A 1,039,342-nucleotide genomic window follows, 5' to 3' on the forward strand; every position below is an offset into this window, starting at 1 on the left:
TGGACAAAGGAGTGCAAGTCCCGGGGTGGAGTGCTGAGGGGTCCAGCACTGCCACTCCCGGCATTTACTTGGTCCAAACAGGGCTCTCCTCGGGGCAGGACGTTCAGGCCAGAGGGCTCCTGCTTTTGGGGAGCCAGCACTCAGGGCACTGTGCTGCACCTTAGCTTGTGCGTGTGTGAGGTGGGGCTGTGTCTGAGTTCCCTGCAGCTACACCTCGCTGATTTTATATATATCCCAGAGTCTTGACTAGGAGATCCCCAAACCAAGACCATACAGGGGGACTCCCTTCAGGCAAACACTGGCGTTGGGTTTTTCGTGTTCATATTGAGCCCTTCTGCAAACACTCTACAGGGCTCTCATCTCATTGTTGCCTGCTTCTTGTGATCATCAAAACAGGGCTGTATGCATTTTGGCTGCCCTGCACAGATCAAATCCGTGTCCTTTCACCATGTATAGCCTTTGTGAATCATATAGGTACCTCATGAACATCAAAACAGGCCTGTTTTCCCCCCACAAGTTCATGAAATTTTCTGTTTCCAGTGATGACACACAACACAAACTTAAATGTCAAAGTGAGGGAGTGTTGTTTAGTGGTTAGACCAGGAGGCTGGATCTGAGGAGATCTGGTGGTTATTCCCAACTTTGCCACTGACTTGCTCTTTGACATTGGGTAAATTACATATTCTCTCTGTGCCTTAGTTTACCCATCTGTAAATTGGTGATAATTACCCATTTGGGTAAAATGTTTTTAGATTCTTAGATAAAAGGTGTCATATAAACACAGACTATTAGTGTTTTATGATTTTGTAGGAGGAATTGAAGACCAACCTTCAGAATGTTCATAATTTTGATCTCAGGATCATGGCTGAAACTACTGCAAAGGTACCTTTTCAGTAGTTTATGGTCAGTCCTTAACTCGTAGCAGTTTAAAGGAAGGCCAAATCAGTTAATAGAAACATTTAGATTTAGAAAAGTAAAAGATTTCTTATTTAAAAAAGGTACCCACTCATTTGAAATGACACTAATGAAAATAAAAATGTAATCAGTGTTACCCAGTCCTACATTTTAATTTGTCTCTGCAATGCAAGGATATTTTACTTTACTGCAAAAATATGAGGCACACTTTCCCCCTTCTCTTTAGTACTCCTTTGTCGCTGGTTAATGATGTTTACATGATAGCAAGGTCCCCAGCTTGCGGGAATAAGAAACTGGACAAAACATCTATGTTAAAGGTAAGTTTGTTTTTATTGTTGCAACTTATCACCTAAGAACGCTTGGAGGCATAAACATATTGCTCATTTAGGAAACTTCCCAGAGCTTTTCCAAATAAATTATTACACTTTGTTATACTTCCAAGGTGATTCTCACAAACTATATATAAACTTAGAATGACAAGAAAAAATCAATGCATCTGAAATTTCTTTTTGTGTATGTTTTTCTGGAAGCAGCTCTGTTTAAAAAAAAGTACAGGCAGTTAAAAATTGGAACAGTCTTAAAATTTGCTACTTGCTTTCAAATGGTTTAATGCTCTTATTTCTCAAAAAATTTCTTTCCCCCCTAGAAACTAAAAAAAGAAAAAAAAAAGTTTGGTCAGGAGATAAAAAATGAGTAGTAGGATCTGAGCTATAAAATTGTCAGGATAGTTATATGTATTAATAAGCATCTGTCATATGGTATAAGTTTTCATTAATATATTTAATTTCTCTTGTCTATATTAACTTTGTAATGGCTCCATCTTGTGGCTAATACGTATAATTTAGGATTAACTTTCATTACAAGTTTCAGAGTAACAGCTGTGTTAGTCTGTATACGCAAAAAGAAAAGGAGTACTTGTGGCACCTTAGAGACTAACCAATTTATTTGAGCATGAGCTTTCGTGAGCTACAGCTCACTTCATCGGATGCATACCGTGGAAACTGCAGCAGATTGTGAAGAGAGTTGTCACTTTGGATGGGCTATTACCAGCAGGAGAGTGAGTTTGTGTGTAGGGGGGTGGAGGGTGAGAAAACCTGGATTTGTGCTGGAAATGGCCCAACTTGATGATCACTTTAGATAAGCTATTACCAGCAGGACAGTGGGGTGGGAGGAGGTATTGTTTCATGATCTCTGTGTGTATATAATATCTGCTGCAGTTTCCACGGTATGCCTCCGATGAAGTGAGCTGTAGCTCACGAAAGCTCATGCTCAAATAAATTGGTTAGTCTCTAAGGTGCCACAAGTACTCCTTTTCATTACAAGTTTCAGAGTGGTAGCCGGCTAGTCTACACTGGCAATGCTAAAGCGGCAACTCTTTAACATGCCTTGTGTGGTCATGGCGCAGCGCTCTCTCCCAGCACTCTAAAAAAACCACCTCAACCAGGGGCATAGCTCCCAGTTCTGTGGCACTGTTTACACTGGTGCTTTACAGCGCTGCAACTTGCTGCGCTCAGGAGGGTGTTTTTTCACACCCCTGATGGAGAAAGTTGCAGCGCTGTTAATTGCCAGTGTAGATAAGCTGAGGCCCAAATAAATTTGTTAGTCTCTAAGGTGCCACAAGGATTCCTTGTTTTTTCATTACAAGTTTTGCTTTCAGTGTATTAAGTATCTTTTGGCACTACATTTTCTCATTCTTCTTTTATAAGCTCACAATGGGGTATTTTTAAACCAGACAAATGAAAGAGAAAACCTCATAAGAATCTTGCTGATTTTTACGTGTTTTTGCTACTAAGTTGTTTTAATTAAAATAATAAAAAGAGGTATTTTTTTCTGAACATTTAAGTTAACCCCATTTAGGGGGAGGAGAGAGAACCCTGGGCAATTTTCATTCTTTTGCATCCAGTTGTAAAAAGGAATAACAGAAAAAGTGGTCATGCCTGATGGGAAACATAAAACATAAAACCAACATTTTTGGTTTTGATGAAAACTGGAACACTTAAAAAAATTTTTTTGCATGTCTCTCGTTTTCAAAAATGCACTTTTTAAAAAAAAATTGAATGAAAAATTCAAAACTACTAATGCTCAAAGATTGCACATATATAATACCAATTCTGATGTTATTTGTGTTTCCTATAGATGTTTAAGAGTGATGTTGCTGACCAGCAGTTCAGCCTGGAAACTGCAATTAGAAATATTGATAAAATGTCCAGTGAGTTGAAGAAGCTAAATGGTAATTCTGAGTGTATCTATCATCAAACTAATGGGGAAATGACTGAATTGTTTGATGCAATGTTGTTCTAGTCATGTCGGTCGCAGGATATTAGAGACACAAGGCGGGTGAGATAATACGGGATCAACTTCTGGTGGTGAGAGATTAGATTTCAAGTTTACACAGAGCCCTTCTTTGGGTCTGGGAAATGTACTCAGAATGTCAGCTAAATACAAGGATTGTTTAGTAGTTCTTAACACATATTTCAAGCAACCATTCAAGATGAAGTGGTCTGTTAACACCTCTCCAGTCATGGGAGAGGGAAAGGAAGCAGGGCCTGGGGCGGGTGGGGGGGACTAAGGCGAGGACAGGGGGTGGGGTTATGGATTGTTATATCCAGTGTCTCTATTCAGTCTTTGCACTGGAATTATGGCTTTCTGTAACAATCTGTAACCCACTAACAATGCCCCCCTCACTACCCCCAGTTGCCTCCCCCTCTTTCTTTCCCTCCTGTGACTGGTGGATTGTTAGTGAGCCACTTCACCTTGAGTGGTCCCTTGAAATATATCTATCTACTTATGCTAAATAATCTGTTCTATCTTTTATTTACCTCTGAGTACATTTCACAGCTGCTAATGAACTCATGCAGATTTTGTGACTATGTTGTTCCTTCTATTTTATGAAAGAAGAATTTGTCCCCTTATAGTGAAAAATTAATAAAATCATATTTACTGTACAAAAATAGGCTAATATTAACCAAACATGGAAAAGTCCTGCTTGATAACAGTTAATTCTTTAGCAAGTGCATACCATAGCTTCCTAACAAAAGATATACAGTAATACACTAATAACAAATTGTATTTAAATGCCTTGGAGAAATGCTATTATCCTTTTAATTTACAGAAGAGTTGAATGATGAATACTCTACAGTAAAAAAAAAAAAAAAAACTTCTACAGTAAATTTTGACCCATATGATACCTATTATACAGTAAATGTTCATGACTGTATACTGTACTTTTTCTAACAGTGCAAAGCCAACTGCTTCTCTGTGACCTTACTTTGAACTTCAGTCATCCTGTGAAGACCAACGTTTCAAGGGAGGTAGAAGAAAAGAAAACAAATTTTGAGGAATTACCTAATTCCATCAAGTTCCATGCTGATGCTTCCATTACCAATTCTTTAAGCCATTAAAATTTCAGCATGGTTTTCTGCTCTGGTTGAAGCTTTTATAATATGACATTCTGTGTTATCAGAGTATGAAAAGTAGTATCTGAAGAATGTTTCAATATGTGAAAAACAAATATTTGAATAACTCAGAAACAACTAAAATAATAAAAAGGCAAATAATTGGTCCATAGCCTATACATTTTCCAAAATCCCCCTTTTTATTAAACAGCTGAGGTTGCTGAGAACAGTGACATGGGAAACTAGATGGCTCAGGAAATTGTTTATAGGATATGATGTATTTCATGTCAAGTTAACTGATCTGAATCGAGACCAACTGGTAACAAAATTAGAACTATTTGCTACCAGCTAGATCATTGTTTCCCAACTTGGAAAGGTAGTGCTAAGCCCAGATGAACTCAAGGGCAAGAAAACAGCACAGGGAGGGAAAAAAATGGCATGACGCTTTATTTGCCCAACTGTCGTCCTCACTACAAACCTATAGCTATGAGTAAAATAGCAGGTGACTTCCTGAAAGCCATTCCTCTGCCTGTAGTGACCCCCTAATGCAGCCAGCTACAAGATACTAAGGGAGGAGTAAGGCTGACAAACTTAGAAGCAAGACTCAAATCATGCACATGCCAGAAAATGGAATTAAATATAAGATCTTAGACAAATAATGGGACCCGTCCTGTTCCTTATTAAGTCAGTGGGAAAAACTATGGGGCCTAATATTTATAACTGATTCTGAATTACAGTTTATATTTTAAGACAGAAAATGTCAGTTTCATAAAGAATGTGGAATAGGCACTTATCCCAGGCCTATTAGCCCCACCCTGCTTGGTTGTCTACTCCCTGGGTAATGAGTTTGGGTGTAAGCCTGTGGCTTGGTCAGGTGACTAAACATCACATGATGGTAGTCAGGGGTTGTGCTTTATATAAAAGTGAGTCTTCTCAGGATGGAAGGAGATAGACCTCCAGGAAGGAAGGAGGTTCTTGAAGGGTACCTAGCAGCAGAGGGACCTGGGTCTGGGTTTGCCACACCAGCTAAAGGTAAAGGCCTGAAGGACAGGAGCAAAATTCCTGAAGAGGGAATTAGGAGGTTCTGAGGAAGGGTCATTCTAGAAGAAAGTAGTCTGGACAGGCCAGTACAGGTAGGTATTTGAAGGGAGATGCCATTTGTTTAGGGGTCCAGCCTATGGCTCCTACTGATGGTCAGAAGAAGTTAATTTTCTCTTGACCCGCATCAAGAGAGTACAATTGGTGACTGAGCCATGTGATCTCACTCCCTGAGTAAGACCTGATGCTAGGCGTTGGATGTCTGTCTTTGTTTGTTGAGCTGTTTTCATGTACTGGATCCTGGGAGAGGTGTTTATTTGATATGCACAAAAGTCAGGAATAGTTTTTGAGAACCCTGAGAGTAAAGAAACTGAGATAGAGACAGGGTCTATCACCAGATGCGGTGAGACCCAGTTACATTGCCGTTTTCAGAGCCTGTTCTTTGCAGAAAGGAGTGGGTGCAAGGTTATGCATTCTTGGGACCCAATCTATGCAGGGACGGATTTGGGAATGAAAGTTGTCTCTAGATCATGTAGAAGAAGGAACATATACCATATAGACCATTAAACTAACAAGTCACATAGTTCCTACCATTATAATAAATGTAGCCCTAAAGTGCAGGTCTCTACTGAAAAGTGGACTGTGACATATGGCATTTTTATTGACTTTTATTGACTTAATTTACACACGTTTTTTTAAATTTTATATCAACTTACATAAAATATATCAAAGTAAACAATACAATCTTTCAATACAGGTAACAGTCACTAGCAGTTACTCTGTACTGTACAAGCATTATACAGACATTAATTGATTTCAGTTTGCAGCTTAATGTAATTGGTACCATAAACTCGACATGAACAATAGTTTGCATAGCTTTGCTTTGTAAGAAAGCAATGTAATTCTCTGCTATGTAAACCACATGTGATCCTGCAATATGGAATGGAGAACACTTCACATGTGAGATGAAGGTTGGAAAATGACATCACTCTCATGTAGAGTTTTCATGCAGTGTATGAACAATGGAGAGTAATAAATACATTGTAGAAAGTATTTTGCAAATCTGTTTTTTTAAAAACACACTTTAAATTGAGATAATTATATTTTTTCATTAAAATCAAAAGGAATTTTAATCCATAATTTCAGTTAGCTGAATACAAATGGAAATATCATGAGGTTTGTATGTTCTTGTAGACCATTGATCACAGACATTAAGCTTTCTTCTAAGTAGATCCTGCAGCGTATGTTAACTTGCATTGGTTTCTTGAACCGCGGTCTTTTCCATCAATCAGCAGAAGAGGTGTTCTTTGAAAGTAATCAATAATATCTGCCACTGAAGAAAAATCCTGTGGATTAAAAACAAAGGCGGTTGGGGGGTGTCATCAGGATTCTCACTACTTCTCAGGCTAAAGCAGTACTATTTATTTAGACTGTGACTATTTCATGCTCTCTTGTGACTAAGTTTTGGATAAATTGCTGTACTGGAATAGACCATGAGGTCATCTACCACTGCATCAGCATTTGCTTCCAGTACTGGTCTTCCCATCTTGTATATCTCCATGGAACATTCTTGTCCAAAATTTCACTCACCCAGTGAAGTTGTGAGGTATTATAAGGCAATCAGTTTTTCTTGAATTTAAGTCACTGGGCCCAGTTCTGCTCTTCACTGCACCAGTTTGTATGTGGAATACCTTCAGTGAACTAAGTGACATTCTTCTTGGTAAAACTGCTGGACACTGGTTGAGGGGGAGGGGATGATGCAAAGAAAGAAACATACTGTACCTCTTTTCCTTTCAGGCCAGTTCCTAACAAGTAAACTTGATTTTGCTCCTGATAACGAATCTGAATATTATATACTTTATCTTTGTATAATACCATCAGTACATATGGATGTGTATAAGTTTTTCTTGAGCTGTTTCTCACCAAGAAAGTCCCATCCTAAAAGAATGCACATGAAAATCAAATCAATTTTTGACCAACATAGCAACCACGTAAGTAGAATGCAGAGTTTGTTTCTAAATGCACATTCATTCTGGATTCTAATTTTTCAGAAAGAGAACAATTGCAACTACAGCTTTGAGGAAGTTAGACTAATTTCTTAAAGAAAGAAGCAAAACAGAAACAAAGCCTTGCAATCTGTTATCTAAAATGTCCCATTTCAAAGGCTAGTTCAGATGCAGTAATAGTAATTTTAGAGAGAAAAATTACTCTGATTTTGGGACACTTAGCAAAATGTTATGTGTGAAATTCTGGCCTTAGTGAAGTTGTTGGCAAAACTTCCACTGACTTCAGAGAAGCCAGGATTTCAGCCCAAAAGGTGAAACCCATTGGTGTTTTGGGGACTTTTGTACAAAGCTGAAAGGGATGCAGTCTACTACACTTAGAGGTTTAGACAATCTTGGAATGTTCTAACCTGCTGCATAAGGGGAACTGGAGCCTTTTCTATCAGAGTGAATGGGAGGGAAATGGGGAAATGAAATATGCCCCTCCCAGTGAGTGCTGGTTTAAAATATCTTTAGGAAAAGTGGATTAGCTAGAGGGATGCAGGTTTCTTCCATAGATGATCTTACCTCCTGGAGACAAAAGTTTCTATTGAGCTCCCTACCATGTGAAGCTCTCCCCACTCATTATTCCATCTTACATATAAAAATTATATTACCATTATGGTCCTCGTGGCCCGTGCCGCTTCCCGTAGCTCCCATTGGCCAGGAACGGCAAACCGCGGCCACTGGGAGCTGCGGGTAGCCGTGCCTGCGGACAGTCAATGTAAACAAATTATCTTGTGGCCCGCTAGCGGATTACCTTGACGGGCCGCATGCAGCCTGCAGGTTGTCCACCACTGATCTAGAGTATGGGCTTAATAATCCTTAGACATCAGCTGAGCCTGGATCTGAGCTGACCTGTGTTGTTTTTTGTTGTATTCTTTGTAATAAACCCCACCCCCAAGAAGGGGGTGAGTTCAGTCTTTATGGTACGTGTGAACTGTGGTTTTAGAAAGACCAGGAGTACTTGTGGCACCTTAGAGACTAACAAATTTATTTGAGCATAAGCTTTCGTGGAGTACAGCCCACTTCATCAGATGCATAGAATGGAATATATAGTAAGAAGATTATATATATATATATATACAGACACACACATACAGAAAACATGAAAAGGTGGAAGTTGCTATACCAGCTCTAAGAGGTTAATTAATTAAGATGAGCTATTATCAGCAGGAGGAAAAAAAAACTTTTGTGGTGATAATCAAGATGGCCCACTTCAGACAGTTGACAAGAAGGTGTGAGGATACTTAACATGGCGAAATTAATTCCAGTTCAGCAGTTTCTCGTTGGAGTCTGGTTTTGAAGCTTTTCTATTGCAAAATTGCCACCTTTAAGTCTGTTACTTCCTCCTCCTGGTTTTTGAATGTTATGATTCCTGATGTAAGATTTGTGTCCACTTAATCTTTTTGCATAGAGACTGTCTGTCTGGTTTGGCCAATGTACATGGCAGAGGGGCATTGCTAGCACATGATGGCATATTTCATATTGGTAGATGTGCAGGTGAAAGAGCCCCTGATGGCATGGCTAATGTGATTAGGTTCTATGATGGTGCCACTTTAATAGATATGTGGACAGAGCTGGCATCGGGCTATGTTGCAAGGATAGGTTCCTGGGTTAGTGTTTTTGTTGTGTGGTTACTGGTGAGTATTTGCTTCATGTTGGTGGGCTGTCTGTAAACGAGGACTATTTTTAGAATAGTTTAAGAAAGGTGCCCATGTATGGTTAGTTTCTTCCTTACTGATCCAAGTTTTTAATAGCCCTCTGATAATGCTCTGCCAATCTGAACACTGTATGCTTAATCAGTCTGTGTAAGTACCTTTTTGTTTGGGTAAATGCAGGTGTGTGTGTGTGTGTGTGTGTGTGTGTGTACACCATCACTACCTCTCCCCCTCCACACACACATATAGGATGTGCCATGACATTTTGCGGGTACATTGATAGTGGCCTGGAGAAAATCTGGACTAGAATCTCTTTATGTAAAAGTTGTGTTCATTCACTTTTTCTATATGAATGCAAAGACATATATCAGGACACAAACCATTTAAACAATGTGCCAAGTATATCTATATCCATTTAAGGGTAACTGCTAACACTGTACCTTATTTATATTCCTAAGAGCTGCTTCTGCTTCCTGCCGGCTGATGTCTGCAACATACCACTCTGCATTCAGTGAGTCCTGAAACTTTTTTTTTTTTTGGGAGGGAAAGAGGAGAAAGTTGGGTGTCAGTGAATTAATTTATGTGATGTTATAAACATACATGCACAGAAATAGAGAAGAATTTAAATGGAGGAGGGGAAGGGGAAGTAGTGTATTTCCAGATACAGGGATGACCATTTTTAGTTTTGACCTTGTTAAGTTGATTTAATCATTCCAATACTCTTTGAAGGTGTTTGCACATGCTGCCACCTTGCTACCATGGAAACCAGAGAAGTGAGGACCTTAGGTTTTTGGTAAACATTCTATTTCCTGTAACATTTCTTTTGTTATGTCCAGATGAGTCACAGACATCTTAGGTCTCTCCTATTTTTACCATCAGCTGAGTTTAGAACTGTGGCTTGCTGTGGGCTCCCAAGCACCAAACCCATGCACGTACAAACCTGTCTTACATGACTATTCAACGCATTAGCAAAAATCAGGTGCTAAGTGGAGGTGGTCTTCAAAGAAATATAGAGTAGGACTGTACTCGGAGAGACCGAATTTTCTTCTCTCACCCATTTTAGGTTGGTTTATTTGAGAGGAGAATTGAGTCCAAACCATCTGCGGGTATTTCAGCACATCTTTGCAAGACAGGAAGTGGTCTAGTAAACTTCACTATAGCTTCTGACTGTTTCACTGTACGTGTTTGCTGTATCTTCACTCCTCTTTTGTTTGGTGAAGACCAAGTAAGGAACAAAGGTTGGACATCGCAAGGCAAACCAGCAGCAAATGCAACAGTGTTTACCAAAGAATAACTGCAGACTATAAAACCAATTTAGGAAAAACATAATCTCACATTTAGTTGATTTGCTGTGCAAAGTGATTAGGATTAATGTCTGTCACATCATAGATGATTCATGCCTCCCCATTCTTGGGGCCACAATCGAAAAGGGATGACATGTGACTGCCCCACACATCTCCTCTGGCCAGTGAGCCCCCCAGCCCTGCTACCCCTGCTTCACCAGAGTTACCTGAACAAGAGGTGGGGGGGGCGCTCTGTCCTTCTCCCGATGTGCCTTCCCCCCAGCATGTCGGCTGCTCTCCCTGGCAGCCAGGCCCGGGCAAGGAGCAGGATGGAGCTGCTTCTCATGTGGCTGAAGCCAGTCACTACGGGTTGCTGCTGTGTGCAGCACGGCAGCTGCCTGAGAGACAGCCCATCTGGGAGGAGGTGGCAGTGGTGGGCTGCCCCCTGCCTGGGCTCAGTGCTGGGGGATGGACTAAGTGAGCCAAAAATGGGCTGTGGAGAGAGGGGCTTTCTCTCAGGCAGCCATGCTGCACAGAGCAATGAGACCCTGAGTGGCCAGTGTGAGAAGTGGCTGGTCCTGCCCCTTCTGCTCCTGGCCTGGACCACCTCTGAGGGACGGGCTGGGCATGTCACGGGGCAGGTACAACAGGAGAAGGGAGCCCCTCTTCCTCCCCCTCCTCCAGGCCAAGCAAAATCGGGGGGGGGGGGCACTTGACCCTCTATACCCCCCTACCTCTGAGTCACATTATTATACCTCATCTTCATCCATGCTTGGTGGCTGCACAATCTGCCTGTTAGGAATTGGTAATGGAGGTCTGCCATCTGCTGGGCCTTTTGAAGGAGCTCTATTGATGTTACCTTTAAAGTTCCAGAATACATTTAAATTAAAAACAGAAAGATAAAACTTACTCTATGGAGCAGATATTAGAGTGTAGTTTAGGACTTTGATTCTCAGTAATACCAAGGCCTCTTTACACCACTCAGGCAGCATAAGGGGCCTTAAAGTGGGTGAAAAATATACTCACACTTAGTGCAATTGAGAATCTGACCTAGATTTCTTTATGTAATGGGACAAATTCATCTTTGGTATTACATGAGGGTTACTCCCATGGACTTTAATGGAACTTCAGGAGCTATGGATGCCTCAAAGGCAACTGTATTTGAAATAGGAATTACAGACGATGAACTCTATCTCAATTATTTAACTATGACAGTATCTTCAGTTACCTTAGCTACAGCTAACCTGAACTTCTACAGGTTTCAGAGTAGCAGCCGTGTTAGTCTGTATCCGCAAAAAGAAAAGGAGGACTTGTGGCACCTTAGAGACTAACAAATCTACTTATGCGCAAATAAATTTGTCAGTCTCTAAGGTGCCACAAGTCCTCCTTTTCTTTAAACTTCTACAGTTACAAACCACAAGGTCGCTCTGCTACAAGTTTATAAAATTGTATTGGAGAGAGAAAAAATTTGCTGCTTTTTTTTCCTTTGTGGAAACCTTGGACATTTAAATTAATGGTAACAGCTACCAGTGTTGAACATTCTTGAATGTTATGCCAAGAGATCATGATTTTCAGTGTTGCTTATTTTTAATTACAGTATTTTTTGCGAATTAAATATGTAGCTGAGACAAACTTAATTTCACCTTGGAAATGTCTTTCATACCAGCCCAGGTATTGGTGTAGCATTATACAGATCTGAAACATTCATTGCTTTTCCCTACCATCACACAAATCATTATTGGAATGATATAATCACATGGAACCTTCAGCATGAATGTAGTCAATAGATAGTAATCTGAGACTAGTGCTTTTAAATTATAGCTCTAGTGAAGCAAACATTTATATCAAATTTTGTCAGTGCCTTAACTGTATAGACAGCATTGCCAAAATTTAACAAGAAAAAGAAAACACCTTAAACATAGACTAAATGAACTAAAGAAGTTAAGTAACCAATGTTTAAAGTGGTCTGAAAAAGTTAGGGGTCTATCATAATTTGGGAGTAGCAGTTCTGGTAAAACAATACTTAAAGTGTGCTCCTCAGAGACCTTTTTGGTGCTGCTGCTGCAGGAGTAAAGAGATGGACCAGAGCATCTAATATGAAAATAAAATGCATTCTTTACTCCTGGTGGGGTGGGAATGTGCCTTCCCCCACCCACCCACTTTAAGCACTGTTTGATAGTTTTTTATTGCTTTTAAATCCAAAAGCTGAGCATCCATGACAGATATCATGCGCTGCAACCGTAAGACTTCATTACATTTGGAGTGGAAATCCAGGTGCACAGAATACAAACCTAGCTGAAAGCGTGGTGGTAGTGATCCGCTTGAAGAAAGGCTGTTAGTACTGTTAAAGAAATCAATGAAATTGAAGTTTAACACACATAGGGTATGTTGCTATAACTATATTATTTAATATTTTATACTGTGGCAGCTCCCAGAGGCACAGACCTGAGCCCCTTTGTGTTACATGCGATACAAAGATGGAAGCATACATAGTGCATGTCCCCAAAGGGTTCCATCCTTCTTTCTTTTTAGCACGCATGACAGATAAAGACATCCTGGTCTGCCCTGTATGAAAATTCACATGGTAATTATCGCCACTATTAACTCTCCTTGAGGTCTGGCACTCGGAGATAAGGTGCAGAGGGGCAGGGAACAGTCCATGGCACTACTACTCCTATAGGGACCATTTCAAGATCAGTACAATTGGAACCTAATTTCCCTCTAGAACCTATATCTCTGTTGGGTTTCCAACCCATGACCCCTTCCCAAGCTCTTTCCTCATAAAGGGAGTATATGAAGCAAAACTACAAACTGTTACTCATTCTGGAATTTCCCCAAAACTTCCCCCCTTCTGTGTCATCGTTCGCCCCCAGCCCCCGCCTTGGCTGAAGAACAAGCATCACTCAAACATTCAAGTTCCAGGAGGTGCAAAAACTTGACAAGAGCTGTGCCAGTGACTGAGTTCACACTTCTAGCCTCATCTATGCTTAGTTTGTTTGTTCTGCTCTTGCTGAACTATTCAGCCCCACTTTATAAGCTCTACAAAGGCCTTTTCAACTTCTTGTTAGAAATTTCTATAATTGAAACCAGCTCTCTTGGCAGTCCCAAAATGACAGCAGCCAAAGGCAACAATGAATTTATCAGATCTTATCTCTTTTTCCCAGAAAAGTTTCACCTAAGAACCCACTGCCAAGGGCTCCTCTTTTCCAGTGTCCAAATGAACCTCTCTTTGGATGTTCTGCAAAAAAGGCTCTGACTAAAATGTATATTATCATAGTGTCTCAAGCTCTTCTTTTAAGAAGAGGCATCTAATTTTGGATGTCCAGCTGTAGACACCTAAGGCCTGAGTTGTTTTTTTTTTAAACAGGGACTGAGTACCCACAATTCCAGTTGAAGTCAATGGGAACTGCAAGTGCTACAGTAATGCCTAGAATCCTCCTTCTGGGATCAGAACCCCATTGAGATAGGCACTACCCAGATGTATAATAAGACAGTCTCTGCCCCCAAGAGAGTTTACAATCTCAGTAGACAAGGTAGAGAAAGAATGGGAGAAACAGATAAATGCCTTTAGCGGGGCACTCAAAAATTGAAGGACCCAAAATTAGTGTCTAATTGTAGCTCTTACCAAAGAGGTCCTAATAGACTCCTCTCTTAATGTAGAACTAAGAGAGCATCCTAGTGTACCTGATATATATTGTCTGTATCTTTGGATTATATAGAGACTTAAGGTCTTGGGTATCATGGTTTTACAGCACTGGGGGATTCCCCTAAGATGGTGGAAACAGCCCAAAGCAAACAGAGGGGAGCTAAGGATCTGGCCTGTAGATATTAAACTCGTTGGGTAGTAATCATGTGTTCTTTTGGGTCTTGTACAGCATTATATACACTCTCATTCCTTAACAAGTAATAGCTCAAAATAAGTGAGACAATAACTAGTGCAACAAACCTTTCTGCATATGATCCAGGCATACTGTTGGATCCTGAAGGACTGTGTTTAGGGGGTGGCTTGACAGTCCTTGAAGGGAATGTGTTGGAGCTGAAGGGGGGCAAAGATAGCTGTTGTGCCGGTCTCTGGGGGATTGCTGTGAAGAGGAAAAGAGAGCTAGCTAAAAATATTAGCGTGAGGTTACCATGGGTACTCGTAAAAGCAGCTTGTAAAAAGGGGTGAAGTGAACGAATACTATCACACTGCAGACGGCAGTCTATCTAATCAGATACAAGCAATGGAGCAGTCTGTCATTAAAAAGCCCTTCAGAACAATATACTGGGTCTTGGAATATTAATTTATTGATGGTAGATGGTTTATTCTTGTGTATTCATTTTAGAGGTGGAAAATTCAGTAGAAAATGTCAAGTTTTTTTTAATCGTGTTTGTTTCTGAAACATTAGATAAGCTACAGTCCAGCTTTAGAAACCCCTTAACTAAAATATTACACTAAAATTAAAGACAAAGTCCCCTAGTCAGCTTTCTCTGCCATGACATTGCTGACCCTTGGATTTGAGACTTCTTTATTGTGCATCCTCCGCCTCAGGGATTTGTGTTCTGATGCCATCTTCATTGTATGGGTCAGCAGACAATTGGGCTACCATGCCAAAGATCTATAGCATGATAAACTTGCTCTCCTTGGCACTACTCTCAGCCCAAGTTGGATTGGCAATAGGGGTGGAGGTTCAGAATGTGAATTCAGATCAGAATTGTGTAAATGGCCTCAACTTTTAATGGGATGAACCAAAACTCTGATATAGTCAACCTTAGACGTTGGCATGTTGGAAAGCAAAAAGTGAATTTTACAACTTTGGTCCATATACATTATTTTTGTTATAAAGCATTACACAGCATCTCAGGAACTGTGAGGGGGGATAACTTATAAATGCTATTATTATTATTATTACTATTTGAGCCAAATATTACTCTTTGCTCACATGAGTCATTAGGACTATCCTCACATGAAGTTGATAGCACTATATGTTGGAAGAATGCAAGCAGGGTCTGGCCAATTATCTTATAGTAGATCAAGAGGTCACTAGGTTTTCATTCCTGCTTTTTAGGTGCTCCATGGAAATATTTGTACAGATATATACTAAGTTAATGGTTATAAAATTGTAATACATTTAGATAAGCGTAGAAAATACTGGTGTCTTGTAACTGGCTGACTGGAAGAAATTGTTGATATGCTCCAACTTCCTGTTTTTTGTGGCTTCATTACTTAAATTTGTGTGACATTTTTGAAGATTCCTACAGTCTGTCAAGTTATGCTGTGCTACCTTTTTTATTTTACAGTAGTAACTATAAATAGATCTGTGCAGTCTTTCATTTGAGCTTTTTAACAGAGAGAGAGAATGTAAAATAATTTAAGCACTTACACTCATCTTCTTCCTGGGGAGAGAGGGGAAAAAAACAACAACAATGAACATTAAGAGGTTTATAATATCATAACTCTTAAAAATATTATCTCTTTACAAAAGCTACAATAGAAAAGTAGGTGATTTTTTGAGTATGCAGGTAATTCATGATGGGCTGCCTACATTTACCTAATACGTTGATATCATTGTCTTTGTGAAACACCAAATTCATTTTTTTTTAATTGTGGTACTGAGGCAAGGAAATCACAGGTCTAGATTTTCAAAAGTGAGTAGTGATTTAGGTGCATCAATTTTTGGGTGCATAACTTGAAACAGCTTAAAGAGGTCGGAGGACAGAACTTCAGCTGAGGTAAATTGTCATAGTTTCCAGAGCAGGAGTTCAGCACTCTGAAGTTCCTTTAAGATCTGTCAAGTCGGGGGAGCCTCAAACTGGGGTATACAAAATCACTAGTACCTTTAGAAAAAAAAAATCTGGGCCTTGACACTCTGCCTTTTCTTTATAATGCCTCTAATATCTAAAATAACATATCCGGGATTAAACTGTCCTGGAGCAAATTTGTATGGAGGAAACTGACTGAAAGTGAAGCTGTGTGCTAAGTAGGAACTACAGGAGAAACTCAGTTATGAACAGCTCGGGAATGGAGGTTGTTTGTAACTCTGAACATTTTGTAACTCTGAACAAAAACATTATGGTTGTTGTTTCAAAAGTTAACAACAGAACATCGACTTAATACAGCTTTGAAACTTTACTATGCAGAAGAAAAATGCTGCTTTTAACCAACTTTGTTTAAATAAAACAAGCATACTTACCTTGTCAAATCTTTTTTTAAACTTTCCCTTTATTTTTTAGTAGTTTACATTTAACACAGTAATAAACTGTACAATATTTGCTTTTTTTAATCTCTGCTACCTGATTGCGTACTTCTGATTCCAAATGAGATGTGTGTGGTTGATCGATCAGTTTGTAACTCTGGTGTTCGTAACTTGGAGGTTCTATTGCATAAGTATGTAAAGGAACTAGTCCATGTTAAACAGAACTACCAGCTTATGCAAGTTTTTTAATTCTATTGTAACACATACTTTAAAATCTTCTAATTGTAAAATAGTGTTTGCTCTGAAATATACTTACATCATATCTTCTTTCTGGTGCCCAGCCTTGCCTAAAATGAAGTAGGTGAAGAAACCAAATGTGAATTTTAGATGTAGAAAGTGTGAAAGAATTATACTCTACCCATATATACAGTGGGCCATGTTTTCAGCTCAGACTTAAGCTGATGTCAGTTTTTGCAGACACAAATGAATATGGGTATCAGTTTTAATCAGCAATTTCTTTTGCTCGTTTAGATATAAGTTCTTGATTTGCAACCACAAGAAGGTACTTGGATGTCTAAGCCCTGATCCTGTAATGAGCTTTGCAGAGATTCAGGGGTCCATCTGTGTGGAATTTATTGCATGGTTGGGGCTTAATTGATCTACATTTCAAGTGAAATAGTGCACCTGCTGTTTTCCTCACACAGAAATGGAGTTTGAGTATCTGGCCTTAAACTTCAACTGAATAATGAAAATATTAATTGTTCCCATGGAGCCCTTAGCCACACTGTCGTAGCTGAGGGCAGGCTTGTATGAAGATATCTGGCCTCCTTCCTAGCATTTTGGCTGCTGGTTGGTTAGCAGACCTCATAGTATGTTTCTTTTATGTGGTATACAACCCTATCCAGAAGCTGTGTAAGAAAGGCCAGCTCTTGCTAAAGGAAGTTTTTTGTCAAGAATTCAGGGATTTGCAGGGTGACAGAGCTGGCCAAGTTGTGGGGAATAAATGAAAGCCTTCTCCCTCCACCATATCATAAAAGGGATATGGAGGTGGGGGTTGAGTTTGGTAGTCAGGATAATGAGGAAAAAGAAGTCTTTCTAGGAAGAAGACTAGAGCTGATGGGAGAATCATGGATACCATCCTCTTCTCTTCTGGAACTTGGCTGAAGTGAGCCGTACTTTGGGCCTTAACTGTGGCCTTTCAGACAGGGTTTTGGAGCTGTGCTCTGTCTCCACTCCAGCTCCAGGCAAAAACCTGCAGCTCCTCTGCTCCAAGTTCCGCTCCAAAGCCCTGCTTTCGGATGAGGCAAGCCCTGCTGTATTTGTGTTTGGCCCTTAAAAAGGCAGGGCTTTTTCACATTACAATAAGTGGGCAACACTCTTAGGCAGTGGTGTCTCTACCGACATTGACTAATTGTGTTTTCCAGATTGTTGTTGAAAATAGTTAAATATAGTTGTATTAACATTTAAAAATAAATGTTTACTTTACGGGTGGTGGCTTCCTTCCAGGGACTGGATTGCCTCTTTCATGTTTATCGGCTGGTGGTATGGGAGGCTTTTGTATCTTTGCTAACTGTTCTCCCAGAGATCTAAAATACAAGAGAGAGATGGTATAGCAAAGGTCAAATGCTCTTTACTGCAATATAATTTGGTAACACTGATAGTGTATGTCACCCAGAGGCTAATGTCTTACCTTAGTTGTGGTGCCATGGGCTGTAAAACAGTAAGGAAAAGTTATAAGAACATATAAATATATTTTAAAATAGATCCAGGTACAATAAGAACCAACTAAATGGCCTCTTACCTTGTCAGGAAACACTGCCCTCTTCCCTGAAAAGAATAAAAAACAACACTTAAAAAAAAACTTAAATAATTCATTATAAGTTCTGTGAAATAGTGGAGGCTCGCCAGGCCTGGTTTTGATACCTTTTCTGGTGCAAGATGAACTTAGCATGAACAGATACTGACCTGCTGCTGGGCTGTCTCTTTCAAACGTCGGCCCAGGACGATCCAGTGGGGGTTTTGTACGTCTGTCTATAGAAGGAGCTGGGGCTAAACATAAATACTGTGTAAAATATTATGCTAATATAATGTATCTGTCACAATCTGGTGTCCCTTCTTAGAGTTGCAAGCAATACAATTAGGGGTCATAATTAATAGTTAAGGTTGGCTGAATTTTGTGTTAGCTTCTTTATAAGGTTGATGGACAATATCAATGTTTTAAAGCATTTTAAAATATTTTATTGATTTTAAATTTTCATTTGCCCAAAATTATGGGGGATGTCAGACAATGGCGGGGGTCAAACTAATTATTTAATGATGGTAGACACTGACATTCAAAAAGTTAAAGCTTTATAACCATTAAAAGACAAATTGTCAAATATACAAAGTAAATATCCTTAAATCAAACTTTAAGTTCTTAGACAATGTAAGAAATTCTGCTTATCTGTAAATTTTGATTATTATCAATGGAAATATTTCTTCATTGCTTTCAGGGAGTCAGCAAGGGGTGTATCCACCCCACACAAGGCCTGAAGGGGTTAAGGTGACCAGGTAGGCCAATTAACTGCTTAGGCTGCATCTGGAGTAGGAGCCAGGAAGCAGGGATTAATTAGAGACAAGACTCAGCTGGGCAGGAGCAGGAGGACCCTGTATAAAGCCCAGAAGAGTGGGGAGACTTTGCAGGGAAATAGTTTGCAGTTACTCCCTGTAAGGAGGGAATCTGGGCTGGCAAACCTGGTGGGGAGAGCCAGAAAGATAAGAGAGGCTTGGTGGAAAGCAGGCAGGTGTGGGATAGGGCATACCTTGGCTGCTGATGAGATGACCCCTGGGCGGGAACCTGGAGTACAAGATGGGATTGGGTTCCCCTCCCAGCCACTGGGGAAGTGGCACAGACCAGGCAGTGAAGAGCGATCTGCCTGGGACAATTCGTGCTGGAAGGCTTTGATACCCCAGAAGAAGAAGCAGGAGCTCCTGGAGCCAGAGAGGGGCTGCAGGCTAAGAGACATGGAGTGCAACCACAGAAGGGGTGTCGGTCTGGCAGAACAAATTCCCAGTACTGCCAGGAGGCGGTGCCATACAGCGGTGAGTAGAGCACCCCATCACAGGGGGATAGAGCCACTAAAACAGCTCTAGCTGGAGACCATGAAAATATGCATTGTACCATAGTTTAAAAAAACCCAGACAAATATTTTCACTTACGTTTTAAAGGCTTGGCACTTTTATCCCTATTCACATCATTATTGCTTGATGGAGGAGGGTAGGGTGACATCTAAAACAAATGGTTTTTCAAATGATTAAAGTCTTTTCTGCATGTCCAGAGTTCAAGGATTTTTGTCTTATCCTCTGTGGCTATTGAACACATCTCCAAAATCAGCTGTCAACCTGTGCATCTGTTAGAGCCCAAAGGGCCATTAGGGTCCCCACCTCCACCGCCACACCCATTGCAGAATACTATCCAGGTAAAAGGCCTTTTCTGGCAACTGCAGCATTGTCCCTGTCATCTCTCTGCCCCTTTGCAGGAAACCCTTAGTGCAGAGTTCATTCCAGGGCAGGTTGGGAGCATGTCAGGGGCAGGAGGGAGGAGTAGCTAGAATAGTCTTGCTTAACTCCTGATGAAGAGTTTTGTGCACATAAATCAAGGTCAAAAGTTATGAGCAGATCAAGGAGAGCATGGGAGCCTAGTCTTGCATTAAGGAGAGAGCTGCTGTGTCAGGGGCTGTCAAGTTCCTAGTGGCAGGACTGAGACCAAAGAGAGGAATGTGTTGCTGCGTATCTCATGAAAACGATTAAAGTGATTGCACTTAAGCCTGTAGTGCCTCAGACACACCTATTCTTGCCAGAGTTTCATTGTATGGCCTTCCAAGTAATGGAGGGGAGAGGTACAGCAGACTTCATACCACTCAGTAGGGAGTTCAGTGCTTACTGATTAGTTTTACTTGTATCCATATATAGCTTTCATGCACATTTGTGCTGGAATACAGAAAATGTGTATAGCCAGCTCAAGGGCTTGCAAGATCAAAGCCTTAATCTGCCAAATTAGGAAAAGGGTAGTTCTGTTAACCCAGTGGGTGTTGACAAATTCTGAGTGTATCTAAGAAAGCCTTCAGCAGGGGAGGGCAATGCCACTTCTTTATCCTTAACTTTGCTTGTTGCCTTTGGCGAGTCAGTTCAGTGCTCTTACCTTTCCATCTCATTCAGCGCCAGATCCTGTAAACCCTTCCCCCTCCATGGAGTGCTGCCAAATTCAATGGGACTGCCATGGAAGTGACAGTTTTCAAGATCAAGCCCTCTGGGGAAAGCCAGAGTAGTGCTAAACAAGGTGTTCAAAGGCTACCATTTTCTTGAGAATTGGCAAATGGTCACTAATTACCAGTGTATATGGCAACATTGCAGTATAAAACAATTTCCATATATTTGTTCCACAAAAAAGAAGTAATCATTTTAGCAAAAAATAATTTTTCTTACAGCCAAAATAATTTCCCTCCTCTTTGTACACACACAATCATTATGTTGGACATGGAGTTATACTTGGACCTTCTAGGACATAATGCTAACAGAAACAAATGACATATTCTTTAAGAAAAGAAACATACAGGAGTGCCTCTACCCGCATATGATGCTGGTACAGGGGATGGGCCAGGTCGCTGTGGTGGAATAGGAGGCTGGGGAGATGGTCTAGCCGTTGTGGGTCTATCTAAAAAAATAAATAAATAAAAATTACAGACTGAACAGTTAAACACAAAAAAGGTTATTTTTCTTTCTCTCTGATTAGATCTTCATTCTTAAGTTTAGTTTATGGTTATGTAATTTTACATTACATGAAGAATCCAATTTTGCTGTGTTATATCTCTATAAATCCATAGTGACTCTGTCAGTGGTTGTTTTACTTTCCCTGTCCTTTTTACACCTGACGACTAGAATGTCACTCTGGTATTACGTGCACACACACACCCCGGGCTCAGTTGTCTGTTGGCCTACACTTTATGTATTCATTCACACCACTGCAAAGTAAGTATAAAATACACCAATCCAGATGGTAGTGTTTTGCACCGAAGTAAATGACCTCACAGGTGTAGGCCAATGGAGAATCAGGACTAGAAAATGATGAAAGTATGCACGATATGCTCTGGGATCAAGTCAACTCCACATAGAAGCGATATAAAATTACAATGAAAATAGGTGTAAGTATTGTATCTTGCACTAGTTACATAGTGTAACACCAAACTAAATGGGGGGAAGTGTGTGTTTATCTTGATGCAGATCCCAAACAAAAGTCTCAGCCTTCATCCTACTGAAGACCAGGGCAAAATTCAGTGACCTGTTTGTTTTTTTGTTTTTGTTTTAGAGAAACAAACCTTCTGGCATCTTTCTTTCTATGACTAATTTTTTAGCATGTGCTTAACTTAACATGTATATTCACTAAGACTGCTTTGCCTACAACTAATAAGGCCTCTATCCAGCAAAGTGAACTCCTAAGTTGTCCCTTCAATATGCCTAAACCTCAATGTGATAAGACCAGAAGTTTAATGCTTTCACTCTCTTAGTTGCCAGTCTCAGAAAACATCCCAGAGTTTCCACAAATTTGCATCTTTCCATGAAAAGACATTTAGAAAATCCACAAAGAGGTCTAGTAAAAGGCTCTATATTCTATTACCAATTCCCTAAAATATCCCATCCCTTCCAAAATTACATTTTGCACCAGTTACCTATGTACTCAGTGTTGCTTGGAATTGACTTGGCAGGAAATATGACATTATGGGGTGCTACGTCATTGTTGGATGGAGGAGGTTCATAATCATCACTGTCATGTCCTGGTTCATCAGTTGGTGATTCATAATCAGCGTCTTGTTCCTGTTCCTCATCTGGGCTTTCATAATCATCTTCTTCTTCCTGCCATATGCAAGTGAAACACAGACAATGATTAGATACTACATAACTTAATGCAATAAGTTATGTAGTAAGCTTGTGTTTTTTACATGGTCTTGTCTTTCATCTTGCAGGATACCAAATTTTATCACCAGCACTCAGGGATTGTTTCATCTCTTCATCAAATGAAGTGATGGAGTGTATCAACATTTACACAGAGCATAACACTGCACAGCAGTTTAGCATAGGAAATGAATATCCTTTTACAATAGGAAACCCTGAGGAAGCTTAACAAGAGAGAGAGTTGAAACTCAGTTGAATTTTTTTTCTCTCTAGGCTCTCATACTCGACCTATCTCCCAAGCCTCTAAGATTTAAAAAAGTTGCAGGGGATGTACTGGACCTCAGTTTTATTTCTCATGCAACCGATGTCAGAAGGTGCCTCCTAGCGCCAAACTGGGGAATCATCCAGTGGTGCACTCTTCCTTAATGATGCTTCCTGCAAAAGCAGGTCTTTGTTAGGGGCTTTGTAGTCATGTGGTTCTGACCCAGCCCAAATAGGTATATTGTGAGATCTGATAGGACAGTGATGGGCAACCTCCAGCCCGTGGGCCACATGTGGCCCATCAGGGTAATCTGATTGTGGGCCCCAAGACATTTTGCTGACATTGACCGTCCACAAGCACCACCCCCTGCAGCTCCCAGTAGCCAGGGTTCTCAGTTCCCAGCCAATGGGAGCTGTGGGGAGTGGCACCTGCAGACAAAGGGGCCACAGGGACCTGCTGTCTCTGATGTGGAGCTTCTCACTGATCTGTAAATGGTGTAATATTCAGTGTAATTTCTCACTAACCTAGAGGGTGGAAGTTTCAGAAATGCTGGGAACTGGGCTAACTCTGCTCCCACTGAAGTCCATGATAAAGCTCCTATTGACTTCAAGGGTATAGAATTAGGCCAGCACTGAGTGCTTTTGAAACTCCCAGCACATCCTCTTCTTTCCCCTTCTGCTGGGAGTGGGTAGCACAGCAATTGATGGAGCTTAAGGGAACAGAGAAGCTGCTTTGAGTATTAAGTGATCTAAAACATGATTCTTACAAATGAAGACCAGCCTTCTTCCTCTTCTTGACAGTATCCTGTGTAAGGAAACATAACCATGGACCTGTTAGCACATGTTGGCTTCAGAGTACCAAAGCCTCATCAGGTAAAAAAGGCACTGAGCATCACAAATAGTGACCACTAGAGCATCAAAATAACAGACCAGTTTGTCCAAGAAGAGGGATGTGTCTAACTCCCATGGCAGCCAACAGGAATTATGTTCACATATTTGCAATTACCTTCTGGTTGAAGGTTATTAGTTGAACATCCCATGATTTCTGCTGTGACCAAGGCTATGTCTACACTGCCAAGTTTTTTTTTTGCCAAAAGCTATACCTTTTTTATTAAATCGCTTTAATTAAACCACTGTTGCATGTCCATACTGTGCTCCTTGTGCCACTGGAGTGCATCCACACTAGCAGCTCTTGCAACAACACAGACAGCAATACACTGTGGTAGCTATCCCACTGGGCATCTGGTCGTAGGGTGCTTTGGGAAGGGTTTGCAATGCCTCATGGGGCAGGTACAGCATCAGATGATGCAGGTTTCTCAATTCCATTGTTCCATGGGCATCCTACTACATTGCTAGCTGCTTTTCAACTGAAGTGTGTGGGGGAGAGTGTGTGACAGGGAGTGTGTGAGTATGGGGGAGACAGGGAAAGAGACACAGTGTATGTTGGGGGAGAGTGAGTGTGTCGGCATGCTGTCTCCTAAGTTCAGACAGCCGTGAAAGTAACTTGTTCTGAGGCAGGGGGAGGGGAAAACCCCAACATCAGCCCTCGCCTCCCTCCCTGGCTCTGCACAGCACACAGTATATGTGTGTCTCACACACACACACACACACACACACACACACACATTCACCCCGGCCTGCCTGCCACTGTGTTCTTAGTGTGGGAGACGACAGAAGCGTTCCATGTTAATGATTTGCTTTGTGTCCCAGAGCAGAGAGCACCACAGCACTACAGCTGTCTGAATGGAGCTTTGAAAGGGGAGGGGCACATGGCTGCTGAGTTCAAAACAATGGACAGAGCAGTCACTGCAGGCATTGTGGGACATCTCCAGAGGCCAATTACAGCGATAAAAGCAAGCAAGGTGTTTACACTGGCACTTTGGGGATAAAACCTTTCCGCACTCTTGTCAAGGGGGTTTCATTATAGCGCTGCAACTGAGGAGTTTCCTTGCAAAAAGTGTACACCTCTGCTGTGTCATCGCCAAACGCTGCCTTTTGGCAAAAAAACTTGGCAGTGTAGACCAGGCCTCAGATGTGTCCTACCCTTTCAGATTTAAATGCTAGTTGAAGAATAAAGCATTCAGAACTGACTCAGAGGTTAACCTCTCATCTCATGCTTTATCTTGTTGCTAATATTGAAAGTTTGTGTGCAGAGCTGGGCAATTTTTTTTTTCAAATAATAGTTCTTTTTCAACTGAAAAGCATTTTGGGGGTCTCTGTACATATTTGTGTATTCAGGTCCAATCTGCAAATAGTTTTGGCTGAAGGGAAAAAAAACTTCAAGAAAATTGTTTTGTGTCAACAAAATGAATTTTGACTTTTTTATTCAACCAAAATTTTGAAGAAAAATTTGGTTTCAGTTCAAATCTGAATGGAGTTTTTTTCAGATTTTTTCAGTCTGGTCCCTGAACCAAACAATCCATTATTGGCTCAGCTCTAGTTATGTATCCTTTTTAACCCATTTTCAATAGGACCAATGAGGGAGTAGTAACCTGTGGAAGTACGGGTGCTCTTGGCCCAGCTAGTAAAATGTTTATAATGGAAGCTCAGTGCAGGGAAGCCAGGTGGAAGCTGCTTAGCCCCTAATGAAGTCTAATTGCAAAGGGGAGAGGACATTGTGCCTTAGAGGTTCAATAGTCACATGACTGCTCCCAGATTGCATCTATTTCTCCACTTTTCTTCCCCCCATTATTCCTCCATCCCCGCTATTAAAACATCTTTTGTTAGATCTCCAACTTGATGTTTCTCCTTTCATTCCTTCTCTCACCCCTTGTGCTCTCTTGACTTCCTGTCTTTCTCCTCTTGCTCTTGGCCCACTCATCTTCCCTTCTCCTCACCTTCTGCTCTTCTACTTCCCTCCTTTTTCTCTGCCTTTCACACCTTCCTCTCCTTCTCTCCTCACTGCCTGCTTTATCTCCCCCCTTTGTTGTCATTCTCTCCTCCTTTCCCTAATGAGCACTGCAGATATGGCGGTGGGGGGCAAACATGAAGAGCGCTCTCAGCATCCTCGGTAGGCAAGGGGAAATTTGGAGCATCCCCCTGCCAAGAAAACATATCCAAGGACTTTTCTGGCCCAACTGTACCTGTTTACAGAACCTTGTTTCACTCACTCAAAAAACCTTATTGAATTAAGGTATCAACTAGTGTAACATTCCTTATTTGGTAACAGACACAACCCAAGCAGTTCTAACAAGAGATTGCATCACTCTGCACACACCCCACCCACATCCTCCTGGCATGTGCTACTCCCAGGTCTATTAAAGGCACTAGCTACGATAGCCCCCAGCATTTGGGTGTGTTTGAATCTGAGGTTTTCCTTCGTGCTCATCTCTAGTATCAACCATAATTTAGCTCATTAAATTGCAATTAATCCTGGAAGTTCTTGGACAGATGTATTATCCAAACTGAATTACTTCTATCTACTCAAGGTTAAACTCAAGGTAGATGAGAAAAGCTTGAAGATCTATGAGCATAAATATTTATCAGAGAATTTTTGAGTGAAGACAGTTGGATGGCAATGACTGTAAATAAACTGTGCAAGCAGCTAATTAATATTTTAATTTTTTTAAATACGCTGTGTATTTAGATAGACAGCAAGTACATATTTACCTGTATTGTCAGGAAACTTCTGCGGCTGGGTCCTGTGATGACATTAAAAATTTTTTTCACATTTTAATGATTATGAACTAAATATGTTTAAGTTTAGTAAAAGCTATAGCATAATTAGAGTTGAAGATAGTCTTCCAATATACAAGTGAACTTTATTTTGACCCCTTTCCCTACTAACTTTGCCAAAAAGCTAAAAATAAACTGCCTGAAGTTTCATAAACCTGATTCTAATCCAGGCTAGATTATTTTGGAAATGTTTAAGGCAAATTAGACCGTGTGTGTGTGTGTGAGAGAGAGAGAGATGTTTGAGAAGTTTGGTCATCTCATCTAATTTTCGGAGTTCTCTTCTATGTAGCCCCACTCCTGCACACATATGCACATATTTTTAACTGAGTAATTCCATTAAAGTCAGTGGGAACTATTCACTGTCATACAGTTAAGTACATAAGTGCTTGCAGGAGTGGGGCTTATTCTGTTTGTACTTAATTTTGATCCAGTTTGGCCTAAAAATCCCACAGTCTTCCACATTTGGTCAATTTCATGGGTTGTTAATTACACATGTGCAAAGTGGGTGTAAAACCATGCTACCCAGATCATGATGGTGATGTTCTATAGTCATTTTGCACCAGTGGCAATGACTACAAAAGGTGTAGGGCAGTGGGAAGCCAGGGACTCCAAATGTGTGTTAATCTGTGGGCTTTGGCAAGGACTAGTGCTTTTCGCTAATTTCAACCAAGGTTTATAGGATAAATAATTTAGTTATTAATAGTGGTTTATGTTTATATTGTGGTGCCTACTGCATTTATGAAATCTGCATTGTTTAAGAGGGCTCAATGTCAGAAGCTACTCTCATCAACTGGGGAGCAGGAGGGACACACCCACATGCAGAAGTGAATGTAAGCTGGTACGCCCCGGTATGGCGTACCGGCAAGAGCTGGTGCGCCATACCAGGACCGGCTTTCCCAGACAGCAATTTAAAGCCCTGGGGTAGCGGCGGCGGGGCTCCGGCGGGTATTTAAAGTGCCCTGGAGCTCCAGCCGCCACTACCACCCCGGCCCTTTAAATCCCCGCCGGAGCCCTGCAGCCAAAACCCTAGGGTAGCGGCGGCGGGGCTCCGGAGGGGATTTAAAGGGCTAGGGCGATACCAGCTTCTGGAGCCCCGAGCCCTTTAAATCCCCACCTGAGCCCTGCTGCCCAAGTCCTGGGGTAGCAGCGGTGGGGCTCTGGATGGGATTTATAGGGCCTGGGGCTCTGCTGCGGTAGCGGCAGCTGGAGCCCTGGGCTCTTTAGGTGGCCCCTGGGCTCCCAGCCACCTCTGCAGCTAGTAGGTCGGGAATGATTTAAAGGGCCTGGGGCTCCCAGCCACCACTACTGTAGCTGGAGCCCCGAGCCCTTTAAATCAAAATTTTTAAGGCCCTGCCTCTTCTGGTTGAAGCTACGTCCCCTGCACAGGACTCTGGCGTTCCAGTAAGTCCTTTAACTTACTTTCACCCCTGCCCACATGTAGGGCTGAAGGGGTTAGTTTGGGGATTAAAGGGTCCACTGTGAAGTCTGGAGCTGCTATTTTAGCTATTGTAGCATGGCAGTTGTGTTTTCATAATGCTCCTTTCTTTATGATGACAGCAGTAAAAAAGGCTCCCCAGATGACCCATTAAGAACGTTTTCCTGAACTCTCCATCCCAAGAATCCCATCATGGATGTTTAGGGACTGGTGACATGAAAAATAGAATTCAGAGAAATTCAGTCAATTTATCCTAGTGGCTGAGATTTTTTTCAGAGCTCCACAGAATATTTTGACAAATTATCTATTAAAAGTAATTAGCAATGTCTAAATCACCTGAACAGCTTAGAAAATCTCAAGCAATAATGAACAAGAGATCCCATATTTTATTAAAATAGAACACAGAACCCCACTATATTAATAATTTTGCTAATTTGTGAACCTGCTGATACTCATTCAAAATATTCAAAATAAATCTAAAGCAGTCTCGTGCCTTTTCTCGCCAAAGATTTAATATCAACATCCTCCAGAGACATTTCCTATTAAGGTTTTCTTAATTTTATAATATAATATACTGATATAGTCGTATATTACAAAGTATTGTAATTTTTATTCTGTTTTATTCATTACAATTTGTCTTTAAAGCACACCTCCAATAGTATATTAATATTAGTACCATAAACAGTAATAAATAATTGTAATTAGCTTAACTTCCCAAAATATGGCCCAGTGTTAAAACACTCATGCACATGAGTAAATTTGCTCACATGAGTAGTGTGACTGAGCTCAATTGGGTTTCTCAATCTGAAAGTCATGGTAGGTTTGGGATCTTAGTGAGGTTGTACTGCACTAACATGAATAACCGTAGAATGAATAAATTGAAATTCCTTTTTATCATGTTTTCTGAGACTAATTTTGCTATTCAGTAACACTGGAGATCTTCTGTTAGCTCAAATGGAAAATTATTCTGAAAAGTTTTGTCTTAATAGTTTGCAAAAGAAAGAGGACTGAAAGGTTTACTTACCGTTTTGGGAAGAAACTTATTCTTCCTTCATTCCTATTGATTTCTTGACTTAACTTACTTATGATTCTGTTTAAAATAAACAAACAAAAAAACCTATTATACAAAAATGATTTCCTTAATACCTATCTCCTCTTCTTTTAGTTCAATGCTGCTTTAATTGGTTATTCCACTTATTTGATTTTTCTTTTTTAAAATTTTATTTTCCTTCCCCTTCCTTTTGGGTAAATAAAATCTGTGAATGCAGGGTATCATACTCTACTGCATCACTAGGGTGGTTGATATGCATTCTTATCTCTATGCCCAATGCACTATAGTATTTTTATTGTCAAAAACAAAATGGCCAAAAAAATTGAAAAGTTGGGAGGGAGCACACATCAGAATGTGACACCATGTAACATAATGCTGATTGGTTAAGCATGATCTCACTTGGGTGATCCACGAAGAGGTGACAGCAAATGCTTCTACAGAGAAGCTTGTGGAGGGGCCCCTGTGGCAGAGTGGTGGAGTCCTGGAGGGGCTTTCAATGGACCAGAGGAAATAGGGGCTGAATGTGAATGTGAAGGAACTGCTGAGGCTGATGACCTCACAAGAGGTAGGGGAGCCTCTGGCAGGGGTGTTTGGTCCAGGTGAGAGTTGGAGAGTGAATCTCGAAAGAGGGAGATGGGGTGATGGGGCATCATAGGGAATAGGGAGCCAGAGGGTCAGAAAGAAGGTCTGGCTGGACTTGCCTGGGGATAGAGGCTACCTGAGAAAGGGTTAGTAGAGCTCCAAGGAGGGAACCCGAAAAGTCTGAAGAGTGCTCAGCTTGCAGTTCACCCCAGAAGCTTCCCACATAATACATCGAGGTGGGCTTTGGAGGGGGAGAGATTCCTTCAAGAAAGTGAGCACTCCCAAAGACATTCCAGTGACCCAGCAGCAGGGGTTGCGGCTGAGAGATGACACTGGACATGCACAGGTCACGGCACAATATGTATGTATATTTGTAAATAATTAAGATGCTCCAAGCCAGACTTACAACGTCAGGGTAAGATCAGCAATTTCTGTGCATACAACTATTTCTCTAAGGCTTCCAGTTCCATTCTAGATTACATTTGTTCTTATTGTAATAAGTTACTTTTATTTTCACTAACTCTGATTAAATCAGAAAAGGTATTTAGTCACCAAACTGACTACCACTTTTTGAAGGGATGCTACCTAATAATTACCACATGCAAGAGAGTATCTCTGGGTTTCCAATTCCTGGGGAGAAAGGGTTAAAATCTTGAAACTTGAAATCTAAGAGAGACAAGAAGTGAATACTTGATGGTGGCAGCAAAGGTACCTGACAGACCAGGGGTTCTCAACCTATATGCTATAAAAACTCCATGGCCCACCTGTGTCACAACTGTTTTTCTGCCTATAAAAGCCAGGGCCAGCCTTAGGGGGGAGCAAGTAGGGCAATTCATTGGGGCCCCACAAAGCTAAGCTGCTCAGGTTTAGACTTAAGCCCTGGGTGGTGGGGCTAAGGGTCCCAAGCTTCAGCCCTGGGTGGTGGGGCTTCAGCTTTCTGCCCTGGGCCCCAGTGAGTCTAATGGCAGCCTCGCTTGGTGGACCCCCTGAAACCTGTTTGTGGCCCCTGGGGGCTCCTGATCTCTGGTTGAGAACTGCTGACCGAGACTACATGGAGATTCCTTGAGCTCTGCCCCCTTCCCTGCTCACAGTGCATAGTTGCCAAGTACCTATGCGGCCGCAGTTCACCAGAGGGGGAGCAGGTCGTCACAGTGTAGAATAAGCACTCCTGACTCTTCTTATCCTCTGCCTTTTCAGCCAGAGTCACCTAATCGGGATCCCTTCCATAAGCAGAAGCAGACAGGATAATCTGACCTATGTCACATCCAGCATTTGCAGGCTGTGCCAAAAATATTCATATATATTCAATATTTTGGGGCTGAGACACTATGACTTATGTAATTTTTCAGTAGTGCATGTTTGCAGTATTAGCGATGGGTCACATGAGTGATATTTTACCTTGGAGCAGATATGCAACTATTGCTCGTGATGTAAAGTAAACAATAACTCTAGAGGTTTCAAAGTAGCAGCTGTGTTAGTCTGTATCCGCAAAAAGAAAAGGAGTACTTGTGGCACCCTAGAGACTAAAATGTATTTGAGAGTAAGCTTTCGTGAGCTACAGCTCTAGAATCCATGGAAGCCAAGAGAGTAATCTGTACTCGCTGCCTTTGTGAGAGGTACCCTGAGACTCAGGGCCAAATTCACCACCAAGGTAAGCGGATGCAACTCTGTTAAAGTCAACAGAGCTGTGCTAGCTAATGGCAGTAGTAAACCTGTCCTTGAATATTTTATTTTGTTTTAAAGATAGTTGTACAGTTGTGATGAGTCATGGTCTTATTTTTAATTCCCCTTGTGCCTTTGGTCAGGAAATAACGTTAGGAAAGTCCCACGAATGCTGAAAACGCTTTTTGAGATTTGCATTTCGACATAGTTAAAAACATCCAAACTACTTCTAGTTCTTTTTTTTTCATGTAGGTGTGTCAGATATAACAATTATGGAAATAAAATATTTGACGGTAAAAAGTCAAGAAATTAAAGACCCTGTTTGGTTGGTGCCTGACAAAAACAACAACCCTTCTGACTTCTCTAATATGATACCATCTTTTCTTACTGTACAATTACACCACAGGCCTTAAACAGATCAGTCAGACTTTGGCATCTGTTCATACGCCAAATTCATTGATTATGGCTACAGTGTAAAATTAAGGTGACTATTTTTATGTTCCTCTTTCTCTGTTTTTCCGCAAATCAGGACCCTCTAATTCCTTCTGAAATAAGCAATAACATGAAACATGTGAGCTCTTTGGGGCAGGAAATATATCCATCTCTGTGGGCCTGATTCTCTAAAGACTTCTGCACAGGTCTCATTTTATGCACTGGGACTAGTTACACTGAAATCAAGCACATGTTTAAGTGTGTTGTTTGGTTAGGGCTTAACTGAAATAAATGCAAGCAATCCAGCACTATCCTATTAAAAAAATTGAACTAACATATTGCATCCAGTACCACCCAAGCAACGTTAATCTTATTCTCAGTATTCCTTTCTCTATCCTCCTTGCCTCTTCCCCCCGCCCTTCCCCCTTGGCCCCAGAACATAGTGTCTTGAGGCACTCAGTGAAATTGGAAATAATTCAGGGAAAGGATTGTGTCCTTACTCACCATGCAAAGTTCCATGGTGACCTATCATTTTGTAAGCAAGTATCAAATAGCAACTTAAAGTTATAATTATCCTATCTGAAAAATTAGAAAACGGAGTCATTTGAAGTCATGGACACCCAGCCAACCACCCTGCTATAGTGGGAAAATGGGGAGGAGGCTGCAGGAAAGCATTAATATTTTCAACTTTTCTTTTCTGCACCAGAACTTGGAGTTCTCTGATTTGTGTGCAGATTTGACATTTGCCCTTTTTAGAATCCCACAAACAATATCCTTGTTTAAAAGGGATTCAGGTTGGATATGTCTGAGATCCTCCCTAACACAAGCTCTAAAAAGCAAGGAAGTACCAAGTTACGGAACACCTCTTAATTGTGTCAGACACCCTGTCTCCACAGAGTGACAGATTCTACATCTTCACAAGCTACTTCCTTCTGCTGCAACTGATAAGTAAACTGACTGCACCCAGCCTTCTCCTCTCCCTTAGCATATAACACATACAACTTTACCTACAACCTCAGCAACTATTCTGGGGTAATGTATGTAGACAGGGTAGATATGTTGTGTGTTTGCAGGGAACAGGGTTTGAAAACTCATTGATCTGTCAAACTTTTTTTTTTATGAGCAGTTCTCTTTTTTTTAGTCTCTTTGGGAGTAGTTTACATTTTCCATTTCTTTTCCATTTAAGTAGGAAAACAAAGCATCCAGTCTAGCTCCAATAATCTCTATCCAGTCAGAACATCAAAGATACTGGGATTTCTGGCCATGGAGAACTTGCAGCACTGACCCCCACATTGGCTGCAGAGGGAATTTTCACTGAGCAAAGATTGCAGGACTTGGTGAGCAGTTTGCTCATCTCATCTTGCTGAAATAAATTCATTACTTGCTGCTTCAAACACTTCCTACTATATCATTCTTCTCAGATGAAAAATGTTTTTCCCTACATATAATATCCACAAATGATCTTTGCTCCTTTCCTTGTTTCTTTGTAGTTCTCCATCTGTCTGTATCCATCTTTTGTTGCTTGTATACTCTTTGAGGCAAGGAGAGTCTTTGTTCTGCATTTTGTACAGTGCCTAGCACAATGGTCTCCTGGTCCATGACTAGAACTCCTAGGCATCGTAATAATAGAAATAATTCATCTATCACAAGCCTTCAGCCAAGGCTTAGCGATGACATGAGCAAACCATTTCTTGCTTGCTTTTTCTGAGAACTGTGTGCCCTTAGCAACAAATGTTTTTATAGAACATTCAGGCACGGAAACAGCTGGGTCTGCAGCTAGGTAAGGGAGGAAGTATCAAAACCACACTGCTTTTTGAGATGGGAGTAGTGGGTGATAGGACAGGATAAGGCCATGCAGCAACACTTGCAAAAAATGTTGCTCTTGGACCCTTCTCTCTGCCTTCTCCACCAGCCGCTCATCTTAGAATTGGAAGGAAGTTGAAACAAAATCCTCTCAAACCAGCTTGTTTGCCTAATTATCTTCAAACGTTGTGGGTACAAGCAGAGTCCACCCCAATAATATTGGGGCCAGAGATAGCAAGATACATGAGGGAGCTGGGGGCAAAGTCCTACACTCTGGAAATCCCATTCCTTGGGCATAGTGAAGAGAATATCTGATTGTCTTGTGCCACCTGTGCTCTGCCCCTGGAAAACCAGTTCTGCAGGGCAGACACAATAGCATCATGTTGGGTTCAGAGTTCACTGAAACTCCCAGCTAAATCTCTTTTATTTCTCCTGCTTCTAGTGAGCTTGCATGCACATTCATCCCAGAACATCTATTTTAAAAAGAGATTGGTCTTTTTGGTCCCTCAGTTTTTGGTGTTCAACTTGAGACCCCATTCAGGGGCCTGCTTTGATGGACACTCAGCACTTTCTGAAAATTAGGCCACTTTAAAGTTTCTCAAGTTGAGCACCCAAAAATAGAGGCATCCAAAATTACTAGTCACATTTGACATGTAGGGTATATTTATACAAATATAAATTCACATAGGTGGAGTCCTTCTCAGGAATTCTGAAGGTTCCATTGGATTCTGTTTGCATTAATTGAGAAGAGACCAAGCTGCAGACTTCAAATCTGGGTTTTGATTCAGCCTGATATAGGGACAGACAGAGTGATCAATTCTCCCCCCCCCCCCCCAAATGCAGCTGCTTCTGAACCTCCTCAAACTTCCAGAGTGTTCATATCTGTGGTGATGGTTTAGCCCATTATAGAGAGGAAGGCCAAGCATAAAGCTTGGATCTCAGTTTATATTTTGACTACCTGCCAATGCTTGGGGCTGTTCTGATCAGTTTCTTATTCTGACCACGTTGTATTAACCAAGACATATTTGCTGAAAGTTTGCCTCAAAATATTATGCAGTGTTTACTCACACTTGACACAGAAACAAGAGCCTTAATTATCATTTATAAGCTCAAACAGAGATACTGAGTAGCAAAAATAAAGCAAATGATAGTGCTGCTTTTGTGACTGAAGCTTTATGATGTGAGCACCTTGTCCATATGTTCCTTGCTATTTACGCTGCAGGCACCAATTGCAGTTCCACGATTAATGCTGAGTCCTGTTTTGCACGAAAGGAGAGATTCAGCCTCTTTGTTCTGTATAAAATGCAGCATCTCCTCCCCAAGAATGCATTTTCTGAGAGTTTACAAGTAAATCTGCCAGTTTGTGTTTGAAATTAATATAAAATTGGTCTATTCAAAAATTTACTATCTGACAGAATAATGTGAATTATCTTAATAAGAAAATACCACTTCAAATGTCCATATAATTAAAATTAATTGAAGGGTTTATGCATAGGGTATATCTATAGACATTACTTTACAACTGAGCAAAGTTATTAATGATTGTTTTATTTAATTGTTAGGATTTTACAGGCTACAGACAGAGGTAAGTCAACAGCTTGGACAACTCTTAAGTAGGACCATTGGGACATAATTGGCAATTATGTGGGTTACCTCTTTTCTTCTGCTGCTGATTTGCATGCAACAGTTTTATTCCTTGTAATGAGTCATGAAGCAGACAGAATATGTAGCAAGAGTTCTCACAAGCACATGACTTGTGGCTGACAGTTACTTCTCCTAGCATGGCTGCATGCTAGTTTAGGCCATCTCCCAGTGGCACTGATGCCTCAGCTTCACTGCCCATTGAGGCACTTCTGCAAGGTAAACTGAGGCAGGACAATATGGAAGTCCTTGATGTGCTGTGACTGTTTAGCCTAAGGACTGGTCTCCTTCTACATCTCCTTTCACTTAATACGGGCCTTTACAACATAGTCTTTTATAACAAAGCAATTTGTCAATTACAAATTAAGGGCTGGATTCACCAGTATACCACTTGGTTGTCTTCCACTACTCTGATGTACCAGAGAATCTGCCCTTAAAAGTTAATATTTTGAAAAGTGATGTAAGTTGATACTCCATAACTTCAAATCATTAAAAATATCACATGCAACATTCTCTTGGGTATCTTGTTTAGGGTTCAGGTACGATATTTTTCAAAATTATTTAAAAGCCAAAGAAATTCTTAGACCGCAAATTATATTAACGTGACTATACAAAGGTAACACAATTATAATTTTATGTATACATTGTAATATCCCCAAATTAAACATAAACTGGAAATTGAGCATCAAGGTCACATATAAAAGACATCCAAGTATAGTACAGTATAGAAATGCACAGTGAAGGCACTCAAACCACTTTTGCTCTGCCATATACTAAAGGGGGAGGGGAAGATGTGACAATAGCTAATCTTTTTAAAAATGAGTTTAATCAAATCTGGGACCACAAATAGTAAAATGCCTTAATCATAATCATATAGTTATTGCATGACATCACTGCAGGGCAGAGTTAAGGTTATTTGGGTGCCTCGGCTGTACATTTTCTTGTTTTAAAATGTTTTGGATTTCTTTTATATGTAATCTGAACCTCAATTTCCTATTTGTAATACTTGATTTAGGGATGATTACAACATCCCTGTAATGTTTTTTTTAACTGTTATGTTACTGATATGCACTCTCAACTGTAACTTTCTTTACATAGTTTTGATGTTTTTGTTTTAATTTGTATGTGGGAATACAATTACAATTAAAAATTTAAAAAAAGGACTCCTTCTTATGACACCAGTTAAAGTTAAGCATGTATTTAAGTGCTTTGCTGAATGAAGGCTTCAAGTCAGTCAAAGATTCTCAGCAGAGAATTTCCCCACATTGTAAAGAGACTCAGCACTGCCATAGAATTGGCAGAGGCAGCTTAGCCTTCTCCACCTGCCTAGCATGAGGTTGGCAGGCCTGGCAGAAGTTACCAGGATTGGAGACCTCCTGGATTACAACCAGGGGACTGGTTGGATCCCTATGCGCTCAGCAGACGCATAGGGCTCTTTGCCCTTGGCACCCCCACCCCCCCGGCGTGTACTTCAGGAGGTGGAGGCAGCCTTATTGCCCACTTATTGGTTTTTCCTCGAGCGGGTCCTGCGAGAAGGTATCCCCCATCCTCCCCCCACCTCAGGCCCTTTGGCCTGATCTTCATCAGGCCCATGAGCCCTCTTGGCCCCCACCCCTTTGTACCCCGAGCCAGCTGCACGATTTGCAGCTGGTTCACATCCGAACCACACCACAGGACCATTTCTACATGCTCATGCTCCACACTCTTCATTTCCCCACCTTCATGTCCCATCCTGACACCAAATGGTGGGACATTCTACCAGCTGCAGAGGGTGAGGGATCCCGATGGGCCAGCCTGTATTCCACCTTGGTTCCACGGCCCACCAGGGACATTAGCTGGTGGCTTCCTCATGGATCCGTGAGCACAGGCACGTATCTGGAGTGGTTCACCCTCTTCCCAACACCTGCCCTCTTTGTGGTGTGAAGGAGACCCTGGCGCATGTCTAGCTGCAGTGTGCCAGGTTGCGGCCCCTTTTCCGGCTGCTCCAGAACCTCTTGTTGAGGTTCTGGCTGACTTTTTCCTGCACCTTTTTATATATGCACACCCAATACGTGGCCCCACGAAGTTGCAGGACCACCTCGTCAACCTCCTCCTAGCCATGGCCAAAGGGGCCATGTATAACAACAGGGAGAGGAGGCTGGCTGGGGAGGTGGGGGAAGGAGGATTGTGACTGTGGGGCCTGTTTTTGTTCTTTCATCCATTCAAACATCTGGGCAGAGTTCTTCTGGGTGGCATCCACTGGCTCCTTGGACACTTTTGAGGAGCAGTAGGTGCTGTCCAGGGTTCTCTGCTCGGTGTCCCCTTCTGGTTCCCTAGTTTTGCCCTCTGACCCCCTCACCTGTTCCTGTTTTTTTTTCTTCGTTGTCCCACTTACTCAGTTGAGCACTGGGTTCAGTAGCTCCTCCCCAGGCTGGGGGAGAGGCCTTTAGCAGTTCACGGGCTTGTGCCCGCCCACTTCCTGGCACTTAATATAAGGTTGGCAGGAAGGGATGTCGTGGATGTGAGCACAGCTATACCCAATCCTCTGACTGCATGCAGAACCTCACCCTAGCAGCCTAAATTAGAGTTTTGATTCGAGGAGCACGTTAGACAGATCAAAGAACTAAGGCATATGTGTCTATGACGAGGAGACAAAGGGCTTTTAACAAAGCTAGCTTTTCTAAATCTGCTCTCCAAGTTAGGTTTTACAGTAACAAATACAACAGGCTTCAGGATGTTGCAGGGTCCTAAAGTCACTTGATTTTACAATAACTCAAACTAAATATTACATTATTAGAAATGTAAGTACTTTGAAAGCCAATATATATTGGTCTAAAATACAGAAAATATGTAAAGTTTGAAGTTATCAGCCCAGCAATTCTTCCAATGAATCACTCAGTATTTGCGTTGAGTGTAATTTGCTTTATATAGTGCCTTTCATACTTATGGTGTCTCATATCATTTTACAAAGCATGGGGTAAGATACTGGCAGTGGGGCAGCCATAGGTTTGACAATACTTTACAGCTGACCTTGGGTGTTAGAACTGTCTTTGCAAAGAGCTACAGTTTTAGCTTGGTTATCTCTTGCCAGGAGTATCTTTAATTTTTCCCTGAAGAGCCACCAGGGACAGGAAGAAGGACTTTGCTTGAATAGTTCTCCTCTATCACTGCATCCCCCAATAGTATGGCTTGGTAATCAGGAGCTCAAAAATCTATTTTTAAAAAGAGCCTAGATACAGCAGGAAATAACAAATATTAAATACCACTTAAGAAGCTCTTAATATAATGCTCTTGTGTTTTGCTTTGTTATTTTAAGTCTGTCTAGAAAAGAAACTTTATGGGAAGAAAACCAGAATTTTTTACACAACCTTACACATAATGGGCCAAAAAATTCTTTGCTCCTTTCAGGGACTAAGGGAGGAATTAAAACTTTATTGCTCAGGTACTCCGAGTCATTCTTCTACCCAAGGTAAGATCCCTCAGCAAGCATGCTGCATAGTACTCCTTATACCTTCCAGTGAAAGGTACTTTGCTAAGCCATTGCTGTCAGGCATACAAGGGGGTTGGGTGATGGTCTGGGGAACATCCCTTCAGGGAGGTGGACTAGCCCACCCATTTAGAGCTCACACAGTAAGTGTTAGAGGTCTGCCGCAGGTGCAAGGGGAGAAAGCCTGCCTTCACCATCTTCCCCATAATGCTCCAGCCAGAATTGAACTCACACAGTGACCTACTGGTACCAATCACTTATTTCTGGCTGAATATTTTAACAAATCCTTGACCAGCTAAGGCTATAAACTTGTCAGTACACTGCATACTATGGCCATTAGGAATGTAACATGATAGGGGGACAAAACCCTGCTTCTGTTCCAGAAGTACAGGCTCTTAGCACTCAAACTAAAGAAGATCTCTGTTAACGCTGTTTGCTGAATAGGGGACTAGGAGATACAGTTGAACAATTTCAATTCCATCCAGTAGAGCATAGTGATACGCATACACACTAGCCAATAGGGTGCATAAGAGTTAATATATATATTTACTAAATAGTTTGTTTCATAAAACTATTTTAACAAGGTTTATTTTATGTTTGACGATGGGCCCCTTGCAGACACATGAAGATATGCCAGGGTGACACAGGAGGTAGATGTTGTTCCCCAAAATAAGAGATCGCCTTGTAACCACTTTCAGTAAATTGCCTGTCATATTCTGTAAGGGCAGTTGTGACCTAGTTAGCCACTGCTAAAGTTGCAGAAATATCCCAGACTAATGACCTTGTAATTTTCAAACTTTGAGCATGTAGGTTTCCTCAGATGGGTATATTTAGAAAAACCACATGCTCAGCCCATTGGTTTCTATGGCTGTGGCCTGTGGGTGACAAATGTAGCACAGTTACAAGTGTTGTACCACATTTGCAGCTACTGTAATTTATTGTAGCTCTGTTGAAGTTAATGGAGCTACCCCAATTTTCACCAGCTCAGGATCTGGCCCAGTACATGTAACTTTAGTAGTGTGCTTACAAGGCTGTAGACTTGCAAAAATGCATGCTTCATTTTGTGATAAGGCAGGTCAGACTTACATTTTTTAGTTCATTAACGTGCATTTCTGCTTACAGAAAAAGAACTTATCTTATGGTTTAAAAAATAATAATAATTAAAAAAAAAACCCACAACTTCATCCCAGTTTTTAAAATGGTAATTATTTCTGCTTCCACTGCTAAACACCAATGTCCAGTAGTAAATTGTTGGCTCCAACTATTCTGAATTGGTCTGAAATCAACAAGGTGAAATTCAAATACAAATAAGTGAAAAGTTACCCATACTTATTAAGGGCAAAATCAAATGCACAAATACCAAATGGGAAATAACTGGGTAAGCAGCAATACTGCAGAAAAGGATCTGGGGGTTGTAGTGGATCACAAATTGAATATGAGTCAAGTGTGATGCAGTTTCAAATAAGGCTACTATCATGTGGGGATGTATTACCAGGGGTATTATATGTAGGACATGAGAAGTAAGCCTTCCACTCTACTCAGCATTGGTGAAGCCTCAGCTGGAGTATTGTGTCCAGTTTTGGGTACCACACTTTAAGAAAGACTTGAACAAATTTGAGAGAGTCCAGAGGAGAGCAATAAAAATGATAAAGGGTTTAGAAAACATGACCTACGAGGAAAGGGTGAAAAGATTGGGCATGTTTAGTCTTGAGGAAAGAAGGCTGAGGGGGGACATAATAATAATAACAACATAATAATAACAGAAAATTGTGGAAATCACAGAGGTGCTTAATGACTTCTTTGTTCTGGTTTTCACCAAGAAGTTTGGTGGTGATTGGATTGGATAGTGAATGCCATTGAAAATGAGGTAGGATCAGAAGAAGCTAAAATAGGGAAAGAACAAGTTAAAAATTACTGGACAAATTAGATGTTTTCAAGGGCCTGATGAAATGCATTCTAGAATACTCAAGGAGCTGACTGAGGAGATGTCTGAGCCATCTTTGAGAAGTCGTGGAAGATATAGTGCCCATCTATAAAAAGAGAAATAGGGACAACCCAGGAAATTACAGATCAGTCATCTTAACTTCTGTACCCAGAAAGATAATGGAGCAAATAATTAAGCAATCAATTTGCAAACATCTAGAAGATAATAAGGTGATAAGTAACAGTCACCATGGATTTGTCAAAAACAAATCATGTCAGACCAACCTGATAGCTCTCTTTGACAGGGTAAGAAGCCTTGTGGAGGGGGGGAAGCGGTAGACATGGTATGTCTTGACTTTAGTAAAGCTTTTGATACTGTTTCACATGACCTTCTCATAAACAAACTAGGGAAATGCAACCTAGATGGAGCTACTATAAGGTGGGTGCCAAACTGGTTGGAAAATCGTTCCCAGAGAATAGTTATCCATGGTTCACAGTCAGGCTGGAAGGGCATAACAAGAGGAGGCCCTCAGGGATCAGTTCTGTGTCTGGTTCTGTTCAATATCTTCATCAATGATTTAGGTAATGGCATAGAGAGTACACTTATACAGTTTGCGGACAATACCAAGCTGGGAGAGTTTGCAAGTACTTTGAAGGATAGGATTAAAATTCAAAATGATCTGGACAAACTGGAGAAATGGTATGAAGTAAATAGGATGAAATTCAATAAGGACAAATGCAAAGTATTTCATTTAGGAAGGAACAATCAGTTGCACACAGACAAAATGGGAAATGACTGCCTAGAAAGGAGCACTGCAGAAAGGGATCTGGGAGTCATAGTGGACCACAAGCTAAATATGAGACAACAGTGTAATGCTGTTGCAAAAAAAGCAAACATTATTCTGGCATGTATTAGCAGGAGTGTTGTAAGCAAGAACACGAGAAGTAATTCTTCCACTCTATTCTGCGCTGATTAGGCCTGAGCTGGAGTATTGTGTCCAGTTCTGGGCACCACATTTCACAAAGGACAAATTGGAGAGAGTCCAGAGAAGGATGAAAAAAATGATTAAAGGTCTAGAAAACATGACCTATGAGGGAAGATTGAAAAAACTGGTTTTGTTTAGTCTGGAAAAGAGAAGACTGAGAGGGGAAATAACAGTTTTCAAGTATGTAAAAGGTTGTTACAAGGAGGAGGAAGAAAATTTGTTTTTCTTAACCTCTGAGGATAGGACAAGAAGGAATGGGCTTAAATTGCAGCAAGAGAGGTTTAGGTTGGAAAAAAATTCCTGTCAGGGTGGTTAAGCCCTGGAATAAATTGACTAGGGAGGTTGCGGAATCTCCATCATTGGAGATTTTTAAGAGCAGGTTAGACAAACACCTGTCAGGGATTATCTAGATAATTAGTCATGCCACAAGTGCAGGGGACTGGACTAGTTGACCTCTTGAGGTCCCTTCCAGTTCTATGATTCTATGATATAACACATGAGAACAGTCTTCAAATATGTATAGACAGGATGAGGATGATTGTTCTCCATGTTTGAGCCAATTACTTCCTGTCCTACCCTCGATCTGCAACAAGGAAGATGGTTTTAATATTAGGAAAACCTTTATAATTTTAAGAATAGGTAAGTACTGGAATATGTTGCCATGGGAAGCCTGTCACTGGAGGATTTTAAGAACAGGTTGGTCAAACATCTGTCTAGGTGAACCTAGTCTCGTCTCAGTGCAGAGGGTTGGACTAGATGACCTCTTGAGATCTTATCTAGCCCTAAATTTCTCTGATTCTATGAGGCTTTCTGTGTAGCCCATTATCCCATTCCTCTAGTCATGTGGATATACAGTATACAGGGCACTGCTTCCCCTGGGGGGAACTGATGAGAAAGCAGAGGACATGTACAGTAAGGGATCTATGAGTAGGATGAGAGGTGAATCTGAATAATCCAGAGGAGAGTTAGGCCCCTGCTGCCCTGCAGTCTCTTATTTTGTCTCTCTTGAGGTCAAACTGCTGCGTTATAAATGGCAGCATTTGTAATATGTAAAAAAGTCCTCTCTCAGACTCTAAATACATGGTGGATTACATAGGTCACCTGCATAACACTGTATTTGATACAGAAATCTTAGTCTGATACTTACATTTCATTGTGGTCTTACTCCCCTTGCTCCTTGAGATGAGGATTGAAGAAATAGGAAATACTAAATCATACCTTCCTCTAGAATGGGAGTAACTGCCTAATTTCTTAGGGTCAAAACATCCTTAGAATGGAATTAATTTCTACCTGTCTTTCCTTGGCTGAATGGATCACATGCTGCTTTGAGCCGTCTCCCATTGGTGCTAATGTGTCCTTTCACTGACACTGATCAGTGGGGCATTTGCCTTTAAATAGCAGGTCAGAGTGGGGGGAGGTTGCTCTGCTGGTTAGGGCACTGGCCTGGAACTAGGAAGACACATGTTCAGTTCCCTGCTCTGCCCTGTACTTCCTGTGTGACCTTGGGCAAGTGCCTTAGACTCTCTGTGCTTCAGTTCCCTGTCTGTAAAATGGGGACAATAGCACTGCCCTACATCAGAGGCATGCTGTTAGAATACAAACATCAAAGATTGTGAGGCAATCAGATATCCCATTAATGAGGGGCATATAAGTAACAATGGTAGAGAGGCATAGATAGACCAGAAGTAATTGCTTTTGATCTCCTTTGTTTTAAAAGCCAGAAAAGATTTCACACCATTTGAGATGCTACTCAGGCCAGCCTATGGGATTGGAATCAGAGTTGATTATAACCTACAAGATCCGCTTTGGTATTAAAATGACTAGAGCGTATTGTGTCGTTGCAAGATGGAGATTTAGAGTGTGTGGCAGGGAGGGGAAAGAGGAACTATGGGATTATTTTTAATTTTTATTGTTTGCATAGTCTACTAGGCATTTTTACAAACCGGTAAGAAGGCAAGGCCACGAGGGATTTGTAATCTAAACAGACAACAAAGCAATGAAGTTAGAGTGAAAGAAAGCAATGGAGAGCATTATGGCTGAATAATAGAAATGTAGGTCTGGAAGGGACCTTGAGAGGTCATCCAGTCCATCCTCCCATTCTGAGGCAGGGATTCCATAACTTCCCTTAGTTAGATATTCGGTATTTACCTATCCTTCCAGTTAGAACAATTTTCTTAATATCTAACCTAAATCTCCTTTTTTGCTGTAGATTGAGCTGATTACTTCTTATCCTACTTTCAGGGATATAGAGAACAATTGATCACTGTCCTCTTTATAACAGCCCTTAACGTATTTGAAGATTATCAGGTCACCGCTATCTTCTTTACTGAAGACTAAACATGCCCAGCTTATTTAAATAAATAAATAAGATTTAAATAAATAAATCTGATCTCTGCAGAGATCAGATTTTCTAAACCTTTTATCATTTTTGTTGCTCTTTTCTAAACTCTCTCCAATTTGTCCACATCTTTCTTAAAATGGGGTACCCAAAATTGGACACAATACCCCCCAGATGGAGCCTCCCCAGTGCCAAGTACATCAGAACAATCACCTTCCATGTTTTACATACAACACTCCTGTTAATACATCCCAAATGATATTTGCCTTCTTTTGCAACTGTATCACATTTTTAGCTCATATTCAATTTTGCTCCACTATATTCCCTTAGATACTTTCTGCAGTATTTCTACCTAGGCAGTTATTTCCCATTTTTGTATCTGTGCATTTGATTTTTTTCCTTTCTAAGTGTAGTACTTTGCACTTCTATGTTAAATTTCATCTTGTTGGCTTTTACCAATTCTCCAATCTATCAAGGTCCTTTCAATTTCTAATCCTGTCCTCAGACATGCTTGCAATCCTTCCCAGCTTGGAGTCATCAGCAAATTGTATAAGTATACTCCATTAGCTGTGGAGTAAAGCTCCATTATCCAACTCATAATGAAAGCATTGAATAGTACTGGATACAGGACTGACCCCTGTGGGAATCTCTAGATAGGACCTCTCAGTCTGACAGTGAATCATTGATAACAACAGTGTGAATATGGTTTTTTGGCTAGTTGTGCACACACTTTATAGCAGTTTCATCTAAACCACATTTCCCTAGTTTGAGAATGTTAGTAAGGATTTTGACACAGTCCCACCTAAAAATCAAGATATATCTAATCAACTGCATCCCCCTCTCCTCTAGACCAGTAATTCTGTCAAAGAAAGAAATTAGGTTTGTTCGGCATGATTTTTTCTTGACAAATTCACATTGGCTATTGCTTATCACCCAGTTATCCTCTAAGTGCTTACAAATTGATTATTTAATAATTTTTCCAGTATCTTTCCAGGTATCCGTTAGGCTGACTGGTGTATAATTCTGTGGGTCTTCTTTGTTCCCATTTTTAAAGATAAAGATAGCTTTAAAGATAGCTACTATGTTTGCTCTTCTCCAGTCCTCTGGACATCTGTCCTCTAGGAGTTCTCAAAGATAATGACTAATGATTCCGAAATTGCTTCAGCTAGTTCCTTAAGTACTCAAAGGAGCTTTTCATCAGGCCCTGCTGACTTGAAACATCTATCTCATCTAAATATTCTTTAATTTGTTTTCTACCCCGTTAATATTAATTGTGTTATGCTTTTTGTCACAATTTAACTTTTTAGTGAAGACTGAAGCAAAATAGGTATTAAACACGTAAGCCTTCTTGGTATGGTCCATTATTAGCTCTCTTTCCATGCTAAGTAGCAGACTTGCACTTTCCTTCATCCTTCTCTTGCTCCTAATCTATTGAAAGAATCTCTACTTATTGCCTTTTATGTCTCTTGCCAGATGTAATTTATTTTGTGCCTTAGCTTGAGTTTGTGCCTACCTGCTTTGTGCTATTTTTTTCTACTCATTCTTAGTAATTTTTTCAAGTTTCCACTTTTTGGATTCCTTTTTGATTTGTAGATCACTAAAGAGCTCTTGATGCAGCCATATTGGCCTTTTACTGTTCTTCCTTTTTTTTCCTTTGCATCAGGATCATTTGCTGTTGTGCCTTTAATGTTGTTTCTTTGAGAAACTCCTAGCTTTCCCAATCTCCTTCCATCCTGAGATTTTCTTCCAATGGGACCTCAACTGTCATTTCCCCGAGTTTTAGTCTGCTTTTTTTGAAGTCTGTTGTCCTTATTCCGTTGCTTTCACTCCTTCTAATATGAATCTTGTTAATTCTACAGTTTTTGTTGGGATTTATTATTTTCAAGCATTTTTATCATCTACTTTACTCACTTCTCTGAGCTTGAGCTCTGGTGTTCACAACTCTTTTTACACGCTTGCCAGATTCAAGTCCTTAGTGAAAAGCAGCAAGTGATCATACTAGACAAGTTTGCTCACTTTCTACCACAGGTAAAGTGGACAAAGAAAATGCAATGGACATAATTTATCTTTTCAAAATCAATAAAGTTTAGGGGGATCTGGCAATAACTCCTATATTTAGGTTATCTATGTATATTACTCACATAAGACACTAATATATCTGTTTGTATATATCTCCATTATTTTTTCAAGTCACTCTTAGTGACCAATATTATGATAATGCATTTGAAACAGAATAATCCCAAAGCCCTAAAATATAAAGCATAAGTAATTAAAAAAACAAAAACAAGAAGAATGCAAGCCTAGGGGATCAGCAGAGCACAAGAAAGGGAGAGATCATCAAATAACTGAAAACTTTATTTCACAAGACCAAAATAAGGAGGAGTATGTTACAGAGCAGGCAAAGAAACTTTTATCTTTCATGGTGAAGTCTTGCAAACAGCAGATCTCAGTGCTATTCAGTGTTAATTTAATGCAAATATAATTGTAATCAATAACTTGCAATGATGGATGGAAAATATTGGTTCAAATGCCTTCCAATCATCTGCCCACAGCTGCACAGGAAAGTTATTCCAGTCTTAAGTCCCATACTTCAGTCTGATTTATCTTTAATAGGTATCTAGACATGATGGGGCATGATGAAAAACATTTAAAAAGAAACTAGATTAGATGTAGTGTTCAATTTGACATATTTCATATGTTTTCCTTCAGGATGAAAGTCCTCTATTCAACTGAGCAATGAAATCATACTCAGCAGGTGGTACTGTCAAAAGCACTCAGCATTGGCCTGACTGCTTCCATTGAAGTCAATAATGAGTTCTGTCATTAACTTGAATGGGAGCAAGGTGAGGCCAATTACAAAGATTTCTGAATATTTCCCCAGTGGGTTTTTTAATCTGTATCTGGTTATTTTCCACACAATAATGACACACACCATGTTTTCCTCACTTGTTTTTTTTTCTAGGAATGTGTCCTTTCCTTTCCTGAGACAACACAAACAGCAGGTCTCTAGATCAATGTTTTAGAGTCCTCGCCATCCACTTGCCCTGTGCTTGTCCAGGAGTTATATCTCCAACCCATTCACTGTATCATCCATTTTGAAATATGAGATTTGGTTTGCATTTACTTACGGCACACTCAGTTTGGGAAATTTCTGAATATCGTTTTCAGACATGTTCTGCAACAGAAACACACATGGTATATGTTACAAAATTGTCCATGTAACAGCTTGGGAGATAAGGAAGCTTTAATATTATTTATGTGTCAAAACATTATAATTAACAGGACTGCAAGATAAGTAGAAAGCTAACGAAGAACAGGTACAAACCTAAACCACTGTTCAGCATTTAGGATTTGATTCAACAAAATATTAAGCATGTGCCTAATTTTAAGCACTAATGTGAAGTCAATGGCACTACAAGATATGCTTAAACTTAGGTTTGTGCTTAGGTGCCATGCCGTATTGTGCTGTAATTGGGTCTCTGCTTATGCTGTGCTGCTTGGTTGACCCTCTGTGTTACCGTGGGCTGAGATTTAAAATGTTGACCTGCTGCACCTAGGGGCAATGTATAAAAACCTTTCCTTCAACAGCCTTTTCCCTGTAGCTTGTCATAGTTACTGGAATTATACTGAGCAAACAGGCAAAATTTCAAGCATATACAAGATTGCATTTCAAACTATAACCAAGTGACTCAAAAGCTCATCCCATGGTCCCTAGGGAAATGTACAACCAGCTTAAATCAGAACAAAGATGGACACACATTTTAATGAAAAAATTCTGTTTATTAGTTCTTCTGCCTTCCTCTCTCTCTCTCTCTCTGCTTTGTTAGATCTTGATCCTCACTCAGTGTTGCCCTAGGGCTGGATGCATCTAGCCCACTGGTTAATAAATCTCTGGTGTCCATGGTACCAGAGAAGTGAAATATCCTTTGAGATAATACATCCCATCTCTATGTACCAATTCAAATAGAAAGTGGGGATCCGCCTCCCCTTGAGTTATAACCCTGATGACAGACATGAATTCCAAACACAGTTCATAGTCTACTGATGTCTCCACCCATAGCCATAACACTTCTGCTGGCAATACATGAACTCTCTGCTTCTCACGGAGAGCCCTACAGAAAAAGGTGGGTTATTTTTCCCAACTTTTTTTTTTTAAACAATTGCCATTTCAAAAGCAGTGTGTGTGTGTGTGTTTAAATGAAAAGAGCTGTTCATGGTTGTGGGAGGCAGAAGTGGGCAATACTCTGTCATTTTGGCTCTCAAGAGTTCTCTGATTTACATTACGTTCACATTTACATTATGTTCTGCAATGAGCCTGGGTTGGAATCAACTCAAAAACTCCAAACTGCACTCCTTTGAAATCACCCGCTTTCTCCAAGCTGCACTGCAAAATCATGTGAAACTGTGAACTTCACACAGCGTCAATATGAAGCCATGAAATGCGGGCTAGGTTTTATTGACTGGGTCAGGAGTCTTATGCTGGCAACACACTCTGAAACCAGGCAAGTTTTGCACTATGGTTTTTCAATGACGGTTTTACACAGATATATTTGTTACCTGACATGACAACATGCTTAGCACAGTCCTAAGGGCGCCATTGAACATAATGTAATAAAGACAAGGGACAGTGCAGTGTGGGTTACACAAGGAAACTTTAACATATGCAGGGGCTTAAGGTAAAAACTCATAATGTTTTGCACAAAACTAGCTGATTTTTAATTTTTTAAAGGGAAATGGGCTGGTGGATTTTGTTCATATACTTACAGTTAAAGGGCTAGCTTGTCCCTGGCCTAGCTCAAATGTGTGTGCTCCTTTGCACATCTTGTGCAAGGACCAGCGACTGTCATAGAAACAGCTCCCTCCCCTAAATTGTGCCAAAGGGGGTAGCGTGGGGGGCAATGTCTTCCTGTCCCCCAAGAAGCTGCCCTCCTGCACCAGGAGAAGCAGTTGCATCTTCCCGAAGTGCCCATCCCACTCATCAGGTGCAGTTCCACATTACCTCCAACAGGGCCCAGTGTCTCAATGGCATAATCTGGCTCAATATGAGGGAAGTGAAAGATCTGCATGTTATATGTGCTTTTAAAAGGACACGGTAAACAACTTTAAAATGGCATTGGGGGATTCCATATATGGGTGTCAGCTTCAGGCCATATCTGATCAGTTTTGAAAGTAAAAATGTTTGGTTTTTCTAACTGCCAGCTTTCCAAACTCCTCTTGGAACCTGAAAGTCAGTCTGGGATCTTCCTGGCTCACATATCGCAATAAGTGGTCGTCTCTAATTAAACTTGGTGAACAACTCTATTGAAGAATGTTCAGCCTAGAGCAGAATCAAGCTGCTGTCCCCAGAGGTGTCCTTGGCTCTGGAGAACTAACATTAGTGAAATATGGTAAAATATATATTTCTCTAAGGGAAACATCCTATAGAATCATAAAATTTAATAATACATTTAAACCAACCCTTAGAATTCTATTATAGGAATGTGATTGTCTCTTAAATTCAGTAGCTTGGTTTAAAAATTCTGTAGGAAGAACATGTCTCTCCATTAAAGTCTACAGAGTTTTCATTTCTAAAGAATCCTATTGATTTAATCCCTAATATATTCTGTAGGACTTTTCCATGCAGGTAGTCAGAGTAGCAATCCTTACTCAAACTAGGGAGTGGATTTGTTGAGTGGGATGGTGCCATTTTTCATTGTCAGGTTGCTTGTATGCCTTTGTGAGTGAACATGAAACCCACAAACATTCATTCTGAACAGTATCTGGCTATCCAAACATAATCTGGCAGTTTCTAATGACTTTTGTAAGATGTAGAAAGACAATTACCCTAAAGAGAAGCAATTGATTTCTTACACATTGCCCTGCAGGCTGGAGTTTTCCTTGTCACATCTTCCCCATAGTTACACTTATGCTTTGAATCTGTAGTAAGCAGAATGTTTTCTAGTATGCAATGGCCAAGTAGGCAAGAAGTTAAAAACAAACAAAAATTATATTGGGAGAAATGAGGAAGCAGCAGCTACTAGCCTGCCTAGTAGAGATCAACCACTGAATCTGCTAGGCCATTTCTGCAGAAAAACACTCTAAACTGGTTATGTATTATAAGCACTTGGTACACAAGGCAAGAGTCAAAGTTCCCTGGCCACATGGGTATTTCACAAATGGCACTATGCTGCACTCCATGATCACTGAGGACTTCGCAGTGACAGCAGGGCTAGAACTCAGATCCTCCTTTTCTTAAACACAGGTGTCTACTAGAGCTGATTGGGACTTTTACAAGGAAAAGGTTTTTCATTCATCGCAAATCTTCTCCGGGTCAGTACGGGATGACTAGTTCTGATTCACAGCAGGGGCTTGAACGTGTGTCTCCCAAAGCCCAAGTGAGTGCCTGGCATTCCAGATGCTCTTTATAGCAGCTGTCTTTCCATATCAAACCAGTCACGAGAAGCTGCCAAATTATGTTTGGAGGAACAGACAATACTAACAGTGAATGTCTGTAGGTTTCACGTTCACTCACGTAGCCACACAAAGAACCCGGCGGTGGAAAAATGATACCATGTTACTCGACAGATCCAGAGTCATGTTTCTTAATTTACAGACTTATCCTTATCTGACATTATAAAACATTTGGATTCTATATAAATTACTCTAACCACTGGATTATGGAGTTATATATACAAAATGCAATAGCTTCAGCAGGAGAGACTGAGAGACATCCACCCCCGAACAGGGAAATGATTCAGAGCAGGAATTTAAGCCTAGGGGCTCATCTACATGGTGTGTTAGTGCACACCAGCTGGGGTGTAAATTCTAGAGTGCACCAGTGTGTTCTGCACTAAAAGTTCCCTCATGTGCATTGACATAGTCCCAGATTACATCAGTGTGCACTAGTGAATGCCAGCAGGCTCCACATTGACAGTTAGTGCACAACATGCTGGTATGCATTAGAATTTACACTGAAGCCGGTGTGCACTAATGCATCGTGTAGACAATCCCTGGGTCTTCCACATTGCAGGTAAATGCCCTAACCATCAGGCTATTGCCTATTCTGGGTGGGTGTTTTTCATTATACAAAAAAAAAAAGAGTTTGAAAGGTCTCAGCTTTGTTTTGATGAAGCACACGAAACATTTTTGAAATCTTGAAAATTTTCACAGGATGAGAAAAATGTTTCCTGCTTAAATCTAATCCTAGTACTTGAGCTGGAAAATAATCTGTTAGTTGTTGGCAATATAAGACCTATAATGTACAGTACAGCAGTTTTCCTTCTATCCAGCAGAAGGTGGTACCCTGTTGAGCACTCTTTCATTTTTAGCAGAAATGTTTTGAATTGCAAAAATTTGATGGATTTTCAAAACTTGACATTTCAAACAAACAAGCAACAACAACAAAACCGAGAAGCTGGGAAGAACTGTAATGAAATTTGTGTGAAATTTCCCCCTTCTTGACTAATTACAGAGCTTCCATAATTAGAATTTTGGAAAATTTTAATTATGGAAGGGGGGAAAAGAAAAAATTTTCAGAGTGAAAAATTGTGAAATTACTTCCCTTGTTTTTCAACTAGCTCTAACTGTAGTCAGTTTATTACTCTGTGTACATGTATATACATCCTCACACTGATTTACAGGGCTCTGTAATTCCAGTTAATGACAGTGCGTAATTATTAGACTAATAAATCTCTGTGTGGTACAATGTATAAGGCACTGAGTGAGTTTCAGGAGACAGCAGTTCTATTCCTGGCTCTATCACTGACCTACTTTGGGTAAGTCATTTCCCTTCTCTGTGCCTTAGTTTCCTTTCCCATCCTTTGTCTGTCTTGTCTGCCTAGATTATAAACTCCTTGTTGCGGGGCTGTCATTAAGTCTTCGTGTGACAATTATCACGCTGGGGCCTCTAATATACATAATTTAAGGTACGTTTCCCTAGAACACCAATCTTGTACTAATGTTCAATACCCCACATAGAGTGTAATTTTTTTTTCTGCAACAAGGTTTTTAATAAGAGACAGATCCTACCACCAGATCTGGACTGTCTATCTCTGAAATTTGAAATAATATATGCACTTAAGAGACTGAGAACAGCCCCCTTGTTTAATGACTGACCCATTAGGATTCTGCCATTTCTAGAGAGGTTCAGATCTCATCCAGATAATTCTTATGTTTATGATGGTATCAGATTTTCAAAAGTGGAGAGATCTACATAGATTATGTTGCTTGAGGAAAAGGCATAACTCTCTAATGCCACTCTCTTTTACATGAGGGCAGTCACAGTACATGGATAAAACTCTGTTTCTCTTGGCTAAAAACTGGGAACTGAATCCTGATTACTAGCAAGATCTGTGCATGTGAATATGCAAACATTCAAAGGACAAAATTAGGCTCTGCTTCAAAGTTTACTTGCAAAGACCCACTGAACTTTGTGAGTCCTGTGCTCTTTTCCGTCAAAGACAAGGGCAGATTGTGTTTTAGGATTATTTCCAAGCTGAGTTTTAAAGATAATTATGATGTTTTTATCCAAATTAAAATGTCAACGTACATGCTGTCAATTGATGTGAAATTAAGACCAGATAATGGCAGCTGTACAAATGAGAAATATGGGTTTGTTGGGCCAGATGAACTGCAGGGGTAAATCAAAGAATGTCCATTAATTTCAGTGCAGCCACACTGAATTATACCCCTGGTGAATCTGGCCTGTTAGTTGTGGTGATTTTAAATACCATTGATTCTACATACAGTTTCAGAAAACAATCATTTTTTATCCATAGGGGCTTAAAATGGCAACCCTTGGAATAAATAGTCTCCAGCAGAGAGTTAGCTTTTATAGGCAAGTGGGTTGCACTGCTCTTCAAAGGTAGGTGGGGAAATCTGACAAGCTGTAGGTTATTGCTAATGCATGAAAAACAAGCATTTCCTAAAAATGACCAAAAAGAAACATAAGCAAATATTGCTGTTGTGAACCTTCACTTTCCATTTAAAAAATCATGTAAAATGTATTCAAGCTAAATGCAGCCATGGGGGTCCTGGTGTTCAGTGTCCATGTTTTAAAACCAGGATCTTTGGTGTAAAACCAGGATGTGGATCTGAAGCGCAGATCCTTGAGCGTATGTAGTCATCTTACTCCCATTGATTCCCATAAGAGTTAAGTGCCTAAATGCCTTTTTGAATATCTGGGCCTTAATACGTAAGCAACTGTGTAGAGGAACAAAGAACACAAGGAACGTCCTTAATTGCAAATGCAAGGGGAAGCCAAATAACATTTATATTGTGACTATAGAACTTTATTGTCGCACTTACCAAAAACCTTTGTCCACTTATGCTGTGTTTTCTGACGACTTTTTCACAGTCCTTATACTTTAACTGTGAATGGAGAGAGAAAGATTGTTACACACTTGGTTAAATCTAAGAGTGGTTTAAGGATTAAATTCGGCAAAGCACTTATGCACAAGCTTAGCTTTAAGCCCATGCTTCAGTCCCAAAGCAACTTAGCATATGTTGAAGTCTGCACGGCCTTGTCTAGAGATTTTAGCTAGAATGTATTAGCTGTATTTGTGTCCTAATCAAGACAAAGCCATCAGGGCCAGGCAGAATTGCAGCCTCTGTCCTGAGCTGCTCCACCTTGCATGGTACAGATCTAGGCTGCCCCTTACTATGGCCAGCACACCTGGCCCCTTATTTATATGCTGATTTATTCTTCTTGAGAAATTTATGAAAAGGCCCCATCATACAATCTCTGCACACATTGTAAAAAAAAAAAAAAAGTACACCACTCCTGTCCTTCCTTGAAAAAGAAGCTGAACAAGTTCCCCGCAATCACCTTGTCCAACAAAAGCTTTGGAAAACAGATGAGCTTGAGACTGCGCTTTCAAACTGCAGCTATCTTGGACTAGTATGGTGCAATATGTTCAAAGCCAAGGAGTATGGAACAAGGGTGTCCTGCTTCCAGCTACTAGACATTCAGCATTGTTATAGCTAACACATCTCCTCTAGGCTGAAATGGCACATCTGTAACTTTGTACATGATCTGTTAACTTTCTTCTCTTCATTATTAACATTATTGGCAATAAATGGTCGTCTCAGGGCTCACCTGGAATGGGACGCCATTGTGGCAGTTGCCTCCATGCTACAATGAAAACGCTGCCCTTGTCTCAAAAAGCATGTAAATTAAATACAAGACAGGAGACTCCAGGTTAACCCAACAAACAGACTGGGGCACAAGGTCACAGAGGATTAAGATCATAATCAGCAGCGGTTGCAGCTGCCTAGCCATTGTTGAGTGTTTTATAGGCATCATGGCAGAGGAGCGTTTGAGGCAAGATTTGAAAGAGGAGAATGTAGTGGTTTTGTGGATGTTTACAGAGAGCTCCTTAAACTTTGTGTTTGAACATACCTGGGATAACATGAGAGAACAGCATTTGATTTTACATGTCCAAAGAGTTAATGCTCAGTCTTAGTTACAGAAGATAGGAGGCTTTCCATTGACTTCAATGGACTCTGGATCAGGTCCAGAGTTGGTAAAGCTCAGGTTAGGGGAGCACAAAGGTGGCTTTTTGCTGCCTTTGTGCATTCCAAATCATGGTTTGGTGAGGGGCTTGTCTGGAACGCAGAAACACTGCTGAAGTTGTCTGCTTTCCATAGCCACTTATTCTGCCCCATGCTGGTTGGAGAACACTCCTGCACTGGGGTAATTCCCCAGGGAGCATTCTATCTCCTTTATACTGCTCCAGAACAGGGAATGTGATCTAAGCTTGTAACTGTGTATTGTTTTAAGGGCTAATCTTGAAAACACTTATGCATATGAGAAACTTTATTTCAGTGAGCAGGCTCCAGTTACTCCTGTATTTGCAGGAATGGACCCTAATTCTGGAAAGCATTTTGGGATGCAGGTTGTATTAAAGACTTTGTTTCAAATGAAGGACCCAATTCTACAAATTATTCCTCCCAGGCATAGTACTTGCTACCATGACACTGGCTGCAATGAGACTGCTCATGGCAGTAAGTGCTACACCTGGGAGGAAGCATTTTGTATGACTGGGACGTAAGTTGGTTTTCCTTCTGATTTTGACAATGCCTGAAAATCCCATTTTCTGGTTTTAAGTGAATTCAGAAATTTACAATTGTGAACTTTCTTCCTTTTTCTCAAAGTCTGAGAAATGAGTTGTGAATGGTGGCCCTTTATCGCTTCCTTCTGAACACAGGATGTTTTGGGGAAAGGCTTTTAGTTTAATAGACCTATCGATCAAAAGCTTTAAATGTGGTAGAGAGTTATGGAGTCAGGGGACCTGAATCTCTGTTGACCTACACTCTGTGTGGTCATTTACACTGGAGGAAGTGATTTTATCTGGATTTGGGGTTGCTCAGAGTCTTTGAAAATCCTTCCCATGGTATCTCAGTTTTGGCAGAGAAAATTAGTGGCTCCTTTTGAAAATGTGGATCTCAACCTTTGGAACTCATTGCTGCAGGATATGTTGAGGTAAATATATGAGTAAGATTCAAAAGAAGATTCACACATTCCTAATTCTAACAAATGACATCCCGAATTACACTCAGAATGATACAAATTGTGAGGGCTAATGAAAGAGAGGAACATTCAGTGGTGAGGGCATAGGATTTGAGATACTTGGATTCAGATCCATGTTCAGACTTTCTGTGTGACTTTGTGCAAGATCCTCTGCCTCAGTTCTCCATCTGAAGAAGGAAATGTCATAACTCCCTAGCTTCCAGGGGTGTTGAGGATTAATAGGCTAAAGAGAGTGAGGTTCTTTAATATTACAGTCATGGGTGGCCATATAAGTATAAAAGATATATATCATATCATTCCTTGCCTGGCAGAGCATAAACTGATCAGTAACTCGTACAAGGAACCCATTTCACCCCACTTGGTAGTTTCCAGTTAATGGTGACATAAAACCCTGTGAACCAGTTAAGAAGTGTGTTTTCCTTATTAATCTGCTGAACTTGGATTTAAATAATGTAGTTCTCAATAATGATAAGATCTGTCTCATTTAAGATATCTCAAGATCTTGGTTTCATTTTACTGCGCAGTTAAGCAGGAGCAAAACAGTTGGAAGTAGAGTACTGCAAAGTTGGCGGTTTCACTTCTCAGGCAATTCGGCAGACGTTTGCTTTGGTTTTGATCTGTGCACATTTGCTACCCATGAACTTCACTTTGCATTTTGGTTTTGAACTTGTCCCAACTCCCCCAAACGAAACCCAGTGAAAGCTGTTGAAACCATTAATTTTGCATGATTTCAATACCAAACAATAAACTGGCCTAGGTGTCTTTGACATTAGTCCCATATCCACTTGAAACTGTTTTGCTGGAATAGTTTGAAAGCCGTAGCAGACCTTTTGGGTTTAAATTTTCCAGACTGTAATGAAAGTTTGGGAATTTGTTGTGAACAGGCACTATAATCAGAGTGGAAACATAGGGAGGTATCACTGATTATTTAAAAATGGGGAAATTATGGAAAATATATATATATATATGAAGTGAATAGATTTAAGATTTAGTAAAAATGGACCAAACTCAACATTGACATACACCCTTTGCAGTTTTCCTAGCATCCGTGAGGTTGCAGGGGGTAAATCAGCACTGAGTTTTGCTTATTCTTTTCAATGTACCTCCCCCCTGCCAGTGTGTAAAATCTTCCGTTCTGCAAAATGAAAGTTAAGAGCTCATCAGGGGTGAAGAGGTATCAAAATGTGTGAAAGCCCCAGCAATATCCAGGCTAGGGCATTAGGGGAAAAGCTACAGCAGGTGAAAGGGGAATGTGTAGAAAGCCTGATGAAACATCGACCTCCAAAGCAGGGGAGAAGAGATGAGGAAATGAGATGGGGGGGTGGGGGTGGGGAAGAAGGTCAGTTGGGATCCTGAGGCAGGGGGAGGCAGTGGGTAGCAGGATCTCTTTTTATTTAAATCTGCCCCTCCAAAGAATTATTATTATCACTATTTATATTACTATTGGCAAATGCTTTTAATTTCAAAGACAAGATATCAACATGGGCATTCTACAAATAGGAGCAGCTGCTATGAGCTGGGGGAGGGATAATATTCTATATATTGTATTTATTTTGGAGGAAAGAATGTCTATCATTTCTCTCCCTCCATCTAGCCTTCTGCTATACCCTGGAGTAATTTTCCTTAGGCACAGATGCTGCACTCACCCCTGTGGAACGTCCCAAGGAAGTCTTTGACACACTTTGTGTGAGCTCAGACAAAAAATCGTTCAGGCCTCATTTTCAAGCTAGCATGGGAGCTCAGTTCATCACCTCACTTCAAAAGGCCTGGTGTGGGGGTCCAAGGCTCAGATTTAAGCACCCAAAGCTCACTGAATCTGAGCACCTACCTCACTTTTGAAAACCCCAGCCCAGATGCTGAAGAACTTTTTTGTGTGTCAACCTAAGCAAGTTTCCATAGCCCTTTTGCTTGGACATCCTTGTTCAAAAGATTGGCGCTTATGAGGTGATCTGTAGATTGAGAATCTGTTTTTCCCTTCTACTAAAGACAAAGTACTGTGGATTCTAAACAAAGCCCTGACATATAACAAGCCTTTGTAACACTAATTAGGAAAGCAATTCAGTCCACATCGGAGAACATGTGTTCATCTTGATTAGTAAGGATCTTTAATTTTGAAAGTCACAGGAATGATCTCACTGGAGAGGCCTTACGAGGCCTGCATATAATGCTTTTCTACCTTAAAAAATAGATTTAGCATCCTCAACTTTTACAGATCAAAACCGAATGATACATCAGCAAGACATTGGTACCAAAGATTATATGATTTTTCTGAGAAGCCATCACTTTCTCTTGCTATTGATTTAGAATACATTTTTCAGGATTCGTTAAGGGCTTCAGGGTAGGTATAATCCCTTTCTGAAGTGGCATCTGCTGTGATTATTTTAAAAGATAATTTATGCAACCAATTCTGCTCTTAGTATAAAAGAATATATATTTTTTTTTTCCCCAGCACAGAAGTGTTAGTGACTTACTACTCCACCGTACAAGGACAAAACACAGTGAAACTTACTTTCTTGAAGTAGTCTGCCAGGTCATCTGGGCTCCAAGCGACCACCACTGAGCGATAGGGAATGTTTTGTAAATCCATTTCAGCTCTTTTTTCCTAAGCAGTTACAGGATTTTCATGCCAGTAGTATTAATGAAACGGGCAGCCATAGATTTCCTGCCTGTGGCTACCTGCAGCAAATTCAATAATCCACTTGCCTAAGAAATACCCAGAGCTTTTGTTAAACCGTTTTGCTTTTACTTCTGAGTTATGGTGCAAGAATATCCAAGAGAGCAACTGCTTCCTCTGAGTACAAAATGGTCTCTTCTCAGAAAACTTGTCAGCTATTCAGCCTCACCACTTCCTTTATCTGAATCTAAATAAGTAAACAAGGAAGCACAGCAACACAATTAAAGTATTCTGCCTGCTGCATGTAACTGTAATCCTTATGAGCCCTAATTACCAGTACGTAAACTGCGGCGAGTGTTTGTTTATTTACATGATATCTTCATGTAGATAGATTGGTACATTGGCTGCATAGAATTTTGCGCGTGTGCACGCGTGCATGTGCATCTATATTCCCACCACCAAAAAAGGTTGCTGGTTTTGAATTAAGTTTGATTACTTGCAAATCTAGCTTATGCAATCCCTGAAAACCAAGACAAAGTGTAGTTAAGAAAACCCTCTTTAACATACCTCAGGGTCCCATATGTGATATTGATTCCTGACATTGAAACTCTCCCTTATACTGCTAACATATACAAATAATACAATTCACACAACAGATTCCTCTGGCTGCCACCCTTATGCAAACTTTTAGCAATGTCTATGCAACATTCCCATGTATTTGCTGCAGTTATTTGTCATAAGGTATGTGCAGGATGGGGAAAGTATGAGGTTAGTGCTAAGGATTTGCATTAGAGTATATGCAGGAACTCAAATTTAACTATGGAGCTGCAGCCAGCGCCTGCACAATACCCCGTACATAGCTTGGGGATTTCGGCCAGGTGAAACTTCAAAATTCTAAATTTAGGTTTAAAAAACCACATACACCCCACACTCCACCCCAAAAAAACCTTTGATTGCATTTTCACTATTTCACCTCCCCATTTTTCATTGGCTCTAGTGGTGATAAATTCTAAACTATGGACCTATGAGATAAATGAGAAACCCAAGTGAAAAAACAGAGAACATAAATTGAATCTGTTATGCACTTTTGACTAGTTTACCTGTACGCCGCCCATTAATTCGCCTCTGCCAAGACTACTTTCAAACTTCTAGCAGCTTCAAACATTTAACATTAAAAAAGAGAACTTGACAAATATTTCCTTTGTCATCCCTCCCCCAAAACCTAACATGGGATTGACCTTCTGCCCCCAAAATTGTATTCAGTTCTGGTTCAGAGACAGGGATAAAGTTTAATAGTTTGTCGACTTTCTAAGTTAGAAATAGTAGCTCCAAACCCTAGAAAGGGGAGTTTCCCATGTTTCCAATGTGATATACAGTTCATGTAGCTTTTAGCCCTGTTACAGAGGTCATTAATATAGATACTGTATGGCACCGATTATTAATTATTCTTTATTTGTTTGACGGATCCTGTGATCATGAGAAAATATGGATCATGATGACTTCCCACACTAGAGCAAGGTGATACTATCACTCCATAGTATGCAGAGACAAGGTGGGTGAGGTAATATCTTTTGTTGGACCAACTTCTTTTGAGGAGAGAGACATGTTTCAAGCTTACACAGAGCTCTTCTTCAGGTCTGGGAAAGAAAGAGCAGGAGACAGCTGCAGGGAGCATTGTTAGTGAATTAAAGCTTGTTTAATAAACCATAAATCCGGTGTCTTTATTCAGTCTCTGGTTTTTAGGCTATGTCTACACTACCAATTTGTGTCGACAAAAGTGGTGTCAACACCCAAAAGTTGCCATAACAATAATAATAGCAATTTTGTGTTCACACTTGCTCCCTCTGTTAGCAGATCGCACCCTCAGTGCAGGCACTGACAGTGTGATCAATGCAGTGTGGGTACTTGTCCCACAGTCTTTCTCTCACTAGGTGTTGTGGGAAGGCAGAGCGGATAGCAGCACATCTTGGGAACGGGATCAATGTCCCATAATTCATTGCTTTCTGTCCCGGCACTCGATGGGCTTCTGGCTTTCTTTTGCAGCTATTTTTCAATGGCCCTTCTTTGCTGTGCACCCCAGCATCTTTGTGAGAAAGGATGGATCCCGCACTGCTCTCCTATGCTCTGTTAACTGTCATGAAGACATCATGGCTGTGAAGTTCCTAACTGAGGAAGACTCTCAGGCACCCAATATTCTGCGTCATATGAATAGAAACAACTTTAGATTGGTATTCACGGAGCAGCTGCATAGGGTAGACCATCAATTTTGGACTCGGGAAACAAGCACTGAATGGTGGGATCGTATCGTTATGCAGCTGTGGGATGACAAACAGCGGCTCCAGAAGTTTTGGATGCGGACAGCCATCTTCCTGGAACTGTGTGCGGTGCTCACCCCAGACCTGCAGCACAAGGACACTAGAATGAGAGCTGCCTTCTTGGTAGAGAAGCATGTGGCAATTGCTGTGCGGAGGCTGGCAACTCCAGACTGCTACTAGTTGGTCGCGAATCAATTTGGAGTGTGGAAGTCGACCATTGGGGCTACATTAGTTCAAGTGTGAAGGGCAATAAATCACATCCTGCTATGAAGGACTGTGACTATGTGTGTGAAATAGTGGACAATGTGTGTGAAATGTGTGTGAAATAGTGGACAACTTTGCAGAAATGGGTTTCCCTTACTGTGGAGGGGTGATAGATGGCACTCATATTCCAATTTTGGTACCAGACCACCTTGCAACAGAATACATCAATAGGAAGGGATACTAAACCCAGGGTTGTGAGTTCAATCCTTGAGGGGGCTATTTAGGGATCTGGGGCAAAAATTGGGGATTGGTCCTGCTTTGAGCAGGGGGTTGGACTAGATGACCTCCTGAGGTCCCTTCCAATCCTGATATTCTATGATTCTCCATGCTGTTGCAGATTCTTATGGATCACCATGGGTATTTCACTGACATAAGCTCAGGGTGGTCTGGGAAGGTGCATGACACATGCATCTTCAGGAACTCTGGCCTGTACAGAAAGCTGCAAGTGGGGACTTTCTTTCATAACCAGAAAATTACAGTGGGGGATGTTGAGATGCCCATAGTGATCCTGGGGGACCCTGTGTACCCCTTACAGCCGTGGCTCATGAAACCTTACATGGGACACCTGGACAGCAGTAAGGAGCAGTTCAACAACAGGCTCAGTAGGTGCCAGATGACAGTTGAATGTGCCTTTGGCAGATTAAAGGTGCACTGGCGATGCCTTTAATGGCTGGTTGGACCTAACTGAAGATAATATTCCTATGGTCATAGCCATGTGCTGTACATTGCATAATCTCTGTGAAGCTAAGGGTGGAAGGCTTGCTCAGGGGTGGAGTGCTGAGGCAGACCGCTTGGCCACCGATTTTGAGCAGCCAGATATCAGGGCTGTCAGGGGAGCTGAGGGGGAGCTATTCAAATCAGGGAGGCTTTGAGGCAGCACTTTGACAATGAGCACCAGTAACATATATCTCTGCCATGACTCTTGCAAAGAGTGTGTGCTCTTTTCCCCATGTGGAGTGCCTTTCCCTCTCCCCACCCCCGCCAACACTCACCATGCTTTGAGTGTTCACAGAGATGTGTGTTGGCGGGGCTGGGGAGAGGGAAGGGCACTCCACATGAGGAAAAGAGCACACACTCTTTGCAAAGGTCATGGTGCAGTATTCTGGGGAACAAATACTAAAATTCTCCCATACTTTTCCACAGGCCGGGGTAATTCTAGCAGACATCTCACTGCTAAGGGTAAGCAGGGAAACGAGGGTACATCTTCTCCATGCTACTTCTACTCCTCCCTGCTACCTATGCTGCTCACCTATGTGTCGCTTTGGTCCCTGCACAAGTGATTGCCAAATGGCATGGGAAAATTTCCTACAATGCGGGAAGGAATAAAGCTGCTCTGCCACAGAAACTTTGGCAGAGGATTACCAAGTACCTCCAGGAAACTTTCCTGGAGATCTCTCTGGAGGATTCCCATGAGATCTTGGTGTGCATCAACACCCTGTTCTACCATACTGATTAGCTACACAGGGAAATGTCCAACTCACAGAAACACAGCCAGCCTCCCACATTTCTATGCCCTGAACCCACCTCTGCACAACACTAGCCACAGCCACTTACCAAGTGTCTATTCTCCTGCTTCTTGCTCACTGGAGAGCAATTGCTGAGACTGGCTAGAAACCTCTGGAGTGGGGAACAGTTCCTGGCTGTCTGCCCCACTGGGTGACCCTACCAAGAGCTGTACATCCTCGTCTAACTCCACCTTTTCATCAATAACTTAGTCCTCTGAGTTAGGTCCTCTTTCCGCCGCCTCTGTGCCCCTGAAGTATCCACGGGGCTCTTGGCAATGGAGGTGGGGTTGCCACCAAGGATAGCATCCAGCTTCTTATAGAATTGGTAGGTCTTAGGTGAAGCACCTGAAAAATGGTTTGCCTCCCTAGCCTTATAGTACACCTGCCTCAGCTCCTTTATCTTCACTCTGCACTGTAGTGTGTCCCAATCATAGCCCTTTTCGTACAAGCCTCGAGAAATCTGCCCGTAGGTATCTCAATTCCTACAGCTCAAGCACAGCTTGGACTGCACAGCCTCCTCTCCCCATATACTGGTCAGATCCAACAGCTCTGCAGTGGTCCAAGTGGGAGAGCATTTGGTGCGATAACCCGCCATGGTCACCTGGGAAGATGCGATGAGACTGCTCCATGCCAAGCCAGCAGGAAATGGAATTTCAAAAATTCCCTGGCTTCTAAGGGGGAGGGGCGGATGGTTGTTTACCTGACTGCAGGGCAGTGGAGTTCAAATTGCTGACTAGAAAGGTCAGGATGGGCATTGTGGGACACCTCCTGGAGGCCAATTAAAGCGATGAAATCAAGCATTGAGTCTACATTGGCACTTTGTCCACAAAAATGAAGAGGAAAAAGACGTAAATCTCTCATGAGAGTAGATGTGTTTTGTCGCCAAAACCAGACATTTTCCCCAACAAAAGTCATCTCACAGTGTGTACGAACTCACTGTTTGGGTCACCAAAAGGCAGTTTTGACAACAAAACTTGGGAGTGTAGACAAGGCCTTCGGGTCTAGCAAAGTTATGGATTTAAGCACCCAAGCTCGCCTTTTGAAAGTGCTGAAAGGATTCCTTTGATGATGAGGACCCACATTGCCTCCACCCTATTCTTGTCCCCCTATGACTGGAGGGTTGTTAACAGGCCACTTCACCTTGAATGGTCCCTTGAAATATGTGTTAAGTGCTTAAACTAATCAATCTGCTCCCCCTTGTATTTAGCTGTGAATTCTGAGTACATTTCCCAGACCTGAAGAAGAGCTCTGTGTAAGCTGAAAAACATGCCTCTCTCACCAACAGAAGTTGGTTCAATAAAAGATATTACCTCACTTGCCTTCTCTCTCTCTAATATCCTGGGCCAAACACAGCTACAACAACACTGCAAACAGCTATAGCATGCTTACATGTGTACTTCATGCTTTTTGCAGTATCCCTGCTGTGTTTAAAGACCGCTGGAGTTTTCCTGTGATTGGAGTGTTTGTGTAATTTGATAGGTGCAGCCAAGTACATTGTAGCCAAGTAAAGGCAGCTGGACTGGAGAAACATAACTCCTTCATTTGAATGTTCATCTATATTTTTGTGTCAATGCAATTGATTTGCATTTAATTTTCTGTGTGTGTGTGTGTTTGGGTTTTTTAACAATCAGTGGAAAATGTTGATCATGCACTCCAATAGGCATTGAGAATACTGTCATCTGAAAGCTGGTCATGTATACCTATCTCTCGTCTGTAATGTGGGAGAGAGCCCACGCTCCACAAGCCAAGGCCCTGACATAAAGGAACATTATTTTTCCTTTATTACCACCCCTAGAATTCAACCACATTCTCCTCCAATTCTCCATCATTTTCCAGTCACCTCATTGCTTAATCTGTTCCCCTTTCTCTTTAGTCACTGTTGTTACCTACAGTCAGTGGCAGAATAAACACTGGGCCAATGGGGCCCATGCCCAGGGGCCCTGGCCAATTGCGGAGGCCCTGGAGAAATGGGCACATCCACACCCCAACCTGCTCCCCAGCACGAGCACCAGGTGGGTGGAGTGGGGCAAGCCCCTGCATCCTGACCCCTTTTCTCTGGCAGGAGTGCCAGAGGGTGGGGGAGGGGTGGGAGGGAGGGACTGCAGGTAGAAGGTGTGGGGAGGGGCCCCCACTTGCTCTGGCCCAGGGCCCCACAAAATCGTAATCCACCTCTGCCTACAGTAGTGACCCTTCTCTTCCAATCACTCCTCTTCTTCCCAACCAGCCCCATATCTCCCAGCATCCTCAGTAGAGAAGGGAGCAGACCAAGTCCAGTCCCAGTTAGCAGGAGCAGAGAATAGAGAGGAGCTCTGAAGACTTGGTCAGGGGCTGGCAGGGAAGGAAAGGCCGGAGGATTTAAGCAGACTCAGAGGTGTCAATATAGCTAGAAGTCGGTGGCTAAGGAAGCTTGACAAACCTAAAGAGGGAAGCCAGTTAGTGGGAAGTAGCAGAGTGTGGCCCTTGCAGGGGGAGACAGAGCCTCTGGACTGTGAGTAGTGGAGGATAGGGGAATAAAGAAGAACAAATGCAGACCATTGGAAGGGGGAACTGAGTTGGTAAGACATGACCTCAAATCCCATCCAAATTGCAGGTGTCCCACAAAATGCAGTACACAGCATACGCCTATTGCATTGGATCATGATGCTGAAGATACAGTCTGTGAAATCAGTGCAGCTATGTTTATCTGAATGCGTGGTGCTTGGTGCTCCCTTTGTATATGCAGTGTTGTGCCTATTTTATGTAACAAAGATTAAAGGAACATTCTGCACGGACTATGGTCAGAGTGAGTCTGCGAATTAGGTAGAATTTAGTTACGTCTCACTAGATTTCTTCAAAAAAAGGTTGTGATGGGCTGCACTGAGTGTGCACTGAGATGCACCAGAAAAGGGTTCATTGTCCATCCTGGAGACAGAGACTTAAATCAGCCCTTCCCCACAACACCAGACAGCCACGTCAAACCCGGAGGGAGGCATCTTCATGTGGTGTTTTGTAATCAGGAGGGAACAGGTTATAAAAGGATGGAGGCAGGACTGACTATAGGAGCATCTATACCTCTTTCCAGGGCCCTGGTTCCCCAGGCTTGATGACTAGAGCTAGTAGGTAAGAGGAGGGCCTTACCTTCAGAAGGAAAGGCTCAATCACTGTGTGAATGGTAGAGAAGTCCAGATCTCCATGAGCAAAGAGAAGGCCTAGAAGTGAACTAGATTTTGTTTTTTATTCTTTCTGGAGCTGACCCCAGCCTATGCCCAGTTTGGGCAAGGATATTCTATTGATTGATTGTCTCTTTTCAATAAAGGCAAAGCGACTTTTCAATACCAGCTGGAAGTGCATCTATTTTGGCTTGTCTGTGCCCAGTGGACACTTTAATGAGGGGATAACTGCATACATGTCAAAGGTGCTAGGTCCTACTTAAGGCTGAGCATCTGGTATTATACTTTTCTATATTTGGGAGGAGCCATTGGACACTTTCATATCTAAATGACCTCCATCTTAGATTATGAGAGAAAACAAAACAGTCTTCATGTGAGGGCAGCACAAGATACATCTCCTCCATAACACACTGTGTTGCCTTATGTCTGCCTCACAAAATGGCGACTGAAGACCAGCAGACCCTAGAAACGTGGTACACAGAAAATGGAATCATAACCATTCTCAGATGTACACGGGCCATGCTTTGTAACTTGTTTTGTAAAGAACAGAGTCTGGTGCATCTGGTATCTCTACTTCACATTAAAACATGATTCTTTAAGCCCTTGAAAATAAGGGCCAACAATAAAACTGTCTTCTCATTTTGTAACTTCAGTGTGGTTGATATTACTCGAGACTTACAGTTTAGGAGCTGACAGTTTAGAAAGGAAGCTCATGCTGCCCACACACTCCAGGGTTAAAGGAGCAGTAACACCTTCCACCCTCTCTTCGCAGCAGACAATTCCATCCACTGTGCCACCTTCTATGTGGGAGGAAGGAGTCATTTCTAACTGCTTTCAGAATGATTGATTTTTTTTCTCATAATAGCTTGCTTTTCATTTCCACTTTCCTAGGTCCATGTGACTGACTGCAGTGCAAAACAAAGTTTGTAGAATCGTGGAAATTATCTGAATTTTTTTTTGAATCCTCTCCCCTTTCCAGTGCAGATATGTTCCCCGTACTACATTTTCTAGTTGACAATTTAGCTTTAGAAGTTCCAAGTAACAGAGCTTCCATCACTCCTCCTGTGGGACTATTTCATACTCTGATACTACATGACTAAATTCTTTCTTAATTTCATCCTTTTACTCCTAGCTATCCAGCTGCATACTGCATTAAAGGATCCTTGGTATTTACACCTTTCAAATATCTGTACACTGTTCTGACATACACTTGCCCATCCTTTAGTAATCACTAAGTCAAAGTCTGTGCATATGCCACTGCATTCAACTTTCCTTATTTGTGAATCCGTTCAGCATTCCTAACTCTTGTGTTGGCCCCTTCTGAGCTCTGCTGTTTTACGATAACTTTCTGGTAATGTGATACCCAGAGTTGAATACAAAATATCAAGGAGCCCAATCAATCCATCAGTTAGGTCATTCAGTTCCCATTGACTTCAGTGTGCATAGGTGATAGGTACTTAAGTTCCAGGTGTGGCATAAATGGTGAAGGGAGTCTACATTTTCTCCATTGTATATGCTGACTTCTATCGAGCTTTGCTGTAATTCCTCACACAGAATGTGTGCAGCCCTCAGTAGAACAACAGATCTGCAGTGCAGATAGTGAGAATTTTGTTTGCTTTCCTTTTTGGGAAAAGGACTGTATCCCCCTTTTACAGATGGGGAACTGGGCAAGGAAAGACTATGTGGCTTCCCTAAAGCTACACAGGAAATCTGAACTGAACTGAAACCAGGTCTTCTGTGGCCCAAGCTAATACTCTAACTACTAGACCAGGGATCGGCAACTTTTGGCATGCGGCCCACCAGGGTAAGCCCCCTGGCGGTCCAGGCTGGTTTGTTTACCTGCCACATCCGCATATTCGGCCGATCACAGCTCCCACTGGCCGCAGTTCGCTGCCCCAGGCCAATGGGGGCTGCAGTAAGTGGCAGCCAGACCATCCCTCGGCCCACGTTGCTTCCCGCAGCCCCCATTGGCCTGGAGCGGTGAACCATGGCCAGTGGGAGCTATGATCAGCTGAGCCTGCGGACGCAGCAGGTAAACAAACCCGCCTGGCCCACCAGGGGGCTTACCCTGGTGGGCCGTGGGCCAAAGGTTCCCGATCCCTGTACTAGACCATTCTTCACTTTAGCATCAAAATTCAGTTTCATCATCTGAAATGTGAAAATTCCTCCCTCCTTTTGCAAGACTTTGAAGGTAAAGTACCCATGTCATTGAAATCACAAATCAAGCAACATTTTCAGGTTGCACAAAATGTTAGTCTTAGAGTCCCACACAAGTTTAAAAACAGAGTTTCATAGAGCTCTAGTGGGGGGTGGGGGGGCTTACACTCCACCTAGTGGCCAAGGTATGTAGCAGTCTGCCACCAAACAAGAAAAACTGTTACTATTATTTTGAAGTGCATAGCTGCCACACTGGATTTTAGTTGAACATATCTAGGTTTTAATGAGTGTAAGGCTGGTGCATCTTCACAGATAATGTCAGTGCTATGCACACGAGAAAAGGCTTAATCTCCACTGCACAAGAAGATAACTTAGAATGTATTTGATATATTAGATATTAACTTCATAGCCTACTTTGCAAAGAATTCTGCAACTTGTTTAGTGTTTAAGTGCAACAGAAACAAAGATACACACACCTCGAGAAGCAGATTTTTCCTTGCCAGTGATTTAGATTAGAACCATTAATTTTAAAACAATTTAAAATCTGCAGTTGCTAAAGAGTGATTTATCGTACACACTTCATGCTGGATGAAGACAAATTGATGAGAGGATAAAAAAAATTACTTACAATTGGTACTGTATGTACAGATAGAAAACACCAAATACAACTGTGACAGATGGCTAGAAAGGGTTAAACATCCTGCAAAATAAATAACCCTCAAAAGACATGTGGGGAGATAATGTTTGTGGTTTTGTGTATTTACATATGTATGAGTACGGTCGACAGTGTAATCAACGGTCCCTGTCTATGCTGTATTCTGATAATTCAGAGATCAAAGAAAATCCTAATATTTAAATGAATGGTAAACATGGGATATTTCTGTATTCCTCTCTCTTTGAGATGTATAGAAATAATCTGTGAATGGTAGAGGAACAAGCAAATTCTATAGCTAAGTACCAGTCATGGACCTCCTTCAAGGTCATGCTAATTACCTTTTGAACTCCAACTTGTCAAAAAGGACATCAAATTGGATAAAAGATCCTTGGGTCCTGATTCTGTCATCTCAGATCTGCTTAGGCTTTATCAGGGGAAGTTTGAGTCACAAGACTGATGTCCCAGTTATGGTGATATGCCCTGAATATGATATTTGGACATTGGACTACAACCTATGAACTATTTCTAAAAGAACTCTTTGCAACTACAAAGTTCACCATCTCTGCTATGAATCTGAATCTAAAGAACTGAACTCATGTCTGTATGTATATTGATCTTTTAACCATACTCTCTCTTTTGTTTTTTAATAAATTTTAGTTTAGTTAATAAGAATGGGCTGTAGTGTGTAACATCTGGAATATTCAATAACCTGGGAGGTAATGTGTCTGATCCTTTGGGATTGGTAGAACCTTTTCTTTTATATGATGAAATAATATTTTCAGAAATCATCATATTTGACTTAGGTACGTGGGTGGAGGCCTGAGGCTGGATCACTTTAAGGGAATTGTGTTGTTTGGACTTCTGAGTAACCAGTAAGGTAATAAAGAAGCTGTTTTATGCTGGCTTGGTAAATCTAAGTATTGGAATATCCACTAGATTTTTGGGGATTGTCTGCCCCATTCTTTTCAGTTCACCTTAATTGAGTGACCACAGCTGGCTCCCCACTAGGACCCCGGTCACAACTTACAGATCATATTGCTGAAAGAGTTAAAGGACTGGGTTTTCCAAATATGGGATGGGATGGTGTGGTGGTTGTTGTTGTTATTAATGACAATTAGTAATATTTATTATTTATTTGTATTATGATAGTAACTAAGAGGTCTGGTCATGGACTGGGACCCCATTGTGCTAGGCACTCTACAAACAGAACAAAAAGGTGGTCTCTGCCCCCAAAGAGTTTTTATTCTAACTATAACTAAGCTAACTTTCTGCTCTCATCCACATAATACACATTTTAGATGCAACATGGTATCTTTTCATCTTCATTGTAAAGATCTATTATCAATTGGAGCAGCTCCTTGCAAACCCACAGAGCAGTGGGACACAATAGGCACTAATACTAGTATTCTTGGACTGGGGTTGGAAGTGATTTAAGACATAGTTTTTTAACTAAAATGTTGAAAACGGATGGTTGATTTTTGGCAGCATGTGATACAGGCCATCCTCTGTAATCAAATGTTCTGTGACTGTCCAAATACAAGAAAGCCTAACTCAAATGAAAGAATTGAGGGGTAGGAATCTGGGGTCTCAAACAGCGATACTATAAAGCAGGGGTCGGCAACCTTTCAGAAGTGGTGTGCCAAGTCTTCATTTATTCACTCTAATTTAAGGTTTTGCGTGCCGGTAATACGTTTTAGCATTTTTAGAAGGACTCTTTCTATAAGTCTATAATATATAACTAAACTATTGTTGTATGTAAAGTAAATAAGGTTTTTAAAATGTTTAAGAAGCTTCATTTAAAATTAAATTAAAATGAAGAGCCCCCCAGACCAGTGGCAATGTGAGTGCCACTGAAAATCAGCTCCCATGCCACCTTTGGCATATGTGCCATAGGTTGCCTACCCCTGCTGTAAAGTCAGCAATCCTAAAATATTCAGTTTATAACCACTAGAGGGCCCCTGAACTCTATTCAATAAACAGTGGCCCAAAAACCTATTTGAAATTGCAAATATTCTCTCTCTCACAAATACACACACACACACACAATCAGTTGGAATACAAACATATAAGGAAAGATGCAAAGGAGAAATAGGGGGCTCATGAATAATCCCCCAGGAATTATTTCTCTGCCCGACCGTTCTCACTGTTACTTACATTTTTTCTGTGCAAATATTTTAACTTTGAATACACTTAGGATCATAGAATACCTTGCCATTTCTTCGTATTTTATTATTAATTATTATGACGTTTATTTACAAAACTCCTATTGCCTTCAGCCTGTTTTATTCCCTCTATGATGGCAGAATATTGCATTTAGGGTTAATTTCTTTCTCCATCTGAAATTTAGAGACCCAGAATTAGAAACAGACGTCTACACTACAATAAAAGAATTGCAGGTGGCCAGGGTCAGCTGACTTGGGTTTTCAGGGCTTGGGCTACAGGGCAATAAAATTGCAGTGTAGACATTCGGGTTATCAAAATCAACAAGATTTTGTACAAAAACCTGGTTTTGTCAAAATGGTATTTTTCCACGGAAAACTGCTTTGATGAAAATTTTCTCACCAGCTCTAGTCTGTGTTAGGTCAGTAGGTCCCTCTGGCCTGTATCTTTCTGTTGTCTGGAGGTGATTAGATGGGGAGAGGGATCAAAACTGGCCAGATCTTGGCTTTAAAAAGGTTTCAAAGAGTTCCCTCTGTCATGCAACTCCCTGACCATCTTCGGCATCCCAGTCATGTAGCTGAAGTCCAAGCCTCCTTAGAGATAAACTGAGAGAACCAGTTTCCTTTACGCTGTTCATTCTCTGTAGCAAACCCATTTTTCTGACACTCACCACCAATTAATCTTGTGTTAGTCGCTTCAGGGAGGTGTCTGGCATTACAATAAAATGTCTTGGTCTGCCCTTTACCTCTCTAAGGGCTTATCTATATGTAAAGTTAATCTGGTATAAAGTAGGGTGTGAATTTAAAGCAGATTAACTATTCATTGGTTTAATGACTTCAGCAAATTTGGAATAAGGCACTCTTATTTGGAAATAACTGTCCATACACGGAGTGAGTCAGGATTCGTGATGCCAGATAAATTCCCCATATAGGCAAGCCCTAACCAGTCACAGCTGTAAACTTTAAATGCAAGTCAGTCTTCAAAATGGTGGTTACTGTGTTGAGGGAAGGTCATACTTTGTTACAGGTTTGTACAGACATTACCAATCTGTCACACGTCTTAAATCTGTCTTAAAATGGAAGCAAACAAAAGCTTCTTCAATTGATGAGCAATTTGACCACAAAAGAAAAATCACTGAGCTGAATAAACTGGTTTATTGCTTGGATCATAAATACAGAGAGTTTTAAAAATAATTGTCACCCTTTCCTTGGCGCTATGAAAACACCTTGTACAGTTGCATGGAGTCTACTTTCAACTATGTACAGCATTGTGCAGTGTTGGACTCTTCTCATTGTTTTCTTAAACTCCATAAACGTCTCCAGTTATCCTTCCTTGACAGGGTAATATGCATCACTATTCCTTTTTAAAGTTATTGCCATGCATCACTTGTGATCATTTGTGATGGATTGTTCTGCTTTGTCGTATAACAATTTGTGACTTTTGTCCTGGTGGAAGGAGCTAGATGGCCCTGAGGGATGCTGTGCTATACCTGTTCTGGGGAGGAGCGGGGGGGGGGGGGGGGCGGAGAAGCAGTGGCAGCATAAGATTCTCCACACTGAACTGCCAGTGTAGGTTAACCTTAAGCTGGTTGGGAATCAGCTGTATGGTGGTGAGGTAGGTTAGTCTCCACACTGATTCCATCCTTAATTTCCCTTCTGCTACTGCCAGTTAGGATGGGATTTGTGGTACGGACACACTTGTCTCCTCTGGAAATGGATGGAAGCCAATAAACTCTTTAGAACTTGTCAGAAAGCAACACATTTTTTTTCATTTCTGTTTGAATGTAATTCTCCTCAAATTTCTGACCAATAGTTCCTTCGTCACAGAGCCTTTGAGACCCCCTCTCCCACTATTAGGCCACACCACCAAGATGAAGGGGCAGGCTAAACTGATGGAGGTGAGATGGGGATTTAGATTAGGAGGAAGTGTTATGAGGCAGGCCTGCATTAGGAGATTTGTGTGTTTGGGGGAAGGGAGTCACCCATAACTGCAATGTGAGGGGATGCTGAAGGTCTGGTTTGAGTTAAAACCTTCCCTGCAACTTTCCCTTTTGCCCTCCATTTCACCCCCCTACGGACAATGTCTTTTATAATAAAATTCTTACACCAGTACCAACATAACCTGCACAACTCTGCATAGAAATGCTGCATGCTGATGCCCCTCTTCCCTTTCTTCACCCAGGTTAGAGGGTGGAAAGCAGATCTCCTCACATCACAATAACAGCTCCGTCACCCTTGTCCTCATATTGCAAACACACCTGTACCAAGCAGTCCCAGCTACTGCAGTTACTGTAGGTCCACCTAACACACTGACTGCATCTGATGTGTACCCAGAAAATTCCTGTTGGCTACTGCCAGCTCTAGGGAAACAAAAGGAAGGTGTCATGAACAACCTTTTTTTCCCCTTTGTGTCCTTTAATTGTGTTAGATGGAATCCTGTTGGAAACGGTGAATGGGCTGTAAAGGGAGGTGAAGAGCTTGTACATGCCAGAAGCTGTGGGGTTCACGAAGTAGACATATGTGTGTTAATAGGCATAGGGGCATTGCTGAAAGAGGGCAGAGTTAAGGTTGCATGGGCAGCCTTTACTCTACATTTCCCAGTTTTCAGAACTTTGAGTTTTGCTCAACTCAGCATTCTGCAAGGGGACGACCTACCACCAAGCAACCTTAACTCTGCATTAACACCATTTTTTTTGCCATTGAATACATTATAGCAACTAACAGGAGCTACTGCTCAATATTTACCTATGTGGAGCTCAGACTTCCTCCTTCCAGCTTTTTTGTCCTACCCTGTCCCCTGCTGGAATGGCTAGGGATAGCTGGCTCACTGGTGTCCTCTGTCAGGGTCTAATGGCATGTATCTAATGAGCCCCGCTCTTTGGACTCAGCATTCCCCAGTAAATATCACAGTACTCAGTCACACACCAAAATTACCCATGTCTTAGTTACTCATCTACTAGTTCCCCCACCTCCAAAATTAATGTTTCTTCCATCTCCCCTAATGGGTTGTTTGTTCTAGTTTGGGGCAAAACCAGAATGTTAATTCCAAAACCCTCTGCACTGACAGCCAGATTCTGGCCAGTGCTACTGCTACAGGTAGCTGAGGATTCCCCTGGGATGGAGGAGCCACCTCCTTTGCAACTTCTCAATGTAGCGCATGTGCTGGGCCATACTGATGGAGGGAATGGGGTCTGTCTGGAGCATATTATGCTCCAGTGATTGCCTAGGGGGTTAATGGCCATGGAGGCTATTACAATTGGCACAAATCACAACAACCCTGGGGCTGCTGTAATGTATACAGGGAACTGCCTCAGTAGCACACAAATGGCTCGCAGCCACTTTGCCTCCCACACCACAACCTGTATTGAGCAGAACTCAGCTGGCTTTGAAGAAAGGGGCCAGGGTGGGGCGTTCCTTTGCTCTAAGGCTACATGTACAGTATGAGCTAGGGGTGTGTTTCTCCTGCTCATATACATGTATTCGCGCCATCTCTCATTGAGCTAGCATAAGTGTAAATAGCGGTGTAGCTATGGTAGCACGGGTAACAGCAGCATCACCAGTTTCAGAAGGGTTTGTACATAACACGGCTGGGCTGTAACTCTGCTGCTGCTATCCGTATTACACTGCTCTTTATACCTGTGCTAGCTAGCACGAGCATGTGTACACAAGTAGGGGAATCACACCCTTAGCTCATAGCATAGATATCGTTTAAGCGAGGTAGATTAACATTAAACATCCAATGAACAAATTATGACCTGCCATGATAAAAAGACCTGGGACTGTCCCATTTGGGCCACAGAGCCACTCTGGATCAGAGCAATTTGTTCACGTTCTTCCATGGTCTGAGGAGAATTACTTGAGGAGGGTCTGGCTCAAAGAATTTGGAGAATTTATGCTTCTTTGCCATTCAGTTAATTCTGAAACAAACATTTAAGATTCCAGTGGGATACTTTGGAAACAAACAGGAGATTGATAGGTTCCGTTCATTACAGGTTGCTAGAAATAATCAAGAAAGTAATTTGGAATGTAGCCATTATGGGCCACAGCAACCTATCCCTCAGAGGTCTTGGATTTTTTCCATGTGCCAAGGTGCCTGGAAGAAAACAAGATGTAAAGATTATTTCAACAGAACAGAATGGGGTAGATTCCTAAAAAAGCATTCACTCTGCAGTTACTCCTGACTTACCTGGCCCAATGTAAGCAAGTCAGCATTACTATGGAATTTCATTTTTATTTACTAGTATCACAGGATATCCTGAAAAGAACAACAGATCCCAGCTTCACATAATATATTGGTGATTGCAGGGGTTTGGTTAAATCACACACCATGAGTGTGCTGCAAGAGGCTCTGTTTCCCAGCTATTAAATTAGATTGATTATATTGACGTGTTGGAGATATGTTGCACATCAAAAATCCATTAGAGATTGCTAACTGGAGCCGTGATTCTGCAATTAGATCCATGCAGGTGGACCCATGTACCCTCATGGAACCCTGCTTCCTTGGATAGAATGGCAGGGTCAGGTTATTTGTGGAGCCAAATAACACATCTGCAAAACAACCAATAATCATGAAACTCCTGGTTTAAGAGCTGGTTATGGAGTCAAACCAGTTTTACCAACAGCGAGAAAGCTTTTAAGTAAGTGCAGTTAACAAATTTGACCAATGTATGGCTTCGGGTTAAAAACATGTAAAATTCAATTTTGCTGTGAATTTAAGATTTTTTAAAACTTCAAATGGGAAATGTGGGGTTGCAAATCCAAGTGTACAGAGAGTTAAATGTTTGCATGAACCACTGCAAAATTTCATACATCTGTAGTGCTCACTTCCATTTGTAACAAGTGAAAGGTTTTGAGTGTAATTGCTTTAAGACCACTAGATGGGGCTAAACTCCAATTAATTTTTTCTATTGGTTTTACTTATCCATGCCCCCCCTCACCCCCCTGATGTCAGTACACAAAAGAAAAGGGCAAGGAATGTTGATATTCAACTGAGCTGGCTGAATAATGAGAAACATATTTATGAAAAAAGTATTTGGATGGAATATATTTATTTAATAAATAATATACTTAATATTATTCAGCCATCTATAGAGCTGAATGAATGCGGTCAAAACTATTTGCCAATAATTAATTTGATAAAAATGCCAAAATGTGCCTAATGAATTATTCATGCCAAAAAAATTGACCAGCTCTGGTGATCAGACTATTAGAGGAAAAAAAACAAGGCATACTTGTGGCACCTTAGAGACTGACTAATTTATTTGGTCATAAGCTTTCATGGGCTAAAACCCACTTCATCGGATGCATGCAGTGGAAAATACAGTAGGAAGATATATATACACAGAGAACATGAAAAAATGGGTGTTGCCATACCAACTGTAATGAGATTAATATCGTTCAAAAGCTGGCTAGATCGTCAGGCTCAATGGAGTGATCAATGACTCCATGTCTAGTTGGCAGCCAGTATCAAGTGGAGTGCCCCAAGGGTCGGTCCTGGGGCTGGTTTTGTTCAATATCTTCATTAATGATCTGGAGGATGGCGTGGACTGCACCCTCAGCAAGTTTGCAGATGACACTAAACTGGGAGGAGTGGTAAATATGCTGGAGGGTAGAGATAGGATACAGAGGGACCTAGACAAATTAGAAGATTGGGCCAAAAGAAATCTGATGAGGTTCAACAAGGACAAGTGCAGAGTCCTGCACTTAGGACGGAAGAATCCCATGCACCGCTACAGACTAGGGACAGAATGGCTAGGCAGCTGTTCTGCAGAAAAGGACCTAGGGGTTACAGTGGACGAGAAGCTGGATATGAGTCAACATATCTTCTTGGCAACAAGGCCAATGGCATTTTGGGATGTATAAGTAGGGGCATTGCCCGCAGATCCAGGGACGTGATCATTCCCCTCTATTCGACATTGGTGAGGCTTCATCTGGAGTACTGTGTCCAGTTTTGGGCCCCACACTACAAGAAGGATGTGGAAAAATTGGAAAACATCCAGCGGAGGGCAACAAAAATTATTAGGGGACTGGAACACATGACTTATGAGGAGAAGCTAAGGGAACTGGAATTGTTTAGTCTGCAGAAGAGAAGAATGAGGGGGGATTTGAAAGCTGCTTTCAACTACCTGAAAGGGGGTTCCAAAGAGGATGGATCTAGACTGTTCTCAGCAGTAGCAGATGACAGAACAGGGAATAATGGTCTCAAGTTGCAGTGGGGGAGGTTTAGAGTGGATATTAGGAGAAACTTTTTCACTAGGAGGGTGGTGAAGCACTGGAATGTGTTACCTAGGGAGGTGGTGGAATCTTCTTCCTTTGAGGTTTTTAAGGCCAGGCTTGACAAAGCCCTGGCTGAGATGATTTAGTTGGAGATTGGTCCTGCTTTGAGCAGGGGGGTGGACTAGATGACCTTCTGAGGTCCCTTCCACCCCTGATATTCCATGATTCTATGATAATCAATTAAGGTGGGCTATTATCAGCAGGAGAAAAAAAAACGTTTGTAGTGATCATCAGGATGGCCCATTTCAAGCAGTTGACAAGAAGGTGGCCTGGTCTACACTGCGGGGGGAGGAGGGAGGGGGAATTGATCTAAGTTACGCAACTTCGGCTATGTGAATAACGTAGCTTAAGTCGACGTACTTACATCGACTCACGGCTGTGTCTTCACTGCCGTGAGTGGACTGCTGCCACTCCCCCACCAACTCTGCCTGCGCCTCTTGCCGAGCTGGAGTAAAGGAGTCGATGGGAGAGCACTCGGGGGTCGATTTATCGCATCTAGACTAGACGCAATAAATCGATCTCCGCTGGATCGATCGCTGCCTGCAATCCTGCAGGTAGTGTAGACATACCCGGTGTGAGTAACAGTAGGGGAAAAATTAGCATGGGGAAATAGTTTTTACTTTGTGTAATGACCCATTCACTCCCAGTCTTTATTCAAGCCTAATTTAATGGTGTCCAGTTTGCAAATTAATTCCAATTCTGCAGTTTCTCATTGGAGGCTATTATCAGCAGGAGAAAAAAAACTTTTGTAGTGATAATCAGGATGGCCCATTTCAAGCAGTTGACAAGAAGGTGTGAGTAACAGTAGGGGAAAAATTAGCATGAAACCTACTGGCCAATATACTTACCTACATGCCTTCAGCTTTCATCCAGACCACATCACACAATCCATTGTCTACAGCCAAGCTCTAAGATACAACCGCATTTGCTCTAATCCCTCTAACTCTTCACAGTTTTGCAGCTGTGGACAAGAAGGAAGAAAACAGTTTCAATTGCAGCCAGATTTGAAGTCTCTTCAGCTATCTCAATGCTACAAATGCAAACTAGCCTGTCCCTGCATTAGAGGACATGGATTACTGACCTAGCATGGTTTCAATTCTCTAAATATTTAAACAGCTTGCTCAGCAATACAAAGACATTAATGATTTTGCAATGCTGCAAAAAAACAAAAAAACTCAACTAGCTTACAAAAGTACTTTGTATCTGACACCTATGCATTCTGGAGTCTTATGGAAATCCCCTGTTACCAGTCTTAAAGGCTCCACAAGTGAACTGGCCATTCATCTAATTTGCAATGTGGTAACTGCAAGAGTGCTTTGAGGAGAATAGTAATGTTTCAGCATCTTAGTTACAACAGCGGAAGAGGCGGGCTTTAAGGCATCTGAAAGCAGCTAGAGTCCTCAGTGCAGCCCATTCCCACAGCCTTCCCTACCTGGCACAGTCAGAGTTTACTCTCAGGGAGAAGAGGATAACTGGGATTAAGATGACTTGTGTCTCTCTCTTCTCTCCCACACCCTGCAACAAATTAATAATTCAGAGAAGTAAGATTCCCGCATCATTTGGTGTCTTGGTTGATTGGGCTTAGGTTAAACAGGGTTGTGGTGTCTGTAGAAAACAGTAATATTGTCTGTTGCCCTGTGCTACCGTCAGACTACTTGTGGTTCTCGAGACACTCATGCACCATGACACAAATAACAGCTAGAGGAAACACAGCCCTTGGGGAAAGTTTTCAATGTTGAAAGGGGTCTAGAAAGAAACCTCGTGGGGCCCTGGGCATATGAAGCACCCACCTCCTTGTTTTTATTTGGGGACCATTAAAGGACTAGCCCTCACAATACTTGAACCCCACTTAAGCGGAGTGTTACGGGTCCAGCAGTTTGAGAGGTGGCCTGGTAAAGCATAGCCACATCTTCCTTTTCAAGGACTCCAAATTATCCTCTGCTACTTCAGAGACACTTCAGGATAGCTCAGGTCATCCAGGGCAGAAAGGTAAGTATCAGACGACGTCCAGAACTTAGGTGGAGAGGCTTCTGGTGAGAAGATGGGCTCCTGGGAATGTGGTGCCACCTCCTCACTCATAGATCTCCTGATGGGCCCAAAATGCCAGAACACCAGCAATCTAGAAGAGTCTCTAGAGACCAGGTAATCTGGGGGCACAGATGTCCAGAAGAAACAAAGAAGTACAGCTGACAAAGGGCCCACCAGTGATGAGACATAAAGAATTAGTGGGAGCCATTCACTGTATCTACCTGCCAAAGATGAGTTCACTAGGTGGTAACTAGTCCTTGAGCTTACCAGAGTGGTGCAGGCCAACACCCTATTTAGGATGTTTTATTTTTCATGTTCTTCTCCTGTGATTAGCTAAGGCTTTCCAGAGAGGTGACTGAATAAATACCATTGCTTGTCAATATTGTCTGGTAACTTCCTTTGCTGATCTAGTGGCACCCAAATAAGAAGTAGGAGTTTCTCCTTCTTAAATAGGCTCTCTTCTCTGATTTTGGACCTGTATACATTTAATAAAATGACTGTACATGTAGAATTACTTGACTTTGAGCCTGAAGCTGCATTTTGCTGACATCAGCCAGCATTTGGGGGCAGGCAAAATGCAGGATCAGCCCCTTTAAGAGGAAAGCCTTTACAACTGGAACTTCAATTTCCTCATTGCGGTGCAGTGAAGCAATTTGGGGCTTTTTTTGCTTCCCTTTAAAAGCAGGTTCTATTGGGCCAAGCAGCTCTTCCCGTAAACATATAAATCCCTTTCATTTTAACGATGGAGGTTGCCTCATTCTTCTACTTCTAGCCCTAAACCAGTGGTTCCCAAACTCGTTCTGTCGGTTGTGCAGGGAAAGCCCGTGGCGGGCTGGGCCGGTTTGTTTACCTGCCGCATCCACAGGTTCAGCCCATTGCGGCTTCCAGTGGCCATGGTTCGCTTCTCCAGGGCAATGGGAGCTGCTGGAAACAGCAGCCAGTACGTCCCTTGGCCTGCGCCGCTTCCAGCAGCTCCCATTGACGTGGAGTAGCGAATCATGGCCACTGGGAGCTGCAATCGGCCGAACCTGTGGACGTGTCAGGTAAACAAACTTGCCCGGCCCGCCAGGGGCTTTCCCTGCACAAGCAGTGGAACAAATTTGGGAACCACTGCCCTAAACAATTCTTCAACACTCTTATTTCAGCCAACACAGTCTATCAATATGTCTCATTCATAACTTACATTTAACATGTTTTAAACACTGGGTAAAATTTTCAAAAATGCCTGAGTGGCATAGGCACTTAGGAGCCTGAGTGTTCCTGAAAAGTCTGTTAGGTGCTTTTGAAAATTGCACTCATTCTCTTTAACTTACAAAGAGCAGAACTTAAACCTCAGTTATTTGGTAACCATTAAAGTCAATTTTATTATTAACAATGAATAAGAATGGAGGCATATGCTCAAATTACTGAGCTGTGGCTGTTCCTTCTTACCCCAGCTCTGTCACAGGTGAAAAGTTCCTACCTAATATCCATCTGATCTGCACCTTTTCCACAGAGTCTCTAGTTCTTTCACATCCCAAACATAGCCCTTTTATTCCTAAAATAACTTGGACACAAGACATCTCCCTCCACATTCAACTCCTGGACTGCTTGCACTGGTGAGGGGCTCTTCCTCTGCCTATGTGAAGAAATAGATCTGTTCCTGTTTGTACTTCTAGCTTCCTGCTGTAGCGAGAATCCAGAGTTTGTCACTGAAGTCAGATGCTGTGGATAATTGTTTCTTTTCTCACCTCATTGCCAATCTTCTCCATCCTTTCAAGTCTGTGGCTTGTTCTGTGTAAATTGGGGCTTTTCCAGTATTTATTCTGAGAGCTTTAATTATTGGTTAATTAAGAGACACAATTAAAATCCTCCTCCTCTATATCTGAAGGCTCCCCTGGTGGCTGCACCATCTTATTGCATGCTCACTTTCCCTACAGTTCAGTCCTATAGATGAGAGCTCTGTGCTCTTTATTTCTCACAATAGAGTGCTCTGTGTCCTTATTTTTTCTCCCTGTTCTTTAAATTCATGTTCAGAGCACACTAGTGGCTTCTGCAGTGTACCCATGCTGCTTTTTGCAGAGTGGGGGATGCCTAAACTTGTCAAAAGGACTAAAAACCTTTCCATAGATGAGAACTTACTACCTCTACATGTCTATGGGGAAACTTGCTGACTGACAATACTGAGGAGTTAACTTACCTGTTGTTTCCGGGTCGGAGTGGGAGTATTTCTGTTGGTGTTAATCCATCTGACCAGACTGAGTTCCTTAGGGTCAAGGAGCTCTTATCTTTCAAAAGCACTTAACATGCAATAAACGATATTAGCAACTTTACACCATCTCACTGGGCATCTCTGCTCTCCACAGCAGTTTGTAATGAAGCTGTCCGCGTTAGTACTAAATTCCTTGGTTGAATGTCATTAGTGACATTTGTCCTGTTCACTGTGGCATGCAGGCCTGAGTTGGCTGATGAGTCTTTCATTACTGGATTTTTATCCTTTGTTTCAGCTCTCTCTGTTTGTGATTTGGAGAAGCTGGCAGGGCCTGAAAATGTAGTTTTAGTAGTTTGAGATTGACTTAGCAGCAGCTTCTTGCCAACACTTCCTCTTCTGTTGGCTGGTTCCTTCCATTATTCTATTTTCACTCTTTAACAATGCTGTATGGCTTGGAGATTACTCCTTTTCTTGTCATATGCATCCCATCAACTCCTTTTCTAGATCATAGAAATTTAGGGCTGGAAGAGACCTCCAGGTCATTTAGTCCAGTCCCCTGTAAACCTAGGCCATCCTGGACAGGTATTTGTCTAAACTTTCCTTAAATCCTCAGTGATGGGGATTCCACAACCTCCCTGGGAAGCCTATTCCAGTGCTTAAATATCCTTAGAGTTAGAAAGTTTTATCTTAATGTCTAATCTAAATCTTCCTTGCTGCAGATTAAGCCCTTTACTTCTTGTCCTGCTTCAGTGGATATGGAGAACAACTGATCAGTCCTCTTTATAACAGCCCTTAATATATTTGAAAACTGTTATCAGTATCAGTCTTCTTTTCTCAAGACTAACTATGCCCAGTTGTTTTTTTTTAACCTTTTCTCATTGGTCAGGTTTTCTAAACCCTTTATAATTTTTCTTGCTCTCCTCTGACTCTCCAATTTGTCCACATCTTTCCATAAGTGTGGCACCCAGAACTGGACACGTAGTCCAGCTGATGTCTCCCCGGTGCCAAGTAGAGTGGGACAATTGATCTCCAGTGTCTTGCGTATGATACTCCTGTTAATACACCCCAGAATAATATTAGCCTTTTTCACAGCTACATCACATTATTGATTCATGTTCAATTTGTAATCCAGCAATATTACCACCTACCCAGTTATTCTTCAGTTTGTAGTTGTGTATTTGATTTTTCCTTCCTAAGTGTCAAAGTCATTCTGAATTCTAATCCTGTGCCTTAGCCTGTCTGATTTTGTCCTTACATATTCTCGTAATAGAGATACTGGCTAGAATAACAAATTCCTTTGTAGACTTGAATTTAAAAAATTTGAAGATTAGAAAAAAAAAATCTGAGATTTGCTCAGGATCTCCAACTCCAGTTCAAGGGTGGGGGAGTTGCAGGTGCTCACCACATATCAGCTTTTGGCCCTAAGAGGAGAATGATTTAAGAATCCCAGTAAGGTCAGAAATTGGGGTGTAAATTTAGCAAATGAACTTTCCTGTTATGAATTTCCCATCCCCACTTCAATTGTTCTGCTTTGTTTTTCTCTCACCTATGATACATATTTAGAAACTCCTCCCAAGTTGGTGGCTGTGCATTTTTGCTTCTGCTACCATGTGCAGAGAATGAAGGTATAAGACATCTTTCCTTTTTAATTTTATTTTTGCCATGTATTAAATAGTGTGCATAGAAGTATAGTCTCCATTAGATTAGCATTACAATTGGAGTAACAAATAAACATACTCGGAGGAGACTACACCTCTTCATGTTTGTTGAACTAAGTTCTTTGTTTAGTACTTCTGCCAACTTTTTGGTTGTTAAATGGGCTTTGAGAAAGGGGTATGAAATAGTGCTGGTACTGGGAGCTTTTCACTCAGAGAAACAGAATTCCCTTTCCATGGAGATGTGTGCTATTAAACTTGTGACCAAGATTGGATGCTGCTTTCTGTGCGCTTCAAGGAACTGTACTTTTTCTCTTCACTGTTGATAAAGTAATGGGACTGAACCTCAGCTGGGGTAAAGCACTGTGCTGAAGCAGATGGTGCTACATTGGGTTGCAGTAGCTGAGGACCTGGACTAATGGGTGTCATTTGCCAGTTTACGAAGTGTCACTACCTCCGTTTCTTGTGGGATGAAGGTATTTGGGGCATTGTTTGCCAGCACTTCTGTAGCATGTTTCTATTTGTTGTATAAATGAGGGCATGCAGTGTATGTACACCATCATGCATGTTGCTTCTAGGGCATTTAGGAGATGACTCTTCAAGCAAATGTTTGAACATTTGTAGCCTTCTCCTGCACACAAATTAATGTGCATATATTGTCTCTTGGCTGCTTGAATGCATTCCCATCTATTAGAATGGCTGCTCATAAACTGGCTGTATTCACAGCCTAATGCATTAGGCCACGGCAATAATGGGTCTAGCTAAGCAGTTTGCATAATATTACAAATGTGCTTCCTTCTACCAGATCACTTTCCTCTGTGCCAATAGTGAAGAATTAGCATCACGTCTCACCTTAGACTTGATAATACTGTTCACACTTTCATGTCCTCAAAAGAGAGACTGAAATGTGGAAGATATGGCAGTTTACAGGTACTTTCAATGATTGGCCTAAGATTTACCTTGGGGTAGGTTTTCCGAGATGCAGGCAAGAGGCACAAAGGCAAACCCACAGCAGACAAGGCAACCCAGAAAAATCCAGCTCCTAAAGGTGCATAGCAGTAATATTTGTGGTGAGGGAGTGCCCAACAGACCCAAATAAGGATTGGGTTCCAGTTTTGTCCAAATACATAGGAAGACAGGAGCCCTTGGGCTTACAGTCTACAAAAGCAAATGGTCAAGTTGATGATCGATAAGTCTTATTACTTCCAGATTTATGCATATGCATATGCAATGTTTTGGGTATTTGTGGGAGGGCACTTTATGGCGAAAGTCACCATCTCTTAGTTGTTTTGCCTGCTTCCTCTTCCTCAAACCTTTGTATGTGATTATTTTTGGTGGTGGGATAGGGCTCCTTTCAAGGGCTAAGGGATGTCTCTTGAGGCAAGTTCCCCATTCTTTTGGCAAGCTTGGTCCTGGTGACTAATTGAGAATGGTTGTGAGTTTTTTGGGCGAAAACCCAGATAAAGCCTGACTCATGAAATGAGACAATAATCCAAAAAGAGCAACCATTCTCTGGTCTGAAAACTACAAATCCTTTGCTTTTTTTATTTTGTAAATAAGGCTTCACAGTTTTAGAACTAGACGCTGCACACAGTACAGCTGTGAACCAAAGTCACTGTTGCATAGGTGTCATTCAGAGCAGAATTTGGGTAATTGTTTTTGCCCCTTAGCGATAGTTTGAGATTATTTCTGTCAAAGACTGCACACTTTCAGTGCCAGTGAAACAAACCCTGACTTGTCTCTGTGCCATGTATTTTAGAGTATGAATGCAGTCCCCTTGGAGTCAAATTGCTTGATGAGAATTTGGCTTCAGATGACTTGCTCTGCCCTAATCCAACCAAGACTGCATTGATTAACACAAGGAGAGTGGTCTACAACTTTCCACTGTGACAGCGTAAACCTTTTGGAGGCTGATTTGGTTAGGAATCTTGGATTCCTGTCCCCTAAGGATCTCATTCTAAGGCAAATTGTTTCTGTTCAAGTAGGATGTGGGTACAAGAGGAAGGTCTTCCTTAGGTGCAATTCAGGTTATGAGCCATTAAACTGCACAGTTGCCTTAGCTGAGTACATATATACCGAAAAAGCAGAGAGGTGGAGACAGCACTATGCTGACTTAGCTGAGACCTTGTGTATCCTGTACATGCCAGCTTTGTATAAACCCCTAAGCTCCAGGCCTGTTCTTCTCATGGATATACACCATTGAGTATTCATGATTGCTTTAGTGTAGGTAACAAATTTCTCATGCTTTTGCTGTGTTTACTAGCAAATGTTTTAGGCAGGAAAATCCATTTGCTCAAATGAACTCAGGTTTCCATTCACTCACACCACCAAGCCATGCCACATCAATCTCTTTAAAAGTGAAGATATAGCCACACTTTCCCTCCATAAGAGACTGTATTAATTATACACTATAGTGATAATGATTTCAGTCTTCCCTGGATTCTTCAGAGTTCAGGCCGCAATTTTTTAACTAGCAATCTATGGAAGCACTTCTTCACAGGAGCTGCAGATTAGTAAAATAAAAGCAATCGACTCTAATTGTTTTGTAAGCATATTGCTGTGCACACTCCGGCTTGGGTATATTAGAGCACAAATAAATGCTCCCTCTATCTATCTGTGAAAGGAACCCTCTATGTGAGACTCTCCCAACCCTGTGCAGCAGAGAGATGGGAGACAGGTATCAGCAGGCATGGGCGAGGAGTGGGTGAGCAGGCTGGGGGTGAACAACACACATCATCTTCTTGTCCAGCATTGTGGAACCTAGGAGAGAAAGGTAACACAGCGTGGACTATCCCTAAAGACAGCGATGGCCAGAGGGGGACACTAGCAGTGCAGCTTCAATTAAGCAGTTTTGCCAGGGCTGGGGTGGGAGTAGACAAGCCTAGATAGGAGTCACAGGTATTCTTCATAATGGCCTGCCAATGGTCCCTGGGCTTCCCTGGTGTTTGAAGACAGACCTATGGGCTCTTTTGTTGTGGTGGGAGACAAATCCCTCCCTAACTGAATGTGAGAGAAGGAAAATCTGGGTAGGAGTGTGTGTGTGGGGGGGGAGAAGGGGGTTGGGCTCACAATGATTTCCCTCCCTTAACCCATAAGAGGGATAAATACCAGGGAGGTAGAAGAGTTATTTAAGTGAAGTTAACCAATGTTGGCACCAGAACAAAAGGATATAAACTGTCCCTCAACAAGTTTAGGCTTGAAATTAGATGAAGGTTTCTAACCATTGGACGAGTAAAGTGCTGAAACAGCCTTCCAAGGGGAGCAGTGGGGGGGCAAAAAACCTAACTTGTTTTGAGAACGAGCTTGATAAGTTTATGGAGGGGATGATATGATGAGACTGCTTATGATGGCATGTAGCTGATCTGTGATTGCTTGCAGCAAATATCCCCAATGGCTGGTGATGGGACACTAGATGGGGAGGGCTCTGAGTTACTACAGAGAATTCTTTCCCAGGTGTCTGGCTGTTAGGTCTTGCCAAAATGCTCGGGGTCTAACTGATCACCATATATGAGGTCAGGGAGGAATTTTCCCCGGGTCAGCTTCCAGAGACCCTTTGGTTTTTTTGCCTTCCTCTGCAGCATGGGCCACGGGTCACTTGCAGGTTTAAACTAGTATAAATGGTGGAGTCTCTGTAACCTGAAGTCTTTAAATCGTGGTTTGAGGACTTCAGTAACTCAGCCAGAGGCTAGAGGTCTATTTCAGGAGTGGGTGTGTGAGATTCTGTGGCCTGCAATGTGAAGGCTAGATGATCATGGTGGTCCTTTCTGACCTTAAAGTCTATGTGTCTATGAATCTGTGCTGCAGGCTCTACCGCATGAGGAGATCATCCAGGGCAAAGCAGACGCTTGGACGAACTACAGGGAAATGTAATTTGCTGAAAACATTCACTAAGAAAAAGTGTTAGAAATAACAACTTTGTACGGAAAATACAATAAACTTTTAAGGTCTGCTATATAAGGTCTGCCTTATAAGGTCTGCTATAAATTATTGAGCTAGATAGGCCAAGCGACAGCTAATAGGGCCAAGAGCACTAGAGCACTCTTGAGGCAGAGAGTCAAAGGGCTGCAGGGGGTGGGGAGGACTGGTTTGCAGTGCTGTACTGCAGTACCCAACTGATTTTTCAAAGTCCAGCTCTAGGTTTCAGCTTAATATTTTTATGATGACTCTGAAAACGACTTCTGCATTGATTTTAGCAATTATACGTTCACCTCACTTCCCTGATTCCCTCACTTGTTGGTCTTTCCATGAAAGAGACTCGGGGACAAATGTAGAGAGTAGACTAAGGACGTGATCTAGGGCCACTGGACTGAATAGAAAGAGTTCTATTGAGTTCAACGGGTTTTGGAGCAGACGCTAAGCAACTATCGTTTTCTCAAAAGGTATTTAAAAAGCCAGATGGTCTGGAAGAAGAAGTAAATTGCCTCTCACTTTCATGTGTCCAGTGGTTAATAAACTCCCTCTGCCAAACTAGTCTGGTGGAGGGATGTTTCTGGAGAGGAGTTGCAAGGGGCTGATTGTAAGAGATAGACAGATGAACAGCAAGGTCCCCTTCACCCATGGATTTGGGAGGCATGTATTTGTTGGAGAAGGCAAAGGGACAAAGCCACTAACATTATTGTGCTGATGAGAGACAGCCAGACCTACATCGGGAATATATAGAGAGTAGAGCAGGTTGTGGGATAAAGGGAGCTTGCTAGTCTATTGGTTTCCATTTCACTGCTCTCTTCTTGGAGAGGATGAGATGGTTTTAAATGGTTCTTTAAGTTGTAAAGGCACCAGCTGATGGAAACCAGCACTGCATTGTAGGCAGTGTAATATCCTTGGTTAGGAAGTCTGACAGGAAGCTGTGAATCCTTGTGACTTATAGAGGAGCAATTTCATCCTAACTAGTAAATTTCAAAATAAATTAAATTTGTGAAAAAAATAGCAAACAAGCTATAGATTTGTGAGGTGAACCAAGACAAAATTAAATCATAATTTCAGGAAATGCTGCTGCATACACAGTTAGTTACATTCCTGTCTTCACACCTTCCAGCTTCTGGTTTTAGAAAGAGCTCAGAGACACAAAGGGAAAAGCTGAATATTAAAGGGAGGAAAGATACCCATAACGGAGGGGAGCAAATAGAGCAACTGCTGAGTTCCATTTCCCTTCCAGGCTGCCCATTGTTCTCTCAGTCCCAGTAGTTAATATTCATAAAGTACTTTTTTTCAGAGTAGCAGCCGTGTTAGTCTGTATTCGCAAAAAGAAAAGGAGTACTTGTGGCACCTTAGAGACTAACAAAATTGAGCTTTCATGAGCTACAGCTCACTTCATCGGATGCATTCAATGGAAAATAAAGTGGGGAGATTTATATACATAGAGAACATGAAACAATGGGTGTTACCATACACACTGTAAGGAGAGTGATCACTTAAGGAGAGCTATTACTAGCAGGAGAGCAGGGGTGGGGTGGAACCTTCTGTAGTGATAATCAAGGTCGGCCATTTCCAGCAGTTGACAAGAACGTCTGAGGAATGGTGGGGGAGGGAGGAAATAAACATGGGGAAATCGTTTTACTTTGTGTAATGACCCATCCACTCCCAGTCTTTATTCAAGCCTAAATTAATTGTATCCAGTTTGCAAATTAATTCCAATTCAGCCGTCTTTCGTTGGAGTCTGTTTTTGAAGTTTTTTTGTTGAAGAATTGCAACTTTTAGGTCTGGAATCGAGTGACCAAAGAGACTGAAGTGTTCTCCGACTGGTTTTTGAATGTTCTAATTCTTGATGTCTGATTTGTGTCCATTTATTCTTTTACATAGAGACTGTCCAGTTTGACCAATGTACATGGCAGAGGGGCATTGCTGGCACATGATGGCAAACAATCAGAGTCTGAGAAGATTTGATCTACAATATTTTCTCTCTCTCATTTTCAGATTCCTGTTCGTTAGGCCAATATTGTGCTTGAATTAAAGCAGGTTTGACTAATGAGCTGGCTCAGTATATGTATACCTAGCTTTCATCACACATACTGTACTCACCACAGCTTCAAAAAGCAAGTTGTTGAGAACAAGGCTTATATAATACAATGTGTATATAGTCCCTGAATTAGTTAGTTCTGAAATGCAGCATGTTGCATTTTCTCCAAGGATCCTACTTGCAGAAAAAGCAAATTGCTGAGATTATTGCTAGGCAAAGGTCAGGCAACACTGAACTTTACCGGGAGAGGGAAGTGTGCAGCTCAGTGCCCTCTTCATATAAACAGTGTTCTTCATTACATTCTCTTTTTCTTCCGAGCTCTGCATTATGGATGGAGGATGTACATCTAAAGATAAGAGGAGCATGTCTTGTTCCAGCTAGCACTGAAGAGGACTTCAAATTACTACTCTTGCTATTTATGTTTTAATGGTGCTTTGATGCTCCACCCAAGATCAAGGTCCGTTTGGCTAGGTGCTGTACAAACAGTAAAAGCTAGCTCTTCCGGGTGAAGACTTAGTGTCTAAAAAGATATATTCTTACTCCCATTTTACAAATGAGGGACTGAGCTCTAGTCCCAGGCTATGGATTGAGCTTTCTTAGGAATTAAGGATCATTGCAAACATCGCCACCTTGCACTTTAAGTGCAAAGTGCATTTCTTTGATCTCGCCCTTCTCCAGTGTAAAGGTGTAGCTGTGTGTGTGTTTATTTAAAAAAAAAACAACCCAAACAAAACATTCTATTTTACACACTTCCCCTGCAGAGAGGAGGCCCGATCAAACACATGTGAAATCTTAGTCACTTTCTTAATGCACCACTGAAAGGTGCTCAGATGCTACAATGATGAACACAGGACAAGAGCCTATATAGAACAGAACTTGCCCAAGGTCACACAGGAAGTATGTGGTGGAGGAGGTTTAACCCAGTTCTCCTGAGTTGCTGTCCAGCGTATTAACCATGAGGCCATCCTTTCTCCTTGGTTGTCTTTATTGCTGTCCTCTGAGTTCTATTTATTTGTCAATAAAAGTATGGCAAACCTTTCTGTACCTTGAACAGTGGTTCTTGTGTGGGCCAGGACCGCTGCTGGTTGCCAGCAGTTATCCAGGAGCGGGAAGAGGGTGATAGCTGTCCCTGTTCTGTCTTTTGTCTCTTTCAGAAGAGAACTTTCTCAGCCCATGAAGAGTCACAAAAGGATTAGACATTCATATGGAGAATAGGACCATGCAAACCTCATTAGCAGGGATCCTAGAAATCTGTTTGCCATGGAAAAATGTGGAAAAACACTGATTTTGCAGAGAATCTTTAATTTTTATATTGTATGAAAAAATAAACATATATTAACTATTAACTAAATTTTACTGAAAGCACCAGTGTCACTTATTCCATGCACGCAACCACTCCCTCTTATGGTTGATTTTTGAATGTGTTTTACATTTACAGTGGAACCCCATTTACCCAATCTGATTGGGACCAGGGCCAGATCGGATAATCAAAAATTTGGATAATCCAGAGTACTGGCAAAAGAGCTTTCTATCCGTTATTATAAGATGTGGTGGAGGCTTGGGCAGCGAGTCCCTGGTGGCAGGAGCTCAGGCGGTCAGATCCTGGTGGGTCTGATCGCTGAAGCCCAGTCACCTGGGACTGACCACTTGACCTCCAGACACTGTCAGCTGCAGGCGTATGCTAGTTTGGTTGATACAGCGAGTTTGATAATGGAGGCTTGGCTAAACTTGGTTCCACTGTATAGCAATAAAACATTGTGTTCAGCTGATACCTATATATATTGTGGCTAGGGAAACTGAAGTACAGCCTTTCATTTTAATCGTGGAAAAATGAAGGTTTTAAATCACAAAAAACTAGGATCCCTGCTCATTAGAAAGGATGGAAAATTACAAGTGCTATAAACACTTTGTGCTTCAGAGTATAAATCAGCCACTAGTTGGCTGGGATTAGGATGAAACCTCCCACACTAGCAGTTTATTACATAATTATCCTTTCTGGGAGTTTTACAACTTCTTATGAAAAATCCACTGCTGGTACCCATCAGACAGGACCACAGCCTACATGGGCTAAGCCATTGCATTTGCTACAGTGGCTCCTTTTGCAGCAGCACCTGAAAACTTCTTCGAAGCTCCATTCGAGCAAATGTAGAGGATTCTGGGGTGTACCCCTGGATCATCTGGAAATGACTCGGTGAGGGTGTTACAGTACTGAAGGACAAAGAACCGTGGTCTGAGAGCAAAGGACAAATTCATAGTCAAACATGCTTTAGGCACCTGTGAGAGGAAAAAATAAAGCACATTAAAGTAAAAAAGTGATCCTGAGAATGCAAAGAGATGTAATGGGAAAGGGTGAAAGTTAGAGACAGAATAAGGCTGAATAATACTAGTCTACAATCGCTATTTGTACTCTGTTATCAGAAACCATCCCTAGGAACATATAATAGTAAACATAGGAGCAGCAATTGGTCTGGTTAACTAAACAAAAACACTAGCTGTCTTCTTGTTATGTCTTCTCTATGCCAGTAGTGGGCAACCTGCTACCCACAGCGCTGCACACAGCCCATCAGGGTGGGCCACGAGACAGTTTGTTTACATTGACTCTCCACAAGCACGGCTGCCCGCAGCACCCAGTGGCCACAGTTTGCCATTCCAGCCGAAAGGAAGCTGCAGGAAGCATCAGCCAGCACATCCCTGCAACCCACACCACTTCCTGCAGCTCCCATTGGCCAGGAATGGCGAACCGTGGACATTGGGAGCTGCGGGAGGGTCTGCAGATGGTCAATGTAAACAGCTGTCTTGTGGCCTGCCAGTGGATTACCCTGATTGGTTGTTTGCAGCCCATGGGCCACAGATTGCCCACCACTGCTCTATGCCCAGCTTCCCTGGGATTGTCCTGTGTCTCAGTAGTTTCTCTGAGGTCTTGGTTAAGTCACATTTTTGTCCCAGTTTGTCCCAGAACAGGCTGCGGTTGGGCTCCTCTACTCTGTTCTGCAGTGGGCGGGTCTAACAATTGTCGAGGTTAGGTCAGTACACTGTCTGTGCATATTTTAGTCTGGTAACATTCAAATGAATTTTTAAGCTGTGGTTCAACCCAGGATGGAAATAAGGCTGCAGGGTGTATCTAATTATTCGAGTCTGAGCCGGGGAGGGGATAAGCTGAAATTAATAAGAGGTGAGGGGACTCTGTACATCCCAACATGCTGCATGATAAGGCCCCTGAGGTCCAAGGAAGTTAAGGCTGCTCAGTACTTTGCAGGACCAGACCCTTGATCACCACCTCCTCCGCTGCTGCCCGCCCCCTACCCCACTCCTCCCCCAGGCCTTATGAGTGTCCATGGCTCCGGTTTTTGAAGAACACACTCTGCATCTAGATTGGTGGAGAAACATCAGGTCTTCAGAATGTGAATACATGCTTTATTGCCATGCTTCATTCTGGACTGCTGTTTAGTTTTCTTGTCCATTCCACATCCCCACCTTGACGAAATGAAGGCTTCATGTGCTACAGTACATTGAATAATTTACCTCCACTAATTAAATAGCCTGATTATCGAGTTTGTCACCACTATTTATTTATTTCTCAAACACAAAGGGCCAGATCTTCATCCGGTGCACATTGGTGTAATTCCATTGACAGTACGCCAGCAGAAGATACACAATATAGTCGGATTTTGAACATGGAAGTGGTTTCCAATAGGCCAGGTTTAAAAGGAGTTCAAATGACCTATAATTCACCTACATTTAACTCTCACCTTCACAAGAGAACAATTCTGAAAAGCAAAATATGCTAAGAAATTGAATTAGGTGTCCCGTTGCTGGAAGCTTATGAACTCCCACCCTAATGTACTGTAAGCCTGCTAATGAGGATGGAGTGCAATGCTAGTGAGGCCATGACATTAAAGGGGGAAAAACAAATGATTCTGCAAGACTGCTGGTGTTGTGAACAAATGATCTGTATTCAAAAGAAAGCATAGAGCAAACATTAAACTTTAATGGAATAATCTCACAGGGGAGGTTATTTTCATGCAGCTGAACATTTTTCTTATTAACATAACACATGGCCACTTTTGCAACATGCATAATATGCTATTCATCATCCAGTTGTTTTCTGTAAAGGTTAAACCGGTTTGGAAGGGTAATCAAGTCAGTCAGGTGTATTGTTCACTTTAGGGTGAAATCTGCCCATGGGCAGAGGGCTGGCTCAAGGTCTATGAATCACTTAAATCCCATTTCAGGCCACAAATGATATTTCTGAAGATTCAGAAAATAAAAACCAGCCTTAATGTTTTGCATTAGCAGCATGTGTTTGGGGATCTCAGAGTTCTCAATGTATATGAATGAATTAAGCACCAAAACCTCCTGTGAGCTAAGAAGGAATTCTTGTTCCCATTTTACACACAGGAAAAGATGAGACAGAGAGAGGTTTAGGCCCAAAATTTCAAACTTTGCTGCCTCAAGATCGGCACCTTAGTCCATAGCTAGAAGTCCAGATGTTCTGAAGTCAGGAGGTGCTGTGCATGCTCAACTCCTCTGAAAATCAGATCATTGCTAGTAGTTGCCTTGCTGTAACTTTGGAAATCTTGGCCTAAGGGATTGGCCATGTCACATGGGGATAGACTGGGACCCTACCACGAACTCTGAGCAAGGGTGTTTTGCTGTTCCAGGAGCACATGAGGATCACTGAGACTGAGTCACAACATGGCCCCTTGGTTCTTCCCTTATTCCAGGGAGGAGTAATCTGAGCCAGCCTCTTACTTAGTGCAGGTTACTGCGGTCTCTGAACTGGGTTAGCCATGCTTCTGGCACAATGGGTGGCAGAGTTGAGGCTCCACCTTCCCCTTGTCTCTGCTCACCCACTCTCTGCCCATCTACATGAGAGGGCAAGTAGTGGCCCCATAAGGCTGGTTCCCTGTTACACTATGCCCTGCCATACAGGTGGCTCATGCAGAGGAACTCAGTTGGTCACAGGTAAGTAGCAAATGGAATAAGAAAACAGCAGCTCTGCTGCTCTGACTACTAGGGGCTAAAAGTCAGCATAGCTCCATTATACCAGCAGAGGGTTGGTCCAAGATAACTGCCCTCTAAAAGCCAAATATTTGTGGCTGTGAATTTTTTCTAAAAATATCTTTTGCTCACCCCATTATTCTCAGCTATATCCTTCCAGATTTTAAAACATGTTTTATTAAAAGCTAGAATGTGTGAGCTGTTACTGTGCACTTGATCAACAAACCCAGCCTTTCATTTCCCTCTCAATCACTCTTATCCCAGTGAGTGACAAAGCTCCTGACTCCTGGATATTGAATCTACATGCGACCTTGTTACCCTCTGTCATAAATATAAAGGGAAGGGTAAACCCCTTTGAAATCCCTCCTGGCCAGGGGAAAGCTCCTCTCACCTGTAAAGGGTTAAGAAGCTAAAGGTAACCTCGCTGGCACCTGACCAAAATGACCAATGAGGAGACAAGATACTTTCAAAAGCTGGGAGGAAGGAGAGAAACAAAGGGTCTGTGTCTGTCTGTATGCTGCTTTTGCCAGGGACAGAACAGGAATGGAGTCTTAGAACGTTTAGTAAGTAATCTAGCTAGGTATGTGTTAGATTATGATTTCTTTAAGAAATGTGCTGAATAGAATAACTATTTCTGTCTGTGTATCTTTTTTGTAACTTAAGGTTTTGCCTAGAGGGGTTCTCTATGTTTTTGAATCTAATTACCCTGTAAGATATCTACCATCCTGATTTTACAGGGGGGGATTTCTGTATTTCTATTTACTTCTATTTTTTATTAAAAGTCTTCTTGTAAAAAACTGAATGCTTTTTCATTGTTCTCAGATCCAAGGGTTTGGGTCTGTGGTCACCTATGCAAAGTGGTGAGGCATTTTATCCAACATTTCCCAGGAAAGGGGGGGTGCAAGTGTTGGGAGGATTGTTCATTGTTCTTAAGATCCAAGGGTCTGGGTCTGTAGTCACCTAGGCCAATTGGTGAGGCTTTTTACCAAACCTTGTCCAGGAAGTGGGGTGCAAGGTTTTGGGAAGTATTTTGGGGGGAAGGACGCGTCCAAACAGCTCTTCCCCAGTAACCAGTATTAGTTTGGTGGTGGTAGCAGCCAGTCCAAGGACAACAGGTGGAATATTTTGTACCTTGGGGAAGTTTTGACCTACGCTGGCAAAGATAAGCTTAGGAGGTTTTTCATGCAGGTCCCCACATCTGTACCCTAGAGTTCAGAGTGGGGGAGGAACCTTGACACCCTCTGTCCTCACTTCCTCCTGCAATCATAACTGCTTTTGCTTTATTTATATTAAAATAAACCTAACCACTCACACTGGGAGTGCACTTTGAATGCTGGATTTATGCTTCCACACTCTTTCTTTCCATGAACACTTGAGGTTTTTAAACATGCATTTCAAAGTGCTGGTTTCAGTCTTTTAATTCTGATTTCATACTTCCCTTCTTACCTCCATCTCTGTCACTCATGCATGCAGCTAGGGTGACCAGACACCCCCAATAATAATGGGATTGTTCAAATATTAGGGACTTTGTCAGATTTATGCAGCTATACCCTCCCACCACACACAAAAAAAAAGTGTCTGGATTTTTCACACTTGCTATCTGATCACCCTACATACAGCACAGTTTGTCTTCAAAAGTCACGAACCACATATACACAGGATGGGCATCTGAACACAGGAGACCAGGCTGAACTCCTGAGTTCTAGTCCATAGCTTACTGTGTGACCTTGGGCAAGTCACTCAAGCTTTCCCTGCCTGGGATTAGTCATCTATAAAATGGTTATAACACCACCTCTATCACTGGAGTTTGGAGTGATAGGGATGGATTCTGCAAGGAGCTGAATATCATCAGCACCTGCTCAAGTCCAGCGGGGTTTCCAGTTTTGGAAGCTACTCAACCCCTCCCAGGAGGCCTGAGAACCTGGTAGGATCTGGTTCTTAATTAATGAAATGTGCTATATGAGTACACAACACTTCACTTTTGTTCATTATGCATATATATATATTCGTTGCTGAAACAGGCTGTCGCTAACACATTTATGGCTTTCCTGCATTATGTCTGGGAATTACAGACAGTAAGTAAATTTTTTGTCAAAACAGTTTTCTGTTAAAAATGCTATTTCGGAGAAACTGAAATTTTTCAAAAAATTGTATCAATTTGATGAAATTTTGCTTCATAAAAATGTGGGGGGATTGTTAATCTTGTTTTTATACTTTTGGTATGAAAAGTTTGAATCTTATACTTTTAGATAACTTTGTGTTTACACATTTACTTTATATTTTAATTTTTTAAAAAAATATATAAAAATGGTTGAGCTCAAAATGAAACATTTTGAATTTATGAAATGAAATTATTTGATTGGCTTGAAGACAATTTTTTTCTGAATTCCTTTTTGCAAAAATTTGAATTATTGCCTTTATCTTCCTGAGGCAAGGATGAAAATAATTTCAAAACTCCATTCTCTGATCAGCTCTACTGGTAATGCTATAGCAAGAGTTTCATTCTGTGCAATGAAAAAGACCCACAGGGGGTGGAATTTGCAAATGTGCCTAAAGCTCCAGCTCCTGGAGTCTGGTGACTTCCAGTTTCAGCTTTCCTTATTTATTCAGGGGGTTTAATTGATTTTTTCCATAAAGAAACAGGCAATGAAAAGTACAAAGCTTGTATGTTTCCAAATATCCCTCACGTCATGGTCTCAGTAATAGAATTATGCAATTATGCAATTTTACAACTTGTCAAAGCTGAAAGACCAGACAGTACAAAACCAGGCAGTACTACATAGACATAACATGTTGGGGTTAGGGTGACAGTAATAAAATAGGAGAAAACATAGTTGAATAAGGAGAGGAGAGGATCAAAGTTGTAACCCTCCAGGCTGAAGAGAAAACCACAAAGTTAGCTTAGGCTCTAATTCAGCAAATCACTTAAACACATGCTTAAAATTAAGCACCTGATTAATTACTTTGCTTAATAGTGGCCTTAAATATTAAAGCTACTTTTTCACAAACCTCTCCTAGGCTGCATTGAGGACGCGTTGATCACCGCTGAGGAACCAACTCAGTGTGTGTGAGCTGAGGTTAGCCTTTACTTAAGTGCCGAGTGATTTCTTGGTGTCTGAGACAGGGGGATGTTTTACTTCCAATCCTGTATGAAAAATGAGACTCTAAAAATTGAAACTGCCAAGTGACTGTCTCCCCATAGTTAGTATGGTATCTCTTACTTTTAGCTATGTCATTAAATGAAACCATTAAAAGCTGTGGAATGTTTTATAACATCATCATTCTTCTGATGGAGGTGCACATTCAGAACACTGTGAAAACAAACTGATCAGCAGCCGTAGATCTCGCCATACCCCAGTCCTGCAGCTATTCATTCACAGAGAAGTTACATGCACTTTGACTCGCTTTCTGTTTTAGCTGCACAGAAAAATCAATCGTGTTGGGCCAAATCCTTGGCTAGAATAAATCTAAGTAGCTCTATCAGTGAAGCTTAGGCTTTTTCTATCCACAAAATGTAACAACATAGTTAAATCAGTGAAACTTTTTTGGGTAACTAACAAAACCTTAGTTGTTCCATCAATGATGCTAGGCTCATTTACACCAGATGAGAATCTGGTCTATTGTATGGCCACCTGTTTCACCTGAATGACAATGAAGTTTTTAGCACGAAATAGGAAACTCATGCTTGGAAGCATGTCACAAGGCAGGGTTCCCTCATCCTGGATTCTTACAGCAAACAGTCCTCTGCACACCAGTGGCAAGCGCAGCACTAAGTTCTTTATTTACAGTGTGCTTTATAAATGTTTTCCTCCCCACAGCATATGACTTTTCCCCAAGTCTTTGCCTACTACTGAGGCACAAGACAGGTGGGAAAGTGGAGTGATCTCATCTCTCTGATCAAGGGGTTCTTTGGCCCTTCCTTCCAGCCTTTCTCCTCTCCCATCTCTTCCTATCTCTCTTTTAACCATCCTCAGCTGAGGAGTTGAAGCCATCTGTTGATTGGTCAATCACCTGGTACAGAATTAATTATCTCATCACTTTGGCTCATGTGGGGATGCTTACTAAGCACACAGAGTGGTGAGTCATATGTAGGCTACTCACGTTCTGTTACAAGGCACAATATTAAAAATGGGAGCAGAAAGGAAGCTCGGTTAGTCAGTGGTCATGAAGCAAATGTTCTTTTAAAGATGAGATGCTTCATTAATATGTAAAGGCGAATTTCATGTGAGCTTTGAAACACAGTTCAGGTTTTTATGTTCTGTTCAGGTGAAGTGAAGTTAACAGAGAAGAACAGTTTGTAACATGTACTGGCTTTAAGAAGAGAATTAAAAATGTACCTACTGTATTTAGAACACAGTCCTGTAGAAGGGTAGGCATAGTCTTGACTTTTAAAACGTGGATTATTTGCCAGTTTTAAAATACGGTTTATTAGGGCTTGTCTACACTTGAAATGCTACTGTGGTGTAGCTGCAGTTGCAGCTGCTATAGCCCTTGAATGTAGATGCTACCTACGCCGACAGGAGGAATTCTCCCATCAGCGTAGGTAATCCACCTCCTGAGAGCTGGTAGCTAGGTTGATGAAAGACAGCTGAGCACTGTCTACACTGGGGGGTTAGGTTGGCTTAACTATGTCACTCAGGGTTGTGGATTTTTCACACTCAGTGACATAGCTGGGTTGACCTACATTTTTAGTGAAGACCAGGCCTTCATCTGTACAACAGTGGTACAAGTCATATTGCTAACATCGTATAAAACTAGATTGGACAAACCACTTATCCAGTCCTGTTCTGTCCATCCTGCACTGGCAATGTGATGAACTAGAGGATTTATTGTCTCTAATTTCTATGATACTCCAAGATACTAAAAAGGACCTGATCCTCTAGATCACTAGGTCAAATGTGGCCTATGTCTGTGGTAGTAAAAAGTAATTACAGGAAGGTGTCTGGTTGCATGGCCTATGTAAAATTTGCTGGATGGGTCTCAGTGAACTTGCTAGTGTTTCTTACAGCTCTCTAGTATCTTGTAACAAAGATAAAAATAACACAGTGAGGAACTGGCAAGTGCAAACTGCAAAATGAAATTAGATTTGAAAAAAAATTAAAATGGGTAAATGAGTTTCCTCATCAAATTTACTGATTCCTAATTATACTCCCAGCAAGAGTGTAACAAGTTAGATCCAGCTGGCGTTTTTTAGCTAATGAAAACTACTAGCTCAAGCTGCTCTGAAAGGACCTCAGAAAGTGGGAAAGTAAAATGACATCCTAAAATTTACTTCATACTTCAAATACAATATTGGAGGAAGAATGTTTGTACCTTAATATACACCTCTTCCTCTGAGTGACCTTACTATGACATTGATTGAAGGCAACTTGGTGTCAAGTCCTCTCCAATGTCAGCGACTGTCCGCATGTGGTCAGATTAGCATGGATTCAATTTAGTCTTCTGAATTTCTCAAGCACATTTATTTTATTTTATTGATAGCATAGGCTCTAAGTGAAAACACTTTCTCTTTACTGTGTTCACTAACTCCACTAATAATGAAGGAAGAACTTAGTAACACATCTCTGTTGGTGCATCTCAAGTCTAACTTTCAACACCAGTCCTGTAACCTCTAACCTTATAGCTCCTTTCTCCCTTCAAGTAGACTCCTCCCTTTCCTTTTCCTAAACTTTAGTGGAAACCTATATTTGGGGCCTGATCTGACATACAATGAAGTCCGTGGAAAGACTCTTCATTGACTAGAATGGGTGTTAGAGCTGATGTTGCTTTTCCTCACCTCTGTTATGCTCCATTTCATTAGTTAGCTGTTCACACTTGTCATCTTATCAATAGCACCCCTTAGTGGTGCTGAGTTGAGTTTTTTTTTTTTTTGGCTTGTTGTGTATATCATGCACTGGTTCCATTTTGTATTGAAATTCCATTTGGTTTCAAATGGTTAAAACTGAAAATGCTGAATACAGTATAACCCTATGTCTTTTGACCTGTGTTTTCTGATACTGCATATTGCTGTTTTAGGGCTTGTACCAGCTTGCACATAAGTCAACAGAAAGATTCAATAAGAGTGAGAATGGGCTTTTGTAAATGTTCTTCTTTTGCAAACAAATCTAAATGAAAGATTATCAGAATAACCTAAAATTTTAATAATTTTGATACTTAGACATTTCAAGGATGTTGCTCCAAATTGTCACTTCCTGGACTCTGTGCTTTTGTTTGAACAAAGAAAGAGAAGAAAAGGAACTCTTACTTGTATTTAATAGCAATACCGATTCAGAGTGTTAACGGAAGTTAATTTCCAGGGAAATTTTAAATTTTCATATTTAGATGCATACCCACTTGTACAGATCATTTAAAAATATGTCAAAGAATAACATCACTAACCAGTACACCCTTTTCCTCTGCACTGAATATCCCTCCAAAAGCACTTACAAATATTACTCTTGCAGCTGACCAGGGGCTTGATCATACTCCTTTTGAAGTTAATTGCAAAACTGCTATTGACTTCTATGGTACAGGATCAAGCCCCAGATGATCCATCACAGAGATTAGATATAGAGGGCCAGATATTTGGTTGCTGTAAACTGCTGATTGCACCAACCCATAATGCATTGCTTTAAAAAGAAGGATAGTTATGAACCATCTGCCAAAAATCAGGAAAACATTATATTCCTTTATCATCCAGCAGTGACTACTTTATGATTGCATGGTAACAAGCTTGAAGCAACATGGAATAGTAATGTATGTCCTTAAATTACAAAACAGTGTAGAGCTCCTACATTACCAACCACTCATTTTTCTGTTATAAATCAGTCCACGTTAAGAGCCAGAGATAAAGTGTTCCTGGGGAAGGGTTTTCATTTATGGAAGAAGCTACTGGAGGAATTAGGACCAAACTAAACTGTGACTGTCTTCAGAGCATGATGCAAGACCCACTTGTTTGCCAAAGCCTTCCTATTATCACAGTAGAAAATGATACCCAACATGGAGGGTAAAAGTAAACTGCAAGAAGCTGGGTGAGGGCAAGTCTGATTTGTGGATCTAAATTACTGTATTCAGTGCTTGGGTACTACGATGATAAGCATCATCGCAATTGGTAATGCGTATAGTCATGTAATTGAGATAGTCTTAAATTTCCTTGAGCATCATACAGATATGTGATAATTGCTATACAGTGAGCTGTAGCTCACGAAAGCTTATGCTCTAATAAATTGGTTAGTCTCTAAGGTGCCACAAGTACTCCTTTTCTTTTTGCAAATACAGACTAACACGGCTGTTACTCTGAAACCTGCTATACAGTGGTATCTCTACTGCATGTTATACACCTCTTTTCCATCTTATTCAATTTTTCCTCTGTTTTAGACTTTCTCAGATATTACTTTTGAATTGTGAATATTTGTTGTTTTACCCTTTAGCTATAGCTCCAGTTCAGAAAAGCATTTAGGCATTGCTTAACTTTAAGCACATGCTTAAATCCATCCATCCAGCAAACCATTTAAGCATGTGCTCAAATCCCATTCACTGACTTTAATGTGACTGAAGCATATGGTTAAAGTTAACCTTGTGCTTAAGTTCTTTGCTGACTTAGGATAAAGCAGGGCAGACTTGTATCCCAGCAGTACTTTACACCATGCTATCCAAGTCCTTGTAGTTCAGCTGAAGGTAACTTGGTGAGTTAAAGGCAGGATTCAATCCATTTTGCAAGGAATAAAAGATTTAGTAAATCTGTGTTTTCTTTCTTCCGTGAAAATTTTCTCTATTGCAGCTTCAGGCTCATGACTTTTCTATTGTCTTTTAGGAGAGACATAGTGGAGTGGTTTTAATTGCCAGCACTTAGAACATTAGCCCAGATTTATTTAGATTCAGTAGATTTTTTGACTGTTGGCACAGCTGTAGTCCTTCCCATATCACCTGATCCAGGAGAGAGTACACCCACTTAATACTTAACAGCTCCATTATCAAGTTGAAATTGTATACTCTATGAAATCTTCAAATATCTCTCTAGTACTATTAACATCAGCAAAAAACAGGCCAGCATCTTCAGTGTTCGTCACTCTCCAGTTTTATGACACAGTGTGTAAAGACAGGGTCAGTAGGAAATGTACTGATTTTCAGTGGCAAATTCACTGTGTGATTGCAAGGCACTTCGTGTAGATCTATTTGTGGCACCATGGTCCGACAACAAGCTTACAATACAGAATGACTCCGATGACAGGTGTGTGAATGTGTGTGTTTACATGGGTACTTTTAAGTTGTGGGTGTTTCAGGAGCTGCGTATGTCTGTGGCCAATCCATCATTTTTTGGAAAGGATTATGTTTTACTGAAGAACTGTGGGGTCAAATTCCTAACCCCTGTTGCATCTGCAGTAGCACAAAGCTACTGAAGAGTGCCCCTAGGAGAGGTTGTCACCATCTTTCCACACCTTCCATGTAGGGGACATTTTGGGGGTGAGTAAGGGCAGGGAAGGGAGTATGCCAGAAGCAAGGTGGAGTGCATTGCTTTCTACCACATCCTCGTGCAGCAGTTGACTAAGCTTGAGTAAGGGCTTGTCTACCTGTGCAGAGCTACAGTGGTGCTTTAGTGAAGACACGACTATGCCTACAGGAAAGCATCTCCCATCGGTGTAGTTAATCCACCTTCCTGAGAAGCAGTCACTATATTGATGGAAGGAGCTCTCCCATCAACATAGTTCTGTCTACATGAGGTGTTAGGTCAGTATAATTACGTCGCTCAGGAGTGTAGATTTTTCACACCCCTGAGCGACATAGTTATACCAATTAGACCTGCCTAACGAAGTTATGCTGGGAGCTGATTCAGACCCTGGCTTGCCCAGGATTAGGACAGCAAAAAAGTATCTTTAGACTCTCCTTTCAGCCTTGCCTCCTCACTACAGCTACATGAGAGTAAACTCTATGCAGCTGGGCATTCAGCTCTGCACTTCCTACAATAAAGCAGGATTGACTGTTGTAGTGTGACAGATTTCTGTTACCGATCTGCCTGAGGCATCAGGTGATCAGGCTGAGGCCAGAGGATTGTTGGGGCGGGGGGTAGGGGAGGGTGATGGAGCACATCAAGCAACTGAGTTTTAAAGCTTTATTGATAAAATAATAAAATAACAGCGGAGCGTGATGAGTGCTCCCCACGTCACTCAGAGGAAGGAAGAGAGCATTAGTGCCCCTAGTCCTAACCCATATTCATACTTACACATGCACTACCTGAGGCTGGCCAGGCCTGGATGTAATGTCAGAAGAAGAGGGGGAAGGGTGGACGGGAGTTCTGTCCTGTGCGCACAAGTCGTCCAGGGTCCGCTGCCAATCTCCAATTTGCTTCAGCTCTCGGGAGGGTTTTAAACCTGAGGGTCCTTTGGGGGTGTCTTGGTCCAGGACTTCTGACCCCATGCTCTTTGTACCAGTCCGAACCGGCCTTTCGTGGCTTCTTTGGTTTTCCCAAAACATTTTGGCTTTAGGGACGCTACATCAGTTGTTTTCCCCCTCATCGGCCTTCACTGTCTCACTCGGTTTTGCAGCCGCTGCAGGTTTATGCAGTTGAATCTTCTTTCCTCGCAGCTGGTCGGAGTTGGTATCCAGCCCCCCCCCCCGCTCATCTTTCTTGGTAGGCCGCCAAGCATCAGTTGTGTGCTGTGGCCTTGAGCTGGAGCCATCGTCTTATCTTCAGACCGAGCTAGCCGAAGTGTTGAGTTAACTTGTTCCTCTGCTCTCTTTCTCCTTCCCCCTTTGGCCTCTCGCAGGCTGCAAAAGAATCTTCCACTCCCCACTCACACATTTGACCCTTCCCACATTGCCCTGCGATGACTACAACAGTGTTAGCAATATACAATGCATATACAATGCTGATCTGCCTCCCACAGGGGACCCCCTCGAGGGGAGGGCTTTGGGGTGTGACAATCCCCCCCCTTGGCCCCAAATCAACATTTTGTTGGGAGGTGTCACCACTTAGGTTTCACTTTGTTCTTGGTTTTGCTCCTAAACAAAACTTCAGTGAAATCATGATTTCAGGAAGCATTTCAATGTCAAGGGAATGCATTTTCTAATGGAAAATAGTTCTATCAAAGTTTTTCTAAACAGCTTTAAGAAAAGGAGTACTTGTGGCACCTTAGAGACTAACCAATTTATTTGAGCATAAGCTTTCGTGAGCTACAGCTCACTTCATCGGATGCATACTGTGGAAAGTGTAGAAGATCTTTTTATATACACACAAAACATGAAAAAATACCTCCTCCCACCCCACTCTCCTGCTCCTCCCACCCCACTCTCCTCCAGGAGAGTGGGTTTATGTGTGTGTGGGGAGGTGTGTGTGAGAAAACCTGGATTTGTGCTGGAAATGGCCAAACTTGATTATCATACACATTGTAAGGAGAGTGATCACTTCAGATAAGCTATTAGCAGCAGGAGAGTGGGGTGGGAGGAGGTATTTTTTCATGCTTTGTGTGTATATAAAAAGATCTTTTACACTTTCCACAGTATACATCCGATGAAGTGAGCTGTAGCTCACGAAAGCTTATGCTCAAATAAATTGGTTAGTCTCTCTAAGGTGCCACAAGTACTCCTTTTCTTTTTGCGAATACAGACTAACACGGCTGTTACTCTGTAACCAGCTTTAGTTATAGATCATTTGCAATAACCTCTTAAAACCTTCAGATGGTTAAAACTAGCATTTCATAACCCTTCTCGTTTGTCCCCTTTCCATTTGACAAACATATCTTGACCGATGTATTTCTAACAAGCCCATGCGCTTTGACTGCCTTATTATTGTATCTATCAGTCATTAGGTGCTCAGTTTTGTGAAGTTGGACTTGTTGGTTAATGTGCTTCCCCCTTTGCTAACTGGATGGCTCCTTCTGCAGCCGCAGAACTACTAGTGGAGAGTAAGATATTAAGAGCCAAATGCTAGAAGTGCGGAGCACTCCTGTCCCCACGCCCCTCGGCCCTCATGGCTAATGGGAGTTGCAAGTACTCAGAAGGTGCTCAATAACTGAAATTTTGATCCTAGCAATGGCTATTAAGTTTTAAATTTTCATTTCTTGGTGACATTAACATGATTCATATTTATAATGAAATAAGGTACCATTTCAGAAATCTGCTTCATAGTGTCTCCGTATTGAGACCATATAGACAACCCATTGGGATGTATCAAATCAGTGGTCAATAATCACTAAAGCTTTTGAGCACCTCCAGTACTGTGGCACTTCCTCTCTGTGTGATCTGCAATAAGGACTGAACAATGATATCTGGGGACAAAATGGAAGGTTTGAACTTGGAGGTACTGAAATTTTCCAAATCCTTAAACAAATGTTAAAGAAGCATTTGCAAGCTCTAAGAATATCTATAGTCAACTCTTAGCCAATAATGCAAAGGAAGAGCCCTCAAGAACCTTACATCTTAATTTCCAGGGGAAAAACTTGAGACCCTGTTATAGTGCCTTAACTATCGTATTGTCCCTTCAATAAGAAATTTCTGGTCACAGTACACCTGATAGACATTCAGAGTTCACCCATGCGGCTCTGTCGCTCACAAGTAATGCAATCAGTTTAAACTCATGGCAAAACCAGCCTCATAATTAGAGTTGGGTGAATAACTAAATTTCAGTTAGGTGGCAGTTCTGAAAATTTGGGGGAAAAAATGGTTTGGAGAGAACCAAATCCAAAAATGCCAAAAAATTACGATGAATTGAAAATGAAAATAAAATATTTCATTTGGGCATTTTTCAAGGCATTCTGTATTAACAAAATGCCTGGAGGAAGGGTGGTGGTGCCCATCTTATAACTTATGGCCCAGTGACCTGGGATGTGGAAGACCCGGGTTCAAATCCTTCCCCTCCCTAATCACTGGCCAATGGGTTATTCAGGGTGGGATTTAGCTATTCCACTTTGTATAAGTGATTAAATATTCACTGGAGTAGAGCCTTGAACTTGGGTGTCCCCTCCTCGCAGATGAGTGCCCTAACCAAGATGCTAAAGAGTCATTCTCTTTTTCTCTGCCTGGTTCAATGACTATTAATTCTTACCAGCAGGATGGGTTGATGATCTAGATGTGGGGATTTGATTTGGAGGGGATCGTATGGTAGTTCACTTCACACGTTAATTGTCAGAACTTTGTAGTGATTACTTTTTAAAATGTTGTCTAGTGCCAACGGTCTGAGATGAGATGGGTGCTATAACATTGAAATAAATAGACTTTTGGCTAACCCATCGACATTGGTAATCGTGGCTCCTGCTCTGCTCCCTCTCTCTCTTATACCTTCAGCTCTTTATCAGCATCAAGTATCTCATGTGATTTAATATCAGTAGCACCCATCATAATATAACATTGTATTTCCCTCTATTGCTCTGTGTCTAGAATGCTATATGCATATACGATGCATAATTAATAAAATCTGGCTCCGCTGAAGTCAATGGGCATTGTGGAATGAGAATTCTTTGTTAATTAATCAATAGAGAAGTCTCAACAACTAAGAATCCAGAAAGCAGTGTGAGTGAATGTGTATCTGGGCTTTTTTCACTGCTGTGAATCTGGATCTAATATTACACAGACATGATGTTGCATTTCATACTACCCAACAAGTGGAATTATGTCGAGGTTTTACTGTATTTATAATTATAAAGCTTTTGTGCAGGATCAAGTAGTTTCCCACTGTCTTGTAATGTCTCATCAACAGAAATCCAATTGTGTGTATTGTTGATTTGACAACTACCTGCCTTTTTAGGATATATACTGATATAGTAAGTGCACACTCCAGTTTGGTGAAGGGGTTACACAAACCAGCATTTTCCCAACCCACACAATGATGTTGAAATGTATTTCTTTCTTGGGTTGCTCATAATTAATATTTTAAACTTCAAATCCTCATAAAGAATCTTGAGTTAAGATGGATTTTTTTCTCTCATCTTGTGAACTGTGATGTCTACATAGCCTTCCTTTGAAGTCCATCGTGTTAGGGCTCCCCTCCATAATAGGGAGTTGTAGATGCATGTAATTAAACTCAGCCAATCACTTGTTTTATTGGCACTGGATGCAGTGAAAATATTTCAGCTACTGAGACACTGAAATTCAAGACAGAATGGAAGTGAATAATTGATGGGATGGCATGCTGTATGTTCAGCCACAGAGACTGCATATTCCTAAACCCTCTTCAGCTCTGAAGAATGCAGTGTGTTCCTGAAAGTTTATGTCAAGTGCAATTTATATGTTGAAGCAACAGCATTCATCCAGAAGGACTGTAAAGTGCTTCATCAGCTAACATGCCTACTATGCACAAGCGATCACTTCCGAGCTGTAAATGGCCAAGTAAAAAGGGAGGGGATCTGGTGGTCTCCCCAGAACATTTTCAAAGAGGAAGGAAGGATGATCTTTAGAGGACTGGACTGGGACTCAGGAGAACTGGTCTTAGGTCCTGGCTTGGCCACTGCCTTATTAGGTGACCCTAGACAAGACACAAATGCCTGGTCTACATTTTCCCCAATCTGCCAATTTTGGTTAGAGGCGTGGGTGCTGGTTTTCTTTCAAGCCCCAGTGTGAATGCGGTTACACTGGTATAAAGATGTATTATACCCATAGAGTTTATTCTCCTTCCTGAACAGAATAAGCTATACCCATATAAGCACCTTTTATAGTGGTATAACAGTGTCCAAATTGGGGGTAGGATTGGTGCTTTTATATCGGTATAGTTAAAGAAGCAAAACTTTCTAGTGTAGACAAGACCTTGGTCTATTTTAGGGCAAACTTCCACTTAGCTGCATGTGTACTGCAATAGTTAAAGCAGTGCAACTTCTAATGCAGAGAGGCCCTTAAGGGTGAAATTCTTGTTCCATTGAAGTCAATGGGAATTTTACTAGTGGTTTAAATAGAGGCAGGATTTCACCCTTAATCTCAGTTTACTTCTGTTTCCCAATAATTCTTCCTTGTCTTGCCTATTTAGACTCCAGTTCTGCAGGCTTATTCACACAGGTAGAGTCCTGTGGACTTCAGTGGGACTCTGCGTTGGCACAAGTATCTGCCCCACGTAGGAGCCTGCAGGATTGGAGGCCTAGATTGTAAACTCTTGGAGGCAAGGACTGTCTCTTACTGAGAATCTGTCCCACACTAGGATGGTGCTTCTAGGTGCTACCTACGGATAAACAGTGCTAATAATAATAATAAACAATTCTGAAATGGAAGATGCAGTTTCCTGCCTCTAAAATCATTTAAAATGGGAACAAAAAATGTTACACCAAGGAAAGGAAGACCATGCATGTTTTGGGATTCTAGGCTAAAATAACTTGCCAGCAGCAGATTATGTTCAGTAAAAATAACAGTGGATACTTCACAACACAGGCCCAAAGGTCAGTGTGCTGCTCCCAGCAGAGACATCTATAAAAGCACTCAAATAGCTAGAGTCAGCAAGTAAAAAACAAAATGTCATTTACCTCAGGTGAGTTAATGCCTCCCCTTATGCAGGGGGAATCGCCGCCTATCGCTTCTCCACAACCAGATCTCCAAAGCCTTTTTAATACTGTGTCATGAAGTCATGTCAAAGATCAGTCTTAGGATTTTGGAGGACCAGTTTCAAGAAAAGAGTTTGGGGCTCCTGACAAAGGATCAACATTATAAACATGGAGAAATCATATATTATCACAATGAGCTAGCAGCGGTGGAAAAATGCATCAAACACTCTTTACTAAGACAGGTTATTCCCTTTGTGCTCATCCACAGTGCTCATTCTGTCACAAAGCAGTACAGAATAGAGCTAGGCAAAATTTTGGACTGTGCCTTTTTTGCGGGGAAAAAAAAATGCAGAGTCGAGTCACCCAAACCATTTTGTGAAGTTGTGTAAATTTGGGCATTCTATCCAAGCTCGTGCTATAGCTCAGAGCATTCTCCTGAAGCTTTCGTGTATTGACAAAAATCAATATTTAATTCAGCATCTTGGAACATAATTGACTGTGAAAGCTCTTAGAATCATGGAATAGCGTTAGAAGGGTCCACAAAGGTCATCTAGTCTAATCCCCTGCCAAAATGCAGGATTTGCATCTCTTGCCATGAACTTTATCATACGCTATAATGTTACAGTTAACTGTGTGCAAGGTGGAATCAATAAATATCTCCCATGCAACCTGTCACACACACAACTTATTGTTTACATGATCAAATTAGGTTTAGCTGCAGCCAGGGTTATATAGAAGGGTGCAGTGCCCCGGAATGACCTGGCCCTGTCTCCTTCTCAGACCACACCACCCATTTTTAGGACTATTTCGATTAGCTCTAAGCTCCTCCCAACTTGTAGTGGAATGGGAGTAATAAGTGTCTTGAACCCATGAATATGTCCTCTCCACTTGCAAGGGACATGTTTCTCTGTTGCCCTTTACCCTCGATTGTCACTTACACCAGAATGTACCACATCATTTTCACTCTGATTTAATGGTGTTTTACAGCCACTTGGCACTGGGGTAAGTGACTGTACAAGGTGCAGTGCAAAATAGAATCCATCCCACACACTTTAGACTAACTTCTTGCCACTAGGGGGAGTAGAATGCAGTCTTGGGTTATCCGAGCCAAAGCCCTTCCGTAATATCATAGGCTGAATCACACCAAGTAAAGTTCTTTTCAACAAAGTCTCATTTGAAGCAACCACAATAATAATCTATCTGAGAGCTCTCCATGTGTTTCTGATTGATTTGGACCATGCAAGCTTAACTTTGCCTATTGAGCATCAATTCACATTTACTTTTTAAAGCCCCAAACTTTCATATGTTGCAGTGCTGGAAAAGGGGTGATGTAGAAGGGAACAGCCTACGGAGACTGAAAATCCAAATGGGATGGCACAATGTCAGTACTTTCATTCGGTTTCTCTGTAGATTCTGTTAGGTTTGGGGATTTTTTTTCTTTTCAGAGTCGATGACCGCTCTCACATTTTACCCCCAACTGATTCTTCCAGCTGGTCAGAAAGTCTTGGCTCTTGGATTAGGAGTAACATGAAAAGAAATTGCCACAGTCCCTATCTAAATGGATTGTACAGCCAAAACTCTGACGTTTAGGCATTTTTCCAGACCATGTTTTACTGAGGAATAGCTGCAGTCCAGAAGATTGAACAACAGGGTAGAGGTTGGGAGACCCAATTCTATTCTTGTCTCAATGTGTGAACTTCAGCAAGTCTCTATGCCTTAGTTTTCCCACCAATAAAAAAGAACAGGGTGTATATACATGCAAAGTATTACTAGTGAGTCTGTGTGTTTAAATGGGTTGCTGAAAGTGTGATGCCCAAGTTTTAGTATATGAACTGTGAAGCAATGAGGTCAGGGAAACTACCGGACTTGGCATAGCTTTGTAGTGTACAAATGCAATGCCTTATGGCTATTGACTGGCTGTGGACATTAAGAGGTTTCAAGGCTGGTGTCTGCTAAAGGAAGGTGAAAGTCAGTGGTCAGCCTGTGACTCGTGGTTTGGGCAGAATTTCATTTTTGGATTTGGTATCTCACTGCCCAAAGCGACCCACGAGCCTGAATTTCTGGTTCTTAGATTTTGTGAAGTGAGGTTGTTCTTTCCAGTGATGGCTCATAGATTCCAGCTGAGAAGGCTGAGGTTGACCCAATTGGACAATCTTTTTCCTCTCTCATTTTATGAAGACAAGAGGAGGAAGCAGTCAGAACAGTGATTTGGTTCCTGCTGCCTCCCTGTGTGGCTGGGAATGCAGCCTTGATACCCTGCTGAAGCAAACAATGGCCTCAGGGCCAGCTGTGGATACAAATTTAGAAAGCATAAAAAAGCTGGAACAGAAGATGGACTCAGATGCTCTTCATCTGAATCATCACATTCATTTTCCCAAAATGGCCTTCTATCTGTTAGGCAGCTGTCTGACAAACTGCAGGGTTTTCAGCTAGAATTAGAAAGCACTAAAATCCATGATGAAGCACATGTGAGGGACACTGGGAACCACCAACGGGAAAATTGGGGAAAATAATAAAAAAATAGTAAGCAAATACTACAAGTTCATGAGGATACCAAGGAACTGAGCCTACTGAAGCATGGCCAGCCATTTTTTTACATAAAGTAAATAAGAAAGTGGATTCTTCCTCCCCCCTCCCCACCCCCGCTCACTCAGCTTATATCTAAAGTTTTCTGAATCCCTCTGAAATATTGCACTAATCTAATTAGTGCAAAATAGGGTGTAGCTCCCCCCATCCCAAGCAGTTGCTAGTCTAGCAGGTGCTGGAATTTACAATTAAACCATGGCACTGGTAGGTACTTTCACTCACTGCCTGTTGACAGTCTAGGTCATTTCATTGCCTTTTTGATAAATCTCAACAGCTGTAATTCATTTTAAAAATAGAAATTTCAAAAATTGGATGAAAACAAAAACACAGCACCCAGTGCTTCCTCTGTTAATCACTGACTTTTACTCAGAAAACAGCCAGTGGCAGTGATTACTATGACAATACACAGAGGAACGTATATGGATTGAGTCCTATAATTTACCAAGGGAGGAGATGGATTTTCTGTTACTCAAAATTTCAAATCAAAATGGGATATCTTTACAAATTATGCTCCATCAAGTCCACAAATTATTGGACTGGATGGAGAAATCAGTGGGTGAAATTCTGTGGTCTGAGTTATATAGATGATTGTGGGGGTCCCTTTTGGCCTTAAAAATCTATGCAAGTCTTTCCAGTGACATCAATACAACTCCTCATGTGAGTAAGGGCCATAGCATTGGATCCCTGACAGGAATGTTTTACTTCTCTTTGCCCATGTGTCTGCCACCTGCATTCTTCTTCAAGGATGTTCAGAGGAGCATAGGAGTGGTTCATCTGAGCCAGAATCCTGTCTCCAATAGAGGCTAGTACTGCAGATGTGTCTGAAGAATGTGCAAGCTGCCTGCAGTAGGCATCTCTGGGATAACCTTCCCAACAGGGAAAGATTTAATCTGCCCTCTTTAGCTAGAAGTTGGCCTAGGCCTCCTGGTTTCTATCACTCTTGAGGTCCATTGCTATCTCCTTTCCAGATAAATGCCAGTAAAACAGTCATATGTGCTATAGATAAGGAAAGACTTTATCCAAGGAGCCTTTTTAAATGAAAAAAGAAAGCTTTCAAAATTTCAGTTGCATCTGTTGAGCTTCCCCTACATGAGGAAGGAATTCAGCATGGTGGTCGTGGTCAGGTGGATCCAGATGGGATATTGCTATATGCTGTCATTTGTTTTGCAGGTCCTCCATACTTCCCAAGATGCAACTGGAGGAAGGAGATGTTGGAAAGAAAAAATGGCTTCTAGTGACTTATGGAGGAGTGCAAGGCGCTTTTAAGTTAAGGCACAGGCATGTGAATAAATTATAACATATTTAGAATAAGGGAGGTTACATATAGTGGTGTGATTCACATGTTCGCGCTAGCTCGATGAGAGGTAGCATGATTATAGATAAGAGTGTGTCATAGAGTGTGGGAGAGTCCGGGGGAATCCGGGACCTGCACCCTTCTTCCTGGGATTCACCGTGACTCTCAGCCAGCCAGTAAAACAGAAGGTTTATTGGACAATAGGAGCACAGTCTAAAACAGAGCTTGTGGGTACAGCGAGGACCCCTCAGTCAAATCCTTCTCGGGGACCGGGAGCTTAGACTCCAGCCTTGGGGTTCCCTGCGTTCCACCAGCCAGCACCAAACTGAAACCAACCAACACACCACCCCCCCCCCCCCCCCCCCCCCCCCCCCGGCAGACTCTCCCCTGCAGCCTTTGTCCAGTTTCCCCGGCAGAGGTATTGCCTCCCCCTCCCCCTCCTGGCTCAGGTTACAGGCTCTCAGGTATTCCATCCCCAGTGAAACTCCCCTGCCACATTCCCAGGTCAACACTCCCCCCTCCCTGCTGCGTCACACACTGTAACCATGATAGCATGGGTGGGGGTCCCAGAGGCATGGCTGATTTGCACTGAGTACATATTGCAGCTGCCCTGCTACTTATACTCACATTAGCTTGATGAGACCTAGTGCAAGTTTGTGTCCATGAGAAGGAGAATCACACCCCAAAGTCAATGTTTTTGTCCCTTGGAACCATTATTTAAGTCTCTAAAGTGAAATTGCAGCAAAATTCAGATCTCAGCTGCAGATCTCAGTGAGGCACGATTACTGATGGGGTTTGAGACTATGGGGGCACCATGCAATACAAGTGATCAGTTGAACAAATTGCAAAAGGCAAAACTTGTCTAGCTGGGAGGACACCTCAGTAGAGACAAAACGGACAACCTGTGTCACTTTTTAATTGTATAGGTCGGTTGCAGTGGCTACGGATAGCACCTCAAGACACAAGAGGATGTGTTTATTACTCCTTTAATAGCTGCCTGGGATGTGTTGTGAAGTAACTTGGACCATCACATCATTGCAGACATAGCCATAGGGACCTGAGGAGAAGGCTTCCTTGGTCGTGAGGCAGTGTGGTCTAATGGTCCTGGAGTGGGATTTAGGAGGCCTGGATTTCCCTTCTTGCTATGTGACCTTGGGCAAGTTGATTTGGCCCAGATCCTCAAAGGTATCTAGGTGCCTAACTCTCATTGGTTTCAATAGGAATTAGGAGCCTAAATGGCTAATGATCTGAGCCTTCATTCTCAGTGCCTCCTGCTTCTCTCCTACAATGGGGCTTTCTTATCATGCATTGCGTATAACACCTAGTGTGATGGGGCCTGATCTCATTTGGAACCTTCAGTGAACAATGCATAATAAGAGTCTTTAGTAGTGATGGGTGAATAGCTGAGAATGATCAAATAATAATTTCTGTCAGTTAGGAGATGTAAATAATGTCCATTGATGTTCCTTTTGTTTTCCAAATCCACTTCTGGGGACTCTAAAAGAGTGAGTGACACCTGCTTGGAGGGTAAGTGCTCCCTGTTTCTCATGTCAAACCTTTCACAAACTTAAGGAGAGTTTAAATACAATCAGTGGAGAGATCTCAGAGGGACAAAGGAAGCTGTTAACAGTATTGTAATTTTGGGCTCAGAGTCTCTTTCCCTGTCTGGTTACATTCACTCTGATCTGCGTAATTCATGACAATGCTGATGAGCCTGCATGACCCACTCCATTCATACTGCATTTCAAACAGGCTTTATTTAGTCAGCCTAGAAACAAAGCAAACAAGCAAAAAATCCTTCAATTTTCTGACCTCAAACAGGGTTCCCTCAGCATACCGCCCCAACTGAGGTGTTTCTAAAACCAAACACTATCTTGGTTTGGGTTCATTTGTGTATTATATGCTAATTTTTGATTGGTGAGCAGAATTGAGCATGTTCTCACACTATGCTAATCTCATCATTCCGATGGGGATGCAGAGCGATGCATCTTTGAATTATACTGCTGCAGGAGTACCACTGAAAAGGGTAGTGTGTGGGTCTCACTCTTTGGGGACACACTGTATTTGCAGGTTTCAGAATGGTAGCCGTGTTAGTCTGTATCAGCAAAAAGAACGAGGAGTACTTGTGGCACCTTAGATACTAACAAATTTATTTGAGCATAAACTTTTGTGGGCTAAAACCCACTTCATCGGATGCATGCAGTGGAAAATACAGTAGGAAGAAATATATATACACAGAGAACATGAAAAAATGGGTGTTGCCATACCCACTATAAGGAGAATGATCAGTTAAGGTGAGCTATTATCGCAGGAGAACTAAAAAAAACCTTTTGTAATGATAATCAGGATGGCCCATTTCCAACAGTTGACAAGGTGTGACCAACAGTAGGGGGGAAAAATAAGCATGGGGAAATAGTTTTACTTTGTGTAATGACACATCCACTCCCAGTCTTTATTCAAGCCTAATTTAATGGTGTCCAATTTGCAAATTAATTCCAATTCAGCAGTTTTTTGTTGGAGTCTGTTTTTGAAGTTTTTGCGACTTTTAGGTCTGTAATCAAGTGAGATTGAAGAGTTCTTCAACTGGTATTTGCATTAACATTAGGGCAGTGTGCAACAATCTTCCTTACTATTGCTGAGTGACAGGTTTCAGAGTAACAGCCGTGTTAGTCTGTATTCGCAAAAAGAAAAGGAGTACTTGTGGCACCTTAGAGACTAACCAATTTATTAGAGCATAAGCTTTCGTGAGCTACAGCTCACTTCCTCAGATGCATATCGTGGAAACTGCAGCAGGCTTTATATATACACAGAGAATATGAAACAATACCTACTCCCACCCCACTGTCCTGCTGGTAATAGCTTATCTAAAGTGATCATCAGGTGGGCCATTTCCAGCACAAATCCAGGTTTTCTCACCCTCCACCCCCCCCCCACAAATTCACTCTCCTGCTCGTGATAGCCCATCCAAAGTGACAACTCTTGACACAATGTGCATGACAATCAAGTTGGGCTATTTCCTGCACAAATCCAGGTTTTCTCACATCCCCCCCACCCCCATACACACACAAATTCACTCTCCTGCTGGTAATAGCTCATCCAAACTGACCACTCCTCAAGTTTAAATCCAAGTTAAACCAGAACATCGGGGGGGGGGTAGGAAAAAACAAGAGGAAACAGGCTACCTTGCATAATGACTTAGCCACTCCCAGTCTCTATTTAAGCCTAAATTAATAGTATCCAATTTGCAAATGAATTCCAATTCAGCAGTTTCTCGCTGGAGTCTGGATTTGAAGTTTTTTTGTTTTAAGATAGCGACCTTCATGTCTGTGATTGCGTGACCAGAGAGATTGAAATGTTCTCCGACTGGTTTATGAATGTTATAATTCTTGACATCTGATTTGTGTCCATTTATTCTTTTACGTAGAGACTGTCCAGTTTGACCAATGTATATGGCAGAGGGGCATTGCTGGCACATGATGGCATATATCACATTGGTGGATGTGCAGGTGAACGAGCCTCTGATAGTGTGGCTGATGTTATTAGGCCCTGTGATGGTGTCCCCTGAATTGATATGTGGGCACAATTGGCAACGGGCTTTGTTGCAAGGATAAGTTCCTGGGTTAGTGGTTCTGTTGTGTGGTATGTGGTTGTTGGTGAGTATTTGCTTCAGGTTGCGGGGCTGTCTGTAGGCAAGGACTGGCCTGTCTCCCAAGATTTGTGAGAGTGTTGGGTCATCCTTTAGGATAGGTTGTAGATCCTTAATAATGCGTTGGAGGGGTTTTAGTTGGGGGCTGAAGGTGACGGCTAGCGGCGTTCTGTTATTTTCTTTGTTAGGCCTGTCCTGTAGTAGGTAACTTCTGGGAACTCTTCTGGCTCTATCAATCTGTTTCTTTACTTCTGCAGGTGGGTATTGTAGTTGTAAGAAAGCTTGACAGAGATCTTGTAGGTGTTTGTCTCTGTCTGAGGGGTTGGAGCCAATGCGGTTGTATCGCAGAGCTTGGCTGTAGACGATGGATCGTGTGGTGTGGTCAGGGTGAAAGCTGGAGGCATGCAGGTAGGAATAGCGGTCAGTAGGTTTCCGGTATAGGGTGGTGTTTATGTGACCATTGTTTATTAGCACTGTAGTGTCCAGGAAGTGGATCTCTTGTGTGGACTGGACCAGGCTGAGGTTGGTGGTGGGATGGAAATTGTTGAAATCATGGTGGAATTCCTCAAGGGCTTCTTTTCCATGGGTCCAGATGATGAAGATGTCATCAATATAGCGCAAGTAGAGTAGGGGCTTTAGGGGACGAGAGCTGAGGAAGCGTTGTTCTAAATCAGCCATAAAAATGTTGGCATACTGTGGGGCCATGCGGGTACCCATAGCAGTGCCGCTGATCTGAAGGTATACATTGTCCCCAAATGTGAAGTAGTTATGGGTAAGGACAAAGTCACAAAGTTCAGCTACCAGGTTAGCCATGACAGTATCGGGGATAGTGTTCTTGACGGCTTGTAGTCCATCTTTGTGTGGAATGTTGGTGTAGAGGGCTTCTACATCCATAGTGGCCAGGATGGTGTTATTAGGATCTCCCTGTAGAAGCCCCACAGTATGTCAACATTTTTATGGCTGATTTAGAACAACGCTTCCTCAGCTCTCGTCCCCTAAAGCCCCTACTCTACTTGCGCTATATTGATGACATCTTCATCATCTGGACCCATGGAAAAGAAGCCCTTGAGGAATTCCACCATGATTTCAACAATTTCCATCCCACCACCAACCTCAGCCTGGTCCAGTCCACACAAGAGATCCACTTCCTGGACACTACAGTGCTAATAAACAATGGTCACATAAACACCACCCTATACCGGAAACCTACTGACCGCTATTCCTACCTGCATGCCTCCAGCTTTCACCCTGACCACACCACACGATCCATCGTCTACAGCCAAGCTCTGCGATACAACCGCATTTGCTCCAACCCCTCAGACAGAGACAAACACCTACAAGATCTCTGTCAAGCTTTCTTACAACTACAATACCCACCTGCAGAAGTAAAGAAACAGATTGATAGAGCCAGAAGAGTTCCCAGAAGTTACCTACTACAGGACAGGCCTAACAAAGAAAATAACAGAACGCCGCTAGCCGTCACCTTCAGCCCCCAACTAAAACCCCTCCAACGCATTATTAAGGATCTACAACCTATCCTAAAGGATGACCCAACACTCTCACAAATCTTGGGAGACAGGCCAGTCCTTGCCTACAGACAGCCCCGCAACCTGAAGCAAATACTCACCAACAACCACATACCACACAACAGAACCACTAACCCAGGAACTTATCCTTGCAACAAAGCCCGTTGCCAATTGTGCCCACATATCAATTCAGGGGACACCATCACAGGGCCTAATAACATCAGCCACACTATCAGAGGCTCGTTCACCTGCACATCCACCAATGTGATATATGCCATCATGTGCCAGCAATGCCCCTCTGCCATATACATTGGTCAAACTGGACAGTCTCTACGTAAAAGAATAAATGGACACAAATCAGATGTCAAGAATTATAACATTCATAAACCAGTCGGAGAACATTTCAATCTCTCTGGTCACGCAATCACAGACATGAAGGTCGCTATCTTAAAACAAAAAAACTTCAAATCCAGACTCCAGCGAGAAACTGCTGAATTGGAATTCATTTGCAAATTGGATACTATTAATTTAGGCTTAAATAGAGACTGGGAGTGGCTAAGTCATTATGCAAGGTAGCCTGTTTCCTCTTGTTTTTTCCTACCCCCCCCCCGATGTTCTGGTTTAACTTGGATTTAAACTTGAGGAGTGGTCAGTTTGGATGAGCTATTACCAGCAGGAGAGTCAATTTGTGTGTGTATGGGGGTGGGGGGGATGTGAGAAAACCTGGATTTGTGCAGGAAATAGCCCAACTTGATTGTCATGCACATTGTGTCGAGTTGTCACTTTGGATGGGCTATCACCAGCAGGAGAGTGAATTTGTGGGGCGGGGTGGAGGGTGAGAAAACCTGGATTTGTGCTGGAAATGGCCCACCTGATGATCACTTTAGATAAGCTATTACCAGCAGGACAGTGGGGTGGGAGTAGGTATTGTTTCATATTCTCTGTGTATATATAAAGCCTGCTGCAGTTTCCACGATATGCATCTGAGGAAGTGAGCTGTAGCTCACGAAAGCTTATGCTCTAATAAATTGGTTAGTCTCTAAGGTGCCACAAGTACTCCTTTTCTTATTGCTGAGTGAGTTCACTCTGAGAGAAAGCTAGTGAAGCTCCCTCCTAAGAGAAATAGAGCCTCATTTTTCTGTCAAGAACCTCTCTGTTTCTTTCTCTGAGCATATTTATTGGGAGATCTGGGAATCCATCTGAGGTGAGATTTCCTTGCTCTGAAATCACATTGGTGTTCTTGAAAATCTCACCTTGCCCAAGGGGTGAGCCCAGAGTGTATTTAAAGTGTATGCAGGAAATTTAAATTATTACAAAACAAGATGTAAATGCACATTTATTAGAAGAAAAAAATGCATAATGCTCTGGCCCAGTGCACACACCACATTGCTGCAGCATTTAGAAGGGGACCATCAGCTTCAGTAACCTGGAAATAGGGCATCTGTTTTTCAAAATGTATTAAATTAATTTTCTAGGGTTAATTTTAAGCAATTTAATGAAGTTTTATGTAGAATTCCAAAAAATCAGGGGAGTTTTGAGGCTTTCTCTTTGTGTATACTGTAATGAGTATCACACGTTATACACATTACTCAGTAAATACGGTAATGAGACATTTCTTTGTAAATGTTCCCTAGTGCACTTTCACGTGGTATTGCTTCAAAGAGTACTACAGTAAAGTGAACTAGGGAACCTCCAGTGAGCAGCAGCAGGTTCTACATAGACCTATTAATGCATAACACCTTAGTGCGCGTTGGAAATCACACCCCTATAGGCAGCATTACTGCTCCATGGAGGTAAGCCTCTTGATACAAGTAACCATTTATAGTGTTTTTTCTGGTGTTTATTGGACAAACACTACAAACACTATTTTTTTTTCCTTACTGGGGGTCGTTTTCAGTTAAAACAGAAACTCAGAAGCCCTACCGGGAAATTACTAGCAAGCAATTTCCCAACACCTAATTCCCAGGAGCTGTGATTAAACTGCCCACCATTAATAGTGAGGATGGTCAAATAAACCATGAAACAAACTTCACATTAAAAAATTACATTACTTCTGAGGCTTTGATCATATACAATGAAGGATCTCATTAACCAGCGCTTTTACTACAAAGGGAGCAGGTCCAGCAGATAAAGCACATGATTGAGAGATTCAATGACATGCCTTTTACTTCCATCTCTATCATTCACTAGGTGCTGGAACAGGTGAATTTACTTCCTTGGGCCACAGTTTCCTCATCTATAGAATGGGAGCAAAAATACTTACCTTGGCAGGGCATTGCTTGAGGTCTAACATGTTAATGTTTGTGAAGGATGTACTTTGAGATACTTGATATAATTGGTGTATTTCCAGTGATTTCAGCAGAGAGATGTGTTGATTTACACCAGAAGAGGAACTGGCTCAAATTTTCAAAAACAATAAATAATTTTGGGAGCCCAACTTTGAAGAACCTGAAATGGGCCTGATTTTCAGAAAGTACTGAACACCCAGGGACAGATCATCAAAAATACTGTGGCATCCAGCTTTTACAATTGGAGTTAGGTGCCTAAATACCTTTGAGAATCTGGGTACCATCCTCTGATACCTAAGGTGTCTCTAGTTGCCCACCAAATTCAAAAGCTGCTTTTGAAAATGCAGGTTACAATGCATAATGGATATATCATCACCCAGTCATGCTGAGCCAGATGGTCAGATAGCGGTGAGCTCTGGGGGTTTCTGAGATGCACCTATAGTAGCTTGCTTGACAGAGACTGAAAGGCTGTATCAGAGATGCATACCACAGTGCAATTGATTTGTCTCTTTGGTTTGGGGAAACAATATTGTTCTGAGGTTGGGCCTACACACAGTTTGTGCACTGATGCAAAATGGTAGGCAAGCCCGGAGACACAATATATCTGTACAGAACTGCCAGTCAAGATTCAAGCTCATTGAAAAGACTTCTCAAAATGAACCAATTTTTCATTTTTAAAAATTCTCTGTGGAAATCAAAATTGCCTAGGAGTTTCAGTATTTAGCTTGTGACTGCTCAAAAAAGAATTAATGATGGGGGGGGGGGGGGGAAATTGATCAAGAAAGATGACTCATGCTGCCATATCCTGTTTTACTGCACTTCTGCAAGTCCTCTTGTCTTGACCAGAATTTATTTTCAGAACTAGAAGTACAAGTTATTGGAGCCCATTCAGATGAGTAAGTGGATAGCTCTCTCATTGCTTTCAATGGAGCTTGATCTTTGTCTCGTAAATTAACATGCTGCCACCTCACAAATGGATGAAATGCAAAATAGAATGTGAAGATTAGTGAATATCAGCCAGAGGTGAGGAACATTCACTTAATCATAGTACAGGAGGTTCACTTAATCATAGTGCACAGGACTAATATGAAAGTAGCTCACCATAGACTAGACATGTGCCAAATCATAATCCTGTTTTATTAGAGTAAATGGGTTCTAGGGATGCAAAAAAACTGTAAAACAGTTACATGTTATTAACATGGATCCCCCAAATCAATTTCATTTAGATAAAAAGAGATGGAGAGAAAATATTCAACCAAGTCTATTGATAATTAGGGCAGTTTAAAAAAGAAAATACGTTGTATAATCAAGGCCTATATCAGGCTCTCTAGACAGCCACATTATTGTATAATGTACAGAGCTACTGAAACACAACTGACATATTATCCATTCTCTTTTTCCTGCTTCACCCATGGGCAGCTAAAGCTACCAAGCATACATCACTGTTACTAGTTGTAAGTAAAATATATATGTGTAGATGCAGATCTATCTATAAAAATAGGCAAATACAGGAGAGAGGGGATGGTCCTGGAGAGAAGTGTGTGCTTGGAGAAAAGCTGTACTACTCTTCTTTTAAGGACCTAGGATCTTCTGGAGAGGGCAGGGCAAGACTTCCCTCTCCCCCAGCTAAGCAGGAACAGCTGTGGGAACAGGGGCTATGTCAATTCTGCCTCTTCCCTCAGACCATGGACCAGACACCAGTAGGGGAAGTTGTTGCCTGCTGAGCTCTCCCAGCTGAGGGAGAAAAGGACTAAAGTAAAAATGGGCCAGCTGGGGAGAAGGTTGGAGGCCACAGCTGGCCTGAGTTAATGAGCACAACAAGAAGAAAAAGCCTGACAGGAAATCCTCTGAGCCTCAGGAAGGAGAGCTGGGAAGCCCCCTTCATCTAAAGGGGAGCTCTTTTGTGGGAGAAACTGCTTAAACAAAACAAATTAGACCCCGGCGGGGGGGAATTGTTTAAAGACATTGGTGGCAAGTGGCTTATTTCTGAATCCCAGAAGTGGGAGCTGAGTGAGTGGGCCTGCAGGGCCATATTGTGCTACAAGAGGGTGGTGCTCTGTCTCAATATGTTATACACACACAAAACATGTTAAAACATTGTTAATGTTACACAGTCAAGCCCACAAAAGTTAGGGAATGCCAGAATTCAGGTTACCTGTGCAACATTAATTCACCCATTATGATACAGTCTTTAATTACATGATCACATACAATTTTTTCCACAGACCCCTGCCTCATTCGCTGCATAGGATGGATGGTGCTCACTGAATGATCAGCTATTCAATATTTCTCTTCTCATTGTTTAATGTGTGGCCCCAGGCCTTATCTACTGCACACTATTCAAACTCTTTTATGAAGACAGAATTAATAATTTCCTCATGGGCTTCTCTCTGGTGCTCATCACTATGACATTTGAGTGTTTCACAAAAAATAATGAACCTATCTTCACAAAACTCCTGTGAGGAAAGGGGGTGTAATTATTCCAATTTTACAAATGGGCATCTGAGTCACAGAAATTAAGGTAAAAAGTCATAGAATCATATGAGTGGAAGGGACCTCAACGTAGTTCAGGCCCCTGCACTCACGACAGGACTAAGTATTATCTAGACCATCCCTGACAGGTGTTTGTCTAACCTGCTCTTAAAAATCTCCAACGATGGAGATTCCATAACCTCCCTAGGCAGTTTATTCCAGTGCTTAACCACTGTGACAGGAAGTTTTTCCCAATGTCCAACCTAAACCTTCCTTGCTGCAATTTAAGCCCGTTGCTTCTTGTCCTATCCTCAGAGGTTAAGAAGAACAACTTTTCTTCCTCCTTCTTATAACAACCTTTTATGTACTTGAAAACTGTTATCATGTGCCCTCTCAGTCTTCTCTTTTCCAGACTAAACAAACCCGATTTTTTCAATCTTCCCTCATAGGTCATGTCTTCTAAACCTTTAATCATTTTTGTTGCTCTTCTCTGGACTTTCTCCAGTTTGTCCACATCTTTTCTGAAATGTGGTGCCCAGAACTGGACACAATATTCCAGCTGAGGCCTAATCAGCACAGAGTAGAGTGAAAGAATTATTTCTCGTGTCTTGCTTACAACACTCCTGCTAATACATCCCAGAATGATGTTTGCTTTTTTGGCAACTGCTGACTCATATTTAGCTTGTGGTCGACCCCCAGATTCCTTTCCGCAGTACTCCTTCCTAGGCAGTCATTTCCCATGTGTCTACTAATTTTGGATGGACAATTTCAGATGCGTAGGCCCTGATTTTTCAGAGTTCTTTGCCTTTGGATTAGACCAGTTTGCCTCAAATAGAAGATGTTTTTCTGGGGAAGATTCCCCCATTTCCCGCTGACTCTTATGCAAGGTCAAGATCATCACCCGCAGCTCTCCATTGCCAATTTTCAGACTGTTTTTCACCAACAAAGTATCAACATTTTCAGTATGTGCAGCTTAATATATGTTTACCCACTAGTGTCTCTGTCCTTGGTTGTGGAGAGGAGAAGAGTGTTCTAGGTGGAATGAGAGAACAAATGAATAGATTCCTTAGTTCCGCTCTCTCCTCTCTGCAGCACACCCACCGCCTCAGACAACGGCTTATCATGGGCTAAGGGGGAATATTACTGTGTGAACATGTTAAAATATCAGCAGTACCATAGTGGTGCAAGTGTGTTAGTTGGATTTGAATTTAATGTGCAGATTGCTGAGTTGCCGTCTAGTGGATATATTTGCTTCCCTCCTGACTCTGCGCTGCTCTACTTATCCTGCTACTTTTAATCTCCTGCTGACACGTGTATGTGTTTAGGACAGACATAATGGCAGTGAGGCCATACCACCAAGGCATTGCCCAGCCTCTCACAGCCAAGAGCTGTGAAGCTGAGACTGGTGTTTGTTTGTATTTATGGTCTCATTCTCCACGACAGGAGCTGAGCTATGAAATATTTAGGCATGCAGGGTACTAACCTCTGGTTTTGGACCTCAAGTAGGTTCAGTTCCATCCTGAGGACACAAGTCAGGAAGAGTCTGATGTTCTCATTTTAATCTGAATTACAAAATTGCCCGTATAGTTTGGCAAGACTTGCAAGTTTTTCTCAAGAGAAGCCCAGGACTGGAAGTGTGTCTGAACTTTGACCAAGCTGTGTGTGGGAAACTTGCATGGCAAGTACCTCCAAGTGCTATGTTTGCCTCCATTCTGCTCCATGTGGGGACACACCTTGGTGGGAAGTCAACGGGGCTCTGAACAGGCATAGGTCTACCTGGGTGGAGTGACGTCCAATGTTGGGATGTGGTCAGTCATACAGAGATTTACTGCATTTGGATGTGTGTTTTAGATCTGAAGGCTTTGCTCACAAACCCTGGCTTCTCCTGATTTATCATCTCGGGGTTAAAATTCCATTTTTGGCCATTAATATAAATATTTCTCCATGTGCTCTGTGTTCTGTACAAATAACTGCAATCATACATGACGTACATGACAGGTAGGTTATTAAATAAAAAGACCATCCAATGACTGCATAAAGCTTGGAGAAAAGACTGATAAATAGCAATCCACACATGCCTCTTAGCTGAGGAGCATCTTCTGAGACCAAAGAGAACTGTTGTGCTGTCAAAAACAAATGCAAAGAAGGCTTCCCTTAATGTTCATATGACTCCGGGTGATAATGCTGAATAGAATGATAGATAGCTTGATTGAAAATGCAGCATGTCCATTATTTATCTACCTATCTAGGCTGCTTATACCGTCCTCAGGACAGTATGCAGCACTGCCCTCTCCCCCGGTCCCTAGCAGCATGGCTGCAATGGAGCTGCATTAGTAGTGCTTCCCCTGCTGCAGGGACTGTCCTTAAAGGGGGCGGGAATTCCTTCACATACAAAGGGGGCTGGAGAAAAGCATGCAAGTTCACAGCCTGGTTCACCCATCCCTAACCCTGACCTTACTCAATAAGGAATCTGCTCTGTGGTTTAAATTGCAGGGATCAAATTCTGTACTGATATAAGCATGCTCAGCTACTCTAGAAATAAACAGAAATTGTAGCTGCTTAGGCCAAGGTTGAATTGAGCCTGTATTCGGTGAGTCTTTTATATACCCACAGAGCCCTTCTTTTCCTCCTGCAACCTCACCATGATCCTTATGAGCAGTTTGGGAATGTACAGTTTTCTACACATTACAATTGTTTTATGTTTCCTTGTAATTAACGTTTATCTAGGGCTCTGAGATTTTACATGCAGAAAACTAAACTAAGCATGTTTGTGTGTTAAATAGTTATATCCAGGAATGCTGTGTCACTGTACTACATTCTGTTACTAAGCATGTGGAAAATCAATGTAAAGGAAGTTAAAGGATTTATTCTCAGTATTCCCTTGGAGGTTATTACATCAAAGCCATCAGGGAAAAATACCCTCTTTTACACTGTAAACTTGCATTTAAATGTCCTTTCATCTCATACTGACCTCCTTAAGCCTCTGATTAAATAAGGAAATGTACAGTGTCCATATTTGGCTTATCAGCAATGGAGTGCTGTAAAAAGTCCAGGAGGAAGATAAGACCTTCATTTCCTGGAGATATTAACAGCTGTTCTTTGGAAGACTCTGATCCTCCATATTTGAATGGAGCACTGTACACAAGCAGCATGAGTCACCTGGAGCTGATGAAGTGCCTGGATCTGTACTGTACCATTCCTACTGTGGTGCTTCACCAGTAAAACCAGTGGAACAGCTGAGTGGGGAATTCAAGGCCCTACTCCCGCCTGCACCATACCTATCCTTTCTCAGTCACTACAATGACATTCATTCCTGCCTCCAATTGGCCACAGCTACCAGCCTTCATCGTCCACTTGATACATTTTCAAACAAGTAGCCTTTCTTCTTGCTCCCATGCTGCTCCTAGCACCTATAAGAAACTCCCTGTAAACATCTGAAAATCTACCTGAAGTCATCAGCCTCCTTCAAAATCTCCTTTGTTGTGATGCCTACAAAACCACTGGACAACAGGTAGGCAGGGCTGTTGAGAACAGTGCTTACTATGTTGACTAATACCATCAGATACCAATACGTCAGATTGTTTCCTTGTGCTCCCCTGTCTGTCTCTGTATCCGCTATTGCCTCTTGCTTTATGCTTAGATTGTAAGTGCTTTGGGGCAGGTTCTTTTTGTTCTGAGTTTGTACAGCATCTAGGGTCCTGATCTGTGACTAGGGTTCTTAGGTGTGGCAGCAATATAAATCATACTAATTCCCTTTGCAATGGGGAATGCTCAGTGGGAACAGAGCTGGTTTAGCAGCTCTGCACCCCTTGCCTCTCAGCCCCATATGGAGGGAGTGTGCCTGGGACAAAAGGGAGCCTGACTAGAGGAGCATTTTTATGCTCTGGATATTGCTCCAGGCCATTGGCAATGGGGCATATGTTTAGAGGACATCTAGGCTGCTCTGCCTTGTGCTGGGAGCCTGTTTAGTCCCCAGCTGGCCCCCGAATTCTGGAGCTGCAAAGATGAAATAAAGCCACCCCTCTCCCCCCATCCTGGGTCCTGAGACAAGGGTAGCTCTTGCATCTACAGGAGCTCACTGGTCATTGGGGATCCAGTGTGAGTGTGCAATTGATTCCTTAGGATCCACTTTCCCTGCACAGTGTGGAGCATCAGATGCTCCATGCAGACATCTCTGAGATGATACTTTTTGCCCTCTAAGGAATTGGGGCATCCCAGTGTCTGGCTTGGGGCATGCTGCAGGTTCCTTCCTGTTCAGGTTTAGCGGGAAATTTCAATGCCCTGTTCCCCCAACATCATCTCACAGCCATGCACTCCAGTTCTGGGTATGCTCCATTATCCCATCCCCTGCCTCTCAGCTGGCATGGCTTTGGAAATAGCAGTGGGATGGGGGAGCAAGTTGCACAAGAATGTTTTGCCTGGTAGCTATAGTGGAACCCCAAATGAATAGCTTTCTAAGCAGACCCAGATTTGCTTAGCCCAGCCCTGAAGTTAACACTGGATGCACTATGACACACTTTAATTTGTGTTAAAAGTACATTGACATGTTGGATGCACCATCAAGATATCACACTAGTCTTCTCTTGATGTAAGTAAAGGAATGGTCTTTCACAGCCACTGGCTTTGGCTAGGATGCTAGCTCTGGTATCGTAATACAGCACCTTCTTTTCAAAAATAAGCCTGAGAAATTGTATCACAATCTACATAAATGCAATTAAACATGCAACACATCTGCGATACAGAAATAGGCTAATTAATGACCTGCTGATTCCTTGATTTCCCTGTTGTGGTTTTATTGCTTTATTACAGCTTTTCCCTTTTATTGTTTTTATTTTGAAAAATTACAGGTTTGCTCTTCAGCCCTTCAAGCAGATTGCTGCTATGGAGCAATCCTTGGGTTATGGCAGGGAACGGGAGCCAGGATTAGTTGGCTTGTAATCCCGACTGCACTAAAGACTCACTACGCCTCCTTCAAATAATCCCTAAGGCCTACACTTTGAAAGGCTTCCACTATTTTTTTTCTGCCTCGGTTTGTGGGTGGGGTAGAGGATGTTCTAGAAGATCGGGGTCTAGCCTGGAGCTTGGGATACTGATGTTTTAATCTTGCTTTGCATGGACTTTCTGTGTGAATTTGGGCAAGCTATTTAATCTCTGTGCCTCAGCTTCCCATCTGTAAAATGCAGATAATAGCACTTCCTTACCACACAGTAGTGTCATGAGGATAAATAAGTAATAGAGTGTGTGATAATGGGGGCTATACAAGTATTCTAGAGAGCTAGAGAGAACCTGATTTTTGTGGTTCTGAGCTGCCGCAGCTGCCACTAGAGTTGATATGTGCAGGTGTGTTAGATACCAGGAGAGGGCAAAAGGAGACCTTTACCTCACCCCAATGCACCCAAAGAGTGAAGTCTGGCTTGCACTGCCAGCAGAGTTTATCAGCCCAGGGGATATATCTGGGTAGTCTGAAGATGTTCTGTGTATTGGACAGCACTGGGCTGCTACTCAGCACATTGCCTCCTGCCAGTGCCTCTCTGCAATCAAAGAGCAATTTGCCTTTTGTGTACCTCAGGCCAGACTGCACCAGGGTTAGGGTTAGGGCTAGGGTTAGGCTCACACCAGGAATAATCCCACTGAAGTCAATGGAGCCATGTGTGGAATCCGGTACAAGTCAATGTGACTAAGAGTAGCTCAGTGGGGGTTTGGTAGGATTCACTCCGGCACAGCTGAAACACCATAGGTGCTTCTCTCACTGAAGTACTACAGGGGCTCATATGTCCCTAAGCTGCCCATCACTGAAATGCAGCTGCTTCTGACATGGAATGCATTACTCACTAAACAGAACAGCATTCCAGGACCAGAAGTGAAGTGATGCAGTTGATCCTACAGATGAATTTTAAACAGACAGAATGCAATTTTCCAAGTCAGAATATGAAGGGGAGCGACATGGGACTGAACAGCCCTACACAGGGGGATAGAATAATGATGGCATTGTGACTATTTATGGTGTTATTAAACAGTAGTATGCTTGGTTGTAAGTGTTTGCAAGACTGGGCACTTAAGCAATTGCAAGATTGTTGAGTCCATTGGGATCTCTGAAATAAAGACACCATATAAATGTCAGTATCAATATTCCCTTGAGGGAAAGTCCAGTCCATCTGCTAGACACTTCAGTTTAAATATATATTTTTAATATAGGTACTTATATTGAAGGGGGAGAGTTTTATGTGAGAGAGAAATTACTTTGCTGGCTTCATCTGTGTTGTGTAAAGTGTAAAGGAGGAAAGAGTGGGTGCTTTGCTGACATATTGTGTGAAATTTGTCTGAAATGTTGAATGTGAATTCCTACATAGTCATAAATGTGGATTTGTTTATTATTTGCAACATCAGAGGCAATGAGCTTTAAAGAACATTCAAATGCAACTGAAATGTGTGACATTGATAGGAAAGACCATCATTGTTGGGGAAAGCAATCAGCACCTGGGAAATAGAAATAGAAAAGAGAATGGACACTTTGAGCAATAATGGAAGAGCAAGTGTTCTACATAACATTAACTCCACTATCTGAAGAAGAGACACTTTATTATTATTTTATTATCACTTATCAGATTTCCATTTTGAATGCACCTTCATTGTTTTGTATTTCCTTGAAACCTAGTTAGTGCTGGTAAAAGGAGCAAGCCTGACAGTGCTCAAAAAGTCTTATCAAACAAGTGCAGCACAAACACAATCCTCCTGTCCATATATTCTCCTCCTCCAGGAGCACCACTTCGAGAAAAGCTCAGCTTGTATTTCTACACAGAGCTTGGCCTCTCCACTGACACTGCTAGCTCAGGCCTTGAACCAGCAAGGTACTCTGTGCAGTTGTGTCCAGATCCACAAAAGGACTTAGGCACATACCTCCAAAATGTAGGTGCCATTGAGATCCTCACAACCCTCACTCAACTGCCACTTAATTCTGGAGTTGCCTAAATCCCTTGCCACCTAAATTTCCACTATAAAAGTCACATGGTTACTTAAGTTTCTGCTGCTAGGCATGCATATGACACCTAAGACTAGGCACCTGGGAGTCTAGCTTATCCATAAACCCCAGTAGGATCCTCAAACGAGGTGAAGATAGATGTTCCCCTACGTATCTCACCTGCAGGGCATGAGCTGCTAGACTGACTCAAAGGATGTTTGGCTTGGCTCCACACAAATTTAGGGGAGGAGCTTTTCCTTTAGCTCCAGTGGTTAAGGAACTCACCCAAGTTGGAGAAGACCCTGGTTCAATTCCCCACTCTGCTTGACAAGGAGATGGGATTTGAACAAGGTTTTTCTACTCCTCTCTGTCTCTACTGGGTTATAGAGTCATTCGCTCTTTCTCTATGGCCCAATGCATATTTAATTATATATACAAAGTAGAATGGCTTTAACAGGAGAGATTGAGAGAGACCCACATCAGACTATCACAGGGGTCAGCAGTGAGGATCTACTGAAGGAGATAAGGGATTATGATGCAGGGATTACTTGGTGGGCTTGTGCTAATATAGTAACAGCAGTTTGTAAGACCCTACCTGCTCTGTTGTCTTTCTAATTAGGGTGTTTAAAATAGTGATTATTAAAAAAAAAATTCTAAGGATTTAAAAAAAAAACCCCACCTCTAATGCAGACCACTGAATAGCCATCAAATGGTAATAATTTGTAGTCCCTAGTAGTCAGGCCTGTCTTTGAGCTAATGACCTAGAACTAAAAGTTTCTGCTCTCCACTGTGAAACTGTGGACTTATCCTCAAACCTAACAGTGAAGTATTTACTTCCTATGTCCTTAAAGATATTGCTTCCTTCTGGTGGGGTAAACCAGCCAGGCACATAGCCAGGCAACGAAGGGTTCACTGCAATGGATAGAGAGGAGAGACTGAGCTGCCAATCCCGGAGAGGGAGGACCCTTCAACTGGACCTCATTAAGAAGCAGGGACAAAGGAACAAGTCAGAGGGAGGCTAGAATTTCAAGTGATGGCAGCACAGAATCTTGCTCTTTCCTGAAGCAGAGATGAACAAGTTGGTCATGTCCTGAATTCTGTCTGAAAGGGAATTTCTGCTACGTTGCAAAGCCATTTAATGTTTCCTGACTAAGAGGGATTATCTTTATTCCCTGTAGTGAGGAGCCATCTTTACGTTTATTTCCTGGTGAGAATGTAGGAGTATGTTGTTTAATATTCACAGGTAGATTCCCTGAAAGAAAGGGATAATTTCATTATCCCAAGTGGACGAAGCTGGGTGGGAGCAGGTGGCTAAGGCAACGCTCTGTATAACACCCACCCACCCCTGGAGATAAGAAGACACTCTTGGTTTTTTAAGCCAGCAGGAGGGCTTAAGCATTAAATAAACCACAATGATGCCTGAGACTACTTAAGTGCCCTGGTGAGTTCTGAGTGACTGAACTTTGCAACCGCTGGACACAAAGCTGGTTTATCCCTAAGTATTTCAGGCACATCAGAAATAATTGGTTGACTCAAGGGAAGCAACCAAAGGAAGTGGCTGTTGCTGGTGAATACACCTGTCATTCAGATAAGTGGGAGGCTTGCTAAGAGGGGGTGTAGTGATATGCTGGAGATCATGCATAGCTCTAAAATGCCAACATCCTATGCAGAGGTCTAGCAGGGAGCAACTTAATCTCTAGGAAGCTGACTGGCACACCGTTGCATTTTGAATAGTTGGCAAGTTGAGTAACTTTAGGTAGGCAGGTTTCAGAGTAACAGCTGTGTTAGTCTGTATTCACAAAAAGAAAAGGAGTACTTGTGGCACCTTAGAGACTAACCTATTTATTTGAGCATAAGCTTTCGTGAGCATCCGATGAAGTGAGCTGTAGCTCACAAAAGCTTATGCTCAAATAAATAGGTTAGTCTCTAAGGTGCCACAAGTACTCCTTTTCTTTTTAGGTAGGCAGAAGAAAATCTGCTTGGAGACTTTTTCTGGGTGCACTGTTGCTTTATTATTTATAGCAGGTTCAATAAGGAAATCTCCACTACCCTGAAACTCATGCACAGCAGAGTCCAAACCTCTCTGCTTTGGTGTATGGGGAGGTTATCTGAAAGGAACTGTACCCAGCTCTGACAAAACTAAAGTCAATAAACTTGAATGAGATTAGCACAAGAAAGAGAGATCAAGCAAAAAGAGTTGCACTTTAAATAGCAGCCTTTTTGTGCAGCAGTCAGTACCCTTATGACTCCAGTATTAATTGCTGCATTACCACTGCCCTGTAAGACAGTCAGCAAAGCTTGGTAAAGCAAACTCCTCCTCTCTCTTGATCTTTAGTGAGGTTTGCTGTGTGCCTGTGCTTATCAAGTTCCATCAGGGCACACACATCCACAGGGCATCATATAAAGTATATACACATGCAGGGGAGAAGCTGAAGGGAAGATCTATACCTTCAACAAAGGCAATACACTGCTTCCTCCTGTAATCATCCCTGAAAGCTTTATAGAAGCAAATCTCATTTCAGAGGCTGTGGTTCTGTGTCTGAGCCTAACACCAGAGTTTTGTGCATTGCACAAAGTGCCATCGAAGTTGCAAAGGATTCTGCTTTTTTGTGCTCCTGGACTTTGCAAGACATAAGATCCTTCCTCCACATTTGAACCATGAGTGGCTGTTCGAAGAGATGTAAGCATGGGATTGTTAAATTTGCCCAGACCATCTTTAAGATCATCACAGGCACTCTCAACAAAGGTAAGGAAAGCAATTTCCATTCACTTAGTTCTGCTTTGCTGTCAGCTGTGAAGGGTGATTTCTTTTGCATATTAGGAGATTTGTTGTTGAGATTATTGGGATGTTCTGCTTCATTTCTGAGAGGCAATTGCTTTTAAGGAAGTTGCTGTGTGCAGTGAGCTATGTAGTGATGCTGTTTAGCCTGATGTAAATTGTTTCCAACTTCTAAAATGTAATTGGCTGTACCAATACAGAAACACACTACAAGACTACTGCATTCTGGTATGTTGTCAGTGTATCTTTTTCTAAAAGCAATTTTGTGCAGTTTCAAGAAGTTAATGGTAGACAGTATTTGTAAATAACAGGCTTCATGGCTAGTGATGGGTCAGTCTCTCACATGTCTAGTCATTTTCTGCTTGGACGTTTATAATATGCTTGTCCCATAAGCATTTAAAAAGTTCTGTGGTTCAAAATCTAGGTCACTGCTTATCTCACACTTTTTAGCATCTTTAGCTTAAACATCTTTGTCATCTTTACACACCTTATCAAATATAAGTGGAGCACTAATAAAGCTATATTGTCATTTTTTAAAAAATGGCCAAATTCATCCCAGCTGTAACTCCAATAACTTCTGAGGTGTTGCATTGGTCAGAGTTAACCACAGTGTATTATTTTTTATGATCTGACCCCTACAGGGATATTTCTCCCACTGCTCCCCTTCACTTATTTAAATTAACCACAGTCATAGGTTATTCATACTTTTAAACTATTCATACAGGGTTTCCGCTCATGCTTTGCTTGCTATGTATATCTTCAGTAACTTGGACATGTACCTGAATGGCACAGTTCATGACTTCACTAAAGCTTTTTTGCATTGGGATAGAGTGTTTAGACCCATTTTAAAATCGGGTACATCTGTAACTTGGTGATTCTAGTGTTAAGAATCTGTACAATTATCTGTTTTTTCTGTATAAATGTCTGAAGCTCTTTTTGATCTCTCACATAGACATGGAACGGGGACATTATAAAAGAGGCACTCATTCAGTTTTCAGATAATTTTAGAAACCTTCAGAAGTATCATGGTTTTGGTTGGAAAAATGTGCTCCTGGATGAATATTTATGTTTCAGTTGTTTATTAGGAGAAAAATGCACAGGATTAGATTTAAAAAAAAAAATTAGTGGGTGCCAAATACCAGAAACTGAACTACTGCCACAGCTTTGTTTAGTAGGGGCTGGGGTATTTATTCATTCTGCTCTTTATGACAAACAGATACAAAAATCTAATAACTTTATCAAATTAAATTACTGGCTTTAGAAAGCAATCTGCACAAAACAATGCTCTATGTTTCAACCCCATAGCATGCAGTTTATTGCTATTTAAAATCAGTTCAGTTGAAGTTTACTTCTCTCCTTTTTTTTAATTGCCCTCCTGCCATTTACCTACTTTCCTAGGTCTGAAGATTGTTGAGCATCAAATTTCAGAGACAAGAGATTAAAAAAAGTAAGTCTGTTACAAATAGCTGTCAGAAGTCAGCTGTAACTCCTGATTGCTGCCAAGATGCCCTTATAGAAAAGATTCTTGAAAAGTTTGTGGAAGAAGGGATGTGGTCAGAAAAGTCACATGTTAACATTCCTAGTGCTCAGAGTAGCAGCCGTGTTAGTCTGTATTCGCAAAAAGAAAAGAAGTACTTGTGACACCTTAGAGACTAACCAATTGATTTGAGCATAAGCTTTCGTGAGCTACAGCTCACTTCATCTGATGCATTCATCAGACATTTATACAGAAAAACGGATAATTTTTCCACTTTTATGCATCCGATGAAGTGAGCTGTAGCTCACGAAAGCGTATGCTCAAATAAATTGGTTAGTCTCTAAGGTGCCACAAGTACTCCTTTTCTTTTTCCTAGTGCTGAGAAAGAAGTGATTGTACAACACTTGAGTGAGCTTTCCCCACCCAGTGAATTAAAACCTCTGGGTTTATGGTGTACTTTCTAATCTGTATTTCTGTTGAGGTAAAGGAGGTTACCATATGAGTCTCAAAGTCTTGCAGCATAAGCCATTGACACTTGCCAGTTGTAGCCACCAGACTTTGTGTCATTCACCTTGAGCTGCCTTTCTTCAGGACAGCAAGGGTGAGAGATGATAAAACAGAAGCTTTGCTCTGACAGCACATTTCCTAGCAGCTGATCTGGTGCAGCTTATCTAATGGGAACATCTCTAACAGCCCCTGTGCTTTTACTGCCTGCACAGTTTTGGCAAATGAGTAAATCAACATTAGTGAGTTTAAGCAAAACAACATGCCCCCTAAACAAATGGGACAAATAACAATAGACAACGTAGGATATTTTTTTCTTTCTAAAAAACAGCAGCATTACTATCGCTATGCTTTTCTCTAGTGTAAAATGATGGTAACACATGTTCTGTTTTACCCACTTCTTTCCTATGGCAGTGTCTCATTTCAAAGCTTCTCAGACTAGATAGTAATGATCCCTGAGTAGTCAAAGAATTTAAAAACTTTAATTACGTATTTTCTTTGATGCTGCTGCATGAGTTTCTGACTGGAAGAGGCAGGCTCGGGAGGGAATAAACAGCGTGAACAAGTTACTTTACAGGGATATCGAAGATCTGGTAAAATTAAAGCTGCACATTTCCATATCATAAGCTAGAAAACTCCAACTAAAAAGAAAATGATTATGAAGCTGGCTCAGAAGTTTTGATTAAGTCAATGTCAGCACCTTTAAAAAAAAAAAATCTTGGAAGAAAAACACAGTATTCCTACCAACCAAATCTGGTCATGTAATTAGAACCTAAAATACACACACCATATTTCCTCAGCTTCCTGATTTTAGTCCTACATTTTCTCCTCTTCAAGAAAAGTGTCCTGTGGTCCTGTGCATCTCTTCCCTGCTTACCTTCACATTGTTTTAATGTTTTATTTATTCTCAACAGCTTGTCCGAGGAAGCGCTCAGTGACACTGTATAATCATTCCCTCCCTCCCACACATACTTGCTCAACAGGATCATTCTATAGGCAATTGAGAGGGCAGAGGACATTACAAGGCTCATAAGCTGCATCAGTGGGATTCAGTCCCTAGCTATCTGTCAATTCTGTTGTTGGTTTTGCTAGTAAGATTCTTTTCCTGACTGTCCATTTCTGTGTTGAGAAATGCTGCCTGAACAGCCGCTATACAAGCTTGTAACCCTTCCCCTGGCAATATGCCCTGATGGGATTGCAGCAACACCTGGGGTTGTGTTTTTTACATTCACAGTAAGGAAACAGGCATGTTTATTGCTGTTGTGTTCAGGTCTTGTAGGGAGGTAGTTCAGCAGTGTTGCCCAACCCAACCTGCCTTGGTTTTGGTCCATGACTATTAACTTTTAAACTTTTAGCAGTCTCCAGTCGGTTGGAGCTGATAGCTCTGAAGAGCAGGGGTAGTGGGTACCCTGTCTGTCACCCCTTGGTAGAGGGTTCTTGTAGGGAGGGGTACTACTGACACCAAGCTGTGTTGGCAGGGAGGGCCTTCTTGAACCTCAGCAGAGGGTTTTGGGTGTGGGGACTCATGGGCTCAGTAAAGGGACTGTGTGTGTGTGTGGGGGAAGCATACCCCATTCATCTGCTGAAAGCAGAGGGAGAACGCCGTGTTCTCTCCCTGGCGTGATACCATAGCAGCCTGCATGGAACAGGTCTCACGATGGAAGAGGCACCAGGAAGCCAGTCTGCTTGTGTGTGGCTTGAATGCCAGAGGCACTTGCAGCACTCCTTTAAATAGCTGTGTTAACAAAGATCCAATTCAGTTTTAGAAGCATGGGGTCCTCTCATGTTATCACCCAGCACACTGTTCTTGAAATAGTGTGAGATCCCTCTCCATCCGCTTCAATCCTTGATGGGGGCGAGGGGATGGTGGCATGGGGGCCCATTTCCACCAGAAACCCCTGCCTGGGTCATGATGTCAGGGTCTCTTTCCCTTCTTCCCTAGAACCATTTGCTGGAGCAATCAGGAGCTCCCCTGTTGTCCCCTCTCCCAGTTCTGCCCGAGCCCCCTTTTTTTTCACAGTAGCAGTGACCATCACAAGCTGCAGAGAATCTGGAGGGAGAATCTGGGTTGCAGGAGGGAAGAGCATGAAGGAGGCACCAGGTGGTCAGTCTGTGTGCACCAGGCTACGAATGTTAAGCTCTATGCTTCTAGACACTGGAAATTGTTGTTTTAATTATCCAGTTTAGTTCAATGAGTCACCACATGTTATTTCCCAGCATGTCATATGTGAAACAGTGGCCAGGACTCGCCCTGTCTTGGGTCACCTGAGGATGATGGTGTCTGGTTCTTGTAGCCCAGCTTCCCTGCTGAGAGCCAGGACTGGATCCCTGAAGGGCTTCCTGTGGAGCAGAGGGTCTCTTGCAACAAGTGTCCCGCTCCATGTATGTTCCACTGGCCATACATGAAGACATCACTGACATCACTTGGCCCAGTTGCAGATGTGTGCTGCTGAGTGGCCTAAAATGAAGCTGAAGCCAAACTGGGGGCTCTGATATTTCTATTAGAGTACTCTAATCCTTCTCACACAGGATGTGAGATTGTTTTAATGCCTGACGCATCCAAGATTTTCCTTTGTAAAAGTAGATAAACTACTGTATGCTATCCCCACTTCAACCCTCACTCCCTGATTGCTCTTGTTTGAGTTATGCCCTTAAATAGGCTTGCTAAAGGCTCTCATTTTTGTTTTCTTTCTTTTCCTATCTCCATCCTGCAATGTAATTCATCTGGATCTGGTAATTTGTCCACTTTTCATAGTTTTAATTGCCTAATTATCTGCTCCAGTGCAATGATAAAGTCTTCAAACATCTTGCTCTCCCTGCAGACTCCCCCCACCAAGCAAATGTATTCTGGGAAATTCACTTCCACAGTGTATGCATGCATAGTCATCATTTTCATCATAGGGTGTGTTTAGTTTTCCCCCTCTCACATCCAGGTACTGGTGGTTCTTCTGAGAGGATGTGAGGTGGCAGGCAGCGCACAAGGTGCCCACCAGTGCCCTACACACATGTACCCATGGGCTGTCCCTTCCCCCCAGGAGCCAGTTACAATCATGGTGGGGGACACAGATATTTTGCTAGGTTAGGCCTGGTGTATTGAAATTGTAAGCTGTCACTTTAAACACACGGAGGTTTCCTGGTCCTGCTTTCAGACAGGAGGCCCTGTAGGAAATATGCGATCTAGGGCTAGCAGTCAGTCTGCAGACAGACAGCCTAGAGTAAAGGGAGAAGGGCAACTTGTGCTTCTCTCTTTTAGGGAGCAGCCTGTTTTGTTCTCTCTGTTTTTGGATTCCTGTGTGTTATCATTCTGAATGCTAAGAAATAAAGTAGTATTACATGGCAACCTTCTAGCATGAATATTTTATGTTTTTATTGAACTTCTGTGTGTGTGCACCATGAAGATAACACTACTGACCTCTGAAAAGTGGGGGCTCGCTGTGGTAGAGGCTTGGGATGGCACGTGAGAAATTGCACGCTGCACCTCTTCAACGTGTGACAGAGCTCCTGTCTGCCTCAGCAGAATTCTCTGCACTGTTGTTGCTGACCCCATCCTCTGCCCCTTGCTGTGGTTTAAAGCTGCAATCTGGCCCTTGAAATAAAGTTACACTATTTTAATATGTGATATCCAAAATATGTCCAAGCCCAGTTAAATGCAGCGGCTTCAGAGCTTGCTAATCTACGTAGTTCTATGGAAATCCTCCTCCTCTGTTGTTCAGCATCTCTACAGAGAGGAGGAGATCTTTTGGTTTATTGTTGTTTAGCTGTTTGTGGTGGACTACCCAGTGTTTCTTTCCTGCCTTGGAGCTGGGAGGGGGTGTGAATCCCATAGGTTAAGGAACTCCTGAAATAAGTTTTGGAGAAGGATCAACAAAAACTGAGTGTGGGATAGGAAAGAAGAAGAGGAAAAAATGGATAGTGCCCCTGTCCTGTAGCAGAGCCAAAACACTTAAGTAGAAGCAGCTTGTGCTTCAGAGAGCAATAGTAAACATGATATTGTGTCTTCTCACTCACATTAATGCTGCACTTTTTAACCCTCCTTTGTTCTTTGACATCTTTACAGAAGGTAAGTGGATCCAGAGATCTTACAAATAAAATGCCTTCCAGATGAATATTAATGGTCCTGAGAAATAAACAAAATTTATTTATAAAAAGAATAGTTCAGTGATTCCTGTATGTGATCTGAAGGCAATGAATGCTAATATTTGGGAAGAGCTCTCAGTGAGAGAGAGAATGGCAGTCTCCAGTCTGTATGTAGTACTGTATGTTAAGGAAATCAATACTTGTCCATGACTTGTACAGGCTTCATTGGAGTGGAGCTGTGACTGAACCTACATCTACTAGATGACTCTTCATAGATAGATGAGGGTTGATTACATCCAACCAGTTGGTAGAAAACCCTACTCAGCCTCTTTCATCTCCCAAATGTGGGGACTGGGTGGAACACTTCTCCACCATACAGTCAGTCAACAAATCCTTGAAATGTCAAAATTTGGTCATAAGCCTCACTGCAAAACAATATGAAAGGCAGTGTCTCCTTCCTGTGACTGAACAGTAGGCATGATGACCACACAACGCTCCCACTCGCTTGTTCCCCACAGTGTGACACCTATCCCAACAGTTGGTTCCATCTGTTTCCTTCCAGTTTTTTTTTTTTTTTTTTTTTTTTTAGCATTTAGGAAGCTTGTGCCTTATGTCCACTGTGCAAATAACAGTTCAGCTTCCCCCTATTTCTAATACTGACAGACCGCTGAGTCTTGGATTAAGGGTTACAAATTAGGGCTGCAATTTAAATATGAAGCAAATTAACAGAGCAGGGTAGTCTGGTGGGAGTTTTAATTTCACCATTTGTCAATTAATTTACTTAATCTGAAAAGATGTTATTGTATAAATAGTCTAGTTTAACTTGAAATTGTTTGCCAGTCAAGTAAATGTGTTGATCTTTGTGTAGCTGACAAGTTTATCCACAGATACTCTAGTAGAAAACAAAAACTTGAATAAAAACAACAAAACAGGTCTACCTGTACTACATTCTATAGTTTTGTGCCAATCTACTGTGAATATTCAATGTCCTAGAGACCTTTTTTAAGCAGTGGGCTACAGTGCAAAGCACACTGTTTAGGTGTGTGGTTAGTGTTTCTGCAAGGATTTTTTTATTTTTTCACCCAAAAGCCATCTGTATTGATGTGTTAATTTTTCTTTTAATCTATTTTACATCTGGTATGCTTAAAGTGGGACATAGATGACATTTAACGTGCTATAGTTTCAGTGGGCCTATGGTTACTAAAAGGAGGTACCCGTCTGATGAATAGCTGCAGGTACAAGTTGATGAGATTTTAAAAAAATTACTTGCATTAATTGGGTAGTGTAGTGAATACACTTTAAAAATTCAAATAAACCTACCAAAAAAAAAAAAATCTGAAATTTACCTGTAGAGAGTACTGTAGCTTCAGTTATAACACAGCATTTAATTGTAAAACTCTATTGCAAACTTAAGGAAAGTTACTTTTCCACTGGTAGATGGCTTTTCCCAGTCGAAGGGCATGCCAAGAGAGCACCTGGGAAGAAGACTTTGCATGAAATAAGGTGACTGTAAGGTTGTGAGTCTCCAGAAGCTACAGTAACATGTGCAGCAGACTCTCTCCTGTTCATAAACATTGCAGAGCAGAAAGTAAATTTCTAAAACGTATTTGTTGTCTGAAACTGTACATGCCTTTCTTTAGTCAATTATTTTTGTGCTGCAAATTGTTCGCACTTTGTTGCAAAATACAGTAGAACTTTGATTTTATGAACACCATTCTTATGAATAAGCAATTATGCAAACCATTTTTCCTAATGGAAAAGAAATCACATTACAGAAGTGATGATGAAGAACAAAGCGACGTCCTTTTTTATTTCAATGCCTTCAGTGCATTGGAAACCACCTTTCAGCGGTCCGAAGGACAGAATGCAGTGCACATGCTGCACTTATGCACTATGCCAGCTGCAATTTTGAGTTGCTCAATTTTATGAAAGTTTCACTTTTTATTAACTCAATCCCCAATTAGTTCATAAAACAGGGGTTCTACTACATTCCTAGCATGTGGTGTTAGTTGCCAAAGTCTGGTGGTGGTGGTTCTGATCCATGATTGCACGATTTACGTAACTAACCAATTTGACATGCCCTGTGAATACTGTGGTCAGATATGCAACTGAAATTCTCTCTTGGTGCATATGTGAGTTTAAAATTAACATTTAGTTAACAGAGTTCACCGACCCTAATGATAGGGGAAAGTGGATGTAGAAGGGTTACAAATACTGTGGAATCCGAACTCATGATCTAATTGGAATGAATATTCTTGTACAACTTCTTCCAGTATTTGTTCAGCATTAATAGAATCCAATAGCAGGCATATATAATTGTGGATATGTCTCCAGAATTTGACTTTTAACTTCTAATTTAATTCTGTGTAATGACTGTTTCTCAACATTTCCTTTTCGGGGCATGGGGGTGGAATACATTTAATGCTGATAACTCGGAGTTAAGTAATCTGAAGTTTTAAAATAAAGTGATTAATGGGCGTTTTCTAATGGGAGATATGGTATAATAGCCTTATTACAGAGAGAGAAGGAATCTGTACCACAGTCGTCTTGAGGTGCTAATCTTGTAAAGCCAAACCAGAGATGCAAGAGCATAAAAATAAAAGTTTGTGATTCCTATAATTGCATCTAGGAGAAGTTGTTAACATTTTCATCTATTGCAATTTAAAAATTGTTGCTAACATTTTAAAATCTGTTGAGCAGTTATAGACACTTCCTGTATGTTTTAAATTCTGAAGAGCTCCTTCAGCTGCTGTGCAAAGTTATTTGGCAAAAGTGGCTCTGTGTTTTCTAATACTTTCTTCCAGTGGTCTTTGTTTTTACCTCCCCCATTCACACATAGTTATATTTATTTAGATGCTCACTTGATTCCATATATTTTCAATAAGACTTCAGTTTAAATTAAATAATTCAACAAACAAAGAACAAATATAATGTCTCCATGGAAAAAGTACAGTGTGTGTGACTCTTATTGTATCAGCAACCTCTTTTCAAAGAGAGCAGCCTCATTATATGAGGGCATAACAGAAGAAAGACTGCTTAAAATTACTGTTTCCCCTTCAGTTGTGTTATATCACTATATACTCCATGACTTTTAGTTTTGGCTGGAATCATTTTACGTAGCCTTTCAGAGCTTGCTCTGCGGGGATTGGATTCTCCTGAATGGTTCAAGAAGTTACTTTGCTCTGCTAATTGGCTTCAGTAACCATGTAGTCCTGACTTTGTTTGATCTATTGGCAGCACTGGATTCTGTCTTTCTCCATTTGGTTCACTTATTTCTTGTTTTCCTGAATTTGAATTTTGCCATTGTAAGGGGTATAGAGAACAGATATGCCTTGAATGATTAATATCTATTAATTCCTCCTGACTCTCAAAAATTAGAAAAGCTATCCATCTCTGTGTATCTCCAAACAGGAAGTAAAGTCAGTACAAAAATGGTTCACATCCTGTGAAATGCTTTGTCTAAGCACAAATGTGGTCTTGTTTGAAAAGGATTATGTTAGTGTGCACTAGGACCTTTAAGTTTGCACCTGCAGTGTCCATATAGGGGAGATACAGAGCAGCACTTTGGTGTATGCTGAAATTTACACCCCCATAGCCTGAAACAGGAGGCAGTGTAGACTTGCCCTAAGGCTCAAATAGGGCAAACTCCTTGTTGTTCCAAAAAATCCACATATTTTCACAACAAATTATAAACTATACATTTGTTTGCCTTTTAAATCAAATATACCATGAATAATCTGTTGTCCCATCAATATGTCCTTCCTCCCGAATTAGAAGCTACACATTTGTGTTCCTTGTGAGGCAACTCCACATCTCTCACTATGTGGATAGTGTCTTGCATTCTGTTGCAAGCCCTAAATAACATGAAATTCTTATGTACAATCAGAAAATGTGTGAAGTATGGTCATTAGATTTGGAAGATTATCAGGGATTTTGTTGGTTTTTAATTGTACACTAGAAGCCATATAAATTGTATGGCACTTGGAAAAAGGAATATTAAAAATATAAACTAGAGTATAATTTTAGATTATTGAAAGAAATTGCTTAAAAAGGAGTATCCCAATTAATAATGTGGGCTAATATTGAAATATAATCCTTGAAATTAATCAGACATAAAAAGCTTCCGATAAGAAAAGGACTGAAGAAATCTGTTATACACTAGTGCCGTCTACTGGATACCAGCGGAAGCACCATAGAAACAGTGAACTGAAATCTGAGCACTCTGGCTCATGTCCAGTAGAAATCAGAGAGTGGCCCCCTCCAACAATCCCTGTAATCAGGGTATATAAAACTGAGGTCACCAATTTGGACCCCAAAGTTGACTGAACCCACAAGGAAGCTGCAGAATCCCCAGTGCAACAGATCCCTGGACCAGCTGTGTAGAGAGTACTCTCCCCACATCCCACGGTTAAAAGGATAAAACAAAGTGGTAAGATTTAATTTCAAATATTATTTCTCCCTTTGTTCTTTAATATACATAGCTGAAGGTTATTTTGCTAAGTCTAAACTCTAGTGAAGCCTTGAGTAACTACAGTAGAGATTTTAACCAATGTTATATTCATGCTGTCCTTTATATAACTCAAAGTAAATTAGCCTAAGAGAGATTTGAACCATAACTTTAAACAGTTGCTTTTGATATTCTAAACTTGTCCCTTTTGGACCAATCCACTCCAATAGCTGACGGACTCTTAAAAGTTCCTTAAAGAAAAGTACATCCTTACCCCTTGGAGGAATACTGGATGGGTGAACAATGTGTTAGGTACTAAAGAACTGATGAGCATAAGAAAAGGTAACAAATCTTGGTCATTTGCATTGGTCATTGGTGTAACTCCGTGGTGGACAACCTGCGGCCTGCGGGCCACGCGCAGCCCATCAGGGTAATCCGCTGACGGGCCTCAAGATAGTTTGTTTACATTAGCACGGCTGCCCACCGCTCCCATGGGCCAGGAATGGCAAAATGTGGCCACTGGAAGCTGTGGACAGCCGTGCCAATGTAAACAAACTGGCAGCCCGCCAGCGGATTACCCTGATGGGCCGCAGGTTGCCCATCAGTGGTGTAACTGCTGAGCCTCAACCGTAGTCTTTCACAATTGCTGGCAAGACTATATTGGTGTGTGCTGTGCATACCTAGAACATTGGTTGTATCTACATTTGACTGGTAAACTATTGATTTTATATTGATGTGGTTCTGGGTTAATTACAAAATTGATTGGTTAAGAATAACCCAAAGTCTCCCAATTTGAGAAATACTGTTCAAGTTAAGTTACCCGAAAAGAACCTAGTGATAAATTAGTAAGCTAGTGCTCCCTGGACTAAATAAAATCGGGTAATCCTATTAGATTCCATTTTAATATTGGCTATAACAGTCATCAAATTAGCAATTCTAATTTTAGTTTTGAGCTCTAAAATCTAACTGGCACCTCAGCAACTTCACAAAATTGCCCCCTTTTATGCTTACATCACCAATGATGATCTTCTATGTTTAAAACAGATTGTTTTGACTATTTGAATGTATTCTATGTCTATCACCCGGTGTACAGTTAAAATATAAGAGTTGAAAGTAGCCTCATATACAGGATCCAAACTAAAAATAGAAATATGGACCTGATTTGCCAGGGATGCAATTTCTAGTATGCATGTGAAGACTGGAATGACCATTTGCTTGGCCTAAATTTTTTTGTTGTATGTTGTCTGCACACTAAATCAAGATGTAATGACGAAAGATGTTGTTTGGGGGTATTGCTGTTAGATGGATAATCCTTAAACAGCTCTCCTGCTTCTATTGATTCCCCTACTGCAACCCTGAAAGATGCTGTCTGCTCGTGATCTGTGTGCAACTTGTCTTGACCTCAACAGGACTTGGCCTTGACGACTGAAGGTAGCATATTGTGTCATTGCTGCTGATGAGTTAGATACTCCTGTAGCTTCATGAAATCTCTAAGCCTCATCTCTGATCAAATAATAACCCCCTGCTTTTTAATGTCAGACATAATTATCCTCTGATCATAAGAAATGGAAGGCAGCAGGAGGGCACACTCTCCTTACCTCACCAGAAAGAGATTGGGTGGTAACTTGTATGTATTTTCTGTGCTCATTTATGAAGGGCAAAGAATTTACATAACTAGATGGTCCCTATATATTTAACTGAACATTGCTAGGTTTTACCCTTTTCTCTTTCAATCAAAACTCCAGGAGGTTATCCATGAAACCCCATTTTACTATCACATGGTTAGGCTACTGCGGTTTTCCATTGCTTGTCTTCCATATTCCATCTACAGTGTTCTGAGAGTTGCACTGGCTTCCAATCAAATATTACTGAATTAAAACAGCTCTTTTTGATTGATTTAGATAGTTATATAGGGCCATAGGTGTACATGAGAGAGCTTAGCCTAATACATGTAAAATATGGATCTAATTGTATAATTCTTGGTGTTGAAAGTATTCGGAAATGAGCATGAATAAGGTCCATCTGGGTTTGGCCCATACTAAGGGAAGGAAAGGTGTTAGTATATTGACAAAACTGTAAGGAAAGAATTTATATGGAGTGTTCTTTGAGTACTGCTGTGATACTCTGGGTGGCTCTTCCATGATTTGCCATGTTCTTTACAAAACAGGGGGTGTCTTTTTCATTAGGGTCCATCCAGTGCTTAATTTGTGCGAGGGCTTGCCAGAGTTGAGCCCCGGCTCCTCTAGGCTTGGCAGTTCATAGCCCCGGCACCCCTGGGTGGCTTGTGTGTCATTTATGAAAGTAAAAACATTGCTTGAGCCTGGGCACCTAATTGCTTGAGCCCCGGGAACCTCTTTCATTACAAATTAAGCACCGGGTCCATGTCTTGAAGAAACTCTTGTGTGAATGGCAGCGAACTTGGCATTTCAGTTTTGAAAACCAAGTTAGAAAGAGCCGAATCTTGCTTTTTAACTGTTGGTTTGTGTCTCGGTGTCCGTGCTCAAAAGGGGTTTTATTTGACAAAATTTATGTCAAGCACCTTGAGAATCACTGAATGAAAGGCACTATAAACATAATCCATAATGCAGATCTGGTAATTCGGGATGCTGTTCTGATTCCTATCAGCAATATGGCGAGCTTAGATAACAGAAGTCCTTTTTACATTCCAAAGGCCTGGTGCATGGAGTCATGGTGATTCTAATCACCACTGCAAAGGCGAGGGAAGAAATGCTACTTGCATCAAGAACATACTGGGTGAGCTTGAGATGGGGCACCATAACCTCCTGGTAAACATTGTGCTTATCACACAGTTCCTGCATTCTCCTCCTGTTTTTATTTTTTACAAGTAGAAACACTTGCAAAATCAATGCTGCCTCTGCAAAAGCCTCAGCCCAAAATTGTTGTAGCTTAGGCATTAAGTGGAGGAATAAACAGCAGGATCATGTGAAGTCACAAATCTCTGCTTGTGCCATTCTAATTAGAGAGATGGGCTCCACTGTTCATCAGAATTAGTTGTTGCAGAGATAACTGATTCCACAAAAAAACAGTATGTCTGATGTCAGACGAGTAATAAATGGCACGAAAGGCTGAACTACAGTAACAAAGGGCTTGTTTTATTGAAATGTCCTTAGTAATGGCAATAAAAGAGCGTAGAGCACAGAGAGGAAACACTTCCTCTGAACCCATCATCTCCCTCCCCCTCCACAGAGCAATCAGCAGATTGGTTTCTAAGTGTTTTTGTTTTGATTATCATTATAGCCTGTAAACACAACTGAACACAATTCACTTGTATGGATAATTGTTGATTCATGCTGTAAATATCACTGCAAGGAAACTGGCTTTAAATGTTACCATTTTCTACTTGACTCCACAAATAGCCTCATGAGAGGGAATGCAGCAGATGGGCGGGGGGTGGTTTAAAAAGCAAGCGAGTGGCCCCTGACATTGATCTCATGGAACACATTCTGTATGATCAGTGTGCCGTGATTAGGATGAACCAGGGGAGTAGGAGACAGGTGGAGTCACTATGGACCAGATTTTCAAACATGTTCCAGCACTCCGCTCTTGTGAAATTATGAAATATTTGGCCAGACTGTCCAAAATCCTGTGCCCCTAATGGGCACAACTCTTCTGAAAACCTGGCTCTTGTTGTAATGCTTTAATTGGAGCAGACCTCGTGAACATCAAGCCCTGTGTGTAATCTGCTCTTCTGGCGACTTCTGCATTAGATATGACTGAATTGGGCATATGATGGATGGCTCCCCCTAAGCAGTTACAGTCTCTGTCTGCCGACCTGTCTGTCTTATCCCTTAATGTGTGAATGGACAGGGAAAGACAACAGGTGTAGCTGTACAAATGTGGGGCTGTTTTGCTATATGGAGATATGGGGTGTGGAAGGAACGCAATGCCTTCTCATGTAGAAGAGTGAACGGTCCTGCAATGTTAGTAACCCCACAAAGGTGAAAAAGTTTGGGTGTCATGTTCTGCTGTTCCCGTAGGCTTATCTACAAGAAAGATGCATGGGACCCTGTTTATAAACAAGCATCTACAGTATAATATCACAAACTGAATTACCCAATGTTCTCACTTTTGCTTGTATTTGATTTACCTAACTTTTGAAACTGCCTGTTCATGCATGGAGCTGTACAGGGTATTTTAGGACAGTCATTTCAGAAGCTCTTTGTTTTGACAATGACAGTGAGACTTTACTAAATCCTATCGAATGAGACTTATTGGGGAATGAATCCTTTATGCTGAATAGAACAGATTAGTCTTTCTGCCATTTTCAAATTGACAATTTTTCCAATACCCAGAGATACAGTGCACTTGTTGCTTGAGCAAGTTAAGGACAAAAATCTGACCTATAGCAAAAAGTAAGCAAAACCACATACGTAATACTAGCATAACACAAGCATTCTGCTAGATAAAACTGTCTCATAGTTGTAACCATTTCATAATCTACAGTGGTTCTCATTGCTTTGCATCTATACATTTTGTTTACATTTTTTGTTTCTTGTGCTTTATTTACAGTCCTATAAACTAAATTTCTAAGACTTTTATATTTTAGCATAGGTAAATCAGGTGTACTATTAAAAAAACAGAGCGTGTGTATTTTTTGTTGAGAACTAAAACCTATGTGACCAGTTCATCCCTAATGTAAGCCTGTTGACTTCAGAGGAGTTAAACCAGCGATGAATTTGGCTCATGGTATCTGTTTATTTCTAATACTTCTAGTATTGCTTTAGCTTAAGATATACACTGTGCACAACCTCTTTGATATGTTTCACCTCAGTAGTAAATGGCATTAGAAGCATATCAATAGTCATAGCAACAACTAAGCATAGCACCAGGAGTTGGAACTATTTTTTTTCTTTGAGTTTCATCACAAAATGTATCAGTACCATTAAAATGGATCTATTCCCCCACCAGAAAATATGAACCATGACCTAACATTTCTCTGTCAATGACCTAATGAGCAATTTCTCTGTATGAAACAAAATAATGTATATAAAGACTGCTTTTAAAATGTACTGAGAGCTTCTATAGCCAGAGAGCTAATTCTGCTTATTATGGCCGTTATGTAGTTTACTTAACTCCACTCCACTTAAAGGTAACTATGTATCGAAACAGTAGAAGTCAAAATGTAGAACAATGGTACAATCTACGCTTCTCGTCCTCAATTCTTCAGTCTTCTTCAGATGCTCAGCCTGTGTATTTTTCTTTTGTCCCTCAGACAACTGAACTTAGGGACTGGGTAACACATTACATTGGGGGGAGGGCTAGCTCAATGGTTTGTGCATTGGCCTGCTGAACCCAGGGTTGTGAGTTCAGTCCTTGAGGGGGCCATTTAGGGATCTGGGGCAAAAAATTGGGGATTGGTCCTGCTTCAAGGAGGGGGTTGGACTAGATGACCTCCTGAGGTCCCTTCCGACCCTAAACTTCTATGATTCTATACATTAAGTATCTATTCCAACAAGGAATCAGGTTCTGAATAATTTAGCATTTTAGATCCAAGTATATTTCTCCTAGACAGTTATTGACTTTTAATTTTTCTCATGTTTTCTGGAACAAGCTGATTATTGGACCACCAATCCATCTGAATTCTCCTCGATCTGTAGACCCTCAAACAATTTTTTGCTGCAAATGGGCTATATCCTCAGCTGGTGTAAATTGGATAGACACTGATAGACCCCCAAATGGAGAATGTGGAAATTTATTGTGGAGAATTATGGAATGTGGAAAATTATTTTTTATACTCTTCTTCTTTTGATGTGACTAGCACTCTTTCTGTCAATGTAATCAGAGTTGACTTCTTACCATCTTCAGCAGCTCTTTTAGGATTCCTTTAGTCTGGCACCCCAAATCACAGGTTGTCTTTGAAAACCTTGGCGTAGAGGAGACAAAATGGGTGAAAAAAAACATCTGAGACATGCCAGAGGAACTTCTGGGAGACCATGTGATTTCAAACTTTTGTCATACAAAATATAAACATGAAGTGTATTAATTAAAGGTTTCATCAAATCTGTTGTGAATTTCTGGTTCAGTCCTGTGCACAAAGTTATGCAAAAGAGCTAAGTACCTTTTGTATGTTAATGTGAAAGTCATTAGAACGTGTGATGTTATATCAAGAAATTCTGTTGTTTCAGTGACTATCTCTGAAGTAAGTAAACAAAATAAAAATCATATTCTTCTGTGTTCTGGTGCCCAAATATATTGTATAGATTTGTGTTCCATGCTGATCTCTGGAGTGTTCTGATTCCCAAGATAAATTAGACTGATGAGCTCTACTTGAAAATGATACAGCCAACTCAATTGTCCTACAAAGTTCATGACCCCCTGAATCTGTTCAAATGTTTCAAATTAAAAGCAGTTGAAAATAGTCCAGCTCATAAACACAGTGGAAATCTGCAGGGTCGGATGCTATTGAGTGATGCTCATGCTGGGCAAAACAAGGATTATAAAGAAAATAGTCAAACCTTCCCTTGCTGGTTTGAAAAAAATGTTCTTTCCAATAAAGCTGAAATAATCCTGTCCCTCCCACCATCTGGCCCCAAGGCCTGCATGTGCTTCCCTTATTAGGGAACAGTTGATTCAAGTATAGTAAATGTCCCTTATGTAAAATAAGTCCTTTGTGCTGAGAAACAAAAATGGCAAAGGGTCTGGAAAGTAAATGTAGTTGTTAAAATCCGCACTGAATAGGGACCTTAGTCGATACATGGTCCCTCTTCCTTGGCCATCCATGTAGGAGGCATTCATAACTTGGGTGCTTTTGTTCTTAGAGTGTGAAACTGGGGAAGCCAATCAATGTTGCTTACAACACACTACTCCAAGGGGCATGTCTGGCTGAGGAGAGGGAACAGCCAAGGCCCTGTTCTCCTGCACACCAGCCATCATCAGCTGGTTTGCATGAGGGAAGAATTGGTCATGTTCCTTTCTGAAAGTATAGCTCGCTGCTACTCTTCCTGCCCCAGTGCATAGTGTACGTTGTGTTCTCCATTATCATAATGCTTCCTTCCTCAGTGCCCAGGTACTGAATGTGTACCTACTCCTCCCTTGTATTCACCCCTTCCTCCCCCAAATATTACCGCATTGCTCCAGTTGTTGAGCAGTAATTTAGCCCCTGGAATTCTAACTTTGTCCATTCTCTAAATGAAACACAAGCAGATGCATCATATGAGAGAAATGATTTTTTTCCCCCCTGCGTGTCTCATTCAAAAATGGCAGCATCAGTTCAGCTCAAATTTAAACCAAATGGTCTCTTCTGGGACCAGACTAAATGTGGAAAGCTTTAGCCTGAAAGGAAATTGAATGAAGCTATTCATAAGCAACTGGCAAAAAACAGTTAGAATCAAAGCTGGAAACCTAGGTTGACCTGCAGTGTGTTCTACCTACAGATGCTATTCTGACTCCATCTAACATTTTATTCCTAAGGTTTCTAGAGTGTGCTGCAGACTCTGTCTTTTCTTCCTATTAAAAAGTTGCATTAAATTCTAAAATATTAATTTAAAATGCTAGTTAAAATGGTTCCATTCATGAAATCCTTATTTACTCAAAACACCCTTTCATGTCACACAATCTAGTATTCATATATATGAGTTTGTCATGTACACTAGTACAAAACTGTTTGATTGCAGACCATTGATTACGAACCTCAGAGCTCTGTGTAATCAGCGAACTTGTGCAGTGTGCTGTTTGTGTGGTCTAGCTACATTGTGGCATCTGACTGTAAAGAAAAGCACAGCACCCAACATGATCTCTCTTGAAAATCTGGCTACTTGGTGCCTAAATCGAGCTGAATTTACTTGAAAATCTGGTCCACAGAACATAGCATTAGTGTAGCTAGTACCTAACTAGTGATAAAGGTCTATGTTTTTGGAAGCTCAGAGTGAAGTCCTTGTATCCTTGTATGGGCTGAAGATGCATTAAATTGATTCACAACTGTTGTATTTGAAGGCCTGGGAAATCCAAGGGCTAAGGACAAGATTTGTCTAGATGTGTGTGGATTCTCTCCATAGGATTTGTTTCTCTTGGTTTTTTACCTTTTTATGCTTGGGCAGACAGTGTTCTTTATATTCCCACTGATGTCTCTGATGTTACTGTAGTGCACGAGTGTTCTCTGCACTTTCATTTAGTATCCGGGAGGGATGTCCAGATGTCTTAGTCATTTCCTGTGCATTACCATGTGGATTTTTTTTTGTTTGTTTTTGTTTTAAAGTTAATGTGAAAAGGCTAAGTAAATCTGCATCATCTCTCTATTTAAAAAAAACCCTCTTGATAACAGCCAACGGCCAAGGAGCGGGGGGTGTCAGGATTCTTGTACATGTTTTGAGTACTGATGTATTCTATCTGATTAGCTGGTACTCAAAGAAATTGATTGTTTCAGAGACACCCACAACTCAATTAATTCAATGAATTCTTCTTTCAGTATCAACACTTCTGACTGGAATTCAATACAGTAAAAAAACCAAGCACTATTTTGACATTGGTTAATGTCATCATAGGAATGCATGGGGCTGTGCAAATAGAACAGAAGAGGTCCCTTGGACAAAGAGCTTGAAAACTAGGTGAGTGTGCTACAACAGGCACGGTTCAAGGGAAGACACTGAACACAGGGGAAGGGAAAGGTATCTTCACTTCTGAAGCTTATCCAAGGCTGCTCAGGACCTCAAATCCCAGGCTATTCAGCCTTCCTGCTGAATTCAAGACCTTAGGACAGGAAAATAGGTATAGGCTTGTGACTCACCCAGCTGGCCACCAGAAGCAATAAAATTAAGACTGAAAAATTATGTGACACTAAAACATTCTCCCATAAAGATGGCTTAGCATTCACAGCCAGAGAACAGTTTGTACTAAAATCCCTTTTACCTATACAGATATTTGGCATTAGTGCATGGTTTCATTCCCAGGGTATTAGGCTAAATTAAATTTCAACCATCATAGTAACATAATGGAGACTATGCAGAAATGGCTCTCTGTGTAAATCTCAGGTACCATTGTTCAAAAGGGGCAAAGCCACTTAGGTGCCCAAGTCTCTCTGAAAGTCAACAGGCCTTAGGAGCCAGCAGGGCCAGTCACATCCCTCTGGTACAGACAAAATGCCATGTAAACAAGCCCTAAGTCACGTAAGGCATTTTTGAACATTGTACCCTTTATCAGAATAGTCATAAAGTGATAGTCTTGTTAGGCACAGTGTATCAAAGGTCACATGAGCTGCTCAGGCTGAGGAATCTGTCAGGATGTGAATCCAGAGCTGACTAACCTAGTCAGGGTGGCATTAGCCTGTACCCTGAACATAGGGTGCAGAGGCTTTAGGAGGTGAGAAGTCTGTATTTGAGAAGCAGACAGCAGCATAGTTCTAGACAGACAGGAAACCATGAAGATGTGCTGTCTGATTGGTATGTATTGGTGGTGCCCCTTTTGGCCTGAGTGGTTAGCTAATATTTGAGGCTTTGTTGGGTTGCTCCTTTTAGAAAGGGAGATGGATGTTATGAGTTGGATATTTCTCTGGTACAATCCTGTTTGTTTGCAAAGAATATCTACTGTGTTCAGAGAAATAGAACTGTATGTAAACAAACAGCAGGTGGTTATCCTTGCCCCCAATTTCCAAGCCTCCCTTTCTAGTCAGTTCTGTGCCCAAAGCGCTCTCTCTCTCTGCTACCTCTCATGGCCATACTCATGACTGCTTCTCTTGACTTGCATTGCTTTCCATTCCTGGCACACACGGACACACAGTGACAATCAATCAATGCCCTAGCCCCTGCATTTTGCATCAGTTCCCAGGAAAAACCTTCTTATTTTTCCTCAGTTAGATGTCATTCAGGCCTTTCCATGTAGATTGTGCCTTGGGCAGTGGCTTCTGTTGTTGCAGCTATCTTACTCTATAAAGGAGCTAGCTTACTTCTTCCATTTAGTCTGAAATGAAAGGTGGCTAGTAAGCCTATCTGCTTTAATGAAGTCTGTGATCACCCGTAGATCAGACGTGTTTGGCAGCCATTATCACTTTCTAACACAACCTTATTTAAGAGCTGTAGCTGTACCAGCAGACTGAAGGAGGCTGTGACACACAGGGTCCAGACACCCCAAAGGGATAACAGCAGGTCTGAACCCCAAAAAGCAAACAATTAAATCAACTGATAGCATACGCTATTATTGTACTATAAAACTGTATCAGTTAAGGTCTTTTATGAAAGCTTGTAATGTTCTGAACTTGAGGGTCAAGACTGAGGTGATAAATCAGTGGATGTATGTATATAGAACAATACGCTTGTGGCTGGTACTACAATTTCAAGAACAGCTCAGGGCTGCAAGGGGCTCAAAAAGCTAAGAAGAGAGCGTTTCTGCCACAATGAGTCACAATAGTCTGGGTTGGGGGAGGACGCTGCGACCCTTCAAACCCTTAAAACAGAAGTGGTTTGTTGTGAAGGACATCCAGAAACCAAGGGCCACCGCTGAGGTGGGATGCTGTTCATGAAATACTGGATCCCCGCAAAGACAGAGGGCATACTAGGAAACTGTTCAAAGGCAATAGGTAACTTTTCAATTGGAAAAAGGAATTCATCGAACATAGAATGTGAAGCCTAAAGTTGCATCTTGTTTTCTTGCATCACTTGTATGTGTTTGCTTATCCTCCCTGTTTCATCTTTGGATCCACAGTTTTTCTATTAAACAAACTTTTGTTTATTTTTACCCCAAGCAGGTCTCTCTTGGGCAAACTGTGTGGAGTGTATCTGCCAAAGTGAACGGATAGCTGGGAGCTTTTTTCACACCTTCAGGGCTGATGAACCAGAGATGAAAATTCTGAGTGTCTGGTCACAAAGAACTCGGGGTAGATGGATTTAGGGAGACTTGGGACCAGACGCGCTGTTGGGGTCACCCTGCAAGGAGTAACTGGGCTGGTGGAAGCCAGGGTGAGACTTTTTTATGCTTGTAGGGTGGCTACTGGTATCCGAGCTTGGAGCAATGGCAGCACAGTATTAAGTCTCCCAAGGTTACAGGGCAGGTGGTGACAGAAACCCTTACTGGGCTGGGTGATCCCGCAAGCCATCACAGAGACCATGCTGGCCCTTGACAATGGAGGATTGGGATGATAGCCTAGCAGGGTAGGAAAGTACATTAGGAAACCTGAGGGGGCAGAAAGAAGGAGACTGTGGGGCTTGGAAAGGAGCTGCTGAGCTAATCGAAGAACTGATTCCACACAAAGCAACAGCTGTACATGGTAGGAGTGTTGCATACCTTTGATTTCTGTGCTACACCACTCCAGTGGCACATCAGTAATGCACAGTGGAGTATGGGGGTCCTGGGGGCCCTTTGTATACTCTGATCTTGGACATATTCAGATGGTTCTGCCCATTGGAAGACAGCAGTTTTGAACGTATACAGCAACAACTGGGTAGGCTTAATCCCTTGGAACTGGGAGCAGTCTCTACATGTTGAGATCCTAAGAGACCCATGTTGTTTGTGTGAGCATCTGGCCCTGAAAGCTGCTTCCAGCTAAATCAGGGCCCTAATGAAATATACAGCCGTTGAGATAATTTACCTTTACTGTTCTCACTATTTTTACTTTCTGCAGAAGTATTTTTCAGTGCATCAGATAATAAAATCATCTTTCCTTTCTGCATGAAAGTGCACATACTGAAGAGTCCCTCTCCATTCCCTTTTCTGTTCAGGAATTAAAGTTGTATTCACTGTTGTTGCGACCTTGTCTGCCACAGGATATTAGAGAGACAAGGTGGGTGAGGTAATATCTTTTGTTGGACCAGCTTGTGTTGGTGAGAGAGAGATACTCATCTTCAGGTCTGGGAAATGTACTAGGTGTCACAGCTAAATGCAATGTGGAAGCCATTGTATAGCTGCTACAGCATAAGTAGTTAACACATATTTCAAGGAACCATTCCAGGTGAAGTGGCCTGTTAACACCTCTCCAGCCATAAGGGGACCCCCCCCCCAAAAAAAAGCTGGGAGGTGGTTAAATCAGTTATAGGCTGTTGTAATAAGATATTAATCCAGTGTCTTTATTCAGTCCATGATTTTAAATATCTAGCAAAGTTATGAATTTCTAAATTTACCTACCTTGTCTATGGAATTAAAGTTGGCATTTTCCTAATTGGAGCAGCTGTAGCCCTTCGAAAAGCAGGGGATGAAGTCTCAAAAGGGAGTGGTTTTTTTCTTAGATAAGAAACCCTCTGTTTTTTGGAGAGTAGGCACAAACTATAAATAAGTGTAATCTTTGTTTGCTGCATTGAATTAGTGTATTGGAAAAAAAAAAACCACCAGCATATGGTGCAGTATTTCAAGCCCACACAATACAGTACTTATAGTACCAACATATTACAGTTGCCCGAGATGTATTCATGCTGCTGGAATATTAATTGGAGATATTAACTTGAAGGTATTGAAGAGGCGGAGGCAATTAAGTAATTTTGATATCACTGCATGAATTTTATTGAGTTTAAAACCTGCTATAACCAAAAGAATGGTCCTTCAATTTATTCCTCAATTTCAGACTCTTTCCAGACAAAGATAGTGATTCCCTAGCCATTTCCCTTGTAGGTGAGTGTGGGCACTGTCATTCACTTTCTCGCTACTCTCCCTCCTTGGCGTTCAAATTGCAAAACCTCATCTTTTATCTAAAACGAAAGACTCATATCAGCCTATTTGCACATTTTCTTTCCTAAATTCATTAGTTAGATCTTTAATTTTGTCCTTGCTGAGTTTCCAGTAAAATAGCTTGGGGAAAGAATAAGTTATGGGCTGGAGGCATTTGTTTAAATGAATTCGTATTAGTGCCACCAGACCCTTGCTTAGAATTTCCCTGGTGAGAAGCTTCTAGAGGGAAACTTGTGCCATCCCATCAGGCAAGATATAGTTGTAATGAATATGAAGGGGAGCCCTTATTGAGGCCACAGGACACAGACTTCAGAGTAACAGCCGTCTTAGTCTGTATTCGCAAAAAGAAAAGGAGTACTTGTGGCACCGATGAAGTGAGCTGTAGCTCACGAAAGCTCATGCTCAAATAAATTGGTTAGTCTCTAAGGTGCCACAAGTACTCCTTTTCTTTTTAGGACACAGACTGTAGTTCTGTCTGGCTCTCTAGGTCCCAGACTAACTGAACAGCCTGTTTTATCTCAGCTCAACACACAGGGTCTCCCTAAGTCCTGGTCTTGACTAAGCAGTCATGGAAGGACCTGCTGATTTATGCTAGACAGCCATGAGCAGAATGGCCATTGTTAGAAGTGTGCACAATTTAAGATGCCCCTAACCTATGGGCTTTCTTCTCTGCACATTCCAGAATAAAATGTCAAATGCCTATGACAACTGCTGGCCTTTGGCATTATTTTTATGTTTATGTACCCAGCAGGTGTGCTTGTGGAAGAGACATCAGTATCAAGCTAGTCGGTGTTCATTGCATATTCACTTTCTTTCAGGAAGTGGTATGTGGGTAAATGGCATCCAACTCATGACCTCCCCCTCCCCCATTCGTAATATCCCTGTGTTATTATGCTAGCTGATGATATGATACATGAGCAGCCAGGTGATGTCACGCTGGATACTGCTCTGTTTGTTTTGACATCATTGTTTAGGTGAAATTCACCCCAGGGCAGAAGGCCTATTTTGAGTGCTTAAGTGGGACTTTAAGTGGTGGATTGGCTGTGTGCTAGCTCTCTGTAGAGGGCGAATTTTACCCTCTGCAGAGCTGGCTGTGAGTTAGGTCTCCATTCTTGTCCTTCTGCATTAAGAATTCACTTCTGAGCTTTCTACTCCAGTTCTGACCAGATGTACCAGACCAGCTGTCAAGGTTCCTTCCCCACTCTGAACTCTAGGGTACAGATGTGGGAACCTGCATGAAAACCTCCTAAGCTTACTTTCACCAGCTTAGGTTAAAACTTCCCCAAGGTACAAATTAATTTTACCCTTTGCCCCTGGATTTCCACTGCCACCACCAAACTTTATCTGGGTTTACTGGGAAACATAGTTTGGACATGTCTTTCCCCCCCAAAATCCTCCCAACCCTTGCACCCCACTTCCTGGGGAAGGTTTGGTAAAAATCCTCACCAATTTGCAGAGGTGACCACAGACCCAAACCCTTGGATCTTAGAACAATGAAAAAGCATTCAGTTTTCTTACAAGAAGACTTTTAATAGAAGTAAAGGAATCACCTCTGTAAAATCAGAATGGTAGATACCTTACAGGGTAATTAGATTCAAAACATAGAGAATCCCTCTAGGCAAAACCTTAAGTTACAAAAAAGACACATAGATAGGGATAGTCATTCTATTCAGCGCAGCTCTTTTCTCAGCCATTTAAAGAAATCATAATCTAACACATACCTAGCTAGATTACCTACTAAAAGTTCTAAGACTCCATTCCTGTTCTGTCCCCCGCAAAAGCAGTATACAGACAGACACAGACCCTTTGTTTTTCTCCCTCCTTCCAGCTTTTGAAAGTATCTTGTCTCCTCATTGGTCATTTTGGTCAGGTGGCAGCGAGGTTACCTTTAGCTTCTTAACCCTTTACAGGTGAGAGGATTTTTCCTCTGGCCAGGAGGGATTTTAAAGGGGTTTACCTTTCCCTTTATATTTATGACACCAGCAGTTTGCTAGGGATTAACATTACATGAGAAACAAACCTACAGGAAGGTCTTGACCCTACATGTCGTGACTCCCTAGGCAAAGTGCAGCAACCTTCCAACTCCCTTCTCACCTATGATGACCAACTCTTTCCACTGACACATACTTGTGCCTATCTGTGACCTCTCTCTCTCTCTCCAGCTGTGGCAATTCCCTGCTAAGTTGTTTGCAAAACTGTGTGTGTCTGGTGAGCTACAGTCCTCAAAGCTGGATCAGGAATTGAGCAGTGCAGCCTTCCCAGTGAGGGGAGGGTCATTAGTGAATTCATCTTCCTTTGGCCTTGGCCCGCTATCACAGGAATTGCAAGGAGAATAAGGGATAGCTGTCTAGCTAGAGGGTGAGGTATGTGCATATGGGGTTTCTGAGAGCATGTGATCCTAAGGCCATCACTTACTGCAGGCACAGCCAAAGCCAACACATTGTAATGGGCTAGCCTTCCCCATTAGCTGGGCTGCAGGTGGGAGTAGTCTGAGAGAGAGGCTGACAGATAAGCATTGAAAAAGAAAAGGAGTACTTGTGGCACCTTAGAGACTAACCAATTTATTTGAGCATAAGCTTTCGTGAGCTACAGCTCACGTCAAGAGAGTCTCTTGTGGTGGGTGGTCCTTCCTGTCACCTGCTCTCACAGAATGTCCGATCTCTGGCTGTGTTTGGATGTTTAGACAATGTGGTCACATCTCATTCCTTTGGATATCCCTAATGTTACAATATGAAATGGGGTACCTATAATATAAATTACCTACAATTTTTCTTTTATTCTTGACTGCTCCAAGCAGAAATATACACTCCACTGATACGTTATGTTCCTCGTTATCATCATTTTGCTGCAGAGCTTGCAGTGATTTGTGGGGTTTGGCATCCCACTCGGTTTTATGATTGTAGCATGCCTGGCTTCACTGGGGTGCATATTCAGGCACCAGGGAGTGCTCAGTTTCTACTGTTATTTTGCATGAGATGTTTCTCTTTCTTTGGTGTTCTCCTGCCCATCTTGAATGTCTTGAATGAGGTCTTGAATGAGTTAAAGTAAAACTGCTTCTTTAACCCAGCTCACTGATGGCTCAAACAACAAGAAGTGCTACTTGGCAAAAACAAATTTTTGTGCTGTATTTGAAGATTAAAGTTCAAAATGACAGGGAAGAAAAATAATGCTATCGTCAACCCTTTTATTTTCCTCCTCTGAAGCTTTATCTTCGAATGTCTTTCACAGTCTGCTCAAGCTGAGAAGTGTATCTTACCTTTTGAACTCTGATTGCTGAGCTAAGGGAAAAATCGGTTCGCTTTTTCTTTAAATAATGTGAGCAATATTGGAGCAAATTTATCCATCACAGATGAAAATGCGATGTTTGTCTCTATTGTAATCCATAAATTGGTTTATGGATCCAAAGTCCTTCAGAGAATGTCACAAATCCAAATGATGTGCTGGAGTGTTAGATTTTGCATTTAGATTTGAGTTAGCTGAATGATGTCTTAAAAAAATCATAGTCAGACTGTACAACACTGGCTACACATCTGAGGCAAATTAACAATTGCAGTTGTTCCATCTAGGCTAGCATGTAGAATTAAATTATACTCAGGGCATTTTGTTGATGACATGCCTGTTTCAAATAGCAGAATAGCGATTGTTGTGATGCAGCTACAGTCCACTTGACTCTGAAAAAGATTTAGGGGTTGTGGTGGATAATTAGCCAAACACGCCCGCCCAGTATAGCACTTCGGCCCAAAGAGCTAGTGTGATCCTGGGATGTATAAACAGGGGAATCGTGAGTACAAGTAGAGAGGTTATTTTACCTCTATATTTGGCACTGCTCTGACTGCTGCTGAAATAATGTGTCTAGTTCTGGTGCCCACAATTCAAAAAGGATATTGATAAATTGGAGAGGGTTCAGAGAAGAGCAATGAGAATGATTAAGGACTAGACAACATGCCTTATAGTAATAGACTCAAAGAGCTCAATCAATTTACCGTAACAAAGAGAGAGTTAAGGGATTAACTGATTACAGTCTAAGTCTCTACATTGGGAACAATTATGTAATAATGGGCTCTTAAATGTAGCAGAGAAAGGTATAACATGATCCAATGTCTGGAAGTTGAAGCTAGACACATTCAGACCAGAAATAAGGTGTACATTTTTAATGGTGAGAGTAATAAATTGGAACAATTCCCCCAGGGTCATGGTGGATTCTCCGTCACTGACCATTGTTAAATCACAAAGGGATGCTTGTCTAAAAGATATGCCATAGGAATTATTTTGGGGAATGTTTTATGCCCTGTATTATACAGAAGGTCAGAGTAGATGATCACAGTGGTCCCTTTGGGTCTTGGAATCTACAAATCTTCTTAGATCTGCAGGTCCTGATTCCTTACTACACTGCTCCAGTTTTACATTAGTGTGCCTCCATTGATTTCAGGGGAATTGTGTCAGCGTAAAACCAGAATGTCAGAGCTATAGGGTGCATTCATCTGGTGATGCACGTTTTTTTGGAGGACTGCAGAACCACAGGCATTGAAGGGGCTGACAACACCTACTTGACTGAAATACCCAATCACTGTATAATTCTGGATAAACTGTCAAATTGGGATTACAGGCACTGAGAACTTTGCTATAATTACAGTAATTGTGTGAGATTCAGATATTTACTGTTGAAATAAATGTTTTTTTACTTAGATTATAAGTTCTTTTGGGCAGAGACTGTTCTGTTTGTACAGCACCTAGCACAACAGGGTCCTGGCACATGACTAAGGTTTCTAGGAACTACTGCATGTAAATAAATAATAATAATTACATTGAACAGCTAAGACTCTTTAGGGCAACAACCAGATAATGGTCATTCACAATTGTAGGGAATACATCTTTAAATAGTGCCACACTGACTCTGAAAGAAAATGGCATGCAAATGAGTCTTTTGGGGATGTTCTAACCTTTAAACATCAAGTCCAGCAATGCTCTCAACAGCACAGACCACTCAGGCAGCCAGCTAGGGTTTTTTTTTTTAAATTGGCATCCAAAATCCAGCCACTCTCACTGCCCCGTATCATGGCTTTGGGGTGAGGGAAGGTTTGTTTATTTCTTCAAGCATGCCACAAACCAGCAGCCAGATGCTGCTGCCACTGTACAGCTCTCCAGGGGCCTTCCCTTTTATAGGGCATCCCTCCCATACTAATAGCAATGGCTGAAAGCCAGTGCAACTCTGACCACCTGTCCATCTGCTCAAGCCCCATAACTGCTAGGGTAGGAAAACTTCTTGCACCAGTCCTGACTCTAACATAGGATATAGCCATGTCCGTTGGCAAGTTCTCCTTGCTATTCTAACATCATGCAGTGAGTGCAAAAAGGAGGCAATAGCATTTATATTAAAAAAAGTAAACATTTAAATTATCCAGGTCAATGCATGTATCTTAATGTGCCCATTAAGCACTATTTACTCTCTTTGGTGTTTTATACATGGCTTTATAACACATTTCCAAAACAGAACCCTTGAGATTTTTTTAAGACTTAAAACACTCTGGAAAAAAATGTGATTTTTTTCAGATCTCCGACTGCAGTTATGTTCATGTCTTGCCCACCCCCATATAAAGGCAAGTTTGCAGTCGAATGTACCTTTTTAACGTATATTGTGCAGTGGCAGTGTTTTTTACAAGGCAGGATTGTGTGTAGTTCATTGAACCTTTACAATATTGATGGTGAAATGCTTGATGTGTAGGAGGCATTGAAGTGCAATTCAGTGGTGCATGTGCTGTGCAGAGCACTCTGTAAATACATGTCAGGACAGCTGATTACACACCACCTTTCCAAATAAATTAAGAAGTCAATAGAGGATGCCAGACAGCAAGAATTGTCTAGATTAATGGCTGGGCTTTTTATTGTTTGGCTTTGTAAAGAATCAATGTGCTTATCTATTAGATGACAGTGGGTTGGGATGCAACTTTCAGTGAGGGAGACTGAGTACTGTCTGAGTGATATCTCTGCTCCAGACCGCAGGAAGGGCCTGATTGATCAGCTTTGTTAGCCGTTTATTCGATTTAACAATAAATGTTTTCTGCCAACTTAAGCTAATTGTTTTTTGCAATGCCTGTACGTGGATGGAGAGATCTGCAGGCCCTTAACTTCCCTAATCAATCTAACTAAGGAGAAATGAAATCCTGTCTTTGAGTGCAGAATAGATGAGACTGTGACCAGAATCTCTCTCCACTGGGAGCAGTAGGGTGACCACCCGTCCCAAATTGGGCAAGATAGTCTGGAAAGGCAGAGTTCAAGTCCTGGTCCTGGGCTGAATGACTCTGCAACAGCACTTGTCTTGGATTCCCTGCTGCACAGCTCCATGCCTGCCCGAGGCTCAGTGGCGGCGCCAGCCTCTTCCTGGTGGGGGAGGGGTGAGGCAGACCTTAGCCCCCTTTGCCATGAGGCCATGGCCCCTGCTCCTCCTCCTCCTTCGCCCTGAGGACCCATCCCTGACCAGGCCAGAAGCTGGAGCCTGGGCTGCTGTGGAAAGTACTGGACCCTGAACCTACCCTGAATAGATGGGCCAAGGGTTTTTCTTGGGCACCCCAGTCCCGTGCCCAGGGCAGGTGGAGGATCTGGGGCTCCACACAGCAGCCCGGGTTCCCTGGGTGGCTCTTACCACAGCCTGGCTCTGGCTTCTGGCCTGGCTTGAGGGCAGGGCTATAGAGGGGGGGCGGGGCGGGGCGGGGCTCCTGCATGTGTCCCACTTCTGCCTTTTGAAAAGACGGTCACCTTAGGCAGCAGAACAGTTAAAATTCATATAAATAGCCAAGATTAAAATCTGGGATAAACTTGCAGGGATGCCACACTTAGATCAGACATAGCCCAAACTGAATGTAGAACCAAGACATGCTCCAGATGAAATGGAGACCATGGAAGTGTCCAGTCTTTCACCACTTGAGTAGTCCCTTTGACTAGGGAATTATTTAGGGGCTTCAAGTTAAGCATGTTCTTAAATGCTTTGCTTGACTGGGGTTCCAATCCTTTTGACACTCCAGGGACAGATCTGCCTTGGAAGTCAGTGGAAGCTCTGCAACTGGGCACCTGAAGCATTAGGCCTTACTGTCAAGTAGCATGTGTGTAGGGTGACCAGATGTCCAGATTTTATAGGGGCAGTCCTGATATTTGGGGCTTTTTCTTACATAGGTGCCTATTACCCCCTACCCCCGTCCTGACTTTTCACATTTGCTATCTGGTCACCCTACATGTATGATAAATATGATGTGTGAAGTTTAAAAACCCTTTAATAGTGCACAAGCAGCACTGATTGCTATTGTTAAGGGTGTAGAAGATTTTCCATTCTGGACTGCAGTTCAGCAAAATGTTATAGGCCTGATGCAGGAATCACTTGGTGAAGTTCTATGGCCTGTGTTATGCAGGAGGTCAGACTAGGTGATCATAATGGTCCTATCTGGCCTTAATATCTCTGAACTCCCTGTTCAGTCATGTGGTAACTTTTTGAAACTTTCAGGTTTTTGGGATGAAAATTTTTATGATGCATCTGAGTGTAAATGTTTTGTTTTTGTTTCAGCACAATGGTTCAGCAATCTTTGCCTATGAAGACTGTGTGTATGCGTATCTGGGGAGGTACTTCACTACATTTTTAAATACACATACACAAAACTTCATCTCTTTTTGAATAGCCGTACAGAAGAAAAGGTCAGGGTTGGAAGTGGAATTTCAGCATGAAAATAGCCCAGACAGATAAGTGCCTATGCTTGTTCCAGTGAAAATTGGTTTTTAATTTGTCAGTTTTATGAGTCTTTGAAAGTTATGTACTAAGCAGGGACAATAATTGTTTTTTTCCCCTGAGTTTACCAAAATTTAATGATTTTGTCAGATGGTTAGGAGTTGGTATCCAGGCATTCTGGTAGCTGCTGCAACATGTATGGCTGCATAAAGAAATGAGGAATTATGGAACTGTCTGGCAGTGACTCCATTGGCTTGCATCCTAAAATGGCCTTGGAATGGGGTGGGCTTTCTTGTCTTTCCCTCTTTTAATTTGTTTTTTAAAAGGTGGCTAATGGGTGAAAAGTTTCACATGACATTTAGTTTTTATACCCTTTGAATGTACTATGTAGGTTTTTTTGTTTTTCTCTTTATAAATTTGCAGTAGGAAGTATTTGAATTTGGGCTGTGGCTGAAATTTTTCCATGGCAGCTTTACTTTCCATCATTGACTGGTACCCGTCCAATCATCTAGCTACACAAAAATTGGTAATTTTTGTGAATTCTGATTTGGTGCAACAGGTATGAGTTATTAAATTGGATGTAAGGTCACGTTTTGCTGCTGTTCATCATAAGTGAAAGCTTATGTGCTTTGCCCCAAAATCTGATTGATTGGGGCTGAATGTACGTGAAATCTTTTCCATCAGGAGCTTCACTTTTGTATCAGATTTTATCCTAAAATGGGAAAAGGTGCATGTACAACTGCTGAAAGATGTAATCTTCTCTGACATCAGCTTCACTTCTAACTTCTGCCTTTGTCTAACACCCCACATCTGCTTAAACATTATTATTTTGTTGTGCAGCATTTGGGGTTGCTATGCGCACACCACGCCTAACACATATCCCTGCAAAAAAATAAAAGTTAAGCTATCTAACAACTTATCCCTTCTACTCCACCACCCACAAGCACACAGCTACCATTACCCCAACTACCATACAGCATGGATTTTGCACCACAACCTTAATTTAAGCCCTATAGGGATACCAGCCTTCCACATAGCCTCTGTAGCTGTTCTTCTGCACCTACCTCTTCACCAAACTACATCTTCTTACATGACCAACTAGTGTACCAAACGTCCTCAAAACGACTAGTGCTGCGGGTAAGATATTCTGGATGGAAGTGGGATGAAGGGGGCAGAGTTGAGCAGTCTATAGATTTCTGGCGAGTGGAAAACAGAGCAAAGAAATTCAAAAGTGTGTGTGTGTGTGTGTGTGTGTGTGTGTAAACAACAAACTCACAATAACTCCACAAAATAAAAAGTGAGAGAAAACAGAACAAATGGAAAGAGGAAAACGTGTACAGAAAGTGATTGTACCCCTTATGTAGGAAAAGGAGAGACTCCATGCATGATTCTGCCAGTGCTGCATTTAAACAGCGAAAATCCAAACAGGTTTATGACTATGTCGCTATGCAGGACACGTTTTCCATTTAGAAGGAGATATCAACATTAGTTCTCGATCTCCTATACTGTGCCCAAGCCAAACAGTGATAAAAGCACTGGAAGAAAATAAACTCAAATTAAAGCCAATCAAATACACATTACTACACATCTGTGTCTTCCGCTGGGAACGTAGGGTATTTTTCCCTCCATGTCTAGTTGCTGAGCTACTTGACTCTGTTTGTATTCCATACCTGGTCTCACTTCACTATATGCCAGATACTTCGCTATGGGAAAAGATAGGCATTCAAACAAAACCATTGACTTGTGTTATCTGCTGAATATACGCTAACAATTGCTTAACCCACTTGGCTCTAAAGCAGTACTTTCATGTGTACTGTATATTCTGTTGCAAGTGCTGATGAGAGCACCATCTTGCATATGTAGAATGTCACAATAGTTGCCTGCTGGTGTTGATAAGTGTGGGGATAACCATTAAGAACTGATAACTAAAGGTGAATTGTCAAGTAAAAGTTAAAGTAGAAAATGCTGAAGAGGTTCTCTAATGAGTAAAAAGAAAAGGAGGACTTGTGGCACCTTAGAGACTAACAAATGTATTTGAGCATAAGCTTTCATGAGCTACAGCTCACTTCATCGGATGCATTCAGTGGAAAATACGGTGGGGAGATTTTCTATACACAGAGAACATGAAACAATGGGTGTTACCATCACTCTCATTACAGTGTGTATGGTAACACCCACTGTTTCATGTTCTCTGTGTATATAAAATCTCCCCTCTGTATTTTCCACTGCATGCATCTGATGAAGTGAGCTGTAGCTCATGAAAGCTTATGCTCAAATAAATTTGTTAGTCTCTAAAGTGCCACAAATCCTCCTTTTCTTTTTGCGGATACAGACTAACATGGCTGCTACTCTGAAATCTAATCAGTAAGAAGTTCAGACTCAACAAGCAATTATTAAACATTTCTTTATCATGTATAAATTTGTAAAATTGCTTAATTTCTCATGGTAACCATGCCTCTTACATTCTATTTTGCTGGATTGCAGAATCTATGGAACTTTTCAATGGTCTTCATTACGTTCCCTCTAATTTATTCTTTTTGGCCATGTCTTTGAGAACATCTGCTCCATTTGGCTTCAGCAAACGAAGCAGAGTTTTGGCTTGCACATGACAGGATTTGTTTTTTAAAATGTACAGCTACTACTTACTCTTAGTGGAGTGTGCAGGGTGGAAGGTTCTTGGATGTGCTGGGTGATATTTCCAGTTATAGAGGAGTACTTGTGGCACCTTAGAGACTAACCAATTTATTTGAGCATAAGCTTTCGTGAGCTACAGCTCACTTCATCGGATGCATACTGTGGAAAGTGTAGAAGATCTTTTTATACACACAAAGCATGAAAAAATATCTCCCCTCACCCCACTATCCTGCTGGTAATAGCTTATCTAAAGTGATCACTCTCTTTACAATGTGTATGATAATCAAGTTGGGCCATTTCCAGCACAAATCCAGGGTTTCACAAGAACGTCTGGGGGTGGGGTAGGAAAAAACAAGGGGAAATAGGTTACCTTGCATAATGACTTAGCCACTCCCAGTCTCTATTCAAGCCTAAGTTAATTGTATCCAATTTACAAATGAATTCCAATTCAACAGTTTCTCGCTGGAGTCTGGATTTGAAGTTTTTCTGTTGTAATATCGCAACTTTCATGTCTGTAATCGCGTGACCAGAGAGATTGAAGTGTTCTCTGACTGGTTTATTAAGGTTATAATTCTTGACATCTGATTTGTGTCCATTTATTCTTTTACATAGAGACTGTCCAGTTTGCCCAATGTACATGGCAGAGGGGCATTGCTGGCACATGATGGCATATATCACATTGGTGGATGTGCAGGTGAACGAGCCTCTGATAGTGTGGCTGATGTTATTAGGCCCTGTGATGGTGTCCCCTGAATAGATATGTGGGCACAGTTGGCAACGTGCTTTGTTGCAAGGATAGGGTCCTGGGTTAGTGGTTCTGTTGTGTGGTATGTGGTTGCTGATGAGTATTTGCTTCAGTTTGGGGGGCTGTCTGTAGGCAAGGACTGGCCTGTCTCCCAAGATTTGTGAGAGTGTTGGGTCATCCTTCAGGATAGGTTGTATTAAGGATCTAATTATAAATAAATAAATAAATATAAATATATATATATATATATATATAATTTATAATATTCATAAACCAGTTGGAGAACACTTCAATCTCTCTGGTCACACGATTACAGACATGAAAGTTGCGATATTACAACAAAAAAACTTCAAATCCAGACTCCAGCGAGAAACTGTTGAATTGGAATTCATTTGCAAATTGGATACAATTAACTTAGGCTTGAATAGAGACTGGGAGTGGCTAAGTCATTATGCAAGGTAACCTATTTCCCCTTGTTTTTTCCTACCTCCCCCCCCCGACATTCTTGTTAAACCCTGGATTTTTGCTGGAAATGGCCCACCTTGATTATCATACACATTGTAAGGAGAGTGATCACTTTATAAGCTATTACCAGCAGGAGAGTGGGGTGAGGAGAGGTATTTTTTCATGCTTTGTGTGTATAAAAAGATCTTCTACACTTTCCACAGTATGCATCCGATGAAGTGAGCTGTAGCTCACGAAAGCTTATGCTCAAATAAATTGGTTAGTCTCTAAGGTGCCACAAGTACTCCTTTTCTTTTTTGCGAATACAGACTAACACGGCTGTTACTCTGAAACCAGTTATAGAGGTTATGAACAGGAGTGAAATGAATATCACTAGGTATTGCCAATTTGTATAATTACAGCACAGGACCAAGACTCTTTGAACAAAGTTTTATAAAGTTTCATTTAACAAGCATCAATTTCTGATGACACATACAAATGCCTGATCTATCCTGTGCTAGGGTAGAGAATATATAATGGTAAACATAAAGCAAAACTGTGGGCAGCATTCGATTCACTGATCAGTAAAATAAATATTATGAGGGATGAATTCTTTTCACAACAAAACATGAATAAAATAATCCAGGAGAAAGCCCACCTAGGCTTTAGGTCTTTACCCTGAAATTGTATCTCAAAATGTGAGATATTGTGGAATAGCAAGTGATCACAATCAAAACTTGGTCCAGCTCTGATGATGGTGGTCATATCTAAAAGGTGGCAAAATGGCCTTCTCTCCTGCCTCCAGTAGGAGGTGGAAGCTGTATTGGTGAGTTTTTTCCATTGAGGTTTTTGTCAGGACTACTCTCCCTCTTTCCTTATTGTTTGTATTCTGAAACCACCCAGAGGTGCCAGTCAGGCATCAGTGCATCATCATTATATTAGGCTCTGTGTGTGTGTGTGTGAGTGAGTGAGAGAGAGAGACACACACGCGCACACACACACGGAAATGAATGTAAATTGCTTTTCCTTATCAGATTATTCCTGTTTTCTCTGCAGTCCATGGAACATGCCTTCTCAACCCCTGATTATTAGTTGTGGATACATTTGCTATATTATGCTAGTGAAATTTTTGGTGGTTGTCACAGACTGTGTGTTACCAATACTTCAGCAGGGACTGAGTGCGGTGCTCCCTATAGGTCAGCCAGGCTAGTCTGGAGTTGGTGGACATGAGGTATTTTGGAGTTGTAGCCAAAGGCTTGGTGTTCATGGCATGGAAAGTAAATTGGCAGGAGTTACCATAAGAGCACTTCACACGAGCATAATTTTTCATTTGTTCTAATATAGTTATACAAGAGTGCTTAGAGGGATTAAAGGAAGAGCTCCAACAGTACATCTGCACATTACTGACATGCCTTTGTTTCTGTTTTGGTGCTTTACAGATGCTTCTATGCTTGTCGTGAATGTAACCTGTATGGCTTTTGATCTTCCTTGTAGACTCTCTCTTCTCCATTCACAGTTTGTTGCCAACTAGATGGAGCATGTGGTGGATTTTGTTTTAAATGGCACCACTGTCAGCCAAGTAAATTGTCAGGCTTTTGTTTTTAATGTTTGCTGGTTCTCTGACAATCTTCCTCCCATATGAAGCAAGACCATGGCCCCCCTCCACGGATGGATTCTAAAAGGAAAACACTACTAATTTGTGGCTGTATGAGTCGTGCCTACAGTCCATCTTTGTCAGACACCACATCGTGTGCTTTCAATTGCTAGGAAAGGTCAGATCCAGCCAGATGCCACTAGCATTCTGTATCAATACCCTTGCTTCTATCTGCAATGGTGAGAGAGGCTGACATGGTCACAAGTTGAATCTGACACGTCAGCCCTTAATTAGCCCTGTTTGTAAGGGAAAGGACGATTTAGTCCTGAAAGAGGCAGTTGGGAAACCAAGGAATGAGCAACTGGGTTTCATTGTTGTCAGCTTCACCCTTGGTAGCTGACTGGAATCTGAACCCACTAGTTCAGTATTGTGGCTGATGCTGACAGATGCCATGTCTCTCTCTAAGGGTATGTTTACACTTACTGTGGATTGGCACTGTGGTGATCAATCCACGGGAGGTCGATTTAGTGGGTCTAGTGAAGACCCGCTAAATTGACCACAGATTGCTCTCCCTCAACTCTGGCACTCCACTGGAACGAGAAGCATAAGGTAAGTCGATGGGAGAGTTTCTCCCGTTGAACCAGCGTGGTGTAGACACTGCAATAAGTTGACCTAAGCTACGTTGACTCCAGCTACGTTATTCACATAGCTGGAGTTGCATAACTTTAGGTCTACTTAACCCCCATAGTGTAGACCTGCCCTTGGCAGAGTGAGGTGGTGCTGGAAAGAGAGAATGACATAGACATGTAATGAAATGAAGCAAACAGAGGATTGCACCTTACATCTATTTCTCTTGCCTTAAATTCATGTTGCTGCTGTCCCTGGACATTCAGTTTTATCACGGTATTCATAAGTTCATTACTGTAAATAAATACTTTGTTTTGATTTGAGATCAGGAAGTGCTATCAACTAGATGCTTTGAATTTAATTTCCTCTTGTCATGCTGCCTCCTTTTATATTCTTGACATTTTAAAGGCACATAAAATATATGCTACCGGCATTGAATGAGGAACTCAAATGTCTTGAGGGATGATTTGCTGCATTTCTATGTAGATACATTTTTCACGAGTGCAAAGATAATCAGTGCTGATTTGCAGAGTGTAAAATAACAGAAGAATCACACTGTTAATCATACCCTGGAACTGCACTTCTTGCATTTTACTTAAAATTGGGGGGCGGGATCCTCTTCTCAGCAAAGTGAATGATCCATCCAGTGTGTTGGACTTTGCTGCTTGGCATATGCAGCAAGCTTTCCAGAACAGCTGTCTGAGAGTTTAAAGGAACACCTAACTTATCAGGCCGACATTTTCAGAAGTGACCAGTGGCTTTGAATCCCTCATTTACTGGATTCTTAGCTTTTGGGTCACCTGATTTTTAGAGCATGCTTTGTAAATATCAGACCCATTAGGTGTCTTCAACTGAGGATTCTCAAACCAAGGACAAGTGCAGAGTCCTGCACTTAGGACGGAAGAATCCAATGCACCGCTACAGACTAGGGACCGAATGGCTCGGCAGCAGTTCTGCAGAAAAGGACCTAGGGGTTGCAGTGGACGAGAAGCTGGATATGAGTCAACAATGTGCCCTTGTTGCCAAGAAGGCCAATGGCATTTTGGGATGTATAAGTAGGCGCATTGCCAGCAGATCGAGGGACATGATCGTTCCCCTCTATTTGACACTGGTGAGGCCTCATCTGGAGTACTGTGTCCAGTTTTGGGCCCCACACTATAAGAAGGATGTAGAGAAATTGGAAAGAGTCCAGCGGAGGGCAACAAAAATGATTAGGAGACTGGAACACATGAGTTATGAAGAGAGGCTGAGGGAACTGGGGATGTTTAGTCTGCAGAAGAGAAGAATGAGGGGGGATTTGATAGCTGGTTTCAACTACCTGAAAGGGCGTTCCAAAGAGGATGGCTCTAGACTGTTCTCAGTGGTAGCAGATGACAGAACAAGGAGTAATGGTCTCAAGTTGCAGTGGGGGAGGTTTAGGTTGGATATTAGGAAAAACATTTTTACTTGGAGGGTGGTGAAACACTGGAATGCGTTACCTAGGGAGGTGGTGGAATCTCCTTCCTTAGAGGTTTTTAAGGTCAGGCTTGACAAAGCCCTGGCTGGGATGATTTAATTGGGGATCGGTCCTGCTTTGAGCAGGGGGTTGTACTAGATGACCTGTTGAGGTCCCTTCCAACCCTGATATTCTATGATTCTATGACTAGTCACTATTGAAAATTTAAGCCCTGATTGCCTGTGTGTCTTATGCTTCTTATCATCCTGATTTATGTGCCCAGTAAACTTTTATACTGGGGCCAAGAGGTTGATGCTATACTGAAGTCCATCAGTGAACGTATTTCCTGGCAGAGTCACCATTCTCAGCCAGGAGGCCAAGGATCTGAGCGGGCTTTCTTTAGTGGTGGGTTTTGACTGTGTACAACACATCTTCCACTCAAGCTAAGCAAATAATTGACCTTTTTTTTTTTTTTGGTTCGGTGGCTCAACCAAAAAATAAAGACACATGCAGTTTGTCTTGAACTGAAGCTGATTGTTTTTGACCTTTCTTGACAAAACAACAACAACAAAATATTGCTCTGGTGAAATGTTTTATTATTTCCCAGGGTTTTTTTTTCAGGTTTGTTTGGATGTAATTGTTCACTGAATTCGACAGAATTTGCAAATAGTTTTGGTACTCCAAAAATTTACTATTTGCTGAAAACATTTGCTCAGCACTTCCTTCAACATAGAGTTGTGTCCAAGAGGAGATGGGTACTGGTAAGTAACAAGTCTCTTCCCCAAGGAACTTAGGCACAGTTCATGTAGCAACTGAGCAAGAAAACAAAGGGCTAATTGAATAAAAGAAAGCAAAACAATTGTGCTCTCCGCTTTGCCTTTCCTTCACAACAGGTAGCACATGCAGGAGTGTTTTGAATGATGCAATTGAAATGGATAAGAGCAAGTGATTTTTTTATGTCCCATTGCCCTGATTTAATCTTCTGTCCTTCTCATGCAGAAGCTGACGTTGAGATATAAGTGGATATGGTGTCAGAGAAGGTCAGATATCACCTTCCCTGATTTGCCTAACTAACCTGTTCTGTTTTGCCTTCTCGTCCATTACATCTGTTTTGGAACATGCAATAACTTTGTGGTGTGCCTAGGATGAGACTGAACATCATACAGGAGGGCTTTAATTTTGGTAGTTTTGGCAATAATGTTCGGTTGCCCGTAGAAAAACGAAGATGGGATGTTCGGTTGGCTCTGAGGCAGAGGCTGGCCCCAGAACACTTACAATGTTGTCTTAAATTTTAGTTGAATGTTAATACAGAAGTTACTGCTATTTATTATTTGTTTTATGGTAGCACCATAGTGTGCTAAGCACTGTCCACACATCAAGGAAGACCCATGTTCCTGGCCTGAAGAGCTCAGAAGCTATTACTAGAAATTGAACGTAGAGCAGAGCAGCAGGGTGCTGTAAGCTGTCTCCTCACCATCTCCCAGCAAAAACAAGGAGTCAGGTGGCACAAAAGCTTATGCCCAAATAAATCTGTTAGTCTTTAAGGTGCCACTGGACTCCTCTTTCTTGTAGATACAGACTAACACGGCTACCCCTCTGATACTCATCTCCCATCACTCTTCCACAACTTTGATCTGGACACAGGGGAGAGGGTATGGTCAACCTTCTGGGTACGAGGTGAGATCAGTCCTTGTCCTCTCTGCTAAGACTTCCAACAGGGTGACCCTACCTTTTGGGATGTGTACAGCGCGAACACCAGCTTACTGCACCTTTCCTACTGAGTAACTGGGAGAGCCTTCCACCAAACCTTCCTTTTTTTTTTTTTTTTTTTGACATGCCCAATATCTCACACCACAAGTTAGACTAATGCTATGTTGGGTCCATCTCTAAAGGTTCTGAACTCCTCTCATTTTTTTGGAAAAAACACATACAGTATATGCATTGCTCTTCATAATCTGGGGCTTGAAATGTGTGCCCATTAACTTTAAAGTTTGACCAGCTGGGGGAATATTTCTTAACCCAGAAGTTCTTGTTAAATTTTGTCATCTTCTAAAAATTAAACAGTTTAATTGTTTTAAAGAAAGCTTCTTAGGCCCAGAGATCCCATATAATTTATCTGCTGCTCTGCAGCTTGCAAATTACAATTGCTGTTGCTTCCAAGCCCAAAGGCCACATAGACCATCATATGTAATGTCCTTATATTTATGCCAATTCTTATATCCATTCTTATTATATAAGGATCCATAGGCAAAGTCCCATATCCTGTGTGTCTCCTTATATCTGAATTATGAGAGAAGAACCAGGGAATTATCGTTGGTATTCCTCAACTCCTCCGCCCCCTGTAAAACCCCATCCCATGAGCTGTTTTCCCCCATACCAGCTCAGTAGAATCAATGCAGTCTCTCTTGTGTTTAGCTTTCAGTGGGCTATTGATGTTTGTATTTCTAACTAGATTGTGGGTGGGTTTGGATACAGAGGAGCAGCAAGCTGGGTTCGACAGCTGGCTAGGGAACAATGGAAGTTTTGATACCTGGGAGGATGGTTTTGTGTTTTGAAGTCCAAGAAACATACGAAGCTTTTGGCTTGAGTAGGCGGATGCAGTGGCAACTCTGAATTAGTGATGGGGGAGGTTTGAATCCCTTGACTCCTACCTCGGCGACCCTTGACAGAAATGAACTGCCCTCCAGCACCCCTGCCCTGTATCTGCCACTACATCTGTCAACAGTGGGTAAACACAATAGATGATGTGATGCTGCTTCTGAAATTCAGCAATGAAACCACTGATGCTGTTAATCTTTTTTTAAATTGCTTTCGCTGGGTTTCAGCCTTCACACCATACTGAGAAAAGTGGGAGTATTGATGCCTCTCAGCACTTGTTTCAGGATGTTTGCGGAATGTGGCAGACCGCACTGCACCATTTTATATTTGGTTCACTTCAGAACCATAAGGGCAAAAAATTAATTTCCCCTCTGTCTCCAGTGGCAAAGCCACTCTCTAATATGCTTTGCCACAGTAGGACTCCAGCTCTCTCTACATTGATGTTAAAATGGCCTGTAATTAAAGTGCAGGCTTGAATACACATCCTGAGCTGTATTTATGCAACAAATGCACAAGTGCCCCTTGGGTTGGCAGTTTTATGACTACAGAACCAGCATCTTCAAATTGCTGTTTTAATGCTAAGTGAGATTTTCCTGAGACTTGCAGGCAGCATGGTGCCGGGAGAGACTTCTTGGTGCAGAGTTAATCCAGCTTTGCAGGACAGATCCTGACAGGAGCAGAATGGTGTACTGGGCAATTATTACAGATAAGCTTGTACATGCACTAAAATAAGTCTTCCTCAAGCAGGAATATTGTAAAGTTCCATGGGCCAGCAATCTCAGCGAATGCAGCCAAGGGGAAGGTTCTCTGTTTTGACCGTCAGTTTTCAAATGTCTAGATCATATACTCCGATCCTGACAGGACTGATTCAGCTGTTCTGAGATCAGCTGTCATTTGCTATGTTTGTATGTTTGCACAAGAATTAAAAAATGGGAATTCTCTTTGTTCGTAAGGGTTCCCATGTCCTTTTCCAGGGACATAGAAAATTGCTCTGGCATCTGCCCTCAACTGCCCCCTTTTTTCCCCACCATGATACCCTGGCCACCAGTCTCCATCCCAACATTTCTGAAAGTACTATACAGAGGGTCCTATCCTATTTACTTCTTCGGACCTTTGGTACACATTGATGACAACAGAAGTTCAGCCCCATCCTGGAGGTGCTCAGCACCTTGCAGTACTGGGTGTATAGTTTGTGAAGCACTTTGTGGTGGAAAGGTGTCATATAAATGTGAAATTACAGTAGCATCTAGAGGCCTCTTAACCAAAATCAAGACCAACTGTGCTAGGTACTGTACAAACTCCTAGTGCAGGACAGTCCCTGCCCTGGCGAGCATGAAATCTAAATAGACAAGACACGTGAAAGGTGGGAGAGGGAACAGAGACAGAGAGGGGAAGTTATTTGCCCAAGGCCACCCAGCAGGTTAGGGATTGAGTCCTATACAGTGCCTTGTCCACTGGGCCATGTTGTCTCACAAAGGATAATGCCAGCCAGCCCTTTGCTCGGGCTGGAGTGTATTTTGCTTTGCATTGTGCATTCCACTGTTCCTGGGAGGTGAAGACAAAGGCAGAGCCCACTTCATCAATTACTTGTTCCTGAAAGCTCTGCTCAGGTTCTCCCCCTTTACTCAGTTTTTCAGCTGGGAAGTCTGACTTGCCAGGAGGTCAAGTGCCTGAACTGAGGTTACAGTGGGAGGATGGATCATCTGAGATTTGAACTGAAAATCCTTCTGACCTTTCCTCTGCCTTTGTAGACAGCCTGGCTCCCTTAATCTATTTCTGTCAACGTTCGCTTTGTGTTTCCTATGCTGGGATTCTGTGACTCAGCTTTATTAACTAATTATCTTTGGTTTATTTTGCTACTTTTATTTTGAAAGAACACACATTTAATTTCATTAAACTGGCATCCACTGTCCCTCTTTGGCCTGCAAGAAATGACAGATGCTCAGGCATATCTTCATCACTTTCTTCAGCTGCTCTTTGATATTCAACTGGCATTTATATTTCATGCAGGTGAAACAGTCTACAAAAATGTATCATAATAAGCTTTAAGTGGGGTTGAAGACAGACTGGAGGTTCGAACTGCAGCAGTTATCAGCAGATGATGATTCACGAGAAAAATGGTTAAGGCACCATGTTTGCCAGGGAAGGAATTGCAAGAGAGGAGAAGGGGAGAAATTCACAGGGCAGAAACCTAGAAAGTTAGAGGAGAGTGTGTAATAGGGCTAGGGTATATTATAGCTTTATATCCACTACTATAGTTCAGATTCTGACAGCCTTTCCATTGTATGCCTCAATGCTGAGTAATTTCTAACGGCCTCATAATTGTTCTGTGCTGTAACTTTATAAACAAGTTCACAGCCTAGAGACATACACAACAGCAACAAGGAAAAAGAACAAAATAAACCCTGGCTGATTCTCCCTTTGTAGCATTAAAATAAGTTCTGTTGATAGACTATTTAGGTGCTTCTATGGGTATAACTCGCAAACAACTTCATTCTGCAAAATTACCCTTTGGTGGCCAATAGTTTGTACAGTATACAGTGTACTTGGCCCATCTGGTATCTCTTAATTAGTGATAATCTTGACAGTTTTTGTATTACACCTGTTTTAAAAAGGCCTTTGAACATGTTTTTGGATCAGCGCTCTGTATTTTTAATGGTGCCCTTCGTCCAGATTTTCTCATTGTTGTTTCAATGGAATTGTTACAATCTGTCAGGTAAAGATACATCTGCATAATATTAAAAAAAATAGCTATAAAGCTAAATCCTCTCCCCTATGCCAAGCCCAAGGAATCAGGTCTGGCACAGTGGGGTGGAGTGATGCAGAGGCTGGGGGAAGGATCTTCATTCCTAGACTTTGTGCAACTGCTATCACAGTGGCCAGTGGATCCTCTTTGTTATCCTGGTTCATCTCTGCCCTACATTTTGAGCATGGCTGCCCAAGACACACTGGAACCTCTGAAGATCTTTGCTTTGCATATATGGCACCTGCAACTTCTGCAGAAGTGTACTGGTTTTGCTACCTTTGTGGTTCACATCAGGACCAGGTAGGTTGCCAAGTTTTGTTGGATGTAGTCTGGGAGGTTTCATCACATGACATAATCTTTAATTAAAGATTAATATTTTAATTCCTGGAGACTCCAGGACAATCCAGGAGGATTGGAAACCCCAGGCCCAGGGGAAGGAGAGAGGATTTGCCTGTAGTGTATGTGGTGGGTTAGGAGGGCAGCTCTGGATACCAGGCAGCAAAATATTTCAAAATTATATAAAAGGCAAAAGTGAGAGAGGTTAATTGCTGGGTTGCAGCTCCAGGAAAGACCCGTAATTTGTTCAATGCATGCTCACTCTGTGTATCCATCAAGCCAGTATGTTTATTTAGGAAAAAAAGCATGACATCTTTATATAGTGCTACAAGCCTTCTTAAGCACTGCTGAGCGCTGAGATCTTCTCTTTCTCTGCAGACAGCCTGCAATAGCATAGATTCTTAACCCTGTCCCACCAATGTACTTCAGCCATGTCAGAGATGCCACCTATGGGGTAAGAGGGGAATTCAGCCTCTGTGCCTGTTCAGTCATTGGGCTTTTTTGCTAAGATTGCCATCATACATGCTAATTGTCAAGGAGCAACTGTCCACTAGGAATGGGACTGAGGCCACTGATTCACTTCATGCAGCTAGTAGATAGTAACTGCTGAACTAGGCATATTTGAACCAGTGACTAGAGAGGATATTAGTCATATCCCTACATCAATCTTCCAAGACTGGCAGGCCTCTTGACCCTGTGATGTTTACACAGGTACCAGTGATATCAAAAATGGATTTCAAATTTAAAGCAAGATTTTTGCAAAAGAGCCAGGTTGATATTTGACCTACATATACAGAGATCGTTCCAACAGAAGAATAAATTTTAACAATGGGATGCTTTAGCAAAACAGCAATGAAACAATGTACTCATCCAACATCTGTTTCTTTCCAAACATTTATCTTGCAACTGCTTCTGGGACATTCCTTTGGTGCCTTGTGCAGTCTCATTGGGCTTCTAAAGTACTTGTATGAAATTATTTTTTAAAGACTAAGCCACACATTCAGAGCTGCCACACAACTCTCATAAATCTGATTGCATTTAGTAGTTCTGATTATTCAATCGCAGCCTGTGTTTTAAAATTACTTGTGATATGATTCATATATAAAAGACCTGAACATTTACAAGCAAAGGTAATTTTTTTAAGGATTTCATCATAGAATCATAGAATATCAAGGTTGGAAGGGACCTCAGGAGATCATCTAGTCCAACCCCCTGCTCAAAGCAGGACCAGTCCCCAATTTTTGTCCCAGATCCCTAAATGGCCCCCTCAAGGATTGAACTCAACTCTGGGTTTAGCAGGCCAATGCTCAAACCACTGAGCTATCCCTCCCCCCCCAAATACAAGATAAGCACAATTTGTTATTGTGCTTATCTTGTATTTCATTTGTTTGCTAAAATTGAGATGCTTCCAGGCCACGTCTTCAAGTCCTTACTCCCCACAGTTGGCAACAGGTTTCAAAATAGTATAGCTCTCAACATGCTGAGCCCTTCTGAAAATCTGGCCTAGACTGTGGATGGTGAATGCTTGAAAGTGTGGTCTTTAATATTCAATATCACACATACAGCCATGGAGGAAAGTAATTTGGATTAAAAGTATTCTTGTTTCTTTACTTTTGTGGCCAAGATTCTTGAACGTGCCAGTATGTTGTCACTCCTGTTGAAGGATTTATTTTTTTAAACCTGGTAAATGATATTTCTCCAGAGAGATGTAGATAAACAATGAGAAACAGAAAGAGCTGTATTTCTGGTCTTTGTTTGACAGCATAATGAATATCCTTACCCATACAGTAGCGTGGTTTCTTTGACAGTTGTCTCAAGACATTTTCACTGGAAGAAACAAACATTTGAAAAGTGGTACAGTACCTTCTGTTGTCATTTAGGGAGTCTGGTTATTTGTATTTATTCAAGAATATGTAAGACTTTTTCTTAGGAATGTGGGAAAGAGCAATTTGTCAATCACTTGACTTTCAATCCATTGTCTCAGATTAAACTTAAATTTTCTTTATTGAGGAATCTTTATGTAGAGCATAATAGGAAATGATGTGTTTTTTCCCCCTTAGTCTGTGTTTTTCTTGACTGTTCCTCTTCAGGGAAATAAACTGCAGTCACCACTTAAATCTTGTGTTCACTGCCTTTTTCCCTTGTGAACCCTTTTGTTTTTGTTTATGTTTGTTTTTAAAAAGCCTAAAAAGGACACCTTTGTATGCTGTAACTGCCCCTAACATGACTTCAATACAACAAAAGTGACCGTCAAGCGTAACTTAACTACAGCCACACAATGCAAGACAACCCACTGCCAGCAACCCAAGCAACTCAAAGGCCTCACATTCTTACAGTTCATCTCTGTTTATAACTGCTTGTGGGAGAGCGCATGTGGGAGACAGATTTACACTGCAGTGAGCCCTGAAGGTCCTTGGATGTCCATCTTGTACCCTGGTCCTCAGCTTCTGGGTAACTTCCTCTGTGGCCTTCATCTTGGGTTGCTACCTGAGAACAGCTGCCTCCCTCACATCTCCCTTATAGATCAATCTGCATTCCCCTGTGTCAATTCTGTGGCTACTCTGTCTCACTCCAGCGTACTATTACCTACCCACCATATTCCCATCCTTTAATACCATATGTGGTATTTTCTGTCCATCCCCTTTATCAGAAAACATGATGGCAGCTGCTGGAAACTCTTTCTTTCTTTCCTCCCTCAGAACAGCAACTGAAACAAACCTGAGGATTTTACATCTATTATCCCGAGTGCCCAGCACTCCGTATAATATAGATTGTCTTGTGGGACCTTAGTATTTGGATATTAAATGGACTAGAACCCTAGATTGGTCCCAGCAATTTCTACTTTTCCCTTACTACTAACCCCACCCCACCACAATCCTGAAATCATCAGTTTTCAAAAAGAGAGTAAAGATACTGTGTCATCATGCAAATTAGCCTTGTGCTATGCGTAATCTCCAGGTAACTGAAGTCTCCTCCAGACTGGCTGCTTTTAGTAGCTGGTAGTTAGATAACACCTACTGGTAAGATTTTTAAGTCTGTGGTCAGAGGCAGCCACTGGCAGGGTGCTGGTCCCTTCATAGCTGGCTTCCTACTAGCTGAGTATCTCCAAGATTCCCACAAAGAAGGCAGCACTGTTGCTTTTCCTATATTGCAGCATGGTATACTGAGTTAAAGTGGAGCAGAGTACTAAATCTGCTGTATCCAAAAAGCATTTGTCATGTTTACAGGATGAGCTGTGCTTTAGACTCCTTCTCAAGTGCACCTCTCAGGTGACAGCGTAGCTTCCTCCTCCTCTCAGGGGTAGAACCCTGTGATCCAGACCCTTTTGGACTGGATCTCTGGGCTGCAGCCCTCCCATTTTCCAACTGTGTAACCATGACAGGCCCAACTGTCTGTGGTACATGCCGGAGAACTTCTCTTTAGGAATCTATGACCAGTGGTTGATTTAATATGACTCAAAAAGTTTAAACAAACTTACTGTTTATTTCCCCAAAGGAACATTACAAGCTGAGAAAAGGGTTAAAACAACAAAGGCCTATGCACCAGGATCTTAGCTAAACCTTATCCTTTCTTGGCAAGTCTTTGGTAGGTTCCGCTCAGTCCAGGATCACTACTTCTGGACTGGGAGAAATAGACTGGGCAGTTTTTATCAATCAGTGTCTCTGGCAGCCTCACCCCTACTCTTCTTTACTTCCTTCCCCTCTACGCAGGGTTTTTAGCAGTTTAGAATCCCTTTGACCCAAAACTCTGGCTTTAGGAAAATAAATGTGTTGACCTGGCTGGAGCCAGGTAAGTAGGCATTTTCTTGGTTAATGTCCTCCATTGTTCTTGGGATTTTCTCTTAGAGGTATGTTGTTTCTCTTAGTTTTGTTTCCTGCTTGTTCTCCCTAATGGTTTCCTTTGATTTAACTCCATGCAGTCAGGGACAGCAATATCACAGGTGTCAACACATGATATTCATATGAATAATAGATGCCCGTCTTATTCTCCACAGCATTAATCAAGCTCATTTGGGATTTTCTTTTAACAATGAATCTGAATCAATATGTATTATGCGATTGGTTCAGGTTGTTGCCATTATGCTCCTGCTGTTTTGCTAAGCAGCTTTTCTCGGCACTTGCAGCATCTTGGATTTCCAGTTGGCACTTCCCTCTTTGAATTCATTTTCCCAGCTGAACTGTGAATTATTCACTAGTCATTAAGAGTCAGTGAGGAGAGGTGCCCTTGTAAGCAAGCAGCACATGGAAAATATCAATGCACAGTGTCGTATTCACTGCTGGCTCTATCAGGACTAGCACACTGATTGCTAAACGAATCATTCTAGGGATGAATTCTGTGGGGCTGTCTTTTGCAGAAAACCTTCAAACAGAGAGGTCCTATCTTCTCTATATGGAAAACTACAGACTACATGTTCTGTTGGTCAAAGTGTTCCCTCCCTCCACTGTTATGCACTGTCCTGTGTCAGCTATTGAACTCTCTCTCTCATTGTTGTGTGCTGTGATAGTGAAGGTGATTGGAACAATTTACAAAGGATTGTGGTGGATTCTCCATCACTGGCAATTTTCAAATCAAGATTGGATGTTTTCCTAAAAGATATGCTGCAGTTCAAAGAGGAATTAATTCAGGGGAGTTCTATGGCCTGTGCATAGAATCATAGGGTTAGAAGGGACAGCAAGGGTCATCTTGTCTAACCCTCTCCCAAGATGCAGGATTTGTTGTGTCTAACCAATCCAAGGCAGATGGCTATCCAACCTCCTTTTGTAAACCTCCAGTGAAAGAGCTTCCACAACCACAGAAGATCAGACTAGATAATCACACTTGGCCCTTCTGACCTTGTAATTAATGATTTTTTTAAGGAAGGATTCTACAAAATCTGTGAAATGTAGCTCTGTTTTTATTAAAGTGATTGTGGACTTTGCAGTAATAAGCCACTAATGTAAGAGGCCAAATAGCCCTAGTGCTGTTGCAGCAGGAGGCATAGAGATGGCTGTTGTGATTCACCGGAGAGTAAGAAGCTACAGCATCATAGCTGTGCAGAGGATAGAAAGATGCTTACAGAAGCTATAATGTAACTTGTCAATGTCTTAAACGCTTTCAGTTTTCATTGCAAGCTTTTTCCAATTAAATACAAGCTTTGAAAAATAACCCATGCATTTCACTTTTGCCAGAATTATTTAAAAATAAAAACAGACTTCTGTGATGCCATACACCAATTTGTTTTTCTATGGCAGAATGTCAGGTTTCTGTTTTTTAAATCTGATCTGAAATACCACACCCTAAAAAGCAAAAGCCCACTCTGAAAATGAATGAGAGGCTGAAATTGGAGAAAGCTCACCACTCGTACATGTTAGTAATTTTATAGTGAGTAGGAATGGATGAGTAAGCTGGTTCAGATGGAATCAGAACCAACCCAAACATCCACCCTAATCTCCAGATGAGCAAAGAGGAAAAGGTTCCACAAAGTTGGGCTAACTCTGTGAGGATATGGATGCTATATATGTTTTCTTGCATCTTTTGTACTTTCTAATTTCAGTTACAGCACCTCTATTGGGACCTTGCTGTGTGTGCATAGAGGGGTGTAATGAAGGAAGAGAGAATTTCTCATGTGACAGTTCTTGTTGTTTGTCTAAAACAGATTAAAGAAGCATAATTGTGATCATGAAATGAATATCCCCAAATGCCTGGCCAAAACTGATCTCTAACTCTCAACAGTTGTTCAGTGATTCAGGGTGAACAGTAGAGCCAACTCAAGTTGTTTTTGAGGTGAACATATTAAGCGTCTCATATGTTTTCCCAGAGATGAGCTGCCAGAAGCTGAAGAACCGGTTCCAGTCGCTCCGGGTCTTCGGTGGCACGTCCTTCAGTCGCTCCGAGTCTTCAGTGGCACTGAAGGACCTGCCGCCGAAGGCCCGGAGCGAGTGAAGGACGTGCTGCCGAAGTGACGCTGAAGGCCCGCTGGGTGAGTAAAAATTCTCAGGGGAGCTTCCCCAGCCGAGAGCTCAGGTGGGATGAAAAGGACACAGTTTGCCCACCCCTTTAACAACCGGTTCTAAACCGGCTTCAAAATTTAACAACTGGTTCGTGCGAACCGGCTCCAGCTCACCACTGTGTATTCCCTACTAGCGTGCAGGAGGCACTGGGTGGGTGGCTGGGTGGGAGGGAGGGGGAGGAGTTGATCAGCATGGCCTGCGGACCCCAGTTTGAGAAATGCTGTCATACTTTACAAATGTTTTGGTTCATGTTAATTTAATTGTGGTGAGGAGAACATCTGGAAAATGAATTCAATACAAAGATCTTCCACATCTCCCTGACCTGGAGGGACCATCCCATTAAAAATAAGAAACAAATGCATTCTCCATGGGGATTTCATCTTGACTTCCCCTACTGAGGATGCCAGCAAGGGTGCTAATTGCAAAGGTGTCTTTTGTGAACACTTGTCCACAAGGACTTGAACTCAGATGCCGAACTCATGGTATAAACATGAATAAAGAGCTGATGGTACTAACTTGTATTCAGCTGGTCTGGTTTTGAAGCAGTGGTCTAGAGAGTAAAGGCTTGTATGTGGTCTCTGATTGCTTCCTGACAGTGTGCTCTTGTCACTGATCTACCAAGAAATTCAGAAAAGACATTGAACAGGCTATAATGTGTGGAGGGGTTTTTTATTATTTCAGCATGCATCTTGTACAGTAAACAGTAAGGAACTTTACATTTCAGTGAGAGTGGGGTTATTTTTTCCATTGGTGCTTGGTGGTCTTAAAACCTGCAGCTTAGTTCTGATTTTTTTTTTCTTTTGAAGCTGACACATCTGTTCACAGAACACATGATGAAAGGACCTGAGCTTAGGGTTGCCAGGCATCCAGTTTTCAACCAGAATGACTGGTCAAAAAGGGACCCTGGCTGCTCTGGTTAGCACCGTTGACTGGGCCATTTAAAAGTCCAGTGCACAGCGGAACGGGACTAAGGCAGGCTCCCTGCCTGCGCTGGCTCCGCAGAGCTCCCCGGAAGTGGCTGGAAAGTCTGGCCCCTAGGTACAGAGGTGGTCAGGGAAGCTCCGTGTGCTATCCCCACCCTGCAGCGCCACCTCCACAGCTCCCATTGGCAGGGAACCATGGCCAATGGGAGCTGTGGGGGCGGAGCCTGCAGGTGCGGGCAGCATGCACCACACAGAGCCACCTGGCTGCGCCTCCACCTAGGGGCCAGCCACTTCTGGGAGCAGTGCGGAGCCAGGGCAGGCAGGGAGCCTGCCTTACCCCTGCTGCATTGCAGACTGGGAGCCGCCTGAGGTAAGCACTGCCTAGCTGGAGCCCGCACCCTGAACCCCCTGCCCTATGTCAGAACTCTCTCCTGCACCCTAACTCCCTCCCAGAGCATGCACCCCAGCCCTGAGCCCCCGCCCAGACCTCATACTCCAGCCCCCTGCCCCAGATCAGAACCCCCCCACACACACACTAACTCCCTTCCGCACCCCTATCCTAGCTCTGAGCCCCATCCCAGAGCTCACATCCTGCATCCTCTCCTGCACTACAACCCTCTTCCCCAGCCCTGAGCACACTCCCAACCTCACCCCTTGCTCCACCCCAGAGCAAACACCACCAGCTGGAGCCTACACCGCTCCAGCCCTGAGCCCCCTCCTGCACCCTGAACCCCTTATTTCTGCTCAGAGCCTGCATCCACAGCTGGAGCCATTACTCCCTCCCGCACTCCAACCACTGCCCCAGCCAATGTAAGTGAGGGTGGGAGAGAACGAGTGACAGAGGGAGGGGACTGGAGTGAGTGGGGGGTGGGGCCTCAGAGAAGGGGCAGAGGCGGAGCCTTGTGGAAGAAACGGGGCAAGGGTCTTCAGTTTTGTGCAATTAAAAAGTTGGCAACCCTACCTGTGCTATCCATGTCAAGAGTGCTAGTCAAACACAATACACATGGAGTACTTTGGATTCACATTGTATACTGCAGTGAATTGGAAACTGAATGGAGAGCAACGGTCATTTTCAGGGAACAGGCCATCAGTGTAGGCATCAGAGAAGTCCCATGGTAATATATGGTATATAAACTCAGACAACATATCTCTTCTCTAGAACTCTGACCACTGAACCTGGTACATTTTAAGAATTACAAAGTACAGACTGACAAGGCAGAGTGTGGGGGAAAAGGAACTTCATCTTGTTTTGTTGTGGAACATTATATGTTTGTTTTGTATTGCCAAGCAGAAAGTACAGAAATATATTGACTGACTTTCACCATGATGATAATCAGAACTCCACCAGTCAACATAAGGGAAGGCCAGAGGAAAGCGAAGAAAAGGCCCTTTGGAGGATATAGCCTTATTAAAATGACACTTGTCTGTCTTTGTTCTGGGTCATAATAACAAGGGAAAGTCTGATGCTTTCGGAAATTTTCTGCGGCGCTTTCTATTAGCGTTTTAACTTCTTTGTCGTTCTTCAAGTTTTGTGGAATATAGGAGCACTAAAATGAGAAATCAAGATACTTGTTAGAGCAATTGTTCTACTGCAGGATGTGCAGTGATGTGAGACCTTTCTTAAACATCACTTTACTAGTTCAAACAAAAGGTTATGTGCACATCTGAGAGTATCTCTAAATATTGTCTTGCCGTTACCTTGTCCATCCCCTACCTATCTGTTGTTGTCTCCTGTCGTACACTGAGCCCCCAATCTTGCAAAGGGTTACGCACACATGTAACTTGATGCATGTGAATAGCAATTTGGAGTTGGGATGGAATTTTCCCCCAAGGTCAGATTGGCAGGAACCTTTTTTTGCTTTATTCTGAAGCATGGGATGTGGGTTGCCTGGTAGGATCATCTGGACATATCTCACCTAATCAATTCTCTACCATTGCAGGGGCATCAGACATTGGGAACACCTTAGTCCCTCCTGTTCTCTGTCTATGGCACACAAATAGTTCAGTATCCTGATGACTGGAATGCTTTCATCTAACTAAAGACAGTGAGTTCAAACTGAGGGGTATCTGGGTGAACTTTAGTGGCCTGTGGAGGTCAGCCTAATGATCTGATCTAATGGTCTATTCTGGCCTCAAGCGCTATGAATCTATGAAAAAGTGTTGTGAGAGCCAACGGGACAGCTTCTGCTCTTGGAGTGAAGCCCGTGCATAATTTTTTACAAAGCTCAGGGTCTTAGATTTTAAACAGAGACAAGGGCTGTACTTTTTCTGTGAGTGGACAGCACCTAGCTCTGTGGCCCTTGATCCCTGACTGAGGCTTCTGGCACTGCCACAGGACCAATACATTAGTACAGAAATTCCTAAATGGGCTTGGCTGGAAGGGAGCAGAGACAGTGGAACAAAGGTACGTCACTGCTGATAGGGCTTTCGCAGTCATGAGTTAGTCTACCACTGCTGCCATGGAGCATCTATCTTGGGGTGCTGGAGTAGGCTAAATTCCAATTATCCAAGAGTACCTGGCCAGTATGTGAGTTACTTCAGTGTGCGCCTCTCTCTATAATTAGTGAAAGACGATGACCTACTTTTTCACTGGGGGAGAAAGTATTTTAATTGGTTACACTATGAAACAATTTTGTAGCTTTCTAGTGCAAGAAATAGATAGTGATCAATGTTATTTTATTTGTATTAATGTAGTACCTATAGGCTCTAGCTGTGATTAGTACCCCATTATGATAGGTACTAAATCACACACACCCAGTAAAGGATAGTCCCTGTACTGCAGAGCTTGCCATCTAACTAGGTGAGACAGAAAAGAGCTGAGATGGGAAATGAAGTCAGGTGCATTTGCTTTCTCATTGTAATACAGGAGTTCAGTGGCAGAGCAGGTAACAGAGCCCCATTCTTCTGAGCGTCTATCCATGTTCCTATCCATTGGGCTCACACTGCCTCTCAGAGGAAAGGTGTTGCTGGATTCTTAATACAGCTGTCTGCCGAGAGCCATTCTTTGTCTCTGTAACTGCCTAACTTAATGGACAAAGGGAGAAAGCAGAGATCAGCTATCCAGTCATACCTTCCTCATGGACAAGCAGGGGGCTTTCAAATGTAATTGGGAGTCCATTTAAAGAGGTATAAAATCCATTCATTGCTCTTAGAAGACAGTTTGGCAAAAACTGTGCCGACAGATTTAATTTATCAAAGAAATTATACTTCTGTTCAGATTCACAATGTTTATTGCACCATTCATTAGCACCCATTAAAGTGGGTTGGCTAAAATAAAAGCCCTTTCCCCAAATCCCAGCTATGAGTTTGGAATGCTGACTGACATTAAATTACTGGAAATGCTATTTATTTCAGAGCATTAACCCACAAGCCATTTTGAGGTACTTGCAGTACGACTATTTTCCATTTCTGGCATCTTTTTTCACCTCTTGAGTAGACAGTGTTTGTGGATCAGTTTAGCCTGACCTGGAAGTAATTTTAAAATTTCAGCTGTCGAAATGCAGAAGCTTTATCCCAAAACCAATAACCTAAACAAATGTAATGTAAACAAAATGAGATTTTTTCCCAAGGCAACAGTGACTACGACCTGAAAGAAAACCCTCTATGTGCAAAAATAAAATTGGCCCCATAAAACAATAATATTTATCTCACTGCAAATGTATTCCTAGATGTTTCAGGACTTCCCTCTGATAGAGCAAGGCCTGAAGAGGAATTCCAAGTTCATGTAGACAGGCTGAAACTAACCCCGATGCAGAGATTCACCTTAAAGTCTATGTACCATTAAAGGTCCATGTAAGTCTCATAATAGGGCTTAACTGGGGTTTCTCTGGTGCATAAGGACTTGTTCTGGCCTCCTACAGAGGGATGAGTATCACGCACTATGCTGAATATTGGACCCTAAGAGTCAACCACTGTCCTTGAACTTGCTCTCACAGACTGCCTTATGGAAAGGAGAGTATTCAGTGTACTGTCCCTAAATGTCTGAGATTCCCTATAGTTGGAGTTTCACAGGGGCAGAGAAATTTCCCCCCCAAAGCTAAAGGTTTTGTATGTTTACTTAATTTTTAATCTTGAGATCTTAAATCCACCTCAAATCTGTGAAAACCATTTTAATTTAAAAGCTAAACTCACTACATTTCCAAAGAAGTGTTGACCAAGCCTCTACATTTAAACACATTTTTTTCTTCTTGCTATTACTTGTGTGCATAGCCCCTGTAATTTTGCCTGCAAGTAGCAATTCTGTACAATGAGATACTACATGTAGCTTTTCTACAGATCTTAGAATTGCCATATGTTTGAACTATAGAGGAATATAGACCTTGTATTTGCAAAGCTTGCAACAGCCTTTGAAGATTGACCCTCCGCATTTCCAAATGCTCCAAACTATCTGCAAGTTTAAATCCCATCGTGCTTCATAATGTTTAATATATATTCTTCAGTCTTGAAGTGGACTTTGAAGTGATGATTGACCCAAGCTGCTAAAGTCAGATATGGAATTTTCTGAAGTCTTGTAAGAGTCAAGGGCACCTGGCATTTTGGTTTGGGTCCTTCTCTTATTTTGATGATGTACCAAGGAAATAAAAATCTCCTAAACTAATCCTTACTGTTTTTCTTACGTGCACTCTAGTAATTCTGTGCTTTTAGCATTCAAAACTCTCTCTACTCACAACACTCTAATCTATGTTTCTTAGTCAAAAGCAAGTACAGGACAGCATAATGGACTGAAGACATATCTACAGCAATCCTACACTTTCTGCCCACATCTCACTTTAAACCATTCTGCAATGTATGAAATGTCAGTCTTTCCATGAAACTGGCAGCTCATTCACATATCATACAACCGGACACAGGCATTCTCAAACGCTCACATTTTTTGCTTCCTATCTTATTTTTTCCCTTATTTATTCCCTCTTAAAGATAGCTTGCTGAGTGAAACCATGAATTTTCACTTCACATGCAAGAAATATTTCAGTGAATGTTCAGGAACTCGCTGCAGGGTGATATTTTGCTGTTTCTAGGGTTGAAAATGTTTCCCTCCCCTTCACTGAAAAAGGTGTAATTCTAGAGGTTTGGTTCAACTTGCTATAAAGATGGGGACAAATTGTAGAATTCAGGCCTATATTCTGGTTTGGGTTGTGAACATCCTAAAGTTCAAGGGTGCTTGGATCTGAACATTTTGGTTTACACCCACCCCATGAGAGTCGAGAGCTTGTTTTTGTGAAAAAAGTAGTCACTGAAATCTTCCCCGTGTTTAGGAACCACATTCAACCCACATCTTGTTGGATGTTCTGAAATGGTTGCTTCACTTCCAGTGGCAGGCTGGGGGACCAGACCTTGCCATTTTAAAAACGCTACAAGACAGTTGATGCCAGACAGGCGCACAAGTGGAGGTATTGGAAATGACATGAGGACATGTTTGTTTCCAGACTGCCATCCCAGGTTAGACCTGCCAAGTTATTCAAGACTTTGGACACTCCCTTGAAGTGAAGCTGAATTCCCAGCTGTCAAGGTTCCCACAGCCCTTCCTGGAATGGAGCTCCACCATTATACACGGTGCAACCTCTGCCAAGGTTTTGTTTCAGTAACACTCCCATCTATTCAAGGGTATTTCCAAGCTCAAGTTTCTGTTGCAACAGTGGGTAGAAACAGTTGCAGATTACACCAAGAACAAACCCAGCTGCTGGATTGGGTGCCCACATTCCCAGTTTATTGACTCCCACCTGAGGTGTACCAAACCCACTGGTGTTTCATGTTCCCAAACCTCCACCTTTCCCCCCTTCTACCTCCCATCTTATTTCCTGTATTCCCCAAATGGGAGTGAACTTTAGGGCTCTGTTTTTAATCAGGGCCACATTTAACCTCAACCTACCCCAGGGTTATTCAACAAACGCTTGGGCGAACCACACATGTTGATCTATTCCTCTAAATTGTGCTTCAGCGTGCAGAGATTTATGTATATTTTATGCTTATAAATGTTTAATAGTTATTTTTGGTTGATGTAATTGCTTCTCAAATATTACCTTAAATATGTCTGATATTGCATTTATAATACATGCCAAATTTGTCCTCACTCTGAATTTTTCAACATTTGCCTTGGTCTAAGCAGAAGCATTGGCATGAAGAAAGACTAACAAGTCTGTGCTCTATTTTCAGTTAATTCACTAGTGCTTTGCTTGGTTATAAAAATAACCTGCTGAACCACACGTGACAAATATCAACAGTGATTCTGATGAATACATTTAAATCCCAATACCTTGGGATTTCTTTCTTGTGTTTCTTCGGTATGATAGAGCATAACCTCTTGTCCTGAGAAGTTCAAATCAACCAACACCTCTAGACAAGGATACTGGAAAATGTTTTCATCGCCTTCACCATTGTTGAACGAGCACTGGACTTTGTCCTTGATGTTGGTTTTGAGCAGTTTGCACGTAGTTTCTTTGGTCCAAACACTATAAAACAAATCATACTGCTTTTAAATGCTTTGTTGACAGCTTTTTCACAGCATGATTCTGTCCAAGCACTGTTGACAACTTTTCCACCATAGTGGTGTTTCGTGTGTCATTAAGCCGTCAGCAGTATGGTGGGCTGGGGGTGTGGATAGAGTGTGTATTCAAGGGCTCTGAGCCAAACCCAAACAGACAGATAGGGTGGGTTAGGATTAGAGGCAGTGCACAGAAGATATGGATTTTTACTCACCCATTAGCCATTCATTGGATGGATTTAGAGGCAGATTTTATCTCCCATGCTTGGATGTGTTGGAAGTTGGCACCCCCAAAAGAACAACAGAAAAACTAGGGTTTGTTTGTGTGAATTCTAATACTGGTTGGTAAATATTTTAAATGTGGATGCACGTGTTTTTTTTTTCTCTGCACTTGCAGAGACCTGAATGAAAATTTGACCTTGTACGTATATGTTCTGAAATACAGTTTAGCATATTAGAGCTTTAGATCAGGGGTGGGCAAACTTTTTGGCCCGAGGGCCACATTGGGGTATGGGAATTGTATGGCAGGCCAGGAATGCTCACAAAATTTGGGGTAGGGGTGCAGGAGGGGGTGAAGGCTCTGTGGTGGGGCCAGAAATGAGGAGTTCAGGGTGTGGGAAAGGGCTCCGGACAAGGGCTGGGAGTTGGGGTGTGTCGGGGGGTGTGAGGGCTCCAGCTGGGGATGCTGGGGTTGGGGGTACAGGAGGGTGCTTTGGGCTGGGACCAAGGGGCTCAGAGAGCAGGAGGGGGATCAGGGCTAGGGCAGGGGGTTGGGGCAGGGGTGCAGGTTCTGGGTGGTGCTTACCTCAAGCAGCTCCCGGAAGCAGCGGCATGTCTCCCACCCGGCTCCTATGCAGAGGCATGGCCAGGCGGCTCCACACTCTGCCCCATCCGCAGGTGCCACCCCTGCAGCTCCCATTGGCTGTGCTTCCTGGCCAATGGTCACTTGGGGGTGGGCAGCGTGTGGAGTCCCCTGGCTGCCCCTATGCGTAGGAGCTGGAAGGGGGACATGCTGCCACTTCCGGGAGCCACGCAGAACCACAGCATGTGCAGAGCAGGGCAAGCCCTGGATCCTAATCCCAGGCAGGAGCTCAAGGACCAAATTAAAACATCTGAAGGGCTGGATGTGAGTTTGCCTACCCCTGCTTTGGATGCTTCAGAAAAATAAAAAACCTTTTAACTAATGTTTGGTAACTCTCAAATCCTATATTTACTGCAGGTTTTCACTTCTTTGTCTTTATTAAGAGGGTCATTTGCATGATTGAATACATAGGATCTTTGCACGAGGCTTTCAGCAGTTTTTTTTTCCTAAGCATATCACTGAATGTTGTTAACAGCTGTGGCAAGCTAGGAACTTCATGGCTATAGTTATGCTCCACACCGTGGCCACTCAGATCTTCATGGTGAAGCAAGGATAAAACTTTATCAGCCTGATCCAGAAGCCCCAAGCCCCCTACCTTGGGTGCTAAAACAGGATCCTAGCAACAGAGGACTTGTGTGTATGTGTATCCATAGATATAAATCTATTTACACAGAAAAATCTGTCCATAAAGAAAACAAAAATATGCACGCTTACTGGTATGATATCAAATTAGAAATTGAACTGTGGACCTCTAGACCCTAGCAGGGACTGCAACCAACTTGTGTCCTTTGCAGACTGATTGGGCATTTTCCCATGGTATGTGGGGGTTGGGGGAGAAGAGAACCTGTAATTAGCTCTGATGAGTGGGTTACACTAGTTCATTACAAAATGCTTCCAGTGGTTAAAGAGTTAAAGTTTAGGACTATGGACCTGGCTTATTTGCCAGAGGTCATACATTCTTGCTAGGGCTGGTTTGAATATATTCATCAAAACTTTTTTTTAAAGGGAATATGGCTTTTAAACATAAACTATTGTTGTTGAAGATTTGCAGTGTTTTTTGCTAAACTGAAAAATGTTTTTCAAAACCGAAAGCCAAAATGTTCTCAGTGAAAACCTGAAAAATTCTGTGAGAAACATTGACCAAAATAAAAGTTTTTCCCTTTTTTCTGAAACTTTCACAGAAAATTAGAATGCATTTCTGGATCTGCTGTGATTCTAATCCTGAAGGGATGTCTTCCTGTGTCAGATGCTTCCCCATAACTCTATTAACTATTCATGATTAACAGCTTCCCTCCCCACTTCATGCTATCTAAAATCAGCTTGTAAGCTCTTTATGGCAGTATCCTTTGATTTGTTCTGTGAAGCACCTAAGGCACTTTTGGGCTCCACAAAAATAATAACCATGATAACAACAGAAAAACACAGGCTGATGGTTATAACAAAAGAATAACTGCAGTTACCTGTTCACGTAGGATGGCATAATTGTGATCCCAACAAAAAAGTACATCATCACTGAGCATGCAACCATTCCTAGTCCCAGGCACAGTGCCCTGGTCTCCCCTCGCTTCTGTGCAGTCACCAATTTTTTCCCCAACATGATTTAGTGTTATGGATTCTGAAATTTCTTGTTCTGGAGTGAAACATAAAAACAGGGGAAAATGCAACCAGAATCATCATCAGATTTAGTATTAGATTTAATATAAACTCTTAAGAGGCTTTGATTCAAGATATTGCAAATCGTGAGGGATTTAGGGGAATCTGATCCATTACAGCTCCTCACTCACATTAAAATTTAGAAGGCAGTCAAGTAAGTCCAGTAAAAGAAAATACTGACTCCAATTTTTTTTTATAAAAGGCTCTGGAGGTGATCCCGGCAATTACAAGCTACTAAGTCTAACTTCAGTACCAGGCAAATTGGTTGAGACTGGAGTAAAGTATAGAATTATCAGACACATAGATGAACACAGTTTGTTGGGGAAGAGTCAACATGGTTTTTGTACAGGGAAATCATGCCTCACAATCTACTAGAATACTTTGGGTGGGGGTCAACAAGCATGTGGACAAGGATGATCCAGTGGATACAGTGTACTTAGATTTTGAGAAAGCCTTTGACGAGTTCCCTCACCAAAAGCTCTTATGCAAAGTAAGCTGTTCTGGAATAGGAGGGAAGGCTCTCTCATGGATCAGTAATTGGTTAAAAGACAGGAAACAAAGGGTAGGAATAAATTATCAGTTCTGAGAAAGGAGAGAGATAAATAGTGGTGTCTCCCAGGGGTCTCTATTGGGACCAGTGCTGTTCAACATATTCATAAATGATCTGAAAAAATGGGGAAACTGTGAGGTGGAAAAATTTGCAGATGATACAAAAGTACTCAAGATAGCTAAGTCCTGGGCAGACTGCGAAGAGTTACAAAGGGATCTCACAAATCTGGGTGACTGGGCAACAAAATGGCAGATGAAATTCACTGTTGATAAATGCAAAGTAATGCACATTGGAAAACACAATCCCAACTATATATACAAAATGATATGATCTAAATTAGCTGTTGCCACTCAAGAAAGATCTTGGAGTCATTGTGGATAGTTCTCTGAAAACATCCACTCAATGTGCAGCGGCAGTCAAAAAAGCAAACAATGTTGGGAATTATTAAGAAAAGGATAGATAATAAGACAGGAAATATCATATTGCTTCTATATAAATCCATGGTATGCCCACATCTTGAATACTGCATGCAGATCTGGTCATCCCATCTCAAGAAAGATATATTGGAATTGGAAAAGGGACAGAAAATGGCAACAAAAATGTTTAGGGGTATGGAACAGCTTCCATATGAAGAGAGTAATGAAACTGGGACTGTTCAGCTTAGAAAAGAGATGACTAATGGGGGGGATATTATTGAGGTCTATAAAATCATGATGGGTGTGGAGAAAGCAAATAAGGAAGTGTTATTTACTCCCTCTCATATCACAAGAACTAGGGGTCAGCAAATGAAATTAATAAGCAGCAGGTTTAAAACAAACAAAATGAAGTATTTCTTCACACAACGCGCAGTCAACCTGTGGAACTCTTTGCCAGAGGGTGTTGTGAAGGCCAAGACTGTAACAGGGTTAAAAAAAGGTGGATAAGTTCATTGAGGAGAGGTCCATCAATGGCTATTAGCCAGGATGGGCAGGAATGCAAAACAATGCTCTGAAGTGTCCCTGGTCTCAGTTTGCTGGAAGCTGGGAATGGAATTGGATGGATCACTTGATTACTTGTTCTGTTCATTCCCTCTGAAGTACCTGACATTGGCTACTGTCGGAAGACAGGTTATTTGGCTAGATGGACCATTGGTTTGACCCAGTATGGCCGTTCTTATGTATTATACTGTGTGAAATACCCAGTTTGGCAAATTCAGCGCTACACAGGGTCATGAACTATGTTCCCTCTAAGCTGTGCAGTTGGATGTCTGCCCAGGAGTGATTCAAGTGCCACACACTTGATTAGCAGAGCCGTGCACATCCAGCAGCATGTGTTCAGCTGCCCCTATCCCTGCTGCTTGGCAGCCATGTTGCTCCTGCCCTCTGCCTTGGAGCCCCTGCTGCTCCTGGAACCCTCCCGCTGGCTGTGCAGAGTGGTGGGAGGGTTATGCTGATGTCCGGGTGTCCCCCTCCCTCTGCCCCATACTCGGGTGAAAGTAAATTAGAGGACTTACTGGTCCTGAGCAGGGGGAGTGGCCTCAACCTGGAAGAGGCAGGGCCTTAAATCCCCGGGCCCTTTAAATCTTGATTTAAAGGGCCTGGGGCTCCAGCTGTGGTAGTGGTGGCTGGGAGCCCGGGGCCTTTTAAATCACCCCCGAGCTACCAGCTGCAGAGGCGGCTGGGAGCCTTGGGGCTCGGGGACGATTTAATGGGCCCAGGGCTCCAGCTGCTGCTACTGCAGCAGAGCCCCGGACCTTTTAAATCAGTGAGGAGCCCTGGGGGCTCCTGGCTGCCACCGCTACCCTGGGGCTCGAGGCTCTGGCAGAGATTTAAATCCCTTTAAATCCCTTCTGGAGCCCCACCGCCACTACCCCAGGGCTCGGGCAGCAGGGCTCCAGCAGAGATTTAAAGGGCACCAGGATGGTAGTGGGGGCTGGAGCTCCAGGGCCCTTTAAATCCCCACCAGAGCCCCGCCACCACTACCCCAGGGCTTTAAATTGCAGTCTGCGAAAGCCGGTCCCGGTAAGGCACACTGGCTCTTACCGGTACGCTGTACCGGGGCATACCGGATTACTTTCACCTCTGCCTGTACTCCATCTCTGCAGAGCAGGGGAGAGGGGACAGGGCTCAGGACTCTGAGCAGGAGAGGGTCTGAGTGAGTACCTTAAAGAGACAGCGCAAGGTCTCTTAGAGACTTCCACCAGCAGCCAGCACACACAATCAATCTCTCTCTCTCTCTAATAGCACATGTTCTCTCAGAAACTTCCCCAGCTGGCAGCATACACACTGTTTCTGACTGTATGTGTGTGTGTGTGTGAGACACACACACACACACACGTATTGTTGTTGTTATTACTTCTTGGTACTTCCTGCAATGCACATATGTTCTCTGTAATTTTTTACTTTCAAAGTGCTGTTATTTTAGGTTTTTGACTGGTCTATGCATTTTATAACTTTTATTTCTCTCTTACACTTAAAGTTAATTCTTTGAGAAGTGAGTTCTAAAATGCCTAACCTGTCCTGGAGTAATTATCCCTAGGGTAACTTTTTAAAAATATATATTATATAGTGGTTTTTTTTTTAAAATGTCTACTGGTGGCACACATCCTCACATTACCTCAGTGCACATAAAATTGATTCCGCACATGGATGGAAAAAAATAGAGGGAACATTGGTCATGGAGGGTGTGAATGGATATATATTCTAGGGTTGTAAGAACAATTGGCAATAAAATGTGAAACCTCAGGAACGGTGTTCCCCTAAACCTGCTGTGGTTAGGATTGGACAGTGATTTAGACATTTCTACCTAGTCAGCACCGGCATTCAATTAATTGCTATTGCTGGTGGTAGTGTGACAGTGGGGAATGTTAAGAAAAATGCTAATCTAGGTAAAGTATTAGAGTTCTTCTGTACAATGGACTGAATTTGGGGGTTTGGAGTGTTCTTATCCCCCTTTGTTAAATAGAAGTCTAAATGATAACCTCACTAATACTGATGATGATTTCTATGGAATTGCAGCAATTGAAATTAATGAGTTCTAAAAATTACTGCTATTCATCCATATTCTCTCTGCCAGTTTAGCATGATTGATGTTTAGCAAATAAGAATATATATATATACACACACACACACACTCCCAGCTGTTAACTGCAGCCATACTGCTCTTTCGTGTGTGTGTGCGTGTACACACACTCCCAACTGTGAACTTCCAAATTATACTGGTGATGCCCATCAATGGCATACATATTTATAATCTATATGCATATGCGCCATTGATGGGCATCACCAGTATAATTTTTTTAATGGAAATAGGGTGTAAACCACACTTGCAAAAATCATATTTTCAGCAGACTGATAAGATTTGTTGGGGTAAGAGACAGTAGAGAAGTGGGGTGGGGGAATAATCCAGCGGGCTGAATTAAACCCACCTAGCCCCAGTTCTTCAGTTTGTTGCACATGGATTATCCTTGAATCCATACCGCCTCATGCTGATGTCACAGAGTCTCTGTGGAGGCTCAAGGGTTTGCCTAGGTGGTGTCAACTGTGAGCTTAGAGCAAACATCTTCTAGTCAGAGTTTAAAAGAGGCAGCTACTTACCATGTTCATCAGTGATGGATGGGTATAAGAAGGGTTAAGGCTCAGTTTTGGCAAGCGGAGGGACCCTGATTCAGCAAAGCACTTAATCATATGTTTAAATCTATCCCATTCAATAAATCACGAAAGCACATGCTTAAGTGCCATTGAGGTTTAACATCAAGGTGAAGTCAATGCCTAAGGCTGAACAGGTGCTCATGCACTTGGCTGATTAGGAATGAACTGGTGAACAGGAATGCAAGAATTATTCCACAGTGAAGGGCTAAACCACAGAACTGTTTTGTTGTTTCTAGCATTTTGGCCACAATCCTTTGATGAGTTACCCTTAAATAGGTGCCTGCCTCCCACCCCCGCTCCCAGAATCCACCGGACTTCAAAATGTCACTGCAGGAAGCATTGTCTGGAGAAGAATAAAAACCAAGACAATTGCTGTGGTGAAAGGAACTTTAAAGATGCCATCAGCTTTTGAGAGGAGGAGCTGAAGAAGAATGTGATGATATTAATATGTGGCTTTCTATTTTAATTATCTTTCAATCATTCAACCATGGCAGTATTGTCATTTGACTGGTTAATTTTGATAGTCAAATGACCAGATATTTGGACAGTTAAGACTTTGCTGCTGTTAGAAAAATAATTTTATAGCAGCCATTAGTATTAGCATGGTTACTAACAACAACTATATTCTCTCATGTGATTTCATTGATGCTGTTATGTTGATAGCACAGCACACCCTGAGGTTAGTGGAACTGCTGGGTGGGGGTTTAAGTGGGGGAGGGTTACAAATATTGAACAAAGAGATGATTGGTGTTCTAAGGTCTCTTTGGAAACATAATTGTTCCTCATTGAGTAATAGCATTTAGTTGCAGTATGGAAAATTTGTTCAGTTCAGTATAAAATTCCACCCTAAAAAGGTATTTAGACCCATTGTGAGCTCTGCTAGAGAGACCAGCTTTGAAGAGAATCAGTTCAATGAAGTTCAAGTACAATTTGTTGAGGTTCCTAATCAAAAAGCATCTTCTTCTTAAATTGACAATTGGACCCACAAACCATATCTGATTTCTGAGGTGTGGTATGGTGATGGCACTACATGCAGCCATATGGGATTCAGACCTTGGGACTGCTATCAGACTTGTGCTCCCTTGTCCTACAAACCCATAGCCCAGGCACACACACTTCAATGGCAGGATGCCGATGGAGATCAGTGAAAATCAGAATTTCCATCCTTTCGGAAATTCTAACATTTCAACATTTGTTTTTATCCTGAAATGGGGCAAAGTTGAACCATCAGTTTTTTTAATGGAACAAAAGTTCCCCAAAATTTTGACTCAGACATGAAATAAAACACTTTGTTTTGAATCAGCTTGACAATAAACTGCACCGTGCGGCTTGGACAGAAGGGAGACTGTGGTGCAACATGAGAGATGTAGTCTGGCCACGGAACCTGGCCCAGAGAAGAGAATGAGGATGTGGGGAACCCAAACTGCAACTCCCAGGAGGCAGTGCTGTACAAACTACTGATACAGCTTAATGATGAACCAACACTAAACAAAGTGCTTTGGTTCAGTTCAACAACTGAAATGTTTCAATTCAGGTCAAACTGACCTGCCACAAAATATTTTGATTTGATTTTTCTGATGGAAAGCCAAAAAAATTGGCAAAAGTGACATTTTTCTTGCATTTTCTACTGAAAAAATCCTTTTGTTGGAAAATTCTTAACCAGCTCTATCAATCACATGGAATTCACCCATATGGTCCTAACAGAGATCCCTTTTCAATGAGTCAGGAAAAAGTTAAAGCACCCGGTGCGCCCTCCCTCCTCCCCGCCAATAGAAAATGACTTCCAGAGCCAAAATGTTGCCATTTGTGCCTGTTAGCAGAATTACAGTGGTTAAGTATCCATCCCAGTTACACTGTGAGACAATGCAGGAGACCAATCCCCTCATCATATGTAAAACAAGAAGTTATTGCCCTGGGACTATTAACCAAAGAAATAATGCAATTATGAGAACTGTTAATCAGTAGCTCTGTCTCTCTCTTGGGATGTCTGCTGCATCCATTAATTTGCACTTCTCTTGCACCTTTCATCTAATCATCCCAAAGTATTTGTCAGTTTGTTTAAGCCTCACAGCATCTCTTGAAGCTAGATAGCTAATTTACACAGTGGTAAACTGAGGTACGGGAAGGCTAAGGGGCTTGAGCAGCGTTACAGCAGCCAGTGGCAGAACAGGAAATACCAGATTTCTTGACTTCAGTTCTCCTATGCTAACTGCTGCACAATCCTGCCTCTCAAAATTCCCAAAGCAGTTCAGATACATTTCTGCTCCACCCCAAAACAAACAAATGATAAATTATGCAAGGAACGTTAACAGGAAAGACTCCTCTAAAACCATCAGACAGCACTTCTACAAGCACCATGTGATGGGCCAGATCCCCAGGCAGCGTTATCCAGAGTAGCTCCATTGACTCTTGTGTTGCTTTCACCTGTTTATACCAGCTGAGAATCTGGTCCCTAAAACTGAAAAGTTCCTTTGTCCCTTTTTTATGCGTATAAATTGAGTGAGTGGATGAAGAGATGATGTAGCAAAAATTGTAAAACCACACTTAGCGTGTATATAGAAACCCCCCTGAAGAAAAGCTGGGGATGTAAGATGGGACAGTAAAGTTCAGTGACATTGACCTGATATACTTATTTTTTTAAACCCCTTGCGTATACAAATAACCATTCAGATGTTTTACTAGTTCTTGTTAATGATAAAAACCCTCCATTTTCTGGTTTGGAAGACAAATGAAGGTGCTCTCTGTGCCTGCACACGTGCGTCTGTACACACGTGTGTAGAAGGGTGATATTACGTAATATAAATTTTCCCACTGTCTCCAAAGAGTTAATTATGGCACATCATAAACTCTGATTCATATTTATGTTCCTTATTTTATTCTGAACTATTCTATCAGGAGCAACCTCAAAAAAGGCTAATTTCTAAGTGTTTCCTCTACCAAAGTTAGTAAATATTTGACAAATGAAATATGAAAAATTTAATTGGCCTGGGAAGAGTTACTGTTTTAAATCTGGAGACACTGAAGGGGAGCACATGTGGATTTAAGTCCTGCTTCAGTGTAGCCATAATTCTGAAGCTGCTAGGGTGCCTCCATAACTATTAGGAAAATATAAGCTTTTCATAATCCCCCCCTGCCAATCTTTTTGTTCCGTCTAGTTAAATTATACAGTACATTCGCTGTACAATGTCAACGTATAATCACCACGGTGACAGCCGCTGGTGATAATACTAGGGATGGGTTTGGAGCTGAATACCCAAATTTGATTAGTAGACTTTTTATCTTCGATGGGGAAACTCCCCCCTCCTCCTTTTCTTCAGGGACCTTTTGTTCCTGTGACCTTCCTTGATTAAGGATGAAACTCCCTTCCTGGTTAATCCATGCTGCTCCTCGATTTGATGCAGAAATCACGAGTGATAAGAGTCCACAGCACTCACAGACACCTGTCAGAGCAAAGAAGGAGAAATTGACCTCCTCCACTGGCTCCCTTGGTGAAGCCTCTTTAGTGTGGAACTGAGGTAGGCAGTAAATACTAACAGAGTTAATCGCTAATAGAGGAACCTTGTCCTGCACCATTCATTGAATTTCCTATAAACATTTAGCTTTTAAATGAACAGCGGCTGTGGATGTTATATTGCATTACACCAATGTGCGTAGTGGTCATTTGGATCTATGATGATTAACTAATAATACTCTAAATAGGCCCTGACCTAATAGCCTCTAATTTCCCTGAATTACACAGCTGCTCTGTGAGTCTGAATTTAATCAAGAAGCCACTTTGAGAGCTGTTTGTAAATAGCCATCTATTTATTATCTAAAATGTTAACTCTTTAACAGCCATCCGGTTTTATAGCCCTTGGAGTACTCTGTTCTGGCCTGCATTAAAAAGAGAAGTGCCACTTTCCCTGGCCTCCTAGGAAGAAGGCTCCATTTAGTGACCTCGGAGAGATTATTGCCGGTTTATTGGTAATGCAGTTCATGGATAGAATAAATAACAAGTAAATAAGGAGAAACAATCTGTATAGAATCATAGAGCCATACATTCAGGTAGGAGTCGTTTGTTTCTGTGTGTTTGTGTGTGGTGGGGGGCTTAACTCTTGACAGCAAAGCTATTGGAGCCTGTACAGTCACCAGCATCTTGAAATGGAATTATGGACCCATAATTCAAAATGTGCTCTCTTGTTTTTAGTGTATAGATTTTTAAACCAGTTTGGATCCTTTCCCTTCCATGTACTGCCCTCTGGCCTACTGTGACCTCCTGGCCTGCTCCCCACCTCATGTCCTGGGCACCTTCATGTAGTGTGTCCTGGCTTGGGTATTTGGACTGATGTTCAAGATTTTGGACTGATGTTCAAATTTTCCTTTCCCTACTTTTGCATCTCCAAGCCCTCTTTTGCTTGCTAGTCTCTGTTAGATTGTTTTGCCCATAATATTGAGTCACAGCAGTCCCCATTCCTGAGAGACCCAATTACAACCCCTTGAAATCAAAAGTAAAACTATTACAAGAAAGCAAATTAAGTTTCCGATCCCATTCTGTGTATCTGGTATTTACAGTAAAGGGTGATGCTGAACCAAAGGAGAAAAGACACATAGTTTTATATCTCCCCACCATATAGAGACCTGGGTAGCTAAACCACTACCAGTTTATACCATGTTTGACATCCATGGGGTGTAAATTTGATAATGTGATTAAAGCATTATTCACATGACAAAATTAGACTGGAGGAAAAAGCTGGATATTTCTTATGTCAAAAACTGTAAAGTAGGAGTGAGATGTCAGGGAGTAACAATTGGTTAGCTCTGATTTCTAATGCTTTATATAATAATTTGAACAACTGCTCTTATTCAGTCTGGTATCTCTAATGTATTTCTTCTGAACACTCCCTAATATGATTCTGCACCCTATTTGGCCATTTGAGACTGGAATTTCAAAGAAGTCTGAGATAGGTGCCCAGTTCCCTTTAAGGCGCCCAACTCCCTTAAGCTCTTTGAAAAGCCCAGTCGCAGTGCTCCTGATGCTAAGGACATTTGCTAATAAGTACTGGCCCTGAAAGAGCAGCAGTTCCCCCACGTTGTGTTATTCACAAGCTATTAGCATCATGCGAATTGAAATATTGAAATAACTTTATGATGTATATCTGAAAGATGAAAACTAGATAACGGCTTTCCCCCTACCTTAAAAGTTAGCTGTGTGTCCAGAAGCGGTCCTGTATATTTATAAAAGCTGTTTCTTCTCAAAGGCTGTCCCACACATTCCTAAGGCAAAACTTTCTCAGTGGTACTTACAGTCACTGGCAGATGCTGCTCTTTCAGAGTCTTTAGCTCATGACATAGTTTCTGTTGTTTAACTGATTCTGGTAGGTGAAAACCTTTCCACACCAGTGATGAAACAGCAAAACCTAGAGTTAAAAGCTTTCCCTTCCAGGACTCCTCTGGGTTTGTTTTGCTGTGGCTGAACTCTGAGCTTATTTCCCTATTATGAAGATTACTGTTACCATAAATGGTAAGGTATGAATGGATGCAGTCCTTTTAAGATTAATTGCTGAAAAGTAGAAAGCCACAATGTTCAGAGGCTTGACTCTCGTTTCCACTAAAGCTCCTTTCCTGTGCTCTGGCCATGTAAAGGTAATTCAAAGCAGGTCTGCTTATGTTCTCTTTACACTGCCAGGGCACTAGAAATTGACTTTAGTATAAAAGAGAATCGGGCCCTTTGTGTTCAATCTAAAAGTAATGACCCTGCTACCAATGACAGTTTTTTTTAAAAAATGATACATTACACCCATGGGCAAGAAAAGTAAAGTAATCTGAACTTGTATTCACTATTCTGAAGTTAGCTAACTGCATTTAAGTTTTATTTTTGGAGTTAAAGGAGCCTGATCTTTTCTAAAGATCAAAATGCCAGGGCTGTACGTAAAAACTGAGCATGTGATTACTGTTGCATATGCAAGCAGTGCTCTAGAGGTAGATGCCTATCTGGATCTCTACATGCACAAAATTTAGATGCAGAATTGCACTATGTGCGTATTTAATATACCACACAGTCATGCTTCGCTTCGTGATATTTTGAAAATTAGGCCTTCAGAGAATTTAGACAAGTAATAAGAAACATATTGATTCAGAATGAAACGAGTTCTACACACAATCAGCATAGTGCAGACAGCAGTAACACCAGCCTTCCCTTCCAATGTGCCTGAGTCTTAATCTTGGAAAGTCATGCTGAGTTGACACTTTCAGGAAGAGTGCTTTAGTGGCAACAGTGTTGGAAATATTCTTTTTTATGTTGACACCTTATTGTCCAGTAGGTCTTGAGTTAAGTCTGACAATTCTTTCCACATAGGCCACAGAAAAGCCACCAGCTACTAATCATTTTTTGTTTCCATTGATTTTGGTCAGAGTTGAGCTAATGGACAATGGCATTGCAGCAGTGTAAATCAGAGCAGAGTTCAGCAAAATCAATTTTTTCTTGTAATGCTTTTATCTAACTCCCAGTGTGATGCTATAACTTAAAGGATGAATGTGAGACTTGGAAATATAAGCAGGGAGATATTAAGTAGGAGCAAGAAGGTGGTTTTACTTCTATACACAGCTTCACTGAGACTATTTCTGGATTACTGTGTCTAGTTTAGGTGTCCAAAAAGATGTTCAAAAAATTGGTTCAGAAAAAAGCTTTAAACAATGAGGTCTAGAAAACATGCCTTCTAGTGAGAGACTAAAGAAGCTCAAACTACCGGTATTTAGTTTATCCAAGGTGACTTGATTATGACTTAGAGGTGACTTGATTATGGTCTTCAAGTATCTACATGGAGAGGAGATTTCTGATGGTAAACTACTCTTTTTAATATAGCAGAAAAAGTCATAACATGCTTCATAAAGTAACAATCCAGTGTGTTGGAAGCTGAAGTTATACAATTTGGACGAGCAATAAGGTGCAAATCTTTAACAGTGAGGGTAAAAACATTAGAAGAAACTTACTTAGAAAAGTAGTTGTCAAGGTTCCTTCCCCACTCTGAACTCTAGGGTACAGATGTGGGGACCTGCACGAAAGACCCCCTAAGCTTATTCTTACCAGCTTAGGTTAAAACTTCCCCAAGGTACAAACTTTTACCTTTTGCCCTTGGACCTTATGCTGCCACCACCAAGTGTGTTAAACAAAGAACAGGGGAAGTGCCCACTTGGAGACGTCTTCCCCCCCGCAAATATCCCCCCAAGCCCTACACCCCCTTTCCTGGGGAAGGCTTGATAAAAATCCTCACCAATTTGCATAGGTGTACACTGACCCAAACCCTTGGATCTTAAGAACAATGAAAAAGCAATCAGGTTCTTAGAAGAAGAATTTTAATTAAAGAAAAAGTAAAAGAATCACCTCTGTAATCAGGATGGTGAATACCTTACAAGGTAATTAGATTCAAAACAGAGATTCCCTCTAGGCAAAACCTTAAGTTACAAAAAGGCACAAAAACAGGAATATTCATTCCATTCAGCACAGCTATTTTACCAGCCATTTAAACAAAACAGAAATCTAACGCATATCTAGCTAGATTACTTACTAAGTTCTAAGACTCCCTTCCTTTTCTGTTCCCAACAAAGCATCACACAGACAGACAGGACCCTTTGTTCCCCCCCCCCAGCTTTGAAAGTATCTTGTCTCCTCATGGTCATTTTGGTCAGGTAAAAGGGTTTTTCCTCTGGCCAGGAAGGATTTAAAGGTGGTTAGCCTTCCCTTTATATTTATGACAGTAGTGGATTCTCCACTATTTACTACTTCATATTAAGACTGGATATCTTTCTTAAATACATGGTATAGCTCAAATGGAAGTTAAGGGCTTGATGCAGAAAAACACTGGGTGAGGTTTTTGGCTGGTGTTATGCAGGAGGTCAGAGTAGATAATCACAGTGGTCTCCACTAGCTTTAAAACTGACGAATCTTCATTTCTTGCTGTCCTTTCTCTTCATCGCAATCTCATCATGTCCACAGACTAATGCACTCAGGCTGATTTTAGTTTGAAGCATAGATTCCAAGGCCAGAAGGGCCCATTGTGATCATCTAGTCTGATTTCTTGTATAACACAGGCTATAGAATTCCCAAAAATTATTTCTAGGGCAGATCTTTTAGGGGGGAAAAATCAATCCATACGTGAAGGCATTTCACTGCAAAAGCAATGGCAAAACTTGTATACTTCCCAGACAAAATACTGCTAGAGTGAAAAACCAAGGTTCCACTAAGTGTAGCAGGGAAGAGATACTCATAGCATTTGACTGTGTAGCATCAGACTGCTCTGGCCATGGTTAAAGTTGACACCTTAGACTTGAACCATGCTGATGCTCCAGTTCCATTTGTTAAAGGCTCCCTGTCCCCTCTTGCTCACATGTCTATGGTTGTTACACGCACATACATGTACGGACGGGCACACACACATACATTTTTCTATCTCGATAGAACTGTATCTAAGTACAAGTAGGCATGGGAGACAGTATTGGCACAAACAAAAAACAAATCAATATAGGAGAGCTGGAACATGTGACGGGATCAGAGATTCATGTCTGATAAACATTCCAAAGTTGGGATGCTTCTCTGAGACTTTATGGGAACTATGCACATGGGCAGACTGCGGTATCTGTGTGGAGCCCCACTGACTTCAGTAGTGCTCCTGGCAGGCACAGCCAGATCAAGCTTTTGTCAAATCTGATCTGAACCTTTTTGGGTCTCAAGAATTGGACTGGAAATCTGATGAGATTTTTGTAAGCAACTGCCTCTGAGCTGGCTAGAAATACTACATGAGGTCATTCCTGAGGCTTGCTGACACTTTTACTTCTGGTCCTAGCTGTAACTTCGTAGTGTGGAGGCAGCAAAAATAACCAAACAATGGGACGAAGAGTTGTCCAAACTTTCCTGAACTTCCAGTGTTAATTTTGGGTTCAGCTCAAGACTCTTACCAAAACTTCAGCTCAATTCTTGTTTTATCCCTGTTAATTTATCCCCTTCTCTCTGGAACAGAAAATGGGAGAAACTGGATGAGCTTTGATTGTTGTGAATTTTTCTAAAAAGATGACAACTCCAGCTGGAATGAGAAAAAACATAAGCCCTTAAGCTGTTGAGGGATCTGAATTTAGAAGTCACCAGCTCCAGAACCCTAATTAGTTAACTGTCTAGTAAAAGAGAATTAAGTTAAAGATTGTATGGGGAATTATTTTCACTACACTGCCATGCTTGGAAGTTTAAAAGCTCTTCAAAGAGAAAAGTGATGGAAGAGAGAAAGTGTGGGTGTTTAAATCAAAACTAGAGGAAGTGTAAACATTCGCATGAAGGGATTTGTGAAATACAAATAATGATATGATTGATTGGTCTATAAGACCTACCTGGCTAAAGGAGGAAGTGGCAGAGATGGGGAAAATAGTAATGCAAAAAACTTGCTTTGCCAATATTAACAGCTTTTTCCAGAGGGCAAACACGCAAAGCTTAGAGTGTACTGCCTTTCATCCAAATGCTGACTTCCCATTGTAACCAGTGGGAATTCCCTGTTCCTGTCAAAGGTGCTATGTGGCTCAGAAAACTAAGCTAAGCTAAGTTGAATGTGGCCTGATTCTGTAGGATGCTGAGTGTATGAATCTTTAACTCTCTTTAGTGCCCATATATTAGTTATAATTACATCAATAATACAGGGGAGGTGGGCATTTTAGCTAACACTTATTTGCATTTTCTTTTGATCCCTTAGCACTTAAATGAGCTGGTTGAACTATTCCTTTTGGATTTTATGCATTAGGAATGGGGCTGCTCATATAGTGTGTCAGTCTATCTGAAGCTAATCTTTACTTTTGATTTTTATTTGTGTTTGCTGAGTTGTTCTGTGGAATAACTTTCAGCTCAGTGGTTGCCTGCCAAGTATTGCTTTGATTACTTGTGGTGTGTGGTTGATCACTTGTCACATGGCATTGGTTCTGCTCACCTGCAGGGTGACTGAAACTTTTTAAGCAGAAAAATAATTAATATCTGATTTGAATTTTCATGTGAACAAAACATACTTGTGGTTAAAATGACTTAAACGTTTGTGATTCATGAATGTTTTGATGTAGAAAATTATTATGACTCCATGAGTCACAGTGAACCAGAGCTGGCACTGTTATCTGCAAATATATACACACTTTGGTATTCCTATTATATGGTCAGCTTTAGCATGTCTGTTATGCCAACTCCGTCTCTTAACACTTACCTCATTTTATTTTACATGCGATCATAATCTCACACTTGTTGATGTATATATTGCACCATCATACGCACGATTTACATTTCACCTGGTTTAAAAGGAAGCACAAGAGGAAGTGCTGAGTAACTAACTTCTTTTGTTTTTCTTTTGTCTATGATACTAAGGCCTTGTTTTGCTTGGATTTTTGGGGGGTGTGGGTGGGGGAGTATAAGTGATGGCAAAATTTTCCAGTGTAGTGAGTCTTAGGGAGGAGTTCATTGCTGAGTGAGATATATTGTATGCCTTGTCTTGGGCCTGATCAAGTGACCTAGTATACTATACATTATCATAAAATAGCATGGAGTGGGGGTTGTTAGTCCTGGCTGAAGTACATAACTAGTGTCTAAGAACCAACATAAATGCAATGGGTGTTCCATAGATAGCAAACTAAGTCAAGTATCTCTTGCTGTATTATAAAGAGAATAGTACTCAGAAGTAAAGAAATGGTTCAAGTTGATAAGAACTGCCCATTCGTCCAAGCTGACCCTCCTAAAGAATTGTTTTTATACTGAACTGTAGGAACAGCTAATGTCTGTGTGGCAAAGCCTTTTTAGTAAGTTTCAGAGTAGCAGCCGTGTTAAATCTTAATTCACAAAAAGAAAAGGAGTACTTGTGGCACCTTAGAGAATAACAAATTTATTTGAGCATAAGCTTTCGTGAGAAGTCAGCTGTAGCTCACGAAAGCTTATGCTCAAATAAATGTGTTAGTCTCTAAGGTGCCACAAGTCCTCCTTTTCTTTTTAGTAAGTGTTGCAGTTTATTTACGGGAATTCTCCTAATGCCTCTGAAGAGTCAGTGAGCTGTGAAATGAGAACAGTTGTTCATGTAAAGTTATTAGCTTTCCACCTCCTAAATGAAACACATTAATAGACCGGATAAAGAAAAGGAAAATCTATGGCAGTTGTCCAAGGAACATTCAGGCAACTTGAAAATGATCACTTAGTTGCAGGAGCGGGAAAGAGAGACCTTATGCACAGGCATGTCTAGATCAACTGTAGTAGACCAACTGTAGTATTTCTAACCCAGACACGTCATGTTAATAATCTAAATAAGTGAGTTGGCTTTCAGAGTTGTTGAGCACATAATTTCCCTGGGTTCTATGTGGTGTTCTGCACTTCTGAAAATCGAGGCACATATTTATGTGCATAAATATAGATTCAGGTGTTTATCACTCAGGGCCCAAGTTTGGACATTTTGGCTCCAATGTTTTGATGATCGTTCATGTAAAGGTAAGATAAAGTAACATCATCACTACAAAGTTATGTGTAGATATTGTACTTAGAAGAATGATATTCTCTCACTAAGAATTCACTTCTGTGTGACAGGGGTGCTAGAACAATTCTTATAGTCATGGTGCTGAGAGTCACTTAACCGAACTGTAAACCCTGCATATAATGGAAACCACTTTAAGCCAGGGGGTGCGGTAGCACCCCTACTTCCAGAACCTATGCCGTGTGAGCTTCTAAAATTTTCTGTAGTGAAACAAAAGTTGAAGGTACTCATTTTCTTTTAGGATCATACATCACACCTCAAATCACAAATGAAATGCACTCTGGAACATGTACTGGGGTCTGACTCCTCTTTTTGTTTGTACATCAGCATTTTATTGCCCATGGCCTTCAGTAGCATTACTCCTCATTACACTAGTGAGAAGAGAATCAGGCCCTCTATATACTAGTAGTAATACCTAGCTCTTTTAGTACTTCTCACCTGTAGATCTCAAAGCATTTTACAAAGAAAGTCAGCATCACCATATTACAAGTGGGAACCTGGGGACAGGCACAGAGAGGTGAAGTGTCTTGCCCAAGGTCACTTCTCAAGCCAGTGGCAGATCCAGAAATAGAACCCAGGTTTCCTGAGTTTCTGTACTGCTTTGTCTACTTTGTGGGGAGGCAATTGCTCTTTGAGCTCATGGGCCTGCCTGGATTGGTGCTTTGTGTCTTTCACCATGATACCTACTGGTAGCTAGGCCTGGGTATTGTCAAAACCTTGGCACAATATGTTCTTTCCCATCCCCAAATGGCACAGATTTCATATTACCAGCTGCCCTGACAGTAAAGTTTTAACACAATGACAGGAATAAAGATAATGTTGCTTTGGTTTGAAAGTAGCAGTGTATCTTAGGCATACAACATGCATTTAAATATATCAGAATGCATCAACTAAGCTGAAGGGTATATGCTGAACTTTTACTGATATTGGTGAGAGTTTTGTACAAAGACTGAGGGCAGTGAAAGACTTCAAATAAGCAAAATGCTACAAAGAACTACAGTGTTCATATGACTTCAGCTTTTCACACACACAGCTACTGGGATATAACTTGCTGAATACAAAATTCAGCAAAGCACTCTAGGGACTTTAGTGTGCAGCTGTAAGGTTCACACAGACACTTAGTGCATTACAGGATAGTGCTGGGTAAATTTAGACCCCAGTTTGCCGTGAACTAAGTGTTGTGTAGACAAACCCTAAGACTGTGTTTGCTTCTATGGTTTTTGGTTTGTTTTTGTGTTGGGATTATGATCAGTTTACTCCAAAGAGGAGAAGAACTCGTTATGGACTGATTCATTACAACTCCGCCTTCGGTGCAGAAACAGTATGAATGTGTGGTTCTATTTTCTGCCTGCTAAAAAAATTGTTCCACCTCACCTTTCAGAAAGGAAAGGTTTAGAACTGTTTGTGTTATGAGGCAAATAGGAATCCGTGATTTACCTTGTCTATTGCTTACTATGTCACCAACAGTTGGTCTCCATGAAACGCTCCAGTGCTACAGGAATTTCCATTTGAACCCTCTGAGTTCAAATGGAATTGATGACCTTGTGTGATGTTGGAGGAGGTACTGCTGAAAGTGGCCTCTTTTGGATGAGAAATAAAACCACAGTCCTGACAATCTGTAGTCATTAAAGACTTCATGGTGGGACTTCAGCTCCCAGACTACTGCCCTGGGCAGCACAGCATGGAGTGGAGGTGACCAGCCCTCTGTGGAGAAAGAACTGGTTCGGGACTATTTAGAAAAGCTGGACGAGCACAAGTCCATGGGGCCGGATGTGCTGCATCCGAGAGTGCTAAAGGAGTTGGTGGATGTGATTGCAGAGCCATTGGCCATTAGCTTTGAAAACTCATGGCGATCGGGGGAGGTCCTGGACAACTGGAAAAAGGCTAATGTAGTGCCCATCTTTAAAAAAGGGAAGAAGGAGGATCTGGGGAACTACAGGCCAGTCAGCCTAATCTCAGTCCCTGGAAAAATCATGGAGCAGGTCCTCAAGGAATCAATTCCAAAGCACTTAGAGGAGAGCAAAGTGATCAGGAACAGTCAGCATGGATTCACCAAGGGCAAGTCATGCCTGACTAATCTAATTGCCTTCTATGACGAGATAACTGGCTCTGTGGACGAGGGGAAAGCCATGGACATGTTGTTCCTTGACTTTAGCAAAGCTTTTGACATGCTCTCCCACAGTATTCTTGCCAGCAAGTTAAAGAAGTATGGGCTGGATGAATGGACTATAAGGTGGATAGAAAGCTGGCTAGATTGTCAGGCTCAACGGGTAGTGATCAATGGCTCCATGTCTAGTTGGCAGCCGCTAACTAGTTGGCAGGGTCAGTCCTGGGGACGGTTTTGTTCAATATCTTCATTAATGATCTGGAGGATGGTGTGGATTGCACCCTCAGCAAGTTTGCAGATGACACTAAACTGGGAGGAGAGGTAGATAAGATGGAGGGTAGGGATAAGATACAGAGGGACCTAGACAAATTGGAGGATTGGGCCAAAAGAAATCTGAGGTTCAACAAGGACAAGTGCAGAATCCTGTACTTAGGATGGAAGAATCCCATGCACCACTACAGACTAGGGACCGAATAGCTCGGCAGCAGTTCTGCAGAAAAGGACCTAGGGGTTACAGTGGACGAGAAGCTGGATATGAGTCAACAGTGTGCCCTTGTTGCCAAGAAGGCCAATGGCATTTTGGGATGTATATGTAGGGGCATTGCCAGCAGATCAAGGGATGTGATCTTTCCCCTCTATTCGACATTGGTGAGGCCTCATCTGGAGTACTGTGTCCAGTTTGGGCCCACACTACAAGAAGGATGTGAAAAAAATTGGAAAATGTCCAGCAGAGGGCAACAAAAATGATTAGGGGACTGGAGCACATGATTTATGAGGAGAGGCTGAGGGAACTGGGATTGTTTAATCTGAGGAAGAGAAGAATGAGGGGGGATTTGATAGCTGCTTTCAACTACCTGAAAGAGGGTTCCAAAGAGGATGGATCTAGACTGTTCTCAGTAGTAGCAGACGACAGAACGAGGAGTAATGGTCTCAAGTTGCAGTGGGGGAGGTTTAGGTTGGATATTAGGAAAAACTTTTTCACTAGGAGGGTGGTGAAGCACTGGAATGTGTTACCTAAGGAGGTGGTGGAATCTCCTTCCTTTTGAAGTTTTTAAGGTCAGGCTTGACAAAGCCCTGGCTGGGATGATTTAGTTGCAGATTGGTCCTGCTTTGAGCAGGGGGTTGGATTAGATGACCTTCTGAGGTCCCTCCCAACCCTGATAGTCTATGATTCTATGACTTGCAAGAGGACATAAGGTGTTATCTCCAATATTCTGTGTAAACTGTCATCATATTGACAATTCTATATTGACCCTACTGTTTCAAATCAGATGTAGCATTAATCTGCCCTTCCTTTTCTAAACTGTAGTCTATCTGGGGTTGGCCCAGCACAGCATATGCATTATTTCTTTTCTTTATGAATAGCTTTAATTTTGAAATAACATTAGAAACTGGGTGGAGAGGGACTGGGGGTGAGTAGTGTTGCTGTGTGCTGTTAAATAGCTGCTATATTCAATTCCAGAAGTGTCATAACATTATGTTGGTGGGTGAGTTGTTGGGCTTCATTCACGTATGTGTGTGTCGATTCCGTAATCCTGGACCTGATTTTTCATTTTTTATTATTTTATGGGCCTCTCACCTTGTCACCCACATTTTTGAAGACACTAATAAGAAGGTGTATATTTATGCCATCTTTTTTGTTGTGTTGGTACACCGCCTAGCACAGTGGAGTTCTGATCAATGACTGGACCTTCCAGGCACTAACACAATAGAAATAATAAATAATAGTAATCGGGCTTTTACTGCAATGTTTTAGCTAGAGGGGAAGGATGGGTCTTTCAGATACAGCATTTTATCAGAAGGTCTGAGTTCTATTCCTGACTCAGTTACAAACTTCCCAGGTAATCTTGTGCTCATAACTTAATTTCTCTCTGGCTCAGTTCCTCATCTGTAAAATGGGGGTGATAATTCCCTTTCCTCATAGAGTGTTTGTGAGGACAGATCCATTAACCAAATATAATATGTTAATGTGAGTTTCTCAGATGATTTGGTGAACAGCTCCACAACACAGCCAGTAAATAACGGCTTTGCTTTCACATACTGGGCAGCTAAACAGATAAGTGCTATAAAATGTGTTTGCAAAAATGCAAGCAGAAAACAGAGGGCCAATGTGAGACTCTTTGGGAAATCATTACTTCTAGAAGTAATAGAATATGATGATAGTAACGTTATTTCTGATCAATGGAGTAGACTCACTTTCCTTTGGTTTATGTAACAGAAAAGATTAGAGCATTATACATATAAGTTAGCTTGATGCCTCTTCGGTTAAATACAAATTGCATACCATGTTTCAAAGTTGCTACAACAAAGTGCGTTGCACACAGGGAAAAACATAATCTAATTCTCCAGGAAAATTCTAGTCTGGGGTGGCCTTTGTTCCTAATCCAGTGCCAAGTTCCTCCGAGACGAGGGCTGAAAACATTGACAAAATATAGTATAGGGCACTCTTTGTTCTGCTGGTTCAGTAGATCAAAGGCCACAATGTTTTTTATTCTCTGTCTTTCATCAGCACTTAAATTATTGAAAGAAATTAAAAGGATATCCTTTTTTCTTTTAAAAGTTCCTTTTTTCACACAAGTTAATGAAAATGTATGATTGTCATCCATAAATAATAACATTGATCTTGCATTCCCTGGAGCAATAAATTGACTTTCAATGTGAAACCTCATTGTACAGGCTTTTTAATTGCCTTATTACACACATCTCACAAAGTTAATAAGATTTCTTTGAGCTGTCTCTTCACCACTGGGAGTTGGAATCCACTATAAAGATAACATTGCCCAAAAAGTTAACTGCAGAGTTCTTTTGGAGCTAATGACAGAACTTCCAATGTGACTGCAAACTGGAATGCCCTTGATGAAACTGGCAACGAAAGTAATTCATTTCACTCCTGTGTGGAAGGCCAAATAAGGCCTAAGACAACAATTATACCATGTGTTGAGGCTGCAGGTGGGGACCACCAGTAAGCAGTCATGTCTTTTACTCCCTCACTCCCACATCCCATTGAGTGGGTCCCTGTGTCAGTCCACATAGGGCAGTGATGGGTGGCAGCCCAGGAAGAAGACTTGTCCTACACATTTATGCTGGTCCACTGGCTCTAAGTCACAATGAAAAGGATGCAGAGGGACAGTGGCTGCTTTTATTCAAGGCCATAAGATAGAGAACTAACCATTGTCTTAGGCTACTGGTAATAGAAAAGAGGGCCAGTCACCTATAAGACACTGATCCAAGTCCACTCCCGCTTGGCACTGACCAAAGACGGCATTTTGGTTTAATTCCAAGGATGGTGTCTTTGTTACATGATTGTACGGTGCCTAGCATCATAAGGCCCTGATCGCTAGGTGCTGCTATAGTACAAATAATAATTCCTGTTCCTAGTAGAAACCTGTTTGTATTACAAAAAAGCAGAACAATTGTTAATAGCTGACCATCCTTGCTGGCTGCCTTGGTGAAGAGGACAAGGATCAATAGTGGCTGGGCACAGACTTGAACCATCTCACCATAGAGCTAGGTCCTCCAAGCAAGTTTTCAGTACGTTGGTGGAGCTTCTGTCTACTGGAAGCATCAAGACAACAGTCCATCCTCAGCACTCAAGCAAACACTATGGCAGTGTCTGCGGAGCAAGTATACAGTACTGTCCAGTGGACTTTGATCATGGAGGAGGCATGGTCTGTTGTCTAGATAGCATGTCCAAATCCAACACTCTGGGACTATATTTGCCGTTGACATTAGCCCATGCTGCTCTTTCTAATGCATGAGAAAATTGAACCCAGCAAGTTGCCCCTCCCCCACACCTGCAGCCTGCCATGAGCCATCTTGCCTTCAAACTGAAGGATGCCTGTTGTCCCAGATGTGTAAACAAAACTGCTCTGCTCATTACTCCCACCCCTGTATTTCCCCCTCAAATAAGGGCAGGATTTTGTCCTTGTGTTCCAAGGAAAGGTTTCCTGTCTTAGTTATCCATGTCAGCCTGCGCACATAAATAAATCTCCGAGGTTGGGGAAAAGACACTGTAAAAGCACTATTAAATGTTGGTGCCTACAAGGGAAACATCAGAATTCCTTCAAATTCCCTGACTTGGATATTGGATCAAATAATAATTGCTCTGAAAAATATACATAAAATGAACTTTTAGGTTTCCTTGCTTAGTTATCTCTTCTGTGAACCTTACTCCTAGTAACACTGTTGAAAATACCATTTGCTTGTTAATAGTTGGATAGTTTTAGATGTTCACCTATATTTAGTTCCTGTTGCAGAAGGAAGCATGTCAACATCCTTGTGCAGAACTCTCATGGATATCAGTAGGAGCTGGGTGCCCATGCATGGAGTGAGTGCAGAATACTCCATAGAGAGCTTCCCCGTAGAGAGGAAACATTTTGTTCTGTATTTAATTTCGTTATCCCTGTATAATAATGTAAAACAATGGTGAAGGTGAGGTTTCAGTGGTTTTGCTCAGTGTTTGCGCTCAGTGTTTAAAGGAGCCTTTTGCTGGTAAGCAGAATGAAAAGATGCTTAATTCAGGAAAAATATTTGTCATTCTCTCAATTTAAAATGTGGAAGAATGAAAGGTTGACCTGAAATGAATTTTGTTTGAAATTTTTGGTGAAACAAAATAACAAATTTCATTTCATGTCAACCAAACTGTTTTAGCTGACCAGGAACAAAATCTTTCTTTCTAGTTTTGAGGTTTTAGAGAGTTTTTTTAAAAAAACAATTGAATGAAATTGAGGGAAATTCCAAAAGAAACCATTTTGATATTTCAGAACAAGAAATGAGATTTTTGGTGTACAAGATTTTAATCTTTCTTCAAAGCAGTTCCCAGTGCAAAGCTATTTCTCAGTGAGGGTGAAAGCCATTCTGATTACAGCACGATGATTCATTTACTTACTGCTTCTTTGTCTCAAATGGGGTAAAAAGGCACATTTCCCCGATTCCTGCAGACTCACGTACATACAACTTTAATGGGAGAGGACTGGTGAGAAACAGAGAGGCTGGGAAAGTTCTGCAAGTCAAGCCTTTTAAAAACAAGATCTGAAAAAAATTCCAAAGTAGAGTCTGCAGGGATCTGGCCCGTTAATCTATACTCAGTTTCTTTAAACGTCAGCAGCCCTTTTAAGTAATGTCATATATTTTTATGTTCAGAAAAGGAATCTGCCTGCCAACTGTGGGTCAAAAGCCTTACTCGTGAAAAATGTATGGTTAAAATTAATCTGATTTTGTTTTCAATATTGCACTGTCTGTAGTGCATGTTGGAGCTTAAGAGAGAAATTCTGGCAGCGTTTCTGCCTTAGTTGTTTTGTTTGCTTTTCCAGCTCCCAACTTCCATGGCTTCAGCTCCATATTAGTGAAATTTATTGGCAGTAATGGATGGTCTCTACCTCCATAATGCAGCATCTCTAGAGTTCAGCACTCCCCTCCCCTCCCCCCAATGGTCTTAAAAATATATTTCTGCCTGTAACAGGGCAGGACTCACTCCTGCAGCACCTCCTGCCGGTCTCTCAGAGAATTAGCTCTTCCAGCCTCCAGAGCGCCCTCTGCAGGCCGGTGTCCCTCTTGCCTCGGTGGCTACCGCCCAGTCACCATCTAGCCCCTATTCACTGGGGCAGACTGCAGGATATAAGCTACTCATCACAGGCAAGGGGAGGTTCAGACCTGTTGCCTCTGCCTACCCATGGGCTGCCCCCTGCATCCCCAGTACCCTTTTTGGCCTTCCACTAGGCCTGCAGGGTTTCCAGGTCAGAGCTCCCCAGCTCCTCTGGCCTTCCCCCAGCTCTGCTTCACTCCAGGTACCTTCTCAAGCTCCCCAGCAGCCAGATCCATCTCCCTCCACCGATGGAGGAGACTCTTTTGGCTTCTAGCCCACTGTCCTCTAATAAGGGCCAGCTGGGTCCTGATTAAGCTGACCACAGCTGTGGCTGCTTTCCTTCATCAGCCCAGCTTCTCTCATTCACAGCCCTCTCCCAGGGCTGATTTCAAGCCCTTCAGGGCACAAGTGGGTGACCACCCTGCTACACTGCCTCACTCTCAGAGATGCTGACCATCTGCAACACTCATTGACTCCCAATGGGAGTGATAGATACCACTTACAATTGGATTGTGTCTCTCCTGTATTCCCTGGTTTTCCATATTAGAATATTTTCACCTTTGCATGGGCTGAATATTTTTTAACAAATTTTGGAGTTTGTGCATGGGCCTTCTCTAACTGGGTCACTCAATGTGAGGCTCGTATGAGAGAATAGCTCATCCAGCTCCTCTCCTATTCACTCACCAGAGCTTGGACTTATGTGATGCTGATATTGCAGAGTAAATGAGAATGAAGAAAGTTTACATTGCTGACATGCTGGACCATATCAGGGATTAAAGAAGTATGGGCTGGATGAATGCACTATAAGGTGGGTAGAAAGTTGGCTAGATTGTCGGGCTCAACGGGTAGTGATCAATGGCTCCATGTCTAGTTGGCAGTTGGTGTCAAGTGGAGTGCCCCAGGGGTCGGTCCTGGGGGCCGGTTTTGTTCAATATCTTCATAAATGATCTGGAGGATGGTGTGGATTGCACTCTCAGCAAATTTGCGGATGATACTAAACTGGGAGGAGTGGTAGATACGCTGGAGGGCAGGGATAGGATACAGAGGGACCTAGACAAATTGGAGGATTGGGCCAAAAGAAATCTGATGAGGTTCAATAAGGATAAGTGCAGGGTCCTGCACTTAGGACGGAAGAACCCAATGCACAGCTACAGACTAGGGACCGAATGGCTAGGCAGCAGTTCTGCGGAAAAGGACCTAGGGGTGACAGTGGATGAGAAGCTGGATATGAGTCAGCAGTGTGCCCTTGTTGCCAAGAAGGCCAATGGCATTTTGGGATGTATAAGTAGGGGCATAGCTAGCAGATCGAGGGACGTTATCATCCCCCTTTATTCGACATTGGTGAGGCCTCATCTGGAGTACTGTGTCCAGTTTTGGGCCCCACACTACAAGAAGGATGTGGATAAATTGGAAAGAGTCCAGCGAAGGGCAACAAAAATGATTAGGGGTCTGGAACACATGACTTATGAGGAGAGGCTGAGGGAACTGGGATTGTTTAGTCTGCAGAAGAGAAGAATGAGGGCGGATTTGATAGCTGCTTTCAACTACCTGAGAGGTGGTTCCAGAGAGGATGGTTCTAGACTATTCTCAGTGGTAGAAGAGGACAGGACAAGGAGTAATGGTCTCAAGTTGCAGTGGGGGAGGTTTAGGTTGGATATTAGGAAAAACTTTTTCACTAGGAGGGTGGTGAAACACTGGAATGTGTTACCTAGGGAGGTGGTAGAATCTCCTTCCTTAGAAGTTTTTAAGGTCAGGCTTGACAAAGCCCTGGCTGGCATGATTTAATTGGGGATTGGTCCTGCTTTTGAGCAGGGGGTTGGACTAGATGACCTCTTGAGGTCCCTTCCAACCCTGATATTCTATGATTCTATGATTCTATGATTAAATTGGCCCACAGATTATTGTCCTTCAAAAATCAAAGGCTCTTTCTTTTTGGCAGCAATTTAGGCTTTGGAAGAGAAATGTGGGCATCTTTATAAGGGCTATAACAAAATACTTGAAATGAGCCTATCATAAAAGGGGGAAATCCACATGCTGAGCTCATTTACTTGGAGATTGGCCTACTGATTCAAAAACTTAGGGTTTTTGAAATCTGAACCTAGTTCTGCACTTGAATTTTGTATTTTTTATAATGGGGATTACTCAAAATAACAGATTTGCAGACTGTTGAATTTGAGTGTTTCTAATCTGAAACATGTACATTTGAGCTTTATGTATAACTTTAACATGCTAATGGGAGATGAGGAAAAATACTCAAATGGTGGTGCAAAAACTCCAAATGCTCTTAATAGCTGCCACAATATTAATCTTAAAAATCTTTTTACGGAGTCAATAGGTTTATGGGAAAAATGCAAATACTGACGAGATTCTTGATAATATCACATATACTGAAACTGTACTACTAACCATGCAAATGATACCAACATTTTTAATCCCACTGCTGCATGGTATTAATAATTGCTGTTCATTTTTCTTCACCTTTGCTGCCATCTGAGAGAGACTTTCCAAGGAGATGCTATCCTATGGCTTTCAGAATTACAAAATCTAATTTGAGACACTTCCTGCTTCTAAGGAATTTTTGATGAGCAAAAGAATTGGAATAAGACCATTTGGGTTTAGGTGTATTTGTCAGTGTCCTTACAGTACATATTGCTAAGCTGCACCTGCTATCCTATGCTAGTGTCTTCAAGCAAGTGGAGAAGAAAGATCAACTACAATTTGTGGATAGAGATGTGGGTGCAAAATTCAATAGTGATAACAAAGGATCAGGCAGGAACTAGAAAAATCCCAGCTGTATGGGTGAATGGAATAATCAACTGTAATACATTGCATACAATGAATTGTATTCTAGTATCTTCAGGGCAAGTGCACAGAGTGCTTAGTGATGGCCAATAGAGAGCTGGCTGGTCACATGGTGCTGGCTCTACTGCCTTGCTCCCAGCTGCTAAGTTGCATTAACTACGATTAAAAACATATTAATATTTTCCTAATATTACTTTGCCACCTGAGCAAGTGCTGTAGTGCTCGCCAAGATGCCAGGTGATTGTGAATGGATGGAGAAGTGCTAAGGGATTCTTGCACCTGGGGTCACTCTGTTAAAAACATTGAGAACCTCCCACATGTGCCTATCCTATTCCTATCCCCATGCTAGTACAATGACACTTACTTCACCTGTTTTCAGATGCAGCGGTGCTTCTAATGAGAGAGACAGTTACTGTATAATTGTGGAAGAACATCTCTCAATCTTCTTATTTGGGGAATAGAGGGGAGCGTTGCATACTAAGTCTAATAAGCATGTTTACAAACTGCCGCATTTTGTTAAAGATTCAGCAAAATGCTCTTTCATAAACCCAGTTATCAACTGGAAGAATCTAAAATATGCTGACGTTTTTTTAAAAAACAATCTGAACACTGCAAGCGGTGAAGGAAGAACATGAGATTTGTGGGTGTCTATCAAAAGGAAATAATATCAAGAGGATAAGCTTTCCTTTGAGAGCTCCCCAAGACTTGTTCAAGCAAGGATAACCTTCCACTGAAATATTCTTTAAGATGCTTTACTTGTTACTTGTTTGCTCTATTGCTGATAACTAGGGTGCTTCTTCTATAGTATTGATTTCTTTTTTCAAATGTGTTCACTGTACCATTCTCAAATTCTAAGTGCACTGCAAAATTTAGCTGTCTTAATAAAATATTAAAATATGTGCTGTTAGACATGAAAAGATATTAAATAAGGCTAACACAAATTCTGTATCCAATTACCTTGAAAAGTGTGAAATGTGTGGGGAAAGAGGCCTTGGCATCATCTCTCTGATCCTTCTCATGTCACTTTTTTGAAGTGCAGGTAGGACTAATCAGATATCTAAGACAACACCTTTTCTTCTTTTTTTTTCTGCCTGTCTTGTATTTCTATATATTCTCTATCCTGTTGCAATTTCTTTGCTCTGCTGATTAGGCCTGAACTGGAGTATTGTGTCCAGTTCTAGGTACTACATTTCAGGAAAGATGTGAACAAATTGGAGAAAGTCCACAGAAGAGCAACAGAAATGATTAAACGTGTAGAAAAAATGACCTCTGAGGGAAGATTGAAAAAAAAATGGGTTTGTTTAGTCTAGAGAAGAGAAGACTGAGAGGGGACATAAGTTTTCAAGTACATAAAAGGAGGAGGGAGACAAGCAGCAATGGGCTTAAATTGTAGCAAGGGAGGTTTAGGTCGGACATTAGGAAAAGCTTTCTCACTGTCAGGATAGTTAAGCACTGGAACAAATTGCCCAGTGAGATTTTGGAATCTCCATCATAAGAACAGCCATATTGGGTCAGACCAAAGGTCCATCTAGCCTGGTATCCTGTCTTCCGACAGTGGCCAATGTCAGGTCCCCTAGAGGGAAAGAACAGAGCAGGTAATCATTAAGTGATCCATCCCATTGCCCAAACCCAGCTTCTGGCAAACAGAGGCTAGGGATACCATCCCTGTCCATCCTGGCTAATAGCCATTGATGGACCTGTCTTCCATGAACTTATCTAGTTCTTTTCTGAACCCTGTTATAGGCAACCCTGTTATAGTCATCACTGGAGATTTTTAAGAGCAGATTAGACAAACACCTGTCAGGGATGGTCTAGTTAATACTTAGTCCTGCCATGAGTGCAGGGAACTGGACTAGATGACCTTTTGAGGTCCTTTCCAGTCCTATGAATATCTTTGAATATCATATAGCTGCCTTAATGTAATTTGGCAAGAAAATCTTAGCAAGAAAATCTTAGCAAGCTCCAAACAATATTTTAAAAATTGTTTAAGACTTGTTACTGGAATTTTCTTCACATTATTCAGTTTGAGTTCTGAGTGCTGCATATAGATTGCAAGTATCAGCTGGGAGAAAACCTCTTGCCAGGTCAAAAAGGATCCGTTGTTCCACAGAGTGTTGTGTGTATCACTGTATGTCCATCTTACTGTTGGTATCATCTTACCATGTGTACTTTATGTACACTGCTCTTTGGGGCCATTGAAGTACACTGTCCATAGAGAGAGAGAGAGAGAGTGTGTGGTGAACTCAACACTGAACAAGCAAGGCTGAAAGCCACGATTCAGGAAACTGTTTACTATGCTCTTCTATCCAATACTATTCAGTAAAACACTTAAGCACATCCTTAAGCATGCTCTTGACTTTAAGTTCCAATGACTTTAGACCTTTTAAGCTAAGCATGTGTTTAAGTGTCTGCTGAATAGGGATTATTTGCTGCACATTGGATTGCCACTCCAACCTTACCCATACCTGGTGAATTTCTTTCCATTTTCTCTTTCCTTTTATTTGGAACAAAGATGAATTATTCAGTCTTTAATTCACCAAAATTTTCCATGAAGCTGATACTGAGTTAAGAATCTTAGCATTTGGCTTACAGGCTTTAGGGATGTAGAGGAATCACAGACTGATCATCACAAATGGCCCTTCTTGTATGTGATCTCAGCAGAGACCAGGCACCCAACGGATCAGGGAGAACGTGTTTCCTTCTTCAATCCCGTGCAGATGATCCTTTCCAAAACAGGATTGATGCACACTACAGGGACAATGTGTGGGAAGACTATCCTGCTGCCTTTGCCAGTGCTAGGGAGAAGCAGAGAATGGCAGGTTTTCCACACACAAGCAGTTGTACTAATTTCAGTCAGAGACACACACAATAAACAGTGAGCAAGTCTGGTGTGAGTGTTCTTCCTGTGTAGCAGGTGGGGCAGGGTGAAATTTTTAGTCCAGTGGTAGTTCTGAAAAATTGAAGAAAAAATTTGGTTTGAGTCAAACCGAATCTGAAAATGTTTGGAATGTTCAGTGAATTGCAAAAAAATCCATTTTGGGTTTGTGCCAGAGCGGAGATTCAAACCTGTAACTCTCACATCCCGGTTGAGTGCCCTAATCACTGGGCTAAAGTTTAAAGGCATCTGGGATGGAGGGGGCAGCAACAGCATGTCCACCATCACTTTCCTCCTCCTCTGGCCATTTTGTGACTGTCCAAAACTATTCATATCAAATTCACAGTCTCAAGTCAACCCAAAGGGCATTTGTTTGTCAAATAAAATATTTCTAGTAGCAGGTTCTGTCTGATCACAAAGTGGCATCTGCCTCTGCATCCGAGACAGGGAATCGTTTCCCCATGTAAGAGTGCAGTACCCAGAAAACAAGTCATAACAGATATCAGCTGTGACAATCGTAGGGTTGCTAGGTGTCCGGTTTTTGACTGGAATGCCCTGTCCCAAAGGGATCCTGGCGGCTCCGGTCAGCACCTCCGCCTCGGCTGTTAAAAGTCCAGTCAGCCGTGTCGCGGTGCTAAGGCAGGCTAGTCCCTACCTGTCCTGCTGTGCCCCGGAAGCGGCCAGTAGGTCCAGATCCTAGGTGAGGGAGGTCAGGGGGGCTCCATGCGCTGTCCCCACCCCAAGCACCAGCTCTGCACTCCCACTGGCCAGGAACTGCAGCCATTGGGAGATGCGGGGGTGGTGCCTGTGGGCGAGAGCAGTGCATGGAGCCTCCTGGACCCCCCGCCTAGGAGCCAGACCTGCCGGCTGCTTCTGGGGCACAGCTCAGAACCAAGACAGGTAGGGACTAGCCTGCCTTAGCCCTGCTGCGCTGCTGACAGGGAGATGCCTCAAGGTAAACCTGTACCCCAACCCCGAGCCCCAACTCTGTGCCCCAGCCCTGAGCCCTCTCAAACCCAGAGCCCCCTCTTGCACCCCAGAGCCCTCGGCCCCTCCTGCACCTCAACCCACAGTCCCCTCCTGTACTCCGAACCCCATGACCCCACCCCCCAGCCTGGAGCCCCCTCCTACATCCCAAACCCCTCATCCCTGGCCACACCCCAGAACCTTCACCCCTCCCACATCCAAACCCCCTGCCTCAACTCGCAGTCCCCTCCTGCAGTCTGAATCCCTTGGCCCCAGCCTTGAGCCCCCTCCTGCACCTCAAATTCCCTCATACCCAGCCCTACATCAGACCCCACACCCCCAGACAGAGCCATCACTCCCTCTCAAACCCCCTGCCCCACTCCAGAGCCCCCTCCTGCACCCTGAACCCCTCATTTCTGGCCCCACCCTGGAGCCTGAACCCACAGTTAGAGCCCTCAGCCTCTTCTGCATCCCAACCCCCTGCCCCAGCCCAGTGAGAGTGAGTGAGGGTGGGGAAGAGCGAGCTGTTGAGGGAGGGGGAATGTAGTAAGCAGGAGGTGGGGCCTCGAGGAAGGGGCAGGGCTAGGGTGTTTGTTTTTTTGTGAGTAGAAAGTTAGCAACCTTAGACAGTGGGATATATCTGCACTAAGTTATGAACTCCAGTTTATTTCATGCCTTTCCTAGAAACATAGATTATAGTTCAACACCACTTGGTTTTAACCAGAACTCTCAGAGTGCAGAAATATACAGTTCTTAAGCAGCCAAACTTTTATTCAGTTTTACAGCTGAACATTGCAGATACTCGGGCTCTGTCACGGGAACCAAAATAACGAACTAGAGTTATAAAGGCTCAAGGAATGACATTCTATTGAAATAAGAGTGGGAAGGGCCTCTAGAGGGTTAAGTTAGAATTCACTGAAGTGTCTCCTGCACTACACGCTGTGCAATTTAAACCCATGGGTGTGCTGCACAACTGCATTGCAGCAGGAGAGAGGCGTTCTGATCCCATTTAATCACACTTTGAATATTGCCTCTGGTTCCATGTCACATAAGAAAGGCAACAAATTAAATTATACTAATACGTTTGCTTTTATGGATCTGATTTTATATGAATTCTGACCCCCTTGTGCCAGGCACTGCCTGAACACACTGTGTTCCCACAGTCTAGGATGGACAAAGAGTGGGGGGCACCAAGGGATAAAGTCACCTCCCAAAGCTGACACAACAAGTTGAAGCAGAGCAGGGAATAGGTCCCCAGTCTTGTGGGTCTCTGTGCAGTGCCCTATCTGCTAGACCACGCCGCTGTCTGGTTATTAGGCCACCTTGTTCCATGATCCAAAATTACAACTGTATTTGACACCTTAGAGATTAACCAATTTATTTGAGCATAAGCTTTTGTGAGCTACAGCTCACTTCATCGGATGCAAATAAATTGGTTAGTCTCTAAGGTGCCACTAGTACTCCTTTTCTTTTTGCGAATACTCTGAAAACTGTACTTGAGAGGCCTCTGTTTCTCCCCACCCTCTTGCCATGTTGTTTCATTGTTAAATTTAGCCTGAAAATATAACCTCTGCCCGATGTGATTTTCTCCCTTTATACATATCTATAACTCATAATAATTGTGGTTGTGGCCCAGCTCATTAGTTAAAAAAATTCCCATAATGATGCTGATTATCTAGCCATGCAGTGAACCCTTTACAAAGGCATGAGTCAGCTATAGATTCATTTACAGAAACAGAAAAAAGTCTAATAGCACAAAATCCCTTAATGATCTGGGTTTGTCATCCTGCGTCTTCACCCATCTGCTCGGGTGAGTTAATGTCTGAAATTCATTGCTTAGAAGTTGTGAACATCTTTGAAGGTTTTCTTTAATCCTCCTCTCCCCCTCCCCTCTTCAATCTTTAAAATTATGCTTTTAAAAGATGCTGAAATGACAGTGCTGGTTCTCAAATTGCTCTGTTTATCTGCAGAATAAATATGGCACAAGCAGTAACTGCGTTGCTAAAAGTATAGCCAATTGATTTTAACTACATTTCCCGTTCAATATTCACAATGTTCTAAAGACCGAATTACCAAGCTCTGCCATATTTATTGTCTCTGAACAAAACAGTTTGGTACAGGAAAGACATAGTTACACATCACCAATGCGTCCGGGAAGTGAGCTGTCGCAGCATGTTCAGTTCACCTTGCACCAAAGGAATGCCCCCTAAATACGACACAATACCCACTTACGTTTATAGCAGTGGTTCTCAATCTGCAAGCCGCTGGCTGCACATGTGATCCAATCAGCACACAGCTGCAGACCATGTGATATCCTCAGGGCCATACTGGTAGTATATGTGTTGTGTGGATGCGACCCACATAACACAGCGAGAGCAGCATATGAGAACTACTGATTTCTAGCATAGTTTATGTCACCTCAGATGCATATGTTTATATGTCACCTAAGATGCAACCCACCAGTTAGACCAGTTCCTTAACTTCCTGTTCTGAACCTTTCCTTATCTCTGGTTTAGACACTATGTTTTAAACCAGTTGCCTGTGTTGATGTTAGACATTAGGACATAGAATAAATGTCTTGCTTTTGACAGGCTTTATATTCGCTAAGGCCAAAAGCTACATTTAGCTTTGCAGAACATTGAGGGATATATCTCCCTTGACATGAGTGAGCATAATTTAACTTAAAAGTTATGCTAACATAATGTATATAACAATTATGTGATGTGTAATTCAGCTTAATCTGGTGTGCAATATGACATATACATTGGCTAACAGCCATACTATCTCTAGCCTGCCAACACCCTTCAACCATCCTTGAAGGGCCATTTCTTGGCCTCTCTGCGGAGAATGACAATTTGTGTGGTGCCAACATGAGTCTGCCAGGAAATAGACTGAGACCATGAATTCACTTCACATAGTTCATCAGCTGACTGTTAGATGGATGATCAATTTTGATCACTACTGACTGAGGCCTCGATCCATGCTCGCAGATCGTTACACCCACATATACTCCCACTTAAGTTAGCAGTACTCCATGTAGGTTATGGATCTGTCTCTGCAGATTGGGGCCTGAGGCTTCATTTGAACTGGTTTATTATAGATGGAAGACATCATCTACAATAGGCAATCCTGGGAGCCAGCTCCCTACCAGAACTTTGTCAAATGTGCAACTGATAGAGCTGTGCCTTTGGCTTGACACACCATTCTGTTTAGTAAGCCAAAGTCTTTCTTCGTGTGAAGACCAGCTTTGCTTTAGCCATTAACCATCTGTGATGACATTATGCTCAATCCATCATTAGTTCACAGATTTACAAAGGTATGATGCCACAGTTTCTAAATAACACTAACTTCAGAGCTGAGTGGTAACATAGGCACTCCCATATTAGAATAGACCCAGAGTCTGTCTAGCCTGTATTCTAAGAGGAACCATCATCCACCCCACCCTGGGCAGAGAGCACTGACTAGCGAATGGGGCCCTGGAGTGGGAGTTGTTAAACTTGTTTTCTATTCCTGGCTCTACTACTGACCTCCTGTCTGAGTTGTCATCACTTCCCCTCACTGTGCCTCCATTTCCCCATCTTAAAAAGTGGAAATTGCTACTTGTCTTCCTTTGTAAAGGGCTTTCGGCTTGATGGGTGAAAAGGGCTATATCAGAGCTGAGTGTTACTGTTATTGCAGATTTTGGCAAAGCAAAGTGGATGTTAAGGGATATAATGGTCTCTGTACAGTTAGTGCCTTCTTACATTTCAGAATGCATTTTTTAAAAAATGTTTTGCAGTGAAATTAAGAAAAAAGTAGTTCTGGTTGAACTTCTCCAAAGGTTTCCCTACATTTATAGCCTGATGCAAGGCTGAGCTTGGGATAAGAATCCAATCTCTACATTCCTTCTGGGTCTGCAAAACTGGGTCTTCCAAGAACAGACTCAACAATCTAGCGAAGGCACAGCTGATCACTGGTCAACTTGTTAGAAGTTAGTTCAGTCTGCATGTCCTATGTACCTATTTGCCTTTATGGCAGTATGGCCTATTTAGGCAAAAAAAGAGGTGTGTTATCCAAATTTGTCCAAGCTTTTATCTGACTTTACACACCCAGATCTAGGGCACCAATGTGCTAAGTTATTGCTTTGGGAACAGAGAGGTATTTTTTTAAAAGATGTGTAGGGAATAAAGTAAACTAGCTCCACAATTTGCTGAATCTGTTTACAAGTGTCTTTGCCATCTCTAAGTAATGCTTTTAATAGTGTTGTAAAAGAGAGAATTCCAAAGACACCATAGTTAAGTGGTAGTTTGCAAGAACTGCAGTGGAAACTACAACCTACTGCTAAGTAAAAGTGCTAAATCAAGAAAGCCCAGGTGGTTCCCCACAGCTTCCTTAAAGCTATGTGTATACTAACCCTTGTACTCACTAATCTCCACCTCTGTGTTACACCCTCCCCCCCCACCACACACACATACACACACTGAGCAAATCTCCTGCCTACCGGCATCACCTCTTCCTCATTCAGGTTCTGACTATCCACACCTTTTACATTCCCATAGTTATTTTTCTCAAGCTGTGGGACAATAATGGTGCTGCCTGAATGTGACTTGCAGTCAGACCTCAGCACGTGAAGGCTTCAGTCTGTAAAGGTTTGTGCACCAAGGTCAAACTGCTTGTGCTTCTCTCAGTTCCCCTTGGGGAGCAGCAGGCTCACTGTGTGCTTTTTAAAAAGTACTCTTCCTGGGCAGCCTCTGCTGAAGTTACCTATTGATGTTCCGCAGGTTTCATGGAGCGAGAGAGAAGCACAGTGCAGCTGTGGCTATTGTCTAGTGGTCCTTCCTTCACTTTACTTTCCTTCCTTTTGTTTGGCCAGAGTCACAAACTCCTCACACCCCAAGGAAATAGGGGAACAATAAGCATAGAAGACTTCCACTGTGGTCTACTTCTGCTCAGTGGGTCTCTGCAGCCCATAACCTCCGATGCAATGATGCCTGACATCAGTGACCTGAACTATATGTGGGAAAACAATGAATCTAATCAGTAAGCACTTCCCAATTAATTCTGAACCCACAGAGAGTGCTTGTGAATGACTAATTCATCTGAACATTGAATGGGGTGAACCTCTGTGTTGCTGGAGCTGTTTGTTCCTAATCAGCCAGTAATACATAAAGTAATTAATAACTTCATTCATAGCACAATTAAAAATCATTCCTCCATCCATAGTTTCTCTAGCACTTCTTTGGAAGTACAACTTGCCTGAGTAGTTTGAAAGCCTAACCCTAAGGTGTTTGGAAGCTAGGAAGGTATGAACAAAAGTTAGGTGCTTATTTTACACCTCAGAAACTGATTGATTTTGCCTAAGTCTAGCTGAGCTTAGGTGCAGATTCACCCTGCAGTATAGGGGCTGGTCTACAGTATGGGGGAAGGGGGGAAATCTAAGTTACGCAACTTCAGCTACGTGAATAACGTAGCTTATGTCGACGTACTTAGATCTACTTACTGCGTTGTGACAGGTTTCAGAGTAACAGCCGTGTTAGTCTGTATTTGCAAAAAGAAAAGGAGTACTTGTGGCACCTTAGAGACTAACCAATTTACTTGAGCATAAGCTTTCGTGAGCTACAGCTCACTTCATCGGATGCATACTGTGGAAAGTATAGAAGATCTTTTTATACACACAAAGCATGAAAAAATGGTTGTTTACCACTACAAAAGGTTTTCTCTACCCCCACCCCACTCTCCTGCTGGTAATAGCTTATCTAAAGTGACCACTCTCCTTACAATGTGTATGCTAATCAATAATTATCCTTTTGTAGTGGTAAACACCCACTTTTTCATGCTTTGTGTGTATAAAAAGATCTTCTATACTTTCCATAGTATGCATCTGATGAAGTGAGCTGTAGCTCACGAAAGCTCATGCTCAGATAAATTGGTTAGTCTCTAAGGTGCCACAAGTACTCCTTTTCTTTTTACCGCATTGTGTAGATGGGAGATGCTCTTCTGTTGATTCCCCTTGCAATAGTAGACATGATAAATCGACCCCCCACTAGATCGGTAACTGCCTGTCGATCCAGCTGGTAGTGTAGACAAGTTCTAATACTGCAAGTTAGGGATGTTGAGTAGTTGACCCTTAAAGTTACTAGGAAATTGCTTTACATTACAGTGAGATTGTATGCTCTGTGGGGTAGGGACCGTTGTTTTTGGTTACAAATTGATACAGCATCTAATATAATGAGGGGCTGATCCCTGACTGGGGCCTGCAATACAAATAATTAATAGTTTTGCTTTCTCTTTTTTTCTCAGGGACTGATTCTCTAGTGAATTCATGGGCCAGACTCGCTGGTGTGTCCTGACTGCTTTGCACCACTCCTCCAATCCCATTCATCTTTAAAAATGGTTTTGCCAGCCAATTAAGTTAGGTTTATGGCTGCTTTCTATTGCCTTAGTGGCACACAGTTGCCAGAAGTGTACTGGTGAAACTGGTTTTACAGAAGCAGGAGACAATAAGTCCTGCTGGGTATTACTCAACTTGATTGATGAATTATTGATCGAATATTGTTTTATTGGGTTGTGTAATATACAGCTTGTTCAGGGATATAGAGCTTAGATGAAGGCATTGAAAAATCATATAAATGACTAAAACAAGCACTGGATAAAGGTGTTAAAATGTATCCACTCTGTAGAAAGTCAAATTTAAATAGACTCAGGTCCGGCTAAATTGCATCCAATGAAGAATCTTAATCTTACGACGACACTGGCTTTTCTTTGTTTTGAGCAAAATTCAACTCTGTTGCGAAGAAGATTTATAGGATTAGATTATGATATAAGGGCTGTGCCCATGTGAAGGGTGAACTAGTGGTTATATGTGTCAATATATTATCTGCAGGGTTGTTGTAGCCATGTTGGTTATAGGATATTAGAAAGACAAGATGGGTGAGGTAATATTTTATTGGGCCAACTTCAAAAGCTTGTCAGTATATTATGGTGTTCATTCCATAATGGGGCTAGATCAAAAAGGGTTAAGGCTACAGCTAGACAGAAAAGAATACTTCTCTGTGTACTAGATTTTATTTTAAGCAAATCATATTCCCCTCCTACCCCCACAGGTTTGGGTTCTTTTGCCCGTTTTGAAGAACTGAAAAGGAGAACAAATGGGTTAAGATGCATCATCTACTAATCCTCTGCTGAGTGATTACAAGTCTTGGTATTTAGGCTTTCATGCTTAATATAATTGTATAGCAATTGCTTTTTGTGTATGAATATTTTATATATCCAAATTGCATTCTGTATTGGTGTGTGGAAGCAGGAAGCCAAATGTCAAATAAATAGACTCTGTTCAGAGACGTTAATGCTGAGGTTCCAATTTAAAAAAAAACAACTGAGTTTGTGTTTTAAAATATTCTCTGTTGATCAATCTTGACCTGAAAAACATAACTACTGGAGTCTGTGGATGGTATGCCTTCAGTTGGTAGGCACTATTGTCAGTTTCTAGGGTCAAAATCCCCTTAAACAAAGTTTAACTGTCAGATCTAGTATGTACAGCTGATGACAAGCATGTCTTATAAATACTTTCCCATAAAGTCTACAACCATTTATATCCTAATTTTAACTGTCTGCTAAAGTCAAAATTTCATATTGGGGAACATCAGCTGAATGTCTCAGATTCGCAAGCCTTAGCTGAAATTTCATATGCACAAGCTTTTGTGCACAAAAACGGGGGGGGGGGGGGAATGAGCTTTCTGTAGAGCACCTATATATATATTTGCTATCCGCACAATTAAAATTGCACATAAAACTGTTGGGTAAAAACCCCACAGGTGTACAGAGGTGTGTATGGAAAATTACAAGTACAATTTTATAGGCTGCTTTTAAAATGTCTTTTTGTATTTTGTTTTGAAAAAAAACCCAGAGATCCATCTACTGTCATGTGACCATTCTGACTACTGTACTAGAAGAGAACGAAAATGATGTTCAGCCTTGTGTGAAGAGAGTTCCATCAGCTTCTCAATTTAGCATATATTAACACATGAGGCAGTAACTAAAATGCTGAATTTCAATTCAGTGAATCATTCTGAAGAGGACACCTGATTACTTATCTTATTGAATAAACAAAAAGATACAGTAATGCTCAAATATTCCTTTGATTCCATCTCACAGTGTGCTCTTTGCTGGTGTAATACAGGGGTTTTTGCTCATTTCATGGGCTTGTAAAACTGGCTCTTCTAAAACTTTCTTCCTGCATTTATTGTGACAGGGTCGGGCCAGATGGCTATAGGAGAGTAATTTTTTTTTGAAGCAAAAAATATTTTTATTTGCACAACACACTTACAAAGTAAAAATAGCAGCATATGCAATGTGTAACACAGCAACCAATCACAATTGTTTTCTCATTAGCTTCAGGGGAGGGAAGTGTTCAAGCTTGCCCGGGCCCAGAGCAGGGGGCTTCCTCGACTCTCGTGGTCTTCCACCCTTCTGAGTTACCTGGTGGCCCAGAGCAAGGGGGCTTCATCGACTCTCGTGGTCTTCCACCCCCTTGAGTTACCTGGCGCCACACCCGAGTGTCACCAACAATTCCCTCCTCTGAAAGCACCCAATAAGAGGGGCAGGCTGTGGGGTGGACAATCCGGGGGGGGAGGGGGAGCACGTGTACCCATGTGTGAAAGAACCCCTCTAAGGTGGTGGTGTCCGCAGCAGCAATGGCTGGGGCTGGGGTCTCTTACTCTCTCCCCCAATCAAAGGGTCAGACAAAGGGACCCGGATGGGGACACCGAGCAGAGAACCTCGGACAGCGCCCACCGTTCCTCAAAAGCATCAAAAGGAGTCAGTGGACGCCGCCCAGAGGAACTCCGCCTGGATACGGGAACGGACCGAGGATCGGAAAACAGCCCCACAGTCACAGGAAACTCCATCGGCTAACCTCCTCTCTCTGGTTTTATAGATGGCCATTTTAGCCAGGGCCAGGAGGAGGTTAACTAGGAGATCCTGCAACTTTGTTAGGCCATGGATGGGGAGTGTATAAATAAAAAGGTGAGGGGAAAAATGCAACCAAAAACGTAATAGGAGATTTGTGAGGAGCTGGAACAGGGACTGCAGCCTAGCGCACTCCAAATATACGTGCACCAGGGTTTCCCCTCACACCACAAAAGGGATAAGTATCTGGGATGGGGGTGAAACGTGCCAAGTACATACCCCTGCTCACAGCTCCGTGAAGGAGCTGCCAACCGATGTCCCCAACGGGCCTCGGAACCAAGGTGGAATGTAGGCTGGCCCACCGGGGCTGCTCACCCTCCAAAGGTGGCAGAAGGTCTCGCCACTTTGTGTCGGGGCGGGACACTAGGGTGAGGGCATGAAGGGTGTGGAGCACGAGCGTGTATAGATGTTTCTGTGGCACGGTTTGGAAGCGTACCGGCTGCAGTTCATGCAGCCGGCTTGCAGTGAAGGGGTGAGGGGGTCGATTGGATCTGCAGGGCAGGGGTCCAATTAAAAAATCCAGTGGGCCTGGGGTAGAGAGTGGGCGGAGTGTGCCCTCGAGCAGGACCCGGTCAAGATAAGTTTGAGCAGTGGGTAGCAAAGCGGCCTTTGCCTCCTGAAGTACGCGCTGGGGGGTACGAGGTCTGGAGAGCCCCATGCACCGAGCGAGCGTCAGGGGATCTAGCCAGTCTCCCCGGTCGTAGTCCAGGAGGTCTCCAACTCTCTTGACTTCTGCCAGGATCAAGCTCTGGCGCACCGAGCGGGACTCCACCACCTGCACACGGAGCTGGGGGTTGTGTAGCAGGGGTTCTGTGAGGAGATCAACCCCCTTGGTGGCCACCACGGACCTGGTCATTAAAAACAGTTTCCAAGTCCGGAGGAGGTCCTGGTAGAAGACCGGCAGCCCGGAGAGGTCTCGCGGAAGACCTCCCGGATGGAGATGAAAGAGCTGCTGGTTGTATCGGAGCTCTCGGATGTGGCGCAGGATGGTGTGCGCCAGTGTGCTCTACGCTGAACTGCTTGCACCATAGAGGAGGCTCTGCAGGGCCTGGAGGCAGAAGACACAGACCTGAGTGTGTAGACACTTCAGGCCTTGTCCTCCTTCCCTCAGGGGTAGATGAAGAACCCCTACAGGGGCCCAGTGCATTCCTGACCAAAAGAACCCCAGAATTGATGTCCGGAGGTTGGTCAGGAAACCCGGGGCTGGGACCAGGATGTTGAGCTGGTACCAGAGCATGGACAGGACTAGTTGATTAAGCACCAGCGCTCTCCCTCGGAGGGAGAGACATCAGAGTAGTCCCGTCCATTTCCGGAGCCGCTCTATCACCCCGCCCTCTAAAATTTCCCAGTTCTCCAGAGGAGAGGGATGCGTGGCAGAAAGGTAAACGCTGAGGTAGAGCAGCGGACCCGCGCTCCACCGGATGGTCTGAAGCGCAGGTGGGAGGGAGCTCACCTGCCGCCAGTCTCCTACCACAAAGCCAGAGCTCTTGACCCAGTTGACCCGGGTGGAGGAGGCTGCTGAATAGATGGCCTGGCAAGCCTCACCCGCGCCAAGTTGCCGGGGTCCTGGATCATGAGGAGCATGTCATCAGGGTATGCCAACAGGACCAGCTGCAGCTCCGGCTCCTGCAACACCAACCCTGTCAACCTCCTGCGGAGGAGACAGAGGAAGGGCTCGATCACCAGAGCATACAGCTGGCCCGAGAGGGGGCACCCCTGCTGTACTCCTCACCCAAAGCTGACCGGTTCTGTCAGGGTCCAGTTGAGCTTAACCAGACACTCTACAGAAGCGTACAGCAGCCGGGGAAAACCCACAAACTGGGGTCCGAAGCCAAATGCCTGTAGAGCGCTCAAGAGGTACCCGTGGTCCACCCTATCGAACACCTTCTCCTGATCTAGGGACAGGAGAGCGAACGACAGACTGTCTCTACGCCCGAGTTCCAAGAGGTCCTGAACCTGAAATAGGTTATCAAAGATACTGCGGTCCGGGACGGTGTAGGTCTGGTCTGAGTGGATCACGTCAGCCAGCACAGACCCTAGCTGCAGCGAGATTGCTTTCGCTACGATTTTGTAGTCCGTGTTGAGGAGCGAGACGGGACGCCGATTTTGTAAATCGCGGAGGTCTCCCTTCTTCGGCAATAAGGTGAGTACAGTTCGCCTGCATGAAAGGACCCCGCTCTGCAGAGACTCGGCCCAGACGGTGACTAGGTCTGGGCCGAGGATGTCCCAAAACACGCGGTAGAACTCCACGGTCAGCCTGTCCATGCCTGGAGACTTATTAGTGGGCATATGATGGAGGGCTTCTGAGAACTCGGCCAGAGTGAGAGGCAACTCTAGCCGGTCTCGGTCACTCGTGCTGACCGTAGGGAGCTCCTCCCAAAGCACTCTGCAGGCGCTAGGGTCGGTTGGATCTGGGGAGAAGAGACTTGCGTAGAAGGCTCGGGCCCTCCCGCACATCTCCGCCGGTTCCGTGAGGGGGGTGCCATCTTCTGCCAGGAGGCAGGTGACGCGTTTCTTAGCCCCCCCTTGTTTTCTCCAGTTCATAGAAGAAGCGGGAGTCGCGATCCATCTCCCAAAGGAGGCAGATGCGGGATCGAACAAAGGTGCCCCGGGCCCGATGGTCCTCGAGGGCCCGGAGCTCCTCCTGCTTCTCCTGGCATGCTCCACAGAGGAGCGAGTCTTCAGGGCTGGTGGCCAGACGCCTCTCCAGCTCTAAGACCTCCCGTTCGAACTGCTCTATCGCCGCATTTCTCCGTTGGCTGGTGCCCCAGGTGTAGTCGCAGCAGAAAAGCCGGGCGCGCACCTTCCCCAGGTCCCACCATCGCTGCGCCGAGGGAAAGGCATGCCGCTGCCCTCGCCAGGCCAGCCAGAATTCCCGAAAGGATGTCATGAAGCCCTCATCCTCCAACAGGCTGTTGTTAAAATGCCAATAGGCTGGCCCTGGCCTCTCCGCACAGAGGGAGGCTGTCATGGTGGCTAGGTGATGGTCAGAAAATGGGGCCAGCCGAATGCTGGAGGAGTGGGCTCATGAGAGATGGAAGCGTGATAGATAAATGCGGTCCAACCGAGAGTGGCTCGACCGATGGGCTTGCACCCGGACAAAGGTGAACGTGGAAGTGTCATCCGGGTGGTGGTCACACCACATGTCCACTAGGGAGTGATGTTCAACTATCTCCCGGAGGGTGTCCGTAGCAGCTGGGCACTGCTTGGTCCCCGAGCGGTCTCGCTCTTTGTGGGTGGTATTAAAATCCCCTCCCAGGTCCAAGCACTCGTGAGAGTCTAAGGTTCCGAGGAAGGCGGACACCTGCTGATAGAATTGCAGCCGCCCCGCGCCCGATGTCAGGGCATAGACGTTAACGAGGTTAACCACGAGCCCCTCTATACAGACCCGGAGATGAAGCAGGCGACCCTGCACGGCCTTGGCAACCCCTAGCACCTCAGGCCGTAGGTTGGGGGAGAACAGGGTCGCCACTCCAGCCTGCCGAATCGTGGAATGGCTAAAGTAGACCCTGTCCCCCCACTCCACCCGCCAACTATCTTCGGTGGTCGGATCCGTATGGGTCTCCCGAAGGAAGGAGAGCACCTGGGACCTGCGGAGAGCCATCCTACAACCCCGGGTATTCAACGTTGCGATTGTGAGAGGTGTCATGAGGAGGGCTGGGGGGGGATCCTCACTGGCAGGGATGCTTGCATCCCCCAGTGGGCCGCGCAATAGTCCTTGACCCATCCCGTAGGTGAGTAATTGGTCACGGAAGACGCGGACCCGCCAGTAGGCTGCGGCATCCTGCTTCCCCGTCTCTTTACCTTCCCCCATAGGGGCCCTTGTGGCCCGGAGGATTTGAAAAAAATCCCCCCATCGCTGGAGAGCAAGCTGTACCTTGTTGCGGGAGCCACAGACATCCTCTAAAAACTTCCGCAGCTCTCCTCGCAGCTAATGGGGGGGGGGGGTGTTACGGTTTCCTGGCTGTTCCCTGGCAGGGCCCTTGGTGCAGCCACGTGGCCCACTTAAATGGGCAAGCAGGGTGCGGACCCCCGATGGGGTGCCTGATGGGCTGGAGCTTCTAGGCCCGCCTCAAGCCCTGGGGTGAAAGGGGGCGGTGGAGGGAAAAGAGCAGCCCCTAATGGGTTGGGGCAGGAGAACATAAAGGCCGCTCCTTGGGGGTCATCGGTTGGAAAAGGGAAGGAGGCAGGGGCGGCGATAATATCGCAGGAGGTAGACTGGATAGGGGTAGGGGCTGGGGCATGGGCACAGGCGAGGTTCTGGGTTTCAGGAGGTAAGCAGCTGGATGGTGGCGCCTCCCAATCAGGCTTGAGGGTTAAAGGGGTTGGGAGGGAGCTCTCAGTGATACCGGGCGCGGGCTCTATGGTGGATTTAGCGGCCACAGCATCAGGAGGTGGATTATCTTCTGTTGGGCCCCCGCCCGGGAAGGAAATCGATTGCTCCGCACCAACAGGGAGTGCCCCTGGCGGCTCGTGTCCCGGTCGCGTGCTGCCGGCTGTCACCTGAGCAGGTTTGGTCAGCGGGGTGCCATCAGTGGCCAGGTCGATGGAGGAGTCTAGAGGCTCCTCGGAGGTGGGAGGAGAAGCAGCAGTTAGGGGGAGGGAGCATGGGGAAAAGAGGAGTGGAGTGAAGTTGCCCAAATCGAGGTTTGCTGGCAAAAGGTTGTCCTCCCCCTGGGCGACCGGGGTCAGATCTAGGGCCTTGATCTCCTCGAACATGGAGGAGAGGACACTTTCCGTCGCCCCGGGGTTCTCCCCGCTGGCACCCGCCACGACGGTTGCCTCGGGGTTCATGGGGGCTTCAGGTAGTATCAGGACAGAAGGGGCTTCCTTGAGGGTCTCGGAGGGGAGAGTCTCCCATGGAGGGGAGACACTACCCTCCAGTGCTACCATGTCTTTCCTGTCTGACATCGGTGGATGGGACGCACTCGTAGGCAAAGCGGAAGGTTCGGCATCGGTGCCCCCTTCCTGGTCTTCCAGGGGGCCTCCGCCTCGGGTAGATGAGGCAGAGCTTGAGCCTTCCGCTTGCCTCGCTTCCCCTGGACTGGGGCCCAGCCCTCCATGGCATCATCTGGGGGCTGGTTCGCAGGGGTCGTATCAGGGGGTAAAGGCGATGGCTCAGCGGCTTGGGGGGGAACAGTGGGGCAGCATAAGGGAGGGAGGATTCTCCCTGGGGCAGGCTCTCTCCCATGCCTGGTGGTATCTCTGCCACACCCTCCTCCATAAGCCCCGCCAGATTGTCAGCAGCAAGGGCGGGGCTCTCCCGCTCGTCTGGGTATTGTAGGGGAGGTGCCCCTTGGGCCTGAGTGGGAGAAGTGGTGGTCCGAAGAGGAGGGGAGGCAGGTTCAGGTATCGGGCAGCCAGGGGCATCGGCAATGACGGGGCCGATGTCCTGCCGGGTCTCGGGGATCCCAGGTGCCCCTCCTTGCCGGGCTAAGGGGCAGTCCCTCCGGACATGCCCTGACGCCCAGCAGAGGTAGCACCGGGCTTCCCCCATGGAGAAATACACCTGGTAACGGGCCCCCTGGTGGGGGACTAGGAAGGACCCCTCGAACGCCTCTCCATCACGCACCACCGACGGCAGTAGAAGCTGCACTTGCCAGTGGAAGGAAAAGATGTGATGGAGGGTGGGGTCCTTGCAGCCCAAAGGGAGAGGGCTGATGACAGAAACAGGTTTCCCCAGGGTGGAAAGGGCGGGTGAGAGATGACGAGGCAGCAGGCGGGGAGGCTGCCGCCGCCCGGGCACACATCCTGGGGTGTGAGGAAGGGACACCCGCAGAGCTGGTGGAAGGGGCAGTGGGGAGGGATGCCATGGTTGGTGGCGGGGCCGCAGCAGTGGGGGTGGCCCCTGCCATGGAGGGCCTGGTGGTTTTAGTGGGGCCCTTCCCCTTCTTCTTGCCCTGGCCTTTCTCTCCAGCAGGGGGGGCTCCCCTAGAGTCTGGGGAGGCGGTGGGCATGGCAGCAGCGGAGGTCACCCTGTGCCCTCCATTGCTGATGCCCCAGCAGGGACGGTGGCAGGTGGTTAACAGCAGTTGGGGTCAGGTAAAAAGGGACAGGCTGAGGGTTGGGCAGTTCAGGGGCGGGGCACATGAACCACCGTACTCTTATCCAGAGAGTCCTGTTTGGTTGGCTGGTGCTTCTGGCCCACATGGTGGAATCAGGGCAAGCAGTTAAATCCAGAGGCAGATGTTAAACAGCCAGCAATGACGATGGAGGGGGCAGTGATGAGAATAGTGGTTTGGGGGTTGGGAGGACACAGATGGATCGGGGGGGTAGCTCCGTGCTACATCCCTTGTGTCCCTTCAAACACAGTCATGACACAGTCAAGGCTTCCCCCCACACGAGAACACAGTTCGAAAGTTACTCTGTCTTGGGCCCCCTCCATGGCGATTTGTAGGTTCCCTGGGCAGTGTTCCTCTGGTAGACGGCTGTTTCCCTTCCTTGTCCCGGCTTTCCTTTTTTGCAGATCCAACATTCCAGGGATGCCAGAGCAGGTGATAAGAAATTATCTCAGCCAGAGAGGGACGGGTCCGCAGACAAACAGCAAGGCAGCCCCCCCTCTCTCAGGGGGGGGCGGTTCAGCTGGAGCAGCAGCAGCGTCCGAGAGTGGGCAGGGCTAACAGCTAGCCGGCAGCCGGCCAGCACTCTAGCAACAGCAGAGAAAGAAAAAAAACAACAAAAGAAAAGAAACGGGGGAGAGCGTCTGGCCCGGTCAGGGCGGGGAGCCGAAAGCAGGGGCAAAAAGCAAGGAAAGCCCAGGCCAGAGGGCAGCAGTAGGAGAGCAGGCTAAGTAGGTCCCTTTTCCCTGGGTAAGGTAACAGGGAAGGTTTCTTGAAACAATCAGGAACCTTCTGGAGACAATTAAGACAGGCTGATTAGAACACCTGCAGCCAATCGAGAAGCTGCTAGAATCAATTAAGGCAGGCTAATCAGGGCACCTGGGTTTAAAAAGGAGCTCACTTCAGTTTGTGGCATGCATGTGAGGAGCTGGGAGCAAGAGGCACTAGGAGCTGAGAGTGAGAATGTGGACTGTTGGAGGACTGAGGTGCACAAGCATTGTCAGACACCAGGAGGAAGGTCCGATGGTGAGGATAAAGAAGGTGTTGGGAGGAGGCCATGGGGAAGTAGCCCAGGGAGTTGTAGCTGTCACACACAGCTGTTCCAGGAGGCACTCTACACAGCTGCATTCCACAGGGCCCTGGGCTGGAACCCAGAGTAGAGGGCGGGCCCGGGTTCCCCCCAAATCCTCCCAACTCCTTGTCAGACACAGGAGGAGTCGACCTGGACTGTGGGTTCAGAAAAACGGCCCAGCTGAGGGCTGCCGTGAAGCTCCAAGGTGAGCAAATCTGCCAATAAGCGCAAGACCCGCCAAGGTAGAGCAGGAACTTTGTCACATTGTTTATTTACATTTCTCTGAAAATGTCACTGGTGCCTGTAGTTTTGACATGGAAGCAGCACAGTAAAATTAAAACCATACAGATCAATGTCTAGGAACAAATAGATCAAAGAGAGTCACTTTAACGATGAAATGCATAATACTGCAATAAGCCCAGATTTCAGTGCTGAATGGCCCTGCTAACCTGGCAGCAAGAGGCTTTCACTGTGGAAATAGCTCTGAGCTGTCTTTGCTTTGTTTCTGCTTCTATGAAATCCTCTTCATGCTTCCTGGTTTACAGTATGTGCTCTATATATTGAAATGAATAACCTAGTAGGTGGAGGGATGGCACAGGGATAGCTGGTGCTTTAGACTAACAAAATGTTCAGAACTGTTTCCAGATGCTAACTAACCCATATTCTGTGCTCTCAATACACCTTCCTCCATAGCACAAACCAAGCCCAGAGATGGGTAGAATTGCTGGTCAGGTATCTCTCAGAAATGCTGAGGGATTACAGGCAAACATTGAGATGCATTGGAAGAGGCATGGGGGAGTGGGGCAGCTGAAGTGGAGTTTGCCAGTGAAGCTGATCATTTCATTTGCTAATAAAGCAGCCAATCAAAGCCTTCCCCTTTATTTAAAAAAAGAAGAGAGAGGGTGGGGAGTTCCAGATGGTGGCTGGCTTTTGTGAAGGGACATGGAACGGGAGATGAGCAGTGCGAGGAGCCATCACCCCATGTGAGGGCTGGTTAAAGCTGCTGTTTCAACACTCTTAAACACAGGAACTTCTCCCTGGTAGAGCCACAGCTCAGTTCCCAGAGGGAATGGGGAGGAAACTAAGCCACAGCCTTCCACTTTCCTATCTTCACTACCAGCAAATATGATTGGACACAGTGTGGGATGCCCACACATCCTCCCTGGTAGCTGCAGCATGTGACTGTGCCCAAATAGGCACATTCTGTCCTGAAACTCTCAGGTTTTGCTTTGGATGAAATTCTCCCACTGCAGTTCCACTGCATGGGCAGAGGTAGGCTGTGGAGCAGGCATGAAAGAAGCTTAATTTAATTTTAATTTAAAATTAAAATACATTAATTTTATATATGATGGCACCTGACGCTGCACCGATTCTGCATATAGCCCAGCATAGTGGGGCAGAGGGCTTTGGGACAGGCCCAGAGAGAGGATGGGTGAGGTCAGTAGGTCTGCAATTATAGAAATACCCAGCTCTTATATAGTGCTTTTCATCCATAGATCCCAAAGCTCTTTACAAAGGAGGTAAATGCCATTAGCACCATTTTAGAGGTGAGGAAACTGAGGCACAGGGAGGTGAAATGACTTGCCAAAGGTTACCCAGCAGGCCAGTGACAGAGCTGAGAATAGAATCTGGATTTCCTAAATCCCAGCCTTGTGCTCCTGTCTTGCTAGGCTGCGCTGATTCTCCTTGTTATACACATTCAGGGCCACAAATATATGCACAGGAGGGATAGAGGAGTGGCCCGAGAGAGGCTGTGGAGCTGCCTTTTGCCTTGCTGATGAATCTGGAGCTGGCTTCTGTCCCTCTGTGATTGTGTTAAGACAAGAGCTCCTTTATTCAAGTTTTGTGTAGGTGAACATGTGTGGATTTCATTCAGAATAAAAGGGCTCATTAAAAGCCATAACAGTGAATTCCTCAATAACTCGCATCTGCATGAGGGACAGTTAGAAGGAAATAGATTTACACTGTATAAGCACTTCCTGGTTGCAACATACCAGCAGGAATATCATGATCATAAAATTAGATGCTGTAGTTAAAAAAACATCCTCAACTAAATTTACTTTCTGCTCTTCTGCCATGACCTCTCCATTATCCTTGCAAGGCTACACTAACAACAGATTGCACTTTTACAAATGTATCTCATATAGATAAACTTTGATTAAGCTATTGGGGAAACATACAGAACATTCTACACACTGAGGGAGAGAAACTAGCAGGGCAGACTAGCTGAAGTAACCTGTATGTTTCTCACGTGGAAATTTACAGTACAGTTGGTACTGTACTTCCAGGCTTGCTCCTTCTAGAGACCTAAATTATCTCTTTAGTAAAACGTTTTTCACCTCTTCATGCTGTTTTAGGCAGGGGAAGAAAAAAACTTTTTGCTATTGTAATTGTCTCCTCCCCAAAACGGAAAACTTAAACTCAATCAATAGACAAAAAGAAAAGGAGTACTTGTGGCACCTTAGAGACTAACCAATTTATTAGAGCATAAGCTTTCGTGAGCTACAGCTCACTTCATCAGATGCATATCGTGGAAACTGCAGCAGACTTTATATATACACAGAGAATATGAAACAATGAGCTGTAGCTCACGAAAGCTTATGCTCTAATAAATTGGTTAGTCTCTAAGGTGCCACAAGTACTCCTTTTCTTTTTGCGAGGACAGTGGGGTAGGAGGAGGTATTGTTTCATATTCTCTGTGTATATATAAAGTCTGCTGCAGTTTCCACTTATGCATCTGATGAAGTGAGCTGTAGCTCACGAAAGCTTATGCTCTAATAAATTGGTTAGTCTCTAAGGTGCCACAAGTACTCCTTTTCTTTTTGCGAATACAGACTAACACGGCTGTTACTCTGAAACCAATCAATAGACAGTTATATTGTATCTCAGGAATTGGATTTGTGTTGCCCTAGGGACAAAGGACCAAACACAACAACATGCACTCTAAACACAAAAACAGCAAGCCCCAGCCCATTGCACCAGGGATGGCTTTATTGATTTTTGCAGCACAATATGCTGGATCGTTTGCTGTCAGGCTAAGAAGAAATATATTTCCTGACTGTAGCAGACCTATCAGAGAACCCAGTGGGCCACTGACCTCTGTAATGTGGTTAGGAACTTAAGATGTATAGGACTTAGCATTACTAATGTGCTAATTCCTCACAGCCATCCTAAGGAATGTTATCCAAAGTAAGATTTTTCTTTTTAAATTCCTTTTTCTCTAAACAATAGCTGACTAATTTCAAGGTGGACGAGTTTGAAGGCCATTTCATTCCAGTGGTATCTTTGGATTGAAAGTCTTTTACTAAAAATGTCAGGGAAAAACTCACTCTGGGTTTGATCCAGCTGGAGTTTGCCTCTGTTGCTGCTAGTCTCTGGGAGCTCTCTGGGCCTAGATGGGAGGGTCATCCCAATCACAAATGTGGAAACCCCTCCTCTAGAGGCTGCATTACATAGTCTGTGCTGTTCGCTTGCTAGAGGCTGAGACCTTGAGTCTAGCAAGCTCAGTTCTCCTTGAAAATAGTAGGAGATTACAATGAATATGTTCAACTAGTGCTCTGCCATTCTAACAGAAATCGGGTGCAGAAAGCTATCCTTAACTTCAGACATGGAGTGAGTCAGCCTCTAGGCTGCTATTTTCAAGCTAATAGGTGGTGGTGGTGATTATTTATTACTTGTTTGACATTTTAAAAACACTTAACAAATGTTCACAGCTCCTCATGAGGATGGGTAAACTAAACTGTAGCAGTTAAGTGAGCTGTCTAAGGCTGCACAGTTAGTGCCAGAGCTGGAACTCGACTTCCTCAATGCCCCATCCTGTGCTCTAATCGCTGGACTATTTTGCATCCCTACTGAAGTGAGGGCAGAAGGCATATATAAAGAGATAGGCTTTCTTCCTGATGTTACAAGGAACTGGTTTCGGTACATGTTTTGATCAAGGGCTTGTTGCTGAGGACATCAGAAATGTGTAAAATTGAATACCCAATTCAGGCAGGGTTTTTTTCTGGGTAATATTGTGCTGACCATCTAGAGTATTTGTTAGTTTCTAGTTTTCCCTTGGGGGAAGTAGTCAATATATTAATATTGCTGTAAGGTGCAGTCGTATGAATATGTGTCATGTTCTTTCTATTTTTCCATTAGTCTTGGAAACTATAGATTATATTTATACAGGGATTTGCTATCCCCTTCAAAGAAAAATCTTTTAAAATTAATACAATGTTTAATTCTCTGAATATTCAGTTAATATGTGATTGAGTTATTTTAGGGCAAAGTTCCTCAGTCTGTATTTTACTAGAGTAATTTTAAAATATATCAGTAGAAAAAAATTGTTTTTGCTAAATTTATTTTTAAAAAAACAACCTACAAACAAAAAATACTTTCTGGTGGGATTTTCCAAAGTGCTCAGTATTTTCCAAACTCTCCCAGTGGTAGAATTCCTATTAATTTCAGTGAGAATGGAGTTAGGCTAATGCTGAATAAGTGTGAAAATCTCACACTTGGAGTATGACTTCTGTATCTGAAATATTTCTGTGAAGCCCTAAAGCTTCCAGAAATGGAGGCTGTGCAAGAAATATAAATATAAATCTGTGTCCATGAGGGTATATACAGTTGCCACAATTGCACATGTAAACCTGGTTAGTGTGCACAAAGAACTAGGTAGGCAAATGTGCAAAATGATTAGCACTTGAACCACTTACTAAAATTCCCACTAACATACCGCAGCTGTCCATGTGCATGTGAGTTCTATGTACCACCAATTCTTATTTTATTATAGTACTATAGCACCAAGAGATTTCAACTATGACGATGGCCTTACTGTGTTAGGCAATCTATATGCACATAATGAGACAGTAGTTCTTCAAAACACAGACCATCTTATTAGACAATAGGCAAAGGATCGGAGAATGGAAGTGCTATTATCCCTGTTTCACTCTAGGGAAGCTGAAGCACAGAGAGAGCCAGTGACTTGACCAAGATCACATGGGATGTATGTGACAGGACTGCGAATGGAATCTAGATCTCTTGTGTCTCAGTGTCATGTCTTAACCTTCAGGCCATCCTTTTCCAACAATCCCTAGTCTCACATTGGCAGCTTCATTATTAATAGGAAACGAGAGCTAACTGAGAAGTCTGACTTGTTGAAGTAATAGGACCTGAGCTGAGCTTTCCTTAGCTAGATGTCAATTCAGAATGTGGAACCAAACCAATACAGGTGAGGCTCCAACTCATTCTGGTGTGGCTAAAAATATGTAGACATTTCACCTACTGTAGATGCCAAAAGATAGTTCTGACCTGCAGGAACTTGGAAACTTCTCCAAGGCTGCAGTCATTTCAGTAAGGAAAGTAAATAGAGAAAGCATAATCCTCCTGGAGAGTCAAATGCTGTTGCTTGAGAATGTTTTTACTATTTGCTGACTTGTTCTACATTCACAGTTTTTAATACCATTTTTGGAAACTACTTACCAACCTGTATCTCTGAAGGACACTCATTTACTGTATTCATCAGAGGCTTGCACTGTCTGTGTTGTTAGAGCTAAATCCTGCGAGGTGCAGAATGATGTCATCTCCAATCATGGCGTTCCATGTCATCTCCAATCCAAAGGAGTCCCATGCACTAAGTACTGGGTCATATATGTTCTGGGAAACTTGAGAGCAGCAATACTAATTTCCAGACAGGAGACAATCCACTGAGGGTGCTCTTCAAACTAGAACAGAAACTAAACTGTGGTGGGACAAACCAAGGTTTGAAAAGTGCATTACTTTGGTCTCTGCAGAGGGTAGTAAACCAGTGGCAATCAACCTCCAAGAAAATCTCCAAAGTTCTGGTCCATTGCCAACCCCTGAGAATCAGTTCTGCAGGGTCTGGATCGTGTAGCCCACTTGAACTGGACCCTAAAGAAATTTCCCTATGTGAAGTATGTCCTTGATGTATCATATACAGTATATTCTTACTAAGCCATGATGATTCCACCAATGTCCTTGAGAGATTATCCCATAGTTTGAGACCTTCTGTCTCTAATTTCATCCAAATTACTTCTGGTTATCCTCCAGTTACCACTGTAAAATAACCTCACCACAACCCAGAGAAACGTCCTTCCCTACTCTATCAGGTAGTAGAGATCTGGGATAGAAGGGTACTTTAGAGTGATGAATGCTCTTGAAATGTTGGCTATCATAGCCTTCCACAATGGTTGGTTGTACCAGCTATTTAGTTCTTTATTTTCCTTCTAGTTATGATGATTTTGATCCCAGGTAATAAAAGGCTTAAGGAAATGTAAATGTGTCATCAATTACAGGTTAAGTTGTTTTATTTTTTGGTTTGGCAATGCTTAGAAATGAACTGACAGTTCAGTAGGCAAGCACAGGGCCGGATTATGACATTCTGAGGCCCTAAACTATGTCAAACTAAGAGGCCCCACACCATTAAAAAAAGAATTTATTATTTTCACAGAAAGGGCATTGTAAACAATACAATATCAAAAGAGAAAAAAAATAACCACAGTAAATAAGACCATTTCTTCTTCGAGTAGTGTCCCTATGGATGCTCAGTTGTAGGTGTATGTGCACCCTGGTGCCTCTAATTGGAGATATTTTGGTAGCAGTGTCTGTTGAGCCTGGGCATGTGCTCTCCTTCCCCTGTGGTCTGCCTGGAGGCTATCTAGCACTGCATGGAGCCCTGCTCACTTCCTTCTCAACCGCCTTTGGGTTGGAACAGAGCTAGCACTTTTCCCTTCCTTCTCTGTGTCATTAGCATAAATAGTAGTTGTTTTTGTTTCTTCTGTTCTCCTCAATAGCTAGTGTTTCCCTTTTATTCTTTTACTCCTTTGAGATTAAAAGAAGAAAAAGAACTTTAGTTTCCTGCCCTGTCTGGGGGCATTCCTCCCCCCCCCCCCCGAGGCATTTAGTAGACTCTAAATTTTTTCAGTTTAAAAAGAAAAAAAGGGAAAAGAAGAAGAGGAGCAAAGATGATTTCCCCCCCCCCCCGCATTCCTCACTGCTAGAGGATACTATCCCCCCGCCCTCCCCCGCCCATGGGCATGCCTGGCTCTCCCTGCTCAGAGAGCTCCCTGCCTAGCTCTCCCTCACCTGCAAGGAGTGGATTCCTGTAAGGGCCAGACACTCTCACTGTGCCTGGGGGAGCCTCACAGAAGTGCTTCACCTGCCACAGCTAAAATGTCAGTCTGCAGGAACTGAGAGCTGAAGTTAAAACTCCTCCTTATGGAGAAGGCTCTTCAGTCTCCAGGGGACTCGGGTGCTGACCCCAGATCATCTCTGGAGCCTTTAACTTCAAAGGCGGTAGAGTGGTGGAAAAACCCAGCAGACTCCCCCTGTAAAGGCTCATAAAAAGGGCTCCGAGTAGTTGGCTAGCCAGAGGGGTTCCCCAGTGCAGCCGTGTTGGTACCTTTTCCCAGTTTCCTCTTCTATCCAAGGCCCTGTTGAAAATTCAACGAGACAAAGCGAGAGTTATTCTGATTGCCCCTCCTGGCCATGACAAGTCTGGCTCCCTTACCTGACACAGGTGGCAATATGCCCTCCTGTTCCTCTTTGGCCCATTCCGAATGAATGACCTAGTAGAACAGTTAGAATGACATAGTATATACATATGAAATAGTAAAACTTAGTGGAACTGTATATACATATGACATAGAAGAACATATGACATAGTGGAACTGTTAGATGACATAGTATATACATTTCAGTATACTTGTCAGATTGTGAGGCATGTAGGAGTGGCGCAGTCCAAGAACAGAAATCTGGCATCCCTGTGGTGCATCCTTTATTAGAAACCAGCAGGCAGTTAACAGGAAGGGGAACAACGGATCATGGAGAGAGATTGTGAAGTATATCACCCAATAAATGGTTCAATAAAGCAATAAAACAGTTTATCTCAGCGTACACCTCAAGTGTTGTACGAATCCATTTGGTTCTGGATAGCAAGCTATTTGGATAGAATCCCATAACAATATTGGCAGCCTATATGCACCAGAAGTTTCCTGCTGTTTCTAGACTTAGAATCATCTTGGGTTTAAAACAGTCTTTTAACAAATTAGATTTAAATTGAATTTAAATCTTGACACACATCATGTAATAGTTAAAAAAACAAAGGGACGGATCCTCTGCAAATGTGTATTGGCATGGCTTCAATGGAGCTACACTGATTTAGACTAGCTGAGGGTCTGGCCCATCATTTGTAAACAGTGGATATTAAAAGACATTTGAACTGGAGATTGGCCATTGGTGTAAAACTCTCATCTGGAACTGAATTAAGAACATGCTACAGTCTGGGTGTATTTGGATGCAGGCTTTTAGTTTAGGTCTCTACAAAATCTCAATAATAGTGGTCAATTTCTGGAGCCTGTTGTTCCTTGGTCTATTTTTATCAATGTAGTTTCTTCTAATTTGCAAATGGAATAAAATAACTCATGATGCAGAATATTTCAGCTTTATGTGTAGTTTAATTGCATATACTAATGTTCTACCTCAGAAGTTGTTTTTTTCTTTTTCTGATCCCTTAAATGAGTGGAACCGCCTACTTCCCCTCCCCCAATGTTACCTGGTATAGGTTATGTTGGAAGTATGGCAATGTGATAACTCACTGTAAAAGCGGGATTTTCACACTAAATTTCTTAGTGGGTTTGTATTTTCTTTGGGGTCAATTCTACACGCCTGAAAAACAAAAGCTTACATGGAGTATAAAACAAATTCAGTTCAGAAGCTGTTTTTTTTTTTTTTACCCTTTCACCCATTTCAAACCTAGTAATCTTTGCAGAATTTGTCAGTGATTTACTGTAGGTTGAATGAAAATGTTTATAATGCTTTTAAAATGAACCTCTGTTTTATTGCTTCATCTCTCTGTAGTCATTTCCCCCCCATTCCTGGATCTCTCCAAGGTCAAGGTTTTTGTTTGTTTGTTTGTTTGTTTGTTTAAAAAGCAATAATACTTTCTCTATTCCAAACAGTTCAGAGTAATTGAGAATGCTACTTGCTTTTGTTGTGTATGAATGGGAGAATATGTAACTGGACTACACTGAAATCTATAGGATTACCCATATGAGCAAAATTACATGTCTGCAAAATTATCTCCTCAACTGTACCTGTTCAATCCCACTACTTCAGATTATGCCCTACATGACATGTGAAACTCCAGCGTCTTCAGATTCCCCCCCCCCCCCCCCCCGCTGACATCTGTGCAGAGCTATGTAAAGCTAATTAGATTGCAGAGGCTTCACGGAGGCAAGGAAACAAAGTTAGATTAGCATGCAGTCATGTTGCTGAGGTACTCCAGGGTGATAAGAATTCCTAGATGGCAACTACTGAACCAACCTTTGAAAGGCAATCATAGTAAAAAGCTTTGAAGGCTAAAAAACATAATGGTTTGAACCAACGATCTTTTTGCTTTCATGTTTTCAGTCTCTGAAGTAAGGGACGGAAAATGAATTGGAGCAAAGATAAAAATCAAAGAACTTTTAAAGAAGTCTCTAATGAATTAAACGTTTTCATTGAATCACATGGATGACTGGAAATGGGAAACAGTTTGGAAGAGATTGCTGAAGATTATAAAGAGAAAACTCACTTTATTTGTAGAGTATTAAGTAGCTTTCCAGAAGAGAACAAATGCTAAAAATATCGCCAAAAAGTAAACTATGGGAGAACTGGTTGATTTAGGAGATTGGTAAAGGGGGGGTGGGCAATTTAACAAATAAATTAAGCATGTGGTTAGATTGAAGCATGAACTTAAACAGTTCAGACGAATCAAGACCACAGTCTTTAAACTATAGGTCACCAGTTTGATTTACAGTTGCTTGGCTAGAGACTTTGTATTAGAAATTGACATGCTAGCCATTAAAGCAAGCACATAAATACATCTGAAGGTAAGTGAGGAAATAGCTTTCTGGGAGAGATGGCAGGCACTTAGAAAAATATTCATTTGTAATTTGCAGGATGGAAGACGTGTTTTTGTAGGCAGTTGTCTGGATCTGTTCCATGAAACATTTCTGATAACACTAGTATGTGCCTTTTGGTAGCAGGGGTTTGCAGTAAAAGCCAACTCCACAAATAGATTAAATTATATACAATAGACAAATCCAAAATTGATGTTTCCGCTTTCTCTCTTTTTTTGCTATTCTTCCATTTTTTAAGCACCTTTCTCTGTCTTTGTCTCCAGCTCCCGCCATCTCGTCAATTTTTCTCCATTTCCTCCTATTTTTCCTATTATCCTCTTTCCTTTCTCTTCTTTCTCCAAAAAGCAGCCTCTTTTCCCCTCTTTTTGTTTTCTATCCCCCAATTTTAATTGTCCATACCTGTTGCTCTTTTGCTATCTATTGCATCTTCTGACCTGATAACCATCTACTCTTGCATCCATAGAGCTCATGTCATTGTTGCTCGCTTTGCTCTCACCTTGTCCTCTTCAACCTCTGTTTTTCTTTGCCACTCCTGTGGGGCTCCCACCCCTCTTACCTGCTTTTTGCTGGGACTCCCAACTCCCCTTTTTTAACCTTCCTTATGTTGTTGTGATGACCTTCTCCCCTCTGGTGAACAGATGCCACATATATACTTGATGACTCTATCTATGGTACCTTTACTTCCACCATCAAGTACTTTTTATTTGTGTCTTTTAGACTTTGAATGAAAACATTTTGACTTTTTCTCCCCAGGAATTGGAGATGCACTCAAACATGTGATAATTATGAGGCAGCATCACTTGGAAAAGGAGCAGTCAGGTGTCTCAGTAACTTAGTAGCAAATATCAGGTTTAGTCTGAGAATGAAAATAAAGTAATGTATTTATTACACTAAAAACAAACATAATCAAGTGTGGAACTGGAAGCATTAAACAAAGAGTTGTGTATACACAGAAACAGCTTATCTTACCCCTATGCAAGTCTTCCTTGAGCTTCTTAGAGAGACAAGGTGGGTAAGGTAATACCTTTTATTGGACCAACTTCTGTTGGTGAGAGACAAAAGCTTTTGAGCCTACACAGAGCTCTGAGTTAGTTTCCCAGACCTGAAGAAGAGCTCCGTGTAAGCTTGAAAGCTTGTCTCTTTCACCAGCAGAAGTTGGTGAAATAAAAGATATTATCTCACCCACTTTGTTACTATAATATCCTGGGACCAATGCGGCTACAATAATGCTGCATTGAGCTTCTTAATTATTTACAAATATACATACACATTTTGCCACGACCTGTCCATGTCCGAAGTCACCAGCCCCAGTCCTTGCTGCTGGGTCACTGGGATGGCTTTGGTAATGCTCACTTTCTCTGAGGAATCTCTCTCCTCCAAAGCCCACCATGATCTATCTATGTAGGAAGCTTTTGGGGCCGGGGACACCAAACTGAGCACTCTCCAGCCTGTTCAGGTTCCCTCGTCAGAGCTCTACTAACCTTCTTCAGTTAGCCCCCCTCTCCAGGCAAGTCGAGCCAGACCTTCTGTCTGATCCTCTGGCTCCATGTTCCCTGTAATGCCCTGTCACCATTCCCAAATCTCCCTCCCTCAAGATCCATTCTCCAATTCTCACCTTGACCAAACCATCCAGAGGCTCCAATGCCTCTAGTGATGTCACTGATGGTGATGTCACCAGCCTCAGCAGTTCCTTCACATTGGTCTTTCCCTGTCTTTCTTTACTCCTCTCCCCATGGGGTCCCTACCACTAGTCCCTCTAGGCTGTGAGTTTGCATCACCAAGCACCCTGCTAGCGGTCACAATGAATAATTAACTAAGAAGAAGGTACCTTCTTTGTCCCCTGGGCCACTTTTAGTGCTGATAGTCTGGCACGAAAGTAGCTCCAGGGCTTTCTCTTTCCCCTGCACATGCAACCGCTTGTGTGTGCACGTTCTCTCACTTGTGCATGCTCTCTCTCTCTCTCTCTCTGGGAGAGATTGTATGAGGATAGTGAGAGCAAAAGAGACTGGGCAGGACACTGAAAAGGCAGAGAGGAGACCAGATGTGTGGAATAGCCGAGGATAGGGAATGAATGAGGTAGAGGGGAGGGAATAAGAGATACTGTTAGTAGGATATAAATTTGAGCTCAGAAGATGTTTGTCTCACACACAATGAGGTGGCCCTTTGGTCTCCACCCTTTCACTTTCCCTTCCTAGGGCCTAAGAAAAAGGGAGTCTTAGGTATAATTAATGTAATGGTGGCCCCACTCTCTTCATTATTTTAACAAGTGCATTTCTTCTGCCCATAGAGCACTTTCTTTTCAGTTCAGTGCTATCTATCGACCATGGCAAGGAATGGTAATAAGATTGGAGACCAGACCTTGTGGAAAAATAAAATATCCATTTATGGCTGGTGTAAAAGATGAAAGGTTCAGTGGGGATAAGTCTCACCAGAATTTTTTCCAAGGGCGATTGGGCCATTTCAGCTCAGTCTCTCCCTTCTCCAGCTTCACAACTCCTCTCTGACAAAGGATTCATCAGGAATCTATGTATTGCCATCCAGGGACACAACAGTGGTCTATCCAGTCTAGTGTCCTTTATTAGACAGCGCTGATATCAGGATTGATGACACTAGTGACTCCTAGAAGCCACAGATGATACTCTAATTGAGAGAAATCTCTTATCGTCCCTATCAAATTCAAAAAGCTATTTTCTTGAGGTTTTTTCTGGCTCATGAGGACTGGATGGCTCAGGAAACAGAGTGGCAGTATTCGCTCTTTTCACCATCTACTTGAACTCTAAGCCTCCCGTTTGAGACTTCGGTCTGACAGAGGGCTAGATATCTTGGCCATGTTCTGGGTCATGGTTGAAATTTAGAATGGAAAATAGAGATTAATCTGCCATTAACCATCAGCTGTGTGTGTTGCTCTAGGTCAATAGACATCCTGCTACTAATTGCAGCTTGTCTTGTTGTTCAGCTCAATTGTTTCCGCAGTTCACAATAATACAAGCTTGTTGGAAAGCAAATTCCACTCTCATTATAACCAATTAATTGTTGCCTTTTCCCAAATAGATTTCTACTAGATTTTTCTCAAAGCACTAAGTGGAGCTATTGTCCAGCTGGAGACCAAATGTCAAGCTATGAAAGAGAGCCAGATGTGTAGTGCACAAATAATTCTGCAGATCCGAGCACTTTCCTTATATTTTATGCCCATCCAGATAACATGTTTTTCTCTCACTCTTATTCATACTAGCCAAACTTATTTCTAAGTCTCAGGGAGCTGCTTCTGCTCCCATTGAAGGTATGGGAGTTTTGTCTTCGACTTCAGTGAGAGCAGAAAAGCAACCTGGTTTTTAAACTGACTTATGAAGAATTTTCCAAGGATTTCTGTTCAGGATGTGTTTTATCCTAAGGTGATGTGACCCTTTGATATCACATTTATGTGGATAGTCTGCTAGAATAGATGAATGAGGTATGTGAGGTAATATCTTTTATTGGATCAAAGTATGTTAGTCAGAAAGACAAGCTTTCGATCTTACACAGAGCTCTTCTTCAGGTCTGGGAAACTTTGTACATTTTTCTTGATCTTACATTTGGTAAGAATATATTTTACTAATCCCAAATTCTAGGCCACATTATATTTGCCAGTGTCACTCAGACAGATAGTGTGTTCACTGCATTGGATGAATGGTTTCATAGGTACTCATGCTGTGTATTTTTTTCTATTATTAATCATAAATAATAACATATTGACTGTGAGCTCAGCACTCTGAAAGACACAGACGGAAGACACAGTACTTGCCCCAAGGAGCTTTCAATTCATGTTGTAGTGTATGAGTTTGACCATCAGTATTGAATGACACATTTAAACAAGTGAAAAATGACTGTGATCAGCAACTTTAATCACCTTGTTCCTTTTGCATGTCACTGCTGTTCATTTTAAGGGTCTTTCTTCCACCCTTACTCAAGTTGCGTACAAACTTACTCTGTCCGTAACTCCTTTAAAATCAATTGGATTGCTGGGGATTTAGGTATTACTCCACTGTTCTCTGCTTTGTGTAGTCATTTTCACCAGTGGAAAGTGGGTGTAAAATGCCAGTAGTTTACACTAGTGTAGATGACTTTACTACAGGAGAATGGAATACCAAACTCAACATAAAGGATGGCAGAAATTGGTTCTCTCCATTTTACAATGTTACTGTGTTCCATATTCTCTAAAATTCTGGGATTGTGGGTAGTATTTAGCAGATTTATAGTGCAGTATTGTGACAGATATCTAGAAGATGTAGTCCCTTTGCTTTCTGTACACAATAGTTATATGCCTGGGTTCCCCTGTAGCTCATAAAAAGTTAATTATTTGACTCAAACACACTGTAATTGATGTGGGCTCAGCACAGAACTAGATTTTTAGTTCAGAGACGGCTTCATGTTAAACTTCTAAAATGTAGTCTGTTATGGGCCTAGAGAGTAGGGTGGGCAGTAAATATGGGTTGATGCTTTGAATTCCCTGTTTGCTTCTGATAATGAGTTTTGTAAGGCTGAGGGGTTCATTAAAAGCCAGAAGAGGACTGGATTCTGGCCGCTCCAGAAACTATTCCAGTAGCATACAGGGATCATAAAGGAGACAAAATGGGCTAGGGGAGAATCCCCTGGCAGAGGTGCAGCACAGGGCTGGCATCAGTAGCTCATTTTACTGCCTTGCAGTTGGCAGTATAAGGGGTATATTGGGATGGAGGGAGGTTGAGGTTTCGGAAAGAATTATTTCAGGGTGTGGTCCTCATTTAGTATGGGCTGTAATATTCCGTAAGGATTCTAGCACAGGGTGGTGGGTCGGTGTGTGGTTGGAGGGTTGTGTGTTGGTGGGATTGAAGCAGGTTCTTTTGGGAGTATTTAGATGGCTTGTTCCATGATGAAATCTACTTCTATGGTGGAGCCAGGGTGCCGGAATGGGGTGTTTGTGGCGCCATCATATTAAAAGTGCTGTTCCATTTTTTACCAGCTGTAAGGGTGAGCGACGGGAGGGAGGGGGTGAAAAAAGCTGGGGGCAGGGTCTTGGGGGACAGGTGCTGAGGGAGAGGGTCCTCAGGGAGAAGGGGAAGTGCGGGAGGTGGGGCCAAGGTTTGGGTGCCAGTGCCCCCCCACACACACTTTTGGGGTGCTTTTGGTGCTCCTGGGTGGAGCATCCTTGTTTGGTGAAGGTGGTTTTAAGTGCATCAAGGTGTGTATTCCAGACTTTCTTCTCAAAGCATTTTCTGTGGTATGTGAGTGTGGCTGTAGATAACAGATTTCTTGGTGTGTTTGGGGTAGTTACTAGATCTGTGTAGGTAGGTGTGGTGATCCATGGATTTCTTGTGTGTCTTTTTCTGTAGGGTTCCATTGTTGAAGCTCATGATGGTGTCCTGGTGCAGGAGTGTCTGAGCAAGAATTTGGTAGATGGATGGTGGTGGTTGAAGTTGTGGTGGAAACCTCTAAGGGAGTTTAGGTCATCTATCCAGAAAATGAAAATATCATCTATATATCTTAGGTATATGATTTGTTTCATGGTGCATTTGTCCAGAATGTTTCCTCAAGGTGGCCCATTGAAAGGTTATTATTTTCTGTTTAATTCTATGGGACTTGTCTTTAACTGTTAACTTGAGATCATTGACCAGAATATCTAGTATTACAATGCATAAATTAGAGGGTAATTTAGAAGTTAGCAAAACTCCAAAGTGAATTAAGCAGGGGGGTTACTCATTTAGCTCTGCACTGCTTTTACACATTATCAAAAAGGTTCCTTGAGTTGCAATTCTTTCTTTGGTGTCGTGATAAACATCACTGCTTTGGCTCTGTCACATTTTACTGCAGCATTTTCCAAAATTAAACAAGAAAACACATAATGTAATGATTGTGGGCTTGATTCTGGCCACTCCAGAAACTATTCCAGTAGCATACAGGGATCATAAAGGAGACAAAATGGGCTAGGGGAGAATCCCCTGGCAGAGGTGCAGCACAGGGCTGGCATCAGTAGCTTATGTTACTGCCTTGCAGTTGGAAGTATAAGGGGTATATTGGAATGGAGGAAGGTTGAGGCGATGTGATGGTGTGCTTGTAGGCTAGCTCTTGGCACTCTGGGAGTTCTGGACTTCAGAGCAGACCATATCTTACACGGAGGGGTGTTTCAGCTCTGACAGCAGCCCATAATCTGGATGACATACAGGTGGCACAAATCCTATGCCCCCTCTTCCTGGACTGCACCATCCTTACTGGGTGTCTCAGGAGATGCAGCACAGGTATCTAGCCATGGTTATAAAAATCTTCTGCCCATGAGTGAATGCTGCAAGTGCAACTGATCAAAAGGGAGTAAAAACCACCATTGAGTTAATACAGATCTAGGCTTCTTGAAATGAAGCTCAATGCTTTAATCGTATTAGGTTGTTAAATAATCTTGGGTTCAAGTAGATCACTATTAATCAGAGATTAAAATTTTACAGGGCATTTTCAGTGCTAAGTAATCTATTGATTTTCCTTAGGATGAATGATACAGTCAGAGACCACCCTCAGTGCATTCCTCCACTTGCTGCTGTATATACGCACCTTATTTATAGCCCTTCTTGCAAGCGGAGACTCTTTCAGAGGCAGATAATATAATTAAAAGGCAATATACTTAAAATCTGATGTGGAGGAGCTGAAAGTTAAGGTTGCTGGTCTTATTACAATTTAGGGTCAGTTTGCCCCTAAACAGAGCCTGCAATAACTTGAGATTAAAAAAAAATCACTACAGTAGTTTTCTGTACATCAGCAAAATGTAACTACAGTTTATTATAATGTACTTTATTTGATTGATAGCATAACTGGAGCTTGTAAGAAAGTGGTAGCAAATATATTGGTCTCCAGAATGTGATACTCATTTCACTCCTGTTATTTTCAGTGGGAAAACTGTGAAATAAAATGAGTAGTCATGTACAGCTTTACAGGAGAGAGGTCTGTAAAATGCACAGGATACTGAGATGAGAAGGGAGATTCACTGGTCCCATCTATGCTTTTCTTCGAACTGTTCCCTGAAGTGGTTATAAACATGGCCTAGGGTATTTAACATGATTATATATGAAATCATTGGCCCTCCCCTCCCCAGCTCATCCTTTGTATCCCCTAGAGAGGTGCCACTACACTTTGGGAAATGCTGTTCAGTAGGAATTGATCAAGATGAGTCTAGTAAAGTCCTGCAGAGAGAGTTCTAAAAAGCTACTAGCTGATGTGAAGGAAAGATAGGAAGAATAGTAAGAGGCCATCATGGTTCCATCAGGAGCTCTTTAGGTACCTGACAATCAAAAAGGAATCAGAGGAAAAAGTGGAAATATTGACCAATTTCTAAGGATGAATAAAAAAGAATAGCACAAGCATATAGAAGCAAAATCAGAAAGGCCACAGCACAAGATGAGTTAAATCTAGCAAGGGACATCAAAGGCAATAAGATGGCCTATAAATACATTAGGAGCAAGAGAAAGATGAAGGAAAGTGTAGATCCACTACTTAGTGAGGAAGGAGAGCTAATAACAGATGACATCTTCTGAGGTGTTTAATGTCTATTTTGTTTCAGTCTTCACTAAAAAGGAAAACTTTGCCCAGATCCTTAACGGTTGGTACTAACAACAAAGGGAAAGGTACACAAGCCAGAATAGCGAAAGCACAGGTTAAAGAATATTTAGATAAATTAGCTGTATTCAAGTAAACCAGGCCTGAGGAAATTCATCCCAGGGTAGTTAAGGCAGTAGCTAAAGCAATCTTGGAACCATTAGCAGCTATCTATGAGAACTCATGGAGGATGGGTGAGGACCCAGAGGACTAGAAAAGGGCAAACATAGTACCTATCTTTTAAAAGGGGAACAAAGAGGAGACGGGGATTTATATATGCCAGTCAGTCTAACTTTGATACCCAGGAAGATAATGGAACAAATCCATGTGTAAGTACCTAAAGGACAATAGGGTTCCTGGCCTGCCATGACCCCTCAGTGTGCCTTCCAGCCCTACATTTCAGTGATTATATGAGTGTCTGAAGGGAGTGGGGTTCTACAGGTTTTTTGGAACCATCACTTAGAATTCTTCTGCGACAATTTTAACAAAGGGCTCCCACAATTTTTTTCTCCTTTAGCCTGTGATAAATCCAGTTCTCAAAGGGTTGGGCCAGCACTATACAGCCAGGAGGTTGAAAGCAGAAGAGGTCTGCAGGGGAAGGAGTCTGCAGTCACTCCTTGGGAGAAGAGAGGCCTCTAGGAACAAGAAGGAAGTCCAGAGGGAGAGTATGCATTGGGATCCTGCCCTGGAGTAAGGAGCCTGGGTAAGAGTTTAGGAAGAGTGAAGTAGCCATGGTGAGTGGAGTGATCTCCAGTGGCAAACACAGAAACAGGCAACAGATGATAGAAAGGCTGCATAGGAAAGAGCCCAGGGAAACAACCACAAGGGCAAGGACTCAACAGAACTGAACTGCTGGTTATAGGGTCCCTGGGCTGGAATTTGGAGTTGCAGCTAGGCCTGGGTTTCCCTGCTAACCACTGGTATAGGAGCGCAGAGCCCTGAGTGGGGACTGAATATTGCCCGGAGAAGGCATTTGGACAATGATACTGCTGGACTTGATAAGCCTGGAAGAGGTGGACTAGCTGGTGACCTGGCCGGAGGGCCAACTTACCAAAAGGGAGGCTATCACAGAGTGAGCAGAGAGTAGAAGCGGGCACTAGATGCCACTCTTTTCCTAGATCTAAGAATGAGGAAGTGCACTAGCAGTGAGAGGAAGCCCGTTACAGTTCCATATTTTGGAAATGTTCATATTTTGCTCTTGAAATCTATAAGGAGAATATTAACAGCAGAGCACAGTGTTCGCTGTGTCACTGGATGGGAGCTGGGTTAAGTGGGGTGAAGACCTTCCATGAGCTACAGGCATTTCCTTTTTTGAAAATACCTGCCATATGGTGAAGACTCCTCCCCAGCAAAAGTAAATGTGCAGGACAAGGGATAAAATTTTCAAACGGGACTTAGGGAGCCTAAATCTCATTGGAAATCAATGGGTGTTAGACTGCTAAGTACCTAAGGGTCAGATTTCCAAAGACAGGCATATAAAGATATATATAGACATGCAGTAGGAATTTGAAAATGACCTAAGCAAGTTAGGTGCTGACTTAGGTGCCTAACCTGCTAAGATTCCTTTGGAAATCCCAGTAGGTACCTAGCAGAATCTTTAGGTGCTTAAATATATCTGAAAATCTGGCCCTACACCACTTTTGAAAATGAGATTTTAGGTTTGTAAGTCACTTAGGGCCCTTTGAAAATTTCACCCTCAATCTTCATCTGGTGTAAATTGGCATAGACCCTTTAGCATAAACAGGGTGTGATGGGTTGGATCACAGAAAACCCCTTGGGAACTGCCAACTGATGTGCTGAGACTACCCCTGAGCCTGTTTCCCCTGGCAGCTTGGGACTTCAGTGCCCTGCCTGGTTTAAGACAGACACGCTACCCTGCTGCAAACCCAGACCTAGGTCTGAACCATGTCCCACAAACTGCAGGCTTAACTGAAAACAGCTTAAGACATGTTCCTGTCTCCAACACTCAGATGCCCAACTCCCAGTGGGGTCCAAACCTCAAATAAATCCGTTTTACCCTGTATAAATCTTATGCAGGGTAAACTCATAAATTGTTCACCCCCAAAAGCACTGATAGAGAGATATGCACACCCGCTAGCGCTCTCCATCCCCACAGGTATTAATACATACTCTGGGTTAATTAATAAGTAAAAAGTGATTTTATTAAATACAAAAAGTAGGAATTAAGTGGTTCCAAGTAATGACAGACAGAACAAAGTAAATTACCAAACAAAATAAAATAAAACATGCAAGTCTATGCCTAATATAGTAAGAAAGTGATTACAGATGAAATCTTACCCTCAGAGATGTTCCAGTAAGCTTCTTTTACAGACTAGTCTCCTTCTAGTCTGGGTCCAGCAATCATTTCCACCCCTGTAGTTACTGTCCTTTGTTCCAGTCTCTTTCAGGTAACCTTTGGGGGTGGAGAGGCTATCTCTTGAGCCAGATGAAGACAAAATGGAGGGGTTTCCAGGGGCTTAAATAGACTTTCTCTTTTGGGTGGTCCCTCTCCTCTCTCCTATCCAGAATTCAGCTTCAAGATGGAGTTTTGGAGTCACATGGGCAAGTTACATGTCCATGCATGACTGAGTTCCTTACTAGCCAGGCCACATTCCTGGAAAAGCTCAGATGTGGATTGGTGTCTCCAGGTTCATTGTTGGCTTAAGTGTTTCTTGATTGGGCACTTACTGAGAATAGTCTTTTCTCAGGAAGCTGACCAACTGGTTCACTGAGGCTACTTAAAATTAAACAAATACATAGCCAATATTCATAATTTCAAATTCAAAAATGATACATGCATACAAATAGGATGAATATATTCAGTAGATCATGACCTTTACAGAGATAAGTTACATGGCATATGTAGCTGAAAACATATTCCAGTTATGTCATATATACATTCATAAGCATATTCCCATAAAGCATTATGGGGTGCAATGTCACACAGGGGTATGCCAATTTTCTCCAGCTGAAGAGCTGACTCAGCAATAAGGAAGAGGTTATCTCTGTCAGAGATGGCTGAATTCAGAGAGGAGTAAATGCCTTCAAAGAGTGGGAAGTTTTATTCCAACCTTTTTCAATTTAGTGATGAATCTTTAACAAGGTGCTTTCAGCAATGCCATACAAATTTCTTCTTTGCATGCTTAGAGTAGCTACAACTCAAACTCCAGTGGGGTTGATGCTGATCTAGTAACTAAGAGGAGGTGCATTTGCATTAATAACTAAGTCTGGGAAGAAAGGAAAGGACCTCCTTTGGGATCTGAGGCTGCTGAGAAGAATGTCTCAGAAAGTCTCTAAGGAAAATCACAGTACTGTACTTAAGAAAAGATGGGAGGGGATCTACTTCACATTCTCAGTGCTTAACAGAAACACAGATTGATATTTCTGTGAACGCTTTCCTATTGCAGTCTGTTATAAGAAGGATGTGCTGTTATGACTAAGGGTTTTATGTCTAATGCAGCCGTGGGAATTTCTCCCCAACCCTGTCTGTATTTTGTAAGGCTTACAATAAGCTGAATAATATATCGGGACAGAGAAAATGGTGATTATAACCCTATTAAAATAACAAATCCCTTCAGCTTCCCAGTGGAGTTGACTAGTGAATTTAAATATTGATTTGGAAAAACTGAAAAAAGTGCTGAGGCAGCAAAGTTCCAGGCATGCTGCTTGCTCTGCTGACAGTGTCTCCCGCTCTGCCCCCAAAATAAGGAAAGTAAGTGAGACCTCTTTGCTAATCACCAGACTGGAATGGAACTAGAAGGTAACATCCCTTTGGATGGCAGTGTCCCTGCCTCAAGGCAGTCTTCATGTGGACACATTCAGAGTTTCACTGATCAGGGTTTCAGTGCTCAGGTTGTCGATGATGAAACAACCTCCTCTCATGCAGCCTCTCACTGCTGGAAACTCTATCACGACAACTTCTTGAACATTTTCCTTTATCAAATAACCATTGGCCAGAGGTACAAGGAGCCATCTTGCACATTTAGGCTGAGATTTTTTCAAATACACCAATGGGATTTGGACACCCAGAGTGGAATTTTCAAAAGTTTCTAACTGATTTAGGGGATGAGTCCTAAGGTGAGATTTTTCAAAGGCACAAATCACAGTGGGATGCCTAACTCTCATCGACAGTTAGCATGTGCTCTGTGTGCCTTTGAAAATCTCCCGCTGACTTTCAATGGGACTTGTGCGCCAAAGTCACGTAGATGCTTTTGAAAATCTCAACCCCTAATTCCCATTGAAATTCTTGGGACCCAAGTATCCAAATACCCTATGTGGCTTTGAAAATATCAGCCCTAAAGCCTGGTTTAGCTAAAGCTACATCCATAGAGAAATATCAGATTGATTCTGTCTCTACACTAGGCAAGACCCAAATCAGACCTCTTTAACATTTAGGCCAGATGTGTTCTTTTGTCCTTCTGCAGCACATCTTTGTGATACTGGAGGCAAGTTCACACTGTATGCTGGGCTAAGGTCCTGATCATGCTAGATCCTGAATCCCTATTCCATTCCCATTTAAAACTGTTGAGAGTTGTGGGCTTCCTGTACCTCTGAGGAGCATGGTCCATCACTTGGAACTGATGCAGGTGTCAGCAGAAAGACCATTGTCAGGGCTAGGCAGTGGGGTTTGTGCCTTTTCCCTGTTCAGCTTTGAACCAGGCTGCCTCTTGGAATTTAGAATCCCTCCTGTAATCCATGCTGCTACACACTCTACACACATTCCATGTGCCGTGCAAGTTCTGCAGGTGGAACAATGCACAGTGTGTGATGGAGAACTTCAGTGTGGATCAGAGAAAATGCCCTTACTCTTGGCATTTTTAGCCCTTAGCAGACATAGTTCCTTAGTGTGCTCCTTCCCTTCTTATATGCTTTCTCAGGATAGAGGGATTTTTTTAAAAACTACTTAGGAAGTTTTAACAAGTTTACAAATCCTTGCCATGTAAACATTAGAAACAAAACAATCATTACAACCGTGAAGTTTTCTTTAAAGAGATATTATACAGGAATATAGTCATCAGTTCTTTCTATTTAATCGGGTGTTACCAGATTACATAATGAGCATCATTGTAACACCTACTTTGTTTCTAATTATTTTATTAAGTTGAGAGAAATCTCTCTATACACATGGGCAAGTTACATGTCCATGCATGACTGAGTTCCTTACTAGCCAGGCCACATTCCTGGAAAAGCTCAGATGTGGATTGGTGTCTCCAGGTTCATTGTTGGCTTAAGTGTTTCTTGCCACCTCACTGTTTTCCCCCTTTTTCCAGAGGGATCTCTCTCCATTCTGAAAACTGACCATTTATTCCTACCCTTTGTTTCCTTTTTTAACCAGTTACCAATCCATGAGAGAACTTCCCTCTTATCCCACGACTGCTTACTTTGCTTAAGAGCCTTTGGTGAGGGACCTTGTCAAAGGCTTTCTGAAAATCTAAATACACTATATCCACTGGATCCCCCTTGTCCACGTGCTTGTTGACCTCCTAAAAAAAATTCTAGTAGATTGGTGAGGCATGATTTCACTTTTCAGAAAACATGTTGCCTCTTCCCCAACAAATTATGTTTATCTATGTGTCTGACAATTTTGTTCTTTACTATAGTTTCAACCAGTTTTCCCGGTACTGAAGACAGGCTTACCAGTCTGTAATTGCTGGGGTCTCCTCTGGAGCCCTTTCAAAAAATTGGTGTCACATTAGCTATCCTCCAGTAATTTGGTACAGAAGCTGATTTAAATGATAGTTTACAGACTACACTTACTAGTTCTGCAATTTCACATTTGAGTTCCTTCAGAACTCTTAGGTGAATACTGTCTGGTCCTGCTGACTTATTATTGTTTAGTTTATCAGTTTGTTCCAAAACCTCCTTTAAAGGCACCTCAATCTGGAACAGTTCCTCAGATTTGTCACCTAAAAAGAATTGCTCCTCAATTGCAAAGACAGATGCAAATAATTCATTTAGTTTCTCTGCAATGGCCTTACCATCCTTGAGTGCTCCTTAATCATCTCGATTGTCCAGTGGCCCCACTGGTTGTTTAGCAGGCTTACTGCTTCTGATGTACTTAAAAAATGTTTGCTATTACTTTTTGAGTCTTTGGCTAGCTGTTCTTCAGATTCTTTTTTGCTCTTCCTAATTATATTTTTACACTTCATTTGTCAGGGTTTATGCTCCTTTTTATTTTCCTTATTAGGATTTAACTTCCACTTTTAAAAGGATGCCTTTTTGCTTCTCACTGCTTCTTTTACTTTGTGTTTATGATGACTCTTTTTTGGTTCTCTTACTATGTTTTTTAATTTGGGGTATACATTTAAGTTGAGCCCCTATTATGGTGTTTTTAAAAAGTTTCCATGCAGCTTGCAGGGATTTTACTTTTCATGCTGTACCTTTTAATTTCAGTTTAACTAACCTCTTCCTCATTTTTGTGTAGTTCCCCTTTCTGAAATTAATTGCTACCGTATTGGGCCGCTGTGGTTTTTTCCTCACCACAGGGATGTTAAATTTAATTATTGTATGGTCACTATTACCAAGCGGTCCAGTTATATTCACCTCTTGGACGTGATCCTGTGCTCCACTTTGGACTAAATCAAGAATTGCCTCTCCTCTTGTGGGTTCCAGGACAGCTGCTCCAAGAAGTAGTCATTTAAGATGTCAAGAAACTTTATCTCTGCATCCCGTCCTGAGGTGATATGTACCCAGTCAATATGAGGATATTTGAAATCCCCCATTATTACCGAGTTTTTTATTTTAATAGCCTCTCTAATCTCCCTGAGCATTTCACAGTCACTATCACCATCCTTGTTAGGTGGTTGGTAATATATCCCTACTGCTATATTCTTATTATCCAAGCATGGAATTACTATCCTTAGAGATTTTATGGTACAGTTTGGTTCATTTAAGATTTTTACTTCATTTGATTTCACGCTATCTTTCACACATAGTGCCATTCCCACTCCAGCACAACCTGTTCTGTCCTTCTGATATATTTTGTACCCTGGTATTACTGTGTCCCATTGATTATCCTCATTCCACCAACTTTCAGTGATGCTTATTATATCAATATCCTCATTTAATATGAGGTACTCTAGTTCACCCATCTTATTATTTAGACTTGTAGCCTTGGTATATAAGCACTTTAAAAACTTGTCACTTTTTAGCTGCCTGTCATTACATGGTGTAATTGAATGGGACTTTTTTTCATTTGACTATTTCTCATCAGATCCTGCCTGTATTTTAACATCTTCCATCCTCTCCTCATTATTAGGACATAGGGAATCTCCATTTATAGATCCTCTCCTAAGGGATGTCCAAACCACATGTTCCTCTGCACCTGTCTGCTTTCCCCCAGTCTTTAGTTTAAAAACTTCTCTACAACCATTGCAATTTTAAGTGCCAGCAATCTTGTTCCATTTTGGTTTAGGTGGACACAATCCTTCATGTATAGACTCCCCTATTCCCAAACATCTCCCCAGTTCCTAATAAATCTAAACCCCTCCTCCCTACACTATTGTCTCATGCGCGCATTGAAACCCTGCAGTTCTGCCTGTCTAACTGGCCCTGCACGTGGGACTGGAAGCATTTCAGATAATTCTACCATGGAAGTCCTGGACTTCAATCTCTTACCTAGTAGCCTAATTTTGGCCTGCAGGACCTCTCTCCTCACCTTCCCTATGTCATTGGTACCTACATGTACCACGACCACCGGCTCCTCCCCAGCACTACACCTAAGCCTATCTAGATATCTCAAGAGAGCCGCAACCTTCGCACCAGACAGGCAAGTCACCATATGTTTCTCCCAGTCATTGCAAACCCCGCTATCTACATTTCTAATGACCGAATCACCCATTACTAATACCTGTCTTTTCCTAATAACTGGAGTTCCCTCCCCTGGAGAGGTATCCACAACATCATCTGGAAGGAGGGTCCCAACTATGGGATCGTTTCTCTCTGCTCCGTTTGGATGTTCTCCTTCCCTGAGACTTTCATCCTCCTCAACAGCACAGAGGCTGTCAGACTGGGGGTGGTACCATTCTACTGTGTCCCTGAAAGTCTCATCTATGTACCTCTCTGTCTCCCTTAGCTCCTCCAGCTCAGCCACCCTGGACTCCAAAGCCCGTACATGGTCTCTGAGGGCCAGGAACTCCTTGCATTGAATGCATACGTGTGCCAGCTGCCCATAGGGCAGGTAATTGTACATGCTGCATTGGGTGCAATAAAGAGATGAGCAGTCCCATTCATGTCTTTGGGATTACTTTCTTGCTTAAAGTTAGGCATATGCTTAAGTCCCTGGCTGAATGGGGTCTCTGGATGGCACCTCCCATTCGTATGTGCACTGCAGAGAGAATTAACCCTGAAAGAACCAGAATCGACAGCACTGAGCTCCCATTGACCTCAAATAGTGTTCAGCATGGGCAGCATCTCTGAATTTGGTCCTGTGAGTTAAACCCTCAGCTGGTGTTAATCAGCACCAACATGCTCATTGAATCTCAGTGATTTACACCTGGAGAGGGACTGGCCCTTGTTGTTTGTGGTGGAGCAGAACATTGTTAAAGTGCTTACGTCAGCACTGGCAACCACACTGATTCTTTTTTCCTCTAAAGAAGCAAAATTGAGATTTTGAAAATCAGCAGTCACAGCAGGTGTTGCTGTGCTTTCTCTGGCTGTTAACTTAATTAATGGACAGGGTGGCTAATGAACAAAACAATAGTGAACAAGCAAGAAAAAAACAAACTTCTCTATTTCATGCTGGGATGTCAGTATTGGCATCACAGCAGTTATCAACTTTCTTAGGCCATGGGTGTGGAGCAGAGCTTTCAGGGGCACAGCTGCACTCCTGCGGACATAGTGCTGTCCACATGGCCGCAGAGGTTGGTGTAACTTCAGTGGCTCCAGGGGATGGCTTATTCACACTCCTGAGTGACATAAGTTATACTGATATAAGTGGTAGCGTAGACACAGCCTTAGCTCCTCAAGGCTCTGTAAGTGAACGTTGTGGACATCTGCCTGGGATCAGGCCTGGGGCAGAGTTTGCTCTGAGACAAGGAGGATGGAAGAAGGAAGAACGTCTGTGTTACCAAATGCAGATTTCTGCAGATAGACTCAGGGTATGTCTACATTTCAGTCAGAGGTGTGACTGCAGTATCTGTAGACATACCCACCTAGCTCTGATCTAGCTAGCTCATGTACCAATAACAGTGAAGTCATTGCAGCACGGACTTTAGCATGGGCTAGCTTCTTGAGTACATACCCAGGCTCCCTGGCAGGCTTGTTTCAGGTGGCTAGCCCACCCTGCCGTGACTTCACTTGCATTGGTACTTCAGCTAGCTAGATCAAAGCTAGCTTGGGTAGGCCTACACGTGCTGTGGTCACACCTCTAGCTGCGGTATAGGCATACACCAAGTGACTGATTTTTGTAAAGCACAAATGCTGTAATGAAAGTCACCAGGAAAAGAGGTTGCCATGAATTGAACTACACTTTTACACTGTATGAATACATTAAAGGGTGATTAGAGCACTACCAGCAGCTCTGGCAATCCATTAGTCCATTGAAATTCATATTGCAAATAAACAGCACACTCCAGTGGAACAAGTATGCAGTTCTTCAGAGCCACAGAACACAAACTCCCACCAGCCATGAAAAGCTGTCTTAGTTTTCTTCCCCTCAGCCCCCATCCCCAGTAGCAGTTATTTGTCTGCCTTACAGAGAGATCTACTTATCTCTCTTTTTCAATATTATTTAAGTCTCAAATAAGGTTAATGGAATAAGATTCTCAGCTGTCTGTTCCCTTTGCCTTCCAATGCCATTTGGCTTTCATGTATATCTAAACCTTTTTTTAGTTGTAGTTGCTGATGTTTATTCCTTTTTACTCACCTATACTGTGATTGCAGAGAGGAAGAGTTGGGCTAGAAGAGGAAATATGAGCCAAGGATCCTTTCCCATTTATTTCAAACTGGAGATGAGATCACACTGCTAAATTTCAAGCCCCATTCATTAATAATATTTTGAGCTGGTATTTTGGCTTGGTCCATTACAAAGACATGGAGCTGCCCTGATCTGCTGATCCCCAAACTCCTATGGTGTTGCTTGTGGACCTTCTTTATGTCATGGGGGAGACCTTGGTCTCAGGACAAACTCTGCCTATCTTTCAGACACAGAGGTTTGGATGAGTTCAGCTGAACTTTGAATGGACTTCTGGATGCTTATCTGAAATGCACAAAACAGGCATATTAACACTATCTTCCAGGTCAGTGGTTACCAAACTTGTTCCGCCGCTTGTGCAGGGAAAGCCCCTGGTGGGCTGGGCTGGTTTGTTTACCTGCTACATCCGCAAGTTCGGCCGATCACGGCTCCCAGGGGCCGCGGTTCGCTGCTCCAAGCCAATGGGAGCCGCTTGAAGCAGCACAGGTCGAGGGAGCTACTGGCTACCGCTTCCTGCAGCTCCCATTGGTCTGGAGCGAACCACGGCCACTGGGAGCCGCGATTGGCTGAACTTGCGGACACGGCAGATAAACAAACCATCCAGCCTGCCAGGGGCTTTCCCTGCATAAGCGGTGGAACAAGTTTGGGAACCACTGTTCCAGGTCTTCAGATCTCAAAAGCCACAGGCAGCCTTCCATTCCTGTGACCTCTGCAGTGGCCTTTCCTGTATTGCCCATATGACTTACTGGACTAGGAATATGTCTGGATTTTCTTAAAAAATTAAGTTGGCCCCTGTAAATTGATCGCCTAGCTCCTCTCTAGCCGCTCCCCTGAGTGTAATGAGGACAATGCTGAAAAGCTCCATATAACCAACCACACACTGTGAAAGTGTCACTAGTCCCTATGTTGATGTATATTATTATTATTCTTCATATTATGGTAGCCCTTATGAGCCCCAGTCATGGACCTCATCGTGCCAGGAGCTGTACACATGCAGAACAGTAAGACAGTCCCTTCCCCAAAATGCTTACAAACTAAGTACTGTGGTGATGAGATGCTTAAGTGTGGATAGGAAATGATTTGTGTTGGAGACGTCCTCAAAAACTGGCATATATATTTAATGGTAACCACGGTTTGTGATTTTGATATGTGTGATTTTCAATGGATAAACTATTAAAGCCTGAAAATTTACACTAGAACAGAAACCTTCATCCTAAAAGAAACTGAAAGCAGCTATCATCAATATGTGAGGGAAAGCTTCTGCGTGTGGCTTCACTCCTCTCTTCTTGTCTAATGCTGAACGTGGAATTTGCATTGTTAAATAACCCTTTTAGTGTAGGGTAGGAGACTCACTACCATGGACCAAGAGTAAATGTTGTCCCTGGGTTATTTATTGGAATTTAATTAGAAAAGACTGTTTATCAAAATGGCAAGGTGCCACAGAATATCATTTCCGATAAACAACATTGGTTACTTAACTCATCCATTTTTCCTCATTAAAATTGAATGTGATCTAAGGGGATAGGTTTGTAGACAAATCATCATTGGCTGAAATGTGGATGTGGAGCTGGAACCCACATTCAGCTTATTTCTGCTCTAGTGTGGAGTAGAAGCAAGCACCCTTGGAGTGGGTATTAGCTAAGTGTGCCAAACTCTTGACAAAATTGGCTAGATTCTGGAAATGAGAATATGTAACAGCCTAAGGCTTTGTCTACATTAGCACTTTTGACATAAGTTTTACCAACAAAAGCGCTGGTACGGCCAGCGTTATGTCGGTGGGAGAGCGTCTCCCAACGACATAGCTACATCCGCTCATTGGGGTGGTTTAATTATGCTGACAGGAGAGCTCTCAACCGCCGGCGTAGAGTGGCTACACAGGAGACCTTACAGCAGCACAGCTGTGCCTCTGTAAGGTACATAGTGTAGATGTAGCCTAAGGCTAATGAGCATTTGAGGGGGAGGGGAAGTAAGAAACTACCAAAGAGATTTAAATTATATCTTTTTTTGAGGCCAGATTTTGAAATTTGCCCTCAGTTTTACTCAGGCTAAACTTTCTGAGACTGAAACAGTTTTGGCCATGAAATGAGTGTGATTCAGGATTCGGCTTTCTATTAATTAAGTGAATTTAGTATTGGCTTGATGAGGCTAGAGACTGAAGTGCTCTTCTTGATCCAGAACTAGCAGAGCATAGGCAGCACGAGCAACACATAAGCCTCCCATGTATTTCATCTCTGTCCAGGAGTGACTGCCTCGAGATGTGAGGGGAGTTTCTCTGTCCTCATCCATTCCTTGGCCTCCGTGTGAATATTGTCAGTTAGTAACAATTGGGGTTGTGGACACCTGACGTACTAGGAACTCGCTCTCAAACTCATTGCACAAAGGCTACTGAACCTAGGAGATCCCAATGGTTTTCACTCAGCAAGCTGGAGGTGACAGGTTACCTTTTCTTTGTCGGTCCTTTAAGCCATCTCCTCCTCTACATATGTAAGTTTTTAAAATAGCTGCTCTAAGTGCTCGGCCAAAACCCCATTCACAAGTGAAGAAACACACGCAATCTCTGGGGCCTCAGAATTTCTGTCTGTGTGCGGTGACTGTGGGATCATTACAGCCTTGGTTTAATTGGTGCTTGGTTGCAGAGAGCCCCCCAGAATATCAACAGGAAGCGAACCAATGCTAAGGATGGACAATGCTGCCGTGGCAGTGGCAAAACCATTTATATATAAATCTTTTGAGATTCTTTCTTGTTGAAAAGATTTACCGTCCTAACAGACGCCAGCACGTTAGTACTGACTCTAATACCTAATGTACTCATCTCTGTGAAATCCCATTCAAACTTCTCCTTGGCATGATTGTTTAAACCCCTTGGCTGCTCTTTATAGATTTATAGGTGGAAAGTTGCTTCTCATTTGAACTACAGCTGAGATCACCATCATAAACATTTCTAAAGCAACACCAGTCCACAAAGCACTTCACAAGCTGGTACATGTACCATTACATTTACCCCAATATGGGTGACTCTAGTTTACAATGAGGCTAGCACCCTAATTCAGGAAAGCAGTTACACTTTAAGCATGCTCACAAGCCCCATTGATATCAGTGGGGCTTCACCTTATAAATTAAAAATTAAGCCCATGCTTGACTGCTTTCCTGAATCAGGGACGCAATTAACGGTTGGGATTTTTATCCAAACATCAGCCATAATCTTTAGTAAATTGGTCTTTGCTCCTCTGAGTCATTAGTCACCATTGCAAAGAATAATTTTAACACTTCCATTTGCCCTGTACTGCAAACCACTAATTTGATTTAAGGCAAGGTAGCCATCTGTTGCATTTGAATGTGTGTGATAATTTGCGATAAACTTGCTGCAAGCATAGGTCCATTCTCAACGGCAATTGAGCTCAACATTGTTGATTTATTAAGAGTTTACTGGGCTTGAATATTCTTGATAAATAGAAGGTAAATTAAAAAGAAAGTAATTTTATAACACTAACATCAGTCATGGTAAAAATAATTATTAAAGAAAAAGAAAGCACCCACTCATTTCTGGCAGCTTGGCAGTGTCATTAATTACAATAAATCAACATGAATGCTAAATCATGGATTTACTTTTGGGGCTGGAAATGGGGCTAAAATGGTATCTCTCTCTCTTTTTTTTTTTAAATATCTTTGGGAGTTACACAGAGCAAAAACATGATTTTGCCACCTCCCACGGCTTACAGAGAGAGGACTTTGCTGAACTGTGTTGATCAAATAAAAGAAATAGCAAGTGTCATTACTAAAGTAATTAAATAGTAATTAATTAAATATGTGAAATCTAAATAATTCATGTTGACTGGGAAATTCACATTCAGCTCTTAAACTGATATGGGGAGCTTCTGGACACTGATTTAATTGCAGTTGGTCCTGATTTAGTTGGGGTTGGTCTTGCTTTGAGCAAGGGGTTGGACTAGATGACCTTCTGAGGTCTCTTCCAACTCTAATAGTCTATGACTATGATTTTGTGACTGGTGCATCCTAGAAGGGCCTTATCTTGCCCCCCCCCCCAGTGAAATTGGGAGGGAGGGTAAAGGTATCTGGGCTCTCCTTTCCCACAAGGAAGACCATGCTTTCCATTCCAGCTTCTTTACCCTCCCAGAAGGGGAGCCAGGATCTGGTAGAGCAATTTCCCTACTATGCTTGAGGAAGTAGATTTGAATCCCAGCTGTCAGGCAGAAGGGAACAGGTGGAGACTAGTCATCAAAGGAGGTAGGGAAGGAGGAGCTGCAGAGTTTGCTTGGGGGTGCTTCCCTCTTGTACCCCCATCATAGGGATATGGCCATCAGAGAGAGGGAACACATTGAGGGAGTAGATGGGAAGTTGCCACAAAACATTGCACTCCAGCTAGTCATGCCAGATGGTAGACAGTCACATGTTAGAGCACCTCCAGGTGGGGTTTAACTTATACTGTCTCCAGAACTGTAACTTGGGGGGGGGCGGGGATCCTGAAAAGGGCACCTTGCCCTCCCACTATCCTCAAGGTTGCTCCAAGCTCAGGTTTGTGGTCCCTTGTTCAGTACATGATATTATGGTTCAGTGTGTGACACATATAGGGCCTTGTCTACACTGCTCTTTCCCCCCCTTGTGTTTTCCACTGGTGCTGCTTCTTTTGTAATAGTAGAGGTGGGAGTACTAGAGTAACAAGCCACCAGCAGCAGCCGCCCGTGTTTTAACCCGCTCTGAACTGAGTTCGAAGACACAGGGCTTAGGAACACTACTGAGGATCTAGACTCTGTCTCTCCTTGCAGTCTCATGGGTGGAGGCACTGGGCGTAGAACTGATGGGCTGCATTAGGGTGAAGAAACTAGATCATTCAGTTTGCAATGTGTTCATTTCAATATGCAATATGTGTGATATATGCATTTCTGTGCAGAAGGTTTTGAATAATGTCCCCAACAGCCCCTTGTCCATTAATATCTGCTACAGTACAAGTTTCTACTGTTTTGGTAATATGGCCTATCTATTTACCCTAATTGTGAGTGCGACTATAAGAAGCGCATGTACGTTCATAAGATGTCACAATAACCTATAACAGCAGATATTGATGGGAAAAGGTGTGAAAGGGAGGCAGACTGAATTAGTCCAAACAAAAAGTCCCGTATATAACTCAAGACTGTGCTGAGATCATGCCTGGTAAATGAGCAATGTGAGACCAAAAATTGATGAACTAAAATCGGTATGTCCTATATTAGGCCTAATTGGTGGACTAAATAATGAGGGGGTCGGCTGTTCTGCACATCGCTCCCTTTTGGAACCCTTAAAGAAAGAGACTTTGGGAGAAGGCTGCAGGAATGAGTTTTACCATCACTGCGGCCACCCTCACCATCTCCTGGGACCCTGAACCTTGTGTAACACTGTTTCATGTTGGACAGTGGCTGGGTTACGTGAACACCCTTAGACCATGTATTCCATCTAACCTAATACAACCCTACTCACAAGAAGTGCCAAAATAAATTAAAATCCTTGTCCAAATTTTCTTTTCAGTCATGCCAGTGTAAGTGCAGAGTAACTCGACTGTAGGAAATGGTTTTATTTCAATTATATACTGGTGTCATTGAACACAGTTTGGCTGGGCTCTCTATTTGTTGATACAATGTCATCTTTAATACAATTTATAAAATGCATCAAAACTACTAAGGCAGAACAATATACATATTCTACACTCTTTGGTCAGGTCTATGCTATGGACTTATATCGGTATAAGTATGTTGCTCCGGGGTGTGAAAAATCCACACCCCTGCATGATGCAATTATACTGACCTGATATTTGGTGGAGGCAGCGCTATGTCGATGGGGGAGTTTCTCCCGTTGATATGGCTACGGCCTCTCACAGAGGTTGATTAAGTACCCTGACAGGAGAAGCTCTCCCGTTGGCATAGGAGCATTTTCATTTCAGCACTATAGCGGCACAACTGTTTTAAGAGTAAACCTGCCCTTAGAGTGGAAACCAACAAAGGAGTGGAGTGGAGTGGAGACCTGGGTTTGATTCCTTGCTTCCTCTGTTAACTTGTGCCTTGGTTCTCAATGTAGTAAAATGCTATAAGCTCCATTTCATATCTCACAGGGATGTTGTGAGGATAAATACATTAACGATTGTGTGTCACTCAAATACTATAATGGGGGGGGGCATATAAGGACCATAGATAGCACGATCCGCTGTGTTCATGGGAGAGAAAGTTCAGTGTTCCAGTGTATGCTCAAACTATGCCCTTTGGGGCTAGATGATAGTCCTATATTTATTTATAAGTACTCAGTATTCTGTATTCGCTATGTAGTGATTGTAAAGGAGTTGAGAGAACGAAAAGAGGTGACCTCTGCGTCTGTCTGTGAAAGTGGAGTTACTGCTGTGATGGAATCCCCAGGGTACAACCTGGAACTGGGGTACCGCTGTGCCCCCTTAACTCTCCAGCTTGGGCCCTCTCTCACAATGCTTTGCTAGTAACAAATGGCAAACCCCTCTGGGTGCTGTTTTCACTCAGCACAACAGCAGGAGGAGCCCCACACCCAGCTAGATTGCAGGAAGGCACCCAACGTCTCTCATGAATCACCCAGAGAGAGGCACCAGGTAATTCCTCCAGCTTCCCAGCCTTGCACCCCCGAGCTGTGCCGTCCTGTCCTGCTCAGAAGCCTGACTAGTGTATGTTTATAACCCAATCTGCCTCTCCCTCAATGTGGAGAGAACATGCACCAGTTTTTGTTTCTGAACTGAGGTTTCACAAGCACTTCAAGCAAAATCCTGTTTTAGGTTGTAGTGAGGCAATTACCCTGCTCCTAGAAAAAAAGGTAGGCTGACTGGGGAGGCTGCCAAAGCTGTGGCCACACCTGGCCCTGCTGAAGGCCAAAGGAGGTACTGGGGCTTCAGGGAGACAGCTGGGCCAAGAAAGGCAGCAGGTCTTGCCAGTGTTGAGTGGCCATCACAGACTGCAGTTTGCCCTAGAGAACAGGGGCTAAATGACGACTGGCAATAGCCACTGAGGCAAGGTGGGCATAGAGGGTTGGGGGCTCCCCTTGGAGGTGAGACCCAGAGCGTGGGGACTGCTGTGGGGCAGAACCCCAGGGTAAGGGATCCGGGAGGGACACGGGACTTGAGGCAGGTGAGACACCGGTCAGCAGGGGGTGCACCGACCGCTGGAATTGAGCTAATTCCCAGATTGTCCAGTAGGAGGCTCCGCATCAATGATTGCTCAATCTCCTACATAGGTAAAATATAAAACAGGTTTATTAACTACAGAAAGATAGATTTAAAGTGATTATAAGTGGCAGGTATAAAAGGATAGAGATGGTTACCAAAGAAAATAAAAATAAGCACACAATCTAAATGTTAAACCTTATTACACTTGGCAGTATTTGGGTCAAACAATTTTCTCACCCCAATGGATGTTGCAATCCTTAATGCACAGACTTCCTCCCTGAAGCCTGGTCCAGTCTCCTTAGATGATCTATACCAACCGCTATGCTTACCTACATGCCTCCAGCTTACATCCAGGACACACCACACGATCCATTGTCTACAGCCAAGCTCTAAGATACAACTGCATTTGCTCCAACCCCTCAGACAGAGACAAACACCTACAAGAGCGCTATCAAGTATTTTTAAAATGACAATACCCACCTGCTGAAGTGAAAAAACAGATTGACATAGCCAGAAGAGTACCCGGAAGTCACCTACTACAGGACAGGCCCAACAAAGAAAATAACAGAACGCCAGTAGCTGTCGCCTTCAGCCACCAACCAAAACCTCTCCAGCGCATCATCAAAGAGCTACATCCTGTCCTGAAAAATGATCCCTCACTCTCACAGATCTTGGGAGACAGACCAGTATTCGCTTACAGACAGCCCCCCAACCTGAAGCAAATACTTTCCAGCAATCACACACCACACAACAAGGGGCTCATTCACCTGCACATCTACCAATGTGATATATGCCATCATGTGCCAGCAATATCCCTCTGCCATGTACATTGGCCAAACTGGACAGTCTCTATGCAAAAGAATAAATGGATACAAATCTGACATCAGGAATCATAACATTCAAAAACCGGTAGGAGAACACTTCAACCTCTCTGATCACTCAGTAAAGGCGGCAATTTTGCAACAGAAAAGCTTCAAAAACAGACTCCAAGGAGAAACTGCTGAGTCTGAATTCATATACAAACTAGATACCACTAACTTGGGTTTGAATAGAGACTGGGAGTGGCTGGGTCATTACACATATTGAAGCTATTTCCCCATGTTAAGTATCCTCACACCTTCTTGTCAACTGTCTAAATGGGCCATCTTGATTATCACTACAAAAGTTTTTTTTCTCCTGCTGATAATAGCTCATCTTAATTAATTAGCCTTTTTCAGTTGGTATAGCTTCTTCCACCTTTTCATGTTTTCTGTATGTATGTGTGTGTGTGTGTGTGTGTATGTATGTGTGTATAATATATATATAATCTTCTTACTATATGTTCTATTCTATTCATCCGATGAAGTGGGCTGTAGCCCACGAAAGCTTATGCTCAAATAAATTTGTTAGTCTCTAAGGTGCCACAAGTCCTCCTGTTCGTTTTTGTCTTCTCGGCATCTTGGTTGTTTCCAGCGTAGGTGGGGGAGGATAAAGGCCAAGACATGCTGCAACTGCTCCTTATTTTATACTCTGGGCCCATGTGGCTGACAGACACTAGCCCAGGCAGGTACTGGTGGGCTTTGCTGAGTCAGTGAACAGGCAGCCACCAAGTCACAGTGATCAAGCAGTTTCCATTGTGCGGTGCTTACATAGTAGTCATACAGTTGGTTAATGGGCAGTCAACACCATCTGGGCAGGGATCCTTTGCATGCCATTAGCAGACTTACAGCATATTTCAGTAACAATCATACAGCACAATCTCATAACTTTATACACACTAATGATGTACATATTTGGACAGAACAGCAGGTTTCAGCAGATCATGACCTTTCATATGATACCTTACATGGCATGCTTTGTATGAAATATAACCACATATGAATGATGAATATAGGGGTTACAGGGTGCCATTCTGAGGTACAATGAGTCACAACTGCATTATCAAAAGACCTGTTGGTATTTTCTTTTCACTCCCTTCCTTGCAGTCTCAGTAGAAAGGCCAAGGGTAACCAAAGAGGCTTCAAGGCTGGACTGCCCACTCCCACTCTGCAGGCCAGCATCAAGGTCCAGGAGTGTGGAAAGTTTGCTCCGTGGTGTTCTGCTGTACCTATTCTTTGGATAAAAAGCAAAACAAAGAGTTTGATCTTCAGATCTGTCAGTCCATCATTTTGCAAGAGCACAACATTCTTTTCATAAAATTTTTAAGACCAATAAATATAGTGATATAAAGAAAAATGCAGAAAAATTGATTGCATGTGTCGTTTAAACTGACATTAAAAGCTGATGGTTTGGTCTAGCCTAGTCAACTTACTCCCAAGTAACTTGCACACATGGCTACAATCCCTGGTAACAGGTGAGTGGCAGACATCTGTGCTGTCTTGAGGGAAGTAAATCTAGATGCACATGTTGAGGAGTAACATGGCATGACATGCTATATTTTGCACATTTTTCTGTGTCGTTGGGATCTGTTTAGATTTTTGATGCTTTTGTCTGCCCAGAGGTTATAGATGATGGTGTTTAGTCTGTGACTTAACTATTGCTTCCTTCAAGCATGCATGCGGATGGATGTATCCTGCTGTGCCAAGTTATATAAATTTTTAATTGTCACAGTAAAAATATTTGCTTTGAGTGGCTTTGAATGAGCTCCAGCCTCTGGGAAAGTGCGACTCTTCATTCTAATGAGGAGAGAAATCCTCTGATTAAATCAAGCTCCCTATAGTGTGCAACCACTTAAATAAATGTTTCATGTTGTCTGCATGATGCTTTTAAAATGTAACAGCTGCTTATGTAACCATTACATGGGACATAAATAACTGAGGTTATTTATGACCATCAACACATAATTATTTCTTGCATTTTTATTACAAAAGATTCCACAAAAGTCACTTCTCGTTTCCCAAGTATGTGTTTGGAAAAAGCTCCAGGCCATGTAGAGCAGATGGATCCATTCAGAGCTATTTTATATCCAGAGATGCGCAGGCTGCTTGTGAATTTTTTATGGAGAATTTGTGAACAGACTCCTCCATGTGAATATTCCAACTCCTTTTGGGTTTTTATCCCAGAACACAAGTTTCTTCAATGGGGGGAATGCAGTTAATTACAAAGTAAAGGGATTTTTTTATTCTTCAACCATGATGCCAGATTAAAGGAAACTGTGCTAATATTTTTGACACCTTACTGGTTTACAAATGGAAAAAAAAAAGACCTTAGACGAGAGAATTATAAAGCAGTAATAAATATATGTCACTGTTCCATTGATATAGACTGGGAAGTGATGTAATCTCTGGGGACTAGCAATGAAATGATCATTCCAACAGGAAACACAAATTAGCTAATGTCTCAAGGGATTTATACTTTGCTCATTAGAGTGATATCTTAGCATGTATGCAATGAGAAAGCCATACAGTACAGGGTAAACATGGAGATCTAGGTTCTATTCCCAGTTCTGCCACAGACTTGCTTTTTGACATTGGTCACTTGTCTGGGCTGGTCACTTAACCTCTCTGTGCCTTTGATTCCCCATCTGTAAAATGGGGATAATGCTCCTTCTTCCTTTGTAAACAGCTTTGAGAGTTATAGATGCAAAGTGCTATGTAATAGTTGTGGTGTTATTAGAGCTAGTCAAAAATGCTTTTTTCGTTTCTATTTTTGCAGGAAATTTGGAAAAATATATATATATTTTTTTTAAACCACTCTTTTTTTCTGTTCACCAAAAACTTGAAACCAAACCACAAAGTATTTTTTAGTTTTTGAGAATCATTTTGGATCAAAGGTTTCAATATGGATGCCCTATGCTTCGTAAAGTCCCCTAGCAGGCAAACGTTTAGTCATGTGTTCATCAGTACGACTCCTCATGGTAATGAAGTTAAGCACATGCAGGATTAGGGCCAAAGGCATATCTGATTCCCAGTCCTTGGGCCCTCAGATCCTTTCCTTCCAAAGCGATGATGACGAGGGAACCCCAGCACTGAACTCTCCTAGAAAGTTTTTCCCTTCTCTGGGTTTTTAAGGGAAGGATAGCTTTGTGCTTACACCAGAACTTTATTTCTAGTACACGACCCAAGAGCAGTCAGGCTAGTAGGGGGAGAATCTTCCAAGGCTGAGCGAGGAAGGGCTGAGCCTATGTGCTGCTTAAACAACTCCTACAATGGGGACATTGGGTGGTTGGATTGTTGTAGTGGTAGATTCACCGGTGCCCCATTCATTCCCCCCTTTCCACGTACTAGCTGCATGCCATGAGTTCTGCAGCTTGCAAGAGGTGTGCTCTACCTCTGTGGGCTCACCGAACCCTGCCTCTTTGCACAGTAGAATTGCACTGCAAGAGCAATCTGGGTGGCTGCAGCTAAAGAATGGGATTTAGACCATAATACTCTTCTTGGACTTGCTGAGTGAGACTTTCAAACTGCTGCTTAAATAAGTGGTAAAACTCCTCTTGACTTCAATGGGAGCAGTTAGACCAAAGCCTAGCTCTTCTAAACATTCCATTTTCTGTTTCTCCCATGGCATTGGTTAAATTCTGTCTGCAATACCCTTGGTGTTTTGTATCATTGTGATCAGGCTAGAAAAAGAAACTAAAATCAGTGGATACAGTCACAATCCCACTCTTTCTTCAGACATCACCATCTCTTAGTATGAATAGTACTGCTATCTCTTGAGCAAAGTAAATATTGTCCTGGAGTGATTTCAGTAGGAAAGACTTAAAGCTGTGCTAACAGCCAGTAACCATACATGGAATGGATTCACCTGACATGTTATGTTGCAGTTTTGTGAAAATCATTTGATATGCTGGACATAGAGTGCCAAAGCTATAAATGTTAACAGGCTCCACTAATAGAGTTTTTAGGATTCACCCCTTATTCTAGATAATCTGCTGCCTCTTATGAAAAATTTCAAGTACTTCTATAAAGCTGCTTATGCCAGATGATAAAAAAAAAATAAACCCAGTCATAATTGCTTCTGGTTCTGCAGGGACATTTTCCTCTGCAATGTCTTTGTTAGTCACTAAGTAATATTAGCCTTTTCCCCTGAGCAAAGCCGACTGACCATCAAGGCCGGCTCTAGGATTTTTTTCAGAGTAACAGCCGTGTTAGTCTGTTAGTCTGTGGGATCCGTACCGAAAATGGCGGGTATACAAGATCTGAGCACAGTCTGTGGATAGGCCGGAGACTTTAGTCCACCAAAACAGGCTCAGGCCTTGCCCCTTTCAGTTCCACCTAGGCCAGTCGCCAGGAGGCAGGGCCAGAAGGAGGCACTGGGCTCCTATGGGTGGGGTGGTTCACAATTGACGGATCCCCACCAGAAGCACCTGACCCTGGTCCTGGCCCTGGGGCAGGGGAAATGCCTAGTGAGGAGGTTGGGGAACCCAGGGAAGAGGCACATGAATCTGACTCCATGTTAGGGAAGGAGCAGAACTCCTGGCTTTGCTGGGATTAGGTAAAAGTGTTATTCCCTTGTTAAGCGTGGTGCTTGATCCAGGGGTTGATTCTGACTTTCTAGGAGGGATGGTTGGTGTTTGTGCAAACACACAGGGCTGGATCCAGGGACCTCATCCCCCACTGTGGGAACCCCCTCCTCACAGTTTCAGGAGAGCATGGATATGGGTGGGGAAAGAAGAGAGAGGAGTCAATCCTGATACCAGGGCTGTGGTCAGGGTGTCTGAGCAGAGGGTACCATCTGGCAGCGATGGGGAAAAAGTGGGAGTTCTGTCGTGATGATCAGTTTTAGGTGAGAACTGCAACCTTTTCATCCCACCGCTGTTCCCAGAGTGCCATTAAAGCAATGCGTCGGAAGGAAAGGGCTCATATTTCAGTAGGGAAACCTGCTTTTTCTGTTACCCCCTGAAATCTGTCTGAACACTGTACAAAGCCTTTTCGCAAATTCTGCCTCCTTTACTTTTTAAGAGGCTTTGGATTCTAATCTAGGAAACAATCTGAAATAATGGCTTTGCTCAGGATGCTTGAGAAGTGTGACTGCCACCACATCTTCAGGTGCTAGTAGCACCAAGAAGTTATTGCCAGGTAATACTACTCATAGGCAATAGGGAACTCATACACATTCCTAAGAGAGATTTCAGAGTAACAGCCGTGTTAGTCTGTATTCGCAAAAAGAAAAGGAGTACTTGTGGCACCTTAGAGACTAACCAATTTATTTGAGCATAAGCTTTTGTGAGCTACAGCTCACTTCATTGGATGCATACTGTGGAAAGTACAGAAGACGTTTTTATACATACAAACCATGAAAAAATGGGTGATTATCACTACAAAAGGTTTTCTCTCCGCCCACCCCACTCTCCTGCTGGTAGTAGCTTATGTAAAGTGATCACTCTCCTTACAATGTGTATGATAATCAAGGTGGGCCATTTCCACCACAAATCCAGGTTTTCTTCCCCCCTCCCCAACACCCCTCCCCCCCAAAAAAAACACTCTCCTGTTGGTAATAGCTTATCTAAAGTGATGACTCTCCTTACAATGTGTATGACAATCAAGGTGGGCCATTTCCAGCACAAATCCAGGGTTTAACCAGAACATCTGAGGAAGGGGGTAAGGGGGGGTAGGAAAAAACAAGGGGAAATAGGTTACTTTGCATAATGACTTAGCCACTCCCAGTCTCTATTCAAGCCTAAGTTAATTGTATCCAATTTGCAAATGAATTCCAATTCAGCAGTCTCCCGCTGGAGTCTGGATTTGAAGTTTTTCTGTTGTAATATCGCAACTTTCACGTCTGTAATCGCGTGACCAGAGAAATTGAAGTGTTCTCTGACTGGTTTATGAATGTTATAATTCTTGACATCTGATTTGTGTCCATTTATTCTTTTACGTAGAGACTGTCCAGTTTGACCAATGTACATGGCAGAGGGGCATTGCTGGCACATGATGGCATATATCACATTAGTAGATGTGCAGATGAACGAGCCTCTGATAGTGTGGCTGATGTGATTAGGCCCTGTGATGGTGTCCCCTGAATAGATATGTGGGCACAGTTAGCAACGGGCTTTGTTGGAAGGATAGGTTCCTGGGTTAGTGGTTCTGTTGTGTGGTATGTGGTTGCTGGTGAGTAGTCGCTTCAGGTTGGGGGGCTGTCTGTAAGCAAGGACTGGCCTGTCTCCCAAGATTTGTGAGAGTGTTGGGTCATCCTTCAGGATAGGTTGTAGGTCCTTGATAATGCGTTGGAGGGGTTTTAGTTGGGGGCTGAAGGTGACGGCTAGTGGCGTTCTGTTATTTTCTTTGTTAGGCCTGTCCTGTAGTAGGTGACTTCTGGGAACTCTTCTGGCTCTATCAATCTGTTTCTTCACTTCCGCGGGTGGGTATTGTAGTTGTAAGAATGCTTGATAGAGATCTTGTAGGTGTTTGTCTCTGTCTGAGGGGTTGGAGCAAATGCAGTTGTATCGCAGAGCTTGGCTGTAAACAATGTATCGTGTGGTGTGGTCAGGGTGAAATTCTGGAGGCATGTAGGTAGGAATAGCAGTCAGTAGGTTTCCAGTATAGGGTAGTGTTTATGTGACGTTCGTTTATTAGCACTGTAGTGTCCAGGAAGTGGATCTCTTGTGTGGACTGGACCAGGCTGAGGTTGATGGTGGGATGGAAATTGTTGAAATCATGGTGGAATTCCTCAAGGGCTTCTTTTCCATGGGTCCAGATGATGAAGATGTCATCAATATAGCGCAAGTAGAGTAGGGGCGTTAGGGGACGAGAGCTGAGGAAGCGTTGTTCTAAGTCAGCCATAAAAATGTTGGCATACTGTGGGGCCATGCGGGTACCCATAGCAGTGCCGCTGATTTGAAGGTATACATTGTCCCCAAATGTAAAATAGTTATGGGTAAGGACAAAGTCACAAAGTTCTGCCACCAGGTTAGCCGTGACATTATCGGGGATAGTGTTCTTGACAGCTTGTAGTCCATCTTTGTGTGGAATATTGGTGTAGAGGGTTTCTACATCCATAGTGGCCAGGATGGTGTTATCAGGAAGATCACCGATGGATTGTAGTTTCCTCAGGAAGTCAGTGGTGTCTCGAAGGTAGCTGGGAGTGCTGGTAGCGTAGGGCCTGAGGAGGGAGTCTACACAGCCAGACAATCCTGCTGTCAGGGTGCCAATGCCTGAGATGATGGGGCGCCCAGGTTTTCCAGGTTTATGGATCTTGGGTAGCAGATAGAATATCCCAGGTCGGGGTTCCAGGGGTGTGTCTGTGCGGATTTGATCTTGTGCTTTTTCAGGGAGTTTCTTGAGCAAATGCTGTAGTTTCTTTTGGTAACTCTCAGTGGGATCAGAGGGTAATGGCTTGTAGAAAGTGGTGTTGGAGAGCTGCCGAACAGCCTCTTGTTCATATTCCTCTTGTTCTATTCATGATGACAACAGCACCTCCTTTGTCAGCCTTTTTGATTATGATGTCAGAGTTGTTTCTGAGGCTGTGGATGGCATTGTGTTCTGCACGGCTGAGGTTGTGGGGCAAGTGATGCTGCTTTTCCACAATTTCAGCCCATGCACGTCAGCGGAAGCACTCTATGTAGAAGTCCAGTCTGCTGTCTCGACCTTCAGGAGGAGTCCTCCTAGAATCCTTTTTCAAGAGACTGCTGAATAGGAATTCATTTGCAAATTGGATACACTTAACTTAGGCTTGAATAGAGACTGGGAGTGGCTAAATCATTATGCAAGGTAACCTATTTCCCCTTGTTTTTTCCTACCCCCCTTCTCCTCCCCTTCCTCAGACGTTCTTGTTAAACCCTGGATTTGTGCTGGAAATGGCCCACCTTTTTATCATACACATTGTAAGGAGAGTGATCACTTTACATAAGCTATTACCAGCAGGAGAGTGGGGTGGGGGGAGAGAGAACCTTTTGTATTGATAATCACCCATTTTTTCATGGTTTGTGTGTATAAAAAATGTCTTCTGTACTTTCCACAGTATGCATCCGATGAAGTGAGCTGTAGTTCATGAAATCTTATGCTCAAATAAATTGGTTAGTCTCTAAGGTGCCACAAGTACTCCTTTTCTTTCTAGGATTTTTGCTGCCCCAAGAGAAAAAATTTTTGGCCACCCCCACTATTTTTTCATGGCCCCCCGCCCCGGCTCCTCCCCAACTCCGCCCCTTCCCCAAATCCCTGGGCATGCCGCATTTCCCCCCCATCCTGCGGCTTCCCCCCCACACAACCCCTTAGCTCACCTCCACTCCGCCTGCTCCCCTGAACATGCCGCCGCTCCACTTCTTCCCCCTCCCTCTCAGGCGAGGGAGAGGCAGCTCGTTCAGGGGAGCAGGCGGAGCGGAGGGGAGCTCAGGAAGTAACGGGGCGGGTAGAAGAACCGCTCCCCCCCCTCCCAGCTCACCTCCACTCTATCACCACCACCTCCCGCGAGCACGCAGCCTCTCAGCTTCTCCCTCCCTCCCTCCCAGGCTGGCGTGCGGCAAGCCTGGGAGGGATGGGGGAGCAGTGGAGCGGCGGCGGTACACTCAGGGGGGCAGGTGGAGGCGGAGTGGAGGCGAGCCGGCGTCGGAATGCCACACCTAGAAATGTGCCACCCCAAACACCTGCTTGTTTTGCTGGTGCCTAGAGCCAGCCCTGCTGACCATGCTGACTCAGGTTTTTAAAGTCTCAGAGCTAGTTAGTCACTGGCTGTAACGATGCTGGTTCTGGCGGGACCCAACTGAGAGTGCCAATTCAGGACAAATTGCTTAAAGCAGGGAAGTTACAGCCTAAGGCTGGGGTTTCTATGCACACCAAGGCAAACCAAGCCAAACAGAGAAGACTTTGGTTTTACTCCACTGGCTAACCACAAGTCACACAAGCAATTCCCTCAGACACTCCAGTTTCCCAGTATCACCACCAGTGCCACTCGTTATGGGGACAAATGGTTATGAAAACCAATACCACAGTAAAAGAAAAAAGGTTCTCCCGATCCCAAAGGACCAAGCCCCAGACCCAGGTGAATATACAAATCAGATCTTACCCACAAATCACGCTGTTGCCAATCCTTTAGAATCTAAAATCTAAAGGTTTATTCATAAAAGGAAAAAGATATAGATGAGAGCTAGAATTGGTTAAATGGAATCAATTACATACATTCATGGCAAAGTTCTTGGTTCAGGCTTGCAGCAGTGATGGAATAAACTGCAGGTTCAAATCAAGTCTCTGGAGTACATCCACAGCTGGGATGGGTCATCAGTCCTTTGTTCAAAGCTTCAGTGTAGCAAAGTTCCTCCAGAGGCAAGAAGCAGGATTGAAGACAAGATGGAGGAGCTGCAGCAGCTTTTTATATTCTCTTGCCATGTGGTCTTTCTTTCTTTGTTCCAAAGACAAGCTGTCTATCACATGGCCTGGAAAAACCTCAGAGTTCTGTTCCTAGGCAGGTCTGTGCATACCTTGCTGAGTCATAAGGCGAGTCTGCCTTCTCTCAATGGGTCAATTGTATAGCTAATGGTCCTTGATGGGCCATCAAGCAAGCTAGGCAGAGCTGACATCAACTTGTCTGGGGTATCACCCAGAAGCATAGCACAAGTTTGAAATACAGCCAGTATAGAGCCAATATTCATAACTTTAACTATAAAAATGATACACACGTATAGACAGCATAATCATAACCAGCAAACCATAATCTTGTCTTAGACACCTCGTTTGACCCCCTTTATGCAAGATTTGGTGCCACTACAGGACTTTGGTTGCAACAAAGATCTATACGGTCCCAGCTTATGTCAATAACGTCACACTGGCTAATTAGGTCAAAGCGTCTCGTCTGAAGGCAGCTCGCAAGAGCACACTCTTATTTGTTAACTAACTATAAATATAAGAAATCTTTAATATTCCTTTAACCTTTGTAACATTTAAAGTATTTTAGGGTTGTGAAAGGTGCCAGATTTGACAGACATCTAGGTACAGGACAGTCACAGAGGCCATGCAAGCCAACCACCCGTGTTCATGGTTGGGCGCCTCTGACCTTATTGGAAGCATTTCAATCTCTATTATCCAGCACAGTAAAATAATAACAGTACCACCTAGCTCTTTTCATCTGTAGCTCACAAGTAGGTCAGCGTCATTTTACAGAAGGGGAAGCAAGCCCAAGGTCACACACCAGTGGCAGAGTTAGAAATAGAACCCAGGTCCCATGACAGCCAGCATGTTGCCTAGTCTCCTGGGCCATACATATTGTGTCCTTAATAACAGCTAAATGACCCATGTCTGCTAGGATGATCTGAGGAATGGAATGGAAAACCTACCTTATGAGAGGAGACTCAAAGAGCTTGGCTTGTTTAGTCTAACAAAAGAAGGTTGAGGGGAGACATGATTGCTCTCTATAAATACATCAGAGGGATACATGCCAGGGAGAGAGATGGGTTATTTAAGTTAAAGGCCAAGGTGGAGACAAGAACAAATGGATATAAACTGGCCATCAACAAGTTTAGGCTTGAAATTAGGCGAAGGTTTCTCACCATTAGAGGAGTGAAGTTCTGGAACAGCCTTTCAAGGAGAGCAGTGGGGACAAAAATCCTAACTAGCTTCAAGACTGAGCTTGATAAGCTTATGGAAGGATGGTACTGCCTATGATGGCATGTGGCCCCTTGGTGACTGCCAGTAGCAAAAATCTCCAACTGCTCGAGGAGGGACACTAGATAGGGAGGACTCTGAGTTACTACAGAGACTTCTTTCCCAGGTATATGCCTGGTGGGGATCTTGCTCACATGCTCAGGGTCTAACTGATCACCATATTTGGGGTTGGGAAGGAATTTCTCTCTGTCAGATTGACAGAGACCCTGGGGGTTTTTGCCTTCCTCTGCAGCATGGGGTACGGGTCTCTTGCAGGTTTAAACTAATGTAAATGGTGGATTCTCTGTAACTTGAAGTCTTTAAACCATGACTTCAGTAGCTCAGCCAGAAGTTAGGGGTCTATCACAGGAGGGGTGGGTGAGGTTCTTTGACCTGCAATGTGCAGGAGGTCAGACTAGAGGACAATGATGGTCCCTTCTCATGTTAAGGGCTATGAGACCTTTCTTCCACCTCTGGTTTCTAGTCAGCACCAGACACAGAACTGCTGAAGTCCCTCATGGAAGTCTGTCTTTGAAGTATTTGCAAGGAGGACTGAGAACAGAAGTGTCAGATCTTGCCCTTAAAAAAAAAAAAAAAAAAAAAAAAAGTGTTTTTCCCCTGGATTTCCAGCTGTACCTTGCAGACTCTGAAGGAGCAGAGAGCTCAGACAAGCTTCAGTGAAGTAGCTGATTTTTGGAAGATTATCTGAACCTTTTCAGGTTCACTCATCTCTTTGTAGAGCTTCTTTTGGGCTCTACTGTTTCACAAACAAGGGGAAAGGAGACAAGGTGGATTATTGGACCAATAACCAGAGGCAGTCTGTATATGCTACTCGAAGGTGGGGAGAATGCCTGAGGGGAATGCTCTCTGAGGTGGCTTCCACACTTCTGTTTTGGAGGTACAACCTATATATTCCCCTCTCCTCCTTGCTCTTCCCATTCCCCATCCCTTTTGGGGTATCTGGTGCTAAGACTCCTGGGATTCTTGCAATGCAGGAGTCCTAAGTCTTGGATCAAGCCTGCCACCTGTGCAGATGGGCAAAGAAAGAAGGCTCCTTGTACCTGAGCTTTAACCCCCACATGCAGCCATGCAGGGCTAGCCAGGACCTGGTCCTTGGAGGGGATTGCAGTCATGTTTCTCAGTTTGCAGTATGCTCAGTTTGATAGCTGTAAGAAACGTTTTTAAAAAATCTATAGTTATAAACCAGATAACACTGCACTCTGCTGTCCATACATTGCATTTGTAGGGTTATGATAAACATCTGACATTTATGTACAAAAAGAAAGTGGTCTCTGCAGGTGGAAAGAATCTTGTGCAAAAACTGAGGCACCCACAATTAGCAGACACATGTGCAAGGAAAGGTCATAGGATGCACTTCAGCAGCTGTTACTTTATAGTCCTCTTGGGGCAAATCTTGGGCACCAGACTTTTTTTTTCAGTTTTTATTCAGTCCTCACCCAAACACACTCAATTTCTCCCTCAGAATCTTCTGAGAATTAAATACTTGGGCCAGCTCATTTTCTGAAGTGAATAGGAAGCTAAATGCAACACAGGAAAATCTTTAACAAAAGAAGGTAAACATACAAGTGAAGCAAAATATATCATTGTAGTGTAATCAATAAATAAGCCATTTAAAATATTCAGTCAATTACCATGTAAAGAAGAACTCTAAACTTTTTTTAAAAATATAACTGCATTTCAATAATGGAAAATACCAGTGACTCAGAATCAAATAATCACACAATGCAGTGAGTCAAAATTTCAGTAAAATGTACATAATGTATATGGCTACCCCAGAGCTACATTGTTGATACACTGCCCATGATGGCCGCTTGGAATGTCACAATAGCAGCAAAGATGGAACTCAGAACTGCTGCTCCCAAACCACAGGCTTCTGCCTCTTGAGCTAAAAGAAAATCCCGAATTATTCCTGCAGTATTGGGGCCAACAATATGAAAGCAAGCGGTTTGGAATTCATCCAGTAGAGGGTAGTAGCATTTATATCTGTAGCCCCTTCATCAGTGTGTATTACAAGGCCTGGTCTGTGCCTGATTCACAGAGGATGCGAGTCTGTTACAGCGTCCACTAAAGAACCTGGCTTTTTAGCTCAAGCTGTAGAGATTTATAGTTTCAATTTTGGATATTCTTGGTTTAATCCCTAGCATTTCAGCCAAGAGAGCAGCCATCACATATGTGCATTAGCCATTCATTGTAATATCTTTTCCAGGCTTCGTGTAAACCCTAAGAAGGTCTCAGAGACTTCTCACATCATCCACTGTTTTGGTAACATGTTACCAAAAGTCTCAGTTATAGCATGTCACTCACAAAAGTCAAAGTTTCGCTTACAAAACTAACGAAGCAACTGAGCTTTCAGGGTGATTGGATTGGTGTGAAGAACTCCAATCTTTGGTAGGGTATCTGGACAAGCTTTAAGCTGAAGTATAATGGACACCGTCCTTTCTGCTCGAGAGGGTGCCTTGTTGTATACTATAGTACAATAAGAACAGCAATTCATAATGGTTTCTTTCATAACTTGTCAAACATATTCCCCTCAAGTCACAAAGTAAACAGAAGAAAAAAATAAGCCTAATACTTCTGGCAAATCTTGTGAGTAATGACGTATTTCAAAACCAAATATCAGGTTTCAGAGTAACAGCCGTGTTAGTCTGTATTCGCAAAAAGAAAAGGAGTACTTGTGGCACCTTAGAGACTAACCAATTTATCTGAGCATGAGCTTTCATGCTCAAATAAATTGGTTAGTCTCTAAGGTGCCACAAGTACTCCTTTTCTTTTTGCAAAAACCAAATGTATTTGTTCTACAGTACTTGCCCACTACATTTGTATGCAGAGGAGAACCTGTGTTTGTTCATTCATCCACCCCCACAGCACCTTCTTCTCCCTCACTTTGGACCCTCCACAAAAGTCTGAAATCCATACAGGGATGGTGGAGTGGAGACTGAATGAGCAGGAAGAAGGAATTAGTGGGATGGAGGTGGGGCCCTGAACACACATCATTCCCCATCCAGCCCTGTGAAAACTAGGTGAAAAAGACAATACAGCCCTAGAGTGCATGCTCTTTTCTACATAGCCCCTTCCCTTAATTCCCTCCCTCTGTATCTCCTCCCCCAGGATTTAGGTTGTAGCTGCAGCCAGGGAAAAGCTCTGGGAGTATGACTCTAATGGCAGTCATGCTGTTGCCTCGCTGTGGGCCAAGCTAGCATTGAGGCATAGTTACCCTGTGGAAGGCACTTGCTTCCCAGCAATCTGTCACATTTGCACATTTTTTAAGCTAGGTGGCAAACTCCTCCTCATCCCACCCCCAAGACAGGCTCAATAGAGAAGAAATTTGTGGGCAATTCCTTAAAGGTTTCCTCATCAGAGTTCCCTCCCACTAGCTAGCCTCTGGGACAGGGTTACCTGGACCATTCAGGAGGGAAATTCCTTACTTCAGTACAAATTTATTATCTACTTTTTTATCGAGAAGGAAAACTGTTGTTCCTATGAATGAACAAAACCAGCCTCCTTCAGTCATCAGTGATGCCCGGAGGCAACTTGAACTTCTTCAGCTTTCTCATCCCCACTAATGTCCCGGGGTCTGTCCTGCAGTATCTTAGGGCTGCAGCAACCTCCACCAGCTCAGTGCAGGGAGAGGGGACTGGGATGTGTCAAAGGCTGTGGACGGCATAGAGAGGTCCTTTGCACATGCTGAATGATTCTGCGTCCTGTTCCTGTGGAGTGAAGGTAGATCCTCCCTGTTGTCAGTAAAACTGGTTCAACCATCCTCAGCATTGAGTGTACTGCCACATTTAAGCACATTAGTGCTGCTTAAACCTGGGACAGGATATGCACCATCTTGGTCACTGTGGTCAGTTGGCACACGGGTGTGTTTTCCCCATATGTTCTACGTGGTAGGTGGTTCAGCAAATCTCAGTAAAGCTACCCAGAAACACCACAGACTCGGTTCAGTGGTGAAGGTGCTCAGCCAGGTTTATTGCGGACGAAGCATGGTTCTAACACTCCACAGTTTCTCCAGGTACGCTTACACATGTATGCCCACAATAGTGGATCAGCTCAGTCAGCAGTGGGACTTTCTGCTGCCCCCTCCACTGGACAGAGGTGCCCTTCCTATGATTTCTCTTATACATTGAAACAAACAAGTTATGTATCACACTCCTGACGTGGTTAGTTGCCAAACCTGCACCTTATACCTGCTGTTTCAAACAAAGCATCCCCATTCGTTATTCTGTCCTCCCATCCTTACCTTACTCAGGATCAGTGTGTTCCTGTACCATCTCCCAGGAATGTGTTTACATGACTATCCAGTACCTAGTACTTAGGAGTGCCTGTGTTTTAGCAACGCTTGCTGTACCTTTGCCAAGTTTATGTACTAGACAGTGAACTCGTAAGCAAGTGTCTGCCTTATGACAGGGTCTGACTTTGGCTCATAGCATGGCCCGGCTTTGCAGACTGTGGGTTAGACCTCAGGCCTTGCACCAGGCCCAGTGCTCCAGGCTGTCTGTCTCTCTACTGCAGTCAGCAGTACTAAAAATGATCAGTGCATTTTTCCTACATGTTTCAAACTGCCATGAAGCTGTAAATTCTCGTAGCAGAAGTGTTTTACATACCTTTGCCACTTCACTGCACATACTTTTACTGTGAAACAGATTTAACATGTTATCCCTTTAAATCACTACAACAGTACTGATTTATGCCTTTCAACATTGTACAGACCACACATTCACTGATACAATCCCCGCAGCACCTAAAATGAAACAATTGCTCCCTACAATCAAATTTTGTTTTGTAAATCATTGGTTTATTCTTAGTTGAAAACATTCTACAAACAGCTTCACCTTTAAAGACACACAGTCTCCTAGATGGATAAGATAAGATATGCATGATCCATGCTGCAAAAACTAATTAAAATTAACCATGTAATCAATGTCTTCAACAACTTAGCCCTCTGGTGAGTTGCTCTGAACAATACTACAGGCACACAGCAGAGGGCAGCAGAGTTTCATGTGTACGACATGATTTCTGGCTCTTACCCAATAGAATGCAGCTCAGTATTTAATCATCTGCCAAGTCTCAGGATAGAATATGCACAAAAGAAGTCAGACAGGCACCATACAAAAAATGTTGGGGCTATCCCAGGGAAGTCCTTCTGAGCCCTCAAAGCCCTGGGTTGGCGCATGCTCAGTCACTGTGTAGAAATGGGGCAAATGTAGGGAGACCAGATGGCCTGAAAATATAAGGATTGTCCTGATATTAGGGGTTTTGTCTTATATGCAACTATCCCCCCCCCCCCCCCACACACACACATACAAAACTGTCCCAATGTTTCATGCTTGCTATCTGGTCACCCTAGGCATTTACAGTCTCGTCACATGTATGAGCTGTGAGGGGATGGCACATCCTCAGTGAGGACAGAATCTTCAAACATTGTAGCCGAAACTCTAGCATGTCTCTATTGAGTATATGCAAACAGGCCAGATTTGGGCAGATTTTCCCGGGGCTGACACAAAGCATATCCCTGACACAAAGGCCAACCCCTGCCAAATTTCATGTCCCTGCTCCAAAACACACGGGCCCTAGAGCTTTCCAGAAACGTCACCAGAAATTTTTAACATGGGCAAAACAATATATTTTCCCCTAGCCTCATTCCCGGAAATGGCTGAACAGTTTTGCTGAACGTTTGCCTAAAAATTCCGCCTGAGGCAGACCCCTGGCATGGATGATTTCAGTCCAAAAGATTAAAGTGTGGCAAAGTTAGAAGCAGCAGAAAACAAAGTTTTAAAATGGGAAGAGTCAGGCAACCTTAATAATAGTGCTAATAACCTCAGTAGAGGATGATTTAGTGCTCTGTGGTAAATTTGAGCTGCTGTGTTTACATTTACTATATGTCTGGTACACTGCCCACATGGAGGTGTTGGTATTTATGTGGTAAATTGTGACTCACTGGGTAGATTGCTGGAAGGTGATACATTGTTGAACAATACCATAAATTGCAATTTTATGCACCTTTGACTGCCCCACCCACCCTTTGCTCACTCCAGCATCTCTACTGGGAGTACTTTTAACATTCCAAGCTTCTGAGCATCTTCAAACAGCTGCCAGTTGAAAAAAAAATTGACCTGTCGGAAAAATGTTTCCATCTCTTTCCTCAAAGGTGGATTCATCCACCCAAAATTTCCCTAGTTTGAACAATATTCATAGCTGGACAAATAACAGGTCTGGTAGACTGTAACTTAGCCGTGCTTCAAACAGTAGGTTTATAACATTAGAAAGTGGAGACTGACATGGGGCTCTAAATTCAGTAGCTGAAACCTGTTAAATTTCATGTTCTTGTCTTTAAAGAAACTGATTTCTTTTCTTTCAATATAAGTTAGCATTTTACTATTATTAATTATTATTTAAGAGCTTATTTATCATTTTGATTCATTAGTATGAAAGGATTTGCTCCATAGCAGAGCAAAAACTAGTACCGGTCAATGCAGCAGCATCATGCGCAACAGCCTGCACCTCTCTCACACTAACGTGTGTGTGTGTGTGTGTGTTTATATGGACAGACCATAACACAGTCAGTTTAACATCAACAGCCAAAGTTCTGTGTATGGGTCTGAAGTCAAATATCTCAAATGTATTAATGATTTGGCAATGCCATAATTTTGAGTAAAAAATTCCTCCCTGACAAAATTCCATAATCTGAAATCATCTCTAACTACCTTGTAATTTAGTAGGAAATGTAGATTGTAACAGAATGATGCTGTATTTAGTAGCATGTGTCACAGAAGATAAAAAAGCTGGGTTTTGATGTAATAAATTCATCTGTAATGAATCAAGTTCTGGAACTGAACTGGAATGAATTATCATGAATACTCCTGCAAGTATGGGTTTGCAAAAATGCTCATACTATGAACTTTGTTTCTTCACCATCATTTAGTGCCTTTGCTTATCGTCATATATTATTATTTGAAACCAATATGGAGACCATGAGACCCACCTGAGGGAGAGGAGGGACTTTGCTCAGAGGGAGCAGATTGTTTGTGTCAGCTGTACGTAAGTATTGGGATAGTCAATGTGTGAAGAACATACTATGAACTGAAAGCAGTATATCACATTTAACTTTTTAGATTTCCTATATTCTTTAAGAGAGGGACCATGTCTTTTTATTTGTCCATAAAGCATGTGGTATGCAGTAATCTATTTTACATTAAAGATCCCAAGCCACTTTTTTCTAAGATTTAGGATGATAGTCCAGTGTCCTGCTCAAGTTCCAACTTGGCTGATCTATTCTGCCCATTTAAATTCCTGCTGCATTTCAATTGGATATGGAATTCTTCAATTCCGGACCTTGTGTACTGTTTTGGAGAATTGCTGTGTACTGTTAAACAATTATTGCATTGCACAACAGATGTTGGGTGCATTTCAGTGGTGAGTGGAGACATTAAAATATATGAAATGCAAGAAAATGTTGCCATTTGTATTTAAGTTCCCAGATATGTGTGGTCTGATTTTTTTCAGAGAGTCACGAAGTCAACAAGAGCTGCAAATGCTCAACAAGTCTGAAAAATAAGGCCATTTTTCTTTAGATGGGCTAAATGTGAATTTTGGTGTGAACTGTAGGCACTTTCAATTGAAAGTCTTTACCTAGGTTAATGCATGCTAAACTTGTGCTTAAAATAACATCATTAGAAAATATTAAGATTTCAGCAGCAGTGTAAACTTGGGTTGACTGCGTGCACATATATTTTATGGTGTATATTTTATGCCAATTGAAGAACGCAATTCAATAAAATGCCGTTGGACGAGAGAGAGAATATTATTGTATATGGGTCACCAAACCTGGCAGCGGGATTGAGACATTGTTCCTAAAACGCCGGCAAGAACAAACATATCTGTAATAATTGTGATCTGTTGGTGGGCAATATGTGAACGGAAAAAAGGGCTAAATTTGCCAAAGGATGAATGTTTAACCTCCCCCACCTGCTTAAACTCCCCCACACAGTTGGGCCTTGGAGAAAGGAGCCAGCCAGAGGGCAGGGGCAGAAGCAGCCAAAGCAGGGAATTCTGGATATTCAGAGAACTTGCTAAGTTTTGGCTGAACTTTCTATGCCCTGTGCTGATGGGCTGTTTGCTCCAGTCCTCCCTCTCAATCTCTTCACTGCACATCTCTCCCTCTTACCCCCTGCTCCTGACCCACCTTTCCTTTCCTTTCTTTCCACTTAGCTGATCCCTTCTTAAACAAACCCAAAAAAACATTGTGGAACTAACATGATTACTGGCTGGCCTTTAGGCAGTACTGTAATAAGCATGTGGGGGAAAAAAAGAGATTAGGAGGTGCAGCATTCATTGGGCAATAGGAATGCAATTCAGTGGCGGGACCCTTTCCCCTTAAGATGCCACTTCCAATGCCACCACCTCACTCATAGAATGTGTGTAACCTTAAAGAGCTTCAATTTCACAATTATATTTTCCAAAGGGCCTGACCCAACTCTCACTGAAGTTAATGGACAGAGAGTCCCATTCACTTCAGGGGAAGCTCAACCAGGTTCTAAATCCAGAAAGTTTACACACATCTTTAAGTGTTCTTCTCTGCTCTTTTGAGATGTAAAAGCCAGAAAGATCATTTACCAAGTCAGCCACAGCCTCCTCTGAGCATGAAGCAATGTACATAGTTGTGTCTCGGGGGATTTAATATAAGTGCATGGTCTGAGCTTAAAGACGAAAGGAAAACCTGTGAGGAGGCTGCAGGTGGAAGTACAATAGAAACGTGCAAATTATGGATGACCTTATTGCATGAGATTTCGATTAATGTATTCGGTCTGCATTATTCTCAATAGGTATTTGCATAAAATAACTCTGCTGTTCTTTGAGATACAAGGTTGGGGTAGAAAATATTTCCAGTTAACTTCTTTTGACAGTTCAATTTTCTACTGTATTTACCTTTTGGTACACTGAAAATTTATTTTTTATTTGCCTTTGTCAAGTATCCTTTTAGGATTTGATTTTTAACCTATTTACATGTGCAGTTGCACCTGAGGAAGATATATGCCAGGCAGCTGTGTGCCTAATTTGCATGTGAAATATAGCACCATTATGTATAAAACTATCCTAAGCTCATGTGCAGTTGAAGTTATTGTGCACATGAATGAGGCTGACATGCATTGCTTGATAATCATTCCACTTGTTTGATAACTAAACCCTTGAAGTGGGTTTTCTTGCATGTAGTTACAGATGTAGCTCTGCATATGGTTAGATTTGTTGCACAGAATAGGCATTCTCTTAATAAGTGAACTGTTTTAACAGGTATTCAGCAGTCACAATTAAGCCTTTTATTGTTTTGGGACCATATGATGATGTTGACAAAATGCCAGCTGCATCCTGTCTTGGGATGATATCTTGCAGAAAAAAACAAAAAGCTCTGTTTCAAAAGTACTTGAGTAGCTTTCCAAACCATTAAGGGCATAAAAGCATATGGACATATAAAATTAATTAATTTTAATGAGTCCCTGCTGAGCATGTACAAGATGAGATTTTTCAGAAGCTTATAACTTGGTGAAATTTCTGTGTGTTTTCATGGGAACAGCAAAAGTCACATCTCTGACACAAAAGTTACTCCCTGCCAAATTTCAAAGATGCTGCTTCAAAGTATGGATGTTCTGGAGCTTCTCAATGAAATGGTTGAGAAGACTATTTTTTAACATGGCCAAAACAATGTATTTTTCTCAGCCTCATTCTCAGAAACAGCTGGACCATTTTGGCTGGAAAATTCTAAATAAATTAATAAATAAATCAGCCTGTGGCAGACACCTGGTGTGGAAAATTCCAGGCCAAATGGTTAAAGTTTGGCAAAGTTTATAAGCAACAGAAAGAAAACAGAGCCTTATAATAAGAGATGTTGGGCAAACTTAAGTACAGGTGACACTACCAGTTTTGCTTATAATGGCATACATAGAAAACAGATAATTTATTATAAGATGGTATTTGTAATATAAGGATATGTGTTGGGGGGAGGGGAAACCACCAAAAAAACCCCACCTGTCCATGTTCCTTTAATGTTTAGTTTTAGATGTTACACTGGGATTTTTCAAATAAACCTCATGCCATACCCTGAGCAAGGGAATTTTGTTACCTGTCTACACTACAATCTTAAGTCGATCTATGTTAGGTCGACTTAGAGCCATCACAGTAATTACTGCAGTGGCTGATGTCCACACTACCCTCCTTCTGTTGGTGGTGTGTGTCCTTACCCAGAGCGCTTCCACCAACTTAAGAGGGGAAGTATGGGGGGCTGCGAGTCAGGTTGCTCAGTTCCCCAATGGGAGCCCAGCTGCCCCCTTGGTTCCCGGCTCCCAGCCGGGATACCAGGGGGCAGCAGGGCTCCCAGTGAAGCGACCGGGTGGCAGCCTGGCTTTGAGCGGAGACCAAGCAGCAGCCTTGCTGGGGAGCCGGGAACCACTTTCTTATCAATTTGACAGCTCCGGGGAGCCATGAAATTGTCAAGACAGCCAACAACCGATGTAAGGAACACAGCTAATATCTGTGTAGACACTGTCACCCTAACTACACTGACATAAGCCCTATGCCTCTCATGGAGGGGTAGTTATTATGTCTGTTTAGTAGGCCACTTACATCAGCGGGAGCAAGGCTGTAGTGTAGACCCTGGCATAGTTAGGTCGACAAACTCCATTCACCTCCACTGAACCTTCATCATTGTCCTTCTCCTAAGATATTTCCCATTCATGTACCTTTTGCCTCTGCACCATACCATCAATTATGTACAGCAGTGTCACACTGTATAATGTGATACCATGATGTAGTCAGATGTGCTCTGATACAATCAGGAAGGATTCGCTCTGAAGCGTGGTGTCATGCCAAATAATAAAATGACATCACTACTGGGTTGTATATCCTGAGGAAATCCCTCTTCCCTTTTAGTAGCTGTGTGTAAAAGGAAGACTGGGTGTTTTTGAAGAGTATTTACTATAATGGTAACTGATGCTGCCGTTAGGCAATATCCCAGTGAAGTGGAATGCCAAAATTCCCTTATTTATGTTCCCTTCAGTAATTAAAAGTAAATGGATTTTTAAAAAAATCTGTTTACTATTTCCTTATTTGTTCTGTAAACAGCTAGTTTAGTTTTTTTCTTTTCTCTCCATTTGGACACTGAAAATAGACTACTCAGTTTCACTGAAAGAGCTAGCATGAGGCCATATTGTTGGGTTTCAAACACTGCAGAGGAATGGTTCCTGAAAATAAATTCCCACTGGAATTTTAATAGAAACAACAAGAAGACACTTATTTTAGATTTAGGTTTTATAAAAGTTTATTTTCACACAATCTAAAATGTTCTCCTTTTTTGACCTGAGGTCCATTAGTGTTATGTATATAGCTATGTAACCGCAAGGCAGCTGTTCTATATACTGTATCTTCCTCTGTCTGGTGAGCATTTTAGCCTGCTCTTAAGGGCTGTCCCTGTGAGTTCAAGAAGGCTTAAGCTGCAGAATGAGCCTCACATCTTATGCTCTCTTTTGAGTGCTGTCTACACTATGAAAAGTAACTAAAAATTTCCCATTGCCTCTAATCCACTTTGAACTCAATCAGCATTAGCAACTTGAAAACTCTCATGTAGATAGACTTCCCCTGCTGTTTTTAAGACAGTATTGATTAGACCTGTTCTGCGCAGAGCTACATGCATGGTGTTCAGAACACCTGGTAGAGCTGAACGATGGGAAGGAGGTGGTGATAACAAGATTAGGAAATTTTCCCAATTCAGAGAGACAGGGTCTTGGAGACTTCATATTTGTTTTTTTTTTTTTCTTGTTTCCTTTACTATAAAAGCCTTTTACTGTTGTTCCTTCTCCATAGGAAAATATAATAGTAAGTCTGTGTGGCCCTGCTTCAGCAATGCCCTTTGTTGACTTGGTATAAGTTACTCAAATGCTGAATGTTGATGAGATTAAATGTTTTGCTGAAGCAGGGCCTGGTGGGCTTACATAAGTCTCTAAGATGCAGAGCTGTGCAAGATGGTGGAGGAAGAAGTAATGCTGTAGTGAAGGTGAATGGAGACCTATCCCTCCAGGCGACCTGGAGGAAATGCAATGAAATTTGTAACCAGTACTCTCTGGCTGCCACAAAAGGGAATTTGTGGGTGGAGGGGGACAGGGAAGTGCAGCCAAGCACGTGCTGTCTGCTTCCTGCTAAGATGAGGAGATCCTGGCAATTACAGGCCAGTGAGCCTAACTTCAGCACTGGTCAAACTGGTAGAAACTATAGTAAAGGACAGAATTATCAGGCACATAGATGAAAACAATTTGCTGGGGAAGAGTCAACATAGCTTTTGTAAAGGGAATTCTTGCTTCAACAGCTAGCTAGAATTCTCTGAGAGAGTCAACAAGCTTATAGATCAACATGATCCAGTTGATATAGTGTACTTGGCTTTTCAGAAAGACTTTGTACACTGTGGTCCCTCACCACAACATTTTAAGGAAACTAAGCAGCCATGGGATAAGAGGTAAATTCCTCTCATGGAGCAGTATCTGGTTGAAAGACAGGAAACAAAGGTAGCAATAAATGATCCATTTTCATAATGGAGAGAGGTGAACAGCAGGATCCCCTCAAAATCTGTACTGGGAACTTGGCTATTCAACATATTCATAAATGATCTGAAAAAGGGAGCGAACAGTGAAGTGGCAAAGTTTGCAGACAAAACCAAATTATTCAAGATAGTTAACTCCAAAGCAGACTGTGAGTAGTTAGAGGGGGATCTCACAAAACTGGGTGATTGGGCAACAAATGTGTGATGAAATTCAATGCTGATAAATTCCAAGTAAGGCACTCTGGAAAAATAATGTAGAACCCATTATTGTATCTGTATAATTGGGATTATTGTTATCACCCAAGAAAGAAATCTTGGTTTCACCATGGCTAATTCTCTAAAAACTTCCCCTTGATGCAGAACAATGGTCAAAAAGGCAAACAGTATGTTAGGAAATATTAGGGAACAGATAGAAAATAAGACAGAAAGTGTCATTAAGCCACTATATAAATCCCTGGTCCACCCATATCTTGAATACTATGTCCACTTCTTGTCACTCCATCTCAGAAAGGGTGTAGTGGAACTGGAAAAGAGCAACAAGGATGATCAAGGGTATGGAACTGCTTCCATATGTTACAGAGATTGTGTGCATGACACAAGTAATGACAAAGCACAGGAATAACCCAATATTTGGAGAGACTAAAAAAAGTCAAGGCTGTTCAGTTTAGAAAAGAGACGACCAACGGTGTCGTGTAATGGGGTTGCACTCATCTCTCGCAAGCGCCCCCTGGCCAAGTTCATGTGCTTGCACTGCTCTGTCTACCTGTTTGTGGTGGGTCTTCACTGACTTAGCCCACGGCCCAAGTCAGATGCAGTCTGTCTGTGAGATAAAAGCAAAGCAAACTTCTTTCAGGGTATTATGTGACATCATGTGCCAGCAATGCCTCTCTGCCATGTACATTGGCTAAACCGGACAGTCTCTACGTAAAAGAATAAATGGACACAAATCAGACATTAGGAATGGTAACATACAAAAGCCAGTAGGAGAACACTTCAATCTCCCTGGACATTCTGTAACAGACTTAAAAGAAGCCTACTTCAACAAAAAAGCTTCAAAAACAGACTTCAAAGAGAAACTGCAGAGCTACAATTAATTTGCAAATTTAAAACTATTAATTTGGGCTTGAATAGGGACTGGAAGTGGCTAGCTCACTAGAAAAGCAACTCTCCCTCTCATGGTATTGACACCTCCTCATCAGTTATTGGGAGTGGACCACATCCAATATGATTGAATTGGCCCTGTCAACACTGGTTCTCCACTTGTATTGTGTGTCAGTATAATAATGCCTGCATCTGTAATTTTCACTCCATGCATCTGAAGAAGTGGGGTTTTTTACCCACGAAAGCTTATGCCCAAATAAATGTGTTAGTCTTTAAGGAGCCACTGGACACTTCATCGTTCTTTCTTGCGGGAAGCGGCGTGGGCCGAGGGATGTGCTGGCCGCCACTTCCCGCAGCCCCCATTAGCCTGGAACGGCGAACTGCGGCCAGTGGGAGCTGCGATCAGCCAAAACTGCGGACACTGCAGGTAAAAAACCGTCCTGGCCCGCCAGCGGATTTCTCTGATGAGCTGCATGCCAAAGTTTGCCTATCCCTGATTTACACCATCAGGAAGGGTCTGACCCTATCACTGCAGGCCCTAATCAAGCCATAAATGGGCACATCGATTAGTGGAGTTTAATTGACACACTGCTCATTGCAGGAGATAATAGATATATTTTAAAACTGAGAGTCGGACAGATAAAAATGGCAATACCCCTTCAAGTACTTTTCAGCATTCCAACCATATTCAAAGAGAACTCAAGGGACTAACACTTTGAGATAAGGGATAGATATAGAACAATGTCAGTCTTCCTCAGCGTGCCACTTAATTACAGTTTAGCATGTTTTAAATGAAAGCCCAAAGTCTGCTTGGAGCAGTGAGCCAGATAACTTTTGTTTCAGGGTCTAAAGACATTGATGATAGTTATTGCCAATATTAGAAAGAAAAACCAAGTGATGGCTGATGGAGGATATATCGATAGATATTTTCCCCTGCTGGTTGGAAAGTAAAATTCTTTAAACCTGGGAATATCTCCAGCTGGAGTAATCTATCACTGTCCTATCACCCCTCAGACAGAGACAAACACCTACAAGATCTCTATCAAGCATTCTTACAACTACAATACCCACCTGCTGAAGTGAAGAAACAGATTGACAGAGCCAGAAGAGTACCCAGAAGTCACCTACTACAGAACAGGCTCAACAAAGAAAGTAACAGAACGCCACTAGCCGTCACCTTCAGCCCCCAACTAAAACCTCTTCAGCACATCATCAAGGATCTACAACCTATCCTGAAGGACAACCCATCACTCTCACAGATCTGGGAGACAGGCCAGTCCTTGCTTACAGACAGCCCCTCAACCTGAAGCAAATACTCATCAGCAACCACCACACACCACACAACAAAAACACTAACCCAGGAACCTATCCTTGCAACAAAGCCCGCTGCCAACTGTGTCCACATATCTATTCAGGGGACACCATCATAGGGCCTAATCACATTAGCCATGCCATCAGGGGCTCGTTCACCTGCACTTCTACCAATGTGATATATGCCATTATGTGCCAGCAATGCCCCTCTGCCATGTACATTGGCCGGGCAGTCTCTATGTAAAAGAATAAATGGACACAAATCAGGCATCAAGAATTATAAAATTCAAAAACCAATTGGAGAACATTTTAATATCTCTTGTCACTCGATTACAGACCTAAAAGTCACAATATTACAACAAAAAAACTTCAAAAACAGACTCCAACGAGAGACTGCTGAACTGGAATTAATTTGCAAACTGGACACCATTAAATTAGGCTTGAATAAAGACTGGGAGTAGATGTGTCATTACACAAAGTAAAGGTTTCAGAGTAACAACTATTTCTCCATGTTTATTCCCCCACACACACTGTTCCTCACACATTCTTGTAAACTGCTGGAAATGGCCCATCTTGATTATCACTACAAAAGGTTTTTTTTCTCTCCTGCTGGTAATAGCTCACCTTACCTGATCACTCTCCTTACAGTGTGTATGGTAACACCCATTGTTTCATGTTCTCTCTGAATATAAAATCGTCCTACTGTATTTTCCACTGCATGCATCTGATGAAGTGGGCTGTAGCCCATGAAAGTTTATGCTCAAATAAATTTGTTAGTCTCTAAGGTGCCACAAGTACTCCTGTTCTTTTTGTGGATACAGACTAACATGGCTGCTACTCTGAAACCTGTCCTATTTCTGTTGTTCCCAGTGGATTCCCATCTTTCTTCCTTAAACTGTGGTTTGAACTTTCATGCTGGCAAATGGATTTGTTTGTATGTTCAAGGACAATAGATTTTGAACTAGTCCTGGAACACAGTAAATTTTGGGCTATGCCTGTGCTTTGTCATTACTTGTGTCATGCACACAATCTCTGCAACAAAGCTTTATCCAACTTGAGACCACAGCATTTCTTTTAGGTGTCTGGTGGTTTAGCCTAATAGACTCTGTTGCTTCTCCTAGCAGTAAAATACACCTTATCATGGAAAGTGGGTCCACAATTAGATAGTGAGAGAGAGAAAACTGGGGGCCCCAATCCTGAAAACACTTCCATGCCTGCTTTACTTCATTCTCATGTGTAGTTCCATGGAAACTGATGGTGTTCCCCATGTGCAGAAGTAGTTCCAATATCAGGGCCTAATGGTGGAGCTGGATCCAAACACCTCCCAACTTTAGGTGGTGTAAGGGTTGCAGACTCTGAAGCTTATCTGGATGCAGATTTGACTAAGTTTATTTTATTTTATCTTTCTCTTATAATACCGATTAAAAATAATAATTTTGACAGATATCAATGTATGCAGTGTTGTTGTAGCCATGTTGGACCCAGGATATTAGAGACAGAAGGCAGGTGAAGTAATATCTTTTATTGGACCAACTTCAGTTGGAAAGAGAGAGACAAGCTTTTCAATAATATTAATGTTTAATTTTAAGCATTTTTAAATTGTTATCAATTCAAATGTTTATAGTTGTGTGAAATTTTATGAAAGTCAGTTATTTAATCATAGAATCATAGAATATCAGGGTTGGAAGGGACCCCAGAAGGTCATCTAGTCCAACCCCCTGCTCAAAGCAGGACCAATTCCCAGTTAAATCATCCCAGCCAGGGCTTTGTCAAGCCTGACCTTAAAAACCTCTAAGGAAGGAGATTCCACCACCTCCCTAGGCAACACATTCCAGTGTTTCACCACCCTCCCAGTGAAAAAGTTTTTCCTAACATCCAATCTAAACCTCCCCCACTGCAACTTGAGACCATTACTCCTCGTTCTGTCATCTGCTACCATTGAGAACAGTCTAGAGCCATCCTCTTTGGAACCCCCTTTCAGGTAGTTGAAAGCAGCTATCAAATCCCCCCTCATTCTTCTCTTCTGCAGGCTAAACAATCCCAGCTCCCTCAGCCTCTCCTCATAACTCATGTGTTCCAGTCCCCTAATAATTTTTGTTGCCAAAATGATGGTAAACAGTGAGATTCAAAAATTTGAAACTTTATAAACTGTTAAAACACAGATTGTCAACATCACTTCAAAATATGCAAAGTAAATATCCTTGAATCCACAAAGCATGCCTGTTTTTACTATTTATTACTGGTCCATTTGTAGTAGGCCTAATTCAAAAGTCTAAATCACTGGATTTTGACATTAATAAATTCTCAAGCAGCATTTTTCTTACTTTGCCTAGCTGTACATTTTTATTATCATCAATGGAAATTGTGTGTGTGTGTGTGTGTGTACAGTGAAATCAACATTTACCAATGTATAAAAAAACTTAATACTTCCAAGGCTACCTATAAAGGGCCAAACCAAAGCCCCAAATTCAAACTTCACTGAATGTCTTGGATGTGGTTTTGTGTCTCTTTTCGCAAGTGGGGGATAGGGAAGGATGTAAACTTTTGAATCAATTTTTTGTGGTTCTGGCCCCTTTCTAGTTACCATGTCAGTTGCAATGTTTGATGTGCAGACTGAACGGGCACAGAGTTCAGACCCTAGAATGTAGCCAAGCATTTTGAATTGCACTTTATTACAGAGGATTAAAATGCTCCCCTTCTTCTACACCAGTCCTGGTGCTTTCCCCCTGTTTTTTCACCAGTTCATTTTGCATGATTATTGCACACAGGAGAATGTCCATGTTCATGACATTATGAGAGAATGGACATTTTTTCACAAAGGAGCATGAGAACCACTGTACAGACACTTTGGTGTAAAAATGCGCACTTAGGAAAGATTCCCTGCTTGCTCTAGTGTCCTAATTACAAGACTAGGAGCCAGGAGTTTTAAGTTCTAGTCCTACCTCTTTGACTGACTAGCTTTAAGAGTATGTTGCACTCATACAGCACTTGTTAGAAATGTTGTCGTCAGAGCTGAGTGAAAATCCATGGGGAAATCCTAATATTTCAACAGTTTTCATCCCAAACTGGGATGGAAAATTGAAATATTACATTTTTTCTTGGATTGAAACATTCAAAAAACATTGATTAGGAAATAACACATTTATTTTTTGCCATGTCTGATCAAAATAAAACATTTCAATATTTCCACATTTAAATGTTTTGTTTTGTCTTGTTGAATAGACACAAAATGCTTCATTTTAAGTTAGAGAGTTTAACTGCATTTCCCTATGGTGGCACATTGCCTCATGTGATTTGTAGATGGGGAGCCTGAGGCCCCTGTTCTCCTCCATGGCTGCTCTCTGGCTGGGCTACATCTCCAAGGATGCACCTGCAGTCATGCGATTCCCATGATGCATCACACACCTCGGTCAGAGAGGAGTCTGAGTTGCCTCATAGGAGAGAAAGGGGTACTGAGGGGTAATGAGCCATTGTAGGGAAAGGCAGATTAATGTTGAACTAACTCTAAACAAAACTTTTCAGATAAGTTTTTAGTAAACTGAAATATTCAAATTCAAGTTGAACTGAACCAAACCAAACTATTTTGTTGCAACTTCCCCAATGGAAAATTGAAAAAAATAGGCAAAGTTGAAATTTTCTTGCAGAAAATTTTGGTTTAGGGGAAACTGCATTTCCCCTTGAAAAATCACTGTGATGGAAATTCCTGACCAGCTCTCTTTGTTACGTTGATAATTATCTTCATTCCCATTTAAAAGATGGAATGACTGAGGTCTAGAAAGTTAAATGTTGTGCCCTAACTCTCACAGCATATGAAAACAAACATTCAAATGGAAACCTCTTGATGCCTATTCTTATGTGTCATCCACTAGACCAGCATTCTTCAAAGTGCAGATCATGACCCAACACTGGGTCACAGCATGTAAGGCACTGGGTCGCTCTGGTCAGTTAAATGTCCCGTTGGCAGTGCTGCCCAACGACCTGTTCCGACACCGCACTGCATCCCAGAAGTGGCTAGCAGCAGGTCTGGCTTCTAGGTGGGGGGCCACAGGGCTCCACGCGCTGCCCCTGCCCTGAGCACCAGCTCCGCACAGCCAATGGGAGCTGCGGGGCGGTGCCTGCGGGTGAGAGCCATGCGGAGCCACTTGCGTGCCTCCGCCTAGGAGCTGGACCTGCTGCTGGCTGCTTCAGGCACAGTGCGGTCCGCGGTGTCAGGACAGGAGGGAAGCTTGCCTCTGCACCCCAGCTGCGCTGCTGACCAGGGGCCGCCAGAAGTAAGTCTGCACCCCAACCCTGTGCGCCATGTGCAAAACACGTTTGTGTATACAAACAGGCGCTGAAGCTGTGGCACTCTGGGACAGACGTAACCTGAGGAGAAATAAGAGATAAGATCTGATGACTAGGTAGGTGTGGAGTCGTATAGGTCCTTATAGGTGAGGTTAAAAAGTTTAAATGGGATACAGTGAGGATACACAGAGAACAATGTAGTATTCCCGATGGAGGGATGGTAGAGCTAGGGCAAGGAAGATAGTTTTGTCAGCTGTGGTTTGGTGGACCAGGGGTGTGTGTATGTCTGTGTGGGGGATGATACAGTCATCAGTCAAACCAAAAAGGAGAGGCGGTAGTATCAAGACAGGATATGACCAGGGAATACACAAGTATTGAAGCCATTTGGATGGGGAAGGAGGGTTGGATTTTCCAATACATTGTGGATGAAGTGTCAAGGAGAAGGAAGAATATTTATCATATTCCATTAAAAAAAATTCTCTATTTGATGTCAAGGAGGTAAGGTAATGAGTGTTCAGATTCAGTTGCGTATTCTTGGAATCCTGCAATTTGGGACATAATTTAAAATAATCTGTCTGTAACAGATAGGTGAACGCTTTATTGGTTTGGACAGATAACAGACTGAATTGTGTCTTGTGTACTTATTGCACTATCACTCACCACCCCATCCCTGCTGAGGGATAAGCAGATGCCACCCCTGCTGAGGAGATGTAGCACTCAGATCTGTGAGTAAGTTGTTACACAGCAATACCCGCACTATTCTGGTTGATCGTCTGAGAGCAGAAGTCTGAAGAAACCAAACAAACCAGTCAGAAACAGCTGGGGTAGCCTAAGAGGGAAGAAGGGGTGAACCATGAATAGTTGTTGACAGTTTGGAGTTTTGCAAGCTTTTGTGCGTGGAAGCAGTTTTGGGAGAGTAGGAGCTGTGTGAGCAGCAGGAGAGATTGTGCTTTGCCTTGTGCTCTGATTACACACAATATGTGTGACAGAGATGCTCCCTGGGAACTTGACATACATATGGGCTGAGATTCTTGGAAGAAGAGATTGTTGTGCAGGCTGTTTGACCACCTCATTTCAGAACTGGCGCATACGTGTAAATAAAGTACATCACAATTTGAATATGCCCAGAATCTGCATCACTAATTTCTCCTCTGTTGAGAAGCCATCTTGCAAGACCCTGAATATCAGCTGCCCCATGGCAGAGTGGCAACACTGGTGTAAGAATGGAACAGAGATGCTACAGGAAGGGACATCATCATGATCTAAGGTACTTGTATGGCCCGCACTACTCTGATATCTGTGCACCTCAAGTTCTATAATATATTTACCCTCCCAACAAGCCTGTGAGGTAGGGCAATGCTATTATCCCCATTTTACAGATGAGGAACTGAGACATAGATAAATAAAGCTTATGTCTAACCTGGAGTGCTACGACAGCACAGACACGATGCTATACTGCCGTAGTGCTCTCGTATAGACACTTCCTATAACAACAAAGGGGTTTTTCTGTAGCTGTAGGAACTCCACCTTTCGAGTGACAGTAGCTAGGTCAACAAAAGCATTCTTCTGTCCACCTGGCTTGTGCCTATGCTATGTGCCTCACATCCCTGAGCTCCATAATTATGTTGACCTAACTATTAAGTATAGACAAAACCTTAGTGCCCAAGGTCGCACGGGAAGTCTGTGGCTGGACCGGGCTTTTGTCCTAACCCCTGGACCAACCTTCTCCTTTAGGATGGATGGTCTCTCTGACTATCTATTGCCCTTGTTGAACATGGTTGGTGTCAAGGCTATTTGCCATTTGGCTCGCCTTAATTACTTACTAGCATGATAATTCCATTATCATGGTAATGGATCCTTCACTTTGGGTGTGAATTGCTATTCCCATTCCTTCATCAGTACTATATTTATCTCTTACCCTTGAAAACGTTTTCCTCCTAAAGATGGTACTATATTAAAAGTGAAAAGTTGGCACAATAATGGTGAAGAATAAGTGAGTCTTGCTCACAGGTTACTGAAGAATGTATTTACTCAGTCACATGATTATTTTGGGGAACTGCATTTCTTCAGGATTTCCCTAAAAAGAATAAACAATAAACTAATGAAAAAAGAACCACACAGTTTACTTCCATTAAGACAGACACTACCCATGAGCTAAAAGAGTAAATGGATTAATTCTCCCCCCACCCTTCCCAGGAAAACCACTTGCTTTGCAGGTCTCTATTTGGAAAAAAAGTTACCCTACCGACAAGTATAATTTAAAATATTCTCCTCTTTCTTTGATTGGGTTCACATTCTAAACTTTTCAATGTAGGAACAATCCCCTAATGATCCCATTCTGTGCTGTGATGCTGATTGTGTGGGTGTAAGACGTGTTATAGCAATTTAATATATAATCTGCTATTAGCAGTATTTGGGGCTTAAATGGCAAACTTGCAATTTAAATAATAACTCCTTGAAGACTAAGTGGCAATAGGGAAATCAAAGAGAATTGCCTTGAATACATTAGGTAACTATCCAGTAAAGGCACTTAATTTTGTCCTTTAGTTGTGGAATTATTTTTTTATAATTAAAATGTAGACCTTAGCCAGATATGAGACTTTACCCATGATGCATTGCACTATTGTCTTGTGGGATTGGAATTCAGTAGAGTTTTCACCTGGAATTTACTGGCTTATGCACAACGTATACACACACACACACACACACACACACACACATGCATCTGCACATGGCACTTTTTGCACAATACCTAGGAAGGCTGTTGCTAGCACCTAAGACCTTCACATGCAGGAGTTGCTGCAGGAACTATACATGTTAGTACAAGTGTGTGTAGCTTATGTGGAGGTGGTGGTCTGAAAATTAGTACCTTTGGTGTAACAACTGGGTACAGAATAAACAGTCCCATCAACTTTGTAGAAGAACTGTACCAAATGTGGAAGGTGGTGCCTACTTTTGTGGTTTCTTTTATAATTAATTATATTTTGAAAACATATACACTGCAGTTTCCAACTAAGAAATTAAAAATGAGTCCTATCCACAGATGATTTTATCTTGTCCTCTATCACACAGGACCCAGGTTTGTAATGGAAGCATCTTGATAGGACGTTCATATCTCTCATGTGGCTGTTAAATTGGCATCCAGACATTTAAAATGGACATTTACCTGCCTAACTCCTTGCTTCTGCAGCTGGATGTGAGGTTCGGATGCTGTATTTGAAGCCCATGTTTAAAAATGAGACTTTCAACATGGTTTTGCATTGCATCCATGGGAATCTTGATAGAAGAATCAATTTAAAACAAAGTTTTGCTCTGACTTTTTGGAATGTATTTTCTAACCCCAACTGAATTAAAACCAGAGCAAAATTAGAGCAAACACCTTTAAATTATTAATTATTATTCAGTTGTGCTTACAATAATATGCATGCATGCATTTTAAAGACCATCAAAATCTCCAAGGAAAGCAATTAAAATCTCCTCCTCTTGATTTTAAAGATAAGTGCCCTACAGAAATTAAATGTGGGTGGCTGCTGACAGGTACAATATTCTTTTAGCCCTTCCACTATTAAAAGCCTTGGATTTACATATAGCTCATGGTCTTCCCCATTGTCAACAAGCATAGAATGCCCTTTGATGGTGAGCCAGTGGGATTCTAGACTGCTATTCCCACAAATTTGTAGATTGTTGAATTGGTGTGATCAAGACTTGACCTATCCTGGGAATATCATTCAAAGAAAATTATTTAATTATGGGTCAAATTCAGCACTAAATTGCACTGGTGAATATGAGATATGAGACTCATGGTGTGGTGTCAGTGGATTTACTCCCTATTTACACATACATAACTGAAACCAGGATTGGACCTTATAACGTTATATCAACTTTTCAAAATGGGCTCATGCTAGGCATTGCATTTGAGCATCCAGTTTCCAGCATGTTGGCCCCAATTCACAAAAGCACTTCATTATGTACTTAACATAAAACTTGGGTTCAAGTCCTATTGACTTTAAAGTTAAGCAGATGCTTAAATACTTTCTGAATGAATAGGAGTCCTAACAACGTGTCACCTAGTTTTCAGGTTACCAAATTTTCTGGGAATCTGAATATTTGATGTATATGCAGCAACTGCATTTGCACGCTCTGATCAAGCTGAAAGACATTGATATACCCATTTTTTAATGCACAAATTTGACTTGGGGGCTGCTCCAGAAAGTTAGGAAACTAAGACTGGGGCCCCAAAATTACAGATTGTTTTCAAAATTGTAATGGCAGATAGCACATTCCAGACTTCTTATACTCTCAGTCAAGCAAAGCAAACAGTTTCCTGCTTGGATGGAGTATGTCCTTTGCCATAGGATTAGATTTTCAGAATTAAATTTTTCAATATTTTTATGGGAGAATCTAGTGTTTTGTCCTGTTTCTCTTGTGAACACAATGCATTCATGGCCTGATACTGCAAAGTGTCAAGTAATCTCAAATTCTGCTGAAGTTAATATGGTGATATATGCATTAGAAATGCCTTGAGACTAGTACATAGAAGCTTGCTGGTAGCATTCAGAAGCTCAAGAAACCTAGCCCTTGGTTTTGCTGCCCACCTTACACCTTTTATGTTGGGAGCACATGAAAACACAGAAGTAAACAAGGAGTGGGATGCATCATGAACAAAAAAAGAAGACAAGTTAGTAGCAAAAATTAAAGCGAGTACAAATGAGTCTATCAACAGAACATACAGCTTTATTTGTGCTGCATTTCTACTTCTGTGTTTTTTTTAGAGACTAACCAATTTATTAGAGCATAAGCTTTCGTGAGCTGTAGCTCACGAAAGCTTATGCTGTAATAAATTGGTTAGTCTCTAAGGTGCCACAAGTCCTCCTTTTCTTTTTGCGAATACAGACTAACACGGCTGTTACTCTGAAACCTGTGTTTTTTTTATTTCCCTCATTTTTCAGTATTTCTTGCAGCAACTGAACAAGAATACAAAAGCTGATAACAATGTTGATCCCATCTCATGATCGCTCTTGCAAAAGCATCTAGGCCTGTGTCCCAGTGGAAAGGATTTGATTTTGTAGTTATCACCACATGGCAAACACAAAACCATATGGAATAGTGTTTGCCATCTCTTCCTCCTTAATATGCTATTGAGTAAATTTGACTCCTTACAATGCATTCCATATTTTGCTGTAACTTTTTTTATTATTTTGTTTCATTTTCAGAAATAGAGGGACCATTATGTTGTCAGTTATTTATATGAGTAATTTGGTGGTGAAATTGTGAATATAATTGAATTTCCTGGAAACCATGAATTCAAATGAGGGAACAATAGAAGGAGCAGAGTGATTAAGGAATTGGGATTCATTCGTTGTACATCATTACAGTAGAGGCTTTGTTGCTGGATTCCATGCAGATGGAGTCACTGAACTATGATTATATTTCAGAAAATGAAAGGGAACAAATATTAAAAAGCAATAAAAGAAATTAGGAGATTTCTTGAGGGACAGGATTACTACAGACTGACTATATTTTGTTTTGTATGTGTTCCAAAACTCAGGCAGTTTAAATTGCACATCCATGCAGGCACAGTTCTTACTGGTATCACAATCTTTATTAGTTCACTATTGTTATCACATTCCCTTTGAACTTCCAAATTGGCAATTTAGAAGATGATGATTTCTCAGGTTTTTTTAGAACTCTTATTAAAATAAAATTACTGTGATAAGGCAATCCTACCTGGAGTGCTCTCCTGCGGTATGCTGGGGGACACCATGTGCACCTGCCTCCATTTCCCCTTTCAGATACCCTGGCTCCACGACAGACTCTCTTGCCTCAATAGTACCCATCCTAAGGAAGTTTATTACAAAAAACATCATAGAAATACAGATGCAAATTATGCAAATATATAATGCACAACTGACAAGATGCTAGGAATGCGGGGGGAGAACTGGGACTGACTGGGCAAAAAGACAGGGACAAGGAGCTGGGGGTGGGGGAGACTGGGGCAAGTTGCTGTGGATGGTAGGAGTGGGAAGTGAGTGGATGAGGAGCCTAGGAAGGGATACCAGTACTGGGAGCTAGTGGGTGGGCAGGGTAGAGACAGATTGAACAAAGAGCTTGGAGGAAGGACCTGGCATAGGCTGGGTAAGAGGACAGGGATCAGGAGCCAGGGAGTGGGTAGGGCAGAGACTCTGATTGGGTATTTCAGATATGATCATGGAATTAAAGACTGTATTGTAATGCATATGCAGAAGGGGGCTGAATTAAGGTTGCATGGGCAACCTTAATTCTGGCAATTCCTAACGTTTGACTACTTGACTTTGCAACCTTAATAATATTGTTCTAACAAAGTTAAACATACATCAGTGAAGGAAGGGGTGGCCTTTTTTGTTCCATAGTGGATGATTTGAAGGTCAGGTCGCCTTTTTTTGGTGAGAGGGTGGGAAACCCCATTTGCATATCTGAGGCCATTCAATTCTCAAAGGGAAGGCTGTTTTAGAATGAGTGGAGCACAGAAGTGAGGAGTGGCTGCTTTTCAACAGAGGCACATTAGTGTTAATCCACAGCAATCTGATTTAGTTTATAAAACCATCTCAAGGTACTATGGTGCTGTTGGTAAAGAGATGCTAAGCTTTGCAACCTTCTTGGAGTTACCACTCCCCTACCCTGTGACGAAGAGAATATTGGACTGCATGTTGGGGATCTCAACGTATTAACCATTCTGTCAGTGGTACGAAAACACTGGCTGAACTGTAGCAGGAAAGAAACTGGCCAGTGGAGTGCAGGCGTTCATGGAAATCCTGTTTGTTATATGTCTGAATGACTCCAGAGCACAAGAAACCCGGGTATATGTGAAGCACAGGCAAACAAAGGAGCGCCAGTCACTGAACTCTGATAACTATCTTCACTCATTTGAAGTGGTCATTTGGAAACTCATTGCTGAGAGCACATCTAAACGTAAAATTAGTTCTGCTCCTTCTCTGGTGTGAGCGCCTCCTGTCTGAATCATCGGAAAACACATTAGAAAGCAGAAAAAATGCTGGCTCAGGGTTGAAGCAAATGACACAGGAAATGAAGAACATTAAAAAAATATTTTGTAAAAGTATGTGTGAGAGGGAGTGTGAGAGATTTTGTTAGCAGAATGCAAATGATAATGCCGTCTTTGGGCCAAATTAATCTCTGTCCTAACTATTTAAGTCAGGGGAGGTACAGCAGGATTCAGGTTAGCCCAGCGTATTACACTGGCCTATTTTGTCAGTCTATCTCAGTAAACACATTGCTGGAGTGAGACCCAGTCGTTGCATTCAAAACTAAGGCAAAATGATTGCAGCCAAACTTGGTCAAGTATATTACAGGTATTTCCTTTTTAAACTTCATGTGAATGTTGCGCTGGTGAAAGGTGCTGGCTGGCTGGTTTTAGAAATGGAGGTGGTCTCCTTTTTAGCACAACATGGTGGTAGCACGGCAAATGCAGGGAACTCTTCCTGTGGCAGATGGAGCTGGCCAATTTTTTAAAAATCTTTTTTCTTCCCCCAAAATGCCCCTTTTTTCAAAGCTGAAAAGTTTTACAGAAGAAAAAGTCTTTTGAAATTTTCCCCCAACAAAACCCAAATATTAGAAAATGGATGTCATTTTGGTTTTCTTTTCCCCCTTTTCTTCCTTTATTTCCCCTTTTCAGTGGTAAAGAGGGAAAAAAAAGAAAAAGAAGCAGGGAAGAGGGAGAAAAAGGGGAGAACATGATTTTTTAATGAAAATTGACAGAAGTGTTCAGTCATGGAACACCAGCCAGAAGATGGTTAGGAGTGCTGATCAGCACCTGTCCCCACTTATCAGCATTACAATAATTGCATGAGCACAGGGTTGCCACAAAACACCTTTGAGGAAGTTATTTATTTTATTCATGTTTATAGCATTCACAACGTGCATGTTGCTTTAAGGCTACACCCAAAGATATGGTCCCTGCCCCGAAGAGCTTACTATCGAGGGTTATAAGGGTTCAAAATCCTAATTACAAAGGAGAGACCAAACTCTTTTAAAATTAACAAATAGATAAGAAAAGACTTCATTGAACAGCAAATGTTTTGCTTTGACTTCTTCAGGTACATTTCACATACTTTAAATGTAAAATTAGCTGAAAACCACGATGATTCGTTATTCTTTATTTTTTAATGAACCAAGCACATTGGTAACATTTTGAGTTCATGGTTTTATTGAAGAAAGAGGCTCTAGTTGGAATAGCCTAGCAGCATCTCGATTAGCACTCTGCTGTACCCTGAAAACAACCTGGGCTCAGTTCTCAGTCATGACCTAAGAGCAGCATTTAACAGGTCTCCTGGGTGTCAGCATACAGTAGGGAGCTACTGTAGGTTTGGATGTGGTGCTCTGCTCTACGAGGGACTTCAGTGGGGATGGGGTGATCCCACAGGACTTTTGTTCCCAACATTGTCACCTTTTGTACCCTCAAGTGAATGCTCTGATTAAAGGTATACATGGGCCAGCTCCTCAGCCAGTATAAATTAGCGTTGCTCCATTGTCACCAAGTCAGACTTCGAAGTGGAGAGAGCTGTACTAATTTACACTAGCTGAGGAGCCTACCCAACATGTTCTGTGAAAACAGTTTCTAGGTTTGAAGCTATCAGTGGCATTATCGAGGGAACAGTCTCAAAAAAATGTTGCTCTGGAAACAATTTTTAACTCCTGACTTCAAGCAGTGGTGTAATAAGAACGTTAATACAGCTCGGAGATCAGGTGGCACTTTCAGAGTACTGCACTGTGACAGTGCAATTACGATTTGATTGTATACAGCTCCTAGAGCCCAGAAGGGAATCATTATTTTGAAAAGTGTCAAAGTGATCACCGCCACAATTATAGCATATTAAGCCAAAAAGGGGCTCCAGAGGCTGTAGCTACCTTGTCATAAATATAAAGGGAAGGGTAAACCCCTTTAAAATCCCTCCTGGCCAGAGGAAAAATCCTCTCACCTGTAAAGGGTTAAGAAGCTAAAGGTAACCTCGCTGGCACCTGACCAAAATGACCAATGAGGAGACAAGATACTTTCAAAAGCTGGGAGGAGGGAGAGAAACAAAGGGTCTGTGTCTGTCTATATGCTGCTTTTGCCGGGGATAGACCAGGAATGGAGTCTTAGAACTTTTAGTAAGTAATCTAGCTAGGTATGTGTTAGATTATGATTTCTTTAAATGGCTGAGAAAAGAATAGTGCTGAATAGAATGACTATTTCTGTCTGTGTGTCTTTTTTGTAACTTAAGGTTTTGCCTAGAGGGATTCTCTATGTCTTGAATTTAATTACCCTGTAAGGTATCTACCATCCTGATTTTACAGGGGTGATTCCTTTACTTCTATTTCTATTAAAAGTCTTCTTGTAAGAAAACTGAATGCTTTTTCATTGTTCTCAGATCCAAGGGTTTGGGTCTGTGGTCACCTATGCAAATTGGTGAGGATTTTTACCAAACCTTTCCCAGGAAGTGGGGTGCAAGGGTTGGGAGGATTTTGGGGGGAAAGACGTGTCCAAACTACGTTTCCCAGTAAACCCAGTTAGAGTTTGCTGGTGGCAGTGGTTATTCCAAAGACAAAGGGTAAAATTAATTTGTACCTTAGGGAAGTTTTAACCTAAGCTAGTAAAAGTAAGCTTAGGAGGTTTTCATGCAGGTCCCCACATCTGTACCCTAGAGTTCAGAGTGGGGGAGGAACCTTGACATACCTAGATTCAGAAAGTTTAAAGGGAGCTTTAGGTCATATTTGGCAATTCTTCTTGGCTGGCTGACAAAAGCTAATTAAATAGGGGTTGTATGTAGCTTCTGTATATTAAGCTTGTGCTTAAACAAAACAAGCTGATTACATCTTGTTGGGGATCTGTTGTCCTTCTGCTGTCTTGTCTCTTAAACTTAATGGGATTCAGTGGTTAATTGTATTGAGGATAATGTGTCAGAACAGAGGACTTGCTGTGCAAGATCAGGCTATTGGTCCATTTAATGCTGCATCCTACAGCATGCAGTGGCCAATACCTGATGCTGTGGCGAAAGAGGAAAATGTAGCTAGTTTTGCAGAGCTTTACACAGTAGGTATAATTCTTTCCTGACCCCCCCACAAGTCTCCCTCCCCCCTACAACTTATCCCTTGAAGCATGACATTTCATTAACCTTATTACTTCAACATAGGTAGGTAGCTATGGCAGCAGCCATACAATTATCCAGCCCTTTAAAAAATCCATGGCTGCTGATTTGACTCAGTAGACCTTACAATTAACTTTGTAATCCTTTGGGGAACAGCAAGGTTAAGAGATTAAAGCAGAATTTGCTGGTAAACTATTTTAAATAGCTAGGTAAGTTAGCTTGACAAAGAAGTAGATTAAATATCAGCTAGCTTGCTTGACTGTTTCTGTGATCGTTTTCCTGATGTCTGGACCTATACCATCCTGATGATTATTCTGTAAAGTTTCTATAGCTGCAACCTTGTTAGCTAATTAGCCCCTTTTATCTTCTAGTATTTAGATAGGCCTGATGTTTGCACAGTGTCCTTGCTACAGTTGAGAAACGAAACAAGCATGTCTTCTCTTTTTTCCCCAGGAGGTATTGGCTTCATGCAGGAAGTGTGTATGCTGGAAACTGCATACAGCTCAGATTTAGACATAGATGCCATGAAAACGGGTGTCTCATCTGCAAGATAAAATATGGTGGATCCTCTAAAAGAACAAATTATACAATATAATTATCCTGTAAACTCTTATGTAAAGGTTTGAGAGAACCAAGTTTCTAATCAGTAAGACATAAAAGGGACAAAATTTATGATATCAATTGACATAGCTATTAATGGTGATCATATAGGGAAACCACTGCCATTGTCAGCTAACTACAACATAGTGTGTAAATAAATATATATTTTGCACCCCACTGAATACTCGGGGAAAAAAGCATCTGGTGCTCAAATGGCTTTTGGTGATACCAATGGGAGTTAGACAGCCATTGCTTACTGTATGTGTTCCATTTTTAAATGCATGGAATTCTGATGTCTGTGTGAAATGAATTGGGTGGTCTCTGTCCATTTCCCAACAGGGAGTTGTCCTTGTCATAAATCATCATCTTCATCATTGTCATCAGTCTTGGCCTGGAGGTCAAAAGCTCATTGTTCCATGAAGACTGAATTGCACGCTCACACTTAGACCTGGTCCATCTAGATCATGGCTGAAGAACAGTACAGGGACAAGTGCAAGGCATCATGCCTCTTCTTCTGGGTAGAAATAGTGCCCAGAAATCTCTAGGACTGTCACCAAGGAATCAGAGAGAGGATGATCTGAGGAAAAGAAGAAAAATTATGATCGCCTAAATGGTTCCAAATTGTTCCTGGTGCAAAATATCACTATTTTCAGTTCATTTTCAGGTAGAAGTGACAACACTTTGAGCAAACACAGATTTACAAGTCATAGGGACAGATTCTCAGGGGGAGTAAATTAGCATTGAAATCAATGGAGCTACGTCAATTCCCAACAGCCCAGAGGCCAGGTCAGTAGAAATTCACCAAGTTAAAAATGAATGATTTCCCTAGCTTCTTTTCTAATGTCAAATCCCTAACCACTGATAACGACAGCATTTCAACCTACTGTACACGCTATGCATAGAGAGCTAATATAAAAAAACCCTGAGGCAATCATCTCTAGGCAACTGATCTTCTGCATTCAAGCTAGGTGTGGTGATGTGTTCTGTACATGTGATTTCTTAATTCACATTCTTTCATTCTCTGAGGAGTCCTCTGGTCGCCAAATGGGACTAATGTACCCAGTGTGCCTCAGACATGGCAGCAGTTTTCTTTAGACATCTCCAACCTCCCCTCACCCCAGTCCCTCCCTTCAGAACCCAGATAGATGATCACCCTCTTGCAGATCCTCACGGAACACCCTCTCGACTCACCTCTCCCACTGAGGTGGGGATTAACTGGCCTGATGGACTTTGTCTTGTGCAGCTGCGATGGGTTGTTTTCTGAACAAGAGCTGTATTCTAAAATGTTGTTAGAGTTTCATAGGGGAAAGTTGCACCATTTCAAATCAAGAGAATTACCATGGGGAATGCTCTCTCCTGCAGTTTTTCCTCTATTGATGAGTCATCTTGGAGAGATCCACTGTACTGGGTGGAATTGAAGGAATAAGATAGCTGTAAATAGCATATGGATGCCCGTGTAACCTGGTGTCATCTGAGGGTGGGTCGGCAAAACTGACAAGTGAATGTGCTGTTCAGAGACACTGCACAGCAGCAGTTAAAGATCAGACTTCATCTGACTCACAAGAGGGCCTGCAATGCTTTCACCAAGGAGCCTCCACTGATGGATGGAAAATGTCTGCATCTATTCCATTTCACTCAGCACAACTGTGGAGGAAAGAGCACAAAACAGAACTGCTGCTTCATCACTCTTCATTGTATCTAGGCCAAGGCCCGGCGGCCCAGTTTGTTTACCTGCCACGTCCGCAGGTTCAGCCGATTGCAGCTCTCAATGGCCATGGTTCACCGCTCCAGGCCAATGGGGGCTGCGGGAAGCGGCGTGGGCTGAGGGATGATCCGCACATCCCTCAGCCCACGCCCCTTCCCGCAGCCCCCATTGGCCTGGAGCGGCGAACCGCGGCCAGTGGGAGCTGCGATCGGCCAAACCTGCGGATGCAGCAGGTAAACAAACCGGCCCAGCCCGCCAGGGGGCTTACCCTGGCGGGCCGTGTGCCAAAGATTGCCGATCCCTGATCTACAGTGGGGGAGGGAGGTGGGGTGAGTGGGAGGAGCGGTTAAATTAACTTCTCTTCTGCTGTAAAGGAAACAGACTAAATCGGAAATATGGCAGGCATAAAATTGTTGCAAAAACACAATGAAATGTTAGCAGCCAGCTCCAGTTACTGACAAAAGTGTCAGATTCCCCATTGCATCTGGCATAGTCATTTACACCTGTGGGTGTAAAATGCTACCAAATGAGACAGGGAGCATTTTACACCCTTTTGCATAGATATAATGGTTATACAAGATGAAAAGCAGTAGAGCAGAGGTGGGCAACTGCAGCCCGTGGGCCACATCCGGCCTGCGGGACCCTCCTCCCTGGGCCCTGAGCTCCTGGCCCGGGAGGCTCGCCTCTGGCCCCACCCCTGCTGTTCCCCCTCCCCCACAGCCTCAGCTCACTGCGCCGCCGGTGCAGTGCTCTGGGCGGGGGGGCTGCGAGCTCCTGGGGCAGCGCAGCTGCAGAGCCCGGCCTGCCCCGGTGCAGTGCTCTGGGCGAGGGGGGGCTGCAGAGCCCGGCCTGCCCCGGTGCAGTGCTCTGGGCGAGGGGGGGCTGCAGAGCCCGGCCTGCCCCGGTGCAGTGCTCTGGGCGGGGGGGGGCTGCAGAGCCCGGCCTGCCCCGGTGCAGTGCTCTGGGCGGGGGGGCTGCAAGCTCCTGGGGCAGCGCAGCTGCAGAGCCCGGCCTGCCCCGGTGCAGTGCTCTGGGCGGGGGTTGGGGGGGCTGCAGAGCCCGGCCTGCCCCGGTGCAGTGCTCTGGGCGGGGGTTGGGGGGGCTGCAGAGCCCGGCCTGCCCTGGTGCAGTGCTGTGGGCGGGGGTTGGGGGGGCTGCAGAGCCCGGCCTGCCCCGGTGCAGTGCTCTGGGCGGTGGGGGGGAGCTGCAGAGCCCGGCCTGCCCCGGTGCTGTGTGCTGCATGGCAGCGCAGCTGTAGAACCGCCAGCCACTGGTGCTCCAGGCAGCGCAGTAAGAGGGCAGGGAACGGGGGAGGGGGTTGGATAGAGGGCAGGGGAGTTCAGGGGGTGGTTAGGGGTTGGGCCTGTCAGAGGGCGGGGAACGGGGGGTGTTGAATGGGGGCAGGGGTCCTGGGGGGCAGTCAGGAATAAGAGGAGGGGTTGGATGGGGCAGTGGGGGGCAGTCAAGGGTAAGGGTTCCAGGGGCGGTCAGGGGACAGGGACTGTGGGTGGATCGAAGGGACAGGAGTCCCGGGGGGGGCCGTAAGGGAACAGGGGGCCATCAGGAAATGGGGGCTGGGCCACGTCTGGCTGTTTGTGGAGGCACAGCCTCCCCTAACCGGCCCTTCATACAATTTCCGAAACCCAATGCGGCCCTCAGGCCAAAAAGTTTGCCTGACCCTGCAGTAGAGCGTCAGGCCCAAAGAGCCTAACTTTAGCTTGGTCCAGTCTCTTATGCTGCAGAGATCCACTGCACACAAGCAGCAAAGGGATGATGTTTGCTTGCAGATTGTGTGAAGGGCGTTGCATCCTCTAGCCTTGACACAGTGCTGTGAACTTGTCAGTGATCTCACAATGTAACTAGCCCCTGCCCTGGTCAGCACTCTGAGAGGAGATCTCTACGGAATAACTGAAGTGCTGGCGTGGGTGGCTCAATAGCTATCACGCCTTCATTTCAGTCACTACTCAGTTCCACAACCAGGTGTGAAGCGAGACCTTGCGGCTGGAAGTGCCAGCTTTTGGATGGCATGAAGCACTGAGGTCCATGGCAATTTTGGCAAAAGTGATTGGTATGGTATTTTGTCCTAGCCATACTCTAATTTAGGCAATTCAGATCTGCTTTTCAAAATCCCCCCTTCAGTTTCCGCTGGCTGCAGTATCCTTCACTTCATGCTGGGTAGTATAGCTGGGAACCACCAGCAACAGATTGACTGCTGCTCTCCAGCGTGATCTATGATGGGGTTACTCCTTTTGAGATTAGTCACTGTATAGATGTTGAGGCACAAAGGCTGAGTCATAAACAGCAGGAGAGTCAGCAGGCACAGACTGTAATCATTTCCTCAATATCCAGCTACATAGTCACTTGATGCAGAAAAGACTGCCATTTGCACATCGGCATCTGTAGCCACAATCCTACTCACAAGGCATAATACTGTCATCAGGTTGATGAAGGACAACCACAACTTTATGCACCTCAACTGCTGTGTCATGTTGCTGTGTATTGTTAAACAACCACTCCAGAGGTAGCTGCATTTCAGGACTGATGGCTGTGCGGAGTAAGTTTATTTGTTTACTAGTGGCTAGATAGTGACTAGCCTCTGGAAGAGGCAGAGGAGTAAGAAGCCAGGCTCCCAGGGGATTCAGCAGCATTAGCACCATAGTCATCACTCCTCCCTAGAGCTCCAAGGGCTCCTCTACCCTTGAGATCTTGGGTATGCTGTAATTTGAGCTCACTGACTTCTAGTTTACTCACATGCTAATGCAGACACTCACCAAGTGTGAAAATGCTAATGTAGACAGTCACAAACCTTTGTTCCTGGCCCTGGTTCACCCTAGAACTCTGCCTAGGTGAATCTATGACCAGAAACAAGCATTTCTTTCCTGAACCAAACATTTGTGGAGTGTCTATGGCCTACACTTACAGATTTTTCTGGTATATCTATGCCGGCAAAGCCGACCTAACCTAGACGCAGCTTATACCATTGTAGCTACACCAGAAAAACCCCATCTAGCATAGATGCAGCTCATACTGGTGTAGCTACACCAAGAAACCCCCTCTTAGTGTAGACACAGCTATACCCATAAAGTGCTCCCACAGATCTACACTAGGAGTGTTTAGCTGATATAGCTGAACCAGTTTACGATACTGACAAAGGGTGGATGGAGCTTATACTGGTAAAACAGTCCTAGTGCCACTATACCTTATTCCAACCCCTCTGCTCCCGAGAGAAACTAGCTATACTGATAAAAATGAAGTTTTGCTAATATACCTGCTTCTACACTAGGGGCTTTTCCTGTCAGTTAGGGATCACACCTCTTCATAGCCCTGACCAACATAGCTATACCGGCAGAAAGTTTAGTACACATATGGTCCTAGTGTAGACATGGCATATGCCAGTACAGTAACTCCTCACTTAAAGCTGTCCTGGTTAATGTTGTTTCGTTGTTACCTCACTGATCAATTAGGGAACATGCTCGTTTAAAGTTGTGCAATGCTCCCTTGTAACATTGCTTGGCGACCGCCTGTTTTGTCCACTGCTTGCAGAAAGAGCAGCCCATTGCAGCTAGCTGGTGGGGGCTAGGAACCAGGGTGGACTGGCAGTCCCCCTATCAGCTCCTTGCTCCCTGCCCAGCAGGCTACCAATTGCGGGAAGTTCAGCTGTCCCTCCCTCTATTGCCATGTGCTGCTCCTGCCCTCTGCTTTGGAGCTGCTCCCGGGAGCCTCCTGCTTGCTGTGCAGAGGGCGGGTGGGGGTGGGAGGGGAGAAGAAGGGGGCTAATGTCAGGCTGTCCCCCTCCCCCCTGCTCCTGCCCCCCACTTACCCCATCTCTATAGAGCACGGGAGGACACGACAGGGCTCAGGACGGAGGGAACTTGTTGGCAGCAGCTGCTGTCTCAAATTGCTGATATACTTAAAAAAGGCAATGTACTTACAGTGGGGTCAGCATACTTAAAGGGGCAATGTGCCTCTCTCTCTCACACACACACACACACATACAGAGTGTGTCTCTCTGTCTGTCTCCCCTCCTTCCATTTGTGCTGCCTTGTCATGTGTGAGGCTACATTAACAACAATGTATTAACCCTTGAGGGCTCAGCCGAGTGCTAGTTCATCATTTAGCAGTAAGGCATTCCCTGGGAAATATCCCACCCTCTTCCACCCTTTGACTTCACCACCTCAACCAAGCTTCACAATCATCATTGTTGTTGTTTGTTTAAAACTTATACTGTGTGTGTGTGTGTGTATAGTCTTTTGTCTGGTGAAAAACATTTCCCTAGAACCTAACCCCACCCCCATTTACCTTAATTCTAATTGGGACATTGGATTCACTTAACATCGTTTCACTTAAAGTCTCATTTTTCAGGAATGTAACTACAACGTTAAGGGAGGAGTTACTGTATCGCTATAGCAGCAAAACCCTCCTAGTGTAGATGCAGCTTATAGTGGCAAAAGAGTACTTTGCCAGTATAAGTTTATACCTAATTTGGCAAGAAAAATAAGCAATACTGGCAAAAGCACTTTTACATCAGTGTAACTGGGTTGTACACTAAGGCTTTTGCCAGCACAGAAATATTATAAAAAAAACCCAACATCTAAGTGATGTTACTATACTGGCAAGAGTTTCTAGTGTAGATCTGGCGGGTGCTAGAATTCACAGTCCTGTTAGTTAGCTCACTGAGCTCAGGTTACAGCACAACCAGAATCTCTAAAATAGGTACACTCCACTATGCCTCTCAGAGCTCCTGCCTGACCAGCATGCCTCGACCCAGCCCCAAAGCAGAGCTATAGTTACACAGTCCAGTCCCAAGTCCCTGTGACACTTAGGCCTCTTCCACACATAACAGTGTTACTTTAACTATACCAGGGTAGTCAAAGCAGCAAAATGCCCCTAGTGTGGCTGCAGTTATATCGGTATAAAGGTGCTTTATATTGGCATATCTGTTCCCATTTGGAAATGGGAATAAGCTGCACTGGTATAAATCACACACACCCTCCCAGAAAAAATTATAACTGTAAAACTTCTCAGTATAGGCCAGGCCTTAATGATCCTTTGGGGTGAGATGTGTTAGTAACATAATTTGCTGTAGAGCCTGTTTAAAAGTTCATATAGAAAATGAGGTGCAAATTATCAATTGCTGCTTCTGGTTCTGAGGTCTGTCTTGGTTTGTTGTCTTTCTGCTGTTGCTGCTGCTCAAAGCTCTATTTAGTCTCTCTCTTGCATCCTCCTCTCTCCCTGTCTACTCATTCTGTCCTTGTTTCATTTACCTGGCAGGTGTAGCAATTTCCAGTCCATCAGGGCATTATCTGTCAAGGATGCAATTGGGAAGGGAAACCATTTTCTTATCCTCTTACGGTCACTTTTCTGTCAGCTAGTTTTAGCTATGATTCACAGAGGACGAGCTCATGCGCAAGACCTCATGAATTCAATGAAGAAGAGGATGATAAGTGTCAGAAATGATTAGTGTCAAAACATCTTGGAAGCCAGGATGCAATAAAAGTAACAGCAAACACAAGGCGGCCGTGGATCTGTGCCAAAAACCAGCAGTTTTTATTGGCATGGGAATTGCCCAAACGTTAGTTTTGATCTGCCTGGTTTTCAACCCCAGAGATTTGCTTTTGAATGAACCAAAACAGAGATCAGGTGAAACTACTAAATCTAACCTGATCATGTGGAACTGCAAATTCTATATGGCTTCTAAAATCATACTTGGTTTCAGGGTTGTTCAAAACTTTGCCCAGGTGTGTGAACTTTAGCAAACCTTTCAGACAATGATTATCTGAGTTTTGGGTCTGTAATGAAACCTGAGTTTCACAAGGCATTGAGTTTTACTGTGACTATTTCAGCACAACTGTACTCTCAGGGCTTCTTATGCCAGGGGAAAGATATTTTCTCCATTGTAGTTTGACGTGATATATCTCAAGAAAGATAGCTCTGGGCTGAATGTAGTTCAAATGCTTATTCACATCTAAATATAGTTGAATTTTAAAAACACGTTCATGAACAAAAACACCACAAAAGCTCAGATCACTGTTATTAGAGAGGCCAAACGATCTATTTCTCCATCTTCAGGTAAGTACTTGTATAAAGTTTAATAAACTGTCAAAAGTTTAATGAATTCATATGAAAAATTTACATTAAAATACATTTGTTAATAGTTTTTAATCCCAATTTCTCCATTGTTTTTCTCTAGTTCTAAAAGTTTGGTTGTCCAATCAGGCAACAGAAAAAATATGGTCACACTGTTAAATGACCAATCACACCCCAGAAATGATGAATAATAGATATCAGTAGTTTGCCAACAGCAACCCATTGGGTGGAAATTGTTCACCCAAAGTATTCAGCAAAATTTGCAAACAAGTAGCAATCATGTTTGACTTTACATGTAGAAAACATGCACAGTGACTATTATTCCACTGAATCAACTAACCAGCTCTCTTCACCTTACTCACACCTCCTCCGTCTGGGCAACAGATCACATGAGAACGGTGTTTCTTGGCAGTATGTTTGTGATCAGGACAGAAGTATGGTAGCAGCCTGTAATTCAGCACTTCTGCTCCAAACTTTTAGTGGCTAGGTTTTCATGAGATTTTCTCTCTTGGACTTGACTTCTTGGGAGAAGTGTTCATCAATGGACTGTGTCACCACACAGCAATTCTTCCACAGTGGGGGTGGGGAAGTAATTGGCAAAGAGGAGTACGCTTGGTGCAGAAGCAATGTTATATTCATGGCTACTATGGCACAGGTCGGTGCCACCACTGACTGACAAATAAATTAGGACTCAGAGGCTTGGAGGTGAAATGCACTCTGAGTCACCAATGTGACTCTGACAGCAAGCTGACAGCAGTGAGGGAGCACTGAGCAGTGAGGAGACAGCTGCCTTGCTCCTACAGCAAGTTGACAGCAGTGAGTCACCCCTCATAACCTTTGACAAACCCAATGCTCCATGAGTGCTTCATACTGAAGAGCTGTCCCAGTCCGCCGGGATGGAATATTGATCTGTGTGCTGGGACTGACAGTCTCCTTCCTTGCCATTGTACACATGTCCGGGGTGGTGTGAACATATCCAACCACTTCTCTGTTTGCTTCTTTTGGATGAGAAGCAAAACTAATCTTCTGGCGCTGAGAGGCACTGACAATCTAATAAGAAAAGGAGTACTTGTGGCACCTTAGAGACTAACCAATTTATTTGAGCATAAGCTTAAGCTGTAGCTCACGAAAGCTTATGCTCAAATAAATTGGTTAGTCTCTCAGGTGCCACAAGTACTCCTTTTCTTTTTGCGAATACAGACTAACACGGCTGTTACTCTGAAACCTAACAATCTAATACTACTTTCACCTTATTAAAAGTAGGGAGTTAACCCTGTGTCCTGGTCAGAGTTAGACCTTGCTTATTACATTCTGCCTTTTTATTGTTTTATTGGGTATTTGGGGAAAATGGAGTTGTTAGAGGGTAGGGCAAGAGGTGGAAAATGGTATTGGTTAGCCACTGTGATTGGATTACAACTTGACTTTGTGGTTCTAAGGTTGTGTGTGATTGTTATGTAGGTATGTAATGGCAGGGCAATCTTTTGCATGGGCACCTTTTCATCATTTTATAGAGCCAAATAAAGAATTAAATTATCTCTGAGTCTTTCCCTCCTTTAAAAAGGAAATAAAATCAGATATATTTCCCTCCAGAGGTGGCTGTGTTTCAGTGGTGGGTAATTCTATGTAGAATTATTATTTTAGCATTCGCCATAACATTATAGCTCAGGCTGCAGGTATACATGTCCACATAGCATCAGGGATTTCAGAATATTATCTGAATATTTCTATACCTAATTGGCACTTGCAATTATATCATGTCCATTCATTTGCATATGCAATTACCATGACTGCGAAGGTAATAATGATGATTGTACTCACAAACTAATTGCACAAATGATCATGCTGTTTTGCATGAGTATTTACACATTGAGGTCAGAAACATTTTCTCTTACTTCGGTCAGTAAAGTCACTTTACTTCAGGATTATATAAATCGGAGATCCTATTATTACAATCTTTGGTGCACAGCTTCAGTAAAACTGTGGAATTGTCTGTTTCAAAAATAACTTGTAGGAGGAACAAAGTAATTGAGGTCAGATGCAGCCAGATAGTTGATGAATCATATGCTAGGAACTGCATTAAATGGACAATATCCATCTGGAGATGAGTTTGCAATGTTTTTATCTCAAGCCTTTGTTGCTTGGTGGTTAACTGCACACACTATTTTGGGGAGTACCTCTTGCCTTCTGAGAAGATGCAAGCAATTTTCCTCCAAAAGGAAGATTCTGGTGAGGTTCTTTTATGTTTCATAAAGATATTTTTTCACTCTCTTAGGCTGCTAGTTAGGTAGGGAGAGGGCGGCATTTTGATAAAAACTCAGACAATGCATGTCTCAGTAGGGGTCCCAGATTCTCACTAGCCTATTGTCTCTAATCAACCAATTGGTGTGGCTAATTAAGAGGATACACTACATGATTTTTCATCAACTTCTATGGAGAAAACTGGTTTGTGAGCTAAGATTAATTCACTCTTTTGAGTGCAGGCAGAAAACATCAAAGACGTAAGACACTTGCTTGAATGTGTCTTTAGATGACCTGTCGTGTGTGTGTGTGTGTGTTTTCTTCTGAATGGCAGCCAATTAGAAGGCTTTTTGTAACCAAATCCCATATTGTGTAGTTTTTGTCTAACAGGTATGTTTATAATTTTCTAATTGGTCCCCAGCACCTCATGATCTCATTTTAAATACATCTACCCACAGTTGTCTTTCGTACAGTACTTGTTGGTGTCTCAAAGAAAAAGCCATCACTTTGCTCAATTCTCCTTTGGAAATGCTGGTTGTATTGCATATGTGCATAAGAAATGCCAGAAAAATGCTTGTCGTCTTTGTTGATTTATCATCAGTGTGGGGGGACAGGAAGAAAAGAAATGGGTTTTACTCAAGAAGAATGGGATGTGATAGGCTTTCCCTTTGCTGATGGGTACCAAAGCGTATCCGGCCAACCTGGTACATTCATATAACTAAATTTTAAATCATTGGGTACAGTAATGGGACAGGACTCACCACTATGGTGCCTCCTGCTGACTGTCCTGGGAATTAGCTCTCATTTCACCAGAGTGCCCTCATCTCGTGGTGTCTCACCCGTTGACACTCTTGCTTCCTCCACTAGGACCCACGTTGCTCCCTGGACTGTGTCATCCTCTTCTGGACACAGCCCTATTGCTGTGCCCCACTCAGTTCTCTCCCCCCTTCCAGTAGACCCGGCAGTCCTCAGTCCAGCCACTTGCCTTGGTGGCAAACTGCAGTCTCTGGTCTAGCCACTCGCCTCAGTGGCAAACTGCAGTCCATGCATTGGCCACTCCCCTCAGTGGCAAGTGGGGGAAGCAAAAGGTGGGAGGACCCGGACTCACCTGCTACTCTGGATCCCAACACAGGGACCCTATAGCCGGCAGTCACATACTGCCTTCCTCTGCCATTTGTTCCCCTGGGCCACTTCCCCGCAGCCCTAGCACCTTCTCTGCCCTTGTATCAGGGCCTCAGTCTGGCAGCCATCAGGCTGGAGCTCCTTCTTGCTCCCCGACCCTTCCCAGCACTGCTCTGTCCATGGTACTGTCTCGCTCAACCCACCTACAGGGCAGCCAGACCTCCTCTCTTGGCCTCCAGGGAGAGACTGCCTCTGTTCTGCTCAGCAGCCCTCTCAGCCTGGCCCTGATTGGCTGCTCCATTAAGCCTTCTCTCTATTGGCTGGCTCAATAAGCCCTTCTCTTCTAATTGGCTGGGTTCTGCACAGCCTCCCTAAGGCTGATTTAACTCTTTTGAAAAGTTTGAAAAGCAAATAGGCAAAGGCTATGGGTTTGATTTTTTTTTCACATCACAACTAAGTTGGGGTTTAGCCTTTATTCAGTATTAATGAATTTTCTTGATTTAAATAGACATTGTGACATTAATTTGTGGGCTTGTGTAGGCATTTAACCAAAATTTTTGTTTTCATTAATGTTTGTTCTTTTATTAAAAATTCAAGTTATATTTGGTTTGTTCCATCAATTCCCTTCTGAGGCAGGGTTAAATAACTACTTTTATTTGTGTGCAAAATGCTGGCAGATCAGAGAGAAAGCATATCTCAAGGTATCAACAGGAACTCCTAAAGCACCAACTCCTCCTATGGCTGCCATCATTCTAGAACAAGGAGTGGAACTGAGAAAGGAGCTCAGGCTTCAGGAGGGACCTAGATTTGTAAAGGCCCCAAAGGCTCAGGAATGCAAGGCTGGCAGTGGCTGATGGGAGACGCAGAGCAGAGTCTCAACAAGTAACACTGGCCTTTCCACATGTTTACTGAAACTCGGTTGCTTACAGCTGTGTCTTCATTTGCAGCATGAGGAGATGGTTCTGATTCTAATTCAGATCACTGGATCTGTTCTGTAGTGTAGCCAGGGTGTATACGTGAACCTTTCATGTGTTCCAGCTTACAGTAACATACGTTTTCCTTCCTATATGCAGTACGGATCCAGAATATTTAACATCTGGATTATACAGTGATACCATGAACGCTTCAAAAGCTGTTGATGTGATGAGTCCACAGAAGTGTGCCTGGAATGCTAGTTCTTTTAGTTGTCATCATTGTACACACCGAATCCGTATGCCTTAGCTAGTTTGAGATTGTGCAGAAGATGACAATCTGCCATCATGAATCTTTTAGAATCATTTGAAGCCAATGCATTTTTGTTATGGAAAGAACTGCATTCTGTCGCTTTGAGTTCCAAATGAAATCCCTGACATGGCTAAAAGGGGCACCTCAAAGTGACCGAGTCTTGTATGGTCAATGTAATCTTCACAACACTATAAAATATCTAATATATTTTTGAAAGGACTGACTCTCCAGGCCCAATTCTCCTCTGTTAGCCCAGGTTTCACACCAGTGTAACTCCACCGATGTCAGTGGGGTTATTCTCACTTCACAGCAGTTAAAATAGGGGATGTCAGACCTAGCGATGTTAAGGGGAAGAATCTAACCTGTGCACAGTGAATGGCAAACCCAGCTGCAACTGAGCTCACTTTGCAGCATCTGAGCTGACCCAGTCTCCTGCCTGCATGAGTTCTGCATAAGCCTTACTGGAGTTTTAGTGGACTCTTGCTCATGCTACTGTTCTTTGTCTTGAGCTGTTATATAACGCTGAACAAGACAGAGGTTCCTGTGGGCTTTAGATATTCTCTGAGATGAAAACAATTAAAGGCGTCCAGGCTGAATTCCAGGTGGCATACAAAATCAGAATCTGGCCTTTTAGACATTTCTCTTTACTCTTCTTACAGTTGTAAGACCTGCGGATGTTTTACTTTTCTTTTGTGATGGCAAACTAATTAACCAAATCAATAGTAACGATGCTTTGCTTTCCTGTCTTTTTGTATGGCAATAGCAGTCCACAGAATTATTTCTATACAACTGATTCTGCTTGTCTAGTGCTTGGTTGCAGTTCAAAGGCTGTACCCAGAACTCATTGACTGGTGGCTGGTTACACATGCAAGAACTTATACAAGCTTGTAATTTGAACCCAGATTTCTGATTGGCAGACATAACTCTCCACCACTTAGCTACTGTGGGCATGTCTACACTGCACTTAAAAGCCTGCAGCTGGCCCATGCCAGCTGACTCAGGCGCATGGGGCCGAGGCTAAGAGGCTGCTTAATTGTGGTTTAGACATACAAGCTGGGCCTGGAGCCCGGGCCCTAAGGGAGGTGGGAGGGTCCCAGAGCTGGAGCCAAACCCTGAGCATCTACATTGCAATTAAACAGCCCCTTAGCCCAAACCCCATGAATCCGAGACAGCTGGCATGGGCCAGCTGCAGGCTTTTAATTGCAGTGTGGACATATGCTGTCTCTCTCAGAAATCTGTCAAATCCTAGATACTCAGCTATGCTGTGTATAAAACGGAGCTACTGAAACATATTGCACCCGCTGTGATCTACTCCTTCGAGTGGTTGGTCTGCAGAGGATAACAGCCCACTTCTCATGTAGTCAGTGTTTCAGCTCAAGTGGCATTGCAGTATGCGGCAGTGCTTAAGTTTTAGGATTGAAACCCGCATAATATTGCAGGGGTGAAGTGATTTTGTTGAACTTTTTTTACTTCTATAAAAAGACTTTAGGAAATTGCACACAATAAATTTATTCAAAGAATGTGATTGAGATTGCAAAGGAAAGCACTCAAAGGCCAGAATTAAGGATGTTTGTGCAACTTTAATTGTGTCCCCTTGTGCATATACATTATGATAGTCTCCAGTTACATGATTACACACTATTATTTTCCACAGGATGCTATTTAATGCACAGGGAATGAGGCAGCTGTTCAATATGTCTGTTTATCCTCTGTATATAATGTGTGGTCCCAACCTTATTTACTGCATGTGATCCAAACTGTGCATTGAATACAGAGTTATTAGTTTCCTCATGGGTTTTTCTATGGTGTTTTGTGTGGGCATATGGGGATACCTGGGCACATGCAGACTTTGTGTGTCAGGTTGTTAGAAGAAGTCAGGAAGAGAATACTAGAATGAGAGAGCCAGTGATTTTCTGCTATCTACTCAATAAAATCTGGTTTACATCTTTCTCTCTGTTCAGGCGATTTGCAAACAGACTAAAAGGGCTAAATCCAAGGAATGCATTGTTTGCAGTAGCTCAAGAGAACTCTGTTCACGGTCCTGATGTAAAATGCTTCATGTGTCTAGACAAAAGTTAAAATACCTATTAGATATAAAGGAATTGATTTGGAGCTTAGTGATCAGGAGTAGGTTCAGCAAAATATCTTAAAAAGCCTTTTTAAGGTCCTAATAACTAGTGGTGAACGGCTGAGTGCAAAAGGAAACCCTTTCTGTCCCCAATGTACTTGGCTCTCTGCCACTGGTCCTGTGTCGGGGCGGGGGCAGTCATTTCTGTGGCTTTCCTTGAGTAAAGGGGACATACCCCAGTCAGGAACATAGTCCGTGTTAGATCAGTTATGATTATGGTGGCCATTAGGATTTATGAAGTTCCAGCCAAGATTTCAGCTTGGGCAGTTAGTTATCTACACTCAGAGGCATGGGACATTAGCTAGAGAAGATAACACCTTGAGAGATTTTGATAGTGAGGGCGTAGGATCTAAAGTTTTTATTTTTGTATATTTAAGTAGAAAGACTGAAGGTTACTTATCTTTACTTGTAACCCCCATGCCAAAATGGGGGGCAGGGTGACTCTTCCAGTTCCTCTCTATTCCTTCTGCCCCAGCAGCGATGCCAACATTGATGCCCGATTCATTCTCTCTTTCCAGTGCAACTCCATGCCTTTCTCCATGCTACCCCCACACCTGGGATCCCATCTCCTTAGTTATCCAAGCTACCAATATCTCTGAATTCAAACTCTTCCTAAAGAATCCTTCTCTCTTCCAACCCCGAGTTAGCAAAAAAATGTAACCGTTCCTCTTGGCTTCCCAGTATGTCCCATCTCCTTCTTGGGTTAGACTATACATTCTTTGGGTCACGGATTGTCTACGTTTGACAGATCACTAATAAAAAATACATGCTGGAGTTACATGCTGCTGAACCTGTAAGTTCTTCCCAGACTGTTTGGCTTAGTGTTTGACACCCCTAAAAGCACTCAGTCCCAGGCAGCTAATTGTCATGAAGGCTAACCCTGGTTTGATTATGTTTTAATTGCTAACCAAAGTGCAATGGCATGTCTCCACTTAGAAAGAAACTATAAATCAGCTTGGTGTGGGGAGGGTGGTGGTTGTTGGGTTTTTTATTTTGTTGTCTTGGCAAAGGGTTAACCAAGCAAATTGGCAAGGCGGGGAAGGCTGCAGAGTGGGGAGGTTAAGATCATTTGTACAGTCTGGATTTGCCAGGCTAATCGAAGGGAGATGCATGCTGGACGTAGCTGCATGAGTATGCACCTCTGCAAAAGTCAGCTGCTATTGCTGAGAACACTCTGCCTGCCAGCTCTGGCTTCTCAGATAGGTTGCTTTCAATGCAAGAATAAAAATTAAGACAAAATCCAATGAATCCTGCTACGTCTCATAGTTTTCTCTCTTTTCGAATTTGCTACACATTTATTTTTTCTTCTCAGGAAACGTCACAGAACTCGGATTACGTGTGGAAGTGAAAGCTTCTGCCACAGGACCTCTGGCCTTGAGGGGATCATATGTAGGGCTGAGAAAACAGTCTTGTCTATGCACACTCAGACGTGGGCTTCTCATGCTGCTTAAGAGACAGAATGCGGACAAGGGGCCAACAGAAACTGGAGAATAGCTGTGATGGTCACGGCATATACACAGAGAAAGTATGCTGGTCCCTTAATGGTTTGGAAGTTGTGCTACTGCCATCTCTGCAGTCCCAGCCCTAATGCAGAGCTCTCAAATATACCAGATCATATGAGACATTCTGCAGGTCAGCTGGATAAGGTATCTTGTGGCTGCACAATCAGGCAAAGCAATCTTCCGTTGGTGAAGGGCGTGAGGTTCTCCCTCACAGAATACTCTGTAGGAAAGGGAAGAATGCATTCAGCTCTGCTGTGTATTGTTTACGTTTCTGTGCATGGCACAGCTTTTATTACTGAGTAAAGCTTCCCGTCCTGCTCTAGAGGACTGAGCACATAGTAATCCCCCATTTTACAAATCAATTAACTACGAGGTTGCACAGTGCAACTTCTGGCAGAGCTGGGAACAGAAACCGGGTCTCTATGGATACAGCCCTAAGTCACATCTTGTGACTGCATAATATAGTTAAAGAAAAAAATGCTGCCTTGGGAGCCACTGTACAGGAAGTGAGTGCAACAGAGGCCGAGTCCTGGCTCCACCCTCCCACATGCTGGCCAGCAGAGCTTGCTGGCTATACTGGGGCGGGGGGCAGGGCGAGGTAAGGCCCTGAACCCATTAAAAGGGTAGTTCAAACCACTTCCTCTCTCCTCCAGTGCAGGAGGGATCTCTGGGGGTATTGCATCTCTCTGAGGATGTCCCATGGGCTGCAGCTGAGTGCTGATTGGGCCACAAGCAGCCCGCAGATTGAGAACCACAGGTTGTGGAGACTCTGTGCCCCTGGAGGCTCACCCTATAGGACCCTTAAGGTGGGATCTTTACCAGAGATACGGCCTCGCTGAAAGATAATGCTTTGTCCTGTGATCTTGGTACTGCTCGGACCATGATGTGCTTCTATCAGGCCTTTCCACCCATCTCACTCCCCATCCCCTGCTTGGGTAAAGTTCCCCAGACCCATTCAGAGTCCTCTTCAAGATCAAAAGGAATCATAGAATCATAGAATCATAGAATATCAGGGTTGGAAGGGACCCCAGAAGGTCATCTAGTCCAACCCCCTGCTCAAAGCAGGACCAATTCCCAGTTAAATCATCCCAGCCAGGGCTTTGTCAAGCCTGACCTTAAAAACCTCTAAGGAAGGAGATTCTACCACCTCCCTAGGTAACGCATTCCAGTGTTTCACCACTCTCTTAGTGAAAAAGTTTTTCCTAATATCCAATCTAAACCTCCCCCACTGCAACTTGAGACCATTACTCCTCGTTCTGTCATCTGCTACCATTGAGAACAGTCTAGAGCCATCCTCTTTGGAACCCCCTTTCAGGTAGTTGAAAGCAGCTATCAAATCCCCCCTCATTCTTCTCTTCTTCAGGCTAAACAATCCCAGCTCCCTCAGCCTCTCCTCATAAGTCATGTGTTCTAGACCCCTAATCATTTTTGTTGCCCTTCGCTGGACTCTCTCCAATTTATCCACATCCTTCTTGAAGTGTGGGGCCCAAAACTGGACACAGTACTCCAGATGAGGCCTCACCAATGTCGAATAGAGGGGAACGATCACGTCCCTCGATCTGCTCGCTATGCCCCTACTTATACATCCCAAAATGCCATTGGCCTTCTTGGCAACAAGGGCACACTGCTGACTCATATCCAGCTTCTTGTCCACTGTCACCCCTAGGTCCTTTTCCGCAGAACTGCTGCCTAGCCATTCGGTCCCTAGTCTGTAGCAGTGCATTGGGTTCTTCCGTCCCAAGTGCAGGACCCTGCACTTATCCTTATTGAACCTCATCAGATTTCTTTTGGCCCAATCCTCCAATTTGTCTAGGTCTTTCTGTATCCTATCCCTCCCCTCCAGCGTATCTACCACTCCTCCCAGTTTAGTATCATCCGCAAATTTGCTGAGAGTGCAATCCACACCATCCTCCAGATCATTTATGAAGATATTGAACAAAACTGGCCCCAGGACCGATCCTTGGGGTACTCCACTTGATACTGGCTGCCAACTAGATATGGAGCCATTGAGAGAGATGAGAGAGATGAAGGGACACCCAAATCCCCACTCTGTATAGAAGGGGAAGGTTGCAGCCCATGGATCTTTGCACGGCTCAGGGTGCATAGCAGGTCCTATGAAACTACCGTACATCCTTACTATGGCTTATATTCTGTCCTGGGAACCACATGCTTTTCCCATTTACTTTAGTGGGGGCCAAGTGTGTTTGCATTGGAGAGGCCTGGGTTTGAGAGGGACAATGTCTGCCCTCAGATGCAGAGTTTAGAGAAAAAAGCTCCAATTATGCAGGAAAATATTGCTAAAGGTGAATGTGTTTTCCAGCATCCAGAGATGCTTGGGATGACTCAGGCAGCAAGATGGCACAAAACTCGATAGGAAACTGACTGTCAATCCCTGAGTCTCAATTTCTTAAGGTCTCAAGAACAATCACACCTGTTCTTTCTCAAGTTCTCTTGTCTGAGTCACTGTTTCTGTATACCAGTGTAGGCATGGGTACTGCATAGTTTGATCAGCAAACTTCCGAACAGGAAAGGAGAAAACAAGCCTAGAGCATCGATTTATTTTCCTACCCCTCATGCATGTAACTTCCATTAGTGTGAGTGGCAGTAGCACATGAGTGGGGAGAGAATGGACCACTTTGTTGTTTTAGTCTCTGCAGGAACCTGAGTTTCCACGGTTTCCATAGTTTCACATGATTGGCCTAGTGTGCTTAGTGGAGGGCTCAAAGAAGAATTCAGAAGATGCCCACTGATTTCTTTGCTTTTTTTATTTTTTATTCTTTTTTAACCATGGTAATGCATTTCCTCTAGGGGAAAAAAAAGCACGCTTCATGAGCAAAAAGAGCTTTCGGAGCTTTTAGGTATAGTTTTGGTTTCGCGGTGGAATCTCTTTTCCACCCTGACACGTGTGAGGTGGTGGTTGTCCCCTTCTGGAATCCTAAGTCTGCATAGAACTTGTGTCCATGTCCCAAGACATCTTGCTGTTTCTCACCTGATGTCATCTATGTTGAAAGTGGCATGGTGCTGATCTGACTTACAAAATGCAAATTTGGCCCATGGTGCTCTTTACTGCCCCTTATAAAGGTTAAAATTATGTATTAATAGCACAATCCTAGCACTGTTAGAAAGATCGTCATCCCAGAAACATAGTAGGTTGCAATTCTACTCCATTGAACTCCTTTCTCAGTGTTAGAGCTGGTTAAATATACCGAGTTTGACTTTAGAACTGCATTTTGTTTGCATCTTAGATATCGTTTGACTTCAGAACTGCATTTTGTTTGCATCTTTGATCGTGTGGCCACCAATTCCGAGAGCCCTTCAGCTTGTGGACACGGTGTCTGAACTGAAAAAATCAATAATATAGTTTGTCTCAGGCATCTCAAAAGGAACACGTAGTTACGGTATTGAAGTCTGGCTGACCTTTGCCCCCAAATCATGAAACTCCAGCCTCACAAACTGTTGAAGAGTCCCCTTTGATGTTAGTGGACAGTTGCCTCACATGTTTAGTCTTGTTGTTGGGTTTTTCACGTCACAAATAGAGAATTGTGTTCACATTAGAAACATATTCAACAACCCAGAAGGAGAAAAGAATTAACTACAAGAATACATTTGCTAGGCCCATCCTGTTAATGGGAGTTTTGAGTCCAGCAGAAACATGAGGAGACATATTATTACTGGAAGCCAGGGGGTTGGGTGAGTCATAGAAAGGTTATTTTCCTATTTCTCTCCCTTGCCCCACTTCCAAATCCCCTCATTCTCCTCTCACTCACTTTAAAAAAGAACGAGATAAATTCATAGAGGATAGGTCCATCAATGGCTATTAGCCAGGATGGGCAGGGATGGTGTCCCAAGCCTCTGTTTGCCAGAAGCTGGGAATGAGTGACAGGGGATGGATCGCTTGATAATTACTGTTCATTCCCTCTGGGGCACCTGGCATTGGCCACTGTCAGAAGACAGGATACTAGGCTAGATAGACCTTTGGTCTGACCCAGTATGGTCGTTCTTATGTTCTCATTTCCCCTTGGTCTTTTCAGTACTTACTCAATACTAGCAATAATAATAACCAAGAATAAAGACTCTGTGATGGAATGCCGTGCTTATGTCCTCTATGGCGGGTTCTAACCAGTCATTTTGATGGTTGCAGTATGTGCAGATTGTTCATAGATGTGCCAAAAAAAAAAAAAAAAGGTATCTCACTTTCAAGCCATGTTCACAACCTAACATCATTTAAAATGAATTCTCCCAACTGTTGTGTAAGATAGGTATAGTAAATGTAAGAACTGGTCAAAACAATCAAGTTTAGAAGTTTTTAATTGAAAATCAGATGAATTTTTTTGCCGAAAAAGAAAAGTTTCCATTTTTCAACTAGTTCTGGTAAGTACAGATTTTATAGCCTGTCAAACTACGAGCTAGCCAGATGAAGCAATTTATTCAAGCTCACAAAGAAACTCATTGACAGGAAAGAAGAGGACCTAACAGTCTTTAATTCTCAGGGTATAGTTCCAAGCACTGCACTGTGCTGGCGCTACACCATAAACATTTATTGTGATAAATCCAAGGAAATTCTCACTCCCTCGTGGTGGTGGTTTGTTGTGTTTCACAATATCCAAGGGAGCAGATGGCATGTCTACAGCCCCATCCTATTGCCATAGAAGTCAATGATAAAAATTCCCACTGATTCTATTGGGAACAGGATTGGAGCCTTACTATACATATTGTGACAAAGTTCCTCCTCTACCTTGGTGGGTCTTGCGCTTATTGGTAAATTTGCTTGCCTTGGAGCTTCATGGCAGCCTTTAGTTTGGCTGTTTTCGTGAACCCACAGTCCAGGTCAACTCCTCCTGTGTCTGACCAGAAGTTGGGAGGTTTGGGAGGAACCCGGGCCCACCCTCTAGTCTGGGTTCCAGCCCAGGGCCCTGTGGAATGCAGCTGTCTAGAGTGCCTCCTGGAACAGCTGTGTGTGACAGCTACAACTCCCTGGGCTACTTCCCCATGGCCTCCTCCCAACACCTTCTTTATCCTCACCATAGGACCTTCCTCCTGGTGTCTGATAATGCTTGTGCACCTCAGTCCTCCAACAGTCCGCGTTCTCACTCTCAGCTCCTAGTGCCTCTTGCTCCCAGCTCCTCACATGCACACCACAAACTGAAGTGAGCTCCTCTTTAAAACCCAGGTGCCCTGATTAGCCTGCCTAAATTGATTCTAGCAGCTTCTTGATTGGCTGCAGGTGTTCTAATCAGCCTGTCTGTCTTAATTGTCTCCAGAAGGTTCCTGATTGTTCTGGAACCTTCCCTGTTAGCTTACCTAGGGAAAAGGGACCTACTTAGCCTGGGGCTAATATATCTGCCTTCTATTACTCTCCTGAAGCCATCTGGCCCGACCCTGCCTGTCTCTATATATATATATAGCTACCAGTGAAGGCGAACAATGGATAATTGATGATTTCAAGGAGCAGGGTCTTTTTCCTTTTGTGATGGGAACTGATTTTTATCATCTTGGCACAGAATAGCCCAGAAGCTGCCCCATTTAGCTAGAGTGCACAAGGCAGCATACAGAGCATAACTATCACTAATTCTTCGGTGTTGCATGAGGAAGCCAAACCAGTACAGTCTAATGAAGATGGAGGCAGCTTCTCTGTTGTAGTGTATGGAGAGATTATGACAGAGAATAGGATAATAAAAGCTTCAGCAAAGTAAATGCTTGAGGCATCAGTACATTTGGTGTGTGAAATCCTTTAGCAAGACTGGCTCAGAAAATCTAGGATTTAATGACACCGGAGGAAAATATTCCGTCTCTCCTTGTGAAATTCTTTCTTGTGAGATTTCCTGATTAAAAATATCACATCTTGAACAGAGGAGTTAATAGTCACTTTTCAAAATCCTTGCAGATAAGTGGTGTGAGCTTGAAACCTGCAGGGGAAGGGTTCTTTCAACCTGTGCTTTTTTGTTGATTGTTTAATCGGAAACTCTCTTCGGTCATTGGTTACTAATCACTTATCTCTTGGGCAAAACCTGCCACAACTTCCAGGGACAAAGAAGTCTACGGGGAAAAGAAAAAGCAAGTTTTCAGGACACTTGCAGTAGAGAGAAGCACATGTAAAAGCTGCTCTGAGGAGCCCAGTTAAACATCAACCTGGAACTGGGTTTAGGAGCTGGTCAAGAGATAGGCAAGTGTATTGAGAACTATGCAGATCCATCAGCCATTCCTCTCTGCGAGAAGGGACACAACATTCAGCTGCAATAGCAGAGCCTTCTAGACTAGGACCCTACTAATTTCATAGCCATGAGAAACACATCACAGACCACGAAATCTGATATTCCTGTGAAATCTGGTATCCCCCATGAAATCTGGCTAATGTATGGGTAGGGCCAGGGCTGCAGAGTCTTACTGTTTGCCAGGCTCCAGATGCTATTCCCGGCTGGACTGGGGAGGGGACAGGACTTCCTCTTTCCCTGCAGGCGCCGTACCTGGGGCTGGGTCAGACCCATCTTTGGGAGCCGCTCACAGCAGCAGGAAGCTTCGCAGCTGCTGACTGGGAGCCCACTCTGAAGGTAGCGCTGCCAGCAGCAGGCAGCTCAGAAGTAAGGGTGGCAATACTGCGACCCTGTACAATAGCCTTGCAATCCCCTCCCCACGGCCTCCTCTTGGGTCAGGACGCCCACTCTTACAACACCATGAAATGTCAGTTTTAAATATTTGGAACCGTGAAATTTATGATTTTTAAAATCCCATGACCATGAAATTGACCAGAATGGACCGTGAATTTGGTAGGGCCCTATTCATAACAGAGTGTCGAAAAATATCACTGCTCACTCCCAGCCCCAAATAGGAAATTCCGACTTTCTTGGCCAAAAATCAAAAACTGAAAGATCTGTCAAAAAATGAAAACTTTAATCTGAAAACTGAAAGCTTGTACTCAGAAATGCTGCTGTGATACCTGATGGGAGTTGCAGGTTGGGTGCTTCATGCCTCCATTCTCTTGTCTGGGCTTGGCTCTCAGTCCAGATGGCCCGTGAAGCACCAGAGTCTTCCCTCTGGTCAAGCTGCTGCCATGCATCATAGGAATCCTGTGGATGCCATGCATCATGGGACATGTAGTTTGGCCAAAGAGTCTGGCTTCAGTTTTTGAGTGTTCATTTTTTGGGCAAAAAGTCAACATTTTCAACCAGCTCTTCTCTCTGTGATCTGCAAAGGGAAAGTTCCTCTGCCCAACACAAGGAGCTCTCCTCTGCATCTAGCCCACAAACTGAAGTGTGGCCCAGGGAACAGGATTTTCCCCAGTTTTCAGATTCTGATTTTAAATGCTGTGGAGGTTGCTAAAAAGTGATGCCAGTAATTTCCCAAAGTCTCTTCCTCATAAGTATACCCCCAACAGCAATGTGTATGTTTTAAGGAAGGGAAAATGCCATCTACATTCTGTGCATTCCAACTTCCAAACACTACTCAAAGCATCTATGAGGCACGTTTGAAATGGCTGTTCAGAAACATGCAATATTTGATAACATTGTGTGTTATATTTGGATTCAGATGTGCTTTGGATTCCGTATCTTCATCCCTGGAGCTTTGTGAAGAGCAGGGGGATCTACAGACTATAGGCCTTGCTAGATCCGTAGGCATGGTTAAAAATATGTACTAGGGCTGCCAAGAAATTAAAAACATTAATTGTGATTAGTTGCACAATTAAAAAATTAATCACGATTAATTGCATGATTAGCTGCGCTGTTAAGCAATAATAGAATACCTTTCATTTAAATATTTTTGGACATTTTCTACATTTTCAAATATATAGATTTCAATTACGACACCGAATACAAAGTTTACAGTGCTTACTTTATATTTGCACTGTAAAAAGCAAGAGAAATAGTATTTTTTTTCAATTCACCTAACACAAGTACTGTAGTGCAATCTCTTTATCATGAAAGTTGAACATACAAATGTAGAATTATGAGAACAGGCGTTCACATGGCACTGTTGCAGCCAGCATCACAAGATATTTATGTGCCAGATGCACTAAAGATTCATATGTCCCTTCATGCTTCAACCACCATTCCAGAGGACATGTGTCCATCCTGATGACAGGTATGGCTCAATAACAATCCAAAGCAGTGCAGACCGACGCATGTTCATTTTCATCATCTGAGCCATCAGCAGAAGGTTCATTTTCTTTTTTGGTGGTTTGGGTTCTGTAGTTTCCGCATCAGAATGTTGCTCTTTTAAGAATTCTGAAAGCATGCTCACACCTCGTCCCACTCAGATTGTGGAAGGCACTTCAGGTTCTTAAACCTTGGGTCAAGTGCTGTAGCTATCTTTAGAAATCTCACACTGGTACTTTGTGTTTTGTCAAATCTGCAGTGAAAGTGCAATAACTAAAAACTTACAGAATGTAATACGTAACTTGTTTGTATCAACGTATAAAAGGTGAAGTCATAGGAGGGGTATCTTTTTATCAGCCTTGGGGATAGCATCTCAGGGCACCAGAATGGGGGGCACTTTTTACCAGCCATAAGGGTGAGCAATGGGGTGGAGGGGGGCAGAGAAGAGCAAGCAGGGGGTGGGGTCTTGTGAAGAGGAGGCCATGTGGGAGCAGGGCTTGGGGGGAAGAGGCGGCATGGGGACAGGGCCTTGGGGAAGGGGCCCTGGTTCCGTGTGATGGGATGGTGCGGGGGCGGGGCCACAGTTCGGGCGCAGCTGGCCCTCCCACTTTTAGGGAGATTCTGCCGCTCCTGCAGCATCTTGGTACCATACGTTGGCTGAACTTTTACCTTGTCACGTGCATGCACGTGTTAGCGTCCCTGTGACCCGCTGCACAGGATGCTAGTACCCTGCTTTGCTGACAATAAACATGGCCTAGTGCCTTTGCTAGTGAATCAAGACTGTGGTCTGCTCAAGTCAGCAAGCTGCACGCTCTGCTGGGGCTGAGCAGGCAGGAGCGCCCAGATCCAGCAGCAATAGCAACACTCCGCAGCAGAATAGCTCAGCAATGCCTGCCTACTTCGATTTTGTGTTTCAGCTCTATTTAAACAAACTGAAAACAACAGACAGGCACAGAGGGTATCCCAGGCTCTGAGGTTAAAAAGCAGAGTTCAAATGACACACTTAAAGTGAACATTTAGGAAGCTCATGATTAAAAGAGAAAAAGTGCTTTCCAGTTAACTAGCTCTTAATCGGTTTTAGAAATAGATCTTCAAGTTCAGTGACATTGTCCATCTCTCTCTGTAAGTTACAGATAGCTTGATGTTTTAAGGCACTTGAGTCTCCTTTGGTTACTCAGGGCTAAATTAGAAGTATAATTTTCTTACACATTATATAAGAGAAAACCACACATCACAGATGCAAGTCATGTCCCTTAATGCACAGTTGAAAAGCACTCACATAACAGGATGCTGAACACTATATAAGAACCTGAATAAAACATTCAGTATGTAACCTTAATAATAATAATAATTAATAATATTTAATAATAAACAGTCCACTGTTAGGTTCCTAGATGGTGAGCTATTGAATTACAGGGGAAGTTAATCAGATGAAATGTTCATTAGGCAAGTAGAGAGGCCTGTAAGGGTTGCACTACAAAGACAGACATGGTAGAGTTAAATTATTTCCGTCTGTCTTTATTTTATTAGCCTACAGTATTCAGCAGAACACCACCAATAAGTGGATTAATGGGGAGGAGTTGGTGATGAGACTTCAAGGTTCACATCCGAAGGCTGTGAGTTTAAGCTAAAGAAGCTGGCACAGCAGTTAGACATAATTTTACCCATAATTATGTATATTATCAGTTTGATACCTAGACCAACATAAACATTTATATTCCTATCAGGTCCGTTATTTGCTGCTGATCTTTTTTTCAAGCTAATGTAAAAATGAGTAATTGTGGTTCTTTCTTAAAATCTCTAATTATCTCCATTAATGGCTGATTAATTTTATTTATAACATGTAATGTGAGTGTTGGAAAGAATAATTTTACTCATGGCTTTAGTTACCTGACTCAGTCTTATGAGAGAATCGCCCGAGAGTATAACTGAGCATTTAATTAGCATAGTTTGCAGTGTGGTTCTGTGCTCAGCAGATGAGGATTAGGAACCAGTAGAATCCTGGATTCTGAGCCAAACATGGCACTTTGGGCCAAATTTTCAAAAATTGCCACCTAAGCTGCATCTCTGCTTTTTTGCATAACTCTGTGTTGCACCTGCAAAATATGCATTAATGTGGGGATAACCAAACAATGGTGCTTTTGTACGTGTGAGTTTGGGATTTGCTGGTGTAATTTGAGCCCTGCATTTCACTAGAAAGTGAATTTTGTGTTGGTTATGTGGGGAAGTGTTCGGTAAACCTAAAGCTATTTGTGAAACATGAGATCTTATGGCTGACCAACACAGGGGAAGGGGACAATATGGAGGAGGAAGAATTAGTGACTTGGGGGCACAAAAGGGGGAGTCATGGAGGGGCAGAAATGGTGAGACCCTTGGGGTGATAGGGGCAGCAATAGAGAGCTGGAAGAGATGACCTCTGAGTAAGTAACATTGCTTTGTGGGAAGAGAAGGTTAGAGGACCCAAGATGACAGGAACTGAGAGCCTGGATTGGGTAGGGCCAGAGTAGTCCATGCAGAAAGACATGTGAAGGAGATATGAAACCATAGAGAAGTTACTGGGAAAGCCAGGGGAGCAAAGAGGCACTATGAAGAAACTACAGACACGCCGAGGGGAGAGGGGGGACTTGGAAGAGCAATGGAGGGTCAAAGTCTGCAACATGCAGGGAGATAGAAAGAGAGAGCAGAGCTTGTCAGTTGGGGAGAGAGATTTGGACAGGTGGATAAAAAGAGAGAGCAGGAGATGCCAGCAAAACTTAGAGGAGAAAACTCTGGCGTTCCATGATGACAATAGCAATATAAATGCACATACAGAAGGTATGTGGGGATGGAAGACACCAGAGAAAGGAGGGGGTGAAAGTCTGCAGGTAAGGGAAGAACTTGGAGTGGGGAAGAAGAGGCTTGTGGAGGCAGAGAATGGGACAGAGCTGGGGCAATAGAGATAGAGAAGGGAAGGGGGAGAGGACTGGAGAGGAATGGCTAGGAGAAGAGATTTCAAAGAAGGAGGAGTAGAAAAAAGGCTATTTGGGGTAAACAAAAGGACAGAGTGGAAAATAGGCAGGCAGGGAGAGAAAGAAAGAAGAAATAGGGGGAAAAGAAAGAGAACAGAGCAAAAAGGGTGGGAGTCACAGTGAATAAGTTCTCCTTAGTGATTTTGCAGAGATGTGGGTGCCAAAGCACATGTTATAAATTAAACACCCTGTTTGATTTCATAGTTCAAGGGAAGAGGATTCTGCAGGGTGTGTAGGTTGATAGGGAGACATAGGACCTGCCACATATGGGGGAGGGCCAACACCACTTTGCTTCTGTGCATTCACACTATAGATGGTAGTGTGTGCATTCACCCATGTGCACCCCACTCCCATTTCTACATGGCACTCTGGCCCCCTCTGTTGGTGACTGGGTCATCCAGAAATTGATGAGTCTGCTATTGCTCTAGCCAAAAGACCCAGGCCTGAATAAGTTACGGGGGGAGATCTGGGAAATAGGTATAAAGGGCTTGGGGGCCATTGTTGTTTGGATGTATGTTTATTGGTATGGTCAGAAAAACATAATCTGCCACACTGGGTAAAATGTACCCCACTGAAGAGGGACCTGTGCACCATTTCTGCCTGCATCATGGGTTTAAGTGGCACAAATGATTCAGTGCAGCCTCTCTGCACTAGGCATGATTTTCACACATACAGGGTTCCAGGGAAATACCAGGTAGCCAAATGAGCATTTTTCAAAGCTGATTTGAAATATGTTAAAATAATTTACAGTGTAGGAAATTGCACATGGTGTCTGAAATAATCCAAGGGGACCAATGGACATCTCCGTTTAACCTCTGCCTCTCCATAGTGCTTCACAGTCTCTGTGCTTTTGCCTGGCTGGCTCTGGGGCTGTGACTACTTAGGCCACACTGCCAAAGTTGAGACCAGCAGGGAAACTGAGCTGGAGCCCCACTCATGAGAGAAGGAACAGCTGGCAGTGAGAGGAGTCCTCTGCCTTTGGAACTTGCTCTCTCCCCGGTCTTAGAGTCCTAGTTTATCAACCTGCAGGGTACACTTTGAAGCCCATTTGCTTTCCCAAATTGCATGTGATTGGGAGGGTTCCAGGAACAGATTGTAAAGACTGGTAAAGCTTGGTTCTGATGTGTTAATTATTGGGTATTGTAGGGCTTCTGGAATAGTCTATTTCTAAAACTGCAGTTTTAAAATGTGTCCGGAAGCACCTAGAGCCAAGGGAAGAGGGGTCTTTTTATAGAATGGGTATATCCTTACAAGGTAGGTTTGTAAAGTTAAAGCTTGGACTCTGTGTTTCATCAATGTCATTTATGCCCATGGTGATGTGAGGGGAAAACACACAGCTTTGCTTGCCTCATATAAAAACCCAGGGCCAAAGTTGTACAACTTATGTGGGAGGAAAAGGTGCCATTGCTAGCATGGCGATACAGTTGTGATGTGATCATTCTGCAGGCTCCTTGAACTCTCAGCATATTGCATAATAGGTGCTTGTGCTTTTAGTTTGCATCTGGTCAGCAGGACGTGTCTCTTGGCTAGCAGGAAGTACTGAAAAGCTCTCTGTACCAAAGCACCACACTTTAAACATAAGCCCTCTTTCACATACTCATTTCCAATACTCTTTTCAGCGTTGCAAGGCATGATGTGTCAAGAAATTTCATATTCTTAATCGAAATAGAATTCTTAATTATTAGGACAGCTAATCAAGTCAAAATAGATTGAATTGCCCATTTTTAACATTCCTGTTAGAGTCCTTATGAGGCAGGTGGAGCCATTCGGAAAGTGTAAAGTCAGCATATGTCAGCAGCCTGGGCTGCACCCAAACCAGGTCTTCTGCAAGTCTCCGCTAATGTACGATGTCCGTAAGATTCTTTACATAAATATGTATCCCACCAACCATAAATATTGATGCATTTGCAAAAAGCCAGGGCCAACACTGAGTTAACAGATGGCATGGGCAGTATTTCAATATTGTCAGACAAAACCACTAGTGGCACCCAGTTGGGAACTAACCTTGCTTTGGGATGTGTATTCTTTCATGTTTATACTGAAGGCTGATATTGCTTTCATACCCTGTGGGCTCTTGGGCGAGGACAGAGCTGGGTAGGCTGATGTGAGATTTACAAATTTTATAGAATAAGTGGTGAGGTGGCCCATAAGAATGTTTATTAAGCACCCACAGCATGATAGGTTTAGAACTGAGGGGGATTCAAGGTTCCTGCCCCAAGCAGAGGACAAACTGAACACCATAGGCATATTTTGCCCTCAGTAGTGTCTTTTGTCCATGCACTTTTCAAATAAGGATTAAGACCTGCGATAGATGATTCTACCAATGGGTAAACTGAGGCCTAAGGAGGTTAACTGAGGTTCCAAAGGTCAAACAGCATCCCTGCCAGACAGTGACAAATACAGAACTTGGGAATCTTGGCTCCCAGTTCCTTGCTGTAACCACTAGAGAGGAGAAGAACATTGGACCTGAATACCTGTTAGTCTGCTTGTTGGTGCTCCAGCATCAGCCATGCTGTGTCCCTGGATTTGCTGCTTTCCTCTAGCCCTCCATGCAGTGCTGACCATTGCTCTCAGTGGTAGGATGGCACCTCTGATCCCCTCCCTTTTCTTCTCACCATATCTTCTGTGTGGTGACAGTAGTGAGACATTCAGAAACGCCTTCCTTTGGGTGGTTTCTCTGTGGTTGCAAATGGGCCCTCACCCTGAGCTTTTGCCTTTTAGAACCTGATGCAGTTCAGGAGCTTTGAAGTCACCTTTGTTTTTCCCCCATTGCTGAGGCTGTCAGTCCAGTCCTTCTGTGTAATGCAGAGCAGCCCCAAGGGATTGTTACAGCAGCTTGATGAGGCTGGGGCTGGGAAATGACCCTGCTAAACACGTGCTTCCCAGTCACTCCCCTTTTACAGAGGGTTGGGAGATGAGTGATGGAAGATCTGCTACTTGAGTATTTTAGAACCAGATAAGACAATACACTGAAATAGATGGTAGAGAATGACCCTGTGTTATCAGGATGATAAGAAAGATTATTTCGTAGGTGTTTTATATCTCTAACTACTATGACTAATAATTCCACCTGAAGATCTAAAATACCAATCAATTAACTTCATTTTCCCCACCTGTAAAATGGGGTTTATGATGCTCAGCTCAGTTTGAAGGGTGCTGTGTGAGGCTTAAATGATTTGCTCAAGACCACACAGTCTGCTGCAGAGCCAGGAATGATATCCAAATTTCCTCATTCTATCTGGTTTCTTGACCCCACCACAAGAATTGTTTGAATAGTTTATTGCAAAGAGCATTTGCAAATGTTGGCAATTTCTTCATTAGGAAATTAATTGTGATTAAATGTTTTCCTTTCTGCTAGCCATGCACAAATATGATCCTTCATCCCAAAGGGGAAAAGGAAAATTCAATTTAATTTGTGTTAAGATCTAAATATAAACACAATAAAAACTAGGAAATTCAGTTAAGGCTGCTAAATTGTAGCACATCAGCTTCTGTATCTGAGGTTTTTCATTTAGATAGCAACATATCTGATAATGCTTCTAGAAATAAGGTCTGTGCTCAGAATGGCCTTATTATGGGCATATAAACAACTCAAAGCTCTTGAGTGTAATTTCTATATTTCCTTTCCTTTTTTTTTCCTAAATAGTGCCAACTTCCATTCCATTGAAAAGCATCATAATAAGTTTTAAGGCACAGGACCTGGGATCATTACACAGTAGCTAGGTTTACTAGGGCATTCATGCATTTTATTTAAATGACCAGCGGTACAATATTTCAGATAACTACATCCTGTGAGGTAGTGAGAACTCTTAACTGCAACTGATGTCAATCTGAATCCAAACCTAAATCTGATACTACTTTTCAATTATCAATTTTGGAACCATTCTCTAATATGTTTTCTAGTCAGCACAAGGACTTAGTTCACTTAAATGCCAGTAGGGGGCCAATAGACCCAATTCTGATGTCGCACACTCTATTGCAAATTGAGAGTTATTGATTAAGTTACGCTAGTGTGACATCACAGTCAGGCTACAGTGAAATATTTGTATTAAATAAACTTATTCTAGATTAGAACCCTCCAAAGCCCAACCTAATTAACCTTGATTTTTTTTTTTCATATTGATAAATGGCAAGTTCTAAAGCGTGGTTGCACTTAAAATAAAACTGCCCAGCAATGAAACACACAAACACAAAACTTCCTATTCTCAGTCATAAAGAACTGACTCCGTTCCAAACTGTTATTTCTTTGTAGGTTTATTAAAATGTTAACGATACAGATTAATGTAAAAAGCCAATGATTTAGCCTGAATGGCCTTCAGAGATTGCAGTATTCACTCCCTTAAAGAGCTAACTAGATAAAAATCCTCTTTTTTAAAAAGTTGAAATGGTGGGAGTGTGGAACACTTCATCATAAAGTCTGAAAGAATTTTTATTTTTTTCCTGCCACTACTTATGCAATTTGTTATTTAGATATGTAAGAATACATCTGGTTTCAGCCCTTGACTAAGGTCATGTCTACACTATGGCTGCTTGCACTGCTGCCTAGTGCAGACACAGCATATATTGGCGGAATGAGTTGTTCTGTCAGCATAATAACACCATCTCCCCAAACTACATTAGCTATGCCGGCAGAAGCAGGGATGGAGGTTTTGTCTGCACAGCTACGTCAGGTAGGGGATGTGATTTATTTCACACTTGTAGCAGACATAGCTGTGCTGGTATAACTTTGTAGCATAGCCCAGGTCTGATTAGTGACTCTATGTGCAGCAAACTCCAAAGTCTCCCTTTTAGGGAAGGAACTTTCAAGTTCTTTGAACATGAATAGAGGTCCATGTAAAGAGCTCATGGAGGAAGCCATTTGCAGTTCACAACAAGAAGGGTTTTGGTCCTACAAAACCCAGGAACAATGCTGCATACTCTTGAGCACCATCCGCTGCCACTTTATTAACTAACTACGTACAGAAACAAGTACCTTTATTTCAGTCTGGCTGCAAATTCAGTTATGGAATTATACAATTCACATGAAGTATGGTGTTGAAAACCAAAAAGTCTGGAAACTTCTCTGTTTAACCACAAAAGCTTAGACTATAGAGAATTTTGTAGAAATTATTAAGAAGGCTTTAGAAGTTAAGAATGCACTACCCCTATAGATTTATAGTGTCCAACATTGAACAGATGGTGTTGTCCCAGCACTGAAGGCACAAGGGAAAGTCTGAGGAACACAAACAAGATCAAAGCAATATGTGGTAGTACTTGCTAGGAGCTATTTTGTTGTTTTCCTGATGACCCCAGAGATGATATTTGTTGTTTCCTGCACAGACTGGGATTAAACTTTTAATCAACTAAACCATTCCTGGAAGATTTTAATTCAATGTGCTCTTTCTAGGCTATTTTGATATCAAGTGAACTTTTTAACAAGCAACAATTATCTACAGACCTGAACACGAATTGAAATTATGCCATGCAGTTTTGAGCTGACATTGTTATAATTACATACAAGAAGCTGCATGAAAATACTCTTCAAGCTGAGCCATGAAGCCCCCAGCTATGGAGATTCTCCCCCAGCTATGGAGCTCCGGTACGAAACTGTAGAAAAACCTGAGTGTCTCTGGATTAAGTTTAGAAGTGTGTGCAACAAGAGTGATGTAGTGGTAGGAGTCTGCTATAGACCACCGGACCAGGGGGATGAGGTAGATGAGGCTTTCTTCCGGCAGCTCACGGAAGCAACTAGATCGCATGCCCTGATTCTCATGGGTGACTTTAATTTTCCTGATATCTGCTGGGAGAGCAATACAGCGGTGCATAGACAATCCAGGAAGTTTTTGGAAAGCGTAGGGGACAATTTCCTGGCGCAAGTGCTAGAGGAGCCAACTAGGGGGGGCGCTTTTCTTGACCTGCTGCTCACAAACCGGGTAAAATTAGTGGGGGAAGCAAAAGTGGATGGGAATCTGGGAGGCAGTGACCATGAGTTGGTTGAGTTCAGGATCCTGACGCAGGGAAGAAAGGTAAGCAGCAGGATACGGACCCTGGACTTCAGGAAAGCAGACTTCGACTCCCTCAGGGAACGGATGGCCAGGATCCCCTGGCGGACTAACTTGAAGGGGAAAGGAGTCCAGGAGAGCTGGCTGTATTTCAAGGAATCCCTGTTGAGGTTACAGGGACAAACCATCCCGATGAGTCGAAAGAATAGTAAATATGGCAGGCGACCAGCTTCGCTTAATGGTGAAATCCTAGCGGATCTTAAACATAAAAAAGAAGCTTACAAGAAGTGGAAGGTTGGACATATGACCAGGGAAGAGTATAAAAATATTGCTCGGGCATGTAGGAATGATATCAGGAGGGCCAAATCGCACCTGGAGCTGCAGCTAGCAAGAGATGTCAAGAGTAACAAGAAGGGTTTCTTCAGGTATGTTGGCAACAAGAAGAAAGCCAAGGAAAGTGTGGGCCCCTTACTGAATGAGGGAGGCAACCTAGTGACAGAGGATGTGGAAAAAGCTAATGTACTCAATGCTTTTTTTGCCTCTGTCTTCACTAACAAGGTCAGCTCCCAGACTGCTGCACTGGGCATCACAAAATGGGGAAGAGATGGCCAGCCCTCTGTGGAGATAGAGGTGGTTAGGGACTATTAAGAAAAGCTGGACGTGCACAAGTCCATGGGGCCGGACGAGTTGCATCCGAGAGTGCTGAAGGAATTGGCGGCTGTGATTGCAGAGCCATTGGCCATTATCTTTGAAAACTCGTGGCGAACGGGGGAAGTACCGGATGACTGGAAAAAGGCTAATGTAGTGCCAATCTTTAAAAAAGGGAAGAAGGAGGATCCAGGGAACTACAGGCCAGTCAGCCTCACCTCAGTCCCTGGAAAAATCATGGAGCAGGTCCTCAAAGAATCAATCCTGATGCACTTGCATGAGAGGAAAGTGATCAGGAACAGCCAGCATGGATTCACCAAGGGAAGGTCATGCCTGACTAATCTAATCGCCTTTTATGATGGGATTACTGGTTCTGTGGATGAAGGGAAAGCAGTGGATGTATTGTTTCTTGACTTTAGCAAAGCTTTTGACACTGTCTTCCACAGTATTCTTGTTAGCAAGTTAAGGAAGTATGGGCTGGATGAATGCACTATAAGGTGGGTAGAAAGCTGGCTAGATTGTTGGGCTCAACGGGTAGTGATCAATGGCTCCATGTCTAGTTGGCAGCCGGTATCAAGTGGAGTGCCCCAAGGGTTGGTCCTGGGGCCGGTTTTGTTCAATATCTTCATAAATGATCTGGAGGATGGTGTGGATTGCACCCTCAGCAAATTTGCGGATGATACTAAACTGGGAGGAGTGGTAGATACGCTGGAGGGGAGGGATAGGATACAGAAGGACCTAGACAAATTGGAGGATTGGGCCAAAAGAAATCTGATGAGGTTCAATAAGGATAAGTGCAGGGTCCTGCACTTAGGATGGAAGAATCCAATGCACTGCTACAGACTAGGGACCGAATGGCTAGGCAGCAGTTCTGCGGAAAAGGACCTAGGGGTGACAGTGGACGAGAAGCTGGATATGAGTCAGCAGTGTGCCCTTGTTGCCAAGAAGGCCAATGGCATTTTGGGATGTATAAGTAGGGGCATAGCGAGCAGATCGAGGGACGTGATCGTTCCCCTCTATTCAACATTGGTGAGGCCTAATCTGGAGTACTGTGTCCAGTTTTGGGCCCCACACTACAAGAAGGATGTGGATAAATTGGAGAGAGTCCAGCGAAGGGCAACAAAAATGATTAGGGGTCTAGAACACATGACTTATGAGGAGAGGCTGAGGGAGCTGGGATTGTTTAGCCTGCAGAAGAGAAGAATGAGGGGGGATTTGATAGCTGCTTTCAACTACCTGAAAGGGGGTTCCAAAGAGGATGGCTCTAAACTGTTCTCAATGGTAGCGATGACAGAATGAGGAGTAATGGTCTCAAGTTGCAGTGGGGGAGGTTTAGATTGGATATTAGGAAAAACTTTTTCACTAAGAGAGTGGTGAAACACTGGAATGCGTTACCTAGGGAGGTGGTAGAATCTCCTTCCTTAGAGGTTTTTAAGGTCAGGCTTGACAAAGCCCTGGCTGGGATGATTTAACTGGGAATTGGTCCTGCTTCGAGCAGGGGGTTGGACTAGATGACCTTCAGGGGTCCCTTCCAACCCTGATATTCTATGATTCTATATTGGACCCTTTGCACTTGATATTGCTACAGAAGACCCCTGTGACAAGGCTGACCATGAGGAAGAAAAAGGGTGCTCTCCCTGTGTGGATGCCATAGTTATGGGTACCTCTGCAAATACTATCGCTGCTGTTTATTTTTGAGAACCCTAAGATGTGCTAGGCACCTGACAAAAAACAATTAAAGGCATGGTCACCTGCCTCAAAGAACTTCCAGTATCAGTTCAACATGACCCAGTAAGTGAGGATCACAAAGAGACTGAGAATGATTCTGCCGGGAGGGGAGAACTTGACAACGCTATAATCATGTGGCTATTCAGTAAGGGAAGCACACATGTGGGTGGTTTTGTATTGCTTTCATCACCTCACATCGGTGATATGCACTACTGTATACACCATAAACATACTAGTGTTTGAGGGGCAAGTTTTGCTAATGGGCATCAGAACAATGGAAACTTGATCATTTGGCTTGTTCCTCTTCCATCAAAACCTACCTTATTTTTTGTTCATACCTTCTACTTCTCTGGTGATGTCCTCAGATCTCAAGTCGCCTGACCTTTGCCTTTGTCAGCAGTATTTGCAAGTACAGGAATTAACATAGATTTTTCTCACTGACCATCTCATTAGCCAAAATAATCCTACCAAATCACTGTGCATAATGCAACAGGGTCCCATAAGTTCTGTTCTAATTGCTATTTTTAGTATCAAAATAGCCTTCATTAGAAGAGCAGAACTTATGGACAGTACTTCCAATGAAGAGTGCAACAGGTATGTCTGCAATACACCGCATCTTTTGCACTCTCTCACCCCAGAATTTGAACACACAAAGTGGATAACTGTGCTAGCAAACCAGTAAGAGCCAAAAGTGGTATAGGAAAGTTACATTCACAGATGCCTGTCCGTGTTGACAACTGCAAATTTTCAAATTAAGGTACTACAGCCCCCTTTGAAAATTCAGTCCTTGAAATACAGATGTCCTCTTACAAGTGAGTATGCATAAGTTGGAACCCTTTTACTCAAGATCTCTACTTCTCAGAGCTGTTGACGTGAATGACAAAGATACAGTGCTTTTTACTCTTATTTGCTTTGCAAAGATATACCTAAGACCAGAGGTGCTGGCTTTCTAACTTCCCTTGGGGGGTGCTCAACCCCTGCTCCACCCCAGGCCTTGCCTCCACCCCTTCCCCCAGGGCCCCACCCCTGCCCTGCCGCTGCCCCCTCTCCCCAGTGCCTCTTGCATGCCACTGAACAGCTGATCTGCGGCAGACGGGAGGTGCTGGGATGGAGGGGGAGGAGTTGATCGGCGGGCAGCAGATGCTGGGGAGGGTGCCACAGAGTCTGCGCCTATGCCTAAGACCATAACAACTGGATTCTACTGCTGCTCATGCATCATCCACAGAATTGTTTACGGAGTTCCAGTCAGTTACACCAATACAAAACCACTGATCACAGTGGAGGTTGCATGGGTGTAACTTAGGGTAAAATTTGGGCTGCAGACACTTTATTGCTGTTGACTGGCTCTGAGAATGAATGAATCTTAGTGTTTCTGTGCTTGGGAAAACACCGCCTACCACCTGCCCTGACATTTCCACTTACCCTTGTTAGTCATCCTTGTTGATGCTGGGCAATTTGCTCCCAATTTTTCTTCAATGAGCCCTAAGCAACTGTCATTACCACTGCAGTAATCAAAGAGAAATGCTTTCCTGTAGGTCTGATTGTTTAATTAAAAGCTGACATTGACTCGGCATGGGCATATGTGCAGTAAAGTTGGGGTTTGAGGCTGTTAAAATGCCAAACTAATACTCCACCAGTGTTACCCTTGCTTAATTCTCATCCTCAGCAAAGTCAAAAATAAATATTTGTAAAAAGAATGTCACAGCTTCATATAAAAATGAAGGTTCCCAGATTTGCTGTTAAAAGAATTTCAAATAGATTTAAGGACTAGACCTCCAGCTGGTTAATGGCAGCATTATGATATGTTAATTCAAAAATGTGAGTCCAAGCTGCTATCTAATAAAGCATAATAAGATGTCACTGTGATCTAATAAAGCCCAGAGCAGCTGTGCAATGTGTTCTTAGAACATATTTGCATGCCAAATTTACATTAATAGCACAACATTTCTCTGTTTATTGCATGTATCAGCTTCCTGGGTTTTTTTTTTCTTTTCTCCTTCTTTTTAGTTTCTTCCCCCTTCATATAGTTTAGTACTCATGGTATGTCCCTGAGTGACAGGTCCAGTGAGAGACATTTTTCCATTGTTCTCAGAAGAGATAGAACGTATGCCTGCTAAAGGTAGATTTCATTATACCCAAAGTTTCCTTATCATTATCCCACATTGGTAAGTAATTTCCAAAACTCATCTCTAAACAAAATTGGCTATGGATAGGGCCCTACCAAATTCAGGGTCCATTTTGGTCAATTTCACGGTCATAGAATTTTAAAAATACTAAATGTCATGATTTCAGATATTTAAATCTGAAATTTCACAGTGTTGTAACTGTGGGGGTCCTGTGTGACCCAAAACGGGGGTATGGAGGGGTGCAAAGTTATTGTAGGGAGGTCATGGTATTGCCACCTTTATTTCTGCACTGCTGCTGGCAGGACACTGCCTTCAGAGCTGGGCACCCGGCTAGCAGCCACCGCTCTTTAGCCATGCAGCTCTGAAGGCAGTGCAGAAGTAAGGGTAGCAATACTACAACCCCCCTACAATAACCTTGTGTCCCTCTGCAACTCTCTCTTGGGTTGGGATCCCCAGTTTGAGAAATGCTGGTCTCCCCTGTGAAATCTGTATAGTATAGGGTAAAAGTACACAAAAGACCAGATTTCATGGGGAAGACCAGATTTCACAGTCTGTGACGCATTTTTCTGTGAATTTGGTAGGGCAGTAGCTAAGGAGTAAATACAGCAGGGGTGGGGAATTTACGGCCCGTGGACTAGATCTGGCCCACTGCTTCATTTCATCGGGCCTGGGGCAAGTCTCCATACCGTGGGCTGGAAGCGCCGAGCCTTGGCACCACCCCCTGCTGAATCCGCGAGCGCTGGCTCACCCACTGTGTGGGGAAGCTAGGGTCAGCTCGAGTTCCCAGAAATGACTAATATGTCCCTGTGGCCCATAGGAGCAGGGCCAATCAGGGAAGCTCTGCGCGCTGCCCCAGCGATGGCTCTGCAGCTCCCATTGGCTCGGAACCACGGCCAATGGGTGTTGTGGGTGTGGTGCCAGCGGACACAGGCAACGTGCACTGCACAGAGCCCCCTGCCTAGAGGCCGGACATGGGTGTCGCTTCTGGGAGCAACAAGGAGCCAGGGCAGGCAGGGAACCTGCCTTAGCCCTGCTGCGCTGCCAACCAGGAGCCTCCTGAGGTAAGCACTGAGGTAAGGACCCCCACCGCACCCAAACTCCCTCCCAGATCCCACACCCCCACCTGCACCCCAACTCCCTGCCCGAGCCCTGAACTCCCTCCCACAACAAAACTCCCTAGCAGAACCCACGCCCCGAACTCCCTCCTGTACCCCAACCCCCTGTCCCAGCCCTGAGCCTGCTCTGTACTCCAAACCCCTTGGTCCCAGCCCAGAGCCTCTTCCTGCACCCCAAACCCCTCATCCCCAGCCCTACCCCAGAACCTACAATCCCAGCCAGAGCCCTCGCTCCCTCCCATACCTCAATCCCCTGCCTCAGCCTGGAGCCCCCTCCCACACCTTGAATCCCTCATTTTTGGCCCCACCCTAGAGTCTAGGGGAAGCCCCAAGCCTCCACCCTCCCCTCCCGCCTAAAGCAGGGTGATGTGTAGCCCACGACTGATTTTTTTCTGTGGGTCAATGGCCGCTGATAGAAAAAAGGTTCCCCACCTCTGAAGTACAGCGAGGTCCATGCACAGCAATTTCAGAGTTAGAGTAAACAAAGGGGCTTCAGGCCTTATTTCATAAGGGAAAAGCTGCTCATCATGTTATTTGTTAAATATTCTCATTTGTCCTTGCCCTGTCAGGAACCCTGCACCTCTGATAAAAATGTCTCAGAAGAAACTATATTGAACTATACAGATTTTTTTCTCTAATGTTGCTTGAATAAATAGGCCAGCAAGCAATGTCATCCGTTTAAAAGCTGATGTCATTAGTACAAGGGATCGGCTCACTCTGCCTTGGAAAGCCACCCTGTCTAAATTAGCAAAGCACTTTCTTATCCTCTTCAATCTCTCCTTCAAGCCTATTTTTGATGTGACACTGACAAATCACTCCTCTGGCATGGTTAGGTATTACCTTGTCCTTCCAATCCCCTGCCCCTTTTGTTTGTTTATTCACCTGTTGCATATTGGGACAATCCAAGTTTGTGAGCTCTCTGGGTCAGGGATTATCTATGTTACTTGTTCGTACAGTGGCTGGTACACTGAGACCCTGATCCCTGACTAGGATCCTCAGTTGTATTGCAAAAGTAATAATAGTATCTTGATTACATATTGAGGAAAATGAGATTAGACCCATCATCCTTCATTCCTACTTTCAACCTGGTGTGGTTAGATGACAAAGGAATTAATCTCCGCTGTGTATGTTACATTGAAATTCAAGAGGGATAGAGAAAGAATGGAATATTTATACTCTGGAAAGCAAATTAACAAAGAATGAGCCCTCTATTTTCATATAGTTGTAAGAGTTCCCCTTTCAAATGGTTCATTCCAAACATGTCTGGGCTCAGAGTTACCTGTAATAGCTCAGAATCAATATCACTGGAAATTTTGCAATGAAATCTGAAATTTTAAAAATATAGAACAGAAAATAATGTAGCTACATTTTGTGGGTTTGTTCTGGTAATGAAGTCATTATGCTATATGTAGGTAAAGTCTTACTGCCTCTCATGGGAAACAATTAGAAAAATGTTGTAATGCGAATAACTTTTTAATCCTTTTGAGTAACCATCAGGAAATACATCATGATATTAAATAGTTGATGATATGAGCAATCAAATGGAAATAGGACTAGTCACAGCATTAATAATAGCAAAAACAATAAATTACTGAAAATAAAGTATCCAATAAGATGGGTTTCCTCCATTAGTGACCTGGAACCCTTCGAAGAGGGATCTCTCAAGTTAAATGACAGCATGGAAATGTTTGAAGTGTGCAGTCTCTTTTCCCTAATAGCCTGCTACTAGAAAGAGAGGGTGTCCAAAGAAGTGAGATGAATATAACTGCAAAGACAGGCACCCTCAAGAGTTCTCATTTGTATGTGCAACACAAGTACCCATTTGCATAGTGTTCATTTGCATATGCTGTAAGCAATTAAAGAATAGGCTCTGTGCAAGTGCACTGACTGGTTACGTGACCTCACAGTGAACTTGTTGGTGGGTCAACACAAGCAGGCCCCATCCCAGGAGTTAAAACACAGGCATGAGTTCAGCATGTAGCTGCTTATTAGCAGAATGCTGCTCCCCACTTGCTACAACTGAATGTTCCCCTGTCTTCCACAAGGAAGAGCAAGATGCCTCCTTGAACTTCCACTCAGCATTACTACCAGGGCTAAGGGGTGCTTTCCCTATAAAAGAGCCACACCCTTTCAGGGCTACAGATGCATATGCCATGGAACACTCGCTTACCCAGAAGCACAGCTTTTGCACATTTCACTTCTGGAGGCACATTCATTACTCCCTCCGTTAGGCTATGTTTTTACTCCAGAGTTAGCTTGAGTTATCTACACTGAGGTTAAAGCCTCTCATGTTAGTCTAGTTGAGAAAAAGCAGCTACACTGAGAAGTTACACTCAAACTACAGAGTGAATGGATTAGCTGTACTGTGTATGTGTTAGCAGCTGACGAGTTGTGCTAACTTGATATGTACCCTGTCTCCCCGAATAGGCCAGCCAACGTAAGTTAAAAGTTCTGCCTCACTCTCACTTGCGTGTGAACATGACTCTAATTAGGAGCAGAGTATGAGTTATAACCAAAGTTAACTCTACAGTAGGGCTGGCAATTAATCACAGTTAACTCACGCGATTAACTAAAAAATATTAATCGCGATTAAAAAAATTAATCACAATTAATTGCACCTATAACAATAGAATACCAATTGAAATTTATTAAACACTTTTGATGTTTTTCTACACTTTCAATACTGATTTCAGTTACAACACAAAATACAAAATGCACAGTGGTCACTTTATATTATTATTTTTATTACAAATATATGAACTGTAAAAATGATAAAAAATAGTATTTTTCAATTCACCTCCTACAAGTACTGAAGTGCAATCTATTTATCATGAAAGTGCAACTTACAAATGCATATTTTAGTTGGTTACATAACTGCACTCAAAAACAAAACAGTATAAAACTTTAGAGCCTACAAGTCCACGCAGTCCAACTTCTAATTCTGCCAATCGCTAAGACAAACAAGTTTCTTTACATTGATGGGAGATACTGTTGCCTACTTCTTATTTACAATGTCACCTGAAAGTGAGAACAGGCATTCGCATGGCACTTTTGCTGCTGGCGTTGCAAGATATTTACATGCCAGATATACTAAACATTCATATGCCCTTTCCCTGCTTCGGCCAGCATTCCAGAGGACATGCTTACATGCTGATGATTCTCGTTAAAAATAATGTGTCAATTAAATTTGTGACTGTACTTCTTGGGGGGAGAATCATATGTCTCCTGCTCTGTTTTACCCGCATTCTCCATATATTTCATTTATTTTGCCATAAGCTTTTGTGGGCTAAAACCCACTTCATCAGATGCATGGAGTGGAAAATACAGTAGGAAGATAGATAGATATAGATATACAGCGAACATGAAAAGATGAGGGTTGCCTTACCAACTCTAACGAGACAAATCAATTACAGTGGGCTATTATACAGCAGGAAGAAAAAATCACTTAATCAGGATGGCCCATTTCAAACAGTTGACAAGAAGGTGTGAGTAACGGGGGGGGGCAGGGGGGGGGGAAATAGCATGGGGAAATAGTTTTTTGTTTATGTAATGACCCATCCACTCCCAGGCTTTATTCAGGCCTAATTTGATGGTGTCCAGTTTGCAAATTAATTCCAGTTCTGCAGTTTCTCATTGGAGTCTGTTTTTGAAGGTTTTTTGTTGAAGAATTCCCATTTTTAGGTCTGAAATTGGGTGTCCAGGGAGGCTGAAGTGTTCTCTGACTGATTTTTGAATGTTACAATTCTTGACGTCTGATTTGTTCTTTTGCGTAGAAACTGTCTGGTTTGGCCAATGTACATGGCAGAGGGACATTGCTGGCACATGATAACATATATCACATTGGTAGATGTGCAGGTGAACGAGCCCCTGATGGTGTGGCTGACCAAGAAATAGGACTGAATGGACTCATAGGCTCTGAAGTTTTACATTGTTTTATTTTTGTATGCAGCTTTTTTTTGTACATAATTCTAAATTTGTAAGTTCAACTTTCATGATAAAGAGATTGCACTACAATACTTGTGAGAGGTGAATTGAAAAATATGTTTTTTTTTTGTTTTTACAGTGCAAATATTTGTAACCAAAAATAAATATAAAGTGAGCACAGTACACTTTGTATTCTGTGTTGTAACTGAAATTATTATATTTGAAAATGTAGTAAACATCCAAAAATATTTAAAATAAATGGCATTCTATTGCTGTTTAACAGCGCGATCAATCGCAGTTAATTTTTGTAATTGCTTGACAGCCCTACAGTGAAACCAAGCCCTGAGGCAGCTTAATCTTAAAGGTCAAAGGGACGGATTCCAAAAGCATTCAGATGCCCAGGAGGTATCTTAACACTGAGCAAAGCAAGCATACATTTTCCACTGTATACTGTCAAGCAGAGTTGTATTTAAAAAAAAAAATCCTATATTACGAACAACCTAGATTGTTTACAAGGAATGTATTTTTAAAAAATCACATCCTTACCACCATTTATAGGGCTTGTTTATGTGTTTTGCACTTTGCTCAGCCTGGCCAAGCAGGTTAGTATCAATCACTGTTTAAAACATAGTGTTTGAAGGTTTGGTTCACATCAGTTTAACTCAAATTTCTAACAGACACTTAGGAGGTCTCTGTTAAAAATTCAGCACTCTTCCCCATCAGGGAAGCCCCAATTTGATATTTCCACAAATAAAATAGTAAAGTATTCTACAAAAAAAAGTAAAAATAAATCAGAAAAATATCTTTGTGTTGGGTGCAAGAGAGAGGATGGAAAATTTGCCCCTCCAAAACAAATCAGCAAAAAGGGCCACCAAATCCAAGTTTAAAAAAAAAATCCTTTCAGTTTACTTCTAGAGGCAGTCCTTTTGATCTTCACTGGAAGCTGCTGGCATACAAGGACCGAGTTTGCCCCTTAAACTCTCCATTTCATAGAATCATAGAATCATAGAAGATCAGGGTTGGAAGGGACCTCAGGAGGCCATCTAGTCCAACCCCCTGCTCAAAGCAGGACCAATCAAGGAAGGGAGGTCCTTCTCAAAGGACAATTGGCATTGCCATTAGACCTTGTTTAACCTTAATAGGCCAGGACAGCTCATTTGGGACACACATTGCAAATGTATCTGTGCAAAAAGCACCTGTTCTCACTTTGTGGCATATGCAACCAACGCTCATCAGGCTACAAAGCTGCTTTCATCTCCTCATGGGGCTGGGAGGAATTGTTAATACCTTCCCCTGGGAGGGAAGGATGCTTGCCAGATTCTGAAACTAGAGATGGTTTGACCCTTGCTCAAGACACCATCCTCAGAAGCGGAGGATCTTGTCATCCCTGTCTCTCAAACGGCTCCGTTTTCACACTCTATGGCCTGGCAGTCTTTGGCCTTTCTGCTGAGGTTGCCAGGAAGAAGGCCCATCACTTCCAACAGCAGTGGGGATACTTGTGCACTAGGAAGGGGACCAAGACCATCAACACATTTGCTATAGACAACCTAACATCTAACAATATTTGATCACTGTTATGTCTGAACCAGAAGTTTCTAACCATCACAGGGGTGAAGTTCTGGAACAACCTCTGAATAGGAATTGGGACTGGGGGGAGGAGGGGCAAACAATTTAATTAGTTTTAAGGGAGAGCAGGACAAATTTATGAGTGCAGTTGTGATGGTGAAGGGAAGGACTCAACAGTCCTGGGGCTCATTTCCCGTTTATGTGTTACATTCCTAAAGCTCATGCTTTCAGGGTTTAAGTCAGCCACTGGCAGGGACAGGAAAGGATTTATCACTTATTTATTAATTTATCACCGGTTGTCACATGCTGGCATCCATTCCATTGCCTTCAAGGAACCTACTGTAATTTAAATATGAATCAGAATGGAAATGGAAGAAGTTCAATTCCCACTCCCATGGTTTAGTGTGAGCTATTAAGATTGTTGTGCCATTCCTCTCTCTTCAGCAAACTCTTTCAAACAATTCTTTACTCAAATCAACCCTGCATGCTCCATGTACCAAAGAATCTCATACATGTTAAACAGACTTAAGTGAAAGAGAACACCCTTCATTCCCTTAGTGAAAGTATCTTCTTGATATTCAACATGGATGAATAGGATCAGTGAAGTGATACTGTCAGATCATTCTCCTAAACATTCCATTATTGGCAATAAGTAGGGCTGGCCAGAAAACAAGAATTCCATTTCATGAAAAATCTCTCTTTCTCTCTCTTTTTCTCTTGTTTTGGCCAGAAATTCTACTTTGGACCTGAGAACGCTTCCTGATAAAAATTTAATCAAAACACTTCCACAAAAGCTTTTGATTTTGATAAATACGCATCTTCTGATGGAAAAAGTTTAGTTCAAAAGTTCCCAGCCAGCTCTGATAAGCAGATCTTTGAAGCCTAACATTAAATTCTTCCACCTTCTGTGTATATCTTGTCATTTGACAGATTCTGATTTTTCTTTTCTTCCTTGGTTTTCTAGTATGTACCCATGTTGGCTTGACAGCACGGGGAAATGTTCATTGCTTCTGCCAATGTGTAGTGCCTATTCTGTGGGCTTCAGATTCTGGGCACTTTTTAAAAGCACTAGTTTTATGAAAATGTAATAAAACATGAATAGTAAAAAGCAATTGGACACAGGAAATACTAAGTGTTGAATGAGAAACTTCAGTTTGCCCAAGAGTTAGATTGCAAAAAACACATTAAACTTTCTTAAAAGGTTGCTGAGAAATGTAAGAATGTAAAGGCAGGCTTACAGAGTGGAGGCATTAGATGTAATTATACAGGAAGGCTAGGAAGACTAAAGAATAACATTAAGCAGAGTAAAAGAAAAACTGTAAAGCAAAGATTGCACAAGAGGTTACAATAAATAAGTAGAAATTCTTTAAGTACAAAAAGAACTGGAGGTGAGGGAAGAATTTCAGCAGGGTTTCAGAACCAATTTATTGACAAAAGAAGCAGACAATCCTAAAAAGAATGGCTGCATTCTTAACTTCAGTGAACACCAGGGAAGGTGGAGGAGAGATGCCAGATACAGATAGAAATTTCCCATGAAGAGGAGAAGAAATGCTAAAGGAAATAAAATCACCCAGTGATAAAAGAAATGGGACTGTTTGAATCCTGGCAAAATTCTAGGAAGACCAGCTACTGTTTGGGCAGGTCAAAAGAGCCCAAAGATCAAATAATTTCAAAGAAGAAATTATTTATTATTAATCCTTTCTCCCCATGCTCTTCTTTCCCTTCCTCTCCTCCTCACACTTATTCAATCCAGTCTCCATTAATGTGTTTTCAGCATTTGGGACCATCTGCTTGTATCCTCTGATCAGATAGTTTGCACACCTGTTTCAATGGTGTACATGCACCATTTTTTCGGTGTGTACACTGAGGTGCCTACAAATGTTGTGGAAGACAGAACTAGAGGAAGTGTGACTGTAACAGATCTGTTGTGGTATCTTGTGCACCCAAATCCTCAACTCAGATGCCGCAACTCAGTCCTGTTCCCACCTCCCCCACCCCATCCATCCAGCTGCCCTTTGCTACTTCTTAGCTATTCCAGTCTATATCACTACATCTGTCCTGAGCATACAGTATGTTTGCAGCCCCATAGTAGGATAAGTACCAACTATGGGCTCAAGGCAACAGTAGACTGATCATTAACTGTCACTCTGAGCAGATGGGATTGGTCAAGAGGAAAGAATGAGAGTAGGTAGATTGATAGGATGCCAGTTAAGATAGGGGTAAGGGGTTCTAGACTGGTATGGGGAAAATCAGATGAGTCATTAATTTGGGAGCAGAATGTATCCAAGATTGTTTGCAATTGTCCACCAACTCTACTATCCTGCAAGAGTTTGTGTGCTGGAACTGATTCCATTCTTCCCCCAACCACTGTGCGGCTGCTGGGCATCTTGCAGTGATAGATAGTTAACTGTTCTCTCTGTGTCACAGCTTTTGAAGGCAGCATTCCTCAGCAATATACAGTAATCTCGCCATCCATTTAAGATGCAGATTTCCTTTGTCAATGAATCTTCAGTAACCCAATGAAATGGAGAGGTGTCCACCCTCCCCCACACACCTCCAATCAATCTGTCCTTCCCTTCATTGACATTAATAGCATGGACTTCAGCACACTCTGCTTCTGAATCCCCTTTCTAAACAGTATTAATGTCAAACAGATTGTACCAAGGGGATCATTTCAGATGCATATACTGATCTGCTTTGCATCTTCTGTCTAGAGCAATTATTGTGCACATATGAATACTTATATAGTATGCAAATTCAAGCCTAGTTAATATTTTTGGAATGTCAATGAAAGTAAACAAGAATGTTGAATGCCAAAGCCTGGATCTTGAAATGTTTTGTGCCTGTCACAGGAAGGTACCAAAAATAGGGAAAATAATTTTGGCAATTAAGTGTTATCAAGGCACAACAGAGAAATTGCTTTTGAATGGCAACAGAACAAACAGAACACAAGACCTATGTTTCAGTCATGCAATATGTCTCTTCCCCAGACAGAGTGGATTTCCAGCAGAAAAGGTTTTCAGATTTACCAACATCAGAGGAAATAAATTTGTAGTGAAAGGTTTTCATTATGCTGTGGGGTTTTTCTGCCATAAGAATGTGTAATGGTTAGGTAGCATAATTTATCCTGTTTAGCTGACAGACAACATAGAGTGGAAAGAATTTTTCATAATGAAATGCACCTGGGTTTGATTCTCATTTAAGATTGACAGCTTAAACAAAAAATCACATTCATCCCTAAGGTAATGGGTGGGTGCACTCGGTTTGAATTTGGTACCATATATCACTGAAGAGTCTCCAAAGGGTAGTAAGCTGTCCTGGCAACTCTAGACCCATTAATACTTTTAGCACCAAAATCATTTGGGGCTTGTGGTTTCCAGGAGATGGTTTTTTGTATTTTTTGAGATATAAGAGTCATTCAAACTTGAACTGCAAACTGAAACTTGGGTGTGTGAAATACACAAGGAGTGAAACCAACATAAATATTCATATGAATCCTTGCAAAAGAAAAAGCAAAATAAGACAGAGGAGCATCCTAAGATGGCATCCAACCAGATTAGTTGGTTTATATTCCACTGCAGTCCAGGAATAGGGGGTAAAGAGAGGGTGTATGGCCAGAATCTCCATGTGCTCAAGCAATCTTCAGCTGCCAGATGGTCCCTTAGGGGCTGTGACCAGCTGATAAAGTTTACAGTACCCCCAAGGCCACTCTATTCTTTGCTACATCTGGCACAGAACCAACTAGAGAATCCAGGTGCTGTAACTAAATCATTGGCAACTCCCCTGGCCCTATGATTCACTGAGTGGAAATTAGTGTGACCAGAAAAACTGCACCCAAGTTAGCACAGGTCTAATATATGCATAATCCAAGCATCATAGCAGATAATCGAAGGTATAGATAGTGCAATGATGAGATAGAAATTGTAGTTGGCATGTATGACACAGATTGCAATAAAATTCATATTTAGAAAGGTCAAAATGTCCATGATTTGGTACTATTGGTGAGCAGGTGGATGAATTTTGAGACTTTTAAGAGAACAGCCCATAGGACTGGATATTGTTAAAGAGCCAGGCTCTGAAGCATCACTGCAAGGACACACAGGGCAGACTGAGGGGAACTCAGGAAATGTCCCTTGCAAGCATTAGATCACCAGCGCCATAAAGCAAAGCTGGGAAAGGGAAACAAAGACATGAAGGCACTTTAACATTTCACTACAATCTTTGTGAAAAAAATAGAAAACAGACTGTCTATGCAGAAACAACGGCTTTCTTGTGCAGACACAAGGGACTTGAGAAACCTATGTTCAGTTCCTGATTCTGCCACCAACTTCCTCAGGCAAGCCATTTTTTGCCTCTGTTTCCCATCTGTAAAATGAAGATAATACTTCCTATGCCACCCCCTGTCTATTGGTTCTGTTTAGGGCCAGTTTATGAACCCTGGCTATCCTGCCATGCAAGGGAGTAGGGGCGGCATAAGGAGTTGAGAGCAGCTTCTGCAGGGTCACTAATCCACTTTCTGTGCAAGGTGGGAGGACGGGGGTGATGGGAAGTAATCTGTACCTGGTGTATGGCTGACACAGAATACTTCCTCTGTCCTCCTTAGGATCAAGAGGGGAAACCATCCATCTCTTGGTCTGCTCCTGAGGTACTGAAGCTGCACTCTGCCCCTTACTCAGGGCTTGTGGCATGGCCACAACTGAGCCCTTAGATTGCAATCTGTCCAGGACAGGGACTGTCTAACTATGTACAGTGCCTTGCGCATGGGGATCCTGATCTCAGCTGGGGCCTCTAGCACTATTGTAATGCAAATAATTATGGGGAGGGAAGCAACTAAGAGGCCTATGAGTCATGTAGTACCCCTAAAATACATTAAAAATAAAAACTGAGGTTTGATTCTACTAAGCCACCATGGTTATTATAGAACTCATCTAACGTCTCCATAATTCTTGTCCTATGATCCATGTTTTGTGAAACTATCATGACTTTCCCCCAAATGTACTATGGCAGACTTACAGCCCTCATTCTAAGAGCTCAGTCCTGGGACTATATGCTTCTCTCTAGTCCATGAACCCTCTCTTTTCATGTCACTGGAAATGGCTCCTGTTTAGAACATGATGCTTCTCTGTTCACATTGTCAGCCATATCTTAGATGGATGGGAAAGATCAGTGCATCTTGCTATCTGTTTTATGGTAAGCAGTCAGGTGAGTCTCCAATTTATGTTCTATGTGTGCTGTGATACCCACAAGAGGGACAAAGAATGCCTTTCTTTAAATCTTTACTGCCATTGTAGCTTACAGCACCCATGGCAGGTGACAGTATCAAGATTTAAGGTCTGGAACACTGTATCCAGAGGCCCTAAAAGTTTACTTGATGTTCCAGTTTCTTTCTGGATGCTGTGAGGTGAATTTGAAAACCTGAGGCTTTCCAGCTGAGAGGACAGAAAATGTTAGGTTGCTGGAATTCTTTTAGCCAGACTCATCAGATAGATACGAAAGAATGTATTTTAAAATGTTTTGCTCTGAAAACTATGGGAGGGTGGTATCTTCACATGCAGCAACATTTCCCCCTGTGTTTATTCAATCAGATCTGCTTATTTCATAAAGGCCTGGTGCTGTCTCTGCCTCCCCTCCTGCCCCAGATTTAGTTACACTGTGGCATACCATACTGCATAAGCAGGCATATTCATTTCAATGGGATTACTTTGGGAGTAAGTTACTACTCTATGAGGAAGAATGGCAGAGTCTGGCAGTGCATTACTAGTGATGTTTATCCAATTATAAAGACAGAGCCAGCACAGCCAAGAAAGACAGAGTTTGATTCCACTCTGGCTGATACACCAGCAATAACATTACTAACAATCCATGAAATCAGCGGGGAGTTCTGATTTTTTAAAAAAATCAGTGCCATGATAGGGCCCTTTGTTCTAAACACAGATATGCCCTGTGCTGCCCTGAGTCACACCTGTGCAATCTCAGCTCGATTGGGTTGTAACTAAGAAGATGACATATATAAGAAAGCACCGCAAAAAAAGCAAGGAATTATCCTTGACTAACAATATCCTTCATATTTAACTGCTTGTGATAGTCACAGGGCTGCGAACATTTTTGTGAACAAATGGAGTCTTGAATTCAAAGGCTGCATTTATTGTATTCATTATGTCTATTTGATAGAACCCTTTTCTGCTGGGTTAATGAAATTCTCATGGCAATGTTCATAGCTTGAAAGGGACTATTGCAAAAGCCCTGCCTCCTGTGATTTTGATAGTCTGATTTTTTATTTTCATTTCTTTAACAAGAATTAAATTTGAAATAAAAAATTACTCTTCTGCATAAGTCGTATTGAGGGAATCAGAAAGGAAAACAAAGAACAGTCTGGAGCTTTGTGATCTACATCTGCCAATGATTCACTTGTTCAGACAGAAAATTAGCAATGTCAAAGGAAGGACAAGTGTGGGTGTGGTCAGTCTTCCTAATGTGAACTTCAGATTATGACCAAAGCTTTGTCTTTCTTCCCTCCTTCTTTTCCCATAAAGACCCTACCAGATCAGTGGTGTTTAAATGTCCCTGCATTGCTGATGTATATGTTCTCCCCCTCTTCCCCCCCCACCCCGTCCATTCCTTCCTTCCTTCTTGGTTTCACTTTTTCAATGTTGAACGTTCTGTTGTGAAGGGGACCTGTAAGAGGAGAAGGCAATCCTAAATCCACTGCCAAGTGCAGAATTAAAACATAGGCTCACACACCTGAATGCTGAGCTTCTAAGACTATGCACTGTCTCATAATTTTTTTTTTTTTTTGCTAAGGTGGGCACCAAAATTACATCCACAACATTAGTGTATCATGGAACTGAAGTCGGAGGGCCCTTGCAAGGAACTCTGCATGTAGTTGCAATATCCAACTTGCATGTACTTCTCAGGCCTCTGCCGACATTTGGAAATGGCCTAGTACACACTGGACGTTGCTGGAAATAAAAATAAATAAGGACATTTCAATTTTGTGCACACCATTGCAAGAACTGCACCCCCAGCAGGACAGTGGGTATCTGTTTTAGGAATGTTAGTTTCTGAGCTAATCTCCTCACACAATTCTAGAGCAAATTAGACACTGCCTACTATAGACAAATTTCTTTACCTTTAGTGGAAAGCCTTTCTTTTCTCCATGTTTGTTTGCGTAGGGGGTTAGCATTAAGTTTGAAACATTCAGATCCAGATACTCAGCAGCTGTACAATCAACATAGCTCTATGGACTACAATGGGACTACAAGTGTGTACATCAGCAGAAGCTCTGGCCTGAGACAGCGGGATCAAATCTTGGCAAGGATGACTCTGTCCTTCTGCCTTCTAAGGCAGATAAACAATGTTGCATGCAGTGTGGGCCTCAGATTACACCTTATAAGTGAAACTGAGTCCCAACACAGCCAAACGGCAGAGATTCTTTGAATTTGTGCTCCCTCTCTCTTAATGACCAGACATAAACTCTAGTCTCAACATCCTTAAACTTTTTTTTTTCATTTGGGCCCATCTTTTTTTTAAAAGTCAAGATTCTGCTTCTTTTTAGGAATAGTAAAGACCTGCTGGCCTTGTTCATATAGGATGGTGTGATTTGCACAGACATCTTTGCAATGATAGCCTGACTTCTCCCCCCTTTTTGGCAATGTGCTGTTCCCCAGCTATATGCCTGCCTGTGCCTCCACCCTAGAGCTGGCTGCATTTTAAATTGTTCTTTGATTTGCTTATGAGCCCAGAGACAATCTTGATGACTACGTTTAACACAATTTGAAAATAACTGTCAGTGATGATGCACATACATGATTCATCAAGGAGTTCAGAGTCCTTCAGGATGAATTACTATACAATTGTAATAATAATTCAGTCCACCAGCCAGTGTTGTATTTACAGCATATGTCCCTTTTATTGGAGTCATTCTTCATCTTCTGTGGTCCTTAATGGAATTCTCTTTTATAAACTCTGCTAAAGTTGAGTGACAGTTGAGAGTGTATATTTTTGACTTAGAGTGAAACACATTAGAGGTATCTTGTAATTATTCCAAAACCAAGTAAAACTAATCCAGGAAATTAACAACTCCCTATTTGTTAAGATTGTTTAGTGTCTCAATTGTGCATTTTCCATACATAAACTCCATCCCATGAGGTAAGCAGTCCCAATTTAGATTAAACTGATTTTTAAAGACATTGGATTTTTTTCATATTCTTTACTTTTTGATTTCTTCTTATTTTGGTTTATTTGTTCCTGTTATTTTCATAACTTGATAGTTAGCTGTCAGAAAAGTCTGGCAAGTAAAATCTCCTCCAGAGGCCGTCAGAAAAAAAAGCCCTCTTTCAAAGTGGCTGCCATCTACTTTTCTGAATAGAACTGAGCAGAGAGCCTGTTCTCAGTTACATGCTCTCTTTCAAAATGACAACTGTCTCCCTCTTGCTGTTATAAATGGGGCTGAAGCAATAAGAAGTCCTTTCAAAATGGACACCACCTCTAATTACTCCCAACGGGAGCAAAGCCAAGCTATTCTCAAGGAGGATGTCCTCCCACTGTGCTGTCAGAAGGTGGAGAGGAAAAAATGAAGAGTGGGTGGGCATCTTTGGTAAAATCTAGATCCGCTTTCAAATGGCCACCTAATTGAGGGTTGTCTGTGGCCTCAGTACCATTGAGAATAGGAGATGGCAGCCATTTTGCAAATGAATGGTTCTTCATGAAATTATCTGACTATTATTCTTCAGTTGCTGCTGAAGAAGCTTTCAGCTAAAAGGAACAAAGGCAAAAATGACCATTAATCTCTCGAACATTTCTTCAAATGTAGCCTATGCATACATTCTCAGTGAGTTTTAACTGTATGGGAAGAATGATAGGTCTGTGTTCTTCTATTACGATTGTTAGAGACAGATACACACATGGACAAAGGTCTGAGACAGGGTGCTAAATTTCTTAACTTGTGTGGTGGCAGGTATGGACCCCTCTGTAAGGAAGTTCCAATTTAAGGATCATACGGTTCTGCCACCTTCTCAGGCCTCACTCTGAATCTCTCTTGCATTTGGAGATTTAAAATGGAATCTAGCTCGTCTGGTGTCCTTTACTTTCCATTCTTATTTGTTAGGTAGTTCAAGGGCATTAAGGCAGGAATACATGCCAGAAAGAGATCACTTGAAACTGTCCCCCTCCCTCTCTGCCTGTAACCCCACCCCGAACAAGCAAGCATAAAATAGTTACAGTATTCCCAGTTAGACAAGAAAGCAAACCATTGTCTTCTCCTTGCCCCCCCCCCCCCCCGTCCCCCTAGACTTCTTGGCCTTTAGCTTACAGTGTAGGCAAGACTGAGTTATTAACCCTGATCAACATTTAATGCTCATATTTCTTATGTAGTTTTGACATATCTTTAGAACTCCTCAGCTGCTTGTGTCTTTTGTTGGCGGCTGAACCCCACCCCCCCCAAAACGTTGATTCTTGCCTGTCAGTCATGTGCACACTATGTGGAAGTTCAAATGGTGCAGAGATTCAAGTTATTCTCAGCGAGTGTGTGTTTGGATTTGTGCGTGCGCACACACATTTTCTCTCTCAATTCACATATGAGATGACTCAGGTGTTTGGTAATGTAATCTTGTAGCCAAAGTGCAGGACTGGGAATTGATTGATCAGAATTTTTCTGGCTTTGACATAAAAATCATGTCACTCTGGGCTATTCATTTTAATTCTCTGCCTTGGTTTCCCCAGCTGCAAAACAGCAGTATTTCTTCCCTACATTACAGCTGTGTTGTGAAGATAAATCCATAAAATACTTAGGGAAGACTCAGAGAATCAGTGAAGAGCAGCATAGAAATGCTTATAAATAAAAAAGTCACATCGTTTGTTGCGTCTGGTTTAGGGCTTTCCTGGCCAATCACTACTACTGTTTGATACCTGCTAGGTGATGTTTGGGCAGCTTCTAGCAGACAAGTGGCTACCTCACAGAAACCACCGTCACAGTTTGCAGTTTCAGCAGACACACCCAGGACTGAACAGGTAAACAGAGATGGAACTGCCATCTTTCCCATAGAGGTGGCCAGTCCTGAGGCACATTGTGTGTAGCACAGTTTACACTATTGCTGCCCCTGCTCTTTTCTTGGTAAATAAGGGTGTCATAAATATAAAGGGAAGAGTAACCACCTTTTTGTGTACAATGCTATAAAATCCTTTCACCTGTAAAGGGTTAAGAAGCTAAGGTAACCCCGCTGGCACCTGACCCAAAATGGCCAATGGGGGGGGGACAAGATTCTTTCAAATCTGGAGGGGGGGAACAAAGGGTTTGCTCTGTCTGTGTGATGCTTTTGCTGGGAACAGATCAGGAATGCAGCCTTACAACTCCTGTTAAGTTAGTAAGTAATCTAGCTAGAAATGCGTTACATTTCCTTTTGTTTAATGGCTGGTAAAATAAGCTGTGCTGGATGGAATGTATATTCCTGTTTTTGTGTCTTTTTGTAACTTAAGGTTTTGCCTAGAGGGATTCTCTCTGTTTTGATTCTCTATGTTTTGATTATGTTTTGATGTTATGATAGGGATTCTCTATGTACCTTACGCTGTAAGGTATTTACCATCCTGATTTTATAGAGGTGATTCTTTTACCTTTTCTTTAAATAAAATTATTCTTTTAAGAACCTGTTTGATTTTTCATTATTCTTAAGATCCAAGGGTTTGGGTCTGTGTTTACCTGTATAAATTGGTGAGGATTCTTATCAAGCCTTCCCCAGGAAAGGGGGTGTAGGGCTTGGGGGGATATTTTGGGGGAAGATGTCTCCAAGGCTCTTTCCCTGTTCTTTGTTTAAAATGCTTGGTGGTGGCAGAATACTGTTCAAGGACAAGGCAAAGTTGGTACCTTGGTGAAGTTTTTAACCTAAGCTGCTAAGAATAAGCTTAGGGGGTCTTTCATGCAGGTCCCCACATCTGTACTCTAGAGTTCAGAGTGGGGAAGGAACCCTGACAAAGGGGTTTTAGGATCCACTGTTGTGCCTCATTCCCACAAATCCTCTTAAACATCTCTCTGCTACTCTCTTAGGAATGTGTATGAGTTCCCTATTGCCTATGAGTAGTATTACCTGGCAATAACTTCTTGGTGCTACTAGCACCTGAGGATGTGGTGGCAGTCACACTTCTCAAGCATCCTGTGCCTTATCCTGAGCAAAGCCATTATTTCAGATTGTTTCCTAGTTTAGAATCCAAAGTCTCTTAAAAAGTAAAGGAGGCAGAATTTGCGAAAAGGCTTTGTACAGTGCTCAGATAGATTTCAGGGGGTAACAGAAAAAGCAGATTTCCCTACTGAAATGTGAGCCCTTTCCTTCCGACGCATTGCTTTAATGGCACTCTGGGAACAGTGGTGTGATGAAAAGGTTGCAATTCTCACCTAAAACTGATCATCAGGACAGAACTCCCACTTTTTCCCCATCGCTGCCAGATGGTACCCTCTGCTCAGATACCCTGACCACAGCCCTGGTATCAGGATTGACTCCTCTCTCTTCTTTCCCCATCCATATCCACGCTCTCCTGAAACTGTGATGAGGGGGGTTCCCACAGTGGGGGATGAGGTCCCTGGATCCAGCCCTGTGTGTTTGCACGAACACCAACCATCCCTCCTAGAAAGTCAGAATCCACCCCTGGATCAAGCACCACGCTTAACAAGGGAATAACACTTTTACCTAACCCCAGCAAAGCCAGGAGTTCTGCTCCTTCCCTAACACAGAGTCAGATTCATGTGCCTCTTCCCAACCTCCTCACTAGGCATTTCCCCTGCCCCAGGGCCAGGACCAGGGTCAGGTGCTTCTGTTGGGGATCCCTCAATTGTGAACCACCCCACCCAAAGGAGCCCAGTGTCTCCTTCTGGCCCTGCCTCCTGGTGACTGGCCTACGTGGAACTGAAAGGGGCAAGGCCTGAGCCTGTTTTGGTGGACTAAAGTCTCCGGCCTATCCACAGACTGTGCTCAGATCTTGTATACCCGCCATTTTCGGTACGGATCCCACAGACCATGTACGTTGTCAATTTTTCCTTTACCACGTCACTACAATCCATCCTTCACTTTCAGTTTCCACTGCAGAAGCCTTGTCTCAGTTGACTGCTACAGCCTGCCATCATCATCACCCTGACCCAGGGGCATCATCCTGGTGTCTCCCCCACCCAGGCATGCAGGTTGGGATACAGCTTTTATAGTGTGTTACTGTGACATTCACTGGAGTTCATATGTTTTTATGAAGGCGTTTAACCCTTCCTTATTTGAAATTCCACATCCCCACTACTTTTGGGGTGCCCCATTTTTCATAGGCTAACTCATTAGTTCCCCTTGTAGTCATTAACATTTATGACATCTTATCACCATAGTCACGGGCAGTTACCTTAAGAAAGTCTCTAACATTTCACCCTGACTATCAATGGTCATCTTGTGGTGTCTACTGACATAGATATTATTATCCAAATGCAGCAGTTATTTTTGAACCATCAGCATATCACAAACATAGACACAAACTCAGCAGATTTATTATTAACTTACTCATGCAAATTTATCTTTATAATATAGCTAACTTCTCCTAAGTCCAAAGGCCTAATTTGGCTCATCTAAATAGTCCTGAGATGTGTAGGCCCTGTGTTACAAAATTAATTAATCCTTATGTTTCACCTCTGCAGCCACTTGCTCTCTAGGTCTAGGTTCCTGGATTGCGTACAGCGGCAACACAGCACCGTTGCAGGTCAAGTCAACACATGAGGTTTGGACTTCAGGCTAGATTATGCCATTGATTTCTTATCTGCATTAAAGCAAGTAGTGAGTTCTGGTTCGATAGCAATGGAATCTACATGGTTCATAGTTCACAAGGCCTTCTGCTAGCCTCTTGGCACAGCCCTGGCTCAGATACATACATGGGGGGGGGGGGGAGGAACTAGCTCAGGGAGTTTAAGACAATAATCAGTTAAACACAACAAAACCTCTCATTTCCTGCTTTTAAAAAAAATGCAGCAGGTTGTTTTCCTCGTTCTTGATTTTTAAAGGAAGTCAATTCTCTCTGTCTATGGACTATTTTAAAATCAAAGGGGAAAGGAAGTGAGGGCAGGAGTGTAGGAGCAGTCATAGTGGCTCATGAGCAGCATCTGCATCTGTATGCCTGTCATCTCAGGCAGTGTGCGAGTAACTGTATCAGAGGATACAGAATTAATGTCTCCCCTCCCCCAAATATCTTTAGTGAAGGAAGTTGTGCCCGAATAAAACCAGAAGCAGCTACAGCCACAGCTATTCATAGCACAGTTCATACTTAGGGGCTCATGCCCCAGAACAGAGTCCTGTTTGCGAGCATCTGCCAAAGATGCAGTTCAGGGGGACACAACCAAAACCATGGCCACTGGCATCAAGATAGAAATGCCAATGGTGGCAGCTTTTGGAGCCTTTTGACAAAGCTCTGGAACACGTGAACCAATGGTAACAACCCCCAGCCAGCAAAAAGACTGCAAACCAGTTGCTAGAGCCATGACAACAAGGACCTGGTCTCTCACTCTTTGAAACCAATAGTAAAACACCAATTGTCTTCAATGGGAGCAGGATCTCATCCTCTGACAGGGAGTGGGCTGTAATGATCCCAATCACTCTGTTCGTGCAATTTCTGTGATGACTGAACTTTTCCCACAGTCGGAGGAGAGCATATTAACCCCATCAGTGTTCTCAGAGCAGATCAATATTAATTTAATTCTTCAACTGCTGCCACTATATTTACATGTTCTCAACAGTAATTAACTGCTGCACTGCGGCCAGACCTACTGGCTGTGTTCAATAAATGAGTATCTTCTCTGCTGTGAAATGTAGTTGCCTTGTGGTAGCACAGAAGTAGGCAGCCATGTTAAATGCAGCAAAGGGGTTAACACCATGAATACTGTTTCATAGTGTATAAGAATAATAATTTTGGTGCTATATTAGCTGATAGGATAGTGATGCAACAAGTCAGTACCAACCTCTGAAGAAACCAGCAATAGTTACTGAGGCCTGGAACAATGCTAGCCAATTAGACCGCAGTATGCAAATAAGAGTTCCCCCGTTGGCTGCAGCAAGGTTCAGCAAGGTATTTTTCTGAACCTTTCACTGCACCTGCCATGTAGGGCATTAACTAAAAAACCAGTACTGCTATGCTTCTCAAGTGCAGTGCCATGTCAGAGATTTTCACTTATCTTCGTTGGAGATGCTCTGAACATATGCAACAATATATATGTAGACTGGCGAGGTGAACATCAGCATTTATCAAATCACAAGCAAATATTTATCTCTTGACTCTGTAAATCTCCAAACTCATCTTGGCAGAAATAAATGTTTGGCCTATTACGTCCATATGCCATACATAGAAATTCATTAGAGCTTGGCATGTCTTTGTACTTCGAGGTCTGCTTTTACGAGACTTATGCTGTGGGTTCATGTGTGTCAGAGGGTTCTTCTGCCTGCCACTCTTATACATTGCACATGACACAATCAAAGGCTGCAATTGTCACCTATGTACAGAACCTGGTTTCCCCAATTCTGTGGAATGGTTTTATTTCACAAAAAGCTGTCAGCGTCAATTTCTTAGCCAAGAGAAAAACCCTGTTCTCCTAGTCTCAAAGAATAATGAATATGGGGAGTATAGGAAACACTGTCTCCCCCATTCTGCCTAGCACCCAATTACTATTTCCCACCAGTGTACAGCAACAGGAGCTGGTCTCCTATCACCCAACATCCCCTTCTCCCACACCTTTTCTCCATATGGACAGGCTGATCTGTTATGCTTTCCTCCTGGACAGGGTCCAATATGTGTCAGGAGGAATTCTGAAGTGAGTTAATTTCCATCTGGCTTTCCTTGTGGCATTTCTTTATAATTAATTTAGCTCTTTGTGACGATTCACTTTAGAGCACTTACATTTCTAATGTTGTTTTTCATAACGGGTGACTCACTGTGTAGACTCGTGTGTGGTTTCATGTTTGAACGATGTGACAGGAGCAATTGCTCATTGATTTTTGGAAAGCAACAACTTTATTTACTTCAAGAATTCTCCTAGTTTTTTCACTGGGTTTTTCAAAGCACACCTTGAAGAGATTGTTTCCTCTTACCCCATCACAGAGCATCGCCGTGGAAACACCAGAAGCTGCTTTTGAGGGTAATTAACATTAGTAAATTATTGGTTTATTTGTAGCAGTCTTGAATGTTGTAGTTTCACCTCTCTGAAGAACGTGATCTCTTAATCTTTTAATCTCACTCATTTTGCTCTTCATTTCTTCTCCCACTCCAATCTGTTCACTTCCTCTCTCGTGCTGCCCATATTCCTCTGCTGCTTGGTCTCCTTCTTGTCTGAATCTGTTCCTCAGCCACCTGGTTGTCATCTCTCCCTATTCCTCTGAACACTCTGTGGTTTTATTTTGTGGTTTTTGGCTGGCAGCTCCAGTCCATGCTAACAGCTTTTGTTTCTTTCTCTGGTGTAGGATTAGCTCCCAGGAGCGGCAGCTAGTTTGGCTCCTCCTTGTTTCCATTGAAGAGCCTGGAAGCTTGTATAAGAAGCTGGAAATAAAGTGGAGACCCAGAACCACATGAGCAACTAGCTCTTCATAGGTACCAGCACCAGGTGCTTGGCACCAGTTACTCATGACTACAGTAATTGCCCTGTAATTATTGGTGTGCATGTTACTCCTGCCCTGGTGGATGTGGGAGCATGTTTCTGATCAGGGATGCCTGATGATGTTTGCATAGAGCAGTGCATCTCCAATGCAAGAAAAGTCAATGCAAAGACATCGACCTCCACCAGAATTAAAAATCCCGGTGTACGTAAAGCTCTGAATAGACTGAGATTTTGTTACCTCAGAGACACCTGTGTGAAGCAGCTGTTGTTCTGCAAGGAGATGGCTACAGAGACCTACCATCACCCTCCCTGCCCTGGAGTGCTGGGAGATGCAGTGAACACCAGGTTTTGTTTGTTGTTGTGTTAGAATTAGGTAATATTTAAATAAAAATGGTTTAAATGTTTAATACAAACTCTGTGTACCTTAAGGAGAACTGTATGGCCCCCATGCTTTCCCTGGTCCTCAGACAGGTATGCTCCTCCGGGCCAATGCAGCTTGGAGAAACCCAGAGTTAGACTATCAGCTGGTAGGATCTGTCAGTGCCAGGATCTCAACTATGGGACAACTTGCCAGAAGAGCTCAAGTGTGAATGACAATAGGTGCAAATAAAAAACACCTTTGTGAGCTCACAAATACACTACTATATATCCCAGCCACTTGACACACCCCTATGGAAGGGGAAACAGTGCAGTAACATGATTTCTGTTGTCAGTTCAGATGTGCCTTCAGTGAGGGTTGTGCTTAGATACCAAGATCCTATTTCTAAAAAAGATGCTCCACTAAAAAGCACAAGTGCTCCTATTTTAAGTTGTCAAACAAATAAAATTCTCCATTTTCCATGAATGGATTGTGATCAAGCACTAAATGAGAGCTGTCTACTGATGCACACAAGGGATGTAAATATATATATGCATTCAAGAAATGCAGGGTAGGAACCATTTGAATATTAACTCTCCAAATGCTTTATCCGCAGTAAAAATGGCTTTTTAGTACTTCTGATTTTCAGATGCATTGAGCTTTGAATTTGATGAAATCTTCATTCAGAAGTTACAGGAAAGCAAAGGAAACCTCTTGGGACAAAATACTTTAGTCTGCAATGTAAGAATGAATTTCTTCAAACAAATGCAATATTTGCACAGATGCTGCCTTACTCTAAGACACCATCTGTGAATACCAAATGAATTCTTCTTCTGACAGGTACCTGATAAGGCATTAACTCTTTCTCTACCTCCCCTTCCCCATGTTCAGTGCAAACCTAGCAATATATGTAATTTAATGTAGCGCAATATTATGTCCTGGATCAAATTTTTGGAAAAAAAATCTCACCAAGAAAAATCTGACACTCATAGGTGTTTGCTTCAATAATATGCTGTTTTTAATATCCTAAAAGTGTGGAGTCTCTCACACATGCACACTTTATGAGTTGCACAGAATTAGGTTATCAGCAACTGCATTTCCCATGCATCTGACATGTCAGAGTGTATGGAGAGTGGCCGTGTTGAAATTTACTATCTGCTTCCCCCTCCCCTGCCACCTCTCTCCTACCCCCCTTGCACACTTATTTCCTTTCCCTGGGTCCCGTGCATCAGAAGAGTTTAAGAGAATGTTATTTTCTACCTTTTTATAAGACAATATTAATCATCAGGAGAGTGCATTCCACACAGCTGCAACTTTGACAGCTAGTTCACTATCCATTTTCCACTGAGTAGATTTTCATTCATTGATGATTGGTACAGAGCCCAGATCCCTAGCATCCTCCCAAGACCCTTACTATGTCTACAGAACTGTAGTTTAGTATGCACTGGAAGAGATGCATTGATGCTTTCTCTGTAGACCTACAGGCTGCTGGTTGGAGCCATAAGGGAAAGAGAGGAAGAATTAGCCTGTGTGTTTATGTGGCTGTGCTCCAGTAAATATTTTGATGCATCTGCTGTCAGCTCTGGTCTGAGGGAATCTATCTAGCATTTAAATTTTGATGGGGAGCTGTTTTGAATAATAACAGTGCAGCCGGCTGTGAGTCAGTGCATGTGTGTTGACTGAAAAAAAAAAAACCCTCAGCTTTCAGCAAGCGTTAAGCCTTGAGCTGCAGTGCTTTGCTTTTACCCTCCTCCTTTCTTTTTTCTTTTTTCCCCAAATAGATTTTGGTTCATTGGGGGCTGGTGGGAGGAACAAAAAAAAAAACCCCTCAAGTTGCTGTTGCAATGGGTGCAGTAATGGGTACATTCTCTTCTCTACAAACCAGACAAAGACGACCCTCAAAAGGTAAGGATTTCCTCTTTGCTTTTTCTGCCTCTTTTGTGTATTTACTAACATCGGGTTTGACAGCAGAGGGGGAAAATCATGAACATGTGCCACTTGAAACCAGCCCATCACTATTTATGTGAGGTCTAATTTACAGAGGAGGATGGGAGTGGGCTGTTAAGGGGCTTGGGGGGTTACATGGGCAAGATAGTATTTGCTCTAGGTATTTTGGGGGGGAAAGAGGGTGCCTGATACACCTTCTGAAATAAGGCAATCCTTCACACAGATGTGTACGGAGTAGAACTCAGCCGTTTCACATGCAGAGCACTTGCAGAAGAGACCTGTTTTCTTCCCAATTCCATGCTTTGTAAATCTACTAGGCAGGGAATCAAATATATACATATGGCAAATTCTTCCAGCTGCCTTGTACTTTCAAAAAAAAGTTACCATCAGAGGGACTGTTGTATTTTTAATAATCCGACTATGAAACATTGCCACAGCATGTTTTATGTTAATTATCTGGAGGGAAAAGATAGAGGATTTCTTCACAAGAAGGGGAAGGAGAAGAGGCTCAGAGCAGAGAAGAAAGCAAGCAGCAATCCAGGGATTTTTAATCCTTAAATCCACATGTCCAGAATCTAAAATGCTGTTTTTTCAGGAACTCAGTAATGTTGAGAGGGTACTTATTTGCTCAGTCTGTGCTCCATTCCTTTCATGGAGTTATTTAAAAAATTCCAGGGTTCTGCTAAACAAAAAGTTGAAAGCACGGAAGGGGGCGGGACTGAAAAATATACAATGTGTATTGTAGAAAGCCTCAAACTTTAGGGAGTCTTTTTGCTATTGGAATATAGTTCAGAGCTGAAGCACTGCAATTAATAGTCCATCAGCATTTCTAGGGTAAATCTGAACTTCCACTGGATTTGTAGCTCAGCCCTGATGTATGCTTGGAGTGGAAGTTGACATACAATTTCCTAGCTTTGATCATGAGGCAAAATAAAAAAAATACTTAGAACAAATCAAATGGGCTTTATCAAGCTATCACTGTAAAGGGATATGGGGGTGAGGAGAGGTAGGGTGCAGAGGGTTTGGGAGTGGATTGGAGTGGGAGGTGATCATTTTAAGTTTGCAAACAAATGTAAAATTGTAGAACCGTTTCTTGTACAAGACAGCTAAATGGACTTTGGCGCTATTGACTAGACAGAGTCAATCATCACTTTTACTAAGCGCCTGTGGATGGATTGCATCTCCTTTGTCTTTGCTATTGGTAATGAGGCCATAATTGTATAGCATCTAGATGTTGAGTCACACATCTAAACCTCTGGAGTCAATATGTGTTTAGGCACAGCAAGATACAGATGTACCGAACATGCTGTGTTGAGTATACCAACTTCTATGACAACATGGCCTTCTTAGCCATTTTCCAGCTGCACCTATTTGCGTCTGAATCTGAATCTTCCGTGCAGTGTAAGATATCACTTAGGACACAAACAAGGCTCCACCACCCCTGTGTTTCAGGCTGTTTGCCAGAATGGTTACCTTGTTGTGTTTCTATAACTTAAATTTATCCCAAGGAAAGGTGCTTGGTGTATCGCTCAACCCCCAACCAGTGGGCTGCTTTTCATTGGGTCCATGCCTTTTGACCTGTCCAGCTTGGGTAGCCCTACCAGGAGTTAAAACTCCTGCTTGCATAGCTCTCTGGTCACTAGGACACAAAAGACTTCCTGCCACATCAAGGTGCAGTCGCCAGGGAAGGAATTTGTATCTAAATATAGGTAATTTGTTGCTGAATCTATATGTTCCTTATGACAGCTTGTGGTTGGCTTTTCTCTAGTGGGTGGCTAGAAATTGCTTGTTGTTTGAATTCATCATCAGTAAAAATCCAGCATCTGGTCACATACAATAACATTTACAATGGAACTCAGTCTTACTGATATCTGCTGGAAGTGATCCTTTAGCGATATGTACCAAAACCTGCTTTCATAGAGCCATTTCTGATTTGGTGCCAATGTGTTCTCCTCTTGCTTTCACTGGTAAGCGTGGCACCCAGTTGTAAAGAGCGGGTCAGAAGTAATTCCTTTTAATTTTCTTGACTATTTTCAAAGCCAGCATAGAATTTCACACCTTTAAGTTTCTGGGTACCACTCAGCTGCAGGTAGAGAACAATGCAGCCTGTGGGACTGCTAATTGCAGCTGATTATAATAACCTGATGGACAGAACCAGTTCAGACAGTCCTGCCAAACTGGTAGCTGCAGGATCCCCCAGCTCACTGAGGACTACATTAGGGACAACTAGAATGGACAGTGCGATGTTTGTAATTCCCAAATCTGTGCTAGATGGTGCTGTAGGCTGTCCCCACTAAGCGCATTAAGTTGTCAGAGTGTGTCGGAGCCTAGTACCGAGGCTAGCTTTGATTTTCGGAGTGTTGCACTGTGGGTAGCTATCCCACAGTTCCCGCAGTCTCTGCTGCCCATTGGAATTCTGGGCTGAGCTCCCAATGCCTGATGGGGTAAAAACATTGTCATGGGTGGTTTGGGGTACATGTCATCAGTCCCCCCCTTCCCTCTGTGGAAGCAATGGCAGACAATAGTTTCATGTCTTTTTTTCTGTGCGGGCGCCATACTGCTTTCAGCAGACGGTGCAGTAGGTCTGCAAACCATCGTTGTCATCCATCGCTTCCGCTGGTGGACTCACAGGGCTGCTTCCGCTGAAACTCTGCTCAGCTGCTCTTGTCTTGCCATACCACAGCAAGTGTGCAGTCCGCTCAGCTGTTGTGTCCTGGCAGCAAAATTGGTCATCCAACCACAGCTTCCCCTGGAACTCTGCTCTCCTGCAGATGCCATACCATGACAAGCATGGAGCCAGCTAAGATCATGACTGCAGTTATGAGTATTGTAAACACCTCACGCATTATCAAACAGTATATGCAGAACCAGAACCTGCAAAAGCAGGCAAGGAGGCGATGGCAGCACGGTGATGAGAGTGATGAGGACATGGACACAGACTTCTCTCAAAGTACGGGCCCCAGCAATTTGGCCATCCCGGTGGCAATGGGGCAGGTTCATGCCGTGGAACACTGATTCTGGGCCTGGGAAACAAGCACAGACTGGTGGGAAGGCATAGTGTTGCAGGTCTAGGATGATTCCCAGTGGCTGCAAAACTTTTGCATGCATAAGGGCACTTTCATGGAACTTTGACTTGCTTTCCCCTGCCCTGAAGCACAAGAATACCAAGATGAGAGCATCCCTCACAGTTCACAAGTGAGTGGCGTTAGCCCTCTGGAAGCTTGCAACGCCAGACAGCTACCAGTCCATCGGGAATCAATTTGGAATGGGCAAATCTACTGTGGGGTCTGCTGTGATCCAAGTAGCCAACGCAATCACTGAACTGCTGCTATCAAGGGTAGTAACTCTGGGAAATGTACAGGTCATAGTGGATGGCTTTGCTGCAATGGGATTCCCTAACTGTGGTGGGGCCATAGACGGAATGCAGATCCATATCTTGGGACCAGATTACCAAGGCAGCCAGTACATAAACCGCAAGGGGTACTTTTCAGTGGTGCTGCAAGCATTGGTGGATCACAAGGGACGTTTCACCAACATCAACATGGGATGGCCAGGAAAGGTACATGACGCTCGCATCTTCAGGAACTCTAGTCTGTATGAACAGCTGCAGCAAGGAACTTACTTTCCAGACCAGAAAATAACCCTTGGGGATGTTAAATGCCTATAGTTATCCTTGGGGACCCAGCCTACCCCTTAATGCCATGGCTCATGAAGCCATACACAGGCATCTTGGACAGTAGTAAGGAGCAGTTCAACTATAGGCTGAGCAAGTGCAGAACGGTGGTAGAATGTGCATTTGGACGTTTAAAAGCGTGCTGGTGCAGTTTACTGACTCAGCGAAACCAATATTCCCATTGTTATTACTGCTTGCTGTGTGCTCAACGATATCTGTGAGAGTAAGGGGGAGACGTTTATGGCGGGGTGGGAAGTTGAGGCAAATTGCCGGGCCGCTGATTACATGCAGCCAGACACCAGGGCGGTTAGAAGAGCACAGGAGGGCGCGCTGCGCATCAGAGAAGCTTTGAAAACCAGTTTCATGGCTGACCAGGCTACTGTGTGACAGTTCTGTTTTTCTCCTTGATGAAAACTCGCCCCCTTGGTTCACTCTACTTCCCTGTAAGCCAACCGCCCTCCCCTCCCCCCTTTGATCACCACTTGCAGAGGCAATAAAGTATTGTTGTTTCAAAATCATGCATTCTTTATTAATTCATCACACAAATAGGGGGATAACTGCCTAGGTAGTCCGGAAGGGGTGGGGGGAGGAGTGAAGCACCAGGTGGGGTAGGGGAGGAGGGAAAGACAAGGCCACACTGCACTTCAAAACTTATTGAATGCCTGCCTTCTGTTGCTTGGACAGTCCTCTGGGGTGGAGCGGTTGGGTGCCCACAGCACCCACCCCCACCGCGTTCTTGGGCATCTGGGTGAGGAGGCTATGCAACTTAGGGACGAGGGTGGTTGGTTACATGGAGGCTGCAGTGGCGGTCTGTGCCTTTCCTGCACCTCAACCATATGCCAGAGCATATCAGTTTGATCCTCCAGTAGCCTCAGCATTGCATCCTGCCTCCTTTCATCACGCTGCTGCCACCTCTCCTGTTGTTCCAGCCATCTATCCTCTTGCTCGTCCCTCATGTCCTCGCGTTCATTTTGTGCTTTCCTGGACTCTGCCATTGTCTGCCTCCAGGCATTCTGCTGGGCTCTTTCAGTTTGGGTGGACTGCATGAGCTCAGAGAACACTTCATCGCGAGTGCAGTTTTTTTTGCCTTCTTATCTGTGCTAGCCTCTGGGATGGAGATGCTAGTTGCAGCGTTGAAATATTTGCAGCTGCGGGAGGAAAAAAAGGGATTAAAATTGAAAAAGACACATTGGCCATTTAAAAGGAGGGGCTGACGTTTTTGGGTTAACGTGCAGCACAAACCCAACTTAACCCCCCCCACACACACCCAATTCTCTGGGATGATCGTTTCACCCCTCCCCCCACTGAGTGGCTAACAGTGGGGATGATTTCTTTTCAGCCACAGGCAAACAGCCCAGCAGGAATGGCCGCCTCTGATGTCCCCTTAATAAAATTCCCCTATTTCATCCAGGTGACCATGAATGATATCACTCTCCTGAGGATAACACAGAGAGATAAAGAATGGATGTTGCTTAAATGCCAGTAAACACCGGGACCACACACTGCCATGTTTTCTTATGCAATGATTCCAGACTACGTGCTACTTGCCTGCCATGGTAAAGTGTCCTACCATGGAGGACGCAATAAGGCTGCCCTATCCAGAAACCTTTTGCAAAGGCTTTGGGAATACCTCCAGGACAGCTTCACTGAGATGTCCCTGGAGGATTTCTGCCCCATCCCCAGACACGTTAACAGACTTTTCCAGTAGCTGTACTGGCCACGAATGCATCCCAAGTCTTCAGGGCAAATTAATCATTAAACATGCTTGCTTTTAAACCATGTATAATATTTACAAAGGTACACCCACCAGAGGTCTTCTCCGCCTTAAAGGTCCGGGAGCCTAGGTTGGGAGGGTATTGGCTCCAGGGTGATAAACAGTTCCTGGCTGTCAGGGAGAATGGTTTCTCCACTTGCCTGGTGTTATCTTCAACCTCCCCCTCCTCATCATCTTCCTCATCCCTATTGTGTGAGACTCCCTTGCAGGAGTCCACGTACAGGTGTGGGGTAGTTGTAGTGGCACCCCCTACATGCAGCTCATTGCATAGAGAATGCAGCTCATCATAGAAGCGGCATGTCTGGGGCTCTGACCCCGAGCGAGCGTTTGCCTCTTGGGTTTTTTGGTAGGCTTGCCTGAGCTCCTTAAGTTTCACTGCGGGTCCCTGTGATAGCCCCTGTCCTTCATGCCCTTGGAGATTTTTTTTCAAATATTTTGGCATTTCGTCCTTTGGAACGGAGTTCTGATAGCACGGATTTGTCTCCCCATACAGTGATCAGATCCAGTACCTCCCGTTCGGTCCATGCTGGAGCTCTTTTGCAATTTTTTTTTGGGCGGGGGACTCCATGGTCATCTCTGCTGATGAGCTCTGCATGGTCACACCACGGTGGCCAAATAGGAAATGAAATTCAAAAGTTTGCAGGGCTTTTCCTGTCTATCTGGCCAGTGCATCCGAACTGAGAGTGCTGTTCAGAGCAGTCACAATGGAGCACTGTGGGATTGCTCCTGGAGGCCAATACCATCAAATTACGTCCACACTAACCCAAATTCGATCCCGGCAATATCGCTTTCAGTGCTAATCCCCGCATTGTGGAGGAGTACAGAAATTGATTTTAATAGCCCATTAAGTCGACAAAAATGGCTTCGTTGTGTGGTCAAATCGATCTAACACTGCTAAATTTGACCTAAACCCATAGTGTAGACCAGGGCTAAGAGGAAGGCATAATTCTTGTTACTTTCGTTCCCCTATCTCAAACACACATGCCCGTAATGCACCATCCTCAGATGTTTCTTCCTGACCCCAGCAGGTGATCGACCATTGCCCTGAAGCATAAGGATTGATAATTCTTAGGCATGGTCTACACTTAAAAGTTAAATCAACATAGCTACGGTGTGTGAGTGTGTGAGTGAGAGAGAGAGAGAGAGAGAGAAAACCACACCCCTGAGCACCTAACGGGGTTGACCTAATGCCCAGTGTACACTCAGCTATGTCAATGGAAGAATGCTTTGGTCAGCGTAGATACTGCTGCTTGGGGAGGTGGTGTTCCAACAGAAAACACTTCTATCAGTGTAGGTTGTGTTTATGCTATCTGCTTATGCTACAGAGAGAGAGAGAGCTGTGCTAGTAGAGACTCCATGGATCATACCCTTAGATTTCTGTCCATATTAGTATAGCGGCGGAAGTTTTTTCTGTTCACATAAGCAGTGAAACTTATGGCTATTGCCTCAATAACATCGTGTGGTACTGTGTTTGTACATTTCATTAGAAATTGTTTTCTTGGATCTCCTCAATTTGCTGCCTTTTAATGTATTGGCCTTTCAGGATTCTGCGTCATGAATGTATGCATGAAGCTTTGGAAACTGAAGTGATTTTTATGGGCCTTCCCATCACATTGCACAGGTTCTGTTGCATAGAAGCAAGCAGAAAATATTAGAGGGACAGTTTCAGATTGATTTTTGGTTATGTGATTTTTTTTTAAATAATTCACTGATTTAAAAAATTGAGCAGATGACAACATAGTAAAAAAAAATTAAACACCCTAAAGATGAAAGGGTTTTTCTGCTGTGTGATACTTATGATCTTTTGGGGGTCTGCGAGCTGTATTACGCTTCTTCCTCCCTCATTCCTCACTTCTGTGCATCTGCCTGCTGCCTCTTTGGTTTCAGCTGAGATGCTGCTGCCATTACTGGCAAAATCTCCTGCAAAGCCCGAGGAAGTGTACAGGGGAGCTGCCCCCAAATTAGCGAGAGGATTTGGTAGTATGCTAGTGAATGAGACAGAAAGTGCAGCTGTTGACCAACTCATTATACACAAAAAGAAAAGGAGGACTTGTGGCACCTTAGAGACTAACCAATTTATTTGAGCATAAGCTTTCGTGAGCTACAGTTCACTTCATCGAATGCATTCAGTGAAGTGAGCTGTAGCTGTAGCTCACGAAAGCTTATGCTCAAATAAATTGGTTAGTCTCTAAGGTGCCACAAGTCCTCCTTTTCTTTTTGCAAATACAGACTTACAGGGCTGCTACTCTGAAACCTGTCATTATACACAAAGGGGTTGAGTTTGCTGAGAGCTAGGCATGTTGCATGCTGTGCTCTTTTGAAATTCTTGCTTCAAGTGACACAGTGGGAGCTAGCATGGGAATTCTGAACCCTTCTGACACTAGAATGCCAAGAGTAAAGAATCTAAAAGAAGAGAGAAATATGTGTAATCTTCCAGTTAATTACCTGATGTGTTACTTGAAACAATAGTATCTACATTATGAGATGTACATGTGACTGTCAAATTGATGGTATGCCTTTATATCAATCCCTAAGCAAATATAAAAAAAATTGATAAGCCAGTTTAAAAAATTAAAAAATTTTACTTTATTTATAAATTATTACTAATTACTATTATTAATTATTAATTATTATTATTAATTAGTAATTATTATTAATTACTTTATTTAATTTAATAAAAGTATTAAAAATAAGATAAAGTACATAATACCCAACATGAATGTATTCCATGTAGAGATAGGGAGGGAATAGTTTTTTTCATCCCACAAAAATTTGAGATTTCAGAATTTTTCCTGTCCCAAATTAAGACACAAAGTCAAAATCTCAAACTTTTGCAAGTGGAAAATTAACAAAGAATAAGCTCAAGTCAATTGAAACATTTTATTTAGATATTTTTGAAGCGTTTCATTTTTATTTTGACCATTTTTATTCTAATTAGTTTCACATTTCTAAAGTAAGTTATTTCAAATCAGAAAAAAAACAGATTGATTTTTCAGTTCAAAAATATCAGCCCAGGATGTTTTGACAATTTTTTGAAACCATTTTCAAGTCTAAAATTGACCTTTGCCTGCAAAAAGTTTTGGTTTTCACAAATCAACATTTTGACAAAAAAGTTTTGTCAAAAATTTTCCAACCACCTCTGTCTTCATGTGTTTTGAACAATCAGCGCGCACACAGCACACACGCATGCTAAGACTTTTCACGCTTTTGCCACATCTGGTAACGAGGGAATCAACCCTTTCATTCTTGACATGGTGCTAGTCAACCTAACAGATTGCTAAAATTTCATCTAGCATTGGGAGGGAAGGTAGTAAAATGAAAAGTTCATCCAAGTTTCACAATCAGTCATTGTGTAATGTGCAACAGAAGTGTTGACATTCCCATCTGTGGGTGAAGTCAGTTACATTATAACAGAAAGATGGGTGGAACGCTCTCAGCCTAACAATCCACTAAATTTCTCCCCCTGGGGTTTTCATACCAACACATGTGAAATGCAAATTCAAATATTCTCTGCAGCTTTCTTTTTCTCAGTCCTTGAATCTTCTCATTGGCTTTATCTGGAATTATAAGCCCTGGTTCTAATATCACTTAATGTTAGACTATGTAAAGTCACCAGGAGTTGAGAATCTGAAACCAGTGAATGGGAGTAACCCAGACTTTGTACCAAAGTCATGTATTTTTCTCCAACACAAAGGTTTTATTGGCATTATTTGGGATGCTTGTATTTCTGGGTATGTCTACATTGCCATCAAACAACAGATTATGAGCTAAACAATCAGTCAAGTTTTTTCCCCACTATAAGTAGGGCTGGTAGAAATATTGTCCCCCCCCCAAAAAAAATTGATTTAGATATTTCACCATGGTGCTACATGGGAGCTGTAATTCAAGTGCCTTATGAACCCATTTTCCTCTATGAGCAGGGCTTCTCAACCAGACTACAGGTCCCCATATGCACTGAGGCCATGGGATCCCTGTGATGTGCTGCCTCCCTACCCTAAGAGACAAGTCCAGGGTCATTGTAGGAGAGGCAATCCAACCAGAGAGGCCAACGCATAGAAGAGAATGAGAACATGAGGCTGTTGAACTACAGTTCTCATAAGGCACTTCAGTGACATTTCTGAACTGAAATCTTGTGGGTGTTTTACCAAATTATTTCAATACTTGAGTTTTTGGGCTGAGGAGTCAAACATTTTCCTGGAGGTGGGGTGGGTGGAACATTTTCCAACCAACTCTAATTATAAGCCTGATTTTAAAATAACTGCCCAACTGCTCCAAAACCTAAACTACGCCACTTTTTCAGAGTAGAGAGATGAGCCAAAAAATCTAGAGAGGTTGATCCAGGAATTCCAAATTTGTGGTGTTCTGTTGGCACTTATCAGAAGTTGTGTATTTGGGGTTGTGCTAACAGGTGTATTGAAAAGGTCACCATATATTTATATAAAATAAATAATTAATAATACAATAAATAAACTGTTACACAAGACGTGGTGGTATGATCATTCATAATATAAATGATCAGATTATGAGTGGCTATCAGAGCTGCTGTGAAAATTTAAATGAAAACAAAATTGACAAAAGTGAAAAATTTCAAAAAATGTTGCTTTCCTTCCTGCAATTTTCTGAGCAACTTGGGGCAGATAAAAAAGGGGCAGTGAATGGGGACAGGAGAATGAAGGCATGAAGGTTGGTGCAAGGATCTGGGGGAGGAATGAGGTTTTTTTGTGCCGATTAAATTGAGAGCTTCAGTTTGCTGGGTTGGCAATGAGTGAAGAAAGCTTATGTGAGAGTGGGTAAGTGTACTATTGTGTTAGTATTACAGGCTGGGAGTGTTCTTCAGTGAACCAACCTGTGTAAGGAGTTGTTGAGTCTGCTGGAAAACCTTAACTGTCTTCTGCTGCCTCAGAGACAGGTAGCTCATTACAGATGTAAGTGAGGTGGGAGTGACTCTAAACAATGCGTAGATCTAGGGTGTGGGCTGAGCAGTCCTAAGGGAAGACCCCTAGGAGCAGTCAAGCCGAGGTAGTAGGTTTGAACTAAACTTTGTTAACAAAGACATTAACAAGATAATGAGGCCAAACCCCAGGTAGTGGAGTTGTAACCGACCGCTATTTTATCTACCAGGAGTAGATATCTATTAAGTTTAGCTCTTTAGAGCTATATGTAACAGTTGTAATTCTGCTAGTTTTCATACACTCACTTTCATCAGTACTTATTTTTGTCATTTTCAGATATGACTTGCTAAAGCTTCATATCCCAGTAACTAATTTGAAATTGCACTGAGTTTCTATAGATGGACACATGAACAGACTGTGCTCCATAAAGGTCAAAATATAGCCACAGGACATTTTATTTTATGGTTGAAACCAGCTAATGTAGGAGATGATTATAATGATACATTTTGTACTATTAAAGATAGGTTTCCAGGAAACCTGAAAGATGTCTGCGTAACACTACTGGAAGGTACTTAGTGGAAATAAAGATAAGGTCACCTTTCATAAGAGTAGAAAAAAACAGGGGAAAAAAAAAAAGATTGGTAGTGACAGTTAGTTGCTTTTAATGCTCTGATAGGCTGGAAAATGTATTCTATCAATTTTACGTGCACAAAAATATGGATGTGATAAACAGCATGCACAAAATTTGGGCATTTAGGGTTTGCATCTACAGTTTGAGAAGTCCTACACACTGGGGGTCACATTTTGCCTTCAATCCTGTACACCTGCAGCATCTATTTGTATCGGTTGGAATAGCACATTACCTACAACACGGCCACATTTGGACCTATATGTTCAAAAGCATTTTTTCTCTCATTCCAATGTACAGTGTATATCACTAAGCCCTTCAGTGCCCTGAGATTTTGATTATCACCCAGAACTCTAGACAAAACTCCTGACTTACATTATTCAGCCTGATATGCTGTAGTTAGTTCTCTTTATGATCTGCACAAAGTGCTCCTAGGGACGACAGCTGTTAACTGACTGAAAAATGTAGTGAACCAAAGTGGGAATGGAAGAGGATGGCAATTTTCCCATGGGGAATCTGACAGCCTCTTTCTTGCTGCGCAGGTGAGGGTCTTGGCCCAGTAGAGAGCACTGGCCTTTGTATGCATTCTTCACCTGTTCAGTTAAAAGGACTCATACATTATCATGGAACCAAGAAGCAGCACATGAAACAGAAAAATTAAGCAAGAACCTTCAGTATTAGGACAGAAAACAGTTGGTGTCTGCTAATCCTAAAGAATGGCTGGAACTGAATCTACACCTAATTTACATACTTCACCATTAGCTCTGACAAACCTGTGGGTACCAGAGCCCCTAGGATTTAGGGCTGTATATTTTGAGCTTAACTTTTTTAGCACTGGGTCCTTCTCTATGTAGTATTTCCACTAGTTTATTGACTTTATTTCCAGTGTTGTGCATGTGGAATAACCGTGACTGCTTGATGGTGAACTGGCTATTTGTGAGTGGGACTACCCAGTTTGCATGCACGATTGCACAAAATTGTACACATGCATTTTTGTAAAAGAAAATCAACCATCAAATGTTCAATTACTGTTTGCACTGCAAGCAATCTAACCTGTACTCACAGCAATTCCATTGCCTGGATGAGAAGCCAAGCAGAAACGAACCTTAGAGGGCTGTGCTTTTCATTTCCACAACTTTGGGGCATTAAAGGGGCTATTTTCAGTAAGGGGTTAACCAATTTGGAGCCCTGTATTTGGAATGACTGAAGAAATTATAGCTGAACTGCTGTACTATCATTTCTAATAATTTCCACCACGGATCACTGCACTGCACATGGCTCACCACAGCCCTCCAAGAAAGGAAATTGGCAAAGAAACAGATTTTTTTCTGGTCAGGAGATCGCATCTGGGAGATGCCTTCAGCTATAACACTTAACACTACTTCATTTGCGTCTTTTTTTAACTGAGGCTGTCTCTCCACTCTCTCTCTCCTGACTATAGATATATTTAATATATCCGAAGTTCAAAAGTTCTTACCCTGTAGGAAATACTGTAGGCATAGAGTCGCTTTCCTTCCCAGGCTGTTTTTTTTTTTTTTAAATATTAATTTATTTATTTTATTTTATTCGGAGATGGGCAAAGGAAAAACCCTACAATGGTTTTAAATGTCATGCATGATTTAGTTCACATCGAGACTTTAAGTCAGCACTGCTGTAGTATCTCTTGGACTGCCTGAGTTCTACTGCTAATGTACTAGACTTTTGTAAAAATGTGGTCACTAAACCTAAAACCCACCCACAATTTGCCTGTTTTAAGTTTACTGCAAACTTGAAACTCCACCTCCACTTCAAAGTTCATCTCAGTTTAGTATATTTGGAACAAAGAAGGTGCCAGACAGACATGATGCCTTTGGCTCTTCAGAACTATGGGGAAGCACTTGAATATCTGACGTGATCCATGACTGGCTTCATTTAGAATTATGCTTGCAAACTAGTGGTGGTGAGGATTTTAATGTAAATCAAGGTCTCTCAAATAACCTCATGTTGATCAAAACTGAAGAAAAGGTTCCCAAAGCCATTGTGATTTAAAACTGCCAAATTTAACACGGCTGTGAACACCAAACCCGATGCTTGTATCTAGTGGCCCTGATCCCTTGAAATGCTCACCAGAGCATATGATCAGCCCCCCTGTGTTCAGTTTATAAGCCTGAGTTATATGTAAAAATAGCCAAGCATGTATGCAAATTGGAGTGCAGGTGCCTTTGCATATCTGGTAATATTTCCTACAGGAGAACTGTACATTTCAAATCCTATTTAATTCCTATAGGAAAGAACAAAATAAACCAAGAGCAGACCTTTGATCATGTTCCTATATTTAAGTTCATCTGTACAAAAATGCAAAAAATTGAGCTCAGTTATTTAATGGCTGCACTTCTACAGTATGATGTATGAATGCAAAGCAATCTGTTTTGAAGTCCTCAATTTTCCTCTGAATCAAACAAGAGAAGAAGGATGAGTTTACCATTAAGGCCCCGAATGGGACTGAAGAGAACTGGATTCATTTTGTGGCTCTGCCAAAGACTTCCCGTGAAAACTTGGGCAAGACACTAAATCTTTCTTTGCCTTAGTTCCCACTTGAAAAATATTTAGTTTCTTCCAGCCTTTTTCTTTTCCATTCAGATTGTAAGCTTTTCAGGGCAAAGTAGTCTTGCTATTGGTTTGTACAGCACCCAGCACAAAGTGTCTCTGATATTAACTGGGGCCTCCAGGTCCTACTTGATACCAAGCATCATGCATGTGAACTTTTGTTTGGGAAATGTCAATATTTTCTAAATGACCTTTTGGCCTAAAGTTTAACATGCTTCAAAGAGCCTACCACTAGCTGTGATGCAGAACCTGCAGTGATGCAAAGTGAGAATCAACTAACCACTGAAAAAACATAAGAACGGCCACACTGGGTCAGACCACAGGTCCATCTAGCCCCATATCCTGCCTTCCAGCAATGGCCAATGCCAAGTGCCCCAGAGGGAATGAACACAACAGGTAATCATCAAGTGATCCATTCATAAAGCAATTTAGCATAGTGTAAACTGCATCTAAAACCCAAAGTTAATAGAAAAATCTCTTTCCAGGTCTGCGAATTTCAGATTCTCTGCGAATAACACATTTGTTAACTGAATATATATGTCAGTGAGAGCGCCACACATTTGATTTGTATTTCACGGTCCATGTAAATCTGGAAAGACTGTTAAATATGTCTCTCTCAATCCCATGATGCATGCTTTCATTCTAGACATTCCGGAAAATTGAGCAAAATGTTTTTACCTTCTGTTTTTATTTTCATGTAAATACATTTGTGTGGCACATACAGAGGGTGCCAGCATAAAGCTAGTGTTTGGATTCTTTGGCAGGATCAGGTAGTTTAAAAGGATGGGTCCTAAAAATTAATAAGGATCTATGAGGAATTAAAAGGAATTTAGAAGAACAATTACTCAGATTTTAAGTTGCTGGAAGTAAGTGTGGTCTCAGCATTATTTAAAGATAAAATTTCACCTGCTTCTCAATTACAAAGATATTTGTTGGACTAAAAGAGAAAATGGAGCTGTTTACAAAATGCAGATACAACTGAGGGTGTTTCATGTATTTCCATTAGATCATCTAGTCTCACCTCCTGTACTACATAGACCCTTAAATTTCACCCAGTTGCCCCTATGTTGAGCCCAGTAATGTGTGTTTGACTGAAGCATAACATCCAGAAAGACACCCAGTCTTGATCTGAAGACATGAATACATGGAGAATCCATGACTTCCCTTAGTAGTTTGTTCAAATGGTTAATTACCCTAACTGTTAAAAACATGTGCCTTATTTCCAGGTTGCATTTCTGTATGTTAATAAGTCTTAGCTATTGTTACCTATCAGCTCTGTGTTCTTGGGGAATCAGGGCACAGTATCCAGCCTGTCTGACTCATGAAAGACCTTCTCCACTCCACCCCCGCAGCCTCTGCTTGAACCAAAGCTGATCAGAAGAAAGACTTACAAAAAGCAATGAAAAGGCAGTGGAAGACATACTTAAACCCCTCAGGGCAAGGGTGACAGGATTAAGGAAACTTCCCTAGCCTCATTTGCATCAAAGATGGGACAGGAAGGCATCTCCATTAGCATACAGAATGGAGAACAGAGATTCCAAGGCAAGAACCACACTGAACTCTGGGACGAGAAAAGTAGGAAAGCACTGCATGATGGGGAATCTCTGCTCCAGATCTGAATGAACCCACACCTGCACACACCCATCTTAGTAGTTATTCGACCAATTCTAATAATAAATCCTTTATTGGTATCCAAAATAGTGAAGCTGCCTAATTGCATTGTGAGCTCCTTTGAAGGAACACTGCCTATAGCCAGGAATGATCAGTTTCTATTGTCTAACCTGAACAAAACAACTTTGATATAGTCCCTTGAGCCATCAGTTTACCCATAAACAAATTTAGTGTTCTCCCTTGAACAATTGATTTTTTTTCCTACAAAAACCCCTACCCACGCTCAAATAAGTATTCTGATGCCTGGATCCAAATCTACATCAGTTCTATTGGGACTTCATCTTCTGTTGACTGATCATGCTAGGGGCTCTGCCTGTCTCCAGCACTCTGGACCATCAGCTACCACCACCACCTGGGAACGCTGATCGATTCAACATTCATGGAGTGGTGAGAGCCCAGCTCTCCCTCGGTATAGCCTTCTGATCCTGACTTGTGTGATTAGTTATAGTTTTCTAAACCTGACTTTTGTAATCAAATTTAAGTTAGATTTAATATTATAACAGTTTTGTTTGTTTGGCTGCTCTTGTACGGATATTACTTCGCAATAAATAACTTTCATAGTTAAACTGGTTGCCTCTCTCTCTCTCTCTCTCTCTCTGCAGCAACACTCCTCGTACCTAAGCTAAAGATCCCAGCAGCACCCCAAAATCCCTTGGGGTTTGCTCATCAAGTGGGTTACTACCAGAACAATTGTAATGTGAAAGTGGGGATAGGGACAAGCTGAACCTGTGGCATAGGAGAGTGGCAGCTTGGAAATGCTGCTCGACCCAGCCAGCTGAGCCCAGGGGCATATAAGGGTGACAGCTTGGAAGTGCTGATTAACTCGGTCCTCTCAGATGTGCTCTATTAATGTGTGTGTGTGTTCGTTCATCTGATTCTGGGGCTGGAAGAACCCAGCCCTGGGGAACCTAGGTCCTGCAGAAAATTTTCATTGGAAGGGAACTTGCAGAAAGGAGAAGTAGAGCTCCATATGAGAACACAAGTGACACAAGCAGTACACTGATAGAATTACAGAACCCGCCCCCCCCCCAGAAGAGTAACCCTAATAAATAACCATACCCCCAAAGTAATGGGCAACTCTGGTAATACTATGTACCATATACTGGTGTGGGGATTATCACATTAGAAGTGGAGAGGTATCTGTACACAGTTTTGAGTGCACAACCGGCCAAGGTACTAAAGTGAGGAGACCTGTATAAATAAGCACTTAGATTGGTTGCATGTGGATATTGAAGACATATGTATTTATGAACAAACATGCAGATAAAGAAATTGAACTGCAGTATTTTCAGGGGCACTGGGTGCTTACGCTGGACGTCAACATGAATTGATTGCTTTGTTTTGCAATGCTCTAGTTTATTGTCCCTCACTCAACATGGACAAAAACGCAACATTTGACAATCCAGCCCAGAAAAATCTCCTTGCTTTGTAACTGAAGCACATGCAGTTTTGCCAGCTCGAGGTTCTCTCTCCAGTCGCACAAGATTTGATCTTTTCTTTAAGCCCCAGCTCCTGGAGTCATGCAAATACAGGAAAATCTGAGCTTTCATTTACATAATAATTAACTATCTAGCCTTTGTGTTTGTGGAGAAAATTTTCAAAACACAAACCGTAAAGACTCAAAACCTAATAGGAATAAGAACAGAAATAATAACAGGAACCCACATTTTAGTACAGTTTAAAGATCTCAGATTTCAGGAAGGCCCTACTCTCAATTTTTGAAGGCTAGAGGATAGCAGCACTGTCTATGCAGCTCTCTACCCTGATTGCCTTTCTGATAGTTCTATTTATTCTAATAATCTTACACTGCTATGTCCCAGTGAGAGAGAAAACAGATTAATTTACTAATTTAAGGCAATTTTCTCCCCTAGGTGGCAATAACCTACTTAGTTTCCACTCATCTAAGTGTGTTTGCACTCCTGCAGCTTCCTCCTCATCTTTCTGTTGGGGTGTGGAGAAGGTGTCATCTCCCCCTCCTCCTCCTTTCCTGCATGACAAGATGTTTATCCTCAATATCCTGCTGCTCCACCAGAGGGCAGGTGCTTCCACTTAGCAGTTACTTGCTTGGTCATTCACTTCCCTGAAGCTTTTGTCAGCATGCATCTGGATAGAGCTGCTCCACCAGACACTCTGTCCTAGAAATCCCCAAAAAGTGGATGGCTGTGTAAGACAGACTGGGAAAGCCGCATAAGTCGTAAACCTGGGCACAGGGGCATTTCTGGAGCAAAGCAGAATTGTCCCCCAGCAGTTTTGCATTGCTTCAATGGCTATGCAAGAGGATATGCATGTTAGAACAAGCCTCAGAGCTGTTTTAGCCTGCACTGGGGATCACAGCAGCCCCTGGAACCCCTGAAATGAGGAGTCAGAGGCTTCCTGCCTTGTAATTTGCAAAACTGTCTCCTACATTTCGTTAGAGAAGCCGGTGTAGCGTGGCCAGCTGCTTCCCCCACAATCCTTCCCCTTTACCCACCCTGGGATTGGGAAGTTTGAAGAGCTCCAAATAAGGGGGCTCAGGGGAAAAGAGAACATGCCATGGAGGCCATGTTCCATTTGTCATCTTGGATTCGCTAGTATAGACAGCGTTCTGCTTGCATTAGTGTAAGGAAACAGTGGAACCTGCAACGGTGGCACAATGACAATCAGTGGGACACAATAATACCAGGGTACAAAATATATAGGAATGACAGAGTGGGCTGTGCAGGTGTGAGTGTGTCACTATATGTGAAAGAAAGAGTCCAATATAGTAAAAATCTTAAATGACTCAAACTGTACCACAGAATCTCTATAGATAGAAATTCCATGCTTAAATAATAAGAGTATAGCAGTAGAAATATACCCCCGACCCTCTGGGTCTGGATGGTGGTGATGATGAAATGCTCAGGGAGATTACAGAGGCTATCAAAATAGAAAGCTCAGTAATAATGGAGGATTTCAGCTATCCCCATATTGACTGGGTACATGTCAGCTCAGGATGGGTTGCAGAGAGAAAATTTCTAGACACCATCAATGACTGCTTCATGGAGCAGCTAGTCTTGGAATCCGCAAAGGGAGGGGCATTTCTTGATTTTGTCCTAAGTGGCGCACAGGATCTGGTCCAAGAGACGATTATCGCTGAAATGCTCAGTAATAGTGACCATAACGTAATTAGATTTAATATCATTGGGGGTGGGGGAATAGCATTTAACTTCAAAATGGGGAACTACACAAAAATGAGGAAGCTAATTAAACAGAAATGAAAAGGAACTGTCACAAGAGTGAAATGCCGGCAATTTCCATAGAAACTTAACCCCCCCATACCATAATAGATGCTAAAATTAAATATATAAACCAAATAAAAACAGTATTAAGAGGACCAAAAATGTGTCACCAGAGCTAAACAACCTAAAAGAGTCAGTTAGAGGCAAAAAGGCATCCTTTAACAATTGGAAGTCAAATCCTACTGAGGATATAAGCATAAACTCTGGCAAGTCAAGTGTAAAAGTATAATTAGGCAGGCCAAAAAAGAATTTGAAGAGCAACTAGCAAAAGATACAAAACCTAATAGAAAAAAAAATAAGTACATCAGAACTAGGAAGCCTGCCAAACAATCAGTTGGGCCACTGGATGATAGAGGAGCTAAAGGAGCACTCAAGGAAGACAAGGCTGTTGTGGAGAAGGTAAATGAATTCCTGTGTCTGTCTTCACTGCAGAGGATATGAAGGAGATCCCCACACCTGAGTCATTCTTTTTAGGTGACAGATCTGAGGAGGTGTCCCAGATTGAGGTATCAGCAGAGGAATCTTTGGAGCAAATTGATAAATTAAACAGTAATAATTCACCAGGGCCAAATGGTATTCTGAAGGAACTCCGCTATGAAATTGCAGAACTACTAACTGTGGTATGTAACCTATCACATAAATCAGCTTCTGTACCAAATGACTGGAGGATAGGTAATGTGATGCCAATTTTTAAAAAAGGCTCCAGAAGTGATCGTGGAAATTACAGTGTGATAAGCCTAACTTCAATACCAAGCAAATTGATTGAAACTATAGTAAAGAAAAGAATAATCAGGCACATAGAGGAACACAATGTTTTTGGGAAGAGTCAATATGGCTTTTGTAAAGGGAAATCATGCCTCACCAATCTATTAGAATCTTTTGATGGGTTCAACAAGAATGTGGACAAGGGAGATCCAGTGGATATAATGTACTTGGACTTTCAGGAAGTCTTTAACAAGGTCCCTCACCAAAGGTTTTTAAGCAAGTAAGCAGTCATGGGATAAGAGGGAAGGTTCTCCCAGGGATCAATAACTGGTTCAAAGAGGGGAGACAAAAGGTTGGAATAAGTGGTCAGTTTTCAGAATGGTGAGAGGTAAATAATAGGTTTCCCCAAGACTCTGTACTGGGACCGGTGCAGTTCAACATATTAATAAATAATCTGGAAAAATGGGAAACAGTGAGGTAGCAAAGTTTGCAGATGATAGAAAATTACTCCTAGGTAAGTCCCAGACAGCCTGTGAAGAGTTACAAAGGGATCTCACAAAACTGAGTGACGGGGCAACAAAATGATAGATGAAATTCTGGGCTGATAAACAAAAAGTAATGCACATTGAAAAACATAATCCCAACTATACATACAAAATGATGGGGTCTAAATTAGCTGTTACCACTCAAGAAAGATCTTGGAGTCATTGTAGATAGTTCTCTGAAAACATCCACTCAATGTGCAGCGGCAGTCAAAAAAGCTGACAGACTGTTAGGAACCATTAGGAAAGTGATAGATACTAAGACAGAAAATATCATAATGCCACTATATAAAGCCATGGTATGCCCACACCTTAAATATTGTGTGCAGTTCTGGTTGCCTCATCTCAAAAAAAGATACATTAGAATTGGAAAGGGTTCAGAGAAGGGCAACAAAAATAATTAGGGATATGGAACTGCTTCCATATCAGGAGACATTAAAAAGACTGGGATTATTCAGCTTGGAAAAGAGATAACAAAGGGAAGATATGACAGAGGTCTATACAGTCATGACTGGTGTGGAGAAAATGAATAGGGAAGTGTTATTTACCCTTCAGATAACACAAGAACCAGGGGTCACCCAATGAAATTAATAGACAGCAGGTTTAAAACAAACAAAAGGAAGTACTTCACACAATGCACAGTCAACCAGTGGAACTCACTGCTGGGCATGTTGTGACAGCCAAAAGTATAACTGGATTCAAAAAATAATTAGATAAGTTCATGGAAGATAGGTCCATCAATGGCTATTAGCCAGGATGGATCACTTGACAAATTGTCCTGTTCTGTTCATTCCCTTTGAAACATCTGGCACTGGCCTCTGTAGAGAGGCAGAATACTCAACTAGATGGACCATTGCTCTGACCCAGTATGGCTGTTCTTATGTTCTTAACCTTGTTTAGCAGAAAATTAGAATTAATATTGCACCTTGCTAGGAATTTTTCCATTGTCTTCTTCTTGAGTCACAGTAAGACTACCCAAGGAATGGTTGGCTGAGGGGATTGGAAGTGGGATATAAAGCAGCTCAGCCCAGGTAATTTGTTCCTTCAAGTATGTGGTTGAGCCATTGGCTGGACAGTGAGAGAGGAGCTTCTACGGCTCCTGAGAATGCTGTCCTAGTTCTATGGCTGGAACTGTAGATATCTGGTGCCAGGGCGGCCCATCTAAGAGCCTTCACAAGCATTATTGTGCAAGAATAGCAGTCACAATCAAACTCATGGATTTAGTATTTTTAACTATTAGGGCTGGTCAAAGAATAAGAATTTTCTGGAAAAAATGGGAAATTCTGAAAGTAAAAAAATCATGGAAATTGATTTTTCATTTAAAAACAAAAATATTTTCTGATTTTGTGTAAAATCAGAAAGTAGAGATTTGGTTTCTTTCCTCCATTCCTTTCCCATTTTTCTTCCCCTTGTGTGTTCCTTGGAAAAAAGAGAAATGAAAGGTAAGGAAAGACCAAGCAAAATGTCTCATTTCAAATAGAATCCAAATATCATGCTGATGAAAAATTGCAAACAATAGAAACCTTTTCCTCAAAAGTTCCAAAGTTGTTCAAAAAGACATTCTTCATCCACAAAGACTGACACAGAACTCTGACCAGCCCTACTGAACATACTTATATGGTAAATAACATTGTGTTCTGTAGGGTTATCAGCAAGGCTATTCGGTGATCCAAAATCCCATGAGACCTAAACACAGCTGGTTGGGAGATGAATACAGTTTCATCCTTAAATATAATTTTTCTACAGCTGCAGGCATAAATCAGATCCTCTGTTGTTTTAACAGAGTTTCTGAGTCTGCAATGTACTTGTGCTGTACAGAGTCATTTCAACAACTGTAGGGACCAGCTCTCAACATAGTTCCATATCTGCTGTGACTCTCATTTTCAGTGGGAGGTTTATGGCTAACAGCGTCTTCTCTTCTGGAAAACAACCACAAAATGTAGTATTTTAATTTAATTACTGAATATATCATAGCAGCTCTGTTGTCAGATGCAGGGTTTGGGATCTTTGCTGCAGAGTACTGTGAGGGAGCCAACCTAGCAAATAATTAATATATAATTGAAAGCCAAGCACAGGATCAAAGCTATCAAATCAACTTGGAGTCAATATTTAGGACCAGGTTACCTGATGCAGGATTAATGGGTAAAAATTCTACCTCCTCTATGAAAGGGAATTGATGATTTGGGCGTTGCTTCTCCAGGAAGATCAGAGGACTTGGTCACCAAACCCTGCAAATCCACTGGGATCCATGTAGGTCTTGTGCTGAAGGCTCATTTCAGCAAAGCCTCTGGAGTCACACTTACTAGGGCTGCTTTTCCACTGACTCGCTGCAGAGCACTTTGAAGGCAGAAGTGTTCCACTGGGTAGGGTCACTCTTCACTTCTATGGAATACTGGGCATCCCCTCCTCAAGCTGACTCTCTCACACTCAGCTCCAGTGGTACTGTGCCTTCCCCCACTCCCCTACTCAATATGTGTCTCAGTTAGTGGGCTGATTGGCTCTCTGGGTCTATTCAGGTCTCAGGTCTCAAGCCATTGCTGCTTCCAGGATGGAATCATGTGATTCTCCCACTCACAGATTGTGCTGGGCTTCAGTTCCTGTGGGTCAACTTTCAGAGTAGCAGCCGTGTGGGTCAACTGCGAGTTACCCCAGCCTGATTTTTCTTCTGTGCCTGCCGGCTTGTCCCCTCCTGCAACAATGACAGTGGCAGCCACTTACCAGGCATCCGTCACGACGCACACTATTATTCATTTAGCGCAACGGCATTTCAGAGAAAACAGATCTTAAAACAATCAGCAGCCTATAGGCATGTCTAGCTTATCCAGTGTCTAACCATCCACCTAGTCCATGGGGACCCTGTAGCTCTAAATTCCTATAGAATCCACATCAGAACCTTCCTGTGCCTCTTCGAGTTTGTCCCCTTAACTCACAGGCCATTCCCAGGAATCAGTCCCTTTTTAACTCTAACTCTTTGATCTGGTAACTCCCAGCTTCAGCAGCATGAAACTTGCAAATTGTTGGAGGCAGGGGGTAGGATCCTCAGAGCTAATAGTTTTCCCCCATTGTCTTTCAAGTATGCGGCAGGATATCCTTTCTCTAGCCATTGTGTTGCTTTCCTGAACATTCCACTAACCCCACCATACACTAATCTATCTCAATAACTAGTTTACAGTACTACATATCAGCAATCACAGATTGTTACGTAGCCGCTCCATGATCATCACAATAGAGAAGAAGACTTAAGGATGTATGGGCACAATGTCAAAGTGTAGTGGGGATGGGAGGGGAGCTTTGAAACTCATTCCTTTGCAGATCTGAGCTCCAGGTGAACAAACGTTCAGGATCAAACCATTTCACGCACTAGGGCCTCCATTCAGCAGAGCACTTGCTTTACATTAAACATGTGCTCATGTGTTTCCATTGTACTCAAAGGGACTCTTTCCATCTGCTTCAGTGAGCTTTGGATTAAGCCCTAACAGTTCTTTTATAAAAGAATCACTCTAAAGTTATTAACTCAGTAGCAGTGGAAAGTGATCCCTGTATGGCAGTGGTTCTCAAAGCCGGTCTGCCGCTTGTTCAGGGAAAGCCCCTGGCGGTTCGCCGCTCCAGGCCAATGGGGGCTGCGGGAAGCAGCGTGGGCCAAGAGACGTGCTGGCCACCCTACCCACAGCCCCCATTGGCCTGGAGCGGTGAACCGCGGCCAGTGGGAGCCGCGATTGGCCAAACCTGCGAACGCGGCAGGTAAACAAACCGGTCCGGCCCACCAGGGGCTTTCCCTGAACAAGCGGCGGACAGGCTTTGAGAACCACTGCTGTATGGTATATTTACTTGGACTTATCCTTACCATTCATATTTATTTCTACTTAGAAGATCCTCGTGTTATGTGTGAAGGAAAGAAATTCCATACTTTCTAAGGCTATGTCTACACTGCGCACCTGACAGGGGCATAGCCGTGCCTGTACAGCTATACCATCGTAAAGTACACAGTGGAGAGAGCTCTCCCGCCAGCAAAAAATAAAACCACTCTCAACGAGGGGCGGTAGCTTTGTTGTAGGGAGAGCATCTCCTGCCGACGAAGCGCTGTCCACACCAGCACTTTTCATATGTAAAACTTTTGTCAGTCAGGGGTGTGTGTTTTTTACACCCCTCACTGACAAAAGTTTTCCAGACAAAAGTGCAGTGTAGACATAGCCTTAGTGAATGGAAAAGCAGCTACAGGTATAGATTGAACTACTCTATCTGAGCTTCCTTATGCATCCTCATTAGAACCCCTTCCCATTAATTCTTTGCATCAGAGTAATCCCTAGGGGCCCCACTCAAGGATCAAGGCCCCATCATACTTTGCAAAGTTCACACATAATAGATAGTCTGTCCTGAAGACCTTCCAATCTGTTACATGATAAGAGCCAACAAATGGGGAAAACGAATGGTAGTAGGAAGCAGTGGGAAACTCTCAATAATGTAATAAGCAGTTGTCTTCTGCTGTAGCTTACTCCACTTTTCATGGCTTCATGATTAACTGCAGCAATTAGAGATGGAAAAGGGCCATTAAAACAGCTCACCTAGTCAATCCCCAGCCCAGCGCTGCATTATTCCCTACAGCTTAAATGCATCAGTTATGGGTCATTGGTAGTCTGTGGAGCATGGGCTAGTCACATGGTGCTGTGCCACTTATTTTTATCAGTTACGTTGACTTAAAAGGCAGCTAAATAGATGTTAATTGCTGTTGTTGCTTCTGGGCTATTTGTTCACCAGGGGGAGAGGAGGTGGTCCTGGCAAGCAGCTGTAAGAGAAAAAAAATTCCATAGTATGAATCTCTGCCCTACCACATGAACATAACTATTTTATGCAGTCCCATTTGAAATTACTCAAGCAATAAAGGCTTCCCTTAGGAGTTAGTTCAGCTCTCTAGTCTCCCTCCCTTGATTGGAAATGGCTCCTGATAAAATATTCCCTTGCTTGGTTACCTAACCATATTTCTACAGTCTAGTTAAGAAACACTAAACCCTATGGGTTGTTTTTTTTTCAGGCTATCTAAGGGACAGTCAGTGTCTTAGATACTGCCTGCCTGGACTGGCAACCCACATTAGTTTTTTTCCTAGGGTTTCCATGAATACACCTCTAGTCCTACAGCTCAGTTCCCTCTTCCCAAATAGCTACTCCCCTCCCCTAAAATCAGGGTGGAGTTAGGGAGCCACCCTTATGTTGTGCTTCCTAAGGCTGGGTCAGGCTGCTGAGAGGATCACCCCTTCTGAGTGTGCTCCAGCCTCTGTACTTAGAATCATAGAATCATAGAATATCAGGGTTGGAAGGGACCTCAGGAGGTCATCTAATCCAACCCCCTGCTCAAAGCAGGACCAATCCCCAATTAAGGAATCCAGAGTGAGACCAGGGATACAAAGTTTAAACTACAACTCTCTTTATTAGTTAAATGACAGGATGGCTCCTGCAGACTCTTAAGCATGCAGACCCTGAGTGCCTGCATTAGGTGGGAGACCCCTCACTAGGCAGCCATTCATCTGGTTTTAAACTGGACACTTCTGCTTTTGTAATGTTTGTCCCCCATCCAGGACTGAGAGAAAACCGGACATGGTTTTGTCCAGTATCAGACAGGGGGATGTCATAATGGAGAGCTCACTGCTCCCCCCCACCAATGTGACCTCACACACACCGTGTATGCAAGCTCACACAGGCAGGGGCAGGGCAGCACTCTCTTCAAAATGGCTCCCCCCGTGCAGTATTACCTCACACCATGCTAGTGGGGGCGAGGTCACACCATTCTCGGAAGTATTGGCATGTCCGGTATTCTGGGAACATGCCAGTGGCCTCCCTAAGCCTCACTCTGTGACTCCCCATAAGGACGCCACATGACTTATTTTAAAGAATTTGTACCACAGTGTCCTGCACCTACCACAAGAAGGCAGTGAGAATCAGTTAGGGTCTCCCTGCAGGGTTCCAAAACCTGCTAACAGGGTGGAACAACACAAGAGTCCTGCCACCGCATGCCATTTCTTATTGGTTTGTTTAGTCTTTTTGCTGCATGAACGCCATTGCCCTTCTGTGCCCTGCACTCTCTGCATGGTGGTGAGTGTATTTAAACTATTCTGGTTCTCAGCTTTGTGCTCTGAAACGTTACTCACACAGCTGGACGTAAGAGCATTTGCAACCTCAATCCCTCCCCTTGCCCCAAGCCCTGAGTGAATCAGAAACTAACACTTGTTGAGGGAGGGATGCTTCCCAACGGTTGGACCCTGGGATAATACTTGAGTCATTAACACCACATATTTCCCAATCTTGCTGCTATCTGAGGCAAAAAGAAGAGATGCACTCGGCAGGGGTCACTGACCGACAAAAGCAGCAGCCCAAGTAGTTTAATCCTGCCTCTGCTTTGGTGAACGCCCAGGGCCACATCTCACAAAAGCTAGGTTTTTACGCAGCAGAGAGTAGTCCAGGGCTAATAAATGTGTATCGGTTCAGGAAATTAATAAAATTCTCATAGACCAGCTCCAGAGCACCTATGCTTTGGCCAGGGCTGGGAGAGACGTTGGAACAGCGGTGACTCCTAATCCAGATTCCCCTATATGTCCATGTGCTGTCCTTCTGCCAAGCCTTGGGCAGGTATTTTGGCACCACTCCTTTTAATTGCCTTTTCATTTAACTTTCCCACCTTCCCACATCTTCATTTCTCTTGCTTTCCGCCTGTACGGTGTGTGTTTCCTCTCTGTCTCTGCCCTTATGCCTTGCTTTTCCCTTTTCTCTTTCCCCTTTCAGTCTCTTCACTCTTTGTGCAGTAGACTTTTTTGGCCTCTTCCAGCTTCTCAGTCTCCTTGGTGCCAATGGGAGGGTAGAGATTTTCCAGGAGGTATTTGGTTGAATTCTAGAAAGGTAACAGCAAACCTCAGAATCCCTCTTCTCAGCTCCTGTCATCCTCCTACCTGTGGCCTTCCTGCTTAACAACTCACAGCAGCCCATCCAAAGTGTTCCTGCAAAACTTCTCTTCCTAGCTGTGTTTTTCTCTGTGGAAGTTTCTTCGTGGGCTAATATTCATTAGCTTGTATTCATGATGCACTTGAACCTGGGAAGTGTTGTATAAAGGCCAAGTATTATACAGTTGCCTTCCATATCAAGTGCAGGCTTCTCATCCCCAAACTAGGTTCTGTACAGCTCTGCTCCTACCTTTGTCTCAGCCCTTGTTTCTTCCTCCTTCCCCTCCTCCCCATTTCCTATTCCCTGGGCTCTGCCCACTACTCACAGCTAAACCTCCCTGTTTTGTATCTTTCTCCTGTTCTAATTTTCATTCCACCTTCTGTGCTGCCTCTGATGCTTGGAACAGTCTCCCTTTTCTTGTGTGACAGGTACCCCCACTCCATTCAGATTTTCATTCTTCCACACAGTAGGAAGAATGCAATAAATGCATTAAATGCAATAAAGCTGGTAATAAATTCAAATCTCTCATGAAAACTAATTTCTTCCATAAAGCCTCCCTATGGCCACCATCCAAAGAAGAGGTTTGTACTTAAAATTAAAACACAAAAAACAAATCTGCACCATAGGAAGCGGTTTTATACAGTTGATTGTGTGTGTCCCCACTAAGCGCATTAAGTCGGCGGAGTGCGTCCACAGTACCGTGGCTAGCGTTGACTTTGGAGCGTTGCACTATGGGTACTATCCCACAGTTCCCGCAGTCTCTGCTGCCCATTGGAATTCTGGGTTAAGCTCCCAATGCCTGATGGCGCAAAAACATTGTCGCGGGTGGTTTTGGGTATATGTCGTCAGTCCCCCCCTCCCTCCGTGAAAGCAATGGCAGACAATCGTTTCGCACCATTTTTCCATGCGGCTCCCATACTGTTTTCAGCAGACGGTGCACTAGGACTGCTAACCATCGTCATCGTTGCTGTAACTCTGCTCTGCTGCTATTATCTCAATATCTCAATTTCTCCATGTTATCTGTCATGGTCTCCCGGATACGTGTGTTCTTCCTTGGGAAATGTGTGTGGTGCTTACCATCGTCATCCACCACTTCCGCTGCAACTCTGCTCTCCTGCAGATGCCATACCATGGCAAGCATGGAGCCTGCTCAGATCACTGCGGCAGTTATGAGCATTGTAAACACCTCATGCATTATCCTGCAGTATGTGCAGAACCAGAACCTGCAAAAGCAGGCGAGGAGGCGACGGCAGCGCAGTGACGAGAGTGATGACGACATGGACACAGACTTCTCTCAAAGTATGGGCCCCAGCAATTTGGCCATCCTGATGGCAATGGGGCAGGCTCATGCTGTGGAACGCCGATTCTGGGCCCGGGAAACAAGCACAGACTGGTGGGACGGCATAGTGTTGCAGGTCTGGGACGATTCCTAGTGGCTGCAAAACTTTTGCATGCGTAAGGGCACTTCCATGGAACTTTGTGACTTGCTTTCCCCTGCCCTGAAGCACAAGAATACCAAGATGAGAGCAGCCCGCACAGTTCACGAGCGAGTGGCGATAGCCCTCTGAAAGCTCGCAACGCCAGACAGCTACCGCTCAGTCGGGAATCAATTTGGAGTGGGCAAATCTACTGTGGGGGCTGCTGTGATCCAAGTAGCCAACGCAATCACTGAGCTGCTGCTATCAAGGGTAGTGACTCTGGGAAATGTGCAGGTCATAGGGCTCCTGGGGACTTAAGTGGTATATAAATATAAGCTTTGCTCTGTGACCCTCTGCTTAGGGTGAATTACACCTCCATTGTACTGTGTCTGAACTGTTTTGCCTTTTTAATTTTTTCTAAACATATCAGGGCAAGAACCACGTGTTCCTGTTTTGTACAGCACTAAAGTGTAAACACACTATCAGGTCACAATAAATACAATTTGATAACTTTGCTCCTTGATGCTTCCCATCCTGATGGATTTCCCCTTAAATGTACAACTCTTTGATACCCAGTGGGGCATTCTGAACACTACATTAGGCTTTGGGTTTTTTTTTTATTAAATGGACTTGTGATGTTCAAAGATGAGGTTTAGATTAAGAATCATATGTTGCCTGTGTCCAATTCAAATGACATGCAGACACTGATGAGTGACAGCACACGAGAGCTTCAAGGACGCCTCAGTACACTGCACAACTTTCTGCTCTCACCCTGAAACACCAGCTGCTTCTTCAGGTGAAGATCTGCTATGAGAAAATGAAACTCCATGAACACTGCTATGTACAGGGATAGCTTTTCTGGAGAACTAGAGTTCCGTGTTTTCTATAAAAGCAGCCCTTTATGTTTGATTGTACTGGTGTGGCTTAAATATTAGTGAGGGGCAAACTTCAACCAGTTTTGGGAGCAGCTTTGGAGAAGCTCTATTGAGTTTGCAAAACTGGGCTGTATATCTTTTAAGAACAGCTAGGAATTCTGCATTTCTGGAACTATGACATGTAGAAGGGCTCTCATTTCTCCAGGGACACTTTACACTTGCTATGCAAGCCTCCTAACCCATCAAGTTGCAGTGGGGGAGGTTTAGATTGGATATTAGGAAAAACTTTTTCACTAAGAGGGTGGTGAAACACTGGAATGCGTTACCTAGGGAGGTGGTAGAATCTCCTTCCTTAGAGGTTTTTAAGGTCAGGCTTGACAAAGCCCTGGGTGGGATGATTTAACTGGGAATTGGTCCTGCTTTGAGCAGGGGGTTGGACTAGATGACCTTCTGGGGTCCCTTCCAACCCTGATATTCTATGATTCTATGATTGCTAGTAAATGGGCAATTGTTATTTGTATTGCAGTAGCACCTAGAATCTGCAGTCATGTCCCAGGATCCCATCATGCTAAGCATAGGTGATGTGTGTGTGGTGGGGAAGGGGGTACATGGGGTCATATATCCTGCCTGCCCAATTTCTGCCAGGGTTGGAGTTGTGCTGAGCACAGCTGAAGGGACATGCCTAGAAAAGGCACCAGCAGCGAGAGCTCCCGCTGAGCCCCACTAGGTGGTACCCAGAGCAGGGAAGCGAGACCAGCCTGGTGAGTCACAACCCTTCCTCACCGGCTGGCAGTTACCCAGAGCCTGGGTTTCTGATATGTACCGTATGTGTTGTGTGTTGTACCGTATGAGTATGTGTTGTGCCCCCCCGCACTATCAGCGCCAGTTACCATGGCACTAGGTGCTGTACAAACATTAAAATGATTGTCCCTGCCCCAAAGAGCTGGTAATCTACTTGATACTGGGCTTGGAGCAAAATACCCAGCTGACTCATCCAAAAGGGTCCAGAATGGATCAAATTCTGTACTTCAGAATTTGCTTCACATAAGTAACTACCAGTAAACTCATGCCCAGCAGGAAATCATGGGTAGAAGCTATGGAGAAGTTACTGCCTGGGTCATCTGCATTAGAAACCATTGAGTGATTCTGTCCAGGGCCTTGGGGTGAATGGGCTACATGTGTGGATACACATGTCAGTGTCACCTGTGTGCACAACCATATATGTATGCTTCTATGCAGAGGGGCTGCTGGGCTGTTAAAGCCATTGCAGAGGCACAGGCTCTCCACACAGTTACCTTGTGATCTACAGAAGGCTAAGGTTATCTATTAGATTTAGGGTTCAGCTCTACAGCCTTCTCCTTGGGGTGGCCAACCTGCCTCTCAAACTGACATTGTGGGCATTGCTCAGAACTGGCAATGGGTGTCAGATATTGCAGGGAATTTCTTCGTTCTGACCCCTGTTCTGTGGGTTGCACAGTTGGAGAATTGGCCTGGGGTGTAGAGAGCAGCCTTGCGATATATTTAATTCTTCTCTATGCCAAGAATTTAAATCAACTGGAAACTGGGACACTGATAAAGTTTAGAGCCATCGGAACCAAGAAAGGGCCACAGCTGCATCCCTTTAGCTGCAGGCATTTTCAAAGGCCATTTTTTATTAGTACTGTTCCGGTCATACGATGACACCAATATCTCCTACTGCCCATTTGAGGGCCCCCAGGAACAAAATAAGTGCGAATAGCATTTTTTTCAATGCTGCTTTCATAAAAGAATTGCAATTATTCTTTTTGCAAAAGAGTTAAAGGTTGGAACAAGTCCACACAACTTTAACTGCTGGGCACACAATGGAAAGTTACAATCATAATATAAATGGAAATTGGAATTTGTAGGTGGTATGGCTGAGAAAAAAATAAGCTACCTAAAATATTTTGAATATGTTCAGCAATCAGTCTATTGGCCGTGAATTCCCTTGCAATCATATTTTCAAGGCACTTTTTCAAAGTCAAAGCCTTTTGCCTTAGTAAATACGTGATCTGACATTTCTTTGGTGTAGCAACTTTGATGGCTCAAGCTTGTAGCATTTTCCCTTAAGTGAGTTTTTTCTGCAAGATTTTAGAATTCATGGGTTACAAAAGTAACAGACCCAAAATGGCTTTACATACCCAGGCAACAGAAAACCCTTAGCCTTGGTTACAACCCAGCCCTGTAACAACTGCTAGGCCTGAGCCAAACTCCATTGGAATGACTCTCCTTGATTTCTCTGGGCTTTGGAGCTAGCCCTGGGTGTGAAGTTCTTCCAGCTGAAAGCTTTTCCCCACTTCTGGCTACTAAGCAACTATCTACATAGGATTTTCTTTATTTCTTCGTGAGCCTGACTGGGCCACAAGTCCCCAGACCTGCCTCATTTCTCTGTCCTCTACACCTGCATGGGATTTAAGCATGGATTTAACAGTGTGCTTGCTGTAAAACCATCAGGGACTCACTATCCCATCACATGGACTTTTTGTCCCAGAGGACACTCAAAAGCGTGAGAACTGTGCACCAAAATTTCTACTTTTTATACTCTTCTCTTACCCAGTCTGCTGGATTTGGCCTTCCACAAACAAATTGCTTCATCCACTACTGAAGTACAGCCACCTTTGGAGGTGGAACATCACAGCTCTTCAGCCATATACTGTCAAAAGCTAGTATGTCAAGTTGAAATAGAGGAAATGTTGGTAGGAAGAATGTAGTTCTGCTTATTGGAGCCTGGCCACAACACTAGAATTAATCTCTCTAGTCTGTTAAGAATTGTCATGATGAAGGATTCTATGATAAAATGGCCAGTACTTCAGATTAATATAATCTCTCAAACACCACTATCCTTCCTAGCACTATGCTGGAGTATCAGCTGCGTACAAACTTCAGAGGATGATTAGCCAATGACAAATACTGCCCTGATTCAGATCTAATGGGCATGTGAAGAAGAGACTCAGGTAGGGCCAGGTTCTGTGGGATTCTCCCTACATCAGGGAATCTGTAGGTGCATAGAAGCTTAATCAACATTGATATAATAAAGAGAGACAAGGAAGGAAGAGCCCAGGGAGGAAGGATACTCAGAGATAAGAAAGAAAAGGAGTACTTGTGGCACCTTAGAGAGTAACCAATTTATTTGAGCATAAGCTTTCGTGAGCTACAGCTCACTTCGTCAGATGCAGAGATAAGAAAGTAGAGTCACAAACAGAGAGATGCTTTGCAACTCTTTTATATCAGATGACACAGGCACCTGTTGTGAAATGGATGCTTCAGCTAGTGAAAAGGATTCTGAAGTGTGAGTTGGAAAAAAATGGGGGAGAGGTGCCAAATGATTCTTCACTTATGGTACTGGTGGTCATTTGAGCTGGCCCTGTTTACTCTGCTGTGTGTTTCTAGCTCTGTGTTCGGATCTCGTGTCTTTTCATCCTTGTATTTGTGCCAGTGGCCAGAGATAGCCCAGAAACTATGAGACTGATGCTAACACACTGGCAGAAAAGGCAGGCTTAATGCACTCAGCCAACCTGCTGCACTGTCTCTTACTCAAATTTCCTAAGAAACGGATATGATAGATTAAAATGATTTTTTTGGCTTATTGCTGCATGCTTTTTAGCTAGTATCTGGGAAAGTGTGAAATCCTTTTTTTAAAAAAAATATAGTAAGTATACTGCACTTCTGCTATTTTGTAACAGCCTTTAATCGAGCTGACTGAAAGAGCCTGGGTTTCTGATATGTACCGTAGCCAAGAACTACTCAGTTAGGAAAAACAGAGGAGCCAGAATCCAATCAATAGCTCTTTGCTCATTGCTGGGCTCGTGGACATTGGATGGTGGAGAGAGCTGCACTAACTGTCTAGTGAGCTGTGCTCAAGAGGAATCCAGTTGTCACTTTCTTTTAGCTTCCCCCCCCACACCTTATACTAGCTCTGTAGTCTCTATTGTATGAAGTATTTAATTTCTACAGCATGTTAAGGTTGTTTCCAGACACTAATCAATTACATGCCAGTCCCAGTGTGTTGCTTCCACTCTAAGAGGGTGGCATAGAACAAGGGATTATTTCCATCTCTAAGATGTGAACTATACACATTTGTTTAACGCCAAATTGCTTTATGCCTTTATGACATGTTTAAACTATGAGTTGAGAATTTCTTTCAACATTTATGTTACAGAAGCCATTATAACATTAACATTCAAATTCCATTGAGAGGACATGACAGCTGTGCAGTCCTATGTGTCAATCGTGGGTTTGTTACATTAAATGGTTTAGTGTGGTTTTCTTTAAGTAAGAGCGGCACAGAGAAATTGAGAGAGACAGAGAATTTTAACCCTGTGTGAGAGGGGTAAAGACATTCTTTCCTTCAGAATCTGAAAGAAAAACAAAAACTCTACATCTACAATTGACTTCTGAAAAAACATTGCGGAGGTACTGATGTGTCATCTCAAAGCCTTCAGACACTGCAATATAAAAACCTAGATTTTTTCCCCCTATATATGCAAGTGGTTGAATATATGTAAAAGAAGGCCAAAGTTTTGCAATATTTAAAGAAAATGACTGCAAAATGTTGCAAGGACGCATTTACCACTTGGCAGAACAAAGCTTCATTGGCACAAAGTGTCTAACCTGCATTGTGTACCCTCATGTTGGTTCTCTCATCTGCTGATGATACCTTTCTTGGCTTTTATGAAGCATGGCAATCTTGCTCTCTGCAAATTCTTTCCACAGGAAGCTGTGGATGGGGGAGTATTCCCCCAAGAATGAGATGGTAGAGAGTGAATGATTGGTATGAATTTTAAGTGGATTCCCTGTGAAGGTTTGTTTTTAATCATTAACTCTTACTGTACAAGGATGGTTTTCCATACCTGGTGTAGTGCCAGATTTCAATCAGCCTATTTGTATCATAGAAATGTAGGACTGGAAGCGATCTTAATAGGTCACCTAGTCCAGTCCCGTGCATGGAGGCTGGACTAAGTATTATCTAAACCATCCCTGACAAGTGTTTCTCTAACCTCCTCTTAAAAACCTCCAATAACCGAGATTCTACAAACTCCCTAGGTAATTTGTTCCAGTGCTTAACTACCCTTACCGTTAGGCTCGACATTAGGAAAAAACTTCCTAAATCTCCCTTGTTGCAATTTAAGCCCATTATTTCTTGTCCTGTCCTCTGTGCTTAAGGAGAACAATTTATCACCCTCCTCTTTATAACAACCTATTATGTATTTGAAGATTGTATTCATGACCCCCCTCGCACCCAGTCTTCTCTTCTCCAAATTAAACAAACCCATTTTTTTCGGTCATTCCTCACAGGTGATGTTTTCCAGACCTTTAATCATTTTTGTTAATCTCCTCAGGACTTTCTCCAATTTGTCCAAATTTCCCAAAGTGTGCTGCCCAAAAGTAGACACAGTACTCCAGCTGAGGCCCTATCAGTGCTGCGTAGAGTGTCTTGCTTACAGCATTTCTCCTAATACATCCCAGAATTAAGTTTGCTTTTTTTCTTTTTTCTTTTTGCAACAGTATTACATTGTTGACTCATATTTAGTTTGTGATCCACTATAACCCTCAGATCCCTTTCTGCAGTACACCTTCTTTGGCAGTCATTTCCCATTTTGTATTCATTCAATTGATTATTCCTATTTGTATTTTGCATTTGCCCTTACTGACTTTCATTCTATTTATTTCAGACCATTTCTCCAGTTTATCAAGATCAGTTTGATTCTAATTCTGTTTTACAAAGCACTTGCTACCATAGGTGCAGGAACTATGGGTCTGGGGGTGCTGCAGGACCCCCGGGCTCCTGGCTGCCAGCCCTGTGCCCAGGGTCTCAGCTGCCAGCCCCACGCCCGGGTCCCAGCTGCCGGTCCAGCTCCTGGGGCTCTGCTCCTGGCCTCAACTTGAGGGTGGGGAGGAGGGGTGGACGGGGTAAGGTGGCTGGCTTTCAGCACCCCCACCATTAAAAATGTTCCAGTGGCACTGCTTGCTGCCCCTCCCAGCTTGGTATCATCCACAAACTTTATAAGTGTAGTCTCTCTATGCCATTATCCAATCATTTATGAGATATTGAATAGAATCAGACCTAGGACAGATCCCCTTGGGACTCCACTCTGTATACTCTTCCAATTTGATTGTGAACCATTGATAACTACTTTCTGAGTAGAGTTTTCCAACCATTTGTGCACCCACCATACAGTATGTTCATCTAGGCCATATTTCCCTAGTGTGTTTTTCAGAAGTTCCTGTGAGACAGTATCAAAAGCATTACTAAAGTCAAGATATATCCCATCTACTGCTTCTCCCCCACACACATCCACAAGGCTTGTTAGCCTGTCAAAGAAGGGTATTAGGTTGTTTTCACATGGTTTGCGCTTGACAAATCCATGTTGACTGTTACTTATCACCTTATTATATTCTCAGTGCTTACAAATTGATTGATTATTTGCTCCATTATCTTTTCAGGTACCAAAATTAAGCTGACTGGTCTATAATTCCCTGGGTTGCCCTTATTCCCCTTTTTGTAGATAGATACTATATTTTATAGATGGGTACTATATCATCTAAAATTATGTACTGTATTTTAAAACTTTGTCTAATATTATCAGTATTCCACATGCAGAGCACGGGGAGATTGGCATACTGTTCTGGTGCAATACTACAGTTCTCGATGTCATGAATGTACGTTATGCCCAGACCAGGGTTCTGTACTTAATCAGATATGCCTAAGCAACTCAGCTGTGTACTATTAGATGATGAGAATGGTACAGTATGCTTGGTGCTTTACAGACTTGCTGCTTGAGAGAGGGTCTCTCCCCTAAGGAGAGACTAATCCTGGAGTTGAGGGTGCTCAGCAGTTCAAAGCTAGACCTTAGGTTAGATAAATTTTGCAGTGAATATTCATAGACCATGTTTGCTGTTTAATTACTAGATCTAGTTAGAAAGAGAAAAACTAAAGTTTTTCAAATTCCTTGTTCCCCACCACCTTTATAAATTTGAAAAATTTCCACCAGCTCTCTAGAAGAAAACTGTAAATAGAGAAAATGTGAGAGTGACCCTTTCTTCTTTTTAATTTTCACATTTCATATTTTGAAATTTTTATTAATGTTTTTGAAAATTTGCAATCTGCTCCATTTCTGGTAGAGCCCACAATATTCTTGGTGACAATATGCAGACAGTAGCGGGAGGAGGAAAGACATACAATATGTGAGCAGACTGACAAAGTGATGGTTAGGTGTGTCTTGGTAATAAGGTGGAAGCACTTTTTCTTTCAGTTCTTATGGTCAGGCAGACTCCTGTGCCCATGCATAGCTACCTGACTAAATCATAGAATCTTAGAAGATTAGGGTTGGAAAAGACCCCAGAAGGTCATCTAGTCCAACCCCCGGCTCAAAGCGGGACCAATCCCCAACTAAATCATCCCAGCCAGGGCTTTGTCAAGCCGGGCCTTAAAAACCTCTAAGGATGGAGATTTCACTGCTTCCCTAGGTAACCTATTCCAGTGCTTCACCATCCCCTTAGTGAAATAGTTTTTTCCTGATATCCAACCAAGACGTCCACCAACAAGTGCAGCAGCTCATTCATATGTATGTAGTTGTGGGATCCTGAGTCTAAGTTAGTCCCCCCTCTCCCAAACTCTTTTCCATAGAGGATATATAAATGTATCCCCATCAGTGGCAGAACATGTCAGCTACTTAGTCCAGAGGTATCACCCAAGAAAGTGTAATAGACCAAGGTACAGGAATACTGATTTTGGGAAAGGGCTGAATTTTCAAGCAAATTAGAATAAATACATAGGGGCATTTTTATTTGTTTTGTTTACACTTGCAATATTTATTGTCACTTCTCTTTACTGTTTATGGACGAAACAGGGAGAAGATAGCTTTGGAGTAGAGATGGGTGGTTGGTGGCAAGGCCACTGAAGATGAACTTGAAGGGTCTTTTACTCTTAAATTCAGAGTTAAGATTTATTAAACATCTACGTTTATATTATTTTAGCAATTACGGGATCTGGAAATGCAGTAAATGAAGATTAGTGATTAATTTATGGGGCCACCTTTTCATAGAGAGTAACAACAATTGTATGTAAAGTAGGTGATTGTGAATGTTTCGGCATTTGCACCTGCGCACAGCAGAGCATTTTTTACATATTGTGCTTGCGTGTGCAGTTAGCCCATTTGTTTATATAATGCAGTTTGCTTTCCCACTCAGACCTCTCTGGTTCTATTTATTCCTTATACCAGATGGACAATGGGAGGTAAAACTTGCCCCTTCTCAGAGCTGAAGACTCTGCCTGCAGCAAAAGCTGGTACAGTGACCAGCAAACCTGGAGCCTGTTCAGGGGGTATTCTCACTGTGTGCCACGGTACACATTTCTGCAGAGGTGCATTGAGGAGACTGGGGAGATGGTGGCCATAGTCTCAGGGAGGAGTAGCATCACTCCCAGTGGATCCACAGAGTCCCAGCAGTCATTGCCTTGGAGGTGCAGATCTGCAGCAGCAGCTATGGAGTGGCTTTGCTGGTGTGAAAGGCAAGATAGATTGCCTATACTCTTCACATCCCCCCGCACCACCACCACCATACACACATACCCCTATGCATAGTCCAGTTAATCAGGTTGGACCCTGGAGACAGCACATGTCCCTGAGTGATCACCATGAGTCAGCAATCGCTTATGCACAGATGCTTGTCTTCTAAAGCATCTCTGATTCTAGCCAGTCTCTTCACAGGTTCTCAAATCCAGTAGTCCCTAATATCCCTCACAGAATGACATGATTCAAGAAAATATTATACAATCAGGAAAATAAACGAGAATGAGAATAATAAATAAATCATTTTGGAAACTCTGAAGCTAATTCTGGTGTATTTGTCCATGCTTAATATTTTACTGATTGTAGCAGTGTGTGCTTATTTTATGCAATAGAGTGAAAATTAGTCTTCATAAAACCAATTGTTATAGCAGTAAATGCAGTTATTTATTCTGAAAATCCTACCATGTCTAAACATTGTTTCCTGAGCATCATATTAACATATTAGTCAGTTAAATCAATAGAGCAAAAGCTTATTATATGTTAAAAATATGGGCAACCTGTTTGGTTCAGTTCCTGTGTCTCACAGTTTCCTCTGAATCTTTGATAATTACATCCAAGATTTAATCTCAGGCCAGTATTCATGAATTTCTTTGTCATATTGGGCTCACATTATAGTGCAGAAAAAGACAATGTTGACAATGAAATACACAAGAGTGCTTGCTATTTGAAAGCACAAAGTCTCTAGTCTCAATTTTTAACTGTGCATGAGTTGGGGTGGGGAAGGAAGGGTATTTAGTTGTATACTGTGTGTACAGAATTATAATCATTCTTCTTCCTATTTCAGTAATCTATAATGTTTTCTGCACATAAAGTCACAGGACTTGTCAAACAATCCATCTGTGGTCTCACCATTTTCCGTTAAATCAAAATGGTCCCATCCTTTGCAGTTAGTTGCAAGGCTATAGCGTCACATTGGTCAACTGAAGATTAAAACTTTGTTCTAGCAGTTGCATTCCAATTAGTCATTAAATAGTCACCATATTATTAACAGCAAACAGTGCAAGGATGTGTGTACAGTTTCTTTCCAGCTATAGGAGGAAGCCAAGCAGGAGTTAAACTGGAACATGTTCGAGACAGAAGCTCTTTAACACTGATTTATTTATTCCAGCAAAAATCATTGTAAATGGAGTAACATGATGGATTCTTCACCATTATCATTTGAAATATAGTTATGTAGGAATATGTTATTTGTAAGGTAAAAATCCAGGGCATATGTAATGTACATATTTACAGTCCAAGGATAGCATAACCATTACTGCAGATACATCTTGTCTGTACTAGGGCTCACAAATGCCATAGTAAAATATGTTAGACATAGAATCATAGAAATGTTGGGCTGGAAGAGACCTCCAAAGGTCATCGAGTCCAGCCTCATGAACTGAGGCAGGACCAAGTAAACCTAGACCAGCACTAACAGGTGTTTGTTTAACCTATTCTTTAAAGCGTCCAATGAGGGGGATTCCACAACCTCCCTTGGAAGCCTATTCCACTAGTTAACTATACTTAGTGTTAGAAAGTTTTTCCTAATAGCTAACCTAAATCTCCCTTGCTGCAGATTGAGCTGTTTACTTCTTGTCCTACTTTCAGTGGACATGGAGAATTGACCTCTTTATAACATCCCTTAACGTATTTGAAGACTGTTTTTGCTGTGTTGTTTTAGCCATGTTGGTCCAAGATCTGAGACAGACAAGGTAGGTGAGGAAATATATATTTATTATACCAACTTTTGCTGGTGAAAAGTACAAGCTTTCAAGCTACACAGGACTCGTCTTCAGGTCTGGGGAAGGAAGCAGACTGTTTGAGCTAAATACAAGTTGGGACAGGTTGTTAAGCAGAAGGGATAAGGTATGTTGGAGGCAGTCACTTGAAATGAAGTGGGCAATTGGGCATTAGATTGTTATGTATCAAAGGTGCAAGGTGAGCAAGGGTAGCAGGTTGTGTGGTGTGTTACAAATTGTTGTAATGAGCCATAAAACCAGTGTCCCTGTTAAGTGCATATGTTTTGGTGTCTAGCAGAGTTAGGGATTTAAGTTCGCAGATTTGCCTTTTGAAGGTGTTTGTCTGGTTTCCCCCACATAGTTGTTATTGGGGCATTTGATGCAGTGGATGAGGTACATCACATGTTATAATAAGCATGTGTAGGACTCATGAATCTTGAAAGGTGCGTTGTAGGGGGTATATATCATCATAACAGTGGAAATATGTCTTCAGGTTTTGCATCTGTTATTCTGGTAGGGTCTGGTCCTCCTTTGAGTTGCTGTGTCCTAGTCTGTGGGGAACTTCTTCTGGTGATGAGCTTGGAGAGGTCTTGGGGTTGTTTCAGACCAGAACAGGGTCTCTAGGAAAGATTTGTTTCAGGATATGGTCACTATCAAATATGGGTTGTAATAATTTAATGGTACCCCATAGAGGTTCCAGTGTTAGGTGGTAGTTAACAATTAGTAATGTGCAGTCAGTGCCCCCCCCCCCCACGCTCCTATTAAAGCAGGTTCTGCTAGGGCATTTGGTTGGCCCTTTCCATGGTATGATCTACTTCTATGCTGGAGTGTCCTTGTTTAGTGAAGGCAGTTTAGGTGTGTTTAGTTGCGTATCCTGGGCTTTCTCCCTCACCATGACAACATGCATTACATGCAGAGTGACACCCACAAATTCCTAGTCCCAGAAATATGCATCTTGTACTGCTCAGTTCTCTTCAGAATGGCTGCTTAAGCCGGTGATAACTCTTTAACACCTGGCTGGGGTACTTGTGTGTCTTTGTCTCTGAAAAATTGGTTTGGGCCTGGTTTTCTTAAACTTGGAGCATGTTACAGCAATGATATATAGTAGAATCTTATAACTTCACATACAACATTGATACACATATTTTACCAGGACAGTAATGTTCAGCAGATGATGCCATTTCAAATGATACCTCACCAAGTATACCTTGTACAAAATGTATCATAGTCTTGTAAAAGTGGTGACCATAGTAGTATAGACTGTGGTGGTAGAGTTTCTCTTGGAGTTGTTTGGGGTATCTTGTTGGATGGTATCTTTAAATTCCTGTATGAATTGTAGAGTGGGCTCATCTTTGAGCTCTGGATACTAGGTGGTGTTAGAGGGTTGTCTGTTGGCTTCATTGATATAGTCATCCAGAGTAAGGACTATGATAGCAGCCCCTTTCACTGCTGGTTTGATCATTATATGGTGATTGGATTTCCTGGACTGCAATTCCTATCTGTAATTTCCTCTTTGTGGTAGAGAGAGTGTGTTTGTTAAAGATTTCACAATATTTTTAAAAAGAAAAGGAGTACTTGTGGCACCTTAGAGACTAACCAATTTATTTGAGCATGAGCTTTCGTGAGCTACAGCTCACTTCATCCGAAGTGTAGCTGTAGCTTACGAAAGCTCATGCTCAGATAAATTGGTTAGTCTCTAAGGTGCCACAAGTACTCCTTTTCTTTTTGCGAATACAGACTAACAAGGCTGTTACTCTGAAACCTGTCACAATATTTTTGTTTTTCTGAAGCAATCAATATAATGACCCAGTGTGTGACTTCGTCCACTGTGGTGTGTCCAGTCAGTTGATTCTATTTTCTTATGACTATCAGTGGGGATGTGTTGGTTGTGAGTGGTATTGTCTTTGTTATGAAAAGATTCCTTGAGGTGGAGTCAGCGGAACAACTCTTCTAGTTCTCCATATGTTAATACAGTATCCGGTTCTGTGGTGGGGCAGACATTCAGTCCCTTGGAGAGTACGGATACTTCAGTTCTGGTTAGGAGTAGTCTTGACAGGTTGATGATGATGGGATGTTGTGTAGTGTCCATGTGGTGGGTCATGGTGTCTTGGTTTCTCCTAGAAACTGTTATCAGATGTAGCCACCTGGACCATTGGTAGTCTGGCTGTTACCTGGGGTTCTTTCAACCCAAAGCTCTTGGCAACTTTTACTCTGTGCAAGGTGGTGTCAGAAAATAAATCAGGGGAGACATGGCCTTCTGACCAATAGATGGCTGGCACAAACAGGACAACACAAGAGTGCTTTCACTTAAAGCTAAACTTTACTTAGTCTCAAGCACTTACACACGTCCTCAAAAGGTTAGTAAAACACCCCAACCCTTGATAATTACCAAAGCTGAGTGTGGCTCTCGAGTGACACAGCGGCAGGCTTCCAGTGGCCAAATCTTCCGTCTGCCGGTGGGGACTGCAAGATATATCCAGAGCAAGAGTCCAAAAAGACTCCAACTATCTCAAACTTTCCACCCTTATTTATATATTAGTAATAGAATGACATGTCCCTTAAAGAAAACTTGTTAAGTAAACTGTTTCAATAGTCAAGCAAGAGGTTCCTTCTGATTATCAATTAACCAGGTGTGGGTTTTTCCAGAGTTTGCAGCCTTGAGGCCCCAATAGACATACCTGGGGCACATCCTGCTCTTCTAAAACGCATGTATCAGCCACTTCAACACAATTCTTATCAGGAAGGATGCGGGGTCAAGTTGCCCTCACTGTGGCACCCAAAGACCCCCTTTCCCTCCTGCCTTGGTTAAACTTAGTCTGCTGACTTGGCCAATTTACAGCCTGCTGATTTGGCTGCTTTTAGCAATAAGCCATAGTGGTTTCAGGCACTTTACTGGTTTATCAAAGTCTCCCCATACATGACCTAGTAGTCAAAAAGAGACTTCAGCCTACCGATTAGAGCAGGGTCCACTGTGGACAGAGTCCAAGAATGAGCCCCGGCTCAGTACTGGAGGGACAGAAGCTGAATGCTAGAGCCAGAGGGTAAACCTAGTTGTAAGCCAGAGGCAGAGCCAGGTATCGAAGCTAGAAGTCGCAAGCTGTAGGGGAACAAGGACAGAAATAGGGCTGGGACAAGGGCAAGTGCAGCTTCCCACATGGTACATGCTGCTGATCTTCTGTGAAGGCCAGGCTTATAAGCAGGGTTGCTAAACCAGCAGCCAATCAGGGGTTGTGCCTACTCTGTCAATTCTAAGGCAGTGCAGCTAGGCTCATTGGTTGTTTCGCAGTATAGTTAATTATTGAAGAGGCCGGCAGCTGGTTCTAGCTGGTCTGGTTCCTGACATCAGGTTCCTCTTTGGTTGTCTTTTCTCAAGACTAAACATGCCTTTCTTTTTAACCTTTCCTCATAGGTCAGGTTTTCTAAAACTTTCCTTATTTCTGTTGCTCTCCTCTGGACTCTCTCCAATTTGTCCACATCTTTCATAAAGTGTGGCACCCAGAACTATACAGAGTACTCCAACTGTGGTCTGAGCCGTGCCAAGTAGAACAGGACAATTACCTCATGTGTCTTACATATAACATTCCTGTTATACACCACAGAATATTACCCCTTTTCTCAACTGCATCACATTGCAGACTCATATTCAATTTTTGATCCACTATTGCCCCTAGATCCTTTTCAGCAGTATTACCACCTAGCCAGTTATTCTCCATTTTGTAGTTGAACATTTGATTTATTTTTCCTTCCTAAGCAAAGTACTTTGCACTTGTCTATTGAATTTCATATTGTTGATTTCAGACCAATTCTCTAATTTGTCATGGTTGTTTTGAATTCTATTCTAGCCCTTCAAAGTGATTGCAACCCCTCCCTGGTTGATGTCACCCACAAATTTTATAAGCGTGCCCTTCACTTCTGTTATCCAAATCATTAATGAAAATATTGAAGAGAACCAGACACAAGACAGAGCCCTGAGGGAACCCCACTAGATACAACCTCCCAGTTTGACAGCAAACCATTGATAACTACTTTTTGAATACTGACAGGTTTCAGAGTAGCAGCCGTGTTAGTCTGCTCTAGTCTCTAAGGTGCCACAAGTACTCCTTTTCTTTGAATACTGTCTTTCAACCACTTGGGTACCCACTTTCTAGTAATTTAGTACAGTAAACACATTTTCCTAGTTTGGTTATAAGAATATCAGGTGGGACTGTATCAAAGTCAAGATATATCATGTCTACTATCCACTAGGCCAGTACCCTCCCAAAAAACTACAAATAGGCTATTTATCAAACAGGCTTAAGAATCCTGGTAGGCTTTTCTATGGTGCTCATGACTGTAGCATCTTAGTGCTTCACAAACATTAATATGTTTCTTTTCACAACACCCTTGTGAGGAAAAGGAGTAATATTTTCTCATTGTTCAGATGGAGAACCGAGGAACAGAGAGGTTAGTGCCAAAAATATACAGTAGTTTTGGCTGCAGTTTTTTTAACATGGACAAAACAGCATATTCTTTCCCTGACCTCATTCTGAGATAGATCTGTACAGTTTTTGCGGATTTTAATTAGGAAAATGCCACCCCAAATGGTTGAAATTTGGCCAGATAACAGGTTATAAGCAACTGAGAACAGGGTCTTATAGTGGAAAATGTCAGGCAACCTTAACTGTGGGCATGAGTACCAGAGCCACCAATAAAAGAGTGCTACCTACTGAATTATCTTGTCAGTAGTTCTTCCTGCAGCACATAAGTATTTGCTCACAAAGACCCAATGTGCTTAGGGACGTGAACAGTGGAAGGAGCACAAAATGCAGTGATATAGGTGTACTTTCTAAAGGGAAAACTATTGTATGGCTGATGCTTTTGTTAAACGCAGTCACATCACTACAGGAAATACAGTGACTCATCTGAAAGCTAAAGCCTAATTCAACTCTATGATTCTTTAATAATGAAATTCACAATCTTTAATAAAAAGTGCATTTGAGGTATTGCCTTTATAATTCTGTGGTGTGAACACACTGTCAGTGGCGTATGAGTTATTTTAAACAGTATGCTATTTTATATTAAAACATTAATACATTAACCCCTTCCAGGCCAGGTTCTGCCAGGGTGCTTTGCCTCCTCCATAAGTCATGGAGGACACCCTGTGAAGAGATTTATGGTCCGATCTGCCACATAAAATTGTCTGGTCGCATTTTTTGCTGTCAGTTGTTTGGGATTCTAACACACCTATGCTTTGCTTCAAGGGTGAAAATGTCTTAAAGTAAGCTTGATCATATGCTAAATCACAAACTGAAAGGTCAGAGTTTGCAAGGCAAGAATAAATCCTTAGTATAACGTGAGATGTGGCCTTCCACTCAAATAACCATTTCCTCTTTACGCATCATTTTTTAAAAAAAGGCTCCTACTCTTCCCCCCTGTTTGTAGGTCACCTCTCGTGTTACGAGTGAGAAAAGTGTACAATAATACTTAGCTGTGCAACCCTGGTTGACGTCTCTAAACAAAGTAATGTATTCGGTTTAATTCCATTAAAATCAGTGCAGTTGCTTCAGTTTCATACCGGTGTATCAGAGACAACAGTTTGCACCACTGTTTTGACTTGTACTCATGATGCTTCTGTGAATTTTCATCTGTCCACAAAGTTACCATTGTAACTGGACAAGTGTTTTGCTGTTATGAAGAGTTGCTGCTGCAACGTGATGCACATCAGATAGTGATTTGTACTGGAACTGCCGTAATCAGGCAACCATTTTAATTAATTCACAATGTCTAGGAAATTTCACCTATTTGAATAGAATGCATGCTACATCACTCGCAGATGCATAAATGAGCCTCTTAGTGACTTACTGTGAAGCAGACAAAATGGACTCTTCTGGGCAGAATAGAGGTTCTGATCTCTTAGTGGGATTTATAATGGTCTATCTTCATTCATTATTAAATTTGCTACATTATTAAGTGTTATGCATGCTACCTTAAAAGAACAGTATATAGGTTGCAAAGTCAAGCTTTCAAAAGCTAGAACAATGCAGAATTAAAGTGGACTGGGTAATATTAATTTGTCCCCCTTGTACACATGCATTATGAAAAAGTCTTTATTTACATTTTCATATATTAGTTTTCTTCTCATCAGATCTCTTCCCCTTTATCCCACACCCTCATGCTCCCACCCACTGGTTACTACTCCCAGTCTTCTTGTCCAGCAACACAGTTTCTCCCTCCCACTCCAATCCCAGTCTCACCAGACTCTTTCTTCCAATCTTCTCCTCCTTCCTTCTCTCCATGTTCCTTAAGGGTGCAGGGGAAGGGCCACTGAGAGCACAGGAGAGAGAGGCTTCCTGCTCTCAGTTCCATTGTCCAGCTCCAATTTAGCCTGGAGTATCTGGGAGTAGACATTGCAGGGAAAGTCCAGCTTTGCCCCTGTAGCCCTGGTGCATGTATAGTCCTGTCACACATAGAAGCTGTGAGGAAATGAAGCATGAAGAGTTGCTCTGTGGGGATGACACATGCACAGTCTGCTCAGCACTAAGAGTTGTGAGGTATGGAGCATGCTCAATAAAGATGGAATCTCCAGGGATTTTAGCTGCTAAAATCGAAGAAGTTTGAACATGTGCAAACTGTCATTTTTTCAAGGGTTTATAACTTGGCCAAAAGTGGGTGGATTTTCATGCGGCTAACACAAGGCACTTCCCTGCAACAAAGGCCAACCCCTGCCAAATTTTATATCCCTGCTCCAGAGTATGTGGGCACTAAAGCTTTCCAAAAAAGGTCATCAGAATTTTTAACAAAGGCAAAACAATATATTTTTCCCTAGTCTCATTTTTGGAAATGGCTGACATTTTCAGCCTGAGCCAGACACCAAGCATGACAAATCTGAGCGTGAACAGTTAAAGTTTGGCAAAGCTATAAGCAACTGAAAAGAGGGTCTTAAAATGGATAATGTCAGGTAACCTTAATAGGTTACCAGCTCTGCCTATATTACAGACAGAAGTTAAGAACGCCTACTTGAGACTATTAGCATCCTGCAAGATGTGTCTGTCATTCTGCCTGGAGTGGCTCATGGCTGTGAGTGCCTATTTCATGGCAGACTGTCAAAAACATGGCAGACACCGGAAACTGGTGGTAGGTTTTATAATTAGGTTTCACTAACCTAGTAACAAATGTGATCTCCTGGATCACTATAACAGTCTTGCCTTGGAGTCATAGACAGACCACTTAGGCTCTCTGGTTTATCTTGCCATCCAGGCAAGCTGGACTGTGTAATAAATAGTCACTTATACCAAAAAACCCACAAAATATTCAGGTTTCTCCCAGTCCCAAAAGACCAGTCTCCATTCACTTAAAAGACCAGTCACCAGTCCTGTAATGAACTTAGTAAAGGTTTATTTACTAGGAAATAGAAATGACAGAGTTGTTCACAGGTTAAAGCAAGCAAGCATATACACACAAATGAGTTTCCATCTGTGATTCCTAAATATGACAGAGATGTTGTAATCTGTCAATAAAATATCTGTCAGAGTGGACCCAGGGGTATGCCTGGGAATCTCTGCCTTAGTTTAGTGTCTATGGACCTGTGAGAGTTCAAACAGCAAGGAGATAAAAAATTTTCTTGTGACCCTGTTCTATCTTTTACATTTAGGGTTTGTCTACACTATCCAGCTTTTAGCGACACGGCTGTGTTGCTAAAAGTTGGGCAGTGTAAACGCTGTTTGTCTGCACTTTTGCCAACAAACACTTCCACCCTCTATAAGCGGGGTTCGCATTGTCTACAGGACAGCGCTCCTGCTGACAACGAGCCGTTTACACTGCCACTTGCTGCGGCAAAACTTTTGTCTTTCGGGAGAGGGTGGAGCTTTTTTAAGCACCTGTGAACGACACAGAATACAGATGTTACAAGTTAGAATAATGCATTCAACAACTTACAAGCATTTTATAGAGTCTAAACACTAAATACACTTTTATAAGACTAAAATCTCTTTTGAACAAAACTCACATAAGGTGAGCTGGATTGGTTTCCAGCTATGAATATGTCCATTCCTAGCTAACACCTGTAGCTTTGGCCAGAATTTGAACTTGGTTTACCAGTGTCAAAGTGTCTTTAACTTCTGCTGAGATCCGTGGGAGCTAAGGATCATCAGCAGTTGGCAGGTTTAGTAAGGGGAGGGGTAAGGGCCAGCTCTGTGCAAATGGGCAAGTTTCTAAGAAGGAGCTTTTCTGCCTGCCATCCATTGGGCCAGGTACAATCCTAGGGAAAATTCTGATTGAACACTCAAATTCTGTAGAACACTAATAGAACTGTAGAATACTAATAACACTGTGTAGAAATGGCTCCCATAACCTCTGAAACTGAACAGAGAATAAGATCTTTTCTACAGAAGCTATCAGGGAATTGGGTTGCAGCCAGTCAGTGTTCCAGCATAGCTAAGGGGGTAAATAGAAAGGGCTTTACACCACCTTTATGTTCCCATGACTCTGAGGTACTGGGCTGCCTCGGTGCAAATTAGAGCACCATAAAGACTATTGCAATTTATTTCAGGTATCAGTAGACGAAGAGTCTTTTCAGCATCTGACTATCACCAGGGCATAATGGAGAATCAGTCACACCCTCTTGTTGGGCTGCCAATAGAGGGTGGGACCTATGCCACATGAGGATCACAGCTGTAGAATAATCCTGGAGGCTGTTAGAATGTCTTTTATCATGTTGCTACTCTTATACCTCATAGGAATGTCCTTGAGAGCTCCAGAAATGCTCCCTACTGCAGCACGGGGTAGGACCCCCTTTGGGTAACCATTATTTGAACCAACAGGAGAGCAAAGCACATGCTGAAGCCCCTTAAGGTGTCCATGTACCCGTTGCACACTTTGTGGCATATGGGAGGTGTTGCCTCTCCAAACCAGTCCAATACAAGACTGGCTTAATGTCACAGTTCAGCTGTTAATACATGTATTTTACAAGTAAAGCTGTATATGAAGGTAATTACAAAACATTTCCAAGTTCAAGTTCATCCTTCTTAATTATCTTCACATATAGCCCTACCTGTCAGGATGCAGTGTGTCTATACTAGTTCAAGATTGATCTATTGATATTCAGGTCTGGTACAATAATTCAGATTCCCTTGAACTTTCTATAGACCAAAGAATATATGGAGACCCTTTTGAATTCTCTTTGCTCTATGAACCACAGTCTGGTTTGCCAGAACCGTAAGGAGTTAATACAGAAGCAATACAATGATTGCTATAATCATCCCTCTATCGCACTCTGGGGAAATTTTACAATCTCACTACAGCGCAGAAAACTTTCTAAATGAAGTAGACGGCCGTCATTAATAGGAAGTCAGCTCTAACAAGTAAAGTAATCCTCAAAATAATCAGAAATGAACTCAGTCCTCTCCAGTCTTACATAAAAGCCATTCTGATAGTCTTGTGTGCCAAATCACTGTTATATTCAAAACATCCTGTCTCGGACTCCTGCGTATTACTTTGGGTATTCTCAACTTCCACCACCAGTAAACAGAGATGTTACATAAATGTACTAGGAGCTTGCTCCAAAGCCACTTTAAGTCAATGGGAGTATTTCCATCAACTTACACCCCCCACCCCTCCTAAGCAGTTCTGTTCCTCATTATTGTAGTTTCCAGAGTCTGAAGCATTTCACCTAGAGCTGTAACAGTTATAATGAGAACAGACCTAGGATCTTAATAATATAAATAAATAAAAATACAAATAAACACATTTTGATGTGACAATCCTGATCCTGTTTAATTCAAAGTCAATTTTTCATTGACTTGAATAGGAGCAGGATTGAACTTCTGTTTTATTAGGCTATAAAACAGTATGTAACAGGACCACCCATGTTTTCGCCTACTGCTGGTCTGTCATTAGTCCTGCTTCACTAAGCTTTGTGTTGCCTGGTAATTAAATGGGGTTATATAGAAACTTAATTTATTTAAATGTGTGCTCTTATTGCATTATTGCTTAGTTCTGGTTTTTTTCAGTGCCTTGGAAAATGGCCTGAGGTTTTGAGATGTGGTTTCTTACACATGGCCCATACCTTTTCCCTGTAATATTTTCGGTGTTGCAGTTCTCCTAAAACCAATGCCATGTTAGCATTCACATTTTTAAATTGCTGCACTTACAGGGCCATGTTCATGCCTAGTGCAAGTGCACTGAATTCACTAGAATTCCATTTGGGATTAATCTGGCCCATGGTGTCTAGAAACAGATGCAATAATCTCTGGTAGGTGCCTCTACTGGGTTATGAGATTTCATTCAGGGTTAAATTATGTGCATTTTGCTTTTTTCATTCTTAAATATTTAAATAGTCTTAAATATTTACAAAAGATTAAAAAAGGAAAACATCTGGCCTTGGCACATTTATATAACTGTAATAACATCTGTATGTACAGTATAAAACATCTCTCATGGTTATATATTATATACACACATGCCCCATTCTCTACTGCGTCCCATTCCTTGCACATGTAGGTGACAATGGTGGCCACAGGGAGCTGGCTGCAGCTCCCCAATTCCCTACTGCTTGGCTCTAATGGAAGCAGAGGAAGCAGGAAGCCCCTCAATTCTATTACTGGCATAAATGAGCTTATGTCAGCAGGGATCAGCTCAGTGAAGCGTTGTTCCAGCATGTTTCCTTCTCCCCTTGCTTTGGGGATGGAGGAGTGGCTGATATAGGAGGTGGCTACATCACTTCCTCCACCTTTATCCCTGTGGAGAATCTCCCTATTTGGAGAGAATTCTCCAGGGGAAATATCTATCCAGTTCAAGTTCCCACTTTTTACTGTGTATCCCGCCCACAGTGTTTTGTCAACATTTCACACTGGGTGTTGATACTTCATGGAGTTATTCCTAGATCTATCCCTGACTTGCTGTAGTATATTGTGCAGATCAGTCTCAGTTTACCCAGTTGTAAAGTGGGTATAATTCTTTTGTAATATCTTACTGAAATTAATAAAATGTGTTTAAACAAACTTGAGGTGTTTGGATAATAAACATAGCATGTGTTTTTGTTTTGTTTTTTAATATACAGAAATACTACACACACATACAAGCTCAGTGCTTTCATTAGAAAACAGCAGCCATGGTTTCCAAGAATTGGGGGGGGGGGGATCATGCCCTTCTATTTTTTAGTTCATATTTTTCATTGCATTCAATATTGCTCCTGTTTCATCTTAAAGAATATCAGTCTGATGTTGAAATGAGTTTTACACTGGCCATAGCTTTAGGAGTAATTATAATTACATTTGAATACCCAGGGCTACCAAATAACTTGATTAGCATGGACACTGCATGCTTCAAGTTGATAATTTCTTCATGGGGTTATAAATAGGCATGTGAGAGCTTGAGAAACATGCTCTGCAGACATGTGATCTTTAATTTGTTTGGATTTGTTTAATCTTGAACATTTGCCAAGCTTACAAACCTGGCAAAAGAGATTGATTAGTATCTACAAAGAATTCCAGAGTGAGGAATAAATAATTTGGCAGGATGCAATAATAGTCTTTAATAAATTAAATCAGTTAGACTGTCTTTCATGTCCTGATGGGCATTGTAACTGAAAGGGATGCAGGACAGCATGCCAAGGGTAAGGAAAATGTCACCTGGGAAATGCAGTGAGACAGCGTAGGGGCAGCAGGGGGCAGCTTGCTAACAGAGAAATAGGGGATTGTTTGTCATCTGCTGCTGCTTGATCTCACTGGTGGGAGTTGCTGAAGTGTTTCACCATCCCCACCCACCTCTGTGCTTAACTGACGCTGAACATCCCAGATGCACCCATTCTTCTGCTCAATGTTTCAATTACACTTTGGGAATATCCACCTGCTGAGTTTTAATATGCTCAGTATAAACAAGTAGGACACACCTGCTTTGCTGCTAACAGTCAAAGTACAGCCCCAGGAAAATATGCTGCTAAACTTCAGATACATCCACCTGGAATGCAATATCTGTGCTGCTGAGAGTACCAGATATGGTCAGATAGAATGCCTCCACTGCACTTCCTAACTCCTGGATACTCCTGGACACACTGAAAGTTTCTCCTTCCTGGTATCGTAAGGTAGAATGTTCACAAGTACAGCAGTACACCCTCATGGAATGCCGCTGCTTTTCAGTTTGAATTCTGGGTACCTCTGGTTGATGCATATGCTTTACTGCTAGATGTTCATAGTTATGGAAGATTATTGCATTGTACAGCTGCATTCTCTCAGCCTAGCATCACCTTTCCATTCTTTCATACGTTGTCAGATGCCTCTCTTTCTCCACAACCAGGGAAGAAGGGATTATGGCTTTGAGTTACATAGCCACTGCTGGCAATGTGCAAGGAAGCTGAGTGGTTTGACTTCTTTTGAGATCTTTGAGTTTTGGACAAAGGGAGAGAGGAGGCTTCTGCTAATGAATGCTTCTACATTATATGGTGCCTTTTCTACTAAGCCTGTGCAAAACACACTTGCAATTTCATTATAAGATGAGCAGAATTGTGGTCACCTTCCTTGTTCCATTCTTCTTGACTCTTAACTCTTGAATAGAAGACCTTTTACATCACCACAATCCTCTTCTCAGTAAAAACTAGCTGTAGTTCAATTTTACCCTTGGAAATCTGACTATTTATGTTTACTTAAGATCATGACTGTCATTTTCTGTAGCATTTCCTGGAATGTACAAAACTCTTATTGCAATCAGAATGCTAGGTATGTACCACTCACTCCTAATAGAGGGAGCCTTAGCGCAGAGCAATAAACTAAATAAAAACTACTCTCCATGATTTCCATTGTCCTCCCTGTCCCCAAAGTGTATTTCCAGAAAATGGCTCAAGAAGAGAACAGGGCTAGGGTGTCTCAAAATAATCTTTTCCTGCTATGAAGCTCAGCTCTTTAATCATATGGAGCATGACTCACAGCTCTTGTCCATTCATTACTTGTCCTCCCCCTCTTTTAGTGTATTTCAGTTAAATATAGCTGAATGCGTCCGATATTCTGAAACTATCATATTAACAAGTAGACTTATGGGCATCCCTTCAATGTACTTAAGTTCATGACCAGTGTAACACAGCGACCTGCCCCTTTAAGGTCTGCCAGCCCCATTCAGTTAGTCCTACTCCATTCTACCTGAATCGGGTGTGATATGCAAAAGGAGGACAGCCCACCAGTTGAGGGCTCCCTGAGTTGGGGGTATGGAGGGGACAGAGGAGATCCGCTCCAAACTTCTGACTCCAGGTGGGTGGCCCTAGGAGTTGCTGCTTGATAGAGAATAGAAAGCAGTTGCAGAGAGTTGCAGGCTGCAAGAGAGTGGCAGTGAATGTGGGGTTCATGCAGGAGATATCAAAGGAGGCAAAGACACTGGCAGGTGGGGCTGGGAAGGGCCTACCAATGCAGGGAAGACTCCAGGCAGGAAGGCCTGGGAGTGGGATGAAGAAGAGCCCAAGCAGGATGGAAGAACTTTTGTTTGTGTGGACGTTTGTTGAACTTTAGTTATTCCTGAAAGGGAACTGAACTCTGAGAATGACCCTGATATGATATAGCTTCCATTGTCATAATCTCAGAGTGCCTCACAATCTTTCATATATTTATCCTTACAACACCCCTGCGAGATAAGCAAGAACCATTATTCTCATTTTACAGACAGGGAAATGAGGCACAGAGGGACTGCAATCTTGTCTACACTGCAACGCACTGGGGATTATGGAGGAGTGAATTGCAGACTGCACCAAAGCGTTGTGATGTAACTGCACCCATGTGGCTGCTGCTGACACAAACTAAAAGATACCTAGTTTACGTTAACGTAGTCCTGTTTGAAAGAGCACTATGTTACTCTGAACAAGACACCTTTTAGTACGCGCTAGCAGCATCTACCCAGGGCAGTTAAATCGCAACTCAACTCTGCAATTCAGTGCCCACAGTCTGTGCTGCAGCACAGTGTAGACATATCCTTAATGACTGACCCAGTGTCACACAGTCTGTGTCACAGCAGGGAAGTGAGGAGGTCAGTTGGGGATAATGCAACAAAAGGGTGTGGAAATGTGCTAGGTCATGACCAGTGGATCCAAAACATCACAAGTCCACCAGTCAATCCTCTTCCCTCCCTGCCTGTCTCTCTTAGGATGGGATGCAGGAGCTGTGGAATCTCTACAGCGCCAGAAGATCACAGCTACAGAGCAATCTCATGTAAAGCCTGGTTATCACATAAGTGGAGGAGCTGGACCTTGGTGATACAGGCTGCTTAGATGCCTCCATGGTACTTTATTAAAAACAGCTATGCATGCAAGTCCATATGTTTCACTGTATTTATTATATAATGGCCCCAACCAAGATACATTCCCCATTGTACTAGGTACTGACCATACATAGAGCATAAGACTGGTAGAAGAGTTCATAATGAAAGTGTATGAGTCAGAGAAAGGAGGTATTGTCCAACTTTAAAGTTGGGAAACTAAGGCACAGAGATGGTGATTTACCTGAGATCACACAGGAAAGTCTGTGGCAGAGGATAGGTACTAAACTCAGATCTCCCAAGCGCTGTTGCCTCTCCCATAAAACCATCTTTTCTCTTATTCTGCAACCTGAAAAAAAATACACACTTCATCGACCTGAAAAAGAAAAAGAAAGGAAGACCAAGCAGTCCATTTTGAAAAAAAAAATGTTGGAATAATTCAGGATCTAGATTGTGTACTAAGAACGTACTTTGTTCCATGGCTACATTTAGGAACAAATAAGCACCCAAACGCTTACTCCCAGATGGAATATTACTCATGGAGTCATATTCTCCTTTGGGAGTGTTAAAGATCTTCTGTGACTGGCATTTCCGGGCTAATGCAGTATGATGACCTTACTCTGCTGCCAGTTTTACATTTACAATTTATTACTGGAGTACCTTGCTGCAACTACATTGAGATACTTCATAGGAAGAGTGTAACTCCACTTCCATACTAATTCCCACAGAAATTCCCACTATCTGTGGTCAGGCAAAGGTATCTCAAACAACTGGTTCACTTCCTGACACACACAACCGCCATGCTAATATCAGATGTTTGGATTTGCTTGTAACTCAGTAAATTTATCATAAGAAGGGTGAAATGTGGTAATACACGTGACAGCCTCCATCTGAGCCAACTCGCCAGGGGTTGGGGGGGCACTATAGGTGGCCAGGGCAGTTGTATCCGCTGGGTCAGGGTCAAAGGCAGGAGTCGGGTAGTTACAAAGCTGCATCAGGAAACAGGATTAAGCCACACCAAGGTTGAAGGCAGGAGTCTGGAGCAATACCGGACAAAAGATGGGGTCTATGGCAGTAGCAAGCCAAAGTCTGCATTGTTGCTCAGACAACTCTCTGGCATGACTTCCTGGTCTAAATAGTTGATGTAAACCAGCCAGGCAGCTTCAGGATTCTGCTGCTTTGTCGTCTTTGGGCAGTATTTCCTGTGGTGCCGAATGCTCTAGTCGTGTTGGGGGCAGCTCCAGTGGTGATATAGAGGTGTCAGTCACACAGGGCTCCACAACCCCAGGCTCTAAGTCTTATCTAGGTGGATCCTTATGGAGACTTTCTAGCTTAGAGCTGAGAGACCTAGATCCTTGGGATGTTACACCTGGATTTTGGAAAAGGACTTGCTATAATATGGCCTGCCAAATTGGAGACTATTGACTTCAGTGGCCTTCAGATTAGGCCTGAAGAGAGGACATTTTTTCTTTCAGCAGCCCTGCTGAATGTGGTGGGTTGTTTGGTTGGTTGTTTTGTTTTAAGAGGTAACAAATGGCTTACAGCCTCTCATTTTATACAAATTCAGGGGTGTTCTTCAGCAGAAATGGTTTTACTAGCCTGATATGTCGTAAGTCATTCTGCTTGTAGAAATCTTACTCTCTCTCTTGTGACTAGCCTTAAAATACAAGTGTGGTAGTCCATATTTTGGATTCTTATAAGAATTATCATTTTGTTCACTTGTATTGCGAACAACATCATTTAAAAAAAAAGATCTTTCACTGTCTCTTCAGCAGGTGCACATCTTGTTCATATAAATAAAGCTGTATCAAACCACTCCTTTTGTTTTTAATTAATAATAGTGCTGGTGACAAGTGACAGATTGACACTCAGGACATTCACATGCTCTGTAAATCCACTGAACATCATGCGTAGCAAGAATAAAAGTTTTTTCACACTGTCCCACTGCTATATTTGAGTTCTGACCTGGAGGAACACCTTCTTGTGGTTGAAGGGGGATCCATCTGCCTCTATTGAGATACTATAGATAGCAATTAAAACTTTCTGACTGTACCTGTTTGTAGCTGAAGGGCTTTAGTGTTGAGACTTGTGAATCTTACTTTTCAAAGTCATGTGAAAACATTAAAAATAAACAATGGAATGCTAAACAATTCCCAGGGGGTGGTGAATAATTCCCTCTTAGACATTTATGATCTTCGCCAAAGGAATGAGCAGATTTCTTAAGCCTCCTATATGTGCTCTTAAATTTTGGAGGAGTGATGATTTACAGTATTGAACATTATGGCACCAGTACCCAGAGATAGAAGTGACAGTTCAACTTCTTAAAATGTTATATAGAATTATTGGCTGTGTTAGAGGATTAGTCATCTAAATGATCAAGTTAAACCAGACACACATAGGCTAATTGGATACCCTCTCAGCAGTATGGTGTGCTCTGGTGTGGGTTTTTTGAACTGCAGGAAGGTTTAACCTTTACTGTATTTTGTTTAACTTAGCAATTTAAACAGCCATCCCTTTTCTAGTAGGGCTGTTTTTTCAACCTTCACTTTTTTGTGTGGCTCAAGTTTACTCTAGCTTATGAACTGTTTTTAATATGTAGTGAACTCCTACAGGAGTTAAGCCTCAACTTACACTGGGATAAGAAAAAATAAAACATAATGATTTGACAGTTGAACTAAAAGGGAGTAATAATTCTAAATAGTGCTATAATGCCCAGCATTTGAACTCAATATTTTTTGAACTACAAGGCAGAGCTTTTATCCATTCTTCTCCAAAGCTTTTGGCTAGCACTAAAGCATCTACCTACCTTTTCAAAGCTATTGAGTTCAAATCAACTTGGGGTTTGGATCCTTATTAACAAATCTTCAGCCTTTTCCTGTTAGTGTCAAATGAGTCACTACATTTCCCATGATTAATTATCTTTTTCCTTTATCTCCAACACCTTTGCAGTTAACTAACATTTATACAACTCACTTTGTGGCAAAATTTAGTATAGAACCTCATTCTTCTCTTGCTGGTTTTACCCCATTAACGTAAGTTGAGTTGCTTGAGTTGTCTTATTCTGCCTTAAACAAGATTGGAATTAGGGCTTCAGTTTGAAGTCTTTAGTTGATATGGGTGTTAAAATCTGCATTGACATTTGGGCCAAGATGCAGGGTTGGGGCTGAAGGCGAAATCAGGACTAGAGTTTGGATCTAAAGGCAGTGAGAACACATGAGATTTCAGCCACATACAGCAGATATCTTACATATAGCAAATGAGCTTATCAAACTTAAGTCACTTAATGGTAGATATCTCCAAAGACCTTAATATAAATTAATATGCAGATGTTGGCATGATAAAAGAAGAGTTCAATTCATTGTGTAGTTTGTGACAAAAGTTTATAGAACAGACAGGTAAAATTTGTGGTTATGAAGCTCAACTTTCATTCACTTTGTTCTTTGATCCACAGTGGCCTTCCCCCTTTCCATTTCTGTTCACCTGCCACACAATCACCTAGTTAAGTTCCTTGGCTCCTGCAACAGCCAATTCTTCTGCTGTTGCTTTAATTCTTTACAACACACCATTACTCATAGCCTCTGCTCTTTTGGCCCATTCTAATTTTACCTTCTCCTGTAACCTGCATGTCTTCAACATTCTCTGCACTTTTAATTTTGGTTGAGATAGCATTTGGCTACAACCGATATGGTTTAAATAACTGATAGGAATGAATTTCCTGTATACTGTGGCAGACTATATTTTTTTATGGTGGGCAGAAGAATTGGAGGTGCTTTAGAGTATCAGATAAGGGTATCAGGTATGCTACACTTACAGGCAAGAAATTAGATGAGATGGGCAGATGATCTGATTTAATCTGGCAAATCGTCTGTTCTATTGAACTCTAGGATGCCTCACCTGGACTAAAGTAATGACTATATTTGGATCATCATTGGTTGAAAAATGCAGGACTTGTGTTTAGAATTCTCTTTCAAGACAGCATGCTCTCTCTTAAGAGACTATTAACACCTTCTAATAGCCTGAGCAGTTTATCATTATGCATTAGAAACTGTGCTCCAGTTTTTCTAATCTGGATACACCAAAAGGGCTACATTATCTCCCCCTTCCAGGATGCACTAGTCAAGGGGAAAAGATGAAAGCAAGTATTTCTTTCCACTAGGGTATCCACGGGAGAGGGATCTTACACTGGTAAGCAGTGTGTGTTCAGAAAGTGTGGCTCAGGCGGTGACCCTATACACAAGAATGCCTGCAAGAGGATGTGGGGGGAGACTACAGGTGTAGCAAGGCATATTTTTCAGCTTATTCCCACAACCAGCTAGGAGGCATTATGTTTTCCAGTAAACTCCAAACACCTGTGCTGAGGTGGTGTACGTCTTCTCACTCCCTGGTGTGGCTCAGCCTTGCAGGAGGTATAATTGGGTCCTGGTTCAAAGCCTTAGCAAGGGTAACATTATTAACTAGTGTCAGGGTTCCTTCCCCACTCTGAACTCTAGGGTACAGATGTGGGGACCTGCATGAAAGACCCCTAAGCTTATTCTTACCAGCTTAGGTTAAAAACTTCCCCAAGGTACAAACTTGGCCTTGAACAGTATGCTGCCACCACCAAGCGTTTTAAGCAAAGAACAGGGAAAGAGACCACTTGGAGACACCTTTCCCCAAAATATCCCCTCAAGCCCTATACACCCCCTTTCCTGGGAAGGTTTGAGAATAATATCCTAACCAATTTGTTACAAAATCATCAAAAACCCAAACCCCTGGATCTTGGAACAATGGAAAAATCAGTCAGGTTCTTAAAAGAAGGATTTCGTTAAAAAAAAAAAAGTAAAAATCATCTCTGTAAAATCAGGATGGAAAATACTTTACAGGGTATTCAGATTCAAAACACAGAGGATCCCCCTCTGGGCAAAACCTTAAAGTTACAGAAAACAGGAATAAACCTCCCTCTTAGCACAAGGAAAATTCACATAAAACAAAAGATAAACTAATCCGCCTTGCCTGGCTTACCTATACTGGTTGCAATATTGGAGACTTGGATTAGGATGGGTTGGAGAAGATGGATTTTTGTCTGGCCTCTCTCAGTCCCAAGAGAGAACAACCATGTAAACAAAGAGCACAAACAAAAGCTTCCCCCCTCCCCACCAAGATTTGAAAGAATCTTGTCCCCTTATTGGTCCTTTGGGTTAGGTGCCAGCCAGGTTAGCTGAGCTTCTTAACCCTTTACAGGTAACAGGATGTTGCCTCTGGCCAGGAGGGATTTTATAGCCCTGTATACAGAAAGGTGGTTACCCTTCCCTTTATATTTATGACAACTAGTTTTAGTACATGAGTAGTTTTGAGAACTAAAGTTTAAAAGCCATATTCTCAAAGAGAGGTGCCCAAGCTGTGCCTGTGAATCTGGAGTTTGTTCCAGCAGGGAGGCCATTTGATTTTCTACATATCATTGCTTTTCTGTGTGTGCAACACCTGTTTCCACATGCCTCAGCAGGATTTGACACAATACATACGTGCACATTTTGCAGACAAAATGTAGAGGCCCAGCTTTGAAAGAAAAGATGTCCCAAAGTAAATGCCAGCTTTCAAGAGAAATGAATGCATTTGGCCTAGTGTCTGCTGCTTGAGTTATAACACGCTAATCTGGATATGATAACTACGACTGATTATGATCCCAGCAGAATGCAATGGGATGTCACAAAGAGGGCAGATGTTGTTAGAATTTGCTGATGAAGGCTGCAGTGTGTCTTTTGGAGCTAGATATTGAAAGAAGCAGGTAAAAGCCCATGTCAGAGTTGACTGTCTAATCTCTCTGTCTACAAGTTCCCTCTGACTTTATGCCTAGGCTCTGGCTACATGCCTCATGTTTCTCATGGTAATTGCACAAGTAGTTTTACTTAGTTTAGTTATTCTTTCTTCTACATATTTACTGAGAAGACTAAACTATACTCTGGAGCATATCTGAAGTACTTTTTGGAGCCAGCCTGTGGTGTAGATCATGATTGTATCTTCAAGCTGCTCTGAGGAGTGGTACTTTTCTCTATGCTGGAGAGCTCAGCTGAGAGTTGTGAATCATCTACCAACAATTACAATGCACATATACTTTGTTGGGGCAGATGACTATCAAAGCATCCAAAAACATACAAAATCAGCTGCACCTGAAATTAATGGTATTCAACCAGGGTGAATATTTTTCATTTGGCCTTAATCTGAGATATTCAGAAACATTGATTTAAACTCTGCTCCTGCAGGTTAAGAAGTATGGTCTAGTGGATAGGATGGCTGGGTTCAATTCCATGCTCAGCCACAGAGGTTCTCTGTGACCTGGGGCAAATCACATAGGACCAGATTTACAAAGATATTTAGGCACCTAAAGAGGCAGATAGGTGGGGGGGGGGTGTTCAAAAATATCTAAGCAGGTTAGGTGACTAACTGCCATTGGAACTAAGTGCCTAATCTCTTTAGAAGATGCATAAATTGCACTAGGCACACATTTTACTCTTCAGGTGCCTAAATTCCTTTGAAAATCTGGCTCTTACAGATCCCCATCTGTAAAGTAGAGATAGAACTACCTTCCAGGGGTGATCTGAGGATAAAATCTATTCAGAATTATGTGGCACTCATACCGTGCTATGATGACTAGGTAAAAAAAAAAATCATCTATATGAAAACAGTCACATGTTCACTACATGGGTAAGAGTTGAGCAATCCCTGTTGAAATCAATGGATATTGGATCAGACCTCATGTAGCAATCAGTTGGCTCCAGTGCTATTGCTCGAAGTTACATGTTCTCAGATAAATATTATTCTTGGAGATAAAATAGAGACAGGCTGGGACTGGTGAATGTTGGGAGGACTGCGAAAAAGATTAACCTAATTCAGAGAATATCTACATGCCATTCTAGTCTAAAAGGAAGTAGAAGATGTTCACTGATTAGTAGGATGGGAAAGAAGTTGCTCCGCATGAGTAGCATTCAGTGATCCTCAGAATGAAACCATGGAGAACTGCTGTTCACTTTCCGATGGTGGCATTCAAAAGCAAGTCAACTCCATATCCCTTTGCAAAAATCTGCCTTTAGCATCTGGAAGCTATTCAGATACTCCATCACTCGTACCTTTTCAAGAGAATACATGAGTTCTGTCTTAGCTCAGCTTCACCTCTCACTCAATTTGCCAGACCTATTCATTTTGTAAAACACTCTCGGCATTAGCTTTATCTTAATGAAAAGGGAAAGGCACAGTAGAATTATTCAAATTCTGCTACCTACAATCCATATTAATAAATCTTTTGACTGCAAAAGCAATCTCCAGTCATTCAGGAATAGCCTGGAACCATTAAAAAGTGATGCATAGCCAAAGAAATAAGTCACATATATTTTAAAAGTACTTTAACCTGCAGTGCAGCAAAATAAAAAAGATGACCTTGGTGAACAACTTTATTTATTGTCTAGCAAAAAGGGAAGAAAGCCATCAAGGATGGAAACATGATCTGGAAGTTGATGCAGGTGGAAATAGAGGGTTTAAGAATGTACACTACTGATATATGTCATTGGGATATTGTCACAGGGTAACTCTGGTCCTTTCAGAGGGAGCTAGGGTGTTGTGACAAGGTAACTCTGGTCATTTAAGAAGGAGCTAGGCCAGTGCACCTATGACTTGTCACCTGACCCCAACTGGGCTTTTAGAGAGCAGCAGGGCCTGAGAGGAGGCAAAGAAACCAGGTGAGTCAGAGCTGCCCGGGTCAGACAGGAGAGGGGCATGTGAGAACTGACTCGGATCAGGATACTGAAGGAGGTTCCTGGAGGAAGCTGTAGCTGGGGGAAGGCTGAAGGCAGGGGAGCAACAATCGGAGTTTTTTGACTGTCCTCTCCAAGCCACAGAGCCAAAGCCGGAGTGGGCTGAAGGCCAGAGATCACCACAGGGAAGTGCCTGCTGACTGCTAAGCTAGAGAGCCAAAGCTGAGGCTGGAGAGGGCTAAAGGTAGGGGAGCAGTGGTTGGGCTACCTGCTGGTGTCTCTGTGCTGGCTTGCTGGACCAAGGGGAACAGTGAGAGGGCCAGGGGCAGTGACGGATGCTCCCTGGTAAGAATGATCTCCCAGCAGAGAGGCTGTGCGGGCTCCCGCTGGGAAGAGTAGGTTTTACTCCAGCTACTAGGGCTGGGGTGGCTATCCTGGTAGAAGGACAGGAAAGGACTGAAAAAGAGCCCAGGTATGGCAAAAGACACCAGAGTATGGTATGTGGAGCACTGAGGGACTAAGATGACCTGGCATATTAAGGACTATATGAACTAGGGGTGATAAATAGACTGTGTTGTGACTTATATTTGGGACATTTTGCACTGTCTTTATAATAAACAGGCACCAAGGAGGGATATTATTGAAGCAAGAAAGTCTAATGTGGAGTTACTGGGGACTCTGAAGGAGAGGTAGGCATACGTGATGGGCTGTGGCCTGATGCACGAGGATGCACCAGGAAGGGGCTGCCTTTTCCCTGGTGTCTCAATAGGATGTTGAGCATGGGTCTCAATGGTGCTGAGACTTTGGGTACATAGCACCTTTTTGGAGTTGCTCAACATTTTATAGGCCCCATTTTTATGCATCATGAAAAGGTACTGTAGTTTCCTTTGGAAACCCATTGCAAATATGGTTATTCCCAAAAAAATGTGAATGAATTGAAGTGAGACATGGGATTCTTTGCCATATAACCTGTGACAAAGTTCCTACAGTCTGTGTTGTACCTTCATAGAGAGTGGAGATGGAAGGCTCCTATTTGGTCATCTAGCCCACTCCAAAGCCCACCAAAGTAGCACTGATACCTCCAATATATTTGTGAGTGCCTTCTCCAGTCTCATTTTCAATGATTTTTCTAATAGGGCATCCACTACTTCCCTTGGAGAAGCTCCCGTAGGCTCATACACTTGTGATTAGAAAAGCCTCCTGATATTTCTGAGAAAATATGTATTCCTTGAAGACATTAAATACTGCTAGCTCGGTGGTCGGTGTGGAACAATCCGAGTCGAAAGCTGGTTGAGCCTCTTAATGAATTAATCTAACACTTTCCCTTTTACAAAGCCCTGAGTTCAGACCCTGTCATAGGTCAAAAGCGACCAGGATATCAGTCATTTCACTTTCCTTCCTCTCTGTATTGCTAGGATTATAGGTACTGTACCTAGCCACAGTATGCTGAGATAATTCAGTTTCCTTAATCACAGCCTTTGGTGGGCATTAAAATTCAACTGACCTTCAGACTTACTGCAGATATTTAGTGTTTGTTAGTTTTAGGTCCAAACTGCCCTGGTTTTTACCTGATGACTCATGAAGTCAGACGTACAGCATGGACTAATTCAGGGTAGAGTTTGCAATCTAATTTTTAAATAGTATCATGTCAACATTTCTTTTAATTGATTCCAAGGTCTTAGAAAGCCCTGACCTGTGCCTCTTCCCATGGCTATGTTACAATTTCAAGTATATTCTTCAGAACCTAACATTCTCTTTTGCTCTCATTAGAGCGTTTTTAAAGAATTCACATTTAAAAGACTAAAAATCATTAAACGGGGGCCCTCATGACTCTGATGGCTGGCACCATGTGTGTGAATATTAAACAACAGTGCTTTGTAGTAAGATTGAAATGATAATGAAAATGTAGGCCTCTAGGGTCAGGCATAGCTTGTAATGTATAAAATATTGGACCCAGATTCAGCAAAGCACTTAAGGATGGGCATAAGTGCATTTCTGAGTAAGAGCCCAAGTGAACACAGTCCATATCTTTGGGTCTGAATACTTTCACTCCAACCTGTTAATAGTCAGTAAACGGTCTTCATGTTTCTTTAATGACTATATTGTACTAACACTATTCTAGCCTCTTCTATCCAAGGATCTCAAAGCACTTCCAAGTATTTATGAGTTAAGATTCACAACATGTGGATTTTCATGATGCGGCAGTAAAGACACTCTAGCCTCTGTCCACAGCACCACTTACCCAGTTGTTCACACTTCCTGGAAAAGCAGACACAACATTTTCCATTTTTCGGTAAGCAAGTTTCAACAGGTTTGATCAAGTGTAAGCATCGTTGCAGCACTGGTGTAGAGATGGAAAACAAACTAGCAGAGGAGTCGGTTCTGGCTAAATTATGCTAGTTGTCTTTTATACATTAATTGTTGCCTTCTACTTCATCCCTGCTCTATAAGGCAAAGTTCCAAAAGATTTATGATCAGACACAATGGCATCTAAACAGATGGCCCACAAGAGACCCAGGCTATGAACTGAAGATTTGTGGCGTTTCCAAATGGCAAGCTGCCTGGGGTTTATGTACCTGTGTTTTAAGAAGTATGACCATGCTCGTAGCAGGTTTTCAAGACCTAGTTCAAGCCCTGAGCCATTTCTGACCTAAATGAAGCAGTACCATAGCTGTAGAATGGTTACAAAGATTTCTAATGTGGACAAGTCTAAAAAAGAAGAATCTTTGACCAGTGCGAAAAAGAATCAGTCATGCATGCTTGGGAAATACAGACTGTGAAGGGTATTAAATGTATACTCTGTGAATGCAATCTTATGAATGGTTTCAGAGTAACAGCCGTGTTAGTCTGTATTCGCAAAAAGAAAAGGAAGACTTGTGGCACCTTAGAGACTAACCAATTTATTTGAGCATAAGCTTTCGTGAGCTACAGCTCGAAGCTCACGAAAGCTCATGCTCAAATAAATTGGTTAGTCTCTAAGGTGCCACAAGTACTCCTTTTCTTTTTGCGAATCTTATGAATGGCACCATCAAGAGACACGAGTATGTTCCTCGAAGTCTGAGCAACTACTACATCACTTTTAAGTTAAACATTTGAAAGCACAGTCACTGTTCACACCCCTTTTGCGCTTGCTTTCCCCAAATCCAGTGTAAGAGTTTCCCGGCAGAAATTTTAAATAAAACAAAAATTTAAACAAATATTTCAGAATATTCACGGGAGGAACATTGTAAATTCATAAATATAAGTATCCACACTTGAAATCTCATTCTAACAACTATGTCCAATCAATAAAGAAAAAAATGGTGCATCTGACCTGTTCCTCTACTCAAACAACTTGTATTTTTGATGTTGAATACTTTCACAAAGTGCTAAGGATCAAGAATCATTTAAAAACAAATGATTGTAAATTTCTCAATTCAAAAAAATCAGTGAATCGGTTTCTGCATAGTTTGTGAACAAACAACAAAAAAGCAAGCAAACCTGCCCACTCCCCACCCCCAAACTTCACTAAATAAATGTTTAATCTATTCACCCAGGTCCGTGTCAGATAAAGATTGATTTGTAAAGACAGCCTGCTCGAATAGCTTAACTCACACTATTGAGCAAGAACAGTGTGTGGGACTCTCAGGAGGTAAAAGCTAAATAAATACTGACTGTCTACAGGTTGTCCCTGGTGATTGGGTGCCTTATTTTTGAGATTCCAACCAATTTTGGTAGCTAAACACTGAGGCATCCAAAATTACGGGACACTTGGCAATGTTTTCCTTAACTTCTCTCAACCCTCTGTTATCCAGTATGTAAAATGGGCATATGCTATGGAGCATTTTGAGATCTGTACACCACATGTGAGTGCAAAGTGTTTATTGTTATTTATACATGAGGCAGATGTTTTGAAATCCCCTGCTTTTCATCTGCTTGCTTGTGGTAGATTGTGCCCTCCTTACTACTCAGAAATCAATTATGTTACTCATAGTTAAAGCTCGGTGATTTTTTTTTTTGACAAATAGTTTATTTGATGGAAAATGCAGTTTCAGTCAACCCAAAACCATTTGTGAATTTGGACATTCACAAAATGGCCTGAAGCTGAGGTAGTGATGCTACTTTCCCCTCCTTGTAAAATTTAGCTCAGTCGTTAGGGTACTCATGTGGAAGGTGGGAGACCAAGTTTGAACCTCCACTCTAGAACAGACCCAAAATGGACTTTTCGATTCACCAAAAATTTGGGAAAATTTCAGTTTCAGTTTGACCCTAAGCCTTCCCCCCACCCCTAGTTTTTCAGACCTGCAACTGAACTGAAAAATCAGTTATTTGCCCATCTGTACTTACAATGGCTCTGCCTATAGACTGGGCTTTACTCAGTGCCAGTGAGAGAACCACAATTAGGCCCTTGGGTAGCTGGTAGGCTGCTTTCTTTAAATGACTATCTCTCATGTTTTGTCAGGGAGCTATAGGTAAACCCTGCCCTGCTTTGTCATCTTCTAATGCAGTATCCCACCTGTCATAAATATAAAGGGAAGGGTAAACCCCTTTGAAATCCCTCCTGGCCAGGGGAAAGCTCCTCTCACCTGTAAAGGGTTAAGAAGCTAAAGGTAACCTCGCTGGCACCTGACCAAAATGACCAATGAGGAGACAAGATACTTTCAAAAGCTGGGAGGAGGGAGAGAAACAAAGGTTTTGTGTGTCTGTCTGTAGTCGTCTTGGCCGGGGACAGAACAGGAATGGAGTCTTAGAACTTTTAGTAAGTAATCTAGCTAGGTATGTGTTAGATTATGATTTCTTTAAATGGCTGAGAAAAGAATTGTGCTGAATAGAATAACTATTTCTGTCTGTGTATCTTTTCTGTAACTTAAGGTTTTGCCTAGAGGGGTTCTCTATGTTTTTGAATCTAATTACCCTGTAAGATATATACCATCCTGATTTTACAGGGGGGATTTCTTTATTTCTATTTACTTCTATTTTTTATTAAAAGTCTTCTTGTAAAACACTGAATGCTTTTTCATTGTTCTCAGATCCAAGGGTTTGGGTTTGTGGTCACCTATGCAAATTGGTGAGGCTTTTTATCCAACATTTCCCAGGAAAGGGGGAGTGCAAGTGTTGGGAGGATTGTTCATTGTTCTTAAGATCCAAGGGTCTGGGTCTGTAGTCACCTAGACAAATTGGTGAGGCTTTTTACCAAACCTTGTCCAGGAAGTGGGGTGCAAGGTTTTGGGAAGTATTTTGGGGGGACAGACGTGTCCAAACAGCTCTTCCCCAGTAACCAGTAATTGTTTGGTGGTGGTAGCGGCCATTCCAAGGATAACGGGTGTAATATTTTGTACCTTGGGGAAGTTTTGACCTAAGCTGCTAAAGATAAGCTTAGGAGGTTTTTCATGCAGGTCCCCACATCTGTACCCTAGAGTTCAGAGTGGGGGAGGAACCTTGACATGGTGGCACAGTGGTGGGATTAACCTGAAATCATTTTGAGATCCAGTTGAGATTTTTTGAACTAGAAATACAGATTTTAAAAAGGAATTTTTAGGAAGTCCAGAAGGCAGCTTTGAAACTGAAAGCAGCTTGGTTTCTCTCTGCTTTGTGGCCAAGCAGAGACAAAAGGGGATTATCTTGTGAATTGCAGATTTTCTTTGCCTGGAGGCAGGGTACTTAACTCCTGCAGGGAAATTCACAGTCTTCCAACCCAGAGGTTTTTTTTTTTTTTTTTCTTTTCTTCCTAAAAGTAAATAGGGGGTGTGTGCTCTACCCATTTGCCTGGAGACAAAAGTGGCAGGGTTTTTTTTAGGATTTTGATTTTTTTTTTTGTTTTACAAGGAGCACAGGTTTGAAAAGAAATTTTTTTTCTTCTTTGGGCTGGGTAAGCAGGTTTCCAAGTAGTTGGAGGGTTTTTGCTTTAATTTGGGCCCAGAGCAGAGACAAGGGAATTGTCTTTTTCTGTAGGCTGACAATCACTATCAGAGAATAGGTATTCTATTCCAGCACAGCAAAATTTTACAGCCAAGTTTTGTTTGTTTATTTCTAAACCTCGGGTGTAAAGTTAGTTAAAAACAGAGAGGTTAGAATGGCCAAATCCTCAGCTCGACTACAGCTGGAATTAGCCAAATTTCAGGCTGAGGAAAAACAAAGGGAACATGAAAGACAGATAGAACTCATGCAGCTGAAGAAGGAACAAGAAAGGGAGGCAGAACAACACCAAGAGGCTGCCCACAAGAGGGAAATGGAGGCAAGGAAGCATGTGGAGGAGGAGAGGGAAAAAGAGAGGAAGCATGTGGAGGAGGAGAAGGAAAAAGAGAGGAAGCATGTGGAGGAGATGGAGAGGATAAAGGCCCAGCAGAATATACCAACAAACCCTAGCGATCCTTCTCCAGGTACCACTTCCCATCCCAGAAAGTTCCCCACCTACAAGGCAGGTGATGATACTGAGGCCTTCTTAGAAAACTTCGAAAGGGCCTGCCTTGGGTACAACATCTCTACTGACCAATACATGGTAGAGCTGAGGCCGCAGCTCAGTGGACCCTTAGCTGAGGTGGCAGCTGAAATGCCTAAAGAACACATGAACAAGTATGAACTGTTTAAATCCAAGGCGAGAGTCAGAATGGGGATAACACCCGAGCAGTCTCGTCGGAGGTTCAGAGCCCTAAGGTGGAAACCAGACATGTCATTTACCCGACATGCCTACCACATTGTAAAACATTGGGATGCCTGGATATCAGGAGCAAGTGTTGAATCTCCAGTAAATTTGCCCTTCCTAATGCAAATGGAACAATTCTTAGAGGGTGTTCCTGAGGAAATAGAAAGATACATCCTAGATGGGAAACCCAAAACTGTAATTGAGGCAGGAGAGATTGGAGCCAGATGGGTGGAGGTGGCAGAGAAGAAGAAAACTGGTCGCAGTTGGAGCGGAGACCAGAAGGGACCACCCCAGACCACACCCTATTACCGGGGGCCACCCAAAGCCCCACCTACCTCCCAAAGAACCCTCCAGACCCCTTATCGTCCCACCACCCCGTTCTCCAGCAACCCTCCTCGCCCCAGTGACCCGTCAGCTGGACGATGTTTTAAGTGTAACGAGCTGGGGCATGTAAAGGCCAACTGCCCCAAGAACCCCAACAGATTACAGTTCATTGCACCGGAATCACACCAGAGGTCCACAGGCCCAGATACCTCCCAGATACCCTTGGAGCGGAGGGAAACTGTGAGTGTGGGTGGGAAGAAGGTCACCGCGTGGAGGGACACCGGAGCACAAGTGTCAGCTATCCATGCTTCCTTAGTGGACCCCAATTTAATCAACCCAGAGATCCAAGTGACGATTCAACCCTTCAAGTCCAACTCTTTCAATTTGCCTACAGCCAAGTTGCCTGTCCAGTACAAGGGCTGGTCAGGAATGTGGACTTTTGCAGTCTATGATGATTATCCCATCCCCATGCTGTTGGGGGAAGACTTGGCCAATCATGTGAAGCAGGCCAAGAGGGTGGGAATGGTCACCCGCAACCAGGCTAAACAAGCCGTGAGGCCTAGCTCTGTTCCGGAAACTTCTATCAGGACCCAGTCAGAGGTGATGGACCTGGACCCCAGGCCAATGTCTGCAACAGCAGTAGTGGATCCAGTCCCAGAGACCCAGACGGAACCAGTCCCAGAACCGGAACCAGCCGAACAACCAACACCAGACCCCGTGTCAGCACTGAATCCAGTACTTGCAACCTCAACACCAGAGGGCCCCACCGAACCTGAACTGGCAGCAGCCGATAACCCTACACAAGAGGCTCAGCCGGAGCCTGAATCCCAACATAGTACACCAGCGGAGAGCGGTTCACAGTCAACAGAAACAGCTCCATCCCCTATATCGCTTCCAGAGGGACCAAGCCTAGGTCCACAATCCCATGAGGAACTGATGTCTCCAGCATCAAGGGAACAGTTCCAGACCGAACAAGAAGCAGATGAAAGCCTCCAGAGAGCTTGGACGGCGGCACGGAGCAACCCACCGCCTCTCAGCTCTTCTAATCGATCCAGGTTTGTTGTAGAAAGAGGACTTTTATACAAGGAAACTCTTTCTGGGGGACACCAGGAAGACTGGCATCCTCAGAGACAGTTGGTAGTTCCAACTAAATACCGGGCCAAGCTCTTGAGCTTAGCCCATGATCACCCTAGTGGCCATGCTGGGGTGAACAGGACCAAAGACCGTTTGGGGGGGTCATTCCACTGGGAGGGAATGGGCAAGGATGTTTCTACCTATGTCCAGTCTTGTGAGGTGTGCCAAAGAGTGGGAAAACCCCAAGACCAGGTCAAAGCTCCTCTCCAGCCACTCCCCATCATTAAAGTTCCATTTCAGCGAGTAGCTGTGGATATTCTGGGTCCTTTTCCGAAAAAGACACCCAGAGGAAAGCAGTACATACTGACTCTCATGGATTTTGCCACCCGATGGCCGGAAGCAGTAGCTCTAAGCAACACCAGGGCTAAAAGTGTGTGCCAGGCACTAGCAGACATTTTTGCCAGGGTAGGTTGGCCCTCCGACATCCTCACAGATGCAGGGACTAGTTTCCTGGCAGGAACTATGAAAAACCTTTGGGAAGCTCATGGGGTAAATCACTTGGTTGCCACTCCTTACCATCATCAAACAAATGGCATGGTGGAGAAGTTTAATGGAACTTTGGGGGCCATGATACGTAAATTCGTAAATGAGCACTCCAATGATTGGGACCTAGTATTGCAGCAGTTGCTCTTTGCCTACAGAGCTGTACCACATCCCAGTTTAGGGTTTTCCCCATTTGAACTTGTATATGGCCGTGAGGTTAAGGGGCCATTGCAGTTGGTGAAGCAGCAATGGGAGGGATTTACACCTTCTCCAGGAACTAACATTCTGGACTTTGTAACCAACCTACAAAACACCCTCCGAACCTCTTTAGCCCTTGCTAGAGAAAACTTACAGGATGCTCAAAAAGAGCAAAAAGCCTGGTATGATAAACATGCCAGAGAGCGTTCCTTCAAAGTAGGAGACCAGGTCATGGTCTTAAAGGCGCTCCAGGCCCATAAAATGGAAGCATCGTGGGAAGGGCCATTCGTGGTCCAGGAGCGCCTGGGAGCTGTTAATTATCTCATAGCATTCCCCACCTCCAACCGAAAGCCTAAGGTGTACCATATTAATTCTCTAAAGCCCTTTTATTCCAGAGAATTAAAGGTTTGTCAGTTTACAGCCCAGGGAGGAGACGACGCTGAGTGGCCTGAAGGTGTTTACTACGAAGGGAAATGTGCTGGTGGTGTGGAAGAGGTGAACCTCTCCATGACCCTTGGGCGTATGCAGCGACAGCAGATCCAGGAGCTGTGCACTAGCTACGCGCCAACGTTCTCAGCCACCCCAGGACTGACTGAACGGGCATACCACTCCATTGACACAGGTAATGCTCACCCAATTAGGGTCCAACCTTACCGGGTGTCTCCTCAAGCTAAAACTGCTATAGAACGGGAGATCCAGGATATGTTACAGATGGGTGTAATCCGCCCCTCTGAAAGTGCATGGGCATCTCCAGTGGTTCTAGTTCCCAAACCAGATGGGGAAATACGTTTTTGCGTGGACTACCGTAAGCTAAATGCTGTAACTCGCCCAGACAACTATCCCATGCCACGCACAGATGAACTATTAGAGAAACTGGGAAGGGCCCAGTTCATCTCTACCTTGGACTTAACCAAGGGGTACTGGCAGGTACCGCTAGATGAATCTGCCAAGGAAAGGTCAGCCTTCATCACACATCTCGGGCTGTATGAATTTAATGTACTCCCTTTCGGGCTGCGAAATGCACCCGCCACTTTCCAAAGACTTGTAGATGGTCTCCTAGCGGGATTAGGAGAATATGCAGTCGCCTACCTTGACGATGTGGCCATATTTTCGGATTCCTGGGCAGACCACCTGGAACATCTACAAAAAGTCCTTGAGCGCATAAGGGAGGCAGGACTAACTGTTAAGGCTAAGAAGTGTCAAATAGGCCTAAACAGAGTGACTTACCTTGGACACCAGGTGGGTCAAGGAACTATCAGCCCCCTACAGGCCAAAGTGGATGCTATCCAAAAGTGGCCTGTCCCAAAGTCAAAGAAACAGGTTCAATCCTTCTTAGGCTTGGCCGGTTATTACAGACGATTTGTACCGCACTACAGCCAAATCGCTGCCCCACTGACAGACCTAACCAAAAAGAAACAGCCAAATGCTGTTCAGTGGACCGGAAAGTGTCAGAAGGCCTTTAACAAGCTTAAAGCGACACTCATGTCTGACCCTGTACTAAGGGCCCCAGACTTTGACAAACCGTTCCTAGTAACCACAGATGCATCCGAGCGTGGTGTGGGAGCAGTTTTAATGCAGAAAGGACCTGATCAAGAATTCCACCCTGTAGTGTTTCTCAGCAAAAAACTGTCTGAGAGGGAAAGCAACTGGTCAGTCACTGAAAAAGAATGTTATGCCATTGTCTACGCTCTGGAAAAGCTACGCCCATATGTTTGGGGACGGCGTTTCCACCTGCAAACCGACCATGCTGCACTAAAGTGGCTTCACACCGTCAAAGAAACTAACAGAAAACTTCTTCGGTGGAGTTTAGCTCTCCAAGATTTTGATTTCGACATCCAACACATCTCAGGAGCTTCTAACAAAGTGGCTGATGCACTCTCCCGTGAAAGTTTCCCAGAATCAACTGGTTAAAATCGTCCTTGAGATGTGGAAAATATTGTTAGTCTTTATGTACTTGGTAGTATATTTAGAGATGCATGTGTCTTATTAACTCTGTTTTCCTAGAGCTCCAGGAAGAAATCCCAGCCAGTGTTTCACCCTAGCTGAGATTTGGGGGGCGTGTCATAAATATAAAGGGAAGGGTAAACCCCTTTGAAATCCCTCCTGGCCAGGGGAAAGCTCCTCTCACCTGTAAAGGGTTAAGAAGCTAAAGGTAACCTCGCTGGCACCTGACCAAAATGACCAATGAGGAGACAAGATACTTTCAAAAGCTGGGAGGAGGGAGAGAAACAAAGGTTTTGTGTGTCTGTCTGTAGTCGTCTTGGCCGGGGACAGAACAGGAATGGAGTCTTAGAACTTTTAGTAAGTAATCTAGCTAGGTATGTGTTAGATTATGATTTCTTTAAATGGCTGAGAAAAGAATTGTGCTGAATAGAATAACTATTTCTGTCTGTGTATCTTTTCTGTAACTTAAGGTTTTGCCTAGAGGGGTTCTCTATGTTTTTGAATCTAATTACCCTGTAAGATATATACCATCCTGATTTTACAGGGGGGATTTCTTTATTTCTATTTACTTCTATTTTTTATTAAAAGTCTTCTTGTAAAACACTGAATGCTTTTTCATTGTTCTCAGATCCAAGGGTTTGGGTTTGTGGTCACCTATGCAAATTGGTGAGGCTTTTTATCCAACATTTCCCAGGAAAGGGGGAGTGCAAGTGTTGGGAGGATTGTTCATTGTTCTTAAGATCCAAGGGTCTGGGTCTGTAGTCACCTAGACAAATTGGTGAGGCTTTTTACCAAACCTTGTCCAGGAAGTGGGGTGCAAGGTTTTGGGAAGTATTTTGGGGGGACAGACGTGTCCAAACAGCTCTTCCCCAGTAACCAGTAATTGTTTGGTGGTGGTAGCGGCCATTCCAAGGATAACGGGTGTAATATTTTGTACCTTGGGGAAGTTTTGACCTAAGCTGCTAAAGATAAGCTTAGGAGGTTTTTCATGCAGGTCCCCACATCTGTACCCTAGAGTTCAGAGTGGGGGAGGAACCTTGACACCACCCTTTTCTGATTCTGTTTTTCTCTCATTAGCATGTTGGGGTGAAAAGAAGGTCAGATAGTAATAAAGAACTAACTGCTTTGGAATTGCTATGTCAACAAGGAGGATGAGGTTAGTTCTGAGTGCCAGGTATTTTTATATGCTGTCAGTCAGTAAAGTACCTTGGGGATGATGGAGTGAGCTTTGCATGAGCACAGAGCAGGCATGTGAATCCTGTTTAATGCTATGTGACTTGTCATTTTAATGACGTAGGATTAGGGGTGATCAGCTGCATGAGAGTCCATAACACAGTGTTGTTTTTAAATACCCGTAGTTCCATTCTGCTGTGTAATTGCCAAACAAGGTATAGTCTGTAAAACTGACTCTGGCACTGACATGGGATAAATTCAATGTCTATTAATCAAATCCTAAATTCACATTCTTATCTGACTGAAAAAAATCTAATTAGGATTACTCAAATAACAAATTTGAATTTGCGTTCTTAACACCTTGTGCCAAAGCCCATCAGAATCGGGGGATAGATTCCCATGCACTTACATGGGCTTTGGATCAGGCTTTGAAAGTAATCATACAATTTAAGGGACAGATTGGTATTTCCTGCTGTAAAACCTACAGGAGGACACAGAAGTTCCCACCTGTTACAGGGAAAGGGTTGCCCTCTGCTGACTGAGCCTCAAGCTGTGGATCCTCTGGGATATGCAGGAGCCTTCTACATCATTATTTAGGGACCTAAATAAAAGTTACCTAATTTTCAGAGGTGCAGAGCAAATATCTGAGTTAATGGATATCAAAGTTAAAAAGCTTCTATATGGAATTATGATTTTAACTGTAGGCACCAAGGTTTGACAAATATTGGCTGCTATTAGAATAATGGAAACTATGTGCTTTGAGTTTTAAAACATACAGAGACAATTCTAACGCCATAGATCTGCTGTTAGCAGAGAAGGTGGTGTCTCTAGCCTCTGTTGCCAGAAGCTGGGAATGAGCGAAAGGGGATGGATCACTTGATGATACCTGTTCTGTTAATTCCCTCTGAAGCACCTGGCACTGGCCACTGTTGGAAGACAGAATACTGGGCTACATGGACCTTTGGTCTGATACAATATGGCCATTCTTATGTTCTTATGACAAATTCTTTGAGCCTATGATAACTCTGGAATGAGTAGAATATGAATTACTTGTTCAGTTGCTGACTGTGTTCTAATTCATTCTCTTAGATTCAGAGAATTTAAGGCTAGAAAGGATCATCATAATCACCTAGTCTGATCTCCTGCACAACTCAGACTACAGAACCTCACCCACACAGTCCTTCAATAGGCCACAACCTCTGGCCAAGTTACTTATACCTTCTAAATTTGGCAATACTTAATTGCATTATGTATTCAAAATTTAACTTGGGTACATGCAATTTATTTTCAAGGCAAATTGGTTTGTGTGCTAATGTGAAAATGCACACCAGAATTGAGATGTTTTCAAAAAGGATTTCAGCAAACCCTGTTGTAAGTGTCTTCTGAAGAGATTATCTAAATTGGTTGCTTAATTGAGATGACTTTTTAATGACTGCAGAGTAGAATTTTTCTCTGTACTCCTGAGAATTCTTTGGGGGGCATATTCTTAAGGGAAGACTTAGGCAGTTTTCACTCAGCATTATGTCTAGTTATATTGTTCTGCAACTGTTTATATATTGGGATTCTCATGCATGCGCTTGCTTTTCTTATTCACTCCACTGTTTTATCAGAGTGGAAACAAATGTTGAGGTACTATAATAGTCAATACAATGGTGCTAGCAGGAACACTCACTTCTAACAGCAGATGTTCTGGATGCCTGAAATGAGAGGGAGGAGGAATTAACTTCTCCTGGGGTTTAAGTGAATACTAATGTTTAGTAGAAGTGTTTTGAATTCTCAGAGCCTTCAAAAATTGAGATTTTCATATTTCATTTTCCAAAATGGTGGATTTTAGTTAAAGGATTTCAGAAATATTTAAGGGGAGTTTTACAAAGCATATCCTGCCTCAACACCAGCCTTATTTGCAGCAAGTTCATTATTTCAAGTTTGGGGGAGAGAGTAGGAAAGTTTGTACCAGTAATAAATACTCAAGACAGCTGAACAGCTAAGGAGGAATGTGCTAGTTACCTAAGGAGACCTGCCATAATCACAGTCCTTTGCATCCCTCAACTTGGCCTCAGTTTTGCTTCAGTCCTAAAAGAGAGGCATTCAAGAACTGGCATATATCACTGGAAGGTAGCCCCTCTTTTTTTAAAAAAAAAATCCCAAGCTCTACTCTAAATGAGTTATAAACAAGCTACCCCTGCCTTTTAGCCAATGCCTTATCAGAGAGCACCCCAGCATGATTTGAGTGTAACTGTAATCTGTGTAAGCCACTTAGAGACTGTGGCTTTCTCAGAGAATACCCATGCTGGTTATCTGTGCTCTGAAGTTAGTTTTATAAATTGTCACACAAGGAAAACAAAAACAAGCACTTCCATTGGACAGACAGTAACTCTGCAGCAAATCCTTATTCTTCCTGTTTTTGTCTTCTGTTCACACTTGTTTGTCTCCACCATCTATAACTTTGTTATCCTTGGTGCTGAATTCTTCATCCATGCCTTCATTTCCTATCACTGTGACACATCATCCTACCTGGCCTTTAAGTCCCAGATCCCCAGGTTTCAACATGGGCAGAATGCTGCCGCTCATCAATGATTTAATTGGGTATGGGTCCTGCTTTTGAGCAGGGGGTTGGACTAGATGACCTCCTGAGGTCCCTTCCAACCCTGATATTCTATGATTCTATGATCCATTCACATGTACAAAGATACAGTCATATATCCCTTATCCTCAAACACTTCTACTGGCAGCATATCTATTTCAGAATCCAGTCCAAAACTGACAGCCTTGTTTCTAAAATCCCCTCCGCCTTGCTCCAGGCTCTTTTGTCCTTGGCTCATCTATCCTTTCCTCAACTAGCACTGGCATCCTTCCTTTACCTTCTCACTATTATTGGCACTAAAGCAATCTCCTTTGCAATTCCTGCCATCTGGACAGCCAGTCTCCCTATGGCCTTCTGCCTCTCTTACTATCCATCTCATCTCATTACAAATCCTCTGGCTTACACCTCTGAATTTCTATCTCTGTTTGCTATTTATTCTTGATACTGGGTCTTTTAATTAAATCATTTGGGGATACAGGGATTTTGTTTTGTTTTCTTTTGTTGCATTGAGTTTAGTGAGAAAGCACACATCATGATCACAGACCGGTGACCAGTCAAATGCACGCACAAGTCATTGTCTGAAGTGTCTTCACATGCAATTTTTGACCAGCTTCAGGTAACAAACAAACAAACAAAAAGCATACCCACGTCTCTTTGTATATAGTTCTTTTTCTCTTGGTGAATTAATTTATCAGATCAATCAATAATTTTCCTTGCGGTAATAAACACTAAAGCAGTTCACAGGAATAGTTACAGGATACAGCCAGTATCAGTAACTCAGAGATGATTAATGATATACTAGTTCCCTTGTGGTAGTGCACACGACTACTCACACTAAGTCCGAGTAAGGGATAAACCATGTTTGAGAGGGTATTCTCACAAGGAAAAAGCCTGTCAATTACTTTTACTTATATCACATTGTTTCCTCTCCTCTTTACTTGGGGATTGGGGATTGGGGAAATTGGGGATTGGTCCTGCTTTGAGCAGGGGGTTGGACTAGATGACCTCCTGAGGTCCCTTCCAACCCTGATATTCTATGATTCTATGATTCTACTTTAGTGGCTTTAAAATTGTATGTAGGAAACTGATAGAAACTTACCAGTTGGAGGTAGTTAATCATCAAAAGGATGGTATGCCAGCTGATATCAGAAGGAGACATATTGAATATCACCTCAGGAACCAAGGGTAGAAAAATATTTTCAAATTAGATTTATTTAAAGAGTTGATTAAGAAGAAAGCTGAATACAAATCTTCATGATGACACAAGCGGGCAGCATGCAAAATCTTTGAGGCAAGTCTCCTTGGATCTCATAATGGAGGCAGATTTATTGGATCAAATCTGGAAGCACTGGTTTATTCATCCAAAAAAAAAAAGTGGCAAATTAGGACTCCTGAAAGTCAAAGTGATGGAGCCAGCAGTGTTCTGTTGTCCACCATCTGTTAACCAATCTCAGTATAAGCACTTGGTGAATCTTTAAAGTCAGTGACATAGAATAAGACTGTCTTGCAGTTATACCTTGGAGAAAAACTATCCATCACTCTTTAATGAAAGTGAGGACCCCTCACCTCAATCACAGTTCTCTGTGGAACAGTTTCATTACAGCGCAGGAGGAAGTCATCTTGCTGAAAAGCTATGAGAGCTCTTCAGAAGAAACTGCAACCATGTTCGATAATAGTTAATCATAAACATTCTAGAGCTTCAGAGAGAAGAGAGAGACTGCTATGCCACGCCTAGCCACAAGGAGGCATGTCAGCTGCTTGTCATTCCGTGACACCCCTAACTGGCTTTGAAAATATCAACTTAAATATTTTCCTCAGATTGTTAAACCAAAAATTGTATCAGGTAGAAAACTAGTTTACAGTTTCTTCTAGGTTATTTGAATGTTAGTCTGTGCACCAGCAAAAGCAATCCAACAAAGCAACCAATCCAACAAAGCAATGAAGCATGTGTCTAATTTTACGAATATGAGTAGTTCCATGGACAATAAGTGTGCTCTTAACTGCGCTCTATAGGATCAGGCCCTTAATCTCCAAGCTAAGGTCTCAGATGAGATTCACAGTAAGTGGTGAATAGGCCATCTTTTTTAGGCCTTCTCCCACTGGGTGAATTTCATCCCAAAGAGTATCTGCTTCCTGTCTCATTAAATCCTTCTTTTGGAATTAGGACTCCAGTTCGTAGCTTATTCCTGGTATCAAGTGCAGCTCCCCTTGATGGCTATTAGAGTTTAAAATTGATTGTGTTACTTATTATTAGTAAGCGAGGTCCTTATTTTGAAGAGATAGAGCTCTGCACCCAAGGAAATTGCTAACAGCTGTACTTTTTTAGAACAGAAAATGCTCTTTTGTAACCATATCATTCATGAACAGTGAATCATCATGGATTTTCCATGAGCAGAATAATATTGAAATACAAAAACCACAGGAACCTGAACTGAGTGTTTAGATTGTCAGAGGTAGCAAGTTATTTTGTATTTGTCAAGTACAGAAGCATTAAACATTTCTGTTTAAATGATTTTTTTCTCTCGTTATTTAATTTTGTCACAAACTTAATGGACCACATTTATGCTTGGTGTAATTCTAGGGAAATTAATGAAGTTGCACTAGAGATTAATTTACCCTATGATTTTTTAACCTGTTTACAGTGAATACATGTTTGGTGTCAGAGTCTTTGCTGCATTCCTCTGGCACTAGAGGGATAAGGATATAGTTGAGAGAGAAATAAACATAGTACATTTATGCTTTCTTTTTAATTTTCACTGAAATTCATCAACAACTAAACTTTTTTTTTAGCAATATCTTACATTATTCTCTTCTTGGTCAGTGGTTACATTAAGCTTTATAGTATCTGCAACAGCAGACCACGACAACATTTTGATTCCTTGAGGCAGTGGATTGATTTTTTTCTTTTTAAACCACAGCACAGTATAAGTTTATGAGAGGAGAAACCCTGAGAGGAGAAACCCTGAGACACTTTACCAAATGTCATCCTTTTCAGGGCCGTGTGGTTTCAATATTCATCTATTGAAGGGTAATTCACAAGCACAATGAAGAGAAGTGTGAGTGTAATACATATACCGGTGTATGTCTATGGAGAACTATTTGACTGGACACAGGACCTGAACCAAAGCCCTGGATCCAAGCACAGTCAGGCATGGGAGTGAGAAGATCCTTTCCAAATCTGAATACAACAAACTGGGAAGGTTGGGCCTTGTCACTTCAGTGGGACAAATCAAGACCCTGGATCTTAATGTCACTGAAATTTGGAGGTAGGCTGACTCTTGGGGTAGATTTTTTTCTAGTCCCATGTGGATGCACTAGGCATAATCTAGGCTCTTCTGCTCTTGGCATTCAAGAAGCAGTGGAGATTGTCGACCGCTGAATTATCCCCCCCAAAAGCATTGTGAAGGAGAAGGGTGCTGGCTCAGATTGCCCACCCTGGGCTGATTCAGGGAGGAGTGCACCTTGCAAAAGGGACTTTTCAGCTGGGCATACACCTGGTACTGTTGAGACACCAGACCTCCCTTAGAGTTTAATATGGTGTAAAACTAACCTGCCATACAGGGATGCTGCTCTCTACATATGTACCTGCAATGAGCGAATCTAGTACACTGCATCCGAGAGCTTCATGAATTTTTCAGCATTCTGGATTCACAAAGCATTTTCCTCTCAAATTCAAACTAACAAAAATCTGCTTTGAAGGGGAAACTTATGCATAGAATAAATACATTTATGAAAGGGGGCCTTCAATGTATGCCACCTGTTCTTCTCAATGAGAATATGACTAAGACCTGGCCAATGACTGGATGGGCCAGCTACCAGATCATTTCCAGATCATTTTTTAATATGTTGAATATTACCGGTCCCAGTACAGACCCCTGGGGGACACCTCTATTTACCTCTCTCCATTCTGAAAACTTACCATTTATTCCTACCCTTTGTTTTCTATCTTTTAACCAGTTACCAATCCATGAGTTCTTTACTATAGTTTCAACCAGTTTGCCCAATACTGAAGTCAGGCTTACTGGCCTGTAATTGCCAGGATCACCTCTGGAGCCCTTTTTAAAAATTGGATTTGCGTTAGATATCCTGCAGTCATTTGGTACTGAAGCTGATTTAAATGTTAGCAGTTAGTAGTTCTATAATTTCACATTTGAGTTCCTTCAGAACTCTTCTGTGAATACCATATGGTCCTGATGACTTATTACTGTTTAATTTTTCAATTTGTTCCAATACATCTTCTAATGACACCTCAGTCTGGGACAGTTCCTCACATTTGTCACCTAAAAAAATGGCTCAGGCCTCGGAATCTCCCTCACATCCTCAGCCATGAAGACCGATGCAAAGAATTCATTTAATTTCTCCGCAAAGGCCTTATTGTCCTTGCGTTCTCCTTTAACATCTTGATCGTCAGGTGGCCCCACTGGTTGTTTAGCAGGCTTCCTGCTTCTGATGTACTAAAAAAGAATATTTGCTATTACTTTTTGAATCTTTCACTACTTGTTCTTCAAATTCTTTTTAGGCCTTCCCAATTATATTATTATACTTAATTTGCCAGAGTTTATGCTCCTCTGTTTTCCTCACTAGGATTTAACTTCCACTTTTTAAAGGATGCCTTTTTGCCTCTCACTACTTCTTTTACTTTGTTGTTTAGCCACGGTGGCACTTTTTGGTTCTCTTACTATGTTTTTTTAATTTGGGGTATACATTTAAATTGAGCCTCTATTATGTGTCTTTAAAAAGTTTCCATGCAGCTTGCAGGGATTTCACTTTTGGTGCTGTACCTTTTATTTTGTTTAGCTAACTTCCTCATTTTTGTGTAGTCCCCCTTTCTGAAATTAAATGCTATAGTTAAATGCTGTGCTGTTTTCTCCACCACAGGGATGTTAAATTTAATTATAGTATGGTCACTATTGTCAAGCAGTGCAGCTATATTCACCTCTTGGACCAGATCCTGTACTCCACTTAGGACTAAATCAAGAATTGCCTCTCCTCTTGTGGGTTCTAGCTGCTCCAAGAAGCAGTCATCTAAGGTGTCAAGAAACTTTAACTCTGCATCCCGTCCTGAGGCAACATGTACGCAGTCACTATGGGGATAGTTGAAATCCCCCATTATTATTATTTAGTTTTTTATTTTTATAGCCTCTCTAATCTCCCTGAGCATTTCTCAGTCACTATCACCATCCTGATCAGGTGGTCAGTAATATATCCCTACTGCTATATTCTTATTATTCAAGCATGGAATTGCTATCCTTAGAGATTCTAGGGTAGATTGGTTCATTTAAGATTTTTACTTCATTTGATTCTACGCTTTCTTTCACATACAGTGCCACTCCCTCACCAGCATGCAGACAGATAGGATAACGCTGAGGGCTTGTCTTCACTATGGGGTAAATCGACCTAAGTTAAACTATTCCAGTTACATGCATAACGTAGCTGAAGTCGACATAGCTTAGGTCGACTTACCCCAATGTCTTCACTGTGCTGTGTCAACAGGAGACGCTCTCCGGTTGATTTGCCTTACTTTTCTTGTAGTGCCAGGGTCGACCAGAGAGCACTCTGCAATCAATTTAGCAGGTCTTCACTAAACCCGCTAAATCGATCCCTGCTGCTTCGATTGAAGCAGTGTCGATCTCCCCAGTAGTGGAGACCAGCCATCAGATTCATAGAAAATGTTTAGGCTCCAGAAAGAGGAAGAGGAGTTAGTGGTGACTTCCAAAAGACACATAGTCTAGCAGATTATGCACAAGAGCCAAGAAGTTCGATTCCCACTTTTGCCATTAATTGACCTTAAAACTTTGTGCGTATATGTCAACACCATTATCCTCATTTTTGCACACACTGAGACACAAAGGTGAAGTGGCATTAAATCATACAAGGAGTTCATGTTGTAATTAGGATTAGAAAGCCAGTTGCTCACTTTGTCGGAACAATCCTGGAGTGCATTTTATGGTGGTGTCTCTGAGGTAAGGGAGAAACATTTTGATCCACAAATGTTTGCGGGGGGAGGGAGGAGGGATGATAAAAAAAATAAAATAACTTTGTTTACAGGGTAATAGTTTTCTTCTGAGGTCCCAATTACACCAGATATTCTGTGGAGTTAATCACATTTGAGAAGAGCAACTAGGCACAAGTTGCTATTTCCTAACCTGTAATCAGCAAGCAAGAAATAATTATCATGTAAAAACAGCTTCATTATACAATGGGTCTGATTTAATGCTACTCGTTTTAAGTTTGACTTTAAATAACAAATAACAGGTTGTCAGCTGCAGAGTTCCACGGATTCTAGAGTTTGAAAGATTCAGAATGCACAGTAACAGTGTGTCACCGTACATGCTACATATATGAATCTACATCTACGCTGCATGTAGGAACGTCTACATTCCGCACTCCTTTTGGCAACATGTGGAATGCAGACACTACATGACTGTCTGACATGGGTATAAATAGGAAGTGTAGACAGTGAGGCACTGCTCAAGCAAGAAGAGTAAAAAGATGCCTGAACCCTGTGGATATGTTCCCTACATGGCTCTCTACAGGCTCAAGCAGTGCCTCCCCCATCTACACTACTATTTTCTGAGAGCACAGCACCATTTTGGAAAAGATATTTTGGAAAAAATTTAGGATGCAGAAAGAGGAAGACGAGGTGGTGGTGAGCTCCAAAAGACAGGTACTCTAGTGGATTATGCACAAGAGCCAAGAAGTTTGGTTCCCACCTCTCTGACATCAGGAAAGCAGTGGGACACTACACTGCTATTTTTAGCAGTATAGCGTTCCTCTGCTTTCCTGCTGGTGGAGCTTTTCCCCACTGCAGGGAAAGGCTCCAGCAGTGGGGAAAGGACTCTGGTAGGGAGGAAGCAGCAGAGAAAGGCTCTGAAGCTCTCCATTGCTGGAGCCTTTCCCCACTACAGTGAAAGACTGTGACAGAGGGGAAAGGCTCTGGCAAGGGGAGGTAGATTTACACAGATTTAAGGGCTAGGTTGTGCCACCTTTACTCACATCAAGAGGTATTTTACTCCGTTAATCCTTACTTCTATGACCTCTTCAGGGATTTGTATATTCCATCTTGCCTTCTCCTCCTCACAACATCCCCTTTCTTGTAATTATTAGGCTGTGTTGCTGGGGTCAATAAAAACCCAGTTTCTACTGATCAGAGAATCACTCTCACTTGTATTTTTGTGGTTTTTCTACTGAGCCCTTCCCAACACCCTTTTATGTTTTATTATGATTTCTTAGAGACAGAAACCTGTTTCAATCCTGCTTTGATATAAGATTTTTCTCCTTGCTTTACTGAAATATAGGCAAATATATCAAATAGTGTTACACTATGCCAACACATTTCATTCTGAGTTATAAAGGATTGCTTCATCAGCAGAGAATGTTAGAAATATTAATTGCTTTGTTCAGAATAATTTCAAAGTTAGTAAAACACAAACCATTGATCAATAAAGGTGAGAGAAGGCTTTGGGCCTGAAGGGAAGAAATAATACATTCATTACAGTGAACAAATTCAATACAGGGAATGAATCAATGTCATATCTTGGTGGGAAATGTATTACACGCTGTCCTAAATAATCTAGTGAAGGCCAGAATGGAATTTATTTTGTGTGGTATTTGAAAAATGACTTTACCACCAATGCACAGTTGTTTGATATTTTCCATAGAAGAAAATGTAAAATAACGCTATAGGAGCCAAATTCTACCCTTTGAGGTACACCGTAACACATGCTGAAGTCAATAGGCCATATCCTACTATCACCCTGTTTACACAACTCATATGCTTATAGAATTTAATAGAGAATTAGGGTTCAGGGTCACGAATCACAGCAGAAGTCAGGATGTGATACCCATCACAGAATGAGATAAAATAATAAAGCACTTCTTTAAAGAGAAAGGGGATATTTTTGCTCAATAAACAGTAGAATACACAAACCATGTCTCCTCCAAGACCACACAATGATATAATTTCTTAAATTCTTCTGCATGCAGTTAGTTTTTCAAGTATCTGGGTTAACTTCCTCCAATGTGTGTCTCCTAGAACAGTCTCTTCTCTTCAGCATCGATTTTCCCCGTATTCACAGAATGCCAGGTAAGGCAGCATTTTATAGGCCTTTTGGCTCCTGTCCTTCCCAGCATGCTTTGCTAAAAAGGAGCTTGACAGGCAGGTTTTTTATCTTCTCTTTATCTTCAGCAGAAGTCTGCTGTAGATCAGAACTTTGAGTCTATTCTCTAGGTACAAACATTTCTTTCAGGGCCTCCTTTCAGGTCTATTTTCTTGAAAGAGACTGGCCTAGGTTAGTAACACTGTGGGGAAGTGGGAATCAAGGCAAACAAGGACAGCTTATTAAAAGGCAGCAAATGGTTCTTTCTTTCTGGAGGCTCTTCTTTAATCCCCGGAGGCTGCTTTTTCCATCATACTTTGCTTTAGACTTCTATATCCCTGAGAAAGGATTTCCTTTTCCACACCATTCTATACACTGTTTTAGTGTAATTTCTCCAGAACTCTTACATGTCTTAAAACAAGTTCATGGGCTTCCTCCATATTGTATGCTGTAAGACTATTGAATGCTGTATGGCAGGGAAGTCAATGAACGTTTGTTGCAGATCAGTATCCATGAGAGTTATTTGTATGCATTCTGGGGCAATATTTGACTGATAGAATACCCATGTCTTATACAGTGCTCTGCATCCATAGATCTCAAAGCACTTCACAATCTTTAGTGTCTTTATCCTACAGCACCTTCCCCTTGTGTGGAAGGGGAGTATTATTGTCCCCATTTCCCAGATTGGGAACTGAGGCACTAATAGTGTAAGGGCCTTGCTTGAGGTTGCATAGGAGAGATCTGTTGGAGAGCAAGGAACTAAATCCAGTCTCAGGCTAGTGCCCGGATTATTGGACCATCCGTGAATGCAAATTGGGCATGTGTAATATTAAATACAGTTGAGTAAAAAAAATCCCACAACTCAAAAATCAGAGAGAAATTATCTCTCTTCAGTATGATTTGAAACCCTGGCAGTGCAGAGAAGACAGAACTTCATATCGCATCTACTATCGTTCTTGTCTGTTCTTTTTATTATTAGTAGTGTCTTGCGTGGTATTGTGTCTGCTCCCTGACTGAATTATTGAATCTTTGTACACCAGGGAATAACAAATAGCAGCAAAAAGTGAATCCTCTTGTTGCTGAAGAAGAACATCTGTTCCCTAAGCTTTTGTGCATACAAAAGAGACATGGACATGTTGCTGAAGTAAAATGTATCTTTGTGACCATACTTCCGGAGTATTCAAACTAGCTCTAAGAGAAATCCCCTTTGCAAAAGAATGAAGTGAGAAAATGATATATTGGCAGAATTACCACCCAGCTGATGATTGCATTATTGGGTGCTCACTCAGTCTTTACTCCCATTGATTTCAGTGGGTGTCTCCCTGACTTAAGGATTTAAGGACTGAACCTGAATTGAGGCTTATTTCCCAAGTGACATTCAGTGTGTATTGTTATAGCTGCTGGTTGTTCAGGTGTGGTGTAGTCTTGGTCTTTACTCGTCTTGGAGCTTCTGTTGGGACTCAGTGGGACCAATCCTGCAAGGCGCTGAGTGCTTCCTTAGAACCACTGAGCACCCTTAACACTCAGTTTTTTCAATGGGGGAGTTAAGAGAACCCAGCACTTCGACAAAACTACTCTGTATCTCCCCAAATTCAGTCCATTCTGACAAGTAGCTCCTATGATGTTACGTTAACAGCTGTAATTGGTGCATAGACAAATGTACATTTATTTTTTGCATTCTTTTGGGGTTGGGCTGTACCATCACTGATGCTAAACTGCATTTACTGCCTGGAACATTTGATGTGTGCAGGAGTGATGATGGTGGCCAATTAGAAAATCTCCAGACCTAATCAATAATAATAAATGAGAGATGTGGTTAAAATAATTTAGTAGGGGACAGTGGATGAAAATACTAAAAAAAAACCCCACCTAATTTGTTAACTGTAAACAGAGTAAGACACTCAGATTAGTAAATATATTATGCACATTTTATATTTTAACACTGATTTTTTCCATGGATTGGCTTTAGAACATAATACATGTGTTAAACTCCTTTGTCAGCTAACAAACTGAGTGTTTACTGTGTTGACTATTCATTATTATGACTGATTTATTAACGCTCTAACTGCAAATAAAAAGCTGAGCAAACATCAAAATATGAAAGCATAACATGGGACTTGTGATACATTTTACATGAATTGGCTGTCATTCATCCTCTGGAAAGTATATATTAGTTTGCTTTTTGCTGCACAACTTGGGATCTACAGAATTATTTTTAGCAGTTTTGCTCTTCTGCCACCCATTTTACCAAAAAGCGGACACGGTTACAAGTCAGCACTTTTCCTTGTAGAAGTTAATTCATGAACTGGTTTGAAAGAGGAGCTTTGCCCTGTTTGGCACAGTGGAAGTTAGAAGCAGCACAGCTCCTGGATCCTATATGAGCTTGCAGGAGTTACCTGGTTGTTCTTTAAGCACAGATAAAGGGGGGCTGAAAAGAATAGTATATTTTGTATTGCTTTAGCGCCTACATGCCTCAGTCAAGGATGGGACCCCCATTGTGCTCGGTGCTCCTCAGGTGCACCAAAAAGATGACCCCTGCCCCAAGGAGATCACAGTCTACAACTGAGAGACAACAGGTTGATACAAAAAAAACAACATGGGGAGCACAAGGTAATAGTGAGTTACTTATGGTTGCAGTGGCAACAGCACACTAGCTGCCCAACCAGCATTAGGAGTTTTATAGATATCATGGCAGAGGTACCTTGCAGGAGCTTAACATGTAATGGCTTTGAATTTGTACAGGGAACTCCTGCCATTCCTGAGCGGTAGTATGAGAGGGCAGGTGTCTGTGGGAAAATCTGACTAGTGGACACTGAAAGCTGACTTTGGGTTGATGGCTCAGTGGAGTATAAGAAATTTGAGTTATCTGAGATTTGCCAATCTCTAAATCCGGCGGGTTGAAAATTGGGCCTGCAACCCCCAGCACTTCCACTCAGCTGTCTCAGCAGACCTAGGTACAATGGTTGCAGAGAAGAAAGGAAATTGGGGTTAAAATTTGCATAGTGAAATGTCTGTAGATAAAACTAGTTCCTAAGATCAGAGGTTCACAGGAGTTGAGCTGCAGCATTTGGGTGGCACTGTGTAATGAACACAGGGGCTTCAGCCAACAGATGCAACCATTCCATAAATCATACACAAACTGAGGAGCTGGCATTAGGACTCTGCTGCTTCAGCTGCCACTCAAAGCTACAAGAGACCTGCAAAAGGTCCATTATACTCTCTGTGGTCCAGTCACAAGGGAGCGATCTCTCTCTCTCATACACACAAAGTCAATATGTTACATACTCCTATTTAAATCAGTGTCTCATGAGCCTTCATTGAATTGAACAGGAGACAATTAACTCAATTAAATCAATGGTAATTCTATTAGAAAAGAGAAGAGACAAGACCAAGAGAGGGTTTAATAATTAGCAAGTTGCTAATAGAAAGGTGATGTGCTCGGAGAAGCATTGCAGTGGCCAGACTGTGGATTTAGCCATCACTGCTGCGTTAGTGGGGAGTGAAGAGGGCCATGCCTGGGCAATAACTCCAGAGCTGCCCTTCCTGCAGAGAACACAGACAGCCACGGTGCTTCTAGGGACACGGGGAGAGCACGTACAGGAGCAACCATTGTTTTTCCCTTTTAGGGAGAGCATGTTTCTCACCCAGCACTGGCCATAGGCCAATGGAAGAGAGGTTAGAGCCAGGGGTTCAGCCTTGCTCTACCCTATTTCAGGTAATTGGCATCATTAGCCATTCTATGATTCCTTCCTTCTTTCTGCAGACATGCACAGTGAGTGGGGCTTCAGTGGCCAGATCTTAAAATCCTAATGTTGCAGGACTTTGACAAGAGTATGTGCATATGATTCCATCACTCACTTGATGTTACTCCCAAAAAATCCATACCTGGTACACATGTAGCTTTTCTCTACCCCATCCTTGTGAGTAGGACAGTGTTCCGGCAGTGGTTGGGAGTGTCCATTGGTGATGAGGATGTGGTATCCATTATAGCCATGTTCTCAATAGGAGCAGCACCTCTGAAAATTGGGACCTAAAAAATGGGCATAGTGAGACCAGAGAAGTGGGTTTGGGATATGTCCACAGGGGAACACCCCTACCATGAACATTAAAGCCAAGTTCTGCCTTCAGCTTAGACTTGCTGGTGTTTCTAGAGTTGGTTTTTATGGCAATAGAATCCCTTCAATCCCACTTGGGACCCAGGCAATGTCATGGTGTTGCATAGTGGTGATGACTGATGCTACATGATTACCCAGTCATCCTCATGATTTTGTAAGATATACATTTGTCCCATTAGATTTTAGCCCAAATTTAGCTGTGTGTATACATAACTCCCATTGACCTCAGGAAGTGATGAGGCTGCATATCTGGATCTCTGGAGCTAGTTCCCTCACTTGTGAGAAGTGTCACAATCTCAGTGGGTATAAACTCAGTAGAAAATTCTGATTTGCCTGCTCTATGCCCAACTCATGTTGGAAGCCCCCCGCATCACAACAGGGGACTTGTTGTTTTTCCCATTATCAGTTTAGCTGCAGTTAAGGCCTTCCTTGGCCACAAAGGGAGGGTAAGATTTGCTCATAGGAATTTGAGAATCTGGCTTTAAAGGTGCCTCCTACATTGATGATATTGATTTACACCAGTTCTCACAAAGTCCAAGATTCTAAAGAAAGGACAGAAACCATTTAAAAAACTTTCACACACTGCCTTCAATCACGCAAGCCTACAAAAGCCGCAAAGTATATCAAGGAAATGGGATTAAAAGGTTTTCAAAGAAATTGTTGGCAATTTGCAAAATTGTCCGTTCTACAATTTTAAGTTTCCTCTATGAAATGCTAAAGATCTTTTTGTTTCATTTCTTGGAGAGAAGGAGATATTCAGAATCAACCAGGTTATTAAGCCACAGTCTGGAAAACTCAGGGAATCTCACTTGGTTACTCACTTGGCCATATTGAGCAGTACCATCCTGAGCCAGCACTCCAATGGGAATGAATGGGACCTCCGGGTCAGTGTGTCTCGGGTGGACTCAGGTTTTGGTCCCGCATCCTGCGGTTGTGTAGGAATTTTTATTGTCAGAAGGGGGCAATGAAGTTTGAGAACTCCTGGCAACACAGCTTGGGCTTGCTGAAAGATTTTCTAAGGTTATCTTTCAACCTAACGTAAACCTCGTGGACTTGACCCAATTGATTTGTGGATTTCATGATAAAGACCACATACACTCATAGTTAAAAAATTATTGTTTTGAGCTAAAGCCAGCAGAAACTCAATAGTTTCAATAGAGCTTCCCTTTGCATTGCAGGGGTAACTTCTGCTACAGAGCAAGCTCCTGGAGGCATTATACCTGCTTCTGGCCTCCAGCTATCCCCAGTTCAACAGCACATTTCTTCCTCTCCCCAGAGAACAGCTCTGGCTTTTTAGAACCAAGCTTGGGTGGTTTCCAGCATTGGCCACAAAGATGGAATGCTTGGCTCTTGTGCTAGTTAAATAGTGCAGCACAGGCAGGCAACAAATCAGGGACCACGGCTAATAGCAGCAAAAAAGGATTAAATGAAAAATGAACCTCAGGTTCAATCTGTGGATGTCATTAGACACCGAGATGGCTATTAATTGTCACTTTTTATTTTTCCTAGCCTTATTTAGGCACATGCGGGAAAATATGCCTGATTTCATTAGGGTTCACAAACAGTGCTGTGGTCTCTTTATGAGAATAAGTGACAGGCTATTGTGTCTGGATTAGATCCAAGAATATCTGAATAACACCAGACTGGGTTTCCTGCCCTTTGCACTTAGATCTCTTGCTAGCAATGAATTCCATGTTAGTATCCCAGTTGTAAATATTGCATACCAATCACTCAAGTTGGCAGAAGATATTTCTGCTTGGCAAATGATCCAGAAACATTCCCCTACCCCCCCAGGTTTATTGGTCTCTAAGAAATGCATTTGTAAGATGTTCCAGCATTTCATTATAGTATATGCATGCAGGCTCAGGAGACAGCTTTAAGCAAATGCTTCCTTTATTGTCAAAATCTTTTCCCCATACTTTACTCCTAATCAATACACTGTCTTATTAAATGCTTTAGTTTGGCATTTGCCACAGTGTGTTGTATCATGATCTAAAGGACCATAATCCAATTAAACCAGAGGACCATATTGTGGATGGATAGATTAGATTGGAGAGAGAAAAAGAGCTCACGATTGTATGAAAATGCAAAGCTCAACCAAGAATGAAATATGATGTTGCTCAAAAAGTACACAACTTCTTTCAGATCTAAGTCATTAGGCACATCCTCCTTAACTTTTAAATATTTGGCACAGAGAAATGGTTTAATAGTATAAGTATCATCTTTGAAATATGTTCATTCCCTGAAAACAAATGCTCACCCCCCAGCAGAGCTGATTCAGTCCTTCATCCTTTGGAAGTCACTAGTGAGGTTATTCTGGGCAGGGGAGAGGTGAATTAGACCTTATAAGTCAAGGTCATGCATGCCCTGTCTGGCTGTGCTTCCAGTAGGGTAGATCTACAGCTGCTTAAGTCCCAGGGTATGTGCTTTGATAACTCAGGGTAGTGACCTAAGCTTCTGTTCCCCAGCTCCCTCCTCAATCCTCAATGATCTTTTAGCACTTCAGATGACCCAGTTTTACTGCTCTGTGACTTAAAGAGAACTGAGATTTTTCTAAAGATCTTTTTCTATCAGTTTCTCTCCTTTGGGCCTGTATTAAGAGCAACAATAAGAGAAATGGGAAAATAGGATGTGAAAAAATGCCCTCATTCTCTTCCAGTGTGCTATAATGTGATTGTGGGTCAGAGCAGCTCTATTTTCTACCCTAGATTTGTTTAACAGGTAATCCTCACTCAGAAGACTCTCCAATACCATGGATTCCTCAAGCTCCTCAGTTTTATTTACATCGTCTATATCTGAAAACAAACACTGTACTCAACAGCATGTATTTAGAGTACTGGGTGCTATCTTTTGGGTGGTTGTTTTCATGCTGGTTGCTGCACTGCAGTTGCGGTTTCAGTATTCAGCACAGAAACAGAAAAGAGGTGAAAAGTCATAATTCCAGCCTGTGCGTGTTCTTTGACTGGCCAGTCTGATGTGATGAATTTAATCTTTTGACATGTTCTTCCCAATTATGTTAATAGCAGCGATTACTGCAGATGACAGCAAATTAGATAAGGCAGAATCCCCCAATGCTTACTGCCTGCCACTGAATTAGTTTTGGCTGTAACATTTCATTTGATTGAAGAGTGGTGCTTCAAATCCATATAGTACTCAATATTTTTAACCTTCTCTGGGAAGCAGAAACATTAGGCTTTTCAGCCCTGCAGTACTTGGGTTCTCAGGACTGTGCTGTGATGGCTTCAGGACGAATTGACAGATTTTGAACCATGTAGGGGAAAATGAGTTTTGCTTACCAGGACAAGAAAACCTTACGAGTGTTGGGATAAACAAACCTCTTGATTTACCTTGGGATTTACAATCCTAGGCCTGATCATGCCCTCTGTAATCATCTACTCCAATGGGACACTGCAGAGGGGCAGGGTCTGCTTAAACAGAACAGCTCAGCTAAGGCCTACATTTGAATCTGCCAGGTCTTTTTTCACTCTAAAATGTAACCCCATATTCTGTCCCCTCCCCACACTTACACCCAGGTAGATTCAGATGAGGATTATTTCCCCTACCCCCACACTGTGAAGCCTGTGTTACAATAGAACTGCTCCCCTAAAATCTAGGCTGGTAAATAATCTGTAGACTGGTCAGTTTAAATTAGCATAATTGTTTCAGTTGTTAATCTATGAACAGATGTCTTTCTAAAAAATATGCTCTAGCTCAACCACAAGATATGGGCTTGATGCTAGGCAGTTAATGGTTGAAGTTCTTGGGCTATTCTATGCAGGGAGCCAGTGTAGATGATCACAATGCAAAAATAGGGTGTATGTATGTAGATATGCAGAGAACTTTTTTTTTCCATAAGATTTCTCTCTACTCCTCTCTTTACAGTCTTTGCTGAGTACATCACAAAGCTAATAACATTTAAATTTCAAATCAAACTTCCTAATTCACAATGATCCAAGTGGGTTCAAGTTTAGGCAAACTCTGTTAACTTTCCTTACCAACCCTTAGCTATTCATTATGCCTTGACAATGCCTCACTGGATGCCTGAGACTGGGGCAGTTATGCCCAGTGACTAGAGCAGGAGACAGATGCCAGAGCTGAGAGTCAGAGTAGAAGTCAAGAATCAGAGCTGAGGGTCAGAATTGCAGTCAGAGGTCAGGTGCTCGAGCCAAGCATCAGAGCAGAAGTCAGGCAGGACTGAGAACATGCAGACACAGGAGCTATCACAGCCAAAGGCCAGTGCTTTGAGCAGCTGGCAAACTGCTGCTGCTGGGTTTAAGAGCAAGTCTGCAAGTTTCCTCAGCCAATCAGGTGGGGCGTTCCATCAAGCTGTCTGACTGGTGCAGCCCAGCTGTGCTCATTAAACTGGCAGGAGACTGGGCAGGTGGAGCTGCAAGGCCTTATTCCTGACACTCATAACCTTTACTCCTGCAGCTTGTGTTCCAAAGAAATAAAGAGAAACTGGATTAAAGGAGAATTGTCCATTTCTTCCCAAATATCCTCTCCCATTTGTTGCATTTACTGAAGATAGGGTGGGCTTCCGGAAGCTTTACACTAGGGCATCGCAGCTCAGCTAAAATAGTCTCACCCAGAGCCCAAAACAACCATGAATCGAACCTTGATCCCCAGCTCTAAAAGATCATTAGCCAAAGGGGATGAGCATAGACCCTGCTTCAGCAAAGCATATAGGCATATACTTGGGTTTTATTGAAGTCAGTGGGATTTGAGTATATGCCTAAAGGCTTTGCTGCATTGGGGTCATAATCTCTATACCAAAAATCTCTAATCTCTGCATTGGGGTCATAATCTCTATACCTGGCCTAAAGACAGGTTGAAATGGGAGAATTTTTGGGAGGACTCCAGGTGATACCCGACCTGCCTTGGTAAAAGCTTTGCAGTAACCTTCCCAGAAAGGGACTAATTGCACAGAAGCAGACATATCCTGCCTTCAGGTATAGAATCCCCCTTTGATTTAATGGAGATTTCATGGCCCCAAAACATGACCCAGAATATTTGATTTAAATGTGCATGTATATTAAGTAGCTTCTTTAGCACTGGAGGAATCCTTGCAGCTCGTTGAAAGGAAAGAATGGACACAGGGGGCACAGGTAGTTCTGCAGGGGAGCTCAGCTATCACTGACTGAAGGCAGAAAAAAGTTGACAGTTGTTGTTAAGCGAACACTTTTTTGCTGAAGCTTTCAATGATGGATATAAATAATTGATCCCTGTGTATATGCACAGGAGTCCGTGCTATTTAGCTACAAACAAGAGAGACACGATGTTAGTCCAGAACAGAGAATTGTGTTTATGGTGCATTATTTATAACCATGCTGCCTACATGTCACTGACCCTATCATCACAGACACCCGCTTTCATTTTGCTTATCGTTCCTGGATAAAATGCAGAGAGATCCAGATAAAGGATGTACATTGCTTTTCTTCTAACTGGGATTTTAAAAATACCTTTACATTCAGTCAAACTGTAAAGCCCTAACGGTGTATGGATAAGGACACTAATACAAGAAAAAGTTCCTTTGATTTGTCTCACTGGTTTTATCTTCAACTTCACCAAATATCCGGTTGGTACAAATTGCTATGAATTCACAGTAACTCCTTATAAGTGTGGGGAAATTAACTGTTACTCTTCCACATCCCAGGACAGAAGCTCTGGTGTTATGACAAATGTGGAAATAGCATGATCTCTGTTGCTTTTTGCTAATCCTAACTGGACTGGTAGATAAAAGGCAGTAGTCACATTTAATAAGAATTGCTTGGTCAAAAATGATCTGTCCCTTCATTTCACGGCTTCTCAGAGCCATTTAAATAGCAATCAATATTGATAGAGCTGGTTAAATTACATCTGTGAGTAGTTTATTCTGAATCTTTTTTTTGTTAATTGTTGAATAATTTATTCACATGTGCACTTCCCCCATCCAATTAGCTCTATAGATATCAATTAGCTCTATAGATATCCACCACTAACACACCCAAAAAAGCACTCAGTGGAGCTCATCCCACCTTCAATGTTCCCTCTAATTTTTGACAGGCCGTGTGCACAAAAAATTTCTTCTGTGCAAATTATTGTGCGTGCGGTGTTTCGCCGTGTGTGCGGGGTTTAGGATCTGTGTGCGCGTGCACAGCTTAGGGGGAACAGTGCCCAACATTCTTAAAGCATTTTGTAAAAGAAAACTCGTTTCTGAATTTGTTAATGACAGTTCATCTCTCAACGTACAGGATCTCATCCATCCACGCTAAGATCTTATCTTATTAAAGCATAGTTTTGGTACCAATTAAACTAAAAAGGTAGAAAAACTGTTTTGTTAAATCTGTGCTGTTTATTGAAACAAGCTATACCAATATAAACACCCCATAGACTAGTATAACTGCATCCACGCAATACTGATTTAACAGCCTCTGTTTTTCTACCAATTTAGTTAAATTGATGTATAAACTGTACATAGACAAGGCATAAAAGCTTTATTTTACCTACCCACCTCTGAACAATAAACATATAATTGAGTTCATTTCAATCAAATTGATTCCCCTTTAAGAAAGAAATCAAGAAAAAATGGTAAAAATATCAAGACATCTAACAAAGGGCCTCTGATTTAGGTAAACAATTTGGGCCCGTTTTATCCCTGCTGTAGATTCATGAGAGTCAGTAGTTACACAGGGAATTAATTTGGTAGACTGTTTTATGCCTTTCCTAGGATGATGAAGCATTGACCAGCTATGTCAGCCATAATAACAATTCATGACTCAAAAGAGCTATGATGCAGCCCATTAATGGCACATGTACCCAGGATTTTTTTTTTTTTAAAAAGGCTAGTTTACTAAAGCCTGCAAAACTGTTAGAATCAAGTATTAAGAAGGTGATGAAGAGCAAAGATATGCAAAAGCTGAAGGCAGCCCCTAAGACCAGTAGACAACTTCACACAATTTTCAATAGGTGCCACATGAAAGAGGACACCATTCTTAGGACATCTCTGTCTAAAGGTCAAAATTCAGAGATGTGGTTTGTCTGTGAATGGGCCAGTTTTCAAAGGAAGATGCAATATGTGCAGCAACAAAGGTGTATGTTCAGCCATAGCACGTGTACAACCAAGATAACTGCATGCACAGATGCCTGTTTTACTTGTGCAAATCCACTGGTGGGTACATCCATTGCTCCTTCTTTGAAAAAATGGTTCCAGAGAATCTAAATCCATCTACCACAGTGATAGGTGACCCACCTACCACATACAGTCTAGAAACTAACTGCATTCTTCTTTCCTTCTATGGATCAGGGACAACCACTCACATTTTACCCTTCCCATGCTCTCTTATCCGCTGTCATTATATGCTGGAGAGTCTAATTTACTTTTGTTCATCTTCATGGCATGGAGTGGAAACTCCAGTGTATGGATACCAGTCCCTTTCCCAAAAATATCAGAGACCCTGACTTCCAGAGACAGGTTAAAGAGCAATCCATAGCCTTCTGGAAAAGTCCTGTACAATTCATTAGAACATGATAACCTTTTCAGTCCTTTTAACTATCTTATGGCATTTAACAAAGAATCATGTCCCTGCTACAGGCATGTAACTTACTTTATATATTAAAATTTCAGGTCTGGAAGCATCTATGGAAAACTGGTAGGTTTAAGGCAACATGGATACCATGTTGTGAGAGGAAGGGAAGGGATTTTTTAAAACTCTCTTGTTTAGATCCTTTGTTGCAGCCATGGAATGCACAGGGCAAAGGTTGCAGCGACTGCTTGCAACTGCTTGCAACCCTAAATCGGAGCACTCCCGGTCCTGGCCCTGCTATCCACTTCACCAGTACCCCAGCATATGGTGGAGCAGACTTCTCTCACTTACCTCATCTGCCATTGCAGCAGCTGAGTATCATCAATGTGCAGGGAAGTCCAGCCATACCAGCCTCAGGAAAAGGGAAGGGAGAGGCTGGCATAAAATCATTAGGCTGGCTCTGCCTCTCTGGAGGATTTCCAGCTTCAGGGTTTGTGCTAGCTGTGAGAATGCAGGCCTCTGCTTTTTGTTAACTTATTTAACTACATCACTTAAATACCAAAGGAAAGGAAAGCTTCTTTATTAAAGATTCATCACCCAAACCCCTTCTAGTAAAGGCCAAGAAAGATTCTGGTAATAAGTACTGGGTCCTTTAAGAAACTTCTCCAGAAAAACGGGACTTGTTACTGCTGATGTTTCTTAAATATCAGGACTACTGTATCCATAATGAAGAAGCAAAGTGTGTATGGTGGAGGGGGCAGCACTGGCTCATAGTATCCCTCTTACAGTCACCTTTAATTTCTTTCATCTAATGGCACCTTTATATCTCCCTTCTTCCCACACCCTAACAAGTACAACATAATGTTACCTGTGACATGCTTCCCTATTTATCAAATGTCGTGTATGTTCACTAGTGCATTTCACTTATTGCAGTGATTGCTGCTACTCACCTAGAGTATTGCTGTCCTGAATGAGGACGTTGACTATGGTGGTGATGATTATATGTTCTGAACCAGATAATTTGAGTTGCTGAGTTTCACGTGGTGAAATGCAACCAACGTAAGTAGGTACCAAATAACCTTGGCAGCAGTGGGTTCTGCAGAGCTCCAAAGCCCATGGGAACTCTCTATACCCCTGCAAGAATGGCAGGGATGAGAGTCACACCCATGGCCACTGATTTTTTTATTTTTTTGCCTGAATGCTGCAATTTAAAATTATGAATCATTCATGAGGCACGGTCCCTCTCTGCAAGGCCTACTGACAATTAGCATCTGTGACATGGGCTCTGTCTGAGGAGATGAGATGTTCTTTACTGAATGCTGATAAATCAGACAATTACATCTCTTGTGATTGCAAGTCAGTTTGTCTCCCCTCACTTAAGGTAAGGGAAAATCAACATGAAGTGCAATTAATATTTTACCTTGAAGCTTTTTTTAGGGAGTGGTTTTACCTTGTGTCATCCACACTGGGCTGAGAAAATGCATGTTAGGTGAACGGGTTATTTTTGAAGACTATATACTGGTTACACAGGCTTGTCCTGCCTGGTGTGGCTAGGGCACGCATGATAAAACCATTTCAGAAACCTTTGGCCCCATCTTACCTGAACCCCTTTATAAAATTGTTTCAGCTAATGTTTCATTCCACACTGAGCTATACAAGCACAACTCCCATTGGCTTCAATGGCAACTGCATGGCTACATCTGAGAGTTGAATTGGACCCCATAGGCCTAACCTACGGACTGAGGGGAAACGTCTGAATTTCTTTGACAACTTTTATTTTTTTCTGCAACTTCTTCCTCTCACTGATGTTACACTAGCATATTGTACACTCCTATTAAACTTTCCACCCAGAATGGATCACCAAAGCCAAACCCCCAATCCTGTTAATCTATCTATGTAGGCAAATTCATGCGGTGTGGAGTCCCATTGTCTTCACAAACCTTTGCCCATGTAAGTTGTTTTGTAGGTTCAGGGCTGAAAGAGAGTCCCTCATCTTCATTTTTTTCACTTTTCACCACCTTTTCAGGTGCATGAGAATCTCAACTGCTTAAAGACCCGTAAAAGTGTAATGAAAACATGGCTCATATTCATGTAGAAGATATTTTATTGCCTCTTCCTGCCTGGGAGCCATGTTCTCCAATCATAGGACAAGTATTATTCTTGAATGACCTATCTCTGGGCCTTAGAGCTAACATGAATAAATTCACAGCAATGATTAGTGATTCTTTTCAAGAAATGCAGAATAGCACAACCAGACTATGCCTTCTCTTCATTCAAGAAAGGGGTTAAAATCTTTAGGAATGTCTCTTCTTCAAAACCCAGGGAATGTGTAGTAGGTTGTTGGTGTTGTTTTTTAATCCTTGTTTCAATAAATCATATCTGGTAGTAAACAGGCCAAGTGGTTCAGAAGAATACAGGATTTTAGGGTGGGGATTCTTCCAAAGCATCATTTAGGAACACTTTCTTCCCAAACAGGTAACTTTCAGTTGCACCATTTTTCAGGTACACTGAAGCATTAAAAAAAAAAAATCTGTTGGTCTGTCCAAGTATTAGTGGCCATTTTTCACCTGCTTCTAGAGTTCACAGAAATGTAAGGACAACGTTTTCCAAAAACCTCACTCATAAAATTCCTGCGGCATAAATATTTGCAAGTCTTTGGAGCAGTGCCTAGGTGTGAAAATACACAACTGAACCTTCAGTAGCAAGTGGTCTTAAGATGAATTAGGAGGTGGAGCCCAGTCCACAAAAAGGCAGTGATGGTGTCAAGGATTGGGTGGGATGTGGATGCTTCACAGATTCAGAGGTTCAATTATTAATCAGTTGTTTTATGCGAGTGTCTAAAGAACCCATCCAAGTCCATGCCCCTTTGTACTAGGTGCTATATATACACTATGGGCCCAGGTCATCAAAGGTGTTGGAAGTTAGGCACCTAAATACCTTTGAGAATCTGGGCCATAGTGAGTACTCAAGAGCTTATGCTTTAAAATAAACAGTACAGAGTGAGAGAAGAAACAAAGTCAAAAATGTGAAATGACATGCCTAAAATCACCCATCTGGTCAGTAGTAGAAGTGGGAACAGAACCCAGCTCCAACAGAGTTTGTGTAATCATCCAACCTCAAACTCGTGAGATTTGTCACTATTATATAATCCGCTGTACTCTGTCGTCCCCTAATAGAATAGTTCCAGCAACCCTGGCCTGAGATATCAAAACCTGGAAATTTGCTGCCACAGTAAATGTAACACTTGAATTGATTAGGGGCACTTCAGACATCAAGCTAATTTCTTAGTCCTGGAGCATTGCATATTTGCTATGTTTATCACACTGCATTAGGTGTTTAATGAAAAAGAAGTTCCCAAAGGATTACTCAGCTTCATGTTGACAGCAGAATCTGATTTGTAGCAGATTTTGTCAGGTAATTATAACATGGAGCTGAGGGGCTTGAATTGAATATCTCATGACAGCAACTTAACCAAAAAAATCACCCTTTTTGTTTGGAGAAAAAAATCAACTCACAAAAAAAAGTTTTCTTCTGGTTTTACTAGTTCAGTAAATTAGTCAGCAAATTAGTGTAGATATTATCCAGATTACTATAGATGTGCTTCTCAGCATGAAATATGTGAGCCAGATAATCAGTGTCACTCACCATTTGCAGCTATTTTGGAAACACCTGGTTCTCATATGCTTATTAGGAAACAGTGTGTGGGTTTTTAATTTGTATTGTCTCATGTTATGTTGCATTAAGCGGGATCAGCTGGAGACAGTGGAAACCTACATGCTGATGCTGCAAACAGAAGATAGCAAGAGCCTGGGTTGAACATACCAAATGGCATTAGAATACCCAGTTGGTTACTGACCAGAAATGGCTCAAGAACTTTATTGAAATGAAAGGAGAGATTCATACAAGAGAGAGGGAGGGACTCAGCCCAGTACAGCCAAAAGTAGCCTCCATAAAGAGGACCCAGCTATATCCCCACCTGAAGCTGATCAGGGCAGTTGTCTGTACCTCTAAAGCAGGATTAAGATTTGTTGGCTTCGTAGCCTAGGATGATGGCAGCAGGTAGGATGGGGACAGAGAAGGGGAGAGACTGAGATTTAGATGAGAGCAGAGCTGGCATGGAACAGACTCATTTACATGAGTTTCTCCTACCGGACAGGTTTCAGAATAGCAGCTGTGTTAGTCTGTATTTGCAAAAAGAAAAGGAGTACTTGTGGCACCTTAGAGACCGTTTCACATCTTCTCACCACAAAGCTGTTTCTGGTTTGGGGGGTTCTGTCGTGGGCCAGTCAGACAGTTTGGCATCTTGCATATTCAGCATCCATTGCCTGTCATAGTTTGTGCTGCTCGGAAGACTGCAATTGCAAATGAATAGGAACAGAGAATTTGCCCTGCAGGATCAATCCTTTGGTTCTTTTAGACTGGCATCATTCCTCTGCTGATGCCCCATATCTGATGTTTCACAGGGAAACAAAAACCAGCCATTCCTAACACACCTTGCCAACTGTCCAGTGCTGTCAAGGGACTCATGGAGAATGCTTTATACATTCATTATATCAAATGACTTTCTCCCAGTACAATGTGGTCCTATAAGCCACTGATGATTCGGACACTTACTGAGTTCTGCTTATTCTAATCACTTGCTCTTCCCATTGAAATCGATAAGAATTCTAAAGAGCAAAGTGAACAGTAGTTTATGGCCCTTTACTGACATATTTTCATTGGCTCTAGGCTCTGTACTAATTTAGGTTCTTTCTTAATAATGATCATGGTGTTAAACAGGCATCTGTATTATTAGCACTCTGTGTGTGTTTTCTGAACACTCACAGTTGATTATCAGTAGTCGACACTAATTGATTCTGTCACTGACCCTGCACATGCAGCTATGGATTGAACGTGGACAGAGGGATTTAGAGAAACCTTGAAATATCAGTCTCAGCATTTTATGGCTATTAAACTGAAGGAGGTGATATAAGGGCAAGGAGAAAACAGACACTGGGGTGGAGCATTTACAAAGCAGATGCCTGTTAACCAACAATTCGGTACATTTCCTTCAGTTCTTTTTATTAAGCCACAATATGTGGATGTCTCATTCTATGTGAGATGCATGAGATGTTCAAAATGCTTAGCTATAATTATACAAATGCTGGAAGGGAAAGGCGTTCTCTATGGCAGAAATATTTCTCCATCCAGATTTTGGAGTGCAGCTTCCAGACTTGGGATTCAGTGGCTTTTTAAACCCATTTCTTATTTCTCAAACTCTTTAAACAGTTATCAGGGTCACAGGATGTAACTGATCATTTGCAATGGAAGTAGTTAAAAGTCAACCTTTGTCAATCCCAACCTTGTGTCTCTCAGCAACAGAAGTTGGTCTAATAAAAGACATTATGTCACCCACCTTGTTTCCCTTGTCAATCATAACTGAGAAAGGGCCAGATTCTGATCTGAGTTACACCAATGTAAATGCAGTAGAGCTACGCTGTATTTACACAGATTTGGCTCTCTTCTGTGCTAATATAGGAAAATCTGAGATACTGCACCATGGTAACAGCTAGAAATAATCAATTTTTAATAGCATGTATATAAACCCTATTAGTCCTAATTTCAAATTGAAGCTTAAACACTCCCAAATAGAAGATTTAATTTAAGAGAGTTTTTTTTTTCATCAGTTTGTTGTCTGCCCTCTTGTTTCAGCTGTTTGCTAGTCATGTTCTTACAGGCTCAGATGTTCACTGCTGGCTGCCAGCCTGTTTGCTAATGAATGGCCATCACTACAATAACTGCTCAAAAGTTCCATTCCCACACTAAGGGTATCCCAGAATGTTTACACATAGGGAACTTCCATAGGCTTAGAGGCAAGGAGAGGAATTCTGTGTAGTTGCCACTCTCTATTTCTTTGCATTCATCTTCCTGGTGTCGTATTTGTCTCCATACGACAAAGCAGAGGGGAGTTTCTGACCCAGCGTTTGCAGTTGGTATTCCCTGTTCCCTGAGCAAACTTCCTTACAGAGAAATCAGATGGTGTAGAATGCCAGTTACGTGGGAAGGAGAGAAATGTTTTGAATGCACTATTAAACTGACCTGAAATTACACTGGTTTTGAGTCAAAAAGTTGCCCTGTGCACCCAATAGCTGGCATATAGGTTTTCAATAACAAGGAGCTTAATAAACCATCTTTTAAGAATTGGCTGTGTCAACGAATCAGATCTTAATGCTAACATTTGCCTCAAAGCATTTATAAAATATATCCTATGTTCGTGGCCCTCAATGCAAAATCTGCAAACTGAAAACTCATCTATTTTAAAATTAAGGTTAAAATGAAACCAAAAGCTTTCTAATGTGTTTTTATCCTATGTAATGTAATGTAAACACCTCTGCTCTTAACTAAATTAGATGACTGGGATTTATATTTGTAATCTGTTTCCATTTGCTATTAAATATTCTTTCTAGTGAAGTTAAATACATTTCAGTTCCATTCAGTGGGTGTTTCATGGTTGTTATTGGATTAGGAGAGCAGGGAATAGATCCTTTGCTGGTGTCATTTGTCAGAGTTCTGATGGTATCACTGGACTCCAATGGAGCTATGACAATTTGCATCATTTGAGGATCTTTCCCTTAGGCTACTAGATTTCCTATGCTGAGGATATTTTTAAACTGTTGGCACTTAGACTTTAGGGGTTGTTTACTTTGTTTATTTCTGAATATTTGAAACTAAAGACATTACAATAATTTTATTACTAATGGTTACTGAAGTAGTGTGGGATGCAAGTGTGTAAAGGGATGCTGTGTAAATACAACATGGTCTGGTATGGTGGTAGTAGAGAATGGGGGAGTATGCTCTCATTTCATATGATCAAGAAGGGGAGTGAATTGAAGTGTTCATACTGCTGTATGGTTATTTTAGTTGTTGTTAGGCTTTGCAAGGTTGCTGCTGGTCTCCTATTATTAGCATACTTTGTCATGTACTAATTGTGACTTTGTTTTAATTGTTAGCAGCAACTAGTCTGGGGATTTCAATGGAATTTGAGCTCCCTATCTCATCAGGTGCATTTGATGCTGCTAGGCTTATAGCCTGGTATAGGCACCTCATATACACTAAAAGAAAGCAAAATAAATCAACATGATGAGAATATCTCTACCTTCCAATATTACTGTTAGATGGCTTTTAACATCCCCTGGTTGTGTTCACTCACAAATTGACTTCACTTGTTCAACCCCTGCATTGTTCTTATCAGTCCAAGTGTGTTATCTTCTGCATGAGGCATTTTCACATTAAACTCCCTGCCTGTAGAACTAGATTATTTTATCTATTCAGACCTGGATCCTGCCGTCTCTCTTCAGGCAAACTCCTGTAAAGTCAGTGACATGTTTGCCTCTGCAAGGGTTCCAGCTCCCATAGAACGTGGCAGTCGCTGATCAGGGTGAAATGTATAAACATATTTTAATTTAGCTTTACACCAGTGTATTATCTGGTGAATACATTAACTGTGCATTGCACTTTGGGGGGGGCTTTACAAATGTGAATGGGATTGATTGAATACCAAAAACAAAGTACATATGCTTGTCACTTTCCTACTGTACTCTCCATAAGTCTCATCCTTCTGGAAATAATGGAGCAGCAGTACCCTTTTTTCCTGAACATCTTTTTTATTTTTCATCTCTTTTGGATAACTGTTCATCTCTTTTGGATAAAAGTTGTCTGTATTAAATCGTAGTTTACTTCTAGGGTCTACATTTAGATTCCAGAACTCCATACCGTACCTGAAGGGAGAACACTTAATTATCAATTACCACTCCATACAAAACACTAAATCTGGACTACAGATAAGGCATACAACACAATAAAAATAGCATTATCTGTTTATCCTATGTTTTAATAGGAGCTTGTTAAGCAACAATGGCAGGAGGTAGATGGGATTCTATCTCCTACAAGTTCTACCTAAGTAACATAAAACCAGTTTTCCTTTGCCCTGTGGCTTCTTCTGTAGCTTAAAGAGTTTAAAAATGGAGCACATCTCCCAACTGGTGAATATCATTAGCATAAGGGCTTCCCCAGCATAGCTAACTCTATGCTCCTTCCCTAACCCACTTCTGCTGCACACAGTACACATGACATGTTCAGGTAGATGGGCCATTGTTTGCTGGTTATTATTGGTTACCATATGTCCTGTAGCGGGCTGTTGCTGTTGAGCATAAGCTCTAATCTACACCACGGGCTGAAGAAGCCCAGAATATATGGCAGTGAAAGGGGATATAAAGCCATCTCTGTGGCCCCTTCCCCCCCGCCCTTGTGTCTAATGGAGCTCAGGTGGGATGGAAAACCAGGTCCAATGGCTACAGACTGACCTTTTTCAAAACACAAAGAGATCCATGTAGCTGAGCTGATTTCTCAGTTGGCCACTTGATGCCACCCCAGTACCAGGGTCCTCTGCATATATTTGCTTTTCTCATGTTGCTAGACAAAATACTGTGCAGAATCTGGAAACAATAAAACTTGATTAACTGCATGTAACATACGGTATAATCAATATTTATTTCTCCATCATAACTGACTGATTAAATTAAAATGCAAAAGGGACATGATGGCAGCAGCCAGCATTGCTGCTGTGATGCAAAAACTAGTGCTTTGACTTACCAAGAGGCATCTTCTGTTTTCAGCACTAAATGCAAGTATAATGTGGCTGCTTGTATGCTTGCCATATCTTATACCTATATCCAATCTCATTATGTCCATCATGGGGGAGATTTTTAAGTCACATTGGGTATTGAATTGTCCTTCTTGCCCTGGAGAATCTCCTTCCACTCCTTTTTTCCCTCCAGAGAAAAAAACTATGTGACTAACAGTAAGTGCCAACATTAGGTTAACCTTTTCTCATTGGCTCCCCAAATAACTATAACTTCTTTATCAAACACTTATAGCACTGGTCAAAAGCAAAAGTGTTGGAAAAAGTCAGCACCTCTTAGGTTCTTGGTATAGAGTATTAGAAAGTTTGGTCCTTGTGCACATTCAATGACAATCTAAGATGTTGCATATTTACGTCTGAGAGGAATGAAACAAGGTCAGGAGAGATGGTATAAGAAGCTGAAGAGAATAGAGCATATTAGTTTAAAAATAAATTGGAAGAAGAAAGTCAGCTAGAATTTGGTTTGGAGGAGTAATCACACCTTTCAAGGACTCAGACAGAAACATGAAAGAGAGGTGGGAAGAGGATATAATATCGTGAGCTATATATTGTCAGATTTTTCAAAACTACTGAGCATCGACTGCCATCATTGATTTCAATGGAAATTGAGTACTCGCTATCTAGGAAACTTTGTACTAAAAGTTTCCTTATGCTTTATAACCCAGGGTTTGTAATTGCACTGTAGTTACATTATAGTTTGTATAATTACATTTTGATTATGCTTTTTTATCTCTATTTATTATTCAATAACAACTGGAAGGCTAGCTACATGATAATAAAGGGATATCAATATCCACTTACTTCCATGCCACTACTTGTACTGTTACTACTAAAGTTATACTTTGATACATGTGGTTATTACAAACTCATGTTCTATCAACTTTCCCTAATGTCTGAAGTAGTTATGCTGACTTCTAGAGTTGAGCAAATCCCAGGTACATTTTACACAATCAATACTGTAATTACTTTGTAGCTTTATTTTCTGATATATGCTAACTTTCAAGTAAATACAATATAGTTAAAGTACCAGGATTCTAAAAATATAAAACTAAAGAGGCTAAGAGCTGTGCAACAAATATTCCAGTTAGTCGTGGAACAAAAATTTCCACTTTTTTTGCAAAGAAGGGAACGTCTTTCTTATTGACAAGAATTTAATGTTATTAAATGGAATTCACCCTGCAAGACATGAAAAGCTCTGATTAACTGTTGAGATTTCAAGTATATAACTGGTGTTACATATGTATAAACTAACACACAGTGTAATTTCACTCACTGTATGTAGTTTAACCATGTTGTCTCTATGTAAGGCATTAACATGGCCATGTCAGCTTTGGGAGCCATAGGTCTTCAAATTTCATTCCAGACCAAACCACAGCGTGTCAAAAGAAATAAGAAAGAGCATGAGCAGGGAGGTGAAGGAATGAATAACTGACATGCATGTCTTTGAGAGTTTTGCTGCTACTGACTCTAACTACAAAGTCAGGCAAATAAACATGTCCAATGCTGCCAAATGTGGAAGGTATTTGAACAACACAATTGAACATATAAACCTTTGCTCTCCAAGCATCCCCAAACACTGTGCAATAAATAGAATAATATGTAAGTTGAACACTTAAGGCAGCAGCAAACTTGTATCACTTTATTCTATTCTTTAAAACTGATACTGACAAGGATTTTACAGACAGAACCAGGAATTATTGCACAGACTATGGCCTGCTGTAATTGGAAAGAGCCTGAGATCCCATTCTGTCAGTGACACCTGGGACATACTAAACACTGATCTGGAAGGTAGAGCGTGTCTTGGTATTCTACTGATTGTAATGAAAAGCGAGTTAAAGCAGAATGGTCGGCCCAGCATCAAGGGGATTACACACTGTACTGGGCCAACACATATATCCACATAAAAGCAAATCAGCATGGATACTGGGATATCACTAAGGGCCTTAGGATTATGCTAGGATTATGGTATGACTCTGCATGAATGGAGATGACAGAATCTGGCCTTTAGGCTCAGCCCTGAATGGCAGGAGCAGTGTCAGTAGTCGCACCCAGGAGAAGCCTTGGTTTTCTCCCATGCTCCCCCCTTGGTCTGGTTTGGAAAAATAATTTGCTGCAGACCTTGAAGGGATTCCCTCCTCGCCTCTGGCCACGTACTCTAACCAGCTAGTAGGGGCCGAGCCGAGCAGAGCCAATGTTGCACATGCTCCCCATGACTCTCTGCTCCCACCTGATTGTTCAGAGCAGTATCCAGAGAGCAGGGGCTGCATTCTGCATTGGATCTGGACCCAAGATCCAGATAGACTGAGAAACGGGGAGGAGGAGGAGTTATTCCCCTATATCGTGTTCAATCAAGTAAGAAAAGGGCCCAATTTAGCCAATAGAAAGGCAAATCTCTGAAATACAGCTGTGTATAAATGGCACTTACAGGAATGACCTTGTGCATACGTCAGTCACTGGAGCTGAAATGACATTGCTCGAAGTGTTGACTTACCCTTATGATATTTTCAGAAGTCACATAACAAAGAAGGCCAGCAATGTAGGTACAGGGATTACCCAACTCTCCTCGCTATTCATATTCATTGCAGTAACTGTACATGCTAGGTGTAATTGCTGATAATTTTTACCCACATGGATGTTGATACCAGACACCAAACTTACCACCACATGTCTTAACTCAGATGGTGGCTGAAGGAGTTAGTATGAATTTCTACACCACTACCATGCATTTTATTAACCTTCCCAGTAAGTTGACAACATTTATCTAGAACCAACTGTCTTAAGATAGAAACTATACAGCAAATCTGCTCATTTCCCATACCTTGACTAAGAGTGGCAGGGCTAAGTGTGCTGATATGTAAGAACATGTTTCACAATCTATGTAGTGCAGATTCCCATTACCATGCTTCTTGTCAAACATTCTCCACCATGAAGGCAGCTTTATGATCCTATACCATGTAGTATACAAATAAGAGTCATTCAGTTGCTGAAATGAACATAAAATGTATTGAGTTTACATCACCAGTGATATATGGTTCAATGATGAGCATGATTTGATCATAAATCAATGACCATACTCTAGGCAAGTTCTAGATACAGAATCTCTGACATTTTTAAGACGATTACAGAGCACTAGAGAGAACTGTCAAGTACTCAGTACTAAGTCATTTTTTATTAACGTACAGTTATTTTACTGGGTTTTTATTGACATTATAAAGCTAGTTTAACACTCTCTGCAGTAAGGTTTCCTCTTGTTCTAATCACTGTGAAATTGCACATTGGCCCATTCACCCAATGATATATGCACAGAACTCCGATTAACTTGAGGGGAGTTACATTTGCATTGGGGAAGACTAGATCCCTCAATTGCATTTATATATTCTCATGATTATTTTTGTCTAAACTGAAGACCTTGCAGAAGAAGGTGATGGGTCCCCTCCCCCCATCATGTTCTCCATAGCCTGTTTTCATTTTTAAAGTGAGGTCATTCACCTCCTGGGTGCAAAGCAAGCTTGAAAATGTGAACCAAGCATAACCAATGAGGTGATTTCTGCCTCAGTCTGCAGACAGACTCCAGCAGTGGGAGGTACAGCAGTCACTAGGTGAAAGAAGCCACTTGGTCTTACACCCACTAACCAGACCAGGCCACAATGCCTAGGGAAGGCTGGTTGGGGAGTTGGTTTTGATGGCTTGCTGGGCTCAGTTCCTCCCCTCTGTCTTTTTGGCTTGACAGATCAAGCTGTGGGGGGATGGGGAACAAATGGTAGCATCTCCAAAGTGCCACCTATTGATGGTGCCAAAGTGAGATGTCAATTACATAAATCCATTTATTCATGTATGAATATTATAGAAGTGATCATAGAACCATAGGACTGGAAGGAACCTCAAGAGGTCATCTACCCCAGTCCCCTGTCTCATGGCAGAACTAAATATTATCCAGACCAGGGATTGGCAACCTTTGGCACGTGACCTGTCAAAGTAAGCCTCCTGGTGGGCTGGGCTGCTTTATTTATCTGCCACATCCGCAGGTTCGGCCGATCGCAGCTCCCACTGGCAGTGGTTCACTGCTCCAGGCCAATGGGACTACAGGAAGTGACGCGTGCCGAGGTATGTGCTGGCCGCTGCTTCCCACAGCCCCCATTGACCTGGATCGGTGAACCGTGGCCAGTGGGAGCTACGATGGGCTGAATCTGCAGACATGGCATGTAAATAAACAGGCCCAGCCCACCAAGGAGCTTACTGTGGCGGGCCGCGGGCCAGAGGTTGCCAATCCCTGGTCTAGACCATTCCTGACAGGTGTTGGTCTAACCCGCTCTTAAAAATCTCCAGTGATGGAGATTCCACAGCCTCCCTAGGAAATTTATTCCAGTGCTTAACCACCCTGACATTTAGCAAGTTTTTCCTAATGTCCAACCTAAACCTCCCTTGCTGCAGTTTAAGCCCATTGATTCTTATCCTATCCTCAGAGGTTAAGAAAATTTTTTCTCCCTTCTTGTAACAACTTTTTATGTACTTGAAAACTCTTATCATGTCCCTCCTCAGTCTTCTCTTTTTCAGACTAAACAAATCCAATATTTTCAATCTTCCCTCATAGATCATGTTTTCTAGACCTTTAATCATTTTTGTCGCTCTTCTCTGGACTCTCTCCAATTTGTCCACATCCTTTCTGAAATGTGATGCCCAGAACTGGACACAATACTCCAGCTGAGGCCTAATTAGCACAGAGTAGAGCAGAAGAGTTACTTCTCATGTCTTGCTTACAGCACTCCATGCTAATACATCCCAGAATGATGTTTGCTTTTTTTGCAACAGTGTTACACTGTTGACTCATATTTAGCTTGTGATCCAGTATGACCCCCAGATCCCTTTCCACCATACGCTTTCCTATTGGTGACATCATAGCAGAATTTTTGGAAGACTTCATGACCCAGCAGCTGACCTTCCAGTCATCTGTCATACACCATCCATCCATCTCTCCTCTAGCCATCCCCTACTACAATGATCTTCCACCATTCCTTCAATAATAAATTTCTCAAGGTTATTTCCATTTCTCTGCCTCATGTGACCACAGTACATATGTTTGTATCTGTTGATTTTGGACATCAGTGTCTGCTTCTCTCCATCAGTATTTCTAACACAGGCATTTATCTTTTTTTTTCCCTCCCATCCAGTAGATACACAAGAGTCTTCACCAGCCACACATTTCAAAAGCTTCAGTTTTCTTCTTGTCAGCAGCATTAACTTCCCATGATTCACATCCTTAAATTGTTGGGGGGGGAAAAAAAGCTTTTCTCCAGTTGCACCTTTGTGCATTTTGAGATTCCAGGTTTTTCCAGACTTTCTTAAGGGAGACCATAGCTGAGTGAGCCATCCCTAGTCTTTTTCTGATTTGTTTGGAACAGCCTCCATGACTGAATATAGATGATCCCAGATAATCTACAACTTGTCCGTTAATCAGGATGTCTGCTTGAATCCTGTTTTTGTTAGTTGTATCAAACCTATGTACATGTAACTGATTTCTCAGTTACAATAACATAAATCTTCACAATATGATAGTCTCTCTCCTTTTTACATGTTGTGATCAGCTTTGATCATCTGTGAAATAATGAACCATACTGATGTTTAAATTGCTGTTCTTGGATAACTGAGTTAACGCTCCCCTCAAGATGAATGGAGAAATTTGCACCTCTCAGAGCTATTGTGTCAGGCTCCCTGAAGACTCACCGAATATGTTTGATTCACATTTTCAAGGTTTTTTTCGCAGCTGTAAAGGGGCAAAAAATATTTTTTTAAGTGAAGAACTAGGCAGCCAGTGTGGCCTAGTGGAGAGGGCACTGGATTAGGATTCAGGATCCTGAGTTTTATTGTTTCCTCTTCCACTGCTTTGATGGATGAACTTGAGCAAGTCACTTCCCCTTGCTGTGCCTCAGATTCCCCATCTTTTAAATGGGGGTAATTAGACTGAGCCTCCTTTGTACATTGCACTGAGATTTACTGATGAAAAGTTCTAGTGCCAGATGTTACAATATAATTTTCTGATGTCATCATGACCCTGGAATCCAAGGTGCTGTGCACATGCCTATGCCTTTATCCAACTCTGCTCAAGGATGTGCTCAAATTCCATTGAAGGGAAGCCCAGAGAACCCAGGTGATAACGCGTTGAACATCTGCATATTCTGCTGCAACTCGTGAGTCGGGGGCAGAGCTCGGATTCTGGGGAAGCCTGGGAGAGTACCAGGACTACTGCTTCAGTCTGAGGCCTGCCTTTTACAACTATGAAACCACTGAGAAGCGGAAATCAGCAGTTTGGCACAGCTCTGTTCACCATTTTTGACTACTTGATATGGATATTGTACAGTACTAAGTATTACTAGTGTGTGTGTGTTTGTGTGTGATTGTTACTGTGAGCCACCTACCCATTAGCTATCATATACTCTGTGGGGTGGATTTAGAAGTATTCGTCTTGCCAGTCAAACATTGATTAGAATCTTTGATTGGCAGCTTTGGCATATTTCCTATTTTATAATCCCTTAGCTTCATTAAACATGTTTTGGCAGCTTTGAAGGCTTCCCAATGTCTGGCTTGTTCTATTTAAATATTTGTCAGATCACAGTTAGTTAGTTTGGTTTAAAGTGGTGATTGCAAACACCTGCTCTGAATTAAACACACAGTGGGTAGTAATCATCCTAGTTAAATACAGGATATAAATAAGCTGGCAAAACATGTACCATTCTGGACATCCTCATATTTATTCAAATGTCTTCCACTGACTGCAGTGGTCAAGGTTGAGTTTTGTTTAAAATTCCACACACCTAAGATGTTCATCATTTATTACTACAACTTCCATATCTGGAATCAGCAAGATCAAGCCCTTTACAACTCATGTTTAATTAACAGTAACTGGACAAGGTGACTCTGAAGACCAAATCTAACTTAGATTCACTCATGTGAGTTCATACTGTCTTGGTGCAACTGAACAAAACGTAAAATAGGAAACACAAATTACTTGCTAGATGAAGATAACATACACCACCCTCCTTCATGAGAATACGTGGAGGTGATCACACCAAAACTCCAGAAGATTTAAACGTTCAGTTGGTTGACCACCTGGACTTCATTTGTACTGCAGGGCAAGTGGGGATAAATTACAGACAGATGGCTGGACTCGCATAAGAAGTGGAGGCCAACGATATATATATATATGGGAAACTCTAGCCACAATCCTATAGACTCCTGTTCAGTTGTGTAGATGTTAATTCCTCTGCACATCCCAATGAGATCCCCTCACCCTATCTGGAGCAGCACTGCCGGGGTGCCATTCTCCCACCAGCTTACTGCCCTGATTATACTCTCTGGGACCCTCTGACAGAAGGAAGGGAGTCAGACGGGCAAGTGAAATTAATGTGCCTCCAAGATGTATTATGTTTGATGCAGAACTTGCCTTTTGTAGCAGGGGGCAAATGCAACTCACAGCAGTTCTTCTGCAGCTTCTCCCCTCTTCTTGAGCCATGAGAGTGGATGAGATGCAGAAGGCTTTGGGGCACTAAGAGAACATCCCAAACAGCCATTTTTCCTTTCACACAATCCTCTCCAGCCTTTTCTTGTGCTGTGGCAACTCCAGCAAGCCACATCAATGGGAGTCTTTCCATTGGCTTCAGTGAGCTTTGGATCAGGCACATGTGGGTGGGGAACAGAGGGTTTGTGTACACTGCACACTAAGCCCAGGTCTGGGGGACCCAGGCACGTGGCTTTAAGAATTTGCAAGCCCATCCTGAATGTCCACATTGCATTTTAACCCTGGGTTTACAATTGCTGGACCTGGGTCTCCCAGCAATACAAACAGTCCATACTGCACTACAAAGACCATCTGACTCAGGTCTGCCACTTGACATGCATCCACACTGCAGAATGACAGGGCCTGGTCCCAAGTAACAACTGGACTCAGGCTCTCACCCACCTCCCTAACAGGATCTTAGGTCCTGGGTCCTGAGTGCTTGCTGACCTGAATCAGACTGATTTGTGTGTAGATGGAAGGGAGGTTTGGCCTCAAACCTGAATCAGAGCCCGGGCTTAGTGTGCAGTGTAGACATACCCATGTGGTCCAAGATAACTTGGGGAATAGAAATCTTTTTCTTTTAATGCACAATTCTTTAGATTATTTCAGGAGATCAATAGGTGGCCATATTTGGGATAGGGGGTGAGTTTGCATCCCAGCCATTGTACTGGCCATGCATCAGACAGCCTTGTCAAAATGTTTCATCTGCAGTTGTTTTTCCAGATACCAAAGCCCATCAGTAATTAACATGGCCAGTTATTAAGGAGCTTGTGATCGTGTTTCTCCTGGGCTGAGCAATGAAGCGCCCATGACATTTAACATAGTAGTCTGACATTTAAATGTCAATTTAAAAGTGTTTGCTAGAGTTGGTAGAGATCTCCAGAGAGGCATGCCATTTTTTGCTGTCAGAATGGCTCCACAAATACTTAGATATTTCAACTGAAACGTCAGGTTTTTACCACAGTTCTGTTTCCACAAAGATTGAGTGCCCAGGGTCTACATGGCTTAGGGGGCTGGTAGTGGTATGTCGAGCACTTCATCTCCTGAGCATTGTTTCAGGGACAGAACGCTACCCTCTGCTATCTCTTTAGTGGCTTATAAAAAAAGGAGTCTGCTGGTTGCAATTCCTACTGCATAGCTATCCTCATCAGACACACCCTCATAGCTAGTGCTGCCTGGACCCTCATTGGCAATTTCAACAGAGAAGCTAAGGTTTGAATGGGCCATGGAGATAGACATTCTAGAGATTAGCCCTCCAAGGCAGGGCTGTGAAATGCAGGAGGGATAATATGGGGAAATGTGCTCTCGCAGGTGCTCTCAGCAGGGGAGATATTCACCTTCTTTTGGCCCCCCTGTGAATGGGTCAATTTTGCCCTCCATGAGTAAAGAGTTCTGTGTTCTTATGATCTATATCCAGCACTTTTTATGATCATGATACTAGTTTTAAAAATTGAGATTGCTATTGGAAGTCCAGAAAAAAACCTCCTTGGCATATCTTCCATGGCAAGAGTTATGGCTAGTAGCTTGTTGATGCTGCATGAAAGAAAGACTGATTGAAGATACTTGGATATCAAAGGAGCCCTGCATTAATGTTCTGATTTGTTCTTGTAAAACTGATCACAGGGGAAACACGGCTGGGCACTGGGGATATGCAAGGGAAAGAAAGTCTCTGCAAGCCACGGGGCAATGTGAGACTGCTACTGTAACCTTAAGGCTACAGACCCTATGACAGCCCTAACTCATGAGTCCAGGAGGACTGGCATAGCAACAGATCTTTCAGCATCTCCTAGCCCACCCATTTCCCCCACATATACAGCTGGGAACTACTTCAGAGCTATCCCCATCTATGCAGAGGTTGACACCCTTTGCCTAGCCCTCTAAAGTCTCTGCCTCTTTCCTGTGCAATGGAATAACAGCAGTTCCACTGCAAGGAGACACTGGGTAGCAATAGAGCCAAGGCTCAGATTTGCCCTTCTAGGCATACAACAGCTACAGCAGTTTTCTGTTTAATTTTTGCTGATTGCAAATCACCCTATTCATGAGACTACTGAATTATCTACATTGGGTGAAACCTTAGAGGGTCCAAGTAATGTCGTCTTTCCTGAACCCACCCCCGAATCAGTGGGGGGGGGGAGGGGAATTGAAGTCATCGCTGGCATTTCAGAAAGAGGCAGTTACAAGTGCTTTGAAATCCTACTTAATGAACAAATTGCTTTGTTACATCCCTAAAAATTCATGTGTGTCCTACCAGTGATTGTGCTTAGTTTAAAACAATTTAAAGGTTTACAGTCTAGTTTTCCCAGACTCTGAAATCACATTTAGGAAGGGGAAAAACCTGAATGTAACAATGAATTGCTACTAATGCCCTTGAAAACGGCTTTATTTCAAGGAGGCTTGGGTTCCCTTTCCTTAGAAGAACTGTTGTGTTTAACACTGAGCACAAACCTGATATGGTATCAAGTGCATAACTGGGAATCTCTTAAACATAAAGTCATCTCTTTAGCTAGAATTCAGGCTAAAGAGATCAAAACCAAGGAAACAAGTCCACCAGACTTCTTTAAAATCATACTGAAGTAATAATGAAAAATCTATCAGCATGTTCACTGTTATATTAACGCTTAGATTACCACAGTGTATATATTCCTTGTGTTCTTGTAGCCTGGCTGGCATATCATTTTAATTACACTTTGGTTTTATATTTTCAAGACCTGTCAGAGATTACAAAACAAATCAGTCGTACAACTAGAATAGAACCCATGAGTCCTCAATAGACCACTCAGCTACACAGTGCTCAATACAAGAGAACTCACATGTTAAAAACATGTTTCTAGTGTTTTTTCTTTGCTGACATTTATTTACTGAAAAGGTCACAAAGAACTGAGAGGTAATATGTTCACTTATGATTTAAATGAGTCTTTATGTAAGCGCAAATAGCATTACATTCTTCCGACTACAATTCAAAATCACGTTTCAAATGTTGTAAGATTTCTGTCTGTCTTACAGGGATTCCTGAACATGTTTGGACATGTCTTGTTTAAAGGAATCTGTGCCCAGACATATAATAACTACCAGCATATGATGGAAGAAATAAGGGAGTCAATATTTCAGCAACTTCTGGACAAAAGTCCTAAATGTCTGTTCATGTTAGTATGCAATTTTGCAGCTTTGTTGGTCCCAGAATATTGGAGAGACAAGGTGGGTGAGGTAATGTCTTTTATTGGACCAACTCCTGTTGTCAAGAGAGAGAAGCTTTCAAGATCACACAGACCTCTTCTCCATACTTCTCCTGAAGATGAGCTCTCAAAAACTTCTCTCTCTCACCAACAGAAGTTGGTCCAATAAAAGATATTACCTCACTTACCTTGTCTCTCTATTCATGGTAGTAGCATAAATATATTAAGGATTTAAAAAAGTAATTCCAAATGTTCAGTGTCTCAGAGAAATTACAGCCAAAATCTGAAGAAAATGATGGGATTAGAGAATAAGGGCAGATTTTATGGTTGTTCACTTGCTATAAGTATATACGATTTCACTGTTGGAGACCCTCTGTCATAGTCAGGCTGAAAGATGTGTGTTGTGTTGTTACATTTGCTCCATTCCATAGCAGAGGTTGCTGCCTTTCTGTTGTTGGTAATCCCTGAATTCTCAATTAATAGGCCCAGATGTTCAAGTTTTTGGCATCCACAAGGGGACCAAATTCAGAAGAGTTTAGCTCCCATTTAGGCACCTAATTAAGGGCCTGATTTTGCCTGTGCAAATTTAATTTGGTCCCTTACATTTATAATGCAACTTTTAATTACGATTCCATACTATTTTTATTCCCACAGGCCCTGCCTCATTCAGTGCACATGATGGATGATGCCCACTTAATGAGCAGCTATTGAATATTTTATTTTTTTTCCTAATTGTTCAATGTGTGGCTCTAGGCTTTATTTATCACACACTATTGAAACGCTGCTCTGAAGACAGAATTATTAATTACCTTTCCGGGCTTTTCCACAACACTTGTAGTATCTGAGTGCTTCACAAACATGAATTAATTTATTTTCACAACATCCCTGTGAGATGAGGGAGTGGTATTATCCCCATTTTATGTATGGTGAACTGAGGCACAGGGAGATGAAGGTAAAAAGTATTCACTATTTTGAGTGGCCAACATGGTATCTCTAAGACCTGATTTTTTTCAGAATACTGGGCATTATAGAGCATTATAGAACACTATATATTCAAAATACAGCTCTCATTGACTTCAGGTGCAGCTGTGGGTACTTAGGACTTGTGCAAATCAGACCCAAGAGTCTCATATCAGGCAAAATGAGGAACATATCGCGACCACCTGTGAAAAGTTTGGTTTAAGTGACTTTCCCAGCAGCACAGATAGGCTCTTTGAGGCAGAGGCAGGGATAGAACCCACTTATCTGGGGCAGCATTCAACTGCTTTAATCATGAGCCCGTACTGTTTCTTCCTGCACTCCCCTGCGTCATTGACTACCCACCACTACATCGTAATGCATATTCGCAAGAAGGCTGAATTAAAGTTGCACAGGCCATCTTAATTCTGCCATTTCCTAACTTTGAGGGCTTGACTTTGCAACCTTCATAATGTTCTTTTAACACATTTTTTTGTGATTAATGTCAGTGTAGTTGGCAGGAGTGAGTATGTTTGTCTGGCCTTTTTGCCGAAGCACGATGGGTCTGATCCATAGTTTGCTATGGATGAGGGGCTAGACCTTTCATCTGAAAGGAAGTCCTTCATCTCAGCTGCTCATCAAAAAGAGTTTCATTGTGCCACAGCATTTTTGGCAACCCAAACATGCAGTCTGCCAGATGTTGATAAAATCAGGATGCTGGACTCTGGCACTGATCTCAACTGAGCTACCATTATAATCGGATGATAGAAAAATATGAAATAGTCAGTCTGATTCTTAGTCAGCCTATTCCACTTAGTGGCTTTTGTGCTATTATTCAAGCTTTATGCAATGTGAAGCTGTGAAAATGATTCCTCGTTGTATTTCACCTCATTCTTAAGGATGCAGAGCAAATATATTATGCATATGTGTGCAGTATGCACACAGATTTCACAAACCCAGAGATTAATGTTCCTTTCTGTTTCTATTTAGTCTGTGCAAGTTTTCTACAGCATTTCACATTTCAAACGTATTTTATTTGAAAAAATTCATTAGTTTTTTCATCCCACTGTTACCATTGACTTGAAACTTATCTCAGCTATGTATCAAGTTTAGTGACATGTTTCCCACAGGAGAGCTGAAATTACAATAACCAGTTTCCCAGATTTCTTGCTTGATTTGTGTTGTACCATGAGAGATATAACAGCACTCCTACAACTCCCATTTTTTTCAGAGACAAATTGTTCTTTCCCACATATATAGTAGTGCCTCATTCTGTACAAAAAGCAATTAAACTACAGGCTTTGTTTTTTTGGCATAGTCTTACCGAAATGTAATGTATGTATATATTTCCTTTTGTGATGGGGTGTTCATTGCCCTGAAGGGGTTAATGTAGGCTAAGAAGGGGCCAAATAACCAGACAGGCCACAGCTGAGGGGAATCAGATAGTTTATGTAATCCCCTGTCTGAATAATGAGGGAGCCCAGCTGAGTGGGAACTAGCGGGGCTGGGTTTATAAAGACAGGAAGTTCCCAGCAGGGTGGAGGGGAAGCTGTAGGGAAGTAGTCTGAAATCACTCCCTGAGGGAAAGGATGTGTATTTGGAGCAGGGCCGAATTAACTCTCCTGTGGGACTGGGGCTATTTGATTTTGTGGAGCCCCTGTATACAAGTCTTTTTCCTAATTTAAAACAAAATGACCACAATTATGGCATTGAGGCTATTAATGCTATACTAAACTTGCCTTTTAATTAACATAAACCATTCTGTGGTTACATTTCAGTCTTAAAACATGTAAAATATAGTTAATTCAAAATAGCATACTTTTTACCTCAGAACAGCTGTTATATTAGTTTCTTTCTGGGAGGGAGTTTGGGTGCAGGAGGGGGCTCAAGGCTGGGGCAGAGTGTTTGGGGTACAGGAGAGGGTAAGGGGTACAGGCTCTGGGAGAGAGTTTGGTACAGGAGAGGATTCTGACCTGGGGTAGGGAGCCAGGGTGCAGGAGGGGGCATGGGGTCTGGGAGGGAGTTGGGGTGCAGGAGGGAATGCAAGGTGAAGGCTCCAGCCAGGAGACACTTACCACAGCGGGTTCCTGGCCGGCGGCATAGCAGGGCCCAGGAAGGCTGCCTGCCTGCCCGCATGGCATGGCCCCATGCCACTCCTGGGAAGCAGCTGGCTGCGGGCACATCTCTGCACACCCCTGGCGGGGAGAAGGGCGTCTCTCCATGTGCTGCCCACAAGTGCCACCCCTGTACCTCCCATTGGCCAGTTCCCGACCAATGGGAGCTGTGGACAGGGGCAGCACACGGAACCACCTCCCACCCCTGCCAGGGACCCCAGAGATGTGCTAGCAGCCAGCCCCTTCCAGGAGCCGTGTGGGGCCACGCATGCAGGCAGGCAGCCTGCCTGAGCCCTGCTGCGCCGGGGCCCACCTTAGCCTGGGGCCCTGGGCTGCAGCCCCTAAAGCCCTTGCGTTAGTGCAGTCCTGATTTGGAGTAACAGAGCCAAAGTAGCCTACAGTTCCTCCCAAGGAGGAGGGAGTTTCAGGGCTGGCAAACCCAGAGAGAGGGGGCAGGGCATAAGGTTAGGAAAGGCTCAGGGACAAGGCAGTAAAGTCCAGAATGGAACAGACCTTAGCTGCTGATCCCTGACCTGAGAGGGCAGGCCCAGGTTCTCCTACCAGCCAGCTGGGCAGTGAATGGAAAGACTGGCTGAGTCTGTTTGTAAAGAAGAGCCTTTAATACCCAGGGAAGCTTAGAAGCTCATGGATCCAGTGTTGGGACCCACACTCAGCACCTGAGGCATGGCTGGGGGGGTTTCAACCAGGGCGGTGACATGGTCAAAAATATTAGTGATGGTGATATAGCTTTGTCATGGGGAACAAAGTTTGTTACTTGCACTGACATGCTGGGTAGCTGTCTGACCACCAGAACAGCCATAGCAGAGATAATCCTGATCCATGCACTCAAGAGAACTGTGGAAGTTTGGATACATACCCAGCATTTCCAGCTCTTCTCTCTCTCTTTCTCAAAACAAACAAATAACCCCCCAAAACTTTGTACTTAAATAGCATCTCTTCTCTGAGAATCAGAAACTCTTTAGAAATAGTGGGTCACCCAATACCTTCTGAAAAATAGGTGCGTATATTACATGAAATATTTATTGAGAAGTGAGCAGTGATGCAGAGAGGTTAAATGACTTAACTGAGTCAGTTATAGTGTTGAAGGGGGTACCCAACACTTCTTGTGCAGTACTCACTAGACCAAGTCTTGTGCAGTACTCACTAGACCAGTGGTTCTCAAAGCTGGTCTGCCGCTTGTTCAGGGAAAACCCCTGGCAGGCCGGGCCAGTTTGTTTACCTGCCACATCTGCAGGTTCAGCTGATCACAGCTTCCACTGGCCGTGGTTCACCGCTCCAGGCCAATGGGGCTGAGGGAAGTGGCGCAGGCTGAGGGATGTCCTGGCTGCCCTTCCCACAGCCCCCATTGGCCCGAAGCAGCGAACCATGGCCAGTAGGAGCCATGATCGGCCGAACCTGCAGATGCGGCAGGTAAACAAACTGGCCTGGCCCGCCAGGGGCTTTCCCTGAATAAGTGGCAGACCGGCTTTGAGAACTACTGCACTAGACCACATACCGTGGGACATGGCAGTGGTTAGAAGCTAGAGTGATTCATACTACAAAAAGCATTACATAGAAAGATCTCACAGTTCCTCTGAAAACTCCCAAGTGACTAAGGTCCTACAGAGGACCAATTACGCCCTCTGCAGTGACTATTCCTGCTTTGAGAGGGCCCCAGGGGAGCCATCCATTGACATCCTATCCAAGAGCAGCTCCTACAGAGGCATAGACTCTGTGAACGGAAGGACCGGCTCTGACTTCCTCCTTAATCTCTGGGATATGTGGAACTTGTTGCCTGTTGCAGTATGTGGGTGCGATTTTTTCCCCTTACTTAGCCTTCTTGCATGAGGCTTCCTTCCGGAGGGGGCAATCAGGTAGTGTATCATGTTCATTGTCCAATAGCTATAATTTTTAAAGGATGTTATAGATTGCAGTTATCACATGGTTACTGTAAATACAAGGACACTCCATAAACATCTTGTGTCAGCACTGTAATTTCTTCTAGCGAAGTGTTAAAGTTGCAGCAAAGCTAAGCAAACACAAGGTTCAAATGGGTGCTTTGTCTAATGGCCCAGAGAGCAAAATCCTATTAGCCAGCACCTATATCTAAATTGGTCAGTTGTTGGTATTTTCAATACTAGGGCTCGTGTGTCAACAGCAAACAGAGGCCCCATTCAGCAAACTCTCTTAAATCCTTCTAAATCACCCTCAAATCCTATTAAATCTTAAAGCACCCTCTTAAATCCTATTGCTGTTAATGGTATAGTAATTGTCTCATTGCCTGGACTGCCTCTCTGTTCACTGTTTGTGTCTGAAACCAGAAACATTAGGGATGGACAGAAGGTCCATGCTGAAGGGCTTCACTGGACCGGAGCCAGAATTATGTTTCTGCCGTGATCTTCGGCATTGAATTCTCAAACTTGCTAACATCAAAGACAATCAGACAGATAACATACCATTATTGCATACTGTCATTTATGGTCCTGCCCAAACGTGTTCTCTATGGTACAGCTAAAACTGCCCTCATGGGCTAGTTCTACTACAGTGCTACTCACTCAATAAATTCTAATTACAGGTAAGATAATTGCCGCTCTTACACCCCGCCCACTTCTTAAAGTTCTAAAGAGTAGTAGTTAAGAGAGTTGATGGGCTAGTCCAGCCTTGAAAAAATGAGACGATTGTATTGTACTGCTGCTAATATAAATTTGTCAGCCCTCCTGGATAAGGATTTCTGGAAGAGATATTGTTTGCTAGTCAGCATAAACTGAGTGGCTATGATACATACCGATGAGTATCTCAACTTCTTTTTATACCTTACATGAAGGATCATTACCAAAAGATCACAAAGAGAAAGTACTATATTCACGAACAGCTTTGTAACTTGATCAGTAAGTTGGCATTTACAGTGGAATCTTGCACATTCTATGTTTGTCGCCTGTGCACACTCCATTCCTTTTTCTACGTTTATTTGTGTAGCAGTCATCATTGAGATTGACTGGCTATCAGTTGATTGAAAGAGCATCAAACAACTTCTAATCTGAACACAACAGACTAAGTCTGGAGGTGAGTTGGGAAAATAGAAAGCATAAGCGATTAATTCAAGCTTCATGGTCAAGTCTCCTCTAAGCTTTACAAAGAACTTCATTAAGGGACTACTGAGCGATAACATATTCAGTAGAGCTGCTCGGGAACTTTCCATCTGAATGAATTGCTAATGGAAAATGCAGTTTCTGCAGAAAAATGTCAATTTTGCCAAAAAGTTTTGATTATTTTTTTCTTTTTTCCCCCATCAGGAAAATCTCGACAACATATTTTGTTTGGGGGTCAGTTCAACTCGAATCGGAATATTTTGTTTGTTGAACTGACTCTCAACATTTTGTTTCAGTTTGGCATTAGACTGTATTTCCTTATTAGGGCTCATTGCCTCAGGGGAGCTGTGATGTGGGACCCCATTATCTCTGATGGCCTGGGATCACTGGAGGACTATGTTGCGTGGTGCAACACAGATACCCCTCTGACTTAGCTGTCTGGTGCATCATGGGAGTCACATAACTGACACAAGAGATGTCATCTGGCCAGGAGCCTGGACCATGGGGAGAATGGGGACCTCAGGTGCCCAAACTAGAACTCCCATGAGGCAAAGGGAAATAAAATGTATTGATGAATTGACTCAAACATTTTGAGTCAGTTCCACAAAACAAAATGAAACATTTTGATTTAGCTATGTCAACGTTTTGATTTAAAAATCTGGAAAGAAAACACTAAAACAATTCCATTAGAAATGTTTCAAAACATTTTGGTGTGCAAAATATTTTGATATTTCAACTTTTTGTCCTGATTTGGGACAAAACCCAATGTTGAAACAACAACATTTTCCTACAGGGCAGATGATCTGAATTTTGCTCAACTCTAATACTCAGCTAGTGAAACAGAAGGTATAAAGCCAAGTTCATTCGTTTCTCTAAGTCTAGACTGTGTGTTTGGCTGAGATCTTCTGGTGGTTTGGCTTGGGGAAATATCAGAAAGCTAATGTTTTCTCTAGCACAATACTGTTTCTGCTTTTATATGTAAAAACCCATGCTTGCGTATGTGCTTTTAATAGATCCCAGGAGATGTCAAAGACTGTAAGTCTAAAATGCAGTGTGGGATGCTCTCCCTTCCATCTTTACCATTGGTTAATTTAATCAGGTAATAAATACTATGAAATAGCCCTTTCCCCACAAAAAATCACTTTACTAAAATTTTCTTTAGCCTGTTCCTCAAAGTGATATGTTTGGACTCAGTAATTACTGCTGCAGCACTTGATTAGCACCAGATTATGGGTAGTATCATTTCAACAGACTGTAGCCTTGCAAGAGAAGTTATTTTACTGGCGGGGGAAGGAGGGAAGAAAGCTATCTACAATACCTTGGGAAAACAAACTAATTCATTTCAGCTTGTAAAAAAAATTGAATTCCAGTTCCTGAGGTGCTTTGCCTATTTTATCCTGGACTCCACTGAAGCAAGTTTGCCTGTTCATTGCAGTTTATGATTTGCTGTCTGTGATCTGTCAAACTGATTGCATCGATGTACATCAGTGCAGCTCAAGTCCAATTTATCTCCTCTGTGACCAAGGGGGCAGTTCTCTTTTGATGTTGAGAGTTTTTATGAGTAGTAGTGATCCAGGAAATGTAACTGCGGTACAGGATGTACTGTTCTCATCTCTCCAAAAAAGGAATCAGGCTACGTTTCTGGCTTCAAACTGCTCCTTAAACAACACTTTCAGATCTCTGCTCTCGGCATGTATGCAGCAAAGCTCCTGAAGCCGTGGTATTGTTGACTTCATTTCTGTCTTTGATATTCTGTTTTCCACCAAATGAATAGCTTTTGCAGAGGGAAAACATGAAGAAGAAAGCATCTTTTATATCATGATGGAACAATTCAGGACATTGCCGCCTGTGTTGTAATTTTGAGGAAGCCGTTTCTAATTAAGTAAACTTTTAAAATGTTTAATCTCAGTGGCATGTTAAACACACCTGATAAATTGCACTGTCTACAACTTGTGTAGATGAAATTATTCTGGTGTTATCATCAATAATTCTCTCTGTTTCCACTAAGAGCTGTTCAGCATTACTCACAGGGATTGAAAAATAGATCCAGAGGCTGCATAAACTACTATGAATGAAGACAGACATGACAAACGGAGACTATATCCCTTCATCACCCTAGGTATCCTGCCTTCTGACTTCCTAATGGGAAGACTTTAGGGATGCTGGCCCAGAGAAAGTTGGTTTTCTGGGCTATATTGATTCCAGAAAGGGATATGTGAGGCAGGGATAGGACAGGGGCTGTAGAATTCAGGAATGTGGACACGCATTTACATGAGTTATCTTCCTCCATTCCCAACTCAGTATAGCAGTTCAGCATCCTGGCATGACACTTTGCTTTCTTCTGAATAGGTCTGTCTGCTGCAAAGGCAGTATCATGGTCTTCCATAGCCTGCACAATGTGGAAAATCACAACTAAGTGATGAGGCATGAAAGGTAACATTTTCAAAAGGGCCCAAAGTCACTTAGACATTATGGACCAGATTGTAAAGGTATTTAGGCACCTAAAGATGCAGAGAGGTGCCTAGTGGGATTTGCAAAAGTGCCTAGGTGCTAACTCCCATTAAAACAGTGGGAGTTAGGGACTTAGGCACTTCTGCCCATCCTGTGAGGCACCTATCTGTACCTTTAGATGCCTAAATTCCTTTAAGAACCTGGCCCAAGTTCCATTTTGAAAAGGGAATTAGGCCCTTAGGAACCCAAATCCTCTTGATTTTCAATGAAAATAAGTCCCTTTTGAAACTGATTTAAGAAACTAAATCCCATTTAGCTACAGTAAAATTTTTAGAAGTATATGCCCCCAACTTTCTTCCAGGTGCTCTCTTGTTCCTGGGTGTAGTGCAATTTTTTCCTGCATGTGTATAGTGCTCAGAGACTGTAACAGGTGGCATAGCACTAGGCTCTGCAAACATTTGGGCATCCAGGTAGTTTTCAAGCACTCTGATACCATGGTGAATTAATACCATGGTATAAATACCTTGATAGGAAATAGCAAATCACACTGTATTCTCAAAAAGAAAAGGAGAACTTGTGGCACCTTAGAGACTAACCAATTTATTTGAGCATAAGCTTTTGTGAGCTACAGCTCACTTCATCGGATGCATACTGTGGAAAGTATAGAAGATCTTTTTATACACACAAAGCATGAAAAAAATGAGTGTTTACCACTACACTGTATTCTGCGTCTCTCCTTCCAAAGGGTGCAATCTTGAACCAGACTGTGCAATAGGGGTATGGAGTAAAGGGTTGTAAGGAGCTCCCTTTCTCCCCTGTGTTGACTGCTTGCATTGCCAGACCTAGCACCAGCTTCCACTGAGCTGCAACTTCCCCTTCTGGATAGGTGGTCAGGGTTGAAGGCTTGGGTCAACACCCCATGGACTGGCTAACACAGTTAAGCCAGCATGAAGATGGTAGCAAACTGCACCAAAAGGTGTGGTGCAGCTGAATATCTGCTTGGAGCAAAGGGGAAGCTGGATGATTCTGTGTCAGTATCCAGTTCCTGTTCTGCTCCCAGGGCAGCACACTGCACCTTATTTGGACTGCATTGTGAAATGCCAGCCTAGCCCCGTGTATGTGCACAGAATATTATGGCCCTGCACACCTTCCACACAGGCAGAGCTCCAGTTGGTATTCGCGTCCCATGGATGCATTCCTAGATGTTTGGTTGCTATTTTACTTGCTTTTGCTATTTGAACTGCCTGTTTCATTTCCAAACAAACAGGCAGCACTTTCTCCTGGTTGGCAGTTTCTTGATCACAGTTAAAAGCAAAGAACTGCAGGCAGCTGGTGATAGCATATAGCCTTCTCACCCTTCCAGCGGTCTCAGTGCTCCACCCAGCGGTCTGTGGCTATTGTGAGTCTCCCTTGGGTAAGCTTGCTCATCCTGGGTGTGCGAAGATGGAGACACAGAGCAGCTTTTAGGAAGGCGCTAGTGAATAAATCATTATAAGTTACTGGGAGGAAGATATTGAAACCAATGTCTAATTTACAACCACTGGTGTAATTTATAGGCCAGAGCATGTTGAAAATAAATACATTTACTTATGTAGTGCCACACAATTGGCATGCACGACTCTGCAGACATTTAATTCTAAAAAAGAGGTAAAAGAAGATTCAGGTTGCAAACCAAAGTGTTAAAAACTTAAGATGTGCTAGAATTAAGGTGGTTCCCTCTGTGTGTAAATTTGATTCCATCTGTAATTATATGCTCCCATGATATTTTTCCTGCCTCCACATACCACACATGGGTAAAGTCCGTTCCAAAATAGGTTTGGTTTGGATTGGTTGTAACCAATTTGCCTATTTTTAACTTACTTAAAATCTTTTTCTACATGCACACCCCATCTGTGTGTGTACCTGAATACAGAGACCCTCAAGACCTATTATAAGGCCTGTTTAGTCAGCCATGACTTTAAATAGTGGCAGTTCACCAAAAGGCCCATTGAGGGCATCTTAAAGGAACCCCAACTCTTTTATCTGCAAGGCGGATCCTGGAGCTTGCACGATTAATGGGTTTACACACCGCTGGCTTTCTTCTGTCCAGGTGGCTGCTCCGCCCTGAGGCCCCACCCCCACTCTGCCCCTTCCTCCAAGGCTCACCCCACTCCACCTCTTCCCACCCCTGCTCTTCACCCTCCCCGCAGTGCCTCCCACCCACTGCCAAACAGCTGATCAGCAGGGCTACCAGCCTATCAGCTATTGGGCAGTGGGTGGGAGGTGCTGGGGAGAGGGAGCGGAAGGGGGCCTGCCAAGCAGCTGATCAGCAGTGGCTGGTGGGTGCTGAACATCCACTATTTTTTTCCCCCATGAGTGCTCCAGCCCCATAGCATGTATAGGGTCAGCACGTATGGGTTAAGGTCAATTTTGTAAGTCTCACTTTTATTTATTTTAATTATTGAGCAACATCCAGACCCTGTAAAAAATCATAATGGCTAAATGCCAAGATTCTGCTACCACTATAAAACTAAGGGTATGTCTGCACTACTCGCCGGATAGGCCGGCAGTGAACAATCCAGCGAGGGTCGATTTATTGTGTCTAGTCTAGACGCCATAAATTGACCCCCAAGCGCTCTCCTGTCGACTCCTGCACTTCTTCAGCGCCGCGGTGAGTAGGTCTAAGTACGTCGACTTCAGCTACGTTATTCACAAGGGCTAAGTAGTATCTTATTCAGCAAGTAGCATCCCAGAGGAAGGTATTATGTAACCCACACACCTCCTGGGTGTGGTGTTCCGTCCCCTTTAGTGGCACCGAGGCCACTTAGAGAGAGAGATTAATAAGTCTGCTCTACAGCCTTAGCTAAGAGCCATGTGGCTTTTAGATCATGCAGCAGAGGCTCATGCATTTAGGTCACAGGTTCAATCTCGCTCTCTGACAACCGGGGTCTGTCGGTGTTACAATTACTCAGTATGAGTAAGGATGACAGAATCTGGCCCCCAAAACATCACTTTTTAAAATCTTACCCTTTTTACTTCTGTAAATTTTTACCTAATTTTATTTGCTTTCAAAATATATTTATCAGTAGAATCAAGTGACATTCACTATAATTACTCAAACCATGAAAATGTTAGCAATTTTTTAACTTTCAGTTTTTAGTAATTTTTCATGCCTTTTCTTATTTTGCCACTGAAAAACAGATCAAAAGACCAAAGGAAGGAAAGCAAAATTTTAAAACTCACAAACAAAAATAACTTCTTTAGTATTTGGAAAAGTAGAAAATAGAGAAAAACAAATTATTGGGAAATTTAAAAAAAAAGCATTTTTTTCCGATCATTTTTTGTTTGAAATATTTTAATCTTCTCTAATTCCCTCCTGATGATAAACCTATATTAGTAGTACAGTGCTTCCTGTAACTTAGTTATTCCTTTCATTATCCAAATTTATTGTCAGACTGTATGATCATTCTAGATTAAGCCAGTTTAGTCTAAAAACTTCTATATTGCCTCATAACTATCTATTATTTTTGTACTACTAGAGCAAAGTACTCAGAGAGAGGCTCGAGAGCCAAGTGGCTCTTTAATGTATCTCCTTCAGCTCTTTGCATGATATTAAAACACTGTGTGATTTAATTATTAACCCATCTAAGTTATTAACCAATTAGGATGCGTTTACTATGTTAACCAATTGTACCTGATTATATATAGTGTGACAAAGTTTCTCCTCTGCCTTGGTGGGTCCTGTGCTTATGGCAGATTTGCTTGCCTCAGAGATTCATGGCAGCCCTCAGTTTGGCCACTTTTGCTAGTGGCTCAAACCTGCCATTTACTCAGCTAACCTCATCACTGGCCAGCATGGGGAAAGAGAGGAGAACAATCCACGCAGTCTCTGCTGCCCCACCTAGTGGGTCGGGGGATAAGCCAAGGACCTTCCCCTCTGGTGGGACTCACAGTCCAGGTCACCTCCTCTTGTCTCAAATAGGGAGTTGAGGGGGATGGGGGGGAACCCAGGGCCACCCTTTACTCTAGGTTCCAGCCCAGGGTCCTATGGATTGCAACTGTCTAAAGTGTCTCTTGTAACAGCTGCATGCCGGCTACAACTCCCTGGGCTACTTCCCCATGGCCTCCTCCAAACACCTTCTTTATTCTCACCACAGGACCTTCCTCCTGATGTCTGGTAAAGCTTGTACTTCTCAGTCCTCCAGAAGTATGCCTACTCACTCTCAGCTTCTTGCGCACCTCTTACTCCCAGCTCCTCACATGCACCTCACTAACTGAAGTGAGGTCCTTTTTAAAACCACATGCCCTGATTAGCCTGCCTGTCCTAATTGATTCTGGTAGCTTCTTAATTGGCTCCAGGTGTCCTAATTAGCCTGCCTTAATTGGTTCCATCAACTTCCTGATTGTTCTGGAACAGCCCATGATCTTACTCAGGGAAAAGGGACCTGCTTAATCTGCGGCTAATATATCTACCTTCTATCACTCTCCTGTAGCCATCTGGTCTGACCCTGTCACAATATATAAATTAAATACTTCCCCTGTCATACTATTAAATAGGAATACATAGTTCTACAGTAAATGAAAGAATGAATTCACACTACTGTGCCTCTTTTGGGTAATGTTGATTGGAAATTTGGCTTCTGAACCACTGAGGTCTGAGTATTGCTGAGCATCTAGGGGCCCTAACCATTGATCAGAACCCCATTTTGCTAACTGCTGTATGAACAGCGCAAAAAGATGACAGTCCTTGCCCCAAGAGCTGACAATGTAACTATCACATGAGATGACAGATGGATACAGACAAGACAGGAAAGTAAATAGAAACAATGAGACAATACCGGTCAGCATGAAAGGCAGTGATTTCAGTACACCAGTAGCTGAACTGTTGTCAAGCTTTTTGTAGGCATCATGGCAAAAGAGAGTTTTTTAGGAGGATATGAAGGTGGATAATGAGGTAGCTTTGCAGATGTTTGCAAGTAGCACCTTCCAAGCATGGTGGAAGCATGGAAGAAAGCATGAAGTTGTTTATGTGAAAATTCAAACATAGGCAGTGGAGGAAGACATCATGGGCCTCTCAGAAGTAAGTGTTGACAGCTCAACAGAGAATGTAAGAAGATAGTTAAGGGGGGTGTGCCATGGTTCCCAGGGTGCAACCTTTGACTGTGGAACCACGGAGCTCTCTGTCCCACCAACCTGGGGTGTCCCTCTCACACTGTGATGTCGTGTCAAGCCACAAACCTCTGGCAGGTACTGCATTTAAACAGACATCCACAAGCAGGGACCTACCCAACTGAGTTACAAGAATGATCTCCCAGACATTCATGAACCATCAATAGGGAGGCTCCAGACAACTCCCTCCCAGCTCCCCAGCCTTGCACCCCAGAACTATACTGTCTTGCACTGATCCGAAGCCTGGACACTGTAAATTCATTACCCAGTCCACCTGTCCCTCGATGTGGAGAGGAAACACACTAGCCTTTGTAAACTGAGCTGAGATTTCCCAAGCACTTCAACCAAAACACACTGTTCAGGTAAAATATAAAACAGATTTATTAATTACAGAAAGATTTGAAGTGATGAAAAGTAGCAAGCATAGAGATCAAAGTTAGTTATCTAAGAAATAAAAATAATTTTAGTCTAAATTCTATAAACTAAACAGGATTTGAATCAAGTAGTGTCTCACCCTGACAGATGCTACAAACAGGTTCAGATTCTCAATAAACAGTCTTGGGACTCTTTTCCAGCCTGGACCATCCTCCCCCAGTTCAAAGTCTTTGTCTTCCAAACGTTCCTCTTGGTGTTGAGTTGGGGGGGTGGGAGGGAAAGAGAGATCAAGTGATGATGTCACTTCCCCTCTTTTATAGTTTTTTCCAGCTTGCTGGAAAGATATTTTGCCATGACATGGAGATCAGGCAATCCCCATTTGGTCGAGTAGTCTCCATTGCATACGTGCTCTCTGTGAGAAGTCTCCATTGCATAGAGTCTTGGGGGTAATGGATTCTTTCCTTGATGGGTGTTGATGAGCTATTAACCTGTCTGGCTACTCCACTGTTGTACCTGAAAGACTGGTTGTGGGTGTTCCCAACCTCACATCATATTTCAATATCACACACATATAGCAAAACTTCATAACTTCACATACAATCATGGCCCATACAACATAACAGGATATTAATGTTCAACAGATTAAGACTTTTAAAATGATACCTCATACTTTGTACAAAACATATCATAATTATATGACAATGGTGAACATGGTGGTTCCTGGGTGCTACTCTGAGGAACAGAGTGTCACAGTGGGACAAGTTTCTAGGATGCCACCTTTGTCATTCCCCTTAATGTTTCTTCTTTCACAAGTGATATCTTCTTGGCTGCAGTTTCCACGATATGCATCTGATGAAGTGAGCTGTAGCTCACGAAAGCTTATGCTCTAATAAATTGGTTAGTCTCTAAGGTGCCACAAGTACTCCTTTTCTTCTTGGCAATGTTAGCTATGCCACTGATAGAGCTAGCACAATCCAAGCTGAACTTCTGGTTCTGAGGTTATCATTTAGACCTATTCACTAATTTAAAATAATGATAATTGCCCATACATATAGAAACTTTCTGTACATTCCATTTATTCTTGCTGATTGCTTTCTCTAGAAAACTGAGTGTTAGCATGGCCCATTTCTTTCCAATCAACCTGACTTATAACACAGGTGCTTCAGATGTCAGGTGCTTCATATATATGAATTATATATATATTTTTTAATGTGAAGGGAAGTGTGAGCATATGGAAGACAACCTCTTCAAAACTTCTAAAGCTGCTGTGCTTTTCCTGATTGCTGCTTGAACACACAAGCTGCAATATATTCTAATTAGATATAGGATGTCTAAATGTATTTAAATATGGAAGTGGTTCCATTGAGATGGTGTCTATATAATAACCAAACAAAACAATACTGTATCTAAAACAGTTTTTCACATACTAATGAATAGTTCATTCATCATAAATTTCTAGGCTCCTCTGCTATATTGGAGTCTACTTGCATAGACACCTGCATGGTTAAATTCACTGGGCCTTCACAGGTTCAGGCATCTGTGCTGGTAGACCTTGATGTCTTGGTAAGCTGGGTGACAGACTCAAAGAGCTCAATTTATTTGGCTTAACAAAGAGTAGGCAAAGGGTAACTTGAGTGCAGTCTAAAAGTATCTATGTGGGAACAAATGTTTAATAATGGCTCTTCAATCTAGCAGAGCAAGTCTAACAAGAGCAAGTGGCTGGAAGTTGAAGCTAGACAAATTCAGACTGGAAATAAGATGTAAATTTTTAATGGTGAGTGTAATTAATCATTGGAGCAATTTATCAAGGATCATGATGGATTCTTGATCACTGACAAGTTTTAAATTGATTGGATGTTTTTCTAAGAGATCAGCTCGAGGAGGTATTTTGGAGAAGTTCTACCGTCTGTGTTATACAGGAGGTCAGACTAAATGATCACAATGGCCCCTTCTAACCTTGGAATCTAAGAAGCTATGTAAAACAAAAAGGGATTGATTATACATATGAAGTCCATGAGAGTTCTGCACATGGGGGCCAGGCTGGGCCGTGACTCCTCTTCCACAAGTGAGTTGAGGAAGAATCATCAAGCATCCCTGAAAGTTATTTTGAGAAATATGGCAGACTATTATCACACTATAAGATCATACGCTGTGCAGAAAGATGTAAACATGGAACAGATTTTTCATGATCAATGAACCTAAACAAACAAAGTTCAGCAGATTCCAAAGTGAATCAGTGTGTCTTTTGGTGAATGTACGAATGAACAGAAATGTAATGAAAAGTAAACAGTGTCTGTACTGGCTTATACAGTCTCTGTATGTTGTGTTATGCTGTGTTAGTCTCTTCGGATTTCCATAGGTATTGCTAAATTGTGGTCTGAACATCTGTTATTGAATTCAAAGAATTTGGTTGCCTAGATACATTTAGTCAAACCTTGGATCAGATGAGAGAAATCCTTTTATTTGTATGCTGATGGCGACTGTCAGAGCTCCTCTCATTTGTTTGTCTTCATTCTAACTTTGTCCTTCAGGGACCGTGTCTTGACTTTTAATCCTGATGCTCAAGATGACAGGCATTTACTGACATCTCATTTGGAGGGAACTGGCTAAAGCAAAGAAACCTTCTCTTATGAGGCCATTCAATTGAATGCTCAATAGATAGGATTCTCTGCTCTCTCACATTTTCTTTTAGAAGTCAAAACAGGGTAACCTCCCTTCTCCCCTCCTTTAAACTCTACAGAGTATTTTAAAATCAAAGTTTTTTTTTTATTTAAATATCCCAGTCTCCTGCTTGAGGGTGCCGATGAGTATAGGTCATATATGATGCTACCTATAACTCAAATAACCATCTGAAGTCACTGGTTCCAATCCTCTCCTAATACTTGCCCAACAAATGGATAATTAAAAATATACAAAGTAATATTGAAACAAACATTTAATGTATTAAGTAACATATATTCCATATACCATGAACACTCCTTCAAAAACAGAAGGAGATAACAGGAAACAGTGATAAATGCTTTGTTCTTCTATATTTCATAATATGTTTTTAATATTTCCTCAAGGTAATTATGTTACTGTACTGAAACAGTGGATATTCCCCCACACACACCCCCTCCCAAAAGTTGCCAGGTATGAACCTAGCCCAGGAAATAGAGTATATTTCAATTCCTGAATAAGAACTGTAAAGTTTCCTAAAAACATTGGAACTTGGTTGTGGCTTTGCCAAAAGCCATAAGCAAGGAACAGTGTGAAGTTGCACTGTCCTCTGAGCAGACCAGGAACCAGATTACGAGTCTAATGATCTGATCCTTTGATCCCCTCACAAAGGGAGAAAAAACTACCAAGTTCCTGCCCGCTTTCCCCTTCCATGCTGCTACCCACAATAGCAAGTGCAGGAATGAATCCAGGATCATATTTTTACCCTTGTTTGGTTTGTGTTCCACTCATCCCTGGCTTTTCTACCTCTGTAATGCTGCATATTTTATACCAGATTAGATAGCTGGATGAATGTTAATTCATATTTTGCATTAGAAGGGCTGCTATTTACAGTACATAGTGTAAAGAGCTCTGATTATTATTATTATTTTTTTTGGAAGGAAAGATAAATCCTGAACTTAATAGACAAAACAGTAGTGGCATAAACGGGCACAAATCAGTGGACAACAGTGGACTTGTGCCCACTTTCCCCAGTGGTGATTCTGGTCTGATCTCTCTAAATATCGTTCCTATAGTTATTGCATTTAAAATGAACATAGACAATTGGACACTGCATCCTTTATTTAATGTGACTGGGCAAATTAATACAAAAGTAACAATCATGCCACAGTTCCTGCATGTTTTCAGAACCTTACCGTAAATATAGCAGATTGGAACCAATGGTCAATTAAATGTCTTTAAAATGTGGAATTACAAAACAATAAGCATGAGTCTCAGATTTTTAGGGTTAGTTGAATTATGTATTACAAATAAATGAACTGACAAGTTCAGCCTTTTTTCTTTTGCAAATGGTTCTTGGATAATCTCGGGGGATCAATCGTGCATGGTGCTAAGCTATCTGCAGGATTGGGGTTACTTTGTGCAAGATAGAGCCCTATGAACTGTATGAGACACCACAACAGTCATCTTCACTTATGGAAAAGACCTATTAATAATCTTTCTCTAGGTGTTTATATCCCAGAGGCTAAAATAGACGATGTCCCTAGTGTACAATTCTAAAGGGATGATTCAGAAACTCAAAGGACTGGAATTTATGGTCTGGCTGATCTCTATTTGGCACAAGAACGGAAAGGGTGAGGTTAGGGGTTATGGGCTGTCTTATACCGCTTTTATGTCCCCAATTCTAGCACCAGCTGGAAGCCAGTTTGGCCCCCAGTGCAAGTTACAGCAGCCTCAGGGTTCCTCTAACTTGGTTCAGCTGGTAACAGTCCCCAAGGGGTTATGACTGTGCAAGAGAGGGATCTCTGGAGTGCAGCAGTACTTTAACTGTGCTATGCATCCCTGACCACACCACTGATGCTCCCTACAGCAGGGTCTGCGAGAAGGGATGGCCTAGAAGTTGTTATGCCAGCTCTGTACACTGCGGGAATCCTGTGGTGCTCTCTGGTTAAGCCAGGTTTATGTCCCCTTTGTGCCAAAGATCTGGCCCATAGAAAAAATATATTTCTCTATTCAACTTGATAGGGTCTTAGAATAACGTCTATAGGACCCTATTGGTTACATTCATCTTAAATTCAATAGGGACATGTGACGGGGTTGGGACTCACCACCACGGTGCCTCCCCCTGGTGACTCCGGGAATTAGTTCAGTCCATGTGAAATGCCCTATGCATGCCATAGGTGCCCCGTCCGTCTCTTGCCCTCCGTTGGTGTCTGGACCCGCGTTGCTCCCTGCTGGGCAGCGTCCTCTTCAGGACACTGCCCTCCAGCAGTGCCCCTTAGTCCATGCTCAGATTGGCTATGTCTTGCCCAACCCTGATTGACTGCTGCTTTGCACAGCCTCTCTGTCCTGTCTTTGCCCACTGTCACAGGGGGGTGGAGCACTCGCCCCACCACAGGACACAACCCCAAGGATCCACCCCTCCGCGCAGCATACCGGGAAAAGTGGGAGGAGCTCCGGGCCCTGGAGGACCATCGAGCCCGGAGCGCTTTTGTTCGATCCCGCATCCGTCTCCTTCAGGAGATGGATCGCGGCTCCCGCTTCTTCTATGCCCTGGAGAAAAGGAGGGGAGGCAAAAAGCACATCACTTTCCTCCTGGCGGAGGACGGTACCCCCCTCACGGATCCAAAGGAGATGCGTGGAAGGGCCAGGGCCTTCTATGCTAGCCTTTTCTCCCCGGATCTGACTGACGCCGAAGACTGCAGGGTGCTCTGGACCAAACTCCCGACGGTCAGTGCGGGCGACCGAGACCAGCTGGAGCTGCCTCTCTCTCTGGCCAAGCTCTTGGAAGCCCTCCGCCACATGCCCACCAATAAATCTCAGGGCATGGATGGGCTGACCGTGGAGTTCTACCGCGTGTTCTGGGACGTCCTTGGCTCAGACCTTGTCATCGTCTGGGCCGAGTCCTTGCAAAGCGGCGTCCTCCCTCTTTCATGCAGGCGAGCTGTGCTCACCTTATTGCTGAAGAAGGGGGACCTCTGTGTCCTACGGAATTGTTGTCCCATCTCGCTCCTCAGCACGGACTACAAAGTCATAGTGAAGGCCATCTCGCTGCGGCTGGGGTCCGTGCTGGTGGACGTGGTCCATCCCGACCAGACCTACACTGTCCCGGGCTGGACCATATTTGATAACTTGTATTTGGTCCGGGACCTCTTGGAGCTGGGGCATAGGGATGGTCTGTCGTTCACCCTCCTGTCCCTGGATCAGGAGAAGGCGTTCAGCAGGGTGGACCACGGGTATCTCCTGGGCACCCTGCGGGTGTTCAGCTTTGGGCTCCAGTTCGTGGGCTTTCTCCAGGTGCTGTACACTGACGCGGATTGTCTGGTCAGGTTCAACTGGACCCTGATCGAGCTGGTCAGCTTCGGGTGGGGAGTATAGCAGGGGTTCCCCCTCTCGGGCCAGCTGTACGCTCTGGCGATTGAGCCCTTCCTCTGTCTCCTCCACTGGAGGTTGACAGAGTTGGTGCTTCGGGAGCCAGAGCCGGAACTGTGGCTGGTCCTGTCAGCGTACACCGACGATGTGCTCCCTAACCACCTGGTGTGGGTGGAGACCTGCCAGGCCGTTTACTCGGCGGCCTCCTCCATCCGGGTCAACTGGGTCAAGAGCTCTGACCTGGTGGTCAGGGATGGGTGGCAGGGGAGCTCCCTCCCACCCGCGCTTGAAGCCATCTGGTGGAGTGTGGGTCCGCTGTTCTATCTTGGCGTTTATCTATCCGCCACACATCCTTCTCTGCCAGAGAACTGGCAGGATTTGGAGGCCAGGGTGGGTGAGCGGCTGCAGAGATGGACAGGACTGTTCCGGTGTCTCTCCCTGCGAGGGAGAGCGCTGGTGCTGAACCAGCTAGTCCTGTCCATGCTCTGGCACTGTCACAACACCCTGAGCCTGGCCCCAAGGATTCTGGCCAGGCTCCAGAGGATGGCTGTGGAGTTCTTCTGGCCGGAGCTGCACTGGGTCTCTTCAGGGGTCCTGAGTCTTCCCCTGGAGGAGGGACGACAGGGCCTGGTTTGCTTGTGCAGCCAGGTCCATGTCTTCCGCCTCCAGGCCCTGCAGAGGCTCCTTTTTGGTGCAGGTAGTCCAGCGTGGAGCACTTTGGTGCATGCCTTCCTCCGCCGCCTCCAAGGGCTCCGATATGACCAGCAGCTCTTTTTTCTCCATCTGAGAGGTCTTCCACGAGACCTCTCCAAGCTGCTGGTCTTCTACCAGGACCTCCTCCAGACCTGGAAGCTTTTTTCAGCGACCAGGTCCTTTGTGGCCACCGAGGGGGCAGACCTCCTCGCGGAGCCCCTGCTACACAATCTCGATCTACGTGTGCAGGTGGCGGAGTCTCCCTCGGTGTGTCAGAGGTTGGTCCTGGAGACCTCCTGGACTACGACAGGGGGGACTGGGTGGAGCCCCGCGCACTCGGACGATGCATGGGGTTTTCAACCCTTCCGACCCCTAAGCGCATACACCCGATTCTCTCGCTTTCCTACGGCTAGCCCTGCGAGAGGGTGTTCCCCGCCCACCCCTCATCCCTGGCCCTCTGGACATTTTTCTTGGGTCCCTGTTCAGCGAGCCCCGCAGGCCTCCCCGCTCCCACACTCCGAGCCAGCTGCATACCCTGCAGCTGGTCCAGTTTCGAACCGCGCCCAGAAACCATCTCTACACACTCGTTCTCCATACACTGCACTTCCTCACCCTCGTGTCCCGCCCCAACACTATATGGTGGGACTATCTTCCACCTAAAGAGCGTGAGGAGCCCCGGTGGGCCAGCCTTTATTCCACCTTGGTCCCATGGCCCGCCGGGGACATCAGTTGGCAGCTCCTTCATGGAGCTGTGAACACGGGCATGCACCTGGCACGGTTCACCCCTATACCCGAGGCCTGCCCCTTTTTGCAGCATGAGGGAGAACCTGACGCACGCCTATCTCGAACGCACCAAGTTGCAGCCCCTATTCTGGCTCCTCCAGAACCTCTTCTTGAGGTTCTGGCTACACTTCTTACCACACTTGTTCCTCTTTGCACACCCTATCCATGGCCCCATGAAGTCGTGAGACCTCCTCGTGAAACCTCCTCGTGAAACCTCCTCCTGGCCATGGCCAAGGTTTCCATCTATAATACTGGGAGGAGGATGTTGGATGAGGGGGTTCTCTGTGACTGTGGGGCCTATTTCCATTCCTCCCTAGTTTCACGCATCCGGGCAGAGTTCCAATGGGCAGCATCCGCTGGCTTCCTTGACAGCTTTGAGGAGCAGTGGAAGGAAAAGGCCTAGGTAGGGAGCGTCGAATCGTGGAAGTCAACGAATGGCTACGCAGATGGTGTCGGAGAGAAGGCTTTGGTTTCTTTGACCATGGGATGGTGTTCCATGAAGGAGGAGTGCTGGGTAGAGACGGGCTCCATCTTACGAAGAGAGGGAAGAGCATCTTTGCCAGCAGGCTGGCTAACCTAGTGAGGAGGGCTTTAAACTAGGTTCACCGGGGGAAGGAGACCAAAGCCCTGAGGTAAGTGGGAAAGCGGGATACCGGGAGGAAGCACATGCAGGAATGTCTGTGAGGGGAGGGCTCCTGCCTCATACTGGCAATGAGGGGCGATCAACAGGTTATCTCAAGTGCTTATATACAAATGCACAAAGCCTTGGAAACAAGCAGGGAGAACTGGAGGTCCTGGTGAAGTCAAGGAACTATGACGTGATCGGAATAACAGAGACTTGGTGGGATAACTCATATGACTGGAGTACTGTCATGGATGGTTATAAACTGTTCAGGAAGGACAGGCAGGGCAGAAAAGGTGGGGGAGTAGCACTGTATGTAAGGGAGCAGTATGACTGCTCAGAGCTCCGGTACGAAACTGCAGAAAAACCTGAGTGTCTCTGGATTAAGTTTAGAAGTGTGTGCAACAAGAGTGATGTAGTGGTGGGAGTCTGCTATAGACCACCGGACCAGGGGGATGAGGTGGATGAGGCTTTCTTCCGGCAGCTCACGGAAGCTACTAGATCGCATGCCCTGATTCTCATGGGTGACTTTAATTTTCCTGATATCTGCTGGGAGAGCAATACAGCGGTGCATAGACAATCCAGGAAGTTTTTGGAAAGCGTAGGGGACAATTTCCTGGCGCAAGTGCTAGAGGAGCCAACTAGGGGGGGTGCTTTTCTTGACCTGCTGCTCACAAACCGGGTAGAATTAGTGGGGGAAGCAAAAGTGGATGGGAATCTGGGAGGCAGTGACCATGAGTTGGTTGAGTTCAGGATCCTGACGCAGGGAACAAAGGTAAGCAGCAGGATACGGACCCTGGACTTCAGGAAAGCAGACTTCGACTCCCTCAGGGAACGGATGGCCAGGATCCCCTGGGGGACTAACTTGAAGGGGAAAGGAGTCCAGGAGAGCTGGCTGTATTTCAAGGAATCCCTGTTGAGGTTACAGGGACAAACCATCCCGATGAATCGAAAGAATAGTAAATATGGCAGGCGACCAACTTGGCTTAATGGTGAAATCCTAGCGGATCTTAAACATAAAAAAGAAGCTTACAAGAAGTGGAAGGTTGGACATATGACCAGGGAAGAGTATAAAAATATTGCTCGGGCATGTAGGAATGTTATCAGGAGGGCCAAATCGCACCTGGAGCTGCAGCTAGCCAGAGATGTCAAGAGTAACAAGAAGGGTTTCTTCAGGTATGTTGGCAACAAGAAGAAAGCCAAGGAATGTGTGGGCCCCTTACTGAATGAGGGAGGCAACCTAGTGACAGAGGATGTGGAAAAAGCTAATGTACTCAATGCTTTTTTTGCCTCTGTTTTCACTAACAAGGTCAGCTCCCAGACTGCTGCGCTGGGCATCACAAAATGCGGAAGAGATGGCCAGCCCTCTGTGGAGATAGAGGCGGTTAGGGACTATTTAGAAAAGCTGGACGTGCACAAGTCCATGGGGCCGGACGAGTTGCATCCGAGAGTGCTGAAGGAATTGGTGGCTGTGATTGCAGAGCCACTGGCCATTATCTTTGAAAACTCGTGGCGGACCGGGGAAGTCCCGGATGACTGGAAAAAGGCTAATGTAGTGCCAATCTTTAAAAAAGGGAAGAAGGAAGATCCTGGGAACTACAGGCCAGTCAGCCTCACCTCAGTCCCTGGAAAAATCATGGAGCAGGTCCTCAAAGAATCAATCCTGAAGCACTTGCATGAGAGGAAAGTGATCAGGAACAGCCAGCATGGATTCACCAAGGGAAGGTCATGCCTGACTAATCTAATCGCCTTTTATGATGAGATTACTGGTTCTGTGGATGAAGGGAAAGCAGTGGATGTATTGTTTCTTGACTTTAGCAAAGCTTTTGACACGGTCTCCCATAGTATTCTTGTCAGCAAGTTAAGGAAGTATGGGCTGGATGAATGCACTATAAGGTGGGTAGAAAGCTGGCTAAATTGTCGGGCTCAACGGGTAGTGATCAATGGCTCCATGTCTAGTTGGCAGCCGGTATCAAGTGGAGTGCCCCAAGGGTCGGTCCTGGGGCCGGTTTTTTTCAATATCTTCATAAATGATCTGGAGGATGGTGTGGATTGCACTCTCAGCAAATTTGCGGATGATACTAAACTGGGAGGAGTGGTAGATACGCTGGAGGGGAGGGATAGGATACAGAAGGACCTAGACCAATTGGAAGATTGGGCCAAAAGGAATCTGATGAGGTTCAATAAGGATAAGTGCAGGGTCCTGCACTTAGGACGGAAGAACCCAATGCACAGCTACAGACTAGGGACCGAATGTTTAGGCAGCAGTTCTGCAGAAAAGGACCTAGGGGTGACAGTGGACAAGAAGCTGGATATGAGTCAGCAGTGTGCCCTTGTTGCCAAGAAGGCCAATGGCATTTTGGGATGTATAAGTAGGGGCATAGCGAGCAGATCGAGGGACGTGATCGTTCCCCTCTATTTGACATTGGTGAGGCCTCATCTGGAGTACTGTGTCCAGTTTTGGGCCCCACACTTCAAGAAGGATGTGGATAAATTGGAGAGAGTCCAGCGAAGGGCAACAAAAATGATTAGGGGAATGGAACACATGACTTATGAGGAGAGGCTGAGGGAGCTGGGATTGTTTAGTCTGCAGAAGAGAAGAATGAGGGGGGATTTGATAGCTGCTTTCAACTACCTGAAAGGGGGTTCCACAGAGGATGGCTCTAGACTGTTCTCAATGGTAGCAGATGACAGAACGAGGAGTAATGGTCTCAAGTTGCAGTGGGGGAGGTTTAGATTGGATATTAGGAAAAACTTTTTCACTAAGAGGGTGGTGAAACACTGGAATGCGTTACCTAGGGAGGTGGTAGAATCTCCTTCCTTAGAGGTTTTTAAGGTCAGGCTTGACAAAGCCCTGGCTGGGATGATTTAACTGGGAATTGGTCCTGCTTTGAGCAGGGGGTTGGACTAGATGACCTTCTGGGGTCCCTTCCAACCCTGATATTCTATGATTCTATGATTCAGTGGGCGCTGTCCGGAGTTCTCTGCTCGGTATCCATCCGGTATCCTTGTTTTGAACCTCTGACCTTCACTCTGACCCCTGTTTTTCATTAGTTGTCCCCCACATTTATTTGGTCCCTGGGTCCAGTAGTCCCTCCCGCTAGGCTGGGGGAGGGGCCTTTAGAAGTGTGTGGGCTTGCGCCCACCTACCTCCCGGGTTTCCAATAAGACCACAGGACACAATAAATAAACACACCAATAAGAAACGTAGCAAGTGTAAAGCCCAGACAGGAACTCTGTGGCATACAATGAAGAGTACAAAGAAGTAAAATCACTGTAGAGAAATGAAACTATGAGTCATAGATAGTAGAGACTGACAGTTATTATCACTCATAATGACATCTCCACAGCAGGTATGGACAAGTCCCAAAGGCAATTCATCAATGCTGCTCTCTCTTTCTTAATGATGCACTGGTACAAAGAAATGCTGCTATCTGAAAGTGATTGGCTTAGATACATCCATCCCTCAGGGGAAAAAATATAACCTATTAAGTGAAGGGCTTATCAGGATTTTGATAGTGTCTACGATTCATACCTTGATGAGATAAGGTTGCATAACTAAGAGTGTGTATCTCTATCCAAAACAGCTGTGCTCAACTGAGCCAGTGGACCTGAGGACAAATCTTTCAGGAGAAGGGGACAGAATAATCACAGCTGATGGTCCATGACTATGGAATTTCCTACCAGTGGAGAACGTACTCAATGTACTCAACCTTAACCCTTTGCAGAACACAATGAAAGGCCTACTATAATGTTTTATGGTAGCATTCTCATACAACCCCTGAATGAAGAGGGCTGAAGAACTATGCATCTCTACTCATCTTAGAGACATACCAAGGGACAGTTGAACAGTAAGATGAGAAGGTTCTCTTGCAGATATTACTGCTTATTCATGATACCGTCTGTTAGATACCATGGTGATGGGAATAGATAATAGAAATTCCTCAACACAAACTCAGGGTATCCTTAGCCTAATTTCGTAAGTGTGACATTTAGGTAATCCTTTTGACCCCTCAATAATTAGCTTGCATTGTGGAATTAATCTGTACTCCCTAACTATGCCTAAACCTGAGTCCTGGTTTGTGTATAATCCACTGTTTCACATGTATTTTAAGGTCACAGAGAGTTGTTTTCATTTTTTAAAATGTTTTCTGTATTCATGAGTTCCCGTAAATTTGAGATTGAAGTTTAGATGAAAAGTATTTGGTTACTCTTTGTGTGGAAAGGGGAAAACCACTAAAAAGCAAAGCAATTAGGCATGTGCTTAACTTTTAATCCATCTCTATTCAGCAAAATGCAAATCCCAGGTACGTAAATGGGATTTAAGCACATACTTAAGGGAGAGACTTTCAATAAATGGGATCTGGGTGCCCAACTGCCTTTGGAAAATCTTCTCCTGTGTGATTTGCTAAACAGGGCTGGATTGAAGCATGCTGACTTGGGGTCCTAATCTTCTTGTTTATATATAAAATGCCTAGCAGATTTTGGGTTCTATATAAAAAATTAAACAACACTTACAATGACATTTGCAGCCATTACACCTGCAAACATAAAATATAAATCTGGCAAGCTCCTGCTCTTCATAATTTGTGTGTGTATGTGTTCTGGGGATGTTGATGGGGAGGCTACCTGAATTTGGTACTCACCTTATTTTATGATTATGAAAGATAGATACTGACAAAGTATCTGGAGCAAAAGCTGCAAACATTTGAAATGAGATGCCTGTGTCATATCCTAGGGATGATAAGGCTAGAGAGCCTAAGAAATGACATCCACAGAAGACTGAAAGCACAGAGCATGACTATAATAATCAAAAGGCACCAACTATAATGGCTTGGCCCTGTTGCTACAATCATCTCATAACAATTGCCTAAAATCATTCCCTATGGAACAGTGCATGGAGCAAGTAGCCATGGACGTCCAAGGAGACAGTAGTATAACATGATATATAAAACCATCCAAGCAGTGCCCAGACAGGCTTAAGTGGCAGCTCAAAACAGACATGGATGGAATGTGCACATACTCTCCACTGTACCCAAGCTTGGCATTGGTGATGGTAGTGGAGATAGATAGCAAATTCAGATAACATCTGCTACCAAAATTCTTAAGCATTAAATTCAAGTCAAATATGTCTTTTTTGCTAACAGAAATGGAAATGCTGACAAAAAGTTCATCATTAATAAATGGACTTTGAAATTTCACTATAATGTCCACAGGACTTACGTTTTTCTCCTGTTGCACAATGAGCTGAGCACCTTCAAATGTATTTTCCTTTTTGACATCAGTCTTTTTTTCTTTCATTTTTCTTCCGACATTGATTTCTGTAGCAGTGCAAACATTCAGCTATAGTGCTTCTGAATGAGAAAAATTCTACCCCTGAACCGATAAAGCAAACCAGTCCTTCTCTCTAGCTCCCAATTGTCCTCAGAGATTTCTCAATGTAAAATTAATTTGAAAGGGCTTTTCTTCATGCTGGAATCTAACTGATCCCAAAGGGTTTGAAGTCATCCTAGGAAAGCTTCTAAGTTTTACCTGAATCTCCACATGGGTGAAGGTTTATCTTTCACTAATATTGCTATAGAATGTGTTTTACTGTTGGATAAATTGATTAAAGAATATCAATCAATAGCATTTTAATGCAAACTCCTAATACAATTAAAAATATTCTGCAGCTATGTCAGAACTCCATGAGTAGGAGGAAAATATGAGAAGAGCAATTGCTTATACATGTGTAGCAGTTATAGTGAATTGCTGAGCATTCTGTATTTTGCTGCTGTAACTCATTATTAGGCTAAGAGAAATGGGATAAAGATAAAGAACGTATTATTGCCAGTGGAGAACTCCACATTTATAGCTACAAAATGGTTTTTATTCTAGCACCTTATTTTCACTTGTTTATAACTATTAAAAATGCTCTAGGGGTGCCAACCTCATTCTGGGGAGAGAGCTGAATTCCATATTTTAAATATGGTCTGAGGTCTGGGATATAAGTAGTACTCTTGACCATTACCCAAAGTCTTCCCCATCTGACTGCTTTCCGTGGCTTATCTATATAATAAGATTCCAGGAATGTCACCTTGTGTGTCACTCTGAAGGCTAAACTGTCTGAGTAAGTGTGAAGCAATGAAAGCACCTACAAGCAAAAGTGAGAGCTCTTTTTGTTCAGCATATCAGCACGTTGAATCATCACTGAGCTTAGCAGTTTGCGACAGCCAATTCTTTAGTTCTCAGCCATTTTGACTTTACGAATTACACCTGTCTGCCAGCACAGGCTTTCAGCCACAATAAGGCATGTATCTATACCAACCCAAGAATCCTAGACCACTGTGATATTAGAGGTAACTCAACCAATCACCATCCTGTCTCTGCAACTAATTTGCATGTGACAATTTCATTGGTTGTAGGAGGATGACTGCATAGATGGTGGATTAAATGGGCCAGCTGCCACACCCCTGTGACAGCATAAGCTTTAAGCTACTAGTTTGAAATTAATGGTTTCAGCTCTCTTTGTACTGAACAGGTGTCCAGTTACAAAATCCATCAGAATAATTGTGTCAGAGAAGCCAAGATGTGAAAGGGCTTAGAAACTGATCCTCCTTGTTAGGGGCACAGGTATATCAGTAGAGAATAGCGTAAGAGAAGCATTCATGGCTCTTTTCCAGTGTGATGGTGCTATGGATGAACAGTCAACAGGGCTGTTCAAACTATTAGAAATAAGAAAGAGATGTTACAAATGGGAAAAGATTTTAGCTAAAGCAGCTTAATCTGTGGTGTTCACTTTTTCTTTCCTTTATAAATCACTTTAAATTATGAATGGTATTTTAGTGATGAAAACTTATTGAAATATGAAATATTTCACTGAAATATAAAATCACTGTCACAACTGTAGCAATTTGGTTGGAAAATTTTACATATATGCTATATGTAACTGAAATATAATGAGAAAAATAAAATAGAAAAAAGGGGAAAAACCAATGGAATTATTGTGTCATATCTTGAAATATATAAACGACACTATTTAGACTGCTGGAAAGACTTCAGTTGGATTGTGATTGCTCAGCATCTCTGAAAATCAGGCCCAAGGTATCTTAAGTTGTCCACTCAACACAGAGGCTACTTGTGAAATAGTCCTGAACATTTCATTAACTAAAGTTTTTCATGTAATTAATTAAAATATTTGTCTAGTTTTTTTCATGTATTTAGATGTAGAAAGCCAGTTTCAGGCTCTAAGTTCTAGTGAAGTGTTAATGTATTTGCGGAAATACAACTGGGGGAAATTTTGGTAGTAATCTTTGGTTTAACAATTCAATAGCAATAAACAGTTTGAGATCTCGTGTGTAATACTTGCTCCTCTTCCCCCGCTGTTCCTGAAATTGGAAGTAATTTGGAATTGGTGAATTGGGTAATTCTTTAATACCATTTGACTAGTACTGGAAAGGAAAGCAGAGGAGTGAAACTGTCACTCCATTGCATTTTTACTTTTTGGGCAGAAAAGATTGTGCTTGATTCTCATGATAAAGAAATAGATAATGTGTCTCCAAGATGGGTGTGTATGGCATGAATGTCTACATTATTCATCATATCATCTCAGTTGGCTCAAAGTGCCAGAAAATTCACCTAGACCAAGATTCTTCTCAGTTCAGACAGCATCCGAGCAACTCATGGCTCTGATAAGGGGCCCCTCCTGGCCTGTATATGCAGTAGTGTTGATGAGCAAGGAATTATGCTAATTGGGAGGGATAACTCAGGGTTGTGAGTTCAATCCTTGAGGGGGCCATTTAGAGATCTGGGGTAAAAATTTGGGATTGGTCCTGCTTTGAGCAGGGGGTTGGACTAGATGACCTCCTGAGGTCCCTTCCAACCCTGATATTCTATGATTCTATGATTACCCTCTGAAAGGTGACTATGGGGAAGGGAAATAAAGGGAGATAGAAAAGGGAAACAAATCATATGTTGTCTGAAACTTACAAAAAGTCATTCAAAATAAATGTTGGGTCACTTATCTAGACTTTCTCCCTATTGTGTGTGTATTTAATTCTCCTACGGAAGGATCCATTTTATATTCTTTTATGCTGGCACTTTAGGATCATATGAAGTTTTGAAATGTTCAGCTACCTCTCTCAAAAGCGGCATGTTCCTTTTATAGCCCCTGGACAAACTGACAATACCTGGTAATATACTGAACAAATCTTAAGGTAAGTTTATTCAGTTAAGTTAAACCTTACTGAATGAGGGTTAATGCTTTTGGGATACATTGTGTTAAAAATACAATTGGGTATGTGTTATTGTGGCATTGTATGTACCTTCTCTAGCAGGGATAGGGATACTAATGAACTTTTTTAGTTATCAGCCTTTGAAACCCCCCTGAGGCAATATTATACATTTATTAATTCAAACAGGATTTTCCAGAGACCCACAGACAAAGAAAAAACTTCTGGATAAAAACCCTGAGTTTAGGCTGACCTAAGCCCTTTTCCCTGATCCAACAAATGAACAGGACTCCTGGTCCATGGAGGGCCACCATCCTTAGGGGAGGACTTGGCCTGCTGAGGCCTCATATGACTGTGTGCTTGCTCTGAGTTGAAGCTCTGATGAACTTGTAACCAGAAGGATGCCCCTAGGCATTAAAAGACTGCATCTGCCAGAGGCCATGTGAGAGTTGGGATGAACTCTGCTTAGCTTATTAGCATACGTACAGATTCTTTTAGTGGTTTCAATGTTTCTCTGTAATGTTTTTTACCTTAGAATGAAGTGGGCTTGCTTAGAAAAACAGTGTGGTAAAAGGTATATCTGTAGCAATTACACTGTTATCCACTTCTGAAGAGAAAGCCAACAGGTGGCCTAGGGCAACCTGCCTGTGCTGGGAATTACATAGTGAAGGCAATGGAACTGTCCAGCCTGGAAATACTCTGATTAGAAGGGAGAGAGACAAGTGTCTCCATCCAGGAGAGGAAACAGCTGGGGAGCAGAAAGGCAAGAGTGCGTGCCCTTGCTGAGAAGAAATACAGGTGCCATTGCTCTGAACTGTGACAGTCCCATCTATTGTATCTGGCATGTGTCAGTCACTCCTACCACAGCATACCTGGGCCAGTCAGACTGGAAAACTGGCATGTCTGAAGCCGTGATGGACTCAGCCATAGTTCTGATAAGCACATTTGGGGGGCCCATCCAAACTCTTTGAACCTCCTGGATCTCCTAAATTGAGCTGGGACACTTATGAGAATAGGCTTTCATGTAAGATGTCTGTTGTTTCCAATTTATCACAAGAACAGCTTCATTCATGACTGGCTGTCCTGCATGGGCATGTGTGACATTCCCCTGGTGTTATCTGGACTGGTGATCTGCTAGGTCATGCCAATCCTCAACTCCGGGAGCCAGCCTTACCCTGCTCTGCTGTGAGAACCCCCACTCCCGGGTTGTTCCTGCACAGCCTCTAGTATGTAAGCTGCTCCCAGCTACATGAGTGAGCACTTTTGGCCAGCCGCTACTTGGATTGTGCAACCGAATGACACTAGCCAATATCTCCAGTCCTAGACGCAACCCTAGGAACCTCCGTCTTGCAGTATCCAGTTATTTCCACTGGACACTGCAAGCTTATATGAGTTCATCAGTTTAACAAAGAAATTGATATGTACCAGGCTTTTTATCCCATGGGGAGTCTCTGACATGCTTCAAACCAAACACACTGCTTCAGGTAGAATAAACAAATGTATTAACTGCAAAAGATAGATTTTAAGTGACTATAAATCAAAGCACAAAGAGTCAGATTTGGTCAAATGAAATGCAAGTGAAACACATTCTAAGCTGATCTTAACATTTTCAGTGCCCTTACAAACTGAGATGCTTCTCACCACAGGCTGGCTGGCTGCCCTTCAGCCAGGCTCTCCCCTTTGATCAGCGGTTCAGTCACTTGGTGGTGGTATCTATAGATGAAGGTGGAGAAGACAGCCAGCATGGCAAACGTCTCTATCTTTTATCATGTTCTTTCTTCCCTCTTGGCCTTTCCGCCCCCTTCAGGGTCAGGTGAGCATTACCTCATCGTATTCACAAACTGGCCAAGGGAAAGGGGGTGACTCACTCAAGAGTCTAACAGATCCTTTGTTGCTGTCTGGGCTAGAGTCCTTTGTTCCTGTGAGGCTGAGCTGGGTTTGTTCCATACATGCCCTGAAGAGGTGTAAACTGCCCCTCTGTTTTTGGAGAGTTTTGCCTGGGCTTGTTTTAAGCTATGAGGACACATTTTCAGCCTCATAACTATATGCATGAAATTACAACCTATAACATTACCATAGCAACAATGCTCAGTGCATCATGAGCCTTCTGAAGCCACTCGACATGACAAACTTTGCATTGGATACCACACAATCATATTATAAGGATGAACATGGGGGTGAAGGGTGTTCCCCTGAGATACAGAGTGTCACATCTGCCCCCTTAGATTACTGCAAGAGGGTTAGTCACTGACTATCTCAAAGGCAGTTTGTGTTATAGTTCTTTTGGCATCCAACCATTAAGGCCATGAGGCAGCGTGCCTCAGTTTTCCCCTCACCCAGCAAACCACGTTTGTTGTGGTTTCTCTGCTGTGGTAAGCTTCAAGTGTGTTTACAGGTATTAATTGAAAAGTAGCATTATCATAAGGTTTAACATCCATGTCAAAATTCTTCTCCCCAAAACTTAACATTAATACCAAATTTTTTATCACAGATGTGTGTTTACAAGTATCTTTATGATACCACGCCCTCTGTTCAGATAGTGTAGTTTGCGGTTAATTTGTTCCTTACTCATGGTGTCCTTTGACTCTCTCCAATGTAATCAGTCACTGGCTTTTCTTTCTCTCCAGTGTTCCCATCTGTGTGGGCTCTTAATTTAATCATGTTTTGGGAATTTTGGTGCCTCAGGGTCTGGCAAGATAGGTGTTCAGGGGGATTCTGCACATTGGCTGGACCTTTTGAGGAGTGGTCTCCCAAATCCAGGACTGTACATATACAGAAAATCCAGCTCCCTTTTTGGGGTTACCTGGTGTTTTCCCCTCCCAGAACTGAGTCCTTCCCTGCTTCCAAGGGGGCTGTGATCTGTGCTCTCTGGGCTAGGTGTGTTTTACTCTTCGATCAGATTTACCTTTTCCCAGCAGCTCTCCCATAACTGCTCTCTGTATCTCACCAGCCTGGGGGAAAACACCCCCTTCTCTGTCAGTTGGGTCATTTGTATTCTGGCAGACTACCACCTGGCAATTTCCTGGTACCAATTCTTCTGTTATCACAGGCATTGTAGCTGCATCTTCATTTAAAGAGACACAGTTACTTTCCAAAAACTTATCAGAAATAGCACCCTGAAAAATTAGGAGTTGGATTGGGGTACTCTCTGCCACCGCTTTCTCTGTCGCTGAGAAGTCAGCTGTGTGACTGCTCCCCACCAGGAGGTCAGTTATACAGTTCCTTCTCAAAATCTGGGTCATGGATTGAGTGCCTGGGTGCACAGATGCTGACTCAGCCATTCTTTCCTGGGCATCCTCTCCCAAATGACCAGGGAGGAGACATTCCTGTACCCCCATAATTCCTTCCCCAGTTTCTTCCTCTGGGCCCCCTCCTAAAACACATTTCTCTGTGCTCCCTAGGAAGGGTTCTTTCCCTTGTTCAACTGCAAAACTCTGCCAGGTAACAACTGGGACAGTTTCCTTAATCACTGACAACACCTCTCCTGCCCCTGCTCCTGAGGGCACATTGCCTTCTGTTTGAAAGGAGCTAGTCTCAGCCCCTTCCATACTTGGAAACACACTACTTCCCTGTGTTTCAGACTCACAGGAATCCTCAGTGGTTTCTGAGATCCCCTGCCCCTTCTCTGGGCTGTCCTCTGGGACACATTTCTCTATGCTCCCTAGAGCGGGTTTGTCTCTGGTTCAGCTGCAACCTGCTGGCAGCTAACAACCTGGACAATTCTCTCCCTGGCAGACATTACACCCCCATCCCTTCCTGATGTGGTGTTGACTCCAGCTGCAGTGCAGGAGCTGGTCTCAACCACCCTCCCACATGGAAGCATGTGGATTTCCCCCTCCTGCAGAAGAATCAAGGAGACTCTCTCCCATTCTCTCAGCAGTTCCTGAGACCTTACCCTTTCCCTCGGGGGTCCCAGCATAAAACTCCCTCCTGCTGCAGGCAAATACTTTAATCTGAGCTACACGGAAAAAAAAACATTACCAAGAAGCAGGTCAACTAAGAGGTGTTCCATTACTCCCACAGTCAAAACACTTTCTAAACCTTCCCAAACCACATGGATTTTAGCTAACGGTACGAGGAATCTGCTTTTGTCCACCTCCACAATCCTGCCATTTGGCCAGGTAACATGCTGGCCTTTGGGACCACATTCTGCTTAACCAGAGAGATCTGGGCCTCTGTATCCCTCTGCCCCAAGCATTCCCTGCCATTAATTTGGACAACCTTAACATGCTCCATATCTGGTTCTGCAGAGGCTAATCTCACAAAATCAATATGATAGGTTTCAATTGCTTGGGGGGTTTCTGTGTTGAGGACAGCAGAACTAACATGAGCCATTGGCTGCCTGCTTCCTTCTAGTACAGGGCATTTATTTCTCAGGCTGATCAATGGAATTACCCTGATCGCACCTTTTGGTCTCTTCTGCTTTTACAGGAGATTTGGGACAGGAGTTACCAGTAGAAGGATGTTTTTGGGTAGAAGAATATTTAGGTTCCCAAACCCCTTCTCTCTTCCCAGGGGCAAAATGAGATCCTCCTTTCCCACCAGTTTTAAACCTCTCTTTCTGTGCCCTGCCCTCAATAGACGCCTGAGTCTGTTCAAAGGCATCAGCTAAAAAAGCCATCTCATCCACAGTCTTTACATCTTTATTCCATAGACACTCCTTTACATCAGCCTCACATATGCTTAGGAAATGCTCTTGAGCAACAAGATCAAGCATTCCTTCAAAACTTGCCACGTCTTTACCCCTCACCCATTTTCCCAACAAATCTTTCATTTTGTTTACATATTCCCCATTACTCATACCAATAAGTATGGGATTACTTACTTACCCTCTTAAGATTCCTAAATTTAACTCTATATGTTTCAGGGGTAATCTGAAAACTTTGCAAAACAGTATTTTGACATTTACAATAGTCTAAAGCATCTTCAAGAGGCATTCCATTGAATACATTTCAAGCTTTACCAGTTAATTTCACAATTAGGGTAGGAACTCTCTTAGCCTCAGGGATTTCATGTATTATACATAGCCTTTCAAAAGTAGTCAGATATTCAGCAATATCACCCTCCTCACTGTATGCAGGACATAAGTGTTCCCATTTGTGGATTTTTGGAGTGATGGGAGTTGTTGGGGTCGGGAGCCTCTGGTTCTGCTTCTCTAGCAGGTCCAGTTGGTGTTTTCTCTCTCTTTCCTTCTCCTTTATCTCCAGTTCTTTCGGTTGCAATAATCTCTGGTACTCCTTCTCCTTTTCTGGAACCTGCAGCCTAAAAAGCTCCAACTTTGCAATTGCTTCACTGCTTTCACTCATTTTCCTGTTTTTCTGTCCCTACTTCCCATTCCCGAAATAAGCAAACAGAAAATAACAAAACTGTGACCTACTCCTGATTGTTCTTAGACACTGCACTTAAGACTCACTTAAAATCACAAATATCAGTGCTTAAAGTGTGAACTCCACTTGGAGTAACAATCTGTACATAGACCCTGCCTACTGCCACATTCCCCTGGTGTTATCTGGACCGGTGATCTGCTAGGACACTCCAATCCTCAATTCTGGGAGTTAGCCTTACCCTGCTCTGCTGTGAGAACCCGCACTCTTGAGTTGTTCCCACACAGCCTCTAGCATGTAAGCTGCTCCCAGCTATGTGAGTGAGCACTTTTGGCCAGCTGCTGCTTGGATTGTGCAACCGAATGACACTAGCCAATATCTCTGGTCCCAGATACAACCCTAGGAACCTCTGTCTTGCAGTGTCCAGTTATTCCCGCTGGACGCTGCAAATTTATAAACTTTTTATCAATAGTGGCTGATTGACTACATTAGAGAGCACTGCAACTCTGATGAAAAATTATCTGACACTTTAAATCTCCGTAAGTTTAATATAACAGGTAAAGAGTGCCTCAAGGCGGTGTTACATCTGTGGAATCTCAGTTTTATGAGGTGATTATAATGCAAGCAATTGACTGCCATGTGGATATGTGCTAAATGATATCTTGAATGATAATGATGGTTCATACTTGGCAGTCTGATAGTGCTGTGATCAATTTATAATTCCACAGAAACTGGAATGCATGAGTTACATCCAGATGGCACTGGCAATTCAATGTGGTGGAATGGCAGAGGTCAGCACTGCCTAGCAACTTACCAAGGACTTAGTAACAAAAGGGTTTAGCAGCGTTGTCATCAACATGGCCAGAAATCTTAATTCCTATTCCCAACTTCTCCATATGACCTAGCACGATTGTTGTATCACTAACAAAGCATTTAGACCAAGATTTTCAAAAGGGATGCGTGATTTTGGGTGCCCAACTTGACACATTGAAAGGGTCTAATGTCAGAGGATAGCTGCTTAATATTTTCTGTTAATCAGGTACCCTTAAAGTGCCTTGAATTGGGTGACACTTAGAAATCTTGGCTTTCATCTTAAACAATATATAACTGATATGCCTTGGTCAACAAAGAAAGCCAGCATTTGCCAGCAGCCATGCTACAGCAATAGGAGGCAATAACCATGGCTTCTCTGTTACCACTATTAACAGTTGGTATATGCTGACTTTAATGGGGACCAATTCGCCATGGGTGCATGAGAGGGACCAGAGTTCTTGAAACAACTGAGTGTTGAGAGCTTGGCACCAAAATGACATACGAATCCCCTGCATATAATTATGAAGATTAAATTGGTGCCAAACACTCAGCTAACAGATTTGGATGTCCTAACTAAGCACTCACATTTGAAAACTGATCCTTGTAACCTCATTTATCCTAACTTGTACATTATTTTAATAGGTTTGTATATAACAGATTTGTTCTTGGAATATCTAAACTATTATTTTGTTTGTTTGTCCAGTGTAACACTTGGATGGGGGGAAATTCTGAATGCATTGCTCCTGTTTATGTGAATGGGGACCCTCTGAATACCTTAAAGGCTGAATCCTGACTTATAAGCAAGTCCCTTCTTAATGTTAGTGACCGGTCCATACAGTTAAACTAGTATCACATCACAGCACAGTTCACCTTATTTTTGGAAGTTCAGACTGGGAAAACAACATTTTGGTGAATTATTCTTTAGTATTTGAAATGCTGGTTGGTTAGTCCTGGGAGCTGATGTTATTTCTGAAGGTGCAATATGTCTGAGTGCTGTAACTTCATGCAACTGCTATCTACTATACAGAAACCACTTCATCCATGTAAGCTTCAGAGCTAGAAGGCTTAGAGGGAATGGAATTCTCTGCTTCCCCCCGTTGGAGAAAAGGGAAACTCTAGCTTCTCAGGCTTCATTTAAATTAATTATAACTTGTTTACCCATAATTCTAGGCAGAGTGTGTGATGCATTATTTGAAGTTGATGTTCTGATTTTATGAATGACAGTAGCTTGTTAATGTGACTGTATTTTTGAAAGAGCATATCACTTATGAAAGATATACCCTGAAAAAAGTTGGTCACCCTGAGTTGACAGGGAGTGGACTCTGACTGATTTGGGAACCAAAATTCAGCTAAGGGACTTGAGTGATATTGTCCATGCATCCAGCTTTGCTCTGGGTTTATCAACCATAGATATGGAACACTGTGTAGAATGGGTGTTGCATGATGGGACTGCCCTGGTGGTACAGGACTGGATTGGTGTGACAAATTGGGGTGGGGATGCTCTTTGGCAATCACTAATACTGGATCCAAATCTGACACTAGTGTCCATACCACAAATACGGGTGGGCATTTCACCCTGGGAAAGAGGGAGAAAGCCCTTTCTAATATTCACCTAACTGCTTACTTCTAAGAATTGTTAAGATACCATGTAGAACTGAATTAGCCTTAATGGCTCTAACCCGCTCTGGTGGGGAGTTCCCCAACTAGTTTTGAACAAGAAGGAACCTGGCTGAGACCCACAAAAAAAGGAACATCTGAGCTGGCTAGGAGGATGTAAATGAATTCAGTTCTATTCTAGTGATTTACGAGGAAGAGCCTATCTAATTTAGCCTGTAGTCAAGCATAAGTTTAGAAGAGACTAAATATATGTGGTGTCTATTTTAATTTTTTTCTCTAATGCCTTATTCCAACTACTATTTTAAAATATTTGGTTGTAAGAAGGCTGTAGGTCAATCTCATCAGTCACAGATTTCCAAATGGAGGAAATGCAGGTGTCCAAAACCTAGCTGAACCTGAAGAGGGATTAGCAGTTGGTATACAAGGAACAGTGTATGAATGGGTCATGGGTGTAAGAATGGAAGAAATCTGAAAATCCATACTAAGACAGGTCAAGGCAAGAGGATGAACACCTGGGCTAGCATGCTCTCAGAGACCAGAAAGGGGGCACAGAACGCTAACGGTTGTAATTGTGACTGACTTATGGAACTAGGTAGCAGCAGATCAGAAGTGGACTTGGTGGTACTTCCTTCACTGGACTGAAACAGTCAGGCAGAAGAGAGTCACCCCTGGAAGTCCACTCAGCTACCACCGAGTCAGTCTGTATACGGGTTAGCCATCTGTTTTTTATTTTAGAAAAGGTCCCCTAGACATATTATTGAACTCAGCCCTGGTTATGCCATTGATACCTGCAGAAGGATCATACCTAACTCACCCACCATTGAATTGTAGCCGGACTCCAATGTCTGATATTATACGTCAACACTACCCCATCACGTTGGGACATGAAGCGAAGAAGGCCACTATAACCAAGTGAAATTACAAGAAATAATTTAGGTAGCAAGAGTGCAACTAACCCCACAACAAATTAACGAGGACAGTGGTAGCAACAGCCTGTTTCATGTGAAAAGTGAGATGGGGTTGTTGATGAAGACAAGTGGCCAATAGGATGGCATGATATGAAGTCTCTTGCAAAAGATGGCACTCTCCTTTAAAAACATGGCAAGCCATTGTTTCAGTAATATGGGCAGAGAGTGTCCCAAGATAAAACACCAATTCCAATTCCTGAAGCAGCCTGCATTTCTTTTGAAGATCTGCTTTTTGAGTACTGACCCAGCCCCAAACCTATATAACTTACAGCATTGAACAATGCTCTAGCCAGAAAATATATCTGGAGGCACACAATAACAGTGACTAGCACGTTGTAAATATCTAATGGGAAAAAAATACCATAGTTGTCAAGATGCTCACTGTTTTAGAAAGTAGATCAGCTATTTAAATTGTAGTGTCTGCCTATTCCAGAGTATAAATATGTAAATTCTCCTTTAGTGTGTTAGGTAAAAGACATAGTTACAACAAAGAAACATTTCTTTAATAAACTCCTGGTAGAACTAAGCACATAGATCTGCTCTGGCCAGTGAATAAAGAGTCCCTGAAGATTTTTCAAGTCAACAGGAAGTTGTATTTCTGACTGCAGGTTAATTTAGGCAGTAAGTTCTTCAAAGTACAGTTTAGAGATAGTTTAATGGCCAATTAGAACACTATATATTATTCATTTCTAAAAAATACAGAAGCATTGTTTGTCTGTATGTTTACTATGGATGAACTTGAGCTGTAAAACTTAATTCTGGATCCAGGTTTCAAAAAGGACAGAGTTCAGAATGTTTGGATCCAGGATTTTTGTTCAGCCAATTCTATAGAGAAGGGATCATGTATGAAATTCAAATTTGGAACTGTGTTCAGATTTCTAACTGTGGGGATGTTCAGATAGATGGTTTTGGTTCTGATCAGTCTCTAATATTTACCCAGAAAGTATCTACGTCAATGAAGCTGTCCAGAATTTGGACAAGTACAAAAAGTAAGAAATATTCATCCTGTAATGTTATAATTTATTTAATTTTTCATAAGAAGTATAGCTGTATCAGTCTTGCTAATATAATGAATTCCACCAACCGGTTTGTTAAAACCAATAGCTTTGTGATAAGGCAGATGGGTTTTTTTAATCCTCTCCATCACAGAGTGTGGGTTTGGCCAACTCCTACAGTAAGTAGCATACATGTCAACTTTGTAACAACCTTGTCAGTGATGCAACACAAATAAGAAAACAAACTCCCTTGAATTACATGCATCTGAAGCAGCAGTGATTTTGATTGATTGTTTTTTGTTTGTTTGCAAAGCAGTTCTATTTGTGAGAGTGAAAAACATATGTCGCAACAACAATGCTACTTAATTTATTCAGGAGAGTGTTCAGCACATGCCTTTTTGGCATTGAGCTGTTTTATTAATTTTTTTTTAATATTCACAAAATGAGATGCCTCACCAGATTGGGCAACTAGACTACTCAGTTAGATTGTGAAAATTAAAGGGAAGGGAAAGTTTGGTGTATTGAATATAAGGTTTATTCATGAAAAGTTAGAGAAAATTGGGGGGAAAGTGGCTGTGCAAATGACTGCAGTTTGAGCTTCATGCATCTCTCTGGTTTGTTCCAGTAGCCCGTGAGATATATTGTCTGGAAGATACAGAGCCTCTTATTACATAAACACATGCATATGTCAGTACATCACAAGCATGCTTCTTATGCTCATAAAATAATGTTATGTGGTTGTATAAAACATGCACTGTTCCTTTCTATTAATGATCTTTAATATTCTGTTACCACCACTTTTATTTCCCCCTGTTATTCTGGCCGGTCATTAGGGATTAAAAGGTCTAAATCTTCCAATAATTTCACAACCATAGTGCGGCTATGTGCTACATGTTGTAATACTGCTTGCTGCCACTAGGGGATGGCTGCTGGGGCTGGAACTGCTCCAGCCCCTACAGGGTACCCCACTGTCAATGGAGGACTGTTGGCCCTGCCATCCATTCTCAGCTGCCTGCAGTCTGAGGCGGCCCAAAGTAGGAATACAGCATTTTGATGGGGCTAGCTTCACAGAAGCAGCGTACAGGGATGTCTGTGTCTGCTCTTGCTTTTCCAGAACAGCCACAAGAATGGGCATGTTCTGAGCCTAGCAGTGTCTGTCATGTGCAAGGGGATGAGTTCAAGGACTTGCGTGGATGGGGAGAGAGTGTTCAGAAAAGAGAGCTGCTAAGGTTTCTCGATTTGGGGAGTAGGTGGGTGCTGGGGATCAGACAAGGTTCTGGCTGCAAAAAAGCTCTCAGTATAAATACCCTCATGACACTTAGGATTTTGTTCCCATCTACAGTCAAGAAAGGGAGATTCCTTCTTTAAAACTTGTGGCCAGCCACGATGTATTCCATGTGTCTGTGTCCTGGTTTGGACCATGTTGCATTTTTCCTAACAGTGTGGCACTCTGGTAGCAAACACACTTCTCTGTGCTGCCCAATTTAGCTGGTGCTGGCACATGACTATTGACATGGAGTCATACCATCTCAGTGCCTAAATGAATCCTGCTGCCATGTAGAATCCAAAGCCAGCATTCTGCAGTGAACAGGTTAATACTTCATTTTGGGCAGTAAATACCATATAGCCAGTACGCTCAGCTGTCTTCCTGGAGACTTTGCTAAAAACAATGTCCCAGCTCAAATCAAATCCTGATGAATTAGAGCCCTTGATGTCTGGAATGTTACTGGATTTCATGAGAAGAAAAAAAGGGCAAGATATTAGTTCGGAGCCTTTTATGGTGGTTCATCTGGGAAATTATCTGGGAGCAGATAATTTAATGCTAACACTCACTTTAACCAGCAGCAGCTGCAATATGACATGCCAACCTCTTTTTTCCCTTGAGAAATGGGTTCTACTTTTTTACTTGAAATTTATAAGTCTGGCTGCCAAAGAGACTTACAATTGCTAATGACAGAGGTCACCAACTTATTTCTTCGTGGTAAGGCATACCTGCAAAGTTTGAATTTTAGACAAAATCTGTTTAAGACACATGGGGTAAAATGTATATATAGTATGGTTTGATTGTCTATATCTCAGGGGGCAGGTCCTCAGCTGGGGTAAGTTGGAATAGCACCACAGACTTCAAGGACTAGAGCCAAACAATGATGACAGGTCCTGGTAACAATGTGACACTTATGGAAGAGCCATTCAGGAAAGGGTGCAGCAACAGGAGAGTGACAGAGTATGAATTTGCAGGTGTTGCAAGCAGGAGAGAAGAGAACAAAGTGAAACTAGGTCAGGAAATCTAAACAACAGAGTTCCCATGGACTTTAGGGATAGGAAGAGCGTGTCTTAAATCTGCAGTAAATGGGAATAACTCATGATTTTAGATATCTGGACCAACCCCTCAGCAGCTGTAAAGCAGAAAAGATCAATTGAAGTCAATGCTTATGCCTATTTGTCTTCTCTAATGTTAGGACCCATTTACTCTAACCACCTCTTCCATGTCCCATCTACCTTCCAGGGACCTGATCCTTCCATCAGTTGTACAAGAGCAACTCCCATTGACCTCAATATCTGGGAAGCTACACTATCTCTTTTCTTCTCGTCTGCAATACTTCTGTTCAAAGAGTATTCCATCATTCTCCAGCTTCACAAATTCTCTGCTTCTCAAGCTCTCATCACTGTCACTCAGCCATGCTATTCCCAACCCACACGAGCACTAAAGAGTCATGTTTTATGAAGTGCAAACTAACAAAAAGTGCATTTCAATGTGGAAATTGCAAACGGAACATGTTCCATTTCTATTACAAAATTCTCCAACACCTGTTTGCCCCATCAATTCTCCTTCAATTTATGATTGTTGTCGAGACCATAATTGAGCCCAATGGTATTCTAAGACGCAGCTAGTAACACAAGACTGAATGGAGTGAATTAGAACTAAATACATTTTGCGATTAAAATTACCCCTAGGCTTAATGTGTACTATTTTCCTCATGTCTCATGACAAATAGTAGTGTGAAGTACATTGCCAGAGAAGTTTCAACCCTGAGCTAACTCCATTTTCTTCATGTCAGAAAGCAGTGCTAAATCATTGTCATTACCTTCATGCAGGCAGGCCCATGGTGTGGAAACTAGACCTATATTATTGAGAAATAATTGAAATTGTAAGGCTAACTGCAGATTCTACAGAGTCAAGCCTTCTAGCTGTAAGTGGGAGGTAAAGGAAATGAACAAGTCACTTTAATACACCTGCAGATCTTTTATTTCTGTCTAAAGCTTTCTTAGGCATTAAATAGTCCATAATAGAGAACATTTTAATTTACTGGCTTTATTCATGGTTTTGACATAATGTGCTGTGTTCTAAAAAAATCTTTGATATAAGTATTCTCTTCTCCGTCTTTAACATCCTGTGGCACAAAAGCAAAGTCAAGAAGATCATTTCATTGCAGAGAAGTAATTTAATTTTGACAATGAAATGCAGGAAAGCCTGTTTTGGCTTTCCGTGAATTTTATTGACAAGGTTTAAACATGAGCTAAGACAAGAGGGACGTAGGAAGGTACATGGGACATAGTGTTTAACCTATACCTCACTACATGACCTTTGTTCAAGACAGCATATGGAATCTGTTCCTCTGGAAAGCTTTTTTTATAATTCAGATAGTACTGAGTATAAATCAAATGCAATATACAGATGCAGGCATTTTGAAAAACTACTCTATCAGGGTAAAAGCTTGGCAAATGGATTTTTTGCCTGGATGGGTGCATTTTTAGTGCAATTTAACAAAATTGAAATAAACCCTGAAGATGTATTATATCCTGGTGTGGCTTGGTATTTGGCAAGGCTTCATGGCTATGGGTTGATCCTGTTGAATCATCATTGCTTGAGAGGAAAAGTATTTTCCCCCACCCACTCTTGCTCAAAATTATCCAGGGGCTTTAAAACCTATTTACGAGGATGGAATTCACCTGAGTGCAGAGGGTTTCTTTCTTTCTTTCTTTGCACAAACAATATGCTGACACTCTGCACAGGGTGAATTTCACCCTTGGGCATAAGCAGGTGGATACTTTTCTCCCACCTTCATTTTTTAAATCTTCCTGTGTCAATTTTGGTAGGTGAGAACAAAGAAACAACCTACTACTATGGAAAGCAGGAGAAAAGATTGCTAGGTTCTGATGTTGGCCATACCACTGCCTCATTGTGTGAGGTTTGACAAGCTCACTGTGCCTGTGTCTGCCCATGTGTATATTGGGGTTAATATGTACCTTACTCAGAGGAATGTCGTGAGGCTAATGATTGTTTGTAGACTCTCAGTTGAAAAGTGCTAGGTGAGTGAGAAATGCAATAAATCCCATACACACTTGTGTTCACTGACAGCTTAATGGACCACCCTTTCCAATTTTTCAAAGTTTAGTTACTTTAGTGTTTCCACTTTTAGATTTATATTGTAATACATTTCCTAAATTCTGCCACCCTCTAAAGCAGTGGTTCTTAACCTGGGGTGCACACACCCCCTGGGGTGTGAGATGCCCTTTTTGGGGGTGCGAGACATGGCAGATTTTTTGAGAAGGTAAATCATCAAAAACACAAATTAAGCACAGGTACGTAAGTACAACTACTTTGTTTCATCAAACCTATGTATTTATTAACATTATACATTTTTTAACGATTACTGTAATATACAAACAAAAAATATATCTAGGTTTAAAGAACTAACCTACTTCAATGATTTTTGATAAGTGGTATGAGAACATATTTTGCAAACCAAGGAGGTGCAGGCTGGAATAAAGGTTAAGAACCACTGTTCTAAAGCAATGAAGCTTGGTATCTGCGATGTCTGTAATAGGAGTAATGGAGACACAAATGTTCCACCAGTAGTGAGTGTTAAACAGAACAGTGCATTTGAAAGACACACAATATTCTTGGACAGACCAAAGGAAAAAAGGCAGGAAATGTAATTGATTCAGGTGGCCATCAAGTATTCCTGTGCTCATTTGCTTTTAATATAATCTAATTAGGATGCAGCTAAAGGCCATTCTCGATTTTAATTGCAATATAATTTGAGATACTCAGAAGTGGTTTGAGATGTTATATAAATGCAAATAATTATGCTCTGGTTCAACCACAAGTTGTTGGGCCCAGTAAAAGAGTTACTAGATAAATATGATTGCCTGTGTCATAACGAGGTCAAACTAAATGAGCATAATGGTTAAAATCAATGACCTTAGTGTTATAATATTTAATAGTGACGTAAAAGTCAGGATTTGGTGAGATTATAAATTTAAGGGCAGTAAATTTAGTCTTACTTTAGGCACAATTCCATGGCACTTGTCTTGACACGCTTCTTTGTGCAACATACAGCAGGACACCTGCTGTGTGGCTGGACGTAGACAAGAACTAGGTAAGTTTGACCGTAATACTGGAAGCTAAGTGAGTTGAGATAATGAGAGCACAAATCAAACCTTAAACTTCAGGAAGTCACCTGACACCTTCATAGGGGTTAGGCATGATTTTCCACCCATGTGAAGTATTGCACAGATGCATTATGATTTGAGTTTTTTTCCCTGTAGCATGAGGTATTGGCCAAAGCCAATGGTAGGATTCTACATGAGAGATGGAATAGTGATCTGGTCCACCAGGGCAAATTATACATTCCATTTCAACTTCATCTCTAATAACGGTATAGTATACAGGCATGCCATTCAGTAAATAAGCCAATGAAAATTTTCTTTTCTGATTGGACTAAAGTACACTGCCTTCATCAGGTACACTGCCACGTTAATTCGGAGCAGCACTGACAACAGACAGACACAAAAGAAATTGGAGAGCTTCTTGGCAGGGGTTTGAAGGATCCGGGAGAATAATCTAATATGTCTGAAAGAGGAAACAGATAGAGCAATGCTGGCATGTCTTGCTCTTTCAATGGCAGGGCCTTTACAGGAATCAGTAGTCAGGTCATTCGCTGAACCTAACTGATCAAATGGAGCTGCTCACTGCTGACTTGCAGCTTGCAGGGAGACCATGTCTGTGGCTCACTTAGGCCTTGTCTACATTACATGGCTAAGTCGACCTAAGTTATGCAACTCCAGCTATGTGAATAATGTAGCTGGATTCAACGTAGCTTAGGTTGACTTATTGCGGTGTCTTACCTTACGCTTCTCATTCTGGTGGAGTACTGGAGTCGACAGCAGAATGATCTGCAGTCGATTTAGCGGGTCTTCACTAGACCCACTAAATCGACTCCCCCTGCATCAATCACAGCAGCATCAGGTAAGTGTAGACATGCCCTCAGACACTGGAGGTAGCATCCCAAGACTTCTCATGGAAAAGAGCTGAGTGCAACTTCAGTGGTGAAACACTGAACCAACCAGCTGCCTTTTACATACTTTTAGGCATCACACCTAAAAATTAGGCCCTGAAGGGGAATAAAACTTCCTGGGGAACAAAACTTCCCAGTGAACGGAAGAACGGCTTAGACTTTCCTTGGCTTGGAATTAATGGCTTCTTCAAACTCTGTGATGGACAAGTTTTCCCATGGTTTTGACCCTAACTTTATTTTTTATTTTGGGGGTTTCAAACTGGATACTCTACGAAATCAGGGGGTGTGAAATGAAAACTAAAATATGTTTAAATGGACTTGAACCCTCTTGCCTGAGTTACATACACACATAAGGAATTCCCTGTGTTTTAAGGAAGCAGAATGGTCCTACTGACTCCTCAGTGACTGTGGATGAAAACAAAACTGAGTCCTTCAAGCACCAGTGTTAGAGGTGTCTTGAGGAACAACTGAGTCAGTGACCCTCAGAAACACCTGGACTTGAGCTGTGGAAATTCTGCTGAGATCAGACAGTGGGGAAAATACTGAGGAGGTTTTTACAGCTGGCTCTCTTGCTGTATCAGCAAATTAGGCTTTGAAAGTAAACATTCAGCAGGAGAGCTCATCTAGAGCTATTCTGTGATGGTTTCAAAATCTGGAGAGAGATTGTTCTCTACCATGCATATACAAGGCTTCCTGGTCTGTAATAATCATCCAATTAAGTAGTGAACCCTTAAACTTTGTGGGTCTTTTTAGAAGCTTTAAACTACTTCCCTCCATTTGACAACAAATTCATTTTTCAGTATAATTGAAGTGTCATTTTGATAAATAATTCAATCAGCCTCCTCCCACCTATGAATAGTTTTTCCCTGTAATTGTTCTTATTCTGCTGAATTAAAACCATTCAAGAGAGAATAAGAGGTATTTAAGCAACAAAAATGAATAGGCCTTATTTACAATCCTCCTGCAGTCTATTAACGGAGACACCAGCGTAATACAAATTTCACTCCTCTTCTCTCAGTCCCTGTTTACTAACTAAATGCTTTGAGTACATTACATGAGAAGATTTCTGTACATAAATGCTTAATCTGAATTCTACTTATAAAAGACAATTCAATGACATTTCTCCAAGTAGAAGAAAGGAAAATGCTCATGTCCTCCTCCCCATCATTACTTTTCTCATTCAAAAAAATTCTCGGGTGCAAAGCTTTGAGTTATTGCTGAATGGACTGTGAATCATGAGCAAAATCATTGAATTTTTATGTATTAATTTATTTATTTGTAACAGTGACCTGGGTAGAGTAGTATTTATGAAAATATGCCTCAGCTAGTTCATAAGAATGGCCATCTTGGGTCAGACCTTCTAGCCCAGTATCCTCTCTTCTGACAGCGGCCAGTGCCAGATGCTTCAGAGGTAATGAAGAGAATAGGGCCATTTTGAGTAATCTATCCCCTGTCATCTAGTCCCAGTTTCCACTTCCTACTCCTATTATAGGAGAGTAACTGTGGTATCTCAGAGCCATAGGGTGATGACTGCTGGTGAATATTGACCTTTTAAAGGGCACTTTATATACAGTACTTCATTGCTTTTCAAAGCATGTTGGAATTCTTTGAGTTATACTAGTAATACTTAGCACAGTGTGTTATCCTAGTCTTAACCAACAATTATCTCAACATATCCCAATGAAGTAAGGAAGTAGCTGTAATATTCCCATTGTATAGACAATGAATTGGAGGCAGAGATGCTAAAAGCAGCAGCTAAAGTTTGTATAAAGTTTGGTGCCTGTGGAAGTGACCTGCTTTTTTCATAGGTGCCTAAAAGTTGTTTTGCTGGACAAATGTCACTCAAGTGACTTGATCAGGGCCACTGTGGAAGTTAGTGTCCAAGTCAGAACTAGAACTAGGAAGGATTTAGTACACTAGATCAATAGAACTACAGCTGTCAGTCAAGTTTTTGGCACAGCACCTCAACTGATTTCCTTTGGCTGTCAGTCATGCAACCATCTGCACCAATCCACACCTTGAGTTTGTATTGAAAACCTTTTCTCCTGTATCCTGCTTACTGGGCAAACATTTTGCCATAAGCTGAAATAGTGAAATTCCTCTGAAGAAATGCAGCAATGACATCCTTCAAAATAACTCATGAAAGAAAGGAGGAATGAACTCACCATCTTAGCTGCATTAAGCTGCTGTTACAAGCAAACCTTGATGGATGGACGTCAGACCTGCTTTCCTACAAAGAATGTTCTCAGAATTCAAATAACCCTGTGATAGAAATTGTTTTCACTGGCAAGTGTTGGTAGTTGGGCTTTAAAACACTATACAACTGAACATGATCACAGCAAAGTGAATATTTCATTATGAATATTTTTCTAAAAAAATAGAGCACCTTTTTTAGTTTATAGAATATCTATGAGCAGACTGCAATTTCCACTAATGTACTCAGTATTCTCGGGTTTTGTTTTTTTCCATTTACTTTAACACTGAATTGGTCACAAGTAGCTCTGAGTTAGCTAATATTCAGTAGAGCCTGGACTGGCACCTTGCAATTCACAGAGGGAGCAGTGCATCTTTGCACTGCTATAGTAGCTAGGTAGGACCAAATTATGACTCAGCCACACTTTGGTCCCTGCTTCTACCTTGCTGTATGAGGGAAGTAAACTGTGTTTGCCCTTGTCCGGTGTGAACTCTGATTCGTCCAATAAAACATAAAGCATGATTTCTGTCCCCTCCCTGGATAAGCATGTGAACCTATCCAGCATGGATGCAACTGCAAAGCTAATCTTATATTATACACATATATACACAAATATGCCTATGTTAAAGACCTTCATTAAGGTTGCACAGTCTGGCATTCAGAAGCTGGGAGAATTCAGAATGAAAGTTGCCTGTTCAACCTTAATTCAGCCACCTTGTGTGTATGCATTGTGATGCAGTCTTTAATTACATGATCACACACGATTATTTCCACAGGACCCCTGCCTCTCGCAATGCACAGGATGGATGATGCTCACTGAATGAGCAGCTCTTGAATATTGTGTTTCCTCTTCATCGTTCGGTGCGTGACTCCAGGCCTTATTACCTCAAACTATACAAACCCTATTCCGTGGAGGGAAGTGTTCATTTTCTCATAGGATTTTCTGTTTTGCTCATCACTACAGTATCTGAATGCTCCAAACATTAATGAATATATTTTCAGAATACCCATATATGAGGTAAGGGTATAATATAACTGTTTTACATATGGGGAAGTGAGGCATGGCGAGAGTAGAGTCAAAAGTATCCACTAATTTTGGATGACCAAATTGAGACACCTAGGACCTGATTTTTAAGACTATATAGCATGATATAGCACTTTATATGATCAAAGCACAGTTCCCATTGAGTTCATTTTCAGCAGCAAGTGCTCAACATTTCTGCGAATCAGACCCCAGGGCAGGGGTGAAAGTAATAATAAATTCTTACCGGTACAGGGGCCAGCTCTGGAAGGGGTGGGGCCTCAGGCAGAAGGGGCAGGGGTGAGGGGGTCAGCCTCCCCCAGCCAGCCCATATACACTCCCTGGCCCCTGCCACCCAGGGCTCCAGCAGTGATTTAAAACGGCCTGGAGCTCCGGACGCTGCCATGGTAGCAGCGGCCGGGAGCCCCAGGCCCTTTTAAATCACCAACCCTGGGGCAGCTACCCTTTTGCCTCCCCCGTCAGTGGCCCTGCCGGTAGGGTACCTTCCAGCAGGGCCACTGACCCGGGGGAGGGAGAGGAAGGAGCAGGGACATTAAAGCACTGCAGCTGTAGCGGTTCCGGCTTCTTACTAGTACACTGTACCGGCTCACTTTCACATTGCCCCAGGGTCAAGTCAGGCACCCAGAAAGTGAGGAACACACGAGTGACCATTTGTGAAAAGTTTGCTCTACGTGACTTGACTGGCTTCATACAGCAACTCTGAAGCAGAGGCAGGGATAGATCAAATTCCCCAGGGTAATATTCAACTGTCTTAACCACGAGTCCATCCTTTCTCTTCCTTCATCTCCCTGCATCATTCACTACACACCTCCCAACTTCTGCAACAAATGGGGCAGTGCTCCTACAGACAATACCCTCTGTCACTACACAACCCTGACTGATTCCCTTAGCATGAGCCACCATGTGCACTGAGTGAGGCAGGGGTCCTGGGGAAAAACTAATATGTGACAATATAATTAAAGACCTTATCATGCATACATACAAGGGGCACAGGAAACCTGAATTCTGTTTTTTCCTAACTTTTAAGTGCTTGCATTTGCAACCTTAATCGTGTTCTTTTACCATAGGTTTTTGTCTGTAATTTCCTGATTATTTTAAAATCAATATGAAAAAGAAAAACGAGAACTTTAAGCACAGGGCAACAGATTGACACCAACATGGTTCATCAGCAGGATTGGAACCTTTAGCTCCCCTGCCACTTGAGCTAATGGATTAACTGATGCAATAGTAGATTGCCATCCTCTATGTGGAGCAGGTTGGGATACTTTGCCAGGGAGTTTCACATGTATTTGCTGACAGAAGAGGAAGGGTGAGACTTGGGTATCTTGAATTCCACTGCAGGCTCTGAAGGATAGAGTTCTCTAATGAGCACAGACTCTTCCGCCTCATCCTCTCCAATCTTGCCCTCTCTTCCACACACCTGGCTTCTCATCCCACCCCATTGTCCTCATCTAGCCTTCCACACCTCAGGCTTCTCATTCCAGTTCCAGATTCCATGTCCAGGAGGTCCTAGTCTTACCACTCTGGACTCTCCTTCCCAGGCCCCGCAGTCCCATGTCAGCCTCTTTGCCCACTCATTCACAGCCCTATATCATCCCCTTGCTGCTTGCCCAGCCATTCTGTTTTCTCCCCACACCTCGACTCCTCACCACCTCTGTCTCCCCACCACCCGCTGGCTCCCCGTCCCCCACTCCCCATTTTTCTCTCCAATTTCCAGTCCCAGTCTTCTTCCCCAGCAAGTCCTAGTTTCCTCTTCTGCCTGCTTGCCAGCTTCCAGTCCCGTTTCCCCCACCCCAGGCTCCATGTTCAAATCTACTCCCCTGTCAGGTCCAGAACTCGTCTCCTCTGTTTCCTCCTCTGCACTCCCTGGGCCAGGAAGGAGAGACATTAAGAGCACAGGGGCTGCCCCCAGCCTCCACCAACCCAGAGCTGCAATTGCAGGGAAATTCCTGCTCAGCCCCGGGCTTGGAGCATGCCTAGCATGGACTGACTCTTTGGGGAATTTTGCTGCAAAGCTCCAGGAAGTCTCTAATGAGGATGTGCGAACTGCAGGGTTTTTTTTCCAAAGATTTATAACTTGACCAGATTTGGGTGGAGTTTCACAGGATGGCAAAAGGTGCATTCTTAACACAAAAGCCACCACCAAATTTCAAGACAGCATGGGGGCAGTAGAGCATCTCAAACAGCTTGTCCAAGTCTTTAAATATAGGGGAAATAACATATGTTTTCCTAACCCCATTCTTGGAAATAGATGAACCATTTTGGCTCAGATTTAAAACAAACACCCAAAAACAAAATCATCCTGAGCTAGACAGATAGCATGTAAAATTTTAGCCCAAACGGTTTAAGTCTGACGAAGTTATAAACAAGTGAAAAGAGGGTCTTATAATGGGAAGTATCAGGCACCCTTAATAAATGATGCTCCCAACCCACCTATAAGTTACACATGCATTTATCAACTGTACTTACAGTGGAGTAGGTATAGTTGAGTGTCTTGTCTGATGTAGTCCCATATTTATATATACATAGTATATATAATTCTGTAACTACTGTTTTCATTCTTACTGATTCTTATCTAGCTATTTTTTGGAAGTTATGCTGAAGACTGGTTGAAAAAATAAAGTAACTACAATCAGGTAGCTCTGATCAGAAAGACTTTTCAAAATTGCTCTTCTGGGGGGAAAACTTAAATAATAAAATGACAGTATACAATCCATTAAAAAAAAAAGCCATGCAGTTTCCTCCTGCCAACATCCTCAACTGAATTTGCAAAGCTGATCATATGTTTAAAGGATAGGATATCAATCTTGTACCTGTAACTGTCTCATAAACCGAGTATGGTTTTGACAATTTGAATTAATGCAGATGGATTGCAAAAACGTGCAGCCCCTGAACCTGGTGAGGCAAGAACTGAAGTGAAGAATATTCTTCACTACTTTCACTTGGATTGATTTCAGACTGCTCAAAGTGCATCTATTAGGTAAAAAAAAGGAACAGATAAATAAGTCAGTTAAAACCAGACTGAAACTATTTTCAGTGGTGCTGGAACAATTTGTACAGTGGGGGTGCTGAGAGCAATTGAACCAAACTGTAAACCCTGTCTGTGATGGAAACCACTTCAAGGCAGGGGTGTGCGGAAGCATCCCCAGCACCCCTAGTTCCAGCACCTATGTAATTAATTGATTTAAATAGCATTTGATTTGAACAAACAGACACTTAAGGCTCTATGTGCCCTGGCCAATATTTCAACAGTACACAAAAAGGCAATCCAGAGCAACCAGAGACCAGTCTTGACATGAGATCTGGTAGACATTTTTTGTTCAACATTGTTTTTATTAAATATTGCCTTTTCCAACACTCGAACTTCTGTGTATACCCTCCTTTTTTTCTTTTCTCTCTTTTAATTGAAACTAAATTTAGAAATTTTGAATTTTGGGATTTTCTCATTTCTCTCTGCTAGAATTAATGTCTGTTTTCCCTTTTCTCCTCTTTTAAACCATTTTTGTTTTGTTAAGCTATACTTTTCCAAACTTCCTCCAACTTTCAAAAAGTTAATAGAAAAGGGAAAAGTGAAATGAACAAAAATAAAGATGTAAAGAAAACCATGGGTATTATTGATTTCACTCAGTGGCAAAAAGGAAAAGAAATTTCTATGCTTTTCTGAAAAAATATTTAATGAAAAACATACCAAATTTGTTCTGTTCAAGCCCTGAAAATAGAAACAACGCCAATATTTTGAATACTTTTATGAATTCTTTTCGTTTTTTGGCCACCTGTTCTTGGCACAAAAAATTTGCTAGTCAAGAAAAAATGAATATTCATCCTCAGTTCATATAAATGCCCTAAACAAATTTGTATTTCACTGCCTACATAGCTTTCCTCAAGTGTTGGGCTTGGTAGGAAATGGTTTTCCCATCCTACTAGAATTTTTGAGATTTCATTTTTTTTTCTCATCTTGCGATGAAAATTGCAACGAAAAGTAAAAATCTCAAAATATTTCATGAGCTGACAAACTGAAAAAAAATGTTGGTTTGGGTCAATCAGAGCATTTATTTCATTAATATTGAACCATTTCTTTCTTATTTCAACCTTTTTGTGTGTAAATCATTAGTTTTTGAAATGAAAGTTCATTTTGAAAAGAAAAACTTAAACTTTTCATTTCAAAAATGTCAAAATTGGACGTTCTGACCATTTCAAAACTTTTTTCAAGCTTTTTTTTGAGTTGGGAAGCTCATCAAAATGAAGCCATCCCTGCATACAGCTTCTGTTTTGACAAATCAGCATTTTTCAGAAAAAAAATAAAAAGGTTTGTTGAAAAGTTCTACTCAGGTGCCAGCTCAGCTAGATTCTAGAACACTAGTGCCATTCATGCAGCAAGATATGATGCATAATAAGTTGCAATCAGTTCTTGTTATAGTTGCTAAGTCGACTTGAAGCATAACCTAGTGCAGAGTACATTACAATAACCAAATCCTGAAATAAAACACCTGAGCAATGGTAGCAACATATTCTCCTAGGAAGAGAATACAGCCTCCTAACCAGCTGTACATGTCTGAAAAAAGCCATTCTGGGCACCACTGCTGTATGAGTGTTTAACACCTCTGAATCTAAAAGGATCTCTAAGTCATGACTCTGGTTGCTTCCCCCAACCTACCAATGTCACCTTTGTCTTCTCTGGCTTGAGCTTCAGCAGCCATGTGAGAGCAGCCTCCCCAGTCATTAACAGGCGCCGAGACACATCTAGCTGCACCCTCTGAGACTGAGCAAAAGGAACAGCAAAGCTTGGTGTCATCAGCACACAGAAAAACCTCCTCACTTCCTCTCCCAAAAGGCCTCTCTGTGCATTGAATAGGAGGGGCAACCTCCCTGAGGAAGCTCCCCCAAAATATTCTCCCTCCAAGAACAGAAATGATAAATCACGTATTATCCCCTTCATTTGTACGGTTCAAGTATATTTTGTGCAGGTATCTAGATCATCTGGCATATGGACCTTTCAACCATTATGATTAGATATATATTTCCTCTTTAGAAAAGAGTGCATGATGCTGGGTTGACAGCAGAGTCCCTTCTCTACAATGTAGGAATATCATTTGGCAATGAAGTCTTTCCCCAAAAGGATCCGCTGAGAAATTTTCATCTCTGATTTCATATCTAATTTCATCTCTATGTCTAGAGGTGAAACGTTACTTCGGTCTCCATGTCCTTTAATGTTTTGTTGTGTCTGCTGGGATGGCCTGTTGAGCTGAGGACCCCTAGGAATTGGACTGAAGATCACAATTTAATATAGCACATGGCTCAACTAATATGTAGTCCTGACTTTTAGACTCATTGACTTGGGCTGGTTTGAAACCAGTGATTCAGAAGTTAAGGGCACTAATCCCACTAAGACAATTCATCTTCCCTCCTTATATGTGCCTACACGTATTTTACTCTGTACAACAGGGGGCTGAGTTGAGCTAATTTGTTAGCATATTGTGTGTTACTAGTGTGCATTTTAGAGGTTTGCTAGTGGAATATACTTTCAAGAATTCTATTACAGCTATACTTGGCTTAAGTCTTCTCCTTTCTCCCCATGACAGCCCAAATACAGTCCGCCATTTAAACCAGGTGAATTTCATAAGAGGCCTGTACGGAAAGTTCATCTCAAAGCCTAATTCCTAATAGAATTATAAAAACCTATGAATAACAATGAGGGGATTGGAGAAGCTAAGCTGCTTGCTCAGAATGCGCATCCATTGTAACAGCAGGCATGCTTAATAGGGGTCAGCTAGCTGAAGGAGAGAGATGACAAATGGGAAAACATTTGTCGCTCAGTTCCATGGGAATTTGTGATAGGGCAGATTTTTCCATCTATTTTGCTAGATTTACTCAGTCATTTAGAAACCCACATAACTGGAAAATCACTTTTAGTGAGGCTTCCATTTGCTAACTGGAGAAAATGGAGAAAGTATTGGTAAATACATATTGATTATTGCACAGTGTAATCGGGTGCCCACCCCATACTAGGCCTGGTGGGGTTAAAGGGCTAGGCAAGCCAATTAACTGTCCAGCTGCACCTGAAGAATGAGACAGAGAGCAGGCAAGTAATTGGAAATGGGCTCAGCTGGGCAGGAATAGGAAGGGCCTGTATAACGCCCAGGAGCTGTGAGCAGCAAGGGGCTGGAAGGAAATAGTCTACAGTCACTCTCTGAGAGGAAGAAGCTTGGGCTGGGAGACCCAGAAAGAGGGCTAAGCTAGATAAGTAGGAAGAAGCCCAGGGAAACAGCAGCAAGGGGTAGGATGGTACAGACCTTAGATGCTTGTTATAGAGTTTCTGGGCTGGAACCCAGCGTAGAGGGCGGGCCTGGGTTTCCCTACCAGCCCTCTGTGGGAAGTGGCACAGGGTGTTGGAGATGCCAGCCAGCCACCTGGTCCAGAAGGGCTTTGACTTCCTCTCAAGGGGAGGACCTTAGTGACTGGCCAGAGGGCCAAGCCACAACTAGGAAGCTGCAGCTCCAGGAGTGAGAGGAGATGCAGGGTGAAAGAGACAATTGGCAGAGACACCCCCAGAGGAGGATGGTTCCTAGCAAGAGCTAATCCCCAGAGCTGTCTGGAGGAGGCCCTACCAGTGGTGAATGAATTCTGTGACACACAGTGTATTAGAAATGGATTTATTTTTTCTTCTGGAGTAATAGTTCCAGTTTAGCCATCAGGGAAGTGTCTGTAGATGGTGGAACTGAGTCTACCTTCATTTACCCTGGTGTAAATCAGGAGTCATTCCACTGAAGTCAGTGGAATTGTACCATTTACATCTGTGTAAGAGAAAGGAGAGTCAGACCTAATGTATCCCTGCGTGCATGAAAGATATAGCTAATCCATAACTACCTAAGGCATCATGCTTGTCATTACGCTACAGACCATGACTATTGTGAAATTCATGGAGATGAAACATTATATCCACCGTACATAGACTAAGCCTGTCTTCAAGCTTCTGAAGGTCACTGCGCTTCAACTCCTGTGTCTAATGTAATAAATCCCCTGCAAGCTGGAACTTCATGGTTGTCACTAGAGTTAGGCGGAGAAAGGTCATTCCTTTTGATAGGATTTTTCACAATATGATTTCATTCCAATTTGGAACAACTCCCCCAACATTTCAAAATTCTCCACAAAAGGGAACGGAGCCACAGCTCCAGAGCAGTGTCCACCTGGAAGCCTGGGCTGCTGAGGTCCTGGGATCGTGGGAACAGGGACTCCCAGGGCTTCCAGGCTTCTGGTCCCCCTCAGCCTACCAGGCAAGCTGGCAGGAACCAGGCTGGCAGGCAAGGTTCCATCAGAACTCCCTGAAAATGGATGAGCCTCCACAAAGTGTTTTGATTTTGGTGAATCAGCACATTCCAAAGCAAAAATGTGTCATTGGAATTTCTCTGATCATCTCTAGCTGCCTCAGAGTGTGCATTCTCAGAACTCCTCAGCTGCAGTGACAATAGGTGCCTGTGTTGGTGGAGTAGAAGGATTTCGGCCATAACACTTGAGCTGAAGGGGGAGGCTCTTCATTAGCTGTTTAAGAGTGTAGGATCTATGACAGTTGTATGTTCCCAAATCCATCCAGTAAAAGGGAGTGGTACAGATATGCACTTGCCTGCTCATTATGGTAATCGTGTAGTCTTTGTATGTGAGTCTATCTTCAACTACCATCTTCACAACATATATTATTCATAGAGGACTTTTCTGTTAAGTGCACAATGTGGGGACAATATTGGACATTATCTTATGTATACACAAACAGGACCATTCTCTGGACAATTTTACTTATTTTCTTGAAAAGCAAAGTTTTAATAGGGATCTGATTTCTCAGTCTAAAGAAAATAGGGGGAAACATTTAAAACAAAATAAATTAGATGCAGAATGAATTCACTAGGTTGTGTTTGCCAGAATTCATCGGTAGTCAAACTTCATTAATGTTACAGTCTCATTAGTTGGTTTACAAATGTAAGTGTTCTAACAACTCTCCAGTGACCTCAGGCAAAAGCCAAATACCAAGCAGTGCAGTCAACTTAGAATGAGAGAGTCGTTTCATACTGCAGAAGCAGAGAAGGTATTAAATTCTTTACCGGCTCAATGCACTTGCTGTTGATCAGTGATCGCCCCCAAGGCCTGATAGTCTTCTTACAATGATAGAATGAATCCACTCATCTAGTTCTATTGCTGACTCTTTTTTGAAAGAGAAAAGATAAACCCAAATGCAACTCATAACATTCAAGCAGATAGTACAGCTGCTGTATCTCTTCTCTTGATTCCTGGTTCAATAGAGTGAAATCATATTTTTACAGCTTACATTTCAGCACATACATGCACAGTTCTGTGAATCTTCAATGGTAATCAAGCTGGAGTTGAGCCAAGACCTTTAAACAAAGGAGATGTCTAAGAGGCAGATGTTTAATGTGCCACTCACTATATGACCTCCTTCCCAATAATTGTGTGCCACAACCTAGAACAATGCCATTTTCAGACGTCTTATCCACTGGAAGGTAGGGTTGTACTGCATTTAAGATATCCAGTACTTGCCAATATTGATTAGCAAGTGCTAGTGTCCACAGATGCATTTGTAGTACAATAATCATACTTAGCACTTACATAACCTTCCTTACTTAGATCTCAGAGGTGGACTGTACTGGATTAAGGCCAACACTATGATGCCCCTCCCCCCCTTGGAGTGTCAATACCAGAGGGCTCTCTTCCATGGGACCCTATTCTCCACACCAGGAGTGGCAATTGTGTCACCCCCGCCCCGCAAGAGCAGCCTCTTCCCCCTCCCCCAATCCCAAAGGTGCAGGAATGGCAGTAGGGTCCCCCCAGTACTCACTCCAGCATCTGGTGAATAGTAGGTGAATAGTCTGGGAACTGTACTATTCTCCTCTAGCCACACACAGAGTTCTCTGCTGGGATGGTGTTAGCAGAGGTACCCAGAGCAATGGGTTCTTGGTGTTAACACCACGTTGTGATGCAAGGGGCAGTTCTCCTCTCTCAGAATTAGTGGTTCAGTTACCCGCTTGTCATTTTTTGAGCCTCTCTCTGCAACCATGAGGGTTAGAGACAAAATAATTATAATGATAAATTGAGATTCTGCTGTATTAACATGACGCAGGAGCTGGAGCCCTCGGCATGGGCCTAGAGTATCTTTACCTTAATCCAGCTCTGGTCAGTATGTTTTCTTAGCTTCATTTTACAGATAGATAAAGCAAAGCATAGAGGTTAAAAGGCTTGTTTGCTATCAGACAGCAAGTTGGCAACAAACCCAAAGGTTAAACTCAGGTCTCCTTACTCCTAGTCTTGAGTTCTCACCATTGGATCAGACTGCTTCTCAGGCTAAATGTGATCCAGATCAATTAAAAATATTGTCTCCTAAAACCCACTCAAATGTTTCTAAAACAAGGTGAAGTTACATATATTTGAGGACCTCTTGAGAGACTTTGAGGGCCACTTCAGAAGTGAGGGGCCTCAAATGGCTTCTGTTTCTTAAGGGGGAAATTTAAGGATCAAGGAGAGGACATCCTGTTCTCCTCCCCAACACTCTTGTCCTAGAACCCTTCTTAATATCCTAGATTCCATATCCTTTAAACTCTCTCATATTGACCACCTCTGCCCTTCCTGAGAGGAAGATCTGAAAAGCAAGGTCTATCACATGAACAATTACAATTCTTTCCCATGAAGAAAGGAGAGCAGGTTGAGTAGGAAGAGCATCCAAAATTTCCATCATCAAGGGGTTATTGAAGTTATACACATAGCAGTTTGTTTCAATATTGCTGTAATTTAAATATTAATGTTCCCTGGCATTAAGATATTACGCCAAGTGTGGAAAATAGCTGGGGATTTTAGGATACATCAAGAAGAATATGGCTCCATGAAAATAACATTTGGAGCTAATTACAGGACCAATGGATTAGAACAACAGGCAGCTGCCAACAGTCCCTAGATATTTACTTATTCATGGTGATTTGAAATCCAGTGATTGAGCAGGGAAATGTAACCATAATAGAAAACATGACCAGAATATTCACAGATAAGTGTATCTAGTGTTAGAGTCATGATGAAAAAAAGTACTACCATTAAAGGGAGTCAGATATGTCCTTTAGGACACTTTTCTCATTTTATTTTGAGCTACATGATCTTTGTGTAGCAATACGTTTTAATTCAGCACACCCTGCTTATTTTTTAAAAAAATATTTTTTAAAAAATGATTAAATCTAAGGCAAGACAAGGAAAGAAAGCCATATTAATATGAACTATGTGTACAGAGGTCTGAGAATATGCATTAGAATATGAATGGGTTCATTTTAATTTATATGCGTCTGGTATTTAATCATTACCCCTGTCATTGTCAGTAGACATTGTCAGTAGACATTGCACCATGAGAATTCTGTGCCTACCCAGAATCAAAGAGCAAATTTCCTCTTGTACAAAGGGTCAACACAAGGTCTAGGTCTAGACACTTCTTAAGTCCTCAAAATAGAACTTAAGTGGCACTAAGTGATGCATAACCCTTATATGGACTCTGCACAAGGGTGAACTTCACCTCTAGACTGTAATTGCGTTTTCTTCTCATTATGTTTCTGTGTGGTTTTCTTTTGTACGGAGTCGTTTGGGCTTGGGGGTCCCTTAAATATTGTTGGGAGCAAGGTAAGTCCCAAGTTTTCTAGACTAGGAGGTTAGATATGGTTGGCTTTCCTCATAGTATACACTTAGAACAAGAGATGGTCAGAAAATTGATTTTTTTTCCCCTACACAAAATTGCGGGTGTTGGTTGAGAAAAAAAGAATTGTCCTCTGAAAAAAAATTGACTTTAAAGTTTGAGGAGGTGGAGGGGTATGAAAAGCCAGAGATTTCCATGGAAAGCAGAGCCATTCCATGAACAGTCTCATTTAATCGAAAACCCAATTTCCTATCAGAACAGTTCTGACAGAAAATGTTCTGCCAGTTCTACTTTAATACATAATTTCAACGGATTATGGTCCCCTTTCAGGTAAATGGGTACAACTTCCAACCATATGTGCCAGGGCTCAATTTGGTAGTCTTTAGGTATATTGTCTTAACTTTTTATTTTATCTCTAATGTATTCCTCACCACTATTCACAGTAACAGCCAGTCCAGCCAGCAATTTCAAACCTGTCATTTGGAAATTAATAACTGATCCCTACTACAGACTTTTTTCCATGCTAAACTTTACATCTGAGCTCTAACTACACATATTAGTATCACACTGTTTTTATGCTAAGTGTCAGCAGAAACAGAGTAGATTCACTCTTTGCCTAATGTGGCTCCTCAAATCTCAGTTTCTATTAGAGCTAATTTTCCAGTGACTTCAGACTGGTTTTGGCCTCTGGGGAGGGCCTACCCATTATGGGAAAATTGATTTTTAACAGCTACTCTTCATGTTAGTTCTTGTTTCCATCAAGTGCCACTGAATCTCATTCTCCTTAATATACAGAATAATTGGGAAATGTTTTTCCTTTTGGCTGGATTTAAGTCAGAGTTTTAGAAGGGAGTCAGAGTTTTACAACTATCATCTCTATCAATAGCTGGCATGTTGTAACATGAAATGCCCACCATGAAGCTTCACATTAGTTATAACTCAGGTGAGGAGATAGCAAGTGTGAAAAGTTGGGACAGGGCTGCGGGTTAATAGGTTGCCTCTATAAGACAAAGCCCCTAATATCGAGATGGTCCCAATAATATCAGGACATCTGGTCACCCTTGTTATAACCCGCCTACATCTTGGATATGAATTTGCTCACAGAATTACCCCTCTGTGTCTCTTACCCCTTCCCTCTGTCTCCCCAGCTGTGTTCGATATCTCCAGCACTCTTCATAGATTTCATAGATATTTAGGTTAGAAGGGACCATTATGATCATCTAGTCTGACCTCCTGCACAACGCAGACCACAGAATTTCACCCACCACTCCTGCAAAAAACCTCACACCTATATCTGTGCTATTGAAGTCCTCAAATCGTAGTTTAAAGACTTCAAGGCGCAGAGAATCCTCCAGCAAGTGACCCCTGCCCCATGCTACAGAGGAAGGCGAAAAACCTCTAGGGCCTCTTCCAGTCTGCCCTGGAGGAAAATTCCTTCCCGACCCCAAATATGGCGATCAGCTAAACCCTAAGCATATGGGCAAGATTCATCAGGTAGATACTACAGAAAATTCTTTCCTGGGTAACTCGGATCCCACCCCATCTAATATCCCATCACAGGCCATTGGGCCTATTTACCATGAATATTTAATTCCCAAAACCATGTTATCCCATCATACCATCTCCTCCATAAACTTATCGAGTTTAATCTTAAAGCCAGATAGATCTTTTGCCCCCACTGCTTCCCTTGGAAGGCTATTCCAAAACTTCACTCCTCTGACGGTTAGAAACCTTCGTCTAATTTCTAGTCTAAATTTCCTGGTGGCCAGTTTATATCCATTTGTTCTTGTGTCTACACTGGTACTGAGCTTAAATAATTCCTCTCCCTCTCCGGTATTTATCCCTCTGATATATTTATAGAGAGCAATCATATCTCCCCTCAACCTTCTTTTAGTTAGGCTAAACAAGCCAAGCTCCTTGAGTCTCCTTTCAGAAGACAAGTTTTCCATTCCTCGGATCATCCTAGTAGCCCTTCTCTGTACCTGTTCCAGTTTGAATTCATCCTTCTTAAACATGGGAGACCAGAACTGCACACAGTATTCCAGGTAAGGTCTCACCAGTGCCTTGTATAACAGTACTAAAACCTCCTTATCTCTACTGGAAATACCTCTCCTGAAGCATCCCAAGACCGTATTAGCTTTTTTCATGGCCATATCACATTGGCGGCTCATAGTCATCCTATGATCAACCAATACTCCAAGGTCCTTCTCCTCCTCCATTACTTCTAAGTGATGCGTCCCTAGCTTATAACTAAAATTCTTGTTACTAATCCCTAAATGCATGACCTTACACTTGTTACTATTAAATTTCATCCTATTACTATTACTCCAGTTTACAAGGTCATCCAGATCCTCCTGTAGGATATCCCTGTTCTTCTCTAAATTGGCAATACCTCCTAGATTTGTATCATCCGCAAACTTTATTAGCATATGTCATAAATATAAAGGGAAGGGTAAACCCCTTTGAAATCCCTCCTGGCCAGGGGAAAGCTCCTCTCACCTGTAAAGGGTTAAGAAGCTAAAGGTAACCTCGCTGGCACCTGACCAAAATGACCAATGAGGAGACAAGATACTTTCAAAAGCTGGGAGGAGGGAGAGAAACAAAGGGTCTGTGAGTCTGTATATTCTGTCTTGGCCGGGGATAGACCAGGAATGGAGTCTTAGAACTTTTAGTAAGTAATCTAGCTAGGTACGTGTTAGATTATGATTTCTTTAAATGGCAGAGAAAAGAACTGTGCTGAATAGAATAAATATTTCTGTCTGTGTATCTTTTTTGTAACTTAAGGTTTTGCCTAGAGGGGTTCTCTATGTTTTGAATCAGATTACCCTATAAGGTATTTACCATCCTGATTTTACAGGGGGGATTTCTTTATTTCTATTTACTTCTATTTTTATTAAAAGTCTTCTTGTAAGAAAACTGAATGCTTTTTCATTGTTCTCAGATCCAAGGGTTTGGGTCTGTGATCACCTATGCAAATTGGTGAGGCTTTTTATCCAACATTTCCCAGGAAAGGGGGGGTGCAAGTGTTGGGAGGATTGTTCATTGTTCTTAAGATCCAAGGGTCTGGGTCTGTAGTCACCTAGGCAAATTGGTGAGGCTTTTTACCAAACCTTGTCCAGGAAGTGGGGTGCAAGGTTTTGGGAAGTATTTTGGGGGGAAAGACGTGTCCAAACAGCTCTTCCCCAGTAACCTGTATTAGTTTGGTGGTGGTAGCAGCCAATCCAAGGACAAAGGGTGGAATATTTTGTACCTTGGGGAAGTTTTGACCTAAGCTGGTAAAGATAAGCTTAGGAGGTTTTTCATGCAGGTCCCCACATCCGTACCCTAGAGTTCAGAGTGGGAGAGGAACCTTGACAGCATACTCCCACTTTTTGTGCCAAGGTCAATAATAAAAAGATTAAATAAGATTGGTCCCAAAACCGATCCTTGAGGAACTCCACTGGTAACCTCCCTCCAGCCTGACAGTTCACCTTTCAGTAGGACCCAGTGTAGTCTCCCCTTTAACCAATTCCTTCTCCACCTTTCAATTTTTCTATTGATCCCCATCTTATCCAGTTTAACTAATAATTCCCCATGTGGCACGGTATCAAATGCCTTACTGAAATCTAGGTAAATTAGATCCACTGTGTTTCCTTTGTCTAAAAAATCTGTTACTTTCTCAAAGAAGGAGATGAGGTTGGTTTGGCACAATCTACCTTTTGTAAAACCATGTTGTATTTTGTCCCATTTACCATTGACTTCAATGTCCTTAACTACCTTCTCCTTCAAATTTTTTTCCAAGACCTTGCATACTACAGATGTCAAAGTAACAGACCTATAATTACCCGGATCACTTTTTTTCCCTTTCTTAAAAATAGGAACTATGTTAGCAATTCTCCAATCATACGGTACAACCCCTGAGTTTACAGATTCATTAAAAATTCTTGCTAATGGGCTTGCAATTTCATGTGCCAATTCCTTTAATATTCTTGGATGAAGATTATCTGCCCCCCCCCCCCCGATTTAGTCCCGTTAAGCTGTTTGAGTTTCGCTTCTACCTCAAATATGGTAATGTCTACCTCCATATCCTCATTCCCATTTGTCATGCTACCATTATCCCTAAGATCCTCTTCAGTCTTATTAACGACTGAGGCAAAGTATTTGTTTAGATATTGGGCCATGCCTAGATTATCCTTGACCTCCACTCCATCCTCAGTGTTTTGCGGTCCCACTTCTTCTTTCTTTGTTTTCTTCTTATTTATATGGCTATCGAACCTTTTACTATTGGTTTTAATTCCCTTTGCAAGGTCCAACTCTACTTGTCTTTTAGCTTGTCTCACTTTATCCCTACATGTTCTGACCTCAATAAGGTAGCTTTCCTTGCTGATCCCTCCCTTCTTCTACCACCTGTATGCTTTCTGCTTTTTCTTAATCACCTCATATGAAGAAAGCAATCACAGAAGGTATCAGTTTTCTCACTGTAACCTACATTTTTACAATGGAGTCTCTACTTTCTTAATTAATTAATTAGAAAGAAACCTTTTACCCATGGACACATCCAACGTAGAGAAAGCTAAACAAGCAATTCGATTAACTAACAGTCTAGATTTCAGTAATTCATGAGAATCAGCATTCAGTGTGGGGCCATACCACCTTGTGACACTTGGCAAAAGCAGTACAGGAATCCAAAAATACAGAAAAGCAGTACAGGAATCCGTTCTTTTACTTCCTGATGATTGGCCAGATCATGGCCTCCCATAGAAAAACCCACAGTAGAGCTTAATGACAGGTTTCAGAGTAACACCCGTTTTAGTCTGTATTCGCAAAAAGAAAAGGAGTACTTGTGGCACCTTAGAGACTAACCAATTTATTTGAGCATAAGCTTTCGTGAGCTACAGCTCACTTCATTGGATGCATGTAGCTCACGAAAGCTTATGCTCAAATAAATTGGTTAGTCTCTAAGGTGCCACAAGTTCTCCTTTTCTTTTTAGTAGAGCTTAAGGTGCTTGGGAGAACTTTCCAAATTTACATTAATTCTCTGTTTGTGGGTTTATGTGCCGAGAGAAGCAGGTTTACTCTCCATCCCTCCATGGAGTGCCCATATACGCAGCAATCTGGGAGATCTTTGGGGCTCAGGTGGAGTGTGTGGGGGGGAACAAAGGTCTCAAAATTTGGAATAGCTATTAAGAAATACTAAAGGGTTCCTAGTTTTATTGTTTTTTTTTTTATCTCAGAGGGTGGGATTAGCATTGGGCAGGGGAGATAGAACAAAATATATTGAATTTACTGGTGCATATGCAGTTAGTTACTGTATGGACTGCATAACTGTGATCAGTAGTCCAGCTATCTTTCACAAACCCAGGTACTATTCTCCTAATCTGAAGTTATGGAGTTTCAGTCACAGCCTTGAATCTTGGGTGGGTTTTTATACCCAGGCAGAATGGACGTAAAGAGCTATCTTTCTTGACTGGTTGCATTGTATGTAGGTGAAAAGTGTGCAGGGAAATGGAGAATCAAGTCCACTCAGTTCACATATTCCCAGTGAAACTTAGTGAAACATGCTTTATTTTCCTATTCTGGACCAATAGTAATGTAGCAGAGAATCCCCCATTCACTGTAGTTTAAGGATAGTACTGTATTTAACATCTTGGAAGATTTTAACATTGGTGACACCTAGTAACATCTTACATTCAAGTTATTTCCATGTTCAGGAAAAGCCACTTAAAACATGCATTGCAAGTTTCTTCCTAGTAAATCAAGTCATTCAGATAAAACTATTAACTAACAGTCAAGATTAAAATCAAGTCATTCCTCTGACTGTTTTGCAATGAAAACTTTTACCTATTCTATCCATCTCTGTGTCTCTTTGTATAGTGACTGTCACTAGGGTGTCTAGAACCCATGGTATTATTTAATCTTCCATGTTCCATAGGGAAAGCTTCTCCTTTAATGGTATAGGAATAAAATGGGTAAATACTAGTGTTCCATTTAGATGCTTCTTGCTTTAGGAGAATGTTAATCTTCTGTTAACACAGATCAACCTCAATTTGTAGTTTCAAAGCATACAGTATTGCTGTTCATTATACCATACTAAGCGGAAATGCTTCATAATCAGACCTGTAACCTATAGTACATCTCACATAGTATGTGATTGAACTAGGTTGTCTGTCTGATTTAGAGGCTAAGTCCTCAGAGGGGTTGAACAAATTGTTGCAAAATCAGTGGGCTCAGTCCTTCAAACTCTTGAATGCCCCCTGTATTCTTGTTATCTTTGCAAGTCCCAACCCCTATTGCTTACCATCTCTCTGGATTTAGTACATAGGGACTGATTTTGTAAATCTTAATGTGTAGGCAATGCTCAGTGAAGAATCTCATTGACTTCAGTCAGACTGTTTGCATGAATAAGCACAATGCTTGTGTAGGAGGGTTTGCAAAATTGGGTCCTGTATTTGCATGATGCTAACCTTTCTGATAGTGCCCAATTTAACTTTAAAATTAAACTATCTGGATAAAGCAACGTAACTTACAATAACTGCTTTCAAATCCAAAATATGCACAATTTCAAACTTAATGCCCCTAAAAATTAACTCCCCGAGCACTGAACTAAATTAACCTCTATCTGGTAGATGACAACTGTTGTTTGGTTCTCTTGGAGAGCAATTCCTCCACACCTACCTCCTGCAAAACCTTGCTTTTTCAATTGCGCGATAGACATGAATTTTTTTTTTTTGCCAACACTAGGCTGCAACAAGTGTAGCAGATTCATAGTCTTGTTCCACTAGCAAGTTAAGACTGTCTACATTCCAGGAAACCTCTCATGCTTTGACTACACAAACATCACAACCACTTATAGTGAATAAGTGGCTCTTTGTTCCTATTCCAAAGGAAACATAGACAGCCCCTCAGAGCAGCTCTTCTTTCTCTCCTTTGCACTTCTCTGAGGTACATTTCATTTAGTTTCAGTCCATTAAAAACCAAAATGCTTCTGTACTCCCACCCATGTTGAGAAAGTTAAAATGTTTGATTAGGAAACAAATGAGATGGCCAAGGATTTGCTGAAATACAAGAAAATACCACATTCCAAAAAAAAAGTGGGACAGATCAAAAGTGGAGCTGCTTCATTTATTCATTACCAATTTAGCCGATTTTTTTTAGTTCACAAGTTGGTCATGAACCAATCCCAGTTTCCACAAATGCATTTGTTACTCCTAAGTGTTCACAGAGTTGACATTCTCAGGCTATGGATGGTTCACCCTAAGTATTTGTTGTGTATGATTGATCAAAGATCAAAAGATAGGAAAGATAGGAAGTATGACAAGAGACCACCCTAGCTTAACCAGGAGATCTTCAATGATCTAAAATTCAAAAAAGAGTCCTACAAAATGTGGAAACTTTATAGAAAATAGAAAAGTATGAATATAAACAAATAACACAAGTATGTAGGAACAAAATTAGAACAGGCAAGCCACAAAATGAGATCAAATTAGCTAGGGACGTAAAAGGAAACAAGAAAACATTCTACGAATACATTAGAAGCAAGAGAAAGACAAAGGACAGAGTAGGTCCATTACTCAATTAGGGGGGAAAGACAATGACAGAAAATGTGGAAATGGCAGAGGTGCTTAATGACTTCTTTGTTTTGGTTTTCACCAAGAAGTTTGGTGGCCATTGGACGTCTAACACAGTGAATGCCAATGAAAATGAGGTAGTATCAGAGTCTAAAATAGGAAAAGAACAACTCAAAAATTACTTAGACAAGTTGGATGTGTTCAAATCACCAGGGTCTGATTAAATGCATCTTAGATATCTCCTCCATCAGTTCCTTGAGTATTCTGAGCCATTAGCGATTTATCTCTGAAAAACCATGGAAGATGGGAGACATTCCAGAAGACTGAAAAACGGCAAATATAGTGTCAATCTATAAAAAGGGAAATAAGGACAACCCGGGGAATTGCAGACCAGTCAGCTTAACTTCTGTACCTGGAAAGATAATGGAGCAAATAATTAAGCAATCAATTTGCAAACACCTAGAAGATGATAAGGTGATAAATAACAGTCAGCATGGAGTTGTCAAGCACAAATCATGTCAAACCAACCTGATAGCTTTCTGTGACAGGGTAACAAGTCTTGTGGATAGGGGGGAAGTCGTAGATATGGTATATCTTGACTTTAGTAAGGCTTTTGATACTGTCTCGCATGACTTTCTCATAAACAAACTAGGGAAATACAACCTAGATGGAGCTAGTACAAGGTGGGTGCATAACTGGTTGGAAAATCATTACCAAAGAGTAGTTATCAGTGGTTCACAGTCATGCTGGAAGGGCACAATGAGTGGGGTACCGCAGGGATTGGCTCTGGGTCTGGTTCTGTTCAATATCTTCATCAATGATTTAGATAATGGCATAAAGAGTACACTTATAAAGTTTGCGGACGATACCAACCTGGGAGGGGTTGCAAGTGCTTTGGAAGATAAGATTAAAATTCAAAATAATCTGGACAAACTGGAGAAATGGACTGAAGTAAATAGGATGAAATTCAATAAGGACAAATGCAAAGTACTCCACTTTGGAAGGAACAATCAGTTGCACACATACAAAATGGGAAATGACCGCCTAGGAAGGAGTCCCGTGGAAAGGGATGGGGGGGGTCATAGTGGACCACAAGCTAAATATGAGTCAACAGTGTTACACTGTTGCAAAAAAAGTGAACATTATTCTGGGATGTATCAGCAGGAGTGTTGTAAGCAAGACACGAGAAGTAATTCTTCCACTCTTCTTTGTGCTGATTAGGCCTCAACTGGAGTATTGTGTCCAGTTCTGGGTGCCACATTTCAGGAAGGCTGTGGACAAATTAGAGAAAGTCCAGAGAAGAGCAACAAAAGGTCTAGAAAACATGATCTATGAGGGAAGATTGAAAAAATTGGGTTTGTTTAGTCTGGAAAAGAGAAGACTGAGAGGGGATATGATAACAGTTTTCAAGTACATAAAAGGAGGAGTACATAAAAGTACAAGGAGGAGAGAGAAAAAATTGTTCTTCTTAACCTCTGAGGATAGGACAAGAAGCAATGGGTTTAAATTGCAGCAAGGGCAGTTTAGGTTGGACATTAGGAAAAAATTCCTAACTGTCAGAGTGGTTAAGCACTTGAATAAATTTCCTAGGGAGGTTGTGGAATCTTCATTGTTGAGGGTTGCCATAAATATAAAGGGAAGAGTAAACCCCTTTGAAATCCCTCCTGGCCAGGGGAAAGCTCCTCTCACCTGTAAAGGGTTAAGAAGCTAAAGGTAACCTCGCTGGCACCTGACCAAAATGACCAATGAGGAGACAAGATACTTTCAAAAGCTGGGAGGAGGGAGAGAAACAAAGGGTCTGTGTGTCTGTCTATATGCTGGTTTCTGCTGGGGATAGACCAGGAATGGAGTCTTAGAACTTTTAGTAAGTAATCTAGCTAGGTATGTGTTAGATTATGATTTCTTTAAATGGCTGAGAAAATAATTGTGCTGAATAGAATAACTATTCTGTCTGTGTATCTTTTTTGTAACTTAAGGTTTTGCCTAGAGGGGTTCTCTATGTTTTTGAATCTAATTACCCTGTAAGATATTTACCATCCTGATTTTACAGGGGGGATTTCTTTATTTCTATTTACTTCTATTTTTATTAAAAGTCTTCTTGTAAGAAAACTGAATGCTTTTTCATTGTTCTCAGATCCAAGGGTTTGGGTCTGTGGTCACCTATGCAAATTGGTGAGGCTTTTTATCCAACATTTCCCAGGAAAGGAGGGGTGCAAGTGTTGGGAGGATTGTTCATTGTTCTTAAGATCCAAGGGTCTGGGTCTGTAGTCACCTAGGCAAATTGGTGAGGCTTTTTACCAAACCTTGTCCAGGAAGTGGGGTGCAAGGTTTTGGGAAGTATTTTGGGGGGAAAGACGCGTCCAAACAGCTCTTCCCCAGTAAACAGTATTAGTTTGGTGGTGGTAGCGGCCAATCCAAGGACGATGGGTGGAATATTTTGTACCTTAGGGAATTTTTGACCTAAGCTGGTAAAGATAAGCTTAGGAGGTTTTTCATGCAGGTCCCCACATCTGTACCCTAGAGTTCAGAGTGGGGGAGGAACCTTGACAGGGGTTTTTAAGAGAAGATTGGACAAACACTTGTCAGGGATGGTCTAGATAATATTTAGTCCTGCCTTGAGTGCTGTGGACTGGACTAGATGGCCTCTCGAGGTCCCTTCCAGTTATGTGATTCTATGATTCTATGAAATAATTATATTATATTGTTTCTGTTCAGAGACTGGATCACTGAAATTTTAAAGGTTTCAGAGTAGCAGCCGTGTTAGTCTGTATTCGCAAAAAGAAAAGGAGTACTTGTGGCACCTTAGAGACTAACAATTTTAAACTAGACCAATGAATAAGTAATGATAAAGCACATTTCAATATGACATTTGGGATGAGTATTCATTTGTACAAGACTGTGTGAAGCTTAGGAGTAATGAACATTCTCCCAATTGCTCATCAGAATACTCAAATAGTGAATAATATGAGCCTATATATAAAAACACTTCTATTTAATGTATTCGTGAACCACTTTCATTCCATTTGATCAGCTCTGTGGTAATTAAAATCCTGAACTGTTTAATTTAGAATCATAGAATTGCAGAAGTTAGTGATTATTTCAACCTCCCATCATCACAGCACTGTTTTCTACCATACACGGTTCAGCACCTTAGCTGATCTAGTTTTAAATGTATCAAGCAATGAGACTTCCACCAATTCCCGAGGGGAGACAACATATTCAGATTAAATGGTCCTCTTTGTAATTACATCTAATTAATTCTTAAATTGTTATTCTTAGTTATAACCTGCATAACCACCCTGAACAATTCTTCCCACTACTTGGTGTTCAAACCTTCAAAATCTGTACTTGAAGGCAGCTGTATGTCCTATACATAATGTTACATAGCTCTTATCTAATGCTTTTCATCAGTATAGATTGTATACGGTACAAAGGTATCATTAGCCCTATTTTACATATGGGGAAACTGAGGCACTGAGTGGTGTTGTGCCCAAGGACATACAGCAGATCAGTGGCAGGGCTGGAAATAGAACCCTGGTCTCCTGATTCCCAGACCAGTGCTCTATCCACTAGGCAAGACTGCCATCCTACATGCAATACTTAAGGCTTGAATTTTCAAAAGGGAATTAGATGCCCATATTCCATTGAAAGTAAATGAATTGAGGGTCTTAATTCTCCTAGCCAGCTATCCTTGACTACTTGGTGCTGCAGGGTAAGTGGCTGACTGCAACAGCAGCAATGTGGCAGGCAAGCCTAAGCTGTGTGGGGTGGAAATTCAGTAACAAGCCTCTGGTATTTTGGAGGCAGCAAGTCAAAGTTTCTTGGCTATGCTTCTTCCAGCTCTGACTGGGGTAAAATACGATCTCCAGGAATGTCTCCAAGAAGCTGGTCAGTCAGAGGAACAGGAAAATACGTGGTGCAGGTCCCTCCCTCCCCCCAAGTCGATCACCCCTTTCAGCCTACCACAGTAACCAGACATTTTGTCCCCGGTGTTCCAGGATGAGCTTTAGCCAGTCCTGGTTGTGGTAATTATGTTCAACCCATTGTTTCCTCAGTGGGTCAGACACACCGCCTTTCTCTGAGGGCAGCTCAGACTCTGAAAGCTCTGAAGCCAAACCAAAAAAACCCCAAACAAATCACACCAAGAAAACAAAACAGCCCTCTCAGAATCCCTGTGCTTCTTCCATCAGGTCAGCCTGAAGGTTGTAGGTACTGATCCTGTTCTCCTGGCAGCTCCCTCAGGTAGGTGGACTTGTGCAGTATGGCCTTGCTGGCCATTTTCCCCACTCCTTCCACTGTTTGTTTGTTTTGTTTTGTTTTAAACTCGGTGAGCCAGCAGAGCAGTGTGGCCCATAGCATCAGCCTAATGAGACCAGTTCATTCTCTGTTCGGCTGGAGGGACCAGGTTTCTCAGGTCCAGGATGGAATTATTTCTGATCAAAACCAGAGAAACACCACCTCCCAGAATAGTGAGTGGGGGAGGGAAAGAGAGAGTGTGTGCACAACACCCCATAATATCCAATAGCCCGTGGTCAAGGCAACAACCTAGGATGTGAGAGTTCTGGATTCCGGCCCTTTCTCTGAGGCAGTGACTTGAACCCAAGTATCCAACATCCCAGGTGAGTTGAGTACCCTAACTGCCGGGCTATTGGCTATTTTGTGGGGGCAGGGAGGTTCTCTCTCTTTTCACTGAAGATCTTTGAAAAGTCTCAGTTTCATCCTGAGGTGGAATAGGAAACATTTCTGAACACCCAAAAATATTTACAGGAAGGGAAAACCATTTACTGCCAAGCTCTACCTATGACTGCCACTGACTTCTGTGATCTGATTGTTTATAAAGGGAGCCATGTGAGTGGATCCCGGGGCAGAATTTGTCCCTTTCTCTGCATGCAATTATAAATGTGTTTAATAACTTTGCAGCTCTCAAAATTCCCAGTAAAGTTTAGCTGTGGGCTGACTGAGCTGAGGTTTCTTACAGCATTGCAGTGGAGCTGGGTACAAGACCTGTAGGCCTAGTGGTGGCTTTAGTTTTCTGAGTGAACTTTAATTCTTCCTTCCGCTCCATCACTTGCCCAGGGTAAAACATAACAGATCAGAGTCTCAGCAGGTGTGAACTGAAGAATCTCCATTGGGGTCAGAGCTCCACCTGGATACAATATTCTCACTCAGTCTGTTACATGAAAAATCAGCCAAGGACCTGAAAGAATACTGCATGAATGTCTAAGTTGAAATATTTGCAATGAACTATTCATGAAAGTTAATCAGACAACAATTTGTAAACAATCTAGTAAATAGTTTTGCATGCCTCTGACAATTTAGCTATCTGCTAGAAACTGTTTTATGAACAAAAGATGTGGCTAATACGTTATTTGTTGTGAATAATGCAGTCAGTTCTGTTTTCTAGTTTACAGTGTTAAGGAGAGGCAAAATTAATAAATAAAGTCAGTGCAACAGCTTTGCTGGTAAACCACCTGTAAGGTTGAGAGGCAGCATAGTTTAGTGGAGGGGGCACTGGGCTGTGAGTCAGATCTGGGTTCTATTCCCAACTCTGCCACTGATCTGCTGTGTGACCTGGGGCAAGTCACTTTATCTCTTTGTACTTTTGTTTCCCCTTCAACCCACCATCCATCTAGTCCGTTTAGATTGTGAGCTCTTTGGGGCGGGGGAGCATGATTGTCTCTTACTATGTATTTGTGCTGTGCCCAGCATAACAAGGTCCTGATTTGGTTGGGGCCTGTAGGTCCTGCCATAATTAATGTCAGCCTTAGAAAGGACACCAGAAATCAAGCGGGTTAAGTTGTTAATGGTGACTTGCTGGAATTGTGATGACATTAAACTCCATCTTATGTTCTTATGTCCATTGCTTTCTACCAAAATTAGTAAGTGGAATGCTGTAATCAGCAGATAAGTCCATGCATTATTAGTTGTATTTTTCCTTACACACTCAGCAATCATATACTTTCAGTCAGTATGTCCTTTAGTTAGCAGTGAGAACACTACAAGAGTAAGGTCTTAGAGCATGGTATTTTGGCTCCTCTCTGGAAGGCTGGTATTGAATACCTACAGGAAGCTGCCTCCATAGACTCAGTAGACTTCTCTCTTCTCACATTAAAGATGCAGTGCATATAAATGTAAGATACTTATCATGTATCCCACACTATACATCACTTGATGGCGCCATGCACTATTTCTGAATTCTCCAAGGAAATGCCTCTGGGGCAAATTGGATAAAGTGAACAAACAACTTTCCCAATAACAAACCTGTATGACCTGTAAGTCATGGCAGTTGGTCACCAGCGGCCATATCAGAAAAATCAGAGCCGCCTTTGTCTTCTATGGATCATGAACATTTGCTTGGTGTGAGACACACCAATCAGCTAATCAAGAAAGAATGTGGGACAGCATGACATAGTTATGCCATGTGAACTGTGGGCCATACACTCAAATGCTGTAAAGGAGAAAGAGCCAGAAAGACTCAGGAGCATTAAAAACATACTTCTTGAATGTAAGGTCCCACAGAAAGTGACATGACTTCAGTTACAGAAATTCCTGTGGCATCTTCACAACATTTCAGCTCCCAGCTAAAGTAAAAAGTCCCAGACTTAGAACAGACCTTTCCAGTTGGGCAGATCTGAGCCTAGCATCAACGTGACAAACACTGCAGCGTCTTTCTGAAGCAGAGGAATTCCATCAGCAGCACTGTTTTCCTGAGGTAAAATTAGCTCACAGTAAGAGACTAACCAACCCTGCAGAGCACAATGGTGCAGCTGGTTCTACTTTTCTGTTTCTCTTGGAACTAAAAGGAAATTCATAATGTATAGACTTACACCAACCAACCCACTCACTCATTCCCTGGATTTCCTCACTCCTAAAGATGGACCACTTTGTCACAGAGAAATAACCTTGATGGTTGGATTCATTTCTTTAACATAACTGATTTTCTACCACTAAGCATGTCGGATGTTGACCCATGTTAAAGCACCCACTCTCTGGGTGTAAAATGTGGGAAAGCTGAGAGCTATGATTCAGTCCTTCAGGGAAAACCTTCCCTTCTGAACTTAAATTGATGCACTGTAGCTCAAATATGAAGATTCCCCAGAAGATACCTTGAAGGGAGATTCATCACTTCAAGGAAGTGTATTTTATTGCCAGCACAAATTACATAAGGGACTCATTTTGAAATTAGTACTTTCTCTTAAATTAAGTTGTTGCTCAGAAACTTCTGTCTGGCTAGAGGGGTTTTCTGTTTTATGAACACATCTGCTATGAACCACACTTCACCCTCCAGCTATACAGAATGATACTGATGATTAGAGGAACTCTCAAGCCCTTAATGATAAGAATTTTAATCTGGCGCCTCTAAGACATGCCATGAATAGAAATCAGATGGTTCTATTTCTTCAGCAGAAATATTAATTGTAAGTAACACTTCAGTAACTGATTCACAAAAGAATTTGTTTAGATATTCCAGATACAAAGTTATTAGTCAGAATATGTACAGATATCCAGCCATTTCCCTACTTGCCATATCCTGCTAGTTTCTTTTATGCTAAACAGTAACTGACTTCTTGAGAAGGCTCACTGGCAGGAAAATAGCAGAAGAGGACCTATTTTGGGAGGAAGCTGTGGAGAATGAGCCATTCTGCCCAAAGGCAGGAGTAATGTGCTTGTAATAGTGGCATAATGTAAGCAGCACGCAGAGAGCTGAAGTTGGATGTCAATATTAAAAATGCTCCTTTTGGGGGTCCCACCATCAGAAATGCAAGATTTCTGGAACTGGCCATATTTTAGAGCAGTGGTTCCCAAACTTATTCCACCGCTTGTGCAGGGAAAGCCCCTGGTGGGCTGGGCCGGTTTGTTTACCAGCCACATCCGCAGGTTCGGCCAATCGTGGCTCCCAGTGGCCGCGGTTTGCTGCTCCAGGCCAATGGGGGCTGCAGGAAGTGGCACAGGCTGAGGGACGTACTGGCCGCCACTTCCCACAGCTCCCATTGGTCTGGAGCCGCGAACCGCAGCCACTGGGAGCCGCGAACCGCAGCCACTGGGAGCCGCGATTGGCCGAACCTGCGGATGTGGCTGGTAAACAAACCTGCCTGGCCCACGGGGCTTTCCCTGCACAAGCAGCGGAACAAGTTTGGGAACCACTGCTTTAGAGTAATGCAGAAGCAGATATATCCTAACCTGAAAATTGTAGCTCACAGGAATTTATGCTTGCTGTAACTGAACTGCTTTGGGATTGGTAGAACTTTAAATATGCAGAATAAGGTTTTCAGTAACCCCTCACTATATTAGGCTGTGTCTACACTGCCACTTTCAGCACTAAAACTTTAGTGGTTCAGGGGTGTGAAAAAACACCCCCCTGAGCAACAAAAATTTTACTGCTGAAAAGCGCCAGTATAGACAGCACTAAACAAAGCTACCACCCCTTGTTCAGGATTTTTTTTACTGCCAGGAGAGCTCTCCCCCAGCAATAAAGCGTGTCTACACTGCCAACGTCACAGCGTGGCCATGGCTGCACTGCTGCGGCCACGTTGTAATGTGGGCAGTGTAGACATACCCTTAGACTTGGTTGTTGAGATGGGAGCCAAGGATTGTAATGCCTAAAGGGGACTGTGTTTGGCTTCTGGTTAATGAGTGTGGTACAACAGAAGTTCTTTCGTTACTGGCTTGTTGAATCTAATTGTAGAACAAACCACCAGTTTGGGGGATTGTCTGCCCTATTTCTTGCAATCTGCCCTGAATATGGCCCATGCAGGCACCTGCACACAGCCCTTATTTTAGAACTTTATGATTCTTCATCCTAACTTGATTTAACTCTGCAGGCACATACTGAGAAATGTAGTGTCTTATAAGGACCACCATTTTTTTCGTTGTACACTTGGATAAAAAAAAAACACTTTGTTGCTAGGACTGCAAGGTATTCTATTTTAGTACACATAATAAATATTTTTAATATATGTCCAGCACTGACATCAACACTGATTTATTTAAGAGCCTCACGTGGATTTTCATATGTGCTATAAATTGGTGTTGACACCCCTTTCATTGTGAGATAGTTTTACTTACTTGGGGAAAAACAAATGACATTTGCTCTTTAAAAAGAAATTTGTTTTGAAATGATTTTGCAAGCTGCAACCTATTTCAAGAGATTTATTTGCTTTTGGCTGAAGGCTTTCCTGTTCTGTCAACAAACTTGATTCGGTGAACCAGCAGTGCCTTCTGCCCCCTCTGGCTATTACAGTTAATCTGGTGAGCATGCCGGCTTCCAATAATTATTGTGCATTGAATGTGAATTTCGAATGATCCTTTATTGTGGGTTGCACGTGCATCAGATACACACGAGGCTTGTTCTCAGAACTCTTTTTTCTTTAGTCCACTTGGTGTCCCAGTTAGCAAATCAGACACAGATTTGTGTAAATAATTCAGATGCTTTGGTTTTCATCTTTGGATTTTAACCCACTTTAGTGGCATAGGCCTAGATTCCCAAAGGTATTGAGGCACCTAACTGCCATTAATTTCAATGGGAGTTCAGCACCTAAATACCTTTGAAGATCTGGTGCACAGGTCCTACTGGCTACCATCATTCTTAAGTTATTACAGCTGCAAGGTGATTCAATTTGCTTTATCCTCTGTTGAGTTTCTCTTATCTAGAGAGGATGTTAGACTTCCATTCCAAAGGGCTAGAATTGAGATAGGGAGCCTTTAGTCTCTAAAGTACCTTGTATAATTGTGGTCCAGGCCTAAAGTCACTTCTGTCTATTGTCTGACTGACACTTGATTAAATTAGTTGGTTAAATCAGTCCTGTTTCAAGTGGGAAGAGGGTTTTCACACCACAACTGGCACCCTTGTTGTTAGGTTCAGTAGAGAAGCCAACAGTGGTAGAATGAATTGCACTCTGACCCTTTGTCTCAAGCGTGGGGTTCAGACATCTCGGTAGAATAACGTGCAGGAAACTGGCCAAGTTGCTTGCTGTACTTTAGCTCTGCAATGGATAACTGCAGGAGGACACCACCAGTCTCCAGAGCGCTCAAACCAGCAGCTTTCAGTTGTGTTAAACTGACTTTCCTTTTCAAATTCTTGTTTCAGATACACCTCACACATTCCAGATAGTTTTGGCACTCTTCTGCCAAAAAAGCCCTGTTCATAGAATCATAGAATCATAGAATATCAGGGTTGGAAGGGACCCCAGAAGGTCATCTAGTCCAACCCCCTGCTCGAGAGACTGTTAGAGAATAGTGTTTAAAAAAGCAGTTCACTATACAGTGGTATAAATGAAACCATCCTCTTGGAATCCTTTGTGTATTGGGCCAGGCTGGGAGTGATCCTGAGCAGGCATGCAAAAGAAAGGAAGAGGAGGAAGAAGATTTCTATCCCTTTACACCTTACACAGGTTCCAACACAATATGACTGGGGTGTGCAGTGCATGCTGGAACAGGCCGGGTGTGGTAGGAAGCATATGGATCACCTTCTCCAATGATGGCAAAGCGTGTTTGGGGGATTTAAGAATTTTGGCTGAGCCAATCTGAATTCTTCCTGAGAATTCCTGCTGCAGCATGGCCCTTCTCACAGCTGGAGCTGTGAACAGCATCTATCTGCTAAAGAGTTAAATGTGGAGATGGCTGTAATGCGATTTGTGATGTGTGAGACACTGTTTGGTCCTGTGTATAGAGACTAGGTCTCTGTTACCAGTCTTGGCACTAGCAAGCGATAATGCAATCTCTGAATACGGTCAGTCACTTTTGTAGATGGACCCTTAAAAATCGCTATTTGAAATTGTCTCTTGCACTGGGGAGTTAGCTGTTAATGCACTGTAGAACTCCTACATGACTAATTTCTTCAGCCATCCAAAATTTGTCTTTTGCTGCCACAAGCTACCTGTCCAGTTCCATCACACTGACTGATGATCCTTCCTCGGGTTGGGCCCTTTCTGCATAGAGAGCTTTCATCTTGGACTACTGGAAAGAGGAAAGGGAATATGCACTGTGGAGCAAGGAGTGTTCAGTTCTCAGACATCACAGCTCTGATTTCAGAGTTTGATCTGGCAGCTTAAGGATACTAGTTTTCCTGTCAGTTATACCTTTACTGCTTCACCCATCCTGAAAGATGGAGAAAACTGGCTCAAACTGCTATCTTTGCAGCAATTAACTTCCGTTGGGAGTTTCTCACCCAAGCTCACAGGAGGATTGATCCCATATCAGAACCTAATGGGAGAGAAACGCAACACGATGCAGAGCCAACCGCTGCTGTTAATTTCCATAACTAAAGCTATGCTTTAAATGGCTGTGTATTAAGTGAAATAGCAACTGCTATTAAAGATGCAGTCAGTGTTTTCCCTAGGAACTAAAATTAGGGGTGACGTTGAAATATTCGGGGGGTGGGGAAGGAGGTATGAGGGACAATGAGGGTTGAGACTGTGAGGGCAAAGGTGGGCTGTATGGCACCCTAGTAAAAACTGAAAAATGTTTCACAACCATTTTATTAGATTTAACTCATGTTTTAAAATCATCACAAAAATTAAAGTTGGCTACTCAAGCCTACTCTGAAGCACTACCTCTACATCCATCTTGGTTTCTTGTTATAATTTTGCACTCTTTGGTGTCTTCGTGTGTGTCTGTGACTTCCAGTCCTTCATGATATGCTCATGATCAGGCAGAAAGCGACTTCTTTCAGAACACAAAATTCTATTCAATGAGGAAAAAGAACTCTCAGCTGTAGCTGTTGTGACTGGGAGTAGCAAGAGATGAATTCCTACTTCTTTCATCCCAGGAAACATAGCACAAAGATTGGGTCGAACCACTAGTGATGATAAAGAAGTTGAAGTTAAATCTTCATTCATTCATCGTATGATATTCCAGTCTGTGTTCAAAATTCTCTATTCTGTCCTGACCACATAGCAGCCCTGTTGCTGGTAGGCATCTGTAAAAGCTATGTGGAGGTAGAATCCAGAAATCACAATTGTAGATTTGTAAGAATCAAGTCTGTGTACTTTTTCAGCTGGCTTAACAAGCGCTTCATCCTGTTCACTTAAGGAGTCAATATAAGTACCTTCATTAGTCAACTTCTGGACTGAAGTCTTTGCTTCTTCCAGTACATTTTCAGTGGATATTCTCTGATCCAAGGGTAGCTTCTATTACTGGACAAAGATCTACTACTGTTGTAGCAGATGCCTGGATGACATTGTTTAATGACCCAAGTGGTTTCAACAGTAGACTTACAAGAAAGAGAATGGCAATAGTCTTCTCTGAACTTAGTGACAAAAGTAGTCCACCAGCCTCACTACTTAAATCTGTCCTATCTTGGCAGATACTTTCCAAAGCCAGTAATAATGGTTGCAGTAATTTTAAGACAGGGATCGGCAACCTTTAGCCCCCTGGTGGGCCAGGCCAGTTTGTTTACCTGAAGTGTCTGCAGGTTCGGCCGATTGCAGCTCCCACTGGATGTGGTTTGCCGCTCCAGGCCAAAGGGGGATGTGGGAAACAGCGGCCAGCACATCCCTCGGCCTGCACCACTTCCCGCAGCCCCCACTGGCCTCAAGCGGCGAACCACAGCCAGTGGGAGCTGTGATCAGCCGAACCTGCGGACACGGCAGATAAACAAACCGGCCTAGCCCACCAGGGGACTTACCCTGGGGGGCTGCGTGCCAGAGGTTGCCAATCCCTGTTTTAAGACAACAGCCAAGAAAGCCAGCAGATTTTCCCAGGTTGGACTCATTTGAACTTCAGTCCCAGTGTATCTTCTATTTGTTTCCAAGATATTCAGTCCTTTTGGACTCTTCTGAAAAAAAAGAGTATAAAAAGCCATTAAATTTGTGGCTTTTTAATGGCTTTTGAAGATTCTACAGCTTTTACTAGCACTAGATGGCCTCTGCAGTGTGTATAGGAGAGATTAGGGTTATACTTTTCTCTGAGCAAAGCTTGTACTCCACTATGTCTTCCAGAGAAGTTCATAGCTTCATCAAATGCACAAGCAGCCATCTGTTTGGAGTTCAATTTACAAGCATTTAACTCTTCTAAAATGTCACAGATGCAGCTGATGTGTCTTCTATAACCTGAACATCTAGAATGCATCTACTCGCCTACCACAGACCTCAGGATAACATATACAGTGACTTAATACTTGATGCCTATTTGCATTGGTGTATTCATCAGCCATGTATGCACATATTTTGTATATGGTGAGAGAGTTCTTCACTTTTTCAACTGCTGAGTCTTTCACTGTTGCACTGCATGATTCTAGAGAATCAGCTTAGTCTTTTCAGAAATATAGTGAGCATTTGCCAGTATTGTTCGAAACCAGTGTCCAACTTCAGGATTAACAAGTGACAATGCACTCAACATTGGCCTCCAGATGTAGTGTGTGGTATCTCTTGCTTAAATAGAAAGTATGATGCAACAGCCACATTGGTTCACATAAACTGAGTTGTGTCTCCAGCATTCTTAACAGCCTCATTAAGTTCTTCTAAAATTGGCTTTGACGGTGACTGGCTTCTAAAGCTTTCTGCATGTTGATGCCGTCCAGAGGCATGGTATTTTGCAGCCTTTTCATATAGGTTGTCAGTATTGGTTTAGCCGATTAGTCTGGCAAACCAAGCTTCTCCACTTTTACTATATAAGTCCATGGTATGCTCACATCTTGAATACTGCATGCAGTTCTGGTCACCCCATCTCAAAAAAGATATAATAGAATTGGAAAAGGTATAGAGAAGGGCAACAAAAAAGATTAGGGGTATGGAACGGGTTCCGTATGAGGAGAAATTAAAAAGACTGGGACTTTTCAGCTTGGAAAAGAGATGACTAAGAGGAGATATGATAGAGGCTTATAAAATCTTGACTGGTATAGAGAAAGTGAATGAGGAAGTGTTATTTACCCCTTCACTTAACACAAGAACCAGAAGTCAGCCAATGAAATTAATAGGCAGCAAGTTTAAAACAAACAAAAGGAAGAAACACACAATGCACAGTCACCTGTAAAACTTTTTGCCAGGGATGTTGTGAAGGCCAAAATTATAACAGGGTTCAAAAAAGAACTAGAGAAGTTCATGGACATTAGGTCCATGAATGGCTATTAGCAGGGCAGGGATGCAACACCATGCTCTGAGTGTCCCTAGTCTCTGTTCACCAGAAACTGGGAGTGGAAGGTCTCAGAAAAACATTTTGAAGGAGAAGATAATTAAGGACATTGAAGTCAATGGTAAATGGGACAAAATACAACATGGTTTTACAAAAGGTAGATCATGCCAAACCAATCTCATCTCCTTCTTTGAGAAAGTAACAGATTTTTTAGACAAAGGAAACACAGTGGATCTAATTTACCTAGATTTCAGTAAGGCATTTGAATACTGTGCCACATGGGAATTATTAGTTAAATTGGATAAGATGGGGATCAATATGAAAATTGAAAGGTGGAGAAGGAATTGGTTAAAGGGGAGACTACACCGGGTCCTACTGAAAGATGAACTGTGAGGCTGGAGGGAGGTTAACAGTGGAGTTCCTCAGGGATCGGTTTTGGGACCAATCTTATTTAATCTTTTTATTATTGACCTTGGCACAAAAAGTGGGAGTGTGCTAATAAAGTTTGCAGATGATACAAAGCTGGGAAGTACTGCCAATTTAGATAAGGACAGGGATATCCTACAGTAGGATCTGGATGACCTTGTAAACTGGAGTAATAGTAATAGGATGAAATTTAATAGTGAGAAGTGTAAGGTCATGCATTTAGGGATTAATAACAAGAATTTTAGTTATAAGCTAGGGACGCATCAATTAGAAGTAACGGAGGAGGAGAAGGACCTTGGAGTATTGGTTGATCATAGGGTGACTATGAGCCGCCAATGTGATATGGCCGTGAAAAAAGCTATTGAGGTCTTGGGATGCTTCAGGAGAGGTATTTCCAGTAGGGATAAGGAGGTTTTAGTACTGTTATACAAGGCACTGGTGAGACCTCACCTGGAATACTGTGTGCAGTTCTGGTCTCCCATGTTTAAGAAGGATGAATTCAAACTGGAACAGGTACAGAGAAGGGCTACTAGGATGCTCCGAGGAATGGAAAACTTGTCTTCTGAAAGGAGACTCAAGGAGCTTGGCTTGTTTAGCCTAACTAAAAGAAGGTTGAGGGGAGATATGATTGCTCTCTATAAATATATCAAAGGGATAAATACCGGAGAGGGAGAGGAATTATTTAAGCTCAGTACCAATGTGGACAGAAGAACAAATGGATATAAACTGGCCACCAGGAAATTTAGACTAGAAATTAGATGAAGGTTTCTAACCATCAGAGGAGTGAAGTTTTGGAATAGCCTTCCAAGGGAAGCAGTGGGGGCAAAAGATCTATCTGGCTTTAAGATTAAACTCGATAAGTTTATGGAGGAGATGGTATGATGGGATAACATGGTTTTGGGAATTAAATATTCATGGTAAATAGGCCCAATGGCCTGTGATGGGATATTAGATGGGGTGGGATCCGAGTTACCCAGGAAAGAATTTTCTGTAGTATCTACCTGATGAATCTTGCCCATATGCTCAGGGTTTAGCTGATCGCCATATTTGGGGTCGGGAAGGAATTTTCCTCCAGGGCAGATTCATAGATTCATAGATTCATAGATATTTAGGTCAGAAGGGACCATTATGATCATCTAGTCTGACCTCCTGCACAATGCAGGCCACAGAACTTCACCCACCACTCCTAAAAAAGACCTCACACCTATATCTGTGCTATTGAAGTCCTCAAATTGTAGTTTGAAGACCTCAAGGAGCAGAGAATCCTCCAGCAAGTGACCCATGCCCTATGCTACAGAGGAAGGCGAAAAACCTCCAGGGCCTTCCAATCTGCCCTGGAGGAAAATTCCTTCCCGACCCCAAATATGGCGATCAGCTAAACCCTGAGCATATGGGCAAGATTCATCAGCCAGATACTACAGAAAATTCTTTCCCGGGTAACTTGGATCTTACCCCATCTAAAAACCCATCACAGGCCATTGGGCCTATTTACCATGAATATTTAATTACCAAAACCATGTTATCCCATCATACCATCTCCTCCATAAACTTATCGAGTTTAATCTTAAAGCAAGATAGACCTTTTGCCCCCACTACTTCCCTCGGAAGGCTATTCCAAAACTTCACTCCTCTGATGGTTAGAAACCTTCGTCTAATTTCTAATCTAAATTTCCTAGTGGCCAGTTTGGAAGAGGCCCTGGAGGTTTTTCGCCTTCCTCTGTAGCATGGGGCAGGGGTCACTTGCTGGAGGATTCTCTGCGCCTTGAAGTCTTTAAACTACGATTTGAGGACTTCAATAGCACAGATATAGGTGTGAGGTTTTTTGCAGGAGTGGTGGGTGAAATTCTGTGGCCTGCCTTGTGCAGAAGGTCAGACTAGATGATCCCTTCTGACCTAAATATCTATGAATCTATGGACGACAGGGGATAGATCACTCAATGATTCCCAGTTCTGTTCATTCCCTCTGAAGCACCTGGCATTGGCCACTGTTTGAACACAGGATAGTGGGATAGATGGAGCATTGATCTGACCCAATATGGCTGTTCTTACATATAAAAATAATTATAATAATAAAAAACTTTAGTACAGAAACTCCCCAAGATAATGACTTCTTGAGATACTGATGATATGAGATAATGATGCATTTAAAAATAATGCATTTTAAAAATCTTGGCCTACTGGGAAACATATATTTATTTAAGTTTCCCAGTCATGAATCTAGCATTCTGAAGAAAAGTCACTAAAACACAGTCCAGTGCTCTGGCCACTGTTGTTTATTGTGTCACTGTTCACTCCACTGTTCTGTCCCTAATGGCCCTGCACCATCACTTTCTGCTGCCACCTGCCACTGTGACCTCTGCGAGTCTGTCTCTTAAGGTTCCACCCAGCACTCAGTGATTTCAGCTCTCAGTGGGGAACCTCGCTGCTTATTTAGGTGTGGTGTTTAGTTGCTGCTTGTAATTATTAGAACTGGGAGCACTGGCTGTAGGGAGTCTGAAAGGACAGGAAACAGGAAGGGGGTGGGGGGGAGTTGAGGAGGCAGAGTGAGAGCTACCGAGAGTGCAGCAGCAGCTTGGTAAAGAGGTTTCCACTTCAAAAATAAAGTCCTGTTGAAGTTTGTTAGTACCTTGCCTGATTGCTACAACATTTTGGCAACAAGGATGGATCTTCTGCCTCTGAACCCACCTGCACCCTTTCTGAAAAGCCCAGGTGAGCCTCCAGTTGCTTTTACTACCTGGATCCATATGTTTGAGACTTATCTGCTTGCAATCACTGCTACAGAGATTTCTGAAGTAAGACAGCGTGCTCTGCTAATCCACTGCCTTGGAGAAGAAGGGCAGCGTATATTTTACATTTTCCCCCTGGCAGATGATAAATATGAGACTGCACTCACTGCATTAAAGAACATTTTTGTGCCAAAAGTGAATGTAGTAGCTAATCGCTACAGATTTTGCCAGTGTGAGCAGAAAACAGCGGAGACTGTAATGCAGTATATTGCTTCCCTGAGGAGTCTGATTGTAACTTGTGTCTTTGGGAATATGGCAGATGAGATGATTAGAGACCAGCTCATTGAGAAAACAACTATGCTTCGTGTAAGAGAATACTTACTTCTAGAACCTTACACTAGAAAAAGCAATAACCATTGCTACTCAGATTGAGTCAGCTACGGCTGACGCCAAAATAATGAGCATGGATACAGGATGCACAGTCCAGGCTGTCACTCCTTTGCAGAAAAGTTCACTATCGCTGCAGACAAATAATTACAAGAGGAAAACTAATGGAAAGCCACCAAATCAGCAAATTCAAAATACAGTAAAAGCATGCTTTCGCTGTGGATCCCCACACCACCTTGCAAGCTACATAGGATGTCCAGGAAAAGTACCTCAGTGCAATCATTGCAAAAGATTGGGCATTTTGCTAAGGTATGTCACAGCAGCCAGGTCAATCAACAGGTGCATGCAGTTACAATACCAGATGTTACTGTGCTGAGCGTGGACAAAATCACTACTGCACATATTCCAGAACAGATAAAGTACACTGTAAACGTTTCCACCATACTCTCAGGCAAATCACTCTCTATTCAGCTATGGTGGACACTGGCTCAGCAGTATCTATACTACCTGATTCCATCTGTTTGCATTACTTTAAAGATGTGCCTCTTACTGAACCCAAACATCACTTGGTGTGCTATTTGAAAAAACATTTTCCAGTACACGGCTGCCTGCCAGCAATAGTTAATTTTGGTGATTCCTGTGTAACTGCAGAGTTCTACATTGTCCACAAAGGCACTCCTATCCTTGGCAGAGATTTATTGACTGCCTTATTTTAGAGTTTGGGATAAACTTTCTTTGCTTGATGGCTGTGTGCTATGAGGTATACACCGGTTCCTTGTGCCAGAAGAATTACAGTCAAAACTCATACACCTGGCACACAATACATATCATAGAATTGTCAGAACCAACAACGACTACGGGATCTGTATTGGTGGCCAGGGATAGGCCAGTACTTCTCAAACTGAAGTACTCATAAAATCCTGTGTCACTTGCCAAATGCATGATAAGACAGCAGTGACATGTACCCCTCCATTACAGCCTGTTCCTCTTCCTGAATCTTCATGGGAAAAAGTGGTGATTGACATTGTAGGACCCTTTGATACTGCACCAAGTGACTGCCATTATGCCATCACTTTAATAGACTATTTCAGTAAATGGCCGAGGTAGCGTTTACATCTCAAATCTCTTTTTAATTAATTAATTAAGTTCCTCTCTTCAGTTTTTAGCAGGGAAGGTAACCCAAAAGAGCTGGTTTCAGATAATAGTAGTTAATTTACTTCCCTGGAGTTTGAAACTTTTCTAGCACAGAGGAACATTTTACACAGAAGGTCATCCCTATATTACCCTCAAGCCAATGGGGAAATTGAACGGTTTAATAGAAGTTTGAAAGAGAGTTTGCAAATGGCTAAACTGGAACGGCAATTGTGGGTAACCTTCACTACTGATTTCTTGCAAGAATACAGAGCTACATGACATGCCACAACGCAAAGATCACCTGCAGAGTTACTTCATGGGAAACAGATGAATACTAAACTGAACATTGCTGGATTGTTAAAGGCACAACCTGATGCCCCAACCAAGGATGATGTGAGAAAAACAGTTGAACAGAATGAAGCAAAGTCTAAGGCTTTCACAGACAAGCGGCAGGGTGCTAATGAAGCAAAGTTTGAGTGTGGTTCCTTCGTTAGAATACGAAAATCTGGAATTTTACGCAAAGGGGACCATAAATTCACAGCTCCTCTTAAAAATCATAGAGAAGAAGGGACCTTACACCTATCGACTTTCTGATGGGCGGGTATGGAATGCTTCTTATCTTGCACCCACCTATGCACCAAGAGGAGATTATGCCAACACCCAGTCTGCATTGGATGACTTCACCATAGTATCAACACAACAAGACATTGCACTGGAACCGGGGCTTGAGAGACGGCCTGTCAGACCCAGACGACCACCTGTCTGGACTAGAGACTATGTTATGTAGTATCTACAGTGTTTTCAGTGTAATATTTCTGCCAACAGCATAGTGTCTTGTTTCATATTTGTTCCTGTGGTTAGAACAACAATGTTTATTTTAATTGGAGAGTTTCTTAAGAGAGGCGGGAATGTGGTGTTTAGATGCTGCTTGTAATTATTAGAACTAGGAGCACTGGCTTTTGGGAGTCTGAAAGGACAGGAAACAGGAAGGAGGGGGGAGGAGTTGAGAGGCTGGGAGAAAGCTACAGAGGGTGTAGCAGCAGCTTGGTAAAGAGGTTTCGACTTTAAAAATAAAGTCCTGTTGACGTTTGTTAGTACCTTGCCTGGTTGCTACAGCAACTGACCTTTAGGAAGGAGAGGCTGTGCCTAGCTTGAGATGAGGGTGGAAAGGCTGGAAGGTTGGGGGATCCAACCTGAATGAGGGGATATTGAAACAATAGTTAACCTAAAGCTGGCACGCTATTTCCCACTCAATTTTCAATAATCTGTTCTACTTTGTGATTAATTCTCCATTTGATGTTTAGAGAGGGAAACAAAAATCTGTGCTTTCCAGTGGAAATAGCAACTTGACATGATGATTTTCCTTCAGGCACATATATGTTTATGTTCCCCATGTCATTTTGTATGAACAAATCTTCCCCAGCAGAAAAGTCTATCCTTCAAAAGCAGCTAGTTGTCTGAAACAAGGTTAAATATATTGCTTTGAGCAAAGTGTAAGGCCCAGCACATGTAGCTTTTATTGTTGGCATGAGCCACAAGTAGCAGTGAAGGCTCTGCCTGTTTGAAGAGCTTTGGTCTAATTACTAAAGCAATGAGTTTCTGAGCAATGCATCAGACAGGAGCAGCCAGTGGAGTGCGAAGTGAGACTCATCAAGAGATTAATGTGGAGAACTATCCGTATTAGTGAAGGGATTCTCCTTGTGAGTCCCATTTTTCCCTGGCATTGCTCCTTTAGAGCAACACTGTCAGCAAAACACTTCAGTGCATTGATAAGGCAGTAAAATATGGAAGCAAATAGCAGTGAAGTGCTAACAAAGGATTGTGTTTCTTCTGCTTTCTAAAATGTGCCATCTGGACTCTTGAGTTAATGCTTTACAGCTAAGATTCGAAGACTACAGGTAGCACTTTGAAAAGCATTTCAGAGCCCAAGTCCTCTTTTTAGAAATTGGGGGGAGGGGGCTCAGATCCTCAAAAGGGTATTTAGGCACCTAACTTCCATCAATTTCAGTGGCAGTTAATGTGGTGTATTGACAATTGTGTAAAAATTGTGATTATTACTTTAAAATCTCAATGGTTTATTGGTCCTGTTTGCAGGTAGGGTGCTCTCTAGGGAAGTGTGGGTCTGGACCTAGTGGCAGTCAGTCTGCAGACACTCAGCCTAGAGTAAGGTGGGTTGAATTGTGCCTCTCAGTTTTAGGGAGCAGCCTTCCAGCATTAAAGTATTTAACTTCTCTATGTGTATCCCATAGAACATAACAATTAGGAGCCTAAATACGTGTGAGAATCTGGGCTCCAACTCACTTAAATGCTTCTCAGAATTTTACCCTGGCCATCTAAATTGAGGCCTCTAAAATTGTATTGAAGCACCTTAATAAGTAACTTTTTTTTCCCCCAGAGGTGGCCAGCAGCTCCACTTGTAATCAACAGTAACTGCAGTGTACCTGGCACTTTTACTGCGTACCAGACAAGTTATTCAGGTGGCTAAATATGGATTTTGGAGTCCAAATTTAAGTACCCAATTTGGGAAGGCTTGGCTTACAAGTGGAAAATCAAATCTGCCTTTCAAGGAAGGAAGATAGCCGGACTCAGAAGACTGTATGTAGAGCTGAGTGGTTATTTTGCTGTGCCTAATGGATTAATTCTGCTCCTTCCATCAGTGGTTTGCACTTCATATATATACACCCATGAAAGAAAATGTCAGTTTCTTCAGTGAATAGATTAGGCTGCAGATTGCTCTTAATTGTGGGACACATTTTGCATCCACTTTTCAAAGAGTTAAGGCTGCATGAAAATTTTCATCTATTTAACAACTCAACATGTAATTCCTTCAGAGACTGTGCCCCCCTTGACTTCAACTTTAGCGGTAGCAGCAGCAAAGGGATATTTAGCTTGCACTGCATGGAATATATTTTGTGTCCTTTAAAAAATTCAGGTATGCAGGGACAGATTCTCAGTGGTTTCCAGTGTCTGCCAAGAACAGTTGGGACGAGGGGTAATCTGCAGAAGAACCACTTGCTCCTTCCAGGTTCTTGAGCTAGTTCTATACTAGCTAGAGCCCCATTCAGAGCAACCTTGGGGCTGTGTTAAACTAGTCTTCCCCATGCATAGGGCTGAATGGGGTGATGTGGCAATTGGCTATCGCATCTCTTTGGCAAATGAGGAGATGCAGAAGCTTTGGTGCAGTGGGGCCTGAGCAAAGAGGAGAATGTGGCCCATATAGTAAATTAGTTCGCTTCTCCCTCTATGTTGTTCAGAGACATCAAGATGGTGGCTGAGCTATTAATGTAGGTGATTGCAGTGAGATTAAAGGTTCAGTTATGTTTGTGTCATAGACAGTACTCAAATGATAACCGTTATGGTAATAGTTTTGTAAATAAACTGTTGAGTGAGGGCTTTCCAAGTCAAGTGACAAAATGTAAATATCAAAAGACTGCTTAAAAGGGTAAACTATGGGTGGTAAATGGGAAGGCTTGTAAAACCATGCCTGATTGTTCTAAACTCTCAAATTCATGTTGGGAAAACTAAGAGTCTGACTCTGGTTCGACTACAGTGTGTGCATAGGGTATGCACAATAGGGCCCTGCATGAACTACACTTTAAAAGCATTAAATTTCTGAGATGCAAACACATATAGGGATAGCTATTACGTCAGCACTAAACTGCATTCTCCCTGACAGCCATGCAATTGCCATAAATGTTAATGAGAGAGTAGGGAAGGGAACATTGATGTATTGTGGGGAGGCTGAGACAGCAGAATGAATTTCATATGAGATTAACAGCAACACTTTTGAAATGGTCTTAAATGCTAGAGAATTATTACAGTCATGCATGATCCATCCCAGTGGGGAGTCTTGACCCGGCTAGTCTTTAATAATCCTTGAACACATTTTTGGGTGGGTGAGATTCTGTGGCCTGCGTTGTGCAGGAGGTCAGACTAGATGATCATAATGGTCCCTTCTGACCTTAGTATCTATGAATCTATGATGTTTTCTGAATGCATGGCATGATTTGATTTCTGAATGCATGGCATGTGGCAAGGCTAGGTACCTGACAATTGGCTAAAGGGTGTAAAGGTGTGCGAGAAGAGAAGTTCTGCATTTGGTTAGCTGTAACTGTGCTACTACATGCTCCTCTCCGTTCTAAACATCAAAAGGTTGATGGGGCATTATTGGCTCAGTGTGGCAAAGCACTGAGCAATTCCCTGCTCTGGCAAGTATCTTCCACCCACTGGCTTTAGTACAATAGCAGTGTCTCAGTGGTGAAAGTACCATCTCAGATTCGTCAGAACGGACATACTCGGTTAGACCAAAGGTCCATCTAGCCCAGTATCCTGTCTTCCGACAGTGGTCAGTGCCAGGTGCCCCAGAGGGAATGAACAGAACAGGCAATCATCAAGTGATCCATCCCGTCGCCCAGTCCAAGCTTCTGGCAAACAGAGGCTAGGGACACCATCCCTGGCTAATAGCCATTGATAGACCTATTCTCCATGAACTTATCTAGTTCTTTTTTTAACCCTGTTATAGTCTTGGCCTTCACAACATCTTCTGGCAAGGAGTTCCACAGACTGACTGTGCGTTGTGTGGAAAAAAATACTTCTTTTTGTTTGTTTTAAACCTGCTGCCTATTAATTTCTTTTGGTGATCCCTAATTCTTGTGTTATGAGAAGGAGTAAATAACACTTCCTTATTTACTCTCTCTACACCCATCATGATTTTATAGACCTCTATCATATCCCCCCTTAGTCGTCTCTTTTCCAAGCTGAAAAGTCCCAGTATTTTTAATCTCTCCTCATACGGAATCTGTTCCATACCCCTAATCATTTTTGTTGCCCTTTTCTGAACCTTTTCCAATTCCAATATATCTTTTTTGAGATGGGGCGACCACATCTGCATGCAATATTCAAGATGTGGGCATACCATGGATTTATATAGAGGCAACATGCTATTTTCTGTCTTGTTATCTATTCCTTTCTTAATGATTCCCAACATTCTGGTCACTTTTTTGACTGCTGCTGCACATTGAGTGGATGTTTTCAGAGAATTATCCACAATGACTCCAAGTTCTCTTTCTTGAATGGTAACAGCTAATTTAGACCCCCATCATTTTATATGTACATTTGGGATTATGTTTTCTAATGTGTATTACTTTGCATTTTATCAGCATTGACTTTCATCTGCCATTTTGTTGCCTAGTCACCCAGTTTTGAGAGATCCTTTTGTAGCTCATTGCAGTATACTTGGGACTTAACTATCCTGAGTAGTTTTGTATCATCTGCAAATTTTGCCACCTCATTGTTTACCCCTTTTTCCAGATCATTCATGGTATGTTGAATAGGACTGGTCCCAGTACAGACCCCTGGGGGACACAACTATTTACCCCCTCCATTCTGAAAACAGACCATTTATTCCTTCACTTTTCCTATCTTTTAACCAGTTACCGATCCATGAGAGGACCTTCCCTCTTATCACATGACCACTTACTTTGCTTAAGAGCCTTTGATGAGGCACCTTGTCAAAGGCTTTCTGAAAATCTAAGTGTACTATATCCACTCGATTCCCCCTTGTCCACATGCTTGTTGACCCTCTCAAAGAATTCTAGTAGATTGGTGAGGCATGATTTCTCTTTACAAAAACCATGTTGACTTTCTCCCAACAAATTATGTTCATCTATATGTCAGACAATTTTGTTCTTTACTATAGTTTCAACCAGTTTGCCCAGTATTGAAATCAGGCTTACTGGCCAGCAATTGCTGGGATAACCTTTGGAACGCTTTTTAAAATTGACGTCACATTAGCTATCCTCCAGTCATTTGCTACAGAAGCTGATTTAAATGATAGGTTACAAACTACAGTTAGTAGTTCTGCAATTTCACATTTGAGTTCCTTCAGAACTCTTGGGTGAATTTCATCTGGTCCTGGTGACTTATTACTATTTAGTTTATCAATTTGTTGCAAAACCTCTTCTAATTACACCTCAATCTGGGACGGTTCTTCAGATTTTCCATTGGGACCTCATGTAATTAACATGTGCTTAAATTACTTATAGGTCTTTGTATAGCACAAAGATCACTTGCATATGCCAATCACAAGCTTGTCCTTTTTCATGAACACAATTTCAGACACAGTTAGGCACTTGCAAATTTTTATGCAATAGTTTTAACGTTGGGTGACTCCATTTTGCATACCCCAAATCTTCAGGAAGTAGTAATTTGACAAATAACAGTTGTCCCAGTTTAAGCGCAAAAGGGCTGGAAGGTAAACTTGTAATTGAATATGAAAGTGCTAAGACTGAGCATTTTATAGTCTCTGACCTTCTGCAAACCTCTAACATGCATACGTATGATTTTGTACACAAGAGTCTGAACATAAACTAAACATTGTGTTTTGAGAACTTAGTCCATTTATATCTTATGAATTTTGTTTATAAGTTTCTCATGCAAGTTATAGTAAAGAGGAGACACTAAGGAACAAAGAAACATCCAATTCCCTTGGAAACTCAGTAGAAACTGGGAGCCTAATTCTCTTGTTGCTTGAGAAACTCCCAGCCTAAATGAAAAAGATAATAAAAACATGAAGCACACTTGTTACAAAACCTGTTGAATACTAGTTCTAGGGGCAACTTTGCTTCTGGAGTTTAGGCTAATAAGCAGTAGAGAAAAACTGAACTTCCAATAGTATAACTGAGGGAGTACAATTGTAATTAATTTCTGTTTGTAGCAAATAGTTTCATTGGAATTTCTATTTCTTTACCCAAGCATATAGTACTCCAACATCAGTAAATCTGTATTAACATTTGAATGGCTCAAATTCAATTCCTGCCTCCCTCCCCTTCATTGTTTTCCTCAGTAATGGAGTCCGTATCTTCATATTCAGAATGGATGACTTTCTATCTTACTGGTGATGATTCTAAAATAACACAAGTGCAAAAATAGGGTCAGAAACAGTAAAATGCAAGAACCAGTGAAATCCCTGGTGTAAACCCAGACGTGTTTTCAACATCATGCCAACTAACTCTGTTAGAGGACACGATAAAAAGGCCTTCTCCAGAAGCTCCATACAAGCACTCTTCCTACCACAGATGGAACAGCACTGGGGCTAGTCCAAAGGTGAGATGTGCTAGTGTTGCCTGAGGCAGGCCTGAATGTGGAGTGGAAGGAGATGTATTGTCTGAATCATGGTATAAAGCCTTATGCTTCAGGAATACTGGGGACAGCCTGGTGCAACTCTGTAGGGGACACTGGGGCCGTGACCTTACCCTTCTCTGGGGCTATAGCACTGTGTTCTGAACTCCACCTTCCCGTTCTTCCCAGCAAACACTGACTTCTTCCTGGGCAGGGTGGCTGGCCCTCTAAGAAGAGCTGGGCCCAGTCCCACCTGTGAATGATCAGCTGCCTCCCACCCGGGGCCAAAGGTCACGTGAGAACTGTTGCTAGATTGGACTGTAAACTGAAGTCAGTGACAGACTTGTTTGTACAGCACCTAATATAGTCTAATCTGGCAAGAGCAGGGTTCCAAAGAGGATGGAGCTAGGGTGTTCTCAGTGGTGGCAGATGACAGAACAAGAAACAGTGGTCTCAAGTTGCAATGGGGGAGGTCTAGATTGGATATTGGGAAACACTGTTTCACTAGGAGGGTGGTGAAGCACTGGAATGGGTTACCTAGGGAGGTGGTAGATCTCTCTATGTACCTTTCATTCAAAGTAACACATGACCTAAGCTGGTTTATAGAAATAGTTGGAGGGAAAACTCCATTGAACAGAGTCATATGTGTATGAAATTTCTTCCCTTGTATTTAAAGTATGGCACTTGGAATCAGAGCATAGCTAGCCTTAGGAATGATGGAGAGTAAGGGTAACTATGAGTCCAGAAGGCAGAGTACGGGGGGGAGAGAGGGAGATCTGATAGCCACAATGGCCACTTTCTCAAGGGGAAAATCATTTTGGGCACCGGGGAAGCATGAGATTGATGCCAGTGAGCCAATATTTCTGTGGATTGTTGTATTTATTGTTTGTATTACACCATGGCCCCAGTATATGATCAGGCCATGAGTTAATGAAAAGCAGTAAATAGACCGAGAATAGATGTCACAACACAACAGTGTTCCTCTCCATTCCCTTGCCATTTACACCAGTGCAGAGTGGCTGTGAAGCACTAGCATTATAATGTAGTGTGTTTACATTTCCTCACACTACGTGAATGGCTACGCAAGGGGTAGATCCTGCATATGTAAGTGTAAGTATAACTCTGTTAAGCAACATTTAAGGTGTTGTCGTACAGTTCAAATGCTACAAGTGGCTTTTAGGTTAGTAGTGTTTAGTTCTCTCATCAAGATAATATTCCCAAAATTGACTCTTTTATATTTCAGTCTCAGTTACAGAAACACTCTTGCCAGGCAGCAGCAAACCAATTTGTCTCATTACAAACAATGCAAATGTCAGTCAGAATCACTAACACAGTGAAACAGTTTCCATGCCTTCCGCTTAAGAAATACTTGCCAATGATGTCTTCACTCAGTCTGAGCTATTTTCTAGATGTGTGATGCATTCTAAGTTGGTCCACTGGAAATTGGTGTGACAGTTTGCCAAGTTCTTTTGAAATTATGTGGTGGGAGGGTTAAATGGGTGTAAGTAAATGAAGTTGCATTTGGAATTAGGCAGACTCCACGTTGCCAACTTGGAAAGTCCTGAAGTCTGTTACCACACAGCAGAGGGGTGACACTTGTGTCAGAATGGACACTGAGTTTTGGAAGAACGGGCAGCAATAGAATAATTTAAGCTACCTTATATCTGAGATTGTCAACAACTAAATGCACCTAAACTTTAGCGCTCTCTAGCCAACAATTGGCTAGACTATTATAAAGTTCTAAGAGTATGAATTTAGAATGGGACACAGTCAGTTGACTGCATCTTCTACCTTTCTGATTGCAATATAGATTCCCTCGCACCCTCAGTAAATTAGCTTCCTACCCTCGGAGTAAGTGGTCTAGGTTTGTTGGTGTACTTTCATAGATGACAAATGGATTTAATTGTGGCTAAAACAGTGGCTCAATTTTGCATTGGCTATGGAGACACAGGCAGCATCACTATAATAGGTTAATGAAGAGAATACTCTGTTGGGTTGACACTTGTGGCTTAGAACAAATGTATTGATGGCTTCTGTGGCTTTTGTGAATGGAGTTGGAGGTCTCATTCTAATTCCTAGCAGACAAATATCCACATCATTCACCAGTTTAAGTTGTTACTACTTAGTGTCTTGCTGGCCATTGTAGTAGAAACCAGGGGTTCCATGATTATAAAGGCTATTCAGATAGTACCAATGGCATAGGCACAATTGTAGAAAATCAGTTACTACAGCTTGAATTTAGCAACTTAATATGCATTCCTATTTATATTCAGAGTTTGTCATTGAGAGTGCCCATTCTTAAAGCCAGTTATCAAAATCAGTTGAGTACACATAGTAAGATTTATCCATTGTTCCAGTAATTGTGGCAGTTCACTTGCTGAGTAGGGCACTTTGATCATTAACGAGGGAATAATGCCACACCACTTCTGTGACTAGATTATTAATCATTCTGCATTGAGAATTCACATCAGAAGAAAGATCTATCACCTGGAAAGAGGCCATTGTGCCAAAGGAATAGTAGTCTTCTCCTTTCATATGACTTGCCTCCCAACTACTAATTTGTGACATTGGAGAGTGTGCAGGTCAGTTGCATGGAGGGGCCCCTTCCCCTCTATAGGTGGCTTCTGTGGTGGCATACTCTGCCTGGCTTCATGCACTCCTCAATACACAAGCTGTTCCCCCAGGACTGTCACCTTTGATCCAGTCAAGGAATGGTTTTGACCTGCACCTTCCTGAGGCATCCCCAGTAATCTCCCCTGATGCTGGATCATGCTGACAATTCTGCTGTACTGAAAGCTTCATCATCTGCCCCTTCCGGTCCCAGGAAGACTTTCTTGTGCAGATGTGAGGTCCCAAGATGGTAAAACACTCCCCCGAGAGATGTGAGCTCCCAAGGTCACTCAGGGTTGGCTCACTGAAGCTCAGTCAAAATAAGAGGTCTTGTAAATTACACATTACTCAGGGGTGCAACATTTGACAGGGAGAAGAGCAGACTTGTTGTGGAAAGGGAAATCTAGAGGAGGGTGTCAGATAAGTTGGCTGCCTGCTGTACTCTCCTGCTCAAGCCTGGTCATGCTACAAGGCCCCTTATCACAGGGTGGCTGGTCTTCTAAGGAAAGCTGTGAATGATCAGCTGCCTCCTAACTTTGCACTTTGAGCAGGTTAGAGCCCTATGAATGGGGAATTCCTAGCAGACCAGATCTCCATTAAAGAGGAGGAAAGGGACTCCTACTTTTTGGTGGGAGTGCCTCTGTGGTGTCAAGAACTCTGTTTGGGGTCCTAGGCCTCTGATTCCCTCCCACTCCCCCGAAGACTTTATGCAGAGGTGGCTTTTGCAAATAAGACGTTGGTTTGTGAATGGCAGCTTGGAATGGCAGCTCCAATGTGGTAGATGACCGAGGTGGCTGTGCTACCCGCGGTCGTGAATGGTGTGGAGGGGCAGTCAGGCAGCTTTGGCTGAAGCTGCCATGGGCAACAGCATAGCTGAAAAACTCCTACCCAGCAATCATAATGCTGGGATAAGTGGTAGACCCCCAGGAGCAGACTAGGCAGCAACCAATCATTAGGTGTTGGAGATGCACCTGCCCAATCTCTGGACTCCTCCAACCCCGAACAAGAGTGAGTTGGGACGCAGCAAAGGAGGGAAGTGACTACTGTGGGGATACATTGCCTTATTGTGCACTTGCAATGGGAAGGTCTGAGCTGGACTATGGCCAAGACACCATGGGGAGGTGGAAGTCTTTGGGCTTGTTTACTCTTGGTTCAATTGCACCGCTGTACAGCTTCAGCATAGACACTTCCTACGCCAGTGGGAGGGGCTCTCCTGTCAGCGTAGGTAATCCACCTCCCCGGGATGCAATTCTTCCATTGACCTATCACTGTCTGCAGAGGGACTTACGTTGGCTTAACACTGCTGTTCGGAGGTGTAGATTTTTCACGCCCCTGACTAATGTAGTTAAACCAACCTAATTTTCTGGTATAGACCAGGCCTTAATATATATTTAATTAATGGCTTTCCCAAGTTTTGTGTCCCACTTCTCCAAAAATATGCTCTTTATTTCATATCATGGAGTGCTTGTGAGGGAAAGTAATTCCTGCCAAGGGCACCTGGGTCTTATGTTGTTTACCCAAGTTTTGGCGGAAGAGGGATACCTTGAGATGGCATTAAGTTTTCAGAAGGAACTCCTAACCATTTGAACCTGGTCCTTTTTTGCCACTGACAACACCTGGCAAAAGGGTTAAATTTTTCTGGCTGCTCCAGGACAAATTCATTGCTCTTCTTTAGTATTGAATGGTCTTCTTTGTCTGACCTTAATTGCGGTTAAAGCAATGATTCTTTTTTACTCACAGATTAAACTCCCGCCATTAAAATTTGTCAAACTCCTAACATTAAAATTTTAAATTATAATTAAAATGAAATAAAAAAATCACACACTGCCTCTAACAGCCTCATTATTCTAGTCTGATTGATTGTTGCGGCAAACTACTATGCAAAAATTGAAGCTGGTGAGTGAGAGCATCTGAGCTTAGGTATTAAAACCTTAACCTTTAAAAGCCCTATATAAAGGTTATTTCTCCTTATTACATTCTATGGGATTTTTATACTGATCTGTATTATTCCAGCAGCAGGATGTAATTCTTTATTTAATTACATAGGATGGTTTAAAGTGTATGCATAGAAGTGGCTTTCCATTAAACTCTGTAGGCTTGTAGTCATTTCTTTAAAATCCTATTTATATACAAGTTTATTGGTGTCATTCCTATTAGAATATAGATTAGTTTTCCATAAAGGCATGCCACCTATCCAGCACTAGAAATACAGGAACCAGTGGGCTCTGGATAAAGGTGAGAATTTTATCCAGTCATACATTTCATGTTCTTTATGACACTCAAGTCACATAATATCATATGTGATGTTGCTGCCTGAGTCATCCATGTTATTACAAGTTTTAATAATGCAACTCCTTGGGTAACAAATGGGGAGGAAGATCACTCATGAAGAGATTAAGATATTTTTAGAGCAACAATCCTAGTAGCTGAACATTTTGAATATATTCATGCCTCTTCAGTTCAATTTCCACAAGGGTTCTACAGATAAGACTGCTGACACATTGTTTTAAAGGAATCATACAGAAAGTTGGAAGCCGGGCTTTAAGAATTATGCCCGTAAGTGAGGGTACAGAACCAAACCCTGTGATCTAGTTATTCCATCCAATGAGGTCCAATTTTCACTTTCAGAAGCTTGCAATGAACTTCTCAAATAACTGAGGCCAAAAGAACTGTAGAAATTCAGCAAATAACTTTGAACATTTAAATGTGATTGTGATCCACTCTCAGAAGAGTTGTCAGAATCAATTGCATTATTTAATTATTCACCCACTTTCACTTACGAGAAGTAGCCTAGTGATGAGTGTCGGAGTCTGGGAATTAAGACTTGTTGGAGCTGTTCCTAATTCTGCTGTTGGCTCAGCTTGTGATGCTGGCATGTCTACATTAGAGCTCCTCTCATTGCTAACACCAGTGGATCTGACCCTGTCTTACTGATGGGAATTCTGTGAAATTTCCCTAATTTAGACAAGATCAAAGACTAGTTGAGCTCTTTACCCTAGTAATATGATCTTAGAAATTAATGTTTGACTTATTTGGATTTTCCAATAAAGGTTAGCAGTATCAAGTTATACCCTGTCTAAAGGCTGGTTAACAGCATCTCTGGGTAGCATGGAACCTGGCAGTAGAAGTTGAGTTATTCCTCAAAATCCCTTTTTCAGCCAGTCTCTCATCACTGCAGCCTGAGACATAATCTCCTCTCAATAAAGCTCCTCAATTGTACTGTTGAGTCACTGATGTTTAAGCATAAGCATCCTGCATTAGTGTTTGTCATGAAGCAGCACATGTGCAGTGTTACCACAATGTCAGTACCCTCAAATACAACTTTGGAGTATACTCTGATTTTATTTATATGAAGCTTGTTTCTGTCACTGCTGTGCTTAAACTGGTGTAAATCAGAAGTAACTATTAAATTGATAGAATCAGGCCATTCATAATTGTAATGAAGTTATGGACACCCAAATCTGGACTCTGACACTTGGATCACACCACTGGCTAATTCCAAATATGCAAAAGTGAGTACACAAAATGCCCTTGGGTGCCAGCCAATTGATTGCCCCCTGCATGTACACATACTGGCTTCTCTAGTGAAGGGCTAACACTTGCATAGCTTTGTATCTGATCACTGGTTTAATCAAATACCTTTGGCAGGACAGGAGGTTGGAAGCTTAGTTTGAAATAACTAATAGACAAACAAGGATGTGGCACAACCAGGCACTAGAAGAGCCCTTTATTTATATATGCATCAGATATGCCTGAAGTAATTCAGATAATATAGAAGGTGATTTCATCCATTTAATAAAAGCATAGAGTTTAAATATTTTAGAGGTTGGGAGACTATTGTTCAGTAATCAGCTTTCAAGATGGAGCTGTGAGAAAGGATGTCTGTGCAAGTTCAAAACCAGAGAAACACCTTTTTACCCCCTTAAAATTGCCTTTTCCCTGTAGCAAAACGCCTGAGTCTTCAGCAGACTTCAAAAAAGACTGCCAAACACCTTGGTATTTGTATTAGCATTACAGCACAAATGTCAACCAGCAAAAATTGCGACTTCCTATTCAGGAACTCTGTGGGAAAACAGGCAATTTTCCCTACCTGTTACACGTTAAAAAGGTAGTACAAACCTGACATAGATGGTTCTAGAATAGAACATTTTTATCTTCCAAAACTACTTTATATACAAAACTAGTGACTATTTTGTACTTCATTTAAGGAAGCATCTACACTGTCTGTTCCTTTACCTTGTGCATTGACTTTTTTCTGAGATTAAGGTAACGGAGTAGGTTGTAACTTCTAAAAGTTTCAGTGAAGTGTAGCCATTAAAGCCTTTACCCAACATGTTGCTTCTAATCAAATTTTGTAATAAGAAAGAATGAACTGTTGAGGGTGAACTGGTGTATATCACTAGAAGTGTGTTTTCAAAACTGAAAATATTCAGAGACCTGCTACCTGTTGGTCCACGTGGAAGGGCCATGGTCATGTAGGGTAGGTATATGACTTTCTTTGAAGCCCTATGAAGCACTAACAGAGATGGAGACATTCCAATTCATATGTCATATTGACTGGCAGACTTAAAGATAATATAATGCTCATGCCTACAGCTGCAGAATTAAGGCTGATTTTATGAATTTACCTTCCCCCCCTTTCACCCCCCCTAATTTCAGTGCTTCATTTCTCCATCTGAATGCTAGCTGTTTGCATGGTATGTCAGTGGTTTAAGTAACTTTTACTCTATTTTTTGTTCAGAGTTGAAGTCTATTTGAGCTCTTTACAAGGCCTGTGGAACCTGAACCACTTTTCTGAAATGCATCTCCCACTCCCTTTTGGTACCAACTATCTCCAATTTTTCTTTGAGAATGTTAGTGATTGGTTGGGATTAGAGGTTTTTTAATGGGTTCTAATAGAAGAATGTGTCCTTCCCACATGGTCAGCTTGCATATTGTGACATATCCCCATCTGGCAGATTATTCACACTTACAGAGCAGTGAGTTAAGTATGCAAACTTTCGACAGGTAACAGTCTCCCAGTGGCTATTCCTGGGTCCCAGTTAAATGATCAATGCAACAAAAAATAGGTTTCCCCATTTTCCTGGCCTAGTAGGAAGCAACATCTTTCAAACCATTTCCTTTTAAATTGTTTGCAAACATTGCAGTGCCTTCAGAGAAATGTGCACAGTTGAGACAGATACTATGATAAGAATTCTGCTTGTCTGTGCAGCATCTACCTGCATTTCCTTTATCTTCTGTGTTGTACAAGTTTAAGAAACAACTTGTACAAGATGCTGCTTAAATGTAACCTTCATCTTTGGCAAGTCCAGATGACAACAGACTCTAATCTATACCAGTCAGGCAGGTGTTTCCTTTCAACTGTTGTGCAGAGGATAAACCCTTTTCATTTTGAGGTGTACCCTCTAACAGACAGAATTAATCTTTACCAAATGCTTGACACTCTTTTCAGAGCAATAGTGGCTTTAGGGGCAAAGTTGTGTTGTGCAACTTTAGAGCAAAGCTTCAGAGCTTGGTTTTGTTCCGATAAGTATATCCTACTTTTGGATGCTAACCTCTGTCTGCATTTGAATGGAGTCCGGTCCTAAGCCCTCCCCCCAACTATGCAACCCTCCCTCGCTCAGGCCAAAGAATTCCTTTCTCTCAACACAACAGGACATGTTCTTCCTATCTGAGCCACCTACTACTGTTCACCTAATGCTCCAGACTTCTATTTGGGCAGCCACCAGGTCTGCACACCAGTTTAGAACTCATTGAATAGTCATGACTTACCACTGGGCTTCTAAGACATTCCCTCTCATATCTAGACAGCTGTTTATAAACTCTTGGGCATAACATCAGTTACAGTGAGATTGGAGCTTAGGCCCCTTTGAAAATCCAAGACACCTCTTTTTTAAGAAAGATGCCTGTTACTCGAATTCAGGTATCTCTGTGCTCCTGTACTAGTTTATTTAGAGTTTAAAAACAATATTTTCTACAAAATTTAAAAAATAGTGGTGTGTGCTGATAAACGATACCTGTGATAATGGTAATACCCAGCACTGACCCCATCGGGTCTTTGTACAGTGAGCAGTACTACTTTTTGAAGTATCAGGCTTTATACAGCCATTGTGTGCTCTTGATTCATTTCATGTTTACTAGGTAGGTTGGGGGAACTTCAAAAAAGCTACTTTGTCACTATTAATAATGCCTTAGACATTTGAGACACTGTTTGGGGCTAGATCCACCAAGAGATTTAGGTACCTAACTGCCACTTTAGGCAACTAAATCTACAATTTGGATCCTTAAAACCCCCGCTCAGTTGCTGCCTAGCTCTGAAGTGCTTAACCTCACTAGGCACCTACAGTTCTGCTTGTAAAGTCTCCTAGGCCTCTAAAATTCTACCAGTGAGCATGTACACAGCTGCCTCAGTCTAGGTGCCCAGCTCACTCCTAAGTTCCAATGCAATCCTCAAACTAGGTGTTCCCCTGCCTATTTCACCTGCAGTACCTGATCTGGTAGCCATGCTCAGAAGCTGCCTACTGGGTCAGGCCCCGCACAAAACACAGCTGGTGGTGCTGCTACCAAGGAAAATTGATTTAAATTACCAGGTGATAATGTCTTCTCCCTTTTTACGTAACTCCCCATTCTATCCCCCTCCTCCTCCCTGCCTCTGGAAAACAAAAGAACTAACAACACTCCAAGACTTCTGCTCATATAACCTGCATGCCTTTTGCACTGCAGTATCTTATTTGTTTAGCAACAGAGGGGAGCCAGTTGAGAAACTAATGGATTTCTGTTGGTATCTCTATGTACCCATGTAAGGAGACAGAGCAAGGTCATTCATTTAAAGGGCCAGAAGCATCCAGAAGCAAGGGCTGGTAGTCAATGGTCAGATCAGTGTTTTATTCAATAAGCTGGAGAGTAAGTTTCCTTGGTGGGTAGAGTCTTTAAATATCGTAACTTGAGAACTGAGCCAACCAGTGCTCAGATAAGAAGAAGCTATAAAATAGAAGTATGAGACCACCCAGGTGAGCTCAGTGGATAATCATGATGAGATACATGATGGTGTCTCCTGTATTCAGAGGCCAAGTGATGACTTTGCCAGTCTGCCCCACCAGGATCAACCCCTTAATACACTACATGACCTATTGTGGCATATTTAAAAAGCTTGACTTCAATAGCTCAGACATAGGTGAGAGGTTTATTGCAGGAGTGGGTGGGTGAGATTCGGTGGTCTGCATTGTGCAGGAGATCAGACTAGATGATCATAATGGTCCCTTCTGACCTTAATGTCTATGAGTCACCTTGGACATCTAGGCTCTATCATCTACCCTGGCATGGCATCTCTCAACACACAGCTGCTTTATACCACAGCACAAAAGCCACACAAGATTTTTAACATGCTCATGGTATGACTTCTTAAGCTAGTTTTGTTTTCTTCCCTTCACCCATTGATTAGTTATTGGCTAGGGTAGAGGTATATGATAGGACAGCCATTCATTTTAAATCGGCACTGATTTGCACTGGAACAGAATAGTCTTATAAAGATGCTAGAATGAGCTGAAGAGGCAGTAATAAGTGGGTAGTAGGATGGTGCCTGACCATCTTCACCATGTGATAACTGTTCAGTAACTCAGACCCTAAGGTTAAAAGGGACTGTCATGATCATCTAATCTGACATCTTGCCTGTTGTAGGCCACAGAACGTTACCCACTCCTGTAATAGACTTATAACCTCTGGCTAAGTTACTGAACTTCTCAAATCATGATTTTTAAAGAGTTCAAGTTACAGAGAATCCACCATTTATTCCAATTCAAACTACCAGTGCCTCAAGCTGTAGACAATATGGCTTTATGCATGTTCTCCTGTGTGTAAAGGAAAGTGGAAACCCCTAGGTCCTCTTCCAAATATGACCTGAGGGAAAAATCCTTCCCAGTCCCAAATACATTTATCAGTTAGATGCTGAGCATGTAGACAGAGGCCTGGGAAAGAAAACTCTGTATGAACTCAGAGGCCTTCCCCTCTAGTGTCCCATCTCTGGCTGCTGGAGATATTTATTAATAGCAGGCACAGAGGAGCCACATACCACTGTAGGCAATCTCATTATACCATCCCCTCCATAAACTTCTCAAGCTCAGCCTTAAACAAGTTAGGTCTTTTTGTCCCCACCATGCCCCTTGGAAGGCTGTTCCAGAACTTCACTCCTAATTAATAGAAATCTTCCTCTAATTTCAAGCCTAAATATATCGATGGCCAGTTTTATATCCATTTGTTCTTGTGCCAGCACTGGCCCTTAACTTAAATAACTCCTCTTCCTCCCTGGTGTTTATCTCTCTGATGTGTTTATAGTGAGTAATCATATCTCCCCTCATCAGTGATTGGCTCGTTTCCTGGAAAGCAGTCCACATCCTAAGTCACCATCCCAACTGGCACTCTTGCAATAATGATGTGCCAGGTTAAAAGGAAAACAAGTGAAAATTAGTTTATGGGAGAACACACAGTAGTGAAGTAACTTAAAACATACAACTAGTATTTAAAAGTCCCATGGCATGACAAAATTAGCATCTGTCTGGATTTCCCTTTCCTTCCTTCATCTAAATTGATCGTATTTCCATCTGTCTTCCAGCCCCTCTGTTACCATTTTCCCCTTGTTATGGGCAAACCCTGAAGAAACACAGATGGGCCTCTATAGTTACTTCTCTTGTCAGTCCCAGTGAAAAGGGTGGAGCAGGCAACCTTCCTAGTCTATAGAAGTTAGCCTAGCCCCTTTCTGTAGTGTTGCAACAGAGGCTTTGCAGTCCGCCTTCCATCTAGACCTAATTCATTTCCTAAGGGAAGCCAATTGCAGTGAGCATGGAGTAAAATAACTTTTCCAGGTGTATTTAAACATTTTAAAAGGCTGCCTGTCACTTCTGGGCAGCTATTATTGGCAATAAAGGGGGTTCGCTACAGCACAGTCTGCAATCCAGAGCTAGCAAGTGTCTCATTTTAGGCAACAACTCTGTCAATGTGTCATAGTCTCCCTTGTATCAACATCCTGGCAGAGGTTAAGGGTTGAATGACCATGAAAACTGAATTACTTCTATTCCTTGTGGAGGTCTCGCCAGTCATTAGTGGAGGCATAGGCTCAAAACTGTGCAAAGCTTGCACTGCTGCTGTCCAATGTACCAGCTCATAAGCAAAGGACTTTATTCTCCAATTCTGGTAAGCCAGAGCCTCCCATTCAAAATGAAATTTACCACTCAGCATAGTTCTTTGCTGTTATTGATTGATTGCATTTTTCAATATACTGGCAAATACTTAGCATTTGGAGCATTCAAAGCATATTCAGTTTGTAACAGCAGCAAGTTTCTCCAGGGATCCAATTTCACCCAACTTCTGCTCTGCAAGTAGGTATTGCTTTTTTAGAGATTGGAAAACCCCATCAAACTTGCTGATACAAAGACTTCAGTAAATTGCTAAATAACCTTGTCAGAGCAGGAAATTTTAAAATGAGAGCTATGCTGATCCCTGAGTCTTATTGTTTGACAAGCCAATACTAGTCACATCAATACTAAGAGAGGTGATATATTCAGAACCTGCATCGATCTGGAAGATGCTGAGCCCTTGTTAGAGCTCTGTATTGATGCAGCTGCTGCTCTGAAAGACAGTAATGTCCCAAAGGTCATGTTTTCTTAAATTGCTGTATAAATGTGAAATTAATACAAAGGTCACCAAGTTGATTGTGAAAAATAAGCCACTTACTATTCATGTCTTTCCCTAAATGAGCTTGTGACTCTAGAGATCACTCAACTAATGCCCTTGCTGCGCATTTGCCAGCTGGAAGGTGTTTTACATTGCGGTTGTGCTGGATCCTATGGGATAAATTCTTGCTCCCAGTTGGAGCAGAACACTTTGTTAAGATCAGTGGGAACTGTACTTTCAGGCTCAGAAGAGGCTGTGTCTGAAAGCCCGCAACTTTCCAGATGTGGTAACTGTTTCCCTGACTTGTTGTTTCTATCCCAACAAGCTGGATTGTGGATGGGCTACTTCAAAGGCTGTGGGGCTACTTACAGTTCTGCAGTGACTATTATTTGCCTCTTCCTAGTTACCTCTTTCCTACAGAGCCCACACAACAAGCCACTACTACTAGCACTGGCAATTTAACTTTCCCAGTGCTATAAAGGCATTCTTGCCAGTCCCATAGAGGCAATGCATCCTCAAATGATGGGGGGAAATATACACACACACACACACACACTCTGACACTCACAAGCCTGTCAGACTCCTCCCACCCATGAGTGGAGAATACTGCTGTCTTCTGCAGTAATAGACCTATGCCGGTAACATGTTTCCAATAATAAAAGTCATTTTGTAAGGGTTTCATCTGATTAACTGTCTGAACATCTCTCAATGCAATTTTGATTGCAGGTGATAAAGGCAATTTGATTTTTTCCAATTTCCCTGGAAATTTCACTTTGTGACAAGTAATATCACGAGCTTCTTCAGATAGCAACACTAGGAGGACATGGTCTGACAACATTTCATAAAGGAGTGTTGAGAAGTATAATGTTATTTCCCACACAAAAGGCTTTTTATAAAGCCAACACTGTGTGAGTGAAATGATCCTTGTTATTGCTTTTCTATTTAAGGCACAAACAAGTTAAGCACATACAATAAGACCTGAGTTAATACTACAAGATGGTATTCACAAACTTGTCTAAATCAACTCACTTTTGGTCTTTACCTGCTTTGTGTTCACTTTTTGCCAGTATTTTAGTAAAAGCAGGTCCTGGCAGCATAGTCTGAATAATGGTTGGGGTATTTGCTATTCATAATTTGAAAACAAATTCATGGAGCATAGATTTGGTAGCAACATAATTCATGTGTCCCTGTAACACACCAAATCTCCTCCTGTAGCAGGCTGACACACTAACTACTCCATAAGGATGCTGGGATTCTCTGCTAAGTCATCCTGACATCACCTGCTTTGACTATCCATAAGGCTTCAGAGTAGTGAATAGGGATTCAGTAGTAGGACCAACCAGGATATATAAATATAGAGCGTAGGGCAACAGGAATTATAATCTGGCATTGAGAGGTCCTGCTGGGAAACACTAGTAATAGCCACACATGGGGAGAAAGGTATAAGGTTGAAGTTTAAATTTGGTATTAGTTGCATCAATTACCAATTAAGCCAAAACCCAAGAAAAGGGGTCCTGGATTGCCTACAGTGTGTGTGTACACTGTACTTCATTTGGAGCTGGGTGGGAACTACATCTACTTGTAGGTTTTTTTGTCTGCATCAGCTTGCTGTGACTCAAGTCTCCAGAGGACATGTACGTAGAAACTCCATGATACAACTTCTAGTGTGGTCACATTACATTTTTATCGCTAATGTAGAAAATTTAAATTTTACACTGCAGTCTGTCTGAGATGCCACATCCTTGCCGTTAATAAAGATTGTGATAGAATTGCCTGCCAAGTCAAGTAGTACAGTAGGAGAACAGAGGTTAATCGGCAGTTGACAGCAGTCCAATCAGCTGTTCTCATCACCAGCATAATATGCAATGTTTTAAAAACTTCAGAGGATTGTGTTCCCAACTGTAACACATAAAACAACATGACATTAAGACACTGATATGACAGGTTCTTTGTAAAGCACTTTGAGATCTACTGATGAAAAGTTCTGTCTAAGAGTTCGGTATTATGACTGTGCCATTTTCAGGGATCAAACAGATTGCTAAGGGATTCTGTCGTTGCCTGCTCTGTAACCTGGAGCCTTCATGCTGTGCAGCTATGGCTCAGATCCCTGACACCAGCAACCAGCTCAGACGCATAAAGTCTCACCTGGGCTCTCACCAGTCTAGTTCCTCCTTTCAGGGGGACACCAACAGTTCTTGCAGTCCCAAATCTCCCAGAATTCATCTACACAAGTACTAGACACTGGAACCATTCCCCTCTGGTTTGTTACCCTCAAAGTGTGCAGCCAGCCCCCCCGATATCAGCTTGCTTTGGCTGGTGCACACACTCCGCACAGCTTGTACACCAGAGACCTGCTTGGGATGAAAATAACCAAAGTGTTTTGTTTTGTTTTTAAATAGAAAAGCCACAGGTTCAAAGATGGAATAGGAAGGAAGAGCAAACATATACAAGTTATATAGAAAATGAACAGATGCAAACTCAGGCTTTACACTTACATATTCAATAAAATCCCTTCTTCTAATGCAACTTACATGTTGCCTTTGAACAGTTTCATAGCATACCCCCTGTCCATAGGGGGGATCCGGCAGCAACTGGCAGCCTCCAACCTTGACATTGGCCCTCAGATTCTGGATGAAAAAACCTCAGCCCCAAGCCTGTTTTTTTTAAAAGGTTTTTTTGCTTTCTCACTCCTGGCATGGTGAATCATGGTTTGTCAGCGTGGGGAAATCACCTCTTGACTTGAGAGCTGGGATGTCTCCATGTCTTTCCATTCACTCTTCCTGGGCTGGACAATGAACATAAGAATGTCCATATTGGGTCAGACCAATGGTTCATCTGACCCAGTAGCCTGTTTCTGGCAGGGGCCAATGGCAGATGCTTTAGAGTGAGTGAATGAACAGAACAGGGCAAGTTCAGCTGATCCATCCCTGGTCATCTACTCCCAGCTTCTGCCAGTTGGAAGTTTAGGGACACTCAGAGCATGAGGTTTCATCCCTGACCATCCTGGCTAATAGCCATGGACTGGAACCAACCTCTATGAACTTATCTAATTCTTTTTTGAGCAAAGTTATACTTTTGATCTTTGCAACATCCCCTGGCAACAAAGTTCCACAGGTTGACTGTGTTGTGGGGAAAAAGTACTTCTGTTTGTTTTTAAATTTGCTTATTAATTTCACTGGGTTCTTGTGTTTATGTGAAGGGCTAACTGACACTTTTTCTCTCCACAACATTCATGATTTTATAGGCCTTTGTAGTACTGCCCTCCTCCCTAAGTCATCTTTTTCCAAAATGAACAGTCCTAGTCTTTTTAATCGTTCCTCATATGGAAGCTGTTCCATGCCCCGAATAATTTGTTGCCCTTCTCTGAACTTTTTCCAGTTCTAATGTATCTTTTAAATGAGGCTGCCAGAACTGGACACAAGATCCGAGGTGTGGGAGTATCATAGATTTATCAAGTGGCATTTCTGTTTTATCTATCCCTTTCCTAATGGTTCCTAACATTCTTGGCTAGCTTTTTACTGCTGCTGCACATTGAGTGGATGTTTTCAGAGAACTGTCCACAATAACTCCAAGATTTTTCTTAAGTGGTAACAGCTAAGTTAGACCCCATCATTTTGTTTGTATAGTTGGGATTATTTTTTCAATGTGCATTACTTTGCACATATCAACGTCAAATTTGTCTGCCATTTTGTCACCCAGTTTAGTGAGTAACTTTTCAGTCAGCTTTGGACTTAACTAGCTTGAGCTATTTACAATCATCTACAAATTTAGCCACCTTACTGTGTACCTCTTTTCTCCATAACATTTATGAATATGTTGAACAGCACTGGTCCCAGTACAGATCATTGGGGGTTTACTTTGGGGACCCTGTTGTTTACTTTTTTTCCATTGTGAAAACTAACCATTTATTCCAACCCTTTGTTTTCTGTCTTTTAACAATTTACTGATCCATGAGAGGGCCTTTCCTCTTATCCCATGACTGCTTACTTTGCTTAAGAGCCTTTGGTGAAGGACATTGTCAAAGGCTTTCTGGAAGACCAACTACCCTTTATCCATTGGATCACACTTGTCCACATGCTTGTTGACAACCTCAAAGGATTCTAATTGGTGAGGCATGATTTCCCTACACAAAGCCATGTTGACTTTTCCCCGACATGTTGTGTTCATTTATGTGTCTGATAATTTTGTTCTTTACTATAGTTTCAACCCATTTGCCTGGTACTGAGGTTAGACTTACCAGCCTGTAATTGCCAGGATCACCTCTGAAGTCTTTTTAGAAATAAGGCATTACATTAGCTACCCTCCAGTCATCTGATATGGAGTCTGATTTAAGTGATAAATTACATGCCACAGTTCTGCAATTTCATATTTGAGTTCCTTCAGAACTCTTGGGTTGGATGGTTACTTAGAACCAATTTTGTGTAAACACCTGGCTGGGAGTTGCCCATTCCTGCTGTAAGTTGTAGATGAAGTGGTGGTACAGTGAGCACAGTTTTCTATACACATAAATACATATCTTCATAACCCTAGTCTATATACATATCTCATAGTGATCATCAAATTCAGAACATTACAAGCTTTCATACTAGACCTTACTCATATGCTTTTATGGTACAATATACAGTGTGCAATCAGTTGGTTTAACTGCTCATTTTGAGGAGTTAAACTTTCCATTCTTCCCTTGGGTGTCCGGACCCTGATTGTCACAATGATCTTGAAAGGTAACATGCACTCAAACTTCCCTTCAGGGCAAACTTATCCTGAATGTATGTTGAGTTCATTCTGGCACTGTGTAACAAGGTTTTGACATCTTTCCTCCACAAAAAGTGAACGTCAATGATACATTAGAGAATAGCATCTAGAGACTGATGGCAACTTTGGTGGTGGTGGTTAATGCAGTGATGATGGTCTCCTGTCCATCGGCCAAAAAATAAGAAGAAAAATATCAGTAACTTCACTCAGAGGGAACCCAGTGGGGAAAGAATATGTGTGGTCTGAGTAGCTCATTAGTCTGTTTAATAAATAGATTACACTGTGGGTCCAACAAACAACTTTCAACCCAACAGGCTAACTTAATAAGCTTCAGTGGAGTTACACCAGGCCAAATCTGTCTCAATAGTTTGTGTATATATACACTACCTTATAGCCTATATCACTGTCAGCTCAGAGTCACTGAATTAATCTAGTTTCCCTTTGCGTCTGACACCCCAAGGCTGTAGTTCATGCGGGGTGGAAGAAGTTAATGGAGTTCTAGAACAGCACTGAGCAGAAGGTTCATGTCTAACCAGCCAAAGTGATCCCTTTCAAAAAGGTAACGTAGTGGGCAACAGACTATAGTGGGTGGAAGCAGTGCTCCTGTGCACCCTCTCAGATAGCAGGACTTTCTTAGCATCTCCCAGCCGAGTCAGCAACTGCTTGAGTCACTGCTGCAAGAGACTTCACTCCACCCTGAATATAAGGGAGATGAGAGAGATTTGGGGTTGGGCTATGCTAAGGAAGTTTCCCTAGACACAGGAACCTGGGGCATGTTTGCGGTATAGGCTGTGTATTTGATATTAACTTGTAAGTGGAGTCAGACCTAAGGAGGAGTGAGTTTCTACCTTGAACAGCCTATGCTGACCGATCTGACTGAGGAAACTGTGTGCTTGTAACTACATAGCAAGTCAAAATATTAATACTCAAAATATTGAAAGTTACTTTTACAGGAGGGGGAGGGGTTCAGAAAAACACCCTGATGGCTCAACTCTCTGCTTCCGTGAAGACAGTGGGAATTTACCACCAGCTGTAGAGGGAGTGGAGTTAAGCTGATTTTTCATCAGTAGTGCTGGATATACCAATCTTATCCCCAAGGAGAGCTGGTATTATAGGCTTAGGGATCTGGACACATTTATATTTAGCCCTGGTTGTTTCAGCTATATTTGACTTTCAAATTCCAACACCTTTATTTATATAAAAGCTATTTCAGATATTTTAGTGCTGTGTAAAATGTCTCATGTTTGGTCCTTCTAAAGCCTCTGCATGGTAGTTAAGGCAATCTAGCTTAACATACAGAGGGATATAAATGCATGCCAATAAAAGCCTATTCCTAGATATCCAACAGAAATTCTCTAAAGTATAATCTATGGCTATTCTACTTGTGAGTAATGCCACGATTCCAAACCCCAGCCAAGAAAACCTTTATGCCCCTACAATCCATTGTCCTTTCTCTCTCTCTGCATGTAAAGGTGTACATGCATACCAATGAATGCCTAGCAATATATGCACCAGTTTAGTAAATTAAGATTTATACAGCCTTACACACAGAGCAAAAGGTGCTTTCAGTCTCTTACTTTCCTTAACCTAAAAGGACAGGAAAGTCAGACCAGTGTTTCTCTCCTTTGCACATGCTGCAGCAATCTTGAGAACAAAGGCCCAGAATCACAAAGGCATTTAGGTGCCTAAATTCAGCATTCAGATGCTATCAGGATCCAGATAACCCCACTCAGCTGCTGCCTAACCCTATAGGCACCTAAACACACTCATGCCTAAACCTTTGCTGTATAAGTTTGATAGGTGCCTATGTTTCTGCCCCGGGAATGCACCCTGCTTCAGGCAGGTACATGGATATCTGTCTGATGCCTAAAATGCAACATGATTTCAAACCAGGGGAAGACAGGCATTGTCCCATCTCTCCTGCCTGTGGGGCCCGATGTGGCGGCTATACTCTCAGCCTACCTTGTAACTTTTAGCCCAGTGGTTAAGGAACTTGCCTGTATGAGGGAGACCTAGTTTCAGTTCATCCCTCTGCTTGATGAGGAGATGAGATTTGAACAGGGATGCCCTAACTGCTGGACTATGGATATTCTGATGTATGTGTGTGTGGGGGGGGAGTCTGTCTCTCTTTAAAGCCATTCCCCTTTGTATTAAATAATGTGCCAGAGAGAATGAGTGACTATAGCTCACGGGCTAGAGCATTCATCGGAGAGCTGGGAGACTCTTGTTCAAATCCCTTCTCATCAGACAGAGGGAGGAGTTGTACTGGGGTCTCCCACCTCCTGGAGGAGTGATCTAACATGATTGCATTTGTGAATGCACCATTCTCATGTGCCTGTCTCCCCTCCGTGAAATGCCTAGGGACCTTACGCAGAGTTTGTGTATTCCAGTGATCTTTCCCCCTCAACGTGTTTAAGTACCTTTGTAGATCTGGGCCAAAATGCCAGCATCTCTATACACAGGCAAAACTTGCAGTTTAACTTCCAGGGCAAAGAAAAAAAGCCTACCATTTTTCCAGTTACTTGCATCACAAAGACCTTGCCTTTGCAGACTAGTACCTGCTGGCTCTCCCTTAATCGCATGCATTAACCCTTCTTGGCGTTTGGGCTGGTCTCATTCTGTACCCCAGCCCTATTGCTGGATGACCCCTCCCCCACCATGAGCATAGCAGAGGGTGGGAAGCAGAGGGGCATCTGGGTATTTCCTAAAGTTGTTGTTAAGACTCTGGGGAATCTAGAGGAACCATTCCAAAAGCAAAGCCACCACCACCACGAGGGGATGGGAGCTACTATTCTAAGTGTCAGTCAGGGGGCATACAACCCATGTGAAAGTAGAAACTAGATCAATTTGGAAGAGACATGAAGGTTCCAGCCTGAGCTACATTAGTCATAAGATTTATTGAGCTCATTACTATCCAATGCTTTTCTCTTTGCTTATAAACTGTGGTGTCAGTATTCTACTGGCCATAAAGTGTTTGTATTTGAGGAAATGACCCAGTGGACAGGCACTGAACTGGGAGTCAAGACATCTGGACTCTATTCCCAGCTCTGTTACAGGCATCCCATGTGATCTTGGACATGTAATCTTTGCGCCTCAATCATCCGTCTGTAATATGGTGAAGTTTCCCCACCTTGTAGGGGTACCATAAGGACAAACCCGTTGATGTTCATGGCGTACTCCAGTACTGGAGTGATGAGCCAGAGAATGAGATTCTGTGGGGAAGCAAAATCCTGAAGCAATGAAATGAGATAATGTCCCCCTAATTTGCCACTATTTATTTTCAAATTAGTGTGGAATCATCAGATTTTTAGAAAATGAATAGCTTGCATCCTGTGAATGCTTGAATTCTTCTAAATGCTTCAGCAAGCTGTACAGAGCAAAAAAAAAATGGAATCTAAATGAAAAGCATCAGTAATAGATGAAGTACCTGTGTAGGCAGCAATTATGCATCATTTTCTTTCACTCTGCACCAGCAGCAACACCTGCTCCTACAAAGGTTTTTGTAATGTTGTTTTGCACTATTTCACTTAACTAGCTTTGCATTTTCTATTAAGGGAATGCACCGTTTTAGGTTGTTTCCATTTACTGAGTAATGCTTACAAATCCAGCAATGCATAATTGAGAGATGGGGTCTCACTTCTTAGTGTAGGTTTTCTCATAAATATTGCTGTTCAGATGCTTCCTGATGTATCAAACTTTTAAACTGAATTCTCTCTTACAGCAGGAGCCCTCAGGACCCCTCTGCCCACCCCATCACATAAACTTAATAATGAGTTTCAAATAGCAGGGTTCATGTGGTGTCCTTGATTCTAAAGCCTCTGGGAAATTGTGAATGGTCTCTCAACTCCACCCACTCCTCTCATCAGTGGAGCTGACTTGCTGAAGTAGTCCTTGATATTTACAGTTTAATTCTCCATGACATCATCCTTTTCTGGCAAGGTCATATTTAACTGCTACATTATAGTCTCTTTCCTTCCAAAGAATTATAAAATGCTTTTCAATCTATAGTATGTGTTCACCCACCACTGAGGTCCATCAGCCTCTGGCAGGAATGAATTATCTTAATTTCACAACAGTTTACAATGACAGGAGTCCTGGATCCAATTGCAATTGCAGAGGGAGCAAGTTAACTCTCATATGCTTGACAGCCAGGAGGTTCTCATTATCCCAATCACAAAGGGTCGCTCTATTTTAAAACTTGCCCCAAAGAGGCCATTCCAACAAAATAGTACTGTTGAACGTGAAACTGGGATATCAGTGATGTACCGGAGGGAAGAGACTGCCACCTAGCACATCTACAGTGCTATTTCCTACGTCACTAGGTTCTAATTACTGACCCAGACTAACCTTCCTTAGAGATCAGATCATAATAAAAAGAGCTATAGCTGCAGGTACTAAGGTGTCACTAAGCTTTTAAAGAGAAGTATTGGAAATGGGACAGGTTCTTTTATTTTAACAATTCTCATAAGGTTACGGAGGGATTATTTTTCATGAACCCCTAAGCAGAACTTGTTCAGCACTGTACGGTGTGGAAAGCAGAGTTTCTGCAATTATACCTAGTCACACGAGACATGAATATATTCTACCAGAAACCTGATTTTGATGGACAGTTACCTAATTAGGGAAAACTGGGCACACACGTAATGTGGTGGTTATCACAACTAAGAGCTCACATTTAAATATTTCACAATGAAGTAACCACAGATCAATGAAATTGGGCAATAGTTTCTAGGCACTGATACATTCAAGGAAATCATAAGCCATGTTACCAAGCAATTCACCAATAGAAAAGGGGAGATATTTATTGAATAAATCTTTCACTATCAGTTACTCACTTAGAACTAGATGGATACCTTGTACAGGATATAATCTACTGCTGTATCTTAATATAAATAGTGAGCAATTGATAAAATGGAAATGAAATACCCTTGTTTCTGGGGCATCCTGTTCTCCAGAGCCTTTGACTCAAAATAAGACCATCTAAAAGCATGACATGTTACAACTCTGGTGCAGTAGCAGTGTCCCCAGCCTCTCTACCTTTGACAAAACACTGTTCCCAAACAAATAATATTAATACTGCACAAGAAATAGGTATTGCTTTTTCATTAGTAGATCTCAAAGTGCTGCACTGTGTTAATGTCCCTTTCAGTATAAAACTACAGAGAAAGCTCAACACCTTGCCTTTTAGACAAATGTGTATTTAGACAAGTCTACAGTGGTTCTCAGACTTCATTGCACCATGACCCCCTTCTGACACCATAAATTACTACATGACCCCAGAAGGGGGACCTAAGCCTGAGCCTGGCTGAGCTCCACCTCCCTGGGTGGGTGGGGCAGGGAGAGAGTGAAGCCCAAGCCCCGGGCATTGGGGCTCGGGCATTGGCTTCAGCCCCAAGCCCCGGCAAGTTAATGCCAGCCCCCACTAAAACGGGGTTGTGACCCACTTTGGGGTCCTAATCCACAGTTTGAGAACTACTAGGCAAGGGCATTCTAGAATCACAGCCGGATACTGCAGAAGCCCTGCTTCCAGCCTTTACAAGGGGTCAGAGTCACTTGTGCTAACCTCTGCTGTTAAGGGTCTGCTAGGCTGCTCATCACTGTGGCATCGGCTCCCATTCAAGTGAATAAATGCCAGCAGACACAGGGCTTTAGGATGCAATCTCCTCAGAGCAGGGACTCCCTCTTAATCTTGTAAGGGTCTCCCATCAATTTGCCAAAGCCATCTCAAAATGCTATGTGTATAGTACCATCAATGTGCTTGGTCAAAACGTTTCTTGTAGTCTTTAATATTAAATACTGAAGCCAAATGAAATTAACTGAAATGTTGACATTGCCGAGACTCAAAATATCAGGCCCACCAACAGCAATTCCGGGCCCCAGGGCAGAACAGTCAATGGGCGCTCTTCCAGCTTCTTCCATATGCTCGCCTGGCTGCCTTCACTGCCGCCGGTACTACCCCAATGGCACCTAGGAGCCCTGCAGCCTGCCCAGCCATTTAAAAGGGCCAAGGCAACCGGGCCCCTGGGCAATTGCCCTCTTCCCTTAACACCCCCCCCCTGCCCCCGGTCAGAGGGCCTGCAAAATGTTGTAACTTTTTCCCCACTCAAATCTATAGTTCCCACAAAATGTTTTGATGAAACTATTTTTGGACATAACTGTTCCATTTAACAAAAAATGATGAGCCCTGGTCAAAATGTTTGTCTGAGCTATCCAGGTCTCTAGGGACTGTCACACTGGATTGGAATCCTCACAGCTACTGGGTTTCTCTTTGAGGTTTCGGATAACGCACAGGAAGAGTTCAAAAGCAGTCTCAGTTATTATTTACAGGTTTCAGAGTAACAGCCGTATTAGTCTGTATTCGCAAAAAGAAAAGGAGTACTTGTGGCACCTTAGAGACTAACCAATTTATTTGAGCATAAGCATCCGATGAAGTGAGCTTTAGCTCATGAAAGCTTATGCTCAAATAAATTGGTTAGTCTCTAAGGTGCCACAAGTACTCCTTTTCTTTTTGAGTTATTATTTACTGCAATATAATTATATAAACTTTAGCACCCAGAGATCTCAGTCAGATCAAGCCTTGTCAGTAATTGCTGCTTGCTGTATCCTTTTCTCTTAGTTTGTAAATATTTTCAAATTCTAATATGTTTTTCTTTTTATTATTCTGCCAGAGGTAGCATGATCTCATAGTATTTTACTATTATTTTTGGAAGAAGAAGCAGTTACTTTAATTCTTGTGTTTTTCTTATAGAAGAACAAAAATTGTTAGTTTGATAGCCATAGAATGCTGCTTATCCTGGAGGGTTTTTCTTTAATTCAACTGAGTAATGTGTTGCCAACGTCTGCAATTTTATTGCAAGTTTTGTGATATTTGGTATCTTTCTTAAAGTCCTAACTTCTGGGATCAGGTGATTGTGGAAACCTTAGCTTTGGGTTTGGGGTTTTTGTTTTAAGTAAGTTTCTAGTCCTTGAGGCTGCAGAGCAAATCTTGGCAATCTGAACCAGAAGGCAAATGAAAATAGCAAATGTATTACTTTTTAAAATATTATGACTTTTAATCCAGTCTCATTACTTGTGGAGACTTTATTCCTAATTTTTAATATTTCCTTCCTTATAAGAGAGACAATAGCTTGGATATTACGGTTTTAGGTCAATGGGTGTTGTCACGTTGATGCAAACTTTCACTACAAGGACAGCTTTGTGTGTGTGTTGTAATGAGCTGGTAGGAAATATTTCATTACCTTTTTATTGTTGAACTACTTATCACTTTAATAATTTGACTTAAGTTTGGCATGAGCTAAAATTCCTAATATAAGGGAAAGAGTCATTTGGCTTCAAATTTGTAACAGAACTTACAAAACTTACAGAACAGTGAAAGAGCTCCAGAACAGCTGTTGCAATAGTTCAGCTACTGGACAGCTTCTTTTCCGTCAGCATTTGCCTTACACTTTGGCTTTGAGCTTTTTTTCTGCACCAATTCCTAGTGCTAGTCTGCTAGCCCCCTAGCACTAGTATCTCAGTTTGTGAAGCAGAGAATAGTTGTTTCATACTTCTCCATTTCCATTTATTTTGCTAATGGTATTCGGCTATCTGCAAAGCTGTGTGAACCACTTAAATCAAAAGGACAGTTCTATATTTCCACCTACTGGCATAGTGATACTGAGGCTATGTCTACACTACCGTGGTAAGTTAACCTAAGTTACACAACTCCAGCTATGTGAGTTACTCCAGTAGACCTCTGACAATTAAGCTGTGCAGTGGATCTAAACATTGTAGCCTTGCTTATGACCAGTATTAGTTTCAATATGATATCATGTGTTTGATTTTTTTTTTAGGTTGCTTTTTCAAAAACCTGAGAAATTACACAAAAAATGTTCTTTTAATGCATTTTCATGCATAGTATGGACCTGGAGTAAAATAGTATGGATCTAGGAATAGAGAGTTCTTTTAGAACATGTGACAGGCTTAATCTGGAAATGTGCCAGGCAAGAGTAGCATGCTAGAAAATGTAAAAAAATATACAGTAATATAAAATGTATGAAATACAAGTGATGATAGAATCATCTGTTCCCTAGCAATTGATAGCTTGTATGCTCCCAGGACCAATATTACATTGATTAAACAAACGTTTACTGAAGGCACATTTTATCATACAAAGCATGTATGGACTTGAGTACAAGTATTCTGTGGGCATAAGAAGAGAACTCTTTAGTTCCCACCTGTTCCGATGATCTATCACAGTGGGGGCTGGGAGAGGAGGCTGTGCCTTTGGGCAAGAGCCCCGCTGAGCCTCCAGCTACAAGCCGGACCTGCTGCTGGCCGCTTCCAAGGTGCAGCATGGTCTGCAGTGCCAGCACAGGCAGGAAGTCTGCCTTAGCACCCCCGCTGAGCCGCTGACCGGGAGCCACCCAAGGTGAGTGCGCACCCCAACCCCGTGCCCCAATCCCCTCCCCCAGCCCTGAGCCCATTCAAACACGGAGCCCTTTCCTGCACCCCAAATCCCTCATCCCCAGCCCCACCCCAGAGGCTGCACCCCCAACCCAGTGTCCTGACTCCCTTCCACACCCCAAACCCCCCATCCCCAGTTCCATTGGGTCATGGGCATCAACAATTTTCTTCAACTGGGTTCCCAGAAAAAAAGTTTGAAAACCACTAGGCAACACGAGGGGACGGGTGACCCTGGAGTCACATGCCCCCCCCGCCCCCCGATTTGCTGTTTGGCTTGGATTGAGCATGCTCAGTAACACTGCTGAAGCCAGCTGCCCTCACTCTGCTTCCCCACTATTAACAGGCATGGGTCGTCTCTGCCACATTACTTCAGTATTAAGCTATACCCTGTACAGTGCCTAATTATTGCAATACAAATAGTAACAATTCATTGAACATGACACATCACAATTTAAATGCTTGCTTTCTCTCTCTATGGGGATAAGGTTGTCCCACCACACAGCTATACGTATAAGAGAAAGGAAATGCAAACAAACCTAATCTGGGACAAGAAAGAAACAGGTGCTGCTTTCCTTTGACCAGGGCTGGCTCCAGGCACCAGCATCCCAAGCAGGGGCTTGGGGCGACACTGTGAAAGGGGCGGCAGTCCGTGTGCCGTCAGGGCGGCGTCTCGTCTTTCCGTGGCAGTGGCAATTCGGCAGCAGCTTTACTCTGCATGCTGCGCCACGGCGACAAATCAGCAGCAGCTTCTGTCTTCAGATGTCCTGCTTGGGGCAGCAAAAACGGTAGAGCCGGCCCTGCCTTTGACAGCAACATAACAAGGGTACATGCTGTAGTGTTTCGATGAACTAGAAAGAAGGACAGCAAAAACATTTCAATCACAGAATAAATTGTCCTATCCCTGATCTGATGACGTTCTAGAAACCAGTGCTACCACTGACTTCCTGGCCCGTAGAAATGTCATGGAATCATCTGGGTTGTGGAACATGTGCAGCTGTGCACTGCATTCGTCAGAGACCTACTGAGTTCAACATAGTTGCATGAAGACCTATGGTTTTCAACTCTATTTTTCCTGAAGCAAAACTTCCAGTCAGGGTCATGGTATAAAAAAGATGTTTTGTTGACGTGCAGAATTATATTCCATGGTAATATTTATATATATTCCAAATAAGAGCATGTAGTATTATATACACATGAATCAGCCCTCTCAAGACTTTGGTGAGATAGCTAAGTAGATATTGTCTTCATATTCAATTGTGGGGGACATACTGAGGCAGAAAGATGCAGCGATTTGCCAATGCCATGTAGTTAGAGGCAGAGCCAGGATTAAAAGTCAGGAAGCCCTGACTCCCAACCACATGCTTGTTCCTCTTAGACTTTTCCTACCATCTGTCCATGTTTTTTTTTTTTTTTTTTTTTAATGAATCATATCTCAAGTGTCAGCACATACAAACTGCATCTGGGTGAAATCAGAACAGAGAGTTTTCCAAGGAAGGTGCTTAAGCAAAAGAATCTGTTAGCTAAGAGCAAGTTCAGTCCTGGGGTAACTTATTTGAAGCTGCACCTGCTTAATTAAGAGCTTAACCTAGCCCTTTTTTAAAAAAAATCCGTAGTCAGAGTTCTCAAGCATATACTTAGGATCCTCAAAATGGGCTTCATCTAACTATTTTTGGTCATATCTACTTTATGCTTGCTAACATCTGTACTATGATGGCTCAGTTTAGGGTGTTGTATAAGTCAAAATGTGGTGGTATTGATAAAATTGCATACCATGGGGCTGAAATCAACAAAATCAGTGTGGGCAACCTGTGGCCTGCGGGTCACACGTGGCCCATCAGAGTAATCCGCTGGCGGGCCGCCAGACCGTTTGTTTACATTTGCACAGCCCCCTGCAGCTCCCAGTGGCTGCGGTTCACTGTTCCCGGCCAATGGGACCTGCGGGAGGCAGCCAGGCCCGGGAACGGCGAACTGCGGCCACTGGGAGCTGCGGGCAGCCGTGCAAATATAAACAAATGGTCTGGCAGCCCGCCAGCGGATTACCCTGGTGGGCTTGTGCAGCCCATGGCCCGCAGGTTTCCCAACACTGAACCAAATGCAACTTGGAGTAAGCAAGTCAATTTTCTTTGAGATCTCTGCCTCCATTGGCAGCGTGTGGTGGCAGATTACCATATGGGCCCATGCCCAGGGATCCTAGCCAATTTGGGGGCCTGGAAAAATCTCCCCCCACCATGGCCCTGGGGTTGGAGGAGCTCCCGAGGCCATGGCGGGGGCCCAGAGCTTTTCCAGTCTCGGGGCTGCAGTGCCGGGGGTGGGGAGAGGGAAAAGGGTCAGAAAGCAGTGAGTGGGGGCAAAATGTGGGGGAGCCACAGGTGGAAGGGGTGGAATGAGGGAGGGGCTCCGGGCTTAGCTCCAGCCAGGGCCAAGAGCTCTCAATGTCCCCTTCCCCCACCCTGGCTGGGGTGACGGGGGGGAGGGGCTGAGAGCAGTGAGCAAGAGTGGGACCTTGGCCAGAAGAAGCTTCACGTGCTGCTCATTTGTGTCATATTCACCAAAGATGCAAAAGGGCAGAAAAAGTTGCATATCAGGTAACAGTGACAAAACTCACATCAATCTGACAATTCCATGGGTGTGCAAAATGAGCGTGATGATGGGGATTGCAGTTAGGGGTGCAGCAAGCCAAGCGGCAAGACGATGTAAGACAATGCAGCGCATGCTACTGTCATTAGCATTGCTGGGGTCAAATCCGACACACACAGCACAACGCTTATTGATAAACTTAATCCAGGGCTGGATTCTGTCCACACAATACCACACAGGTATAAATTTGCTTGTTTTACAAACCAACTGAGCACCAGATAAATACAATTTCTGTTACTTTGTCAGTTAACAGTCTTTCAGATACCACTGAATTTAGCCCTAAATCTGCGTCACATCTCTGGCTTTGTGAAAAGAGTTTATCTAGTGAAAGTTCTGAGCTATAAGGTTCCCTCTGCTTCTGTGCACTGCAAGCTCCTGACTTCATACAAGAGGGGTATGTATGTGCAGCTCTGAGGGGAAAGATGGCTTCACAACATACTAACTCCCACAGTGCTGCTTCCTTCCCCTCTGTGACTACTGTGGTGGAACTTGGCAGTTCTTAATTCTTTGACCACACTCCTGCCACAGCCTGGGTGGCCACGTAGCAGCATGCCCATGAATATAGCACCAGGTTCCCATGTACTCCCTGACCTGCTCATCACAATGTACCTTGTGCTTATAAGTTCAGTCCTCTATACAAGTGCCAGTGTGAAAAAGGGGTGAAAACCCCAAATACCAAAATGAAAAAAATTAAATAAAATGAAAATTGGGTGACAAGGCACTCCACCGAACTTTGTAATTCAGTCTCCCGTCACCTGGCCTGAAACAGACCACATCAGTTGACTTTCAGGCTCAGATGTTATTCAGATATTTAGAAGCACAAAAGAATCATAGAATCATAGAATATCAGGGTTGGAAGGCACCCCTGAAGGTCATCTAGTCCAAACCCCTGCTCGAAGCAGGACCAATTCCCAGTTAAATCATCCCAGCCAGGGCTTTGTCAAGCCTGACCTTAAAAACCTCTAAGGAAGGAGATTCTACCACCTCCCTAGGTAACGCATTCCAGTGTTTCACCACCCTCTTAGTGAAAAAGTTTTTCCTAATATCCAATCTAAACCTCCCCCACTGCAACTTGAGACCATTACTCCTCGTTCTGTCATCTGCTACCATTGAGAACAGTCTAGAGCCATCCTCTTTGGAACCCCCTTTCAGGTAGTTGAAAGCAGCTATCAAATCCCCCCTCATTCTTCTCTTCTGCAGGCTAAACAATCCCAGCTCCCTCAGCCTTTCCTCAGAACTCATGTGTTCCAGTCCCCTAATCATTTTTGTTGCCCTTCGCTGGACTCTCTCCAATTTATCCACATCCTTCTTGAAGTGTGGGGCCCAAAACTGGACACAGTACTCCAGATGAGGCCTCACCAATATCGAATAGAGGGGAACGATCACGTCCCTCGATCTGCTCGCTATGCCCCTACTTATACATCCCAAAATGCCATTGGCCTTCTTGGCAACAAGGGCACACTGCTGACTCATATCCAGCTTCTCGTCCACTGTCACCCCTAGGTCCTTTTCCACAGAACTGCTGCCTAGCCATTCGGTCCCTAGTCTGTAGCTGTGCATTGGGTTCTTCCGTCCTAAGTGCAGGACCCTGCACTTATCCTTATTGAACCTCATCAGATTTCTTTTGGCCCAATCCTCCAATTTGTCTAGGTCCTTCTGTATCCTATCCCTCCCCTCCAGCGTATCTACCACTCCTCCCAGTTTAGTATCATCCGCAAATTTGCTGAGAGTGCAATCCACACCATCCTCCAGATCATTTATGAAGATATTGAACAAAACCGGCCCCAGGACTGACCCTTGGGGCACTCCACTTGATACCAGCTGCCAACTAGACATGGAGCCATTGATCACTACCGGTTGAGCCCGACAATCTAGCTAGCTCTCTACCCACCTTATAGTGCATTCATCCAGCCCATACTTCCTTAACTTGCTGACAAGAATACTGTGGGAGACCGTGACAAAAGCTTTGCTAAAGTCAAGAAACAATACATCCGCTGCTTTCCCTTCATCCACAGAACCAGTAATCTCATCATAAAAGGCGATTAGATTAGTCAGGCATGACCTTCCCTTGGTGAATTCATGCTGGCTGTTCCTGATCACTTTTCTCTCATGCAAGTGCATCAGGATTGATTCTTTGAGGACCTGCTCCATGATTTTTCCAGGGACTGAGGTGAGGCTGACTGGCCTGTAGTTCCCAGGATCCTCCTTCTTCCCTTTTTTAAAGATTGGCACTACATTAGCCTTTTTCCAGTCATCCGGGACTTCCCCGGAAGAGTAGGTGATATGAAGGGAAATGGGTTTCCTATTTCAAGCTTGATTTTGTTGGGGGAGCGAGACTGACTAGGGTTTGTGTAATTTGTGCTTTTCAGTAACAGCAGGACACCCAGAGCATTTAGATGGCGCCTTTTTGTTATTTTACAAATCTAAATAAATAAATGCTCCCCATCCATATTTGTATAATTACGTGTTCAGCATAGGTAGGTACCAGACATTTACATACGGAACTACACTGTGCTCATGCATCGAGTTCACTGTTTCTGCACATTAGGCTAATGAAGAATGAGAACTAGCATAGTCTGACACTTACAGAATACTATAGAGGCTGCTTTGTTTGGTTTTAATTGCTCCTCTGCTGGAAGAGAATGGCTCACTCAGGTACACAGCTAGCTTCCCAAAAAATATAGGTTCAAATCTTGAGTGTGTCAACTCCACCTTTCAGCCTTCCAAGGCGGATGTTAAATACCATACAATTTACTGTAAGGGTGCTTTTTGGAGGCTATTCCAAAAATGAAGTCAATTTCCTATGGAGCCCACAGCAAGTTACGTAAGAGTAGGATTTTGCCAAAGTGTGCTTGGCCAAAATTTCTTTTTCCTACTGTTGTGTGGTGTGCTAATTGGCTGATGTGGTCCACCCCATCAGTGATTCCCTTTCACTGGTATCCTACAAAATATATTATTTACAATAAGTGCTTTCTGATCTTTTAGGCTGCATGATGCTACATAAATAAAAGTTATTCTCTCACAATTTCGCAGACAGTGCTTTGAAAACAACGCCACTTTCGTATTGAAAGACAAAATGGTTTTCAAGGTGTGTTATTGGGAATTTCCTCTATAGGAGCAATTATTTAAGATACAAACAGTGTATGGGACTGGATTAACAGCTATCTACAGGCACAGTAAATCTCATCAATACACTTGTGATTCCCATTAGTGCAGGGTTACAAACCATGATTGTGGCCGGATTTTGATAGATAGTTACCAAGATCTTGGCAACTCTGATGTCAGTTAGTCTGGCAGGCTCTGCTCCCTGCTTGGTTGTTTTGACTTCTTAAAAACATCTGTAACATCTGAGCACGTTGATCAGTAAGAACAGAATTCCAGGGTTATTGAAAAGAGCAGGCAATGGGAGAAGGGCATAAATCCTGGATGAATACAAGGAACTCTGCCTGTATCAGTCCAACAGTCTGGCCAGTCCCGCCAGCTGTAGCTTCTTATTCCTGGATTAAGGTGCCTCTGTTTTTCTGGGATGTGGCAGATCCTTATGTGGGTGCAAGCAGAGAGACTTTGTATCTAAAGGTAAACAGTTCTGTGTCTTATTATCTGAGCCACTCTGTTTGTTTTAAAACATCCTTTAAAATTAAGGTGAGAATGTTTTATCCACAACAAAATAAAAACGTCGGTTTTTGTTGCAGAACACTTGCTGTATCAGCCACGATCATATAGCTATTATAGTAGACATCAAGTACAATTGAATGCATAAAAGGTTCTGACTGTATTGCATGAATATTGAACAAAGGCTTTTTGTGCCTTTCTTTTTATCCTTCAGTGAATGCACCATTAAACAAAAGTGTGTTTTGGAAAGAAAACAGTTCTCTAAGCACCACTGTGATGATTCAGGAATCTATCTGTAATTCTGTGGGAGCTTATGAACTCTCTGTATGTATCTTTACCAACCCCCAAACTCCATTTTGAATTAGAGGTTTACTTGCTTTCTCTGTGGTCTCTTTACCTCCATATTGGACTGACATTCCAAGGGGGAGTGATACAGGACTGATAATAGACTATCATTAAATTGGTATGGTCTTCTATTCAAATCCATATATTCTGGAGAACAAGTTAGCTCTTACCCAGGAGAATTGGCTAGTCAGGGGAGAGGCCACCTGGCAACAGAGTCATATGGTAGAGGTCCCTGGTCATCTGAGGAGGTAGATCCAGGAGTTACCTGTCAAAGGGACTGGACAGCGATAAAGGTCAAGCGCTGGCCTGTTTGGGGCACCTCAACCACTTTCATCAGTGCAAATTGAAGGAGTTGGTTGTCATGGTATGCAGATCTTCTCTGTATTTATCCCGGACTTTCTCCTTGGAGCATATTCTGCAGTATCTGAATGCCTGGGCTGTAGATAGGGTGACCAGATAACAAGTGTGAAAAATCAGGACACCTTTTTTTAGCAGGGGGAGGAATAGCTGCAAAGTCCCTAATATTGGGATGGTCCCAATAATTTCAGGACTTTAGGTTTTACTCAAAGCAAACAGGAAAGTGAGATCCCAGAAGATGTGAGAGGGGCAAACGTAGTACCTTCCTTTAAAAAGGGGACTAAATCAGACCTGGGGAATTATAGACTGGTTAGCCTAACATCAATAGCAGAAAAGATACTGGAACAAATTACTAAACAATCAATGTATACGCACCTAGACAATAATAAGGTTATAAATAATACCCAACATTGATTTGTCAAGAACAAATCATGCCAAACCAAACTAATTTCATTCTGTGACAGGGTTTTTGACTAGTGCCTAGAGGAAAGCAGTGGGCATGATATATCTGGACTTTAGTAAGGCTTTTGACACAGTCCCATATGACAGCCTCATAAGGAAATTAGGGAAGTATAGTCTAGATGAAATTACTCTAATCGTGCATACCTGATTGAAAAAATATACTCAAGGAGTAGTAATCAGTGGTTCACTGTCAAACTGGGAGGTGTATCTAGTGGGGTCCAGCAGGGGTCTGTCCTGGGACCAGTAATATTTAATATTTTCATTAATGATTTATATAATGGAGTGGAGAGCATGCTTCTAAAATTTACAGAACATCAAGCAGGGAGGGTTGTAAACATTTGGGACAGGATTAGAATTCAAAACCATCTTAACCAGTTGGAGAATTTGTCTGATGTTAATAAGATGAAACTCAATGAAGACAAGTGCAAAATGCACAAACACAAAATGGAAAATAACTGGCAAGAGAGTAGTACTGCTGAAAAGGAAATGGTGGGTATAGAGGATCACAATTTGAATATGAGCCAACAATGTCGTCCAGCTGAGAACAAGGTCAATATCATTCTGGGGTGGTTTAACAGGAGTGTCATCTGTAAGGCATGGGAGGTAATTGTCCTGCTCTACTCTGCACTGGCAATGCCTCTGCTGGAGTATCATACTCAGTTTTGAGCACCATACTTTAAGAAAGGTGGGGACAAATTGGAGAGACTCCAGAGAGGAGCTACAAAATTGACAAAAGGTTTAGAAAACCTGACCTATGAGAAAATGTTAACTGTGAATGTTTTGTCTTGGGAAGAAAGGAAGACTGAGGAGGGAGCCTGATAAGTCCTCAAATATTCTAAAAGCGGCTATAAAGAGCATAGTGATCAGTTGTTCTCCATCTGGAAGCTGGATAGAAGCTGGATATGAGTCAGCAGTGTGCCCTTGTTGCCAAGAAGGCCAATGGCATTTTGGGATGTATAAGTAGGGGCATAGCGAGCAGATTGAGGGACGTGATCGTTCCCCTCTATTCGACATTGGTGAGGCCTCATCTGGAGTACTGTGTCCAGTTTTGGGCCCCACACTTCAAGAAGGATGTGGATAAATTGGAGAGAGTCCAGCGAAGGGCAACAAAAATGATTAGGGGTCTGGAACACATGACTTATGAGGAGAGGCTGAGGGAACTGGGATTGTTTAGTCTGCAGAAGAGAAGAATGAGGGGGATTTGATAGCTGCTTTCAACTACCTGAGAGGTGGTTCCAGAAAGGATGGTTCTAGACTATTCTCAGTGGTAGAAGAGGACAGGACAAGGAGTAATGGTCTCAAGTTGCAGTGGGGGAGGTTTAGGTTGGATATTAGGAAAAACTTCTTCACTAGGAGGGTGGTGAAACACTGGAATGCATTACCTAGGGAGGTGGTAGAATCTCCTTCCTTAGAAGTTTTTAAAGTCAGGCTTGACAAAGCCCTGGCTGGGATGATTTAATTGGGGATTGGTCCTGCTTTGAGCAGGGGGTTGGACTAGTTGACCTCCTGAGGTCCCTTCCAACCCTGATATTCTATGATTCTATGATCTCCGCTGAAGTTGGGACAAGGACTAATGGGCTTAATCTGCAACAAGGGAGATTTAGGTTAGATGTTAGGAAAATCTTTCTAACTCTGAAGGCTAGTTAAGATCTGGAATAGGCTTCCAAGGGAGGTTGTGGAATCCCCATCAGTGGACATTTTTATTAGATCAGTTTAAATACATGTCAGGGATGGGCTTAGTTTATCTGGTCCTGCCTCAGTGCAGGGGGCTGGACTAGATACCTCTTCAAGTCCTGTCCAGCCATATGTTTCTATGATTTAACAGTTCACTGGTACGAGACAAAAGCTTTTATAGCTTCTAGGATAAAGGACACAGATGAGCAGGAAGGAGACCAATAATAAGCAAGGACAAAAACAGGGACTATCCCTGAATGTGAACACAGGCACTCCTATTCCAACTGACATCACTGAATCCCACTGACCTCAGTGGGTGCAGGATCAATCCGTACATCTAGCTGTATGAGGAGTTTAGGGCTGCACTACTGAGCTGATGCAACCATTTTATTGTGGCCAGGAGAAAAGGGACACCAGAAATCCTTGGCTGCTGGAACAACCACTTCCAGCCATTGGCAAGCAGTACATTTTAGAGTAGTTATCATTCTGCTTTGAGTTGTGCCTGGCAGATCCCAGGGCACATCTGCTTAGGATTGGAGGAATGCTAAGTGGCTTAAGGGCATCTCTTGCATACCACCCCCTCCGCTAATTCCCTTGGTGCCAAGGTAGTTATGTTGTCAAATAAATTGTAATATTCAACCTAATATGCATGAAAATGCATATTCAAATATACTTCAGTAGCTTTGCACCACCAAAAACCTGCTAAAGTCTCGCTGTGCTCCACAGCAGCCCTAACAGCTACACACACACACACACTGTTGGCATAATTATCTGAGAGTCTTTCAGAAGTTTCCAGCTCTAATGTTTTTACCCTCTCTGCAAGCAGCAAGAGCAGTGCAGGGGAAATTAGCATTTTACAGCTAGAGCCAACATTTCCATACATGTCACAAGAATGACGAGTGTGGCATAGAAGCATTTCCCCCCAGAAGTACAAAAGGTGTGAGAATAGCAGGGATGCACAGTTCCATTTATCCTAAATGGCTTGTTACCCATCACCCTATAACTTACTGACACTGGGGAAATACTCATTTGCTTCACTTGTTTCCTCTGCAAAGTTCTGGGGAAAGTTCCGCAGGAAAGACACTTCTTTGTGATTTGTGACACCCACTCTGTCTCTGCCTCTTCTTGACAGCTCAGCTTTCCATGCAGCCCAAAAGATTATGAAGCCTCATCAGCTTTCTGTATGTCAGTTTTACAGATGGTGTCAGTAGGGTACCTACCCAGACTCTGATGTGTCAAGAGTTGGCTAAACAATAAATTCATATTTTGGAAGCACACATAAAACCTGATCCTGGGAAGCATGGATGAGCAACTCTGAGTGAAGTCCACAGCAGGTGCTCTGTACCTGTCTTGCAAGGCAGCGTAATTCATCTCCTTCCTTTTAAGGACTCTTTCCCATAATTAAACCAGAATCACTGAATACATTTTTTTGCTCTGAACCCATCCTTATAGCCCTACTTTTTCCACTGCAGAAAGTGAATGAATTGTCCAGTATCTCCATGCAGCTTTGCCCTGGGACTTGTCCTACCATCAGTTTAATGAGACATTTTTCCAGTTGGTACATCCTGCTTTGGACATCATCTGTTCATCCTTCAGTCTAAGCACCCCCCACCTTTTTATCTCTTGCTCAAGAAGCATGACCAGCCCATGCCACATTAGCTGCTTCAGTCTATGGTGTGTTCATCTTGGTTTGCCCTCTTCTTAATTTAGTTTTCCTTTTGTCTCCATGTAATATAAACTGTGCTCTGTTCTTGTAACCTTCTCCATCTTCTTACTAAGGGGCCAGATTTCTGCTCTGACTGAGCCTGGCACAACAGTGTCTTCCATAACGGGATGGATAGCTCTCCATTCTACCTTTTGAGTCTCTCAAATGTTCGTCATCTAGCCTTGAGTTCTCTCTCCACCTGATGTGTGATAGCGTGTCAGTCACCAGGCAGACATAACACTCCCTGTCTTCTAATTCATCCCTTTTCCCCCGAGTGCTTCAATCCAAACTGCCTCAAAGATCCAAGTGGCTTGTTTCAAGCTCTTTTCTACTTATCAACCACTTCAAGTCCTCTTAGCTCCTTCAAGTCCTTTCAGCTCGCCAGTCAAAATTTCTGAAATTCTGAGGTGCCCAGGTGTTCTGTGCTGTTGTGGGGGTGACCTTTTCCTCCTGAGTAGGTGTATTTGCCTGTAACATCAACCAAATAAATATTTCACCTCCCTAGATAGCTTGCAGACCACTTGCACAGAAGCAGTTCAACTGCAGTATTTTTGGAGTAACAGTGACGTGCCCCAGAACACACTCCTGTCCCTGCATTCCACAGTCACCCTGCCCTGCATGGCTCAGGGGCCCTTTGTTCAGCCCACAAACCCCCATTGCAAGACCAATGTGCTTTACCATGGCCTTGATTTAGTCTTTGTATACAATATTAACATGTAAAGAAACTCATAGGCTTGTGAATGAAAAACAGTCAGTACGAAAGTTTTTGGTTGCCATCTAGTGTTCAGACAGGATTTAAACCTGCCTCAGCAGAAGCTGTGGAAATATCACTGAACCAAGTCATGTTGATAGCTCAGTGTATGTATCTTTCCTTGGGGAGCAAGGTTCCCCCTGCCTCTCTCAAACACAAGCCTCTGCCTTAACAGCACTGTTTGACCTTCAATAATTAGCAGGGAGAAAAAAATTAAAACAGAGGAAAGAATGAAGCAGAGAGACAGGAGATAAGAATGATTTGGGAAATGAGCATAATAGGAGTACCTGCCAGGCTACACTTGTGGGTCAGGGGCATGGAGATAGGGGGAGGATATAGCAGTGTTCTGGAGGGATACATAAGATTATTCAGTAATATCGTAGAAGGTTCCATGAAGAACAGAGCTGGCTACTGTTTCGTCCCAGGGTTTTTTCTTGACTTCCTTGATTGGCTGGATGTGAGCCTGATTCTTCACTGCTGTGCCCGTTGTGTTGTTATGGATGCCTGAGCAAGGTGAGGGCAGGACTCTCTAATGAGCCTGAGTAAAGAATCCAGGTGGGTAGTGTTGCACCTAGTTCTCACACGGCTGCCCAAGCTTGTGCAGTTCTCAGTCAGGGCCCTGCATCAAGGGGACTCGGCAGAAGCTGTTTCTCTTTGGGAAAGAGGGAGGAGCTATCCTCGACTTGGGTGGGCCCTCCATCCAACATGGTTATCAAATGGTGATAGCACATCACTGGCAACTCCCATCCCACTCCAAGGAAGCAACACAGACAGAGAATGAGAGAGTAGATGGATGGACCTGCTGAAGGAGAGAGGAGTAGGTGGTGGGGGTGGAAAGAGGTCAAGTGGTTTCTAAGAGTTCTGATGTATTGGTTAAAGCAGCCATTCTTCTGTACTTTCCTTTGAACCTTTTGAAGTCCCTACCCATCTCTAGTATTCAAGGTATCTTTAAGATGACAATATGATTTTTATTCCTAGTATTGGGATAGGGAGCTCTTTTACAGAGTGCTTTTCATATGTACATGGAGGCTGGCTTAATAGATGCCATTTTCATAGGCAAATTGTCCAATGCTAACGTTGATGTAACATAGCCTTGTACTGCTGGCTTTGTTCATAACCAGGGCAAAAATATCTTAAAGGGACTAAGGGAGTTTTATTGCAATTTGGGTGACAAATTCATAGGAAAACATGGATAGCTGGAATCTCCTCTCCCTTCACTTGTAGCTACTATAGTCATATACTAACTCATGACAAACCACTGACTAAGCAGTGAATATTGTAGCTCTATACCTTGGGATATTTTAAAAACACGCTCCAGTCTCCTGCACTTTGAACTTCTTTGCGTTAAAGCGGAGGTTTAATACTTTTTTTCATTTCGATGCTCTTGCTACAGAACAATTTTCACATCCTCTGAGGTGCCCAGGAGTGTGGAATGAAGATGGGCTTTGAGACCACAGAAAACTGAAGTGTAAATGAATTCACTGGAGATAAGTTAGTTCCATGAGTCGCCTCAGAAGATCATTTGCATTGGTCTTTTAAGATTATCAGCTGCTATGCCAGCTGCCCCTGATAACACAGAAAACTGAAAAACCTTGCTAGGGAATCACTGGCTGTTTATAAGCCCTTTGTCAGAAATCAAAGGACCAATCTATACGCCCGGTAAGATAGCCTAATCTCTTAGAAGCACAAGCTTCTAGCTCCACTCTGCAGAACGTGTAGCCTTTTGTGTCACTCTGATTACAAGATGCACCTGGCAACTGAGTAATGAAAAATAGTTTTCAGGGTTCCTCTTTAAATAGATTTTTCAGAAGCCATGTGAGGAATGCTGTTTCTCATGACCTTTTTCCCTGACTGAAGCAGGTTTGTGCCATCTCATCTGAGCATGTCCAGACATACTCTCTGAGAATAATTAAGTGAAATGAACTTCTTTGCAAGTTACAGGAAGGGTTTGAAGATACCATGGAGGCAACACTCCTCCTTTCTTCAGTCTCCCAGCAGTTGCTTGTGTCCCTTGTGGCCATGAATAAATATACAGGTTAATAATGAAAATAATTAAATCCTGTGCTGGGTTAAAGCATAAAGAAAAACAAATGTTAAGGAGAATTTGTAATGCCATAAAACTGAGGGCAGTATCTCTTCATTCAACATGTGCTAATTTATGGGAAGAAGGTAGACACTGATATTTTTTGACCTTACCGGTTGCAGCAGGGTTAGCCGATTCAAGTTAGCAGCAGGCTTTTTTGAAGAATCAGGCTATCCCTTTGGTTTTGGTAGAGCATCCATCACTATGGTATTTATGACTCCATTTCAATAAAGCACTTAAGCACATGCTCAAGTGACTGTAACATGAAGCATGTTTGAACACTTTGCTGAACAGAGAAGGGATTGCTCACATGCTTAAGTGCTTTCGTGGGTTGGAGCCCTAAGTGCCGCTCACCACAGAATCTATGTCCAAAAGAAACTGTGTCTGAGGTGTGATGGTCTATACACAATGCTAATAAGAGTACTATGAGAATTTGCTTATCTGCATTATTTAAATCAGGCAGGATATGTGCTATAACATTGGGAGAAAAATCTCTTTTTCTCTGCACTGCAGGTGATTATATATTCTGCACTTCTGCTCCACATGGAATGCTCATTATAGTCAATGAAGTTCTGTGCATGGGATGCAGTTGAAGTCCACTGTAAAGGACACATTCTGCCATCAGATTTCCTTGGAGTTCTGTGTCATTCAGGTAGAGATGAAACTTTGGATGAAGGGGGAAAAGCTTCCTGTGAACAGCTGGGCTAAAGCTAGAAAGAACTGCATTTTGGAACAAGTTGCCAAAAATCTCCCCTCTCCGGCTCACAGTTTCATTTCCAAACTCACACTATCTCTACTGATCCAGCCACCCTTCCTGGAGGAAGAACATTGCAATGGAGCTTGGCAATGGAAGGGCCTTCCCCAAAAAGGGAAGCAAGGCCAGACACTACCATGTGTCACTTTCACTGCAGTTGCGTGGATGTAACAGAATAAAATAGGGCCCTGAATTTATCAGTAAGGGTAGTTAAGCACTGGAAAAAATTACCTAGGGAGGTTATGGAATCTACGCCTCTGGAGGTTTTTAAGAACAGTTTAGACAAACACCTGTCAGGGACGGTCTAGATAATACTTAGTCCTGCCTCAGTGCAGGAGACTGGACAAGATGACCAATTGAGGTCCCTTCCAGTCCTACATTTCTAGGAGTCTGTGATCAACTTGATCTTCTATGGTGTGCCAGCCACCATCATTTCCCATTTGTTCCCCTAAAGGAGCATTAGTGATCCTTAGGGCTATGCATCACTATCACAAGAGGTGCAGAGAACTGGGAAGAGGCAAGCTTGGCTAGAGGGATTCTCCCTGTGGAATCTGTTCCCTTTGGATAACAGTCCGATACACACCCATCACTGGATTCTTGGGGCAATGCAAGAGGGAAAGGTCAGACTTCAGTGGCTGAGTGAGATCCATACACATGTGTAACATCTGACCTATTATCTGTGCCTCATGGGTATCATTCAGTGATGAATGGGAGAAGAACTTGAACATGTATTAAGATGTGATCCTCATTATGAAAGCCTGAGAATTCTAGAACTATGTATGGCAAATGCACATCTCGAACTTCCATGTGGAAAGAGGCACTAACAGTCCATATAACAAGACACTTTGGAATAGGGCTTTTTTTGTCCTTTTTGTGATTTCATTGTTCAAGTAAACTGAAGACCAGAGTATGTATTCAAGTGCCAAATTGAAAACTTGAGCTAAGTAGGCTCTGTCTCCATTTACACCAGGTCTGAGCTGGTCCTCCATGTTCAGTGGGAGATGGAGGGATGGTAGCGAGCACTTGTTTGAGTTTCTTTTCTGAACATGGCTACAAATACAAAGGGGAAAAAAGGCTTCAGCATTAAAGGTGTAATTTTTCAAAATGGTGGCATTAAGCCATGCATAGTCTATAATTTTTGGCAGTGATTAGAGAATGCCTGCTGACTGTAAGTATAGGCTTTGCACTTCCTTAAGAAGCCCAGATTAAGACATCTGCTGTTCTTGCTGATTTTAGCCAGCACACAATACAATACAATACCATCCATTAGCTTCAATTCAGGTTAAATGATCTATAGTTTCTCCAGCAATCAATCCCCAAGTAACTATTGTGGTTAAGGACCTTGTCTCACTCTGACCTCACATTATCTCTATCCCACAAGGAATAATAGTGCCCTGAGCTCTACTTAACACTGTTCTTAGGAAGGGACTAATGACTATTTTGAATATCCCTAGCTTGAATGTCATTCAAGTGACAGATCTCAAATATTACAGCAGGCAAGCAAATGTGGGGAATGGAATCTCTGAAGCACCTTTGTGATTAAGGACTATGGTGCTACTCTCATATGGGTCCTCTTACTTGGTGCATTTTTTTCCCTTTCAGTCTGGTTTTCTTATATTCCATCTAACTAAATATCTCCCTTCTCTGTTAAAGACCTTTCCTGCTCCTTTTCTTCACAGACCTGATCCTGTACTGGTTGATCCATCAATGGGAGAAGGATCAGAACCATAATCTCTTCCTGCAGGACTCCTCATCACACTCTTCCTCCATTACACACTCTTTCCCTCTCTCCCTGTAGCTTGTCTTCTTCCATTACCCCTCAATAACAGGCCTAAAGAGGAACTCCTCTGGCCATACTCTCCCTGTTACCACCAGGGCCAAACTTAGCCCCAAGAAAGATTTACTGTAGCTGTGACGTGCATAGGCCCTTTGAGATTCTTATTACTTCTCAGCCAATTGTTACTTGTTCTATACTTTTTAAAGCAGAAGGTCCAGTAAACCTGGAACCTTAATGCCCTCATTTGCCTAATTGATGAATATGCATTGCCATAAGCCTGCACCATGGAATAAGCTTTAGGAACAAACATGCTTCTTGCTGGCTCTGGCATCTCTGCTGCTGTTCCTTGAAGCTGTGCCCTGACTGCTCCTGGTTCTTCACTGGATGGATGGATGTGGTTGGGTTGTTAGCCCCTAATGCTGGCTAGTCCTGGGCTGAAAAGGGGATCTGGCTACTTCCTGCCATCAATGGGGGGATATTTGACTGGAATGCCGGCCCCTAGCTGGTTGTCGGGGGGTGGAGGGCAGGCTCTGGGTGCTCCTTCCCATTGCTTCTGGACTAGAAAACTCTGACTGCTGCTCTCTGGCTTTTGTTCCCAGGCCCCTAACTTTATCTGCTGCTCACCATACAGACCTCTGTTTCCTGCATCTGAGTATGGAACACTCAGCCCTCTCAGAATGGTATCATGCCATTGGTATGGGCTTTGCTGGATGACAACAGACAATATTGCCCCTGTGATTGACAACTTCCCCCCGAAGTATAATGACAGGTTTCAGAGTAACCGCCGTGTTAGTCTGTATTCGCAAAAAGAAAAGGAGTACTTGAGGCACCTTAGAGACTAACCAATTTATTTGAGCATAAGCTTTCGTGAGCTACAGCTCACTTCATCGGATGCATACTGTGGAAACTGCAGAAGACATTATATACACAGAGACCATGAAACAATACCTCCTCGCACCCCACTCTCTGGGTGAGAGGAGGTATTGTTTCATGGTCTCTGTGTATATAATGTCTTCTGCAGTTTCCACAGTATGCATCCGATGAAGTGAGCTGTAGCTCACGAAAGCTTATGCTCAAATAAATTGGTTAGTCTCTAAGGTGCCACAAGTACTCCTTTTCTTTTTCCCCCGAAGGTACACTGTCACCTAACCACTCGTGCATGTTTTTACACCCCATGATGAAACACGAAAAGCATTTTGTTTTATCTCACTCTGTGCCTGTTGCTGTGCACAGTGGTCTATTTTGCCATTGTGCACAATTTCTGAACCAATTCTTGTGTTGATGTTGGTGATAAATACAAATGACTGTAGGTAGGAAGGGTCACATTTTCAAAGGATTGCACATGGAGGCACTAAAGTGATGTGTGCTGATGCAAGGAGCCATTTCTCTCAGCAAATGTGGATTTTGGATGTACAAAGGAAGCAAAGTGCACATCTTGTGATCACACAAAATATAGTCCCTTTATAGTGCACATCAAGGCTTTGATTTTCAAAGGTGACGAATCAATGAAGTATGGAGAGATGAAGTGGAGCCACTTTCCTGAAGGAAAGTGGAAGGTTTTTTTTTGTGAATGAATCCAAATCTACATTATTGCCATTTTCTATGTCCTCTTGCAATAGCTATCATTTATATGCTTCTGGGGAAAAAAAGCTGCAAGGGGAAATGTGTGTTTAAATTGTTGGGTTTATGTTGATGTGCAATAGAGGCAGCAGAGGGCAGCAGTATACATAGTATCTCACACAGAGTTAAGTTGGTTCCATGAATACATTTGAATGAACCTGGTTAAAAGCTTCTTATAGGATGTGTGGATATTAGTTAAATATTGGTGGTGGTAACTAAGTTCTGCTGTTAAATATTGTAATGCTTCAGAAATCTTAATAGTTTGGCATGTGGCAGCTGTGTTCAGTATTTATCAAACTCTAATCAATTACATTAAGGTTTCAGTACAGTCTGGGATGTACAGTAATTAAAGGTTTAGAGTGACAATTGGACCTGATCTTTTGTTATGGAAAAAATATGCCAGCACTGTCAGTAAGTAACACATTTACCTTTGAGTGCTAACTTAGAATTGCTCTTCGGTTGCCGATTAGATTTGGGTTTCAGATTCCATGGCAGTGTTAAATACTTCTTGGAATTTGTTGTTTTTTATTTTGCTGTCCTCAAACTGAAATAGAATAGATAGATCATATATGCAGTGGTCTGATGGGCTTATTTAGAACTGCTGAGCTACTGACTCCTTCTTCTTCTGTCTACATATTATAGGTACTTACGTGGCCCCATCTCTGCAGTATCTGAGCACCTGCCAATCTTTCATGTACAGTATTTATCCTCACAGCTCCTCTGTGACATAATCTATTATCTCCTTTTCTCAGATGGGAAAAGTGAGGCCCAGGAGGACTTAGAGCTTGTCTATGTGGCAAGTTACTGCACAGCAAGCCAGGATATGAATCTACAGCACACCAGCTTGCTGCCCAGTCACATCCCATGTGGGCACTCCTACCGGGCACTGAAAGTTCCGAGTGCATACTACTACCTGTTGCATTCTGGGTCTTTAAGTGCACTGTAGCAGTGTCCCCACAGGATGTTACTGTGGCTTGCTGGTGTGCTATAGATTCTGGCTTGCCATGCAGTGTAAACAAGCCCAAAGCCCAGCATCACACAGGAAGCATGTGGTAGAGCAGAGAATTGAACAACGTCTTTGATGGCACAGGCTAGTGCCCTACCCCCTGGACCATTCTTCCTCTGACCTCAAAGAGCTGAGAGATACCTAGGAAGGCAGAGTTACCTGATTTCCCCTGCTGAACTGCTTCTATAGCACTGCACTTCCTGAGGTCTGAAGGGAAAGAATTGTTACTTCCTGAGACTTCCAAGAAAGTAACTTTTTGCTCTGTGGCCCAGAGGCGACATACCTTCCCTTTTGGCCTGAGGCTGACCAAGGATTTATCACCATTTGAAAGCAGACTTAAAATACTTTTTTTTTCAGAAGCTCTTGGGTGCAGCAAATGGATTTGATTTAGGGTAATGTGGTGTTTCATTGCTTTAATTTCTCATGTTCTGGAACAGCCTTCCAAGGGGAGCAGTGAAGGCAAAAAATCTAACTGGCTTCAAGACTGAGCTTGATACATTTATGGAGGGGATGTTATGATGAGATTGCCTACAATAGCAGGTAGCTCATCTGCGACTGCTCGCAGCAAATATCTCTAATGGTTGGAGATGGGACACTAGCTGGTGAAGGCTCTGAGTTACTACAGAGAAATCTTTTAATGGTGTCTGCCTGGTGAGTCTTGCCCAAATGCTCAGGGTCTAGCTGATCGTCATATTTCGGGCCAGGAGGGAATTTTATCTCAGATCAGATTGGCAGAGACCCTGGGTTTTTTGCCTTCCTTTGCAGCATGGGGTACAGGTCACTTGCAGGTTTAAACCCATGTAAATGGTGGATTCTCTGTAATTTGAAGTCTTCAAATCATGATTCGAGGACTTCAGTAACTCACCCAGAGGTTAGGGGTCTATTACAGGAGTGGGTGGGTGAGGTTCTGTGGCCTGCAATGTGCAGGACTAGATGATCATGGTGCTCCCCTCTTAAAGTCTATGATTGAAATGAGTAAGGTCATGAGGTGACAGGGTGCTATCAGCAGCACCCTGATCACTGACATTGCTGCAGGCCCAGCTGAGGGCAGTTATACACTTTCTGGTGGGGGATTGGGAGCACCTGGGTGACAATCACTGGGCTAACAAGGTAAGTGGGGGAGACTATAAGGGGAGGAAACAGAAAGCAAGAGGTAGCTCAGGAGGAGGCTCAGAGGGTGAGTCTGGGCTGGGGAGCGAAGGCTACAGGGAAGCCTGTCCTTGCTATAAACCTGTGTTGTATAGTATTACTGTATTATGTAAGAGGGGAAATAAATGCACACCTTGGAGAAAGATAAATGGCCTGGTGTGTATCTGTGACTGTGAAAGTCTCTGAATTGGCCAGGCAGCGAGGTTCACCAGGTAGTAATGGAGGTACCCTGTAGTACATGCTTGTCTCCTAGAGAAGCCATTGGCAAAACTCCATCTTATTAATAGGAGTAGGCTTTAAGGTCCAATCCTGCAGCCCTCAGACAACGGTGATGGGCGCAGTATTAATTCCTAAACAGACACTTGTATGCATAATCCCACTGGAGAGAAAGGACTATTCATATTAGCAAAGGATGCAGGAGTGGGATGATGGTCTTTCTTTTGCTGTGTAACCAGTATAAAAAAGGCATAATTTTTATTTAGGTATATGAGCATTTCTAGCACCCTTATCAGTCTGATATCTAGATGTCTTTTTATTTTTAATGTAAGCACCTCCAGCCCTTAACCATAAGATTGAGAATTTAGATTCTCACAACAGTTGGGACACGGAAGACCTCACTCTTTCTTACCTTAGGTTTACCAGTTGCCATTGTTGTTGCTCAATATTTATATTGTGTTTAAATTTTGCAGGCTAACAAGGTCAGAACCTCGTTATGAAGGGTGCTGTGCAAACATAGAGTAAATTGGTTGTCTTAAAAAAATCTTCTTTTCCCATCTTCATTATGTGGACATGTCAACCCTTATGTGAAAAGGCTTTTGGGGGAAAAGTAGATAATTGCAGTGTAGAGATCTCAGGCTGACTTCTGGCTTTCTGGAGAGCCTAGTAGAGGGCCCTCCAGTCAAATCTGCTCTGCTCTGCCCGAAAGTTTCACACTGGGTTCCATCAACTACAACACCCCCATTGAGCTTATCTGTCTCTGTGAATGGCTGCATGTCGTTATGCACCCTTGATCCAGGAATAGCCCCTCTGAATATGTCCCTGCACAGATTTTGCTTCTTATGTTAATATTCATGCAAATATGGTGGAATGGCAGAAGTGAGAACTGTGTGGTTGATGCCAGCCAGGATATGCCAAGCAGTGTTAATGTGCCAGTTTGCCCAGTTGTATTTCTAGGAGTTGGCCCATAGGTATGGAAGGAAGCTGGAAAGAAATAAGACACTAGGGTGCTAAATGCTTCTTGAAGGTATAATATTAACTCTCACTGTCAACTGGTAATGCAAAATTTGGAAGTGACAGAGAATTTCTTATTGTTCTTAGCCAGCAAGATACATTCTCTCCTCCGTATGCTGTATCTTATCAGTCTTGTGCAGTTCACCAAGGAAAACATAGCAACTTAAATGTATACCTGAGTAATGCAGCCCACTGGAATCAGTCTAAGCTGAGCAAACCAACACTGGAAATCAGGAGTTTGTACAGACTTATTAATAACTCTTTCAACCGGTACCAAGCTACCACCAAGACGATCAATCAAGAGGCCCGCATTATATGCCCTTGTTCGGTCTGTGCCAGCTGGCTTGGCCTTGTGGGGCTATTTCATTGCTGTGTAGACTCTGGACTTGGGCTGGAACCCGAGGGTCCTAGAGCCCAGTCTCCAGTCCTAACCTGGAAATCTACACAGCAATGAAACAGCCTTGCAGTCCAAGTTTTGTGAGTCCGAGTTGGCTGGCACAGGCCAGCTATGGGTTTTTTTTTGCTGTGTAGACATACCCTCAAAGCCATTACAAGAGGAAGGAATTATGCAGAGTCTCGGACTGCTCTCTCCTTGCTCCTCTTTCCCATAGCTTCTTTCAGGCAGCCACCTCCTTCCTCTTTTCTGTTTTCTCTGCTTTCTCCTTGGGAGCAAGGAGAGTCTGTGCTTAAGGGTCCCAAACTCCTCTCCTTTCCTCAGCATGTTCAGTTAGTTATAAGGAGTGGTAGGCAGACCTTTCCTTTCCCTACTACTCCTGATACTTTGGTCTATCATAGGTACTTATAGTATCTGACCACCTCACAATCACCAATATATTTATCCTAACAACATTCCTATGAGATAAGGAAAGATCCCCTTTTACTGATGCACAGACAATGACTTGCCCAATGTCACACAGGAATTCTGGTACAGAGCAGGGAGCTGAGCCCAGGTTTCCAAGCCCCAGGCTACCACCCTAACCACTGGACCATCCTTCTTCTCTAGTAGTTTAGACAAGTCCTAAGTAGTTTAGACAAGTCTTTTTTCATCCACTATCCTGAAGAGCTTGTCTATCCAGTTCCATGATACCTAAGCGCTGTTATTAGATACATTCCAGAAGGTAAACTTACGTTGGGGCCTGCCTTTCTGGTCTCTCCTATAAATCTGGGACTGTTGAAGTCTCCTAATACTGGGATTACCTAATTTAGTATTCTGCTAATACTCTATGCCTGTCTTCTCTGAGCTCCCATCTTGGTGCCTAGAGGGTACATAATGGCAGAAATAAAACAGACCTGGTCTCCCATGGCAAAGGCCTCCCAAAAAGGGATGGAGACTGGAGATTCTGGAGGCATATTGAGCAGAGAGATACTGGGACATGGAAGCCTAGAGAAGGCAGCTTGTGAAAGTGGTAGATGAAGCATGGAAGTGAAGGAGTCCAAGAGATGGGCTGGGATGAAGACTAATTCTGCCATTGGGAATAGCAATTCTGCCATAGGAATTTGCCCTACTCAGGAAAAAGTAAAAAGCAAAATCAGTGTTTTAAAAATTGCTTTTTTAAAATTAATTCAGCTGTTAACAGACTTGGGCTTTCATTGTCTGGGTGGAAGACCCATGTGAGCAATTCCTTCAGTGCCCAGACTGCAGTGTGCATTCCATAATGGGGTGGACAACAGCAGCAGCATTTCATAGAGGGCGTCCTTAAACAACCTATCAGCTGCCTGTGGGCTGTTTTTCACTGTGAGCACATATGCGGCAAAGGGAGGGAAAAGCCACTGCCTCACCTAAAACTGTGACCTTGAGCTGCTGCTGGATGGGAAAAGAAATCTGGAGAAGAGATATGAACTCCTAGAAGTGAGAAGAGTAACAGGAGTCTGAAAGCAAACAGAAGAAAAGGCAGAGAGACGAGGCATTGGAGGGAAGTTGACGTAAAGTTGATGAAGCCTTGAGAGGTGTAAATGAGTAGTCCTCAAAGCAGGGAAGATGACAGAGGAATATACAGAATGTGGAATATGGCAGGGGTGGGGGAGAGGCTAAGTTCTTTAATAGCAGAGCAATAGGTTGAGGCTTCCATGCAAAGACCCACCAAGCCAGGTATGAATCTGAGATTGTCTTATTTGGCTTTCTTCATGTGGAGAAAATTGGGGATGGAGGTGGGGAGGCAGTCATCCCTCCCAATGGCCCCTTGGCAACGGTCATGCTGGTGCAACGGGGCTATCAAGCCCTTCTTGAGGAATATCTTCCTCCTCCCCAGGCCAAGAGCACTCGCTGTCATGTAAAGTTTTGGCTGAAGTTTGTCTCCTAGGACTAGACATTCAAGTCAAGTAAAAATACCCTACCCATGGGTGTTGAGTCTTAATTAGCTGCTCTTTCTAAAGTGCTTCAAATATGTACCTCTCTATATAGATATAATGTTTTTTACTACTGTATGTGTAACATGTGCGCATAAGGACCCTCTAACACTAGAAACCAAACATTTAAGGCCAATAGCTGTGAACAGTCTAGGCATATGTAAAGTGTGAGTTTCAGCATGTTAGGGTTATAAATTATCCAAATGTCATTAGGGGGCTTTGCGTAAGATACTCAGCCCAATATCAGAAAGGGTGTATAGAGTGCATTTTGGAAATGACTGACTTCACCTCTTGGAGTAAGTGACTATTCAGAATGACACTTGCCAAGTAGACTAGACCCTATTCTCTTAGTATGAAACTCCACTTCAGGAAAAGATACCTTGAGCCTTATCCTGGTCCCTCTGAACTCAAGGGGGGTTTGCCATTGACTTCACTGGGAGCAGGACTAGGCAGTGTGATGGAAAATGCTTTGTAAGAGGTTTCCATGCACAAATGTAGGTACCAATCTGCGGTGAAAGATGTGCTCCTCTTCCACTGCCCTAGCTGTGGTGAATCTGTGATCTTGAGAGAAGGGGTTCTGGAAGGTCATATTTTCACTCCGAGTGGGGGATAGCTGTAGCAAAACCATGAATCAGGGCTTATTCCTTAGCAGCTTCTGATGGGCTGCTGTGACAATTTATTCTTTCCCCCCAGCTCATCTAAAGCAGATTAGTAGGAGGTGAAAATCACTTGGAATGCACGATTTAACACCTAGATGGTAGCCAATAATTAATTGCTGCTTTCCAAAGTGATTAAGTGTGTGCACGCTGTTTTTACCAGACTGGAACTTCATATGACAGCATAGCAAGTGCCAGGGTCCTGCGCAGAGCTATGCTGCTGTTTTACTCTGGCTGTAAGTGGAGTCTTTTTAGCTCCAGCTCTGTAGTATAAATGGCTTGAGTCCCTGGACTAAGTTATTTGCAGGCGTAATTCCATTCACGGTAGTAGAGCTGTGCAGAGTTACCAATACTTGAAATATTGTCATGAATTTGGACCAATTTTGGGAGCTCTTGAGATAAGATTAAGACTCTTTACCTCAAGTAGTAGCAGCTCTCCATGCAGTCAAGAGCAGCCATCACTTGTGCACTGTTAGGAACATGGTGGAAATAACTCCCTCTTTTGTTTTCAGGAAAAGCAGATTGAACCTTTGCTCCAAATGTGTCAAATTCCGTTGAAATCAGAGATGGGACAAGGAAGCCAGTTTGGGGGTTTACAAAAACCTCAGCAGTGAGCTTTTACTTTGCACATCCCAGATAGGTCTGGTTTGAATCTGGTTCAGTTAATCAACCTTACAAAGTTCTGGTTATCTGGATAAAAGGTTCAGATTTGGTTACTCTCTGATAGAAATTTAGTAAAACAATTTGGTATCTAAACTCCTATTGTTGTAAAATGGTCAAGGTAGGGTTAACTCCCCGGTTTAGTTAGTGGGAGTTCACCCCCCTCCATCGCACAGTCTATTATGATGCAGTTAAATAAAGCTGTAAATTCCCAGCCTGCAGTCTTGTGCGTAGATTTATGTTTGTTGCACTGAATGGTCTTTTTAATAAAACTTGTGTAACTGGAGAATCTTTATAAGCAGATTCCTGCACATGTGTGTTTATACAGTTATGGAGAAAAAGAGACAAAGGAGGAGAACGTATGAGGGTGAGTTCGAAAGTTTTGTCAGCATAAATTGGAATACAATCACTTAGAGATTATCGCCCTCTTAAAGTATGTAAATTCATACCCAGTGTTTTTTACATGCATTCTTCAAAGCACTTGGGGATATTTTAAAATGTCAGATACTATACAAACATATACTCAGGTTTTAGTTATTGCTACTCATAAATTGAATATATATAGTGAACTAAAAATAAACAGGCTTGGCCTTGATATCCATGCTGCTAGTAGTGGGCAGTGTGATGTTCCTTATTTCTCTAATGAATTTTTTTAAACTCTGCAAACAAACCACACATATAGACCAATATTTCAAATGTTTGGGCCTTCTGGACAGTGTTCCCTCTGATTTCTTCCACGCATGTGCGGAATGAATTTTGTTATGTGCACCAATATGGAGGTGATGTGTGACACTTCACCTCCATATTGGTGCACTCATGTGGCGGGGATGGGGCCGAAGGCTTCAGAGTGTGGGAGGGGGCTCAGGGCTGGGGCAGAGGGTCAGGGTGTGGGTTCTGGCTGGGAGTGCAGGCTCTGCGGTGGGGCTGGGGATGAGGGGTTTGGGGTGCAGGCTGTCCTGAGGCTACAATGGGAAGAGAGGACTCCCCCTAGCTCTCTCTCCCAGCAGAAGCACCCGGGCTGCTGGGGGAGAGGCATTTCTCCCCTCCATGGCAGCTCTGGGGCTGGGGCCGCAGGATAGGTACCTCTTCCCGAGCTGTGGCAGGCCTGGTTCACACCCAGAGGAAGGTGCCTCTCCCCACAACATCAAGTCCAGGGCTGGGGGAGAGGCATCATTTCCCTGCCACAACCCTGAGTGCCTACGCAACATTTAACAGGCTGCTGTGTGGCCACACGGCTCAGAGGGAACTTAGCTTCTGGAGATTCCTGAATTGCCTACTAATGAGGTCCCAGCAAATTATTCTGATATCTTCTCTCTGATCTTAAGTTGGAGTTCTGTAACCTATTATGCTGTGGGATATTTAACTCCAAGTCATGCCACTGAAATCAGTGGGACTATTTGAATAAGTTCTACTCAACATTTCAGTATTTCCAACCCTTAACATTCAAATATCAAGGGACTGTCTTAAAATCATATGATTTTAATGGGTTCTTTTTATTGGTCTTCTGGTTCAGAGCCTTTGGGGTTGAGTTTTCAAGCTTTTTTTCCCCTCTGCAACTGTCTTTCTCTGCAACTGCTTTTTAAAATGAAAGCTGAGATTCTCATGTGATTCCAGGAGGTGGGGCTTTCAGAACAGCAGCACATATTAAGAATCTCACCATAAAATTTTGAGAGTTGACTGGTCGGCCCCAATCCTGCAGACACTTAGGCTCATGTTTAAGCCTGGGAATTCAATAGTGCTATTGAATTCAGGGAAGTGACACCACTTTAAAATGGGTGCGGGTGGAGAATCAGGCCCTGCTTCCAGAGATTTTGCCTGAGTGATGTTGCCCTCTTGGCTGGTCCATAGATAAGAGAAGGGTCTGCTATAAGCAAAAGGGTTCTTGAGCCCTGGTTGTGTGCCCTGTGTTCTGGGAGCTGAAGAGTTGTTCCTGACGGGCTCAGGGTAAGTATGGCTGGGATTTCCAAGGGGTGTAAGGGGGTTTGATGCCCAATTCACATTTGAAAATAAATGGGAGTTGAGCACATACCTCCATTAGACCCCCTGAAAACCACACCTGTGTCCTCTGTAGGCAGCAGCTTCAGATGTAAGTGGCAGCATGAAGGAGATCATGGAAGAAAGATACGGAAGTGTTGCTCAAATCCTAAATACAGTAATGTTAGTGCACTGCACTGTGCCTTGTGAACCACCATTAATATTCTGTGCTTTTGCAAAAGTAGAGCATGTCTGTCAATTTTTTTCTCCACTAGTCTCATTCTTTAATGTAAAGTACTGGAGGGTTGATATGGGAATGCTACTATTAAAGCCTTCCTTACTCCTTGTCAAGGTTCCTTCCCCACTCTGCACTCTAGGGTACAGATGTGGGGACCTGCATGAAAGACCCCGTAAGCTTATTCTTACCAGCTTAGGTTAAACGCTGCCACCACCAAAGTGTTACACAAAGAACAGGGGAAGTGCCCACTTGGAAACGTCTCCCCCCCCCCAAATATCCCCCCAAGCCCTACACCCCCTTTCCTGGGGAAGGCTTGATAAAAATCCTCACCAATTTGCATAGGTGAACACAGACCCAAACCCTTGGATCTTAAGAACAAGGAAAAAAACAATCAGGTTCTTAAAAGAAGAATTTTAATGAAAGAAAAAGTAAAAGAATCACCTCTGTGGTAAGGATGGTAAATACCTTACAGGGTAATCAGATTCAAAACATAGAGAATCCCTCTAGGCAAAACCTTAAGTTACAAAAAGACACAAAAACAGGAATATACATCCCATTCAGCACAACTTATTTTATCAGCCATTTAAAGAAATCATAATCTAGCGCATATCTAACTAGATTGCTTACTAACTCTTTACAGGAGTTCTGACCTGCATTCCTGCTCTGGTCCCAGCAAAAGCATCACACAGACAGAGAGAACCCTTTGTTTCCCGCCCCCCTCCAGCTTTGAAAGTATCTTGTCTCCTCATTGGTCATTTTGGTCAGGTGCCAGCGAGGTTATCTTAGCTTCTTAACCTTTTATAGGTGAAAGGGTTTTTCCTCTGGCCAGGAGGGATTTAAAGGTGTTTACCCTTCCCTTATATTTATGACACTCCTCCTGGTAAGTTAATCATGCATGATCAAAACATTTGTTTCCAGTTCGAGTTCACCAGGTGTCAGGTCGCTATCTTTCTTCCCTTAAAAAAATCAATGAAAAGTTAACAGAAAGGAGCCTTGCCCTCATGCCTGTATGCTCTTTGATATACTTGCCTGTGTGCTGTCACACTGACTGAAAAAAAAATGTTAAGCACACTGTATTGACTTAATAAAGAAGAAAAATCAAAGGCAAGACAGACTGGTATAAACAGAGTAGACTACACTTCAGAATAGGAGAAATCTGAAAATCAATAGGTATACATGTTTGGCCTTTGGCTATGCAACCTTTTATAATGAAATTGTCAGGATGAAAAGGCTATTTCAATTATTTAAGTCATGGGGAAAAACACAGTCAAATAATTTACTATACTACTGAAAGTTATTTGAGCTCCTACTACTGTGAAATTTCTTAAGGATGCATTATTTATTTTCAGTTCTCACTGATATGCTTATCTTAAGTTTGAGCTGTAATCCAATATTTGTATTCTCTTTTCTTGCAGGTAAGTCCGGATTGGGCTATTTGATGAAATTTGCGGTTTGAGGATGTAAGCAGACAAAGTAAGCTGTCTCAGCCTGTTAACAAGGTCAGATTGTTGTCTGAATGTTCAAACTACAGCATTCCAATTAAAAACGTAGTGACTGAAATAGACGGCGTAGTTTGCAAACTGGTGGTAACTGTCCAAACTCAGTGTTTTTTATCTGGTAGGTTAGAAATCTTTACCATCAGTAATTAGCATTTACAAATACTTCTTTTACACTTAAACTATTAAATCTGCAATAGCTGGAGATAATATGCAATTGTATATTGTTACATATATATATTAAAGGTGGTATAACTTTTTTACCACCATCTCTAAGATAATCACTTTATTGGATTCTCTAATTTTGGCTCTTTGCCATGTGGAGAGATTGAAACCTTTAGAATTTGAGCAACAGCCAGTTAACAGGTCATACACTGAAAAGTTTACTTTGTGGATCATTCGAAACTGATTACCTTTGAGTAATCATATGGCAAAAGGGCACTGCTATAAACCATTAAAATACCGCTACCAAACTGGCATGCTTTGCTTCCTACATGACCCTTGCTGCTCATAGTGACTCCTGATAATACCAAGGAAGTCCTCATGCTCTTTCAAGCTTTCTTGCATCAGATTCAGCCAGTTTGAATCATTGACATAAGTGTCATGTTTATTGCTTCAGTGATCTAACTTGATTCTGTTTCAGTGTTTTCTTTGGTTCTCCTCTACCCATCAACTCCAGGAACAGTTCACCTCTTGTTGAATCTTTTGTTTTTGTTTTGTTTTGCTTTTAACAATTATTGCAGATAATCAAATAGCAGCTTCTTGAGAAGTCAGCAGTAGTTGACTGGTGTCCATACTACAAGGAATCTTTCTGATGCCCTGAACTTTAATGCTGTCTTATCTCTCTACAGAAAATCTTTATACAATATTTACATACAGAAAAATTTTAATGCCTGATCAGATCAGTGATATTGTGATGCTAATAGCTGTCATAGACTATTGATATTCAATTTACAGAAAATGATATAAAAGATACCTTCTTGCAATCATCCATGGAGTTTAGATTTGGTGATTTTAAAAATGAAGAGCTTTATGCTTTGTCTGGCCAGTTGTAAAGACTGCTCATTGTGTTAATATTTGTGTGGTAGTTCCACCACACTTGAGATTTTATGTTGTAAGTAAACTTGTCACGAACACCATTCAGATCAGCCAGTAATATTTTATGCAAATACATGACTAAGCAAATACTTTTATTCTTGGTTCTTCTTTTACTTTACTTTCCTTTCTGCTTCTGTTATGGTAATTCACATCAACCAAGGGGCCATATGTTTGGCCATTATCTTTGAAAACTCATGGCGATCGGGAGATTGAAAAACGTCCAGCGGAAGGCAACAAAAATGATTAGGGGACTGGAACACATGACTGGAACACTGAAACACATGACTTATGAGGAGAAGCTGAGGGAACTGGGATTGTTTAGTCTGCGGAAGAGAAGAATGAGGGGGGATTTGATAGCTGCTTTCAAGTACCTGAAAGGATGTTCCAAAGAGGATGGATCTAGACTGTTCTCAGTGGTAGCAGATAACAGAACGAGGAGTAATGGTCTCAAGTTGCAGAGGGGGAGGTTTAGGTTGGATATTAGGAAAAGCTTTTTCACTTGGATGGTGGTGAAGCACTGGAATGCATTACCTAAGGAGGTCAAGTTGCAGTGGGGGAGGTTTAGGTTGGATATTAGGAAAAACTTTTTCACTTGGACAGTAGTGAAGCACTGGAATGCATTACCTAAGGAGGTGGTGGAATCTCCTTCCTTTGAAGTTTTTAAGGTCAGGCTTGACAAAGCCCTGGCTGGGATGATTTAGCTGGGGATTGGTCCTGCTTTGAGCAGGGGGTTGGACTAGATGACCTCCTGAGGTCCCTTCCAAACCTGATATTCTATGATTCTATGTTCCTATGTCAGTTTGAAAATGAGATAATGAGTGCCCTACAGTATGAATGATTGGGTCACTGCAAGAGCGAAGGCTGACTTTTGAGGTGGAGAGAAGCCTGGGGAAAGTGAGCTATATGGTACTGTACATACATGTATTACATCCACCATTTGGGATGATTCATGGATTTCAGTGGAAGGAAGATTAACATTCCAGGGAAATGCAAATTATGGTTTTCTGTGTCCTCTTATGAATTAGAAGTTATCTCCTCAATATGCACCAATATCCATTTCTGGAACGAGTAAGGGGAGATATGATTGAGGTCTATAAAAGCATGACTTGTGTGGAGAAAGTAAATAAGGAAGTGTTATTTACTCCTTCTCATAACACAAGAACCAGGCGTTACCAAATAAAATTAATAGTCAGCAAGTTCAAAACAAACAAAAGGAAGTATTTCTTCACACAATGTATAGTCAACCTATGGAACTCTTTGACAAAGGATGTTGTGAAGGCCAAGACTATATCAGTTTCAAAAAAGAACTAGATAAATTCATGTAGGATAGGTCCACCAATAGCTATTAGCCAACATGGGCAGGGATGGTGTCCCTAGCCTCTGTTTGCCAGAGGCTGGGAGTGGGCAGCAGGGGATGGATCACTTGATGATTACGTGTTCTGTTCCTTCCCTCTGGGGCACCTGGCATTGGCCACTGTTGGAAGACAGGATACTGGGCTAGATGGATCTTTGGTCTGACCCAGTATGGCCATTCTTATGTTCTTATATCCGTTCGACACATGCTTTAGCTTTTACTCTGCTCATGGAGGAAAATAAATGTTGTCCTCAGACAAGTTAAATATTAAATTCCCACTAGAAAAGTCACCAAGCTGACTTATTCTAGTTTTTTACAATTAAATTTATTTAGTTTATAAAATTCTAGTTCACACTCTCTTTCCCCCTTCCTACTAGTCATAAGTTTTCTTCCTCCACCATTACCCTCCAATGTATGTGCAATACCCCAGAGACTTCACACTAAAGGCAATGTTACAGTGAAGTATTTCCATGTGTTTAACATTTTCCAGGAATATATTAAATAAGTGACTTAATGTGTCTAGATGCACTACGAGAATCTGATTCTATATTCCTTATACACTAAAACTCCTACTAACATCAACAGAGGATTTTGGCATGAGGGTCAGACTCTGTTTCTAAACATTGATTCTAAACAATGATAGCCCTGTTGTGTTGATTTTGATGGAATAAATCGGCCCCAAGTGTCAAAGGTGAACACATCACTGTACAATACTAAATAGTTAAACACGGTTTGGGGTTTCAAATACAGAGACTTCAACCTGCTTAGTTCCATGGCAAACCTACCATTAAAATGTGTATCTCCTTTTATTAAAGATACAGAAAAAGAAAGAAGCATTTGAAATGTAAAGTATTGAGGGGCTTTTATTTTAACAATATCCCTTTCCCTATAGAGAGATTTTATAGAGAACCTCCTGTCTGACAGTCTTTTAGATGGTAATAACTGTCCTTTTTGGTGAGGAAAAGAGAAATAATTAGTTGAGATGGGCTGTTGCTATTGAAGTCTGATCCTGCTTCTCTTAAGACAAAGCAAGACAAACACAAAAGGAGAGGGAGAATAAAAGCAAAGATAGCAAATGGACCATGCTGATTCTCTCAGCCTCACTGCTAGAGAAACATAGGCCTAACACATTCTTTTTTTTTATTAGCTATTCCGAGACCTGGCAAACTTGTACCAGCATCTGGTTCTTCAAGGCATTGTTTTTAATTGCCTCTCTGGTCACGGACTCACAGCAATGTTGCAAAAGGTTCAGTCTTGGACAGCTAATCCAGACTCTTTTTAAACAGAAAACAAAGAGAAAGGAGAGAGAAGAAATACAGTGTAGAAGGAAAAGGACACGCAAGTGAGGGAGGCAAAAGCAGGACCGCAAGGCTTGCATTCTGGGGGTGTTAATGACATTGGCTCTCTCTCTCTCTCTCTCTTTCTCTCTGGCCAGGTCAGGGCAACTTTCAGGATCAGGATGATGAAGGACTAGTGGTGTCATGGTGGATCCCGAATCAACAGCAGATGGTGGGGACATTAGCCATGATAGTAGAGCTTGCTCCTTCCAATCCATCTGGCCTCCAATCCTCATGATTCCCCTCCACAAAGTCTCTGTTTAAGGACACCAAAAAAGGATGATAGTGGAACAGACTATCCCCTCATTATTCGTTCACCAATTAGGCCTAATTTCTGACATACCAATTTTGGTCCATTAATTGCTGATTTCATTCTCCTTTATTTACCATTTACAGTCTTAACACAGCGCTTGAGTTGATTAATTCAGTCTCTGTCTTTTATCTTTTGCTGACTTGTGTAAGAGACTGAGTTGGACTTTTATTACCTTGCACAATTTAGAGTATAGGCATCTTCAAAACAACCCCTCAGGGGAATAAGTTAGGCTAGCATTGCCTTGAACAACCACATGAAACATCCATGGAAAAATATGTTGTAGCATAGCAGGGCTGTATACTATCTCTCATATTTTAATGAATGCGAATGCACAGCTTTTTGTTTTCATCACTGTGGAGCTATTAATAGCAGAGTCTGTCAGTGAAAGATTTTGAGCAGTAGTGATATTCCTCATTTCAAGCAGCAATAAAAGGCTTGTCCTTCAGCTTTTTTGTCTGGAATTTATAAATGCCTCTTTCAAGGCGCTCCAGACATGAGAAGATAAAAAGTGGTTAGACAAGAGTAAGAATAGTTACAAACCTAAAATAAAGCTTTAAAAAACGAAGCACTTCTGGCTGTAGTGTAGAGTTATAAATGACATCTTTGGGGAGAATCAAGACAGGGATTCAAGTTTAAACAAACATTGAATCATAAGACTGGAATGGACCTTGAGAGGTCATCTTGTCCAGTCCCCTGCACTCATGGCAGGACTAAGAATTATCTAGACATACCAAGCAACTGTGGAAATCCACTTAAATCAGAATTTATAGTAACATACATGGCAGGATTTTCAGAAGTACTCAGCAATGGGCTAATTCTACTTCCATTGAAGTCATCTGAAGCTTTACCACTGACTTTGGAGAGTGCAGATTTAGGCCAATGCTTAGAGCTTTTGAAAATTGTACGCAGATTTAGCCAATACTTGCTCTACTTTATCCTATAAGAAATCAAGGCTGAAGCAGGTTTTGCTCATACTTCAGAGAGATTATCATATGTTTGCTTTTTGTATATGTTAAAGCTGTACCTCTCAAATGACTCCCATTTTGAAGAACATCATTCCTCTGAGTCCCCAGGTTACCTCCATTTCACACACACACACTTGTTTCCTCCCTTTGATTGTGGAAACTTTATCTCAGAAATAGAATAATGGAATTGAGTTTGTGGAAAGTGTTTGAATCAATGGAGGGAATCTCAGAGCATTTAATGTTTCTTGTATGAATGACTTGTATGCCCCCTCATTTTGGCGCTCTCTCTCACAAGCTGCATCCCAAGTTTTGAGCCTTGGCAGGTTGAGAGGAATAAATAAAACCCTGACTGAAGGGTGGAGTGAACTGTACCACATGCACAGCCCCTCCTGGAACTCACTGGTGCACCAAGCAATGGGTATGCAAAGAGCCATCACCACCTCCATTGCGTGGTTTGCAACACTGGGGCAGTAGCATATTGAAATGGCTATTTTGGGGTGTGGAGTTGTATATACATACCTTTAGATGGATGGCCAAATCTCCTTATTTACATCTGGCCTTCACCTGTGTTCTAGTAGAAAACAGGCAGTGAGTCATAACAATGAGGCTGTTCCCCATGGATGGAGTAGAGGGAGGATCCTGCCAATCATCCAGGATTATTTAGGATGTTGGAATGCCATGAGGGAATACAATGAGGGAATTTAAGGCTGAGGGAAATAATTAGAGATAGGTCCATCTTTTGTGATACCTGTCAGAGTAGAATGTAACCCAAGTAAGGGTACAGCTTGTGTCTGAATATAAATCTAAATAAATATCTGCACAGTACAGGCCATATTTAATCATAAAGGGAATTGTCATTGACTGGGGAGCTGGGCAGTTTTGGAAGGGAAGTCCCACTATAAAATGCAAAGCTGTAATCGTTTTTTAAAAACACATTGGCTGATGGATTTTGTGGGTTGTTTTGAGGAGTGTGGCAGGGAGTGGGGGAGCAACTTGGATCTGGTATTGGATTTCAATCTCTCAGCATTTAATGCAGCAAACAACTGGTCTGCCTCCCAAGCCCAAGAAGGAGTCTGGTCAGTCCCTTTCTTCATGGCACCACCTATCCACAGCACTGACAAACTTTAGCAAACCCCAGAATGAGGGCTTCCCCGTGACAGAGGGCATTCCTTGAGGGAGCTCCCAGCTCCTGGCAGCTTTTCCCCAGTCCTTCTATAGGCTGTCTGCCTGGGGGGAGTCCTGCCACAAGAGCCAACCAGCTTCCTTTTACTCCCCTACCTGAGCTTTCAGCCTTTATGGGAATCACATGCTCATCAGGCAATCATCTGACCCCTTCCCAGCTGGTCTGATGAGCTTCTCTACCAGGCTTAAATGCCTGTTCCTCAGAACAGGACTGGCTGCAGGCTGTCAGGTCCTTAAAGGGGCAGCCCACCCTGTTACACATGTTTTAGATTTTGCATAACAAGGTGCATTAAGGTGTGACCTGGACTGGAAGGGCATTTTTAACATTGGGTAGTGCTGGTTGCATTTTCTAAAGTACTAAATGTTAAGAAAAATAACAATTTTTGATTAATTTTTGCAACATTTTTCCAAGGTTTTTATCTACTTTTGAGCTGGCTGACTTTTTTTTTTTTTTTTAATTTCTGTTAATTTTTTTCAGTATTTCAAATTTTGAAGAAAAACTGACCATTGTTTTACCAGCTTTAGCACTGCAATGAAATTTTCCAATCCCCACCACTCTGCAGCTGAGTACATTAACTATATTTTATAACTATTTTATTATAATTATTATACTAATATGATTTTATATACACACTGTAAATCATTCCATCTTCTTTGGTGCTCAGTGGGATGAAATGTGACTTCTGCATTAAATTGTCCACACCTCTTGGTCTTCTGTAACCTAGGATTCTTTGGCTAAAATTTCTCATTCTTGGTACCACAGTTCAGCAATTCGGGGGGAACACTAATAGGAACACTACTGTAGATGGAGGGTGAGGTGCTTGAAGGTTTTAAAGAACCATCTCATTACAACCTGCTCTGAGTTTGGTTGGACATCATGATCATTAAAATGTAGTGACCTTCCTGAGGCCTGTCAACATGAGCAGTTACTTTGATGCTGCCACCAACATTGCTGCTCGAAGGGTAGTGCGACATTGGACAGATTTCACACACAATCTTTGTGTAGACACAGCCTCTCTTATAATACAAAGAAACCACCTGATGGAAACCGCTCCTGGACTTAAGAAAAAATCCCAGTAGAATCTTTCCATGGGCCTTGTTTTCTACTGAAGGCCCTGTAGACCCAGCAGACAGTAGCCAAAAGGCTTGTTTCCTTTTCCAAAACCTAGTTGCTAGTTTGGAACCAACTGAAAATTTCCCCCTGGAATTTCCAGTAAAGATGTACGTTACTTTAAACATTGAACTGACATACATTTGCTGTTTAAGTATATGAACTTAGATAGAGCAACCATAAAGTGGGTGCATAACTGGTTGGAAAACCGTTCCCAGAATAGTTATCAGTAGTTAACAGTCATGCTGGAAGAGCATTAACAAGTGGGGTCCCTCAGGGATCAGTTCTAGGTCCGGTTCTGTTCAATATCTTCATCAATGATTTAGATAATGGCATAGAGAGTACATTTATAAAGTTTGCGGACAATACCAAGCTGGGAGAGGTTGCAAGTGCTTTGGATGATAGGATTAACATTTAAAGTAATCTAGACAAACTGGAGAAATGGTCCGAAGTAAACAGGATAAAATTCAATAAGGACAAATGCAAAGTACTCCACTTTGGAAGGAACAATCAGTTGCACACATACAAAATGGGAAATGACTGCCTAGGAAGGAGTACTGCGGAAAGGGATCTGGGGGTCATAGTGGATCACAAGCTAAATATGATTCAACAGTGTAACACTGTTGCAAAAAAAGCAAACATCATACTGGGATGTATTAGCAGGTGTGTTGTAAGCAAGACATGAGAAGTTATTCTTCTGCTCTACTCCATGCTGGTTAGGCCTCAACTGGAGTATTGAGTCCAGTTCTGGGCACCACATTTCAGGAAAGATGTGGACAAACTGGAGAAAGTCTAGAGAAGAGCAACACAAATTATTGAAGGACTAAAAAACATGACTTGTGAGGGAAGATTGAAAAAAATGGGTTTGTTTAGTCTGGAAAAGAGAAGACTGAGCGGGGACATAATAACAGTTTTCAGTTACATAAAAGGTTGTTACAAGGAGGAGGGAGAAGAATTGTTCTTCTTAACCTCTGAGGATATGACAAGAAGCAATGGGCTTAAATTGCAGCAAGGGAGGTTCAGTCTGGACATTAGGAAAAACTTCCTAACTGTCGGGGTGGTTAAACACTGGAATAAATTGCCTAGGAAGGTTGTGGAATCTACATCATTGGAGATTTTTAAGAGCAGTTTAGACAAACACCTGTCAGGGATGGTCTAGATAATACGTAGTCTTGCCATTACAAGGGACTGGACTAGATGACCTCTCAAGGTCCCTTCCACTCGTGTGAGTTTATGATTCTATGACTCTATATTTGTGAAGATGAGAAAACAATTCTTTATCTTGCATTGTTTTGAATAATTTCTCAATGTTACTTTCCTCTCCACAATGCCTCCCTTGTGTCAGATGAAAAGCTTTATGAGAGAATTTTTCCTTCTATGAATTCTTATTGGCAATAAAAAGTGACAAATACATCAGGATGTCTGCAAACAATTATTTTCCTCTGCTGCCATAATTTTAAGACTTAAATATCGGTTTATGAGTTCCACTAGGTATTTCTGGTCAAAGGACATGTTATTTGACAGAGATGAAACAGGTTGTATATTTCCTTGTGACTCCAGACTTCTAGGGAGCTGTGTAGGCAGAAACTGGGGATCTTAATCACTCTGTGCCACCACCAGAGTTTCATTTCAGGCATTTAATTCCCTAGGGAGTCCCTATCTGAAGTGACTAACATCTGCAAAAGCTATTAAAGTGCAGCAAAAATGTGGGTTTTATTTGTATTTTTTTTTTCATCTTCCAGGCTAGAGCTTGCCAATAAATGACATTAAGGGACTGATCTAAATCCACTGAAGTCAATCCCTTGGAGGACATATAGCAGCAATGCTGGTGGTGAAGAGTTTTGTGTGTGTGTGCAGTACATGAAAGAAATTAGTGACAAATAACACAGATCACTAGAGTGACTATATTACAGTTCACAAGTGAAAACACACTAAACCTCTTATTCTGTTAGTTCTAAGTCAAAGCTAAACTGAAGGCTTCTGTAATTAATGAATTTGGCTCTGACGCTCCATTACTCCCCTTAGTGCTTGATTTATTGCTGAAAATTTGGAGTTAGCCAAGTGAAATATGTCAACATATTTACATTTAATCAATCTCCAATGTACTGGCCTGAATCTATATGGCACTCCATATTAAGGAGGATTGGGCCCATTAATAGACACTATTGTAAACCTCTGTGGCATTTGGGATTCCTTTTCTTTCATGATCATGAAAGGAAAAGAAGTTATGCTCAGAATCTGGGGCCTAATCCAAAGCCTGTTGAAGCGAATGGGTTGCGTCAGGCAAATTGTCATAAAGTAATCTATGGTATGCTGTAGATTTCCAAAGGAGGGCTAAAGACTGAAATAGGTGACTGATTTGTTCCTGATGGGTGCAACTTGAACATCCAGTAGTTTTGCTATCCACTTGAAAAAATATATATAATAAACCTCCTTAAAAAGTCTTTTGTTGATGCACAATTATATTAAAGCTGGTACACAGTGAGTACAGACTGAGGCTAGTCTTTTCCAAACAAAGAAGACCATGAGTCTGTTTTATCCTAAAGTATATTTGCTGATATTTGTTGCAATATAAATCTCAGATTCCTGAGTACGAATGCACCCAGAGAGGATTGCCAAGCTACAGATGACAGCCTGACATGCAGCAGTGTCAAAAATACTGAGAAAGGCAGCTGTGTATGCATATCTTCAAGCTAGTGCAGGGCCGTCCCATAGGGTGATTGCAGGGGCTGAGGAGAGAGACATAGGAGAGCATGAGAAGAAAGATTATGAAAGGCAATGACCTATGCACGAATTTCAGTTTTACTAGACTTCGTAAGAATAATAAAACTGCAATTAGCTGTGCAGGTAAAGCTGTGTACGTGAGCTAAGTCCTTTACCAACATATTTAAGATGTTGTATTCATAAATAGATGAGAAGGAGGGCTTGGTAGAGGCCAGCTCAGAGTGACTAAGATGGGGAGTTGGAAGCAAGAGATCAGAGCTAGAGGTGAACTCATGAGGCTCAGAGGACAGAAATTGGGATCACTCTGGTCATGAATATGGAAATGGCTGTTGTTTGGGATAAGGGATTTAAGAGACTTTCTCAGACTGACACTCAGAGTTCTGTGTGCGCAGCACATGCTTGAGCAAACAGGAATTGCATAAAAATGTAATGCTGAGGTAATTAGAATGGAATCACACAAATTATTTAATTTAAGGGAAACCACTGGATTAATACATTTATATGTGTTTGCATTGTTTCCAACCAACTCTTATGTGTTCCTTTTTGAGTCCTGAATTTATACGCCATATAAAATACTACAGAGCAGTGGTGGGCAACCTGTGGCCCGTGGGCCACATGCAGCCTGTCAGGGCAAGCTGCTGGCGGGCCGCCTGACCATTTGTTTACATTTGCACGGTTGCCCACAGCTCCCAGTGTTCCCGGCCAATGGGAGCTGCAGAAAGCGGTGGCCAGGCCTGCCGTGCAAATGTAAACAAATGGTCTGGCGGCCTGCCAGCAGCTTGCCCTGGTGGGCTGCAGGTTGCCCACCATTACTATAGAGTATCTTGTGCTAAAGAGTCTCTGCTGCTGAATGTTCCAACAATTACAGATGGTTCCACCCCATAAAATCCAAATCCCAACCTTCCTCAGAAATTCAGGGGTGTTTGGATCTAGGGATTTGGTTTAGGCCAAAGGGAAATGTACAAGAAATAGCGATTATCCTGTGTGTATAAGACCAACAATAAATGCTCTATACATGGCAGCTTTTAAATGGAAGGCTTAAGGACTTAATAATGAGCTATGGAGCATTTCACTTCCAAATTCCCATTGAGGTCAAATCAGCAGTAACAAATCACCAGCTGATGTCCATGGATTTTCAGAGAATGAATTGGTGATATTAACTCAGTACCCAGTGGTGCTGTTTTATATATAAAGAGCAACTTCCACCCTTCATTCTGATCAGTTTTGATCTCTGGATGGTATTGTGGTATATGCTCATTGGCTAGAGAAAACTGCCATTCTTCTTAGCAAGGAAGGATAGGATTTTAGGTAAGAGAAGAAATAGGAGCACACGAGCCATGTGATAGCACTGTCTTAACTACAGCATTACTCAAATAGAATTATTGAAATTGTGTATCATTTCAATGTGCTACACAGTCTGTTATGTACAGGAGTGCTCATAGATAAGATCAGCCATGTATTTCATTGTAACTGATAGATATGGGCTGGACTGAAATAAGAAGGTACAGGTCTCAATCCTTTAGATTTTTTTTTAATCAGAGAGAGGGAATGGGGGAGGACAGATTTTCATCTGGTTTGAATCTGCTAAAGCCAAGGGTAGTCAATGGAGCTATACAGCACCTGGGAATCTGGTCCAATGTGTGCTATTAATTTGCTCTTATGGATTCAGACTATAAAAGAAGAACCAATGGTGTGCACCTGAGTTTGTCCACTGGCAATAAATAATAGTTTGCACCTTTCCAAGTAAGGATCTCAGTGTGTTCTAAATGAAAGGCTTTCTTAACATACCCCTGAACAACATCAAGCCTTACCATAATCTAGAGAGCATTGTTACTTGTAGAGATTTTGAAATGTACAAGTGGAATTAGGCTCCCAACTCCCATTAACTTTCAGTAGGAGTTGGGCAGTTGACTTCTCTGAAAATCCTAGTCAAATCCTGACTTTCTAAATAGTCTGCATTTTTATTTTAAAAAAACGCATATGTATACTGTGATACCTGGAGTAAATTTCTGTCCCAACATTTCAGGAATTCAGCACATCAGCCCCCTTCCTCCCCACTCCTTCCCCCCCTCAAAAAACCTCAAAACAAAACTAGCAACCACCACCACTGAGTTATACTCCAGGTTGGTCAAGGCTCTGGTTTATTTTCCAAATTGAGTCCTCAGGCAAGAAGAATAAATGTAATCCTGCCTCTCATCTCCCCTTTGAGATTTAAGGACAGGAATATTTTAACAGGAAGAAAGAGAAGGCTAAGGGGTCAGATACAGTACAGTTCCCTGGAGAAAGAAAATGAATTTCATACTTTTCTTCCTTTTTACCTCTACCTTGTGGTTCTATGAGCCAAGTATTCACATGTCAGATTAGGACTGGACAGCAACTAGAAAATGTAATGATTGCTTGTGAAAAGAGAATTAATTATTTCTGGAGTAGGCGAGAGAGAGAGATTTGCCACATATTAACAAACACAACCAATTTGTGTGTATCAGAGTACAGGTCCATACTTTTCATAGTATCATGCCTTACTTAGGAGATAAGCTGCTGCATGAGCCTGAGGTTTATTAATTTCCTTCGTGGTGAACACAAGTAGACCACTTTGCACTAATCTAGCCTGGAGATGACAAGACCTTACTAATAAGTTGTTCAAAAGCCTACTAAAATCTTCTACCACATCTTCTTTCATCTTAACTAATTCATGGTAGCTACTGATAATTTTTCTTTAATAATGGGGAATGATTAGAATCAAATTTTTAAAGTCTCCTTTAAAGTTTGAGCACAGTTATAAAAGTGACTATGTGAAACCAACACCTTCTCTCACCCCTTGTTTGTCATAGAGTATGTCTGCACTGCAAAAAATGACCTGCAGCAGCGAGTCTCAGAGCTTAGGTCAGCTGATTCAGGCTCAAACAATGGGGCTAAAAAGATCAGTGTAGACATTCAGGCCCAAACTGGAGCCTGGGTTCTGTGATCCACCTGCCTCATTGGGTTTCAGAGCTTGGGCTTCACCCAAGCAGGAATGTCTACGTTGCCATTCTTAGCCCTAAAGCACAAACCCGTGAATCTGAGTCAGTAGATCTGCTCTCTGAGACTCACTGCTGCGGGTCTCTCTTTGCAGTGCAACCATGCCCTTAGTCAGATCTACTTATTTGATTGCCAGACCCAGATTTTTACTTCTGTCCTTCAGGGTGATACAGCTATGGGACAGTGAGCTGGTATCTTGTCTACCTTGTTTATCAGTACAATTTGTCAGTTAAGTTTGAAGTCCCCAAAGCAGCAAAGCAGCAAAGTATGACCTTAAATTTAATCATGTGCTTAGATGTTTTGCTGGACAGGAATAAATTTAAATCACATGGTTAAGTACAGGGCTGAGTTCAGTTCCCCCCCAAGCTGATGGATACAGTAGGTGCAAAGAAAGCAACTTGATTCCATGTCCCAACATAAATTTATAGAACAGACAGAAAATTGTTAGCATCTTTTGTGTTCTCTAGCTGTTTGTGACCTTTGTTTTCTTGTCCCTGTTTATTAGTTATGCAATGCTAGTTAACTCAAAAACAAATAAACTGTTTAAATATGCAGTAAGGAAAAACATTATTTTGACTTGTAAGCTGAGCACACTTGATTGGGTGGAATGGAAAGAGAGCAATTACAGAGTCTTACAATATTGTTTTCCCAAAATCACTTTTCTGACTACAGCCTTGAACATGAGGATTTTGCTGATATCACTTTCTGAGTCAATAATTGGATTTCCATTCAAGTAAAACAAATTCAACACAACATGTGAATAAAGAGATAAGGATTATGACTATTCCTGATGTAAAGAAACCAACAAAATATCCTGCTATGCATGGTTAAATTAAAAATAAATAAATTTTTCATCCTAAAAACCACTCTCCAAATTATAACAATTTCAAATAGTTCTCTTAAAGAAACAAAGGCTAAGCATCAATATGGTTTTAGTCTCAACTGTCGTAGCCTCATAATGTGAAATTTGCAAAGAAAAATCCACACTAACTTTTGAGAGGACTATACGTATTTCACAGTCTTCAGTTCTTACACAAGCTTACAGTTTATTTCACATAAAGGGGACGCTACTCCTGCAAGTGTAATATCAAAGTCTGTGAAGACCAAAAGTCTTCACAAATTGCAAGAATATAATATGGTGTGCAGCATCTGAAATTACACTTCTAAACTTGTGAAGAGAATGAAACTGGCATATTGTGTTCCTGTTACTGTACAGTTATATGGTGACAGAGATAATGTAAGAATGCAAACATAGCCAGGCATCTTCAGATAATTCATTCCTTTGTGATGGAAAATATAATATTGGCCCTAAAAAGTCATTCTTGTGATAAGAATTATAATAATGGGTGATATTCACCCATAGTTAATCCAGTCCCAAGAAACCCTTTGGCCCCTTTTACACTTTCTAATGCTGCCAGCTCTGTTTATCTCACTGTAGGTTCCTGAATTTCTGACCTTTTTCAATGTGTCTCTCCCATTCATCTTTTGTGTTCTAAAAACAGCACTGTCAAAGGAGGAGGAGGGGGAGAATATGTACAAAAATGGCAGGGTTTTTTGTGCATATCTCCTGTGTGCTAACATAATGGCAACATCCTAAAAAACAGCAGATACGTATCAGCAGTGTTTGGAAACTGTCTGATATCTTCCATCTGCTTTACAGTTCAATCACAATGCTGTTTGCTATAAAATGGAAAACACTGAGAATAGAAGCACATTTACTCATGCCAATCAAGCTGTTCTGAGTGTCTGGCTTGCCAACAGATTGCTGATAATAGATGCAATGTTCTGCTGTTGAAAAAGTTTCGCCAATTTAGGAAGCAAGTGCCCTGCACAATTCCTGGGGCTAGAATGGACGGCCACAAGGCAAGTCCTGTGTAAAGCTTTTGGTAACAGGCTAATTCTCAAATTCAAGTTGGTCTCACGAATGTAAAATATCAGACAATTCTTCTTAGCAGCCCGATTGCACCCCTATGCTTTGTTTGATACAGCTTAAATTAGTTCCTTTTATTCAGATGATGGTGTCATGGGTCTTTTATTCCTTGAGGATCTAAGGCTGGATGCTACTATTCTGACAATTTGATCTTCTGTTGCAAACATCTAATTAGCGACTTATTTCCCCCCCTAACCATCTCCCTCTTGTGCTTTACTGTAACCCTTTTCATACTTTTGTCATCTCAGCTCTCACTAGAGGAGTGCACGATCATCCCCAGGCATTACAGCCACGCACTACTTTACGGGTGCATTCTGCTACCACCACAACAAAATGTGTTACTTCAATTCTTGTTTAGTTTTCTCTTTATAATGTACATCACAGTGAAGTCTCAAATCCCCATGCTCTCACTCCTGTAGGCTATTGCACAGGAACAAGTCTTAATCTAAAAAATAATAAAAAGAGCAACACCAAACTCATCTTTTTTGTTCTAACTTTGCAGGTCTTGAAGGTGACAGTAGTTCAAAAGCTTTGTAATGTCTGGAATGGAGATTTGTCATCCTTTTCATGCACTCCAGTACCAAGAAATACTGTTTGGTGATGGGCAAGCCCATGCAAGCTTCTGCCCCAATCTCCTCTATCTTGAATAAAGTTCATGTAAACTTAATTTGTTTTATTTTCATGTGTGTAAACCCTTGTAGCTTCTGGTGATAATGCAGAAAAGCCTTGAGTCAGAGGGTGTTCTTTATAGATTTCTGGTCTAAGATGGAAGTATCAAAAATGTTGGGAGAGACCTGTTTTTGTGAGCTGTTGAGTCCAGTTTTTGTAGATACAAAGAAGTGCAAACAGTGTGAATAAATGCATGCATTCTGTGATTCCCAAACCAAATGCATTAGTCTTTTGAAGCCTTCCCATCATTAGTTAACAGTGACTCATATTTTGTTAATATCCAAGACTAACCAAGTGAATAGGAATTAAGGTATGGACAATGTTTACATAGAAAGTACAGAAATATGACCTGGTATACAAAGTTGTTTGTAAGACTTAATATTATTCGGCCCACTGAGTAGTTAGCATTAAGCTTAATTTCTTCAGTCCTTGCACCCTGGGAACGTGAAGACATAAAACATTGAGGCATAGCAGCCGGAAAGTCAGCAGGTTAATATGAAGGGCTACTGTCAATGTATTCACTGTCTTCTTTGATCAAACTTGTGCTTCGTGCTGGTAGATAAATGGACACTAATATTCTAGTTCTCCATTATTACCCAGCGTACCCAAGTAGTCTTCATTAATAAGAACCAAAACATAACATCAGACTTCTTGAACATTACATAAATGGGATGTGTGTTTTCTTTGTGAATTTGTATATGTATCAGTATCTGTCGTAGGCAGGGGTACTACATGACAATTTTCTGTTCAGATTTCTGGCCAGGACACTAGAAAAATTGAAAGGTGATACCACACTGCACTTGGGACTCCATTTCAAATATCACAGTAAGTCCAGCACAAGCTTAGACAGTACTTCAGGAGTTGAGTCAATTCTTCACAAGTGTGCCTAGTTGACATGATCAATAAAACTCATCATTGATATATTTCACAAACGAGTGCCGAGCTTGGTGAATACTTCAAAAGAACTTCCATTCACTTAGCTAGGAGTAGATCAAAACGCACTGCAGCACATTTAAATGCACAGGAGCAGGGTCTGCGTGGCCAGTTAGTGCACTTTATACCCCAGCTTACAGATAAAGAACTCCCTGTCAGTGGAATGCCACGGATTTTAATGGGAGTTTTGCCTGAGTAAGAAAACCAGGATCAGGCCCTGAATTTTCCTATGGATCAATTCCCTCTTATTATTTCTACTTACACTCTTTAAATCTTCCTAAACAATTCCCCTCCCTCCCTGATGTTTACGCCCTTCAGAGAGATATGTAGACAGTTATCACCTTCTCCTTAGCCAAGCTATAAATATTTATTTCCTTTCATCTCTCCCATAAGTCATTCCCTCCAGCCTCTCTGAATGTGATCTTGTTGTGACTGTTAATATACAGGATGAGCAGCTCAGCTTCCTTCTGTGCTTGGAGCAGTTTGAAACTGCCCTATATCATGGTGCTGCAAATATTGTGTAGATGGAGAGCCAATAGGTGACCATCCAAGACTTTGTGAGCTGGAGGGGGGCATGTTTGTTTGCCAGCATTGAATGTTTCTGCTGCACAGCTCAATTTTTGAAAGGGAGGGGCGGGGGACAAAATACACTACTTGGTAACCTTGAAAATGCTTTTCAGTGGTCAAGTCTAACAGAAAGCACTACAAGAAAAATGATCTTTTTGGCACAAAAGACAGGCTATTAACCTCCTGTCAAGTCTGGCTTGTCAGGCAGCCTGCTGAATCTTCATTTATTTGTACAATGCTGGATTTTTTTGAGCTATAAGAAAAGGAACATGTTTCCATGTATACCCTGGTAGATTTTAGTTGTGCGATGTGACTTTGCTTGGATTTCATTTTTAAGCAAAAGAGATCTGAGTTCTGTTTCCACCATTAACAGATGAGAACTGGAGTAACGGTAGTAAACTTCCATTAAGTCTGCTATTTCAGCGTGATGCTTAAGTTTGCTACTAGAGACTCCCCTTGATGAGTCTGTGATAAAATTAAACAGACAGGGATCTTTCGGCACTTCTGAATGTTCTGTATATTTCTTTTCTGAGTTAAAATTTAGTCCCTGTCTAGACTATTTGACGTAGGGATGTAAGCAATTGAAATAAACACATTTGTAATTCATGGATAAAGAACTATTTTCATTTTGGAACCTTTTCCCTTTGATCTGCTTCAGAGAGACAGCCCTATTGGAAATGGCGCTATTACATTTTTATAACTGTGAGGTTCTTTAGTTCCTGAGAGAGTCTTGTACTGTGAAATAAAGATTTAAATAAGTGGTTTTAAAATCTGAATATGCTGAATTATAGTTCCAATATGAGGTTAGAAGTTGATTGGGCAGCTGCAGAATGCTTTAAAGGATATCATTGGTTGTACCATATGGCACCAGCAATGTTGATAGGTATGTAGATTTGATTCCTTTGAAGGTGATGTGAAAAATTACAAAAACTAAGTGAAATTAATGATTTATCAGGCGATAGAAGATACTTTTAAATGCATCTCCCTGTCCAAAATGTTTTCAAAGTGATTCATGGGGATTTAGATATGACTCTTCATACAGTTAAGGAACTCCAGTGGCAACCAGGACAATGCATCAGTGTTCCCATGTCTTCCAAAATGCATATATCTATGCCAGAATGATAACATGACAGAATGAAAGCCCTTTTCTATAGGTAATAGCTGCATGTTCAGCACAAGACTTGTAGTAGGCTTATTGTTGGTAACAATGTAAACTTCCCCATCATGTGGAAATGTGGAGTTTTCAGATTCCATATACAGCACTTAGATCTCCCTTTTCGGTCGGAGCATGGTTTTCTTTTCTCTGCTTTAGTTAAGGTTCAGGAAGTGAAGACAACTGCTCTATTCATTCCAATCTCTTCTAGTATATTCTAGACTGTTGCAGTTTCTGATGTCTTTAGACTTTTAAAAGGGCATAAATCAGTCAACAGCTTCCACCTTGCTTTCCCAGTCAGGTTTGCTATTCTTGTACCAAATGAGCCGTTAGTTGCTTGCATCAGTGTTGCAGCCTTTATGTTACAGTTCAAAAAAAAAAAATCTGGCCCATTTCTACAGGCAATCCAAGTGTAAAGATGCTTGTACATGTTGCTGGCAGCCAGCAGTCTCTCAGCTGAGGACATTGCATTGTATACTTAATCCCTTGATACTTCGTTTAGGAACTGCCTAACATGTTTTCTTCCATCTTCTTCAAATTTGCCAGGTACTCAGTATTTCTATTTCTAGCTCATTCCATCAGTGAGGCTCAATATATGGAATAAAATTTGTGCTGAGAAATAATATCCCCCTTAAGATTTCAATTAAGTCCTGAAAGCTGTTTGCTTTTTCAATTTCAATATACCATAGGTTGTCTTCCTCATTATGGCTAAAATGTGCAGCCTTATGGCTTTTGTTAGCAGTAATTTAATCTACAAGGAAGTACTAATCAAGGTATTTAGCATGCTGTACATGTGGGGAAACTCTTCACTGTCACTACATTTAAACAGCCATCTTAATCTTGGGGATCCGCTCTGAGGTAATTGTTCAGGGGGCAAATAGGAATCTTTTAACCAGTGGTTTTCAGATTAGTTCATGTTGTTGGCCGCTAAGCATCCCCCGTGTGGTTACCTTCACTCCAAACCCCAACTCCAGACCTTCCCTGCAACAAATTAGAGCTCTGTTTCCTAAATAGGAGACAGAATAAAAATCTACTTGCTCTAATGTGATGGGTGCTGCTGCTTGCTTATCATCCTCCCCCATCTGTTTTGTATCCCTGTTGCTTGCCTCCCCTTGCAAGATGTAGGACTTCACATCATCTGTTAATACTGAATCCCTCTTCCCCAATTGCACTTTATATTGCCATCGTGTTTGTTTGCTTCTTTTCCAGTTGTCTGCAGTTGAAATTAACACCATCAAAACACTTGCTTAAAGCATTCAGCAGGAATGAACACGGCAGCTGCTGCTGCTTTTTTTCAGTTTTGTTTTTAACTAAGTTTTAACTAAGTTAAAAACAAAATTGCCTGAAAATCTTCTTTAAGAAACTGTAGTTGGTAGGGCTATAATTAAGCAGCATCACTGCTTGGATACTGCTAGCTACTGTTACCGCTGTTATCACAGAATTAACTCTAGGCCACATAAGTGCTCTGCAGGCCACCAGTGATCACTGGATCTCAACTGGAGAGTCACCGGCTTAACCTATCCAAACAGGATCCCTCTCTGATCATTCGCTGTTGTCTACTGAAGAAGCAAAACCTTCACCTGGGTTTTCTTAATTAACATTTAACTTTTATTTAAACAGAGAAAATCCCAAAGGGCTAGCAAAATCGAACAGCCCTTCTAATCAGTTTGTAAAAAAAAAACAAAAAAGTTCTCTTCTCAGATGCCTGAGCCTGCTTTGCAGAGCTAGAGAAGGTGCAACCTATGACATTAGCTGTAACAATATATCATATTATCCTGTTTACAGGCAGAAGTGGCAAATAGTAACCTATTTCAATATTTATGATTGACTGACTGTTCCTGGCTTAAAATATTGGGTAAAGCATACTTAATATTTAGGGGAAGTTTGTCAGTCCAGGCACAGACTAACCAAGAATTCCAAAATTACAAAACACATTTTATGTATTCTTTATTTAAATGATAAATACATACAGATTTAAGGATAAATTGTGGGGTTTTTTTCATTTAAATGTCACACCTGTCTCTCTTCAGTATCGAAACACAACAGCACAAAGTTGGCAGAATGTAGTGCTGCCTGAGGCTAAAATCTCAGTATAGCTAATAGCGCCTCAAGAAGCTGCCTTGACCATTGACCAATTGACCATGCCCAGGACTCACTTTATAAGAGCATTGCTGTGGTAACCACTGCTTGGTGAGGCCATGGCAGGATGGTAGCAGTTAAGCCCAGGCTTCAGGAGGTAGGGATGGGGTTGGCAGGCCCCATGTGTGTGCGTAAGGTGCTGCAGCCAAGCAAAGGGCCTGTCTCATGCACTGCAGGCCCAGGTAGCAGTGGTGGTGATGATGGCTCCCGCTTCTGGGTCCAGCTGCTGTTGCTTCACCTATAAAAAAAGGTGAACTTTTAATAGCTATGAAATTATACATTGAGAGGGGGTGGAAATAACTGTTTTGAGATTTGTTCCTTTCCCATTGGAAAAATCACAGGCCACTGGTGCTAATGTTCACAGAATCATAGAATATCAGGGTTGGAAGGGACCTCAGGAGGTCATCTAGTCCAACCCCCTGCTCGAAGCAGGACCAATTCCCAGTTAAATCATCCCAGCCAGGGCTTTGTCAAGCCTGACCTTAAAAACCTCTAAGGAAGGGGATTCTACCACCTCCCTAGGTAACGCATTCCAGTGTTTCACCACCCTCCTAGTGAAAAAGTTTTTCCTAATATCCAACCTAAACCTCCCCCACTGCAACTTGAGACTATTACTCCTTGTCCTGTCATCTTCTACCACGGAGGATAGTCTAGAACCATCCTCTTTGGATCTCCCTTTCAGGTAGTTGAAAGCAGCTATCAAATCCCCCTCATTCTTCTCTTCTGCAGAATAAACAATCCCAGTTCCCTCAGCCTCTCCTCATAAGTCATGTGTTCCAGACCCCTAATCATTTTTGTTGCCCTTCGCTGGACTCTCTCCAATTTATCCACATCCTTCTTGTAATGTGGGGCCCAAAACTGGACACAGTACTCCAGATGAGGCCTCACCAATGTCGAATAGAGGGGAACGATCACGTCCCTCGATCTGCTGGCAATGCCCCTACTTATACATCCCAAAATGCCATTGGCCTTCTTAGCAACAAGGGCACACTGTTGACTCATATCCAGCTTCTCGTCCACTGTCACCCCTAGGTCCTTTTCCGCAGAACTGCTGCCTAGCCATTCGGTCCCTAGTCTGTAGCGGTGCATTGGATTCTTCCATCCTAAGTGCAGGACTCTGCACTTATCCTTGTTGAACCTTATCAGATTTCTTTTGGCCCAATCCTCCAATTTGTCTAGGTCCCTCTGTATCCTATCCCTACCTGCCACCATATCTACCACTCCTCCTAGTTTAGTATCATCCGCAAATTTGCTGAGAGTGCAATCCACACCATCCTCCAGATCATTTATGAAGATATTGAACAAAACCGGCCCCAGAACCGACCCTTGGGGCACTCCACTTGATACCGGCTGCCAACTAGACATGGAGCCATTGATTATTACCCGCTGAACCCGACAATCTAGCCAACTTTTTACCTACCTTATAGTGCATTCATCCAGCCCATACTTCTTTAACTTGCTGACAAGAATACTGTTTGAGATCATGTCAAAAGCTTTGCTAAAGTCAAGAAACAATACATCCACTGCTTTCCCTTCATCTACAGAACCAGTAATCTCATCATAGAAGGCGATTAGATTAGTCTGGCATGACCTTCCCTTGGTGAATCCATGCTGACTGTTCCTGATCACTTTCCTCTCGTGTAAGTGCTTCAGGATAGATTCCTTGAGGACCTGCTCCATGATGTTTCCGGGGACTGAGGTGAGGCTGACTGGCCTGTAGTTCCCAGGATCCTCCTTCTTCCCTTTTTTAAAGATTGGCACTACATTAGCCTTTTTCCAGTCATCCGGGACTTCCTCCGTTCGCCACGAGTTTTCAATACTGATATTATTTATATCAAAGTATAGTCTTAAAGTAAAATGGGGTTAGGAGTCTGAAAAGGAAAAGGGCAGTAATCTTTGGTTATAAAATACTGAACAGCAATGATGCTGCCTTGGCCAGTTAACCATTTTCACTATGGCTTTTCATTATACACCATACAAAATATGAAAATGATAGCGGTTCTCTTCTGCCCAGGCTTAATTCACATTTGCATTAAATTCTCACTGCATCTTATTGTACCACTGTGATATAAAAGATATTGGTATTACTGGGTGTGGATTTTATTCACTGAATAAATTGTCCTTGAATTTAACACTTATTAGCATTTGAGAAAATACTGGAAGCATTTGAGGAAATGTTGAAAAAGCAGGAGCTGACATACTTGCCATGATAACTTTAACAAAGCTGTATTAAAAAAGATATACATGCAAAGATACAGTGGCATAATGAAGCCTCCCACACATATCACAGAATGAAATATTTATACTATAATCATACTATTAATAAAATGATGGATCAGCCAACTTCTACTGTAATAAGACTCGGCTGAAAGATTGGGTACTGCCTTGGGGAACTAAATTCACATCCAGACAACTGAGAACTGGAAATAGGCACTCTGGACTAGTTAGGGAATTCCTGCATCTGAATTTGTCACAAGGTTGTACAATACACGGGCTTTGTGAATACAACTGTTTCCCTCCAGTAGCTAGTCCCAGTGACCATAACAGCCTTATTTCACGAGAAGTAGAGGAAAGCCTGTGCTTCTAGTGCTGATGGTCCTCCTGGGTTCCATCTCTACTGAATGCTCAGGTCGTTCTGCCATGGACTGTCATGTTTGAACTATATGTCAAAGATTATTAAGAAAGGTTGGTCTAGTGGGTAAAGCACGGCACTGGACTCAGGAGGCTTGGGTTCAAGTTCTTATTTAATGCTCTGTTTAGACTTCTACTGTGACCTTAGGAAAGTTACTCATGCCCTTTGGACCTACCTTTGTTCTCCATTTGTAAAATGAGGTCATACCCCTTTTCTCTTATTTGTTGTCTATGTATTTGGATTGCAAACTCTTTTGGGCAGGGAATGTCTATCACAGTGTTTTGTGCAGCATCTAACACAGTTGGAACCTGGTTTCAGTTGGGGCCCGGAGGTGCTATTGTAATACAAAATATAAATAATAAAGTCAGCAGAGAGGCCAAGAATGGAATAGGGCCTAAATATGAACTATCGTCCCTTGCTCATCAAGGTTAGGCACATTGGCTTATGTTGCTGCACATGCTATACTTATTCTGTAAACGGAAGACTTCGGACTCCAGCACTGACTGTCTGGCCACCGTAGAGTCTTAAATGCATATTGAAATTTCCATCTACCAAAAAGGGCTTGTTTACACACAGCAATTGACTGGAATAGCAATTGTGGAATAAACTATTCTGGAATAGCTCCTCTGTGATAGCTTCTCATGTGGGCTTTACTCTAGAATAATTTAGTGCCCTTTGTGAGCTTTGTGGGAAAAGAACTGTCTTTGTTGTACAGTGGCTCACATGGTGGGGTCCCAGTCCCTGATGAAGTCCTTTAGGCACAGCAGCAATACAAATAATAAATGTTGTCCCTCTGCTGAGCTGCGGCAGATTTTTGGGGCCTCCCAGGTCAGTTTCCCTTGTGGAGCAGAAATGGATGGCTCAGGATATTTTCTTTGTGTAATTAGTTTATTGACAAAATGTACAGAAATCCTGAAGGACGGGTGGTAACAAATAGCACATAGGCAACCCCCTATGGCAGAATCCTCAGGCCCAGTACCTCTGCCTTGTCTCAAGAGGCAACTCTCTCCTTGGCCTCTCCCAGGTACTCACGCAGACTCACAAGCCAAAACTGTTTGCTGCTGCTTCTCTCCAGCTTCTGCTGACTCACTCCCACTGCTTAAACACATGGGGAAGCAGCCCCTCACCTCTCCTGTGGCTGCATGGGTTGGTCAGGTGAGCCTGGGCTGGGTCATTTAGTGTCACAATACCCCCTTTATAACCTTCTGGCTGGTTACATGCTTGTATCTACCTTTTCCAGTACAGAACATTGCTCTTACAGCAGTGACTCTTAATGGCAGCCCATTACAATAATATGTTGGTGTAAGTAACGTACCTGGCAAGGAGTAGGAGGGAGGGGTAAAATGAAAAAAAAATGAGGGCACATTGTTTTCTGGCTCTTCCGACTGTTCCAATTTAGACACCTTTCTACATTAGTACAGCATGTGCAAATAGTTCTCAGGGAGGCTGGCTGTAAGGGAGCTTTATGTGTCATCTGTGCCTATGGCCCAATGTCTGTATTCTCCCTATTCTAATTTTCTTTTTTGTTCTTGCATGTCCTCCTTTATGCCGTGAAAACAGTTTGCCAAGGTGTTAGCACTAGATGCTAATTAAGCCGCAATTGGGGTCTGATTTCTGTGCATATTGCATACCCAGGAATTTTGATTATGCATTAAACATAGAGGACTTGACTTCTCATTACCCTATGACTCTTTATGCTACTAGGCAGCCTAAAGGGGGTATAAAGCCAGATGATTTGCCCATGGGTGCAAACCTACTTTAGAGGACAGAAAAGCCCCAAAGATCCCCCAAATATGTGGAGGCATAAAGTCACTTGTATCCCCGCCCTTGTGTCTTGTACTGAACATAGCTAGGCCAGAATGGACAATCAGGCTGAGGAATCAGAGTACAATGGATATTTTGCCCCTAGAACACACTTCTATTTGCCTGGAATCTTTTTCCCTAGTATTAAATGGTTGACTCTCAAAGAGCAGCTGCAAATTAGATTAGGAGTTTGATACATATATTGCTGTAAGGAAACAGCTGGCATATAAATGCACAGACTACAGTCATAAAAACCTTGTTTTATCCGATTTTATAAGCTAAGCAGGATCAGATTGTGTCACTGATTGATCTCTAGGAAAACAGTCATTGCTAGGAATGACATTGGGACATCCCATTTCCCTCTGAGTCTGTAATGAACAAGTGCCCCAGCACAGGCAAAGTGTGCTGCTGGAAATGCCATCTTTCCAGTGAGAAATGAAATTGAGGTTCTGACCACTTGTGTTCATGAATGATCTAGCTGATCTTGCTTTTTGAAAGAAAAGAGGCTTTAATCTTATGATACTGGCCAAATGCTAACTTCGGCCATTTTATTCCAGCTGATTTCTGCCGTGAGTTTCCATCAAATATGGAATTCTTCTTTGCTTCTTGTCCTAAAACATTGTAGAGTGTAGCAGTGCAGTTGTGACCAAATGTACCCCTCTATTCACACCCTACACAGTTGTAATAATCTTTGTGCAATTTATGCCTTGTAAGGTATCATTTGAAAACTCATAATTTGCTGATCAGAATCATCCTGACAAAACCTCTCTCTTTGTTAGTAAACTCATTATATTGTTTTATCTAATCCAATGTGTTTAAATTGAAGTGTCTGTGAAACTCCATTTGGGGTGGCAAGTTGTGTGCATATTATTTCTATTAAAGAAATAACAAACTTTATATAACGTGTGTTGTCCAGGAGAAGGCTGGGCAGTACAGGGCATACATCTCTGGGGAAAAATGCAAGACTGGGGGTATGTTGGGGGTCGCCCTGCAGTATAAGCAAGGCTGGTGAGAGCAGAGTGTAACCCAAGGGTGACTGGCAGTCTCGAGTTACACACAGACACCCGGCGTATGGTTTGCATTCTGGAAGGTTGTTTGTGAGCAGCTCAGATGGAAGCCACTTCAGCAAGGCATTGTAAGGCACCCAAGGTTGCAGGCAGGGGTGACACAGCTTCTCATCAGTCTGGATTGCACTCTGGTATGTCACAGCAATGTTAAACACCTGTGTCCTGCCCCAGAACTAGCGTCACTTCCATGGTAGGTAAAGTGAAACTTTGTGGGGGTTTACCTACCTTACAGGGATGTTGAGCTTCATGTGATGGATGTTGGTAAAGAGCTTTGATATCCTCAGAGTTTTATTTTGAAGTGAAAAGGGTTAGCATTAATATGGAAAGCTGATATATTGTTACAGAGATATGGAAGTTGTAGATACTTATGATATTTCCCATATTCATAGCAAAATAATGGCTCTGAAATATAACCGATTGCTCAATGTATCAGAGTAGCCATATGAGAAAGAGAACTTCATTCAAACTGATAACAAAAAGTGCCATACACCACCCTCCTCATCAGCCCAATACAAACACTATGAAAACGAAATAGGAAGAACAATCACCAGCTTTCTGAATGCCCCTTCAGCCTGCTTCTGCTCCCATCAGTCAGTGGCAAAAGTCTCAGTTAAGTGGTAACAGGATTGGTCCCCTTATATAGTCCTAGAAAGATGAAAGTTTTCCCTGTACAGAGAGCCTGCCCAAGACCCTACAACACCATTTAAATCCTTAACACAACTTTGTTGCAAGACTGTCTTGGGAGACATTAACATAAAATGTTGATAAGAAATAGCAGCACATGGATCATTAGCATGCAGGTACAGCTTGATAATAATCAATCAGTCAGATGAATACAATACAATAATAATCTAAATATAAACTACAGCTTGTTTTTTTGTATAGCTCTTTCTTTTAGTGAAGTTATCCCAAAGCGAGTTAAAATAATGAGTTGGGAAGTGTCAGTGCAGTGAGTGACCTTGTCAATGTGGATCATATTTTCAAAGAGCTTTCGCATTTAGTCACAAAATAAGTGGCCAGATTTTCAAAAGCACTTTGCATGCGGAATGCACGGTGAGTGCTGCACATTCCTGAAAATCTGGCCATACATGCCTCCTGGGGTGATGCTGGAGAGTCTTTTGAAAAACTGGCCCCTATATAGGTGCCCAAATGGGAGCAGAGCTCTTATGAATGTCTGGTCTGAATGGTGGGTGCTGTGCACTTGAAAAGCCAGTCATGAGCACTTTTCATAAGTGCTTCCCTTGTGATGAACAATAGGTTGCACACAGCCTTGGCAATGAGGGTATGTTGTCCTTGACACCATTGTTTGCCCTTCCTCACTTGGAACCTGGCGTGTAATAGGAGCAGAGATAAACTAAGTCCAGTTACCCCCAACCATCTGCATATACAATATGCAGCAATATCCTATGCTATTTTGTTAGTTTATTAATCCTCAAACTTTAACACTATGCTTCATTTCTAAATCACTCAACACTGACTGTAATATTTGGTAAATTCATATATTCAACATAAAATATGCCTACACTGAGGAGGATAACTGGGTCAACATGTTGATAAACCCCTGTATTTAAATGCAGATGGGTTTCTGTCCATGTGGCAAAGCTGTGATAGCTTATGTTGTTTGCATGTTATTGCTTTGTGTTTCTTAAAGTTTCATTTTAGCATCAAACAAATCATGTTTGTTTTTTTACTAGGCACTACAGTGTGAGAGCAGTTTGTATCTGTAACTTTTTTTGGGGGGGGGGGGAAAGCATCAGATTTAGCCAGGTATCAAAAACGATTTGATGAATTTTGGCTTACACTGAGAGGAAATGCTAAACAAAGTGGCTACTGTATATTCTGTTGCCTTAGAGACTGAAACATCTGTATCCATGCAGGCAAGTGATGCAGACATTGTAAGATATGACTTCCTTGCATTCCTTGTGTTCATTTTGCTGTCAACAGAAATGTTTTATGGTGGCAATATGCTGAAGTTCTTTTGCACTGTATTTCTCTGGTTCTGTGGCATATCTTGGACTACAAGGGCTTTTTAATTAAAGTCTAACTCTCAAGTCAGGACGCTCCCTGAGAAAAGATGCTTTCATGTGAATAATTTTTCAAGATGAACTTGGAGGGACTTGAAATGATTGTGGTACTGGTGATAATTGTTGCATTTGTGAAAGCACTTGAGCATCTGGGTCTCCTAGAAGGCAGTTATGAAGGTAGGACATTAAGAAATAGAAAATATTTGGTTCAGAAAACCCTTTGCTGCAGAGCATTCTACTTTAAATCTGTGTGTATGCAGTGTTTGGCTAATAGATGAACTGAACAGAAGCTCAAATAACTTAAGATGCTTTCTTTAGATAAATGAAATATGTAAGGTGTTTTGTATATCTCCATACAGTAACGCAGCTCTGATTTTAAGGAGAGTTTGACACACAGGTAATCTTAGATAATTATCTACCTCTAATTAAGCTGGTTTCAAGAACTTCTGTACAGATCTGTATGGTTTAAGTAAACTATAAATCGTATACTGGAGCTCTGATTAAGATGAAGCTTTTCATGTTATTAAGTTTATTGTTATAACTTCCATTTATTCTAATTGTTTGAAGCATTATTTATTATTAGGTATCGTCTAAAGTTGCCGGTACAATAGAAAACACTAAGGTTATTTGGAAGCACTTTTCTATGATAAACAATTCCTTTGTCACATCTTTGCCCTTTTTTCAGAATGTTTATCATTAACATCTCTTCTTAGCTTTGATATCTAGCCTCATGAACGTTTCAGGAGAATACTGATTGCAATATAAATATCCTTTGTTGAAGACACTTGCAAAGGATTGACTGTGAAAGATGCTCTACTTCTAGTTTCTTCAGTCAGTTTTACAAACAATGTCATCCATGCAGAAACATGGAAACATTAAATAGATAAAGGCATGAAGCTGAATTTTGTACAATGATCTTTTAGATCAAAATATGGCTGTGGAGAATGCTTCATTGTTTAAAGCAAGGAGTAGATTTACAGTGAAGTCTAAGTGTTCTTGAATTTGATATACCTTGGAACAGCTACTTTTTATGGGAACTTTCGGGCCATTTTTCATGGTGAGCTACATGTATGCAGGTATTTAAATAACCTTCAGCTAACCACTGATACTGAACAATTACTCTTTCCTGCTTCAGAGCTCATGACAATCTGCAAAAGATAAAGTTAGTAGCCCCATATAAACTAATTGACAAAGTTTAGTACAAGGTTTCCAGGAAACTAGCAGCAAGTACTTAATTGGGAGAACAGCTGTAAAACTTTGTCAGTGATTGTGTACTTTACTTACTAATTCTAGTATGCATACCTGGTTCTCATTCTTGCTGTCTTTTGAACATCTTTTCCGTAACCTCCTTGGTGCTTAGAAAAATGAGAGAGGTAAGTGAAGATAACATTTTCAAGCTATACCTATGTCCTTGAGCAACTGCTTTATTTATCAGCTTTAGCATTGCAACTTATGTTAAAATAAGATGCTGCAAATGAGACTCACTGCTTACAGAGAAACACAATTATTTTGGCTTTCATCAACCTTTAGAAGACTTTGCACTCTTTATCATAGGGTACAGTTATACATCTTCCCTGATATATGGTTAATACTGTCCAGCTTCAGCAAAATCCATTGTGAATTTTGTGTTTGAACACGTATTTTCTGAATTCCTTTGTTGTCTGAATAAATATAAAAAGGAAATGCTATTTTGCATCTTCGTAAGCAATGAGAATTGAAGGAAATTTAAGAAGAAAATGCTATTGATTTGTTGGCATTAGGTGGGCACATGTCTGACCACCTCAGATAGTTTCAAGGAATGCTGATATTATCAGCAGGGAATTGCACATTTGGTACCATTAACTTTTAAGGGGTGGTTGCTTTGCATATTTACATTTCTTACAGGAAAATATAGTTGGATGTGATTGTTTTCTGAAGCAGGTTAGTCAGTACGTCAGAGTTATTTTGTGTATTATGCTGAAAATAAATTTTGTTTGATACTATAACATCAAAGGACCTCCCAGAATAATAATTAGTTTGAATCAGGGTCCGTATTTATCTTAATTTCAGGAAATAAACAGTTATTTTTATGTACTTAAACAGATACTGTTTCTCCAGATGGGTGTAGAAGTACATAAACACTCCCTCCAACACACGCATATATGTGTACCCTATATTTCTGTGGTTTTAATACGCCTTTTAGCATTGTGGTATCTTAGAGATAACATGGAGAAACGCCAAGTCTACTTAAATGAGTTGTTGCACAGCAGAGGATATTGAAATCTCCATTACAGTGCATTGGCTCTCAAATCTTGTGTACTGTGTTAGTACAGAAAAGCATTGCATGTCATTCAGATTAAGTGATTGCTGTTCTATTGGACAAGATGCTGATACCTCTATTTCTGGTCCCATTCAAGTCAATGGGATTTCTGTAGAATAAACTGCTATTCACCATGTGTTATGATATAGTAATCTAGTTCCATATATTTAACTTTGAAGGCACAATGTATTAAATTGGGGAGGGATAGCTCAGTGGTTTGAGCATTGGCCTGCTAAACCTAGGGCTGTGAGTTCTATCCTTGAGGGGGCCATTTGGGGATCTGGGGCAAAAGTGGGGATTGGTCCTGCTGTAGGCAGGGGGTTGGACTAGATGATCTCTGAGGTCCCTTCCAACCTTGATATTCTATGATTAAAATTTATGAAGTGCTTGAAACCCAGGTATGCTGGAAGCACTTCATCAAGGGAAGAATAGAGAAAAACAAACGTAGGTGGATACCCTTAATTAGGCAAGAACAAAATGTATGTCTAATGCACCAGGCAGCAGAAATGTGTGCACTAAAACTCAAATATGTATGTGGTTTGCTTGTTAAATTAGATGCCTAACTAGCAAATAGACAAAAATGTAATTTGCACTGAAAACACGTATTAGACTATGTTGTACACAGACAAAGACTTTTTGTTAATATTTATTTCTTATTAGCACCGTACATTGAAGTGGGTAAGTATTATCCCCAATGTCTGTACATACCAGTACATTTGAGGCTGAGGCTCAGATCTGCCATTGGTATAAGCAGGTAGAGAGCTCTGTGGAACTCCCACTTTTGTAAGAAATGGTATTGCCTTTCAGAAATTAAGGTCAACTTTTCCAAAAGTGGCCACTGAATTTGTGTGCCTTTTTTGAGTTCTCAATTCCAGCAGCCCTTCCACATCTGGAGTTCAGAACAACTGGGTGTTCCCAACTGCAGCTGAAACCCAGGGTAGCTGTGGGTGCTCTGTGCTTTTATGAAATTGTGTCCTTAGTAGTGTTAAGTGGAGCTCCCAAAGTTAGAGGCAACTTCGGACATTTTAGTCTAAGCCATTTAGGCTATGTTTACATTGCAATTAAACATCCACTGTTGGGCCAGGTCAGCTGACTTGGGCTCAGGCTAAGGGGCTGTTTAACTGCAAAGTAGATGTTCAGGCTCAGGCTGGAGCCCTGTCTCTGGGACCCTCCCCGCTCAAGAGGTCCCAGAAACTGGGCTTCTGGCTGAGCCTGCATGTCTACACTGCAGTTAAACAGCTCTTCAGCCCAAGCTCCTTAAATCAGCTGACACAGGCCAGGTTTTTAATTGCAATATAAACATAAAGTTTCACTGGCAGAGCTGATAAGAATTTGAGAGTTCCTGGTTCCCAGTCCCATGTTAGTTCCGCTTTTCCATGCTGCCTCTGTGTATTCAAAGGGTGTGACTTTTGTTGAGAAAGAACCAGTAGCTGTAACTCACTTGACTTTCTGTGCTCCATCTTGAGGTCCTTACTCAGGGAAATTCCCCTTCAGTCAGGTTTGTTTTATTTGACTTAGACCAGAGAATAATGAGCATAGTGTAAAAAAAAATTTCCTTGAAGTTTTAAAACTTGTTCAGAAAACTCAGAAAACATTTATATCAAATAAAACCCTCAAAGCTCATCCCTGACTGCAAATGCGTATTAAAAAGTACTGGTGAAAGTTTATGCCACCAGTTTACTAAACAAATTGACATTCTAATCATAGAATTATAGAAGATTAGGGTTGGAAGAGACCTCAGGAGGTCATCTAATCCAAGCCCTTGCTCAAAGCAGGACCAACACCAACTAAATCATTCCAGCCAGGGTTTTGTCAAGACTGGCCCTAAAAGTCTCTAAGGATGGAGATTCCACCACCTTCCTAGGTAACCACTCCAGTGCTTCACCACCCTCCTAGTGAAATAGTTTTTCCTAATATCCAATCTAGACCTCCCCCACTGAAACTTGAGACCATTGCTCCTTGTTCTGTCATCTGCCACCATTGAGAACAGCCTAGCTCCATCCTCTTTGGAACCCCACCCCCCTTCAGGTGTTGCAGGCTGCTATCAAATCCCCCCCGCCCTTGTCTTCTGCAGACTAAATAAGCCCAGTTCCATCAGCCTCTCCTCATAAATCATGTGCCTCAGCCCCCTAGTCATTTTCATTGCCCTCCGCTGGACTCTCTCCAATTTGTCCACATCCTTTCTGTAGTGGGGGACACAAAACTGGACGCAATACTCCAGATGTAGCCTCACCAGTGCTGAATAGAGGGGAATAATCACTTCTCTCGATCTGCTGGCAATGCTTCTACTGATGCAGCCCCATATGCTATTAGCCTTTTTGGTAACAAGGGCACACTGTTGACTCATATCCAGCTTCTCATCCACTGTAATCCCCAGGTCCTTTTCTGAAGAACAGCTGCTTTGCCAGTCAGTCCCCAGCCTGTAGCAGTGAATGGGATTCTTCTGTCCTAAGTACAGGACTCTGCACTTGTCCTTGTTGAACCTCATCAGATTTCTTGTAGCCCAATCCTCCAATTTATCTAGGTCACTCTGGACCCTGTCCCTACCCTCCGACATATCTACCTCTCCCTCCAGGTTAGTGTCATCTGCAAACTTGCTGAGGGTGCAATCCATCCCATCATCCAGATAATTAATGAAGATGTTGAACAAAACCGGCTCCAGGACTGACCCCTGGGGCACTCCTCTCTGGCTGCCAACTAGACATTGAGCCATTGATCACTACCCATTGAGCCCAACGATCTAGCCTGCTAATAGAGCTCAGCACTTTGAAAATTTCCCCTGGATGAAACTGCCTTCTCTAGCTTCAGTGAATGGGCTCTGTGTGGCAGAACTAGATGGGCATTGGAGGAATTGGAATCCCTCACATGCAGGCCCTGTGGCAGCCCCCCGGCTTCTCTGTGACTAGTATGGAAAAGGGGTAACTATCCCTGCACAAAGGATTATATGCATTGGATTTGCATTATTATGGATCCCCCCCCAAACCCTAAACTTGCACTCTGTGCTGGCCTAGGCAGAGCTGGATCACACCTTGCTGCAAGCGGGAGCGGGGGGAAGTATTAACAACTCCAAGCACACTTTTTTGCAGCTGTCCATATCCTGTACAGTGGAACCACAATGGTTCCAGTCGGATGGGTGTTGAGTAGTGAACAAACTATTTAAAACAAAGTAAGATCAATCTGGGGCACTCTAAAATCTGGACTACTCGCTCAAAAAATCTGTGTGCACTGTTAAATGGCAGGTCTAAAATACCATGTCCTGCTCTTCTTTAACTTGCCGTCTGCCTCCTATCTTGAGATTACCACCCTAATCACTATTTCTGTACCATTTTTCATAATTATTTCAAATATGGAATCTTAGCCACTTGTAGGATTTCTGCCTGGCTGGCAGCCATCCCGTCATGCTGATTTCAAGTAGCTGCTTCAGCACTGAGAGTGCTCATTGTTTTTGTTTTTTTAATTGTTTGTAATGTTTTATTGACAGTAAGTAACTGGAAAGCTGGAGAGTAAAAGGCATATGGGAAAGGAGATCCCCAGCTACTGAGAATAGTCTTCTTAATGGCACCACAGTAGCACAAACATGCAGGAACTAACAGAGGGAATTACTGCGTGACAGTCTCACTTTCAGGAACATTTCATAAATCTCTGTTGGTGAGCAGGAGCAGCTGCCACAGCCTCTCATTCAGACAGGAATCTAATGGGACAGCAGCAGTAACTCAATGAGCTTGGAAGAAATTTGTTGCTAGAGTCTAAATATCTTACAAACTGCTCCCTGCGGGTTGTAACATTATATCAAACATATATTTATACTGTATAATGAGTTGTCTGTAGCTAGTAGCTTCCCTGCATGATGCTAGATGGCTGCAAAGTGCATTAATGGTAGAGAAATAGACAGCACCCTAGCAAACTCCAAAAAAAGAGAGCTACTGTGCAGATTCTGCCATTCAGTCATAAGCACAAATACCTGCCATGTGTTGGGCAGAGGTACATCAGGTGAACAGACACAAAATTACATTATACATGGCCATACGCACACACTAGGTGACAATTTGAATTGGGTGATGATTTTGGGACAAATGGTTTATTTGCCAAAACCACGTGTCAATTTGACAGAAATTTGCCAAATACTTTTGTCCAAAACAATTCTGGAGGAGGACTCCCGGACCGTCTTTATTCCAGTGGTTAGTAAATTCCCCTGGACTGTGGAAGACCTGCCTTGAATTTCCCACTCTGCTTGAATTGGAGAAGGGCTTTGAACTTGGGCCCCCCACTGAGATATGGGGTCTTCTGTGGCAGGTCTCTCAATCTCTGCTGTTTGAAGCTGTTCCACTCTTTATAAATAATTAAATCATCATTGGTGTTGGGACTCAAATTTGAGTCCCCACCTCCTAGGTGAGTGCCCCAACCACCATGCTACAGAGACATTCTCATTCTTTGTCCCTGGCCCAATGACTCATCATTCTCATCACGAATGTCTGTGTATTGCCATTATGAAGAGTAATCTTTCATTTGACTCTGTCATAAACATACAGCTAAGGGTAGCAAGTAATAGCAAGGAAATGTGTTCAAGTATCTTCTCTTTTAGCTTGTGAATTTTCCCTGTGCTAAGAGAGAGGGTTTATCCCTGTTTTTTGTAACTTTAAAGTTTTGCCTAGAGGGGAATACTCTGTGTTTTGAATCTTATTGCCCTGTAAAATTACCTTCCATCCTGATTTTACAGAGGTGTTTCTTTTACTTTTTTTTCTCTTTATAATAAAGTTCTGTTTCTTAAGAATCTGATTGTTTTTTAGTGTCCTAGAAACCCAAGGGTCTGGTCTGTGCTCACCTGATTTACCTGTTTGGTTTGTAGATTATTCTCAAGCATCCCCAAGAAAGAGGGTGAAGGGGCTTGGGGGAGATATTTTAGGGAAACAGGAACTCAAAGTGGTCCTTTTCCTGAATCTTTGTCTAACTCACTTGGTGGTGGTAGCAGTACCCATCCAAGGACAAGGAAGGATTTGTACCTTGGGGAAGTTTTTAACCTAAGCTGGTAGAAATAAGCCTAGGGGGTCTTTCATGTGGGTCCCCACATCTGTACCCTAGAGTTCAGAGTGGGGAGGGAACCTTGACAGACCCAAAACAGATTTTTTTCAGTTCACCAATTTTTTTTTTTTTTTTTTTGCTATTTTTGGATTTGATTCAACCTGAACAGATTTTTTTTTAATTTATTTAATTTTCAGAACTGCCAATTCTGGTGGCAATAGACTAAGGTTAGTACAGTGTAAATTTGCATATTTAAATAGCTCAGATTCTGCTTTGTTACATCAGTGTAAATGGAGAGTGATGCCACAGAGCCCAGAGCACTCACTGGCAATCTAATAGGAGAAGGGTTCCCATGACTACAAGAGGGGTGGTTCCCTTGGAATACCCAAGCACTTTGCAAGTAAATTCAGGGGAGGGGTTGTTGAGGGAACCTGTGGGGGGGCGGCCGGAGAGTTGTTCCTCTTGGCAGCTGGATTTCGTAGAATTCAAATCTCCATGGGAACACTCAGAGCCACTCCCCCTGTAGATTTGTCAGGGTACATACATTAATCAGGCTTCTATTTATTTTCTTTAGGAAGTGTGACTGGATGACTCCTCCCTTCACCTGTAATTTTAGGGCTCAATTCTGTCACCTTCATGTCTTTTGAGCAATCTTTTACTCATGAAGTAGCTCCACTGAAATCAATAGGACTAACCAGGTACTACTGAACATAAGAGAGGGTCACAGAATCTGGCCCTTTGTGGAAATGTTCACCCCAAGGTTGTAGTAGGGAAACTTGGAACCAGGATTTTATGAGATGAAACCATAGCTCTGAGCCTGCCCATATGTTGGGGAAGTTGAGATTCAGATGCAGATGCTGCAGCTCAGACCCATATGTTTGAGTGATAACTTTTTAAATTAATATGGTTGCAACGGGAATGCCAGTAGGCTCTTGATCCAGGGACACACATGACAGTACTGCTACATGCAGAGCAGAGAGTTTGGCTGACTGGCGTAATGAGGTCAATGTGAACAAGAGAACTCAGATCAGTACCAGTAGGGTTATCAGAAGTCAGAGATGTTGTGCATCCAAGGAAACATAATGTCAGTAGTGTTAGAAACTCGTGTTCACAAATAAATGGAAAGGCCTGATTTAGTACTGCCCAATGTCCCATGTTCTCTTAGTTGCTATCCATAACCATATGAAGGAAAATGATGGTCAGAGTCGTACTAGTTTCTTTATAATGTCCGTAGCATGACTATTTGCAGTCTGTTTTCTCTATATGTTAGAAGGTGGAAGATACACATTGTGTCTTTGCCTTCAATTTTTTGCTTACAGAAACTGCTCTAAAGAAAGGCCTCTGGCTGTTAGGTTTAGCCGCAGTTGTCTAAACAGAGTTGGTTGAACTATTCATCACAAACAATTTATTTGAATTGTTATTATTTTTTTCCTATTCATGAAACTGACCATGCAATGGCTGATGATTTTTAGGAATTTGTTCATTATCCCAAGTAGTTAAATGAATAGACTTTAAGAATATATATTTGAGCTTTGGATTCTACATGAACTGTTTGTAGCAAATGCTCCATCAATTTGCTGTTCAGGCTTTATGATTGGTCACTTACTTTGTTACGGGGAATTGTTTGTTTCCTGGTTGGCTGACCTAACCTTTAAACTACTTACACCCAAAAGAATCGAGTCATATCTGGAAATGCACTGCTTCTGAACATCCATAGAAATTAAACAGAAGTTGTACAAATGTTCATGAACAATGAATAATAAAAGGGTGTGAACATGCAGAATAGAAAGCAAGTTGCTAATTTGTTAAAGGATTTACTAAAAAAGGTTTTTTACCACTAATTGACATTTCTAGGTCCCTAAACCTGAGTGTCTTGTGAGATCTGGCTGTCAACACAAAGGACTTTGAACAAAGTTCTGGTCCCCCCACCCTGTGTCCCATGGCAAGCCTTTTAATCTCTATGCCCCAATTTATTCATGTGTAAAATGGGGATAAAAATTCTTACCCGACTCTCAGGCGCACTAGGAGGCTTAATTTTGTTCATAAAGCATTTTGAGATCCTTGAATGAAAGGAGCAAGATTATTAAATTCTAAAATTATAGAAGTTGGTAACACAGAGACTAAACATGTATAATATAAAGCTTTCCTGATTCTAGTGACAGAACATTTACATGATCAACTAATTATTTATACTGTAGTGACCAGGAAAGCAAGTGTCATGAGATTTCTGGTCACTGTATGTGAAACACAAGACTAGGGACATAAATTCCTTTCTACTCATCACAGAATTTGTATTAATTTTGGATTGGAATAGTTCACGATAGAGAATACCTTCTTGTTGATTGCATCTACCTGCAAGGGCACTTTTGACTCATATAAGGCTATGTCTACACTACAAAATTAGGTTAAATTTATAGAAGTCGGTTTTGTAGAATGCGTTTTTATACAGTCGATTGTGTGTTTCCCCACACAAACCTCTAAGTGCATTTAGTCAGCATTTAGTCGGCGGAGTGTGTCCACAGTACCGAGGCAACTGTCGACTTCCGGAGTGTTGAACTGTGGGTAGCTATCCCACAGTTCCTGCAGTCTCTGCCACCCATTTGAATTCTGGGTAGAAATCCCAATGCCTGATGGGGCAAAAACATTGTCACGGGTACTTCTGGGTAGGGTACATATCGTCAGGCACACCCTTCCCTCCTTCCCTCTGTGAAAGCAACGGCAGACAATCGTTTAGGGCCTTTTTTCTTGGGTTACGCAAGCAGACGCCATACCATGGCAAGCATGGAGCCCACTCAGCTCACCATCACCGTATGTCTCCTGGGTGCTGGCAGACACGGTACTGCATTGCTACACAGCAGCAGCTCATTGCCTGTTGGCAGCAGACAGTGCAGTAGCCTGGTGATAGCCATCGTCGCCATACTCCAGGGTGCTCTTTTAGCTGACCTCGGTGAGGTCGGTCAGGGATGCCTGAGCAAAGATGGGAGTGACTCAGCCAGGTCATTTCCCTTTTAAGTTTTGTCTCATGGTGATTCAGTCCTGTTGGCAGCCCTACTGCACCGTCTTCTAATGAGCAGCCAGGAGACAACGATGACCAGCAGTCATACTGCACCGTCTTCTGCCGAGCACCCAGAAGATGACAATGGCTAGCAGTCATACTGCACTGTCTGCTGCCAGCAAGATGTATAAAGATAGATGAAGTGGATCAAAACAAGAAGTAGACCAGATTTGTTTTGTATTCATTTTCTCCTCCCTTCCTCCCTCCCTCCATGAAATCAATGGCCTACTAAACCCAGGGTTTTGAGTTCTATCCTTCAGGGGGCCATTCTGTTTCTCCTTGATACAAAGCCACCCCCTTTGTTGATTTTAGTTCCCTGTAAGCCAACCCTGTAAGCCATGTTGTCAATCACCCCTCCCTCCATCAGAGCAACGGCAGACAATCATTTTGCCCCTTTTTTCAGCGCAGATGCCATAGCACTGGGAACATGGACCAGCCCAGATCACCATGGCAATTATGAGCACTATAAACACTGTGCGCATTATCCAATAGGATATGCAGAACCATAACCTGCAAGAAAAGCAAAACCAGGCGAGGAGGAGGTGACTGCAGCGCGGTGACGAGAGAGATGAGGACATGGACATTGACTTCTCACAAAGTACGGGCCCCTGCAATATGCACATCATGGTGTCAATTGGGTAGGTTCATGGCGTGGAACGCCGATTCTGGGCCCGGGAAACAAGCACAGAGTCGTGGGACCACATAGTGTTGCAGGTCTGGGACAATTCCCAGTGGCTGCAAAACTTTCGCATGCGTAAGGGCACTTTCATGGAACTTTGTGACTTGCTTTCCCCTGCCCTGAAGCGCAAGAATATCAAGATGAGAGCAGCCCTCACAGTTCACAAGCGAGTGGCAATAGCCCTCTGGATGCTTGCAACACCAGACAGCTACCAGTCAGTCTGGAATCAATTTGGAGTGGGCAAATCTACTGTTGGGGCTGCTGTGATGCAAGTAGCCAGTGCTATCACTGAGCTGCTGCTATCAAGGGTAGTGACTCTGGGAAATGTGCAGGTCATAGTGGATGGTTTTGCTGCAATGGCATTCCCTAATTGTGGTGGGGCGGTAGATGGAACCCATATCCCTATTTTGGGACCAGAGCACCAAGGCAGCAAGTACCTAAACCGAAAGGGGTACTTTTCAATGGTGCTGTAAGCACTGGTGGATCACAAGGGACATTTCACCAACATCAACATGGGATGGCTGGGAACGGTACATGGTGCTCGCATCTTCAGGAACTCTGGTCTGTTTCAACTGCTGCAGGAAGGGACTTACTTCCCAGACCAGAAAATAACCGTTAGGGATGTTGAAATGCCTATAGTTATCCTTGGGGACCCAGCCTACCCCTTAATGCCATGGCTCATGAAGCCATACACAGGCATCTTGGACAGTAGTCAGGACCTGTTCAACTATAGGCTGAGCAAGTGCAGAATGGTGGTAGAATGTGCATTTGGACATATAAAAGCGCGCTGGAGCAGTTTACTGACTCGGTTAGACCTCAGCAAAACCAATATTCCCATTGTTATTACTTCTTGTTGTGCGCTCCACAATATCTGTGAGAGTAAGGGGGAGACGTTTATAGTGGGGTGGGAGGTTAAGGCAAATCGCCTGGCCGCTGATTACACGCAGCCAGACACCAGGACGGTTAGAAGAGTATAGGAGGGTGCGGTGCGCATCAGAGAAGCTTTGAGAACCAGTTTCAGGAATGGCCAGGCTATGGTGTGAAAGTTCTGTTTGTTTCACCTTGATGGAACCCCCCCTCCCCACCCCCCCCGGTTTCACTTTACTTTCCTGTAAGCTAAGCACCCTCCCCTCCCCACTGCGATCACCGCTTTCAGAGGCAATAAAGTCATTTTTGCTTCACATTCATGCATTGTTTATTTATTCATCACACAAATAGGGGGATAACTGCCAAGGTAGCCCGGGAGGGGTGGTGGAGGAGGGAAGCAAGTGGTGGGGTGGTGGAGGAGGGAAGGTGGGGTTGGGGGAGGGATAGCTCAGTGGTTTGAGCACTGGCCTGCTAAACCCAGGGTTGTGAGTTCAATCTTTGAGGGGGCCATTTAGGAATCTGGGGCAAAAATTGGGGATTGGTCCTGCTTTGAGCAGGGGGTTGGACTAGATGACCTCCTGAGGTCCCTTCCAACCCTGATATTCTATGAATCTATGACAAGGCCACACAGCACTTTAAAACTTTAAAACTTATTGAATGCCAGCCTTCTGTTGCTTGGGCAGTCCTCTGGGGTGGAGTGGCTGGGTGGCTAGAGGCCCCCTCACTGTGTTCTTGAGTGTCTGGGTGATGAGGCTAAGGAACTTGGGGAGGAGGGCAGATGGTTACACAGGGGCTGTAGTGGCGTTCTGTGCTCCTGCTGCCTTTCCTGCAGCTCAACCATACGCTGGAGCATATGAGTTTTATCCTCTGGCAGCCTGAGCATGACTCCTGCCTTCTTTCAGCAAACTGACACCACCTACCATCTTCAGCCCGCCCCCTCTCCTTGCAGTCATATTGTGTTTTCCTGCACTCTGAGATTCTCTACCTCCATATTTTGCTGTGCTCTGTCAGTGTGGGAGTACAGCATGAAATACAGAGAGACAGGGCTAAATGCTCAGCTGGTGAAAACTGGTGTCACTCCTGAGGCACGGCCTCTGCCCTTCAGATGTTAAACTGATACTACTCAAATAAATAAAGGCTTTTACATATAGTTTTAGCTTCCCTGAGTGGATGGGAAGAAAAGAGGAAAAATGGTATGGAGAGAAAGAATATGCCCCTCTTTTGTTAGGCGCTCAGTTGAGGTTTGAGGAGAGGGCACTAAAAATATAACAGTACAAATAACAGGTTCTCTCTAGTCTGTAGTGCCTTCAACCCAAGCCATACAAGGCTTATCATTTCTCTTGCAATCCCCTCTAAAGATGTATCTTTTCTGGTCAGTCCCTGTCTTCTACTGTGACATAAATTGAGAGCACTTTAAAAAAAATGACTGAAATTCGGTGTTGTTTCTTTTAAAATGCATTTTCAGTATCTTCCCATTCCACATGGACTGAATGGAATTGATTTCACTCGCTGCCACTGTACTATCATCCCATTCTTCCTTCATATCAAGGAGAAAGTTAATTTTCACTCTGGCAGGCAGCCTATTAAATTGAAAAAGCAGCTGACATAAGGATAAACATCCTAAACCTGGGACATCAGCAAGGACAACAAGAAGGTCAGATAAGTTTGATAGGAATGTGATTGACTTCTTTACTCTTTTGATGAGAGAGAAGTTTCCTCCTTAAGCATAGTCTAGACACATACTTCACAATAGGTGACAGTTCCTAGTACATAAGGAGGAAAAATCTGAATGGGGTTAAACTGTTTCAAATATTACAGGGAAGATCTAGGGGGAAGTGCATTTAAATGGAAGACTAAATACAGTAGATGAGACAGAGTAATATAGACCCTTGGCAGTACAAAGGGATAAGTAGACATTTAAACAGGAAGCATAAATGCCCTGTTTTCAAAAGGGTAGCATGTGCAAACCTTTTGCACTTGAAAATTCATGTGCATTGTGGTTGGCATACCAAGGTCATGCTCAGTGCTAGCTCTGTCATGCAGACTTGTGTGTAAAATTAATTCTCCAATTGTGGATCTCCAGAGTGCTGACTTCCTAGAAAGATGATGTCATGTCAAAATATTGGCATTTTTCTTCCAACAGGTCGCTGATTATTATTTCTGATTCTGGCCCAAGCCAAGATCAGTGCTCCACTGTGCTAGGTGCTGCACATACACCTGGAGACAGTTCATGCCCCAAGAGATGACCATCGAAACAGACAAGACAAACAAATGCAAAACAAGGAAGTAGTGTTATCCCCCTTTTAGAGAGGGGGAACAGAGGCATGGAAATTAAATAACTTACCCAGAGTCATGCGGAAAGGCTGTGGCAGAGTCAGAAATCAAACCCAGGTTTCTTTGAGTCTACGTCCAGTACCTTAATCACAATACCAAACTTAATTGCTTACATATAATTTTCCTAAGATTTCAGGTATGTGAACAGTAGTGGAATTCATTGTGCCTGGGTGTGAAGATATTTGCACATGCATCCCATAACCTGGGTTTTCCTCTGTGGTCTGTAGCTTAATTTCTCACTGTCAGCAAGAACATTTTATTATGGCCCTGCTTCACTGTAAATGTGCCCTTGATAAAGGTTCCAGAGATGGTGTGTGCCCAGGAGCTGCTTGTTTCCTCACTTTGATTCAACTGATCAGCCCTGGTATAAATGCAGTACTTGGAAGTCAGCTCGGCCCTTATGTATGAAGGCTATTTGTGTGGTTTCAGAAGTATAGCTCCATCCTCTTAAAGGACAAAGAAAGAAGCATGGAGGAGGGTTTATGGAGCAGTTTAATAAATATTTAACTCAGTGATGCATTATAAGTTTAGGAAAACTAATGTAAAGAATGTTGTGTGACAACAACCCCCTAGAAAATACTTTAGCTTACAAATTAAACCACTCCTTATCACCTTCCTCATAGGAAGATGAACCAACTTGAATTTTACTGTAGCATGGCTTCGTGTAGGCATACTTGTAGATGGACTGCAGAAGTGTTTGCTGAAATGCAAAGTGCCTGCTGTGCGTGTTTCTTATAGTGTGTCTAACTATCCCAGGTACCGTTTTATAGGAAGACATTTTAACAGTTCCTGTGCAAGTTCCAAAGGCTTGATTTTTAGCGTGGCTCTCCCACTGTCACTGGACGGTGCTTGGGGGCTTGTGAAAATGTACTGTTGTCATGGGTTAGTTATGTTTATGATCTAGGACTTCTATATGGCTATTACAGCTGGCCAATTATTTTCATCCAAACTTTGCAATGAAAAAAGGCTTTTGACTGAACCAAATTTTTGTGAGAATTTTTCATTTAAGTATACCATTGACTTTTTTTTTTTAATTTTTGTTGTTAACTCAAATTTTAATTAACATGGAATTTTTTTTCTGTGGAAAATCCAATTTCAACCTGCTGTGATGGTAGTTAACTTTTAAAATTCTTTTTCTGTTTTAAAATGTTTACTTCAGCATTATTGAACTAGATCACTGTTCATGCAGTTTGAGGATGAGAGAAGCAATATAAATGGAGGAAGAGGATGGCAAAAACACTATTTGTGTTTCCGTACAGTTGTATATTGTTGTTTTTAGTCTTATAGCCGCTTTTGTGCCACTCTGGTGACATAACGAGGCCATAACGCCAGTGTTTGGAGATTCCCTGGGGGACACAGAGCCACTGTACTGGCGCTTAACTGTTCCTGAGTCGCTGGGGTAGATGGGAAGGAGGGGGCACGGTTGGAGTGTTGCTGTGTTCTATTCTTGGCTGCCACACTGGCCCGGGGGTCGGGGTAGTTGAAAATTGAGTGTAAGTTAAAGGAGCCCTACGACTATTTGAACTTACACTGGGTGCCTAGCGATCCTTTGTTCTGCACAGACTAGGGGAGGCATAAAGGTACCTGAAGCACCCATAAAACCTCAGTTTCTGCACTGAGTAGAGCTCTGGTAGAACTGAGCATTGGGCCAGAGAGCATTGGGGTTTGGCACTAAGGAGAGCTGCAGTAAGGAGTCAGACCCTGACCAATTCTTGCCCCAACATATTACAACTCAGAGGGGAAGTGAGGGAACTCTGGTGAAGCCCAGAAGTGGAACAGCCTGAGCTATGTTGTCCTGATTTGTCTTCAAATGTGGAACTCTTTGATTTGAACTGTTTATTGACATCCAAATCTTTTTCCAGCGATTACAATTCAAGTTTAAGGTGCATTGTTACTTGTGGACAGTTGATTTCGTGGATAAAATATACATCTGCATTGTTGGAAAATTCTTGGCCTCAGACAATTCAGCTATACATTGGTGATGGTGAGGTCCAAAATGTGATGAGATGCTATATATGTCTATCACTTCTTCACAACTGACTGACTGTTGTCAGTCTGGAAGATATTTAAGAAAGGGTAGATTGACTTTCATGACTTTATTCTTCATCCTTCAAGCATGGGGCCAGACTCAACAGTCGTGCAATTTCATTGTCTTTAATGGCATTATACCAAGTATGAATCTGGCCCGCATGTGAAACGCATGTGATGAGAACAGTGGTTTTCAGTTTTTTTTCTGAACATCCTTCAGGCAGAGACCTCATAGGGACAGAGCTCACTAACTATTACTGACTTCATACTGACAGTATCTCAATTATTTTGATCTCCAGAAATCCCTGGCATTGGGCTTGTTACTTACCTGAGGTTTGCTGTTCCGCAAAGTGGAAAAAACTTTTTTTGCTTCACTGAGTGCTTTTCCATTAAACACCTGACCCACTTTTGTCCAAAGTTGATGCTGCTGTGCTTAAAATTGCTTCAAATTCAGTCCTCTGCATGCAAAGGATTTTACCAGTAGTCCAAATTGTCCCTTTTTTGCTTTTTGTCCTGTCCTTTGAATTGTTACTATTCTTGATTAATTTGAATTTCTTCTGCTGTATCATGTGGTGAGGTAGGAAAAAAATGAACTGAACATACATCTTGGCAAAAACAGACTGTTTTTTTGACCTAATTGTAAATATTTTCAAAAGCCCTCTCACCCCACACCTCCCACCCCCACCCAGTTCATGCTTCTGTTAGTTTTAAGTAGTGAAAACAGACAGAAATTATGCAACATACAAATCTAAAGAAAGAGGGAAGGGGAATAAATATTCCAAGAGTCTATGATGCATATTATTCTTCATTTGTTCTCATAGCTCACGGAAGTGATGCTTTACAGAATATACTTTCTAATGTAGTGAATCCTGCTCATTCGTAAGACTGTGTGAGCTCAACGGCGTGGAACCTGTCTAGACCAGAAAGGTAACTGTGACCATTAGTAATTAGTTGTGTTCTAATTTTGTTACTAGAAAATTTCAAGAACAATTTCCAATGAAAGTGTCATTAAAAATTCCATTGTTGAAATTGACAATATTTGCAAAAAAATTGTCCATTTTAGAATTTTTTCACCCAATTCTTCACTATCTTTCTAGTATTTCTTACCCTCTCCATCTTTTTTGCATGAAACAATCAAGTGTTAGATTCCCACGTGGCCAAATGTTCTTTGTTTTGACAGTGTGGTTGCTATTTTGGGGTTTCACAGTTTATGTGGGACCAGGAGCAGGCCTAAGAGAGCAGTCAACTGGTTTGACGCAATGTTACAAAAGTTTCCTAGGATAAAGGTGCAGATCCCAAAGTAGGGTGGTCTTGTCTCAGCCACAGGACTGGAACTCAGGAGACCTGGGTTCTGTTCCCAGTTCTGCTCCAGGCTTCCTCTCTGATCTTGGGCAAGTCATTTAACTCTATGCATTAGTTCCCCCACCTTAAAGCAAGTGCAGCCCCTTACAGGGCTGTTGGGAAGTTACGCTAATTAAAAGTGATTTCAGATGGAAGATGCTGTACATTGCAATTTGAATATCATTATTTCCAAAATTAATTAGATCTGGGTTAGTTTACAAGTCTTTTGTGTGGGCATCTTGCTTTGTTTAACCATGTTGAATTGGTAGCCCCAGCATGTTCTCTCTCCCTGCCCCATCTTGAGATTTCTTACTAAATCCCAGCACCAGATGTCTACCTTCTTCTAGTTCCTCCCCTGATTCTCTCACACACACCCCATGCCCTCCCCAAGGGGAACTGACAATGCTTCCTAAGGGGTGGGAGGAAATATCCATGCACTCGGGAATGCTAGCTCAGGAGAGGGGAAGGTGAGAGCAATGGTGAATACAGGAAATAGCAGTCCCACTTGGCAACCTCTAGGGCTGAAGTGTGTCTTGAATCCATTTTCTTCTGTCCCATTTGCCCAGAACAGACTGACCTGTAATACAGTGCAGAAACCAATCGCTGTTGGCAAGTATGCAGTCTTGTATGAATACATTTGGTGGGGAATCAGCTGTTTGTCCTTGAGAGCTGATACTTCTGCCCATTGTCCAACAGTTTCAGAAGCACTCCCTGTAGTTGTTTGCACTTTTGCTTTTTAATTTCAAAAGCTTCATTTTGGGCTCAGCTGTTTAAAACTCCCAACTGAGCTTTTTAAGTGCAGAATGAAAAGGTTGAAAGCTGCTGCCACTAGCGCTGAGCGCTGCCAGCAGCCCCAGAAATAATGTACTTATGGGAAAAAAAGAGAGGAAACAAATGAGAGAGAAGAGGAGTTCATAGCCAGTACTCGTTCAGTGTCAGACAACACAAGGTTTGCATGCAAAAATTTAAAAAGAACATGCTGTGGCTTTCTGCACTGAGCCACATACTTTAAACAATTAATACACTTTGTCCTCTTTGCTCTTTATCCCTCCGGGTCTGATTTTGCCAGTCATGTTGAGTAGGGATTGAGACTACTCATTGTTAGTAAGAGTGGCAGACTGTTTCTTCATTTAGTAACGTATTCACAATGTGCCTGATCCAAAGCCTACGAAAGCCAGAGAGACCCTTTCCAATGACTTCAGCAGGCTTGGTATCAAGTCCACTGTGCTAACAATACTGCCTTTTTCTCCCCCCATTCCCTCTTCACAGTTATCATACTTATTTTGCAAACTACAACTGAATCCTTACAAACGTGAGGAAGGATTGTCCTATAGTTAGGGCATCGGGTTGGAATTCAGAAACCCTGGGTCCAATTTGTTGCTCTGTCACTGACTTTCTGGGTGACCTTGGTCAAGTCACTTAGTCTCTCTGTACCTCAGTCCCCATCTGTAAAATGGTGACACTGCCGTTTCCCTGCCTAACAGGGGTGTTGGGAAGATAAATTCACTGAAGATTGTGAGGAATTCAGATGCGTTGGTGTTGGGGAGCCATTTAAGTACCTAGAAAGAACTTTGAAGTACATGAGTATTCTTCCCATTTGGTGGTAGAATAAATTGAAGCAGAGATGAAAGACCAGTTCACTTCTACTGTTTTAGTGGGGATGATGTTTCACTCTTGGGAGCCATGTTGAGCCTTGTCATTTTAAGGTCTGCACATGCACTCTGTGATTTGAAAAATAAAACACAATTTTAATGTATTTATTTATTTCATTAAGAAAAAAAATCAAAATGTAATGGTAAAGAGAAAATGTGTTTTCTAGAATACGAACAGTGGTCACTCTTAAATTTTTCACCTAGATAATGGCATGTCAGTATTCCCTGAGCCGTGTCTAAATGTAATGGAAAATCTTCAGTTTCACAGCTAACTTTAATTTGACTTTTTTGTTTGAATACGGACAGGATGTACATTTTTCAAAAGTTCTTAAGTGCCATTTTCCGAAGTGGCTTAAGCATTGAGCACTGAGCATATTTCTCATTGAAAGTCAATGGAACTTATGTGCCAAAATCATCTAGAGGCTTTTTGGAAAAGTTATCCAGGGAAATATTGTTTCTGTGAAAATATCGTCCTGAATTCCTTGGGTGCCTGTCAGCATAAGGGCCAAATGCCTTGCTCACGATCTTGTTGTTGGTTAAGCAGCAGAGAGCTGATCCAAAGGGACTTCGCTCCTGCCTATGCTCTATGGAGGAAGGACTGGCATGTGGAAAGGAGGATGTTGAGGCTGATGCCACTGGATTTGCCTGCAGTGGGCCAAATCCCATTTTGAAGAGGAGCAGTGAACTATCTCAGCTGATCCTTCACATCACCTTCCATTGCCAGCCAGAGACCAGTTTCCTGGGTTTTATGTGCCTGCAGCATGGGTGCCATCACTGCAGGGAAGATTTGGGCATCTCCCTAAGCCCTGGTCTACACTAGGACTTTAGGTCGAATTTATCAACGTTAAATCGATTTAAACCTGCACCCGTCCACACAGTGAAGCCCTTTATTTCGACTTAAAGGGCTCTTAAAATCGATTTCCTTACTCCACCCCTGACAAGTGGATTAGCGCTTAAATCGACGTTCCCGGCTCGAATTTGGGGTACTGTGGACACAATTCGATGGTATTGGCCTCCGGGAGCTATCCCAGAGTGCTCCATTCTGACCACTCTGGACAGCACTCTCAACTCAGATGCACTGGCCAGGTAGACAGGAAAAGAACCGCAAACTTTTGAATCTCATTTCCTGTTTGGCCAGCGTGGCAAGCTGCAGGTGACCATGCAGAGCTCATCAGCACAGGTGACCATGATGGAGTCCCAGAATCGCAAAAGAGCTCCAGCATGGACCGAACGGGAGGTACGGGATCTGATCGCTGTTTGGGGAGAGGAATCCGTGCTATCAGAACTCCATTCCAGTTTTCGAAATGCCAAAACCTTTGTGAAAATCTCCCAGGGCATGAAGGACAGAGGCCATAACAGGGACCCGAAGCAGTGCCGCGTGAAACTGAAGGAGCTGAGGCAAGCCTACCAGAAAACCAGAGAGGCGAACAGCCGCTCTGGGTCAGAGCCCCAAACATGCCGCTTCTATGATGAGCTGCATGCCATTTTAGGGGGTTCAGCCACCACTACCCCAGCCGTGTTGTTTGACTCCTTCAATGGAGATGGAGGCAATACGGAAGCAGGTTTTGGGGACGAAGAAGATGATGATGAGGAGGTTGTAGATAGCTCACAGCAAGCAAGCGGAGAAACCGGTTTTCCCGACAGCCAGGAACTGTTTCTCACCCTAGACCTGGAGCCAGTACCCCCCGAACCCACCCAAGGCTGCCTCCTGGACCCAGCAGGCGGAGAAGGGACCTCTGGTGAGTGTACCTTTTAAAATGCTATACATGGTTTAAAAGCAAGCATGTGAAAGGATTACTTTGCCCTGGCATTTGCGGTTCTCCTAGATGTAGTCCTAAAGCCTTTGCAAAAGGTTTCTGGGGAGGGCAGCCTTATTGCGTCCTTCATGGTAGGACACTTTACCACTCCAGGCCAGTAACACGTACTCGGGAATCACTGTAGAACAAAGCATTGCAGTGTATGTTTGCTGGCATTCAACCAAAATCCGTTCTTTATCTCTCTGTGTTATCCTCAGGAGAGTGAGATATAATTCATGGTCACCTGGTTGAAATAGAGTGCTTTTCTTCAGGGACACTCAGAGGAGCCCATTCCTGCTGGGCTGTTTGCCTGTGGCTAAACAGAAATGTTCCCCGCTGTTAGCCACAGGGAGGGGGGAAGGTTGAGGGGGTAGTCACGCGGTGGGAGGAGGCAAAATGCGACCTTGTAACGAAAGCACATGTGCTATGTATGTAATGTTAACAGCAAGGTTTACCCTGAAAGAGTGTAGCGACTGTTTTATAAAATGTGTCTTTTTAAATACCGCTGTCCCTTTTTTTTTCTCCACCAGCTGCATGTGTTTCAATGATCACAGGATCTTCTCCTTCCCAGAGGCTAGTGAAGCTTAGAAAGAAAAAAAAACACACTCGCGATGAAATGTTCTCCGAGCTCATGCTGTCCTCCCACACTGACAGAGCACAGACGAATGCGTGGAGGCAAATAATGTCAGAGTGCAGGAAAGCACAAAAAGACTGGGAGGAGAGGTGGAGGGCTGAAGAGAGTAAGTGGCGGGCTGAAGAGAGTAAGTGGCGGGCTGAAGACAGGGCTGAAGCTCAAATGTGGCGGCAGCGTGATGAGAGGAGGCAGGATTCAATGCTGAGGCTGCTGCAGGACCAAACCAGAATGCTCCAGTGTATGGTTGAGCTGCAGCAAAGGCAGCTGGAGCACAGACTGCCACTGCTGCCCCTCTGTAACCAACCGCCCTCCTCCCCAAGTTCCATAGCCTCCACACCCAGACGCCCAAGAACGCGGTGGGGGGGCCTCCGGCCAACCAGCCACTCCACCACAGAGGATTGCCCAAAAAAAAGAAGGCTGTCATTCAATAAATTTTAAAGTTGTAAACTTTTAAAGTGCTGTGCTTAAAGTGCTGTGTGGCATTTTCCTTCCCTCCTCCACCACCCCTCCTGGGATACCTTGGTAGTCATCTCCCTATTTGTGTGATGAATGAATAACGAATGCATGACTGTGAAGCAGCAATGACTTTATTGCCTCTGCAAGCGGTGATTAAAGGGAGGAGGGGAGGGTGGTTAGCTTACAGGGAAGTAGAGTGAACCAAGGGGCGGGGGGTTTCATCAAGGAGAAACAAACAGAACTTTCACACCGTAGCCTGGCCAGTCATGAAACTGGTTTTCAAAGCTTCTCTGATGCGCACCGCACCCTCCTGTGCTCTTCTAACCACCCTGGTGTCTGGCTGCGCGTAACCAGCAGCTAGGCGATTTGCCTCAGCCTCCCACCCCGCCATAAACGTCTCCCCCTTACTCTCACAGATATTGTGGAGCACACAGCAAGCAGTAATAACAGTGGGAATATTGGTTTCACTGAGGTCTAAGCGAGTCAGTAAACTGCGCCAGCGCGCCTTTAAACGTCCAAATGCACATTCTACCACCATTCTGCACTTGCTCAGCCTGTAGTTGAACAGCTCCTGACTACTGTCCAGGCTGCCTGTGTACGGCTTCATGAGCCATGGCATTAAGGGGTAGGCTGGGTCCCCAAGGATACATATAGGCATTTCAACATCCCCAACAGTTATTTTCTGGTCTGGGAATAAAGTCCCTTCCTGCAGCTTTTGAAACAGACCAGAGTTCCTGAAGATGCGAGCATCATGCACCTTTCCCGGCCATCCCACGTTGATGTTGGTGAAACGTCCCTTGTGATCCACCAGAGCTTGCAGCACTATCGAAAAGTACCCCTTGCGGTTTATGTACTCGGCGGCTTGGTGCTCCGGTGCCAAGATAGGGATATGGGTTCCGTCTATAGCCCCACCACAGTTAGGGAATCCCATTGCAGCAAAGCCATCCACTATGACCTGCACATTTCCCAGGGTCACTACCCTTGATATCAGCAGATCTTTGATTGCGTGAGCTACTTGCATCACAGCAGCCCCCACAGTAGATTTGCCCACTCCAAATTGATTCCCAACTGACCGGTAGCTGTCTGGCGTTGCAAGCTTCCACAGGGCTATCGCCACTCGCTTCTCAACTGTGAGGGCTGCTCTCATCCTGGTATTCATGCGCTTCAGGGCAGGGGAAAGCAAGTCACAAAGTTCCATGAAAGTGCCCTTACACATGCGAAAGTTTCGCAGCCACTGGGAATCGTCCCAGACCTGCAACACTATGCGGTCCCACCAGTCTGTGCTTGTTTCCCGAGCCCAGAATCGGCGTTCCACAGCATGAACCTGCCCCATTAGCACCATGATGCATGCATTGTCAGGGCCCATGCTTTCAGAGAAATCTGTGTCCATGTCCTGATCACTCACGGGACCGCGCTGACGTCGCCTCCTCGCCCGGTATCGCGTTGCCATGTTCTGGTGCTGCATATACTGCTGGATAATGCGTGTGGTGGTTGATGTGCTCCTAATTGCCAAAATGAGCTCAGAGGCCTCCATGCTTGCCTTGGTATGGCGTCCGCACAGAAAAAAGGCGCGGAACGATTGTCTGCCGTTGCTCTGACGGAGGGAGGGGCGACTGACGACACGGCTTACAGGGTTGGCTTCAGGGAGCTAAAATCAACAAAGGGTGTGCCTGTACATCAAGGAGTATTTCAGGCAGGACTGCACGGAGGGTTCCAATAAGAAATGGTGCACCTAAGTTATCGTTGTTATTGGAACAAGGAGGTTAGCCTGGCCTCTGATTGATACATGGCTAGATTTACCTCGCTGCACCTTCTCTGTGAGTGACTGCAGTGTGATCTAGACAGGGGAGGAGGAAAATGAGTACAAAACAAATCTGGTCTATTTCTTGTTCTGACCCACTCCATCTATCTTTTACATCTTTGGCTGGCAGCAGACGGTGCAGAAGGACTGCATGCCATCCACATCTCATGGCTGCTTGGCAGAAGATGGTACAGTACGACTGCTAGCCATCTTCATCTCTTGCCTGCCTGGCATAAGATGGTACAATACGACTGCTAGCAATCCTCATCTCTTGCCTGCCTGGCAGAAGATGGTACAGTACGACTGCTAGCAGTCCGTATCGCCTGCCCGCTCACCATAAGATGGTTCAATAGGACTGCAGGACTAAAGAGAATGACCTGGTCAAGTCACTCCAAATTTAGTCCCTGCGCCCATGTCTGCCCAGGCGCTCCCAGCCGACGTGGCCAGGAGCACCTCGGACACGACGAGGACGACTACCAATCGTATTGCACCGTCTGCTGCCAGAAGGCAATGGGTTGCTGCTACTGTGCAGCAAAGCCGTACCGCGTCTGCCAGCACCCAGGAGACATAGGGTGACGGTTACCTGAGCTGGCTCCATGCTTGCCGTGGTATGGTGTCTGCACAGGTAACTCAGGAAAAAAGGCGCGAAATGATTGTCTGCCCTTGCTTTCACGGGGGGAGGGAGGGAACGGGGGCCTGACGATATGTACCCAGAACCACCCACGACAATGTTTTAGCCTCATCAGGCATTGGGATATCAACCCAGAATTCCAATGGGCAGCGGAGACTGCGGGAACTGTGGGATAGCTACCCACAGTGCAACGCTCCGGAAGTCGACGCTTGCCTCGGTACTGTGGAAGCACTCCGCCGAGTTAATGCACTTAATGCACTTAGAGCATTTTCTGTGGGGACACACACACTCGAATATATAAAAGCGATTTCTAAAAAACCGACTTCTATAAATTCAACCTAATTTCGTAGTGTAGACATACCCTAACTCTGTACTCTCCAGTCATTGCCCCTCTGAATGAATTGCAGGTTTAACGCTTTCTCATTCCCTCTGCCTCCCATTTTGTTTTAATGGGCTGCACGTTCGCCATTGAAATAAACGGTAGTACTGAGGATTCCTTCCCTGAGCCCTGCTATGCTTCAGGCTATCTTCCTTCAAGGAAAGCCCTCTGATTTGTGCTTTTCTTGGATTCTCGGAGTTGGCCCATAGCTAAATCATAGTCCCTATAGTACCTCAATGGACTTAAATTGCATGCTCATGGCACCCTCTCTAACTTGGTTTCAGTACAGGTGGGGGTGCTTTTACCCAACACTGCATATAGGCTATATTAAGGTGTGTGTTGAAACCATACACAAAAGGACTTAGAGTTGCCTAAAAACTAACACAGTATTGTAGGTATCAGCAAATGCTTAACCAGCCCTCAGCTAAAAAATCATGGATTTACCACAGGTCATAGAAGGAAACACAAATGCAGCAAAAACCAATTACTGTGGAAAATCAAACATCCTAGTGAGAGATGAAGGAAGTCGTACATGAATGCCTGACAAGAAATCTATTGAACATATTAAATTATACACATCTCCCAGAATAGCTAGAGCTTTAAAAGAAACTCAGGGCAGCAGCGCTCAATCAAGAGCAAAACCATAACGCTGCTGCATATCAGACTTGGGACAACTTGCACACAAAGACTACTCTTTGAAAGCAAGAAAACATCTTTGAACCCTGCAGCGCGCCATTAGCCAGACACACACACACAGAAATTATAAAGGAATTGCAGAGTAAAGTGAACTATGACAAGAGACTCCCCTTGTAAAACAGGACACTGAATATGCAAGTGGAGTAAAATAAAACAGCCACTAATCAAAATCTATCCCCTACCTAAACTCCAAGAAGAGCCATTTGCTGTCCACAAAATAAATTAGTTTTGAATTGACGCATGAAAAAAATATTAGTAATTATCCAAGGAGCCAAGAAAATATGAACTTGAGTTTCTGCTCTCTGGTCTATTGAGAGAGGTTAATGAATATTGTACTACAATGCTCAAATACTTTTTGAGGGGGAGAGTAATCAAGAGGTTAGAGTAAGGGAATGGAGATCAAATGAAATGGATTACATTCTTTGCTCGGTCCCTAACCTGCTGTATGACCTGTGCTACATTTTTTCCTAACCATAAAATGAGTTAGATAATAATTAACCAGCTCACAGAGGTTGTGATATTTAAGGGTTTAAGTGCTTTGAGACCCTTAGAGGATACAGACTATAGAAGTACAAAGTATTATAACTTATAGCCATGTGTGTATAGCATCACCCTTTGCATGGTGGAAATTCTTATCCCAAATCCAGAACAATTCTGCCCTATGTTACTAGGGTATTGATACCACTGAAGTCAGTAGAGCCCTGCAACCAAGGGCAGAATCATTCTGTAATGGCAGAAACCAGGAAAGTTTGAGGGCAGTTCTGTTCAGCATCTGGCCATTGTTTGCATTTTCTAAGATTTTCTTTTGTCTCCTGTCATCTAATCTTATTTTCCAAATTTCTTCTGCCCCTGCTCCAGATGCGTGGTTGGATTGTGGGCATCAGTCTACAGTCTTGTGACAGGGTAGCTATGGAGACACTCCACCACAATAGCAGCTCCAAGAGGCATTATGGCTGAGGTTCAGGATTATGGGAAGCATAGGCCAGAGCAGCTCCTGCAGCTCCCTTTGAACAGGTACAGCAAGCTCCATGCTGGTCTAGCTATAATAGAGCACTGCTCTTGGTATGAGTCTTAACAGGTGCTCAGTGACCCAGCAACTACTACTGTGACATGCCCCTGCAAAGGGATTGGGGGGAAAAGCTGCTTAATCCCTCTCACCCACCCATAAGGGGCTAGTCACAACTATGTTGCCCTTGGTTGGTGTATCTGTGGGGACTAAACGTGCAAACTCTGCATCTAAAAGCATGAGAGGCTGAACAGCTTGAACTAAGTGACAAGAGCTGTTAATGTGGAGAGAATAGCAGATTCTTAAACCTCTTAATCTTAAAACCTTAGTCCGGCCACTACATGGGGAGAAAACCACAGCGGTAGATCATATGTTACAATAGCATATATGTCGGGGTGGTCTGGTCCCAATACAATAATGGGATATAGGGCAGCCTGGGTGGTCCCTTATGTGCACTGACCCTGTGTTACTCATGGATGCAGATGCAAAAATTAAAATTGTGATGGCAGCCTCTGGAATGATTGTTTGTTTTTTAAAAACCACTATCAATTGGAATGAGTAAAAGGGAAAGGAAAACTCACAGCTTTTTGAAGTGCCAGAATGGTCCACGAATTTTTCTTTAAAAGTTTCAGAAATCAGAATAAACATGATACTAAACACAGTCTCAGCTGCCATAATCCACTGTGCTACTGACACGAGGCAACAAAAATGGAGATAAACTAGACACTAGCCCTCCAGCAAATCTCCCCCCCACCTCCTCCCCACACACACTATTAAAAGGATCTGGCCTGTTCTGTAGTGGGATTGTTCTTGTTATGCATAGATACAGCAACTGGATATTATATATTTTATCTATGGCTGACAGTGAGATTCTCAGATCCCTACTCAGCCTAAAAGCCTGTTTAACCTTTATTAAATATTATAATATTCCCATGAGGGAAGCACCTTCCTAACCCCATGCCCTTAGTTGTTGGCTTATGTCCTAAAGCAAAAGAGAGATGATGATCCTTTTATTTTAATCCTTTGTAGTGTACTTATGGATTTTTATATTATTCATCTCTCTCTTTTGAATCCTGCTAAACACTTGGCCCCCATGAGACCCTGTGGCAATGAGTTCCACAGGCTGGACACGCCTTGTGTAAAACTGTATCCATTTTTCACTTTTAAAATTTCTCGCATTTTAATTTTAACAGATGTTCGCTTGTTTTATTATGATAAAGAGAAAATAGGCACTGGCAAGAGACTTCTATAACTGATCACCTATCATGTCTCTCATTCATGCCCTCTCTAATCTAAATAGCCCTATTGTTCAATCTCTCCATATATCATCTTTCCAGGCCTCTGATCATTTACACTGGCCTTGTTTGGACTTTTTCAATTTCCTTTGTGACCCTGGTAAAGTCAGTTAACCTCGTTGTGCATCATTTTATCCATCTGTAAAATGGGGGAGGATAATACATACCTCAAAGAAGTGTTTAGGGTTAATGAATTAATATTTGTAAATCACTTTTAATCATGTTTATTACAGTAGTGGCTAAGGGCCAGTCAAGAATGAGGCACCATGGTTCTAGGTGCTGTATGAACACAGGGTAGTTGATGTGCCCTACCCTGAAGAGCTTACAGTCTAAACATATTAGACAGACTTAGGATGCGGGAAGGGGTAGAACACACCAGCACTGTGACCAATGGGATGGCAGCAAACAAAGACTTTAAGGCCAGAAGAGACCACCATGATCATCTAGTCTCACCTCCTGCACACTACAGGGCACAGAACCTCACCCACCCACTCCTGTAATAGACCCCTAACCTCTGGCTGAGTTATTGAAGTCCTCAAACCATGATTTAAAAACTTCAAGTTACAGATAATCTACCATTTACATGGGTTTAAACCTGCAAGTGATTGGTGCCCCATGCTGCAGGGGAAGGAGAACCACCCCCCCTCCCTCCTCAGGGTCTCTGCCAATCTGACCCAAGGGAAAATTCCTTTCTGACCCCAAATAGAAGGATCAGTTAGACTCTGAGCATGTGGGCAAGACCCACCAGGCAGACACCTGGGAAAGAATTCTCCGTAGTAACTCAGAGCCTTCCCCATCTAGTGTCCCATCACCAGCCATTGGATATATTTGCTGCTAGCAATCGCAGATTGTCTACATGCCATCATAGGCAGTCTCATCATACCATCCCCTCCATAACCGTATCAAGCTCAGTCTTGAAGCCAGTTAGGTTTTTTTTCATGTTAGTTCCACGATTCTTTTTGGGGTGGGTTACTTAGGAGGGGATCAGCTAAATGGAAAGAAAAGGGAGAGGAAAGTTGGTGGGGAGGGGGGGGTAGGGCAGAAGAGAAAAGGAGGGGCAGGTGTGGAATGAAGCTGGAGGAAGAAGATGGTGGGTTAGGGTTGTCACAAAAAGCCAGTCAGCACAGGGCAGAGAAAGTCATGTCAAAACTATAGCAAGTTCTCTGCCTTTCCAGAGGTCCCTGCTCTGGCTGTCTCTATCCCTGCCAGCTGGACTCTCTGGCTGGCTCCTCTCTGCAGTTTTTCCCCAATGATAAATGGAGGGAGGGGGGGACCCCACCTGGATCCTAGTGCCTCCATAAAATGTGTGCAAGGTCTCCCCTACACAGGAGGGTGCTGAGGGAAGGGGTGGTCCTGACTGGTCCCTGTTTTACTCCCTCCCCAGTGCAGCAGTCCCTGTTATGGCTGAAGCTGCTTCCACTGGATGGAGTCTTGAAAGCCTGTTACTGTATGGAAGGTTTTACAAATGTACAAATTATTTACTATTTTTTGAAGGTATAAATAACAAAGCCCAGTGATAGGAGAGTGAATGCTAATTGTGTATGCAGATAAAATAGATTACAGCACCAGCATCTAATGCTAGATCTGCACCACATCAGTTGTAACAACACACTCCTACTTAAAGTGAAAAGAAATATAAGTATCACAATTAAATTCCCATGATTTAATTGGCAGAGTGTCTTCTTTCATTTGTTTTGCAATAACATCCTATGAGCCACCACCATTCAAATCCTATATCCAGCAGCTTTGTTGCCCGGTACAAGAGTGCTTCTGATGAAACTTTCTGCTCTGAAATTTATATTGAACTTTGTGTGAAAGAATGCTCACCAGCTGATTTGTCTCATCATCGCCATTTCTCGGATCATTAATCCTAAAAATGGCTGACACTAATGTCTAATGCAAAGACTGAAGCGCTATCTTTCACTCAGATTCAGTGCAGTGTGTGTAACTTTGGAAACAGACAAATCTCTTGCCCGGGGGTTGAACAAAAAGTTTGGTGTTAAAAATCACATCTCCGTGGAAGAGAAATGTTGATAATGCAGGTTCCAGGTTTGTTTTTTTATTTTTCCAGCTTGAAGATTGTCTCCTCCAGCAAATTGAAACATATAATGTTAACCCTTGCAGTGTTCACTTCACTTGCTCTGGGGCTATTTGACAGGCACAATAAGCGACAGCAAAGAATTCTGATCTTGGAGTATGATCAGTCTCCTCTTAGTTCCAACCCAGCAGACCTCTTTACTACTTCAGGCATCAAAATGGGCCCTCCATCCCTGCAGGAGGTACTCAGAAGTGAGCCTTTGAATATTCCCCTTTACACACTGATGTCAGTGGTGGCCCCTTCGTATACAGAGGATGTAACATTACTTTGGCCTGGGATGCATGCACATCCCATTGTGCCCATTCCAAGACTGGCTGTATAAGGGAATTGTTTTCCAGGTGACAGAAACCAGGTGGCCAAGTAGCAGGATAAGGTACAAGGACAAACCAGTAGTTGAGTTAGGAAGGGACTCCGGAGAAGAGGCCAAGCTGTAGATTATTTGCCACAGTTCCTAGGCAGAAGTCTTAAGGAAAGAGTCCTAGTGCGAAGGGCCTTGGGGAAGCCTCAGCAGAGGCCTGTAGAGATGTGGGGGAGCGGCGTCAGAGAGGAAGACTGCTCAGCTGAGAGAGACTATATAGGATGGGGAAGCCCTGGAAGTAGGGGGAAGCTCTTGTAAGGACTGAGAGCACAGTGAAGTAGCGGTAAGGACTGAAAGGACTGTTGAGCCATGGGAAAGGCTTAAGGGATTAGTAAGCTTGGGGAAGAAGGCTGGGAGGTTTTGACTTGGGGTTACACTGTTCTTCTATCAAACAGAATCCCCAAGAGGTGGATCCACTGAAGTTAAGAGAACTTGAGGGCACTTTGCACCTTACAGAATTGGGCCCTAACAATTTGATCTTATCTTCTTATGGAAAGTTTTTTTTAAAAAAAAAGTCTTCAATACCATTTGCAGCATACTGACTTAGTGCATGTCTCCTGACTTTGTGAGAGTGAGACTGCATCTGTTTGAGCTGAGAGGTATGTTTCCTCGCCATTTAGATCAAAGTACCTGTGTTAGCTCTGCTCAAACTAGTGCGCTAAGAATAGCAGTGTATCTGGGATAGCTCGGTGGTGACTCAGGCTAGCCTCCCAGCTATGTACCCAGGGGATCCGGCTAGTCCAGACGGATAGCCCAAGCTGCCACCTGTGCCACCCTGACCAGGCTGCTATTTTTTGGTGCTAGTTCAGGCAGCACTAGTACAGGTACGTCTACGTGAGCTGGGAATTCGACCTCCCAGCTCAAGTGTAGAGTTACCTAAGGGTACCTCTACACTGTGCAAAAGACCCATGACACGTCTGCAGCTGGTGTATGTCAGCTGACTCTGAGACCCTGTAAGGGGGTGGGGGGAAAGGTCTCGGAGCCTGGGCTCCAGCCCAAGCCCATATGTCTACATGGCAATTTTTAGCCCCACAGCTCAAGTCTCACAAGGTCGAATCAGCTGACCTGGGCTCAGAGACTTGGTGCCATGGTTTTTTATTGCAGTGTAGACATACTGTAAGAGTCTGCTGCTTACGGACAGCAGGGGAGGTTAATCTTTAGCTCAAGTAGTAGGGGCTTTTGGTGCTAAAGGTCACAGGTTTTATCCCTGTTTATTACAATGGAGTCATTTGGCCATGGGTTCATTACACATTGGGTTTAGAGAGCTGGTTTTTTGGCAACTAACTCTGTCATAGTGTGATGTTAACATCTGCTCATGCATTGGAAACAGCAAAACCTGACTTTCACAGAGGGAAGGGATTGTTGGCTAGTGGTTAGAGCACTGGGATGGGACTCAGTAGACTTAGCCGTGATAGCTGGTTCTGCCACTGGCCTGCTGGATGACCTTGGGCAAATCACTTCACTACTCTGTGCCTCCGTTTCCCCACCTGTAAAATGGGGATAATGATACTGAACCCCCCCTTTGTAAAGCACTTTGAGATCTACTGATAAAACATCCTATGTAATAGCTATTTGTTGTTTGTTTTTCATTATTATTAGATAATGGTTACTTTCTTTTTTAATTGTTTCAGCAGCCTACAGTATTTAAGGCTTTTGCAGTCCTATTAACTTTGCAGGGAGGATGAGATGCAGGCTGTCTATCAACTTGTGACAGCACTTCATTTTTAATCTATTTCCTATTAGGCAACCGTGCAAAAATAAATATAAGCAGAAACAGCATCTTGAATTATTTCAATCCCCATGTTATTTCCATCATTCTTATGCGTTTTTTGTTGTTTGTTTGTTTGTTTACATTGCAAGCTGAAAATACGCTTTCTGCTTTGGGATCATTTGTTTTCTCAACTATATTAAAGTGTAATTACCTTGTTCTAACCATTGGAAAAAACAGTATTTCAGAACTAGAATTCTTTGTAAAACCAATCACTCACTTCATTCACTGAATAATGCGATGCCTTGGGATAGGAAATTAGAAATTAAGTGAGGTAGCAAGAAGGGGTTGAAATCCTTATACTGCTTTCTTCTTTGTATGTTATCAGCCACATTTTCAGAAGTAGCCACTGACTTTGGATGCCTCACTTTTGGGGTACCCAACTTGAGACATTTGGGACTTGCTTTTTCGAGAGGCTGAGGACTTGTACAGTCCCTTTGGGAACCACAAAGCTGACCCACGTGGAAAATGTGGACAACTGTGAAAAGCTTTAGTCTGTATTCTTTTTTGTTACGCAGCAGGCTGTGGGAGGAAGGGAAACCTGGTGTGATGCAAAGAGGAAGAAGCATTTGCAAACTTGACTTGATGTATGTGTGTGGGAGGGGGGGTTGAGTGGGAAAGGATTACAAAGGCCTAGATAGTGTGGAAAAGAAAGAGTCACCTGAGGGAAGCAGAGGGAAAGGCAAACAAAAACCACTTAAGATCATGTGACACAAAATGTAGGTATACTCGCAAGAGGGCAGAGTTAAGCTTTCACAGGCCACCGTAATTCAGGCATTTTGTAACTTTTGAGTGTTTGACTGTGTAACCTTAATAATAATTTCTGTCTCTGTGTGAGTTATATCTGTATTATACACAATTTTTTTAACTTTAACCTTGCCCCCCTTGTGGATATGCATTACAATACAGGCTTTAATTACCTGATCAGGGCCCAGAGTAAACCGTGCTCACTCAATGAGCAGCAAGTCAATATCTTGTTTTAGCCTCATTTAACAATGGGTGGCCCTAGGCCTTATTTACTGCCCACAATTCAAACCCTGCTCTGAAGACAGAATTATTAATTTACCTTATGGGCTTTTCCATGGCGCTCACTGCTATAGTATCTGACGGCTTCACAAACATTAATTGATTTATCTTCACAATGTTCACGTGAGACTTTCACAGGAACAACCAAACACACATCTCTGATACAAAGGCCAGCCCCTGCCCAATATCAAGTCCCTCATTCAAAGAATGGGGGTCTCTAGAGCGTCTCAGAGAAAATGTCATTGGAATTTTTTAGCATGGCAGAAGCATTTCTCCTAACTTCATTCTCAGAAACAGCTGAACTGTTTCATTTGAAACTTTTTCCAAACAGAAATCAGTCAGAGGCAGGCATCCACCATGGAAACCTTCAGCCAGAACAGTTAAAGTTTGACAAAGTTATAAACCACTGAAAACAGATGTATCGGACAACTTTAACAGATGGTACTGCTAGCTCCATCTATAATATGTATATAGCAATGGCAATTTATCCTAAGAAATTAGCAGTTAGCACTTGTTAGGAGATTGGATGCCATAGACGGTTGCTAATGAACTTCAGTCTGTCACCTGTTTGAAACCAGCTCAGACCAGTAGAGATTAAAAACTATTCCATTTACTGGGTGTTTGGTGGTTGTGAGATGAGTTTGAGCTTTCATTCCCACTATCACATCACAAATTTTATACCTTTCATCAGTATTAAATCTACACATTTTTTGAAGGCAGGAATGTATGGTTATATGCAAATTATTTGCAAATATGCAAATTATCTCAAATTAATTGCCATTAAATGTCAGTCCTAGAACTGCACAAAACTTGGCAGATATGTCATGACACTTCCTTTTGTTCTCTAGTCTTTTTTCTTTAAATTAAATATCATTTAGAATAATTTTAGACTTGAAAGTATGACTTGCTCTTTGTGCATGAAAAAACAGCATTGAGCTTTGAGACCAAACATTTAAGATCATGCCAGTGATCTAACATGAAAGCAAGGGTGGATTCGGTATGGGGTACTGATCAAAACAAATAAAACAAAAATCAGCCTCACATAATACCCATAGACACTCAAGAGTTTCTCAAGTCACTAGCCTGACCTTGCAGTGCCAGGAAAATAGGAAATCAGGTATAGCAATAAGATAGAAGGAAGTGGGAGAGGTGAACCCAAAATCCTAAATCCCAGCATATGTTTAGCAGGTGAGAGCTCCTAAAAATTGAGTTGGCAACTTTTGAAATGAGATAATTAGGCCTGGTTACACATGATTTAAACTTGGGCAGGATACTAGTATTTCTACTGATGCTGTTGGATCTTTCAGATTATATCTCTTGGACAGCCATGCTTAAGGTGCTATTAAATGTAATGCTCTTTATCTAATTAATTACCTATGTAAGTCATTTGGCATTTAATTGTGAAGTGATGAAATGTCTAAGCCTCCATGAAATAAATATGTTGGGTATAATTTACTAGTGGATGTTTCATTATTCTAATCGGCCACAATTTTCCAGTGCTGGTAGCTATGCCTATAGTTCAAGTTGCCTGACACATATCATTATGAGACCATTTTCAGTTGCTTATAGTTTGGCAAACTTTTAAGCATATGGGCTGAAGTTTCCCATGGTCTATGCCTGCCTCAGTCTGAACACTTCCAGAAAATGTCAGCAATTCAGGACAGGGTAAGGATAAAATATGTTTTGCCCATGTTAAAAATTTCTTACAACCCACTTTGTTTAGAAGCTCTAGTGCCTCCATCCTATGGAACAGGGATTGAAATTTGGGCGGGCATTCACCCGGTGGCCTGAAATACAGAACACTGGATTGGGACTGGATTGGGTTCTATTCCCAGCTCTGCCGTTGGCCTGCTAAGCGACATTGGGCAAGTCACTTCAGTGCCTCAGTTTCCCCACCTGAAAAATGGGGATAATCATACATCGCACTCTTAGGAAAGTACTTTCATACGTACTAACGAAGAGCACTAAGTAAGTGCTAGGTATTATTATGTTGACATCCTGAGAAAAAAAAATCCCCAAATTTGGCCAATTTATGAACCTCTGAATATCAGTTTGCACATGCTCAGTAGAGGTTGCTTAGAATGGGTTGCTAAACTTTCCCAAGATTCTGTCTGCCCTGAGTATGCTCCATCCCAGGGCTGCAAGTATTGAGCAGGACTTCCGTTGCAATTACTCCTGGCTGCTGTGGGCTGTTGTGATGCTAGGCAAAGGAACTGAAAACATGGAGACTGTCTCAGTTGCTTCTGCTGACGATGCCAGGCAGCAAGGAGATGGGAAGCTATCTGACTGGAAGGCAGAACAGTGAGGATCCAGGCCTGGAAAGGTAGCAAGGCAGGACACTGGGACAAGGAGGGGAGAAGTGAAATGAAGTGTTCAGGGGTGGCATTGGGACATGGAACAGTGGGAGGAAACGGGGAGTGTGATTAAACAGTCTGGTGGTGAGAAGGCGAGAAACTGGGAGAAGAGCAAGTTGGACACGTCAGGAGCAGAAGAGCTCAGGCTTGGGATATGGGGCAGAAGGGTCTGTTACCACCGGAGTGTACACCCATCTCAGAACACGGAATAGAATCCAGGAGGTCTGAGTCTTTGTATTCCTCTGCTGTCAGCATATAACTGAAATTCTGCTGGCTAAATGTGTGTCTCATCCCCTTCTATTAGCTGGCTCATATAGAGAATGACAACCTACTATTGCTTTCAGTTATTCCATTAGCTCAAGTGGCAGAGATTTGTGTAGTGGATCTAAAGGTTCCAACCCTGTTAATCAAATATGTGGGAATCAATAGGGGTCCATGTGATGGGATTTCTCGGGTGGGGGGTTCAGTTTGCTTTTTCAAAAAAACTTTGGAAGTTATACACACAATATTTAAAAACATTTAAGTTGCAAAGTCAAGCAGTTGAAAATTAGGTTACAACCAATTTGCCTTGTACTGAAGTTAGGCTTACCAGCTTGTAATTGCTAGGATCACCTCTGGATCCTTTTTTTTAAAAAAATCATGTCACATTAGCTATCCTCTAGTCATCTGGTACAGAAGCTGATTTAAGTGATAGGTTACGTAACAGCGTTAGTAGTTCTGCAATTTCATATTTGAGTTTTCAGAACTCTTGGATGAATACCATCCAATTCTGGAGACTCATTCCTGTTTTATTTCTCAGTTTGTTCCAAAACTTCCTCTACTGACACATCAGTCTGGGACACTTCCTCATATCTGTCACCTAAAAAGAAAGGCTCAGGTGTGGGAACCTTCCTCACATCCTCTGAAGTGAATGCAAAAAATTCTTTTAGCTTTTCCTCAATGACCTTGTCTTCCTTGAGTGCTCCTTCAGCACCTTGATTGGCCCAACTGGTTGTTAATTTTTGCAGTTAGTTTGAGTCTTGGTCTAGTTGCTCTTCCAATTTTTTTTTGTTGGTCTGCCTAATTATACTTTGACTTGCCTGAGTTTATGCTCCTTTCTATTTTCCTCGGTAGGATTTGATTTCCAATTTTTATTGGTTGCCTTTTTGCTTCTAACCACTTTTTTTACTTTGTTATTTAGCCATGATGGCACTTTTTTGGCCCTCTTACTATGTCTCTTTAAATTTAGGAGGTACATTGAATTAGAGCCTCTGTTATGGTGTTTTTAGGGTCTAGGTGCCCAGCACCACTCTCCGGGTTGCTGGAGTCCCTGGTCAGCTGACTCGACAAGCTACAGGAGTCAGGTAGCTCTGGGAGCCAGCTGGCCTGGGAGTTTGGAAGCACTAGGGTCCCTGGCCCTAGGGCAGTCCATGTGGAAATCTGAATTTCCGCCAGCTCCCAATCCTGATGTTTCTATTTTCCTTCGATGTGCTATGCATAGAATACCTTTGTCTGAAGGTCAACTAAGTGACTTCAAAATAGGAATGAAATGAATTAAGCTTTACAACACACTTGTAAAGCAGGCAAATGTAATGCCCATTTTTACCATTTCTGTCTGGGAAAGGAGACAGAAGTTCCATAGTTACCTTCACTGCACTTATAGATGGTTAGGGAGTAGAGCCGATAAAATAACCCAAATATGCACCGGAAAAATCCCCTTTTGAAATTTTCCAACAAAACTTCGTGTTTTCAGGAATTCTCATTTAGCTTTGTTTCGAAAGAACACTTCAAAATGAAGTTTTACTTGCTCTTGTTTCAAAATGTTAAAGCACAAATTTTGAAATGACTTCTCTTTAGCAATTTCTTTAATTTTATTTTTTTTAATTTAAAATGAAAACTTTTGGGCAACCATAAACTGTTTTTACCTTTCAGTTAACATTATCGAAAATGACATTCTCCTAACACAATTTTATTTCCATTTTTTACAATTGCCAGTGAGCCAAAAAATGTGTTATTCGCCAAGCTCAGGCTGGGAGCTCTTTTCAACAAATTGGTCTACTTTAACTACATTGACCAAATTTGACTCTCAGATATGTTAACTTAAATTTATATGAAGCTGTATATGCATTTGTCAAGGTTCCTTCCCCACTCTGAATGCTAGGGTACAGATGTGGGGACCTGCGTGAAAAACCTCCTAAGCTTATCTTTACCAGCTTAGGTAAAAACTTCCCCAAGGTACAAAATATTCCACCCTTTGTCCTTGGATTGGCCGCTACCACCAAACAAATACTGGTTACTGGGGAAGAGCTGTTTGGAAACATCTTTCCCCCCAAAATACTTCCCAAAACCTTGCACCCCACTTCCTGGACAAGGTTTGGTAAAAAGCCTCACCAATTTGCCTAGGTGACTACAGACCCAGACCCTTGGATCTTAAGAACAATCCTCCCAACATTTGCACCCCCCCTTTCCTGGGAAATGTTGGATAAAAAGTCACCAATTTGCATAGGTGACTACAGACCCAAACCCTTGGATCTGAGGACAATGAAAAAGCATTCAGTTTTCTTACAAGAAGACTTTTAATAGGAATAGAAGTATAGAAATCACCTCTGTAAAATCAGGATGGTAGATCCCTTACAGGGTAATTAATTCAAAACATAGAGAACCCCTCTAGGCAAAACCTTAAGTTACAAAAAAGATACAGACAGAAATAGTTATTCCATTCAGCACAATTCTTTTCTCAGCCATTTAAAGAAATCATAATCTAACACATTCTTAGCTAGATTACTTACTAAAAGTTCTAAGACTCCATTCCTGATCTATCCCCGGTAAAGACCAGCATATAGACAGAGACCCTTTGTTTCTCTCCCTCCTCCCAGCTTTTGAAAGTATCTTGTCTCCTCATTGGTCATTTTGGTCAGGTGCCAGCGAGGTTTCCTCTCACCTGTAAAGGGTTAAGAAGCTAAAGGTGTTTTCCCCTGGCCAGGAGGAATTTCAAAGGGGTTTACCCTTCCCTTTATATTTATGACACGCCCCCCAAATCTCAGGTAGGGTGAAGCACTGGCTGGGATTTCTTCCTGGAGCTCTAGGAAAAACAGAGTTAATAAGACACATGCATCTCTAAATATACTACCAAGTACATAAAGACTAACAATATTTTCCACATCTCAAGGACGATTTTAACCAGTTGATTCTGGGAAACTTTCACGGGAGAGTGCAGCAGCCACTTTGTTAGAAGCTCCTGAGATGTGTTGGATGTCAAAATCAAAATCTTGGAGAGCTAAACTCCACCGAAGTAGTTTTTTGTTAGTTTCCTTGACGGTGTGAAGCCACTTCAGTGCAGCATGGTCGGTTTGCAGGTGGAAACGCCATCCCCAAACATATGGGCCTAGCTTTTCCAGAGCGTAGACAATGGCGTAACATTCTTTTTCAGTGACTGACCAGTTGCTTTCCCTCTCAGACAGTTTTTTGCTGAGAAACACTACAGGGTGGAATTCTTGATCAGGTCCTTTTTGCATTAAAACTGCTCCCACCCTACGCTCGGACGCATCTGTGGTTACTAGGAACGGTTTGTCAAAGTCTGGGGCCCTTAGTACAGGGTCAGACATGAGTGTCGCTTTAAGCTTGTTAAAGGCCTTCTGACACTTTTTGGTCCACTGAACAGCATTTGGCTGTTTCTTTTTGGTTAGGTCTGTCAGTGGGGTGGCGATTTGGCTGTATTGGGGTACAAATAGTCTGTAATAACCGGCCAAGCCTAAGAAGGATTGAACCTGTTTCTTTGACTTGGGACAGGCCACTTTTGGATAGCATCCACTTTGGCCTGTAGGGGGCTGATAGTTCCTTGACCCACCTGGTGTCCAAGGTAAGTCACTCTGTTTAGGCCTATTTGACACTTCTTAGCCTTAACAGTTAGTCCTGCCTCCCTTATGCGCTCAAGGACTTTGTGTAGATGTTCCAGGTGGTCTGCCCAGGAATCTGAAAATATGGCCACATCATCAAGGTAGATGACTGCATATTCTCCTAATCCCGCTAGGAGACCATCTACAAGTCTTTGGAAGGTGGCGGGTGCATTTCGCAGCCCGAAAGGGAGTACATTAAATTCATACAGCCCGAGATGTGTGGTGAAGGCTGACCTTTCCTTGGCAGATTCATCTAGCAGTACCTGCCAGTACCCCTTGGTTAAGTCCAAGGTAGAGATGAACTGGGCCTGTCCCAGTTTCTCTAATAGTTCATCTGTGCGTGGCATTGGATAGTTGTCTGGGCGAGTTACAGCATTTAGCTTACGGTAGTCCACGCAAAAATGTATTTCCCCATCTGGTTTGGGAACTAGAATCATAGAATATCAGGGTTGGAAGGGACCCCAGAAGGTCATCTAGTCCAACCTCCTGCTCGAAGCAGGACCAATTCCCAGTTAAATCATCCCAGCCAGGGCTTTGTCAAGCCTGACCTTAAAAACCTCTAAGGAAGGAGATTCTACCACCTCCCTAGGTAATGCATTCCAGTGTTTCACCACCCTCCTAGTGAAAAAGTTTTTCCTAATATCCAATCTAAACCTCCCCCACTGCAACTTGAGACCATTACTCCTCGTTCTGTCATCCGCTACCATTGAGAACAGTCTAGAGCCATCCTCTTTGGAACCCCCTTTCAGGTAGTTGAAAGCAGCTATCAAATCCCCCCTCATTCTTCTCTTCTGCAGGCTAAACAATCCCAGCTCCCCCAGCCTCTCCTCACAAGTCATGTGTTCTAGACCCCTAATCATTTTTGTTGCCCTTCGCTGGACTCTCTCCAATTTATCCACATCCTTCTTGTAGTGTGGGGCCCAAAACTGGACACAGTACTCCAGATGAGGCCTCACCAATATCGAATAGAGGGGAACGATCACGTCCCTCGATCTGCTCGCTATGCCCCTACTTATACATCCCAAAATGCCATTGGCCTTCTTGGCAACAGAATTCTATGATTCTATGCTGACTCATATCCAGCTTCTCGTCCACTGTCACCCCTAGGTCCTTTTCCGCAGAACTGTTGCCTAGCCATTCGGTCCCTAGTCTGTAGCGGTGCATTGGATTCTTCCATCCTAAGTGCAGGACCCTGCACTTATCCTTATTGAACCTCATCAGATTTCTTTTGGCCCAATCCTCCAATTTGTCTAGGTCCTTCTGTATCCTATCCCTCCCCTCCAGCATATCTACCACTCCTCCCAGTTTAGTATCATCTGGGAATTTGCGGAGAGTGCAATCCACACCATCCTCCAGATCATTTATGAAGATATTGAACAAAACTGGAACAAAACCGGCCCCAGGACCAACCCTTGGGGCACTCCACTTGATACTGGCTGCCAACTAGACATGGAGCCATTGATGACTACCCGTTGAGCCCGGAGATGCCCATGCACTTCCAGAGGGGCGGATTACACCCATCTGTAACATATCCTGGATCTCCCGTTCTATAGCAGTTTTAGCTTGAGGAGACACCCGGTAAGGTTGGGCTCTAATTGGGTGAGCATTACCTGTGTCAATGGAGTGGTATGCCCGTTCAGTCAGTCCTGGGGTGGCTGAGAACGTTGGCGCATACCTAGCGCACAGCTCCTTGATCTGCTGTCGCTGCATACGCCCAAGGGTCATGGAGAGGTTCACCTCTTCCACACCACCAGCACATTTCCCTTTGTAGTAGACACCTTCAGGCCACTCAGTGTCGTCTCCTCCCTGGGCTGTAAACTGACAAACCTTTAATTCTCTGGGATAAAAGGGCTTTAGAGAATTAATATGGTACACCTTAGGCTTTCGGTTGGAGGTGGGGAATGCTATGAGATAATTAACAGCTCCCAGGTGCTCCTGGACCGTGAATGGCCCTTCCCACGATGCTTCCATTTTATGGGCCTGGAGCGCCTTTAAGACCATGACCTGGTCTCCTACTTTGAAGGAACGCTCTCTGGCATGTTTATCATACCAGGCTTTTTGCTCTTTTTGAGCATCCTGCAAGTTCTCTCTAGCAAGGGCTAAAGAGGTTCGGAGGGTGTTCTGTAGGTTGGTTACAAAGTCCAGAATGTTAGTCCCTGGAGAAGGTGTAAATCCCTCCCATTGCTGCTTCACCAACTGCAATGGCCCCTTAACCTCATGGCTATATACAAGTTCAAATGGGGAAAACCCTAAACTGGGGTGTGGTACAGCTCTGTAGGCAAAGAGCAACTGCTGCAACACTAGGTCCCAATCTTTGGAGTGCTCATTTACAAATTTACTATCATGGTCCCCAAAGTCCCATTAAACTTCTTACCACCATCAAACAAATGGCATGGTGGAGGAGTGGCAACCAAGTGATTTACCCCATGAGCTTCCCAAAGGTTTTCCATAGTTCCTGCCAGGAAATTAGTCCCTGCATCTGTGAGGATGTCGGAGGGCCAACCTATCCTGGCAAAAATGTCTGCTAGTGACTGGCACACACTTTTAGCCCTGATATCACTTAGAGCTACTGCTTCCGGCCATGGGGTGGCAAAATCCATGAAAGTCAGTATGTACTGCTTTCCTCTGGGTGTCTTTTTCGGAAAAAGGACCCAGAATATCCACAGCTACTTGCTGAAATGGAACTTCAATGATGGGGAGTGGCTGGAGAGGGGCTTTGACCTGGTCTTGGGGTTTTCCCACTCTTTGGCACACCTCACAAGACTGGACATAGGTAGAAACATCCTTGCCCATTCCCTCCCAGTGGAATGACCCCCCCAAACGGTCTTTGGTCCTGTTCACCCCAGCATGGCCACTAGGGTGATCATGGGCTAAGCTCAAGAGCTTGGCCCGGTATTTAGTTGTAACTACCAACTGTCTGAGGATGCCAGTCTTCCTGGTGTCCCCCAGAAGGAGTTTCCTTGTATAAAAGTCCTCTTTCTACAACAAACCTGGATCGATTAGAAGAGCTGAGAGGCGGTAGGTTGCTCCGTGCTGCCGTCCAAGCTCTCTGGAGGCTTTCATCTGCTTCCTGTTTGGTCGGGAACTGTTCCCTTGATGTTGGAGACATCTGTTCCTCATGGGATTGTGGACCTAGGCTTGGTCCCTCTGGAAGCGATGTATGGGATGGAGCTGTTTCTGTTGACTGTGAACCGCTCTCCGCTGGTGCACTATGTTGGGATTCAGGCTCCGGCTGAGCCTCTTGTGTAGGGTTATCGGCTGCTGCCAGTTCAGGTTCGGTGGGGCCCTTTGGTGTTGAGGTTGCAAGTACTGGATTCAGTGCTGGCAATGGGTCTGGTGTTTGTTGTTTGGCTGGTTCCGGTTCTGGGACTGGTTCCGTCTGGGTCTCGGAGACTGGATCCACTACTGCTGTTGCGGACATTGGCCTGGGGTCCGGGTCCATCACCTCTGACTGGGTGCTGATAGAAGTTTCCAGAACAGAGCTAGGCCTCACAGCTTGTTTAGCCTGGCTGCGGGTGACCGTTCCCACCCTCTTGGCCTGCTTCACGTGATTGGCCAAGTCTTCCCCCAACAGCATGGGGATGGGATAATCATCAGACTGCAAAAGTCCACGTTCCTGACCAGCCCTTGTACTGGACAGGCAACTTGGCTGTAGGCAAATTGAAAGAGTTGGACTTGAAGGGTTGAATCGTCACTTGGATCTCTGGGTTGATTAAATTGGGGTCCACTAAGGAAGCATAGATAGCTGACACTTGTGCTCCGATGTCCCTCCACACAGTGACCTTCTTCCCGCCCACACTCAGTTTCCCTCTGCTCCAAGGGTATCTGGGAGGTATCTGGACCTGTGGACCTCTGGTGTGATTCCGGTGCAATGAACTGTAATCTGTTGGGGTTCTTTGGGCAGTTGGCCTTTACATGCCCCAGCTCGTTACATTTAAAACATCGTCCAGCTGACAGGTCACTGGGGCGAGGAGGGTTGCTGGAGAATGGGGTGGTGGGACGATAAGGTGTCTGGAGGGTTCTTTGGGAGGTAGGTGGGGCCTTGGGCAGCCCCCGGTAATAGGGTGTGGTCTGGGGTTATCCCTTCTGGTCTCCGCTCCAACTGCAACCAGTTTTCTTCTTCTCTGCCACCTCCACCCATCTGGCTCCAATCTCTCCTGCCTCGATTACAGTTTTGGGCTTCCCGTCTAGGATGTATCTTTCTATTTCCTCAGGAACACCCTCTAAGAATTGTTCCATTTGCATTAGGAAGGGCAAATTTACTGGAGATTCAACACTTGCTCCCGATATCCAGGCATCCCAATGTTTCACAATGTGGTAGGCATGTCGGGTAAATGACACGTCTGGTTTCCACCTTAGGGCTCTGAACCTCCGACGAGACTGCTCGGGTGTTATCCCCATTCTGACTCTCGCCTTGGATTTAAACAGTTCATACTTGTTCATGTGTTCTTTAGGCATTTCAGGTGCCACCTCACCTAAGGGTCCACTGAGCTGCGGCCTCAGCTCTTCCATGTATTGGTCAATAGAGATGTTGTACCCAAGACAGGCCCTTTCAAAGTTTTCTAAGAAGGCCTCAGTATCATCATCTGCCTTGTAGGTGGGGAACTTTCTGGGATGGGAAGTGGTACTTGGAGAAGGATTGCTAGGGTTTGTTGGGATATTCTGCTGAGCCTTTATCTTCTCCATCTCCTCCACATACTTCCTCTCTTTTTCCTTCTCCTCCAGTTCTTTGTCCCTCGCTTCCATAGCTCTCCTGTGAGCAGCCGCTTGGTGTTGTTCTGCTTCTCTCGCTGCCTCCCTTTCTTGTTCCTTCTCCAGCCGCATGAGTTCTATCTGTCTTTCATGTTCCCTTCGTCTTTCCTCAGCCTGAAATTTGGCTAATTCGAGCTGTAGTCGAGCCACGGATTTTGCCATTCTAACCTCTCTGTTTTTAACTAACTTTACACCCGAGGTTTAGAAATAAACAAACAAAACTTGGCTGTAAAATTTTGCTGTGCTGGAATAGAATACCTATTCTCTGATAGTGATTGTCAGCCTACAGAAAAAGACAATTCCTTTGTCTCTGCTCTGGGCCCAAATTAAAGCAAAAAACCTCCAACTACTTGGAAACCTGCTTACCCAGCCCAAAGAAAAAGCAAATGGGTAGAACACACACACCCTATTTACTTTTAGGAAGAAAAGAAAAAAAAACTCTGGGTTGGAAGACTGTGAATTCCCCTGCAGGAGTTAAGTACCCTGCCTCCAGGCAAAGAAAACCTGCAATTCACAAAGATAATCCCCTTTTGTCTCTGCTTGGCCACAGTTTCAGCTTTCAGTTTCAGCTGCTTTCTGGACTTCCTTTCCAAAGGAAAAAAAATTCTTTTAAAATCTGTATTTCTAGTTCAAAAAATCTCAACTGGATCTCAGAATGATTTCAGGTTAATCCCACCACTGTGCCACCATGTCAAGGTTCCTCCCCCACTCTGAACTCTAGGGTACAGATGTGGGGACCTGCATGAAAAACCTCCTAAGCTTATCTTTACCAGCTTAGGTCAAAACTTCCCCAAGGTACAAAATATTACACCCGTTGTCCTTGGACTGGCCGCTACCACCACCAAACTAATACTGGTTACTGGGGAAGAGCTGTTTGGACACGTCCTTCCCCCCAAAATACTTCCCAAAACCTTGCACCCCACTTCCTGGACAAGGTTTGGTAAAAAGCCTCACCAATTTGCCTAGGTGACTACAGACCCAGACCCTTGGATCTTAAGAACAATGAACAATCCTCCCAACACTTGCACCCCCCCTTTCCTGGGAAATGTTGGATAAAAAGCCTCACCAATTTGCATAGGTGACCACAGACCCAAACCCTTGGATCTGAGAACAATGAAAAAGCATTCAGTTTTTTACTAGAAGACTTTTAATAAAAAATAGAAGTAAATAGAAATCAAGAAATCCCCCCTGTAAAATCAGGATGGTAGATATCTTACAGGATAATTAGATTCAAAAACATAGAGAACCCCTCTAGGCAAAACCTTAAGTTACAAAAAAGATACACAGACAGAAATAGTTATTCTATTCAGCACAATTCTTTTCTCAGCCATTTAAAGAAATCATAATCTAACACATACCTAGCTAGATTACTTACTAAAAGTTCTAAGACTCCATTCCTGTTCTGTCCCTGGCAAGAGCAGCATACAGACAGACACAGACCCTTTGTTTCTCTCCCTCCTCCCAGCTTTTGAAAGTATCTTGTCTCCTCATTGGTCATTTTGGTCAGGTGCCAGCGAGGTTACCTTTAGCTTCTTAACCCTTTACAGGTGAGAGGAGCTTTCCCCTGGCCAGGAGGGATTTCAAAGGGGTTTACCCTTCCCTTTATATTTATGACAACAGCATTTGAGTGTAATTTGGCCCCATGTCTGCCTGGTGCCTCCTTCACTTAAGCTGCAGCTTGTTTCCTCTGTGAACCAAGATGAAACTGATGACCAACATCTAATGTTGATTTGACAATGAACTCCAGATGGTAATGAGCTAAGAACTGAAACTACTGACCAAGTAGAAACTTTATCTCCTCCCTGCCAGCTGATTTGAAGTGGTGTAGGTGTGGAGAGATGTCTCAAGTGAAGACTTTAGTTTGTCTTTAGACAAAAACACGTTTATTTTTTGTAAAAAGTTGTCACAAAAGTAGTTTGTGCCATTCTATGTTTTTGCTACAGGCTTTGTCTCAAAAATGTAGCTTTCAAATCCCACAAGTGGTCTAATTAAGGTAGCACTATGGACTACTTTGACCTTTTCAATGTTCTTTAATGTGCTTGGCTGGCATTTCCTGTTCTTTCTTTTTACACTCATTGCAAAGTGTGTGCAGGAGAGATGAGCCTGCTAATTAAAGGCAGAATATTTAAAAGGTTAAAGTAGGCTAGTAGGCACTTATGAATCATGGGCCACTATCCCTGGCTTAGGTAGTGCATTGGCAATCTCTCAGTTTCATGACAAAGACTTCAACAAGAACAGAAAGCATTGTCAGCATGGCAATGTTGTGCAAAACAGACAGGAAAAGTGGAAGCTTAACTCATTCTTGTCTGCACGGATTAAAAAAAAAAGGCACCAGAAACACAGCCACCACCTTGAAACGGGAGACTTAAGGCATGTCTACACTTCTCCACAGTTTGGACTGTCAGGATGTGAATAGCAGTTTGCACGAAAGGGCTGCATTGTAATTTCCCCATGTGGACACTGCAGGCAGGCACTAAAAGGCTCTTGCTTTTCATTAATGTAGTTCTGTTTGAAGTGGGAACCTTTTAGTTCATGCCTGCAGTGTTCACACAGGGGAGTTACCGCTCAACACTTTGGTGTGCACTGCTTTTCACATGCCTGTAGTCCAAACTGTGGAGCAGTGTAGTCAGCACTTGAGGGAACAGAAACAGCCTCGTGGGTGTCAAATGTAGGGTGACCAGATAGCAAGTGTGAAAAATTGGGATGGGCGTGGGGGGGTAATAGGCCTCTACATAAGAAACAGCCCCAAATATCGGGACTGTCCCTCTAAAATCGGGACATCTGGTCACCCTAGTCCAGAGCTGGCCCACAACCTTTTGGCATCTGAGGCGGGGAGCTCAAATGACGCCCCCATACCCCCTCGCTTGGGCCAAAACTTTGAAAGGTCTCAATTCTGCCTTCTTCCTGTTCTACTCATGGTACTGCTCTGCTACCTACCCCAATAAAGGAGAACTAACAACTTAAAATGTTTTGTTCAAAAATTTTAACACTTAACTTTCAAACGCCTGAACAGCAAATGTAACTTTTCTTGTCTGCATAGTAAACACTGGCATTTTTATCTGTTCGAATAATCAAAGTGGTGCTTTCCGTGCCTTCTTGGTTGCAAAGGTTTGAACTGCTTCCTGAAGGTCCACAGTCTGGGCCAGCTCATACTCTATTGAGATGGTTGCAAGGCCGACCAGCCTCTCCTGTGTCATTGTGGAGCGTAGACGTGTTTTTATTAAATTCATCTTGGAGATGCTGTGTTCTCCACTAGCAACTGCTACAGGAAGTGTTAGAAGTATGCGCTGAGCAACAAAAGCATTTGGAAAGAGGGTGGTCATCTTATTTGTGCACATATATTCCAGAACAGCCTTTGGAGTTGATCCTGCTGAAATGTATCTTGAAAGGGCTTTCAGTTCATCCCCTAAATCACTCGCATCAATATTGTGCATGTCATCATGTGTCAACACACTCTCTAGTGCCCTGCGTTGCTGGTGTAGGTCTTCTTCAGGTACAGTGAGGAGTTCTGGAATATCATACAACATTCCAAATATACTGCTGTGTTCCTTGAGCTCCATGAAACATTCTTCAACTGACTGTATTGCACAATTTAGCACCTGGTTAAAGAATTCAACTTTGAATTGTTGTTTGGAGTCGCTCATGGGATTATCCCGTGTCTCGTAATCAAAATGTCTTCTTCTTCGATGACTCTTGTATTCTTGAATGGGTGGGAAAATAGCTTCAGTGTGAAGTTCCCCTGCCAACTTCTGTGCACTCTTCAGAATGTTTTGAAATCCCTCATCTGACCAGTAAAACTGTAGGTATGACTTTGCTTTGTCCAGTTGTTCCATTGCTCCAGATATATCAAGGTCAACACCTTGGAGTCTCTTGCTTACAACATTTATTTCAAACAGTATGTCATGCCACAACACTAAGCCACGCAGAAATTTGAAGTTATATATGTTTCTGGTGATTCCATTTCCCTCTGCCACTGCTCTCCCACGAACAGTTCTTGTCATAGCATTATCCTCCATAATGGCAACATCTATCTTCCCAATTTGGTGTTTGATAGGCTTTATCGTCTCCACTCGACTTTCCCATTGTGTGGCACTCAGTGGTTTCAGTGTCAGAGAGGATGTTCCCAGATGTTGCTTCAAAATTTGCCATTGATGAGTTGATGCAGAGAAAAATACATAGATGCTTTGAATTACATTAAAAAATTCAGTAGCCTCACTAGAAGCTGATGCTGCATCACTGACCACCAAGTTCAATGAATGAGAACTGCATGGGACAAAAAAACCTCGAGGGCTTAACTCTCGGATCCGTGTCTGCACTCCTCTGTTCTTTCCTCTCATGTTGGCACCATTATCGTAGCCCTGACCTCTCATGTCAGCTATCACAATTCCCATATCTTCCAGCTTTTTAAGAAGCACATTTGTCATACCAGCTCTTGTAGTATCGTCAATGTCAATAAATTCTAGAAAATGCTCTCTGACAGTCACCATTGCAGGGACATTTTCACTAGGTTCTGTTGTTGTTTCAAAATGCACCATTAAAATAATTTGTTCCATATAGCTGATGTCAGGTGTGCAGTCCAGAATAACAGAGTAATATCTTGCTGACTTCAGATCTTCCACAATCTCCTGTTTGACTTTTGTTGTCAGTAACTGTATGATCTCATTTTGAATTGTTTTTCCAATGTAGTGGTGTGTGTACATTTCTTGGGTGGTGACTCTTCTTAGATGCTCCTGGAGTACAGCACCAAACTCAGCCAGCAGCTCCACAAAATTTTAAGGAAGTTTCCATTGTTTGGCACATACAGCTGATCTGAAGTGCCACGCAGTGCTAGGGTTTGGGTAGCAAGCCTTCTCACAATGACAATGAGCCTTTTCAGAACTTTTTGCCAGTAAAGAGGCTCTGATGCACAGGGGCGGCAGGTTTGTTTAATTTTTGATGGTGCCCAGAACAGGTCCAAGTCCTGCTCTCCCCCCGGCACCTGCCTTGTAAGCCAATATACAGTAACTCCTCACTTAAAGTTGTCCCGGTTAATGTTGTTTTGTTCTTATGTTGCTGATCAATTAGAGCAGTAGCTCTTAAACTTTTTTTTCCGCGGACCACTTGAAAATTGCTGAGGGTCTTGGCGGACCACTTAATGATCTTTCCAAATGTTGTTTGTACCGTTAGCTGACTATTGTAAAGCACTTTGGATAAAAGTGCTATATTAAAAAAAACCCTAAATAATAATTAACTTTTTTTGTTTTACACATAAAAGCACACAACTCATATTTTAATATCAGTAGTCTTAACCTTTCTAATGTGATGGATGTGCCCTCTCTCCCCCACTGCAGTAGCCCCCAAGCTGGGGCTGGGAAGGAGTGGGGGGGTCTCTCCCTCTCTCCCCTGCCGCAGCAGCCCCCAAGCTGGGACTGGGAAGAAGGGGGGTCTCTCCCTCTATCCCCCACTGCAGCAGCCCCTGAGCTGTGGCTGGAAAGGAGGGCGGGGAGTCTCTCCCCTGCCACAGCAGCCACAGAGCTGAAACTGGGAAGGAAGGGAGTCCTTTCAGCAGCCTCAGCCTCTTTCTCCGGCCACCATAGCCCTGCACATCCCAAATTCCCCCCATCCCCTCTTCTCACATCACTGCCACCTCCTACCTACCCTCTATTCCCCCCGAGCCCACCACCTCCCCTTACATGTTCATCTTGTCCAGGGTCCAGGCACCTAATTAGAGGAGCCACACCTGTGCAGCTTCACTATTTAGGTGGGTGGCCCTTCATTCTCTCATGTGCGGTCACCCAGGAGTGCACCTTAGAGGGAACTATCTGCGGACCACCTGAATGGAGCTCATGGACCACTGGTGGTCCGCAGACCACAGTTTGAGAACCTCTGAATTACAGAACATGCTTGTTTAAAGTTGCCCAATGCTCCCTTATAGTGTTGTTTGGCAGCCGCCTGCTTTGTCCACTGCTTGCAGAAAGAGCAGCCCGACGCCAGGGGAGAGACCTGGACCCGAACATTGGTGGAGCTGGCCCCCGGGGTCTGAATATTGCTGGAGCTTGGGCACCACGGGGTCATATAACTCGCCACCTATGCTGATGCAATCTTCTCTTGATGCTGATCATCTATGGTGGCCTTTAACCTTAGTCTCATCTCAAGCTCTTTCCACCTATGGAATGCTCTCTGGGGATTTGCTGCCTTCTCATGGCATGCCAGATTTCTAGCCACATTTTTCCAGTCCTTTGATCCTGTAGAACACAATGTGGCTGGAACATTAGACTGAAAGAGTTTGCAACAAAAACGGTATGCAGCATTCTGGGTTTCTGAGTACATAAGCTCTGGCCTCTCCACTTTGTCACCATTGGGGATTTCATGCTAGTAATGTGTTGGATGGAAACTTCTATTTAATTGTCTTTGGGGAACATGAAGTTTTTCACTTACTGTGGCCCATGCAGTACAAGGAAGTCCCTCAGGCTACTGCTCAAGTGGGTCCACAGTCCTGGATCATCTAGATTTAAGGAACTAAACTCAGCAGCAGCTGTTTCTTGCACCTCCACCACACTCTTCTCTGATCTACCCTTTTCTTCAGGAATGTGCATGGTTACATCCATTTGAGATGGAGATATGGATGCTGTAGTCGCTGCCTGGTCACCTGCACTCTGATTAACTGGAAGATCAGGCATCTCCTCACCACTCACATCCTCACTGGGGCCGGAAGGCTCACCATGAACATTTGTGTCTGTGTATCTCAGGAGAGCTCCGTCCTGCTTAGATAGAAAAGCTTCCTTTGCTTTCTTTTTTTTTTTTTTCTGAATGCTGCCCCAGAGGGGCGTTTTCTTCTTTCACTCATGACTGCTGTTCTGTGCCAGCTATCGTGGCTCTCAACACTCAGTTGAAGGGAACAAATAAGCAGGCTGGTCGCAGGGTCTGAGTGAGGGAAGATATCAGCATCTCAAGGGCCTAACTGGCTGCTACTACTTCAATTGACTGCCTGTTCTCCTCAAGTGGGTTCAGGGAAGCAGCAGGAAACAGGAAGCTCCCTGAGAAGCTGTGTCAATCAGTGCAGGCTCCTGAGGGTGCTAGAGGGGTACATAAGAGGCTCCTCCTCCTCTCTCTCCCTGCAGCTCCTGCTGCTTTCTCTTATTCCCTCTCACCGTTTCTCCTGCCTGCCTGTTAGTCTCTTGTGCCCTCCTTCCTCTAGCACAGCACTCCACCGTCTCTGTGCATCTAGAGCAGAGAGAATACATATGCACCAGCAGCAGACACAATTTTCTACACTCTGGGTCCTAGTGGCAACCCCTCCCCACATTCTGGCACCTGAGGCAGCCGCCTCAGTTCGCCTCATGGTAAGGTCAGCCCTGCCCTAGTCAAATGTCAGGAAAGGACAGTCTTTAAGTGCATGTCCAAGTCTTTTTGTTCATTACCCAGGGGAAAATTTATCAGCCACATAAAAAATCTTTCTCTGATTTGAAACATCTTATTCCAATTATGTTCTCAAAGATTATTGTCCCTGCCGTTCACTCTGGTACCCCAACATATGCCAACATCTTTGGCCCTGTTAAAAGCTGAGAAAGATTAATAAAAATACAAGTCTCTCACCTACAAGATGCTCAAACAATTCTAGGCAGGAGTCTGGCAGACTTCTTGGATAATAATTAGTTGACTGATCTGTTTTCAGTGGAGTTTTGCTTGAGTAAGGACTGCAGGTTTTGGCTCCCAGGGGCAAATCCAGTTTCCTGGTGCACGGCTCAAGAATCTTAGGTGGTCCCTGGATCTGGAGAAGGGTGGGGATTAGGAATCCAAGCCAAGCCACTAAAGGAAGAGACACCACAACCCTAATACAAAATGTCCATGAGGAGGGAAGGACTGGTGGATCCATGCAGACCTCGATGCCCCAGCCCTGAATCAATTCAGATATTTCATTTAGCATTCCTGCAGTTAGGGTGCCTTTAAGTCCCATGGAGGTAAGGACTGGATTTGGTTCCTAGCACATGAGATCAATTGCCTTGTAGTTCTCTTCAAATTGGCAAATTATAGTTAATGGGCAAAGTATAGTGTAAGTAACTGTGTGTTCCTTTATTTTGATGGACAAGGTATCCTAACAATTTGGAACTGCTCAGATTATACCCAAGGGAGATGGGCCTAATTTGGAGGATAACTGCTAGAAATCTGTTTAAAAACAAAGAATGAATACTGAGGCCATTAGAAGATTAGTGCTTCAACAATCAGCTACCTGCCATTTTTCTCACTAATCAGCAATTTAAATGCAGTGTTCTGACCTTGTAACACAAGCCAGTGCTGTCCATTATTTTTCTTTTTCAGAATTTACATACAATATTGCCAATGCAGTTAGATATGGTAGTTCTGAATCTCTGCATATAGGCTCTGGTTCAGCAAGGTATTTAGTCATGTACCTAACTTTTAAGCAGGTGCATTGTCCCATAAAAGTCAATGGCACACCTCACATGCTGAAGTACCTTGCTGAACCAGAGCTTTAAAGAATGCACACTGGACTCAAATTGTCTTCCATTACTCAAGTAAAATACCTGTTGTCTTTAATAGATGTTTAATCTGAGCCAGTTCTGGAGGATCTTGCCCATATTATTGGTAACGCAATTATGTAAATTATTCATTACTCCAGAAATTAGTGCAAATGAGATTCCAAGTATGTACAATAAAATTGATTTCAATTATTCAATTTGTCAAAACATAAAATAAACATGGCATTGGCAACAAAATCTGATGTTCAGTGTTAAAAAATGTAAGAAAAAACGTTGGGGCTGCTGACTGCTTGTTGAGACATGAGGAACAATAGCTTAGTGTAAACACAGTGGTTGAGATTTCCAAAGCAGACAAAGATAATTGCCGTTAATTTTAATGAGATGTGAGGCTAAATCCTCTAGTTGGTTGAGATTTGCAAAGCCAATATTGGTACAACATCCAAAGCCCTGGATGAGTGCTTCCATAAATATTAGGATTGATGGTCTGTTCCTTATTTGGGTTTCCATAATTTCTTACAGTTAATGCATAGCATCCATCATTTTATTTTTAGTTTTTTAGGCTTCATTTTTTTTCTGTGCTGCAATATTAAGTATCTGAAAAGTGGCAGTACTGCTCACAGAGCAGTGGTGGCATATCTTGGATTGGGAAGGAGCCTGTATTTGAACATACATGTGTCTGTGTAGATTGTGAGGGGAGGGTCCTATTTGAGTTCAATGCAAAACTAATCAAGATTAGGCCATTCGTCGTCAATTCCGTACTATGTTTTGCTCTAGCTTTACTCACGAGGGAGTATACTGCCTGACAAAAAATGTGGCAAGGGCTTCAGTTTTAACCCAGTGATATTCACTGCACATTTCAGGAACAGAATAAGCCAGTACATCTAAATGGCTGGCCTTTTTTCTTTTTTAGTTAAAAGAAATTTAAAAAACTCATTATGTATTAATATCATCCCAGCATCCAAGGAGGAGAATAGTTTTAGGCTATACAACATGAGTATTTGTAATTGAGAGAACAAAGATGCATCTCTTTGGGTCCAAGCAGCATAACAACCTAATTTGTAAATGAGATTTTTGTGTCTTCATAACACTCCCAGTAATTTGGATCAGAACACTTAGGGAAATGCACTCATCAAAATGTGAATTGCTTCTAATTCTTTCCTCCTTCATCTCCAGTGGGGAGAACATGTTTGACTTCCGGGGGGCGGGGGGGGGTGTTGAGAGAGCTGGTGAGCAACATCAACTTCTCTAACAAACATTCGCAAAAAAGAAAAGGAGTACTTGTGGCACCTGAGAGACTAACCAATTTATTTGAGCATAAGCTTTCGTGAGCTACAGCTCACTTCATTGGATGAAATCTAACAAACATTGCTACTCAGAAAAGGGCCAGTTACTCAAGGAAATTCCAAAGTAAGCAGTGGGGTTTTGTCAAGAAAAAAACAATACAAATATGTCGGTCATACAAAGGTCCTTTTGTGGTGTGCAGCAAGGAGTACAAGGAGGGTTGCAACTGAAGGCTTCACATAGGCACAAATATGGTCAAGTAAGGTTACTTGTGCATCCAATATTGGATCTGCTTACCATCTAATGTCTGCACTTGAAAATTGTGCTGTCTGAATCCAGCTGTGAGTTTTTCAGATTAGATATTTTGAGCCAGGTGTAACTAATCCTACCTTTTGCACAGGGATGCGGGCAGCCTGGTGTATCACTAGATGTCATAAATATAAAGGGAAGGGTAAACACCTTTAAATCCCTCCTGGCCAGAGGAAAAACCCTTTAACCTGTAAAGGGTTAAGAAGCTAAGACAACCTCGCTGGCACCTGACCAAAATGACCAATGAGGAGACAAGATACTTTCAAAGCTGGAGGTGGGGGAAACAAAGGGTTCTCTCTGTTTGTGTGTTGCTTTTGCCAGAACTAGAGCAGGAATGCAGGTCAGAACTCCTGTAAAAAGTCAGTAAGCTATCTAGTTAGATATGCGTTAGACTCTGTTTTGTTTAAGGTTTCAGAGTAACAGCCGTGTTAGTCTGTATTCGCAAAAAGAAAAGGAGGACTTGTGGCACCTTAGAGACTAACCAATTTATTTGAGCATAAGCTTTCGTGAGCTACAGCTCACTTCATCGGATGCATACTGCGGAAAGTGTAGAAGATCTTTTTATACACACAAAGCATGAAAAAATATCTCCCCCCACCCCACTCTCCTGCTGGTAATAACTTATCTGAAGTGATCACTCTCCTTACAATGTGTATGATAATCAAGTTGGGCCATTTCCAGCACAAATCCAGGTTTTCTCACCCTCCCCACCCCCCCCACACAAACCCACTCTCCTCCTGGTAATAGCTTATCTAAAGTGACCACTCTCCTTACAATGTGTATGATAATCAAGGTGGGCCATTTCCAGCACAAATCCAGGGTTTAACACGAACATCTGAGGGGGGGGGGGGGTAGGAAACAACAAGGGGAAATTGTTTAAATGGCTGATAAAATACGTTGTGCTGAATGGAATGTATATTCCCATTTTTGTGTCTTTTTGTAACGTAAGCTTTAGCCTAGAGGGATTCTCTATGTTTTGAATCTGATTACCCTGTAAGGTATTTACCATCCTGATTTTACAGAGGTGATTCTTTTTCTTTTTCTTTCATTAAAATTCTTCTTTTAAGAACCTGGTTGCTTTTTCCTTGTTCTTAAGATCCAAGGGTTTGGGTCTGTGTTCACCTATGCAAATTGGTGACGATTTTCATCAAGCCTTCCCCAGGAAAGGGAGTGTAGGGCTTGGGGGGATTTTGGAGGGAAAGACGTTTCCAAGTGGGCTCTTTCCCTGTTATATTTGTTAGACGCTTGGTGATGCTGCAATAAAGTCCAGGGACAAAAGGTCAAATAGTTTGTACCTTGGGGAAGTTTTAACCTAAGCTGGTAAAAATAAGCTTAAGGGGTTTTTCATGCAGGTCCCCACATCTGTACCCTAGAGTTCAGAGTGGGGAAGGAACCTTGACGCTAGATATCTGCTGAACCATTAATGCTGTGGTGCATCGTCCCTTTGCATTCTCCATGCAGATCATTTCATTTCACAGATGACCTGTGTTGAAGGGAGCAGAGGTGAATTGTGCATCAGTAGTGGCAGTCTAGTGATGACTTGTGCCATAAGGAGTTTGTGGTCCTAGAGTATGGTGTACCTGTGTAGTGGAGATACAGGCTCCTTTAGCCCTACTACACTGCACCTGTGAAGTCCTATCCAGTTGAATTACTCTGGGTGGGATGGAATCATCTGTTTAATCCATGTTATCACCATCTGGTATGAGTCTACTCTTGCTGTGTGTGGAGTTTTCAAATTACATGGCAGAGAAGACCAGTTGGATATGGCTTTGTCTCCCTGAAACTTTTTGGTGCAATTATTCCTTCTTGCCTTTATACCGCTACATCTTCCCTGACCTGACTAGATTTCACTAATGGTTTCAACCAGAGGTCCTAAATGCACTGCAGAACTTCACTCAGCTGCATGCCAACTGGATCCGTGTCCTTTGTGGATGAGAACGGACGGTCTGGACCTATTATTGGCAGAGAGCGAGCAGTAAGGAACTGCCACTCTCTGTGATGATTTGGAATGCTTAAGAATAACCCCAAAGGTATGGCTTGAATGTGCAGGGCATTTTCAATAGCTGATGATCTTCTCTAGAATTGACTCCGAGAGAACATCTATGTTTGAGTGTGGTCACACTCAGAAAGCATTGCAGTATACCTCTTTGTGCAGATTTTGGTAACTGCCATCTCCCTTTCCTCTGTCACTTAATGTACTGCTGAGGTCCTCCTTGTCTCAGTCCTTTTACAAAGTCATTGTTCTGAGAAGGCTCTTGCAGTATTAGCTCCCTATACCTGGGAAGCATGCCTTAATCTAAGAAGTGTGCTTTATGCCTAGGTACTTTGGTTACCTATTTTAAGATTTTGTATGTGTTCCTATCACCATAACACCATGCCACTGCTTTTAATAGTCAACTGCTTGTGTATGCTTATCATCAAAACATTTCTTTATAAATCACACATGTTTTCCCATGTCCTCCTTCAAATAATCTTTTTCTCTGATAATTAGGACAGATTAATTCTCATTTTACATGACCATGTTCGAAGTTTTAAATTGTGATTAAAAAAATGCCAACAGGAAATAACTTTGTAAATCATACAAGCATTTAGGTATAAGAAAGCTATAAGACTTTTACATTGCACTTATATTGTCCAACATGTTATATGTCTAATAAATAATGATAGGCTGATATGTTAAAAATGTGTTTGAATTGAGTTTGTGCTGCCTTTTCAATTGCTCAATATGAAGGCTGTGATTACAGAACGTTAATGTTTTGATACACTGACAGAAGCCAGGCAATTCACCGTTAATGCTGGTATTCCTCTTTCACTTGCCTCTAATGTGTGACAGCTTAGTGTAGTCAGTAATTGACTAGAAATGGCAATAGCAATTATCATGTAACCTGTTTTAGTACACTTTTTACTATTCATTATGAGAGCAAATATTTTTGTGTGTGTGCGTTTGTGTGTGTGTGACCTTGTGATTGAAAACTCACACTGTTCTGACAATCTGCTTTGAATATCAATGCTTATGTCTTAAATATAGTAGGATTTTTAATTTCTTTACTGTGAAAAATATTGTATCATGCATCCAGTCACTTTTTCCTGATCTAATTTTCTCCTCCCAGGTTGCTACAGTTGGTTATTTTTTTAAATGCCAATTTTCTAAAATGCCAATGATTTCATTACAACAAGACTTTGCCACCATTGATTTTAAGAATGCATTAAAAACTTGTGCCCTGGCTCATTGCTGTTTGTTGTTATTTAGGAGGCAGAATTGGGAAAATAAGAACTGGCTTGCATGTGCCTTTATGGGCTATCAAAGTAGACTGTGATTTATGTGTCCTGACTAACAGCTCCATACTTTTGCTTATTCTCCATCTGCACTACTTAGAGCCTTGCTTATAAATGAATAGGTAGGATTTCTGTGCCACTTCAAGGCTATTTATTAATCAATGATGTTGTTCTAGGACAGAATATTGAATATTTAAAAGTTTCCAGTTTACCTCCTCTACATGTGCTGTATCAGAAATCAGAGCAGTGATTTACAGTGATACAAACACACCATGATATAAACTTTACATCTTTTTTTTTCTTTTCAATTTTGGGTGAACTTTATGCTCATGAAAATGAGAAACTTAACATTGCTTTGAATCAGGCATAATGCAGAGATGCACCCTCCAGCTTTCCCCGAAATGTCTGCCAGAGCATCTCAGCCAATATTTTGTTTTAAAGTTGGTTCTTAAATCCATAGTTAGACCCCTAAATATAAGTGACCTGATTCTGAAAAGTGCTGAACTGCAGCGCCCATTGATTTCACTGGGAAAACTGCATAATGTTCAAAACTTCTGAAAATCAGCTTCCTTAATTAAAAGCCTAATGTTAGTTTCTCCCACTTTTTTTTAATCTAGACCCTCAAGTCCAGCCGACACCTGTTAACTATCATGCAATTACATAATATTAACCCACTTTTGATGGGCAGAGGCTTCCACTAGTAAGTTAGCATTTTCCAACGGTTACCACATGGTGGTATCCGCAGCTGCATTATTTTTTCCTTAGTTTTAGAGTAAAAAAAATCTGTATAGCTGTGAGGTAACAGATGACCACTGTTAACTTTTTAATGCTTTTTATTGTATGTAACAGAAACTTTACAAGTGTAATCTAGGCAACCACCAAGCTTTCAACAGATTTTCCCTTCGATGAACTACTGCTAGTCCCACTGAAATGAAAGGGGGTTGTGTGTGCATCACATTTCCATTTTGGGAGAGAAATGAATGGTGAGAGAGTTAACAAATTATTCTACTTTGCTGCTCTTTACTACATGTACATATGTACAGAATATTGCTCTGCAGAATGAGGTGAAAGGTTTGAGTTTTATAAAAATGAAATTAATGGTCTTCACTTATTTTTGCTTCCCAGTTATTTATTTATTCATTCTTCATTAATTTACTGCATGTGTAAATTAGAGTTGTGTGTACACTACGGTATATAGTGTGGACAACATTCAGTCAATGAAGATATTATAGATTTATATTGGTGTAAATTAAAAAAAACTGCTCAAAGTGCAAGATCCCCAATTTTTATGTGCATTAAAATCACCAGGGAACCTCTGCTCTCTACAAAATAAGGCCCAAAATAGCACCATTTAGCCATATACACCTGCTAGGTCTTTGAAAAGCCAATCAGCCAATTACATATTTTAATTTAACAGCAGGAAACTTAATTGGATCAGAATACTGCACAAAGAAAAATAATAAAGCTAGAACAGTGAGAGGTCCCTTGTTTTCAAGTTATGCTCAGTTTCATTCCTAGACACAGTCTCCAGCCAGCTCCAGCCTAAAATGTTGCAGGTATTAAAGGTGCAGTAACTAGAGTCACCATAATTCACAAAATTCTAAACTCACAAACTGAAGCTAGCTGGCACACCTACAGAACTCCACCCATCACTCTCACACAGTTTATTTGTAGCTGCTCCTGCTCAAACGTATTTGAATAAACCCAGATTCATCACAACTCCCCTTTTAACGCACACCTGTGCCTCAAGTATGTCTCAATTTAGAATATTTTTGCAGGGTTGGAGTCATTTGTCTGCTAAATGAAAGGGGTACACTCAGTACAAATATTGTTGTTGTGGGTTTTGTATTATAACTTCTTTTTGAAACTTCTCCAGTTGGAGGATGCATGTTATTGTGCAAAAGGTGACACCTATAGGCCAAGTTCATACATAGTGAAAGCTAGTGCATCTGCCATGCAAGTGCCTGGGCCAAACTGAGCAATGACACAAATGACAAAGGAACTTTACCACCTAGCCACACTTTTTCTTGTTTAAGTAGTATAACTTCCATGGATTCTGATACTTTGGGGGGTGTGCAAAACTAGTTTCACTTAGAAGAGGAGGGGGCGGAAGGGGTAGGGATATTTCAGGAATACTTATTTTACCAGGGAAAATAGTGTATTTAGTATTCCATCTATTTCTCCAAACTCTAGCCTTTAAAAACAAAAGGAAACTGTGCACCTAAAACCTATAGACACTTTTGAAATCTCCTGTAGTACTGCAGATTCCAGAAGGGCCCACTGTGATTATCTAGTCCTCTTGCATTATCAATTAGTTTTGATCAGCCTTATTATTGGTTTTTTGTTTGATGCTTCTACTTTTTTCTGCTTGATTCTTAGTAGCCATATATGTGTGTGTATAGTATATAAATAGTCAGATTCACTACTAAATCAAAATTTGGCACCAAAATGTGCTACATTGCACTAGGTGAGGCATTAACTTGGAACAATGAGTAATGGCCTAAATCTGTGGAGCTGTGCAAAGGGTTTCAGCCTCATGTATATTGAAATACTGAGGCACAAATCCATGCCATTTAGTAACCAGGAGGGCTTGTGACAATTATTTTGCATACACATTGCAAATTTTGTTTGCGTGCTTTTGCCACAGTGGATTCAATTGCAGTATGCCAAAGGTGTAGATTGTGCTTTTGAGATGCTGACTTGCTGTGGAGTAGCACACTTTCAGGAAGCACAATCTGTTTTGGACTTGGACTTGCACCCTACTCTATCCCCCACAGCTCATGAGAATGGTACAAGCTCCTCCCCCAGCAAATCCAGCCAGTCCTAGTGATGTGCTGATATGGGGAGGTGGGCGTAGGGGAGGAAGGCATGGCCCCTAAGTATCACTTAGCAACTCCCATCCTTAGTCAGTTCCTCCGTTCCTTGCACTGGTCCTGAAGAGTCTAGTGCTCCTGGTGCTGGAGGTGAGAGATGGCTCCTGCTGATGTGAAGATGCCCCATAGGGGAAGGATTTCTAGTCCCAAAGCAAGTCTCCGTCTGTTTGGGCTTGGTGCAGGATTTGGCCATCAGTGCATGTCAAAACCAATGGAGAGAGATATAGTTCTTTGTCTTGTAAAGTGCCTCAGGTGTCCAAACTTGGCCCAAAGTTTTGAAATTGTTTTGATGGGAGTAGTTCATCATCCGTGTCTTATGTAGATAACTACTAACTCAAAGCAGGATCACAGACTAGTAAGAGTAGGTTGTAGTGACAGTCTAGTAGGTCCTCAGGAGAGGACCTAGCTTCTATTAGTGATATGAAACATCAAGGGGAGAACTCACGCCTCCCTAAGGAAAACGAGGTAAACAGGGAGTCTTTTGCATTTGGTAGAAAACAAATGTTGCTCGAGCAAGGTTAGGTGAACTGATCATTCATTATCTTCTTTCAAAACACTGTATGAGAGGGATCCTGCTGTATTTTTTAAAAAATGTCCAGAATATCCTTTTACTCACTTTTAAGAAAATAACAATTCTGTTTAAATGCATTATGACGCTCTCCATAAACAGTCCCCTTCTGGCTGTAATATGCTTCATTGACAGCAATTAACAAAGGTCAGCAAGATAATTTACCACTGTTTAAATTACAGTGTGAAAACAAGACACTGAAGGGCATAGAAAATTGTGCAAGATTTAATGGGGACCTGGGAATTTGATCATTAAACACACAGGGGGTATATTCTATCCTCTCTGACTGCATTTCCCATTAACGCTAATAGTGTGTTGAGAAGCAAATATACTCAGAGTTTCATTACTCAGTTTATCTCTTCCACTTTGACAAATGAGGTGCTGGCTTGGACTCAGAGCTGGGTAATGCATCTACTTCACTCTTTGACAGTGTTGTTACAGAACTAGAAACTTTTATGAATGAACACATCCTTATACCTCTGACTAGTTTGTTTGTTAAACAAGTTTGGATCTGCTTGCTATTTGGATGGTAAACCTCCAAGGTAAAAGATGAAGTGGTGCTCTTCCTTCAAGCTGGTATTGCACCAGTTGGCCACAGTGCCGACTGGCTAAACGGCAGTTCTGCAGAAAAGGACCAGGGGATTACAGTGGACGAGAAGTTGGATATGAATCAGCAGTGTGCCTTTGTTGCCAAGAAGGCCAATGGCATATTGGGCTGTATTGGGCTGTAGGAGCATTGCCAGCAGATTGCGGGAAGTGATTATTCCCTTCTATTCAGTACTCGTGAGGTCACACCTGAATACTGCACCCAGTTTTGGGCCCCCCATTACAGAAGGGATCTGGACAAATTGGAGAGAGTCCAGCGGAGGGCAACAAAAATGATTAGGGGGCTGGGGCACATGACTTATGAGGAGAGGCTGAGGGAACTGGGCTTATTTAGTCTGCAGAAGACAAGAGTGGCGGTGGGGGGGATTTGATAGCAGCCTTCAACTACCTGAAGGGAGGTTCCAAAGAGGATGGAGCTAGACTGTTCTCAGTGGTGGCAGATGACAGAATAAGGAGCAGTGGTCTCAAGTTTCAGTGGGTGAGGTCTAGGTTGGATATTAGGAAAAACTATTTCACTAGGAGGGTGGTGAAGCACTGAAGTGGTTACCTAGGGAGGTGGTGGAATCTCCATCCTTAGAGGTTTTTAAAGCCCGGCTTGACAAAACCCTGGCTGGGATGATTTAGTTGGTGTTGGTCCTGCTTTGAGCAGGGGATTGGACTAGATGACCTCCTGAGGTCTCTTCCAACCCTAATATTCTATGATTCTATATTACTAGGGGGCACTGTGCTACTTGGAGTGCTGTGCATTGAAGGAGACATGAACTAGGGGACACCTGACCATTTCTGGTTATTAAAATTGCTATATTTTACAAGAGTGGTAGCACAGGAATCTTGGCCACATTCCAGTTCTGTAATTTCTTTCTCCCCAACTAATTTCCCCATGCATTTTTCAGATGGATTCAGCATTGTTCTTACTTTCTCGCTCTAAACTGGGGTATTGCATTGCTGTGCACGGTAAAACACCTTCCAAGTTTCCCCCTGTAGGTAGCTGCAAGCTACTGGTCAATAACGTTTGTAATGAGTTACTGGTATGGGATTCTTAGGAACGAAAGCTTCAGTACATTATGTACCTGTCAGGTATAATAACATGGCTTCTGCCGAGAGCAGTACGAACCTTTTCACTCCATTTTGTATGGCTGTGCAATTTTTTTCTTTTGTTAATGAAATTATACCAACATTTTAACAAGGAATGCTCAAACTCTAGTGTAAAAAAGAAAGAACAGAGAGCTGGAGGATGGGTCCATGGTAGCACAGAATGTGTCATTCTGGAACTGAGGGGTTATACATTTACTTAAATTGCTGAACTTTTGATGTTGTGTCACAAATATTGCATGCCACTTCCAGCCCAGGATGTCTCTGCTCTTCCGGACTCCTCCTCCAGAGCACAAGGGGGAGTCTAGCTTTGACATTGCTGAACATTAGGGTCAGAATCAGAGGTGGTCCCAAAGTCACCAAAGTTAATGGATGTTTGGATTTCAGTCTTGGTTTGGCCTGTCATGGAAACACAGTTTGCACCCAAATCCAAAATCTCTGGAGGCTGTCTGTGTCCTGGGTTTTTACTTTGGTTCATGTTTAGGTTGAACCTGCACTTTTGTGGATTTGCTTATTCCTTGGAAAGAGAGATTCTTCTCGTTGGCTGTTCTGTATTAAGGAAAGGGGAGGAAGGCCAGTGGTCAGTGTGTTAACCTCCCTAAAATCAGTCCTGGGGTCTGTGAATGGCCTACAGAGGGAGGATTCGTCCCCCTCCCACCCTCAATGCAAGCCCCATTTAATCAGGCTTTGTTTAGGGGAGCAGGATTTGGCCCTCGGTAACTGTTGTAATTGAGAATTTGTGTAGCTCAGATAAGCATCTCACAATTCAAAGGAAAAGTGCGGGAGAGGGTCTTTAACTGTACTCTCCTGTAGAGAAAGATTCCAGTTCACTGACAGAGATGGGGGAAAAAGTCTTGGGTACAGAGACACTTAGTATTGCTATATCCATGTCAACAAGCATATTGTTGGGGTAGTATATACAGACTGGGATCCTTACAATCCAACTTAGCCTGTTCAGAGGATTTCTTGTACAGCTAGGCAAATTCTGCTGAATAACATTCAAGACAGCTAACCAAGCTATAGCAGGTAAGGATGGATTTGAAAGCTCAAGCACTTCATACGGGTCTTCGGGTCATTGTTGCCTATGGACTAGAAGCACAAGCAGATGTAGAAATTGTGTGTGTCATTGCATGCAGAACACTTCTGTCTTTAGCTATAAAGACGGAAAGCCAACTCGTTGTATTAGAGAAAGTGAAGCTTGACATTTTTGTGCTTCTCAGAGAATGTAAGCACTCCATGCCACATCTACTACCCTCATGAATACTGAATGGACTCATTATTACATTGCAGAGCATACTAAATGAATTAGTAATGATTAGAAATAAATGTTAAGATTGATGTAGTGGAGATTTATAAAAAAATATAATTTCCTTTCATACTTAAGTCAGCTGCAGCAATGCACAAGCTTCTTTTATCCCCATTGGGTAGAGAGAGATGGCTGCAATATTCAAATCCTCAGCAGGCCTGAATTGTCACAATAAAAATGGTATATTCCACAAGAGAACTGTCAGAGCACTGCAATTCCCATATTATAGGGGAAATGCAAGCAGATATATAAGGCTGGCTAGGCCAGATGGTACTGGGATAGAGGGCACAAGCTATAATAAAAATCTTGTATAATATACAATAGACTCCTCTCTACTGGAACACCCAGTGCATGTCCAACTGTCTTGATTGAGCAGCTGTCCTGTTTAAGGAGCGAATCTTGGCCACTACTTCCATCCGAGGAAGGATTTGGGAATCCTAAGTAAGGGTATATGTTACTCCTCAAACACTACAGAGCACAGATCCATGAATGGATAAAAAAAATTAGAGTGGATAGATTACCAGAGGTGGATTTAACACAAATTCTCAAACCACATTTGAGTCTTGAAACTGCACTGAAATTTCAAAATTTAGAAAATTAGACCAACTCTACTTTAAATGACATAATAAAATATTGTTATGAACGAAAACCTAAGAACCAGAGTTCATCCGTATGCCTTTATTTCTTCTACCTCTTGCCATCTTTGAACAATTTTTTACTAAAATAACTGAGCATGGAGATTCATACTTATTCAATCTACCCTTTGGTAAACATCACCTGCACACACATTAAATGGCTAATAGGTTTCAAAATGTAATTGTAAGCAGGGAATCACCTCTGAGCAAAAAGAAAAGGAGTACTTGTGGCACCTTAGAGACTAACCAATTTATTTGAGCATAAGCTTTTGTGAGCTACAGCTCACTTGTTTATAGGTGGCCCCTGCAGTTTTGGCCCTACACTATTTGATATTTTTATCAGTGACCTGGAAGAAAATGTAAAATCATCACTGATAAAGTTTGCAGATGACACAAAGATTGGAGAAGTGGTAAAGAATCAAGAGTAAAAAGTCACTGATAAGAGCAGTCTGGGTTGGGGTACTGGGTGCAAGCAAACAATATGTATTTGAATTTGGCTAGATATAAAGTTACACACCTAGGTACAAAGAATGACATGAGCTGCTCATGTGATGCTGTGGCCTAAGCTAACTGTTTTAATTGGTGGGGGTGGGGGTGGGGTGAAGGGCAAGGGGGCACCCAAACAATTCTGTGAATTGTACATGCATTTGACAAATGTTTCAGTCAACCCAAATCTGCTTTCTCTGGTGAAAAAAAAAGTTGTGTCTGGAAAATGTTGCCCAATTCTACTCTCCTTATCTATGGAGAACTAAACGGAGATGTTGGGGGTGCTAATTACCTGAACCAGGAAGAAGGGAAGGAACTGTCCTTCTGCTAAAAGCAGACTGAGGTCCATGCTCCCCTTCTACTACTGTCTTCTTTTACCCCTGGTATCAACTTGCTATCAGCTATAGCTGTATACAGAAGCTATCAGCACCACCACGGCTTCCTTCTGGTCACAGTAGAATGAAGGTCTCCCCAAGTTGCTATTGAGCATCCCTGTCATAGATCCGAAGGAACTACCAGAAAGGGTTGGGCAGATAACTGTAGAGATACCTGTCCTAGCTCCTAGAAAGGAAGATGCCTTGTTTAACTGACCCTTACCTTGGTCAAAAGTAGGGGGTGAACCTGGACCTTCAGTTCTGAAATAGTGAACATATGCTGCCTGAACTAAAGGACTTAAAATTCTGATTCAGTCCTTGGGAGGCTTTCCATTAACTACAATAGACATTAGTTCAGGCCATATGTCTCCTACCTGGCAGCTGAAGCATCATCATAAATCTGTATATATGGACCAGCCCCAGAGTGTGTACACAGAGCATGAGATTACATTTGCAGTTGTTGTTATAGCAAATCAGATCCTAGGGTCTGAAGTCGGCCACTCAGAAAATGAAGAACACACAAATAGTGACCATCTGCAAATGCTTGGTTTAAATGATTTGATGAGCATCACATAGGAACTCTGTGGTAGAGGCAGGAATAGAATCCCGATCTCCAGGATGGCATTCAACTATCTTACCCAAGAGACTGTCCGTTCTCTTCCTGCAACCCCCCGCCTTATTCACTACACACCTTCCAGCTTCTGCAGGAAATGAAAGTTTCCACTATGCAACCCTGATTCATTCCCACAGCATAATCAATCGCATGCAGTGAATGAGGCAGGGATGCTGTGGGGGAAAATAGTATGTGGTCACTTCATTGACTTGGCAACCTTCTTTTAAGTTTGATTTTTGTGGGTAATTTTCTGTCTATCACACAGCTATACCATTGTGCATCCTATGCATAGTTTCATACTTGGACACTTTCCTGTGACGATAAATTGTTTATGCTGATAGATATCAACTCTAAGTGAGCTGATCAGGTACCCAACCTAGGGATCACTTTTGACACATAGCTGAAGCTGGAGACCCAGGTTTTAGTGATGATCAGGAGTGTCCTCTTTTTTTTTTTTTCAGTCTCTCAAACAGTCAGAAGTTACAGGTGTTCTTGCCTGTATAGGCCATAGGTTTATATCCTCGAGACTGTATCATTGTAATTAGTTCTATTTGAGGCTTTCCTTGAAAAAAAGATAGCAGATTGCAGCTATCCAGTGACATGGTGGTATGGCAGCTTAATTGCTTTCAAGCCCATGATTCAGCAGTGCACAATCTTCAGACCTGCACTGCTTCACTATCTTACCACTGGTATTTAATTCCTTACTATCAGTTTGGCTATTTGAGGGACTATCTTTCGCTATAGCAGCTAAGAATGGTGCAAGTGGAAATGCTGATTTTCCTGAGACACAATGTGGGATGATAGGAAGCAGTGCCTTTTCCATTGTGGGCCCATAAGTCTGCAATTGTTCTATCATTTTTGATGTATGAAAAAATATAAATATAGTGATAAGTATTGCATCGAGAAAATAACAATAGTCATTGTAGAATACATTTTGCTTGTCTCAAAGTCTTATACATTTCCTAAAATTTCATATATAAGCTACACAGTAAAATGTATCAATCCAGAATAATGTAGTACCAGTTACTATAATATTGATATTCTTTATCTAATATCTAATTTATACTTCCTTATTTATTCAGGATTACTTGTAAACAAATGTTCTACTTTGATTTTTAATACATTGAGGAAGGATCTTCATGCACATTCATAACTTTCTAAGCTATCCTGTGTTTTTATCAATTGATCTTTCTTATAGATTCTTATATTCCAAGGGCAGGAAAGGACCATTGTGACAATCTAGTCTGACCTTCTGTATAATGCAGGCCATAGAATTTCCCCAAAATAATTCTGAGAGCAGATCTATCAGGAAAACATCTAATCTTGATTTAAAACTGCCAGTGATGGAGAATCAATCCAACCCTTGGTAAATTTTTCCATGGTTAATTACTCTTACTGTTAAAAAATGTATGCCTTATTTCCAGACTGAATTTGTCTAGCTTTAATTTCCAGCCATTGGATCGTGTTACACCTTTTTCTGCTAGATTCAGAAACCCACTATTAAATATTTTCCCCCATGTAGGTACTTACAGACTGTAATCAAGTCACTCCTTAACCTTCTCTTTGTTAAGCTACATAGATTAAGGTTTCTGAATCTATCACTATAAGGCAGGTTTTCTTAGCCTTTAATCACTCTCATAGCTCTGCTCTGACCCCTCTTCAGTTTTTCAGTAAGGCAATATCTGCTATTGCCAGTCATTCATTTCCTCTTTGTCCTTCAACTATTATTTTTAACCTCTAGGAATGCTGACCTCACATACAATTTGTATGTTCAGACTTTTCAGTACTATGACATCATTGCAAGGCTCTGGTGCCACCATCTGTGGAGCTGGATGAAAATGTTCATATGAATAATTAATTGGCCGAAAAAAGCAGCTTTGGTCAACCTGAAACTAGTCACTTCTTTTGTCAAATTCACCCAGTAGTTTCAGCCATGTTTTTTCTGGATAGATTTGCAAGAGGACTTAGATGCTATTCACAAAACTGAGAAGGTGGAAGTGGTGGTGCTTCCCCTTTATGCCCAGTCGTCCAGTAGTGAAGGCACTCACCCGGGGTATGAGGGTCCAAGGTTCAGATCCCTGTGCCAGAGCACTTGAACTTGGGTCTCCTGCATGGCAAGTGAGTGACCTAACTTCAAGGTTACTGGGTATTCTGGGGTTGGGTTTTGGGCTGGTCTTGTGTTCTGGAACAAACAACATCCCAGAAGAAATCAGAGTCACATATTTGCCATCCCCTGGGCTTACTATAAGTCCCCCTTTTGTCATAGTTGTCTCCAAAGAATCTAAGAAAAAAACGATAGTAACAACCCTGGTTAGACTGGGAACCTGGTTTAAAAAAAAAAAAACATCCTCAGAAGCTTTTATAACCTTTGTTTGGATGCTTGAGAAATTCTGATGATCCTAATAGAAATAAAAACCAGGGTCCTTGGAACATTTGCCCACTGTAAGAACCAAATGTAAAACTCTTAAGGGGGCTTTTTTGTTTGTTTTGTTCTTTTGTGTGCACATCTGCACCTGCAGAATTCCGAAGGGCAAAGTTCAAGACTGTGTTCCTTTTTAATTTTTGTGTATGTTTTCTTTACTGAAGGCTTGTTTGGTTTTGATCCTGATCTGGGATGTATGCCATTTATACCCATGTGTTTGTTTAATTGTTCAAATGAATATGTAAATAATTTGCTAACTTGCTACTTGGTGTTTTACAATAGACTGTTCAATATGATTTGGGGTCCAATCCTGCAAAGTACTAAGTATCCTTCATTTGCTTTATCAGCAAAACTGATAAAGAAACTTCATGTCACAAGGCCTAAGTGACCTAGATTTTCAAATGGGACTTAAACACTTAGGGTATGTCTACACTGCAGCTGGAAGATGTGATTCCTAGTGTTGCAAGACAGATTAATGATAGCTTGGCTTGAGTCCTGATCTGGTTTAAATGAAACTTGAAGATAGGATTAGTTAGCACACTCCTCTTCTTCAAAGTGCTTTACAAACACTAACTATTATTCCTCCTATCATGTTTCTGAACTTCAGAAGGACCTCGCTAACTTGTCTAGATTACATTTCATCTGTCACCAAGTGCCAGGTGGTGCACATTGCAAGGAACTACTTAAATTACTCATGTGTTCATGATTTCTTAATTAACTGTAACCAAAAGACTAGGTGTCACTCTGGACATCTTAATAAAAAACCTCTGCTCAATGCAGTAGCATTAAAAGTTAAGCTACATCAGAGACTGAGAAAATGGTAGAAAATTCCATTATATAAATCAATAGTTCACCCTCACCTTGAATATTCTATTTTACTCCAGTCACCATCCAAAAAGGATTCAGAAGGGACCAGAGAAAGGCAATGAAAATTTAATGGCATGGAGAGACTTCTGTATGAAGAGTAAGTGAAAATGTGAGTGCTGCTTGATTTAGAAAAGAAATTAATTAAAAGGGAACGTGAGGGACATGTTAAAAATAACAAATGGTACAGAGAAAGTCAATCAGGCACACCTATTTGCCCTTTCCATTAATGCCAGAACAGGAGAATATCCAATTAAACTGAATATTCCAAATTTAAAACTGATAAAAGGATATATTTGACTTGTGGAACTTATTGTCCCAGTATATTATTGAGGAAAACAACTTTGCAGGTTTAAAAAAAAAAAGAAAAACAGTGACATATAGTTATGATAAAAAAGTATAGGAGACATAAGCACTTAAGTATCAGGTCATAAGCCAACTGTCTAGGGTTAGCAGAAACCTTTTCCAATGGCCTGTCTATTGCCTAAGTATCCAATATGAGTATTTTACCCCTTCCTCTGAAGCAACTAGAACCATTGAGATTTGGGGGCAAGATACAGAACCACAAAGACCAATCTTTTAGCTTCATTTGATAAATAGCCCATCTTTGGAAATATGGATTTCTAGAAGCAATAAAGTCTATTAAAGCTGCTGTGTGAAGTGATATAAGCACCAGCTGATGTGACAGAGTAATAAGTACACACATTAGTAGGGCTACAGTTTCTATATCAATGTTTTGGCTGAAACTGAAGCACTCAGTTTTAGCCAATGTGGATGTGACCAAGAAATGCGAGATAAATCAGAAACTCCCTGCATCTTACTCTTAAACTTTGAGTAACTTAAACTTAGAGTATTATAATATCAATTTATCAAAAAGCACCTGGAGGCTGTACTATAAAATCATGTACAAAATGAAAATTTGATCAGTAGTGACCAAAATAATTTCCTGGCGTACTTCCAACCCATTCAGACCAAAACCGATCCTTCTCCACCTTAGCCCTGGGATAAGAAGTCTTCCAGCGTAACTTGGAAATCAAGAAATCTGAACTGTTGGACTAAAAGGACTCAGATTCCTTACTTAGTGTGGCTTGGCCCCAGTCTTTTCCATTTAAATATGGAGCTGTTAGTTTGACAGTTTCAGGTGATCACAGTTGTTTCTGTACAGCACACAGGAAGTGAGATGGACTCTCTGGTAATTGTTATGTAGACAAATGTAAATCACAATAGGATGCTTTTCTCTAAGAAAGGACAAGAAATTTTATTAGAATAAGAAAAATCTCTAACACTACTTCCTCTCTGTTTCTCTATAGAGTTTTGCCTCACACCTACCCCAGCCCCTCCTTTCTCGCATATACCCAATTTAGTGTATCGTATATGGGATGAGGTGTACACCCTACATTGGCAGCAGAAAGGTTAACAGGAGCCTGAAGCTAGCCCACCTGGAAGGTGTGGACAACCAATTTGTTGTTAGACCCAGCTGCAGAGGAGTTGGAGGGAGGAGAGGGAGAGGGAGGAGCTCAGAGCAGGATGGGAGAGCTGGAAGAAAGAAAGTCTGGGGAGAGAAGGCTTTGGGTTCCTATTCTGAGAAGGGAATTCTGGCAATGGGCTAGGAGAGATGCTAAGAGGCACAGGGTTGGAGTGAGTGTTGATGAAAGGACAGGAACCAGATCTCCTGTGGGGTGAGCCCTGAGAGGTATTGCTCACAGTCAGAGTTGGAAAGGACTCTGTGGAGCCTGGAGACGGTCTGAGGAAAAGCACCTTGAGGCAAGCTAAGGTAGGAAGACATCTAGGGAAGCAGCAAAGGGGCTGAGGGAGCAGCCAAGAGCTTGACAGGAACCTAGGGGACAGTGTGGCCACCCATGGTGAAACCACCTGATACAAAGGGGTGAGGTCTATTGTAAGCCCTGAGGCAAGGGGTGTAAGGGCCACTGGACCTAGAGTCAGTGTCAAAGACCTGACACAAGGCCATTGGACTGGTGGGACTCTGTAACTCTGGAAGGAGGCAGGCAGCGGGGGGAGTATAAATGACCTGCCCAGAGGGCCAGGTCACGAGAAGAGGCAGAGCAATGGAGGGCTGGAATGGCTGTCAGCAGGGGGTGCCAGAGGAGGAGAGAATGCTATACTATGACTAGTATATTGGGACACACCAGGTGTGAGTTCATTCTTCGAGAATATACTGTTGCAGTTGGGGTTGGAGTATTTCCTAGCGTGAGGCCTGCCTTTCAGTGAAGTCATGCACATCCTCCTTGACTCTCTAAACCAAAGCTCAAGAGCCAGCCTGATATGTGGGTGGGGAGCAGTTTCCCCCTCTGGTGCGTTCTCTTCTACATTCAGCGTTCTGAAACAGTTAACAGCAAACTGTACACATTTTTTTTCCCCAGTCGAACAGCATGGAGCTTCAAAAGATAGGCACTTCTCAGCATGAATCAACTGTGAAATGTATTTGAGAATGAAGCTTTTGATGACAATTTACATCAAAAAAACCAAACTTCCCTTTCAAATATCTCTGTTTATTCCTGCTACTTATATCTTGAATTTTCAAACTACTGAACTGAAAAAAGTTTTTAAAGAAGTTTTTAACCAACAATTGGCACATAAAACAAAAGTTTATTCTTAGTTTTCCCTGCTGCAAAGAATTCTCAATACCAATACCAATTCCCTGCTGGAGTTGCATCACCAGGGACTCTGGTCCCTGGACTCTTGGCCTGAGCAAAATGTGTGGAGTTGGCCTTTCTATGATATGTCAAACATTGGTGTGGAATTATCATTACATCTCCAAGTAAACTCCTTTCTTGACTGATGGATCTAAAATTCTTCCAGGGGTGCGACAAATCCCCATTATGATCTGGAAAGGTGAATTTTGCATTGGGATCACTCAACTGGCTGAGTTCCTGAAAGCTAGTTATTCCAGCAGGAATGTAGCATAAATTACAATACAACAAAGTGGGCCACTTTGATATTGGCAGAAGCAGATGCAACATAGAGTGCAATTGTCTTGATACACTTATTTACTGATCTATGATAGGAATTGTAGTGCTCAAAGGTCCAGATTCCAATTAGTACCACTCGTATAAATATGAAGCAACCGTATTGAAATCCAGGGTTGTCAGTCCAATGCCTTTCACAAGCAGTAACTTCACTCTAAATGAAAGGGAGAGAAATTATATAATAAACTCTTATTTACATTAAATAGTAAGTGATGTCAATCTAATGGAGTAAATGGCAAGAAATTATTGTAATTCCATGTTCATTTTCAGAACACAACTGTGTATTATGGATCAGACTCTCTCTTCATGAGAGGGGAGTATTCATGTGCTAGAGGGGAGTATTCAGGGACCCTTCCTCACTACACTCTTTACTACAGCCCTGTGCATCCATATGCTGCTGCACGGAGAGGGTGGGTTTAGGGCAGGCCCCAGATCCACTCCTGCTCTGGACTAGCCAGAGGAGCTGAGCTGATATTAGGAAGGAGTGCATGCAGCAATCTGTAAATGGGTAGCAGCGCTCCCACTCCGACATGCTCCTCTGTAGTGCTCTCGAGAATTCTGTCTGAGACAAAATTCCTCTCGAGATGCCAAACTGCTGCTCAATAGCACCATCAAGCTTTCCCACTCTCTTCCCCTCCTGAGCCCTCTCAGCCTCCCAGTGCCATCAGGGGCTTAAAACCACAGGCCCACATGCTCTCCTGCTCAGATCCATGCTTGGCACAGGAGATGAAAGACACTTCCCTGATTCCCATGATGAATTTGTGCCAGCTCTGGGAACTGGCTTGACTTAGAGCAACGTTGGGCTGCTCTAACTTACACCACCTATTTATGGTCTCTGTGGGACTATCCTCCATTTGTGAATTGGCACAGTGAAAGTATGCCCCCATGATCAACATCCCCTCTGCTTCAAGCTGTGGGCAGACCATTAATGTAGGACCTGGCTATGCCACTTTATGCTTGCTGAGAGATGCTTTATACCAGGAGAATTCTCAGCCAGATTCTGCCACTTAGTGAAAAATTGCCAGAAAATAAGGTTAAAGGCTGGGCCTTGGTTAGGCCCTGTCTGAAAGCCCTCAGACATCCAAAATATCTGTTGAGCTAGGTTTAAAAGCACCATTATTCCCTAATGAAAGTGCATCCAAAACGACTGCCTAGCAGGGACCATTCATCTTGCTTATTCTGATTCATCTCTCAGCATCCTGGCATGTTCATTGCACACAGCACAGGGAAGTTCAGGCTAGAATGAGATGACTCATATAAAAAGACTGTTTATAAAATATACCCGTAAAATGAAGAACAAAAGAAATTAGTGATTTATCTAATGATTCAGAGAAAGTCTGAAAGAGTAATAAAGTCTATTAGTGGAGTGAGGTGTTGAGTTCCTCTTGAAGTTTCTCTAAGCAGAGCAATTTAATTGAATTTTATATATATAAATGTATATTATATATAATACATAATATACATATGCGCACACACACACACACACACACACACACACTTCACTGAATGACAAGATGATAGGAAGAGAAAGTGGGAGAGGATAAAAAGGCAGAGCAGTTCTGGGAGGGGGAAAGTGTCTAGAACAGGGGTTCTCAAACTTCATTGCACTGTGACCCCCTTCTGAGAACAAAAATTATTACATGACTCCAGGAGGGGGGCGGAAGCCTGAGACTGCCTGAGCTCCACTGCCCCGGGTGGGGTGGTCAAAGATGAAGACCAAGGGCTTCATCCCCAGACAAGGGGCCTGTAACCTGAGCCCTGGCACCCAGGCTGAAGCTCTCAGGCGTTGGCTTTGGCCCGAGCAGTGGGGTTTAGGCTTCGGTCCTGGGCTCCAGCAAGTCTAAGCCAGCCCTGGTGACCCCATTAAAACGGGATCGTGGCCCACAGTTTGAGAACCCCTGGTCTAGAAGGTTCCCAAAAACACTGAAGGAAACAAGCACATCAGTCAGTCAGTGCATGTGAAAGGAGAAGCTTTTCCCTTCTAGTACGTAACCATTTGAATGAGTCTCATTGAGGAGTCTCAGTACCTGGTAAGCAAAGCCAGTTTGGGGGGAAATTATTAGTAATATTGGGCAGGAGAAATTTGATCCAGTCAGATGAGTAACCAGGAGAAATAACTTCAAACAGATGGGAATGTGGGGGAGTGGTAGAGAAGACTGTATTTGTCATGATTCTCAACCTGATCCTTATTCATTCCAGCAACAAACCATCCCTCCCTCTCCCGCCACCCCCAGATTCGCCCTACATTACTATGATAGAATAGGAGGCATTTTGCACAATTAGGGGAGACCAGTGCCCCCACTGGGTTAACTTTGAGCACTCTAATAACTGTGACATAAAGAGGATTGATCACATGTCTCTCAATTCTTAGTATGTTGTACTCACTAGAGTCCCTATAAAAAGATGGGGAAGTAGAGAGCAGAAGCCAGCAAATGACAAGAAGAGGGGAACTTAAAGATACAATTTTAAAAGTAATGGAGCTAGAATAGATAGGTTTGATATGTCCATACTTTGACCCCATCCGTTTGGCCTTGATCTGGCAGTCAAATCTCTGCTGATGTCAGATAAGAGTTTTGTGTGTAGAGGAGGAACAGAAAACATGGCTATTCATGCTGAAATGTTGGCTTCAATACTGCTCTCTTTATGCCAGTAAAAATCCAGTTGACTTCAGCAGGAGTTTTATGGGGAGTAAGGATTGCAGAGGATGATCCCCTTTTACTCAGCTGATGGAAATGTGTACTTTTTATTGCATGGTGGATCCTTCCTCATTCTGTCTCTCTCTCATCCTCGCTCCATGCTCAGACTTCTTGTCTTGGACACCCAAGTCTTCATTTTATGGATAAGACAATGCAGTCATCTGATTCTCTTTATTTCAGTTATCAAAATAAGCAAAGTTAACTCTGTAGACAGTAGTCACTCTTCCTGGTGCACCAACAGAAAACAGTAACCACGACTATGCTATAGTTTTTGATTTAGTGCAATACAAACTAAAACCTATAGGAAGAAAATAAAGTAGAGATGTTACCACTCCTACTTAGTGAATACTGTTTACGCTCTGTGGAGGATATACATCATTTTTAAGAAGCAAGAAGGAAAGGTTGATAGCTGAGCAATAGTTAACTTATTGTGTACAGTAAAAACTGATTCTTACATAGCACTTTTCATCATATCACAAGATCCTTTATAAAGGAGTCAGTAGCATTGTCCCCATTTTACAGATGAGGAAACTGAGGTACACAGAGTAAACAGTAAATCTGATTTAATAATACTTAGCAGTGGATAAGACAGAGGTACAATATCCCGCAGTAGCTTCAGTAGGAAACAAGGTCTGGGTTATGGAAGAAGAAAAGCTTGCTTTAGTTGTTAAAATGTGATCATATACAACAGCGTGTTTACTATATTTTTTGAACTGCAAAGTAACCGCTGCTCAATAATATAACAGAGCTGGTGAGTGCGATCATTTATTCTTGTTTTCTAATTATTTATTTGGAACTGCTAAAGCTCTAAGTCTGGGAACAGAGTTGATATTGACATGTATATTTGTAGATATGTTTAGTAAATACTGTTTTTAAAATGGACTGTGACTGATAGGCAGTGATAAATTCTGATTCATAAGTTGCAAAGAACTATCCCATGGCTGTTTAGTAGTTTGTGTCAATTTATTGTGTCAGACTAGTTAATAGTCAAAAGACATCTGTGAATATAGTGGTGGGGGAAGAAGAGCACTCAGGGCTCATCACTAAGGCAATGACATGAAACAAACGGGGTTATAAAAGGAAGGAACCCAACTGCTGTAACCCATGGCTCCTCATGAAAAGAGACAGATTTCAGAGATCTGACTGAAGTTTTGAATACACTTTAATAAATTTATTCCATATGTCACTGTAATACTCCCACTTTTAATTTGTAAGTTCCGTTAATACATAAATAGTTAAAGCTTCTTCCCTCAGTCACATAATAATTTTCTGACAGTAGCATCAGGACTGAGGCATGTTGGTGCAGTGGAAGGAAGCCTGTTCTGCTGAAATCGGACAAATAGAAGCCATTCAGTCTCTAGGGATTTCAATCTGGTTCAGTTCATTTGCTTTCCCTGTCTCTTCAAAGGGTCGAAGTGACAGTTCCTTTGGTTCAGAAGGAGCATTTTATGAAAAAACTGAGTTTCCTAGGTTGGGATAAGTTTAGCCAGTGCTTGAGGGAAAGGATCTAAATCAAAAATTGCAATTTGTCTGTCACCAAAGTGTACAATAAAACCCAGAATATTATTAAACTGTCTAATTTTCAATGCTATCAGATAATATTGTATTCCTACTATTCATACTCCTCAGAGTAATCAATAATACAATTACGCATGAAATACAACTGACTTCAAACTGGAGTTGTAAGCATTTTTTTCTGAAGAGAAGGTCCTGTATCAACTCTTTAAAGTTGGTACCAAAAGAGGCACCGCCTCAATTTATCTGCCGTTAGATTTTTGTACTGACGCCCATCATTGTGGTGTCTGAGTAAACCGTTGGCTTAGATGTGCATATCATGGTGCCTAGTGAACATCATGGTGTCTTTTTCTTTCCTCTTTGGTAATGGGAGGCGCTGCTTGGACTAGAGTGAGTTTGGTTTTTGAATGGCCATGGACAGTTGTTGTATTTTAAAATATATTCTGATTATAGTGCAAATGCTTTGTTAAAGAGTAATGTATTGCAGTATGACCTAATAGTGATCAGAATCTAGATTTGTCTAATCACCTTTGGAAGTCAGAAGCAGCTCTTGGATATTTGGCTTAGGTAACTTGCCCAGTGTCACACATTAGATCATTGGCCAAACTGGGAATAGAACTCATGAAGCTTGAGTTCCTGCCTCCCATTCTAATTTCTAGACTGCACTGCCTTCCCTATATGTATCAATTCTGCTCCTCAGCCATCTTGTCCCCCTCTTCCCTGCCCCCTAGGCCTCAGCTAACCAGATCCACATTAGCCAACCACGATCAATCCAATTAAACAGTACAATGTGCAGGACACTGTTGTCATGTTGACTTTTAATTATGCGACTACCAGAATGTTTTCCTCAGAACCCTGACTGTTATGGAGTAATTAGGTGGAACATACTGGGATAGAACACTTTTTAGAGAAAGACTTAATATACTGAGTGTATTTATTAGAATTATTTACAAACCATTAGAAAGACAGCACAATGAAATAGTCATCTCCGCTGGAAAGACAAGTTTATTGTTGTCCTCTGTAATCTTCATAATCGCTGAGTGAACTAGTTTGCCTTGTTGAAGGATATAAATTGACAAACTGCAGTAATAAAATTTTGCTGAAAGACTCCAAGCGCAGGTGCCTTCCAGCCACATGGATATACCACTCTTTTCATCTTCCTTTTCCAGGGATCAGTGCAATCACGTCATCTTTCAGTTGCGTCTTGGTTATGAAGTGCTTTACTTTAATTAAAAGTATCAGCACTCTATTAGAATCCGCTTTCATTTGGTCTGTAATTAAGAACAGAAATAATGTTACGAGCTGTTCGGCACATGCAGGAAGCAAAACAAATCAGAGAACTGTACAAATCGACTGTTGGAGCCTTGCTGTTTTTTTTTTTTTTTTAACCTTTTTTTCTTCATTATTCCATAAAAGTTGCACATATGTGGTAGTTTTCTTGTTGATGAGGTATATTAATCATACTGTGATGGAAGAGATTTTTTTCATTCCCACGTCCCCTCTTTATTACCTCTTTTTATAGTAAGAGTTGGAATGAATATAGTGGGTTTGAAAAGATATATCTGGAGAACGCCCTTTCTTTTTTCATGCACATACTTACTTGCCACACTGAACTGAGGCCATACAAGCAAGTAGAGCACAGAAAGCAGTAGTACACGTTTCCCCTGTAGCTGTGAATGCTGTCTTCCAGTGGTAATTGCTAAGGACAAAAGGGATCTCTGTTAGATCCTTGGTCATTTCATTGATGCTGCCAACAAGGGAGTTAAGTGCTGATTTTTCTGTAATAGCGAATAGTCAAAGAGTTACCAAATCATTTTATCTTTGGTAATATTATTTATTTTTCCCCCATTTTTTGAGAAATTACCGGTTATCCCCACTTTAAGTATAAGGAATATTCTTCAAACAATAGAATTTTTTTAAAATGCAAAACACTTCAAGTGTAACCACTGTAGATCACCAGCCATCAGCTAGAAATGATTATGAGCTGCTGTTGACCATGCTTAATTTGAATTCATCAGCATGGGTGAAAGGCTCTGAAAGCTGTTTCCATTCCACTTCCCCTCTATCTCTTCAAAACCTCATGGAATATAAATAACATTTTCAAACTTGAGTGCTAAACTTGACCAATGCATTGGTCAGTGGGAGCTGGGGCACTTCTGAAAGGTAGACCACACTTAATTAGGTCCCTAACTTTATGGATTTAATTAATGTTGGCCCTTGATTACTGGTTCTATGCCTTTCTTTTGTATCACCTCTTTCTATAAAATGGTGGCTTCCTGCTGTCAACATCCCTTTTAGGCTTCTATTTCAACTAATGAAAAATGTGCATCGGTTTTTAAAGAATTAGTTGTTCCAATTATCTGCTTACATGGGGAGGGGATATTATTTAATTATAGAGGTGGATCTTCTGCTAAGCCATTCTTTTCGTCTAGCACAATTTGAGTCAGTCAGCTAATGTCCATAGTAAATGAAATCTCTTCATACTGTTGTTTCTTCAAAGAAGGAATATGTTAAGTGCAAGACATTTTTAATTGAAAGCATTGTGTCCTAAAAGCAAAGGCATCTAGACAAATTGTGAACCAAAGAAGGGAATGAGATCCTCATTCTTTAAACTGCAGATTAGTAGAGTATATTTGAGAGATTTACATTGCATTTTGATCTTCAAATGAAACACAAAGAATTAATAGATAAGCAGATTTTGTGCAGTAACTCAAGTATTTGAAGCCCCTTTGTGCTGAATGATTGATATACTGTGTATATACCACTGAGCAAAACTGGTTTGTAGAGAAATAGGTGAGTACCTCTGAAGCAAAGACCAAGATGAATTAACTACAGACAGACTCCAAGCTCTTTCTATAGTATTTGTGAGTGCAAGTATTGAATGATATACATGCCCAGACTCAACACTAATTTAAGTCAATGGATGAACTCCCCCTGACTTCAATGGGCCTTGGATCAGGGCCACAGACCATTGTCACCCAACCTTTGTCATACCCCTTTCTAACCTTCTCCTTTCACAGTGTGTTAAACAGGGATGCTGACTTGTGTAAATATTTTTAAAGATACATGAAAGCAGATAAAAACCTAGATATATAACAGATTGCAAAAAACACACCTCAGGGTAAATATATAATGGATTCAAAGCAACCTCCACAAGCATCTCAATTGTATTTCCACATGCCCAGGAGAGCTACACCTGTGCTTTGCTGGCAGAGCATTTTATTACAGTGTGGCATGCTCCCAAATTCAAAGCTAGCCCACGTTTTTATACCCCCATCGAAGTCTGGCTTAAAATCTTTACATGGCTTCTGTTGCCTCATAAAACATCCCAGAAATCCTTGTTTACCCTTGTCATGGAGTGTGGGGGAGTCAGGGCCCTGCGCCCCCTACTTCCTGCGATTCACCATGACTCTCAACCAGCCAGTAAAACAGAAGGTTTATTAGACAACAGGAACACAGGATGACAGGAACTTTCCAATGTGTAACCCTCTCTTTTTGCACAGGTTTACAACGTCCTTCTTAAGGAGATGGTGATAGGCCATCACTTTGCTATTCCCAAGTTGTTGTGGACTCACAGGCCTGTGTGCTCTCTGCTCCCCACAGTTTCCAGGAAGAACCCCTACTGTGCCAGCCCTTCTCCTGGTCACCACCTCTCTTCCAGAATGAAGCCGCAGACTCCTCCACCCCTGGGACCGCTCACTGCAGTCCCCAGGGGGACCCTGTTACTGCAACAATCCTTCTCGCTGGTCACACACTCCAAGGGGTTAAGCATAGCTCCTTCGCCTCCTGAAACTGCTCCTATCTGAGCCTTCAGCACGCCTGGTCATCGTTAATCCCCCTTCATTTTACTTCTCCCCAGTCACTCACTGCAGGAAGCGCCATCCACAGGGTGCAGTAGATCCCACTCTTCCCACCAGTTGTCACGGACTGTGCGGGAGTCAGGGCCCTGCACCTCCCACTTCCTATGATTCACCATGACTCTTAGCCAGCCAGTAAAACAGGTGGTTCATTAGACAACAGGAACACAGTCCAAAACAGAGCTTGTAGGTACAGAAAACAGGACCCCTCAGTCAGGTCCATCTTGGGCGGGGTAGGAAGCCCTGACCCTGGTACTGGGCCTCCCTCCGTTTCCCCAGCCAGCTCCAAATGGAAACTCCCTCCAGCCCCTCTTCTGTCATTTGTCTCTTTTCCAGGCAAGGAGGCCACCTGATCTCTTTGTTCTCCAACACCTTCAGTTGGCACCTTGCGGGGAGGGGCCCAGGCCATCAGTTGCCAGGAGACAGGGTGTCGGCCATTCTCTGTGCAGACAGCATCACACTGGCCCTCTAGGGCTCTGCAACAAGCACACACCCTTATCCCACCACCAGATACTTAAGAAATGCATAGGGGAAATTGAGGCACCCACACAGTATTCAGAGAAAACATTAAGAACATTCCCACTTCATCACAGCCCTCTTCTTAATGTTCAGCAAAATAAAACTGCATTTAAACTCAGACATATACATTACAGACATAAAGGACTCTTTTCAATAAGTAACTTACAAATACTCAACTTCTGAAGGGTTTGTCCCAGTCTGGCTGCCTATTAAGGATATGCTATAGATGGGTATTTTAGGGTGCCAGAAAATATTTTCCTCATTGTCCAGTAAATAGGGCATGAAATGTCTGTCTTTGGTGTGTTATATCTAAGGCCCTTCATTTTCAGTTTTTACTGTTGTTTTTTTTACATATATATATATTCAGTTTTACAAAAGTTTTTTTTTTTAATTACTGATTTTCTTCTGAATTTTGGACCACTCAAGTATAAGAAATTACTGATTTTGTTAAGAAAATCAAATATGTTACATTAGGTAGACATGTTAATTATAAATTAGTCTGTTTTCCACTATATGGCCTTACTCTAACACACACATGTATGAGCATACATTTATGTACTGTTAAAATACAGTTCATGAAATAAACCACAGACTTAAGTTTTTACTTTCAATACTCTTACTTTTCTGTATTTGTTCTTTCGGTCCTCCTGTCTCCCAATATTAGCCCTGATATTTACCCCGAAAACTGAAGTTAATTTTTTGCACTGATTTTTAACCCATTTTTAAATTTTTGTAACAAACACAGATACATTCCTGGGACATTTTAAACAAAATAAAAACCGAAATATCACGCTATCCCACGTCCCGATCAGTCACCCAGGCCCCATCTGCTCAGGAGGAAATGGTGCTTGTTCTGATCAAGTTAGCTCAGTCTAAATGTTTTAAACTGTGTCTACATGGGTGTTTAAGGGTGTGGGGTGGACGTAGGGATGGGGGTTAAGCTAATTTGATTGAAAAAAGTAGGTGTTTCCCCTACAAACAGGACCATTGGTACATCTAAACTAGAGTTTGTGGTCCTCTTTTAACTTGAGTTAATGGATTGCCAATTAACCCAAGCAAATTGACATGAGTGTAAATGCTAATCTAGACACTCCATAAACATTTATTATCCATGCTGAGTTCTAGGATAAGTCACAAATGCTTGTGAGGTATCTAGACTGGCATTTACAATCATGTCAACTCAAATTAATTGACAAAGTATGTGAATTGTAACAGGTCTATACACTTATCTAGACAAATTTTACATACGTAATGTAACAGTGGCTATTTTCTGGTTGACTTACTTTGAGACAGGCTACAGATTTATACTCCTTTTTTGGGGCGGGGGAGAGAGAGAGAGAGAAGCATTTTCTTAAATGTTCAGTAAAATAACTTATTGAAAGATTTTTCATATTCAGCAGCTGACATTCAAGGCAATTTAACTGAATGCTAATGAACCCTTCCTCAAAGCTAGTATTCCCATTCTAGGTTGACATTTTTGACTCTTCTTATGAAGTCTCACATAATGCCAATTTAGTATTCTGAGGGGATGCTTCATTCTGAGAGTGTGCTTTCTGTAAGTGAAAAAAACAAGTGCTAGATAATGTACCGGGACCTCATGCTAGAAGAATGAGGAGATGAATCATTGCAAAATTTCCTTTTTAATAAAGGAAAGAAAAGAACTTGGAGCTTTTAAAGTGAATGCTATATTCACTAAGGAATGAATTAGTTCTGCTTGTTTGTCTTATTCCCATTAAATGAACATTACTGAAAAGTGTAAAGCTCATATAAGCATTCTTCCAATATTGGGGAGAGACAGTTTGCAAACTTCTGCACCATGTGATGCTACAGTTAATAAACAACATTCCTCCTCCCCCACATTATCTTGTAGCTGTTATTGTAAGTGCAGTACAGTTACACATCCAGATTTTGTTAACCAAGCATGTTATCATAGGTCACATACTGTAGTAGATGCTGGTCATTCATGAGTAACAGGCATTACCATCTATGACTGTTTAGTTTACTGGGTATGAATGTGACAGAGTGGCCCAATGCTTTGTGGGATTGTGTATGTAAAGGGAGGATTTTTTCCTCCTTTCTTTCAGAAGTTTCTGTAGTCTATAAAACCCTTACACTGAATGTGATATGAACGGAGTATGAAAGATCATCTTGTCTTGATTTGGGGGGAGGGATAGCTCAGTGGTTTGAGCATTGGCCTGCTAAACCCAGGGTTGTGAGTTCAATCCTTGAGGGGGCCATTTAGGGATCTGGGCCAAAAATTGGGGATTGGTCCTGCTTTGAGCAGGGGGTTGGACTAGATGACCTCCTGAGGTCCCTTCCAACCCTGATATTCTATGATTCTACTTTCCTCTCTGCTTTATGTCTATCTATGCTGCAGCACTTCTCTGTTCCAGTATCCTTTTCAATTTATTTTGGGAATCAAATGAGCACCAGACAGTGTGCTGACACATGGGAATCAGTTGGGTTGTTTTACTGACAACTAGCCAGAAAAAAACCCCAGAGGCTAATTGCCCTGATTCAGTCCTGAAAGGCCAGGTTAGGTTGTTGAAGAAACCAGTCTGGGGCCAATCAGGAGAGAAAAACAGTCATATAAAAACAGCTTTCTTGAGTTTTGAGGTGGCCAATTTAACACCTACAAGCATCCTGACCCTGAATGCTGGGCTAGTTCAGCGTCACGTGCTGGGGCTTCTATGCGTTGGGGACTGCAGGCCAGAAACCTGAATTCTGATGCTGGGTGTTAGCATTTGGGATGTGTTGTACATGTCCTTTCCCAGATTGAGAAAGGATGCATAAAACTTGAATTAAACTTGAGAGATGGAGGCAACTGTGACTTGCTTTTATTAAAGCAAGACCCACCACTTCAGACAGGGTCATAAGATGGTCTGACGCCAATTACCAATGAACACATGTACTCATCTTAGGGTGACCAGATAGCAAGTGTGAAAAATCAGTACTGGGTGGAGGGTAAAAGGCACCTACAAAAGACAAGCCCCAAATATCGGGACTGTCCCTGTAAAATCAGGACATCTGGTCACACTAACTCATCTCAGTCTGCTCCCATAGCTGGAGCTAATTCACATCACTGTTGAAAGTCTCAGCAAAGAGTCCAAGGACTGAAATAGCCATACACAGACTTTGCTAAACATTTAATCTAGGCTTTTTAAAAGCCTAACAGTGTAATGATAGGAAGTAAGAAAGACACCTCTTCACTGTTATGTGCCTAGTAAAATTTGAATTGAAGCTCAAGTATCGGTATGATTTATAGTCCCCTCAAGATCTCCTGGATGAGAAGTTTAAAGAAACACTGTTACTAAAAAAGGTGTGCCTCGTTCAAAGGCAGGGCCGGCTTTACAGTTTTTGCTGCCGCCAATTTGGCTGAACGGAGAAGCTCCCACTGAATTGCTGCGGCTGCGGAAACACTGCCGCCCCTTTCCCACTGCCGCCCCAAGCACCTGCTTGGAAGGCTGGTGCCTGAAGCCGGCCCTGTTCAAAGGCTAAATGGCCTCAGTCAACCGCTGTTTATAAGTAGACATGATGGCTTGTGGTTTTGATGCACAGGATGCAGAGGATGGTTTTGATGCAGAGGATGATCTCTGATGGGACAGGAAACAAGTCCTGTAAGAGTGAGTAGTCATAATTTGTCTGGGAAGGTGGAATCACTTGTGCGATGATCTGGAGAATCTATTTACAGTTTGTGAATTCTGTTTGATATTAGAGGCTCTTTAAGTGTGTTTTGTGCCAGGCTGCAAATTCCATATTGATTGTAGAGTTTGCAGGCTTTTCTGTTGTCCTTCCACCTCCCTCCTGTACTGAAATTCCAAAGGATGGTGGCAGAGGGAGAATAATGGAGGGTGGTTAAACCTTGATGGTTCTCTCTTCACATAGAAGCATGCTTGGACAAAGAATGACTGACACCCAGAGGAATCAGTCTGCCCAGGTGGGCTAATAACTAAACAATGGGTCACATGGTGAAGGGACTCTAATAACCTGATGAGACTGAACAGAAGGACATCTTACAAAGGGGCTGACGGTTATAAAAGAGAGGGTCCCTCAGCAGTTATTTGGAGGAGAGCAGAAGCAGAGAAACTTTGGGCAGGCAAGCAAAAGGGCACTAGTGCAGAGGTCTTAGAGAGAGACACCATGATTCTGAAGAGAAGCCATGTGCAAGAGGGGAACCAGAGTGGTGAGGAAACTGAGGATAGAAATGAATATAGGTATGTTTACTGTTTTGTCTAGATTTTTATCTTTCTTGTGCTAGCTAAGTTCAGTACTTGTGTTTAAAATTCTGTGCAAAGCCTGTATGTCTGTTTGCTTTCACTGTCATGTGTCCCTGAAGAGATAAACTGTAAACCCAGAGAACCCACAGTGTGGAATTCTAGGAAAGTTTGTGCTTAAGCTACAATGGAGTCTAGGGGTGGGTGAGCAGCACTGGTCCCAGGGATTAGGCAGTTGGACCACAGCTCTTAGGAGGGGCTTCTAGACACAGGATCTTCACCCAGAGAGCATCCCCTAGAGATCCAAAGCTGAGGCAAACCCTAGGCTCTGTTCATACTAAGGAGGCATAGAATACACAGGCCCAGCGAAGTGGGCCCCAAACACAACAGCCCGGTGAATGTTCAGCCAGGAGCAGCTCTGTGGGCAATGATGGGGAGAGAGAAACACAACTTCTTTCTCTAATTTCTGGAATTTTCAAATGTGTCCCTGTGAATTTGTCTGTCCACTCTACAATGTTCCTTTCTTGACCTTCTCGCTTTTATTTATACCCCTAACAATCTCCGAGAAACACTAGTGAGATTGTGGGGGAAGATAGCACTAAACTCTTCTAAAGAGGTCTACTGAGGTTCAGAGAAGCTCTTCGGAGTTTTCTTCATCAAATAGAAGACCTCACCCACTAAACGAATTAAGAGCATGGTCTAATAAATGAGATTGTAGCACTCAAATTCAAGAGACCTGAGTTCTATTTTCTGGGTCTGCCGGTAAGAATTGATCAGCAACCATGGGCAAATAAGATAGGTCTCAAATTTTAAAAGTGTTCACTCACTACAGGTTCCTCAATTTTGGGGTGACCATCTTAAATTTATTCAGAAACAGCTGCTGGGTGCAGAATTTGGTGCCTTGCCTGCTAAACGGTGTAACAAATATGGCAACTGAATGCAGTATCTTTTGCGGAACATATTATATTAAGTCTATGCATCACTGTGGGCCAGGGATTGTATGCACCTCCCAGGAAGGTTACCACAGCCCCAGGAAATAGAAACGGGGAGGTGATTAAGGTGAATCACTCAGATAATAAACACTCCAGAGAGGTCTCAGTGTAAGGCAATGAGCTGTGTAGCCTTAAACGAACCCTGTCAGAAAGGAGTGAAACAAGTGTAAGGGGACTGTTGCCCCCTTACTAACATTAAGTGGGGGTGTTTTAGTTGCTAGCTCCCAGTACTAAAAAGGGGGAAGGGTCGATGGGGAATCAGGATCCTGAGACTGACAGCCCCCAGGAACAATGGGGAGAGGCCAATGCTTCAGGTCAGCCTGAATGACAGGGCGGGCAGGCTAATCAGGGAGCCAGGAGGCCAGGCAGTCAGGTCCCGTCCTCCAATGTGAGCAGGATTTGCCAGGGTCAGACAGAGTGGGGCCGAACTAAGGCAAAAGCAGGGGCTCAAGCTGAGCTGGGGAGCAGAGCTGTGCCAGATCCAGAGGGACCAGAAAAGCAGCCCAGGAAGCAGGTCAGTGCTGGGAGCAGAGTCACAGAAGCAGCCTGCAGAGCAGACCTGTCCTGGGAGCAGATCTGCAGCAACCAGAGCCAGAGGAGCCAAAGAAGCAACCAGGGAGCTGGAGGCAGAGCAGCAGTGCAGAGACAGAGTGGTGCAGCTGGGGCCGGAGCAGTCCGGAGCTGGGTGCGGTGAGCAGCTGTGGAGACCAAGGGGGAACCTGGGCAGCAGGCCCAGCACAGGGAGATGTCTCAGCCAAGAGGCTCTACAGGCGGCTTGGATCGTAACCCCGACAAGGTGGGGGCGACACTGAGAAGAAGCGTCCTACCACTTAGAGCCTGAGAGTGTGTGGCCACCACCAGAGCAAGTGTCCAACCCACAGCATCCCTGCAACAAAGCCAGGGCCTGAGAAGGAGGCCTGGGACTTACAAGGAACAGACTGTGAACTGCCCTGACGTTCCAGAGACACTGTTTGTGATGTTCCCTGCCACAGAGCGGGTTGATGTGTTTCCTTTAACCTTTCCCATTTTTCCTTATTCTTTTTAAAATTAATTGTTGATTAAATAACTTGCATTTGCTTTAACTTATATGTAATGGTCAGTGGGTCAGAGAAGAGCCCAGTGCAGGGAGAGAACCCCGGAGTGGAGACACCCTAGCCCCTGTCCTAGGTGACCACAGCAGGGTTGGGGATCGAGCCCCCAAGGAATCCTGGGCCCAGCCTTGTTGGCGTTACAAGGACTCTGCCAGACAGGAGAGTGGAAGGGGAGTCCTCAAGAGCAGGGAGGCCACTGGGTAAAGGAAGTGGGAGCGAGGACTCAGATCCTTTCGCTAGCCCACTTCACTGGGGTAGTGCAGAAGCCAGGAAAGTTCCCCACAATAGCGGGACTATTTCCCCACTTACACAAGGATCCCTGCCCAGATACAGGAGATTGGTGCACACCTGGGATCTGACTAGGAACTCCTGGAATGGACTGCAGAGGTGGGGGGAAAAGGTGCAATTACACTGAAACTGTGACGAGTGGGGTATTTTGTTTTTGTAAGCATATCATACCCATGCAGTATGATCCATACTGGCTGCCTGTTGGCTTCTGGATAGACTTTAAGATGTTGTCTTTGATCTATAAAGCCCTAAATGACCTCAGACCTTTCTCCCCATGATATACTGCTGTAACTGTGATCAGCAGAGACCCATGAGCAGAAGTTCTGTTGTTTGAGAGAAGGGGTAACTGGCAGAGCATGCTCTGTTAGGGCCCCAGACCTCTGGCACTCTCTTGCTCCTCAGGTTGTAACAGCCAGAGTCTGTCAGCAGTTATTATTAACATTATAAGATACTTCTTTTCCCCCTTCATCATGTGGAGTTGGGGTCTGAATAGAGCTAGGTAGTGGTGGTCAGAGAGGGGGCTGTGTGTGAAATTGATCAATTTCAGGTATATTTATGCTGTCACTGGGCTATTTGGTCTGTTTTGGGACAACTGATGGGTCTGTTTATTAGTGGGTTTTTAAAAGATGCCTAAAGGTGTCCAGAGCATGGCATGGGTGTTGTGGTTTGCAAGAATCCTGACAAATTAAATACATATGAAAACTCTGCCTAAATATAGATTAAGGTGCCTAACTTTAGACACCATAGTACTAGACCAACACAGCCCCCTTCTAGAACTATCACTGACTGCGAAATATCTGAGATGATCCAGTATAGTACACCAAGCTGAGGCCCTGTCAAACCAATAACAAAAAAACAAAGGGGAAGTTAAGATACCAACACTCTATGGATATGAAATTATGAGGGCACTGATCTTCACTATTGTTATTCAGGCCTGGCCTATTGGAACTATTACCTTTTTTTTTTTGGGTCAGGAGTAGAGAAGAAAGAAGTTTCAAGCCCAAAGTTTCACAAATACTTTATTTCTACAGAGCAAAACTGCAGAATTTCACCCTGCTATAGCACAAGTCTTTAGTCGAACAACTCACCTGAAGTTTGTGCCTGAGGTTGTCAACATTCCCTTGCATTGCAACATCAAGGCTGCATGTTAGTATTAATATAGGATTCAAACCCACCCAAAAGTATTATGTTATCGTAGTCCATGAGTTAATAAAAATTTGGCTCTGGTCAGTACTTGGATAGGAAATACCCGAGAGAAAAATGAATCTATGCAACACACATACACAGTTTTCTGACTCCCTGGCCAGACTGCTCTTAGCTGAGCCCTGTTAAAAGCATCACAAAGAGGGTATTTTTGAGGGCTTCTTGCCATTTATTGAGTGAATGTCTGCCGCTTATGTGTCAAAAGAAGTTAATACACTATAATTACCTTTTCCCACCTCCAGAGGGGTGTGAGTGTGTGTGTGTGTGTGTGTGTGTGTGTAAAGAATGCTAATTAGATATGTATGTTAAATCCAAAGTGAGGTTAAATCTAAAGTGGATATACAAGCTCTGTATTACCCTGACACTCGCTTCATTTCAGTCCCAGAAGAATATTAATTTACAGACGTCAAAATATTTTCATTAAGTGAGAAATTAAAATGTAGAGTTGATTTCACATGTACTTCTTTCAAGAAGCAAAGTGGTTCCCACCCCTTATTTTTTTTTTTAGAAACCTGGGCCTCGTGTGCTATTCTCCCATCTGTCTCCATGCACCTTTTTCAGATTGCTTGATTGCTATATTATCTAATGACACACTTTCAGAACTGCGTTTTCATTTACTTTCACTATGCTTGAAAGCTTGTGTGCATAAGGTGACATGCAATTTACCAGAAGTGCATGGAGATAAGACTTGATTAAAAATTGGTCATGATAGATGCAACTGGATACAAAAGCACAGAATTTTTAAAAAGCTATGTTTTGATTAATAACTTTAATTTTAAATATTAAACTAAATTTAAAACTACATTTAATATTAAATAAAGTAAGCAAGGCACTATGCATGATCTGGCTTGAAATCTGCCTGTCTTGAAATCTGAACTGTGTGTGAACCACCCATTTGCTCAGTTTCTTTGTTTCTACCTACTATTCTCAGAAACTTTTTCAAACATTTTTACTTTGTCAAATCCCATGATCTCTCAGAGCACCATTCACTGTGAGCTCTGTTGCATCCATGGCAGTGTGTAGCTGCTGCAGACCTGGAAGCAGTGCAGAGCCTCTCCAAGCTACCAGGTATGCATGGGGAGGCACAGCCATTGTTAGGCTTGTAAGGAATGCTGTACACTCTCCTTTGGGTGACCAGTCAGCTCTGCTAGCTGGTGTGGGTGGGGCTAGTCCATAGCCCCATCCCTCTTGGGGGAGCTTGTTTCATTGTCCTAAGCAGGGAGCAGTTCCTTTGTCAGTAGAGAGCATGCATTTTTATTGTGATGCAAGTTGCAGGGGACAGGAGGGCTCCTGTGCTTGCCCATCCAAGGAGGGGCTGGCAACAGTCCTGACCTTGGGAATCTAAAGTCTACACCCAGCTCCTTAGGCTAGGTCACATATTGGGAGTTACGTGGTTTTTCTCCTGTACTCCAGATGGACTGAACTGTCCCATAAGATTAAAAGCCCAACTCAGTAGGACTTCCCCTCCCTATACATGCCCTCAATTGTTTGTTTGTTTTAAAGTCAGGTTACTTTCCAATTGAACCCTGATCAAGATAGAAAAATACTCAAATCTTTCCTTCTGTCCTCTGTCAGGCAGTATTGTGGTGCTCTACGAGAATGGGATATAACACCATTATGCACATCAATAATACACACTCATATAGAATGCTGTTTAGTTGGGTTGGTCAATTTTCAGTCAAGTTTTTTTGATGGAAAATGGGTTTGCAATTTTTTTTTAAAGTGTCTGCGTTCCTCAAACTTCTAAATTGTTTGGAAAACTGAAAATCTTTCATCCACCTTTTTTGAAATAGAAAAGTTTTTGTACCTAAACTGAAAAGTCAAAATTGGTTTTGGTGAATTTTTTTTGTGGGGAATAACAATGGGTTTTCCAGCTGCCTCTTGTGTGCGGGTTTTCATTTCAAACATAAAAATATAAAGTGCTCAGAGATGGGTGACCGGAATGATCAGAAGCATGGAAAGAGTTCCATTGAATAAGATTTTAAAAGATTGGGACTGTTTAGAGAAGGGAAATGTTAGGGGGTATACAAAATAATGAATGGTATTTAGAATGTAAATCAGGTGCTCCCAGTTATCCTCTCATAAAAGAACAATATTCTATTGGATGAAATTAAATTGTTGTGTTTAAAATTGACCAACCTGTGGAACTCATTGTCACAAGATATCGATGAGAGAGAGATTTTGGCAGCAATGAAAACTGATTACATGGATAATGTCCTTGTTCCAGGACATACTCCACTCACTGACTAATGGTTAAACTTTTGTCAAGACAATTATTCCATAATTGTGTGCTGTGGAATTTCTTGCACCTTCCTCAGAAACATCTGATGCCAACCGTTCTCAGAGAGAGAGGAAGGATACTGGAGTTGATGGACCACTATTTTTTCTGGTATGGAAATTCCTGTGTGCCAGTATATTTTATAATCTTCTGTAATTCCCCCATGGTTTCATTATCATTTTATAATTTGGCTCAAATGGTGATTATATCCCCATTACACATGGAGCAATTTAAGATCCAGGTATTTTGTCTTTGTGTCACACCTGAAGCCTGTGAGCCTCTTCAGGTTCTAGCAAATTGATGTGAATGGGCATGAACCTCTAGGGTCTGAACAGAAGATTAGGTTTGTAATAAGATTTCAACCAAGAGGAGATCAGGTTTCTTCAGTTTCAAATGTTTCTGAACGCCAGGTCTTTTGAGTTCAAACTTGGCACAAAAAATTGCCTGCCTTTTCCATACCAAACTTGGAAGACTTCATGGAGTTCAGAAAAATTAAAAGGTTAAAATCGCACTTAAATAACAGGTAGATAGTGTCCTGTTTGCAAAATTCAAATTCATATCCAAACTTCCTCTAAGAGTAAGAGTGGTCAGAATCAGTGTTTAGTTTCTGGCCTGGCTCTGAGAGAGAGAGAGAGAGAGTCACACTGCCCGCTCTCTCTTGTGTTTGAGCACTTGATTTAGATAATGATCCTGTAAAGACTTACACGTGTGCTTAACTCTATGCACTCTGAGTAGTCCTGTTGGTCAGTGGTACTGCTCGCAGTACCTGAAGGTAAGTACGTGCTTACGTGTCTGGGCATGAGCAGAGTGTTGCAAATTTTGGGCGGCAGAAGGCCTCTTATTAGATGTTTGTACAGCGTCAGGCCTTGTGGGGCACAGATCTTGACTGGGAACTCTAGCACCTCGAATACAGTAATACCTATTGTATAACAACTAACTCTGCACACTGTTCATTGGTGTCAATGAGGAAATTGGAGTGCAGGCTGAAGAACAGAATTTCACCCTGTGGTTGCTGCTTCCCCCCCCTCCACCCCCCCCCCAGAGGTGATCTCTGGGCTCATATGAAAATAGCCAGCAGTGTAACCACCTCTCTGCCAAGAAGTACATTATCTCCATATTTGTGTATAGTTCCAGCTTATTCTACAAGCTCATTTACAGGTATAGCACTAATAATGTACAAATGACATTGTCTTACTGGCTTCTCAATTTTTTATTCATAAAAAGCAACTATTGTATTTCTCAGAACAAGCCTAGAATCACTCCCCATCTCTAAGAAAAATGGATATAAAAAGTAATATTCATCTTCCCGGGAGTTCACGCTGGCTTGTAGAGATTAGATAACGAATAGGAATTAAGTGGACAAGCAGCCTATTTAACACACACTCCCAATTTATTTTTTCTTCCCTTATTTTTTTAAAGAGGGTTTTTTTTCCCCCGATCACACGGCACAGGCAAATTAGTTCTTCTGTGAATATTGCTGAAAAGGGAGCTAATATGTGACAGAAATGTACAATGTGAAATGTGCAACACTTCTGTTTTCTGTTAATTAGAAACTTAAGATGTCTCACTGCTAAGAGAGCTTCAGGTTTCTGTTCTCTGAAGCAGGCAATTTTCCAATCAGACATAATTACTGAGGAAAAGCTCTCTGGCTGGATCCATTAAGCTTCTCCCTTTTCCCCCCTCCCCAGTATCTTGGTCTGGGAGGCAGTAAAAGATATGGCAAAACTCCAATAATTACCTGAATGGAAGACATTTAATAGTTTTATAATGTGCCTTATTGAAAGTTATTAAATCTGCCATGCTGGGCTTTCAAATTTACAGCTTTTTCAAGCACAGGAGAACTTCAAAAATTCTCAGTACAGCAGGGACAGTGGTGCTTTCCAAATACATGTTAATTAATTATCCATTTATGTTGACATCAGACATTATTCATGAATCTTGCCTATAAAGCACTTGCCCTTGACTGGTATTTTGGAAAGACTGTTGAAAGTAGCTGCCCCCCCCCCTTCTTTTTTATAATACAGATTGCCTGGTTCAGTATCTGTTTTGTATCATCACTTCCCCTAGTCCTTTAACGATTTTAAACAACAAGTTTTCTGGTGGTTGATTACTTCCAATCCATTAGCCCTTTGTCTAATGGTGGTCTGCTCTGGTAATGCTCCTTCTGGTTATAACTCAATGGTCTGGAGTGGATTCTCAGCTCATGTCATCTGGTGTAGCTCCATTGAAGTCCATCATTGAGTTACACTGATTTACAGAAGCAGCTGAGAATCAGGTCCAGGGTGCTTTTAATTAAATAAGAGCTTTTGGGGGGGTAAGAGTGAATCTTTCCAGGCCAGGATCTGCACTCACTCATTTATGGATTCAGATGTATTTAAAATGAACCCATTCAAGTCATATGCAAGTTTTGTCACCCCAAAAGTGCAAAAATCATAGTCAGAATCCCCATCCCCTCCTGCCCAATCACATGATGATAAACCTCACTATTTTTAAGTCAAAGCAAAACCTATTGGGTTCTTTTTTATTTTTTTTCTGGTTTCTGAGCAGTTTGGTTTCCTGGGATTTTCAAACTTTTCTCTGCAGCCATGAGGGCTAGAAATGTAGATCTTTTTTCATTTTAAATGGAAGCTGAAATGCACATGCAATCCCTTGATTCCAGCAGCTGGGAGTTTACAAAGAGCACCACATATCCTGTGACTTGCAGAAAAATCACGAGTTGGCAGCGCTGAATGCACAACTCTCATTGCTTTCAAAGTCTACCATTCGCTGCTGTCCGGAGGACCAGCAAAAGACCTGTGAACATTTAAGACTTATTGTGAAGGTTTCACTGATTTGTGCTGATTCTCAGAATAAGTTCCGTTGGCCAAAATATCTAGGGTTCTATATGTATTGGCAATATCTGTTAATGATATCATGCACAACTTTTCCGGGCTTTGATTTGGAATAGTGCCTAAAAAATTTTCAACCACTGAGACATTAAAGGTTGATTCTTTTTGTCATAAGTGACACTTATTCTGTCTGGAATCAATTGCTGAACTCATTGGCATTGCAGAGGTATACTCAATCTGAGAGTGAAAATAGTGTTATGAGCAGGGTGAAACCTTGTTATGGGATTGAGACTGATAAGTCTGAACTGACCTTAGAGGTCACATAGGTGGCATTTATGCTTCCAGTTCAGACAAAAGGAATGTGTGAATCTACACAGCAGCTTTTGCTGAATATTGTTTTGGGGTGGGTATTTGGGGGAGGCAATGCACACAGAAACTGAGAACATACAAGAAAGACTGAAGAGAGAGTCAGCCACCAGCAGCAGCTGAAGGCACAGTGGCTGACCCTGGAAGAAAGCTGGGGAGGGTTTTTTGGGTTGGGGAATAGGCTGAAAGAAGGGTTTTTGGTGTAGTGAGCAAAAGAAGCTGTTCACTGTTACCTGGGTCCTTCTGTGTTCAGAGACACAGGACTTTGTACGTTTGTGTAAATAAAAAAAACTGCATCAAAGAAATCTGACTACCACCAATTTCTGCTCCCCCAGGAACACCCCCAGGGCACCAAACTTTGACTATCTGCAGGGTAACATCTGCGTTTGACATCAAATGGGGTAACAATAATTGTTGAATCCCAGGCTGTGTTGATAGGCTGGGAAGCAGGGCACTCTGAAGCAATGCAAATGAAATGAGCAACTTCTGATTGACAAATTATAGCAGAGCTGTGTGAACACCTAATTAGGTTGTTTTTATCTGTAAATTTAATATTAAGTTCTAACGGATCTCTCTAACACTAAAACCACTGATGGTATGCACAGGAGGCAGCCTTTTGCTGTTAGTCTTTGCACTGGCAGTACTCTAGCTGACTCTAATAGGTCTTCTCTGATCCCGTTAGGCCTCAACCCTACTGTTGGAAGCCCTATGGTAAGATCACCTCAGAAGGGGTCCCATCTGCTATACTGCGGTGAAAATGTACAAATTTGGAAACTGAAAGTTGGTCGAGGAAATTGGCCATGCTGATTGGGAGCTGCGTGCGGGGAGTACTCCAGGTCAAAGCTTTCAGAAATAAGAGCCTAAAACTAGGCTTCTAAGTCCTCACTGATGGGAAAGATAAGTCAGTGACAGGCTGTTGGCCTAGAGCAGGGCTTAAATTCAGCTGGCGCCATCCAGAGCAGAGCTCTGGTGAATACTTTCAAACCCACAAAAGCCCCGGCATGCATCCCCCGGGGCTGAAGCCTGGGGCTCTGGGAAATATTCTGTGAGAATTTAAGCCCTGGCCTAGAGTTTACCAGATTTGGGTTCAATTCCCTCATTTACCACAGACTTCCTGCATGACATTGGGCAGGTCACTCAGTCTCTCTGTGCCTCCATTCTGTGCCTCTCGCTAAACGGATGTATTTCCCTACCTCACAGGGGTTTTGTGAGGATAAATAATTTAACAGATTGTGAGGCACGAAACGATTGAGATGGTGTCTGAAGGACAGCTGAGTTTGTAAAATAAGCCACTTTCTTAAATAAGTGGCAGAAAGTGAAATTCAGACCACACTTTCCAGACAGGGATCTGGGGAGGTGCCATTTTGATGTTCCCAAAGGAAAATTTTCAACAAAATTGAATTTTTTCCTGTGAAATTTTGATTTTTGTGAAAAGGACACTTTCCATCAGGAAATCATTGTGATGGAAAATTCCCAACCACCTCAACTTGGCACCCAGTGTGACTCCTACCAAGCAGTCCTCAGTGGGAGGTGAAGGGGGTTTGACGCTTTTGAAAGTGAGCTTGCTTTTTTTGGTACCTAAACATGGATTGAGGTACCTAACTTTCAGTACCAAAGTCGTCAACATTGGCTTCTGAATAATATAGCTGTTAGAACTCCAGAAAACAGCTGTGTGCGCAGGTTCCTATTCAGGTCATTTCTCCCATACAACATCCAAGTTGCCCTTTATCTTTTAAAGACATTTTCAGACAAGTCTTTGGAGGGGGAAAATCATATTTTTTTTAATCAACTCTGGCTTTTGCTATGGTGACATCATCTCAGAGTGCTGTCTCTGCTAGGGAATTGTACATAAACAATCCCATTGGCGCCACTGTAGCTACAATTAATCTCACCACCTACCTTTCTTGTCAGTGAAAACTGCCCCTTCAGACTGGGGCTGAAAAGGCTGAGTTTGACACTGGGAGAGTGGGTCTTAATTGCTTGACATGCTAAAGGAAGCTTATTTGAATATATTGACCCTGTCTCATAAAAACAAGGGGACAACTCTTCCAAATGACTTAATGGAGTCATGCTGATTTATGCCAGCTGAGGGTGCTGGCCCACATGTTTAAATGACTGTGTTAACAGCCCATGAAGTTCACAGGCATTTCTTGATCTTCCTAACTAACCCAACTTGATACTAAGCTAGGTATATCTTCAGGGACTGACTATTAACCCCCTTCAGCATGTTCCCATCTCAGATATTTATTTCAGTATGGATATTGGTTCTGGATCATTACCATTTTCAGTACAGTGGTATACGAGAGAAAAGAAAACAAATAATATAGATTTAGTATGCCCGGAGAGTTCATACAAAGCCATGTCTCCTTCAGACAACCCCTCTTGCCTACTGAGTCCTAACTATCAAAGGATGGACTATTAGCTCTTCATCTTAGTGTGGCATAGAGTGAGATTTCTTCCCTCTCTCTGGATGGTATATGTTGGTAAAATCCTGTAATAGGAATACAGTATTTGTTTGTCCTTACAGCTAAATGCATCTTTTCTGTTAATCTAGTTATTTTGTGAGTTTTCTGTATTATGCCAGAGTTATCTCCAAAAGGGTCTTTAAAGGGATAGTAGAATTTGCAAATACAATTTAATTTTCCATTAAAACTAACTGCTTCCAAACACAGTTAAGCCCTTTTATTGTTGGGAAAGAAATGTGTGTATTTTGCATTAGCTTCTCAAACAAAACACTCAGCCCTGAGACACAAGTAATACCACTTTCTGCTCCATAGTCTTTATTTCACTGTCAGCACTCTTTAGCATCAGTGCCTCTACTTTTCTTCAAAATAGGCTTGTCTTGCTCTGCCTCAGGGGTTCTAATGGCTTCAGAGGGTGTTGTCCTGTCTATGAGCTCAGGGCCTCTGGAGTTGCCTTTAATGAGCTCCTGTGCTAGAAGCTCTGAGTCCAAGAGAAATCTCAGTTCAAAAGAATTTCAAACATGGTTATAAAACAGATGCAATTGTATGAATTCATTTCTTAATAGGAGTGCCAGATACTGGTTTAAGTTTGTAGCAGTGTGATGCCAGTGAACTAACAGACTTGATGTCAATGGATTTACTTTGGATTTTAAACCAGGGTAACTGAGATCAGAATCTGGCTCCCTAATCAAGAATGCACTTGTATGTGGATAGGTTCCGATAGGATAGATTGATTTTTGAGCTGCTCTTTGAAGCAGGGACAAACAATCACATTTTGTCTAACGTTGAACTTCTTCCTGTGTGATTTTTTTTCAAATGCATTGTTTCTCTAACTATAGAGAAATTTTATGCCATGGATTTAGTGTTAGAAGAATAATCAAAATAAGCAAGGGTAGCACTTTGGCACAAATTTGTCTTTCCTCAGATTTTTCTCTTTCTCTGTTGTTTGCTTCAGGCTTTGTTTATCTATTTTTCATGCTGGTTTCTTCTTTTTCTTTTTTCTTTCGAGTCTTTCCATAGGGGAAACCACATCCAACAGCATTCAAATTGTAGTAAAACTTGTAACTCCACAATTACAGAATACATTCAGAAACTAAGGGGAAACCTCCCCTAATGAACATAACCCATTCAGAACCTCCACAGTAGCATAAAAATAACATGTGGGGTTGAACCAAATGTATGACAGATCAGCCTCTAAATCAGCCCACTGACCTTTATTTAAAGTTTCAGAACTTCGGCACAATGGGTAAGATTCAGTCCTGTTTAGGGATCCAACAGAATGTACTTAAGGGCATAGAGAGGAGGCAGTGTTGTCTAGTAGACAGAGTACTGGACTGGGCCTCAGAAGACCTGAATTCTGTTCCTAGCTCTGCCACTAGTTTGCTGGGTGACCTTGGGCAAGTTATTTCACTCCCCCGTGCCTCAGTTTCCCCATCTGTAAAATGGGAATAATGATCCTTTACTCCTTTGTGAAGCAATTTGAGTTTTATAGAGGAAAATTACTATGCTATAATAATAATTAATAAACCTTATGTTAGACTTTTCAGCAGATGTGCATTTCACTCAGAGTTTGCCCATTTGCAGTATGAAATATACTAAAGCATCACCGGTGGCCTGCCAGGCATATAGGACAATTTTGTCTTGTTTCTTTACACCACAGTAAGTTTTAACACCACAAAGTCATTTATGCCATGTTTTCTATAAATCACATTAGATCTCAGGAAATCAAATCCACTGATTCACCACGAATGAGAGGAGTTCTCAGGACTCCTTTTTAATTCAGTATAGCTGTGGGGAAGTGGAGAGCTTTGTGTCAGTTTCATTTCTTGCAAAACAACCCTAAAACTGGGGGAAAAATCATAATTGTGGTGTCTGTTGGAATAAATCCATTCTGTGTTTTCCCTGGTTAAGAGGGCAACGGTCAGACAGATTTTGCTGGTACTGAGTTACAAGCAGACAGATAGACGCAGTAACAGCTAATGTATCTTTTGGGAGGGAAGGAGAAGGAGGCAGAGAGCTGCATTGATAACACAGAGTGAGCAGATATGAAAGAGAACTTGGTGCCTGCTTCCCATTGACTTTAAATGGAAGTCAGTCTAAATTAGACTGTAAGCCCTTTGGGGCAGAGACCGTCTTTTTGTTCTGTTTGTATAGCACCTAGCGCAGTGGGGTCCTGTTATGTGACTAGGGCTCCTAGGTGCTACTGGAATATGACTAACAACTCCCAGAAACCCCTGCAAAAAGCCCACCCTTTAATAGCTGGCTCCACCTTCAGTGAAGCTGGCACAGAAGAGTGTGAATCTCATACCTGAGCACCAGCCTAGTCGCCAACCCCATCCCCCAGGGCAGTTAGCAAGAGGCAGGGCTGATAGTGGTGTTGACAGGGCTTTTTGCTGGGAGAGGTATAAGTTACACCTAGTGCTTCTTAAGAGCCCTTGCAATAGAGGCTGCTGTGGGAAAATGTGCTGAATTAGCACATCTCCTTGTTGTCTTGTGATCCTTGTGGCCCTAATAGTGCCACCCCACTGGAAGAGAGAGTGCTGTCAACCACCTCCTTCTGAGTGGACTCTCCTTTGCCAGAGGTCTTTGCCACCATGGGCTGGACCCACATTCATTAGTATTCTAAAGCATCTCTGTACTAACATCATGCACAGTCCTGGTGACAGCCATTTGGAGTATTTGATAGCCAACTAAAGATCTCTAAAATTCCACTGTCTTTAGCAGGGCAGGTTTTTCACTAGTAGAAGAAGGCTGGGCCCCAGGGGATTCACTTCTGCGTGTTTCAGCACAGAAGAACTACTTTAAGGTATAGCTGGCACTTCATAGCAGCCTCACATATGGAACTTGCTTAGAGGATTGTTTCAGGCTATTATCTGGATGCTCTGACCAGACCCCTTTCCCTCTCAGTTCCACCTATTTCCTGGCTTCTGCTAGTCTGTTCCCCGTATTGTGGATATCTGCTGTGAATCCCAGTCTGGGAAAATTTTATGCCCCGGAAGACCTGGATCCTTGGGTCAGGGTGGTGTAAGGTTGTTTTTAACTGGTACAGATACAGACTGATTTCTGTTGTGTGGAACCATATTCTGAAAGCCAGATTTCTTTGCCAATATGCATACTGAAAAAGAGGTTTCAGAGTAGCAGCCATGTTAGTCTGTATCCGCAAAAAGAACAGGATTACTTGTGACACCTTAGAGACTAACAAATTTATTAGAGAATAAGCTTTCGTGGCCTACAGCCCACTTCATCGGATGCATAGAATGGAACATATAGTAAGAAGATATATACATACAGAGAAGTTGGAAGTTTCCATACAAACGGTAAGAGGCTAATTAGTTAAGGTGAGCTATTATCAGCAGGGAAAAAAAACTTTTGTAGTGATAATCAAGATGGCCCATTTAGACAGTTGATAAGAAGGTGTGAGGATACTTAACTTAGGGAAATCGATTCAATATGTGTAATGACCCAGCCACTCCCAGTCTCTATTCAAACCCAAGTTAATGGTATCTAGTTTGCATATTAATTCAAGCTCAACAGTTTCTCCCTGGAGTCTGTTTTTGAAGCTTCTCTGTTGCAAAATTGCCACCCTTAAATCTTTCACTGAGTGGCCAGTTGAAAGTGAGGTTGAAGTGTTCTCCTACCGGTTTTTGAATGTTATGATTCCTGATGGCATGCGGAACCACCTGATCAACATCCTATACAGCAAACAGGGAAAGATTAAGAATGAGCTCTCAAAACTGGATACTCTCATAAAAAAACAACCTTCCACACAAACTTCCTCATGGATAGATTTTACAAAAACTAGATAAGCCATTTACAACACAAACTTTGCTTCTCTACAAAGGAAAAAGGACACTAAACTATCTAAACTGCTACATGCCACCAGAAGCCACAACAATAGTTCCCTTAACCCACCCAACAATATTGTTAATCTTTCCAGCTATACTCTTAGCCTGGCAGAAGAGTCTGTCCTATCTCGGGGCCTCTCCTTTTGTACCTCTAGGTCCATGAACATGATACAGTTCTGTGGTGACCTAGAATCCTACTTTCAATGTCTCCGACTCAAAGAATATTTTCAACACACCTCTGAACAACATACTAACCCACAGAATCCTTCCTACCAACACTACAAAAAGAAGGATTCTGCGTGGACTCCTCCTGAAGGTCGAAACAACAGACTGGACTTCTACATAGATTACTTCCGTCAACGTGCATCAGCTGAAATTGTGGAAAAGCAGCATCACTTGCCCCATAACCTCAGCCGTGCTGAACACAATGCCAGCAGCAGCCTCAAGAAAAACTCTGACATCATAGTCAAAAAGGCTGACAAAGGAGGTGCTTGTCATCATCATGAATAAGTTGGAATATGAACAAGAGGCTGCTAGGCAGCTCTCTAACTCCACATTCTACAGGCCATTTTCCTCTGATCCCACTGAGGATTACCAAAAGAAACTACACCATCTGCTCAAGAAACTCCCTGAAAAAGCACAGGAACACATGCCCAACCAGAGGTATTCTATTTGCTACCCAAGATCCATAAACCTGGAAATCCTGGATGCCCCATCATCTCAGGCATTGGCACCCTAACAGCAGGATTGTCTGGCTGTGTGGACTCTTTCCTCAGGCCCTATGCTATCAGCACTCCCAGCTATCGTTGAGACACCACTGACTTCCTGAGGAAACTACAATCCATTGGTGATCTTCCAGAAAACACCATCCTGGCCACTATGGATGTAGAAGCCCTCTACACCAACATTCCACAGAAAGATGGACTACAAGCTATCAGGAACAGTATCCTCGATAATGTCACGGCAAACCTGGTGGCTGAACTTTGTGACTTTGTCCTCACCCATAACTATTTCACATTTGGGGACAATGTATACCTTCAAACCAGCAGCAATGCTATGGGTACCCGCATGGCCCCACAGTATGCTAACATTTTTATGGCTGACTTAGAACAACGCTTCTTCAGCTCTCATCCCCTACTACTCTACTTGCACTACACTGATGACATCTGCATCATCTGGACCCATGGAAAAGAAGTCCTTGAGGAATTCCACCATAATTTCAACAATTTCCATCCCAACATCAACCTCAGCCTGGACCAGTCCATACAAGTGGTCCATTTCCTGGACACTACTGTGCTAATAAGCAATGGTCACATAAACACCACCCTATACCGGAAACCTACTGACCACTATTCCTACCTACATGCCTCCAGCTTCCATCCAGGACACACCACACAATCCATTGTCTACAGCCAAGCTCTGCGATACAACCGCATTTGCTCCAATCCCTCAGACAGAGACAAGCACCTACAAGATCTCTATCGAGCATTCTTAAAATGACAATACCCACCTGCTGAAGTGAAAAAACAGATTCACAGAGCCAGAAGAGTATCCAGAAGTCACCTACTACAGGACAGGCCCAACAAAGAAAATAACAGAACGCCACTAGCTGTCATCTTCCACCCCCAACTAAAACCTCTCCAGCGCATCATCAAAGATTTACAACATATCCTGAAAAATGATCCCTCTCTCTCACAGATCTTGGGAGACAGACCAGTCCTCACTTACAGAGAGCCCCCCAACCTGAAGCAAATACTCACCAGCAACCACACACCTCACAACAAAAACACTAACCCAGGAACCTATCCTTGCAACAAAGCCTAATGCCAACTCTGTCCACATATTTATTCAAGTGACACCATCATAGGACCTAATCACACTAGCCATGCCATCAGGGGCTCGTTCATCTGCACATCTACCAATGTGATATATGCCATCATGTGCCAACAATGGCCCTCTGCCATGTACAGTGGCCAAACCAGACAGTCTCTATTGCAAAAGAATAAATGGATACAAATCTGACATCAGGAATCATAACATTCAAAAACCTGTAAGAGAACACTTCAACCTCTCTGGCCACTCAGTAAAAGATTTAAGGGTGGCAATTTTGCAACAGAAAAGCGTCAAAATCAGACTCCAAGGAGAAACTGCTGAGCTTGAATTAATATGCCACCTAGATACCATTAACTTGGGTTTGAATAGAGACTGGGAGTGGCTGGGTCATTACACATATTGAATCAATTTCCCTAAGTTAAGTATCCTCACACCTTCTTATCAACTGTCTAAATGAGACATCTTGATTATCACTACAAAAGTTTTTTTTCTCCTGCTGATAATAGCTCCTCTTAACTAATTAGCCTCTCACAGTTTGTATGGCAACTTCTAACTTCTCTGTATGTATATATATATCTTCTTACTATATGTTCCATTCTATGCATCTGATGAAGTGGGCTGTAGGCCACGAAAGCTTATGCGCTAATAAATTTGTTAGTCTCTAAGGTGTCACAAGTACTCCTGTTCTTTTTACGGAAAAAGAGGAGTTTCAAAATTAGCATATTTCACATGCACTTAGCAATTTATATTGGGCTAAGATTTTGTTTGCAAATATACACAGAAATTGGCAAGGGTGCCAAATGAGTTATCAGATATTTACCAAATGTTGAAGGTGAGAACCAGTAATACACAGAGAATTAAATAATTATACCTAACATGCACAGATAGCTTAACTTTTAGAATGTTACTAGTCACATTGACTTCAGTGGGGCTACTAGCAGGCTTAAAGTTAAGAATATGCTTAAGTGTCTTGCTGGATCAGGATTGGAGTCCTCTTCACCTTAATAGGTCTGAGCTGTGGATGAAAAGCAGGTGACAACATTACAGTGTGGTCTGCAGATAGTGGTTTCAAATGTAGAGAACATTAGATGTGCAAAATATTCACACCATGCCACAAACCCTATCAAACTGGTCTGAAGGAATCTGTTCCTGTGAAACTAAGAAAGGATGATTGCACAGCAGGGAAAATGTGGCAATTGTGTTCAAAGTTCTTTAGCCATTCTCACCTAATATCCATCCTTTCTCTCTAAACAATCCCCATGACCCAACTCCTGACCTGACTTTGTATTTCTCAGTGAACCCGTTGCAGAGAAAAAAACATGGATATAGATCCAAATACTGAGGTCTCCAGGTTAATTTGCTGAATGCACAGCACAAATATCATATAATCAGCATTGGACGAAAGTTAATTAGAATTACACCTGTTTCAGCAGTGCTTACTTATCCAAGCATTGCCATATGTCACTGGACCTAATTATGGGAATAAGGACTGCTGGTGTGGGGTTAAGGTTGCAAGAATAGGCCCTTAATTTGAACTTTTTGCTTGTGAGTTGAAATTGGGGATGGCTGTTGATGTAGAATTCACACTGATTTTAAATTAAGGCTTTCTTCTGTATTGCAATTACTGAGAGCATCATGGTGGTTCTTTCAGTGGCTGTGTACTACACTACAGCTGGTTGGGAAATGTTTTTTCCCTCCATTTCAAATTTTGATGAAAATGAAGAATATGTTCATGTTTGTCAAAACTTTTCTTAATGATTGGGACCTTTTTCGTCACTGAAAACTGCAATATTTACATTTTGGTTTTCAATAATCTCCTCCCCCTCACCACCCAAAAAATCATGTCAGACACTTTTAGCAGAAATTTCCCTTTTGACAAAAAAAGCAATTTCCATAAAAAGTTTTCAGCAGAATTTTTGAGCAGCTCTACGCCATACCCAGTTGAGATGAAGACATACCCTTCTGTAATTGAAGCAGATGCTACTTTGCTACATATTCTTTATAGTATAAACTTAACAAAATGGGAAAATACCAAGGCTGTCAATCAGTTAACTCACGTGATTAAGTCAAAAAAATTAATCACAATTCAAAAAATTAATCACAATTAATCGCACTGTTAAACAATAGATTACCAATTGAAATTTATTAAATATTTTTGGATGTTTTTCTACATTTTCAAATGTATTGATTTCAATTATAACACAGAATACAAAGTGTACAGTGCTCACTTTATATTATTTTTATTACAAATATTTGAACTGCAAAAATGATAACCAAAATAAATAGTATTTTTCAATTCACCTCATACTAGTGCTGTAGTGCAATCTCTTTATAGTGAAAGTGCAACTTACAAATGTAGATTTTTTTTGGTTACATAACTGCACTCAAAAAAACAAAACAATGTAAAGCTTTAGAGCCTACAAGTCCACTCAGTCCTACTTCTTGTTCAGCCAATCGCTAAGACAAATAAGTTTGTTTTCATTTACAGGACATAATGCTGCCGATTTCTTATTTACAATGTCACCTGAAAGTGAGAACAGGCATTTGCATAGCACTTCTGTAGCCGTCATTGCAAGGTATTTACGTGCCAGATATGATAAACATTTGTATGCCCCTTCCTGCTTCAGCCACCATTCCAGAGGACATGCTTCCATGCTGATGACACTGTTAAAAATAATGTGTTAATTAAATTTTTGACTGAACTCCTTGGGGGAGAATTATGTGTCTCCTGCTCTGTGTTTTACCCGCATTCTGCCATACATTTCATGTTATAGCTGCCCTCAGATGATGATCTAGTACATTATATTTGTTTTAAGAATACTTTCACTGCAGATCTGACAAAGCTGAAAGAAGGTACCAATATGAGATCTCTAAAAATAGCTACAGCACTTGACCGAAGGTTTAAGAATCTGAAGTGCCTTCCAAAATCTGAGAGGTGTGGCGCATGCTTTCAGAAGCCTTAAAAGAGCAACACTCTGATGTAGAAACTACAGAACCCAAACCACCAAAAACCAAAATGAACCTTCTGCTGTTGGCATCTGACTCAGATGATGAAAATGAACATGCGTCAATCCACACTGCTTTGGATTGTTATCGAGCAGAACCCGTCATCGGCATAGATGCATGTCCTCTGGAATGGTGGCTGAAGCATGAAGGAACATATGAATCTTTAGCGTATCTGGCACGTAAATATCACATAAATATCTGCTGTTCCCCCTCCCCCGCAGCCTCAGCACACTGCTCCGCTGGCACAATGCTCTGGGCAGCCAGGCTGCGCAGTCGCAGAGCCGCGGCCTGACCTGGTGCTTTGTAGCGCTGCCAGCCACCGGTGCTCCAGGCAGCGTGATAAGGGGGCCGGAGGGGTTGGATAGAGTGCAGGGGAGTTCAAGTCAAGTGTGGTCAGGTGTCAGGGGTGTGGATAGTGGTCAAGGCGGTCAGAGGGTGGGGAATGGGGGGGTTGGATGGGGCAGGGGTTCCGGGGGGGAGGTCAGGAATGTGGGGGGGGGGTTGGATGGGGCAGCAGGGGCAGTCAGGGGTGGGGGGTCCGGGGGTGGACAGGGGGTTGTGGATGGGGTAGGAGTCCTGGGGGAGCCATCGGGGGGCAAGAAGCAGGGGGGTCGGATAGGAGGCGGGGGCTGGGCCACACCTGGCTATTTGTGTACATGTGTACATTGTAAGGAGAGTGATCACTTTAGATAAGCTATTACCATCAGGAGAGTGGGGTGGGGGGAGAGAAAACCTTTTGTAGTGGTAAACACCCATTTTTTCATGGTTTGTATGTATAAAAAGATCTTCTGTACTTTCCACAGTATGCATCCGATGAAGTGAGCTGTAGCTCACAAAAGCTTATGCTCAAATATATTGGTTAGTCTCTAAGGTGCCCCAAGTACTCCTTTTTTTTTTTGCGAATACAGACTAACATGGCTCTTACTCTGAAACCTGTCACCCAGCTCTAATATTAATTGAGAAGCTAAGGTAAGGCTTGCATGGCTAGTAACCATTCCACAGATAAAATAATAAACTTCAGTTTGCAGAGCCAGGTGCAAATCTAGCACCTTTGACCAACATTAAATTGACTTGAAAAGTTATTTTTTCAGTAAATAAAACTAGGCAATTAGTTATGGGAGCTGGGAGAGCTGATTCCATCAACTTTCTTCTCTTTGGAAGCTGAGGAAAAGTGGTAAATAGTTGCTAGAATTCAGATGAACTTTTTGTGAAGATCTGACTAGGGGATAAATCTCATATCAAATGAGTTCACTGTAGCACATGTTTTATCAGTGATTTAACAAAGGAGCTAATCAAAATTAGCTCCCCATTATGAATGTAAAGTGGTTAAGGATCAAGAAAGTGCTAGCCAAGAACTTTACTATGTGTTTGCAGAGTGTTTTGAATTTTGATTAGCTAAATGATCATCTCCAGTACCTCCGGACATAATTTGGCACCGCCACTGTGGGTTTTTTTTTTCCTGTGCCTTCTAAAGCTCAGAACTGCATCAGTACTGCGAACTGAAACAGCCTTTCATTTCCTCAAAGCACATTCCCTGCAGGCCTGAGCTGTGATCCATTGGTACATAAGTAAAGCATACTCTGGCTTATCCAAACCAATATTTAGTTTAATAATGGAAATTAAGCAATGTTCTACTTTCACAAGAACACGTCTTTGCAATTAATAAGCTGCTGTTTTATCAAATAAGGAGAAAAAATTACTGTCCTTAAATGTAGGGTTTTCTTAATATAGTACATTTTTCTAGCACCAGATTTTCAGAACATTTTAAATGGATTCAGGGATAGTACTAAAATCAATGGCAGCTACATAAAATTAATTACTTCTAGTGACAGATATAGAAAACTTCTATATAGTAAATCATTCTTCTTACAGGAAAGGCATTGGACACAGTCAGAAATGGCCTTCTATGTATATAATTCTTTTCTAATATATCCATTTATAAAAGGTGTCAATTACATATGAACCTCAGAGCTAGAGGAAGCACCTTCAGAATAGGACATCAAGAGCTTTGGCAGGGCAGTCTGTGCTGCTGTTCCTTGTGCTGCTGCTCCTTACACTGCCCCTGCTCTGTGAGTAAATGAAGGGTTTCACACGATAGTCATAGAATCATAGAATATCAGGGTTGGAAGGGACCTCAGGAGGTCATCTAGTCCAACCCCCTGCTCAAAGCAGGACCAATCCCCAATTTTTGCCCCAGATCCCTAAATGGCCCCCTCAAGGATTGAACTCACAACCCTGGGTTTAGCAGGCCAATGCTCAAACCACTGAGCAGGATGCACTGCAGCAAAGATTATTCAGGCAGCTCTAAAGAGCACAGGCTTGTGGATACTACGCTCAGAGGAAGCATTCAAAATGGTAAGTGCTAAATACGTCCTTTGAAAAAAAGCAGCTTGTGATTTTTTTTTTTGTCCATGGGTAAAAGCAGGACAAGTAGGGATGCAATATGTAGCCTACAGGTGGTTCTGTACATGCACAAACACAACTGCTTTATTATTATTATTTATTTATTATCTATATTCTGGAAGGGCCAAATATGATCAGTTCCACGTAGTGTTGGGGGGTGTTGAAACAGTCCCTGCCTCAAATAAGTATCCCACCTGTGTCTTGTCATAGAGTGTCAAAGAGTTGTACGGAACAGCGAAATGCAGATGAGTATGGGGAGTTGTAGGAAACGTGGTATGATAGATGAGCTGTGAGCACAGCACAAGATGGTTTAATCCATTTTATTTCTTTGACTGATTTTTTTGAACCTACAAGAGAGACAAGTGGCTAAACTATATAAATTCCTAGTGGTTATTTACTTAGGAGTTTTCAGTTAGAAACTATTAAGTGCATTTAGAAAGGTACTGTCACAGCAGTATCTGTAAATAACAAACTACTTCTGTATCCATATTTATCATATCCTAGAACTGATACAGAGAAAGCATTTTATGAACAACAATCTCGTGCCAGTCTTTACTTGGTAGAAAGAAAATCTCAGAACATCTTTCAAAGTGTGCTGCAAACTCCCCAAAAGCACCATGTTCATTATCACCCTCAAGCATCGAATTCAATGTGTCTTAAGGTTGTGAAAGCACGTCCTGTTAAAGAGATGTCTGGGAGTAGGGGGTTATGTGTTACTAATCACCACTTAGTAAAACCACAGATGGAAGAGGTGACATCACGGAGCAGCAACTCTATCCTCCTCTATCCTCTGGTGAGTTCCACTTTGTACCAGCTTCTTTTGGCTGCTGCTTACTGCATCCATCTGTACTTCTTTAAAAATCACAATCAAAGAATTTTTCTGATCTCAAGTGGAAGTTCTAATAGAAAATGTTTGTCTGGTTCCTGTTGACCTCTAAGGTTTGGAGCCAAAGAACAGGTCATCTAGATGGAATGTTGCAGTGGAATAATTTTTTTTAAGTTTTTTTTTTTTTTGCGTGCGGAATGAATAACTACCTGAGCTGAAGTTTAAAAGCTATGAACACAGCCGCTCCAAACTCCCATTCTCTCTTTACACCTTATCCCCTCTCTCATTCAGTGTACTCCTCCCTCGATCCTTATTCATTCCTTTCCTCCCATTTCTTACTTTCTCTCCATCACACAATCTTTCCTTCACTTTCCAATCCCTCTCTTCCACTCTTCCTTTTCCCATCTCATCAAATGTCTGTGTGTGCACATGCTAGAGTGGAGGAAGAGAGGACAACAGAGTGTAGGAGGCCTTTTTCCCCCATTTCACTCTCCCTGACCAGTAGTGGGAATGACCCACCAAATGAAGAGTCCTGGAGTTCCTCCATCGCATACCAGCAGTGCTGGAAGTGGAGACTGGAACTCTGGATTGCTCCCCAAGATGGTATCTGAAAGCAGCTTCCCTGTACAGCAGGAATTCAGCTGCCAGGGGTGTGCCAGCAGGTTCATAGCCATGGTTTAGGGGAACTCTGGATTACTGGTTCTTGGGACAATACTGCTCTACCAGTAGAGGTCAGGAGTAACCAAAGAAAGCTTGTGTCCAGTAGACAGATTCTAATGGAATTTCCACTAAGGATACTTGATTATTGGCACAGAATCCAGGTTTTGCAATATACAAAGTTCATTGCTTTACATTTGAATTATATATCTCCTTTGATCCAGTTCCTAGCAGTTAGTTAACTACTTCATGCCCATGGAACACTCTCATGCTGTGCATCACAAGTGAGCAAGAGGAAGACCAAGGATAGGGTAGGCCTGTTACTCAATCGGGGGTCAGTGGGGGGAATAATACCAGAAAATGTAGAAATGGCAGAGGTGCTTAATGACTTCTTTGTTTTGGTTTTCACCAAGAAGGTTGGTGGTGATTGGATGTCTAACATACTGAATACCAGTGAAACTGAGGTAGGATCAGAAGAGGCTAAAATAGGGAAAGAACAAGTTAAAAATTGCTTTGACAAATTAGAGTCTTCAAGTCACCAGGCTCTGATTAAATGCATCCTAGAATACTCAAGGAGCTGACTGAGGAGATATCTGAGCCATTAGCGATTATCTTTGAAAAGTCATGGAAGATGGGAAAGATTCCAGAAGACTGGAAAAAGACAAATATTGTGCCCATCTATAAAAAGGGAAATAAGGACTACCCAGGGAATTACAGACCAGGAAGCTTAACTTCTGTACCCAGAAAGATAAAGGAGCAAATAATTAAGCAATCAATTTGCAAACATGAGAAGATAATAAGGTGATAGGTAACAGTCAGCTTGGATTTGTCAAAAACAAATTGTGTCAAACCAACCTGATAGCTTTCTTTGACAGGGTAACAAGCCTTGTGGATAGGGGGGAAGCAGTAGGCCTGGTATATCTTGACTTTACTAAAGCTTTTGATACTATCTTGCATGACCTTCTTCTCATAAACAAACTAGGGAAGTGTAACCTAGATATAGCTACTACAAGGTGGGTGCAAAACTGGTTGGAAAACCATTATCAGAGTAGTTATCAGTGCTTCACAGTCATGCTGGAAGGACATAACAAGTGGGGTCCCAAAGGGATCAGTTCTGGGTCCGGTTCGGCTCAATATCTTCATCAATGATTTACACAATGGTATAGAGAGTATATTTATAAAGTTTGAGGACGATACCAAGCTGGGAGAGGTTGCAAGTGTTTTGGAGGATAGGATTAACCTTCAAAGTAATCTGGATAAACTAGAGAAATGGTCTGAAGTAAATAGGATAAAATGTGATAAGGACAAGTGCAAAGTACTCCATTTAGGAAGGAACAATCAGTCGCACACATATAAAATTGGAAATGACTGCCTTGGAAGGAGTACTGCAGACAGGGATCTGGGGGTCATAGCGGACCACAAGCTAAATATGAGTCAACAGTTTAATGCTGTTGCAAAAAAAACAAACATCATTCTGGGATTAGCAGGTGTATTGTAAGCAAGACACGAGAAGTAATTCTTCTGCTTTGCACCATGCTGATTAGGCCTCAACTGGAGTATTGTGTCCAGCTCTGGGTGCCACATTTCAGGAATGATGTGGACAAATTGGAGAGAGTCCAGAGAAGAGCGACAAAATTATTAAAAGTCTAGAAAACATGACCTATGAGGGAAGATTGGAAAAATTGGATTTGTTCAGTCTGGAAAAGAGAGGTCTGAGGGGGGACATAATAGTGTTCAAGTACATAAAAGGTTGTTACAAGGAGGAGGGAGAAAGATTGTTTTTCTTAACCTCTGAGGATTGGACAAGCAGCAATGGGATTAAATTGCAGCAAGGGAGGTTTAGGTTGGACATTAGGAAAAACTTCCTAACTGTCAGGGTGGTTAAGCCCTGGAATAAATTGCCTAGGAAGTTTGTGGAATCTCCATCATTGGAGATTTTTAAGAGCAGGTTAGACAAACACCTGTCAGGAATGGTCTAAATAATGCTTAGTCCTGCCATGAGGCAGGGGACTGGACTAGATGACCTCTCAAGGTTCCTTCCAGTGCTATGATTCTATGTCACATACTATGCTTTTACAATGCTGTCTTTGGTTAATTTTTGGATTTGCACCTTTTGTTTTGTGTGCACCCTAGTATGTGTGTATAATGAGGTGCTCTGTATTTAAGGCAAAGAGAAATTAGGGACCTCATAGGAATGAAGGCAAGACTCAAGATGAAATCTTACTGAATCTGAATTGTTGCAGGAAGACGACATGATGCAGAGAGTTTGGACAGAATTATAGCATAGGCTGTGGGTAAAATACTAAGAGATGGGGGGGAAAGATAATAGAGTATAGCTGAAGATGGAAGAAAGATAAAAGGAAAATAAACACTTTCAAACAGTATGGCAATTGTGCCGCAAGAGCTTGAGTAGTTTATTCTCAATGGTTTGTAATCAGAATTCTCCTCTTGGCCTCTGCTTCTTACTGTGGTCTCTCCTTTTTAGAGGCAGAGTGTAGAATATGGAAGAAAAACGTTCACTATGGATCAGAGATAAGAAAGCCCCCTTAGAAAAAGGGTACTTTAATAAGCGATGTCTAATGGGTTGGCATTGAAACACCAATGTGTTATTCTAAACATATACCAAGACTTCATTTCAGCCTTGGGTAGTACATCTAATATTGCTCAAGGAGTTTTTTCTAGTGACTACAAGACAGGACTCCTTGGTTCTGTTCCTAGCTCAGGCTGACTAATTCTGGGGCCTGAAACAAGTCACTAATAGCTTGAATTTATAGCACCTTTCCTCCAAAGCTCTTCAAGCACTTTGTAAAGATGGAGAAGTATTAATAATCCCATTTTACAGATAAGGAGGCAAGCACAGAGATGCCTGATAGTGGCAAGCCCTGTGGCTAGCCTCTGCTTTAATGCAAGACCTGTCTACATCTTGCCTCAGCTATGTTGGTTGAGCAGGGACTCGATGGAAGCAAGTGAGTGGGGCGTGGACAGAGCCTTGACTGTCCTCTCCAGCTCTTGGACAAGGGAGTGCTATACTTGGCAAAGGGTTGTTGCAAGTTATTCCCCTGGCAGTAAGGGGGCAGCAGGGAAAGTAGTGACTAAGTCACAGGTTTTTATAGTTTCATAGATTCCAAAGCCAGAAGAGACCATTGTGACAATCTAGTCTGACCTCCTGTACAGCACTCGCCATAGAACTTCGCCAAAATAATTCCTAGAGCAGATCTTTTAGAAAAAACATTAATCTTGATTTAAAAATTGCCAGTGATGGAGAATCCACCATGAATCTTAATACATTTTTCCATGCTCATTGTTAAAAATGTACACCTTATTTCTAATCTGAACTTGTTTAGCTTCAACTTTCAGCCATTGGATCATGTTATACCTTTGTCTGCTCGACTGAAGAGACCATTATAAAGTTATTTTATCTGTGACTGCTGCTGAAATTCTCTATTAGGTTCTGCTGTCCACAATTCAAGGAGAACATAGATAAATTGGAGAGGGCTTAAAGAAGAGACACACAAATGATTAAAGCAAGGGTGGCCAACCTGAGCCTGAGAAGGAGCCAAAATTTATCAATGTACTTTGCCAAAAAGCCACAGTAATATGTCAGCAGCCCCTCAGCAGCTCCTCCCACCTGGTCCTAGCGTCTCCCACCCACCAGCAGCCCTGCCAGACAGCACCTTCCCCTCCCTCCCAGCACCTCCTGATCAGCTATTTCATGGAGTGCAGGAGGCTCTGGGGGGGAGGAGTGAGGATGCTGCAGGCTCAGGGGAGGGGACGGGAAGGGGTGGAGTGGGGACAGGGCCTGTGGCAGAGCCAGGGGTTGAGCAGTGAGCACACCCCAGCACATTGGATAGTTGGCGCCTGTAGCTCCAGCCCCGGAGTCAGTGCCTATACAAGGAGCTGCATATTAACTTCTGAAGAGCCGCATGTGGCTCAAGAGCCACAGGTTGGCCACCCCCGGATTAAAGGATTAGAAAATATGCCGTACAGTGATAGCTAAATAGAACCTGGAACCTAACAAAGAGAATGTTAAGGGGTGATTTGACGACAATCTATAAATAGCTACATGGGGAACAAATAGTTTTCTACTCCTACTTGAGATTTCTCTATGTATGTATACAAGGACTGCATTAGCCCTTTTGGCCATAGCCTTGCATTCAGAACTCACATTCTGGTCCCTTCTGACCTTAGTATCTATGAATCTTCCAGGTCATTGATAAAGTGTTAAATAGCATAAGTCCAAGAATCAAACCCTCTGGGACTCCACTAGAAATACATCTCCCCATTTACAGTTACATTTTGAGACCTGACAGCTAGCCAGTTTTTAATCCATTTAATGTATGCCATGTTCTTATTGTTGCCATGGTGCTCCCAGGATATTAGAGAGACAAGGTGGGTGAGGTAATATCTGTTTTTATTGGGCCATGTTATTTTTATATCATTCCAGTTTTTTTATCATTCCAGTTTTTTAATCAAAATGTGGTGCGGTACAAAGTCAAACACCATGCAGAAATCTAAGTATATTACATCAACAGTTTTACCTGTATCAACCAAATTTATAATCTCATCAAAAGAAGGTAGTTGGACAGGATCTATTTTCCATAAACCCGTTTTGATTTTCATTAACTATACTATCCTCCTTTAATTCTTTATTAATCAAGTCCCAGATCAACTGTTCCCTTATCGTGTCCAGGATTGATGTCAGACTGACAGGCCTATAATTACCCAGGTCATCGGGTTTACCTTTTTTAAATATTGGCACAGCATCTATTTCTTACAGTCTTCTGAAAATTCCCCAGTGTCCTAAGACTTATTGAAAATCAACATTAATGGTCCAGCAAGCTCCTCATATAGCTTTTTAAAAAACTCTTGAATACAAGGTATCCTGATCTGCTAATTTTAGTAATATCTAACTTCAGTAGCTGCTGTTTTACATCCTCCTGAGATACCAGTGGAATGGAAAGAGAGTTCTTATGTGATACAAGTACATAATTTCAGGTTTCAGAGTAGGAGCCATGTTAGTCTGTAGCCGCAAAAAGAAAAGGAGGACTTGTGGCACCTTAGAGACTAACAAATTTATTTGAGCATAAGCTTTCATGAGCTACAGCTCACTTCATCAGATGCATGCAGTAGAAAATACAGTAGGGGGATTTTATATACACAGAGAAAATGAAACAATGGGTGTTACCATACACACTGTAAGGAGAGTGATCAGGTAACGTGAGCTATTACCAGCAGGAGAGGAAAAAACCCAACCTTTTGTAGTGATAATCAAGGTGGGCTATTTCCAGCAGTTGACAAGAACGTGTGAGGAACAGTAGGGGGGAAAAATAAACATGGGGAAATAGTTTTATTTTGTGTAATGACACATCCACTCCCAGTCTTTATTCAAGCCTAATTTAATGGTGTCCAGTTTGCAAATTAGTTCCAATTCAGCAGTCTCTCGTTGGAGTCTGTTTTTGAAGTTTTTTTGTTGTAATATTGCGACTTTGAGCTCTGTAATTGAGTGACCAGAGAGATTGAAGTGTTCTCCGACTGACTTTTGAATGTTATAATTCTTGACATCTGATTTGTGTCCATTTATTCTTTTACGTAGAGACTGTCCGGTTTGGCCAATGTACATGACAGAGGGGCATTGCTGGCACATGATGGCATATATCACATTGGTAGATGTGCAGGTGAACGAGCCTCTGATAGTGTGGCTGATGTGATTAGTCCCTATGATGGTGTCCCCTGAATAGATATGTGTACACAGTTGGCAATGGGCTTTGTTGCAAGAATAGGTTCCTGGGTTAGTGTTTTTGTTGTGTGCTATGTGGTTGCTGGTGAGTATTTGCTTCATGTTGGGGGTCTGTCTGTAAGCAAGGACTGGTCTGTCTCCCAAGATCTGTGAGAGTGATGCGTTGTCCTTCAGGATAGGTTGTAGGTCCTTGATGATGCGCTGGAGAGGTTTTAGTTGGGGGCTGAAGGTGACGGCTAGTGGCGTTCTGTTATATTCTTTTTTGGGCCTGTCCTGTAGTAGGTGACTTCTGGGTACTCTTCTGGCTCTGTCAATCTTTTTCTTCACTTCAGCAGGTGGGTATTGTAGTTGTAAGAATGCTTGATAGAGATCCTGTAGGTGTTTGTCTCTGTCTGAGGGGTTGGAGGAAATGTGGTTGTATCGTAGAGCTTGGCTGTAGACAATGGATCGTGTGGTATGGTCTGGATGAAAGGTAAGTATGGCGGTCAGTAGGTTTTGGTATAGGGTTGTGTTTATGTGACCATTGCTTATTAGCACAGTAGTGTCCAGGAAGTGGATCTCTTGTATGGACTGGTCCAAGTTGAGGTTGATGGTGGGATGGAAATTGTTGAAATCATGGTGGAATTCCTCAAGGGCTTCTTTTCCATGGGTCCAGATGATGAAGATGTCATCACTGTAGTGCAAGTAGAGTAGGGGCATTAGGGGACAAGAGCTGAAGAAGTGTTGTTCTAAGTCAGCCATAAAAATGTTGGCATACTGTGGGGCCATGAGGATACCCATAGCCTTGCTGCTGAATTGAAGGTATACATTGTCCCCAAAAGTGAAATAGTTATGGATGAAGACAAAGTCACAAAGTTCAGCCATCAGGTTTGCCGTGACATTATCAGGGATACTGTTCCTGATGGCTTGTAGTCCATCTTTGTGTGGAATGTTGGTATAGAGGGCTTCTTCATCTATAGTGGCTAGGATGGTGTTTTCAGGAAGATCACCAATAGATTGTAGTTTCCTCAGGAAGTCAGTGGTGTCTCGAAGATAGCTGGGAGTGCTGGTAGCGTAGGGCCTGAGGAGAGAGTCCACACAGCCAGACAATCCTGCTGTTAGGGTGCCAATGCCTGAGATGATGGGGTATCCAGGATTTCCAGGTTTATGGATCTTGAGTAGCAGATAGAATACCCCGGCTCGGAGTTCTAGGGGTGTGTCTGTGCGGATTTGCTCTTGTACTTTTTCAGGAAGTTTCTAGGAAATAATTTGTTTTCTCCCAAATACAAAACAGAAATATTTATTGCACGTCTTCCTTTTCTGTATTATTATTGGTAGTTCTACAATTTCCATCTAGGTAATGGACCAATACCGTTGGCAGCATTTTTTTGTTTTGTTCCTAATATATTTGAAAACTCCTTCTTACTCTTAACTCTGCTGACCATAGATCTCTCCTTATTTCCCTTTGCTTCCCTTATCTATTTAATACAACTCCTAGCTTCCTATTTTATATTCATCAACTTTCACTTTCTTCCATTTGTTATTTTTATTTTCTATAGCTACCTTCACTTCCCCTTTAAACCAGGTTTGTTTTTTTAATCAATACAGCCTTCTTCCTAGATTGTGACTTTTGGGGCTTTTAGTTAAGTGGTCTTAAACATTTGCCAATTATCATTTACATTTCTCTGATTAAATTCTTCCTTCCGGCTCAGTTGCCTTATAATTGTTTCCCAGGAGTTTTCCCTGGGGCAGGACAACTGTGTGGTTTAAGACACTGTCTAGCTGTTGGTGATTTGCCCGTGATCACACATGGTGGCAATGGTACAGTAAGGAGCATAAGAAAGAACTCCTGATTCCTAGCTCTCTGCACAGCACAGCCAGAGAAGTATCCAAACTTCTGTGTTTTATTTGACCCAAACCAATGAAACAATCGTGGTTCACTTATCACTATGCAGAATGGATCCTCAAGTGACGAGAATAACTAGTAATTAGGCATTACTTCCCAAAACACTCAGGACTGTGCTGGAAAACAAAAATGTGATAGTCCTGCCTAATTGGCTTGCAGCTTTCAAACCAAATTAATTTGTATCTGTGGAGTTGCTGTGGATTTGCACTGACACAAATGAGAATGAAATGTTGCCCATTGTCCCTAAATAGCTGGTGATTGCTAATACTTTAAACTAGTACCCTAAAACACCAGATCTGCTAAAATCCTTGTAATTTTGCAGCTGTCATCAGGTGTCAATTGATAGCTTTTTATCCTCAAACTTTGCAGATGGTGGCACAAAATTATTTAGAATAGTTGGAGCTAGCGAGAATTGAGAAACTCTAAAAGGACTTACCCAAGCTAGATGAATAGGTAGCATGATGACAAATGAAATTCATTGTTGAGAAATGCAGGGTGGTACATATTAAAAGGAAAAAAAAAAACTATTGATACACACGCCTAGGTTCTAGATGGATTATAATCACTCATGCAAAAGAACTGGGCATCATTTTGGCCATGAAATCCTCTGTTTCATGCACACTGGCAGTAATAAAAGAAAACCAAACGTTAGGATGGATAAACTATGGAAAATAATATTGTTATTTTTTCAGTATTTTATATAATCTGATGTTATGTCCTCACCTGGAATACTGAAAATGATCTCATTACCCCATCTCAAAAAGTACAGCAGAAATAGGGTGTCAGGGAGTGGGGTGGGGGGTAGTTAATTAAAATCATTAGAGCTATAGAAATATTTTCATTTGAAGAAATGAAATGATTTGGACAGTGCAGTCGTATCAGCATACATGCAACGTGCCTCAGGTGGCATGTTACCAGAATTCATCACCGAATTTGGTCTGCTGGTTGGATCATCGGGAGCATTACATGAATGCTGATCCACGCCCCTGACTGTACAGTGTAGAAAGGAGACTAATGATGGGGGATGTGCTAGAGGTATATGAAATAATGAATCTTATAGAAAAAATCATTCAGATGATCCTTTTTGTCCGTTGTCATAATGCAATAACAGGGGAACATTTAATCAAACTTAAGGGTTGATTAAAAAAAAATACTTTTCTACACCACATGTAATTAGCCTGTGAAAATCATTGCCACAAGATACAGTGAAGTCTTTTAAATATATATGTGGATAATAAGAGCATCCACTGTTATCTTTGATACATTTAAAACAAAATAAGGAGTGTAAAACCCCAATTCTACAGAACATAAATCAATTACTAACTTCTTGGGCACAGAAACAAACTTCCTCTGTGGGAAGGTTGTTCTGCATTTGTCCATTGCAGGGGTTCCTGAATTTTTTGATGCATTTTGACCTGGCTTATTTTAAGGACTAAATAGACTATTGGTCTGATCCACTATAGCAATTCCTTTTTTTCCTACAAATTCCTTTTCATAGTACATTATTTTGAATGATCTTTATGTAAAACCAACATATGTTTCCAGGAAGTACATGTTTCACACACACAGTGAAAACCTTTATTGCAATTAATTGCAAGATTCTAAATGTTTATTGCCTGCAGGAGCTATTGTATGCCAGGCACCAGCAAGTGTATCTATCATCAAGAGATCTATCATTTTGAATGTGTTCGTGATTTGTTTTTTACTCGCAGTGTCTTTTTGTTTTAATTTTCAGTTGCTGACAAACATACAGCTTTTTCTGTGGAGTCTTCAGAGAGTTTAACACTTTCATATGTAATTGAAAATATCTGTGTAGTTTTTGAATGCTGTTCTGCAGGAAGTGTGATGCTATGGGTAGAACATAGGACCAGTAATTGCTGCTCATAGGTTCTAATCCCTGCTCTTCTGATTATTTTCTGTGTCAACTTGAATAAATTGCTTATTTGTTCTGTTCCTCAGTTTAACTGTCTGTAAAATGGGAATGTTAGTACATATCTTACAGGCATAGTTACTGAATATTTGAAAGCTGTTATAGAAGTTCAGAAAGTCTTATTGTTATAGAATGTAATTAATGCCAGAGAGCTCCATAAGTTTGGAATCCAAGTCAAGTTCGAGGCTCATTGAATGTTAGGTTTTACTTGAGGCCCCATGAGAAGCTCAGATAAAACATCTATGTGTAGATGAGCTATACATTCCTCACCTCTACAGCTGATCAATATTTTTTCATCTTCTGAAGATGATCTGACAGTGTGCTTCTGTGCAAGGTCCTATAGGGAGCAAAGCTGAGCAGCACCTCTTCATCTTGTTTAAATCCCAGCACAAGTATATCTCAGTAAGAACACAGCCAACTTCCTGCTCAATTATTCCTGACCGTGTGAATGTTAAGTAGAAACAGAAAGCTCATCTTTTCAGTTAGTTACACCGGAGGGCCCGAGTACTGTGTGAGGAGCTGCATGCTGACAGCTGTCCGTGCAGAGTTGTTGTCGTGGGGGAAGCTGCTTCCCCATCCTTCTCTACCCCAGTAACCTCCAGTGGAAAGTTCAGTAGGGGTTGGATAGGACAGTTGCATGGTGCATATTTTCTCCCTTAGCAACCAGCAGGGAATTCAGCTTGAGGCTATACTGAATGGAATGGAGCACCTCAGAACTGTGAAACCCCCATTGTTGGGGCTAAGATGATGTGGTGAATGTGTGAATCTCAGGCAGGATGGCTGAAATTGGGCTGTGTTATCAGGGTAAGGAGCTTATGCAGTGTGAAGCCTCCACAGGCATGGTGTTGGCTTCAGGTAAGCTCCAAGATCCTTGGGTTGTGGGAGTTGTCTCCCTCCCACAATAGAACAATATAGAGGAAACTCTGATGGAACCCACTACTGATAACCCCAAATGTTGAAGAACCATGAGTAATGCCCCCCAAAATCACAAGACCAGTTTACAAATTATGAGAGTAAAAAAAATCATTTTTTTTTACTTTCTTTCTGGCTTTTAAACTCTTAGGATGCACAAGGGTCATAATTTCAAGTTTTCCTCTGCAACCATGAGGGCTGAAAACTTTTTAAAAAATGAAATCTGAGATTCTCTTGTCATCACACATCTTGTGGGAGTGGGGCTTTAAGAAATGCGTCAAATGTCATGAAATTCATGACAGAATTGTGGTAGATGGAAATTCTGGGAACCTCAGAGTTTCCCACTCCTTTCTCTAGTGATCTGTATCCCAGTTATCCATGTTCCAGATTGAGGTGTAGGTAAAGCTGGTTCAAATTGTGATCAGAAGCAATAAAGATACTGTCAAGGTTCCTTCTCCACTCTGAACTCTAGGGTACAGATGTGGGGACCTGCATGAAAGATCCCCTAAGCTTATTCTTACCAGCTTAGGTTAAACACTGCCACCACCAAAGTGTTACACAAAGAACAGGAGAAGTGCCCACTTTGAAACGTCTCCCCCCCAAAATATCCCCCCAAGCACTACACCCCCTTTCCTGGGGAAGGCTTGATAAAAATCCTCACCAATTTGCATAGGTGAACACAGACCCAAACGCTTGGATCTTAAGAACAACGAAAAGCAATCGGGTTCTTAAAAGAAGAATTTTAATGAAAGAAAAAGTAAAAGAATCACCTCTGTAAAATCAGGATGATAAATACCTTACAGGGTAATCATATTCAAAACATATTCAAAACATTCTAGGCTAAACCTTAAGTTACAAAAAGATACAAAACCAGGAATATACATTCCATTCAGCACAACTTATTTTATCAGCCATTTAAACAAAACAGAATCTAACGCATATCTAACTAGATTGGTTACTGACTTTTTACAGGAGTTCTGACCTGCATTCCTGCTCTGGTCCCGGCAAAAGCATCACACAGAGAGAACCTTTGTTTCTCTCTCCCCGCCCACCCCCACCCCAGCTTTGAAAGTATCTTGTCTCCTTATTGGTCATTTTGGTCAGGTGCCAGCAAGGTTATCTTAGCTTCTTAACCCTTTACAGGTGAAAGTGTTTTTTCCTCTGGCCAGGAGGGATTTAAAGGTGTTTTCCCTTCCCTTTATATTTATGACAGATACTGACTAGAAGAAAGAGAGAAAAAAAAGATTAAATAATGATCCCAGAGAACTGCAGGTGGACAGTGCATAATATTTAGAGAAAGGTGAATAAATTGTAAGGAGCAATTTATACAACAAATTTCACCTCTCTTTGCATGTTGTCTATAAAAAACATGGCAATTTTCTTGAATGTATTGTGCAGAATTACTCACCATGCCCTTTCTGTGAGTAATTCTTGGGTGGTAGCTCATTCATCATCGTTTTGTTGTGTGCATTTGATATTCAAAAGTGTAGTTGTTTTCACTGGATGTGTAGACCCCATGTTATGGTTTGGCTCCCCAAATGGATGTGCATAACTCTTAAAATTGGGTTTCTGCTGTACGTAAGTACTCATGGTTGCATTTAGTGAAAACTCTAATTTAGAGGTGAGTGGAAAACTGTTTTCCTGTTATCCAAAACTTTTTTAGATTTTGAAAACTTTCCTGCCCTGCCTGGAGTGGGGCAGGGGGAGAGACACATACACACACACAGCAACCCAGGGTAAGCTGATAGACTGGCGTTTAGGGCACTCACTGAGGATGAGAGAGACCTCGGTTTAAATCTCTGCTCCACATCAGGCAAGGACTTCAATCTGGGTTTCCCACCACATCCAAAGTGAGAGTGCCCTAACCACTAGATTATTCTGTGAATGTTAGTATGATTAGCTTTTGTTTGTATGATTGGGAAGAATCTTTTTTGTGCTAATATAGGTATTTCTTTGTGGATAAATGTATTAGTGGGCAAATTAGCATATCTGTTGTCAGTGAACACATTCATACCAGAAGTACTTTCTTGACTGCTGTGTACAGTGTACATTCAATTACTTGTAGGAAGTGACATGAGACAACTGAATGCAGTCTGCTAGACTGCCAATAAATCTGCCCTACATCTTTCTCCTTTCCTCTGGCAGAAAGGAACCCAGCTATTTTAAAATCTGTGGTTCACATTCATAATCAAATATAACAATATTTTTGTGCAAAACAGGACAGGATAAAATTTTAAATACACTAAGAATATCTAGTCTTGTTTATTATGTATTTCTCCTGAGAGACTCAGTAGCTTATTGATTTCTCCAGGTGTTGCTCCTCTTTTAAAATTTTGGTCACACAATCAGGGAACAGAAACTATAGCATGTGACATAATGACCAGTCATTCAGACAGAATATTGAATATCTAATGGGGTGGATGCTACAAACAGTGCACAAAACCTCTTTAGAGTAACTACATTCTTAAATAGGAATGGCTTGTATACCACGCTGATGAGCACTGTGTAAGAACCTGGATAGATGAATACTATTGACTGAACACTTACGAATACTAATAAATTTTGCAAAATCCCAATCTATTCATGGGCCATCTGTGTATGGGAAAAGATAAATTGTTCACAACTAATAGCATGACCACCTCTAATATTTAATAATAATACTTTTAAGATGGCTTCTTTCGGAGGATCTCAAAGTTCTTTAAAGACCAACCCTCCCAACATCCCTGTGGGGTTCTGGTAGCACATATTTTTCCTGTCATATCAAAGGAAAACTGAGGTCCAGAGAGTTCATGTGAAGAAGAAAGTCTTTAGCAGAGCTGTGAATAGACCCAGAACTCCCAAAACACAAGTCAGTGCTTTTGCCCCGCAGACCATTCTTCATGGAGAGAAAAAGCCACCCCTTTTCTCTTCTATAACATAGTTAGCATCAGAGGTCTCTTTTGTTCCAGAGGTAGTGTTTAAAGATGAAACCAGTTAATGGGTGTGTTTACCCTGCAGTTGGAGGTGTGACAACATCATATGTAGCCGTAGCAAAGCTAGTTAACGTAAGTACCAGTAGCAGTGAAGATGCACAAGCACTAGTTTAAGTATAGGTTGTATAATACTGACCAGGATCCTGGGTATTTGCTCAGGTGGCTAGTCTGCACAGAAGTCCATTCTGCCACATCTTCACTGATATTGGCACCTGAGCTAATTAAATTAAAGTCAGTTCAGGTATGATTCAGCAATCATACCTCTGGTTGCAGCACAGACTACCCTTTGTTCTGTTTCTGCTCAGGTGCTTTAATTAAAGACTCCTTTGGCCTTACTGAATATTCATTGTTCCAGACTATTACTTCTGGAGAAATACTGTCTTGCTCCGTTCTACATTTTTTCCAGTGTTATTAAGTACCTATACAAATATCATAAAGAAGGTAGAAGCCCTGCAGTCAAGCACCATAGTAACACTGTGAGGCTCTAATAGCTGGACATGAACATGCTGCTTTGGACCATTGACATGTCAGCTGCATCCCTAAAGTGTTGTTTTTAAACAGAGACAAGTCAATTTTTGGAGAAGCAATGAATGAGCAAAGGTAGCAGCGGTGAGGAATATGATTAGAGAGACGTATGAGGTAATTCCCTGAGCATAAATATGGGACCCAATGTTCTAATTCTGCTCCTGACTCATTCTTCGAGTCTCTACTCCTGTAATATGGGGATAATAAAATCTATCCGTAGATTTGTTATGAGACTCACTTGATGTTTATAAAGTGCTTTAAAGAAGAAAAGCACTCAGTGTTATTGGAGCCCTGCAATAATAGTCCTGAAAATTACCATCCCAGTCACAAAATTCTCCCGTGGTGGCGATGGAAAAAATATGTGACATCTCTACTCAATAGTGGGGGGCAATTTACCCGAAGTAGCCAGCCCAATAAAATTTTGGAAGAATAAGCTATAACAAACAGCAACATTATTAGTCTTGTTTGCCTGCCTGCAATTGGTGCCCATGTCAGGCCAGATTTTGGTCTATTGAGACTTCTGTGCATATGTTACAGAATGGCTAAGTTCACTGTGTTCCTCTCTAATAGATAATCCACAGAGTCTCAGAGCCTACTACAGCTATCAGCAAATGGTTCCTTTAGCTCAAGTGGTAGTGATGTTTTGAAGTCCTGGTTCCTATGCTGATTTATGAGTGGTGGTGGGGGGAGGGGGTCTCATTGAATATATCCTGACCTGTCACTGTGATACTTGGAATTTTTCCTGCTGAATGTCTTAAAAGCAGGATTCAGAAGGAAGGAAAGTAAGAGAGGAAGACAACCTTTTTCATGTTTTCCCCCAAGCTTTGCCTTTACTTTCCACGCAGTACAGCAGAAGCATTTTCAAAAAGCATTGGTTCATTCACCTGCACATCTACCAATGTGATATATGCCATTATGTGCCAGCAGTGCCCCTCTGCCATGTACATTGGCCAAACTGGACAATCTCTACATAAAAGAATAAATGGACACAAATCAGACGTCAAGAATTATAACATTCATAAACCAGTCGGAGAACACTTCAATCTTCCTGGTCACAGTCGGAATATTACAACAAAAAAAATTTCAAAAACAGACTCCAATGAGAGACTGCTGAATTGAAATTAATTTGCAAACTGGACACCATTAAATTGGGCTTGAATAAAGACTGGGAGTGGATGGGTCATTACACAAAGTAAAACTATTTCCCCGTGCTTATTTCCCCACACACACACACACACTGTTCCTCACGTGTTCTTGTCAACTGCTGGAAATGGCCCACCTTGATTATCACTACAAAAGGTTCCTCCCCCTGCCCCCCCACCCCCACTCTCCTGCTGGTAATAGTTCACCTTACCTGATCACTCTCATTATAGTGTATATGTTAACACCCATTGTTTCATGTTCTCTGTGTATATAAATCTCTCCACTGTATTTTCCACTGCATGCATCCGATGAAGTGAGCTGTAGCTCATGAAAGCTTATGCTCAAATAAATTTGTTAGTCTCTAAGGTGCCACAAGTCCTCCTTTTCTTTTTGCGGATACAGACTAACACGGCTGCTACTCTGAAACCTGCATTGGTAGGGTTATAAAAAAGCCCAAAACAGAACAGAAAATAATTGTTTGCACAGATTTTAAAAAAATCACATGTAACGTTGCTGAGGTAGTCAATATAATGCTAAGTTGTTCAGGGGCAGAGAAAACTCATGGGAGAATTGCCTTGAGGTGGGAGAGAAAGTAAAACCATAGATTACTGTTAAATGCAGAAATTGCTTGCACGTGAGAGACAGAGAAGAAATGGAAATAGGGGGAGAGGATGAGAAACGCAAAGATAGAGACACACACACACACACACACACACACGAAGAGAGAAAATGAGCCAGATACTTACTGAGCAGCAGGAAGAAAAGCTTCAAACAGACGATTTCCCAGCATTAGATGTCTGCCAGTTGTTTGGCTAGCACACCAGTGGGTATCTGTGTGGTGCCTTAAAGGATGTGGAATAAAGGAGAGTCAGAGGGACTCCAGACTTTAGGGATTGTGGTGGTGGTGTGTTCTTCTCTGAAACTTTTGCACTACCTCGGGCTAATTGACTTGTCAGATGGTAAGAACCTCCAAGCTTTCCAGCTCCTATTTACCTTTATTTAAGTGTATTTCAACAAAATCACTGTGAGTAGCAGGTTAAGGGAAATAAAGCATCAGCTTTTCAGTGCACTTATTTTTCATCCTCATCTTCATGCCTTGTAAGTCATATGGTCTTTAGTGCTGGAATTAGGCTTTGTGCTTTATTTCAAGGGCTTGTGTTAGCTTTTGGAATGTTACCATAGCTGAGGGGAATTTTATGTTGTGATTTTTGCCACACACGCTACTTTTCTTTTATCTAAGTATTATTTTTGTTTCACCCTCTCCTTGGGAACAATAGTCTCTTTTTGGGTAGTGGAAGCACTACTAATAATTAATTCATTAGTTTGGTATGGTTTACTAGACACAGTACTCCTGTGACTCTTGTGACCCGAAGAAAATAAAAACCGGTTGAATGTATGTAGTACAAACGAAACTTTTTTTTGTGTGTGAGTATTTCTTATTCTAGATTCTTCAGAATAAGAGAAACCAGAGACAAAATAAATTAAGTAAAAAAATAATGTTTCTCATTTGAAGAACTATTTTGAGGGGATTGGTCTCTCTCTGTCAGATTTAGTAAAGCAATATTTTTTCTATGATATTTGATAGGAACAGGCAAAGCATATGTATTTGAATTATTTAAGTAAATTTAGGCAATAGCAGAGTGTTTTCTAACTACACAGTGACACTCACCCCAGCGGTGAAATTCCTGAAAAAACAACCATTGGTATGAAACAAATAAGAATTTAAAAAAAAAAAAGAGGGAAGCCAGTAGTCCTTGGCAGATCTTTACGAGTTCACTCATGCATAGATGATTAACACTGCCAAGTTTTCCTAACAGAGGAGCAGAATGAGCTGAAATCATAACAAAGACAGCAGTTTCTTGACAGAGGTTTCCTTTGAAATATGGGTTATGTAAAACTGTCAGACTATTTAGTGAGAAATTAAAGAAAGAAATACATCAATTAGTATTTAGTATTCTCCTTAAGTACAAGTTTTATCATTTACTGAATGATGGTGGGAGGAAAGGCAGCATATTAATTTTAACTCAGTCATTGTAAAAATCACTGTGCTGTAAGATACCTGATGGGTAGATAGTGTTCATGGATGGTTAACAAAATACAAAAATAAATTGTGACCTATAGAAAAGATTTTTTTATTTAGAGTATTAGATTAGAAAATTTAAGTTACATGTATTGTCAATACATACATGTTTGGGTTTTCCCTATAACAGGAGTGAAACACAACAGCTTTAGTCTACCCGTACATGAATTGAACTCCAATAAGGTCTGTTCCCCTCCTCCCCCAAAAAAAGCACCTAACGGTAACTATCAATTTCAAAAGATACACTCACCTTCATAAAACGTGTTGGGAGGAAGTGTAAAATGAAATGCGGAGACAGTTGCACTGCTACCTGTTTAAGTGCAAGGACATTTCTATATATTCTTTCCAGAGCTACTGATGTTAAATCCACTTTTAAACTAGATTACTTACCCAGACCAGTCTCCGCAATGTTTCCCCAGGAAAATCAAATAAGGGACAGGTGAGAAAGATGTCAAGGGTAAAGGGAAGTAATAATTGTTAAAAGTAGCCCTGTTGTAGAGCAGTGCCAGTCCTCTAGCTCAGCTGTATCCTACAGTATATTGGTATTTTAGTGAGAAATTAATCCTTAATGAATTGCTTTCACTAAACAGTCCTGGATGCAGATTTCTAACCAATGTGTAACAGCATCATTCAGCCCATTCAGGTGCAGAACATAGCATTGTTGTGCCTCATAAATCTTTTCAGTAAGCACACTAGTTAGAACATCTCAAGTACTAATGGACTATCTGACAAAGTATAGGTGCACCATAAAATAAACCCCTTTCTTCTCCAGCTTTGATTGTTGCTTTTTTTTTCCTTCCTGACTTTGGAATTGTCCACTTAGGATTCTGCAGGAGTCTGAGAAATGTATAGTTACTGTTCACAAGTTATAGGAGCTTTCCCTCCCTTTGGGGCCTGAATTCTTTGATCCCTTACTTATGCTGAGTAACACTTGCAGGTAGTTGTATAGATGTCACATGAGTAAATATTGCAAAGATCAGGCCCTTGGAAATCTTTAAGTTCAGCATGAAACTTTTTATTTGACCTGCTAGGTAACAGTGGGTAAGTGTAGAACATTATTATTATGATTTGTATTCCCATAGCATGTTGGGGCCCTGGTCATGGGGTTGCAGCGTAATTATTTCTAGCTTGTCTTTACATTCAGTGTAGATGATCACTGCTTTTGTTTATCTAGAAGCAAGTGATTCCATGTGCAGTTCCATCACTGTGTGTAATAGCCCTAAAATTAAACACTGCACTATTTAAGCAAACTGGCTCCCAATTGCCTGAAATTGGTCACGCTGTTATTTCCTTTTAGAATTTGTATTATGCCAACTCCTGCAGGTAAAACATTCTTATTTAGAAACTACTCATTTGTGTTGCTTTTTCACAAGAAGTGATTGGATACCAATTCTGCATTAGGGTAATATGAGAAGCTGGATTGATGGAGTAGTAACTGTGTGATTGGCAGTTCAATAAGTATAAAACACTTCTTAGAATTTCCTGCAGTTCAATATACATAATGCTCAGTATCTTGACTTTCAGCTTCTGTTTCCAAGTTATATTTCATAAGTAAGGTCTGGATCCTGCAATTAGTGTTGTGCAGGTGGGTCCAAGCTCCGATTCATTTCATCCAATGGCGTTTGGTACAAGTGCAGAGGTCTACACACACTGAGCTTTGTTACGGGATTGCAGCGTAAGAATCCAATTGGAAATCTGAGCAAGACTTAGACCTGCATAAAACTCTCTAACGAAACCCTAAACCAGGGGGAAGGCAACAGTTTCGTCAGAGATTGGCTTTGGGGTTCTGCATTCCTTTCAGCCTGAAACTGAAGTGGTGTGATATCCACATAACTGGAACCCAATAAACTCCCCTGTAAAGAGGAACCCCTCGCTTGATCAGAGCTTGCCAAATGCATGATGTTCATTTCACAGCATTTCACGTTACAGGTTTCACTGTTTCCTGTTGTGCAGCCTCTCCTGTGCTTCCATCTCATTCATAATTTCATGTTGGTAATACCAGACTTGCTTGCAGGAGACAACCAAATTCAAAAAGAATGAGGCAAGAGTCAACGATTAGTTTCCTAGCAAGTGTGGGGATGCAGTCATCATTAATTATTCACATTAAATGGCATTCAAGAAAACATTTTGTGAATGTTATGGTAATACTTGGTTGTCAAAGGATCAAGAACTCTCCTCATAAGAGCAAATGTTGACTATTCTAGAACTGTTTTATGAGTTTGGCTCTAACTCTTCTTACTTTGTTCCATCCATCAATCATTTGGATATCCTTGTACTGCTGATAAATTTTATTTCTTCTGAATAGTGAGGGATCCAGATCAAATATGATGTGTGTTTTTTGGACAGCTATCAACATTGATTACATAATACCACCACCAGGGTTTAAAATTCTGAGAACTAAGTACTGTTTAAAGATACCACTTGAATATTGCAAATCAGAGATTTAACTTTTAATGCAGCAAAATTTGTTGTGAGCCCCACGATATGTGTGTTTCTGTCTGGTAGGGCTGTCTTCTTGGCTGTTTTCAGTTACTTCACAGGAGAAAACTATACTGGTGACAGATTTCTTCTCAGTTAAATGGGTTGTGGATTTTGCTCTCTAAAACTGTCTCAGTGTAAAAGGATAGCAGCTACTCTACCCTGGTGCATGATTCAGCAATCTGTAAATAATGTATAATCAACCGGTGGAACTCTATTGTTTCATGATGTTGTGGAGACAAATAGTTTAGTAAAACCCTGAAAAGAATTAGACACCTGAAGTATGTGACTAGGAATAGCATATCCTGTTACATTAGAATAGGGCAACAATATGACCATTCGCTAGGGCTGTCCAAAAGTTCATTTGGAAATGTGAAGTCACCATGTTTCAGGAGACATTTGGGTCTAGGCCTAGGTCTGTGAACTGTTGCAGACCAGTACTGTTTCAATTTGTACAGTCCTCATTCCCAGCCTTGGCCCCCCACTCAGTGACCTGCTCCACCAAACCTGGGACCCAACCGACCTTACCATTACTGTCCGTGGAGAGAATGACTAGATATTGGCCACCATTCCTGCCATCTCTGTTGGCCCTGGTACTAGATACTAAGAGTCTTCAGAGAGCACTAGAAAACTTTTCTACCACTTTATTTCATCAAGGGATTACCAAGCTCCTTGTCCACATCCGAGAGGCAGCAGAGGCAAGAGTTGGTAGGGTCCCAGTACCTGGATGAAAAGTGGGGTAGTAGAGGACAGTGCAGGGAACTCTGGGAGGTGAGGGGATGTGGGTGTACCCCTACAGATTTCAGTTCTGTATAACCTGAACCTCCAAGTGAAATCTGTGATGTTCTGTATCTCAGGGGAAACACCCTACACCCCCATGTTCATCCTTATAATATTATTGTGTGGTATCCAATGCAAAGTTTGTCATGTAGGGCAGTGGTTCTCAAAGTCGGTCCACCACTTGTTCAGGGAAAGCCCCAAGGGGGCCGGACCAATTTGTTTATCTGCCACATCTGCAGGTTCGGCTGATCATGGCTCCCACTGGCTGTGGTTCGCCGCTCCAGGACAATGGGGGCTGTGGGAAGGGTGGCCAGCATGTCCCTTGGCCCGCTCCACTTCCCGCAGCCCCCATTGGCCTGGAGCGGCACACTGCAGCCAGCGGGAGCCACGATCGGCTGAACCTGCAGACGCAGCAGGTAAACAAACCGGTCTGGTCCACCAGGGTCTTTCCCTGAACAAGCGGCAGACTGGCTTTGAGAACCACTGATGTAGGCTGTTTTTGGAAGGCTCATGATGCACTGAGCATTGTTGTTATAGTAATCATTGTTATAGTAATATTATAGTAATGTTATAGGTTGTAATTTCATGTATATAGTTATGAGGCTGAGAATGTGTCCTCATGGCTTAAAGCAAGCCCAGGCAAAAGCTCTCCAAGAGCAGAGGGGCAGTTCATACCTCATCAGGGCATGTATGGGACAAACCCAGCCCAGCCTCACAGGCACAAAGAACACTGGCCTAGGTAACAACAAAGGATCTGTTCAACTTTCGAGTGACTCACCCCCCTTCCCTTGGTCAGTTTGGGACTTCAATGAGGTAATGCTCACCTGACTCTAAAGGTAAGGGAGCAAAGCTAAGAAAGAACATGATAAAAGGGAGAGATGTTTGCCACGCTCTTCCTCTCTCTTCCACCTCCATCTACAGATATAACCATAAAGCGACTGAAGCTCTGATCAAAGGGGAGAGCCTGGCTGAAGGACAACTAGCCAGCCTGTGGTGAGAAGCAGCTAAGTTTCTAAGTTGATCTTAACACTTTCAGTACCCTTAGAAACTTAGCTGCTTCTCACCACAGGACTTTGCTTTTATTTCATCTGACCAAATCAGACTTATAATCACTTAAAATTTATCTTTGTAGTTAATAAATTTGTTTGTTTATTCTACCTGAAGCAGTGTGTTTGGTTTGAAGCATGTCAGAGTCTCCCCTTGGGATAACAAGCCTGGTACAAATCCATTTCTTTGTTAAATTTATGAACTCATACAAGCTTGCAGCATCCACCAGGCATAACTGAACAGTGGAAGATGGACCACTAGGGTTGTATCTGGGACCAGAGATATTGGCTAGTGTCATTTGGTTGCACAATCCAAGGAGCAGCTTACATGCCAGAGGCTGTGTATGAACAGCCCAGGAGTGGGGGTTCTCACAGCAGAGCAGGGTAAGGCTGGCTCCCAGAGTTGAGGATGTCAGTGGCCTATCAGATCACCCGTCCAGGTAACACCAGAGGGGAACGTCACAATCTGGAGGATTTTGCTCATTGACCCCGTGGCATCTGGCTTGTGTGTGTCCCCAGTTAAGGAACCCTGCCAGACTTGCTGACCTCCATCATGAATTCTTAGATTTCAGGCTGCAAATCTTTAACCAGCTGTATTATTAGATATATTATAGGGGGCTTAATCCTTCCTTTGAAGCATCCAGCATTAGCCACTGAAGGAGACAGAATGCTAGATTAGAGGGTCTGTTTGGGTATGACTGAATTCCTTTTTGCAACAACTGTAAAGTAATTTCCAAATAAGGCAGTAGGAATCGACAGTTACAGGCCTGGCTTGCTGTGTGGTGATGCACACCTCACTGTCTCCCCTATGGCGTATTGCAGTGTACTCTGCTCTAAGCCTACATTACGTGCAGAAATGCACAAATCTTTTTCATTCCTACTGCCAACTAGCAAATTCCCTCAGAGACTATGGTCCATGGACAAGGGCAACTTGCTCTTCAGGAAGCATATCGATGTGCCTTTTTTTGTGATGGAAAGAGTCTAAAACAAAAAACACAAGCAGGAATTATGCCATGGCCCTTCCTGCAAATTCAAACATCACCACAGTTGGGATCCAAAGGAACCATGGGTATGTCACAATTCAGAATCAGATTGTTGGCTCCTGAAGTCCTTTTGAACTCAAGTTATTTTCTCTGGGGTTGTTGGTTAGACACAAGCTCCAGGTGATTGTCAGAGAATGTCTATTCTTCACTGGATGTATAGGGAATTTTTATGCATGCAACACACAGTGCATAAAGATAAGAGCTACAAGAGAGGAAATGGGAGCCTAGACTGAACTCCAACCCCCACTTCTGCATGTGTTATTTCAAAGAGCTTTAGAGAGACCAAAGGGAAAAGAGTGAAAGAAAGGAAGTGTAATCCAGTGAACTGGAGCTTTGTGTTTCTGTGACTCCATTATTTCTCCTCCCCCGTGTGTTTTGGGTTTTTTTAAGTGAGACATGCGGGAACCCTTTGTAGCACACCTAACAGACTTTGAGCTAGTGCTGGTTTGTACAAACTTCACCATGGGAAACCCCTCCCTAGGGCTTTCTGCCCTGGATAGGGCAAGTGCAGTTTCTGTTGCTGCCCTCCTTCTGGGGATTCTGCCCAGGGACAGCAGTGTATGAGGCTGCACAGCGGCCTGCTGAAAAAGGCTATATCATAGATCAGTGGTGGGCAACCTGTGGCCCAAGGGCCGCACGTGGCCAGTTAGGGTAATCCACTGGCAGGCCGCCAGACAGTTTGTTTCCATTTGCACGGCTGTCCGCAGCTCCCAGTGACTGCAGTTCACCGTTCCCGGCCAATGGGAGCTGCAGGAAGCAGCAGCAGCAGCTCCAATTGGCTGGGAAAGGCAAACGGCGGCCATTGAGAGCTATGGGTGGCCATGCAAATATAAACAAACTCTCTGGCTATCCACTGGTGGATTACCCTGATGGGCCACAGGTTGCCCACCACTGTCATAGATGTACTGAATCAGTCCATCCCCCAACTACTCTGACCACGTGCCCTCCCCAGCAGCTCATTTTTTCATCTTTGTTGGCCTATTGTAAGCCCACCCCTCAATGTGAGAAAGGAACAGTGCCTCCACTTTGTGTTATCCTAGCATACTGAGAACCCAAGTGGGCCCTTGCAAGAAACTGGGGATGAACTTAGGTTCACCACATTCATACAAAGAAGGCTTTGTTAGATTCTTTCTAAGGTACCAATCACCATAATATTTAAGGACAATCAAGTGCTAGTAGTGGGCTGAGCAGCACATGGAGACAGGACTCTGGGTTTAGAGCTGCACAAAATTTTTGGAGGAATAGTAAATTTGCCAAAAACTGCAGTTTCAGAGTGACTGAAGCGATTTAAGAAATTCAGGTTGAATTCAGTGAATAGTTTTGACTGAATAAAAAAGAAAAAAAAAGAAAAAAAGTCCAAACCAGTTCATTTCAATGTTTTCTAAATGAACCATTTCAACTTCTTCTTGAGATATAACCATTTTCAAAAATGTCATCTCAAAGCAACATTTCCTTTAGAAAAAGTCATTCCAAACTGAACCAACAAAATTTTTCTGGTTTTTCATTTTGGTGAAACAAACTGAAAAAATTTAGTTAGAAACTAAGCGAATTATTCCATTCAGCCACCAACCAAAAAATCAGTTATTCACTTAGCTCTGCTCTGGTTCTGTGTCCCACTACGTTAGTTTCCCTGTCTGTTAAATCAGCACAATGCTGTTTACCTCAAATGGAAGTTAAGAAGCTTAATTTTAATTAATGTTCATAAAGCTCTTTGAGAGTCTGAAATGAAAGGTGCTGTAAAAGTGCAATGTATTATTACAACAAATCCTCTCTGAGGTTGAGGGTGGTGGTGATCAGGGGTAGCTGCTTAGATGACCTGGTGCAGTGTGTAATCTGGTTCTCAGTTGCTTTTACTACAGAATCATGTTTATGATGATCGCTTGCTATAGTCTCTCCCCCTGCCTCACCCCTATAGTTGTTTAGTTAGTAGGAGATAGAAATAAACTTTGATGTACCTGCTGACATTCTCTTGCTGGCTAATGCTTATTGCAACACTTTGGGTTTCCTGGGTACTTCTGCATCTTGTTTTTCTTGAACTTCATTTTTCTATCTGGACCTTTTTTTTTCTGAACCTGCTTCAACAGGTGAAAGGAAAACTACAATTCACAATACAAAAAAATCTCCTTCTGGTCTCTGTCTTTGAGAACAAAGGGGAGTAAATGAATAACAAGTTTTGGGTTTTTAAGTGAAAGATAGCGTTCATTCATGCAGGAACCTGCTATCATGGCAGTTTGACACACAGTAGTTTGAGGCACATGAAATGCAGCTCAGTATTTCACAATAGAAGACAGGCAGGAGACTCTAAAACTTTTTTAAGGTAAAAGTTTACTTATTTCTTGGGGTGAGGGGAGTTAATTGAAGTATAAACACTGTTAAACCACCCATTTGAGAACTTAACCAATGGTAAAATATGGAAACTTTATTGTTAAATACCTTTGAAATGAGAATTTTAAAAAACTGGTCTATTTAGCTAGGTAATTGTCCTACCTTTATTTTCCGTGTAATAAACCTCTATATTTTTAAGGACTCTGCTGTCTGCTGTGATGGGCAGCCATTTTTTATTCAGTGCAAAGTGTTGCAGAAGAGATGCAAACTGTGCTATCCGATGGAGATTTTATTTTTGTTGTTTTTCATTATTTTGCTCTACAGTGTATCATTCTTGGTGAATTGATATGGTTCTCTCCCTGCTTATAGGGGGGATACATCAATTCAGTCCATAAGGAACATAGTCTAAAACTCTTATTGTGACTATTACATCCCAGCAGCTTCTCTGGACCTCAACGTTTTTATGGAATGCCAGAGTGGGGTGAGGTAATCTAAGTTTTTTAAAGTTAAATTAGCCAGGAGGTTTTTCTAAAAAATAAAGCCACATACCTTACAACAGTTATGAAATTCTCCTTTCTCATGCATTCAAATCCTGTGCCTCTAGCTTCAGCAGCAGGCTGGACTTCCTTCAGGAAAGTATCAGTGAAATAGTGACTGTAATTGAGATGCACCAGTGACAAGTATCTTAGAAAATAATATTTGACAGTGCATCTAAGTGTGCAGGAAATGTCAGTGTAAGTGGTTCTCTGTGTGTGTGTGCGCACACATATGTATATACATAATAACTCAGTTCTAATGGAGGCTCCTTAACTGTCCAGAAAAAAAATATATTAAGATAAGTGAAGCACTCGTGTCAGGAAATGCCAGAATTAGGGTCGCCTGTACAATCTTAACTCTTTGTGCATGTTGTCCTCATTACGATATGGGTTTACTCATGATTAAAATACAATATTGTAAAGTATACAAATCAGGAAGAAGAGCTAAGGTTGTGCAGGCAACCTTAATTTTGGCATTTCCTAATCTTTGATTTCTCATATGTTCAACCTTGACATTCTTTCTACATAGATAGGTGTTCTGTATGAGTAGCTGGTGTGTGTATTGTGACAAAGCTCTGTCCTTGCCTCCGTGGGTCCCGCGTTTCCTGGCAGATTTCACTAGCCTCAGAGGCTCACCAAGACCCTGCACATAACCCTTCTCTTTCTAGAGACAAGGGTCACAGTCTACTGAGCCATTTTCATCATAAGCCAGTGAGGGAGGTGAGGAGAAGTTATCCTTATCTCTGTTGTCTCCCAGTCTCCGTGATTAATCAGGGGGCAAAGGTGGTGGGGGAGCCCAGGCCCACCCTCTACTCCGGGCTCCAGCCCAGGGACCCTAATAGTATCAGCTATGGTAGCTGACCTTTTAGAAACATGACATGTACAATTCTCTGGGTTACTTTCCCCACAGCAGCCCTCACTTCCTCAAGCTCCACTTCACCCTTACCTCAGGGCCTCCTTCCTTGTGCCTGATATGGTGTGTACTACTCAGCCTCTCCAACAGCACAACTTCCTCCCACAGCTCCTGACATGCACACCCACCTGACTAACTGGGAGGCTTTTAAGTAGTTTCAACCAGCCCTTGATTGGCTTCAGATGTCCCAATCAACCTAACCTTCTCCCTGCCTTCTGGAAAGTTCTTAATTGGCCCCAGGTGTCTTAATTGACCTGGAGCAGCTGCCATTTCACTTATTCTGGTACCAGGGATTTGTTTAGCCTGGAGCTAATATATCTATCTCCCACTACTTTTCTATAGCCATCTGGCCTTGCCCCAGCACAGTATATATGCACTTATGAATTATATTCTATTATTTAGCTGTTAGTTATTCTAGCTAATCACTGCTGGGTTCCTTTAATGAAATATCTGGATTTCTCTCAGTGTTCTCAACTTTCAATATTTTATCTCTCATATAATTCTCTGGCTGCTAGACTTCATTAGACAGTCTATTGCAGAAACTGCCAAGGATTGATTGGCTTATACCCAGCATTGCCTGTTGCCTGCTGATCAGTGAATGGAAGGGAATTCTATATGTTGCACATCATTTCCTGATTTCCCAGTCCTGGTGACATTTGTTAGCACTTGAGAAGTCTTTCCAGATTAGCTTTCGAAGGTCGCTTCTGGTGTTTAATGACTTTTCTCTCCGTTTCAGCTATGCCAAAGATATAGGGAGGGATCTGACTTTGTGGATTAACTGCAGAGTCACAGACCACATTTTGGGAACTTCATTTGAATTGTTCATACCATTTATTTTGTGTTTTGTTTAACCCTGAGGCATTTGGCATTCTTTCAGGGAAGGAAGTCCAGCTTTTTTACTCTTGAGTTTCTTAGACTGATCTGGTTCTGCTTCTATTGTAGGAATCTATACTAATTCAGTTAAGTGTAGCAGTAACTCATTAGTGCTTGCTTACAAAATGATTCATGTAGAGCTACAGTCATGATTATACTTCAATCTCTCATAATTGCACTGCTGTTAACCTTTCTATTAAAACAGTAATTTTCTGTTCATTTACAATGTTACTACCCCAAAACTGCCTTTTCAGCACCTTTATGTTCTCTCTGTGTGTGTACGTGTGTGTGCACACATCCTGTGGTTTCAAATCTGCTAGTCAGTGCAATCTTGCTGTTTTCCTTCGCATACAGCCAGTTGCTATTTTGCCTCCATTCTAGCTTGCAAATCACCTGCTACTGCTTTTTCCCACCATGTCCAATAAAATCAGGGTTCTATAGCTCTTTCACACCTGATGCCCAGATAACAAGGTATTATTTCCATCTGAGCTCATTGGCATGAGCTATATTGGTTTGCTCCATCTTCTAGAAATGTGACATTGCCTTACCACTTCTCATTCTGTGTGCCAATTCATAATTGTATGTCTCTTCTTTCTGTCAAACATATGGAAATCAGAGCTCTTAACTGCAGAGGTTTCAATGCTTTTGAAAATGTTACAGTCGGATTTCCAGTTTCTCTTCCTTGATTATTCTCTCTCCCCAAGCACAGCTTTGCCTTTCTCACTTCGTGTTTTGAATTCTTATTCTTAGGCAGCACTAATGCAAACTAAATAGACAAAACTGGTAATTTTTAAATTGCATCCATTTCAGTTGCTTGGGACATATAGTGCATTGATCTTCCTGACCCATTTAAGGTCATACTTTTGTTCAATTTATCTTTATGGGGTTAGTAGCTTCTGGTCTGAACACTCAAACTTAATAATTCTGATGACATGTGTTATTACTACAAGGTGTAACTACATCCCTTTCTGACTCCTATTTAACTTAAAATTTATTTGCTGTTTCTCTAGATGTAAATCCTGTTTCGTTGGCTTTGTGCCATGTTTTCCTCCCATGTTTTGGCTTTATCTTTGTTCCCTGGTTTTTGGTAAACCTATCTGTAGTGAATGATATTATGAAAGTGTATAACACACTTTTAACTGATATTATTCCCAGCACTGCAGCAACAATGCACTGTGGGCCATGTACTACCTTTGATTCATGTGTGTATCCCAATGATCTGGCAAAGGCAGTATGTAGCCCAGGATGTGCCACAGTCACATTGTTCTTTGATTCACTGACCAGCTCAGAGCCATCAGTTCATAGGCTCGAGTATCACCACAGGTTGAATGATCATCATACTGTCAAATGGGAAAATTCTAAAAGTCATTTTACTGCCTGTAAATAGTATCATACGTATAACACTAGAAACTGTATTCCTCTGTTTAACCCCAGGAAGGACAAATGTGTAAAGCATAAGCAATGACAGGGTAAACTTCCTTGACAACATTGTTTCATCTCTATCTTGAAGCGACCATCTCTAGAAACTCTCTTCTGTTGTGATGCCTGTAAAATACTCCACAGTGACAGGGGAGCTGGCCTACTGTGATTGCTGCTTTTTCATGCTTACAGCATTGACTCATTATTTCCTTATAATCCTCTCATCTGTCTGCATCCACCTGTTGTGTCTTGATTTATACTTAGTTTGTAAGCTCTTTTGAGCAGAGACCGTGTCTTTGTTATGTTTTGTACAGTGCCTAGCAAAATAGGGTCCCAAATGCTACAATAATGAAAATAGCTGTAGTGGCAATTAGTTAATAAATAGCTTGTATCTATAAGTCCTTGTTTTAAAAAGAGATTTGAAGGAAGACAATGAGATCGTCCGATCCTTTTACCTCTGTATGGAGCCAATGGATCTATGCTGATATTCCCTAGTTGAGGTTGTGGTCTTGAATCTTTTGCAACCATTCCTTGACCACCCGACTTGGGAGTCTATTCTGACTAATTGCACAAGCTTTTACTCTTAACTTTTTATTAATATCTATCCTAAGCTTTTTCCTTCTTTAGGTGCCCACTGTAGTACCTTGTTCTGCCATCGCTGAGACTGAGTAACTCTTTCTTCACTGATATTGTTAAATTAAAGTTATTTATTGGCTGTGCATATGCAACCCCTGAATTCTTTTAAACTAAATAAGCCTGGCTTTTTCAATAACTCCCCATGTGTCTTAACTATCTTGTCTTCTATCACTTTCATTGTCCTCTAGATTTTCTATATCCTTTCTAAACTACAATATCCAGAATTGCACACTGTTTACCAAAGGTATGTTAAGTAGCACATTAACCTGTGATTCTCCTTTATGTGTATTCAAGAACAGCACTGGATTTCCTTCTTAACTGCATTGTCCTAGAAGCAAGTGGAGAGTTCACTCTCCATTCCCACTGAAACTTTGGCTTCTTTCTTGAACTGAGTAACTGCCCAGATAGCTGCACTGTATAATTTCTAGTTCTAGTCCATCAGATCTCAACCTGAGGGTTGCAATTGCTCAGCCCGTCCCATATTGCTAGGTGGGAGGGGAATCTTGAGATTGCCCTGTTGTGGAAAAGGTTGAGAACCACTGTTCTCATTTATTATGAGAAGAAAAAATATTCATTGTGTATTCTAAGATTCTTGTCTGAGAAACAAGCTATGCTTGTATGTGGTCCTGTAAGTCAGATTTTCGTGCAATTTAATAAGTACGGTAGAGGTACATGTCCATAACACATCCACTGAGGCAGCAGAATGTTTTCTCTCCATACAGAACTGGGATTCAGTAAATCTGGATTCTGTTCCCAACTGAACTTCACACTGACAGGGATCTTGGGGAAGTCACATGACCACCCTGTGCCTCAATTGCTCCATCTGTGAAAAGTAAAGTATCTTGAGACCTACACATTAAGAGACCACTGTTCATTTATGCTTATACCATTTAAATGAAAGCACTATAGGAACAAAATGGTAGTTATTTTAATATTTATATTGTGGTAGCACCTAGGGACCATATAATACTTTGATTTTTCATTGTATTCTGGTAGACAGAACTAATCACCAGTATGCAGTGGAGAAAGATGCGTAAGTCAAACAGAGCTACCTGGAAATTACAGATGAGGAAGAACTTGCTTTTGAAAGAGCAAATTACTCATTAACAAATGTAACATGGGCCATCAACATAAAGGTCGAGTACAACAGACTCAGCATAACATTTCAGAGGTGTTGCCATGCCCCAAAGTCTTTAAGGAACCTCCCTGGATCTTCTGAATGTTGACCAGAAAAATAAATGGACCTATTTCCAGAGTGACTAATAAAGTGCTAAAGAGGGAGATAAAAGACTAATTACTCTGTTAATTAGAAGTGCTTATTGTGCCATACACATGAGCTGTTTGAAAAATTTAAGTTTTGAGCTGACTCAGAAGTTTGTTAATGGTTAGAATAATGCAGTGGGTTACATGTGAGATATTGATGCATCAGCTGACATAAGTGTCTTAGTTATTTCACTGAACATAGCTTGGAACAAGAAATTCCTGAGATGCTTGTTTTCAAATTATGTCCGCAAAGAACACATACTATTGTATGCAAGAAGTATTAAATATCTCACACAATTCCCAGATTTATATCCATAATTGTGGTAAATGCAAATTCAAATAAGGCCTGTAATTGCATATGGATTTTACCCATATCGTCATGTCTACATTTAAAACAGAAATCTGGCCCTCTGTTTCTGTTAGGTGGTAGGACTTGAAAAGAGATTTGTAACTTTCGTAAAGAAACTCTGTTCTGATTTAGTAGCATGTAGACCTGTGCAAAACTTGGCAGAATCAGTTTCTGTATAAATACAACCAGCAATCAGAAATAACTAATAAAGAAGGAAATTCACTAAATAAAAAATAAATATTGCCTGTCATTAATTCAAAACTAAAATGAGCACAAGCTTGCTGAAAAGTTATGTTCTTGTATTAAATTTAAAAATCCATATTTCAAAGCAAGGTTAATTTTTTTCTTAATGCCCTGTGATCACTGGGGGATTTATTTTCATCTGGTGATTTGCAAAAGATTATATGGTGTAACTCTCATAGTAAGAAGAATATTTAGGGATTTATTCTGACTTATTACAGACAGATGCTTTATGGAGGATGTGGGCAGTGGGTAGGGTCAAAATGTTTGATACAAAATATTTTTGTCAAATGAAGTGTCTTGTGAAAATTGTTCAAATTTTAATTGAAACAATGTTATTGACACTTTTCAATTACTGAATGCTAGGCTTTTGTTAAACAAAACATTGGTAATCTTTTTTTATATTCATAAGAGTTCAAAAAAATTGAAAGGCCAAAAAAGAGTCAGGTTTTTGAATCCTTCAAAATGAAAATGATGTTGGGGAAAAACGTAATTTAATGAAAAGAAAAGGAGTACTTGTGGCACCTTAGAGACTAACCAATTTATTTGAGCATGAGCTTTCGTGAGCTACAGCTCAAGTGAGCTGTAGCTCACGAAAGCGCATGCTCAAATAAATTGGTTAGTCTCTAAGGTGCCACAAGTACTCCTTTTCTTTTTGCGAATACAGACTAACACGGCTGTTCCTCTGAAACCTGTAATTTAATGAGTTAGTTTGTTTTTCAGCCAGCGGTTAGCCAGAGTAAGAGCTGTGGCACCTTTTTATAGGGAGCTCTCACCTTGTCCTCATCCATTGGCTTGTGTGCTGTGTTCACTGCAGAATGTCTAGCACCAGTGTTAACACTCTAGATACTTCTAGTCCTTGCATATTGGAGAGTAAAGGGACTGAGTCTGTGGGCAACCTTTGCTCAAACACATGGGGGCAGAAGGCTTTGCAGGTACGTCTACACTACAAAAAATACGAAAACCATGTCAGCAAGTCTCAGAGCCCAGGTCCACTGACTCGGGCTGTCAGGGCTCATGCTATGGGGATAAAAATAGCAGCGTAAATGTTTTAAGCTCAGGCTGGAGTCTAGCCTAGACCCACCTCCCTCACTGGGTTTCAGGCCCAGGCTCCAGCCCAAGAGGGAACATCTACACTGCTATTTTTAGCCCCATACAGTTAGCCTCACAAGCCCACCTCACTTGACCCACGCTCTGAGACTCTCTGCAGTGTTTTTTTTTTCTCGGTGTAGATGTACCCTGAGCGTTCTCCTCACGTTCCCTCTACTTGCGCACCCATGCTGGGCTAGCCACAATCCATCCCTAATCTTTGTTGGGTTTTTCAGTGAAAGTTTCAACAGACACAGGTTGTCATAACTTGGTACAGATGAGAACCACTGTCAGCATATCAAAGCACCCAAATAAATTATTGGACCTAAGATGAGTATGTGCTGCTGCTTAATGTGGTCGTCACTTAAAAAGTGTTCTTTCTTGGAGCGTCACTGAAACAAAACACTGGAAAAAATTACTGTTTTGGTTCCAAATAAAGCATTTTGTTTTTCAGTTTGTTCACCAAACTGAAAAATCAATTATTCACTCAGTTCTTTGGGGGAATATCAAGAATATTGTTGAAGAAAAGTGCAAACCTATGCCTGAAAAGCTGCCAAAATTAGTCTGCGTATATCAGCTTTAGAAGAACTAGATGACTTAGTTAAACATTCCTTAATGCAACTGAAGTGGGGACTGGACTTTTTCATAGGATGTTCTAAATTTGTGCTGTGGTCAATCAACCTCGGTAAACTTCTTATTTATTGCTCAGCCTTCCCTCCCATGTCATTTACTGCCCCCCTTTGAGACTTTCATCCCAACATGTATTTTGGCCAACTGTCCTATTTCATGGTGAGTGAGTCATACTGTACAGTACATCAATTTCATGAGTTACATTTACTTCGAGTTTCAGTAGGAGTTGTTTCTGAACAACTTAACCAAAAAATTGCTCCCCTCAGTTAAAAGGGATTGTAAATATAACCGGAAGTGTTTCAAGAAATTTTATTATTTTTTCCAGGAAGTTTTTCTTTCAGATAGTTTGGAGAAGCACAATTGCATGGCATCAACATAGGTGAGAGATTGGACTTCACATTCTTGTTTTTATCTATTAATCCTCATGGGTTATGTACAATATTCTGTGTAACATACCTTCACCGACAAATTTAATCCTAATTAATTAGCAGGTGAGAAACACGAATTTTAAAAATTGCTAAACACAAACTAAGACTAATGGGATGTTCTCTGACTTCGTATCTGCTGGTGTTGCTGTTTGTTGTTTGTTTGTATTGTGGTAGCAGGATCTCATTTTTGAGGTCTGGAACAGTGGGGAAGTGAGAGCTATTATACCTGAGTGAGATTCGTGCCTCACTTGGCTGTTGACAGTCAGCAGGAAGGTTTGGGGGCCATTAGTGGAGTCAATTGTCCACGCCTATGGGGAGGGCAAGATGTCAGCGTTTTAAGGAAGTGATTGTTAGACCTTTGGCACTGAAAGTATTTCCAAACATCACCCTGCCGCTAACCCTTTTTTATGTGCAAAAGACTGGTGAGAAGTGCCTGGAACCATCAGATCTCTGATGCCCTGTCAGCTTGGTTTGAGGCCTAGTACAATATGGAGACTATATGGGGTGTAGGAGAGACATGGAATGTCCTTGCTGATTCTTTTAGCTCTGTCAACTACCTTGGATACCTTTTGACCATGTGATGTTGACATACATGTGTACATCCAAAGGAGTAGATAGAGCCAGCTTGAGTGGCTCCATTCCTTTTCCCTGCAGACTGACTGAAGGTACCACTATGATCATTTGGTCTGACCTTTTGCATAACACAGGCCGTAGAACTTCCCTGAAAGAAATCCGTGGCGGAGCTAGGTATAGAGTTCATATTTCCTGGCCCCTAGTCTTGTGTTTTAGCCACACAACAATCCCTCCTTCTGGAAGGTCAAGACTGCAAAGGGTAGAATGGTATCCTGAGGACTCTTGTTTGGGTTCCCTTACTTTTAACTACTCAACAAGATTATTCAGTGGGTTAGTGTGGAAATATAGGGTGTGGTGTTACAGTGTGCTGATGACATGACAACACTGAGCTTTGTGCTTTCATCTGTTCCAGTCCATCTGGAGCAGTGAAATAATTTACCCCATCCAAAGAAGACTGGGGTATGGATGAGAGCTCACTCAGCTGAGGGAATACTGAAGTAATGATGATCAAGGGAGCAGGCTGACAAAATATCAAATTATCTATGGACCCCTGATTTAGGGTGTTTGCCTACTTTGTTGCTCTGGTTTGAAACCTATGGCAGGTCTACACTACCACCTAAGTTGATCTAACTTATATCAATCAAGGTTGTGAAACAGACGCCCCCCTGAGCAATGCAAATTATAGTGACCTAAACGCTGTCTATACTGGGCTACTTCCTCCTTCCATGGAGATGGAATAATTAATGAATAATGGACTTTCTGGGTAGGCATAAATGATATGCAGATTAGGCACATAATACAACAGAGAACTAGAAATGTGTTTGTAGGTTAGTACACCCATAATAAAAAATCTAAGCATGACATCCTGTAGGAAATGTCAGACAGGCTATAGTTTTAAGCTTAACATGTCCACAACTGCATTCTGTGTCTTCCCTTCTGAACCCACTCCGTTCTTTCTTTCTTTCTCCATCATGGTTGAAAACTCAGCCCTAATCCCATCACTCAGGCCTGAAACATGGTTATCCTCTTTGACTATGCCCTCTCTAGAACATCCAGGCCATGTCCAACTCTTGCCATTTCTTCATCCATAAGATTTCTATGATGGGCCTTTTCTCTCTGTCTGCACCCCTAGAATCCAAGCCCTCATCACTTCCTGCCTTGACTGCTCCAACCAATTTTTCCCTGACATTCTCCTCTCTTCCATCAGGTATGTCCCAAATACTGCTGCCAAGGTCATGTTTCTGAACCAGCATTCTTAGAGTTGCCTGGAAAAGCAGAATTCCATCTTGCAAAAAATTTTAAGGTTTCCAAATTTGTATTCCTTCCAATATGGAATGAAAACGAGACCTGAGATTTGTCATGCAAGGAAGAGGCAGAGAAACTGACCCTAGCTCCAGAATAGCTCAGTGGTTAGGCCATGCACCTGGTATTTGGGAAATGCAGGTTCAAGTCCCTGTTCTAAATCAGTCAGAGTGGGAACTTGAACCATCTCCCCATACTACAGATGAATAGATGCCCTAGCCACTGGGCTTTTAACTACTGTGCGGTGTCTCTCTCTTTTTCTTTCCTGATAAAGTTTGTCAAAAGGGATATGTTTCTGCCGAAAGTTTTGGTTTTGATGAATCAACATTTTGCAATGAAAAAACATTTTTAGTTAAAAATGTCTTGGCTAGCTCTAGTAATTCTAGCCATGTCACTCCATACATAGGCCCCTTGTCAAGGTTCCTTCCCCACTCTGAACTCTAGGGTACAGATGTGGGGACCTGCATGAAAGACCCCCTAAGCTTATTCTTACCAGCTTAGGTTAAAACTTCTCCAAGGCACAGATTTTTTTTCTTGCCTTTGGAACCAGCTTAGGTTAAAAAACTGATGCGCTGCCACCACCAAGCGATTTAAACAAAAAACAGGGAAAGAGACCACTTGGAGACATTTTCCCCCAAAATATCCACCCAAGCCCTACACCCCCTTTCCTGGGGAAGGCTTGATAATAATATCCTCACCAATTGGTACAGGTGAACACAGACCCAAACCCTTGGATCTTAAGAACGATGAAAAATCAATCAGGTTCTTAAAAGAAGAATTTTATTTAAAGAAAAGGTAAAAGAATCACCTCTGTAAAATCAGGATGGTAAATACTTTACAGGGTAATTAGATTCAAAACATAGAGAATCCCTCGAGGCAAAACCTTAAGTTACAAAAAGACACAAAAACAGGAATACACATTCCCTCCAGCACAGCGAATTTCACAAGCCAACAAGAAACCAAAAGAAAATCTAACACATTTTCTAGCTAGATTACTTACTAACTTTACAGGAGTTGGAAGGCTTGCATTCTTGATCTGTTTCTGGCAAAGGTATCACACAGACAGACCAAACCCTTTGTCCCCCCTCCAGATTTGAAAGTATCTTGTCCCCTTATTGGTCATTTTGGGTCAGGTGCCAGCGAGGTTACCTTAGCTTTTTAACTCTTTACAGGTGAAAGGATTTTGCCTCTGGCCAGGAGGGATTTTATAGCACTGTGTACAGAAAGGTGGTTACCCTTCCCTTTATATTTATGACACCCCTTTAAATCCCTCCACTGACTCTTCTCCACAATGCAACATGAGCTTCTTGTTCTTTCCTTTTGAGGCCCTTTATAGCTGAATCCCTCCCTACTAATCCATTCCTGCATTGCACCTCCATCCCCACAATGATGCCAGTCTCCATCGTCTGTTTTGCCATGGTTTCCGTGAACACTTTTGTCTTTACTTCAGTGTTGCCTCTTATATGTGGAACACTATTCTTGCACAATGCAGCAAAGCCTGACCTGCTTTAATCCCTCTCAAGAGCCATCAATACTGAGTTGCCTACAGGGAACTGCTAATAACAGCTAGGTAAATGCCCAGTAGGGAGTCCTGATATGTAACTTGTTGGGTCAGTGTGAACGTATTCTCAGCACAGTTTCTCATTCTTCCCCTCATTCCTTCAGTTTGTTTGTTACACATGTTTTAGGGTCTTGTCTTGACTTTATTCTGCAAGCTTTTGGAGCAGGGTCCTTCTTTTACTCCATTCAGTATCTAGAACACTTGGGACTTTGGACACTATCGTGATGCAATTTTTTTTTAATATATTTATCTGCCTGAAAGATACCAAAGTATTTTGTAAGCGTCTCCACAGTTCACCTACCCCTAACATGTATCACCTCTGGATGAAGATCACAGCGCACAACAATAGGTTTATGGAAAAGTTCTATAGAATTCAATGAAAAAATCTATAGCTATAGAATTCTACAGGATGGCTTTAAAAACCTTAGGAGAGTTATCATTCTGTAAGTATGTGACCGAATGCACCCCTGTATTCACACCCTACACACTGGAAAGCGTCATTTGAAAATAAATAACTCACTGGTCCATAATATCATCGTGAAATTTATGTCGCCGTATTGTATGTAAAGTTATGAAATCCCACCCCTGCATATAATGTTAAAAGGACCTCTTCAAACTCACATAGCCCCAATTAGGCATACCTAATCAAGCAAGTCCTAAACAAAGGGATGTATGTTTACCTCAGTTTCCATGTAAGCTATAAAGAGTCCTCACACAGTGTGAGAGAAAAGAATGGAGACAAAGAAAATCTGCATCTCAGCACACACAGGTGAAAGAAAACAGCATGAAGCATCTTTCCTACTAGACACCAGGTCTTCTGCTCAGCTGGATAGAACTTTATAGTGGGGACTGAACTATAAAAGTGAGGGGCAAACACCCGAAGGGATCTCTCTCCCTGTCTATCCCCCTCGTTGCATCTAAGAAGACAAAAGAAACAACCATTGGATTTTGGATGAGGAGTCCTGACCTGAAAAGATTGGTCAGTAATGTTAGAAGGATGTCATAAGAACTTTGAATCAAGTATAGTTTAAGTTAGGCACTAGGAAGCATTTTATCTTTATTTTTCATATAGCCATTTCTGATACTTATGCCTCACTACTTGTACTCACCTAAAATCTATCTCTTTATAGTTCAACTTGTTTGATTCTTTAATTGAAATTAATCTGTGTATTGGTAAGTTAAATTGCCTGGGTAACTCCATTTAAGGTGGCAAGTTGTTGTGAATTGTTCCCTTTAAAGGAACAACAGGCTTAATGTTTCTGGACTGTTCAGGAAAGGGCTGGACAGTACAGAAAATATATTTTGGGGGGAAAACCCAGGACTGGGAGTGTGTTGAGGTTACCCTGCAGCAGTAATCGGGGCTGGTAAAAGCTGGAGTATGACCCACATGTGGCTGGCAGCCTGAAGTTATACACACTCACTCACTCACTGAGGATGTGGCTTGCATGCTGGAAGGCTGTTTGTGAGCAACCCAGATGGGAGCTACTGCAGCAAGGCATTGTAAGGCAACCAAGGTTGCAGGGATGACACAGCCTTCCACTCATCTGGAATCCATGGGAATGTCACAATGCAATATTGTATGTTTTAGAGTGCCTATGCTAGAATTTTTTCAAGTCTATAAACACTATGGAATTTAAGGTGCATAGATGTTTAGGGCAGAAAGTGAATAATACGTAGCCTTGAAAAAACAATGGAGTGAAATTACACTGGTGGATTACTAGCTTTTCATTTATGTGAACCCAGGATGTAATATGGTGAAGGGCTTAAATATATAAAAAATTGGCCTCATCTTAATCTTGATTCTCTTTTCATTTACACTGGTTTCCCACTTGTTTAACTCCACTGTCGTCAATGGAGTTATTCCTGATTTACACTAGTGTAACTAAGAGGAGAATCAGGCCTTCAGCGTCCATTTATCTGTTGCATAATTCCCATTTCCCATTTACATTTCATAATTCCCATTTCCTACCTGAATCATCTGGGCTTTTGCTGGTCAAGACTGAGGCCACATCTTTACAGTGATGTCACAGTGAGGAAAGATGGCATGGCTGCACAATGTCCCTGTTTGGAAAAATTCAGGCACCATTTATTTTTTATTATGTATTTATTATATATTTGTAACATCTATAATATCAGGCTCTTGGAGGAGAATTGCATGCTTGTTTGAGCCCATCATAACATTCCCATGCCTTTTGCCAAAGAAGAGCAGAGCTGAGGGGCTTAGTCTCCTCCTTGAAAGGAATGAAAACTTGATATATGAAACACGATATATAACAGCTAAGGCTTGATGGTGCCTCGGCATCCCTTCCCACGGCAGCCCATGGAAATGTTACCACGAAGAGGAAGTGTTGCATCTGAATGGTCATTACACAAAGTACAAGGTTACAGTGGAATCCCAGGGTTGTGTTCTTGCCAGCAGCTGCCCTGGAGGGAAGCAACAAGAACACTCAGGAATCTGCTAGGCCTGCCTTTGGCATCAAACATCTCAATTTAAATGCTTATTTAACTGGTGTTGGTTGAGTATGAAGTCTCTTCCTGCAGTAACTTGAGAGGCACACTGCAGATCTTTCCAGGTAGTCAGCCACCAGAATGATGCCATACTTGGCCACAAGAGAACTTTTAGCTGGCTCTTCTTGTGAGAGTTCTTTATATGTGAAAGATGTCTGTATATACATAGTTTAATAGGTAAGACGCCCATACTTGGTCCTGGGTAATATGCAGCACAGTTCCTGGGTTTTATAGACCCAACAATAGGGGTTGTTCACAGCAAATATCTTTTTGTGTGTAGCTCCTTATATGGAGCTCTTAACACCTCCAGCTGCAAAGAAGAGACTGAGGAAGCAATTTTGCAACACACTGCACGTGTCAAAGCAGTTGAAGCAAATCTGACCTTGGGCCGGCAAGGCTGTACTAAACCACCAAGGGATTTTGACCTAAGACCAGCAAAAGTGCCAGGATCATACCTGGATGGTACAAAGCATCTGAGAATCAATTTAATCAATTTAGATGTTGCAAAGAGAATGTTAAATTAAAACACACTCTCATGTATAGTAGGTGGTATTATTATTCATCTGGAGTAGCCTTAAGAACATAAGAACAGCCATACTGGGTCAGACCAAAGGTCCATCTAGCCCAGTATTCTGTCCTCCAACAGTGGCCAATGCCAGGTGCCGCAGAGGGAATGAACAGAACAGGTAATCATCAAGTGATCTATCCCCTGTTGCCCATTCCCAGCTTCTGGCAAAGTGCAAGATTACAGGCCCACATGTGGGAAAAAAATATCTATCCAAAACTTCCACACATGACTTCCCCTTAAATCTTAACTTGCATCTCTGTACTGGCAAAAGTGCAACAATCGTGCATGGTAACATACTACAATCTTGTGGTAGTTCTGGTCATTCCTCTGTGTCTCATATAAACATCTGAGCTGCATTCTGAAATAAAGTTGTCTAGTTAACAGTCATAAGAACAAGTCCAACTCAGCACCGAGCCCATTAGGACTCACACACTAACCACCATACTGTCTTTCATAATAAATGGATGACATTTGCAGCACTAATCTAAGCACAGTTTTTCAGATAATATACTGTATTGTATTGTAGGCTGGTATTGTTGTCACAAAGCGATGGTGCATCATCAAATGACTATTTTTCAAGCCCAGCAATCCATCACCAAGGTTGGTTTTATCACCTGTATGATATGAGCTTGCTGAGATGGATGTATAGGAGCCAAACCTGAGCTTTATTTTCAGTTTATTTGTCATAACCTGAGAAGCCTGAAGTTGGAGAGTAAAGGAGAAAGGCTGTTTTGGAAGTAAAATGTAAAAATAGAGATTCTTTTCCATGCCTCTTCATAGTAATTCATAACTCAGCTGCACAAATGTACTCAGGTCTGAAGTTTGGCAGTTTAGATTTCATTCTCAGAGGGCATATCTCTGATGAAAGTTTAATAAAGCAAACTCTGTTTAGCCAAACTGGAGTGGCCGAAGTAGAGATTAGCATTTTGCTTCATGATCACAATTGCATGATCACATTTAAATCTTTTGAAAGAGTACTTTGTGTTCAGTTACATTGGATCATTGTTTCTTGGTGTCATACAATTGTGTAACTTGGTTTTTGTACACTAAAATGGCTAAGGTAAAGATTGTGTTCTTTTTATGATTAATACATGTCTGATGAAGTTTCAGAAGTTATGAAAGGCTTCTCTTATACAACATAGGTACAAAGATTTTTTTCATATATTACATTTCTATGGATTTGAATTATATAATAGATCTTAATTCTTCCATTTAATCTAATTGCATGTCCATTAAAGAGGTGTTGAGTTCTATCCTATGTACTTAAAATGATTACAACAAAACATGACAATACACAGACCACTGAAAGTAGGCCAACAGGTAACTACAATGCATACAAAAATGGATTAAAGCATGAAAATTCAAAGTTAGAGGGACATGTGAAATATGCAAGTACAATGAAATGGCACATTAATGACTTCCATAATGAGCTGCATTATGCCAAAACAATGGGAGACATACAGTCACATATCTATCTTGGCGGTTGTGTGGTCAAATCACTGTGCCATCTGAGCACCATAGTATAGACTCTTGTTAACTGTGAATTCTTCGCTTTAATAGATTTAAAGATCTTAATCTGTTTAGCTTATCAAAACAAAAGATTGAGAGATGGCTTGATGGATACGTATAAGTACCTTCACAGGGAGAAAGTACTGAAGGGCTCTTTAGTCTAGGGGAGAAAGGAATAAAGGGCCAATAGCTGGAAGCTGGAGCCAGACAAATTCAAATCAGAAACTAAGCACAAATGTTTAACAGCAAGCGTGATTAACCATTGCAAAAAATTAGCAAGAGAAGTGATGGATTCTCTATCTCTTGATGTCTTTAGGTCAAGATCGTGTATCCTCCATGAAGATATGCTTTTGCCAAACAGAGTTACCCTTTAGTCAGACAAGTTATTGGGCTCAGTACAGGTAATCATTAGATCATCTAGCCTGACTTTTTATATCACAGGCCATTAGCTTTCACCCAGTCGGACTAGATGATCTAATGATCCATTCTGGCTTTAAATATTTACTGACTCATATAATTTGTTTCTCAGAGTCAGGGCCTGCATCCCCTCACATAATTCTTACTGAAAGCTATTGGACTTATTCTCATGAGTGAGATTTTGCAGGTTTAGATCTTCTGTTTTGGAAAGGAGTGGGACTTCGGGTTGCTCACACAACTAACTACTTCATATTATACCCAATGATTTTAGTTGATCATTTATTGTGTGATGTTATTATTAACTAGTATGTTACATCATATATAATCATTGTATGCTAAATAGAATTAAGTTGTAGGATTACAGAAGTATAAGATTGGTCAGTAGTTAGCAGGAGAAAATTGAGCTCCCTACAGGAAATGCCAGCAGGAACCATCCCTCTACTGATGATCAATCTATGAGAGACCCATCAGACACTAATACTGTTGTTAAGGATGCGAGTATAACTATATTTGAAACTTTGGAATAGCTCTTTATAGAATATATGCTTAGGTAATCATAATTTTAATTGCAACTTCAATAAAACTTGTGAAACAAACTAGACCTTGTATTTGTGAATGTATGTGTGGTCACTATCCTTGATCTGTATGTGTTCATAGAGACTTTAACTTAAAAGCAAGTAGCAGACATGACTTTCACTCTGGTAAGCTTGAAACTGTAGCCACTGTAGAGCAGAACTCGTGGTGGTGTAATACCACATTACTAAATTTGCTTTAAATAAAATAGGCTACAATGTATATTAATATTTTATGGGCCATCCCTGATCTAATTGCTATTAACAATATTAGGATCATTTGTAGTGCTGTTGTAGCCCTGTTGGTCCCAGGATATGAGCGAGACAAGGTAGGTGAAGTATTGTCTTACATTGGACCAACTTCTGTTGGTGAAAGAGACAAGCTTTGGAACTACACGGAGCTCTTCTTCAGGTCTGGAAAAAGCACTCAGTGTCACTGCTAAATACAGAGAGGAACAGATTGTTTAGCAGAAGGGGAAATACATGTTGCAAGAGACCATTTACTATGAAGGGAAATTAACACATCTGCAGTCTTAGGACAAGGGAGGGTTAGTGGGTTACAGAATGTTGTAAAACCAGTATCTCTGTTGAGTCAATGACTTTTAGAGTTAATAAGCAAAGTTATGAATTTAAGCTCCCAGGCTCATCTTTTGAAGGTGTAGTACAGGTTTCCTTTGAGGATGAGAGATCCCATATGGAGTGATTGCTTTGTGAAAAATGTTAACTCCCAGGTGATAGGGTGTCTTTGTCTTTTAGACATTTTCTGTGTGAGTTCATTTGAGAGCATGGTGCTTTGTCTGGTTTCACCCACTTAATGGTTGTGGGGCATTTGATGCACTGGGTGAAGTACACCACATGTTGAAATAGACATGTAGGACTCTGGGATCTTGAAACGTGTGTTGTGGGGGGTATTGATCATTTTACCAGTGGAGATATGTCTGCAGGTTTTGCAGTTGTCATTGTTATGGTGCTGTCTGGTCCTGAAGTATTAATTGCCCACTTCATCTTAAATGGTCTCTTGGGACATATTTCCCCCTTATGCTAAACAATCTGTCCCATTGGTTTGTATTTAGCTGTGACACTGAGTATCTTTTCCAGACCTGAAGAAGAGCTCTTTCTAGCTCCAAAGCTTGTCTCTTTCACAACCAGAATTTGGTCCAATAAAAGATATTACCTCACCCACCTTCTCTCTCTCAATATCGGGATTGGGTTGCTAAAGCCCCGAGCTCTGCCATCCTGTGGGGCAGAAGCCTTGAGCCTCCTGCCCCACCAGGCTAAAGCCCAGAGGCCCGAGCCCTGGCACTCAGCAGGGTAGAAGCCTGGACCCCCACACACACACTTGTGGGGCTAAAGCCCAGAGTCCTGGCGCCCCGTAGGGCAGAAGTCCTGTGCCCTGCAGGGGAGAAGCCCAGAGCCATGAGTTCCAGCACCCAGCAGCTGGAGCCCCAGCACCCCACAGGGCTAAAGCCCTGAGTCCTGAGCCCTGCAGGGCTAAAGACGCAAGGCTCCAGCCCCGTCACCTGTGGCTGAAGTCCTGAGCCTGCTCCCCGCCCCACTGGGCCCTGGAGTTTTTATAGCATGTTGGGTGAGCCTCAGAAAGAAAGAAAGAGAAGGTTGAGAACCCCTGAGTTGAACAGCACCTTGGCTGTGTGTGGGGATTTACAGACAAAAAAGACACAGTACCTGCCCTGAAGAGTTTATGATCTAAAGGCCTGATTCTGTGATTTAAGTGGTAGCAACTGAATGAGTAAGGGATGCAAAATCCAATCTTGAGCAACATGACATGAGTGAGTTTGAAAATCACAGTGGAAGCAGTAGACAAATAGAGAAGGGTTAATAAAGATCACATGGCTGAATGCACCTAAATTGGTTTGTTTTCCGCTTCCATTTAAAAAGAAAAGCATAGTCATTGTGTTATTTAAAATGGTTGGAATTAAAGACCATTATATATCTTTGCTATTAGTTCATCAGTTCTGTAGATCTATGAACCTGTTCATCTCTGCTTCACAGGTAGTCACCAATTTAGAATGGCAAAAATCTGTTCACTAGGAACAATAAAACTGCCAAGCTGAGAAAAACATCACTGCTTTCAAAGAAGGAAGAAAAGACAAAACATTTAGTGCTTGTTAAAGCTGCCAGATTAACATCCCTAGAGAATAAAGCCCTCTATCATAGGGCAGATACTGCACAAGCTTCCCAGCACCCATCAGTGAAGGGTGTTCTCTACAGACTGTAAATGTTAGAAAAAGAAAATCTGACTTTAGTTTTTCCACAAAAGTTGGAGTAAAGAAGAGAAATACTTTTCTGTGAATCCGACAAATTATCTGCCTCTGTCCTGTTCCCCTTGCCCCCTTCCTTCTGGTATTTTGAAGGTGCCTGTCATCATGGTATTCAAACACCAATTTCACTACCGCCAGGATTTTTTCCCCCTCCCCATATAGCTGGAGCTTCAGGTAGCAAATTCCGATTCCACCCAGAAGCTCTTTGTCTGCTTAATTTATGAAAGAAATATGTCCTGTCCTTGCAGCAGAGAGGAATATAATGCCGAATGTTTGGTTTGTTTTTTTAATGTCTCTGTATGACAGGACAGAAACTCTTACTTTAATATGGAGAAGTGTAGGTGAGTTTTAAAGGGATGCTGTCAGGTTAAAAACCATTGTTTAAAAAAATCTTGTGCCATCAGTAACACCTTAGATTATTACAGATGAAAGGATTTTTCAAAGATCTCATTTGCATTTCATCTGTTAGGCACTTTATTTTTTGTTCCAATATAGACCATAGAAATATAGATTCATTTATGTTTACAGTCACATTCTGACATTTGGCTCTCATGCACTAACCCTATGTTGCTGGAATGTTGAAATCTGCACTTTTTTTAACTGGCTTTTTGACATTTTGTTAGTGGGAAAATAGCAGTTGAAAGATGTGTGAGGCCCATCATGTGAGATGCCAGTTACCCTCAGCTTCCATTAATGGCAATGAGAATGCTCAAAACTTTGCAGAACCAGTTCTTCCCTCTATAAATAGTTTCTTCTAGGAGGAGGAAAATGTGGAGGGCTGCAGCTGTGGAAGGGCAGTGGAGATTTAAGAACATAAGAATGGCCATATTGGGTCAGACCGAAGGTCCATTTAGTCCAGTATCCTGTCTTCTGACAGTGGTCAGTGCCAGATGCCCCAGAGGGAATGAACAGAACAGGTATCATCAAGTGATCCATCCCCTGTCGCCCATTCCCAGCTTCTGGCAAACAGAGGCTAGGGACACCATCCCCGCCCATCCTGGCTAATAGCCATTGATGGACCTATCCTCCATGAATTTATCTAGTTCTTTTTTGAACCCTGTCATAGTTGTTGGCCTTCACAACATCCTCTGGCAAGGAGTTCTAAAGCTTGACTGTGCGTTGTGTGAAAAAATACTTCTTTTTGTTTGTTTTAAATCTGCCTATTAATTTCATGTGGTGACCCCTAGTTCTTGTGTTATGAGAAGGAGTAAATAACACTTCCTTATTTATTTCCTCCATACCAGTCATGATTTTGTAGACCTCTATCATATTCCCCCTTAGTCATCTTTTATTTCCAACCAGATAAGTCCCGGTCTTATTAATCTCTCCTCATATGGCAGCCATTCCATGCCCTTAATCTTTTTTTGTTGCCCTTTTCTGAACCTTTTCCAATTCTAATATATCTTTTTTGAAATGTGGCGACCACATCTTTGCAGCTTGTGGTATTTTTCTCTTAACTGGATAGCTTCAGATCTGCTTCAATTACAATTTAATCAGCCAAGATGAAAAAATGTGTTGGATAAGACCACTGTGCCCTCAGAGTGGTAACAAACCTCATTACTCATAAAGGATAGGAAAGGCAGAGTAGTATAGGCTGAGATCCTCCATTTAAGTTACAGTTAACGTAATTGGAACCATCCTCTGTAAGCTACACACTCTCTGTAAGAAATACCTTTATAGAAAATAAGTTTGTCCATTTCAGCTTCCGTTTTCAGTGTAACAACTAAGTGATCTTACAGGTAGGTATTCCCAGATAAAAGACTGTGGTGTGGGGAGGTGTTAGGCAAGGGAATGGGTATGAAGGGATTGTACCTGTTAAGACTAAGTGCATGATCTCTGGCACTGAAAGCGTTGCACCTGATGGGGAGCGGTGGGGTTGGTGCTCTACTCCAGCTCTGAAAGGGTAACACTTCCAGAAGAGTGAAAAGAGGAGGTGGTGAATTGATCTAGCACATGGCTTCTCGAGCTGGAGGTAGTGAACAGGTCCTCCAACAATCACCCTTCCTTCCTTCCTTTAGGTCTAAATGGGGGACGGAAAGGGCGTGCAACCTTTTTCTCTTGTAACATGGGATTATGCTATGGAAAAAATTGAGAAACACAGCTCCAGAACAGAAAGGAGGATGCCTGCTGTGGAATGACTGGGAAGGAAGGGAGACAGCCAGAATCATGGCTGGCTGACAAAAGGCTGCTCTCCCTCATTTGGCCATTAACTGTCTCTTCCCACAATCCTCCTAGTGGTTCTGTCTCCTTATGCTCCATTTCACTTGGTCTCCTTTTTGCTCTTCCCCATTCACCTGCTGATTTCCAAGGCCTTCCCATGCCTTTGATTTCTCTCTTAATGGACACTGGGGCCCAGCTTCTTCTGCTAGGATCTAGTGAGGTCCTCAATCTCCTTTCAGTTGTACTATGGTGAGGCTTCAAAATCCTGACTCAACCTACCTGCACAGTCAGGAGAGTAAAAAGCGTATCCATTTTTTTCTAAACGTACTGGAGTCTCAAGGCCACAGGGCCAAAACTGTTCTAATATAACGTCACACGTTTTCAGGATCGGACATATCCAGTATGCGTAGTCCAAATGTCTTTAACCTGGGAGGGCAGGGAGTGCGATCGGAAGGGCTTTATAGCAAATGGAAACTTCAGCATAAAACAACTTTTATTGAGGAAATTGAGATAAGGAGGTTCAAAACTGGATCATTGACATTGTCTGTTTAAATTGGATTAAATTAGCACTAAATCCCCCTCCTATAGTTTTTAAACCCCCATATGGGAGCTCTGAACAGAGAAGGCAGATCCAAGTTTGTTTTATTTGGCTTTATTTATCTTGATCATTTTTACTGCAAATACCCTTTCTCCTTTTAATTGAACAGAAGAACAGTTTGCCCATTTTATACAGCAGTACGCGTTACCTAGGTACAACTGCACCAAGTGTCCGTGATCCCACTTTGCTAGATTATACAGCCAGTGGTCTTTTTTCACGTCTTCTAAGATTGAGAGGCTCAGCATGACTATTAGAAAGGAGAGAGAGAGAGAGAGAGAGAGAGAGAGAATGGAAAATACCAAGGGCCATGAGGCACTGTATGGCAAAACACATCTTGACTTTTAATATTTTGGGGGGGGATGAGAGAATTAAAAAAAGGAAAACTCTCATTTTGAGTGCTTCTGATTTCATCTTATGGATACTTTTAATCAGACTTCTCCAGATAAATATTAAATATCACCTTATCACCAGCACTATGAATTGTGGATCTGGGTTCTCTCCAATTTTAAATGTGATAATATGACAGATAGATGTCAGAGCTCAGTGTGAAATGAGAGACCACCAAAGGGCTCATGTACTCTAAGAGTTCAGTGTTTGAGGATGTCTCAGGGATAGCATGCTGAAGAGTTTGTCCTTAGCATGTCACCATGATCTCTTTCTTGTCCATCCACAACCCCTATTTCCTCAGTCCTTGATCTGTTACAGAGTTTTGCTGATGTGAATGACAAACTAGATGAGAACAGCCGGGTGTATAATACCATTGGCACATCAGACCCTGAGACAATATTTTAGTTTAAACATGCATGTTTTTTTCCTTTGCCTAATTTTTGTTATTGTTCTTTGCAATGATTACATTTTTATTCTCCCCTACCTCTTCACTTCTTTAACTGCTCACCTTTTTTTCGCTTTTTAAAAGGATATCCATCTTAGTTTGTGGCCTAATATGTAGTTTCTTTAAAATAAGGATTGAGGATGGGGAATTACAAAACCTAACATGACAGAAATGTTCCCATGGCTCTTTACTTAAATAATTGACACCAGCTGTTCAAACATCTAAACAAGTTCCTGCACTGTTGTGAACTTAGAGAGCTGTAACAGCAACATTTATTGCTTTCCAAACTCATTCACGTTGTCAACCACTTCCTAAAATAGAAAGAACGAGGAGTATTTGTGGCACCTTAGAGACTAACAAATTTATTTGAGCATAAGCTTTCTTGGGCTAAAACCCACTTCACTGGATGCATGCAGTAGAAAATACAATAGGAAGATATATACATACACAGAGAACATGAAAACATGGGTGTTGCGATACACATTATAACGAGAGTGATCAACTAAGGTGAGCTATTATCAGCAGAGAAAAAGCCTTTTGTAGTGATAATCAGGATGGCCCATTTCCAACAGTTGACAAGAAGGTGAGAGTAACAGTGTGTGTGTGGGGGGGGGGGGGGAATAAGCATGGGGAAATAGTTTTACTTTGTGTAATGACCCATCTAGTAGCTAATCGCTGCAGATTTCACCAGTGTGAGCAGAAATCAGTATAATGCAGTATATTGCTTCCCTGTGGAGTCTGATTGTAATTTGTGACTTTGGGAATATGGCAGATGAGATGATTAGAGACCAGCTCATTGAGAAAACAACTATGCTTCGTGTAAGAGAACGCTTACTTCTAGAACCTTACACTAGAAAAAGCAATAACCATTGCTACTCAGATTGAGTCAGCTACAGCTGAAGCCAAAATAATGAGCATGGATACAGGAGGCACAGTCCAGGCTGTCACTCCTTTGCAGAAAAATTCACTACCACTGTAGACACACAATTGCAAGAGGAAAACTAATGAAAAACCACCAAATCAGCAAATTCAAAATACAGTAAAAGCATGCTTTTGCTGTGGATCCCCACAACGCCTTGCAAGCTACACAGGATGTGTGACAAAAGTAGCTCAGTGCAATCACTGCAAAAAGATTGAACATTTTCAATCTAAAGTATGTCGCAGTAGCCAGTTCAATCAACAGGTGCATGCTGTTACAATATCAGATGTTTCTGTACTAAGCATGGACGAAATCACTACTGCACGTGTTCCAGAACAGATAAAGTGCACTGTAAACGTTTCTGCCATACCCTCAGGCAAACCACAGTCTATTCAGTTAATGTTGGACATTGACTCAGCAGTATCTATACTACCTGATTCCATCTATCTGCATTACTTTAAAGATGTGCCTCTTACTGAACCCAAACTTGACTTGGTGTGCTATTTGAAAAAACATATTCCAGTACATGGCTGCCTGCCAGCAATAGTTACTTTTGGTGATTGCTGTGTTACTGCGGAGTTCTACATTGTCCACAAAGGCACTCCTTTCCTTTGCAGAGATTTATTGGTTGCTTTAAATCTCAGGGTAGTTAATGGACAAATTGATCTTCCTCAGGAAAGCACTCTTGTGGTACACACACCAGTTTCAGCTGGGACCCAATACCAGGTTGAGGAGAAACTCAGCTGTGCTTATGGGTTTCTGCATAAAGTTAAAATGCGGAATAATGTGATGCCTGTATGACAGAAGTTACGGCACTTACCATTTTCAGTCAGGGAAGCTGTTTCAGAGGAACTTAGAAAACTTCTTCAAAAGGACATTATTGAAGATATCGACTCCTCAGAATGGGTTTCACTTATAGTAGTGACACAGAAGTAGGGTGGAGGCATTTGTCTTTGTGATTGATAGCCATCCTCTTCCTCACAAAGAAAAAGTGTTTGCAGAACTCCATGGAGCAAAGATGTTTTCTAGTCTTGATTTGCAAAGTGCATACCATCAGGTTATGTTGCATGAAGATAGCAGAGACCTCACAGCATTTATTACACATGAGGGTCTATTTAATTTTAAACGTGTTGCATACAGTCTCGCATCTGCCCCAAGTGCCTTTCAAAAAATGATGTCATTGATTCTGAAGAATCAACGTGGAGTTCAGTGCTATCTGGATGATATTATCATGTTTGGAAATACTTCTGAGGAGCATGACAATAACCTGCAGTCTGTACTAAACTGCATCAGCACAGCAGGTCTCCAGCTCAATAGGTCCAAATGCAAATTTAGACAAACTGAACTCTCCTTTCTGGGGCATACAATTTCACAGGCTGGACTAAAACCTGATCCAGATCATATCCTGGCAATTTCAAATGCTCCTCCTCCAACAGATTTGCAAACCTTACGTTCCTTCTTGGGTCTTGCCTCCTGGTATGCAAAATTCATTCCCAATTATGCTTCTGTCATTGAACCATTACGGGACTTACTACAGAGAAGTTCAACCTTAGTGTGGACAACGGATGCACAAGCTAGTTTCAAAACAGTAAAAGACTTGATTGTACATGGTCCAGTACTTGCACTGTTCAGTCCTGGATTGCCCACAATTGTAACTACTGATGCTTCTGATTGTGGACTTGGGGCTGTTCTCACACAACTGCATGAGGACAGCACAGAGAGGACTGTTGCATTTGCTTCAAGGACACTAAGTAATGCTGAGAGAAAATATTCTACAGTCGAAAAAGAAGCACTTGCTTGTGTCTGGGCTACTGAAAAATGGAGAACTTACCTGTGGGGCCGCACATTCAAGTTGCGCACAGACCGCAGCCCTTTAACAACATTGGTCACCATGAAAGGACTGGGAAAAGCAGGATGGTCTGCAAGACTACTCTCTTTCAATTATGAACTGGAATATAAACCTGGAAACCAAAATGTGGTCGCTGATTGCCTTTCAATTATGAACTGGAATATAAACCTGGAAACCAAAATGTGGTCACTGATTGCCTTTTTCGCCTGCTTTGCCTTCACCAGATGGTCCACTGGAGGATGAGGATGTGGAGGTTGCACTTATTACAGGCACTCTCACTGCAGTTACAAGAGAACGATTTCAAGCTTCTTGTTCAGCATGTCCAATTCAACAAAAACTATGGGAATTTCTGACAAAGAGATGGCCCAGTCACCCTAAAAACCTTGACCCAGTTTTGCTGCCTTATTTTAGAGTTCAGGATGAACTTTCTTTGCTTGATGGCTGTGTGCTACGAGGTACACACTGGCTCCTTGTGCCAGAAGAAGTACAGTCAAAACTCATACACCTGGCACACGATACTCATCAAGGAATTGTCCAAACCAAACAACGACTATGGGATCTGTATTGGTGGCCAGGGATGGACTCTCAAGCATAAAATCCTGTGTCACTTGCCAAATGCATGATAAGACAGCAGTGACATGTACCCCTCCATTACAGCCTGTTCCTCTTCCTGAATCTTTATGGGAAAAAGTGGTGATTGACATTGTAGGATCCTTTGATACTGCTCCAAGTGACTGCCGTTATGCCATCACTTTAATAGACTATTTCAGTAAATGGCCTGAGGTAGCGTTTACATCACAAATCTCTTCTGCTATGGTAATTAAGTTCCTCTCTTCAGTTTTTAGCAGGGAAGGTAACCCCAAAGGACTGGTTTCAGATAATAGTAGTCAATTTACTTCCCTGGAGTTTGAAACTTTTCTAGCACAGAGGAACATTTTACACAGAAGGTCATCCCTATATTACCCTCAAGCCAATGGGGAAATCGAACGGTTTAACAGAAGTTTGAAAGAGAGTTTGCAAACGGCTAAACTGGAAGGGCGATTGTGGATACCCTTCACTACTGATTTCTTGCAAACATATCAAGCTACACAACATGCCACAACGCAAAGATCACCCGCAGAGTTATTGCATGGGAAACAAATGAATACTAAACTGAACATCGCTGGTTTGTTAAAGGCATGACCTGATGCCCCAGCCGAGGATGATGTGAGAAAAACAGTTGAACAGAACCAAGCTAAGACTAAGGCTTTCACAGACAAGCGACGGGGTGCTAAGGAACCAAAGTTTGAGTGTGGTTCCTTCGTTAGAATACAAAAACCTGGAATTTTACGCAAAGGGGACCATAAATTCACAGCTCCTCTTAAAATCATAGAGAAGAAGCCTATCGACTTTCTGATGGGTGGGTATGGAATGCTTCTTATCTTGCACCTGCCTATGCACCAAGAGGAGATTATGTCAACACCCAGTCTGCATTGGATGACTTCACCATAGTATCAACACAACAAGACATTGCACTGGAACCGGGGCTTGAGAGATGGCCTGTCAGACCCAGACGACCACCTGTCTGGACTAGAGACTATGTTATGTAGTATCTACAGCGTTTTCAGTGTAATATTTCTGCTAACAGTATAGTGTCTTGTTTCATATTTGTTCCTGCGGTTAAAACAATAATGTTTATCTTAATTGGGAGAGTTTCTTAAGAGAGGAGGGAATGTGGTGTTTAGATGTTGCTTGTAATTATTAGAATTGGGAGCACTGGCTGTTGGGAGTCTGAAAGGACAGGAAACAGGAAGGAGGGGGGAGGAGTTGAGAGGCTGTGAGAAAGCTACAGAGGGTGCAGCAGCAGCTTGGTAAAGAGATTTCCATTTTGAAAGTAAAGTCCTATTGAAGCTTGTTAGTACCTTGCCTGGTTGATACAACACGTTCCTGATTGAGCTATGGTTAAGAAGTGTCCTTGCTCAAAGACTGACAAGTGCTAACCATTATAACAGAAGTCTCTCTGTGGATGATCTGTCCATGGATCAAAGTTTGAGAACGCCTGTGCTTGTTCATGAGGTGCTAAATGTGAAACTGATTAGGACAAAAGTGAAACCAGCCTGTCTATATTCTTTGCCTGAGCTGTGATATTTAAAAGTAACAGCAAAAATGGCAATTTCAGTGTTTTTTTCAAAGCAGTGCAATATGAGCCTGAGTTTGCAGTTTGGATAATTTAAGATATTGTTTCCTGATTTCAACTAGGAATATATTTCTCCAAGAGTTTTATGCTGACAGTATTCCTTTAATATTTCTGTACATTTTGCTCTTCCAAGTGTGTCCCACGTTTCCATCCCCACTGGTTACCTCCAAAGCTCTCTGAATGTTGCCCTCAGATGATTAGACAGGCCTCCTTTTTCTGTTGCAGAACAGCAGTGGAATCTTAAAGAACTGTAAGTCTGAGAGCTACAGCAAAGCCAGGATACACTAAGTACAAAGAAACCTACCTAAGCATATAACTGATACATAAAGGAAAGAATTAAGAGTAGCAGCAATGTTAGTCTGTATCCGCAAAAAGAAAAGGAGTACTTGTGGCACCTTAAGACTAACAAATTTATTTGAGCATAAGCTTTCGTGAACTACAGCTCACATCATCGGATGCATGCAGTTCACTTATTGTGCAGAGGGCTTCCTGTAAGCCATGGAGGGGTAGAAAGGGCCATGCAAGAGGTATGAATAGGCTATGCATAAGGGACTTGGGATCGGGGGGATTTGCTGGAGCCATGATTACACATATTCATTGGTGCAGACCCTTCCAGAGAGATTGCAAAGTATCGGGGCTGTTATTCCAGCTTCAGTGGGGCTGAACTGCAGATTCACAGCCTGCCTATGGTTCTCGAGAGGTAAATTTAGTCTTCCCACTTTAGCTCCATGGAAATCCCCACAGAAACACTGATAACTTACTTTGTGTGAATGACTGCAATGTTGTTTTCGCCTTGTTGGTCCCAGGGTATTAGAGAGAGATAGTGGTGAGGTAATATCTTTAATTGGACCAACTTCTGTTGGTGAGAGAGGGACAGCTTACACAGAGCTCTTCTTTGTGTGAATGGGGCATACCTGAAGTTTACTGAGGATATAATTAATTACTAGTACTGGTTGAAAATTGAAGAAAGTGTCATGACAATTTTTTTAAGTTGTCTATTTTGTAGGGTTTGAAACAGAACAATTTTTAATTTTGTGATTTGTTTTTCCATAAAATATTGGACTTTCAAAATTGCATGTATCTTCCCCTTTTTGCTACTGCATGTAATGAAATTAATGCCCTGGTTTTTCACTTTCAGTTCTAATTTTTCAAACTTCCTCAACTTTTGCAATAGTGTGGGGCAAAGTTACAAAGTTGCAATTTTCCTTTTCCACTGGGTAACTTTTCCAAAGTTAAGGGAGTTTTGAAGTTAGCTGACAAAGGAAAAATGAGAAAAAGTGTGGGGGAAAGGAGATACCCTTTCTATTTTAATTACATCTAATGGCAATTACGGAGAAGGAATGAGGGGAAACATCACAAATTTCATTTTTTGAAAACAAAAAAGATTTCAATTTCAAAACTAAAGAAAATTTTCCGTTTCATTTCATTTAGAAATCTCTTTTTCCCACAAAAAAGTCCTTTTTCAGAAAACTCCAGTTTTTTGGCAGGAATTTTTTTGAGTTGAAACATTTGATCGACTCTACTAATTAAAAAGCCATTTTCTTTAGCTACTTGTGAGCACTGTCACAAGTATAAATAAATTACTGCTAATTTAATAGAACCCACTCTCCAGAAAATTGTAATAAATCTTGATATTTCCTGTACATTTTGGAACCCATTTTTACAATTGGATTCATACAATCACACCTTTGCATCTAAATGGACTCCCATTCACTTGTACTGGGGTCATCTGACAGGATTGGGTGCTGAGCTGGATGCAAAATGTCATCAGTAGAAGCTAAATTATTTCAGAGACACCAAACATATGTGGTGTTTGCCTTCAGTGACCTCAGCCTCTCCATAAAGCATCTTAAACTGTCCAGACCTCAAATTACATTATTTCTAACAGGTTCTGATCATTAAGCTTTGACACCAGAGGCCAAGCTCCACACTGGGAAGTCACATCAGTGGTTTAGCGGCTCAGTAAACCCCACAAACACAATCCACCTCCTGCTCATCTCAAGATTAATAGGTTTCAGAGAGTTGAAGGCTCTCTAATGTGTTCCCCAACTATCTGGACTAATTAATTCTGGCCTCATTTAACCTAATAAATTTTTTTTAAATCATTCAGTTAGCCCCATTGTGGTTCATCAAGCCGAATGGTTAGTTATGTTCATATCTCAGCATGGCTTTTGCCATAAAGCACTCATCACTAAGCTGGAATCTTAGCTCTTACCCGTGTGATTCCCCCCAAGCAAAAGCCCAGCTGGGCAAATGGGATCAAATTCTGTGTTGACCCTGGACATCCTTTGCTGAAGGCATTAAAGCAGCATGTGGGACCAGGTTTCCAAGTGCTTACCACCCACCACTACGCCAGGTTTTCAAGAGCTCTTCTCTCAGTGAGGCACCAACGTAGGACCAGATTTTCAAAAGTGTTCAGCACCCAGCAGATTCCATTGCAAAACCGTTGACCAAATTTTCATTCAAGCTCAGTGCGCAACCTGCTGGGCCTTTCTGGCAATCTGGCCATGGATTTTGGAGCCTAAATGGGAGCTGAGCAATTAGAAAAGCTGATGCCAACTGTGGGAAATAGGGCCTTCTGAACACTGTGGCCATGGTGTGAGTCAAGGCAGAATTTGGCTCGTGGTTTGCAAAGGTCTAGTGACACCGTAGGGAAATAAAAACACGTCAGGCCTGATTCTGATTATTGAAGTATATGGGAGTTTTGCCATTGACTTCAGTGAGCTCAGAATCAGACCCCTCATCCTGCTTCTTCCGTTACTATATCAGTGGATGATTTTTGTCACTTTTGTTTTAAACATTGCTTTTTTGTTCAGTAGAAATTAGTCTTGTCCAGCAAGAAGAAGTTAACCATTAGCAGTGCATTCAAACCAAAGTAATTCTTGCTTTCAAATCTTCTTAATATTTCCTAGATTTTGGGGGCAAACATCTCAGTGGGTTGTGAAAACGTGGCAAAAAGTTTCCATTCTTCTCAATAATGTAGCTTATTTTTTTGTTTAAGACCGAAGAAAGCTTTTGTTTTGGCCAAGGACACCTTCATAAATGCATAGTGTTTGCATTTGCCTTATGCTTTCCGCCATACAACACATCACTCCGGGATTCTGGCTGAACACTTGAGCTTTGCAAAACAAGCTATCCCAAGTGATGGAGATGTGAAATCTTCAATCTGTGAAGGAGAGCATAGCTACAAGCTGTTAGCTCCCTGGGTCCTTATTTGTACCGAATACTGTTTAGTAACGCTTAGTAAAAACCCACCTTAATTCTTAGGGGATCTGTCTCATCCTCTTTCAATCACTCTTCAGAACTCTTAGAACTAGATGGAAAAGCTCCCATGAGATTCATTCTTGCCTCCATATGAAATTTCAAAGATTCTTTGATACATTCAGCTGCTTATTGACTAGAACAACTTCTAGGCCCTTTGCAACACATTACATTATTTGTTGTTGAGCTTTAGAGGAACTTTTGTATTACATTTGTCTGAAAATTGTTGCTTTCTTTGTACAGAGGAGCATTAGGAAGCAGAATAGAGAGAGAGTAATCACATAAGCCAGGTATCCTTCACTGCCTGAGACTTGTCTCTTTTGTCACTGTTCATAGGTACAATCACTTTGGATAATAAGGGGACATGTTTCCCATAATATTCTTACAATCCTGTTTGTCCTCATCCATGTGAGTGGAGAAGCAAAGCATTCTGACCCACTATTGGTCTGTCCCACCCCAGATTTTTTGAAAATGTGATTGCTCTGCAGTTGTGTTCAGAGCAGGCTGCTGTTTTGCATGCTTGTGGCTAGATAAGGTAGGAAAGCCATTGTCAGTGGGCATATCTGAACTGTGAAATATTAAATATTAAACCAATAACTGCAACTGAAATGACTAACTCTAGGAATGTTACAATGGACAAAGTATGGACCTGGTGAAAGGATAAAAGTACTTCATTGTACAGTAAATAAAATTCCCCTCAAGTGAATTGCAATATGTTATTTCTTTCAAGCTGAAGCCATACCGATCAACAACGACTCTAGAATGATTTTTTGTAATTAATAATAGAAAATGACATTTATTTGGACTGAGAATTTCAAAGTTGGGTGAACTGCCCTTTAGATACCAAAATACAGATTTTGATGCCTAACTTTTTTGGAATTTTTTACCAAAACAGTTAAATGCTTGTCTAATGTCTCTTTATTTCATGTGAATATGCATGTGATAATACAAATCATTTGCTGAATTAATGCAGATTATGAAATACATGTTAAAAATCACAGTTGATATAAGACTGTGAATGAAACTGATTTGTTAATTTATGGGGGGACAAGCTTGGTGAGGAAATATCTTCTATTGGACCAACTTCTGTAGGCGAGAGAGACAAGGTTTCGAACCACAGAGCTCTTCTTCAGGTCTTGGTCCAATAAAAGATATTACTCACTCACCTTGTCTCTAATTGCCTTGAACCGACACAGCTCCAAATACGCTACATATGTTGATTTATGGGGTTGTTCTACAGGTTTTGCCATCAAACCTCCTTTGTGTTGATTTGCTTCTTGAGTCAAAGTAGGGCACTCCTATTTGGTACAAGCAAAAGCGTTTGGTACAAGCGTTCCTTACCTACTACTGACCAGTGTTTACCGCTGCCATCTGCTGGCTGGGATCTAACCGCTCTAATGCACATGGTACTGCCCTGGTTTACAGACAGTGCACCCCACTGCTGCTCCAGTTGGTGACAGTTCTTTTGTGCCAAGGGAAAGATCCTCAGCAGGTCTGAATTGTCACAGCTCCACTGACTTTAATGAAGTTGACATTACTGAAGTCAGTGGAGTTATGATGTTCTGTCCCTGAACCGATACAGTTCAGCCGGTGATTGTGTTGTCTGTATGTGTACAGCATATATATGTATTGTGTATGCATATATATCTTTGTCAGAATTCTTCATGGCCCTTCAAAAGCTTCTGGCAGGATGGAAAATTAGGACAGTATTTTCCAAGCAGTTTCTCTGTGGGTGAACAGAGCTTAATTGGTACTTATGCTCCATTTAATTAGACTCCATGTTTTGGAACAGCTTTGGTACAATCTGCTTAACTTAAACACCAACTTTGCTGAATGGAAGGAAATAATCTTTTGGAGGATGTTGTCTCATTTTTATGTGACATATGCTGTATTATTTGATTTGCAGTATTTATCCTGTGCTCCCTCCACCCTCTCTCATGGATTGAGGCTGTCAGGGTACTCAAGGGGAGTGCCACCTCAGCAGTATGTTGCTCTCTTGTCCCTGACTACACAGAAGCCCTTCCATGAGGTCTCAACATGAGGACCAAGCAGCAATGCAGAGGACCCTTACCCACAGAGTTTCCATGGAAATCTGAGTTTGGGGTGTGATATAGAGGGACAAGTGCAGATTTCACAGGACCTGCAAATTAAAACTTGTGTATTCCATTCTCCAATGCGGGTTATTTCCAGAGAGGGGAGAATGGTTCCCTCTTTTTTTTTTTTTTTGGCTAGTAGATAATGGCTGAGGTTTTCAGAGCTATGTAAGCACAGTTAGCTGCACAGTTCCCATTGCAATTAATGAGAGTTGTTCATTTAAACACTCTAGGAACCTTTGAAATTCTCAGCCAACTAGGTTGTCTTCTGTGTTTTATTCAGCACTGTTAATACTCTAGGTGCTCAATAAATAACAAAACAGAGCCATGTTTTACCAGAATAATTTTCCTTTTCTACTTTTCTGTGGCTGATACTCACTGTTGTTATTCCAGTTAGTGTAAGCAGAGGGTAATCTATACCATCTCCTAACAGAGCAAGTGCATGGGTTTGGATCCAGACTTATCCCTTCTGGGGTTTTGCCTAAAGAAGCAACAAAACACCAACCTTTTTCTGGGGTTTGGCTGTCCATAAATTGACAACTATATCTCTTTCCTTAGTCCCCTCTGCCTCAGAAACATCTAAAAACACTTTAATGATTTTGGATTGGAGTTCACAGGACCCTCCCGCTCTGATTCCAGGGTGAGCCAGCAATTCTCTCTCTCTCTCTCTGTGCATGGTCTAAAACCCGAATCCTGCTACAGTTATTTTGAAAATCACATGTTAAGCCCTTACTTTCATATGCTCAGGGCCTTCTAGGGGAAAAAATCCTTATTGGCTGAACTTTTTCATGCTAATCCTCAACCCAAAGATGATTTTGTAAATTTGAGCAGTCTAGTTTATGGGGTTGGGGAAAAAAACCTTGTTTCTGTTGTGAAGATTAAGGTATTTTTTCACCCACATTCAAAAAAAGATAAACTTTACAAGCTGAAAATTCCTCGATAGTGAGTAGTACAAGTGATGGCAAAAATAGTTTTCCACACATGAAGTATTAATCTCCACTAAGAGCAGTTATATTATTTTACATGACTGTGGGATAATGTAAATACATGATACTGCTGCTTAAAGTTGTGTATCACTTTTAATAAAAAGAGTCTCCCTGCCGATTTCACTGCTTACTTCCACAGTTTCAAAATCAAAAAATCATGCAACTGGAGAACTCCACAGTCTAATAGCAGCAGAGAACTGTTGCTGTATAAATAGTTCCCCATGGAATTTGTTCATTTACATGTGCAATTACTTACTTTGGATGCACAATTGCCTATTTTGCATGCAGAGGTACCTGTTTTGTTTCAGTAGGTTGTTATCTTGCCAATACGCCAATAATTCAAAATTTAGTCCAAAAAATTCTTCTCTCACTTCTAGCCACTGGAGGCGGTGGGATCATGACCCCCATCTTTGATGCACCTTCCAAAAATACAGGTGACGATGAAGGCCCTCATGGGAGGGACTGGTCTTGTAATTGTCTGGCCCTGTCTTGGGGTCAAAGCACCTAACGGTACTTCTACCAGTCCTCTTTACACACACATTCAAAGACTAACTCTAAACTCCTCCTATGTTCCTACCTTGGTTTGGGAACTCCTGAACTATTCTATAGACACACGCTCCAGCAACTGAAGATTTTTCAGTAGAGATGGATCTGAGCTGCAAAGACTGGATCCAGATCAGACCCGGACTTCCCTACAGTTGACTGATGATCAGATTCAGGGTGCCAGGCCTTTAAAGAGATGGACTCATCTAAACTTCACCGAAGTCCTGGTTGGGAAGGGCCACGTTCACCACTGTCCTCCACCTTGTGTCGTCACCTTATACAAGTGCAGGGTGTTACCATTCTGACTTGGCAGTGTTTTACACCCACTTGGCCCAGATGTAAAGCCATGCACATGACACAGGGCTATGGTGAATTGGACCTCAAGACTGAGATTTTCAAAGGGACCTAATAAATTAGATGTTCAGCAACCAGTGACTTTCCATTGCTGGCTCAGTCTCTAGCGCTCAAGCTCTGCTCTTCAGTTTTCCTTCGACCTCTGTTATAGTGCAATGAAATGTATGAAAGCTCCAAGGTCTGAGGTGAAGTGACTTATCTTTAAAACTCAAGTTAAAACCTCTCTGAGTGCATGTATCAATTTTTATATATTTTTTCTTCCATTCCAGGAGCACTGATAACCCAAGGGCTATGTGTCCTTGAATTAGGCAAGGCTTTAATTATTTCTTCTGATAGCTTGATTCATCCTACATGGTATTTACCATCCATTGATTGTTTCCTCCCCCTCCCCCAGTTCTCTGCCTGAAAGCTTAAAACATGCTGACATTTATAGAAATCAATGCATTAATAAATCAGGAAACTCAGAATGTCTGATTTGCTTTTCAGTGAAGTAGAACTATTATCGCTGCTGAAGTTTTGCAGAGAGAGAGAGAAAGTCCATTTGTAATAGATTGCCTAGGCTCATCATAGGTAGTTGATGAATAACCTTTCCAAGAGAGGGGAAAAAAAACAATTTAAAGTTGAATTATTTCATTTATAATTCAGAGTGCTTCTGCGAGTGTTTCATTTAATAAGTGCATTGTGGAGAGTTTCCCAGGCTTAGTTCTCAAAAGCGAGCAGTTTTGTAGCTTGACATATTCTTCCTTGCCTCACTTTTTGGTGCTGTTTTAAAATTGGAATTGCAGGAGGTGGTGGTTGTTTTATTTTACTCATGGTCTGAGCTTAACCCTGCATCAGTTACTTGAAAGCGCCTCTAGAAGAAGGTCCCTTCAAAGGCCAGCTGTTTATTCAGCAACAAGTGCAGGCTCAGTGGAGAAATTGGCCTCCTTATTTCATTTTTTATTTTTTTCTACATTAAGAAAGCGTCTTCCTCTAGTGAAGACCTGCTAAATAGAGGGCAGAGTACACTCCGGTTGACCCTGGGACTCTAGCTCTCCAAGGGGTTGTCTCCACTTACCTGGGGATCAACGTGTGGTGACAGATCCCTGGGGGGTCGATTTAGTGGGTCCAGTGAAGACCCTTTAAATCAACTGCCGATCACCCTCCCATAGACTCTGGTACTCCACCGGAACGAGAAGCATAAGGTAAGTCAATGAAAGAGTTTCTCCCTTTGACCCAGCCTGGTGAAGACGCAGCAATAAGTTGACCTAAAGGTATGTCGACTCCAGCTTCATTATTCACGTAGCTGGAGTTTCATAACTTAGGTTGACTTATCCCCATAGTGTGGACCTGCCCCAAGAAGAGTAAGGGAAGTTGACCAGAGAGCATCTCCCGTTGACTCAGTGCCATGAAGACATCGGGATAAGTTGACCTAAGCTACGTCTACTCCAGCTACTTTATTCACATAGCTGGAGTAGTGTAACTTAGATCAGCTTACCCCCATAGTGAAGACAAGCCCTTTAGAAACTGTTCTTTAAGGTAGTGAATCCCAGTCTAAGATTTATCCTAGCAGCAGGATGGTCATGTGCTTAAAGCTCTGGATCAGGATCCAGGACACCTGGATTCAGTTCCTAGCTCTGCTACAGGCTCCCTGAGTGTCCATGGGCATCTTGACACTGCAATAAAACCCGCAGCTGGCCCAGGTCAGTTGGCTCAGACTAACTATAAAACAGCAGTGTAGATGTTCAGGCTCAGGGTGGAGTCTGGGCACCAAGACCCCATGAGAGGGGAGAGTCTCAAAGTCCAGGCTCCAGCCTGAGCCCAAATGTCTACACTGCTAGTTTAGAGCCCTGCAGTCCAAGCCTGCAAGTCTCACTCATCTAACCAGGGCTCTGAGACTCGGTGCCATGGGTTATTCATTGCAGAGTAGACGTTGTAGACATTGTAGGATTGTCCCTTATTATGTATTTGTGTATTTTTACAGCATGCAGCACCGTTAGGCCCTGATCTCCATATAAGGGCCTGTAAGTACTACTGTAATATAAATGTAACACCCCTATCCACCCAGTTACCTCCTTTAATGCCAGTTTCCTTATGGGTTTGGATGGATGGGCCTGGGTTCATTGGGATTCCAGCACAGCAGGGTGTAACTTCCTTCTTCTCTTCCCAGATGTATTTACTTGGCAGTACCTCCACCCGCCTCTTACCTCTTCCTGGGAAGATCACCAGGGAAGCTTGGAAGGAAAATTCTAAGCACGGGGTGACCCTGAGTTTCTTGGCAGATAATTGAAGACTCCCAGGGCATAATGCAAATATACACAATATATTCACAAGAGTAATTGTATTAAAAAGGAAGTAAACGTAACATAATAGGGTAGAGTGTCACTGGTGTCCTCCCTGTTCTGATAATACCCATGAATTTCCTCACTCACGTGACCTGATATAACAAGACTAAAATTTAGTGTCCTGTTGTTACCAATACTTCATAGGTGCCCTTGATGACCTGTGATGACAATATCTTTTGTAGCAACAATAAGCAACTTGGCTGACTGGGTTCAGTGCAGCCCAAAGGACTCTCAGTGGGGCTAAGATGGGAAGTCACTCCATAAATTTAATAGACAGTAGACGATGAAATCCCCATGGCTTGAGGATACAGTTCAGGGAGGAGGGGGTGTCCCAAACAATTTCCCTGACAGTCTATCTAAAAGATGGTGCGCTCACAACTCTGTGAATGATCCTCCAGTTCAGAGCTGAATCTTGAGTCCTCAGCTGTTGCAGAGGGGCTGACAGTCTCAGTTGGCAGGTGTCTTCTTCATACAGGAGTCAGGATGTTTCTGCTCCCGAGACAGCCCCTCCCCATAAAGGGATGCAGGGATTGGGTGCAGATTATAATAATGTATACTAAAAATCCTAACTCCTAATCTCCAGCCCTGGAGCTCTGATACAGTCACAGCAGGTGGGCAGCCCTGAACTAGCAGCCAGAGCAGTACTTGCCATGTGGTGACTAATTTACCTAGGGAGCTGAAGGACTAGCCTAGCCTGATGGGATGGGGAGTTTTCCCAACCCAATTGTACAAACTGGGAGTCAGCTTGAACAGGAAACAACCAAGTTTGGGGATATTGCTTCCAGGTGCCCAAAGGCCAGTTCTCCATTTTTCTCCTCTCACAGTACTCCTGGGCATGGGCATCTCACTGAGGACCTTCCTTATTGGTCAGGCTAGCTCTACGTTCCTGGGCTTTTTCTTGTAAATCATTTGAACTCTCCCCCTTCTCTCAGACACTGCTCCTCCTTTGAACAGATATGCTAGTGGTCATCCAGGAATGCCTCCTATCACTCCCCTGAGCTGCAGGAATGCCCATTCATAGAACCAGTGTCTCTCCTTTCTCCCTCTTGGTTTCCTAGCAGACTTTCCCTGCGTTACAAGCGCACACAAACCCAGGAACCCTGGTAAACTCAATGAGGATTACACAAATGATATCTATGCATCTCCCAAACTAGCCTCCTTATGAGAATCATGTCAAGTTTCAGATGTTAATTTCTTTCCAACCAGCACAAACCTTGTGTGTCCTCACTTTAGTGACTTACATTATTCCTATCACTTTATTTATAAAGCACGTAGGGATGCAACTTGCTTTATATGCAGGCCTCCACCCAAAGGAGCTTATGTTCATTATTACAGTGAATAGTGTATAGATGACTGTCCTGCCCAATCCTGCAGCCAGTCAGAATTTGGGTGGGGGGCACCGCCACTCCAGTGAGGTGCCAAGCACTTTGCAGGAGCAGATCCTGGTATGGTGCTGGTATATCAAACCCCATCCATCAGTCTAAGTGTGTTCTACCATCTTCACTTTTACTCTCCTGTTTTTACTCCACAGGGAAAGATATTTATTAACACATTTATTGACTTATAAAGCCCAACTCCTGTAACTACACTGCATTGGCACTTGCATAGAAATACTGAAGTGGTTCCATGCACTCGCTTACCTTTTTCACCTTAAATCAAAATGTTAACAGAAGAACTTGTTCCTGAATCAATCTTCTGATGAGCAGAACAAACCCACATCAATAGTCTGGAACAAGGTCACTTTGGTGGCAATTGCTAGCAATGTGTGTTATGTTATTTCAGTTGGTAAACTGTCCAGCTAAACAGTGATACAGGGTAAACAGAAGCTTTTTGATATGCATCAGGTAACTCATCGTACATGAGTGTGTACGCAACACCTGTTCCATTTTCAATTTGCATTGTGTAAACACGTGGCAGCTGTTTGTTGCAAACTGAATATATAGCATCCTGGGAGATGTCCCGTGGTCTTTTGCTTTAGCTACTGAGAAGCATGCATCCTGGGATTGTTTTCACTGTGAATTGTGGGAAGCCAAGCAGGTTCAGTTTTTTTAAAAATACGTTTCTACTGTCTCCACCCTATACTTCTTTTCTGTGCTGGCTCATACCATTCTCCAGGCCACTATGGTTACAAGAGAAATCATGCACAGGCTGCTTGGCCTATACTACAGCACTCAGACCTAGATAGACTCTGCAGTGGACCTTGCCCATCACACCACTGACAAGATGATGTGGGAACAGGAGATTATTCTATGGCAACAACAGGAGGATACTCTGCAGAGGTGATAGCAGGATGAGGCAGAAGAACAAGAGGACACTGATGTGTTGGAACAAGAGGACGAGTTCCTGGATTAGCTACAAAGCATTCACTGCCATTTCTACACCTGGGAAACCAGTATGAACTGTGGTGGGGCAGAGCTGGGATGACCAGCAGCATTCAGAGAACTTCAGGATAGGAAGGGCTACCTTTCTTGCGATGTATGCAGAACTGATGTAGCATTCTCTGGAGGTATCCCAGAGCTTGAGAAACAGCATACCAATTTGCAGTGCTCCATACTCATGGAGCAATGGGTCGTCATTGTCATCTGGAAGCTGGTCACCCCAGAATGTTACCAGTCTGCAGCCAAACAATTTGGCATGGGGTGATCAACTTCTTGGGGCCATTTTCATGCAGGCCTATCAGGGCATTGATAAGGTGCTATGTAACCAGACCGTGAAGCTGGGTAATGCTCAGAAGATTATTGATGGCTTTACATGCATGAGTTTCCCAGAATCTAATGGGGCAATTGATGGAACATGTGCCATCATTTTCACACACACACACCAACAGGGTGCAGAATGTATTTCTACATGGTGCTCCAAGGACTGGTGGACCAATGTGGCAGGTTTACAGACCTGAATCCAGGGTGGTCAGGAGAGTCCATGAGGCTAGGGACTTTCAGAATTTGGTAATATTTAAATTAATGGAGACAGGACTTTTTGCCCCCCGGAGAACGGTGGACATTAATAGTGTGGAGGTTGGTCCAGTTATTCTGGGGGACCTGGCTTATTCCCAATGCTGTAACTAATGAAACCATATACAGGCCACATGCACAGAAGGAACATTTTAACTGTTGCCTGAGTAGTTGCACAATAGTAGTCCAGTGTGCATTTGGCCATTTGAAAGGCAGGTGATACTGTTTATGGAATAGGTTTGAAGCAGCAGAAAGAGTTCCTAACCATTATAACTGCACGTTGTGTTTTGTGCTGTATTTGTGAGAGGAAGGGGGGAAAGCATAACTGTGGTGCAGAGACTTGATCAGAGGTTCAAGCAGCTAGCAAGGCATCCTAGAGAGAACACAAACACCCTTGAGAATGTTGTCAAGGATGCCTGCTGTTTGTGTTTTGAGTCACATGCTTGAGCATGTTAGCCCATCAGGATGATGGGGGGCTGGGATGGAGATGTTGCCAGCACTGGGACATTGAGTGTGGGTGGCTGAAGTTTAACATTCCCTATGTGCTTTGGTAAACCCTATGAATTATTGTAGCTTTATTTAAAAGATTTTCTGTGTTTAATACAAAGATGACTCATAATGGATATATTGTAATGGCTTTGTTATTAAAGAAGAATACCTAATAACAGAGTTTAAATGAAACTAATAGAAAATAAATTCTATGTAATTGGAAATACATTTAACTAACCACTCTTCTTAAGTAATGAACTTTACACAAACCTTTAATTACGGCAACAGTGCAATCAAAACTCAAAGTGCAATGGTAAGAACATTTCAAATATAACAATTTGGAGAGCATGCATAAAGTTAAAGGCAAGTATACATCTTGGCTCCATCTCTTCTTGTCCACATAGGTTCTGGGGTTGAGTGCCTTGGTTCAAAATTCTTAGGGGCATTGCTGGGCTCCAAAGAGCTGACTCCCAAATGAAAGTGTCCAGAGGTTGGATCTGAGTGGTAAATGGGAGCTTCTGGGAGCAGTGCTGCTGGATGCGGAAGCTAGGGGTTCTTGCTGGTCCCATTAGGCAGCATTGTCCAAGGCTGTAGAACATGTCTGGGTCTCAAATTATGGGCCTGCAGGGACTGCTGGCCTCACAGGGGCATGTTTTGTGGGAGGACATTCTAGTTCAGGGTAGCATCCATGCATTGCCTCTGCATCTCTGTCTTTTTCCATGCTCTTCTTCACCATGATTGTGCTGTCCTTGGCCAAAGCCACGCTTTCCCTCGGTTCTGTCTCTGATCTACCAGGATCTCCTGGACAGCTCTATTTCTTTCTTCATCTGGATGCTCATGTATAGCCTCCACTTCTCAGCCAACTTGCTTTTCCTCTATTATCTGCCATGACTTCTGCAAACATCTTGTCCCGAGTCTTCCTTTTGCTCCTCCTCAGGATAGTGAGCTTGTCAGCAGTACACAGAAGCCCTGTCTTTGTTGGTCTAGCTATTGAAGGTGCTGTATCTGTGGGGGCAGAGGGGGGGAAAAACAGTGACTTATTGTTCATACTCCAGACAGGTCATAATAGCTTTCTTTAGTAGTATATGTGACCTTACCTCCCCGAAACTCATTCTCATTCTTGGGGGAACCTCAGAAATGTTAAGTGGTCTGCATGTGCAGAGCGTGCTTAGTGCATTTGCCTTTCAGTTTGCCGTAAATGCTTTTATGCTTCTGGAGGGAGGTGGAGTGGTTGGAGCTATGATCCAGGTTTGGTTCTGCAGTTTTGTTTGTGCCCTGGAGGTTCTATTGTGGTGTCAGAAGTGTAAAGGGGGGGATTATGGAGGGCAATCTGGATAGTAATCCCTTCTACATCCTCTTTAGACCATCGTCACGGTTGATGACAGTACACTGAGTTGGGTGAATAGGAGGTAGAGCAGCAGTTCTCAAACTGTGGGTCAGGACCCCAAAGTGGGACTTGCTGGGGCCCAGGGTTGAAGCCAAAGACTTAGCCGGGGTGGCAGGGCTCAGGTTACAGCCTCCTCTCCCCCAGAGCTGAAGCCCTTGGGGTTTGGCTTTGGTCCCCCAACCCAGGGCGGCAGGGATCAGGCTTCGGCTTTGGCCCACTGGCTCGGGGTGTCAGGGCTTGGGTGAGTTTAGGCTTCAGTCCCCTATCCTGGGGTCTTGTAGTAATTTTTATTGTCAGAAGGAGGTTGCAGCACAATGAAGTTTGAGAATCCCTGAGGTAGACAATGGTCATTCAAAAAGGCAATGGGCAGGCCATCGAGATGCACGCTGAATTTATTCACCAGAAGCATGGCAGGAGTGGAAGAGGCTTGCAAGCTATACTGGGGCCAGGAGTGTGCAGCTGTTAGCTATAATGCGTGAAACAGAATCGAGCTATTTCTCAGTATTACTTTTTGCTATATCTCCTGCCCAGACACTGAGAAGTGCAGAAAAAAATAGACTCCTATAGTAATTGTCAACTACAATGCATGTCGTAGGGCATTTGTACCTCCGCAGGGACCAGCATTGTTTCTGCCTTGACCAGGCATGCTGTGTGCAGTTAGACCTCATGTAAATGATGAAAACTAACCACATCCTGTAAGCACCATCTCAGTAAATGTTCAATGTTACATGTTTTCAGATGGGGGGGGACACAGGTCTGAACATCATTTGTCATATATGCCGAGGGGAATTCTGCATCAAAAAATTAAAATTCTGCACACAATATTTTAAAATTCTGCAAAATTCTGCAAATTTTGTCAAAATAACACTATAAAATCATGCCAGTTTCAAATATTTATTTTTTTTAATTCAGAATACCTGTCAGCCAGTATTTCTGTAACAATACAGGCACACACAAAAATTCCCTCAGGAGCAGAGAGTTAAAGAAAGCCCTAGGACAACCGAATTCCTGTTTCTGCCCTCACCCCCCTAAAGCCCAGCTGGGGGGGCAGACACACCCCCTCCTAACCCTAGAACCCAGCTGCGGACCCTCCTCTGTCTCCCACCCCCAGCCCAGACACTCACACTCCAACCCTCCTACAGTCCAGAGATCCAGAGGGAGAAACAACCTGATGCTGGATCCCGGGCTTGCATGGAGTTTCCTGGGCACCACCACCTCCTTCCCTCAGGGCGTACTGGGAACTGCAGCTTCTGGGAACCCTCCAGCTCCCTCAGCTTCCCGCCGCAGTGTCTTCTACTTGCGAGCTGGGATCTGTCGAGTCCAGCGGCCCTTAGTGGAGACCAACGTCTCTACAGCCCATTTCTGGGGGGGGAAGGAAATTCTGTGCATATAACATTAATTTCTGCAAAATTCTGAGTTGTGCAGTGGTGCAGAATTCCTCCAGGAGTCGATACCAGACTGCTGGGCACACTGGAAATGTCTAGATAAGTGAATGGATACATGTAAGTATTCCTACTACATTTATATAGAAATAGAGGGTGGTATATCTCCAAATAACCTAAGTAAGTCTGATCAAAAGTTTGTGTTATGCTAATATTAGATTCAAAAGAGATTTCTTTCAAAGAACAATCGCAGCCAGTGTACTATGACTCCTAAGCAATGGATTCTGAAATGTGAAAAAAGAATCTACTGCAGCTCTTCAAACTGGGTCACCATGGTTATTTTAGTTTAATCAAATCCATACTTGGCTTCAGCACTATTAATTAGTCATCTGATTCCCACCTCATTCATTAGTATTATTAGATCAATTCCTAAATGTACTGCAAACAGCAATCCAAGAGCTGATTAGGAGAAACTAGCATGTGTTTTAAGCACGGAATTGATTTCTACATTCCAATTTAGGTTTTGAAAAAATGCATATCACGGGAAGCCTTGCTGTAATGGATGGTGCTTTGTCCTACAAAGTGGTAACTAAGGTACAGAATTACCCATTTGGAATGAGGAAAGATTTATTTGCACTGGTTGTGTGAGTGCCAGCAAAGCTGTAGGGGATTTCTATGGGACAGCTCTGAATGTACGTATGAGGTCGGTTAAGGCTGGTGAAGCTCTGATGCATCTCAAAGTGTGTAAGCATTATTATTTTCATTAAACCAATGAAGATTTACAAAATGTCCTTTGATCAGTTCCTGATCTGTTGAAGTGCTGCGGAGATAGTTCATTCACAGCTGTGTTGAAAGGGACTCCACCAGACTTTGGATATCTTGAAATAGCTCTGTTTAGACTTAATGTTACTTTGAGAAATCAGTCAGGTCTGGTGTTATGTTTTTGGGGTGCAACCCAAACCAGTAAGAGGTAGTGTCATAGCTTGTCCTGTAACCCCGAGTGCCCTAAAATGCTCTTCTGCTGTAGTTGCCTGTCTGGATGCTCCCAGCCATCATACAATCATGCACTGAATGTCTGTGTATTAAGCAACTTCGGTTCAACAACTTTGACTCCAGTAGTCTGTTTGTTACAGGACAACCACATTCTGGTCTTCACCAGCCTTGGAGTTACTACTAGTCAAGTGACCCCAACACACAACCCAGGCCTGAATTTCCCCAAAACCATCTGCCCTGAAATGTGCAGCCATCTCCTGAAACATTTAGAGAAGTAATAAGGTCCATGGTTCCTTTCAAGAGACAAATACACAGCAGTTTGTTTCTTTAACTGGAGCAAGCACAGCACAAGTTGGTTTAGATTAAAAGAATAACAAGTTTATTAACAAGAGAGGGGTTTTAAGTGAGTTGAAGTATAAAGGATAAAGTCAGAAATGGTTACAAGCAAATAAAAGTGAAAAGGATTTCTAGAGACTGACTTAACAAAACTACAAAATGAAGGCCAGTTCTTTGTGGGGAGGGGTTACTTAAAAAGCAGCAGCTTTAGTTTGGAAAATAAACATCTGGAAATAAATGTTATATTCTTACCAACCTCCTTCCAGCTAGATGGCTGGTCCCACCCACCCTTGGTCAGGATCTCCCACAAAGTCCAAAGTGCTTGGTTTCTTTGTCTTCTTCGGTGAAAGATGATTTGGGTTTTTTGCCCCTCTCTTTTATAGTCCAGTGAACCTTTCAAATGGATTGTTCTGAAGGTTTCCCCCAGAGAAAGTTCGTTAGTTCATGCTGAGTTAAAGAGCCAGGAGGTCTGGAAGATAAGGCTCCCTACTGGTTCTTTATCCTCTAGTGGTTGTTACTATGCCAATTATCTCCGTCTGCTGCAATCTGTGATACAAATGAATAGCACATTGAATTTGGACACACCTGGTTTGAAGTGTCTGCCTCTTTCCTTTGTTTGGAGAAAACCTGTTTATCAACTCCCCTTGGCATGCCTGGCTTAAACATCTTTTAGTCACAGACTTTAAAGCATAATATTAGTGAGTATCCATAATTTCACTTGTAGCATTGTTATATATATTTTACAATGATATTATTGACTATTAGTTTTCAAATACGTCACAAGCCATATTTTGTACAAAGAAGTCATTGCAGTAGTGCATAAGGTGTGAATACAGGAATGCCTAGGGTCACACCTGATCTACACTTAAAAATTACATTATCCTAGCTATGTCACTCAAGGCTGTGAAAGATTTTTGCACTGATCACTGTAGTTAGATCAACCTAACATACAATGTTGACTTGGCTAAGTTGAGAGAATAACTCTTTTGTTGACCTGGAATCCGCCTCTCAGAGAGATGGATTAACTATATAAAACGAAAAACCCCTTCTGTCAATGTAGGACGCATCTACGCTACTGTGCCACAGCAGCACATCTGCGATGCCACGACTATGCCACGATAGCATAGACATGGCCCTAGGATAATATTGCTGTGGTGACTAGAGGCATGGAAGAAGCTATCAGTGCTATCAAACATGGCCCCTGCAGGGTATTCTGTTATTGTGCAAGGGGTAGCCTGCTTTTTTTTGGATTTCGAGATCTGTGGTTCATGTCCTGCTAGATGAATTCCCCTTTGTGTATTCCAGAGATGCTTTTTCACATCTAAAGAGCTGATTTACATAAAATATTTTGTGTTTCCTGTGAGGTTTTGCAAAACTCTTAGTGAAGGGCAGTATATTCTACAGGCAGTATAAAATGAAGACAGTTCTTTTTTTTAATTTTTTTTATTGGGGGGAGGCAGAGAGAATTACTTAAAAAAGAACCCGCTATAGTTTGAAAAATATATAGCAAATATTCATCATAGTACACACAGAACTCCTAATATCAAGCTGTAAAACATTAACACCACCAAACATGATTATAATTGCCAAATATCCATTGACTACCCAGAAAAAGACTTCAAGTCACATAAATAATTTCATTAGTTAAAACTGCACTTCAGATAAAATAACACAAGAGGTTTATTTAAAACTTAACACTGTTAATAAAAAGGCACACTGGTGCATAATATTTTAGGGGGAAACAATATAGCAATTGTACATTGATTTTACCAAGAAAGCTAATGTTAATAAAGATGAATGAATACATCAACGTTATTTTTGGGTTAATATTCATCTTCAGTTCAATTCTAATATACATTCCCAAGTATTGTATTTCAAAGATAAATAACATGCTGCAGAATTTTATTAGAGGTAGGTCAAAAGATCTAGAATTTCCTTTGTGAAAATGTCTCCCCATTCAAAAAAGAGAGTATTTTTAATCCCACTTTGAAGCTGTATCAGTACCTAATCACAATGGCATACAGCCTGTACTGGGATAAAGATAATATAGGCATGCCCTACTGAGACTGGCTTGACAGAGACTATATGAAACCACTCCTTATCCCATCTCCTCCCTGTCATTCTCAGCAGTCTGTCTGGAACAAAAGGATTCTCAGCTCTATAAGTCATGTTCTGAACTTGGAGGATGTCACTGTTCAGGCTGGTGAACATCAGTATGATCTGGACAGAAATGTAGCCATTGGGAAGATAGCCACCTTCACAATAGTATAGAAAAAGTTGTTATGGCCTAGCTGGATTAATAAACTGAATACCCATCAGATACTGTAAAGTGGGCACCCCTGAATGGATGAAATGTATCTCTGTTTCTTCACCCACATCCTGGGACTGGGTACACCATCCCTCACACCAATCCTGTAGAAATTATCGAGCTTGAGAGCAAGATTTTCAAACTAATGAATTTGGGTGCCCAACTTGAGAAGACTTTAAAGGGCTTTGATTTTTAGAAATCACTGACCCACCTACCCTCTAAAGATCAGGCCCCCTTTAAGGTATTGCAAGTTTGGAGACCCAAAATCCCTAGTGGCTTTGGCAAATGTGCGCCCAGGATCTGTATATTGCTTTTCCACAGAGCCACCTTTAAAAGGAAATTTAAGGCTGCTGAGGCTACTCTTCCAGGGAATGGGGCTCATGGAGTTGGTATGGAAGCACAAAACCTTTGATCAGATGCCCTTTGAATGATTTGAGGATGGGCAATAAGGGGCTGTGTGTGGTATTTACTCCATGATGGTTCTGTAAGGATGCTGCTCTTTCTCACATGTTAGAGGGTCCTGTAGCCTGTAGAAAGAACAACACTCATAAGGTCTGCAGCTGAGGCAAAAGTTGGAGAAACTAATGCTTATTATGGACCCACTCTCACATTGCTTACTGAAATGGAACACCTAATGAGCATCAGGTGTTGGATCTAGCCCAAAACGGAGTGTGTTCTTCAGAGTCCCATATGGACCTTTCTGTTGATCTCTGTAGAGCATCCAGCTTAGTGATTGATTAACATTTGGAGGAGAGACATAGGTTAGCCCATCAATATCTGAGAGAAGAGAGAACCATCTCAGAACATTAGTAAATCCACACAAGAATCCTCACCACAAATATTAGCCATCAGACAATTAATTTGAAGTCTTCCTAGGCTCTAGACAGTCTCTTCATTTTGAGACAGTTTGAAGCTCTCCATTTAACCCACTAGAATTCAGTGTCTTTATTTTATTCTCTTTCCCTTTCATGGTCTAAATTACGAAATTTTAGTAATCAAATATACTTTGTGCTTCAATATCTAAGAGCAGAGATTGACTGTCCTGCTGCGTACAAATGGGGAACAACAGCAGGATAATTTAACTGCCTTCTTTCTTATTGCTCTTTGATGTTCATTTAGTCTTTGCTTCATTTGCCTAATTGTCTTTCTAAACCATGGGGGATATTTCAAAAAGTAAACCATGGGTGGGTAGATGAACAAATAATCAAACCCTTTAGTTCAAAAGATGGCTTGCAATGATAAACAGATCCCCAGAGTCACTTGTTGGGGATAATTTTTACACCCCATTGCTGTAATCAAGAAAGGATCCAGACTACATATGCAGAAATTTTCCCACAATGGTCAGTTTTGCTGGGTTGTAATACATGAAGCGCCCAGGGATCAGAACTTCCCTTGAGTTTGTCTTAGCCAGGAAACCCACTGAAAGACACTGTATCTGCAAAACTATTAGTAATGTTTCTGAATGACAATGACAATTAAGTCCCATAAGATAAATATTAATAAGTATTTTCGTACATTTTTGGGTTTGTTACTCTATTACCTACCTTTTTGAAGGAGGTCTTACTACTCAGTCATACCAACAGTTATGCCCATGGTCATGGCAACTACTAGAATGAAGTTAGAGCAACTGCAGAGACTGCTGTAATTTACAGCAGTTTGGCATGGCCATCAACGGACTAATCCACAGCACAAAATAGTTGGAAGCATAAAGCACTTTGGCTGCTTCCCCCAACAGTACCTCCTCCTCCTTGACCACTTTCTCAGCATGTCCATAGACTTTGGGTTATGCAGGGCTGCCGTTATGCTGTTCTTGCACTGGGAGAGTTCCCAGTACCACGCTAGCTCTGTGGCCTCTTTTGGATGGCTGAGCCACTGTAAAGGGGCCAGTGATTCCAGAACCAGGCCCAGTAGGTTTGATTATGATATAAATCTACTGGAGTCACTGAGGCTACACCAATCTGAAACTGGTGGGAATGTTAAATCAGACCTAATGTTCTATTAACTTGTGGATACCATAACTCTCATAAAAAAAGAACTGTTAGATTCTCTTGTTTTTCACCCATTACTTCATCAGATCACTGAGACTTAGTGGTTTCTGTCAGGTAGAAATAACATGTGAAGTGGTGTTCTTGAAAGTCAGACCCCATTTCACATCACTCACTAATAGTTGGCTTACAGGAATTACCTAGCTGGGCTGGACTTGGTAAATTAGAGACAAATTGCAGCCTCCCAGAGCCAGCAAGTACCCCAGTTGTGAAAAGGTTTCTACTTACACCAATCTACATCCTAATAAGAACATTATCTTGGAGATGGCAGTGCTTAAGAGCTTTATATTATTACACAGATTTTTATTTTTGCTAGGGACTCCATATGGTGCCCTAAGGTATAAACTTGTACCATGCTAAAACAATATAAACTTGGGGAAATTATCCTTTAAGATCTAGGTAAAAAGCACAATGTTGAATTATTTTCTTAACGCTACCCTGTGTCAATCTGAGCTACCTTCGGTGCAGAGAGATGCATAAAATTGAATTGAAGATGTGATGCAGAACGTATTCAGCTTTTCACTTTAACAGACTGAAACTAAAGGTGCTGCTAGATTCTGTGGTCTGTGAAATACGGATATTGTAGGAAATACATTAGCTTAATAAACCATGCAAAAATTATTCAACTGTGTAGAGAGCTGCGATGTAAATGTTGTTCATTTTTATTTCATTTTTACTGAGACTGGTGTGGTGCCAAATGGCATTGCATCATTTTGTTTCAAAATACAAAGTGTGCTGTCCCTGTTTAAAAGACAGGGACACTGTCATAAATGTAACAGGAAGGGTAAACCCCTTTAAAATCCCTCCTGGCCAGAGGAAAAATCCTCTTACCTGTAAAGGGTTAAGAAGCTAAAGGTAACCTCGCTGGCACCTGACCAAAATGACCAATGAGGAGACAAGATACTTTCAAAAGCTGGGAGGAGGGAGAGAAACAAAGGGTCTGTGTGTCTGTTGGTATGTTGCTTTGCCGGAGATAGAACAGGAATGGAGTCTTAGAACTTTTAGTAAGTAATCTAGCTAGGTATGCATTAGATTATGATTTCTTTAAATGGCTGAGAAAAGAATTGTGCTGAATAGAATGACTGTTTCTGTCTGTATGTCTTTTTTGTAACTTAAGGTTTTGCCTAGAGGGATTCTCTATGTTTTGAATCTAATTACCCTGTAAGGTACCTACATCCTGATTTTACAGGGGTGATTCCTTTACTCCTATTTACTTCTATTTCTATTAAAAGTCTTCTTGTAAGAAAACTGAATGCTTTTTCATTGTTCTCAGATCCAAGGGTTTGGGTCTGTGGTCACCTATGCAAATTGGTGAGGATTTTTACCAAACCTTTCCCAGGAAGTGGGGTGCAAGGGTTGGGAGGATTTTGGGGGGAAAGACGTGTCCAAACTACGTTTCCCAGTAAACCCAGTTAGAGTTTGGTGGCAGCAGTGGTTATTCCAAGGACAAAGGATAAAATTAATTTGTACCTTGGGGAAGTTTTAACCTAACCTGGTAAAAGTAAGCTTAGGAGTTTTTCATGCAGGTCCCCGCATCTGTACCCTAGAGTTCAGAGTGGGGGAGGAACCTTGACAGACACAATCAAAAGAGTTTAGGGCTTCTATTATCATTAATAGTGTAAACTGATATTGTTGTGACTCTGCAGGCAAAGTCAAACGTATTTAAATAATACAGGGAAACACTGAGAAATGGGACATTTTCATTCTACCCCATTCTCAAGATACTTCAAAACTAAATAGGACTGGAAAGGCGGGAGCACTTGTAAAGAATTGTTCACCCACAGATATGTTTCTAGTGCAGGATGGGATGGGGCAGTGGCTTAGAGATTGTAATTGCCAAAAGTAAGGTGAGACCCTCATATAATTGTATATCTCCAATCAGTTGTGTCCCCTCACTAGATGTAAATTAATCAAGTTAAAATCCTGCCTTATTTTGTTCAACAGAGTATGTAGGTTCCCTTTAATCACTTGTGCAAGCAACAGGGCATGAACTGTCCATAGCATATACGAAAGGTGGGTTGCTAACTGAGGGTTTGTCCAGTCCCCATTAAATCAGCTAGTGTGCATCCCCAGAAAATCAGCTAGAGATGGTAGGCAAATGGTGTATGTATGCATGTATTATTCCTGCTCAGAGAAGCAGCAAAATGCATCACATAGCATGGTTTCCAACTATCTTTGAAAGCTACTGTATCACAAGTAATGAAGTTATCTGATATTTTATGTTGTGCTGTAACTTCCACAGTACAGCTGTGCCCTGGAGGCTTTTGTATGGGGGTTCCATGTGTTTGGATCTCCAAAGTGCTGTTATACAAAATGAGCAAAGATAAATTGAAAATCTTTGCAGTTATTCAGGAGATGCATAGAGGCATCCTCCACAGGAGACGAAGTAAACACATGTATTAGCTAGTCTTTCAGTGGCACCTTGTTACTGTTAGGATGAACTGCTGTAGCTCACAGGTGGTGTTGCAGAATGGAAGTTCAGGATTGGGAATTCACAGCAAGGATCTTTCTAGTAAGCTGGAAGAAGGCATAAAAAGAGAGATAATGACATCATAACTTGGTCTCTCCCCCCTCCCCCCAACTCAAGACTGGGAACAACATCTGGAGGACAAAGACTTTGAACTGAGGAACTTTGGTCCCAGGCTGAAACGTAGTCCCAGCCTGTGTATTGAGGAACTGTAACCTACCTGCTTGTATCATCTGTCAGGGTGAGAAAAGCTGTTTGAGTCAACTCTTGCTTAGACTAAAAGTTTAGGTTTTAGAATGAATGTTTACTTTTTATTTTCTTAAGGTAACTATTCTGGCCTTTATGCCTATCACTTATAATCACTTAAAATTGATCTTTCTATAGTTAATAAACTTATTTTAATGTTTTATCCTTACCAGTGAGTTTGTCTAAAGTGCTTAGCAAATCTCAGTACAGGTTACAAATGCTTGTGCATGTCTACTTTCCTATGAAGAAGTGATGAACTAGGTAATGAGCTTACACTGGCCAGGCCTCTAACCAGGGCAAGATGGTACAGTTCCGGTGTGCAAGACAGGGGAATTGAGGGAATTGGCTGGAGCCTCTCTATTGTGGGTTCATTCGTGGCTGGTAGAAGCATTCATGTAACTCAGTTGGGTGTGTCCCAAGGGATAAGAAATGGATTCTGATATTTCACATTCAGCTATTTGCATTTGGGTTTCTGAGGAACCTTCTCCTTGTTGGGTGATGTATTGTCTTTGTCTTTGGGTTTTAGGGTTGTTACTTTACACCACTGCTTTCTTTTCATGTTCTTATGAAAACTTTCATGGACATTGTCTGCTCCTCTGCTGTTTTTCTGAAGGTCCTTTTCAAAACTGTATGTGTTTTTACATCTATTCCCAGAACTTGATTCAGTGCCTGTGTATGCTACACAATGAAATATATATGGGGGGGGGAGGGAGCATGTGACGTTACAGACTCAGTTAGCATCAGATTCATTTTTCATCTTGGTGTGTGGTTGGTTTGTTCAGTAGCCCTCACTTTATTTCTTGAGGGGTACAGCACAGAGAATAATTGAGAATGAGCTGGACTTTGGCAGTTTTTTTCTGAAGAGAAAGCTATTATACAATTGCAGAAAAATATGTAAAAGTATTAAAAATAATAATTTGTGTTTAAATGAATCAATTAGGTCTAGGGCCAGATACTAAATTACTTCCATTCCTGCAAGCATTAAATATGCAATCACAACTATAATTCTAAAGGCTTTGTCATCTAATCATGTTGTCTGCACCCGAGTCTAGAATTAGCTGAAACCCCATCCATCAAGCTGGGCTCAGGGGAGAGTGAAATAGGAAAGCTTGTGATGATTGCCTAGCTCTCAGCCCCTTTCCTGTAACGGTTCAACAACTGAATAATATATTTGGGCAATATGAATAAAAATGTAAGCTCACCTTTGCCTTGTCGTGGGTCCTTATAATTCCATTTGCCCTTTTGTAAGGGAGGGGATGTCTGCTTGTGTTTTTTACAAGAATTCAATGTTATTCCATGAAATTCAGCGTGGCCTAAGGATTTTAGGGGGCAGATCTTTAGCTCGTGTAAGTTCATCAATGGAGCTATGAGAACAGTAAGGGCAGGCACAGATGTGCCGTAGCAGTACCGGCTTCCTTCACACACACTTCCTTGCCCATACAGCTTACCTGCAGGGCTGCTCCCATAGGGATGAGCTTGTGTGGTTTGGTGTCTATGGCCCATTTGATCTTTGGCCTCAAACTGGCAAGGGAATTCCTACCTAACTCAGATATAATTCAGATGGTGACACATTCATCTATCAGCAGCAGCTGAGCAAGTTGTGCTCGTTTGTGTGTTCTGTTAGTCCACCAGAGATCTTTCTGGTGGTGCACAGTGATTGGCCAGGAAGAGATCAGGTATTCGGAACTGGAGAATGTGATGAAGGGGAACATAGGAAAGCATTGCATACAATTTAGGTATTTTTGTGTGGCACTAACTAAATGGAAGCTAAGAAAACAAATGGAAGCTGAACTGACCCAGAGGTAGGAGCTTCACAGCATGGAATGAAGGCCGGGAAACTTGTGTACATTGATATACTGAGAAATGCTCTAAAGATCTACGTGACTCTTCATAAATGGTTGCAGACCAAATCTAAGGTAAAGAGAGTGAGACAAAGTGGAACTAAATACAGTTCTAAAACAAACAAAAAAGCCAACCTAACTCTTTTTGTTTAAACCTAATTTACTAATAACACTTCCAAGGTGCATGAGAATTGTATCAAATTACTGTGCTGCAAGTGTGGTGACTCTGAACAGGCCACCAGCCCCATGGACTTTGTTATTCCTCCACTAACCGATTTTCATTTCTACAGCCAAAGAAGTATTCTGACCAGGACGAGGAAGAAAAAGATGCAAGGCTCCCACCATTGGAAAAAGGGAGCCCTTCTGTCCAAACTTTTAAGATTGCATGAGGGAGAGGATTTGCTTTCAGAAGCGCTCAGTATCAGAACGTATTGCTCCTTCGGTGTCATGTTGCATCCCCACCTCATTGATCTCTGCCACTGATCGCATGGTTGCATGACCATTGCACATCTTCCTTCATGCAACTTCCTGTGTTTCATTGTCATACAGGGGAGAGGGAACCCTGACTTCCTTAACTGCCCTTCTGCATAAGAGAGAGAAGCAACGGACTGAGATATGGCACATCCAAATAGGAACCAGAAGATCCCGGATCTCTTTAAGGGCCCATCCAGCTTCACTTAAAAAAACAAAAACAAAAAACAAGACAATAGTGTATATGGTTTTAATTTTATTTTTGTTAAATTGTTTTCTTACTTTTTCCTAGACTTCGCCCGATGGTCTTACCTGTCTCAGAGAGGTAAAATTTAAACCAATTTGACTATCTTGGTCATTTAACTTTCAAAGGAAGCAGTTTCCTAAGCAAGAGCAAGGTACTACTTGATCAGCTCTGCTCCCCCTTCACATGTTTGTTAGCAAATGAAGTAAAGGTGGTTGAAGATTACCTACCTCCCAGGGTATATTTTCAGGTTGCGCAATTCCCCGTACCTGGGTAAGAAGTGTCCTGTGTGTAGCCATAATCTGCAGTCATCCATTCTTCTTTCTGTTCCATGATTTATTCTTTGATGTGCTGTGCAGCGTTAGATGCAGCAGGTTAGCTCATTTATTTAGGGCTTCGTTTGGTACAAGTGGAAACCACCTACAAATGTGTAGACTAGTTCTTCTCCCTGCCCCCTTTCATTCAGACTTACTCTGACTTTCACTTATAATTCACCCTGTGGAAAAAAGCTGGGAATTTAGAAGAAAGGCAGAGAAGAACATAAGGTCTTGATCCAAAACCCACTGGAATCAATGGGAGGACACATAGTGATCTCGATGACCTTGGGAATGCACAGAGTGAATACGGAAAGTGTATAAAATAATTTCAGAGCACCTTCCACAGTTCAAAGTGTGGAGAGAACAAGTGTCTGAATCATTCCAGCTCTCCTGCATATAAAAGAATTAAATGTACCAAAAGGAAACAGAAGGCAAAGTGTTAGTGAATAAGATAAGTTTACATGAGTCATTGCAAGTATTAGCAAAAGGATTCCCAGACTGTATTTTCCTATGTTCTATGTCACATTTTAATACAACCTTTCTCCACAGTTGGTTTTCACCAAGACTCTTACAGGCATCATATGTTCATTAAGCTTAACTGTTTGTGTAATTAATTTCAGTGCTGTTGATTTAGTGAGGAAAATTAAGCTGAAATGATCTTTGATGTTTCCAAGAAACGGGGTGGATATTGAGAGGCCAATGTAGAAACAAAAAGGAATTAAAGTCTCTTTGGTATAGAAATTAATCTCTCCAACCAGGCAATAATAATGATTTATTAATAAATTATAGTTCAACTTTAATTAAATATGTTTCATATTAAATTTATATTTTAGTGGGTACTTGATGCAATTTTTTAATTAACATTTACCATAAGGAAATCCTACTTAACCCTTTCCAGGTTGTGTGATACATCAATATGACTTCCTAATCCATCACCTAAACTGGCAGTCTGGAAAACATCATAGTTTGTTGACTTCCATGGGAGTAGGATCGAGCCCATAGCTGACTCCCAATCTAGTTCTGCAAGCATACCCAATTTTACGTGTTTGCCGGATCAGGCCAAAAACTGAGGGTTGACCACACAACAAGTCAGTGTGCAGCAAGGAGGGTGGTGAAACACTGGAATGTGTTACCTAGGGAGGTGGTAGAATCTCCTTCCTTAGAAGTTTTTAAGGTCAGGCTTGACAAAGCCCTGGCTGGGATGATTTAATTGGGGATTGGTCCTGCTTTGAGCAGGGGGTTGCACTAGATGACCTCCTGAGGTCCCTTCCAACCCTGATATTCTATGATTCTATGATTCTATAAGCAAGGGTGTGAATCTACAGCATACTAGCTTGCCATGCAGTCCCTGCTACCACATACTGAAAGCTCTGTAGTGCACTTTGATGTACTGCTCTTTGAAATGGGAGTAACTCAAAGTGGACTACAGAACTGTTAGTGTGCCTGAAACAGGGTCCACAGAGTGAGTTTCTGTGAAGCAAGCTAATGCGCTGTAGACTATCACCCTTGCTTGCTACGACTAACTCGCCATGTAGACAAGCCCCAAGGCTCACTTCTTCTATTTATGCAAACACTTACTACTGGGTGTATAGCTTATTAATGTTGGAACCTCACTTAACTTCAGTGAGACCACTCATTGGGGTTCTGAAACCATACATTTCAAAGTTCTTGACAAAGGAACATATCATTATCACCATTTTTCTGATGGGGAAACTAAGGTGACATGTCTTGACATAGGTTATGTACCCAGATCAGCAGTAGTGCGGTGTTTGATGCTCAAGAGAGTACTGCTTCACAAGAGTTTACTGACTGTGGCATGGCTTGAAACATCTTTATTCAAGATTTTGCCCTATTAGGGACAACCACTCAGTCACTTATTTTGGTTGGTTACAGTGACCATGGCAGGGGGCTGTATATACAACCTGTTGTGACACTATATCTGAGTCTAACATCTGATACATGCCCAAGTGATGTTGTTGCTGATTTCATCTGAGGAGACTGATGGGTCTATTTATTTATTAAGTGTATCTTAACCCAGAACATTGATTAGGCATTCTTTCATAGTTTGTAAAATAAGTAAATAAATATACTTGAATATTTAATCCCAACAAAGTTTTTGAAAGCAGCGGTATCTTATTTTCAGACTGGTGGTATATTATCTGCCCTCTAGTGGTAGAAGTAGTGAATTAATGAATGTTTTTTCTATTTCATGGATACTGCCTGCCATGGTAACTGATTGTTCTGTTTGACCTGGAAATATGTAGGCAAATGTCTGATATGCATTACATTTTTTAGAAATTAAAATTAATTAACGAAGGAAATTCAATAAATGGCTTTTTGTCTAATATGACAGTTAAACATTTTTCTTTTCTTAAAGGACACGATATAGAAGCCTTAATTCTAGTGACACTGAAAGATTTGTGGGGAAAGATGAAATATTGGACCCACTCCTGCTCACTTGGAAATCAATGGAATTTTTTTCCTTTGGTGTCAGTGGGAGCAGGATTGTACCCTTCTGTCAGATCTTGTGTATAAATAGCGAGTTCCATTTGTGCTTGAAAAAATCTTTTTCCCTCATGATGAAATTATATATTTTGTCAGGATGTGTGTGGATGTGTACATAGGTTGACAATTTGATGTTATTTTGGCTCTTACAGAAAGAGGCTTAAATTATTCTCTTCTGATACTGGAGATTTACAAAAATGTAAATTCCATTCAGTGTCGTTTACAATGGTGAAATTCACTTTGAGAGACTCATTTTCAAGGGGATCTAGGTAAGGAAATGCTCAAATTTTAAAGGTAACAAAGGTATAATTAGAATAAATATAGGGGATTATAAATCAGATCTGAAAAACAAACCCTGTTAAATAATTTCCAAACTGTGTGTGTAGTTAAAATATCATGTTTGATCTATTTTAAGGAAAACTCCATCTCCATTCTCAAGCAAACAGCAAAAGCAATAGAATGCAATAATCTTCACCAGCAGCAATCCATAAAACATTCATGCTTATGTAACAGTGTCAGGGTTTTTATTCTTTGTAAAGTAAAGACACTATTTATTCAGTTTGATTTATGAAAAAAATACATATACCAAAAATTACAGTCTTGACCAGTAAGAAAATCTCCTCTTACCCCATCCACCAGGCTAATAATGTCCTCTCCTGTCTCTTACAGGCAAAGGCCTGAAAAAGAAAGATAAGTTTTCCAATATGCCCTTAAGGTCAGTAGGCTCTGGCTCCTTTCCATTAAGAGGAAAGCAAATTCCAGAGTGGAAGGTACTGCTGCGAATCCCACCTGTTTAAACCAGTTTGATCGTAGCAAGTAACAATTAAGTTAAGGTGCTGAAGCTATGGCATGGCATGAAGATCTTGCAAGGTTACAGGACTCTGACCAATTTGATCTGTATTCATAAAAAACACTAACGAATTACATCCAGAAAAATAACAAAGAAAACATAACCTAGATAGAGCTACTATAATGCAGGTGCGTAACTGTTTGGAAAACTACTCCCAGAGAGTAGTTATCAGTGGTTCACAGTCAAGCTGGAAGGGCATAACAAAAGGGGTCCCACAGGGATCAGTTCTGGGTCCGGTTCTACTCAATATCTTCATCAATGATTTAGATAATAGCGTAGAGACTACACTTATAAAGTTTGCGGACGATACCAACCTGGAAGGGGTTGCAAGTGCTTTGGAGGATAATTCAAAATGATCTGGACAAACTGGAGAAATGTTCTGAAGTAAATAAGACAAAATTCAATAAGGATAAATGCAAAGTACTCTGTTTAGGAACAATCAGCCATACACATACAAAATGGGAAATGACTGCCTAGGAAGGAGTAATGCAGAAAGGGATCTGGGGGTCATAGTGGACCACAAGCTAAATATGAGTCAACAGTGTAACACAGTTGCAAGAAATGCAGACGTCATTCTGGGATATATTAACAGGAGTGTTGTAAGCAAGACATGAGAAGTAATTATTCTGCTCTACTCTGTGCTAACAAGGCCTCAGCTGGAGTATTGTGTCCACTTCTGGGTGCCACATTTCAAGAAAGATGTGGACAAATTGGAGAAAGTCCAGAGGAGAGCAACACAAATAATAAAAGATCTAGAAAACATGACCTATGAGGAAAGATGGACAAAATTGGGTTTGCTCAGTCTGGAGAAGAGAAGACAGGAGGGGGGGGACGACTGGAGGGGAAGAGAGATAAGTTTTCAAGTACATACAAGGTTGTTACAAGGAGAAGGGAGAAAATTGTTCTCTTTAATCTCTGAGGATAGGGCAAGAAGCAATGGGCTTAAATTGCAGCAGAGTTGGTTTAGGTTGGACAATAGGAAAAACCTCCTAACTGTAAGAGTGGTTAAGCATTAGAACAAATTGCCTAGGGAAGTTGTGGAATCTCCATCATTGGAGGTTTTTAAGAACAGGCTAGATAAACACCTGTCAGGAATAGTCTAGTTATTACTCCTGCCTTGAGTGCCAGGGACTTGACTAGATGACTCCCTCGAGGTCCCTTCCAGTCCTACACTTTTATGATTCGATAAAGGAATAAATGCTGATCAGAGAGAACAGTTGTAATGTCTATTCTCTGCAAGGACTGCTAAGCAAATGGATAATCACATTGTATACTTGGTGGAGTTTCCCGCTTGTCTTTAGAAATAGCTCCACATAGAGTCCACTGTAGAAGTGTCAAAGGCACAGATCACTGCTGCAAGATCTAGATCCAAAAGAAAAAGTTAGCAACATTAATCACTATGCACACATGGGGAAACATACTGCTTAGTTACTATGGTTGTCTGCATCTCCAGCAGCTGCTGAGGACCCCAACAAGAACTCCAGGTTGAGTAATTAAGTAAAACTGTCTGTTCAAGGACAACATCTCTATAATGATTCTTACTGGTGGAATGTTCATAATGGTGAGTGCAGTAAGTTTTCATGGGTGAAACATAAAAGGAAAGAGGTGATAACGAAAGCAGTAGGAAATAGTATCAATGGAAAACAAAGAAAAAGCGCCAGGTTTCAGTTTCAAATACTTTAGAGTGTCATGACCAACCATGACATTCAGAGTTATAGGGAACAGTAATTTGAGTATTCCTACTTGGGGTGACACATACAGCTAAATATGGATTCTCAAATAGATATGTCAGGAACAGGAAGTAGAGGAGAACTATGAGCCAGGAAATAGAAAATCCACCCAGAGGAGAACCCATCCAGGATATATTCTTACCCATAGAGAGGAACTGACTGAGAATTTGAGAGTACACAGTGACCACAAATTCCTGTCGACAAACAATATTAAGAAATGGATTCATTGGGCACTTCAAAGTGTAAGAATTCAGTTGACTATTCTAAGATATCAGAAACCTAGGTCCTCAACAAATACTTATATGTGTGTGTATCCCTGAAGCTAAGAACATGTGTAGGTACAAAAATGAAGCAGAAAGGTTCTATAAAAGGACATATTAAATTCCATGAGTGTGGTAGATGACTGGAGGATGTTCAAACAAACATGAGAATTAAATAGCAAGAAATTTTGTTACCACTGAAAAACAGGAAACCAAAACTGGCCAGTATGGCTTCATGAGCAATTTATTGAATGACCTGGAACTACAAAAAAAGCTGTACTAAAAAGGGACAAAGTTGGAAGGAACCAGACAAGGTTAGTTAGTTAATCAAGGCTTGTGTGGAAGACATAAGGACTAAAAAAGAAGCACATTTAGTTAATGCTAACCAAATGAAATAAGGAGAACAAGTAAGGCTTTTACAACTTCATTTGGAGGGAAAGTAGGCACAGTGAGGAGAGAGACCACACCAGTGACACGTCCAAAATGGATGAACTATCTGCTTGTTAAAAATCTTATTTTAACCAGAAAAAATAAAAAAGATGTATAGGAAATTAGGAAGAAAGGAAAACTTAGTCGATATAGCTACTGTTCTAAAAATAAGGTATGGGAATGAGTGGGAAAGATGAATAAATCATCAAGTCTGCATGATAGATATCTCTGGGCTAACAAAATAATTAGCTAATGACATTATTAAACCACTGGCAATTATTTATTTAAAAGTGCTGAAGAACCAATGATACACTCGAGGATTGGAAAAGAGCAACTGTGTTACTGAAATTTTTCTTTAAAAAAAATCACTCCTGGCATTTAGTCTCCAGTAACACGATGGAATAAATATTGAGAGAAAACCTTGTGAGACACTCTTATGTTCACACATCACTAAAAAGTGAGATTCAGTGTAGGAAAAATGCAGCTTTGTACCTCTGAGGGTCAAACACACCCAATTTCTATACACAGAGACGTACTTGAAAAGCTGAGAGTCTGGAAAAGACTGAGCTGATGTGTGATAGCGGATAGCAAATTGGAGGTGTACATTTAATAAAGACAATGTGATTTAATGCAATATATTTAATAAAGACAATATGATTTTTAGATGATATGCAGGAGCATTGTATCACAAATAAGAATATTGAGATTACCGTGATCAGATTCAGGAAAACGTTGATTAATCCAGAGAGAAATGAAGGAATAAAGGCCTGGAGAAACTGACCTAGAAATGAATGAAAAAAACTAAGCAATGACTAAAAAATGCTGTGAAAATACTGTAAGAATTTTGAAGAGTCTAAACAATGAAGGCCAAATTCTCTCCTTGAATACTCACGTGCAACTTGTTAGGGCTCCGCTGCCCTCCCTGGGTTCTTGTCACCCAGACAGAAAGCAGAAGGCCAGAGTCCAAAGTGCAGGCAATGCAATGCCTGTTGGAGTTAACAAGGAAGCATAACCATAGCTCTGTACACCAGTAGAGCTTTTCCTTTTCCCCTCCTCCTCCTTAGCAGGCTTAATTATATTGGTAGTGCCCGTCCCTGGTCCCACCCCTTACAATTTATGGTCATGTTCCGTTTTGGAGGGTCTTGAGTCTGGAGGCTTCAGTACCAGAAGAGTGAGGTTGTGTCCTGGCCAAGGCTACTTTTTCTTTGGCTTTTTGTGTTTCTCATACCTTGCCCCTCCCAACTGGTTGCTTGACCTTGTCTTGGGAAAGGAGTCAAGGCAGTTGTATATTAATCTCCAACCATATCCAGCAACATTTTAGCTCTATTTCTTATCTTTTTTTATTATACTAAAAAAACCATCTTGTTGTAGGCAGAACCAACACACTTCTTTCTTCCTTGTTCACATATGTTGATAAGGACATAAGGCACAAACAAGTATATTTGAAAAACCTCAAAATTCTCTCTCTGGCAAATAAACAGGCCTAAATACTGTGACAGGGTCGGGCAGAATGACTATAGGAGAGTAACAGAAGGCAGATATACAAGCCCCAGGCTAAGTAGGTCCCTTTTCCCTGGGTAAGCTAACAGGGAAGGTTTTTTTTGTTTGTTTGTTTTTTTGAAACAGAAAGAAAATTTATTGGTAACGCTTACAGAATTACCAAAGAAAACAAAACAACTATGCAACAAAACAACGCAATCAGAAGGTATAACACAGCAGCTTTCAGGAGGGAGAAGTGTTCAGGCTAGCCTGGGCCCAGAGCGGGGGGGCTTCCTCGACACTCGTGGTCTTCCACCCCCTTAAGTTACCTGGTGGCCTAGAGCGGGGGGGCTTCCTCGACACTCGTGGTCTTCCACCCCCTCGAGTTACCCAGTGCCGCGCCCAGTGTCACCGATCCTCCCTCTCCTGAGAGTGCCCGGTAAGATGGGCACGGCTGCGGGGTGGGCGGTTTAGGGAGGGGGGGTAGACACCCATGTATTATAGGACCCCTCCTAGATGACAGGAATGATGGTATCCACAGCGGCAACGGCTGGGGCTGGCATCTCTCGCTCTTCCCCTCAATCAAAGGGTCAGACGGAGGGAACCGGACGGGGTCACCGAGCAGAGAACCCCAGACAGCGCCCACCGCTCCTCAAAGGCTTCAAGGGAGTCGGTGGACGCCGCCCAGAGGAACTCCGCCCGGATACGTGAATGTACTGAGGATCGGAAAACGGCCCCACAATCGCAGGACGTTTCATGTGCCAACCTCCTCTCTCTGGTTTTATAAATGGCTGTTTTAACCAAAGCTAGGAGGAGGTTGACCAGAAGATCCCGCGACTTTGTGGGGCCACGGATGGGAAGTGTATAGATAAAAAGGTGGGGGGAAAAATGAAGCCAGAAGCGTAATAGAATATTTGTGAGGAGCCGGAAAAGGTGCTGCAATCTGGCACACTCTAAATACACGTGCGCCAGGGTTTCCCTCACATTACAGAAAGGACAAGTGTCCGGAATGGGGGTAAACCGTGTCAAAAACACGCCCGTGCTCACAGCTCCGTGAAGGAGCCGCCAACTGATGTCCCCGACGGGCCTTGGGACCAGGGTGGAATACAGGCTGGCCCACCGAGGTTGCTCACCCTCCAAAGGTGGCAGGAGATCCCGCCACTTTGTATCGGGGCAGGACACCAGGGTGTGGGCGTGAAGGGTGTGAAGCGTAAGTGTATATAAGTATTTCCGTGAAGCAATTTGAAAGCTAACCGGCTGCAGTTCGTGCAGCCGGCTTGCAGTGAAAGGGTGAGGGGTTTGTTGGGATCTACGGGGTGGGGGCCCGATGGAAAGGTCCGGCGGGCCTGGGGTAAGGGATGGGCGGGGTGCGCCCTCGCACAAGACTCGGCTAACATAAGCCCGAGCAGCGGGGGTCAAGGCGGCCTTCACCTCCTGAAGTACGCGCCGGGGGGTACGGAGGCTGGAGAGCCCCATGCGCCGAGCGAGCATCAGGGGATCCAGCCAGTCGCCCGGGTCCTGGACCACGAGGAGTACGTCATCGGCGTACGCCGACAGGACCAGCCGCAGCTCCGGCTCCCGCAGCACCAACCCTGTCATCCTCCTGCGGAGGAGACAGAGGAAAGGCTCGATCGCCAGAGCATACAACTGGCCCGAGAGGGGGCACCCTTGCCGCACTCCTCGCCCGAAGCTGACCGGTTCAGTCAGGGTCCAGTTGAGCCTAACCAAACACTCCGCGGAGGCATACAGCACCCGGAGAAAACTCACAAACTGAGGTCCAAATCCAAACGCCTGCAGAGTGCTCAGGAGGTACCCATGGTCTACTCTATCAAACGCCTTCTCCTGATCAAGAGACAGGAGGGCGAACAATAGACCATCTCTCCGCCCGAGTTCCAAAAGGTCTCGGACGAGAAAGAGGTTGTCGAAAATGCTGCGACCCGGGACAGTATAGGTCTGGTCTGGGTGGACCACGTCCGCCATCACGGACCCCAGCCGCAGCGAGATTGCTTTCGCTACGATTTTGTAATCCGTGCTAAGGAGTGAGACGGGACGCCAGTTTCGTAGATCGCGGAGGTCCCCCTTCTTCGGCAGCAAAGCGAGCACCGCTCGCCTGCATGACAGAGGGAGGACCCCGCTCTGCAAGGACTCAGCCCAGACGGTAACTAGGTCTGGGCCGAGAATGTCCCAGAACGCGCGGTAAAACTCCACGGTCAGCCCGTCCATGCCCGGAGATTTATTGGTGGGCATGCGACGGAGGGCTTCCGAGAACTCGGCCAGGGTGAGAGGCAGCTCTAGTCGGTCTCGGTCGCCCACGCTGACCGTGGGGAGTTCCTCCCAGAGCACCTCGCAAGCGTCAGGATCGGTCGGGTCCGGAGAGAAAAGGCTTGTGTAGAAGTCACGGGCCCTCCCACACATCTCCTCCGGACCCGTGAGGGGGGTGCCGTCTTCCGCAAGAAGGCAGGTGACGTGTTTCTTGGCCCCCTTCGTTTTCTCCAGGGCATAGAAGAAGCGGGAGCCGCGGTCCATCTCCCGAAGGAGGCGGATGCGGGATCGAACGAAGGCACCTCGGGCCCGGTGGTCCTCAAGGGCCCGGAGCTCCTCCCGCTTCTCCCGGCACGCTCCGCAGAGGGACGGGTCCTCGGGATCGGCGGCCAGGCGCCTCTCCATCTCTAAGACCTCCCGTTCCAGCTGCTCTATCGCCGCATTTCGCCGTCGGCTGGTGCCCCGAGTGTAGTCACGGCAGAAGAGCTTGGCGCGCACCTTCCCGAGATCCCACCATCGCCGCACCGAGGGAAAGGCACGCCACTGCTCTCGCCAGGCCAACCAAAACTCCCGGAAGGACATCACAAAGCTCTCGTCCTCCAACAGGCTGTTATTAAAGTGCCAATAGGCCGGCCCCGGTCTCTCTGCACGGAGGGAAACCGTTACAGCGACTAAATGATGATCGGAGAATGGGGCCGGCCGAATGGCGGAGGAGTGGGCCTGTGAAAGATGGAAACGGGATAAGTAAATACGGTCCAACCGAGAGTGGTGTGACCGATGGGCCTCCACCCGGACAAAGGTGAACGTGGAGGTGTCATCTGGGTGATGGTCGCGCCAGACGTCCACTAGGGAGTGATGGTCGACTATCCCTTAGAGAATATTCGCGGCGGCCGGACTCGGTTCGGCCCCTGAGCGGTCCCGTTCCTCGAGGGTGGTGTTAAAGTCCCCTCCCAGGACCAGGCACTCATGCGAATCCAGGGTGCCGAGAAAGTCGGACACCTGCTGATAAAATTGTGGCCGCCTGGAGCTCATTTGCGGGGCATAGATATTAACAAGATTAACCACGAGCCCCTCCATACGGACTCGAAGGTGCAGCACGTGGCCCGGCACGGCCTCATTGACCCCTAGCACCTCAGGCCGTAGGTTGGGGGAGAATAGGGTTGCCACTCCAGCCTGCCAGGTCGCAAAGTGGCTAAAGTATACCCCGTCTCCCCACTCCAGCCGCCACCTGTCCTCGGCGGCTGGGTCTGTATGGGTCTCCTGCAGGAAAACTACAGAGTACCTCCCCTCCCGAAGGTAAGAGAGCACCTGGGACCTGCGGAGAGCCATCCTACAGCCCCTGGTATTCAGGGTCGCAATAATAAGAGGTGTCATACGGAGGGCTGGGGGGGTGGGGGTCTCGTATTGGTGGGGGGGTTCAGGGCCCCCGGCAGGTTGCACAGCAACCCATGACCCATCCCGTGGGTGAGTAGATCGCTTCGGAAGCTGCGGGCTCGCTCGTAGGCCGCAGCACCGCGCTTTCCTTGCCCCCTGCCCTCCTTTATAAGGGCCTTTGTGGCCTGGAGGAGTTGATCAAAGTCCCCCCATAGCCGAAGAGCCAGCTGTGCCCTATCGCGGGCGCCACGGGAGTGCTCTAGGAACTTCCGTAGCGCATGCCGCAGCTCATGGGGGGGTGGGGTTACAATTCCCGAGGTATTCCCTGATGGGCCTCTTAATACAGCCTCGTGGTCCGCTAAGGCAGGTAGACAGGGTGCGGACCACCGACGGGGCGTCTGACAGGCTGGGGTTATTAAATTCATTTCACGCCTTGGGGTGGAGGGGGATGGCAGGGGAAAAATTGCCACTCCTAACGGGTCGCGACTAGAAACTGCAAAGACTGCTCCCTGGGGGGAGTCTGCAAAAGGCGGAAAGGAAATAACCCCATGGGCGGCATTAACATTGCAGGAGGAGGGACCTTGGGCAGGGGCAGGGGTGGGGGCAGGGGCAGGGGTAAGGCTCTGGGGTGCAGGAGGCGAGCAACTAAGGGAAAGTGCCTCCTGAGCAGAGTCAAGGGTTAAGGGGGAAGGGGAGGGGCTCCCAATAATGCTAGGTGCTGGCTCCATGGTGGTTTTAGCGGTCACGGCATCAGGTGGTGGACCGCCTTCTGCAGGGTGCTCACCCGGGAAGGCAAAAAGGGGGAGGGAGCATGGGGAAAGGGAGGCTGGGGTAAGGCTGCCCAGCTCGAGGCCAGCCGGCAGCAAATCATCCCCTCCCTGGGTGACCGGGGTCAAATCTAGGGCCTCAATCTCCGCATACACGGAGGGGAGGCCAACTCCTGCCACCCCGGGGGCCTCTCCTCTAGGGCCAGCCTCAACGGCCGCCTCAGGGTCCGCGGGGGGTTCGGGTAGCGTCCAGGCAGAAGGGGTGTCCTCAGGAGTCTCGGAGGGGAGGGTTTCCCGTGGAGGGGGGATTCTGCCCTCCAATGCCAGTCCGTCTTCCCCTCCCGACACCGGCGGATGGATCTCGCTCGCGGCCGTGGCGGGAGGCTCGATAGCAGTGCCTCCTTTCCTGGTCTTCCAGGGGGCTTCCGCGTCGGGTGGATGCAGCAGAGCTCGAGCCTTCCGCTTGCCTCGCTTCCCCTGGACTAGGGTCCAGCCCTCCATAGCATCATCTGGGGGTTGGTTAGCAGGGGTCGTGTCGGGGGGCGGAGGCGATGGTTTAGGGGTTCGGGGAGGTAGCGGTGGGGCAACATGAGGGGCGGGGGCTTCTCCTTGGGGAGGGCCCTCTCTTATACCCGATAATATCCTTGCCACACCCTCCTCCATGGGCTCTATTGGGGTGGTACTAGCAAGGGTGGAAACCCCTTGCTCGCCCGGGCATTGTAGGGAAGGTATCTCTTGGGCCCGGACGGGAGCAGCGATGGGTCGAGTAGGAGGAGGGTTGGTTTCAGGTACTGGGCAGCCAGGGGCGTCGGCAGCGACGGGGCTGATGTCCTGCCGGGTCTCGGGGGTTTCGGGTGCCCCTCCCCCCCCAGCCAAAGGGCAGTCTCTGCGGACGTGCCCCGCTGAGCGGCAGAGGTAGCACCGGGCCTCTCCGGTAGAATAAAAGACCCGATAGCGGGCTCCCTCGTAGGGGACTAGGAAGGACCCCTCAAGCGCCTCTCCGTCACGCGCCCCTGCCGGTGGTAGAAGCTGCACTTGCCGGCGGAACGAAAAAATGTGACGGAGGGTGGGGTCCTTGCAGCCCAATGGGAGAGGGCTGATGACAGAAACAAGTTTCCCCAGGGTGGAAAGAGCGGGTAACAGGGCAGCATTGGGTAAGAAGGGAGGAATGGAGGTAAGGACGAGGCGAACGCCCAGGTCTTCTAACGGTTCTAGGGGGACAAACACCCCCCCTACCGTCAGGCCCCTCTCCACCGCCTCCTGGGCGGCATCCTCCGAGGCTAAGAAGAAAACGACCTTCCCATACATCTTGGAGGCCGCCACAATAGCCGTGGATCCTACCACCTTCGCCAACGCCTGCACGTATGTCTCCACGTGGGGCGAGGCGGGCACCAGGAGGCAACGGACGCCGTGCTTCCTGGTCAAGGCGGGGAAAGGGCCTCGGCCGCTGGTGATGGTGGCGGAGGCAGGGGAGGGGTGAGATGACGAGGCGGCAGGCAGCGGGGAGCCCGCTGCCGCCCGGGCATACGTCCTGGGGGCCGGGGGAGGGACAATCGCAGAGCTGGTGGAGGGAAACGCTGGGAGGGGTGCCACGGTTGATGACGAGGCCGCAGCGGTGGGGGCAGCCCCTGCCATGGAGGGCTCAGTGGTTTTAGCGGGGCCCTTTCCCTTCCACCCGCCCTGGCCCTTCTGGCGAACCAGGGGGGGTTTCCTAGAATCTGGGGGGGGGCGGGGGTGCAGCAGCAATCACCCTGGTGCCTCCTGCTACCGGTGCCCCAGCAGGGGGGGTGGTAAGTACCTTAACAATAGTAGTAGGGGAGGGACCTTGGGGGGTGGGCTGGGGTGGTGGTGGGGAAGGGACAACTAATTTTATTGAAGCAGTCTCGCCCCTCTCGTTCCCCGCCATTGTGAGCAGGGAGAGACAGGGAGACACTGGAAGGAGGAGGGGGGAGGGGAGAGGGCAGAATAGCCCCTTCTTCCACTGGCTGCGGACGGGAAGGGAAAAAATGCCGAGGGAGGGGGGCTGGGAGGAGCGGGGGGAACAAAATCGGGGTCCAGTAAAAGGGGCAAATTGTGAGATAAGCAATCGGGGGGGGGTGCAGACCCACACACGTTTGTCCAAGGAGTCTTGGTTGGTCGGTTGTTAGGTCCGGTCCGGAAGGCAAAGTTCAAAGCAAACAGCTGGATCCGAAGGGAGATGGCAGATTGCCAGCAAGGACAGACTGCGGGGGGGCCGTGACAGTTGTAATAACGATGGGGGGGTAGGGGCACCGATGGATCGGGGGTGGGGGTCTCCACGCCACACCCCCTGTGCCGCCACAATCGCAAGTAATCACAGTCAAACTCCCCCCCACGAGAGTATAATTCAGAAAGTTACTCAGTCTTACGGCCTCCGTCACGATGATTTATATTATTTCTTCTGTCCGATGAAATCTCCGTCTCCGGCTGTTTTGGCTGTGTTCCAAGACCTCCGGTATGTTAAGAATGCTATAAGGTCCGAGCTGCTGGCGAAACGGCTGGGTCTGGGGGTTTCCACTCCCCCCCCCGGACAGCAAAATCGGCAATCTTCCCCCCCCTCCTCCGGGGGCTCAGCTGAGGCAAATAGCTGCGCCCGAAAGCAGGCGTGGGGGGGGATGGCCGGCGAAGGACGTAGACGAAAAAAAAACACAAAAAATGAAAAGAAAAAACAAAAAAGCGTCTGGCCCGGTCGGGGGGGGACTAAGGCAGGTGCAAAAAGTAAGAAAAATCCGGGCCACGGGGCTTTAGGAAAGAATAGAAAGCAGATAGCTGAGGAGCAAGCAAAAGACGTTCCGTTTCCTAACAGGGAAGGTTCCAGAACAATCAGGAACCTTCTGGAGACTATTAAGACAGGCTGATTAGAACACCTGCAGCCAATCGAGAAGCTGCTAGAATCAATTAAGGCACGCTAATCAGGGCACCTGGGTTTTAAAAAGGAGCTCACTTCAGTTTGTGGCATGCATGTGAGGAGCTGGGAGCAAGAGGCACTAGGAGCTGAGAGTGAGAACATGGACTGTTGGAGGACTGAGGTGTACAAGCATTATCAGACACCAGGAGGAAGGTCCTATGGTGAGAAGAAGGTGTTGGGAGGAGGCCATAGGGAAATAGCCCAGGGAGTTGCAGCTGTTGCACAGCTGTTCCAGGAGGCACTCTAGACAGCTGCATTCCACAGGGCCCTGGGCTGGAACCCGGAGTAGAGGGCGGGTCCGGGTTCCCCCCAAATCCTCCCAACTCCTGGTCAGACACAGGAGGAGTCGACCTGGACTGTGGGTTCAGAAAAACGGCCAAGCTGAGGGCTGCCGTGAAGCTCCAAGGCGAGCAAATCCTCCAGTAAGCGCAAGACCCGCCAAGGTAGAGCAGGAACTTTGTCACAATGCATAAATAAATAAATATAAATATTACCATCACTAACACAGCTCTCATTGGCTGCCTGCATATAGGTGCACAACACCCTTACAGAGTTCATCTTTAAAAAGGGAGAGGAGGAGTTTATAAAGCCACCGGTGGAAATAACTATAAAAAATGGGATCCAACTGAGCAAAGTTCAAATGTAAATATCAGATGTATATAAAAAAAAAATACTAATTGTGAGATCCATTGGAATAGTGGGGAATAGTTACTCATACGGGGAGCATTTGGAGGCTATGTCATTTTGGTCCTTTAAAAACCAGACTGGACAAAGTGATCATGAAACAGCTTTGAAGTGACAAAGGGAAGACAAAATAACACAGTAGGCCTTTTCTGTCTCTGCTGTATACAGTGTGATTCTGTGAAATGATGCTTGTTGTCCTGTCAGAATGACATCTTGTTGGTGTGTAGTAGTAGGATGAGCCCAAATGTTCAAATCCTCACCAAAGGAGAAGTGGATTATTATTATTAGGATATACCACATACTCTGGATTGATTTTACTATGAGAATTACTGTCTGCCATTTTCAGAATGTATGGGTTTGAAAATAGTTGATTCTATTTCAGTATGGTCACGTTTGTTTTGGTAAAGTTTCTAAATGCCTCTTGAAGGAAAGGATCATGGAAATTATAGAAATAGAGGGCTGAAATGGATCTCAAGAGGTCATCTAGTGCAGGATGAGTAAGTAGAATGTGAAAGGGATAGCTCATACAGTCTTCATCATAGACTTGAGTGATAGATACTGATTCCTGAATGTAGAAAGGAATGTGTTTTTAAAAAGAATGGATTCTTATTTTCCTTAACCTTAGTCCTGGAATTTTTTAAAAAGAAAAAAGTTTAGAGAAGTTGAGCAACATAAGTGCAGGGGAATGGACTAGATGACCTCGAGAGGTCCCGTCCAGTTCTATGATTTCTTAGCATAGGGAGTGGAGAAAGTCGTTATATACAGCAAAAATCTGCCTGACTTTTAATAAGAAAATATCTGTCCTCTGGGACCAAAGGTTGTGAATTGGAAAGAATCTGTGCATTCAGGACAGGCTGAAATAGATGAACGACACTGATATTCCCATTGAATGAGGCTGGGATTTATCAAAATGTAGCATGTCACTACTGAAATATTGTGTTTACCAAGTATTCTTTGATATGGGAATATTTTTAATAGCTGGGATGCTGGTATTCATTCTTCAGTTCATGCAAAATATGGCTTCATAAGCAAAAGAAATAAGTTTTTTAATCCCCAGGCCTTTAGACCTTATTCATTTAAAACAAACATGGGGCTGCAAATGAAGTTTTGCATAGGTAAAGTCTCCCAGATCTTTCCCTTTAATTATTGTTTGTTTTCAGAATATGAATACCAAATACTAATTTAGGAAACTGATCGCCTAACAATGGAGAAACCAGTGATACTGTGAATTCATAATTTTATAAATGGTATCAGTCTTCCAAAAATAATGAATCAATCTGACAATTGCTTTCCAATGAGCCTGCCTTAAATCTTGCTGAAGTCACTTACAGCTGTGCCAAGGAGTTGTAAAAGGCTACCATCCTGACTTCATAGCATTTTTTAACTTCTTTTGCAAAGATGTAAATGACAACACAAGGTGTGAAACAGCAGGGAGTTGGATCCAGTGAGTCTAACTTCTGTTGCCAGAAAAGTTATCATTCCTCTGATTTCTAAACATTGTTGTAACTTTTCTCTTTCAGTATTTCTTTTATTATTTTATTGGGAATCAAAATGAAATTTGCAAATGATATTAAGTGTAGGATTTTTTAGTTTTATTTTTGAGGAAGATTGGCACTAGATTTAGTTTTTATAATTTTCTGGTACATTCCTAGGTCTCCATTAGTTTTGAAAAATAATTTAGGGTACAGTAATTTTATGTATACAGTTCTCTAATATGCTAGGATGCACAACAATTAATTTGTATATTTTCAAATAATGTTTAAAAGAGCACATACTGTTTATAGAGCTGTTCATCCTGTTACTTTATCTGATCTAGTGGTCTATAGCAATCCCTACTGGTACCCCATCTTGTGATTTATCAGTTAGTATTTTGATCCATAAGCATTCCAGCTTCTGTCCTTCTGAATTGTCAGTAACCTTAAAGCAGACTCTGGAGAACCAAGGTGGGACAAGCATATTCCACAAGTGAGAGCCCCCTGTGGAAAATACCTACAGCCTCTCATTTAAATCAAAGGGCCTGAGTTCAAATACCTCATTGGATTGCAGCACTGTCTGTCACCAAGTAAGATATGCAAGATCTGGGAGATGCAGGAAAAATTATTTTTTAAAAAGTCAAGTTTAAATAGCCAAATCCTTGTTGGGCAAAAGTCGAGTCAAATTAATTGTTTGTGCTTATATTCCACCTGCATTTTTCACCTAGCTTCCACAGTGATTGACACTCTATAAATACCTTAGATTAGATCAAACCAATAGGCAATACTACCAGAATGTTGACCCATGAGACGTCACAGAAAAGGGTGTGGAAGCTGAGCAGTACTAAAGGAGATAAGTTCAGAGAATGTGAACTCAGTAAGGGGGAGGGGGAGAGAGAGTGAGTAATGCTTAATCCTAAATATTGCCTTTGTGCTGCACAGTTTATTAAAACATGAGAAGGGAGTGGGATATACAACTGACTGTGACAGGTACAAACTGGCTGATTGTACATAGCAGAAGAGAACCCAGACATGTTTGGGCAGATTGAAAATGTAAAGTTTTTAATTAATTTATTTCAAGGCACTCATGAAAAATCATATTCAGACTAGAGGTGGGTCTCCCTAGGTTGGATCCATTGATGACTGATATTCTCTTTCTTTCTGTTTCCCATTTATTGTCTCCTTCCCACTTTAAGACCTTTTTCTCCACCGCACTCTTTTTTTCCCCTCCTTCCTCCCCCATATTCCACCCTTTCATCTTAAAAAGAAAAGGAGCTTTACATACATAGAGAACATGAAATAATGGGTAATCTCCCCACTGTATTTTCCACTGAATGCATCCGATGAAGTGAGCTGTAGCTCACGAAAGCTTATGCTCAAATAAATTTGTTAGTCTCTAAGGTGCCACAAGTCCTCCTTTTCTTTTTGCGGATACAGACTAACATGGCAGCTACTCTGAAACCTTTCATCTTAGGACATCTTCTTCCCCACCCATCCTTTTTTTCAATGACCTCTGTCTTTCTTCTCATCTCACAGCCCCTTCTTTTTTCCTTTCTTCTCCATCCCCCTACTCTTCCTTCTAACAGTATCTCTTCCAGACTCTCTCCTCTCCGTGGTCTTTAGTGGTGTCTGTTCGTTCTTCTCCTTTCCAGGACTCTGGCTCCCTCTGCTGATGGTCCCAACCCTTCTTTCCCCTTCACCGTTTCATCCACTTCTGCAGACCATTGCGCTCTGCTCACAGTTTCCTTTCTGCTACTGCCTCTCAGATATGCTCTTCTCGATCTAACTAACCTTATAAAAAATTCCCTATGCCTTTACTCCCTGTCAGTCTCTGAGGATCCCTTTGACAAGATGTCTCCCTCTGCTGTAGTGTTTCAATTAAAATTATCTGAAGCTGAGTGCTAAACATCCCCATTAGACAAATGTTGCAATTATGTGCAGTGGCATTCATCTTAATTAATCTACACAATCCCATAAAATGATTATCATATTTGGAAGCATACTGGTGACCAGCCTGAAATTTCTTCTGCTGAACACACATTGTGGGGGTGCTGTGGGAGGGAGGGGACGTATACGGCTATTGATTATACATATTTCGTAATGACACGGACTGGTAATGTGATTGTCAGTCTTCAAATTACTACTAGATCCATGCAGATTGAATACTGAGTTAGCTGTGATAAGGGGGAAAGAGGAAAACACAGCAGAGATATTCAAATTTCTCTTTTCCAGTCAGGAATAAGAATATTCTAGGTTGTGGCATCTAGTGTCCTGTAGAAATAATTAGTGAGAGGGAGAGTCTTGTAGTGCTTCCTATATCAAAATGCACAGTCTCTTTGACATGGCTTTTCAAAGTTCATTCAAGTCCATGCCCTCTCATCTTGGCAGGACTGATTTTACTATTGCTGATGAGTGGGTGAGTGTCAAGTCTGATAGCATTTAAAAACTCCCCACATCAGTTCATTCCACTACCGAGCTATTTGAAGAGTTATACATATACCAAAGTTTAGGCTAAATTTTCTTTTCTGTACCGTAAGCCTATTCCTTATTGCCCTGTTTTTATTGACTAGGAGTATGTGTATGTCTCTACTAGAATCACAGGGTGCGATTGCAGCTCAGGTAGACATACCAGAGCTAGCTTTAATCTTGCTGGTTGGGTCCCAGAGCAGTGAAGCTGTGGCAGCATGCGTTGAACCGGGGCTACACAAGCCTCTGCAGAAGCTTGGGTAATTACTCATGGGGCTAGCTGGCACTGAAGTGTGTGCCACTGCAGCTTCTCTATTCTATGACATGAGCTCACTAGATTAAAGCTAGCTTGGGTATGTCTATGCAAATTGCCATCACGCCCGATAATTCCAGTATAGATGTACCCTAAGACTCATGGTCCAAGAGGAAATTAGGTTAAAAACAAATAGTCAAAGCTTACTTGATCTTTTCCGTAGATGTCATTAACCCAGCCATTAAAACTATGTGTACATACTATTATAGTGGGAAAGCCATGAAAAGCGTAGTTAAAAGCATTGGATCACCCCTACTTTATATTTCCTGTAATGATCTGCTGTTGATAGCTTAGATTGGAGATGACAAAATTTGGACCTGGATTTGAATATTTTAAAATTCAGCACCCACAGATTCTGACTTCTGAAGAACACAGACATAGAGGATGGAAAGATTCCCCCCATGCTCTGAGGCCAGTTTAAATTCACAAGAAATCTAGCACATAGGATCAATGACCAGCAAAGTTTAAAGGGCTGATCTCTGCTCAAAGCTCCAATGTAGACCAGGAGAATTTTCCTTCTCAAACTTATATTGACAATTAGTTTATCATTTCTCTGTGCATTTGGGCAGGAATCAACCGTAATTCACCATAGGAACCCAAATGATTTTTACAGGATATGAACGGAGTAGTTTTGCCATAAGCGTGTACTACAGTCATTGAAGGTCTAGAAAAAATGAAATTTTTCTGAAGGTGAGTTCATCCTGGAAGTGCTCACTGACCTTTATACCATAGAGGTGGTGAGGGTTCATGGCTTAGGGAGGATTGGTGCTTTTGGGACAGCTGTGATGAATAGTCACATCTGGCTTCAGGAGTATTATTGATAATCTCAGACTGGCATACAGTAACCATCTGTTCAGATCTATGCTTTTTTGGGCACTGCTAGCTAAATGAGATTTCTATAACCTACAAGTCACATGGGAGGATTTGGGTGGAAGCATGTATGCATGTGTCCAAATCCATGTACTTTCATAAGAAAAAAACTTTTACACCAAATCCACATGGGCACTTCACGGCTTACCTATTTCACCCAAAAGGCCATGTAAGCAGAGGGCCAAATTCCTCCTGGATGCAACTCCATTGGACTTAACCTGAATTACACCTGGGATGAATGTGATCCATAATGTCCTTAACACTTCAAGCTCTTTTGATAATGTACAAAAGAGAGAGAGTTTCTTTCTGTTTCCACTCAGTGTAATGTCATGTCTTAGTATAATACGTTTAAGCATGTCTGCTCTGTCACTTACCACTGATGCTTGCATGCTCTTCTTTAAGACTGGTTTCAGAGTAACAGCCGTGTTAGTCTGTATTCGCAAAAAGAAAAGGAGTACTTGTGGCACCTTAGGGACTAACCAATTTATTTGAGCATAAGCTTTCGTGACTAGCACCCTAGGATTACTCCTTTGCACTGTGCAAGTATTTAAACAGGTAACTTCTACCATTTCTTTAGTGGAACTGTGATTAGCTACTTGTCCTCCTCTTCATGTCCTCAATTTCTGCCCTGGGAGCAGAATACTAAATATTTACCCCCTAATAAGGAATTTGGGGTATTTCTCTACTCTTTAGTTTTAATTTTGCTTTTAAAGGATTGAAACCAGTTGTATAGAGAAACTCCGTGTTAGCTTTTCTCTCTTCTTTTTGTTCTCGAGATACATCAATATTCCAGTTATTTGACCTGTCTGTCTCTTTAATATAGCAAAGGTAGCAATCAAAGTAAATATGTCCATGTCTTTTCTTTTAGATAAAATTGAAGATGAACTGGAAATGACCACGGTGTGCTATCGGCCGGAAGGACTGGAACAGCTTGAAACACAAACCAATTTCACAAAGAGGGAACTTCAAGTGCTTTACAGAGGATTTAAAAATGTAAGAATCAAAGCATTGCAATGAATTGGCTAATGTATATGTCATCACCATCCCTCTGCTGCATGGTATCCAAACTACTCACCTGTGTTCCATAGCTTTTATCCTGGTAACAATGACACAGAGATTTCATTTTGGAGGCCTGGGCTTTTTGAAGCAGAAGGATCTGAGTTCTAACCCTCCAACCACAGTGAAATATACATGAGAAAAGCCTTATAAATATTTTTTCTTGGCATCATGATCTGCTTAAAACTAGAACTGAATGAATATCTATCATGTGATTTACTCAGCAAATTTAGGTGGTTTGCCCTTATTCCCAAATATTTGCAATCACATAGCAATTTCCTCAAATGCATTTGTAGGTTGAAATTAACTCACAATATTATTTTCTGATTTTTTTTAACTCTTTGGATAGATCACAGAGTTTTCTGTGAGTAATTGGTTCTTGGTATTAAAAACTGAGCTCTCTTGGTTAGTTGCTAAATATGCTGGAATGCCATATATAGGACCCTACCAAATTCACGGTCCATTTGGTCAATTTCACGGTCAGAGGTTTTTTTAATTGTAAATATCATGATTTCAGCTATTTAAATATGTAATTTCACAGTGTTGTGATTATAGGGATCCTGACACAAAAACGAGTTGTGGGGGGGAATCACAAGGTTATGAGGGGGAGCGGGGGAGTGTGGTACTGCTACCCTTACTTCTGCACTGCTGATGGTGGCGGCCCAGCCTTTCCTGTGCAACTGGAAAGTGGTGGATGCTGGCCAGGATCCCAGCTCCAAAGGCAGAGCCGCTGCCAGCAGCAGTAGTAGTAGAAGTAAGGATGGCATGGTATGGCATTGCCACCCTTACTTCTGTGCTGCTGCCTGCAGAGCTGGGCCCTCAGTCAGCAACCGCCAGTCTCCGGCCGCCCAGCTCTGAAGGCAGCGCAGAAGTAAGGGTGGCAGTACCATGAACCCCCTAAAATAACCTTGCAACCCCCCCGCAACTCCCTTTTGGGTCAGGACCCCCAATTTGAGAAATGCTGTTCTTCCCCGAGAAATCTGTATAGCATAGACCAGATTGCATGGAGGGAGACCAGATTTCACTGTCTGTGACGCATTTTTCATGGTCATGAATTTGGTACGCCCTACCCATATACTAACACATTATTAACTATTTGAATATATATCAACATTTCTCTTGGATAGGTCATAACTGTGACGGGGGGTGCCAGGCACCCCTCCCACCCTGTGCTGTGTCAAATACTGCCCTATCTCATTACAAATATCCTGTCCAGTGCTAGGAGATCACACATGCAAGCTTGATAATCCTTTTCCACAAGTATTCATTGGAGTAACACTTTGTTACCTGAGTACTCACAGACAGTAAAAACAAGATGTGCAGGCCTAGGAGAAAATGAATTTTTAAATTCAAATGAATACTCTGAGCTTTTTATGACATAATGCCACCACAGCTCTGTGAGAAAACTTTGTCTACACATAGATCTCCCCTGATTCCAGTCATCTGCGTATCTGCACTGGTATACCCCCTTCATGTGGCTTAGTGTTATTTGCACTGTCGATATTTACCCCAAATTGCAGCTTTAGCATGGTAAATCCATAGTGTTGATGGGTAAAGTTACATCAGTGGCTGGAACTGGATAGGGTGACCAGATGTCCCAATTTTATAGGGACAGTCCAGATTTTTGGGTCTTTTTTTTATATAGGCTGCTATTACCTCCCACCCTCATCCTGATTTTTCACACTTGCTGTCTGGTCACCCTAGAACTGGAGCAGATCCCCAGAACCCTTAAATACAGCAATCATACTTCACACTAAGATTCTACATATGCAAGGTTAATCAATGGTAGATGTGGTTAGCATGTTACATACATGACTAGGTTGTTTTATAGATTGTTATAAGCATATTAGTAGAAGGTATTGTAGATGGTTATAAGCCACGGCTGGTAAGCAAACTTTTGGACTCTCTAATAATTATTAATTTATGTATTAACACATCTATTATTCATTTATTAACTGTAAATGGGACCTTCACCTTAATATAAAAGATGATTGCTTTGTCTCTCTCTGTGCCCCATTCCTGTTGTCTCTGCTCTCCTCTACTCACATACATGCCCAAAAAATATCACACTTTCTCTGCTCAGTTGATTCAGGATGCAAGCAGATTCACTTATGATAAAGTACATCAAATATCTCTGCCAAACAGATATGTTCTTTATAATATAAATTAAATTTCACTCTGCACTGATCATATATTTTCATTAACATTTCTCCTTTCATAGAGTATTTTGCCATATATATGCTACAGGGAGTATATGTATTTTGCATGTGTATTTCCTGCTTATCTATCCATGCATTGGTACTTTTTTAAATACATAGAATACCTTCTTAATATGTTGATTTGCTGCGACAGAGTTGGGCTGAATTATTAGTTCTTTCATTTAGTTGAGTTTTCAAAGAAAAAATTATAGCTCTTCATAAATTTTACATGCAGCATATACACAATGGGCCATATGCTATGGTAATTTACACTCTGCCCATTCTAATTGATTTAAGTGGCAAATCTGGCTCAGTGTCAGTAGTATCTCCTGACCTGCCTGTCCCATGGAAATTCCAGTTTGCAAGCCCTGGCTGCTGGCCCATGAAAGCTCTGTGGGACTCAGCCCGATCTCGTAGACCAGTGAAACTCAGATTACAGTGGTTCAGGAGCCAAATTACTGATCAACATTACCCAAAAGAGGCACAGCAGTGTGAATTCATTGTTTCATTTACTGTAGTATTATATATTCATATTTAGACACTATGACAGGAAATATTTAGTGTGTTTGTGTATGTGCATGTGGGTGTGTATATATATATATATTATTCTCACAGCAAAATGACTGACCAAGTATTATTTTGTGAGCTATAATTGGTTAATAACATAGTAAAAGCATCCTGATTGGTTAATAACTTAGGCTGGTTAATCATTTAAATCACACAGTATTTTAATATCATGTGTGGAAAAGAGCTGCAGGAAACACATTTAAGAGCCACTTGCACCTCACAAGCCTCAATCTGAGTACCACTGTGTTAGATTCTTTTTACCAAAGGTAATCCCATAGAAGTCAAGCACTACTCCACTGCTAAGTATTACTCTCAGGAGCAAGGGTTTGTGGAATCAGTTTGCAGAGGCAGCCCCCATTTTGAGGAAGAACTTAACCACACCCTACAACTGCAGAATGCTGCTTGTGGGTGGAATCTGTCTGTCCATAGCACACTGGCTGCATTCTAACATGTGAATTCTGCTGAAATCAAACCAATTACCCTGGGCTAGATTGTGATCTGAGCACGGGGTCCTGTGAAAGCTGCCTCACCTCAGCACTTGCCCTAAGAGGCGCGTGTGCCTGACAAACCAGTCTGAGCCACAGTTGCTCAGTAGGGTGGGGAAGCAAGTTACTACACTGTTACTTGAAAGGATGCCATTCACATCTCCCAGCATGTGTAGGGTGGGTGTGGCCAAAACAACACCAGTTCCTGCCCATTTACTTCTAGGGAGAATATTAAAGATTGGGTGGACAGGTGTACTTTTCAACAGACCCAAGAGCTGAGTGATAAGGTGTAAGGTAAACCCATATTTCCTTGCTCAGCTGAGTAAGCCAAGGACAGAACCTAGCCTTCAATTTCTCTGTGTAATTTTTCCCCATTAAATGTTTGTTTTACTTTGTTCTAAGCACATTACAAAACACTTTTCCCCGTATTAGCCACAGGAGATCAGGAATTGTTGTATGTTTCTAAGGTCTCTGAAATACCTTGTTATATTGGTGGCGAAATCTGTGTGTGTTCAACTTTGCTGAATTTCATTGCTCATCAGTGTGAGTGATTCAGCCATGTGCACTGTAAAATGGACAGGTACTGCAAATTTCAGCATGGCAGCGCTCTCAATGCATCTGATTCTTGGCCCCTAACGCTTCTGTTCAGAGAGTAAATGTGCTATTGTTTTGCAATATGGAGAAATTACTATTCAGCAAGAATAATTATTAGCAAGTTCAGTTAGTCAGTGACTTTGCCCATTTTCTAAATTCGGCATCGTTGAAGGTATTGGTATTAATTCACATCGCCACCACAATCCTGTTTTGCTCCAGATTGTTAGGACAAAGCAATATTAATGCTATCCTTTTCTTCTGCTAAGCACTCAGTATGCTTAAAGTATTAATATGTTGTGTTTCAGACAAAACAAAAGGGCAGCTTTAGAGTTTTTCAATAAATCATTATTGAGATGGGATGAGTAATTATACATGGCGGCCACACTGACTTAGCTGTTCCCCTATTTCCTATAGCTTTTAGCCGTCTGTTTTTTGTGATGGTGTTACAGTGCCATCTGGAGATTCAAATTCCCAGTGGATATATGGTCACTTTTCTATATCTTGCTTCTACTTATTTCCTTTCCTTGGATGATTGTGGTGGTCCTGCTTAATTTACATGATGGCACCTAGTTGTTACAACGATGGACACTTTACAAGTGCATATAATGGGCCAGATTGTCTGCTACATCCAATTTAAACTGGGTGAAGTAAATGGGAGTAAAGGTCTATCAAGGAGTGGCTCACTGACACTCTGCTTGGCCCTAAATCCAGATTACAGCATCCTGGAGGCTGCTCTAACCTGAGCCAGTTTACTACCCCCAACCTTTCCAAGCTCATTATCAGAAGTAAAATCTCCACAGCCCAGGAGACACCAACTCAAAGCAACACCAGACACTGCCAGAACAACAGATACAAACCCTGCAGACATATCTCCACTCCTATGATATTCAGCACCCCCATAACACACCTTTCAAGAGCCAGGTGTCCTTTACATGCTATTACAACATGTAATGTACCTCATTCGGTGACTTAAATGCCCCCATAACAACTATGTGGGTGAAACATGACACTCCCTACGCTCCTGAATGAACTCACACAGAAGAATGATAAAATCCAAAATGCCATATCACCTGTGGGTGAACACTTTTCACAAAACGATCACTCTATACCTGACCCTGGTCCTCATCCTGAAAGAAAACCTGCACAACACTGTGAAAACACAAATCTGGGCGCTTATATTCATAATTTGCAAGGTACTAAAAATCATGGACTGAATAGAGACACCAGATTTATGACAACAATCACTTATGCCTTTTTCTCTGCTTCCCCCTCCCCCCCCGCCCCTTATCCTTCCTGCGTCCCTACCCCGCCCCCCCGACTGGAGAACTTTTAACTTCACCTTCAATGGTCCCTTGAAATGTGTTCACTATTTATGCTGAACAACCTGTTCCACCTTTTATTTAGCTGTGACAGTCTGGATATGTCTACCCTGCAATTAGATGCCCAAGGCTGGCCTGTGCTGGCTGACTTGGGCTCACAGGGCATGGGTAAAGGGCTGTCTAATTGCAGTGTAGGCTTCCAGGCTTGGGCAGGAGCCTGGGCTCCAGGAACCTGCGAGGTGGGAGGGTTCCAGAGCTCAGGCTGCAGCCCAGCCCTGAAGTCTACAATGTACTGAAACAGCCTGGCAGCAATTAAACAGCCCTGCAGTCCCATCCCAAGTCAGCTGGCACAGGCCAGCCATGGGTTTTTAATTGCAGTGTGTACATACCCTCTGAGTACATTTCCCAGACTTGAAGAAGAGCTCTGTGTAGCTCGAAAGCTTGTCTCTTTCACCAACAGAAGTTGATCCAATAAAAGATATTACCTCACCCACCTTGTCTTTCTCATGTTCAGAGTAGTCTATTTACACCCCTAGAGTTAGCCAGCTTTCATAATGGGTATAAACAAGGGGCAAGATTAAACTGTACACAATTGGTCTGATTCCAGTTGTGTTGAATTTGCAGTCAGCAGCCTGCATAAAGAGAAAGGTAGGACCCAGGGTAGTGGACTGCTCCCCTAGGGGAAACAAGGCCCTTCAGAAACTCTTTTAAAGTCTTACTTCTTTGGGGATTGATTGTATGAATCTAAAATGGCTGGGCCTTTTAAAGTTGATCTACTGATTTGTGAAGGGTTCTGGGTAGTTAAGGAAACCAGTTCTTGACTGCAAAAAGTATTTTCTTTAATGTTAAATAACCAAAAAACAAAACTACAGAACCATCAGCCCCTATTCCAAATGTTCTGGTCTTCCTTTCAGTGGGAATGTCAGTACAGTTGTAGTGGTGATGGCTAATAGATCTGGTATAAAGTCAAAGCAATGCTTTAGTGTCATCCGGAAAATCACATCTTTGAAGACTGAAATGAAGAGCCATATGAAAAGCTGGTGTTCCAATAGAATATAATCCCTACAATAAATTTTAGTCCCTGGAAACAAAAGCGAAGTTAGCAAAATCTGAGAGTTTACCAATTTTAACGTAAATTCCAAAGCTGTATTGAAAGAGACAAGACAATACAATCCAGAGCTGTTGTTACCCATTTTTAGATAACTGAGATGATAGCAATGAGTGTCTTCCATTTCAGTGGAGATAAGTGTTGACTTCTTAGTGTTCCTTGGTATGTACATAGTCCCGGTGTACACTTACTTTTGAACACTGCTAGGTGTTTTTTTTTCTTTTCATCCACTCTAAGCACTTGCTAGTCATCTTTTGACATCACTTGACTGTCCTTGAAAGTAATGGGTAATGTTGATTTCTTATTCAAACAGCAAAAAGAATTGCAACTGATTCTCTTTATGTGGACTCAGCTCTTTAGTTTAGCATTTCAAAATCAGTGCAAGATGCTGGATTTGCATACCTGCCCTGTGGTATTGTTTATGTTCAGTAGTTAGTGGGTTTCTGGAAAAAGTGCATTTGGTTTCAGCACCTTAAAAAGCAAAGCCGCTAGTGGTCACTTTTCTCATTCTTCTATGGATTTAGACACCTTGTTAGATATGTAAGAAGAGTGCAAATAAAAAAAGAAGCAACGTTCAGCTAAAAAAATAATCCATTGTCATTCAAGTCAAGGGTAATGTTCCCAATGTCTTAAATAGTGCAGCATTCAGCCCTGCAAATAGTATTGTAACTCCTTACTAGATGTGCATTAATACTGCCAAGAAACTATCCAAATGATCAACTCATTAAGGCTACAATTTAGTCATGGTGGTCATGGCAGTCATGGATTCCGTGACTTTACCGGACCTCTGTGACATCTAGGGCCTCAGGAGGCGGAGGCGGGACTGTGTGTCCCTACTTTGCAACTGGGGCTGGCTTGAACCGTGCGCCCCAGCCTCGTGGTGTCACAGGGTTGACAGGGACTGCAGCTGGGGCCACGTGCCCTAGTCTTGTGGTGTCCTTGGGCTTGGCGGGGGTCTGCAGCTGGGGCCGGACACTTCAGCCCCGTGGTGTCCCAGGGTTGGCAGAGGCTGCAGCCAGGGCTGTGATCCCCAGCCCCTCAGCTTTCCACAGTGGCAGCACCAGGGGCTGTGTGCCCCCCTGCCCACGGCTTCCCAGGGCCATGCACCCCTTGGCCCGCCGGCTGTGCCAGGCTTGGCGGAGGCCGCAGCCAAAGCCACACACCCCTGTCCCACAGCTACGGCCAACTCTGGAGCAGGGACTGTGTGCCCCCTGTGGCTGCATCCCCCCCACTGCAGCTGCTGGCAGGGAGCTTGGCCTGTCAATCCCCCCCCCATGAGACTCCATTCCTCCACCCTGCCTAGCCCTGCCTCCAGGTTATTTTTAGTAAAGTCACAGACAGGTCACAGACAGGTCACAGGCTCTGTGAATTTTTGTTTATTGCCTGTTACCTGTCCATAACATTTTACTAAAAATAACTGTGATAAAATCTTAGCCTTGCAAACATCAAACACACACAATGTCCTGAGGACTATTGTACCAATAATAATGACCACTGTTGATGGCATCACACCAGGCATTGTGCAGTGAAGTTCCTAAATCTGGCTGAATCCTGTAAATCTGTGAATCTTTGGGGCCGCCATCTGGGTGGCGCCAGGAAGGGTCAAGGCATGCACTCCTTCGTGTGTCAATGGAGAGTTGAAGAGCACAGTGTTCTGGGATGTTTGTATCCATCCTGGAGATATGGCTGTAGAGCCTGCAATGCCACTTTTGAATATAATGAGTGACTGAAGGAAGGCCAGATCTCTGGGAGATTGTAACATTTCGTACAAAGTCAACCCACTTCATGCTAAGGATTTGGCACATGGGTGACCAGATGTCCCGATTTTACAGGGGCAGTCCTGATATTCGGAGCTTTTTCTTATATAGACGCCTATTACCCCCCAACACCCCATCTTGATTTTTCACACTTGCTTTCTGGTCTCCCCAGTTGGCACTGACAGCACATATGGAATGCCTCTATCCACCCCAACTCTGTGTGTAAGTGGGTCCAAGTTTCTGACCCATATAGCAATACATTGTGGTACACAGATCTGACCAATCCTGAACTTTGTCTCATTGCAAAGATGTTTTTGTATCCATAAGTGAGACATGGACTTTGTGCAGGAGGTGTTGAGACCTATTCATCAAAGAAAGTCCAGTTTGCTGTGACCATTTGAACTATGCTTGTAGCCTAAGTAGATTAATTCATCAGTGCTCTCCACAGTACTCGACCCCACCTGCAGCAGGGCTTCTGGTGGCCCAGTTCCAAGGTTCTGGACCTTGGTCTACTGCCATGAGACATTCAACCCATAATGTAGGTGGTGTACTTCAGACCTTGGAGGATGGGGCTGAAATTATCTGACTTCTCCACAAGCAAAGCAGTGTCATTAGCATAGTCTTGGTCAGTGAATGCTTCTCGACCAATCTTGATTCCAATGTGTGGAGTGGCAAGTCCTAATATCCAGTTGATGGTTGACAGAATAGTGCTGGGGTGAGAATGTATCCTTGCTGCACACCACAGGTTGTGTAGAAATGTGGCAAAAGTCATGAACCCACATGTACTCTCGCACCAGTACCAGAGTAAATATCCTGCACCCGATATAGCAGAACATCTGGAACACCAATTCCTTTCAGTGTGAACCAAAGTGCTGAAACGATTCTTGAGTAGGTAAACGTTTTCTGCCTACCATGGAATTTAAATTGAGCATGGGGCATACCTGCTTTGTTTCACAAGAGCTACATCTTTTGAGTCAGCTTGATTATGTCATGTTGAAGCACTAATGAGGACTCTTGGGCATTATTTGGCTCTTATAAAACAAAATTGTGATCAACTAAGTGCAAATGAATTGGAACTAGCATACACATCGGAACACAATCCAGTTACAGAAAGCTGAAACAGGATGATCAATGGCAGCATTGCCTTTCTGAAGCATTCCTCAAGGTTTGATTCAAGGCCTCGCTCAGCTTCCAGATGGAGTGTCAGAAGCAAAAAATAATCATGTGGGAATTCAAGAAGTGTAATCATGCATGCAGGCCAGAACTGCTGTCACAACACGAGCCGCTTCTTATAGAAGCGTTGACATAGTAAGCACCCACAGCAGCAGTTTCTAGTCTTTTCAGGCTTTTACAGCAGCATGTCGATCACAAAGGGGGCTAGTGGCAGGATGGGGCTTTTATCAAGCCAGGATTGTTAATTTATCCTGGAAAAGGAAGAGGTTAGAGGAGACTCTTCAGAGAAGCATTTACAATTATGAAAGGTAGAGTGACAACTGATCAGTTCCTACATTTTAACCTGTTTTAAAGTTATATTTGCTGGATGAAAATAATGGCAGGTACATTTTTGAACAAAAAAAAAAAAAAGAAAGAAATCTTCACATAATATATCCAACCTGCAGAACTCAGTACTGTAGGAGGCATAGCCACATACTGTAAAGTGGTTGAAGTTGAGAAAGAATGGTTAATTTAATTATCAATATGTTTGAAGATATGTTTATTGCCGACAGTAAAGGCAATTAGCTTCTTCAAGGCATAAATTTATCGTTTTAGGGGTCAGGAAAGAATTTATTTCCCTGGAATAACTATTGGTGGAAACTAGATTTGACTGATCAGATCCTATGCCCCTATATTCCACTGCAAGCTACCATTAGAACTTTTGGGAAAATATTGTACACCTGTGTTAACCTATCCCTTCTACTAATTGCCATGTTATTCTACAGGAACAGTCCAAAATTATAATCGAATAATGCCCTGCAGACTTTTGGCTCTCTCTCTATAATAACGTAGCATTTTAGTAAGGAATGAACACATTATCATCAGTGCTTCTGTTATGTGTTTAAATCTACCACTAATGGACATTGCAATAGTTTGTGTGGCACACAGCTAGAGGAAATCAAACTATAAACCTATCTGCAAGCATTACAGAAACATTTAAATCAGATCCACTTGCAGGTATCTGTCACCTGTTTGGGAAGTTCCAAACAAAAGGCAAAAGCCTATTTTAATAAGAATTAGAAAGAAAATGCTTGGGAAACTAAAAACCAAGTTATGCTTCTATCTTATGCTGTATCTGAATACAATTTATGTCATTGATGGTCTGGGCCACATGTTATTGTGAATAGATTCAGTAGCTCTGTGTATATAAAATTAGGATCTTACAGGGGAACAAAAAAGTAGATACATTCTACTGTGCAAATCAGTTAAAACTGTGCCAAGAAACAAATATTTCTCCATAGGCACAGAAACGATAAATGCGCAAGAGAGCCAGTACAAATCGGCCCCATAACAGGAACAAGATAAAATGCAGAGCATAACAACACTGATCCTATACTTCTGCTTAAATGCTGCTGTTCAAACTGAGTCACAGACTGTTTTATCTGTCATCACAAAAGACACAGATAAGACAGTTACCTTTTTTTGTAACTGGTGCTCTTTGAGATGTGTTGCTAATGTCTATTCCATTGTGGGTGGGTGTGCTCGCCACATGCACGGGTGCCTTTCCCTCGGTGGTATCCGTGGGGGACTGGCTCTGGTGCCCTCTTGAGTGGCACGCGAATGCCGTAGTGTAGGGAGCATTGACGGTCCTCCCATCCTCAGTTCTTTCTTGCTGGAAACTCCGACAGTGGGGAAGGAGGGCGGGTCATGGAATGGACATGAGCAACACATATCGAAGAACACCAGTTACAAAAAAAAAAGTATTTGTCTTTTCTTCTTCGAGTGATTGCTCATGTCCATTCCATTGTAGGTGACTCCGAAGAAGTACCACTGGAGGCGGGTAGGAGTTCATGGATGTGTCAGTTGCAACACAGCTCTTCCTAAGCCAGTGTCATCTCTCGCTTGCTGGGTGATGGCATAATGGGTCATGAATGTGTGTATCAAAGACCATGTCGCGGCCCTGCAGATGTCCTGAATAGGGACATATGCAAATAAGGCCGCTGAGGATGCTTGAGCCCTGGTTGAGCGGGCCTTCACTATAGGCAGCAGCTCAGCCTGAGCCAGATCATAACAGATCTGAATGCAGGTGGTGATCCTCTGTCAGGACACCGGGAGGCCCTTCAACCTATTCACTGTCACAATATAGAGCTGGGCCTTCAGAAAAGGGCAACAAAAATGATTAGGGACATGGAGTGTCTGCCATATGAGGAAAGATTAACAAGACTTGGAATAGCAGCTTGGAAAAAAGACAGCTAAGGGGGGATATGATAGAGGTCTATAAAATCATGACCGGTGTGGAGAAAGTAAATAAGGAAGTGTTATTTATTCCTTCTCATAACACAAGAACTAGGGGTCACCAAATGAAATTAATAGGCAGCAGGTTTAAAACAAACAAAAGGAAGTATTTTTTCATGCAACGCACGGTCAACCTGTGGAACTCCTTGTCAGAGGATGTTGTGAAGGCCAAGAATATAACAGGGTACAAAAACAGATCTAGATAAATTCAGAGGATAGGTCTATCAATGGCTATTAGCCAGGATGGGCAGGGATGGTGTCCCTAGCCTCTGTTTGCCAGAAGCTGGAAATGAGCGATAGGAGATGGATCACTTGATGATTACCTGTTCTGTTCATTCCCTCTGGGGAAACTGGCATTGGCCACTGTTGGAAGACAGGATACTGGGCTAGATGAACCTTTGGTCTGACACAGCATAGCCGTTCTTATGTTCTTCTTATGTTCATAGTTGGAACCAAAGTCAAAATGACCTGAGTTTTCTGGATTAGCCTTTAAATACCAAAGTGCTAAATGCTTTTCAACCAGGCCATATGTGAGCAAGTGCTAGGTGTGTGTGCTGGGGTCGGGGAGAGAGTTGAGTGTGCCAGTGGATGTGTGTGTAAAATCAGGTGCAGGTTTAGAAGCCATGTTTTAAGACTTTTGCCTTCACTGTCATAAGGCACCCACTAGAAAATTTCTCTTTTGAATCATTGCTTTTCAATAGAGATGGGCTGGTTTTCAAATCTGGTTTTCAAATGTAGATGGGCTTATGGATTTGGGGCTTAGAATGACACCCCTCTTTCTTTGTTGCAGAGCAGGAAAATATGAGAGCGGTGAAGAATTGTTGCTGTAACCAAATATTTAGGTCACTTCAAGTGGCTTCTAGAGTTTTGAAAGACACAAAAATGGGAGAAAGAAACATACAATAGTCCACTTCAAAAGACATCATGAGTAGATGTTTTATTAGGAGCTTCTCACTTAGAAGATGGTGGTCTAACTTGGAAGTTTACCATACAGTTGCTGTATTTAGCAATCATCATTCAGCATTCAGTCTCGGCAAAAAGGAAAAAACAAGGCCGTGATCCTGCTGCCAAAATGAAGTGAGATACAAGATGGCTTTTTATTCTTTGCTGAAAGCCTAATTCTGTAAGGTGCTGAAGACTCCTGTTGGGGGCATTCAGCACGTGAAAGGATGAGATCTCATGCTGAGTTTGAGGGTTGATTTTTGTGGCACTTGAGCTAGAGTAAGGAGAGGACAAATGTCATGACATGCAGACACAATTAAATATGAATTCAGGGTCATTGAAAGGCTGGTTTCTTTTTATTTCATTGAAATCTGTCCTAAATTACTGACATCCAGATAGTAGGTGGACCAGTTTTAGATTTCTTTATGTACAGGAGGAAGATGGTCTAAGAGACTGGGATCTTCTTGCACTAGTTTCAGTTGACGAGGGATATGAACTTGTGTGTGAGTCGTATCTGTCCATTGGCAACATCCAATACAAATCTCCTCCTTTCTCCCCTTTGACATTATCTTCAGTGGTTTACACAGGCAAGGTGATTTGAGATGATTAATTCAGTCCACTTGTTCAGATGCCCTCTACTCTTTGGTTTATACATGCACATTGTCAGCATGTGGTGTCAGCAAATGAGAGCTTTTAAAATTCTCCCTTTCATGTATTTTCTTTCCTTCATATTCTGTGCTTTATGCAGGAATGTTATGTCAAAGAACTTTATGTTCTTTAAAGATAACTAAAGAACTCAAAGATAAGTAAATGACGGACCTGGCTATCCCACCCAGCTTTTTTTGTGGTTGCAATTAAAATGGATTTGATCCCAGATCTCTAAATATTATCCATCCCTAATTAGGCACTCTTATGCTGCTTGAGAATGCATCTGGCTGTCTTTGAGAATTAACCTTCTTGGATGTATTGGCATATAGGAATGCATTCATAAATAAATGTAGTTGGGGTTGGTCCTGCTTTGAACAGGCGATAGGACTAGATGACCTCCTGAGGTTTCTTCCAACCCTGATATTCTATGATTCTATGAATGTCTTTCCTTTTGGGTCAAAGACAAGTATAGGATGAAAACACAATGGATTTTTTCCCATTGTGTGGAACCAGCCAAGCTTTGTCCATAGATGGGCTGGCCGAAACATTTTTGGGAGGTCCTGCAAAACAATTTTCATAACTCCAAACTTAACTGACTCTTTTAAGGTTGACTTGGCCGGATATGAAGTCCCTCACCAGCAGCCTAGAGTCCTCCTGCTGTTCCTTACAGTCTTGGTGACTGATTTTCCCGGGCTGTTGTCATGCAAAAAAGGGCTGGACATTTTTTTAAATTGAAAATTGAGGTGGCATTTCTAGATCCTGCAAATCAGAAGACTTGTGGCCTTGAGCTTTGCAGGGCCTGCCATCTGGCTTTCTGCAGAATCAAACTTTTCAATCAAAACCAGGCGTGATCCTTCACTGACTACAGTGGTGGGGTTGAGTATGCAAGGAATTCTAAAAAGGGCCCTTTGTTAGGACAGTACCCAGGTGGGATGTTGTCATCATAACCCTAGATCACCCACTCATCGCCACCTTCTGAACTGGTCTAGCTGTGCCTCAGTTTTCCATCTGTAAAATGGGGATTGGTATCTCTTTTCTCCCACCCTTTATATCGTCTATTTAGACTGACAATTCTTTCACTTTCTGACTATGTATTTATAGCACCTGCCTGATCTTGGTGGTTGTAGCCTCTAGGCACAACTGTAAAATAAAAATAAGCAGTGCTGTTTGGATGGGGAGGAGATTACCTATTCATCCAGGTGGAAAGATCTAGTATACCATTGTACCATAATCAAGGTGGAGTGCTTTGCTGTTGTTGAGTTGACAAATGTGCAATCAGGCCATAAATGGTTCACAACTTCATGATGGATATTGCTAACTTCATCATAGTAAGGCTATCTTATTTTATCTGTCAAAGATACTTAATGCCATTGTATCTGAGGATGTCACAATCTGTATTGTATTTAGCCTCACTACACCCCTATGATGTAAGGAAATATTAAACCCATTGAACAGATGGGGAGCTGAAGCAAAGAGAGGTTGAATGGGCTTGCCCAAGGTACCCAGGATGCCTCTGGCAGAGCCTTGAACCCAGGTTGTTATAATATAAAATTATTGTTTCTACATGCTTTGAATTTGATAAACATTTGCCAATGGCAGCTTTTCTGTTACCTAGACATCTGTACAGTGTGTGGACATCAATATCTTATACATGATTTTAGTCAGTTCTCATCTTCAGATATATGTGAGGTGTTCATGGAAGTCAAGTTTTCTGCTGACTTCCATGGGATTGTATGTCACATATAGGTCAGCACAGAATTTGATCCTCTGAGATTTGTGTGTGCATATCCAAGGGTGGAACTGCACTGTTAATATGAGACATAAGCAATTGTTTACTTTGGCTTTTCCATATCTAAAATGTTACCCCCTGCCTCGTGAAAACAGGTTAATGCCACAGATAATTGCAATATTGATATCCAATATTTTCAGATGAACCATTTCAAAATTGGTTGAACTGCCAGAATTGTGGGAAGGAAAATGAATCAGGAAACATTTGAAATGTCTGGGAATGTTGGATTGCTAAATCATGGTTCAAAATGTTATTGAATCTCACTGAAGTACTTAGGCAGTAATTTAACTGGCTAAAAATGCAATACATTTCACTTCAAAATACAAAGAATTGCTAACTGTATTGTATGTTAACATGAAAAGCATTATAATTGAATTCCAGAACATTTTATTTCGCCACAAGCTGGGTGACCTTTTTTAAACAAACTTCTTTAAAAGGGTTTAACTATAATGGCCGGAAGTAGGCTTTGAAGTTCACAATCCATTAAAATGAAAGGGCAAGATTTTTCTGTCTTTCTGCAAAGGAAGCATAATAGCAGTGCATTGACTTAAAGGAGACTGAAGTACGAGTGAAAGGTGCCTTCATAACCCAAAATACTAGAAACTTTCGTCTTATTTTCTACATTAGTTTTCTTTAACAGGGCACCCAAAAAACCCCTGCAGCCTATACATTATCTCAAAACTCAGTGCAGGTTTGCAAACCTATACCAAGTTTGAGTGTTCGTTCAATTCCTGAACTAAGAAAAACCTACATATTTTCAGGCTTCATTCTGAAAGTTTGCATTACCCAAATTCGAACCAGTGCTGTGATCCTGGAATGTAAACAAAATCTTACTAGGACATAGATCAGACAAGTGACTTGTATCTTTTTTGTTGATTTCATACAAATCTAACTGTGGTTTATTGGGTAGATAGGACAAATAATTCTGTCTACAATTCAGTTGTAAAACCTAGGAAATACCATCAATGTATAGTTTGTCAGAGCACTGGGACCCATATTAGAAAACAGCAGCTGTAACTGCAGAAGTTAGAGGGGCTGTGGGCTGAATACAGACCAGAAGTCAGAACCAGTTGTGTTTTCATCCTGGCTCTGGCAATATCTCTCTATGGGTGTGACCCAGTTCCCACAGAAGTCAACGGAAAGATTCTCAATGAAGTAGCCTTGGGTGAAAGTTACTTAACCTTTTTGGGTCTAATAGTGGTTACTATTTATCACCATCACTCCCAAAACCTCATTGGTCATTGGGAAACCATCACTGATGAGCAGTCAACCAATTGTCCCCCTAATGATTGTGAGTCAGTGCTTGAGTCTCCACAAAGTCCATTCCTATCTACTCTTTTATGTTGTCAATCCATCTCTTCTCCTGTCTACCTCTTCTTCTCTTCCCCTGTACTATCCCTTGGAGATGATCTTGGATAGGTCAGAGGATCTTGTTACATAGCTGAACCACTTCTGCTTGCGCTTCTTCACAGTTGTCAGAAGGTCTTCAAATGACCCAGCGCATTGGGTGTTGATGTTGCAGACCTCTTCATGAATGACATGGTCAAAGTAGGAGATGCCCAGGATTTTACAGAAGCATCTCATCTCTAGAACCTGCATTTTCCATTCAAGTTCTGCTGTAAGGGTCCATGTCTCGCACACGTACCGAAAAATGGAGATGACCAATGTGTGCAGCACTTTTAGTTTGGATTCCAGGGAGATGTTCTTATTCCTCCAAATTGGTTTTAGCATTGCCACTGCTGCTTCTGTTTGCACAGTTCTTGCCTGAATTTCTGCCTTGGATCCTTCATCAGTGATGATTGCCCCCAAATACTTGAACTGTTTCACTGTCTCCAGCAATTGTCCACTGACAGTGATACAGGGCCGGTTTTGTTCAATATCTTCATAAATGATCTGGAGGATGGTGTGGATTGCACTCTCAGCAAATTTGCGGATGATACTAAACTGGGAAGAGTGATAGATACGCTGGAGGGGAGGGATAGGATACAGAAGGACCTAGACAAATTGGAGGATTGGGCCAAAAGAAATCTGATGAGGTTCAATAAGGATAAGTGCAGGGTCCTGCACTTAGGACGGAAGAATCCAATGCACCGCTACAGACTAGGGACCGAATGGCTAGGCAGCAGTTCTGCGGAAAAGGACCTAGGGGTGACAGTGGAGGAGAAGCTGGATATGAGTCAGCAGTGTGCCCTTGTTGCCAAGAAGGCCAATGGCATTTTGGGATGTATAAGTAGGGGCATAGCGAGCAGATCGAGGGACGTGATCGTTCCCCTCTATTTGACATTGGTGAGGCCTCATCTGGAGTACTGTGTCCAGTTTTGGGCCCCACACTACAAGAAGGATGTGGATAAATTGGAGAGAGTCCAGCAAAGGGCAACAAAAATGATTAGGGGTCTAGAACACATGACTTATGAGGAGAGGCTGAGGGAGCTGGGATTGTTTAGCCTGCAGAAGAGAAGAATGAGGGGGGATTTGATAGCTGCTTTCAACTACCTGAAAGGGGGTTCCAAAGAGGATGGCTCTAGACTGTTCTCAATGGTAGCAGATGACAGAACGAGGAGTAATGGTCTCAAGTTGCAGTGGGGGAGGTTTAGATTGGATATTAGGAAAAACTTTTTCACTAAGAGGGTGGTGAAACACTGGAATGCGTTACCTAGGGAGGTGGTAGAATCTCCTTCCTTAGAGGTTTTTAAGGTCAGGCTTGACAAAGCCCTGGCTGGGATGATTTAACTGGGAATTGGTCCTGCTTCGAGCAGGGGGTTGGACTAGATGACCTTCAGGGGTCCCTTCCAACCCTGATATTCTATGATTCTATATCTGTGTTGATCCCATCATGTTTGTTTGTCATCAGCTTGGTTTTCTCTGCACTGATTTCCATGCCATATTTTGCGGAGGTTACATCCAATCGTTTCACAAGGTTGGCAAGTTCATCTTCGCTGCCTGCCAGCCATCAATGTCATCATCGAACTGAAGATTTGAGATTGTTTGCCCCCCAATGCTGACTCTACATATGTGATCTTCTAGGGCATCAGTCATTATGCGCTCCAGTAGATGTTGAACAGTGTGGGCGAAAGAAGGCACCTTGCCAGACTCCAACAGTGGTGCGAAACCACTCTCCTATTGTGCCATTGACAAGAACTGCACGGCTGGCCTTGGCATACAGTTGTTCAATGAAACATGCAGGAGGAGCAGTGGGGCTATTCTGTCCCCAGACCCACAGTGGCGTTATTATTTACAAGGACTTAATAATACTTACTATTAACGCCATACAAGGCTAACATCACTAACTTACCACCAGTGTTACTTTGAAGATTAGTGAGTTAATGTTTCTATAGGACATTGAAGATGAAAAATTACTTGGTATTAATCTTGTTTATTATCATTCTATGAAGGCCTTACATGGCAAAAGACATGAGTCAACTTCCAAGGTTGTCCGACAAAATGGGGATTGAACTGTGCGGGGGGTTGTTGGTTTTCTTTTAAATTGTGAGCCAAGCTTATGGGAGCTAGAGAATTCTAGCCTTAAGTCTTTTAATTTCTTCAGCTGCACAAACCATGCATACAGTATGCTGCAGGAACAGGAATGTAATTGTGTAAATGCTCTCTTTGGGCATGTAGTTCTCTGCAAATGAATCTTGACAGGGTTTTTCTTGGTTTTCCAACAGGAATGTCCTAGTGGGGTTGTTAATGAAGAGACGTTCAAACAGATCTATGCACAGTTTTTTCCACATGGAGGTGAGTAAAGTGCTTTGTGACTGTCAGACTTATTGAAGCATGTCTTAAAATTCATGTCTGCCAGCTAGCAGCAAAACTATTTCAGCTAATGCATACTGTAACTTTGAATCAATTTTTTAAGTTTTACTGAGTTTTTTTTTAAATATGAAAATACAAATGAATAAGAAAATAAATATAGACCCCCTAGAATACCTATTGCATGGAAATACAGGTAAGCCTGCACTAAAGATCATTACCAGGGTCAACCTCCTTTTTTAAGATGAACACTGGTACAGTGGTTAGGGCATTTGACTGGGAGTTAGGAAACCTAGGTTTCATCCCTGCTCTGCCTCCCAGCTCCTGCATCACCTTGAAGAAGTCATTTCCCTTTTCTGTGCCTCTTTCCTGTACCACACACAATCTCTCCACTCTGTATAGAATATCAACCCTTTGGGGCACAGACTTCTCTTACAATTGTCTTTACAGCACCTAGTACAGTGGAGTCTCTGTGACGGGTTTGGTCACAGAGACCCCCTTGGGACAGTCACCTGACATGCTGAAACTACCTCTGAGCCCATTTTCTCTGTCAGCTTGGGAACCCTGTCTTGTTGAGCCAGACCTGCAAGCCTGCTGCAACACAGACCCAGGATCTGAACCATGTCCCCAAAGCTGCAGGCTTTAAGTGAAAACCACTCAGCAGGTACTCCTGTCTCCAGGACCCAGACACCCAGCTCCCAATGGGATCCAAACCCCAAATAAATTTGTTTTACTCTGTATAAAGCTTATATAGGGTAAACTCATAAATTATTCACCCTCTATAACACTGATAGAGAGATATGCACAGCTGTTTGCTCCCAGGTATTAATCACTTACTCTGGTTCAATAATAAACAAAAGTGGTTTTATTAAGAATAAAAAGTAGGATTTAAGTGATTCCAAGTAATAACAAAGTAAGTTACCAAGCAAAATAAAACAAAACATGCAATTCAAAGCCTAATACATTAAGAAACTGATCTTAAATCTCACCCTCAGAAATGTTCCAATAAGCTTCTTTCACAGACTAGACTCCTTCTTAGTCTCGGTCCAATCCTTTCCCCGGTACAGTTCCTGTTAGTTCCAGCTCAGGTGGTAACTTGGGGATTTCTCATGACTGCTACCACCCTTGTTCTACTCCATCCCCTTTTATAGCAAGGCAGGCCTCCTTCTCTCTCTGGGTTCCCACCCTTCCTTCTAAATGGAAAAGTACCAGGTTTAAGATGGATTCCAGTATCAGGTGACATGGCCACATGTCACTGTAAGACCTCATTCTTCATCCACAGGCTGGCCCCCACGTCCACAAGAAGGCTTGCAGGTAAATAAACCATCTACAGTCAGTTGTCCTAGTCAATCGGAGCTATCAAGATTCTAAGCCACCATTAATGGCCCACACTTTGCATAATTACAGTAGGACCTCAGAGTAATACTTTAAATTTCTAGTTTCAGATAGAACAGTGATACACGCATACAAATAGGATGAACACACTCAGTAGATTATAAGCTTTCTAATGATACCTTACAAGAGACCTTTTGCATAAAGCATATTCCAGTTACATTATATTCACACTCAAAAGCTTATTTCCATAAACATATGGAGTGCAACATCACAGTCTCAATCTTGATTTGAGCCTAGGTGTTACTGTAATGAAAACCGTGATGGGGTATACAAACCCCATACTGTGACTGAACGGTGTAAAAGGCAATACTGGACCCAGGTAGCCCCACTCACCAGACCTGCCAAGCATGCACTGACTGGAGGAGCAGGTTAACAGGGACCTCAGAAGCCCAGGCAAAGGGTGTTGGACAGGCTACAGGAGAGAAGAATCCTTCTCCAGGAAGCCAGACAGAAGAATGAACCTGAGAGGGGACCACAAAGTGGGTAAGACCTTTGGGCAGAGCCTTCTCTACCCACCCACCCCTATGAGAACCTGTAGAGTGCTTCTCCTTTGGACTATTGTTCGGAGGGGATTGCCTGTTTGGACAACAGGGGCCAGGCCCCAAACTGAAGGGATCTATAAGTAGGAAGTAGCTCAGGGAAGCAACTTAGACTCACTGCAGGGAGGACCCTGCCAGTGTTGCATCCCACTATGCTATCCAGCTCTCCGAGCTCCCTATCACACAAATGATACCAGAGACAAGTTTAAAGCCCTCCCAACATTTCTAGTGCCGCACAGTTTGACATGGACAGATCAACCTAATTATATAATCAATTTTCACTAGTTCCTTGCGTCACCAAATATTTAAGATGGATTAGACTGAATATAATAGCATAATCCAGGAGTACATATTGCCTCTTAAACTCACAAATAGAATAAGGCTTCCATGGCCTTTTCAGCAATAACAGGAATCCAACCATTCTAACTCATAGGTTTTGATACAAGAATTATTTCATATTTGAAAATCAGATGTTATAACTCTAAATATTTTTAACAAGAGATGTCCATATGAGGAGAGATTAATAAAACTGGGACTTTTCAGCTTGGAAAAGAGACTAAGGGGGGATACAATAGAGGTCTATAAAATCATGACTCATGTGGAGAAAGTAAATAAGGAAGTGTTATTTACTTCTTCTCATAACACAAGAACTAGAGGTCACCAAATGAAATTAATAGGCAGCAGGTTTAAAACAAACAAAAGGAAGTATTTCTTCATGCAATGCACAGTCAACCTGTGGAACTTCTTGCCAGGGGATGTTGTGAAGGCCAAGAATATAACAGGGTACAAAAACAGAACTAGATAAATTTTTATGGAGGATAGGTCTATCAATGGCTATTAGCTAGGATGGGCAGGGATGGTGTCCCTAGTCTCTGTTTGCCAGAAGTTGGAATGGGCCACTTGATGATTACCTGTTCTGTTCATTCCCTCTGGGGCATGGCATTGGCCACTGTCAGAAGAAAGGATACTGGGCTAGATGGACCTTGGTCTGACCCAGTACACCTGTTCTTATGATGGCCATTTAAAATATTTTAAGCTACCTTCCCTTTAACTAAACACATGCTGCCCTGCATGGGTGCCACGTGGGGGAGGGGCAGAGGCCTCCCCCACCCCACTCCCCCAGCTGGTAGGGCTGCTGCACTTGCAGCCTGGGAGGCTGTGCAACATGGAGCCACAGATCCCTTCCCCCTAGAGAACAGCAGTGGCAGAGGAGCTCAGGTCACTACTGCTGCCAGCTGGTGGGAGCACAGGTGCCACTCTAGGGTCCCTGCATGCTGCCCAAGGGGGAGGGTGAATGCTGAGGACTTGGAACTGCTCCTGTGGGTGCTGTGTGGGAGAGAGGTTCTGAGGATCTGGCTTTGGGGATGCTGGTTCCAGGGAGGGGGATGGTGGCCCAGAGAATGGTGTTGCCACTGCCAGACTTTTTTCACTGCATGGGACCACCCAGGACCCCAACTCCATCACTTTCTTCTAGCAACGGTGCAGGATCAGGCTGGCTCAGTCCCAGGTGTCAGCCCAGAGCAAAGGTCCCAGCCTGGCCACCAGGGAGCCCTAGCACAGGGTTGGGGGATGGTGAAGAAAAGCACCAACCTAACCCAACAATTCAACTTCATGGCTAAGGATCAGATCTGGTAAGGTCTGTCCCCCACTCCTTTGACCCACCCAACTCCAGTCCCAAATCCTCACCCCCTCCCAACCAGGGAATCTACCCCAATCTCCCATCTCTGCCACTGACAGTGTTCGGGAGAATTTTCAGAAATGTTCAATAAATTTCTGATTTCACCTTCCCTTCTTGAGACCCCAACTGGTACTGCTGCTGTCCTGTAGTATTTGTCTGAAGCTCTTCATCAGGGAATGCTGTTAGAATGCTAGTAGAAGTAGATTTCCTTCTCCTAGTAGCATGTGTATGTTAGTGTGCATGTGTGTGTTTGTGAATATCAGTAACATAGCAGAAACAAATCTCACAACATTGTATATGTCTATATGTGGATTACGTATGCACCTGTGTTAATATATATGCATTAATGTCTATGTGTGTGTGTTTTTCAGGATTACAGAGTGCTTGAGTTTAATAGATATATTTCAATGAACTGTTCTAGTAGTTGAAAAGCTCATCTATGTGCCCAGCTCCTTTACAGACTTGCAGTATCAGTGTCTTGGAGAAGGCATATTGAAATCTATTCCATCACTTGCTCTTTCTATTGAGGTTGATGCAAGCTCTCTATTATGATTTTAATTGATGACCCATTCCCTGGATACATGGTTCTCTGCTAGAGTTAGGCCTGGGAAGACTCCTTTTACACGCATTAGTAACACAGCATTAGGGTTAAAAGTGTGTTTTGACATTGCCCATATTTTTTTCTCTCACAAGTTTTTTCAGAGTGTGTGTGTCATTTTACAATCCCATACAGTGTGATGTTTCAGATTTCTCTTATTTTTTACAACTCTTTACATATGAAATTGTACATCCTGGGTATAGTAAAACTTCTATGAATTACAAACATTTTGCATTTGTGTGATTTTATCATCACAGCCTATTCTCTCTGTTACTAAACACTAAAAGCTTCTGTTCTTCACAAGACTTCACGTATACGGTTTGCCATCTATCAAACAGTACTAGTGGTCTAGTATTTTTCGATGTATGTTATATGCCATTGAAACAAAACCTTTTAGTTTAACATTGTGTAATAAGGTCTTTTCATAAGGGTGCATTACTGATAATTCTTTTATTCTTATGGAAGTATTTAATTATACAACTTTTAGCTTAAAGATGCAGCAGCCAGTTTTGTATTGCACTCTTACTTGTTTTACTATGTGAATGGTAGTAATTGAGTGTTGCTTTAGAAATTGTAACACCTTTTTCATTCCAAATGGTTCCACCTCCTAAAGGTGGCCTGTAGGAATTCTGGAAGGAAATATAAATCACCTCTCAAAGTAGAGCACAAGCAAATGAAGGTCATCATGTCGTACATGTTTCATTTTTCTTCATATTGTTGTGGTTTCTGCTATTAAAAGCTGCCCTTCATCTGGCCTTAGAATCTGTTCTTGCTTTAGATGTAAGGACTTCTAAAACCATCTTTAACAATGTTTAAGGTTCAGTGCAGGCTCTGTGGAAGTCCTCTGGAACTTCTCGAGGTCTCAATAAAATCTGTTCCGCTTTTCAGCCATTATCTTATTGCTTTAAATGAAACTAGAGTGACTGGTGTCAAAATACTCAGTAAACAGGACAAATCCAGAGTTCAGATGTCCCTAGTATTTTTCCTTTCTAGCCAACCACCTGTTCTGTTGTATGGCACAATGGGCCTCCATTAGAGATAGGATTTGCTGATTTAGTGAACAACTGGATTAGACAGTGAAAGGCTTTTAAAAAGTACCTGTGGGTCAGTTGGTTATATGGACTGCCCAGCAATCTGTGAGCTAGTGGAATATTCTTGTTTTCATAATTCCTTTCGAGTCACATCCCAGTGAAGGCTAGCACCAAAATTTGGTACCAGTATACAGCCTTTTAGAGTATTGCAACTCTAGAATACCTCCAGTGCATTTTATATATAGAAAAAGATGGATGTGAAGCCAACATATGGGCTGAATTCTTTGTTGCCATACTTGAATTGCCCCATGGGCTTAGGTTTCCTTTCCCTCCAGACAGTGATTCTTCTTTTCTTATTTTCCCAGCCTTCAAATCTAGATCATTGCCATGTTGATAAATTCTTGTTTATTTCAAGGGTCTTTTCCAAGTACTGTTAATGAGCCCTGAGTTGTAATTCTTCACTTCTTTATACCAGTTTACAGAAACAATTTCCAAAGAAACCACATTGGTTACTGAAGGAAAATGAGGCCATGAATGTTGCTATTGTCAATAGTGAAAGTGTGTGCATAATAAGTTTCAAGATAATCAATGTCTTTGTATTTTTCAGATGCTAGTATGTATGCCCATTATCTTTTCAATGCGTTTGACACTACACAGACTGGATCAGTGAAGTTTGAGGTAACTAACTTACATCATATTTTGGTCATCTTTCTCAGACCATCTTCCACATCCTCTCTTCACTATGAACTATTAGTATTTTCTGGATAAATTGTTGGAATCTTTAGACAAAAATCAAGCAGATCTTTTCTGTAGGTGGCGTTGCGTTTTCTCTTTCTCATGTTTAATGTTATCAGCACCACAGGAAAAGTTAGTTGTCGAAGGTGGAGAAGAGAGAGCAGTAGAGAGATTTGACAGCAGAATCAGTGGGAGAGGGACAAGAGTGGGGGAGGAAGATGCAGAGTGGTAGATGTCAGTGACATGGATGGAACAGAAGGGCCTGTGATACTTATGACTTCAATAGTGGTTGAGGCTACTGCTGAACATGCAGATGTAGGTTAGAATTAGATTTATTGTCTTCTGGATTCCTTTTTTAAAAATAAGCTTATTTGTATAACTAACTAATTGAGCAGCCATCTTCAGGCCTTAAGCAAAAGTTGATTTGGTGCTCCAGCTACAAAATTCTATTATTAAAATTCACCCTTCTATGTATACAAGCATTTGTGGTACATGGGCATGAAGTGATAGATCTAAGCAGGAAGGACTTACGAGTTTGGAGCACGGTTCATTGTGTGTCCCAGCGTAAAGCTGTACTCTTCTACCATATGACCAAGAATATTAGTATGTTCTAGAAGGGGCAGAAATATGTTGTTCCATTTATTATGTGTGTGGTGGAAAAGGTACCACATGAGTAGAGTGGTTCTCTGTGACAACACCTGTGTGGATGTGAGGTGGACTATATAATGTTAGCTATCAAGTTAATCATATGGCAAAAATTATACTAATATCTGAGTTATCCTCTGAGCATGTCCATTACGAATTAGATGTTTTTAGAAACCTAAATAAACTCAGACCAAACTAAATGCTTAGATAGTTAATGATACACCTTCTCTATCTTTAATGATTATTAGTTTGTCCCCATTATTGAGCTTTTCCGAAAGCTCAGCAAATCCTAATTCCTCCCTGAGCCCAAGGAGTGAAGTTTCTTACGGGCTGCTGCTGTAATGCCAAGCCCTTTGTGGGGTCGTGGCCAGTGGGCATTGAACCTGGGATCTCTAGAACTTAAAGCATAAGCCTGTGCTGCCTGAGCTAAAAAGAATTTTTCTGTTAGTCAAGGCTGTAGCAATCTGATCAACCTCTTTATGTGGCCCAGCGGCTACTGGAGGGTGGGAGGGAGGGAGAAGAGAGCCCTTATACATTTAGCAGAAAGAGTTTTATGGTGACAATATTCTCCGAACAGGAAGTAAAGATGTTTTAAGAAGTTACTTTTTTTTAAAAGGCTTAAAATAAATTATTTCTTCTTCATTGAACCAGGGTTTTGTGATGGCACTATCAACTTTGTTGAGAGGAACAGTTCATGAAAAGCTAAGATGGACATTTAATCTTTATGACATAAATAAAGATGGATATATAAACAAGGAGGTAAGGCATTTTATGGCATTGACATCTGTTTAATTTCTAAAAGGACTGACAGGCTCATGTTGCACCGCGTAATTCATGTTTCATGCAGCTAATTAAGTGCCAGTCAGCACTGGGTTTGAGCATTTCCTTTTATTAGTATTCAAGAAAAAGTGCATGGTTACTTTCTATTGCATAATTGTAGAGCCTATATTTTTTCTATGTTGTGATGTGTTTTAAAAAAAATTATTTAGCCAGGAGCAAATTCTGCATTCATAAAGGTATCTATTGATTCACAAAGGTAAATCTTGGGATTGGTATCAAATTACTGGTATGAGAGTGACTATGAGCTGTAGCTCACGAAAGCTCATGCTCAAATAAATTGGTTAGTCTCTAAGGTGCCACAAGTACTCCTTTTCTTTATGCTAATGCCTGTACGTCCCTGAGCATGCCTAGTGTTAGCTAGAGATTTTCTGAAGCCTTGATATACTTAGAAAAAGCTGAGTGTTTGCCTGTTCTGTAAAAAGCACAGTGCCTTCTCTCCCCACAAGCTTGACCCCCGAATGATTTACTAGATCTACAACAAAATATTCTCTGGAGAATGTGCATTGAACAGTGCTGCTGAATTCTTCCACCTGATGCATGTACGCTGTTTATAATGGCAGTCATATACATGCAGAATGGAAGAAGGGTGGTTTAATGCCTAAAGCATACAAGTGGGAGTCAATAGACCTAGGTTTTATTATTGGCTCTGCTTCAAGCTTCCTGGATAACTTTAGGCAATTCAGGGTAGATAAGGGCCTTAATAGATTTTTTTACACCTAGAAAATATAGACAGAAATAATGTCACTTAGATATTTATTGATCTGAATATGTGGGCACAATCAAATGATTAGTCATCCAGCTCACATTAATTTACACAACTACTTGCAGGTACAAAACCAGAGAGCAGGTTAGTAACATCTGTCTCTTAATTTTTCTCTTCTTCAATTTCCTTATTTGAATATTGAGGCTGATACTGTTGTGGCAGCTGCCACCAGATGGTGCTGTTACATGAAGTCTTTCACATTTTTCTTTGTGCAAGTAAGCTTTTAATCTTGGTCTTGAGGGTTCTTTCTCCTGGTAAGTATCTTTGGGGGAGCTGTGGGAAGCAGCAGGATGTTTTACTCTTGTCTTAATCTCCTTAACTAGTCAACTTCTGGAAATCAGGCATTTAGGTTTTGCTGATATCCCTGAAAGAGGTATTTGCCTACATGCTGTTTGTGAGCATACCTGTTCCAGGACTGGTGTCTATAGTGTATAAATAAAATAAAAATATATCCAGACTCCACGTTACTGATTCATCCTCCAATAGAAAGGTGATATACAGGGCCTTGACACCTGCTGTCACTCTCAGAGGGGTGACAATGTTTACTTCTCCAATGTTTGGTGGGGCTTAATCAAATCAACCAGATTATGCCACATTATTGCACCAAATTTATTTCAATAGGACAGCCCACAGAATATAGTACTACTTAATGTAAAGATGGCAAATTCTAGCTCTTAATATCTAACAAAAGACTTTGACATCCTTGGATTTCAAATATTTGGCACTAGGGAACTGCAAAGGGGAAAGACAGACTTGGCTCATAAACTGTATCAGAGGAAGGAGGTTAATGATGTCTATAGTGTATAAATAAAATAAGTTACACTAAAAATATACCCAGACTCCACGTTACTGATTCCTCCTCCAATAGAAAGGTGATATACAGGGCCTTGACATCTGCTGTCACTCTCAGCTAGAAACTGAACTAGTTATTTACATCTGTTCACACCAGAGTGAGGGCCCTTGTCAAATTATTCTTTGTTTTCCCTATCACCGAAAGAAGACAGTCTAAATTATTTTGAAGCATCTCTGTCGATGAAAGTTAAGCAAGCAAATAATGTAATGGCTTTACTGCAGCATGGTTGGATTTATAGATACGAAGACCAAAACAAATGGGATGGGATGCATCTGCACGCTGTTTGAACAATCTCATTTTCAGAGTAGGATGATCAAACACATGACGAGCCCAAAACTAGCTGGAAGTGGTTGCATCTACTTTGAAATAAAAGTCCTCCTTCCAGCCCTTTGCTTCTTTCTGCGTATTAGTTTGGTTTGGAAGTATTTGTAGTCAAGTAGCAACCCAACCCCTCCTCATTTTTTGATTATTTTTGCCTTTGCACATCCAGGTTATAGATAAAGAAGATTATCCCAAGCTTAATTTTGATCATTTTCTTCAAAGTAACCTGAACTTTCCCTTTAATCAAGTCTTTATTAGAGAAGATTTGTCACATTTGATAGTGGTTCAGCAACAAAGAAAAATCCTTTCCCCAGCTCAAAAGAGCTTCATCCAAATATTTTATTCTCAAACTTTGGGAATGTGGGTTGTAACAGAAAGATACAAGTATTCAAAGAGAAAAGAAAAAACAAGGGCCTAGCTCAGATTCCACCACTGGCCAGTTCTTCAGCTGCCAGTCGCAGCAAATTACCTCATCTAAAGCTGTCCCCTCTCTGACTGCCAAGGTGCTGTTTATGTAGAGTGCTCTGATCTAACTTCTGGTTGTGCCTTCAGCCACTTGGCCGCCTCATTAACCCCAGCTTCAACCTGCAGGACAGATGAGCAATTAGTTAACTGATTTGGTACCAGTCCTAAGATAAGGCCTGTGCACCTGCCTAATGTCCTCCTGATGGCATGTTAAACTTCCCTTCCTTATGCATGGCTCTGGCAGCTACATGCAAGTTAATGATCATGCAACTGAAAAACTGTGGTTTAACACAGGTATCCTGCCAAAATTGCCGCTCTCAGACACAGATCTGCTGTCCAAGAGTGTATAAGATTACTGAACGTGTATTCCCTGCTCCTTTTGCCTACTGGAAGCCCTACTTTGAAATATGTTCATCTTAATGTGTCCAAATGCTGTATAAAGGCATATATGCAAATAAGACCAAATCTCAGCATCCAAAAGATTTCAGGAAGGCCCATAGTCGACACTAGGTTCTGAAAGACTGCCAGTAGCTAATTTCCTACTCTTTGTAGTGTGCTCACTGACCGTCTCTGCCCACCCTCCTTTTAGTGTGCTGTTGTCCAGTGTTTTGGCTGGTCTGTGATCAGTTTTGAGCTCTTTCCAAGAGGAATTATGTCTTGATCTATATTATCTAAAGCACTGTGTTCATCTGTGGTGTTACAAAAATGCTTAGCAATAATAAGTGCATTGAGACAACTGAGAAAGGTGGAGTAAGATTGTAAGATGTTTGGGACAGGACTGACTGCTGCTTTGTGTCAGTACAGTTCCTAGCACAATGGAGCACCATTCTTGGTTGGTCCTTAGTCACCACCATAATAGACGTGGTCAAAAGACCACAAGGTCTATTGTGGGGCCAGTTCTGATCCGTCTCTGTGGATAGTGCTGGAGGTGATTCTTCCCAATCACTGGATGAAGATTCACTGCCTTTGGGGGACTGATTCGCCCAGGGAAGTTGTACAAAAATATCACTGTGTCATAGTAATTGGGCTGAGGACTGAGCACATTGTTTGAGACTAAACACTAGCTGTAACCGTTGCACTGAGTGAGGAGACTCACAAACTGAACAGTCAGCCTTCTTCATAGGCCTGAGATGGCATTTGCTGCAGTGCTCCCAAGCAAGATCTAAAGATGTGAAACTGGGGGAATTATAGTGGCCTCACAGGAGCCTTTGCAGAATGATTGACAAGTGATAGCAGAGCAAGAGAGATCCATTTGTAGACTAGCATATGTATGATGATGTCCGTGTGTATACCAACAGAGGTTTGTGCTATCTGGAACTATAATAGAAATGCTAAGGGTAAGACCTAGGCCTAGGCCTTCCTTAATATTAGGAAGAGAGCAAAGAACTGGGCCTTATTCAGTAAAAGAAAATAATGTATGGCTTGTTTGTATTAATTTCCCTGTTGTATGTTTGCATGTCACTACTCCAGGAAATGATGGATATAGTAAAGGCAATTTATGATATGATGGGCAAGTACACGTATCCTGTTCTCAAGGAAGATGCTCCGAGACTGCATGTAGAAGTTTTCTTCCAGGTACTTAGTTGATTTCTAATGCGTTTCTCTTGCCACGTAGCTACCAGCAAAACCTGAGCAATGACACTCAATCATTCTGAATTTCAGTGGTAGCCTCTGTCTAAGTTTGGAAGGTACTGTAGTTTTATGCAAGTTATAAAATGACATGCTACATATGCAAAAATATATCCATGTTATGAGAACTAAAAATGTTTCTTTGTTTTGTTTTGCAGAAAATGGATAAAAACAAAGATGGTGTTGTAACTTTAGATGAGTTTATTGAATCATGTCAGGAGGTAAGGACAATCATATTGCTGCCATGAAAGCAGAGAAGATGGTCTCATGCCACAAAGTTCATATCTGTTCTGCATTTCAATCCACTCCAAGTCTCTGGGTGCTCAGGATCCCAGGTTTCATTCTATTAGATGTTCAAGCCAGCTGAAAAATTCTGCTCTGGGTTCTGATCTGTGAATCTTCCTGAAGATCAGAGTGCTTGGAACCTACATGGTTTTGGTGCAAACTGGTCACTGAATACAGTCTGTTCATTTCCAGTGCTGATGGCCAGTGCTTTTATTTTCCCATGTGAATTCCTGATTTCTTGTTACTGTACACAACTCTTAGGGAACCTCACATAGCCTTTAACTTATGTAGAGAGACATTTTCAGCCTCTCAAAAACAGAAAAATACACAAGTGGGTTTTTTTTCTGGATAACATTAACAGGGACTACCACAATGTCTGTGCTGTCCAAAAGCATAAAATCTGCCTAGGAACCTTTCAGTTACAACACTGACTCAGAAAACTCATTGATGTTCAAGGTCAAATGTTAAAAACAAGTGCTGTAATCAAACTGATGATGTTTCCAAAATGAACATCTTTGGCAAATTCCATAAATTAAACTGGCTGTGGTAATTATTTACTGTTATTTTTAGTGCCTACACAAAGACCAGCATGTGCATTAACATGCAATTAGCCCAACATCTGTTTTCTTGGACTCCAGTTAACTGTGTGACTGTTTGGTCAGGGATGTTTCCAGTATTTAATCCGTGCAATAAAAGCCTGTGCCTTGTATAGAGTTTAAAACAGCACTAATTATCATTTACCAAGCATCAAGCTTTCCCTAGAAACTAATCCTTGTTCTCTCATCAAAACGTTTCAATTCTTCAGGTATTTTTTGTGGGGGCGGGGTAGAGAGGGAAGAGGGAGTTTTCAGCCAAAGCAATTGGGCAGATTCGCAGAATGTTTCGGTCACCCAAATCTGCATTTTTTTGGTGAAAAAAATTTGAGATGAAAAATTTCATCCAGCTCTACTCAGGAGTGTGCAACTCATCCCTAATTATTAGATGACTAATCCAATGTCTTTTCATTTTGGTTGCTTTATTTTTGATGTCTTCTGTTTCCTTGCTTGGGTTTTGGCCCCCTCCTTTATTTCTTTTTATCTGTTGGTTTAGTCCCCATTTTTGGTACCAGTGGAGTATTAATCTTTTTACTGGTGATTGACTTGTCTTATGGTTACTAGGTTTGCCTTGGGCTAGATGTGTATGATCATTGGTACGAGAAATTTAAGCTGCTTCACTTTCCTTTGAGATTTTTTTTAAATACTCTGCACTGTGGTTTCTGTTCAGTGCTTGAATACCTTGCTGTTGGAATGCATGTTGTAGATTGATACAATACAAGGATGGTTTCCTCTCAAATAGGAGACTCCAAAATTTAGATTTATCTTTTTTTAATTTAAAAAATAACCCTGTAATGGGAACTGCAGATGCCAGGTGTCTTTGAGGATTTGCTTTGTCATCAGTTAAATCTGTAGTCATTAATCTTTTGTGGATATGGCGTCCCATGCCATGTACTGCACTTCACCACACCATCCCCTACTAAATTGAGTCACATCAGTAGCTGGAGTCTACTCCTATGCTCATTTGGGGCTGGTGCAGAGGTATGCTGCTCCTCCTATTAAAAGTGTGTGTGGTGGGGAGGGAGTGGGATTATGCTGGCCTCTAATCTGCTACCTGTGGAAGACTGATCTTGTGAGAGCTCTCTGTTTCATCGAGTCAGTGTTCGGGATTTTTGGAGGCCTCCACAGGACTGATCTGCTGCTGATGGGAAATGGATCCAGCAGAGAGAATCCTATTTCTTTGCAAAAATGGGGGTGAAGAAAAACTGGATTGTATTGGACCTCAAACAGTTCCTCTGGTGACTGTGGGGGGAAATCTAAATTATCCTATGAGTATGGGATGACAATAAGAGATTCTCTGAAGCAGGAAGTCTGTGGTAAAAATCAAAGGGTCCACTGGATTGTAAAGAGTTAAAGGGAGCAATTAGGGACATTGTGAGAAAAAACATTAGTGAGAAGCTAAATGATATCTCTGCATCAGTTTTCACCACCAGCACTGGATCGACCTGATCTTTCCTGGTAACAAAGATGAGGTACACTCAGAGATAGAGGTGACAGTTGAATTTGTGCTGGAGAAAATTATTAATTGATTTAAAATGTAGTAAGCTGCCAGGCCCAGAAGGTATACACCAAGAGTTCTGAAGGAGTTGAAGTATGAAGCACCTGAGCTGCTAACAAAACAATATAACCACTCATTAATAATAAAAAGAAAAGGAGTACTTGTGGCACCTTAGAGACTAACCAATTTATTTGAGCATAAGCTTTCATGAGCTACAGCTCACTTCATCGGATGCATCGGATGCTGTAGCTCATGAAAGCTTATGCTCAAATAAATTGGTTAGTCTCTAAGGTGCCACAAGTACTCCTTTTCTTTTTGCGTATACAGACTAACACGGCTGCTACTCTGAAACCTGTCATTAATAATAGCCACTTTTTCTGAGTATTTGAAGGTAGCAAATGTTTCTGCATATTTAAAAAAAGGTTCATGGGATGATCTGGGGAGTTATAGACTTGTAAATTTTACATCTGTACTGGGCATACTCGTTGAATCAAACATTAAAAATAGAGTAACAACACATTGGATACAGTCCAACCAGCGTGGATTCAGCACAGGAAAATCATGTTTCACTAATTTCTTAGAATTCTTTGACTATGTCAGTAACATGGGTGCAGAAAGGACAACCAGATAACATAATTTATTTAGACTTCCAAAAGCCTTTGAAAAGGTGTTAGAGGTTAAATATTTTCTTGGATTAAAAACTGGGTAGGAGTCAAAAAGCAAAGAGTAGGATTAAATGGTCAATTTTTATCATGACAAAATGGTTAACAGCTGGGTACCTTCAAGATTCGTACTAGGTCCCATGTAGCTGAGTACTGAGGTAGCAAAATTTGCAGATGATACAAATTTATTTGGGTTAATCAGGACCGGAGAAGACTATGAAGAATTTTAGAGACCTAAACAGTCTAGATCAATAGACAGCATGATGGCGGATGAAATTTAATGCTGACAGATGCAAAATAAGGCACACTGGAGGGGGAAAAACTAAACTACTCTTGTAGTTAATTTAGATATCTATAAGGTGTAACAACTCAGGAAAGGGACCTGGGTGTCAGTGAAGAAAACTCAATTAAATCCTGTGTTCAGTGTCAACTGTGGTCAAAATCCCTAAAATGATGTTAGGATGCATAAGGAATGGGATAGAGAATAATACCAAAACTGAAGCCTTTTATATAAATCAATGTGCAGCCTCCCCTGGAATCCTGTGCGCTGTATGGGTCACCTCATCTCAGAAAGGACATTTCAGCATTGCAGAAGGTTCAGAAAAGAGCAGCAAGAATGGTCATAAGACCTCTGCAAAAACTCTCCATGCAGAGAGATTGAAAGGATTGGGGTTGCTTACCTTAAAAAGGGGACAAATAAGAGAGGGCACAATAAAGGTGTATAAAATAATGAGTGGTCTAGAGAAGATAGGTTGGGAGCTTCTGTCCCTGACTCATAAGACATGAGCAAGGGACATTAAAATAAATTAAAAGGTGGAAATTCAAAACCAATAAAAGGAAATGCATTTTCACACAACTTGTAATTAAATTGTGGAACTCAATGCCACAGGAAGTCATTGACACCAGGAATTTAATAAGATTCAAAAGGGGATTAGATATTTATATGGATATCAAGAATATTCAGAGTTGTTATAATCAGTGATAATAGAAATTTCGGCAGGGCTATCAAGCTTTTTACTTCAAACTTTAAACCCATCTCTAACTATTAGAGGTCTGGATGAGACGTATGGGGTAGGGAGGGAGACAGGTTATCCCAGATTATATGCCTGTTTGTGGGGGTTCTTACACCTTCCTATGAATCATATGGTTCTATCCTCTGTTGGAGACTGGATGGACTAGATCCTGAACTAGGTGGACCTTAGGCCTGATCCAGTCTGGCAATGCGTATGTTCCTATCATAGGCTCTGTTTTTGGGAATTCGAGCAGTGGTTGCCCTAAAAACAGGGCCCTGATTCTCCACTGAATTGTACCTGTGTAAACATTTATACCTGTGCAAAGTGAGGGCACATTGCTACCAGATCAGACTGCACAGGTGTAAATGATGGATAAAAATTGGAACAAAAATGTTTGGCGTCTGCTGGACCTTTAGATGTTGGGTTTTGAAGACTGTCACTCCTTGCACACCTGATTTGGAAGTACTGTAAATGGAAAAGTGATAAGCTACCATCTTCTGGTTGGATGACACAGAATGACTGCTCTCTCCGGCTGTGCTTAGCCCAGTGAAGATGCATGCATGGATGTTTGCTGGTGAGAGATCAGATGTGGGAAACAAAGTTAGCATTTACATGGGACTAAAGGAACTGCTTGTTCTAGGCCAGATTCAAAAGCAATTCTTTTCTGCAGATGCAAAGGATTGTGCTGCAGAGACCATGTGGAATTTGTATTGAGTTTCTCCCATGTTCATTAACAGTGGGTGATTTCTCTAGGTTTTATATTGCAAAATCTGTATAGGCATGAATGATTCCATCGGTGTTTGTGACTGTTGCCATTGCAGCAATTGCCCAACCTCAGGTATCATATCATTCAAAGAAGAAAGATGATCTTGTGGGTAAATCACTGAACTGGGATTTGGGAGATCGGCACTGAATTCCCACCTCTGCCACAGATTCCCTGTGTGACTGTGAGCAAGTCATTTAATTGGAGTATGTCTGTTCCCCAGCTGTAAAATGAGGAAGATATTTCCTTCCAGCCACTCTGTGTGGGAGTTGCCTGTTCAGATTTTAGGCCCTCTGAGGCAGGGACTGTCTTCTACTTTGTGTCTCTACAGCACCTCTCACACTGAGACCCTGATCTTGGTGTGTCTAGGTGTTACACAGCTATAACATCAGTAATTAAACTTGCATAGTGTTATAACTGTTTTTAATTTAACAGCAAAATATTATTTTCTTTTTTTCAAAATATACAGCCTCTATTTGTAAATCTGGCCTAATCTGAAAGAAGAACAAATTGAGATCATGCCTTCTAAAGGCAGAATAGAGAAAATTAGAGACCTCTGCTTTATCATGCAATTCAACTGAAGACTAAATATATGTCACATTACCATTGACTAGTAAAACCTGCTTCCCTTGTCTAAACATTGATAATATCTGATAGTATAATAGTATTTGACTTAACTGTGGTAGGATGCAGGGGCTCTTCCTTGGTCCATGGAGAACAAGGGACCAACCTCAGTTCAACTCCTGCCTCCTTCCCCTTGCCCAGGCATTCAAGGAAAGGACTTGGGGATGAGTTGGCAGAGAAAGGAGTGTGTTTGAGAAGCAAAAATTCCTCTGTTGCTGAAGAGGGGAAAGAGGGAAGGGGTTGAGTCTGCTCTGCTACCTCCTCACAGACCTTTCCCTGGGTCGTTGATAAATGGCTGCCAACCAAGGCTAAGATCACTGGTATCTTGCACTGCAGCTCAGCTAGTTCACAATGCATGGTAGATCAGACCAAAGTCACGTATTTAAAGAGACAGGTGAGCGGAAATATAAAGCTCTATCATTTGACTCAGCTTTGGGTATATCAAACATCAACCTCTATAGCAAATTTGCCTCATGAGAAACTTTTTAAATCAGTTTTTCCCCAGGTATAACCCTATTTTTGTCATTTGGATTCAGGAGGTGGAAATCAAGGGCATTTGAGATTTCATGTATTTCAATCAGAAAGTAGCTGCACTTTAGTGGTGGATCAAGTAAACCCTGGGTACAGTTTGCACATCTGTTTAAGGCCTATGACTTCAATTGGACAGTTCAGGTGTGTAAAGTTAAGCACACATGTAAGTGTTCAAAGTCAATGGGGCTCCATGCAGGCTGCAAAGTCTGCCCACACGGAGCTAAGAACAGGCCCCACTTCAGTAAAGGACTGAAACATGTACTTCAGTCTCTCGTTATTCAGCAAAGAATTTAAACCTGTGTTTAACTTCAAGCATATGCATAAGTCGTACAGAGACACACTGCATGCTGCCTAATGAGCCCAAGTGCTGTGCTGAATCCAGGTCTAAGCTTGTAAGCATTGAATCAGGCTCACCTAGGATGCTACAAAAATGTAGCCACCACATCCTGCAGCAATAAATATTTGGTACTGGCTGTGCTGCAAAGTGCCATAGAAAGCTTTAAGAACACAGCTTTTCAATACCACTCTTAAGTGTATGTTTTTCTCATTGCTTCCAGGATGACAATATTATGAGGTCCTTACAGCTCTTTGAGAATGTGATGTAACAGCATCTGGAATGCAGCATAGGAACCAGAGACTTTGTACGTAATGAATGCCTTCTTTCTGGATGAAGGCTTTTTACAACTCTGCTATGTTGCGTGAACAAGGATTGTGTAAGGCATCTCCAACCGAGCTTCGTTTCCGAATGCAACAAACTCCCATCTCTCCTCCCCAAGAGATACTGACTGGAAGTTATTTCATTTTGGAAGCATGCTAATATTTTAATAAAACCTGATGAGTGAGACCTGCTGCTTAAAGTTAATGAATAATATACAACCTTCTGTTTGCTAGTCACAAGTTCTGCTGCTTTTAATCTATCAAACTTGATTACATCTGGTAGCACCATATCAAGAGCTTGCTAAGCCATTTATTGTGAGTGGAAGCTCAATCCATTCCAACATAGAACAACGTGTTTTATAAATGTCCTCTTTATTTTGCTTTGGCAGAAACCTAATCTACCAGGACATCTCTGTTTAGATTTTGAAAACTAACACCAGATTTATTTACTATATTAAATGGAGGGTCCAATTCATTTAAAAACCATATATCCCACTTTACTCAACATTCCTGATTTTTCTCTTACGTAAACTGGTGTTACTCCATTGAATTTCATGGAGTTGCTTCTAATATACACCAGCCAGAGGAGCATCAAGCCGATATACATTAGAGGAGAAGAATATACTTTTCCATATACAATTTCTACATTACAGAATGAATCCCATTGAGTAACATTGAGTTCCTGTGTGACAAGATGATTTTAACAGGCTGGAACTGTGCGGGGCATGCTTTTACCATTAAATGCCCACCAGTTTTCCCAGCCACAAAATGGGCCTCTAGTATACAGTATGCATCTCCCACCTGAACAGCTACAATGGACCATGGTCCTTTCTGTATGGTTTGGAACACCCTTAATAAATACATCATTTGTAGTTTTACATTGTTTTAAAACAAGGTATTTCCCAATGTTTGGATTTATTTGAACTTTTAAATTTTTCTTCTGAGACCCCTCTTGGCTGCGAGAGTAAGGGAATATGTTTGGCCAAATGTAGCGAGGCAAATTAGATCGTAGTACTCAACAGTCCAGAATAAGGCCCTGATCAAGTAACTGTCTCCACACAGGTTCACAGAGGGCACTGGGAAGGCTGATTGCACTTGTACAGCAGCAAGCAGTTGTGACAGGCAGGCAGCTAAAGGCAGAGGAACCAAGAAGGAAAAAGAGAACAACCTAACATAGTCCAGGATTGCCATACGCCTACCATATAGGAAACACCTATATTTTTATTAGAGACTATATTACAAATATACCGTCAGCACTGAAATTATATTTTAAATATTAGGTAAGTGGAAACTTTCCCATATATTTTGCATATTATAAATCACTTGTTTCTATAGCCCTATATTTTATAAAACCTATTGATCCACAGACATATTGCTGATGTGGACATAGATCCGATTGATACCTGTGCAATGCTGTGTTTGCACCACCACTGAGGATGCTCCTGTAACACGTCCTGGCACAGGCTTACACAGGCGTTGGGCTTGACTCATGTGAGGAGCCCCACTGAAGTCAGCAGCTATTCAAGTGAGGAAAGTTTTAGTGCCGGCAGGACTGGAGTCTTACTCTGCTTTTCTGGCTACCTCACACCAAACACCACCAATGAGTTTGTTCCTTCAAAAGATGTAGGACATGGCAACTCCCACCAGTGTGCTGTGCCTTGCAAAGGGGTGAGATGCTGTGAGGGTAGCACAGTCCAGTTGTACTATGTCTCCTCCATCTAGCTATTATCTTGATGAATAAGTATGTAGTAAATCAAAGGTGGAATAAATCAGAAATTGTATCCTATTGCCTCTTCATTTTTCTTGCAATCCCACCTTAGGTACAGAAGCTTAAATTTAATACAGGCAGGGCCGGCCCACAACATTTTGGCACCTGAGGCAGAGAGCTCAAATGACACCCCCATACCCCCTTGCTTGGGCCAAAACTTTGAAACTCTGGGTCCTAGTGGCGCCCCCCCCCCCCCCACACACACAGTCTGGCACCTGAGGCGGCCGCCTCAGTTCACCTCATGGTAAGGCCAGCTCTGAATACAAGGCCAATTTATTTACACATAGTGCAACTACAAGTTTTCAATCCGAATTATTAATTTCATTTTAAGAGAAAACAGCCAAATAAAAAAAGGAAAAAAGTGACTTAAAGTGACAGGCAGTGTGTATTTTCTGTAACATGCTGTATCAACTCTGCTCACAAAATGGCAGTTGCAGCCTGTGGACTCCTAGAAATGTAAAGGTGTAGTACGCAAAATAAGATTACTAGAGAGACGAGGTGGGTGAGGTAATATCTTTTATTGGACCAACTTCTGTTGGTGAGAGAGACAAGCTTACACAGAGCTCTCCTTTATTTCAGCCTCACTCACCTTGTCTCTAATATTCTGGGACCAACGCAGCTACAACAAACTGCATACAAAAATAAGATTATTTATGAAAGTTGTCAGTTACATACACCCAAAGTGTTTGTGTTTGTGTGAGGAATGGGAGATGTCACAAGGGCCACAGACTGGGGAAAAAGTCTAAATCAAGCCAGCTCACAAAGAGGGGGTGCATTTTAGGCACTGTCTTATCATAATCTTAGACCAGTAGCTTTGATAACCACCCACTGTTTTCAGACCATTATAAGCACAGTACCTGAGGCCACACCCCAATACCTAAGGCCAAATTAATTTCTTGGGTAACACTATTGACTTCAGTAGAATTACATCAGTGATGAGTTCGGCCCCTGATGTTTTTCTTGGTATAAACTTTCAGAACTGCTGTATTGATAATGCAGGTTACCTTCTTGTTAGCTGGAGACAAAACTGTAGTGTGTTAGTTTGTTAATCCATGTACGAAGTCACTGCTGTACTAGGGTGCACTATTGTCCAGACTGTTCTAACGTTTTTAAGTATCTTCTGCTGAGTTTGGCCTCCATTCAGCAACACACACAACCTTAAGCACATGACAGGTCCCATTGGCTTCCACTGGGATCATTCATGATTGCATGTTGCTGAATTAGGGCCTGAGTTAGTGGCAATGCTGCTTTAGCTTCTCTTTTTGGGAGCCAAAGGCCCTGATTCTGTTACTGCCATTAACCATGGATTCTGTATGTGTAGGGTGGCCACAGAACATCATGGCCCTAATTGTGCTCCTGCTGAAGTCAATGGTAAAACTCACTTTGATTTTAGTGGTACAGGATTGGGCCCTATGACAGCATGATAGTGTTTCCACCCTGGGTTAATACTTCAGTTCCAATTACTGTTACTGATACCTAAAATAGCAGGATTAGCACATCTGACAGCTGTAGCTTCACGTATACTGTAGAAAGTATCAGAAGTCATTCCCCCTTACTGAACAGTTCTAGTTGTAAATTCAAATGGTGACAGAGTAACTTTCTTTAAGAACTCATGTATTGTCCATTGTATCTTGTATCTCATCCCACAATTTATCTGGCAATGTCTCATCCATAGGCTGGTATGCATCGATGCACAGTAAGCCTTCTCTTTATGAACTGTGTGCAAAGCACGCATGGATGAAAAAGAGCCAGTAACTGTGAGAGAATTTTATTCTGCTTAGAAATGTCTTTTGGTTTTAAATCCTCTATGAATGTTAGTTTGTAAACTTGCAAACCCTCCCATGATTCATAAATGGGGTCTGCAGTATTTATGGCAAATACTTACTACTACAGCTTATTAAATAAAACATACTGTGACAGTCTGATCTCATCCCATCATGAAACCTACTACCAGTATTTGGAAGGCAGTTATTGTGCTGGCTTCTCAGTTGCAGTTAGAATATCCATCAGTGCTATCAGCTGTACACGTTTTCTCAAAATTGTGAATGTTTAAATAATGGCCAGATGATTTGTCTGACTTAATTCATTAGTTAATCTACATAACCATGCCAGCAGTTTTAAAGCACATAACATGCATATTAGGCAACAAATCTATTGAAAATAAGAATGTCAGTAATGATGCAACAAATGTAATGTGTCTGCTACTTTTGATGTTAGTTTTCCTGTTACTTTGAAAGCATTGCAATGTTGTGAGTAATCATGAATAATGTGACCCATGATGATACTGATATCATATGAGAAATGGCAACGTTCAGATGCTCTAGGCAGAATATTGGCATCCCTGGATTGTGACACATGCTGAACGACAAACCACCATTGTGTCAGCCTAAGAACTCTGTCGATGTGCGTGCAGCAGTGTAACTTTTTTCTTCATCGTGGAAGGACCATGATGGACTTAAGGAAGTATGGGCAAATAATATAAATTGTGCTAACTGAAGCCATTTTACTGGAGCAGCAATGCATTTCTTCACAAATGCTATTATCCAATGGCAATTTGTATGATATTTTGTTGAACAGTTTTAAAGATTTTGAGTTTAATAATAAAAATAAAAGATGTACAGAAGGGAGTCTTTTTTGTAGCCTGCGGGTGCTCAGGTCTTGAAGGGACACTGTGGGGTTAAAAATCCTGGACCAGATTTTTTTTTAAAGACGGGCCCCTCTTCCAAACACACATACCTGTGTATGTGCCAAGTGGTATTGCTGAACCAGCACTGTGAGCATAACATTTACCTACACATGGGTTATGTGCATGTCTAACTTAGGGATGAATCAGTGTATGGGTGCAGGGGCATGCAGCTAACTTTGAAATTCTTCTCCCCAAATATAGATACTAATCAATGCCTTCACCTGTATCATTCGTAACACCTTGGGCTAGTGAAACTGTAAGGCTTATTTCTTGTGACTATTTTGGCTGTTTTCATTGAAATAATGTCAAGAAAATATCTAAACAATCTATTTCTTGGGCTAAAAAGAAGACCTATCCATGTCCCTTTAGCCACAGTCTAAATAGCTATTCTGACACTTAGATAAATGCAGACAACATTTTGCATTATACATATTTGCTAAGCTACATATTGTAGGGCCTGAAATATATACAGACATGCAAAGGAGAAAGGGTTCTCTTGCATACATGCAGAAGTTAGCTGTGTGAAATATGCTGTTGGTCTGATGCCACTTCCAAATGGATCGGTGGCTGCACTACCTTGATTGACACCCTCCTTTGGCCAATTCTCAGCAGACTAGGCAGGCACTGGGTGGACATGAAGAATGCAGTACTCTCTTGTCTGCAATAGACGGGGTGAGGTACGTTGGCCTGTCACTGTGGAGAAATTTGCACTTATGCTGCCTGCCTTCTACCCGTTCTTGGGTTTAAAAGGGTTTGGGGCTAATCCAGCACTTTTCATTAGCATTGAAGTAACTTTTACCAGGAGGCTGCCTGTAGGAATGACAAGGCACAGTGGAGTTTGCACATACAGCCACATGCCCATGCTGTCTTTCTCATTTTATTCCTCAGCCCCTCCCACTCAGACCAGAAGATCAGGCTCATTCTGCTGTTTAGCTGCCCCTCCCTGTAGCCAAACTAAAACCACATGTTTCCATATACCTCTGCAAAGCATGTTCCCAAGAACTTCTGTATGAAATTGGTGCTGCTGCAAAAGGAGCAATAGCTAAAAGCTGAGGCAGATTTGGTCATGGTGGCAGATGTGAGCAGTTAGCCTTGGAATAAACAGTGGCTTTGCTTAAGTGAGAGACTGGCTTGGCAGTCCATTCTCATATAGTGCAGTCACACTGAAATCAAAGGGGAGGGGTTTGTATAACAGGAGCAGGCCCAGCCAGGATTTCTGTACACACAATTCCACTTCAAGAAGCAAACAAAAATCATCACCTGCCCTTGTCCTGATCTGTATGTGTAATTCGCAGAGTAGTCTACAATACATTCATCCCCAGACAGTGAGTCTGGCAAGGAAAGTGAGAATTAGGCACAGATAGCGAAAAAGAGCAATTGCATCTATATAGACAATCAAATCAAACGTGTTAGTCTGTCTTCAGTAGCTGCGGGAAAAGCATTGTGCAAGACCATGAAGGAGCCAGGCAGTCCTTGCCAGATGGGTGCATCCTGGAAGTATGTGGCCTACTTCTTCTAACTGGCCACAACAGCAAAGGAGGAATTACCAAATCCCCACTTACAGTCATTAGCAGCAGAGCCAATCGCCCCAAATCAGCAGTAATTGAAACTTACCCAAAGGTGGCGGGAAGGCCAAAGCCAGGGGGCTGGATTGCTGGATGTGTCATGAGATAGGCCTGTGTGCTGTTGGAAGCTTGTTGACACCCACTACACCACCTGGAGGTGAGATTGAGGTTCTGCCTGGGAACTGTCCAAAGAGTGTACCTTCGCGCTAAGATGGTGGCTCTGTATGTAGATTAGGCACTACTAGAAGGGGGAACTTGAGCTGGGCTGTGAGCTAGTAGGTACAAACAGAGTCTGAGCCAATTCAGCTTCTACCATTGATGCGCTCTGGTAGAAATCCTTGGGCTACATCTGGCCAAAGATCAGACAACCCATGTGCAGGGCTATTTAATCATTGCACTAAGGGTTTATATGGGGCATCAGTGGTGTGGTTTCACCCTCTGGTACGTGAGGCAATTTACTTTACCTTTCTGTACCTCCGATTGCTCTGCTGTGAAATGGGGAAGATAGTGGCAGACACACAGGGATGGGGGTGAGGGGCTGAGTTTCTTTACAAACTGCAGATGTTACAAAGTGTTATACTAGTAATGATTACATGTGTTGTTGAGGCAAGCATAATAGCTGGAATCTCTACAAAAAATAGAGGATATGTTCTCCCTTTGCTCTCCATATTCAGCAACCAGACCAATCAGAGCCAGAGATAATTCCAGTCAGGAGCCATAGGCCCTAATTCTTCCCTGCATCAGCCGTAGGGCCAGTGCAGGCAGAGTAGGGAATTGACTTGCTGCCAGAGTGCTGGAACAATGTTTATAGTGGGGGTGCTGAGAGCCATTGAACCAAACTGTGAAGCCTGTCTATAATGGAAACCACTTGAAGCCAGGGGGTGAGGCAGCATCGTCTAGTTCCAGCACCTATGCTTGCAGCTGCCTGATTCTGGAGATGCTGAGGATCAATCCATCATGCAGCATATGTAAGGGCAGCCTGAAGTTGCACCCCAGCTGAAATAGCTGTAACTGGAGAAAAGAGTCCATGGAGCAACCAACATGGGTGCCTGAGCGCAACTGAGCACTCACAACCCCCATCAGCAAGGGTAACACTGTGATCTTGCTCTTTATGAAGATAACACTGTCCCCTGGAGACCACTGTTATCTTAAATTAACTTATTTCCTCAATTTTAGTCTTTTACCAGTTTCAGTCAGTATCTTATGAGCTTGGTTCTGCACCATTCAGCTTCTTTGCACCACTCTGATGTTGCAAAGCAAAACTAAACCCAACGGAGCCAGACACATCCTGCCTGGGACGATCCTTGTGTGCACATCATAGGGTTAACTTAGAGACACTAACTAGACTCCTAGGTGACTCAATTACTATGGACAAAGATTTTCAATGGTTCCAACCTGGATTGCTAGTGGAAAGAAAAATGACTCCTTGATATAAATGTTATTAAAAATAATATCAATAAATCCTATCCCTAAAACGAAAACCACTGTAAGCAGAGTCTGAATGAGCTCTCCCTTGACATCTAGTGGTCAGCTGTGGAAAAAGACTTCAGAAGCTAATTCCGGCTGCATGGACACACCCACCCTGCCTACATGCTCAGCATGATGGGATTGCTTGCCCAAATGATCACTTGTAACTGGTGTTGGATACTCAGTCTCCTTGTTATTGGGGCAGAAGTATGTGACACTCTCTACCTCAGGGGAACACCCAGCGCTCCCATGTTCATCCTTGTAAAATGATTGTGTAGTATACAATACAAAATTTGTCATGTTGGGTGTCTTTGGAATGCTCATGATACACACATAACATTGTTGTTATAGTGACGTTATAGTAATTGTTACAGTAATGTTATAATTTCATGTATATAGTTATGAGGCCGAAAATGTGTCCTCGTGGCTTAAAATAAGCCCAGACAAAAACTCTCCAAGAGCAGAGAGGCACTTCACACCTCATCAGGGCAGGTATGGGACAAACCCAGCCCAGCCTCACAGGAACAAAGAACGCTGGCCTAGACAGTAACAAAGGATTTCTTAGACTCTCAGTGAGTCACCCCCAACATTATTTGGTCAGTTTGGGACTGTGATGAGGTAATGCTCACCTGACTCTGAAGCAGGGTGGTGCGGGAGGACAAAGCCAAGAGGAAAGAAAGGGAGAGACATTTGCCATGCTCGTCCTCTCTCTTCCATGTACCTCTACAGACACTACACCAAGTGACTGAAGCTCTGATCAAAAGCGAGAGCCTGGCTGAAGAGCAACCAGACAGCCTGTGGTGAGAAGCATCTAAGTTTGAAAGGGCGTTGAAAGTGTTAAGATCAGCTCAGAATGCGTTTTGCTTTTATTTCATTTGACCAAATCTGGCTTGTTATGCTTTGACTTATAATCACTTAAAAATCTATCTTTATAGCTAATAAATCTGTTTGTTTATTCTACCTAAAGCAGTGTGTTTGGTTTGATGCGTGTCAGAAACTCCCCTTGGGAGAACAAGCTTTGTCAATTTAACAAAGTAATTGATATGTACTAACTCATATAAGCTTTCAGTGTCCAGCGGGCATTACTGGACACTGCAAGATGGAGTTTCCTAGAGTTGCATCTGGGACCGGAGATATTGCCTAGTGTCATTCGGTTACAAAAATCCAAGGAGCAGCTTATATGCCAGAGGCTGTGCGTGAACAGCTCAGGAGTGGGGGTTCTCACAGCAAAGCAGGGTAAGTCTGGCTCCCAGAGTCAAGGATTGGAGTGATCTAGCAGATCACCGGTCCAGATAACACCCAAGGGGAACGTCACAGAGAAATAAAGGGTTGTTATCCTTCTTGTGTGAACCATGGGCAGCAGAACTGTACCTAGGATATCCCAATGGAGGGACTCCCCCTTAACTGAATGGCACTCGCTAGGCAGGGGACATGGGTTCCAAAGCCCAATGAGTTGCGAGAGGGTGGGGATAGGGATCTGTACCTATCTGGGATAGGGTGGTGTGGGCCCTGTTTAAGGGTCCTAGGCACCATTTATAGATTCATTGATTCATAGATATTAAGGTCAGAAGGGACCATTATGATCATCTATTCTGACCTCCTATGTGGCGGTTTAATACAAGACAGGACACGGCTTTAGGCAAGCAAGCAGGCTGGTTTGCTGACGGGATTGCTTTTGTTAGTTTATTTATTTATTTATTGTGCATTATATATTTTGATTGCAAAAGGCATTAACAAACTAAATAATATGATTTTGATTGATATTTTTATTTATTAGCCTTTATTTATTACAATTTTTGTTTTTAGGCTTTGAGCCTAGGCCAAGGAAGCTTTCCACAGTTGATGTCCTTATTTTGACTTTTTAATGGTCCATGTTCCCATGGTCCATGTCCTTGGACAGAGCAATGTGTGCATTGCTTTTACACAACAGTCAGGGTGTGCCCTGACTGTTTCCAGGTGCATGAACGCTACATGAACCCTTCACTCCTGCACAATGCAGGCCACCGAATCTCACCCACCTACTCCTGCAATAAACCTCTCACCTATGTCTGAGCTATTGAAGTCCTCAAATCATGGTTTAAAGACTTCAAGGTGCAGAGAATCCTCCAGCAAGTGACCCGTGCCCCATGCTGCAGAAGAAGGCAAAAAAACCCCAGGGCCTCTTCCAATCTGCACTGGAGGAAAATTCCTTCCCAACCCCAAATATGGTGATCAGCTGAACCTTGAGCATGTGGGCAAGATCCACCAACCAGATACCCTTCCTCTCTCCATGGTATAATAAAAGAGCTAATTTAGATTCAATTGAGAGTCTTGTTACATGCTGCAGAGCTGAAATCACTGATACCTAGGTCTAAGTATTAGACCTACTTTGGGACAGTGTCTCTAGTGCAAGAGACTTCCCAGTGTGCACCAGCAGTGAGGCTCCCCCATTAACAGCTGAAATCACTGCGAGCTGAAATCACAGAGAGTTGTGTTAAGTGGGGGTGGGGCTGAAGACATTTTGGTGTGTGGCCAGCCGGGCGGCTGGCAGAGAGGTGCGGCAAGCGTCCAGCAGGGCAGCTGGCAGAGAAGCGTGGCAAGCGGCCATCAGGGTGGCTGGTGGAGAAAGCCAGAGCAGAGCGCTGCAGAGCGGCGTGCCAATCAGCCATTGGGGCAAGGAGCGAGTGCCCGAGCAGCAGAGTGTGGAAGGTGCCTCCATCCCCACCCCCACACAGAGGATGGGAGGTGAACTCTGCAGAGCCTCTGAACTCTGGGGCTGCACTGGCCAAGGACAGCAACTGTGAGTGGGGTGCAGAGAAGGAATGGGCACGTTAAAGGGACTTTTGGGTTGCTGGAAAGGGGGACTTGGGGGTGGGTCTTTTGCTCATGGTTTGTTTTTATGAACCCCTAGTTGCGGTGTTTTCCCAAATTAATGCTGAGCTACTTCCCTCCTTTTATTAAAAGGTTTTGCTACACTCAGACTCTATGCTTGCGAGAGAGGAAGTTTTGCCTCTTCGAGGTGCCCAGGGGGTGCTGTATAATTGTCCCAGGTCACTGAGTGGGGGCTGCAGCCAGTTTTGTGTTGTATTGTTGAAAAGGAACCCCTAGATACTGAACCCCGCGCTTGTTGCTGCTGGTTCCACCTGGCAGAAGGGTTACACCACTTAAAACTCTTCTTTTATAGTTGATTAAACTATAATCAAATTGAGGTCAAAGTCATGTCAAATAAACAAATTAGCAGCAATACTGCAGTTAAGGGCTTGTTTACATGAGGGGTTAAACCAAATTAAGTCAAGTTAAATTGATTTGAAAACACTTGCATACACACAAGGCATTCATTATGGCACACAGACTCCATATTTATAGCAAACTCGGGAATCCTCTTTCCAGAAAGCCAGGATCTTCTCAGAACCCTGATGCTGGCCAGGTAGAAAGCAAGCTCAATTCCTGCTGTGCAGCAAATGAGCCCAATTCCCCGCAAGAAAACCAGGCTGGGATTGTAAAGGCAGATCCTCTCGAGAAACTCTCAGTAGGTAAGTCTGTCCTTACAATTTAAAGTCATCAATTCAGGCAAAGCATGAGATTAACAGAGAAAATCCTTATAAATCCTAAAACAGGAAGTTCAAGGATGTAGCTGCTTGTTTAGTTACAAACCACCAGTGGAGAATTTTTATCCATGGCAGTGACATCAACTCTTAGGTGGGTAAATATTGTAGGATTGATACCAAATTATTATTTATATCTAGATCACAGTCTCAAGGGCAATGGAGATTTCCTACTTACATTTCATTCAGTGGTGGCCAATCTGTTTCCTTCCCTTGTCACCTCCCACACAGATACAAATATAACTAAAAGAACGAGAAGTACCTATGGCAGCTTAGAGACTAACAAATTTATTTGAGCAAAAGCTTTCGTGGGCTAAAGCCCACTCATTCCATTTAAACCAGAAATAATTATAAGTTTATACCAAGGCTATATTCTCATATATGTTAATTCTCTCACACTTGGACAATGTGGAGCAAACATAATCTCTCCTACACCACCCTCTCCCATCTACCTGTCAGGGGGCATGGTTATGGGAGTCCCTGTCAGAATGGCCCCATGGGACTGTTGCTTTCTAATGTAAATTATACCAGTCTAGATACTACTCTAATTTATGCCCGTTGGACCAGCCTAGCTGCCAGGATGCTCCATGACCAGGATAAAGGTGTCCAAAAGCTTCCTTTGCCTTCTACCCTCATAGCTGTGCTGACTACTCTTTGGCTGAAGCACTGAAGATCTGTCCCTGGATTACTGGATTCTGGTGAGTTTCTGAGATTTTTTTTTTTTTTTTTTACCAGCACCAGCCTTTGAATAATTCTTCCAAGGAACAGGGAACTTGTTTGCAATAAATTCAGCCTTGCTTGACCATCATGAGTAAAATCATTTGACTCTGACTAAAACTTTATTGGCCGCACATTCTGCTTAGAAGCGTCAGTGAAAATGAGCTAGGATAACTAGATTCATAGGCTAGAAGAGACCACCATGATCATCTAGTCTGACCTTTTCCAAAACACAGTTCAAAGAACCTGTGACGAAGTGGGGGTTTTTCTTGATTTGTCTTTGTTTTTTCCAATGGTTTGCATGCAGAGGGGGTGGGACTCAGTTTCCCTGGGTGTTACTGGTTTAACGAGGTGATGGGAGAGGGAGTTTGTTGTTACAGAGGACAGGCAATGGAACGTGGGACCCCAGCCAATGGCCTGGAGAATGGATACCTCAGCAACTGGTGACCTGGTGACCGGGAGGCCCAGCTCAGGAGTCACAGACGGTTCTGGCCAGTGGGAGGACAATGGGCTGGGAAGAGAGGATCCTGGTGACCTGACCAGCCAGTTCCAGCCAGAGTGGGCCAGAGGATGGAAGAGAGGAGAAGAGGCCCAGGCAACCCTGTTTACCAGGGTAGAAAACAACGGACAGAGGCGAGACTTAGTGGAGGTGATATCAGATGCCCAGCTGGGAAGCAGTGGGGCTTGGGACTAGAGAGAGAAAGCAGGCAGAGCCCATCTGGATGCAGGGGAGACTTGGATGTGCTGTGCTGTGGGAGGCCAGGCCTGAGGTTCCTGAGAGTTTCCTATGCTGTGTTCAGACGCTCTATACTCCCTCCTGTTTTATGCTGGCTGAGAGTCACTCCGGTCAAGAGAACAGGGTTGCATTATTCCCTCTGGGATGGGAGGACCTGGGGGTCTGGAGCGAGTGGACTCCCTGAGGGGGCCCACGGTGAGAGATGGGCATGCTAAGGCTCAGAAAGGTGTGGTTCCAGGAGGCGGAGGGGCTTAACCCCCGAGAGAGAGTGGACCCCTGAGAAGGGCTGTCACACTGAAGGGGGTTCCCGCCAGGGACCGCACAGGGCCAACAGTGGGCATGACCTGGGAGTCCATGACAGAACCTCACCCAGTAATTTCTGCATCCAGCCCATAACTACAGCTATAGCATAGCATCTAGAAAGACATCCAGTCCTGATTCACAGACATCAAGTAATGGGTTTCAGAGTAACAGCCGTGTTAGTCTGTATTCGCAAAAAGAAAAGGAGTACTTGTGGCACCTTAGAGACTAACCAATTTATTTGAGCATAAGCTTTCATGAGCTACAGCTCACTTCATCAGATGCATACTGTGGAAAATATGGAAGATGTTTTTATACACACAGACCCTGAAAAAATGGGTGTTTATCACTACAAAAGGTTTTCTCCCCCTCCTCCTCCCCACCTCCAAGTGATGGAGAATTCACGATGTCACCAGGTAAGTTGTTCCAATAGTTAATTACACTCACTGTTAAAAATGTGTAGCTTATTTCTCGTCTGAATTTATCTAGTTGCAGCTCTTAACTATAGGTTTCAGAGTAGCAGCCGTGTTAGTCTGTATCCGCAAAAAGAACAGGAGTACTTGTGGCACCTTAGAGACTAATAAATTTAGTAGAGCATAAGCTTTTGTGGGCTATAGCTCACTTCATCAGATGCATAGAATGCACCATCTTGATTATCACTACAAAAGCTTTTTTCTCCTGCTGATAATAGCTCAACTTAACTAATTAGCCTTTCACAGTTTGTATGGCAACTTCCAACTTATCTGTATGTATATATATATCTTCTTACTATATGTTCCATTCTATGCATCCAATGAAGTGGGCTGTAGACCACGAAAGCTTATGTTCTAATAAATTTGTTAGTCTCTAAGGTGCAACAAGTACTCCTATACTCTTAACTATAAGCTCTCATTATGCCTCTTTGTGCTAGATTACTTATAGAATCATAGAATAACAGAGTTGGAAGGGACCTCAGTAGGTCATCTAGTCCAACCCCCTGCTCAAAGCAGGACCAACCCCAACTAAATCATCCCAGCCAGGGCTTTGTCAAGCCTGACCTTAAAAACCTCTAAGGAGGGAGATTCCACCACCTGCCTAGGTAACCCATTCCAGTGCTTCACCACCCTCCTCATGAAATAGTTTTTCCTAATATCCAACCTGAGCCTCCCCCACTGCAGCTTGAGACCATTACTCCTTGTTCTGTCATCTGCCACCACTGAGAATAGCCTAACTCCATCCTCTTTGGAACCCCCCTTCAGGTAGTTGAAGGCTGCTGTCAAATCCCCCCTCACTCTTCTTTTCTGCAGACTAAATAAGCCCAGTTCCCTCAGCCTCTCCTCGTAAGTCATGCGCCCCAGCCCCCTAATCATTTTTGTTGCCCTCAGCTGGACTCTCTCCAATTTGTCCACATCCTTTCTGTAGTGGGGGGACCAAAGCTGGGTGCAATTTTCCAGATGTGGCCTCACCAGTGCCGAATAGAGGGGACCCTGATTGAGTCATCTCTTTACTTGCTCTTGGATAAACTAAATAAATTGAGCTGCTTTAGTCTCTCACCATATTCCAATCCTCAAATCACTCTTGTACCTCTTTTCTGAACCCCCTTCTATTTTTCAATATCCTTTTTGAAATGTGGGCCCAGCACTGGACACAGTAATTCAGTAATGGTCTCACCAGTGTCCCATTCACCTTCCTATTCCTGCTTTATATTCCCATATTTATACCTCTGAGGACACATTCTCCTGCTTAGCTACAGCATTACACTGGGCGCTCATGTTCAATTGGCTATCTGCCAAGAATCCTAAGGTCTTTTCAGAGTCACTGCTTTCCAGGGTACAGTCTCCCCACAACCCCCAATCTTATAAGTGGGATCTACATTCTATATTCCTAGATGTATGACCCTGCATTTGGCTAGTTCAAATGCTTGTTGTTCAAATGAGCCCACCTTCCCAAGCAAACCAAGTCAGTCTGTATAACTGATTTGTCCCCATTATTTATTACTGCACTGATTTTTGTGTCATCAACAAATTTTACCAGCCAGGATTGTATATTTTCTTACAGAACATTGATAAAGTTATTGAATAGCATTGGACTAAAAACAGAGTCCTGTGGGAGCCCCCCAAAAACATGCCCATTCAATGTCAATTCCCCACTTACAGTTACTTTTTGTGAGCTATCAGTTAACTAGGGTTCATCCATTTAATATTGGCTACATTGACTTTGTCTACTACTCATTTTTTAAAAGCAGAATGTCATACAGGGCTAATCAAATGCCTGGCAATACAATTGTTTTTACTAACCAGACTTTTCTTCCCATTTCAAAAAAAAAAAAATCATCGAGTTTGGTTGACACGTCATATATGCCTTAAAATCATGTTGCTTGGCATTAATCATTCTCCCATCTTTTAATCCTTTACTGATTTGTTCCCCATATCAACCTTTCCATGATTTTGCCCAGGACTGATCTCAGGCTAACCAACCCATAGTTTCCCAGGTCATCACGTTTATCCTACTGACACAATATTAATTACTACTGCTAAGAGCTTCTTGTATCCTTAGTACAAAGCTCAGGCTTCCCCATAGCATCAACTCCCCTTTAGTTAGACAAACGGGTTTGGTTTCTGTAAAATGAATTTCCTGTGGAGGGAGAAAAACATGGGAATACTAACTAATCTTGTGAACCCAGAGAACTCATATTTATATTGCTCATTCCATGTTTGTTCAAGCAGTGAATAATAGTATGAATATATACCGGGTTATACAATAGCACCAATATTTGCACTTTAAACTTGTATATACTACGATGTACACAGTTTTCATTTGTAACACTAGATGTCACTGGAGCCTCACTGAATAGCCAGCAAACAGATTGCATTGCTGAAGTTGATCTGATTACTTGAGGGATAGTGCCAAGTGTCATGTAGAGCTAAGTCAAATTGTGGCTAACAAATATATGTTTAAACAAATTTTGCATGTCCGGATTTGCGAAGTCATTTTTAAAAAATCATCACACCATATAATTTGTACTAGCATGTCCATTAAATAATTATTGAATGTGTCTAAAATTCAGATACCTGGAGCAGGTAAAATGTGAAGAACTGGGAAGCATTTTTTTTTATGTGCACAGATTTTAAGCTGAAGCAAAAATCTGCTCCCTTGTTCACCTCTAGTGCCTTGTGCAGGGCTAGCTGAACTCTGCAGCAGTCAGTGTATGGAAGCTGCACAAGTTGAATCTGGGGTGCCGGTTCTGGTGGCAAAATCTGGCAATGAATCAACTCCTACAGCTTTACTTGGGAGGTTCTTTACAAACACAAATCTCAGAAAACCCTCAAACTTCAAATCCAGCCACAATATCTGACTGCATGGCCAGCTTTAGATCTCAGTTTCACATGTGTAATTCCAGTAAATCCTCTGAAGTCAATGGAGTCAATCTGGATTTACACTGGTGTTGCTGAGTATCTGGCACCCTACATTCTGCAGCTAAAGTACTTTAGGTGGTGCATTGGTGGAGAGGGAAAGTCAGAGGCCTGTGAAATAACAGCAGCCTCCTGAATCTATCCAGCTACAGGAGATTATCTCTGTTTTGAGGGGTTTCCCCTTGGCTTCAGTTGCATCATGCTGACTAAGGGTATGTCTACACTACCAATTTAGACAGATTTTATTTAAGTTGACATTGAGCCTCCGATTTAAGCAAGTTGATTTTGCGTGTCGCCACTACGCTCATAGTGTCAGCGGAGTGCATCCTCACTGGCAGGACTTGGGTAGCTGCACTGTGGGTAGCTATCCCACAGAGCATGTAGCCGAGTAGAATTATGGGTTGGGCTTGCAATGCCTTATGGGACCAAAGCATTTGTGCGGGTGGTTATGGGAACATGGTGTTAGAGTCCCATGATGCATTTACCTCCCTCCCTCCCTCCTTCTCTCCCTGAAATCAATGGCAAAGAAACCAAGTCTTTTTCACACCTTTTTTTCCTAGGCCTGGGTTACACATGCAAATGCCATAGCACGGCAAGCATGGACTCCGCTCAGCTGTACCCTGTTGTTGTGAGCATTACAAACACCTCGTGCCTTATCCTGCAGCATTTGTGATGCCACACAAGCAGCCGTGCTGGAAGCCATGGAACAGAGCGATTTGCAGATGCTGGTGACAGTCATGCATCACCTTGACATGGTGGAGCATTGCTTCTGGGCCTGGGAAACAAGGACTGACTGGTGGGAATGCATAGTTATGCAGCTATGAGATGACGAGTAGTGGCTACAGAACTTTCGAATGCGTAAGGCCACTTTGGTGGAACTGTGTGAAGAGCTTTCCCCAGCCCTGAATCACAGCGATACTAAAGTAAGAGCTGATCTGACAGCGGAGAAGCGAGTGGTGATAGCTCTGTGGAAGCTTGCAATGCCAGTCTTCTACCAGTCAGTGGGGAATCATTTTGGAGTGGGTAAATCTACCGTGGGTTCTGTTGTGATCCAAGTTGCCAGGGCAATCAGATTTCTGCTGAGAAGTATAGTGACTCTGGGAAACGTGCAGGACATAGTGGATGGTTTACCCATGATGGGGTTCCCTAACTGCGGTGGGGCGATAGACGAAATGCATATCCCTATCTTGGCACCAGACCACCTTGCCAAAAAGTACATAAACCAAAAGGGGTACTTCTCAATGGTGTTGCAAGTGCTCGTGGATCACAGGGGCCATTTCATTGACATCAAAGTGTGATGGTCAGGAAAAGTGCATGACGCTCACATCTTTAGGAACTCCAGTCTGGTCAGAAAGCTGCAAGCAGGAACTTTCTTTCCAGACTCCAAAATAACCACTGGTGATGTTGAAATGCCAATCATGATCCTGGGAGACCCAGCCTACCCCTTGCTCCCATGGCTCATGCATCCATTCACAAGCAGCTTGGAGAGCAGCAAGGAGTGGTTCAACCATAGGCTGAGCAAGTGCAGAATGGTGGTGGAATGTGCCTTTGGACTTTTAAAAGCCTGCTGGCATAGTTTGCTTACTAGGTTAGACCTCAGTGAAAGCAATATCCCCATTGTTGTTGCTGTGTGCTCCATAATATCTGTGAAACAAAGGGAGAAAAACTTCCAGTGGGGTGGGGGATTGAGGCAGATCGCCGGGCAGCCAATTTTGAGCAGCGAGACACCAGGGCAATAAGAACAGCATATTGAGGGGCACTGTGTCTTTGTGAGGCTTTGAAAACTAGTTTCATCAGTGACCCTCAGTGATGTTACACTTATGTGTGTTGTTCCTTATCGAGCTGTCCCTTCATTGTAAGTACTACCCTGTAAACTACATCCTTGCTGACCACAGTGTGCTGAATGAATAAAGAACCTTTTCTCCTCAATCCTTTAAGTTTTATTATGCACACAAACAATGAGAGACAGCAAAGAAAAGTAAGATAACCTGGGGCAAAAGGGCTGATAACCCGGGGCGGCGGGGGGGAGAAGGACAGCTTGCTTACAATTACACCGCAATCACAGGTGTGGGAATGGGCGCCTTCTGGTCCTTGTACCCTCCCCTGGTGTTGAGTGCATCCTAGGACGTTTGCAGGAGGAGGATATGAAACTTGGCAATGATGGCTGCAGGTTCAGCATTGGCTGCAGCGGGACTCTAGCATCCAGTTGCCTTTCTTGAACCTCAACCAGACACCTCAGCATGTCTGTTTGCTCCCTCATAATCCGCACCATCTCATCCTGCGTGTCACGCTCGTGTTCCCTGCATGCACTCCTCTCCTCGCTCTCCTTGTACAGGCTGTCAGACAGTGCAATCCTCCATAGTCTGAGCTCCATCTTGTCACTCTTGGAGGTGTGCATTAACTCATTGAACATGTCCTCCCAAGTCTTCTTTTTCCTTCTTCTAATCTGGGAAAGTCCCTGTCCCAGTGTGGAGGATGTACTGACGGACAAGGTTCCAGTTGCAAGGAACACAAAGCATAAGGGTAGCATTGACAGTGCATACATTGTTTCTGGTGCAAGGTTAAATCTTTTTATAAAAGAAACACCCCCTCAGTGCACTCCCCTGCAAGCCACACTATAAGCAGAACCGCTGGCTACTGCAAGAATTGGTTTACTGCTCCAGCCATGGTGAGTAAGGCCAGGAGGCATGGGAGAATGGTCTTGTGCTGTAGCTTTTGTTAAGACAACAGGGGTCAGTGGTTCCAACCTCAGAATAGCCCCCTTTCCCACACCAACCGTGATGGTGCTTGAGGACAGGCACCAGCGTAAAGCCCCACAAATAGTTTGATTCTTACAAAAGTGGCACTGGGTTGGGGTGGAAAGGAGACAAACAGGAAGCAAGCCCCACCCCCTTTTTTAAAATGCTGGATGCAATATGTGATGATCCCTTCCCAGCACAACCAGGGCATGCTCGGGAAAGTGTGGTTGTGTGACCCAGAATTCACTTGTCGAATTGCTTGTGGTTTAAGGGCTAGCATTTAAAACTTCCCCCATTTCCCCTAGGTGATCGTATGCAATATCACTCTCCTGAGGGTAACAGAGGCGGAAAGGGAGCAGATGCTGCAAGCGTCTGGGTACAGATCCAGTCCTTATGTTGCAATGTTGTGTGCCGCAATGATGCCAGAAGAGTTAATACTGTAGTGGCACAGAAAAGTGTCCTACCATGGTGGACAAAATAAGGCAGCCCTTCCCATAAACCTTCTGCAAAGGATTGTAGAGTACCTCCGTGAAAGCTTCCTAGGGATCTCCAGGGAGGATTCCAGGGCCACCCCATTGCCCATAAATAGTCTTTTTCAGGGAACATCTCTGTGTAGCTGGAGTTGCCAATGATAACCACTACCCCAATTTTTTGTATTCAGATTCAACATTAAAAATAAAAGCATGTAAACTCTACAGTTTGATTGAAAATGTGTACTCACCAGAGGTGCCTTCCCCGGCATCACATTCTGCCAGCAGTTGGTCCTGTGAGGGGATGGGCTCCAGAGTTAAAAACAGTTCTTGGCTGTGGGGGAGAATGGATCGTCCACTTGCCTGCCTCGCATTCTCTTCCTCCTCCTCCTCTTCCTTATCAACAATGTCCTCCTCGTTGTTGCCTAAGGTCACCCAGGGCTCCTGGGAGGTATCCACGGATCATTTTGGGGTAGTGGTGGGGTCACCACCAAGAATCACATGCAGCTCCCCATAGAAGCAGCACGCCCGTGGCTCAGAACCAGAGTGATTGTTTGCCTCCCTTCTCTTCTGCTATATTTGGCGAAGCTCCTTTATTTTCACGCGGCACTGCTGCCTGTCCCTGCTGTAGCCCTTCTCCTCCATGCCCTGTGTGATTTCGGCATAGATGTTAGCATTTCTTCTGCTAGATCAGAGCTGTGCCTGAACAGACTCTTCTCCCCACACGGTAATCAGATCCATCACCTCCTGTGTGCTCCATGCTGGAGCACGTTTGCGGCCTTGTGCATCCATGGTCAGATGTGCTGATGAGCTCTCCACGCCAACAAAACAGGAAATGAAAATTCAAATGTTCCCAGGGCTTTAACTAGTTTCCTGTGTATCTGGCTGACGTGTAGTGGAGTTGAAAGTGCTCTCCAGAGTGGTCACAGCGGAGCACTGTGGGACACCTCCTGGAGCCAATTCATTAGAATTACACAATGCAGTGTCTACACTATCCCCATGTAGACATGTGGATGTCGACTCAAGCGCTACGCCTCTCATGGAGCTGGAGTACAGAAGTTGATTTTAGAAGCCCTTTAGGTTGGCGGAAGGGACTCGTAGTGTAGACACATACATTATTAACTTGACCTAACACGGCATATTTGGACTGAAAATCAACCACAATGAGACAGATATCATGACCTTTAATATTGCCTCACCATCACCAGTACAGATAAAGGATTATGTTCTCACTAATGTAGAAACATTCACATACTTGGGCAGAATCATCAGCCAGGATGGTGGAACAAGCCAGGACATACAGAACGAAATCAATAAAACCAGGAACACCTTCAGAAGCTTAAATACAGTCTGGAAATCATCAAAATACAATATCAAAACCAAACTCAAGCTTTATCAGAGCTGCGTACTTTCGACACTACTTTATAGTGCAGAATGCTGGGGAATGAGAAAATATGACATGTCCAAACTGTCTTCATTCCATACAACCTGCCTCAGAAAAATCCTCCTATCTTTTGGCCCAGAACAATCTCAAACCAAGGTCTATTGACACAGTGCAGCAAAGAGGATCTGAGCACCATCATTGTCAGGAGGAGCAGGAAATGGATCGGTCATGTGCTTCGGATGGAAACTGATTCCATCACCAGAGTAGCAATAAGATGGACACCTGAAGGCAAGCGAAAATGAGGCCACTCAAAAACAACATGGCGAAGAGCTGTGGAAGCTGAGCTGAAAAACCTGGGGCACAGCTGGGGAACAATTGAAAGACTTGCCAGAAACAGACAGGAGTGGAGGAGTTTTGTGACTGCCCTAAACTCCAGAGGCATAATAGGAACATGATTATGACAATGAATGCGGCATATGTCGACCTAACTTTGTAGTGTAGACCAAGCCTAAGATATTATGGTCCATTAAACTTGCAGTTCAGATACTTCAACAGCCAATGTGAAATCCTGGCCCTTTTGAAGTCAGTGGCAAAATCTCCATGGATTTCAGTGGGTCCAGGAATTTACCCCTAAGTGGTGGAATTTGGACCCTCAACCAGGTGTGAGCACAAAACTGGGTTTGCAGTAGGGCCACCCTAAGAAACCAGCCCTGTTGTCAAGTTTTGTTGGGATAGCAAATCCATCCAGGTACTGACAAAACTTGCTCAGGGTCATGAACCCTGGTAGAAAGTTACTGTGGGAATGAGATCATTCTGGTCAGCCCAGATCCTCATTGCAAAATCCTTTGACGTCCCTTCTTCCCTCCAGACATTCTCTCCCCATGCAGAAGCTCCTTCCCCCAGCAGCTGCTTCCGGGCAAAGCCAGACCTTGGACTCCTCAGGCTTGGGGCAGGTGATCTAGAAAAGTAAAACTGAATCTCTGCTGCTCTGCTTTTTTTAAAGCATGTTTCTAGCCTTTTGCTTTGTGACAACAACCTTCAAATTGATATAAAGACCCCTCACTAGCCATGAAAGCAATAAGCAGTAGGGATGAGGAAAACCTAACAGTGCTATACACCCATTTTTAAATGTTCAATTGAGTCCATTTAAAGCAGAGCTTGTTGAAATGTTTAGAGCAAGGGCACAGTTTTCTGTCAGAAAAAGCTGATTTGGTTACACTGAAATGTTTTGTGGGAATATATCAATGTCATCAACATTTTTGATGGGAATTTGTTTATTTTGACTTATGATATAAAACAATGTAAAAATCAACATAGTTGGACTTTTGTTATATTATAAGCCATAATAGACTATAAAAGTAATAACAATGAAATAGTTCAAAATGTGTCATTTCACAAAAGATGTGCAGCTTTCCAGCCTGATTTGTGACAAAACCAAATTTTGAAATCTCGGAATTTCCCATTAGACAGAAATTCCATTTTCCAGCCAGCTCTACTGAAAAGAATTGTTTTGGTGACATGGCTGTAATGGATACTCATCCCTTCCATGCGGCAGAATGATTAATCTTTTGTATCCCTGACCCATGACAGGGGGCTGGCACAGGAAATCAAGTTCAGTGTCTTGGTGATACTCCTGTTTGTTGCACCTTTCTTATATGGCATCCGAAAAAAGCTGTCATCCAGAAAAAAAAGAGCAAATTCATCTACTCACCTGGAAATGAACATGGCTATGATCTCATGAAGGTGTTTGCAACACTTCCCATTTTCTCTGGAAGTAAGCAGTACTGAGGAGAAGTTGAAATGTGTATGAAATCCTCCACAGCTGTACATGTGTCAGGACCAGAGGAGAGCTGGGTGAGTAGCAGGGTTTTATTGGTTTGCTGGCAATTCCAAATTCAGCTGTCTGGTGACATCCTGGATCATTATATTAAAGATTTAGGTAATAAAGCTAAGTCACATGGACTTGAATAGCTAAGAATTGCACTAATTAGAGAGCAAGTTAATGGATAACAAGGTGAAAACAAAGTTATGGATTTGACTTTGTAAAAATCAGGGGATAGATATAGTGCTAGTGGAAACTGTGCTTGCCCAATTAACAAGCGGTGAGAAATGAGGTAATGATCTACCAACGGTACTTATGTAGCCCCCATCACCACAGCACCTCACAGTCTTCAGTGTGTTTATCTTCCGAACATCCCTGTGAGGAAGGGCAGTGCTGTTGGCCCTATTTTACAGGTGGGAAACTGAGGCACAGAGTGGCTAAGTGACTTGCCCATGGTCACAGAAGTTCATAGACGAGGAGGCCTCTCCAATGTTCTAGGCTAGCCCCCTAACCGCTGAATCATCCTTCCTTTCAATGCCCACTTTACAGAGGTGCGGCAAGAGTTAATTGATTAATGCCTGGCAAGCGTTTTAAGATGCTCAATAAAAGTGAAATGTAGTTTGTCCAAGAGAAAGAGGAGGAAATCAAGAGTCAGAACCCCCTGCCCCCATACCTGGGCTCAGCCTCAGTGTTTACACAGACACACGAAGCAAACCCGCTCCCTGTGCCGCTGCTGGGACTTGTCTCCTTCGATTTTATTTAGCACTTAGGGGAGAAAAAAAATTATAAATGTTATCTGTCTTGTCCTTTTCTATGTTCCTCCTCTCTCGGTAGGTATTTATAATGCACCCATCGTGGTGGTATCTGGGCCCTAGGTACCCAGAGATTAGTAGAGGGTAATGCTGTGTCTATGCTATTGGTAACTGAGCTGGTGGGAATGCAGTGGAGTGAAACATATTAGTACAGGGTATCCACACAAAACACGCTCTTTCAAGTACAGTTCTACCCGGTGCCTACACATGGCAATCAAATCCATAGTAGTAGCTGCACTGCTTTCTGGGTATCGATCTTACATTCTTTGGCAGAACTTCTTGAAGCAATGGCTTAAGGGGCATCTTGTAACACTTTGTGGAGTCCAAGGGAATTATGGGAGAAGGGGTCAAAATCCCACAATTCCTTTGGAAACTCAGCCATTTCTGAGGCATATCCTCAAAATGGGGGTTAGGAAAGGATGGGGTTTGGTTAGAGAGAATTTTGTGTCGGAGCCTCTGTTGAGTTCTCATAAGCTGGGTGAGAGCCCTCCCGGGTTTGTCAACTCCCAAGTCACATGCCTGAGAGAACCCTGTTGCCTCCCATAAGGCCCAAACACCCTGCTTCCCTTCCACAGTCTTTGAGAAGGCAGGGATTAGCCCTGCACTCAGCTGTAAACCAGCACCTGTGTCTGGGTGGAGACAAACCCCCAGTTAGAATAAGGGACCACTGGGGGGTGCTATGGGTAGTCACACATATCTCCCCGCAGGAATAGTTCCTAGTGCCCAGCTAAGCAGAGGGATGCTCTGTGACCCAGTCCATGCAGCCCCCAGCCCCAGACTGTTAGTCCCAGCCAGGGGCCATCCCACCACTTGCTGGTCATGGGTGCTTGGGTGCAGGGTAGGCTCGAAGGGTGAATCCCCGTCTCTGTGGTGTCCATCACCGTTCTGGTCATGACTTCTGTTCTGAGTCTAGGCTGCTCCTGCAGCCTGGCTGTGTCCATGCCCCTTACCTGCTCCCTGGGCCAATCCCCTCACGCCAGGTTCCAGCTGTGTTTGGGCCTGCTCCCTCCAGCAGCTCCAGCCAACATGTGTGTCTCTCCATTACTGAAGTAGTGATGCACTGATAGTGAAATAGAGTATGTTGATAGATTCTTGACACAGAGGTAAGGTGTGCAAATCAGCTTTATCGAATGTACCAATGTGCAGGCTAGCTGTAACCTGTGCACTAGAAGAAAACTCAGCAGAAATATGACTTGCAGACTATATGGGCATGAAATGCATGACCTGGAGATTTCTGTTTTCAGTACCTGCTATCAGGTAGGGGTGGAGTTTCCTGAGAATGCACAGGAAGGAGCAGGTGAGGATGGGATAATATATCATAGGTTCTTTGCTGCCTGCTGAAATCTGTCATTCAGAAACCCTGAGTCCCTTTGTGTCCCTCTGCATTAGCAGGAACACAGCTCTTCTTCTTTTCCTCAGGATTGGTCACATGCTTGTCACCCAGACACCTGGCTCTGCTCCAGGTCTATGATATCCTTAGCTGCAAGGAGTCTCTCTTTTCCAGGACAGCTAGGCATTGACTGGGTAGATTATTTTTGGTGGCTTGTAGGGGAGGCTTGTATTTCAAGGCAGGTGTTTTTTGGAGCTCATTTTCCTTGCATGCTGACCCAGTGTGTGTATTCCATAGTGACTAGATTTTCAGACTGGTGCTTGACTGATGCTAAGTGATTAATGGATTTTTTAGTTTGCTGGCAGTTCTGAAAAATTTTAAAAAAAATCATTTTGGATCAACCCTAAAATGAAATTTTTCAGAATGTTTGGCAAAATCAAAAGTCAAAAAAATCATTTTCAGCTGAACACATTAAAATGAAGCAATTTTGAGCTTTTTTCCTTTTATCAAAAAATAAAATTAAAAGTATTTTTGAAACAAAAAGGTGAAATGTTTCACTTTTAAAATGTTGAAACAAAACATTGACTTGTTTAGATTTTTTCCTCAACAGAAACAATTTTCTGAACTCTATAAAAATTTGCAAAATATTTATATCAAAACATTTCTGCAATCTGCAATTTTTGCCAAAAAAATGAGTCAAAAAATTTAACCCAGCTCTGTTTGTAATAAATAATGACAGCAATTGCTGGGTCTGTTAATTGACAGTGTGCTTTCTATGCTAAGAGATGTTGCAAAATCTTGGCCCCATCTAAATCCATGGGAGTTTTGCCATTTAATTCAACGAAGCCAGGTTTTCATCCAAGCTTTTCATTCCTTACACAGCAGTCTCCCCTCCCATCCCCCACTCCTCAGCATCAACTCTACGTTTTTTTTTCCAGCTATGCCTCCAAAGTTCATTTATCTGTATGACAAGCAGCATCCACCCAAGGAAGTCATTCAGGTCATTTTCAGTAGGAAGTCCTGTTTGCAAAAAGGGTGACTCGTCATGGCTAGCCTCAGTGACTGAGTTGGCTGTTAGTGGATTCAGAGAGTGCCTAGTATTTGGTAGTAAGGTGAGTACCAGGGCAAAGCTAAAAGTGGAAGGGGAAAATATTTTGCTAGTGGCTGCACGATTGTGCTATAGTTCTGTAGAAGAATCCGCAGAATGAAATGCCGGGCAGCAGAGAGCGTAGTTCATGGCTGCATGCGGTTGCAAACTAGTTCAACACATTTCTTTTCAAGGATGGCTCTGTGGCCATGCTCCTCAGAACTCCCAGAGACAGTGAATCTTCTTCCTGTGCAATGCCTTCCTGAGCTACTGCTCGTGCAAGCATCTCTGCACCACTCCCAACGCCAGGCTCTCCCTCAGCAGTGCAATAGAGCCCTGAATTGGTTCATTTGGATTTTAGGTTTTGGTTGCTAGGGATGGAAAAGCACAGGTTCCTGAGACCTAAAAGAAAATGCAAATTATACATTGTAAAACCATGTCACTAATGTGTATCCTGGGCTTACAGACAGGCAGGGTGAATATTAAATAAGTCATTGAAGTACTTGACACTGCTGTCACCTGAATCCCATACTTAGTCCAGTAGATCAGTGGTTCTCAAACTTTTTTTTTTTTTTGCGGACCACTTGAAAATTGCTGAGGGTATCGGCGGACCACTTAATGATCTTTTCCAAATGTCGTTTGTACCATTAACTAACTATTGTAAAGTGCTTTGGATAAAAGCGCTATCTTAAAAAAAATAATTAACTTTTTTTGTTCTACAAATAAAAGCACGCAACTCATATTTTAATATCAGTAGTCTTACCTTTCTAATGCGATGGATGTGCCCCCCCCACACACACACACACACTGTGGCAGTCCCCGAGCTGGGTCTGGGAAGGAGGACCATCTCTCCCTCACAGGTGCAGCCCTGGAGCGGGGGAAAGTCACCTCTTTCTCTGGCCGCTGCAGCCCTGCACGTCCCAAATTCCCCCCACCTACTCTTCTTACCCCACTGCCCCTTCCCACCTACTATCTATTTCCTACAAGGCCACCACCTCACCTTACATGTGCATCCTGTCCAGGGTCCAGGCACCTAATTAGTGGAGCCACACCTGTGTGACTCCACTAATTAGGTGGGTGGCCCTTCATTCTCTCGTATTCAGCCGCCCAGGTGCGCACCTTAGAGGGAACTATCCACCTGAATGGAGCTCGCGGACCACTGGTGAGAACCTCTGCAGTAGATTATGCTCAGTTCAATAGCTGTCAAGCACTGTAAACCAGCACTGCTATCGGTAAGCAAGCAAGTTCTATTTGTCCATGTTTCAAGTGGCTTGATCAGAGGAATGGTCATAGGGATTTCCCATCACTGGCAATTTTTAAATAAAGTCTTGATGTTTCTTCTAAAAGATCTGCTCTAGGAATTATTTTGGGGAAGTTTTATGGCCTGTGTTATACAGGTGGTCAGACGAGAGGATCATAATGGTTCCTTCCGGCCTTGGAATCTATGAATCCATGAAAGGGCTACAATGGAACTGGCCATGGCTAACTGTTTATTCCAGACTGGCCCACCCAAGTGCACACTCAAGTGCTGGAAATGCCCTAATTTCAGAGTGTGTTTCTCTCTCTCTCTCTCTCTCTCTCTCTCTCACACACACACACACACACACACACACACACAATGTTGGTTTCTGAGCATCTGTGGGTGGAATCTGTGATGGCTTTAGTGGCTTGCTCTGTACACTGCTAAATGGTTGAGTTGATTTGGGTGATTGATGATGGGAACCCTACTGTCATGACCATATATCCAAACCATATGACATCTTAAATCACTTTACAGAATGAAACGAGTCTCATTTCCTCATGTGATTTATCACTTTGAGGCTGAGCCAGGTATCTACTTAGCATGAGCCAGCTGATCCACTATGTTCTCAGCCAGTATAGCCTCAGGAGCTGTGTGCACCTTGCTGGATTTATTATTATTGGCCAAGTGGGTAGAACTCTGGATTGGAAGTCAAAGGCCTTGGGTGCTCGTCCCAGTTTGGTCACTGACTTGCTGTGTAACCTTAGGCAAACGTCTGGTTCTTCTCCCACCTTTGTCTCTCATGTCTGTTTCAATTGTAAGTGCTTTGAGACATGCACTGTCTCTTAATATCTGCTTTAAAGTGTCTAGCCCAATGGGGCCATGATGTCAACTGGGGCCTGTAGGCAAAGAAACAATAAAGTGGTGTAATGGTAGGCCACATTGTGTGAGGCATGGTTCCCACACAAGACTTTAATCAAGTGAGCTCCGCAATTATTTATGTTCCATGTAGCCACTTTCAAATGACTGCTGTTTTGGGCATAGGCCTGTTGAAAAAAGGAACACAGCAAGAATTTGTCTAATGGGGGGGTGTATTTTTTTCTTTTTTGTTTTTTTTCCCCCACTCACAAACAGCTGAATAGTTTTTGCTCAAACTTTGCACAAAAAAACCTCACCTTGGGGCATAGGCTTAGCCGGGGTGGCCAACCCGAGCCTAAGAAGGAGCCAGAATTTATCAATGTACATTGCCAAAGAGCCACAGTAATGCGTCAGCAGCCCCCCAGCAGCTCCCCCACCCCTGTTCCCAGCACCTCCTGTTCAGCTGTTTTGTGGCGTGCAGGAGGCTCGGAGTGGGGGGGGCATGGCAGGCTCAGGGGAGGAGGTGGGAAGGGATGGAGGGGGGGGGCAGGGCCTGTGACAGAGCCAGGGGTTGAACAGTGGCACTCCCAGGCACATTGGAAAGTTGGCATCAGTAGCTCCAGCCCCAGAGTCGGTGCCTATAAAAGAAGCCGCATATTAACTTCTGAAGAGCTGCATGTGGCTCCGGAGCCACAGGTTGGCTACCCCTGGGCTAAGCATTGGAAATTTTAGACCCCCCACCCCAAGCAGAAGATACCTGAGTGCTAGGAGTACAATGGAATCTCAGTGTTTACGAACACAAATCTTACAAACAACCAGTTGTGCAAACTGTATTTCCTGATGAAAAAGAAAGAAACCACACAACCACATTGATGTTGATGAAGATCAAGTCCATGTCGCTTTACATTTTGATGCCATCAGTGTATTAAAATAGCTTTGCAGCAGTATGCCGGACAAGAAGAAAGTGATGCAGTGCATCATACTGCAACTTATGCACCTCACCTCCTGTAATTTTGAGATGTTCAATTTTATGAACATCTTGATTTTATGAACTCATCAATTCCCCCATTAGTTTGTAAAACAGGCATTCTGCTGTATTTGAAAACAGGGTTTTATAAGTGAAAATGTTTTGAAATCTCAGCGATAGCAAGCAGTAGCAACCACCTGCTATAATACCCATTTTGTAGTTCAGATATAGCGGTACAGGAAGGGTAAGTGAGAAGCCCATGGTTACAAAGAAAGACAGTGGCAAGGTCAGTAATATAACCCAGAAATCCTGATTGCCAGTCTACTGCATTGACAGTTATGAGCATAAACTCTCATGCAACATATAACATGAAATAGTGAACAATATTCCCACAGCAGGTATCAGTTTGCCCCAAGGGACATTACTGCTTCAAACTTGCAATGATACACCTAACCCAAGCCTCTACAGCATCTCAGCAGCTAAAATGAGTGATCGGAGACTCTCACATTGTCAATGTGTTGTTCCCACACTTTAATGAAATCTAAGAGCTGTGTGTTAAGGCTTTCAGTCACCCAAAGGTGCCAAGCTGGAATAAAAGCTACAAAGCCATTTTTGTGATAGTGCTAATAAGTTACGTAGATCTGCATGTGCATATTTGTGGCTGTTGAACGTACCACAGTTAATGCCTATGATTTGCCAAGGTGTAGGGGATAGGCTGCCTCTGTGTTACTACACACTTTGGGGTTGAAGAGGGCTTGTCTGGCAGCAGCAGCTACATGATGGGGGCCAGATCCTCAGCTGGTCTCAATCGTCCTAGCACCATTGATTTCACTAGAGCTAGGCCTGAATCCTTATATGCAATTTCAATAGAGCTCTGACAATTGACACCAGCTGAGAGTCTGGCCACTGGTCACTGGCCTAGATGTCCTTGAGGTTAAGGGTGATGCACCGGTGTAGAATCTGAACTGGGCCTGGCATCTTAAGAAGCACTGAAGCGACTGTCATCATCAGCTTCTGCAAAGCCCTTTCACAAGGTGCAGCAACACTCCCCCTGCTGGCCCAGTGTGGAAGGGGGAGAACATGGCCTCACCCTGGCCCCTCTCCTCTCTGCACCCGATGGCATTTTTGCCACCAAAGACAGCACTGAAGTGCCCAGGTCTTTGCAAGCTGGGAGCATAAGAACCAAAATGCCCCTTGCACCTTGCTCAAGGGGAATGGGATGAGTCTCCCTGGGTCATCTCTCACCTCTTTGCACTCCCACACCAGAACAGACCCTTTCTGTTTTTATGTTTTAACACTAAGATCCTGAGCCTGCAAGTTGTTCCATGCAGGTGAATCGCTGATTGGCACAAGTTGCAGGATCAAGGCTGAAGTAACAGAAAAGGAAAAATAAAAGGAAGTCACAGATGTTGGCCCAATGACAAGAAATAAAGTGTGTGTATTATTATTTGTATTATAGTGGAGGTTAGAGGCCACATCTGAGATCCAGGTGCCATTGACTAGATTCCACTGTTCCTTTCGCTTTCTTCTCAGCAGCACTGGACACACACAGTAAGGGGAAGCTGTTTTGAAACTTCTTGTTAAAATATTGCCAACACATCCTTGCTAAACTGTGGAGTGTTTTTTGTGACCTGGGAAAAAAACTGCACTGGTGCCTAGGATCCTGCTCCACCAAAGTCACTATTATTTGTGACTTAGGTCCATAGGTTAAACGCCGTGTCATCCAGAATGACTGGTCTCTGCTTGATGACATTTATTCATACTCGATTGGGAATGTTGTTCACTTAGAAAACATGACATTAGTGGTTGAAGCACACAGCTCAAAGTCAAGAAAGCTGGGTTCTATTTCCTCTGCCACTGCCCCCCTGACCTTGAGCAAATCATTTCACCTCTCTGAGCCTCTGTGTTCTGAGCTCTCAAATATGGGATTTTAATACCAACCTGCATCACAGGGTTATTGTGAGGCTGACTTCATTAATTAGTGATAGGCTGAAGGTGATCTGGATGTCAACTGCCCTGAAGTTTGGTTCTGGGATTTCTATTTCACTCATGATTAGATAGAGGCCACACGGAAAATTCAGATCCAGGCCCCATTTTGGATTCACTTTCATAAGTGTTGGAATGTTTGTCTGTAGAGTGAAGGCTTGGGCATATTTCTATAAGTAGTGCTTAGTTAGTAGATATTAGTGATGCAATAGTAGTTATTAATAATGTCCTTTCATATACTCAGGTTATGTCTACACTGCAATTTGTAGGTGTGATTGCAGCATGTGTACACATACCTGAGCTGGCTGCAGTCTAACTATCAATGTTAGCTTGAGTAGCAATAGCAGTGAAGTTGTGACTGAACACAGCAGCACAGCCTGCCCCAACTCACCTGGGATGTTGGGTACCTTCCCCAGTTGCTACCATTGTGTCACTGCTATTGTTATTTGAGTTAACTTTAATCTATCTATAAATGATTGTAACATATGTAGAAATACCCAATCTAGCTAGATCAAATGGGTCATTTCTCCATGAGGTTTCTAGCCTGCCATCCATGCTCTACCAGCAAAGTGAACTCTTGAGTTCCAATCATGATTTGGAGATGTTGACTGCACTGTTATCAAATTGTCTTCAGGTTTTCCTGACCTATCTGTTTTTAAGCCCAACACCTGTTAGTATTTGCTCACTCTTAATTTTCCAGTTTACTTCCATGAATTCAAGAGTATTCCCTTTAATGAAAGATGGCACCCTATAAAATTTGTTTCACTTTTTCAAACTCAAATACCATGGCTGGACTTTTTTTAAAGGGGCTGGGTAGTTTTATGACAACTAATAATATTATAGCTCATAAACCTAAGATAATGATGGGGGGCAGTCAAATGTCATTTTGGGGCATAGCCTGCAGGAATTAGGAAGGATTTTTGCCCCTGTGTACAGCATTACATAGTTAATAGGCTAAATTATGATCTTTTGTCTTAGAGCTATCAGGTATCAACCATTACCAGATGGAGCAATAGCATGCTCTGGTCCTTCAAAACAGTCAAATATCAGTTACAGCCATCAGAAAGATTATTTCCTTCATATCAAGTTTTCCTTCCAGATACATATTTCATCACAGCCTTGTATAGATTTAGCATTTTGCCAAATTTGGCAAAGGGCTCAAAATCTACCTTTCAAGTACATGCTTAAGAACAAAACTTTGTGTTCATGAACATTGAAATGACAATTGTTCCGAATATAATAGAAATAAAATTCTATTAAGAAGGTGACTGAATACGGTTGCAAATAATTTTTCCCCCTTTTTACTCAATGCTGGTGTAACCTGCACACCTTCTGGATGTGGTGTTCTGTCCATCTAGTGGCACCGAGACCACTTAGAGAGAGAGATTAATGAATTTGTTCTACAGCCTTAGCTAACAGTTATATGGCTTTTATATATAAAAGTTATATAGCTCATGCAGTAGAGGCTCATGCACTAAGCGCCAGAGGCCCCAGATTCAATCCCACCCGCCAACGACCAGGGTTTGTCAGTTTTACACTAGGACAGTGCTATCCCTTCTGCCTTGGAACATGATGTTCAGCAACACAACATTAATCACCAATGTTTTCACAATGAAGTTCTTTTAGAACTTCCCTTTGCAAGGGTTCCGTTTGGTCGTTGATAGTTTCCATTGTACTGACTTTGTGGTATATTTTGAGACATCACACATAATTTCCCTCAGGATTTAGGTTCCTGTGTGGTGATCTGACCTGTCTCCAGGTTCAACAGTAAACAGGCCATAGTTCCTGTAAAAATACCAGACATTTTCTCTGACTGAATCAGATAGGTCTCAGGTGTGACGCAAATGCACATAATCTCCCTAGTTCCAAATTGTTCACACAACTGTTCACCACAAAACTTGAATCAATTTATTAAAAGCAGCTACAATTCTGAGACTAGAGCTGAATGAAGATCTTAGCAAAAGTAGCTAAGTCGGCTAACATTGTTAACCTGATTTTTTTTTTTGCAACTGTTCTTTGGTTATTTCCTACTCTTCTGTTTCCTGTGTAATTATTGTCGTGTACATGCTCACTAGCAGAACTGTACATGGAAACGGCAAATGTTAAAGGTTAGATTGTGCCTTTAGGCACAGCCCTGCGGAAGGCCTGGTGTGAAAGTAGCATTACCCCTAGAACATGGGAATTGCCAGATTGGATTAGACCTGTGGTCTATCAAGTCCAACTGGCAACACCAGATGCTTCAGAAGAAGGTGCCAGAAATCCTGCATGTGGCCGGCGTAGGATAATCTGCCCCCACGGAGGGTCTCCTCTTGATCCCTAATAGCTAGAGATTGGCTTAAATCCTGAAAGAGGAGGTGTTATGTCCCTTCCACAATGTTTGTTAGGAGTAACCCCAAGAGACATTGTGCCTCAGAGAAACCCCATTCAATTAGAATTCCTCCCCTTCTGTCTCCTCCCACCCCTGGGGTGGGGATAATAAACCATCATGGTATTCAATTTTACCACAGTATTTCCTATTCTTATATTTAAGCTATACCATAACTACAGAAATAAAATCAAAAACCTTGGCATGATACATATTTAGTGACAATCTCAGTATCTGAATTTGACCTTCAAGCTCTTTGCAGTTCACCCATCCCTAAAACCCATTGTACATTTTAGCCAAACTATTTTACATCCTGACAGGTTTCAGAGTAACAGCCGTGTTAGTCTGTATTCGCAAAAAGAAAAGGAGGACTTGTGGCACCTTAGAGACTAACCAATTTATTAGAGCATAAGCTTTCGTGAGCTACAGCTCACTTCTTCAGATGCATATCGTGGAAACTGCAGCAGGCTTTATATATACACAGAGAATATGAAACAATACCTATTCCCACCCCACTGTCCTGCTGGTAATAGCTTATCTAAAGTGATTTCCAGCACAAATCCAGGTTTTCTCACCCTCCACCCCCCCACACAAATTCACTCTCCTGCTGGTGATAGCCCATCCAAAGTGATAACTCTTTACACAATGTGCATGACAATTAAGCTGGGCTATTTCCTGCATAAATCCAGGTTCTCACATCCCCCCCACCCCCATACACACACAAACTCACTCTCCTGCTGGTAATAGCTCATCCAAACTGACCACTCTTCAAGTTAAAATCCAAGTTAAACCAGAACATCTGGGGGGGGGGGGTAGGAAAAAACAAGAGGAAACAGGCTACCTTGCATAATGACTTAGCCACTCCAAGTCTCTATTTAAGCCTAAATTAATAGTATCCAATTTGCAAATGAATTCCAATTCAGCAGTTTCTCGCTGGAGTCTGGATTTGAAGTTTTTTTGTTTTAAGATAGCGACCTTCATGTCTGTGATCGCGTGACCAGAGAGATTGAAGTGTTCTCCAACTGGTTTATGAATGTTATAATTCTTGACATCTGATTTGTGTCCATTTATTCTTTTACGTAGAGACTGTCCAGTTTGACCAATGTACATGGCAGAGGGGCATTGCTGGCACATGATGGCATATATCACATTGGTGGATGTGCAGGTGAACGAGCCTCTGATAGTGTGGCTGATGTTATTAGGCCCTGTGATGGTGTCCCCTGAATAGATATGTGGGCACAGTTGGCAACGGGCTTTGTTGCAAGGATAAGTTCCTGGGTTAGTGGTTCTGTTGTGTGGTATGTGGTTGTTGGTGAGTATTTGCTTCAGGTTGCGGGGCTGTCTGTAGGCAAGGACTGGCCTGTCTCCCAAGATTTGTGAGAGTGTTGGGTCATCCTTTAGGATAGGTTGTAGATCCTTAATAATGCGTTGGAGGGGTTTTAGTTGGGGGCTGAAGGTGACGGCTAGTGGCGTTCTGTTATTTTCTTTGTTAGGCCTGTCCTGTAGTAGGTAACTTCTGGGAACTCTTCTGGCTCTATCAATCTGTTTCTTTACTTCTGCAGGTGGGTATTGTAGTTGTAAGAAAGCTTGACAGAGATCTTGTAGGTGTTTGTCTCTGTCTGAGGGGTTGGAGCAAATGCGGTTGTATCGCAGAGCTTGGCTGTAGACGATGGATCGTGTGGTGTGGTCAGGGTGAAAGCTGGAGGCATGCAGGTAGGAATAGCGGTCAGTAGGTTTCCGGTATAGGGTGGTGTTTATGTGACCATTGTTTATTAGCACTGTAGTGTCCAGGAAGTGGATCTCTTGTGTGGACTGGACCAGGCTGAGGTTGGTGGTGGGATGGAAATTGTTGAAATCATGGTGGAATTCCTCAAGGGCTTCTTTTCCATGGGTCCAGATGATGAAGATGTCATCAATATAGCGCAAGTAGAGTAGGGGCTTTAGGGGACGAGAGCTGAGGAAGCGTTGTTCTAAATCAGCCATAAAAATGTTGGCATACTGTGGGGCCATGCGGGTACCCATAGCAGTGCCGCTGATCTGAAGGTATACATTGTCCCCAAATGTGAAGTAGTTATGGGTAAGGACAAAGTCACAAAGTTCAGCCACCAGGTTAGCCGTGACATTATCGGGGATAGTGTTCTTGACGGCTTGTAGTCCATCTTTGTGTGGAATGTTGGTGTAGAGGGCTTCTACATCCATAGTGGCCAGGATGGTGTTATCAGGAAGATCACCGATGGATTGTAGTTTCCTCAGGAAGTCAGTGGTGTCTCGAAGGTAGCTGGGAGTGCTGGTAGCGTAGGGCCTGAGGAGGGAGTCTACATAGCCAGACAGCAGGATTGTCTGGCTATGTAGACTCCCTCCTCAGGCCCTACGCTACCAGCACTCCCAGCTACCTTCGAGACACCACTGACTTCCTGAGGAAACTACAATCCATCGGTGATCTTCCTGATAACACCATCCTGGCCACTATGGATGTAGAAGCCCTCTACACCAACATTCCACACAAAGATGGACTACAAGCCGTCAAGAACACTATCCCCGATAATGTCACGGCTAACCTGGTGGCTGAACTTTGTGACTTTGTCCTTACCCATAACTACTTCACATTTGGGGACAATGTATACCTTCAGATCAGCGGCACTGCTATGGGTACCCGCATGGCCCCACAGTATGCCAACATTTTTATGGCTGATTTAGAACAACGCTTCCTCAGCTCTCGTCCCCTAAAGCCCCTACTCTACTTGCGCTATATTGATGACATCTTCATCATCTGGACCCATGGAAAAGAAGCCCTTGAGGAATTCCACCATGATTTCAACAATTTCCATCCCACCACCAACCTCAGCCTGGTCCAGTCCACACAAGAGATCCACTTCCTGGACACTACAGTGCTAATAAACAATGGTCACATAAACACCACCCTATACCGGAAACCTACTGACCGCTATTCCTACCTGCATGCCTCCAGCTTTCACCCTGACCACACCACACGATCCATCGTCTACAGCCAAGCTCTGCGATACAACCGCATTTGCTCCAACCCCTCAGACAGAGACAAACACCTACAAGATCTCTGTCAAGCTTTCTTACAACTACAATACCCACCTGCAGAAGTAAAGAAACAGATTGATAGAGCCAGAAGAGTTCCCAGAAGTTACCTACTACAGGACAGGCCTAACAAAGAAAATAACAGAACGCCACTAGCCGTCACCTTCAGCCCCCAACTAAAACCCCTCCAACGCATTATTAAGGATCTACAACCTATCCTAAAGGATGACCCAACACTCTCACAAATCTTGGGAGACAGGCCAGTCCTTGCCTACAGACAGCCCCGCAACCTGAAGCAAATACTCACCAACAACCACATACCACACAACAGAACCACTAACCCAGGAACTTATCCTTGCAACAAAGCCCGTTGCCAACTGTGCCCACATATCTATTCAGGGGACACCATCACAGGGCCTAATAACATCAGCCACACTATCAGAGGCTCGTTCACCTGCACATCCACCAATGTGATATATGCCATCATGTGCCAGCAATGCCCCTCTGCCATGTACATTGGTCAAACTGGACAGTCTCTACGTAAAAGAATAAATGGACACAAATCAGATGTCAAGAATTATAACATTCATAAACCAGTTGGAGAACACTTCAATCTCTCTGGTCACGCGATCACAGACATGAAGGTCGCTATCTTAAAACAAAAAAACTTCAAATCCAGACTCCAGCGAGAAACTGCTGAATTGGAATTCATTTGCAAATTGGATACTATTAATTTAGGCTTAAATAGAGACTTGGAGTGGCTAAGTCATTATGCAAGGTAGCCTGTTTCCTCTTGTTTTTTCCTACCCCCCCCCCCAGATGTTCTGGTTTAACTTGGATTTTAACTTGAAGAGTGGTCAGTTTGGATGAGCTATTACCAGCAGGAGAGTGAGTTTGTGTGTGTATGGGGGTGGGGGGGATGTGAGAACCTGGATTTATGCAGGAAATAGCCCAGCTTAATTGTCATGCACATTGTGTAAAGAGTTATCACTTTGGATGGGCTATCACCAGCAGGAGAGTGAATTTGTGTGGGGGGGTGGAGGGTGAGAAAACCTGGATTTGTGCTGGAAATCACTTTAGATAAGCTATTACCAGCAGGACAGTGGGGTGGGAATAGGTATTGTTTCATATTCTCTGTGTATATATAAAGCCTGCTGCAGTTTCCACGATATGCATCTGAAGAAGTGAGCTGTAGCTCACGAAAGCTTATGCTCTAATAAATTGGTTAGTCTCTAAGGTGCCACAAGTCCTCCTTTTCTATTTTACATCCTGTCGCCTTTCAAAATTAAGGTAATGTTTTACCTTGGAATGCAGTAAATTAGATACAGCAATACTTCCTCATTCATATTGTGACAATAGACTAGTCCTTTGCACATTATCCTTACCACTATGCTATGTTGATAAGGGCAAATGTATTGCTTAATGCCTCTTAACAGTTGGAACTATAGTTAAACACAAAGCATGTTTCTCTAGTGCACTGTCATACTAACAAGACATTTTTGAGATTATTAAACTTCACCTTTTCTAGTTAATAAGATAGTCTCCTTTTTTCATGCTGCATCTACTACAGCTACTTAATTTAATGCAAAAACAAACCTATGTGATCTCCTAGCACCAATTTTTCACCTACGTTTGTTTCTCTTGGAAATAAAAAAAAATTAGTTCATGGGAAAGACACATAATTCATCCCAGTAACTATTTAAAATACTCTACAATTAAAGTTTTGCAAGATCTGTAGTAAACCCTTTAACCTCCTCACACCCATCCCCTCAAGCTTTTTTAATTACTAGAGCCATGTACTTACTACAACTGCTAACCATAATACTATGCAAGGTCACAGAGCAATTCAGTGGCAGAGACAAGAGTAAAATCCAGGAATGCTTCTCTGACCAGTAGACAACACTTAAATAGAATTTATAACATACAAAGAGAACCTACCGCATATGGACAGATTCTCAGCTGAGGTAAATCAGTGTAGCTTCAGTTGAAGTCAACGGTACCACTCTGATTTACTTCAGCTGAGGGGATCTGGCCCTAAAGATCTGAACACAAAGAGCAAATTACTAGAGATGGCTTAAGATGATCGTTGGATTATAACTACATCCATAAAGGCTGCCTCTTGTGAAATATCCAGAACATCAATCGACTGTGGAGTATGGCCTACATTTTTAAAAGTGTAGGCACAGAAGTGTGTGCATCCACTCTCCATATGCTTAAGTTGTGCATGAGCAGAAGAGCATGCCCAAGTCAAGGATTTTAGGCCAAAAATCACTATAGCAATTGCCTTATAGAATGGAAAAGATGTTTGGGCCAAGGACTGAATGGGAATGCTTTATGGATAACAAGCTGTCACAGCATAACTTTTGTGAGACAAGCTCATTCCTCAGGTGCTCATTGAGGCACAAGACGTAAACTCTACTGCCAATACCAGCCAAGAAGGGCAGCTACTTCCGTCTTCAGCTGAGCCTTTCCTCCAAAGAATATAAAACGCTTTATACAGGTAACAGATGTATGAACTTGCGCCTTGATCCTGCAAACATTATGCACATGAGTAACTTTAAACATGTAAGTAGTTTCATTAACTCCATCAGAACTATCTACATGCATAAATGTTTGCAGGACTCAGGCCTATATATGACCCACTGAGTAGCCTTCAGCAAGACATTGAACATCTCAGTGCCTTGCTTTGTAAATATGATATAATACTATTTTCATATTCCACATGGTGTTTTGAGATTCATGTTTATAATGCATTTTGAGCTCCTCAGCTAAAAGGTGCTACAGCTGTACAAAGTATTACAGTTTCATAGTTGCAGTAGGGATAACAAAAATATATACAGCTTTCAGAGTAGCAGCCGTGTTAGTCTGTATCCGCGAAAAGAAAAGGAGGACTTGTGGCACCTTAGAGACTAACCAATTTATTTGAGCGTAAGCTTTCATGAGCTACAGCTCACTTCATAGGATACATACAGGGAGCTTCTTACCCACCGCCAAAATGCAGCAGCCTCAGGAGCAAAACACTGCAGCTAGAGCACTGCAACTCCATACAAAAGTTCAAGGCAAGACATGAAATTTACCTTTTCAAGTTCAAATTAAGAACCTGTCATGTAGGTAGACTGTAGTTAATTACAGAAAATAGACTATGAACTAGACACCAACAAGCCTGCTCTTGCTAGAAGTGCTATGGGATTTTTAATGCATGCACAAGTCATCAGGACCTTAGGTTCATATTACCTCCAAAATATATTATCCATATGCAGTGAGAACATACATTTTCAGTCTAGATCACCTTTATTTAATCTTAACAAAAACTCTGCTCCTACCTCTCCATCTGAGAGAATGAGAGAGACCATGATTCATTCTGTAGCATTCTACACCAAACCAAGACACAAAATGGCAGCTGTCTATGCTGATTACAGATGGATTCTTATGTATTTAAAAGTGCAGTACACAGAAAACAAATAACAATGCCTTTTATTTATTACATAGTTACAGGTGAGTGAGGTGGCAACATTTACTGAGGACACAAAATGATTTAGATTAGTGTGTTAGGGAAGACTGTGTGACGCTCGAGAAAGATCTAACAAAACTAGGAACATGTGCACTGTGATGACAAAAGCAAATTAATCATAAACAAATGCAAAGCCGTGCACATAGGAAGGAGCAATTTAAACAGCTTGTAACATGGAGTGCTCTGAATTATCTATAATCACTCAGGGAAAAGTTATAGGCATCATCAGGCAGAGCTCAGTGAAGATATCTTCATGTGTAAAGTGGGTGTAGTACAGTAACACAAGCTATATCAGAAAGGCAATTGACGATAATACATGGCCAAGCCATGATCCCCCTAATAGGGCTGATTTTAAAAAAATCTAACTTGTTTTTTGGCAGAAAAATAGGTTTTTGACTACATGAAATTTTTCACAAAAAGTGTCTACTTTCCACAGAAAACTTGGATTTTTTTTTTTTAAACTGAAAAGCCAAATGCTCCAAAACCATAACATTTTGATTTGCATATGCTGGCTCCAGTGCCTCCTGGGAGTTGTAGTTTGGTTGCCTTTCATCCTTAGTCTCCTCTCTGGGTCAGGCTTCCATCTGGACCACACCTCCCATGACACATGACAGCCAGGGATTCCTATGAAGCACTGCCTCCCAATGCTACCATCGTGCATCATGGGAGATGCTATCCAACCAGTGAGTGTGGATTATAAAGGACAGAGGGAACATGAGGCACACAAATGCCACTCCCATAAAGCAGATTGGCAACATTCTAAATTAATAATTTCAGGATTTGCATTTCTCCCCAAAAATCATAATTTTTCACAGGAAAAAAACAACATTTTCAAACTGGCTGTAGTCCCTACTTTAATTTTAAAAAAAGAGAGGGGGAAAGCATGAAGATTTGTTACAATTCATCTTCTCATGCTGGTCTTCAGGGTGGATCCTAAAAAAGTCCAATACCAATAGATTTTACCTCCCTCTCATTCCAGAGATTCATCCCAGTGAAGAGACAGCACAAAACAGATGCACAAAGTACATCCAACTTAACCCTGCAAACCAGTTTATGTGGTGTGTAGGCCTTGCTCTGGCCTTCTGCATGGAGTGAATTCTACCCTTTATTAATAAGGACATGTAAAGATTTCCAATGAATAATGGGGCACATCCTCATCTGGTGCAAGTCAGCATAGCTCCCTTGATTTCAATAACAATATGTAATATAATTTGAGAAACTCTAATGGAAATAGCTCATACCTTTCAAGATTTGGAGCTAAGATTAAGTAACTATTGTGTATTGATTTGAGATGGCAACAGAGTATTGTGCTCCTAATACTGATTAACCAATTCATTGTCTATGTGCTGTGCCTTATTCTAGCAACAGGTTGTACTGACCCATTGTTGTTTTAAAATGTGCTTTCTTTATTAACAAAAATTTAATTAGAAAATCCCATATGCATCTGGGCACGAACATTCAGTACCGATGTGCAGACAGATAAACTAATCCCTTCAGGTTGTAATTATTAAGGTCATCAGGGAAATAGTTAAATGACATTTCAAGTGCAGCAGTTAAACCATATCTGATATAAATCAAGCATTTTTGTTCCTATTTATGGTGTTTTTTGAACCTGTAGGAGTATAATCATGCAACAAAAATGTTAAAGCATGAGACAGTATAGGTCAACAGAATACCTGTGATGTGCGTTTCCCATTATTGTTATCACTGATTATTTATAGATCAGAATGTGCAATGTGTTTTACAGACACATAGAACACAGACATAGTCCATGTCCTAGATAATTTATTATTTAGGCTGGGATTTTCCAAAGTGCTCAGCAATGAGCTAAGTAGGCTTTCAGTGTATTCAATGGGAGAAGAGTTAGGCCAACCCTGAGTACCCCTGTTTTCTGTGCTCCATTTGTTTCACCAGTTCATAAAGTATCCGTGCATGTAATAGTTTTAACCAAATACAAGACAAACCATACAGGCTTCATATTGTGAATGGATCTCAGCTATCACTTTTGCAATGCGTCATTCAAACCTTCATGTAGTGTCCATAAATACTGCCTAACAGTAGTACATTTCATCTGTAGATCTTAATGCACTTTACAAAAGGTAGAGGAGATAGACTAAGCTCCCTATTGTTGGGTATCAGAGAAAGGCACAGCAAGATTCAATGGCTGGAAGTTGAAGTTAATTTTTTCTACATAAGACGTGACTTCTTGACAAGAGTGGCAGTTACCAAGAGTGGTGCTAAATTTATCACCACTTCATCTCTAAAGATCATGGGGATGCAGAGGATAGTTATTTTGCCTGATGCCCAGAGAAATTAAGTAACTTTCTCAAAGTCACTCAGGGAGTCTAGCAGAATTGGCAACACGCAACAAACTAACATCTTAACCACAGGCCTACTGTTCCTCTGTGATACACCAGAACTTGAATACTCAGGAGATCTGAGTCTGATTCCATTTTTCCACAAATTCCCTGTGTGACCTTGAAATACATTTGAAGAGCTGCAAACATTTGGTAGCCATTTTTCACTTTTTTATTTCAAGCAGGGTTGGATGGTTGTGATTGATCACATGGTATTGGTTCTAGCTCCTTGATAAGCTGAGTCTACTGCGTATGGTCACTGTAACCAGGCACAGACTCACCAACAGCGCCTCCTGCTGGTTATCCTTGGGAATTAGCATTCCAGCCTCCAGAGCACCCTCTTCAGGCCGGTGTCTCACCTTCCTGCTGGCTCCCGTGTCCCTCCCAAGACCCCGGTGTCCCTTTCACTGGGTGCTGCCCCCGGCAGTACCCACAGTTCTGGGTCTCCCCCTCCCAGGGGAACCCCCCACCCACTATCCCTACCTTGCCTCAGTCGTAGGCTCCTGCCAGTCACCAGCTAGCCCCTGTGCCTTGGGGCAGACTGCAGTATGAGCTACTCATCACCGACAAGGTTGGTCTTGGACCTGCTGCCTCTGTCTACCTGTGGCTGCCCCTGCAACCCCGTACCTAATAGACCTTACCAGGTCCTAAGCCTGGGGCTTTCCTGGGCCAGGGCCAGGGCTCCCGCCCCCGCCCCCGCCCCTCTCTCTAAGTAGAGAGAGACTCTCCCTGGGCTTCTGGTTCACAGCCTTTATAGAGCCAGCTGGGCCCTGATTGGGGCGTGGACCGCAGCTGAGGCTGCTTCCCCAATGAGCCCTACTGCCTTCCTTCTACAACAGCCCTCTCTCAGGGCTGTTCTAAACCCCTCTGGGCCCAAGTGGGTGTCCACCCCACTACAGTCATGAAGCACTAGTAGAAGCTATTTTGTCCTCTCATTTCCATAAAGACGGTGTCTGGGCTTTGTGAGCTTTCTCTGAACCAGCCATGAGCCACTCTGTGCTGCTTGCTCCTGCAGTATACAGAGCAGGGTTTCCACTTGCAGCCGTCACCCCTAGATGAGTATCCAGGATGTGAGGGAAACAGTTGTACTATCTGACGGCTCCCTCTGATGAAACCATACAGAAGACTGGTTCATTTACCACAGACACTGGATGGGGATAAGGGTAGGAGATCATCGGCCTTCTAGACAAGAAAACAACAGAAGGGGGATTGTGTGGGCAAAGGGCTGTGTGGCCTAGTGGTGTTTGGGCAAAGAGGGGTTGTGTGGGGATAGAGGACTGTGTATCCTAATGCTGGGTCGGTGAATGGGGGCCTGAATGGAGATGGAGGGCTGTCTAGCCTAGTTGTGGTTGGGGGAAGGTGGGGTAGGGTGGATATGGAAGGCGTGTGGCCCAGTGGTGGTTGGGTGAACAGGGGTTGCATGGGGAAAAACCCAGAATTCAGATCATTTGAAGACAGGAACCAGACCATGTAAGAACCAGACCATGTCCAGAACTGTTGAGACCATATATTGGCTGCAGCAAAGGAAATTGTGGAGGAAGTGGCGCTCATTTGGGTTTATTCAAGCCTGAAAAAAGGTTTCAGATTGTGTATTTATTTATTCCTAGGAACTCCAAACATTGTTCTAGTTGCTGTACACACATAGAACAAAAAGACAGTCCTTGACCCAAACATTTTACAGCCTGGCTTGAGGGCTCTGGTCTGAGATTCAGATATGTTCTTATTTTATCAGTTTGCCCATTCCTACTATGAGCCCAGTTTACACAATGTAATGGTTATCTAATTCAATCCAATTCAATGGTTATTTTGGTTGCGGCTTTAGAGACATTTGCTTGGCTCTGGAGTTTGCCTTAGCTGGCCCTTACAGTAAAGAATGACTTTCCTTTCAACAAAATATAAAGAATTGGAGCCTACATTTTCAGTCTCTCAATGGAAAAACCTACTGTTGGTTATTTAACTATTTTCTAGAAAAACAACCTGGAAAGATAAATTATTCAGTGGGACTGGCTTGACAGTTGCCTTTGAAAATGCAAAAACTGGGCAGCAATATCTCGGGTTTGAAAGGAGCTCTGAAGGATTCAGAAATGCCCGTGTGCTTGTGTCGTTATCTGAGTCTCCCCTGTAGGTGTTGAGCTGTCTAGACTGAGATTTACATGTATATTCTCCCAGGCTGAACAAAAGAATCAGACAAGATTTCTGTAGGTGGATTTTGGCAATCGTCTGAGTTTTGCTGCTGTTCATGGCAAGAAAGAGTGGAAGTTGATGCCCTTGTGTAGTTGCTGGGAGCAGAGCGTTTGCCTGGCACAAAGTGTACTTACAAAAAATATATGCAGTAGAAGCCAACTGATTTTATCTGTACGGTCTGGCCTGGCAATTAATTCTCTTTTTGTGAGCCAGAGCTGAAACTGCAAAGATGCTGTAATGCTAGATCGGAACTGATAACACATGCCTCCATTTTTAAATCCTTTGCGAGCATAGAAATCCAAATCAGACTACTGTACATAGGCGATAATCTCCTAAACACATTTTTCAGAATACCTTTTTCTCATTATTCTTTATAATAACTATGTGTAAAGCCATCTCTTCAATTAATGGAGATCTTTTCTGACCCCAAATATAATTTAGTGCTTCCCCTTCTTACACACACACACCCCCAACAGTAGTACCCTAGAATAGCCTCAGGGGCTGTACTTCCACTGGCCATTCTGGGTCCCTGAGGAGCAGAAGCCTACCAGGGCAAGAACAGAACTGGCCCGAGGGAGCTGGTGGTAGGGTATGGACGGGGAGAAGAGAGGGAGCAGGCTGGGCAGCTACCATGGGGGGATGAGGGGAGAAAGTGAAGAGGGAGCCCAGCAGCTCTGCTCCCACCAGAGCCCACACTCCTCTTGTAAAAACGGTGTCATGCAAGCCTGCAGGCTTCCCGCTGCAGGTCTCCCCATCCAACATTTCCTACTGGCTCCTGGGCAGCTTTTTCTTCCCTCTCAGACCTCTCTGTTACTTGAAGGGATTAGGGGACCCAGAGCTGCCCAGGGAGTGTGCCACCTCCTTCCCTCACCCCTGCCAGCTGCTCCCCATCCCTGATTACCACCCAGTGGATTAGGATGGAAGTGAAACGATCTCCAGTGCCGGGTACAATAATATAGTGTGGGAGAGAGTGCTCTGTCTGCTACAGAGAGGATGGATGGCCTGGGAGTTATAGCACTGCACTAGGCCTTGAGAAGTCTGGCTTCATCTGCTGGCTCTGCTTCACAGTGCCTGTGTGCCCTTGGGCAAGTCATTTCCCCTTTCCGTGCCTATGTTCCCACTCTGTAAAGGAGGATATCAATATGTCCCTGTCTCGCAAGGGTGCTGCAAAGGCACCCCCATTATTTCCGTGGGAGGTGCCCAGACACTATGCAGATGAGCATCATAGAGAAGCGTACAAGGCAGCAGCACTCTTGTCAAGGCAGGAGCAGGTTCTCCTGATCATCACGTATTCCCACAGCACTCGGCACCCACACAGTGGATCAATGCCTGTTTTGCTATTTGTGCCAAACAGCCCTAAGGAAGACTCCTTGCTCCTTCACTGTTTTCCTTTTGCGAGTCTGTCTTGGGGCCAGTCTTGAACGGAACTTCTTTCTGTCTGAGACAAAACAGTGAAAGTGATCCTTGGATGGACCTCCTTCGTAAACATTCCTGACACTATCAGACGGAATAAATGGGATGGTGTGATTATTTCTCTATCCTGAATTTTATCTTCGCAAGATAGCTTGCATTTTGGAAGTCAATATTTCAATACATAAAAAAAAAATTAGGAGTTGAAATGTGAAGACCCTTTTGAAAGACACTTTGTGATCTTGAACTCTAAAAGTGATCCTCATTTCACGCAGATTTCTCACAAATCTTTAATGGAGAAAACAACACAGCTTTGGTTGTCAAAAATCAAGATTTCATTCATTCATCATCTGGAGGAAGAGAGAGGCCAAAGACCTACATTTTTTTCCTGAGATTCCCAATTAGATCTTGTCTAAATACAAATTGCATTGATTTAACTAAAGGAGTTTAAAAACTGGTTTAAGACTGTCCACATAGGGAGTTGTATCAATTTAATGGAATCAGTTTCTAAACTTCTTTTGTTAAATCAGCACAACTTCTGTGCATAGACATGGTCTTACCCCAAAAATGTAATGGATAAACTAACTTCCCGACAAATTAGTAGCCAAAAACCCAAGTGATGGGAATTGGTCTCCTAAGCGAAAGCCCAAGTATTGACATACCGTTGTTCAATATTCATTTCTGCACCATGTTTAGCATTAGTAACCTGTAAAAGACAAACTCAGCGGCAAAATGCATATGAGATGACATCAAGGCTCCTTGGTGTGAAATACAGCTCTAATGGAAGGCGACAGCATCTGCTTTCACGTTGCTGAAGTCAATTCATCAATATCATGAGGGCAAATGTTTTGACAGGCAGCTTGAAATGATTAACGAGCAGGCACACATTTTATATGTAGTTAAAATTGCAAACACCTGCTAAGCCTGAAACTTTATTAAATGTAAAGGTTGAAGCAACCAGCACGTGGACTATGCTTTTTTTAAGGTGTAAATCTAGGCTGAGGCTTATGGGTCTGTTCCAACACAGAACTCCTAGTGACTTCAATAGATATTAGATCAAGCCCTCTATTATTTACATTCTGTGGTCTTCTTGGCCAAAGTTAGACAATGTGAGGTTGGGTTATTAAATAGTGTCACTAAAGGGTGAGATTGCAGACTACCACAAATGTTTCTGTTCCATGACATGCCTTTAATACTGAGAACAAACATGTTAAATGGTTGTCAGTAGAACTATCCAGTGCTGAACTAGTAATGGCCAACTAGATTAGTGCCCTTGAAACACACAGGCAGGATGGGGAAAAATGCCAATGCATGATGATGTTCCTCAGTGTACTGCTATGTAGGACAACTTCTTGGATGTCATTAAACGTGAACCTAACATAAGGTGAGGCAGCATAAGGGTGTGACTAGATTAGATGCCTAGATTCCAGTCTTCTGTCTATGTTTATTGTAGATCGATTTCTTTTTTCCTTTGTCTTAACATAGTAGTTTTTGGTATGTTTAGCCATAGCTGTGTCTGGTGTAATATCCACTTATAATTACATTTGTGCTGTAAGAATGTGGGGCTAAATTCATCACAGTTACATCAGCATCACAAGGACTGTCTTTCTGTTTGTGTAGGGTCTCACTGTTCTATATTTGAGGCTCCCAGGAGCTCCCACAATACTGATGGTAAATAATAATGATCATGCATCCCTTCTATGTGTAGTGGAATTGTGCTGGTCTAAGAGAGAGCAGGATTGTCCCCAGTTCCTTCACTTTTCCACATAATCAATATGACAAGGGCAGAGGTAGTGCAAGCTTCCCCTGGACTGCAATTCAACTTGTCAATCAGAGCTAGGCTGAGACCACCTCTGAGCACTGCCAGGGAAATGACAGATACTCGAGCATGGAGACTGTGGATGCCTTCTGGAAGATATGTTTTAGCAAACACAAGTTACTGGACTCAGTTCCAGGATAAGTGGGTGAAATTCTGTGGCATGTAGTTTGCAAGAAGTCGGACTAGATGATCTAATTGTTCTTTCTAGCCTTAAAATTCATGAATGACCAATTCACAACACAGGGTGACTGGCCAGCCATCTGATTATAATGACTTAGGGTTTTTTGCTAGTTTTGAGATGGAGTTGAACCAGTGATTTTCTGACGAAAAGGTCTCTGTCTAGTTATTAGTTCCCTGAGCCATCTAGTCTCTCTAGCAGTTACTACTTACAGCACAGCACTTAAGAGCATGCTTGAGCCCTATTGACTTCTGTTAAAGCTAAGCACATGCTTAAATACTTTGCTGACCTGGGACCATACATACCACATGCTTTGAGAAAATGCAATCACTCTATTACTCCTTCCTAAGACTTTTTTTAAAAAAAAAGAATTCATTTATTAAACAATAAAGAAGTGCCTGCTTAAAACAAGAGGCCCATGAATATGGTAGACCTCCTTTTTTTTTTTGCAAGTTGAAGCATCTCATCTTTCTTAGAGAACAGATATAAGTCACTTTGGTTGCAAGCCCTGAGCAGTAATTTGTATTCATGATAAGTCATTTATTGAGTTAATTTATTTAAGGCCAGGGCATAATTTCTAATAATGGAAGAGACTCTAGGCCCAATGAAATCTTCTCCCTGATAGGACATTAATATTTTAAGGGATTATAATACTCTGTCAATTGATCTATGTTTTTTAGGGGGTGAGTTAGAAGTTATTGATGATCAGTCTTATGAAAGATCACCTTCAATGTGACTAGTATTCTGCAGCCTGAAGTCTGCATCATGATCTTGAGTGATGGTAGGAAGGTATTTTACTGAGGGAATGGATGCAAGTGAAATGGGGAGGCTTTAATATGTTGCGAGTTTGCAAGGTAGCTGATTGTCTCAGATCTCTACACTTAGAGTGCAGTGAAGGGAGAATTTAATTCAGAAGAATTCACCAACTATCTTGAGGGTTTATTTGACAATCTTGTTGTTGATCTCAATTTCCAAAGACTTTAGACATGGCAAATGAGATAGTGATTTGGGCATGGAGATGTTGTCACATACCCTGAAGGAGGTTTCTTATTGTTAGGGGAGGTTTAGACCTTTATGCTGTATTAATTACATTTGGGAGGAAAATAATTTAATCTCTATGTGGCTGAATTTATCCCTCATCCAGGAATAATGTTTCCCCTCCTTCTAAGATGCTTTAAGATGCCTAAAAGAAAGAGAGTGTTCAAGTACAAAACATTACTGTTTATTTTATTTGTTCAGTAAATCAGCATGGTTGTGTCATTCAGTGGCATGGATGAAGATCACAAGTTACTCAGTGTGATAATAATGTGCCGTTTAGTATGGTAATATGAGTACTAAATATTATTATTATTTATTACATATATTCCCATAGCACCTAGGAGCCCTAGTCATGAACCAGCAGCCCTTTTTCCTAGGCACAGTGAAAACTCAGAACAGAAAAAATAGCCCCTGCTCCAAAGAGCTTATGATCAAAGTATAAGACAAGAAATGACAGCTATAAACAGATGGGAAAGAGTACAAGGAAACAGTGAGACAGTATTGGTCAGTGTGATAGGCAGTGATAGCAGTGCATCAACAGCTTAATTGTTGTCAAGCTTTTTGTAGGCATCACGGTAGAGGAGAGTTTTATTAAGGGGTTTGAAGGAGGTGAATGATCCGAGATAACTTTGCAGATGTTTATGGGGAGCGGCCCCCAAGTCTGAGGGACAGCCTGGGAGAAATGTACTTGTTTGAAAACATAACAAGCAGGCAAGGGAGGCTGATGTCATTGGCTAATCAGAGATAGGCAGTATCTCAATAGTGAATGAGAAATTATAAGTAGGGTAGAGATGAAGAGCCTTCAAAGCGAAGACAAATAGCTTATGTTAGGCAACGAAGAAAGGAGAGCTGGTAGAGGGACACAAAGAGAGGGATAGCAGTCAAAGTGACTGGCCAGGAAAACGATCTTTGCAGGATCATTCTGAATGGCTATGAGCATGGCAAGGTGGAGTTTATCAAGGCCAGAAAGAAGGATGATGCAATAATCAAGGTGAAAGATGAGAGCCTGGACAAGAGTTCTGGCAGTGTGAGTAGACAGAAGGCCTGTATTGCAGAGGTGTTATGCAGAAAGAATTGGCAAGATTTACTCGTAACCTGGGTGTGAGGACCTAGAAAGAGGTCTGAGATCTGGATGACCTCCAGCTTATGGGCCTGAGTGATGAGCAGGATCGTGGTGTTGTCCATGGGGACTGAGAAAGGAGGTAGGTGGGAGGACTTGGGGGAGAAGATCAAGAGCTAAGTTGAACTAGATATTCATGAGGAGGGATCTGCATGTCGGTAAGAAGCAGGAGCTGGAGGGAGCAAGATATGAAGATATTGTGGATGGCTGTGTTCATATTAGAGATGGAATGGGCATTCCAGAGACAGCAAGACAAGGGGAGGAAGGAGAGAAAATGAGGGAGGGAGGAAGGGGAAGGGTGTGATGTTAGGAATGGTGGCATGACAGTGCTGGAGATAGGTGCAGGGATGGGATTAGGAGGCAGAGAGGTTGGGATGAAGGGAGGTCCAGGGCAGGGACAAATGTTGCTAGAGGTGTAGTGGGATGTGGATGTGGGACCTAGGTTTGTTTTAGTGGGAGGATGGAGAAGATCAGGATGGAGCAGACAGGAAGAGGAGTAGGCAGAATTGGTAGGAACTTTAGAGTGATGAGGATAATCAGGAAGGGGAAATGAAGCTAGGCGGGGAAGGGAGAGGAAAGGAGGATGAGGATGGATACTATGACTCAGAAGAAGGGTGTGGTGAAAGTTATGGGGGAGTGGCAGACTACCAAGGTTACAAAAATAGAATATTTAGAGAATAAATTTGCTCTTTTCCATGCAGAAAACAAGAAATATCCTTCACCATCATTTCTAAGCGCAATGATAGTAATATGGGACTCATACTAATAGACAGGGGAAATCCCATGATAGTGACTTGTACTGCAAGATAATAGGGAGGTTATCTTAACATATGAAATGTCATGCACAGGCACCCTGCTAAAGTTACAAATGTTAAAGATCTTCAGCCAGGCTTGCTTTTGACTCTGCCTGTGATAGTTTTTGACACTCTGCAAAATTGCACAGGTTCGATAGATGGAAAGATGTAGTTCCCTTTAATTTAACTACTGCATACAATAGTGACATCACCTGGGAAACAGAAATCCCAATCCTTCCTTAGGGTCTGATGCTGTGAGCACTTGCTACTGGATGCAGTGTTTGCCATCACAAGTAGTCCCATTGGCTTCAAGTATATATAATTAGTTATGCCTCTTAATGCATTGTGTGTGTGTTAAAAAAAGGTATATTTACCAAGAGCTGAATTCTGCTCTTGGCAGATTCCAACTCCACCACTTTGCAATCAATATCCCTACATGTATGATATCCCACTAGCATTATCATGATTATTTCATCCTTATTGAGCAAAATGACCGTTGGCCTGGAAGGGCGTGCAGCCATAATGCACTGCATTTCCAACTATTGTTTTGATAAGATTGCATAAATAATGTTATTTATAAAGAGGAGCCCATGGAGGCTTTCAGGGCACTATGTAGTCATATAAAGGCCTACTTCTGCCAACACTTACTACCAGACGTGGTGATTTACTGGCATGCAGAAATTGAGTTTGCTGTCCAAATAGAATAAATGCTCGTGTCTGAACTATGCTCCTTGGGGCATCACCTGACTTTTCCTATGTTTGCACATTGCTGTGCACACTCTCAGTGCTGGAGACATCCCTTAACAATCTCATCTTTTCTGTGTTATTCTTTATCCCTGTCTTCAGAAAGACCAACCTCCAGTTCCTCTTTTCACCAGTGCTGCTGCCCTGCGCCAGGCAGGCACCTATTCAGTGATGGACAGGGCTCCTTAGCAGCAAAGGCAGAAAGAAGCCAATCAAACCCCTGCACCATCTCATTCCTTGTCCTAAACCCCAGGGAGCTCTTTCTGTGTCTGCTGCCAGCTAAGGGGCCTTTGCAGGGTCCCAGGGGATGGAGAAGGGCACCACAGCAGAAACAGACTGAATCGTGGCAGTGGCTTATGTGTTTGTGATGGGATGTCCACCCCACACAAGGGCTGAAGGGGTTAAAGTGGCTAGGTGGGCCAATTAACCACCTAGGCAGCACATAGAGAAGGAGCCAGGGAGCAAGGCCTAATTAGAGATGAAGCTCAGCTGGCCAGGAACAGGAGGGGCCTGTATGAAGCCCAGTAACTGACAGTAGAAAGGGGCTGCAGAGAGTGAGGCTGCAGTCACTCTCAGGGTGAGAGAAGGCAAAGTAGGAAGTAGCCCAGAGATACAGTAGTATGGTTCAGGACTGTGCAGCTCTCGACTGCTTGTTGTAGGGTCCCTGGGCTGGAATCTAGTGTAGAGCGCAGGTCTGGGTTCCCCTACGAGCCACTGAGGAAGCAGCACCATTAGGGGCAGGGAATGAAAAGACTGCCTGGGACAATGGGTCCCGAGAGACTTTGAGAACACAACACACACACACACACACACACACACATGCCCCACCCCAGAAGGGGAAAACTACAGTGACCTGGCCTGAAGAGGGAGCAACTGAGTCCTGAGAGGGAGTGAGGACCCGTAGGAAGGGGTGTCAGATTGGCAGAGCTAATCCCCAGACATGACTACGAGGAGGTGCTCCAGTGGTGAGCAGACCACCCCATGACAGGGCTCCAGTATTCTGCCTCTGAGAGTTGCCAGTAATGGATGCTTAAGGGGCAGGGACAAGAAAGCCTATAATGAGCAAGTCTGGAATAACCTGCCCATAAGGCAAGTTGTGCCCTTATCCCCTGTGAGGCAGAGGTTGGTTTATGCCCAGCAGCTGGTGGGCTTAAATTCCATCTTTCGAAAAATAATTCTATCTAATGTCACTTTGGGTGTTCTCATGATCCATATAAATCTCTCATGCTCTTTTGAATCCCGTTTAGCTCTTAGCGTCAATGATATATTCTGGCAGTGAGTTCCACAGGGTAATGGTGTTCTGTGTGGTTTTTTAAAAGCATCTCCTTCTATTTGCTTTGAAATGGCTGTCATTCAATTTCATAGATTGACCCTTTGTTCTTGTATCATGAGAAAAGAAACACAAGTGCCTGACTTACCTTCTCTATACCGTTCATTATTTTGTATGTATCATGCCCCTTTTATTATTCCTTTTTTTCCCTAAACTAAACAGTCCCAGTCTTCTCAACCTCTTCTTATATGGAAATCTTTCCCTGGTACTGATCAATTTTATCTTCCATTTCTGAACCCCCTCCTATGTCTGCTATGCTTATTCTAAGATGGCCAGAACTGAACAAAGTATTATAAGTAAGGCTGTAGTTTTGGTTACTTTTCCATTATAATTTCTATCCCAATCTTTATGGAGTATAGATTGGCATTGGAGTGGCCCCATTTCATGCCATGAGGGCAAGTTAAACTTGTATATGGTAAAGGAACCATTTGACTGATATGAGCAAAATAATATTGTCACACGCCTGTGCACAAACAATGGAGAGGAATCCGATGGGAGAACTGCTGAGGTGGGAAGTACCATGAGTATAAGGTTACAGGTAGAGGTCTGGGGAGGGAATACAAAGCTTTGCCTGCAATCTAAGTGCCTGCTAGGGGAGGGAAGGTGAGCTATCTGCACCTGCTGCTGCTGGATCCCTGCCTGTAGTGGATTGGTGAGAGGACAGGTTTAGTGAATGAATGAAATCTCTGTTCTGTAACAGTCACACAATATGACTGAGCTCAGACAGCAGTGAGCCGACTAGATCCCCTGTTGCAACAGATGACTCCACACAAGTTTATATTAGAAGTTGAGTTCAGAAATCTAGTATCTAGAGACAAATTGGAAAACAGTTGGTTGGAGTGATATATATTTTTATAGACAACCTCATTTATATACATACACTCACATATTTTGCTCAAACAGCATAAATGAACTGCCTGACCAGGAGCAAAGCTTGGCATTTTGGAGGAAGAATTTATTGCATGTAAGTAAATCTTGGAAATCCTCATTTTATTATTTCTTTGTCTTGCTGCATGTATTTAAGCACTTGATCCTGTAAACTCCAGGCAGATCCATATGTCTTTTGAAGTCCCTTTTAACTTCAGCGGGCTCTGTGTAGGCTCACCTCCACCTCCACCAAGCAGTGTGAAGGATCAGGGCTTATGTCCTGGAATCTTACACTATTTGGGGCGGAAGGATTTCTTCTCTTCCCCAATTTCATTTGCACCGGTCTTAATCCAGTATAATATCATCAGACTTCTCTGGAGTCTTTCACTGGTGTAACTGATGGCAGAGTTCTATTGTATTGAAACTGGCATGATTCTCCTCTTTCTTATGCTGTTGAAGTCAGTGATGTGTGTGTATCATTCACTACACTAGTGTAAATGAAATCAGAATTAGGCCCTATATTTTAAACTATTCACTGTGGATTTGGGGGGATAGTTAAAATTGGGTGATGGAGTGTGTGAATGCCTTAGATTGATTGGTCATATTTGTTTTAAGCATGAGATCCTTGCACTTCCTGTATTCCCACTGAGCTCAATGGGAGTTTGGGCTGTGCAAAGAATATAGGCTCAGGCCCCAAAGTTTAAGATATAGGTAGCCGTGGCTAGAGCTCAGTGTGGCTATGTGCTGTGAAACTTCCCCATGCAACTGCCACTGTTCCCCGCAAGGGTGCCAATTATTTCTGGAATTTAAAGGTCATTTTTCATATGATGTAATGACAGTTGCTTCAACCGAAACTGTCTATTTTGAGCAAGAACAAAGTTCACATGAGTTTGTATAGGACTCCTGAGAGTGCCAGGAAGTCACTCATTCGTTGTTCATGATTTCAGCAAACTTTTTTTAGCCTAGTGAAAACTAAATGCATAAGAAAAGGTCAGTGTCTAACATTGTGAAGATAGTTCTCACTGCTAGCATCGCAATCCTACCCCAGGCATGCATGCACCTTTGCCAGCAGAGTACTGGTGACAGTACTTCTTCTTCTGCTCATCCAGAGCAGTGTCAGTCCTGCCCTACCTGGCTGTCTTGGTGCAGAGGGGCACAGCTTCCAGCTCTCACAGCTCAGTACATGGATGAAGGGGACAGGCGGATACAGATGAAAACTCTTCAGAACGTTCAGATTATTTCCATACCACGTCAAGTGGGGAGCACAGAAAAGACATAATGGCAGGGGGGAACTGTTTGGTATTTTAATCCATCCCTCTGTTGGAGTAGGATTGTTGCTCAAAGAAAGGCGTCTATAGTAGGAGTTACCAAACTGTGATGAACAGAGCACCAGCTGCTGGTGTGCAGAAAGTTGGCTGGTCAGAGGGTGTTGGCTTCTCTTGTTTCCAGTTGTGAAATCACATTAAAAGAAGCTAAATATATACAAAAACTTTCCTAATGTCACTTTTCCATGTAATAATTGCAGTAGTTATAGGGATGCTGTGTGATCACTAGTGGGAGATGACAGGTTTCAGAGTAATAGCCGTGTTAGTCTGTATTCGCAAAAAGAAAAGGAGTACTTGTGGCACCTTAGAGACTAACCAATTTATTTGAGCATGAGCTTTCGTGAGCTACAGCTCACTTCATCGGATGCATACCGTGAAAACTGCAGCAAACTTTATATACACACAGAGATCATGAAACAATACCTCTTCCCACCCCACTGTCCTGCTGGTAATAGCTTATCTAAAGTGATCATCAAGTTGGGCCATTTCCAGCACAAATCCAGGTTTTCTCACCCTCCACCCCCCCACACACAAACTCACTCTCCTGCTGGTGGGGTGGAGGGTGAGAAAACCTGGATTTGTGCTGGAAATGGCCCAACTTGATGATCACTTTAGATAAGCTATTACCAGCAGGACAGTGGGGTGGGAGGAGGTATTGTTTCATGATCTCTGTGTGTATATAATATCTGCTGCAGTTTCCACGGTATGCATCCGATGAAGTGAGCTGTAGCTCACGAAAGCTCATGCTCAAATAAATTGGTTAGTCTCTAAGGTGCCACAAGTACTCCTTTTCTTTTAGTGGGAGATGAGGAATCCATGGGACAATCTATTAATGCATAGTCCACACTATGTACAAGTTTGAAAACCTCTGACCTACAGACTATTTCTTTTTAACGTGATGTTTCCAGCAGTAGCGCCCGCCCCAACCCCACACAAAGTTTTGTCATTCATTCCAGTGTAGTGTTTACAATATATTTTTCATTGTCAAATTCACTCCTGTGCAGAGGCCCAGCAGAAGCTCTGTGCATCACTTCAGTCCCATTTAAATTGCTCACTAGATGGAGTTCCATCGTGGCAACATCTCTCTCATGTGTTGACAGGCTGGCAGAGTCCTTTTAACTCTTCAGGACCATAGCAACATGCCCATGTCCATTCTAAGTGATTGTAAAGTTAGTTGATGACTAGCTTGATGACTAGGAGGACTAGCATGAATATCATTCAGTTTTATACATAAACTAGGTGCCTAATTTTCCTCCCATGTAAGTAATAAACCAGTGTAATTCTATTGCGTTCAACAGAGTTGCTCCGACTTGACACTTGTGAAGAGAATCAGCCCATGGGTTTTTCAAGTCCACAACTACAAGAGGATGTGCCAAATTTATCCCAAAATTCAGAACTCCATTCCCGCAGGTTATAAACTTTGTTTTTTCCTTCCAATATATAAAAACTGCTTTAATAGTTATTTGGATTTTAAAATTGTAGCCTTGTACCTCAATAATAAGAAGAAAATGGGTCCTTTCCAGATATCTATCTTGCATAACATAACTTTTATATGACTGGCTCCTCTCCTGTCATCACAACAGGGCCTATGTGTCAAACTGGATTTGCATACTCTTGTATGGTAAGTATATCCTAATAACACCTGGTTCTTTCCCAACTGTCTGGCAGAGAAGCCGATGCATTCTAAGACTCCTTGCTAACAAAGTCCCCTGCCTACCCACATTCCAAAGCCGGTTTCTTTCAAGATCAGTTCAGAGATACCTACTTAAAATTCAGGCTTTGGGCAAAAAAGACAGACGATCTCAGGTTTGAATTTCTTCATTTTCTCTTCTAGATGGAAAACTACTGACACATACTTGATGTCTGGAATTCTCCAAAGCCAATTAAATCTTATCCCAGAGTGTTTGATGGCACAGAACGATTAGGAAAGCAAGCAGCAATCATTCTAGTCATACCAAGGACCATTGTCACAGGGTAGTGTGATTACATGGGAGGACAGAGGACATTCCCAGCAACAACATCTTTAGTGTTCTCTGTTGAAGGAGCAGTGCTAATAAATGGGGAGGCTCTAAATCTCTGGCTGTATGCCTTTCCCTGCCACTAGCACTCAATCTTGGGGGTTGCATTGACTCCCAGATAACCTCTAATGACACTGTACCGGCTCCACTTGAGGACTATGCTGTGCTGCGCAGAAGCTGACATGCACTCAAGGTGAACCCTAATTTCTTCACATTCAGGGTGGAAATATCACTGAGTTATCACTTTCTTGTAAGACTTCCAGCAATTCTAGTCATGGTCATGGAAGCATCCAGCAGAGGCAACATGGGAATGAAAAAGGCTGTCCTAACACTTCCGAAAAAAACCCTTTCGAATTTGGTTCTAAAAATGGCTGAAGGCTAAGGGGAGAGAGTGGTCTCATGAGCTGCTGAGCCTGCATGAGACACCCAGGACTCCAAATGGCCATTTGTTCCTAAGGCTTGATTTGAAAATTTTTGCAAATTATAGTGGTAAACACTGATGCTAAAAAGCAACCTGATTGCAACAGTGCCTTGCCAAGCTTTCACTTGGGAAATAGGATGGATCAGGTTGTGCCTGAGTTGGTAATGAGACTCTTCATTATAGATGTGTAGAGGCTGCAGGATCAGGTCCTAGATTATGTCTTAAATTAAAACATTAGACTGGTATGTGTTGTTGCATGGTGGTGATATTCCCAGCATTCATGTGGCAGAGGCATTACTGAGAAGGTAGTGTTGTATAATTTTGCTGTACTCCTTGGGTAGTATTTGGATGGCCTCATCTACCCCTTTCCTTTAATCACAGAGAGAAAATAATCATTTACACTGAGACCTCTATGCACTGCTTTGGCAAAGAGGCCTGAAAGTGAGAGTCCTTTATATTTACTGTCATGTAAATGAGAAGCAGGCCCCAGAGACGTACAATATATACTTTTAGAGAGATGAGGCAGATGAGGTAATATCTTTTCTTGGACTAACTTCGACTGGTGGAAGGGTCCAGCTCTAGAGCTTCCAGGAGCTCTTTTTCAGCTCTGGGGAAGATACCTAGAGTGTTTGAGCTAAAAAGTTGGGACAGATTGTTAGGCATAAGGGGTTCACCCATGCTTTAGGAGACAACTTAAAATGAAGTGGGCAGGTAAGGCTTAGCAGACAGTCAGGGCTGGCTTAGGGGGTGACAACCAGGCAATTGCCCAGGGCCCCATGTCACAGGCAGTTGCTCAGACTTCAGCTTTCGGCCCAGGCGGCGGGGCTTGGGCTTGGGCTTTCTGCCCTGGGCCTCAGCGAATCTAACGCTGGCCCTGCAGGCAGAGGGGGTGAGTTACAAATTGTTGCAATAAGCCAGTTGTAATAAAACCAGTGTCAGTTTAGTCCATGTTTTTAATAGCTAGCAGAGTTATGAATTATACCGCAAATAATGCTTATTTTTCTTACTAACACTTTATGTCAGGTAAACAAGATTGATGACACTACAGATTTATTTTCTGTGTGTGTGTGTCTTTATCATCCTCTTGAACTAATGTTCCTGTATTCCTTACCTATGGTGAGGCAGCATAGGCTGAGTTACAATAGAGATACATATTGGACCAGATCCTCAGCTGGTGTAAATAAGCATAATTTCATTAACTGCAGTGGAGCTACATGGATTTACACCACCTGGGATTCTGGCCCCAGGTGTTTTTTCACAACACTTGCAATTTGTATAACCTTAAAAATCCACAGGGAAAGTATTATTTTTAAACAAGTGCTTTATTAAATTCTCAACATCTTCAATATAACTGTGAAAGACTAAGCAATATATAACTGTGCTGCATATCTTCTGGAGTTGGAAATAATTTCCCCGTCAGTGAATTTATGTACTAATCTTGCATTTGTTGTATTTTTACTGACAGTATAAGAAAAATCCAACTTAAACAGAGCCTAACATTGTTACTGCAATCAACTAAAATTCTTGACTAGTCAATTAGAAAAACAAAAATATATTGTACCAGATACAATCTTTTTCCAATCTACTTTACTGCAGTAATTTGTAATCTTTGATTTCAGCTCTTGGAATATACAAGTGGAAGAGTACGTGTATTTATTGGCCTGTTGGGATTCTTGTGCTGAAATACTACCACAAAAAGCAATAGTTTTGGCACTCCCTTCTCCCTATATATTTGGGATCAAGAGTAAATCATAGATAAAGGGCATCATTCTCATTTTAATCAGGCTGGTGCAAATCAATAACTCCAGTGAAATCAGTGAAGTTATTCTGTAAAAATTCTTTGACATCAGAAGCAGGCGCATATTTAAGTGGAGTATAGAATGGTAATGCACTTGGTTTTGTGAGTTTATTCTCTTCCTTCATACACTTTCATCACAGACTTTGTGTCTAATTCCCTTAGTTTTTTATTCACGTCAAGGTAATTTAGGATTATGGCACTATTCAATCCTTTTTATGTCATGGGAGAGTTGCAATGAAATCATTTTGCCCTGGTAATTCTATAGTAATCAGTTATCTAGATGCTGCACTGACATTACATTGTTCTCTCTTTGTAAACTCAAATCACAACAGCATTTCAATGATAGATTTTGCTCTGCTGTAAACTGGTGCAACTTCATGGAATTCAGTTAGGCTCCCTTACACCGATATATTTTGGCCCAATGTCTTCAGGTCTCCACTGAAATCCATTTTGCCATTACAGCCTACACTCTAACCAATTTATAATGGCATCACATACGGAACTCAATAGACTTCCAGTGAAATTGTTTCTTTTTACTGTTTTAACCTTATTTGGAAACTCAGTCTCTGTAGTAGTACAATGGAACCATCTTGAGGATTTTGTGACACGAATGAACAGGGACTTAATGTCACTAAAAAAAGAAGCCTGTAAGAAAGAAATATTGTGTATGTTTTGTCATTTTTCAAACTTAAATACCTCATTTTTCTGAAAGAAGTTGAACTTGGGGAGAGAGGACGTTTACATTCTGGCTGTGTTTGGTTCTAGGAAGTGCTATCTTTCATACAAGTACAGTACTATCTAGCTATCTTCAGTAATTATTTAGTGCCCATTACCATTACACCTGAGTGTTTCACAATCTTTAATGTATTTCTCCTCACTACTGCCCTGTGAGGTAGGGAAATGCTATTAAACCCATTTTACAGATGGGGACAAAGCAACGGAAAGGCTGAGGCCCAGATCCTTAAGGCAATGTAGGCTTTTAACTGCCACTAAAGGTCATATCAACTTTCAAGCAAAAAACCTCTGAGTAATTTAACAAGACATCAAAATTCATGAAGCCACAGGAAGGAATAAATAACCCGTTCTTTTAAATCTACAATGTAACATATTCTCTTTTGGAAAATTATATTTTTGCCATTTTACAAAACGAAGTGAAACCATTTTAAGAATATGCATTGAGACAGACAGATAGGAATGGCCTGATTTTCCATAGCCCTGCACCTTATTTTGTTATTTCCACTGAACAGAGTGTAAAATGTTATCACATACAAATGTCCACTGGTGTAAATGATGACACAAGTGTAGGGCAATGGAGCGCAGGTCTGGTGCCTTGACTCCCATCTTTTTTTATAGTAAGCTCTTCTAAGTTTGATGTTAGGAAAAGAATGTAAGGAACCCAGGATGATAAAATTCAGTGACCTCCCAATCATATGTGTAGAACAAAGGCTCTGTAACTTGGTGAACTTTCTAGCTTGTTTTTCACTTGTGGGAAAAAAAACAAAACAAGAGCTGGCTTATCCACATGGCAAAATGAATCAGGTACAACTTCATGCTCACAATACTCTTTAGATTTTAATTAGGCTTCAAACTGCAACACTGTCCGCTTTTTGTCTGCTAAGCAGCGCTAGGGTGGGTCACAATCTGGATGGGAGACTACTAATGGGAATATGTGCATTGCATTGGTAATCCAGCAGGTGATGTGCCCATCATGGCATTTATGAGCACTGCTCTGCTGAAGAGGCCATCTTTCACAGGCCTCGATTACAGCACTTTATTCCATTTAACATCTCATGGCACTTTTCAGGAGAGGAGTTGTGTTAATCCTAGTGCTCTGGCCCAACGCCATTTTGAATAATTGAATTCTGCCTCCCTCAGAGCACCCCCTTCCAGTAATTTCAATTAGATACAATGTTCTCCACTTTCCATCCTAAACTGTTGTGTAGTGTTGCTGTGAGCTGTTAAAACAATTCCAGTTGTATTTCAGTGGTGGGCAGGTAGTAAAATCTGGAAATTACATGCATGCCAAATTGGATGAAACGTGGTAGAAATGCAAGAGCCTTATCAGAACGTCAGAATTTACACAGAGAACTGGCGATGTCAGAATATACTTCATTTTGGGAAACACTCCATTCATACCTTGGTTTTGCCCCCACTTGATTCTCCTTATATGATTCCTTTGGGTTCATTGTGGTGCCTAGCTGAAACTGCTTGCCATATTGCTTCATGAAGCTGCTGCCAGGAATGCCATGAGAAAAGCACAGCAAGCCTCTTCCCTCGGTTCCCATATGCTGATCCCATCCATTACGTACAGCAGGTAGGTTAGGACTAGAGAAATCAAGCTCAGATCTGCCCTTAAGAGCACCTGAAACAAACAGCGCAGTGGGGCACTAAGGCAATAGGTCACTGACCCTCAGGCTTGAGAACTCATTAAGCTCCCATGAAAACTTATTTCTCTCCTCTTACGTTTAAAATCAGCCGCTGGCAGCACAGGCAACCAATGTTTTTGATTATGCTTTAATCTTGTTATTGCAAGGCTTAATGATGTGCACAATCACCTCTGCCTAGCAATAGGGTGGCAGGATGGCTGCTGCTGGCATCACTTCCTTAAAGAGAAATGGCATTCACTCCAGCATTGGGTGGTTTGCCATCCCTGCTGAAAACTTGCACAGCCCTAGCCCATCCAGGGCAAACTCTCAGCCTTGCCCAAGCTAGTCCCAAGTCAGGACTTCTGGATCCTAACAGTGGGCTAGATTCTCCCTTGCAGCTCAACTCAGCGCAGGAGCAGGGAGGAGCCATCAGAGAGCTGGTCACAGCTTTCTGATTTTCACAGCCTGGGCTCAGCATGAGTTAGGCCACTGGAATATGGTCCCATAGAAAGACTACGCCAGTGAAACCTCCGCATATAAAACAGAACTTGATGATGCTTGCACTCTGCCCTGGGGTGTCTTTTCTCTCTCTGGGAATGCCTTTTATATGGTGGATTGAGCAGCTGGTACAGTAACAAAGCCATTTCTGCTGGCTTTGAATCATCATGGAATACCACTTTTCCCAGGGAGTTCTCCACTGGCAAGTTGCAGTCTGAATCCAGCTCCTTTGTGCCTCCTGAGCAGTGCAAATGGGCAGGATTATAATGCACATTTGGGCCACAGTGTGCTAACTGAGATGGATCTAACTGCAAAATAGGAAATGTTCAAAGTTTGGGGGTGTTTTAGTGTGGGGCATTACAGAATAAGGGCCAGCTCCAAAGTTTGAATGTAAATTTCAGGCCATAATGAGAAAACACACTGAGTTAAAATCTGTTCTCAGTTGCTTTCACTGGCCGAAGTCCAGAGTAACTCCACTGACTTGCATAGACTTATTCCAGACTTACATAAATGTAACTCAGTGCAGAGCATAGCTGGATATTTCCTTGCGAATATCTGCATGAAAGCACTCATATACTCAAACACATTTACATGCTCATTTGGAGTGGTTTAATGGGGTTCATGGTACAACATCATGCTCCTAACTTGAGTTCAGCATGACCAAGTAATGAGAATGTCTTAGCAACCACAGTTTGTGCAGATCAGCTAACTCCTAGTTTGTTCTTGTTAGGAAGTACATTTATTTGGGTGTGTGACACTCAGCCATCCATATGCTTTAGGGAAGCTTTTTTAACTGACCCACTCTTTTGTTCAGTGAATTTAATACTGGAGAGGGGCTGCAGGTACATTGTAGTCAGATGAAAGCTAGTCGATCATCATATTGTTCCTTTCAGAAAAGCACAGACCTGAGGAACTCTAAGGCTGAAAGCCAAGATTCAGTTCCACTCCCAGAAAAGTCAACAAAACTATTTTAAAATAGAATGATTTCATCCTGTAGTGAACCCTGAGTTACCTGCCAGTGGTACTATTAATAACCATAGGTTTATCGCAAGCATGACCTAATGGAGTACATAGACTACAACCTTTTAAAGCCCAGTTGTGTTAGAAGCTAAAACCCTGCTGTGAGGAAAGATTAGATGAATCCAGAATCGGATCACTGTTAGGAAATGCTGAAAAGCCTTCCTACTTAATAAAGCTTTTCCACCATAGCCAGAATGCCATTCACATCAATCCTTCTCTCTGCCCGTCTTAAACTAAAAACTCAACCCCAAGCAACAGTTCCTGTGGGAGAAATGGTATCAAATCCAGAGCCTCCATGAAGTCCACTGGGGACCTGAGCATTGCCAGTTTATTTTATGTGAAAGACATTGCTGAGAGACCATGATGATAGGCATCATTACAGAACCCCAAGAGAGACAGAGAGAATGGACTCTGGACTCCATGTGTGTTGAGAGTGCTGGATCAGGCCCTGATGTTCAGATTATAGAAGAAATGTTTAACTCTTGTCCCCCATCCACTCCTCCAGGATCATATCTCTATATGTACGCGTGCACATTTTCCTTAAACTGCTGTAAATTGCATGCCATTCCTTTCTGCTTCACAGATGATCAGTAGAAGTATCACAGCCAGCACTGAAACCAACTCCAGAAATGTACTGCAGATATTTTGTCCTCATCTGTGTGTGGCTATTTCTTCCAACTCAAAGGTAAGTTTTCTGACAAGGATACTAGCTTGGGTGTAGTTGATATAAATGCTGGGAGAAGAAGGAAAATAGCCATGGTCCAGACTCCAATCCTCCCATCCCTTCCGAAGAGGGCTGGATACATCAGGAGAGAGCTGATTATACCATCACAAAGGATAGTGTGATGGGCACAACTCCCTGAGGCACAATCCCTCACTAGTGAGGTGCTGCCCCCTTTCTACAGCTCAGTCCGGCCCTTGATAGATTGCAGCTTTGTATAACTTCCATTAGAGAATCTGGCACCACATGACCCTCCCCTAGTTTTGAGTTTAATTAAAGTGTAAAAGTCTGTGAACTTTTCAAGTGACCCTATGCCCAACTCCAAGGGAGACTGAAACCGTTCATGCCTCAGTCCTGAAACAACATGAAGCTGAGCAATTCTGATCTTTGCTTTGGGATTTGCGGGTTCTTTCAGATCCGAAACCTACAGTGAAATTCCAGGGCTATGAAACCTCCAGGACCCAACCTGCTGCATTTCACACTGCATAGCCTTCGCTGTCATTAGGTACTAGCAGTGGAATGATGATGCACTGCCTTGGGCCTTGTTTTGCCATTTCCACCAGAATAAACACCATCAGACCAGAATTATCCATTCATTTACACGGCTGGCAATATTTTTTTGCAGACACTTTATACAGGATGTAAATGAGCACACAGGGCCTTGTTCCACTGGGAAATTATACCATGTTAGAACACGACCCCTCTCTGTCATTTTAGCTATGTACGTTAGCTGGCCCTTGTCACCTCAATGTCTAAGTGCCTTCATACACATTAGTGATTTCTCTTCAAAACACCCCTGCGTCAGGTTTATGGTCTAACTATGGAATGCCAATTTTTACATAACTAGCAGAGATAGGTCTGAACGAAAACTCTGCATCTGATCACCCCTAGAGTGAGAGGAAAATTGACTTTGCATATTGGAGCTCAGACCCACTTCTGATCATCGGCCATGCAAGCACAGAGCCAGACACAACAACTTGCTTTTGCTTAGTTTGAAAAGTTTTGGCTCAGGCTGTGAATGTTTAATATTGGCTGCCACCTGCACCTCCCAACCCAATTCACCCAGAGGCTGAAGGTAGGAGTCCTCCCTCTCCTGATGGCATTAGCTGCGCAGGGACACTCTGACACTAGAGGATTGCCTGTAAACAATAACAAGCGAGGTGCAAAGCATTTCCTGGAGATCAGTGACCACCAAGGAGGAGCTGATGGCCTGAAGTACATCTTTTGGCTATCAAAAGGTGATGACTAGGGAGGGAGGAGGAATGGATGTATTCACATATGGGTTTTATAATGACAGAGTGCAGTTTTAGATCTTGTAACAAATCAGCTTTGTAATGAGGGATGCCATTTCATGTGTTCCGTACTGGACAGTTTTAGAGACTTCTAAATCTCCTCCATTTCTAGGCTGTCGAACCCCGTGTTCCAAATGATCATGAAGGATATAACTTACACCCCATGCCCCACTATTATGCATAAGATGGGGGTAGTGGGGGCAGATCTGCAGGGGCAGTAGGGCTGCTGACAAAAATCTCAGCACCTAATTAACCCAGTCCTCATTGGGCTGCTAAAAGAGCTGTGGATGGCTCTGTCCTGTGATGGACAGACCTGTAGATGACACAGATAGATCTCTTGACTCTTCTTCAACATTGTCTTTTACCTATATAAGGCCTTTATACTCCCACCCACCCAGGTGGTATCTGAGCATCTTCTATGTAAAATCAATAGCAACAGAAAATCCCTAATGACTTCATGGAATGAGTCTCTGGTGCTTTTCTCTTCCTGGGGGCAAAACACTGCTTGTACCTGGGTGTTGTGCTATATTTTTAAAAGGCAGAAGGAGGAGTGATTGGGTGTATAAACCCGATTCTGTCACACCCACTAAGGGGTTAAGAGACAGAGTAGCTACCTCTCCAGCTGCAGCTGATTGGCAGATCACCAACACTTGGAATAAGAGGCTGTAGCGAGGTTGGGAGCTATCCTCCATCATCAGGAAACTGGGAAGAAGCCACCAAAGGAGCAGGACCAGGACGAGAAACACCCGAGGACTGGGGTGAGGTGACTAGGCGAAACCCACTAGACTAAGTGGGTATTCCTTCTCCTGCACTCCATGAGCTAGAAGAAGACTGGACTGGGTTGCTGCTTCTAGGCCCAGAAGAAAGACAACATAAGGATTTAAGGATTGTGGGAACTGAACTGAAAGTCTAGGAGAGCAAGGTCTGAAAGGGCCAGCATATATCTGACGAAGCTGCAGACAGGCTAGAGGGACTGAGTCCCTTCACAGGCCACGAGTTGGGTATGGATTGAGGTGTAGAAGGGGTGTGTCACTGCTATGAATGTCACTGTATGATGGAAAGGCTTTTCCCAGCAGTTTATCACAGAAATGAGAGACTGGCTCTTCTCCCTCCAACCAAATCCCTGGATCAAGATCTGGGTTTGGACAAAGGATTATAGCTTCCAACCAATTCACTTGGTAGGAGAATCTAAATCCAAATTTAGCCTGAACACTAGGGAGGCTGTGATCCAGAGATCCAAGCCAAGTTTGGATCCAGAGCTGGAGACCAGAGCCGTGATGTTGGTTCTGACCTGTCTTTACCTACTGCCGAAGATGGCCAGAGGCACTAAATATGAACCAAAACCCTCGGAAGCCTAGTGCTGCCCCTGCTTCTCTTCTGTTTAAGAAGCAATGGTGCCTCAACATCATTACCATGGTGCAGACACATGTAGCCAGAGACCATGGCTTTATCTGGCAAGGCTCATGCATTCAGCTACAGAATTTCACTGAGATCCTCCACTCTTCTCTGCAGCTGACAAGCCCAGGCTTAGCAGCACAAGTCACTGTGAAAATATTACTTCAATACTGCATACGCTGCACCGGTATCCCACTGAGTCCTATAGCATCCCCTACTGGAAAAGAGTGGCTCTGCAGCACCCTGCATCAGTTTTCTTTTATGTTTGGGGCCCCTAAAAGTCCACACAGTCCAGATATTTAAAACATTCCCCTTCACACTGTCTTTTTAATAGACCTCAAAACCTATAACCTTCACCCCAGTTTCAGCTGGGCTCATGCCCTCCTCCCTGAAGATCTATCCTATCTCTAAAGTTTACTTCTTTCACTGTAGTGCCAAGCTGGGCACATCCCCTCTGCCCTGGGCATCTGTCTTCCTGCTTTCCCACCACCTTTTGTCTGGGGCTTGGCCCTTGTCCACTGGCCTTCCGGACCTCTGCTCATTCAGGGCCCTCCAGGAACTTTGTCACTCTCTGCCAGCATCTCCCACCCACCTGCAACCATCTCCCCCTTTAAAAGGCACAGGTGCCTTCCCTTAAGTCCATCTGGGCAGCAGGTGCACTGGACCCCACTGCCTCTTAAAGGGGACAGTCCAGTTCAGGGTCTCTGACCTGGTTTTCAAAGTCTTGCATTGGATTAGTCCTGGCTACTGGAGGGATTGTCTCTTTCCATCCAACCATGGCCTACTTTGAAGGCCGTATTGCGCATGAAGGGGGAAACTGTCAGCCAGCACAGTGAGGCTGACACCTGGGGCTGGAAGATGCTTCCCAAGACCAAGACACTGAATCACCCTCTCAGATGAGAGAAGAACAGCCACTAACCTTGTTGCATTCAGAGTTAAGTGCAACCATCACTGAGAGTACTCTGCTCATGCTGACAGGGGCATTTTCATATTCAGAGTAAGAAAGGAGGAGACAGAAGCCTGTCTGTTTCTGAAAGGGGCTCATTACCATTATTTTTGTTACTTAGATTGTGAACTCTTTGGGTCAATGGTCATCGCTGTGTTCTGTGTACAACACCTAGTTGAATGGGGTCCTGGGCCATGGCTGGAGCTTCTAGTTAGTTAGTCTATCCTGGGCTTTGCCGCACATTGGGCTACCCACATTTGCCATCCTTGCCTGTCAACTGCCCTTCTCTCCACATCTTCCCATTTCATGTTGAGATGCTTGATGTCGTTCAGAACTGTTCATTTCCATGTTATTCGCGGTCTTCCTCTCTTTCTGGCTTCCATTCAAGAGCAGTATTTGGTAAGCGTTCTTTTTCCATTCTCAGCACATGTACCAGCCACTGATGTCTTCTTTTGTATATTTTTTGTGAGAGGGTGCCTTGTCCAGTAATTTTTCTGACTTCTTCAATCATCTTCCTATCTCTATATGTTATTCACAATATTGTTCTCAGACATTTGTGATTAAATGCGTTCAGCTTTTGCACCTCTTTCTTGATAAGTTGCCACATCTCACTGCTATATATTGTGACGGTGAAAACAATTGCTTTGTACACATTCAGTTTTGTCTTGAGGGAGATGTTTTTGAGTCTTCCAAATGCAGCGTTTGCCTTCCTGATTCTTCTTATTATTTCCTCGGAACTAGTACCTGCTTGATGGTACTTCCAAGATATGTAAAATTGTTCACCTTTTCCAGTTTCTCTTCTTCAATTTCGATTTCTGTCCCTATAGTCCCCTTTAACATGACTTTACATTTCTTTGTATTGTATCTCAAACCTGTCTTCTCCCTTACTTCTTTTACTTGGTTTGTGAATTGGCATCTTCACTGATAAGAGCGATGTCATCAGCAAAGTCTAGATCAAATAGTCTTGAATTGTTCCATTTTAGGCCATATGTATCACTGTTGCATTGTTTTAATCCATAGTCGATTACTAGCATAAACAAAAAAGGAGACAGGATGCACCACTGCCTTACACCTGTCTTGATGCTGAATGGCTTAACTCAATCCATTTTCCATTTTAATGCAGCACTTTGAGTTGGCGTAGAATGCCTTCGTAATGTTAATTAATTTTGTTGGAATTCCATATTGTTCCACAATTTTCCACATGGTTTCTCTGTTTACACTATCGAATGCCTTTTAAAAGTCCACCAAATTAATGGCAAGACTGCCTTGGAATTCAATTGTGTTCTCAATAATCAGGGTGAAAATAGCATCGCTGCATGATCTCCCTTGTCTAAATCCAGGTTGTTGCTCAGTAGCTATTACCACAGTTCTATTAATAATTGTGGGAAGCATTCAGTTGCTATGGTGATAGGCACTAATACAAGAACCTGCATAAGTAAACATTAAGGAAGTCATAAGCAAATTCCAACTGTCACCATTCCAACTGTTTCTGGACATAAGCATCTTCCCCAGACAACCATATCCCTCCTACACTGCTGTAAAACACCCCAACCTTTGGATTGTCTGTTTAATGAAGTCACACGCTGATTGCCCACAGTCCCTGTCCCCCACACAATGGAATCAAGTGCTGATGGCTTTGATGAAGTGTTTTATGCAGTTTCTGTTGGACTGCTGTATACATGCAGGGAACGCAGCTGCAGCTGCACAACAGAGGCTCCCAGCATGCCCTGCCATGCCTAACAATATGTATTTGTATATTTTAGAAAGTGCACGCTGGGCCGTAAATTGGACACACACAGCAGTGACACGGTATCGCTCCCTGGATTTGAGAACCTCACAGAGGGCTACAACAAATATCTGAGACCATACTTCGGTGGTACGTCAACAGAACAGTTCAATGTCTGATAAAAGGATTATATAATCAGTAATGTTTGCATGGAGAGAATGACGTTTTATGGGTTTTCTTTAGTAAGCACTAGTTTATCTGTCCCTGTTAAATTAGCCAGTGTGCTCGGACTATGTACCCAAAGTCCACCCTCACCTATCCCCTCCAATTCTGTTTGCTCAGTGGGACTGCATGTGTATGACTGAAGGCAGAATTTATTCCCTGGGAATATGTTTGTCGGTAGAATAAGGAACAGGAAGCTTAGAGAGTTTTGACACCTGTCTAATTAGATACCTTGGGCTAAATTTTGCTCTGTTACAACCATGCAGCCCCTTTGTTTCAGTTTGTCCCCTTGGTTTGGCTGTGTATTTGTTAATGGTCATCTGTTTTATGAGGCTCACTGTGGCTGCAAATGAATGAAGCCTGGCTCCTTGAACTGCAGCATTGCTCACTTATAACTTCCTTCCTGTTTAGTCCCAGTCTCTGGGGACTTGTTTCCACTGTGGAACCATGTACACTAAATTCTGAACAGCCTCTGCCCAGGCTTTGCCTTACATTTTGTGAAGAGATAGCCTTCTCAGTGCACAGAGCATGCCTGGGTGTTCTGTGAAGTGCAGATGACCAAGCCTCATGCAGTCTGATTATGATCCCTATACCATGTAATGTAGCTGGTGTACATTGGCTTTGTCTTACACTTTTTAGCTTCTCTCTCTTTAACTTCCTCCTGTGGTGATAAATCTCTACAACAGTGGAGTTACCTAGAGTAATGACCACTGCATCTGGTATTGTGGAATAATACCAGCTCTTCATGGAAATTTGTCCCATAGGAGAACAGATGGTTATAAAATACAAGAGAGAAGTTTAAATGCATGCAAGTCAATATCAGCACAAGTTTAATGTGTCCATAACACATTGGGTAAAAATTGTCTGGCTCCTAAATAACTATCACTTTTGAAAATGGGACCTAGCTCCTAAATCACTTTGGCCCTTTTGAAAATTGTCCTTTTTGCAACTTGAAATCTTATTAGGCAAATGAAAAATATGAATTCTAGATAAATTTACAATATCTTGTTAAACCTAACTGACTTTTAGAAAGTGGTTGGCTTCAATTCTAACTGGCAAGATATATAGGATTGAGCAAGTCATATAGGCGAAAAAAGTACACATATTGATTACATAGATATATATGGCCTGTTCCTGAAACGTGATAAGCACCTGCAAATCCTGTTGACTTCAGCGGAATTTGTGGGTGCTCAGCATCAATCAGGATCAGGTCCCTGTGGCCCTAGGGCTTAATTCTGCCTTCCCTATGTACCTAAATCTCCCACTGAAACCAATGGGAATGGAGTATTGGGCTCAATGCATATGAATGTTTTTGATATGTGGATTATGAAGAAAATGTTCTAATAGGTTACTGTGCCATATATTTGCTACTGTGCTGACAGGATTTGATCTTCCTCATGTTCACCCTTATTACAATAAAAAGAGGCAAAATATAAACTGACTTACAGTAATGTCTTCTGACATTTCCTAGGGTGGAGCTGCCCTCTTGTGGTGAATCCTTGCTTGAGTGCTAACAAAGAGGCAGCCACGATATGTGGTTCCTTCAATGTAAAATTGTGTGTGTATCGACCCAATGAAAAGGGATACTTTGCCTCCATTTTGTCATGTGTTTTATTCACTGACAAGCTACCTCCCCTCTAGCTAACTGCTGTTCTTTAAGGGTTTCAGTTTACGGGTGGCGGGGGAGAGGAATAGCTCAGTGGTTTGAGCATTGGCCTGCTAAACCCACGTTGTGTGTTCAATCCCTGAGGGGGCCATTTAGGGCAAAAATTGGGGATTGGTCCTGCTTTGAGCAGGGGGTTGGACTAGATGACCTCCTGAGGTCCCTTCCAATCCTGATATTCTATGATTCTAAGTGAACTTCACAAAGGGCTCACCCATGCCCATAAGCACCAATAAGGCCTGCTTTGTCACCTTGTGTGGGTCCTATGCACTGAGGACAATTTCACCCCATATGTACTGAAATCTGCTAACTAAATTTCCAGTAGGGCCCATTTCCTGACCTGGGAAACACCTGCTCAGGGGACAGGAAACCCCACAAGTTCTGATTTCATTGTTCTACTATGTGGACAGAGTTTTCTTCCACCTCTACAGAAATGGCAGGGGTTTGGCCTCCTAAGCCCACAAATCTTCCTGACCCCAATGCACCACAATGCATGTTCCCTAGAGAGCAGTGACGCCCACTGGCTGCTGCTGTCCCACCCAAGCCACCCCTTCGGGGTGGGGAGGGGACAGGGTATTCACTGTGCACTACCTCTGAAGGGACAACACATGAAGATAACATTGTTGTTTTACACAGTGATTTCCTGTGGGTAAGGAAGCTGGGAGGCAGGGAAGACGGGTACGTAACAGTGGCACAGACAGAAGTAGTCTCTCTGGCCCTGCACCTGGCCCATACCCTCCTAAAGTACATCTACTGAGAGGCTTTTATGAGATCGGGCAAACAAGGGACAATGGAAGAGAGCTGGCAATTCCTCTTCCATCCTCTCCAGATAGGCTCTGGCCATCTGGGTTCTCTGTGCTCAGTGAAGCGAAAGAGACAAATGGGCCCTATCCCAGGAGACAGAGAGCAGATTTCCGAAGCTGGGTGTGCAAAGAAGAACATGTATATTTTCTCCATAAAGCAAATCTCTCTTCCCATATACTTCCAGTGCACATTACAGCCCTCTGTCCTGCGTTCAACTCCAATTACGAGGCAGGATGGAGGTAGCCACATTCAAACAAATCTAATACGCTGTCTGCTGCCAAACAATGGTTCACTGTGGCACAGCACTCACTCACTGTAAAAGATTTCCTTAGATCCCATTTGGCAGGTTCTTGGGGTGCCGGGCTCAGCGCTCTGGGATGGGGAGGTCAGACTCTCTGCACGGACAGTTGGGTGGGTCCCTAGATCAGGTCTCCACTATGAGCATGTGTCTGCACTGCACTCGGGAGGTAGCTTTCATTTGAGCCCAGTGGTCGCTTTCAGTGAGTGGTGCTGCTCACAGGAGAGGCTATGGCAGTTGATTAGACTCACAAAGGGTGACACCTGAATCACTTATAAATCCCTCAATAACCAGGATTGTAGGGAACAAAATCTCACCCTCCCAAGCTCAGGGACAGGCTGCAGGACTCCAGAGGGACAGTGAGGCTGGGGACTCAGCCTTGCTTTGCATCAGGAAGAGGCTGTGTGGTTCAGTGGACACAACATGACTAGGAGTCGGGGGTCTCAGTTCTATTCCTGCTTCTGGTACCGACTCACTGGGCAAGTCACTTAATTGCTCCAGGACTCGGTTTTCTCCTCTGAGAAATGAAGAGAATAATTCTTACCCACCTCTCTAGAGCACTCCGAGATTGAGCCATTGAAAGTGTTATATAACAGTTTAAGATTATTATCAGTACATCTGCTGAACCATGTATGACTCTTGATTTCTGTGGCTGATTGCAAGAGAAATAGTGCCTTCCAACCCTGATATTCTATGATTCTATGATTGCCTGGGTGTGTGGACACGAGTGCTGCATGGGATCATTTCTGTCTGCTGATGCCACCGAAGAGGATGGTTCTAGACTATTCTCAGTGGTAGAAGATGACAGGATAAAGAGTAATGGTCTCAAGTTGCAGTGGGGGAGGTTTAGGTTGGATATTAGGAAAATCTTTTTCACTAGGAGGGTGGTGAAACGTTACCTGGAATGCGTTACCTAGGGAGGTGGTAGAATCTCCTTCCTTAGAAGTTTTTAAGTTCAGGCTTGACAAAGCCCTGGCTGGCATGATTTAATTGGGGATTGGTCCTGCTTTGAGCAGGGGGTTGGACTAGATGACCTCCTGAGGTCCCTTCCAACCCTGATATTCTATGATTCTAGGATTCTGTGATTCTAAGTCAAAAGCTTTGGGGCATGAAATTTAGTCTAGTTCTTTGGTTGCTGGCAGCAATAGGGACACCCCTGTACATAGGCCTGGAAGGATTACACTTTTCTATGTAAATGTTGATTGCATCATACATGCTCAAACCGATGAAAAGGTATTTCCATCAGTAATAATCAGAATAGACAGGCAAAACAAGATAAATGCTCCTTGAGAACGTATTAGAGTTTGATTTTAAGGCTATTTACTTTGTATACTTTGACATGTAATATTAACAATTTGTGCTTTAATGGTTACAAAGCTTTAACTTTTTGAATCTGTGTCTACTGTAATTAAATAATTTTCTGACCTCCCTGTAGTTTCCCACAATGGTGAAAATTTAAATAGCTAGATAGAAATCTAAAAAAAGCTTTAAAATAAACATGGATAATATGCATCAAAATTATAAAAAAAAATCTAATTCTTGCAAGGCTACCTATGTGTGCTGCTCGATTGAGTGCAATGAACTGAATTCCATAGTGAATTCTAAGTGACTATTTCTTTTGTTTAGTACACAACAATATAGCATTACCTTCACCCTTTCTTCTCTCTAATCTAAGCCTCTCTATCCCACCCCAGGGAAACCTGTTCAAATAGCATTGAGCCTGGATGTTGCAAGTATTTCAAGTATATCGGAGAGTGATATGGTAAGTGACTCAGTCTCAATTACATACTGAAGAGAAAGGGGCCAGCTTGGCTCTGCTGCTCTGGAGGGGATCCAAGTGTGAAATACCAGAGTTGGAGACCATGGCCAGTGCATCCAAGAGTGACCGATGGTATTGGGTGCCTCTGTTCTTGGGAGCCCAGTGTGGCAATTCCCAGCTCAGCCACAGACATCCTGTGACCTTGGGATCAGATCATAGAATCATAGAATCATAGAATATCAGGGTTGGAAGGGACCCCAGAAGGTCATCTAGTCCAACCCCCTGCTCAAAGCAGGACCAATTCCCAGTTAAATCATCCCAGCCAGGGCTTTGTCAAGCCTGACCTTAAAAACCTCTAAGGAAGGAGATTCTACCACCTCCCTAGGTAACGCATTCCAGTGTTTCACCACCCTCTTAGTGAAAAAGTTTTTCCTAATATCCAATCTAAACCTCCCCCACTGCAACTTGACACCATTACTCCTCGTTCTGTCATCTGCTACCATTGAGAACAGTCTAGAGCCATCCTCTTTGGAACCCCCTTTCAGGTAGTTGAAAGCAGCTATCAAATCCCCCCTCATTCTTCTCTTCTGCAGGCTAAACAATCCCAGCTCCCTCAGCCTCTCCTCATAACTCATGTGTTCCAGTCCCCTAATCATTTTTGTTGCCCTTCGCTGGACTCTCTCCAATTTATCCACATCCTTCTTGTAGTGTGGGGCCCAAAACTGGACACAGTACTCCAGATGAGGCCTCACCAATGTCGAATAGAGGGGAACGATCACGTCCCTCGATCTGCTCGCTATGCCCCTACTTATACATCCCAAAATGCCATTGGCCTTCTTGGCAACAAGGGCACACTGCAGACTCATATCCAGCTTCTCGTCCACTGTCACCCCTAGGTCCTTTTCCGCAGAACTGCTGCCTAGCCATTCGGTCCCTAGTCTGTAGCTGTGCATTGGGTTCTTCCGTCCTAAGTGCAGGACCCTGCACTTATCCTTATTGAACCTCATCAGATTTCTTTTGGCCCAATCCTCCAATTTGTCTAGGTCCTTCTGTATCCTATCCCTCCCCTCCAGCGTATCTACCATTCCTCCCAGTTTAGTATCATCCGCAAATTTGCTGAGAGTGCAATCCACACCATCCTCCAGATCATTTATGAAGATATTGAACAAAACTGGCCCCAGGACCGACCCTTGGGGTACTCCACTTGATACCGGCTGCCAACTAGATATGGAGCCATTGATTACTACCCGTTGAGCCTGACAATCTAGCCAGCTTTCTACCCACCTTGTAGTGCATTCATCCAGCCCATACTTCCTTAACTTGCTGACAAGAATACTGTGGGAGACCGTGTCAAAAGCTTTGCTAAAGTCAAGAAACAATACATCCACTGCTTTCCCTTCATCCACAGAACCAGTAATCTCATCATAAAAGGCGATTAGATTAGTCAGGCATGACCTTCCCTTGGTGAATCCATGCTGGCTGTTCCTGATCACTTTCCTCTCATGCAAGTGCTTCAGGATTGATTCTTTGAGGACCTGCTCCATGATTTTTCCAGGGACTGAAGTGAGGCTGACTGGCCTGTAGTTCTCAGGATCCTCCTTCTTCCCTTTTTTAAAGATTGGCACTACATTAGCCGTTTTCCAGTCATCCGGGACTTCCCCGGTTCGCCACGAGTTTTCAAAGATAATGGCCAATGGCTCTGCAATCACAGCTGCCAATTCCTTCAGCACTCTCGGATGCAACTCGTCCGGCCCCATGGACTTGTGCACGTCCAGCTTTTCTAAATAGTCCCTAACCACCTCTATCTCCACAGAGGGCTGGCCATCTCTTCCCCATTTTGTGATGCCCAGCGCAGCAGTCTGGGAGCTGACCTTGTTAGTGAAAACAGAGGCAAAAAAAGCATTGAGTACATTAGCTTTTTCCACATCCTCTGTCACTAGGTTGCCTCCCTCATTCAGTAAGGGGCCCACACATTCCTTGGCTTTCTTCTTGTTGCCAACATACCTGAAGAAACCCTTCTTGTTACTCTTGACATCTCTGGCTAGCTGCAGCTCCAGGTGCGATTTGGCCCTCCTGATATCATTCCTACATGCCCGAGCAATATTTTTATACTCTTCCCTGGTCATATGTCCAACCTTCCACTTCTTGTAAGCTTCTTTTTTATGTTTAAGATCCGCTAGGATTTCACCATTAAGCCAAGCTGGTCGCCTGCCATATTTACTATTCTTTCGACTCATCGGGATGGTTTGTCCCTGTAACCTCAACAGGGATTCCTTGAAATACAGCCAGCTCTCCTGGACTCCTTTCCCCTTCAAGTTAGTCCCCCAGGGGATCCTGGCCATCCGTTCCCTGAGGGAGTCGAAGTCTGCTTTCCTGAAGTCCAGGGTCCGTATCCTGCTGCTTACCTTTCTTCCCTGCATCAGGATCCTGAACTCAACCAACTCATGGTCACTGCCTCCCAGATTCCCATCCACTTTTGCTTCCCCCACTAATTCTACCCGGTTTGTGAGCAGCAGGTCAAGAAAAGCGCCCCCCCTAGTTGGCTCCTCTAGCACTTGCGCCAGGAAATTGTCCCCTACGCTTTCCAAAAACTTCCTGGATTGTCTATGCACCGCTGTATTGCTCTCCCAGCAGATATCAGGAAAATTAAAGTCACCCATGAGAATCAGGGCATGCGATCTAGTAGCTTCCGTGAGCTGCCGGAAGAAAGCCTCATCCACCTCATCCCCCTGGTCCGGTGGTCTATAGCAGACTCCCACCACTACATCACTCTTGTTGCACACACTTCTAAACTTAATCCAGAGACACTCAGGTTTTTCTGCAGTTTCGTACCGGAGCTCTGAGCAGTCATACTGCTCCCTTACATACAGTGCTACTCCCCCACCTTTTCTGCCCTGCCTGTCCTTCCTGAACAGTTTATAACCATCCATAACAGTACTCCAGTCATGTGAGTTATCCCACCAAGTCTCTGTTATTCCGATCACGTCATAGTTCCTTGACATCACCAGGACCTCCAGTTCTCCCTGCTTGTTTCCAAGGCTTTGTGCATTTGTATATAAGCACTTGAGATAACCTGTTGATCACCCCTCATTCCCAGTAGGAGGCAGGAGCCCTCCCCTCACAGACATTCCTGCCTGTGCTTCCTCCCGGTATCCCGCTTTCCCACTTACCTCAGGGCTTTGGTCTCCTTCCCCCGGTGAACCTAGTTTAAAGCCCTCCTCACTAGGTTAGCCAGCCTGCTGGCAAAGATGCTCTTCCCTCTCTTCGTAAGATGGAGCCCGTCTCTGCCCAGCACTCCTCCTTCATGGAACACCATCCCATGGTCAAAGAAACCAAAGCCTTCTCTCCGACACCACCTGCGTAGCCATTCGTTGACTTCCACGATTCGACGCTCCCTACCTAGGCCTTTTCCTTCCACGGGGAGGATGGACGAGAACACCACTTGCGCCTCCAACTCCTTTATCCTTCTTCCTAGAGCCACATAGTCCGCAGTGATCCGCTCAAGGTCATTCTTGGCAGTATCATTGGTGCCCACGTGAAGAAGCAGGAAGGGGTAGCGATCCGAGGGCTTGATGAGTCTCGGCAGTCTCTCCGTCACATCGCGAATCTTAGCCCCTGGCAAGCAGCAGACTTCTCGGTTTTCCCGGTCAGGGCGGCAGATAGATGACTCAGTCCCCTGGAGGAGAGAGTCCCCGACCACTTGGGACCAGGTCCTCAAAGGTATTTAGGTATCTAACTCCCTTTCAATGGGAATTGGGTGCCTAAAAACCTTTGACAATCTGGGCCATGGTCTCCCTGTGCCTCAGCTGCTCTTCTGCAAAATGGGGATAATAGCACTTTCCTCACTCACAGGGCTGCTATGAGGATCAAATCCACTCATAATTATGAAGCACTCCAGTGCTACAGCCAAGGGGCTATAAGGACTGAGTTAGAGACAGAGACAGGGGGCTGACTGTCAAAAGGCAGGAGCTCAGCATGTCCTGAAAGTCTGTCCCTTTTGAGGGTTCTGAAGCTGGGCACCAAAAATGGTGGCACACAAAGTTATTATTCACAATGGAAGATCTTAGCCGTGGGCTGCAGCTGTTGTAGCATTTCATCCCCCCTTCTGTTTCCCTGCAGAGTACCCTCTTGCAGGCTTAGGCATGACACTGAGCGTTGCTTCAGAAGCCACCTCCAGTCCTCCTCTTTAGCCTTCAGATTGTGGAGGAGTAAAGCAGATTAAAGCTGAGGAGAAGTCCTAATGTTCAGAGGGCTTGAAGGGCCATCACCCCAAGGGGAAATATAAAGGGAAACCTTCACCAAATAGAGGGTATTTTCATGAGTCTTGTCTCCCACCCCTTGTAAAACTACCCCTTTCTACATGTATTTCCTCCCCATCCCACCTAAATTCCCCTTGTGTCAAGGAGAATATTATAGAGACATACTCTATGTCTACTCTATGCTAGATAAATAATTGAAATGACCCAGAGGTTTTCCCCTTCATCACCAATATTAATAATTCACTATATTGAAACTCTTAACAGTGCATCATTTCAATCACTTAAGTCATGGAGTAGAACTTACTCCCCCATGTCCCATCTCTCTCTCTCTCTCTCTCTCACACACACACACACACATACACACACACACACACACACACACACACACACACCAGTCTGAGAATCCAATCTGAAGAGCAAGCATAACATAATTTATTTAGCACCTTTCATACTGAAGGATTTTACAAGCCATCCATTGAACACAAGGGAATCGATTCATCTGCCACTGAAATGCAGCCATGTCTGGGCAGGAGCATGGTAGCTTTATAACGGTGCACAGCAATACTACACAATTGTGAAAGCTGCATTTAATTCATCTGCAAATTAAAGAGCCAAGGACTGCCACAAGGTCCTGTTATGTACCCAGGAGGCTCAGTAAAGAACTCTCTTTGTATCCGTTACAACTGAGCCCTGTTTCTTCCTTTATCATGGGGGCACTATAAAAATACTTCAACCACTTGAAACTTCTGGGGGGATCTTAGTCAGGCTGGATATTGCAACCAAGTTGGAATCTGACCAGGACACTAACACTCTTACTCTTGCAAAACGTTCTGTGAGATCTTCAATGACAACAGTTGGTCAAGATCTTGGTTTTTAACTCTCCTACCTAAAATTTCAGTTGCATGGCATCCCCTAGTCCCAGGCTTGGGCTCAGTTTAGTACCGACCTGACAGAGAAGAGTAACACTACAAGCTTTGACCCCACTTCCTACTTTATTTGGCTTAACTAGCATGTTATTTTCTTACATTTCTTCAACATATCACCCTCAAAATGCCTCTCCTCTAAGCACCCACCCATCCCTCCTGAATGATCTGAATATCGCTCCCAATAGTGAATGAAGGGAACAAATATTGTACAGGACCACTGGAGTGACTCACTCGTGGTCCTGCTTATCTCCATTACTCTAAACTGTGTTATTCTTCTCATCATCACTGTGTTATTCTTCTCATCATCTACTATGCATAGTTTTTCCTTCCCTTACACAATCGCCTTCCCTGGCTTAAACAAACAAACTTTCAATAGGGTGAATAGGTTAAATGCAGGTGAGTCTTTGCTCTTGGACTTTTAGCTCTGGAGAAAGACCAATGCAGCTGTTTTTGCATACCTGCTCTCCCTCTATGGCTATTATATACATATATATATACTGCATTCGTGTGTAGGTTACTTATATATTTTTCCCATACTGGAAGCTATTTCATATGTAATTGATGTAGCAGCTTGAGTAAGTCAGTCAACCTCTCTGCTTCTCTGTTTTCTCAGATGGAGATTATGATCCTTATCCACCTTAATACATACTTACTTATGGAAAGGAATTTAAGGTTTAGGAGTGAAAAGCACAGTATAAGACTAAGTATTATGATTATGATTGTTTATTGGGAATGAATACATGAAAAACTTCAAGCAAACAGAGGAACTAAGTTTAGAATTCAAGTCTACCGGCTTTGTCCTGTGCATTTTAAGCTGAGTTTTCGTGTGTTATATGCCCTACATTTAATGCTATGGCTGTATCCTTTAGGAAAGACAGACAGTGGTCTGGATGTTGTAGCAAAGGAAGGTGAAACAAACACACACACAGTTTGTAAAGACTATGCCTCAGCCCCAATACGTTTTGGACATAAGCGGTGGACATCAACACCTAGTAAACATTCTTGCTGCGTGTCTTCTCACACCTGCCTTTCTCCTTCAGGACTACACTGCTACAATATACCTGCGGCAGCGCTGGACAGACCCCCGCCTGGTTTTTCATGGGAACAAGAGCTTCACTCTGGATGCTCGTTTAGTGGAATTGCTATGGGTGCCAGACACATATATCGTGGAATCTAAACGGTCTTTCCTGCATGACGTTACCGTGAGAAATCGTCTTATAAGATTATTCTCCAATGGCACTGTCTTGTATGCATTAAGGTAAATCACATACTGGTGGTTGTGACAAAGTTCCTCCTCTGCCTTTGTGGGTCCTGTGCTTTCCGGCAGATTTGCTTGCCTCAGAGGTTCACAGCAGCCCTCAGTTTGGCCACTTTTGCCACTGGCTCAAACCTGCTGTTCACTCAGCTAACCTCATCACTGGCCAGCATGGGGGAAAGGGAGGAGAACAATCCCCGCAGTCTCTGTTGTCCCACTGAGTGGGTCGGGGACAGGCTAGAGACCTTCCCCTCTGATATGACTCACAATCCTGGTCAACTCCTCTTCTGTCAGACAGGGAGTTGGAGGAATGGGGGGAACCCGGGCCCAACCTCTATTCCAGGTTTCAGCCCAGGGCCCTGTGGATCACAGCTGTCTACAATGTCTCCTGTAACAGCTGTGTGACAACTACAACTCCCTGGGCCACTTCCCCATGACCTCCCCACAGCACCTTCTTTGTCCTCATCGCAGAACCTTCTTCCTGATGCCTGATGGCATTTGTATTCCTCCGTCCTTCAGCAGCACGTCCTCTCACTCCCAGCTCCTTACATGCCTCTCCCTAACTGAAGGGAGGTCTTTCTTTTAACCAGGTGCCCTGATTAGTCTACTTGCCTTAACTGGTTCTAGTAGCTTCCTAATTGGCTCCAAGTGTCCTAATTAGCCTGCTTGCCTTAATTGGTTCTAGCAGGTTCCTGATTGTTCTGGAATAGTCCCTTTTATCTTACCCAGGGAAAAGGGACCTGCTTAATCTGGGGCTAATGTATCTACCTTCCACCACCATCCTGTAGCCATCTGGCCTGACCCTGTCATATGGTGAAGAGCAAATTATTAAAACCACACCGGATCAGAATGTATGTAGGCTGGTGTGGCCATCATGGTTAAGAAGAGCTTTGGAGTCAACAGGCCCCTAGTTTTGACACTATTTTCTGGATCTCAGTGTAATTTAATTGCTCCCTCACTGCAGTTGCACATTCCTCCCAGTCAGTACAGTTATTATCTTGTATTATTTCTGTTGCATTAGTCCCTAGGAACTCCAGTCAAGGATCACCCCCCGCCCCCTCCATCTTCCTTGTGGTAAGTGCTGTACAGAGCAGCAACACAGAAGACAGTCCCTGGCAAGGGAGCTTACAATTTAAGTAACAGATAAAAGATAGAAGGTGGATAAAACAGAATAGGCTGGAAGAATGTGGGGGCAGAGGTAACAAAATGAACAAAATTTAGCAGAAAACTGTAAGTCTTGGCTTGCTGCTTGCTTAACCAATACCAGTCAGTGGTGATCTGTAGGTATTACATGAATATTCAGTTAAAACCACTTATGTCATTTCCCTATTAATTTCCCATGCTCAAAGGACCAAACTGTGCTCTCTCTTACACCAGAGTAACAGCCAGAGTTTCAGAGTAACAGCCGTGTTAGTCTGTATTCGCAAAAAGAAAAGGAGTACTTGTGGCACCTTAGAGACTAACCAATTTATTTGAGCATAAGCTTTCGTGAGCTACAGCTCACTTCATTGGATGCATACTATGGAAAGTGTAGAAGATCTTTTTATACACACAAAACATGAAAAAATATGAAAAACTTTTTTCATGCTTTGTGTGTATAAAAAGATCTTCTACACTTTCCACAGTATGCATCTGATGAAGTGAGCTTTAGCTCACGAAAGCTTATGCTCAAATAAATTGGTTAGTCTCTAAGGTGCCACAAGTACTCCTTTTCTTCTTACACCAGGGTTAATCTTGAGTTACTCTATCTCTGCTGACTTAGACGAGACTGGCATAACTGAGTTCAGAATTTATACCTTAGGATGCAAATTCTCTGGCGTTATTAGTGCACTGATTTCAAAAGTCAGAACTATCCAAATACCTGATCAGGATCTTTGGGGTCTGTAGTTTGCTATGAAAACAAGAGACATCCTGCGGTATGTTTTTATTGCACAGCTTCTGAACTCTTTCTCCCCATGTAGAATCACTACTACTGTTGCATGTAACATGGACCTGTCAAAATACCCCATGGACACACAGATGTGTAAACTGCAGCTGGAAAGCTGTAAGTATCTTATTCTACAGATGCCTGAGAATATTTGCCTGGCCTATTTTGAATCTGTTTATTTGTATGTAGGTGTCCATTCAAATATTTGGTTTCAGCCAGAACAGCCTCTGAAAATGTGCCTTTATTTCTGCAAACACAGAAACTTTTCAAGAAGAAAACAGTTCACATTTAATTCTTCAAATATAAATTATTGTTATTCCAGGGTTTATAAGGTTCCTGTCCCCATGGTCCCCATGCACACTTTATAGAAGTTGGAACGGTAATAAACACCACCTTCCCCCAAACAGTCAACAGGTATTGCAGTCTTTCACATAGAAAGAAATTATACTGTCTTTCTCGAAAATCACCTCCTTTTGAGCACACTCGTTCATTAGGGCCAGTCTTTGGTACAATAGGTGGATAATAGGACCCAAATTTTCAAAAGAGTGCCCCTCAGCTATCATCCATACTGCACCCCATTCATACATGCAGTTCATGTTTGTGTATGCAGAAATCTCTGTCTTGAATACATGCCTTGGACAGTAAACTTGAATAAGTCAGACATGCCCACTCGTGAAACTTAGAGACTAAGTGGAATTGCCTGGACTGTGGCTAAGGCAGAATTTGGCTCTACAGGTTTCATTGCTAGGCTGATGGCATCCCCTCTGAATAGGTCTGTCAGTTATTGATGAAACAAGCAAATGCAATGAGTTGGTGATAATCTTACTCTGGGTGCTAATGGACACACGTCTACATTATACAAAAAAAAGTACCAAATCTGCAATTAACCAGCGCCTTTGATGGTATGGTTTGAACTGTTGCTTTCACTGCTTCCCTGGGAATGAACAGTGCATGTTAATCTCTAGGGTCCTTAGTCCAGCATCTTTCACCTGTGCTAAATCACTTAAGTTATTTTCAAAGCAGAGAGAGTTTTTTAACAGGGGGAAGAGCTGAATTCAGGAAATGTGTATTGCCTGTGAAATTGGTGAGCTGAAGCTTAGACCCGGTCCTAGCACAGAAAGGCACAATGAAAGCTTTCCCATCTGCGCCCTTTGTTACAGTAACATAAATGTTGGTGAGTATGGGAACCTGCTACTGCAAGCCCTCAGTGCACAGAACCCCACAGTGGCCCTCTCTGGGACTCCTGTCTGCAAGGCACTTGCAGGAGCAGTGATATTCAGTGAGCAAAATGCTCTGGGTTACTTAAACTCAAAGGCCTGGATATTGCAATGTTGGCCATTTATTGACAAAAGACAATGCATAGATAAGCCAACAGTAGTCGCTAGAGAGAGAGAACCATGGGGCTTACACCAATACACCGTAGCTTTCAGGAGAGGAGATCTCTGCTCCAGAGGCTGAGCAGGGGTCAGCTGATTCCCCCACCATTCCACATGTATTTTTTTTGTTTTTTTTTAAGTTGTGAAAAACTGATCTTTATTTTCCAGAAATATACAAACTTATTCTCTCATTTCTCCATCTTCTTCTTCTTCTACTACTCCTCTGATGTACAGGACATTGTTACATCTTATCAAAACTTCACCAAGGTGTCCTGACAATGCACCATCTAGGATAGCTTCTGTGTTTGCAAGCTGCATGTTCATGTAGCTGTCGACAGACACCAGGTAGCCCTTGTACTCCATCCCCCACTTCAGCTTCACCATCACCGGCTTCCCTGTCAGCCCGTTGGTAGGCAGGCAGGCTTCCTTCTCAGCAGTCTGCATGTCCACACACTGCTGCTCCCTGGGGGAAGAGTCTGCTCAGGTGCAGCACTCTCAAAATCTCAATGAAAAAGAGAGAAATTCTTCAGCTCCTGCTGGGACAAAAGGGAGGGGAGCTCCCACCTAGCCTCTAATGGAAGCTCTGTTTTCAGGCATTCTTAAGACGGGGCACCCACACAGGACTTCCAGCCCCTTGCCTCAAACTGAGCACCCTGAGAACTCATCTCCTCCTTCTTCCCTGCCTGTTTCTTAAATTCAGCTCTGCAGGAAGGTCTCTGACCAGTGCTCCTGGGGAAGAGAGGCACTCTCCCCGTCACAAAGAAGTTCATCAGTAATGACAGAGCTTTTCTTGGCTCCATCCTTGAGAATCCCCAGAGTAAAGCAGCGGCCAATCTCCCGTTTCAAGCCACAAAAAAGAAATGCCTGAAATCTCATTATTTAAAAAACAGGTTTGACTTGCCAGCTTCCAGAATGGAGCTCCTATGGAAGTGCATATTATTTTCACATTAAAATCCTATTAGTTCACCATGATTAACTTTATTACAAAGAATAGCACCTGAAATAATAATGATTGGCCTCTTCTTTTAAAGTGTAGCTGGCTTCAGACTTTTTTTAAAAAAGTAATTTGGATTTTACGTCATGTTCAGTTGCTGTCTAATTCCAGTGAAATTACATGCATATTGTCAGCTGGAGATTTCATTAGGATAAATGCCAGGAATTAATGCTATTTAAATATATGCTAGATGAATTAACAACCTCTCATTTATTATAAAGTTTCCCTATATAACCACAATTGCTATTATTACAAAACTGTCCAGAAACTTTGAAAAGTCACATGTTTAGGGTTTGCACACAGGAATTCATAACCTGTGCATATAATTTATGAGTACGTCAGATGCATGCTCCAGTAATTTGTGTCTAATAGAAAACACAATTAGATAAACAATTCAGTAGGACGTATTAGTGGTAGTTTTCCTACAAGGTTTGAACTGGTGACTATTGGCCTACCAGTGTCACTAGTCATTTTTCAGACAGACATTTAATTAAAAGACTCAAACTAATGAGATTAATGGGCTTATTCACTAAATTAATATGACTTTTTTGAGCTGGATGGCTATTCGGTGAGTGAGTAGGAATGTCAGGTTATCAAAAAGATCACTCGCTTTAATTTGGGGTCATGTTATGCTGTCACTTAAATTTCCAGAGCCAGATCCTCAGCTGGTGTAGGTTGGGATAGCTTTGCGGAAGCCAGTGGAACACAGCTGAAGATCCGGTCTGGACCCATTGTTTTTAGTGGGGAATTCTATTTCAAAATTAACAGCGGCCCTGATAAATGAGCCTCACAGTATCTGACTCGTCCAGTTCAGGGTTGATAAGCTCCCAGATGTTTAGATGCTTGTCCAAAGCATCTTTGAAGTGTGCATAAATGGGTGGGCGGTTTGGTTAAGAAAGCCACACACACTCATAAGATTTCTGACTCTTCTGCTTCCAGTCACGAGAATTTGTAACCGTTTACAAACTTGATTTTAGTATGGGGCGAAGGGTTGGGGATGAGGATTGTACTTCTTTCATCATTTTCATCCCCAGTAAACCCATATGGCTGAAGTAATTATGCATGGGGATTGTTAATTTCAGTTACTGACAAAGATCACCACTTGCAATCAAATTAGACGTGAGAGGGATTTCCGCCTTTTAAAAAATGTTAGAATATTTTAAAAATAAAATAAAATGCTGTATGCAAATGATATGCCTTGCATGTTGTCATTTGCTGCTGAGCGATGTGGGTGCAAAATGCTACCAGATCAGAATTCGCCACTCATTTACAACACTGGCAGAGACTTACACCCACATGAGCAGGGGTAACTGACTGCACCAGGCACTGAAGAATAAAGCTCATATGGCCTAATTTAAATTTCAATTTGATCCATCAGAAATAAAAATATGGTTAATATAAGAACAACCACTTTCACCAACATTTTAAAGTAATTATACCTATAAAACAAAACCTGCAGCCACCTAATAATCTCGTTGCTTGTGGCTCCATAGCTGAGTATTTCTGATTCTATCCAGTAGAGGGCAGTATGCCACACATGGACTAGTTGGTTCATTACAGTAATGTGGCGTTTTATGTTCTCTGTAGGGGGATATGATGGAAACGACATAGTGTTCACTTGGTTTAGGGGAAACGATTCAGTTCGTGGCCTGGAAAAACTGCGTCTCTCTCAGTACACTGTGGAACGTTATTACACTCTGGTCACGAGATCCCAGCAGGAAACAGGTAAAGCAGGGAGGTGGGACTGGTGGAAGAGCATGTGTGTCTCACAAGCATATATAATTTTTCTTTCCATTCTATGCAGTGATGTCTTTCAAGCCAAGAGGACGTGAGTAGTGAAATCATTAGCCGTTCCTAGTCCCACTGGAAACGAGGCAGTAAAATGGCTTCTATAGGAATAGGTGATATGTTCCTTAGGTGTTAAATAATAATAATATTAATAATAATAATAATAATAATAATACCCCTAGCTCTTGTATTACGCTTATCAATGATAGATCTCAAGGTACTTTACAAAGGGAGGTAAATATCATTATTCCCATTCAAGTCATGGAAAATATGGATTTCACATGTACCTGAAATCCACTTGACAATTTTATTACATCAGAAAAACCTAGATTGTGCTTTGTGTGTCTGCAAACTATAAATACTGCATTAAGCATTCCAGGAAAGGCTTAAAGTAACTGGGATCAAAACTAACTTGTTGAATATTTATTTGTTTCCAAAGGTCACTTCTGACTTGATGCAATGGGAATGTATTTCTCATTACCAGCTGGTTTAAACTTCCTTCCCTAGTGTCAGAGATAATATGACCTTTAAAATCCCTCCTGGCCAGAGGAAAAACCCTTTCACCTGTAAAGGGTTAAGAAGCTAGGATAACCTCGCTGGCACCTGACCAAAATGACCAATGAGGAGACAAGATACTTTCAAAAGCTGGAGGGAGGGAGAAACAAAGGGTCTGTCTGTGTGATGCTTTTGCCAGGGACAGAACAGGAATGGAGTCTTAGAACTTAGTAAGTAATCTAGCTAGATATGCGTTAGATTATGATTTCTTTAAATGGCTGAGAAAATAAACTGTCCTGAATAGAATGGATATTCCTGTCTTTGTGGCTTTTTGTAACTTAAGGTTTTGCCTAGAGGGATTCTCTATGTTTTGAATCTAATTACCCTGTAAGGTATTTACCATCCTGATTTTACAGAGGTGATTCTTTTTACTCTTTCTTCTATTAAAATTCTTCTTGTAAGAAACTGAATGCTTTTTTCATTATTCTTAAGATCTAAGGGTTTGGGTCTGTGGTCACCTATGCAAATTGGTGAGGATTTTTATCAAACCTTCCCCAGGAAGGGGGGTGCAAGGTTTTGGTGAGGATTTTGGGGGGAAAGACGTTTCCAAACAACGCTTTCTCAAAAATAAACCCGGTTAGACGTTTGGTGGTGGCAGTGGAAGTCCAAGGGCAAAAGATAAAACAGTTTGTACCTTGGGGAAGTTTTAACCTAAGCTGGTAAAAGTAAGCTTAGGAGGTTTTCATGCAGGTCCCCACATCTGTACCCTAGTGTTCAGAGTGGGGAAGGAACCTTGACAGAGCCATTTAGCATGCATTTGCCAACCCCCAGGTATATACTGTCAGTTTCTGAATTTACTGACAAAAACAGTTGTGCAGTACTATAATATTTACTCAGAACATGTTAGTCTACAGGACCTTCGTTTAAAATTTGCTTTAAAAATATTTCATTAGTGTGTTGCTGAAGATTATAAAATCATATCTCTAATAAATCCTTGCATAGATTTTTATATGCACAATCTGAGTATTCATCTTTAGCCTTAAATGCTTAGATCTTCAGACATATAGTTTTTTAAATAAATCCTTCAAAAGACTACCCTTATCTAAAATACACATTTTAATTTTAATTACTATAATACAAAAAACTTGCTTCCAAAGTCTTCCTGTCCTTTCTGTCCATCCCTTTCTCCTTTCACCCACCCTGTTGAAGAGAGCCCTTAATTCAGGGGTGGCCAACCTGTGGCTCTGGAGCCACATGTGGCTCTTCAGAAGTTAATATGCGGCTCCTTGTATAGGCACCAACTCCGAGGCTGAAGCTACAGGTGCCAACTTTCCAATGTGCCGGGGGGTGCTCACTGCTCAACCCCTGGCTCTGCCACAGGCCCTGCCCCCACTCCACCCCTTCCCACCCCCTCCCCTGAGCCTGCTATGCCCTCACTCCTCCTCCTCCCCCGCAGAGCCTCCTGCATGCCACAAAACAGCTGATCGGGAGAGAGAGGGGGGCGCTGATTGGCGGGGCTGCCAATGGGTGGGAGGTGCTAGGAGCAGGGTGGGAGCTGATGTTGGGCTGCTGACATATTACTGTGGCTCTTTGGCAATGTACATTGATAAATTCTGGCTCCTTCTCAGGCTCAGGTTGGCCACCCTGCCTTAATGGGACAACACCCCTTCCTTACAGATAGCTGGACAAACAAGTTTCCTTTTCTTTACTTCTGACTATTTGATGAACTAGTTTTAAGAGAACACTCCAGCAAAATCAGTTGGTTAGTAACCTATAAAATCCTCTGTTATGCCTAAAATCTTTGGAAACTACAGTGAGGCGGGCCAGGTGGCTCGGTGTCCTTTGCTGCCTTGTCCATCTCCCGCCCCTGGGCTGTGAGCCCGGGCTGCTATCGGGCATGGGGCACCAGTTTAATAATAATCATGCGTAGAGCCCCATAAATTCTAAGGACGGTCCTGACAAGAGGTGTTTATTTAAGGAAACAGCTACAGGCAAACAGATGAGCTTCCACACAACTTCGTTCCAGTTTTGGTGTCCCTTGTTTACTAGAGATCACATCCTGTCTGGAACGCTATACAGCACACAAAGACTGTTAGTGGCTATATCATATATTGTATTTAACCAAATCATTACAGACATGCTACAGCAGTTCTATGGTACACAGCAGAGGACACAATATTGCATCCAGTTGTAATGGCACAAAGCATTCCCTCTTTCCCATTGGCCTTCCATGGTTGAGAACTTTAATTCTGTGGTGATATTCCCACTTCCTACCAGCCTACGAAGTAGAAACCTGTGTTCACATTTCAATGGGCTATTATTAAGCTACAAGGCCAACCAGCTACCACCCTTGCTGTTTGCTGTAGAAAATTTAGAGATGCACATTGATGTAGGAAGCATTGTAACAGGTTAACTGGCCTTAAAGACATTATGGGACAGATCCCGAGCTGATGTAAATCGGTGTCACTCCTTTGAAGTCGGTGTTGCTATATCAATTTACACTGGCAGGGAAGCTGGCCTATAGAGAGGAATAAAGCAAAGCTTATGTTCTGTTCTCCCTTGGAGACATTGTCTGGTCAGATTTGACCTAAAATACAGATTGTGTGAGAAAGAAGCTTTTACACAGCACAAGGTTAATAGAAATGTTTCCTTCCATTATGACAGGTTTCAGAGTAACAGCCATGTTAGTCTGTATTCGCAAAAAGAAAAGGAGTACTTGTGGCACCTTAGAGACTAACCAATTTATTTGAGCATAAGCTTTCGTGAGCTGAGCTGTAGCTCACGAAAGCTTATGCTCAAATAAATTGGTTAGTCTCTAAGGTGCCACAAGTACTCCTTTTCTTTTTCCTTCCATTGTGTTTTTTTCCATGCCAGTGGCAAAGGTTCTAAAGCACCAAATAACCATCACAACACAGCGTTTGCAACTCAAGCACTACAGCCCTGTGCTAGCTTCATGACAGACTGATGGTGAAATTGACTTGAGGCTGAAGTGAAGTGCGTTAGTCTGATTTCCTTGCCTACGTGGAGAGAGATGCAAGCAGTCGCTAAGCAGCATGAATAGCAATAAATAAATTAGATTGTAAAATTCCTGTAATGTTAACAGAGTGGGGTGCTATTTCTGAGCCTGACCCAGAGCCCACTGGGTTCAATGGAAAGACTCCCATTTACTTCAGTGGGTATTGGATCAGAATTTTAACCTGTCAGAGTCCCTTTAAAATGCTTCCTTGGGAAAAATATTCTGTGCTGCTTGTTAGAGATGAAATGAAGGAACAACCTATCTCCAGGCTTTGTTAGGGTAATAGTGTGAAATATTCCCTGTAAATAATAAGTTGGGGAGTCCTTGGTGAGCTGCCTATTTGTTTTAAATATCTCTTGCTTACCATACATTGTTAATTAACTTACATTGTACATTGGTTTGTTTAGGAAATATGAAATGAATAAAAAGATAAGATGGGTCAGTCCCTCTACTGATGTAACTTGATGTCACTCCAATGACTTCAATGGAGCTGTGCTGGTTCACATCAGCTGAGGAGCTGGCCTATGATGTGCTTGAATCCTAATCAAACTCTCTCTGGAAACCTTGCTTTTGTGGCATGTGTCCTTGCTTTGCCTAACAGGCAACTACCCGAGACTGATACTGCACTTTGAGCTGCGAAGAAATATCCTGTACTTCATTTTGGAGACCTATGTTCCTTCCACGCTGCTCGTTGTCTTGTCCTGGGTTTCTTTTTGGATCACCCTGGATTCGGTTCCGGCAAGAACCTGCATTGGTGAGCTGCTGCCGGGGGAAAGGTACTTGAGGCATGTGCAAGTGAGAGGGCAGAGTGCAGTGTGCAGTACAGCCAAATGCCAGCTTTTCTCAGATGAGCATGGAAATGGAGAATGACAAATGCAAAGGGCCTGGTGGCACTTCAGCTTTGGCATGTGGAGAAGAGCCAGATTAGGAGCATGGAGGGTGGAGGAGTACATTCTAGTCGGAACTTTCCCCCCATCCCCACCAGAGCTCTGCATGGCCAGGGCTCCAATGCGATCCAGGACCTGAGGCACGCCTGCTGTCTATTTCAGGCTCCCCTCCATCTACCAGGGTATCTGCATCTGGGTTAATATTGCAGGAAGTGACATCACTTAGGTTCTGCACTTCCCCCGGAGAGGGACTTTTTGCACTAGCTGAGGGTAAGAAAAGAGCCCAGGGGAGGGAAGAAGAACAACACAGAGGGGCTGGCCTTTTACACTGGTGCGCTTCAGCAGCTGTGGGGCAGAAGCTTCTCTTCCCACTGGATTCCCTGGGTGGAGAAGTTGCATTTTCTGCTTCCCCCATCTGTACAAAGTGGTATGAAGTGCTTACCGTTCTAAGTCAATGGAGGATTTGGATTTGGTAGTGTTACATCCACTGGGCCTTGGTGTAAAGGACTATCCAATAGGTAAGAGAACCAGGCTTTTTGTTTCCTGAAGTTTGGGTGAAATGCTTTCCCGTTGGACCTGAAAAGATGTCCTTCTCTGCCTTACAGGAGTAACAACTGTGCTGTCGATGACAACTCTGATGATTGGCTCCCGGACCTCGCTATCTAAAACCAACTGCTTCATAAAGGCCATTGACGTTTACCTTGGCATCTGCTTCAGTTTCATTTTTGGTGCCCTGGTGGAATATGCAATTGCTCACTACAGCTCATCACAAAAACGTGCAGCTAAAGAGCCTCAAAAGGTACATACAGAGGTTCCTTAATGAGCAAGGTGATATTGAGTCAGCTGTAGTTGGTCCTTGTTAATGGCATATCCAGGGAAGAGTGAACTAGAGAAATAGTCTTCCTGTTGGGAGACGAATAAGAGGTACATGAGTGTCTCTCTCTTGTTCCTGTACCCATTAAGCAATGGTAAATACAACTCCCACAGTCTCACGCAACACTGGCCCATTCCCATGATGCTAGTGTCTGGAATCACTGAGTGCTACTAGTTCCAGAATCCTAACAAATCTGACAGTGTTCACTGATTGTCTAGATGCATGTTAATAGCCAGAAGAACCTTTCTTGCTGGCAAAATTTGGTGAGTAACTGTGCCAAGCCAAAGCATTACACCAGTGGGGAAGACCACTGTGACCATGGGGAGAACTGCATGTTGCAACATGAAGCCTGCAGGGATTTTTCTTTTCTATTGGCATGCAGCCTTATGCTGTGCACCCAGCCAATTTTATAAGCTAAGAGGATTGGGCTGCCTCAGTGCTTGGAATAGAGACCTCCAAGGAATACCTCCATCCTTCAGGAAATGCTGCTGTGATCCATAAGACGTGATCATTCCCCTCTATTCGACATTGGTGAGGCCTCATCTGGAGTACTGTGTCCAGTTTTGGGCCCCACACTTCAAGAAGGATGTGGATAAATTGGAGAGAGTCCAGCGAAGGGCAACAAAAATGATTAGGGGACTGGAACACATGAGTTATGAGGAGAGGCTGAGGGAGCTGGGATTGTTTAGCCTGCAGAAGAGAAGAATGAGGGGGGATTTGATAGCTGCTTTCAACTACCTGAAAGGGGGTTCCAAAGAGGATGGCTCTAGACTGTTCTCAATGGTAGCAGATGACAGAACGAGAAGTAATGGTCTCAAGTTGCAGTGGGGGAGGTTTAGATTGGATATTAGGAAAATCTTTTTCACTAAGAGGGTGGTGAAACACTGGAATGCGTTACCTAGGGAGGTGGTAGAATCTCCTTCCTTAGAGGTTTTTAAGGTCAGGCTTGACAAAGCCCTGGCTGGGATGATTTAACTGGGAATTGGTCCTGCTTTGAGCAGGGGGTTGGACTAGATGACCTTCTGGGGTCCCTTCCAACCCTGATATTCTATGATTCTATGATTCTATGGCACTTTCTAAATGTTTAAGTTTTGCATGTAACAACCCTAGCATTATGGGTCATCAACAGTGATAGGCCCTTCAGGTCTAAAGCATAGGGCTCTACCACTTAAGCTAAAGGAGTAACTCCCTTAGTTGAGAGCTGTGTGTAGTCTCTTATCTTCTGTACAGAGCAGTCAATAAAGAAGGATATGACACACTTAGCCAGTGCAATACATGTGTATCCAAATCACATCACCTAACGTTAATTGTGCTCTATCATCTCCTAGGGGCCTACCAAAGAAACTGAAGAAGTCAACATCACAAACATCCTCAATAGCTCCATCACCAGTTATAAGCAGAAAATAAACTTAGCCAGCACTGAGATTTCCAGCGATAACGTCGACTATTGTAACCTGACCATGAAAACCCATGACAAAATTAGGTTTGTGCTGAGAAACAAAATGCACAGGATCATCAGCTATTTCACAATTCAGAATCCCAGCAATGTTGACCATTACTCAAAGTTACTTTTTCCTTTGTTTTTCATGCTGGTCAATGTATTTTACTGGGCTTACTATCTGTATTTTTAGAAAATGACACCTTCATTCTCACATTTCAGAGGAGCTTGAAACCAGGTGGGACCAACCCACCTTTATTCCTTGATACCCCTTACTGGACAGAAAACTCACTGAGCTAATCCTACCACATTACACTCATCCTGGAAAGAAAGGTACATCTTCCATAGCTCATAGAAGGAGCTGCAATTCTCAGAACATTGGGGACCAGAAATACAGCCAGTAAACCCTTATTATTGCTCTATAACCAACATTTTTATCCTGTTCCTTGTCTTGAGTTTCTTTTAATACATGTGGGCCAGAGTGTACTTGTGATTCAGCCACTTTTCTCTCCATAGAATGCTATTAATCTACGATGGCAACTGTGATGCTCTGAATCTCGGGGGAACACCCTTCACCCCCATGTTCATCCTTATAATATGATTGTGTGGTATCCAATGCAAAGTTTGTCACATCAGCTGTCTTCGGAAGGCTCATGATGCGCTGAGCATTGTTGTTATAGTAATGTTATAGGTTGTAATTCCATGTATATAGTTATGAGGCTGAAAATGTGTCCTTATGGCTTAAAACAAACCCAGGCAAAAACTCTCCAGGAGCAGAGGGGCAGTTCATACCTCATCAGAGCATGTATTGGACAAACCCAGCCCAGCCTCACAAGAACAAAGGACGCTGGCCTAGGCAGCAACAAAGGATTGGACTCTCAAGTGAGTCACCACCCCCCTTCCCTTGGTCAGTTTGGGACTACAATGAGGTAATGCTCACTTGACTCTGAAGCGGGGGGGAAGCCAAGGGGGAAGAAAGAACATGATAAAAGGGAGAGACATTTGCCATGCTCTTTCTCTTCCACCTCCATCTACAGACACCACAACCAAGCATCTGAAATGCCGGTCAAAGGGGAGAGCCTGGCTGAAGGTGAGAAGCCTGTGGTGAGAAGGTGCCAGCCTGTGGTGAAAAGCATATAAGTTTGTAAGGACACTGAAAGTGTTAAGATTAGCTTAGAATGCATTTTGCTTTTATTTCATTTCACCAAATCTGACTTCTTGTGCTGTGACTTATAATCACTTAAAATCTATCTTTTGTAGTTAATAAATGTATTTGTTTGTTCTACCTGAAGCAGTGTGTTTGTTATGAAGTGTGTCAGAGACTCCCCTTGGGATAACAAGCCTGGTACATATCAATTTCTTTGTTAAATTGACAAACTCATATAAGCTTGCAGTGTCCAGAGGGCATAACTGGACACTGCAAGACTGAGGTTCCTAGGGTTGTGTCTGGGACCGAAGATATTGGCTAGTGTCATTCGCTTGCACAATCCAAGCAGCAGCTGGCAAAAGTGCTCACTCACATAGCTGGGAGCAGCTTACATGCTAGAGGCTGTGCAGGAAAAACCCAAGAGTGGGGGTTGTCACAGCAGAGCAGGGTATGGCTGGCTCCCAAAGTCGAGGATTGAAGTGATCTAGCAGATCACAGGTCCAGATAACACCAGGGGAAAATCACAGCAACCCTACTGCAACTTTTGTTACCTCTTGACAATTCTTGTTTCACAAATTGTACGGGAAGGCAAATAAAAAGCTGAGATTTTGCCTCTAACATTGCACTCCAAATATTGTTTGTGCTAGCTTGTGGGCAAGTGTTTTTCTGATGTCTGTTTTATCATATGGAAAAATGCAGAGTTGCATGGCGCACACACACGCACAGGATTTGCAGACGCAGGGAAGGTCATAGTGATGGAATTTGCAAATGCTGATCCCATTTGTGTGCCCAAAAATGGGTTCTTCATATAACAGCACGTCCATGTGAAAAATGGGTCAGTTAAAGGCCAGCTTCCATCCCCTTTGAAAACCATTTCTTATCTTTCGTTTTAAAAATTAGTCCATTTCTAGCCCTTGTAGTTGTAGAGAAAAGCTTGAAAACATGAAGCCTAAAGACTCCAAACCTACGAGGCTGATGAAAGGAATCCAAATGTAAAATCTCCTGATCTTTAAGCCAATCTCATGATTTTTGTTTGACCTGATTCATGATTTTGACCACTTGAGGTTGGCAATAGGGCACTTGTTTCTGTTCTTGAATAAAAGCCCAACAGCACAACCAGAACATCATGCAGGTGTTTAATCTCAGTACGATTTCTCTCTTCCTGCTTTTAAAAAAAAAAAAGTTCCCCTAACATTCTCTGTGCCTGGAGATTTATTGAGATCCCTCTTGAACTCCTACACTCTTGGATTTGAGTGCCTAAAAACTCATTATCTCCCTGTCTAATTCATTTGCTACAGTGTGACACATCACTGACTCTATAGATAATTTTTGTATGACTCTTTTAAAATTGTACCTAAGAGAAGTCCAGGCAGCTCCCATTGCTTCAAGATGATGGCACAAGCTGCCAGAACTGAAAGCCTTCTCGCCCAGTCCTCTTTACAGTTACAGCACAGATAACAGCAGCTGTGCAAGCTGCCCTGCCAAGGTGACTCGACTCCAACGCAATGAGAGAATGTCTACGTGGCATGGGACTAATACAGTCTCTGTAGTCCACACTGGCCTTGGCGCCTCTGCTCAGACACCAACAAGGGAGTAAAGTGAGGTGATGGGTTTTATAATGTAATCAGCTGCCTGCTAGGAACTGGATTGAGTTCACATTTCACGCAAACCACTGAACAGCCCTGACTGGATCTTTAATCAAACACAGATAGCTTAAAAACTGCATCATCTCTCAAGTTCCATGTTCTATTATTAAGCCCTTTGCCTCTTGCACCCTAGACTTACTGAGCAGGTGACATTGTGAGAGATGACATTTGTCAGGGCACTGGAAACCACAGAACTCCAGAAGCAACCTCCCAAGTTGCCAAAGCTGTGTGTAGCATATTCTGGCATGGGGAAGGAGTAGCACTCTGCAGGTCAATGGGTTGTTTAACAATGAAATGCCATCATTTACACCTCCTTCCTCAACAATAATATATTCTTGATGGTCTTTATCCATGCAGTCTCGGTAAGGGACAAAGCTGCCTTTGCAGATAGAGGTAGAGATGGAGTAATAGGTTGTTGTTTAAGTGTAGAACACTATTACACTTCTCCAGAAAGTCAAATTCAAAGCAGCGCTCGGGACCTAATTCTGTTTGTCGGCTCTATTTTGCTCACTCCAAAATCAGCATGACTGACCGCTTTGTTCTAGAAATGAGTTAAATGTGTGTGTCCCTCCACCCACACTTCAAAGTACTGAGCATTTGGGAACCAAATGCCATTTGGTATTGTGTATCTTTATGCTAGAGCGGATGGTTTAATTTCCTGATTTTAAAATAAGTCTCTTAAATAGATTGTATATGGCTGTTTTTTTCCCTTTTGATATATGCAACTTTCATTACATTACTAAAGGCATAATCTAGAAGTTCTTACTCAGGCAAAACTACTGTTGACTGCAGTGTGTGTCTTCAGGAGGAGTTTTGCCTGAGAAAGGACATATCTGCCTGCATATTTGTATTAGAAGTTGTGCAAGTATGAGTGTGTGCTGGGTATGTGACTGACTAAAGTGAGCTAAGTCTCTTACGAGGGTTTGTTATAGAAGGTGGGCAAAGCATATGAAACTTTATGGATTTCTTACTTTAATAACTTTTTATTGAACCATTTTGCTACAGTACATTGTGAAGGATCAAAACCACATATTCATAAATCATACCTTGTATTAAGTGCAGCACCAGAGAAAAAAATGGGAACCGAACAACAATGGCAAGTGAATAAACAAAATTCCAGTAATGAAATGTAGGCTTGTACATAGTGGCATTTAAACTCTATTCCATAAAATGTAATAAAGTGAATGTTTGAAATATAAAACCAAAGCCCTGGAGAGATCATCTGTTCTTTTAAAAATCACCACTTTCTTTTTGCGTCAATTTTTTCCTTTAATCCCAACTAAAATGCTGTTATCTGTTCTAAGCTGAGCTTCACACACAAGCACTTAACAAAGGGAACTTTCTCTATTATAGTGGAAGTGGTTAGCAGCTCCCAGGGTTGAGGCTGAGCACTCTATTTGACAACGCTACCTTTTTAAGAGGGGCTCATAACTTGTTCAAAGAAGTTCTCTGTGAGCTGAAATTCTTCTGCCCCTGCCCCAACTCAGAAAAAAAAACAACCAATATTTTTGAAAGTGTCAACACAATTCATTCTATGTGTTACTAGTTTGGGGTCTACGTTATATAGCATACACACTATATATATATAATAGTACCATACACACATATCCCACAAAGAAAAATCGTTACTTAAAAATTAGTTATGGGTGGTTCAGGGGAACATCCACCTACACAATCCTTTACAAGCAAGGAAATGCCCAAATGTGTTTGCATTCCCATTGAGCTGGCTTTCTGCAAACATTTGAGCAAAAGATTATCTGGCCAGATTATTCCTGGAGGTCCCGATTCAACAAAGCACTTAAGCACTTGCTTCACTTTAAGTGCAGGATCCTTCTTTAATGTCCTTTAACCTCCACAGTCACTTTCAGTGACAGACTCTAGCCCTTTATAAATAAGTTCCATACACCTCCAGCATGTACAATAACACAATGCACACACCCAACTCCTCACAAATACACTGCAACACAAAATCTTAAATCTGACCTCAGGTGGGTGCAACTGGAGTAGCCAGGAGGCTGTTCTGTTGGACTGAGCTCAAACCAGCCTCCAGCTAGGCCCAAGATTTCAGAGAAAGGGAGATAAAGGTGACATAAAGCCACCTCGGCCTCGTCCCACCACACCTGCACCAGAACAATGGAGGATTTGTCTCTGCTAGTGTAAATCAGTATAGCTCCACTGATTTCAATGGAGTTGCACCAGTTTACACCAGCTATGGATCTGGCCCCAAGAGTGCAGACTGATTCTTGTAGATCTATCACTTACCTTTGACACTAATGACCACAACGTGTTGTTCACAGTCACCATGAGGCATAGATAGAGTCACTCTTGAGATGCTCTCTTTTTTTTCTCTGAGGCCTCATCTACAGCTAAAACTTAGGTTGACCTAGCCACGTTACTCAGGGCTCTGAAAAAGCTCACACCCAGTGTGACACAGTTAGGTTGACCTAACCCAATAGTTCTCAACCTATTTATCATTGTGGGCCTCAGGTTGAGAACCACAGTGCCCCTGCAGTCCCTTATGCCCAGTGCCCCCCACACAGAGACCCCTCCACTGAATGGAACCATGAACGCAGCCTTGGGCGCGGGAGTGGGCAGCCGGCAGCCTGGACCCTGCTGAGTGGGGCCGGGCAACCGGGACCCAGCCCCTGCCGTGCCCCGCCAGGCGCGCAGGCTGGCAGCCAGGACCCAAGGCGTGGGCCAGGAACCTGGGGGTTCTGTAGCACCCCTGCAAACCGCTACTTCCCAGGGCCCCCCACCTCCTAAATGCTTTCCTGAATCAGGACTCCAATCAGGGAATAATACCAGCTGACTTAGATGACCAACCAACCACAGTGAAAATTTCAAATTTTGGCAGCCAACTATTCATGAATAATCGGAGGGATTAGTCACTGTAGAAATGTAGAAGTAATGTTCAATTTTTCCCTGGACACCTCATGTGATATTGCTTCTGGGCACTGCCACATTTCATGGGAAGCACTGAATGTGCACTTCCAGTGTAGCATGCTACTTAGCAACCTGGTCAAAGAAAACTGCATTCTTTGCTTCTGCTGTGCTAAGCACAACAGATGGAACCACCAAATCCAGCATGGGTTCTGTAAATATTTCTCTTACTGGGTTGTACCAAAGTCCTGCTCTTGGATTTTCTGTGGACAATTTTGTTTCATTTATTCTCATTGATTTTATAATTCTCATAATTTGTAAATGCTAGCACTGGGGCGGAGGACGGGGGAGGAATTTGCAACCAACAATTTAATTTGTGTTTCGCTTTGTGAACTGCCTGCAAGGGTGCAAGGGTGCAATTTTCTCTCACTTAGGCAGTATTCAATATTATTTGCTGAATAATATCTGTGAATAACTCTTGATCTATAGCTTGTTTGCAGGCACTTAATTATGAATACTTGATAGTCAAAATTTAATCTGCTTTGATTGGACACAGGTCCCACAGTGTGTTTCTTTTGCCTTAATTGGGACAAACACTAGCAGATAGAATCAGGTTTCCTCGTGCTTAGGAAACCTCGTGCTTAGGTTTCCTCGTGCTCAGGTTTCCTCAGCTTAAATCAGGCAGTTTCAGACCCTGACTTAGAAAGCACCTAAGCACATGCCTAAGTGCTTTGCTGAATCGGGGTCTCCGTAAACATTATGGCCAGTAAACTCATTTGCGCGAATGTTTGTCTGCAGAAACAAGTCGAACACAAAGGAAATGCAAACACAATCAAAACTAAATTATGAAAACAAAATGTGAACTAATATTCACCAAAGCTTTAGGTAGTATGTTCCCCACTCTAGTAAACATACATATTTCTGAAAGCAAAGGCAGATTAGGGGAGTGGGAACACCTTAAAGTAAATTTAAGTATTCAAGCAAATCTACTAGCGGGGAGGGAGTAAGGAGTATAGTACAGGGATAGAAAGAATGAAAGGGACTTGAAAGTAACAAGTGTGAGAAGCAGCCAGGCTATTCTAACCGGCCTCGCTCACACATATGCACGTGTGCCCATACACATACATACATAGGAGGAACTTTCTTAATATTACTGACATCTCATCTGTGGTTATCCACTTTCATAGTAAGCCCCCGTATGATGACATGGGCCAACCCCGGGAGTTTCATTGCAGTGTCGGCTGAGCCTGAGGGTCAGAGTTAACTCAGATTACCCACATGTGAGTTACTCCTCTCAAGTTAGCCTAGGGTCAGTGAGAGCAGCCACGCTGTGAAATAGTCAAGTTAGGGTTTGGGGTTTTTGTTAACTTTCACATGGGTTTATTTCCCTAACCACTATCAGCTTCTGAGAGGTATGGCCCAGCTGGGGATTCCTCTTCCCTTCTTACTCAGAAATCTACAGGGCTACACATGGCAATAAGGAGACACCAACATTGCTTAGACACTCCATTCAACGCCTCACAACTCTGCCTAGCAAAGCAATGTTGCTACTGCCACCCTAGTACATGTTCTCACTGGGCTCCTTCAGGCGCCACATGGCAGCCATGTACTTGGGGATCTCGCTGTTCCGGCATGGGCAGTACAGTCTGTGGTCAGTGTAGTCCACACTAACTAAGGGTGTGGTGTTCCATCCAATTTCCTGGCTCTCTGTCCGTGGCTCTATGTATTTCTTGATTGGGTCCAGTGCAGCATGGTGAATAAGATTCAGAAACTTGGCGTCTTCTGTGTTACTGTGTTAAGACATTGGTTTCCTGGTGATCATGTGAACCCATCTGAGGGATTTGACTCTGTACTTCATGTGCAGTTTTTGGCACTGCAGCTCCTTCTGAATGGTCTCACAGAAAATCTGGTTCTGATGCATCAGGTCAGGCGACTCCTTCTTGTGGCCCCAAACAGCAGTGAAGTTGCTGCATTCACAATGGCACTGCACTCACTCATTTGTGGCCCTAGGAATTCTGGGAGCACATCCTGTGATTCTTAGCAGTAAGCTGCATTGCACTATGAATTCCCTCTGTGTATTGTGGGAGAGCTAGTCTGTCCTTTCCGGGCATATGGCAGGGAGAGGGGGGCGGAACTGTGGGAAGGCATTGGAGGACTAGCGACGCTTGAGTGGAGCCAGCCTGCATCCACACTGCAGAATGGTCATGCTAGCAGCTGACAAGTTGTGCTTGCTTATGTTTTAGCCCATAACACCCCGACGGGCTGGTCAACGTGAGTTAAAAGCACCATTACATGCAGATAAAGGGGTTTTGTGTGTGGATGGGACTCAAGTTAGGGGCAACACTCTAGCTACAACTTGAGTTAACTTTGCAGGGAAGACAAGCCCTGATTGTATTAACAGGAGATAATTAAAACTGCCTCTTCCACAGAAGAATGACATGCTCCAAAGAAACTGTGAATGGGAGCTAAACAACGGCCACCAGCTGCTTAATGGGCAGGAAGCTTGATTGGCTCTGTAAGGTGCCTGCCAGCTTTAGAACAAAAGGGGGAAGTGTATGCACTGGCAAGCCCCTCCTCTCCCTAGGAGCTCCATTGGCCAGCCAGAGAGAGATGGAAGCTGATTGGCTCCTTGCTCCCCACAATCATTAATTTAAACCCATGCTGGGGGTTTCTTGAGAGTCTTACCCCTTTTAGGGGCCCCTCTGCTCCTCCCCCATAATTATATAATAAGAAACTATGGTTTTAGGTGCTATAGGTCTGACTGATCTCCTGGTTTAGCGGTCAGGAAGGAATTTTTCCCATCAGAGCCAAATTGTCTAAAGCTGGTAGGTTTTGTTTGTTTGTTTTTCTTCCTCCCTCATAGCATTACAGAGGTTAAATTGGAATAGGACTTAGAAATTTAGTATTAGGAATTGTATGAATGTCTAGTTCATAACAACATGTGGCCAGTGGGGATAAAAGACCAAGAAGGCCATTGCCCAGAAATAAGAGCGATGCAATCTCCCTGTGAACTGCAGGCCTAAGGGAAAAGGGAAGACCTGTAGTCTTCATGGAACTGGGTCCCTCTTTAATATCTTCTGTCCCCTTTGCAGGGGGGAGAGTGAGAGGATTCACCAGAAGAAAGTCAGCCCTCAGTTATGGATTTATGATAGGAGCCTTATGAATCCTGCACGGGACCCACTCTGATGCCTGGAATGGGGCGATGGGGTAGATAGCACCTCTCCCCAGTGTGAATTTAATAAAACTGCAGCCTGCCACTTAAATACACCCTTCTATCTGTCCTTGTTCACTTGCACGTCCTGATGAAAAACAAGCAATGTACACAAAGGAAACCGAACCATCGGTGCTTTAAAGGATCAGCTTTGACCTGGGTGGAGCAGGCAGGCCCGCCAACAGGAGGGCCAAAAGGGGCAATTGCCCAGGGGCCCAGGAGATTTAAAAGGGCCCAGGGGCCACCACTGCTGCCACAGTAGCGGCGGTGGTGGCCAGAAGCCCTGGGCCCTTTTAAACCGCCTGGGTGGGCCGCAGAGCTCCTAGGCATGTGCGGGGTGATACTAGCGGTGGCAAAGGCATGTTGAAGTCCTGGCCATGCTGGAAGAGCGCGCCCAGCAGTGCAGCCAGCAGCTCGCTGGGCACCAGCCAGCGCAGGCACAGTGTAACCCAAACGTCAGGCAGACCTTTCTAGGGGGCCCGTTGACTGTTCTGCCCTGGCCACAGAGCCGTCCCCAGGGTACGGCGAATTGGGGTGACTGCTCCAGGCCCTGCGCTTTGGGGGGCCCCACAGGCCAGCATGATTGGCCAGCGCGGTTGGTCCCGGAAGTGATGGGTCGATCCCGGAAGTGACAGATTCATCTCTTCTGCCCAGGGCCCCACACCCCTCTAGGGACATGTGGCCCTGGGGCCTGGAATTGCTGTCGGCGGGCCGGGAAGCAGGAGAGAGTTTCTGAGTAATTAATCCTGGCTGGGAAAGGGCCAGCCTCTGTCCAGGTTATATTTGGGGTTGGTAACCAATCAAACCCCACTGATCTCTTCTGCCCAAAGAGGAGGGAGGGAATAAGTGACATCCTGTGTGGAATTTAGAGCTTTGAGGGACCACTACTAACCTACAAATCACATGAAACTCATGTACCTCCTATTGTTCTGAGTAGCCCCTAATGCTGTGCTTTACTGTTCCTTTATATTTTCAGATTGCATTGTACAATGCTGCAAGTATATAGGGGGAAAGAGTAACATTGACCATACACAGTTAGTTAGGATTTGTTTGTGAGAGTCTTTTCCACACAGCATCAGAGAGACAAAAGTGTATTAAATGTAGGAAAATGTGATGGTAAGCCATAAGAAGGGGAACTGAGGGACAAGGGTCAACCTGGTTAGATTTTTAAGTTAATGGCATCCATTGTACAAGTGTGTGGCATTATTGACATGAATTGTGACTGTATAGATTATTGTTGCAACCACTGTTATATATTTGCAGCAAAAATTGTACAAAGGTTGTCGAGTGAGGTGTCGATGAAAGGATCATGATCTGCTGTTTATGATTGTGCTATCTGAATGCATGTATCAATTTTGTAGTTGAAAATATGAATATTGGCTATGTACTTGTATATCAATGTGTTTGATTCTAAGTAGCATTAGTGAAGCATTTGGTCAGCTTCTTGAGAAAAGAATTTGCAGATTAAGTGCCCAATCAAGAAACACTTAACTAACAATGGACCTTGGGAGATTCCAATCCACAAGAGAAGTCTTCCTGGTAACATTTAAGGTAGCATGTGAGCAATGGCTGCTCTCCCTGTAAAGAACTGAGTCATGCATGGACATGTGACTTGTCCATGTGACTCCAAACTCCATCTTGCTGCTGTGATTTTCCACAGTAAGAACAAAGGGGTGTCCTTCCACATGGCAGAGGATATAAAAGGCCTTGGAAACCCCTATATTTTGTCTTCAATCCTGCTTCTTACTTCTGGAGGAACCTTGTTACAAACTGAAGCTCTGAACAAAGGACTGAATGACCCATCCAAGCTGTGGATGTACTCCAGAGACTTGATTTGAACCTGCAGTTTATTCTGTCACTGCTACAAGCCTAAACCACTAACTGTGCCATGACTGTATGTAATTGATTCCATTTAACCAATTTTAGCTCTCATCTATATTTCTTTCTTTTTATGAATAAACCTTTAGATTTTAGATTCTAAAGGATTGGCAACAGCATGATTTGTGGGTGAGATCTGACCTGTATATTGACCTGGGTCTGGGACTTGGTCCTTTGGGATCGGGAAAACCTTTTTTCTTTTACTGGGGTATTGGTTTTCATAATCATTCATCCCCATAAGGAGCGGCCCTGGTGGTGGTACTGAGAAACTGGAGTGTCTGAGGGAATTGCTTGTATGACTTCTGGTTAGCCAGTGGGGTAAAACCGAAGTCCTCTCTGTTTGGCTGGTTTGGCATGCCTTAATAGTAAAGGAACTCCAGCTTTGGCCTTTAACTGCCCTGCAATGTGCCCTAAATTGATACTCTCAGTAGTGTCCCACCAGAGGCATCTTCGTTACAAAGTGTAAACAATTGCACAAGGTGAAATACAGAGAAGAATCAAGCCATAGGTGCCCCTGGGAGTTTTCCTGGCACCCCTTTAGCCCATGGGCCATGCTTGATTTTTGGGTTCTTCTCATTTGTTCCGTTTCTTCTTAAAAATGTTTTCTGCCTGCCTCACCCCTGAACCAGCATAAGCAACTCTTCTCTGATGCAGTATCAAGCACTCCTGGTACAGCTTGAACTCTGCAGTTTGAAGTCAGAAGCAATTTTTTTACCAAGATGAAAGATCCCAGATGGTTAATCTTATTGCCATACATGTGGCTTACATTATTACCTCAAAAATAAATGTATATATGTAAACATTACCATCTGCAGCAAGGAATCTTGTGCATTTTTAAAAGGTGAACGACCTGCTCAGATATGCTCCTACTGAACTGTTAGCAAAAATCTCTTATTTGCTTACTGTATTAAACATGGCAGCATGTAGAATGCCATAAAGCCACATCAAGGAAATGGGCTTTGGGCAGCTCCCGATTATCGCAGTGCTGTTTGACTGGCCAAAGTTGTGGGGTTTGTTTTTTGTTTTGTTTTTCCTCCAAATCCTCACATGGAAATAACTTTTTTGTTTGGTGGTGGAAGTCAATAACAGTAACCCATTGTGGTGCATAGCCCATCGTGAAGCTGAGATTAGCCAATGGACATGTTAACTAGAGTTGGGTGCTCGGTTTTCTTGAATTATTTATTTGACAAATTTTGCTCTTTTTTTCCTCTTTGTAGCTGTATATTGGTTTTAAAAAAAATCACATCCCCCAACTGATGTAATTCTATTAGTACAAACTCTGTGTAGACCAGGCATTAGAGTAAGAGCTCATACATTTTTAGAAATATTAGCTTCAGTCGTCTTCTGTACTGCGTGCAGTCTGGTATCTTATGTAAAAGCCACATTGCTTTTCCTGCCTAGAAAATGATTGTGGTGCAGTATCTCTCTCTGCTCTTGCTGCAGATGGAACTGGTTGGAAGATTTTCATTTTAAAATGTTTTGTCAGCCTGGGCAAAAAAAAAAAAATCAATCTGAAGTACGCCCTGTTGGACCGAGACAAAGGCCATTTGTCCTGCCAACTTAAACAGGAAACTAGCTAAGCTAAAAGCACTGGGGGTGAAATCCTGGCCCCATTGATTTCAAGACAGCCAGGGTTTCACCCTGGGCAATTCACTCTCACACATTTTTTATTCATATTCACTTTATCTGAGGTTTGGACTCCAGCTTTTATTTCTTTTATCAATCTTTTTATTAGGTGCCCGTAGAACATACAGACCCAAGGAGAATGATAACAAAAACTACTTGCCACTCGCCAATCATAAGAAACTGGGCTATCCTAGTAAAGTGTATATAATAATGCAAATGAAATGGCTCTGGGTTTTTTGATAAATGAATACCTAAATAATGGTCAACAACTCAAAACCCGAGCCATATAGGAATTGTTACCCTGCAGGGAGCTGTATGTCTTGGTTTAAATTAAACTACATCTATTATAACTTAGTACCCATAAAGTCAACAATTGTGCAAAAAAGGCCTTTCTTATCTGATGTGCCTGTATATATTATCCATTCAGTTACATGAGCTCTTTGGTGCAAGGACTGTCATTTGCTAAATGCTTGTACAGTGCCTAGCACAGGGGGCACCTAACCTGGTCAACCTCTAAGTGCTGCCACAATGTAAATGTTAATAAAGTCCCCAGAGCAGTAGTAATGGGGTTGTCCCAGTAAAGCCAAGGCCCAACCCTCAATGTCAGGTCTGTGTGGTGTGGAAACAGACAAGGAGGGGTTAACTGGATGTGGAGCAGATACATCTGGGATTTATTAACCTACCAAGCCCTATTGCCAGGAAAAGGAGGAAGAAGTAAGGAGTGGCCAGTATGGGGGGGTGAGATCAAACTCCACCCAACTGGAGACTGCTTCCCTTCTTGGACCTAGGAGGAGAGGGTGGGACTGGTGCTTGACTATGATTAGGCCCTGGAGAGAGAAGGCGTTTTGTTGAACTATTTACACCCTGAAAGCTAGTGGATTACTTTGTCTGTCTCTGCAACACTGGGATGTATGGCTCAGTTGTTCTTGGATTCTCATTAGCTCTCACTTTATAGGAATTGACTATATAAGGATTCATAATAGCAACAGGCTGAAAAATGATCTCTTACAGCCAGATTATGCCTGGTTCTTGGAGGTGTACTAGATGTGGAAGGAGAGACAGGTAAAGTGCTTGGACAGCCTCTTCATCCCCTGAAGCCCCTTATCTCTATGGCACCTTCATAGTAGGTGCCAGAATTTGGCTGCTGGTGTTGGGGAGTTGTCTGCTATTGCTACCTGCAATGCTAATAATGACCCCAACATGGCAGTACCTGGGTGGGCTCTATCCACCCCTCTTCCTAGCCCCCACTCTGTGCTGAACAGCAGCAAGTACTGGCAAGAGCACTGCCAGACCTTCTGATGGGTGCAGCAAGTCCTGCTGTTTATGGAGCTCTGGAGGCAGCATGCCTGGTGGGGTGGCCCCAGCATTACAGCTCTCCTAGCCCAGGACAGCTCTGCCTCACCAAGCCACCTTTGAGTTTTAATTTCACGCATTAAGATGAATGGACAACCCGTGGATTATCTTGTCTGGGCAGTGCTCAACACAGGCAAAATTCTGCACTCTTCTCTTCAGTGTACCGGATGTGCACTCCAGTACCACCATGTCAATGTCTCATAAGAACGGCCACACTGGGTCAGACCAACGGTCCATCTAGCCCAGTATCCTGTCTTCTGACAGTGGCCAAGGCTTCAGAGGGAATGAACAGAACAGGCAATCATTGAGTGATCCATCCCCCGTCATCCACTTGCAGCTTCTGGCAAACAAGTGTTCCTCACAAGAATCCCACAAGATCTATAGTATGCATTCAAATGCCCTTGAAAACTGACTGCCTCAAACAATGACCGTACGTAGACTGTTCTCTCATTTGACTTCTGTAACTAGTGTACATGTTCCTAAAGAGTGAGTGCATGATAAGACAATATCACTGCCCAGAGCTAAATCACTGCACTGGATCCTACTAAGAAAGACATGTGGTGCTAAAACTTGGCACTGCCATAGCCCTCAGAACAGGGGTGGAAAAACTTTTTGGCCCAAGGGCCACATATGGGAATAGAAATTGTATGGTGGGCCATGAATGCGCTCAAAATTGAGGTTGAGGTGCAGGAGGGGGTGAGGGCTCTAGTTGGGGGTGCAAGCTCCTATGTGGGGCCAGAAATGAGGAGTTCAGGTTGTGGGAGGGGGTTCCAGGCTGGGTTGTGTGAGGGAGGGTGAGGGCTCTGGCTGGGGGTGCAGGCTCTGGGGTGGGGCTGGGTATGAGGGACCTAGACAAATTAGAGGATTGGACCAAAAGAAATCTGATGAGGTTCAACATGGACAAGTGCAGAGTCCTGCACTTAGGACGGAAGAATCCCATGCACCGCTACAGACTAGGGATCAAATGGCTAGGCAACAGTCCTGCAGAAAAGGACCAAGGGGTTACAGTGGATGAGAAGCTGAATATGAGTCAACAGTGTGCCCTTGTTGCCAAGAAGGCCAATGGCATTTTGGGAGGTATTAGTAAGCTCATTACCAGCAGATCGAGGTACGTGATCGTTCCCCTCTATTCCACATTGGTGAGGCCTCATCTGGAGTGCTGTGTCCAGTTTTGGGCCCCACACTACAAGAAAGATGTGGAAAAATTGGAAAGCATCCAGCGGAGGGCAACAAAAATGATTAGGGGACTGGAATACATGATTTATGAGGAGAGGCTGAGGGAACTGGGATTGTTTCTTCTGCAGAAGAGAAGAATGAGGGGGAATTTGATAGCTGCTTTCAACTACCTGAAAGGGGGTTCCAAAGACTGGATGGATCTAGACTGTTCTCAGTGGTAGCTGATGACAGATCAAGGAGTAATGGTCTCAAGTTGCAGTGGGGGAGGTTTAGGTTGGATATTAGGAAAAACTTTTTCACTAGGAGGGTGGTGAAGCATTGGAATATGTTACCTAGGCAGGTGGTGGAATCTCCTTCCTTTGAGGTTTTTAAGGTCAGGCTTGACAAAGCCCTGCTTGGGATGATTTAGTTGGGTATTGGTCCTCTTTGAGCAGGGGGTTGGACGAGATGATCTCCTGAGGTCCCTTCCAACCCTGATATTCTATGAGGAGTTTAGGGTGTAGGCGTGTGCTCTGGGCTGGGACCGGGGGTTCGGAGGGTGGGAGGGGGATCAGGACTGGGGCAGGGGGTTGGGGTGTGGAAAGGGTTGCAGCTCTGGCAGGGGATGTGGGCTGTGAGGTGGGGCTGGGGATGAGGGGTTTGGGATGCAGGAGGGTGCTCTGGGCTGGGTTGAGAGGTTTGGAGGGCAGGAGGGAGATTGAGGCAGGGGAGTGGGGTGTGGGGAGAGGCTCAGGGGTGCAGGCTCTGGGCAGTATTTACCTCAAGCAGCTCCCGGAAGCAGCGGCATGTCCCTTCTCTGGCTCCTAGACAGAGGCTCTGCTGCACCCTGCCCTGTCCGCAGGCACTGCCCCTGCAGCTCCCATTAGAGCGCCAGAGGGGGCCCTTTGAGCGGCCCCCAACCCTGCACCCCGGCTGGAGTGGTGGAGCAGGGCAAGCCCTGCTCCCCAGTGGGAGTTTGAGGGCTGGCTTAAAATGCCTGGCAGGCTGGATGCAGCCCGTGGGCCGTAGTTTGCCCACCCCATCTCAAAAGCATCAATGGCATCTATTAGTAAAGACTAATAAATAATACTTTTTTTCTTTAGATCTCAAAGCACTGCAGGACTGGATACAGGCTCTCCCGCACTGAGACAAATGGTAGTTCCACCCACAGAATGTGCACATTTAATGCAAGAGACATTGTACAGTGGGGATAAGCAGGGAAAGTTTTGCCTTAAACCAGTACTGGCTTCCAGTTGTTGCTTCAGTATGGCATCTCTGCAGCATCTTTTGTGCCCTCCCTGTAACAGAAAGTAGTGCTTACTTGAATTGCCTTGTGGGATAGCAGCTGAGGCGAAAGGAAAGTCCTCAAAGCTCTCCTTTTTATGCCTTGCCTGCTGATTACATGTTTTTAGGGACAGGTAGCTTTTGCTAATGAGACTTTTAATAATAAAGTTTTCATTGCTTTGGAAAATATTAACTTTGCTGGGTAGATCAAACAAGCCCTGCAGTTATAGTTACAATATCCTAAAGATTTAGCTTCCCAGTAATAATAGGTCTAAGCCTTCGCACTGCCAGAGGCTATAACTATTTTATTTGAAATGAAACCTCTCATAAATATCCAACTATGAAGTCACTTTATATCAGTTGCTGTTATATAAACTGGACAAGGCTAAATATCCCATCGGCCAATATCAGGGCTGCCAGAAAGAGAAGCTGTATGTACAATGCCTGCAAATTGACAGATCTCCTTCTCTTTATTAAGCCATCCTGGGAAGCATTTTGTTTTGCACATTATAGCAACTTCTGTGACGATTGCAGCCATGGGCCAGTGGTCATAGCAGAGTAATCTCTCTAAGCCTCAGAAGGTACGTCTACACTTCAAAAAAAAAAAAAAAAAAAAGCCCTGTGGCAGTGAGTCGCGGAGCCTGAATCAGCTGATGGGGTTTGTGGAGCTTATGCTATGAGGCTAAAAATATAAGTGTAGACGTTGCTTCTCAGGCTGGAGCCCAGGCACTGACACCCCCCTCCCCACCCCTTTGCCAGGCTCCAGCTTGAGCAGGCATGTCTGCATTGCTATTTGTAGCCCCATAACACCAGCCTCAGTCAGTTGATCTGGGCTCTTAGACTTACTGCCATGGGAAGTGGGGAGGGTAAAGTTTCAGTGTAGATGTACCCAGAGATCTAATCTCCTCTTGATGTCTGTTCTATCAGCCCCACAATGGGCAGGGATACTAAAAGGAAGCTGGGCTTAAGTTTTAGGAATATGCACGCTCTATTCTGCTCTCTGTCAGCCCTGGTCTACACTAGGACTTTAGGTCGAATTTAGCAGTGTTAAATCGATGTAAACCTGCACCCATCCACACGATGAAGCCCTTCATTTCGACTTAAAGGGCTCTTAAAATCTATTTCCTTTCCACCCCTGACAAGTGGATTAGCGCTTAAATCGGCCTTGCTGGGTCGAATTTGGGGTACTGTGGACACAATTCGACGGTATTGGCCTCTGGGAGCTATCCCAGAGTGCTCCATTGTGATTGCTCTGGACAGCACTCTCAACTCAGATGCACTGGCCAGGTAGACAGGAAAAGAACTGCAAACTTTTGAATCTCATTTCCTGTTTGGCCAGCGAGGCAAGCTGCAGGTGACCATGCAGAGCTCATCAGCACAGGTGACCATGATGGAGTCCCAGAATCGCAAAAGAGCTCCAGCATGGACTGAACGGGAGGTACAGGATCTGATCGCTGTATGGGGAGAGGAATCAGTGCTATCAGAACTCCGTTCCAGTTTTCGAAATGCCAAAACCTTTGTCAAAATCTCCCAGGGCATGAAGGACAGAGGCCATAACAGGGACCCAAAGCAGTGCCGTGTGAAACTTAAGGAGCTGAGGCAAGCCTACCAGAAAACCAGAGAGGCAAACGGCCGTTCCAGGTCACAGCCCCAAACATGCCGCTTCTATGATGAGCTGCATGCCATTTTAGAGGGTTCAGCCACCACTACCCCAGCCGTGTTGTTTGACTCCTTCAATGGAGATGGAGGCAACACGGAAGCAGGTTTTGAGGACGAAGAAGAAGATAGCTCACAGCAAGCAAGCGGAGAAACCGGTTTTCCCGACAGCTAGGAACTGTTTCTCACCCTGGACCTGGAGCCAGTACCCCCTGAACCCACCCAAGGCTGCCTCCTGTACCCAGCAGGCGGCGAAGGGACGTCCGGTGAGTGTACCTTTTAAAATACTATACATGGTTTAAACGTAAGCATGTGAAAGGATTACTTTGCCCTGGCATTCGCGACTCTCCTGGATGTACTCCCAAAGCCTTTGCAAGAGGTTTCTGGGGAGGGCAGCCTTATTGCATCCTCCATGGTAGGACACTTTACCACTCTAGGCCAGTAATACGTACTCGGGAATCATTGTACAACAAAGCATTGCAGTGTATGTTTGCTGGCGTTCAAACAACATCCGTTCTTTATCTCTCTGTGTTATCCTCGGGAGAGTGAGAGATCATTCATGGTCACCTGGTTGAAATAGGGTGCTTTTCTTCAGGGGACACTCAGAGGTGCCCGTTCCTGCTGGGCTGTTTGTCTGTGGCTGAACAGAAATGTTTCCCACTGTTAGCCACGAGGAGGGGGGAGGGTTGAGGGGGTAGCCACGCAGTGGGGGGAGGCAAAATGCGACCTTGTAACGAAAGCACATGTGCTATGTATGTAATGTTAACAGCAAGGTTTACCCTGAAAGAGTGTAGCCACTATTTTATAAAATGTGTCTTTTTAAATACCGCTGTCCCTTTTTTTTTTTCTCCACCAGCTGCATGTGTTTCAATGATCACAGATCTTCTCCTTCCCAGAGGCTAGTGAAGATTAGAAAGAAAAAAAACCGCACTTGTGATGAAATGTTCTCTGAGCTCATGCTGTCCTCCCACACTGACAGAGCACAGACAAATGAGTGGAGGCAAATAATGTCAGAGTGCAGGAAAGCACAAAATGACCGGGAGGAGTAAGTGGCGGGCTGAAGAGAGTAAGTGGTGGGCTGAAGACAGGGCTGAAGCTCAAATGTGGTGGCAACGTGATGAGGAGGCAGGATTCAATGCTGAGGCTGCTGGAGGATCAAACCAGTATGCTCCAGTGTATGGTTGAGCTGCAGCAAAGGCAGCTGGAGCACAGACTGCCACTACAGCCCCTGTGTAACCAACCGCCCTCCTCCCCAAGTTCCAGAGCCTCCACACCCAGACGCCCAAGAACACGGTGGGGGGGCCTCCAGCCAACCAGCCACTCCACCACAGAGGATTGCCCAAAAAACAGAAGGCTGTCATTCAATAAATTTTAAAGTTGTAAACTTTTAAAGTGCTGTGTGGCATTTTCCTTCCCTCCTCCACCACCCCTCCTGGGCTACCTTGGTAGTCATCTCCCTATTTGTGTGATGAATGAATAACGAATGCATGACTGTGAAGCAGCAATGACTTTATTGCCTCTGCAAGCAATGATTAAAGGGAGGAGGGGAGGGTGGTTAGCTTACAGGGAAGTAGAGTGAACCAAGGGCCGGGGGGTTTCATCAAGGAGAAATAAACAGAACTTTCACACCGTAGCCTGGCCAGTCATGAAACTGGTTTTCAAAGCTTCTCTGATGCGTACCGCGCCCTCCTGTGCTCTTCTAACCGCCCTGGTGTCTGGCTGCGCGTAACCAGCAGCTAGGCGATTTGCCACAGCCTCCCACCCCGCCATAAACGTCTCCCCCTTACTCTCACAGATATTGTGGAGCACACAGCAAGCAGTAATAACAGTGGGAATATTGGTTTCGCTGCGGTCTAAGCGAGTCAGTGAACTGCGCCAGCGCGCCTTTAAACATCCAAATGCACATTCTACCACCATTCTGCACTTGCTCAGCCTGTAGTTGCAGAGCTCCTGACTACTGTCCAAGCTGCCTGTGTACTGCTTCATGAGCCATAGCATTAAGGGGTAGGCTGGGTCCCCAAGGATAACTATAGGAATTTCAACATCCCCAACAGTTATTTTCTAGTCTGGGAATAAAGTCCCTTCCTGCAGCTTTTGAAACAGACCAGAGTTCCTGAAGATGCGAGCGTCATGTACCTTTCCCGGCCATCCTATGCTGATGTTGGTGAAACATCCCTTGTGATCCACCAGAGCTTGCAGCACTATTGAAAAGTACCCCTTGCGGTTTATGTACTCGCCAGCTTGGTGCTCCAGTGCCAAGATAGGGATATGGGTTCCGTCTATGGCCCCACCACAGTTAGGGAATCCCATTGCAGCAAAGCCATCCACTATGACCTGCACATTTCCCAGGGTCACTACCCTTGATATCAGCAGATCTTTGGTTGTGAGGGCTACTTGCATCACAGCAGCCCCCACAGTAGATTTGCCCACTCCAAAATGATTCCCAACTGACCGGTAGCTGTCTGGCTTTGCCAGCTTCCACAGGGCTATCGCCACTCGCTTCTCAACTGTGAGGGCTGCTCTCATCTTGGTATTCATGCACTTCAGGGCAGGGGAAAGCAAGTCACAAAGTTCCATGAAAGTGCCCTTACGCATGTGAAAGTTTCGCAGCCACTGGGAATCGTCCCAGACCTGCAACACTATGCGGTCCCACCAGTCTGTGCTTGTTTCCCGAGCCCAGAATCGGTGTTCCACAGCATGAACCTGCCCCAGTAGCACCATGATGCATGCATTGGCAGGGCCCATGCTTTGAGAGAAATCTGTGTCCATGTTCTGATCACTCACGTGACCGTGCTGACATCGCCTCCTCGCCTGGTATCACTCTGCCAGGTTCTGGTGCTGCATATACTGCTGGGTAATGTGTGTGGTATTTAATGTGCTCCTAATTGCCAAAGTGAGCTGAGCGGCCTCCATGCTTGCCTTGGTATGGCGTCCGCACAGAAAAAAGGCGTGGAACGATTGTCTGCCGTTGCTCTGACAGAGAGAGGGGCGACTGACGACATGGCTTACAGGGTTGGCTTACAGGAAATTAAAATCAACAAAGGGGGTAGCTTTACATCAATGAGTATTTCAGGCAGGACTTCACGGAGGGTTCCAATAAGAAATGGTGCACCTAAGTAATTGTTCTTATTGGAACAAGCAGGTTGGTCTGGCCTCTGATTGATATATGGCTAGATTTACCTCGCTGTACCTTCTCTGTGAGTGACTGCAGTGTGACCTAGAGGAATGAGTCCCCTAGATGGGGGTGGGGAGCAAATGAGTACAAAACAAATCTGGTCTATTTCTTGTTTTGATCCACTCCATCTATCTTTTACATCTTTGGCTGGCAGCAGACGGTGCAGAAGGACTGCAAGCCATCCACATCTCATGGCTGCTCGGCAGAAGATGGTACAATAGGACTGCTAGCCATCCTCATCTCTTGCCTGCCCAGCAGAAGATGGTACAATAGGACTGCTAGCAATCCGTATCGCCTGCCTGCTCACCATAAGATGGTTCAATAGGACTGACTGCAGGACTAAAGAGAATGACCTGGTCAAGTCACTTCTAATGTAGTCCCTGCACCCATGTCTGCCCAGGTCCACATCGGCCAGGAGCACCTCGGACATGACAATGACAGCTACCAGTCCTATCGTACCGTCTGCTGCCACAAGGCAATGGGTTGCTGCTGCTGTGTAGCAATGCAGTACCACGTCTGCCAGCACCCAGGAGACATACGGTGATGGTTACCTGAGCGGGCTCCATGCTTGCCGTGGTATGGTGTCTGCACAGGTAACTCAAGAAAAAAGGCGTGAAACGATTGTCTGCTGCTGCTTTCATGGAGGGAGGGAGGGAACGGGGGCCTGACGATATGTACCCAGAACCACCCACGACAATGTTTTAGCCCCATCAGGCATTGGGATCTCAACCCAGAATTCCAATGGGCAGCGGAGACTGCGGGAACTGTGGGATAGCTACCCACAGTGCAACACTCCGGAAGTCGACGCTTGCCTCGGTACTGTGGAAGCGCTCCGCCGAGTTAATGCACTTAATGCACTTAGAACATTTTCTGTGGGGACACACACACTTGAATATATAAAGCCGATTTCTAAAAAAAACACTTTTATAAATTCGACCTAATTTTGTAGTGTAGACATACCCTCAGACTACAGTTCCTTATAATACTGCCAAGAACCAGCACTCTATTCTTTGGTGCCCAGGGGCTGGAGTTAAATAATAAAATAATATATGTTCATTATCACTTTAATCTTAGTTTTGTACCATGCCTACGTTTGCCCATTTTTAATAGTGTGAGATAAACGTGTTTCTGTTCCAAGCTCCAGTATTTCCTTTCTTAATTAAATTGGTACATTTCAGGGTGGCTAAACTGCCCCCTCTCCCAGCCTCCCTGTTATCTTAGCCCACGTACATGAAGCTCTGAGAATAGGTACTGCACTCTTCATGACAAGTGAGCTGAAAGGACCATGGGCCAGATTTTAAAGGTGTTTAGGCAGATTTTTAAAGATATGGAAATAGTGGGTGTTAGATGCGTAGGCACCATTGAAAATCTGTCTAGGCACCGATCTGCATCTTTAGATGCCTACATAGCTTTAAAATCTGGCCCTATATGACAATAATAGTAATGCATTGCTTGATTAAGCATGTCCATGTTCCAAACATTTGCCTTCAATAACATTGGAATATTGAGAAGAGTAGGAGTAATAGCTAGAATGCAGCAGACTGATCTGGACACTGTCCGATCTGTTGCAAATTTCCTAATTCAAACCCCTTTTTAAAGGTTCAGCTCTGTTGCGCAAGAGTATGTCTACACTGCAGAGAAAAGCCCATGGCTGGCCCATGCCAGCCAACTAGGGCTTGTGGGGCTGTTTCATTGCAGTGTAGACCTCTGGGCTAGCGCTGGATCCTGGGCTCAAGGACCTTGAAAGGTGGAAGGGTCTGAGAGTTTGGGCTCCAGTCCCAGCCTGGAAGTCTACACTGCAATCAAACAGCCCCACAGCCCAAGCCCTGCAAGCCTGAGTTGCGGGTATCTAGTTGCTGTGTAGGCATACCCTTAAAGTCCTGCTCTACCCCCAACTTCCACCTTGCCATCATCCTGGCATTAGAATAGCTACCCGTCAGCCCATCTGTCTCCCCTCTTCCCCGCCCACCCACACACAACTTACCTCTTTCCTACTTTTCTTTCCAGGAGGGCAGCTTTGTTGGGGTCTGTGCTAGTCCCTGGGAGCTCCTTATCAAATCTTTGCAAGTACTGATGCATTCCAGAATCGCCTTTGCCCCAGATTTTAATACTAATATGCATTTATGTGGCAACTCTCATATCAAAGACCTTTGAAAACTATTCATAAAGAATCATTTCTGCATCACTGCAGCCCTGCCTGGGGTGAAGCAAGGCAATTGTTCCACAGCCATGGTACGCAACAGTTGAAAACAAGAACTGACGATGACTATTATATCCACTGCAAATGCATAACTTAGCCTATGAACATTCAAAGCAGAGATGCTAGGGCCCATGTGGTACATCTACAATTTGGCTGTTATTCCTGCTCCCAAGAGAGGAGCAGAGAGATGAGAGAGAGCTCTCCTTTTTGCACAAATTAAGGAGCAACTGTACTTGATTGAAGTGAGCCTATGACTCTCAGAAGCCTTAAGGTTGTGAGTTCAAAATGAAGGGACTAAGGGGATTCTTTAAGGCTCCAGCAAGAATACAGAGGCTACCCAAAGGAATAATGCATGGCCTTTTCTTAGATGAGTGCATTTCAGCCAAGGCAGTTCAGTGGTGAGAGAGAGTATCCAAAGAAAAGACAGAGATAATGTGTCAAAGGATTTCCACCTCAATAGCTTGCTAGGCATTACTTGTAAACCATACTTCTAATAAATCTATTGAAAACATCGGAGCATCGTAGTGAAAATAATGGAAGTGACCTGCAGTAGGAAATCAAGAGAAGGGATTGTCCCTTACAGTCCTGGAGCATGAAAATTCCACCTACCCTGTCTTTTTTTTCTTTTCTTTTTCTTTTTTTTTTTTTTTTGAGGAACCCAATGCTGTTCATTGGAATTCAGCCTGAACTGTAGCGAATTCCCTGCCAGACAAATGGGATTGTAAAGTTCAAGGACTGCATACATGTCCTGTTTTGTGTTTTACACCACTAGTTAATGTTGAAAATACTCTTTCTACAGCAGTCTGAGACATGCAAGTCCTATGCTGGAGTATTACCAGGCAGTGGGGAAAGCACACAAAGTAGGTTGTGGGATATGGGGAATGCTGGAAATGTGGGGGTGGTATATGGGAAAACACTGCTGTGATTCTTTAGGTGGAAGTGCTACCACTTTCCCTTCCCTACCTCATCCCCACCACATCCCACACCCGTCCAAAGCCTAGCTTCAGATAAACATCTGAATATTTGGCACTGAGCTTCCAAATCTTTTAAGTACTAGCTACATTATGTGGCATGGGTCAGTGTATTACTGGAGGAACTTACGAAGCTTTTTGGATTCTAACGTTTATTATCTGCATCCATGGTATAGAAGAGAAGAAGCAAAGCAGCACTGAAAAGACCCCCTGCAACACTCAGACCTTGCAAGGAAAACTTTTTTTTTATGTAAGCAGATTTTGTTGTGCAAAATGGGATCCAAGAGCTTGCATAACTCAGATATCTGGCACTAGAATACTGTCGCCGGCTCTGGCTGTGCAGGGTAAAGATTTTGAATGCCTATAGTCATCAATAATGTAGCAGAAGTTGAAGCATGAAAAAGCAACAAATCCATGATGAGCACCAACAGTCAAAGACCAATCCAATTCCAGTGATCAAAAACCTAAGGGGAAAAGCCTGTCTAGGTGACGGACAACCATCATCCTCAGGAGATAGGCATTGATTGTTTCTAAGAATAGCATTACTGTGGGCTAGCTATCAGGCAAATGAGCAAATTGATGGCACCTCCTTTTAATTTTTCAGGGAAAACAATTAAAATATATAGGCTGTATTATTAAAATATGTAAAATTTATAATTTAATTATAAGATTAGAGCTTTATAGCCTGATGGCCCCACTGTATTTTGCATATTAGTGAACAATTGCTTCCTTAAAGCACGCAGTAGAATCATTTACTTGATACTGGAGAATAAGTTAATTATGGATCCCCTGCCTTTGACTAATGGATTTAATAATCACGTTACTGTAGAATTAACTTCTACTTCCCCGTGTTATAGCACTAATGAGGAGATTCATAAGTTAAGTTTCTTAAGAGTAAGATTGGCGTGTGTTCATGCGCACAAAGCTGCCTGTACAGTTCCGGCTTCCAGCCAGCAGTTCCTCCAAGAACATTTTCATGGTAGCCATCACTTTTGCCTCCATCTATCCTTAATCCCCACCAGCAGCTTGCCATCCCCGCAGCTGGCTTTGCCAGAAAGCTTAGTTTTCAGTGTGAAAGGATAATTTCCAATCTAAGGGCCAGGTTGTAAGAGAGGATGTGAGGAACCCTTCCCTCAACACATTTTTGCTCACTTATGCATGGGCCACCCAGAATCTGAGCCAAATTCTGCTCCCCATAACACCAGTGCAAATTCAGAGTAACTCCATAGGTCTCAATGGAGTTCTACTAATATAAAACTAGCAAAAGCTCAGATTCATTCCCTTACTGCTTAGCTCTTCAAGCAGACGGACCAACAGATGCCCACATGGAGGTACCAAACTGTGTTAGCAAAGAAATCTCTGTAAATTGCAAGGAATTTGATCAAAGAGAAGCCCTGGCACATTGGAAAGATTCGTACATAGCACAGTGAGAACATAACTGCACACCTCACAATGCTTGGTTAGCATCCCCAGCCTGGAGACTTGGTTAGGGTCCCCAGCCTGGAGACAGAAGGACAAAAATCTTAGTGCCAACAGCTAACAAGCTTTGGGTGCCAGAGACAATTAATGCTCCAGTCATTGCCAAAGAGCTATAAGGCAGGAAAGTGGAGAAGTAGTACAAAGACAAGAATGCCCAGCCATTACCACACTGCAAGTGGGAAATAACTACATTTCAAAGAGAACTTGCCTGGCAAGCGGTAATAGCTATTCCCTCTGGACCAAGGTCATATATCACTGCCACCCCCAAGAGTCGGACCTACAATAGGAACAGAAGGTCTCTAAACAAAATCAAGGAGTACACTAGCTCTCTTGAGGACATTCATAATGCTGCCAACAGAGGTAATACAAAGCCAGCCAGTCACTGACAATGAAAATCAGCAGGAGCAGCAAACACAAGTTCAAGGTGAAGATCCACCTCAGCTACCAAACAAGCTTCTACAGAAGAAACCGTTTTGACTTCAAGAGGAGTTTTCCTGAAGGAGGATTGAGGGTCTGGCCCACAAACCAGGTGGAGTACTACATTGTCTTGGGTATGGTCTCCTAAACTCAATTCCTCTTTCGCTCAAATAGCCTCTTACTTAAACCAAAATTAATCAGGACATGCAATGTTTACAGTGGATAGTCATATAGCCATGCATTTGTGTTGGGATACTAGGCCTGGCATCTTAAACGCACATAAATAACAGCCTCTGTACGGAGCCCTTTTGGTGATGATTACAGATCTGACAAGGAACTGGGATGCAGCAGGAGTACTGGGACTGTGTAGTGTACAAAGAGATGACAGCAAGGAACTAGGGTAAGGGGAGAAACTGAGATTGGATTAGAAGTCCAATAAGGGGCACTGGGACTGGAAGCCAGTGTGTGGGGGAGGGAGGAATAGATTTGAATTCTAGCCCTTCCTCTGCCACACAGTTCCTATGTGATGCTGGGCAAGTCACTTAAAGCAAACTTTTTACAAGGGGTCACTAATTGTGTTCCTCAATTTCTAGGTGCCTGACTTGAGACCCTGGCATCTGATTTGCAGAAGAACACAGCTACAACTGAAGTCTAAGACTTTGTCTACAGTAATGAAGTAAATAGATCTAAATTACGCTAGTTAAGTTAACTTAATTCGACGTAGCTTAGATTGACTTAAAGCGCTGCCGACACTGTGCTGTGTCGATGGGAGAGCACCCTCCCACTGATTTATTGTGTTTTCACCAGACCCGCTAAATCAATGCCGCTGCATTGATTGAGCACTGTTGTGAAGACAATCCCTAAGGGAGGGATTTGAACATCAGATGCTAAGTACTCTGAAAAAGCTAGTACTGGGCATCTCAAATTGGGGAAACTTTTGACCTTAATCTCTGTGCCTCAATTCCCCATCTGTAAAATGGAGATAATAGCTTCTTACCTCCCAGGGGTGTTGTGAAAATAAATACGTAAATGTTTATGAAGCAATAGCTCCTTCAGCAACAAGTGCCATGGAAAAGCCTGTAAGGTGGTTAATAATTCTGTCTTCAGAACAGGGTTTGAACAGAGTGCAGTAAATAAGGCCTAAGGCCACACAGTGAACAATGAGGATACAACAGAATATTGAGTAGCTCAGTGAATGAGGCAAGGGACCTGTGGGGAAAAAAAACAGTGCGTGCTCATGTAAATAAAGACTGTATCAAAATCCATGCATTCAAGGGGGCTGAATTATAGCTTCATAAGCAACCTGGTTTCTGGCATTGCCTAATTTTTGAATCCTTGACTCTGCAACCTTAATATGCTTTTAACGTTGGGGAAAGGGGAAAAGGGTAGTGAATGCAATGTAAATATAGAATTAACATGAATATAAACTACAGCTTCCTAGCTATTCTTTCAGATTTCTTGCGAGACCACAAATGAAGATTTGTGCAGGGCTCTCAACTCTCCCTATAGGGTTCTGCAGGGGAAAACAACGGAGGGAGAGACCTGGTCAACGGTTACCTTTGGAACCCTAGTGTAGCCCCATTCAAGTCTAGGGGAGGTGTTGTACATTGGTCTTTGTTTTTTTTAGCAGAGATCTATCCACTGAGTGCTTACAGAGATAAGGGGCCAGGCTCTGAGGTCCGTACTCAAGCAAAATTGAGCAAATGTCTCCGGATCTGGCCCACAGACTAGAACACCTGACTCCAATGTTTTCTTCAAAAGAAATAATATGTTAGGGTTGTCAAGACCCAGTTTCAGGATGCTTCCACCATATACCATGTATTACCATGTAAAGCCAAGTAATGCAGTGAAATGCTGCAATTTAACATAATACTGCGACATGATGAGAAGCCAGGAAATGAATAAAAAAATTAATTTCCTAAACAATTCGCTTAAAGGAATCACTGTGCAGGGGAAATATGGTTTTGCCATTATCCTGCTGGAAGAAGCATTGCTACGACTGGTAGCAGGACATAATGTGTTCTATCAGAGGAGTTCAGGATTTTTGCTATTATCAATAAGTGCCTATTCCTTGGGGCTCCAGTTACCAGCCTTTCTGCAGAAACCTGACAGCATTCTGCTCATTCTTGCCCTGTGCCAGTGAGACCAACTGGTTTGAAGTGAGCTGCATTAGTGGAACAGCTCCTCCCAGCGGGGTTAAGGAGCCAGTTTCTCAGCCCCACAGTGGTACATAGGGACCTTAAAGCCATAAAGGGAATGCTGAAAGTTGCAGTAGGATGTATTCAATGGGTGGCCCAAGCTTGTGAAATCTGCTCTTTCTGGAGCACATGCTACTCTGGAAGTTATTCTTTCAAGATAGCACATCCATCTGGAATCTGCTTCTTCCAGCACATGCCCAATTCTGGAACTTTCTCCCTCAGGTGGTTCTCCAGAGCTCAGGCTTGGTGAGCCTCAGGAAAAACCTACTTGTGAGGCTAGGATTTTGCTTGACTTTATGGCAGGAAATGATGGGGCTTTAACAGGCTAGGGGTTCTGCTATAGTCTGTTGATCTCTTATTAGTTTCACTGTGGTAGCATGTACAGGTACCTTGGCAGTGGGGGTGAGTACAAGTTTCTAAATAACTGCAAATAAGATACAAAAATAAATCAGAATGTGGTTTATTTATTCAGGGATCCCATTCCACCAACATCTCTCCAATCCCAAGCAATTTAAAATGGTTTTTGAAAATTGTCCTGAGAGGGTACCAGCCCGATGCATGGGATGAGGCTGTCTGCCATGAATCTGGGCAATAAGGAAACACTAATGATTTTTCACTTGCCCATAAAAAAAAATCACTCATTAGGGCAGTTTGATTCTGCAAACTGACTACACGAAAATTGCAACTTGCTCTTCAAATCCGCTCTCTGCATATTCATATTTCAGCGACACAAATATATCTCACTGCTTTCTCTCCTGTTAGCCCTAAAGAGCCAACTCAACTCAAAGACAGTAAGCTGGAGACTGTTCCTTCCTGCTTCTCATCAACATAATTGTCAGTTGCACATGGAAGGTGTTAGGGTTGTACAGGTGCCACTGAGGTAACCATCTGAGGACCGTGAGTTGCACAGGTTGGGCCTGCAGTCATGGTAGCAATCTGTGAAATGGACAGATCTTAGGCTTGACTTTCAGAACCCAGGCTGAGTTTGCAGGCCTAGGCAGTCAGACCTCTCTCTACATGTAAAATGAACACTTTTAATATAAATAATTGAGGCACAATAAATCAGGACCCATCAATACCATTTTTAGAGTTGCTTTTGCAGCACAGAATTGCACTTGAAAGAAATTAAGATGAGGATCTTGAGTATGCCAATGATATTGACTGTCATGGACCATGGACTCCTGACCAACTACAGATAATGCTGGAAGAGCTGCAAAAAACTGCAGAATCTGTGGGACTTAAGATCAGTGGTAAGAAAACCAAAGTTATGCAAGTTTCCTGTAAAATGGTAAGGAATGACCTGCTGATGCTGCATGTGGATGGCAATGACAGTGAATGGTTGAATCGCTTATCCGGGTAGTCAGTTGACAGCAGGAAGTTCTATAGCTGCAGAAGTCATATGTCGTATCAGTCTTGCATCTATGTAATTTCACCTTCTTCAAAGGTCTCTGTTTGGGCCATGGGATGTCTGTGTGACAACTAAGATAGGAGTGTTCAATGTGGTAGTGATGATGATTCTGTTACATGAAGCAGAAACATGGCCATTATAAACAGCTGAGGAGAAATGTTTTGTGTTTTATTTCCAGTGTCAAAAGTTATGGCGTGTTCCAGTGGCTTGATTTTTGTCACAAACAAGGAGCTAGTTACAAGGAGCTGCAGTCTTGCACCAGTTGACAACACGACAGCTGCAGTGGTGGCATCCTGTCTGATGTGCAGAAGATGGAATGCTTTTACAGATGTTTTATAGAGCTGAGGTCAAAGGATGGAGAGCAAGAGACTGACCACAAATGATGTTGGAAGATGCCATTTTGAGGGATTTAAGAAGCCTAAACCCTCCCAAACTGACTCTTGCTGAAGGAAGATTTGCAAAGGACTGTTCAAGATGGAAGGCCATTCTGTGCACCACCACATCTACATCACATCCATGTGAATCTGCTGCTGCTGGGTGAATATAGCATTTTAAAACCATTTAGAACTGTGTTAGAGAGCTGCTTTGGCATCCCAGTAGAGCAGTCTTTGAGGGACAGCTGAACACAGATCAGAGTTCATTGGTTTAGTCATAGAGTGGTTAGGATTTTATATGGCTTTCCACGGATACAGTTTTAGATAGTCTTCCAAGGCAATCCCACAATACACAAAACAAAGGCAACAAAGCAAATGCTTGGCAATTTCTTTCTTTCTTGGTTAGTACTTAGATTGTAAGCTGTTGGGGGTGGGAACTGTTTTTGTTCTATATTTGTACAGCACCTAGCACAATATGCTGTGACTGGGGTTCCTATGTGCTACTGCAATACAAATCATAATAACTGCTAATCTAGCAGGTCAATGTAAACTAGACTCACTGACTAGTGCTTTATCTTGTCTCGTGGGTCCATGAACTACCAGCACTTTAGAAATGGTTCCTTAAACGTCATGGTAATGACCATTTAACAAAATACTGTTACACACTTTAAGCCACATTTCAATTTGTCATTTACCCCTTTTTGAAAATGGCATAATTGGATGTCTTGCTTGGGGTTGCTACCTGAATAGAGGATCAGAAGGGGACTGGTTAGTGAGGGGGAAAGGATGGGGTGTGGGCAGACAAGGAAGGGGTGTGGTTCAATGGTGAAGGAAAACTGTGGAAAGCAGGGTTGCAGAGTGGAGTCTTGGAGACTGAGGAACAAGGAGAGCTGGGTTGGGTAAGAAAGTACTTTGTCCTGGAAGGGTATTTCAGAGGGTTGGGCTTTTCAGTCTGAATGGGCAATACATATTGTAACAAGATGTATGCAGAACAACCAAGTCACAAATGTGACCCGATTTTTGTAAACCTCCTCCATTACCCTCTTCCCCATCCCCCCACTTCTTTAACCATGTTTACCGTTAGATAAGTTCTTTAGAGCAGGAAGTGTGTCTTCCTATAAGTTTGCGGCAACAATCATACTAATCTTACCGATAAGGACACAATCATTTCCTGTTACGTCTGTGTTGTTTTTTATTTTGTGGAGAGCAACAGAATGTTAATGAAAGGAAGATATTTAGACTATGAAGTTGTCTGGGCTTCTGCAAAAGACAATCACCAAGTTTGCCCCTCCCCCTGTCCCCCACACACATTGAAACAAGCTTCCAAGCTTATACACATATTGAGGTAATACTATTTGTATATTAAACCATATAGAAATGTCCCTTTAAATCCTGGGTGAAAGATCATATTTCCACTCTGTGATTCTTCTTTTCTTCTGTATTTATTTAACACAAACCTTGGTTACGAAAATGTGAGCAAATTTGTCTCACTAGAGTCATGATCATCATCATATTGACTTTAATGTAGCTGCTACTTGTGAAAATTACTTCTGGCAAAGCTATTGCTAATGAAAGATTGTAGATGGTTCATGGGGTATTAAACAGACACGAATATGGCCATCTGTTCATATTTCAGTCTTGATCACTTTTATATTAGAGTAAGAAATGAGGCTCAAATAAAGATTGGATCAGCCCCAGACCATGTTAATACTCATTGTGCTGGGCTGCAAAAAGCTATCCAAAATGACCCAAGAATTTCTCACCTGGGACCTTTTTCAATTTTATGAAGCAACAGCTTTTTAATAGCTTGCTGAATTTCCATTGTGCACACCACAGGTAGTGAGAAAAATCAGTGTTTTAAAAACTCATTTGACGTGGCTTTGAAGACAACCGATCTGATTTTCCTCTCACTTGCATTCATTTAATTCCATTGACTTCAGTAGAGTTAATCCTTAGTTACACCTGTTTAAGTGAGAGCAGAATCAGGCCTAATTCTTAATTACCTTATCTATAGTGTTAAATCTTCAAGATATATCTGAATTAAAGTGACATAGTGACTAACACTGGCTATTCAGTGAAAACCTCAGGCAACTGCCCGGCTATGTTAAGGAGTCCTTCCTACTTATTAACATCCTGAATGTCTGCACTGGGCTTTTCCCCAGTCTAACTTCTCTCTGCAAACATGGCTCCCTACAACAAGGAACATTCATTTTTCACTGCATATAAGCCTCTGAAAACTTCTGTGCTTTACTGTAGATTTTCATCCACTGCACTTCCAAGTAATGAAGTTGACATTGGCATTTAGAATCTGTAATGTGAAACAGTATATGTACAATTAGAATTTGATGTGGAAGTGTGAAATATAAAATATATGAAATGGATCAAGAAGGTGGGATAAGAATCTGTTTCCATTAAATTCACTAGTCACATATTTGCTGATTCTTAAAGTTCACAGCATCACTTACATACTTAATTTACTATTTTATAGTGTGACCCTACAGCCAGAGGCAGTGCACAGTACAGAATATGAATTAGCCCAGCCATGATGTAGACAATATGAAGTGTATCACAGGTCTCTTCCAGGCAGGCTTTAAATATGGGCCCTCAGAAGTTAAAAAATAAATGAACCATTTTAGCTGATATTCCCCCAAAAATTCATCTTCAGGCAAGCACGCAGCATGGAAAAGAAGTACAATTTACAGTGTTCCTTGTATCATTGGCCCT

The 1,039,342-nt window shown here is 42.6% G+C and overlaps 6 protein-coding genes and 2 long non-coding RNA genes across 18 annotated transcripts; 4 read left to right on the forward strand and 4 right to left on the reverse strand.

Annotated features, from left to right (window-relative positions):
* The first annotated feature begins 3,051 nt into the window (after positions 1–3,051).
* Positions 3,052–4,316, forward strand: C8H5orf58 (chromosome 8 C5orf58 homolog). The gene is made up of 2 exons (XM_073358172.2): positions 3,052–3,145; positions 4,153–4,316. Exons 1-2 carry the CDS (start codon positions 3,052–3,054, stop codon positions 4,314–4,316), a joined length of 258 nt encoding a protein of 85 aa, XP_073214273.2.
* Positions 4,317–6,429: 2,113 nt separating this feature from the next.
* LCP2 (lymphocyte cytosolic protein 2) lies at positions 6,430–58,077 on the reverse strand. Its single transcript, XM_073355965.2, has 21 exons — positions 57,712–58,077; positions 52,979–53,041; positions 46,822–46,868; positions 28,834–28,899; positions 26,309–26,340; positions 23,467–23,504; positions 22,216–22,399; positions 21,103–21,203; positions 19,709–19,778; positions 18,476–18,559; positions 18,312–18,337; positions 18,201–18,220; positions 17,992–18,096; positions 16,827–16,857; positions 15,698–15,710; positions 14,281–14,416; positions 12,626–12,675; positions 11,090–11,193; positions 9,492–9,575; positions 7,131–7,286; positions 6,430–6,694 (listed from the first exon to the last, which is right to left on the reverse strand). The coding sequence occupies exons 1-21, from the start codon at positions 57,787–57,789 to the stop codon at positions 6,572–6,574; spliced, it is 1,611 nt and encodes a 536-aa protein (XP_073212066.2). The 5' UTR covers positions 57,790–58,077; the 3' UTR covers positions 6,430–6,571.
* LOC140915746 (uncharacterized) lies at positions 46,033–46,813 on the reverse strand. The gene is made up of 2 exons (XR_012160269.1): positions 46,640–46,813; positions 46,033–46,310 (listed from the first exon to the last, which is right to left on the reverse strand). It is a non-coding gene; the product is annotated as an uncharacterized LOC140915746 (long non-coding RNA).
* A 117,330-nt stretch (positions 58,078–175,407) lies between the features above and the next one.
* KCNMB1 (potassium calcium-activated channel subfamily M regulatory beta subunit 1) lies at positions 175,408–200,613 on the reverse strand. 10 transcript variants are annotated; one of them, XM_073355971.2, is made up of 8 exons: positions 200,464–200,613; positions 198,502–198,620; positions 190,809–190,978; positions 188,259–188,454; positions 183,322–183,552; positions 181,599–181,696; positions 176,873–176,919; positions 175,408–175,539 (listed from the first exon to the last, which is right to left on the reverse strand). In XM_073355971.2, exons 3-8 carry the CDS (start codon positions 190,943–190,945, stop codon positions 175,430–175,432), a joined length of 819 nt encoding a protein of 272 aa, XP_073212072.1. In that variant the 5' UTR covers positions 190,946–190,978; positions 198,502–198,620; positions 200,464–200,613; the 3' UTR covers positions 175,408–175,429. The 10 variants fall into 10 exon arrangements, with proteins under 10 accessions (XP_073212072.1, XP_073212070.1, XP_073212069.1 ...); XM_073355969.2 differs by having other exon boundaries at positions 200,353–200,613; XM_073355968.2 differs by lacking the exon at positions 198,502–198,620.
* A 174,197-nt stretch (positions 200,614–374,810) lies between these two features.
* KCNIP1 (potassium voltage-gated channel interacting protein 1) lies at positions 374,811–917,754 on the forward strand. Of its 2 annotated transcripts, XM_073355980.2 has the most exons (9): positions 374,811–375,231; positions 854,943–854,975; positions 876,467–876,591; positions 895,177–895,246; positions 901,110–901,180; positions 902,534–902,641; positions 906,595–906,699; positions 906,912–906,974; positions 913,280–917,754. In XM_073355980.2, exons 1-9 carry the CDS (start codon positions 375,171–375,173, stop codon positions 913,325–913,327), a joined length of 684 nt encoding a protein of 227 aa, XP_073212081.2. In that variant the 5' UTR covers positions 374,811–375,170; the 3' UTR covers positions 913,328–917,754. The 2 variants fall into 2 exon arrangements, with proteins under 2 accessions (XP_073212081.2, XP_073212082.2); XM_073355981.2 differs by lacking the exon at positions 854,943–854,975.
* LOC140916517 (uncharacterized) lies at positions 421,929–471,055 on the reverse strand. The gene is made up of 4 exons (XR_012160537.2): positions 470,989–471,055; positions 462,906–463,050; positions 428,980–429,111; positions 421,929–422,383 (listed from the first exon to the last, which is right to left on the reverse strand). It is a non-coding gene; the product is annotated as an uncharacterized LOC140916517 (long non-coding RNA).
* On the forward strand, positions 686,130–688,029 carry LOC140916402 (uncharacterized). Its single transcript, XM_073358058.2, has 2 exons — positions 686,130–686,884; positions 687,472–688,029. Exons 1-2 carry the CDS (start codon positions 686,305–686,307, stop codon positions 688,011–688,013), a joined length of 1,122 nt encoding a protein of 373 aa, XP_073214159.2. The 5' UTR covers positions 686,130–686,304; the 3' UTR covers positions 688,014–688,029.
* Positions 917,755–980,683: 62,929 nt separating the features above from the next.
* Positions 980,684–1,006,753, forward strand: GABRP (gamma-aminobutyric acid type A receptor subunit pi). The gene is made up of 9 exons (XM_078854161.1): positions 980,684–980,739; positions 982,617–982,729; positions 987,261–987,328; positions 993,551–993,768; positions 995,727–995,809; positions 999,650–999,787; positions 1,003,963–1,004,115; positions 1,004,854–1,005,047; positions 1,006,451–1,006,753. Exons 1-9 carry the CDS (start codon positions 980,684–980,686, stop codon positions 1,006,751–1,006,753), a joined length of 1,326 nt encoding a protein of 441 aa, XP_078710287.1.
* Positions 1,006,754–1,039,342: the final 32,589 nt, after the last annotated feature.

The sequence above is a fragment of the Lepidochelys kempii genome, chromosome 8, assembly GCF_965140285.1.
Source record: "Lepidochelys kempii isolate rLepKem1 chromosome 8, rLepKem1.hap1, whole genome shotgun sequence".
NCBI classification, from domain to species: domain Eukaryota; kingdom Metazoa; phylum Chordata; order Testudines; family Cheloniidae; genus Lepidochelys; species Lepidochelys kempii.

Coding starts and splice junctions, on each gene's coding strand:
- C8H5orf58 (XM_073358172.2), top strand. CDS start 3,052: ATGTTTAAGAGTGATGTTGCTGACCAGCAGTTCAGCCTGGAAACTGCA. Junction 3,146..4,152: donor TGAGTTGAAGAAGCTAAATG/GTAATTCTGAGT, acceptor TTTTTCTAACAG/TGCAAAGCCAACTGCTTCTC.
- LCP2 (XM_073355965.2), bottom strand. CDS start 57,789: ATGGATTTACAAAACATTCCCTATCGCTCAGTGGTGGTCGCTTGGAGC. Junction 46,869..52,978: donor TAAGTGGACAAAGGTTTTTG/GTAAGTGCGACA, acceptor TTTCTGTTGCAG/AACATGTCTGAAAACGATAT. Junction 19,779..21,102: donor ATGCGGGTAGAGGCACTCCT/GTATGTTTCTTT, acceptor CATTTGTTTTAG/ATGTCACCCTACCCTCCTCC.
- KCNMB1 (XM_073355968.2), bottom strand. CDS start 190,945: ATGTTGGGGAAAAAATTGGTGACTGCACAGAAGCGAGGGGAGACCAGG. Junction 188,455..190,808: donor ATGCCATCCTACGTGAACAG/GTAACTGCAGTT, acceptor TTTGTTTTATAG/TGTTTGGACCAAAGAAACTA. Junction 183,553..188,258: donor CACAAGAAAGAAATCCCAAG/GTATTGGGATTT, acceptor TTCTCATTTTAG/TGCTCCTATATTCCACAAAA.
- KCNIP1 (XM_073355980.2), top strand. CDS start 375,171: ATGGGTGCAGTAATGGGTACATTCTCTTCTCTACAAACCAGACAAAGA. Junction 902,642..906,594: donor ATGGATATATAAACAAGGAG/GTAAGGCATTTT, acceptor TCACTACTCCAG/GAAATGATGGATATAGTAAA. Junction 906,700..906,911: donor ATGTAGAAGTTTTCTTCCAG/GTACTTAGTTGA, acceptor TTTGTTTTGCAG/AAAATGGATAAAAACAAAGA.
- LOC140916402 (XM_073358058.2), top strand. CDS start 686,305: ATGCAGAGCTCATCAGCACAGGTGACCATGATGGAGTCCCAGAATCGC. Junction 686,885..687,471: donor AGGCGGAGAAGGGACCTCTG/GTGAGTGTACCT, acceptor TTTCTCCACCAG/CTGCATGTGTTTCAATGATC.
- GABRP (XM_078854161.1), top strand. CDS start 980,684: ATGGCCTACTTTGAAGGCCGTATTGCGCATGAAGGGGGAAACTGTCAG. Junction 980,740..982,616: donor GGAAACTGTCAGCCAGCACA/GTGAGGCTGACA, acceptor TGTATATTTTAG/AAAGTGCACGCTGGGCCGTA. Junction 987,329..993,550: donor GTATATCGGAGAGTGATATG/GTAAGTGACTCA, acceptor TTTCTCCTTCAG/GACTACACTGCTACAATATA.